The sequence below is a fragment of the Oryctolagus cuniculus genome, chromosome 11 (assembly GCF_051225735.1).
Source record: "Oryctolagus cuniculus isolate XC-2025 breed Fujian yellow rabbit chromosome 11, ASM5122573v1, whole genome shotgun sequence".
NCBI lineage: Eukaryota > Metazoa > Chordata > Mammalia > Lagomorpha > Leporidae > Oryctolagus > Oryctolagus cuniculus.
In genome coordinates, this window is record NC_142877.1 from 80024174 (window position 1) to 81054790 (window position 1030617).

At 38.8% G+C, this 1030617-nt stretch overlaps 1 protein-coding gene and 2 pseudogenes across 13 annotated transcripts; all 3 read left to right on the top strand.

Annotated features, from left to right (window-relative positions):
- Nucleotides 1-5742: 5742 nt before the first annotated feature.
- On the top strand, nucleotides 5743-971777 carry NAV3 (neuron navigator 3). 13 transcript variants are annotated; one of them, XM_089307477.1, is made up of 40 exons: nucleotides 5743-5965; nucleotides 278827-279235; nucleotides 670346-670463; nucleotides 671106-671158; nucleotides 697419-697491; nucleotides 700163-700346; nucleotides 740218-740286; nucleotides 743301-743455; nucleotides 756655-757681; nucleotides 774234-774349; nucleotides 794961-795069; nucleotides 795800-796183; nucleotides 808220-808339; nucleotides 868986-869118; nucleotides 869836-870106; nucleotides 872482-873190; nucleotides 875158-875646; nucleotides 880345-880386; nucleotides 881819-881979; nucleotides 886771-886959; nucleotides 891881-891933; nucleotides 898711-898734; nucleotides 901069-901146; nucleotides 911376-911459; nucleotides 924116-924227; nucleotides 931442-931563; nucleotides 932493-932513; nucleotides 933190-933362; nucleotides 934915-935068; nucleotides 936241-936415; nucleotides 941113-941210; nucleotides 944550-944645; nucleotides 944902-945070; nucleotides 946196-946431; nucleotides 954783-954937; nucleotides 955968-956039; nucleotides 956603-956799; nucleotides 957686-957804; nucleotides 963113-963316; nucleotides 969128-971777. In XM_089307477.1, the coding sequence occupies exons 2-40, from the start codon at nucleotides 279164-279166 to the stop codon at nucleotides 969245-969247; spliced, it is 6936 nt and encodes a 2311-aa protein (XP_089163603.1). In that variant the 5' UTR covers nucleotides 5743-5965; nucleotides 278827-279163; the 3' UTR covers nucleotides 969248-971777. The 13 variants fall into 13 exon arrangements, with proteins under 13 accessions (XP_089163603.1, XP_051702425.3, XP_089163602.1 ...); XM_051846465.3 differs by lacking the exons at nucleotides 5743-5965; nucleotides 278827-279235 and adding an exon at nucleotides 539900-543995; XM_089307476.1 differs by lacking the exons at nucleotides 5743-5965; nucleotides 278827-279235 and adding an exon at nucleotides 539900-543995 and having other exon boundaries at nucleotides 869836-870088.
- On the top strand, nucleotides 832500-867382 carry LOC138844250 (peptidyl-prolyl cis-trans isomerase D pseudogene; annotated as a pseudogene).
- Nucleotides 971778-989962: 18185 nt separating the features above from the next.
- Nucleotides 989963-990275, top strand: LOC100357824 (10 kDa heat shock protein, mitochondrial pseudogene; annotated as a pseudogene).
- Nucleotides 990276-1030617: the final 40342 nt, after the last annotated feature.

Sequence of the window (1030617 nt, forward strand, 5' to 3'; positions counted from 1 at the left end):
TCTTTTAGGATCCTCTCCCTAGAGCGCTCATCTAAACAGAGAAATTCCATTGATCTTAAAGAAGTCTCAGGAAGAAAAATGCCTATTTCTCAACTTTTCTAAAGCAATCGCCAAGTAGAGCAGGGTCTCATTCTATATAAAGAGTTTATCCCAGAAAGATCCTTCTGGAAGGATCCAGGTTATAGGCCTGAAATCAATTCAAACAGTTAAAGGGGTGAAAGGAGATTTCATGGTCTGGGGTCTCTTCTTTTGAGCGCTCTGGTTGGAGGTTTTCTTGGCTGCCTGGCTAGAGGCAAAGATTAGCCACACAGTGCTTGCTTCAATGATCTGGGCTTGTCAGCTTGTCGCCTTGGAAGGAAGCCCAGGCTTTGGGAATCAGGGGTCCTTTTAACATTTGTAGGTTATGATGGACAGGGTTACATAGTCATAGTCAAACCAAGTCACCAAGAAGAGCAACATTTGCCTTGTGAGCAAAACCACATTTTTCTTTTTCTTCAAGCAACTGCAGAGGGAAGAGCAGCTTCTTTGGAAGGTAGATTGATCTCATCTCTGCAACCAGAAATGACCACCTTTTGATTAGGACGCTTATTATGCCTTGGATCTGGTGGCTTATTTTGAGGAAAAGAAGGGCTCTTTCCCCCCACCTTGAGGTTTTCCTGCAACCCAGCACAGTAGTGGTGCCCTGAGCTTTTAGTTTTAAATATCAGTATTTTCTCCAGCTAAGTCAGAGTAGGTAAAAACATGTATCACACACACAAACCTTCCATAAGTTTTTTACTTTAGGGGATTAGGTACAAGTATTTCCTTTTTTAATAAACTGTTTCTTTTTCTTCCTTTTTTTTTTTTTTTGATAGGCAGAGTGGACAGTGAGAGAGAGAGAGAGAGAGAGAGAGAGAGAGAAAGCTCTTCCTTTTGCCATTGGTTTACCCTCCAACGGCCGCCGTGGCCAGCGCGCTGTGGCCCGGGCACTGTGCTGATCCGATGGCAGGAGCCAGGCACTTATCCTGGTCTCCCATGGGGTGCAGGGCCCAAGTACTTGGGCCATCCTCCACTGCACTCCCGGGCCACAGCAGAGAGCTGGCCTGGAAGAGGGGCAACTGGGACAGAATCCAGCGCCCCAACCGGGACTAGAATCTGGTGTGCCGGCGGCGCAAGGCGGAGGATTAGCCTAGTGAGCCACGGCGCCGGCTCGCTTTCTTTCTTTCTTTCTTTCTTTCTTTCTTTCTTTCTTTCTTTCTTTCTTTCTTTCTTTCTTTCTTTCTTTCTTTCTTTCGACAATTAATAAACTGTTTACTTGGGGTAGCTATAACACATTGGTTTTTATATTGGGTTGGAATCCTTTTGAAAAGAAAATAACTAATATGATTCTTACTGCTCAGCCTCAGCGCCTGGCCCATGATAGGAGAGTGGCTCTCAGGCTGTGATCCCTGAATCATTAGAATCACTGAGAGGGCTGGGCCTCAGCCCTGATCTCTGCATCTCTGTAGGTGGGGTGGGCATGGCCGCCTTTAACACTTCCCAGGTGGCTCTGATGAGCAGCCAAACCTGAAGTGTACGAAAGATCATCTCAAGAATGCTCTTCTGGCAGGTGCCACGGCTCACTAGGCTAATCCTCCGCCTTGCGGCGCCGGCACACCGGGTTCTAGTCCTGGTCGGGGCACGTATTCTGTCCCAGTTTCCCCTCTTCCAGGCCAGCTCTCTGCTGTGGCCAGGGAGTGCAGTGGAGCTTGGGCCCTGCACCCCATGGGAGACCAGGAGAAGCACCTGGCTCCTGCCATCGGATCAGCGCGGTGTGCTGGCCGGCTGCGGCGGCCATTGGAGGGTGAACCAACAGCAAAGGAAGACCTTTCTCTCTGTCTCTCTCTCACACTGTCCACTCTGCCTGTCCAAAAAAAAAAAAAAAAAAAAAAAAAAAAAAAGAGTGCTCTTCTGTTCTGGTTATGTTAGGATCGCCTGGTTGGCTTTAAAACCCTTGCTGCCTAGGTCCTAAATCCTGGAGGTTCTGATACCATTGGTTTGAGGTGCAACCTGGACATTAGGACTTTGGAAAGTTTCCCAAATGATTCTCATACACAGATAAAATTAAGAACCACTGTTCCTGATATACGTCCTTGTTGTAAGAATTTCATATTTTAGTCAATCCTATATAAAGGACACAACATTTAAGGAAAGCAATTATTCCTATAATGATTCAATGTACTCATTATAGTGTGTGTGTGTGTGTGTGTGTGTGTGAGTTTGCCTGGACTAATATCCAAAGGGAGCACCAATAATTTCATTCCTCATGGTTATTTTGCACATAGTTTTAATTTGCACATTTCTTGCCATTTAAGGGTTATTTCTATTAGAATAAATCTAGTATAGTAGAAAAACTATATATAGACAGAGGACTCTGACCTCATCACTATAACACATGTTGACCTGTCCAGTTTGGTTGAATAGTCTACAAATTCACACAGCATTAAGGATATGGGATACAGATAGAGCAAGACCAGACAGAAATGACAGCAGCCAGAGAAACCACTTCTGCCAGCCCAAGGAAGCTGCATATCGATGGACCTTTGAATTGTGGAAAATCACTAAACCTCCAGAAGGTCCTACCCTGGGCTGTGAGGCAGACTCCTTTGGGAAGAAGGTGGTGCGAGTTCAAGTGCTACTCATCAAAGCCACAAAACACTTGTGAGCATTAACAGGCTGTATGTGAAAACTTACCTAAATTGTGGAAAAGAGCCTGTGTGGTGTTGATAGTAAAGCGCTCACTCTCCATTGGCTCCATAACAGTTACTAAACAGCTGTGTGACACTGGCAAGCTTCACTCTCCCATGCCTTGGAAATCTCCTATGTAAGATAATTTTTACCTTGCAAGTTTGTCTGATTTGAAATGAATTGATTTTTGTCTTTTTTTAAAATTTCATTTATTATGTATTTCAAATGCAGAGAGAGAGATTTTATATCTGCTGATGGATTCCCCAAATGCCCTCAACAGTCGAGGCTGGGAAGTGCCAGAAGCTGGGAATTCCACCTAGGTCTCCCAAGATCTCCGCCTGCCAGGGTGCTCATTGACAAGAAGCTGGGATTGTAGTGAAGCTGTGACTTGAACCCAGGCATTCCAGTATGTGATGTGAGTGTCCCAGCAGTGTTTTTTTTTTTTTTTTTTAATCATTTTGTCAAACACTTGTCGCTCACGATTGTTTTGAGGAATAGATGAGGTAGCATGCAATGCATTTAACCTGGTACCTACTGCATATTAAGGAGTCAGCTATATGAATTCTCTCCTTTTCCCATCTTTTCTCTTATTACTACTAGCTTTTTAAATCATCATCATGATCATCAACAACCAAAAACATTATCTCTATTCCTATTCCTCTCGCTTCTTTCTTCTACCCACCTCAACATTTTTGAGCTGCTATACATCTCAGCCAAGACGCTAAGAACTTGTGGATACAGGGATAAATAAACCACCCTTGCCGCACACAACCCAGTGAGGAAGCAGACAAATAAACATGTAGCTGCTCTGCCTAAGGTTTGAAACGTGGGTCCAAAGTCAGCCATGGAGGAGTGGTACTGAAACTCAGATTTGGTGCTTGGGTGTGTTTGGGGAGGCACCCCAAAGGATTCTGACCCAATGGGAACTGAGGAGCAGGTGTGAGGGAAGAAGCAGGAAGAGTAGGCAGAAGCCAGATCACACAAGATCTATGCCCACGTTTCTCAAAGAGGGGTCCACAGATCATTAGCATGAGCACCACGTGGGAGCTTGGTAGATTTAACATTTCGTGTGTGCTACCTTGACCCACCGAATAAGAGACGCTGGGCCTGGAGTTTACAAATGTTTGTTTAAGCAAGTCCTAGTTGTGATTGTGATGCATGCTGAAGTATGAGAAACACTGCTGGTTATGACTGGAAATTTTGCATCTCAACAAAATTCATGTTGAAACAAACCCCAAGGCAATAGTAGTAAGGGATGGGGGCTTTAGACAGATTAGGTCATGAGGGATCCTCCTGCCTGGATGGGATTAAGGGCCTTATAAAAGAGGGTTCTTGGAGCTCACTGTGTTTCTGCCCTTCTGTTCGAAGTGTCATTTTGGAAGCTGAGGTCTGGTCCTCATTGGAAAACTGAACCTGCCAGCACTTGGCCTTGTACCTCTCACCCTGCACAACTGTGAACAACATGTTCCTGTTATTTATAAATTACCCTGTTTCAGGTATTTTGTTACAGTAGCACCAGTGGACTTGAGACACCATCCTATGCTGTAATCAGACATTTGGTCACTTTCCTGAAGGACATGAACTGGGGAAATATTTGTAGGCAAGGCTTACATGACTTATTTGTTTCAAAGGTTTACTCTGGAAGCAAGTTAAAGAGGGGTGTGAGAGACCCTGGAGGAGATGTGACTGCTGGGAGGAAGGACCATGGGAGATGCTGGAGAGAAACTTGAGTTAGACGGTGGCGTGTGTGCTCTGTGGGGGTTTATGCAGTGTAACACAGAGGACTGACACACAAACCCTGCCCACGAGATGCTGTGAATCCAGGTGTCCCTCGTTCCTTCTCAGAATGCCTTCCACCAACCAGTGGAGTTCCCACCGTTCTTACTCATAGAACCTTTCCAACTCTGTGCAAGTGTCACTCTGTGGAGTCACTTTGGCAAGAATGGGATGAAAACCAAAGTCCCCTTATTGCCTCTCCTCCAGGGCAAAATTAGGGTTGAACTGGTACCACAAAGAGACTGTTCAACATTCCAAACAGCGAAAAGTGTTTACAACGACAAATAAACCGCCTGATCATAATTTACCTGGTTCTTGGAGCAAATATGTGGTGGCATCAAACCGTCTCACTGGGTTCACACATTCTCTTTGGGCTGTGTGTAGGGAATATGATCTCAGCCTTCTTTCTAGCAACAGAACTGCTCGCAGAAAGCTGGTTTCACCTGGGGATGCAAAAGGGCTACGCTGGGTTCTTCCTTCTGCTCTGTCTCTCTTGGTCTCAGCAGTAGAGGAAATATTAAGCCTTTGGATGGCTCACGCGGGAGTAGAGGCTGGAGTACACATTCAAGGGTGTTCTCCTGGGCCAGGAAGGAAGAGAAAAGGAGTCGCTTCCTTAGCTGAGAGAAGGAAAGGGAATTTTTTTTTTCTTATTTCAAGATATTTAACAGCTCTATCTTCCCGCCACCACCTTCCCGCAAGCCCACGCATCTCTGTCTGACATAAAACGAGGAGTGAGCCTCCATTTGTCTATGTGCTTTCCATGAAAAAAGTCGGTGCACAAGGACGGAAACGAGAGCTGCTGGAAATAGGTGCATGACTTGTTGAGCATACAAATCATTTCCCCCCTAGTCTCCAAGGGAGGGGGAAAAAAATCCCTCGTACTCTCTCCTTGCAGGCTACCTCCTGCCTGCGGGAGACGAGCCCGAGGCTGGCCCTCCCGCGCTGCGCCCGCTGTCCCCGCGGGAAACTTTTCTCGCAGGGCCCGCTCTGGCCACTGCGCTCGGGCCCAGACGGTGGGCGTGCGGCGGGCTCCCCTCCAGAGCCAGGGGCCCAGACCCGGCGACGCGTCTGTCTCTTTAAATTCCAGCTGCGCGCCTGGGAAACAGCGCCCCTCGCCGCCCAGGCCGGCTGGCGGCGGCGAGCGAGCTCGCGCTTTCGCTCCCGGCTGCGCGCCGCGGAGAGCTCGGCTCGGCCCGCGGGCTGTTCGGCGGCGGCGGCGGCAGCGCGGCGCGGGGCGGGGAGGCGCGGCCCGGCCGAGCAGGGGAAGAAAGAGCGAGCCGGGCCGGGAGAGGCGCCGCGCCCGGTCCCGCGCCCGCTCTCGGTGGGGGGGCCCGAGCAGTTTGCTTCGGGGCGACGAGGATGTGCTGGGCTTGTTTTCTCGCTCTCCCCGTCTCCTTAAGACGATTTCCATAGTAACCCGCTCAAGTGGCTCAGGATCGCAAACCTGAGGATTTCCGCGGCCCGCCGGCACCGCCTCGGCCAGGTAACGCTGCGGTCTCCCTCTCCTCCCTTGCCAACCTCTGCGCTCCTTCCAAAGTTCCTTTTGTGGAAAACCACCCGGCCCGACGCAGCCGGAGGCAGCTGCCACAGCGCCTTCCTCCCAGGTGCTTGCCACGGGCCCCCTCCCCTCTGCTCCCAGGACCCCTTGTCACATTATTATTATTATTTACATTTTCTGGTCGCCTCTCCCCCTCCCCCTGCCCTCTCCTCCTCTTTTTATTTTTTGTAAAATAATCCCCTTCATGCCGGTCCCCCCCCCCATGTCTGTGCTCTTCTTGGCTTATTTCCCCCCGCGAAGACTGGGGATGGGGGTGCGGGGACAAGTCAGGGGCGGAGGTGGCGAGCACGGTTCAGGGAGTGGCTGAACCACGGTTCAGCCGCCGTGGGCCACTTGGAGCATCCAGGCGGTGTCGCCTGTACCGGGGTCACGGGAGGGCGGCGGGACCCAGAGCCCCCGTCCCTGGACCAGCGAGGGAAGGATGCAGGCTTGGGGGTGATGGAGCGCTTGGCTGGGTGGCTGCCGGGCGACCATACATCACAGCCTCCTTCCACTCCCCCGCCCCTCTTCGGGTCTCTCTCTGTTTCCCGGGTCCTCCTTTCTTTCCTCCTCACCCACTCCATTCTTCCCTCCCCTCTCCCCCTCCGCTCATTTCCCTTTTTTCCCCTTAAAAGAAAGGGGAACCGTTCGTCACCCTTCCGTTGTGCCACCGTGGGAATAGCTGTGAAACCTGCAGCGTGGCCGCTTCAACCTGGTCGTTTTCAGACCCGTCCTCATCCATCAACATACTCGTTTCCTGAGTCTATTGATCTCCCGGGGTTCTGCAGAAATGCATTCTGAGCTGGGTGTCTGAATGTCCGAGTGGGGGTTCTGCAGCCCCCAAGTAGGATATGTATTGTAAGGGCTGCAAAGGGTTGGCATCACATAAGCCATGGATGTAAATAAACGTGTCTTTGAAAGAAATTTGGGCTTATGCTAGAGAAAGTTACCTCTGAAAAGGATTGATATACCCTTTTTCCTCTTTGACGTTGAATTTTAGGGAACTTGGAAGACTTTTTCCCTCCCTCCAGTTCATGAGGAACATGCAACTTCTATTATCTTAATTATCTCCTCTTGCAGCTTCATTCAGTTTTGCACTGCCCACTCCCCGGAATGAGCAGGTCATAATTAAGGTTCAAATGCAGCTTCCTGAAGTTCAGGCTGGCGGAAGTGGCAACCTCTGGTGCAAGGTGCTAAGAGAACCGGAGGGACAAGACAGACCCTGCCAAGGAATTGAAAGGGCAGAGCAACTGTAGTCTGAAATAAGCGGGTTCACACTTCAGGGCTGAAAAGCATGAAAATACAATAAAATCGGGCTTCTTGGTTTTTTGGTTCTGAGCATGTGTAGGTATGAGTTCATACTTACTGTTTAAACAATGATCCGCTGTAGTTCAGGACCCATTCTGCCTTGATGAGGTTGAAGCGCTTCCTCACTATGGTTTTATTTTATCTTTGAAATGTAAGATGTCTGTATTGTGAGAAAACAAAGAGGGGAAAAAAGGTGACTGCTGTTGAACCAGAAATAGGATTTGTGTGCATTTTTTTTTAATTTCTAAGAAAATATATGTAGTGATGCTTTCAAGTATTCCTGGGGTCAGAATATTTCTTGTGTGAAAGAGGTACTAATCGTCATTTTTCCTCCACTGTTTCAGTGGTGGACATAGTTTATAGAGAGGAAAGGTCTTGGTTTAAGAGAGCTCCCTTCGCCTCCTTTCCTTTGTTTGAACGTTTGTCTTTAAATTCACTGTTTAATGTGGGCAAAGAATCCTGGAGCACAGAAGAAGAGAAACTGCTGATAGATTGGGAAGCAGATCCAAGCCTGGAGAAAAATATTGCTGTGCTGCTCCACACTGTTGGCTTTGTTTATAGCTCATTGTATGTTTTAAATGTATTTCGTCTTCTTAATTCTACACCTAATACTCTTCATATCAGAGGTCATTTATCCAGCTCGAATGACTGTTTTCAAAATACTTAAAATTCCCTTGCCAAGGGAATTCACAAAGCACGTTTTTCTTCCAACATCTTCTTGCTATTGGACAGGGATAGCAGTAGTGGTCTGCAGTATTGTTTTGACCTGACTTAAGAGTTGTGATGTTTCCTGGGTGGGTGGTTTCTGCTGATAAATTTACAAGATGGTCCTGACAGGCTGAGTGGAAGTTGAATGTGCAGTTAATGGTGGATGCAATAAAGTGTGGATTTTTTCCTGTTCTTGTTTGAAGAAGAGGCATGCCTTCTGGCCACTTAATATTTCCCTGTGACCTCTCCTTTTTATGTGTGTGTACGTGAAGGATCTAACGTAGCCTGTTCTGATAGTTACATGATTTGAGGCTAAAAGCTACCTTAGTGACAAACCATAAATTATTATTTATAGTACATTGATTGTGAACTCCTCCCCCTTTGTGATGGTGTCTATGTTATATGCATCATTTAATGAAAGGTTGTCTATGATGAGCTGTTTTATGATCGGGAACAAAAAATTTCCTCAAATTTGCTTACCTTAGCCCCTATTCTATTTCAGAGGGCTTATCAAATTAATTATTTGAAAGGCAGAGTTATAGCTGGGTAGGGGCTAGGAGAACAAGAACAAGAAAGAGATATTAAGACCTTCAGTCCTCTGATTCACTTCCAAAAAGGGCTGGACAAGTCCAGAACCAGGAGCCTGGAGCTCCATCTAGGTCTCCTACATGGGTGCAGGGGCCCAAGCGCTTGGGCCTTCTTGCACTGCTTTCCCAGACATGTTAGCAAGGAGCTAGATCAGAAGTAAAGCTGGAGGGATTTGAACTGGTGCTTATGGGAAGCCTGCCTGGGATGGCTTACCCCGCTGCACCACAAGGCTGGCCCTCATCAAATGTTTTTGATCTGATATTTCAGTAGCCTGAATTGCTGAACACTACGAATTGCCACCAAGGATGTGTTTTGTTAGTTTTGGCATTACTATGTCTCGAGTTGTCTGGAGAGCTCCAAGTGACTCCTACAGCTCAGGACAACAGGAAGTGGTTGGCCTAGGTACAAGTTGAAAGGTAGATACAAATCCACACTCTGAACATTTTGGTACCGGAAGAATTGGAGTGCTGGCCACTTTAAGAAAATGTGAGTGTTAACTTTGACTTTAGTTGGGACACTCTCAGGCTGTATTTTGCTGTGCCTCTTCATTCCTCACTTACTTCAGAGGGAGATGCTAAAAAATTCTCAGGAAACACTTAAGTTGAATGTTACTTTTTTAACAGAAAAAAAAATAACTTAGGTATGTATGGGTGTTTGACTCCATGTGTATCTGAGATTAGCAGGGTGAGGATATCATTAACTCAAACAGGACATTGTGTCAGCTTCTAAAGTGTTGGGAGTCGTGGGGTATGAATAGAATTGAGAGCTGGGAGGCCAAGGTTGTGTTCCTACTTTCCACTGTCTCAGAGTTGTTGTTGCAATGGCTTTTTTATTCACAGATGTCACTTAGTTTTGTTTTCTGCAGGAGAAAAATGTACACAATTCTCTTTGCTGTTTTTAAATTCTCAAATATTGTATGTATTGACAGTAATATATATATACACAGGTGTACATATGTAGCAGGGTAGATGCGAAAGATACACACAGGCAACAGAAAAGACTTTTGAATATGGAATGGAGATGCTTCCTTGGACCGTTGATGGATAGATAACGATGCTGTATTTTTCCTGCTGTTTGGGAGAAGTTGAATATATTGCTTTTTCTGTTCCATTAATGTAGACAATAGATGTTCAGTGAATAATCACATAATGTAATATGTAGAACTGAATAATCCCAGCAGGTATCATCCTGTTACATGAATGTAAGTGAGGGATAAATTTCCTCCAGCTTTGTTAACCATTTGAAAATCTCCTTCCCATACCCCATATTGTAAGGAAAAGTAATTTTCTGTGAGGTTAAGTGGACCTCAGGATAGGAAGAAATCCCTAGAGCTATCTTTCTGCTTAGATTTCAGTTTTCTTCCCAAGTCTGACTGTCAACAATAATATCTGGTATGAGCCTCTGGTGCTGATGTTCCATAGGTCATCATCATTCTCTGTCCCAGATGAAGTCTCAAGACAAGCATTGCAGTAGCAGATACTAAATTTAATGCATCGTTCAAGTTAGTTATGTAACTTGAGGTCTTTAAATCTTTATGGTTCCTATTTTCTTATTTTTTGAATAATGTTACAATGTTGAGAGGCAATACAGTCCATCCTTGTAAGGGTTTAAAAGATGCATGTTCCAGAGATTGTACAATGTATGATATTCCTTGATAATCTATGCAATATCATTTTCATAAGAGTGTAATCATTTTAATTACGTGTTAATAATGGGGATGTAGAAATTTGAAAGTCTGGAAGTATTCTTGTGACAGAGAACCAAATGTTTGATAATAGAAAGGAAAGACAGTGTTACAACAAGAAGTGTTAACAATTCAGGTATAGATAGCCAGGGAGGCTGGAAATAAACTTGTTATATTTCATCTTGCTTCATGTATATGAGAGTACTTTAAAAAGTTCATAGAAAATGGATAGTAGGTTTCTTTTGATTTGTTTTGAAAAACCTTAATCTGTGCATATAGGTTCAACAAGTTCATGGATAATGCATGTGATGCTTGGATTTCAGAACTGGTTGGCAGGAAAAATTTTAATTCCGTGTTTCCTTGAGTTCAATCCTGATTGGACTGATCCATTCTAAGACAGTGTTGGCCAGCAATTAAAAAAAATTCTTGAGTTGAAATTCTAGCTCTTTCCTCTAGTATGATCTTTAGATAAATTTAGAATTTTAAGGATGTTTATTTGAGAGACCTGGTGAGACAGCGATTGCCCATCTTTTAGTTCACTCACCAAATGCACATCCCAGCCAGAAGCTACAGCCAGAAGCTGGGAACTTGATTCTGGTCTCAATTTTGGGTTGGTTTCTTAATCTCAGTCTCAGTATACCTGTCTGTAAATGGTTGTTGAGAAGACTTCTGGTGACAAATAAATGAAAGAATATTGACGAAAGCTCCTAGTGTGTAGCAAATATTCATAACGTATTAATTGCTATTGTTAGTGCTTTTCTACTATTTTTAGTGAAAGGTATAGTTACTTACTTCTTTCAAGTCTTAATGTTAACATAATACTTGCTACATGGGAACCATGCCACTCTTCCCCTCCTCAGCTTTTGCCCAAATCCTCAATCTGTGCTTGAGAGATAACACATTTTTAGAGGTGAGAGGATAACTTCATTCTGCTACTTTCCAGAAAAGCTTTCTTAACCTTTTTGACCTTCAGTATGAAGGTTAGTCATGGATGTGTGTTTTTTTTCTTTTCATTCAGAATTTGAAATTGTGCATCAGGATTGGCTATGGTAGTAATCTTTTTAAAAAGTGACAAAGTTTCTAGCTAATGTGCAGGTTACTTACAAGCTGTAATTGCTTATTAAACCCTTACTGTAATCTTGTAAGTAAGTTTTTGGCTAAAGGAAATAGCTGAGTAATTGTGTGTGTGTGTGTGTGTGTGTGTTTACACGTGTGAACACACAAATTGACTTGAATTACCATTGAATGAGAAGATTGCTTTTGGTTAAACATGTGATACCTCACATCATTTACTTTCCACTTTGAGTTCCAGTATTCAGGTGTGCATTGCACAAGTAATTTGCTTTATAAGCAGAGAATGTTTTCATCTGAAAAATGAGTGGGTTAGAATACCTTTTTAAAAGATTTTTATTATGGAAAATAAATATAAAAGTAGGAGGAATGATGTAATGGATTTTAGTGGATCATTGGGCATCAACAAATTTGGTAAATACATAAAAAATTAAAAGGCAGAGAGAGCGAGTAATAGTGATTACTCTCATCTGACAGTTCATTCCCCAAATGCCTGCAGCTGTGAGGCTGCCTGGGTTTTCCTGGTCCTGGACACAAAGAAGGGTGCAATCCATGTCCCCTATGTGGGTGGCAGGAACCTATTTATGTGTTCCATTACTGCTGCCTTCCAGGATCTTAATTTATAGGGAGGTAGAATTGGAAATGAAGCTGGTACCCATCCTAACAAGTGTCTTAACCATCAGGCTAAACACCTGCCCCCAGGTAACTTCTTTAGAACCCTTCTCCCTTAGCGATTATGATTTTTTTCTGACCATGCAAATTCTAATTTACTATTATTTTTGAAGTAATATTGTACTGTCAATGCCACCAACATTATATAATTAACTAGTAACACTAAGCATTCAATGGCAAGTCAGTAAAAGAAAAAGATAAACTGATGCATGAAGAATGCTTTGGAGCTGAGCAAATATAGGAAGTAAAGCTTAAGCAACATGGAATTAGCTTGAGGAAGGCACTTAATAAATATTGCTGAATCAAAGAGCTTATAAAATGTCCTCCAGTAGCCTGATTAATACCATATTATCATATATAAGAATAATTTTGGGGGTCAGCGCTGTGGCACAGCGGGTTAATGCCTTGGCCTGAAGCGCTGGCATCCCATATGGGCACAATTCAAGACCCGGCTGCTCCACTTCCCATCCAACTCTCTGCTATGGCCTGAGAAAGCAGTAGAAGATGGCCCAAGTCCTTGGACCCCTGTACCCACGTGGGAGACCTGGAAGAAGCTCCTGGCTCCTGGCTTCGGGTCGGCACAGCTCTGGCTCTTGCAGCCAATTGGGGAGTGAACCAGCGGATGGAAGACCTCTCTCTCTCTCTCTCTGCCTCTCCTCTCTCTGTGTAACTCTGACTTTTAAATAAATCTTTTAACATTATTTTAAAGAAACTGGACATCGATAAACAATTCTAAAAGTGTTGAATTCATGTTTTTTCAATCTGTTGGAATTTCTTTCAAGATTGTAACTGCTGGCTTCTGAGCTGGTCTGGGGTGATCCTAGCCTTTGTGGAGTTGCCCACCTCAACCCCTATCCTTCCCACACAAGCATGGTGTATTCCATGTGATCAACAGGGTATGATGGAAGGGACGATGGTGTATGACCTCTGAGATAGTCGTAGAAGACACTGCCTTCCTGTCGGATGACTTTCTCTGGGGGAGCTCCAGCATCCACAGTGTGAGAACACTTGAGCAAGCCATTGGGAATCACATGGCAAGAGAGTGTGGCCTTCTTCCAGCAGCCAACACCTGCTTATCAGCTGTATTGGGGAGCCACCACCGGGGTGGGCCTATAGCTCTGGCCACATCCACAGATGCCTGCATTCCTGGGTAACACATTGTATCTTCCTGAGGGCCCTTGGGCTGTCTAGAACTACCAAATTAAGCCTCCCCTGGAATCCTAATTCACAGAAACTGTAAGTTATCAAATGTTCAAAGTTGCTCAGTTTTGGAGTAATTTGTTAATGCAGCAGCAGCAGTAGATAACTAATAAAAAAATCTCAAACTGCCCCAGGGTTGTAATTATAAATACTAGTTATCACTGTTTAATAGATATGTCAAAGTACCAGTTAATAGAGTTCTAGTTGATAGAATGCTATTTAAATCTACATTTACAACAGTGAATAACTAGCATCTTTGTCTTTTATTCTTTTAAACCCCAGAGAAGGTGAATCTTCTGTGGATCTTAAAAATAATGAGGACAGAAGACAAAATATTCAAACAATATTTCATTCCTCAGCCACTCTTCTGAAACTCAGTCCTGGCCTTTGCGTTTGGCCTTGTGTCTGTTAAAAATTGAACTGTTTGAGAAAATTGAAAGCTCATTAGGGGTCAGGGGTTGAAGACTGGGGTGTATTTCAGCTAATACTTTTGGATAAACTTGGGGATGGTATTATGGTTGACTTCTAGGACATCCCAGTGGCATTTCTCACTTGATCATTTATTACAGTTGAAGATTTCTTTTGCTACCTGAACTATGTAAGATTAAAGAGCCAAATATGATGCAAGTATTGGAATGTGTTGCCTATTGTAGCCATTCTTCATGAATTTATACTCTTGCTACGTGTGTGTGTATGTGTGGCTGGACTACACAAGCATGGTTCTGGAATGTGTGTGTCCATGTTTTTTTCTCATTGTTATATTCTAAGGCTAATGAAACCTAAAAGTAGTGTCAATGCAGATTGGAACAGGTTCTGTACAACTGCAAAATTTTGGTAGATAAAATGGTATGGGTTAAAGAACCATATGAAGATGATAACCTCACTTTTTCCTTCATCAATGTGTTTAATTGTATCTAAATCAATACCATGCCATAAGATGTAAAATATGACAGCATCTTTAGCATATATAACTTAAGGAACCTTGGGAAATAGTTTTCTGAGCCTTTAGATTGGTGTGCATATTGGTTTTTATAAACGACCCACCAGTTTTTTTTATGTTTGGAGAATAGAGTTTTTGTGTGTTCTGTTTAATTTGTTAGGTGGGGTAACTAATAAAATTAACATTCTTGAATTTTTTTCAGATCCAAGGTTATCTTGGTATAAAAAAGCAGTAGCATTCACTGACATGCAGCAATATCATGCTGTCTGGGAATTGAAATCGATTTTCCTTTTTTTTTTTTCCTTTTTTTTTTTTGGTCTTTGACATACACATTTACACTTTGAACAAGCTTCACCTGGGAGGACTCCAGAAAACCAATAAGCAGTCATTCAGAAATTAGTTTTCAGGACATCACAAATTAGTTGCATCACAAGCCTCAGGATAAAGTTAATGAAGTCAGTAGTTCTTCTTGATATTTTTATGTTTGAGCACAGGGTGCAATAAGAACTACCTTTAGAATTGAGAATAAACAACACTGACCCAATTTTTTCTGTTCTTATGAAATATCTGGAAATTAAACTACTAGTCTCCAGTAAAATGGATATATATAGCTGATGTGCATATAGAACTCGGGAGTGTATTCTTAGATGTCTTTTGATAAGCATGCTTTGGTTTATTTGTTGGATAATGTGTCTAATCTTGTGTGCTTTCTCCTGCCTTGCACATTTGACATTGCATTAATTTGTTCCATGAAGTAAACATGTTTAAATAAAAACAAAGTTTAAGTATTAATTACTTTTCACACTTTGAGGATACCTGGGATATAGAAATGAATAAAACAAGATCCTTGCTCTTGAGAAAGCTGGAATATATATAGTTTTTAATTTAAAAAAATTAAGAAATTTTAGATTTGTTTTTTCAAGTTCTAATTGTTTATAGCTAAACTTGACAATTTATTATGGCCAACCTGTACTCAACACAGTGTTGGGTTGGATTATGTTACCGTAATTGAGTATTATCCTGAGTTCCACACTGTTAATGAATGCTAATGCTCCTTTGAAGGTCTCCTACACATAGCCTCAGTAACCACAAAGGCTTTTCTGCCTACAGCAGATGAACTTTCAATAATGTCGCAGGAAGTTGCATTAGGAATCAGGCCGTTACCTATAGCCCTTTTCTTTCTTTGCCTGCTAATGTCTGTTTGAGGTATTTCCCAAGAGCACATATGTGTATCATAGTTTGGAATTTTAACATTTATTTTTCTGCATAACATGGAAAAGGTCCTCATTCACTTTTTTTTTTTTTTTTAAAGATTTATTTATTTGCTTAAAAGTCAGAGAGGAGGAGAGGCAGAGAGGGAGAGAGAGAGAGGTCTTCCATCTACTGGTTCACTCCCCAATTGGCCGCAGCAGCTGAAGCTGTGCCGATCTGAAGCCAGGAGCCAGGAGCTTCTTCCGACTCTCCCTTGTGGGTACAGGGGCCCAAGGACTTGGACCATTTTCTACTGCTTTCCCAGGCCACAGCAGAGAGCTGGATCAGAAGTGGAGCAGCCGGGACTTGAACTGGTGCCTATATGGGATGCCATCACTGTAGGCAATGGCCCTACCCGCTATGCCATGGCACCAGCCCTCCTCATTCACTTTTAAGTCAACTTCTGATATGTTTGCTAAATATGTATTTTAAGAATTGAGATAGAGTTTTGATAGTAGTGTGGTAGGGTACCAGAAACATCGGAGTCTGCCTTGCCAGTTAGCTCTATCTAGGGGTTCCCAGAGAAGGTACTGAGGTATGCCAGCAAGGGAAGCCAAATGGTAATAAGAATACCAGCTTATTAATAGCTTCAGATGGTACCAGTTGCCCTTAATGCAAGACTCTAGACAAAGTTTATTTAGGTTATATAGAGCATGATACCTTAGGCTTGAAGCCATAATATATGTATGTAACATTATAGATATATTTTATGCCTCTAATATATTTATAAATATAATTTATATATTTTGTATATCTATAATATATTCTATATATAAAATATATCAGATAAATTAAGTGTTTATTTTGATACCCTCTTCTTTTAGACAAGACAGTTTTTTCCCTTTCTTACCTGTTTGCTTAACTGTGACTAACCCAGGGATCTAGTTTTAACTTAGCAACCATATCCAAATAGAAGGAAAGGAGAGAGGGAGGCAATTAGGTTTTATGCTTTTAAAATGCAGTGACCTTGTCCACTGACCACTGTGGTCCAATCAATGCTTTTGGTCAGAAGAGCCACTTCTCCTTTGAAGAGGGTGGGCAGAGGTTGTCACGGTGAGGATGCAAAGGATCAGTGAAAGGGATAACTCATGATACAGGTCATAATCTTTTATCTGAAAATCTGTAGTTACTATTGTTATAGATTTGGATGTTTTCATATATTAAAAAGATGCATGTATATATATGAATATATATATGAATATATATATATATATATATTCACATGTATCCTGAAACGCAGTACATCATGCATCAGTCTTGGCGTGGACTGGGGAAGCACATCTTTGTCAAATATACTATTTCTGGATGAAAAATTCACAGTTAAGTGAGTGTGATGGGGCAGGTATGTGGTCCAGTGATGATATTGTTGCTTGGGATGCCATCATCCCATATCTGAGTGCCTGGTTCAAGACCTGGCTACTCTGCTTCCAATTCTGGTTCCTGCTAATGCACACCTTTGGTGACAGCCGATTAAGGGTTCAAGTACTTAGGTCCCAGCCCACCCATGTGGGAGACCATGATGGAGTTCTAGGTTCCTGGCTTCAGCCTGGTCCAGCCCTGGCTGTTGTGGGCATTTGGGAAATGAACCAGAGGATGGATGATGACGATCTCTGTCTCTCCTTTTAAAATAAAATGAAAAAAGTGGGTGTGGTTAACAGAATAATGCCCCCCCCCCCCCCAGTGTCTGTATCTAAATTCCAAGAACCTATGAATACAAAAAAGGACTTTGTACTGCAGTTAAGGTTTAAGGTCTTTGAGTTGGGGGCTGTCTGGCTGGACCAAATCTGATCACTTGGATTTTGGAACGCAGAGGATCTTTCTCAGCAGTAATGGAGACAGTCAGAGATGCTACCTTACTGTCTTTGAAAATGAAATAAGGGAGCCATGGGTTAAGGTATGCAAGTGGTCTTTAGGAGCTCCAGAGAGGAAAGCAGTTATGATGACAACTTGGTTTTTATCCTAGTGAGCACCAATCAGACCTGTGAGCTCCAGAACTATAAGATAATAAATCTGTGGTGTTTTGAACTGAAAGTTCATGGTAATTCATTACAGTAGCACTAAAAAACTAATATACTGAGATTAAAACTGTAATCTTTTTATTTGGGGTCAGTTTTGAAAGGTCTTTGGTTTTTCTGAGGTTTTACATTATGAATCACATTTAAGGATTGAGAAGCTGTCAGGGAATTGGGCATTTTGATATTTTAACTGAATGTAATCTTGTGTTACTTAATTTTTATTTATGGGAGGAAGAGTTCCTTGGAAGGATGTTTTGCTGCTGTTGTTGTTACTATCCCAATATTTTGAGTCTCTGCTGATTTCTTTGGATTCATTTCCATTTATCTATATTAACTAGTTTCATGATGGTTCTGACCAATTAGGTTGGCCATGACCTTTGTTTCACTGTAAAATCGGACTAAGGTCATACATTTGTAAACAAAGAGACCCAGACTCTGAAATATACTGGGATATACATCGTTCTTGCTGCTTAGGTTTATTATGGAACAGCTGCTTCCTGTCCCTCCTTCCTTCCTTTGAGGATGGTTGGGGCTTGAAAGGAAGCAAACACAGCAGGGTGAGTTTGTGAATGTGACAGGTAGTAACTGGACTGAATGCCTCAACACAAGAAGTCTGAATATGCCTGGCCTCATGTGTGCACCTCATTGTTAACCAATTAATAACATTAAGATTTTACAAGGAGAAATATTATCCCAAGTTTTAGTCCTTTTCATGACAAAACTCAGGCGGAAGTTGACTTTTGGAAATTTGCCAAGAAAATATCCCACAAATATAAAGCGTATTTCAGCATGTGGGGTAGCAGTTTACAATAAAAATGCAGAAGGGATTTCTCTTGTGATGCTGTGCTGTTGTAGTGTATTCCATTATTATGCAATGATTGTAGTCTGATTCATGTTTGAAGGTTATGCTTTCAGTGAACTGTTTCATTATGATGATACTAACTCTGACTCAAATTAAAATGCTAACTTCAAGTATGCACCTTGCACCGTCCTTGATCTGCAGCTGAATCTTCAGGAATATCAATTGTACTATTGATTTTGATGCATAAGCACTCAGAGGATCAGTCTCACTCTGTCAGCAACTATGTGTCTGTGCCTGTGTTAGTGTTTTACTTTATTTTCCAGAAAAAAATGATAAGTTGTAAATGGCTGTCTGTAATCTGTGAATCAAAACTTTTTTCTTCAGTAAAGACATTTTTCTGCTCTTTGCCCTAATACTGTATTGTTCCTACCCCCCAAACAGTATTTTTCCCTCCCCAACATTTTCATTATGGCATATTTGAAATATTTTCATAGCTTTTGACAAAAATGATTTTGATCCAAATACAGCTTGACAACCTGCTCATATACAAGCCACTGTCTGAGATCTCGTGTCTACGTAATCAATAGAATTACTTCATGCAAAGTTTGACATAATTTGTCTAGACCATTGACCTAAGTGAAAAATCTAGCACAATGGTAGAGAATTTTTTTCTCATCTATTATCTATCCTGGACTTGTAATATTTCACTATGAATTTTTTTGCTTATTTATTGACTCTACTGATTTTTTTTAGTTGAAATACAAGGGTAATTCAAAGTAATTCATGCAAAGTGAAATTAAAAGATCATTTTGGTATATAAAGGTTAGAGTTGACTAATTTGATGTTAAGGATGGAATACGTTATTTTGAGAATAATTTAACACCTGTTGTTAGGGTTGTCTTTGCAGAGACCACGTGTATCTTAGACATATCTAACTCACATGTTTCATCAATTTTTAAAGTACATAAAGCTTATATGTGTGGTTGCTGTATAAGGCACTACAGTGCCTCATTTTTTTCACTGTAGTGTGTTGGGCTGTGGGCTAGATGCTGGGATGAGTAGAAAGGAAAATAGGATGGGGACCTTGCCCTTAATGACTTTTCTATTAGGAATGCAAGACTGGTACAAGGGTGGCATGTGCTTTTGACAAGGATGCATGTCTGTAGAGAGGACAGTTAAAGGAAAGGAAGTCTTTTTCCTTGTAGAGAAAACACAGAATGCTCACTGAAGAGATAAAAGGATATTCCAACCAGGAAATGGGGTAGTGAAATACTAAAGCCAAATTCTATCTGTTCCATGGCATGCGGGCCCCTAAGATTCACTCCTTTGTATCTTGGGTCCAGACATCATCACCAGACATTCTAACCATATTGAGCTATTGGGAATGTCCAAGTGTCAGGCTCTTTGCTTTGGACCTGTCCTAAATTTCTGGTCAATGAGACTGCTATATTGAGTTGTTCTGTTAATTTTTTTAAAAATGTATTTAAGTTATACAAGTTTCATATATTTCATATATAAAGATTTAGGAATATAGTAGAACCCCCCCTCCCTCCTGCCCACACTCCAACCCTTCCTCTCTCTCTCTCTGATTCCAATTCATAGTTATTACAATGATCTGCTTTCAGTACAATTAATGATCTTATAGTTTACCTTACTCTAAGTAAAGGAGTTCAACAAATACTATGAAGAGAAAGAAAACAAAATAAAACAAAATACTATTCCTCAATGGAAGAGACAAGGGCTATAAACAATCATCTATTCTGAAAAATGTCTATTGCACTCCAATACATTACATTTCAGGTATTCTATTAGTTACTTCTGATATGGGAAAACATGATCTCTTTCTTTTTGGGACTGGCTTATTTCAGTAAGTATAATGGTTTTCAATTGTGACCATCTTGTTGCAAAAGAGATTTTTTTTTTTATAGCTGAGTAGTACTCTATATATACAATAATTTCTTTATCCAGTCAACAGTAGGTGGACTTCTATATCAATTCCATATTTCTGCTGGTGTGAACATGGGGGTACAGATAACTCTTTGATACACTGATTTCTTTTGGTTTGGGTTAATTCCTAGGAGTTGGATGGCTGGATCATATGGTATGTATATATTCAGATTTCTGAGGTATCTCCATACTGTCTTCCATAGTACTTGCACCAGTTTACATTCCTACCAGCAGTGGATCAGGGTACCTTTTTCCCTATGTCCTCACCAGCATCTGTCCTTTGTGGATTTTTTTAATGGGAGCCATTCTAACTGGAGTTAGGTGAAACCTCATTGTGGTTTTCATTTGCTTTTCTCTAATGGCTAGTGATCCTGAGCATTTTCTCAAGTGTCTGTTGGTCATTTGAATTTCCTCTTAAAAAATGCCTATTTAAGTGCTTTGCCCATTTCTTCGCTGGATTGTTTTGTTGAATTTCTTGAGCTCTTTATATATTCTAGATGTCAACCCTTTATTGGTTTTGTGTTTGCAAATATGTCCTCCCATTCTGTCTCTTCATGTTGCTGAGTGTTCCTATGAATCTAATTTTTTAAAAAGATTTTATTTGAGAGGTAGAATTATAGATAATGAGACGAGAGATGGAAAGAAAGGTCTTCCATCTGCTGGTTCACTCCTCAGATGACCACAGTGGCTGTAACTGTACTGATCCGAAGCCAGGAGCCAGGAGCTTCTTCCAAATCTCCTGTGTGGGTGCAGGGGCCCAAGCACTTGGGCCATCTTCTGTTTTCCCAGACCACAGCAGAGAGCTGGATTGGAAGAGGAGCAGCTGGGACTAGAAGGACTAGCACTGGCACCCATATGGGATGCTGGTGCTGCAGGCAGAGGATTAACCTACTGAGCCACAGCTCTGGCCCTATCTATAAATCTAATTTTAAGACATTGAAATTACTCATTAGAAATAGGATCTTCATAGTTCATTCTTGACAAATACAAAATCCTAAAATTCTTATTTTCAAAAATACTTTCCTGGATTACACTAGTGCCACTTATGCATTCATTTTTTTTTTCTTAAAGTATGTGTATTCTGTTCAGTTTCAAAGAGACAATGATGAAATACAAAATAGTTGCTCTCCAGGAGCTTAACTGCTGGCAAGAGACTGAAAAACTAGATTTAAAAAAAAAACTTCACAGTACTTTAGTTTGAAACTTCTGTAGTTGTAGTAAAGGAATGAAGGTACATGGAAAACCAGGGGTGGGTGTGACAATTCTGCCTGGGGACTGTGCATCACGGAAGAATGCCCAGAGAGGTGTTTAAACTGAGTCAGGAGAGATGAATGGGAACCAGCCAGATGGGCCCAATGAAGAAGAGTGTTTCAGGATCTTACTCTGCAATTCACAAATAATTAAGAGAACATAGAGTGTTGGGATGAACAGTTCCCACAGGGCAGGAATGAAGGCATGGGACAAGTACAGCATGATGAAGCTGGAAGCATAGGTAGCTCATGAAATGTGACTTCTATATAGAAGAGTTCATATGCAATTCTGGAGGTTGAAGTAATTCTTGGTTATGAAACAAGGTTACAGTGTACATAATACCCTTTGAGTGCAGATGTCAGTATTATAACATTTTAATATAAAATTGTTCAATGCAGAAGCAATACCTTTGTGTCAGCTAAGAGCTGAATCTTCAAAGCATAACACTTCTTAGAGTTAGTGGTCACATTAACTTGTCTGTATCTTAGTTTCTTCATCTGCAAAATGGAAATGATAAAGGCCATCTTAGAGTTGATGTGAGAATTAGATGGGCTTATACTGCTAATGAACCTCGTAATGCATTATGTATGCAGTAATTGTGTATATTTCCTGGGAATTTTAATTTTTAAGAATAGTGATTAGGTGACCAACATGACATTGGTAATGTGGGAGCTGGAAGGTTACTTAAAAATCAGTTTCATTGGGTGTTCTTTTAATGGCCAAAAAGCCATGTGCTGAATTTTAAATATTTCTTGAGATCTGAAGTTGTCTTGTTTACTTGTCTGAGAAAGGGAAATTAGAAAATGGGAAGTGAATTGCGAGTATGGCAAACAGCATGTGGGACCCTGACTGGGATTAACCAAGTATGCCTGAGGTTATTATGTTTTAAACTATTTGGGAGGTGAAGAGACAGTGTTTCACTCTATAAATGCTCAGAATGACTGGGGCTGGGCTAAGCCCTGGCTGGATCTGGAGCTGGAAACTCAGTTCCCCTCAATGGGTTGCAGGAACCCAAATACTTGAGTCCATCCCAAGATCTGTAGTTGCAGGAAGCTAAAGTCAAGAGCCAGGAATCAAATCCAGGTACTCTGATATGGGATGTGGGTATTTTACCCAGCATATTTTGCTTTTTTTTTGTAAAAAATTATATATATATATATATAAGCACACATTATATTCACATATGGTTTATTTGTAAGAGAGGGAGAAAGGGAGAGAGAAAGAGATATTCCTTCTGTTGGTTTAGTCTACAAATGCCCGCAGCAACCAGCACTAAACCAAGCCAAAGCCATAAGACTGGATGTATCACAGACCCCCAAGTACTTGAATCAAAACTTCCCACCTCCCAAGGTGCATGTTGGCAGGAAGCTACAATTGGAAGCAGAGCCATGACTAACCCAGCTCTCTGATATAGGATACAAACATGCCTGGTAGAGGATTAACCATCATACCCTACCCACAGGTGTCTTAACTGCTAGACTAAATGCCAGTGCCTGGGTAAAGTTATTAAGACCATACCCCACATTTAGTATTACTGTGTACTGATCTCAGCAAAGGTAGACTCATCACAAGGCAATCTCAAAAACAAACAAAAACAAAAACAAACAAACAAAAAAAACAAAAAAAACCTGAGAACGTTTGATATTGAAAGAATTTTACTACCATGGCTTAATTAGTCCAGAGCATGGTGCCAGAATGTGGAGCACCCAAATGGTATAAAGGTTTGCTGTGACTTTTGCTGGCTTCTAAAAGCAGAGTAATTATCACTAAATTGTGGATAATCATAAAACATACTGTACTTAGATAGTATCCATTTAATTTAAAAATTTCAGAAAAGATTGAGGCAGATATTTAGTGCTTCCACTGGTAAAAATATTAGGGAATGAATACAAAGTTTTTTTTTTTTTGTCTTAAAGAGTGCCATGTACATTCTAACAAGATGACATCCCTTGTATACCAAAGTATATCATATGATAGTCTGTGAATGGAAAATAATTTATGAAAAGATAGACTGCTATTTCATTGTGTGTGTGTGTGTGTGTGTGTGTGTGTTTTGAAAGGCAAAGTTGCTGAGAAAGGAGGAGAGACAGAGATCTTCCATCTGCTTGTTCTCTTTCCAAATGGCCACAACAGCTGGGGCTAGGCCAAGCTAGATCCAGAAGTCAGGAGCTTCTTCTGGGTCCTCCATATGGGTGGCAGGGGCCAAGCACTTTGGGCTGTTTTTTTGCTGCCTTCCCAGGTGAGTTAGCAGGGAGTTGAATTGGAAGTGGAGCAGCCAGGACTTGAACTGATACCCATATGGGATGCCATTGCTACAGTATGCAGCTTAACTGGCCAAACCCAGGATTTCTTAATAATTGTGTTTTCTTAGCAATTTTAAAAAATGTTTTGTACATCTTCCTATTAGTTCAGCAAACTTTTAAGGTAATGACTATGGTGATTTTTTTTTTTTTTGGTGGAAGATTGATTTTATTACACTGACTTCCCAGTTAAACATGCTATTTTATCAGATAAATCAAAACAGCAGGACTTTTAAATGTTCGTGACTGCCATATAATCTCTCATTTGTAACACAAAGCACAAGTTAGACCTTGGCCTTTTTTGCTAAACAGTTACTTGAAGATTGAATGATGAATAATTGTTATTCTCCAGTCATGTGAATCATAGTACCAAAGGAAGGAGCAGTTGAGAAGCTTTTAATGATGAATTGGTGCTGTTAATGAAAAAGATGTGGGTGGTAAATTATATATCCAAGCCCTTGAAAATTAACCTCTAGCACCTGTTATTAGTTTCATTTTTTTTGCTTAGAGTAAGTCTAATTTTTTGAGAAGGCAGTTTATTGCCCTCTGAAAGATATTTAAATTGGAAAAATACTTCTTTGTGTTGCTTACCCAAAAGGAACAGTTTTACCTGTGGCCATGTTGTGGTTAGTTTTCTCATCTGCATTCTGCATCCCCCTGTTAGGGCCCTTGGTTGAAGCCTGTGTGGATTTATTTGCAGAGTAGCAGACATTGAGTTGGACCTACAGATTAAATGAATCCCATGAGTTAGAAGGATGACCTTGTATCCGGGGAAAGTAATTTCATTATTTGTCTTCCTTGCTTTGAGTGCAATAGAATTTGTGTGGTATGCCTGATACTGAGATGCTTTTTTATTTTGTGTGTGTGAGTTGACTTAGAACAGATTTTAAGTAAGCATCCAGGCAGTGGAGCCTAAATTGCCCGAGTTTTAATTGTGATGGGGATAGTCCTACATTACATTTTGTCTTCTGTAAGGTTCAGCAAATAAATAATCCCATTTATATTTCAGTTTCCAGATTATGCTTATATCTTTATTTGGCCATGATAGGAATACTGTGTGGGCAAATGGCCTTATGGTCAGAATCATGGTTACATGGCTGTTGATTCTTGCTGTGTAGCCAAGTTGTGTAATGTCTGTATTTTGCGCAGGTATTAAAGTTTGGTTGGACTGGGAGAAGATAACATAGAGGAGAATCAAAGAATTTGCCAGTTTCTGTTTGTGGTAGAAACACAGACTGGTGCTGTATATTAGAGATGGAGATTTCAGAAACCTCAAATAAGCCACATGGAAACCTTCTAACAGGTTGCTTCTTGTTGACTGGCTTTATGTACAAGAAAGGATAATTGTGTGCTATTCTATACAATTGACTTTTCTCAAGTTCATCTGACTTTTAAACCAAATTCATTCACAGTGGTGTTTTCTGCATAACGGCCTGATTGATTTGACCAAGGGCCAACTGAGTTGCCATGAGAGTCAGCCATGACAATGGGGGGTAAATTAAAATAGTCTATGACCAGGGTCAGATCATCTAGGGAGGTAATAGAACAGTCCCTAAGGCCTGTTGAATGCAAGTGCTAAAATTCTATTTTGTACTCTAGTTAAAAACGGTCTAAAAAATAGCATTTAAAGTACAGGAGAAGCAATAAGTCGTTTACTTTTGCTACAAATTCGTTTATAGAAAATATCTAGTACAATTATGAGAGGAAATTTTACTGTTCCTGTGGCAATTTAATATTAAGAAATTACGTATTTGGTATTTGTTACATTTAGTTAGTTCTTCAGATATTTTCAGAAGTCTTTTTCTATCACTAAAATCTTTCAGATTTGGAAGATATGTAGTACATTTATTTCTCCCTAATTTATAAGTAATTATACTGAGGTTTAGAGTACAGTTCAGTGGTGTATTTACATTAATAAAAGTGATTATTGACAAAATAGAATTAGAACCCACATTCATGAATTTCTATACTATTTAGCTGAAATTTATGAGTAAGAAGACATATAGTTGCTTTAAGCAATGGGACAGGGATTCTTTAATTGTTATTTCTAGGTAAGCTAAAACCTGGATAGAACTTCAGTTATCCCTACAGCATAGGCCACACTATCTGTATTTGAAATCAGTAACAACAGGTGAAAGGAGAGAGAACATGGTCTAGTTTTATTGGGGAGGCGTGAATGGAAGGATCTATCCTTAGGCATTCCTATTAGTGTTTTGGGGTTAGCATGCCTGATCGTTGAAATAGGCTTCTACAAAGTAGATAGTGATGATGAATGATGTTTAACATGATGTATCTCTAATGTGTCATACGTAGATTAACTATGATAACTTGTTTCCATTCTCAACATAAGGGATCATGTTGTGGGGTGGACATTGGGTACAGTGGTTATAATGTCAAGTGAGATGGCTGCATCCCATATCAGAGTGCCTAAATTTGAGTCCTGACTCTGCCTCTGACCCCAACTTTTTGCTAATATCTGCTCTCCTACCCTGAGAGGCAGTAGTGACAGCTCAAGTGCTGTGTCTCTGCCACCCATGTGGGAGACTTAGATTGAATTCTGGGCTCCCAGCTTCAGCTCGGCCCAGCCACGCATTTGTGAGCATTTGGAGTGAACCAGTGAATGGAAGGTCCTTATGTTTCTCTTTCTGCTTTTCAAATTAACAAAAACTAAAGAAAAATAAGTGATCCTGGTGGATAATTTGCTCATTTTTCTCAGGAGTATATTACTTAAAGCATCATACGTCCTTTCATTCTTAAAATGAATTACTAAAACTTACCTCTGGAGTGAATAAATTATTATAGATGTTTCAATTGTGTAAATAGGGATGTTTATCCTCTCTTTGAGTAAAGATATATTATCTCAAACACAAACGTTGTCAATCATAGGGTTTGAATACGTCCTTCAATCAGCTCAAGATCCTTTTGCATAGCTAGGATTCAACCGAATACCACTTTTAATCAGCTAATTACATAAAGTATATCAGGTTTTCCTGCCAAACAAATGACGGGGGAGGAGTAATTGTACAAATGCACATCCCTGTACTTTTATTTTTCTCCTCAACAAAATAATCCATGGAGGAAACCATGTTCACAGGGTCAAAGTTGTAGGTTTGATTCTGAACTTCAGCAGGAAGTCCTATCTGTGTGAAGTACATGTCTGCTGGTTTTAATTTTTAAAATAGTTTCTCATTACTTTAGGGACAATATGGGGACACTTGAACGTATCTAGGAAAGAAAATTAGCTTGGCCTTACTTCCCTTTGTCCTTCCTACTAAATTAATCTCCATATTTCTCTTTCTGTGCTTGTTCTTTCCTTCTTCTGGTTGTCTTGAGGCTCAGAGAAGTCCAAAAACAGTATCTTCTTAGATAAAATCGGTGACATCATTTTGTCATAGGGACAGTTTCCTGGTCCTCTCAGTGTTCAGTATTTCTATGGTCCTTTATAAAAGACATATACTTAGTATATGGCTTTAGACCTTTGTAGAAGATAAATCTTGAAAGGCAACAAAATTAGCAGTGCACAGAGTGGTGGGATCCTCAAAAAGCTTATGGAATCAACCCAGATTTCCATCAACTATTGACTAGATAAAAAAATTATGGTATATATACATTATGAAGTACTACTCAGCTGTTTAGAAAAAAATAAGAGATCCTGCCTTTTGCAACAAGATGGTGGCAACTGGAAACCATTATACTTAGTGAAATAGATGTAACATATTGAAGTAAATTAGACATTTTGAGAATTGATGATTGTTTATAGCCCTTGTCTCCTTCATTGAGGAACAGTTTCTTTTTTTTTTGTTTTCTCTTTTACTTGATCATTAAGTATACTGAAAATAGATCATTGTAAAAATCAAGAGTGGGGATTCAAGATGGGGGGGGGGAGGGTTAGGAGGGTGAATGTTACTCTGTTCCTAAATTTGTATATATGAAATTTGTATAACTTAATCAAAGTTTTCCACATTTTTAAAAATTTTATCTTTAGTTTCCAGTTTTCCATGAATGTTATGATGCTCCCCTGTGTATGTTCATTTCCTGGGGCACAGGGAGGCAAAGAGGTAGGAACAAGCAAGTTAGTGTTGGAGCAGAGACAGGACTGCAGGTGTCTTTCTTCCAGATCTTTGGATTTGAACTAGAAATTCAAAGAAGGTGCAGTTGCCAAGGTGAAACAATCTATTCATCTTCCTACTTAGCGTGCAGTCTCAGTTACAATAGGAAATCAAATCTCTGTTAGGCATCTGTTACACTGAGCACGTACAATAAATGCTTCGAAAGCTGCGAGAGCTGAGAAAATAACATACTATTCCAATCGAGGGACTGCTGGAAGATAAAACACAGCTTTTCCCATCTCTTTGCCCTTGCTTGTAGCCTGCTTCTATTTGGGTTCTCCTCTGCCACCAATGGGGTTTCATCTGAGCTCTGAGAAGATAGCAGAAGCTGACAAGATTTTCTCATGTCAACAACTTAGCATATTGCCAGGAACCAGGGGCATACAATATTGGAACTGTACTGATAAGGCGTTTGGCATATACTTATTCTTTTCTCTCTGCATCTGCATTTTCGAGGCAGGCCTGTGGATGTGAGGGCCTTAGGACTGCACAGAGGTATGACATGGCTAGATCAGCAGTTACAGGACAGCACAATATCTCAATTTGAGTGAATTTCACGAATCTCTATGCACTTGGCAGCAAGAAGCCCAGTTTAGATAGGAATAGTCCAAATCGGGCTAAGGGTTGGAGGAAACAGCAGTGCTGTTTACAGGGAGGCACAAGATGAGGTTATATACTGAGAAGCAGTGATAGTAACTACCATGGCAGGTCACCAGTGTCGGCCACAAGGAATTGGCTGGGAACACCTATAACAACACTTGCCAACTTGCAATACCACAAATGGAAGAAAATTGTAAATACTTGTCCCAGGGCTCATGAGGTCTGTTACGGAAAACATTGGAAATTACCCTGAAATCTCATATTTCTTACTAAAAATGGTTGTGGATTCTGTACTTGGCTTCATCATTTTTGTGTTTATTACTTAAATTATCCTAAAACAAATGAGAATTCAAACTCTAGAAATAGGGACCCTATGAAAGTATTTACATTCTCGGAAAATAGATTTAAAAGGTAAATCTATTTTGGTTCAGAAACATTTGGAATCCGTGTATGTTTCTACAACAGGCATTTCTCATTGAGTTTTGGAATTATTGTACTCTCTGGTATTTTTCTCTGTGATATCGGGAATGACCCCCTAAAATCTATACAAAAATTTGGCCCCTTAAAGTTCCCCAGAAGTTCCATCTGGGATGCCACATATGCTACTGGAATTTGGGGTACCATATGATATTACCATATCTCCATTATTAATAAGTCCGAGAGGGTTCTTGCCTAATATTTAGAGAAGATTTCTAAATACTGGCACAGATAAATGAGGCAGCATGGTGGATTTTAAGCTTTTATTTAGTGAGAAAGATGCATAGGAGAGTGAGAGCTTTATTTAAGAGAGAGAGGTAAATCTGGGTTCATACTGAGCACCAGAAACCAGCCACATGGAGGAGCATCTAGGCCAGGAAGCCTAGGGCGGGTGGCCTGAAGGCCATGCACCCTGGAGGCACAGGGCTACAGCCAGCCACCTCCTGATAAGAGGCCAGGGCAAAGAAGAAGAGAAGGCCCGCATACACCATGTCCCAGGCTTTTAACCCACTTCCAAAGGGGAGTTTTCTCTGCTGCATTCCCTTCCCTGTCTCTTTATTGAAGATGTCCCATCCATCTTTTCATAAATTGGGAGTGTTGCTCCTAACAACAGCCAAACCACTATGTCTATACAGTTCCTTCAATAAAAGCCATCTCTTGGGGGCCAGTGTTGTGGTATAGCTGGTAAAGCCACTGCCAACCTTGCTGTCATCCCATATGGGTGCAAAAGCCAGGCCAGGAACTGGTACTTCTGATCCAACTCCCTGATAGTGATCAGGGAAAATCAACAGAAGATGAATAGAAGTGTTTGGGCATCTGCCACACACATGGGAGACCCAGATGAAGCACCTGGCTTTGGACTGGCCCAGCCCTGGGCATTGCAGCCAGTTGAGGAGTGAACTAGGGATGGATGATCTGTCTCTCCTTTTCTGTCTCTGTAACTCTGACTGCCAAATAAATCTTAAAAAAGCCATTTTTCTTCTACACATGAAATATCCTGGCAGTAGGAAATCAAGACTTTCAAGGGGGGAATAGAATGAACTCGCCTGCACCCCAAGCCCTCCCTTCAATATCACTGATGTACTGGCAATCATGTGCTAAAAGATTGTAGTATTCAATCTACACTGAACATGAGCAGGAACAGGAGGGAGGAAAGACCATCTTTTATGATACTTCAAATGTTGGTGCTTTGTTTCCTTGCTGGCTGATACCTCACTGGAAATCAGCTGAATGCCATCACATTTGGAGGCTTATGGTCCTAGATTTGACGTGAAGCAGGTAGACAAGCCTTTTGCTATTTCTTTTAAAAAATACTAGACTTTTTTTCTGCTCTGAGTTACAAAATAGCCCTGGGGTAATTACGTTCTTGTCCAGGTTTGATCGTTTGGATTCAGCTGCCGCTTTGTTGATAGTACCTTCCTTTCTGGTTCATATAGTAAGGTGGACTATTTCAAGAACAATTAACTGAGAATGAATGGTTGGAAGATGTTATCTGTCTATAACTATTGAAATACGAAGTGGAAGGCTCATGAAAGTGGGAGTCTTGTGTGGAGGGACTGTAGAAAAAATGTGGCCATGTGGGAGGGCTCAGGTTGTGGCTGGGACTTTGGGCAGTCACCATGGGCAGCTCCACAGGCTCTGAGGCTCCCTAATTCCCTTGTAAAGGTAATTACTGTGGAATCTGTCCTCACATGGAGGACTGCACAGATCCTTAGTGTGGTTCTTGTGGCAGTGTAGGTGAATATTGTACCCACTGGGGCTAGCATTGGTTTCTTTGGGGGAGAGGAGGTGAGGGTGAGACTACGCCAGCAAAGCAGAACACACCTCACCTCTGAATAAAAAAAAATTACCATACTCAACTTGGATGTCACCTTACACACTCTCCTGCACTGAATAGAGCTCCCTGACCACATCTTGCTCATGCCTCTGGGTATTCACTAAAAGAGCAGACACTCCACTAAGCCACAGAGGAATAGACCAAAGATAAAAGCCATTACATGGGAAAAAAAATAAACCAACAAGTATCACCACAAATACCTGATAGTAAATGCAGCAATTCAAAAACAAGTATAAGGAAGAAAACATGACTCCCTCAAACGAACATAAGACTTCAGTAGTAGGAAGTGAAGATGAAGGGATTGACAAGTGCCAGAAATGGAATTTAAAAAACTGAGTGTATGATTACTTAGGAGTTTTCAGAAGCAAATTCATGAACTGAATAAATCCATACATGACATGAAAATTTTTTCCCATGGAATTGACATTTTAAAGAGAAATAAAATTGAAATAGTAGAAATGAAGAATTCAATTGAACAAATAAAGCTTTTGACTACATTCTTTAACAACAGACTCTATGAGGCAGAAGAAAGAATATCTGAGTTAGAAGACAAATCTCTGGAAATTATACAGTCAGACAAAAAAAATTAGGAAATTTAGGAGTTCCTGAAGGCATGGAAAAATAGAATGGATTAGAAGGCTTTTTAATGAGATAATCACAAAAAATTTCCCCAATGTGGAGAAAGGGATGTCAAAGTACAGGAAGCACATAGAACTCCTAAGAGACATGACCAGATGAGATCTTCACTATGACACATTGTAATCAAACTCTGCACAGTAAAACATAAAAGATTCTAAAATAGAGAAGCACAAAATTACTCTCAGAGGATCTCCAATTAGGCTCACAGTAGACTTCTCATCAGAAAGCATACAGGCTAGGAGAAAATGATGATATATATATTCCAAGTCTTAAGAGAAATTGTTAGCCCAGAAAACTATATCCTGAAAAGCTCTCATTTATGAATCAAGATGAAATAAAGACCTCCCATAAAAAACAGAAATTGAAATAATTTGTCACCATTTGTCCAGCCTTACAAAAGATGCTTAAGGATGTATTACATGCAGAAACACAGAAACATAGTCATCACTATGAAGAAAGGTGAAGGTTGAAAATCTCCTAGTAAAATTACAAAGGAAATCCAAAGTAAACAATAGGAATATTTATGGAAAAATGGCAGAGAAAAATCAATATTTATCAATAGTCACCTTTAATGTAAATAGCCTCAACTGTCCAGTTTAAAAATACAGACTGGCTGAATGGATTAAAAAACAAGACCCATATATTTGCTGCCTATAAGAAATACATCTCACCAACAAAGATACATGCAAACTCAAAGTGAAAGTATGGGAAAAGATATTCCATGCTAACAGAAACCAAAAAAGAGCTATTGTAGCTGTCCTAATATCAGACAAAATAGACTTTAACACAACTGTTAACAGAGACAAAGAAGAGCACTATGTAATGATTAAAGGATCAGTTCAACAGGAAGATGTGACTATTGTAAATGTATATGTGCCTAATTACAGGGTACCTGGCTATTTAAAAGAAATGTTAAAGCATCTAAAGGGAGACATAGACTCCAATACAATAGTAATGGGGGACTTCCATGGTCCACTTTCAGTAATGGACAGATTAACCAGACAGAAAATCAGTAAAGAAACTATAGAGTAATCAATACTACAGACTAAAGAACTTAATGGATATCTACAGAACTTTTCAACCTATAGTTTCAGAATACACGTTCTTCTCAGCAGTACATGGAACTTTCTCTAGGACTGACCACATACTGGGCCTTAAAGCAAGTCTTAGCAAATTTAAAAACATCAAAATCATACCATGCATCTTCTTGGACCATAATGCAATGAAGCTGCAAATCAGCAGCTCGGGAATCTCTACAGCATATACAAACACATGGATACTGAACAACATGCTCCTGAATGGACAGTGAGTCATAGAAATTAGAAATCAAAATATTTCTAGAAACAAATGAAGGTGACAGTACAATATATCAAAACTTATGGGATACAGCAAAAGCACTGTTTAGAGGAGAGTTTATAGCAATTGGTATCTACATCAAGATATTGGAAAGGCACCAAATACATGAGTTATCAATGCATCTTGAGGACCTAGCAAACCAAACCAAAGCTAGTAGGAGAAAAGAAATAATTAAAATTCAAGTTATCAACAAAACTGAAGCAAAAAATTACAGAAGATCAACAAAATGAAGAGCTGGTTTTTTGAAAAGAAAAAATTACACACCATTGGCCCAACTAACCAACAAAAAGGAGAAGGAAGACCCAAATCAATAAAATTAGATATGATATGGTTCAACATGAGCAAGTCAGTCAATGTGACACATCAAAAAACTGAAGTACAAAAATCATGTTTATCTTGGTAGATGTAGAGAAAGCATTTGATAAAACACAGTATCTTTTCATGATGAAAACTTCAAGCAAATTAGGTATAGAAGGAGCTTTACTCAACATTGTCAATGCAATTTGTAACAAACATACAGCCAGCATCCTATTGAATGAGGAAACATTGGAAGCATTCCCACTGAGATCCAGGATCAGACAACGATGCCCACTCTAACCATTGCTATCCAATTTAGTCTTGGAAGTTTTAGCCAGATTCATTGGACAAGAAAAATAAATCCAGGGGACACAAATTGGGAAGCAGGAAGTCAACTATCTCTATGTGCAGATGACATTATTCTATATATATAGGAGATCCAAGAGATTCCACTAAGAGACTGTTGAAACTCATAGAAGAGTTGGTAAAGTGGCAGGATAGAAAATCAACACACAAAAATCAATAGCCTTTGTATACACACAGTGGAATGGTTGTTAAAGAACTTATAAGATTGATCACATTAACAATAGCTACAAGAAAAAGTCAAATACTTTGGGATAAATTTAACCAAGGATATCAAAGATCTCTATGATGAGAATTCACAGATATTAAAGACACAGAAAATATAAGAACCTTCAATGTTCATAGATTGGAATAATCAATATCAGAATGTCCATACTACAAAAAATAATTTACAGATTCAATGTGATACTAATCAAAATACCAAGGACATTCTCAGATATAGAAAAAAATGGTGCTGAAATTCATGTGGAAACACAGGTGACCCTGTATAGCTAAAGCAGTCTTACACAACAAAAACAAAGCTGAAAGCATCACAATACAGACTTCAAGGCATACACCAGCGGAGTTATAGTTAAAACAGGTCTTGCTACTGGCACAAAAACAGATGGATAGACCAGTGGAACAGAGCAGAAATGCTAGAAATCAACCCATGCATCTACCACCAAGTATCTTTGACAAAGGAGCTGAAACCAATTCCTGGAGTGAGTACAGTCTTTTCTGCCAATGGTGCAGGAAAATTGATCTCACACAGTAGTGTGAAGCAAGGACCCCACCTTACACCTTTCACAAAAATCCACTTAAAATTGATCAAAGACCTAAATGTACAACCTGATACCATCAACTTATTAGAGAACATTGGAGAAACCTTGCAAGACATTGGCACAGGAAAAGAGTTCTTGGAAAGACCCCAAAGGCATAGGCAATCAAAGCCAAAATTGACAAACTGGATTACATCAAGCTGAGAAGCTTCTGTGCTGCAGAAGAAATACTCAGCAAAGTCAAGAGGCAACTGACAGAATGGGAGAAAATATTTGTAAACCATATAGTGGATAAAGGATTAATAACCAGAGTATATAAAGAGACCAAGGAATTCAACAACAACAAAACAAACAACCCAGTTAAGAAATGAGCAAAGGTCTTAGCAGACATTTCTCACAAGAAGAAATCCAAATGGCCGATAGACACATGGAAACATGCCCAGGATCACTACCTCTCAGGGAAATGCAAATCAAAACCACAATGAGATCTCACCTCACTCCTGTTAGAATGGCTTTCATACAGAAATCAACAAACAACAAATGCTGATGAGGATGCGGCAAAAAAGGTACCCTAATCAACTGTTGGTATAAAGGTAACCTGGTGCAGCCACTGTGAAAGACAGTAGAGATACCTCAGAAATCTGAATATAGACCTACCACGTGACCCAGCCATCCCCTCCTGGGAATTTACCCAAGGGAAATGAAATCAGCATTTGAAAGAATTATCTGTACCCCCATGTTTATTGCAGCTCAATTCACAATAGCTAAGATATGGAATTTACCCAAATGTCTGTCAACTAAAACCCAGGTGAAGAATTTGTGATATGTATACTATAGAATACTACACAATAGTAAAAAATTCGAATCCTGTCGTTTGCAAAAAAAAAAAAAAAAAAAAAAAAAAAAAAAAAAGATGGAACTGGAAAACATCGTACTTAGTGATATAAGCCAGTTCCAAAATGAAAAATACCATATGTTCTTCTTGATCTATGACAACTAATAGAGCAACTGAAAGGTAATCGGTAGAAGTGAAATTAACACTTCAAGGTGCAATGACTTTAAACAGCCCTTGACTTGACTGTTGAACAGTTTTTTTCTTCATACAATTTGTTGAACTCTCTACTTAGTATAGAGTTAACAGTATGTGTATAAAGTTAATTGGTAACAGATCTTAGTAAAAAATAAAAATACGATTAAGGGAGGAAGAAGAGAGGTGGGAGTGTGGGTTGCTGGGTGGGTGAGGTAGGAAGAATCCCTATATTCCTAAAGCTGTATCTATGAAATGCATGAAGTTTGTATTCCTTAAAGTTTCTGAAATAGAAATAAAATGAAGAAGTGTCCAAAAAAATAGTACTGGACACTTGGTATACACTCATAAAGAGGTATTATTAGGTTAAAAAATTGTGAGATCAAATAAATGGAAAAACCACTGATCAGTCATGTGCAGTTAATATGTTAACACAAGGGGAATGTTTAAATTTATAATTTATTTATAGTTTAATAGTTTTTATGGTTATTTGCAGTTTATTTAAAAATAACTTTTGCCAAAATAGTTAAAAAATACTAATATGCAAAGCATATTATGGAAGAGCAAAGCCAAAACACTTGTGGCAATAAGATTAAGTAAGAAAAATTGGCAGTACCTATAAAGAGCCATAAGATATTTAATTCTTCTTCCATTGGTAATTTTTCTATTTAGAATTTTCCTTTAAGATATAATCCGGGCCAGTGCCGCAGCTCACTAGGCTAATCCTCCACCTATGGCGCTGGCACACCGGGTTCTAGTCCTTGTCAGGGCGCCGGATTCTGTCCCGGTTACTCCTCTTCCAGTCCAGTTCTCTGCTGTGCCCCAGGAGTGCAGTGGAGGACAGCCCAAGTCCTTGGGCCCTGCACCCCATGGGAGACCAGGAGAAGTGTCGCTCCCCGTCTTCGTGGAGGAACGACACAGGACCCTGCGCTGTTCTTTTGTCTGCTTGGCCCTCCCCGGGTTTGCTGCTGGTTCTTCCTGGGTTGGCTACCGTCCCTTCCACCTCCATGGAAGGGCAGTTCCCCCTATCCACTTTCCCCACTTCCGCGGGGGAGTGGCACACCGCCGGCCGGCTCTCTCGGCGGCTGCTCAGGTGTTCCTTCAGATAGATGTTCCCCAGATGTTCCTGGTGCATGTTGTCTCTCTCCTCCTTTATAGTCCTCTTCCACCAATCCCAACTCTGCTACCCACACGCTGAGTATGCTGCTCTCCTCCAATCAGGAGCAGGTCCTACAGTTTATTGGTTGAACTGGAGGCAGCTGTGTAGAAGCTGTTACTCCCTTCTCAGCGCCATATTGTGGGAAAGCAGATGCATAGAATAAGTCTTAATTCCAGTAACTTAGTCTAGTCCGAGTTGCTCCCAGTTGCTCCCCACAGATCCCCCTTTCTTTTTATTTTTGGCATTGATACGCGCCTGTCTTCGGTGCCCCGCGGCACACACTCTGCTCTGCTTGCTAGAGTTGCCCACAGGTGCTTACAAGCCCTACCAATCAGGCAAACTGAATCCGGGTCCTCTCTTCGCCATGTTGTGAGGAGGTTTTTAGGCGCTGATGCGTGCCTGTGTTCGGTGCCCTGCAGCGCATGCTCTACTCTGCTAGAACTGCCTGCAGGTGCTTACAAGCCCTACCAGTCAGGCAAACTGAATCCAAGCCTTCTCATTGCCGTATTGTGGGGAGACTTATTGGTGTTGATAACGTGCCTGTCTTCGGTGACCTGCGGCGCATAAGCTGCTAGCCGCCCGCAGGTGCTCACCACCTCCCTAATCAGGCAGACCGAATCCAAGCTCTCTCATTGCTATGTTGTGGGGAGGCCTTATTTTTCTCTATTTCTCTATCTCCAGGCATTCCTATTTCTCCTATTTTACTTCTATCTACCAGCATTCCTATTTCTCTCATTTTACTTCTAAACTTCTGTTTCTCTTATCCCTGCGGCATCCCAGCGCCCGCCCCAAGGCTGCTTCTTGGCGCCTCGCCCTGCGGCGGGTTCCTGGCTCAGCGCAGCCCGGCTTCGCGCGCTTCGCGGTCTCCATGGCCTTTGCACTAGCCCCACTGTTCCCTATCTATCCAGGCCCCGTGCGCTCTCCGCACTTGTGCCCCGCGCGCTCTCTCTGCGCGCAGCGGCTTCCGCGAGTCACACAGCCCAGCTCACGTTTCCGCCACCGGCATTCAGTCCAAGTTCCCCGGGCTAACCTGGCGAATTCCAACCTGGCGGCCCACGTCTCTGCCTCTGGTTCCAGATTTTCGCCTTTTGCTCCCAGGGCTGACTTGTAGAATTCCAAGATAGCTTACATCTCCGCCTTGGCCTGCCCCCGCGGCTTCAATTTCCCTAACATTTTTCTCTACCCGGTATGTTTCCCTAACTTTTCTTCCAACAACAATATTCCCCTCTCATTTCTCCCGGTTTCTCCCCACAGTCCGTATCCGAGTCTAAGTTTCTTCTTGCTTTCACTTCAAATCCTAACTTCTTTCCCACAGTCCGTATCCGAGTCTATGCCTAGGCTTTTGATAGCTTCTTCCGGCACCTTTTCCGTCCGGCTTTTCCCTAGGCTCTTTGCTAGTCTCTCTCTCCGGTATTTTCCCACTTCTTCCCGTTTCTTCCCTCCTAAGTTTCCTATCCGAGTCATGGCACCATTATGTTGCTCCCCGTCTTTGTGGAGGAACGACACTAAACCCTGCCTAGGCTTCATATCCGAGTCACGGCACCGTTATGTCGCTCCCTGTCTTCGTGGAGGAACGACACAGGACCCTGCGCTGTTCTTTTGTCTGCTCGGCCCTCCCCGGGTTTGCTGCTGGTTCTTCCTGGGTTGGCTACCGTCCCTTCCACCTCCGTGGAAGGGCGGTTCCCCCTAGCCACTTTCCCCACTTCCGCGGGGGAGCGGCACACCGCCGGCCGGCTCTTTCGGGGGCTGCTCAGATATTCCTCAGGTAGATGTTCCCCTTAGATGTTCCAGGTGCATGTTGTCTCTCTCCTCCTTTATAGTCCTCTTCCAACAATCCCAACTCTGCTACCCACACGCCGAGTATGCTGCTCTCCTCCAATCAGGAGCAGGTCCTACAGTTTATTGGTTGAACTGGAGGCAGCTGTGTAGAAGCTGTTACTCCCTTCTCAGCGCCATATTGTGGGAAAGCAGATGCATAGAATAAGTCTTAATTCCAGTAACTTAGTCTAGTCCGAGTTGCTCCCAGTTGCTCCCCACAGAGAAGCACCTGGCTTCTGGCTTCAGATCAGCATGGTGCTGCAGCGGCCATTGAGGGGTGAACCAACGGCAAAGGAAGACCTTTCTCTCTGTCTCTCTCTCTCACTGTCTACTCTGCCTGTCAAAAAAAAAAAAGATATAATCCGAAGAGACAACATATTACAAGCTTATTTTTTTGTATTGTTTATGAGAACAATATAAAGGCTAAAACATGTGAACTGTGCCTGTGTAATGGTTAATTACATTCTGATGCAGTAAGTGAATGTAAGTGCATTTAATAGTAGATAATCATTATTTTCAACAAAATGGCAATTCTTATAGTTATATGGTTTATATTGGCATTATAAATATAAATACAAAAATTATAAGCTGTTTCATGCCAAAACTCATCCTCATCACCACTACAATCCCACAATTACCACCTCTTTAGTACAGGTGGGCTTAAGTGAAAACAGGACACTTTCCACTGACATGGGGTAGTCAGTAAGGAGATCAATATTCAGACTGAATGTCTTCGATTCCAAAACCTTAGTCTGCAAAGCTGTTCTGCATGTACTGCCAATGTCAGATGCCTGCTCTACCTAATTTTTGTTGCCAATTGTGGTTTCTGTGTTGTTCATTTTGTTTCCCCTTATGAATAGGGCTTATTTATCAGTGGAGTCAGCTGGAGAAGGCTGGCACTTTGGCTGTGGTGTCACAAGGTTGAAAGTCTTGGGCCTGGAGAAGTTGCACTTTCCTGGTATGTGGCTGTAACTGTGTTCTGCTCAAATGGCATTTTCTCTTGGTGTGGCTAATTGTAGGTTGAGGTGACCACTAGCTGCCTTGTTGGAATTAGGGACCCTGACTTATTAAATTTTTAAAACAGTCCCTGGGATGGAAAACAAATGTCTTATGGAACCAGCTACAATTCAGTTACCATAACAACTCGGTAATACTCATTCTGCCTTGGCTTACTGCCCAAGACTTTGATGTACAGCAGTCATTGTGACTGGAGGAAATGGTCTCTCCCCTTATTCTTGTCAGGTGTGTTGATAAATAGCTCTGTTTGATGACATACATTTCAAAGTCATCACTGTTTTTATGCCCTGACCTTCTCTTATGCTGCAGGTTGTATAAAGAGGTGCTACCAGAGTAATGCTGTGGTTGTGCTGTTTTTCTTGTCTGAGATATTTTATCATGAAATCGCCCCACCGCCCTGGGTGTGTGTGGGAGGGGGCAGGGTGTGGAGAAAGGCAATGGGTAGATGATTGAATCCTGTTTCTTGAGCAAAAAATCACAGTATCACAGGAGTATACTGACATTCACACACAAACACAAAACCTTTGAAATAGTTGTTAATTTAATCTTAGTTTAGATGGTGAATTTGACATACTCTGTTAAAGGTATGAACAATACAAAAAAGGATTTCTTTCATTTAAACATTTTGTATTGTAGAAAACAACCCACTGAATAGTTAATTGACAGGATATAATCTGCAGTATAATTTAAATTTTGTATGTGGGAAAGAGTTGGGCTTAGGTGAATTTGAAACTTAGATCAAGATTTTTGTGTTGTTTTCTACATTTTAAGGGGGAGTTTAAATGATATGCAAAGGCATGTTGATGATGTGTTCTTCATTCTTGTTGGAGATACAGATCTGTATTCTCCTTCCAAAGCTGTAATGAATGTAGTAATAGAGAAATCTATTTAACTAGCTGTTTCTCTGTGTTTTTGGCCATTGGATCCTTTTGCAGGTGAGCAACTGGGAGCATTTCATAGAACGATGATTGGGAAATGGTGATTTAGAGCAGTAATAATGAAGAGGAAATTAATGTTAGGTTTTCAGTTTCTATTTCCAATCCTTTCTGTAGAGATTCAACTATGGTAGAGATTTAATATTTTTAGAGGGGTTGGGGGGAGGATTATATATTTCCTCTGCTTTCTTGCCCAAATGTTATAAAGATCATTTCTTGGAATCCTGGAAGGCACCCATTACATCTCTACATTGATTTGTGCAATCTGTCCTATATTCTGTCTAGCTCTCATTTTCCAAATGTTAGTATATTTTTAAGGGAGATAATGAAGTATCCTTTGGAGAATTCTAAAGAAAAATGGTGACTACCATTTTTTATGGGATGGCTATACTTTAATCTTCGAGGAAACAAGCAATACATATACTGTGATCTATATTATTTTATCCTAGTTATTTCATTTAAAAATGTGGAAAGACTGGTATACTATAATAAAATCTAAGCTCTTTGTGTATATTTCAATATTAGAATAAGCTAGTTATACCTCTCAATGATTAAGTGTTTCCATTTTGAAAACGTAAGCCAACATCATTGAGTTAAAAATTTATTGTACACCTTGGACCTCCTGATGTCTTAAGAATGTTAATCTTCAGAAATTGAAGTAAAGATATTCAGAAAAGAGATATTCAACCTCTTCTTGGTGTTCCTTTTTGAAGAGGCAAGACTGAAAGATCTATGTCCTCACTACACAGTTGGCTCTCTAATGCTTTGCTTATTTTTAAGACACAAACCCCTTATTACAGGATTTTTAGGATGATTTCTTGCATGCATCCTAGTCAAGATATTATTAAGTGTTAACTCATTTTCTTCCAGTCCTGGCACACTGGTAGAAAGCATATTTGAGTACTCGGCAGGTAGCAAACAGATAATTGACTACTATTTATTTGGTAGACATTCTGAGATCCATCCTGGCCCAGCTGGTTTGCTGGATATTTGACCACAATCCCTTGAGTTCTAGTGGTCAGTGTATTGTGTGTGGTTTAGCAGAGTCAGTAACTTCTCTAATCAAGAACAGCCTCTGTGTACTGTGCTGTCTACCCATGGTTAACATTATTCAAGAAACAATGCCACTTGCTGACTCTCTGAGTTTCTGCATGTCTCACTTGTTAGAATTTTATGCCTGTTTGACTTTCTCTCATTTTTTTTTCTTTGTTCTACGACGTTGCCTGAAATTTTGAAGGAATTAATGATTGCTTTTACCTTCTGGTTAGAAAATAGAAAGTAGTCCTAGTTAGGGGTTGGATTCTGGTACTGTCTATAGTGTTAGTCAAAAGAATTGTATGCTATGGAAAGTTGATAGTGGAGCAACCAAACATATAATTTAATTTAATTTTTTCCAATACTTTTACCCCTTGCAAATATATAATAGAGCTACTAGTAATCAACGGATAATAACCCGAAGTGATATAACATGTTTTAGAATATTTGGGTTTTATGCATAGCACAGGGAAGAGAAATATTGCTCATGTGTATGACTGCTGAAATGCTGACTTTATTTATTTTCAATAACATAATAAGTAGTTTCATATGAGTATATAATTTCTAGGAAGAAATTAGGAAGAGTTGGAGTAAATCAGATCATACGTAAGGCATATTTACCCACTGAAAATACACTTCTTTCTGTATACAGTCTCAGTTTTTATTTTGGGGAGGGAAATCTTATAACAAAAATGTTTTAGAATTCTTCTTTGCTTTAGAAATGCCAGGAGTTTGCATATTTTCATAGGTACCATTAGCATGGTTACTCATTTCCTGGCATGATGGGATGAAAGTATGTCTTCATGATGATTTAAATGCAAAGAAAAAATAATTTGTCTTTTTTTGAACACCATCTCCCAAGGCAGGACAAAGATATCATCTGTGTGGCTTCGTTGAAGCTCTAAATGTAAGAACTGCAGTGGGCACAAACAAGATCAGAACCTAATCAGAATCAGGTATAATAAAGACAAAAAGAAACTAGTTGACACTGTCATTTCCATTGTTTTCTGACCTGGTTAGCCACTGGCTACCTACTTTCTTATTTGGTTGGCAAATGTAAGTTAGCTTCTTTAGTCTTGTCAAATGTGTCACTCTTGTGCTTGAGTTGTATTAGGACCACAGCCTGGACTGGTGGGAAAGTTTAAAATCTGCCTGTTGAGTGGACACCCAGTCATTGCTGCTCGGCACGCCATGCTTTTACCCACTGACTTACACAGAATGTGCCATGCGTGTTTCATACTCAGGGGGATATGAAGAGGAAATGTTTATGCTTTGGTTACCATTTCTTGAAGTGTGCGCGTGGGGTGAGAGTCTGTATCATGTAAGTCCTCATAGAAGAAAATACTTACATTGGGTCTTAAAGATGTGTAAAAGTTTACAGGAGGTTTATGCAGACATGAAGCAGCATGGACCATCTCAGTCCTAAAAACGTCTGTGCAGCATAGAGCTCGTGGTTGGAAGAGATGGTATGTAAGTCTAGAATAGACAAGGATGTTACTCGGCAGAGACTCACGTTTTCTGCGAAGGTGCTAACTGTTTAGAACCTTAGCACAGGAGGGTGATGGCCTGGATTTTGTGAAGATACACGGTTAAGTAGTATAGGGAATGGTTGAGAAGAGAGCTGGGACTTTGAGGAGTTGAGTTAGGGAACACATTTAGCAGTTTATTATGCTCAAAAAGGTGAGAACCTTAGTTAATTTTGGGGCATTGGGGTTGGGGAGTTGGGAATGGCTTCACTGACATTTAGGTGCTGTAATCCCCCAGAGCTGGTAATTTCAGAAATTGGGAATAAAGGATGATGAGAATGAAATGAGTGGATGTATTTTAAGTGTATAACCCAAGCACATAGGAAATGGATAATTGCAGTTCTGTTGTTACCCACAATGACAGTCAGGAACATAGGAACGTCTTGGAGATTCCTGTTTGTAATAATAATGATAGTAATAATAATAATAACTCAGGATTTCACCTCTGTATAGATTGATCTCCAAATACACATGCCCTCGAAGACAGCAGACTCTTAGATTTTGCTTGTTAGGGAAAATATGGCCATCCTGTGTTTTTATTAAGTGATGGCTTGATAGTAATATTAAATGATTTACAGATGTTACAGGGTCTTAATTTTTCTATGCCATCACCCAGTGCAGAGGTAGACATCTGTTTAATGTCATCCTTAAAGTGAATGTCTCAACCTGTAATTCATATTTGATTGTCTAAAATTTTATTATTTCTTTGTGTCTCTATAGCTATTTTTTTAAGATTTACTTATTAATTTGAAAGGCGGAGTTACAGAGAGGCAGGAGGAGAGAGGGAGAGAGAGAGGGAGGAGAGAAGGGAGAGAAAGAGGGAGGTCTTCCATCCATTGGTTCACTCTCCAGATGGCCTCAACGGCCAGAGCTGCGCTGATCCGAAGCCAGGAGCCAGGAAATTTTACCAGGTCTCCCATGTGGGTGCAGACATCCAAGCACTTGGGCCATCTTCCACTGCTTCTCCTGGCCATAACAGAGAGCTGGATCGGAAGTGGAGCAGCTGGGACTTGAACTGGCACCCATATAGAATGCAAGCACTGCAGGCGGCAATTTTACCCACTACGCCACAGTGCTGGCCCTGTAGAACTGTTTTAATCCTTGTTTCAGTGACAGTGTTCCTTGCAGTTTGTAAATAAGGCAGTAAGACACTTCATAGGCCAGCGCCGCAGCTCAATAGGCTAATCCTCTGCCTTACGGCGCTGGCACACCGGGTTCTAGTCCTGGTTGGGGCACCAGATTCTGTCCTGGTTGCCCCTCTTCCAGGCCAGCTCTCTGCTGTGGCCCAGAAAGGCAGTGGAGGATGGCCCAAGTGCTTGGGCCCTGCACCCCATGGGAGACCAGGAGAAACACCTGGCTCCTGCCTTCGGATCAGCGCAGTGTGCAGGTCGCAGCGCGCCAACCATGGCGGCCATTGGAGGGTGAACCAATGGCAAAAGGAAGACCTTTCTCTCTGTCTCTCTCTCTCACTATCCACTCTGCCTGTCAAAAAAAAAAAAAAAAAAGACACTTCATAATTATTTGGTAATACCAGTCAGCAGTTCTTGGATATTTAGTGTAACTGGGACTTAGAAGTGTTAGTATATTTGCCATATTATGCCCTGTCTTTCATTCTAACATGTACATGCTATTTGGATGATTGTCTAAAACTGGTTGTGTTTGTTTTGGATATGTTGGAGTTGGTTATCAAGTGATTGATCCACCAAATGGGCATTGAGCTGGTATTTAAAAGTCAGTAGGATAGTTTTTGTCCTTAAAAGCTTACAAAGCACAGCTGTAACTTGTGAAAAGAGGTTGGACAAACACATGTGCAGATTGTTACTGGAGTAATTGTCTGTTAGGTTATGGAAAGTCAGGTAAGGTACAAAAGGAAGGCCTGGGTAAAAAGGATGCTCTTCCAAGTTCCCATTCAAGGTCAATGTGCTGCCAAAATGGACATCACATAGTGGTGCATTTCTGTTTTGTGATTGAGTTTAATAATGGAGTTAATCTTCACTGCAAGCATGCATAAACTCCCTTTAGGTATGGTCCTGTATTTAAAGGATGCTGTTAACTTAAATAGTTTGATATTGATGCTGATAGGGATCTTTTTCTTTACTATTTTAAACTCTGAAATCAGGATACAACTCAGAATTGATAATATACCTTGGCTAATTGATAATCCTTTTCATTTCTTCCCTATTATAGTATATCATTACCTTATTGTTTCTTATGCTCTTTTCTATTTTTTTTTTGTTTTAAGATTTTGTTTATTTGAAAGTCAGAGTTACACAGAGAGAGAAAGAGAGTCAGAGAGAGAGAGAGAGAGAGAGAGAGAGAGAGAGAGAAAGAGGTCTCCCATCTGCTGGTTCACTCCCCAATTGGCCACAATGGCCAGAGCTGTGCCGATCCAAAGCCAGGAGCCAGGAGCTTCTTCCGGGTCTTCCCATGCAGGTGCAGGGGCCCAAGGACTTGGGCCATCATCTACTGCCTTCCCAGCCATAGCAGAGAGCTGGATCAGAAGTGGTGCAGCCGGGGCTTGAACTGGCGCCCATACGGGATGCCGGCACGACATGTGGCAGCTTTCCCCACTATGCCAAGTGCTGGCCTTGCTCTTTTCTATTTTAACAAGATAATGTGTTTTATAACTGGTGGCATTGAATAAAAATTCGATGCAATACATACTACTTATTGTCAAGATTCCTGCTTTTGTTTAACTTTTAGTTACTTATTTAAGAAGTGGGGGGGCGGGAGAGGGAGAGGGAGAAGGATCTTGATCTTCTGTCTACCTCATGGTTCACTATGAAAGTCCTACAACAGTTGGGGCTGGGCCAGGCTGAAGCTGGGAGCCAGAAACTCCATCCAGGTCTCATGTGGTTGGCAGGAATCCAAGTACATGGGCCATCATCTGCTGCCTCCCGGGAACTTAGTGGGAAGCTGGATTGGAAGGAGAGGGGTGGGATTCTGTCCTAGGCACTCTGATGTGGGCACTCCAAGGTTTAACCTGCTGTTTCATAAAGCCTGCCCCCAGCTTCCTGTCTTATAGGGATCTTAAACTATATTTAAGCTTATGATTTTTTGTATTTGTGTATTGTTTAAAAATATGATTCACTTGAATCATGGGACTGTGTCTTTTATATATCCTCTCATGGTAACTGGCACATGGTAATCATTTGAGGGTAGAACTTACGTCTGTTAGGCATCCAGTGCTTGCTTGGTGATTAAAGGTTCATGACAGAAAAGTGCTCAAAGAAAGTGGTCTCTCTGCCTGCTGGGCCCATGAGCCTGGACTTTGCAAAACTTCAGCTTTTCTGTTTTACATACCTTGCTGACTCATCTAGTGCTTTATCCAGTAACTTTGCATAGAACTTTATTGTGTTCTCGACTTCTGAGATCATATTTTACATACTATTTATATAGAACACATGTACACTAATTTTAGAGCAGTTTAAAATGTGTCACTAAAATGCAAGCTCATGAGGGCTCTGGCTTTCTTGACTTTATTGCTGTATGCTCAATGTTGAACACAAAATAAGTCTTCAATAAATATTGAATAAATTAGTAATTATAATCATACCTTGCTGGGAGAGGACAATGGCCATTGTTTTGAAATTCTTCAGATTGGGTATATTGTTTCCAGTTTGATTCCATTTTTTTTTTAAAGATTTATTGAAAGGCTCCATTCTTAAGTTGGGGTAGGTTCCAATTTTTTTTTAAATATTTATTTATTTTACTTGAAAGCGTTACACAGAGAGAGAAGGAGTGGCAGAGAGAGAGAGAGGTCTTCTATCCACTGGTTCCATCCAATTGGCCACAATGACTGGAGCTGTGCTGATCCGAAGCCAGGAGTCAGGAGCTTCTTCTGGGTCTCTCACATGGGTGCAGGGGCCCAAGGACTTGGACCATCCTCTGCTTCCCCAGGCCACAGAAGAGAGCTGGATAGGAAGTGGAGCAGCCGGGACTAGAACCGGCACCCACATGGGTTGCCTGCACTGCAGGCAGCGGCTTTACCTGCTATGCCACAGCACCAGCCCCAGAGAGAGGTCTTCTACCTGCTGGTACTCTCCCCAAATGGTTGCAACAGCCAGAGCTGGGCCAGGCTGAAGCCAGGAGCTTCTTCTGGGTCTCCCATGTGGGTGCAGAAGCCTAAGCACTTGAACCGTCTTTCAGTGCTTTCTCAGGTACATTAGCAGGCAGTTGGATCGGAATGGAGCAGCCAGGGCATGAACCAGTGTCTATTTGGGATGCTGGCACCAGCCCTACCATTTTAGTTTTAACTTGCATGGATTTATAGACTTGAATGGGAGGATATAGCTCTCTAGTTCAGCTTCTCTATAGTAGTACAGCTACTATCATTAATATCAGTAGGTAGAAAATTCAGAAATTATTTGGAAGCATATGGCTGTGAAACATCAGCACAAAAAAACTTTTTTCTCTGAGTTCCCTACTTAAATCATTGTGTACAAAGGAATTGCAGAAAATTATATTAAAGTGCTGTGTGATGTGAAGTGAGAGGACACTGAAGTGGCTTCTTGATTTGATAGATTGGTACCAATTCTTGATTGTGTTTATTCTGTCTGTTCCATCTTTACTGTCAGCAGAAAGATGGCCTTGGCATTAGGAGAAAGAAAGGGAAGTTGAGTGTCTGAGCTGTGTTTGGTGCCATGTTGAAGATTGAGAGTATTTTTTGTTTTTTTTTTAAAAAGATGTATTTATTAATTTGATGCACGGGAGAGAGATTTTAAAGGCAGAGAGAGGAAGGGAGTGATTTAGTGATTTGTTGATTCACTCCCCAAAAAGTTACTACTGCAAGGGCTGTATTTCTAGAAAAAGTAAATAAATATTAGTAACTTACATTGTGTACTTTACCTGTTGGTGTTGGCAGCAAATAAATAAATTGGTAATTAATCATTAGGCTATTTCATTATCATTACTCTCTATCTGGTAAATATTTCCAGAAATCTAGTATCCTAGCCTGTCTGGTCTCAAAGGCCCTGAAATGTTAGGGAGTTATTTTCCTAAATTAGAATTTTCCCCATAACTGTCCCTCTTGGTGTTCTTTCCAGATGATCTTCACCAATGTATAAAGCACTTTCCATCTTTAAATGGTGGTATTTTTTCAAATTACTTCGATTTTAAGTTGGTATCTGTTTGGCCGGAATTCCCTCCCATTGTTAGAGCTTTGATATCTGCTGCCATCAAGGTCACGTCTAACTCCGTCACATATGTAACCCTTTTTCACTTGAACTCACTTCCCCAGTTTCCATAACCACAGACCTAAAACTGCTTTTCACATGCCATGACCTTACCATCTTGATATTTTTAGGTTAGCTGGATCTCTCTTGTATTACGTTACAAAATCTGGACAATGCAAGTATTAAACATAATACGACCATATTCTAGAGTATCAGATTTTTTTCTTGAGGTATGTGTTCTCTGTATTATAAAGTAAGTTTATACTTAACAAATAACTCCAACATGACTTCAATTTATCACATGTCAGACAGTGGTCACTGTTTCTGCAGCTAATATTGGGGTCTTTATAACATATACAATGAACATTGGTTGTTTGTGACACAAACATTTGTAAACACAAGAGACATAAACCTGTAATTTCATAGCTGGGACTTAATGCTAGAAAGATTATTTAATAATGCCATTTGCATATATAAATGAGATTAAAACTGAGAAACTGTATCATCTGTATTTGCTTCAGCCCAATTCTTGTTCATTAAAATGAAAGTGCATTTTATCTTGGAACCTTGCCATTATAAAAATAAATGTCAATATGTTTCATACTTGCAGAATTTTAGCACTTGTCTACTAAATGCCAAAGGATGACTACACCAGTACTTCTGGGTGTGGGCAGTGTATTCACAGTAGAATGACATCTATTACAAAAATGTAAAACTCTGCTCTCTTTCTAAGGAGTTTCCTGTTTGCAGTGGTTATCTAATTACACCAACGCCTTCTTAATGTATTCTCAGAAGAAAGGTAGGGGCTGTCTGTGTGTGGAATTACTTGGTTTTTCCTTACCACTTGCTCTTATCCAGCTCTTATTCTTTCTTCATTTCCCCTCTGGCTTTCGTAACTCTCTTCAATCATTTTTTCCTCTTGCCTTGCACTGAGCAGTGTGGGTATTACTTAGTCCCAGTGGTAGCATAGGGATTTAATAAGATTGCTGACCTCTGGGCCACAATGACTCTTGCCTGCCTGACAGTTGTTAACTCCTAGTGGGCTATGTAGGTAAGAAAAATGAAGTGATCGAATTCGCAGGAGCTGATGAAACAGAAGGCATCGAAGACTGGGGGCCTCTCTCAATTTTTTTTTTCCTTGTATTCGATCTGTGTTAGGTGGAGATATTTTTGATTCAGAATTATATGATAGGAAGGAATTAGACTTTGATTCTGTTTTGCTTTTATTTTTTTAATAGACTATCTTTAAGTAGGTTTAGATTTATAGCAAAATTGAGTGGAATGTATAGAAATATTTCCATATACCTTCTGCCTACACTCATGCAGTGCCTCCCACATACTCAACACCCCCCTCCCCAAGTGGTACAGTTCTTACAACTGGCAAACCTATGTTGAAAAATTTTTTACCCAAAGGCTATAGAAGTTTACATTAGGGTCCACTGTTGGTATTATATATTTTGTCTGAACAAATGTGTGCTGAGGTGTGTCAACCATTCTAGTATCATACAAAATAGTTTTATTGCTCTAAAATTTTCCTATGTGCTGCCGCATTCTTCCCTCCTGCTGAATCCCTGGAAGCTACTGATGATTTGATGATTTTTTTTCTTACCATCCCCATAGTTTATTTTTCAGAGTATTCTGTAGTTGGAATCCTAAATTATAGACCCTTTTCAGGTTAACAACTTTAACTTAGTTTCTTCCATATCTTTGTTTTCATGGTTTGATAGCTCATTTCTTTAATTGCTGAATAACCTATTGTCCAGATATACCACTTTATTTATCCATTTACCTACTGAAAGATATATTGGTTGCTTCTAAGTTTTGCCAGTTAGGAATAAAGCTGCTCTAAGCATCCATGTTCAGGTTTTGCATAGACAAAAGTTATCAGTTTCTATGGGCAAATAGAAAGGGGAATGATTGCTAGATGACATAGTAAGTATATTTAGTTTTGTTAAGAGACCTCCAAGTTGCCAACCAAGTGGCTCAACCATTGTGCATTCACATCACCCATGAATGAGTTTCAGTTGCTCCACATCCTTGCCAGCCTTTGGTATTGTCCATGTTCTGGATTTTGGTCATTGTAATAAATATGTAGTGGTATCTAATTGGTATTTTAGTTTACATTTCATGAGTACATGATTAGAGCATCTTTTCATATGCTTACTTGCAGGTATCTGTTTTTGTTGCCGAGACGTCTGTTCAGGTTTTTGGCCCAAGTTTTTGATCAGGTTATTTGTTTTCTTGTTAAATGTTAGTTCCTGGTATATATTGAGTAATAGACTTTATTAGATACATTTTTTTGCAAATATTTTCCCACTTTGCCACTTGCCTTTTTGTTCTAACAGTGTCTTTCACACAGCAGAAATTTCAAGGAAGTCAAGTTTCTCAATTATTCTCAATTATTTCTTTCATGCTTTTGGTGTTTATATAAAAGGTTATCATAAAATCCCAGATCATCTGGGTTTTTTCTCATTCTAGGAATTTTATAGTTCTGTGGTTTACACATAGGTCTGTGATCTTTTTTGAGTAAATTATTGGGAAGGATGTATGTGTCTAGATTTTCTTTTTGCACATGGATGTCTGGTTGTTTCAGATCATTTGTTGAAAAGAGTATCCTTGTTGCATTATGTTCTTTGTTCATTGGTTAAGAATCACTGGTTATATATGTATCTTCTTCTAGGTGTTCTATGCTATTCCATCAATCTCTTTCTCTATCTTTTCAGCAATACAACACCATCTTGATTACTGTAGCATTACAGTAATTCTTGGAGTTGGGCAGTGTCAATCTTAACAATTTTTGTTTAATATAGTGTTGACAACTCTGAATTTTTGATCACCTGTCTTCACTGTGCTTGATGGCTTAGTAGGGTTAGGGAGGAAACAGGACAGGATAAAGTAGTGCTCAGCAAACCAGCATATTCCTAATTCTGTGCTTACAGAAGGGATTCTGGATGGAAATGCAGTGTTAGTGATAAGGATTCAGACCTGTAAGGTAGATTTGGAAGACCAGGTTTGGGAATGTTGGGTCTGAGGCCATAACTTCAGGGACATTAGTGGAGTGGAGACCTGTATGAAAATATTAGGCCACTTCACAGCTAAGGCTCAGCCAATTTTGCAAGTAACATATTAGCTTAATCTGTTACTGTACACACACACAAAAAAACCCCTGCTAGGAACATGTACAACTTCCTCTTAAGGTTGGGGGTTCTTAATACCAAATACAAGGATATAGTTTTTAAAATGATGAAATATTCGATCCTAGATGCTGCTGTCTTATGACCTTTTTTTCTTATTGTTAGATGCTTGATGTTTTATGAAAATGCCATCCTTTTTTAAATTTTATTTAAGATTTATTTATTTGAGAGGCAGAGAGGGAGAGAGGGGAAGAGATGGAGAGATGTCTTCTATCCACTGGTTCACTCCCCAGTTGGCCTCAATGGCTGGAGCTGGGCTGATTTGAAGGCCAGGAGCCAGAAGCTTCTTCCAGGTCTCACGTGGGTGCAGGGCCCCAAGGACTTGGGCCATCTTCCACTGCTTTCCCAGGCCACAGCAGAGAGCAGGATTGGAAGTAGATTAGCTGGGACTTGAACTGGAGCCCATGTGGGATGCTGGCACTGCAGTTGGTGGCTTTATCTGCTATGCCACAGCGCCAGCCCCTGTCTTATGACCTTTTAATACATGATCTGATAATATGAATTATTCTTGTTGCCTATCTAATTTGAAATAAAGATATTAATCTCAAACTGGTCTCATATGAGGTATCTGTGAATTCCTAGTTGTGAGATAAGATTCAGTTAGCTTGCATGCTTGCTAATGTGGAACCATTTGCTCTAAAGAGCTGGAGGCTTGATGTGTGTTGGTAGTTGGAGAGTTCTCTGTAATTCTACCTGGTTTTCTTTTTCCTCAAGACAGAACCAACCAGCTGATTCAAAGCAATCAATTTCTGTCTCTTCCCTCCAAATCCCCTCCCAAATATTTGACTGTTGATATAAGATCTGTAATCTGAACATCATTCCTAAAAGTATCTTGCAAATATATCCAGCAGTAGAACACAGTAAAAATTAATATTAAGTAATTCTCTCATTAAGTCAATGATGATTACTGTGGAGCCCATTAACGTGCACCATAGACAGGAATTGTACAGAACTGATGAATCAACGAATCAGAAAATGGGAAATACATTTCTACCTCTTGGCTTTGTGAGGAAAAATACCTCCCTGGCCATGGTTATTCTTTATTATCAGTCCTGTAAGAAAGCATAATCTGGTGTTTGTGTGTGCTGATCAATTACGTAGTGAAAATATTGTATTTCCTTCCTTAAGAAAGGTTCCTGCAAACAAAGCTGTTACATCCGAACATAAATGATTATAGAGATTGTTTTATTTATCCTAAAAGCAATATCCTTCCTGTCAAAGCAAGAGAATTAGATGGCAGAATCAATTACTTGGTAGCCATGCGGGAGTTGCTAATACACAAATTAAGGTATGGTACTTATGAACTTGATAAGCTTAAAAGGCCGTATTCTCTGAGTATTTTATTGCCACACAGTCAAATGGAAGAAAAGATAGAGACACTGTAACAGGATCAAATAACATATATCGTAATCTTTCCAGGATGTTAATTCACACGTGCAGTGCGACAGCTGAAATCTATAGACAACCTAGTTGCATGCATGACAAACTTCTGTGACAAATCACTGGTATTGTGTGTGGTATATCTTTAAAGCAAAATTAAATAAAACTGGGCTATTTTTAATAAGAAGTCAGCATCCTTTGGCATGTTTAACTCAGAAGCATTGGCAAATGGACACCCTACTGTGAGATTTATTCCCTGAAATGCTCTTTTCGGGTTTCTGTGTGAGAGCATTATCTGTGTCAATTAGTTGAGATGAAATGACATAATTTATTGACCAATGGTGATAACTTTCTAAATACATTGAACATTTGGCGTCACATAACTGAATACCTCACTAATTGCTCAGACACATGCCCTATTTTGTAATCAATGTGCTGCTTGGACCGGCTACAGCAGAATTTATTGCCACGTTTTCTAATTCAGACTGCTTAAATATTCACTGGGTGGTATCCCTGAAAATGACAGTCCCAAAGGAGAATGTCTGTGTCAGAGGGTAAAGGTCTCCTTTTTTTCATGGGTTTTGAATCGCTGTTTCATATTCTAAGAGGAGGGCAAAACTGGCAATTTGCATTTAAAGTACTGCTCTCCAAGGTTGCATTCTGTTGAGTGTATCTTTCAGATAGTGGACATTTATCAAAGTGGAGCCCTCAAATCTGAAATAGCTGCTGAAGGTATAGCCGAAAAGCCATCACAGTCCTGGGGAACAAGGTAATAAATCAGAAGCTGCCACCTGATCACTATGGTAACCGTCAGGCCCTGTCATGCTGTGCGCATTATTGAAGGGTAGTACAATGTTCAGCTCATCAAGTGTTTGTGATCATAAACCTTTTGGCACTATAGATTTGATAGGACCGTATTATTGTCTTTGTGAATTGAGAGGGACTGCTGTCACACCCTACTTGGCCGGGGGTGGGGGGGGAACCATACTGTGTTTAAGGGAACATTTCATGATTGTAGACTTGAACTTGTCAGTTTGCATTATACAATAACATATAGTTTTTCTTTCTAGAGGTAAAGCCCAGTATTCACCATTGAATGAAATGAAACACTTTTTTTCTACTGAGATGTTTCATGGTGGGCTGTTCATGTAGATATATGTAATTATGTATGCATATTGAAATCACTTAATTCTAATATTTTAACTATAGAAACACTTAATATTTAGCACTGTTTGCAATTTCCTTTATGCCCAGTTTTCAGAAAAACAAATGTAGAACCTTGGGCTCATGCTTTTTGCCTCCTTTATTTTTAAATATGTGTACATAATTGTGCTTTGAGATGTTGTAATGTGACATCTGTATTTAGATATAGATGGCATCTTGGAAAAACTGTTTTTTTGTTTGTTTTGCGAAGCAATTAGAACGAAGGCCAAGATTATTAAAAGAAATAATTTTGATTATAAGAATGAATTGTGCATTCTCAGAATTGTAATCACAACTTTAGGTAATTAAGAGCATATTCTCTAAGAGTGACATACATATTCCAGTACATTATATATGAAAATAATTAGTATTTCACCTATATTTACCCATAATAAAAGGCAACATACCCAAACCTTTAATATATGGTTTATTATTAAATCTCATATTCTAAATAATTGGAAGGGGAAGGAAACCCCAGGTTTTTATTGTAGTAAGCTTATTAGTATTTTGATAGTTAATATTGCATTTTAACATCTTTTTCCAACTGACTGAAAGGGCATTTACTAAATGTTGATTGCAATAACCATGATAATCCCTTTGTCTAGGAGAATAAAACTTGTGAAGATCTTACTATGGTAACACTTCTTCACATTCCTCATAAAGATGAGTTTCCTTTCCTTCTCTTTCCCTCATTTTAAAAGAATGATCCAACATTTAGCTAACGTGCATGTACCCACTGTTACACTCTTGAATACATCAGGTCCAGCCACAGGCAAGAATAACCCATTGTAAGGTGTATTCTCTACATGTTGGAAGGTAGGAAAGGAGACAGGAAAGAAAGAAGGGCAGAGGGGAGGATGGGAGAGTCCTTGAGCATTTCCTGTCTCCTTGTGCATGGTGGCTTAAGTTCTGAATCAATATATAGAGGCACTTGGAGAGCAAGAGGCACAGAAAATATTTGACAGTTCTCATAAAAAGGTTTCTCCCTGTTGTCCTTATTTGAATGGTAGCTCATAGCAGGACCTGTTGCTACTGAAGTGTAGTGGAAATTAGTGATGTGGCCTGCACAGTGGAATCTGCCCTGGATCTGAGCAGTGTTTGCTGTGGGATGCTGAACAGCTGTCTGACAGGGAAGGACTTTGCACCATTTATGGACCACAGGTAAGGCAGCAGATTGGAAAGGAAAGGTTTTGAGGAGGAGTCATCTTCCGAGGCTGTACTGGAATTGGTGTTTAAAAGGTAGCAGGTCTGTGTTGCTTGTCAGCTTCAGTTTGCATTTGGATTCTTACTCTACTCAGCGTTTATGTAAATTGTGGGAAATGTTCAGGAAAACTATACAGTGTGAATGAAACTTATTTGCTGTGTGCTAGGTACTCTGACACATATTTGCATAAATTATTTCTTTAATCCTGAAGGCAATTCCAGCAAGTAAGTATTGTAATTCCTGCTAGCCAGATAAGAAGACTGAGGAAAAGATACAAACCCTTAGAAAATGGCTGAGCTGGATTTTCCACCCAAGTTGTTCTGACACTAAAGCCTATGCTCCTTCTAGTCCCCCTCCCCACCCCCCTGCCCCGTGTTTCATGTATGCACATACAAGAAGGCACAACTTCTTCCCGTTATGTTGGTGTGTTTTGGCTGTTGCTGTGTAGTATACTGTCTTAGAATTGTATTAGATTCAGTAAGCACCTTCTCAGTGCTTGCTATGTGCCAGACTCTATGCATCTCCTGGAAGAGTCTATGGGAAGTCAGGCCCTAGGAATTACATTTGGTATCACTATTAAGATAACCAGGGATGGGCAAATAACCTTGGTGCTTAGAGGTGAATTGGGGTGAGAAAAACACAGTTTAGCCTTACATTTGGGGTTTTATTAAGGTCTCATTCTGTATTAACTAATTTAGGGTAATCAGCTTCATCCCTTGGATCAGTTTGCTTGTCTGTTGAAGAGAGGTGATGATACTTACGTTGCCATGTTGAATGCCTGGACAGTGAGGACTGAATGAGGTAATGGATACAAAGGACCTAATGTGGACTGCTCATTCCTATAACTTGCTAACAGTTCCAATAATAAAACAGGTAAGGTTTAGGTTAAAGTAAGCTACAAAATTGTAGATGACAGTCTTGGTTTTCATGCCACTCCCCTGTGTATCTCATATTCATGGGTCGTGATTGTGATTCATACTGATACTGTATTTCTAGCTTATTTCTTAGTAGAGATTACTTTCTCTCTTGGTTTATACATTTTAAACTGAGCTGTTATCTTGACTACTGTGGGCAAATGTGGAAGAGAAAATGAGAAACGCTTTTCTCCTCAAATCTAAATCTGTAATCTAGCCCTGAGGGTCTTGGCCCTGGCCCTGGAGTGTGTGTAGAAGAGAGTCCTGGTGATGAATCCGGAAGGCAGGTGTTAATATGCTAATTCCTACTATTTCTCCAGGAATCACATTACAACTTGGGTGCAGGATTCATTTGCCTCTTGTTTTGCTGTCCCTGTAACTGGAGCAAGATTCTAGGGTAGAAAGGTTTCACCTCCCAGCCCAGTGCTATGTAAACCCAGCTACTGAAGAGTGGGTAGTTGTCACATTTCACCTGACTTGTTATTTTGTTGGCTTTCTAAGTGGTAGAGTCTGGATTCTCCAGCCCCACATCTGTGCAATTCCAGGTATATAATAAAGAAAGGATCAGTATCCACCTGGTATGGAGAGTGGCAGCCAGCCGGCTACTTGGGGCCACTACACAAAGATATCAGTGATGACTTAATGTTATTGCCAAAGTGATAACAGTATTTTGAAATGATGACAGTTATTTGAATAACTGAAAGATCTTTATTATAGGCTGGCGCTGCAGCTCACTAGGCTAATCCTCCGCCTTGCGGTGCTGGCACACCGGGTTCTAGTCCCGGTCGGGGCGCTGGATTCTGTCCCGGTTGCCCCTCTTCCAGGCCAGCTCTCTGCTGTGGCCAGGAAGTGCAGTGGAGGATGGCCCAAGTGCTTGGGCCCTGCACCCCATGGGAGACCAGGATAAGTACCTGGCTCCTGCCATCGGATCAGCGTGATGCGCCGGCCGCAGCGCGGCTGCCATTGAAGGGTGAACCAACGGCAAAGGAAGACCTTTCTCTCTGTCTCTCTCTCTCACTGTCCACTCTGCCTTTCAAAAAAAAAAAAAAAAAAAACTTTATTATAATAAAGGTTGGTTTTAAAATTTTAAAAGGTTTCAATTTTGTAATAACTTTTGTCCAGTGCTGTCAGTTGGCTCTGATTGCCTGTGTTTTGAGTTTGTGTGTATGTGTGTACACACTTTCTATTTCAAAGGCCTGTGGAAGTGTGTAGAAAGCAGATAAAATGGTGTAGTTGTTGTTATCTCGGGTGATGCTAAAAGCAGAGTTGCCATGGTAAGGCGTGTTGGGGAGAAATTGTGATGACACTGACTTTTCTATCATTCCTATTCAATTCTGAACAACAGGCAGCAGCTTGAAATTCTTGTCTCTGTTAGATGAAAATGCACCTTTTCCCTGAAATGTTTTACTTAATCTCAGCTTTGCCTTTCCAAGATCGACAAACAAGCATTACTGTTTGAAGAGCCAGACCGAGATTAAAATACAGTTTTATATTTAGACATCTTGATCCTGGTCGTACTACCATATCTGTTTCACTCGACTGCTTTCTAACAAGTTGAAATGGAAAAATGCTTAATTGATGATCTAGGGAAGTGCATGCTTAAGTGCTGGAGGTGTGTGTTACATTTAGAATATTTGTTCCCCCAAACTCAGGAGTTCATTCCCCAGAAATCTTAGGTTAAAGGCACTGAGAGTGTAGAAAATTCATTCAACTATGGTGTTTGGAGCTGGATGCGCTTCAATTGGTTTAGGCTGTTAGGGTGGAGCCTCTGTGATTTAACCTGGAGGCCTTGTAAGATGAACATTGACATGTACGCTAGGTCCCTTGCCATATGATGCACTTGGCCTCTCGGGACTCTGGCTGCAAAAACTCTATCACTAGACACCACACTTGTGGGTCCTGCCCCATCCTGCAACAGGAGCCTCCAGAATCCTGAACCAAAATAAATCTCTTCATAAAGTTAGGCAGTCACTGGTATCTCATTAAAATAACTAAAATCTGACCAATGCAGTGTATGAGTATATGTGTGTGTGTTTCTCAAAACAGAAGCTTCCGTTAATGATTTATGATCTTTTACAAGCATTTAATGATATTAATTTCACTGATCTACTTCCTCAGCTGAATCCTACAAGTTTTTATATTTTGTAATTTCATTTAGTTCAAAATACACTCATTTCCCTTTAGACTTCCTATTTGACTAGTACATTATGTTAAAATTGTGGTATGCATTTCAAATGTTTGGGAATTTTCCAGATACATTTCTGCTATTGATTTTTAATGCAATTCTGTTATGCTCAGAAAATGAATACTTTCATGGTTTAATTTCTTTGCAATTAGTTTGCTAATTTTATGGTTTAGGATGTTGAATGTGAAATGTTTCAGTGAACCTCCTGTCTCTGCTGGAATGCTTATTCTGTTCTATGTGAAGTATACTTGTTAGGTGAATTTGGTAGTAGAATTATTTAGTTTCTTTCTTTTTTTTTTTTTAAGATTTATTTATTTGAAAGGCAGAGTTAGAGCGAGAAGCAGAGACAGAGAGATCTTCTCTCCATTGGTTCACTCCCCAAATGGCCGCAACCACCAGGGCTTTACAATTCCGAATTGAGGAGCCGGGAGCTTCATCTGGGTCTCCCACATGGCTGCAGGGGCCTAAGGACTTGGGCCATGTTCTGCTGCTTCCCCCGACACATTAGCAGGGGGCTGGATCAGAAGTAGAGCAGCCAAGACTCGAACCAGTGCTCATGTAATGCTGGCACTGCAGAAGATGGCTTGAGCCACTGCACCACAGAACTTCCCTTGTTTAGTTTTTCATGTTAATTTTCTTTTTTTCCATTTGAGGGGAGAATAGTGAAATTTCTGGGAAGGATTATGATCATAGCTATTCATTTGTTCTTTTCCAACAGCATTTGCTTTATATATTTTGGTGTTACATACATGTATCATTAGAGGTTTTTTTTTTTTAAGATTTATTTATTTGAAAGGCAGAGTTACAGAGAGAATGGGGGAGGGTGGAGGAGAGTAGGAGAGGAGGGAGGGGGGTGGAGAGAGAATGAATGAATGAATCATCTATCCTCTGGTTCACTCCCCAAATGGCCACAGTGCCTGAGGCTGAACAAGACCAAAGCCAGGATCCTGGAATCCAGAGCTCCAAGGAGCTCTTTCCCAGGAGCATCAGCAGGGAGTTGGATCAGAAGTGGAGCAGCCAAGCACTTGAACAGGCACCCATGTGGGATGCCAGCATTACAGGCAATGGGTTAATCTACTGCGCTACAATATTGACCCTACCATTATGTTTTTTGTCTTTATTTTTTTAAAAGATGTATTTATTTATTTGCATGTCAGAGATACAGACTCAGAGGAAGAACCAGTTCTTCCATCTGCTGGTTCACTTGCTAGATGGCTGCAATAGACTAGGACAGGCTGAAGCCAGGAGCTTCATCCAGATCTCCTACATAGGTGGCAGGGCCCAGACACTTGAGCCATCCTCTGCTTTTCCCAGGCCATTACAGGGAACTGGATCAGAAGTGGAACAGCTGGACCATAAGGAATGTAGGCACCTTAGGTGGCAGCTTCACCTGTTAGGCCACAATGCTGGCACCCGCCGTTAGGTATTTATATTTCCTTATTGAATTGATAATTTGATCATCATGAAATGTTCCTGTTAATATTCAGTTTCATTTGTTTATATCTGTTTAAATGTTTAATGTTATATGTTCCTTTTTCTCTTAAGCCAGTATCAGCTAATCCAGCTTTTAGATTGCAGTTTGCATGGTCTATATTTTCCTTTGTTTTACCTTTTAATGGCTTACATGCTTCCATTTACTGTGGAGTCTGGAGAACAGCATATAGTTAGAACTTTGTTTAGTCTCATGTTCTCTTTTAACTTGCATATTTAAGCCACTTACGTCTATTGTAATTACTAATAACAACTAGATTAAGGTTTCCTATTTCATTCCTCTATATAATGTTTTTCTTTCCTTGCTGTGGTGCTTCTTAAAATTAAAAAAAAAAAACTTACTAGTTTATTTCAATTTACCAATTTCCTTTTGGCTGTATATTCTTATATTATTAGTAGGTATGTGATTGTTGTGATTGTGTGTGTGTGTGTTTTGAAGAGATTGTATAGTATACACAATGGACTTTGGCAGTCTTTCTTCTTAGAACACTTAGAACGATAACAAGCTGAATGTCCTATATCCTAAATGAGACCAAGTGTTTCAGTTTGAGTTTTTTAAATTTTAAATATTTATGAGTACTTAGCAATTGAACAACACTAATCTAAAAATCTGAAATGTACTCAGATTTTATTTTGGAGCATTTTGTATTTAGGATTTTTGGATTAGAGATGCTTAATGTGTAGTTATTTTTCCTGTCCACCCAAATGATGTTAGGACTTTGTTTTAAATGTCAAACCTTTAAGACTTCAAAGGAAATAATATCCATCCAACTATTAATTTATTTTTGTTCTTCTTTCAGTACTGATAGCATTTTCCTTTAGCATGAAGAACTTAAGAATTTCTCTTACTGCAGGTCTGCTGTCATAGATTCTGTTTGCTTTTCTTTGAGAATCTTTGTTTTGACTATTCTTAAAGTACATTTTTCCTGAATACAATCCTGGGTTGTGTTATTTTCCTTCAATACTTTACAAATGTTTCATTTTATTTGGCTCTCAGTGGCTACTCAGGATAAACCTATAGCAATTTGGATTCTCCCCTGTAAGTAGTGTTCACTTTTTTCCTTTAACTTCAGAAAATTGATTGTGATTTGTCTGGGATAATTTTCAGTAGATTTCCTCTTTGGGGTTCACTGTGAGTATTGAATCTGTAAATTCATGTGTTTCAAAAAATTTGAGATGCTTCAGCCATTATTCAGTTTTTTTTTTTTTTTTTCCTGCATCAATATCATCCTACTCTTCTTCTGGAACTCCAAGAACACGTAGTTTGATATAACCCCATGTGTCACTGACAATCTGCTCCTCTATTATAAAAAGTCATTGGTCTGTTTGTTCTTTTTTTTTTTTTTTTTTTTTTCGGGTCCCTGCTACCCTCACGGGAGACTTCAATGGAATTCTTTTTTTTTAAACTTTTATTTAATGAATATAAATTTCCAAAGTACAGCTTATGGATTACAATGGCTTCCCCCCCATAACGTCCCTCCCACCTGCAACCCTCTCCTTTCCCACTCCCTCTCCCCTTCCATTCACATCAAGATTCATTTTCGATTCTCTTTAAATACAGAAGATCAGTTTAGCATACATTAAGTAAAGATTTCAACAGTTTGCTCCCACACAGAAACATAAAGTGAAAAATACTGTTTGAGTACTAGTTATAGCATCAAATCTCAATGTACAGCACATTAAGCACAAAGATCCTACATGAGGAGTAAGTGCACAATGACTCCTGTTGTTGCCTTAACAAATTGACACTCTTGTTTATGGCGTCAGTAATCACCCTAGGCTCTTGTCATGAACTGCCAAGGCTATGGAAACCTTTTGAGTTCATCAACTCTGATCATATTTAGACAAGGCCATGGTCAAAGTGGAAGTTCTCTCCTCCCTTCAGAGAAAGGTACCTCCTTCTTTGATGACCCGTTCTTTCCACTGGGATCTCATTCGCGGAGATCTTTCATTTAGGTTTTTTTTTTTCCCCCCCAGAGTGTCTTGGCTTTCCATGCCTGAAATACTCTCATGGGCTTTTCAGCCAGATCGGAATGCCTTTAGGGCTGATTCTGAGGCCAGAGTGCTGTTTAGGACATCTGCCATTCTATGGGTCTGCTGTGTATCTCACTTCCCATGTTGGATCATTCTCTCCCTTTTTGAATTTATCAGCTAGTATTTGCAGACACTAGTCTTGTTTATGTGATCCCTTTGGTTCTTAGTCCTATCATTATGATCAATTGTGAACAGAAATTGATCACTGGGACTAATGAGATGGCATTGGTACATGCCACCTTAATGGGATTGAATTGGAATCCCCTGGTATGTTTCTGACTCTACCGTTTGAGGTAAGTCAGCTTGAGCATGTCCCGAATTGCACATCTCTTCCCTCTCTTATTTCCACTCTTATATTTAACAGTGATCACTTTTCAGTTAAGTTTCAGCACTTAAGAATAACTGTGTATTGATTACAGTATTCAACCAAAAGTATTAAGTAGAACAAACGAAAAAACTACTAAGAGGGATAACATATCAAGTTGCTCATCAATAGTCAGGGTGAGGGCTGATCAAGTCACCATTTCTCATAGTGTTAATTTCACTTTAACAGGTTTCCTTTTTGGTGCTCAGTTAGTTGTCACTGATCAGGGAGAACAAGTGGTATTTGTCCCTTTGGGATTGGCTTATTTCACTCAGCATAATGTTTTCCAAATTCCTAACAGGGATCACTTTTCAGTCTGTTTGTTCTTGAGACTAGATAGTTTGTGATTTTATCTTAAGTTCATTGATCATTTGCTTTTTTTTATTTTTTATTTTTTTTTAATTTTTGACAGGCAGAATGGACAGTGAGAGACAGAGACAGAGACAGAGAGAAAGGTCTTCCTTTACCATTGGTTCACCCTCCAATGGCCACTGCGGCTGGAGCGCTGCAGCTGGCGCACCATGTTGATCCAAAGCCGGGAGCCAGGTGCTTCTCCTGGTCTCCCATGCGGGTGCAGGGCCCAAGCACTTGGACCATCCTCCACTGCACTCCCGGGCCACAGCAGAGAGTTGGACTGGAAGAGGAGTGACTGGGACAGAATCCAGCGCCCCGACTGGGACTAGAACTCTTGGTGCCGGTGCCACAAGGTGGAGGATTAGCCTATTGAGCTGTGGCGCCGGCCTCATTTGCTTTTCTATCTCAATTTTTGCTATTAAGACAAACCACTGAATTTTAAAACATTAGGTAATGTTTTTGTAGGTTTTTTTTTGTTTTGTCTTGTTCTTGGGTTAAAATGTGGTAAGGGAGAAAAAATGGTACCTTTATTTTTCTTTTTAAAAAGATTTATTTATTTATTTGAAAGTCAGAGTCACACAGAGAGAGGAGAGGCAGAGAGGTGTTCCATCCGTTGATTTACTCTCCAGATAGCCACAACGACCAGAGTTGTACCCACCTGAAGCCAGGAGCCAACAACTTCTTACAGGTCTCCCATGCGGGTGCAGGGACCCAAGGACTTGGGCCATCCTCTAATGCTTCCCCAAGCCATACCAGAGAGCTGGTTCAGAAGTAGAGCAGCTGGGACTCGAACCAGCACCCATTTGGGATGACGCCACTGTGCCGGCCCCCATCTATTTCTTTTTTGTGGTTTCTTTATGAGAACTTTGAGTTCATTTTTAGTGCTGCTATTAAATATTGTTACAATGGTTTCTTTAAAATCGACATCAGGATCATTTTGGGATTAGTTCCTATTTGTCAGTTCCCTTGTGAACTAATAATACTGTCTTGGTTCTTTGTGTGTTGAATGATTTTGAATAGTACACTGGAATTCTCAGATTATGGGAATCAGTCTTGTTAAAAACCTCTTGAGTATTTATTTATCTTAAAATTAAAAATATCAGCAAGAAATTGACCCATTTAGGGTTTTTATTTTTTTTTTAGATTTATTTATTTACTTGAAAGGCAGAGTTACTGAGAGAGAGGGAGAGACAGAGAGATATTCCCATCTGCTGTTTGATTCCCTAAATGGCTACAGTGGGCAGAGGTTGGGACAATCTGAAGCCAGGAGCCTCTTCTGGATTTCCCATGTGGGTTGCAGGGGCCCCAGCACTTAGGCCATCTTGGGCTGCTTTCCCAGGTGCATTAGCAGGGAGCTGGATTAGAAGAGGAGCAGGAAGCTCTTGAACTGGCACCCGTATGTGATGCCAACACTGCAGGCAGTGGCTTTACCCATTACACCAAAGCACCAGCCCCAGACCCATTTAGTTTTTACCACTTTGGATTTTTTTTTTTTTTTTTTTGACAGGCAGAGTGGACAGTGAGAGAGAGAGACAGAGAGAAAGGTCTTCCTTTGCCGTTGGTTCACCCTCCAATGGCCACCGTGGCCTGCGCGCTGTGGCTGGCGCACCGCGCTGATCCGATGGCAGGAGCCAGGAGCCAGGTGCTCCTCCTGGTCTCCCATGGGGTGCAGGGCCCAAGCACCTGGGCCATCCTCCACTGCACTCCGTGGCCACAGCAGAGAGCTGGCCTGGAAGAGGGGCAACTGGGACAGAATCCGGCGCCCCGACCGGGACTAGAACCGGGTGTGCCGGCGCCGCTAGGCGGAGGATTAGCCTAGTGAGCCGCGGCGCCGGCCCACCACTTTGGATCTTTTGCCCAATACGAGCTTTGTTTTCAAAGTCTTTGCTACGCTATTTTGAGTCTACTTAATATATTCACCACCATGGGTCTTATTTGGTGTTTGGGTTGTGGTTTTTTAATTATAGCTCAGTTCTGGAAACCTTTGCAGAGGTTCTTTGTGTCTGTATCAGGCAAGTTAGGTTGGGATTAGCCTGGCTCTTGTGTTGGCTTATACAATAGAAGAGCCCCATCTTGTAGCTCTGTCCTCTTCAAATTTTCTCTAATATGAGTACTTTCTGATTTTTAAAGATCTGTTTTATTCTTTCTCTGACTATTATGGCTAACTGTTTCTCTCACTTCAGCACCCTGTACTGTTGTAAAATGCTGCCCATCTGGGGCTACCCTGGGGAAGAATCTGCTACAGCAAGAAAGGCGGATGGTATGAGTGGCGGGGTGTGGTGGTGCAGAGAAATGCTGATACCCTCACATTCTTCAGAGCATTTGGGTTTATTTTCCCAGTGCCTCTGAATTTAAGAGATGGTTTTCTCTCCACAGCTGTGGCAGTAGTACAACTTGGTGACTGCAGGTGGCCTCTTAGCAGGATTGAGGGAATTAAAAAAAAAAATTTGTACACTCTGGTTTGTAGATGTTGGAGAAAAAGGGGTTTGTCTCAATGTTTTCTGCCATCTGCACCCAACATGTACTTCTGGGACACAGGCCCACCCATGGGTCAAAGCAGGAATGTCAAAGATGGAAAAAAATCCAGGAAACTATCATTTTACTGAGTGTTCCTTAGCTTTGACTTCTCTTCCTAAATTATCTGCTCTTATTTATTTTTAGGCATTTTCAGTGAGTTTAATTTGTGGTTTTCCAGAGTTGATAGTTATCAATGGGGGTGAAAAATGGAGAGGGGGAATAGTGGGTTTGTATCTCTTAGCCTTCATTAGAAGCCCAAAATGATTTCCTTAAAGATGGTTTCCTTAAAGATGCCAATAACAAAATATATGTGATAGAAAATTTTGGAAATACATACAGAATTAGTCATATTCTCACAACCTCAAATTACATACCCAGAGCATTTTTATGTCTATCTAGTCCATTCATTTTTTTTTATTGTACAGGTAACTGTTTTATAGAAGTGATATTATACAAAATTTTCTTTAAATTGCTATAGAAGAAGCTGTTTTTTATTCAGGTTATACTTAAAATGAGTTTAAAAGGAGTGTATGATAGTTCATTGTATAAACTATTTGTTATTCCTTCATTCTTGGATTGTTTTTATAAAAGCTACCATAGACTTGCTGTGACTAACATCTCAATGTATGAACATTTCTGTAATTAAGATTATTTGTCCTTCTGATGTGTAGCTCTTAAAGGAAAAGGTACGAAATTTTGAAGGGGTCTATTGCATGATTAATGATTAATACTGTCATTTCACTAGCACACTATGCTACTGGCACTGTGTAAGAATGCGTAATTCCTGACAAGTAAGGCTGTCCACACAATTTTTTAGGAATCTATGTCCTAATCAGGCTCTGCCCACTCATCTGAATCCCATGGCCCTGTCAAGACTCCACTAACGACCCCAAAACTACTGAGGTTCAGATTTTTGCTGTCTCTTAAAAACTGTAGGCTATTCCTCACCTTCTCCCTGAGATTAGATCACTTGTTGATTTAGTGTAATAATGATTCTTGTCAGTGTTACTCTATTTATTAGAGCCAGACACATGGCAAGCACAATTATGACCACCTTATCTGCATTCCATCAGCCATGGGGAAAAGTCCACATTTCTGAACGTGTCCTGCACCCTCAGCCTTGTCCTTGTTCATTCATATCTTGCTATGTTTCCCTTCATATTTTTATTCATGACCTTCCCATGTCCTTCCACTTGCTTCCTCCTCCACTCCTGGCCCATAATTTACACCCACACAGAAGCATAGCTTTGTAAGCTCCCAGGTGTCACTTTCTTCAGCTTGCCTCAACAAGCCCAGTGTATGTATTTGTTTTGGCTGATTCAGATGATCTACCTATAGATTTTCCCTTCCTTGTGCAAACTAGAAATAATTCAATGAGTATCCCCAACCCCAACACAGTGCCTGATGATTCATGCTAGCAGTTTAAGAAACATTGGTTATTTTAATTAAAGTATACATGCATGAATGAAAGAATACCTCTGAAATGCCCTTGCTTCTATTCAGTGTGCTTTAAGTGTCTAAGATGAACTTCATATATTTTTTTATTTTGACAGGCAGAGTTAGACAGTGAGAGAGAGAGACAGAGAGAAAGGTCTTCCTTTCCGTTGGTTCACCCCACAAATGGCTGCTACGGCCAGCATGCTGTGCTGATCCGAAGACAGGAGCCAGGTGCTTCCTCCTGGTCTCCCATGCGGGTGCAAGGCCCAAGCACTTGGGCCATCCTCCACTGCCTTCCCGGGCCACAGCAGAGAGCTGGACTGGAAGAGGAGCAACCGGGACTAGAACCGGGGGTGCCGGCTCCGTAGGCGGAGGATTGGCCAAGTGAGCCACGGGGCCGGCCTATTTTGTTGATTTTTACCCCCATGTTTGCATGTTTGTTAACTGGTGATGGCTACAGATGCACAGACAGTTCTTTGAGCATAGCTGTGTTAGGATCCAGAATACTTCAGCTAAAGGGTTAAAATAGGTACAAGTTCATGTGACTCAAGCAGTCATTTCTAGCTCTGGAAAATGACAGCAATAACTAATGTATACTCTGGAGTCGATGCTTTTGTTGTCTATTTTCCCTATATATTTTTTTCTCTTCCCAAGTTCTGTAGTTTGTACCTGTGAAAATTTTAATATCCGTTTCAAATTATTTTCCAATTGGTCAGTTAAAGAGCTCTGAAAATCATTTAGTCTCATTCCTGAAAAGCAAAAAACATATTAAACATGAAAAATACATTAGCGAGGATTTGAGAAAGGGCATTTGAGGCAAGAAAAAATTGTTCAACTATAAAATACTGCTTAGGCTTTTCTCTACATTCTTAATTTACTGGCAGAAAATATAATGCGTTCAAGCTCAGTTAAATATATATTTTAATGATTTCCAAATAGGTATTCAACTTAAGGTAAACAGGTTGAGAAATCAAATGCTGGCACATAAATAACGCAGAAATAAATTGAGACAAAAATTTCACTTGATTGTCTAGCTATGTGTACTCTCTGGATATCAGCCCATTGATGGGGACTAAAAGTTACAAATTAGAATTGTGATCTTTACTTTTTACCTTTTTTCCTGGTATGCTTTTCCATAGTCCTCATCCAGAGGCCTATCATGGGGAAAATGTCATCTTTTCCAAGTATTCCAAATATTTTTCAAAATAGTTGATAAGAAGGAGGTACCTTTCTCTGAAGGGAGGAGAGAACTTCCACTTTGACTACGACCTTGTCTAAATATGATGAGAGTTGGTGAACTCAAAAGGCTTCCATAGCCTTGGCAACTCATGACAAGAGCCTAAGGTGATTACTGACGCCATAAACAAGAGTGTCAATTTGTTAAGGCAACAACAGGAGTCACTGTGCACTTACTCCTCATGTAGGATCTCTGTCCTTACTGTGCTGTACATTGTGATTTAATGCTATAACTAGTACTCAAACAGTATTTTTCACTTTATGTTTCTGTGTGGGTACAAGCAGTTGAAATCTTTACTTAATGTATGCTAAACTGATCTTCTGTATATAAAGAGAATTGAAAATGAATCTTGATGTGAATGGAAGGGGGGAGGGAGAGGGAAGGGGGAGGGTTGTGGGTGGGAGGGAAGTTATTGAGGGGGGGAAGCCATTGTAATCCATAAGCTGTACTTTGGAAATTTATATTCATTAAATAAAAGTTAAAAAAAATTCATCCAAAAGTAAAAAAAAAAATAGTTGGTATACCTTACTTTCAGGTGGTCATGGGTTCCTCAGGACCCCACACCATCTCATATTATGTTTGGATATCAATATGAGCTTGGGTTTAGCATCTGCTAGCTGGGTTGGCCTGCAACATTGATTACAAAAATTGTCTGTTATCAACCAGATACAATACAGACATGGAAGATATGTGATACTTCACGTGGGAAGCTACCACATTATGAAACTACCAAGGTAACATGCACTTGGAAATCATACTGTGATATAAAATGGACCATGATAAGGGTGAGTGAAGGATTTTTTTAGGGGTGCTTAGGTAACCTTAGTGGATCAGGGATGATTTCTTGGAAGCAGTGAGAATTTTAGCTGTTAATGTTATTGATGATTTTGGTTATAAAAATCCTTCTAGGGCTCACATTGTTGTGTACAGGGTTAAGCTATCTCCTGCCACACTGGCATCCCATAGGAGCCCCAGTTGTAGTCCTGGCTGTTCTACTTCTGATCCAGTTCTCTGCTAATTTGCCTGGGAAATAGCAGAAGACTGCCCATGTACTTGAGCCCCTGCCATCCACATGGGAATCTCAGATGGAGTTTACAGGTTTCTGGCCCAGCCCCAGGCCATTTAAGGAGTGAACCAGTAAAGGTAAACTCTCTCTTTTGTCTTTCTCTTTTCTCTTTCTTCTCTCTCTCTCTCTCTCTCTCATTTTCTCTTTCCCTCTTTGTCTCCTTTTTCTTTCTCTCTCTCTCTCTCCCCTGCTCCTTCTCTCTGTAATTGCATTTCAAATAAATGTCTTAAGAAATCCTTGTCTACTTTAAGATATATGAGTAGTTAGCTCTTAGCACTGTGTTTCCAAGTATGTCCGTACTATTGTATATTTCAATATAAACAACAAAAATCTGTCCGGGGCCAGCATTGTGGTGTAGAGGGGAGGGCTGCCATCTACATTGCCAGCAACCCATATGGGTGCCTGTTTGAGTCCCAGCTGCTTCACTTCCAATCCAGCTCCCTACTAATGTGCCTGGGAAAGCAGTGGAGGATGACCCAAGTCCTTGGGCCCCTGCTACCTGTGTGAGAAGACCCAGAGGAAGGTCCTGGCTTCTGGATTCAGATCAGTGCAGCTCCAGCCATTGCAGCCATTTAGGAAATGAACCAGTAGATGGAAAAACTCTCTCTTTCTCTGTCCTTCTCTCTGGGTGTAACTCTGCCTTTCAAATAGATGAATACATCTTTAAAGAAAGAAAAATCTGTCCATTCTGTTTCTGGCATTGCATCTTGAACATCATGGAATATCCAGATAACTGTTGGGGATACGTGATGAAAGCCAAAAGGCATGTTGATGCGAGCACCTAGCTCTGTGCCTTCCCTCTCAGTTTCCTTAGGCCAAGTGGGAAGAGCGTTGCCATCAATGTTTGCCAAGAGCAATTGCCAGAAGGAGTGTAACAGGGGCATGTTGTTAAGATGAGGTTACATGCCACCCAGCTAACTCTTTGGCTATCGACAAATTGTAGCTTAAATTATTCAGAGGCAGAAGAGGGAACTTTTGTCAGCAATTTTGAGGAGAGGAAAAAGTGTTGTCCCTAGAGAAATTATAATTTAAGGCATGCTGTTTCCCCGTGTTGGACCTGGTCCTAATAGTTGTGTACATTCTGTTTCTCTCCTAGCAGGATGAATGACATGCTGTAGCACTCCAGCAAATTGGGGTGAGTGCTTTGGATCCAGTCCCATGGTATTCTGAGTAACTGCAAATGTCATGTTGGCTACGCATTCTCCTCTTGAACCTTACATGGACATTAGCAATTGCAGCACATGTCTGTTGGTTTTGCGTATCGCTTGTAAAATAGATGATTAAAATACAGTATGTTGAGGGGGATGGATACATTCAGACAGTTATAATCTATTGTTTGAACTAGTAAGTGGTAGTGTGACTACAGGACATCTGGATGCCAGTTCTGGCTTTGTAGTGCCTCAGTTTCCTCATGTGTGAAGTGAGAACAGAAATAATCACTAGCTATAAGAATCAAGTAAGTTAATATATATGCTCCTTCACTTGAGATGGGATTATGCTGCCATAAACAAATTATAAATGAAAAATATCTTAAGTTGAAAATATATTTGATGTACCTAACCTATTGAACATGGCAGCTGGCAGCATGGGCCATGTATCAGTCATTAAGCCTTTTGATAGCCCGACCAGGAACTGTAGCACTGCCGCTGCCCAGTATCATAAGAGGATGTCTTTCTGCATATTTCTTGTCTTGGAAAGGATCAAACTCTGAAATGGGAGTGTGGTTTCTACCTAATGTATTGCTTTCTCACTATCATGAACTAAAAAAAAAAAAAAAATTCTTAAGTTAAATAATGTGGGGAGCTGTTTGCATAAAGAAGCTAAAAACAGTAACTGGCATGAAAATATGCTCAAGGACTTTTAGAAATCTTGAACAGTAACCAACTCAGAATATTACTGCATCAAAGAGAATAACAGACATATTATCCTGGTTTTTTGAGGAAGGTCTGCACAATCTTTGTCCACTGCGTTCATCCTGTTAATCATCTCCACTCTCCCTGCTCTACGTGCAAGGGACCATTTTTTATCCTCTGAAATATCTGATTTACTTATCGTAGTTAATAATCACAAAAATTAATTAAAGTCACCCTTGAGATTCTGCAGTCCAGTGATTGCTTGTGGCAGCCTTTTTGAAAGTCTCGTCTTAAACAGGTCTTATAAATGTGTTTAGCAGAGTCTTGGTTTGTTTGTACTTAGCTTTGTGTGACTATTTACTTGATTGTTATTTCTTTGGAGTACGTTCTTTGTGCTTGAACCTAATTGCTGAATTGGAGCTCTGCCTTTGTTTATATCATTGCTTTATGTCCTTTTGTTCCCTGCTTCATTTCTTACCGATTGAGGCATACTTTTTTTTTTGCTAATAAAAGAATGGCTTTATGTGAATGTAATTCAGTGTCTGCATTGTCTTACACTTGTGTTCGCATAGGAGCAGAAGCAGTGAGTGGTTCTTAGGTTCAAGGGCGATTGTTGTGTTGCTTGCCCTGTTCAGCTTTAGAGCAATACAAAGGCTAATTGTCATGTGAAATTTGTGATTCTTTTCCCTACAAAAGCTCTTCAGAGTCACCAGATTGTGTTGCTCACTGAGTACTTTGTTATATAGGTGGTTTCTGAATGTGTGATAAAGCTTTTAATGTCAGCTTGTCTCATTATTGACGTTGTCTAAACTAAAGGGAAATTTTCAGGTGTCTCATTTTCATCTTCACTCAGAGAAGCTTAAATGCACCTCATGTCAAAGTTAATAAGCCTTCCCTGTAATGCCCTTCTCATAACACACATGCAAAATCTCTCTTAAGTGATAAAATAGTGTGTGGTAAGGGGAAGATGTGTAGCAGTTATTCTGCAATTCTGGTAAGGCATCACTGTGTAGGTGTAATACAAACTTGCTCTCTTCATTTATGAAATTCACAGTTCATTTTTAGAATATTTTCCCAGTGCTCTCAGGTACTTTCCTCCTAAATATGACTCTTGTGTCCCCTTTGGTGTGGACTTTGTAGACTTCTTAATTTTACACCTCTCTGATCCGTCTGGCAGTTTTTAACACAATCGGCCTGATCTGAGTTATCCTTGGTTCCTCCAGTTTTTCTTCATTTCTTTCCTGTGAGTATGAATATTGCTGCTGAGTGGTCAGATTCCAAATGGGTTGTTAATGCTGAGAGTGTCATTAAATAATCATTAGTGCCTATTGCGTGCTGTTTTGAAGATACCCCCAAAATATGAGTTCCTGCTTTGGAGGGGAATAGAGATCTGTTTTAAAGAATCATTGTTGTGCATGTTGCTAAGTGTAATGCCAGGGGCGTGTATGGGTGTGCTGTGTAAGCTGCAAGGACTTGCATGTAGCCCAGCCGATCATGCATGAGAGGCTCTCTGGATGAGCTAAGCCTTAAGGGAGACTATGATTTAGCTAAAAGAGGGGTGAACATGGGTTTAGGAGGCAGGGTGGATCTCTGGCCAATGGGAGAAATTTGTGGGGTTGTGCTGAATAACAGATATACAGTATGGGATAGGTTTGCTTCTGCCAAAAACTTCCTAAAAACTCTTACTGAGAGATTATATGATTAAACACACATATACACACTCACTCACACATACACACACACGCAGCATGGTACATGAAGAAACGGGCATCAAAAGCAAAGCATTAAAAAAACTGATGAAACCTATTGGTTTTTCCTTATGTGCCAATAAATAAGGAAACAGTTTTATACTTTAAATATTTATTTATTTACTTGTTTCTTTGTTTAGAGTTACACAGAGAGATGGAGAGAAAGAGCTATCTTCTGTCTACTGGTTTACTCCCTAAAAGGCTGCAACAGCCAGGGCTGAGCCGGATCGAAGCCAGGATCCAGGAGCTAGGAGCTTTATCTTGGTCTCCCACGTGGGTGCAGGGGCTGAAACACTTGGGCCATCTTCTACTGCTTTCCCAGTCCATTAGCAGGGAGCTGATTTGGAAGTGGGGCAGCCAGGTCACAAACTTGAAGCCACGTGGGATGCTGGTGTCGTTGGTGGTGGCTTTACAAGCTATGCCACAACACTGGCCCCTATACATGTTAAAAGTTGACAAGAATATGTAACTCCAACAATAAATATGGCACATGACCTGGAAAAAGATCTGGAGTTGGCCCATGGAAGTTGATGTCAGAAGGGTTGTAGCTTGTGAGTTACTGTCACGTGGTAGGAGGTAGGTTATCTGAAATGGGAGTGAAAACTCTAATATGAAATGTGGATGGATATTGCTCCTAATATGAACACAGTAGAAGTCATGTGGTTGGGAGATGTGTGTGAATGTGACTATTTGATTTGTGTTTCTACAATGCTTGAAAGTAGTTTTTGTTGTTGTTCACCTGGATGTTTCCCACAGATGAAATTGCATCTAAGCAAGTGCGATATTTAGTTATGCTTAAATTTTTTCCTAAGATCACAATCACATTGGAACAAATTCCTGTTTTGCAAGCAAGCCCTAGAGCAGGATTGATGGTGTCTTTTGCTTTTGTTAGGTAACATCAGGAAATGCATTAGGCCGGGGTTCTGGAACCAGACTTCCATTTCCATCTCCGGCATCTATTTTAATATTTTGCCATTTGAAAAGGTCATTCTAATTTCTTCCAACATCTAGTAAGTCTGTTTGATCTTTCATGCCCAAACTCGTTTCCTTGTCACTTCTGTTCGCTTCAGGCTTCAGTATCTCACCTTACACCTGAGTGGCAGTTGTCACTGTGACCATAGTGTCTCTAGCTGTCCCTTGGTAATCCTGAGAGTTGCCCTCTTCCTTGTACGTAGCCTGGTCTTTTCCTTTGCCTTTCCATCATCTCCTGTCAGGTCCTTCCTGCATAAATGTGGGGCTGCTAAGAATTCAGTTTTCTTTTACATCTGCTGCCCAAACCTTGCTTTACCTTGAGTGGTTACCGCACTGTCACTTGGTTTCTAAGCACATTGGTAGATCTTACACTTTATTATGTTTACAAGCAAGAGATCATGCTTACTGAAAAATTTTCCTTGCTTATTTTTAAAATCTGTGCTTAGCATTAAAATTAAGTGGACATAAACTGAGTTATGGAGTTTTTTTTTTTTAATTCACTTAGATGTTAAGAAAAATAAGACCTCACAACTTTGAGTTGCTAATCATTTTGTTGCTGTTAGTACTGCTAGTATTTCCTGAACTCCTACTGTAATGTCTGTTACAGTTCTGTATACTTAACCTGGATTATCCCCTACAAAGATGTGTAATAGTAGCATATATGAGGAGGGGTCAAAGATAATCACCTTGTCTTTTACACATAGAGCCCCTCCATCTATTGGACTACAAAGTCTCAATGTACATGCTGAGGTAGGGTGGGGGCATGTGTGCAATTAATTAGAAATGGCAAGTGTGCACACATATGTAACCTTACAGTACATGACTATAAATAAGTGAGCTTTATGGATTTGTGGCTATAAGCAAAACAATAAAGATGGAGACTAGAGATGAGGATGCTCTAGCCTCAGCAGGTGGAGAGATCATTGCCATCAGGTTTTCCCCTTCGGTACCTGCCTCTCTGGCACTTGGTGATGGGGTATTATGATCGTTGTTATGTGTATGGGGTGGGTGTGGGAGGTGTTTTCTAATAAGTGCCTATGATTCTAACCTAATGTTTGACCTCTACCAATTAGAGATGGATGAAATTGGATACCACACATAATGGGTAATCTTGACAATTTACAGTGCTCTTGCAGATGTATTATTTTATTTATTGCGATTCTGTGGGGCAGGCAGGGAAGCTCTTATTCTCATTTAATAGGTGAGGAAATGGAGATTCTGAGAGGGTTAATTGACTTGCCTAGGGTCATAAACAGTAAGTGATAAAGCTTTGACTTGAAATACAATCTTTTTTATCCTAATCCAGAAGATTTTCTTGCTCCCCTCTGTTCTTTATAATGTATTAGGCTGTTTCATGTACAAGCAGCAGCTGTCTCATCGGACACCTGCCTTTGCAGCCTTGTCATGATTTGGTGTTTTGATGCATCTCATCATTCTGTATGACTGGAGGTCTGGGATCCAAGGACTTCAAATGCCTGTCAAGAATAGTTCTAAACCTATTTTCTCTAGAGTTGGATGGATAGAAAGTGGCAAGTCCTTATATAGAATCTTTGTCATTGGCCATCAGATGGTCAGAAAGGGAGAGAGAGCACGTGGGTGTGCTGGAGTGCTCTTTGGTGTCCAAAAGAGGGAAGAGTTTTTCATTTTGATTTTTTTTTTAAACAGGACTCAGCATGTGCTTAAACTGAGCTTTGCATTAGATCTACTTAAAGGAAATGAAAAAAAATGCCTTGACTAAATAGAAACCTCCTGTTTCTGCTTCAGCTTTGTGAACTTTAGGAATTGTTTGAGATATGGTGAATTCACCTTTCTGGACATTGTGTGTTTCTGTTCTTCTGTTAGTTCTCTGAGATCAAGGTAGCTGTCTGACATCTTCATAGTTGTATCCTCAGCTCAAAGGAAGCACTTGAATAATTAAGGGAAAAATGAATTTATTTTTTGTGTTTTGGATCAAATCCCTAAATCATTAGGAGATGAGTATGGTGATGTGGATATAACAAGACTTTGGAATACCTAAGCTTGATTTCTAAATTTGGTTCTATTACCCCTCTGAGACTTAGTTTTCTTAACCTTAAAATGAATTGTTTACAATGATGACATGACATTCTGTAGGCACAAAGGAAGTTTTAAATCAATGTCCTTATCCTCCTTATAATGATTTTGGACTTGTATTGTGTACATATGATGGGCTAAACAAGGTTAAGATACTTTCTGTTTCATCTCTGAATTGGTATGCACTTCTTAAGATTTTGGTAACTCTTAAACCTAGAACTCTTAGCTATCAAATTGCTTTGCACCTATACACTGACTTTTCCTTATATTCCTTGGTTATCTTGACCTAAAGCCCTGGTATCAACTAGACGATTTCACACTAGATCTGTAGTTGTTTGCATGAATTTTGGGTATAAACTTCAGTCTAACTATGGGCCATGCAAGTCGTCAGAAGCAAAAGCGAAATCTCTGGAGAACATTTTTGTACTTGGTGAAACATCCTTGCTTGATGGTTCCTGCATCCATTTCTCTGCTGTTTTGTAAGTCTAGACCAGAGTTTCTCAACTTCAACACTACTGACTTTCTGCGCTGGATAATTCTTTATTATGTGAGGCTGTGTATGCGCTGTAGGATGTTTAACAGCACCACTGGCTCCTTCCTCTGCATATCAGAAGCATTTTCCCCTTCCCAGTTTTGATAGCCAAAAAATATCTCCAGGTTTTCGAAATGTCCCCTTGTGAACAAAATTACCTCTGGTTGAGAACCACTGGCATAAATCTAGGTATGTTGTTTTCAGATGGATACTGCCTACTTTCAAGTAATGATTGCTTTTCCTCATTTCTTTGTTTCTGTCATTCATTGTCTAAGCTCCTATCTTTTCTGTTTCATACTGAGGACCCCTAATGCTCAGGTTGAAGTAATTACTAACTCTATGTGAATGCATACATTTCTAGTCAAAGCTATTTTGCAAGCACTCAAAGATTACAAAAGTCTCAAGGACTCTAACAGTCCTCAGAAAGTCACGGTAAGTATTTTTATTCTTTAACTTGTTGAATGAAAAGTTTTGTCAATTGTGGGGCAAGTGACATTCGTTTTTACTTTATTTACTTGCTCTTGTCCTGAATTTTCCCCTTTTAAATGTTGAATTTATTCCTTATTAACCCTATATAAGACAAATCATTTTTCTCAGTTCCACTTCATAAGTAGTCCCTTAGATAGTAGAACACAGCTAACTATTAGGGCTAGTTGATCAATACAATTTACTTGACTTTGGAAATAATTCATGGGATTCATTGTATTGCTTCTGTTAGCATTTACGTTTAGTGAAAGCTCTGTGCCTTAAAGGGATAAGGAGCAGGGGTTGTGCTGAAATGAAATGAAGAATTTTGGCAGATGGGTGAGGTAGTTTTAGTTGTGAGTCTTCCTTGTACCTCATAAGTCATATCTCCTAGAAATCCACTCCATATAGTGACAGTGACATTCATGTCAAGGATTTTGAAGTAGAGACTGATGCACCTGTTGCCAGTTCCATGGAATTTTTCCCTATTGGCTGTAACCACTTCTTTTAATGAGTGTAGCTTTGTTGGTGGTTTTGATGTAATTTTGTTCCATGGTAGGGGTCTGTGAATGAATAGAAAAGTTGATGAGAGGAACAAATTGTTCACTGGTGCAGTTTCTACTTAATGGAAACTAAGTTCAGAAATTGTGTAAATTGTGTTACAGGCTCTATAGAGTATTGTGGTATAATTTATTCTGAAAACTGAATTAACTTTATAGGAGAAAAAACAGCTGGAAAGATAGACACAGCAGAGATGATTGTAGGAAGGCTTGAAGAAAGATGAGAGACTGTAGAAACACATGGGAAGACTTGCCTCTAAGTAGAGAGCTATGTGGATCTGTGAGATGATGAGCAGCGGCCTACTGCCTTCCAAGTCTAATGCTCTGCTCTTACCACATGGGATTCTTGAATACTTGCTTCTATGATAGCCAAGGAAACAAATAAGATCCAAGAACTCCAGTTAATCCTATGGAAACATTTTAAATGACAAATTCACTTTTGACTTTAACTCACATACCAGTAAGTGATAAGACTATGACATAGAATATATTCAAGCATGAAGGAAGGAGAAGGAATATGATCAAGGTCTTGTCTCAAGTAAACTTTATACTCTGTTCTATGATGCTCACAGTACCAGGGCACAGGGAGCAGAGTCCGCATGTTCCCTTATTGATATTAAATATAAAACATTGCTTCTCAAGAATTCAAGATGTGAGAATTCCTTTTCAATATTTCCAAAGTTTGTATAGGATAATGTTTAGGAACATGCAATCAGAACCAGTACAGATGCAATTGGAATATAGCCTGTAATTGCAAATGGAAGGTAAAACACACACATAGATTCTTCAGGAAGCCTTTATCAAATGCCTATAGTACATGAAACATTTTGCTATGTGCTAGGGCTGTAAAAAAGAGATAGAAAATTAACAGCGGCCATTGTCGAGTTACAGCTTGCCTTTCTCGGTTTGTAAAAGCATGGTGATTATAATAGACTCAGTACACAACAGTGGAGACCCAGTGGCTTGGAATACAAATGGCCTGAGAGCCCTGTGCCCTGGACATCTGAACATGTGGGGTCAGCTGCACAAACGTTATTGGAGGCAGGGATGATGGTGGAGACCGCAAGAAATGCCTCCTATAGCTTTGGAAAATGGTATTCCTGTGTGGAGTAGTGACTCAGAGTGTCTCTGGGTTCAGTTTTTTTTGGGGGTAGATTCTTGCAGCAACTATGGAAGCTTTCTTGAAAGACTGGTTTTAGATTCAGATATGTCCAGGAAGTTCAGAAAACTCTAGAGGTGGTATAGTTCTTAAATCTTTTACATGCTTTGAGTTTTGGGGGGAAAAAAAGACATTGAACTTCTGGCATAAAATCAAATTTTTTGTAGAAAACTGGACTAGATAATTTTTAAAGTTGGTCAAAGTTGATCTAAGTTTCTAAGTTGATGGAAAGAGAAATAATATCTAATTATACACCTCCTTACTATTTTTCTTTCATTTTAAAAAGAATTAGTTCATTTATCATGCAGAACATTCTATTCTGAATTTTGCATGTAAAATCCTAACTTTCATTAAAGATAGGGGAGCCTTTCAGAGGTAAAAGCCAATACCCTTACTACTTCCAGATGAAAGATCCCAATTAGTCCTACTGCAAAGCCCAGGATGGGTTTTTCAAAACAGTGATAAAATGAGAGGTTGTGGACTGATTTACTGTTATACTGTTAGAGCAGACATGGGCATTGGTCCTCAGAATTTGTGATTACTGTCTTGTCATTCTTAGCAAAACTTGAAAGAAAATACAGCCAAGAGAGGAGGTATGCTCCCAAGTTCAATCTATAATGGGTACTTTGAGCAGATAACATTTCTGTGTGGAAATGAAGGGGTAAAAATGAACTATGTGTTCATCTTCAGAAAATATAAAGCTGGCTTGAGATTAAACTATCATAATGTTAAGATAGATGATCATGTCTAAATGGTACATTGTGATGCATTTTTCCATCAGCCACAGTGCTTAATACATACCTACTTCTTTTAAGGAAAAATAAAGATACGTATACATTATCATTAGCATATAACAGACAGGCAATCCAACTCTAGAGAAATAGCTGGAATCTTTATCTTGCATTATCTCCAAATCTGTCAGTGATGTAAATTATGATTGTGGAACTTCTAGTATTGTGGCAGTATTATAAGCAGGAAGAATACAGCAGTGTTTTCAGATCCCATGGAGTGTGTCTCACTGGCACTTACATCCCAGCTTTTGATTTATAAAGCAAGAACAAAACCATGAAGGGTGTATAAGTGTGGCTCCACCTACTATGTCACTTGGTAGAATTAAATCCAAATTTTATAGCTTCCTTCAGCAAAATTTCCCTTTTCCTATTTAGAAAAAATGAATATGAATACTATTATTTTTAGAAAGAAAACCCCAGAATTTATTGTACTTAGGATCATGAATGATCTATTTATCTTAAATATGAGTTTCCAGAGCAGTGATTAAAAATGTTTTAAAATTCCAAATTACAGATGAGGGATTTTCCTTTTGGGCTCTTTACTCTTTAAGAAGTAACAATTAAGGGCTGACACTGTGGGGCAGCGGATTAAGCTGCCTGCAACGCCAGTATCCTTTGTGAATGCCAGTTTGAGTCCTGGCTGCTCCACTTTCCATCCAGCTCCCTGCTAATGAGCCTAGGAAAGCAGCAGAAGATGGCCCGAGTCCCTGGGCCCTTGAATCCATGTGAGAGACACATAAGAAGCTCCTCGCTTTGGCCTGGCCTAGTGCCAGTTGTTGCAGCCAAGTGGGGAGTGAACCAATGGATGGAAGAGCTTTCTCTTTCTCTGCAAATCTTAAAAAAAGTTATACTACTCATAGGAACCAATTAAAACAAGATCATTTGCACTTCTCTCTCTTCATGTCATGATAAACTTTACCTCTTTGTACTTTGTTTTTCTTTCCATTATTTGCAATCAGAATCCGAACCACTTATTTGTAGTTAATGGTAATGCCTCCTGACTCTGTGTAGTTGGTTCTGTTCCTAAAGACCCATCTTTCCCCCTGATTAAACTGTTTTATTTCTGCCTTCCTCAGACCACTCAAGTAAAACTAGCCTTGATGTAACTTTTCCCTTCCTTAGACTCCTAAATTGGAAGTTGGGATATTTTAATGGGAATGCAGCATGCAATAGTCACAAAGTGATTCCTCTTCAGTATTCTTTACTGGAAACATCTGGAACATGACTTATTGTTTGGGAAATAGGATCGATGAGTAAAAGTTAACAGCAATTAAATTATTGCATAGATTGATGAAATAAATAATGACTAAAAATGGCTGTAAAGTTCATGAGGAACAGTTGGAAGGAAGACAATAAATGCCACCTATTTTAAATGTAAGGAAGATCATATGTAACAGCAGAAGAAATTTGTGTTAGGAATAAAAATGAAAATAAAATAAAAATAAAAATGGCCCAGATTATGAATTCTATAGCACAATAGAAAAAGGATAAATCTGATAGTACTTGGTAGGATATGGAATTACAAGATAATGAGCATTTTCCATGAAGTTTTTAAAGTCCCCCTCATAGTTAAGCATCTATGTTGTGTTAGAATTCTGAACGCTGGCTGGCGCCGCGGCTCAATAGGCTAATCCTCCACCTAGCGGCGCCGGCACACCAGGTTCTAGTCCTGGTCGGGGCGCTGGATTCTGTCCCGGTTGCCCCTCTTCCAGGCCAGCTCTCTGCTGTGGCCCGGAAGTGCAGTGGAGGATGGCCCAAGTGCTTGGGCCCTGCACCCACATGGGAGACCAGGAGAAGCACCTGGCTCCTGCCATCGGATCAGCGCGGTGCGCTGGCTGCAGCGCGGCAGCCATTGGAGGGTGAACCAACGGCAAAGGAAGACCTTTCTCTGTCTCTCTCTCTCTCATTGTCCACTCTGCCTGTTAAAAAAAAAAAAAATTCTGAACGCTGATCAAAATGTTTCCAAAGCCCGTGGTGCATTTTTTTCACTTATCAATGAAGTGGTCAATATGCACCCATCTCTTTTACATTTGTACTACTTGTGTCCCTCATTCTGCAAGAATGTGAGGGTCAGGTTTTCTTGGAAACAAATATTATGTATGTAAAATTGGTGATTATACATGACAGGCTTTGTGGCATAGCAGGTAAAGCTGCTGCCTGTGATGCTGACATCCCACATGGGTGCTGGTTCAAGTCCTGGCTGTTCCAATTCTGATCCAGCTCCCTGCTAATGGCCTAGGATAAACAGCAGAAGTGTTTGGGCCCTTGCACACATGTGGGAGACCCAGAAGAAGTTCCTGGCTTTTGGCCTGAACCATCTGGGGAGTGAGCCCATGGATGAAAGATTTCTCTGTGTCTCTGTCTCTGTGTGTCTCTGTAACTCTTTCAAAATAAATAAATCTTTGAAAAACATTGGTTGTTATAGAATAAAAATTCCAGGAGTCAGACTGTTCTGGGTTTGTAACTGAGTATTTGTAGGTATTCTGTCAAGTAAAACATCTGTACAGTAAGATGTTTATAACTAGAGTCACCAGTGTCATGAGACATGAAAAATGTAACGAGAGAGCCGTAATTTAATGTAGAAGATTCACAGGCAGAAAGAAACCATTTTAAGTTATTGGGAAATGTGCATTGTTCTCTGTAATCAGGCATCCAGTGCTGAGACTGTTGTCCAGATTAGAGGTTCATGTTGAAATATGGAGAATAGGAATGATATGTTGTACATAATTTTTATATATTTTTGAGAACGTGGTAAGAAATACATTGAACATATTAATTCAGCACTACTCTTTGTTTCTTACAATGCTATTTTATGATGCATTCTTTGGTTGCATAAGCATCCCTATTCTGTTTTTTTTGCCTGAGATTGAAATAAAATAAAAAAATTTAGGGCTTATACAATGCTGTCAGGCCTATAATGAAATCTAGCTTTATTTATATGTGCTTAGGGGGTTCTGAGCAGTCTGAGCTGCTAACTGTGGTGTTAAACATTGCTTGACACTCCCCTCCCTTAAATCCTTTGAAAATAGCTGATTCTTTATGTTCATGCAAAGAGTCCTCAGAGGATAGTGAAAGAGGAATGTGGCTCTCTCTCACATGGGACTGTTTTATTATATTACCTGTGCAATTGTCAGAGGAAGCAGCAGTCTCAATTGAGCTAAAATAATACGGATCTGTTTCCTATAGAGTGAAGTCCAGGTGCTCTCTAGTCAAGGAAATTTACGGGAGACCTTGGTCATGCCTATAGAATTCAGTAATACAAATGTGTGACCAGTGTGTTGTAAATGGGATTTAGTATGAGAGTCAGACCTGGGTTAGATTTAGTATGTGAATCAGACCTGCATTCTATTTCTTAGTTTGTATTTGTAGCACAAATTATTTTGATTTCAATGACTATGTAACTTAGTATTTTTTTTTGTAGCCCACTGAAAGGGTGATTCAGATGATTTTTTTTTAATGTGGCTGTGGGACCTAAAATAACTGACTTTTTTAGTGGAGAATGGCTGTCTTGGTGTCACATGGTCAACTATAGCCTTCTGTTTGTTGTGGGATATTGTTAACTCTTAAGGGGTTTGGACATGCATAGTAAGCTAGAAGAATATGCATACTAGGAGAGGAAGTGACACCTAACAGCTAGGAATGTTAAGGCTTAGAAAACTAAGAAGAATGTATAGTTATGTGCCATTTAAATTAGGCACCAGCTAGGAACTTGATGGAAATGTAGAATCTGAGGCAACACCTTGATTCTGCTGATTAAAAAAAATCGCCATTTTCTTGCTTTTTTTAAGATTTATTTATTTATTTGAAAGTCAGTTACACAGAAAAAGAGAAACAGAGAGAGAGATTGAGAGAGAGGTCTTCCATTCGCTGCTTCATTCTCCAATTGGCTGCAACAGCCAGAACTGCGCCGATCCATAACCAGGAGCTTCTTCCAGGTCTCCCATGAGGGTGCAGGGGCCCAAGCACTTGGTTCATTTTCCACTGCTTTCCCAGGCCATGGCAGAGAGCTGTATTGGAAGTGGAGCAGTCAGGACTTGAACTGGCGCCCATATGGGATGCCAGCACTGCAGGCAACAGCTTTACCTGCTACGCCACAGTGCCAGCCCTGCAAAATCACCATTTTCAGCAGTTCCTGAGATTGTTGGTTTGAGTTTGAGGAACAAGAATAATAAAACCTGGAGTCCCTCAAATGGAATGGGGCCAGTAATTGAAATTGAAAACAAATTTAGGGAACACAGAATGAGGGCTCTTGAGTGTGGAGGGCTCAGGTAACTCAATGAAGTCATGATCAGGGGAAAGATACTTGAGTTTTGGTTGGTTTGCTTTAGTGTTAGGAGGCTGGAGAAGAGAGAGGATTAAGGGTATTTTACATGACTGCCATAGTTAGAACCACCATGGTTGTTTGGAGATCTGTGGAGTGTGTGTGGGATGCCTTTGTTTGTGATCCTTGGTTAGAGAGACCCTGGATGACTATAGAATGTGGCAGCTGTTAAGTGTTGGAATAGATGAGAGGCCTGATGAAAGTCAGCCAAGCTGAATCAAGACTGGGGAAATGAATGTTGGGTGAAGGGGAATCAGCTTCGTGCAGATGGAAAACCAAGCAAATCTTGCTCCTGAGAGGAAAGGCATCTTATTAATGGGATGTTTGCTAAGTCTGTCTTACCTGTGTCCATCTGCCAAGTCAGGTGGGTAACTATTGGAAGAAAATATTCTCTCCAGACGCCAGGGACTAGAGACTGGGGTGGGGGGAGCAAGCCTGATTATGGAAACCTTGGTTTAAAAAGAGATTTTCCTCACTGGAGGTTTAAGAAGCAGGTACCTGCAGGTTCTGCTGGAAATAAACGAGAAGCTACCTCTCTCATAGTTGAAGAAAGGCCAGTAATTATCACATTTTTTTCAAGATTGTTTATTTGAAAGATGGGGGTGGGGAAGTTGGTAAGAGAAAGAGAAGGAAAGAAGAAGCAAAAAAAAAATTTGAATCTACAGGTTCACTCCCCAAATGCCCGAAACAGCCAGGTCTGGGGCAGGCCAGAGCCAGGAACTCCACCTGGGTCTCTCACATGGATTGCAGGGACACAGGAGTTTGAGCCATCATCTGCTGCCTCTCTGGGTGCTCATTAGCCAGAAACTGGATTGAAAATAGAAGTGGGACTCAAAACAGGCTCTCTAAGACATGATGCAGGCATCCCAAGTGGTGCTCAATCTGCTGTGCCAGCATGCCCGCCCCACTATTTTTTTTAAAGTTTAAATTTTGGTTTCACATGACTTTCACTAAAACTAGTAGGGTTATTTAATAATAACTCTGATTTTTATTATTTTTGTTAAAAATGGACATGTATTCATCAGACCATTAAAAAGTCAGAAGAATGAAAATTTTGAATAAATCCACATTGTAGAATACACATATTTATAGGCTGTACTCCTTTATTCCCTTCGAACTCTTAGTTCCTTTTCCTCCCTTATATTGAACCATACTTATGGCTTGGTGTGTAGCTTTCCATATCTTAGGAGTACAAACAAATCTTAGGATAATATTTGAAATTTTCAAAAAAGAAAGCATGTTTTGGTAACAAATGTTTGAAATAAAAACTAAGCAGGGCTTTTAAATACTTTAATAAGGGGATTGAAAGACCAGATCTTTCTGTGAATTTGCTAGCTGTATAGGCAGGAAATGTTGAGATGGGTTGCATTATATTTTCGTCCCTGCCAGTTACGTCAGTGAGACCAGAGGTATATATAAAAAGTAATGTTAGTGGTTGCACAGCACTTAAGCTGTGGCAATCCTCATCCTACACTCCTGTGGCTTCACTTGGCAGATCTGAGATGGGACATAAGCCACAAAGTGCTGTGGGTCTGAGGACATAATGAAGTCACGCATTACAGTAAAGGGTCGGGAGGGGAAAATCAGCATCCTATAACAGCCAAGCTCTTTGCACAAAGATGCTTCATATACATTTAATTATGTCTGCATTTACAGCCTATTAAAACTGTATAAAGAATGCCTTAATTTTTCCACCAATAAATGGACTGGATTAAGTGACTTGTATTCATTTATATTCATGGGACTATTCAGTGCCATCTGGAATACCTTCCAAAACAATGATACCTGGCTCTTCTCCTTTCACAGTGGGTATTTTATGATAAATTTTTTTCTGCTCATGGGCCTTTTGTTAGGTACCTATAGCAGAAAATCTTGACAGTTTAATTGACTGGGGAGTAGAATCTGAGTTGAGAGATGAAAGTGGTAGAGAGGGAGTGGTGTTGGTAGATTACAGGCACATTTGGGAGGAGAGCACTTTGACCTGCTTTTGTGACTGGGCAGGAATAGCTGGGTGCCCTGGTCCTTACTGCTTGTGATGCCGTCAAGTGCAGACAGTCGAACACTATGGCAGGAGCCCTTAGGCTGGGGTCAGCTAGGATGCCTGCAACACTATGTGTAAATTAATATTTCAGTATGGAGGTTGCCCCCAGAGGGTAACTATCACTGGTAAAAGGGTGCTTATTTTGTTGAAACAAGTAAGCAACTTTATTGTTGCTGTTAGTATTCTAATTATCTATAAGAGTTAGAATATACAAGCTTAAATAAAAAAAGAAAACTTTCATTTTTGACTATTTCCATTATGTTTTTTATTCGGAATCATAATTATGCTATAGTTTTCGCATTCACCTATATTAGAAAGAATCTTAATTAAAACACTATGTAGGAAAAGGTCAGCTTTTAACCTTTTTACTTTTTTTCCTTTGGGAAAGTTTGTATTAGTCGTTTTCAGGGAATTGGTTAGTATAGAAAATGTTCATTTAAGACCCCTTCCTCTTAGATGTTTCTCATTTTAGTTTTGTTTAACCCAGTATTCTGCTCTCTTTGTGTTCATGGATTTTTCATTTTGATCTGGTGGGGGAAAGGGTGCACCTAAACTTAAATCAATGTCAACTGTATGAGTTTATTAGAGGTTCAGGAAGGGAGCTGGAAATTAACCTTGGAGTGATGAGGTTTTTTTTTTCTTTTTTGAAAGCCACTAAAACATTTCCTGAATTATCTCTACGAAGATAGATTTTATTTCTGATGGTCATCTATAATTGAAAAAACCCAGTTTTTAAAGATGGTTTTCAAGATTTACCTAGAGATGTTTTCCAAGGAGAGAAGTTAGCATTATAATTTGCTGCTAAGATTATATTACAATCAAATGTTACATGTTAAAGATTTATAGACTACATTTATATAAATGCATGGTAGGTAGACACTCATGTTAACGCCTGTGATTGTTGTTCATGTCCGTTCACCACTTTGAATCAGTTGTTAAAGGTGAGTTTGTTTTTATAGAAGCAGAAGGGAAATTTTCAGCAGGAAGAGGGCAATCCTTTCTGTAAATTCACAAAAGACATTTTAGAAATGGATTTTCTGTGGCAAGACATTATCCCCACCCCTTGTTGAAAGTTTCATTAGTCTGGCCTTATCAAATTTCCATTTAGTGCATTTCCCCTTCCATTTAAACACCAGGACGTGAAGATAACTTAAATAGCCTAGAAAATTTATATATAGCTCTTCATGGAATCAAAACACTTCTTAAAATTTTGTTTTGAATCTGTAATAAAAATAATGTGGTAAAGGATGATAATCATTGGTAAGACTACACACAGTGATGGAGCTGTTAAGCACTAGTGCCAGGACAAAGAGTAAGAATTTTAACATGGGCTTATTTTTCAGGAAGGATAGTATTTAAGGCCTCATTTTGAAATACTGACTTGACACCAGCTCTTAATTCAATTATATTTCCACCTAAAAGCTCTAGGTGCAATAATCAGTTAGCAAGTCAAGCCAGGGGAAAACCACCTTGTGCAAATACAAAGGCTGGTGCGAGTATGCACACATGAGTGTGCATGCTGGGCTGGGGAGGTAAGGGAGCAGGGTCTTTGCTCCTGAAGATGCTCTGTAAATCGCTTTTGTTTTCATGTTTGCCTTTGTCTGCAGTCAGTTGGATTCTCCTCTGCACCAGCGCCCTAAGTGACAGCTACTGGCAGTAATGAGGCTGCACACTCCACTATAATTGAACCCTGTCAGCGCTGCCCATTAAGGCTGTGGTGTGTATGCCAGCTCATTAATCCAAAGCCCATTTCTTCTTCTCCATCATTTCCCCTTTTACTCCATGGCACAGTTTCAAGTCCTGATCCCTTCATTGTGCCTATGGGGGTTCAGGAATAGAGAGTGATTCATGTTGTTGCACCCATCTTGAAGAAGAGCTCTTATAATAAAGAAACCTTCACATCTGCAAACGAAGATCATTGTGCCATGATTGCACATTGTTTGGGCTCCTAGGATAGTTATCTGGAGTTAGAATTTTTTGTGTGTGTTCAGACCCAGATCTCAAACTGGCTTAGTTCTATGATGTAAAAGTATATATGTGTGATTTAAAACATGTACTCAAATGTGCATATATAATTTACTTTGATAATAAAATCTGATGCATTTTGACATTCCAAAATTACGTAAAACTGAAAGTGAGTGTTAATTCTCTTCCATGTACCAGCATACAATATAATGGCTTCTGTGTTATCGCACTTATAGTTAAAATTTTAGGAAAAAACTTTGCTACTTCCTTCAGATATTTTTAAGTGTTACAGTATGAACATCAAAAATAGCAGATTAATACCAGCATGCTTTGATCCTGTTTAATTTTTTTAACTCAGATAGTACATTCAGATTTTACATCGTTTTCATTGTTGAGCGTTGTATATGTGATCCTTTCATACGTTCAAGTTCTGTGATAGCACAAGCAGAGATGACTTAATTATCACTTCCATGGTAAAACCTTTCTAACATTATTATGTGTAACTTTGCTTAGAGCCCTTCTTTCATCTCATCATGCTAAATACACTTTTTTTTTACACTCCAAAAAATCTAATTAGATGAAATCCTTTTTTGAATAATTTTGAATCTGTAATCTAATTGAAGCTTGTCTTTTTGTGCAACTTCTAAATAGGAATCGAGGAAAATACACTTTGGGCCTTCTTAGGGAAGGCCCTTCAGCTCAAGGTATCACTTAACTGAAATCCAGGAATGGTCTAGACTGGAGCTGGAGAATGAGGAGAGAGTTGTGAAGGGCTGGAGAGAAGAATGAATTGTCAGAGTAAAGATTCAAGTGAGTCACTCAGAAATTAACAGCTTTAAACTGAGCCAGATTTACCAAATTTGTTCCTTGCTTGTAGACAACTTGAAAGTTTTATTAGTGATGAGATAAGAACATGCAAAAAATTTTAAAAAAATAAATGAATGGAAATTCTTGATATTTGATATATAATTGTTTGTTATGGTATTTTATTGAGCTGTATAATCTGCATGTAAGAATCCTAGGATCCAGTTTCTGTAAAAGTAAAAAAAGAAAAATAACATAAACAGGGGCCAGATGTGTGGTGTAGTGGGTAAAGCAGCCGTCTCTGATGCTAGCATCCCATATGGGTGCTAGTTTGAGTCCCAGCTGCTTTACTTTCCATCCAGTTCCCCTCTAATGTGCCTGGGAAAGCAACAGAAGACAGCCAAATACTTAGATCACTGCCAACCACATGAGAGATGGCAGTTGAAGCTCCTGGTTTTGACCTTGTCCAGCTTTGGCTATTGTGGCCATTTGGAGAGTGAACCAGTGCATGGAAGATCTGTCTCTCCATTTCTCTGTAACTCTGCCTCTCAAATAATAAATCTTTTTTTTTTTTTTTTTTTTTTTTTTTTTTACAGGCAGAGTGGACAGTGAGAGAGAGAGACAGAGAGAAAGGTCTTCCTTTGCCGTTGGTTCACCCTCCAATGGCCGCCGCTGCAGCCGGCGCACCGCGCTGATCCTGGCAGGAGCCAGGAGACAAGTGCTTTTCCTGGTCTCCCATGGGGTGCAGGGCCCAAGCACCTGGGCCATCCTCCACTGCACTCCCTGGCCATAGCAGAGAGCTGGCCTGGAAGAGGGGCAACCGGGACAGAATCCGGCGCCCCAACCGGGACTAGAACCCGGTGTGCCAGCGCCGCAAGGTGGAGGATTAGCCTATTGAGCCACGGCGCCGGCCTCAAATAATAAATCTTAAAAAGAAAAGAAAGCAGAAACAATGTTATCGGAATAAAACAAGTAAATAGCAGCTTTTGAAGGTGGGATTCTTTTATTGTTATCTAGGGAATCCTGTAAATATTTTTTAATTTATTTTTAATTTTTTTTAAAAAAGATTTTATTTTATTCATCTGAAAGACAGAGTTACAGAGAGAGGTAGAGATAGAGAGGTCTTCCATCCGCTGATTCATTCCCCAGATGGCTGCAACAGCCAGAGCTGTGCTGATCCAAAGCCAGGAGCTTCTTCTGGGTCTCCCAAGTGGGTGCAGGGGCCCAAGGACTTGGGCCATCTTCTACTGCTTTCCCAGGCCACAGCAGAGAGCTGGATCGGAAGAGGAGCAGCCAGGACTAGAACTGGTGCCGTTATGGGATGCCGACACTGAAGGCCAGGGCTTTAATCTGCTGTGCCACTGTGCCAGCCCTTTTTCTTTTAATTTAAAGTATAGACAGATCTTCCATCTTCTGGTTCACTCCCCAAATATCGCAACAGCTGGGGCCAGGCCAGACCAAAGCCAGGAGCCCAGGACTGAATCTGGTTCTGGTTCTCCAACACAGGTGACAGGGACTCTACTACTTGAGCCCTCAAGTGCTGCCTCCTAAGGGGCACATTAGTAGGAAGCTAGAGTTGGAAGTGTTTTGGGAAAATGGTGGCAGGGAAATTGTTACCTCGATTCTTTGTCTCACATGGAAGAAGAATTTCCAAGTGGACAGCAGAGAGATTTAAAAGGATTTATTAGAATCAAAGACCTCCAGTTGGAGTGTCATGGAGGGGGGCTTCTAAGAGAAAAAAGAACCCAAAAGGGCCTGTAGTGGTTGGGGTTTTAACTACGATTTTTTTTTTTAAGATTTTATTTATTTATTTGAGAGGTGGAGTTACAGACAGTGAGAGGTAGAGATGAGAGAAAGGTCTTCCTTCTGTTGGTTCACTCCCCAAATGGCCACAATGGCCAGAGCTGCAGCGATCTGAAGCCAGGAGCCAGGTGCTTCTTCCTGATCTCCCTTGTGGGTGCAGGGGCCCAAGGGCTTGGGCCATCTTCTACTGCTTTCCCAGGCCACAGCAGAGAGCTGGATCGGAAGAGGAGCAGCCGGGACTAGAACCACCCATATGGGATGTGGGCACCCCAGGTGGAGGATTAACCCACTTGGCACCGGCCCCCCTTTAACTACAATTTTAAAGAAAAAACTTGACAATCAGATTGGCATTCAGTTACCAGGCGGGGACAAAACCCAAAGGACCTGATTTACAGTTCTCCAACCTGTCTTGCCTCCTCCAGATAAAACAAAAGAAAGGTGGGCTAGGTAACTTGTTTTCACAATAAGCTGTGAGCTCAGGAAGAGCTCCCTTGCTATTCTCATGGTTAATTTGGAGATTCTGAAGGAAGGAGGGCAGCCTGTTTGTTCTTGCTAAAGATAATGTTTTTTGGGAAAGGAAGCAAATGTTTTATATCCCAGATGCCACTGGGACTACCTTGACTACCTATTAACCCAAGTGACCTCTCATAGAAGAAAAGTGGGGACCAGAACTCAGGCCTTCTGATGGGGGATTTGGGCATCCCGAACTGTGTCTCAACATCTGTGCTAAATGCCATTCCCCTAGATGTTTGCCGTGAACATTCAGTCTATGCTGAGTTCATTAACAAAGAGAATATGACCACTGTTAAAATAAGAGATTTTAACCCAAATTCTTGGCAGTATTTAGTATGGTGGAAAGCAAAAAAGGAGGCTGTAGCAGAATAATTCAATATCCTTTTATTAGTAAGAGTAATATGTATTCATATGGAAGCTCAGTCTCCACAGTAAACTTCTGAATTTTGCTCAACTGACAGACTTTGCACTTTAGTGTCTGTCTTTATAATTAGATGTCAAATTTTTAGTTTAACACTGTACTTCTCTTATAAAGTCTTCTGTTTCATTTAATGTTACCAAGTAAGATAGGTAAAAATTTCAAAATGATGCAAAATTGAAATAGTCATTAAGTCTTTGTTAAAGGCAATACCACATACATTTTGAGTTTTTAACTTTTTTAGAAAAAAAAAAAAACTTAATATGGCTGGCGTGGCATGATGGGCTAAGCTGCTACCTGCAACCCCGGCATCCCAGCTGTTGGAGCCATTTGGGGAATGAACCAGCAGATGCAAAATTCATTCTTTATCTCTCCCTACCTGTGCTTTTCAAATAACTAAATATTAGAAAACAGGCTAAGAAGTGACTCATTCAGTAGATGTGGTTAGTTTGAGGAATATAAAGTTACATGTTTCTAGATCAAACCTGACAGTGTCTATCTCATTTCTATATCAAAGGATCAGAAAACACTCTTTTTTACTATGTTCATGTTACTGATTTGTGAGGTGTGATAAAAGTTTGGGTCTGAGGATCCTAGGATTCACTTACTGTAAAAGTAAAAAAAGGAAAAAAGCAACAATAAAGAAGGGAAAAAAAAAACAAGTAAATTGCAGCTTCTTGAGGGTGTTGGTGGGCAGAGCAGGGAGGAAAATGCAAACAAGGAATTGGGGTCACCTGTCATGGCAGTTCTGTAAAACCAAGGAATGACAGTGTTTAAAATGTTCTGGCTTTTTCATTACTGAAAAGGACTAAATGTGGGTGAAAATACCAAGTGGACCCCACCCTATCATTTCAAGGCTCTTGTGATTTTGGTGATGTAACAATTGAACCCTAGATTATAGCCACATGAGACAGAGGTAATCTAGTTGTTTTTTTTTTTTAATTAAGTCCAAATATACTGAAATGAAATGTTTTGAAACAGTGGGGAGAATTTGTCATCATGAAACTTGCACACCATTTAAATAAAAATTTAGTACTGAAATCTAGGGTGGCATTTTGAACATTACGTGTAAAAGGATATTAGCAGATTATTTTCCTGGCTTTGTTTTTTAAACCATATTTATTTGAAAATCAGAGTTAGATATTTCTTCCACTGATTCACTCACCAGAGAACCGAACAACCATGGCCAGGTGAGGCTGCCAGGATCCAGGAGCTTCACCTGCACCCCGCTTGTGTGTGGTAGGGGCCCAGACTCTTAGGCCATATTCAGCTGCCTCTCCAGCACCACGCTGAATCAGAAGTAAAGCAGCTGGGTCACAGGCTAGTGCCTGGATGGGATGCTGCTGTTGCAGGTGGTGACTTGACCCATCATGCCACAAAGCCAGCCCCTAACGGTTGTGTTTTTAACAACACTGTGACCTTGTCTTGGGTTTGTTAGGAGGATCTTATGCATCTGAATGTAACTGCTTGCCAGTAACTTCCTTGGGATGCAAAGTAGGTGAGAAGCTTAAGTTAACTTTTCCAGAAGATGACGAACATTAGGTGTAATAGAGAACAGCAGTGTGTGTTGTTGCCCTTAAGGGCAATATTGCCTTTTGATAAGAATGAATTGGCTCAACATTAATTTATTGGCTTTAAATTTTGAGGATCCTGAATTTTCTAGGTGCTTGGATTTTTTGGTTTACTGTGCCAGTATTGATGTTGACTGTTAAATTAATATGATGTGTCTGTTTTCTAATTGTAACTTGTAGTAATCTTTTGTGAATATTCTGATACTCTTCTCTAATAATATTATCCATATATAATCAGTCCAGAAAAATGGGTATATATTGCCTTTTCCCCTCAAGTACCTCTTCTTTATCTTTAAAATACTGTGTAAATCCTAACATTACAGATAAGTGTTTTTTTTTTTCTTTTTTTTAACTGTACCAATATCTTAATACTCTCATTCTGGGCTGGCATCGGTGCATAGCAGTTAAGCTGCCACTTGGGATCCCTACATCCCAAATTGGAGTGCCAGTTAGATTTCTAGCTACTCTGTGATTCACCTTCCTACTAAGGTACCCAGGGAGGCAGTAGATGACGGCCCACGTTCTTGAGCCCCTGGCATCCACGTGGTAGACTGAGATGGAGCTCTTGGCTGTGTTGTGGTTTTAACCTGGCTGTTGTGGGCATTTGGGGAGTGAGCACTCTGTCTCTCTGCCATTCTTCCTTTCAAGTAGATGGAAATAAATGAATAAACCTGTGGAAAAGTAGTCTCATTGGCGCAAAAGTTAAAAACTCATATCTTGCCTCATAGAATTCATTTATCTACTCTTAGTTTTTTCATGCTGTGTTATTTCTTCTGTTTTGAACGCTGGGATTTTTCATTTCCTGTGTGGTTAGCAATTCACTGCTTTATAGTAGTTTACTGTGGTTGGTTTCCTGAAGGAAAACTTGTTAAATCTCTTCTAGTTGCTGTCACAGCCATATTATTTAATGAATGGCACTTCTTGATGTTGGGGTAGAAGTTTGGAAAGGTAACTTGTGAAGATGACGTTTTGTCTTCATATTTAGATTATTTATCTCACTTTTATGTGCTCAATTTACATTACAGTGTTTCATGTAAAGCCTTTGTTGAACACTTTCCAGGATACTTGAAAATATTCATGGAAAATGCATATTATGAAAAAACTCTTCATGAACATCAAAATTTTATACCACAATAAACATTTTATTTTGATTTTTCTTACAGACTTTTTGAAGTACCCTATACTATCTGCCAAGTGCTATTGTAGATGTGGAAGATGTCTTAATGAAAAATATCGTATGTTCCTATGGCTATAATAACTGGTGAACTTGCTGTAGCTTTTAATCATTTCCTAATGACCAAATAAAAGCAAAAGGACTATTTCATTGAATTGGCAAAATTAATACAGACATGCTAATGTTAATGTAGAGAAATTAACATGGATCTGTGGCTTTTGTCAAAGACATTGAGGCTGCTGGTGATGGTTCAAAGAGGGAGTGGGAAAGGGGAGGGTTGTGGGTGGGAGGGACATTATGGGGGGGAAGCCATTGTAATCCATAAGCTGTACTTTGGAAATTTATATTCATTAAATAAAAGTTAAAAAAAAAAGAAAATATACTGAGGACCATCTTTGCCTTTTGGTGTTCTGGTGGCAAATTTTACCTTCACTTTCCTTTGTTCTGACATTCTTTCAGGACTAGAGATGAAATCTGTTAAGACACTGAACAGATATATCACAACTTTTCTGTAAATCTCTAATTGCTTACAAAGTAAGGAAGTGTGCTTTTGTAAAAAGAGAACTCAGCTTAATTAGTTACTTTGTATACCAACTGGAGTGCTAATACTTCATTATGGATTTCATTAGTGATGAGAGGAAAATATTCTACAGTTACAAATATGTTATCTAAATTAAATTCTAAATTAACCTTACGATAAAATTGTAAATGTTATATCAGTTTTTTTTTAAATTATGTTTCATAGTGATAGGTTTAACTGTCAAAAAAATTATGCTGTTAATAGACTAAGTCTCCTTGTAGCATATAAATAACTTTTTGCAAATTAAAATTTCAGAAACTATTCAGGGTCATGCTAATAAATGTACCACAGGTTAATTTCAATTAGTGCTTAATCAGTGTTTCTCAAATGTTTAGAAAATCAAGACAGCTCAAATAAATCTTTAGGAGAATGACTTCACATCTCAGTATTCCACAAAGAACTCTTCCCTGACATGTGGTATAAGGTGAAGGGTTTGGACACCAAAAATCCTTGAAACAGTATCCTGTTTGCTTTTGGAGATAAACAGGTACATTGAAGGCTGTGAGAAGTCCCACAGCAAAGACAATTTAATTTTGTTTAATCTCATGTTAAAGTTTATTTAGCCATGGAGTTCTTACCTTACTTAATAAGCCATGCCTTGACAACTTATACACCCTGTATGTCAAAATGGTTACATGCTAGATTGGTGTTTCTGGAACTATGGTAAAACAGCTTTTTTCTTTTTCTTTTTCTTTCTTCCTGCCTGCCTTCCTTCCTTCCTTCCTTCCTTTCTCTTCTTTCTCTTCTTTCTCTTCTTTCACAGTGTTATAGAGGGAGAGGGCATGACAGAGGAGACAAACATCTTCAACCTGCTCGTTCACTCCCTAAAGAGTCAAAACAGCCAGGGTTGAGCCAGGTTGTAACCAGGAGCCCAGAATTCTATACAGGTATCCCAAGTGGGTATCAGGGGCCCAAACACTGGGGCCATCTTCTGCTGTTTTCCTAGGCAGGTTACCAGGGCTCTGGATCAAAAGTGGAGCAGCCAGGACTTGAACTGGCTCCCAGTTAAGATGCCAACATCACAGGCAGCAGCTTTACACCACAATGTCAGCCCCTAAATTAACTGTCTTTAAAAATCTTTCTTAAATATTCATAAATCACAAGTCCTTTCTGAAAAAAGTTCAACTCTAAAGATAAATCATCAAAACTGAGTTTCTGTTCAGTTTTTTTACTTGTTTCAATTGGGCAGTTAGATCTGCTTTAAGAAAATTACTCAAATAATACATCATGACATTATAGAAATTCTTTATTCCCAAATTTGGTGTAGATGGGTTAGAAAATTCAAAGCAACTGGCTAAACAAATTAGAAATCATTGTGTTTATCTAAGAAATATGGACCAGTTAGGCCTACAGTTGTGTTAATTGCTGGTGTCCAGGAGATTCAGAAGCTTGAACAGCAGAACAACTACAGGATGATGAGACAGCTTTCCACCTGCAAGTTTTGTTACCGTACATTGAGGAGTGTGGTGGTAAAAACGTCTAGTTAGTAGTACAGGAGTGCAAAGGTCAATGCTTAGAAGTAACTTTTCCTTAAGTGTGGTCATCAGTTGCTTTTGTTTAAATTTCTTTGCTTGAGTGACAGAGACACAGATAGGCAGAGAGTGAGAGAGAACTCTCCCATCTGCTGGTTTACTCCCCAGATGCCCACAATTGCTAGGGCTGTGCGAGGCAGAAGTCAGGAGCCGTGATCCTAATCTAGGTCTCCTATGTGAGTAGCAGGGACCTGACTACTTGAACCACTCTATGATGCCTCCCAGGGCAGACATGACCACGAAGCTGGAATCGGGAGCAAAGATGGAACCCAAATCTATGCATCTGGAATGGGATGTGGGTATCCCAGTTGGCGTCTTAACTTCTAACACTCACCTTGTGAGTAGCTTTTTCAAAGAACCAAGATAGAACATAAAATTCTTGTTTCCTTAGTCCCCTGCTACTTCTACTTGCATTTTTAAGGCTCATAGAATAAGAATATTGGTTATAAGTGACTTTTTTCTTTTGGATTTCCAGTGGGCTTTTATTGAGATAAAGGAACAAAAATCCAGATTTTACCAGTCATCTTTTCTGAACCTTGTAACCTCAGTAGACTCTGGTCCATAAATGTGTACATACAACATAACACATCCCAGCAAAAGCAGAGACCCACTGGAACATTTGCCAATTAATAGAAAGCCAATTTTCCCTTTCTCCATATGTTTTCAAAGTTTTGAGTTCCCACTGCTCATTTCTTAGTGGAAATGGTCCCTTGTGGCTAGGGACATTAGCATTTTCTCCCATTTTTACCAAACAAAAAATAATAATTTCAAGTTTCAAAACAGGGAAGTCAAAAGAAATTCTGGAAAAGACCATTGCATCTCAATTTTACATTGCTTAATTTGTTCTGTGGAACCTTCCAAGATAGCTGGTGTGTTACGATCCAGAATTTTAATTAAGAGCCTGCAATATGTTGATTCATATGGAACTAGTTGACAAAAAAAAAGCATCAAGGTAGGAATTGGGTAATCCAGGTTTTTTTTTTTTTAAAGGTTTGTTTGTTTATTTATTTGAAAGGCAGAGTTACAGAGAGGCAGAGGTAGGTGGAGAGAGAGAGAGAGAGAGAGAGAGAGAGAGATCTTCCATCCGCTGGTTCACTCCCCAAATGGCCGCAACAGCCAGAGGTGAGCTGATCCAAAGCCAGGAGCCTCTTCCAGGTCTCCAATGTGGGTTCAGGGGCCCAAGGACTTGGACCATTTTCCACTGCTTCCCAGGCCATAGCAAAGAGCTGGATCGGAAGTGGAGCAGCTGGGACTCAAATTGGCGGCACCCACATGGGATGCCGGTACAGCAGGTGGTGGCAGCAGCTTTACCCACTATGCCATAGCGCCAGCCCCAACCCAGGTTTTAAACTTGATGTTTCTTCACCATCACTTTTCTAAACTTTGATTTTCTCCTATGTTAAAATGAAGAGAATAGGAAGCTCATAGGATTGTGTTGAGTGGAGTACATTATATGACCTGTATTAAGATGTTTATGTAAAGCTGGGCCAATAAGCATTAGTTACCCATATTTTTTCCTGAGTGCTTAGGGTGTGGGCAAATGGGAATTGCATGTACCAGTGGTGGGTGGAAGCATTAATCGGGACAAGATTTATAGAAGGCAATTTGGCAGTCTTATGAAGCAGTACTACCATTCTTGTACTTGGGCAGCCAAAGGATACATTCCTAAGACACATGAACAAGGGTGATCATGATGACATTGTTTTGTAAAAGGCAAAACTGCAGACAAATGCTCATAAATTAATAGCTGATTAAATTATGGCAAATCCATACAGGGAGATGTGCAGACATTACAGAGTGACATAGATATCCTTGAGAGGATATCCAAGACATATTAAGTGGAAAAACATGCATGGAGGATTCTCTTCCTTGAACAGTGTATGAAAGAATATGCAATAAATTAAATGGGTCTCCCTGAGAAGTAGAAATGGGGTCTGGAAGACAGAAGACTTTTATACATAGAGTCTGAAACTTTTATTAAGGGCAGGTGCTGCTTTTCCAAAGCATTTATACAAATAGTTATGATAGAAAATGTTGTGCCTTATAGCTAAACATTCTAATTTTGGGGTGGAAAAACCAATTTGGAGGAAGACTCTCAGTATCTTAGAGTATAATAATTTGGGAGTTTCACCTGGCACATACTACAAAATTTAATTCAGAAGCCAATATACTCTGTTGGATTTGATTATGTCGAGTTTCATCTAGAAGTGATTATTCTGGCACTGTATATTCTATGATGGTGTTTTACATTGGGTTTTAAGCATTTTCATAACAACTTAATTTGATATATTGCAAGGATTCAAATGATTAAAGTAAATATGAAAAGTATAGCTTTAAAAAAGTCACATTGTTTCAGTTTCTCCTCATTCACCAATCTAATATACACTAATTAGATCTGACTTACTCTTTTTGATGGAGGTCAGTTTCTAACTCACTTTATTTGTACTTCATAAAGAAACATGAAAGACAAAATATATTCAAATTGATTTATTATAGGAGGGGCATATTCTGAATGAGCTTAGCTAAGTAGATACTAAAACAAAAGTGGCTTATAAAAAAAATGCGATAATGTAAGGATTTTTTTCCCTAATCCTGATTAGATTTTAAATTGTCCCTTTGGTAGTTTGCATAATTATAAGGCACAGCCATAGAATGAGGAACAATGGAAAATAACTCATTAATGCTTGGTTCTCGCTGGCATTGTTCCAGGCCATGCAGCTTGATGTTTGTAGAGGAGACAGTCTGTAGCATTTCCCTGTCTGCTAGGGAACATCAAAGATTGCTAGGATTTCTCTCTACTCAGACATTCCTCATCTTGTCTGAAGTGGTAATATCCTAAAGAGCCAATAGTAGCATGAAATGTAAAGTGCTTGGCATTTCCTGTTCTTTTCCAATGTAACGATATTTAAAAAGTATATTTTGATATCTTAGCATTTAAAAAAAGCTGGTTACTACAAAATGTCATTTTTGAGCCCAAGGTGATAAGATCATGACAATACTGGTGATTGAACTGTTTTTCTCTCTAGAGGCAGGTTTTAATTTCACACTATTTATAAGTCATAGACTTAGATTGGCATTAGTACATTCTCATTGTGGTGCCTAGACATAAGATATGCATCCCTGATTGATGAGTAATGAGACACTGAATCTAGAGTATTGGGTTTTATTTTATTTTTATTCAGTTATTTATTGAGTTAATATAAAGAGAATAGATTTAACGTAGTCTATAGTTATAATTCTAAGTTTTTAGTGATACTTCCCTTCTCTGTCCACCTCCCCCAAAGATGTATTTGTTTGAGTGGCAGAGTTAAGGGGCTGGAGAAAGATCTTCCATCTGCTTCACTCCCCAAATGGCTTCAATGGCTGCTGGGGCTGGCCTAGGTTGAAGCCAGGAGCTTCCTATGGGTCTGCCAGGTGGGTGCAGGTGTGCCAGCACTTGAGCCATCTTCTGCTGCCTTTCCAGGCACATTAGCAGGGGGTTGGATCAGAAGTAGAGCACCTGGGACTCAAACCAGTACTCAAATGCCAGTGCTGCAGGCAGCAGTTCAACCTGCTATGCCACAATGCCAGCCACCCCCCTCTTTTTAATTTTTGAGGTAAGAATGTTTTTTATTCTTCACTGTGTAATATTTTTCAATGAGTTGTCTTCAGCCAGAGTGAATCAGAAAATGATTGTATATACATACAAATGATGACTTATGTAAATACACAGTAATCAGCTCCTATCATGATATGGTCAAACTATGGACAGCCCCTATGGGTTCAGACTGAGCAACTCTTGTTTTTTATAGAAAACTTTTATTTAATAAATATAAATTTCATAAGTACAACTTTTGGATTATAGCAATTCTTCCCCTGATACCCACACCCAAACAATCCCACCTCCTACTCCCTCTCCCATCCCATTCTTCATTATGGTTCATTTTTAATTATATGGCCATCATAAAATTTAGCTGAGGAGCACATCTCTAGCCAAAGGTCATGAGCTTCACTGGTTAACCAGGAACTAGGATATGAGTTGATCATGTGCCTCATGACTCCAATTGTCATCTTGACCTCTTACTCTTCTGAGAGCCTGGGAGTTAACCAGTAGCTTCTGGCTCCTTACTCTGTGCTTGGCAATAGATCACTTTCATCCTGATGTCAGTGATGGCCTGCATTTTGGGTGGACAAACCCAGATTTGGGGGTTCTCTAGACACACCTCCAGCTAATTTGGGGGGTGTTTGCAACAAGAACAGTATGGCAAATTCTGCCCTTGTTGGCCATAGCTGGATACTTGGAAGGGTAGTAGGAGGTGCTACTTTTTATGAAATCTTTTATTTCTTTTTTTTTTTCAGATTTATTTATTTATTTGAAAGCCAGAGTAACACACAGAAAGAAAGGTCTTCCATTCGCTGGTTCACTCCCCAGATGGCAGCAGCAACCTGAGCTGTGCCAATTCAAAGACAGGAGCCAGGAGCTTCCTCTGGGTCTCCCACGCCAGTGCAGGGACCGGAAAACTTGGGCCATCTTATACTGCTTTTCCAGGCCATAGCAGAGAGATGGATCGGAAATGGAGTAGCCGGAACTTGAACCAGTGCCCACATGGGATACCAGCAGTGCAGGCTGCAGCTTTACCCACTATGCCACAGTGCCAGACCCAAGATCTTTTGTTTCTGCTTTTCAGGCTTACCATTTCTGCCTAGATACGTGGATTAATCAGCTATCCAGCCTTGGCCAGTTCTGAACAGTGTTGCCCTGAGTTGCTCCTGTGAGGAATTTGATTATATGCATTAAGAAAAGGAAAAGAATACAATCAGTGTGAAATAACATCTCTGTACAAACATGGGAAATTTTAGTTGCAAATATATAATTGCATTATTCTCATAACTGTATGTGGTTCAGCAGAGGCTGATCATGTCCTAGAACTTCAGAAAGAGAAATTTTATCAGCATTCTCACAGCTGTGTTTTCTGAAATGTGCCCTACATAGCTACATTTTGTGAAATGTCCATTATTTTCTGGAAAGGTGAATAATTCTTAAATTTTCTAGGTACGGTGGTGATCATCTCTGTAGATTCCTTGTTTCAGAATAATGCTTATCAGACATTAATCTATTTTTCCTTCAACATTTTTCTTGAGCTGAAATTTTCTCCAAAGAATATTTATTTGCTGAAAGTAACCAAACATCCAGCTTTTGAAAATAATGCATAATCAAAGGATGCTGTTTAAGTTTTTTATTGCTAACCATGTGGATTATTAAGCCCACATATAAAAAGTTAGACATAAAGTATAGACAGAGTTGCTGTCTGTATAAATTTTGTGAATGTCCTAACCAAGTGCCAAAATCTTATTGACTTAGAACTGCATTTTGTAGCATAGTCTGGGGTTCACAAATCTGAAATCAAGACGTTGATGGGGGCAGTGTTTTCACTAATGGTTTTAGGGGTTAAGTCTTCCTTACTTAACTCTCTGGCTGCTGATTGCTGCCCTTGAATTCTTTGACTTTCAGTCACATGGTCATCCTCTCCCTCTTTGTATATCATCTTTCTTCTGCATATCTTTGTGTCTAGATTTCTCTGCTTTTGAAGCATGCTAGTCATATTGGATTAGAATACACCCAGTGACTTGATTTTAACCTCATTTCCACATTAGATAACAATCTGAGATTCTAGGAATTAGGACTTCAGTATGTAATTTGGGAGGGGGGCACTACTTGACTCAAAAAGCCTATGATATTGGAAAGAGGATGTTTATTCATTCATTTAGCCTATGTTTACTGAGTATCTGCTTTGTACTCGGAATGCAACCATGAGGGAGACATACTCCTTCCCAGCCTGCTGCTTGGAGCCAGTCCATGGAGATGAAAATAGAGTTGCAGACCAACTTTTGAGTAACCTTTATCATTCATTATCTATGTAGTGCTCACATCATACGGAGAAAACTCATAGATTAAAAGCAGCACCATAGTTGGGAGAAATAGGTATTCTAGGTATCCCAGTGCAGTAAAGAACCAGCGCTGGATTAAATAGTTAAATGGGGTTCTTCACTGTCAGATTTCTCGGAGGCCTGGGAATGCTATTGTGCTTTGAGAATATGTAGTGGGAGACAACAGTATTTCCCAAACTTTCTTGACATCATTACTCATCTGTGTGGATCATCTCAAGGAATTAGGTACTGAAAGTAGCTTTGTGTTAAGCCATGTGATCTTAATTAAAAAGTCACTGCAAAGTTATAGTAACCTAACAGCTGCTAAGATAATTCATAGTGCTTAAAATAGGACCACAGATTTTCAGAATTCTATAGACCTCTCAGGCAGATACAACCAATATATTATTTCAAGAAGGAAGTTTGTTTCATAACGGTTGTAGAAAAATACTGATGAATTGATTGAATTCCATTTCATCCAGAAAATTCAGCAACTTGCTTTGAAATCTAGTTAAAAACGGGTGACCTTCTCTTGAAACAAAGCAAAAGAGCATATTTGCTTCACCTTTATCAACACAGTACTCATTGCCATATTTGAGACACAGTATGCATTCTATCAACCAGTGTTAAACTTTGAATGAACCTCCCTGGGGCATTTTATGCCCCATTCTGCTGTGGTTTGAAAGTGTGATACACAGACATAATTCTGGGCTTTGAAACATGTACATCTGTGTCATTTTGAGGCAATGCCCTATTTAATGGTCATATATCAACTTCAGGAAATTGACATGGTACACAAAATTATACTAAGAAAATCCATGAATAAAATGCTTGTGTCAGCAATGTAGAACTGGAAGAATATCTAAAACAGTCTTTACTATGGGGATTCTGGAAAATGAGTTGGTTTAGTGGCAGATTTAATGGCATTAAGAGCCAGAGATAAGCTGGAAAGTGCTCAGATGATGAGCTTGGCACCACATGGTTCACATTGTATATAGGACTGGAGAGGCTCTAGGTACTGCAGAGAGGAATAGTTTTATTATGATTGCCCTGCCTTTAGATTAATGAAGTTATAGCCAATCTGAGGAGCAACAAAGACTCACTTCTATTTGCTATCCTCAAACAGGAAAATGGGTATCAAGGTTTTCTACACATTTCCAGATTGTCGCTCCCCCTCTTTGCGGAGGAACGACACAGGACCCTGCGCTGTTCTTTTGTCTGCTCGGCCCTTCCTGGGTTTGCTGCTGGTTCTTCCCAGGTTGGCTACCGACCCTTCCACCTCCGTGGAAGGGCGGTTCCCCCTGCCACTTTCCCCACTTCCGCCGGGGAGCGGCACACCGCTGGCCGGCTCTCTCGGGGGCTGCACAGGTGTTCCTTCAGATAGATGTTCCTGGTGCATGTTGTCTCTCCTCCTTTATAGTCCTCTTCCACCAATCCCAACTCTGCTACCCACACGCCGAGTACGCTGCTCTCCTCCAATCAGGAGCAGGTCCTGCTGCTTATTGGTTGAACTGGAGGCAGCTGCGTAGAAGTTTACTCCTCCCCAGCGCTATATCGTGGGAGAGCAGATGCATAGAATAGATCTTAATTCCAGTAACTTAGCCTATTCTCAGTTGCTCCCCACACCAGATTAACCCCCAGATCACCATATTGCTCTGTATGTAACTTCTTAATTTTAATTACCTGGACCCTCTCATAAGTCTACAGTCATTGGTCGTTGTTTGACCTAGCAATTAAGATAACTACATCCTATAACAAAGTGACTTGGGTTCCATACCCAGCTCTGGCTTCCTACTAACACAGACCCTGGTTGGTGGCAGGGATGGCTTAAAAAGTTGTATTCTTGACTAGCCACATGGGAGACTTGGACTGAGTTCTTGGCTCCTAGTTTCTCCCTGCTCCAGCCCTAGTCATTGTTGGCATTTGGGGAGTACACAGGTTATGGGGGTTCTATCTCTATGCTTGTATGACTCTTGAATTAAAAGGAAAAACACTTGTCTTTGTTATTCAATTCTTTGAAATATAGCTTGGGGATGCCCTGCTCTCTGTGGTTCCACAAAAGAGATAACATTTCTTAAAGCATGAATCCGATAACCAACCATGCAGGACTAAACATTACTTCTTTTGACTTTGAAGTTCTGGTATAATGTTTTTTTCTGACTTCCAGGTTCAAGTATCTCACTAAGTAGATCTGTTTTGAATTTTGTGAATGTTTATGCAATTAAATAAAAATCATTATTTGTTTTGAAGTTCACAATTTCAATGCCCACCACATTTTGCATGCCTGGTACACTGGTAGTTGAGTGAAAATATTCTTAATGTATGGATTCAAAGGAGAGCTAAGTATGGCTCTTTGGAGTGAGAAGACAGTTTAAGAGGTTACAAACTTCTTCAGAATTTGAAAACCACAGCTCTAGACAGTGGTTCTCATTTGGTTTCATGGGCCTACCATTGAGTCATCCAGCCTAAGATATTCTTTGTTTGCGGTGTAAATACGTAGGGCTTGATGGGTTCGTCCATTGTGCCTCAATAATGACTGTTTCAAAAATGGACCCTATAGGTTCCTATATTAATACTTTTCAGTCACTTCAGATTGGCAGCTTCATAAAAATAGTGTTGTGCTGTTGTTGATTGTCGTCTTAGGCGAGGCTACTCCCTGTAAAGTGACAAGGCCAGAACTGTGTTTTATTTAAGCTTATGGGGAACAGGCAGAGTGTTGGGCAGCAGGGGGACCTCTGGGATGGCTGCATATTTTCTTGCAGTAGCCAGCCAGTGTTTCTACTCACTGCACTCAGTCAACATATGTTCTTAATATGTGATCAATGGAAATACAGCTCATTTAGAGCTACACATTGTTGATGAGTATTCAAGCAGTTGTGTCTGGGTGGAATATTTTTACAGATGATAGGCATTTCCTAACATTTTGGAATCGGAAAAGAAAGCAGATTTGAGGTTGTATTAAGGAGTGTGATCATGGTGTGTCTGTAGTTTCTAGGAGAAATGACTGTGTAGTTGATTCAATCCCAACATGAATCCACAAGACACTGTTGTTTAATGGAGATCACATGCAAAAGCTTTTGTTTACTTGAGTTATCCTCGTTTAATTGGAGCAGCTGTGGAAAAGTATCTGCTTCACACATCCATGCTTAGACTAAATTTTCCGTTGGAAGTTCCATTGATGACTAGAACTGATGCTTTTCCTTTGAACCAGGCTTCCCATTTTAAATACAAATATACTGACATTTGGAGCTGCAGATCTTCTGTTTCATAGATGCAGCTCATTCCCACCCAAGGCATTTGTCATCAGAAAACTGCATGTTTCTTTGGCTAACCAATTAGGGTGGTTATTATGGGCAGCTTGATGTCTTTTTCAACATCCAGAATGTCCTAAAGCATTGGAAAGTCACTTTGTGGGGAGAGGAGAGTAACAATCCAAGTCATAGCAAAAAAAAAAAAAAAAATCTTTAGCATTTGTATACTTACTTGAAAGGCTGAGTTACGGAGAAGAAGAGACAGAGGAAGAAAGAGATCTTCCATCTGCTGATTCACTCCCAACGTGGCCCCAGGACAAAACCAGGAGCCAGGAGCTTCATCTGGATCTCCCATGTGGGTGATAGGGGCCCAGATACTTGGAATATCTTCAGATGCTTTTCCCAGGTCATTAGCAGGGAGTTGTATCAGAAGTGGAACATCCGGGACATGAACTGGCAACCATATGGGATGCTTGCAATGGAGGTGGTGGCTTTCCCTGCTATACCACAACACTGGGCCCTGCCTGCTTCATGTTAATACCTTTCATATAATATTTTGGTAAAAATGTATTTCCCCAAAAGTCTGTGTTTTAAAAGTCTTGAGGCTTTGGATGTTTTCTTCATAATTGAAAAAGGAAGAAGAAAGAAACAGATATTAATGATCCTTGACACTTGTTTTTCACCAGCACGATTTCATATAATTTGATTTAACTTCCTGTCTGTCTTCCAGGAGGTCACGCTATTCTGCAGATTTTGTTTTCTCTGCTGTTAACAAGCAACCTGGTGTTAACACCAGCATTGACTGATGTCTGTGACAGTTTCACTAGAGAGGTGTGCTGCAGAGAATGCTACTGCTGAACAGATAATAACATCAGGAGTAGGGTAGCACAGGGAAGAGAAATTACACCTTCTCATTGCATCTCCCCTCTTGGTCGTTCTATGTCCACATTACAATGTGCCTGAGTTCTTGGTCGTCGGGTGAGGGCTTAGAGCTAACTTTGATTTCCAGCTCTGTTGGTTATGAGCTGCATGACCTTGGTCAGGCTGTGCAGTCTCCTTATGCCTATGACTTCATTGCCTGTAAAATGGGATATTGATAATACCTGTCTACACTAGGTTGCTTTAGGAAGGAGAGAAAAATATATGAACTACCTGACCATATGCTTAACATGCTGTAGGCACTATATAGGAGATGGCTGCTATGATGTTTGCTAATTTTGTTATTTTCTGGATTTGTTATTTTTTAGAGAAGTCTTCCAGATAAGAATATGAAAGAATAATTATTCTATTGAAGCTAAAACTAACTGACCACTATAATGAAACTGCTATTTGAAAAAAGGTGTTTTATTTTTTCCCTAGTCTTCCACATATTTCATGCCTTTTCCCCCTCAAGATAAACATTTTTATATCCTAAAAAATAGAGCCTAAAATTTAATAGACAGAAACACCCTGAGTGTGGCCTAAATATTAAGCCATTTGAGTGTTCTATGAAAGCTGTTAGGTGGTCTGAGGTCTGGAATTCCCATGTGTCATTTTCTTCTACCTGAGGACTTTCAAGGTCAGAAGAACCAACACTTAGATTTTTGCTTTCTTTGAAATATCACTTTGTTTCTGACAGTGAATATGCATTTTGAAACCTTCTGTATATAAAGATAATTGAAAATGAATCTTGATGTGAATGGAATGGGAGAGGGAGCGGGAGAAGGGAGGGGTGCGAGTAGGAGGGAAATTATTGGGGGGGGAAGCCATTGTAATCCATAAACTGTACTTTGGAAATTTATATTTACTAAATAAAAAAAAAGAAGAAAGAAAGAAAGACAGTAGAAAGAAAAGGGAACTAATAAGGAGAACATAACAATGAACAGAATTGATTCATAAAGAGGTGAAAAAACAAAATTCCTAGGGGAAAAACATTAACATTTAAAAATGGCCAAAGGGGTGCAGGTGTTGGTTAAGTTAGTCTCAGGTAGAAACCCTATGGCTGCTATTAACCTGAGTTCATTTACTAGCAGGGGTCTCAGCTTCTTTCCATGTCCATTTACAGTCCTCGATTTGTGACAGCAGATAGAGTACGTATAGTCATGGAGGCATTGCCAAGTGTCCAGATGATTTTATCTCCCTCATGTCAGATATTATACAATATCCCCTTATATTTGCCTGAATTGTAATTAGGATTTCACATTGCCCATGCACAAATTTATAAAAGAAGAAACCTGGACTTAAGACAAGCTACTGAAATGAAAATACTCTCTAAGGGACCCTACTTTTGGTATAAGGTGTCAAACTGTACTTTCAAGAGACAAAATAAAAAATGGAATAACAAAAAACCTAAACATAAAACCCCTTCTCTCAATTCATTATTAAAAAGTGGTATAATCTTGCAGCTTGAAAAGAAAATCAAGTGAAAATCTTATTACATTGTAATAGTCAAAGTTCAGATATCATTAGGTACCCTAGACATGAAATGGATAATTTCTCTGATATATATATGTATCATTTATTATTAAACCTAGTAATTTGACTATTAATAGCTGCTTAAAGGGTTGGGTTTTCTGTCTTCTAGATTAATTTTATGAAAGGTGTGGAAAAACTAAGATGAAATGACTTATGTATTGTCATGTTGAAAATTCTTAATTTTCCTACAATATATATTTTCCCCTCATAATTACATATCAAAATTTCTGAGCTCAAGTGCTGAACAGATTTGTTGATGCTAATAAATAAGAACTTCTTCTTATTCTGAATGATTTCCTCTTATTAAATATTACAAGGCATTTAATTAATTCTCCTGTCTACCATTATAAATACTGCCATCTTGACAACTAAGCCATCTTATGTGGTAAAAAGAAATTGCCCAATTTGTAAAGAGTTACAGGTAGAGTTACAGACAGTTAGAGGGACAGACAGAGAGGCCTTCCATGTGTTTGTTTACTCCCCAAATGGCCGTAACGGCTGGAGTAGGACCAATCCAAGGCCAGGAGCTTCCTCTGGGTTTCCCAGATAGGTGCAGGAGCCCAAGCACTTGGGCCATCTTCCACTGTTTTCCCAGGTCATTAGCAGAGAGCTGGATCAGAAGAGGAGCAGCCTGGACACAATCTGTGTCCATGGGGTGTGCTGGTACCGCAGGTGGAAGCTTGACCTACTACGTCATAGAGCCGACCCAAGCAACATATTTCTATTGAATTTTTTTGAACCCTCTTAATCTAGTACAAGTAGAGATACTTGTTAGAAAGCAATCTCACAAATATTGAAGGTTTGTAACTGAAGTCCATTTGTATCAAATGATGTCTGGCCTGGAGATTGGGAGCTGGTTTTCTGAAGTTACTTGTTATAAACAATAACTGTTCTCTTGTGGTGAACATGGCTAAAACTAAGGCTCAAGAAGAAGAATGGGGCTACTTCCAGATACAGGACTGTGGAGAGAACTGGCATCTCAAAATATAGGTTCTGGTCCTCTCTATAGCCGCTATATCCTGGTCTTGTAGTTCCCGAAAATAGCATATTAAGTGTTAAAGTTATCATATAAGTAGGATTAAGTGTTTGGTAATAATAATAGAATAAAACTGGAGTGAATGTTCCAACATGGGAAGCATTCCATACAGCAGACTTATAGAATGACAATAACTTTAAGTAACACTCTAACTTCAGAATCAGCTCTTAAAGCATTCTGGTCTGGCTGAAAAGCCCATGAGAGCATTTCAGGCATGGAAAGCCAAGATACTGTGGCAAAAAGTGTCCAACATGAAGGACCTTGGTGGGTGAGACCCCAGTGGAAAAAAGTAGTCATCAAAGAAGAATGTACTGGCCGGCACCGTGACTCAATAGGCTAATCCTCCACCTTACGGCGCCAGCACACCAGCTTCTAGTCCTGGGTGGGGTGCCGGATTCTGTCCCGGTTGCCCCTCTTCCAGTCCAGCTCTCTGCTCTGGCCTGGGAGTGCAGTGGAGGATGGCCCAAGTCCTTGGAGCCTGCACCCGCATGGGAGACCAGGAAAAGCACCTGGCTACTGGCTTCGGATCAGCACGATGCGCCAGCCGCAGCAGCCATTGGAGGGTGAACCAACGGAAAAGGAAGACCTTTCTCTCTTGTCTCTCTCTCTCTCACTGTCCACTCTGCCTGTCAAAAACAAAACAAAACAAAACAAAAAAAAAAAAAGAAGAAGAAGAAGAATGTACTTTTCTCTGAAGGGAGGAGAGAGCTTCCACTTTGCTTATGACCTTGTCTAAATACTGATGGGGTTGTGGATTCAGAAGCCTTCCATTGCCTAGGCAGCTCATGTCAAGAGCCTCTGGTGATCACTGACATTATACATAAGAGTGTTAATTGTTAAATTAACAACAGAAGTCACTGTGTACTTACTTCCCATGCAGGACCTCTGTCCTCAAAGAGTTGTATTATGAGAGTTAACAGAACTTTTTCTCAAAGATTTACTTTGTTTTAGTGTATTAAGTGGAGGATATTCTTATGTCTTATAAGGTATAGTTATGTCTAAGTGCTCGCAAAAGATATATCATTCTTGGGTTCTTCTTCAAAGTTAATTAAGTTTCTCAAAAAATGCTTAAAAAATAAACAAAAAATGAATTAAAAAAATAAATATTTTCTTTTCAAATAAGGTAAAATTTAAGTGATTGCTTATTTATTTTAGATCCTAGACTTATAGCTTAATCATCCTTTTAGAAAAATAAAGCACCTCAGAGGTAGCATCATGGCATAGCAGATTAATCTGTTGCCTACAATACTGTACTGGCATTCTTTATGAATGCCGGTTCGAGTCCCAGCTGCTCCACTTTCACTCCAGCTCCCTGCTAATGGCCTGAGAGAAACAGAAGATGGCCAAACTGTATGAGCCCCTGCCAATCATGTGGGAAAGATGGATGAAGCTTTTGACTTTGGCCAGGCCCAGCCCCACCCAACCTGTTGTGCCATCTGGGCAGTGAACCAGCAGATGAAAGATCTCTGTCTCTCTCTCTCTGTGTAACTCTGACTTTCAAATAAATATTTAAAAAAAAACCCACCTAAATGTCTAAAGACTTTCAAAAGTTTAGATGTAAAGATTTCAATATTTTTTCTTGTTATAAATATTAATACAAATTAGGGAGGTTAAATTAGAAACACATTCTCAAAGACATACTTCTTTGCCCCAGAGATGGTACTTGTGTAGGTGGAGAGAGGCTGGTAGGACTATGGGAAGATGAGGTATGTGTTAACCTCCAAGCTTTAAGTTCAGTTGGAAACATCTCTTTATCAGCCAGCATAAGCTACACCATGTTACAGTTACAACCTCATTGTCTTAATGGCTTATGAAAGGAAAAGTTGCTTGCTACTAGAGCTTTTTTTTTTTCTGTGATTGAGCTGCAGCTCTTTTACATTTCCATCAAATGATTTCCAAGCTGAGGGATATTAGAATGTTGCTGGCATCCTAGTAGAGAAGAAAGAGTTAATGAACAATGCCCTGGTCCTCATAAGTGGAATTGGCATTAAACACTTCAAAATTATGTAGCTATGGCAGAGTTAAACAAGTTGGGATCTATGTGTACAATCCTCCTGCAGGCAAGGGTAACATAGACTATGGGAAAGCAGAAATCTAGTCTACTATGATTTCTGTTTTTTTTTTTTTTTTTTTTTTTTTAACTTCAAATGCCTCCGAAAACCATCAGAGGCAAGAACCATCATAGGCATTTTTTCTGTTGTGTTACAGTCGTGATAAGGTATGGGTATGCATGTGTGTGTGTGTGTGTGTGTAGCTTATGCATATATTATGTATATACTTATATATAGCATATGCATATATAAAGATACTTCAAAAATCCATGAGAATGCACTTAAAAGATGAGTTTACTTTTGATCCAAAAAATGTAGAAATTCATGCTTAGTTTCCATGAACTTCTTGAAGACCCTGTATATGCATAGGACCACTAACTTAGAAACATATTCATCTTCTATTGAATGACAACTCAATATTAGGGCATCATACTAGACAGTTCATATAAGGGTAACATCCCTAATCTGAAGATTTGATATAAAAAATGTTCCAAAAATCCACAATATTAGAGTTTTGGAGCATTTCAGATTTTTGGATTAGGGGTTTCAACTGATCATCTATGCAAATATTCACAAATCCAAAATGACAAAATTTGAGAAACTTCTGGTCCCAGACATTTTATATCAGTGATAACTTGTGTCTTAAATACTTTGTAGCCAACTGTGAGATAAGAAATTTAAATAAATAAATTCAGAGAGCACTAGTGAGCACTCTGATCTGCTGATTCACTCCCTAAATGCCAGGACTGAGCTGGGGCTGGGCCAGGGCCAGAGCTTTAAACTCAATCCAGGTCTCACACATGGGTAGCAGGAACTCAGTTACTTGAGCCATCTCTGCTGCCTCTCAGGGTCTGCACTGGCAGGAAGTTCTGATAGGGCATGTTGGAACCTTAACTGCTAGACTAAATGCTTAATCCTAAGATAAAGAGATTTAAGACAAGGAACTTAGCATTGCTATAAGTCACACACTACGAGTAGGAGGTATTACATATACTAGGGAAGAACACAGGCTCTAGCACAGGCTGCCTTGTTTGAATCCAGGCCGAGCCACTTTTTAGCTCTATGGCCTTGGCTAGGATATGTAGCTCTGTTTCAGCTTTCTTCTCAGTTATGTGTGTAATAAACATGATTACCGTATAGGGCTTTTGTAAGAATGAATACATACTAAGTGTTTACAACTGGGCCTGGAGCATGGTAGTTGGTTAGTGCACTAGATGTTAGCTATCATTCAAACTCCAACATATCAATTCTTTGCATCTAGTAGCTCATGCTGGTTTTAAGAAGTAAAATAGCACCAGTGCCACGGCTCACTAGGCTAATCCTCCACCTGCGGCGCTGGCACCACGGGTTCTAGTCCTGGTTGGGGCACCGGATTCTGTCCCGGTTGCTCCTCTTCCAGTCCAGCTCTCTGCTGTGGCCGGGGAGTGCAGTGGAGGATGGCCCAGGTGCTTGGTCCCTGTACCCGCATGGGAGACCAGGAGGAAGCGCCTGGGTCCTGGCTTTGGATCGGCGTAGCGCACCAGCCGCAGTGCGCCAGCAGTAGCGGCCTCTTCGGCGGTGAACCAATGGAAAAAGGAAGACCTTTCTCTTTTTCTCTCTCTCTCTCACTGTCTAACTCTGCCTGTCCAAAAAAAAAAAAAAAAAAAAGTGAAATAGCAGGAGTGACTTAAGCCTGGTTGTGTGGCTAAAAGCTATGTAATTTGGGAATAGAAGTTGTTATTTTTTTAAAATAAGATTTATTTATTTATTTGAAAGTCAGATTTACAGAGGGGGGGGGCAGATAGGTCTTCCATCACTGGTTCACTCCCCAATTGGCTGCAATGGCCAGAGCTATGGTGATCCGAAGCCAGGATCCAGGAGCTTCTTCTTGGTCTCCTATGCAGCTGCAGGGGCCCAAGGTTTTGGGCCATCTTCCATTGCTTTCTCAGGCCATAGCAGAGAGCTGGATGGGAAGTGAAGCAGCCGGGACTAGAACCGGTGCCCATATGGGATGCCGGCACTGCAGGCGGCGGCCTTACCCACTATGCCACAGTGCCAGCCCCTTCATAGAAGTTGTCCTTGTTACAACACAGGATATGATATTCAAGGCTCTTCTACATGGAGGCATAAAGTAATAGAAATTGTGTAAGACATAGCCTAACACTTAGAAAACATATGTTGCTATAATGAAATAATAAAGATACAGGGGAAGCTAAAAGTGAAAGATTGAGACTCAATGTTAGCATAAGACACATCTGCCAAGATTGCGTAGCACAACTGATTAGCCCATTTATCATAAATAAGCTCTCATCTGCATGCGGATGCCCACTGTTAAGCTTGTCATCCCACTGAATTGCTTTGTTCCATCATAAACTAGTAAAAGACTCTTAATATACTTCCTGGTTTGGAAAGTTTTATCTTGAAAGCAAAATATTGCTTTTTTCTGTGGTAGGAATCCATGTTCAAAATAGTTGTGGTAGCTCACCATTGTGGAGAACTTACTGGGCACCAGGTTTATCAACTATTTATTCATTTAATCTCCCCAGCAGCCCTACTCTAGTACCCCCCTTTCATAGGTACAGTAACTTAAGTACAGAGAGCTTATGAGACTTATCCAATATTGTGTATGTTATGTGTGATCTTGGCTTAAATGAGATTCATTCCAAGATGAATCTGGTTCCAGAGCATGTGTTTAACCATCTCTATCAGAGTCTATTAACTATTTGTAATATCTTAGAAACTCTAAGAGAAACTATGTTTGCTATTGCTGCAAAAACTGTTAAAATATACTTTTAGTCCAAACAAAAGAATGACAAATTCTTTTAGAGTATAGGCTCTGAGTGGTGAAATAACAAATAGAAAGTCTTTGGTGGGAAACTATATGGTAATACTGATATTGAAAGCAGAGGTTAGGAGTTGACACTCACTTTGAGTTCAGCCTGTAGAGGTGTAAGTTTACACCAAACATGGCTTAAAACCATGTAGATTGGATGCCCTTGATGTACCTGCCAATCCATGTCAGTTTCCATCCTTTCCTACTTCCTCCTCATTGAGTGTGTAGCTCTGACTAAAGAGAGGCTCCCAGTGAGTTTCCTGAGGTCATTATTGCAATGAGTGTTTCATTTGAAAACCAGCATTCTTTTGTTTCATCTTTCAGGTACTGTGCTTTCTTGAGGCACTATAACTTTAAATTCTGTGAGACATACCTGGTGCATGAGGTTAGGAAGTTGTACTCACTGTGTGTCTTGCTGAAGTCAGTGTTATGAATGCATGGTTATTATCATGACCAGTTAATCCACTTATTAGTGTCTGGTCTTGGCTTCTATAAAAAGATACTCTATAAAAGGTTGCTAGAATTCTAGTAATTGAAGCTAGTGAACTAATTCCAACATTTTGTCAAAGGAATGGTTCTTTTGGACCTTCATCATCACCAGAGTAGTTTAGTATAATGTGAATGCAGCATTAAAATTCATAAACTCAAATGAGATGCATACCATTGCATTGTTCTCGACATATGCTTTGATTTTTATATAAAAGTCAGGAGACTTTGCCAGCTTTTATTGCTTAAATCATCAAGCATTTTGAGCACTATTGCCTATTGAACATGTTATCATTCATTGGAAGGAGATGAAACTATAGATGGTAAACATAAAATGTGTAGTTCACTGCCACAAGTCTGGTTTATAAAACAGTCATCAAAAGAAAACTGCAATTATGCTAGAAGATAATAATAGTTTCTTGTGACACCTTGGCTTCATTAGACCAATGTTATTGCATAGTCTTGTGGAAGATGTATTGTCATGAAGGATATTGAGAGGTGAACACTGAACAATGTTAGTACTAAGAAACTTCTGGTTAATCCAATAATGTGATCTTGAGTGATTTTTCTGTTCAGCAATTTTAGCTGGCGTAGAGGTGAAATTTATTAAGTTTAGTGAGGAGAGAGACAGACACTCCCTGCAACCCCTAGCTATCTGCTGGTTCAGTTCCAAAATGCCTGCAACAGCCAGGGCTGTGCTTGGTCCATTGGGAATTGAAACTCATTCAGGCCTCCACTTGAGTGACAGTAGTCCAACTACTTGAGCCCTCACTGCTGCCTCCCCAAGTCCCTATTAGGATAAAGCTGGAATCAGGAGCTAGAACTAGATATGGAACTAGGACACTCCAAAAGGGAATGTAGGCATCCCAAACTGCATATCAGTCACCAGGCTTAAGATCTGCTCCAGATGACCTTGAGAGTGTGGATGATAGACAGTGGGAAATGAAGAGTGCAAATCATGCACTCACATTAATGAGTTTGAATCCTGGGTCAGTCGCTGTCTTGATGTTAGCCAGTGTGCTTAAGTGTCCTCGACTGTAAAATGGAGATAACAGCACTTTGTCGTACACATCTGTGGTGAAGCTAACAAGAGTTAATGTATGGGGCATGCTTAGAACAATGCCAGGGTCTCCCACATTAAGCAGGTGTGAGTGCTAGGCTTTATAATTGAACGTTGCTCTCATTGATAACATCCTTAATTATTCAATACCACAAAAATGGGTGAACAACACAAATGGTCCTACAACAGAAAATCATGTCTTTTTGAACTTCTACAGAAGTGTATTTGGGGAAGCCACTACTCTGTAGTGTTTGAAAAAGAGCTTGAGAAGGGGTTTTAGCTAGTCCCACTCATTCATTCATTCATGATGGAACTTGAGCCTTTCCATGTTGAGGTCAAGGTTTTTGACTGTGGAGGCATTTTGTCTATCACATTCAAGAATGTTCACCTATAAAGGTCCTCTGAATACTGTGGAAATTGAAGTCATAAATATATATATATATACACACACACGTACATGTATATAACATAATTAGTCTTTCAGAAGTAACATTTGATGGCAAAATCCTCTTGAGTTGTTTTGATGAGTGAGTGAATGTAAACATTTTGACTGTACATACACCTGAATCATTGATAAATGAGTTCTTCTCTACTGACAGAATTGGTGCTACCACTAAGAACTGCTGAGGGTAGGTATGAAAACTGTTTACCAAGTGCATGCAAAATTTTATAATGATTAGCTTTGGCTAAAGTTTACAAGTCTGATACTGAAGTCAGTACGTCTGGAATTGGTGATTGTATTTTCTTAGAGAATTTTAGGTTTTGAATGTTAAGAAGAGTTTGTGGCTAGCTCTGCCCCCTGAAGATTGACAATAGTCATTACACATTTCTGCAAACCCCTCAGTCTCTTGCATCACTAATTACTGTTGGGCCAAAGCAGTGGGCTCCAGTTCACTGTGGGAGAGATCTGTGTCTATTTTCCTCTGTGCCCAGGAGGCAAGAGGTGGGGTGCTGTTAAACAAGATAGAAATAGAGATTAAGTGGGAGTTTTCTGGCAAGTGTATTCAATGGGGGGAAGGAAAGCATTTGAGGCATATGTTAATTTTTCTTCAGTTATTTTCTAGCAAAATTTAAGAAGTCTGTAGGATAGAGAAAAAAGTGGGAGCTATTTTCACCACCTCCTCCAGTTCTGTGTAGACTCCTTGTGGGAACAAAGAGCTCATGAAAATTTCATTTACTATATCTTGCATACACCCTTTGTAACCTTTAGATGGAAAGGATGGGAAAAACCAAGAAAATCATGAAGGTAACCACTATTACCTCAAATCTTCTGTTAATACACATATAGATAAGCCTAGAATGTGTGTTTATTCTTACACTTGGAATTTATTGTAAGTTATGAATATGTTTCACGTACACTTTTTGATACTTTAATCGAGCTTGTTATAATTGGTCAACGTAAACTTTGACAACTTAGCAATGTTGTCCCAAGTTTGAAATTAGAATTTTTAGAATAGTGACTGTGTTGTACTTATTTGTACTTTTTGACCCACGAGCTTACTGATTGTTTCTGGCCTTGTTTGTTCTTGGCATCCAGCAAGTTATATGGAAAAAAACGTGTTAATATCACCTAAGGCTAGTAACATTCTTTGATGAAGCATTCCCTGAAATGCTTACTAGTTCTGGACAGTATTAGATACTGAGTAAATTCTTCTTGTTTGATAAATTTCACTTCCCTACTTTTCCATCAGAAAATAAGGGTAATGGTTTTTAGATTTTTAAACTCCAAAGAACTGATCATATCCTAAAGTCTCTCGTGGTAAATGGAATTCACATCCATATGTGTTATATTGGTATAAACCTTTTCTTGTGATTATTAATCTTTGCTATTTTAGAAAGCTTTGGGCAGACAGTATTCTTGAATTATAGTTACGCAGCTTGTTGTCTTAGCACAGGCAGTATACGGTAGTGGCTAAGAGCATGGGTTAATTCTTCTTGTGCCACTTCCTGCATTGCTTTACAGGGTTTAATGGTATCTGCCTATTGCTGGGAGAGTTTAAAAAGGTATAAAGGCCTAAAAAACAAACAAACAAACAAAACCCAACACATTATAAGCTCCATATTACTGTTAACTTCTATTGAAAGCTTTTAAAACTTGAGTTTATGAGAGTCCTTTATTTCAAAGCTGTGGAACTCTTTTGGAGTGTGACAAGCTGTCTGAAAATGTAACTGATTATTTTATTTCAGGTACTTTGGAGCCTTTTGTACTGAGTTTGTTTCCCTTAACCTTGAACTCCTTTCTTCCTTATACCATTTTTCCTGGAAGATTTTACTCTCAGAAAAGGCAATAGAGGAGATAGACCAAATTGCAGACAAAATACGCCTTTTCTTCAGGTTTACTCAGGTTATAGGAAGTTTCTTATAGGCTAATGTGACATTTTATAGGCTACACCTTAGTATTATCAGATTTAAGCTTTAAAATTATGTGCTTTTTTGATAAAAATGGAGTTTGGAGGTTTCTTTTGATTTTGTTAACACAGCATAAGAACACTGTAACCTGATCTTGTTAAGTATTTGTAGACTCTTTTGATATGAATATATTTTAGAAGTATCCTCCTGGCTTTAGCAAATGTTAAAACATTGAAGCAAGCCACACAGGAAACCACCTTCTAAGGGTCAATAAAGCATTAGCTGAATATTTAAAAAAAATTGATCTGGCAAATTGAGGAAGTTTATTTTCTCCATTGGATCTTTACAGATTTAGATGACTTGGTTCTCATATCCTATGAAGTTTTTGAAATTTATTTATACAGATGCATTATGATGACTAGAGTTAGTAACCTCTCTCTCTAACTCCAGGGAAATTGGCCCAACTTTACAACTCATCTACAATTCCAAGTTATCAATTAGCTGTTGAGTTTGCTGCCTTAGAAATCAAATAGCCTCTAAAATCCAAGTTGAAATCTCAATGGATTTGTTTCTATACACATCTGAATTGTGGTCCATGGTTGTAAAGTGCTGAATTAAATCAACCAGATGCTATTTCTGACTCTGCTCCTCACTGTCAAAACCAAACTTCTAGTGGATCAATTAGGGAACATATTGATTTTTTTAAAGGCTTTTATCCTGGATAGAACTTACAAACCACAAGAGTATCTCTGTATATTTCTGTACAGATTTGATCTGTAACTCAGATGCCCCTCTGCCCCCCAACCTTTGGAGTGCCATGAACTGTGGTCTGCTTTTAAAATGGGCCACACGTGAGTATTCATTGCTCAATGCAAGCAGGAAGTGGAGGTACCATATTAGGGTGGCATTTGTTTTCAAATGATGCATTTCAACGTAAAGAGATGGTAAAGTTTCCTAAATAAATCAGCCTTGCTTACTATTTATTATGAGATAAACAACTTAATGGGAATATAAATCACATATAATCCAAATAGGAAAAAAATCCTGTATTTCATGACAGTATTTAATGTTTCAAAAGCATTAACATCAAATATTTATAATTTTTTAGATTGATTTTATTTGAAAGAGTTACAGAGAGAGGTAGACAGAGAGAGAAAAAGAGAGGTCTTCCATCCTCTGGGTCACTCCACAAATTGCCACAATGGCCAAAGCTAAGCTGATCCAAAGCCAGGAGCTTCTTCCAAGTCTCCGATGTGGGTGCGGGGGCCAAACCATTTGGCCCATCTTCTGCTCTCCCAGGTGCATTAGTAGAGCGCTGGATTGGAAGTGGAGGAGCTGGGACTTGAACCAGTACTCATATGGAATGCTGGCCCTTCAAGTTGGGGCTTTTACCTGCTGCACCACACTGCAGGCCCGTGTAAATTTTTAATTAAAATAGAACTTAGTCTGGAAAAACCTTATTATGTAAAATGCCAAGCATCATTGGCTTGGTTTTGTATTACTTCTGTTTTAAAGATGGAACTCACTAGTTGCTTCTTTCCTTGGTGAACTCTGGCTTCATGTACAAAAGAAAGCTGATGGAAAAATCAAAGTAAAAATAAGTTTATTTTGGTGCAAAAATATTGAAATACATGCAGTTTTTTTTCCATTATATGCCTTCTCGATACACCTTTTAAAGAGCTATTGTATGACTTTTTAATGGCATGTAGAGGCTAAAATATACAAATTAATATTTCTTTGAAAATCACTGCGAGATTTATAAACTAAATAAATGTTGTTACTCTTGCAAGTATTTTGTCACTTCCATTTTGAAATTATGTACAGAAGACTATTGACACAGGACCACTTTATAGAATGTTTTTTGTTAATACGATGTTACTCAGATTTCTTACCAACCTCATTCACTAGTCTTTGAACGACTTAGTTGTAACCCAAACTTGAATCCATTTTCAAATAATGAAGATACTTTTGTAACAGTGGTGCACATTCTACAGAAAGTTTTGCTGTGGAACTGTATTTATTGCTAACTTTGGGGGCTTTTTTTATTTTTTATTTTTTTTATTTGACAGGCAGAGTGGACAGTGAGAGAAAGAGAGAGACAGAGAGAAAGGTCTTCCTTCCAATGGTTCACCCCTCAATGGCCACTGCGGCCGGCACATTGCGGCTGGCGCACTGTGCTGATCCGAAGCCAGGAGCCAGGTGCTACTTCTGGTCTCCAATATGAATGTTTTTGCCATGACCAAAGGAGATAAAAATAGTAGAAGTGTGGAAGTTTGCTGTTTGCTAAGCAGAGGGATGAACTGTGTGTACTTTGTCCTGCCACTCAGATTTTTGCTTTCCTTCCTTCAAATATGTCTCAATGCTATTTTTAAATTCTCTAAGTGATCTCAGATCTCCTAATGAAACACTAGATTCGGGGTGCTGATGGAAGTGACCAAAGCACTCTTTTGTAATATCCCAACTTTAGTTGGATATGAAGTTAAATGAACTTTTCCTTTAAAGATGTCTGATTAAATGGTTAAATTGAACAACTTAACTGATCTTAAATGTCAAGTTGTCCTGGTCTTATTGAAAACTGGGAAACATTATGGGAAACCTTTGTCTAATGAGGTTGAAGATTTGATGGAGATATGCATGTGTAAAATAGAGTACTAAGACCTAAGTAACACTAACTGACAATAATCAGAAGGCATTCTGTAGTTTGTGATTATTGTCAATAAATTCCATTTGTTTTCTTGTTCACAATTGTCAAAGCATATCCATGTTCAACATCTTTTTTTTTTTTTTGGACAGGCAGAGTTAGAGAGAGAGAGAGAGAGAAAGGTCTTCCTTCCATTGGTTCACCCCCCCAAAATGGCTGCTACGGCCAGCGGGCTGTGTCGATCTGAAGCCAGGTCTCCCATGTGGGTGCAGGGCCCAAGCACTTGGGCCATCTTCCAGTGCCTTCCTGGACCACAGCAGAGAGCTGGACTGGAAGAGGAACAACCGGGACAGAATCCGGTGCCCCAACCGGGACTAGAACCCCGATTAACGGTGCCGTAGGCGGAAGATTAGCCAAGGGAGCCATGGCACCGGCCTCTTGTTTTTCATAATAACCAGGTACACAGACTCAACATTATTATTCTCATTAAACAATGAGAATTAGGATACAAATTAGGAGATTTATGTGAGGTTGTAGTTAGTAATCAAAGGAACAGATGTAAAATCAAGAACTTTAAAAATTAAACCGTAAGATTCAAGTTGACATATCCAGAAAAAAACACTTGGAAGATTTAGAATATAAGGAGAGTACTGAATATAAGGAGAGTACGTAGAATATTCTGGAGAAAAATGTGAAAATCAGAAGATTCAAGCAGTATTGTGGACTATAACTGTGAGAGGTCCCATGAAACTGGCTCAGAAGCTTTTATGTGAGTTTGTTGATAGCTTAACCCTGGAACTGTGGCTTGGGGCTGGATCAGTGATTGTCACTGAGGACAGCTTTGCCCCCAAGGTGACATCTGGCAATATCTAGAGGTATCTTCAGTTGTCACAGTTGGAGAGTGTGAGATTATGCTGCTGGCGTCTGGATAATAAGCGGCCATGGTGTTCCTAGGCATTATGCTGTGTACGGGAGAGTCATGCACAGCAAAGAATGTTTTGGATCCAGATGTCAGTAGAAATCCTGTACTATAGAAGGCCATATGCATATCAAAGAGTTAGAAAGCCCATATACATCAGAGAGGCATTGTGGTTTTTGTTTTATTTAAAAGAGGGAGTGGCAAAGTTCACTGGGAGTAAATCAGAAAGGATTATCTGTAAAATAAATTTGATAGTACAAGTTCCTGGACACAAATAAAACTCCAAATTGTTCTTTGTACGCATAGGAAAACTCCAAAACCTGTTGGTGAAAAGCGTTTCTGCAGTATCTTGCAGGGACGAGGTGGGTCTTGAAAGGTATGGAAACACTATAGGTAAATCCTTGCAAGGTACTGAGATAATGAGAATTTGGCTGCCAGAAAGATGGAAGGGAACAGCAAATGAGAGTTTCTTTAATTGAAATGTCTTGGAAGGCCTCCTGTTGCACCCAACGGCGCTGAAAGGGCACAGTCAGGCTGCCTATGTCTATAAATCACCAAGATGGTTTACAGCAAGGGCAGTCCGCGCTGATGTGATCGATGCACTCAGAAGCATCAACGGGACATTCATCACCGTGATGAGATGTGAATGCTGCCAGGGGTCGTAAGAATCTTGGGTTTATCTGCCTGTTCTCAATTCTGAATAGCATCAACAAGTGAGTTTTCGCACCCTAATCCCATCTTTAACCTTCAGCTGCATGAGATTTCAAGTCCATGAGCTACCCATAATGAAATTTAGAGGCAAGCGTTTGCTACTTTTGTAATGATCTTCTTCCGATTGCTTTTCCGACTTCTTCTTATTCATGTACATGATGGTTGTTTTTGTTCTCTCATTGTGCCTCATGCAATAAAAAGCTGGTTTCTCTCCTAGATGATACGCCTATCTCTGTAAGGCATCCTCATGTGAATGTGAGAAAAATCGGGCATTAACAACATAAGTGCCTTTTGCTTCAGTGGATAAGCAAGAAATGAAACATAAATGCTAAGCTAGCATTGGTGGTGCTTGATACCAGGATTGATGAATGTGTGCTGTGTCTAAGTAATGCCTGCTAGGGAGTCCTGTCAGGGAAGGATATAGTTAACATGATGCAAACTTCTCTCAATCTAAAACCTATAGGTTTTGGCTGTCTAGGACAAGCTACCATTCCCTTGAAGTGAAAGTGCACATTTACTACAACTATAAACTACCTGAAATGCCAAGAAAACATCAAACCTTCCTTCCTTAGTTATTTCAAGCTAATTCAATCCTGGAAAAAGGTCAGTCTGCAAAATTTTAATTTTTAATTTTCCAAATCATATGGCAGAGAGTGTCTGAGTCCAGAGGCATACTCATTAGCTCCAGGGCTGGCAAGATCATCATCTTTTATTAATACTTTTAGTTTTCTGTGCTCTCTTTCAAGCCTAGCCAGATTCATCCTCTGGAGCTAAATTCATTTGTAAGGGGATATGAAACTATTTTTAGTTGTACATATAGAATCTTTAAGGGAAAAGCAGATGATGATTATTCAGAGAAATATTTTAAGCCTTTTCAGTAGGAGCTTTACTTAAGAAATTACAAATGCAGTTGGAAGAGAACTTAAGGAAGCATGACGTGTGGTACATTTTATTTTGCCGCATCGATACAGGAGAAATTATTGTCAAACAACAAAGAGGAAATAAACTTGGGCTTAAAGCTGAATTAGCTATTAGAATAAGGATGCTTCCTGAATGTTGTCATTTGCTTTCCTTTCTAATTGAGTATATAACTGTAGTTACTAAGCATGCTTTAATGGCCAATATACTGTAGAATATCATTGTTACCATTGTTGCCGTGACATGTCCCTCATATCTAAGCAGCCAGTATACATATTAATAAACAAACCCAGAATTTTATGGTTAGATTTAAATTTTACTTTGCCTACTATCTTTTTATTTTCTAATTTTCTAGTTCAATAAATATAAGTTAATGGTTCAGATAAAAAGCAAATATAGTCATTTTAAAATTTATAGGCCCATAATGACTTTGCAAACATAAGGGAGGTATGTACACCACAGAGCCAGCTTTGAGAAGATGATTCCTACGTTGAAAATGGTTGAAAAAGGCTGCAGCTTGATTGGACAAGTGCAAGTTTGCTATAAGAAAATTTATCTCAAAAAGGAAAGTAAACTGTCTAAGGAAAGTCTTAAAAATGATCAGGAGAACTGGAGTCAATTTGATATTTGTCAAAATATTGCTGAAGAGTCTTTACAGAAATTTATGGCTCTAGACATGATGAGAAAATAGTAGAAGTGTTATTTATATAGTACTGTCTTATATAGCACTCAGGTCATGTTAAATCACATTAGATACACTTGGTTATTAAATTTCTCAACTTTTGTGTACTTCATAAATTGTGTTATATAGTAATGAAAATTGTTAAACACCATATTTATAATAATTCCTACAAAATTTGGGCATTTGAACCTTGGGATTGGATAAAGTTTCTTTCTAAACCCTTCTTTAGAAAAGCAGCTTTACTGTGTGTTCTTCTTTTGACTTAAATTTTGAGTTCTAATATCTAGAATCCTAGGAGAGATCATTGTTCTTTAAACAATACATCCCAACATAGTTTAAGTATGGTAAAATGATCTAGGGCTACTTGATAACATTGCCATGTACACAGTTTGCTATGTGTTTAAGATACATTAAATGAAAATAAAATTTTGTCAATTCATGCTTGTTTGGACATGAGAACTTAGTTTGTTAGAATATCATATAACAATCTGTCTTCTATAAATAAGATTCTCCCATGTAATCACTTGCTAAATGAGTATTATGTGATTGCTGAGATAGGTTAGTTTGAAAAACTTTACTCTTAGACTAACTTGATTTATCTTTGACACACATTCAGTGTTCTTCACTAAAAGAAGACACTATTTTCCTCTTATGTGTTTGGTTTTATAAACCGGATTGTGTTAAATAATCAAGAATTTATAATTGCTATTGATGATTATTCCAGATGCATCAGAAAGTGTATTACCATAAGTAATACAAATAGTTGTTGAAATTGATATCAACATACTCTACTAGCATATAGTATATAATAAAATATGTTGATATATTTTAATTCCACTTTAGTATTGCCAGTTTTAATCATCCTTATTGTCTTTTTAGGTTGAACTTCACTTTAAGCCCATACTTGTAATGCCTTTCTCCATGGCCAGCCACCAAGTGGAGCTGGCCAACATTTAGTTTTCATAGGCCTGGCTATATTAGTTTTCTATTGCTGCCATAACAAATTATCTCAAATGTAGTGACTTAAAACATGACCCATTTATTACTTTACTGTTCTATAGGCACAAATCCAGATCTAGTTTGGCCCAGCTGGGTTCTCCAAAGGCTGAAACCAAGGTGGTTGCGCAGGCTGTAGTGCTTTGTAGGAACTCTAAGGATTAATGCTTTTCCAGGCTTATTCTTGCTGTTAGCTGAATTAAGTTTCCTGCAGTTGGAGGAAGTGGGTGGGTGTTTCCCTCATGGCTGTCAGTCTAGACCAGTCTCTGCTGCTGGTCTCTTGTCTGCCTTTCTTTGTGTACTTCCTGTGTGTCTTCTCCCCCACCCCAGGCCTCAGCAACAGTGGGTCAGGTCCCTCTCATACTTCAAATATCTTCGGCTTTATGTTTCTGCCGTAACTTTATGACTCCAGCAAAAGAAATCTGTTTCAGGGGTGTTTAGGATCAGATTTGGCTCACTTGAATACTCAAGGATAATGTCCCAAATATAATGTTTTCAACCTTAACCACATCCTCAAAATCTTCTTTAAGATATTTACAAGTTCCAAGAATTAGGTCATGGGCACTTTTTGAATACCAAATATTGCCTCCTAGCAATAAGAACAATTTTTAGTGAACTAGCCCAAGTCCTCTGTAGTATACTTACTAACCAGTTGTGTAGCTTTCATATTTCTGTTAATTGGTTGGTTCCTATAAAATCTTTTCAAAATTTTTAGTTTAATTTTACTAGAGAGAGAGAGAGCACACAAGCTTTTATTCACTGGCTTATTCTCTAAATGCCTGCAACAGCCAGAACTGGGCCGTGCTGAAGCTAGGAGTCCATAACTCAGTACGGGTCTTCACTTGAGTGCATGGACTCAGGCACTTGAGCTGTCACTTTCTATCTCCTAGGATGCACATTAGCAGGGAGCTGGGGCCAAGACTCACACCAGGCAGTCTGGTAAGGGATGCGAGTGCGCCAAGTGCATCTTAACTGCTGCATCATATGCCTATCTTGGATTATTAAATCTTGCTCTCCTGGATGTTTATACCGTGAAAGCTTGGACCTGTCATCTCTTCATTATTTCCTTATTTTATTTTTGCTCAAACATACTCCTTTTCTCTTTCACACCTTTTTTTTCTATCTGTTTTTCTGTAGTATTCATTTGCAAACCAAGTGACTTCATGGGTAACAAAATTTTTTTCATATTTAATTATAATACATAATTTGAACTGATGTGATGCTGTTTGTACTTCTTGTTCCCCTTAATGCACATTGTATTTTTCACTTCAAGAATATGAATGTGTTTGATTATAGCATGTACTAACTCCGCTACCCAAGATTTGTATAATATGTGATATATGTATCATATTACCTTTCTAAAACGTGAAACTTTTAGCTCTGAAGCAGTCTTATTTTGGATGTTGAAGTTTTCCTGAGTGCCTTAGTCTCTCTCTCTCTTTTTTTTTTTTTTTTTGAGAGGCAGAGTGGACAGTGAGAAAGAGAGACAGAGAGAAAGGTCTTCCTTTGCCATTGGTTCACCCTCCAATGGCTGCTGCGGCCGGCACGCTGTGGCCGGCGCACTGCACCAATCTGAAGGCAGGAGCCAGGTGCTTCTCCTGGTCTCCCATGGGGTGCAGGGCCCAAGCACTTGGGCCATCCTCCACTGCACTCCCTGGCCACAGCAGAGAGCTGTCCTGGAAGAGGGGCAACCGGGACAGAATCCATCGCCCTGACCGGGGCTAAAACCGGGTGTGCCAACACCGCAAGGCGGAGGATTAGCCTATTGAGCCGCGGCTCTAGCCAGAGTGCCTTAGTCTCTTGCTCCTATTATGTGTTATGTAATTTTCAGATCTTTAGTTCTTTAAGATGCTATGTGTCAAATAATGTGTTTAAAATTGAAATTAATAATGTTTTGTTTTATACAAATTGCTCCTGAAAGTTGCCTACCAGTTGTGCTAATAACACATGTTAAAAACTGCTGTCAGGGGGCCGGTGCCATGGCTCACTTGGTTAATCCTCTGCCTGTGGTGCTGGCATCCCATATGGGCATCGGGTTCTAGTCCAGGCTGTTCCTCTTCCAGTCCAGCTCTCTGCTGTGGCCTGGGAGGGCAGTGGAGGATGGCCCAAGTGTTTGGGCCCCTGCACCTGCATGGGATACCCGGAGGAAGCACCTGGCTCTTGGCTTCAGATTGGCACAGCGCCGGCCATAGCAGCCATTGGGAAGTAAACCAATGGAAGGAAGACTTTTCTCTCTGTCTCTCTCTCACTGTCTATAACTCCACCTGTCAAACTAACAAACAAACAAACAACTACTAGCAGAGCCAGATCAGAGAAATACAGACTTCAGGAATGTGTGACCAAAACTATTGAGAAGCAGACTGTGCATTAACTGTGAATGTGTGTTATCCATAGAGGAAGGAAACCTCTTCTTTTGAGGCTGTGTTTGGTTTTCAGTTAACAAAAAATTCTGGGCCTTTTTCCAGAATTTAAATTTCCAACAACACAGGCACCTGAAAGTTGGAAGACTTTTGCTAATAGTGGTGATTCCCAAAGATACACTGGAACACTCCCATGCTAGACACAAATTGGGATGGGAAAATTTACTGTGTCTATCTAGCAGCCTGGCTAATTTATTAGTTTGTTTAATTAATTATACTAAAAGTGATGCTTTTTCTTATTTTACCTTGAATTTAGCTACTGCAAGTGATTTATCTAGCTAAGTTCTTCACTTGATTTTTTTTTAAAATATTTTTTGAAAGTTAGGGGAATGGAAAGAGAAATTTTATCTACTGGTTCACTTCCCAAATGCCTGCATTAGCCATGGCTGGGCCAGGCTGAAGCCAGGAGTTTAGAACTCTATCTAGCTCACCCACATGGATGACAGGGACCCAAGTACTTGATCCATTAGGAAGCTGGATCAGAAGGAAGTAGCAAGGACTCAAACCAGGAATGGCAGGTACAAACACCCAACACTTCTTAATTTTTAAAGGACTAAAGAAAGCTTATTAAAAAATAAACCTATAACTGCTAACTTGAATAAAATAAATGGGATTCATTTTCTGGCAGTGTTATACAATTAATGATTATTTTTTCCCAGAAACTTTTTATTTAAGGTCTACAGACTTTGTGCATTTCATAGATACAACTTTAGGAACATAGTAATTCTTGGTGTCCTGCCCACCCTCCCACCTGCACTCCCACCCTTCTTCTTCCCTCTCCTATTCTCATCCTTTCTTTTTACTAAGATCTATTTTCAATTAACTTTATATTCATAAGATTAACTCTGTGCAAAGTGAAGAGTTCAACAAATACTATGGAAAAAAAAAAACCTGTTCCTCAACAGTTAAGACAAGGGCTATTCAAAGTCATTGCATCTCAGAGTGTCAGTTTCACTTCTAAAGATTACCTTTCAGGTGCTCTATTAGTTACTACAGATCAGGGAGAACATATGGTATTTTTCCTTTGGGGACTGGCTTATTTCAATAGGTATAATGTTTTCAGTTGCATCCATTTTGTTGCAAATGACAGGATTGCATTTTTTTTACCACTGTGTAGTATTTCATAGTGTACATACCCCATAATTTATTTATACAATTGACAGACATTTGGGTTGATTCCCTATCTTAACTATTGTGAAATAAGTTGCAGTTTTCGTGGGATACAGATAACTATTTTATATGCTAATTTCATTTCCCTTGGTTAAATTCCCAGGAGGGGGATGTTTGGGTCATATGGTAGGTCTATATTTAGATTTCTGAGGTATCTCCATAACGTCTTCTACAGTGGCTGTATCAGTTTACTCCTACCAACAGTGGATCAGGGTACCTTTTTCCCCACATCCTCACTGGTATTTGATGCTTGTTGATTTCTATGTGAAAGCCATTCTGACCGGGGTGAGGTGAAACCTCATTTTGGTTTTGATTTGCATTTCCATGATGGTTAGTGATCCTGAACATCTTTTTATGTGTCTGTTGGCCATTTGGATTTCCTCATTTGAAAAATGCTTGTTTAGGTCCTTTGCCCATTTTTTAACCATGCTGTTTGTTTTGTTATTGTTGAATTTCTTGATCTCTTTATATATTCTGGATATTAATCCTTTATCAGTTGCATAGTTTGCAAATAATTTCTCCCCTTCTGTCAGTTGCTTCTTCACTTTCATGTATGTTTGTTTTGTAGTGCAGAAGCTTCTAAATTTGCTGTAATCTCATTTGTCAATTTTGGCTTTGTCTGCCTATGCCCCTGGGGCTTTTTCCAAGAACTCTGCCTATGCCAATGTCTTGCTGGATTTCCACTGTGTTTTCTAATAATATCTATCAGGTCATAGATATAGGTCTGTGATCCATTTGGAGTGGATTTTTGTGTAAGATGTAAAGAAGGGGTCTTGCTTCATACTTGCACATGTGAAGATCCAATTTTTCCACCACCATTTATAGAGGAGAGTATCCTTGCTCCAGGGATTGATTTTAGCTCCTTTGTCAAAGATGAATTGATGGTAGATATGTGTCTTGATTTCTGGTGTTTCTATTCTGCTCCGTTGGTCTATCCATATGTTTAATCTTAATTCCATTCTCCTACTAATTTTGGATTTGGTTTGTTGTTTTTTTCTAGGTCATTTAGATGTATTGATAGCTCATTTATTTGGTGCCTTTCCAATTTCTTGATGTAGGCACCAATTGCTATAAACTTTGCTCTTAACACTGCTTTTGCTGTATCCTGTAAGTTTTGATAAGTTGTACTATCATCTTCATTCATTTGCAGAAATTTTTGAATTATCTTTTGATTTCTTCAGTGACTCTGTCTTCATTCAGGAGGATATTGTTCAATCTTCATGTGTTTGCACATGTTATAGAGATTCTTGAATTGTTGATTTCTAGCTTTATACCATTGTGTTCAGAGAAGATGCATTTTGAGGTTTTGACTTTTTAAGTTAGGAGACTTGCTTTATGGCCTGGCATGTGGTCAATCCCAGAGAAAGTTCCATGCACCTGTAAGACGAATGTGTATTCTGCAACTGTAGGGTGAAAAGTTCTATAGATATTCCTTAGGTCTATTTGGTCTGTACTCTTGATTAACTGTGTTTATTTGCTGAATTTCTGTCTGGTTGATCTGTCCATTACTGAAAGTGGGGTATTGAAGTTCTGCATTACTATTGTATTGGAGTCTATGTTTCCCTTTATATCCCTTTACATTTCTTTTAAATAGCCAAGTGCCCCATAATTCAATGTTATAAATGTACTATAGTCACATTTTCCTATTGAATTGAAGTGATCCTTTAATCATTATATAGTGCCCTTCTTTGTCTCTTTTAACAGTTTTTGTGTTAAAATCTATTTTGTCTGTTACTAGAATGGCTACACCAGCTCTTTTTTGGTTTCTGTTAGAATGGAATATCTGTTTCCATCCTTTCACTTTGAGTTTGCATGTATCTTTGTTGGTGAGATGTGTTTCATATAGGCAGCAAATAGAAGGGTCTTGTTTTTTAATCCATTCAGCCAGTCTGTATCTTTTAACTGGATAGTTGAGGCCATTTACATTCACGGTGACTATTGATAAGTATTGACTTGTCCCTGCCATTTTTCCATAAATATTCCTGTTGTTTACTTTGGATTTTCTTTGCACTTTTACTAGAAGATCTTTTGCCTTCATCTTCTTTCATAGTGATGACCATATTTCTGTGTTTCTGTGTGTAGCACATCCTTAAGCATTTTTCGTAAGGGTGGATGAGTGGTTATGAATTCTTTCAGTTTCTATTTGTTATGGAAGGCTTTTATTTTACCTTCATTGATAAATATTGATAAATTGATTTCATTGATAAATATTTTACCATTTCATTGATAAATGAGACCTTTGCAATGAACAGTTTTCTGAGTTGACAGGTCTTGTTTCTCTTAAGGTTTGGAATGTATCTCATCATTCTCTCCTAGCCTGTAGTTTTCTGATAAGAAGTCATCCATGAGTCTAATTGGAGATACTCTGAAAGTAATCTGATGTTTCACTCATGCACATTTTAGAATCTTTTCTTTACTGTGGAGAGTTTGACTACAATGTGTCATGGGTGCGGATCTTTTCTGGTCATGTCTATTGGGAGTTCTGTATGTTTCCTGTACTTGTATGTCCCCTCTTTTCTCCAAATTGGGAAAGTTTTCTTAATTATTTCACTAAAAAGGCCTCATAACCCATTATCTTTCCACACCTTCAGGAACTCCTAAGCCCCGTGTGTTGGGTCATTTGATAGTATCACATTTTTTTTTTTTGATCTGACTATAATTTCCACATATTGTCTTCTCACTTGGATATTCTTTTTTTTTAACTTTTATTTAATGAATATAAATTTCCAAAGTACAGCTTATGGATTACAATGGCTTCCCCCCATAACGTCCCTCCCACCCGCAACCCTCCCCTTTCCCACTCCCTCTCCACTTCCATTCACATCAAGATTCATTTTCAGTTCTCTTTATATACAGAAGATCAGTTTAGCATACATTAAGTAAAGATTTCAACAGTTTGCTCCCACACAGAAACATAAAGTGAAAAATACTGTTTGAGTACCAGTTATGGCGTTAAATCACAATGTACAGCACACTAAGGACAGAGATCCTGCATGAGGAGTAAGTGCACAGTGACTCCTGTTGTTGCCTTAACAAATTGACACTCTTGTTTATGGCGTCAGTAATCATCCTAGGCTCTTGTCATGAGCTGCCAAGGCTATGGAAGCCCCCTGAGTTCACCGACTCTGATCATATTTAGACAAGGCCATGGTCAAAGTGGAAGTTCTCTCCTCCCTTCAGAGAAAGGTACTTCCTTCTTTGATGACCCATTCTTTCCACTGGGATCTCACTCGCGGAGATCTTTCATTTAGGTTTTTTTTTTTTTCCCCAGAGTGTCTTGGCTTTCCATGCCTGAAATACTCTCATGGGCTTTTCAGCCGGATCCACATGCCTTAAGGGCTGATTCTGAGGCCAGAGTGCTGTTAGGACATCTGCCATTCTGTGGGTCTGCTGTGTATCTCACTTCCCATGTTGGATCATTCTCTCCCTTTTTGATTCTATCAGCTAGTATTTGCAGACACTATTCTTGTTTATGTGATCCCTTTGGTTCTTAGTCCTATCATTACGATCAATTGTGAACAGAAATTGATCACTAGGACTAGTGAGATGGCATTGGTACATGCCACTTTGATGGGATTGACTTGGAATCCCTTGGTATGTTTCTAACTCTACCGTTTGAGGTAAGTCAGCTTGAGCATGTCCCGAATTACACATCTCTTCCCTCTCTTATTCCTACTCTTATATTTAACAACAATCACTTTTCAGTTAAGTTTCAGCACTTCAGAAGAATTGTGTATTGATTACAGTATTCAACCAAAAGTATTAAGTAGAACAAACAAAAAAAAAAATACTAAGAGGGATAACATATTAATATGTTATCACTTGGATATTCTTTCTCCTGCCTCACTGAGTCTGTTATTAAGGCTTTCTACCTCATTTTTAAATTTGATCTATTGAATCCTCATTTCCAGTATTTCAATTTATTTCTCTTCAGAATCTCAATTTTATGGGAAAAATTTTATTCATGTCATCTCTGTATTTCTTTAATTCATGGATTTGCTTCTGATTACTTCTATGTAATCATATGATCTATTTTATTTTAAACTCCATTTCCAGCATTTCTTCAATCTTTTCATCTTTCCATTCTATTATTGAAGTACTGTTGTGTTCTTTGGGGGTGTCATGTTGTCTTTCTTATTCTTGTTTCTTGAATTTCTGTATTTGTTTTTAGGCATTTATGGAGATAGCTATCCCCCCCCCCCCGATGGCTTTTATCTTTGGACTAAGCCTCTGTGGCTTAGTGGAGTGTCTGTTCTTTCAGTGAGTACCCAGAGGTGTGTGCTTGGTGTGGTCAGCGAGCTCTGTTAAGTACTCTAGGGTGAAGGGAGTGTCCAAGATGACACCCAAGTTGGGCATGGTAAAGCTTTTTTAAACAAAGTAGAGGGTTTGATCAGGTCTTTTGATGTAGTCTCATGTTCACCTCCTCTCCTCCAAGGAGACCAATACTTGGGTGCTAGCCCCAGTGGGTGCAATATTCATCTGTGCTGCCACAAAGACCACACAAAGAATCTGTGAAGTTCTCAGTGTGAGCTCGGTTCCCACTGCAATAAGTTTCTTTTTTTTTAAAAGATTTATTTATTTATTTTAAAGTCAGAGTTACACAGAGAGAGGAGAGGCAAAGAGAGAGAAAGGTCTTCCTTCCACTGGTTCACTCCCCAATTGGCTGTGACAGCCAGAGCTGCGCTGATCTGAAGCCAGGAGCCAGGAGCTTCTTCTGGGTCTCCCATGTGGGTGCAGGGACCCAAGGACCTGGGCCATCTACTACCGCTATCCCAGGCCACTATCCCAGGCCACAGCAGAGAGCTGGATTGGAAGTGGAGCAGCTGGGACTAAAACAGGCACCCATATGGAATGCCGGTGCTTCAGGCCAGGGTGTTAACCTGCTATGCCACAGTGCTGGCCCCTGCAATAAGTTTCAGCATGCAGTCAGGGTATCCTGAATGTGTGGAGCCACCCACAGTGACTGTTCAGAGACCAAGCCACACCCTGTACCCTCCCACACTGCCACCATGTTTTCACAGTCCATCCCAGCACACAAGGCTCTCACAGTCATGAGTACCCAGTCCTCTGTCACTTCTCCCAATCAGACTTGGGCATCTCCTTTTCAGCTGGTTTCTAGGCACACAGACACAAGCTGCTGCTGCTGTTATATATGTCCAAAGTGGTGCCCACCCTCTTTCTGCTAGTTATAGGATGCTGGTGCCAGGTGTTCAGGGAGAGAAAAACATCTCCTCCCCCCGAGTTTTTCCCTCTAGGTTAGCAGGTACACTGTTCCCCACTGGTCTCCAAACCAGACTCGCTCCAGGCACTTTCAGCAGCTTTCTTGCCAGTGTTTTGGGCTTCTGCAATCTGGTCTCGCCTCACTCTCCAAAGCTGGTATTGAGGCTCTCGGCTGCTGGGATCCTTGGCTGTGCGTATCCACACCCTCCACATGGATCCACAGTGTCCCTCTAATTTGCTTGGAGTTTCTTTTGCAGTTTTCCACCTAACTCTTCCCTGAGATTGTACTCTCCACTTTTTAAAAATTATCTTCCCCTAGACTAGAGCAGTCCATCCCTATTCCACCATCTTGGAATCTCATGACTTTGTTTTTTTCTATCAGTGTTTAAACTAAGAATATGTTGGAGAGAATGTGATTGCACTGACATAGGGTTAAGACACAAAGGAAATGAGAATTTTCTGCATCCCAACTCAAGTTGTCTGGAATTTTATCAGTCAAGCTCCAGGTCCGTTACCTCAAGCAATAAGCCCCAGGCACTTAAATTTCTGTCAGGAGTTACTTGATTCAGGCTTGTAACTGGCTTAGGGACCCTGAAATATATGCTAAGAAGGTGAAATGGACTATGAACTTGTAGCTGTTGTTTATTTATGGGTCTCTGTGATTGTTACTCTTTGATGGTAATTCTCTCCTTATTCCTCAAAGCACCAAGGAAGTGGTGACATTTGTGTCAGTGTTGTCATAATTATTGCTTTTAATATGCCTCCATTGATTGATTTTTGGACTGAGATGAACTTAATTAGATACCAAGTACTCATTTAAATGAAAATATTCATACCAGAGCAAATGATTATCACCTAAGATATGCCCAATTCAATTTTACCCTAATGTTCTATAACAGAATTACCAATGATTGGGTATTCTTTTTTTTTTTAATTCTACTTTCTTTTTTTTTTAACTTTTATTTATTTAATGAATATAGATTTCCAAAGTACAGAATATTGATTACAATGACTTCTCCCCCATAACGTCCCTCCCACCCGCAACCCTCCCCTTTCCCACTCCCTCTCCCCTTCCATTCACATCAAGATTCATTTTCGATTCTCTTTATATACAGAAGATCAGTTTAGCATACATTAAGTAAAGATTTTGCAGTGGCTAAAGTAAGGTAATTTTATATCAACTGACAAATATTTAAAAGATGTCCATTTTAGGCCAGTGCAGCGCCTCACTTGGCTAATCCTCCGCCTGTGGTACCAGCACCCCGGGTTCTAGTCCCTGTTGGGGCGCCAGATTCTGTCCCTGTTGCTCCTCTTCCAGTCCAGCCCTCTGCTGTGGCCCAGGAAGGCAGTGGAGGATGGCCCAAGTGCTTGGGCCCTGCACCCACATGGGAGACCAGGAGGAAGCACCTGGCTCCTGGCTTCGGATCAGTGCAGCTGGCCGTAGCAGCCATTTTGGGGGGTGAACCAATGGAAAAGGAAGACCTTTCTCTCTGTCTCTGTCTCTCACTGTCTAACTCTTCCTGTCAAAAAAAAAAAAAGTCTGTTTTAATTTTTTTGAAGATTTTTTTTAAATTTGAGAGGCAGTTATAGACGCACAACACAGAATCTTCCATTTTTTGGTTTACTCCTCAAATGGCCACATTAGTGAGGGCTGGGCCAGGCTGGAACCAGGAGCTTCATCTTGTTCTCACATGTGAGTGGCAGTGACCCTAAGACTTGGGCCATCTTCCACTGCTTTCCCAGATGCATTAGCAGGGAGCTGGTTTGGGAATGGAGTGGCTAGGATTGGAACTGGTGCCCATATGGGATGCCAGTGTAAGGCAGTGGCTTAAACTACTATGCTGCAACAGCACCCTAGTTTTAATTCTTAAAAGGTGAATGTTGATGGATAAAACCCCTATAAATGAGAGATCACTGTCGTCCTAAATTTTAAAGAGTTTATAAGAATTCTGAGACCAAAAGTTTTTTTTAAAGATTTGATTTAAAAGACAGAGTTACACACACACACACACACACACAGAGAGAGAGAGAGAGAGAGAGAGAGAGAGAGAGAATGAGTGAGCTTCCATCCACTGATTTGTTCCTCAAATGACCAAAATGGATGGGTCCAGGCCATACCATAGCCCGGAGCTGCTTCTTGGTCTTCCATATGGGTTCAGGGGCACAAACACTTGGACCATCTTTTGCTGCCTTTCCAGCTGTATTAGCAGTGAGCTGGATTGGAAGTGGGCAACTGGACTTGCGCACCCATATGGGATGCCAGCATCACAAGGAGATGGCTTAACCCACTATGCCTCTATGCTGGCCACAAGACCAAAATTTTGAAATCTGCCATTTACCCCTTTTGTAAGTCCTCCTAAACTTAGATTTTCCTGGATTCTTTTCTTTGAGCTGTAGTACTAGAGTACAGGGGTTTATGTAAGGGGACTTCAAGAGGTTCATGGAAAATGGAATTAAACACATTTATTTTGGGGCAAAACAATTTTGAAATCCATGCAGAGATTTTTTTAATAATTCACATTTTCCATGAATTTTCTGAAATACTCTTATATTTTCTAGTTAGTATCTCATTTTTCAAAAAATTATTTGAAAGGCAGAGAGAGAGAAAGATGGGGAGAGAGATGGATCTTTGATCTGCTGTTTCATTCCCTGAAGGTCACAATGGCTGGGGCTGGGCCAGCCTATGCTGATGCAAGAAGCCTGAAACTCCATCAGGGTCTCCCATGTCGGTGTTAGGAGCCCAAGCATTGAAGCGTTTGGGCCAGGATCCGTTACCTTCCCAAGACACATTACTAGGAAACTGGATTGGTAGCAGTGCAACAGGAACCCAGACTATTGCTAACATGGGATGCCTGTGTTAGAGGCAGTGGCTTAACCCACTGCACCCCAATGCTGACCTCAGATTTTGATTATCAAATGAGACAATATAGCATTGTCTTCTGATATATTTCCAGGGACAGTTGACTGGTTAAAGGGCATTCAGTTGGGGATGGTGGTTTGCTTCAGATCATTGTGTGTGAATCTAATTGTAGTCATCAGTGAGTCAAAGAAAAGGAATGATAAACAAATGTATACTCTTCAAGCACCTTTACCAAATCTCATTACTGGTATTTTTTTTGCCTCAAATTTTCTTCAAATCAGGATGCCCTGTTTTCAGAGCAAATCACATGCTGAGTTTAGTGTTCATCATTCTTAGTCACATTTTGTTTTCTTTCAGTACATATAGATAGGTATTATACACACAGAGAGAGTATATGAGTGTATTTTGGAGTGTTTTAAATTCTTTTTTCAGTGTTGGGTTTCATAAATGTAAGTATATCTATGTTATCTCATGCAGCTGTATCTTTTTGTCATTGCTACATAATGCTGTCTTGCAGGGTCATATATTGGTGTATTCTTTGGTCTTATTATGAACATTCTGGTAGTTTCTATTTTTATACCTTTCAAGAAATGCTACAAGAATCATTGTAAGTTTTCTTGTGTACTTGTGTGAGATTTTATCAAGACCCCATATCTATGGATGAAATTTTTAGATGAAGGGTACTGTATTAGTTTCTAATTGCACATGCAACAGAATATCACACATTTAGTGACTTAAAACAACATAGACCTCTTAATTGTGGAGATCAGAAGTCTGAAATTGCTTTCAATGGCTAGAAGTGAAGGTTTTGGCATAGCTACCTTCCTTTTGGAGTTGAGGAATAAGCATTCTGTTTATCTTCACCTTCTAAAGGTTGCCTGCATTCTTTGTCTTTGGCCATTTTCCATTTTCAAAACCAATAATATAGCATCTCACATGTCTAACTCAGACATTCCTGCCTCTTCACTCTTTTATGGACTCTTAGGAGTACACTTAGCCTGTTTGGATAGATAATCTTTCCATTGCACATCTGTAACTTAATCAAATATACAAAATCCCCTTTGGAATATAATATTTATTCATAGATTTTCTGGTTTAGAAGGTGGACAGCATTGGGAGGCTGTTACCCTGCCTGCCATGAATATAAATATCTTCACCTTTACTAGGTGTTAACACATTCCTCTCCAAATTGATTTACTAAGTCTTCCTTGCACTTAGCAGTGCAATGGTAGATCAACTGCCTTGTCAACACTTGGTATTTTTAGATTTTGATGTTTTTATTTTTAAGAGGTTTTATGTCTCCTTAGTTATTAACATTGAGCATTTCCAGTGCAATAATGCTCTTTTGCATATTCTATCCTTATAAATTATTATATAAATACTGTTTAGATTATTGTATTATTGTGACTAAAACAATTTATTCATATGTCTTCCCTCTCCCAAAGCCTTGTGTTGCCTTCTGGCAGTTTATTTCTGAGATTCACATTTTACTGGACAGAAATGCTAAGTTTCATCTGTAAAGTGAAAGACATTATTAAAATGTAAAATGAAACTGATCTTTGACGTATTAGAAACTAACATAGAGATTTACTAGCAAGCTGCCTATGTCTATAAAGCTACTTGTAAATGTATCCTTGGTGACTTAAAATGTATACATATTCTTATATTATTATGGTTGTACATGATTATAGCAAGGATGTTGTTGCCTGTTGAATTTACTAAGCAGGAATTCCTTCTGTGAACTGATTTGGCATAAATGCTATTTGTATCCTCTCTGACACTTTGCATGGTCCTTTGCCTGGTTTTCCTTCACCCAGTATTATGTACTACCTGCCCAGTCCACACACAGTCTTGGAGCCAGACTCATCTCCGCCAAGCGTTCTTGGAGACAATTGCTGCTGTGCTTGCTCTCGACAGAACTCAGGGAACTCTGTTGGAATTGAAAGGCAGTCAGAGATCCTTCCTAGTATGTGTATACCTCTCCTGACACCTAAGATGTAATCATAGTCGCAGCGTGTTCACATCCCACAAATGTGGTCTCTGTCTTCCAAATTAAAACATCTGACTTGCAGGATAAAGACGAAACTAGTAAGTCTACACAACACACCATGATGCCCTTTATGATCTTAGCCCTGGATACCTACTTCTCCAGATTAATTTCCCACTGCTATATCCTGAATAAACATTCCACTACTTGACATTCTTCAAATGCATTGTGTTTTTATCAGTTGAAGTTGACTCTGAGATTCTGGCTGCAGGATCCTGACATCTATTTTTTGATGTCTGATAAGCGTATTACTACTTTGAATACTGTTCTTTCTCTGCCAGATGCTTGAGCTAGCTTTCAGTGTTTTTATTTTCTTCTCCTTTGCTCTCAATAGTTACTTATCAGCTTTGAGTAACTATCATGCCAGCATTCCAGAACGGCAGAAGACCGTGGCTTCTGTAATAGGTGAAAGCTTTTGCCTAGTTATTCGCCATCTTTTAAAACAGCATACCATTTTTGACTCTGCAGTACCCTACCAGTTTTTAGGTGGCTGACAACAGAAAAAGTGAGAACCAGCAGAGGTAATAGTTATGAAGATGAATTCTAAAGCAAGATGGATTATTTTAATCAGCAGTTAGGTATAAGTCTCAGAGACTGCATTGTAAGTTGGTTTATTTAAGAGTTTCTGTGTCCATTTTTCTATTGCTGTAACAATACCATAGAATGAGTAATTTACAAAGTAAAATGAAGTTTATTTAGATACTGGTTCTGGTGGCTGGGGAGTCCAGAAGCATGGTGCCCACATCTGCTCAGCTTCAGGTAAGGGTCTTCCTGCTGCTTCGTACCATGGCAGAAGAGCCAAGGAAGAAGCAAAATACACTTTTGTAGCAGTCTACTTTGATGGGAACTTATTGCCATGAGAATGTGGTTGGCCCATTTATGACAGTTCTGTCATGTTGACATACCTCCCTTTGGTCCACACATCACAGCACTGCCACAGTGTGAAGTAAAGTTGCAACACGTGAACTTTTGGATGCCACATTTAAACCATTGCAGAGTAATTTTTTGTGTGTTTTTTTTTTGGCTCATGTAGCCACAAAGTGGCAGTAGGTTACCATTAGGTATGGTATGATCCGGGCCCCCCACCATTTCTGTGTGACTGTCTTAGCCGTTCTCCTTTTAGAGTTGTCTTTTCTTCAGAATATTTCCTTTCAAAGGAAGATAACTTTCTGGTTCTAGTCCTCATACCCTACACCACCTGACACAAAAGTGTAGACAGTGCTCTTTGTCAACCTAGAGCAGGAGTTTTGGCATTTATGTTATTCAACACAAGTTAGCCCACAAGCCAGCTTCTGGTGGAAGGAATCTCCCTTGCCACGTGGCTTACCACAGCGTTAGTGTTCATCCGCACTAACCCTTTGCTTCAAAAAGTAAGTGAATTGATCAAAAAAGTCAACAAGTAGTTTGACCATAATTTTATGTGTCAAAACCTCAATTTTCTCATCTGCAAAATGTGTATTACGAAGTGACTTTATCCTGCTTGAAAGTGAGCAAGGCAGCCTGCCTGCTGGAATTCACGTCTGCTTGACAAAGACACAAACCAATCAGGTAACAGAGGACTTCCTCACAGCAACAGCAGTAGCAGGAGTATCAGCACTTGTGTCTGGCCTCTGAACTCCTATGCCACAGGCAAGGTAAAGGGGGCCAGTGATGCCAGCACATGCAGTGGGCTGCATTATAGAGAAGGAATCCTAACCAGCATCATGGAAACCTGAATCTTTTATTTTTACTCAAAGTCTTCCTGCCTGTTGCCTTGCACAGAGACTTCATCTTTATTATACTGGATGGTAAACAGACATGCCCTTTGCTCCAGAGAGAGATAGTGTTTCTATCTTTCAAGGCTATTTGCTACACAAACATCTCTTGGAAAAGATAGTTCAGAACAAAGGTTGTTAGTGGCTCTGCCTGCAAGCTGTGCATAAATGGGAGGGAACCGTGGCAAATCGTCTCCCAGTAATATCTACCCTTTGTTTGCATACAGTCCTCACTTCTGAAGAATTTTTCCATGAGTATGCCATTCCAATGGCAATTGTAATTGATCTGGCTGGTAGAAACTGAGTCATATATGTTTGTCTCTCAGTATTCAGGATTACCATCAGTAGGATTCGAAGTGCTGTGATTAAGTTAATCTCATCACTCAGGATTCAAGTTATGCCCTCCAGAATCCCAAACAAAGCTCACCAAAAAATCCCATGAGACATCATGGTCTACTTTAGAAATCCAAGTGGATTTCTCCTTACATATCTGTATTAGTCTTTCTTAAGGCATCCAGCCAAGCACAGCAGGATGTATTAATGATTGGGTGTATTCTGCCTTGGAACATAATAAGCAAATGTAAGGCACTTATGTTGTATACAACAGCCTTGGTCAGTGAGTGAAGTATTGCTTGGATGCCTTCCAGAGTCTAAATGGTATCACTGAGAAGGTTCCTGTTTAAGGAAAACTGCCCAAAGGGTATGTACAAATAAGTCAGTTATGCCTCTGAGAAGCTCCCGCAAGTAATAAAGGTAACCTCATTTTAGTTTCCTACCATTTGAGATCTACATGACCTATTGACATTGCTTACACAAGCGTGTGTAAGTCTTAAAACTTTGTGACCTCCTATTTTTAACAGAATCAATGAATTTGTCTTTTGATTTATTCTTCAAGCATTATCTTGCTGCAGGCTTCTCCTGTCTCTTTGAATTCTTTAAAGCCTATGTTTACAATGTTCCATCCAGCCACAGGGCCCTGGCACAAGCTGGGCCCTCCATATGGAATGCTTTCCGCAACCTCAGCCCAATTAATTTTTCACTCAATCTTTGTCTCTAGCTTATTGTCATAATCCTACTGTACTATATGTTGTGCTTTTGATACATCCTGTACTGCTTTATGTCTGTATCCATTTTAATTTACCTCTAGTAGTATTTCATTAATGACTGTCAAATAATAAATTATTCTCTCAGATAGCTAGGAAGGCACTTGTGTTTGCTCAGCTTTTGCTGAATCTATGTGTTACAATGCCTTGGAAATAGTGAGTTTCAATAAATATTTGTTAAATGAATGAATGTTTTAGTGCACTTTAAGTTAGGTGCATGGAAAAGATACTGGTGTCAAGCCAATTCCACATGCTTTGCAAGTGGCTCACATAATTGGCTATAACTTGATTGGCATGAAGGAAGACACAGTAGTAAGACACCAAGTAAAAAATGCAGTGTTGTGTGCTTAGCAAGAGAAGTAGCAAATAAGATGTACCACCAAAAAAAAAAAAAAAAAAAAAAAAAAAAAATCAAAGCAGTGGGGAAAACACAGCTCGAGGCTAAAGAGCAGAGTATTTGCTTCCTTGAAATCAGCTGCAGTCTACTCAATGGGCAGGCAACAATTAATCAAGAGGTGACATAATTTATAGCTAAATCCCCGGCCGCTGAGAAGGTTTAATAATCCTTCAAAGAGAGTCAGTTTCCCGGAAATAATGTTGGATGATTGGATTCTTCATTTAGTTCCTCAAGAGGGTTCAGTTTGTGGAAGGCCTCAGGTTGATGCATATGAATTGGGTCTGTTGAGTCAAAGGTAGCATCAAGACAGGATTCTTTTTTTTTTTAAGATTTTATTTATTTGACAGGTAGAATTGCAGACAGAGAGAAAGAGACAGAGAAAAAGGTCTTCCTTCCGTTGGTTCACTCCCCAAATGGCTGCAACAGCTGGAGCTACGCCGATCCGAAGCCAGGAGCCAGGAGCTTCTTCCCTGTCTCCCATGTGGGTGCAGGGGTCCAAGCACTTGGGCCATCTTCTACTGCTATCCCAGGCCACAACAGAGAGCTGGACTGGAAGTGGAACAGCCCTGGACTAGAACTGGCCACAGGTGGAGGATTAATCTAGTGCACCACGGAGCCGGCCCCAAGACAGGACTCTTTAGGAGGCACTGTGCTGTATTTGCCTTGGACTCTGTTTTAGTTTGTTAGGATGGTTCATTGAGTCTTTGAAAGGCAAATCATTTCTCCCACTTACTGCTCAAAGTTTTGTACTCCATTTATTCTCTGTATCCCAATTACCTAGCACAGTGTCTGGGTAATATCTATATATCTTTATCTATCTATATCTATATCCATATCTATGGATATGTATACATATGTATCTATCTATATATGCATATCTCTCTATCTACTTTTAGATAGATATATAGATAGATAGAGATAGATAGAGGTAGATAGATATATAGATAGATAGAGATAGAGAGATGCATATATAGATAGATATGTATGTATACATATATATGTGTGTATATATACATATACATAAATTCCATGAACTCTATTGTGTGATTTCTGGAGAGAGACTGGACATTGACTGGATTTCTCCCAGCTTCAGTTTTCTCATGGAGATACTACTTCAAAGACTGTTATGAGAACTCTTTGAGATAATGTTCTAAGAGTCATTTAGGAAGTGCTTGGCAAATATTTAGTGCTCAATGACTGTTAGATTTCACTTTAGGAATATAATGGTACACCTTCTCTGCATTTTGGTAAGAGTCTAGAAATCTCAAAATTAGTTGGAATATTGGTAATTTGGTATAAGTGAAAGTTGAGTGGCCAGTGCTGTGGCATAGTGGGTAGGGCTGCTGCCTGTAGTGCTGGTATCCCATATGGGCACCAGTTCGAGTCCTAGTTGCTGCACCTCTGATCCAGCTCTCTGCTATGGCCTGGGAAGATAGTGGAAGATGGCCCAAGTCCTTGGGCCTCTGCACGTGTGTGGGAGACCTGGAAGAAGCTCCTGGCTTCAGATTGGCACAGCTCCAGCTGTTGAGGCTGTTTGGGGAAGGAACCAGTGGATGGAAGGCTCACTCTCTCTCTCACTCTCTCTTTCTCTCCTGGTTCTGCCTCTCTGAAAGTCTATGTTTGAAATAAATAAACCTTAAAAAAAAGTTTGGAGGCTTACATGGACTTCTTTGTTCAAGTGGTAACTCAGGAATCCAGGATCCTGTATCTTGTGGCTCTCTGTGGCCATAGCCTCCTTGAAATTCCTTAAGTTTTTTTGTTTGTTTGTTTTTAGGGATTTATGAAGTTTGTTTATTTGAAAGAGGGAAAGGTAAAGAAACCTCCTCTCTTCTGCCCAATCCCCAAATGCCTTCAGCTGAGGTTGAGCCAGACCCAAGCTGGGAGTCTGGAATTCAACCCTGGTCTGCCACACAGGTGTCAAGGTCTCAAGTAGTAGTTACGCTGTCACCTCCTGTCTCCCAAGGTGCACATTGGCATGCAGCTGGAATTGGGAGCAGATAGGGGACTGGAGCCCCTGTACTCTGATATGATTTGCATGTACCCCGAGCCACATCATAAATGGCTATGCCAAATACCCATCCCTTTCTTGAAATTCTTAACTGTATTTCCACATGTAGAAGGCCAGTGAGTAAAGACAAAGATATAGATCAAGCAGGCCATTTGAGGGCCAAGTATATCAGTGATACACTTGTAATTCTCTACTATTCTTGTCGTATTAGCTGGAATTCATTCACATAGCACCACATAGTTACATGACAACCCACTTTCCTGCATACCCTAGAAGTGATATAAAGGACTCATTGTATAATATGTATTGTAACAGATGATGTCAATGATTACCAAATATCATGATCAGCTTAAAATGACACAATGTTCACTACATTTAATCTAGTTTTATTAGTACCTATATTCTTGTTATGTTTTTGCAGATGGCATGGTAAGGCCGTGACTTTCTTAGGGTCGATTCAGTTTGACAGCTGGGAGAACAGTGGGAAAGATGGCAAAAACAAAAGACTTTGTCCAAAGATGTGCTATGAAATTGTTGAGGCTCTTTTATTTCTTGGAAACCATAAGAAACTGCAGAGATATTTCTTTATGAAATCTATCAATTTCTTATCGAACTTCTATTTGACTTATTTGAAGGTATATATATATCCCATTTTATTCATTATTAACCTAAAGCATTTCTAATAGGAATATATATTTTGTATGTCTTTTTGTTATGTGATAAGCTTTAAGCAGCAACCTCTCCAGACTCCTGTTCCATAGATCAGAAATAATCTATTCTACCGAGCAAAGGTATTTAATTATTTTACTAAGGAAATTGACCATGATAGTTTGGCATCTACAGACTCTTTGGCATTATTTTTAGCCATTTTTTACTCTGACTGTATAATTTTAATTCATTTGATGAAGAGGGTTTTCGGATTCCCCAAGCTAAGAAAAAAATAAAAGTGGCTGAGTGTCCTCCTTATTGCATTTAAGCCTCAGGGATTATCGGATGCATTACAACTCTGTTAAGCTCAAGGCAGTTTAATAACTTGCACACTCCAAATTGTGAGAACATATAAAACAACTAGGACAGTAACAGTTTAAGTAGGACATTTCCTGTCTAACCACTGAGAGGTAGCAGCATCAGACTGAGTCCCACTGGAACCACAATTCTGTTATCCCTTGACCTTTGTAGTCACTTAAGACTCTGAAACTTGGTAGCTATTGACTAGTTTACTTTCACTTCATAGCAAGTAGTGTGTGTGTGTGTGTGTGTGTGTGAGTGATTAAACTGTAGATGATATGGGGATGGTTAGAGTTGTATATAGGATACTGAGATCTGATTAAGTTTATATTCTCTTGGGCACATGCACTTTACTAATGTCACCTGCTTGGGAGACTTTTGCTATGGGAATAAGAGATACCAAAGTTTGGATAAGACTTCTTGATTTTGGAGAGCTCTAAATCTAGATAGTAAAATTACAGTATGCCTGGTGGATATATCTGTGTTAAAGTACATGATATTATTAGGGTTAGAGCCTCATGTTATTAATTAAATTAATTTATTTCCCTCAAAGCCTTATTCTCATATTTCCCAAAAATTCTTTTTTTTTTTTTACTTTTCCCTGTTTCCTACTCATTCCCCTATATCTGTTAACCACAATTTTGTTCTCTCTTTATGCATATATATGTGTAACTGTTACCTCTTTATTTTATCCTAAAAATTTTAAAGATTATTTGTTTTTGGCTTATTTCCTTTAGCGTGCTGTCCCCCAGTCTGATCCAATTTGTGACAAATGCAGGATCTCCTTTGTTTCGCCTCAGTAGTATCCATTGCAAGTATATACCAAAAGTTTCTTTATCCATTATGCTCAATATTGATATTATGTTAATTTTAATTTCTTTAGGAACTCCCCACACTGTTTTTAATAATGGATCTACCATTCTACATCATTCTCACCAACAGTATACAAGGATTCTTTTTTTCTCCTTACCCTTGCCAAGCTAGTTGGTTTGTTATTACTGCAACAAAATAGCTATGACAAGCTACTTGTGAGGGAAAAGTTCATTTTGGCTCATAATTTTGGAGATTCACAGTAAAATATAGGATAGACTCTATTGGTTTGGCCATCTGATAAGGCTGGAGAGTGGCAAAGGCAGAGTGCTTGTGAGGGTACAATTGTGTGGCAAACCAGGAAGCAACAGAGAATGACTGGCCCTAACTCAGGCTTATATAACCAATGATTGTGCAAGAATTATCTTCTGAGGGCATGACCCTAGTGACCTAAGGGCCTCCCACTAGGCCCACCCTCCTGAAATTTAATAGGATTAGGTTTCTACGCTCTTAGTAGTAACATCAGTTTATGACTTTGGGATTTAACCATCTGTGTAAGTTCAAGAGTTCTGTCCTACGCAAACCATAGCACCATCACTTATTATCCTTATGAGGTGGTATCTCATTGTACTTCTGACTTGTATTTCCCTGATTATTAAGTGGTATGTTTTTTTTTTTTTTTAAGTTCACATAGGTCCTTTTCCTATTTTTAAAATGTAGTTACTTTGGATTTTTGTTTGGTTTGCTATTGAGGTGTGAGTTTCTTCTATATTTTGGGTATTAATCCTACATTAGATACACAGTTTAAAATGTTTTTTCTTAGTCTCTGGGCTGCCTTTTATTTTGCACCCTTGGCTGTTCAGGTGTTTTGAAGTTTGAGGTAAGCTGAATTGTCTACTTTAGATTTTATAGCCTGAGCTTTTGGTGATGTATCCAAAAATCATAGCCAGCAATTTTCCCTTAGATTCTGTTCTAGTAGTTTTATGGTTCTGGCTCTCAGGTTTAGGTCATTTATTCAATTCTATTTTTGTGGATGGTTGTTGTAATCCATTTTGTGTTGCTACAACAGAATATCTGGTGGTAGGTAAACTATTGGAAAAGATTTATTTAACTCACAATCTTTTTTAAACTAATTTAAAGTTTTTAAAAACTAATTAATTTGAATGAGTCTCAGAGACAGTTATTCCATCTTCTGGTTCACTATCCAAATGGCTGTAACATCCTGGGCTGGGCCAGGCCAAAGCCAGGAGCCTGGAACTCCATCCAGGTCTCCCACATGAGTGGCAAGGACTCAAGTACACTGGCCATCTTTCACCTTTTTTCCAGGCACATCAACAGGGAAGCTAGATCAGAAGTGGTACAGTGGGGACTTGAATAAGCACGCATGTGAAATGTCAGTGTTATAAACAACTGCTTGATCTACTGTGCCACAGCACCAGATCTTTCAGGTTTTTTTAAAAAAACATTTCAGTATTATTTATTTGAGTAAAATAAAATTCGTTTACTGTTTGATGGCCCCCAAATACCCACAACAGCTTGTAGCTGGGCCAGACTAAAGTCAGGCGTGCAGACCTCAATCCAGGTCCCCAGCATGGATGACATGGGCCCAACTGCTTGAGCCATCACCTGCTGCCTCCCAGGGTGAACATGAGCAGGAAGCTACAGGTGGGTCAGAGCTAGGACTTGACTGTATAGGATCTTGCCCCCCAAGCAGCAACTTAATGGCTGTACCCAATGTGGGATTCTTATTCTCAATTCCAATTACAGGAAGGTACAAATAATCATGTTATTTGTGCCAGTGTCTGGTGAAGACACCCGTGGTTGTGTCACAACATGATCAAGCTGCCCAAAGGAACAGCCATGTGCAGAAGGGACCAAGCACACGGGTGTTCTCATTGTGTAGTAACCTACTCTCAAAAGAAGTTACCCAACCCTGAGAGAACCACATTCGCATCTTGCAAGGCCCCACCTTTTAAAGATCTACAACTCAATAATAGTACTTTAGGGTCTAAGGCCAAGTATTGAACTGTTTTTTCTGTAGTTTCAAAGTAGCTCCTCATCCAATGCACTTAGTTACCACTTCTAGGAACTGTTTGTACCTGTGACTTGTAACTGAAATCATAATACAGGGAGTTGTTTATCAGCATGTATTCAGTAAGATGTCTAAGGCATATTTTTGTCAGTAGGACCTTCCTGGACCCTGGCTGGAACCTGAGGTTTCAGAAAGAATGACAGGGGCCGGCTCTGTGGTGTAGTGGGTAAAACCGCCTCCTGCAATGCCAGCATCCCAAATGGGTGCCCGTTCTAGTCCCAGCTGCTTCACTTCTGATCCAGCTCTCTGCTACGGCCTGGGAAAGCAATGTAAGATGGCCCAAGTCCTTGGGCTCCTGCACCCATGTGGGAGACCCGGAAGAAGCTCCTGGCTTCAGATCAGTCCAGCTCCATTGTGGCCATTTGGGGAGTCAGCAGATGGAAGATCTCTCTGCCTCTGCCTCTCTGTAACTCTGCCTTTCAAATAAGTAAATACATATTTAACAAAAAAAATGACAGCTTTTAACTTTTAATTTATATTATCTAAATGTGTTGGGTCTCTTTGGTGTTTTATGTATGCCTGGCAGGTCTGTGCAGTTTTATTGACATCTAAGCAAACAGAACAAACTCTGGAGGCATAAAGTGCTAAGAAGCAGCAAAGCATATTATCAGGCTCTTCACTCCTTCACTCTGGCTGCCAATTTGCCTTAAGTGCCATTCAGGAAGCTGGTAATGGTCTATCAAGTCCTAAATAAACTGGACTTTATTCACCTCGGAAATTAGCTCCTATTTTTTTTTAAACATCAGCACAATTAATCATTGACCATCATTCTCATACCATATTTAGGAATGTTCTGCAAGTACTTCTTTTGACAAATTTTTCCTTCAACACTGCCACTTTGTTGAGGGCCTAGAGTGGAACAGAAACTTCACTTGAAGCTATTATGCAGTTGTGCAGTTGTGTAATAGTTGTGGCACATTGGTCAGCTCATGATAACCAGTGCTACTGTTGATGATAAGAGCAAGCACATAACCTATGTGCATGACTAGTTCTTTTATTTTTTAAGAAAAAAGTACTTATTTTGAAAGAGTACTAGAGGGAGAAGCAGATCTTCCATCCACTTGTTCTCTCCCCCAGTGGCTACAATGGCCAGGGCAGGGCCAGGCTGAAGCCAGGAGCCAAGAACTTCAACTGAGCCTCCCATATGGGATACAGGGGCCCAAGCACTTGAGCCATGCTCCACTGCTTTCCCAGGCATATTAGCAGGTACTGGATAAGAAGCACAACAGCTGGTAGGGGAACCTGGCTTAACCTGCTGTGCCATATCGCCAGTGCAGCATGACTAATTCTTTTCTTATTTATTTATTTTTTTCACAGGCAGAGTTAGACAGTGAGAGAGAGACAGAGAGGAAGATCTTCCTTTTTCCATTGCTTCACCCCCCAGGTGGCCACTATGGCACTGCGCCGATCTGAAGCCAGGAGCCAGGTGCTTCTCCTGGTCTCCATGCGGGTGCAGGGCCCAAGCACTTGGGCCATCCTCCACTGCCTTCCTGGGCCACAGCAGAGAGCTGGACTGGAAGAGGAGCAACCAGGACAGAACTGGCGCCCCAAATGGGACTAGAACCCCGGGGTGCTAGCGCCGCAGGCGGAGGATTAGCTTAGTGAGCCACGGTGCCGGCCAGCATGGCTAATTCTTTTTTTTTTTTGACAGGTAGAATGGACAGTGAGAGAGAGAGAGACAGAGAGAAAGGTCTTCCTTTTCCATTGGTTCACCCCCCAATGGCTGCTGTGGCCGGCGCGCTGAGGCTGGTGCACCGCACTGATCCGAAGGCAGGAGCCAGGTGCTTCTCCTGGTCTCCCATGGGGTGGAGGGCGCACCACGCTGATCCGATGGCAGGAGCCAGGTACTTATCCTGGTCTCCCATGGGGTGCAGGGCCCAAGCACTTGGGTCATCCTCCACTGCACTCCCTGGCCACAGCAGAGAGCTGGAATGGAAGAGGGGCGACCGGGAAAGAATCTGGTGCCCCGACCTTGTGCCGGCACCGCAGGCGGAGGATTAGCCTAGTGAGCTGCAGTGCCGGCACATGGCTAATTCTTAAACACTAATTCTTTCACTTCTTACTCCATTACTTCTTCTGCAGGTAGTATTAACTCTAGTATAAAGATGATGAAACCAAGAAAGAATACTGAGATTCTGATTCTCAAATCCTTCAACTAGAAAATGAGAATAACTACAGGGTTAATTTAATAGGAACTTGATAAGAATTAAATGAGTTTTTCTATAGTAGTGCCTTTATTATGTATTCAGTAAATGTTAACTATTAGTATCTAATGGTAACTTTTATAATTAATAGGGTAAATATTTTACTCTATAAAATATACATTTATAAGTATATACGAAAATTTATAAATCTTTTAAGGGAAATGAATGTCCCATTTATTCTGAATTGACATTTTGGGACTTTATTCCTGAGATAGTATCATAGAAGTTTATATGTCCATGTATAGGTGTGTATTTGTGTGTGTGTGTGTGTGTGTGTTTAAATCCAGTACCACCCATTTCATCCATGTGGATAAAGTCATCACTTACTTGCTTATTTGGGCTGATGTGGCTCATCCTTAACTCTGGGATTTCTGAGAATTAAGGCACCATTGAACAAATAGGAACAATGACTTCATTTTTCTGTAGATATAATTGCTGTCAAGTGTGAATGTGCCTAAATTTCCTTTGCATGTCTGTATGTTCTTATACCCAGTAGAACCCTAGTTATAAGAAATATATTTCATATTTTGAAAAACTCAGTTGAAAAGCACACTTTTAATACTCTACTGCTTTCAGTTCCTTTATTTAGTCATTAAAAAAAGGAGAGGAAATGACACTAGGCATTTAGAAAACTCTTCATGTTTTATGATACTCTTGTCACTGTGATAATGTCTGGATGTTTCAAGGCCTGGAAATGGATTCCCTGAAGAGGTCATTGGATGAGCTTTGTGGACAAACACAGGATTATAATGAATTTAGTGTTTTGTCCAGTTCCCTATAATCACATGGTAATATATGCCTTTATATGCAAATATAGTGAATTTAAACAAAACCACATTTAATTAGAGGATATCTGATAATTAATCAATTCTCATATCTGCATTTCTCTCTCTTGTTTTCAAACTTTTTCTCTTTCACATTTATAATGCCTACCTTCTCTTAAAAGGAACTAGCATTATGGCACAGTGGGTTAAATTGCTGCTTACAATGCCGGCATCCTGTATCAGAGTGCAGGCTTGAAACCCAGCTGCTCTGCTTCCAATCTTGCCCCTTGCTAATGAACTTGAGAAGGTAGAAGATGATGTCCCAAGTTCTTGGGTTCCTGCCATCCACTTGGGAGATTCAGATGGAATTCCAGGCTTCTGGTTACAACCTGGCCTCAAACTAGCCATTTGGGGAGAGAACCAAAATGGGGTATTTATCTCCCTTTCCATCTCTCTCTCTTTCAAATAAATTAGTAAATCATTAAAAGGAGAGGGGGTGGAATCTGCTGCTTTATTGGGGCCATCCTCTGTTCTGCAATTCGTGTGTCAGGGATCCCAGTTGATTCTACTTTTAGTTGATCAAAAAAATACTGTTTTTTTTTCTTTGGGATCCTGGTATGATGCAGATTAAAGGTGCACTAGCTTGATGCCTCTACAGATGAGACTTTTTAATAGTTCTCCTTTTGGTATTCAGTCTGAAAAGATTATTTTCAGAGATTGTGAGTTCTCTGGAGTTGAGGTCTTGTCCTTCATGTAAGACCTGATACTAATTAAAAACAAAGGGTAGGTAGAGCAGAATCCATTGTTATTAGTCCTGCTTTTTGAAAATAATGTCTGGATAGAGAATTGCTCTACAATTAATTCAGCAAGGTTGATTTCTGCTGTTGACCTAAAAAATCTTTGAGACAATCATCTCTAACAGTAAACTTTGGGGAAACCTTCATAGTCTCTATCCCATTGCTTGCTTGGATAAAGTCCAAGTTCACCTATTACCAGGCTTTAAGTGCAGTAGATACTTATCAATGATGAGAAAAGAGAAAGCAAAGTGAGATTGTTGCAGGGGTTTGGAATAGAATAACCACATTGGTCTGTTTGGTTCACTCCACTATAATAAAGAACAGTTGAGCAAGTTGACATAGGTTCTTGACTGAGGCCTTTGGCTCTCTATGTATAGCAACAAGAAACAAAAACCACTCCCTTAGGATGCATGCTGTGCATTAACAAACAGTGTCTGTGGGTACACACTCTTGTGTTAGGATTATTCTGGGAGAGAGAGAGAGACTCTGCTAAAGGGCCCTGAGGCTCTTCTCTGCCTTAGGGCTTCTGCATTTAACAGCTTCTGGGCAAGACGCGGACCCAGATCTTCTAGGCAGATGCCTTTCCTCTGTATGGAAAGCAGCTCAAATATCTACTCTACTGAGACTTCTCCAATCCTGCCCCCAAACTGAAGCAGCACTCTTTGTCACTCTCTGTCACCTCAGCTGTTTGGGCATATCACCTGTCACTCTGTTTGCTTGTTAACCTGTTGTCTGTCTCCATCATACCACTAGAATGAGAGTTCCAGGAAAAGGACCAAGCTTGTCTGGTGCTTTAGTTCCTCCATAGGTAGCAGGTGCTTAAAATATAACTGTTAAATAAATTTGTTGATACCCAGAACATGCAGCCCAAAGGTTTTCATTGAGTACAATTTATGATTAATCATATCATTATCTGAAATATTTTAAGGGCTGTGTGCCAGGCTTCAGCCTCAGCACAGTGCTTGATGTATGTTTTCTCTTGCCAGCCTCAAAATAATCTTAAAATTTAGATGGCATACTGTACGCATGTTCTTGATACAGAAACTAAGTTAAGCAGATCTCAGTACTGGTAAAATTCATGTAGCTGATAAGTGGCAAAGCTAGAACTATGTGGAGACAATCTTATTCTACAGTCTTTGCAGCTGACTATATTTCAGGTCTTGGGGCATTTTTCTCTGGGACATGGCATAGTTTCTGAGCATTGCTTTCATGATTAATTAAGAATAGTTACTGCTTGCTAGTGTGATTTGCTGTGATTCTTTTGGAATTCCAGTCTGAATTACATTGAATGACAATGTATCTAAGGTGGTTCTATTTGCTAAACTGACTTTACATTCCATATTTGTAGATTTTTTGTAGACTGTGCAAGTGGTAATTTCAGGCATATTATAAAATATATTTCCTGTGTTTTGTTGGCTGTTGGCAAAGTTTATCAAGTTATGTTTATCAATTTTTTACACAAGATATTCCTTTATTTACTGAAGCATATAGTAATGTCTTTCCAGAAGTTTCTTTTTACTTGGTAAAATTATCAAATTTGGTTAATCAAGGGCTTTAGGAAGAGCTTACTTGTGATCTCTACATGAAACCAAATCAAAGATAACACAGTTAGAAATTCCCCACGTGCCCATATTGGAATGTTTCCATGTTTATGTCATATGTAAGCATACGTGACCTAGAGTGGTGACTGTGATTCCATTTGGTTGACAATGTGAAGTGAAAAATGTGTCTTCAGTAAACAAGATCACTGGTGCACTAATCCTCAGTGAAGCTGAAATGCTGAGAGACCTTTATATCACAAGTATTTGATTTTTGACAGGCTCTCAGAAAAATATCACACCAGGTAGCTAGACTGAATCATGGTCTATAAAATTGACTGAATATACTGTATTTTCTTCATATGAATTCCAGTTTGCATGTCACAGTGGCATGGAAGGAAATTGAAGCTAATTTTAAAAGTTTTACGTGCTCCTCTTCTTCCAGAATTGTGTGAGAGACTCTGGACTTATAGTATTCTCCGTTTAGCTGCAGGGGATACACTCCGAGACCCCCTGTTGAGTGTATGACACAATTGGATCAAACCCTCTAACACTTTTTTGTTTTCATTTTTCCTATTCCTGTGATAAAGTTGCATTTATGAATTAGGCACAGTAAGAGATTAACTATAGTAACTAAAAATAAAACGAACAATTTCAAAACTATACTGTAATAAAATTTTCAGCATCATTCCTGTTGGGCTTGGGGCCATTAAGTTAAATAAGGGTTACTGGAACACAAGCATTGTGGTGTGATGCTCTATCTGGTGACTGAAATGGTTACGAATGGCCAGGTGGTACATATAGGTTGATGCTGGATATGTCCTGGGCAGATGGTGGGATGTCATAAAACTTGATCATGCTGCTCAGAGCAGCTTGCAGTTTAAAACTTAGGAGTTTATTTCTAGAATTTTCCACGTAATGTTTTCTGACCATGGTTGGCCACAGGTAACTGAAACCTTGGAAAGTGAGACCTGGGTAAGGGAGAACCGCTGTACATGCCCAGGAGGACAATGATCTGGGCTCTGCTGTCATTGGTCATCAGTGTGTGATGGCGCCTACCAGAGGACACCCTCATTTCCCAACCAAATATTGCCCTTGGGTCCTGATTCCTTTAATTCCATGCTATAATTTGGGTCTAGGAATCTTACATAAACTTAAGAAAGGAGGAGACATTGTAGCTAGAATTTCCTCTCCTTTTGGTGTCTCACAAATTGTTTCCCATACTAAGTCCTTGCTACCTCTCCAATACAAAATGAGGTTCTTATTCTCGGACTTCTATACTACTCCTGGTCTGAAGTTCTGCTTCCTTAACTCAGAGCTTCTCAATGCTCCAGTCCAAATCTCTAAAATAAAATTCCTGGGGGTGAGTTTTGTAGTGCAGCAGGTTAAATCACTACCTGGGACACTTGCATCCCAAGTTAGTGCCTCTGCTTGGGAACTAGGTTTCTGGTAACGTGCCTATGAGGCAGCACGTGATGGCTCAAGTACATGGGTTCTTGCCACTCACATGGGAAATCCAAATGGAGTTCCAGGATCCTGCCTTTAGCCTAGACCAGCCCTGATTGTTGCAGACATTTAGAGAGTGTACAACAGATGAAAGATCTATTTTTCCCTCTTTCTCTGTCCTTCTGCCTTTCAAATAAATTGAAAAAAATTACAAAAGATGGCATAGTTTAATATTTCAAGAGTATTTTGTCCCAGGAAAGTGAACACCTTTTATAAAATGAATCCTAGGAGGTAGCTTGACTTATGTTCACTTACTTCATGTAAATAGCTAGGTATTTGAAGGTAAGTTCTAGGCTTTAGGTGATACCATCTTCTAAGATGACATCTAGGTTGGAGGTCATCTTACATGTTCAAAGTTGTTGAGAGAAGTATTCAAGAGATGCTTTTGGGAAAATACTGTTGTCATGAGAGCCTTGTTCATGAGAAAAGTTAAGTTGAGTAGCACAAAAATAACAATAACAAAAAACAAGTATTTTTTACTGGGAAGCTTTTATGCTGCCCATGCTATTATGGCCAATCTTCTGTGGATGAACAGATACCAAAGGAACTCAAAGTGGTTAACATTCCCACTGATGGTGACTCATAGCCCTCATTGACCCATGATGCAGAACCACTGGGTTAGGAATCCAGGAGGAGAGCTTCACAGCAGCCCTGCTGGTTACCCCAGAAATAACATTGCTTTGATGAGCAATTCCTTCCATTTGGAAGGGTGAAAAGGTGAGTCTTACAGATAGTTGACCAATATAATTCTATAGATACCTGCTGGCCATAGAGAAATAAGAAACAGGCCTAGATAGAAGGTTTTGTTTTCTATTGATGTACATGTACCATTAATTAGAGAAATGTCTCCACCCCTCATTCTTCCTCCTTGTCATCACTGTGAATGTTCTCAGATTTGTTTGGCATTTGGATAAGAGTAACTATTACTCAAATGTGTTTACTTCTGGCAATTCTTTTGTCTTGCTTCAACTGTTACTTAAACCTTAGATCTAATTTCACTTTGAAAAGCACAGGAGAATGGAGAATTAATTTTTCTTTGATCTGGGAATTTTTCTGATGACTGAATGCTATGATTTACCCAATGTACTAACTTTGATAGGTTTTTGTTGATTAAGCTTACATTAGGTATAGCATCTCATGACTCGTAGAACTATAATTTTACTGTTCACTGAATGTCAAATTAGAAAATGTATGTGAGATAAAGATCCTATCCCAGTTAATTATTCTTTTAGGGTTTCTAAAATTCTGTGTAAATAGACTGAAACACTCTGAAGACCAAATGCCAAAATGTTTTTAGAGGGAGAGTAACAGAACCTGTAAAATGCAAAATGGACATGAAGGAGGATAGTATAAAAAAGAAATCAAGGTGATGTACCCTTAACTTTTTTTTTCCCAATGAGGCAATTCCCCACTTTTGGGGAGTGAAGAATACTGTTGGAATTAATCAGTATAATATTGTGTCTATTTGACTAAAAAATCATGTACATTGATCAACTTTCTGCAAGAATAGACCTTGCCTGCTTGATGGAATTCAGCACTTTGTAACTGGCAGGTGAATGTATGAGCCAGTTCTTTTTTTATTTTGTTGGTCTACTCATTCATTAAGCCAGTGATTGATACTTGTAATTCTAAGGTCTGTCATGAGCTGTGATGTCAGAATCTCAAAATCTTCTTCCAAAATGAGGGCAAATCATTTATTCTCTGAACTGCCTTTCCTCATTTACACACTTAGGAAAATAATTCTTATTTCTTAGTGGATGTTTGAATTCTAAATATGTCAATTAAATGAAATTGCTTTGTGCATTCTAAGGGGATCTATAACATTGGGATTTTTTTCCTTTACATTTGGGTTGTTTGAATACTGTTAAAATTGCCATGTAATCTCTGGTCATTCTGATTCAGCTGAGGAGGTTTTGTAGACTGTTTTGTGGATTGGTTATTCCTGTAGTTTATTGAAGGGCAGTCTGACCATTGCTGTTTGTATTTTGGGATAGGAATAGTTTATTGTGAAGTATAGCTTTAACAGTTATTTTCAGAGAGAGAAAAATAGACTGGAAGAAAGCATATAGTATCTTAAGAATCCCAAAGATGTTATGAAGTTGGAGCTTGGTTGTCATGGTGATAGGATTTTGCTCTAAGCAGCCAGGTGGTCCCATATGGCAGAGGACCACTCTAAATGAAAGCTTTATTTTTGAAACTGCAAAGAATCTTCATTTCTCATCTTTCATTCATTTCATCATGTGAGCCCCTCAAAGCATTACTCCAAAATTTGTAGATGCCTATGCTTGGTTGGATTTCTCAATTATATAGAATTATAATATACAGCTTCATTCTGAGAATAAATTTGCCAAATGAAATTACATGACGTAAGCCTATATTTACTATTCTAGGAACACAGAAGTTCCTTTAAAAAAAAAAACCTCATTTTTAGGAGCTCTGAAAACAAAGCAAATCATTGACAGAAAAGTTTCATGGGCTTTAGCGGGTTAAGAGGAACATGGGGTAAGCCTGACAGAATCTGAGATATTTGTGGTTTACTGTCTCATTATAGAAATTATTTGCAGATACATTTTGCATGATCTCAATTACTTGGGAGGAGAGGATCTTAGTACTTCATAGAGTTCTTTTATGTTTAAAATATCCAACAGGGTGTGCAGTCTGCAGATAGTCTAGCCCAAATCATATTTCAATGGTGTTAAGCTACATGCTTAGCTCCTTTCTCGCCTCTGTGGCATCCCTACTTCCTTACCATTTAAATAATTTTAAATTTTATGTAGTTTGGGGCTCTTTGAAATTCCATCCTAATCCTTAATATGCCCATGATTAATCATGTAGTTCGTTTTCCTCAATATCTTGTATATAGTTAAGCTTTCATTTATTTGAAAGGTAGGAGAATGCCAGGCAGGCAGGCAGACTGTCAGAGACATCTTCCATCTCCTGGATCACTTCACAGATAACTGCAACAGTGAGGGCTGAGCCAGGCCAAAGCCGGGAACACAGAACTCAATCCAGGTTTCCTGTGTGGTGGCACAGACCCAAGTACTTCAGCCACAATCTGCTGCCTCCCGGGAGCATTATCACAAAGCTATACCAGAAATGGAGGAGCTGAGACTCAAACTGGAACTTTGATGGGAGATGCAGGCATCCTACCAGTGAGTTCTTTAACCTGTGATACCACAGCACCAGTCCCCTTCCATATAATTTTAGCCTGTTTGAAAAATATATCCACATTCATACCTTTCATTTAATTCTTGAGCCTGCTGTGAGGCAGGTTTTCCATGAAGCTACTGAAGCTTAAACTCAGGGTCTCTCACTTGCACAGGGTCTCTCGTGCCCTTTGCTAGGTCTGCCTCACAATGTACACAATTTTGCATTCACAATTGTCTACCTTTAAAGGGGAATCTAAAAAAAATCAAACAATTGGAATCTTTGGCAACTTTTATTGCTGTAACCTACTTGAAATGTTTTCACTAAGGTTAAAATAATTAGTAATTATAGGATTTTAGGTTTTGCCTCACTGAAGTTTCTAGTCCATGTCTCGATTAATTCCTTTTCTATGAGTGCCTCTTTCCTGGTTTCTGTGTTTTTTCATTTAATTTTAAAGGTGTTTTTTCTATAGTTTCTGTTGGTGTTACCCAGGGTTCCATGTGAAGTAGTTCTTTGTAATTCTACTTGAACTTACTACATAACACATCAATCTCAAGCCTTCAGCTACCCCCAGGTCTGTGCTATGTTATTGGTGCACATGGCTGCTTAGTACTTGAAATGTAGCTAGTGCTGTGTAGAAAAAAACATCGTATATATTGAGTAAAATATAATTTCATTTGTTCCTTTTGACTTTTTATTTTACATGTTTATTCTCTTAAAATTTTACTTGAGAGATAGAGACAGACACAGAGAAAGCAGACTTCTGCCTGTTTACTCTGAAAACGCATGGAAACCTAGAACTTAATCCAGGTCTACATCGTGGGTTTCAGGGACCCAGTCACTTGAGCCATCTCATGCTACCTCCCAGGGTTGCACTGACAGAAAGCTGAAGTTAGAAGGGGAGCCTGAATGGGAACCCAGGCTCTCTGATAAGGGATGCAGGCATCCAAACGAGTGACTTAACTGCTGTGCCAAATGCCTTTCCCTCTTTTAACTTTCTAAAATGAGGCTACTTGAAAACATAAAATTTCTTATATACATTGTTTTTTTAAACAGTACTGGAAGATGCTCATAACCATCAAATCTTCTGTAGTTCAGAGTTTTCACTGGAATTGCAATCTTCAAATGGCAGGTGTCTCCACCTGAGTATCTCTTGAGGCAGTGGACTGAAACCACCATTTCCTTCGTGAATTATTTCTCCTGTTTTCTTTATCTCAGTTGGTGGAAATCCAGTATCTTTTCATTTCACCCTAATTGGAGATCTGCACATCATATATCATTCCATCCTTTTGTGCACATTTCTAAGTAATCACAGATCCTAGTCTGTCTGATTTAAAGACTTGTTTAGTTGAAAGTCAAAGTTAGAGGGAGAGACAGAGAGAGAAATCTACCATCTGCTAGTTCTCTTCCCAAGTGGCCACAATGGCCAGGGCTAAGCCCGTTGGAAACCAGGGGTTTCATCTGGGTCTCCTGCATGAGTGACAAGAACCCAAGCACTTGAGACATCTTCTGCTGTTCTCAGGCCATTATCAGAGAGCTGGATCAGAAGTAGAACAACTGTGACCTGAACCAGCCCCCATATGGGATGCCAGCATACCAGGCAGCAGCTTCAACCACTATGCCACAATGCTGGCCCTTGATTTCATACTATTATTTCAAGTAAAATGGTGCCTCTTGATCCACTGCTTTTTTTGAGGTTTTGGTTTCCTGCAATTAACCATGGGCCAAAAATAATAAGTAAAAAATTGCATACTATTCTTAAGTTTTAAGTTGCCCACCATTCTGAATAACCTGATAAATTCTCTGTCCACCATCCCCATACTATAAATGTTTACCTTCCTGTCAGTGACTGCATACCCTTTCCAGTTGATAGATCAACTGTGGTGCATTATAATTTTTATATTTAAGGAGCTTTTAATTAATAATGGCTGCACATAATAAGAGTAATGACTTTGGCAACTTGAATATGCCAAAGAAAAGCTGTAAATTATTTGCTTAGAATGAAAATGTGAAAGCACAATAATAGATTTTAAGAGACCACATTCTCACATAATTTTTATTATAGCATATCATTGTAGCTGTTCATTTTATTCTTTCTAGTTTCTTGCTGTGCCTAATTACAAATTAAGCTTTATCATAGGTGTGTATATATGGAAAAAACATAGTTCCAGACTCTATACAAACTATCTTTGGCTTTAGGCATCCAATGGGAGTCTTAGAATGTATGTCTCCTGTGGATAAGTGGGTCAGGACTATTGTACATTATTTTTATCCTTGGTGCTTCTAACCTGGTTTTGGCTTTTGTGATTTCTTAACTGAACTACTCTGAGATCCTTTCAAATATTTTCTTCTTTTGGCATCTCTCAAAAACATTATCTCAAATACATGTCCAATGGGAAATACAGGAAAACTTAAAAACAAACCTTACTCTGTGCCACCTACAAGAAACTCATTTCACAAAGATAGACATAGACTCTACAGAGTCACCAAAAGATATAGCAGGCAAATGGAAACCAAAAAATGAGCAGGTGAAGTCATCCTGATATCAGATAAACGAGACTTTAAATTAAAAACTATAAAAAGAGATAAAGAAGGACATTATATTTTGATAAAAGGTTCTATTCAGCAAGAAGACATAACAATCATAAATAAATGTGCACCCAACACAAGACCACCCAGATATATACAACAAATATTAGTAGACCTAAAGGAAGAGATAGATTCCAATACAGTTACAGTGGGTGACTTTAGCACCCCATTCTCATCATTGACAGGTCATCAAGACAGAAAACCAATAAATATACATCAGAGTTGAAATGTACTATTGAGCAAATGGACCTAACACATTTCAGGACCTTCCATCCAACTGCTACAGGATACACATTCTTCTCATCAGCACATGGAACGTTTTCTAGGAGAGACCATATATTAGGCCACAAATCAAGTCTCAGCAAATTTAAAAAGATTGAAATCATACCATCAATCTTCTCAGACCATAAAGGAATAAAACTAGAAATCAACAGCAAGAAGAGCAGTAGAACACTCACAACTACTTGGAAATTAAACAACATGCTACTGAATGATCAATGGGTCATTAAAGAAATTAAAAAGGAAATCAAAAACCTTCTTGAAATAAATGAAAATGAAAACATATCAAAACCTGTGGGATACAGCAAAAGCAGTAATAAGAGGAAAGTTTACAGCATTAAGTGATTATAGTAAAAATGTCTCAAGTGATAGATCTAAAGATGCATCTTGAAGACTTAGAAAAACAAGAACAAACCAAACCCCAAAATAAGCAGAATGTGAGAAATAATAAGGATCAGAGCAAAAATAAGTTAAGTTGAAAATAAAAATACAAAACATCAACAAGAGTGTTATTTTTTGAGAAAATAAAATAGATAAACCTCAATCTGGACTAACAGAACACAGATTAGAGCCTAAAAAGGAGACAGTACGTCTGACACCACTGAAATACAAAGGATCATAAGAAACTACTATGAAGAAACGTATGGTAGTAAACTGGAAAACTTTGAAGAAATGGATTAATTCCTGAATTCATATAACCCATAAGATTAAATCAAGAAGATATATACAACCTAAATGGACCTGTAACAAGCAATGAGATTGAAGCAATAATCAGAAATCTTCTATTAAAGAAAAGTCCAGACCTGATGGCTTTATTACTGAATTCTACAAATTCTACAAAACATTTAAAACTCTGATACTCTTCAAACTATTGCAAAATACTGAACAGAATGGAAATCTGCCAGACTTTTTATGAGGCCAGCATTGCTTTGATACCACAACCAGAGAAGACAGAAAAAACAAAAACAAAAACTACAGATCTATATCTTAAATGAACATATATGCAAAGATTCTCAACAAAATACTAGCAAATCAAATCCAAAACCACATAAAAAAATCATGCATCACGATCAAGTGAAATTTATCTCAGAAATGCAAGAGTGGTTCAACATTTGCAAATCAATAAATATCTTAGCATCAACAAAAAGAAGAACAAAACCCATAAGGTCATCTCAATAGATACAGTGAAAGCATGTGATAAAATTTAACACACCTCGTGATAAAACCCTCCACAAATTAGGTATAGAAGGAACATTCCTCAAAATTGTAAAGCCTATATATGACAAACCAACATCCAGTATCATACTGAATGAGGAAAAGATGAAAGCATTTCCCTTCAGATCTGGAACAAGATAAGTATTCCAGTTTTGCCCCTCTTATTCAATGGAATACTGAAAGTTTTAGCAAGAGTAATTAGAGAACAGAAACTGCACCAAAACTGGAAAAGAGGAAGTCAAATTATCCATATTTGCAGATGATGTGATGTTGTGTATGGAAACACCCAAACACTCAACCAAAAGCTATTAGAATTGATAAGCCAAATCTGTAGAGTTGTAGGTTACAACTTTTTTGTATTCCAGTGATGAACTCAAAGAAATCCCATTCACAGTATCCACCAAAAATATATATACATATAATATTTAGGAATAAATTTAATCAAGAAGTGAAAGATCAATGGAAATTATCAAACATTGATGATAGAACTCATCAAGGACACATAAAAAATGGATATTCCTTGCTCATGGATCAGAAGAATCAATATCATTAAAATGTCTATACTTCATAATCTAGATTCAATGCAGTCCCTATCAAAATACCATTGACATTCTGTACAAAACTAGAAAAAAGCAACCCTAAAATTCATGTGGGATTACAGAAGATTCTGAATAGCCAAAGTGATTCTGAACAAGAAAAAAAATCAAGCTGGAGGCATTAAAATACCTGACTTCAAAGCTTACTACAAAACTTTAGTCATTAAAACAGCATGATACTGGCATAAAAACCCGTACATAGATCAGTAGAACAGAATAGAGAGTCCAGAAATTTATCCACATGCATATAGCCTTATTTTTGACCAAAGCACTCAGACTATACAGTAGTAGAGTATACTACTCTACTACTATAGTAGAGTAAGGGTAATCTCTTCAACAACTAGTGCTGGCAAAAGTGGATTTATGTATGTAGAAGAATGAAATTAGATCCATATCTTTCAGTTTACAAAAATCAACTCAAGATGGATCAAAGACCTAAATTTAAGACCTGAGCCTATGAAGCTGCTGTAAGGAAAACTAGGGAAACACTCCAAGACATTGGAAACATTGGAAACAAAAGCAAAACTAAATAAATGAGACTATATGAAACTCAGAAGCTTTTACACAGCAAAGGAAGTGATCAGTAGAGTGCAGAGACATCCGACAGAATAGTGAAAAGATATTTGCAAACTATGTATCTGACAAGGGATTAATATCCCAAATACATCAGCAACTTAACAACAACAACAAAAACAACCATTGCAGTTGAGAAATGGGCAAAGGACTTCAACAGACAGTTCTCCAAAGAATAAATACAAATGGCCACCAAATATATGAAAAAATTGCTTACCATCAGGAAATGTGAATCAAAACCACAATGAGAGATCCCTTCACCCTTATATAGGTATATAAGATTGCTTTATCACATCATCAATCTCTATCCCAGGCTGCTAACGCCATCACAAGATAGGCAGGTTTCTCAAATTCCATGACCCAGTAAAATGACTCTGAATTCTCTGAGAATTTGGGTCAAGTTCAAATAATATCACAGTGAAATTATAGCTCTTTTAGTCTTAATTTATTCTCTTTGACATGCTAACAGTAGACAGGCAGCTTCTTATGTACATGACAACCAATGACTTCACATCCCTTTTTACTCTTTTATGATGTTTGTTTTAGTGACTATTTTAGATTGCAAATACCCAGAGTATAGAAAGCGAGTTTGCTTAAAAACAACTTGGTGAATGTTGAAAATTAAAAATTAATAAATTATTTTTAATTATCATGTTTTCATATTAATATTAAGGAAGTACTAAGGAAAATGAACATTAAGAATCAAATAGAATATGGTTCTTGGTGAGACAAATAACAAATTAACCAAATGTCTCCTTTTAATGTTTTAAAAATTTATTTTCATTTTTTTTTTAATTTAAAAGGCAGAGAGACAGGCAGACTGAATCTTCCATCTGCTTATTCACTCCTCAAATGCCAGCAGCAGCCAGAGCTGGACTAAGCCAAAGTCAGGAACCTGGAACTCAATCCAGGTTTTCCATGGGGTGACAGGGACCCAAGTACTGAAGCCATCATCTTCTGCCTCCCAGGGTAAGCATTAGTAGGAATCTGGGTCTATTGTGGAGTAACTGTGTCTCAAACCAGGCACACTCTGGTATGGAGTGTGAGAATCTGAAGCAGTGACTTAACCACTGCACCAAACATTTGCACCCAAATGTTTCCTTTCAATTATTACCTCAACTGTATTACAATTTCCCTCTTTCTGGGCACTGTATGAGTTCATCAATACCTTCACTAATTTTTCTCAAAAATTTTTACATTTTACCAAATAAAGCAAGTACCTGGTATGTAGCAATTCAGACTTGCTTGAGGTTAATAGCCATTGAGATATTACACCATATTTACCTTTTTTAGGGGAGAATTTCTTTTTCATTGAAAATATCCAGTGTGGCATAAAACTTTAAAAAAGAAGCAGTCGTCTTCAGATATAGAAATAAGTAGTCCTGTTTATATTTCATGAATGCCATGAAACATGGTTGAAATCATGCTTTGTCTTTAATGGTTATAAAGGATCTCTGTTCTCCATTGATGGCCCTCTCCTTGGATGTGATCCATTTCGTTTTAAAATTTATATCAAATATGCATTCAATTATTTAGATTTTAATACAATTTAATAAGTGTTCTTATTAAAGTTCTCTATTGTGAGCCCTTCAGTTTTACTTTCAGTGCTGAACCAGGCTTGTCTGGATGATTGCATTAATAATACATTGCTATCCAAAATTAAAGTGCAGAGTAGAGAACATGCTAATAGGTTTCATTGATTTCAGCTTGGAAATGGGTGCAGGCAATCAAAAAGCAGGTGCAATCCTGACTAGCAATGATCTACTGTGAGCATATTAAGCCAAGATCAGTGGCAAGATTTATAGCTGTGATCTGAGTTAGAAAAATGTTAAGCATAATGAAACTGGAGCAATTAAAGCTTTTTTTTGAGAAACGTGAATGCTTCATTATGCTTTTCAAATGGTGGTTTTCTGCAATAAGAGTTCTAAATTCTGTCTGTAGGATTTTACTGGTTCTCTTCTTCCTGGGTGTTAGCTACTTGTTGGTTTCACTCAAATTTTGTAAAAGCTTCAAAGATAAAGACACAGCTCAGAGCATTCACAGGGCATTTTACTCCAGCACTATTATTTAAGATTAATTTGGATTCAAGTTAAAAATTTGTAAAGCTGTTGTGTTACAAAGACTAATCTTATGAATGAGGTGTATTGCTCTACTTTGGCCTTAAAAATGGGAAAGAGTAGAAGATACTATGCAAAGAGAAATGCTGTGAGTTATTTGGAGACAGGAATCTGTTAAAATGTAAGGTAAATAGTAGTAATATCCCTCCTTTCTTTTTTTTTGTATTCCCCAGATCTTATGTTCCCTTCTTTTTCAAGTATGCCACTTCTGCTTGATTTGCAAGTTTTTAGATACTATTTTTTTTAAAAGATTTATTTATTTATTTGAAAGGCAGAGTTACAGAGATGCTGAGGCAGAGAAAGAGAGAGAATGAGAGAGGGAGAGAGAGAGAGGGCTTCCATCCTCTGGCTTGCTCCCCAGATGGCTGCAATGGCTGGAGCTGTGCCGATCCGAAGCTAGGAGCTTCCTCCGGGTCTTCCACCCAGGTGCAGGGGCTCAAGCACCTGGGCCATTTCCACTGCTTTCCCAGGCCATAGCAGAGAACTGGATTGGTAGTGGAGCAGCAGGATTCGAACCAACCTCCATATGGGGTGTCAGTACTGCAGGTGGTGGCTTTACCCACTATGCCACAGAGCCAGCCCCAAGAAAAAGATCTTTGATCTGCTGGTTCACTCCCTAAATGGCTGCAAATGTTGGGGTTGGTCCAGGCCAAAGCCAGAAGGTTATTCCAGGTCTCCTTTGTGGGTGTGGAGGCCTAAGTATTTAGGCAATCTTCTGTTGCTTTCCCAGGTGAATTAGCAAGGAGCTGGATGGGAAGAGGAGTAGCCAAGACTTGAACTGGTACCAATATGGGATGCTGGCATTGCAGGTAGTGGCTTAACCCACCACAATGCAGAGCCCAATTTTACTTTTTGCAAATGATCATCGTCATGGCCTTCAATAACACCTAGAGATTTGACTTGCTATAAACAAAGAAGTTCCTTTGGTTTCTTCAAATAGCTTTTAATGGGTGATGGTAGGCATAGGCTGTTAGAATAGACCTAATATATTTTACATGTGAAAATAACACATATGGCTGAAGGCATGCTATATTAAGCATGTTTTTGGAAATTGTAGCACATGCTTAAAATCCAGATATCTGGGTTTTAATCCTTCTCCAACCACTTGCTAGCTGTGTGACACTGTGTGTCAGTTTTTTCAATTAAGAAATAGTGTTAACATTGATATCTACCCCTAGAGTTACTATGAGGACTGAGTTAATTGACATAGATCTCTTGGAGGCCTGCCTAATGCACAGTAAGCACCCTATAAATGTTAACATTCATAGTTGTTGCTGCTGTTATTATTATTACAAAATCCTCACACCTCCTGTCACCAAAAGTGGCCATCATAAAGTACATTGTTGTTCAATACTGACACAGTTCCCACTGTCATTCATTGTAGCTAAATTTTTCTTTTCCTTGGCAATCCAGTGGAAATACTATGATGCATCTAGTTTTCATTTCTGGACAATTTTATTTTGGCTTTTTGAGCAAGGATGCCATCTATCAAATCGTGAAGAGTGATTATGGGTAGTGCCAGAGCATGCACTTATTTCATTTTATTGAAAGGAAGGATGACCACTACTTGAGCAAGGACCAAGTCTACCTTGGTGGCTGATTTCTACACTGGACATGTTGCAAGGATGTAGAGAGAATACATTGGTCATGTACAGGATTCTGACTTCTAGATTGCTTTCTTAAACCTTCTTGTCTGCTATTTTATTAGTATAATTTTAGCTTTTTAAAAGGAGACTTGCTTGTTTGAAAGGTAGAGTGACAGAGGGAGAAGCAGAGGAAAAAGAGCCAGAGAGTGAGAGAGAATCTTAACATTTGTTGTTTCACTCCCTGTGTGACCACAACAGCTGATTCTGGGCCAGGCTGAAGCCAGGAGTCAGAACTCCACCATGGTCTCTGATAGAGGTGGCAGGGATCTAGGTACTTGGGCCATCTTCTGCTGCTTTCCCAGGCACATTGGCAGGGAGCTGGATTGGAACTGGAGCAGCCTTGACTCTAACTGGCACTCTGAAATGAGGTTACAGTGTTGGAGGTAGACTGAGCCACAATGTTAAACCAGAAATTTGGACATTAATTCATTGAAATCAAAGTATGCTCCAATGAATTTTGTTTTCTATACTGGAAGGTGGTTAGTGCTACTTGTTTGAAGGACATGTTTTTGCAATTCTTCAAGAGTGAGAGATAGATCTTGTATCTTCAAGTTTACTTTTCAAATACCCTCAATAGCCAGGGCTGACCCGGTCTGAAACCAGGAGCCCAGAACTCTATCCAGGTGTCCCACATGGTGACAGACATAAGTACTTGAGCCATCACTGATGCTTCCCAAGGTGTGTGTTAGCAGGAATCTTGAATCAGAAGCTGAGCTGCGACTCAAACCCAGCACTCTAATTTGGGATGCAGAGGTCCCAAATGGCATTTTTTTTTTTCGATTTATTTATCTGAGAGGTAGAGGGAGAAACAGAGGGAGAGACAGTGAGAAAGGTCTTCCACCTGCTGGTTCACTCCCCAAATGGCCATGACAGCCAGAGCTGGACTGATCCAAACCCAAGAGCCAGGAGCTTCTCCTGGGCCTCCCAGGGGAGTGTAGGGGCCCAAGTACTTGGGGGCATTTTCTGTTGCTTTCCCAGGCCATAGCAGAGAGCTGGATTAGAAGAGCAACCAGGACTAGAACCAGTGCCCATATCGGATGCCGGGACTGGAGGTGGAGGCTTAGCCCACAACACCACAGCACCGACCCCCAAAATGGCATCTTAATTGCTACACCAGATACACACCCTCATGCTACTTTTGAGCACATTATGAAACCTTGTATCATTATTTTTGATTAATTTTGATGACAGTGTTATTATCTTTTTGAGGTGTTAATGAAAGTTAAAACTATTAGATATTAAACCGCCAATACGTAACAAATCTTTAAATTGTTAATTTTTAACTTTCTAAAGGAAGAGTCACCAGAACATTTTCCTGGGGTGAATAAGCACTAGAGAAATTATTTAAAGTCACTGGATTGTCATAAACAATAGTTTTCCATGTGTTTTTTTTCTTATGAGTTTAGAAAATCTAAGACATTTCAGAAAATAAGAGATTTTTGCTGGATTTCTGAAGAAAAGGTCTTGGAAAATTCTGAGACACAGTAGCTACATTTTGGAAAGACTGTCAATTTAGTGATTTATAGATATTTTAACTGGAAGTATCCATTTGATATTTGTGAATTATATTCTTAATTTTGTTATATCATAGTCTACTATTGAAATTATGGCACACCTTAGTAAAGTATATGTACTCTTAGAAAAATGATTTATTACATGACTATAGTTGTGGTTTGAACAGGATTTGTCTCCCCCAAATCATGAGAAGTTTAAATTCCAAAATCTTACGTTAACGGATTAATATTAATGGTTGATGTATGTAGGTGGAGTCTCGATCCACTTATGATGTCTAAAGTGGGGACTTTGGGAAGTGATCGAATTAGGCATCTATGGAGTGTCAGGTAGATGTGGAGGAAAAGTGTGCTTCCTTTGTGTCTGTGCTTCTTGGCTCACCATGTGGTCGCCATGTGACCATTTCTGTGAATTCTGTAATTCATCAGATGCCATCAGATTAATGGGGTTGCCAATATTGAACTGTGAACCTTCAAAACTGTAAGCCAAGACAAATCTTCCTTCCTTATAAGCTTCTCTTGAGTATTTTAGTTGGGTTAGTGAAAAGCTGATGAACACATTATGCATTGGTTTCTAATTTTACCTTTCTTATGAGTGTGTGCGTGTGCATGTGTGTGTTACTTCCTTGACTTTTGAATGGATTCTCCTCAACCACAGTTCAATTGAGGAAGGTTTTGAGATCTGTTTCCTGTTGACATTGGACTCCTGTCTCTTTATTTTTGTGATCTCACTGGTGTTTGCAGTGTATTTAGAAAGTGTGTTATGCTAAATATGTTTTCTTTCCAAATCATTAAATTAAAAATAGGAAACAACAGACCTAAAGCTGTTCTGCTGGTGAGCTAATCATTGTTACAGAGAACAGATGTTAAAAAATTAACTTGATGAGTCTTCCATGCTCCCAGCCTCTACCTCTGGTTACACCCATTGATCCCCAGTTAAGAGTGTGCCATGAACATCACTGTTACAGGAGAGAGGAATGTGTTAGAATCTACGTTGTGCCTGAAGAACACAATTTATTAGTTTGTATTAAACATTAAAGAAATATCCATAAGTTAGTACTTTGATATTTATTTAATACTTATCCATTCATTCAACAATTAAGTTACTTTGTCCAGACACCATATTCATAAAAATGCATTTCATGCAGCATGGCTACTGAACAGTTTGCTAAAGAAGTTTAAATGTGTGCATCCCAGATTTAATTTGTATACAGTTACAGTGAACGTATTTTTGGGTATATTTTGAGCTAGAAAATGTAGGAAGTTAGAACACAGAAATAGAATTATAAGATAGAAAAGATAGGCTTCATGTGTATAATTACAAGTAATACACTGCCTTGAAATTTTCTTATTCAACCATTTTCCATTATGTAGATCATAAGTTGTGACTGATGTAAAAAAGTCTCACATCTGTAAATTCCCAAATCAGCAATTTATTCTGTTCATATCCTTGTCTTAGTCTGTAGTTTTTTGTGTTGCTTTTATTGCTATACCTTCTGTGTGAGTGTCTACCTCTTGACAAGCATTGTTAAATTCCTGAGTTCATAGATGACTCTTTGCAGACTCTCGCAGATGTGTGAAATGCTACCGCAGTATCGATTGCCCTTCCACATGGATAGAAACAAACCAAATTACTGCTGGTCCCCAGGTCTTTTAGTGATGATGGCCACAGGCCAAGGTTCAGCTGAAATGTGAATTGCATTCAGAATATTATATAACGTATGGATTTTCCAGAAAGGATGGAGATTTAAGACTTCAGGAGATTGTGAACTTTGTCCTGTTATATGGCACACATTTGTGTGATGAAGATTAATTTTTTTTGTAACAGACAGGCATATCTCCTTGTTAAATGCTTTTCTTTGAATTGTAAACAAGGTGGTTGAAAAATCATTAACTATTCCCCCCAAGTCCCCTAGGTGGTGGTTAATATGCATTATTGACAAAAGTTTATGAACCTACATATTTTATCTATTTCGATCAATAACAGTTGAAATTCTGGCTTCTATCAGCTTCTAAATCACAAATTAAATATTTCAGGTTTCCTGTTTTGAAGCTTATTCAAAATCTTTTTTAGTTTTCTAGAATCTGCATTCTTCATATGTAAAAATCCTATTTGCATGTGACTAAAGTGTTGAGAATGTATGTGAGTTTATGACATCTCAGATGCCTCCCAAGTCAGTGTTTATGGTCACCAAAATGTTGAACTTCATTATTTTCTTCTTTTCTATAAAGTCATCATTTCCTGGAATTTTCACATTGTCAATTGCCTTGGAGGCATGTAGACATAACCTTGTTGGCTTTGTGTCCTATCAGTGACATTTTAGGATAGAAAATCTGTTAATTCATACATTTTTGTTAAAGAAATGTTGATGAGCTGTGGTTATGGCTCATTCAACATTTGATTGAATTCTTCCTTTTAGTTCTGCCTTCTGATTTCATGTTTGGATAGTTTGTCTAATACATAACCATCAAATTTTTTTAGGGCAAGGGGTATAGAAAATAACTACAATTAACAAGTTTTCTGGGGCCAGCCTTCTATAATATAAGTTATGTCATCCCTAGAAAAAAATGAGAAAGCGAATCAATATCAAGACAGCAGTGTTAGGTGGCCCCATGGCCAGAGTTTAAAGTGGCCTTGAGGGTAGAGATGCTTTGATCTTCAGTGCTGGACAGTAGTAACAGTGACTGATGGGATACATGGCCAGGAGCAGAGTGATGGAAGATGTGTTGTCTCGGTTTTTCAGGTCCACAGATCAGGAATGCCTCATATGTCCAGTATGTGATTAATTGCCAAAGTGTGAGGTTATCAAATTTTTTAAAGATTTATCCATTTATTTGAAAGTCAGTGTCCCACAGAGAGAGAAGGAATGGCAGAGAGAGAGAGAGAGAGAGAGAGAGGTCTTCCATCTACTGGTTTACTCCCAGTTGGCCGCAATGGCCAGAGCTGCACCAATCCAGAGCCAGGAGCCTCCTCCAGGTCTCCCAGGTGCATGCAGGGGCCCAAGGAATGGGCTTTCACTGCTTTCCCAGACCACAGCAGAGAGCTGGATAGGAAGTGGATAGGAAGTGGGACTTGAACCAGCACCCATATGGGATGCTGGCACTGCAGGTGGAGGCTTTACCTGCTATGCCACAGCGCTGTCCCTGAGATTATCAAATTTTAATGCAGGATTATGTATAACTATTGCTTCCCATTACCTAGACCTGCGTTTTCCATTAGATTTATTTGAATATTGTAAGCCACATATGCAGTTTAAATATTTCTAGTATCCAAATCTAAAAAAGAAACAGGAAATTAATTTTTAGTCATGCAATTTCTTTTGTACAATGTTTTAGAATTTTTTCATTGTCAAGAACAGGTCTTCAAAGAAGGAGGTACCTTTCTCTGAAGGGAGGAGAGAACCTCCACTTTGACTATGACCTTGTCTAAACAAGATAAGAGTCGGAGAACTCAAGGGGCTTCCATAGCCTTGGAAACTCATGACTGGAGCATGGGGAGATTACTGAGGCCATAAACAAGAGTGTCAATTTGTAAAGTCAACAACAGGAGTCACTGTGCACTTACTCCTCATGTAGGATCTCTGTCCTTAGCATGCTGTACATTGAGACTTAATGCTATAACGAGTACTCAAACAGTATATTTCACTTTGTGTTTCTATGGGGGTGCAAACTGTTGAAAGCTTTACTTAATGTATACTAAACTGATCTTCTGTGAAAAAAAAAAAAGCAATTCCCAACTTGACTCTCACTGGGATTAAACATGACAATAGGTCTGATCTGATTTCATCATCATTTAAAAAATCATCTATTATTTTTCACTTTATGTTTCTGTGTGGGAGCAAACTGTTGAAATCTTTACTTAATGTATGCTAAACTGACCTTTTGTAGATAAAGAGAATCGAAAATGAATCTTGATGTGAATGGAAGGGGAGAGGGAGTGGGAAAGGGGAGGGTTGCGGGTGGGAGGGACGTTATGGGGGGGAAGCCATTGTAATCCATAAGTCGTACTTTGGAAATTAATATTCATTAAATAAAAGTTAAAAAAAAGAGAAAAAAAAGAATTTTTCATTGTCATGAAAATTTTGGTGAGATATTTTCTTTTTTAGTGTTTGGTCTTGGCTGTCCGAGTTAACACTTAGTATCTATCTTAATTTAGAGTAGTCACATTTCAGATTCTCAGTATCTCCAGGCAGTTAGTAGTGTATAGGATAGTGAAGGTACAGCTTTTTAAAATATAAAGTATTCATCTGAAAATGTAAATGCAATTTTTGAGCGTTTACCAAATTTCTATTTTATTTGTCATTTGTACTTGTATTTGTATTTGTCATTTATAATCTTAAAAGGATCTTGTTTTGTGATTCAGAGTATAAAAGGATGTTTAGAAATTGTAACAGAATAGTCCGAGTTTTAAGATGTGGTTCGTGGGTTGTTACCCAGCAATAACTAGAAGCCTGAGGAAGTATCTGGAATCACAGATCAAATTCATTGTGGACATAAAATGTATACATGTGTGTATTCTACTATTCTAATATGCTTCTGTGGGAAGAGAATTAAGCCTTTTTATTAATTCTTACAGAAGTTGGGGGTCATGACCTCCTACACTGGCTTGCCACACCCCCATTGCCAACCCCCATATGAAAAGGTTACAATGTTTTTTTCAGGTCAAGAGCCCAAATATTAAAGTTAGTGGAGTGAAAATCAAGACTGCAGTTAGAATTGACTGGGAAGCCTGCCATTGTGACTTTATTAAATACATGTTACAGCAAACACATAATTAGGAATCTCTGTCTGATGCATAAAATGAATTAAATGATGAGATTCTACAATATTGTAGTCGTTATGAAAATATGACAAGCAATTGTTTAATCCTTTTCAGGTTTTAATGAGGTATTTATGGAACTTGTAAATGGCATGTTAGATAACTTCTGAAGTGCTTCTCTGTTTTGTTCTGTAATGACGTATTTCTGGTAAGGTTGCCTACTCAAAGGATGTGATGGAAATACATTTAGTTAATCTAGGAATCTTCATCTCTAGTTCAGTTTATAGAAAATGATTTTCAGTCTATTTCAAGGGAGAAAGAAAACACAGAATTCTTTCATTCTATGATTTGTTCTTTCTAAAACTCATGTTATTTTGATTTCAAAGAGGTATTGTCTTTGTTAGTAGTGCTCAGAATTACAACATGATTGTACTTCATACAGTTCACAGAAAAAATGAATTTAAAGAAGTTTATTGGGTTGGCGCCATGGTTCAATAGGCTAATCCTCCGCCCGTGGCGCCGGCACACCAGGTTCTAGTCCCAGTTGGGGCGCTGGATTCTGTCCTGGTTGCCCCTCTTCCAGGCCAGCTCTCTGCTGTGGCCCGGGAGTGCACTGGAGGATGGCCCAAGTGCTTGGGCCCTGCATCCAATGGGAAACTAGGAGTAGCACCTGGCTCCTGCCTTCGGATCAGCGCAGTGCGCCGGCCACAGTGACCATTGGAGGGTGAACCAATGGCAAAAGGAAGACCTTTCTCTCAGACTCTCTCTCTCACTGTCCACTCTGCCTGTCAAAAATAAAAAAAAAGTTTATCTTGGTGCAAACATTTTTAAAATACATGCACAGTTATTTTATAACGTGTTTTTCATAAGCTTTGGTAAATGCTCTTGTGTAGTTCTACCCTAATGTATTTAAGGGTGATAAAAAAGGTTATATTCCATAATTTGTATGCAGGAAGTATTAGCAAATATTGATCTATTAGAATTACAATCAGGCCTTATTTCTCTTTCCTTTTTGTGGGGAGCAATCCGGACTAGACTAAGTTACTCGAATTAGGACTTATTCTATGCATCTGCTCTCCCACAATATGGCGCTGGGAGAGAAGTAAACAGCTTCCGCACAGCTGCCTCCAGTTCAACCAATTAACTGTAGGACTTGCTCCTGATTGGAGGAGAGCAGCGTACTCGGCGTGTGGGCAGCCGAGTTGGGATTGGCGGAGGAGGACTATAAAGGAGGAGAGAGACGGCATGCACCAGGAACATCTATGGGGAACATCTAGCTGAAGGAACACCCGTGCAGCCCCCGAGAAAGCCGGCCGGCGGTGTGCCGCTCCCCTGCGGAAGTGGGGAATGTGGCCAGGGGGAACTGCCCTTCCACGGAGGTGGAAGGGATAGTAGCCAACCCGGGAAGAACCAGCAGCAAACCCGGGGAGGGCCGAGCAGACGAAAGAACAGCGCAGGGTCCTGTGTCGTTCCTCCACGAAGAGGGGGAGCGACACTTTTTCTAAATAAGTCTCCATTATTAAGTGCAATTTAACTGCGTGGTACAAAATGTTTTGTTAAAAAATTTGTGATTATCAATTTATTACCTGTGTGTGAATTTCCTAGTGACTTGCCTAGAAATAAGTGTAATAAATTCCAGCATGAACATAAATCATGGAAAAATATCTTATATGTGAAATGCTGAAAATCGGATTAGGGGTGATATTTTTTCCAGAAAAAAAAAAATGAAAACAGGTTTGGGGCAAGTAGAAGCAGATAATATCACATGCAGAGAAAGATAAAACAGAAAGCATTGATCACAGGGGTGTGAAGAATGGGTCAAATGGAGAAAGAAATGGCCAGGTTGCATGAACAGGCCATAAAGGAGACACATACCAAGCATCTTACAAAAGCTCATAGAAACTAAAATATGAAAAAAGGCATGGATTTCAAAATTTTACAATTTTTTAACAGCAAAATAAATTCATCTTTTATTTCTATATTTCCATAATACTTGTGAAATAACTTCATAGAGGAGAGTGGGTTCTCAGTTAGTAGATCAAGGAGAAGATTGAGGGGGAGAAGTCTAGTCTGCTACAGTGCCATTTGCAAGGGACCAAGATGTAGTAAGAAAAGTTGTTGGCCGGTGCTGTGGTGTAGTGATAAAGGCGCATTGTGCAGTGCCCGCATCCCATATGGTTGCCGGTTCAGGTCCTGGCTGCTCCACTTCCTATCCAGCCCCCTGCTAATGACGTGGTGAAAGCATTAAAAGATGGTCTGAGTGCTTGGGCCTCTGCACCCATATAGGAGACCCAGAAGAAGCTCCTGGATTTGGCCTGGCCCAGCACTGGCCATTGTTACAGATTTGTGGAGTGACTTAGTGGATAGAAGATCTCTTTCTCTCTCTCTCTCCCTCTCTTACTCTCCCTCTCTATCCCCCTCTTCCTCTCTCCCCCTCTCTCTCTTTTTCTCTGTCTCTATCTCTCTGTAACTCTGGCACTCAAATACAAGTATATCTTACAAAAATAAAAGTTGTCATGCAGAGGGCAGGAGGAGGAAATGGTACTGAATAAAATGCAGGAAGTGGAGGAGATGGGAGCAAAGAACCACAGCCTGGCTAAGAGGGCTCTCTGGGGGCAGACTCTTTGCACCAGATGTGGAAGTGGCTGCCTTCAAATGGCCACTGTCCAGGGGATTCAATCCCATCAAGGTGGCATGTACCAATGCCATGTCACTAGTCAAAATGCTCAGTTTCAGTTATGAACTGAAATAATGATAGGATCATAATGATAGGATCAAGAGTCAAAGGGATCACATAAATAAGATTAGTGTCTGCTAATACTAACTGATAGAATTAAAAAGGAGAGAACAATCCAACATGGGAAGCAGGATACACAGCAGACTCATAGAATGGCAGATGTCCTAAACAGCACTCTGGCCTCAGAATCAGCCCTTAAGGCATTCAGATCCGGCTAAAAAGCCCATGAGAATATTTCAGACATGGAAAGCCAAGACACTCTGGCAAAACAAAATAAAATAAAATGACCTAAATGAAAGATCTCTGTGAGTGAGATCCCAGAGGAAAGAACAGGCCATCAAAGAAGGAGGTACCTTTCTCTGAAGGGAGGAGAGAACTTCCACTTTGACTATGACCTTGTCTAAATAAGATCGCAGCTGGAGAACTCAAAATGCCTTCATAGCCTTGGCAACTCATGACAAGATCCTTGGGTGATTACTGACGCCATAAACAAGAGTGTCAATTGTTAAATCAACAACAGAAGTCACTGTGCACTTACTCCCCATGTAGGATCTCTGTCCTTAATGTGCTGTACATTGTGATTTAATGCTATAACTAGTACTCAAACAGTACTTTACACTTTGTGTTTCTGTGTGGGTACAAACTGTTGAAATCTTTACTTAGTATATACTAAATTAATCTTCTGTATATAAAGATAATTGAAAATGAATCGATATGAATGGAAGGGGAGAGGGAGTGGGAGATGGGAGGGTTGCGGGTGGGAGGTAGGTTATGGGGAGAAAAAGCCATGGTAATCCAAAAGCTGTACTTTGGAAATTTATATTCATTAAATAAAAGTTAAAAAAAATGGCCACTGTCTTCTGTCTTTGAACTTCCTCCACAGGATGGAGGCTGAAGTCACACTTGTGATGATGAGAATTGGATTTGGAGTAGTAGCTGCTATTTTTATTCCATCCTATTCTACTCAAGGAGTTAACTTTGAAAATCCTATTGAAGTGTAGACACACACACACACACACACACACACACATTCACACTGCATCCACCAGCCCTGAGATTTTCCTGGCTGAATCTGAATGGATCAGAAAGGCACATCCCTTCCACAGTGCTGTCATGCCTGAATCTGATAGTCTAGTTAAGTGATGTGGCAGGGCCTTTTCCACAACACTTACAGACTAATTCGTGGAACCTGGGCTGTGGATAGCAATTTAGCTGTAAGGTGGTCAGAATTATCACTACAGAGAAGGCCTGATTGACAGTTTAAATGTTACTGACGCCCCCACAGTTTATCCCCTACTTGGCTCTTCCTAGGTGGGTGTGTAAATAATGTCCTGGAGAGGATAATGGTGGCTTCATGGGAAATACACAAAACCATAGACAGATGAGTAGTCTGCCTATATATTGATTTATTAGGAGAGAGTTAACAGGTCATGTACTAATATTTTTATAGCAAATACTGATCTATTAGAATTACAGCCAGAGAAGTCTGAATCCAGGTAGTTCAGAAATTAGTGCCTCTCACTTAAGGTTGTCCGAAAGGGGGAGTAACTGGCCATTGCCCTGCTGCTGTTTTACCTACCTCTACTCCTGGGACATGAATCGGCTTCATGTTGGTATGAGAACCTGTCAGGGAGCTGAATAGATTCTTTGACAAGTCTGTCCAAGAGGTCGTCAACAAAACCAGGGATAACTCTCCCTTTCTACTATGAGGTTCTTTGTAACTCATGGCACTGTTAATACCCCCAAGTGAAGTTCAGAGAAGCAAGTCTTGTAAGTATCTCATTAAACCTTTCTCTAGCATTAATTGACATCTAGCCTTTCTTAATGTCCACAGAATTTTGATAATGGTATACCAGTAAATTTTCAGTTATTGATGTGGTCACTTGTTAACATATTTCTTATGACTGCAAATCTTTTAGGGGAATATAGATTCTTAGTATTTTCATATGGAGGCTTGTTGAGTTGCCTAACTCAACATGTGAACATGGCAATTATGCTACTTTGCACTTGGATATTTAGCTGAATACCCAAGGAAGGATAGTCTAGCAGTGCTATTATCTGGCATTTCAAGAAAACATGTGCAGATGAAGTACAATATTTCAGAGCATTGTAACAATGTGTGTTTCTGTTACTAACAATGGCAAACAATTTCAGACACTTTGGTTTGCAAAAATAAACTTAATTCTGACATATCCGCAGAAATATATTTTCCCCTTGTTGCAAAACCTGATAGCAAAAGGTAATGAGCTTAATCTTCAAATAAAATTAAATTTTAGGGGCTGGCGCCGCAGCTCAATAGGCTAATCCTCTGCCTTGCAGCGCCGGCACACCAGGTGCTAGTCCCGGTCGGGGCGCCGGATTCTGTCCCGGTTGCCCCTCTTCCAGGCCAGCTCTCTGCTGTGGCCCAGGAGTGCAGTGGAGGATGGCCCAAGTCCTTGGGCCCTGCACCCCATGGGAGACCAGAAGAAGCACCTGGCTCCTGCCTTCAGATAGGCACGGTGTGCTGGCCGCAGCGCGCCAGCCTCGGCAGTCATTGGAGGGAGAACCAACGGCAAAAGGAAGACCTTTCTGTCTCTCTCTCACTGTCCACTCTGCCTGTAAAAAAAAAAAAAAAATTAAATTTTAGAAGATTTTTTAAAGGACAGAGAAGGAGCTCTTTTATGTGTTGGTTTGTTCCCAGATGCCTGCAATGGCCATGGCTGGGATGGACCAACACAAAGAATCAACACCTCAATCCAGGCAGGGTAGCAGGGACCCAAATGGCTGCCTTTTGGGATACATGTTAGAAGGATGCTGGAATAGAGAGTGGAACCATGACTCAAGACCTGGCCTTCTATGTGGGATGTGTGCATTTTTGATGAGTAGGTCAAATTCCTGTCTTATGTATGTATAATCTTTAAATGGTATTCTAAGTCATAAAAAGAAACCTATCCAGGCTGTCTTCAGCGTCTAACAGATTGTATTGAGCTAGTAAATGCAAGGGGATTTGTTTCTTTCTTTTTGGGTGGGTGGGGGGGAGTAAATAGAACCTGAGTAGAATGTAAAGTACTTTTCACAGATAAGATTATGTTGATAATGAATGCATCCCACTCTGGATAATAAAGTTTACTAATGGAAAGTTTTTCTCTTGTAATCTTGTCAAAGTATATTTACTAATATTCTTGCACGTGGTTGTGAACTGTGGGAAACAGATTTTAAGATTAATGATGCAGCCGGCGCCGTGGCTCAATAGGCTAATCCTCCACCTTGCGGCGCCGGCACACCGGGTTCTAGTCCCGGTTGGGGCGCCGGATTCTGTCCTGGTTGCCCCTCTTCCAGGCCAGCTCTCTGCTATGGCCAGGGAGTGCAGTGGAGGATGGCCCAGGTGCTTGGGCCCTGCACCCCATGGGAGACCAGGAAAAGCACCTGGCTCCTGGCTCCTGCCAGGATCAGCGCGGTGCGCCGGCTGCAGCGGCGGCCATTGGAGGGTGAACCAACGGCAAAGGAAGACCTTTCTCTCTGTCTCTCTCTCTCACTGTCCACTCTGCCTGTCAAAAAAAAAAAAAAAAAAAAAAAAAAAAAAGATTAATGATGCAAGAGATTACATATTTTCTACTCAGATGCGGTAGATTTTAAGAGAATATTGGTTTTGTTGTTTTAAAATATTGTGGGTCTGTAAACAATATAGTCTTTCAACTTGAGCCAAAATACTTGCATTTGAGAAATAGTCTATTTCTTTTATCTATTGTCTCTTCTTTCTCCCTGACTTTGTCTGGTTATACAAAAGCTCAAAGAAAAAATTGGTAATGATGCTAAAGTCTTAGATGTAGTCTACTGAAGCCAGTTGTGTCCAGTTTGCTGTTCTTTAGTTTTTTTTTTTTTCATGTCCAACTGTAGAGAAAAAAACTGAAAAGAAATGGAAATTTGGAGAGTATCATCTTTCCTCTGAGACAAAAGAGTTTGTGATTGCTTATGTAATTTTTCATGAAAAAAGAGAAAGACATATTGATTATACTCAGGGGCTGAACAGTTATTCTTCAGCAAAAAGTGAAATTACATTTCCCTGAGTTTTCAAATTCTTGTGGCACTCTATAGTGTATTAATAATTGTACTCACTGCAAGAGACCTAAAAGGGACCTTTTGAGAGCCAGAATGAATTAAAAAGAACAAGGGACAGAATAAATGGATGGAATTTCAATGGATATGGTTCACTTCTTTTTGGCAAGGCTTCTAGTTGACCAAAAATTAGAGAAGCAAAGAAGCAAGCTAAGCAAATTGCAGCTCCAGCCATGAGGTGAGGACTCACCCTTCAAGTGTCTGTTTTGGGGACATAACTGTTGATAACACAAGAAATTATTGGACTTCACTACATGCTTGCAAGTAACAGCATTGTTTCCAGTAGAACATAACTTAAAATTTGGAGTCAAGATTTTTTTCCTCTATTTTCCAGTTATTGTCATTTTTAGATAAAAGATGTTTACTGAAGAATAACAAAATAGTTTCATATGTTGCTGATTATCACACTGGGAGCCTGCTCAAGTGGTATTAATATGAAAATCAGTAGCCTGGAAGTCATTTAAAACTTTGTAAAGTAAAATGAATAGATTTTGTTCAACAAAGGAACTTGGAAAAGAGAATGTAAGAGTTTATATCCCATAACCCTCTTCATTTCTCTCAGCCAGAAAAACGCTGACTGGTGCTGCTGATATATCAGATAAAGGGCTGTCTTGTATGAGACAAAGTCCAACCAGTGTCTCTTGTTACCCTTTTTTGAAAAACAATTCTGGGCAAATCTTTCACTTGGTTGTGTAATTGAAGATCCTTTTGGGATCATGCTTTGATTAAACTGGGATTTGCAAACTTGAAGCCAAGAGTTCCAGTTTGTTAGAAAAAAAAAGATGAAACTGACATCTAAAAATTAGAGGTTTAAATTTAAATACTTGAATTTCTGACTTTCTGGAACAATTGGAAGATCAACTATACTTGAGCCTGTATTCTTGCATGGCAATATTTTTCTAAGGCTTGATCTCATTTTCACCTTGTGAGGAAAGCATGTTCTTTCCATTTTGCTATAAGCCCTGTAACTTCATGATGCCATGTGCAGTGATGTGTCAGTCTGTCATTACTATTTGACTCTCTTAAAAAATAAAAACCCTGATTTGTAGCACATGGAACAAGGAGTAGGAAGATACTCACAAAGTTGCACACCATGTGCAATTATCATTTATCATCATGATTAACTTTTTATCATGAAAAATTTCATTCTTTGCCCTATTGAAATTGGAAACATGAAGAGGAAATTGAAAGACTACATGTTTTAAGAAAAATGGGAGGATATTTTGGTGTGGTCTGATGTGCAAATGACTGCACAGTTTGCGACACTTTTGTGTGGTCCATAGGTGTTTGAAGATTTGCTATAGTGGAAAGTACACCAGATTTGTTCTCAGAAATTTTGAGTGTCAGTCCTCTTGGTGACTGATCTTCAGTAAACTGTCAATGCTACTGGATTCTTTTGGAGTCCTAAGTTATCAAAATTGGAAAGGCTGTAAGGATCTCTTTACCCGTCAGTACTGGACCCAGTGCCATGCCTCACTAGGCCTTAGTAACTTGCCATGTAGAAGGTATTATCACCATTGCCACCATTTCCCGTTGGGACCCATCCTCTCCTGGCGTGAGGCCTTAACAGAGCAGTTCTTACACCAAGGCACACCATCTTGGTCCAAACAGACAAGGCTCACAGGGAATTGTCTTCCTCATCCAGGCTTAGAAGGAGTGCTGTCCTCATAGAATGTACAGTCTGCCTTTTGTCCCAGCAGCTAGAGGACAGAATTTAATGCAAGGTATAGTGGGGGTGGAGGGGTGTGACAGTGCCTGGGATAAACTGTGGGCAATGAGAAGGAGGGTGCTAGAAGGAGTGCATATATCAGTTTCTCTCTAGGTGGTTCTGCGGTACCATGCTGAAGACATCCCACAAGCTTGAGCAACTATTCCCTGTGGAAGCTTCAGAATGCCCCTTCCTTATAAGTTTTTCCCCTTTTCTTTTCTTAATCTTGTTACCTTGGAACTTCTCCTTCCATTAATGCCTTCATGTCTAAGATTTGCCTCAGACTTGATTTTTTAAGACTAAAATACCAGTCTGTCTTCACACAGAAATTGTAATGCATGGCTAAGTGACTTCTGGTTAAGTACTACAGAACAGTTTCAATCATTAAGAAGTAAGATGTTCAAGAAGTATACAGAATAAAAATAATTCCCATTTCAAATGAATACATATTTAATAATAAAGGCACTATTAGTGACTGTTAGAAGCAGGGAGATCCGAGAGGAAATTTCCCCAATATTTTCTAGCTGTGATCCTGGGTAAACATATAAAACCTCCCTGTTTGACTTTCCTTAAAATATATGACCCTATGACTCTGCCTCTTTGGTTCTTGATTGAAACTGACAAGGCTTCCCAGGACACAGTGTGTTAAGGAAATGTGGGAAGAGAAGTCAAGGTGAATGATGAGTGTGTGGTCCAACGTGCTCCTTGGCACTCAGCATGAGTCAAGTGAGTCAGGGAGATGATCTCACAACAGAATCTGTGCTGAGGCCTGGAGGCGAAAAGAAAATGGCAATCAAAACCAGAACCTGCAGCTGCGCTTCTGAGCTTGTCAGCTGCAAAACAAGAAGTTCCTAAGTTGCATCAGGAATGGAAGATAAGATTAGGTGAGATGGCTTTGCTGGAAGTTCTTGAGGTTGTGGAAAAGCCCTTTTGGGTTTCTCTTCCCCTCTTTTAGGCTAGCCTAAGGAAAGCTTCGCATTGGAAACACCACCTGCAAGACCATTGTGTTTCTTTCACCCAATACAACTGGCTGATTTTTTAATGTTGTAATGCTGAGTATTTTACAAGTGATTAAGGAAAAGTACTACAACATAAGTTCATTTTTCTTGCTAGTTGATGTCAGCTAAAGGCAGTATTTTATTTGTGAAAAAAAAATACTTGTTACTGTATTTTATAAGGTTTTTAAGTGTTATGAAATTGGGGAGTATTGCCCAAACAAAAATAAGCCAGAAGTTAAAAGTATATTTCAGAAAACCAATACATCGAAATTTGCTAATTTGTATCATTAAAAAATTGTAGTAGTTTGATTTTACAAAGAAAGCAATTGAGGCTGTAATGATATTTACTGATTGACAATACTGGCATGCATGTGTTGTAAGGCAGAATTCCCAGTTGCAAACTTTGAAATCCATGTGCTATAGGATATCAGTTTGCCCACTGAAAATTTGAGCAGCTGCTGATGAAACTCAAAGCTAAACTTGTTGGAACTTCCTGCTTAACTGGCTTGTTGAGGGAGCTCCTACACCAAGTGATGAATACCATAAACTTGACCTTGTGGTGCTGATGCCTCTTGGATGCCAGGACCTTGGCCTGAGGCTCTAGGAAACTGGACTCCTGCCTTTTCCCATGCCAGCAAATGGAAGCTGCCCAAAGAGTATTTCCCCTCCTCTGCTTGCTTCTGAATTGATGACTCAATGGGTGAATCTCATTAGTGAAGCACAGGTCACCTGTGTGGAATCTGGCTGCAACTGGAATTTGACTTTCTCATTTGGGACATGGGATTAATTATATAAGAGTACTTCAAAATGTGGAAGAATTAAAGAAAAATGAGTGGCCACTAACATGATAAGTATTTAGAGCAGTTGGGGGAATCGGAATTCCTACCTATATATGTGGCCCACAGTGTGTTTTCTGAATCATGCTGCATCTATGCATTGTCAGAACGGCCTCTGCTTAGTGCCAGTGCTTTTGAAATGTGGTTCTTGTACTGGCATCATCAGTACCACTTGAAAACTTATAGAAATGCAAATTCTTGGGCACTAACCCAGATCTGCTGAATTGGAAGCTCTGGGAGTAGAGCCCAGCGATGTGTGTTTAGCAAGTTCTCCAGGTGATCCTTAGCCTTTGGAAATCGAGGAGTTTGCCGTCTGCTGCCTTGTGCATTCTCTTGCTTCCTGTTTATCCATTGCTTCCTTGTGAGGGACAGTCCAGCTTTGGGAACTAGAGTTATAAAAGCAACAGAAAACCTAAATAGAAGCCATGATCAATCACTAGCATACTTTTACATGGCTGTGGCTCCTTTGTGATTCTTACTCATATGAATATGAGGTTTTCATTTATGAGGTTTTATGACATTATCTTAACTTTGTGTCATTGAAATATGTCAGATAGGAGATGTGTTCATCTGAGCTTTTATTTTTTAAAAGATGTTTTAGTTACTTTTTTATGAAAGGCAGAGATTGAGAAACAAAATCAGACTAAGAGCTTTTATTTGCTGGTTCAAATGTCTGCAAAAGCTTGGATTGATGGCTGCGTCTGGTCCAGAGCCAAGAGCTCAGAATATAATCTGTGCCTTCCACATGCAGGTAGCAGAGACTCAACTACTTGAGCTATCATTTGCTCCCATTTGCAGAAAGTCCCAATTGGGAGCTGAGGCAGGACTTAAATTCAGGCACTGTGATGTGAGATGAGGGTTCCCTGGTGTTTTAACCAGTAGGCCGAATGCTTGGTCCAAACTGGGCTTTCAAGTGAAGATGATGGAGTTTTACAGTTTTAGAGTTCAGAAGCGTCCCCTTTAATTGCAATTTAGACAATAAATCTTTTAACTTGCATGAATGCTGGGTGAATTCTTTAGGTTTGATACTCCCCAGTCTTGGAAAACTAAAACCAGTTGCCTCTCAGAGTTGTCATTGGTATGAATTGGAGTTGCCTCTTCGACTCATCTGTGTGTATACTGTGGTACTTCTGAATTTGGAACTATTGATTTGCAATAAATTCTTAGCTATATCCACAGTGAATAGAAGAAGAGGTACTATAGCAATAGAGAGAAAAGTCCTAAGTCACTTACTTATCCATCAAATATTTATCAAGCATTCAGAATTTGGAAAGCATTGTGCAGCTGGTATTCTTTCCTGTAGAACTGGGAAAGAAATTGCAGAACTGAATTATCACCATATGTGTCATGTGTGATTACCTATGCTCAAAGGGTAAGAATCTCATAAAATACTGAACCCCCAAATAAATGACTTAAAGCCTCATATAGATGGCCTTTGCAGGAAAGAAAGGAAAGTGTCTTTCAGGAGCATTGATAGTTACTGAGAGTCTGGTTTGGGCTGAGCCCTTGCTTAGTTACCTTTTTTTTTTTTTTTTTTTTTTTTTTTTTTGACAGGCAGAGTGGACAGTGAGAGAGAGAGACAGAGAGAAAGGTCTTCCTTTGCCATTGGTTCACCCTCCAATGGCCGCCGCGGCTGGCACACTGAAGAGACAGAGAGAAGGGTCTTCCTTTGCAATTGGTTCACCCTCCAATGGCACACCGTGGCTGGCACACACGGCGCTGATCCGAAGGCAGGAGCCAGGTGCTTCTCCTGGTCTCCCATGGGGTACAGGGCCCAAGCACTTGGGCATTCCTCCACTGTACTCCCTGGCCACAGCAGAGAGCTGGCCTGGAAGAGGGGCAACCGGGACAGAATCTGGTGCCCCGACCGGGACTAGAACCTGGTGTGCCGGCGCCGCAAGGCGGAGGATTAGCCTACTGAGCTGCGGCGCCGACTGGAGGGATGTGCACTGTTTAATGAACAGCACTGGAACACAGCCTCACCCAGGTGCTGCCCTTATTTTTAAGGGTATACATTCTACTGGGGGCCTGACAAGTATAATTTTAATAAAATGATATAAATCTAACCAGAATATTAATCTATAATGTTTTAGTCTGGACTTTATATAAAATAAACTCTATGTATTATTACCAACAGAGATGGATTTTGGACATCTTTATTTTCTAGAGGTTGGGAAATCCCAGCTAAAGATGCAGGCAGAGTGATTTGTTAGGACCTGTTCCCTGGTTCACAGTGTCACCTTCTTGCTGTATCCTCACAGGGGGGAAGGGTGGTGCAGCTCTCTGGAGCCCCTTTGACAAGGACACTGATCCAATTTATGAGAGCTCTGTTCTCAAGGTCTAATCACTGACTGCTTCCTAAAACTATCGCACTTGTGGTTATGATTTCAATGTTTGAATTTTGGTAGAATACATTCAGACTATATTGTGTACCTACAGATACCCAAAGCAGAGTAAGTAGTAGGTCAGATGCATGATACACCTGACTCACAGCCCAAGTCCAGTCAGAAACGCATCTTTTTGTCAGAATAGATATATGTGGGGCCAAATACTTTATGTAAGGTCAATATTGTGGAGTATGAGTGCTGGAGAATGAGAAAGTATGGGAAACAAATACAGGTACATTATTTGACATCTACAGAAGGGCTGGCAATGCAGAGTTTGGTCAGCCAGGGGCCTCCCTGTCAACTTGGAACAGCGACAACTTTGGGATACATTACCAGTGCAGTGGGGATCAGAGTTATGGGTTTTTACTTATCAGATCTTTTGGATTGAAAACTACTTAATTGGTACCCTTAGGACACTAAGATAGAGAAACTTTCCAAAGGCTATACAACAGTAAGTAGCAGGGCCGGGATCACCCTGGAGTGGCTGCTGCAACCATTACATTAAGCTCTTCATTTTGAGAACAATTATAGTGGTACACTGCCAGCATCTCAAGTTGGAATATTAGTTCAAGTCCCAGCTACTCTGCTTCCAATTTGGCTACCTGCTAGTGTGCCTGAGAAGGCAGCAAAGGATGACCCAACCCTGCCACTCATGTGGGAGACCTGGATGGGGTTCCTGGCTCCTGGTCTAGCCTTGACTCTGCAGGCATTGGGGGGTGAACCAACAGATGGAAGATCTCGCTCGATCGCTCGCTCTCTCTCTCCCCTCCCCCTCCCCCTCTTCCATTCAGATGAACAAATAACTATATCTTAAACTCTTCAGTTAGCTACTCTAGTTGTTCTGTACCAATTTTACTCAGCTTTGTGGAGATTAAGTAGCTTGCTTAGGACCATGTAGTTCTGAAGTGTCAGAGAAAGTTAGACTTAATTCCATATTATTCTATCCATAACACATTTTGGCTAATTATTGTGGCTAATTATTGTCTTATAGAACATTTTTTACTTCAGCTATGCTAATATTCTGGGCAAAAATTGTCCAAATGCATGTGGAAAAGATTAAATCTTTAAACACCACAGCTGGGAAGACAACTTGAGTATAGCTGTTAGGGCCAGTTTGTTCTGGCAGACTCTTGAAGTGGACGTATTATAGGCTATGGGAGTGATAATAAGGGACATTGACATTTGCCAGGATGACTTCAATGCTTTTTGTATGTTGTTAAAACAAAACATTGTGTTATGAAAGAATTGGTGATGGGGGCGAGGAAGAGAGAATTCTGCCATCTGCTGGTTCACTTTACAAATATCTGCAACGGCCAGGGCTGGGCCAGATTGAAGCTGAGAGCCAGGAATTCAATCTAGGTCTCCCACGTGGGTAGTAGGGATCCAAATACCTGAGCCATTACCTGCTCATCTTCCCAAGATGTACATTATCAGGAAGCTGAAATTGTGGTAGAACCCCAAAAACCTGAGTGTGCTCGCCTTACACACAGCAAGCCAATTACTGATAGGAGGGTCATAGAAGATATTAGGTATTTAGCAGCATCACATATTGCAGTGCCAGTTCAAGGCCCTGCTGCCTTGCTTCTGATCCAGCTAATGCACCTAGGAGAGGAGCAGAAGATGACCCAAATACTTAGGTCCCTGCCACCCACGTGGGAGACCTGGATGGAGTTCTAGGCTCCTGGTTTTGGCCTCGCCCAGCCCTGGCTGTACTGAATATTTGGAGAGTGAGCCAGCAGATGGAAAGAAGGTCCTTCTCTATCTCTCCATTTCAAATAAATAAATGAAATCTTTTTAAACCAGGTATTTATTGCAAAACACAAAGCAAGGAGCTGTACAGCTTTCCCCTAAATCCTGGGTTCCTGGAAGTGCTAATGGTAAAGTTTCTTATAGATTGAAGATGAGGTTGAGAGATTTGTGTTCTGCTTGTGTTGATGTGCAGTGTTCTTGGCTTGCCTTTGATTGCCTAGTCACATCATGTTCTTATGGAAATCTTGTGGGTGGCAAAATGGTCTTCAATTAGGTGATGGTGACTTGGTTTTCAAGTCTTCAGGTTTCTGGAAACACCATCAAGACTAGACCTAGCATCAGGATGTTACTATAGGGAGATAAATGACTTTGTGAGTCTTGTGATGAAGGACCCAACAGGTCTAGCTATACCACTCCTTCAATTTAGTGAGATAATTTTAGTAAAATCAGAGAAAGGAAACTTTAAGGAAGGGAGGCTTGGAGACCATGGGAGACAAGTACCTGATAGCATTCAGCATCTACTTTAAAAAGAACTGAATAGTGATCACTTTCAGAAGGTAGAACATAACTGGAACTCAAACCCAGGCACTGTGATAAGGAATTCAGGCATCTCAACTGGCAGATAAGCCACTAGGCCAAATATGGACTCCTTTTTGTACATTTTCTAATGAATCTCAGTTTAATATTGGCTCCATCAGTTGAGTGATGCAAACTATAATTCCTTTGATTTAGAGCATTTCTCTCAAGTTATCTGTCCCTGATGCTCACTGAGCTGACATGACTTTGAGTTGGGATGGACCAGTTGCCACAATTTCACTGTAAGCATTGACTTGCCATCTCCTTCTCTTGTTTCTGGAGGGTTTGCTCTACTTTCATGGGTAGTGTCATGTGTACTTTGGGTACTCAATAGAAACCAAATGCTGAAATGACTCTGATAGGCTCCCATGAGACACACATGATGTCCACAATATCTTCCAGCAGGACTGGCTGCAAGGTTTATGGGGCCCCGTACAAAGTAAAAAGACCAGGTGCTTTGTTAAAAACGTATTAGGAATTCAGTCATTCAATCAAAATGATGACCACATAGCATGAAACCCGAAGTGTAAAGTTCTCCTGAATGGGAGGCCCTGAGAAAATGTACAGGTCACCCTTGAAGCTGACCCTGGCTTCAGTGAAGTCATGTAAGGGAGCGATTCCCAAATATCTGTGTTCTGATGCTATTCTGTGGCAAAGCTTTCACTGTAGTAATATAATTAAAAATACCGTGCTGGCATCCCATATGAGCACTGGTTCCAGTCCCAGCTGCTCCACTTCGAATCTAGCTCTCTACGGTGGCCTGGGAAAGCAGTAGAAGATGGCCCAAGTCCTTGGGCCCTTGCACCCATGTGGGAGATCTGGAAGAAGCACCTGGCTCCTGGCTCCTGGCTCCTGGCTCCTGGCTCCTGGCTCCTGGCTTCAGATCGGTACAGCTCCAGCCGTTACATCCATTTGGAGAGTGAACCAATGATTGGCAGAGTCTCTCTCCCTTTCTCTCTGTCTCTCCCTCTATGTAACTCTGTCTTCAAATAAAGAAATAAATCTTTAAAAAAAAAATTAAAAGATGAATTTATTTTGGTACAAACATTTTTGAAGTCCATACATATTTTTTCATAATAGATACTTTCCATGAACTTTTTGAAGATCTCTTATATCTTCAGGAAGCAACATATTTAAACTTCATAAGAAAATAGTTTTTTATGTTCTTAGTGTGTACCAAAAGTTGTTAAAAGAAACAATTGTAAGAAAATAGTTTCTCTATTCCATATTCAAAAGATATTTTCTATCTCATTTTCATCATTCCCCTTCCATATAAGGATCCACAAAATAAATCTTCCTAGGACTTGATGCCAGCAAATCTTCTTCTCAAATGAGCTTGCTTGCAGCCAAAGAGAACTGCAAACTATTACAAAATTTAACTGAATGCTAAATTTGATCTTCAATTGCAGAACTGTTTTATACCATTTGAAGGATCTTTCCTTCTAATGGTTTCTTTGAAATTTTTGTGTTTTAGCTGTTGTTACTTTGTTTCAGATGCTTTCATTGTGAAAAATTTCAAACCTATTTTTAAAGTATTAGATTGATTACATATTGTAAATAGTAAAGAATATTAGACACTGAGTGACAAGAGTTACATGTGCAGATAAATGTTTTGATGAGTTTGTAGACCTTTATTATCTGGAAGGGGTAAGACTCACATCAAACGTAGGTACTTGGCCGGAGCCGCGGCTCAATAGGCTAATCCTCCACCTAGTGGCACCGGCACACTGGGTTCTAGTCCTGGTCGGGGCACCGGATTCTGTCCCGGTTGCCCCTCTTCCAGGCCAGCTCTCTGCTGTGGCCAGGGAGTGCAGTGGAGGATGGCCCAAGTCCTTGGGCCCTGCACCCCATGGGAGACCAGGAGAAGCACCTGGCTCCTGGCTTCGGATCAGTGCTACGTGCCGGCCGCAGCGCGCCAGCCGTGGCGGCCATTGGAGAGTGAACCAGCGGCAAAGGAAGACCTTTCTCTCTCTCTCTCTCTCTCTCACTGTCTACTCTGCCTGTCCAAAAAAAAAAAAAAGAAGAAAAGAAAAAAGTAGGTACTTTATCTCATTAAACCTTCTGTGTCTTATCAGCATGTTTCTCTTATGATGTTGCCAATTGGTAGTACTAGAACAAAGAGGAGGATGACTGTTTCTTGATGTAATTGTTAATTCCAGATTTTGCAGCCTTGGCAATCAGACTGTCATTCTTTTTCCTTGGATTTTTAGCCAGTGAAAAGTATTACTTCTTTCTTTTCTGAATAGAAACTTTCTTAAAATTGCAGTTACAACCATGAAAAATAATGCTGGTTTCAGCCTAGAAATGTGTAAGCAAAAATTTACCTGTCTTAGGAATATTGAGAAGAGAGACTCTGGTTTGCCTCTTGCCTACCTACATCTTAAACATACTGCTTCACAAATATTTCCTTTCTTTTAATCAATTACTTATGGATAATTAGGTCAACATTCTGGAAGCTCTGTTTTATATTTTAATTGTTATTATTTGAAAAGCGTAGTGATATAGATAGAAAGCCAGAGAAAGACTACTTCTTTCCACTGGTTCATTCCCCAAATGGCCACATGAGCCAGAGCTGGACTAGGGCAAATATAGGAGCTCAGAACTACATCCGGGTCTCCCCCATGGGTGGCAGGGACCTGAGTAATTGGGCCATGCTCCTCTGACTTCCCAGGGTAGCAGAGCAGCTATGACTCAATCTGGTACTCGGGCTTAACCCTCTGCACGAGTTGGCCCCTCTACATTCTGGAGCAAAGCTGATGTGCCTTTTTACTATTAATGTCATGATGATTGCAGTGGAATATTCTTAAGTAAAGTAAATGGTGGCTACACATTTCAAAGAGAAGGAACTTACTTAAATGAGTAACCTACATGGTAAAGGTTGTTTATACATTACTTTATTTCATTTGTATCATAACTTCAGAAATAAGTACTATCTCCATTTTTATATATTACAAAAGTGAGACCCAGAGAAGTAAATTTCTCAGTAGGTCACAACTACAATTTGCAGAACTAGAATGTGCCTGCAGGTCTTTACAATCCTCTCTGATTCTGAAGACTGTACACTTTTTCTCCACCACACTCTTGGGTAATGCTGCTGTAAATTGAGCTGGATGCTAAAGGTGGTGAGGAGGCTTGCCAAGAGGGCACTTGGGAGTTGATGAGGTTGATACTGTATTACTGGTTTTGTTGTCACCAAGCCAGTCCTTACTGTGCAAAGACTTCCCAGAAGAGTTACTTTCCCAGAACTTCAGAGCTCATTGGAGATTACACTGTCATCTTTGACAAAAACAAAGTTAGGAAGCCTCAGATTTGAGAAGGTCCTTTTCTCTCATCTAGTAACATATAGCTGTGATATCTGATGTATGTATTCATTTGATATTTTTTTAACTATACAAAATACTGTGCCATCCGGAGATGCTGTACTGTAGTAAGGAGGCAGCAAACAGTCATGTGTGTTCTTTGTTGTGAGACATACTTGTATTGAGTAATTTGAATTGTGATAAATAGTGCATTTGATAAGTTCAGGATGTTAGGAGTGAAAAAGAACCAACCAGTTTGTAGTAGAGTGGTAGGTAGCTAAACAAAGGAAATGGGATTGGCTGAGCATTCCAGGCAGAGGGTCCAGGAAGTTTACAGAACAGTCACCTGCATAGAAGTAGCACATCTACCAGGTGCAAGGGAACAGGATAAGAGTTGCAACTACTTGGTTAATGGTGATGCTCTGAACCCTGTCATTTGCCAAAGACTTTTATTAACACATAGTGAAAAGTTAGCATACTGCACTGTGTGGAGTAGGGACTGCATGCATTTTTCCTGAATTTTCAAATTATTTATTGCTGTGTAACTATTTCTAATCTTAGTGATGAATTACTACTGGTATCTCAAGGTTGTGTGAGTTGGCCAGGCTCAGCTAGTGGTTTCAAGAAGCTCGGCTAGATGCTGTAGAGTTTCTTGTGATCTAGTCTTGTAAGTAGCAGAACTAGACTTTTTCGAAAGTCTCTGAAGTCAACTTAGATTCAAGAGAAAGGAAAATAGATTTTAATTCTTGGCTTGGGAATTTGCAGGTCACATTGCAGATGAGGACACGGGGAGAAATACCTTGTTGCTACCACTTTTGGAAAACACAATCTGCCCTGCTGAGTAAAAGGGTTGGGGTGTCAGGCCTGAAATACTCCTTGAAGGACTGGGTTATTGGCTCCTTAAAATCCCGAGGATCTGATTTGTTTCGTGTTTTAGGAGCTGCCCAGATTAGAACTCATTTGGATTAATTTAGTCTCTGACATGGCATTACATGCACAACATTGCCAAATCATTCTGATCAACTTACTATTCTTAGCCTCATTTTAAAAAAAAGTATTAAGAATAAAGATTATGAAAGGTGATTTGTCAGCTACATTATGTTGTGGTACAAATGACAATGATTCTTTCATGTGTTCAACACACAGCAATAATAACGATAGCAATACTTAGGGTACATGTTTACCAGAAACTATTCTGCTAGCCTAGGGACTGGACTATTGTTAAATTGATGATAGCACAAGGAGCAACTTCCTGCCAAGCAGCATGCCACATTAATGGGAATATAAATACTAAGAGAAACAGGTACTGAATGTTTTCCTCATGAGTTTCAACTCTAAGAAAGCAGTTGGACATTCATCAAATAATCACACAAATATGAAGTTATATCTTGGACACAAACCATAATGGGGAGAAAGACAACTTGGCTTTAAAAAGATACACAGTACTTTGTGCCAGGCATGAGATAATTTTAAATAGGTAGATAACGGTTCCCACCCCGGATACTATGCAAAGATTGTAAGTTGGGTGAGTGGTTTGGGGGGTTTTAGAGTGACCTAAATAATAGTTAGCTTCTGGCTATATAAACTTTAGAAAGGAGCTGAAATACAGATTTGATGATGATGAAATTGTTTCAAGTGTATTTTTATGGGCTTTACTCCTTGTGGTTTTAATTTGAACAAAAGGATTCAAAGATGGTGGAAACTGCTTAAAATGTCATTTGTAACAAATTCTGCCTTTTTCATGACAAAACTTCCCACTTTACCCTTCTAGAATTAAATAAAAATTAATTTTTCTTTCTGTTGTGTAAGTTACAGAGAAGTGGGCCCATTCCAAGAAGTAATAAGGAAAGCCAATTCTCTATTGTTCTTCCTAAAAAAAAAATAAATAAATATTCTTTAAATGCATCTTGATACACTATCAAAAGTTTTAAATTTGTACTATATGTAGGAAGATTGGGCTTTGAACTTTTAAAAAAAAAAGGTTTATTTACTTGAAAATCAGAGTGAGGCCGGCATCGTGGCTCAATAGGCTAATCCACCGCCTGCAGCGCTGGCACACTGGGTTCTAGTCCCGGTCGGAGTGCTGGATTCTGTCCCGGTCGCTCTTCTTTCTGTCCAGCTCTCTGCTGTGGCCCGGGAGTGCAGTGGAGGATGGCTCAAGTCCTTGGGCCCTGCACCCGCATGGGAGACCAGGAGAAGCATCTGGCTCCTGGCTTCGGATCAGCGTGGTGTGCCGGCTGCAGCGCGCTGGCCTCAACGGCCATTGGGAGGTGAACCAATGGAAAAGGAAGACCTTTCTTTCTGTCTCTCTCTCTCTCTCACTGTCCACTCTGCCTGTTAAAAAAAAAAAAAAGAAAGAAACTCAGAGTGAAAGAACTAGAGGCAGATTTTTGTTCTGCTGATTAATACCCCAAATGGCTGCAATAAACAGATTTGGGTCAGGCAGGAGCCAGGAGCCAGAAACTTCATCTTAGTCTCCCACATGAGTGGCAGGGATCCAAGTAGTTCTGCCATCATTCAGTGCCTTCCCAGGAGCATTAGCAGGAAGCTGGATCAGAAGCACAACACCTGGTACTCAAACCAGCACTCTGATATGAAATGCTGACTTTGCAAGCGACAGCTTAACTCGCCAGAATGCCAGCCCTAGGACTTGAATTTTACCGATACCTTTTATTAACCAAACATTCTTGGGTGGTTGTACTTACCACTTAAAAAAAAAAAAGTTGTATTTATTTGAAAAAATAGTTGGATGTGGGGAGAGAAAGATTTCTGTCTTCTGTCTGCTTATTCACTCCCTAAATGTCCGCAACCACCAGGGTTGGGGCAGGCCAAAGGCAGGAGACAGGAGCTACATCTGGGTCTCTCACATGGATGGCAGAGAACCAGGTACTTTGGTGGTCCTCTGCTGTCTTCCCATGTTCTTAGACTGGAGCTGCATTGGAAGCAGAACAGCCTGGACAGTAACCAGCGTTCCTGTACGGATGGTGATGTCACAACCCACAGTTTAACATGCTGTGTCACAGTGCCAGCCCCTGTACTTACCACTATTGAGCATAAATTTCCACATTTGAGAAGTGGGGTGATGATACCTTTCTCTCTAAATTAAAGAACACTAAAGCATTATAAAATTATTTTATAATTATCAATTAATACTTATTTGGCATTAATTGGAACTGAATTTTATGAGTATATTTTATATATCCACTTAAGATAAATTATTGATGGCAAAACTATGTTGGAACTTCAGATAGGTTGTTGTTGGAATTAAGGCTGTTTTGTGTGTGAATCATTTTTTGTGTAGTCTTTTAAGTAAGTTAATATGTTTTGGGTGTTAGTGGTGTCAGTGACTAATTGTCTCATTTTGCTATGATAGTAATTTTAGGGTAATACACAGAGAGTACTTGTTATCCATTAGTAAAGTTGGATATGGAGCAAAAATTTTACAACATGTCGTTTGCAGATATTTATCTGAAAAAACCTAGTTTGCATTCAAATATTTCTTGGGCTTAATGGTGCCATTTTCTCCTACATGTGTTATTAACTTCCACAGTGGGCATTTGTTGCTGAAATATAATGTAAATACAACACCAACTCATTTGGAGATTAAATGAATCCTGTTTTTGAGTATATTAGAAGTAAAGAAGGTCATGCAATGTTTTTATACAATTTTGTCATACAATGACTAAAATTTATCTCTCTTTGGACCTTTTAAAATATTTCTCAAATAATTTTTCTTCTAGTTTTAAGAGAATGCTATTAACCCATTTTTAAACTATTCATTATAAGAATAGTCATCTTTTGATTGGCTGCTTTTTGGTACTAATTATCCTACAATATAGAGCACCTATTATATATTAAACTGGATGCCAGGCTCAAATTTAACAGAAAGTTTGGAAAGATGGTAGACAGCAAGAAATAAAATTCTGGGGCAGGTGTTGGGCACAATGATTAAGATGCCACTTGAGATATCTGCATCTCATGTCAGAGTGCCTGCCTTTGAACCCCAGCTGCATTCCGAATTCCTGCTTCCTGCTAATGTGCACCCTGGAAGGTAACAGGTTATAGATCAGGTGATTGGGTCCCTGCTGCCCATGTGGGAGTCCCAGATGGAGTTCCTAGTTCCTCACTTGGGTCTTGCCCAGCCTCAGATGTTATGGGCATTTAGGGAGTAAACCATGGTTTGAGAGCTCTCTCTTTGCCCCTCTGCCTTTCAAATACATAAAAGAAATTGTGAAAAATTAAATTCTGAAAGCTATAGTTATTTTAGGAATTTTAACACATGTATTCTATTTGTATTTGTGTTCATACTGTATACTCTCAAAAGCTGTTCATTAGAAATATTTATATGTGTAATGTGATCTATTACAATTGAGATTGTAATTTCTTTTTTTAAAAAAGATTTATTTATTTATTTGAAAGAGTTATATAGAGAGAGGAGGAGAGGCAGAGAGAGAAAGAGGTCTTCCATTCCACTGGTTCACTCCCCAAATGGCCACAATGTCCGGAGCTGGGCCTATCTGAAGCCAGGAGCTTCTCCTGGGTCTTCCACATGTGGGTATAGGGACCCAAGCACTTGGGCCATCTTCTACTGCTTCCCCAGGCCATAGCAGAGAGCAAGATCAGAAGTGGAGCAGCTGGGACTCAAACTGGCACCATATGGGATGCCGGTACTGCAGGCAGCGGCTTTACCTGCTATGATTTAGTGTTGGCCCCGTTTTGTTTTAATGTTTACATATTTGAAAGATAGAGAGGGAAGGAAAGCTAGGAACTCGAACCAGTCTATATGGGATGCCGAAGTTACAGGCAGCAGCTTTTCCTGCCACGTCACAGTGCTGGCTATAATTTCAATAAACAGCATTTTATTGTAGGGACAATAGTAATTGAAGATGAACCAGGGAGGACTATAAAATATAAATATGAATTTTTTTACAATTTTGCTTCACTTTACCATTTCCTTGTTCCAAATATTGTAGTTTAAATCACACCTTGATTTTTATTCACTCAGATACATGGTTCACCAAAAAGATCATCAAGATTAGAATGATCTGGGCTACTTTGTAAAATTAGTGATACTCAGGCTCCACCCCAGTCAGTTAAATTGGCATCTCTGCGGCTTAGGGCCCAGGCCTGGCTGTTTTAAAAGCACGCCTAGTGGCTCTAAATCAGACCATAGCTGTGAGGCCCGACTGGAGACCCTCACACAGCGCCCTCTCAGAAATGAATGGTGGCCGCTCGTTAGCAACTCTGCATCTTCTGAAGCCTGTTGGTTCATAAATATCTGTGGTCTGGCTCCATTCTCCTCTTGCAGCTTTTTCTCCCATTGCTCCCACTTAGGAGATGTAAGCCTCATTATTTAGAGTACAACTGGCCCCAGGATGCAGTTTTAGCGAGATTCCAGCTTGGCTGCTAGTGTTGACTGGAACGCGTTCTATAGAGCCAAGCGTTTTGTTTTTCTCTCAAGCAACTTGAGACTTTATATCATCGAAGATGGGCAATGGTGAACCAGCTATCTGATTTTCTCCCTACTCTGTGACCCTAGTGAAGCTGTTAGCTGTCATATATGGCCCTTGACATGGAACAATATGAGATCATGGTGGGGGATATTGCTGATTGTACATCAAGGAGCTGCCTAGATAGTCTGTGAAGTGAAAAGACCCAACTGCTGAGAATGATAAAGCTGCCAGAAACAGCTTTGGTGCTGAAGCCTGGAAACTTCTCCGCCTTGTTCACTGCTGGGTTGCTGGCTCCTAAAGCAGATCAACCACAGAATAGGCACATCATGCAAACTTGTTGAATGAAGGCACAAAACATCAAACTGTAAGTGCTGAATGGATCTGGGGAAGGCTATTAAATGTTAGCCTTAATGATCATTATTCTTATTTATAGAGTGCTTTGGCTACAAATCAGCGAGCTAAGATGACACACAGGCCTGGATACACACACACACACATGCACACACAAATACTATATATTGTCTGTTTAAAATTCATAATCCTATTAAGTATTATCCTCATACCATAGGTGGGGAGACCGGTTAGCAACCAGTTAACAGCAAGATTGGCATTAAAGATCAAGTCTTCTGATTCCAAGCCTGCATGATAAAACCACTGTTAGATACCAGTAATGCCTCTTTTTGTGTCTCCAGGAAAAGACTCCTTGAACACCCTAGTGAAAACCAGTCATCCTAATGGAAGTTACTTATACCCTGCATTTTTTCTTTCACTGCCTTTCTCTGTTGAGATGTGAGATGTTGTTTCTGTTTACCACATTAACACCTAGAGAGTGTTTAGGTACATGGTAAGTGCTTGGTGGATGAGTGAACAATTGAACCCACTCTCACCTTCACTCTCCAAATATTTAGCTCTACCATCCAAATACGCAGTTAGGACATCTGGGCATTGCCTTTGATCCATTGTCCAACCACACTTCTCATAGTTGGACTGGTTATGTTGATTTGGAAATATTACTTCAATCCTTCTTTCCCTCAGTTTCTATGTTACCATAGTAGTTTGAATTTTTTTGTTTGTTTTTTTAAACTATGGTTTTGCAGTAGCATTCTAAACCATTTCCCTACCTTGAGTTTCCCTCTGCTGTGCTCCGTAAGACTTTATAATGCCTTGATTCTCAGTTGGGAAAATACATGTCTGGACACTTTTTTTTTTTTTTTTTAAGAGGAAGGGTTTATTGTCAGGTGGGGGAGGTCCGACAGGCGGAGTCGGGGGGGGGGGGCGTGTCAAGGCAGAGAGTTCAAGAGAGAGCACCTGTATGGGAAGTAGGTCCTATTATACCTTTGCAGGGGGCAGTGAAATAGGAGCAGCAGATCCGGTTAGGGTGGGGTGGGTGGAGCTGACACCTGTGGTTGGGCCATTTGGTCACTTGACTTCAAGCAGTGGCAGCGGGGGGGGGGGGGGGGTTAGAGCCTAGGAAGGTGTCAGGGTGTAGATTGTGCCATAGATAAGACTGTGCCATTTTACTAACATTACCTCCTTCTGTTTTTAAGAAAGCAAGTGTTGTATGGGATTACATCAGCCCCAAAAGTCCAGGAGGAGTGGAGGAACGATGATCTCTCTTTAGAACTACTTCCTACTGACATGGGGGTGATGAGTTACTTTCCGTGGGCATAGGGCTATGTCTCAAGCTACATTCTCCTGGGTGGGGGCCAAGAATATCCCTGTAGCAGCATTTGGTTGACTACCTGGTTGGTGAAGGCTTTGGTTCATTCCTTTATCACCTCTTGTAAACACTTAATCAGACAAGATAGTATCAAGACCAGGGTGAGAATAGCAGCCAATGGTCCTAGGAGTGGTACAAACGAAGTAATGAAAGGATTTTATAGAGGGGCAATGAAGGGGCCTCTGTACCCTAGTGAAGACTGTTTGATGGATGTGGTTTGAAGCTGATCCCATCCAAGACTGGGAGAAAGCTCACTTGTCTTTTGCAGATAGAGGGGTTTGTAGAAAAATTCTGAACAATCATACAACATTAGGTGGGGGAGAGGACCATCAACACACATGGGTCAGGAGTAGAGCCATTGATGTAAGAGTAGAGGCTATGATTACAAATAAATGAGGCCGGCCGGCGCCGCGGCTCACTAGGCTAATCCTCCGCCTAGCGGCGCCGGCACACCGGGTTCTAGTCCCGGTCGGGGCGCCGGATTCTGTCCCGGTTGCCCCTCTTCCAGGCCAGCCCTCTGCTGTGGCCAGGGAGTGCAGTGGAGGATGGCCCAGGTGCTTGGGCCCTGCACCCCATGGGAGACCAGGAAAAGCACCTGGCTCCTGGCTCCTGCCATCGGATCAGCGCGGTGCGCCGGCCGCAGCGCGCCGGCCGCGGCGGCCATTGGAGGGTGAACCAACGGCAAAGGAAGACCTTTCTCTCTGTCTCTCTCTCTCACTGTCCACTCTGCCTGTCAAAAAAAAAAAAAAAAAAACAAAAAAAAAAAAAAAACAAATAAATGAGGCCCCAAGTGAACTAGACAGGGTATTAGAGGACCTAAGAAAGCTGCTGTTGAAACCACGAGTAAGTTTTCCAATTGAGAGGCAAATAGAAACTGACAGAAGGGACCTGATAATAATCTGGTGGGCTTTAAGGCCTTTTCAGTTATGAGGCTCAGACCTATCTATCTCTTCACATGGGGTACATTATAAGGGAGGCGTGAACCTCTTTAGTAAGGTACCCTGTTGACTTCCATTACCTAGCTGGCCTGGCAGGAGAGCAGGCCAGGTAAAGGCAGGTGGCATCTCTAACAGGAAGTGTACAGCTTTGCCTGCAATGTTGCTGACCCTACTTGGCCATTCTCTCAGCTGCAGTGGTTACTTTGGTAGCTGAGCCAAGTGAAGGCTCTTCAGCTTGGAGCCAAGAAGATCTGTGGCTCTGACTTGGGCGTCCTTCGACTCCAGGGCGGTTCCATTTCCAGTGATCAACTCTTGGCTGGCAGAGCTGCCAGGGCTCTTCATAAGTGGACTTCTGCTGAAGCCCTGGCTTTCAACATGGAAAGCTACTGCAGTGGACTGGGCTGTTGGGTCTCCTTGATGGCAGATCACTGTGTAGAGCAGCCATTAATTGGCCTGCCACCTATCTTTACATTGCTCCTGCTGCCTAGCTTTCTTTTCCTTATGGTTTTTGTTAAAGCCAACCAGAGGAAGCCTTTAAGAAGATGCAAGTCAAGGGGGTGCTCATTCCCATCTCTAATCTTTGGTGGCCTAAACTAGAAGTCTTTAGTCATAGGCATGTTCTGATAGTGGTTTTTCTGTAAGGTAGACAATGCCCATGAGGAAAGCTATGACTTTACTTTAACATCAAACATGATGACCATCTTATATATAACATTTGAAATCATTAGTAAAACTTTATCTCCTTTCATTTTGGTTTGAAAAGGGAGATTTTGCCTGTTTACTGTGCCCATGGCTAAGTAAACCTGGCTGTGAAATCATAATTTAAGCTCTCATTTTGGCTACAGAAAAATGTTAGCTATCCCTTTTATAAGATCTAAAGATAAAACTGTACATCCTGGAGAGTCCTTCAGTATAGAGTCAGTTTCCCACCTTGAGTAGAATAGAGAAGTGAGAGAACAAGTCAGGCTTCCCAGATCGCTTGCTGACAATAACAATATCAAATGAAAACTTAGCAAGTGATTTAACTGTTAATTAATGATTCAAGAAAACATTTACCAGAAGGTCCAATGCCTTCTATAAATTTCAAGACAAGAGTACATGTGTTTGGAAACATTGCTTAAACATCTAACACAAGTGTAACTTGTTTGACCAGCAAACCCAAGTATAAACATGTCAATAAATTTAAAACATCTGGTACAGAGATTTAGGTCACATAAAGCAAACAAAAAGTATCTTTGATTAACTTAGCAATTTATATTTATGAGCAATATTTTGTCTATAAGCTAATTAAAACAGTTCTTAAACTTTCCCATGTATACATACAATATATGCACATGTGTAACATGGCATACAAGATAGTGCAATAAGGCAGCTTCCATAATTGTTTCCTAAAATCTTTAGCTGTTTTTTAGGATTACCATCAACCAATTAGAATTACTGTCTGCTTTTAGTAATCTGAATTAACCCTACTTTTTCTAAGTTGGAACCTGGAGCACAGTGTTTGCCTTATCTGCTTATAGAACTGTCCTCGAGTGTGAACACAATAGAGATTAGGGAGAAAGAGGTCCTTTGGAACCTAAAAGGACACATTTAAACACAGAATCAACAACGTTCTAACTTCATGAGCAGTAACTGATTCTTAGAGGGTGTGGAGAATACAAAACTGTGGATAACAATGGCTTTAAGTAGCCATGTTTTAAAATTATAAACTCATTAGCCAACAAGAAAAGGCACTTGATTATTCCATGCAATATTTTTGAAAGCACCTGTAGGATTTTATAAAACATCCCTTTAAGGTGTCTGGGCCTTTATCATTAAAATAACCATCATGTCTGGTAACACAAGATCATTAAACTTTTTATCTTTTGGACGTTTGGATCAGTAGCATTTAACATTATTGTAACTTTAGCACCACCTCACATCTTGACAGTACCTGTAATATAATCCAAGTAGCCTGATTAGTTAGTATCTCTACAAGAAGAGAGACATACTTTTTGGTATTTCCAGGGACCCAACAGGAAATATCAAAGTCCAGAGAATTTGGAACTTTGATTTTTTTTTGTGTGTGTGTGTGTGTATTTTTTTTGGGGGGGATGCCTGTCAAAGATGCCAAGGAGGTTTAAAATACATGGTAGAAATAGGATCCCTTAATATCATGACATAATATAGACCAGATTTGATCATTGTTAGGTTTAATGGGGAGAGCATCCCCATTAAGTGTATGTTGAGTGTATATTCAAACAAACCTTAACTTTAAAAAAAAATTTATTTATTTGAAACTCATAGTTACACAGAGAGAGAGGGAGAGGCAATGAGAGAGAGGTCTTCCTTCTGATGGTTCACCCCCCAGATGGCTGCAACAGTTGGAGCTGCACTGATCTGAAGACAGGAGCTTCTTCTGGGTCTCCCAGGTGGGTCTAAGGGCCCAAAGACTTGGACCATCTTGTGCTGCTTTCCCAGGCCACAGCAGGGAACTAGAACCGGCGCCCATATGCAGGCAGTGGCATCAGCCCCACAAACCGTGACTCTCAAAACTCAGTTGTTCCTAAACAGTCAGAGCTTAATGGAACAGTAAAGAACATGGTAAATTACTTTTTTTTTTTTTTTTTGACAGGCAGAGTGGACAGTGAGAGAGAGAGACAGAGAGAAAGGTCTTCCTTTTTGCCGTTGGTTCACCCTCCAATGGCCGCCGCGGCCGGCGTGCTGCGGCCGGCGCACCGCGCTGATCCGATGGCAGGAGCCAGGAGCCAGGTGCTTTTCCTGGTCTCCCATGGGGTGCAGGACCCAAGCACCTGGGCCATCCTCCACTGCACTACCTGGCCACAGCAGAGGGCTGGCCTGGAAGAGGGGCAACCGGGACAGAATCCGGCGCCCCGACCGGGACTAGAACCCGGTGTGCCGGCACCGCTAGGTGGAGGATTAGCCTAGTGAGCCGCGGCGCCGGCCGGTAAATTACTTTAACAGTATTCTCTTTGGCCATTCAAAAATTGGAAATAAAATCTTAACTTTAAGAGCTAGTGCATGGAATTATATCCCATAACTTGGAACAGTGTTAACAGAGTCAGAACTAGGGAAGAGAATAGCTTCCTGGAGCTGGCTAGAAAACTGACAGAGTCACTAATTAGACAAAACTATCAAAAGGAGATGCTGCAGGTTTTAAACAGATTTTTAAGATGATTTAAAATATTTACTAACATTTATGCATTGCAAAAACCTCATTGCTTTAGCAGATTATCAGATTCAAGTTCTATGTCAAAGAAAAATAGACTGATAGAAGACAACATATTCTAAATAAGATAACACATCAAATTTCAAACTTAGTTACTTTCAAGTGGGTGTTGAACTATTTTCATATGGATAATTTATGAAAACATTAGCAAACCCAAATAGTTTTTCTTTAGAATATAAGGTGTTAATTGTACCAGCGTTTACATTTAGACACATTTATATCATTTGCCTTTGCTCAATTTACATTTAGCATTTACACCTAGATGACTGAGGATGCTGGTATTATATCTCTAACTGAATTAAGGTCAAAATTGAATTCATATGGAATTCTACTACTTTTATAAAACTCTAGCTATAAATCAGTGAGTGTATAAATCAGGGACTGTAACGAGTACTGATGACCCATTGCTGTTTCATCAAGTACTGATCACACATTGCTATATCATCAGAAACCTGTTAAAACAAATTGCAAAATAAGTTTGGCAAGTTACAAAGTGATGTTTTTTAAAGGCAGTGATCTTCCTAGATTCAAAGAGAGAAATTCCTTTAGACCCAATGTCATTACAGCTGAACCAAATTCTCGTGCATGATATTGTTATTTACCAAAGACATCTTTTTAGATTCTAATTGAATCTGAGTCTACTTTTCATTTTAACCAAAGAACACCTAGACCAAGATGCCATAGTCAGCAGTCAGCTACTTGGGACTGCCTCTGAAACAAAAGTTCAGGCAGCTGCCAGACAGGTCTCAAGGTTACTGTAGGCTCGGGACCAATGTGCCAAGGCCAAGAACTGCACTGGAGATTGTTCACTATTATGTTAGGTTTAATGGGATAGCATCCTTCAGGGTGGATGGACACCCCTCTGTTGGAGAGAGATTTTTAAAGAGGAAAATCTGATAGTTGACAGAGTAAGGGGCAGTTAGGGAAAAGGAGATATGTCTGGAAATATTAATTAACCTGGTGAACCTGCTGATTTGAAGCTCCAGTAGTCTTCATCATTATTTCACTAGGTTGGGAGAGAAATATCTGGGAAATAAATGGGACTAGGAAATCGAGTTTGTAGAGATTGAGGAGACTTGATAAGGTCAGTTACAAGGTGGGGACAAAACCCATGAGAAGACCTGATAATCCTGTCTGGCTTGTTCATGATAAAACAGAAGGGTGGGACAGCAGCTTGAGAGCTCCAGGGATGGAATTTCTACACCCTTGCTATTCTCATTGTAAAATTGGAACAGGACGGGGAGGGGCACAGACCAGTTGGAGGCTGAGGGCCAGAGAGTGAAGGCATGGAGACAGGGCCTGTTCCCAAACTCGCTTTTCCTTCTCTGGGAGGAGGATCATAGATAAGACAGGGAGAGTAGGCTTTGGACAAGGGCTGTTTTTTTTTTTTTTTTTTTTTTTTTTGACAGGCAGAGTGGACAGTGAGAGAGAGAGACAGAGAGAAAGGTCTTCCTTTGCCGCTGGTTCACCCTCCAATGGCCGCCACGGCTGGCGCGCTGCGGCCGGCACATAGCGCTGATCCGAAGCCAGGAGCCAGGTGCTTCTCCTGGTCTCCCATGTGGGTGCAGGGCCCAAGCACTTGGGCCATCCTCCACTGCACTCCCGGGCCACAGCAGAGAGCTGGCCTGGAAGAGGGGCAACCGGGAAAGAATCTGGCGCCCTGACCGGGACTAGAACCTGGTGTGCTGGTGCCGCTAGGTGGAGGATTAGCCTATTGAGCTGCGGTGCCGGCCAAGGGCTGGTTCTGACATAAGGTTGGAATTCCTGGGCAGGACAGGGGGGTACAGTGCCACAGTGAGAGCTGGAGCAGTGAATGTAGAAGGGGTTTTGACTTTTTAGCGAGAGCTTTGGAAGTTAAGAAAACTTGAGCCAGAGAAGATTTAGAGCTGAGATAGGAGAAAGTTTAGACATAGAAAACTTTCTTCCACTTTCCTGAATGCTCACAGAAGTGATAAAGATCTTGAATAGTGTCAGGGTCAAACGTGGACTGGTTGTCGAGGTAGGAGACAAGGAGAGGAGGGTTGGATGGAATGCTTTGGAGAAGCTCCTGTGGTGACCTGTAGAGTTGGATTGGTGGATATTGGGCATACCTGAGATCACAGCCATCTGACAGGAGGATGTGGAAACAAAGGGTGGGATCATCACCCATGCACCCACTGGAGCCCAGGGCTTAGCCCATAGAAGAGAAACAGGGGGTTAAGTCATCACCCAAACCCACTGTTGCCTGGACACAGGGTCTGTAAGAGGCACAAGGCCATAGGAGTTGTGGTGCCTGGTACCAGGACTTCAAGGTGAAGTCGAGTAGAACCACAACCTGTAGAAAGTTTGTCTGTTCTACTTAATATGACTGGTTTAATTTTGTAATTAATACACAGTTATTCTTAAGTGTTGAAAATTAACTGAAATGTGATCCCTGTTAAACATAAGAGTGGGAATAAGAGAGGGAAGAGATGTATAATTTGGGACATGCTCAAGCTGACTTGCCCCAAATGGTAGAGTTAGAAACATACCAGAGGATTCCAATTCAATCCCATCAAGGTGGCATGTACCAATGCCATCTCACTATTCCAAGTGATCAATTTCAGTTCACAATTGATCATAATGAAAGGACTAAGAGTCAAAGGGAGCACATAAACAAGTCTAGTACCTGCTAACACTAACCGATAGAATAAATAAAGGGGAGAGTGATCCAACATGGGAAGTGAGATACTCAGCAGACTCATAGAATGGCGGATGTCCTAAATAGCACTCTGGCCTCAGAATCAGCCCTAAAGGCATTTGGATCTGGCTGAAAAGCCCATGAGAGTATTTCAGGCATGGAAAGCCAAGACACTCTGGCAAAAGATCTCTGTGAGGTCCCAGTGGAAAGAACAGGTCTTCAAAGAAGGAGGTACCTTTCTCTGAAGGGTGGAGAGAACCTCCACTTTGACTATGACCTTATCTAAACAAGATAAGAGTCAGAGAACTCAGAGGGCTTCCATAGCCTTGGAAACTCATGCCTGGAGCATAGGGAGATTACTGATGCCATAGACAGGAGTGCCAATTGGTAAAGTCAATAACAGGAGTCACTGTGCACTTACTCCTCATGTAGGATCTTTGTCCTTAATGTGCTGTGCATTGATATTTAATGCTATAACGAGTACTCAAACAATATATTTCACTTTGTGTTTCTATGGGGGTGCAAACTGTTGAAATCTTTACTTAATGCATACTAAACTGATCTTCTGTGAAAAAAAAAAAAGAAATTATCAATTCCCAACTTGACTCTCACTGGGATTAAACATGACAATAGGTCTGATCTGATTTCATCATCATTTAAAAAAAATCATCTATTATTTTTCACTTTATGTTTCTGTGTGGGAGAAAACTGTTGAAATCCTTACTTAATGTATACTAAGCTGATCTTCTGTATATTAAGATAATCGAAAATGAATCTTGATGTGAATGGAAGGGGAGAGGGAGTGGGAAAGGGGAGGGTAGTGGGTGGGAGGGACGGTATGGGGGGGAAGCCATTGTAATCCATAAGTCGTACTTTGGAAATTTATATTCATTAAATAAAAGTTAAAAAAAAAAAAAAAGAAAGTCACATTGAGTGCCTGCGCCACGGCTCACTAGGCTAATCCTCCGCCTGCGGCGCCGACACCCTGGGTTCTAGTCTCAGTTGGGGCGCCGGATTCTGTCCTGGTTGGTCCTCTTCCAGTCCAGCTCTCTGCTGTGGCCCGGGAGGGCAGTGGAGGATGGCCCAAGTGCTTGGGCCCCTGCACCCACATGGGAGACCAGGAGGAAGCACCTGGCTTCAGATTGGCGCAGTGTGCCGGCCGTGGCGGCCATTGGAGGGTGAACCAGCGGCAAAAGAAGACCTTCCTCTCTGTCTCTCTCTCACTGTCTAACTTTGCCTGTCAAAAAATAAAAAAAAAAAAGAAAGTCACATTGAGAGGATCCCTCTCCTGCCCCATCTTACCTCAGAAATTTGAAAGGTTGGTGTGTGGATGGGGAGCACAGAGCATTTGATGGCGGAGGTCTTGAGGTGTGCTTTGTGGTTGGCAGAAATCCAGGTCCACAAAGCAGCTTAGATCCTCGAGGGGAGGGTAAGGTCTATGAGAGAGCCTGGATCTGAGTCATGGCACCACTGTAAGACCACTACAAGACCGCTGCAAAACACAACCAACACTGGAGTTAGAGGAAAGATTTATTCTCAGGTGGGGGAAGCCTGACAGGCTGGGGGGAGAGCGAGAGAGAGTAAGAGAGAGTTCAAGAGAATGAAGACCTTTTTGGTTGTTGCAAGCAAGGGTTTTTTTTTACTGGTGTGAAGTTGGGAGGAACTATGTTTGCCACTCAACATCCTATACTACATAGTGAACTCCCAGTAAGAAGGAATTTCCCAATTCAAATACCAGTAGTGTGGATATTAAAAATTCCCTGTCTAGAGAAAGCATTTTGTAATCTCATTGTGGATTGTCAGACTCTTACATGACTGCTGAATCTGGTAAAATACAAGGTTCACAGTATAGCATGTGACATGTGTTATGATTTGCCACCTACTTAACCATTTTGTCTACATCTCGCGATTTGCCTTAAAAATGGGCTTAAAATCCAGGCATGTGAGATAATTCTTTTACTCTCAAAAGATTCCTTATTTTCTACTTTTCACTTGTTCAGTCTCACTCAGTCTTCTGAGATGTCCTCAAACTACCCTAGATGGAGTCATTCAAAGACTAGTGAACCCCTATTGTGTGTGTGGGCACTAAGGAGGCAGAAGTGGATGAAGTAACCATGATCCTTCCCTTCTGGGACCTTGTAATCGTCATCTATTATAGTTGGGTATTCCTCCTTTAGAACACCTAGAGCTAACACTTTATCATTGTTAGTCTTACATTTTGGAGTTTAGACTTTTCTGATTACTACTTTGTTGTAATAATTTACTTATTCCCCTACTCTCCATGTAGACTAGAAGTTTTTAGAAAGGCTTACATAGAGTTATGTATGATATTTTTGCAAGATATTTTGTAAGTGATGTTATATATTGATTTCATCAAATTGGTGGTAAACAATATCTACTAGTTCCGCTTGTGATGCTTAGACTGGATTCATACAGTTGGAGATGACAGCCTGATCTCTTCCCATCAAATTTGCACCTAATGTTGTTACCTCTCAGTGATGACTGTTACCAAATCAATTATTTTGTTAGATGTTGAAAAATGGCAGCATTGTGATTTTTCTGCCTGCATTTATATTTCTTTCATGGTTACTGTGAAATATAGTTCAAATACGAATAGCATAATTTTTTGCACAAATGACAAATTTTAAGTTTTTCTCTTTAATTTTCAGAGAAAATGTTGATACCTTAATACTTCCCAGTAGTATACGTTTTGTTTTGTTTTGTTTTGTTTTGTTTTGTTTTGTTTTGTTTTTATCTGGAGCACCAGGTGTCAGGTACCAAGACAGATACTGTTTTTGTCAGGTTTCCTTTTGCTCATATTAGCTATGAATTGTTTAGAATGGGATACTATTGGAATTTTCAACTTTCTAAACAGCTTAGAAATGTCTCAGAAGCTAAACATTTCCAGGAAGCGTGACTTGGGCCATGGATCACCATGGAATCTCTCTAACATGAATTCCTCATTATGTAAGCAAATATGATGGGGCCTTGGACAAAGATTTTTCTAGAAAAGTTAATATGAATGCATTTAGATAACAACAGGACCATGAGTGTAGCTATTTCAATTTGATATAGTTGATTACATCTTAAATTACCTTTTTATATCAGAAATGGGATTTCAGGGAACAATCTACCTTTTCTCCTAGTGGCCTGCCAGTTTTAAAAATTATTATAAATACGTGACAATACTTCCAAGAGTTTGTGGAAAATGGAATTAAAATACTATTTTGGTGCAAAAATTTGAAATTCTTGCATATGAGGGGTCTTGAAAAAGTTCCTGGAATGCATATTATGAAACAGTTATGCATGGAGCATGGATTTCAACAATATTTTACACTAATAAAACATCTTTTAATTCTATCTTTCCATGAAATTTTGGAAGAACCTTTGTAACAATTACATGAATTGGAGTTAGTGATGAAATCTGCCAGTGGAGCTGGTCCTTGTCTAATCACTTATCCAAGATAAATTTTCTTTTGTATATACTCATTTCCTCTTGATTATGACTGACTATATATTTGGATGATCTTGTCTGAAATATTTTTATGACTTATAAAATCATTTTAATAAAAGATGGCTTCCATTCTACATCTGCTGAGTCTTAGGACAGTATTCTAATTTCTTGAATATGTCTTACATCATTTAATTCTTTATAAGCCTCTTAATGGTTTTCCAGAAGACATTTGAGTCACATAAAGGTTGAATAATTTGCCCAGTGTACCATAGATCACTAGAAGTAAAGTTGAGAGTAAGTGAATCTAGCTAACTCCAAAGCTTATGCTATTAACTACATGCTATTGTCATATCTAACAACAACAAAAACCCACAAATTCTCTTACCACTGGAAGCTTTTCTAATAATGAAAAATATGGGCCGGCGCCACGGCTCACTAGGCTAATCCTCCGCTTTGCGGCGCTGGCACACTGGGTTCTAGTCCCGGTCGGGGCACCGGATTCTGTGCTGGTTGCCCTTCTTCCAGGCCAGCTCTCTGCTGTGGCCCAGGAGTGCAGTGGAGGATGGCCCAAGTACTTGGGCCCTGCACCCCATGGGAGACCAGGATAAGCACCTGGCTCTTGCCATTGGATCAGCGTGGTGCGCCGGCCGCAGTGCGCCATCCGCGGCAGCCATTGGAGGGTGAACAAATGGCAAAAAGGAAGACCTTCCTCTCTGTCTCCTCTCTCCCTGTCCACTCTGTCAAAAAAAAAAAAAAAAAGAAAAATATGTATTTATATAACTGGACATACATTTGGACATATATTTGCAAGCATACAATCACATATGTAGCTCTCAATAATCTGGTAACTCATTGCTTAGTATCAGAATGACATGGCATGTAAGACATGGAGTGTATAACCAAGAATACTTAAAAATATATTGTATTCCTTAAGGGCTGATTCTGAGGCCAGAGTGCTATTTAGGACATCTGCCATTCTATGGGTCTGCTGTGCATCTCACTTCCCATGTTGGATCATTCTCTCCCCTTTTTATTCTATCAGCTAGTATTTGCAGACACTAGTCTTATTTATGTGCTCTCTTTGGCTCTTAGTCCTATCATTATGATCAATTGTGAACAGAAATTGATCACTGGGACTAGTGAGATGGCATTGGTACATGCCACCTTGATGGGATTGAATTGGAATCCCCTGGTATGTTTCTAACTCTACCGTTTGAAGTAAGTCAGCTAAAGCATGTCCTGAATTGCACATCTCTTCCCTCTCTTATTCCCACTCTTGTATATAACAGTGATCACTTTTCAGTTAAGTTTCAACACTTAAGAATAACTGTGTATTGATTACAGTATTCAACCAAAAGTATTAAGTAGAACAAACAAAAAAAAATACGAAGAGGGATAACGTATTAAGTTGTTCATCAACAGGGCAAGGGCTGATCAAGTCACCGTTTCTCATAGTGTTCATTTCACTTTAACAGGTTTCCTTTTTGGTGCTCAGTTAGTTGTCACCAATCAGGGAGAACATATGATATTTGTCAATGAGAGTATTACAGGCATGGAAAGCCAAAACACTCTGGAAAAAAAAAAAAAAAACCTAAATGAAAGATCTCCGTGAGTGAGATCCCAGTGGAAAGAACAGGTCATCAAAGAAGGAGGTACCTTTCTCTGAAGGGAGGAGAGAACTTCCACTTTGACTACGACCTTGTCTAAATATGATCAGAGTTGATGAACTCAAAAGGCTTCCATAGCCTTGGCAACTCATGACAAGAGCCTAGGGTGATTACTGATGCCATAAACAAGAGTGTCAATTTGTTAAGTCAACAACAGGAGTCACTGTGCACTTATTCCTCATGTAGGATCTCTGTCCTTAATGTGCTGTACATTGTGATTGAATGCTAAAATGAGTACTCAAACAGTATTTTTCACTTTGTGTTTCTATGTGGGTACAAACTGTTGAAATCTTTACTTAATATATGCTAAACTGATCTTCTGTATATAAAGAGAATTGAAAACGAATCTTGATGTGAATGGAAGGGGGGAGGGAGAGGGAAAGGGGAGGGTTGCGGGTGGGAGGGAAGTTATGGGGGGGGAAGCCATTGTAATCCATAAGCTGTACTTTGGAAATTTATATTCATTAAATAAAAGTTAAATAATAAATAAATAAATAAATAAATCACTGAAAAAAATATATTGTATTCCTTACTTGCTCTGACCTTTATAAGACATTAGAAGAAGTTAACTAGGTAGTTCACAATTAACATTTATCAATTTTTCCTGTTCTCTCTGATGTGCTACTACCTTTTTTTTTTTTTGTACAGGCAGAGTTAGACAGTGAGAGAGACAGAGAGAAAGGTCTTCCTTCCGTTGGTTCATCCCCCAAATGGCTGCTACGGCCAGAGCTGCGTTGATCCAAAGCCAGGAGCCAGGTGCTTCCTCCTGGTCTGCCATGCGGGTGCAGGCCCCAAGCACTTGGGCCATCCTCTACTGCCTTCCCGGGCCACAGCAGAGAGCTGGACTGGAAGAGGTGGAACCAGGATAGAACCGGCACCCTGACCAGGACTAGAACCCAGTGTGCCGGCGCCGCATACGGAGGATTAGCCTAGAGAGCCATGGTGCCGGCCGCTGCTACTCTTTTTAAAATACCAAATTCCTTTTTGATGGTTTGCCTTTTTTAAAAATAGCATAACTTCTCCATTTTTTTCAGTTCTTATAACTTAGAAAATAATTATTCCTGCTTAGAAAACAGGTAAAGGAAAACCAAATTTGCAATTCTGTTAGTGGCTTTCAAACTTCCTTGGCCACTATCTACAGAAAGAAATACATTGCACTTCTCTATTTTGAGAAATACATATACAGTAAGTGAAAACTGTCAGAAAATAATGCATGGACCCTGACATTTCTATTAATTTCTCTCCTCTCCTCTCTCTCTTCTATCACCTTCCTTTTAAAGACTCAGTGAATCTGAAAACTAACTAACTAAGTACAGTTACCTCTTTCATGCCTGTATTCCCATGTGTATAGCAGCTCAATTCACAATAGCAAAAATGGGGAATCAACCTTGATGTCCATTAACTTGTGATTCGATAAAGACCATGTACACACACACACGCACACACATACACTGTAATATTACTCAGCCATGAAAAGAAGGAAATCCTGACTTTCTGTAAAATAGATGGATGGAACTGGGGATTATACTAAGTAAAATAAGCCAGACCCAGAAAGAAAAGGCACTTTTTCTCTTATTTGTGGAAGTTAATATATAGAAAGTATAAAAATTGCCTGGGAATTATATCACTTAGAATATATTTATAAATATTGCTTCATTAAATCATAGCATGTACTTTGTGGGGAGCAACTCGGACTAGACTAAGTTACTGGAATTAAGACTTATTCTATGCATCTGCTCTCCCACAATATGGCGCTGGGAGAGGAGGAAACAGCTTCTACTCAGCTGCCTCCAGTTCAACCAATAAACAGCAGGACCTGCTCCTGATGGGAGGAGAGCAGCGTACTCGGCGTGTGGGTAGCAGAGTTGGGATTGGTGGAAGAGGACTAAAAAGGAGGAGAGAGACAACATGCACCAGGAACATCTGAGGGAACACCTGAGTAGCCCCCGAGAGAGCCGGCCGGCGGTGTGCCGCTCCCCCGCGGAAGTGGGGAAAGTGGCCAGGGGGAACCGCCCTTCCACGGAGGTGGAAGGGACGGCAGCCAACCCGGGAAGAACCAGCAGCAAACCCGGGAAGGGCCGAGCAGACAAAAGAACAGTGCAGGGTCCTGTGTCGTTCCTCCACGAAGAGGGGGAGCGACATAATGGTGCCGTGACTCGGATATGAAGCCTAGGCAGGGTTTAGTGTCATTCCTCCATGAAGAGGGGGAGCGACATACTTGACAAAATATATATCTTTGCCCTTGTCAGGATTAACATGAATCCTTCACTTGTGATACTAATATCTGTTTTCAAGAAAAATGTACATATGTGCATATATGTAGTATCCACATATAAAGTAAATGTGGCCAAATGGCAGAAAATGTTAAATTTTACAGGTAAAAAGTTATAAACTTATAAAAAAGAAAAATGAGAAACAATTACATATTTATTTTTGAGTTGGAGAAAAGGAAGTCTGAACTTTGCTAAATTAACAATTTATTTTCATTGTATTTATAAACGAACGGCATACTAATAACTTCACTAGGAATTACCTTAGTATAAGTTTATATTTTGTCACTAGAGTATTAAATACATTGATACTCAATTATGAAAGAAGGCTAATAATTAGGTTAAAAGAGAATGTTGTAAGAACCCTTTGAAACTAATAGGATTAGGATGGATTATGGATTCAGTGTTTTTGTTTCATTTAATTTGTGTTTGTTTTGGAGAGGTGTATGACATCATAGGAGTTTCACACTGAAAGGGAAACACAGCACAATTAATGGTTTTAATAGGAAGTGGTATAACCAAAAATAATTTCAGGTACAAGAAATAAATGTTTTAAGACAATGACAATGTTGTTGAAGGTAAAGAGAATTTGGAATACTAACAAGTTGTGAATGGGAATGGTTTGACCACTTAGGAAGCAATTTGACAGCTCCTCAAAATGTTAAACTTAGAATCGCCATGTGATGCAGCTGTCACATTACTGGCTATATGCCTAAGAACAATAAAAACATGCATCCACACACTTAACACACAATGAATGTTTGACATTATACATAATAGCTTAAGAGTGGAAACAACCCAGATGTCTACCAATCGATGATAAATGGATAAACCAAAAGTAGTATATTCATTCTTTGGAGTGTTCAGTGATAAAAAAGTGCTAATACATATTACAACATGAATGAATCTTGAATATTTATGGAAACAAGTAAGTCATCAAGGACCATTTATGATTTCATTAATATTAAAATGTCTAGGGTAGGCAAATTTATACAAGCAAAAATGTAGGCTAATGGTCACCTAGAGCTGCAGGTGGGATGGGGACTGAGAAGTTGTTCTTAATGGATATGAGGTTTCTTTGGGGATGGATGAAACTATTTTTTTAAAATTTTTTATTTAAAAATATTTAATATTTAAATATATTTAAATAATTTATTTTTTATTTTATATAGACAGTGAGAGACAGAGAAAAAGGTCTTCCTTCTGTTGGTTCACCCCTCAAAATGGCCGCCACGGCCGGCGCTGCACTGATCCGAAGCCAGGAGCCGGGTGCTTCTTCCTGGTCTCCCATGCGGGTGCAGGGACCCAAGCACTTGGGCCATCCTCCGCTGGAGCAACCAGGACTAGTACCTGGCGCCCCACCAGGGCTAGAACCCAGGGTGCCGCCGCAGGCAGATTAGCCAAGTGAGCCACAGCACTGGCCTGGATGAAACTATTTTAAAATTAGATTGTGGCAGTGGATATATTGATTAGCTTGATTGACCATTGCACAACATATATATATGTATCAAAACAACACATTGTACCCCCAAAATATATGCACTTATTATTTGTAAATTAAAAATAAAACTTTCAGGGGCTGCCACTGTGGCACAGTAGGTTGTTGGAGCATCTAGTCTGAGACCTGGTTTGGATCCTGGCTGCTCTGCTTTCTATCCAGCTTCCTGCTAATGAGCTAGGGAAGGCATTGAAGATGGCACAGGTACTGGGACTCCTGCCACACCCACATGGGAGATCCAGATGAAGCTCCTGGCTTTGGCTCAGTCCCGGTGATTGTGGCCACTTGGAGAGTAAACTAGTGCTTGGAAGATCTACCTCTCTCCCTCTCTCCAACTCTGATTTTCAAATAAATTAATAAGCCTTAAAATATAACTCTCAGAAAATATCCTTCCCAATCTTCAGAGTTAAAATATTCTATTTTAGTATATATTTTATTATGATTTTAATAATACTTGATATATATTTAAATATAATATGAAGTATGGACCTAAATCTTTCATTCTGCTTTTTTGTATTGCTGGTAGGTTCTTGCACCTAAAATTTACTGAATTAATTTATCACCCTTTTAAGAATAATAAAAAAATGAAGCTAGATTATGGAGATGATTGTAAAATTCTGTGAATATAACAAAACCCATTGAGTTGTCCATTTTTAATGACCGAGTATTATAGTAGATGAATTGTATCTCAATAGATCCATTAAAAAAGAAGTACATATTTTAGAATTTGGAGTGTTAACTAACTGCTGTCTTTTGATGACCGAAGCAACAATCTGCATTTGGGCTATAGTTTACAAGATTAATATTAGGGTTGCTGCCCCAGATAGCCTTACCATCTCAAGACCAAAGATATCATAGAAATTTGGCTCATGTTGGTATAAAATATGGGTCTATCAGAATATATTAAATTACCCAAAGAGATATTTTCAGAAAATCATCCCAACTAAGCCTGATAAAATGACAAGAATAGCTCAAGAACAGAAGGGAAGAAACTATAAACAGAGTGGTTGCTAAAAAGTAGGCCATAGGTTTCATATGGCTAATTTTGATTCAAGATTTATATAACCTGTAGTTCTAAATTAACATTTGATTTGGTCTCCTAATTTAGTTGGGGGCCTGATTGCTTCTGTTTCAACAGTAGTTTAATTGCAGCTCGAGGTGATTCAGAAATAGAATGGTTTTCATTTAATCTTATTTTTTGAAAATAAGATAATCTTTGGTTTGGGGGTAACATTAAAGTGACTTATTTGAAAGGCAGAGTATGGTTGGGGAGGGATAGAGGAAGGAAGGGGACAAAGTGATCAGGAGAGGGAGAGAAGGAGAGAGAAATAAACAGGGATCAAAATCTTAGATCTCTTGGTTTACTTCCCAAATCTCTGCAACAGCCAGGACTGGTCCAGGCCGAAGCCAGGAGCTGGGAACTCCATCCTGTTCTCCCACCTGGATGGCAGAAGCCCAAGCACTTGGGCCATCTGCTGCTGCCTTCCCAGGTGCATTATCAGAGAGCTGGATTGGAAGTAGAGAAGCCACGGTTTAACCCCCAAAGCCAGCCGCCTTGATTAACTTTAAATTAGTAGAAAAGTTCTGAAAGACAGAATTTTTTTAGATTCCTTATTCATTTCTCCTAAGGGTCTTAGTCATGTCCTATACATTAAAACTAGGAAACAGTTTTAGTACATCCGTATTAACTATACTCCAGACTTAAGTCTTCATGAGTGTTTCCACCAAGGTCTCTTCTCTGGTTGATGATCCTAATGAGGTCATCACATTGCGTGTAGTCTTTAAGTCCTCATTTCTTCTGGACAGTAAATTTTTTTTTCTTTTTACTCTTTCCTTGTTTTTTTTTTTTTCTTCATTTTTTTTAGTATATCCTACAGTTTAAATTTGTGTGATTTTTTTAGAAAAATCATAATTAGACTTGAGTTTTGGAAATTTTGGGATGAAAACCACAGGCAGTGTCCCCTTTTGCTAATGAGGATTTATATGGTCTCAGTCTAACTAATCCTGATGACCTTAAACTTGATCGCTTGGCAAAGGTAGTCCTTGCCAGCTTTCTTCACTGAAAAATTATTATTTTTCTTCTTCTTCATTTTATTATTTGGAAAGATACAACATAATTCTACAGGATAAAAACTGCTACATTTTGACTTTTCTATTCTTGACTTAAGCCCAAATAAATTTTCAGAATATGGTCGCTAGAGAAGTTTCTTTACCTTTAATTATAACATCTTTTCCTCCCTGTGACAAATTATTCTTAACCAAGTAAATTTTGAATGTTAGAACAGACTAATCATTGCAGTGTAAATTAGATAGTTTTTTATTAGTGGCTATGAAGAGGTTAGTATGAGAATTGTCATTCCAAAGGGAATCATGTTTTTTTAGAAAAATCCAATAACCTCTTTTATGAGTGCTTTTGAATACATGATAAAGGAAAAATACTATGCCATAAATGGTGTTCTGTGCTGTATCTGGCAAGATATGTAGCAATACTTTTCATGTGTTTGTATTTCCATTTATGGAGTTCTATTTATTCTTAGAAATGAGTATTTCATTTTTATTCACTCCACATACTTTTTACGTTATACATCAAAATTTTATATTTTCCCCTGAGAATTTTGCTTTCATTTCCCCTAAGACTTCTCCTATCCAAGGCTAATTCCTCTTGGTCTAATTCCTTCCTTTGTTCTCTAAAAACTGATTTATTTAATTAGTTCTTTTCCTATTTGCTTTCTATCCTCTCCCTTATCATGGGCTCTTCAGCAGAGGAGGGAATGAGCCATGTTGCTCAGCTTTTGAACAAACGTGTGTAAAAGCTTCCTGAAAATGTGTGCCCACAGACGTGTATTCTTGGACCTTCATGAAAACACAAATGTCATGACATTCAAACGCCCCTGTTCTCTCTTTTGTAACTCTTTTGTCTTTGTGTGTCTCAAAGTTACTAATTCTCCTAAATCTCTCAAAGAAAAAGGTTGCACTTATTTCTCTGGCCCTGTTAGCAATCTCTCTTTAACCCAGTTTCATTCTGACTTGTGTTGCCATCTCTCTTCTGAAACTGTCCAGTCACTAGTGATCTCGAATTTCAAATCATGTGGACTCTGTCCTACTGGAGTTTGACAGTAGCTGTCAAACTAATAAATGGCAGTGAAGTAAATGTTGGAGGAACTTCAAACAGTCAGTGAACATGAACAGAGAAATATCCTGCATAGTGTTATCCTTAATTAATTTACTTTCATTGTACCTGGTGATGTTTCTGATTATATACCTGTGGAACTGATTCATGTTTCTCAATGGAGCGGGATTGTCTGGTATGGTTAGACAAGGTAATAATGTTTGCAGTGTGTAAACAATTACTGTATTTTAATTCAGTACAATACACTGGTAATTCTTGTAACTGCTATAGGAGTTTGTTTGGTTGAAACATGACCCTGTTTTCTCAAATCATTTTGCCCCCTTTGAGTCTTCATTGTGAGTTCCCCAAAAGAAGCTTAGTACTTGATGTGGACAAGAGATGACTTCTGAGAAAGATCAGTTGTTTGCCCAGTTAAGACATACAGCCTTACATAAAAGGGACTAGTCCTATTCTTTGGAAATCTAGTGGAGGCAAAGAAAGATATAGAGACAGAAAAAGTAAGCAGCCATAATGGCTTAGAGTGGTTAAACGGTGTTTCATTTGTCAACCTCGTACTTGAGAAATCTTACCCTATACCTAAAACAAGACCCACAGAGGATTTTTAAGCCAAGTTGATTTTCCTGTTAGAGTTCATTCCCTGTTTGTGGGTTTCCACTGGGCTTGCCTGGTGGTTATCTTTCTTTCTTATCTCCTGTTTACATATCATCCTTTGAACTTCTTTTGAGACACATCACAGAGAGCAGTGGTGTCATCTAGTCCCCAAATGAAAGAATTCTCAGGTCAGTTTTATCAGCGTTGGGCTGACCCTAGGGTAATACTAATAAATATTAGTGACAGTTGCCGCCTCCATTTATTGAGCACCTACCATGTGCTTCAGAAAGGCAGATGGGGCAGGCATCTAGCCTAATGGTTAAGATGCCCCTTGGGACACATGCATCCCATATCAGAGTGCCTGGGTTCAAGTCCTGTCTCCATTCCTGATTCCAGCTTCCTGTTAATGCATACCCTGGGAGGCATCAAGTGATGGGTCATGTAGTTGGGTTCCTGCCATTTATGTGGGAGACTGAGAAAGAGCTCTTGGCTCCTGGTTTCTGCTGGGTCCCAATCTAGCTGTTGCAGACATTTGTGGAATGAACTAGGAAACGGGAACTCCCTTTCCTTCTTTCTCTCCCTTTCAAATAAATAAATTTAACAATTTTAAAAAAGTCTAGCAGGCATTTTATAAACATTCTGCAGCCAGGGTATTGTTCACTGCTATATCCCCAGCCCTTGATGGATTTACTGGCTCATAAAAGGTAGTACATGAGTAGTTATTAAATGAAAGAATTGCTTTAATCCTCAGAACAATTCTGAGCAGATATATTAACGTTTCTGCTTTACTGAAACTGAAGCTTACAAATAACACCATTTAACTAGTACTTGGTAGAAGCAAATTTGAGTTTAAATATATAAGGATTGAAAGCCAGAAGTGTTTTTTCCCTGGGCCATCAGAGTGAATGGATAGATGGTTAACTAATAAAACACTGGGCAAATGAATTAATTGCTTTAGCCCTGTCTACTTGGGTTTGTTACCCAGCCATCCCTAGGTTACTTTACCCACAAGGTACCCTTCCTTTATTTACAGTAATAAGATTGTGCTTACTTGAATGTGACTGAACTCTTTCCTGTTCTCAAGTGCCAAAGCATCTATGCAAATCCTTCAAAGCCAATGATGCCACTGGATTCTAGGTTCTCAGAGATGCTCGCACCATGGGAGTCAGATGCTTGGGAAGCTACAGGTCTCCGAGGCTTGTCTCAGAAGTGCTTAGCAGTGTGTTTTGTCCCCGAGGACATTGAGGGGAGGGGGGAGGGTCGGTAATGAATGATCATTTTGTCAGGTGCCCACATCAATCTTTGGGCCTTGTGGATTTGGTTTTCAAAACATTGTACTTACACAATTCTGTTCTTGCTTTCTCTGGCCCAGAATCTGGTGAGTTGCTCAAACCCGGGCAGCTCAAATATCAAAACAGTCAATTTCCAAGAAGAATGGCCTATTTAAATTTGGCTCCAGGAAGATTATGAAATCAGAAGGAGTAACTGTGCATGATGATGTACATTGGAGCCAAAAATTGAATTGGGCAAGGACAAAAGGAAAAGCATTTTAGGCAAAGAAAAGAATGTGTTTATTACTGTACTTAGGTAGCTTGAAGATTTGATCCTCTGATTGCCCCTTTCTGCTTTTCTCCTGGAAATTAAAAAGGAAATTGGCCGGAAAGTAGGAAAGGGAAGAAGGCTATAAATAATCTGTGGGTTTAAATATTCATATATGAAACTGAAAATTTGGTTCATTAATATATATTTAGATGAAAGAAAATAGAGAAACCAAACCAAGAAGCTTGGCATCAACCTCACAGAATGCTTTTAAATTATCTATTCAGCAAAAGACTGACTTTTATTCTGTGTCTTCAGAATATTTTGCAAATTTCCAGCCAAGGAGTGTTATGCTGCTGTCAACATATATTAGTATTACTACCTGCTTTTTAGAGATGTGTGGTTGTTTAGCTGGAAATGCAGTATTTTAGGTGATAGGCAAATGGGTCTTTTTATAGTGATTATACTTGAACCTAAATGTATCTGAAATTTGAAAAAAGTAAAATTTGGCCAATCCTTACTTGCATCTATAATGCATGGTTTTTTCCTGTACTGGTTCTGAAACTTTGATATGGCTATGTAATATTGTTAATTTGTACAGTAGCACACTACTTTTAAACACATCAGCTGCCGGTATGTGAAGCTGTTTGAAGATGGCCATATTGCTTATTCTTTTTATAACCTCTTGTTTGAAATAGTATTTTTAGTTTTCTGAGGTAGGGTTTTTTGGAAGATCATCAAATATACCTTGTTTTCTATTACATCATTGGTGTTTTTCTCTATGTCTTTCTTCACATATAATAAACAAGTCAGAAAATCTGCAAAATTTTGCTGTCTACTCAAAACAACCTTTTATTTTTATAAGAAATACAAATCTTGTAAGTACAACTTTAGGAATATAGTGTTTATTTCCACCATACCCTCCCACCCACCCACCCTCCCACCCCCACTCCCACCCCTACCCCTCCTCCATCTCCCCTTCCCAGTCCCATTATCTATTAAGATTCATTTTCTATTAACTTTGTACACAGAAGACCAACTCTATACTAAGTAAAGATTTTTGTCAGGGTTAAAAGTCAGTTCTGAAGATGAACTTTCAAAATTATCACACCATCTTCACCATTTACTAGCTGTGTGATTTGAAGCAACTTAGAAACCATTCTGTGCATTGGGTTTTCTAATATTCAGTATAGCTAATAATCATACATACATCCTTGCCTCATTCTGAGTATTAATGAAGTAATTCTAATAAAGTACTTACTGAGAACTGTGTCTTGGACATAGTAATTATTTCTATTATAATTTCCACCCAAAATTTGGTAATCAGCATATGGGTTTCATTGACAATTAAATTTCTAATAATTGAAGTATTTGAATTATTCTTCCTGATTATTGCTCAAGGACATTTCCATTTATTACTTATTACTAAGCTTTTAGCTTAGTAATTTATAAAGAACATGCTTTGAGAGAGCGTAAAGATACTGTACTTGAGAAGTGAACATAAAAATATCATTTAGCATGATTTATTAATTTGAAATGTTAGAATGTTTCAACCTATTTCCTGTCTTGAGTATTATCATGTTAAAGTGCCTTACTATTTTAGAAAATCTTGTTTAAAGTGTACATTGAGCAATTTTCTTTTGTTTTTTATATGAATCTAAGCCATGTTGTCAGTAGATGGGCACTCATAATTGTAAAATCACTGGAGTAGAGCAATGAATCTTCCATTGTGGTAATTTATGTTCTTATATTTGTGCCTTTTATCTAGGGGAAAATTAAGAAAGTAAGTTTTGTGTTTCAAGTCTTGTATAGCCTGTTTTTTATTTTATGTAAATAAAGCATGGAGTGCAAAATTTTAAGATATGGAAATACCATGATTTTCTGATATTTTCAGGAAATGATGTATTCCAGATAAATGTGTTTCTTTTCAGATGATTTCCCCCTATAATTTGTTGGTCTAATCCTTCTGGATAAATATATGGTGAATAGAATACAAAAGTTTTCCTCATAATTTATGGTCATCATTTGGAGCTTATATTATGCTGTCCAGTGAGGCTTACAGCACTGTCCTCCCTCCAGTGCATTAAAGTGTGTATCCATGCTTGGCTCTGTACTAAATGGATCCCAACAGCTGTCTTTTTTTTTTTTTTTAATTCTCATGTATACTGTTATTCTCACTGCTGGCAATGTACCTACGTGTAGAAAGCCAATCTTCATTTACTGATTTTGACTACAAGCCATGCTTGCCAGAGTTGTGCCTAAAATAACACTAGGCTAGTGCCTGAGTGAGGGCTTAATGTTTCATGGGACACAAGAGGTGTTAGTATTCAACATTTGGGCTACTGGACCTGTAGGTAGCTGTGATTTCTGTTACAATATTCTAATATATAGTTAAAAGGTCTATATGTTTTTTAAAAGGTCTATATGTTTAATATTTTTAGTATATACCTAAATGAGGACACAAATTCTAACATTACACAGATCTCATTGGACAGATTTGCTAAATCCTTAAAAAGGAATAATAGAGTTCTTTTTGTCTTTTGAGAGGCCTATACGTCCACTGGCTTACTCCCCTGATGCCTGCAACAAGCCAGGAACTCAATCCAGATCTCCATGTTGGTGGCAATAACACAATTAGTCGTTGCCACTGCTTCCCAGTGCGTGCATCGGTAGGAAGGTGGAGTCAGGTATTGGAGATAGACATCAAACCAAGATTCTTCCCTATGGGACATGGGCATCCTAACTGGAATCTTAACAGCTAGGCCAAATGCCTGCCTCAAGGAATAGAATATAACGATGATTAAAATAGAAACTGAATATAGCAGTTCATGGATGAGTCCCTGGAGATATTTCAAAGCATAACTTATAAGTATGTTCAGCTTTCTAGAGAGGAAATTTTTATGGGCTTGATGACTGCTTGAAAACTATTTGACTGTGTATCTATTCTCTACTGCAGATAAAAGCATTGATGGGTTGATTCATTCAATAGGTGTTTGCATACTGAGTTTGTCTGCTAGGTTAAAGATACTGTGGGGGAGGTATTAGAAAGATGAATAAAACAAACTTGTTCATTGTTACCTTGGAAATATGGAAGCAAAATAATCACACAAAATACACTTGTGTATTTACCAATTGTAAAATCGTGAAAGAAAAGTACTGGGTGCTATGATTATCAACAAGAGAAGGTTATTTAGATTGAGAATGCAGAGAGGAACTGGTGCTTAAATTGAGATCTGAAAAATGAAGAGAAGATGGAAAAAAGAAATCCCCTAACAAAATAATTACCACTGGGAAACTCTTAGAGATGAGAAATAGCTTTGCATATTGTAAGCACTAAAAGTCAAGGTAACAAAATGCAGTGAGTGTGGAAGTGCATTGTGAGACAAACATGTAGAGAGATGTATCAGGTCATGAAGAACCTTGGAGGCTATTGTAAAGGTTTAAATATTTTCTTGAGTGTAAAGACATTGAAGAATTTTAAGTTGGAGGAATGACATAATAACAGTTCAGTTTTCAAAAACAAGTTATTTTCTCTGTTCACTTATTAATGGAAGTTAGAGAAGGGGTGAGACTGGAGGTATGGAGGATAGATTAAGACTAATGAAGTATATATAGGTAGGGGTGGTGAAGGTAGAAGGGAGGAAAACCGAGGCCTACAGGCAGAGTCCTCAGCTTCATTATCTGTAGAATGGAGATAGCTGCTTTTTGGTACAGAGTTGATAGAAGTAGAATTAAGCTAGTATTAATGTTTATATTACTCAGTGGTATTTGTAGGAGTTAGTTGGGTAATGGGTAAAGCAGGTTACAGATAAATGATGTAGACTTTAAAATTTTATTTTGACTTACAGCTTTTCCATATTGACTGCCAGTGTTTTGATGTAGTGTCAGGACTACTGGTTGAATGTGAATCTGTGAAATGAATTGGAGCTCTGAAATAATTTTCTTTAGTTTGGTTTTAGTATGACTCATATCCACAGGTACATCATGTATGGTTCCTAGTTTTGGTCTCCTTAAAGTAAAGCAAGAATTTAAGGACATCAGTGAATATGTTTATGAAATGAGTAAGAATGAGAACAGGTATCTTCTTACTTTGTCACTTTTCCCATGAGTTTTTCCATATGATATTTAAAAACAATTCATTTACCATTTTTCTACCTAGTTCTTGTAAAACCAAACTTTCTGAAATTCAAATTTCATCAGTGATGGGATATTTGAGATAGATGATTTCAATAACTTAAGTAAAACTGGCATGGCTAGGTTTAGAAGCAAATAAAACTGACCTCTGCTAAGTATACTATTTGGTAGCAACAGTGAAAATGTAAGGAAAAACAAGAAATCAACTTTGTATTAGCTGCAAGCATTAGGGTAACATGGTGATAAGTCCATTTAAAAAAGATGAAGAATAGTTATCTGACTGCTAAATAAACTAATAGAGAATAGGTAGGAATACTTAAATTGGTTTTTGAAAGTACAATTAACATGGCAGGGCGGGGCGGCACTGTGGCTTACTTGGTTAATCCTCCGCCTGAAGCGCCTGGATCCCATATGGGTACTGGGTTCTAGTCCCGGTTGTTCCTCTTCCAGTCCAGCTCTCTGCTGTGGCCCGGAAAGGCAGTGGAGGATGGCCCAAGTGCTTGGGCCCTTGCACCCACGTGGGAGACCAGGAGGAAGCACCTGGCTCCTGGCTTCGGATCAGCGTAGCTCCAGCCGTGGCAGCCATTTGGGGAGTGAACCAGTGGAAGGAAGACCTTTCTCTCTGTCTCTCTCACTGTCTAACTCTGTCAAAAAAAAAAAAAAAAAAAAAAAAAAAAAAACAAACAAACAAACAAAAAAACATGGCAGGGCTTGATACATGAGGAGGAAAGGAGAGTCCTGAAGATGTCAATTCATGTTTCTTGTGTAAGTAACCATAGGAAGAAGGACTCACGTATCAAGGTGGGTTTGGAAGATAGAGTACAAACACATTCTGAAGTTTATGTTGAAAGACATTCAAGTAGCAGTTTTAAATAGGCCATGGAAACTTCAGCCCTGGAGTTTAGAGCATTGTTGGCCAGGCTTGGCTGGATGAACCAGAGAATGTAATGAAGGCTAGAACCAAGACAGAGTGGAGCCAGAATGGGGTATCTGGGACATGGGGTCATAGTAGCAGAAGGCCTGATGGAGAGAGGGAACATCTGAAGCATGGTTGAGTAAGGAAGCTGAAAGATGGAACTGGAGAAGTGATACTGATGGTCTTGTCCCAAGGTCGAGGTAGAGCTCTCAGTGCAAAGATTAATCATAAAATCAGAAGTCTAAGGAAATCCGAGATAGTGAAGTAAGACAAGAAGCATACTAAATGTTGCAACAGTATGTCCATGAAGAATGCTGAGATAATAGAACACCACTTTGTGTGGTGCTGATTGAACTGAGTGGAACAAGAAAGGAGCTACTGATAAACAGTCACCAGATATAAACATTATCTGGATTTTCTAAAAATGCCATTGGATGCTTCATATGTAAACTCAATGCACAGATATCCCAGGAATCAATTGTGTGCATTTGTGAACATAGTGGTTTGTATTACAGATGGTATGTTAAACAATGCAGTTATGGGTGGTACAGTGGGTTAAGTGGATGTAGTTTACCTACATCCCATATGCGAGTGCCTGTTTGAGTCTTGGCTTCTCTGCTTCTGATCCAGTTTCCTGATAATGTGCCTGGGAAGGCAGCTGATGATAGCTCAAGTGTTTGGGTTCTTGCCACCCACATAGAAGACCTGGGTGCTTCTGGCTTCAGCCTGGTCCAGCCACAGCTGTTGCTGGTGTTTGTGGGAGTGAACCAGTGGAAGAAAAATGGCTCTGTTTTTCTCTCTTTCTGGCTACCTTTCAAATAATAAATACACTACCTGTTTTTTAAAGGGAAGTATTTCTAAATTTGCTAAAAAGAGATTAAGCTCTTGACTTTGCCCTCATTGATATTATTCTGACATAAAAATAAACAAACTGTGTTCTTATCTATTACCTGCATATACAATACATATATTTGCTATCACCAATGACCTAGATTCATATTGATTGTCGAATCATCCAATTGTGTTGGAATTCATATGGCAAACACAATATGTTCAGAAACTGGTGGAAATTATAATTAGATCTAAAAATGTTCTGTCAATCAAAGTGAATAGTGTGTTGTGTTACCCAGCTTAGTCAAGAGGGAAATTATGATAAGGAAGGAAGTGTTATTTTTAGTTGATGAATTAACTAATCTGGCCTCTCAGCATAGGGAGCTCGTGCTACAGTATGTGAGATAATTTCGCTGACTGGCCATGTGATGGCTTGTTAAGTAATTTCAAACACCAGTCAGAAGATTTTCATTGATTTCCCATTTCCTTAAAGACTAGAGAGCTGAATCTGGGTATCTTTGCTTTTGAGCAATCTCTTCTGATGGGAATATTTATTTATTGGATATAAAAGCTGGAAATAGTAACCATTGATTTTTCTTCTGGCTTGACCACTTTCCCACATGGTAAACTTATTGCTTGAATCTTAAATATCCAAGTAAATGTAATTCTTTAAATTTTTTCTTTAAGCACCTATTTTTAAAAAAATCTCTGAACAAATATTCCCGTAAGAAATTTCTTCTTTTCTATTTCCTGTTAAGAAAGAGCCAACCATTTCATCATGGCTTAACATATTTTCCCACCTGATGTTGTTCCCTTTGTCAGGAGCTGGTGCCACTATGTAATCACTTGCTTAAGTCTATGCTTCATTCTTGATGGCAACTTTTTTCTTTTCTAAAATCATTTTAGAACCATTGTTATTTAACTCATTTTATAATCTGCGCAGTACTCTCCAACTTAATTAACCACTCCTTGAACAACTTAGAATTTTTTTAAAGATTTATTTTTTATTGGAAAAGCAGAGTTACAGAGAGGGACACACACACACACACACACACACACACATACACACAAACGAGAGAGAGAGAGAGAGAGAGAGAGAGAGAGAGAGACCGAGCGCGCTTCCATCTGCTGGTTCACTCCCCAAATGGCCACAATGATCAGGGCTGGCCAGCTGAAGCCAGGAATCAGGAGCTTCATCCAGGCCTCCCACGTGGGTGGCAGGAGCCCACGTACTTGAACCATCTTCTTTTGCCTTCCCAGGTGCTTTAGGAGGGAGCAGGATGGAAAGTGGAGTAGCTGGGACTCCAACAGGTAGGATTCTGGCATCACAGGTGGTGACTTAACTTGTTACACTGCAACGCTGGTCCTTATCTTAGATTTTTTTGTAATGACTTTCTGCATTCTCTCTCTCTACCATTTTAACCTATTCCTACTTTAGTCAACGTGATGTTTCTAAGCTTGAAATACAGTGGTGTCATCTCCCTGCTTAAACATCAGTGCTCATGCCGTTAGGACAAGAAAGAAGCCATCTGGCATGCAGTGTAAAGTATTTAAAGTCTGACTTTCTTCAGCCTCAGACTCGCCTCTGAGTCCCTCACGTAGTAAGTTTAAGTGTAAACAGAAACTTTGTATTTTTCAGATATTTGGTGACTGGATGGCTCCCTCAGACTTTGCAGCCTTCCTTTGGTTGGGAACATGTTTTCCCTACCTTCCATTCCTCACGGGAGGTGTCACCATGTGATAGAAACCTTTGCTGAGCCCCACAGATGAGGTTAGGTGCCCATGATGCATATTTCCAGTATAAACATTGTACCCATAATGAGGCATTTTTTTCTTTGTTGCTGTTGCTTATTTACTTACCTGTACCTCCTAATAAACTCTGACTGTCATAAGGAAAGAGACCATATCTCTTGTCATTATCTACCACAATATGTTTTAGGTCTGCTATGGGAGAATGCCACTTCTAGGAGTATAAATACCTTCTGGTTATGTTGAAAGATCTACCTCAAAAGAGTGATATGAATAAACCAAATTTCCTGTGCTCACAGACTAGATAGCTGGGAAATTAGCAGGGCAAAGTCCAAATGTAGAGATGGCTTACATTTGCTCCTTAAAATCTTAGACTTTACCCAGAAGGACTGGAAGGGCAAGGAGCTACTTTAATGGCTAGGGGATGGATTTCTCCAAGGGCTGCTTATGTATGGCTGGTACCTGGGCTCGGATGACTTGAAGACCTAGCTCATCTGGAGGCTGTCAAACCAGGTGACTCATTTAGACTCTGTGCGACATGTGTGTCTTCAGAGGTTGGTAGAATCAGAATATCTAGACTTCACATGTGGATTTCAGACCTGAAGGATATAGAAACTGTTTTGGCCTTTGATGGCTCAGCGTGGGAACTCGCACAGCCTTATTTCTTCTGTACTCTGTTGATCAACACAGTTGTATTAGTTTCCTGTCAGTGCCATTACAAATCACTAAAAACTTCATAGTTCATAGATACATAGTTCATAGAACTGAAAGTTCATAGATACAATTCCAACAATATAATGATGCCTCCCTCCCTTTCCCCCTCTTCCTTCCTTCCTTTCTTAATTTTTACAGTAATATAAATTCATTAACTTTTAGTTCTGGTGGCCAGAAGTTCAAAAAGGTCTTATGGAACTAAAATATAAGATGACAGTAAGGCTGTGTTCCTTTAAGAAACTCTGAGACATTTGTTGTCTTGGTTTTTTTTTTTTTTTTTTTTTTTTTTTGGCTGTGAAAGGCCACCCATATTAGTTGGCTCATAACCCTCCTTCTATCAAAGCCAATAGTGTAGCATCTTCAAATTTTGCTCTTGAAACTCCTTTATCTCTTTTATTTTTTATTTTATTTTATTTTTTTGACAGGCAGAGTGGACAGTGAGAGAGAGAGAGACAAAGGTCTTCCTTTTGCCGTTGGTTCACCCTCCAATGGCCGCCGCGGCCGGCGTTCTGCAGCCGGCGCACCGTGCTGATCTGAAGCCAGGAGCCAGGTACTTATCCTGGTCTCCCATGGGGTGCAGGGCCCAAGTACTTGGGCCATCCTCCACTGCACTTCCCTGGCCATAGCAGAGAGCTGGCCTGGAAGAGGGGCAACCGGGACAGAATCTGGCGCCTCGACCAGGACTAGAACCCAGTGTGCCAGCGCCGCAAGGTGGAGGATTAGCCTAGTGAGCCATGGCACCGGCCTCCTTTATCTCTTTTAAAAAAATTTATTTGAAAGGCAGAGTTTTATAGGGAGAAGGGAGAGAGGGAGAGGAGGGAAAGAGCTAGATAGTGATGGTGATATCTTCATCTGCTTTGTGTCTAGGTTTCTGCAATGACCAGAGCTGGACTGATACAAAGTTAGGATCGAGGAGCTTCTTTTGGGTCTCACAATTGGGTGCAGGGGCCCAAGGATTTGGGACATCTTTCTCTGCTTTCCCAGGAACATTAACAGGGAGCTGGATCAGAAGTAGAGCAGCTGGGACTTGAATCGGCATCCATATGAGATGCTCTTGTCACAGGCATTGACCTTACCTGCTATGCCAAAATGCTGGCCCCTCCCTTTTCACTTAAGGAACCTTGTTAATACAGTGACTCTCACAGATAATCCAGTATCATGTACTCAGCTCAGTGTAATCTTATTAACACCTTAATTAGAAGCTTAATTTCCTTTTGTTGTGTACCATAACATATTCATCTGTGACTGGAATTTGATTATCCATGGGGACCTTTATAGTGAATCCAACTTGGATTCAAGGTGACTTTTGATGACAGTGACCAGGTTCTGATACTTAGTACTGCACACAAGACCCTCACATACATGGGTAGAAAGTCCTTTTTCCTACATCAAGCAAGTCATTACAACAAAGAGACCAGAGCCCCAGACTGGATCCTTACCCTGATGGACAAAGTAAGGCTATATACACCATGATTCTTCATGGGAACAGTGACAAATAATCCGTAGTCGTATTTAAGAACCTGTGTATCTGTATGAAATATCACCATGCGTGTCTGTCTCATTGGCACATAACAGGTGCTTAATGAATGCATTGTGCTTAATGAATATTTGTGTCATGATTGAATTGAAAAATACTAGGTTTTATTAAGGAATACCAGGAAAAAAAAGAAACCTAGACACAAAGGGCTTGTTAAATATATATATATATATACACACACACACACACACACACACACACATGCCAAGCTGTGTCTACACAGGTATGCTTAGCTTTTATTAATGAGTAGCAATGATGGGTTTATGTTAGCATTATGAAAACCTTAGGGAGGCATGCTTATTGATATTCTGTGATATCTATCGCTATAAAAATAAGAAAATAGGTTGTATGAAGGAATGATGATGAATACAATGAATGTAAGCTTATTGAAAATTTGAAAAGCGAGAAGAACCAGAGGGACTATAAATACTATGAAAATTTCAAAATAGTGTGTTGTGGACTGAATTGCATTCTGTCTCTACATTCAAATATTAACTCTGTAGCCACCAGCGTGAGTGTGTTTGGAGATGAGCTTTCAGGGGATCATTAAGGTTAAATGAGCTCATTAGAGGGGGGCTGTTAATTGATAATTGATAGGACTGGTGTCCTTAGAAGAAGAGGGGAATACAACAGATAACAGAGATGTGTCTCTAAGCCATCTAGAGGAAAAGCCCATGTGAGGATATAGGTAGAAGTACCAGTCCAAAAATATCAGCAGAAATCACCCCTGATGACACAACCATAGACTTCTAGCCTCCTGTCATTTAAGCTAGCTATGGGTGATGCTTTGTTGTAACTGCTCAAGAAGATTGATGGTATATGCTTCAAAAGCAGGTGGATGGCTAAAGTTATACCTCTCAAAAGATTAGGTCAAGGCCGGTGCCGTGGCTCAATAGGCTAATCCTCCGCCTTGCAGCGCTGCCACACCCGGTTCTAGTCCCGGTCGGGGTGCCGGATTCTGTCCCGGTTGCCCCTCTTCTAGGCCAGCTCTCTGCTATGGCCCGGGAGTGCAGTGGAGGATGGCCCAAGTCCTTGGGCCCTGCACCCCATGGGAGACCAGGAGAAGCACCTGGCTCCTGGCTTCAGATCAGCGTGATGCGCTGGCCGCAGCGTGCTGACCACGGCGGCCATTGGAGGGTGAACCAATGGCAAAAGGAAGACCTTTGTCTCTGTCTCTCTCTCTCACTGTCCACTCTGCCTGTCAAAAAAAAAAAAAAAAGATTAGGTCAATTTCTAGGGCTTCATTAATATCCATTATTTCCCATTGTCTTATGTTAGCATACCTATGAAAACAAATATATTAATTATGGTGAATTTGAAAAAAATAGTATGCCACTGAAATATTCACAGAGTTTAAAACTTGATAGTTAATGGGTTAGCTCAAGGACATACAGCACAGGTTTTCTTTTCTTTGGGGCTACTGGGAAGTGTGGCCACAGGAAGTGAGGAACCCTTCATCATGAATGCCACAGGGCACTGAATTGTCCATCAGGAAATCACTTTTCTAGGTTAATGTGGTAGTTCCTGCATACTGATTCTCCATTCAGGATGTTTGGGCAGGAAAAAAAAAATCTTAGAAACCATTGCTTAAAAAAAGCCTTCAATTTAGTGTCACATTTCAGTTATTTACTGGGCTTTGATGTCTTCTACCAATTAAAATTTATTTGAAAAGTGCTTGGGAAGTGTCTTTGCTAACTTTAGCCAAAAGTATCTAAAGAAATATACACACAGCTCTATTGGAGTTGGAGATGGTGTTCCTTAGACAAGGACACACACTCTAATATTAATGCTGTTAGAATCCCTCTGCTGAACAAGCTCATTAAATACAGTGATTTTATAATTTGTGTTGATCCAACTATTAAACAGAATCTCTGAGCAAGTTTTTCACTTTTCTTAAATGGAAAAACTAGCAAATAAGATCAAAATCTTCAGTTGTATTGTTGGAATTTACTATACAAGCTTACAGTTCATTTTTTCCCAGGGAGTTACTATAGTTAGCTTAAGCAGATACATGAATTTATTTGAAGCTTATGTTGTAGTTATCAGGATTAAAAGGAATATTACAAACCAAACTTCAAATAGAAAGGAGCCAGGCATATCCACGTTGCTCTTGGGAGTGGGAAAGTTTTAATCATCTTTCGTTGGCAGATTTATGGGATAAATGAATTCAAATTGTTCTTCCTTTGTATCATTCTGCTTGAATTTCCAGGACTCAGCTTTAAGTATTCCCCACACCTTACTTGTCTATGAATAGCAAGAGAAAGAAGCTAGGTGGGACTTGAAAGAAACCCTTGGGAGTCTTTTACTGGGAGGGTAGAACATTTTATCACACCACCAAGATATTATATATGGAAGAAAGCCATTTTTCAAAATGAGAATTTATACTGTTAAAAAGGAAAATATCTATCAACATAGCTCCAAAGCAAGAGCTAGCTACTAGACTGATTATTCTGTCTTCATGAGTTTAAGGGCTTAAAATTACTCTGAGCTTTTGTGATTAGTCCTCTTACTGCTGTTTAGACCCTTTTCCTGTAAGTGAACAACCATAAGGGCCACTTATTACAATATGAACATACTCATGTTTTTTAGAACTGTTTTTGTAGTGTCATGAAGAGTCAATATAGTATTTAGTGTAATATCTAGCAAATAAAGATTAAGTCTTTGAAAAGCATCATATGTAAGGTAAAAATTGATTTCTGTTTGCTACCAGTTTATACAGAATTTGGAGGTTTAGGAAACACAAGCAAAGCTTACAGAAATGAAATGAAATCTAAAATATTAATAGAACAAATAGAAAATATATAATCTTATCAAACATGTTGATTTTAAGATACAGCTTTCAACAAGCCAAGAAAATGGTAAAAGAACAGTCTTTACATGGTTTTGGAAAAACTGCGTATCTACATACAAAATAATTAAGAATCTTAGTTCATACAAAATTATGAAATATACATAAATTAATTCAAGGTAGATCATAGTTCTGTTAGAATTAAAACTTTAAGATTCTAAGAAAGACATAAATTTTTATGATTTTGGATCGGGCAGTCTTTTCTTTGATATAAAAACAGATTGAAAAGAAACAAAAGCAGGTAAGCTAAACTTTTTCACAAAAAACTCTGAGCATCAAAAGATGTCAAGAAAGTAAATTAGCAACCCACAGAATGGCAACAAATATTTTAAGTTCATTTATTTGATTAGGGATGTATATCCAGACAACATAAAGAATTCTTAAAACACCAATAAAAGACAACTGTTAATATATTTGCAAAAATTTTGAATAGGTATTTCTGTAAAAACTTCTCGAGTAAGCACCTGAAAATACTAATCCTTAAAGAAATGAAAATCATGATAATAATGAGATAACACAGCATACCCAATAGGATAACTAAAATGAAAAAGAAAATAGCAAGTGTTGGCAAGAGGTAAAGGTGTTAGAACCTTTATATATCACTGATGGGATTGTAAAATGATGTGATCACTTTGTAAAACAGTTATTGCTCTCTCCGAACATTAAAAGTAATGCTACCTTATGACCCAGCAATTATTATTAGTATATGCTCAAGAGAAGTAAAAACCATGTCCATTCAAAAATCCATGCATGAATATTCATAAAGTCAAATAATGCAAAAAATCTAGTTACCTATTAGTTGTTGAAGGGGTAAACAAATATAATATATCCATAGCATGGTTATTTAATGAAAAGCCATGAGGTTCTGAAACATCATATAGTATGGATGAACTTTGAAAGCATAAGTAAAAGAATACACATAATGAAAGGCTGCGTGTTATATGATTACTTATATGAAGTGTTCAGAATAAGCAAATCCACAGAAACAGAAAGGAGATCAGTGGTTTCCAGATACTTGGGGGATGAGAAAATATGGAATGATTGTAAATTAGTACAAAGTTTATTTTGGGGGTGATGAAAATATCCTGAAATTAGATAGTAATGATTATATAACTATGACTCTCTAAAAAAAACCACTAACTTGTACATTTTTGTTATTTGATATTTTTAATTTTATTTATGTTATACAAGTTTCATGTATTTCATATATACAGATTTAGGAAGTTAGTGATACTCCTCCCCTCACCCTCCCTCCCACCCAAGCTCTAACCTTCCTTCTTCCTCCCTCTCTCATTCCTGCTCTTAATTTTTACAAAGATCTATTTTGTTTACTTAATGACTGTATAGTTAACCCTACATTAAGTAAAAGAGCTCAACAAGTAGTATGAAGAAAATAAAAAACACTGTTCCTCAACAGAAGAAGATGCATTTATGGTATGTAAATTATATAAAAAATTGTTGAAAACTGAAGGGAATATAGAGTAAAATCAAAATAATTTGATTATGAGAGGAGGGCACATTTAGTGTGGATTTTCAAGAGTGTGGTTTCTGTGGACCTAGCAAGTTGCTGGCCATGTGTTGGTTCTGGGCAACAATACGTAGAAAGCCTGCCTTCTTGTTCAGGATGATGACAAATAGAATGAAGTACAAAATATCATTCAAGAAACATCTGATTTTATTTCAAGTCAACAGGCATTTATATTGAGCAGCTAAACAATTGGCAACTGGTGTGATACACAAAAGATAAAAAGATGATTATGATGTATTTTCATTACCCAAAAAACTTTAGAGCCTCTCTTTTCACCTCTGCTGAGAAAATTCATAAAGATTACCCAAGAGGAGGACATTTCCATGTTTTGAATTTAAATTTGATAGCACTTCAGTAACTATAATAAAATGAATTTTTTAAGCAAAAATATTTTTATTTCGTTTTTTTTCCTTATACTTATTTTTTTAACTTTTATTTAGTAAATATAAATTTCCAAAGTACAGTTTATGGATTACAATTGCTTCCCCCCCCATAATTTCCCTCCCACTTGTACCCCTCCCATCTCCTGCTCCCTCTCCCATTCCATTCACATCAAGATTCATTTTCAATTCTCTTTATATACAGAAGATCGAATTAGTATATATTAAGGAAAGATTTCATCAGTTTGCACCCACACAGAAACACAAAGTGTAAAATACTGTTTGAGTACTAGTTATAGCATTAATTCACATTGGACAACACATTAAGGACAGATCCCACATGAGAAGTAAGTACACAGTGACTCCTGTTGTTGACTTAACAATTTGACACTCTTGTTTATGGCATCAGTAATCTCCCTAGGCTCTAATCATGAATTGCCAAGGCTATGGAAGCCTTTTGAGTTTGCCAACTTCAGTCTTATTCCGACAGGGTCATAGTCAAAGTGGAAGTTCTCTCCTCCCTTCAGAGAAAGGTACCTCCTTCTTTGATGGTCCCGAAAATGAATTTAAAAAGCCAAGAATTACCTGCTAACCATTAATGTCCTTGTTAGGAATAACTTTATTCATATAATTTCATTATATAATGCTATAATTTTTAAGTTATGGTAGCTAGTGACTTATTTGGTATTTAGAGTAATGCAACAATAGTAAAAGAGCATTTTCCCTTGTATTTTGTATATTATATTTCTAAAAATATTTAAGGTGTACAAGTTTCATGCATTTTATGTGTACAGATTCAGGAACCTAGTGATACTTTCTACCCTACCCTCCTTCACACCCATGTTCTTACTCTTCCCTCTCCTATTCCCATTCACATTTTTAAAAAATTTCTATTTTCAGGGGCCAGCGTTGTGGCTCTCTTGGTTAATCCTCCACCTGTGGTGCCAGCATCCCATATGGCCACTGGTTCTAGTCTTGGTTGCTCCTCTTCCAGTCCAGCTCTCTGCTGTGTCCCGGGAGGGCAGTGGAGGATGGCCCAAGTGCTTGGACCCTGCATCCGCATGGGAGACCAGGAGGAAGCACCTGGCTACTGGCTTCAGATCAGTGCAGTGCTGGTCATAGTAGCCATTTGGGGAGTGAACCAACAGAAGGAAGAGCTTTCTCTCTGTCTCTCTCCCTAACTGTCTGTAACTCTACCTGTCAAATAAATTAAAAAAAATTTTCTATTTCTATTTTCAGCTTAATTTATACTCATAAGATTAACACTACTTTAAGAGTTCAACAAATAATGTGAAGGAAAAAAAATCATTTTATAGCTCAACAGTCAAGACAAGCGCTGCTAAAAACTGTGGCATCTCAGAATGTCAATATCATTCCCATAGATTATCTTTTAGGTGCTCTATTGGTTACCAAAGATCAGGGAGAACATTTGGTATTTGTCTTTTTAGCACTGCCTTATTTCACAAAGTATGATGGTTTCTAGTTGCATCCATTTTGTTACAAATGACAGGGTTTCTCTTTTTTTTTTCTATTTTTTTTTACTGCTATGTAGTATTCCAAAGCGTATATATACCATAATTTCTTTATCCAGTATTCAACTGATGGACATCTGAATTGATTCCATATCTTAGCTTTTGTGAGTTGAGCTAAAATAAACATGAAGTACAGATAACTCTTTCATATGCTGATTTCTTTTTATTTGGGTAAATTCCTAGGAGTGTGATGGCTAGGTCATATGGTAGGTTTATAGTCAGAGTCTGAGGTATATCCATACTGTCTTCTGTGGTGGTATACCAGTTTACATTAGGGTACATTTTCCCCCACTCCTTGCCAGAATTTCTTGTTTGTTGTTTTCTGTATGAGAGCCATTCTAACTGGGGTGAGGTAAAACCTCATTTTTTTTTTAAAAGACTTTATTTATTTGAGAGATGGAATTAAAGTGAGGGTGAGAGACAGAGAGAAAGGTCTTCCATCCTCTGGTTCACTCCCCAAATGGCCGCAATGGCTGGAGCTGAGCTGATCTGAAGCCAGGAGCCAGGAGCTTTTTCAGGGTCTTCCATATGGGTACAGGGGCCCAAGCATCTGGGCCATCTTCTACTGCTTTCCCAGGCCACAACAGAGAGCTGGAGTGGAAGAGGAGCAGCTGGGACTAGAACCTAGAACCTGTGCCCATATGGGATGCTGGCGCTGCAGGTGGAAGATTAACCTACTGAGCCACAGTGCTGGCCCCCTCATTGTGATTTTGATTTGCATTTCTCTCATGGCTAGTAATCCTGAGTATTTTTTCAAGTGTCTATTGGCCATTTGAATTTCCTCTCTTGAAAAATGCCTATTCAAGTCCTTTGCCCATTTCTTCACTGGATTGTTTGTTTTGTTGTTGAATTTCTTGAGTTTTTTTTAGAACCTGTATATTAACCCTTTATCAGTTGGTAGTTTGCAAATATTTCTCCCATTCTATAGGTTGCCTCCTCATTTGCTGAATGATTCTTATGCAGTGTAGAAGCTTCTCAGCTTCATGTAATCCCATTTGTCAATTTTGGCTTTGATTGCCTTTACTTCAGGGGTGTTTTCCAGGAAGTCTTTTTCTACAACAATGTCTTGCAGGGTTTCCCCAATGTTCTGTAGTAATTTGATGATATTGGGTCACAGATTTAAATCTTTGATCCATTTTTAGTGGATTTTTGAGTAAGGTGTAAGGCAGGGGTCTTGTTACATACTTCTGCATGTGGAGGTCTAGTTTTCCTGCACTGTTTGTTGAAGAGACTGTCCTTGCTCCAGGGATTGATCTTGGCTCTTTTGTCAAAGACAAGTTGATTGTTAAGTTTGTTAATGGAAGTAATCTATTTGTGGATATTAAAATGATTTTAAAAGTTATGATCTGTTTTTAGTCTCTAGGTTTAAAACATATCAGAATTCTATTTGTTATATTTTGAGAGTAATTAACATCAAGTTTTGTAATTTAATGTAGCTAAAAGCAGAAACTATTTTCTTTTCATGGCTGGTGGCTTTCCATTCTCTTATTTCTCTTTTATAGAAATAATGCATACACTGTTCTCATTGTACAAAGATATAAAGAGAATGAGATTTGAATAGATTATTTTGACACAGGTATTCAGTAAATAAAATGTACATGTTGGGAAGGGGAGTTATACCGAGCAGTTTGAATGAGCTCAGTGACAAGGTAGGGAGAATAAATTAGGAAAAGTGTAAAAGAACAGGTGTAGGGGGCATTGGGAAACATTTTCATTTCCTCTGTTGCTTTTAGTTACTGTTTCTGCTAATGATATTTTTGTACCTTTGAGTTATAAGACTCTGGGATATTCAATAACATTTCAGTAAAGGTAAAAATATATCCTTTTCAGTGTATATTTTTGAAAACGGCCATATATATGCATGTGTACCCATTTAGTTTTTACACTTAATGGATTGTATTATAGGTAAATAGTTCATTTGAAAATACATGAAAATCCAAGAGTAATGGAATTACTGTGATGAATAAAATCATATCTGGTTCTACTAGCACAAAGGGAAAAATACGAGTTTTTGTATATATACCATTCTATTTTGTTTGTATTAATAATTTAGTTGACTAAATTATATGTATGCTAAAATGTAAAATTTACTTCATTTCCATAGCTATTCTAATAATATGGCCTATATTAATAAAAGAAAATTATTATATTTCATCTTTATAATGAGGTATTATGTTACTCAGCATTTATCTGTAAATAGTATTTGAAGGAAGGCCTCAGTATTTCACTCTCCATGCTATGTGGTATATTTTATTATATGTTGAGTTTCTACAACTCTATAGCGAATGTTATAAAATGCATATAAAACAAATTCCTAGTTCTGGATATTTTGGCAGTTATCATATGTTTATTGCATTGGAAAAGCATTATTTTGGGTTTTATGTCTATGTTTAACATCATGGAATTTCCTTGACATGCTTGATGACATTTTATGAAAAGTAGATTAGCCAATAATAGAGGCTCTGTGCTTAATATTATATACAAGGAAAGTTTAAAGGCAGATATCATTTGAATATTTTAAAAGGGAATATTTCTTAGTGTTTTAATTCCATATATTATATAATTTGTTTGATTCTGATTATACAAATAAAGTATCACAAAACATTTTATAGTGAGTAGCTTAAATCCTGCATATGAGTGAGGGGAAAGAAAGGTAAAGAGGTTAATAGAAGGGAAAAAATGAGGAGGAGGAGAGAGAAGCTTTACTGAAAAAACTGCCTGTAGAGTTTAATACATGTTTATTCAACATGAGGCCATAAGAATTTATGTATTTTGAAAAATATTTATATAAAATGTTCAGTATATGCACCTTTCTGAGTTTAGTCCATGTTGCTATGCTCAAAAACACTTATGTTCAATAATAAATTGGCATGAACATTTCAACTAGAAATTGAAATTTGAAATTTGAAATTTCTGATCATTGAACAGTATATTATTAAATTGTCATTTATGTGGTCACACTTTATTGACTGTGCAAAAGAATTTTAAACAGTCTTTTTTGAAAACTTAATTGAGATACAAGAAATAGAGGGACTGAAAGACACAGAAAGTTCCCATTTGCTGCTTCATTCTTCAAATCTGCAAATGCAAACACCAGCTGGGAGACTGAAGCCAGGAGCTGGGATCAGGATTGAGGTCTCCCATGGGGGTGGTGGGAACTCAGTCATTTAAGCCATCATGGTTGCTTTGGTGTTTGGTGGTGCAGCAGGGTGTGCTCACACTTGGGATGAGGCCTCTCCTATCAGAATGCAGGTATGAGTCAAGGCTCTTCTACTACCTAGCCAGCTCCCTGCTAATTTGCCTAGGAAGGCAGTGGAAGATGGTCCAAGTTCTTGGCTTCCTCTAACTCCCATAAGAGACCAGGATATAGATGCTGGCTTCTTGTTTGAGCCTGGCCCAGACTTGACTTTTGTGGCCATTTGGGGAGTAAGCCAGTGGATGGAAGATCTCTGCCTTTCTTCATTTCTCCCTCTCCCCCTCTCCATCCTTTGATAGATAAATCTATTAAAAATGATACATGATTGAATCATCATTATGAAAATTTGTTACTGCAATTTTGAGCTAGGAAAAGCTTACTTGATAGAGTAATGAACAGTAAGTAAAAGTTGCTATGCAGATTATTCTCCAGGAAAATTTTCTGTGATCAAAATCTGATCAGTTAATAATCTTTAGTTAAAAATGTATTGGCTATGGACAGACAGGAAGCAGGCCACGTTAACTGTGTCTTAATTGACATGCCACCAATGTAGGAGACTGATGCCTAAACAATAGGAGAGTTAGCCAGATGTATTCAGAGTTAAAGAATGAAATGAAATGCTCAAGGCCTGCAAAAGCAGTGTTTCACAGAAGAGCAATTAAAAGGATGAAAAGTCACTTCCATAGTGGAGAATAATGAATGCTTCAGGTAAAGGAGGAAAGAGGGTAGCCCCTTAAGTTGTGAATATAGAGCGTGCCTTGAGGATGACAAAAAGTGCAACATGTTTGGAGCGAAAGGCACGTGGGTGAGAACTTTAGTCAGATGATGATGCCTTCTACTGGGAAATCATAACGTATCATTTTATACTTTAAGGTATTGAGAAGCTGTCCTAACAGTTATTAGCCGTCACAAAGCACACCGACCACCCCGGAATAAAGGGAAGGGTTTTTTGGGAAACATAGCAGACTGGAGGGGTGGGGCGGCAAAGGGAGGAGAAAAAGGGGAGACTGAGAGAGAGAGAGACAGAGAAGAGAGGAGCTAGTGAGGATAGAGAAGAGAGACAAAAGGGCTAGAGGAGAGCAGACAAGAGGAGCCAAGAGAGCAGGAGAGAAGAACCTGTTCAGGAACAGGCCCTTTTAAAACTTTGCCCGAGGGCAGGCAGGGAAGCAGGAGCAGCGAATCCCATTAGGATGGGGGTGGAGCTTGACACTGGTGGTTGGGCCATGTGGCCACCTGGCTTCCAGCAATGGTGGTGGAGGCTAGAGCCTAGGATGTAAATCAGGGTGTAGATCGCACCATAGATAAAACTGTGCCAGTTTCCTAACAACAGTGATGATAATAATAATCACCATTTATGAAGTCTAACCATGGGCAAAAATTTAAGGTATTTGCATATATTATGTTATTCCCATTTTGTAGACAAGAAAACTGAAATTTAAAGAGGATCAGTAACTGGGGCTGGCTCTGTGGCGTAGCAGGTGAAGCCACCTCCTGCGATGTCCCATAGAGTCCTGGCTGCTCCATTTCCAAGACAGTTCCCTGGCAATGACCTGGGAAAGCAGAAGAAGATGGCCCTCATACTTGGGCCACTGTACCCACGTGCGAGTCCTGGAAGAAGCTCCTGGCCTAGGCCTGGCCCAGCCCTGACCATTGCGGCCATTTGGGGAGTGAACTAGCAGATGGAAAATCTCTCTCTCTCTCTCCCTCTCCCTCTCCCTCTCCCCTCTGCCACCCTGCCCCATCCCTTCTGTGTGTTCTCTTCTCTCTCTCTCTCTCTGTCTGTCTGTCTTTCAAGTAAGTCTTTAAAAAACAAAACACAGGTTCAGTAACTTAACTAAGGTCACACTGCAAATAACTTCAGAGCTGGGTTTAGAACCACATGGTGTCAGACACCAAAGCTTCTCTACTTAAATGATGCAGTACTTTCCTGCTGTCTATGGCAGTTTTTAAGGAAGGGAATTATAGGTCAGTGTGAAATGTGTATTGGGAAGATACTATAAAAATTATGTGGAAGAAGCTCCTGGGATAAAAATAGACTATACCAGCAGTGCCGTTGAAAGTCAGGAGTGTGTATAAAAGCATTGACAAGAAATCTTGGACCCTCAAATTGTATGTATCTAATTTATCACCCTACTTACAAGTTAAAAAGCTAGCCTGATACAGGAGTATATGTACATACTAATAGAAACCCTAGACTTCTGAATCATATTCCATACTTTTTAAAAAGATTTTTATTTATTTATTTATTTGAGAGGTAGAGCCACAGACAGTGAGAGGGAGAGACAGAGAGAAAGATCTTCCCTCCGTTGGTTCACTCCCCAAATGGCTGCAATGGCTGGAGCCGCGCTGATCTGAAGCCACGCTGATCAGGAGCCAGGTGCCCCCTCCCGGTCTCCCACATGGGTGCAGGGGCCATCCTCCATTGCCCTCCCAGGTCACAGCAGAGAACTGGATTGGAAGAGGAGCAGCCAGGACTAGAACCGGTGCCCATAGGGGATACTGGTGCCGCAGGCGGAGGATCAACCTACTACACCACGGCGCCAGCCCCAGAGTATTCCATACTTTTACAAAGATTTATTTGGGGATTTTTGTTGTTGTTTTTATCCACTGGTTTTCTCCGAAATGTCTGCAAGAGCTGGAGCTGGACCAGGCTGAAGCTAGGAGCCTGAACTCTATTCAGGTCTCCCACAAGGGTGGCAGGACCACAGGTACTTGAGGCATCATCTCCTGCTTTCCAGGTGCATTACCAAAGATCTGGATCTGAAGTAGTTGGTAGCTTCCTGGACAACTTCTGAAAACACCAAAAATTAATATTCATGTTTTTGTTTGTTTAATGAGAACAGAACTGAGAGCCCTCATATGTTCTAGAGGAAAACTCAATCTATATTATCAGTTAAAATAAAGAATACTCCCTTTAAATTTTTTTACCCAATGCAGTTTTTAACATATGGAATTTATCCTTTAACCAGGATTCGAACTGGCAAGCGGATATGGGTTGCAGGCTTCCCAAGTGGTGACTTATCTGCAGAACCATAGTGCCCACCCCAAGAATAGACTATTTGTTCGTAGAAAATCTTAGAGAACTGGCTCCCCATGGTCTAATTCCCCTTGAAGGCAGTGCAGTGACAGCCAGATACATTTGTGTCTTCAGGGGTTGCACCAAAGCCAAAGAATTCCTGACTTAGGAATCTTCCATCTTGTATAGAGCAGCCTCTCCCCTGCACTCTCCAAGAAAAGACAAATCTTATCTGAGGAGAGGAAGGGAAGATCCTTAGATTTTTATTAACCTTTGAATGTGAGCGAGTGTCTGTGAGTGAGATAAGCCTTCAAGTCTCCAGAGAGGTTCGCTATCTTCAAACTTGAGTGTGTGGTTACTATGAAATTATCCTTTAAGCCATGGCACTAGGAAGTCCTGCTCAGAAAGTGCTGACTATGTAGAAACATGAAAATATTCATGGAGAGTAATTTCCCAACAGTAGTATGAACAACTGATGGAAAGTGGAAAGAACGTTTACCCTTTAAAAAGACACTGGAATCAGTCTAACACAAAATAGAATGTCAGCATCTGAAAATTGAATTGTGTAGTTGTTGAGACCAAATTATATATAAAATTCATTCTCAATGTTATTTCTTAAACAAATCCTCTGGATTCTTCAAACAGTATTCCTGGTGTGTGTGCTCTTTGTTCGAATGCCAATAAAAGATGTTAGAAAAGAATTTCATTTCTTCGATATTTTGAAATTTTCTGTGAAATCCTAATTAGTGGTCAACAGAAGCACCAAGGAATTTTGCTTTTCATCAGAAATCTGCAAATAGTCACAATTTTTAGAAACAGGGCAACATACCTCTAGGATAAATTCCATATGTTAAAAACTGCATTGGGTAAAAAAAATTTAAAGGGAGTTTTCTTTATTTTAACTGATAATATAGATTGAGTTTTCCTCTAGAACATATGAGGGCTCTCAGTTCTGTTCTCATTAAACAAACAAAAACATGAATATTAATTTTTGGTGTTTTCAGAGGTTGTCCAGGAAGCTACCAAATAGAAGAAATTCAATAGCAGCATTAACTCTAGAGCATCTCGCTAACACTGATGTTTTGAGGGTTTAAAAAATGGTTACCAGTTTCTGGTATAATACAATGAAAATTTAATGTGAGTAATTTTTCCTGATTAACTTTTAAGGGAAGAGTATGTGAGTTTTGACAAAGGGATGGATACAGGGGTTACCAGGGAGAGAAGGACATAAAGGTGGAATTTCTAAGAATCTTCAAATGTTGGTATTTGATAGCACCTAAAATTTTCCAATGTAATATTCAAATTGAAGCTGCTGGGTTAAGGTCCTTAGTTTTATTGCCATGTTTCTCCTTCTCTCATTAGCAGAGATGTCAGCCTTGCTAGAGAAAGGCAGGTCATAAATATCAAAAAGAAATGAAACTTGAAGTCCATTCTTCAATGTATATGTCTTTCTATTTTTTATGTCTTTGCTGAAGTGATCTATTGTAGCAGCATAAAGTTATTTTTAAGCATTTCGTTGTTCTGATTCCGTAACACAGCTGTTTGTTTTTTGTATTTCTAACATGCACATACACACACATGGGATGAAATCCTATAAAGTATTTATTACATCTTTCATATTATCATTATGTCATATTATTTATTCAAGAAGATGTGAATGCCAGGGAGAAGTGGGGAAAGGTTGATTGATAGGTACTAGGTTATATCTTGACAGAAGTATAAGTTCTGGGCTTCTGTTGCACAGTAGGGTGAAGATAGATGATGTTAATTTACTGTATATTTATGTATAAAAACAGCTGGAAAATAGGATTTTGAGTGTTTTCATTATCAAGAAATGTTAAATGCCTGAAAGGATAAGTTCATTTACCCTGATTAGACATTAGACAACATATACATGTAACAGAATATCACATAGTTGCTCATAAATATGTACAATGTTTATATGTCCGTTAATTAAAAAATAAAAGATGAGAAAGGCACAAAACTAAAAATAGGATTCTGGTTGTTAAGTTTGCAAGCCTGCCAGAAAAGCCCCAGGCTAATGTTAGTTCTGCTACTGATAAGACTTAGGGCTAAAATGACCTCTTATCAAAGCTGTTAGGCAAGAAAAGAGTGCCTATTTCAAGTGTTTATGTTGCTAGTTTCATAATAACAATTTCACAAGGCTCTTTTGTAAGCTTGATTGTTGGCTCACTTGAATTACATAATTTGCATTTTCTTAAACATATCATTTATTATTATATGTGTATTCATTAATCATTTTAAGAGGGACAATTTTGACACACGTAAGTCAAAAGGTCCCAGAACTGTTAAGAGACACTCAAATGTCTCCATCCATGCATATATCAAGTCAAGTTTAAAATTTTGTTGTCTGCCACCTAGGGGTGCTTTTTTAACTTAGCATTTTTTAACCATGCCTCAGTTGATTTCAATGTATATGGTTGTTGGACATCGGAAATACATCACCTTATAGTTAATGTGTTTCAAGCACTTATTTAACAGATGAGTAAACCATAGACCAGGCAAAGTTAATGACCATCAGGAAACCTGTAGGTAACAAAAATAACACCCCCTGTGATAAATAGTAAGAGAGTTTATTGGCTCACATGGAAGGAAGTCCAGAGGTGAAGTGGCCTTGTGGTGTGAATCGGTAAGGGCCCAGCTCTGACTCACTTTGGTTCCTGCAATCTTGCCTTTTGTTTGTGTGGTGTCTGAAGCTACTTGCTACTTGTGCTGTAGCAGGATGGCTACAATGACCCCTGCAACTGCAAGTTGTTCCTCGTTTGTATTCAGCAACTCCTTCCCTTAAGCTTTTCATTTCATTGTTCAGAATTGGGTCTTGGGTCCATCTTTAATTGCTGGCAGAGGAAATAGAATGACCACGATGGATGTGGACTTACTCTTTGTTATCCTTGGATCTATGATCGGCTTTGCTGCCACTCAGAGTGCGAAGGTGAAATAAGCAATATGGGGTTTATGTTACAGAATTTGAAGGCTAGAATGCCTTGTTTAAGAAAAGGGAAAATTATTGTGAGCTTAATTTTTAAGTGAAATGAAGCAAATGGGAGTTATCCCTCTTTGATAAATCACTTCTGTTAGTATCTTTCCTTTCCTTTTCCAAATATTATGCTTGGCCAGATGCTCTAAACTCCAAAGTGTTTTAATACTTAGGAAAGTGAAGTGGGCCTTTGGAGCAGTGTTTAAGATGCCACTTGAGATATCCACATTCCATGTGGGAGTATGGGTTTGAGGCTCCTCCCTCCATTCCAGTTTCCTGCTACTGCATAGCTTGGGGGAATAGCCGGTGATTACTCAAGTACTTGGGTTCTTGCTGCCCTTGTGGGAGATCCAGACTGAGTTCCTAGCTCCTTATTTTGGCCTGTCCAATTCCAGTTATTGCAGGCATTTGATGCATGAATCATGGGACGAGAGATTTCTCTTTGTCTTTTTGTCCCTCTGCTATACAAATAAATAGACAAAAATCTAAAAAGTAGGAAAGCACCAAAGAGAAAGTTTATTATTAGTTAATGAACATTCTTTTAGGACTTTAGTAACTGAATCACACTCATATCATTCTCAGTTTACTTTTTTCATTGACTTATTTATTTATTTATTTATTATTTGAAAGTCCAGGTTACAGAGAGAGAGAGGGGGAGAGAAAGATCTTCCATCTGCTGGTTTACTCCCCAAATGGCTGCATCAGCCAGGGTTAGGCCAGGCCAAGGCTAGGAGCCAGGAGCTTCTTCCAGGTCTCCCATGGGAGTGCAGGGTCCCAAGCACTGGGACCATCTTCTGCTGCTTTCCTAGACAGGTTAGCAGGGAGCTTATCAGAAGTGGAACAGCTGGGACTCAAACTGGTGCCCCTATGGGATGCTGTCCCTGCAGATGGCGACTTAACCTGCTGTGCCACAGCACTGGCCCCCATTGACTTATTATTATCTTGTACTACTTATATCAGAAACCATGCAGGTGCTAATGAAATGACATTGAACCCAGATATACAAGTCCCTGTGCCTGTGGAGCATGCTTCTCAGCTATGGATTTTGACATGTATATAGGTGATTACAGTATCATCTTAGTCAATTCAGGCTACCACAGCAAATACCATAGGCTACAAGGCTTAACCAACACACTTTTCTATCCAGGAGGAAGAAAGTCCAAGATCCATGTGCCAGCACCATTGGGCTCTGGGTGATGGCTCTCTTCTCAGTTAGATCCTCATAGTCTCATATGGCCTTTTTCTGGGGGCAAGAATGCACACAGACACACACATGTTGGGAGAAGAAGGGATACCAACATTGTGCTTCCTTCTCTTTTTTTAAATATTGATCCCATCATGGGAGCTCACCATAATGACCTCATGTAAGCCTAATCACCTCCCAAAGGCCTCCCCTCCAAATACCATCCAACCTGTACATAGGCTTTCAAAATATGAATTTTGTGGGAATATAAACATTCATTACATAGCAAATATAATTTGGTAATTGCTATGACAGGAATAAGAGCTGCACTGGGAGCTGGGTTGTAGGGAGCACTTTAGCCAGGAATGGAAGGAGAGCTTCAGGAACCTGCAGGAAGTAGCATTTAAGGTGAGCCCTGAACTTGAAGCAGAAATGAGCTATAAAGGAAGGAGAAGAAAATTTTCAGAAAAACACAGAGGCAAAGAAGAGCATGGCTTGGTTAAGGGAACCTGATACTTAGGTGCTTGAAACAGAGATGGTGTGGTGGGTAGAGTAGCCATGGAGAGGAGAGCCAGTTTTTTTTTTTTTTTTTTTTAATTTTTTTGACTTTAAAAGTTCTTTATAAATCATGCAGTGGCATTAGAAGCTCATATTGGGGGCAAATGGAGCTGAGCTTGCCATATAAAGACAGGTATCACTGTGCAATCTGTACTTCCAACTGGTGACTTACCTGCAAGGTGTCTGGCGCGTAACAAATCTTCCCAGGCAGATGAATCAATTAATTCACAGGCTTTTATTGGGATTCCGCTCCCACGCGAGGTTCCCCGGTCCCAACAGAGCAACAGAGCAGGGGCCGGGGAAGTCGCGCATCAGAGTGGGAGGGCTTCTTTTATAGATTCAGGGCATGGGGGTTAAAGGTTGAGGCAGGTCTGATCCTCATTGGTTGACCTTTAGGCACCCGCGGGAACCTTGACAAGGACTTTTCTCCCCCAGAAGTACAGGTAGGGACTCTCCATTCCCGGAAGTGTAGGCCTTCCCTCCTTGCGGATCCCAAAGCTAACATTACCTTTCTGTGAATAGTGGTTTGCAGAAAGGTAGGGCAAGGGCAAGGTGAATCATCGGGGTAGAAGTTCTTGTTCATCCAAGCGAGGAATGAAGGAGTTCCTGAAGTCACTGTGAGGCAGCAGAGCTATAAAGAAGCCAGGCTGAAGGATTTTAGGAGGTTGGCTCTGTGGGGACTTGTGATTAAGTGAATGTTTGAGTTAAGGGAGAGGAAGACATTTAGGATCAATGCCTAGGTTTCCGGCTTGGAAAACGGACCACCTGATCATGTGCCATAAAGTTGAATGATCGCCACGGGCCATTCTCTGTCCAGCAGTATCTCTGGGACAGGAGGATAAACACACTTGCGCCTGACAGAGTGATCCATTTTACACCATCAACTCTTTTTCTGGCCTTTATGTTATGCTGATCCTGCTAATATATTTAAACATTACATTTCCATGCACATTTTTTTCAACTCTTCCTTAAAGTCCTCTTGAATTATGTCTTTTTAAAAATTGTTAACTTCTTATTGGGCAGTTAAACATTTATTAGTACACAACTACATCAGTTTTGAGTTACATGGGGATTTTGCTTGTATTTTCATATGTCTTTGTTTTACATTTGTCCTTATAATTTTATTGAAAACTTGGGAATGCTTTAGCTTCCATTCCTTGTGTATTGTATCAGGATATCAGAGTGTGTGGATTTAATAAAGGTTTTAACTAATTAAAATGGTTACTTGCCAGGGTAAAGATTGAAATTAAAACAACAGACACATACTCCACTCCAGAAAGGTTAAATGTGTTAGAAATTATTCTAATTCTCATTCTCATCATTAATGTGTAAAGAATTATGAAAATACTACATTTGTAATTTTTGTTATGTATCAACTATATGCAGAGTATTAATGAAGAAAATATTTGATAAAGCTTTTGCACAGTAATTTTCTCATTAGTGCAACAGATAGAGCTGTCTGAAATAAAAACACAATCATATTTCGATCAGTAAATCCTAATCAGTGTTGCCTTCTTTTTGATGATGGTGATCTTGTAACTTCCTGCCAGCTGCAAAGATATTTTATTGTAGAATGAGGAAAGCATAAGAAGAGAGTAAAATGTATAAATTTATTCAGTTCTCTCTGAGTGTAAATGCTTACAGAACTGACAGTCATATAAAAACTAACATGTGAACACGTTTGATTTATATTTTTTTTTAATTTTTTTTTTTTTTTTTTTTTGGACAGGCAGAGTGGATAGTGAGAGAGAAGCACAGAGAGAAAGGTCTTCCTTTGCCGTTGGTTCACCCTCCAATGGCCGCCGTGGCTGGCGCACTGCGGCTGGCGCACCGCGCTGATCCGATGGCAGGAGCCAGGTACTTATGCTGGTCTCCCATGGGGTGCAGGGCCCAAGCACCTGGGCCATCCTCCACTGCACTCCCTGGCCACAGCAGAGAGCTGGCCTGGAAGAGGTGCAACCGGGACAGAATCCGGTGCCCCGACCGGGACTAGAACCCGGTGTGTCGGCACCGCTAGGTGGAGGATTAGCCTATTGGGCTGCGGCGTCAGCCACATTTGATTTAGTGTTCAAATGCTCTGTAATAGTTTTATGCTCCCTTAAACCTTGCAATTATTTTTATTAACAGATCTCTTTCTTGTGCTTATTCTTAGGGTACCTGGAATCCCACTATAGTTTATGGCTTCAACATTTTTATCAAAAATTAATTTAAAAAGAGAAATTAGATTCTTGCTCTCCTATAAATCTTACAAATATTTCATTTTTAGACAAGCTAGAAAAATAAATGAATTCAGATAGACTATATTTAAAATTTGAGTTACTAGATCATGTTGATATCTTTTTTACTTGATATATATATATATATTTACTTTTAAAACAGCTCAAATCAATACTTTCTTTATTCAAGTCTTGTATGTCATTAAAAAAAATTTTTTTTTTTCAAATAATGTGAGAGACAGACAGAGCCTCCATCCACTGCTTCACTCCCCAGACACCTGCAGTGGCCTCTGGCCGGGCTTGAATCCTGGGCCAACTCAGTCCAGGTCTTCCACGTGGGTGGCAGGGACCTCATTACTGAAGCCAACGCTGCTGCCGCCGCCCGGGGGTCAACATCAGCAGGAAGCTGGAGCTGGGAGCCAGGGCCGGGGCTCTGGAGTCTTAACCACCAGACCAAACGCCCATCCTCATTTTTCTTTCAAATTATTACCATATATTGTAAAGGACGCAACTCGGGAACAGACAGCAGCCGGAGCCGCCCAGGGTGAGGGGTACGAGGCAGCGAGGAGCCCTGGACAGGCACCGCCCGGGGCTCTCCTATGGCACTGACGGCCAGAGAGGAGGGTTAAACTTTCTAAAATCAATGTGGTTTTTGCAAATTTTCAAGTTTTTAAACAAGTTACGACCTCAATGTACTCGAGTAGGAAGCGAGGGGCTTGGTCGCTGAAACTCCCTTTCGATCGAATTTGCCTCCTAGCACGCTCGACTTTTCACAAAATGCTTTGAAAAACGATGATTAATTTCCTGTCTCTCAGGGAAAAGGGAGTCTCCCTTGATCTTCGTCCCCCAAATTTCCCTCAAATGCCCTAAGTTTCTCAGGGTGCAGGGCCCTCCCATGAGCCGGCAGGTACACGGGGCCTGGGTCCACCTGACCATGAAGTGCAACCTGTACCCCTTCATGCTTCCGGGACGGGTGGGGGAAGTGAGGGCACCGAGTGCCTGGGGGGCAGTCCCTGGGGGCGGAGCAGCCCAGCCCCCGGATCGAGATGTGAAACTGTGCTGAGACCCAGGATATGCCCTGAACTTCCAAATGCGCTTTATTTGCAACTCTGCCGGCGTCACCCACACGCCCTGGACGGCACACGTCTCCGAGGAAGGGGCCTGTTTGCACCTCGTGGCCCTCTGTCCGCGCAGGAAACGGACGTTTTCGGTATTTCCTAAGTGGGGTCATGTGGTATGGGTTGCCCGGCCGGCCTCCCTGTCCCCCTCAGCTGGCCTGACATTTGAAGCAAATGTCTGCAGCCTGCTTGATATTCTTTTCCTATTTGGCCTGTATCCTTATTAAAATGCTTCAGCAATAGTATTTTTTATTAATTTAATTATAGATATTAAGTCTTTTATTGTGCTCATGCAGATCATTAAATTTCTTAAAATGGTGAACTTGCTGGGTTAGTATATTTATACTATTCGTCTTAGTCACTTCGGGAAAGTCACTGCCATTTGTATATTGAAAGTCAACTATCTTTTTTAATGTTGGGTAAGAGAACACTATATTTTTAATTTTATTTTAAAGATTTATTTATTTGAAAGGCAGAGCCACAGAGAGAGGGAGAGACAGAGTGATCTTCCATCTACTGGTTCATTACCCAAATGGTTGCAACAGACAGCTGGGGCTGGACCATGTTGAAGCCACGAGTCTCTCACATGGGTGCAGGGGCCCAAGCACTTAGGCCATCCTCTGCTGCTTTCCCATGGAACATTAGTAGGAAGCTTGAACAGAAGTGGAGCAGCCAGGACTGGAACTGACTCCCATATGAGATGCCAGTGTCACAGGTGGTAGTTTAACCTGCTGTGCCGCAATGCAGGCCTCAGAATGTCAACTATCTCTAATTTTATTGTTAAATTTCTTATGGTAGCTCACATTTTTTTAAATTTTCTTTCCCAATTTCTGGAAAGTCTTCAGATTTGACCTGTAATTTCCAGTTTGGTTTTTATGTTTATTGTTTAGTACTTCTTATGTTTTTAAATTCTACAATGGGTTTATAAGTGACCTATTTTTTATATAGCCCCCAAATGTATTGTTTTGCTGTTCTAATACCTATAGCACACAGAATGGAATAGCCCACATGGCAGGAATAAACACTTGCATGGAAAAAGTAAACTGTTGTCTTCCATGTACTCTTCACAATTCTGATTTCTGATATCGGTTATGTGCAGTGTTTTCCCCTATGAAGCAATTTTTCCAAGTCTCTGTGGGCACCAACCAGGAGTGTCCTGAAGTTAGAACAGATCCCACAGGCTAAGTACTCAATCCCACACTGAGGCCCCACACTGAAGATCCAATCACAAATGATGAGTCCGCAGATTCCCCCTGGCCTCTGTCTAACTTAATTTAAATTGGAGGCCCTCCCATATTTGCTAGAATGGCTTACAGAACTAAGGTAACACCAGTTCTCTGTTGTAACACGTATTACAGAGCATGTAGCCAGCTGGAGAGGTACCATGGGGTGAGGTTTGGAAGGTCCTGCATACAGGACCATCCATTCGCTCAAATGCCCTCTGATCCCTATACTTGGGGATTCTTATGGAGGCTTACTTGTACAGGCATGATGAGTTATAAACTGAATCTCAAGCCCCAGAATAGGGATGGGGATGAAAGCTCTATGCTTCAGATCGTTTCTATTAACCAGCCCTGTCCTAAAGCTATGCAGAATTCACCAGAAGTCAACTCACTGAACAAAGGGTGCTCCTTTCTTCTAGGAAATGGAAGGGTTAGGACTTATGTATGGGAGACTGGGGGCAGACACTACATAGGGATATATTTTTTTATTATGTTGCAACAACCAGTTCTGCAATCTCTGAGGCTCAATGAAGCACAGTGTATTTTTCTAGTGATGCAGATTGAATTTAAGGTCTTGGAGTACCCTGCTCAGTGATCCAAGCTGATGGAGCCCCATTGTCTTTTACCTGCATCATCTGGGATGTGTTGCATTTTCAATCCCAGCATTGTGACTTAGTTCTCCTGCCTCAGTGGCCACAAGTAGTCATTTGGTCCACACTTAATCCACCGAAATGAAGTTGCCTGGAAGGAGAGGACCAGACATGAGTGACCTCTGGAAATTTCTCCTAGAACAATGTCAGTCGTTATTTTTGAAAAGTGTTTTGAGTATAGGAAGTGATGCCATCTTAACTTGACATGTGTCTTTGGTGGTAAGACCTTTTCAGATATGATTGTTCGTGTGTGTGTTGTGTATACATTTTTTTGGTGGAAAAAAAGTGGGTATTGTAGAGTGCAGAACAGGGAGCTGGAGAATGACTGCGTAACTCCTGAACTCTGCAAGGGGATAAAGGCAGTGAATGTCAGAGTTCAAAGTTGGGGATTATCAGTTCTTTGGTTGGTCCATAGTGCAATGGGTTAGTGATAAGAGCCCGTATGTTTCCTTTGGGATGGCAAAATGGGCTCCAGTTTGTCTGGTCTAAGAGTAAATTGGGTATTTGTTTGAACAGGGCTTGAAATTCCTGAAAAACATTTCAGCTAAAGTCTAACAGGATATTTGGTATTGGCTTTGCAGAATGTGGGATTCAGAGCATTAGGATGTTAGGTTTTCATTGCAGTCAGTGTATTTTAGTATACTAAAATAAGAGGTGTCATATGAAACGTTAATTGACATCATACATTGTTTCCCCAGATTTAATACTGACCAGTTGCTCCTCTTCCCCTATTGAGTATGTCTTTTTACTGCTGATTAGAATTATCATCTTTGCATTCTAAATTCTCATGTCTTTCAGGTGACTGATAGGGGAAAGCACTACCTGTTTTTCCTGAATCTTCTTTACTATTCATGTGTATTTGGCTTTCAAGTGAATTTTAGTGTCATTTTATCTAAAAAGATTTTTTGAAAAGATGAAGTGGCTTCACATTATCAGTTGTGTAGATTTGGTGAAACTGGTAGTCTTTGTCTCACTTATGTCATCTGGAAAATGGAGTTAGTAATGGCAAGAGCCTCATAAGGTTGCTATGAGCATGGACGAGTTAGTATTTTTACAGTCTTAGTAGAATGCTTGATACATGCTAGGTTTCATTTGTGTTTTTACATATAAATTTAAAACAGGCTGTACTGAAAAAGAAATCTGAGATATTTGAGATCACTCTATAAAAAGAAATGCAGTTGCTCGCACAGGAAGGACACACACCACATCCAAATATAGAAAGCATTATTCTCTCTAGTATTGCCTTCAAAGTGTGTGCACTGTCAATGCACTTGGTGTGATGTGTGAGGTCATCTGAGATTAACATGTTTGATATTCTTGCAGGAGCATTAGAATTCCTGTCAGGGAACCAATACTGAATCCCCGTTAGGGAAAAGCTACCCAGCCCCAGCTCCCAGAGCTTCATTCTGCACAGTAAAGCTGACCTCCAGTGTCTGTAAGTACTGATTGTTAGGAGACATAAGCATGCATATTATAATTTTTAAACCACAGCATGCTTTTTTTTATTAAAACCAAACTAGTTGTGTAGGCAGACAGATGTATTCTGAATGTTTTACTTTTATGTCATTTAGAATATGCTAGAAATTTTAGGTGGTTATAAGGCTGCTTGAATGCAGGATTTTGAAAAGTCAGCCTTAGCATTTGGAGAATGAGATCTAGAAAAGAATACCAAGATCTGATGACTGCCCATTATAAATTGATACTAAAATATGGAGGTGAATGGACTGGAGTGTGGGCATGCTGTATACCTTGCTGACTGCAGTATTCATTTTGACATTGTAAGAATTACTGGCCTTCCACTGAAATAACAAGAAATATAGAAGATGAACCATTATTACAGTGCCAGCAGAGTGATATACCTTTTTGATTACAGAATCAAGGAATAATCCTCTGAGATTCTTACTTGAATAGAGAGTAAATTTTTATTGATTTGTTATTTCATTTAAGACATCATTTTGCCCTCATGCTCTCTTGTAGTATGATTGTTCAATAAATAATATATTGTCTCTTCTACATGTTGCCACCTAAGAAATTGTTTGGCTGAAAAATACGCCAGATATCTCTACAATACACTACTTGGTGTCTGTGTTATTTTGTACGACAGCTCTAAGCACTGGTCTTCCTAACCGTTTTATGCAATGTGAATTCAGTTTGTGATATCAGCAGGTCTGTGGTTGCCATGTTACGACCGTGTGTGCTTTATATTGTCCCTGGTTGATGATGCATCTGACCCCTGTCTTTTGTGTGTGCTTGGTAACTTATCGATCAAATCCACCTCTGGATGAAGATCAGTACCTGGGCCTGTAAGCTGAAGACAGCCAAATGTAAAAGCAGCATTGCAAGGTGACACTCAGTTTTCACGGTCTTATTCATCAGGGAGCGTGGCTGTGACATAGGCCATATTTTCATCATCAGGAAAGCAAATGACAAGAGAGAGGTCCTTCTAGAGAGGTTTATTTACAGCTTGTTTCATGGGTTCATTTGGTGTTAATTAGAAATGCTAACAACATCACTTGGGTTGTTCCAGCAGATCTAATAAAGAAGGCACAGTGTACAATTTTAAAATGGCACATAGCGTTTAATTGGCCTCACAGCATTAAATTAGAAAGTGTCTTTGGGTGTTTCCTGATGTTCACTCCTCTGTGAATCTGCAGTGCTCGGCAGTGAGACTGGCTTGATGGAAATGCATTGAACTGGGGGGTGTCACTCCTGCTCCTGTTCACACTTACTGTTCCCCTACTTCAAGCCTTTTCCTCATAAAAAGTGTTGATTATGGAGAAAAAACATGTGATTGGCTTTATACTGATGGCCTTAAGCCAAAGGTTAGATTTTTGTTGTCACTTAGCTTTTAAAAAAAATATGTTCATTTTTAATATCCCACTGGATCCTTCCCTACCACTTTTATTGGGACTTATTTTATCATTCCCTGTAATTGACCCCTAAGACACCTGGGCCATGGCAGAAGAATGGGGTTGAATACAGTGAATGCACATCCCTTCCGTGATGACTATATAATGAGAAGCCTCCCTGGTCGCCCACTTATTACAGATGATTTTTCATTGTTAAATAGATAGAGCTTTAGATAAAAACTCACATTATTACTTCTGATTTTTCATTTTTAGAATTAACATGATTCTTAAAGGGCCATGGCAATGTACCTCTGAAAAATAGTGACATTATTTCAGTTTCCAAATAGCACTTCTGAACAACATGTATTTTGAAGCTGCATAGCAAATTGCAAATAGCCTCAGTAGGTTTTGATTACACACATACCTTAGATCATGAATCTTGTAACATTTGAGTTCTTTTTTGGATTACTTAAAGGATGTGAAAATAGCTGTTCAAACGTGCAGACATTGGTAATGTGAAGCATAAGGATAGAAGAGAAATATGCATTCATATACAGAAGAAGAAATCAATACTCTTGCCATATTTATCTGTATTCATATGTTGTTTACCAACAATTCAAAACCCTCCCTATCTTCCCAAATTGACAATTTTAAGAGATAAAAAGATAATTGAAATAGGAAATGTTAGTGCAAGCTCTTCAATGCCAAGTCAATAAGTGTTATAATAATGAAACATACTCTTCATTAGTATTGGTTTACAACCTTTTTTCAACTTAATATTTTTTGAGATAGCATATTTTTAGTTACATTATAGTACAAGGCTTAATGGCTCTACTAGATAAAGAATTCAACAAATAATGAGTAAAAATACCAGTCTAGCAGGAAAACAGGCAAGAGCATTAAACAGTAATCAAATGAAAATACATCAGCTTCACTCAGATAAAGTAATTTGCAAAATAGTCACACAATCACTAATACTTTAGTAAGGCATAATTCCTATCAGATTGATAGGTTTACAACTTCTGTTTAGCTCTTAATGGTTTCTTGGTCCTGGGAGGATCCCATACATTTGATAGCATTTATTGTTTTTTCTGTTGTAACAATAAATATGCATGTCACATTCCTTTCATTTTGCATTTACCAAGAAGGAAATATTTTTCATAAAAATAAAATGAATCCTTAGATGACATGACTCAAGGGATCCTCCAGAGAATTATAGAATATTAATTCATATGCAGCTATTTCATTATAAATCTTTTATTTGCTTCAAAAGGTATCTAAAGTTCTTTTAACTTTAGTCCTTGGCATAAATTAACAATTCCAACTTTACATGATTGCATTAAATTTGAAAGAAGTGTGTGAGAAGGATTTTTGGTAGAGTTGGACCTCATCACTTTCATAATAATATTTGGAATGCAAGAGGAAGATATAAGTCCAGGTGTGGAAAGCTATCGTATTCATGATGGGAACTATGTGTGGATTCAAAAAACAGTTGGCTGTGTAATTTTAATAGGCCTTTTTATACCACAGCCTGTATCTCTGACTTATTATCCTTTGCATGGATTCTTGAGCAATTTTTCTAATAAATTAGTCAAATACAAAGTTCTCAACCTAAGTGTACCTTCCATGTACTATACATTCTCTTTGTGCCTATTTAGGCATGTATTCCCATTAATATCTGAGTTTTATTTTTCCTATACTCTATTAATAAAATCTGAGATAACATTTGTAAAGCAGTTCTGTGTGGCATACAAGAAGAAAGTGAAATATGATAAGCATAAACAATGTGCACTATAAAAGCCTCAGTGAGTTCTACTGTTGAACTTTGGAATAAATAGATGTATGGATATTTTGAATACACCCATACAATTGGTGACCTGTGTCCATTTAGAACATTATAAGTAATAATAGGATATTTTAAAGTTTAGCCAAGCATAATTTGTGACTAGCAGTTTTCTCATTAATATCTACTTAACTGTACTTGATTGACTACAACTAAGGAGTGTTTAGTTTCTAGTATTTTTTTTTTTGACAGGCAGAGTGGACAGTGAGAGAAAGAGAGAGAAAGGTCTTCCTTTTCCGTTGGTTCACCCTCCAATGGCTGCCGCGGCCGGCACGCTGCAGCCGGTGCACCGCGCTGATCCGATGGCAGGAGCCAGGTGCTTCTCCTGGTCTCCCATGGGGTGCAGGGCCCAAGCACTTGGGCCATCCTTCACTGCCTTCCCAGGCCACAACAGAGAGCTGGACTGGAAGAGGAGCAACCAGGACAGAATCCAGCGCCCCAACCAGGACTGGAACCCGGGGTGCCTGTGCTGCAGGCGGAGGAGGATTAGCCTATTGAGCCGCGGCGCCGGCCAGTTTCTAGTATTTTTATATTCTGTATATGGAATCTTCAAAAATTTCAAGAAAATGGAACTGGAAGTATTCACTTTGGTACAAAATTTTATTTTTTTAAAGATTTATTTACTTTAGAGTCAGAATTAATTGAATGTCAGAGAGAGACAAAGGGAGAGACAGAGGGAGAAAGAAAGATCTTTCATACATTGGTTCCCTCTGCTGATGGCTGCAACCACCAGGGCTGAGCCAGGCCAAGTCCAGGAGCTTCATTTGGGTCTCCAACATAGGTGAAAGGGGCCTAAACACTTGGGCCATCTTCCACTGATTTTTCCAGGCCATTAGCAAGTAGCTAGATGAAAAGTGGAGCAGCAGGGACACAAACCAGCATCCATATGGAATGCCAGCATTGCAGGCAGTGGCTTTACCAGCTATGCCACAACGCTGGCCCCAACCCTCAAAATTCATTTTGGAATCCATGCATCTGAGGATTCATTAAAAAGATCATGGAAAATCCATATTGTAGAAGCATGCATGGATTTCAATTTTTTTGCACTAAAATACTTCAAATTATATTTCCATGAACTATTGGAATTGCCTTTGTGTTTTATGTTGAAATTTGCTATAGTTCTGGAAATCTTTGCTCATATCAGAGGTATTTCAACACTTATTAAAAAATCTTGATGTTTCCCCCAATTATCATTTGATGTTGCAAATGTTTCATCTACAAATATTTTAATTCTCTAACTCAAACCCAGTAGGATATTAGTAAGTTGTCACATACTTTTAATTTAGAGTTGATGTAATTTTTTATTGAAAATTCTTATTCTAGATCCACTCATAAAAAGGCAGTAATTTAAAACATTGCCAGACCAAAACAAAATGCTCTTTGGACAGTTTCTATCAGGTCAACAAACTCAATATCTAAAACATCTATTCAGAATTTAATTTCCATGGGGATTTCATTTCTCAAACACAGTTTACTTTCTTTTCTTTTCTTTTCTTTTCTTTTTTTTTTTGACAGGCAGAGTGGACAGTTAGAGAGAGAGACAGACAGAGAGAAAGGTCTTCCTTTTCCGTTGGTTCACCCTCCAATGGCTGCCGCGGCCGGCACGCTGCAGCCGGTGCACCGCGCTGATCCGATGGCAGGAGCCAGGTGCTTCTCCTGGTCTCCCATGGGGTGCAGGGCCCAAGCACTTGGGCCATCCTCCACTGTACTCCCTGGCCACAGCAGAGAGCTGGCCTGGGAGAGGGGCAACCAGGACAGAATCCGGTGCCCCGACCGGGACTAGAACCCAGTGTGCTGGCACCGCAAGGCGGAGGATTAGCCTACTGAGCCGCAGCACCGGCCACAGTTTACTTTTACAATACTCCTCCCCTTATGAAATTAATATTCCTTTAACATGGGGAGACACATCACTTTCTAGAATTGAAGTTTATCTTGGAAACCAGAATGGGAACTTTTTCAAGGGAATCTCCTTTATTTTCCCATTTTTGTGTCAATAAAGCATTTTGTTGCCTTTGTGGAAGATTGAGCATTCTCACTTACTGAAGAATAGCTTGCTCAGTCCAGGTAGTGAGAAGAGGCCTCTCTGAGATGAGGAGGTGTTCCATTTGGTTTCTAAAATTGCTTTATGTTTCATTGTGAAAGTGGGAATTTGTAGAGTATTTGATTACTTTCCACTTCTGGCCTTTGTAGAAGTACAGATCAATTTAACTGTTCACCTGCCCTCCTAGTACATCTTCGAGTGATGAGGTTTGTGTTTCCTGGGCCTGTAGAAGCCTTGACTGAGGGGCTCATCTTCCATTCCTTCTGTAATCTCCTTCCCAGCACCCTCTCTCCCTTTGTTTTCTCAAATTCTTGTTCTGTGTTTTCTCTCTGTCTTCACACTCCTCTCTCTAGCTTTCCTGAATTTCTCTGCCCTCCTTCCTTCTCCTCTGTCACAGAATGTGCAACTCCATAGCAATGACTGAGAGTCACAGGTCATTGAATGCCATGACCCCATCAAGTCATTGCAAGACATTGAACACAAATGGTGAAACTACAGATATTAAGCATGAGACTGCCTGATTCTACCTTACTACTTTTAGTGTGGACATTGTCTTCTTTGATTGTAATCTTTTAAGTTACATATGTTTAAGGAAAAAGCTGCACTGGCTGAAGGACTAGGGGACGTAAGTGGAATCATCAGAACCTAAACAAATGAGACCATCTGCTCCTGTGAAGATGTGAAAGTCACAGCCAGACGCAGTACATCAGTGGCAGCTCAAATACACACCGAGCCACCTGGTCCTGTGATGATTGGGGATAGTGAGGGAATACAAGGTCAAGTGAGGATTCTGTTTTTTTCTTGAAAATTATTTGTTTGAAAGGCAGAGTTGGGGGGGGGGAGAGTGAGCGAGCGAGCGAGAGACTGCTTCAGTCTGCTGGTTTACTCCCCAAATGGCTGCAACAGCGAGAGTTGGGCCAGGCCATAGCCAGAAGCTTCTTCTGGGTCTTCCACATGGGTGCAGGGGCCCAAGTACTTGGGCCATCTTCCACTGTTTTCCCAGGTGCATTAGCAGGGAGCTAGATCAGAAGTAGAGTTAGCTGAGTCTTAAACCGGTGCCCATATGGGATGGCCACATTGCAGGCAGTGGCCTAACTTATTATGGCACAATGCCAGCCCCTCAAATAAGGATTCTTAATTGAGTCACATCAACAGATTGGTCCAAGCAAAAGTAGGAAGGAATAAAATGGTTAAACTTCCTTAAGAGTAGAGTGGATCCAAATGCTGAAGAGACAGGATAGTCATTGGAATATTCTTAGAATGATGGGTCATGGAGTAGGGGTGAGCCTGTTATGTGTGCATTTTTTTAAGATTTTATTTATTTGAAAGGGAGAGGGAGATTCAGGGAGACCAAGATTTTCCATCTGCTGTTTCACTCCCAAATGGACCCAATGATTGGAGCTGCACCAGGACAAAACCAAGAGCCTGGAACGTCATCTGGATCTCCCATGTGGGTGGCTGGGTGCTTGCAGACCCAAGCACTTGGGTCATCTTCTGCTGCTTTCCCATACACATTAGAATGGAGCTGAATCAAGCTGAGCAGCTAGGATTCCAGTCGGCACTCAAATATTGCACGTTGGCATTGCAGACAGCGGCTTATTCTGTGAATGTGTTTCTTATGTGCCAGCCCATAGTTCAGGGCTGATAATGTGTCAGTGCTCATATAACTTCCCACACCCTTGGGCTCATTTCCTCTCATTGTATCTCTTTCTCTACATGGAGGTTTTGTGTCATGATCCATGGACCTTGCCATGGTATATATACTCCAGTTAGTGGGAAGGGGAGCGGCCAGGTGAGCATATATCCAGTTCATCTCAGAGCAGAGGCACATAAGATTTCCTCCAAGGTCCAATTGACCAGAAATGTGTCATACAGTCACACCCACTAGCCGCAAAGGAGACTAGGAAATGTCTCTAAGCCGAGCAGTTATTTTCCAGTTGAATTTTCAACTTTTAATTGACATGTCTACAATTAAAGCAAGAAGGGGATGATGTACATTCATGAGGAAAAGTGGTTTCTATAAGAGTTATCAAGTCCATTACTAACAAATGCTTCTTGTTTTCATGCTCTTTGACCCTGAGCAGTATCATTTACTCTCTTAAAATGATGTTTCTGGATGCACAGGAGGAGAAAATGCTGTGGTAAACATGTAGCACAGTCTCTCTACACTGTAAACAGTGAAATATAAACATACTCTGCTCTATTAAGGAAAAAAAGCACAAATCAGGATTTCTTTAGGATACACACTACCCACCATTCCCCAAAGGGCTTGCCCCCATCCATCCTCTTAAAACCTTACTACAGAAAGGAATGACTTTCCCTTGAGTACTAGTTTCTCTGCAGTCTTTTTTGTCAAAATATATTGTTGATACTCCCCTGAATAGAAAATCTCCACAATTCTGTACACTGGCCAGATTTCTGATCAACTATTTTATGTAGATTTTTGATATTTAATAGAAAAAATCTGCTCTGTGGTGTTGCACTAGTGTCCAAAGATTGACTGTACTCAAAAGTAAAATGGAGACTCTTAGGTTTGTATAATAACAAATCATATCTTATGATGATCTAAAATCCAGGAGCGCTGAGAACATGTCTTAACAAGGAGAATGTGCTTCTACGTAGAGGGGCTGTAGGTTGTGGTTCACCGAGGAAGAAAATGAAGGCCCTTGGCAAAAGATGTGGCAGAACTTAGACAGTTATCATATATTAGAATATTAAAGTTGTAAGTATCCTCAGAGATTGTGTGCTTCATCTTTTTTCATTTTACTGAATTGAAACAATGATGAATCAAATGTACAAGTTTTCAAAACTTCCAATCTCAAAGCCATGAAGTCCAGGTTGTTTCCTGTAATATGTGATCAGACCTTTTCAGTATTTGTTAGCTTTGTCGCAATAACATTATATATATATTCCCAGTACTCTTCTCCTTCAGCCAATGGAGTATAATCACAAGCACTGAATTTCTTGTTCATGGGTCAGCTAAGCCTCAGCTAGGTTTGGCTTTATGTTAAGGGTTGGGCTGAGGTCATATGCATATATTTCTGTTTTATTCTTGGATCAGTGGTTCCCTGACGCACACTCCTCTCATGGAGGATTGCAAGAGGTCAGGCCTTATAAAAACCCCTGCTTTTATCATTTCACTCATACTCTTCTTTTTATAAAGATTTGTTTTATTTTGTTGAAACATAGAATTGCTTCCATCTACTAGTTCGTTCCCTAAATGTCCACAACAGCTGGGACTAGACCAGGCCAAAGCCAGAAGCCTATAACTCCATCCCTGACTCCCATGTGAGTACAGGAGCTCAAACACTTGGGCCATCCTCCTTTGCTTTCCTAGACACATTAGTGAGGAGCTGGTTCAGAAATGGAGCAGCTGGAACTCGACACCCCAACCTAGTATACCTGCATTGCAGGTGCAAGTTAACCCACCATGCCACAACATGAGCCCCATTTCACTTATATTCTATTGGGCAAAGCCAATCATATGGGCCAAGTCTTAAGTCATGGGGGCAAGAGAGGAAGAGAATATTTTCCAAAAACCATCCAGGCTATCACATCCTCTAGCAGACCAAGATGTCTGTAGTATTTATGGGAAAGGTGAATCAGCTATAATAAGATTAATATTCAAGTCCATGTATTCACAGAAGGTTGAAGTCTTCCACTCCTACTACGTTTGAGAGGGAGGCCAGTGGCGCAAGGTAGGTGAACAATTCTCTTTCAGGGACCCAGTTCTTCCCATCTTACTGCTCTGTCACACCCAAGAGTATTGTCCTAGTCAGGTTGTCGAAGCTGCCTTGCCAGCACAATGTAAATTCTAGCCCGTGGGAAGAGAGGAAGAAAACTGTTGAATAAACCATTTCATTATGAAGTTGTGCCATCTGAAAATACCATGTGCCACTGGTGTGTGCAGTCCATTGGCTACAGCGTCATGAAATGGTCAGATCTTGCAAATAGGGAAATAGGAAATATGATCTCTCATTCTGAGGCCCTATTTTAGAAAAAATCTCTAGGATAAGTGGAGAGTGGATATTGGGGTACAATTAGCAGTTTTATTCTCAGGACAGTTGGAAGGAATGATTGCAGTTTTGGGATCGTTAGCAAGGGTAGAAAGCTGAGAAATGCTCTTTTTCCCTTAGGGATAACAATGCAGACTCACTCCAGCAAGGAAACTAGAAATTAATTTGTTTTCAATTGAACTTTTAAAAACTTTTCCTAACTTGGCAATTCTTGATATCTTTAGTGTTATGATTACCTAGATAAAATAATTGTCTATTTGCTGTTGCAACAAGAAACACTCATGTTTTTCAAATCTGCCTTATGGGAGTGTGTATTCTCTAAATCACTGAATCCATCTACAGCTGGAGTCTAAGAATCTGATAAGAAAGGTTTGATTAAAATTACTTAAGTCATTGCATGTTTGTAAGCATGCATCATAATTTTATCCACATAATGAGTACTATATCATCTGGGATGTGACCTGAGTTGTTGAAAATTGTGTGTGTGTGTATGTGTGTGTGTGTGTCTTGCCTCATGTCAGAGCTCAGAAACCCTATTTCAGAACTATTACTGAAGATCAAATTGATGTCAGCCAGGAAACTGTAATTTCCTGTCACTTGGCCTTGTATTACTACATTGAGTTTTCAGGGAATAAACAAATTTGGCTAAAAGATGCAAGTTTTTTTTTTTTCTACTTATCATTAGTACCTAAGAATATGAATGTTTTATGCTGTTCCATCTCCATCCCCTGTATGAAATTTGGCTCGGATTGATATTCAACCTTCCCTGCATCCTTTTATCTTGAACTAATCAAGTTCAAACTTCCTACTGAAAACCAGTGTATGTTCTTTTAAATGTGGGATGCAGAGCCAATTTATTTGATAAAGGCAAATAACCTGCCATTTCCAGGATACAGAAAGGAAGCACAGCAACCACGTTGCAAGGCACATAATGTTTTCTCCTGCTGTTTTCATTTCTCCTGTGTATCACAAGTGGGAAAAATGGAATTTTACAAGAACTTACTTGGTTTGTGATGCTTCATGCAAGGCTGTTGTTTTACAAACACCTTTCTGAACACTTGGTGTTTAAGAGAAAAGCTTGTTTTGTCTTTAAAAATTGGGTTGCAGTTTTCTGAAAGCAAACACACCAAATTGTGTTACATTAATGTTGACTTTTTCATGGCCAGGTTCTGTATGATGCCATATTTGCATTGAGGTTATATATGCAGAATTATATGTGCTGCAACCAGTAGCATCAAGGTTCTGCTTAGTGATATGCAGCTAAATGAGGTGGATCATAAGGAGTTCCTAGTGTTTTCTTGATGGAGCTCAACTCCTTGGCTGAGAGCACGAGCTGGGAATTCAACCTTGTAGATGTTGGTAAAGGCAGACTTACGAATGTTTTACTCGGATGCATAGGAGGCTCTGGGGGAAAAAACGATCCTTTTAAAGGAAAGATCCCAAGGAAAAGGCTATCTTTCCAGGGTGAAGCTAACACCGTGGTCAAGTGTGTTCTGAGGCAGCTTCATATAGTACCTATGTCCATCAGAGAGAGGCTGATGGACGATTTTGGCTAGTGTGATGGTACCCATGCTCTCTAGGGTGTTTATCATCCCCTCATTCTACAGTAAACACCAGCAGCATGATCTGTTTATTATAGGGCAGTCACAAAGAGTCACCTCAGCACACCACCAGATGCCACATATTATGAGATCTTATCATTGCAGAAAATCAGAGGCTATAATCAATACTTGGTTGTATGGTTGATTATCAGTTAAAAATATTTTAGACTGTGTTACTTTCTCATTTTACTGTGAAATATTTTAGGTGTTGAGGAAAGGAGAGTGCACAATAAAGATTAACTTCTAAGTACTTCCAGCTTTATCATATTTAATACTTTGCTCCAGATATTTAAAAAAATATTTATGTATTTGAAAGTCAGAGAGAGAGAGAGGGAGGGAGGGAGAGAGGGGGGGAGAGAGAGAGAGAGAGAGAGAGAGAGAGAGAGAGAGAGAGAGGTCTTCCATCTACTGGTACATTCCCTAGATGGCTGCAATAGCTGAGAATTGGCCAGGCCAAGCAAGGAGCCTGGAGCTTCACACAGATCTCCCTTTGTGGGTGGCAGGGTCCCAAGTACGTGTGCCATCTTCCATTGCTTTTCCCAAGCCATTAACAGTGATCTGAATCAGAAGTGGAGTAGCCAGGACATGAACTGACACCCACATGGGATGCTGGCATTGCAGGTGACAGCTTCTCCTGAAATGCAGCAACACTAGTTCCACTCCAGTAATGTTTTATTTATTTATTTATTTATTTATTTATTTATTTATTTTTACAGGCAGATTGGACAGTGAGAGAGAGAGAGAGACAGAGAGAAAGGTCTTCCTTTGCCGTTGGTTCACCCTCCAGTGGCTGTTGTGGCCGGCTTGCTGCGGCCAGCGTACCACGCTGATCCCATGGCAGGAGCCAGGTACTTATCCTGGTCTCCCATGGGGTGCAGAGCCCAAGCACTTGGGCCATCCTCCACTGTACTTCCCTGGCCACAGCAGAGAGCTGGCCTGGAAGAGGAGCAACCGGGACAGAATCCGGCGCCCCAACCGGGACTAGAACCCGGTGTGCCGGCGCTGCAAGGCAGAGGATTAGCCTAGTGAGCCACGGCACCGGCCTCCAGTAATGTTTTAAAGATGTGAAATACTGCATTATCCCTAAACACTCTTTGTAATGCTCCCTTATTTTTGGTGTGTTCACTACAGAAAAAAATGCAAATTCTAATTGGATTATTTATCACCTCTTTTCTGATTTTATACTTTTACTATATTTATATGAGGATACTTCAAAAAGTGTGTAGGAAGATGGAGTTTAAAGAAGTTCATCTTGGTGAAAACATTTTCTGAAACCCATTCATTGTTTTTTCATTATACACATTTTCCATGACCTTTAAGGTCTCAAATTTATATATAAATGGTATCTAGTATTTTTTAAAGCTGTTATAAACAGTATCCTCAATTCTTGTGTCACTTTCTTATTTGATCCATGATTATGTTATTAACATTGTCTGGATATGTGGAACTTTAGTTCATTCATTATGAATATGTCATTATACCAATATATGCTACTATTAATTTCTGATGAATATTTAGAATATTTCTGTTTTTTTTTCCAACAGTGCCAAAGAGGATTTTGTGAATGTTATCATACATGTATTTTTAGTGTATAGATTCTCCCTACAAATTGAATTGACATAACAGAGGGTTTTGGTGATCCTCAGATTTATTGGATTTTGCCAAATAACTCAGAGGGCTTATACCAGCTACATATGCACAAGTAGTTTTAGTTTTATCCCATCTTTTCCAACATTTGACATGGGGAATATTTAAGTTTTTAAATATTCTATTATATGGGGCTTTGTTAGTGTCTTCTTAAGAAAATTATTTTCATCTACTTATTGACTATGCCTATTTCTTCTAGTATGGATTGCCTAATCAAATATGTTGCTTGGTTTTTACTGCACCGTTTGTCTTCATTGTTTATAGTTGCATTGTGAGAGTTTATGTGTGTGTGTGCATCAGTGTGTAAAATCAATAAATTTTCAGTCTCTGGCTTTTCTGCTTTGTGTGTTGTCTCTAAATTTGGCTATCAGTTTTATCATTCTTTTTCATTAAGGTTTATATTATTTCGTGTGTGTGTGTGTGTCTTAAGAATTTTTCTGTTAGTCTTATTTTTCTCCTGTGTACATTCAGTTGTCCTACATTCACTTTTTTAAAATTGAGAATTCCTTAGTCTCTGGACTGCATATTAATATTCTCTATAGGACTGTGCATTTCTATTTGTAAGCAGTATATCCTAATAATCTGCCTTGGACAATACTATATTGTCTTTTTTTTTAAAGGTTAATGACAACATTTATTTGCTCTTAATTTGTAAAAAAAAGTGACTTCAAAGAAATAATTTATAATTTTTATAATTTTAATGATGATTGTTTAAATAATATGTAGCATACCAAAGAAAGATCGTGCTGTCACTAAAATCTACAATACAGAAAATACCTGTCTTAAATATCATTGTTGCATACAAATTTTGGCTTCCATGAAAGCATGCATTTTCCAAAATTTTGTTGACTGTTTTTTTTTTTTTTTTTTTTTTTTTTTTTTTTTTTGACAGGCAGAGTGGACAGTGAGAGAGAGAGACAGAGAGAGAAAGGTCTTCCTTTGCCGCTGGTTCACCCTCCAATGGCCGCCGCTGCAGCCGGCGCACCGCGCTGATCCTGGCAGGAGCCAGGAGCCAGGTGCTTTTCCTGGTCTCCCATGGGGTGCAGGGCCCAAGCACCTGGGCCATCCTCCACTGCACTCCCTGGCCATAGCAGAGAGCTGGCCTGGAAGAGGGGCAACCGGGACAGAATCCGGCGCCCCAACCGGGACTAGAACCCGGTGTGCCGGCGCCGCAAGGTGGAGGATTAGCCTATTGAGCCATGGCGCCGGCTCGTTTTTTTTTTTTTTTTTTTTGACAGGCAGAGTGGACAGTGAGAGAGAGAGAGAGAGAGAGAAAGGTCTTCCTTTTGCCGTTGGTTCACCCTCCAATGGCCGCCGTGGCCAGCACGCTGCGGCCAGTGCACTGCGCTGATCCAAAGGCAGGAGCCAGGTGCTTCTCTTGGTCTCCCATGGGGTGCAGGGCCCAAGCACTTGGGCCATCCTCCACTGCACTCCCTGGCCACAGCAGAGAGCTGGCCTGGAAGAGGGACAACCAGGACAGAATCCGGTGCCCCGACCGGGACTAGAACCCGGTGTGCTGGTACCGCTAGGCGGAGGATTAGCCTATTGAGCCGCGGCACTGGCCCTGCAATATATCTTTAATGATACTATTTTCTATTATTAATGGAATTTGTTTTAAAATTATATTTTCTTTTAGAATTGTTATTGCTTTTGCTGATAAAATGAATATATTATTGGTATGTGTTTAAACAATTTTTAATAAATGTGATTGAAATCTCAGTATAGGCAATAATATTATATACAAATATTTTTCTGTCTTTTATATTATTATTCATTCATTTATTTATTTATTTTTGACAGGCAGAGTTAGACAGTGAGAGAGAGAGAGAGATAGAAAGGTCTTCCTTTTCCGTTGGTTCACCCCCCAAATGGCTGCTACAGCCGGCCGCAGAAGGCATGCTACACCAATCCGAAGCCAGGAGCCAGGGGCTTCCTCCTGGTCTCCCATGCGGGTGCAGGGCCCAAGCACTTGGGCCATCCTCCACTGCCTTCCTGGGCCACAGCAGAGAGCTGGACTGGAAGAGGAGCAACCGGGACAGAACACCTCACCAATCAGGACTAGAACCCAGGGTGCCGGCGCCGCAGGCAGAGGATTAGCCAAGTTAGCCGCGGCACTGGCCTATTCATTTTATTTTTATAATAGTGATTAGGACCTATACTATACTGGTTTGATTTCAATGGCATTATGGAGATAGACGGTATTTTTAATTTCTTTGCTTTTTCTTTTTTCTTTTTGACAGGCAGAGTGGACAGTGAGAGAGCAAGAGACCAGTATTTTTAATTTCATACTTTTAAGCAATTGATCACTTCATTTTTATACTCACTGTATTTTATTGATGAATAATATTTAATATTGTACATGTTTTATATTTAATGTAAATAGTGTCTTTATATATTAATCACACACATACACATGTGTACATACATGTACACACTCATAAACACACACACAGGAAGTTCCCATCTCCTAGTTTTTCCTATGCCCACAACAATCCAAGGCCAGACCAGCAGCCAAGATCTCACTCCAGGTCCACGTGGGTGACAGAGTCCCAATTCTTGGAGCCATCACTGCTGTGTTCCAGGGTGTGTGTGGATGGGAAGCTGCAGTCAGGAGGTTGGGATCTAGAAATCTTAATTGGAAGGCCAAATACCTGCCCCTAAACAATATTTTTAAAAAATTACTTATTAAAAACATCAAGAACATATTTTGGAGGCAGTCATATTATTTGCAGAAGGTTTATAGTATTTTTATAATGTCTGAGTACTTTATCATATGTAAAACAGAGTCAGATTTGAGACATGTTAGGAGAGCCAGTGGAATTTCTGGATCCAAGGCCCTCTTCCACTGGGACATCCTTTTAACTTTTCATTTGGGCTAGGATATTTTTCTTTGCACTTTTCTTAATTATCCACATGAAGATGAAGCCACACGTCAATATTAGAGTACAAACAATAAACAATGACCATTTCATCTCTAATGATTAAAATTCCTAAAGAAATTCCCAGTGATTTTTTTCTTTTTTTAAAAATTTATTTAAGGTGAACAAATTTCATGTATTTCATATATACAGATTTAGGAACATAGTGCTACTTCCTGCCCTTCCACCCATACTGCCATCATCCCTCCTCCTCTCATTCTTATTCTTTCTATTTAATTTTTACAATGACATACTTTCAGTTTATTTTATCCTCATAAACTTAACCCTCCACTTAGTAAAGAATCAACACATGGTAAGAAGAAAGATACTGTTTCTCAGCAGTAGAGACAAGGGATATATACAATAATCAATTAATCAATGCTCTTACTTCTTCAAAAACAGTATGGAACAAATCTTCTTTTCTGGTTTTTTTTTTGTTTTTTTTTTTGCATTTTTTTTTTCATTTGACAGGCACAGTTAGACAGTGAGGCAGAGAGAAAGGTCTTCCTTCCATTGGTTCACCCCCGAATTGGCCTCCACGGCCGGCGCGCTGCACTGATCCGAATCCAGGAGCCATGTGCCTCCCCCTGGTCTCCCATGTGGGTGCAGGGGCCCAAGCACCTGGGCCATCCTCCACTGCCCTCCCGGGCCACAGCAGAGAGCTGGACTGGAAGAGGAGCAATCGGGACTAGAACCCTGCACCCACATGGGATGCTGGCGCTGCAGGCGGAATATTAACCAAGTGAGCCATGACACCGGCCCAACAAATCTTATTTTGTTAGGATGCTTTGCTCCTCAATATTCCTCAGTGTCAGATCTTTAAGTGAATTTCTCAGAGTTTTAGCTGAGCTTTTATACTCCAAACACATTTTGTACTTAGTGAGTTCTACAGTCTCTTCATTCTCTAGGTTCTAAATAAATGCAAATTTGGAAGGGTAGGTTGCCCAGGATATGATCAGGCACATGACACCCTTGTTGCAATGCTTCCCTATTAAGTGAACATTTTGAGAGAGTGGTAAAAACAAGTCCTTTGCAAAATATAATGCATTTCCTTTCTTCATGGTATTTATTTTTTAATAAAACACTTTTGCCATAGGTGAAACTTGGAATATTGCTATTATAATAAAAATTGTTTTTGCTATAATGAGATGTGCTTTTTCAGTGGTTTCTGAATATGTGATTTGGTTGTTTTTTCAGCAACAGTCTGACCACAACTGTTGATTCTTCTGAACCTTGTTGACTTGTAGAGGTCACAGAGCCTGGGAAAAGCAAGTGAAATAAAGCTTCTTCATTTCCTTTATTTGTAAACATGAGGAGCCAGGAAAGCCTGAATTAGAATGTAGAGTTATGGATGATTAAAAATTCTGTTGTTTAATTGAGCTTTGTTTTGGCCAATTGCATTTATAGGATAAATAAGCATAGCCATACCTTCCATATAACAATCCAAAATAAATAATAAAAAGGAATGAGTTACTGTTACTTACAGCAACCCAAATGAGTCTTCTGGACTTAATGTTGAACAAAGACATACAGAATAAATAAATGAACACATACTTGTAATTCTTCTTACATGAAGCTTTAAGAATATGAAAAAAATCTGTTAAAACTCAGAATAGTGGTTACCTTTTAAAATTGTGATATGTAGGGGGAATGAGGGAGTCTCATGGAGTTTGAGAAAAAAAATCCTTATGTTGATATGGGGCTATGGGTGGTGATTAAACCCATCTGGGTTTACTCTAGTTGTACACTGTAAATTGTAGATATACATGTGACATCTCAAAAAGAATATGGCAAAAACAACTTCAGAAGGGATGTTGTTTTTCTCAATTATATTTTTGGTAGAATGAAGCAGTTTTGGCACAATACTATTCAACTTTGTAAAAGAGTATTTGGGTGTGTGTTTGTGCATTGGTATCTGTGCATACTGCTATGCTACTAGACGGTGAGGGTAAGGAACCTAATTTACTTAGGATGAAGATGAAGTAGGGGTACAAAGTGAAGGGAGGAAAAGAATTTGAGGACACTTTAAGAATACATGGGCATCTTTCAAGGGAATTATAGGGCACTAATGGAGCAATAGGTATTCCAGTTGTGAAACTAAAAGATGTACTTAGGAACTATAAGTTGTTTGATATGGCTACAACAAAATACAGGAACTGGGAAGTGGTAATATGTGAATTTGGAAAGGGAGAAAGGATCAGAGTGGGTCCAGAGTTGAATAATATGCTAAAGAGTTGTGATTTGTTTGTTTGGCTTCAGGTGTTAAGGGATGTTTGTTGCATTTTAACTAAGGTGGTGTGAGTAAGCTTGCATTTATAGACCTATTTGGAAATTCAGTCTTTCCTAGAGGTCAGTACTTCGTGCTTTTTTTTTCATCCATGTAGTGTCAGTGTGTGATCTCCTCTTCAGAACTGCCAAATATATCTACTCCAAACTTTTCTCCTGTTTCTTGAAAGCTTTTGGTGGAATTGCCTTTTTGTCCCTGGATGCAGGTTTGTGTTACATCGTTGGGTTTTTATCCTCTTTTAGATATTAGCTTTATGATTATAAATCAAGTTTTAATTCAGAATTTGGATATTTATTTCAGGATGTTTATACACACATCTTTATTCAAAAGCTACTTCCTCCTTGCTCAAACCAAGACTGGACCTCCTTGCTGCTATATTCCTGCTCTTTGAAAAGGATCTTTTCATTGTACCTCCTTCCCATTCATTAGGATCTTTGAAGGGAAGATGGAGTAGAGAGAAGAGGTATCGAGGTATCATTGTTTTAAGATTACTCATTTACATTAGGCCCTTGGGATGTTCATTGTTATTTATTTGAAAAATTTGAAGATAGCACAGCTGAACCCCATTGACGTCACCGTCTTTGATCCATATTGTGACCTCTTCTCAATGTAAATCTCTACTTAGCTTCTCCCAGTAGGACTTGCAGCTTCCTTCATCCTGAGTCCCCTTCCCTAGGCAAATTATTGTTGTGAGCAGGATCTCTCTTTACTAAACAAATTCAGGCAAACATTCTTACTACAAGTTTAATATTTCTCCCTAAGATTTGCACATCCTTGATCTGTGATCTGAAAGGACTGCAACATACCTCTCAGTACATCACTCTGCCCTGTGGCCACAAGGCTACTACACCTTGCCTGGGGACTAGGACTCCATGTCCCCTCCACTACAGGGAATATTCATCAGTATCTAAACTATCCCATGCCAGAGGCTGAGTTAGGAAGTAGTATATACCACAATCATTCCACAAGGTGACTTTTAACAATCTCATTAAATTTCATTGTAAAAAAATCTTTTTATCCTTGCATGGGCATTTGGCCTAGTGGTTAACATACTAAATCCCATATTTGAGTGCTTGGACTTGAGTCCGGCTCCACTCATGATTACAGCTTCTTGCTATTGTGTACTAAGTCATTGGGCACCTGCTATTCACATGGGAGGCCTTGACTGTGTTCCTACAGGAGCTTTGACCTGGCTCTTGTAGGCATTTGGGGAGTAAGATGTAGATGAGGACTCTCTTTCAAAATCTTCATATATTTAGATCCTACTTTGTTTTCTGCCCGATTTACCATTTAGGCACAATTCATTTTATATTAAAATGTAAGCATAAATAATATTTGAATCTTTAGTAATTTAGGATGAATTGAAACCATATTTAAACTTTTTTTTTTTTTTTTGGTGCCTAAACCCAGGAACTAAATGTTTTTGTATATATTATTTCATTCATTAATCCTGTCCTTGTGAAACTGTCTCTCATTGTTGATGTAAACTCATTGGCCTTCAAAGGTTTTGATATTGGACGGAATTGAAAAAAATGTGTTGGTGCTCTGTAGTTTTAGTTACATCTAACTCCCCACTGGCCTGTAGACTTGACAAGACAGGCATAGGATATTAAATGGGGCTATTTTGGGCTCATACTGCATTGCAAGTACTCTAGGAATGCAATGCTTTTTATATTCTCTAAATGTGGTTTTATATTATAGGGAAGGAGTTAAGTTTGTAAGCTTGAATAATTTAAAGTGATGACACTTTTGGAAATATTATTTCATAATAATATAGAGACATGTGTATAGAAAGTATGATTGATAGCCTGTAACGCTGCACTACTACAAAGACAGTGGCAGATGTTTTTGAAGTTAGAGGATGAATCCATTTTCTGACATTTGACAGTCCTTGCTATTGGTAAGCTTGGCATTGTACTTAGGTTATTCCATAAACAAACATTTGACCCAGAATCCTAAGAAAAAGAGGACCTGTGCCCATTACTAACAAGTTTTTTTTTTTGGTTTAACCTAGCATCTTTGTTCTTCCTTCTTATTGGAGAAACTATTCATGAGAATAGTAAAGATACATGGAAATCTGAATTTTTGCTTAGCCAATTTTTTGGACCATAAAACATAAATGAAGCACTTATATAAATGGACTGATTTAGTTTCTGTAAAAATGAGATTCATCTGTGTTTATATGTGTGCCAATAGTTTATTTAATTTAATGTATATTACCCGGTATGTAAGGATATCACAGATTATTCATTTTAATGTTGATTGCATTATATGTTAATTGTATTGTTGGCATTTTTCTACCATCCTGAAAAAAACTTTCTTAGTGCACTTATGCATGTATTTCTGTATTTCTGAAGAAGACAGGCCTAGAAATATTACTGCTGAGTCATAAAGTATATGAATCTTTAAACTTTGTAGGTGATACTAATATTTTTCTCCAAATAATTATGCCATTGTAGTCTTATGTCTTGGTCAACAATTGGTATTATCACTTTGGGAAAAGATTTATTTTATTTATTTGAATGGCAGAGTCAGAGAGAAAGAAAAATCTTCCATTTGCTTGTTCCCTCCCCAAATAGCTGCTATAGCCAGGGCTGAGTCAGACTGAAGTCAGGAGCCAAGAGCTTCATCTTCCATGTGGGTAGTAGGGACCCAAGCACTTTAGCCATCTTCCACTGCTTTCCCAGGTACACAGGCAGGAAATTGGATTAGAAGTAGAGCAACGAGGACTCAAACAGAAGCTCATATGGGATGCCAGTGTTGCAGATGGTAGCTTAACCAACTACCCTACAATGCTGGCCTCAGTATTGTCATTTTTTTCAGTTCACTGAGTAGATGAGAAGTTTAATCTCATGTAGTTTTAATTAGCGTTCTCCATGAGAGTGTTCACTTCTTTATATGTTTTCCCCCTTCCATTGGAATATATTCTTATGTTTTTATATTACTTAAAAAATTATTTGAAAGGCACAGTTAGAGAGACAGAGAGAGTGGGAGGAAGGGAGTTGAGAGATGAGAGACCTTCCATCTGTTGGTTCACTTTTCAAATGGCTGCAGCAGCCATTAGCCAGGGCAGGGCCAGGCAAAACCAGGAGCCTGGAAGTGGAGCAACCAAGACTTGAACTGGCACTTCTATGGGAATGTGGGCATTGCAGGTGGTGGCTTAAATATGCTACAAAACTGGCCCCTATTTTTATCTTTAAAGAATTTTAGGAGCTGGTGCTGTGGTGCAGCGGGTTAAAGCCCTGACCTGAAGCACCGGCGTCCCATATGGACTCTGGTTCTAGTCCCGGCTGCTCCTCTTCTGATCCAGCTCTCTGCTATGGCCTGGGATAGCAGTAGAAGATGGCCCAATTCCTTGGGCCCCTGCACCCACGTGAGAAACCTGGAGGAGGCTCCTGACTCCTGGCTCCTGGCTCCTGGCTTCAGATTGGTGTAGCTCTGGCCATTGCAGCCATCTAGGGAGTGAACCAGTGGATGGAAGACCTCTTTCTCTATCTTTATCCCTCTCTGTAACTCTGTCTTTCAAATAAATAAAATAAATATATAAAAAAAGAATTTTAGAATCATATGAAATTACAAAAAAGAAAAACAGATAGGGAGGATTTGTGTACCTTTTACCTAGTTTCTTCTGGAGATAATGTCTTATTTAATGGTAGTACAGTCCCAGAACCAGAGAGACATGGGTGTAGTCCATAAAGCATATTTCAATTTCATGAGTTTTTGTATTATTTTTTTTTACAGGCAGAGTGGACAGTGAGAGAGAGAGAGACAGAGAGAAAGGTCTTCCTTTGCCATTGGTTCACCCTCCAATGGCCGCCGCGGCCAGCGTACTGCGGCCGGCGCACCGCGCTAATCCGATGGCAGGAGCCAGGTGCTTTTCCTGGTCTCCCATGGGGTGCAGGGCCCAAGCACTTGGGCCATCCTCCACTGCACTCCCTGGCCACAGCAGAGAGCTGGCCTGGAAGAGGGGGACTAGAACCTGGTGTGCCGGCGCCGCAAGGCGGAGGATTAGCCTAGTGAGCCGCGGTGCCGGCTTATTTCATGAGTTTTTAAAAACAGATTGATTTAGTTACTTAAAAGGCAGGATGACAGAGTCAGAGAGATATCCTTCCCCAACTAGTTCACTCCTCAAATGCCCACTACAGTTATGCTGAAGCCAGGAGCCAGGATTTCCAACCAGGTATTCTGTGTGAGTGGCAGGAACTCAAATACTTGGTCCATATTCTGCTGCTTCCTAGACACATTGGTTAGAAGCTGAATGGGAAACAGGATTAGATCCCAGGCACTACAATATGAGATGCTGGCATTTCATGTGATGGCTTAAACCACTGCACCACAATACTTGTCCTTTTCTCGAGTTTATAGATACTCTTTGTGTATATGCTTTGTTTTGTGTAATTTGTATCACACACATAGATGTATATGTGTCTACTCCCACAACACGATAAAATGTCATTCTATCACTACAAGGTGTACTTTGTCCCTTTGGGATATACCTGTCTCCTCTGTGTTCCTAATTCATATCAACCCCTGTCTGTTCTCCGTCTGTATTTCTTTTTAAAGTGTCTGTTAACATATTTTTGTCTCTTGTCTTTCTATTACTGATGTTTAGATTTTTTTATATATTGTATCTATAAGCACCTTTTCATCCTCTATGGAATATATATATGTATGTATGTATTTCCTTCTTGGTGTAATCTAATGAAAGTGCTTGATTGTAATATAATTATATTTGTTTTTTTTTCCTTCCATTCGGTGCTTTAAATCATTCATTACCCTCACATTGTGAAAGCATTTTCTTAGACGCTTTATTATTTTATCATATTTAGATTTGCAGTCCATCTGGAATTGACTATTGGTTTGAAGTAGAGGTTGAGTTTAACTTGTTTCCTATCAATGACCAATTCACACAGAACTCTTTATTGAATAGAAAAATTTCTTCCAAGGCTCTGCGATTCTACCTTTATAATCATTGAAGGGATGGTACCTACTGAGGTCTGTTTTAAAGAGTTCTATGTTCTATTGATTTTGTATACCTCTTTTTTTCATTTCTTCAAATGTGTTTGTTTAATTTTAAATCTTTTCCAATGCACTTCATATAGAGATACTATATACATATACCTAGATAATATTTTATTATTGAAAATGGAGATAGTAATACAACAAAATGAGGGATTCATGACAATGATCATAACATACTATATTAGTGACTATTGATATAAAATATATCTTAACATTTGGTATAGAGCGAATAATTTCAAAATTTTCTTCATTAGTGGCTTGTATTTTCTTGGTCTTTTGCATTGTCATATACTACATTTTAGAAGCATCTTCTCATGATAGAAAGAAACCTGGGGACTTTGATTGGCAGTGCCATGATTAGGCAAGCAGTCATTTCTATAACACTATTTACTAATTGATAGGTTTGGTGAGGCTTTCTATTTTCTTTTGATATTATTTTATACTTTATCATGAAGTTTTTATCATCTTTTGTGAAATTTATTCCAGGGTATTCAATATTTTAATACTATTGTGAACTGTATCTTTTTAAAGTTTAACTTTCTGAATGTTGATTGTTGTTATAAGAAAATATAAAGGATTTTTAGATATTTACTTTGCATCCAGGAAACTTATGAAACTCTGTTATTCATCCAAGTAATTTACTTCTCAAATCTTGAATATTTCCAACACACATCATAACATTTGTAATAAAAACAATTTTATTTCTTCATTTCCAGTGCTTCTGCCTTCTCTCTCTCTCTGTCTCTCTCTCTCTCCTTCATTCTCCTTCCCCTGTTTACCTGATTCATTGTATGGCTAGCACTTTAAGTACAATGTTGGGCGGGCGCCGCGGCTCACTAGGCTAATCCTCCGCCTACGGCGCTGGCACCCCGGGTTCTAGTCCTGGTTGGGGCACCGGATTCTGTCCAGTTGCTCCTCTTCCAGTCCAGCTCTTTGCTGTGGCACAGGAGGACAGTGGAGGATGGCCCAAGTGCTTGGGCCCTGCACCCGCGTGGGAGACCAGGAGGAAGCACCTGGCTCTTGGTTTCGGATCGGCGCAGCACCAGCCGTAGTGGCCATTTGAGGGGTGAACCAACGGAAGGAAGACCTTTCTATCTCTCTGTCTCTCTCACTGTCTAACTCTGCCTGTCAAAAAAAAAAAAAAGTACAATGTTGAATAGATGTTTTGTAGTGTGTGTTCATGTCTTATTCCTGACCAAATGGAACATTTTTAACTTTCCACCAGTATATATGTTTTTTGTGTGAATATGCTTTTTCAGGTAAATAAAAATGGGTAAGTCTCCTTCTAGTCCTTATTTCCCAAGAGATTTTATATTTCTGCACCAACAGAGCTAAGCATGTAATTTTTTCTTCCTTATTTTGTTAGTGTCATGAATAACACTGATTTATTTCAAGTCATAAACCAAAATTTTTTTCTTGTGATAGATAATATCAACCTTGAATTGATATGATTCATTTTATACATTGCTGGATTCAATTACCTAATGTTTGGATTTTTATCATCTGTGCCCATCAGTGAGATGAGCTTGTAATTTTTCTCATCATTCTTGTAATTTTTATCAAGGGTTTTTATTTGTTTTACAAAATCTTTTTTTTCCTTTTGTTGCCCAAAGTACTTTTCTCATGAGTTTGCTATCTTAGATACTGATAACACCATTTGTACCCCTAAAGAATATACCCATATTAAACCAATTACCAATTCCTTCAAAACGACCTTTTAAATAATATATCTCTCAGTTTTGTCACCCTTTCCATCCTGGCAGCTCCTACACCTCTTCAAGATGTTAGTGTCTACTTCTTTGATTGCTCTGATAATGCCTATGTGGTTTCTCTGACAGATTTGGCTCCCTCTTATTTATTTTCCACGTTGCATTGAAGATGAACTTTAAAAATCACAAAGCTGTTATTCTGCATGCAGTTTCTCCTCTTGGCATTTCTTTCAGCTCCTCAAAGTAGCTGTGTTCTCTCTCTGTCCCAGCCCTTGGCCGTATGGTTTCCTGAGCTGGGGCCTTCACACTAGGGATCAAAACTAGGGATCAAAATTAAGGATCAAACTAGAATATCTATGTGGCAGAACATAGGAGTTGCAAAAGGAGCATGCATTGGCAAAAGGATGCCAGATAGGAAACAGTTTATAGAGGGGTGCAGAAAGGAGTTTAGAATTTGGTTGTTCAAATACTTTCTACTTTATCATTTATTTTATGCTTGCTCTGCTTTGTGTTGTGGGACTTGGAGGAGACTTGTTTAAGGGAACAAGTCAGGCTCAATTCTTCTTCTTTTTTTTTTAAGATTTATTTATTTATTTGAAAGAGTTATACAGAGAGAGGAGGAGAGACGGGGGAGAGGGAGAGGGAGAGGGAGAGAGAAAAAGAGAGAGTCTTCCATCCAATGGTTCCTCCCCATTTGGCCTCAATGGCTGGAGCTGCGCCCATCTGAAGCTAGGAGCCAGAAGATTCTTCCAGGTCTCCCCTATGGGTGCAGGGGCCCAAGGGCTTGAGCCATCTTCTACTGCTTTCCCAGGCCATAGCAGAGAGCTGGATCAGAAGTGGAGCAGCCGGGACTCGAACCAACAGCCATATGGGATGCTGGCACTTTAGGCGGTGGCTTTACCTGCTACTCCACAGTGCTGGCCCTCCATGCTTAATTCTTGTGCTTAGTCCTGGATAGCAGAGTGCATGGGTCACATGCAAAGTGCATCATCTTCTGAAGAAAGTATCCGAGGAGGGCGGGAATATTTGAAGGTGCTAAGGATAGTTAACCTGGCTAGGGTGACACTGCCATATAAATGAAGGACTGTCACATTAAAGTAGTAAACAGAAGAAACTCTCATATAAAAGAAAATTGGAAGATAGTTTGTGTACATTGGTGATACAAAGGTTATGAATGACTGCAAATGGACAGAAGTATAGAAATGCAAACATTGTCTCCAAATTGGGAAGAACAGTGTAAAGACTAAAGGTGCCTCAATATGGAAAGGACTGCCTTTGGAGACACTATATGTTTTCAGGCAGCAATTGATCAAGTTTGTAAAGAAAATCTATACATTAGGGCAGTGGGGCAAAACCTGTGGGGCTGCCATACAAGAATCAGTTGTTTTGGAAAGCTCCCAGGTGTGTCCAATATGCAGACAAGTTTTGGAAGTCCTGCATTGGTAGAAGTTTCTCCTCTTCATTTTTTTTTTTCTCCTCTTCATTGGTTTTTCTGCATCAGAAATGCCTAGAAGAGGTGAAAAGAATACAGACCACCACGTACTTCCATATATCTTTTAAATTAACAGGACAGGAGCGTACCTCAGGAATTTATATGTTTAAAGATAATGCCCAAGTGATTGTGTTTTTTTAGGGTATTTGGAAACCACTGGATTAGATGACCATTTTAGAGAAATATTGTGCACAGTGTATCTGCAATCCCCCAAAGCACTTAACAAGTTTATCTATGGTATCTTTGTGTAAAAAATATATAATAGGAATTGAGATGAGTATATGTAGGAGAGCAGGTTTTGGAGTCCAAGCAACTTTGTTCTACTATTAATACTTACTGTTTTAGTAATTATTAGTGTTGTAAAATTTATCCTCTCAACCTCAACTTCCTCATTATAAAGTGGAATTATAATAAACCTTTTACATATTCATTTTGAAGTTGAATTTATAAACTGTTTATAAAAGCATCAAAATGTCTAACAGAATATCTGATCACATTGGGCTGTCTTCTAAAATCTTGTAGCTCTGTGAATGCTGACATTAATGAGTAGGATGGTGCAGTATGTTCTCTTGTTTGATGGATATGTATGTATTTCTTGTTGCCTTTTTTGCTTCAGTGCACTGTGGATCCCCAGTTGTAATACTCTGTTTTGGTTTATGTGTATAATTGATATATTTCAAGGCCATGAACTATTATTTTTAAGTCAAATTGTGCCCCCCGTGATTTCTTCGCAATAGAAAATTTGAGACAGGAATTGATTTTATTGATTGTGCTATCAGTAGTGGGAGGGAATTAACAGTGTGCCTTCTTTTAAATCACAGGTTTATAAGAACTCTGATTTTTTTTTATGAAAATGGAGAGCTGTGAAGAAAGAAAAAGATAGCAGTTGGAATTAAAAGCCCTGGATGACTATCTTGCTTTTGAGGAATCAGCATTGAAAAACGATATGCTGATTTGGAAGATTTTGGGAGTAAATTGCAAACTTTATTTTTTCCACTCAATCAATGGATTTTTTAATGATTCCTTGGAGTCGATGAAGTTCAGAGACGGTGTGTGATGGGAAATGCGGTGTGCCAGTGTTTTCCCAGTGATTGCATCTTGGATTAGTTTGCTGCTTTTTTGAAAAGATTCCATTTTGAAGGACAAGAACCTAATGTGATGGATTTATCTTCAGAAATGAACAGACATGGGAAGAATCCAGTGAGTCACAAGCTAGAAGATCAGAAGAAGGTAATAGAAAGATATTTCCTTTTGCCCAGTCTTTTGTTTATGCTTAAGGAGAATTTTGCAAATTAAAAATGAGTATGCCTTGTGAGATAAAATAACATATTCCATGGAAGTAAGTTCTACTATATAGCAAAATGGTATTATATATCTGGATTTTTATTATCAGCTGGTGATTTTTTTCTAAAGTTTTCTGAATTTACCTCTGTCCAATGAGTTGGCAAAGAATTGCACTATGTTCTTGACTTCCTGCTTGTTACCCACTGATCTGACCTGATTAATAGTTCTCAGATCCAGGGTGAGATTGCATCATGGGCATCTCTGGAACAATAGAGCAAGTTAGAGCTGTCCTCAAAGAGAACACCTGTGTAAATGTCATTAGAAGGCAAAGGTGGCATTTGAAATTTGCTCATTTCATGTCCTTGGAGTACATACACTCAGACCTTCTTACTTTTACTTTGACTTTTCATGTGTGATGTCAAAGAAGCAAATGGGAAATATCAACAGAGGAGTGTGCTAGCATGTTTTTGAAAAACAGATTGGGAGAGCTTTGAAATAAGAGTCTGGAAATTGAATACCTAGTGTTGTACATACACCTCGTTTTTCTACTTTTTAGAAACTCTTCCCTGCTAAGCTACTGCGCTGTAGTGAGGACCATCTAGAGAGCACTTACCAGAAGTATCCAGAAATGGTGCCCAAGAGAGAAAGCCCCACTCATAACGAAATTTATTATTTTGTGTGGTGCTCTTATTGACTGTGTTAGTACAGAGAGGTGTGTGGGGACCCAGTGCCTAGGGCACAAAAGCAATGGATAATAAGAAAATGGAAAAGAAGTGTTTAGGTACTGGTCGATCTAAAAGGCATGTTTAAGGCTTGTTTTTACATCTATCTTAGAGATTTTGTCTACTGGCCACTTTGTACATCCCAAGAGACAGTTAACTCTTTGACAGTTTTAGAGGTAAGACATTTACAAGAGTCTGTGCTGAGTCAATAGCTTATTAATTTTGCTTGGCCATTTTGATTATGGCTATTAGAATAGGGCACTAGCGATCTCTTTGCCATTAATAGAGGCAGAGAAGGTTGGATTTTTTTATGCACAGTGTGGTTCAGGCATCATTTACCTTAAGTGTAAGTAAATCTCAGAAAATACTAAATACTATGACTATAATCAGTTCTCACTCCATGGGAACCAAAATTCCTGCACAAGTAAGCATGTTACTAGAATGTCAATGGCATTAGATATACCCAGAATTTTTTTTTTCCCTGGCAGCAGTAGGGTGTTCTTCAGAAGAGGTGGTGGGATAAATTTCAATCTGAATCATACTCTGCAATTCTTTAATGACTAAGTATTCACTTAATCATTTTTCTCTATCTGGTTAAAAATGTCTTTAAGTCTGGTATTAATTTGTATGCTATATGGGGTACGCGAAGAGGGAGTTGGGTAATAAGGTGAGTGATTAATGTTATAGGATTATAATTTTGGATAGAGGTCATGTTTTTCTAATAGGAAAGAAAAAGTACCTCAGCAAGTATTATCTTTTCATTTCCTGAATAAGAAAAATTTTCTGCAAACACAAAACGGATTGCAAGCTGAAGAATAGAATACATTCTTAAAGTCATGCTCAAGATTCCTTGTGTGGAACTTTAAACAATGGTCTGTAATGATGCTTAGTTTCCCAGGCCATTTCACAAAGGACTGTTCAGCTTATAAATAATGTACTAACAGTAATAGGGTTTAGACAAACTGTGGAGAGCTAGAATTCTATGGGAAAATTAAAAATACCAGCTGGGTAGTGTGGTACAACAATCTCTATCTCACTATAGCTTCAGTTTCGAGACAGTGGGAAGATGGGGCAGAGTGAACATTTCCAATGAGGAGGGTCAAGAATGGACAATGGGGTTTGAATGAGCCTGCCAGTGGGCATTCCAAGATAGAAACTGACACCTAAATTCTGCAAATAAGCCAGAAATTCAGACAGATATAAAGACATTCATACATACTTGTGACTAAAATGCATGAAATGTTAACAGGGACACCTAGTCCCAGTGACACTTTGGGTTTGTATTAAGGAGAAAAATGTAATGTCATATCATAAATCTTGGTAGGAAAAGCTCTGCCACCACATAATTGCTACTAAAGATTATAAGGTCATTCATGTGTTTACAGTCCTTCAAGATGAGTTAACAGGCGCAGTGTTCCACATTGGTGAGATAAAATGCATTTGTCCTACTCGTGCCTCCATTGAGAGCTGAACACATGTTTTTGGTGTTATTGAAATATTGCCTTATTTTTATGGTATTTGGTGTTTGGTAAACATTCAAAGTATGGTACATTGAATTGGGTTGAATACAGCTATCTGCTTTAATAATAACATAGCAAACTTCTCGTTCATTCTACAAATAGCATACCAGCTTTTGTTATTTGCTTTTAAGTATGTGGATTTGTACTTCCTATGCTCTGTTTCTAAATGGAAAGTCTTAGAACACTTAGAAGGTCAGGTTGTGTGCATGTGTTGCAGTGAATGTGTAGGTGAGTGTCAGGGAAGAAATCTGTGGAGCACTTAACTCAATTTGCCAGGAATGGTTGATTATTTTCAGTTGTATTAAAAGATTATCTTCCTACAAAGATAAAAGCTGCTTTCACCTCTTTAAGAGTTTTCTTCGTGCAAAAGTAATTATTAGTCCTTTAAGCACATTTAAAGCACCCTCTATGTCTACAGCTTCTGCTCCCAAAAGTGCAACCAACCTTTAATAAGGAACTTCTACAGATTTTGGTATACATGATAGGTTGTGGAACAAACCCCCATAGGAACCAAGGGACTACTGTAGATGGCAGAATCAAATTTATGAGTCTCATTTAAATAAAGCATCATCAGCTTCTTTAAGCTGAATCCAGGAAAACATACTTGAAACGTTGTAAGGAATCATCCACAAGTCCTATCCAAGGTTCTCCCCATTATGGATAAACCAGATGTGTGGTTCTTACAGGAGTTAAAGCAAATACTTCTAAGATCTGATTAGATTTGAGAGAATATTTGAAACAACTTTGAATCATCTTAAATTACTGCAGGGCTAAATAGATAGATGTGACTTTTGTTGATAGAACTTTCATTTAGTCTTAGCCCATAATCCTGCTCTTGCTATTCTGCTTCTATAATCTCTCTAATGGGACAATGATCATAGAATCTGAAACATCCTGAATGCCCATAATGAGGTGTTTTGTTTGTGGAAACTTGACCTTTTGATCTTTGTTTGCATGTTGATACCAGTGAAGTGGGCTGATTACCTTCCACTAATTTTGATTGCTTTTTGGGTTCACTGTTGCAAAAACTACGGAGCAGTGAAAGCCCAGTAGGCACAGATGTCAGTGCTGTGTAATTGTTAGCTTGAACTAAAAAACAGAACTCCGTAGATTTGACTGTCAATCAGTTGCAGCATTTTGCAATTCAGACACCCTGGAGCACTGTTTTGTTGCTCCAGGAATATTTTGTGTATTTTTAAAGCAAAGCATTTGCTGGATTCAACAATTTACTTGGTAATATCAAAAAGCTAACAGGATAGACATCTTGAAAACATAGCAATGAAAGGAAATACATGGTTTATGACTTGGAATTGTTTTGTTACTGAATTCTCTAAACCAACAGGGATGAGGAATATTAGTGGACACTCATATATCTAGAGGTATTTACTTTTATTGAAATGTTTAAGCTTAGTGCTATCTCTGGTGTTACTTGCTAGAATCATGTCTTTTACATATGCAGTTAGCATTATTTTCATTTTTGCCATGCAGAAGTTCAAGATAGATTGCTGTGTATCATATCTTTCTCTCCAGTAGATAACAGTTATTTCAGAAATGACATACTCTGAGCATACAGCACATCACTTTCAGATGTGAGGAATTATGTAAAATGAGAAATTGTATTAATTGTAAAGAGAAATGGTGATATAGAAAAAGAGCCTGTTTCAAAGGTTAACTTTGTGGGACTAGCACCCAGGCATTGAGATCTACCACACTCAACTTGGCTGTTACCCTGGATACTTGTCCCACACTGGACCACGGACCAGAGCTCCCTGGCCAAACCCATCACTTGATATTCACTGGAAGTGCAGACATTCCACTAAGATACAGAGGCATATCTCAAAGATAAAAGCCATCAGAGGAAAAAAAATCAACTGCACAAATGCCTAAAAACAAATGCAGAAATCAAAGATACAAGAATAAGGAAGACACCACCACCTCCCACCCCCCCCCCAAAAGGAACACAATATTTTAATATTGGAATGTGAAGATGGGGCGGCGCCGCGGCTCACTAAATTAATCCTCTGCCTGCGGTGCCAGCACCCCAGGTTCTAGTCCCGGTTGGGGTGCTGGTTCTGTCCGCTGTGGCCCGGGAAGGCAGTGGAGGATGGCCCAGGTGCTTGGGCCCTGCACCCACATGGGAGACCAGGAGGAAGCACCTGGCTCCTGGCTTCGGATTGGCGCAGCACGCCAGCCGTAGTGGCCATTTGGGGGTGAACCAATGGAAGGAAGACCTTTCTCTCTGTCTCTCTCTCTCTCACTGTCTAACTCTGCCTGTCAAAAAAAAAAAAAAAAAAAAAAAGAATGTGAAGATGAAAAGATAAAGGAAATGCCAGAAAAAGAATTTTAAAAATTAATTATAGAATTATTCAAAAACAATCAGAAGCACATCCATGAACTAAAGCAACCTATATGTTACATGAATGAAAATTTTTCCATGAAATTGAGAATTTAAAGAGAAATCAAAATAGAACATGAGAAATAAAGAATTCAATATATCAAATAACAAACACAGTGGAAAGCCTTAACAGCAGATTTGGAGAGGCAGAAGAAAGAATATCCAAACTAAGAGACAAATATTTGGAAATCTTTCAGTCAAAAGAGAGAATGGACTAGAAGGCCTATTTAGTGAAATAATTACAGAAAACTTCCCCAATTTGGAGAAAGAGAGGGACATCTGAGAAGAGAAAGCACATAGAACTCCTAACAGACATGACCATAAATAGATTTTCACCATGACACATTGTAGTCAAACTTTCCATCATCAGCAATTACTATAATTGGGAAAACTAGAAGAAATGGATAAATTCCTGGACATGTACACTTTATCAAAATTGAGCCATGAAGACATGGAAAACCCAAACAGAACAATAAACAAAATGGAAATTGAATCAGTAATAAAGATCCTCCAACAAAGAGAAGCCCAGGACCGGACAACTTCAGTGCTGAATTCTGCCAGACATTTAAAAAAGAGCTGATTCCAATTCTTCTCAAGCTATTCAAAACAATTGAAAGGGAAGGAATCCTCCCAAATTCAATATATGAAACCTGCAATACCTTAATTCTTATGTCAGAAAAAGAAACAATAGAAAAAGAGAGCTTATATACCAACATCCCTGATGAACATAGATGAAAAATCTCAACAAATGTTAGCAAATTGAATCCAACAACACAGTAGAATGATCATTCACTTGGACCAGGTGGAATTTATCCCTGTTAGGCAAGAATGATTCGATATTCACAAATCAATAAATGTGATACATCACATATACAAAGGTTGCTTCTGCAATATATTTGAGTTTACCATCAAGTGAAGCAGGCGTTTGAGGAAGTACTATGTGCAAGTGACAACGCATGCTTCATCCGTATCTGTTCATTTAGGGTTGCTTTGTTCTTTCTCTTTAAATCAACATCAAACTCGGGATTAGTCCAGGTACACATATGTTGTTTGCCTCTGTAAAGCTATGGTAATAATTTCACTAAAGACCTCACCCACTTAACATTGCCTGTGTTTTACAGAATAAAAATACCTTATCCATTTAAAGCTACTAATTCTTATCTTGCAATTTTTTCAATATGCTAATTCTTTTAATTTAGACTATATTGATTGCATTTTCTTGGAGTAATGGTAAAGCAACATCATGTAAGTCAAGTGTATTGGGATTCTTACAGGTGTTGTAGACTACTTGAAATTGTTTATATTGGATGCTGATTAAAGATCTGTCTTCTGAAGAAAAAAATAAGATGAGTCACTGAATAAGACAGGGCTCAGCCCTTCCATTCTTCGATATTCTTCACGAAGGGACTCATTAAATGGTGCTTTATTTTTATAAATGTGCCTGAATTCCTTTTTGTTAGTGTGTCTGAGATGTGTTAAAGGGACTCAGAGGAAAGATGATGTTTCAGAAACAAAACCATGTTCTTTGTGAATCATCCAATCCCAAAACATGGCTGCTAATATAAATAAATTACAGTGAGGGTTTCAACAAAATTGGTTTTCCAGTTACTGCTTATCTAAGCTTTCCATTTTTAAAATATATTGAACAGCCATTCTGCAATGTTGTTAAACAAGTCTGAAATTAATGTGCACTGTGAATATGAATGTCAAGTTCCCAAAGAAATTAGCATTAGAATTTTAGCTTACTATGAAGCCAATTAATACTGTCCCTAATTGCTGCCTCTGCCTTATTGTCTTTTATAAAATGTTGCCTCAAACAGCTACCCCAGCCATTTCAACTGATTCTCTAAGGGTGAAGTAGATAAAGTGGGTTTATTTTGTCTCAAAGTTGACTTTAGGCCCTTGGATCTTAGATCTGAACTTGGAAAGATCCTCCTTTAAAACTCTCTCAATCATATATAGATAGTCCTCAAATAGACTTCTGAAGATTGACTTGGCCTCTTGCCTTTTGTTCCTTGTGTCACACGTTTTCAATATAAAAAGACTTGAGAAAGCAGAAAGAACTAGAAACAGATAAAGCATGCTTGTTGGTTCTCCTTAGTCCTGGGAAAAAAACTGTATGCTTTTTCCTCATTCTGGTACTTAAGATATTAACACATAGTGACTCCATATCTTCATGTAGTTAGACAAACAGGCCGGATATATATGCCAGTATTTCAAAAAGCTCATGGAAAATATAATTAAAACATAAGCTTATTTTCATGCAAAAATTTTTGAAACCCGTGCATAGATTTTTATTATATGCATTTCTATGAACTTTTTGAAGTTCCTTTGTAAGATATTTTGGACTCAATTTTATGTACTAGTAGTCATTAATTATTATCTCAATGATAACAGTTGTAACAGGGACAGGTTTTTGGTGCAGCTGTTAAGATGCTACCTGTGATTCTGGCATCCTGGAGTGCTGGTTCAAATCTCAGCTGCTCCACTTGAAAGCAGAAGAGAATCCAAGTGCTTGGACTCCTGACACCCATGTGATAAACAAGGATGGAATTTCTGGTTCCTGACTTCAGTCTTGCCCTATCCTGGCCTTTGCAGCCATTTGGGGGCAGTGCACCAGTGGGATGGAAGATCTCTCTCTCTCTCTCTTCCTCTCTGTAACTGCCTTTCAAGTAAAATAAAAATATATTTTTTTTTTCAAAAATGCTGCTTTGGACATTCACATCCCATATCCTGGTGTCTAGGTTTGAGCATTGCCTCTGCTTCTAATTCAAACTTAATGTAACGTGCACTCTGAGAGGCAGCAGGTAAAGTCTCACTACCACCCATGTGGGAGTCCTAGATTAATTTCCAGGCTCCTGGCTTCAGCCTGGCCTGGCCCTGGCTTTAGTGGGCATTTGGGGAGTGAAACAGAGAAAGGAAACTCTCTCTGCCTAACCTTCTTTTTGTCTCTCTCTGCCTTTAAATCAACAAAAATAAATAAAAAAATTTTCCCTGTGTGGTAACTAATAGAGTACAAAAAAAGTAATGTATGTGAGCAAGATTGACATTTTGAGAAGTGATTATTGTTAATAGCCTTTGTCTCTACTGGTAAGGAACAGTATTTTTCTTCTTACTATTTGTTGAATACTTAGTGGGGTTAATCTTATGATTATAAAATAAACAGTATGTCATTGTAAAAATTAAAGAAGGAGGAAGAGGGAGGGTAAAGTATCACTATGCTCCCAAATCTGTATATATGAAATTTGTTCACCTTATGTAAGTTAAAAATTATAAACAAATCCTAAATCATAAAATTATTGCTAACATAAGATTTAATAATTTTTTTCAAAAAAATGCACATCTTAATTGATTTGGAAGGCAGAAGGGGTGAGGAGGGAGATTGCCCATCTACTGGTTAACTTCCCAAATGTTTGTAACAGACACGGTTGGGACAAGCTGAAGCCATGAGCCAGGAACTCAATTCAGATCTCCCATGTGGGCAGTAGGATACAGTTACTTGAGTCATTGCCTTCTGCCTTCCAGGATATGTTCACATTAGCAAGAAATTGGAATGAAGAATGGAGCTGGGACATTCTATTATTGGGCACTCCCAATAATAGAATGTGGGCATCCTAAGTGATGGCTTAACTGCTGCACCAAATGTTCAAATGCCTGCACCAAGATTTAATAGGTTTGAATTTCTATTATTTCATAAGTTCCTTCCTCTGTCTTGATACTAACAGGTGAGTTCTTCTGGCTTTTATCCCTTCATAAAGAAATGGCTAGACTTTTTTCTTCTATACTGCACTGAAAAAAATTAGGTACATACCCAAAGCAGAAAACACAAAATGTATACTGATTTCCCTATACCTTTATATACATACATACATAGATTTTACTTACTCGTTTCTAGTAGAGTATATGTATATTTCTAAAGCCACTATTTTTAAAGCAAATATTATAATATTTTGTGGCATGTGTTGAATGGTCAATCATAATTGTTTATTTATCTTTTTAGTTGTGTTTGTAAAAGGACTGAAAAATTTCTCCATTTAGCCATAAAAATATATACATTCAAATATAACAGTCATTATGAGCAATAGTTCAGCCGTGTCCAATGGCACCTCTTGAGGTTCCAGGTGAATATAACCAGCTGGCCCAAGATTCCAGAAAGCTGACCGGGAGAGTGCCAAGTGAATTAAGAGCCCATGAAATGAATGCAAGTGTTCCATGAAAGGATCTTAATGTCATGATCAGGAAAATAAAACTGTGCTCATTTCCAAGGGCCAAGCATTTGAGACTAATCAGAAAAATCAAAACAGAATCTGGCACTACAGTAGAGTGGAGAGCAGAAAAGGGTGTAAGCAGAGAAAAAGAGCCCCGAGCTGGGAGTGGCTGAGCTGGCTGATTTGTTTCTGGGGAGGGAAGGCTGTGGTGTGCAGGGCCATCTAACATAATAACAATCGGACAGGATGGACGGAAACTTTCTGTGGTTGCCTTTGGTAGGGACTGACCAAGTGTTTTGAGCCTGGTGATATTCAATAAATACAGAAGGCCTGGAATAAGAATTATATGAAACAAAGCAGATATAATATGTTGCAAAAGCTGTTGGCTTTTGTAATCCTGTCTGTTTTGAATACAGATTTGGAAAACCTCAATGAAAAATAAGTAGACACCCATCAAAATCTTCACAGTGTATTCTGAAGACCAGCAGTATCACTATCACCCAGGATCTTATAGGAAGTTCCATCCCAGGTCCCACACCAAAACCACTGAGTCATCCTGTGAATTTCAAGAAGGTCCCCAGTGATGCTAATGCATGGGAACATTTCAGCCCAGCTGCTGTAGAGACCATTTCTGAGAGCTTCTGGAGGATTCAGCATTAGTTACTTACATTGTAATGTGCTTGGTATAGTGTCCTTTATTTTCTATCATCTGATTCCTGTCTCCCTTCCTGACTCCCCTCCTAGGATTTCCTGAAGTTGTCAGCCAAATAAATTACTTGGACTTGGATGGTTACTACAGGTTCTGCTCTGGGGAGACCTAAGCTAGGATATTCTATATCTAGAATTCTGTTACCCTTACAACCCATTTGTTTCTGTCCAGTAGGGTTGGACTGTATGGTAAACACAGCTGTTTAGGATTTAAACTTTCCAAGAATTCTTCCATCCTCTTTATTCACTCCTGTTTTATTCTTGGATATCCTAAGTGCATACCCAGACTGATGATACTATCAACACTTGCTCAGTTTGACCCTGACCTGACAGGTGACCCGTACATAGAACAGCTGCTGCCCCCAGCCACTGCCTCCCCATTGTTAATGGCTCTGTAGCTGGCTTTCTCCCAAGCAATTACAGAGGGAGCTTCCATCAGGTCTCTTTCCATCACCTACCTTCACCATATTCATTAAAATACAAATAATACATACTTCTGAGACATTCATTGAATCATATGTCTACGGTTTGAGATTTGGAGGGCATTTTGTTAATATTTATGTATCTTTTATTATTATTTTTTTTTGAAAGGCAGGGATGTGGGAAGCCAGCGAGCACACAAGAGAGCACTTTGTTGAGCTGGTTCACTCCCTAAATGCCTGCAACAACCAGGGCTAGGCCAGGCCCAGGCCAGGAACAAGAAGCTACATCTGGGTCTCCACATGGGTGGCACGGGTCCAAACATTTGGGCCATTGTTCGCTGCCTTATTCAGGAAGCTGAATCAGAAGCAAAGCAGCCAGCCCTCAAACCTTCACTCCAATATGGGATAGCAGCGTCACAAGCAGTGACTTGACTCATTTTGCTGCAACACCAGTCCCAAAAGATTTGGAATTTTTAGGCAGAATCTCCTTTCATTCTTTACTTCTTGTAGTGCTCCCCACAAAGGAAGCTAAAAATACCTAAAACTGTGATTAAACTGGAATAAAGAGCGAGAATTATGAGAAGAGTATGTGTGTGATTTCACCCAAGCTCTCCTGAAAGTAGATATTCTTCAGTAACTGCCTTAGGTACAAAAGCCAAATCTGTGTTTTCTGGTTCTTCAAGGCAGGATGCCCCTGTTCACTGAGCTGTCCTGATAGTACTGACCAAGTGGATGCAAGTGGACAGAGAGACCTTGCCCAAAGAGGAGGTCCTCTTATGTGAACCTATCACAAATGACCGATACAGTAGGAAGAAAGGTGATGCCTGTGGTCCTAGTCCATTCCATGCTGTTAAAACAGCATTGTTTTGTTTTCTTCATACTATTTGTTGAACTCTTTTACGTCATGTAGAGTTAACCTAATGGTCATTAAGTAAACTAAAAGCAGACCTTTGTAAAAATTGAGTGGGAATGAGAGAGGCAAGAAGAAGTATTGGAGTGTGGGTGGGAGGGAGGGTATGGCAGGAAGTATCACTATGTTCCTAAATCTGTATATATGGAATACATGAAACTTGTATAACTTAAATAAAATTTTTAAAACATTTTAAAAATACAGAATAGGCAAATACAGACTAGAAAAATACAGCCTAGATAATTTACAAGAAAAAGGAATTTATGGACTCACAGTTCTGGAACCTGCGAAGTCTAATATCAAGGAACCCACCTCTGGGGAATGCCATCTTGTTATATCAGCACATGGTGGAAGCAGAAGTATAAGACAGGGACAAATCCCCTTTTTATAACTGCACAAGTCCCACCATGAGGCTGGAACCTTCAAATGTCCCGCTTGTAAATGCTGTTCAAATGGTAGTCAGATTTTAATAAGACTTTTGTAGGTGTCATTCAAACTGTAACTGCCATTAGCAGAAAAAAACACTGCCCACTCAAAAAAACCATGGATTGGGGCTAGCATTGTGGCATAGAGAGTTAAGCCATTTTCTGTAGTACCAGCATCCCATATTGGTGCCAGTTCAAGTCCTGGATGCTCCACTTGTGATCCAGCTCCCTGCTAATGTGTCTAGGAAAGCAACAGAGAATGGCCCAAGAATGGATAATGTTCCGGGCTCCTGGCTTCAGCCTGGCCCAACCCTGGCTGATATGGACATTTGGGGAGTGAACTAGTGGATGGAAGATCTCTCTCTTTCTCTTTGAGTCTGATTTATTTATTTATTTTTTTAATTTGACAGGTAGAGTTACAGACAGAGAGAGAGACAGAGAGAAAGGTCTTCCTTCTGTTGGTTCATTCCCCAAATGGCCGCTATGGCTGGTGCTGCACCGATCCGAAGCTAGGATCCAGGTGCTTCCTCCTGATCTCCCATGTGGATGCAGGGGCCCAAGGATTTGGGCCATCTTCCACTGCCCTCCAGGGCCACAGCAGAGAGCTGGACTGGAAGAGGAGCAACCGGGACTAGAACCTGGCACCCATATGGGATGCTGGCGCCACAAGGTGGAGGATTAACCAAGTGAGCCATGGCACCAGCCCTTGAGTCTGATTTCTAATTAAATAAATCTTAAAAAAAAAAATACAACTCCCTGTTGAATGCCAGACCTGACCATTTTGGCTAGCAATGTCTTGTGGAAGAATTTAGTCAGGGGCAGTGGAACAATGAGTTAACAGCAAAGAACCTGACATAAAAGTACCTGAGTTTGAATTTTGAGTCTGCTACTTTGCAAATCACTCAATTTCTCTCCTCCCCCAGGTTTATCATTTGCATTACCTCTTAAAATGTTTGAGGGTGTTGAATATGATAGTATTAAACATGTGGAACGATGTCTCACAGAGAATACCAAATGGTAGCTCCTGGGGGCGGGCCAAGGAGTTGGATGTGGTATCTGTTTCAAATGTAGGGACCTGCATGTCAGCCGAAGGGCATGTATCTTCCTTGTGGTCATTGACCTCTTACCAGGTGCTGGGAGTGCTAATGGTGCATGGTGTCCTATTTACCTTAAATCAGGGCGGCTCATTTAAATTTCTCTTCCATCTACAGGTAACGGTCAATTTAAGTAAAGTTTCATACCAGGCTCCCCACAAAGTGAAAAGTTTCTTTACTTAGAGGTAGAAATAAAATGCACATACAAGCAAAGATAGAACTAATAAGCCAATTCTAGGTTCTTAGCCTAGACTCCCTCTGAGTCTGGACATTCTTTCCTGGTTTATACTGGGTTGGGTATTCGTGAATCAGTTTAGACCATGACTCAGCCTGATTATTAGAGAGGAGAGTTAGAGCACAGGAAATTGTGTCTTAATGTATGGGTGTAGTGTCCACCACATGTAAAGAGAGCTAAATGCTGGAGCAAGTCGGAAGAGAAATCTGTAAGTTCAAAGAGTGTATTTCCTTTAGGATGATAAAATTCAGGAGCCAAAATAATTTCTACCCATATAACAGACATGTGCAAGCTACTCTTAATGCATGCCACATGTTAAAAATGTACTCCCTAAATTTTGAGCACACATGTGAATTTTCTTTGTAGTTTTAAGGGAAAAAATTGAACTTTGGAAAAATTCTTAATATGTCAACTGACATATGCTTTGTGTCTGTCCTTTCTAAAGTGAGAGGATGTAGGAAGTATGTATAACGAAGTTACATGATATAGCAAGCACGATAAAATGTTAACACTATGACAGTGGTGGGCATGTCTGTGTACCTCCTAAACTCCTTTCATCTGTCTATCTGGAAGTATGTGTACCACAATATGGTAGAACATGTTAATAGATATGTTACTTTCATGATATTTACAAGCTAGGAATCTGTAGTTTCTAGTTTCCCTGCCATACTTCCTGAAGTTTCATCCTCCCCTTCAGTGTAACTTGAGGGTCAGAAAAGCTGAAAGGATTTTTGAGGAATGAATCAGGACTGCTATTTCTAGCCTTTCAGCTGTGTTAGATAGTCATCTGGTATCCTTTCCTTTTTTTTTCTTTTTTTTTTTTTTTTGGATTGGCCTGGGATCGCGAACAGTACTAATTACCTGATATGTATGAAAAATATAGCCAGAATTTTTGAAGACTGACTTACAAAGCAAATTTAGGAATTCATTCCTTGTTACTGATTTTTCCTTTGCCTTAAAAATGAATTTTAGGGGTAAATATTTGGCACAGCGGTTAAAATGCCTCTTAGGATGCCTTTACTCCAGATTGGAGTACCTGGGTTTGAGTCCTGGTTCTGCTTCTGATTCTAGCTTCTTGTTAATGCACACCTGCAAGGCAGCAGATGATGGTTCAAGTACTTGGATCCCCACAACCCTTTGGGGACCTGGACTGAGTTCTGGGTTTCTGGCTTTGGCCTGGTCTAGCCCTGGTTGTTGCAGACATTTAGAGGAGGGAACCCGTGGATGGGAGAGATCTCTCTATCTCTGAGTCCCTGCCTTTCAAATAAAAGGAAAATCCAACACAAATTTGTAATTTAATCTTTTGTATATTTCATAGAGTGCTTTTATTGTGGTCCAGTTTGAATGTAGGCATTTTGGTTTCAAGCACTGATATGATAAACATAAATAGCTTTTTATAGTTTTTGACATTCTTCATGATCACTTATTCATGTTTAGTTGAGTAGACTATCCTTTATAAATGCTTTTTGACACATACTATACAAGATAGTATGTTGAAAACCAGCTTAAAATGTGCTATGTTCTACCTCCTGTTTAGAACCAATTTCTTATGTGCGATTTGAATAACGTTAAAGCAGTTCCTTAGTGCTCGGTACAGGGAGCTCTTGAATAAGGCTGAATAAAGTAAGACACTTTCTGTAAGTGGATGTTTCATTAAGTTATTGTTTCAGATGTAGAGCTACAGCCTTGGGCCCATTGAAGTGATTAATTCTGCCCTCGAGTGTATGATAGTATGTTTTGCTTGAAGAAGGAAATCAGCAATATAAGAATCAAATAGGTTTTAAACATAGATTTGGGCTGACCTAAGTGTATTTTTCATGGATTTGTGGAGTTGTTACTGGTAGTCTGTGGTGGGTAACAGTAAGCTGCTATGCTGACTGCATTACTAGGGAGCTTATTTGGTTACACATATAACCTGCAATTGCAAAGAACTTTTCCTCTCATTTCCTTTTGTTCTTGCAAATGTGTGAAGATCAGATATTCTTTATGTCTGTATGAGAGACAGGGCCTTGCCCAAGATTATAGAACTCATCTTCTTGTTTTTCATAGTGGTCTATAATTTTGTATTTTATTCACTTTCACTTAGCACATTTTCTACATGCATGGAGATCTAATTGTTTCTGTCTTTATATCTAATTCATTGATATGTTTTAAAGTTGCTGAAAGGATGTAAATTTACAGAAACTTTTTAGTTTCACTATTAAATGTTTCTTCTGTGTGATTTGGAGTAGGGTGTGTTATCTATGAGCACATGTTTTTCAAGAAACATGTGGCTCACTTGGCTAATCCTCTGCCTGCGGCACCGGCACCCTGGGTTCTAGTCCCGGTTGGGGCACCGGATTCTGTCCCGGTTGCTCCTCTTCCAGTCCAGCTCTCTGCTGTGGCCCGGAAAGGCAGTGGAGGATGGCCCAAGTGCTTGGGCCCTGCACCTACATGGGAGACCAGGAGGAGGTATCTGGCTCCTGGCTTTGGATCGGTGCAGTGCGCCTGCTGTAGCAGCCATTTGGGGGGTGAACCAACAGAAAAGGAAGACCTTTCTCTCTGTCTCTCTCTCTCTCTGTCTAACTCTGCCTGTCAAAAAAAAAAAAAAAAAAAGAAAAAAAGAAAAAAAAAGAAAGATAGATAGATAGATAGATTCCAAAAGTGACTTTGAAAAGGTACCAACGAAGTGAGAGTCCAGGTTTAGGAAGCCCGGTTTTTTGTTTGCATTAGGCATGGTTTGATCACATTGCATTTGTCATCCATGGGAGCTTAGATTTGAGGTTCCTCACCTATTTTGTAAAAGGTGACTGATTTCATCAGATTGTATTGGGAAGCTTCTTTAATTAGAAGGAAAAGGTGATATGAGGAATATAGGTTACATTCCAGTTTGACAGACTACAGAAAGACAAACTATCATCCACACAGGTGGGCCACACTGCTTTGAGCTTCTCATTTTTGCCTGTTCATCAGCCACCAGATAACCTGCAAAGCTTGGCCAGTTGGTCTCCTAGCAGTGCCAGTGACACATGTGAGAACATGCATGTATGTGAACCACCTTGCTCTCCTGTAGTGAGGCAGGATGTTCTATTGGACCACATTCACATTCAGTATTTGCTCATCCTGCTGGAAATGAATGGAAATTGTGGTCTGTCACAGAGGGGAAGCTGTTAGCTATTTCAAGGCATATCCACATCATATTTCAGAGAATATTTTTTAAAAGATAGATATGTGACTATCTTGGGGCCTAATTTATAGTTTGCTTGATTAGTCTGATGTAAAATGAAGGTGAAAATAGTGTTCAATATAAATGACCATTTTTGATTTTCTACTTGAATAAATATTATCAAATGTAGGTGCAGTTACCAGCATTATAGTTTCCTGATACTCATGTTCTCACAAATGCTGTAAGCTGCAAGGTGCTCATCAAAGTGTATATATTCAGTTCCGGGGTGAGACTGCCTTTTCTTCAAAATGTTAACAAAAATCACAGAGGCTTCTGCCTGCTTTTCAAGTTTTACTGCTAGTAGTTAATTTTCTACATTATGTTTCATTAAAATTAAACATCTCCTTTAAACTCTAATCAGCTGCATGGTAAAACAGCATTATTTGTTTCTGTGTAGTAGTAGTTTTACTTATTGCTGTGTCGGTAAGGAAGGCCTCTATCTTTTAGCAGTTGCTGGTACTGGCAAATTGTAATGTTTGCAAATAACAGATAAACAACACCTTGAATGTACTTGTTATTTTCTAATTAACATTGGGAAGGAATTCAGGGTTGTACTTTAAAAACAATGTAAACTTCATAATTGATGTTCTTAATCTGCTTTGTTCTGTGAAATATTTTTTTATATAAGTATGAGCCGATGCTGTAATTCCCACATTGCTTTAGGAAAACCCCAAAATAATAAAAGCAAAAATGCGCCCCATATTTCTGCAGCACTTGCTATTTTACAGATTTCTTTTCTATCATCAGGTAGGTCTAACTAAATAAGCATATGTAACACTGAGAGTATACATGGATATAGCAATGACCTTTTAAATGCATAGTGCATCCAGATTTATCATTTGCCTTCCTAAAACTTTGTATATTTTTAGAGGGTTTACAGTCTGAAACACTTGAACATGGCCATGGAATGCTCCATACCTCCATCCCGTTGCCTCTTGAACCAAGTCTCCTGCCCACTTTATCTCATTCACTGGCAACCCATCTCTTTGTTCTTTAAACAAAGTACTTTCTCAGTTTAAGACCTTACACTTACTGCTTTGTCTGCCTGGAATACTCATTGCTGTATTCCTTGCTTGGTAGCTTCTTAATATGCAGGTATTCAGTTGTAATGTGATTTCCTCAAGAGTGTGTTCTCCCACCCACTCCCTCATTATGTTTTGTTACAGCACCCTGTTGGTTGTCTTTTCAGTTTATACTGTTACTCATGTGTTTGTTGTTTGTTTATAGTCGGCCTCTGCTGGTCACAGACTCTGCCTGGCTTGGCTTGTATTGGATACCTTGCAATACATACTTAAGAACTGTTGCTGTGGAACAAAGAAAGGCTATCTGAGTCTACACTATGTAACTAGGAAGGGAGGGAATAATTTTTGAGAAAAATCGAATCACAAGAGAGAAACAGTGATCTTGCTTCAAATCAGCTCTCAAACTACTCTAATGTAAAATGTGAAAATAGGAGAACCTTAACACAGGTTAAGGGTCTATCTGGTCAGAGTAAATGCTTAGGAATATTCTCTGCCAGTATGCACTGTGGACGTTTGTTTTTCCATGTGAGGGAAGAGAACTTTCACAGCAGACTATAATACAGTCTCCTACAGTTTCCACTCTGATACCTCAGTTCTCAAAAGTGTGAGAAATAATATAGATTGGAAAGCTCTACAGTTTCCATTACAAGTTAGCTACCAACTCATTAACCCACCTATAACATTTTTAAAGGTTTATTTATTGATTTGAAAGTCAGAAAGGGAGAAACAGCCGGAGAGTAAGAGCGATCTTCCATCTGCTGGTTCACTCCCCAGGTGATCACAACAGCCAGCACTGGGCCAGGCCAAAGCCAGGATCTTCATCTGAGTCTCCCACGTGGGTGGCAGGAGCCCAAACACTAGGCCATCTTTTGATGCTTTTCCTAGGCTATTAGTAGGGAGCTGGATAGGAAGTGGAGCAGCTGGGACATTAACCAGCACCCGTATGGGATGCTCACATCACAGGCAGCAGCTTTATCCACTATGTCAGAATGCCAACTCAATCTATATTTTATAGGCCTAAGTGATCCATATCTAGGACTTAGAATTACTGGATACTAGCAGGTACAGATACCTGATATTTTGCCTTTTTTTGATCCCTATGTAGGTTACATCAGAAACTGAGGCTAAAGTAATTTAACATGTTAGGATTTTATTATTTTTTTCCCACAGATGTAAACTGAAAAGATGGTCAAATTTTGTTTAGGTTGCAAGATAATTGAATGCCCCCACCTACCATATTAGTACATGGTTTACGATCTACTTCTTGAGTGTTAGTCAAGATCCATGGAGGTTGAAGGAGTTGAAGGAGGAATGGAGGGACTCAGGCCTGCTGCACACACAAACTGAGATGAAACCACAGTCTCCTAAGTCCTTGCTATTGTGTTTCGCTGCCAGATGGTGCTGGCAGGTGTTTCTGCATTGCCTGACTGGTAATGCCCATCCATTCCTGGTCCAGGATGTTCTCTGAGAAAAGATGATCTTACTTCCTAGGGCTGAACAGACCTGTATTTTGGCAACTGTAACTCTGCAGTGTACATCCCTTTCAGACCACATACACGGCCCCCTCCAAAGTATCAGTTGGCATAGGGAACGTTGCATCAGACCTACCGGGTCTTCCTCCAGAGGCTTCACAAGTAAACGTGAGCCAACACTGTTCCACTCTCACACACAATGTGCTCATTTATATTCTCTGTTCTTGGGTAATGGGGTTCTAGTAAGATTTCCTAGGACCCCAGACAGTTTCAAAGACTACAAGATAAATTTCCAGCAGCTCTCTTGCTAGCAAATAGAGCACACAAAAATAAAAATAAATTATGTTCTGATGGGACATACCATTATAAAGAATGTTGGGTTGGTTGATTTCCTCACCTTTGAAATACTGTAAATGACATTCTCAAAAGCTTGCTGTAAAATTCTAATTTATACTAATCACCAGCTCTTTGTACATGGATTTCATGCTGTGAAGTCTTATAATAGTGATTGGCTGGAAGTATTAAGATTCTTCCCTGGAAGACAGTCTTTATTTTTGGTGCTTAAGAGAGTATTTCCCCAGATAAGAAAATGAAAATGGAAATCAGCCTTTTATATGCTTCTTTTATATAGTTACATCCTTTCCAATACTCAGAAAGACTAGGGGTCCATTAGCACACACTGTTGTTTTATTTTTTCTGAAATGTTATTGGGCTTTTCATACTTTTGTTTGCAAACAATTAAAAATAGGCTTTTGCAGAGGAGAGCTTAATTCTAATAGAATGTTGATTAAGTGTTACTTAGTTTCTTTTTTCTTAAAGTCTCAGCACATAATAGAAATTTTTCTTGATTTCCACGAGAAAATAAGACTAGATCAACTAATTATTGCAAGTGGAAACCAGAACATTGAAATGATTTGAGTATCCTATATGTGTTGTCACAGTAGACTCATGTAGCTTTAAATTTAAATCAACCAAAATTTAAAAATACTGATATTCAGTTGTACTAGCATATTTCTTTAGGTGTTCAATTATTTTGTAAAATTTTATTTAAGGTATACAAATTCATGTATTTTATATATACAAATTTAGAAACATAGTGATATTTCCTACCCTAACCTCCCTTCTGCCCATGCCCCAACACTTCTTTCTCCACTCTCTCCTTTTCACTCTCAATTTTTACAAAGATTTATTTTCAATTTACTTTATATTCATAAGATTAACCCTGCACTCAAAAGATTTGCTCTGTAACCAAAGAGGTCAACAAATAGTATAAAGAGAAACACACTGTTCCTCAACAGTAGAGACTGGCTGCAAAAAGATCATCAAATCTTAAAATGTCAATTTCACTCCAATACATGACATTTTAGGTACTCTGTTACTTACCACAGTTCAGGGAAAACATATGGTATCTGTCTTTTTGGGACTCGCTTATTTCACTAAGTATAATGGTTTCCAGTTGCATCAATTTTCTTTCAAAAAACAGGATATCATTTTATCTTACCACTGAGTAGTATTCCATAGTGTATATATACCATAATTTCTTTATCCACTCATCATATGTGGTCCGTGGCTACTGTATTAAATAGCACATATATAGAGCATTTCCATCATTGTAAAATGTTTTATTGGACAGCATTGCTAAAATGTCCTGACTAGAATGCAATGGAGATTGGGAAGTGGGAGATTCAGAGTAAAACCAGTACAAGTCGAAGGAAGAACAGTCAGGGGAGGCTTTTTGCCATCTCTTGGAAACCCAAAATAGAATTTTTCAATGAGAGGGAGGCCAGGACATTTTTCTTCTCCTTTAAACTTAGTGGAATTAAGTTCCAAAAGCTTGTAGAGGCCTTTTAGACCAATCAGCAAATTAATATTTGAACTGTCTTATTTTTGTATACATAGTGTAAATGGAAACTCCCTACCTTATGAAGCAATATACATGAGCTTTGAACAAGTAGTTGAGTATAATATGCATAAGAAAGTGGATTTATGATGAATTAGCTATAATAAATTATTTGATAATAAATTTTTGCTGTTGAAACAGCACGCAGGGCTGGCGCCTTGGCTCACTTGGCTAATCCTCCACCTGCGGCACCGGCACCCTGGGTTCTAGTCCTGGTTGGGGCGCCGGGTACTAGTCTCAGTTGCTCCTCTTCCAGTCCAGCTCTGCTGTGGCCCAGAGGGCAGCGGAGGATGACCCAAGTGTTTGGGTCTCTGCACCCGCATGGGAGACCGGGAGGAAGCACCCAGCTTCTGGCTTCGAATCTGCGCAGCACCAGCTATAGCAGCCATTACGGGAGTGAACCAACAGAAGGAAGACCTTTCTCTCTCTCTCTCTCTCACTGTCTGTAACTCTACCTGTCAAATAAAATAAAAAGAAAAGAAAAAAAAAGAAACAGAATGCAGACTTTCTAATATTCCTTTCCATGATCTAATGGAGCTAAATGCTGTTTCAAATCTTAGAATTCAGTAAGATAAGCCAACAAATGAGTATCAAGGCAAAAATATTGAGCTTAAAAGGAATCATAAAACACTTAACAAAAATACATGGATAATATTTTCCATCATTTTACCAAACGATTTAAAATCATGCTTGTATCCATTTACATTGTATTTTAACTCGTCTGTCACATACACTTACTGTTTTCTTGCCAAATAATAAGATCAACAAAGCCATATGTTTCCTAAGCTCTTCTTGGAAAGAATTTTTACTAAAGCTAGGACAAGTAAAATGTTAGCAAAGAAATTACTAGTTAAATTTGTGTTCCAGGCAGTGTTGCTCTAAAATATGTAGTTTAGAAGTCTATTTCATTGCTTTAATAGCAGGGCTCTTAAGGTACAAAATGTTAAACAAAAGTGGCTCCAAAAAAGCTTGGTGAAACTGTGAATTCATTAAAAATTAATGAGTTGTGTAGCATTTAAACAATGATGCAAGTAGATGCTGCGTGAATAATTAATTTATTAAGAATGTTAAATTTTGGTGGCCTGAAGTTTAAACATTTCATGTGACAGTTAAAAAATCTTTAAGCCACAGAAATCTTTAGAGATTACATAGTTCTCCCTGAAAATGAGACAACATGTAACATCTTAAATTAACCCTGAATTTGGTTGTCTACCAATTGTATTTATAAAGAACAGACTCATGGGCTCTGGAGATAGCCTTAGTTTCACCACCATTTCTGGTCTTTACTGGCAGTATCACCTTGATCCATTTGCTTAATAATATTTTTTTTTCTATAAAGTAGGTCCTTTCTAATGGTGTTCTTAAGGCCATTAAGGGAAATAACCTACATAAGCTTGGATCAGACTAAGATTCTAGTGGAGACTAGATTTGTTGGCTACTTTAACTGCTTTGTGATACAAGACTAAAACACAGCCTTAAAGCTCCAATGGAAGAAAAAATTATCTATATATAGAGTTGTCATTCCATAGTATAAATAACAGAATTCCCTGTAGAGATGGTGTACCTAAACACATGCTTGGCTGTCTAGATGAGGATCATGACTGAACTTGGTCACTCATAGAACAGAACCGTAGATGAGTCATCAGTGAAGGGCTAAGCTCCTAGCCTGGCTTTTGATCAGGCAAAAAACCTTATTGAGATGAGAAGACTCAACAGGGTATTCACCAGCAGAATGAATGATGTTAAGACTCCCACTTTCTGTGGCCATGTTGTGGCTCAATGGGTTAAGCCTCTATCTGTAACACTGGCATCCCATGTTGGAGTGCCAGTTAGATTCAGGCTGCTCTGCCTCAAATCCAGCCCTCTGATTATGCATCTGGGAAAGCAAAAGAAAATGACCTAAGTTCTTGGACCTGCGCCACTCATGTGGGATATGTAAATGGAGTTTCTGGCTCCTGGTCTCAGCCTATCTCAGCCCTGACCATTTGGCCATTTGGGGAGTAAACCAGCAAATGGAATATCTTTCTCTGACTCTCCTTCTGTTACTCTGCCTTTGAAATAAATAAAATAAATATTAAGAACCACAATTGTGATTTTTATTATTCACATAAATGTGCTCATTCATAAAGATTTCTAATCAAAGCTTTATAGATAGAAGCTTAGATGGAATTTGTACAAAGACACAAGATTTCATAATGATGAAGAAAGCAATTTGCAGAGTCCTCCAGATCTAGGTATGCATGCCGAGATAAGTCTTTCCCACATAGTCACAGCCTTTTTACTTTCAGATCTCTTGTGCTAATGATGAGGATAATAATACCTTCATTATTAGCTGGTTGTGATAATGAACAAAGATGATAAGCCATATAAATTATTTATTTGACAGAGCGAGCAGATAGAGATCTCCCATCCATTGGTTCACTCCTCAAATGCTTTCAGTGGCCAAGACTGAGTAGACACTAGGAGCAAGGTGTGGGGAGCAACTGAGACTAGACTAAGTTACTGGAATTAAGACTTATTCTGTGCATCTGCTCTCCCACAACATGGCGCTGAGAGAGAGACCAAACAACCTCTGCGCAGCTGCCTCTCGCCAGTTTGACTGATGAGCTGCAGGAGCTGATCCTGCTCCTGATTGGAGGAGAGCAGAGTGCTCGGCGTGTGGGTAGCAGAGTTGGGATTTGTGGAAGAGGACTATAAAGGAGGAGAGAGACAACATGCACCAGGAACATCTGAAGGAACACCTGAGTAGCCCCCGAGATAGCTGGCCGGCGGTGTGCTGCTCCTCCGCGGGAGCGGGGAAAGTGGCAGGGGGAACCGCCCCTCCACGGAGGTGGAGGGGTTGGTAGCTAACCCAGGACAGTGTCGTTCCTCCGCGAGTGAGGGACCGACAGCTAACCTGGGAAGAGCCGGGCAGAAAGAACAGCGCAGGGTCCTGTGTCGTTCCTCTGCGAATGGGGGAGCGACAGCAAGGAACTCAATCCACATAGGTGGCAGGAACTGTTTTTTTTTTTTTTTTGAGCTATACTTGTGGCCTGAGTATGCCTCATCAGGAAGCTGGAGTCAGAAGCTGGAGCTAAATATTGAATTCAAGTACTTTTGTGTGGGGATATATCAGCCAGTAGGATGAACACTTATCCCTAAACTGTGTAGATTCTACTTTGTAGTACCTTTTATGTAAGAATGGCTCAAGAAATAGAACAGGGGGAAATACCCTTGTCAGATTGGCTTTTCACTGAATTGGTCTCTGTGATAGCTGATAATTGTCATGTAAGTGCAAACCTTGGGTGTGGGGCAAAAAGTAAGATACACTGTTCATATAGAGTATGTTTATACAAGTATGCTGCAATTAAAATGTGTCTCTTAACATTTATTTATTTGAAAGAATAAAGAAGGAGAGAGAAAGAGACAGAGAAAGATCTTCATTCTCTGGTCCACTCCCCAAATGGCTGCAGTGGCCAGAGCTGGCTGTTCCAAAGCCAGGAGCCAAGGTGATCTTCTGGGTCTCCCACATGCATGGCAGGAACCCAAGCACTTGGGCCATCCCATATGGGGTGCTGGCATCTCAGTCTGTGACTTTACCTGATACGCCACACCACTGGCCCCAAAATTAATCTTAATAAACTTCCTCAATAAATCATCTTTAATTTGAAATCTTACTTGTTTAAAAGAAAGTAGTGGTTTATTAAAAAATTTGTTATTTCTATCCATCTCAAATACTTGGTTGTATTTGTCTGTTTTTGCCTAAGATAGAATGAGTCATATCATCCATATTTCCTTTGAAGACTCTTAGGGTCATTGCCTATGGGAAATTTAATGTGTGGGGGAATGCTTATGATATCCTTTGTTTAATTATTTTGTACAAACTCTGAAGTTCAAATGGAAAATCATTTCTTACCTATAGATTCAACTGCTCTAAATAAATGAAATGATCATGAAATCTTATACATGGCAATTTGATCAGCCATATTAGAAAGTGTCAGTTGAGGGGCCTGCGCTGTGGCATAGTAGGCTACATCTCCATCTGCAGTGCAGGCACCCTACATATTCACCGGTTCATGTCCCTGCTACTCCTTTTCCAATGCAGCTCTCTGCTTGTGGCCTGGGAAAGCAGTAAATGATGGCCCAAGTGCTTGGGTCCCTGCACCTATGTGGGAGACCCAGAAGAAGCTCCTTGCTCTGAATTGGCTCAGCTCCAGCTGTTGAGGCCATTTGGGGAGTGAACCGGTGGATGGAAGACCTTTCTCTGTCGCTCCCTCCCTCTGTAACTCTACCTCTCAAATAAATAAAATCTTAAAAAAAAAGTCAGTTGAATTGTTTAAACATGTACCACATTAATCTAGATTTGAATATCTAAAAATGAGCACATCCAGGAGGCAATCCTTATGTAAAGATATATTGATTTATGTGTTTCTATGTATATATTTACATATGTGATATGTGTGTGTATGGATATCAAATCCAAGTGTTTATGTGTACAAGGATATTTCAAAAAGGTTAATTGTTGTCTTTATTTAGTATGAAGCCACTGAGTATAACATACATTTAAAGAAAGAAAGAGTGAGGAAAGTGACATTGTAGTCATAGAATTATGTCTAAAAACTACATGGAATTTGTTCTCTGTATTTGTACCACATTAACATGAGAATTGATGAGAATTGTGTTGTACTAATTACCATGCATTCGCTGCGGCCCTGAAAATCTAATGTATTAATAAATGTTGGGCCGGCGCCGTGGCTCAATAGGCTAATCCTCCGCCTTGCGGTGCCATCACACCGGGTTCTAGTCCTGGTCAGGGCGCCGGATTCTGTCCCGGTTGCCCCTCTTCCAGGCCAGCTCTCTGCTGTGGCCAGGGAGTGCAGTGGAGGATGGCCCAGGTGCTTGGGCCCTGCACCCCATGGGAGACCAGGAGAAGCACCTGGCTCCTGCCTTCGGATCAGCGCGGTGCGGCCTCCATGGCAGCCATTGGAGGGTGAACCAACGGCAAAGGAAGACCTTTCTCTCTGTCTCTCTCTCTCACGGTCCACTCTGCCTGTCCCCCCCCCCCAAAAAAAAAGTATTAATAAATTCCTCATGAAAATAAAAAATGAAAAAATAAAGCTTTCTTAGTTTTAAAAAAGGCTGTTGAAAATATAATTAAAAGACACATAGAATTAAATGATAAGTTTATTTTGGTGCAAAAATTTATTTGGGGTGTATGGCACAATGGGTAAGACATTCCTTGGAGGAGGCCAGCACTGTGGCGTAGTGGATAAAGACACTCCTTGGAATACCTACATCCTGTTTTGGAGGGATTGGATTCAAACCCTGACTCTGCTTCTGATTCTAGCTTCCTGCTCATAAGCACCCTGGAGGAGCAGTACTGATAACTGTAGCAGTTGAATCTGTACCACACAAGTGGAAGACCTGGTTTGAGTTTGCAGCTCCTGACTTTAGCCTGAGCTGAGTTCTGGCTTAGCAGGTATTTGGGGAGTGAACCAGTGGATATAAGATCTTTCTGTGCCCATCTCTCTCTATCTCTGTGTTTCAAATAAATAAAATAAAAATGATCCGTCTTTCTTTAAAGAAAAGTATACTTTTGAAACCCATGCATAAGAGGAATCTTCAAAAAGTTAATGGAAAAATGCATATTATGAAAAATGTATGGATTGCAAATTTTTGCACCAAAATAAACACTTTTAATTGCATTTTTTTCCTGATCCTCAAATATGCCTGCATGTGTAAGTAGATAGGTTTATTTTATTACTGATCTCTTAGAAAGCCACCTGATGTTTTGTTTTACATAAAATTGAATGTTAGCAATTTCTGAGATGGTCTGTGAATTGTGAAATATATTTTTGTTTGGCTGAAGCAAGGCATGTGAAGTGGAATTCAATGATAGGTTGCTTCATGGTTGTTAGAAATAAGAAATCCTGGGCTGTTTGATGGGCGGGCTCCACAGGCGCTTTTTACAGCGTCTGGCTCTGCAACCCGCTTTGGATCCTGCCTCGCTCATTCGGCTTCCCTCCCAGCTTTCCTGATCAGAAAGCTGAGGGCCAGCTGCTGCCTGTCATTAGGAAGCTTAGTGAAAGTCAACACGGGCTGGAGGCTGGCTGGGGCTGATGGGGCACTGTCCCCTTTCTGGCTAATGGGTTACCTACGGGGGCTGTGCTAAGGCTGCCTAGGACCTCATCTTCCTCAGAGGAGGCCCCGAAAAGAAACACACAAAAAATGTATAATATTTTTGATAACTATTTTAGCTGGGGACTTGTCAAACAAATTTCAGAAAAAGAATGGTCATCCTTTGGTTCCAACTAAGCCTTATTATGGCTGAAATGAAGGCCTCTCTTCTCAGCCATCTGAAGCATTAATCCAAGTACCTCCCTGCCTTTTCCTTTTCCTACAGAGGCCAACCCCAATTCATTTTGCAATATAATAAAACTGGAAGGTGTCATTTAATTTTTAGCCTCACTTAATGAAGAGCCTCTTGTCATGTCCTGTAGACTAGCACTTGTTACTAGTCATTTGGGGTGATGCCTCGGTCGGTGCTCCTACATAGGTTGTACTTGTTCGCCTACACCGACCTGCTCCATTGCCCAGCCCTCCTACGTTCCTCTAAATGCTTTGGCTGAGTGAATTCTTCCGGCACTTATATACCCGGGTTGTTCATGCACAGGGTATTCTGAATTTGTCCTACTTTTATCAAATCATTTCATACAGCATCATTTTTTTGTTGTTGTTTAGCAAGGCCTATTGGGTGCATAGAAAATGCTGACATTTGAATGGAAAGGCCAGAGGCCTTAGAAAATGCCAGAGGAATTCAACAAATATCCTTTCTCAGTGGCCGAGACAATTGGGATCTAATTCCTCTTGGGCAGCAGATGGAGGTGGTAAAAACTGAGCCTCTAAATGGCATGAATCTCTGAGTTAAAGGGCTTGGTGCTGTGCCATGCAAACAGTTCTGCTTTTTTCCAGCCTGCTAGCAGAGTGGAAGCCAGATTTCAGGGATGACTGTGCCTCTCAGAGAAAAAAGAAACCCAAATCACCCTTGGGTGTCTACAATTGATCAGGTTTTATAAATAATGGGGTTGTTGGAAATGTTACTGTTACACCAAGACTCTGAACACATTGCACTCTGTGTTGCTTGTGTGTGTATTAAATCTAATCCCATTAGATTTAAACAATAAATAGCTGATTATACTTTAACACATTCACCTCTTTCTCTCCTTCCCCTTCTCTCCTCCTTTCTCTCTCTCCCACACAGGAAAAATGTTGGTTTTCTTTGTGCTCTTATTCTGTGTGTGTAAAGGAGGATTTCTTTCAGGTGGAAGGCAGACAAATCAGTTGCTTAAAACATACTATTTTGTTAAATGTTTTAATGCTTTTTCCTCGGTCTTTCACCTCCACCCTGATGTCACACAATACATCTGTCTTCCCGTCCTGAGCACATGAAACATAAACTGACCCAGCTTCTGTCACATGGTGTTTAGTTACTAATTTTTGTACAAATTTTATATAATTTATGTCTGGTCTCATTTTCATCCAGTCTGCTGAATGCCAATAACTAAAAATAAACATTAAAGGAAAATGTTGACAAGCTCCATGCTCATTGGAGCAGCAACTAGACACTAGAAAATACCGCATCTTTTACTGAAGGAGTTGTGCACAGTATCTCACCTTTACACCTGCGGCCACTTTAGTCAGTCCTATCACTCTTGGAGAAGGGAGTGGTGGTGGGAGGAAGTGGCTGGTCTGTTGTGGAGAAAAGAACATTCAGTCAAAACTATAATCATTTACCTGCGTGTGACAAGACAAAAGAAAAAAAAAAGTTTCATTCTTTCACTGTTTGAATAAATGGGTCCGCTAAGTTGATCTGTTTTCCACCAACTTGTCAAAAATCCTTTTGTGTAATAATGGTCTGCTGGTAGCAAGACTAGACAGAGATACTGTACAGTAATTGATTTTGTTAGCTGAACAGCTGGCAGAACAGCCTGGATATTTACTTGGAAGGAATGCTCTCTACCCCGAGTAAGTTCACTGTTGGGTTTTAGGGCACTAAAGCGCCAAATCAGGGTTCTCTGGGCGTAAAGCGCATAGAAGGCACTAGGAAAGTTAGTCAATAAAAGAAAATGAGAATGAGTTGATGCACTTTTCACATGCAGATTGAAGGTTACAGAGGTGTTTTTTTTTTCCAGAATCTCCTTACTGCAGTTCAAAATGGAAAGTAGCCAGTGTATACAGTAGAGTAATCATTTTAATTCATGTTATTTGCAGTTAACTATTCTATTTCTTAAATGCAGTTTTGCTTTGATAAATGCCAGAGAAGCAAACCCCCATTAAGAGGAGAAAAGAATTTCTTACTAAAACTTACTTACAGGGCGCTTCCATGTTGCAAAACCAAAGTGATTGGAATGAAGCTCTGGTTATGTTAAAACTGTCATTTGGCTTGTTTTTTTGTCAACTATGTCTGACACATGTAGGGGTAGTTGGTTGATTTAATTGCTTTTCTCATAAATGTGTGATTTTAACAACAATGAAAAGTTCACCATGTGTTTTCTGTCACCCCAACTGATTTCTCTAAGTGGGCTATATGTTACAAATTGTGCTTAGAACCAGAAAATGTTGTTGAAGATATTTTTTTGTTGTTTATTTAGATATGAGGATTTTGTGGTAGTATAGATTTTCTTGTGGAACATCAACAAAGTTTTCCAAGGAAGCTGTCAATTGTACTAAGTACGGATGCTAAGACATTTTAGCATGGACTCCTTATTTGTGTTCCTAAAATTACTTCAGTTAACTCATTTTACCCACTACGAGAGACTTCCCAATAGAGTTAGGTTGCTGTGTGGTAAGAATATATCCGATCACCAAAATGCTTATGCACAGCAAAGCAAATGACCTATAAAATGAAACCAAAGATTGGGAGAAAATATTTGCAAGCCATTTATCTTTTAAGAGGTTATAAAAGTATATAAGGAACTCACACAACTCAACAGCAAAACAAACAAAAATGCCTAAATAACCACCTTATAAAAGAGGCAAAGGACCTGAATAACTTAAAAAGAAAGATTTACAAATGGCCAGTAGATAGATGAAAAAATGCTCAGCATCACAAAAGATAAGTGATGGTGAGAGTGCGGAGAAAAATAAACTGTGGTATACTTTAGGTGAGAAAGGTAATTAGTACAATCATGAAGAAAAATAAGTTCCTCAAAAATTTAAAAAAAGAGTATACCCACCATATAATCCAGCAAATTCTCTTCAGAGCATATACTCAAAGAAAATGAAATCAGTGCCAAGAAGAAATTGTAGCATTATTCATAATAGATAAGGTATAGAAACAATCTAAGGGTCCATTGATAGATGGATAAAAGTAAAGATGTTATAGGCTGTGTATATGTATAAAACATTTATTATTCAGCCTTAAAAAGGAGACTTTTGCCATCTACAAAAACGTGGGTGTTTTCATGGGGAACATTATCCTAGTTGAAATAAGTCATATAGAGGTATACAAATATTGCATTATCTCTTTTGTGAATCTCAAGATGTCAATTACAGAGAATCAGAGAATAGAAGGGTGGCTGCCAGGGGTAGGGAAATGGCTAGATACTGATCAAAGGATACAGTGTTGGAGTTATCTAAGATGAGTAAGTCCAGAGCTCTAATGTAAGCATGGTGAGTACAATTAATAATACTGTAATGTGTACTGGAAATTTTTAGAGTGAGATTTAGGATGTTCTCACCATCCTCCCACAGACCAACAAATTATAACTTTGTGAGGATTTGAATAGCTTCATTAGCTTGGCCATAGAAACCATTTCACTATATATATATGTATATATATATATATACACACACACACACACACACATCAAAACATCATATTATATGTCTTAAATATATACAATTTTACTAAATGTGTAGTAATATATAAATAAAAAGTTATTTCCTAGTCCATTTATTTAGATTCTAGGAGTATTTAAAAAGTTCATCAGGGCCAGTGATGTGACGTAGTTTAACCCTCTGTAGCACCTGCATCCCATCTAGGTGCTGGTTCAAGTCCTGGCTGTTCCAGTTCTGATCCAGCTCCCTGCTTATGTGCCTGGGAAAAGCAGTGGAATGTGGCCCAAGTGCATGGGCCAAGCAAAAGTTGGTAGAAGGAAATGAAATATCATATTCAAATGTAATGAGTATTTGTTTTGCAGTGTGTATGTTTAACTTGAATATTATATTCACAGTTATAATTAACTCTATGATAGAAGCATTTGCCTATACAGTTAACTAATAAAAAAAGGAACTTTTAAATTTTATGTCATGAGTAGAAGGATACTACTCTTAGGACATTTGGAATTCACTGAACTTAAAGCTTTCATTCAATTGATGTTTTCTGCCAATCTGTGGTAACTGGTAGGTAGCAACTGAGAAGCTGGGCTTCAGGGTCAGGTAAATTTAGATTTATTTCTCAGCTCTACCATTTTCCTGGCCATTTGACCCTGAAGAAGAGGCTTTATCTCCCTGAATCTCTTCAGTTAAATGAAGATAATGTTAGTATACACAGGACAGTTGGGGGGAAGGTAAATGTGTTACAAAACCTTAAGCAAGTGCACAATGCATACTAAGAACTAAAAAAAAAAAAGACTTAATTAGTGAACAAGTCAAATTAACTGTTTTTAATTTTTTAGACATGGATAAGCTCAAAGTTTGACATTTTATCAAATCCATCTTAATACTTGTATATTGGAACATACATTTTTTTTCTACCTTAACAGTAGAACAAATATGAAAATCTAATGCTATCTTAGGCTTATATTCAGGATTCAGGTTTCTTAGCTGTCAGGTAAAGCTTCATGAATGTTTATATTCAGACTAACTTATGGTAATATGCTAAATTATATGTACTACAAAGGGCAAGTTGGAAAATTTTAGCACATCTTTGTACTTTCAAATTAAAGATTAAACAATCAATTTGTGAAGGAATCATTTATTTCCTCATGTTCTATTTGGTGCTAAGAATACAAATGACATTTTCTCAGAAAAGGATTTGAATAGTTAATGCACAATAATCAATGAAACAAGAGAAGCTGGAGTGACATACTGAAGTGGCAGAGAGAATATGGTGATTAAGTATTAGAAGGATGGAGCTGGGTGGCATTTTGTAGGAAACAAAGTCATGGTTGTTTTTGAAGGTACATAGACTTTTGAGTTAGGCTGTTGGTTTTTGTGGGACGTTATATGAATAGTTTAGCTTGCAAGACGTAAGGGCAATGGGAGAAGGCACAATAAAGTTGGCAAAGCTGAGATCATGCTGTTTTCTGCTCAAAGCTTGAATACTTCTCTGTGCATCCATTGCTTCCATTCTCTGCCAGTTCAAGAACTGAGTCACAATCATTTGCTTCAACTCAAACTGCTATATACCAAGCCAGACAAATGTCAGTTGTTAATCTAAAATTGGTAAGCATTTGCCAGGCTGAAGGTTATGTGGTGTTGTCTAGCATGCCATATGGAAACCCCGAATAACTCCTTCAAGGTGACTGTTATAAGAATTAAGTGATATTTGTGTCAAAAGCAATGACTCCTTCTTCAGTCTGTTTTTGGGGGATAAGCTTGGCATTACCAAGCTGCTCTGTTTCTGTGTGTTCCCAGATGACATTGCACTGACTCTAAGGAGTGCTACCCGTATGATATGAAATGACTTGTCTGCCTTGATTGCTCCAGTGTATAGAGCAAGTACTGAAATACTCAAACTTGTTAACTCCAAGGCTTAATTATTTCCTATGAAATGAAGAAGAATACTACTCTTTGATCATTTTAATAAGATTTGGGCTAGCATAATGATTATGTAGGTAACTAAATTTTAAAGCATCTTGAGTTACTTAGCTGCATTTTCAAGGAGAAATTTTTAATAGACTTTTATTCAAAATTCATTGAACAGCTATTGAGTGTTAGCCACTGTCTTGGGTGCTACTAAATGCTTTCTCTTTATAAATAGCTTCTGATTTCTGCTCGCTGATATAAACATAAACACATAAACCTATAAAACCTTTCTGTCATCAAGATAATATAAGTCTACCTTTTATCTGATTTGTTTGCCTACAAAATGACTTCTAAGGGGAATGCTAATCCAGTTTCTATTTATTAAAATAAAATTTGCATGTCATAAAGTTCATTGTCCTCAAAATTTTACTCACAGCGCTTCCAATTTTTTGGGGGTATATGTTTTGGTGGTGAGAGCATTTGACATGAGATCTGCCCACTAAATGAATTTTACACAATATACTATTTTTAATAGCACAATATACTATTTTTAACTGCAGGCAGTGTGTTGACCAGCAGATCTACAGAACTTCCCCATCTTGCCCAACAGCACCTGGGCACATATTGATTAGCAACTTCCTTCCCTGTCAGGCTCCTGGCAACTAGCATTCCATTTTCTGCTTCTGTGAGTCGAATTATTTTAGAACCTCATATGGGTGGAATTGTGCAGCATTTTCACTTTAGTGATTGTCTTATTTCTCTTAGCCTAATGTCCTTCAGGTTCACCTACATAACCATTTTTGGCAGGACTTGAATTTTTTAATTGTTGAGCAATATTCTGTTGTATGTATATATAATATTTGTCCATCCACTAATGAATACTTGGGTTATTTCCATATCTGGGCTATAGTAAATAATGCTATGGTGAGTATGGGAAAGAAGATATCACTTTCAGATTCTAATGGCAATTCTATTTGGAAATATACCTAGATGTGATATTTAAGCATCAGTTTTTAATGTGCTACTTCATGACTTATTACTTGGTGTACTTACAAGTGCCTTTTAAGGGGTCATGCTGATTCTATTTATTAAGATACAATTTGAAAACCAGGATTCCTCATTAGTCAATAAAAGAATCTGTAAGCTGAAAATCATTTCAAGAGACACTAATTTAGGAGTGATAGTGATTTGTGTGATTAGGAATTTTCAGGCAATTTTTAATATCCTTGGCTAGCATTGTCCTCTTAATTTACTAAGTCCCAATATTTTTATTTGTTTAAGTGTATCTACTATTATTAAAAGGAGACTCAAAATCAGGTTTTCTTGTTTTATGAAAGGCTACAAGTAACATTTGAAGCATTGTAAATATTTAATCTGGCTTAGTTTCCAGTTTATAGGAAGTCAAATACAAATGAAAACTGAGAAATAGAGAGCAGGAAGGCATGTTAATGATTATATGTTTTTTTACTCCAATCTTCTTGCTCAGTGAATATAAAGTCAATTTGCAGGACTATTTTGCCATTAGGCTAGTATAGCAGCTTTTTAATTATTAAAGAACTCTGTCAGATCTTTGAAAAACTATAGAACATCACAGATTTTCTTCTGCTTTGTAGCTATACTTGCTGTCAGAATATATTTAGAAACATTGATGCTTAAGCAAATGTGTAATACATGTGGTCAGAGTAATGCAGCATAAGTATAAGTTTACCTCCGGGAATGCAAACTAGAGTTCTGATGTTTGTGCTTAAATATTTAGTACCTGGTCCAGCTCTAGGCAGAATTGGAAAAGCATATCTTTGGCATTCTCACATTCATAAAGCAAATTTCTGTTACTAGACCTATGCCTCTGATCCAGTATTAAACACTGGCCCTATACCTCTCAAACCTCTCTTTTTACTGCTTTTCAGCCGAACTCTTTCTGCTTTCCCTAGCTGTCTTCACCTCTCTCCAACTCATCGTTACCAACTGCAAGTCATCCCTAAACTTCACATCTAATTTTTAATGCAGGAATTTGATAAGGCAGTGAGATTATAAGCTGTTCTGACTTTAGGGAAAGGCCACAGGATGTATAAGGTTTTTTTTTTTTTTTTAAGATTTACTTATTTTACTTGAAAGTCAGAATTACACAGAGAGAGAAGGAAAGGCAGAGAGAGAGATCTTCCATCCCATGATTCACTTCCCAGTTGGCTGCAAAGGCTGGAGCTGCACCAATCTGAAGCTAGGAGCCAGAAGCTTCTTCTGGGTCTCCCATGGGGGTTCAGGGGCCCAAGGGTTTGGCCTTCTTCTACTGCTTTCCCAGGCCATAGCAGAGAGCTGGATAGGAAATGGAGCAGCTGGGACATGAACCGGTGTCCATATGGGATGCCGGCACTGCAGGCGGCAGCTTTACCTCCAATGCCACAGTGCCAGCCCCAGTATGTATAGGTTTTTGAGATCATTATCAGGAAACAAAGGAACTTAGTGGGAAAACAGTTTGCAAATACATTATTTCATAAGAAGAAAAGAGACATAAATCAAGGAATGAGTCTAAACATTATTTGGTAAATGGAAAGCATTCATTCTGAAGGCAGAGCTGGAGATAAACATGCAGAAAGGTGGTTGGGGAGATAAAGCAGGTTCATTCTAGCACAGATGATAATGAGTGACTTTTCTATAGGGGTGAAGATCCATATGAGACCATTTTACCAGACACTGGGCTGTGGCTGTCAGTATCTTTACACTTGAAATGACAAGTTTCTGGAGCCAGTGTTGTGGCCTACGGGGTTAAGCCACAAACTACAATGCCTTCATCCCATATGGAAGCCGGTTCAAGTCCCAGCTGGTCCACTCCCAATCTGGCTCCCTGCTAATGTGCCTGAGAAAGCAGTGGAAGATGCCCCAAGTACTTGGGCCCTGCACCCATGTAGGATACCTAGAAGGAGCTCCTGACTTGAGTCTCGCCTCACCACAGTTGTTATGGCCAATTGGGAAGTGAACCAGATTAAAGATCTCTTTTTTGTTTTTTTGACAGGCAAAGTTAGACAGTGAGAGAGAGAGAGAGAGACAGAGAGAAAGGTCTTCCTTCCATTGGTTCACCCCCTAAATGGCCACTACGGCAGGTGCTGCGCCGATCCAAAGCCAGGAGCCAGGTGCTTCCTCCTGGTCTCCCATGTGGGTGCAGGGCCCAAGCACTTGGACCATCCTCCACTGCCTTCCTGGGCCAAAGCAGAGAGCTGGACTGGAAGAGGAGCAACCGAGACAGAACTGGCGCCCCAACCAGGACTAGAACCCTGGGGTGCCAACGCCGCAGGCAGAGGATTAGCCTAGTGAGCCGCGGCGCCAACCAGATTAAAGATCTCTTTTTGTCTCTCCCTCTCTCACTCTGTAACTCTGACTTTCAAATCAATAAATACAAGTCTTCAAAAGAAAAGTGACAGGCTTCTGCTACACATTAGATAACCCTTAAATCCCAATGAAGAATCCATGTAATAATTCCGAGTCTTAAAAATGTATCCCAACCAGATAATGAAGAGAACAGACACAATCATTCATCCCTACAGTTTGTGCAAATCTCCCTGGATCCTCCTTGGTCTTCGTTGTAGCCTTTTAACTTTGAAATTGAAATAATTGTTAGACCTTAGTGCTTTATATTATAGTGCTTATTTGGAGTACTTTATCTGTCTTAACTCATGTTAACTCACCTTACCCTCACAAATACCCCATACAGTAGGAACAGTTATTATTTCTGTATGAGTTAGCTTTTTCTTTCTTGCCTCACCTTCAGACACCAAATAGAATCAAATCTCCACCTTCATCCATGAACTATTATTCTGCTAATGGGAAAAAGAAGGCTTTGGGGTTTAAAGGTTTACATGCATTTGAGGAACCAAATTGTGTTTAAACCACAGTAATCCCCATTTCAGATTAGGGAACTGAAGCACGAGGAGGTTAAAAAACAAGAGTCACAAAATTGATGGCAGTATAGTTAGGATTGGGAAGCAGGCATGGTGGCTTCAAACCCTCATGTCCTTTATATGATTTCTATGCATGGCCTCCACTAATGTATTTTCCTTTGAAAACTAAAGGGAGTGTTTACAATGGAGGGATTTCAGGCTGAATATAAATTAAGAATTTTACCACTGTATATTTTTATATGGACAGTATGCTTCTTTCTGTTGATTAAAGTAAACTGTAAGCCTAATTGAACTTTTGAAGGATCCACTTCATCTATTTAAAAATATTTACTATTGTCTAATATTTGTCAGATGGTAGAGATTCAAACATGAACAAGAAATGATTTCTAGAAAAATCTAGAGTGAATCAGAGATTCAGACAGGTAAAATATTACTGTTACAAAAGCATGACCAACGATCTTCAATAAAGCACAGATTAAACAGCAATAATCTCTACTTGGAGATTTTTAAGGGACTTCACTTGGGGAATTATGATTATGTTGGGACTTGAAGGTTACATTGACACTTTCCTGACTCAGAAGAGGAAAAAGGGCATTTTAACTGAAGAAATCCTATTTTTTAAAAAAGGCATAGTATCAGAAAAAGATTGAGATCATCTTAGATTTGTGTATGGTTTAGCATATGGTTTATAGTGAGGAGTGGAAAGCAGTGAGAAAGGTTCAAAGATCCATCTATGCCAGTCTAATGAATTTGCAGTCTGTTTTGTAGATACATGGAGATGTTCAGAAGTTTTGGTGCAGAAGTCAGAGGCTTTGGATAGAATATTTTGTGATGATAAGTGATTGAAAGCTGCACTGTATGGGACATTTGTTCTGACACTCAGAAAGTTCTAAGACTATGGTTTTTTCCAGCTAGAGCTGAAGTAGACCTGTGCAATTGTAGAATAATTGAATTTGAGATATTTTTCTTGGATAGTATGAACAAAATTTGATATGATTGAAGGTAGGGGTTGTGTATTTATTTAGGATACTAGTTTAGCTGCTTTATGAAAGATTCAATTTTAAACTAATTTATTTTTTAAAGATTATTTATTTGAAAGGCAGAGAGGCAGAGGCAGAGGCAGAGGCAGAGAGAGAGAGAGAGAGAGAGAGAGAGAAAATATCTTCCATCCACTGGTTCACTCCCCAAATGGCCGCAATCAGAGCTGCACTGATCTGAAGCCAGGAGCCAGGAGCTTCTTCCAGGTCTCCTATGCAGGTGCACGGGCCCAAGGAGTTGGGCCATCTTCTACTGCTTTCCCAGGCCATGGATCAGAAGTGCAGCAGCCAGGACTCAAATCAGCACCCATATGGGATGCCAGCACTGCAGGTGGTGGCTTTACCCACTGCACCACAGTGCCAGCCTCTCTGAAAGATTCAGTTTAACTACAGTGTTTTAGAAGAGGACGAAGTCTATTTCTTTTCCAAATACTCCACATTTAGCAATCTGCTGCTTCAGTGTAGTAGCCACAATGTTGTTTCCTTGTTGATCTACCATCCCTGAGAATGATAACACATCCATGTGGTTGAAGAGATCTTACCACCAAGATTATCAGTTCCTTAGGCACTTACAGAAAAGCAAACGGGAGAAAAAACATGCTGCTGGTCCTGAGTTGAGAGAATTGAATGATGCATTCTTCCTCAGCTTACTGCAGTAATACACATTTAACCCCTGCCTAGAGAGACAAGCCTTCCAGAAAGTGTCCACCTGCTGTCTTCGTATAACCTTTTGTTATTCCTTTCTGTTTATTAATAAAATATTGTAGAAACAATACCAAGGGTATCCTGGACTTTCTGGTACTGTACATGTTGGCTTTCAAGATGTGAAAGCTCAACCTGGCTTTGTGGTAGGTATTGGCTTTGGTTCCAATGTGCTTCCCTTTAGGGTCACTAAGCACAGTTCATGCTCACTGGTATATGGAAATAAAGGAAGGAGTGAGTGTTGAGAAGCAGCAAGTGCTGAAAGAGGTCCAGTAAGGTAAGAGCTAAAACGTGGACATGAGTGAGCACAGTAGTGAACTCTTTTTTGTTTTCACCCAAGAAAATTTTAGTACATCAGCATATGTGGAAGCCAGAGATCATAACTTGTGGAGAAATGCACAATGATCTACAGGGTAATGAAAATGGATCAAGTGAAGGCAACAACTGAAAATGTAGACTCTTGTCAAATATCTTGATGATGAACAGAAACTGGACAGATGGCCAGAATGAGAGGAAAGAGAGGCAGTATAGAACTCTGAACTGAGGGCAGTTATATGATGAATTACATTTTTTCTCTTTCTCCCTCCTTTCCTTTCTTCGATGTGGGAGTTTTAAACATGTTCATAGGCTATAACGAAGAAGCGATACTAAGGGAGGTGCTAAAACGCAGGATGGAGATGTTTAATGCATTCAGGAAATCCTTAGTACACAGCATAGGTGAAAACCTTGTGCACAGAATCTATACTGGGTAAGTTTAGAAGTGGAATTTAAGGGGACAAGTTTGGAAAGTTACTGTTTTATGTTTCAGGTTTTCCTTTTTTTTTTTTTTTAAATTTTTTTTGACAGGCAGAGTGGACAGTGAGAGAGAGAGACAGAGAGAAAGGTCTTTTGCCATTGGTTCACCCTCCAAAGGCCGCCGCGGCCAGAGCGCTGCGGCTGGCACACCACGCTGATCCGATGGCAGGAGCCAGGTACTTATCCTGGTCTCCCATGGGGTGCAGAGCCCAAGCACTTGGGCCATCCTCCACTGCAGTCCCTGGCCACAGCAGAGAGCTGGACTGGAAGAGGGGCAACCGGGACAGAATCTGGCGCCCCGGCCGGGACTAGAACCCGGTGTGCCGGCGCCGCAAGGCGGAGGATTAGCCTAGTGAGCCCCGGCGCCGGCCTCAGTTTTTCCTTTGAGTTAGAAATCTGACCAACTGAATATTAGGGGATAGGTGGAGTGAAGGAATTAAGGGAAGTGGCAGTGGGACATGTGACAAAGGACTCACTGAGGATAAAACATTGCAGAGCAGTGCCAATGCCTAGTCATCAGAAACAATCAGTTGTACAACCAATTTGCATAGACAATTTTCTTGAACACTTTCAATTGCAAGTGTAGCAACACTTTGGATTAAAAGCCTTAGGACTGGGCCAGTGCTGTGGCTCACTTGGTTAATCTTCCACCTTGCGACGCTGGCATCCCATATGGGTGCTGGGTTCTAATCCCGGTTGCTCCTCTTCCAGTTCAGCTCTCTGCTGTGGCCCAGAAGGGTTGTGGAGGATGGCCCAAGTGCTTGGGCTCTGCACCCGCATGGGAGACCAGAAAGAAGCACCTGGCTCCTGGCTTCAGATCGGCGCAGTGCCGGCCATGGCAGCCGTTTGGGGAGTGAACCATCGGATGGAAGACCTTTCTCTCTGTCTCTCTCTCCCACTGTCTAAAACTCTACCTGTCAAATAAAAAAAAAATTTTTTTTTAAAGGCTTAGGACAGACTGGATACTTCTTTTGATATATCCATTTTTCACTGGATAAAAGACAAGAGAGGAAGTGAATCTAGAATGCTGGAACAATTAATCAGCAGTTCCAGACTGACTGGGAAAGTAAATGCAGTTTGAATTAAAATGTAAAAGCAGTGGGGGGGAAAGTATTGTAATTTCAGGAAGATGAGCACTTAAAATCATACACATACCTTAAAGTATGAATAGATGTTGATGTAATAGCCTAGAACAATTGGCACAGAGTGGTCACAAATAAATCTCTGTATAGCTATTCCCTGGCTGTAGGGGGTAGTGATTATATAGTGATTTTGATTGTTATTGTGTGTGGGGAGTTTAGGGAAAAGTAACTCTTTAGAATGCAGCTGAGATGCAAACTAGACATTGAATTGTGTGTTGCTTTTTTCTTCAATGACCTCCCTTCCTTTGAGTTTCTACAAGACTTTAACTTGTGCCCTCTAGCTTACAATAGGATTGTTTTTTGGTAAATTCATTACAAGTCAAAAATATCATAAGTGGAAAATATATTGTCTTTTTTAAAAATTATTTATTTATTTGAAAGTAAGAGTTAGAGAGAGAGAGAGAGAGAGGTGTTCCAACCACTAGGTCACTCCCCATTTGGCCCCAACGGTTGGAGCTGTGCTGATCCGAAGGCAGGAGCCAGGAGCTTCTTCTGGATCTCCCACGCAGGTGCAGGGACCCAAGAACTTCGGCCATCTTCCGCTGCTTTCCCAGGCCATAGCAGAGAGCTAGATTGGAAGAGGAGCAGCCAGGACACAAATCAGCACCCGTTTGAGATGCTGGCACTGCAGATGGCGGCTTTACCCGCTACGCCACAGCACCAGCCCCGGAAAATATCTTTAGTTTACATTACTTACTAAACATCAGCCTAGCTGAGATTTCCTTAAACATGCTGAGAACACTAATGTTACTCAACAGTTGGGCATAATCATGCAGGAGAATATTTTAGTATAAAGTTTTGAGAACCTCATGTAATTTATGGGATACTGTGTTGAAAGTGAAATAATTAGGTGTATGGGTATATTTTCTTACCATAGTAAAGTCAAAAATCATAAACTGAAGCATCATAAATCAGCAGTCCATAGTTCACTTTTATTCTTTGTACTCTTAAACCTACAGAAAGGCTGAAATTCTGTATATAAACAGTCTTGCCAGTAAAATTCCAAAAAGCTTGGAGCTATTTAGATAGCTTATTAAAGAGATTTATTCTTTGTCTTTCATGGAACTGTACTCTCGTATTAACACTATCCTGCTTGCAGAAATAGACATTGTCCCTTTAAGCTGCTAATTTAAATAGGCTTAACAGTATTTCAGCAGTTAAAAAACAAGTGGAGTACTATGAAATGATTGAGTGCTTTAGGAGTTGACCTCATGTTGCAATTCTTTGTTCACTAGACATAGATAGCCTAATATTTAAACCAAGCTCAAATTATGAAGGGTGGACTGAGGATTCAACAGGGCAGGAGAGAAAGGAGCTTGATCTTGACGAATGACAAATCATTTCAAAAGCAGTTCAGTTTTCTATACTGTAGTAGTAATGTCTCTTAGCTACAGCAATTCTAATTAATGTAATCATGAAATCGAAATGAAACAATTAAAGTTAAGGGTGGTAGTTTGGCTTACAAGGCAAGATGCTGGTTTAGACACCTGCACCCTGTATCAGAATGACGGAGTTCTATTGCCAGCTCCTGACTCCAGCTTCCTGCTCATAATCCTGGGAGGCAGCAGTGAAGGCTTAAGTGATGTGAATTTTTGCCACCCTGGACTGCATTCTTACCTTCTGCCTTTGGCTCCTGCGTCATTTCCCAATGTTGTAGACATCTGCGGAGTGAACTAACGGATGGGAATTCTCTGTCTCTTTCTCTCTACCTCTAAAATAATTAAAATAAAATCATGCCTAACAAATGATTTAAAAGTCATGCATTCAGTCACATCATTAAAGCTTCTGTATTCTCATGGGAATAGTTATGCCAACAAGGTAGTTAGGAGACTATAGTCAAAAGTACTTACCTTTAAATATTTATAAATGCTAGTTTTGTTGCCTTGCACCAGAAGAATTAATTAATTATCATTATATTCCTTACTCAGTGGGGAAAAAAAAAAAACTCAGGCAACAAAGATCAAGGCCATTTGGTTGTATTTGTATAAACCCAGGCAAAGAGTGGGGTAACTTCTTTTTCCCTTGCTGAGAGTGAGAGCCAGAGAGCATGAGGGAGTGCTGCCATCTGCTGGTTCCCTCTTCAAACATCCACAATATCTAGGGTTTTGTTTAGGTAAAAGCAGGGAGCCAGGAACTCAATCTAGGCCTCCTCCATGTGTGCTAGGAACTCAATCACTTGCTTGAGTCACCATTGCTGCCTCCCAGGATCTGCATTGGCAGGAAGCTTGAATCAGTAGTGGAGCAGGTACTTGGATCCAGGTACTCCAATATGGGATTCAGGGATCTTAAACAGCATCTTAACCACTAGGCTAAATTTATTTCAGCACATTAATTTGTACTGGGGATTCTTTAACCTGTTCTTAGCCCTCTAAGATTAAAGATAATTTGTATTGGGAATTCTTTAACTTGTTCACTTGGTCCTCTAAGATTAAAGATAAATCCTTTTTGTAGAGGTAAGTGCATGAGACAATCAGACCTCCATCTTCTCTAATTATAGAAGAGGATGCTCTAAAAGAATGTCAAAAACAGGCATTTGTCTTAAGTTCTTTGTAATTTTAGATTTGCTTTCAAATACTTTACTGCATGTGATTCTACAGGGAACATTTTGATGATGCAGCAATCTATTTTAACAATTACCCACTGTTTTACTACTTTAGTTTTTTAAAATAGCAGTTGAGGGACTGGCATTGTAGGACAGGAACTTAATCTGCTGCTTGTGACCCTGGCATCCACTCTGAGTGCAGGTTTCAGTCCCGGCTGCTCTGCTTTCAATCCCACTCCCGGCTAATGCACTTGGGATGGCATTAGCCCAGATGGCCCAAATGTTTGGTCGCCTGCTACCCATGTGTGAGACCCAAATGGAATTCTGGGCTCCTGCCTTCTGCCTGACCCAGCCTGGGCCATTATAGCCATTTGAGAAGTGAACCAGCAAATGGATAATATCTCCATCCTCAACCACCCTTGTCTGTCTCTTATTCTCCCTCCCTCCCTTTCACTCAGCCTTTCAGATGCAACAAGTCTTAAAAAAAAAAAAATAAATAAAACAGCAGCTGATTTTCACTTCACTGAATTTGCTGAGTTTCAAGTCCCCAGAAATTGCATCTGAAAAACCTCACAGATAAAATGAGTTACCTGATAAGAAAATACTTAATGTTTTGTCTACCGAAATGTTTATCTCATGCCATGCAATAAATGCCAGTTTGTTTCAGGAGTGAAACCGTGATTTCAAGGGTCTCATTGCTGGAAGATAGGATTTCTCATTTAAGCCATAAGGATTTTATACTGAATAGCAAGGACCTATGAATTTTAAAAGTATATTTAGTGTATAACTTTAAAAATATTTTATTGACAATTGCACATAGTTATATGATATATCGTATCACATTTCAGTACACATATACAGTCTGCACTGATCAATTCAGGGCAGTTAACATTTTTCCCTCTTTGCTGTTACTTTGAGTGCAGCCTTGGAGCTTTCCTATCAGCTTCAATAATACACAATAGGTTATGATGGACCCGAGTCCCCCCACTGTGCTTTACAACAGTAGGAGCTATCTAACTCTGACTTGATACTTATCCAAACTTCCTGTTAATTGGCAGATATTGTGAAACAATGATGATCTTAATGCTTGTAAGTCTTAATGCTTATTTGTATTATGCCCATTTTGAATAAGGTGCCACTCTCCTCATCTATTAGCCTCTGTTTACCCTTAGATCATTATAGTAATTTATTAGTATAGCCTGTTGTGGTTTTATTTCTCCCTGCTGGAATATGAATAGCTTAAGAGCAGAAATTATCTCATTCTCTGCTGGAGTCCTGGAACTAATACATGAGATGTACTCAATGAATATTTACTGAGTTTATGAGTTACATGTACAGGTATATGTACTGACGTAGATATATCTAGTATATCTAGTATATTGACATATATATATAATGTGTATCTAGAATATCTATGACAAAGGGAAATGACTGAATAACTGGATACAGAAGAAAAAACATGGAAAAGGAATATGAAGGGAACCAAAATTTGATATGTAAGCTGCATGAAGGAAAGTCCTAGGCAAATGCACTGAACAAGAAAAGAATTTGTCTCAATGCTTTAAACTTAATTAGATCAGGATTCTTGCCACTACTTCCTGTAGTTCATTTAGTTCTTTACATCTTATACCAAAATTTCACCCTTTTGCTGGCTACCCTCAAGGAAGCAAAATGGCTGAAACAAATGTGTCCCAAACTGTTAGCAATAGCCCTGAAATTCACTCCAGCTGGACTCTTGTGGCTCCTAAGTCATGCTTGAACCAGTAATTACAGTCAGCCAAAGAATATACTGATAGGCTTTATAGAGTGTTGTGTTCTGCCCCTGAAAACTGGATTTGTATAACAAATGAATGCAAGGAAGCAATAAAAACAGTGCAGTTAATGAGTGGAGTTCCAAGTTTCTAGTATATCTTTTTTTTTTTTTTTTAATTTTTGACAGGTAGAGTGGACAGTGAGAGAGAGAGAGACAGAGAGAAAGGTCTTCCTTTTGCCGTTGGTTCACCCTCCAATGGCCGCCGCAGCCAGCGCGCTGTGGCCGGCGCACCACGCTGATCCGAAGGCAGGAGCCAGGTGCTTCTCCTGGTCTCCCATGGGGTGCAGGGCCCAAGTGCTTGGGCCATCCTCCACTGCACTCCCTGGCCACAGCAGAGAGCTGGCCTGGAAGAGGGGCAACCAGGACAGAATCCGGCGCCCTGACCAGAACTGGAACCCAGTGTGCTGGCGCCACAAGGCGGAGGATTAGCCTAGTGAGCCGCGGCGCCAGCTCTAGTATATCTTAAAATAAAGTATAAGGAAATGAGACTACATTTTTTCCAAAAAATTGTAAAGAAATGAGCAGTATTGCTCTTTAATAGTTAAAAAGTTTCTCACATGTTTGCATAAGCATAATTAAGTCTGTTAGTTATAAGTCTAGCTGCACACAATTAAACTCCAAGACTTACTGTAGCAAATGATGCAGTAGACAGTAATCACCATATGGAAATTTAGGAAGAATTTTTTATCACTCCCAGCCCTACCAGTATATCCCCTTAAATCAATTAGGGATTTTAGTCTTCAACAGGGATGCCTTTTCTTTTGACAATGGGAAATGACTGAATAACTGGATGCAGAAGAACAAACATGGAAAAAGAAAATGAAGGGAACCAAAAGTTGAAGCCTCATAATTTTTCCTAAAGCTATGCCTGATATTTCTGACTTGATAAAAAGTTGATTTTGTGTATTCATTTGCAGTTTGAAAGGAGATAGATGAATGAAGAAGTGCCAGTGAAGGGGGAGGGTAGCCGGGTGGCCAGAGGCAGGACTGACCATGGGAGTGGTGCTGACTGTGGATAAGTCCTCGAGGTATGCTGTCTGATGACCCAGTGCTCACCTCCATGGCAGTCCCACTTTCTTTTATTTCAGGCCCATACAAGTCCTACCATGTGATTTTTCTTTTCTGAATCCCTTACTGCCTTGCAGGATCTCTTAACGGTTTTCATTTGCTTGTCCTTCTTCCATAAACAGATGTAAACATGCTAAGAGCAAGGGCTTTGTCTTGCATTTCTCTGGAATTAACTCCAGCATTTTTAAGTTACTGAATAAATAATTGACATTGGAGAAGTGTTTGTGAAAATTAGATCAAATGATCTATTTCACAGTGATTTGAGCAAGGGTGATTGGATTACAGTGATGTAATAGTGCTTGGTTAGCATTTTTTTTTTTTTTTTGCTGAGAAACTAATATTAAAACTTAAATATTAACATGCAAAGAAAAAGATCCATTTAGAAACAAAATTGTTGAGATATTTTCAAAGGGAATGGAACCATTTGAAATTGTTTTCATTGCTTTTCTGATGCCAGGTTTCTAATGACTTTCAAACAGATAATAAAGGAAGAAGTTTTATGGGTGTGTCACTGCATTTATATTGTTTCCATAAAATTTTCAAGATATGGACATGCTATAATGTTACTCAAACATTCTTCTTTAAACAGATCCAGGGAAATGAAGAAAAATGGTGCAATATCATTATTGTTCCCATATTTGTTGTTGTAACAATGAAATCGTCCTCTTTTGTGAACTATCAGCTTAAAATGTTCTGCCAGAAACCTTCTAATGCAAGCCCTTATTAGAGTTAATCATAAGTGTCAGTTGAGACAGTGTTAGCCTTTCTATGTAATTTAAGTAGACTGTTATATCCTATGTGCAAAACATTTGCTTTGTTTGAGACAACGGAGTTGGGCCATAACAAGATGCTAATAAGAGAATCATTTGGCTATGCTGTGACTCAAAATGCTGAGCAGCTGAGGTCGCACCCTCTTCAATGTAGTAAAAATATTTTCTGGGTCTGTATGCTGATTTATCTAGGATGGTAGCAGCATTTCCCCAGATGCAGAATTCTAGAATTCCAGAATTCCAGAGTGAAGTGGGATTTCTCTATTTCATTTTTACCATCTAATCATTTGTTAAGTCCCATGAATCCTTCCTGTCAAATATCTTGGCTACTTTTTTATTTTATTTTTTTTTAATTTTTTGCCATGCACATGCTCTGTGACTTAGGAGCAATTCAGCCAGACTGGGAGACAGAAAGCCTGGTGTTACATTGGCTCTTTTCCCAGGCATTGGTATGACCGTAGTCAAGTCACCAAACTTGACATTTGTTAGCCTCAGTTTGTGTAGTTTTAATGTCCTGCCAGATCAGGTTCTGGGTTCCCTTGAAACCATTCTACCTGCCCTTTTGATATATCCTGCTTGGTTGTGTTAACAACCTTTTTTCTGGTGCCTCTGCCTCTTGTGCCTGCCTGGGAAGATAGGATGGCTGACCACTGGCATGTAAATCTTCCTGAAGCATTGCCTTATCTGCTCATAAAACCTGCAATATTTAGTTTGTGATAATTCATTGAGTGTTTTTCATATGATTTGTGAATATTTCATACACACGAGTATCATATTTCAGTGAAAAGTTAAAAGCAAAACAAGACACTTAAATGCTTTCTGTGACCTCACCCTGAAATCTGATACATTGAATTTGCATTTAAAGCCCCTCACCAACTATTTCAGCTCCTGTTATTCCAGCAGTGACCAAATGTGGCTGCACAGCAGTATGACCTAGAGAATGTCTCTGTAGCTTGAAAAACTTCAGTGTGGCACTGAAAATGCTTTGTTTTTCCCCCTTATTGATTCTGATGTTGCTGATCTAAGGTTAAATGTTCGAATAATGTTGTGTTGACCGCACTAAGCCTTTATTTATGACAGCTATTCTCAAACTTCAGTCCACAGCACAATACCTCAAAAATATTAAAATTTAGCTTGTAGAGCCCAGGCCCCAAAGTTTTTATCAAGTAGGTTAGGGATGAGACATGTACATTTGCATTTCAATCAACCTGCCAGGTGATGCTGAAACTACTGACCTGGGAATTACACTTTGGGACCCACTGCTTTGTATTAGTACCTTGCCCTGTAATGCCTCCTGTTAACCATTATTCAGATACTGCTTTCATATAGCAATCTAAGAGGTCCCAAGGGAAGGACCTCTCTTCTCAGTGAGCTACCCAACACTTTCTTTCTGCTTCTCTCACTTACTATCACATATTTTTATAAAAACTACGTCTTAAGCCCTTAGAGACCTTGTTTCATTTCATGTACACTATCATATCCTCATATCTGTGGTTCAATGATTGGTACAAGAAAGCAAATTTCAATATACATTTCTGAATGAATGACAGCCACTTGAAAATTTATTCTTCCATAATCTTTTGCTACAGTGTATTGCTGTCTTTATATTTTCTCTTTCAGTGTATTTCTTAATCTCATAAGGCATTCTTGAGTGATAATTCTATTCAAGAATTTTTAAAATGTCTGCTGAATACTATTTTCAGGAAGATAAACTGTACTATTGAATTACTGGTTTCTAAGATATACTAATACTTGTATATATTCTTTAAAATATGTCCTTCCTTCAGTCCCTCTCAGTTAACCCCAAGTGCTGGCTCTCAGGAAACGTGTCTGGTATTATCTCTACCTCCCATGCCTCAGATACTGTTTTTAAGTGCACTTTTCATTTGATCTCTACATTCTACTTATGGGGTATTTCTGTGGATAAGTAGCTCTGTTGTTGTATGGCGTTTTGTTAAGTCTCTTTGCTAATAGGCAGATATATAGGAAGTAGCCACTCCGATTCACTCAGAGCCAGAATGTTAATGTTGGGAAAGATCTTTTAGTTGATGGAGTCTACTCCATTTCACATTCATAAATAAACAAACTGAAGCCAGGTCCCATAAGACTTGTGCTGGTCACAGATAGTCCTAGGGATGGAACTGTAACTTTGTGATCCAGATTCTAAAATGTTCATCCTAGGACTCTGGAATCAGTGGGTCTCCAATTTCAAAGAATATCTTTTCTGTGCTTGGAACTATAGGGCTTCCTGCCTCTGTTGAGCATGGCCAGAGGCAAGATCTGCTGGAGGGCCTGAGAATTTGAGTAGAGACCCCAGGTACAGAGAGAAGCCTTTTGTTGTATCTTTTATTTGGAATGTAAGACATTTTCATAGCCTCCATATATTTGATCAAAGATGTGTGTGATCTGTAAACTTTTATAAAAAAATAGTAGTAGAAAAACGAAACATTTGAAAATGCAGGAGGTCCAATTTTCAGATAATATTTAAATATTCTCTTAAAAAAAAACTCAGCTCTGCCTAACAGTAGTACTCGCGCTTGCTATTTGTGAGTGTTCATTTGTCTTTATTTTTCATTTTGAATGCCATTGTGAAAAGAGTTTAGTTTTATACCTAATGTCCTGCATCAGACAGCGAGCATTCTTCAAGGCAGTGCTTTCCAGAAAAATCTTCCTGGGAAGTAGTTCTGTTTTCTAATTTTCAGTTATTATGAACAATCCGTTTTCTTTATCTTTTCCTCACATCAGGGAGCTTTTTCCTGGAATTGGAGAAATTTACTTGTAAAGCCTAGATTTTGATGCCTTTAACTTTCTAGAAAAAGAATCACCATTTGCACTGAGCTTGGTGAGAAAGGATCAGAGAGATGAAGGGAAAAGCATTTGTCACAGCAGTTCAGGCACCGCTTGAGAGACCTACATCCCGAATGAGAGTTCCAGCATCCTGGTCATGCACGCCCTGTAAGGCCGCAGGTGATGGCTCAGGTAATTGGAAGACCTGGCTTCAATTCCTTGCTTCCAGCTTTGGTCTGCCCCACCCTGAGCTTTCGAGGGCATTTGGGGAGTGAAACTGCGAGGGAAAGGTCTCTGTGTTTGTCTCTTTCTTTTGGATTCCCTCTCCCTCTCTGTTCTTCTACCTTTGAAATAAATAAATAAAACTAAATACTTTTTTTAAAAAATAAATGCTATGTATAAATACTGCCAACTTCTTCCTCGTTAACTATTTTCATTAACAGTTTTAAACTAAGTTTTATTTTTAAAGAAATGTGTGTATATAATGGGAAATTCAAACGCTTTAAAACTATAAAGTGAAAAGTTTTTTAGACATTCCATTTCATACCAGGTTTAAACTCCAGAGGAAACCACTGTGAAGCATTTGTTAGTCCTTTTACTTTATCAGAAAAAATATATAATGAATTTATGTTATAAATTTACCTCTTGGCCGGCACCGCGGCTCAACAGGCTAATCCTCCACCTTGCGGCGCCGGGACACCGGGTTCTAGTCCCAGTCGGGGCGCCAGATTCTGTCCCGGTTACCCCTCTTCCAGGCCAGCTCTCTGCTATGGCCCGGGAGTGCAGTGGAAGATGGCCCAAGTGCTTGGGCCCTGCACCCCATGGGAGACCAGGGTAAGCACCTGGCTCCTGCCGTCGGATCAGCGTGGTGCGCTGGCTGCAGCGCGCTGGCCACAGTGGCCATTGGAGGGTGAACCAACGGCAAAGGAAGACCTTTCTCTCTGTCTCTCTCTCTCACTGTCCACTCTGCCTGTCAAAAAAAAAATTTACCTCCTATATATGAGGACAGAATCTTCATTGAAAAATGGAATTAATAAGCCTGTTCTAGAGTGGATTAAAATTATGTCTGCAAGAATTAATGAAAAAGGGAAGGAAGCAGGGTGATTGGGGGAGGGAGAATAGGGAGTAAGTATGGTTATCTTCTTAGAATGGTAACTATGAAATATATAGACTCTATTCTCTCTTGATATTAATAAAAAATTTAATAAAACCTTTTTAAAAGAATGAAGTCACTACTTTATGTTAAAAATATAAATGGTTCTCAAAGATTATTTTGGAAAAAAATTTGAAATCCATGCATTATTTTTCATAATGTGTATTTTCCATGAAATTTCTGAATACTTCATAGTAATAGTGCCATAATAATAGTGCCTGTCACATAGAACACATTCAATTAGGCATAAAATATGATTATATATAGCATACATGCACACCTGTGCGATCTTCAAAAAGTTAATAAAAATGAAAAACATGTGTGGATTTCAAATTTTTTTAAAGATTTATTTATTTATTTGAAAGTCAGAATTACGCAGAGAGAGAAGGAAAGGCATAGAGATAGAGAGAGAGGGAGGTCTTCCATCTACTGGTTCACTCTCCAATCGGCCGCAATGACTGGAGCTGTGCCAATCTGAAGCCAGGAGCCAGGAGCTTCCTCTGGGTCTTCCATGTGGGTACAGGGGCCCAAAGATTTGGGCTATCTTCTACTGCTTTCCCAGGCCACAGCAAAGAACTGGTTCGGAAGTGGTGCGGCCAGGACTCAAACCGACGCCCATATGGGATGCTGGCACTGCATGTGGCAGCTTTACCCTCTATGCCACAGTGCCGGCCCTGGATTTCAAATGTTTTGCATCAGACTTTAAATTCTACTTCTCACAAACTTTTTGAAGTCTCCTCCTATTATAATTGTATATAATTACATGATTTAAGAACATCATAAATGGAATCATGCCCTACATCTTATAAAGAGCCTTAGTTTCTGCTGATTAGTGAACAAAAGCTTCTGTAATAAAAACAAGAGAAATAACTGGATAGTATTTCTAGCAGTTTGCATTTTAACTGCAGACAAATTAATAGTACTATTCCCATGGTGGTATAAGGGACCCTGCTTCTTTTCATTTTTTAGTACATTATATGAAGAAGCTAAAACTCATTTACTGAAAGATGTGTACTACCACTCATTGTGTTTATATAATCCTATAAATGTTGTCAATGAGTTCAGTAGATAATGATCCTGGAAATATGGCCACCATTTTTTTTTTAAATAAGATTTATTTATTTACTTGGAAGGCCGAGTAGAGAGAGATCTTTCATCTGCTGGTTCACTCTCTGAATGACTACAACAGCAATAGCCGGAACTGGACCAGGCTGAAGCCAGGAGCTAGGAGTTTATTCTGGATCCCTACATCAGTACAGAGGCCTAAGTATTTGGGTCATTTTCTGCTTTCCCAGGACATTAGCAGGGAGCTGAATCGGAAGTAGAGCAGCCAAGACTCAAACTGACACCCATATGGGATGCCTGCACTGCAGGAGGAGGCTTAACCTTTTCACCAGAGTGCCAGCCCCATGGCAGCCTTTCTGAATGGTGTTTATTGACATGTTTAATTCCCATGACTAATGAACTATTAGAAAAAAATTATTCTTTGGTTTGCAAGAAAAAAATTAGACTTTATGAGGTCATAATCCCATACTATAAAGTGTGGACTTTCTGAAGTATAACATAAACTGCTGGAGAAAGTGTTTATATTTACAATACTATTTTAAATATACTGTGTTATGTGACTTGAATGGGAATGCAACTGTTATTTGCCCCTGATTATGGAAGAGTCATTTATCAGAGATATCTCAAATCATGATGTACAAATTTGCAGAAAATATGCAATTTTGAATTTTTATAGAATGAAGCTTAAATATCTGATCCACTATTAGATGAATCTGTGATTTCTATAATTATATCTTTCTTCCTGGCAGAGGTGAATTATGTGAAGACAGGTAGTTTGTTCTCACAGGTAGAGGGCGAGTTAACTTGCCCTAGCTCTTGTAATCTCTTATCCTCAGAATCAGTGTTTCCACACCTGTCTTGGAGGTGGGTGGCAGTAAGAGGGAGGGGCTTCCCTTTGCTCAAATTAGTACTGTGTCTGTTGCATAATTTGGCTTATTGAAGGTATATATTTATCTAAATTTGTAATGACTTGTTATAGATTCATAAGACACTCCGACAGACTTTAGAGGAAGGAGATATCTTTCTCTTCTGTTACTTTTTTTTTGTATTACAGTTTTCCAGAAATATTTTGATGGTCTGCTTTCTTTTCTCTCACTTTTAAAAGGTTATTCTCTGCAGTCTGAAAGGAGTCTCCTTTAGCAGTAATTATCAATTTTTCATGGACATCTAAACTAATTTTTGGCATGGAAGCAGAAGAAGTGGATTTTGTTTGTTATTGGCCAATTATTTTCATACTTTGCTCTAAATAGTATTCTAAGTGCAATTGCAATAGATTTCATGTATATGGGATTCCTATACTTTAAGATGTCTTCAAAAGGTTCATGGAAAATACTTACTATGGACTTTTAAATTCTCCATAGCAAAAAGAAGACTTTAATTCTGCTTTCCATGAACACTTTAAAGTATCCTCATATTTTAATTTGTTCTCCGTTGGAAAAGAATTTAACAAATGTCATTTATTTTCATCAGTGTTCCTGGTGTCTAAGCAAGTTGATCACACTGGTGCAGTTTGGGAACACTAGAACATTCTAGTAAAGAGTCAAGTCTAAGAAATGAGGTCAGCAATAGTGTTTAGCATCCGAAGAGGTAAACAGCCTTTTTACATGGAAGTCATGTTCTGAAGCCTGAGTGTCCTTTGTCATGAAGTATGCCTTCTCATTTCCCATTATTCTCTCCTGCCATTCTTTGCTGCTTGCATTATAGAGAATAGCAGAGGGAAATTCTTGGTGTTCAAGGCAGTCAGTATTCTTCCAGCACTTCACAGTGCCTGTGAGTTAGAAAAGGGTGGTGTTGTCAGTGTTTATGGGTAGGGCTGGTATCGTAGTATGTGGAGGATAAATAGCCTTTTCCTAGTATAAACTAATCCATACTGTCATTGGTTTATGCTTCATGTGGAAATTTACTGACGCTTTGTTACTACTCGGTCTTATCTTTGTGCCCATTTGGAAATTCCAGATTTTTTAACAAAGAAACCATTTATTTATATATTCTAAAGATTTGTTTATTTATTTATTGTTAGACACACACACACACACACACACACGGGGAGAGAGAGAGAGAGAGAGAGAGAGAGAGAGAGAGAGAATGAATCAATGAATCAATCTTGCATCCACTGGTTTAATCTACAAATGATCACATTGGCCAGGACTGGGCCAGGCCAAAGCCAGGAGGAGCTCCATCTAGATCTCCCACATGGATGGCAGGGGCCCAGGTACTTGGGCCATCTTCTTCTGTCTCCAGATTATAAGGGGTCTGAATTGGAAACTGGGCAACTGGAACTTGTACCAGCTCTCTGGTACATGTGGCAGTTTAACCAGCTGCACCACAGTGCTGGTTCCAAAAGACCACTTATGTAAGTACCAACCAAGTTTATTTGACAGCTGTTTGTTAATTTGGTGTGTGCCAGGATCATTGGATACATGCCAGGAAGTCCTGTTGCACTTCCCCTTATAACACCAAGTAAAAGGGGTGAATTGACTTTGGATACAGATGATGTGGGTCTCGCTACTGAATAATGAATTCAGCAAAATGATTTCAGCCAAGCCACTTTGCCTTTGTAGGATTTGGTTTCTTCTTTTATGAAACATCACAGGATGTTGGGCTATTTGTAGGGGCCTAGCCTATGGCCAATGCAGAGTGGATGTGTTCAGTGGATAATTCTCCTTTCCACCAATGCTGTCTTGTGAAGCTCAAGTGTTGCTTGGGGTTCACGTTCATTCTGCCCAAAACCTCATTTTCTTAAATACCAACATCTCTGTCATACCCTTTGAAGCAGGTTTTTGACTGCTGCTTAGGTTTTAAAACATCATGAGATCTGGGAGTTAATAGAGATTCCCTGAATATTAAAAAGTATATTAAAATCTTGGAGGAAATACATATTCATGATTAGATTGTAGTACTTGTGACTTTTTTTAGGCTGTTGAGGGTGGTCATTCTATGCATTTTGGAAAGCTAAGCAGCATCCCTTACTGCCACCCTCTCGTTTGCATTTTCAGCAACCAAAAATGTCCCCAGACAGGACCATATGTCCTCCAGGCATCAAAGATCGTGCTTGATAGAGAATCACTAGTCCATAGGACAAATAGGCCTGGGTATAGGTATCTGTTAAACATGTAGCCTTTCACAGTGCAAGGATTGCGCTTTCTACATGGGCAATGAGAACAAGTATCTTCTAGCACCCTTTGTCTTCAGTCTGATTATACAAGTGAGAGGACACATTTTACATGTTTGAAGTATTTGTTACTGCTATATAATATACATCATAAATCATTTATCATTTTCACTCTACAAAACGAAATTGAACCCCTATGTTGATCATGGACAGTCCTATGCAAGGTGTATTTAAAAATAAAGAAGATGAGGCAATATTCACTTAGCAGTTAAGACACAAGTTCTGGAGTCAGGCTGTCTGTGTTGAAAGACTGGTTCCTGCATTTCTGCACGTGTAAGCTTCCACAATGAGCACTTCAGTTTCATCATACATAAATAGTAGCAGTACTAACTGCTTTATAGTTACTTTAGGATTGCATAAACACATCTATAAAGCATTCACCAAGTGCTTAAAGAATGTTACTTGTGGTAGAAGCCATCATCATATTTATTAGAACTATTAAGGATGTACTCATTCAGGAAGCTCCATGGAGAAGACTGATGGGAAGAAGCTCAGGCTTCCTGTGTAGTACCTGGGAGTAACCCATCTAGGCAGTGGATCCTGCAGTCCCTGTCAAGCCATCAGATGGCTGCAGGGCAGCTGACCTGCTGAGTGCAGCCACATGAAAGGTGCTAGACTAGAATCATGAACTAAGCTGCTACCAAATTCCTGACCCACAGAAACTGCAAAATGATAAATGTTCATCGTTTTAAGCCACTGACTTTTGGGTTAATTTGTTCTATGGGCAATAGTTGACTAATAGAGTACTTTTTTTTTGGAATGCTTTTAAACTTGTTGATGCTAGTCCTCAAACACAAGTGAAATGCAAAGTGCTCTGCTTAATGCTTTGTTCAACTGTGCTCAGTATTACAGTTCAACAATAATAATTGATATTGTTAGTATCTAAGTATATAATAAATGAGATAAGTGGAGAGCATTTATAAAATTGAAGTGTTAGTAATAACTGTTGATTGAAATTCCTTTTTAAAATTATTTGCTTGTTTTAAAAAAAAGATTTATTTATTTAGTCATTTGAAAATCAGAGTTACACAGAGAGAGGAGAGGCAGAGAGAGAGAGAGAGAGAGGTCTTCCATCCAATGGTTCACTCCCCAATTGGCCGCAACAGCCGAAGCTATGCACATCTGAAGCCAGGAGCCAGGAGCTTCTTCTGGGTCTCCCATATGAGTGCAGGGGCCAAAGGACTTGGGCCATCTTCTACTGCTTTCCCAGGCCATAGCAGAGAGCTGGATCGGAAGTGGAGCAGCTGGGACTCAAACCAGCACCCATATGGGATGCCAGAGCTTCAGGCCAGGGCATTAACCTGCTGTGCCACAGTGCTGGCCCCTAAAACTTATTTTATATTTAAGATTTATTTATTTATTTGAAAATAAGAGTTACAGAGAGACAGAGGCAGAGAGGGAGAAAGGTCTTCCATCTGCTGATTCACTCCCCAAATGGCTGTAATGGCCAGAGCTGGGCTGATCTGAAGCCAGGAGCTTCTTCCATGTCTCCCACCCAGGTGCAGGGGTCCACAGACTTGGGCCATCTTCCATTGCATTCCCAGGCTCCAAAGCAGAGAGCTGGATTGGAAGTGGAGCAGCTGGGACTCAAACTGGTGCCCATAGGGGATACCAACACTGCAGGTGGCAGCTTCACCCTCTACGCCACAGTGCTGGCTCAAAAACATTTTAAGACATATTCATTTAAAAGAATACTTCAAAAAGTTCATGAAAAATGTAATTAAAAAGTAAGTTTATAATGCAAAACTTTGCTTAAATACATGCCTACAAGGAATCTTCAAAATGCTCATGAAAACAAGTCCATTACAAAAAAAAGCACATGCATTTAAACTCTTTTTTACATCGAAATAAAGTTAACATTTAATTCTATTTTTCCAGAAACCTTTTAAAGTATACTCCTGTGTGTATAGTTTCTCACAATATGAATAAAACAACTTGGCAACATTCTGCCAGAATAAAAATGGTAGCAACAATTGAGTGTTACATATGTGTCAATATTTTATGGAATTTATTCATTGATTTTTGTAATACCTTAGAAAAATAGAGGTACTAGGAAGAAGAAAACAAGGAGGATAAGGCAGTAAATATTACTCACCCTCATCTACAAGTCAAATACCAGGAGCACACTAAGTCTAATAAACTTTCAGTAGCCAGGTCCAAGTTCCTTCTCATACCCAAGAGGCTTACATCACTGTTTCATTCATTGTGAGGATAACCATTGTGTTCTGAAGCCAAGAACTACAGCTTTAGAATTAAACTGACAGAAAGGCTGGCGTACAATATTTCTTCATAAAATAAGAATCCTTTAAAAATTTTATTAATATAAAGGGAACTGATTTCACATATTTCATAGGTATAATTCTAAGAAATAACCATAACTGTATTTCCCTCCTTCCTTCTCTCCCTTAGACCCCCTCCGTCACTTCCTTTTTTAAAATTTTTACAAAAACATGAGTTCAACCCACTGTATACTCACAACCCACTATATACCCACTCTGTACTCATAGTAGAAATGCCACAGTTCCACAGGAGTATAAACAAGAGTTAAAAACAATAATAAAGTTATAAGATGTCTGCTTCATCCCTAGGCCGGCGCTGTGGCTCAATAGGCTAATCCTCCAACTTGCGGCGCCGGCACACCGGGTTCTAGTCCCAGTCGGGGTGCCAGATTCTGTCCCGGTTGCCCCTCTTCCAGGCCAGCTTTCTAATATGGCCTGGGAGTGCAGTCGAGGATGGCCCAAGTACTTGGGCCCTGCACCCGCATTGCGGGAGACCAGGAGAAGCACCTGGCTCCTGCCTTCGGATCGGCGCGATGTGCTGGCCGCAGCGCACCAGCTGCAGCGGCTGTTGGAGGGTGAACCAACGGCAAAGGAAGACCTTTCTCTCCGTCTCTCTCTCTCACTGTCCACTCTGCCTGTCAAAAAAAAAAAAAAAAAAAGATGTCTGCTTCATCCCTATACATTTTTGTATTCTATATGAACTGCCATGTGTCAGAGAAAATATATGATATTTGTCTTTTGGGGCATAATAATAAGCATAATGGTTTCCAGTTGCATTCATTTTGTGACAAGACAGGATTTCATTCTTTTTTATGGCTGAGTACTATTCTATAGTGTATATATACCACATTTTCTTTATCTGGTCATCAGTTGACGGACATCTGGGTTGATTCCATATCTTAGCTATTATGAATTGAGCTTCAGTCAACATGGGGGTACAGATAACTCATATACTGATTTTGTTTCATTTGGGTAAATTCCCTGGAGTGGGATGTCCAGGTAATATGGTAGATCTACTTTCAGATTTCTGAGCAGTCTCTGAATAGTCTTTCATAATGGTTGTAGTTTAGATACCCACCAACAGTCTATTACGATACTTTTTTCCCCACATCCTCACCAGCAATCTTGTTGTCACAGTTATTAAAACGATCATATTACCAGGGATGATAGTGTGGTGCAGTGGGTTAAAGCCCTGGCCTGCAGCACTGGCATCCCATATGGTTGCAGGTTTGAGTCCCAGCTGTTCCACTTCCAATCCAGTTCTCTGCTGTGGCCTGGAAAGTGGTAGGTAGAAAATGGCCCAAGTCTTTGGGTCCCTGCACCTGCGTGGGAGACCTGGAAGAAGCTCCAGGCTCCTGACTTTGGATTAGCGTCGCTCCAGCCATTGTAGCCATCTGGAGAATGAACCAGCAGATGGAAGACCTCTCTCTCTCTCTCTCTCTCTCCCTCTCTCTCTCTGCCTCTGCCTCTGCATCTCTGTAACTCTGCCTTTCAAGTAAATAAATAAAAATCTTTAAAAAATTATATTATTGTAAACCAGGTTAATGGTATATTGAACACATAAAATAATGTTCTTTCTCCATCAAAGTGTCCTATACTTCATCTTATTTTTTTTAAAGATTTATTTATTTATTTGAAAGGCAGATTTACAGAGAGGCAGAGGCAGAGAGAGAGAAAGGTCTTCCATCCGCTGGTTCACTCCCCAATTGGCCACAACTGCCAGAGATGTGCCCGTCTGAAGCCAGGAGCCTCTTCTAGGCCTCCCATGTGGGTGCAGGGGCCCAAGGATTTGGGCCATCTTCTACTGCTTTCCTAGGGCATAGGAAAGAGCTGGATCAGAAGAGGAGCAGCCAGGACTCAAACCAGCACGCACATGGGTTGCTGGCCCTAGCTTTGCCTTATTTTAAAGAAGTTGTCCTTATATCAGCATAACCTATGAATGCTGCCAACCGTAGTTCTTTATGCTTTCTCAGAAAGTAGAACACTCTCCTTGTGTTCTCTTAAATTTATTAATGCTGTCAGAAGCCACAAAGCTTCTTGAAATATGTAAGGAGATTTCATAGCCATCAGTAACATTTTTTCTTTCATTCCATAAGCTTCTGCTGATTAAGGCCATAAACTATGTCCAGCAGATCCAGAAACCAGACTCCTGTCTTTGCTACTTACCCTTGGTTCTAACCACAGCAATTGCATATTGTTTTTACCCTTACTTGCACAATTCCATTTTTGGGAAAGTAAATAAAACATATGTACTAACAATCTAGCTGTGGCTCTAATGTTCCTCCTTGTCTTTGAAAGCTCTGACTGCAGGTGTGCCTTGCTTTCCAAGTAGCCTCTGTATGGCTGCTGCAGATGGCATTTCCTGTCAGGCAGATCCACACGTGATGCATGGCATTAATTGTTTTTGGAATATTGAAGGCATAAATGCTTTTGCTGTCACAGGGGAAACGTGGAGAAGAAAGATGAGTGAGTAGAGGTGTCGTGATGTGAACTACTTTGTTTAAATCACCATTTGTCTTCAAATGTCTGTTTTTTTTGAAGGAACACGCAAAGAGATATTTCCACTTTCAAAATGATTTTGTAGTGGAAGGATACTCTTTTTTTGGGAGGGAAGAAGTCCTAGTTGGGATAACAAAATAGACCCATTATATCTCCTCTGCTTCTGCCACTGCCCACCACCGCCCCCATTCTGCCACTGCCCCCCACACTATACCAACCTGATTTGGAAATTTCCAGATGTTTAAACACCATATTTGAGTACCAGATGTATTAAAGAATGTGAATGGTAGAGAATTCTGGATTTACTTCTCCTGCCAAAATTGGAAACAAATTTTCTGGATTGTGAAATTAAAAAAGGATATTCATTTAGAGAATACCATTTATATCAAATAATAAAATCCAGGTGTGATGTTCCAGTTGCACACCTGAGATTGATCTTTTCCCGTCTCCTGTCACCAACTTTCCCATTCACTAGCTAGCTATTAAACCTTGGGCAAGTGACCTATCTCCCCAAGCCTCAGTTTTGTCATCTTTATAATGATGTTTGTGAAGACAAAAGGTGATGAAAATTGCTTATAACATGTTCTTTCATCTCTAGTAATTCAATAAATGTTCTAGTAATCATGATGATATGGCAGGTACTGAGTTAAAGATGCAGAAAGCCCAGTGAGATCCATTCATTAAAAAAAAAAAAAGTTGAGCTTTTGCCCAGTCTTCAAATAGACTTTTGATATTGAATATACCTTTTTGGGCCATTAAAAAGAGAAACTTGGATAGCTGGATGCTGAAAGAGATGGAAAAATAAGTATGTTGTCATTTACATGAAAAGTTGAATGAAATGTTGAAATTTTAACAAATTATAAAAACTAAAGTGTGGTGGAATGAAAAGGCCATGCCAAGATGGCCACTGGCAAGTGAGCGTCAGTTACTCAGGAATGGCTTCGGAACCCACCTGGCAAAGCAGCCTGCCTGGCAACAGGCAGTGATTGGTTAGGGCGTAAACCGCCCCTTTACTGGATAGGCTGCCTCAGCTATATAAGCTGCTATACCAACTGAAATAAATGAGTCTGCAGACCGATCACCTGTTAGCCCACTTATACCCGACTCCTGGTGTCTGTGTCATGACTCCATGCCTCTTGCCCCCACCACACTTCTCCTCTCAGAACAAATCCACCTCAATACTAAAATACTTGGGATTAATTTGAAAAGTTGACAAATGCAGGTGACAGCATGGTACACATCTGAAACTGGAGTGGATGTGGAAGCACTAGTAGTAGGGAAGCTCCTGAATTGTGGAAGAGAAATGACGGCTTCAGATTTCTTCATGTGTTAGATAAGCTTTCTTGTGGTTGATGTGTTTGAATTTGTTCCAAAATTCAGTCTTTTTATTACATGAGTTAGAAATGGCAGACAACTGGGGTCAGCATTGTGGGATCAGCTGCTGCCTGCAATCCTGGTTCCTGTCCTGGTTGCTCCACTTCCAATACAGAGCCTTACTAATGGCCTGGGAAAGGCAGTGAAGGATGGCCCAAGTGTTTGGGCCCCTGCTACCGTGTGGGGGAACTGAAAGAAGCTCCTCACTGCTGGTTTTAATCTGCCCCGGCCCTAACCATTGCAGCCATTTAGGGAGTGAACCAGTGGATGGAAGATCTTTCTCTGTATCTCTCCTCTCTACTCCCTCCCTCTCTCTCTCTGACTTTCAAATAAATAAATAAATCTTAAAAAAAGAGAAATGAAAAACAACTATGTTTATAACTTACAGATTTATCATTTATAGATTTCCTCTGTATTTTTTGAACCAATCACAAAGAGATGCAAGGAGAAGATTAGTATAAGAAGCCCTCTCGTAGCTCTCTGGCCCCATTTTGATACAGTGCTATAGATACACAAATATCAGTGCCTATGGCCTGCCCAGCAAAGCCCCTAACAGTTCATCAGATCTGAGAAATGAATAACTGTAACCTTTGGGTACAATTTGTCACTTTAAATCCTGTGGAAAAAACCAGAAGCCAACATAATAGTGGACTCTAGTTCTTATGAACACGAAGATTTATTGTATATCCTCTGGTCTCAAGAAGTTTTAGTAAACGGTGATGACCTCCCAGTGACAATACATCATTTATATTTCACTGCCCAGTATTTGATTTTATAACTTGGAATGAGCGGAGTAAGATTTGAATGAATACAGAATGTGGGCATATATAGTGGGGATTGTTGGGGGTTGGTAGACATATCCAACTATAAGGTTTATTTTTGCCTGAGGTGTTTATGATTCTCTTTCATGCACAGTACTTGCCCAAGTCATTGTTATTTCATTATACAGATGAGGAAATTGAGTAGAGGAGGCTGGATACCCACAGTTTCTATTCAAAGTCTTTAATATTTTTTCCACTATTCCACATTGATCAAGGTTCACCATGCTCTGCGTGGTTTTTATCTGTATGAATTTTTAATTGCAAACTGGAGAGGTGATTATAAAAGTGCCAAAAAAAAAAAAACCCATGATGCAGAAGTTGAGTGTACTTGTTTCAAAATATTTAGAAGAGCAATAATATGCCCAGGTTTTCATTTCTGGCTTTGACATGTTTTATTATATCTATCACTTTAACTATGCTGCATTTAATAATTAATGTTGATGTGAAGAATTTATGAAACAAAGTTAGATAAAATATACATGTGGATATATTTCATTTATATAGGTGTAGAGGTAGCATTCCTTTGCCATGTAGGTGGTGGCATGAAGTACATATTTGTACATGCCCAGAGGATGTAGCATACACACAATGATTTTCAGCCAGTAATATTTGTAATACAATTTTATGTTAGACAACATATTAGAAATTGATGGGTACCAAAATCTGTTGACAGAAGTGTGACTTGGCAAACATAGGGCAGGGAGGGGGGTGATTCATCAAAGTGTCTGCCTTGTATGTCTTGGGACTGGTGGGTGCTTAAAGGCTAGAACAGATTTGTAAGAGCTTGAATATGTTCTTTTCAAATTAAAATGAAGTGTTTTTCTGTTACTGAAAACAGATGGATGCTAAAATTCTGTAAGACCATAAACAAAATAATAAAAAATAAATTAAGATGTAAGGAAGGCCTCTTTTTACTCAGTCTCTCTTATGCTCTGGGGAGCCATGAGGGACCACTCTGATTGGATGTGCTGCAGGGAGGATAATGTGCCTGTAATATTTGCAGTGGATTCGAAAGAAACATTTAAATCCATCTGGGAGGAGACCAGTACTGAAGAGCAAGAATGAACCTCAGGGGCTTATTGTCTATCCCAGGTTTGGAACTGTAAGTGTGGAGATATTTAGAGACCTATTTAGTTTTTGCTGTCTGGGGGATGCCCTTGGTTTTGAATCAGTGGGAGTCAGGCAAGCGAAATATCCTGCATTCCTAGAGACCTGCCGAGCATTCAAAGTGCCAGAGCAGCTCTTGCACAGGGGTGCAGCAGAGTCTGGGGGAGCTGGGAGGAGTACTCTCTAGGAGGCAGCGTGGTGTGGACTAAGAAATGTCAGAAAGACTGCTTCACTCCTGTGCACGATGATTAGAGTCTAGCATGCTCTTTGGGAGAGAAGTGTCTATATGTACTTCTTGTCTTGAAGAATATGCAAATGCCAGGATTTTCCTTGAGTTCTCTATTGAAAAAGGATCAAGGGAATAATTCTTATCAGCAACACAAAGACAAACACTTCAAGCTTGAAATTACTGACAGAATCTCCCAGGGGAGAATTATAGATGAAAGCATCTTTTAAAAACTCAGGGCATGAATTTATGAATCAATCGCCATAAAGAAAATAAGGTTACAAGAACTAGATTTATTTCCAACTACACTAGTAAAATGATTATAAGAAATTCCATCTATTAATCTATCCACTCTTTCAACGAAGGTTTTTTAAGCATCCATTGTGTGTCAGGCACTGCTCTAGGAATCAGGCATATGATACTGTCACATATAATAGGATAACAGAAAATAAAAATATTAGGTTCTGCCATAGCACTAGAAAAGCAGGGTGAGTGGATAGAAGATGATAGGGAATGTTATTTTAGATGGGCTGGCCATGAAAAAACTGAGGAGGTGGTTGTTTTGTGTAGAAATTAAATAAAGGGCAGTTACAAGCACGTGAATATCTGGAGGGAAAACAATTTGGCAGAGCTCTCCACAAGCACAAATGCTTCAAGCATAATTGTAATTTTGAGGAACAGGAGGAGACCAGAGAACAAGGATGGGGCAAGAAGTGAAGTTGCCCAGGTAGCCAAAATGTTGCACACATGGGAACTTGGTGGCAGCCTGTAGAACAGCTTTGTCTTGGAGTCACCTCAGAAACCCTTTCAAGACCCTGAGTATCAAAAAGATATACTCTGACAAGTGTTTCAAAAGGAACACTCTGAATTCAAGGTAAAAATCCTTGTGGTTCAGCAAGAGTAGAATTGAAGAAGCTAGTACCTTAGTTTATGAGTTATAGACTTGGACACATGCAGGACATGCAAAACTGTGAAGTGGCTGTTGAAGGTAGGGTTTATAGGATATGCTAATAGAAAGTAGTTGGATAAAGACTAAAAGAAGACTCTAAGCTGTAAGAATTACTATAAATTTATGAGTTGTTCACTTAAGAAAGTAGTATTCTATTCTAAAATTAAAATGGGCATTATCCATCTATTGGATTGAACTTCTTCAAACTACTTCAAGCATTCAAGGCAGTTGTCTTTAATTCTCATTGTTTCAGTGACTTATTCTAGGTTGTCATTGTTTCCAACCTTTTATTCTGCCTTTCCATAGTTTTGTAGTAAAGTAGTCAACCCATATGCTGAGTTTAAAATGCATAAAACAAATACTTTGTGAAGGAATGTTGCATAAATAATAGCAAGGTTGTTGAGTATGAATTCTAGAAGTCAATTGCCTAAATTTAAACATTGGCTCACAATTAATGAATTCAGAAATTTTAGGGCAACTTGTTACTGTCTTTCCCCTCATTTGTGAATGACAAATAATGCTGCCTGTGTTAGAGGACCATTGTGAGACTTTAATGGCCCACTACATATAAAGTGCTCCAAGCAGTGCCTGAACCATAGTAAGTTCTTATTAAATGTAATGATTTTTACTATCTGTTAGTACCATTGCTAATAAGAACAGATATGCAATGATTAGAATTTTAAAAAGAGGCAATTACAGAAGCAGGAAGCTTGAATAATCCAAAGATGAACAAGCCCAAAGTACATAATTAAAAATGAGCTACACTAAAAAAGAAACAAAGTTTTAAAAAAACTCTATTTTTGTTTAACAATATGTTTTAGATATTTAACCTGAGAAAAAAAAGTTATTAAAAACCATAAATTTTTTTCAATTATTATTAGTCTCATTAAATTATTTCTGTGTTACCCATGTTCTGTTAACTTTTTAGCATTTGCAAATTGTTTTTTCAGGAATCCAAAATTTAAACATATCTTGTATATTTTCCAGAATTTTTAATTTATTAATAGCATTCTCAAATTCATTGAGAATATTAAGTTGACTGTGCATAATAGATAAAACTTAATTGCTCTTTCATTTGCAAATAATTTTATCATATTGAAAAATGTTCTTAAAACTACCTAAAATACAGGGTCATAGATGTTGACTAATATGGATAATACTATTTAGCAATGCTATCTGGAATGAAAAGAATATTATGAAATATGAGGCTGTTGTATTTTCTTTTTTTAAAAAATAGTTACTCATTTCAAAGACACAGTTACAGAGAGGAGACACACACACACACACACACACACACAGAGCGCTCTTCCATCTACTTGTTCACACCACAAATGGCCATAATGGCTGAGGGTGGGCCACACCAAATCCAGCATATAGGAGCTTCATCTGGATCTCCCATATGGGTGACATAGACCAGCACTTGGGCCAATTTCCTCTGCTTTCCTAGACACATTAGTAGGGAGCTGAATGGGATGTAGAGCAGCCAGGACGAAAACCAGTGCCCATATGGTATGACCCTGCAGGCGGCAACTTAACCTGCTATGCCACAGTAAATGTCCTGATGGTTGCATTTTCAAGCCCACAAATGTGATCTTGCTTTAGAGTAAAATAACAGGAGTCCAGCTGTCTTGGACCTAAGTATTCAGTAAATATTTGTAATTTGATTAATATCTATTTATAAATTCTGTGTGCTAAATGAAATGAAATAGAAGTCCTCAGAATGCTACATTAATGACACAGAGCAGAAAATAATGTGGTTTTAAAGTGTAATTGTGATAAATGGCCTTTAGTCTGACATTTTGAAGCTGACCTGGCAATGTTGTGATCATCTATGAAAGTTTATCCGATGCCTGTTTTTTTATGTGCATTGTGATTTGAGCTTGAAATTTCTTCTGTTAAACTATAAGGTTATTTTTTCTCTGGCTCTCTTCATCTCTTGCTTACAGTATTGCAACACCTTTTTACTAAAAAAATTCTCCAAAATAAACTGTGAAACATGAAGCATTTTCTGCAATGTGGTACTGATCCACGTTTCTTAGAATGATGCTGTTTGTGGTAATCCATCTTAATATAATGATATACTGTACTTGTATTTCTTAAATATCTTCCAAATTAACTTTTGTACATTAGTTAACGTTTTCCCTGGGCTTAAACAGCATTCTGTTTATGACTTTGGCTTTTGGGGTAAGCTAGGTGTACTTATTGTGTCAAAAACAGAAAACAGCCAGTATGGGGAAGATAGGAGGGTTAGCCCTTAAAAAAGAATGAATTTTTTGATGGGGTGTTGAAATAATACTACTCCAAAGACCAGAATCCCGAACATTTCCATTATGGGGGCAGGTGATTAGCCTAGCTATTAGAGTACTTGTGTTTGAAACCTAGTGACGGCTTCTGACTCCAGCTTCATGCTGATTCTGGTCCTGGGAAGCAGTGGTATATCTTAGATAATTCAGTTTCTTCCACCCACCTGAATTGAGTTCCTGGATTTCTGTTATGGCTGATTCTAGCCGTTTCTGGCATTTAGGGAGTGAACCAATATATGGGTGCATACCCTTTTGGATGGATGGATGGATGGATGGATGGATGGATGGAAGGATGGATGGATGGATAGATAGATAGATAGATAGATAGATAGATAGCTCTTCCATCATAGTGTCAACAAGGTATGTTTAATGGAGTCTATGCTGAAGGCAACTTGTGACAGAAATGGTTGCATAAATAGATGTTGAAGTAGTTTCCATAAATTTGACACAAGATCTTATGGAAGCAAGGTAAGAGAAAAATACCAATCAGGAACTACACAATAGACTCCAGGACCTAAATGAACAGTCTAAATGTCACAAATGGAAGCTGCAGCCAGACTGTCTTTCAGTGGGGAGTGGGAGTGTGAACAGCAGCCCACACGTTTGTAGGCTCCTCTCATTCATGGTGTGGGAGCTCCTAATTCAGTCTTTTTTTTTTTTTTTAATTTTTTTGACAGGCAGAGTGGACAGTGAGAGAGAGAGACAGAGAGAAAGTTCTTCCTTTTGCTGTTGGTTCACCCTCCAATGGCTGCCACGGCCGGTTCGCTGCGGCCGGCGCACCGCGCTGATCCGATGGCAGGAGCCAGGTACTTCTCCTGGTCTCCCATGGGGTGCAGGGCCCAAGCACTTGGGCCATCCTCCACTGCACTCCCTGGCCACAGCAGAGAGCTGGTCTGGAAGAGGGGCAACTGGGACAGAATCCGGCGCCCCAACCGGGACTAGAACCTGGTGTGCCAGCGCCACAAGGCGGAGGATTAGCCTAGTGAGCCGCGGCGCCGGCCCTAATTCAGTCTTGGGTACCATTTTGCTGGTTGCATTCAGAGCAGATTGTCTACAGATAATCAAGTTATTATTTATGGCAGCCCTGAGAAGCTCAATCAGACAGGAGTTCCACCATCCTTCAAGACTGTCAGTTGAAAATTGTTTCCTTCTATTTCCTGGGCTATGTTTAATCTGCTTGTCTTCTGTGCTCCCAGTGTCATGCTTTTTTGTAATCCTTTTATGGAACCTAATGCATTTGGCTTTGTAGCAAAGCAAATCCCCTACCTTCCAACCAGGTGTCCAGTCCTCCCAGTCCTTTGCCCACAGAAAGCATTTCATACATGTTTTTGAGTGTAATTCATGGTGTGAAATATTTTGAAATGCAGGAAGAATAGGCTATATTTTTCTGTTAAGGATTTTCTTATTGTCTTAACTGCTGATATAAGGATATTTCAAAAAGTTCATGGAAAAGTAAATTAAAAGATAAATTTATTTTGGTGCAAAAATTGTTTTCAAATCCATGCCTACACTGTTTTTTTTTTTGAGAACACACATTTTTCCATATATATTTTGCGGACCTATTGCATTTTAGGTTTTAGGCTCACACAAGTCTCTTGCATCCTTGCTAAAATAGATTGGAGAAAGCCAACTCTTTTATTACCTTTTTTCAATAAAATTTGCAGATTCACACCTGAGGATTTAATCATCTATTTTTAGGCCTCTTAGCCCTCTACGTGCTGGGTGAGCAACTTGCTGCTCATTAAACAGATTGTATGTATTAAAAACTGTAGAGTACAAAAGCAGAAATATCATACATTTGGTGATAATTAGTAGTGTTCATTTCCTCACTAAGTACTAGGGCATACCACACTGTTTCCATGGCAACTTCTATTCTGTTCAATTAACTGCGTAATGGGAATATCTGAATAAGATTTTGTGTTTAAGGAAAAAGCCCCAAACAATGGAGTAATTAAGAATTTATCATTGCAGATGTAAGCAAGACAGTTTTACCTTATTTTCTGCTTTACTTTTAGAAACATCTTTTTGATGTTTGTTCTGAAGATTCTCAGGCAAAGCATAAGGAGTGAATCCATTTTAATAGATTTCTGCATGGCCTACTGAACCAGATTCTCCCAGTCCCCCAGCTATTCCCTGGAAGTAAATTTTGCAAATGTACAAACTGCCTTAACTTTTTCAGGACACCAGGGTACCATTTGGCAAGTAGCTAATCTAGGGTACAGATCCATCATGGCAGGGATTGGGAATAGAAAAAAGAAACAAAGGTTGTTTTGTAGCAGTTAAGTCACTGTTGCTTTCATTTAGAAACTATCTCTGAAAAGCAGAATCAGTCTTATTTTAAGTTTTATGAAAAGAAAAGCTTAAATCATCGGCAGAGTATCAGAGACTGTGACTGACAACATGCTATAGACCAGAGAACAGAGACTTATGGAGTCTGAGGTTCAAGTTCAAATTGTTATGCCACTAGGTACTAAAGGTAAGACTTGGAAACACTGTATTTCACCATTGTGGGGACAACATTGAGTGGGTTCTTACTCTAGGCTTCCCCTTTGCCTGGATTCTATCAGAGGCACAGTGATGATGAGAATTAAGCTGGATGATTTTCCCTCTTTCATTTTGTGAAATCTTACTAAATTGTTAGTATTTGACCATTTTTGAACTTCAGCTTCATTGATGGCAGAGAGACACTGAGGCACAGTGAGGTCTACTTAGGTGTCTGAAGCAACATGACCAATGAGGGTCAATTTCATTCATCTAAAATTTACTGTTGGATAAATGGTCAGTTTTGCCTTGAACATTGTTGCAGGTACCTGGAGATCTTTAGGACCTTTTCCACCTCAGTTGTCAACTGGATAAATAGAGGAATATTGAGGAGAACAGTGTAGGAGCAGTTGGCTTGTTCTTGCCTTCTTGATTTAGAGCTTTGTGGAAGGATTGAGATGGGTGGTGAATCAAGAATATTGATGTATATCTTCTTCATTCCACTTAGTGACACACCTGGGGGCTTAATCATATTACCCCTCTACTTACCTAGCCACTCTAAGAATGGTGATATTTATGTATATTTCCAAGGGCTTGTGAGAAGCAAATAAAATGTGCTTTTGATATTTTTTGTAAAAAAATAGTCTATATAATTGATAAATTCATATATTCATATAATCATTGTCAAATATTATCTCTGTTATATATTCATAATTAGAGAGAGAGAGAAACAGAGAAAAAAGACAGAGGTGTACTCACTGCTTCAAATACCTGCAATGACCAGGCATGACTGAAGCAGGAGACAGGAATTCAATACAAGTCTCCCATATGGGTATCAAGGACCAAATTACTAGAGCTATCATTGCTGACTCCCAGGGTCTTATGCATTAGCAGGAAATTGGAATAAGGAGCTGAATACAGGTATGAAACCCAGGTTCTCTGATATGGGACACATGCATTTTAACCACTCAGCTGAACACATGGTCCTATGTCTTTTATCTTTACTGGATGTGGAAAAGAGAAAAGGCTGTACCAGTAACAAATAGTCCTTTAAAAGCAGTACATTGGCTGGCACCATGTCTCAATAGGCTAATCCTGCGGCACCGGCACACCAGGTCCTAGTCCCAGTCGGGGTGCCGTGTTCTGTCCTGGTTGCTCCTCTTCCAGTCCAGCTCTCTGCTGTGGCCCGAGAGTGCAGTGGAGGATGGCCCAAGGCCCTGCACCTGCATGGGAGACCAGGAGGAAGCACCTGGCTCCTGGCTTCCTGGCTGCTGGCTGCAGCGGCCATTGGAGGGTGAACCAACGGCAAAAGGAAGACCTTTCTCTCTGTCTCTCTCTCTCACTATCCACTCTGTCCAAAAAAAAAAAAAAAAAAAAAAAAAAAAGGCAGTATATTAAGTTTTAGGATTTTTTTCTTACTCTATGGTTAATTTTAGTAAAGTGTCTATAAATGGGATAATTATATATTGAATATATAAGATGCATGTCTCAGAATTTAAAATATTTTCTTCTGTTTACCAATATGCCTAGTAAGCACCTAAATTGTTAACTGACATTGCAACTGGTCTCTTATCTGTGTGTAATGATACTAATTTGAAGAAAAATGTGTTTCTTCATGTTTTCACTTTTAATATAGAAGTTTACATTCAGAGACAAGTCAAAGGCACTTATCAGAATATCTCAGTCAAGTGTGTTTTAAAAACAAGTATCCACTGAAAATAATTACTTTTACCAACTTTAATATACAAAAATATTGTTTTTCCATTTAAATTGGCTTAGTTTCTCCTTGGATTTCTTAAGTGGATTACTTAATACTTGAAAAATGTTTCTGAAATTTTTTAGATTTTATTTCCAACATAATTGTCAAGAATAATATATAGCTTTCTGAGAAAGAGATCTTTAGCAATCTCATCCAAATTTTCATCTTTACTGTAAAAATGCCTATTTATGACTACAATGTCTTCTTTAAGAACAGTGCTTGATTTACAATGGTTATACATTAACTTAGAAATGTTATTTTATAGTAGTTATACATTTGTTCTAACAATTAATAGTAAACTAGAAAGTGCTTAAGAGTCTAATGACTGTCAGGGTGATTATTCTACCTAAGTAAAAATATAAAAAAATATTTAGAGATTGATAAGAGCAATATAATTGAATTCTACCTCAAAAAATAAGGTTTAAATATAAAGATGGGTACTGACATTGTGACACATCAGGTTAAGCTGCTTCTTACATGCCAGCATCCCATATCTTAGTGCTGATTCAATTGCTGGCTACCATGCATCCAGTCAAGCTCTCTGCTACTACACTTGCAAAGGCAGTAGGATGACTAAGTACTTGGGCTGTTGTCACCCATGTCTGAGTTTTGGATGGAATTTCTGGTTCCTAGGTCAACTTGGCCCAGCTCTGAACCAGTGGATGAAAGACATCTCTCTCTCTCTCTGCCCTTCAAATGAAATAAAAATATTTTTATTTTTATTTTTTTAAACTTTTATTTAATGAATATAAATTTCCAAAGTACAGCTTATGGATTACAATGGCTTCCCCCCCCATAACGTCCCTCCCACCCGCAACCCTCCCCTTTCCCACTCCCTCTCCCCTTCCATTCACATCAAGATTCATTTTCGATTCTCTTTATATACAGAAGATGAGTTTAGTATACATTAAGTAAAGATTTCAACAGTTTGCTCCCACACATAAACATAAAGTGAAAAATACTGTTTGAGTACTAGTTATAGCATTAAATCTCAATGTACAGCACACTAAGGACAGAGCTCCTACATGAGGAGTAAGCGCACAGTGACTCCTGTTGTTGACTTAACAAATTGACACTCTTGTTAATGGCATCAGTAATCACCCTGGGCTCTTGTCATGAGCTGCCAAGGCTATGGAAGCCCCCTGAGTTCACCAACTCTGATCATATTTAGACAAGGCCATGGTCAAAGTGGAAGTTCTCTCCTCCCTTCAGAGAAAGGTACCTCCTTCTTTGATGACCTGTTCTTTCCACTAGGATCTCACTCGCAGAGATCTTTCATTTAGGTGTTTTTTTGTTTTTGTTTTTGTTTTTTTCCCAGAGTGTCTTGGCTTTCCATGCCTGAAATACTCTCATGGGCTTTTCAGCCGGATCCGCATGCCTTAAGGGCTGATTCTGAGGCCAGAGTGCTGTTTAGGACATCTGCCATTCTATGGGTCTGCTGTGTATCTCACTTCTCATGTTGGATAAAAATATTTTTAAAAATATAAATATGAAGTTCAAAGTTGGTATTCCAATTGTGTGTCACTACTTTATTCATTGAATAAAAGGCTATTTGGTTCACATTTTAATTTCACGTTTTTTGGGATAGGGATGTTAAAATATACTTATTTAGTTCTATTTGAAAAAATGTTTTGGAATGCTAATTGAAAATCATTAAATTTACATGTGCATTTTGAAAATGTATTATTTTCATGAAGGTTTGTCTTCCCATCCCATGATACGAGTTTCAGTCATTCGGATCTTATTTTATATCCTCAAAAATATTTTTTCATTAAATCTTTGTCTTGTTAAAGTTATTCTTAGGTATTTAGTGTTGTTGCTAATGTAAACGGAGTATTTCTTTTTGTTTCCATTTTTTCATTCTACTATTTGTGTTTTAATCTTGTTTTCAGCCACTTTGGCAAATCTCTTATTAATCTAGGTTGATTCACAGGAGTCAGTTGAATTTTTGAGAAGAGTAAAAAGATGGCTGGCACCGCGGCTCAATAGGCTAATCTTCCACCTGCGGCGCCAGCACACCGGGTTCTAGTCCTGGTCGGGGCACCAGATTCTGTCCCAGTTGCCCCTCTTCCAGGCCAGCTCTCTGCTATGGCCCGGGAGTGCAGTAGAGAATGGCCCAAGTGTTTGGGCCCTGCACCCGCATGGGAGACCAGGAGAAGTACCTGACTCCCAGCTTCAGATCAGCACAGTGCACTGGCCGTAGCGGCCATTGGAGGGTGAACCAATGGCAAAGGAAGACCTTTCTCTTTGTCTTTCTCACTGTCCACTCTGCCTGTCAGGAAAAAAAGAAATAAGATATGCTGTTGAAACAGTTAGCTTCAGCCTGGCACACAAAAAGTCCTCAGTAAACAGTGGCTCTTCTAGTAATTTTAGATTCCAGTTTCAGAGTGCACTTCCTTATCTATGGGATATCCTTTCTGGTATTAATGTATATGCTTTGTTACTTTGAATAGTTCAATTTTAAGTAGCATTCAGTGAGGATCTGCAATTATATGTTGATTTAAAAAAAGGTTTAATATGTATTTATTTGAAAGAGTTACAGGGAGAGACAGAGGGAAAGGCAGAAAGAGATCTCCCATCTACTAGTTTACTCCCCAGATGGTCATGACAGCTGGGGCCGGGTCAGGCAAAAGTCAGGAGCCAGGACTTTCATCAGGTTCTCCCACATGGATGCAGGGCCCAAGCGCTTGGGCTGTCCTCCACTGCTTTCCCAGATGCATTAACAAGGAGCTGGGTCAGTGGTGAAGAAGCCAGGAATCGAACCACTGTGCATGTGGATGCCTTGTTGCAGGAGGTGACTTAACCTGCTATGACACGATGCTGCTTCATGTTAGGTAATTTTACATAGAAAGTGATTTTTAGATAATTTTGTGAAGAAGCCTGTGCAATAATCTCATTGTTGTTAATGCTGTCATATCATAAACATTATTGTAAGGAACGAATCACAAATTTAACCTTTATGTTGAGTCCACAACTACTGTGAAAAAGAGGGCTATAAAAAACATTGAAAAATAGATATTCTTTTCCTTGCAGCATTTTCACCTTCAATAGATGTTAATTTTTGCATTCTCAAGCACAAAAATAAGTACTCTTTAACAAAAACATGAAACTCATGTTGTGAAACTTCAATGTAGTAGTCATCTTTTGGGTGTTCTGAAGTTGTAGTAAAATATTCTCAAGGAGAGGGATTAAGATGGTGGAGTAGGTAGGGAGCTTGCTGCTCTAGTCTAAGGCACGATAGTTTTAAAAAAAAGTAGAAGGAGTGCAGACTCAGAAAACAGCAGAGGAAACTATGCAAGTTGGAGATACACAGTGGACCTACGTGGAGGGTGAGGACATGCACAACTCAGGGCCCCAGTAGCCAAGAGCCTCTGCACCAGATTTGGAGAGTGCAGTGAACCAGACTGCAGTAGCCCAAGCCACTGGAGAAAAATCTGCAGGAAGAGCCTAGAGGGAATCTGGCTTGGAGCCCCTGGGGGCTAGTGTACCTGCCAAACTAGAGAAAAAATAAGCAGGGGCCCGGCACTGTGGCATAGTGGGTAAAGCCACCAACTGTAGTGCCAGCATCCCAGATGGGCATCAGTTCAAGTCCTGGCTGCTCTACTTCCAATCCAGCTCTCTTCTATGGCCTGGGAAAGCAGTAGAGGATGGCCCAAGTCCTTGGGCCCCTGCACCCATGTGGGAGACCTGGAAGAAGCTCCTGGCTTCAGATTGGCACAGCTCCATGGAAGACTTTCTCTCTCTGTCTCTCTCTCTCTCTGTCTCTCTCTCCTCCCCCCAACCTCTGCCTCTCTTCTTTGTGTATAACTCTGACTTTCAAATAAATAAAAAAAAGATTAAAGAAAAATACTTAAAAAAAAAAACACAAAGGAGAAAGGGCATGTTTTCTCTCTCCCTGATCACCTTGTGACTGTGTCCTTTAATAACCTAATTGACAGCAGGTGCCATTCTGGACATATGTAACAGTTGTGCCAGTTGGTGTCTGCACCCAGTAACCAGCCAAGTGGAGACTCCTGAGAATGGTGGGCAGAACAGACCATGCTCTGTGCTCAGGACTGTGGGGTGCTGTGTGCTCAGGACTGTGGGAGGCTTTTGTGCCGGGATTGTGAAAACACTGAAGCAGCATGGGAGGACTCAGTGTGTGGCTGGGACATTGGGCAGTCATTGCAGGAGGCTCCACATGATGAGGGCTCCCTGGTGACCTGGTGAGGTTCATTGCTGGGGAATCTGAACTTACACTGAGGACTGCACAGATCCTCTGTGTGGTACTTGTGGAAGAGCAGATGGAAAATAAACCCACTGAGGCTGGTGCCCAGGCACTGATCTGTGAGGAGAGGAGTAGAGCTCAGCTGAGTCTATGCAAACAGACAAGAACAAAGCTCCCCTTTGTTTTAAAAAAAAAAAAATTGTCACACCAAATCTGTGTGTGTCACCTCAGACATGCCTTTCACTCAGGAACACTGAACAGAGCTCCTTGGCCACACCCACCACACACCTCTAGGTATCCTCTGAAAGCAGACTTCTCTGAAGGGAGGAGAGAACTTCTGCTTTGCTTATAGCCTTGTCTAAATACTGATGAAGCCTGTGGATTCAAAGAGCTTCCATAACCTTGGCAGCTCATGTCAAAAGCCTCGAATGATCACTGACGCCATACATAGAAGTGTTAATTATTAAATTATCAACAGGGTCACTTCCCATACAGGAATTCTGTCCTCAATGAGTTGTATTATAAGAACTAACTGTAAAACTTGTTCCCAAACAGTTCTTTTCTGTGTGTGTGTATGTGCGTGTGTGTGTATATGCACACACAAATTGCTGAAATTTTACTTATTTTAGAGTTGATCTTCTGTGTATAAAATTAATTGAAAATCTTTATGGTAAATTGGACTGGGAATGGGAGAGGAAGGAGGAGATGGAGTGAGAGTGGGGGTGGGAGGGCGTGTATGGCGGGAAGAATCACTATATTCCTAAAGTTGTACTTGTGAAATTTGTATTCATTAAATAAAAGATTTCTTTGGGAAATTAAATAAATTTTAAAAATTATCTGCATGTTAGTTATGGGAATTCTTTATTCTATGATTTTAGTAGTAACTTTTTGGTTTTTCACTTTCAGCAGTAATTAAAAACATTTTCTATATGACTGATAAATTTACTAGGAGTCAAAAAGAAAAGCAATGAGAAAATAAATCATTTAAAGATAAAGATGGATAAAGATTTTCATATTATGGCCCTAGCAGAAATATTTTTAAGGACAATGGTTATGTATGATGAGAAATACAATTTAACCTGGGAAAGTATATGTGTATATCATTTTCCTTTTTTTAAGATTTATTTATTTATTTGTAAGGCAGAGCTAGGGAAAGAGACAGAAGAGAGAAATCTTCCATCTGCTGGTTCATTCTCTTAATACTGCAACTGCCATAGCTGGGCTGATCTAAAGTTAGGACCCCAAGCTTCTTTGGGGCTTCCCACATGAGTGCTGAGGCCCTAGTACTTGGGACATCTTCCATTGCTTTCCCAGGTGCATTAGCAGGGAACTGAATTGGAAGTGGAACACCAAGGACTCCAATGGGCACCCAAATGGGATGCTGGGGCTGCATGGTGGCTTTATCTGCTAAGCCACAGTGCCAGCCCCTGCAGATTGCATTTTCTCCTCAGATAGTGGTATGGCAGTTTTAAAGGATGCATCCTGTGTTTTGTATCAATGGCAATATTTGATTGAAATGTAAAATAGGGAATATTTCCACATGTCCTAAACTTTCCTAACAGTGAATTTACTTGGGACTCCTTGGTTTGGGAATTTAGAACTGAATAATTTGTCTGATTACCTATAGAGTTACATCAAAAGTTCATTAAGAACATTTTATTACAAATAAAATATTAATAGCAAATATTTCTTGAGTACCTACTATGGTCCTGAATCTGAGATAAACATTATCCTTTAATTACCTCCTTATTCTTGAATTTAAATGAAATTGTGAAACAAGAACAATTATAACTTTATAATTTGTATTTTGAAGATGAAGCAATTGAATCTGAAAGAGATTAAATAAGCATACTGAAGTTACAAAATTAATACAGTATAAGGTTGGTACTATACTGAATCATAGTTGAGTTCCAAAGTCAGCCTGTGGTCCTCTATATTCTACTGCTTTATTGCTAGAGAACTAGTGACATGATCAATTTTTTTTGAAAAACATTAAACAAGTTTATAAGCATACAGGGATCACTTAATAGCTTTAACCTGTGAAATAACTCCATAAATATGTGACTATGGGAGATTAATAATGCTCGTGACAAATAATTGGTCACAAAACTCACGATATTTAAGCTATCACTGAGATGTAAAAATTATTTAACACTTGAAGTCTAAAGATTAAATGTATATTAGATTGCAGAAAAAGGATCTCCATAATCAGGGAAATTGTGGAATTACACAGTTTCAGTGTCCAAGGCTGGTTCCAAAATAACATTTTTTTCAAATAGACTTAGTTATTTTTACGTATATATACATATTTATACATATACACATACATATACCTACACAGCAACTACTGTGTTGTCCTTATTTTAAATGTATTACATATTTTCACAGCCTTCTGTATTCTATTAAGAAACCAATGTATGCCAGTCATATTTCCAAAAATATAATTATTTTTTTCAGTTGTGCTGTGATATGGAGGAATTATGCTTTTAAATAGGATGTCCTTTTTGACTACCATTATAGAAAATTTGTGAATTAATTGACATTGTAATTAACAAGTCATGTGTTCTCAACAGAATATTTGATGCATCTTACAGCAACCTTTGTGGTGTGATTTGATGCCATTTTGTCATCTTATTTGTGCACTAGAGCATAGAAGATAATCTTTTTGTTCTGTAGGGATTCTTTTAGCAATTGGTCATTAATTGAAAAACAGTACTGCTAAGTCTTAGGGGAGAAATTAATTTCCTGTCCCCATTAAATGTGTTAATTAAAAATAGAATCATTGAATGATTTTTATGAATTGTGAAGCTTCATAATGCAGTCCCACTCAGGAATAATTGGGAATTATTCACCTGATTTCTTTGAAAACGAAAGATAAAATCCTGGAATTCCTCTTCACTAATCTTACTGGCCTCTAGGAAGCATGGGTTTTTTGTTCTGTTCATCATTATTTTCTTTAAAGTCCAGAGTTCCAAGCAGTGTGATTATTGTCCAATTTCCAAGCCTCATACCTATTCTGTTCTTCATGTATTTTCTCCTTTGCTGCCCGACCTGCTGTGGTCATCTTCTTTACATGTGTAGTCATGATTTCTTGTGATATTGTAATAGGAATACACAATCTTTCAGAAGAACCTAGAGGCCATACTGTAGTTCTTTAATCTACTAAGCACCTTCCTGATATTCTTAAAATACTCTAGAAAAATAAAGGAACTTAAGCAGATTCTTTTAAAAAATTAAAAGATTCATATATGTATTTAAAGTCAAAGCCAGAAAGAGAGAGATTAATCTTCCATCCATTCGTTCACTCCCCAGAGGGCTCAGTGGTTGGGAATGGGCCAAGCTAAAGCCAGAAGCTTCATCCAGGTCTCCCACTTGATAACAGGGGCATTTGGGCCATCTTCTGCTGTTTTTCCCAGGCCATTAGCATGAAGCTGGATTGGAAGAGGAGCAGCCTGGACAGGAACCACTGCTTTACAACACTAGATCCAAGATCTTTAAACAGGTTAACCATCACTTATCCCAAACTCTTGAACCAGCAGTGTTTTGGATTTCTGAGTGTTCTTGGATTTGGAATATTTGCATAGACTTTACTAGTTGAGAATCCATAATCTGAAAATTCAGAATGCTCCAAAATACAAAACTTTTGAGCACTGTCAACATGCTCAAAAAGTTTCACATTTTGCTAAGGAGATATAAATGCCAGTTATACTGGTTTGAACCTTCATGTTGCATACATGTGGTAATTTATCATACTGCATCTCATAAGCATGTGCAATTACTATTTTAATAAAGATTTCATGATAAAAATAGTTTGGGATTTCATCTCATTTTGGATTTAGAATTTTCAGATTAAGAATGCTAAATCTATGCTCTTTCTTAAATTTTCACTTTTTTATGATTTGTGTGGGAGGCAGAGAGAGAGTGAGAGAAGAGGGAAAGACAGAGGGAGAGAGGGAGAGAGAGAGAAGGAGAGAGAGAGAGACCATTCACTGGTTTATTCCATGAATACCTTTAATGGCTAAGGCCTGTCAGGAACTAGGGATATGGGAGATGGGTCAGGCATTGTGATGCAGTGAGCTAAGCAGCCTGGGTTTTGGGATTCCATATTAGAGTGCCAGTTCCAGTCCTAGCCACTCCACTTCCAATTCAGCTTCCTGCAAATGCACCTAGGAAGGCAGCAGGAGATGGCCCTAGTACATGGGCCCCTGCCACCCTTGTGGGTTACCAAGATGGAGTTCTTAACTCCTGGATTCAGCCTGTCCCAGAGCTGGCTATTATGACCATTGAGGGATTGAATCTACAGATGGGAAATGTCCCTCTGTGTCTCTCCTCCTCTCTGTCATTCTGCCTATCAAATAAATAAATAAATATTTTTAAAAATACTGTAGGGGGTAATTATTTCTATCCATTTAAAAACACATATTGCACATTTAAAGATAATGATGGGAATGCTGGATTAGAACCATTGACTTAAATGCTGGTGCAATGTCAATTGAAGTAAAGTTTAGGGTAGCTGCCGTGTTACAGGAAAACAGCAGCAGAGAAATTATTATTACCTCAATTCTTTGTCTCACATGGAAGAAGAATTTCCAAGTGGACAAGGCAAAGAGAAAAGCAAGATTTAAAGGTTTAGAAGCAAAATTTATTAGAGTCAAAGACCTCCACCCAGAATGGCATGGACGGGGGATGATGCAAGAGAAGCAAAACCCAAAGAACCCATGGCACTGGGGTTTTTAAGTACAATTTCAAAGGGAAAAAAAAGTGACAATCAGATCAGCTTTCTGTTTCCAGGCAGGGACAAAACCCACCAAAGGACCCAATTTACAATTCTTTATTCTATCTGGGTTGCTCCTGGGTTTTAAAATAAACTGTGATCACCACACCCTTGCTATTATCATGGTAAATTTGGAGATTCTGAAGGAATCTGTTCTTGCTAAAGATAACCTTTTGGGGGAAACAAATATTCTACACCCCAAATTCCACTGGGATCACCCTGACTACCTGGCAACCCATCTGACTTCTCACAGCTGGACTGGGTTCATTTGTATTTAGATTTGAACATATCTAGGAATAGGTATATATTTACCTTCATCTGATTTGTATAAAGAAGTGCGTAAGAGTTCTTCATTCATTAACATAGTCAACAACCTAAGTGACAGGCACTAGTTAAGTATAAGTGCTTCAGTAATGTGTATGATTGAAATATCACTGTTAGCTAATTTATAATGTAAAGACAAACATTGAAGCATATACTTAATTCATCTTTTCAATATTCTTTATTATTTTCCATAGCACTCATTATGACCTAAAACATTTGAGGTACTTCAAAAAGTTCATGAAAGATGCCTATTACGGAAAAAAAACTATTAAGGACCAGATTTTTTTTTTTTTTGATAAAAATATTTTTTATTTTAACATTTTCATGTTACATCCCTTGAAAATATGTACATATTTATTTGTAATAGAATAATACATAGTTTTTTTTTTATTTAATGAATATAAATTTCCAAAGTACGAATTATGGATTACAATGGCTTCCCCCCCATACCGTCCCTCCCACCCACAACCCTCCCCTTTCCCACTCCCTCTCCCCTTCCATTTACATCAAGATTCATTTTCGATTATCTTAATATACGGAAGATCAGCTTAGTATACATTAAGTAAGGATTTCAACAGTTTGCTCCCACACAGAAACATAAAGTGAAAAATAATAGATGATTTTTTTTAAATGATGATGAAATCAGATCAGACCTATTGTCCTGTTTAATCCCAGTGAGAGTCAAGTTGGGAGTTGATAGTTTCTTTTTTTTTTTTTTTTTTTTTTACAGAGGATCAGTTTAGTATGCATTAAGTAAAGATTTCAACAGTTTGCACCCCCATAGAAACACAAAGTGAAATATATTGTTTGAGTACTCGTTATAGCATTAAATCTCAATGCACAGCACATTAAGGACAGAGATCCTACATGAGGAGTAAGCGCACAGTGACTCCTGTTGTTGACTTTACCAATTGACACTCCTGTCTATGGCATCAGTAATCTCCCTATGCTCCAGTCATGAGTTTCCAAGGCTATGGAAGCCCTCTGAGTTCTCCGATTCTTATCTTGTTTAGACAAGGTCATAGTCAAAGTGGAGGTTCTCTCCTCCCTTCAGAGAAAGGTACCTCCTTCTTTGAAGACCTGTTCTTTCCACTGGGATCTCACTCACAGAGATCTTTTGCCAGAGTGTCTTGGCTTTCCATGCCTGAAATACTCTCATGGGCTTTTCAGCCAGATCTGAATGCCTTTAGGGCTGATTCTGAGGCCAGAGTGCTATTTAGGACATCTGCCATTCTATGAGTCTGCTGAGTATCTCACTTCCCATGTTGGATCACTCTCCCCTTTATTTATTCTATCGGTTAGTGTTAGCATGTACTAGACTTGTTTATGTGCTCCCTTTGACTCTTAGTCCTTTCATTATGATCAATTGTGAACTGAAATTGATCACTTGGAATAGTGAGATGGCATTGGTACATGCCACCTTGATGGGATTGAATTGGAATCCCCTGGTATGTTTTTAACTCTTTCATTAGGGGCAAGTCAGCTTGAGCATGTCCCAAATTATACATCTCTTCCCTCTCTTATTCCCACTCTTATGTTTAACAGGGATCACATTTCAGTTAATTTTCCACACTTAAGAATAACTGTGTATTAATTACAGAATTAAACCAGTCATATTAAGTAGAACAGACAAAAAAAAACTACTAAGAGGGATAATGTATTAAGTTGTTCATTAACAGTCAGGGCTATGCTGATCAAGTCACCGTTTCCCATAGTGTCCATTTCACTTCAGGAGGTTTCCTTTTTGGTGTTCAGTCAGTTGTCACCGATCAGGGAGAACATATGGTATTTGAAGGACCAGATTTTTTAAAGATTTATTTATTTATTTGAAAGAGATACAGAGTGGGAGAGAGGGACAGACATGGATCTTCCATCTGCTGGTTCACTTCCCAAATGTCCTCAACAGACAGGGCTTGGCCAGGTTGATGTTAGGAGCTTGGAACTCAATCTTGGTCTTCCACATGGGTGCAGAGGCCCAAGCACTTGGGCCATCTTCTGCTGCTTTGCCAAGCTCAGTAGCAGGGAGTTAAATGAGATATGGAGCAGCTAGGACTCAACCCAGTACCCATACGGGATGCTGATGTTGCCAGCAGCAGCTTAACCCACTGCACCACAACGCTGGTCCCCAATTTCAAAATATGCTTGTCTTTCAATGCTGTTCTCCACAAACTTTATGAAGTGCTCTCATATTTATTGTTGTTGACTTTCTCCTCCAACCAGAATGTGAACTCCATGAGGGTAGAGATGTGTGTACTGTAACTGACTAAACAGGGCTTGGTTCCCCAGACTCATGCAGATGTCTAATTCCTAAAGTCTTCTGTTATCCATTGATGGATTAAGGTGGAGACTTGATGCAATTATGGCATCTGCTGTGTGGGTCTCATGGAGGTCTTGAGGTTTTGGCAGCTTGCCTTGAGAAGGTAGTTTTCATGGGAAGATTCGTTATATAAGCCACACCTGTTTCCCATGCCTGTCTCTTTCTGAGTCACCATGTATGTGAATGTAAACTCTACCCTGCAAGTCTTCACCAGACAAGTGGAATCACCTGATCTTGAACTATGAACTTCCAAATTGTAAACTCTAATCAATCTTTTCCTCTCTAAGAAGCTCCTATATGGTATTTTATTTAAATGGATAAAAAGCTGATTAGTATATCTAGTTCAGTGTTGCAGACCCAGTGTTGGAACAGGTATGAACTTGATATTGAAGGAGAGTAATTAAGGTACATTTCTTACTCATATGTTAAGTATATGAGTGTTCAGCCCTGACTGTAGAAGGACAAACAGGGGGCATCAGGAGAGCATAGTGGAGGATTAGTGAGCCGAGAATTCAGAGGTGAGGAACAGCTACAAAGAAAATTATGTCTGAATGCCTGATTCATTCAATAGCCTTTAAACCTGAAACCATACATTCTTAATCCATTCCTGGACCTGTACACACCCCACGTGTAGATACAGTTGCACACACAGAAATGTTCCACATACCAGTTACTCTGAGGACAAGGGAGGAAGGAGAGTCCAGTCTGACTGGAAGCCAGGAAAAGACCCTGACCTTTGACCTAAGCAAATGTTCGACCTGAGATTTCAAAAGGGGACACTGGTTGTGGAAAAGAGTTGAGAATGACCTCAGGCTAAAGGAAGTGTTTGTATACAAAAGTGTTGGTATAGGATCTTCCTAATCTTCATCTGAATTCTTTCATTTGGATCTTAGAGATTAAGGCTCACTGATTCTCCATGTATCTTGCACCATCCACGTTGTATAGAGATTTTTGTTTGTTTCTTTTAACTAAATCCTTTGGTATTAAACTGAGGGAAGTAAAAGATGTAATTGCACTATACAAAAGAAATGATGAATTTGGATAGCAACTTGTAGTGCATCACAAAGGATAAAGCAATTTCTTGGTGAATGGATGAATAATCATTTTGCAGACCCTACTGGAATAAAGCAAAACTCCCAAAATTTCTCTTGAAAAAGAAAATATAAATTTGTATCATTTGATCATCTATTCCCCATTTCTTGCCCCTCCTGCTTTACCCAGTGACTGCCATTCTATTCTTGGTTTCTGTTGTTTCAACTCTTTTATGTTCCTCATAGAAGTGAGATCAGAGTATTTTCTCCATTTATTGTATTTCATGTACTGTCATGTTCACCCATGCTGTCTCAGATGGCAATGAAAAGCATGCATAACTCTAGAGACCTAATGCACAATTAATGTATGTAAATGCTATATTAGATACTGAATATTTACTAAAAGAGTAGATTTTAGGTGTGTTTACCAGCAAAAGAGGTAACTACAGAAGATGATGGATATACTGTTTAACCATAGTCATAATATCTGTGTATGTATGTATATCAGGATGCTATGTTGTATACCTTAAATATATACAATAAAAACGAATTTACTCAAGTATATATGGCAAGACCATTTTTGAGGACAATTTTTGAGGTCAATTTGAGGTAAATTCAGAAATCCTGAAGTGTGCCAGCAATTTCACTTTGAAGGATCATGTTTAACCATCTGATTCTGCTGATATTTGGCTGTTTTATTTTTAAGATTTTTTTTTTGAAAGTCAGAGTTACACAGAGAGAGGAGAAAGAGAGAGAGAGAAAGAGAGAGAGAGAGAGAGAGAGAGGTCTTCCATCCGATGGTTCACTCCCCAGTTGGCCGCAGTGGCCGGAGCTGTGCCAATCCGAAGCCAGGAGCCAAGAGCTTCTTCTGGGTCTTCCACGCAGATGCAGGGGCCCAAGGACTTGGACCATCTTGTACTACTTTCCCAAGCCATAGCAGAGAGCTGGATTGGAAGTGGAGCAGCCGGGTCTTGAACTGGCACCCATATGGGATGCTGGCACTTCAGGCTGGGCATTAACCTGCTGGGCCACAGCGCTGGCCCCTTGGCTGTTTAAATTATAAAAATGGCAGTTCCATAAGGCTTTATATATATGTATATATGTAAATATATTCAGGTATATATGTATACTCTGATATGTGTGTATACACATCTGTTTTAGAAAATTTGTCCATGTGTTCAAGAAATATATTAAAAAAACACTGCAGTAACCTAAATGATGTAAAATGAATGGATAAAAAAATGTGGAAAGGCTATACACCAAAAAGAATTAAAAATTAGAAATTATCTCTTTACAATTAAAAATATAAGGAAGTATATGTATCTTCATCTTAAAAGTGTTTTGGCACTTTGGTTAAAATTTAGCTATTGTTTCACAATGAAAAATAAATTTAAAAAGCAGTATATAAATAAATATATATATATATATATATATATATATATATATACATGGGAATGACTTATTTCTTGGTACAGGGAGAGCAGCTCCCTGTGCAATGGGCAGGCTTTAAATGTTTTAGCTTATAGACCAAAGTATATTTTATTCTGTTTCTGCATCAGCTAAAATCACAATATGGTGAAGTCATTCATCTTCTCTAATAGTACTGTGCTGAAACCAGCTGCAGGCTTGTAGCACATTTTTCTTTGCTGCAACTGGATGCACACTTTTTTTAATCTCAGAAATTTGAGAAAGCTTAGGACTTTGAGATATTATGCCCACTTTAGCTTCCTTGCATCCCTGTAGAAACACTTGTAAAGGCACCTGATCAGAATCAAGCCACTTCTTGTTAATGCTGTTTCTGATTCCATTCTATTTGATATAATTTGAAGTGATTTATTAATGTGTTACCATCAGTATTGTTGTATTGTACCCACCTTCTCTAAGGAATGGGATACTTTAATATAGATGCTCTACTCTTCCCACCAATAGTGTACATTGTATTTTACTACTGCCAAAAATTATAGCCTGTTACTTGATTTAAAAGCACAGCTCTACCATTTCTATAACACATAAAAGAAAAATGTGGCATTCTATACCTTAATTTATAGTATACATATCAACTTCTCCTTAAACAGATGGGGAAAGCAATAATGTTACATTTTGGGCCCTCATGACCAAGGAAGAACCTGGCAACAGTTCAAAAATATTGACATAACAAAGAAAAGAAAGCAGATCCTGATTTTTCCCTGATGTTGGGCTCTTTATCAATGGCCAAAGAGATTTTGGCTTACGTTAAAAATCATGCCTCTTTGGAAAGGCATACAAAATAAAATTGAGTATTTCAGCTTTGTCTGGTATAAGTAAAGGCTTGGTTTCAAAGGAATTTCTTTGGTGGAGTTTAAAAGCCAAGAAGCTGCTGGAATTTATTATCAAACAGGGTCTGATCCTGAATTGTGCAATCATTCAGCTGAAGTTAGAGACCTGAACTTTATTATCTTTTCAGAAACACATACACTCATGCACACAGATTTACAGAAACCCCTAATATTGCTTAATTCATTGGGCTCTTGCTTGGGGACTTTAAGTCATGCATGATGTTTTAAGTCAAGAACATCAAAGGTGGTGTACACTGCAGAAAAGTAGTTTAATAGCAGCATTTATATCTCAGAAATGACAGACTATTAGGCTGTATTACTGGTTGGTTATTAAATGGTAATAGTTGAATCAGAGCCCATCTGATTATTCAAATAGATTATTCTACTTTCTGCTTATGAGCTCCACACTCTCTGGAAGATCACTGACGCTCACCACTCTTCATCCAGTTAAGGAGAGACTATGAAGATCTCTGTAACCAGTGGGCATCGTAGTATCTGTCATTGTAAAAACTGTGTTATTGCATTTTCTCTCACTAACTTTCTATTTTTGTCTCATGGGTAAGGATAAACCTGACAGGGCCTCTCAAAACATCCTTCAACTATAGTTTCTCTGGTCCTAGAATGTGAGTTTTTTACTTTTGATAGAGATTTCATTGGTTAGTGTGTTTATAGGCAAAGATACAGTTTTTCTTTTAGCGTTGACTACAGACCTTCTGATGGGTACCACATATTGTTTGTCACATCACTAATTATTCCAGCATGTTAGTAGAATGACTCATTTGGTAACCAGAAAAGTACCAAGAGAGTGGTCTGCATGGAATCAATCTCTAGTGATCTGCTTTGATCATAGATTATCTGTAATATCTTTGCTTCTTCAATGCTGTCTCATCCTAAATTTTGTAAACAAATTTCAGAATATAATTTGTATTAAACCTTGTGTATTCCAGTGATGTTACAGAGACCACTGTTACACTGATAGATGTTTATTGAGTGTCCATCATAAGATTCTACTAGGCATTGAAGAAAACACAGTGACTAGAACATAGGTTGTTATTGACCCTAGTTTCTTTACAAGCTGATGGTCTTTGTTTTTATTTCTAATTTGAGTGTTAGTAACCAGAAATAGAGGCAATTGGTTAAATGTAACAATCCTTTAGTAATATGACATATGCTGTGTTGATTTGTTTCATTGGTACTTTTTTCAAGTTTTAACTTATCTTGTTCAATTAAGAGGCATAAATTAACACATCATGTTGTTTGCATTAATTATACAGTTCTAGGATTATCTTTGATTTTGAAAGTACAATTCAACCTACTAATAGGAACTGTAAATCAGAAATAGATTTTGAATTTGAATTTTAAAATAACAGGGTGACATTCTTGGGTACTATAACTACATATTATTGTGACTTTTATATTGTTATTTAAAACTGATTTTATTATAGGACTACATTTGAGCTGTCTTCTGTGCTATGACAAATATAAGATCATTTTCACCGTGTACTTCTCTGCTATATTTCGTGTGACCAAAGATTTTGACATTTGGCTTTGAAAATGGATGATGTAATAGCTCCTTCCTTTAAAAATGACAGTTTCCACTCCTGTTTTTCTTTGCAGCAGCTCTATTTTCATGATGACCTTGAGTACCTATTTTATTCTGTTTTGGGCTCCTTCATGAATCATTTAGCCAGCATATGAGGACACACAGATCTTTTTGTTTAGATACAATGAGAAAGGTTGTTCCATTCCAGGGAAGTGGCCCTGGTGTCCCTTCGCCCTGCCTTCTCTGTCTTCTAGATTTGGCCTTTGTCTAACCTTCTGTCTCTCCCTCCTATTTTAGCTATGTTCTAAATGTCAGGCCCTGGCCTGGCTTCTACAGATACAGCAAGGCAGTCAATCAGAAGCCCCATGGAGCATATCAGAAAAGTGTCCCCCCAAATAATCACAGAGTAGCTAAATTCTTCTTTTGATATGTTGGAGGAGATGTAGGAGGTGTTTTGAGAAGTGGGTTAGGGGCACTTACCTCTGCCATAGAGGAAGATCAAGAATATCTTCCTGGAAGATTGGCTTTTAAGCTGAGCCCTGCATACTGGAGGTTGAAGAGAATAACTGCCGAATGAGAAGCCTCCCTAGCTGCTGCTTGTGTGCTACTGGGAGATAGTTTCATGTAATGCAGAGTTGTAAGGAGATGCAGCTGGAAGCCTGTTTTTTTTTTTTTTTTTTTTGACAGGCAGAGTGGACAGTGAGAGAGAGAGACAGAGAGAAAGGTCTTCCTTTTGCCATTGGTTCACCCTCCAATGGCCGGCGCGGCCGGCGCGCTGCGCTGATCCGATGGCAGGAGCCAGGAGCCAGGTGCTTTTCCTGGTCTCCCATGGGGTGCAGGGCCCAAGCACCTGGGCCATCCTCCACTGCACTCCTGGGCTACAGCAGAGAGCTGGCCTGGAAGAGGGGCAACCGGGACAGAATCCAGCGCCCCGAACGGGACTAGGACTCGGTGTGCCGGCGCCGCTAGTTGGAGGATTAGCCTAGTGAGCCGCGGCGCCGGCCCTGGAAGCCTGTTTTAATTGTGTTCAATTAATCTAATACATGATTGAAAAGATTAAAGTGCAAAAATTTGATGGAAAAAATATTTTATCAAGTGTTATGAACCATTATACTATTTCTATGTGTTCTTGACTTATTTAGTGTGCTTTGTCACTTTGATTTAAAAATTGTGTACAGTGTGTTTCACTTTTTTAAAAAAGTATTTATTCCTTTGAAAGGAAGAAGCAGAGAGAGGGAGAGGGAGAAGGAGGAGAGAAAAAGAGAGAGAGAGAGAGAGAGAGAGACTCATTCATCTGTTGGTTCATTCCCCAAATGCCCACAACATCCAGAGGTATGCCAGGTTGAAGCTGGGAGCCAGAAACTCCATATGAGTCTCCCATGAGGGTGGCAGATACTCAGCTTGGGCCATCATCTGCCTCCCAGGTGCATTAGCAGGAATCTGGACCAAAGTGCAGATGGGATCCCAAGTGGACCTATGTGGGATATGGGTATCCCAACTGGTAGCTTAACCTCTGCATCACACCACCCATATTTATAAATCATTTTTATAGAAGAATATTTTTAAAAATTAATTTTGCTTTTAGAAAGAGATAAACAGATTGACCGATTGATCTTCTGTCTGCTGGGTAACTCCTCAATGCCTCCAACAGCAGAAGGTAGACCATGGCAGAGCTAGGAGCCTGGAACTGAAACCAGGTCTTCCATATGAGTGGCTGGGGCCCAAGTACTTGAGGTGTTCTCTGTTGCTTTCCAGGATGTGCTTGATCAGGAAGCTGAGATAGAGAGTAGTCCTGGGATTGAAACCCAGGCACTTCGATATGGAATGTGGGTGTCCCAAGCAGAGTGTTAAAGGCTAAGCCAAATGCCTACCCTCCCAAAATGTTTTAATCATAAGGTTATAAACCTGAAATTGTTTTTGGAGCCAGAAATCAATTATAGGTAAACATTGAAGTTAAAGACTTAAATTTTCTATTTTTGATATTATTTAATAATATTAATGAGCATTGTAGAGATGGTCTTATTATCTAATATGAGGTCAGCGACAGGATTTAGAATCAAAATAATCATAAAGTCAGGGGCAACATCAAAGCTGTCCATTTGTTTTCAAGTGATTTGATCTGAATGAGCACTGAGGATTAAAACCCCATTTCTCATAAATTTTTAGCAAGTATTTTACATCTACATGAATCCATCCAGATAATGAATCTGAAAGTCATTAAAACTGGTTAGTCAGCATTTTGGTTTCATCAAAGTACAAAAATATGTTGCTCATTATGGGCATTTTCCTAAAAAATGTCTGACTATCCAATTCCTTTGAGTGAAATTAATGGTAGAAGTTTTTTACCTTTCAGCCCAGCTGCTTAGCATAATTACCTATTTGGCAAACATAACTTTATCAATTCCTTGGAAAATTTTGAGCATTAAAACACAAGGGAATTTTTCATCATATTTATACTGACTTTAAAAGTATCAAAGTAACATTCCAGCTGCATTTTCTCTGTGAGTTCTTAATCCTTTCAGACTGATGCCGCTGAGCCCTGCTTGTGAATTCTCCACCGCTGGTGGGTCAGTTTTTCACTCCTCAAATGTTTTCCCATGCCTTTTTCTTTCATAGTTCTTGTTGCTTATAGGAATAATGATTGCAGCAGCTTGTTTTCAGCTATGGGGAATTAAAAATATTTAGTACAAAAAAATTTAAAAATTTTGAAACCTTGTCAGTCATTGGTGGAGCCCTAGTCCTTGCCCCTAACTTCTGAACCTATGTTTATTTCTACAGATTAGCCACATGAATACTCTATCAGATAGCTGGTTGTCCTCCTATATTTTAAGGTTTCAATGGCAAGAAATGGAATTTTAGCCATGCTGATGCTTATTAGTTCTTAGGCTACTTCAGTTGCTTGCCTCCAAATAAAATGTGGCCATTTATACAAAAAATGAATTTACTAAAAGCAATCTTAGCAATCAGTGAAGTAGAACAACTGGAGATCTAATTTTTGGAAAAAGAATGAAAGGTGTTGGAGTATATGTAGGCAATTTGTATTCTAAGCTTGAGAATCTAATTTTAAGCAGACTCTGGCCAGTTTGTGTTTGTTCAGTTCTCCACCTGTGGCTATAGAAATGCAGGGTATTAGTAGAGAAAGAGGATCTTGCAGAGCAGTACTAGGGTAGTGATGACCAAGGAAGGCAAAAGCAGTAGTTGTATCCTGCCTTTATTTGACTCATAGGTTACCAACAACAGTGAAATTAGAAACATTTAAAGCAGCATCCTAACAAATAGTAAGCTTTGAATGTTGTTATCATCTCCATTTTACAGATGAGAAATTGTAGTTCAGAAGGATTTAAATAACCTGCCCAAGGTCAGATGGATAGGGATTGGTTGAGCTGGCACTCAGATGTTTTCATGGCAGAATATGCACTCTTAAACATTATCCAACATTGCTTCACAATTCCTACAGCCTATTCCTCAAAGTTCACCTTTCTCTTTATTGTATTACTTCTGTCTTCTTGGTATCTAATAGTTAACCACTTTAAAGTCTGAACGCTCATTACATTACCAAATCTCAACATTTTTCTTAACATATATGGTACTTGATTTCATCTTTACAGTCTCTAGCTGAGATCAGCAGTCTGATCCTCATTTTACAGAGCATGAAAATATATCTGAAAGAGATTATATACTGTATGCAAGTGTATAGATTGGTAAGGCAAACAGCTGCATCTTGGACTCAGATCTTTCTGATTCTAGAGGCTTGCTCCTGTGAACCGTCTTTACTGCCTCCTGGGTAGCAGGAGAGTGTGACAGTAGTCCTTTTATCCCCCTAACAAGAACAACATATATAATTGTATGAATGCATTCATCCTTGGGGCAAGTTTTTGGCATCATGATTAAGATCCTCCTTGGGACATGTGCAATCCATGTTGAAGTGCCTGGGTTTGAGCTAAGCTCCCGAATCTAGCTATCTAATGTGCATCATGAGACACAGTGATGGCTCCAATACTTTGGTGCCTGCCACCCACATAGCTTCAGCCTGGCCCAGGCTTAGCTGTTAGGGCATTTGCTAGTGAACCAGCAGATGGGAGATCATCATCTTTTCCTGTCTCTATCCCTCTCCCTTGCAAATAAATCACAGTTGTCGTGAGCAGTGAACCAGCAGACAGAGGATGTCTCTGTCCCTCTGTCTCTGTCTCTCTCTCCCTTCCCCTCCCTCCCTCTCACCTCCCTCCTTCTAGATTTCCTTCTTCCTTCCTCTCTCTTTTTATATTTCAAATAAAATAAAAATAATGATCAAAAACCTTTAAAAATATTAGTATAAATATTATACAAAGTATATAGTAGCAGAATAGAAGATTGTAAAATAGAATGGCATTATTATATGCTTTGAAAGTTCCAGCTACTTTTCTAGATTGTTTCAACAACCCCATAAGATACCTACTAAAACTATCCTCATTTCACAGGTAGGGGTACTTAACACATTAGTGTTACTATTTCCCCTGGATTATATGCTCTGAAGGTGAGGAGGCCAAATATGTAGGCACCGGAAGGATGAGTTAATCACCTGGTTCATTTATCACTTTGGAGGGCACTCAGTATATAATGGTTGAGTGCGTAGATGTCTTCAAGCCATAAATCTCAAAGTTCTGCTTTTTCCCCACCTTTATTTTTAGAAACAATAAAGATGTGAATAATTGACAGGATAAATAGAAAACCAAACTAGGACATCAAAATGATGTAGAACTAAAATACCAAGAGAAGAAAATACACCTATCGGTATCAAATGCCCTGGGGACAGCACTGTGGCATAGAGGGTAAAGCTGCCACCTCTGGTTGCCAGCATCCCATATGGATGCCAGTTCGAGTCCCGGCTGCTTCACTTCTGAACCAGTTCTCTGCTATGGCCTGGGAAAGCAGTAGAAAATGGCCCATGTCCTTGGGCCCTTCACCCACATGGGAGACCCAGAATAAGCTCCTGGTTTCTGGCATCAGATCAGCCTAGCTCTAGCCATTGTGGCCATTTAGGGAGTTAACCAGCAGATGGAAGACCCCCCCCCCCAGCCCCGCCACCATCTCTCTGCCTCTCTCTGTAACTCTGCCTTTGAAACAAATAAATAAATCTTTAAAAAAAAGCAAATGCCCCCAAAGCCATAAACTGCTCTGCTGCCTTCTAATAAAAGACTTAAACAAACAGTGGAGAATAAACATCTTAGTCTTTGATTTGGGAAAATGATAAGAGATATACCTAAGAGTTAGTAAAAAGTAAATGTTAAGCCTGCCCCTGACGGAAGAGTGATTTGTGAAATTGAAGATTGTCCAGTTTAACTTCCATGCTCAGTACCAGCTGGGAAGATGGTGAAGCCCACGATCAAGCAGAATTTGTCAACCCGCAAGTACTATAATCAGCACGAGTCTGGGAAGTGAAAGCTATGCTAGATGTCTCTTTTTCTTTTATGAGAGTTGTGCATCTTATGTGGGGAATTTGCAAAGTGCAGTCATCCCTTAGTATCTGAGAGATTGGTTCCAGCACCCTCCACAAATGCCCAAATCTGTGGATACTCAAATCCTTTATTTGGCATGGTATTTGCATAATTTACTTTAAATCATCTCTGGATTTACTTATTATATTCAGTACAATGTAAATGCTGTGTAAAAAGTTGCTTATATTGTTTAAGGAACAATGACAAGAAAAAATAGTTGTACATGTTCAAAATAAGCATACTTTTTTTAAAGATTTATATATTTATTTGAAAGGGAGAGTTACAGAGAGGCAGAGGGAGAGAGAGAGAGAGAGGGAGGTCTTTCATCCTCTGCTTCACTCCCTAAATGGCCACAACGGCTGAGCTGAGATCCTCCCCAGGTCTCCCATATAGGTGCAGGGGCCCAAGGACTTGGGCCATCTTCCACTGCTTTCCCAGGCCATACCAGAGAGCTGGATTGGAAGTGGAGCAGCTGGGACTCAAACCAGCACCTGTATGGGATGCCGGCACTGCAGGTGGTGGCTTAACACACTATGCCAGAGCACCGGCCCCCAAGCATAGTTTTTTCTAGTATTTTCATTCATTGGTTGGCTGAATCCAGAGATACAGAGCCAATGGATATAGTGGCTGACTAGAATTAGTATTTCCATGGTATGTTCAGTAGTTGTTAATAGGATTAAAAGTGTTACATGACTGAAAAGTACATAGTCAAATATGAATAAATGTAAGAAACTTTGAGATATAAAAAATGAGACATTCTTTTTGTTACTACAGAGCTGCTGAGAGCTTTCAATATTGCTAATTTTCAAGAAGGATTATAGAATTTTTTTGTGTGTGTGAATCTTGGGGATTATCTGATGCAAATTTCAAGATACTTGGGTAGACTTAGCCTCCTTCAGACCCTTAAATTGCTTGATGGCAGGGGCCATTTTTTCTTCTTTAGTGTTGCTGGGCTTTAGCTTGGTATCAGATATAGATGGGCTCTTACAGATTAGTTGTTGGCTGGTTGAATAAATAAATATGGAGTGGAATCCTAAATAAAATAAAGTGCTATTAATATCTTAATGTAAAATCAAATATGTGTTTGAAAAGGGGATGCTGATCCAAAACTGACTTAAAATTACTCATGTCCTCTCATTGATCTATTTGATTTCAGAAAGAGACATCTCTATTTTCCAATTGAATTTGGTAATAAAATTAACTAAAATTTAATGAACCCCTTGATGGTATTTTATGCTCGATGTATTTTAAGAAATTATTATGATCATATAATCCTATTGATGAGTGCAAGATGAAAGTGTTGCATTTTTCTATTTTAGTTTCTTCTTAATGTGGGATATTGCTTGAAGGGATGTCTAGAAGGTACTATATTGCTGAAATACAATGTAGTACTTTTAGTTGAATTCAAAATAAAGCTAGATATCTATAGGTACTTATGCATCAATTCATATATAGATATATAACATACACAACTGTAGTACAGTTCTATAAACAAGCATGTTTTTATATTTATATGTGAAAACACATATGCATATATGTGGGAAGAATATTGGCAAAAATCTAGTTTGCTGAATCAAAAAGAATGCAGATATCCCCTGGAGTAAGGAATAAGATAGCAATCTAATTTGATGATAATTACATGTGTGAAATTAATTTATTGCAAGTTACTTAGAGTGAGTTGAGCAAAGTCTAAGTTCATTAATGCAGCTACCACCATCAGTGAAAAGATAGGACTTGTTAATAGGAAATTTTACCAAGCAGACCTTATTCCCATTTTTGTGCTTAGAACAGAAATGGATTTATGTCATTTCAGTCTGAAGTTGTGGTATCATAAAACCAAGTTATTGGAGCTGAGAGTTTAGAAAGAGAGACCAGAAAGTTTCACTTTTATGAACCAATTCTCTAGCTTCAAAAGGGTTTGATTAATTTTTATAGCAGAATTGTTTCTATCTAAATTATCTGAAGATTTTTTTGTAAAGATTTCATTTATTTAAGAGGTAGAGTTACAGAGAGAGGGAGATAGAGAGAAAGGTCTTCCATTCACTGGTTCACTCTCTAAATGGCTGCAATGGCCAGAGCTGGGCCAATCTGAAGGCAGGAACCAGGAGCTACTTCTGGGTTTCCCATGTGGGTGCAGGGGCCCAAGCACGTGGGCCAACTTCTACTGCTTTCCCAGGCCATAGCAGAGAGCTGGATCAGAAGAGGAGCAGCCAGGATGTAATCTGGTGCCCATATGGGATTCTGGTGCTACAGGCGAGGGCCTAGCCTACTACACCACAATGCCAGCCCCTAATGATATCATTTAACAGTCTTATTGAAGTATAATTTTTGCAGCAAAAATTCATCACTGTATGTTTAAAGTTTGATATCTTTGAGGATATGTATACAGTTGTATGTATCACTATATATGTGCATGGGAAAACTAAATGTTTGTTGAAAATGGAATTATTATATAATTATATAATGGAATTATTACATACTGTGCTTAATAAAAACGTCTTTTCAGATAATTTGTACCTTTTAATTGAGCCTTACATTATTTATATGTTGTAGCTAGAAGAGCTTTACTTGATATGAGTATTGCAGGTGTTTGTTTCACTCTGTGGCTTGTCTTTTTATTTTCTTAACGGTGTTTTGGAAGAAATAGGTTATTAATTTTGATGAAGTTTAATTTAATATTTTGTTTCTTTAATGAATCATGTTTTTGGATTAATATACAAGAAATCTTTGCTTAACATCTGGTTGCAATTTTTCCCTTTTTCTTCTAAAATTATTTATAAAATTTATTAGAAAGGCAGAGTGACATGGGAAAGAAAGATACATCTTCTGTGTACTGGTTCACTCTCCAAATGATTGAAACAGGCAGAGGTGAGCCAGGCTGAAGCCAGGGTGCAGGATCTCCATCAGGTCTCCTGTATGTGTGGCAGAAAGCTAAGTACGTGGACCGTAATCTGCTCCCTATACATATGGTAGCAGGAATTTGGGTCAGAAGCAGAGTAGCAAGAACTTGAACCAGCATTCTGATACAGGAGGTGCGCATCCCAAGAAGTGGTTTACAGTGCTGTGCCACGACAGTTACCTTCTGGATATTTTATAGTTTTAGTTTGTACATTGAAGTATGATTCATTTTGTAGTGTGAGGCTATATTCTGAATGTATTACTTTTCTAATAAATCTCATTTATTGAAATGGCATTCTTTTCCTCCTGGACTTACTTTAGCACATTTATCAATATTCAGTTGATAGAATGGGAAAATATATTTCTGTACATTCTGTTCTGTTCCATGGAGTTGCATGCACACACACACACACACATCCACACAGTTTTTGGAAACAGCACACTTTTGATTACTGTAGCTTTATAAAACTTTGCAAGTTCTTCAGGCCGGCACTGTGGCATAGTGGGTGAAGCCACTGCCTGTAGTGCCGGCATCCCATATGGGTGCAGATTCGAGTCCTGGCTGCTCCACTTCTGATCCAGCTCTCTGCTATGGCCTGGGAAAGCAGTAGAAGATGGCCCAAGTGTTTGGGCTCCTGCACCCACTTGGGAGACCCAGAAGAAGTTCCTGGCTCCTGCCTTCAGATCAGCCCAGCTCTGGCCATTGCTGCCATTTGGAGAGTGAACCAGTGAATGGAAGACCACTGCCTGTCTCTCCCTCTGCCTCTGCCGCTCTGTGACTCTGCCTTTCAAATAGAAAAATAAATAAATCTTTAAAAAAAATTCTTCAAAGTTGGCTGGCGCCGCGGCTCACTAGGTTAATCCTCTGCCTGTGGTGCCGGCACACCAGGTTCTTGTCCTGGTCGGGGCACCGGATTCTGTCCTGGTTGCTCCTCTTCCAGTCCAGCTCTCTGCTGTGGCCTGGGAGTGCAGTGGAGGATGGCCCAGGTTCTTGGGCCCTGTACCCGCATGGGAGACCAGGAGAAGCACCTGGCTCCTGGCTTCGAATCGGCGTGGTGTGCCGGCTGCAGTGGCCATTTGTGGGGTGAACCAACAGAGGGAAGATCTTTCTCTCTGTCTCTCTCTCTCTCACTGTCCACTCTGCCTGTCAAAAAAAATTCTTCAAAGTTGACCTTTAAAAATATTTTTTTTTTCACTTTATTTTTTTTTCTTTTTTTTTTCTTTTTTTTTTTAACTTTTATTTAATGCATATAATTTTCCAAAGTACGACTTATGGATTACAATGGCTTCCCCCCCATACTGTCCCTCCCACCCACAACCCTCCCCTTTCCCACTCCCTCTCCCCTTCCATTCACATCATGATTCATTTTCGATTATCTTAATATACAGAAGATCAGCTTAGTATACATTAAGTATGGATTTCAACAGTTTGCTCCCACACAGAAACATAAAGTGAAAAATAATAGATGATTTTTTTAAATGATGATGAAATCAGAGCAGACCTATTGTCATGTTTAATCCCAGTGAGAGTCAAGTTGGGAATTGATAATTTCTTTTTTTTTTTCTTTTTTTTTTTTTTTACAGAGGATCAGTTTAGTATGCATTAAGTAAGGATTTCAACAGTTTGCACCCCCATAGAAACACAAAGTGAAATATATTGTTTGAGTACTCGTTATAGCATTAAATCTCAATGTACAGCACATTAAGGATAGAGATCCTACATGAGGAGTAAGTGCACAGTGACTCCTGTTGTTGACTTTACCAATTGACACTCCTGTCTATGGCATCAGTAATCTCCCTATGCTCCAGTCATGAGTTTCCAAGGCTATGGAAGCCCTCTGAGTTCTCCGACTCTTATCTTGTTTAGACAAGGTCATAGTCAAAGTGGAGGTTCTCTCCTCCCTTCAGAGAAAGGTACCTCCTTCTTTGATGACCTGTTCTTTCCACTGGGATCTCACTCACAGAGATCTTTTGCCAGAGTGTCTTGGCTTTCCATGCCTGAAATACTCTCATGAGCTTTTCAGCCAGCTCCGAATGCCTTTAGGGCTGATTCTGAGGCCAGAGTGCTATTTAGGACATCTGCCATTCTATGAGTCTGCTGAGTATCTCACTTCCCATGTTGGATCACTCTCCCCTTTATTTACTCCATCGGTTAGCGTTAGCAGGTACTAGACTTGTCTATGTGTTCCCTTTGACTCCCAGTCCCTTCACCATGACCAACTGTGAACTGAAACTGATCACCTGGAACAGTGAGATGGCATTGGTACATGCCACCTCGATGGGATTGAATTGGAATCCCCTGGTATGCTTCCAACTCCACCACTTGGGGCAAGTCAGCCTGAGCATGTCCCAAATTATACATCTCTTCCCTCTCCCATTCCCACCACCATGTTCAACAGGGATCACATTTCAGTTAATTTTCAACACTTAAGAATAACTGTGCATCAATTACAGATCTAAACCAGTCATATTAAGTGGAACAGATAAAAAAAACTACTAAGAGGGATAATGTATTAAGTTGTTCATTAACAGTCAGGGCTATGCTGATCAAGCCACCATTTCCCATAGTGTCCACCTCACTCCAACAGGTTTCCCTCTTGGTGTTCAGTCAGTCGTCACCGATCAGGGAGAACATATGGTATTTGTCCCTTTGGGACTGGCTTATTTCACTCAGCATGATGTGTTCCAGATTCCTCCATTTTGTTGCAAATGACTGGATTTCGTTGTTTCTTACTGCGGTATAGTATTCTAAAGAGTACATATCCCATAATTTCTTTATCCAGTCTATCGTTGATGGGCATTTAGGTTGGTTCCAGGTCTTAGCTATTGTGAATTGAGCTGCAATAAACATTAGGGTGCAGACCGCTTTTTTGTTTGCCAATTTAAATTCCTTTGGGTAAATTCCAAGGAGTGGGATGGCTGGGTCGAACGGTAGGGTTATCTTCAGGTTTCTGAGGAATCTCCAGACTGACTTCCATAGTGGCTTGACCAGCTTGCATTCCCACCAACAGTGGGTTAGTGTCCCTTTTTCCCCACATCCTCGCCAGCATCTGTTGTTGGTAGATTTCTGCATGTGAGCCATTCTAACCGGGGTGAGGTGAAACCTCATTGTGGTTTTGATTTGCATTTCCCTGATTGCTAATGACCTTGAACATTTTTTCATGTGCCTGTTGGCCATTTGGATTTCCTCTTTTGAAAAATGTCTATTGAGGTCCTTGGCCCATCTCTTAAGTGGGTTGTTTGTTTTGTTTTTGTGGAGTTTCTTGATCTCTTTGTAGATTCTGGTTATTAACCCTTTATCTGTTGCATAGTTTGCAAATATTTTTTCCCATTCTGTCGGTTGTCTCTTCACTCTCCTGACTGTTTCTTTTGCAGCACAGAAACTTCTCAATTTGATGCAATCCCAATAGTTGATTTTGGCTTTGACTGCCTGTGCCTCCCGGGTCTTTTCCAGAAATTCTTTGCCTGTGCCAATATCTTGAAGGGTTTCTCCAATGTTCTCTAGTAACTTGATGGTGTCAGGTCGTAGATTTAGGTCTTTAATCCATGTTGAGTGGATTTTTGTGTAAGGTGTAAGGTAGGGGTCTTGCTTCATGATTCTGCACGTGGAAATCCAATTTTCCCAGCACCATTTATTGAATAGACTGTCCTTGCTCCAGGAATTAGTTTTAGATCCTTGATCAAATATAAGTTGGCTGTAGATGTTTGGGTTGATTTCTGGTGTTTCAATTCTGTTCCATTGGTCTATCCATCTGTTTCTGTACCAGTACCATGCTGTTTTAATTACAACTGCCCTGTAGTATGTCCTGAAATCTGGTATTGTGATGCCTCCGGCTTTGTTTTTGTTGTACAAGATTGCTTTAGCTATTCGAGGTCTCTTGTGCCTCCATATAAATTTCAGCACCATTTTTTCCAGATCTGAGAAGAAGGTCTTCGGTATCTTGATTGGTATTGCATTGAATCTGTAAATTGCTTTTGGGAGAATGGACATTTTGATGATATTGATTCTTCCAATCCGTGAGCATGGAAGATTTTTCCATTTCTTGGTATCCTCTTCTATTTCTTTCTTTAAGGTTTTGTAATTTTCATCGTAGAGATCTTTAACGTCTTTGGTTAAGTTTATTCCAAGGTATTTGATTGTTTTTGTAGCTATTGTGAATGGGATTGATCTTAGAAGTTCTTCCTCAGCCATGGCATTGTCTGTGTATACAAAGGCTGTTGATTTTTGTGCATTGATTTTATACCCTGCTACTTTGCCAAACTCTTCTATGAGTTCCAATAGTCTCTTAGTAGAGTTCTTTGGGTCCCCTAAATACAGAATCATGTCATCTGCAAAGAGGGATAGTTTGAGTTCTTCCTTCCCAATTTGTATCCCTTTAATTACTTTTTCTTGCCTAATAGCTCTGGCTAGAACTTCCAGAACTATATTGAATAGCAGTGGTGAGAGTGGGCATCCCTGTCTGGTTCCAGATTTCAGTGGAAATGCTTCCAACTTTTCCCCATTCAATAGGATGTTGGCTGTGGGTTTTTCATAGATTGCTTTGATTGTATTGAGGAATGTTCCTTCCAAACCCAGTTTGCTTAGAGTTTTCATCATGAACGGGTGTTGTATTTTATCAAATGCTTTCTCGGCATCTATTGAGACCTTTAAAAATATTTTAACTATTTTAGATTTTTGTACCACTTCAAAAAATTTCTTGTCAAATTGTACAATAATGTATGCTTGTTTTTTTAATAGATATTATAGATGGATTTTGGAAGAATTGCCATACAAATAATACTGAGTCTTATAATGTACAAAGTTGACATATCTCACTTCATTTTAGTTCTTTTTTTTTTTGTTGTTTTTAAAGTTAGACAGAAGGAGTGACAGGGGAGGAAAGGATGGAAAGAAGGAGAGATAGAGATAGAGAGAGATTGAGAAAGAGAGGGATTGAGATTGAGATTCAATCTGCTGGCTCATTCCCTAAGTGGCTGCAATGGCCAAGGCTGGGCCAGGCTGAATCTAGGGGCCAAGTGCTTTACCTGGGTCTCTCACATGGGTTCAGGGGCCCAAGGGTTTGAGCCATCTTCCATTGCTTTCCCAGGTGCATTAACGTGGCTTTGGATAGGAAGTGGAGCAACCCAAACTCGAACTTGCACCCATATGAATGGCAGCATTTCAAGCGGCAACTTAACCCGCTGCTCTACAGTGCCAGCTACCATTTTATTTCTCTGTTAATCTCTCCCAGTATTTTTTTTTAATTTAATAGCCTTATATATCTCTTAACTTGATAGCTAAGCAGTTCATTCTTTTCATACTATTGAAAATTGAGTCAGATTGATCATAGTATTTTTCAGGTATAACTGGTTTTTATATTGATCTTATAAACTTGCTCTGTTAATCTTTAGGGTCTAGAGGAATATTTTCAGAGATCTGAGGGCTTTTAAAAACACTCCATTCTGAATGTCTTCCAAAAACAGACTATGCTACTGGGAAGCATATATCTGTGCTTGGCACAATGTGGATGTTTAATAAAAGCTTGTTGTTTGACAGATGGATTTTTATATATGTTCCTCCAAAGTATTATGTTTTTCTAATCATAACCAGTAGGTATTTTAACTTTATAAAAACCACATTTTTGGGGGGCCGGCGCTGTGGTGTAGCAAGTAGAGCCAACACCTGCATGCTGGCATCCCCATTACAGGTGCCGGTTCGAGTCCTGGCTGCTCCACTTCCAATCCATCTCTGCTATGGCCTGGGAAATCAGTAGAGGTTGGCTCAAGTCCTTGGGACCCTGGACCTGTGTGGGAGACATGGAAGAAGCTCCTGGCTCCTAGCTTCAGATCAGCCCTGCTCTGGCCATTGTAGCCATTTGGGGAGTGAACCAGTGGATGGAAGACCTCTCTCCCTCTCTGCCTCTGTCTCTCTGTAACTCTGCCTTTCAAATAAATAAATAAATCTTTAAAAAACCTCACATTTTCCCATTTTTTTTACTTAAATAAAGTGAACAAATTCCATGGACTTCATATATACTGATTTAGAAGCATAATGATTTTTTCCACATCACTTTCCCTCCTAACCCACATTTCCACCATCCCACCTCCTTCCCTTCCTTTCTTATCCTTTCTTTTAATTTTAAAAATGGCATACTTTCAGTTTAAGTTTTATGGTTTTATATAGTGTGTATATATATATATATATATGGTATATATATACTATTTCCCAAAATTTACAATTGTAAATATTTCATGCTTTGAACTCCATTAACAATGTGAAGGAATAAAAGAAAGGGAAAATATATAAATTGGTAATAAAATAGATTTTTTTCAAGACCATTTTAATGATAAAATTCACTATTTTCTTTTGTTTCCCCCATAGGATAAGTATTTTAACTAGATAATGTGATCAACACTAAATATATTAATAATGCATTTGTTACCATCAGGATATGATTTCATTAAAGAAAATTGCTTACATGTTACATTTTTTGCATAATTTCTAATTTACAGCAACAATGTACCTTTAATTTTCACTTAAATGCAGTAAATTACACTGTATAATTTTTTTAAAGATTTACTTATTTCTTTGAAAGTCAGAGTTACACAAAGAAGGAGAGGCAGAGAGAGAGAGAGACAGAGAGACAGGGAGAGAGGGAGGGAGGGAGGGAGGGAGGGAGGGAGGGATGGAGATCTTCCATTCTGTTGGTCCACTCCTGAAATGACCACAATGGCCAGAGCTGAACTGATCCGAAGCCAGAAGTCAGGAGCTTCTTCTGGGTCTCCCACGCAGGTGTAGGGGCCCAAGGATTTGGGCCATCTTATACTGCTTTCCAGGCCACAGCAGAGAGCTGGATTGGAAGTGGAGCAGCTGGGACACAAACTAGTGCCCATGTGGGATGCTGGCACTGCAGGCAGCGGCTTTACCCACTACGCCACAATGCAGGCCCCAGTAAATTATACTCTTTAAGAATGCATTAAGCACAAACCTTTTTAATTCACTTCAATGTTTTTAAGCTAACAATCTGATTCATTTTAGATATCTCACAATTTAATAAGGGGAATTTTTAGTTTTAAATAGTTTTTGGTAAAGATTTTTAACTGCACAAAGCATAAATACCTGTTTTCCCCACAGTATTAACTGATATGGTCAACATATATAAGATTCTGACTACACTGTGGGCTGTGTTAAAACACAGCTTATTTTTTAAGCAAAACCAGAAATGCCGTGCCATTTCATCAGTTCTGAAACTAAATAATTCAAGTGAAAATTAATGACAGAAAACTAAAGTGTTCTCCAAAACAGATATACAAACAGTAAGATACAACATATATAGCTTAGTTTTTTGACTGAGAATGATTATATTATACTTAAGGCACTATTTCCTTGAAGTATATGAGGCAAGTCAATATATATGCTTGGTACCTAATAAGTACATAACATACACATATATACATAAGTACATAACTATATTTAAACTATGATTAGTGAACTTACTGAGAAGATCTGGAGTAATTTTTCAGAGCTGTGACCTGTAAGCCATTTTTTAGTATTTACCCTGCAGTGTGATACAAAGGTTGATAGGCATAGTGATAAACGTAAAATACTTTAAATTATCCAAATTTTGGCATGTTTTGATGATAAACTACATACATGATATACCTAATATTTTAATAGTTATTGTAAATGTTTTGATCTAAGTTATTATAGCAATAGAAATAGAAATTCTTCATAATATTTGTAGATCATCCTGTTTAACATAGTTTGCATGTTTTCTAGATTGAATCAAATGATTGTGATATTTATTGAAGAATGAATTTCTGCCTAACCCAGTCCTAGTTTTATTTCCTGGAAAAGTTGACTAAAATGCAGTGCTGGGACCTACCTTGTGACGCAGCTTATCAAGACCCCAATTGGGCCTGAAGCACCCCATGTATAAGTTCCAATTCTAGTCCTGCTTGCTCTACTTCTGATCCAGCTCCCTGCTAATCCTCCTGAAAAAGCAGACAAAGATGAAACCAGTGCTTGAGCCCTTGTCACCCATGTAGGTAACCCATATGAAATTCCAGGCTACTGGCTTTAGCCTGACCCAGCCCTAGTCATTGTGACCATTTGGGGTCTGAGCTATCCAGTGGAAGATCTCTTTTTCTATCTCTCAATCTCTTTTAGTCATTCAGCCTTTCAAATAAATAAAATAAATCCTTAAAAAATATATCAGTGCTTGAAAATATTTAAATAATTGTTCCTTTTGACATTTAAATGTACATTTATAATTATATTCAAGCAATAGATAATTTGGCAGTATCACTAGTTAAATGACAGATGTTATAGTGAAAAAAATTTATTTTAATAGTACTCTTCTAAAGTCATGGATGATAATGTTCTCACAGTATTAAGATGCAGTATCTTCATACCCTTCCATTTGTTTCAATGTGTTTGGATTAAAAAAACAAAAACAATCTAAAACACTCTTAGGACTTATTAGTCAGTGTAGACTCTTCTCAGTACATTATCTTTGTAGTATAAAAATAAGCACTGAGTGACAGTTCTCTAAAGAAATTTCCACTGCTCCACTCTTCTGTACTAAAGAGTTGTAACACTTTTGAAGTAGTGGTTACCCTGGGCCCTCCTTTGAAGTGAGGACACTTGACCTTTCACATTTGTATCTGTGAAAACTCTGGACTCTTTCCTCTAGAAAAAAGCACATAGGCAGATGTGCATATAAATCTGTGTCGGTAATATCACTGGACCTACTCCATAGTATAATTCTTACTTCTCTAAGGCACCCAACTCTGTTTTTGCTGTGGAAACTAGAAACGATTATCAAGAATTTACAATTTCCTGTGCTTAGTTGGCATCATAGAAATCTGATTCCTTTTTGTGTTTTACATATCTAATAGTCTTGTGGTCTTCATGGGTTTTTTTGTGCGAAGATCAATTTTTAAACATTACACGCACACACACACACACACACACACACCCCAGGATGGAAAAGGGAGTAATCTTTTTTTAAAAAAAATTTTATTTATTTGAGAGGTAGAGTTACAGACAGAGAGAAAGGTCTTCTATCCACTGGTTCACTCCCCAAATGGCCATAATGGCTGGAGCTGAGCTATTCCAAAGCCAGGTCTCCCATGCTAGTGCATGGGCCCAAGGACTTGGGCCGCAGGCGGAGGATTAGCCTAGTGAGCCAAGGCGCCGTCAGGAGTAACTTTTTTTTTTTTTTTCCTTGGACAGGCAGAGTGGACAGTGAGAGAGAGAGACAGAGAGAAAGGTCTTTCTTTGCCATTGGTTCACCCTCCAGTGGCTGCCGTGGTTGGTGCGCTGCGGCCGGCACACTGCGCTGATCCGAAGGCAGGAGCCAGGTGTTTCTCCTGGTCTCCCATGGGGAGCAGGGCCCAAGTAAAATGTGTTGGCCTTATACATTTTTAAATGTTTGATGTGCTGATAGTGAATACTAAAATGAACTTTCTTAAAAATGCACTGTATGTCATCCTCATGTCTGGCACATTATGACCATCATTTTATTCATCATTATACAAACCCTGGAAGTATATATGATTATTCCTATTTCCTAGTTTAAGTAACTGAGGCTCAATCACTAACTCCTCATTTACACAGAATGCCCACTGAGATCCCTGACAATCTGATTTTATAGTCTTCAATCATAACTATCCACTTCAAGCTAAAATTATTTTGGGAATCAAAATAAAGGATATTTTTATAGTTTATCAAATTAGAAAGGAAATATATGTGTGATGTCTCAAAATATTTAAATGCCCAATTTTAAGTCATTTACTCAGTGTTAACTCATTTATCCTTGTCTGACAAAAAAGAAGAAACATGTATAATTACACTTTTAGTTGATTATCCATTAATTATAACTTATGTGCAGTTTTTTTGTTTGTGCTCTCTTCTCTTTTTACAGAGCTCCATGTTAAACTCTTTCATGTATGTGTCTGGAGTCCCACCCAGTTTTAAGTGGTTCCAATAATTGCATGCATGTGGTTTGTTATCTAGCCTTAGACATCTCTATTGAGTACTTCAAATCATCAATTAGCAATTTCTTTTTTAATTACTGGTGGTAAATTAGTTCTTGGTTTCAGTAACCTGTGTTTTCAATAATTCTTAATTTTTAAACCAAATGCCTTGTCCATAGCAGATAACTAACAAACACTCGGAATGAATGATGATTGAATGCATTTATAATGATTATAGTATAAAAATGTCAGATTACTTAAATTATATGAAGGGACAAAGTATTTAATTTGATTACTGTTAAATAATGAGCCAAATGTAATGAATATTATCTATTAGCAAAAAAAGAATACACCAGAAGAAAATGACAGTTTCAATTTATGCATTCTGAGAATGAATTCAAAGATTGTAAAGCAATTGGCTTGTGCTAAATCTAAATATTCTTCTAACAGTATTAAATTGAATTAGGAATTAAATCCTCTTACTGAAAGGGATGTATTGTGATTCTTTGGGCTTATTCTAGTCAGATTAAGTATTTTTATTTGATTTAGAATTTTGCTTTGATATTCAGATCAGATAGAAGGATAGAATTTGAAATAAACTCTTGTACTATTCATTTGATTTGTCGTATTTCTACTACATTTTTCATATGCTGTTTATAACATTGGGTAACAAAGGCTTTCTTTTGGAAGCAGATTTGTTTTCTGAATGTTTCATAGAAAAGCCAAAAAGTTAGTGCTAATTTTTAAATAAAGGCATCCCGTAAAGAATGAATTTGTTACCACACTTTTAAGAGCCAAAATGGAGTTTCTGTGTCTTGAGTACTAAGTTAATAAAATCTAAAAGTTTAAAGATTAATTTTCAGAATTCAGATGATACTTTATGCTGTTTATTTTTTATAGATTTTTCAGAACCATGTCCACATCTTAAAAATACAATCCCAATTTAGACTGTGAAACAGGAATGCAAGAAATTTTACTGGAAAGGAGCTACTAGTTTTGTTGTTGATTATCTTCTTAGAATTGTATGTATGAATTAATTGTATCTCTTTATATCAACAAAATACTTACATATACAATTTTTAAAAAGAAAATACATTCAAATTTTTATTGTTTTGAAAGGTCATAGGAGAAAAAGTGAAAAAAAAAAGAAGAAAAGCTAGGGGTTTCTTAGTGAAGTATTCCTGGATTTTGGTCTGTCTATTGTTTTTCCCATACTGCTTTTTGGATACATATTTCCACATTCGTGATTCTTAGTTTTATGGAAATCAGTAGTTCTTACCACTGTTTGCATATATTTAGAAGTAAATCAATATATTTTCTTGGTAAATTCTGCATTTTGAAAAGTTCATATGTAATCATTAAACCAGCATTAGCAACTTAAAATATCAACTCTTTCTTTCTTTTTGTTAAACATTTATTTCAAAACTCCATTGGCAAGTAATTTGATTATAATGCTCTCATCTATTTAATTTAAAATCTATTCTTTTATAATCATTGCAAGATAGTTGTACTCAGTAATGTTTTATGAGTGTCACAGCAGAATTTAGCAGATATAATAGTCATTTCTTTCAGTTCATTGACAAGAGTACCTTTAGTAGACATTATTGATAACCAATAAGATTTTATTTAATAACATACTCAGAATATAACATAAATTTTCAAGTTTTTAAGTATACTTTTTAATATATATATTTTAAAAATTACTTATTTGAGAGGCAGAGAGAGTTGTCATCTGTTGGTTTACCCCCAAAATGTCTTAAATGGCCAGGGCTGGTTCATGCCAAAGCCAAGAGCCAGGAACTCAGTCCAGATATGTAAATGTGGATGGCAGTGACCAAAACGGTTAGCCATCACTGCTACCTATCAGAGTCTGCCTTGTTGGAGAGCTGGAAATGGAAGCTGGATATAGGAACTGGATACAAGAACTCCAGTAAGGGATTTGGGCATCTGCTAGACCAAAAACCTACCAATCTATGTTTATGCATGAAAAGCTTATTGACTCAATAAAGGAATTCATCTTGCTAAATATAAAAGATGGAATAACTTATTGAGCACTCATCCAAGTAATCTGATATGTAAATGATATCAAAGTAATTTGAAAGTAAATATTCCTGAATTATTGTGTGGTATATTTGATTTAAATTTCTCCTATGATTTACCCACTTTAATAAAGAAACAAGTGAGAAAATAGTTGAATATCCTCTCATGTTAAGGATTTCCTCCAGAAAATGACATTTCTTAAACTCTGAAATACAGATAAGGATCATAAATAGGTTATGTTGCATATCTATTTTTTAATATTATCATTGTATAATGTGTTCTTTAAAAGCAGTAATTAATGTTGAAAGTCAACTTTATTTGTATCAAAAGAACATGAATTTTGTTAGGCTTCAGAATATTAATATATGTTTTAATGAAAATATTTATAGCTCCCTATATTCTCATTACCTAATCTTAGCTGCCAAATTAATATTCCAACTCCTGAGATGAATCATTATTTCCAAAGAGATTTTAAAGTACTACTCAGAATATCATAAAATGTGCCACTTAGCTGTCCAAGAGTCATAAAGTCCATGTTTCTAAATAAATGAAAAATTGGCAAACAGCCTTATTAGGTTTTCTTCATGCAGCACTGGCTTTGAGCCATCCTTACCCATGTGACTTGAGTTGTATTTACTAACAAGGAACTTAGGATACTAAATGGGCTGCATACGCAAAGCTAAATGGCACATATATTTCTTACTCCTGAATTGAGTATTGTGAATCCTACCCAGTGTTTTTGGAAGATACAGCTAATGGTCAACTATCAGTTGCAGGTATTTTCAAATTCTACTCATATTTTGAACTGGGGCTTTTTAAAAATATCTAATATTTACTCAGTCAATATTTATTGAGCTACCACTATATGTCCTCAACAGTATGCTTCACAGTGAGGGTACATTGGTGACCAACTGAAATTTTGCCTTTTCACAGAGGGGGAGACAGATGACTGCCAGGCAACTGGATGTTGATTTCAACAGTAATAAGTGCTATGAGAGGAAAAATAAATGCCATGAATGTATCTAATAGCAAGATATGAATTCATGGATCTGCAGACAAAGAAAGCATTCCTGAGGAAGCAGTTTTTTAGACTGGGACTGAAAGGATAAATCATAAGGCAAGTGAATTTCAGGAAAGGAGGGACCATGCCTGAAAATTCCTTGAGATACACAGGAGTGTTTTATATACATAACAGATATTAAATAACTCCTATATTAAATATATTTCAATATATATTAAATGACTCATGTTACAAATCAGATGGGAAGAAAAAATATAGTATTTTATATCAGTTTTTATGAATACCCAATTCTATCAATCAGATTTCAGCCAGAGAAACAGAACCAGTAATTCTATCTTAAGAGGTCTGCTGTGAGGAATGGTCTTGAACATAGTGGTGTCTGGCTAGGCAGGTCCACAATCCTCAGGGCAGGCCTTTAAGTACAATAGGCTGGAACCCCAGGACCAGAGCTGAAGCTACTGCCCAAGGCAGAATTCCCTCCCTCTGCTCTGCTTTCAAGATTTCTTTTTTAACTAAAAGGTTTACCTAAGATACCTAGGTAATAAGCCTAGGAATAAGCCTAGGAGCCCAGGAGGCTTATTCCTCCTACTTAAAGACTGTTGATTAGATTTCTTAATGGTATCCATAAAACGCCATCACAGCTACAACTACATTAGTGCCTAGGTAAGTTGACATGACCAACACACCAATATAATTTGGCCAGTTTGAACCCTTAAATAGTCCCTTTAGATAAACCTCACCTTCTCATTTAGAAAAATACACTCACCAGGGCACCTCATTCTCAACCTACTTCCTTCTCTGTGATGGTGTCCAGGTACCTGGGAGGATGTCATGGGCAGGTTGTATCTCCTAACATCAAGTTCCCGCCTGTGCTGGGCCTTATCGGAACACAAGCTGGTGTTGGTGGACTCCTGGCTCCTATCCACTTTCATTTCTCTCCTGTGCTTGGCTCCTGATCCTTGCATTCTGCCTCTCTGTCAATAATGTGGACTTGTGCACCTCCACACTACCCTGCCCTTGGCCCTCCTGCTTGGGAGTTTGCACAGTCCCTCCCTCTCCAAGAGGGCTCCAGGGGAAGCCCCCACTGGCTTTCAAAGCTGCATCCACTTTCACATGGGAACCACCTTTTGAAGGTGAACTCCAGGGCTATGACTGCTTGAATGGAAGAAGCACCTCCTTGATATCGCTGCTTCCTAGTTGCACAGAGGGTGGCTGGGGCCAGCTGGCAACCCAAAAAGGCCTCATCTAGCAGTGATATGCTGTCCTCAGTGCTGCCCCAGTGCAAGGCAGCCAGGTGTCATATGTTGACTTTTATTTCTAGTTTTACTACCCTCAGCTCCCTGTGGTTAGAACTTAGAGCAGAAGTTGGCCCATGAGGCCTGCAATCCTTGAGTGTCTTTTGACAGGCACAGTTACAGTAACGATCATGTTGACCCTCACCAGGCATGAGTGAGGAGAAAAGCCATCCCTTCCTCTGCCTGCCCTGCCCCGCCTGCCTGCTCATTAACAGGTATTATGGAAAGTTTGTACTTAGGTCTGAGGTGAGGGTGGGCTGTGTAAAAAGTGAGGAGAAGTGAGGAGTGCATTCTTTAAGCCAAGCTTACCACTCAAGCATTTAAATATTGCCTCTAGATGGAAATGATAATTAGATTTCAACATAGTTTCTCACCACTGTGAAAATCCATAGGCCCACACTAATAGAACATGAAGCGTTTCTACCAGTGTGTGGGTGGATTCCTGAGGATCCATTTGTCATTGCTAACTTGTTCCTGTTCCAGAGGCGTTCGTTTTCAGTGTATTATTGAAGAGAAAGGTTCATTTGGAGACCAAGAAAATGTAAATCTATTTAACAAATATTTATGGAGTGTATCTAGGCATAGCCTGTAACAAGAAAGCTGAGTCTCAGTGTAAAATTGGCTCATTAGCCATTAAGAAGACTTGTTCTTTGAAGAATACACTTAGATAATTGAAAAAAAAAAAACAGAATTCTGTTTTATGACCTGATGGAGGTGAAGGTGATGGGTCCAGCTCCATAGTTGTGTTCAGGAAGGGCCATCCACTTGGTTTAATTCTCTCCTGTTGCATTCTCAAAATTCTTAATATCTTTAAAACAAGAATTCTTGCATTTTCATTTTGTACTGAGCCCAGTGATTTATGCAGCTTATCCTGAACTTAGGGCTTTGAAATTTAGTCCTGGATTCACTTACTAGTTCTTGGACAAGGTGTGTTATTACTCTAAATCTCATTGTCTCATCCGTAAAATGGGTATATACCCATGCCTACAGAGATTGCTGAGTATATAAAATGTGTGAATGGAGTAATCACTTAACAATCACATTACTTAGCAATTAGCAAGCATGCAATGAGTGTTGGTGGCAGCTGCTACTGCTGTTACTACTACATAAAACAATGTTTTTTGGGAACCAAGCTATTTTTCAGGCGTGAACAATCTAATAAGTAGCAAATAAAGTTCACAGTTCTAAAACAAAAAAATATAAAATTATTTTTAAAATTCAAGGCATTGGCATAGGATTGAATACCAGGCTCTTTAAAATTTTCTTTATTTTTTATTGTTTATTTTCATTTTAGCTGAAAAGCAGAGAGATAGAGATGGTTGAGAGAGAGAGGATGGAAGGTAGGGAGATAGAGACAGAGAGACATGGAGAGACACAGAGAACTTCTATCTGTTGTTTGACTCCCCAGATCAAATACCCACAACATCTGGGCCTGGGATAATAAGCTAAAATCAGGAAGTTGGAATTTGATCTGGGTCTTCCACATGGATGGCAGGGACCCAAGCACTTGAGCTATTGCTCACTGCCTCCCAGGATCTGCATCAGTAGGAAGCTGGATAGGAAGTGCAGCCAAGACTCCAACCCCGAAACTTCAGTATGAAGTTTCTTGGGATGTGAGCATCCCAAGTAACATCCTAACAACTGTACTAAACCTCCACGCTGCCAGCCTTCATATTTTACTAGTTACTTGTTAGTTTTCCTACAGTAAAAGGCAGACTTGATTTTCCCCAAGTTTGAATTAAATTTGGAATAATTTATTACTACAACCTTAAGACTGCTAAATAGCAAAATTTTCTATTTTAAGGAATTAATATTCAGTATTAATTTATAAAAAAAGTGCACAGGTTCTCCAGCAAATAAAATAAACTGGGCTGTTAGAAAAACGAGAATGGTAGATTAGAAGGAAGCAATATATATCATCTAGCAGTATTCTATTTAGAAAGGGTATAATTTGAGAATGGTTTGAAGGCAGGATGCTTAATCCACTCAGCATCACCATGGAAGTAGATAAATAAACTTTTCTTGTAACTGAGGCATAAGCATTTAAACTTGGAAGTTTACTGGAGACTACTTCAATGGAAATTATTGTTTCTAATGAAATCTTAAGTATTGCAGACATTCGATTCAGCAAGTTCTACTAAGCATTTTAGCTTTGATTAATGACACAAGGTCTTCACTCTACCTTTCATGTCTTGACAGTGTTTTTTTTTTTATAAGAAGGAATAGAAACTCCTGATTTCTCTTAAAGGAGTTTTCTGCAGCCTCTGCAACATGCTAGTTTGTTCAATTTGTTGAGAAACCTCAGTTCTTTAATAACTCTTTAATTTGTAGGTGGGCTGTTTCTGCTGCTTGCTCTTTCTCATGATTTTTATTGACTTTTGTAGGTTTCTAAATGCAGTTATAATGAAAAGATCCGTAAAAGCTCAGGTGCACCGTCTCATACCATATGGTACACCAAGAAGTAGAGAAATCTAGTCCTAGAGAGATGAGAAGGAAATAAAAAGGGAGAGGAGAGAGATTATGAGAGCGTGCCCAGGTTCTTGCAGGTTTTTTGTTTTTTTTTTTGGTTTCTGTTTCCAGAGCCTTTGAGATACTTTAATAGATAATTATCTTTTAAGTAATTCAAAAATTTTATTTAAAAAATTAAATTTGCATTGATTTACCTATAATGAGATGTCTTCTGGACATCTGAGCAGTTATTATTCAATGTTAACTCACTTTGAATTTTGCAGTTCCCTAACTCTGCATATTTTTCTCAGGATACATATCTCTGCGGGATTGCAATAGCCCTGAGGTCACGCATTTGAATATCATGATAGTCTCAGAGTTGATTAAGGCTCTACTGTGGCACTAACAAATTATAGGGACTATCTGAAGAACATGGTGCTATCAGGAGGAGGCTTGACAGGATGCAATGAGATAGATGAGAGGGTGAATTCCTAGGACAACTTAGAAATGAGAGGGTGGAGTTCACTGTCATTTAATGAGATAGAGCACATATGTAAAGCAGTGAAAAGAAAGATGACTTCCTTTCTGGTCCTGTTGATTCTGCTTCACTTGTACGAGAATGTTTGAGTCTGGAGCTCAGGAGAACCTCAGAAAACCATTACAAATCTGAGTTACTCATATTTTTTTTTTGACAGGCATAGACAGTGAGAGAGAGAGAGAGAGAGAGAGACAGACAGACAGAGAGAAAGGTCTTCCTTCCGTTGGTTCAACCCCCAAATAGCCGCTACGGCCAGCATGCTACGGCTGGCACGTCTGCGCTGATCTGAAGCCAGGAGCCAGGTGCTTCCTCCTGATCTCCCATGCGGGTGCAGGGCCCAAGCACTTGGTCCATCCTGCACTGCACTCCCGGGCCACAGCAGAGAGCTGGACTGGAAGAGGAGCAACCAGGACAGAATCTGGTGCCCCGACCGGGACTAGAACCTGGTGTGCCGGCGCCGAAGGCGGAAGATTAACCAAGTGCGCTGCGGTGCCGGCCTGAGGTACTCATTTTTAAGTGATAGTTTTCACCAGCAGGGTGAAAGGGACTACCCAGAAGAGGTCTGAAGGGAGCTGAAGAGAGGAGGCTAGAGATGGGATAATAATGAACTCTTGTGAAAATTGGGAGACAGCAGCAAAAGAGGGATGAAGGGCAATGGGAAAAGACAGCATCAGGAAAAAACAGTGAAGAGATGTTTGAGAAGGAATGGGTGGTCAAAAGTTGTCAGTTGTCATAGAATAATCAAGTGGGAAAAGGAGTGACATATGCCTATAATCCTTGATTACTCAGAGGCAATTGCTGTACTATATGAGTATATAGCACTGCCAGTGGATCAGTGGGTGGAAAATGGTAGGTAACTATGAATCCAGAAGTGATGTGCAGTGCGGGAATCAACCTCATGTCTTCCTTTAGAAGCTGAATGGAAGCAAGAATGGAAGCAAGGGATTTATGGGTATAAGAAAATAATCAGGTGAAGATGAAGTTGTTATCAATAGAGGTTACATGAGGCTGTATCAGATGAGGAACAAAGAAGGAAATAGGAAATGCAAGTTGACTGATGGGTAGACAGAGGCTATAATAGGATTGAGAGTCCCAGTGCCTGGATCAGCATCTGATAAATTTTTAGGACAGGTAAGCTCATATCAGTGGGGATGGATATGGGCAGCGAGTGGAGTTTAGGGTCCTGGGGATAAAGGTATATGAGGATATTTTAAAAAGCTTACGGAAAAATTATAAGAAAAGTTTACTTTGGTACAAACCATTCCTGAAATCAATGTATAGTTTGTTTATAATATTCACTTTCCATGAACTTTTAGAAGACCCAACATATACATGTGTTTCAAAAAGTTTTATAGCAATATTAACCCTTTAAATTCCATTCTACATTAATGGTTTAAAGAGCCCCAGTACTTCTTTTTCTTTTAGGGTGACATCATCTGCTGCTTTCTACCTTCTCACCCATTTCTTCTCCATGGGCAGAGGGAAGCATAATTACTTAATTTCACAATTTGGAAAAACTGGCTTTTCATGGATCACTCTTTCCTTCCTCTTGGAGATTACCTCTATTTCTCCACTATGATTGTTACTGGGTTGGTTAGAATGTCTAGTTTTTGTTTTCAACAATATAAGCCTTATTTGACTGTTACCCTTAAGACATAGTCTCCAATTTCAGCTTCATCAATGAGAAAGATGTTATTTTGGGCTTCATCAACTGATTGTTTTTGTTTTATTCTCCATTGGGTCAGAATTCAAGCAGGGACTTCTTGATGCCCTTTATCGATTTTCAGCAAACCTTGATTCTCAGATATGTAGAAAGTGGGTAACAATAGAAAAAATGTTTCAGGGCATGAACTATGGCACAGCAGGTAAAGCCACCGCCTGCAGTGCCAGCATCCCATTTGGGCACTAGTTTCAGTCCTGGCTGTTCCACCTTCGATCCAGTTCTCTGCCATGGTAGAGGATGGCCCTTGGGCCCCTGTACCTGTGTGGGAGACCTGGAGGAAGCTCCTGGCTCCTGGCTTCTGATTGGCGCAGCTCCAGCCATTGCAGCCCACTGGGGAGTGAACCAGCAGATGGAAGACCTCTCTCTCTGTCTCTCTCTGCCTCTCCTTCTCTCTCTCTCTCTGTAACTCTGACTTTTAAATAAATAAATAAAAGTTTCTTAGTTCATGTTTAAATGCAAAGTTAAGGGAATCTTGGCTTCATGTAGGAGACAAGGACAAATCCTGAAAGGAAGTGGTCGGTAGCGAGTGGTGCCTGAATAGGGGGTCATATTGGATACCTAGAAGGAGCATAGGCTGGAATATTTAGACCAGTGACATGGGAGCTTATGAAAATAGTTTACCATTTTATTTCTCATTTGGGTTGACTGTGACTGTGAGATGAGAAACTTTTGGGAGTTTAGAGGGCTGCATTATTTGTTAGATTTCTGGTCCTGAGATCTTCGCTTTATTTGTTTTTAACTTTTTCTGACATTGTTGCTTCATATCTAAATGCACTAGTATTTTAATTTTTACTGTTAGTAGCTACATTATGGCTTTGCCACCTATCTGATAAGCCTTTCTTGTATGGAATTTCTGCTCCTTTCCTTTACCAGCACAATAATGTCATGGTTATTTTAGCTTTATAGTAAGTCTTCGAGTCAGGTAATGTTAACTCTCTAATTTTGTTCTTCCTTTACAATTTTCTAAAGCTGAAATTATTTTTTACATTTTTATTTACTTTTTGAAAGCCAGAGGGATGTGGCAGGAAGAGGCAGTGATCTTCCATCTGCTGGTTCATCCCCAAATGCCCAGAACAGCTGGAATTGTGCCAGGCCATATCCTGGAACCCAGAACTCACTCTTGGGCTCCCTCAAGGGTGGCATAACCATAAAATGCTGCCTTCCAGGTACATTAGCAAGAAATTGGATTGGCAGCAGAGAAAGGAGTCCACCCCGAGCACTCTGATAAAGAATTCAGGCATCCCAAGGGGTAGCTTAATGCACTGTGCCACAACACCTGCACCTGAAGCTAGAGTTTTTAATGAGTTACTTTGTGCTTATGTAGAACCTATTCTTCTATGTCCTCTGAAAAATGACTGTTTTGTGAGTGGGTTATTGAAGTATTCAAATATGCAAAAAATATTTTAACTATGCTTTGTATACACAGTATGCGACATATCATGAAATCTGTAAGGTGTCTTAGAGCAATTCATTTGTGCAGTGAAACAGGTTTCCTGACACATGTGCCATCTGCTGATTGACATTTCCAATGGCATCATATCATGGTGGAGAACGCTGACTTCCTTTTCTTCAGTGACAGACATATGCATGACGTCATTTCTGTAACTCACTTCTATCTTTACCCCCATCCACTTTTATTCTTCATAACCAGCTACCAAGTTGACCATGTTTCCCTTCCCAAGAGACTTTTAGAAAGGCCCTCAAGATTCAGATCTCCATTTAGTAAGGCTCTGAGAACTGCAAGAATGACTTTCTGTCAGGTCATTGCCAATTCTTTTAAAACCTCATTAAAGGTAATTAGTTTCAGCATTTATAAACTAGTCCATGTTGTATCTAATGGGGTCCATTCACAGCTTCCGAAGTTGCTTTTACAAAATAATTTATAAACAAAAGAATGTAAACACACTGATTACATTTTGCCTCCTCTATTCTTGCCATTTAGAGTGCTTAATAAACTTGTGCAAAATTTGAAATAGGCACAGAGCTATTTCTACCCAGTATAGTATTGTACTTTTAGAGCTGCTATTTAACCTAAGTGTCTACTTTTTGGAAATTAGTATTTAATTGGGAAGGGATTATTTGAGCATCTAGATATGGAATTCCTTTTCTTCCATCATGCTTCTTGAATAGTCATATTTATTTATTTTTAAATTTATTTACTTGAGATGAAGAGAGAAAGAGAGAGAGAGAGAGAGAGAGAGAGAGAGAGAGAAAATGAGAGAGAGAGGGAGAGAGAGAGAGAGATACAGACACACCACATCTCTTGATTCACCCTCTGAATGGCAGTAACAACCAAGGACGCTAAATCCCGGGGTTGGGAAGTCAATCCAGGTCATCCATATGGGTGGCAGGTACCCAGTTACTTGAGTTCTGATCACTGCCATCCAGGATCTTCATTAACAGGAAGTTGGAGTCAAGCACTGAGAAGAAAATTGAACTCAGGCACTGTGATGCGGGGCACCTTAAAAGGCATCTTTACCACGAAGCTAAATGCCCACCCCATAATGCTTGATTTTACCAGTCCTGGATTTTATTATACACCACCAAGCTACTGTGACTATTAAGGGGTATATGTAGTATTTGAATTGTCACATTTAGATTTGTTAAGGATATTTTAAGCCTCAAAATCATTTATGCATTCAATGACCTGTACCATCTGTACTGAGTACTTTGCATGTATTGCTTTGTTTTAGTATTACTCCCCCACACTTAGAGACAAGGACACTGGGCTCAGATGGCTGAAGTAACTTACCCAAATTACAAGCACGTGGTAAGCAAGATTTTTATGCAGGTCCATTTTTACAAGTTCATAATACATATTATTGTGTATTTCTCTATTTCAGACATTTATTCCCTTAAAACAGCTTTCTACATAAAAGCTGTGACAAAGTTATCAAATCAGTTTCCTTTAATGATTAAAATTTTTATTGTAATATACAGAGTTGTAGGAGAAATTAAAAAAAAAAAAAGAAAGGAAGGAAGGAAACCTTAATTAATACACATGTCCATGACTCAATGCTGCCTCTCGGTGGGGTCTTTTGTCCTTAACAGTCTTTCTATCTTCACTATCTTATTAGCCTCTGTACATCTTGTACTCATTAAATCTGTAATTTCCTATAAGTATTAGGTACATGCAGATTTCACTTGGGTTACAAAATTTGATTGTTATTACTAGCAATTTCTAGTGTCTTATCTTTGGTCAGTCCAGGTTTCTGCTTCCTCTGTACCTCCAGGCAAGGAGAACGTGAGCAGCTGACTTGCAGTGTTCTCTTTTTTGCTATGACAGATAATCAATCACAAATAAGAAAGGAATAGGTAGCCTGGCATGTCTTAATGTCTTAAGTGTGATACTTGATTTTTATCAGGGTTGTTGTTTAATGATTTGTACCACTATGTTTTCATGGGTGAGAACGTATGTGCTGTGTATATGTATATGTGTGTGTGTGTGTGTGTGTGTGTGTTATGTGTGTAGACATAGGGAGGAAGGTTATATCAGAGTTAATATTCATGTGAGACCTTAAGTGTACACTTTACCCTTTTTCCTCTGTGTCTCTGACAGTCATTTCTGGGATCCCAAGATCTGAAAACACCTGAAATGCCTGCATCTGTAGGCAATTCAGAATTTAGAAATGGGCCCAAGAAATGCCTAAATATAGTGAAAGATACTTAATCAAATGTTTATTTGAGGGAACAGAGTTGTGGCACACTAGCTTAATCCTCTGCCTGTGGCACCGGCATTCCATATGGGCGCTGGGTTCTAGTCCCAGTTACTCCATTTCCAGTCCAGCTCTCCGCTGTGGCCTGGGAAGGCAGTGGAGGATGGCCCAAATGCTTGGGCCCCTGCACCCACATGGAAGGCTGGGAGGAGGCACCTGGCTCCCGGCTTCCGATCAGCTCTGGCCATTGCAGCCATTTTGAGAGGGAACCAGACAGTTACACTGCCTGTAACTCTACCTGTCTTTTAAATAAATAAACATCTTAAAAAATGTTTATTTGCTAGAATTTTATATAGATTAGTTAGTTGCTCAATAACACACCAAATCTGAGCATAAATGAAAAGCAGGAGCAGCACATGAAAGTATTCCAAAAAGTAAGAAGGAAAGAAAACACACAAGGAAAATCAGATTATTAGACTCAACCCTTGAGTGGTAATAAGAATTTAGATAGTTTGAGTAAGCTCCCTCACTCAAGAAATGGTAATACTTTTCTTAATCATAAAGTACTTTCAAGATCAGGGAGAGAGTTTTATACTCATCTTACAGCTAATAATAACTTTTAAATAAATTGTAGGATTTCAAACACTTTTGATAGCATATTTCCTCAAAATAATTTTATAAACAAAATACAATCATGTCAATTTTCATGATATCCTCATAAGGATAAAATTTTCAGCATGTTGTCAATGTTAGTTTTCCCACAAACTCTTATACCATACTTTCACTTATGTCTAGTAGAATATGAATGTTGTAAATTACTGAATTCCACTGACATCAGTTTAATTCATGTATGTTCAAGCTAAATTATGTACTTTTTCCATGTTGAAATTTTCCTTCTAGTCCATTACTCCCACACAATTATTCTCAACACTCCATATTTATATATATATATTTAAAATTTCTATCATTGGTAAAAATAATTTGAAATATATTTCCTAATGAGATGCAGAAGTGGGGCAAATTGGTATTTGGTTAAGGACACTTGATGAGGTTAAACTGGTTTACTATAGGCATTCATTATGCCCTATGATATTTATTTCTTAACATTTTTATTTTCTTTTGTCTTCTTTTCTCACCTTAAGCATACCATGAGGATAATGACCATATTATCTGGCTCACTGTTTCATCTCTAAGTGCTAGTACAGGAACATGATAAGAATAGATACACAATGCCTATTTGTTTTATTGATTTCCATTGAATTATTAAGCAAAGAAGATGGAATAAGCATGGACAGAAATAGGATGAGGAGAGCTGAATATTACAAAATCCACTGTATAAAAAGCACAATTACAGAAATGATTTATTGCAATTGCATTTGGTGGTGGGCATGTCATTTTTGACTTTGGAGAATGAGATTTCAGTAGAATACAGTTAATGGAAGTAAGATTATAGAGTATATTAGAGACTGTTGGGTAATGAAGAATGAGAGTCTGTAAAAGAAAAGAAAAACTGAGTGGGATAGGAATATGTAGGCATGGAAGAAGGGAGGTTATGGAACAGCTTGGAGCACTGTGCCACTTGATCAATAAGGAATCAGTGAAAGAATTGCCAAGAAACCAACTAAAATTGAAAATTGGAAAATCTGAATTATCAGGCTGACAACTTTACATAGCTTCATCACTGTTACTGAAATGGCTTATTTGAAACCAGGGTAATAGGAACTGGATTGTGAGGACAATCCAGAATTTGAGACTATACCAACAAAAAGTTAAGGAGATGACAAGGTTGATAGCATTATTAAAGACTTTATCAATAGGACTGACATGCACTGTCTCAACAGTCAGCAGATACTTAAATGCATTAATAAGCCTAAAAAAGATAACACTTCCTGCTAAAACTTCTCCATCTTTTCCATAGCAAAATATGTTGTTCTCATGGTTTGAACATCTGTGAGGAGGAAAAACATTCTGAGAAATATCAATATTATATACCAGTGTTTAAGTTAAAGTAACACTGAAATCACAAAATGATTCAGGATGAGCTCACTCAAGATCCCACTTTAGTGCATGTCTTGTCTTCTACAAATGGTTGAAGTGCAAAGAAAATTGTAAACTAAAAATGCCAGCCTGATTTGATGTCATACATTCTGCAGTCTGAGATATAAAACCAATACCAGGGAGCCCAACTTTTTCCAGGCAGTGCCTTTTATGTTGGATGTTTCAGGAAGGTGTGTTAAAATGTCTGTGAACTCAAAACTTTTCACAGAGGAGCAGATGGTGGTTACCCTAGCAACTGTGGCTGTGCACTATACTTAGATGTTTTTCTCTGAAAGCTGATTGTAGAAACATCATTCTGCTTTCAGATGTAGTAAAAAGAAAAAAAGAAAAAGGACTTTAAACTAAAGTAAGGACTTATTATAAAGGTGACATCACCATATTGCCATTACCAAATTGCATTTCATTTTTAGGTATTTGTAGGTAAGGCAGAGTTAATGCATTTATTTTGTACTCTTGCAATTTTATGAAATAGAGTATTTTAATACTTCAGAAATCACACTGGGAGTAATTATCTACCATGGTCAATTATTATATTTGGAGTGTTAAATATTAGTTATAGCCACCATGTTTGAGAATGATGATTACATCAGAAATAAATGTGATCAGGTGTCGGTTTTATCCGTTTGTCTTCCTGAAATGAAAGAGAATAATCACCAATATAGAGTTATTTTTTCCCTTTCATAGGTCAGTGATTTACCAACTTTTGATATAACAGCATTCAGCTTTACCAGATTCCTTAGGGGCCATGCATATCAGAATAATTTGTGGCGCTTTATAAAATGCAGGTTTTCAGTCCTTTTGTCAAACATTCAGATGCAGTAGGGCCCAGTGCTTTCCAGTGTCACAGGTTGCTCTGAGGCAGACGGTTCCTAGACTGCACTTGAAAAACAACCTGTCTCAGCCTGATGCTCTGGGGAAGTTGAGAGTCACAATGACAGATGAGAGGCTCCCAAGGAGGCAGATACATTTACTGTTGATGGTGTGAGCTCAGAACACAGAAAAAGACTGCTGAAATTTTCTAGAAACATTCACTGTTTGGAAAGAATAGTGTTTATCATTATTAACAACTAATTAAAATGCAATAAATCATTATAATGCAATGCACTTTGGAGACATCATTCCTGCCTAAAATATTTTAAATTCCTGGAACATACATTTTTATATTTACTGTCAAAAGTAGTCTAATTGCATATCTGCTGCATATGGGGCAATAGTATTGAAGGAAATGAGAGGTGTTGCAAAAAGTCCCATCTCAATTCTGTAGTATAATGGGATAATGCTACTTCAATTTCAAGCCACATTTGTCATCCTGATCAAGTGGATTTTGTCTTAACTGTAAGCATGGATGATAGTGATTAATCAAATACATGTGCCATCTAGAAAAATACTCAAATTTTCTCTTTTTCTAAGATTTGTATGAACAATTTTTCTTAATTTATTCAATAATTAAGGTGGTGAAAATTAAAACCGAAATCTTAAATTACACCTACCTCAAGAGTAACAACAAATTACAGTCTTTTTTTCTTTTGTGTTATATATATATATGTATATGTATATACATGTGTACACACACACTTACACATACACACATATTCATATGAGGAAGGAGTAAGTTTCCAGGGCTTTTTTATTTAAAAGAATAAAGACAGAGATGTTCCATCTGCTGGTTCACTTTCCAAATGCCCACAACAGCCAAGGCTGGGACAGGTATCTGGAACTCAGTTTGGGTCTGCCACATTGGTGCCAAGGACCCAAGTAACTTGAGCAATTATCTGCTGCCTCCCAAGGTTTGCTTTGGCAGGAAGCTGGATCACAGCCAAAGGAGCTGGCACTCAAACCAGGCAATCTGGTGTAGGATGTGGCTGTCTCCAGTGTTAGTTGAACCACTTCACCAAATGCTTACTACAGTTCTTTAGTTCTAAGGCAAGCTAACATTATATTAATAATGACGATAGAATTATTAAAATAAATATTCCTGTTGAAATAATAAAATAAGAATTTTGGATTTCAGTTGTTTTAATGACAGACAAAAGACAAAATTTCAGGAGTTATTGAAGATTAACTTATTACTGCTTTTTTTTCTAGCACCTGCAACATTGCTTGATATATGATTACATTGACAGTCAGATCTTGGTAGTGAAAACTTAAATCACATTAAATGTGTATTAGTTTAATAAAACAGAAAGTTGGCTACTATCATGTATGGACACAATGGAAGTGAGATTATCCTGATAATTATTGCATGATTTGGCATTGATCCTCTCATGTCTTTTTATAAATTTCAGAATATTCAAAACTGAACTTTCAAATACAAAATTGAAATTTTGAAATAAAAGATCAGACACTTTGGTCAGCAGATTGCACTAACAATTGTAACACCAATGTTCTATATCAGCGTGCCTGGGATCTAGTCCAACCTCTGCTTCATCTCCAGCTTCCTACTAAGGTTCTTACTGGTAGACAGCAAATAATGGCCTAACTACTTGGGACCCTGCTATGTTGAGACTTGATTGAAGTTTCTGGCTCCTGGTTTTTGACTGGCCCAGCTCAAACTATTGTTGCTACTTGAGAAATGAATTGGCACATGGGTTTTGTGTGTGTGTGTGTGTGTGTGTTTCTTTTTACTAAACCTTAAGCTCATTTGAATGTAGGGCCTATACTTCTTACACCATGTTGTCACTGTTAGCAATGATGCCAAATGCTTTTCCATGAATGTAATACCTTATATTTGTATTAAGCTTCCTCCAATGATTCTAACACTCAACCAAGCTGAAGATTACTATGCTTTATTGTGTCTCAATAAATGTTGAGAAACAAAAATAAGAATATTGAGAGTACTAAATATGAAATATATTTGTTCAATGAACATATTTTATATAAGTATAAAAGCTATATTTTAATGTTATCTGAAAAATTCATGATAAAATTATATTTATGATATTACTACATAAATATTTGCTTTCTAAAAATGATTTTATTTAACTTTTATTATTATTATTATTTATTTATTTTTTTGACAGGCAGAGTGGACAGTGAGAGAGAGAGACAGAGAGAAAGGTCTTCCTTTGCCGTTGGTTCACCCTCCAATGGCCGCCGCGGCCGGCGCGCTGCGGCCGGCGCACTGCGCTGATCCGATGGCAGGAGCCAGGAGCCAGGTGCTTTTCCTGGTCTCCCATGGGGTGCAGGGCCCAAGCACCTGGGCCATCCTCCACTGCACTCCCTGGCCACAGCAGAGGGCTGGCCTGGAAGAGGGGCAACCGGGACAGAATCCGGCGCCCCGACCGGGACTAGAACCCGGTGTGCCGGTGCCGCTAGGCGGAGGATTAGCCTAGTGAGCCGCGGCGCCGGCCCTTTATTTAACTTTTTTAAAGATTTTATTTATTTATTTATTTGAGAGGTAGAGTTACAGACAGTGAGAGGGAGAGACAGAAAAAAAGGTCTTCCATCCGTTGGTTCATTCCCCAAATGACCGCAACGGCCGGAGCTGTGCTGATCCGAAGCCAGGAGCCAGGATCCAGGAGCTTCCTCCTGGTCTCCCATGTGGGTGCAGGGGCCCAAGGACTTGGGCCATCTTTTACTGCTTTTCCAGGCCACAGCAGAGAACTGGATGGGAAGAGGACTAGAACCAGCGCCCATATGGGATGATGGCGCCGCAGACGGAGGATTAACCTACTGTGCCAAGGCATCAGCCCTATTAACTTTTAAAAAAAAAAAAAAGATTTACTTTTATTTACTTGAAAGAGTTACAGAGAGAAGTAGAGACAGAGAGAGAGAGAGGTCTTCCATCTGCTGGTTCATTCCCCAGATGGCCGCAACAGCTGGAGCTGCGCCGATCCGAAGCCAAGAACCAGGAGCTTCTTCTTGGTCTCCCACATGGGTGCAGAGGTCCGAGGACTTGGGCCATCTTCTGCTGCTATCCCAGGCCATAGCAGAGAGCTGGGTCAGAAGAGGAGCAGCCAGGACTAGAATCGGTGTCCATATGGGATGCTGGTGCTTCAGGCCAGGGTGTTAACCTGCTGTTCTACAACAGCAGCCCCTATTTATCTTTAACTTATCTGAAAGGCGGAGGGACAGAGTTCTCCATGGTTCACTCTTTATTTACCCTCAAGAGTCAGGACTGGCCCAGCTCAAACCAGGAACCAGAAACTCAATCTGGGTCTCCCTTATGGGTGGCAGGGACTCATATTTGAGTCATCACCTGCTGCTTACGAGGGTGCACATTAACAGAACACTGGAATCTGAAGTGGAGCTGAGACTCACAGCTGGGCACTCAGGTATGTGAAGCAGGTGTCTCAAGTACATCTTAACCACTATGCCAAATGCCTACTCTAATACTATTATCCTGAAGGGTAAATATACCAAGATTCAATCAAATTGGATCAGAGATTACTCTACTATTTAATAGCTTTATGGCATCAGTAAATCAATTCCTTTCTAACTCTCAGTGGGCCTGCATGTATTACGGAAGCTATATTGTCGATCCTAGTAGGATTGTGGTAACATTCAGTGAATTTCTCAAGGCAATTTATTGAGCATGGCATACTGTAGACTTTGAATTTGGCACTGTGTAGTACTCAGAGTGAGTCCTAAAAGCTCTTTGCCACTTAGTGGTTTTGAGCTACTGCAGTACTTACAGTAACAGTGAATATTTAGCTGTTTATATAAAGATGTAGTAATTGTGTTTTATTAGTTCATTTAGCCATTCATTTTTTTTGTTCTTGAGTACCACTATTCAAAAGAAATAATGTTCAAAAAATCAATATTCTTGAAAGACAAGTACATATTTCTACCCTGTTACAGCTTAATCATCCTTTGGGAGACAAAAGAAGTTCATCAACTGCAGAAATTATAACTTGCATAAGGTTGTGAAGTAGAATCCTAATTTTTGGAACAAAACAGTAGGTTGAAGCCTTATTATGGGAAATCAGTGAAGGCTTCTCTGAGAAGGTTACATCTGAGTTAAAATCTGAAGAATTGGAGTAAACCAGCCAAACATGGCAGAGAAGAAGGGCATGGTCTGGTCAGAGCAGCAGTGTGCATTAAGGTCCTCTGAAAGACAGGAGAAAGCCTCGGTGTCCAGAATACAGAGAAGAAAGGTGAGAGGAAGGTGAGTGAGGGACCAATCCATAAAGAATTTTGAGTTTTGATATCTTGATCCCTTTAGTGTATGAACAAGCACCACCACACCAGTGTCTCAATCTACTAGCCCAACTACCAGGGCATAATAAACCTATCTACAGACCTCTCTCTACTTTGTAATACCCTGTGGTCTGTAATCTAGAAATCACTTACACCAACATCATTATCCACACTACTTTATGAAGCTGTCATGATGCTGATGACAGAATCACTTCTTGAGGGAAATGCCCTTACTGATAACCTGTAATTTATTATGACTTCTAGTTTTTAGTAGGGACACTTGAAACTCCCATTATAGTTAAACTTTAATTTGTTTGGCAGAAGCTTGAGACAGAACAAATTATTTCTCTAGTTATGATGCGAGACAATACCCATTACCATTTGTCACTCCAGGTTGGCTCTGGGGGTACCAAGTTCACAGCCTTCTTTTCCTGCTTCATATGTTCACAAAAATAATGCACTTATTTGTATGGTCTAGAACTTCCCCTTGTCCCAGAAGGGCATTATTCTCTATGACTTTCTGAACCACAGAGTCTGTTCATTTTATTTTTCTTTCTTTCTTTCTTTTTTTTTTTTTTTTGACAGGCAGAGTGGACAGTGAGGGAGAGAGAGACAGAGAGAAAGGTCTTCCTTTGCCATTGGTTCACCCTCCAATGGCTGCCACGGCCGGCACGCTGCGGCTGGCGCACCACGCTGATCCGATGGCAGGAGCCAGGTGCTTCTCCTGGTCTCCCATGGGGTGCAGGGCCCAAGGACTTGGGCCATCCTCCACTGCACTCCCTGGCCACAGCAGAGAGCTGGCCTGGAAGAGGGGCAACCGGGGCAGAATCCAGCGCCCCGACCGGGACTAGAACCCGGTGTGCCGGCGCCGCAAAACGGAGGATTAGCCTACTGCACCGTGGCGCCGGCCTCATTTTATTTTTCTATATGTTATCTTGATGTATATAGAAAGGTGAAAATAGAAGGCCATCTGCATCTGTTTATAGTATTTAATCCCAACTAACTCAGTGCTCTAATAGGATATATGAGAAATCTGTGTTCCTTATCAGCAGAATAACTGGGGCACTTTGTAACTTCCTGTGGGTTGGTATAACGATGAATCTCCCCACTTTTCTTAACATAAAGCCTTATGTTACTTATGATTTCTATTTCTCTATATCCTTATTTTCCCTATGGTTTTAGAATCTGCAATAGAGTTTTGTTGCTTGAATGTTCTGACCAATATTTTCTGTCCCAGATAAAGTTGTGAAGTTGGTTTCCTTATTCCTTTGAAGCTATAACATGTTATACATACAAACTTCATAATTATTTCCCATGTCCAGACCATGTATTGACAAATGCATGTCTATCAGGATACTTTTAACATGACTTATCCATCCTTGAACTATCTCTAGTTTCTGTAGCTCTTCTAGATGCTTAATATTGTCATTAGAAAAAATATTCTGACACTTGTTAACCCGAGGAGCATAATTGGGTGATTGGTGGTGGAAAATTACTAAGAAGCAACATCATAGATGGGAGGATTCCTCACTTGCTCATCTAACAGGATTTTTGTTTAAGGCAAGCCAGGATGAGCAGATGTCAAGTGTTAGGAGATTTTCACTAAACTGAGATAGCAGGATTCTTGCTGCTATTGGACTAATCAGCCCAAAGACAAGACCCAAAAATAAGACTGAGAAAAGAGTTCAGAGAAGACTGTCTGAAGTTTGGTCTGGTAAATAATATTTGCCAATGTCCAATACTTTGGGCTTTTTTTCTAGTTCTAGTCCTATTTTTCACAAACTAATGGCTATGTGAACTGATAAAGTTATAGACTGAAGTCGGAAAGACCAGAGTCTAAAACATGTAGCTGTCACTTATTATGCCACCATGGACAGGTTATGGTAAACTAGACATAAAGTAGTATCTAATATGCAAGTGTATTAAATGATAAATTGTATACAATGGAACACATGTCAGAAGACAAAATGAATCTGAATCATTTAGCCCGTTGACTAGTGTACAATAATCATACAATAAATGTAAATTTCAATAAAATCTCCATATCATCACAGAAGCTCTGTACCTATTTGAATAAAAGGTCTTTAAAGACAGCGCTTTGTCTGTTCTGATGCTTATGTATGTCTTAGATTTAAAGGAGTACACTTGAATCAATATGTATTTGTTACATAAATGAATATACACATACAAATTCACATTTCATGAATACAGCAATTCAGGAGAAGAAAAATCAAGGCACTGTGTCCTGAAAAGTCAGATAACACTCCAGATAATGTAGGCCTTTAGTCTCATTAGGAATCCTTTCCTCTCATATTCCATTACTTGTATTGTTTTGAATTAAGGAGACAATGAGCTAACGGAATTAGAGGGTAAAGTCAAGTTCAGATGTCACGTACAATGACCTCACTAGAGGGCTGAAGCACTTTAAGGTGTTACCACCAGGGATATAAGTGTTGGTCCCTTTCAAGTGGAACCAAAAAGGATAGTTACAATGGATGGCAGGCAAGTATCTACCATTCTTGATCTTGTGCATAATTATGCCAAGATATGTTGGAGATATTTTAAGTGTTAAGCTGTGAGACAGTAGACTGCACATGGAGAGAAACTAACAGAGGAACAATGAGACACAGCAGTGTGCATCCCATTAAGGGGAAGGTCATACTGTTGGGTAATAGATAATACTTTCACTGGCAGCAATAGCTGATATAATGGAGTACTTAATACATGTCAGAAGCTGTACAAGGGACTTTATAAACCTTTCTACAGGCCAGGACTTATGTAAATTCGGTCAAATGACTATTCTTTGTTCTCATGTATAGAAGAAAATGTTATTAATAACTTTTGAGTATTGTTCCTAAATTAGCATACACACAGTTCTAAATGTCCACCCATCTCACCCCTTCCACATACATGCATTGCAAGATGAGAAAAGGAGGTGTAAAGCTCTATAAAATTTTAATGAGTCTTCACTCTGGCCAAAAATTATACATATATTCCCTTTAATTGTGTCAGGAGGACTTTTTAAAATCCTGCCCATCAGTGCCTTTGCAAAGGTAAGCTCAGAATTTTGTGATCCGATTTCAACATGGCTTATATTTTGTGCTCTATTGAAGATCATTTTAAAAAAAAACTTTGCTCCTCTCTTTGAGGCTGTAATTTGTCATAACTTTGGCTCTAGATTATGTATTAAATCCTTTTATGTCCACTTTTACCTTTGTAGGTAGGGGTGACACTAAATCAATGCAAGAAGAGAGAATAAATAATACAGCATAAAGTCTACTTCTTCAATCTTACCTACTTCTCTTACACTGAGATGCATCAAACCATACATGGCAGGCAACAAAAGGTGTCCCTGTGGTTGGGCCTCTTGGTGCCTATGTTCTTGTGTGATTCCCCACCCCATTTGCCTAGGCTGAACTAATGACTTGTTTCTTACAAGGATGGCGTGACAGAGGAGACAGAATGCAATTTTTTTTTTTAATTTTTTGACAGGCAGAGTGGACAGTGAGAGAGAGAGACAGAGAGAAAGGTCTTCCTTTGCCATTGGTTCACCCTCCAATGGCCGCCACGGCCAGCGTGCTGCGGCCAGCGCACCGCGCTGATCGGATGGCAGGAGCCAGGTACTTATCCTGGTCTCCCATGGGGTGCAGGGCCCAAGCACCTGGGCCATCCTCCACTGCATTCCCTGGCCACAGCAGAGAGCTGGCCTGGAAGAGGGTCAACTGGGACAGAATCCGGCGCCCCGACCGGGACTAGAACCTGGTGTGCTGGCGCCGCAAAACGGAGGATTAGCCTAGTGAGCCGTGGCGCCGGCCTAGAATGCAATTTCTCTGATTATGTTTCAGAAGACGGTGGCTTTGATTTTGCTAAGGAAGCCTCCCCTTTAATGCTTTGATGAAAGAAGTTACTATGTTGGAGAGGCTCATGTGGTGTGGAACTATGAGAAGTTCCTGCGTGGAACTGAATCTTGCCAAAGACCATGTGTGTTTGGAAGCAGGTTTGTCTCCAGTTGAGGCTTCAGATGAGAACTCAGCCCTGGCCAACACCTTCAGTGCAGCCTTTTGAGATATGCTAAAGTAGAGGACCCTGTTCACTTGGGCCTGGCCTCCTGCCCTGAAAGAATGAAGAGACATATGATGCTTTATGCCACGAAGTTTGTCGTGAATTGTTAAGCAGGCGTAACTAATATATACCAGACAAGTTCCTGGGAAATCGGGAGGTTAAGTAAGTAGAATAGAGTTGTCCATACGAATATGCCTTCCACATCTCCTCCTTTTACTGCCTTGGGTCAGGCGCATTCTCCATGGCAGCTGCAGTTGTGGGGACATGCCGGGCAGTGTCTGCATCCTTGACGTGAATTCTGTTCTAGCTGCCTCCTCAACGGTAGGGACAGAGTGGAGGGTAAGCAGTTCTCACCGAGCTGCTGTGAATTTCACAGAATGACAATACTAAGGCAATTTCCCTATAAGACCTCAATGTCTCTTGTAGTAAATGAAGGCTTGAAGGCCTTCCATCCTCTGAGTTTCCAGCCAGACCTGTGGCTAACACAGAAAGCCCCTGAACTAGTCACTTCATGATTTCAGAAATTTTTCTCACTTCTCAGAAAGAGGTAGCTACTCATACTTTGTAGGGAAGTTTGCCAAGTCACAGCCTGTCCTGAAGTTCCTTTGTTTAATTCCTAAACATATCTCAACCAGATTTTCTCAGTTGCTGCTATAAAGCAACATCCTGGCTCTCCAGGATGGATATGACCTGATGCTCTGACTTGTTCTACTTGCTGGCATATGGCAAGGCCCTGTTACTTGAGATGCTCTGGTTCTCTGATAACCTCTCTCATGCCTGAGGCAGGAAAGCTGCAAATGCTTTGATAGAATGAGATGAGTAAATAATGACATGGAGTAGAATAATCATGGGCTTCTTACACTGGCCTGTTCATCTTTTTATAATCTGCTCCTTGAATAAAAACATACTGGAAATGACCAGCACCAGTTCACAACCTGACGCTCACACAGTGGCGCACATTTAGCTCATTAGCTTCTTTAGTGATACAGTTGAAAACCTCCTCTGTTTGGATTCTCCTCCAGGCAACTGATGTCTTCACCTGATGAGAGAGCTCTGTTTCTCTGCCTCTGACCCAGTTTCCTTCTCCCAGAGGAGTGGAAGCACCTTGGTGTCTCAAGTAACCCTCCCAGAGAATACTGGGGTGCCCAGTTAAATCTCTCCAATTCCTTCTCCCCTAAGGCTTCCTTGAGCCCAGGAGTCTCTCAGCCATCCCTGTTCCTCCAGATGCAGTGTCACTGTGTCGTCATCCATAGCTGCCCCTCGACTCTTCTCCATAAAACAGTCCTCAGTCTTACAGCATTTACTAATAGTGACAAGTGGATCACAGTAGACAGTTTAATTTATTGTCCATTGTGAATGAAAATAAGGATATTGGAGTACAATAATCCTAGATATAGTTTCTTATGAATTATAAACATGAGAAATTTGCTTAATCTCTCTCATTTTGTTCCTCTGTAAAATAAGTATGATTGCACTTCCTGTTTGTGGGGTTTGTGCTTCGAGTGCCCATTTTTCAAGTGGCAGTATAACCTGCTGCACCACAACATCGTTCCCAGAATGGCATGGCTATTGACGGTCAAGTCCTAGAACTCAAATACGAATTATTCACCCATCCATCAGCCATATCTAATGAGGCTAAGATGGCAGAGTTTTTGTTTCTTATTTTTTAATGTTCTAGCATAATTTGGTCCAATTTTTTTTCTAAGTGCTCCATGTCAAATGTTTTCTTCCTAAGTAGTTGAATCACTGAACTGAAATCATAAACTTCACTATGTAACACACACTCACTAGATATATAAGGCCTTACTAGTTCATAGAAGTTTTATGTTTTATTTAGTGCTTCATTAACTTTAGTTTGACAGACATTGCTGGCATAAAACTCAGAGAATTATTTATTCTCAGAATAGGAGCCATGCCACACATGAAGCAAAGGAAGGCATGGTGGAGGAGCTGACCGAGGGTTGTCTGACATCTCATTTGTACGCCATCCTGAGTCTTTTGGCCTGGAGGAGGGGCAGGCGTTTATGCAGTCTTCTGGACACTCAGGCTCTCACAACTGCCTGTGGATATGCGGTTTTCAAATATGATGCCACAAAGAAATCCTGTAGTCATCCTGAGTTCAAATATCAATTACTCATAACAAACCGCCCAACAATGTAACAGGATAAAACAATAATAATTTCGTTATATTCTTGGATTCTGTAATGAGAATCGTGGGCAAGGCACAGCTGGGATATCTTGCCTACACAGTGTCTGGGCCTTAGCTGACAAGACTTAAAATGCCTGGGGCTCAGTTGAATGGCTGGCATCCAGAATCATCTGGCGCTCCTTTGTTCCTGGTCTGACACTTGTTTGTGATGACTTTAAAAACCCAGGACTCAATCTGACCGCCTACGTGTTTCTTCTTCTTGTGACTTGAGCTACGTTACAGCTTGTTGGCTTCAGAACAGTTGGTGTCCCAGTGAATAAGACCATGGCTGTATGAGTTTAATAAGTATGCCTCCAAAAACCACGTGGCACACCTTCTACAGTATTCTCTCTTTCGGAGGAATCTGCCCATATTCAGGGGGAAGAGTTACAGAAACTCTTCTGTTAATAGAATGAATATAAAAAAAAAAAAAAACACCTATGGCTGTGTTTTTTAAAAAACAGTTTTTTAAAGATTTATTTGAAAAAGGAACAGAGAGTAAGAAGCAGAGAAAAACAGGTATTTTTCATCCTCTGCTTCACTTCCCAGTGCCTGCAGCAACTGAGTTTAGGCCAGACGAAAGCCAGGATCATGGAAGTCAGTCTGGGTCTCCCACGTGAGTGACAGGAACTCTAGTACTTGGACCATTATTTGCTGCCTCCCAGGTGTTAGCAGGAAGCTGGTTTGGAAGTCTGGAGCAGCCAGGACTCAAATCAGATATTGTGATACATGAAGTGGGCATCCCAAGCAGAGGCTTAGCCAGCTGTGCCGTCATGCCCACCCTCACAGCCATGTTTTTGAATTGCCCCAGATGGTCTGAGAACTCAGGAAGTACTGGTATGGCCAGTTCTGTCTGTGCATAGGACTGGAGTGCAGTTTGTGGATATCAATTGCCGCATCAGTTGGTTATCTTGTCTTTTGCTTTTTTGAATATTTAAAACTTGATTTCTGTGTTTGGATGTAAACCTAGTGAGATCAAGACTTTGTCTTGTGCTGCTACTATTTTGTATTGAAACTATTGGTTAATACTTTTAGTAAACATTGAAGAAAGAGTAAGAGGTAAACTTATAGGTAGTGTAGGAATAGCCATCCTTGAAATGAATTTGGAGGGTTCAGGCAGCAATAGTTTTATTAACAAAACTGAGGATATAATGCTAAGTAGAAAAGGGAAAATGAATGAGAGTTTGTGAACAGCAATTAAATAAGGACAAAATAAAATTAATTCTGAAATTACCTGTGTTTGTTACCTTAAGATACTAAACAAAAAAGGTCATGTGATTTGTGAATAAAGACAATTTAAATTCTTCCTTGCTAGTCTTTGTGATTTTTAAATTTATTTCATTGCTATGCTGGGGAATACATTTATGACAGTGCTGAATAAAAAGAATGAGAATAGGCATTCTGGGAATATTTATGATATTATGGGACAGCATTGAATTTATACCATTATATATAGCTTTAACAGTAAGCTTTTAATGAACACTATCAGATTGAGGACTTTTCTGTCTATTCCCATTTCATTGACAGTTTTTGTGATTAGTAATGAGTGTTTAATTTAGCTACATCATTTTGTAAACATGGAGATGAAATTTGGTTTTCTTTTCATCCTGTTAATTTAATTAATTGCATTATTTGGTCTTCAAATGCAACCTTGTATTCCTGGAATACACAATTCTGAGGCTAATTTTCTAAAGCTTTAATAAACAATTTTGTGTTGATGATGAGGTTTTTTGTTTGAAAAAAAAATGTGAATTGCGGTGTCAGTGTTGTCTTGGCCTCTTGAAATATGCTGGGAATATTCCCTCCTTCCTTATTTTTCGAAGTTTGTGTAAGATTGATATTGTTTCTTTTTAAAGTTGTAATGGAATTTATTAATGAAAATATCTGGAAACTGGGTTTTCATTGTGTGCTGCTTGAGTACAAATTCAATTTCTTTGACGACATAAAGCCTGTTAGGTTTTCTGTTCATTTTATGTCACTTTTGGTAATTGCATTTTTAAGGAATTTGAATAAGTTGTCAGAACTATTGGCAAAATGTTAATCATGATCTTCCCCTTAGGACGCTACAAATAGCTGTGATAATACTGCTTTTTAAATCCCTGATACTTTTGATTTGTATTTTCTCTGTTTTTCTCTCTCTTTGAGTACTTTTGCGACAGGTTTAATCACTTGTTTTAGTGTTTTCAAAGAACCAACTTTTGACTTTGTTAATTCCACTTTTGTTGTTACATGCTCTTTCCCAATATATTGCTCATTTTTCTAGGAAATTAAATTAGAAGCTAAGCATTTAAATGTATAAATCTCTGTCAAGTACTATTTGAGCTCACCCCCCAGAAATTTTGCTATGTTGGATTATCATTATCCTTGAATTCAAAACATTTTCTAGGATTTGTTGTGATTTCTTCTTTGATTCCTAGGTTTCTTAGTAGTGTGTTATTTTCATATTTGGGTAGCATAGTTATGTATCTTGTCATCAATTCCCAAACTTCAACTATTTTAGTTTTTTTTTTAAAGATTTATTATTTATTTGAAAATCAGAGTTACAGAGAGATGGGGAGAGCCAGAGATCTTCCATCCACTGGTTCACTCCCCAGTTGGCTGTAGTTGCCAGAGCTGGGCCAGGCTGACATCAGGAGCTTCTTCAGGGTCTCCCATGTGGGTGCAGGGGCCCAAGCACTTGGGTCATCCCTTGCTGCTTTCCCTGGTGCATTAGCAGCTAGATGGATTGGAAGTGGAATAGCCAGCTCTCAGACCGGCACCTATATGGAATGCCAGCGTCGCAGGCAGAGGCTTAATCCACTGTGCCATGATTCCAGCCCGTATCGACTATTTTAGTTTAGAGAACATATTTTGTAAGATTTTTTTTTCAAATACAGTAGGGCATATTTTATGGCCCAGCATATGTTTCTAAAGGGTAAATGTTCCATATATACCAGGATCAAAACATGTGTGGTTCTATAAACATTTTAAAGCATTCTTTTCTATAAACCAGTAAACCAGGTTGGTTGGTAATAGTTTTTCATTCTTTTATATCTACTGATTTTTTTATTTGTTTTGCCAATTTCGAAGAGAGGAGTATTAATATCTGCATTTGTAATTTTGAATTTATTCATTTTTCTCTTTGTCAATTACTGCTTTATGCATTTTGAAATTCCGTCACTAGGTGCATATATTTTTGAGATTGTTCTGTTTTCTTGATGACTTGACTCATTCATTAGTACAAAAGGTCCTTCATTAACGCTGGTAATACATTCTTCTTGAAGTTTTCTTAGTCTGATGTCATGACAGTGAGAACTGCTTTCTTTAGCATGATATAACTATTTTCTATTTTTTTTTTTTTTTGACAGGCAGAGTGGATAGTGAGAGAGAGAGAGACAGAGAGAAAGGTCTTCCTTTTGCCGTTGGTTCACCCTCCAATGGCCGCCCCGGCTGGTGCGCTGTGGCCAGCACACCGCGCTGATCCGAAGGCAGGAGCCAGGTGCTTCTCTTGGTCTCCCATAGGGTGCAGGGCCCAAGCACTTGGGCCATCCTCCACTGCCTTCCCTGGCCACAGCAGAGAGCTGGCCTGGAAGAGGGGCAACTGGGAAAGAATCCGGCACCCCGACTGGGACTAGAACCCGGTGTGCCGGTGCCGCTAGGTGGAGGATTAGCCTATTGAGCCGCGGCACTGGCCTCTTTTATTCTTTATGTTTCCATTTAATGTATCCATCAGTTACAGAAGATGTAACTAGGTCTCACTCTTTAACTTGCCTATCAATTTATACCTTTTGTGTGGAGTGTGTAGTATATTTACATTTACTTTATATTATTCTTATAGGAGGAAGAAGTTACCATCTTTTTTTTTTTTTTTTTAAGATTTTTCATTTATCTGAAAGTCAGAGTTAACACAGAGAGAGGAGAGGCAGAGAGAGGTCTTCTGTCCAATGGTTTACTCCCCAGTTGGCCACAATGGCCAGAACTGCGCTGATCCAAAGCCAGGAGCCGGGAGCTTCTTCCGGGTCTCCCACATGGGTAGAGGGGTGCAAGGACTTGGGCCATCCTCTACTGCTTTCCCAGGCCATAGCAGAGAGCTGGATTGGAAGAGGAGCAGCTGGGACTAGAACCAGTGCCCATATGGGGTGCCTGCACTTCAGGCCAGGGCGTTAACCCGCTGAGCCACAGCATTGGCCCCAGAAGTTACCATTTTGTCATTGGTTTTCCTTTTGTCTCATTGCTTTGTCCTCTCATCTTTTCATGCTTTTTTGAAGTAGAAAGATTTGAAGTTTTTTTAAATGTATCTTTACAGTTCCTTTGATGTTGTTTTTCTGAACTTTTAGTGATTGCTGTAGGGATTGTAATATTTGTCCTTAATTATAATTCACTAATGATTAGTTATTGGTTAAAGTGTAAGAACCACATTAAAGTATATTTATGCTTATCCCTGCTCTTTGTTATCATTGTCATATGATAAAAATTCTACCATGCAATATTATTATTTTTGCTTTAAGTAGACAAGTAGCTGTAAAATAAATGAATAGAAGAAAAATAGATGGTATTTTATATTTAGCTGTTTGTCACAATTTCCACTTTTCCATGTTCCTACCTATAAATCTGATAATCTGTCAGACATCATTTCCTTGAAGAACTTTAACATTTCTTGAAATGGTTGACTTACAGGTGACTGTCTACCTCCATTTTTATTTGAAAATTTATTTATTTTTCCCTCATTTTTTTTGCAATTTTATTGAGAAATAAGATAAATACATAAAAGCCATTATTTTAATTGTGTGGTTCAGTAAGTTTCGATAAATCAGTATGATCCTGAATCTACCACAGCGATCTGGCCATAAAGTAGTAACTTCCTTTATCTTGAAATTTAGTGATACATCTTTGAAGTCAGTACTATTTTCCTTCCTAGTCCAGTCGATTTCTGTCTCCAAAGTTTCTCTCTCTCTCTCTCTTTATTTTAAGATTTATTTATTTATTTGAAAGGCAGTGTTACAAAGAGGCAGAGGCAAAGACAAAGAGAGAGAGAGAGAGAGAGAGAGAGAGAAAGAGAGAGAGATCAGCATCTCTGATTCACTCCCCAGATGGCTACAATGGCTGGGGCTGAGCCGATGCAGTCAGGAGCTTTTTCTGGGTCTCCCACTTGGGTGCAGGGGCCCTAGGACTTGGGCCATCTTCTACTGCTTTCCCAGGCCATAACAGAGAGCAGTATCAGAAGTGGAGCAGCTGGGACTCGAACTGGCACCCATATGGGATGTGGGCACGGTAGGTGGTGGCTTTATCTTCTATGCCACAGCGCCGCCCCCTCCAAAGTCTCTTCTTCTACAATTTTACGTGAATAGAATCATAAAAGACTCTGTTTCTGTCTCCTTTCACCTAGTATAATAGGTGAAACCATGTTATTGTTTGCATCTGTGATTCACTGATTTTATTGATGAGTAGTATACTGTTGTTTGGATCTTCTGCATTTCTTTTCTCCATTTGTTTCTGGTTTTTGGCCATTCTGGATAAAGCTACTATGGACATTTACATATAGTTTTTTGTAGACATGTTTACATTCATCATGGTAAATATCTAGGTTAAGCCTAGGGAGGTCATATGTTGTTCAACATAATAAGCTGCCAGAATTTTCCAGTGCATCAGTAATATTTTGCATTTCCACAACCATAATATGAAAGTCAAGATTCCCAAAAGAACATGTCTGTTTGGCTGCTTTTAACCATATATATACTCCTGAGTCAAGAGAAACTAAATTTTTTTGACTGTTGTTGAAAGTTAATTCAATGAAAATACAATAACCCTCCAAATTAAAATCAGACCATATCAGTGGTATATATCAATAGAAGAATGACTATTGAGCAGGTTGAAACAGTGATTTCCTTTGCAACATAAGTCACTTTGAATGTTGTAGAAGTGGAAAGAATGTAAGACCTTAGGACCTGGTATTTTTTTTTTTTTTTTTTGACAGGCAGAGTGGACAGTGAGAGAGAGACAGAGAGAAAGGTCTTCCTTTTATCATTGGTTCACCCTCCAGTGGCAGCCGCGGCCAGCGTACTGCAGCTGGCTCATCGTGCTGATCCGAAGCCAGGAGCCAGGTGCTTCTCCTGGTCTCCCATGCGGGTGCAGGACCCAAGGACTTGGGCCATCCTCCACTGTACTCCCGGGCCACAGCAGAGAGCTGGCCTGGAAGAGGAGCAACCGGGAAAGAATCCAGCGCCCCGACTGGGACTAGAACCCCGTGTGCCGGCGCCACAGGCAGAGGATTAGCCTAGTGAGCCGCGGCGCCGGCCAGGACCTGGTATTAATACTATGGCTGGGCCTGCAAATACTTTCATGGCCTTCTATACCACATTTGACTTTTTTTAGTAGCACTCTCACCTGTGGTGCTAGGGCAATGGGATGAATAATCTGGTGAGGTCACTGCTGATTTGAGCTTATCTGACTAATCAAAGTCATAGAAAGCCAATTATAAAATGTGTTGAATGAACTTCATTCAAAGGCTATGCAGCTGAAGGCCTTTCTATTTTCAAGACTTGTTCACTGTCATTTTAAATTGGGTAAAGAAATTTATTCTCTGTCAGTTTAATAACATTTAAAGTTATTCAGATCTTAAGGTTAGAAGTCTGTGTGTGTGTGTGTGTGTGTGTGTGTATCACTTAAAAATAATTGGCATGTGACGGATTTATAGCAGTAGTGCCGTCCTGCAGTTTCTAAGATATTGTTCGCAGAGATTACATTTTGAAGCACAAGTGAGAGCTGCCATATCCCAAATACTATTCAGTGAAGTAGCCCTTATGAATATTTTCTTGATTTTCAAAATAGTATTGTCTTTGCATGCTTAGGAAATCCCATGATAACCCTGCAGTTGTTGCACTTAAACCCTTTCATGATTTTATGCCATGCCATTAAAAGCTGTCTTATAGTAAGCACGAAAGTTAGTATTTTTTTGTGGTTAGCATGTTCTTCTTGATGAGTCTTCAGATTTTCCATAATCATTAAATGCTAAGGGGAATAATAGAGACAATCCTTAAAAAATAATAGAGAGGATTGAACTAGACTCAACTTGGCTAATAAACTGAACATTAGTAATCTAGTAAAATACAAGAAATAAAATCAATAAACTAAATAAGATGTACAAGAAATTTATAAAGTCCCACATTTCAAAAATTCATTTTTCTATCCATTCTCTGTCTCCTGTCCTATCAGATCAAAGAGTCTTTACACATCTAGCAATTTCTCAATTCAATGTGAGTTTCTGGAATAGCATTACTTTTCCCTAGGGTATTTAAATTTCAAATATAGTTTATCTGATTTACTAGTTGAAAGATTGTGTGATACTATTTTAGACACTTTGAGGAAGTAGTACATCATTTTTTTAAGGTGCAAGAGACAGGGAAAAGAAGGGTTGAAGGGCTTCCTTTGTTCCCTGTAGATTACACAAAGCCTAAAATGTGTCTTTGTCACATTTGTATTTGAACCTGGACTCTGTCACCTTTGGTAGGGAGAAAAGTAAAATGATCTAGTTCAAACTAGCTAGAAAGTAAAAGGGAATTTATTGGTTAACAAAACTGAGAAATCTTAAATTATGAAATGTCTTTAGACAGTCTTCTAAATTAAACTATTATGATACTGTCTCTTCATTTCCTGGCATTGCTTGCCTCTGTGTGGCTCCATTCCCAGACACATTGATCAAAAAGAAGGAGGTGCATATGACTATCATCAGCTCCAGCCAGATGGGGTACATTACTTGCTTTCATGTGGATCCTTTGCCACCCTTGTGGCTAAGGATGGATTTAGTCTCTCCAAAAGTACAGGTACTATTCTAACTGTTGATAATGTGTAGTCCAAGTTTATGCCACCATGTAATTTATTTCCTAGCCACATATTGAGATTGCAGCACTCACTGTTATTAATGGAAAATTTCTATAGCTGGATTACCACTGATATTTGTCTTTGTCTTATGAGTTTTTAGGTATTCTACATAACTACCTTATTTCTAACTGTAAGTTGCATGTCTTTCTTTTGTAATTTGGAATAAATCTTTGATGTGTTTATCCAATCTGGTTGTATTTTCCCTTCCAAGCCTGTTATAGTAGATAGTGATCTTATAGTCCATGAGATCTGTAATTGAGGAAATCCAATTCTTCTATAAAGAGAGGAAAGTTATTATTAAGCAACATCTAGCTTTATGATTCATACTTCAGATTGAAAATTACCCTGTTGGGTGGCCAGGAGATATGAATTAATAAAAAGTTAATGAAATTTCAGGTAGACTTATCACTGTGCAAACTACTCCAGAGAGCCTACTTAATCATTTTGGGGAACTAAATTAACATTAATAGATCTGTGTTATGAATGCTGGAAAAAATGACACTATAACTTTAATGAGTATATTAAACTTCCAGGAGTTCATACTGCATTTCCCAATAGTTACTCACAGACAGTTCTCTCTTTTCCACATTAAAAGACTAATTGAAATGAAGTGTTGAATTGGGACCAATTCCATACATTGATATATACCCTTATTCTCCTATTCAGACCTTCTTTGAAACTCCATTTTTAATGTCCATACAGTAATACCATCAAGTGATACATTATCATCATTATCTTGACTGGTCCTGATCAATCACCCTATACTGGAAATCAAAATGTAAACCAGGTCCAGAATCACAATAACGGGGAAACCATGTGCACCCTTTCTGCACACTGATGTTAAGTAGCTCCATGTGTGTTTCCCCAGCTTGGAATATATTCCCTTGTCTTGTCTACCTGCTTACTTCCACTTTATTTCCCAGACCCAGCATGAAATACTTTCTTTTTTCTTTTAATGCCAAAAGGTTTTAATTTTCTTTTCCTCTGTGTTACAAAGAATCTTTGCATAACAATGACTGGATGCCTACTCTGTGCTTATTCTGCAGGACATTGAGTTCAGAAATATTGGAAGCCATGAAGAAACATGCAGTAGCGTGGAATAGCATGGTGTATATGAATTCAATAAAACATTTTAGACACTGTAAATCTATTTTCCAGGTATTAAGATATCATGTCAAATATATTGTAGTGTTTTGGAGAATAAAACATCCTTTAAATTTAAAATCTCTTCTTACTTAAAAGATCAGTTAAATACATCCACATATGACATTTTAAAAACTGAGGTGTTGAGGAATTAGGCAACATGCCCAACATGCCCATCAGCTTTGTCCATAGTCTGGCAAAGGTCTTTGAATCGAAGCACACTTATTACTGCATTTGTCTAACTCCTTTACTGTCGTGACCTTCTCAGTACTGATTTTGTACTTCTAGAAATCAACACTGTACCTGGCATCAACTAGACACTCAATACAAACATAATTAAAATGTGTTCTTTCAGTATTGAGGATTAAACCAAACTCTACATACCCAGTATGAAACTATGAAGCCAGATGAATTATTATGCAATCAAAGCATCTTATATGGTCCTAAGAGCAGCGTCACCTGAGACAAATGTCAGCTTGCATTACTTTTTCTAATATTATGGTAGTCTACGTCTTAGAAAGCTGTAGTTTAAAAGTCAGTAGTTATTGATCATTTAACTGGAGTGTGAATGTTTTTTCTCTCAAGTATACTAATGTATGCCAACCATATCTTAAATCATTAAAAGATTGAACTATCCCCGTTTGAGAAATGAAAGGCTGTTGCATAGAGCCTCTCAATTACGAACCAAAGTTAGAAATTTGAATGTAGACTTCGCTTTTGAATCCAAAACTTGAGTTTTCCTGGACTCGATTCTGGGCAACTGTTACCTGTTTGGAGTTCTTGTCAAACAATTAACATTTTGGATGCCCTGCAACTTACCAACTCAGTGGATTAAAAACAGAAGTGGAAAATTGAGTTCAAGTTTGAATCTGCCAGTGTCTCTATAACAATTTCATTATCTGGAAAATGAATGTTAACATAATTTATGTCCTCCTCATAAATACTAATATAAATTTCTTAAAATTGCTTAGAAATATAATCTGTAGTACTGTTCTTATTTAATGAGCAAATAAATAGAAATGCTATTATGTAATATTTGGGAAAAAATCCCAGAGTGGTATCTCACACTTTGACAAGACTAAGACTCAAGTTTTTCATTTTGGCTCTATTGAATTTTTATAGAATAGTGATACATAAGAAAGATGACACTTCACAATATTGCATCTGCATGAGTTTTTCTTTTAAAAATCTGATTGTTTTTCTTGTTCTTGCTCTTGGCAGTAGGTTAAATGAAATAATGTAACATTTTTGGCAAAATTACTTTGAGTCTTTTTCCCATTTTTGGCAGCTACTTTTAAACAGAGTTCAAAAAATTATTTCTATGATTTTTAAGTTATTCAGTATTCGTTCAGAACCTTTGCACCATATTTCTTGATTTTATTCCAAACCAATGACCTTATAAAACAAAATTAATTAAAACAGCTTTCAAATTCTATCTTACTTTGCATTTCTCACAGAAATGAATTTGTAGGTCAATGATGTGCTTTGGGAATAATTGCTGATTGAATTGATTCAGCACACAACATTGCTTGACTGCTTTGTGTTTTGTGAAACATCAAACCCACTTAGGATGTCCCAGTAATTCTCTGTCTTCTCAGTTCATTGCATTAGAACTGTCTGAATGAGCTTCAGCAACTTCTGTGGTCTTCATTCTTGTCCAAGTGGTCTAACTCCCTGCCTCTGGGTTAAAGTGGGGGGTTGGAGGTCTGGCATTGTGATGTAGCACCTTAAGATGGGCATCCCATATGGAAGCGCTCATTTGAGTCCCAGCTGTTCTGCTGGGAACAATTGGGCATCCAGGTAATGCATTGGGGATAGCCCAAGTACTCAGACCTCCGTGTGGGAGACAAAGAAGGAGTTCCAAGCTCCTGGCTTTGACCTGGCCCAGACTTGTCTTTTAGAGCTATATGAGTAGTGAACTAGTAGATAAAAGCATATTTTCTCTTTCTCTCTCTCTCTCCCTCCCTCCCTCTCTTGTTTGACCTCTTTCACACTGTCTTTCAAATAAACAAATCTTAAAAATACAATAAAATAGAGGCATTTTTATCTTATGGCCTTTGCCCTGCCTTTTGCTGGGAGTACATCCCTAGTCCATGAGAAATTCCCATTTCTGTTATTTTTTTTAAAATCCAAGAGGCAGAGAGACTAATAGAGTGAGCTCCCATCTGCTGATTCTCATCCCAGATGCTTATAATGGCCAGCAGTGGAGTAGGAGCCAGGAGCTGGGCACTATTCATGTCTCCCACTCGGTGGCAGGGATACAGCTAAGTGGGCCATCATCATTGACTGCCAGAGTCTGCATTGGTGGGAAGCTGGAATCAGGAGGCTGAGCTGGGAATTGATCCTGGATCGTATGATATGTGACATGGGCAACTTAACCTGATTAGTAACCAGTATGTTAAAAGCCAACCCTTGTTACTTTTCTTGATTCTCTTTCCCTGATTTCAGGGCAATTGGCCAAAGCTTAGAAGAGTACTGTGTTACTATATTTTCTCTTCCTTATGCTTTTAAAATCTGGAATAAGGCATTAGAACTTTGAACTGATCTTAAAATTACCCCTTAAAAACTGGAGAATATTACAAATAGGATCTTATCCTTTTCTGATGGGGACATGAAGTGTAGGGTCAAGTACAGCTGAAGGGCAGGTGGCACTGGTCACCTGCCTTTTATTTCATTGTCCACCTGCAGGGAGTTGACCAGGATATCAGTGGAACAGAGGCTAAAGAAGGGAGGCATCTACTGACTGGAAGCTTTTGTCACGACTTCTCTTTGCTGTGAATCTATTTATAATGTTTTATCTCCATTACTTAGAAGCCAAAAAAATTAAAAAAAAAAAAACAGCTACCCTGAAAGGCCCTGATGTTTCTCTTTTGTTTCTGTTTCTGTCTTTCCCTGCCTGGGTCTGATACTGTCCTGGAAGTACCTCCATTATTCTTCTTGCAGAGGGAAGACATTGCAGAGTGGAAACTGTATTTGTTTGCAGTAAATCATACATACTTGCCTGATTATACTTAATTTGACACAGGCATGAAATGCTTCAGAATCAAGTCAGGGTTCCTGCTGTTCTACCCTTTCTGTTGGTTCTAGGCACCCTTCTTGTGCACTCCTCTTTCCACATTTTCAATACAGGTCCTAGGACAAGAGTTTTTCCAGCCATAAGCAGTAGAAGAGAGGTCTTCACTTGTAGCTCTTGGCATCACCTGTAGCTTCAGGTGAAAGATGCTATCTCAAGAGTGGGAATAAAAGAGGGAGGAGATGTACAATTTGGGACATGCTCAATCGGACTTGCCCCAAATGGTGGAGTTAGAAACATGCCAGGGGATTCCAATTAAATCCCATCAAGGTGGCATGTACCAATGCCATCTCACTAGTCCAAGTGATCAATTTCAGTTCACAATTGATCACACTGATAGGTCTAAGAGTCAAAGGGATCACACAAACAAGACTAGTGTCTGCTAATACTAACTGATAGAATCAAAAAGGGAGAGAACGATCCAACATGGGAAATGGGATACACAGCAGACCCATAGAATGGCAGATGTCCTAAATAGCACTCTGGCCTCAGAATCAGCCCTTAAAGCATTCGGATCTGGCTGAAGACCCCATGAGAGCATTTTAGGCATGGAAAGCCAAGACACTCTGGAAAAAAAAAAAAGCAGACCTAAATGAAAGATCTCTGTGAGTGAGATCCCAGTGGAAAGAACAGGGCCATCAAAGAAGGAGGTACCTTTCTCTGAATGGTGGAGAGAACTTCCACTTTGACTATGACCCTATCGGAATAAGATTGAAATCGGTGAACTCAAAAGGCTTCCATAGCCTTGGCAACTCATGACTAGAGCCTAGGGAGATTACTGACGCCATAAACAAGAGTGTCAAATTGTTAAGTCAACAACAGGAGTCACTGTGTACTTATTCTCATGTGGGATGTGTCCTTAATGTGTTGTCCAATGTGAAGTAATGCTATAACTAGTACTGAAACAGTATTTTACACTTTGTGTTTCTGTGTGGGTGCAAACTGATGAAATCTTTACATAATATATACTAAATCGATCTTCTGTATATAAAGATAATTGAAAATGAATCTTGATGTGAATGGGATGGGAGAGGGAGTGGGAGATGAGAGGAGTGCGAGTGAGAGGGAAATTATGGGGGGGGGGAGCCATTGTAATCCATAAACTGTGCTTTGGAAATTTATATTTACTAAATAAAAGTTTAAAAAAAAAGAAAGATGCTATCTCGCCAGCTACTTAAGCAATGACTAAATTTGCTTTTAGGAAAGTTTCTAATTTGCCTTGTGCTACCCAACCTCTGTGATGACACACAGAGTAGATTGTCTTTCCACTTTGGCTTGATCTTTCTGTTTCCTATTTCTCACCTCCTGTCATTGGTTTTATCATTTCTCTGTGGGCTGTTTTTATAGTGCACTACTTCCAGTGAACTCATTCTGCCTTCTCTCTCTCTCTCTTTTTTTCAAAACCCACAACTCCATTAAAAAGCTTTTAGTTCTTTTGAATTAAGTCTGTCTGCATCTATCCTTCAACCCCCAGGTCATTTAAACTACCTGTAACTTGAGCATGTTAAAAGCAAATATAGTTTTAGCTGCCCTGTATTATTCTCCATTATTGCATTTTTATCATATCTAACTTGGGTCCACCCTTAAGCCACAATCTCCTTTTCAAAGAGAAAAGATACACATTTATATGAGCGTAAGCAACAGGGAGTAAGCGGAAGCCAAGAGAAAGAGAGAAAAAAATCATGGCCCCAATGAAATATAGTAGTTTATGTAGAGAAAGGATATTAGGATATCATTTTATGTTTATTATATAATATTTTCCTTCTTGGATTTGTTTTTCATATCAAAATATTGTGTTCAGAAAGCACACAGGCTCCTTCCACAATGAAATATATTGAAAACCCTATCTTTCAATCAAAGTTTGTGTAAAGGGAGGAGACCAGTCTTTGAATTAGGGACCAATATATTTTGGGGTACAATGCTAACTCTTAACTAAAGGCTACTTCTCATTAGAATTGAGAGTCCACTCAGGTAAATGTTAACCCAGTGTTCGAGGTAGAACATGCATTTAGTAACCCTAAAGTACTTGTAGTCTTTGTTTTGCCTGTTGGCTCTTATTAGCTGATGGTCGTAGTAAGTTCTGGCTATTGGTGTTTTAGAAATGGAGCTTATTTTAACTCATACCAAATGTCAAGTAATTTGCATCTCTCCAAGACAGAAACCATCGCCTTAGGGTTCAATAAATCAGAGTTTGTATTGAAACAAAACAAAGTTATACAAGGAAATTACTCCTGCAGATAAATAGACAAGCACATTGATGGATATCACTTAGCAGAATTACATGTGATTGAAATTCACAAATCATGTTCTAAGGCTATTAGCTGGTTTCCCCAAGGTGAACGCTCCTTCCTTTGTGAGTGCCTGTAATAGTTGTAGCCCTCAGAATCCTCTGTGGCCTTTTTGACCCCTCACGGACCAGGGTCATCATGGAAGCCAGCCCAGTCCTCTATGACTAGCATAGCTCAGCTTCCTTCAAGTAAGATGGAGCCAGGATGGAGAATCAACTTTCTTCAGTTGGTTACACTTGTCTGAAGAGCACATCTATGTGCATTTGCTCTGTATGTTTACATATTCATCTGGTGTAAAACTAACAACCAATCCTATTAAAGAGAGAGGTTGATGTGTGTTATGTGTGTACACTGGTTTCTGTTTTTAAGTACATATCTATTTTCTCCATGTAATACTCAGATATTTTTACTGACTAAAATATGGTGTATGCAGAAATTATCTCACTGTGCTTACATCTGTACTGATCTATGGTTAATGCTTAAGATTTGGGTCTATAATGTTTATTCAATTGTATACATTATTTATGACTGACATATTGAACATTTCCATCCTGAAACATTATTCTGAAACACATAATTTTAATCATATGTCCATTCTTGAACACACATTTATGTGAAAGTGATTAAAGCCAGAATACTAATGGTGTTTAGAAATATATATATATATATATATATATATATATATATATGGAGCTGGGTAAAGTGTTGCTTAGTCTGTTTTACTCTGTATCATGTTTTAGTTTCCTTTTATAATCTTCCTTAGACTTTTTTCTCTTTGGAATAATTTTTTTCAGTTTCAACCAAGATATACAAATCTCATGCATCTCATATATACAGATCCAAGAACATAGTGATTCTTCCCACCATACCTTCCCTCCTGCCCATGCTTCCATCCCCTTTCGGCCTCTCTCTCCTAGTCCCACTTTCCACAAAGATCCATGACCTGCTGCCTTTATTTCCCCATTTGCACCCTTATTATTTATCCCTCTGTACTCTTAGATTAACTACACAAATGTGTCAAAAAGAGAAATAATATAAATACATAATTTATATTGACTATGGGCATGGGTTTTATAGTCAGACAGTATGGATCTGAATATTAGCTCTAACACTTGGCAATTAATTGATTATTGTGAACTAGCTAGGTTATTTTATTTTATAGTTTTTATTTTCATTTTATTTGAAAGTCAGGAAGACAGAAAAAGTCCATCTGCTACATCCCTCCTCAAATGCCCACAATATCCAAGGATTGAAGCCAGGATCCTGGAATTTCATCTGGTCCTCCCACTTGTGTGGTCTCACTTGGGTGGCTGGGAGTCAAATACTTGAGTTGTCACCTGCTGCCTACCGGAGTGCACATTAGCAGGAATCTGGATCAGAAGTGGAGCCAAGACTCGAACAAGACACTTCATTATGGGATGTGGGCATCCCAAATGGCGTCTTAGCCACTGCATGAAATGCCTATCCCTAGGCTAAGTAGTTCATTATGTAGATCCATTTTTATGATTCTAAAAGAGGGAGAACAATATTCCCTAACAAAATTAAACTCCTGTAAAGTATTACTTTCTAGTGTTACTTTATGTTTTTAAACAATAATATAAATGCTTTGAGAATTCTTTATCTTTCTATGCACATTATAAAATACACTATTTTATGGAAATGAGCTATATATTCTCAGCTTCTTCTAGAAATATATTCATAGTTTATTATTTGTATAGCACATGGCTTGTGGCTAGCATTTTGGAGAAAATTTAAAGAAACTGATATTACAGACTCTTGTCTAAATATTGTTCAGAGGTTGGCGATGTAAATTATAGAGACTTCAAATCTCTTGAACTCTGAAATTTGAGAAGTGAAGCCAAGAAGAAATATCCAAAATGATACTGCATAAACAGTAGGAAAGAGGACCATGCAACTCTATCCCATACTCAGATTTACCCTAGGAAGTTCACCAGTTGAGACTATCATGTCATTGTCAGCTTGCTAGCTCCATGCTGAACTGTGCAGAGCCCTGTGCAAAATCACATGCTAACAGATCTAGTTCCTGAATTGCTGGATCTTACCTACCTTTGTGTTCTAGAATTGAAGGTACAGTCGCACGTGTGGGTTAGGTTTCATTGTTACCTTTGCCCCATGGTGTAGATTTGAGTAAAGCCAACAGTCACCTTAGATCAGTAATTCCCTTAGGGACTTCTGTAATAGAATCTAAGAAAAGATAATCTGTCCAGAATATATTGAAAAAGGGTGGCCAGCGCCGCGGCTCACTAGACTAATCCTCCACCTTGCGGTGCCGGCACACCGGGTTCTAGTCCCGGTCGGGGCGCCGGATTCTGTCCCGGTTGCCCCTCTTCCAGGCCAGCTCTCTGCTGTGGCCGGGAAGTGCAGTGGAGGATGGCCCAAGTGCTTGGGCCCTGCACCCCATGGGAGACCAGGATAAGTACCTGGCTCCTGCCATCGGATCAGTGCGGTACGCCGGCTGCAGCGCGCCAGCCGCAGCGGCCATTGGAGGGTGAACCAAAGGCAAAGGAAGACCTTTCTCTCTGTCTCTCTCACTGTCCACTCTGCCTGTCAAAAAAAAAAGGGTTAAAATATATTAAATTCACATACATTTTCCTGTAGTTTTGCATATAAAATTTCTAAACAAGTATCACTCATTATTTAAATTTTAGGATTAAAAGATTTTACTTTAGACTCATGTACTATTTGAAAAAAAATTGCAATGATATGTAGTTCCTTTTATAGAGGAACTCTGATAATTTAAGAATTTTGGAATAGATTGTAGAAAAAGGATAAGTATTACAAGTTCCACTTGCAATAGAATTAAACACTTGAATTTTAATATATAATATTTTCAGATTCACAAAATATCTTTCCTTAAAACTTTGCTGCTTTTCACTATTTGACCTATAAGTAATATAGACCAATGTTAGAGTATTAAATATTATAAGTATTATTAGCTAAGTGGCAGGTCACACTTGATATTGATTTTGCTTTCTCACTAAAGTTGTAAAATCAAAAGCTATAAAAACATTAGTTATAATCTTTTTTTTATTTATTTTTTATTTTTTAACAGGCAGAGTGGACAGTGAGAGAGAGAGACAGAGAGAAAGGTCTTCCTTTGCCATTGGTTCACCCTCCAATGGCTGCTGCGGCTGGCGCGCTGCGGCCGGCGCACCACGCTGATCCGATGGCAGGAGCCAGGAGCCAGGTGCTTTTCCTGGTCTCCCATGGGGTGCAGGGCCCAAGCACCTGGGCCATCCTCCACTGCACTCCCTGGCCATAGCAGAGAGCTGGACTGGAAGAGGGGCAACCGGGACAGAATCCGGCGCCCCGACCGGGACTAGAACCTGGTGTGCCGGCACCACTAGGCGGAGGATTAGCCTAGTGAGCCGCGGCGCCGGCTATAATCTTTTTTTTTTTAAGAATTATTTTATTTCTTTGAAAGAGTTACCGAGAGAGGTAGATCCAGAGAGAGATCGATCTTCCATACCACTGGTTCACTCCCTAAATGACCGCAACCGCCAGAGCTGAGCTGACCCAAATCCAGGAGCCAGGAGCTTCTTCCAGGTTTCCCACGTGGGTGCAGGGGCCCAAGCACTTGGGCCATCTTCCACTGCTTTCCCAGGCCATAGCAGAGAGCTGGATCGGAAGTGGAGCAGCTGGGACTCAAACCAGCACCTATATGGGATGCCGGTGCTGCAGGCTGGGGCTTTAACCCACTGCACCACAGCCCCAGCTCCAGTTATAATCTTATATATTGATATATTTGTCTACACAATCAGGAAATTGTGATACTAAATTCATTGGATAAATAAATGGTGTTTAATAGGGAGTATGATTTGACAATGAAATTTGAATAAAATGTACCCTACCTTTATTTTAACATTGAGTGACACCTTCAGTTATTGTTACATATTTTAATTACTAAAGTTAACTTTAAAACTTTGCTTTCTATGTCTATGTATTTTTATTTCTATATATTGTTCTGTTGCTTTAATTTTTATTTTTTGAGAAACAGACACAGAGAGAGATAGAAAGGGAGGGAGAGCCCTCATCCAGTGGTTCATTCTCCAGATGCCTGAAATGAAACTTAATGAGTCTGAAGCTGAGACCTGCCCACTCATCCTGGATCTCCCGTATGTGTGGCAGGAACCCCATTACTTGAGCCATTACCAGTGACTCTGAGATGTGCATTAGCTGGACTCTGAAGTCAGGAGATGGAGATGATTATTGAACCTGTGCACTCTGACATGGGACACAAATGTCTTAACTGCTAGGACAATGCCTGTGCTGTCAGTTTTATATTCCCTCTCCATTCTATTTGCATTGCCTTTTGAATAATGTCCAGTATTTTAAAGCTTATGTAAACAACAAATATTTATGTGTGTATATATAAAGATTTATGAGGCTGGCGCTGTGGTATAGCAGGTAAAAGTGCTGGCATCCCGTATGTGTGCCAGTTCAAGACCTGGCTGCTCCACTTCTGATCCAGCTCTCTGCTATGGCCTGGGAAAGCAGTAGAAGATGGCCCAAGTCCTTGGGTCCCTGCACCCACATAGGAGACATGGAGGAGGCTCCTGGCTCTTGGCTTCAGATCGGCACAGCTCTGACCGTTGCAGCCAATTGGGGAGAAAACTAGCAGATGGAAAGCCTCTCTCTCTCTCTCTCTCTCTCTCTCTCTCTCTCTCTCTCTCCTTTTCTCTCTGTGTAACTCTGGCATTCAAATAAATAAATAAATCTTTAAAAAATGTATATACATGTAAGTATTTACCATGTAATGTTCAAAATTTATACTTGATAACTAACTTTGCAAAGAATGGAGTTCTTGAATTACTCTGATAAAAATGTTATTAGTGAAATAGAATCTACTATTACCAAGGATACCGTGTGCGTGGTGTGTGTGTGTGTATGTGTGTGTTTTGTGCATGTGTATAAAACCATTTATGATTTTCGAAGTAAAGTCCTTTTTCCAAACTCTTTAGTCATATATACCACCGGATGCCTCATCAATAAGTAGACAGGGGCCAGTGCTGTGGCATAGAGGGTAAAGCTGCCACCTGCAGTGCCAGCATCCCACATGGGCACAGTTTCAAGTCCTGGCTGCTTCACTTCTGATCCAGCTCTCTGCTATGACCTGGGAAAGCAGTAGAAGTTGGCCCAAGTTCTTGGGTTCCTGAACCCTCATGGGAGACCCAGAAGAAGCTCCTGGCTCCTGGCTTTAGATAGGCTTACCTCTGGCCATTGTGGCCATTTGGGGAGTGAACAAACAAATGGAAGACCTCTCTTTCTTTCTCTGCCTCTGCCTCTTCCTCTCTGTATCTCTGCCTTTCAAATAAGTAAATAAATCTTTAAAATATAATAAATAAATAGGCACACATTTGCTGAGTATCAAACCTTTGCTGATTTTTGTACTTTTTTTTCTTTTTCCTGCAGTATGCCATTTTGCTGAGAGTGAAGAAAAAGTTATTGCAGCCTTCAATCATGTTGCAGAATTCCATTTAGCTATATCATGAGAGCACAAGGTCTTTAGAAAAAGTAAACCTTGGGTATGTTAAACCTTAGGTACTGCTTCATAGAGTCAAGTTTTCAAACCAGTATGGAACTGAGGCCATTATCAAGATTTAAAGGCAAACAGAACATTATTATAGTTAGCTTGTAACATCACACCTATAAGCTATATTTACAGTGTTTACAACTTATAAATGTAACTTTCAACCTCTTTAGAATTTGTCAGACTCTTTGGATAAAATTCCGTTTTATTTTTCAAGTTTCTTTCCCAACTGTGTAAATCTTGAGCTCATAAATATGTTTCCAAAATAAGACTTTAAATTAAATTTCTTAATAGCTTAGTGTTTTTATAAACTCTGGTGTTCTAAAAGTGTAATTGATTTCCAGGAAAGGAACCACGAAGTTTTATTTTTTTTTCAGTTTTTTGACAATTATATTTGCCTACTCTAGAATGCACTTTTTAATTTAGAGGAATGGTACAATCAAAATATCCTTTAGATTTCCTGTGTGACACCAACTGAAATCATTTTTAATATGCAGGTTAACCAGAGATAAAGAATGAAAGATTCACATATACTGATTTTCACTGAAATACGATACATCTCTTTCTCTGCCATAATACAGTGGCATTTTGATTAGTAAATGTGCTCTGTAGAAATGTGTACATTGTATAAAATGTTCAAGAATATATTGAAACAAAGTTTATAATGCTGTACCTGTGCAAGAGGTAAAAAGAAAGTGTAAGGAAAATTCTTTGTTTTTATGAAACTCAGTGTGGTGAGGGAGAAATGAATAGTTGATATGAGTTGTATAAGGTTGCTCAGCCTGTATTTTGTAGCAGTAATAACCACTGATTCTTTGTATTGCTAAAATTTTTCTAAATGATAAATTGGTTTCAACAAAATATTTTATTTCTTATTATCTGTACCTTCCTACAACTTTAATTTTATATATTACTCATATTTTATAACTGCAAATGTATAAGCGAGATGAAATTATTTTCTTACTCAAATCTCAGGGTAATAAGTTGGTCTTTGGTTCCTCTCTTGGATTAAAACCTTGGATAGAATCCTAGACTTTGGGGTTTGGAATACTTAATTTCATTCTAAACTATACCAATTATTCTCTCCTAACAGTTTGATGTCTCATTTTTATAACCTATGAAAAGTGGGATAAAATTGCCATCATACCAGGTTGTCATGAATGTTAAACTAGTCATGCATGAAACAGACTCCATCTGGGAAGCAAATTGGATCCCTTGTGTTGACAGCTGAAATCCTATAGGTCCAGGATTTTGGGAAACTGCCTGCTATGTTTATTATAAGAGAACACTATGATGAGAAGAATAAAGCAACTCTGCTTTGGGGCTTTTGAAAAAAACAAGTATATGTCTGTGTACGGGTCTGTAGATGTGTGGGGGTGGGTGTGTATAGGAAAATATTGAATGCCTTTAACATTGTTTATTGTGGTAGATAATGCATAATATAGAATCTATCCTATTTTAAGTGTAGAATAGAATATCATTAACTACAGATATTGTTATACTGTAGATTCCAGAATGCTTTCATTTTATGTAGAGGAACTCTGTACCCATTGAACAGCAAATCTCCATGTCCCCTCCCCAGCTTCCAGAAACCACCCTTCTACCTCCTGCATGTTAAGAGTTTGATTGCTTTAGGTAGCTCACATAAGTGGAATCATGCAGCATTGGTCTGCTGTCACTAGCTAATTTGACTTAATGTACTGTCCTCAAATTTCATCTATGCTGAAGCATATGACATGACCTCCCTCTTTTTAACAGCTGGATAATATTATTTTATATAAAAATATGCTACATTTCCTTTATTCACTCATTGATAATTAGGCATTTAGATTATTCTTTATCTTTGTTATCATGAATAATGCTGAAATGAATGCAATGCACATACCTCTTCAAAATTCTGTTTTTGGTTATTCTTCATAGATGCCCAAAAATGAGATTGCTGTACTCTCTCTCTCTTTATCTATCTATATATAATAGATATATATATAATATTATATATAATATATGTTACATATATTATATATATACACATATATTCTACTTTTCAATTTCCTGAATGACTGGACCATTTTACATTCACATCAGCAGTATACAAAACTCCTTGTTTCCCATATTCTTAGCAACATGTGATCTTTTGATTTTTTTTATAATTATCATTATAACACGTATATAGGCACATCTCATGTGGTCTTGATTTGAATTTCTCTGATGATTAGTGATTTTGAATGTTTTTTCAAATATATACTGGCCATTTTGGTATTCAAGCTCTCTGTTTATTTTTAAATTGGTTTACATTTTTTGCCATTAATTTGTCAGAGTTCATTATATATTTTGGGTCTCGGCCCCTTATAAGGTATGTAGTTGGCGATCATTTTCTTCCTTTACATTTTACTTTGTTTATTTTTTTTCTTTGTTATACAGAAGCTGTAATTGGATATGATCACTTTTTTTTGTTGTTGTTTTTCCTTTTGTAGCCTCTGTTATTGGCATCATATCCAAGAAATCACTACCAAGACTGTTGTGAAAATTTTTCCTTATGTTTTCTTCTAGAGGTTTTGTAGTTTCAGGTCTTATGTTTAAGACTTTAAATTATTTCAAGATTTCTTTTAACTTGAAAAGTAGAGTTAAAGAAATTTTCCATTAACCGAAAGACATATTCTGTTAATTCACTCCCCAAATGGCTATAAGGGTCAGGACTAGGCCAGGCCAAAGCCAGGAGTCTGGAACTCCATTCAAATCTCCCATAAGGATGGCAGGGCCCCAAGCACTTGGGATATCCTTCAGTGCTTTCTCATGTGCACTAATAGGAAGTTAGAAGTGGGGCAATTGGGACTCAGAACTTGTATTGGATGCTGGCATTGCAGGCAGAACCATAACCTACTATATCACAATGCTAGCATTTGATGTTTTTTTGGGTATATTGTAAGATAAGGGTTGAATTTCATTCTTCTGCATGTGGATTTTCCAGTTTTCCCATTACTGTTTATTAAATAGACCATCCATTTTCCAATATGTAATCTTGACATTCTTTTCAATGATTATTTGAGTGTTTATGCATGCTTTATTACCGATTTATTTATTCTATCCATTGGTCTACATACCTATATTTATATCAGGGCCATACCATTTTGATTACTGCAGCTTTTTAGTTGTGTTGTAAAGCCAGTGTGAAGCCTCCAAATTTGTTTTGCTTGCTAAAGATTTTTTTGGTATTTGACATCTTTTGTAGTTTCATAAAAAATTATTTTTTGTTACAAGAAATGTCATGTGGTTCTTAATAGAGAGAGCATGAATCTGTCAATCGTTGGTGGTATAGATATTTTAATAATGTGATATTTCATTCCATGGAGATGGGGTGTTTTTAATTCTTTTCAGCAATGTTTTGTAGTTTCAGTGTACAACTCTTGCTTATCTGGTGAAGATTAATCCTATATATTTTATTATCTTTGATACTATGGCAAATGGCATTACTTTCCTAATTTCCTTATTGGATTCTTTGTTATTAATATAGAAACACAGTAGATTTTTTCCATGTTGATTTTGTATCCTGCGAAAACTGAATGTATTCCTTAAATTTAATGTTTTTCATGCAATCTTTAGACTTTCTTATGCTTAAGGTCATGTAATGTGCAAACAGATAATTGCACTCATTCCTTTCTGACTTGGATGTCTATTTTCTCTGTTTCTCGCCTAACTGCTCTTACAGGACTTTCCAACTTCTGTGTTGAATAGAAATGTGCATCCTCGCCTTATTCCTGATCTTAGAGAAAAGACTGAATTTTTTTACCAATTGGCTCTTATGATAGCTGTGGGATTTTCATTTTTGGTCTTTATTAATTTGAATAAATTTTCTTCTAGTCCTTTACTTCTAGTCCTAGTTTCTTAATTGTTAATCATGAAATGGTTTTGGAGTTTGTCAAATGGATTTTTGAGCATCTTTTGATACAGTAATATGATTTGTTATCTTCTGTTATACTAGAGTGGCAAATTACATTGACTGACTTACATGTGTTGAACCAACCTTGTGTCCCAGAGATGAATCTCCTTTGGCCAGGTTGTGTGATCCTTTCACTGTGCTGTTAAATTTGATTTGCTAGAATGTTTTCAGAATTTCTACATTTATATTCTACAGGCACATTGACTTACAGCTTTCATTTCTTATAAACCTTTGTGTTGCTTTGGTTTCAGGATAATGCTGGCCTCATAAAATGTGTTTGAAAAATTTTTTCCCTTCAGTTTTTTAAGAAAGAGTTTGGGAAGGATTGGCAGTATTCTTTAAATGTTTGGTCATCTTCTTCAGTGAGGCCATCTTGTTGATCAATTCTTTGTTGGGAGGGCTTATTTATGATACAATATCTGATTTCACCTACTTATAGGTGTGTTCATGTTTTCTACTTTGTGGTTTAGTCTTTTTTTGAGATTTATGTATTTCTTTGAAACTCAGTTGCAGACAGAGAGATAGAGAGATAGAGAAATAGAGAGATAGAGATAGAGATAGAGATAGATCTACTTCATTCCCCAAATGGCCAAGGCAAGGCCAGTCTGAAGCCAGAAGCTTCTTCCAGGGCTCCAACATGGGTAGCAGGGGCCCAAGCACTTGGGCCATCCCCCTCTACTTTTCCGGGGTTCATTAGCAGGGAGCTAGATTGGAAGTGGAGCAGACAGGATATGAACCAGAGCCCATATTGGATGCCAGTATTGCAAGTTCCATGTTTACCCACTATAACACAATACTGGCCCCAGTGGTTTAGTTTTAATAAATTTTGTGGCTCTAGAAATGTATTCACTTCTTTGTTAAAAAATTTTTAGTATACAATTGTTGATTGTAGTCTCCATTAATCCTTTATAGATAGTTCCCAACTACAATGGTTCAACTTACATTTTTTATGATAGTATGAAAGTGATAAACATTCAAGAAACTACTTTGGATTATGTATTTTTATCTTTATTCATCTAGTGATATGACATATGGTACACTTTAATATGTTAGTCAGTGGCAGTAAGCTGCAGCTCCCAATTAGATACATGATCCTAAGGGTCAACATCCAAATACTGTACAGTGTACTGTGTTGCTAAGCTATGATGTTCAGTAGGCTAGGTGTGTTAAATGCATTTTAGGTTTATGATATTTTCCACTAATGATGGGTTTATTAGGATGTTACCCCACAATATATTGAGTATCATCTGTATATTTCTGGCATCGGTTACACTGTGTCATCTTTTGTTTATGATTTTATCCTTTTGCGTCTTCTGTTTTTCTTATTCTGGCAAAAGATTGACAAATACACTAACAAAAGATGTTAATAATAAAGGGAAATGGGATGATGGGTGTGTGAGAACTCTTTGTATTACTACCCCACAATTTTTGTCTCATAAATTTAAAACTGTTCAGAAATAAAATGTTTTAGAAAATCTCATAAGTTCTGTTGATTTTTTAAAAAATATATATATTGATTGATTGATTTGAAAGGCAGCATTACAGAGTGAGACAGAGAGAGACCTTCCATATCCTAGTTTACTCCCCAATTGTAGCAATGGTCAGGGCTGGACCAGTTCTCCATCTAGGTCTCCCATGTGGGTGGCAGGGATCTAAGTACTTGGGACATCTTTCACTGCTTCCCTAGGTACATTAGGAGGGAGCTGGATAGGAAGTGGAACACCTGGCACTGGAACTGGCACTCATATGAGATACCTGTGTCATGGGAAGTGACCTAACCTACTATGCCACAGAAGCCGCCCCTCCACTGACTCTCCCCAACTTCCCCTATTCCTGGGGATATTTCCCTGTTTCATATGCCTTGTAACTTTGTGATGGGATGTACATATTTGAAAAAGAGCTATCTCTCCTGCTCTTTATGGGCTAGCTAGGTACAGACGAAGATCTTCTCCAGTCTGGCTAAAGTTTCTAGAGGTATCTCACAACTTTCCTGTGTGTGCATCTTCTCTAATGTTCAGGTAGATTCCTAGTAAGAGGGATTGCTGCTTTCTTTTTGCAGGAGATTGTGACCTTTGGCTTCCTCTGGTGTTTGTCTAAAGTACTGCAGATTCCCTGGAGAGGCACAAGCTGCCTTGCACTCTTGTTCTCAGCAGTCCCCAAGCTTCTAGAGTACAGCAGCCCCATTGTCACTCACAGATTGGTGAGACAGTAGCCAGTCCTTCAAGCAGTTTCCCAAAAACCCAGAATACTGGATGCAAGCTCCAACCCTTCTCCGGCCTAGGAAGAAGCCAGATTTCTCTCATGGGTTCTGTGTTGATCCAGGGTTTAGACTGTAACCAGTGAGTACAGCAAATTTTCCTGACTGCTTGATGGAGTTGGTTTCATGCTCAATGTGATGCAGGGGCCTCCTGATTGCTTTCTGTATTTCTCGCAAGGGGAATTGGTCCATTGTGCTGTTGTTGAATCGGTGTCTCAGCAGGGGAAATGAAGGTTTTGGGTTTCCTTTTATACCATACTTCTGATATCATGCCTCTGTTCTGTGTTTTGTTTTGTTTTGTTTTGTTTTGTTTTTTTCCCAAAACTGTCTGACTGATTGACTTATTTAGAAAGGTAGAACAGCAGAGAAAGAGAAGAGGCAGAGAGAGGGAGAGGGAGAGGGAGAGGGAGAGGGAGAGGGAGAGGGAGAGGGAGAGGGAGAGGGAGAGGGAGAACGAACTTCCATCTGCTGACTCACTTCCCAGATGGCCACAACAGCCAACTCTGGATCAGGCAAAGCCAGGAGTCTGGAATTCTGTCCAGGTCTCACATAGAGGTGGCGGGGGCCCATGCACTTGGGCCATCATCCTCTGCCTTCCCGGCCACACTAGCAGGAAGGAGAATCAGAAGTGGAGTAGTTAGCGCTTGAACCCACACTCTGATATGGGAATGCCTGTGGCATTGCAAGCAGTAGCTTAACCAGTTGCACCATAGCAGCAGACCCTTTTCTGCTTTTTTGAAAGATTTATTTATTTGAAAGGCTGAGTTACAGAGAGCGAGAAAGAGTGGCAGATCTTTCATCCGCTAGTTCACTCTCCAGATGGCCTGAATGACTGGAGTTAGGCCAGGCCGAAGCAAGGAGCCAGGAGCTTCATCCAGGTCTCCATGTGAGTGGACGGGCCATCCTCTGCTGTTTTCCCAGGCTCATTGGCTGGGAGCTGGATAAGAAGTGGAACAACTGGGACTCAAACTCTTGCCCATTTGGGATGCTGGTGCTGCAGGCTTTGGCTTTAATCCATTGCTCCACTGCACTGGCCCCTTATTTAAAGATTAATTTTATTTCATTTTCTTTGAAAGACAGAGTTATGGAGAAAGAGGGAGAGACAGAGAACAAGAGATCTTCGATTCCCTGGTTTATGCCCTAAATGACTACAATAGTCAGTGATGGGCCAGGCCAAAGCCAAGAGCCTGGAACTCTATCCACATCCCCCACATGGGTGGAGGGCCTACGTTCTGGGCCATCCTCTGCTGCTTTCCCAGGTGCATTTGCACGCAGCTGGATTGGACATGGAACAGCCTTGACTTGAACTGGTGCTCATATGGCATGCTGGTGTCGCAGGTGGCAGCTTACCTTGCTGTGCCACAGTGCCAGTCCCCTCTGTGTTTTTCAGTGTGTTGATGAACAGTATTTTGTGCATCATGTTTTATTCTTTAGTACCTTTGATAATATAACTAGCATTATGTAGCGAGTCTGATTTAAGATAGCATTTGTTTCTTGTTTTTGGTGAGTAGTATGTACTATTAAGTGAGAGGACCATAGTCTATATCCAGACCCCATCGATCCATTGTATGTAACCTATCTAAAACTTCTTTCCTTCATTAGGCAAATGTGGATAACTGTCAAATAATTATGAAGACTTTTGTAAGAGCATTGTAAGGCTATAAAACACTAATGTATTTTATTGGGTTTAATACATGAAAAGGCATACAGCTTTTTTTTCAACCTAATTCATAAATGTGGCTCAATTTTACCCTGCTACTTTTTCCTAAGATAATAAGCATAGCAAAGAAATTTGATTTTGCTGTAAATTCTGGATAATTAAAATTTTGTTAAATTTCCTCTTTATGTATATATAATCCCCTCACATATTTGAATGTATCTTTTCCATTTCAGATTTGCTAGAATACTAAAATTCATTCACTTAGGTAGATATTTTACACTTACTTTACTGCTAAATATAAGAAAAATAGCTAAAAAAGAAGAAAGCATAGAATCAAAGATAAAGACAGTAACCTGAAGTTATTATCATTTCTAAACTGATAATTTGTATTGTTCATCTTTTCTGTTGAAATAAGTAAGACACTACATCAAGTCCTGAAATGCTGAAAGTTATATTGGTTTGTGAGCAGTCATTTTTGAGAAGTGCCCTATGGAGATGTTACAATTTATATAGTATATTTCCTTAAAGAATTCAACACAGTTCATGACCATCATCTGATTTGGAGATTAAAAAACCTGGCATTTAATTGAAATCCCAAAGTCTATGAATGGAAGGAAAAGTTTCCTATTAGGCTTCTCTGATTAAGGAGAGCAAATCCTAACCTATCCTGGAAAACATCATACTACATACGTAGGTTTTTTGTGAGCAGGAAACTCAAGAATTGCACACTTGCAAGAACTGTGATTTTACACAGAGCCAGTCGTCATAAACCATGGGCACTGTGTGTTTAAAGGAGCTGAAAACCCCAACTCAGCTTTGTGCTGGACAAATGTTTTCATTGAGAAAAAACAACAATGAAGCCTGTAAACAAGCCTTTCAACAGGATGTACATTTTTGTTCGTCCCCTTGTTTGTAAGAGTGGAATTTCTATACACAAGGAAGGACATCGAAATGAGTTCAGCCGTGTTTCAGGGTATTCTTTTACACTGTGTACTGGGCTGTGACCAACATGCTTCATTTGACAGGAATTTTGAATGTCCTTTGTTCAGGAAAAACTGGATTTAAGACTTCCTGTCATTAATACACTTGTCTGAATTAATATACTTGTTTGATTTCAAGATAAGTACATGCTGTGTATTTATATGTTAAAGTTCCAGGTAATATAAAGATGGTAAATGCGATATTTCCCTTTTTTTGATATTTGTATTTTTCCTTCTACAAAGCATTAAGCTGGTCATGCTGCTTAGCAGTAACTTTTGATGATTATAGGGCTAGCTATCAAACTTTTTTAAAAATATGGACAGTACTCAGATTACACATAAGTTGCAGTAATGGAAAAAATGAAAAATATGCTGCTATAGTCTGGGAGAAATTTTGTTAAATAATGTTATTATATGGGTCGTTGAGTTCTTTGGAGTCCTTTGAAGAACGTCCAGTCTATTTCCACGCCTTGTTTGTATAGGGAAATGGTTTAAATAAAGGAATGATCTGAACTATTCTTAAATTAAACCAAATATTTATCTTATAGCATTATTGATAGAAATTGTGTCTTGCTCTTTGGAAATCATGCAGTATTTATGGGGAACAGCAATTTTCCAGCCAAGGTCTTACTCACGATTTCAACTCTTCGACTTCAGAAGTGACTGCTCCTTTCCTCCTTCTTTGCCATGCACACGTGGCGTCAGCCCTGGTGAGGTTAAGTACAGTTGAATGTGCACAGAGTCTCCTCCTCAGTACGGCTGCATGTTGGCCCATGATTGTAGGTTTGTAGATTTTCTGTGATAGGCTAGAGTAATTTTAAAGATTTTCCGTTGAAGTATTTTTCAACTTTACACTTTTACTACTTTTATCTACTTTTCTACTTACAACTTTTAAAGAGATTTAGCTCTGTAAGACATGTTCATGAGAGAGTGGGAAAGAAGATATGATTGTATGCCCTTCAATATCCCTTAGGATTAAGGGCTGGAATCTCTCTGAGGGGGGAATGATGCAGGCAGGCAGATAGGATAAGATCCATTGGACTTGTGAGCTGGAGGACCACGCCTTCACCACACCCCTGTGTGATCTGATGCCCCTACCTGATCCCACCTGTACGCCCACCTGCCAATTAGGCTATGTAACCACTCCCCTTTGGAAGTGGACAAAAGGCCTGGAACATGGTGGGCCCCTCCATTGTTGCCCCACACCCTCAGGGCATGTGGCCTTTGGGCAGCCCGCTCTGATTTCCAGCCAGCAAGCCCTCACTCTCCTCTCCTGCGCATTTCTCTCACTGAATAAAAAGCTTTAAAAAAAAAAAAAAAAGGAGAAATCAATGATAAATAAAATAGACATGATCTCTATTCATTTATACAAATAAATTTCAAATTATGACAAGTGCTATAAAGGGCTTAAATCTTTTGACTCACACTGATTTGCCCTATAGGAACGTCAGGTGCTAAGCCAAATTACAATTCCTTGGTTGCTTAATGATCATAGAAATAAAGGAATACTAACTGGAAAATCAGTAGTCAACTGATGTTCTTTTTGAGCCTCTACACAGATGTAGGGGTATTCCTTCTTGGCAATCTTGAAATTTTGTACATACATCTATTATAATTGCTCTTATGATACTCTAATTATTTGATTTCTGCCACCTGCACCTTGCACAGTAATTGACTTCATATAGTGAAAGGCCCTTTACATGTTGGCTACTCAGTGTCTGATCTTTGAAGTATAGACAATTTGAAGTGATGAATATATGCATCCATTCATTTTTTTCTTTCAATATGAAAGTACTGAGTCTTTGTTTCATAGGTTTTCAAAATTTATTTTTTTAAAATATGCCACAGATATTACTTTTCAATATCAATTAAATAGAGTAATACCTATATGCCTAGTAAGTTTATTATGTAATCAAATGGGATAATGGATTGATACATTCTAACATTATTTCAGGCATACATGTAAAGTCTAAAGAAAAGTTAATACTAAGTAAACACATCATAAATATAAAGAGGAAAAGTGTTGCATATTTCTCTTAAAATTGCTTCATTCATATGGCTAAAGTCCAATTTGTTTGTCTACACTCATATCAGTTGAGCCTACCTTTTCCATTTTTCTTCTGAGTGCAAAGACTGGTGGTTGCAAAAAAGTTATCCCAAGGTGTTCAGTTATGGACATAAAATTAAAAATTGCCTTGTGTGTTATGGTCATATGAGGAATCTTCCAAAACTTTATAAAAATATACATTGCAAGAATGTTGTGCATATATTTCTAAAGTTTTTTGCAACAATATAAATTTATTTGTAATTCAATTTTACATGAAATTTTTAGAGTACCATCATATTATGAAGACATTACTGGAGAGACAGAAATACTTAAAAGTGTGTTTAGGCTGCTCTAAGGAGAATTAAGATATTACATAAACCCTCAAATGCCAAATAATATTTGCAGCAAATTTTCCTGCCAGTGCTGTAGAATTCAGCAATACACCATCTTTGCCACCAGAAGGTGCTAGAGAGAAATATATCTGCTTATGTGCGTGCTTTGCACTCACTTTTTCCCACTCGCTGTTGATAGAGTTGTTTGCTCTTTGGTTTCCTACCCTCTGTGGTAGGTTTGCATTTGGCATCCATAGCCCATCTAGGAAGTCTCAGTGATTTGCATGTGCAAAAACAAGAACATAGTTTTAATCTATTTATTCACTGGAAAATAACTAGAAAAACCTTTGGAAATAAAATTGTGTGAATTATTCGAGAACATGATATTTGTGTCACTGAGAATATACAGCTTCTGCTTTAGAGTGCCTATTCAAGTCAGTCTTACAAAGAAAACTTATATTCTACACTAATTTACATTTCAGATCTTTCATAAAGTCCCTTGTAGCATAATTGAGAAGTACATTGTTGAATGTGCAATTCTAGAGTCCATTTTACAATGACCTTGTAAGTTCCTTTAAAGAGTTTGCTTTTCTACAGCTTTCCTAAATATTATCAAGTGTCTGTGTGTGTTTTACTCATAGTTTATTTCAAGATATTATAAGCATCTTGGAGATGCTGACATTAGATATTTTTCCATTGAGGATTTTCCTTTTCTTCACCATTCAGGAATCAAAGTGTGCTTCCCAGATTCCAAAATCCTGTATTTTATTATTGCTATAAAAGGACAAGAAGAGGACAAAAATAGTCAAAGTATAATAATATTATCTTGGAACTATTCTTTTACTACTAAAATGCACCAAAATTCAAAGACATTCTCTGAAGTTCTTTTTTAATATTAATATAATTGATGAAAATTATTTCATTCATCCTTTTAGTAGAAAAAATAAGAAATTTCTCCAGACGTTTGCCATCTACGTTTTAATATAACTGTCTTCATGCACAGGATAATTTCTCTAGGTTTTTTTTTTTTTATTTCATGGGATTAGTGAAAATATGACAGTCCAAAGCACAATGCATATTATACTCCTTAAAGTATAATAGAAAACAGAAAAAGGAGTAGTCCTGGCATTTGCTTAGAAATTTAAACAAAATTTGAAAAGAAAAAAATCATAACCTCTGCTGTAATTATATATGCTATTATAGTAGTTGAATAGTTTTAAAGATAATTTAAAATTTTTAAATTTGATTTCTTTGAAAGGTACAGACCCAGAGACCACTCTTCCACTTGCGGGCTCATTCCCCCAAAATACCCACAACAGCCAGGACTTGGTCAGGCCAAACCCAGAAAATGGGAACCTAATCCAGGTTCCTGACTGGCGTGCCAGAGACCCAAATAGTTGAGCCATCACCTGATACCTCCCAGGGTGTACGTTAGCAGGAAGCTGAAACAGTCTGCAGCTGGGATTCAAATGCAGACACTCTGATGTCAGATATGGATGTCTTAATTGCTGTGCCATAGGCCTGCCCTAATTGCCTATTGTTGGTGGCATAAATTACTGGTGACTTCATGACTGAAAACAACAGTCAAAAGTCCAAACCAAGTCCAGCCGAAGTGAAATTAAGGTGTGTACAGGGATGTATTCCTTCTTCGGCTCTGGAGGAGAGTCCAGCCCACTGCCTCTTGTTTCCTTTTCATCTTCAAGGCCAGCAATGGTTGATCGGTCCTGTCCTACCTCATCTCACAGGTTAAAAGGGTGTGTGATAACGTGAAGTCCATCCAGAGAATCATAATAATCTCCTTACTTTGAGGTCAACTGGTTAGCCCACTTAGTTGCCCTTTTCATCTAATGTGACATGTTCACAGATTCCAGGGAGTTGAATATGGACCTCTTTGGGCAGAGGACTGTTTTTTGGCCTGCACCATTTATCTTCCTTGCATTTTGATAGTTGAAATCCTATGTAGTTTGTGGTTAGCATTTTTCAGGTATACTTGTGATTTTCATTTTCTCACTCCAGTACTTTTAAGTGAATGTCTTAACAATTGCAAAATTCTATTCTGAGAGAACTGATCGTAGTTTATTTACCTATTCACATAATGTTGGCCATTTAATTTGGTCAAAAATCTGGGCAGCAGTTTGTGGCAGGGACTCTGCAAAGAAATGGGGTTTCAATCATCCAGGGCAAAGCCTCCCCCTTTGGGGAGACTTTCAGGAAAACAGAAGGGAAACGAAAGTCGGGATTTAGTCCCAGGACATATCAATTAAAATTCTGAAGTAGGCATGAGAATGAAGAATAGGCAGCTATAAAAAGGGGAAGAATATTTCTGGTGTGGAGATCCTGGCGTGTTTCCCTGATCAAGTAACATTTAAGCCAGGACTTGAGGATGTGTAGATTTATTCGCTTTCGGAGACAAGGAAGGAATATATGAGGCAATAAAAAAAAGGAAGTGGGGGAGCTGCACAAATAAAGGCCACAGCTCAGGCTACTTGACCCAATGAGAAATCCAAAGTAGGGCGAACTCACAAGTGTTTCTTGAGGAGAATGGCTCAAAATGACAGTGGAAATGTGGGTGGGATTCTGGTCATGGAGGGTTTCATATGCCAAGGTGAAAATACCGAACTTCATGCCAGAGTGAGGTTATTTGTGTTACTTTGTTTTTTGCTTTTTTTTTTTTTTTTTTAGCTAAAATGTCCAAGAGGAGCTTTTTGGGAGAGAAAAGATTTATTTCCGCTTACGGTTTACAGGTTGCAGTTCAGGATCAGGCAACCCAGGGTCCGGGGCCTGGTGGGAGTTCATCGTGGTGGTGCAGAGGAACAATCACACGATCAGCCAGGAGTGAGAGCAGCTAGGCTGAATTGAATTCAAGCAATCAATTAATTCCATAACAAGAAACACTCTCCCTGGGCATTCCCCCAATGGCCTAAAGACTTCCTGCTAAATCTAGTCTTAATCTATCAATTCTAACATAAAAGGCATCAGAGTTGAAACATCTGCATGGGTTTTGGAGAGACAAATCCTACTCAACCCATAACGCTGATTTATGGTTGTGGGAGTCTTTATAGAAGCATCAGTAGACATATGAGTGATGTTAGGAGGCAGAAGGAAAAGGATGACTTCCTGTTTTGGTTCTTAATAGGAACGGTTATATTTGCTTTTGTGTAGATCCTTGATAGCTTTTTGTATCATGTAGAAATAACATTCCCAAATTGAGGATATAAATATATTGACATTGAAATGAAGCTTAAATGAAATATAGGCAGAAAAAATTAGGGAAAAGCATCCCAGGGAGAGAGAGCAGTATGATCAGAGCCAAGAAGCATGGAGATTTGCATTGTGAAGCCTAGTGTTCAAGTGCAAATATGAGCACTGGTATGAGAAATAATGCTCAGATATTAAGTAAGGTCCGGGTTATGTTGGGCTTTGTTGCTCAGGCTAAAAAGAATTTAAGGTGTTGATAAATGATTAGTATTTATTTAGTACTTATGATGGAGGTGGCTGTGTTCCAAAAATGTCACACTGATTAAATAAGCAAGTGTCTGAGGTCTTTGAGGTTAGCTGTTATTACCCTCATTTTATAGTCACATTTCTGGCAACTAAGGCACCAGGAAGGTAAGAACCCTGTGGCATGCACACAGGGAGTCGTGATAGAATCCATGTCTGGGAATTCTGTCTTCACTGGTGGACGAGCGCCATTGCCAGGCACTCTCTTAATTACTTTCTTCTAGAGGAGTGGAGGTGGGCATAAGCACTCTCCTCTTCATTCTGAGGAAGTCTTTCAATCTTACAGGAAAAGGCAGTGAACCCAAGTTGGCCTCATCAGCATAATTATTTAGTATTTTTTAAAGATAGCCTTTTAAGGGGCCGGCACTATGGTGCAGTGGGTTAACACCCTGGCCTGAAGCACTGGCATCCCATACAGGCACTGGTTCTAGTCCCGGCTGCTCCTCTTCCGATCCAGCTCTCTGCTATGGCCAGGGAGAGCAGTGGAAGATGGCCCAAGTCCTTAGGCCCCTGTACTCTCGTGGGAGATCTGGAAGAAGCTCCTGGCTCCTGGCTTCAGATCGGCACAGCTCCGGTCGTTGTGGCCATCTGGAGAGTGAACCAGCGATGGAAGACCTCTCTCTCTACCTCTCTCTAACTCTGTCTTTCAAATAAATAAAATAAATCTTTTTTTTTTTTTTTTAAAAGATAGCCTTTTAAAATTTCATTGAGGTCCTAGAGGTGGGCCCTGATCCAATTCAACTGATGCTTTGGTCAGAGAAAGAGACATGGAAATACCTATGTGAGGATCTAGTGAGAAGTTGGCCAACTTTAAACTGAAAAGACCTCAGAAGAAGCCAAACCTGTGTGCATCTTTTTGCTGGATTTTCATTTTGCAGAACTATGAGAAAATGAGTTTTTGATATTTGTGTTGCCCATCCTACAGTATTGTGTTATGGTAGCTCTAGAAAACAAGCAGTCTGCTTTGTTGCATTGATTTTCTTTGATTGACACATAATAATTGTGTTTTAATTCATTACTAATTGTTATATTACGATATGAGTAATTTGTCACAATGTGCTTGGAGTTATGCTACACTGCATTATATAAAATATAGGGACTTTCCAGTTGAATAGTCCCAATTATGGCCTCTATAAATTATACTATCTTTATACTTATATTTACACATTGAATTAACTTAGGAGTAACTTACATGATATGAAAACGTTTGCTTCACATAATCATTCCTTTGAATAAATTAAAAGAAACAATGTTAAAGTTCTTCATGATTATCCACAGATAAGGTAGGCTTTTTAATTTAATGTTTTTATATTTTTATTTATTTCAAAGGAAGAGAGATAGAGGCATACACCATGTGCATACACGTGTGTGTGTGCGCGCACATAGACACACACAGGTCTTATACGAAATCCCTGCCCAGTCCAGTATCATGGGGGCAAGCTTCCCTTTTCAGCACCTTGGTCATATGAACCACAAAATGCCTAAGATTTTTTAAAAATTTTTTAGAAAGCTTTTATTTAATAAATATAAGTTTCATTGGTACAGCTTTTGGAATATAGCGATTCTTCCCCCATACATTCCCTCCTACCCAACAACAGTCCCACCTCCTACTCCCTCTTCCATCCCATTCTTCATTAGATTCATTTTTAATTACTTTAAATACAGAAGATCAACTCTATACTAAGTAGAGATTTCAACAGTTTGCACCCACACAGACACACAAAATATAAAGTACTGTTTGAATACAAGTGTTTCCGTTAATTCTCATAGTGCAACTTATTAAGTACAGATGTCCTACATATGGAGCAAGTGCACAATGACTCCCGTTGTTGATTTAACAATTGATACTCTTATTTATGACGTCAGTGATCACTTGAGGCTCTTGTCATGAGCTGCCAAGGCTATGGAAGCCTTTTGAGAATGCCCAAGATTTTTAAGCTTGCTACTATGACTTGTGATCATAAGTGTCTGGACTCTTATATGGGTGATTTATTTCTTTAAGCAGGCAATAACTTGGGTAGACTGGTGTTTACGAAAGTTCATCCTCACAAAAACATGGAAAGGATAAGATTGAAGACAGAATAATCAGCCGATTTCTGTAAATATGTAAATGTTGATGAAGAAGTGGACTACATATTAGCCCTGAGGGTAGAGTGTAGACAGTTAAATGAAACACATGAATGCAGTCACACCTATGGAATTTTGTTCCTAGATGGAAATGATGTAGGGAAGGAAGAAATGCCCAAGTTCCTAGCTGGAGTAGTAAGATATTTATAGTAGTGTTATTTAAAGAAGTTATCATTTGAGGGTGGAAAGAGAAATAATAGCTCCAGTTTTATAAATGATGTTCAGAACACATATATATTGATGTGAAGAGAAGACTAGACATGATATATGTGAGTTTGACATTCATTAATATGTTTATCTTAGAATGTATGAGAATACTCACAGGATGTCACTATTAATACATTTTAATGGCAAGAAAAAATGTAGTTTTTAAAAGATTTATTTGAAAGGCAGAGAAAGATTGATATTTTCTATCCACTGGTTCACTCCCCAAATGGTCAGAATGGCTGGATTTGGGCCAGGTGGAAACCAGGAACCTAGAACTACACCTGTGTCCCTACATGGGTAGAATGACCTCAGTTCTTTTTTTTAAGATTTATTTGTTTCAAAAGACAGAGTTACACAGAGAGGGAGGGAGGGAAGAAGAGAGAAAAAGTGAGAGGGAGGGAGGGAGGGAGAGAGAGAGAGAGAGAGAGAGAGAGAGAGGCATCTTCAATCTGCTGGTTCACTCCCCAGATGATCACAATAGCCAAAGCTGAGCTAGGTGGAAGCCAGGCACTTCATCTGAGTCTCCCATGTGGGTGGCAGAAGCTCAAACACTTGGACCATCTTCCTCTGATTTTCCCAGGCCATTAGCAGGAGCTGGGTCAGAAGTGGAGCAGCTGGGGCACAAACTGGCACCTATAAGGAATACCAGTGTTGCAAGCCATAGCTTTATCCATTATGCCACAATAGCAGCACCAGGAATAATTGGGTAGGGCAAATATGTTTCCAACAAGCTTCAAATGTCAATCTATAGAAATCTGTGTACCATTTCTGATACTATGAAGTCTAGAGGATCTGGAAACAAGATAATTAATAGAAGATGCAGATACTAAATAGAGAAACCACTAAATCCTTCTTTTCCTGAGATACTGTATCCAACTTTAGCTCTGTAGGTAGAAAAATGACAGATTTCTCTCTCATGGAAGAATATATGTGCTGGAGGGTGGGCGATGGAGCAGAGATCTCTAGAGATTGACATTTGAATGTTGTTGGAAACATATGGGCTCTACTCAGTGACTGTATGGCTCATGATCCAGTGCACTCTGCCCATTTACACAGACTTTGCAATTTACTTCTTATGTCTTGCCTGAATATATAGATTGTAAAGTATATCAGGACATTAGAGAAATTATTTTAATGTGAAACAAGGACCAGAGGAAGCTTAGGAAAAATAACCCAGAATAAATAGAGAAACATTTAGTACACTTAGAAAAAAGGGAATATTTTAAAAAATTTTTAAAGATGTTATTTATTTATTTAAGAGGTAGAATTACAGACAGTGAGAAGGAGAGACAGAGAGAAAGGTCTTTCGTCCAGGGGTTCACTCCTCAAATAGCGGCAGCAGCCAGGGCTGGGCCAATCCGAAGCCAGGAGCTTCTTCCAGGTCTCCCTCTTGGGTGCAGGGCCCCAAGTGCGTAGGCCATCTTCCACTGCTTTCCCAGGCCATAGCAGAGAACTGGATAGGAAGAGGAGCAGCTTGGACTAGAAACAGTGCCCATATGGGATGCCAGCACTGCAGGCAGAAGATTAACCTACTGAGCCACAGCACCAGCCCCGAGAATGTTTTTTAAACAGACAATAATTGATATACACAGACGAAAAATGGGAGACATATGAAGGAATATGTTGAAATTTAGGAAGTCTGTTCAATGAACAATTGTTTTTAGAAATGGAAATATGACCCTAGACACTTTTTTTTAACAGGAATGCAATGATTGAAAATTAAAATTAAGGAAAACACTTGTAAATAGTTTTAAAGAGACAAAGAATAAAAATAGGGAAAAAAGTTAAAGAAAACCAAGGAAATTGATTAACATTCTAATTAATATAGTTAGTAAATGTTTATTGATTCCTCTTGTGCAGCTATTATTTTCTAGGTGTTGTGCATACTAAAGTAGGATCACATAAAATTCAATGATAAGAAGTTCCTGTAGGATAGAACTGAAAAATCTAAGTCAAAAAATTAGGGATGAAATAATCCCTCCACCACCCAAGGAAAAGCAAGCCTGAATTAATAAGGTTCCAGACTGAAAGTGTCCATTGGGTTTAGTATAATACATTTGAAAAGGAGTTGCATATCATTGTCACTACTTTTTTGAATACTTAAGATAAAAATCTTAAAAGCTTTCAGAAAGTTCACATTCAGTACTACTATTATAAGTACTAGAAGCTAGAAGAAAATAGAGCAGTGCCTGTAATACTCAGCAGGTGAAATGACTGCACCCTGAAACTTGATGTTAAGCCAATCTCTGAGTGATATGAGGTTTGAAAACAAAAGGAAAAATAAAATTACTTTAGAAGACATATAATCTCAAAATGTTTCTACCCATATCACCTGTTCTCATTCAAACTAAGGAAATATATCAAGAATAAAAGAGTATGCGGTTTACCAATTGGGAGAATCAACTCAGAAGAGAGGCAGTTGTAATTCCCCCCCCAAAAAAAAAAAAAGTGTTTGAAGACAAAAATGATGTCTGTACATCAGATCAATAGAGTAGCCACTCGTGACTGTTGAAATAGGATGGTGAAGTCTGAAGGAAGGTATTCAAAGGGAAAACAGGAAGTTGAGGTGATGGTTTATCACATGTGCTCTATCATAGAGATTTACAGAATTTGTGACAGGAGTACAGAAAGCTATGTGAATTTTTCCAAAATCAATTTTACAAAAACAAAGTTTGTATAAGAAATTAAATGATATAATTAAATATAAGCCCCAGCAATAAACAAATTTACTTACTTGCTATAATGTTAAAACTTAATGCCTATTTCTATCCAACTTATGATTGCAGAAATCTTATCAGGAAGTAAAATTAGCACAAGACAGAATAATCCACATGTCTCATATAGTAATTCAAAAGATGATTGATCATTGAAATAATAGGAAGTAGCATATATATTATTTGTCCATTTGAGGAAAATTCTATAATAATGAAAAAGATTTAGAATAGTTGTCTTTTAAGGGGTTAAACTTGGTGGTTTAACAAGAGTGCTATTGTAATCATTGTAGTATTACTTACTTTAAAGTAATTATAATATTTTCATATCAAATTTAATTTCAATTAAAAATTAGTAGATGAGTTCTGAGGAGCAAGCCATTTTCATAAGAGAAAGGTTTGATCTGGTTTACAGGCTACAAAAATGTGTTGGCAGAGAAGATGGGTTTGAAAATAAGTCAAAAGAAGAACCCACAAATTAAGTTTCCAAAATGGCAAACTAGGGATGGAAATCACTGAAAAAGATTGGGGTTGCTGCTAATTTATGTTCTTTTTCATTAGTGATTCCTAGTGCCTTTGTCTCTGCGAAGTCTATAGCTTATTCTGGAGCCCATGGGTAGGAATGATTTAGTGGATCCATATCATCTGGTGAGAATTTCCCATTGAAGCTCATGATGGTGGGTTACTGGAATAGAATGAAGAATAGGTGAGGAGAGATTTGGAAAGGGAGTTGGGAGTTAACTATATTAGAATTTGACTCACAGAGAGGAGGTTCTTATAGAGAATTATTTGAAGAAAAGCTCTTCTCAATGATTGTGTGATACTGCTTCTAAAGGTGAATGAATAGTTTCCTGAAATTCTCTTGAAAATTGACAGAACTAGGTAGTTCCTTTGGATGTATGTTACCTATAGGTTTGGTAGTAATTGCTAACATTAACTGAGAGGCTATTGCTGACCCTAATTTTCTTTGCTTTTCTTTTTAAATGTTATTTAAGGTATACAAGTGACATGTATTTCATGTATACAGATTTAGAAACATAGTAACACTTCCCATCCTACCCACTCTCCTGCCCATGCTGCCACCTTTCGTCCTCCTTCCTCTCTTATTCCCTGTCTTAATTTTTATAATGATCTACTTTCAGTTTCCTTTATACTCATAAGATAAACCCAACCAAGTAGAGTTCAACAAATAGTAAGAAAAAAAAATACGCTGTTCCTAAACAGTAAAGACAAGGGCTGTAAACAATCATTGAAACTCAAAATGTCAATTTCATTCCTATACATTACATTTGTGATACTCTATAAGTTACCACAGATTAGGAAAAACATATGGTATTTGTCTTTTGGGGACTGGCTTATTTCACTAAATATCATGCTTTCCATTGCATCTATTTTGTTGCAAAAGACAGGATTTCATTCTTTCTTACAGCTGAGTAGTATTCCATACTATATATGTATACTACAATTTCTTTATCCAATCATCAGTTAATGGACATCAGGGTTGATTCCATATCTTAGCTAATGTGAATTCAGCTGCAATAAACATGCAGATACAGATAACTCTTTTTTATGCTAATTTCCCTTGAGTAGATTCCCAGAAGTGGGATTGCTGGGTCATAAGATGTATCTTATTTCAGATTTTTGAGATATCTCCATACTGCCTTCCATATGGCTGTATTAGTTTACATTCCCACCAATAGTGGATTAGAGTACCTTTTTCCCCATGTCTTTGCCAGCGTTTGTTGTTTGCTGATTTCTATATGAAAGCCATTCCAACTGGGGTGAGGTGAGACCTCATTGTGGTTTTGATTTGTATTTCCCTGATGGTTAGTGATCCTGAGCGTTTTTTCATGTGTCTGTTGGTCATTTGAATTTCCTCTTTTGAAAAATGCTTTGTCAGGTCCTTTGCCCATTTCTTAACTGGATTGTTTGTTTTGTTGTTGTTGAGTTTCTTGAGCTCTTTATAGATTCTTGATAATAATCTGTTATAAGTTCTATGGTTTGCGAATATTTTCTCCCATTCTGTTGGTCAGCTCTTCACCTTGCTGAGTGTTTTGTTTTTTTTTTTTTTTTGTTTTTTGTTTTTTGTTTTTTTTTTTTTTTGACAGGCAGAGTGGACAGTGAGAGAGAGAGACAGAGAGAAAGGTCTTCCTTTTGCCGTTGGTTCACCCTCCAATGGCCGCCGCGGCCGGCGCGCTGCGGCCGGCGCACCGCGCTGATCCGATGGCAGGAGCCAGGAGCCAGGTGCTTTTCCTGGTCTCCCATGGGGTGCAGGGCCCAAGCACCTGGGCCATCCTCCACTGCACTCCCTGGCCACAGCAGAGGGCTGGCCTGGAAGAGGGGCAACCGGGACAGAATCCGGCGCCCTGACCGGGACTAGAACCCGGTGTGCCGGCGCCACTAGGCGGAGGATTAGCCTAGTGAGCCGCGGCGCCGGCCCGAGTGTTTTTTTTTTTTTTTTTTGTAAATTTAATTGCTTAATGTGAGCTGTCTCCTTTAAGCCTCACCACAACCCCATTTTACAAATAATGAAAATGGGGGCCAGCATTGTGGCATTGAAGGTTAAGCCTCTGCCTGCAGTGGCAGCATTCCATGTGAATGCCAGTTTGAGTCTCGGGTGCTCTACTTCCAATCCAGCTCCTTACTAATGCACCTGAAAAATCAGTGGAAGATGGTCCAAGTACTTGGGTCCCCACAGCCACATGGGAGACCAGAAGAAGCTCCTGGCTCCTGGCTTCAGCCTGTCCCAGCCCTGGTAATTGAGGCCATTTTGGAATTGAATGAGCAGATGAACAATACCCGCCCCCCACATCTCTTTCTCTCTCTCTCTCTCTTTCTCTATCTCTGACTTCCAAAAAAATGAATAAATATTTTTAAAAGATAAGGAAAATGGGGCATGTATCATCAAAGATCAACAGGCTAGTGAGCAGAGGAGCCTGATTCCTGAGCCTGTGTGAATTTTGTCTCATGTACACTCAAAGTACATCACAGAAGGAGGGCTAGAAGATGCAGAGGTACCAAGGTTGAAAGAGTAGAGTATATTTGGGAATTGAAAGTCATTAAGTAGAGTTGTGATGTAGGATACATGATGCATATAAAAAGGTATGTATGGGGAATGAATGAAGTTCATAAGACTGGTTCATAAAAACCTTAGTGCTTTAACCTGATGGCCAGGAGGAACCATTGAGGGTTTTCAGTGGGAAAATAATGTGACTGGATTTATTTCAGAAAGGACACTCTGATAAAATTATAGAAAACTGATTACAGTTGTCAAAGGAGGTGATAAAGCACTGAGAACATTTGTGACACTGATGTAACTGAGGTCCCAGGCACAGAAAGGACGGGACAAATTCAGAGGCACAATAGGGGTACATTTAATCCAACTTAGTGAAAAGTTGGAAGAAGGGGAGAGAAGTATAGTTCCTTCACTTGTGGCTTGGATGACTAGATAGATCCAATGTCATTCACCCATATGAGGAAACCAGAAAGAATATTTGGGAAATAAGGAGAATATATATGGAGTTTGTGTGACCTTGGGAATGTCTAGATGGAAATATGTAATGAGCAGTTGGTTTAAAGTTAGTTAGAGGGGTCAGCACTGCAGTGCAGTGGGTCAAGCTGCCACTAGCAATGCTACCATCCTACATTGGAGTGACCATTAAGAGTCCCAGCTGCTCTGCCTCTGATGCAGCTCCCTGCTAGTACATCTGATCAGGCAGCAGAGGATAGCCCAATGGATGGGGTTCCTGGCTCCTGGCTTTGCTCTTGCCCAGACCTCACTGTTGAGGCTATTTGGGGAGTTAACCAGAAGTAGGGATCTGTGTGGGTTTTTTTTTTTGGGGGGGGGTAGGGGCAGGGGGCTCTGCCTCAAAAATAAATAAATCTTTTTTTAAGGGAGGGGGCAGAAAAAGAGAATATGGATGTGGCAGTTGTACATATAGATCTAGGTTTTCCTTCTTAGAAATCACCTGTATCAATTGGGCATGATTGCAACCATTTGAGGGAGATATAGCAAAGTTCCAGCACATCATCTGTAACCACTCACTTGACAAATGTAACCTAAATGTTGAAAAGGAATATGGTTATAATTTGAGGGAAAAAGTTACATTTAAATGGTGGCTAGAAACAAAGACCACAGAGGAGACTGAAGAGGGGCCAGCGTTCTGAGGGAAACCCGCAAAGAATGGTTTCATGAAAGCAGAGGATAATGTGAGTACTTTCAAGGAGAGAGTGGTCAGATTTCACTAATAGGCCACTAACTGTTTGGTAATTAGCAAGCTGTTATTGACTTGGTTTAGGTTAGATTTTTTTTTTAAGAGATTGGGCTAGGAGCTTGTTTGCAGTTTATAAATAAATCAGAGGTGAGGGAGGCAACTCAATTTGCACAGACAATGTTTCAAGAAGTTAGAAGGCAAAGCCAGGAAAGAAAGGGTAAGAGACTTGATGGCTTTTAAGATGGAAGAGACTTTAGAAAAAGAATCAGGAGAGAGAAAAGAGAAGACCCTAAATGCAAAAGGAATAGTGGCTGAACATTTCAATGGGAAAGGATAGCATCCAGAATTCAGGCAGCACTATTTGACATGGGTAACAGTAGGAATATCTTTTTCCACTAATCTTGCAACGGTGAAAATAGAGTGTGGTGCAGAAGATCTAGCATTTTCTCAACTTCATAGACCCTACTTTTTCACATCCTGTCTTCCATAAAGACATTTCTCTTTCCTCTGAATTCTTTCTTGTATTCTTGGTCTTCATTTGCATACTTTTTAATCTTGACAGTTTTCAGGATGACAGCACTGCCTGTCTGTCTTTGTGATTGCCAGATTCTCTGTGTTGATGTTAGCAGCATGATAACCTTGAAAGGTTTTTTGGTTGTTGTTTTTTTTTTTTTTTTTCCCTGAGAGCTTGATCTGTACGTGATTAATACCTGGTCTAGAATGGAACTCAGTTTTGAAGCATTGTCTGTTGACCCTTACAGAAGTCAGTCACGACTGAGTCTGAGGTTTTATATTTGAGTACTTGGATATAATTTTACAGTCTGAGCAGATGATCTACAACCTGGCCTCAAAGATCTGCATGCAGTAATTGCAAGATGTGCCCTATTTATTTATTTTTTTAAACCTCCAAATGTGGAAGGGATGAGTCAGCCTATCTGGGATTTTGCACTGCCAGTTTCAGGGACACTGCACAGCCCAAAGCCATTGCTTCCAGCAAATTACTATTAAAAATATTTTCTGCTAGACAGGACAGCCTAATGTGTTAACCTTGACCAGTTCCTTTTAAGTGAAAGTAAATATAAGGAAGCAGAAATAACAGAATTACTGCTGAAGGGCAGTAGCAAGGTTATTTCCTTCATTTGCTTTTGAAAATCTGTTATGCTTTGTGTTTTGCTGATAGCCTTGATGTTTTACAAGAGGAGTCAGATATAATTCATTTTACCAAGGACAAGATGAAGTTGAATCAATTTTCTCTCTGAAAGGGCTCAGAATATGCAAATTGATACACAAATGTCAGTGAATGTGCTATGTGTGTGCACATGAATAGGACCATAAGCTCTTCTTTGCACAGTTATCAAGAACATGACATTATTCATATAATTAAAAGCATTTAGACACAGCATTAACCAGGATACCTTCATGAAAAAAATGAGAAACCATACAAAATTTGACAGGTCTTTTCAAGTATTTATGAGATATAGTTAGTTAGTGCATTAGTGGTAATGATAATGATCATTTCTTTATAATGTCATTTTAGTAATAAGAGTGCTGGAAAATGGTATTTATCTCTGAGTATAAACACTTGGTTTAATTATTCTTAATATAATTTGAATTATAATAGAAGTTTGTATTCATAAAAATATCATTAATAAATGTGTTAAGAGTATAGGTCACTTCTCACAGTAGGAGTTCAAAAGTGGTTAGCTGAATCTAAATAATGTGTTAAAGAAAATATGTTAAACCTTGCTAAAAGCAAGATTCCCCTGGAAGGAATCTGTTCTTTTTCTCAGGTTGATTAAAATACGTTCTTAGTCTTTTGATTGATTTTTCCCTACTTTATAACTTTCAATATTTCTTCAATTTACTTTGTTATTAGGTATTAATGTATCATTATTCTCAGGAAAATGTTCATTTTGTAAAGAAAGATGATGAAAAAAACTCACTTTATTTTACGGGGTTTTGCTTTAAAATTTGAGTTTTTGTGGTACATAGAAATACCATCACTTGAATATGCTGTTATAACTCAATACATTGCTTTTCATAAAGTAAATAAAATGGCATATGCTATATTATATCCATGGGCTTAAAAATAAAATCTTGGGGCTGGCATTCTGATGTAGCTGCTGCCTGAGATGTTGGCACCCCATATGGGCACTGCTGTGAGAACTGACTACTCCACTTCTGATCCATTTCCTTGATTATGCACCTGGGAAGGCAGCAGAAGGTGGCTCAAGTGCATGGGCCTCTGCACCCACGTGGGAGATCCAGAAGAAGCTCTTCACTTCTGGCTTTGGCCTGGCCCAACCCAGGTCATTGTGGCCATTTGGGGAGTGAGCCAGTGGATGGAAGACCTCTGTCTCTGCCACTGTCTCTCCCTCTTTGTTTCTCTGTCAGTGTTCTCCTTTCAGATAAATAAATCTTCAAAAGATCACCTTCTTCCATCTTATTGAATACTCCAGTTAAGTTCTAGTAAACCAATTTTGTCCTAGTAAACTTTTTTTTTTGAGAGTTAGAAGCAAGATGTATTAGAGTCAAAGACCTCCAGCCACAGTGGCATGGAGGGGGCCTCTAAAAGAGGCAAAACCCAAAGGAGTTGGTGACAGTGAGGTTTTTAAGCACAATTTTGGAGGAAAAAACTTGACAATCAGATTGACATTCAGTTACAAGGAGGGGACAAAACCTATCAGAAGACCTGCTATGCAGTCTTTTGTCCTATCTGGTTTGCTCATGATAAAACAAAAAAAAGAGCCATCAGAAGGGTGGGATACCTAATTTGTTTTATGGTAACCTGAGAGCTTAGAAGGAATGGCCATTCCCTTGCTATACTCATGATAAGATTGGAAGCTTTCAAGGAGTTGGCAGGCAGGCACTTTTGACCTTGCTAAAGATTTTGCACCCTCAGTTTCTTAGTGGGACCTCCCTGACTGCCTATTAACCCATCTGACTCCCCACACTCCCCCAGAAGAATTGACCCTAACTTCTGTTAGGGGAACTGGGTGATAGCCGCTTTGGCTGTGCATGCTGAAAGAGGGCATTGTTGGGAATGGCAGTTAAGACAGGGTTCCAGCAAAAGGTAGCTTTTCAGGAGGAGGTGGCTTATCCAGGGGATGCAGTGCCAGCTTGCAGAAGCTGCGGCCATCTCAGGTTTCATGTGCATGGCCATCTAGAATTTCACTGTTTCAGGTCTGGAGGAAAATGAATCTGATAAGCAGATTAAATTCACAGGGTCTAAAACAAAGGGCAGAGTTATTTTTAAAGGACCTAAGAAAGGTGCTTTCTAAACCATGAGCAAGTTTTCCCACTGAGAGACAAACAGAAACTGACAGAAGGGGCCTGATAATAATCAAGTGAGCTTTAAGGCCTGGCCAGGTATGAGACCCAGACCTATTGATCTCTTCACATGGGTTACCAGAAGAGACATCATTAGGGAAGTCAACCTCCTTAGGGAAGGGACCCTGTTGACTTCCATTACCTAGCTGGACTGGGAGGAGAGCTGGCCTGAATAGAAAGAAGGTAAGTGGCATATCTAAAAGGAAATTTACAGTTTTGCCTACAATGTTACTCACCCTACGTGGTGGCCATCCCCTCATCAGTGGTGCTTGCTTTTGAAGCTGGGCTGAGTGACGGGTTTTTTTCAGCTTAGAGCCAACAGGGTCTATGGCTCTTACCCAGGAGTCCTTTAACCTCTAGGGCCCATTTCCCGTGACCCTGATCTTGGCTGGCAGAGCTGCCAGGGCTCTCAAAAAATTGACTTCTATGTCCATCTGTAGCCCTGGCTTTGCACATCGAAAGCAAATGCTGTTTGCAGTGGATGGGCCTGTTGGGTCTTCTTGGTTGCAGATTACTCTGTAAAGCAGCTATTAATTGACCTGCAACCTATCTTGCCTAGCTCGGTCCTCTTTCCTCCTGGTTGTCTACCTCACAGAAAAACCACTATCAGAACATGCCTATGACTATAGATTCTTAGCTTAGGCCACCAAAGATTAGGAAAGGGACTGAGCACCCCATTGACCTGCATCCTCTTAAAAGCTGCCTCTCTGATCTCCTAGTAAACGTTAATGAATACACATTTCTGTCTATATACAGAATAGATACAGAAATCTTTCTTGAAGTCAGAAGCAAACTGTTTCAGTTTTCTATTGTTTCATAATACATGTCCCAAAATATGGTTTTTTCAAAAAGCAATTGTTGCTTATGATTCTTTAGTTTTGGCTGGGCTCAGCTGAGTGGTTCTCCTGCTGTTCTTGCTGATGGTAACTTATATGTTTGTAGCCAGTTGACAGATTAACTGGTGCTGGAATCAATGGGGCCCCTGAGACAGCAATTTGTCTCCCACTTTCTGAGTAATCTGAAGACCATATGGTCCTTCCAGAAGGGGATAGACATGCTTTTAACATGTTAGTTCAGGGCTCCCATGAGTATAGAGACTTAGTACAATTAAAATGATTCATAGATTCATGGGGAGAGAACTACACAAGTGCATGAATTCTAAAAGCTGTAGTTTCTTGGGGGCCATTGAAATCATACTAATCTAAAATTCAAGATTCAAGGTGTATTCTCACTTCTCTTAGGGGACATTGTATGTCACTGCAGGAATTATATATATATATGTTTTTTGCCTAAGAGGGCGGGTAAATCTGTTGAATGGCTTTAGATACATGAGTGAAATGATGAGTCTCTTGGGCAGTACTATGGAGGATGCATTTCTGGAGAACAAGATTACAGTTGATAAGGACAATTCACAAGTAGTGCAGTAATTGAGATGAGAAAATATTTCAGCTTAAAATTAGGTTATTGTTTTTTGCCCTTAATTTCCATTGGCCTCTTTTTAAAAATGTATATTAAAAAAACAGATTTCATATATTTTACATATACAATTTTAGCTCCATAATTGTACTTCCTATCCTCCTTCCCTCTCTCCTTCCTTTTTTTCTTTTAATTTTTGCAATAACATAATTTCAATTTACGTTATAACAATAGGCTTAGTCCTCTACTAAGTAAAGAATACAAGAAGTAGAAAGAAAGACCACTGTTCCTCAGGAGTATGGGCAAGGGCTATAAATAATAACCAAATCTCAGGATGTCATTGTCTTCCTTCTAACACTGGAAGAAGCTGAATAAGTAAAAATATGTCAGTTATATATAGAGAGAAGGAGAAGCAGAGAGAGAGAGAGAGAGAGAGAGAAAGTGAGGTCTTCCATCTGCTGGTTCACTCCCCAAGTTGCTGCAATGGCCAAAGCTGCACCAGTCTTAAGCCAGGAACCAGGAGCTTCTTCCAGGTCTCCCACACGGGTGCAGGGGCCCAAGGACTTGGGCCACCTTCTACTTATGTTTTAGGCCACAGCAGAGAGCTGGATAGGAAGTAGAGCAGCCAGGACACGAACCAGCGTCCATATGGGATGCCAGCACTGCAGGCAGTGGCTTTACCCACTATGCCACAGCACCAGCCCTGATAGTGTTTTTAAAGTCCTCAAGAGATTCTGATGTACACCTGGTGATTACGAATCACTGAAGGAATGTGAGAAAGAATACAGGATGAGCTTTCCAACCAAGAAGGAGAGAAACTGAAGACCAAGCCTCCTAATGTATACTACAAATGTCATCTACAACTGTTAAAATAATTGTAACCATCATAAATTAAAGGACAAGCTTTATATATGTAATTTCTAGAAGGGATTCATCGTTATTCATTGGGCTCTTCAACAACTGGCACAACTCCGATCGTGTAAGGACTCAATAACAACTGTTTCCCTGGAGATGTATGTGTTTCCAGTATTTCACATGGTTGTAGGACTGGAGCCCACTGTAGTCCAGAAAGATTTCAGTGCGCTTCAGCTGTTTCTTTATCTCCCTTATTTGGTGGCAATTTCACTGGTTTTCCACAATCTTGCAGGTCTCCCCTGACGACCTCTTCCCTTTTGAACTTCCTTGACCTCTTACCTTATTTTTTGGGGGAAATATTTCTAGAATATTTCAGTTATTTTCAATTCATTTTCCTCCATGGTTTCCTAAATGCCTACTTTGACTTCAGCTTCTTTCTGTTTGTTCAGTACCAAATTTCTCATCATATGCATCCAGTTCAGGTCAAATTGATTTCTGAATGGTCAATAAAATTTAAACTAGTAATTACAGAATTTTTTTCTGGACTTTGAAAAAAAAATTCGCCTAAATCCATCTATTGTCGCTCCCCCTCTTCGTGGAGGAACGACACAGGACCCTGCGCTGTTCTTTTGTCTGCTCGGCCCTCCCCGGGTTTGCTGCTGGTTCTTCCCGGGTTGGCTACCGTCCCTTCCACCTCCGTGGAAGGGCGGTTCCCCCTAGCCACTCTCCCCACTTCCGCGGGGGAGCGGCACACCGCTGGCCGGCTCTCTCTCGGGGGCTGCACAGGTGTTCCTCTTAGATGTTCCCCTTAGATGTTCCTGGTGCACGTTGTCTCTCTCCTCCTTTATAGTCCTCTTCCACCAATCCCAACTCTGCTACCCACACGCCGAGTACGCTGCTCTCCTCCAATCAGGAGCAGGTCCTACAGTTTATTGGTTGAACTGGAGGCAGCTGTGTAGAAGCTGTTTCTCCCTTCTCAGCGCCATATTGTGGGAGAGCAGATGCATAGAATAAGTCTTAATTCCAGTAACTTAGTCTAGTCCGAGTTGCTCCCCACAATCTAATCTATCTTGTTATTTTTTTTTTTCACCTACCAAATGTAATCAGTTAGTAGTCCAAAATGCCAAGTCTCACTGCTTCCTCTTTATAATCCTTCTGTATAGTGGAGATTTCAAGACTTTTCTCATGGGTTTTAAGAGGCACTAGATATAAAGCACCTACCACATTAGTAGCCACTTAGTGAATGCTCAAAAATATTAGAATTATTTCTTCCTTAATAATATCTTCCCTTGGCCGGCGCTGCAGCTCCTTTGGCTAATCCTCTGCCTGCGGTGCTGGCACCCCGGGTTCTAGTCCTGGTTGGGGCGCTGGACTCTGTCCCTGTTGCTCCTCTTCCATTCCAGCTCTCTAATAGGGCCCGGGAAGGGAGGATGGCCCAAGTGCTTGGGCCCTGCATCCACATGGGAGACCAGGAGGAAGCACCTGGCTCCTGGATTTGGATAGGCGCAGCGCACCGGCTGCAACAGCCATTTGGGGGGTGAACCAGTGGAAGGAAGACCTTTCTCTCCGTCTCTCTCTCTCACTGTCTGTAACTCTACCTGTCAAAACAAAAACAAAAACAAAAACAAAACAAAAAAAAAAAAAACAAAATAATATCTTTCCTTTTCCTAAAATTTAATTAGCTTTTCTAAGCAAGTTAACCAGAACATAATCATCAGACAGCAAACATAGGACTATAAACAAGCACACATATATACAAATGCATGCATGCATTTGTATTTGAGGACTAGTTATACAGGCATATACAAGGGTCCTTCAAAAGGTTCTTGGAATACTAGAATTAAAAGATACATTTATTTTGGTGAAAGAAAGAATTGAAATCCAGGCATTTTTTTTTATAAAATAAACTTTTTAAAAATCCTTGAATGCATAGATTGCACTTCTATTTTTTGTAGCAAAGTAAATGAATCTTTTAATTCCATTTTCCATGAACTTTCTGAGGCACACATATATTTGTTAGAAAAAGTTTGAGCCATGCACTTAAGATTTATGTATGCTGTAGATGTAAATCACCTTTCTGTAAGAATAGACTAGTACAGTGGTTCTAGAACTGACTTGTGTTGATATACTGGCTTTACCACTAACTATCCGAGAGCTGATGTAAGTAATTAGCAATCTGGATCTTTATTTCCTCATTTCCTTGTTAGTGAAATCGAGATAGAAGTATGTGTAAAATATGGTCTGGCATATAAAAGTAGAGTATAAATGTTGGCAAATGTTTGTATGATTCTGTCCCTGGTAAACTGCAACATTAGTGTAACAAATGCATCATTGCTGTAAAATAGATAGAATGTATTTCGTAAATGAAAGAAATTACATATTTCTAGAATATGCATCCTTTTCTGTTTATGTCCCATATCTTTGCTTAGATGATAGTTTTCTTCATGATGAATAAAGTTTGGGCTTTTTTTTAAAAAAAAAAAAAAGATTTATTTATTTATTTATGTGAAAGATTTACATGGACAGAAGGAGAGGCAGAGAGAGAGAGAGGTCTTCCATCCACTCACTGGTCCACTCCCCAGTTGGCCGAGATGGCTAGAGCTGCGCTGTTCCGAAGCCAGGAGCCAGAAGCTTCTTCTGGGTCTCCCATGCGGGTGCAGGGGCCCAAAGATATGGGCCATCTTCTACTGCTTTCCCAGGCCATAGCAGAGAGCTGGATTGGAAGTGGAGCAGCCAGGACTTGCGCCGGTGCTCATATGGGATGCAGGCACTACAGGCGGCTTTACCCACTATGTCACAGCGCCGTCCCAAGTTTGTGCCTCTTTGTTAGTTATTTATATCTTCAGCATTTAGCATTATGTCACATTTAATAAGCAAACTTCACATTCCTTAGACTGACTGGACATTAATCATTAAAGTCATACCAGATCATAAGAAGACACATTTGGAAAAACTGATTAAATTGGATATTTCACTCATGATGAAAATTGTATCTTACTGATTTAAACTAAATCCACCCAAAGCGTAACTATTCCTTTCACAGCAAATTTTAAAATGATATGAAAAAATTTTGTGAGAAGTAAACAGATTTTATTTTAACCTCAACTCTCCTACTCAACTTTTCAGTTCCCAGAAAATTACAGTTATAATAAATTGGTATAATGTCAGATGATGGAAAATTCAGATCTACTTGGATAATTGTCTCTTCTAAGTAGAGAGTAGCTATGGTTCTGGAGCTTTCAATGTTCAAATCTAAAAGACATTCTAGTGTTTTTGAATGATTCATGCAGTAGCTTTTTCATTTCAAACTTAAACCGTTTAAATCAAATTATAATATGAAGTGTAAAAACCTCATTTAACCATTTATTATGTGAATTGGAAGAATGTCAGCAACACCTCGAAAGAAAATTTACAAACTTGGATCTTTTTTCCAGCTAAGTTGATCATAGCCATATTATTAATTAACAGTTGTGTCTGTTATTTCAGTTGTGCATTAAAGAAACAAATCCTACTTTATTCCAGTTCCAGATTGAGGAAGGATGATTGCCACTGATTACATATCAACTATCTTTCATTTTTACAATTGGTAGATTTTACATGGGTTATGTCATAAAATCTTTGACTCTGTGACTATTATTTCAGCTTTGAAATGAGAAAAATGAGCAGGATAGCACTCAGCTTGAAGATTACGTATGCTTCATTGAATGTGTGGAGCTTTCCTTTTTTGTGAGATATTTTTAATAAATGGGTAACTAATGCAGAATGTCAGACTGCTCTATCAACTGAGAAAGCATGTAGACTGTGAAAAGATGGTATGCAACAAACATTAGGCATTACCAAAGTAAAATGTGTTACCTGATTGGTAGGTTGGAAGATGATTGATTTGGAAAAAGAAATCCATTGGGAAATGTGTATGGTATTGTGTATGGGAGGGGCAGTCATTCCAATATAAATTTTTTTTGACACTGTATGTTAAACAATGAAGTTTATAAAACAAAAAGGAAGAAAAATGCATTTAGAATTCATCATATATAAATAAAGGTATATTTCCAGTTACAGGGCTTATTTCACCCATGATATTGTACTATTAAATCCTGTACTCAGGGCTGGCGCTGTGGTGTGCTGGGAAAAGCTACTGCCTGCAGTGCTGGGATCCCATCCAGGTGCCCATTCTGGTCCCAGCTGCTCCACTTCTAATCCAGCTCTCTGCTGATGGCCTGGGAAAGCAGCAGCAAATGGCCCAAGTCCTTGGGTCCCTGCACCTACATGGGAGATCAGAATGAAGCTCTTGGCTTTGGCCTGTCCCAGCCCTGGCTGTTGTGGTCATTTGGGGAGTAAACTAGTGGATGGAAGATTTCCCTCTACTTTTGCGTCTTACTCTCTGTAACTCTGACTTCCAAATAAAAATAAATCTTTAAAACAAACAAACAAACAAACAAACAAAAAAAACCCTGTTCTCTGATTTAGACATTATCTGTAGTAATGAATTCATTTCTTTGGGTGATTTGCTTTTTTTTTTCTTTTTTAAAATTTTTTTATTTGCATATATTTCATAAATACAACTTTTCTTCTCTTATGTATGATGTCAGTGATCACCCAAGGCTCTTGATAAGAGCTGCCTAGGCTATGGAAGCCTTTTGGATCCACAAACTCCTTCAGTATTAGGTGATTTTCTAAGAGGATAAATGGGAGGATAACAAGTCTTTAACACTTCCAAAGAACACAGACTAATACTGTGGTTACCCTGGAAAAGAACAGCCTTGCTGATTTTCTACCAGGAGGCAGAAGTAGTACAACAGATGGGTGTATAATGCTAGGAGCTCAGTTAGGGCTCCTACGGTTGCACTGTATATTCTGCACATAACCATTTTCAAATTTTTATGTATTTAGTCTTTTTAAAAATGTATAACCATGTTAAGCATTAGGAGGTTTACTTACTTGGATTTTTATTCTTATTACCTGTATGCTATGCCACCACTTCTCTATTCAAGATGACCTAATTTTGATGTTACTTAGTGGCTTACATTGCATGTTCAAATTTTTTTTTATCAGTATATAGTTTTCATTATTGAAAATGTCTTTTTGTTACTCTATATGAGAACAAAAATGTGATAAATATGAAATTTCTGATTGGTAAGTTATTTTCTCTCAATCCTTTTTTTTTTCATTTTTTTCAAAATTTAGCAAGATAGGCATTGAAGCATAGTAGGTTAAACTGCAGCTTGGGATGCCTGCATTCCATTGTGGAGTGCTGTTTCAAGTTCCTGCTGCTCTGCCTTGGATCTAGCTTCCTGCTGATGTACCCTGCTACTCATGTGGGAGATGCAACCTAGATGGAGTTCTGGGCTCCTGACCTGGTTCAGGCTTGGCTGTTGTAAACATTTGTAGGAGTGAACCAGGAAATAGAAGATATTCTCTCTCTCTCTCTCTCTCTCTCTCTCTCTCTCTCTCTCTCTCTGTTGCTCTTTCAATTATATAAAAATAAGTATATAAATATTTTTTCTAAAACTTAGTGTTTTTTTTTGTTTTTTTTTTTTTTGAGGGAGAGAAAGAAACGGAGGGTTCCTATTCACTAGTACACTCACCAAGAAAGGGCCAGAAAGGATGGTAGAGGCAGAAGCTGGGAGCTGAGAACTCAGTCAAGGTCTCCCATGTGGATGGTAGGAACTTAAGCCATCACCTGCTACCTCCCAGGGTGTGCATTAGCAGGAATCTAGAATTGGGAGCACAATCAGGACTTCAACCCTAGCACTCTGATGTGGGAGTTGATGTTCCAACCAATTTCTTAACCATTAGGTTGGACATCTACCCTAGTTAATATTTTTTCAAAGAATTTAGTTTTTCAGAAGAGTGTTAAGACAAATTAATATATTTATTTATTTATTTATGTTAATTTCATAAATGCAACATTAGGAACACAGTAATTCTTCCCACCATACCTGCCTTGCCACCCACTCTCCCACTCATCTTTCTCTTCCCTCTCCTGTTCCCTGTTTTTCACTAAGATCTATTTTCATTTAACTTTATATAAGGAAGATTAACTCTATTCTAGGTAGAATTCAGTGCTTTGTATGAGGAAGAAAGAAAAAAACAAAACTGTCCATCAAGAGTCTAGACAGGGGCTTTTCAAAGTTATTGCATCTCAAAGGTGATTTCACTTTATTTCCCTTCCTCTTTTCCCTTCCTTCCTCCCCCTTCTTCCCTTTTAGAAGCATAATTATCTTTAAAGACGAACCCAAGAATGATAGCTCTTTTGTGAGCTCTTAGATATAACTCTAAATTATGAGACATAAGAATATCCTCCATTTGTTACGCTAAAAGGAAGTGATTCTTGAGAACAAGTTTTACTCTTAAGTCTCATGATACAACTCTTTGAGGACAGAGGTCCTGCATGGGAAGTTAGTGCACAGTGACTCTTGTTGTTTATTCATAATTAACACTCTTTTGTATGACATTAGATTACCTGAGGCTCTTGACATGAGCTGCCTAGGCTATGGAAGCTTTTTAGATCCACTAACTTGACAGGGCCATAAGCAAAGCAGAAGTGCTCTCCTCCCTTCAGAGGAAAGTACATCCTTCTTTGGTGGCCACTTCTTTCCACTGGGGTCTCACCCCCAGAGGTCCTTTATGTAGAACATTTTTTTGCCACAGTGTCTTGGTTTTCCATGCCTGAAATGCTCCCCTGGGGTTTTCAGCCAGACCAGAATGCCTTAAGGGCAGATTCTGAAGTCAGAGTGCTGCTTAAAGTTTTTGTCAGTGAGTGCTGTGTGGACTGCTTCCTATGTTGGATCATTCATTCCTTTTTAATTCTATCATTATTACCAAACACTTAGTCTTATTTATATGAACACTTTAACACTTGATCCTATCTATATGATCACTTTACCACTTAATCCTATCCATATGATCTCTATAACACTTAAGCTACTATTTCTACCAGCCAGCTTTAGGGAATTTGGAATCCCATGGCAAGGTTTTGTTGTTGTTGTTGTTGTTTTGTTTTGTTGTTTTTTGTTTTTGTTTTTGTTTGGTTTTTTTTTTGGACAGGCAGAGTAGACAGTGAGAGAGAGAGACAGAGAGAAAGGTCTTCCTTTTGCCGTTGGTTCACTCTCCAATGGCCACCTCAGCCGGCGCGCTGCAGCCAGTGCGCCGCGCTGATCTGAAGGCAGGAGCCAGGTGCTTCTCCTGGTCTCCCATGGGGTACAGGGCCCAAGCACTTGGGCCATCCTCCACTGCACTCCCGGGCCACAGCAGAGAGCTGGCCTGGAAGAGGGGCAACTTGGACAGAATCCGGCACCCCGACCGGGACTAGAACCTGTTGTGCTGGCACCTCAAGGCAGAGGATTAGCCTATTGAGCCACGGTGCCGGCCCATGGCAAGTTTTTAAGCTATACCATTATAAGTCCAGGGGCTGGCGCCGTGGTGCACTAGGTTAATCCTCTGCCTATGCGCCAGCATCCCATATGGGTGCCGGTTCTAGTCCCTGTTGCTCCTCTTCCAGTCCAGCTCTCTGCTGTGTCCTGGTTAGGCAGTGGAGGATGGCCCAGGTATTTGGGCCCTGTACCCACATGGGAGACCAGGAGGAAGCACCTGGCTCCTGGCTTCAGATTGGCGTAGCACCGGCCGCTGTGGCCATTTGGGAAATGAACCAATGGAAGGAAGACCTTTCTCTCTGACTCTCTCTCTCACTGTCTGTAACTCTACCTGTCAATTAAATAAATAAAATCTTTTTTTTTTTAAACTTTTATTTAATGCATATAAATTTCCAAAGTACGACTTATGGATTACAATGGCTTTCCCCCCATACCGTCCCTCCCACCCACAACCCTCCCCTTTCCCACTCCCTCTCCCCTTCCATTCACATCAAGATTCATTTTCGATTATCTTAATATACAGAAGATCAGCTTAGTATACATTAAGTATGGATTTCAACAGTTTGCTCCCACACAGAAACATAAAGTGAAAAATAATAGATGATTTTTTTTTAAATCATGATGAAATCAGATCAGACCTATTGTCATGTTTAATCCCAGTGAGAGTCAAGTTGGGAATTGATAATTTCTTTTTTAATTTTAAATGGCATATTAATAAAAAGTTGGGTAGAAGTGTTCAGGAAACAATTACAATCAGAGTTAAAACATTAAAATATTTAAAATATGAATTCATAATAGGCTTGATTTGAACATGTGAACTTGAGTGTAGTAGTTCTAAACTAATTCATAAGAATATCTACATGTTTATGTATAAGACTTGCATTTGAAGGGATGAGCAATAACTATTGTTGTGCACAGTGAGGTGCTATTAAATGATTTTGCTAAAGAAATTCTAATACACTCTTCTTTAATTTTAATTTATTTTTTCTGTTTCATTTGAGGGAAAGAAATATAGACAGAGACAAAGCAATCTTCCTTCTACCCGCTGATGTACTCCCCAGATGCCCACAACAGATAGAACTGGGCCAGGCTGATGCTCAGAATATAAAAATCAGTCTGGGTTTCCCACGTGGATGGCAGGTACCTGAGTACTCTAGCCGTCACTGGCTGCCTGTTAGAGTGCGCATTAGCAGGAAGCTGGAATCAGGAGTGGAACTGGGGTTCAAACCCAGGCACTTAAATATGGGATGTGGGCCTCTCAACCAGCAGTTTAACTACTAAGCCAAATGCCCACCACTCCCTTAATTTCATTTAAAATATTAACAATCCAGGACCAATGGGTTGTCTAGTGGTTAAAATCTAGTACTGTAATAGTTTCTGCTGATTTTATTATGAACATCAAATAAGTTAGAAATAAAAAAAACAATGCATGTGAGTAAAAGTATATTATTCGTTCTTTGTGCTCTCTGGGACTTTCTCATGTCATCATATTTTTCCCAGTAGCAGTGTGGATCACTTGCCTAGGTGACATTTGCTGGTTCTTGTTAAAACTGGTATTTATGAGTCAGTTGGATGGGTGTAAGAGACAGTGGTAAAGGAACCACAGCAGTTGTTAGAACACATTGCTTAAAGATTGGGAATAAGCTTAAGAGCACAGACAAAATGAAAGCTTTGGAACACAAAAGTGAAGGAAAGGATGTGAAAAGGTAAAGGCAGCCAAATCTTCAAGTAGAGAGGAAGTAGATGGCAAGATGTCCTGTTCAGGACCAATTCTCTCTCTCTCTCTCTCTCTCTCTCTCTCTCTCTTTAAAGATTTATTTATTTTACTTGAAAGTCAGAGTTACACACAGAGATAAGGAGAGGCAGAGAGAGAGAGAGAGAGAGAGAGAGAGAGACAGAGAGAGGTCTTCCATCTGATGGTTCACTCCCCAAGTGGCCACAATGGCTGGAGCTGTGCCCATCCAAAGCCAGGAGGCAGGAGCTTCTTCCAAGTCTCCCACACGGGTGCAGGGGCCCAAGGACTTGGGTCAAATTCTACTGCTTTCCCAGGCCATAGCAGAGAGCTGGATCAGAAGTGGAGCAGCTGGGTCTGGAACCGGAACGCATATGGGATGCTGGCACTGCAGGCAGTGGCTTTACCCGCTACGCTGGCCCTGGCCAATTCTTTTTAAATTAAGAACCAGGGTCAACTTCTCAGCAAATGTTCCTTTAATGAGGTGAAGACATGCAGGAATGGAAGGAAGATGGAGATTTGATGATGACGGGAAAATCTGTGGTAGGACATGTGTGAGAATGCAATAAGGAATCAATTAGGACAGAATCAAAGACTTGCTGAAGACCAGTGAGATCTCAGTGGGGTTGCTTTTGTATTCCAAGTCAATCAGAATGGCTTTGTAGCCTTCCTGGTAGTTCCTGACAGATGGAGACAAAGAAAACAAACTTGTGAAATAAACAGGACAGTAGCTGAACTCTCAAGTGAATAGGAAACCAGGGCCTTGTCTGGGAAAATGGAATGGAATCAAGAAGTCCTGACAATGAAAACTTGGGTTTAGAAACCTAGTCAGATCCACCAGATTGGCTGAAGACTTCAGGCCAAAACATAGGAATAAATCCTAGGGTGTACTATTAAAGGGTGGTAACCTGATGCCCATTAAGTTAGCCAGTCAAGATAATAGATTGGCAATGCACAGAAAGACAGTTGCACTGGTGCAGTGTCTGCCATTACTCTGATTCTCTGGCCACTTCTCTGTGCTGTGTATTTTAATTAGTCAAGGAATTGGCAGACGGTTTCTTACAGGGCTAGGTGATAAATATATTTGGCTTTGTGGGCCATAAGGTCTCTTATCACAATGATTCAACTTTACTGTCAAAGGGTGAAGGCAGCTTTAGACAATATACAGATGGGCTAATATGAAAACCACAGATGGTTGCCTAGAAACAAGAAGATGAAATCTCCATCAGAAGTCAGCCCAAAGAAACTACTCCTTGGTTTGTTAAGCAGGGATGAGGGCCTTTGTGGGGAGCAACTCGGACTAGACTAAGTTACTGGAATTAAGACTTATTCTATGCATCTGCTCTCCCACAATATGGCGCTGGGAGAGGAGGAAACAGCTTCTACACAGCTGCCTCTCACCAACTTGACAAGCTGCAGGAGCTGCTCCTGATTGGAGGAGAGCAGCGTGCTCAGCGTGTGGGTAGCAGAGTTGGGATTGGTGGAAGAGGACTATAAAGGAGGAGAGAGACAACATGCACCAGGAACATCTATCTGAAGGAACACCTGTGCAGCCCCCGAGAGAGCCAGCCGGCGGTGTGCCGCTCCCCTGCGGAAGTGGGGAAAGTGGCAGGGGGAGCCGCCCTTCCACGGAGGTGGAAGGATCGGCAGCCAACCCGGGAAGAACCAGCAGCAAACCCGGGAAGGGCCAAGCAGACAAAAGAACAGTGCAGGGTCTAGTGTCGTTCATCCGTGAAGAGGGGGAGCGACAGGCCTTGGTAACATGGACTTTCTAGTCTATCAGAATGTTAAAGATCTTTTTTTTTTTCATCCTTTCTACAAATTCATCTATATGTGCTTCTTATAGCTATATAGAGCTGCACATGTAAATACATATAAATTATATATATTACATTATATAACTAGTCATGTGCTAGTCCCTATGGGAAATATTTAGAAAAATTTAAGAAATAATCTCAGTCTTTCAAGAAATGTCAGTCTATGTGCAGAAAGAAGTGGAGAAAGGAGGATGAGGGGACCAGAAAGAACTATAAAAATGATATAGTTAGCCAATAAACTGCTATTAAAACATGATGTATTGACTTTGGGTATAGATTCCCTATACATTGAGAAGGAAGATTTCTCTGCCTTTGGACTTGAGATGATCTAGGCAGTAGCCAACTGGGAACTCATTTCTTTTCTGAGCATTTCAGTACTCTCTAACTTTGGAAAAATGAAACAATGACTCATTTTTCCAGGTTTATTATTTCTACTGCTTAGTTCTGCTAAATGTCAGTAGTCTGACTACATATTAAAAATGAGAAATATATAAAAATTTAATAGAAACTTTTCAGATTCAGTTATTCTTCAACAGATATGATAATGATCTCAAAATGTTTGGAGCTGAAAACAGTGTCTTATTATATTTGACATATGGTGTTTTTCTTCTTTTTAAGTAAACATTAATTTGAATTACAGCATAAAAAGTTGGTGACAATAGATTACATCTGTTGATTATATTTTGTGAAGTTTTTAACCTAAAAAAGATAGATTGTGGTAAATAAATTCTATTTACTGCTTATCAGACCAGAATAATATTTTATGTCGCTTAAACAATATATTGAAATGAATCACAAAGTTGCATATAAATATAATAAAAGCAATATGAATTTACTTCATTTATATATCACTGAAGAGTATGTTGGAAGGGCCCAGTGCCTTTACCTCCTACTGGGGATTTTATAATAAAACATAATCTGTGCTTCTAAATGGAAAATGTTATCAGTCATTCTGTGTCATCTCTACAGAGATAGTGGGAAAATTATATTGCCACATTTAGCATGTATGTTCCACTTGTGTTTTTGCTTTACTCACTGTCAAATCCACTATTTCTGTTGTTCATGATGACAAAAAATTTATGTATCAGGCTTTCAAGATTGAGACTAAGAATAAAACTTGCTTTTGAAGTTGAACATGTCCAAGACATGTTTCCAAGACATGGAAACAACCACCATTCACCTAGGAATTTGTGGAAGAAGTCGTGGTTGTATGTGTGTGTGTGTATGTGTGTGAAAAATGGTATTAATAACCAATGAACAAGAGAGGAAATCCCATGCCATGTGATAATATATGAATCTTGAGAGCAGTACGCTAAGTTAAATAAGTCAAAGATAAATATTGCACAACTTCATTTATATGTAAAGTCTAAAAGAGATTATATAGAAACAGTAAAATGATGATTGCCGATTGTAAAATATTCAGGGAAATGGGATATTTTGGTTAGAGTATATACACATTTAAAGATAAGATGAGTACGTTCTGAGGATCTCAGGTACAGCGTGGTGACACAAACCATAGCACACAGAGAACAGAGTTAAATGTTCCCACCAGAAACAACAACAACAACAACAACAACAACAAAAAAAAACAAATGAAAATGCTACCCAGGTGAAGTGACATATTTGTTAGCTAACATTATACACCTTAGGAACATACAATTTTATTTGTCAGTTATACCTCAGTAAAGCTAAGAACAGAAAAGATAAACATGCTGTGTAAGCCTGTGCTAGAAACCATTCACATGGCTGAAAATGGAATCTCAGTGCCAACAAATGAAGTGGAAAAGAGTCTCTCTCCCCAATTTTACCCTGAACTGCTGGGAAGAGGTGCTGTTCTTTGCCAATTACAGGCATGACAGAGGAAAACCTCATGTGAACTATATTTCCAACAAGAATGGATAATAAATTAACACAGAGGGGACTCTAATTGTAAATGGGAGGACAATGCCCTGTTTCCAATATGTCTGTGATATTGAGAGACATTTCAGAGTTAGACAAGGAAAAATCCAGCCCTGTTCCTAGGATAAACATTGAAAGTATTTTAGAAATATTAAAACTTCGATAAAGTCATTAAACAAGTACTGTGGGTGATAAAACATGTGAGAGAATATTAATATGAGTGAGGGAATATGTGTAAAAGCTTAATAGATTGAATTGATGGACTGCATGAAAACTGTGGGATTAAATTTAAATGTAAATGTGAGATTAAATAAGAAATTTCATGGAAAATGGAATCAAAGTTTGTTTTGGTGCAAAGAATTTTGAAATTCATACATAGTGTTTTTATAACATACATTTTCCATGAACTTTTTGAAGACTGTTCATATTTACTTTAAAAATCAATTTGAACAACATTTAAATCATGGAGACATAACTTGATAGAAAATAATATTTTTTAAAACGGTTAGATGGCTAAGGCTTTTTATGTGACTGAATTTTAATTTTTTATTTTTATGTTTTTTGTGAGGCAAAGACAGTGAGACAGGCAGACAGAGAGCTCCCATACTCTGAATCATTCCCAAAATGCCCAGAATAACTGGGAATGGTATGGGCAAAAACCAGGATTTGGAAACTCAATCCATGCCTGCAATTTGTATGAAAGGAACCCAATTACTTGAACTATCACTGCTGCTTTCCAGAAAGCTGAAGTCAGGAGCCAGAGCCTGATCTTGAACCCAGGCCCTCTGATAACCTACCTGAGCATCTTAACTGGTGGCTTACCTGCTAGGCCAAATATCTGCCCCATGATGATGAATCTAACATGAGCCAGTAGTATGAAGTGAGTGATAAGAATGAAAATAGGGGCCGGCGCTGTGGCTCATTGGAACTCTGCCTGTGGCGCCGGCATCCCATAGGGGCTCCGGGTTCTGGTCCCGATTGCTCCTCTTCCAGTCCAGCTCTCTGCAGAGGGCAGTGGAGGATGGCCCAAATCCTTGGGCCCCTGCACCCGTATTGGGAGAGCAGGAAGAAGCGCCTGGCTTCTGGCTTTGTATCAGCACAGCGCCGGCAGTAGCAGCCATTTGGTGGTGAACCAATGGAAGAAAGACCTTTCTCTCTGTCCCTCTCTCTCACTGTCTAACTCTATTTGTAAAATAAAATAAAAAAAAAATGAAAATACAGCTGCTGGTGCTGTGGCATACATAGTAGGCTAAGCCTCCGCCTGCGGTGCCAGCATTTCATGTGGGTGTCAAATTATGTCCTGGCTACTTCTCTTCTGATCTGGCTCTCTACTTATGGTCTGGGAAAGCAGTAGAAGATGGCCCAAGTGCTTGGGCCCCTGTACCCGTGTGGGAGACCCAGAAGAAGCTCCTGGATCCCGGCTTTGGATCAGGCTAGCTCCGGCTTTTGTGGCCATTTGGGGAGGGAACCAGTGGATGGAAGATCTCTTTGTGTCTCTCAAATAAATGAATTAATTAAAAAAAGAAAAAATAGAAACATAGGTACAACAGAAATGTAGTAAAGATCAAAAGGAGTCTTGGCTGCATTGCACTTGGTAATGTTTAGGCTACATCCAGTGAGCTGTGCTGCCATCTCCATCTGTGAACCACATGTTAGGATCAGATACTAAGTGGACCCAAAGAGGGGTGAGCAGTTTTCTTCAAATATGGAGTCACCTGTGGATCTTCTTCTCTTTCAAGTAAAAGTTTCAGGAAGCAGACCTGATTCTCCTGGAAAGTCATGAGCAGCTGCTGCCAGAGAGAGAGATTAAAAGGGAAACTTTGGTTTAGTAAAGGTTAAGTGGAATAACTTTCCCCATTCCATTTGAGACATCAGAGATACCATGACTGCTTTATTATAAAATAAATCCTGAGAAGGCCTAGTGAATGATAACTCTAGGCAAGTTCTGGGATAGCCTATGACTGGGGCTCTCACTCTCAAATGATTCCTTGGATCTCATAAAGCATGGGACCTGATTCCATCTTAAGATGGAAGTGGATTTAAATAAATGTGATATAGAATAACAAGACCTATAGCATGTCGTGAGGCATGCTGTTAGCCTTAAAAAGGCAAAGTATGAAGTAGTTTCATATTGATTTTATCCCACATCAGATAGAAACACACACACACACACACACACACACAAGCATAGATGCACAGTACAATACTTGGAAGAAATGATAGTGAATTCACTGAAGATTTTCACAAACTATAATCTTTTAAACTGTAGTTCACTTAGAATTGAAGATGAAGCTGCCTCTGGCTACATGTCTTGTCTGATTTGCTAGGATATCTACAGTCTCATAGCTAATTTGTGAGCATTTCCTTTCTCTCTTTTTTGAGAGGAGATTGACCAAAGGACAATGTCATGTATAGTTTTTCAAAGATCCAGTTGATCTTAGTTTGGACAAATGGATTCTATATGTTTTTAATAATCTGTTACACATAGGAAGGTTTAGTTTGGTGTCCTTCAGATCAAGGTAAGCCACTGGATAACAAAGGAATGATTAATGGGTTGCATTCTACTTCAAAGTACCAGTCTTCTATGCAATTACCTTCGAAGTTTCTACTCAAAGTCGACATCTACTCCTTCCCAAGTATACACTCAAATATACACATTACATTGTGTTTTCTTATACATAATGCTCTTTTTGTAATCTAGAAATATTATGTGAATCAGATAATACATGTGTATTCTTAAGTCACACAGTACAATTCTTGCATTGTTCAATTGAATTTTTTTCCTTTAACAACTAAGTTTATAGTCAGTTGTTCTGTGACATTAACACATTGAAGTTATTCTTAGTTTGTTATTTAAAAAAATATTGGAAATATGAGACATCTTCAGGGAAATATTTTTTTAAAGTATATTACCAGATGGGTGAACATTTATCCTTTCCAAGAATATAAAATTTGTGACTCATTTTTATCTTTGGTTTTTCCACTGTAAAGAATGGGAGTCAGCTTCCTATGTAATTTTGATTTGTTTATCCAGCAGTTTTGTTTGTCCGTGCAGTTTTTGTGTGCCAATTGTGGTCAATATTGGGTTTCCATAAAAGGTATGAGTTTTCTTTGAGGCTATCTTTTCCTGCCATTGCCAAACCCACAACTGATGCACCATTACTTCGACTTTTGTTCTTAATTTAAACTTGGCACAGATCCTCTCTTTGGTGTAAAACATGAAACATACTCCATCTTGACATGGAAGCTGGAGAAGGAACTATTTGCTTGCCATTTTCTAAAGGAATATATTGGCAGGATATTTGTGTTTCTCCAAAGGGACAGAGCTACTACCTGAATGTGCCAGTACCCAGAAGTTTGGGGTTGGTACTGCCGTTAAAAACATCTAGCCAAGAGTCCATTTTTCTTAGTTTATAGGTAAAAACAGATAGAAACACATCAGAACATCTCAGGTTAATGGAATGCAGCATAATCCAGGACAGACACTCTCAAAACCAATGGCTTTTCATTGTTGTAATCTTGCAGCACTGACTCACTACCATATAGGATTTAGATCCAGAACACCTGGGTTTGATTCCTAGCTCTACCACATATATGCCCAGCCGAAATATTTAGCCTTACTGATCTTTTGTTTTCTCAATGGCAAAATAAGATTAAAAGTCTCTACCTCATAGGGTTCTTACAAATAAGGTAAGAGACTTTGTCCCTTGACTGACACAGAATACCATCCTCCACTTCATCATCTGCATCCCTCAAAATTGAACCCACATGTTATCTTCCTCTCTGGTGAGACTGTGGGATTAAGCTCTTAGAGAATTGACTTTAGATGTTCTGGGATCATTACCGTGCTGTTCCAACTCATTAAACCAGTGGCATGGTCTTCACTTTGTTGCAGACTGAATGGAAACCCTATGACCTGAAGGTGCTAAAACGTTTCAAACATGTGAACCTTTCAATTGCATTTTATGAATGATTTAAGTATTGTAAGCTTAGTTGATTCATATTTTGGAAATTTTCCAAAAATGGCTATAAGAAACTAGGAATTGAATGCACATCCAAAGTAACTAACCTCTACCCATCAGATCAATCCACTTATTCATATTTATTGAGTGTCTAGAACCTATGCAGTGGAGAAAACTACTTATCAATCTTATGAGCACACTCTGCTTTATCCATTGCAAGTACCTCATAAAAGTTTTCTTTTTCCAATTGAAGTTTATGACAAAGCTTTTCACAGTAAGTGTTCTTTTTAAGATGTTCTGTAAATCACTTCTTTTAAAGATAGATAGCCCGTGAGAAGTGGATCAGTAGCAATTGCTGAACTTAGCAGTAGCCAAAAGCAAACTTCATCCCTAAGTCTAATGACAGCTTCTTGGATGTAGCACATGTGTGTTTCCTCTCTCCCTCTCTCTTTAAAGACAATCCCTAGGTCTGGATCAAATGCTGATTCTGCAGTTTTTACTGGTTAGGTCATATTAAGAGTGAGGATAGCATTAAAAATGAAGTGTTGTGTTGCTTTTTTTTTTATCCTTGGCACAGTTGAGTTGGACAGGGAGCAAGAAGTGGGGCAGATCCATTGACTGAATTCAACACTTTCAGAAATACAAGAAATGGTACATATTTTATAAGGACTTTTGTCCAATGGGAAGTTGTTATACAGATGGAGATAATTAGTTCCTACTGGAGTAATAATGCACTGATAAATACTTAAAGAAGAATCGAGTGAAATATGTTTTGATGTGCCACTCATGAGTCACTAACAAAGGTTCACATTTTTCACCTTGGCCAGATTGTAGTGTCTTTGCATGCCACATCACTGACTCTGTCATTTTAAATCTTGAAATATAGGGAATCAGGAGTGGTACACAGGTTTGGCACACCTGAATTTGTTGCAGGAACAATGGACAATTTTAAATTGTTGATTAGATGTACCAGGGAAATTATTTTATAAATATTCCTAAATAAAGTTCTCCAAAGAAATCACAGGCATCTTATCGTCTATCACCATACCTTTCTTCCAGCTTCATTCATTTAAAGCTCCTATTCTGGACATTTTTTCTGCTGCTTCATTCTCCTCAAGGTGCTATACACATAGCATTAGGAATATCAATGGTCCGGTCACAGGGAACCAGTGTCTGGGTTAGTTGAATTACCCGCTGGCTTAATTCCCCTTGTATGCTCCCATGGGAAAGGGATGAGCTCATGTAAGAAGGTTCTTTTAAAGCTCTACTTCATCACAAGTTATGGCTTCATCGATTTCTTTACCTTGGATCTTTATGGTAAACTTTATTGCTACTAAAGGGCTACTTTACCTACTCTTACCCTCCCATATTCTCAGTTCATAGCATAGGGTCATAACTCTGTCTTTCTGTCCCCAGACTTTGAATTTAATTGAATATCTCATTCTTACCCACTAAAACTTGGATAGTGACAGAAAGCAAGTTCTTTAATCAAAATTTTGTGTTTCTTGTTGCTGCTGAAAGAGGATGGCAGCCCTGTTGGCTGGTATCAGTGAGACTTTGTGAAAATCCTAGGAAAATGTTAATGTTCCTTTTGGCTGTATTTCTAATAGCTTAGCTGTTTAATTGAAACCTTGCCTGAATGTCAAATAAGACCAGAGAATATGTGAGGGTTTGTTTCCTCCTGCCTTGGGACAGAAGTGTTGCCAGAATCCTGTTCTTTGTAGCACTGTCATTTTGCTCCTGATTTTATAACACAGTCAATGACCTAGTCCAATATTGATTGATAATGAAGAAAATAATTATTGGCACAAATAGAGAATATTTTTATCAAAAGATTTAAATATTTTATTCTGAATAATTTTATTGATGTTAGGGGAGGTTTCTTTTCTGAATAACAAATACCCTGCAATTCCGTTTTCCCTCCTTTTTACTTAGGTCTACAGGAGAGCCTTTTCATATACAGATTAATCTGATTTTCTTCCTATTTCTAGTGTCTTCCTTTGTTCCTGAAACCTATTATGGTCACAGAGTTGTTTTTCTCTAATAAATGATATCTGCACCAATATCAGAAATAATCTATCACCGTTGAAAATTTCCAGATTATGTTTTCCTGATAAAACCCTTTTTGGAATAAAAATGAAACACATGACATCAATATGTTTATGTTGTTTACTTACTCTACATATTAGCTGTGTGCTGGGGATGCCAAGGGCATGCTGGGGATTCTTCTGCTTATGGTGAGTTGGGGTTACATTCTTTTCTTGAGGAAAATCTCAGATAAAACATTAACAGTGAAAATCATGCTCAATTTGAAACCATAGTAAGAAATATTTTAAGATAAAAATTACTTTAAATATCTTGGGCTATAGAGAAGCACAGGAAGGGGCTGGTGCTGTGGCGCAGCATGTTAATGCCCTGGCCTGAAGCGCGGGCATCCCGTGTGGGCACTGGTTCTAGTCCTGGCTGTTCCACTTCTGATCCAACTCTCTGCTGTGGCCTGGGAAAGTAGTAGAAGATGGCCTGGATACTTGGGCCCCTGCACCCACGTGGGAGACCATTAAGAAGCTCCTGGCTCCTGGCTTCGGATCGGCACAGCTCCAGCCGTTGAGGCCATCTGGGGAGTGAACCAGCGGATAGAAGACCTCCCTTTATCTCTGCCTCTCCTCTCTCTGTGTAACTTTGACTTTCAAATAAATAAATAAGTCTTTAAAAAAAAGAAAAAGAAAAGCATTGGAAAAACATATAAATAATAAAAATATGGTCACTGGAAAAGAAATAACAATAATACAACAGAGAATTCAGTTGTTATTTCTTTTCCTATTAAAGGCCCAAATTTTACTTAACCTTCTATTTTCTTATTTTGTTCTCTCTAAATGTAAAGATAATAAAGTATCTACCTCTGAGAGGAAAGTGAGGACAATGTGAAATAATATACACAAAGATTTTCATCAAAAAAGTTCTTAAAGCACTATGCCTTCTATATAAATACTAATGTTATTAAAGACAAGATGTTATAGAAATGAAATGGAGCTAATAAAATTGAAAATCATAAAAATGAATAAGCTGTCAGGATGTTGGCTCAAATGGCTTCTGTATTTTATGCACATTGTGCTAATTTAACTGTCAGATTTATTTTTAAAATTTCAATTCTTTCTTCAGGAAGCATATATTTTTATTTTTCTACCCAGTATGTTATCCTTTTCATTATTATAGGGTTGGGAATCCAGGAGTGCTTGGAAATATCTGGATTATCTTGGCAATTTTCCTGTTTTATTCCGTGATGTCAGTAATACAACCTCCTTCAGGAGATGTAGAAAAATCCAACACTTTGTTGTATGGCCACAGGTTATATAAAGATTCTTGGTTGACTTTCTTTTGAAATTAAATAATTTATTAATGCTTTAAAATAATATTCTAAGATATTCTTATTTTCTCATTTGAAAGCAGACTTTGTAATAACTAAAATATGGGTGTACTTTGGAAGTCTTCGAATATGCAGTATCCGCAGATGCTCACTATTCATGTTTAGTTGGCACATATTAGCTGAGCTGTTTATTTAACTGAACCCTGCCAGTTTAAGATTTATATATGGTAGACTCTTCATAGTCATTCAACTTGATAGAAACTCCTAATTTTACCCCAAGCATAAGATTCTAATTCCCAGTTGCGTGAACTTCCCAGTTTTCAACTTACCCAACTTTCACCTTCTGCCTCTGTTAGATGGCTTTTGCTAGTTTGTACTGCAGCAACAATACCTTCAAGACAAAGATTTATTTCTTGCTCATATTAAGTATTATTTCAGGACACCCTGGGTGTCCTCTTCATCCTAAGACTCCATCTGAGGAACAACCCTTCTCTGGGGCATGCCAAGATCATGGCTCTGAGACTTCACATTGGTTCTTACAGCTTCTGATCAGAGAAGACACAGGGCTCATGTCTCTTTCATTCAGGTTTCATTAGCCAAAGTAAGTCTCATGGCCAGGCCTGAAGATAATATGATAGGAAACTAATCTCCCTGTTAAAATGGGCCTAGTGAGAATGATGATGCTACAATATTTAAACAAAACTGCAGTCTACTATACTACCTTCATATTGCTGTCATCATATAATGAAATGTATTTTTTTCTAACTTTGCAGTGTAATTTGTTCATTCCTTTAATATATATTGAACATCTATTACGTATGCCCCATCATCAGGAATTGTACAAACTTTTATATCAATGACCATAAATTTATAGAAAACTCTATTTACATTCTTAACTTTTACCTTTCTCTCTCTCTCTCTCTCTCTCTCTCTCTCTCTCTCCCTCTGTGTGTGTGTGTGTGTGTGTGTATGTAGAGTGATTTCAGCTTTTCCTTGAAACTTATACACGTTGACCTTTCATGATGCTAAGCTTCAAATGGCTGAACTTTTTAGGAAAGAGGAATAGAATTTGAATGCTCCCTCAGTGACTATTTTGTTGAGTGTGTTATTCTGTGACCTACAGTTGTACCTGGCCCATAGCAGGCATTTAATAAATGATGATTAAATAAATGGAATTTGTAATATATCTCTCAAGAAAAATATTACCAATGGCCAGCAAAAACAGGAGAGTCCCATATGTTCTGTTTATCATTGTATACATAAACCCTGTCTTGGAAGGTTTGCTTAATATATAATTATTGGAAGTATGCACTTATTTTTCAAGTTTCTAACCAATTATATGCAGTCTAAATATCTAGAAAGTGCTGACAATAAAAAGAACTATGAAGTGCATGGATATAATAATTTGAAAAAAATTTCTTCTATATGTTCTTTAGAGACAGAAATTGAAATGGAAACTAAGACAGATGGGTTAAAGATGGGGCAAAATTTGTCCTTTTTCCTTGAAAATAAAAAAGAGGAAAAAATCAATCAAATAGAAATATGAACTGAGAGCAATGAATCCAGTAATAAGGAAACTGAATAATTAGGCAGTATTTATAAAAATTAATAGTCTGTTTTACTGTGTCTAAAATTTTTTTGCTTAATCAACATATCAGTTCAAAATGCCCTCAGTATTGAAAATTTTTTGTGAGATTATTAATTCTTTGACATCTTACGTGTGTTTATACTTACGACAAAACTCCATGTGCACTGGTCACACATTTCAAGTGATTGCTTGCACTGGGGCTAGTAGCCGCCTTATCGGACAAGGAAATGGCAATCTAACCTGCGTCACCAATCTGTGAGGATGCTCTCTCATTGCGCCTGCAATCCACTTAGGCTATGTTGTTCTCTTTTCAGTTTTAGTAGACAGAAAGAGTGTTTCATCATTTTTAATTTGTGCTTCTGTCTAATAGGAAGGTTTACCTTAACTAACATTTAACTAGTCACCTCTCTGTTAGGATTTATAAATGTGATTTAGCTCATCACAAAAAAACTCAAAAGTTGTTAAAATGAAAATGGGACTGAGAAGAGTTACAAAATTTGCCCAAATTCATATGACTGAAAATGGTGGAGTATGGATTCAATTTCATATCTTTTTTATTTTATGGACTGATTTGGGAATACGTGTAAGGCCAGCAGGTGTGAGATAAAACTATGTTAATCAAAACAAATGTGAAGCTCTACATGTGGCCCTCTGAGTCTTAGATAACTTGCCAAAGAAAACCTTTGCCACCATCTAGTGTTGCTGAAGCTAATCAAAGAAATGTTCTGTATTTATTTATCTGCTATATTTGTCCAAATGTTAATTACTCGTGTTTTGAGTATTAAGCTCTCTGTTAACAAATGTGCAAGAATAAAAATAAGGTAAGGTTGATTATTGATGAATACACTTTTATTTCTGGGTTATACCCTTGTTTTATCCAAAGGAACAAATGATATTTTTCTCTTAAAGTCATTGGTCTGCCCATTCATGCTGTTTTCTTAATTCTGAAAGTCTGTCACATAGCTGCTGATTGAAGTTACAATGCAATATTCAATGGATTTCTGCTTATAGCAGACATCCAAAGAGTGACCTGAAGTACTTTCTTTGTTTGCGTATATTAATGCACATATGCTTTCCTCCTAGGAGCAGTTGTAAATACTAAGGAGGGAACTGGGACGTTTTTTGCGGGTGATTTGAATACCCTAGACTTTTGAACCTTGTGAACATCAGAATGTCTCTTGTGTAGAATATATCTAATATTTTTTGTCTTATTTCAAATCAATATTAAATCCAGATATGGTAGGAAATATCCATGTGTATAAGGAAAGCAGTGTCTTTTAAGTCGCTGGGGAGCCATTGTAAAAAACTCTGGAATCTCATTCCTTAGGAATTTTCCTTCTGTCAGGATTTTAGTCACACATTCAGGTGGAGATAATTTTTATGCTGAGGAAATATCTTGGCTTTGGTACCACTGTCCTGGATGGACTAGGAATGGGAAGATCAAGTTGTGGAGAACCACAGAGCAGCATGCAAGTTTGCTTTGGAGAAAAGGCTTCTTGCTATACATGTGAATTTCAAAGTACAATGTTAGCCTGCATTAGCATCTCTAAGCCTTCACTGTTGACTTTGGCTATCTTTGAGTGTCACTTGTACTAGCAGCAGCCAGAGAGTTTGCAAAGGCATCTCCAGCCTTGTTATTAATATTACTCTAGCTGTCAGTAAGTAGAATTTTAAAGTGATTCTTAGGAAGAAATGGAATTGAAAATGAACTCCATTTTACATGAAATTCTTAGGATAAAGCAAAAGAAACTATAATCTTATAGGGATTATTGTGTAACTTTTAAACTCTTAACATATACAGTGGACTTCATTGTGTGTCCAGCATAACATATAGGATACAAAAACAAGGAGGGAGGTAGAAGATCATAGCCCTGGGTCATTAGAATGACAGAGTTGTTTTTTTTTTTTTTTTTTTTTTTTTTTTTTTTTTAATGTAAAGAGTTTATTGGGGGAAACCAGACAGACTGGAGGGAAGGGGCGAAGAAAGAAAAAGAGGGAGAAGAAGAGCATAAGAGGCAGACAGAGAGACAGATCAGGAGATAGAGAGGAAGAGAGAGAGAGAGCCATGTGTTCAGGAACAGGTCCTTTTAAAACTTTGCCAGGGGGCAGGCAGGGAAGTAAGAGCAGCAGATCCAATTAGGATAAGGTTGGGGCTGACACCGGTGGTTAGACCATGCGGCCACCTGGTTTCCAGCAATGGGGGTGGGGGCTAGAGCCTAGGATGGTGTCAGGGTATAGAATGCACCACAGATAAGACTGTGCCATTTTACTAACATTCTCCCCTTTTGTTTTTTATAAAGCAGGAGTTATATGAGATTACATTAGTCCCAAAAGTCCAGGAGGGGTTTAGAGATGACGATCTGTCTTTAGAGCTACTTCCTGCTGACAGGGGGTGATGAGGTATTCTTTGGTGACATGGGGCGATGTCTCAAGCCTCTGTCTCCTGGGTGGGGAGCCAAGTATATCCCTGTAGCAGAATTTGGTTGACCACCTGGTTGCTGGAGGCCTTGGTTCGTTCCTTATCAACTCCTGCAAACACTTAAACAGACATGGTAGTACAAAAGCATGGTAATAGCAATCAGTGATCCTAAGAGTGGCATTAACCAGATAATGAGAAGATTTCATAGAGTAAAGGAAACAAGGGGGGTCTCTGGATCCTTGTGAAGACTGTTTGACGGACATGGTTTAAAGCTGATCCCAACCAAGAACAGGAGAAAGGCCACTCAACTTTTGCAGGTAGAGGAGTTTGTCTGTAGAGAAATTCTGAACAATCATACAACATTAAGTGGAGGAGAGGACCATCAATACACACAGGGTGGGAGTAGGGCCAATTATGTTAGAGTTGAGGCTGTGATTACAAGGAATGAGGCCCCAAGTGGGCTAGACAGGGTCTATTACAAAGGACAGGGTCATTACTAGAGGACCTAAGAAAGGTGCTAAGCCAATAGAAACTGACAGAAGGGACCTGATAATAAGAATGACAGAACTTTTAAGAAACTCAAGGATTATTCAGGCAATTATGAGAAGAAGGCAGGACCACAAGTAGTTTGAATAACAGCTTTTGCTCACAGGACTGGATTTTCAGGAAGTGAAGTTAAGTAATGTTAAACATTGTCTCCCTTGAGAGCAAAATAAAACTTGCCCTACCACTGCTATTCTTCCTGCTGAGGCCATAAGTTTACCCCAGACTCAGGTGAGCCTTCTTGGCCTTAGCTGAGAAAGAAGAAACTGGAGCCCCCAAGCCAAAAAGAGAAAACACCATCCCCAGTGATTTTGTGAGCATCCCTATGAAATCAAAATTGACACATACCTTTGCAAGAGTTCATTTTTTTTCTGATAGAGCACATAAACCACAAGTGCATGTATTCAGTAGGTATTTGTCAGTGGAAGGCAGAGATGGGAAGCATTTGAAAAGCACCTGCTAATCCGCAGAGAGCATTCACTTAAAGCCAGTAGCTTCAAAGTAGGCTTCTTGTCACGGAAGGATCCAGTGTCTTTGGCATGATAATGAACTAGGGGAGTGTGTAAGAAAATAGGAACTTAGCTCCATTCCGAATGCAGAAAACAATAGGGTAGGCCAGAAAAAAAAATATGAACCAATGCATGGATATTAGGTTGTAGAAGAAAAGTGGTGGGCTATTCTGAACAACATATGATATAAAGAACAGCATATCTTGGAGGTGGATCGAAGGACTGTAGAAGAGTGCTGCTGAGGTGCTGGGAGTCTGAGCCAGTATTGACCTGGGCACAGACCCTACAAGTTAGAGGTAACAGTGAACATTGCTGTGATTGGTTACTATTGACGTAAAGTGTACATTGGCTCTAGACTAGACTCAGTAAGGAGCTGGTGGGTTATAAATCGTCTCCTAAGATAGCTCCCTAGAACAATGTGAATAAAAATCATTTGTCAGTAACAAAAAAGCTGATCAAAGATGATAACCAGTATAATGACCACTGTGTTCAATCTTTTAGCTTTTCCCATTTATGCTATCTTGGTTTCTGCTACATTGTTGAAAATGAAAAACATAATATACTGTGATACCTTAAATAATCCCATATGAATTTGCATTCACTTAGAAATCAGACATAAATGAAAAGGAAGAAGAAATGTGTTTTAGACTGTGTGAGGGACATTATTATTATTTGTTCAGAATATTCAATGTTTTTATAGTGATAGAATTGCATGGAGGTAGTAATGGAACTGGATGGTTCTGGGAGAGAAGAGTGAAAAAATAGAATAAACCAAGGATTCTAGAAACTGCATTATATTACTTCTCATGCTGCAATAGAAATATTTGCACTCATTGAATAAATCCATTTGGTTTACTCAGTAGAGAGAACAGTGGAAGAAAAATAATCTCACAAGATTTAAAAAAATTTTTTGTATCAAGGGGAATTTTTTCAAAATTGCCTGCTGATATTAACATTTTTTATTTATAAATCTTTTATTTATAAAACATCTTTTATGTATAAATCAGCTTCATCCTTTTATGATAAGAAGCCCTAAGTAATGCCTTTTAAAAACCAGTTACATAGAACAGTAGTTGGAAACCACTTTGGGAATTCTACCATCTCTTACTAAAGGAGGGGAGACCTACGGCTGGTATCATTCCCCAACAATCGTGACATTTGATCACTTTGCTTGAACTTTCTTATGGAGAATGTTCAAAATATGACTATTCTACTTACAGGCCAGGATGAGTGCTACTAAGTTCTTTTGAGTCAATAGAATTCGTGTTCCTCAAAATTCCACTGATCTCTTCATGTTGTTTGTGTTACCTATGTAATTTTTAGCTAAGACATTCATTTTTCATTATGAGTGAAAAAGATTCATGCTTTTATTACCGCTTAGTGCTACAAATCTTCAGGAATCTATTGATAATGAAACAATAGAGATCTTGTCTCTCCAGTTCCCTATTCTCTCTATTATTCCTAGGCACATACTCACTCGTGACGCTGCCTCCAGTTGTGCCCCCTGTGCGTCTGGTGATTCTCTAAGAAGTTGCCCTGTACACACTTATAGCCATGCATGTACTTTTGATTCAGATGTGGAGGTAAATATGAACCAATCAGGTTAAATTTCATTTTCCAATCAGGTTAAATTTCCCATTCAGAATTTTACAGCATGAGTAAAGAATAAGACATCATCAAACCGTAACTTTTCTTCAACTCTTTTGGCCATAGTCATTACATTTCCAGATGTGACCTTTTTAAATGTGGGTGGTTCCTCTGCCATTTAAACACCACCATCAGCAGGCAGGAGGTAAGGGGCCCTTGGGCAGCACAAAGAGTGGTCCCATTCTGCAAGAAATATACACATCCTTTGACAGTAGGTAATTAAAACCAAGTCTGGGGAAACATGACATCATCATATTAGTAGAAAACAAGTGAGGATATTGATCAGAAGAGCTTATTAGTATTAGAGAGTAGTGATCTTAAAAGGTCTCTGGGGAGATTTATATGGCTACCACCAGAGCACTTCCTCCCTGTTAGTGTGGGACCTACCAAGAAAAGAAGTGAAAGTTTTGGCAAAGGCATGGAATCTACAGGGTATAGAGTACCTGCTGTGGGGCTGGAGTTATGGCTTAGTAGGTTAAAATACCCTTTGTGATGTCAGCATCCCTTATCAGAACCCTGTTTTGAGTCCTGCCTGCTCCACTTCTGATCCAGCTCCCTGCTAACGTGCCTGGGAAAGCAGCAGCAGATGTCCCACATACTTGGCCCCTGCTACCCATGTGGGAGACCCAAATGGAGTTCTTGGCTCCAGGTTTCAGCCTAGCCTAGCCCTGGATCTAGAAGCCGTGTGGGGACATGAACCACTCTCTCCTTCCTTCTTCCTCTCTATCTGCTTCTCTCTGTCTCCATGTTGCTCTGCTTTTGGAATAAATAAATATTGTTTTAAAAAAAATACCTGCTGCAGCCTCAGCATTGTTGGAACATGGCAGCCAAGAGCTGATGCCTGGACCCACAGGGTTTGAATCCGTAGACTACCAGTAGACTACTGGCTCATCAGAAACCTGAACTCACCCTTTGTCCAATCTGAAAGAACATCACTCAAAATCAGTTAGGTAAGATCCATTTTTGCAGCACAATCCTGCCACATCCTCTGAAAGAAATATTGCCTTAGGGAGAGGGAACACTTGCCAGGGTGCTCTCCCAACATTAGGACAGAGTCACCAACTTCTGAGATACTTGTGACTCATGAAGCTCCTCAGAGGACCTCATTGACCCCTTACTTGTGATAAACCGTGAGAGGAGGGCCCCAGTGGAAGAAGGAGTTCTATGCTGTTCTGGTCCAGACATGGGGCTTCCCACACAGATATCCCTACAGATCCTGGCACATCCAGGCCCGAGAGTGGTGTGGAAAATTTGAAGGCAGGTACTTAGCGCATGGAATGGAATACTCTGAGGCCTGGGACCCCGCCAGGGGCTTTGCTTTCCTAATTGTGAAGATCACATTGCCCACAGGAGATTCTCAATTGTGTGAAATAAATTATTTTCTCTGCCTTAAGTCATCTTGCCTTTTCTAAACTCATCCTCACTGATTTCCTTCTTCCCATAGCAGATGAATGCCTCATGAGGTGTAATGACATTTCAGATGCCTTTCTTTATGGGTGTGACCATCTGCACATAGGCAATGTCGTTTCTAATTAGGTTGTGCATTGTATCATCTCTTTGTATTTTGTTGGTATTCACATATTGCATAGTAGAATCTGTTCAAAATCAATAAAATTCTCCCACTTGTCACTTGTCAGATGCAAATGTTACCACCCAAGCAATCATAGTCAATTTGATGCACGTTTAAGGCTCATGCATTGGCCCCTAGCTGTTCTTTTAATTTGTACCAATCGTTGGTAGTTTTTGAAAGGAAGATAAAAACGAACTAGCTTTGAACAATTTAGATTCAGGGATTTAAAGACAAATTTAAGTTTGAAACATTTCAAGGTCATTTTAGTGAGGTTCTAATCTTGGATTCAACCTCATTTAAGTTGACGTTTCATTGATTTGAATAAGAAGTTAATGTTCTTTATGACTTCATTGACTTTTTAATTTGTTTATCAAATTGATTATGTACTCTTTTTAAACCTAATAAAATGTTTCATTGTTATTAGCATCATTGCATTTTATTCTTATTTAGCTACTTCAAGAGGTATATGTCCCTGAAAGAGCTAAACGATCTTTCATTTTTAAATGAAAAGACTAGTTTGATAATTTTCTCTGCAGTCACATCAGTTTATGGGTGGCATTTGTTTGGCAAGTCTGGGTCCTGGTTTTGAACACCATCCAGTTCTATAACATGCATTGCATCCAGAGTATCTGGGGCTGTAGCAGCAAGGCAGCCTTCTCAATGCTCTCTTATTCCTTAGTGGTATGTTATCTTTGTGTTGTGTTAAGAAAAATGCTTAATACATGAAACATCATTAAGATTCTTAAATTTTTAAATGATACTTGGAAAGTGGATGTTTCCAGAAATCCTGGTTTTCAACATTGTTCCCTATTACAATCTTGTTGAAAGAGCACAGTTTCTTCACACTGTGTGCTGAAGGGGACTTCTCGTCTTTCTGTCATACCTGGATTCCTCATGTCCATGCTTCTCTGAATTCTTCGAGACTTTCAGCCTTAAATCCATTTTCCAGCTCCTTTGGTCTTAACTCTGTTTTCCTATGCCCATCTAAATACCAATCAACTGCTTGTCCCATCTGCCAGGTGTCCGGCACATAACAGATCTTCCCAGGCAGACGAATCAATTAATTCACAGGCTTTTATTGGGGTTCCGCTCCCGGGCGAGGTTCCCTGGCCCCAACAGAGCAACAGAGCAACAGAGCGGGGGCCGGGGAAGTCACACATCAGAGGTTGGGAGAGCTCCTTTTATAGATTCAGGGCATGGGAGTTAAAGGTTGAGGCGGGTCTGACCTTTAGGCACCTGCGGGGACCTTGACAAGGACTTTCTTCCCCGGAAGTAGGCCTCTCCATTCCCGGAAGTGTAGGCCTTCCCTCCTTGTGGATCCCAAAGCTACCACCATCATTACAAATTTGTTCACGGATTGAGCACCAATTGTGAAAGGAGCTACTGACTTGTGGCAACTGTGGTAGTCACATAGGCTATGAAGCAGTGTGATCTCTTTCAAGGAGATGTTCTTGAAAAGTACATTCTACCTGTGGAGAAGTCCAGTTACAGAAGAAAATGAGAGCTGATGCAGATTCCTGAGAACTTAGAAGCAGCTGCAGTTGGTGTGTTTGAGGCATTCCGTGAAGATGATATTTAAGCCAAGTTTCCAGGAAGCCAGAGAAGAAAAGTCTCATCCAATCAAAAGGAATAACAGCAACATGCATTTCTGGAAGAATATGGTAGCATTGGAAGACTTACGTAACTGGACCCTAGATTCATATGGGAGAGGGGATGGTAAGAGCTGATACTGGAAAAGTAGACAAAGTACCGTTAAAAGAAAATGAAAATGAAAATGATCATTCAAGTTAGGAATGCAGACTAAAAAGAGAAATCAGAAAAAAGAAACACTGAGGAAGGAAGCTGACAAGATAGGAAATGAGTATGAGGATCTAAGATTGAGAGAAATGGGAGAACCAAGAGAAAATTCAATCCCAACAACAAGTTGAAAAATGTAATAAAGGAGGAAGGACTCAGTCGTGGAATTGGCAGGAGGGATGTGAAACCAAATGAGAAATGTGAAATGAGCACTGAATTTTAGAGCAAGATTTGTTACAGCTGACTGGCAAGGAGAGCAAAGCTTTGTAGGTTGAGCAATATACTGGTTATAAGAAAGAAGAGATATTGAGTGCTCAGATTACCTGGAGGAGAAGAGAGAAAGGAAGTGCCAGCTGAAGGCTTATCCAGGCAGTATGTGCATTTTCCCTTCTAGCTAGAAACACACCGATCGCATTTATTGTGCAAAGGAAAAAGGAGCTAGAAGAAAGAAAGGCAGTGGAGATAGAGGAAACAGAAGAGATAATTGCTTTAAATGAAGGTGTGGAAAATCTATCAATACCTTTCACATATCAACACCACCCTTTCTGCTCTCTATTTCCTGAGTAAAACCTGACTCCTCCCATGGTCGTAATTCTAATTCACCAGCAAAGCTATTATTTTACTTCAGTCTCAGGACTGGGCTCATCTTTTCCCTAGTGGATGTCCTGTTTCATTCCCCAGTTACCAGGTCCCACATGCATATTCATTAAATCATTCTCTAATGGGTATAATGGCCAGGAGGATGATTTTATTATAAAAGTTGTATTGATAGCTGAAGAAAAAAAATTAGAATCATTATAGGGTTTGACACAAGTCACTGAAGCTCTGAGCCTTGGCCTCTTCCTAATTTAAAACTTGTTGGTTTTGACTACATTATATCTAAGGTGTGTTTCAGCTCAAAAATTCTCAGATGATAGAAGAAGGCAGTTGAGAAAGTTATTATTATTATTATTATTTTTTTGACAGGCAGAGTGGACAGTGAGAGAGAGAGACAGAGAGAAAGGTCTTCCTTTTGCCATTGGTTCACCCTCCAATGGCCGCTGCGGCCGGCGCGCTCGGCTGGCGTGCTGCGGCCAGCGCACCATGCTGATCCGAAGGCAGGAGCCAGGTACTTCTCCTGGTCTCCCATGGGGTGCAGGGCCCAAGCACTTGGGCCATCCTCCACTGCACTCCTGGGCCACAGCAGAGAGCTGGCCTGGAAGAGGGGCAACCGGGACAGAATCCGGCACCCCAACCGGGACTAGAACCCGGTGTACTGGCACCGCAAGGCTAAGGATTAGCCTATTGAGCCACGGCGCTGGCTGAGAAACTAATTTATTAAAAGATAAAAATGAAAATTATGAAATGGTTTGCAAAGTCAAAAAGTCAGAAATGTATGGTCTAATTTTGGCTTCTTGCATTGTAGTTTGGTGTCCTTAGCTAAGTTATTCAACTCACTAAGTACTTACATGACTGTTAATTACATGGCTGTTGTGAAAAACGTGATCTGTGTTGAATAGCCAGCACAAATGTGGTGTAAGGTGGATGCCCCATGACTGTTTGTCACTCTCATGTTTCATCAGTTACCTTTGCTCATTGATGTTGACTTTCCTCAAAAAAGAAAAAAAATGAACACTTAATGAATCTTTACTAGGAACCAGATATTAAGTCCTTTGTGTAAATTAATATATTTAATTCTCATTAAAAAATAACCCCTGTGAGATAGGTATTATTTTCATTGACATAAAATTTTGGAGGTAGGCAGAGGTTGAATAATTTGCTTGGGGTAACTTGTATATAACTCAAATTTAATTCCAAGCTGGTCAGTTCCAGAGCTAGTACCTTCATACCTTGAAGTACTGTGTTATATTTGCCACAAATTTATCAAATAATTATCAGTCCAATCTGTGTTTGGTAGATATTACATTTGATATGAAATTCAGCTATATATGGCTTCCAAACTTTCAAATGTAGTTTCTCATATAACTTGAGATATAGCAGAATTCCCAGTTTGTCAGTAATGACTAACAGAAGACTACAGATCCCAGAATGGTCATGCAGTCTGTCAAAAGTACTTTCTGACAGTGTAGTAGTTACTGTACTTGAAAAGAGAAATGCTGATATGTTTTGTACAGTTGGCCAGATGAATACTTTGACATCTGAAGCTTCCTTGATATCTTTACTTGTCCTGAAAACTTGAATAGCAAATCCATCAAGGAAAAGTCACAGAAATATTTGAAGAGATAATTCTGAGCATGGTTTAATAAACACAGGTGATTGTATTCTTATAAATCAGTAAAATTTGAAGCATTAAAATATATTTGTAATGACTTGAAGTGAAGTAGTTTACTGTTATAATTAAATTACTATCCTTGATGCCAGTATTTTAAATGTTCTACCATTGAAGAAAGTTGGATTTCTCTACAAGGGGTGAATAGTTAACATAATTATTATCAGGCATTATTTGATCGTGATCTGTATTGATTTTTTCAGTTAACTAGGAAGTGAATTCTATTAATTTTAAAAAAGTGTAGTTTGGATTTTGAGATAGTTTCTTGCTATAGAAAAGCATGTATAACAAAATGAACATTTGACCAGATTTTCTTAATTCAGATACTTTGGTTTTGTGTTTTGGACATATGAAAGGAATATTAAATTTATGGTTCAGGGGCAAATGTTTGGTTCAATGGTTAAAACATCGCTTGCGAGTTGCCCACATTTGTTTTAGGAGGGCCTGGGTTTAAGTTTTGTATGGCTGTATTTCTGGTTCCAGCTTCCTACCAGTGTACTCCCCAGGAGGCACCAGGTGATGTCCCAAGTACATTGGTCTCTGCCATCCATGTGGGAGACCTGGAATGAGTTCCAAGCTTTTGGCTTTGGCCTGGCACATCTGTGCCTGTCATGGGCATTTGGGTTGTGAACCAGCAAATGAAAAAAATCCCTCTCTTTCTCTCTCTCTCTCTCTAGCTGTTTCTCTGGCTTTCAAAAAAAAAAATCAGTAAAATTTGGGGGTCAGATATTTCCATTTACAGAATGAAAAAAATAACTAGGAAGGATTTTTTTTTGAAAAAATGCCTTTAAATTTATGTATGTTGTATTTAAGATGTCCTTGGGCAGAGACTGGATCTGAAGAGGGCATTGGGACTGGAAATAGAAATTTTATTTCATTTTGTTTTTTGCATGGAAGTATTAAGAACCTACAGTGTTGTGGCCCTCTATGAGAAAAAATAGTGGCGCTGAGGAGAAAATTCATAGGAACGAAGAAATGAGAAATGCAGAAGCTAAAGTACCAGTGGAAAGGGAATAGAATGTGAGTTTGATGTCTTGGAGGTTGAGTCCTTTGGAGTTAAGAGAAGTCTGAATTAGAAACTTCCTAGAAATTGACAGCTGAAAAAGCCTTGGAGATGGATGTCACTGGGGTTAATCATATTATAGTATCAGTCCAATAAAAAAAAAATGAGCTTCCAAGTAGCTAGGAGAGTGTTATCTAGTAGGGACTTTTGCATGAACTACTTCAGAGCTTTTGAGAAGTACACTCAGAAAGCTGAATTTAACATAGAGGAAATGTGCCCCCATTAGTTGCCAAGAGGTTCAGATCTGAGTTGTTCATGATACCTAACAATTACCCTCATATTAGAGTTTCTGGACCCAACCCCATCCTGCCTTGCTTTTATGTAAAATCTTGGACATCACCATCTGGCTTTTAGTTAGCCCAGAAGATGACCAACTACGAAAAAGTAATATATTCATTATTTTGCCCACTAGTAATAGCTGGTGTTCTTCATCCTTTCTTGACCTACCAGACACTATACAAAGGACTTTACATCCTGTTCCTTTTGAGACCATTTGTCAACCCTGAACTTGATGGCGTCATTATTGTCATGTATAGATGAGAACACTGACTCAGCTGAGCTGGGTAACTCGTTCCTGGTAACAGTGCTGATGGAGGGAAGTAAACATTCAGACTTAGGTCTGTCTGACCTCTAAATTAAGCTGATTATGTCAAAGCACATCAAGAATTTAGGATTCTTTTTATGTTCTAAGCAATAGATGATAGAACATAAAGATGATTTCCAAAGAAAAATAGAGAATTACTCTAATTTTGAAATCTTGTAGTTAATTAGGGAAAAGCAATGACTTATTATATATCTTTATTCATGAACCTTTGAGTACAACTCTACTTCTTTCTTCTTTTGTGAATATATGTCTTTCTCTAAGGGTTACCCAAAACCAAAGTCTTACTAAAGCTAATGATAAATAGTATCAGAACTGACACTGACTTCACTGAGCAAAACTGGAAAGGAAATGATTACAGGTCAGGATTTTCAAATTACTTGAAAGCTGATGAGTGGTGGTGTTTGGTTGTCCTTTTATCTTAAAGTTCTCTTCGTCTTGGTTTGAGAGGTTCTATTTCAATGGATAAACTCACAGTCACATGAGAAGCTGTTTTAAAAGAAAAATCCTTGATGGCTAAGCAGTTGGAATCTGTTGAATTCTTGCTGTGGTTTAGAATGACTGTCAGTGGCCAAAATGTGCTTGTGGGACACATGTGTTACATGATAGCACCCAGACCTGACTTAACGTACTAAACAGATTGCCTGTCTTTCCCACCAGCTGTTCCTGTCCCTTTTGTTGTTTGCATTGACTCTTCATGAACAACAGATAAATCTGCACATTTCAGCAGCACATGCATGAAGAAATTGTCAGAGTGAAAAGAATACATGAGTTTCTGAGACTATCATCCCAAAGTTTAAATCATCCTAATGTTAGAAACAGATGAGTGCTCCCATTTGCTACAAAGGCATCCAATGACATAAATATAACATGATTATGTGATATTTATCTGGTTGGTGTACCTTTCAGTAACCAAAAAATCAGAGAGTGATTTTTCCCCCTAAGTGCTGGTCATCACTAAATCATGGACCTTAAAAATTAGTAGGGAGCCAAATAATAAACAAGATAAACAATCAAAACATATAATATAAGGGTACTTCATAAAGTTCCTGCAAGATGAATTTATTTGGTACAAAACATTTTTAAATCTATGTATAGATTTTTCATAATATGCATTTGCATGAACTTCTTTGGACCCTTTTGTGCATGGATCTTGAATCTTTTTTACATGAAAATATACTTATTTCATTTCATTTCCACATACTTTTTGAAATATCCTTATGTTTTGGACAGTGGCAAGAGCTGTGGCGATAGATAAAGCAGAAAAGTCAAAGGGAATTATATTGGGAACACTGGTGTTGCAATTTTTAATCAAATGTTTGTCATTGATTAACTCTCAAATGTATTTTGACAACTTTACATTGCAGTTTTCTCAGTGTACACAACATATAGGTTTAATATATTCATCCACTTAATTATATAACTACATGGTATCCTACTCTTAGATTTATATCAACCAACATCTGTACTCACATTAATGAATTAAAAATGCTAGGATTTAGTGGATTCACAGCAGGTGTTGATGGGTAAGATTTTTCAGTAATTAGTCACTATCACATTTTATGTACCTTTTTTTTTTTTTTTTTGACAGCAGAGTTAGACAGTGAGAGAGAGAGACAGAGAGACAGGTCTTCCCTCCGTTGGTTCACCCCCCAAATGGCCACTACAGCCGGCGCGCTGCGTCATTCCGAAGCCAGGAATCAGGTGCTTCCTCCTGGTCTCCCTTGTAGGTACAGGGCCCAAACACTTAGGCCATCCTCCATTGCCCTCCCGGGCCACAGCAGAGAGCTAGACTGGAAGAGGAGCAACCAGGACAGAATCCAGCGCCCCAACTGGGACTAGAACCCAGGGTGCCAGTGCCACAGGCAGAGGATTAGCCAAGTGAGCCATGGCACTGGCCTATACCAAATTTTTTAATTTTTTTTTTAATGTACCATACCTTTTAAAAACATGATGAAAAATTGATCATGAATGAAAACGATTACATTCACACAACATTTTTGTATTACTATCACCACCTCAATATGAGTGAAGTGGTTTTCTTGAGGACTAAATAGCAATTTCTAGTTGCGATTTTCATGCACAGGTGAGCATGCATGGTTGCTCTGCTGTAGAGATTAGAAAGAATACACATGTCGTCTTCTACTCAGATAGTCTGAAGTTTAAACTCTCGCTCAATGGAAAAGACTCCATACAAAGTGTCTTCTGTTATCCAACCCAATCATTGCCTTTCTTCTCCTTCCTTGAAAAGGTAGGTGGACTTTATCAGCCTTCACAGTCAGTACAGATCCTATCTTGTATACCTTCTGTATTATCACAGCTGAATCAGCCACAAAAAATAGCTGCTACATTCAAGGTACTTCTCAGAGGACATTATTTTAAAATCACTGAAATGCTAATGAAAAACTGAGATGAGAGAAAATGTTTAGGGAGGCTTGCTTGAATGAGATGCACACCATCCACACCTCGAGATTGAGGGTTGCAAACTCAAAGGACTACGGAGCCTGTTAAAGTAAAAACAAATTAAATGAAGGCAAGGCATTCAGGAGAGTGACTGCTGTTCTAAAGGTCTACGGTTCTTCAGTTGCATAAACCACTCTGCTGTGATTCCTGCCAAGGAGATGCCCACCTTGCAACCCTGTATTTATTTATTTTTTTTTTAAGATTCGTTTTATTTATTTGAAAGAGTTACAGAGAGAGGTAGAGACACAGAGAGAGGTCTTCCATCTGCTGGTTCACTCTCCAGATGGCTGCAACGGATGGAACTGTACCGATCTGAAGCCAGGAGCCAAGAGCTTCCTCTGGGTATCCCACATGGGTGCCGGGGCCCAAGAACCTGGGCCATCTTCTACTGCTTTCCCAGGCCATAGCAGAGAGCTGGATCAGAAGAGGAGCAGCCAGGACTAGAACCGGAGCCCATTTGGGATGCCAGCACTTCAGGCCAGGGTGTTAACCCGCTGCACCACAGAGCCAGCCCCACAACCCTATATTTAAATACACTGCAACCTTTTTTCTGATTAAGATGGGCTGTAAAAGATGAAGTGCTTAAACCATATTATTCTAACTGTAAGGAAAAGTGGCGCAGAACAGAGAGGAGGCAGGATATCAACTCACAGCCAAAACCAGTTTATTCACAGAGGTGGCCAGCTGCCAGTGTGCTGATGTGCTGAACACATCGCAGAGGGCCCTGTCCTCAGTAAGCTAGGCCTTTATATATCTTAGGGTGGGCTGAGTTTGGAGAGGAGGTGGGGAATGAGAAAGACAGGTGAGTTTCTCCATTCAGGGTTTTCAAGTTTGTCACTAGCTTCCAGACTTGAAAAAGAATTCAGGGGTTGGGGTGGGGTGGGGAACAATGCAGGGTGTGAGACTGAAATGTTTTCTTGAAAGGATGCAGGAGTAAGGGGTAAGTTCTGGATTTCAAAGGATGCAGGAATAAGGGAGTAATTTCCAATTTTATCGATTTTCAGGCAAGGAGCTAGAATGGCTGAGGCATATGTCCTTGTTCCATCACTAGTCTCTCTTATAATTCCTTTTTTTAATGTAGTAATGTATTGTGATTCTAACAATTTACATTGATGAATTCACAAAGTAATTTATGAAGCATGTGGCTCTGCTTAGTATTTTTATTCATCACAGTGTTCTCCAGTGAGGACCACGGGAGAACTTTCCATCTGGTCTTAGTGTCAGCATTACTTAAGCGTCCACTGTGAGCAAAAGGCTATTTTTACATTATGGATAAAATAAGTAGGTTTGGGAGCTACCATCTTATTCCAGGAGCTGCTGGCTTTTCACGTGACCATTCCACTTAGATGGGTGTCTTTGTCTTTTTGAGTTGTATCTTAAAACTTGATCTAAATTCAGGACCAATCAGTAGTCAGGGGACCTTGTTTTACCATATAAATTCTGACTTCAACTTGATTTCTAACTTTTTCTTTATTTTCCCTTTGATCCATTTCTTCATGCATTTGTTTTAAATTTCATATTATCTTGTTTTATTGCCTGTAAGTATATAAACCACCTTAGAATGCTTGGGAATAAGTGGAATTAAAAAGAAATCCATGAAGTGGGTGTTGTGGCACAGCAGGGTAAACTGCTGCTTGGAGTGCCTGCATCCATTATCGGAGTGCAGGCTGGAGTTCCTGCTACTCTGCTTCCAATCCAGCTGTCAGCTAATGCACGTGGGAGACAGATGATGGTGGCTCAAGTACTTGAGTTCCTACCACCCACATTGGGAAACTCATTTGGAATCCCTGGCTCCTGACGTTAGCCTGGCACAACCCTGGATTGTTGTGCCATTTGGCAAATGAACCAGGGCATCTCCCTCTTCCTCTCTTCCTCTCTCCCAGTCTCCCTCTCTCCTCCTCTCCCGCTCTCCCTCTTTTGCTGTCACTCTGCTTTTCATATAAATAAGTAAATAATACATTTTTAAAAATAAATTGATAGGGATGGGCATTTGGCATAGCAGTTAAGACGTGACATTGAAATCAGAGGACTCGTGTTTGAGTCCAGCTCCATTCCTCATTTCAGCTTTCTGCTAATTCTCACCCTGAGAAGCATAATTATAATGAGATCTTAATTGAGACTGTTCACTTTCTTCAGTGTGATAAAAGAGGTACATTCACATCTAATGCTGGGAGTGTCATGTAAACAGATAAATTTTTCTTTGTGTGTATGCATGACTGCCACCAGCCTACATGGTACCTTTTCATTCATTGAGAAAAGGATTTTTTTGTCCTCCCAAAGGACATGGCCCAAGGTCAGGACTCATGGCTTTGTCTTCAGAGCACAGCAAGGATTTTTTTTTTCAGGCTGGTAGTTGTTAAGTATTAGGGAAGGCACAGCAGAAGCCCCTATTAATAGGTTATATGTGAATTTCACCAAGAGGCATAAATATACAATTTTTTTAAACAAAGTGTCTGCAAATTGCCCAATTTTAGGTGATACTGCAGCTCTTGGTTGTGGAACACTCACTGACTCATTCAGCCATTTGTTCACTAGAAGGTTCATCGTGTCTCTGTGCGAAGATGCTTTCTCCTGCCGCATGCCTCAAACACACAAAAATCTCACCTGACTCAAACCGTACTCTGTTGTTATAGCACTGAACATTGCTGGACAATAACAGGAAGTGTTTTCACTGTTCAAACAATGAATGTGAAAATGCTCTTCATTATCCATCCAGCTCAGTAGTTCAGATTCTACTGAACACATTGTGGCGTTTAAGCATATGTTTAATAGAAAAGGCAGGAGCCAATAAACCATTATATCCCAGTTAGTGAAATAGTGTATAGTCACCTAAGATGTCTGAGAAATTAATAATTATCTAGAAAATTATTTGTTTATATCTTTAATAAAATGATCAGAGACTTCAGTCAGTATGATTATAACCTAAAGAAATAAAAGGGAGGGGAGGAATGACTAACAGGTACTATAACTGTAAGGAAAAGGGGAGCAGAACAGAGCGGAGACAGGATACAAACTCACAGCCAAAATGAATTTAAACAAGAAGAAAAACAAATTTGCCGAGGTGGCCAGCTGCCACCGTGCACACAGACCAAATACCTGGCAGGGGGCCCAGTCCTCCAGCAGGCTGGGCCTTTATGCCTTAGTGTGGGCTAAAGGTCCAGGGTGGGCAGTGAGGGGCAGTAAGTGGAGGCAGGTTTCTTCATACAGAGTTTTCAGGTTTTTTGCAGGCTTCAAATGGGGAAAAGAAAGCAGAGGGTGTGCTGGGAAGAGTACAGAGTGTGGGGCTGAACTCATTTTTTTCTTTCATTTTCGTTACACTGCCCACCCCCCAGATTGTTATAATAAGCGTGCTTTTCTTTGTGGTAACAGTAGGAAAAACATTTCATTTTTAAAATATGGAAAGCTTACTGGAGAAAGCAATTCTGCATATTAGTCAGATGTAAACTTATCTTGAAGCAAAGAGATCATATTTCTCATTAATAAATGTGATGATATTATACAGCATGCAGTAGTCTTGGTACAGAGAAACAATTAGTTTGGTGATTGTTGAGGTTGAATGTCTGAGACAATTAAGTTGTGGCATATAATGTGATGTTGAAATTTGTAATTTTCTCATATTAGTAAAAAAGCAATGGACTTTGAAAATATGAATTTTTTTAAAAAAAATTCTATGTACAAGCCTTTTGCTGCTCTACAAATGTGAGAATAAATTATTGGCTTATATACTTAATTTTGTTTTGTAATGACACGTCTGTGGTAATTGGTTACATTTCTTGTTTCCTGTGCAAATATTGGTTTGGTATAGATGTTATTAAACCATTGAAATTTGTGGTTTGAGGCTTAAATTTTGTCACAATTCTGAAAAAATCTCACCCAGAGGGTGTGAATTAAATTTTTGGCTCCTATGCATGATTTGAGTAAAATTACCACTAAAATAACATCTCAAAGAATATAAAACTACTATTCCAGTAAAATAAACATACTTAAATGAGTTATTTTTTAAATTATTTATCTATTTGAAAGGAAGAGTGGCAGAAGGGGAGAGAGAGAGAGAGAGAGAGCTATTGTTGATTATTTGGTTCACTCCTGAAATGGCTACAACAGGCAAGGCTGGGCCAGGCTGACGTAAGAAGCCAGGAAATCATTCCGGTTCTCCCCTGTGTGTGGCAGGCGCCCAACACTTAGCTCATCTTTTGCTGCTTTTCTAGCCTCATTACTAGGAAGCTGGATCAGAAGTGTATCCAAGATTTGAACCAGCATTTCAGTATGGGATGGAGGTGTTGCAAGCAGCAGCTTAACCTACTGTGCCATAATCCCTGCCTCCACAAGCAAGTTATTTATAGCTGTATACTCACAGATCATTTAGGACTGCTGAAGAAGAGAACTTTCAGCCATTCTAAATTATTGGTTAGTAAGAACTAATGTGTACAGCTGGACCACCGTGTCGTACAACTCCATGAAATTCAATATGAATTAAGTATTAACGGTATTCCTTGGCATTGGGGCATGTGGATTAGCCTTTGTGCCATGGTTTCCTTGGGGCAGTCTTTCTGGCCTTCTTCAAATCTAGTATAGAGCCTTTTGGTACCCTTTCTACCCCTTCATACTGAGCCCTCCCAGATAGGAAAAGAGTCATTACCTTTTCCCTCAATGAGCTCGTCTATTCAAATATCTCAGATGTACATCTTCTAAATTAGCCTTTCTTTATTTTCATCTATCAAAATATTAAACAGGCAAGGATGATTTAATTCAGACTCTTGTAGTAGAGTCAAGACATTGCAATGAGTCAAGATTATACAGTAGGGAAGAGAGATTCTTTGAGTTCCACTGCATCAAAACACAAGAGCATTTTTAAGAGTTGGGAGAAGCCATTAAAAAAATCCTGGAAAATATTAGCAAGGACGTTTGTCAATGCATTTCCTAAGTGGCAACGTAGTGAAGTTAGGCTTCCACCTTCCTAAAGAGACTGAGACGGGTCCCAGCTTTCTGGATGGTTATGTTTCAGTGGTCCCCAGGTCAATGAGAACTTCTTCCTGAGTTGTAAAACTGACAGGAACTGGCGCCACGGCTCACTAGGCTAATCCTCCGCCTAGCGGCGCCGGCACACCAGGTTCTAGTCCCAGTCGGGGCACCGGATTCTGTCCCGGTTGCCCCTCTTCCAGGCCAGCTCTCTGCTGTGGCCAGGGAGTGCAGTGGAGGATGGCCCAGGTGCTTGGGCCCTGCGCCCCATGGGAGACCAGGATAAATACCTGGCTCCTGCCATCGGATCAGCGTGGTGCCCTGGCCGCAGTGCGCCAGCCGCGGCGGCCATTGGAGGGTGAATCAACGGCAAAGGAAGGCCTTTCTCTCTGTCTCTCTCTCTCTCACTGTCTGCTCTGCCTGTAAAAAACAAAACAAACAAACAAAAAACAAACAAACAAAAAAACTGACAGGAGTCTGGGGAAGGATTTATATCTCAGAGGGGTAGGTTTTCTTAAGTAAGTTATTTGAGAGAAAGAAGGTCAGAGGCCCTAACTGTGAAAGAACTCTATCTAAAGTGTAGCTTAATTGACAAAATCCTTAAGACCATGCTCATCACCTTGATTTTTTCCTGAGAGACAGCTTGGAAGTTGAGAAATGGGTTTTATCCTTGGTTCTGTCAGCTATGTTTCTTGGGTGTTGATTCCTTCTAATTTGTTTTGAATGCTCATAGCAATGGCCACACACTTAGCAGCTCAAAACAACACATTATTTTTCATGGTTCCTTTGGGTCAGAAGCTTGCTAAGGATCTCACTAGACTGCAGTCAAGTTGTTGGCGAGGACTGGGCTGTCATTGAGAAGCTCAGTTAGGGGAGTGTCTACTTCCCCGCCTGCCTGTTGGCTATATTCAGTGTAATTGTGCATCTTCCTTCTTCAAAGAGAGAGAGGTGAGAGAAACATGCTAGGGCAACTCAGACAGAAAGTACAAGTTTAGCATAATATTGTATAGTCAAGGAGGTTACATCTCACCAATTTTGCTGAAGTCTTTTGGTGAGAAGCAAGTCATGTGTCCCATGGACACTCAAGGGAAGACATTTACATACAGCTGTGAGAACCCAGAAAAGGAGATCATTTGAGTGCTTTCTAAGAATCTATGTCACATATCCCTTACCCACAACATTAAAGCAATTTCACTAATAATTATATCTGTACTCCTTAGGAGTCCATTTAAAAGAGTCATTTCTGGAGCAATTTGATAATAGAGGTGGGTATCCTCATGTTCTATGGCTGTGTCCCTAGACCTGCTTCAGCCTAAGCAGCATGTGGAAAATCCTTAGGAAATTTTTTTTTTCTTTGCTTCCTCTTCCTTCTCTCTTTAAATGGAAGTCTTCCATTTCCTTAAAAAATAAAAATCGCTTTAGATGAAGTAAAAATTTGTAACATAAGTTAGCAAGAATTAAGATTCAAAGAAAATTTAAAATTAAAACTTGTGTCATCAATTAAAACTTGATGAATTTGACCAATCACGGTTTCATTACTTAAAGCAAGATCTTAAAGATTCCCTCTTGAGCAAATAGGCTATAAACTGGTAGCTTAGATTGTGCAAATGCACATGGAACACAATGAAAGCATAGTTTTCCAAATAGTTTTTATCTTCCACATATCCTTTGTCTTTCATAGATACACTTCCTCCAAATAGATGATCTCACTTGTAAGTCTAAAATCCCTAGCAGAATTTTGGAGCATTATCAAGATGAGAAGAGATCAAATAACATGTTGCTATCATTCTAGAATAGTAACTATCCACACTTGAAAGCCTAATTGTTTTGTACTTTTCATTTGTACTGTTTCATTTGCAAAGTTATCTTTGCCATCCTTTGCATATGAAAAATGGAACATATGCTAATGCAATGTTACAGGCTGTATTTTCAGGCTCTCTGGAGGTGAGGTGCAGGTGGGAGGGAACACAAGAAAAACATTTCTTCAGCAATTATTTTTCTCATTATGTTGTTTGGCATCCCATCACAAGTCATCTTGGAACACACTTTTTATATGCATCTGTACATTGGACTCTATCGCATATGAGTGTTTTTTAATATTTCAAACATTAAGGATACCATTTTTAAAAGTGTTGTATTAATACCATCTTGAGCTGTGGATTCCAGTTGCTGTTAATGTTTTATTCGAACTGCCAGTCCTCTCCTTTGAATTGTAAAGTGGGAGCATATGACTTTTCCAGGCCCCACCACAGGTGGAATACATGAAGTTGTGACTGTGAAGGTTGAGGAACAAGTGTGTTTTGGTGGTCTCTGATTTCCCATGTCTGGCAGCCGCATCCCCTTTCTACAAGATGTGCTAGGGCCATAACCAGGAACAAATATACTTAAGTGAATCCAACAGCGGAAGCTGTCATGGAAGGGCGCAGTGTTCATTGGGTATATGGAGAACAGAAGACCTCAGTGAGCATCTCCAGGGAACTCAGAATCTAGTTGAGTGAGAAGGGTGTGGATTATGTTGAGAATAAAAAAGTATAAAAATTAAATAAGAAGCCAATTATTTCCAACTGAAGGAATGGGCCAGGCTTCATGAAGAACAGAACATTTGATCTGAAACATGTAGAATGAATGGGATGAAAATGGAGATTTTAAGGGTGAAAGTATTTTCCATCATTAGAAATAGCGTTAAAAAAAGACTAGTATGAATATTTGGTGGAGTGGATAAGCCATTGCTTGGGATGCTCATGTCCCATATTGAAACTCCTGGGTTTGAGTCTCTGTACTCTCCATTCTAGCTTCCTGCTAGTGCACACTCTGGGAAGCAGCAGTTGATGAATCAAGTATTTTGGTCGCTGCTGCCATCAGAGGCTCATAGTGAGTTCCCAGCTCCTGGCTTTTGCCTGGCTGAGCCCTGACTGTTACGGGCATTTGGAGGGTGAATGAGTAGACAGGCCATTTGAGGGGAATAATGATCCTTTACCCTTTCTGTTAATCTCTGATGGTCATTCTGGATAACAATAAGAACTGAATCTTGATTTATGTAATTTAGATTCATAAACATGTTTGGAGGTTCAGGTTATGTCCAAGTTAAGGTTTGCAATTATTGGAAGGTTGACATATACCACTCAGAAAGCCATGAGTATACATCACAGGAAGGATAACATAGCAAGTATCTTAACATCCAAAGGAAGAAGTTATCTGCTAAAGGCTTGTCAAGGTCAGAGGTACAGGTAAGACTCAGAAGTGGATCTTAGCTCATGCTGGGATTAAGTCAGTTTGGTCACTGAACCAGTTCCTGTAAGTAGCATCTTGTGTTTTCTATGGTGCTTATAAGGCTGGAGGAGCAATAAATTGGAATGGTCAATTTTGGTTAAGTGAGTATCAGGGAAATGCATCAGTCAAGGACTTCTTCATCAAGTCACAGAAGCTGATTTGCAAAAATAAAATGGAAATGTCTGAGGATAGTGCACGTTCAGTGAATCAGTGGAAATCTGGAGACCTAGACATGGAAAATAGAGAAGAACCACAGGTAGACCATCGTGCAGATCAGCTGTAGTCATAGTACAGATGATGTGGGCTTCATGCCTCTCCTCTGACATACCCATATTTATCGCAGCAAATGCCCAGCATTTAAAGAGTCTAGCAAACCTCACATTCACCTGGACTCTTCCCGTGCTTGGCCTCTGTCTGCCCTGAACAGGGAGGATAAGGAAGAAATTATCTTCCTTTGTAGGAGGTAGTCACTATTTCTAAGATTGTGCAATGTAAGTGGGTCTCCTGAAGCAGACATTGAAATCCTAGAAAAGATAAGAGTTTAAATGTTAGAAAGATCTGTCCAGGAGGCACTGAGGTGAAGAGGAAGGAAAAGAAGACAAGGAGTAAAAGCAGGAAATGGGATGGAGAAGGCAAGCTTCTGGGAAGCTAGTTTCAGTATCTATAGCAAATTGCTGTGTTCAGAATGGGTCCAAAGAGAAGGTGGGAACTGAGTTGATCCTAGAAGATAAAAAGAAAAGCAAACACTTTAGAGTACTTTAGATGGTAGGATAAGCATGAGTAGAAGTATACAGTCTCATGACAATGCCTGCTTTGCTAGCATGTTAATATTGAGTAGCTGGGTAGTTATAGGTTGCTTGCTTTCTGGCCTTTCTAGTGAAAGGAGTAAGGGTGGGTGGCCATGTTGACTTCAAGTTGCCTTTTGTGAAGAACAAATTGCAGAGGATATATTTAGGAAATCCAAGAAACCTGTCATCGCATTTTGTTTCTGGTGAAAATCTCTTACAAATCCTATGTACCTTGAGATAAGGAGATGTTTGTCATATTACAACTTAAAGAAGTGGAGGCTCAGTGGGTACTTAGTGATCTTATTTGAAGAATGTAGATTTACAAGAATCTTGGCTTGAGATTTAGGATCAGCTTCTCTCATCTAAACTGTAGGAACCCATGAAGCCTTTCCAGTAAAAATCATTATTGAGATTTTACCCAAATAGTGTCTCTTAAAAAAATTCCCTATTTAAGTCATTTCTCAAAAATGAAGTGTCTAATCTGTAAAGATCCTAACTGCTTGGTGGAATGACTTCTCTTTGAGAACAATGGTAGAGAATAAAATAATTTTAATTCTTATGAAATAATATAACACTGATATTATTTTATTCCAGTTTTTATCTGAGTTACAACTTTATGTTTTTGGATTGTTCATCATATACCCCTTTGCTTGCTATCATTCCCACATGGTGACTAGAATGCATGTATTTTAATATTCTTCATATGTCATTTTAATGTTGTTCATATGTTAAAACTGAAGTGACTTTTTTGTCTTTGTAACATTAGAATAATTTAAAGGGAATGTTTTTGAAACATCATTCTAATTCATGGTAAAATGGGCCAAATGCAATATTTTTGTTCATTTGGGCAGCATGTCAACAGCCATGTAGCTCAAGCAATAAGCATAATTTCTTTGAACATTCTGAAACAGTTCAGATGTAGGCAGCATATGAGGCAGACCCATGACTGAGATTTGAGATTACAGTTGAAAGGATTCAATGGAGGAAATCTCTGAGTCTTTAACTCTTCCCCCTTGCCTAGCCCCACACTCAATCAATCACCAGCTGTTATCATTACTAATTCCTAAGGGTCTCTCCATCCCAATCCCACCACCATAGTAAATGGAGCACTTCAGTGAGCAGAGGAACTTCAGGACATGACTGGAGATGATGTATGCCCAGACACTGGTGGCCAAAACTTCTTCAGATGAACAAATTCCATCTGTTCTCCTCCGTTACTTAACCGTGTCTCCAAAGTCCCTTGTTTTTTTGTTTTTTTTTTTTTTAAATATTTCCTACTTTATGTTGGTTGGAAATCACTGGTTTTAACTTCCTGCTTGAGCAGGAACATCCCAAATTTTAAGAGCAGGGAGATAGCAGTGGAAAGTGAAGAAAAGCTGAGTTTTGTGGCTCACCTGTCCCCCCGCCTTTTAAGTCAGGCCGCTCTTGCTTAGTCGTATAGAGAGAGATTGAGGCACAAACACCGGAATGACCAACATAGTTAACTGATGTTGTTTGTTTTATGATGTACTCATCTTTAACTGGATGTGAATTCTTAAGTTTCGGCCTTGTAGCAATTCCTTGAACTAAGTAGTTTTAACAATCTTCTTTGTTATTTAGGAGATAGTTTATTTTATGTAAATGTGATATAGCTGTCTTGCTGTTTAGATGATCAAAAAGTTCATATGGAGTATACAGTTTGATAAATCTGTAAATTGCATTTTCAAATCATTTATGGGTTTACCTAGCAAATGTTTAAACTTTAATACTGACATATTTGAAATTATTTTCAATATTGTTACAATGTTATATTAGTCCTGTTATTTAGAGGTGAAAGAAAGAAAGAAAGGGAAAAAAAGATGATTCAGAGATTTGTATTCTAGCAGTTAAGAACATAGACAGTGGGCCTGGATTGCCAGGGTTCAACTCCTAACCACATGGGTACTTGCTCTGGGATCAGAGTTGTGACATTTAAAGTCTCTGTACCTTAATATCCTCATTTATAAAATGTGGATAATCCTCATGCGATTATAGCAAATATCAATAGACCCTCCCAAAATGTCTTTACTGATGATTTTATGGAGGTATGTTCCATATATATATATATATATATATAAATTTTTCCTTTTGTTATGAGAGATTGAAAAATGTTGTTGAGGAGTTTATAATAAAATTAGAAATCCTAAATGCCTTGTGATAGGTCATAAGTGCTGCATTCAGTTCTCAGCCTGTTCTCAGCCTGTGGTAGATTTTGCTCTAAGTCAACACAGAGCATGGCACACTACAGCTACAGCCTGGGATGGGGTCCCTTATGTGACCTTGACCACGTTTCTTAACCTCTCTGCACCCCTCTTGTCTCATCTAAAGAAATGCTAACTTGGGCTACGTGATCTCTAAGGTGTCTTTCAGCTCTGAAAGTCTATGAATCTTTCAGTATGCTTTTACTTAATGGGTTTTGCACATGGAATCCTCTTGAAAGCGTTTAGTCTTTTTTTTCTAAAACAAAGACTTTTACAGGTGTCTCCTCCTCCTCCTTCCTAACCCCCCTTTTTTTTCCTCTGTCCATTATGTAGAATTTGTAGATATTCCAGCACCAACCCTGCTTTCAAGTTGGATAAATAATAGGATTTCCATTTCCAGGACACATTAATTGAAATTCCAAAAGATTAAATTCTTACAGTAGATTAATACAAAAACAAAATGAAAAACTTAACTGAAGCATCCTAAATAAACTGATTTTCCTAGATTCTCTAGCTTTCCAAACTCCTTACTTCTCCTGCTTGCCCTAAAGTCATGAGTGGTATCTCTGGCTACTCATCTTCCCCAGTCAGAATTCTGGAAACTATCAGAGAAGTATCCTGGTTATCTCCTAACCCATCCACAGTACTTTAGTAGTAGTCAAGGTTTTCCACTTAATGTACCTAATAGTCATCCTTTACTGTTCATTTGCAGTCACTGCTGTGTTAGTTCAGTTTGTACTCAACTAACTTGTTTCCTTTATTCAGATCTCAAATACTTCTAATAAATTCCACTTCCCAGCCAGGGTGGGATTTCCTGGTGTGTGTGTCTGATTGTTGTATCCAACTTCTTACCAGCTCTTTTGACCATCCCCTGCCTACAGCACTTACTTTATTAATGTTATTCCCAACTTGCTCTACTCTGGCTATTGCTGAACTATTTTCTTTCCTCTAATACTCCTTGTTGGTACTCACTGCCTAGCTTTATCCTCCAGCTTTCACTGGCTAGAAGAGCTTTATTTTCCGCATCTTCCTCATTTCCATCATGTGAGTACCTACTAACCTGCCAAGACTTGGCCAGTGTCTATTGAGTGGGTTATACCCCTGTGAGACTTCTCTTAACCACCACACCTGCTTTTACAACCAGTAATGAGCCTCTGCTGCCATTTGTACTGCTCATAATCATAAATAAAGTAGGACATTTATTCATAATACAGTTCAGATGTACAGTACACATGTATCTTAAACTGATATGGTTCTCTTCCCACACATCCACATCTTCTGACTCTGACATAATGAAAACATAGATATGATATATTAAACTGACTTTTGTATCTCTAGGAGAAAATGTTCAATCTCTGATACCTTAGTCATTCGTATTTGTTTCAGTTGTTCCTAGTTTGGTTTCTATATAAGGAGTTGAAGATGAGTGATTTTCATTATCTTGTGAGAGTGGCTTTTGGGTACAGAAGCACCTGTTGCCTCTACTCCCTGGGATGATGATTCTAGTCCGTCTGGTTGCTGATCTTTGCAAGGGAGGTCAGCTACCCCTGGGATGCACACCTGGCGTTGAAGTTTCTCTTAGCCCTTGTGTAATATAGAAACTTGTGAGCCTTTGAGGCTCTTGCACAAAGGTCTGACTCTGTGAGCCTTGGCATGTATTCCATCCTGTGTATTCACTACAATGGGGGCTCCCCAGCAGACCCAGAAACTCTCAAGTCAAGTGGGAGAACATGCGGGAGGACCAAGTAGAGCCTCTCCTCTCTTGACTGCTCCATACAAGGCAGGATGTACTGAGCGAAGTCCACCTCACCTTCCTGCTTTCCTCCACTTCCCTAGTGATGTTAAAGGAAAAGCGTTTCTATTTATGTGCAGCCTCCTCATGTATCTTTTCATGATGTTCTTTCAAAGACTGAGGACAGTTAAGGGTGAGAAACGGAAGTTTGATTTCAGTTGGGTGCTTGCTTTGTTTGTGTACAGACAATCAGGTTTCCCTTTCCTCCGGTCATTTCTTTCTTCTTCACTCACTCTTAGAGAGAGGCCCTAATGATAGAATGGGATATTTTTCTTGTGTTGTGGAACAGGTTCCTGCAAAGATCCAACAGACTAGGAGAGACTTACCATGGTGGTTTAAATATGTTGTCTCATATCATCCTCATAATTCCTCTGCAGCCTAGGTGCTGTCATTATTCCTGAGTGACAGAGGAGACGCTGAGGTTCTCAGAGAAAGTGACTGTCCCATGGTTCCTCTCAGCCATGTGGCAGAACCCAGCACTCCTAGCATAAGGCTACGCTGCTCCAGAAGCTTCTTAAATATAAGGCATTTTATGCTCTTTCATCAACATCATGTATCATTACTCTCACCCTCAATCTGTATGCTGGAGTCAGACTTATTTTCTTCCCATTTCAACAAATTGTCATTAAAAAAACCTGGACCATCTGCTTTTCACTCAGTTTGAATGTTTTATCCTCCCACATCCAGCAAGGATAAAAGTCAGTTCATAAACTCAGGTGGGCAAGAGATAAAATGATCTTTGTATCATAATTCAATTCACTTTCTGTTACATCCAGCATTCTGTCAGACAAGCAATCTTAATGCTTTTTAGGGCTTCTTTTTTTTAAAAAAAAAGTATATTTTTTATTTATTTGAAAGGCAGAGTTAGAGAAAGGGAGAAAGAAAGGGGGAGACAGAACTTGCATCCACTGATTCATTTCCCAAATGGCCACGAGGGCCGGGGCCCTGCCAAGTGGAAGCCAGAAACCAGGACCTTCATCTGGGTCTCCTAAGTGAGTACAGGGGGCCTGGGGGCTTGGGCCATCTGTTTTCTGCTGTTTTTCCAGGTATATTAGCAGGGAGCTGGATCAAAAGTAGATCAACTGGGACTAGAACAAGCACCCACTTGGGATGATAGCACTGCAGGTGGCAGCTTAACCTGTTACAGCACCATGCTGGGCCCATTAAGGCTCCTTTTTATGCTCACCTAACACATACCCTAGGATTATATAAATCTAAAGTATTGCATGTGAGTTGGTGGCTATGAGAATGCACTTCACCAACTATAGGGAGCATCACCCAAGGACCCTGACACCATCTTCTGAAATCCATCGCCACGTTTGCAGCTTCCCAAAGGGTGCTGCCAATCAGTTAACAAGAATATTAGGGATAGGAAGGCAGGCCTGTTGTGGATGACACAGGGTCCCTTTGCTGGGTAACTTTGGTTTAAGAACTCGCTGACCACCTTGCTGAATCTTCTTTAGGGGGCATTACACCCTGCTATACTTCCGCTCGTGGCCTCTGTCCCTGTCTCCTGGTGAAATGAGTCTTGTGTTACAGACTGGAGGCAACCACAACCTTTTAAGGCTCCTCCTTGTTTTCTCTCGTAGGTGTTTCCCTTAAAATATTTCAACATTTAATCCTGTCTTGGTGTCTATTTTTAAGAAAACCCAAGGGGATTTGGTCAGCAAATAGTGTTCTTATTACTATTACTGAGAAGCATGTCTCCTGGCGCATGTTACCAGGGTCTTCCAAAGTTGCTGGGTCTGAGCTGGTTTGTTCCATGAGATTCTGGTGCAGGAATCCTCTGTGGTCCTGTGTGCACACTTCCCACAAAGAACTGAGAGCTTCCCTGGGCCTTGCTGATGTCAAACTCTTCCTGCTCACTGGAATAATATGCTACTGGGAAAATTCAACAAGGAGATGAAAGAATTGTACATAAGTAAAATATTACAATTTTTAGTCAATTTAAGACGAAAAAAGCAATAGAAGTATAATAAACACAATCTGAGGGCAGACAGTGGCACAATGATTATGAGTCCCATATCAGAGTTCAGGTCCTGGCTCCACTTCAGATCTAGCTACCTGTTGATGTATGCCCTAGAGAATAAAAGCAATGGCTCAGTAATGGAGTCCCTGCCAGCCACTCAGAAGACTTGGATTGCATTACTGGCCACTGGCTTCAGCCCTGGCCAAACCCCTACCCTTGCAGGAATTTGGAAGTAAACCAGGGGATGAGAACTCTGTCTCTCTCTGTATCTCTGCCTCTCAGTTAAAAAAAAAAAAAAATAAGCATTGGGTAATGCTACAATGATATCAGGAGGGTTTAACTGAGAAGGTGGCCTTTTGTTTAAGATTTAAGAGAGGTGATAATTATTTCTTAGGATCTTCTATTTAAGGTATAGTTAAATAATAGTTTCCAAATTATTAAGAAAGGCACCGAATTTGAGGTCAGGAATGTGTTTGCAAGCAAGTCTTTTCTAGCTATTAGTAAAATCTTGGGCTAATTATCAAACCTTTTAGGGACTTAGTTTCCTTATAGCCCTTTGGCTAGGTGGCACCTAAGATTTCTTCCCCTCCAACAGTCCCCAAATCATGATGAGTATACGAACAGACTGTTGATGTAGAAGATTGATCTGGCCAACTCTTTGTCCTAAAATCATGTTTCATCATTAACATTTATATTTATCAGGGCACAGTGCAGTAAATCAGAGATATATGGATTTCAGTAGTAACTAGTTTTCATCTAAGATGTGTGACCTTGGTAATTTTTTCAAAAAGTTTTTTTGGTTATAAAATGAAAAATGATAGCAATTTTCATGCTGTCTCTGAGAATGGAGATAATATATGTACAATGCCTAATAAGAACTAGTATTATTTCATTACGAACTAGATGCTAAATAAGCAGTGTTTCTTTCTGTACTTTGTTGTTTAATTTCCTCTTCACAAAATCTTCATTGAATACAAGTTACTGTCTGCGCTATAAAATGTAGACAGCTGAAGCACAGAGTACTGAATCTGCCCAGCTGGAAAGAGCATTCGTCAAGTTCATAGATTCTGTCTTGGCTTTTTTATAATTTGTTTTCAACATGCGATTTTCTAAAAAACTCATTTTTAGTTTCACAATACATACAACCGTGTGTGTGTTAACTTATTAAATTGCCTGATATGTTTCATTAGATGAGTATTTTTGGGCTACCTTAATAAACACATTAGTTTACTAATTTAATTTTTTGTACCTAATGCTTAATCATAGAACTTTTTAAAGTAAAATGTATTTTAAAGATAATTTATTCTAATAGCTTTATTTTATGAGTGGGAAGAAAGTAGTTAACACAAACCAATCATCTAACTAAACTTATTTTGGTAAAGACAAGTTGAAATTAGGCATTTCCATTGATTTTTCCCTTCTGAAATTCACTGTTATGGTATGTAGATCTGTTAACTATTAAGTATTTTATATTTGTATGAAGTTACAAATAAGATTAAAACCTCTTATAGTTGTTGAAAGAGTAAAATAAGATGATGTATGGTCTCTGAATATGTAAACACAGATTTTATTATTTTAATTTAAAATGTAATAATTGTAGTTATTGCTGGATGGGACTTCCTCTCCTCTGACACTGTGTTACTCTGAAGAGGTTCTTGAGAGCAGTATTCACACGGGATTAGACTTTCTTTGTTGTAGTGTGTTTATTATCTATGCTGATATGTCATGAATAAGTAGCATTGAATGAACTAATGGTAGAGCTACCCTCTCATCCAAAAGAATATCCTACGCATTACTTCTTTGAAGGAGAAATACTGTTAGATTTTGGTGTATAACCAAACACCTTCGAACCACCATTTATTAACAACTGCTCTGTGGCCAAAAGCTGGAATGACTTTTTCTCTGCTTCATGTGTTTTAGTTTCCTTCATGCATTTGCAGTCAGTCAGTGGGTTCCTGATGACCCATTTGTCACTCTGGCTGTCAGCTGGGCCGTATGTCTGTAGCAACCTAGCTTGAACCTGAGAAGCAAGGGACAGGGTGGACTCCAATGTTAAAATGTCATTGAGGTATCTGATTATAGAGTGTGAGCTAATTTTCCATTAGCCAAAGCAGGTGTGGGAGGAATCAGTGTGAGACACACAAGGGGTTGATAGCATGAAAAATGATTCATTGGGGTTCTTTATTGTAATAATGTGCTTTATTATATTTTTAGTTTTTGTAAAAATATTTTCCCATTCATGAAGAATAGCATGCATACCATTAAACTTGATTTTAAAGATTTTAATCACCATTATCCCTTCCTTATTTAGAATTAGTCCAACATTTATGTCAGAATGTGATTGAGAAAACTTTAAAAAAATATTTAGAGACAAAGAGACTGAAAGAGTGTTCCTAGCTACTGGTTTACTCTCCAGTGCCTGGAACAGCTGAGACTAGGTCAGACTGAAACCAGGAGGGGCCGGCGCCATGGCGCACTAGGTTAATTCTCCGCCTGCGGCACTGGCATCCCATATGGGCGCCTGTTCTAGTCCTGGCTGCTCCTCTTCCAATCCAGCTCTCTGCTATGGCCTGGGAAAGCAGTGGAGGAGGGCTCAAGTCCTTGGGCCCCCTGCACCTGCATGGGAGGCCCGGAAGAAACTCCTGGCTCCTGGCTTCGGATTGGTACAGCTCTGGCTGTTGTGGCCATTTGGGGAGTGAACCAGCGGATGGAAGACCTCTCTGTCTCTCCCTATCATTGTCTGTAACTCTACCGCTCAAATAAATAAATAAAATCTTAAAAAATAAAAAAGGAACCAGAAGGTGGGAACTTAATCCAGGTTTCCCATATGTATGGCAGGAACCCTATTAGCTACCATCTCTACCTCCTAGGGTCCATATCAGTAGCAAGATGGAATTAGGAGCCAGGGCAGGGTATGAAACTAAGGTACACTGATATGAGAGTCATATGTCTTAACCTCTAGGTCCAGTTGTCACCCAGAGTTGAATTTTAATAGCCATAGCTGGTGGTCCATACTAAAAGAATTTATTCTACGCTTGATGATGAAGATGCTAATGACGGTAACTATGCCTAATATTCAGTGAGCTCTTAACCTGTCACTTTGTGCTAAATTCTTTCCAAAGTATCTATTGTTTTCACTATAGTCTTTTTTTTCTTTTTTTATAGAAAACCTTTATTTAATAAATATAAATTTCAAAAGTATAAATTTTGGATTATAGAAGTTCTTCCCCCCATAACTACCCTCCCACCCACAAACTATACCATTTCCTACTCCCTCTCTCATCCCATTCTTCATTAAGATTCATTTTTAATTATCTTTATATACAGAAGATCAACTCTGTACTAAGTAAATATTTCAATAGTTTGCACCCACACAGACACACAAGGTAAAAAGTACTGTTTGAGTAGTAGTTTTACCATTAATTCTCATAATACATCACAATAAGGACAGAGATCCTACATGGGGAGCAAGTGCACCGTGACTCCTGTTGTTGATTTAACAATTGAAACTCTTATTTATGATGTCAGTAATCACCCAAGGCTCTAGTCATGAGCTGCCAAGGCTATGGAAGTCTCTTGAGTTCACAAACTCTGACCTTATTTAGACAAGGCCATAATCAAAGTGGAAGTTCTCTCCTCCCTTCAGAGAACAGTGCCTCCTCCTTTGATGGCCCCTTCTTTCCACCGGGATCTTACTCACAGAGATTTTTCATTTATGTCCTTTTTTTTGCCATAGAGTCTTTCCTTTCTCATGGGCTTTTTAGCCAGATCCAAATGTCTTAAGGGCTGATTCTGAGGCTAGAGTGCTGTTTAGGGCATTTGTCATTCTAAAACAAGAAAGTGAAATAGTAAGAGGCTAGTGAACTTCCCCAGGTCATATATTATATAGTAACCAAGTGGCAGAGGTCAGAATTGACATCTCTTTCTCTGATGTCAGCACATACATTGAACTACTTTTGATATCACAAATGTTATATATGCTTGTATCTATTTTCAATACATTATTAATTGTATTTTATTATAGATAATTGCCATTATATAATCATATTAATCTTAATACTATTGTGTTTTGCCAAGTTTCCCAGAAATTCAACAGTGATCTCAGTGAATACTGGGAGTCAATGTTACAATATTAGTGACACAATTAAAAAGCATCCTTTTCACCATCATATCCAAAAAGGCCTCATTTTCCCCATCATATCCACTGACTTGCATAGAGGTATAACAGTGAAAACATGTCAACTTGTGGGTGAATAATAATCTAATAATAACTGTGTATTCTTGTAGAACATCAGTGGTGGTGTCATAAAATGACTCTTAAGACCTTGAATTTGGCAGACTCAGTAAAAATTCAATTTGGCTTGCTAAGCATAGGTAAAGGCCAAAAGAGAGAAAAAAGGGTAGAGCTGTAAGGGACTGTGTATTTATGGTGGGTGGTGGAGGGGGGTTTAGAAATGAAACTTTTCCTAATGCAGAAATGGAACATGGAACTCAACTCCCAAAGCTAATAATCTAAAGTATTTAAGTCTACAAATCACATCCCTTCACTATTGCTATTGTAGGAAAGTGGTTTTCTCGTCTAGTGTAAAGTAAATGAATTACATGATGACCCGATGTCCCTCGGGCTCATATTCTTCTTGGAGAACTTGAAAACTTTCATGGCTAAATATTTATAAAATAACTAGAATATTTCCTCATTGAAGTAATTAATAATATAATTATAATTAATAATATAATTATAATATAGCCTTGAGTCTAGCCTAATAACTCCTAACAGAAAAATGTAAAAAAAAAAAAAAAAGAATTTTTTCATGTTGTTTTTAAGGTACTATGAGCTATAAAGAATTTACTATTTTACTTAGAATTGATTATGTAACTATATCTTTGCAATATATTTGACATCTGTAGAATTGGCCTAGGGGAGTGCAGAAAGTTCATGGAACAATGGGTTAAAAGATGCTTTTTGATACAACAGTTTTTTTTGAAATCCATGCATACTTTTTCCATAATGCAGTTTCCATGAGCTTTTTGAGGATACTGCATATTCTTGTGTATATATATTTGTATATATATTCTTGTGTGTATGTATATATACCAAAATGAATTGTTAAGAATTAGGTAGAGGCTGGCGCCATGGCTCAATAGGCTAATCCTCTGCCTTGAGGCGCTGGTACACTGGGTTCTAGTCCCGGTCGGGGTGCTGGATTCTGTCCCGGTTGCACCTCTTCCAGGCCAGCTCTCTGCTGTGGCCATGGAGTGCAGTGGAGGATGGCCCAAGTGCTTGGGCCCTGCACCCCATGGGACACCAGGAGAAACACCTGGCTCCTGCCTTCGGATCAGTGCGGTGTGCTGGCCGCAGCGGCCACTGGAGGGTGAACCAACGGCAAAAGGAAGACCTTTCTCTCTGTCTCTCTCTCTCACTATCCACTCTGCCTGTCAAAAAAAAAAAAAAAAAAAAAAGAATTAGGTAGAATAATATTTTTAAGATGTGCTTTTTACTGAATATAGATTTGTGAGATCAAACATACAGAAACAAAACTCTTCATCTCCTGCTATGTTCTTTATCAGTGGTAGATGCTAACAGTTACTATGTTTTGTTCATACCCTTAAAGCCCTTTTAGTTACCTAGGGTGCTCCCCATCACTTTTCAGAATGTTACAATTATTCAGAACATTCTGTGATTTTATTAAAGATGCAGCTAGGTAAAAACCTGACAATCATCTTTCTTTCCAGAACTGATACCTGTATTTTTTTTTCTTTGCTTGCCTGAGCATTAGAGTGTGAGAAAATTTATTTACTGAGCCAGATCCTGATTCAGATTTCCTTTGGGTACAATACTAAACCCATAGTCTTAGTTCATACAACAAAATAATATATGGCTAAGCTACTACAAAAATGATGGTGAGGACTTGGTGAACTATACGTATGATCAGAACATGGCAGAATGGCTGCCACATTGAAATTGCTGAATCAGTGTTAGCCTTCCTCAGTTATACTAAACCATAGCTTGTATTAAACACACTGCATTTTGGAGGAAAACTAAAACCTTAAGCGAATAGTTTTTGATATGTAATAGGTTTTTAAAAGTAATTATTTTAAATCAACAAAGTCATATTATTACCTCAATTATTTGCATCTCTCTCTCTCACACACACAATCATATCTAGAGGGAGATGGGGCTCTTTTTATCCATTATTTCAGAAGTTGTATAAATTTATAACTTTTTAACACCTAGTTTATTTAATTTTATTTATCAGAGAGGTAGAGAGCTCCCATCTGCTGGTTCACTTGCCAAATGCTCACCACAGCTGGGATTAGCCTGGGCTGAAGCCTGGAGGCTGACGCTCAATCCAAGTCTCCTGTGTAGGTGGCAGGAATCCAGATATTTGAGCGATGACCCCTGTCTCCCAGGGCCTCCATCAGCAGGAGGTTGGAGTCAGGAGGAGCAGGTGCTGGGAATGAAATCCAGATACTCTAACACAGCACATCAGTTCATTAACAGCTTGCCTAAATGCTCACCCCTAGGATTCTTCCCTGAGAGCTTCAAGTAATTATTTTCTAGAAATGGATTCTAGATTCAGGTAAATATGTTTTGAGTAAATTATTTAATGAAACCAAAATGACATTAAAGATGACACTCTCCAGTTAGGCTGCTGCTTGGAATGCTGGCATCTCTTATCTAAGTGCTGGTTCATGTCCCAGCTGCTCTGCTTCCAACCCAGCTTCCTGCTAATGTGCCTGGGAAGACAGAAGGTGACCCAACCGTTTGGACCCACGACACCCATGTGGGAAACCAAGATGGAGTTCCTGACTTTGGCCTTGTCCAGGCCTGCCTCAGACCTAGCTGTTGTAACCATTTGGGGAGTTATCAACAGATGAAAGAGTCTCTCCCTGTCTCTCTCCCTACCTCCCTTTCCCTCCTCCATGTTCCCCCTCCTCCTCCCTCCTTCTCCCTCCTTCTTCCTCCCTGCTACTCCTTCTCCCTCTCCCTCCCCACTTGTCTCTCCTCCTTTCAAATAAATAAACAAGTCTTTAAAGATAACACTTTTTTTTTGCACTTGGTCTTCTGAAAACTCCTTAAGATAATTTAAAAGGGAACGGGTGTGACATCTTTATTATTTAACTTTCTCTGTTGTATCTTTTTACATTTTAGCCAGTGGACCTGTGGAATGAGTTGCAGTCTTGATAACTTTTTTAGTTATGAGAAATTTTAGATAAAACTTTTTTTGTGTTTATTCATCTTTAAACCCCACCCTTTAAATTGGATTAAATTACTAATTTCTTTTTAATAGCAAAACTACTGTTGTTTGTCTTTCCATGGTGAATTACAAATCAGTTTGGCTTTAACCTTTGGCAGATACTCACTTGGTTGGTAGATCAAATCTGCCTTTGCTTGGGTTCCTGGCTGCTCCAGTATAGCAAAAAATTGGAAATTTGCCAAATATTTTATTGACTTGTCATTGTTGCCATTGTAAAAATGTAAAATCAAATATCTGTTAAAATAGGGGTCTCAAATATCTGATTATTCTAACATTTTTGCTTAGTATTGATCTAGGTTTTGCATTCTCCATAGTTTAATTTCACTATTTTGTTGGTTAATTCTTGCAACTTCTTAGTCACTTTAAACATTTTTATACAAAAATTTTTGTTTTTAAAACAATAATTTGATTTTTATTTCTTAGGTAATGACTGATTAGGTTGATATTACATAGTTGCATTGGTAGGCTGATATTGTTTTCTAGTCAGAAGGTATTTTAAGGTGATCTTGTGGACCAGCAAGTATTGAAAAGGTTTTCTCTTTCAAGATTGAATACTTTTTGGAATATATAACTGAAATATAACTAAGAAATTTTAGTTAAAATGCCAGCAAATATATTCTTCATTAAGCCTGATTCATTTTTTTTTTTTACTTTTAACAAAAATTTTTCCTTAGTCAGTGTAAATAAATGTAGGCAAATCTTCAATCTGAGTGGTTTTATTTATTTATTTGAAGGTCAGAGTTGCAGAGAGAGAGAGAGAGAGAGAGAGAGAGTCTTCCATCTGCTGGCTCACTCCCTAAGTGGCCGCAAAGGCCAGGGCAGAGTCAGGCAAAAGCCAGGGCCCGTGTTGGTGCAAAAGCCCAAAAACGGGCCATCTTCCATTAGCAGAGAGCTGTATTAGAAGTATTTTAGCTGGGACTTGAAATGGCACACATGTGGGATGCCAGTGTCACAGGCAGTGGCTTTGCCCACTTCACAACAATGCCAGCCTCAAACTAAGTTCTTTTTCTGAGTTGCTGCTTCAAAATTTTCCTTGTATCAGATCAATTTTACTAATTTCATATTTTTATAATTCAAAAAATTTTGCTTATTTCAAAACATACAAAATTGAAAAATAAAATAATAATAAACAAAATAATAAAATCAGATAGCTTTAAAATAGGTTTCCCTGATGTGACTAGGTAATACCAAGTATATCAGGCAATTAGATTTCTGAAGTGGAAAAATATAACCTTTTAAATTCAGAGTGTTTTTCCTCAAAAAGTGACATGTTAAATCTTCATTAAAGAAGATTTAAACATTTTAAAGATGTTAATTAAAAATAAATAATTTGATAACAGTGCCAGTGTATCTCCATTCAAATCTTCCCCATCTGTTCCTATTGTCCACGACTATCCATTCATCATTCATCTGTTTTTCCATTCACTCAACATCATTTAATAGCACAAAAACTGACATAGTATTTGACCATAGGGTCAAAACAAAAGCCCCTGTCATCCATCTAAGAAGTTATAGATATTAATAGAGTATATCATAAAATGTGTTAATAAAAGCCCTTTATCACTTCCTCTATCAATCACAGTCAACTCTATTTCTATGAATTTACCTAATCGGAATGCTTCTTATAGATTAGAGTCTTTGGTCTGGCTTTTGTGTTTGGCCTTTTTCACTTAGCCTGATGTTTCCAAAGTTCATTCACATTGCAGCATGTAGCATTACTTCATTTCTTTTTGACTATACATTTTATTCTATGTGTATACTGTTACATGTTTCTCCATTCGTCTACTGATTGGTATTCGGTCTGTTTCCACCTTTTGTCTGTTATAAGTAGTGCTGCTGTGAATATGCCTGCATGCATTTTTTGTTTGTTTCTCAAACCTGTTGGTTAATTCTTGGACATATAGGAACATGCCCAAGAGTGGATTTGCTGGATTATATATTCTTACATTATAGTGATTTTAGAGAAAAATTTTAGATCTTTTTGTAAATACTCAGCCTTTATCAGCTTGTAAATGTTTGCATTAGTAAAAAGTTATTTTTAAGTTTATGATTTTTTATTTAATAAATCTATCCCATTGCAATTATTTTCTAGCTTATGTGTATTTAAAATAGAAAGTCACTTTTTGTATATTGGATTTAGCCCTTAAGATTTTTATCTTTGGGGCTGGCACTATGGTGCAGCAGGTTAAGCTGCCATCTGTGACGTTGGCATCCCATATGGGTGCCAGTTCGAGTCCCTGCTGCTCTACTTCCAATCCAGCTTCCTGCTACTGCACCTAGGAAAGCAGTGGAGAATGATCTATACTTGGGCCCCTGCCACCCGCTTGGAAGATCAGGGTGCAGTTCCAGGTTCGTGGGCATTGCAGCCATTTGGGGAATGGATGAAATCCTCTCTCTCTCTCTCTCTCTCTCATTGTAACTCTGCCTGTCAAATAAATAAATAAAAATTCATCTTTTTAGTACTCTAGTCTATTAAGATGATTCTGGACTTTGGAGATTTTTATTAATTCCACTGTCAGTCTCAGTTCCATCACCACCATATTCTTATTCATCCTCATCCTTGACATTTCATTGTCATACTTTAACAAATTGATAAATGTAAGCGTGGAAGACTTTTTTGCCATTCTCCCTGGCCTCCTTTGTTTACTAGGATGTTCTCCATTTTCTACTGTGTTCTTTTACTGCTTCTAATCTGAAATAGCCCTGAATCTTGCTGCTAAACTTCATGCTATTCAAATTCTTTAACTGCAACAATTCAAGTTCTATTCCTCCAGCTTACTTTATACCCCTTTCCCTGGTCCATCAACCATGAACTGGCAGTGTCTAGAAATTCTGCTTTGATGGAAGTCCAAACAATTAATAAATACATATATAACCAATATTACATCCTTTTAGATTATTTATTGAATTCCTTTCACTGCCCCAACTTTATTCATCATTCATATGGCAGAGATTTCATCTCAGTGCGAAATACAGGGATTTTATTTCAAATGTGATGAACATTCCATCTGATCAGCGAACAAATCACAGGAATCGACACTGATTTTGTTGTTGATTTTTTTTCTTGACACAAAATTTTGTCCAAATAGTCACCAAACTTTTAGAGGTAATGGGATTACTCTCAGTTCCTTGGTGACTGGGCAGAGTTTACATACAAGCAGAGACTGTGTGGGGATACCTTTTATTTTCATTAGTTTAGCAACAACTTCTTGACTCGTTCTTGTGCTGAAAGCTTACTCATCTTTCTTTGGTGTGGCTATGTGGCTTCCATGAGTCACATTTTCCCCCACCCGAGGGCAGAAAAGCCTTTTTTTTTTTTTCTTTTTTGACAGGCAGAGTTAGACAGTGAGAGAGAGAGAGAGAGACAGAGAGAAAAGTCTTCCTTCCATTGGTTCACCCCCCAAATGGCTGTTGTGGCCAGCGTGCTGCGCCAATCTGAAGCCAGGATCCAGGTACTTATCCTGGTCTCCCATGGGGTGCAGGGCCCAAGGACGTGGGCCATCCTCCACTGCACTCCCAGGCCACAGCAGAGAGCTGGACTGGAAGAGGAGCAACTGGGACAGAATCCGGTGCCCCAACTGGGACTAGAACCCGGGGTGCAGGTGCCGCAGGTGGAGGATTAGCCTAGTGAGCCGCGGCACTGGCCAGAAAAGCTTTTTAGCTTAACAATAAGATGCTGGCTAAGATGCTCATGTCCTGTTTTGGAACACCTGGTTTTCACACTTGGTCTGGTTCCTGACTCCTGCTTTGTGATAGATAATACACACAATGTGAGGCAGCAGTGATGACTCAAATAACTGGGTCCCTGCCTCTCACATGAGACCTAGATTGAGTTCCTGTCTCCTGGCTTTGGCCTGGCCCAGCCTGAGCACTTGAGGGCATTTGGATTTTGAACCAGAGGATGGGAATGTGTTCTCTCTGTGGGCCTTTCAAGTAATAATAATTTTTAAAAAGGAAACCAAATTGCTTTTCCAGGAATGTGATCCTTGAGCAGAATAACAAATAAATTTGGTTTTGATCTTAGAAGGCCCTGGAGAAATTTCCTACTCAGATCACCATCCCTCATTGATTTTTTTTTTCTGTAGTTTTGTGTGCAATTCTGCATCCTCCTTCCAAAGGTTCTGTTTATACTTGAGGGGCTGCCTGTCCCAAATACTAAAGCTATCTTACTAAAAATAGCCTGGAGAAAGAACCCATTGACATTCAAAGGCTTAGGGAAAAAACAAATGTTCTGAGTCTAATAGAAAGTTCGTGAGGAAGTGTGAAAGGTAGGACTGGTCAGCAACCACACAGCCATTTCATAGCCTGGCTCATATAACTAATAGGAAGCACTCAAAAATTAGTCTGTCACTATCCAAAATTCTTTATTGAAAAGTGGCAGATTGCAAAACATAAACATACTCTTTCATTTCAGTAATATTAATTTTTATAAAGATTGATGTATTTATTTGTTATTTGAGAGGCAGAATTACAGATCAGAGAGAGAGAGAGAGAGAGCAAGCGATTGACCTATCAATCGATCTTCCATCTCCTGGTTTATTCCGTAAATGGCTGCAATGGCCAGGGCTGGCCAGGCCAAAACTGGGAACTGGGACTCCATCCAGGTCGTCCATGTGAGTGGCAGGGGCCCAAGCACTTAGGCCAACTTCTGTAGCTTGCCTTCCCAGGCACATTAGCAGGGCAAAGAATTTAAAGTGGAGCAGTGGGGACTCCAACCAATGCTTATATGGGATTCTGGTGTTGCAGGTGGAAGTTTAATTCCCTGTGTGTGCCACATTGCTGACCCTTCATTAACATCACTTTTTTCTTCCATATAATGTAAATACATCTAAATGAATCTCAAAATTTTTGAACTGGTTATTTAGCCTAGTGGTTAAGAGCATGCATCCCACATTGCAGTGCTGGTTTGATTCCTGACACCAACTCCTGATTCCAGCTTGCTGCTAATGCAGACCATGGGAGGCAGCAGTGATAAAGCAAGTAATTGGGTTCCTGACTCCCATCTGGAAGATCTGGAATTTTTTTTTTTTTTTTTAAAGATTTGTATATTTGAAAGGCGGGGTTACAGAGAGAGAAAGAGGTCTTCTATCTGCTGGTTCACTCCCCAAATGGCTGGGTCAGGCTGAAGCTGGGAGCAAAGAACTTCATCCAGGCTTCCAGTGTGGGTGCAGGGGCCCAAGCACTTGGACTTTCCTCTGTTGCTTTCTCAGACACATTAGCAGGTAACTGGATTTGAAGTGGAGCAGTGGAGACATGAGCCAATGCCCCCATATTGGTGCCTTTGCTGCAGGCGGTAGCTTAAATTGACATGCCAAAATGCTGGCCCTGAGAACTAGATTTAAAATTTTATTTTATTTTATTTTATTTTAGTTAACTTATTTGAAAGGCAGAGGAGGACAGGGGTTTATTCCATCTGCTGGCTCACTACCCAAATGATCACAATAGCCATGACTGGGTCAGGCTGAATCTAGGAACCAGGAAGTCCACATGGGAGGTGGGAGCTCAAATACTTGGGGCATCATCTGCTGCCTTAACAGGAGCATTAGCAGAAATGGTGGATTGGAAGTGGAGCAACTGGGACTTGAACTGGTGCCATGAAATGGAATGTTGATATTGCAAGCAGTGACTTAACCCGCTGCGCCTCCATGCCTCCCTAGGAGATCTGGATTGAGTTGAGTTCCTAGTTCCTGCCCTGGCCTAGCCATTCTGGACATTTGGAGAGTCCATCAGCAGATATCTCTCCCCACCTCCCCCTTCTCCTCTCCTTCTTGTTATACTTCCCAGCTCTTGCTCTCTCCCTCATCCTCACCCTTAAATAAATTTAAATTAAAAAAAATAAATCCTCCTTTTTGTTCTTATAACACACTACAAAACAGTGATACACCAAGTGAGGCCCCAGGTCAGCAGCATCAACAGCATTTGGGAACTTGTTAGAAAAGCAAATCCTTAGGCCCTACCTCAAATCCATCCATTGTTTTAGGCTGTGGGAGTAGGGCCCAGCTCTCTGTTTGGCCACCCCTGCAGGTGATTCTGCTGTACTATCCTGCCGGAGATTGTCAGGCACATGTGGAATACTCCAGAAGTAGTAATGAGTCAGTGCACAAGAGGACTCAGGGCCCTTCATAGGCTGAGGGAGTACTCTGAGGTTGGAAGAACATCTTAATGTCTCCTAATGTTTCCTGTCCTTTGATGCATTTCTCAAGAATCCTCTGGGAAGAGGTGGCCTCTAAGCCTGACATTCTGCTTTCTCTACTATGGTCTGCCATTGAACTCTACTCCCACCACAGTCCACACCATGCACATTTAGAGAGAAATAAATAAAGCAACACCAAAGCAATGGAGGTTTTTACTTGAAATGCTACACCAAGAAAACAACAACGAGGAAAGGAGGTTGAATTCAAAGGGAATGACTGGGTACCAGCCAATAAAAATAACTGATGTGTGGTAAGCAGAGGCAGTTAGAGAAGGAAGGATTTTAAAAACAAAAGATCCCCTGAAACACACTTTGCTGGAGCCCTTGGTGAATTGAGAAGCCAGTCCTCAATAGTAAGCACAGGCCTACTTTCCTTCTTAATTAGAGTGAAATTGCCCATTAGGGGACTCACCTTTGATTAAGAACCAACAGCAGCCAAAAAGTAAAGTACTGGATGTGCAAACCTTAAAACAAGTTAAGACTGCGTTTTAGATTTTCCCCTCTTCCATGGGTTGAAAATGTTGATTAGAATACACTGCTGCTAATCAGGGAGACCAGGGACTTCCAGATCCTCTTGAGTGAATCCCTAATTTCAGGGTTTGTTTGTTTGTTTGTTGTTGTTCCCCATACATTAAAATGCATGCAGCAGGCTGTGCTGACTTGGCTGTCACTTCACTTGGCACTGTTAACGGAAGGGTCCTTGAAAGCTGTCCAGTGAAGGAACTCTCCTGACCATTCAATCCTGTGGTGTAATTAGGCTGGGTTGCAGGCCTGCTGGTGGAAAGGTTAGACACTTGTTGACTTTTAGTGCTGACTCTATCCACTTCAAGTAAAACGTTCTTCATTATCTCCAGGTTAAAAAAAGATTGAAAAATTTATGCAATGAGCAGATAATTTGCAGAAAGTGATGTTAGTCATCATTTATTATTTAGCTTAGCAGAGTGCTTTACTGATGAATAACAGTTGCTTATATTTCTACGTTGAAGCAAGTGAGGGTTTCTTTTGACCAAGAGAATCCTAGAAGGAGCAATTATTTTAAAAATCCAAGTGGTGAAACTTGAATATATGGCCCTGTGTATTTACTGCTATATTATTCTATCTTCTGATGACTAGAATTATAGCATAGATATTTTCAGGAGCACACAGTAAATATTGACCTTTTTCTTTTAAATATTTGGCCAAGCTAAGAGTCTCTACTATGATTAAATAGGTAAAATCTAATGTATTAAACAATCCTGATATAGCTCCTGATGAATGGCTTTCTAAATTATCATGTGTATCTTCTCTAGTAAGTTGCAGTTTTTAAAATTACATCGTAGTCTCATATAATTATCACTTAACATTAGGACGTCTTCGTTCTAATATGGAGTGTGGTCATGGCTTACTGAGATGTCATAATTCATCACATCTTTTTTTCCCCTGCATCTCATCTCCACATCCTTCCTGAACTGTACACTATAATTTTTAGATTGCCAAGTATGATCTATCAAAATAAGAACTTGGGTGTGGTATAAGCAACTTTTAGATATACTGACAAAAACCTAATGTTTATAGAAAACTGGATAATTTTCTTTTAATATTCACAGCCTTTTTGAACTTCACATGAATATGTACCATGGGAGGGTGAGAGAAATTGAGATACTTTTTGTTTTGTGTCAAGCTGGTCTCATATATCAAATGATTTTAGAGGACAGGAAGTTAGGATCAGGGATATTAGAGAATATAAGATAGAATTTCAAAGACAGGAAGATGCCTAATGTGAGACTATTTAGAATGAATGAGTGGAAGTTTTCGTAGTCGAAGGGGTGATTATGGGGAAGTGAGCTTGCTATTCAGCAAAAGATGGTGAGAATGAAAACTGTTAAAAAATACTAGAAGCAGGATGTCCGACAACACAGAGTGATAACAGCTGGTCTAACAGGGTTCTAATCAACATACTCCAGAACTCCTTTGCTTCTCTAGAAGATAAAATCCTTTTGGCCAGAGGGTAGTCAGGGAAATCCCAGGTCTGGGGTAGAGGGTAGTTACCACTTACATGTAATCACTAGACCAGCTGAAGCCCACCTGGCCATTATAGAAACGCCCTGATTTGGTCGGTATCACTGAACAATCAAAGGTCACAATTACCCGGCACCAACCAGGAACTTTGGTATGAGCTGAACACATACCTCTCAGTCCCAATTTCAGCCCATAAGAACCTTCACCCCTAACACCTTGGGGAGCCCAGGGATTAAGCAGTAGCTCCCCAGCTCCTTGCTCTGCACTTTGCAATAAATTCCTACTTTCTTTCACTACCCTGATGTCAATGATTGGTTTTCTTTGCTTTGGGCTAGTGATCCAGATTTGGGAGTTCTATAGCAATACCTCCAAGTACTTTGGGGGTGTTGCTTGGCAACAATATCTAATGAATCTCCTATATTTTCAGAGTTATTGGTTACCCTGTATATATGGTTAGTATGTATATTAACATTTTAGCTCAGTAATAGATGATGGATTTTTTAAAAAAGATTATTTATTTTAATTGCTGAGAAACACACACACACACACACACACACCCCATCTATCCACTGATTCACTCACTCCACAGATGGCTGTACACAAGAGCCAGGAATGCCATCCTGGTCTCCCACGTGGGTGGCAGGGGCCCAAGCAGTTGGGGCATCTTTTGCTGCCTTCTAGGGTTCATTAACAAGAAGCTGAATCAGAAGGGTAGCAGCTAGGACCAGAACTGGCACTCCAGTATGGGATGCTGGCATCACAAGCTGCAACTGAACCTGCTGTGTGTCCCCCAAATGTAGTTTTTTTATAGAGAGGACTTGACAGATTTTGACAAAGTGGACCCAGTGGGAAATCGCTCTTTTCACTTTTTGTATGGGACGGATATTAGATCAGTGTTTTCAGGTAGTATCTGAGATGATAGTATTTGATTCATTCAGAGAGAGATATATTAATCTTAGGAATTCTTGCTTATTGAGGAGTTGAATTGACATTCTTGCACAATTTGTATTTCACCTTTTACCTTTTAATTTTTTTATTCTATTTTACAACCTATTATATATGTTGACCCTTAATCCTAATTTGCTACATACACTTTGGTGGTCAATATATGGAAGGGTCTTGTTAAGAGATGAATTATTTAAGTCAAATCCCTTGGACAGAAACCCAGACAGAAGAGATGCTGCATTTTCTTAATATAAAAAGTTAGTCTGTCCTCCCTCCTCCCCTCCCCTCCCCTCCCCTCGCCTTTAATGTCATGTCTGCTTGCTGGCTGGCATTGCTTGTTGATTTAAATGCTCTGTAAAGTTCTAGCAATGTTGTCAAGACCACACTATACTTTTTTTTTTTTATTGCAAAGGCAACTGTTAATCACACCTGGATTTCTCTAGCAAAGCATTGTCTCCATTTCTAAAGCTCTTAGCGTTGCCAGATGTGCAGTTCAATGGTCACTTCACCTTTATTATAGTTTTTGCAGCATGTTGTTTTGATTATGGATTTATGTTCACTGTAGCAGTTATGGTCACCACATGCTTGTTAGGGAAGCTATCTCAGCTGATAGATGCCAGCTGGTTGGGGAAAAAAAAATCAACACTAGACTCCTATTTATCTCATTTTAACCCTCAAAGGTAACTTCAGCTGGATAAATGTGTTCCCAAGCATCTTTTGCTGATAGGAAACACTTCTGCATGAGCACAGCTCAACCAGCCATGTGAAGGCCGAAGTCTACAGCTATAGATCCCCATCTTACCACTGAGAGCTTTGGGCTATTGATAGTCCTTTTGAGAGAGGATCTATTAAACTAGAGATTTGTTTCAGAGAATATAAACAAAAAAATTTTTAAAAATATATAAAATATAAAAAAAGAGATTTATTTTCAGAGAATATAAACAAAAAAATTCTAGGGAAATGGACATTTAATGATTTAAATAACTATTAGTAAGCTATACAATTCAATTTGTCTTCCCTAATGTTATCTTCAGGGTAATACAAATATCTTGTGTTGTGAGAATCTGGGATATATATTATAGAAAATGCAAATACACTATTATTGCAGGAAGAAATTGCAGAAATAAAACTTTGAGAATGTCCATGCTTTCTGGCATGGTTTTGAAAACTGTCCTATGAAAATGATACTATCTCTAAAGAGCAATTTTAATATTTAATAAGAAGCAGGAAAATTGTCTTTATGAGAGAAGAGTCCATCTCACCTCATTAGAATTATGCAACTTTCCATTTGTGTTTGTTCAAGGTTTTGGTTTGTGTTGTTTGCCTGTTTTCCTCCCCTCCCCTCCCCTCCTCTCCCTTCTCCTCCCCTCCCCTCCCCTCGCCTTCCCATTGCCTTCCCATCTCATTGCCTTTCCTTTCCTCTTTGTCAGAAAGTGTGGAAAGTTGGCTATGTCTTCCCATGCACTGTGTGATTGTGAACATCCTCCGTTCTTAATACTTCTGTTAGGAGGGTCTGGAGTGAGTCAATCCATTTTAAAGAGTCCAAGTTGTACCTGATGGTCTCTCTCAGAACATGCTAAGAATCAAGGAGGCGTATAATACATTATCTTTCATCTTAAACAATTTACCTATCATCCTGTTTGCATTTGAGAGAAGAAACTGTTCTATTATGTCCAGCAATGTGTGCAAGAAATTAGATTTTACTTGTGACAATGGATATAAAGGCTCCAGTGCAGCCGGGAAAGGGTCTTGGCACATTGGCTTGCATGTATGTGTGACAATGGAAAAGTGCGTGTGGTCGGTGCAGAATCTCTGCAGCTACAGAAGCAGGAGCCAAGAGTGGGACTGCCAGGCACCTGTAGAGTCACCTCTGAGGAGAGAGAGAGGAGGAACCCACCAAGGCGGAGCACCTGGCTAAGCAACTGAAAGAGAAAGCCCCGGTGATAAAGAAGCAGGATGCAGTCTACAAAGAGCAGCTGTGTTTACTGGAGGAAAGGGCTCAGAGTTCTGCAGGTTACACTGAGCTGCTGAAGAGGTGGGAGCAAAGTTCCAGCTGTAAGAAGACCATCCAGCTTGTGCTTACCTGCAGGCCGGAATTCTCCACTATTACCACCAGAACACTATCAGCCCCTCAGCTGCTCTGCTCTGGCCAGCCAGTACACACACCGTGACAGTCACGCCAAACAGCACATGCTGGAGAGGGGCGAATAGAGTCACCTTGTAGAGCCCAGGGAACTCCTTCAACATCAGGTTTCCAAGAAATAAAATAATGTCTTTAAAGAGAAGACCACGGAGAGCTGCACTGGAAAGTATATTCAGCAGAATCCTGTCCCGTCCTGGATCAGCAACAATTTGAAAAGCCAAGGCCATGGTCGTGGATCAGTCATCAAAGGACACAGTTCAGGATTCATAAACCACAAGTATGGTGGATAACAGGACAGAGCAGCCTTCTTTACCTTTTTGTACCTTCTCTTCGACTTGTATTGACCATACCATGTTTCTCTTCACACCAAGCCGCATCACCGGTGGAACTCAGCTCCACAGAGCCAGGAAGAGGAAGCTTGGCTACTGGAGTGGAGAAAGGGGAGCGTGAGCCCGGCGGTGGTGCAGGGAGCGATTGTCTAAGCTGTGGCACCTGGGCTTTCTCTCTCTCTTCGTCTTTGTTGATTGTGTAAGAGGCATTTCATCTTAAGTTATTATTGTTATCATGCAAATAAGAAGACAAAAAAGAAAAAATGTGCCCCTTTTACTGTAATAATGCTTATGATTAAAAATTAAATAAAGCATTTTTATCAGTATAATAGCAACCTTAATATTTATGCAACTTCTGTCATGAATGTCCTTGGCTACCAATAGCAAATATATTTTCTGACAAGGACAGGCCAACAGAATATGAAAAGAAATTGACTAATAAGCCAAGTTGAATGAAAATCCAGATTATTTTAAAAGGTAACATTAGGGCTCATTTCTTTGATTATGTAGTCCGATGTCATGTTACAAGTTCACATGTAACGTGTTGATAGATTTCAGCTCATTCCAGTTTTAGCAAGCCTAGTGTACTTTATCCCATTTTGCTTTGGCTGTGCAAATTTTCTCCATATTCTTAAAGTACATTACAGGCATCTCCCCATGACTAGGGAGATATCTGGCATTGAAAGTGGGATTGATTGATTTCAAGACTTCTTGTTGCTATAGTAGAAATTGGCAGAGAGGACTCTTGGCTGCAATGGATGTTTTTGGAAACTTTATGAGACCAGTGGGAACCTTGTAAGATTTTTGTGTTTCCTTCTATCTTACCCTTTTTCCCATTTATGTCTGAACTGAGCAGTATCCTAACTATAAAGTAGATGTACTACTCGTCCTGGAAATGCAAGAGTTGACTGACAGTGCAAATAGAAAGCTGAGGTCCCTAAAGGACAAACTTTCTGCCCTTAGCTGACAGTCTAGTTTATCACCAGCTACTTAGTAGCATGATATTGGCAACTTATTTTTATTCTGTTTGTGGACTCTTTTGAATTCATGGAAAAATATAATTTGTGAATGAAGACAAAATAGAGTAAGTTTCAGTTGTCAAAGATAATTATGCCTTTTTTTTTTTCCTATTCTCACTCTTTGCCTACTCACTACTTTTTAGAAATATTGTATGGGTATGTTGCAGGGGAACAAGAAACAAAATGTTTTGTGTAAATAAAGTGACAGTGTTGGTACCAAGCAAACAAACCATCTTAGACTTAGCTAAAGCTTTCTACTATGTTAAAATCAGAGAAGCCCTTATGCATGAGGGAGTTTCAAAACATTCATGGGAAAGGAACTTAAAGACGTTTATTTTGGTTAAGAAAATTGATATATATATGTATATAGACAAAACGTCTTTCACAAGTTCATAAATTGAGAAAATTGACTGGATTTACTTTTTTTGTCCTAAAACTTTTAATTCCACTTTTCATGAACTTTTTTGAAGTCCTTTCATTTATCTTATGTTGATAATGTCAAAATATTTTCTGAGTATTTACAGAAATCTGTTGTGCTTTACAACAGTATGCTTTTTCATTCAGCTTTTCTCACAGTCCAAGCATTTAATAAAGAAAAGGGAAAATATTTTACGATAATATGTGTGTAGTTTATAAAAACAACAAGCAAGGGATATGTCAGAAATAATTAGATAACAGCTTCTATTGAAATCATAAATCATTCTTCCCTTCTGAAATTTCAAGGAAAGAAATTCCTGGAACTCACATTATGTGAAAGTTAAGGGAATGTATATCTGGAAATCAATATATTTGTAAAAAAAAAAAATGATGAGCTAAAGAAAATGAATGACAATGTCATTAAGTGCATTGAATATATCAGTAAAAGGAAATCTATAATGAAAACTCTTCTGGTGGGAAAAGATAGAAAGCCAAACTTTGCAGGGTTCACAGAGTTCACACTTTTTAAAGAGTGTCTCTGATGCTTGCATCGTTTATGGTTATCGCAGACTTCATTTGTAAGAAAAGAAATTTATTTCTCACAGTTCTGGAGGCTGAGGGGACCAGTATCAGGCCTGTGGTTCCCGGTTACAGCCTTCTTTGGACATCCTCACATGATGGCAAGTAGAAGGCAAGAGAGGCCGAATTCCTGCCATGGACCCTTTTACAAGGATACCGAATTCTGTTCATGAGGGCTCTGCTTTTGTGATTCGTTCACTTGCCAAAGGTCACACGTCCCAGTGTTGTTGCGTTGGGACTTACATTTCAACATGAAATTTAGAGACTGGGGGGAATCATAACGGTGTCTGTGGAAGGAGTATTATTTTCCAGTTGTTGGTCTCATTTTATTTCTGGGATGTTGAGATCAGGGCCTTTGTCCTCAGCTGGGATAATTGTGTTCTGCACCACTGCAGGTGTGAAAGGCACTACAACTACAAGCATTGGTCCAGAATCACCGATTTTGTTTAGTTGAATATATAGATGATGCTCATAAATTATGTGTACTTTCATGTTGCTTTCTCTACAAATGCTTCCAAGATACTGCCTTGAAATTCCCTAATTATATTTTACTTAATAAATATAGACCAAACACTAAGTAAAACACTCAGAATAGTAGAAGACTTATTATTAAATCTTATGTTTTCATGGTCACATTTGCTAATTTCCCATTTTTGTTGTCATGCCTTCAGATGGATTGAATAATAAGCTGTATTGCTGAACATCGCGGTACCCTTCTCACCCCTTCCCCTGCCCCAGTGCACACAGTCTGTTGAACAGTATTACCAGAGTTCCTAGGAAAGGTGGCCTGCTCTGTTAAAGATCAATTTTTGAAGCTATTGATTCAGGTAGCTTTTTTGGTGGTTTTCTAGAATGGATGTGAATGTTAACTATATTATATTTAAAATTTTCAATGTTGCTGAACTGAAATATTTCCTGAATAGCAGCAATTAATTTAATTCATTTTGGGGTTAAAATGACAGATTTATTATATTGTTATGCAATATAAACATAAAGTTTAAAATAGAACTGAAGATGTTTTTACAGTTTCAGAAAGAAACCCGATGTATCACAAGATTTCTGAAATTAGGCAGGTGGCAGGTACCATTTAGACTCTGAACAGTTAAGAGCAGTGGTTCTATGTTAAGTCCTAAAATGGTTGACATATGAAAGTGTATAATATTAAAAGTATTAGTTATACAATTGTCAATTTCTGCAAACAACACATTTATGATGTCTTTTAAGAGCTTGTGCTGTGGTGCATCATCCCATCCTTATATTAGTAAGTTTTAATTCATATATAATCTTCCAAAATGATAAAATTGGCAAGGAAATAGTGGTAAGATGATTCTTTTAATAATGTTATATATTGTTACATCTAAAATTATTCTGACTGATTTTCATAAGACCAAACTATCATGACTCACTGTATGGTGCTTTTCTTTACAATTATAACATAGTGTACATATGTATATGTATGCCAATTGGAATATTTCTTTAAAGTATGTTCAAGAGTGAAAATGTTCTTTTTGATACTTCATTTAGAGTTTTAGTGTCGACTGTCTTACTAGAATGTTGAACTTTATCTGGCAAGATTAGTCAGGTGATTTGGTTGTAAGAAAATGACTATCCTTTCTCTAAGCATGTGTATTTTTGACTGTGGGGGTTGAAATCCTAAAAGGGCAAGTAGCAACATGTGATACATACAGCATTTATTTTTCATTATGCTTCATTGTTAAGAAAACTTCTGAATTTGATGAATTTTATTTACTCAGTTAAGTAAGCCTGGAAGATGGTAATTGTATGCCACTGAGAACATTTAAAGAGTTACTGCTTGTCTGCAGTATTTTAAAAATACATCAACTGTTGTATGACTGCACCCTTTGTAGTCATCATCTGTCTTTAGGAGTGAGTCAGCTGCTTTACCTCTCTTTAGCTTGCTTAAATACTAAAATAAAGACACAATTTGGCTTACAGCCCTTTCAAATATACTGCACACCTAATATTTATCTATGCATCAATATTTTTCCTAGATATTTGAAAAAAATTATACCAGTATATTTGGTAACAAGTATACCAGTTTATTTGGCAACAAATATTCTACAACAGACTTAGTGTTTTAACAGCTTGAAACCAGTTCTGGAGAATAGTTTTAACTCCATGCTAACAATCTTATATTATTCTCTGTTATTTAAATTTCCTCATTATATTTGAAGACAGTCTGAGTCATATTTACAATGGATCAGTATAAATTTTTATTTTAAATTTATTTCCTGATATTTAAAGGAACTTCTTAGGTAGATGAGGAATAATCCAGAAATGAAGCTTCTTGAGATACAATGTGGAACTAATAATGTCCAATGTACTTTCAGGATGCATTGGTAAGGGAAAAACAGAATTAAGAATATGACTCTTTCTTTGTGCTTCTAACTATTACAGACTAGCAAGTGTCATTTACCTCTCCTCTACTTCTTAACCAACCAAAATGTGGACAAAGTATGTAAATTAATATTACTCAGTCTATCAGACAAAGAAAGAACATTTAAGTGGTCCTTGAAAGAATCAGAATGAAAGTGAGGGGGTATGATTATGGCATTTTTCTTCCTGGCAGTAGTATCCAGACCACAGGATAAGGATGAAGAACCCAAACCCAGAAGTTCTGCTGAGTTTTAGAAATTGAGACCAAAATTCAGGAAAGCCTAGAGGTTTAACATTTTAGGTACAGGGTACCCAAAAGGAAGGAATTAGAAAGAAACAGATGGAATGAGTATTAAACCTATAGACCTGTAGAAATGTTCCCTTTATCTTTGGTGGAGAACTTATCTGTACATCTGTGAAAGGAAACAGAAACAAGAACCAACAAAAATGAGTAATGATAAGTAATTACTGGAGCTCATACAGAGTTGAAAATAGTTGGTATTCCCCTTAGCCAGAGTGGAGGAACTAGTTCATACATGGTATAGTTCATAAAAATGTATTTATGAGTAGTCCTAAATTACCCCAGAGAAGTAGTTTGTGAGAAGGTCTCAAAAGCAACTCATGTGCCATTGCAAAATCAAATACTACTTATATGTCTCCCATTCAGTAAAAAATTGGCAAGAATGTCAAAGACAAAGTTAATGTAACATGACTCACATTCAGGAGAAAGAAGATATATATACACACACACTAAAAACTGACAGAAATTATGAAATTAGCAGATAATGAAGTTAACATTTCTATTTCAGATATGTCTCATGTTTAAGAAGATTGAGGAAGACAGAAATATGATGAAGAGAGAAATGATAGATATAAGGGACATAAAAATGGAACTTTCTTGAGATGAAAATCACAATAACTGAAATAGAACACACTGGATAGGATTACAACAAATTAAAATACTGTAGAAGTAAAAAACTAGTAAACTTGAACACATATTAGAAATTAACTGAATACAAAATGAAGCACAGAAGGTTGGGGAAAATACTTAAAAAATTAAGACCATTGGTAACCTGTAGTACTAAAGGTGGTGGTCCAATACATGTGTAATTGGTGTCCTAGAAGGAACAGGGAAGGTAGAAAAGATTTTTCAAAATAATTATTAAAAATTTTCCAAATTTAATTAAACTATAAAGGAGGCCAATAAACACAAACAAACAATAGCAAAAATTTGATTGCAGAAAATTAGAATTATGGAGAAAAATCTTAATGGAAACTGAGTAAAATATCTAGGAAATATAAATAAAAAGCAAAGGTCAGACTTATAATAGACATTATATTCAGGAAAAATATTCCTTTTGAAAATGAAGGCATAGTAAACTCCTTTTTAATCAATGTAAAGTTGTTATATTTACTCTCCAGGAAATATGTGATAAAAGAAATGTTATCAGAAGTTTTTTTTAGGGAGAAGAGAATCAGATGGAAATTTACACCTACATAAAGGAAAGACACCAGAAATTAAAATTGTGTGGATAAAGCTCATTGTAGTTCCTTTTTCATTTCTCCTTTAAAAGATAATTGACACTAGAAGAAAATAATAATAATGTTAACATATTTGGAAGAAAATGTATGATAAAAACAATGCAAGAATATGAAGAGAAAATAAAATATTTTGATGCTTGTACATTATTTATTAAGTGGTACAATATGATTTATAGTGTACTGTAGTAACTTAATGGTTTATGTGAAAACCTCTAGGGCAAAAACAAAAGAACAAGATGAAATTTATTAGCTACAGGAAAGTCACTTTATATAGACACAGGTAAAATTAAAAGGATGGAAAAGTAATACCAATCACTAATCAAACTCAAAATCAAAATATTTTACAAAGTGTACTTTCAAATAAGGAATATTACATTTAAAAATGGCATTTCCTGATGTGTGTTAAAGAATTCGATTCATTAAGAGGAAATAATAATCCTAAATATATACGATGTTAATAATAAAGTTTCCAAATATATACAACACAAACTTACCATATTGTTAAAAGACAATGTAGACTTGGCTGAATATTGTGAAGAATTTGCAGTGCTAGATTTCACCCTGCTTGTAAGCCAACGTGGCACACATCCAAGGATGCTAGCAGAGTACATGAGCTTACATTAGCTCAACATCAATGACAGTTTATTATTTACAGCAAAAGCAATAGCTGAGATAGCATCACTTTCTTGTACTGATTCTCAGTTTTGTAGAACAGTGTGACAAGGGACAGGTGATCCCTGCACATGCAATGGGTTGAAATTTGAGCTCAAGAAAGAGAGATTGTTTATAATTAGTTGTAAACAAACCTGTTACCTTTTATTCCGGAGGTAGACATGGTTTGTTGTTTTCGTTCCAAAAAAAGGACCATAAACCCTTTACTCCACACTGGATCATCATCTTTATCTCCATGGTTGTGTACTCCTCAAATTCTTAACAGGGAGTTTAACATAAAGGGACTGTTAGGGCCTCTGCTCACAGACTGCAATAATATGAGAGGATATGTGGAGAACTGTCTCTTAAGTGAACTGCGGGCTAGGAGAGGCACAAAGAGAGAGGTCTTCCATCCACTCCACTGGGGTTCACTCCCCAGATGGCCATAAGAGCCAGAGCTGGGCCCATCTGGAGCCAGGAGCCACAAACTTCTTCCAGATGTCCCACGTGGGTACTGGGGCCCATGCTCTTGGGCCATCTTTTACTGCTGCCACAGGCCACAAGCAGGGAGATGGAAGACTAATAGAGCAGCCGGGATTTGTACTGGTACCCATATGGGATGCCAGCGCCGCAGGAGGAGGCTTAACATACTATGTCACAGCACCAGCCCCTAGGAGACAATATTTTCACAACATTTAACTGTAGTAGGGCCTGTATATAAAGAACTGTTAAAATTCAATAAGGAGACAAACACAAACTCAGCATAAGTTTTAAACAGCTAATTCATTAAAGATGTTATTTGCATGGCATTAAACTCATGAAAAGTTACTCATTAGTACGTTATTAGAAAATTTCAAATTAAAATTGCCATGATATACAACTGCACCTCGCTAGAATGGCTAAAAGGTTGGCAGTATGAAGTATTGGTGAGTGTGTGGAGCAGCTGGAGCACTCATTCATAACTCATGGGAGTTCAAACTGGGAAAGCAAATGTTTCCTGCTAATAAGTTATTTATACATGAGAAAATAAAGCAAATATCACAAGCCATAAAAATATTTATAGGGGCTTGTTTTGTGGCATAGAGGCATCCCGTATGGGCACTGGTTTGAGTCCTGGCTGTGCCACTTCTGATCCAGCTCCCTGCTAATGTACCTGGGAGAGCAGTGGAAGACAGCCCAAGTGCTTGGATCCCTACATCCACGTGGAGGATCCAGAAGAAGCTCCAGGCTCCTGTCTTTGACCTGACCCAGCCCTGGCCATTGCTGCCATCTGGGGAGTGAACCAGTGAATGGAAGACCTCTCTCTGTGTGTCTCTCCCTCTTTCTCTGTAGCTCTGACTTTCAAATAAATGAATAAATCTTAAAAAAGAGAAATAACTTCAACCATACAGAAGCACCTACTAGTGCACATTCCAATTGGGATAAATCTCAAAAGCTATATTCAAAGTAGAAAAATATCAGACACAAAAATGTTATATGATATTGCTTATTTTGAAATTCTAAAAACAGTATAAGTAAGCAGCTCAGTCATTCCCTGGGCTGGGAGAGAGACTTTAACTTGAATGGGAATGAAATAACTTTGAGAATGGAGGAAATAGTCTACATCTTAATAGTGGTGCTGGTTGCATTGAATTATCTTCTTAGAATGGTTGAGTTCTATTATGGTTAAATTTCTGAGCAATCAAGATGTGAAATTTGGCCATTGTTTTGGCACAGTGCTTTGAGCCTCTGCTTGGGATACCTTCATCACATATTGGAATGCAAATTTTAGTCCTGGCTTCTCCACTTCCTGTTACTGCATACACCCATACACCTAGGGAAGCCATAGGTGATGACCTCATTACTTAGGTCCTTGCCACCCTTGTGGGAGATTTAAATTGAGTTCCAGGCTGCTGGTTTAGGTCTGACCCAACCTGGCTACCATATGCATTTAGGGAGTGAACCAACTGATTGAAGAGATCCTTCTTTCATCTCTCTTTCTCTCTCCCTCCCTCTCCTCCCTTATCACTCCTTCTTTCTCCCTCTCTCTCTCCCTCTCTCCCCGCTTTCCCCCCTTTCTCCCTCTCCCCAACCTTCTCTCTTTCTCCCTCTGTCTTTCCAACTGCCTTTTAAATAAATGAAAATAAGAAATGTGATCCTCCTATATTTTAGCAAATATCAGAGTGGACTAACCAATCATTTTTTTTTTTTTTTTGTCTTTTAGCAAGCATTCTTTTATTGTTATTTGACAACTGATTTTTTTCTACTTTCTTTGTTATAAGTAAATGGTGGTTAATAAACTATAATTTCATGAAGTTTAATAGCTATTAAAATTTATTTGGGAAGGAGAGAGATAGAGTAAGAAAGAAAATTTCCACTAGCTGGTTCCCACCCTTCCCCTCAAATGCCTGCCATGGCTGGGAATAGGCCAAGCCAAAGCAGGGAGGCAGGAACTCAAACCAGATCTCATAGCAGGGTAGCAATAAACAAATTACTTGAGCCATCACTGGCTATTTCCTAAGGTCCTCATTAGCAGGAAGCTGGAGTCCAGGCATTGAACTGAGGCTCTCTGATGTGGGACACAAGAATCTCAACCAGTGTATAACCTGCTAGACCAAATGTTCCCTCCTTATTTTTATTTTAAAATTGTGATATTAAAATTTAGCCATTGAGATGGTGATTGGCCTAGTGATTAAGATGCTGATTTTGGGGCCAGCGCTGTGGCATAGCTGGTGAAGCCGCCGCCTGTGGTACCCAGCATCCGGTATGGGTGCCAATTCAAGATCTGGCTGCTCCACTTCCGATCCAGCTCTGTGTTACAGCCTGGGAAAGCAGTAGAAGATGATCCAAGTCCTTGGGCCCCTGCACCCACGTGGGAGACCCAGAAGAAACTCCTGGCTCCTGGCTTCGGATCGGCGCTGCTCCGGCCGTTGCAGCCAATTGAGGAGTGAACCAATGGATGGAAGATCCTCTCTCTCTCTCTGCCTCTCCTTCTCTCTGTGTAACTCTGACTTTCAAATAAATAAATAAATCTTTAAAAAAAAAAAAAAAGATGCTGATTTTGACACCCATGTGCTTGCTTGGAGTACCTGGGACCTGGGTTTGAATCTGAGCTTTGGTTCCTAATTGCACTTCCTGCTAATGCTCACTGGAATTCAGCAGTGATGTGATTGGGATCCTTAGTATCCACATAAGAGACCTGGATGTAGTTCCTCACTCCTGGCCCCAGCCCCAGCGTTAGACATTATGAGCACTTGGGGAGTAAACCAACAGATGAGAGTTTTCTCTCTGTGTTTATCTGTGTGTGCCTGTCTCTTGCTGTCTCTAAATAGCAACTTTTTTTTTTTTTTTTTTTTGCCCGGTTGCAGAGTTCTAAAACTCCAGCTTGTCTTTAGAAGGTGTATCAGGAATCATCGCCTCTTTTCCTGTAGATTTGATGGGGGCAAAGGGGAATTATAAGTAACTTATCTCATTTTAGCTTTCAGAATTTTCCTTCCTAGGTCAGTACTGTTGTTAACCCAGTGATCCTGCTTGTATTATATCTCTACTTTCCTCTGTAATTCTCGACTATAATATTTTCTGTCATATTAATAGATAACATTTACTGTGCACTTATTATTTGCAGATGCTTCAAATAACTTGGAACAATTTATTTTCTAAATTCCCACAGGACCCTTGTGAAGGAAGTATACTTTTTTCCCTATTTTATAGATTGTGAGATGTGAGGCATAGCAGCTTGCAAATTCACATACCTTATAAGTAAGGAAACAGGGATTTGATTATAGGGCAGTACAACTTTAAGCCCATGCAATAAACTATCAAACTTCAAATTGCAAATTCTAAATTGTAGTGTATGGAGAACGAGCTTAATAAATGTTTTATTAACCCTTTCTTTTTCCCCTGTAATTCTTGGTGTTTTGGGATGAATCCAGTCATTGATAGTTTTACAAAGCGCTCCAGGTGGTGGTTTGGTGAATTCCATTTGAGAAAACTCGTTTTAAATTTCACAGGATAATATTAAGGCACATCAAAAAGTTCTTGGAAAATGCATATAAAAATGATGCATGATTTTCAAAGTTGAAGTAAACATCTTTAATTGCATTTTCCATGATCTTTTTGAAGCTCCCTCATATACCCAGCAACTGTGACTTTGAGATAATTTCTGGAATTCTCAGTGCCCATGTCTCTTGGTCCTCAAAATGCAGAGGTTCTTTTAGGATAAAATGGTTTGACAGCTCCTGGCACATAGTAAATCTTCTTTAATAGCCAGTTTTGTTGTTCTTGCTGGTGGATGTTACTGCATAGAACTAGTTGACAGTAGCTACTTTTTCCACCCTACATTTCATTCATGATGAAATTGTCTGATATGCAAAGGACATTTGGAAGTGAAAAGATATCTTACTGCATGCAAACGTTATTTTTCAATTTGACTATTTCAGAAATCACAGTGTGTTCTGTTGCAACATATGCTCCTAAAATGCCAATTAGCTCATTTGCAATTGGTAAATAGGTCAATTCTGCTGGCAAAATGGAGAAGTTGTGTAGCTTTTTATGTGATTTATGCCCGGCAGTGGAAAGCAGAATAACCACAGTAGAAGTATAACCATGGATGGGAAAAGAAAACCCCAGTTTGAATACTGTATAGTCGTCGGGAGCCTCTTTGAATCAGTTCTAAAGAAATTAGAACAGCAACAGGTGCCTGTGTATAGTGCTGTCTAGTCAAAGGGACACTCTTCTGGCCTTAGCTAACTCTTCAGTATTTGCAGATTGTACTGACTCTGTGCTCATTTCAATGGCAAGCCCTTTGGTTTGGAATTTGCCTTCCACGTGATTTTTTTTCCCACAAATTTTAATTAAAGTGTTGTAGTACTTGTACTCAATAGCATTTTAAAAAATGTAATTCTAGATTAAAGTACATTCTTGGGTGGTCCAAATTATCTTCTTAGATACTAGTGATATTTTTACCAGTGTTCTGCTCTATAAATTGTGTATATTTTGAATGGTCTTCCTAGAATCTATTTTTCCCCCAAGTACTATTATTTTAGGTATGTCATTTTGTTTGCAGTGTGAGGTTTACGGGATGCATGTGTCTTGTCATAACCTAAATACCATTTTAGGAACATGAACCTCTGCAGATCTGAAATAACTTATGGGTTCTGGAAATTTTAGTGTGTTGAATGGTTTGTAAATTACATAGTAACTTCCTTCCTTAGAGAGAGAGTTTCATTTCTTTATCACAACTAGTACTGCATTTGTTTCTTATTATTCCATTGTGAAAAGCCCACTTGGGTTACTTGGTTACTTTTCTTAAGTCTGCGAGATTCCCAACTCCCACTAGAATTTCTTCTATTCTACATCAGCAAGAACATATACATTTTACGTTATTTATTGGGTCTTTTATCAGAAAATTACTTTTCCTCACCTAAAAATACATAAATTTATAGAGCTAGGTATAGTAGGCCAAAGCATTACCATGTCTTTACTGACTTTTTTATAGTAATGGTTTTGATTCTGATAATTGGCACTCTTTATTGAGTATATATTAAATATCCACTAACTTTTCTAGTTTGTTTCAAATTATTGAATTGAATTATTATTAATTCTGATGGTAACATTTTTATATCTGGTGAATATTATATAGGCTTCTAAATGAAAAGTAGCAAGTATTTCTAAGATTAACAGACATCTTCAATAGAAACATCAGAGAGATAAAATCTAATTCCTTTTATTGGATAGGAAACTACTGTTAAAATCTCAATGACAAACTTCAATGATTTTTACCAAATGATGGGAGAATCTCTCTCTGTACCCATCATCTACAGATACTTTCAGGATCATAATTTATGTGCATTAAATGTTTTCTTAACAAATTATCCCTTGCTTTTGTTAAAGCTCCTGCCTTGCTTGTACTAGAAGTAAAACATGATCTTATAACAAAATAATTTTTCAAATAGAATCAGTTTCATTTATTATCATTGAGTATGCATTTGAACGTGTTTTAGAAACTTAGAATGTTAAGCTGGGCCTCACCTTGAGTCACCAGGTTATGTTATATTGTTTTTAAACTTAAAATCGTAGTCTACTTCATAACTTTGGTCAAACTACTCAATGCGTGTGAGACACAGTTGTCACAGCCCTGTACAGTGCAGGAAATAAACATGCTTGTACTTGGAATCATTGCAACAATTAATTGTGATTATGTGCTCTGTAACTGCTATATGGTATATTACAAGAAAAGATTAGTTGTGAATATTTTATCTTCATTAATTTAATATAGGAATTACTGTATATTTATTGTCATGCTCCCTGTGTTTGCTATTTTCCATAAACTAGGCAGGCATGGAGTGGCGAATGATTTAACCACTTTAGTTAGTTGCAACATTGCATGAATTTAACCTGGTTTCCTGGGTTGAAACAGAATGAACACCGTGGCTCGCGGCTGTCAGTAGTGAAAAATAGCTGGAAATCAGACAAACAGCTTCATTGCCGAGATTGTTTCCGGGCTAAAAGTTCTTCCAACAGCTGTTTGTTTTGGCCATTAACATGTCCATTTTTTTTAAGCTGGGGGAAATACAATTTGCTTTAAAAAGAAAATGCAGGCTGGTTATTTCTGAAATCAGGAAGAACTCCTGTTCCTCCACTGTGGTGGTGTTTTGGCTTCTTTGACAGTTGGACTAAAGGGCTTTTCCTTTTGTTTTTCTCCTCTTTTTTCACTCTCAAAGCTCAGGCTCAAATTGTAGTGAGAAGAGAACACAAAACTAGGAGCTCTTTAATCCCAGAGAAGGGACTTTGTAGCATGTACCTTCAAGAAAAGTTTACTCCCCAAAGGAGTATTTAGTATTACATAGACACTGACTCACTGAACAGAGAGAGAACAGGGGGTGGGAGGTGTGAGAGCAGAGAGAGAGAGAGAGAGAGAGAGAGAATAAAAACATCAGAGTTCCAGCCAGCAAGAAGAGAGAGAGAGAGAGAGAGAGAGAATAAAAACATCAGAGTTCCAGCCAGCAAGAAAGATTCTTAACAACAATGAAGGAAAGTTTTGCTTTTTCCTGAAAGTGATATTATTAGATTTTTTTTAATCAGGATGACTGCTAGTTTTGTTTAAAGTATTTGTTCTGGAAATACTAAAGTTGGAGTCTTCCAGACTGAGGTACGAAGCATTTTCTTTGGCAGCAAGAAGATACTTTTATAGAAGCCATGCCTGTACTTGGGGTTGCCTCAAAACCGAGACAGCCAGCTGTTGGGTCAAAGCCTGTTCATACTGCTCTTCCGATACCAAATCTTGGCACTGCTGGGGTACGGCACTATTCCTCAAGACCTTTGGAACTTGCTGAAACAGAGAGCTCAATGCTTTCTTGTCAGCTCACATTTAAATCAACCTGTGAATTTGGAGAGAAGAAACTCTTCTCAGCAAAAGCCAAGGAAAAAGAAGACAGCAAGGTTAGTAGCTGAAGGTTACCTGTCGACTTGTACATCTGAGTGCAGATTTCCTTTTAGGTGAACTTGAAGGCACGTTGTACAACAATGACTAGGAGAGGAAATCACTGTGAGAACTAAGTAGTGAGATACTGAAAAAACTGAATATTTAGCTGATAGAAAGCCTGCCTGTATTTTTAGTTTATATTTGCAACCAAAGTTGTGAACAGAATTCTCTGAATATGTGTATATTGTAATCAGTTAGTATTGCATGTTAAGTGCCTGGTTAGTTGTAGCTACTGCTGTATCACTAATAACCATAACCATTCACAAATGTGAGAAAAAGAGAGAACCTTTATTCATTCATATTACAAGGTAAAGGGAGATTTATTTCTAATAATATCTATGGATACTGGCACTTTTCTGTAAATGGCATTTGCATTTTAAACAGTTTCTGTTTGAATATTTATATCCTAGACTGCTTAATTCATTACATTATGAAGGAAGATGAAATATTATTTTTCTTGATACTACACATTTGTCTGGATTTTCACTTGTAAATTGAAACCCTGCTGTTTTACTTATTACTGACATCTTTAGTTATTTAATTTATGACAGTTTGTGAGCAGTAGTTCGCAGCTCTTGCTTTTGGAGCCATGCCACACTTGTTTTCTCCAGATGCTGGGTTCTAGAGATGCTCTATAGCCGATGGACTGCCTGGGCATTTAGCTGTACCTTGATATGCATCATTTTTTTTTTTTTTTAACACAGCAGTAACTGATGTCAAGCTTTACAAAGTCACCATTTTCACCTCTGGCTTCTTATGAAATGTTTAAATTTTACTTTCTGACCCAAATATAATATAAGGAATGAAAGGAAAAAAATATATGTGGTATAGAACTCAACTTTCCACATGAAAAGCAGAGCTACTCCTTTGATCTGAAATGTTCATTCCATCTGTATTTACCTGGTCATGTCTTATGGCTCCAGTCCCAATGCAACTTTCTTCCTAAAGTCTTTGTTGCCTCTCCCTCTTTCTCCTTTTCTTTCTTGGGAGACAAACTCACAGCCCCTTTGTCTATCATTGTTTAATTATGTGGACGATTTCTTCCAATCCCTACTAAATAGAAACTATATAAAGGAAAGGGCCCACACCTTATTCGTTGCTCCAGCTCTTGCCTATCCCAAAGCTTCATACCCAAGAATTAAATAGTAATTGAATGAGTTAAAATGAGCATGGGTGAATCAATGGATGATTATAATTATTCTAAAGATGATTAAGATTGTCAACCCTTGGAGCATTTCATCATAAAACAGTAAGATTGGAATGGATGGTTTTTTACAATTCTACCTCTAACAAAACACTGTCAGAAAAATATCAGTTAACAGAAATAAATTTATTATAGACTTATAGCTCTCAGACTAGTGTGAGCAGTTCAGAGTGAAGATAGGAAGGTGTAAATTATCAATAAGACCTAAAAAATTCAACTTTCTGCAAATAATTAAAAGTGAGTGGCAGAGAATTCTATCGATGTCCTATGTATCTACCATGCCTTGTCTGTGGTCAATGAAAAGAATAGGTAGATCTGTTTTCTCTGCTGACTGTGGCTATCCTTTTGGCAAGTTTAACCCAACTTTCACTTTGCTAAATGGCCTTGGCCTAAGACTTGACCACTTTGAGTACTGTTTTCAATAGAATTTTGGTTGATCTTTTGGTTAGCGAACATATTAATCAAACATCTGATACTCCAATAAGACTGTGGCAAGCAAAGTTGTATTTATAGGAATGTTTTGACCATGCCACTTATCAGATTAAAAACTTTTTCAAACAAATGTAATGAATGCCTGGTCAGCATTTCAGACCATTTCTAAATGTTGACAGAAGTGTAGTCTGTGTTTTGTTTTTAGCTTTTGAACAAACAAAATTGAAGAAAACAGAAATGATCAAGGTATTTATATTAGAGAAGTGAAACTTGCCTGTAAATAGTGGAAAACTAAATGTAACATTGGCATACATAAGATAGGAGTTTCTTTCTTTTCAACATTAAAAAGTTTTGGAGTTAAGCAGATTGCACCCAGTAGGGTGATTTTGTGAAGCTGTTAGTGAACTAAGTTCTCTCTGTGTTGCACATCAACATTCACTTGTATCTTCTACCTCACGGTCTTCAGTGGGTAACTGGGCTCCACAAAATTAAAAGGTCACACCTTATCATATCATTAAGGATTCCTCCACCTTCCATTAGCCTATTTGTAATTCTAAGACCCTACCTAGCTGCAATGGAGAAGGGAAAATGTAGTGCTTATTCTAGGCAGGCATGTATGCGCTAAATAATTATGGGCTCTATTTTTAAGGAAAAAGAGATCATGGATAGGACCTACAATAGATGTCTATCATTAAGAAACATTTATGGGGCTGACACCGTGGCTCAATAGGCTAATCCTCCGCCTTGAGGCGCCGGCACACCAGGTTCTAGACCCAGTCGGGGTGCCGGATTCTGTCCTGGTTGCCCCTCTTCCATGCCAGCTCTCTACTGTGGCCCAGGAGTGCAGTGGAGGATGGCCCAAGTGCTTGGGCCCTGCACCCCATGGGAGACCAGGAGGAGCACCTGGCTCCTGCCTTTGGATCAGAGTGGTGCACTGGCCGCAGTACGCCAGCCGCGGTGGCCATTGGAGGGTGAACCAACAGCAAAGGAAGACCTTTCTCTCTGTCTCTCTCTCTCTCTCTCTCTCACTGTCCACTTTGCCTGTCAAAAAAAAAAAAAAAAAAAAAGAAAGAAACATTTATGGGGAGTACTCTACTCTCCATTACACCAAACCATCTTTTTTTTTTTTTTTTTTTTTTGATAGGCAGAGTGGACAGTGAGAGAGAGAGACAGAGAGAAAGGTCTTCCTTTGCCATTGGTTCACCCTCCAATGGCCGCGTGGCCGGTGCGCTGCGGCCGGCGCACAGCGCTGATCCAAAGGCAGGAGCCAGGTGCTCCTCCTGGTCTCCCATGGGGTGCAGGGCCCAAGCACTTGGGCCATCCTCCACTGCACTCCCGGGCCACAGCAGAGAGCTGGCCTGGAAGAGGGGCAACCGGGATAGAATCCGGTGCCCCGACCGAGACTAGAACCCGGTGTGCCGGCGCCGCTAGGCAGAGGATTAGCCTAGTGAGCCACGACGCCGGCCACCAAACCATCTTAAAATCTGCTCTGAGAGAAAGAACAAATACGACAAGGTCAGCATTGTGTGTTAAATCCAGCATTCTCTTGTCTTATTCTTGTTTTTAATTAGTGAAAATGCCATTACTCCAGGCATCTAATCTTGAGTCTGTAGGCTATTATCTGATGACATACATCACTGTCTTATATCCCATAATCTTCCAGGAATTGGAGATTTCACATTAGTATTATATCTTGGGTTTATCCCCTCCATACACCCCCAGCCATTGGCCCTCCTGCAGTTTTTTTTTTTTTTTTATCAGTTATTTCAATAGTTCCAGATTGGCATCCTTTCCTCTTGTTGCCTTTCAACTGTCAACCATAGAATGCATTCACCATCCTGCTTAGTTTTAAAACCTTTAGTTACTTCGCATATTTTGCAGTTTCATCATGCAAGTATTCCAGTCTCCAAAGTGCTACCTTCCCTTAATGTCTCATAGCTCCATCCAATTACTGTATCCCTCTATGCCTTCCTGCTGGATGCCCCCCAGATTCTTCAGAGTGCTCAGTCCCACTATCTTCTAATGACCAAAACTAGTTCTAGACTCCGCGTCACATACAGTTTGAAAATTCACCACGGTATTTCAAGGTTTTATGTTTCCCTTAGCTGTATATTGTTGTGATTTCTTGCTTATCTTAAATTTTCTCTTCTTTCTCCTCATATGGATTCATTTTTCCAGTCCTCCTGGGCTTTTACTCACTTGAGGTACAAAGTTATTTTGCCTTGGAACCATTATTTAAAAATCTGGAGATTACGGTTAAAAAAAAAAAGAGAGAGCTCTGTTTTGTCATAGCCCAGCAAACAACATTGTTAAGCATAGATTAGATCCCTGTTCATGAAAGTTCTTTGGCCATACTTACCACTGAGAACGCTCGTTGCCCTTGTCTTCTTAATTGCTAGCTTCCTCTCACTTGGTCCACTACCTCTCTTTGCCCCTACTCTGATTCTCTGTTTATTTTTGGTCTTGGGTACACTCACCTCTCTTCTCTTGGATTACCTCAAGATTGTTTTTTTTTATGTTCTAGAATGCCCCCCTTTTTTGAGTACTTATGCTGTATATTATAGGAAATGTCTCATTTAATTCTCATAACATTTCAAAGAAGGCATGTTATCAACATTTACTGAGAAGTAAACTGAAGCTTTGAGAGAGTAGTGGATGCTTCATAAGACCACAGAGGTAAAAATCCAGATTTGACCTTCTGAAGCCATTTTCCTCTGTCAATTACTAGTCCCTCTTCATAATATTACTGCAGTAAACTCTTCCAAATCTCACCCACTCTTTAACATTCATTTCAAAAGTCAAAGACAAGTGTAAAACAGGTTAAAAGGGATGGAAATTTACATCCAGTTGGGGACATTTGAAGACAGCTTTTGAAAGAGTGGTGTTAATGCCATGGCAGTATGGGTTATTGTTTTCCTACTTAACTGTACTAGATGTAGGGGCAATCAGAACAGATATTATATTTTGTTTATTTAGGGCTATACTGATGTTTTGAAAACAAGACACTTGAAAGCATGAATGAGATTGAACATAGAAGAATACCCACAAACAGCAATATATACAACCAAATATATTGTATGCATAGGATTCTTAATGAGGACAGTTTTTTTAACCTTTTATATTTATTTTCATTTTATTTGAAAGATCAAGAGTCAAAGAGCAAGCAACTGAGACAGACAGAGATCCTGCATCTGATGGTTTATCTCCAAATGCCTGCAATAGCTGGAGCTGAGTCAGACCCAAGCTAGGAACTGGGAACTCAATCCTGGGTCTCCTATGGGGTTACAGGGACCCAGCTACAAGAGCTGTCACCACTGCTTCCCTGGGTGTTCTTTAGTAGGAAGCCAGAATCAGAAGCAGAGCCAGGACTTGAACCCAGGTGGTCTGATGCGGGATGCAGGCCTCCTAATGAGTGTCTTGACTGCTGGGCCTAAAGTCTGCCCCAAAGGCCATTCTTTTGTAGGATTTAGAGCTGAGAGAGGTCTTCTTTTGGGTGGAGCACTCAGAGAAATCTTTGAGTTGTTGGAATTTAATGGGCAAATCTGGATTAGGTAAAGAGAGAAAAGCATTTTTCTAGGGAAGGGATTACATACGTTCTTAGAGTTGTATCTACAAATCACATGGAATCTGTTAAAAGTTAATTAAGAATTAAACGTGTTATAGTGAGTTAAATTGCCAACTGTAATGTCAACATCCCATATGGGCACTGGTTGCTCATATGCTATGGCCTAGCCCTGGCCATTGTGGCCATTTGGAGAGTGAACTGACAAATGGAAGAACTCTCTTTCTCTATCAGTCCCTCTCCCTCTCTCTAACTCTGACTTTCAAATAAGTAAATAAATCTTAACTGTACTTTGGAAATTTATATTTACTAAATAAAAAATACATTAAAAAATTTAAATAACATTTAAAAAAATATTCCCAGTTATAAGTCATTATATTTTAAGCAGAATATTAATGGAAATTCAGCAGGTTTGGATCAGGATGTCAATAGAGGTAGACTTCATTAGACAATGGGTAAAGGTTCTTATGTCAAAATAGGACAAAAATAAAAAATCACACCAGCAATATTTAGGAGAAATCACTGGAAAGTTTGATATGAAGTAAAGTTCATAGAGGCTTGCTATGCACCAGGTCCTGGGCCAGGAACTTCATGAAATGTTATATTAATTCCTGATAGTAATTCCTTAGGATATACACATTATTATTCTCATTAACAAATGAAGAAACGGAGGCTGGGAGGGTCTATATTACTTGTCAGTATCTCAATGCCATGGTGTAGTAGAATGGGGATTCAGACTGAGGCTGTATGGTTATAAAAACGTTAGCCTTAAACAGTAAACTGAACTACTGCAATCAAAGCTTCTGCTAAGGTCAGCGAGAAGGAGGGCGAGGTTTGATTAAATTGGATTCTACACAGAATGGTAGAGTGTAAGTATTAAATTAGACTTGCATTTGAATGGTAAATAAATCCCTGGTTGCATGCAAGTGCCTAGAATTATCAGGAGAAAACCATTAAGGTGACACATAGTCTCGACTCAATTGTATGAATAACAGAAATAAATAAAAGGAGCACCATGGTAGAAATATTGCAGCAGATGTCAGTAGAGTAGATGGCAGGCTCTGGCCTCCAGCTGTTTCCTATTGGAGACGTTGTCTGATTGCTGAGGACTGTCAACGCTCCTGTTGGCTTGCTCACGTGGTAGCATTTCCAGAGCTGGCCAGGCCTACAGCTGCATAGGTCAGCTCTCAGGTCCCTGGACGATTCTGTCTTCCTTGCCTGTTTCTGCTGTGCTTGCACATTTAGTTATGTAGATTTAAAGAAACATGATTATTTCTTTTTCAGCTCTTGCTCCAGGTTTTACAGTCAAACTGTTAAGGTCATTTTAATTGTTTCACCTTTGTGGTAATAATGGTATAAGAATGTTGTAATTATGCTTGAATTTTAGCATTTTCTGTATTGGCACAAGTCTCATCTTTTCAGACTCATTACTTTTCTGTGGCCTTGAAATCACAATTGGTGGAAATATGGAAATCTAATACTATTGTTTATTATTTTAGTTGTGATTTGCAAAGTCTTAAAAGATATATATCCTGTGCTTTAAAAAAATTAGATAGAATGCTATATCAATTATATGTGGCTAAATATTATTCAAAATATGATGTAACTTTCTTGGTCTTTTGCCAATGTAAATATTTGTGTATTTGATGCCAGTTTTAGAAACACAGTATTTTTAATTTCTTTGTTTCCAATATCATAGCTATCTAACTTTTTTTAAGAAAAAGAAGGCATTGAATATGTTGTTAATAGAAACATAAAGGTAGTAAGTATGATACTTTAAGCAAAATGTTTGCTGTATTGTTTGAAGTTATGCTATCATATAGTAATAATTAGCCATAGCTAATTTTCAATTTTAAATACTGGTTGCCATAAGTAAAATAACTTTGTTAGAAGCTCAAAGATTTGTATTAAACTTCAGCTAAGTCTTAAAATGATAAATCATTTAAGCTCTCTGAACTTCATTCTCTGTATAGAATTAAATAAAATGAGGATGAGTGTTCCTGATAACTAAAGGTAATATTTATTATCTTCTCTCTTTTCTCCTTTCTGATTTTGTCCTTTGAGTTATCTCATTTATCTTATATTTTAAATATATTTTCAGTACCCTTATTTCAAATAGATTCTTTGGAATCTTGACCACATTGTCATTAAGATCTGATAATTCTGTGCTTGAAGTAGGGGAGTGGGGCTGTTCTGAGCTTTGTAGGATATTTAGCAGCATCCTTGGCTCCACCCACTAAATAGTAGTGGCAATCTCTAGTTATGACAACTGAAAATGCTCCAGATGCCTTGAAATCACTTAGTGGGTGGGCGAAGGAACAGGTAAAATCAAACCCAGCTAAAAACACTTATTTAGAATCAACATTAGCTTCCAATTATACTTAGGACTCCACTATTTCTTTCTTTTTTTTTTTTTAAAGAAAGTTGCTTTTCTAAGAAAAGATTTTTCTGTCTATTTATTTATTTGAAAGGCAAAGTGTTGGAGATAGAGAGAGACAGAGAAAGATCTTCCATCATCTGCCTCACTCCCCAGATGGCAGCAACAGGATAGGTCTGGGCTAGGCCAGGGCCAGGAACCAGGAACTCCATCCGAGTCTCCCAAATGGGTGATGGTTCACAAGTACCCACTGGACCATCAGTTCATTAGCAGGAAGCTGGTTCAGAAGTGGAGCAGCGGGGACTTGAACTGGCCCTCTGATATGGGAGTGCCTCCACACCACAATGCTAGCCCCTGGACTGGACTGTTTTGGATAATAGTAATAATAATTTTTTGTCCCACTTTGAACAATCACTCCGTATTTTCTTATATGCAGATAAATTTCTTGAAAGAATAGGTTATGTTGCTAACTACTATCTAAAGCTTTACTTTTGTTTTATATTCTTGACCTTAGACTTCTACTTTGTTTTAAAGACTACTAGTGGCTTCTGAAAAGAAATCTCTTTTTGGTTAATAATTTACTTTTTGTCTTTTGTCTGCTTGCAGCATTTGGCATCTGCAGACCACAATATTCTTCCTGAAATGCTCTAATTATTACTAGCAAGGTGAAGTTGCCAAGTCAATTAACATGTCAGTCTCATTATTTTGTCTATAAAATGAGGACAATAATCTAAGCTTGTATACATGCTCAACATTTATTACCTATTAGTATTATAATAGTATAAAGTACCTGACAAATTAACATGGAAATTAATAATTACAAATAGGAGGTGATGATTAATTCTCCATCTATGAAGAAAGTCACATTTCAACCTTATGCTTAAGAATGAATTTGACTTACCAAATATAATGTGGAAAAAACAGAGCATTTTAAAGAGAACTTGCATTTTCCAAAATGTGAAATACTTTGCTAAGTTCATAAAATGATAGAATATTCACCAATCCTGGGATATAGAATACACACATGTGGGTGGGGTTGATTAGAGGTAGTGGGGCAATGGGCATTAAATGTCATAATGAGGCATAAGGATGCCACGTTTCATAGTGATATGATGAACAAGAGTATGGGAAAACCCAGCAAAGGGGAAAGAGCTCTAAAATGTAGAGAAGGAAAGTATAAGAGATCAAAATTTTGAATGAAGAGCCAAGCTCAAGAGCAATTGAAGAAGGATAAATCTAGTGAAAGTAATTACAGATGTCTGGATTGATAATTGACATTCCGAAAACTTCTAAGACTTGAGGATAAATACATTTTCTTCACATAAAAATGTGCAGTTGAGTTGGAATGATAATTGTGAACTCAACAACGATTAGCAGTTAAAACAACTAATAACTGCTAAGCTTTGAGTACTTTCTGCTTGCAGGGTGCTATACTCAATTTATATCCCAATAATTAATCAGATGTAGAAACTGACTCAGTGAGATGTTATGATGGAGTCGGAATGCCTACCTACGTCTAGGTCTGTTTGACTTCCATATCTTTATTCTCTGTCTCCATCCCTATCTTTCTCTAACAATGCATAAAGAGCAGTTAAAAGCAATACTTCTTTTACTTTCTTTGTGTAGGTCTACTACAAGAAAAAAGAAAATTGTGATTTTTTGCCAGGAGTGCTAAATTTGTTTTTTTCTAAATTTTTAATTCATATAAGTGGAGCAAATTTCATGTATCTCATACATACAGTTTTAAGAACATAATGACACTTTGCACCCTAACCTCCCTCCCTAACTCTCACCTTTCCTTCTACTTCCTTTCTTAATTTTCTTTCAATTTTTATAATACTATATTTTCCTTTTTTTCTTTGAGAACAAATTTTATCATTTATCAAAGAAGCACCCAAGGAAACAAGCAATGGAATTGGGCACTTAGGCTTACTTAAAACTTATGAGATATAAAAATATCCTCCACTTAATATTAACACTAAAACAAAGTAAATCTTTGAGAACAAGTTTTAGTATTAACTCTCATAATCAACACTTTGGGGACAGAGGTCCTGCATGGGAAGTTAGTGCACAGTGACTCCTGCTGTTAATTTAACAACTAAAACTCTTATGTATGACATCAGTGATCACCCAAGCTCTTGAAATGAGCTGCCTTGGCTATGGAAGCCTTTTGAATCCACAAACTCCTTCTGTATTTAGACAAGGCCATAAGCAAAGTGGAAATTCTCTCCTTCCTCCAGAGAAAAGTACATCCTTCTTTGATTACTTCTTTCCACTAGGGTCTCACCCACAGAGATCCTTCATGTAGGACACTTTTTGCCACAGTGTCTTGGCTTTTCATGCCTGAAATGCTCTCAACCAAACCAGAATGCCTTAAGGGCTGATTCTGAGGTCAGAGTGCTACTTAAAGCAACTGTCATTCTGAGTCTGCTGTGTGGACTGCTTCCCATGTTGGAGCATTCACACCTTTTTGATTCTGTCTATTATTATTACCAACCACTTAATCCTATTTATATGATCACTTTACCACTTAAGCCTATATATATGATCTCTCTGAGGCTTAATCTTCTCTGTATGATCACTTTAACACTTAAAATGCTATTTTTAGCACCCCTCTTAAGAGGATTTGGCATCCCATAGCAAGTTTTTAAACTGTACCTTTAGAAGTAAGTCCATGGGAGTGTATGCAGAACTATACTGCTTTATAGTTATAAACTTCATATATTTCATAATTACAACTTTAGGAATGTGGTGATTATTCCCACCATTCCTGCCTTCCCACCCACACTCCCACCCCTCTTCCACTTCTCTCTCTTGCTCCTACCTTTATTTTTTTTTTACTAAGGTCTATTTCAATTAACTTTATATGCATATGATTGATTCTATGTTAAGTAAAGAGTTCAACAAATAGTATGAAAGAGAAAAAAAAAAGCACTGTTCCTCAACAGTCAAGACTAGGGATGTTTGAAGACATTGCTTCTCAAAATGTCAATTTCACTTCTACAGATTGCCTTAGGTGCTCTATTAGTTATCACAGGTCAGGGAGAACATATGGTATTTGTCCCTTTGGAATGGCTTATGTCATTCAGTATGATGTTTTCCAAATTCATCCATTTTGTTGCAAGTGAGCATATTTCATTTTTTATTTTTTTGTTTTGTTTTTTACCACTGTGTATTATTCTATGGTGTACAAATCCCATAATTTCTTTACCCAGTTTTCAGTTGATGGACGTTTGGGTTGATTCCATGTCTTAGCTATTGTAAATTAAGCTGCAATAAACATGGGGGTGCAGATAACTCTTTTATGTGCTGACTTTGTTTCCCTTGGGTAAATTTCCAGGAGTGGGATAGCTGGATCATATGGTAGGTCTATATTCAGATTTCTGAGGACTCTCCAAACTGTCTTCCATAGTGGCTTTACCAGTTTACATTCTTACCAACAGTAGATTAGGGTACCCTTTTCTCCACATTCTTGCCAGGATTTGTTGTTTGTTGATTTCTTCATGAAAGCCATTCTAACCGGGGTGAGATGAAATCTCATTGTGGTTTTATTTGCATTTCCCTGACAGCTAGTGACACCGAGCATTTTTTCATGTGTTTCTTGGCCATTTGGATTTCCTCTTTTGATAAATGTCTGTTTAAGTCCTTTAACCATTTCTTAGTTGTGTTTTTTTGTTGTTGTTGTTGAGTTTCTTGATATCTTTATATATCCTGGTTATTAATCCTTTATCAGTTGCATAGTTTGCAAATAATTTCTCCCATTCTGTCAGTTGCCTCTTCACTTTGCCAAGTATTTTGCATCATAGAAGCTTCTCAGTTGGATGTAATCTCATTTGTCAATTTTGACTTTGATTTCCTGTGCCTCTGGGGAGTTTCCCAGGAACTCTTTGCCTGTGCCAATTTTGTGCAGTGTTTTCCCCAATGTACTCTAATAATTTGATTACATCAGGCCATAGATTTAGGTCTTTTTCTTTTCAACTTTTATTTAATAAAATATAAATTTCCAAAGTACAACTTTTGAATTATAGCAGCTTTCCCCCCCATAACCTCCTTCCCACCCACAACCATCCCATCTCCCACTCCCTCTCCTATCCCATTCTTCATCATGATTCTTTTTCAATTATCTTTATATACAGAAGATCAACTTAGTATATACTAAGTAAAGATTTCAACAGACTGCACCCACAAAGACACACAAACTATAGAGCACTGTTTGGGTAGTAGTTTCACCGTTAATTCGCATAGTACAACATACTAAAAGCAGAGGTCCTACATGCGGGGCAGGTACACAGTGACTCCTGTTGTTGATTTAACAATTGACACTCTTATTTATGACGTCAGTAATCACCCAAGGCTCTTGTTATGAGCTGCCAAGGCCATGGAATCCTCCTGAGTTCACCAACTCTGATCTTATTTAGACAAGGCCATATTCAAAGTGGAAGTTCTTTCTCCCCTTCAGAGAAAGATACTGCCTTCTTTGATGGCCTGTTCCTTCCGCTGAGATCTCACTTACAGAGATCTTTCATTTAGGTCATTTTTTTTTTCTTACCACCATGTCTTGGCTTTCCATGCCTGTGAAACTCTCATGGGCTTTTTAGCCAGATCTGAATGCCTTAAGGGCTGATTCTGAGGCTAGAGTGCTGTTGAGGGCTTTTGTTGTTCTATGAGTCTGCTGTGTATCCTGCTTCCCATGTAGGATCATTTTCTCTCCTTTTTAATTCTATCAGTTATTTGCAGACACTGGTCTTATTTATGTAATCCCTTTGACATTTAATCTCATCTTATAGATTTAGGTCTTTAACCCATTTTGAGTGGATTTTTTATAAGGTGTAAGATAGGGGTCTTGCTTCATATTTCTGCATGTGGAAATCCAGTTTTCCCAGCACCATTTGTTGAAGTGACTGTCCTTGTCCTAGGAATTGCTCTTTTGTCAGAGATAAATTTGATGTAGATGCTTGGGTTGATTTCTGGCATTTCTATTCCGTTCCATTTGTCTCTCCATCTGTTTTTGTACCAGTACCAGGTCATTTTGATCATAACTGTCCTGTAGTAAGTCTTAAAATCTGGTAATGTGATGCCTCCATCTTTGTTTTTGTTATATAAGATTGCTTTAGCTATTTGAGGTCTCCTTTGTTTCCATATGAATTTCAACATCATTTTTTCTATATCTGAAAAGAATGTTCTTAGCATTTTAATTGATATCGCATTGAATCTGTGGATTGCTTTTAGTAGGACATTTTGATGATAGTGATTCTTCCAATCCATGAACATGGAAGATTTTCTCCATTTTTTGTATCTTATATTTCTTTCTTTGATATTTTGCATTTCTCATTGTAGAGATCTTTGACATCCTTGGTTAAATTTATTCCAAGGTATTTGATTTTTTTTGTAACTAATATGAATGTGATTGAGCTTAGAAGTTCTTTCTCAGCCATAGCATTGTCTATGTATACAAAGGGTGTTGATTTTTGTGTGTTGATTTTATATCCTACTTCTTTACCAAACTCTGCTATGAGTTCCAAGTCTCTTAGCAGGGCCTTTTGAATCCTCTATGTATAGTATCATGTTATCTGCAAATAGGGATAATTTGACTTCCTCCTTCCCAATTTGTATCCCTTTGATTTCTCTTTCTTGCCTATTGGCTCTGGGTAAAACTTCGAGGACTATATTGCATAGCAATGGTGAGAGTGGGCATCCTTGTCTGGTTCTGGATTTCAGTGGGAACTCTTCCTACTCCCCAACTCCTACTATTGCTTCATGGGTTTTTTTCTTTAAAAAGTGTTTTCTTTGGCTTACTGGGCACTGGTGATAATATAAAAATTCACTCTCTGTGGGAGAGTTCATTAATTGGTCACATGGAAGAACTTCTCTGGTGCAAATCATGGAATGATTTGTTTAAAAAGCACAATGCTGACTGTAGAAAAAGTCACCAGATGAGAGAGCTCTGGCAAAAACTAGCCATTTCTCACTGGAACAATGAGAGGCAGTATATGAAAACAAAACAAGAACAATAAAAACAATGGAATATCTATTTCTTTTTGCCATATTTTGATCTTGCAGAGACTCTTCTCTAAAACTCTCAAAATGTTGGGTGGGTAGATTCACAGTTTTTCATAAAGAAATGTGATAGAGCAAATACTATATGATTAAAATGGCATTGTTCTAATTAAGATAGTGACAACTTTTTCACATAAACCCTGGGTGGTTTAATACAGTAGAAACTTATTCTGTACCTGTATAAGGCCCCATGTAGTCCAAGATAGATTAACTGTAGCCTACAGGCCAAATCTAGCCTAGTACTCATTTTTTAAAAGTAAAACTTTTTTTGGAACACAGACATGGTGTTATGTATATTATGTGTTAACTTGTGCTTTGTGTGTGTGTGTGTGTGTGTGTGTTGTTCTTTTTGCTAAAATGGCAGCAATGCTTATTAAGGATAGACATTTCATGGCCTACAAACATTAACATATCTGTAATCTGGCCTTTTATAATAAATGTCTGATGACTGATGCATGTTAAAAAGCCAGGAAAGCAGGTTCCTTCCAGTTTGTGGTTTCATCATTCCACCAATAGCCAGCCATTAATGAGAGAGAAAAAATGGAAGATTGTGTTTGAGGCTTGGAATATCCACATAATCTTCACTTAATTCAATTGGACAGAACTCAGTCATATGACAATACAATATTGCAAGAGAGGCTACAAAATGTAGTCCAACTGTAAGTCCAAGAATTAAGGGAAACAGTGAACTCTTACCTAGAATTTGTTGAGACAGTAATCAGTTAATTAATCAGATGCTCAAGAGTAGGCAAACTATTACTATGTGAGTAATATTCTAAAGTACTCAGGAGTATCTTCCACATTTTCAATAAATGGCCCTAATCTATATGGATGTGTCTTTAAAAGCCAAACATTGAGCAAAATGAAGGCTTCCTTAGACTCAAATTGATAAATACACAGAAAGAAAAGATCTTAAAGTCAACTCAGTTTTTAAAATGTAGACCAGGATCATAAATATCATGTAACAAGTTCAGTGTGACCTAGTGCCTACACTCGCCATTTCCAACCATGTGATTCTACTAAGTACATTTGTTGTCTCCAGTTCCAACCCACTAGTCTAAACTCATTTCATGAAAGTCTCTGTCTCTTGCTTGCTTGCTCTCTTTCTGTCCTACCTTGTTTCGTCTTCCTTCTATGCTGTTTTCAGCATTCTTCCCTAGCTGAACCTGGAAACTCTTCATCAGAGCCAGGAACCACCAACACCAAGGCAGTGTAAGATCTGAGTTCTAGAAATGAAGTTTGAAGAATCAGGGTAGATGTCACAGTGGGAAGGAAGGTTGAATGTCTTCTAGATGTTGCCAAATGGTGACTTCTTAGTTGTGCCAGGAAGTGTTTGCTCTCCTGATCTGAAGATAACTGGCAGCACATTGCAAATTTGTTCTAAGGGGGACTGAATGTAGGAATGTGTAATGGGTCATTGAAAGACACTACTAATATTGAAAAAGTTTATATTATAATCTTCCCAGGCCATGGTAAATACATATAAGCAACAGCATATAGAATAACCTCTTTCCAAATACAAGATGAATTTCTAAGTGATCTAGCAGGTCTTCATGTTTAATTTGTGTGTGAGACTTCTCTATGTACATTTCTACTTTTTTTGGTGGTGTTCACTATTTAGTTTTAGTTTGGATAAAGCTGAGTTGCTCAATTTTTAGACTATAAAAATAAACAGATTATGAATTTTCATTTATTGTCCCTGATTGCTCACATTTCTAATTCAATCCTGTACCTTTTTTAGGGGAAATTTATTGAATTTCTACAGTGTGATACTTTTTCCAAAACCTTTTATGTTACTGTTATTTTGATTCATGTATTTTTTGGATCCCATTTCACATTTCTTTTCTTTTCAAATCATCTGCTTTTTATGGCAATTTCTTCCTTCCTTTGGTTGTTTTTTTGATATCCACCTTCTGTATTGCCATCTTCCATTGAATACAAAGTATATCATAATCTCCAACAATATGTTCTGTCAGCTATTTTCCTCTTATTTAAGATGTGCCTATTATATTCTTCGAAAGGCTGATATTTTAGTACATTTAAATCCTTATGGTTAACACTTCTGGGTTACATCATGAATCCTAGATGATTTGTTTGTTCATCATTCATTCAGTCAATTAATCCATCATTAAGTTTTTATTGCATAATTTTCATTCCAAGGCATTGTAGATATCCATATATATGTACATATATTATAAACATACACACATATATATGTTTATAACATTATGTAAATGTGCTGATGTCATTATAAACATATGGAAAAGATACTTGCAATAACTTGGACAATTTTAAGGAATCTTTATTCATTTTTTGAAATATGACATTCCTATTCCATAGAATTATGAGAAATTATTATAATTCAGATTTTCAACAGTCATGACATTTGTTATAGGTTTGGACTGTGTTTGTTCTACTTAGAACAGGTTTCTGCTATTTGTGACAATCAAAAGTATATCCAGATAGTGCCTCATGTCCCGTTGAGGGGAAGAATTGGCTCCAGTTTAAAACTACTGATAAAGACCCTCTGTTACTTGAAAAAAAAGGATTCAGTATAATTTAGAAAACATTTACAAAATACATGCTTTAAAAACCATATGCAAATAAAATGGGATTACCAGCATAAAGTTATAGGAAAAACTGGTATATAAAGTTTGTGCTATGAAATTTTGTACTGGGAGTCAATTATGTATTTTGCTGGAGATCAGCTACGTATTCTGCTCTGAGGTTTTGAGTTATGGAAATATGATGGCTAAGTGGGTGATGGTATTTTTTTTTTGACAGGCAGAGTGGACAGTGAGAGAGACAGACAGAGAGAAAGGTCTTCCTTTGCCGTTGGTTCACCCTCCAATGGCCGCTGCGGCCAGCGCGCTGCAGCTGGCGCACCGTGGTGATCCAATGACAGGAGCCAGGCACTTATCCTGGTTTCCCATGGGGTGCAGGGCCCAAGGACTTGGGCCATCCTCCACTGCACTCCCGGGCCACAGCAGAGAGCTGGCCTGGAAGAGGGGCAACCGGGAAAGAATCCAGCGCCCTGACCGGGACTAGAACCTGGTGTGCCGGCGCCGCAAGGCGGAGGATTAGCCTAGTGAGCCACGGCACCGGCCCTGGTGATGGTGTTTTAATTAGTGCCTTCTTGATCCAGTTCTGTTGTTATAATACAATACCACAGATTGGGTAAATTTATAAACAAGAGAAATTTATCTCTCACAGTTTGGGAGACTGGGACATCCCAGATCAAGGTGTCGATTTCATGATTGGTGAGGGCCACGTCTGTGCTTCCAGGATGGCACCTTGTTGCTCCAGAGTATTATGTCCTCACCCTGGGGAGGAGCAGGAGAGAGAGAACCTGTTCTAGTAAGCCCTTTTGTAAGGTTCCTGATCCCATCCATGAGGGCTGTGACCTCATGGCTTAATCACCTCTGAAATGTCCCAAGTCTTAATATTCTTACTTTGGGCATTAAGTTTTGAAATATGAGTTTTGGGAAACTCAGACCGTGGCTGTGTCTAAAGCATAAGCTGATATTTCCTCAGGATATTCTCATTAGCCTGTTTCTAGGTGTGCAGCAACTCTGACGTTTTAAAAGATAATGCTTTGTAACTAACATCATACATTTTGATAATATTTTATTCTATATTTTATTTTTCTCATTCTTTCATTCTATTTGGATTTGATCAAGTGTTTTATTTAAATGTTTCTATTGAATATTTATTCCTTGAGGGTATAGAATACATTCATACACATATGTATAATATAATACATGGTTATATGTATCATCCATAATCTAAATATATGGAGTGCCTATTGCACACAGCATTAGAGAATAGTGATATAATGGGGGATCATTGAACTTCCAATTGGAAAACCTGGATAGTGTCCTGGCTCCTGTGCCATCCACCAGAATGCTTTGCCCTCCACCTATGTTATTATGAATTTTTGTTCAGTTTTTTCAACTTTAAGTTAGGATAAGAATATTCACCTCACCTTATTGTCATAATTAAAAATATGGTATGTATTGAAAATAGTCAAAATGTATTTTTCAAACAAATATACTATTGTAGCAATGTTGAGTCACTGCCTACCTTTTTTAAAAGTATCTAAGACACTATAAACAAAAGCAGATCATTTTTAGCATGACAGCTGTTTTGCCTTTCTAGAATGTTAATAATTATGGACCTTTGAAGACATTTACATACAGTTTTATGTAAATATGCTAATACATATGTGTTACCCACAAATTTCTGGCTCCATCTACCTTAATGAAGTGAGTAGTGGATCATGTGGAATGTAGCTACAACTCCAAATTCTTGAAATGTTATTTGAAAACAGTTCTCTCAGTAATGGTTTCATATTTGCTTCTTCTGATTATTTTAATATTAGATCTCAGGAAATCTTGACACAGTCCCTAAAAGAGATTACCATGTTTTCTTGGACTTTGGCTAACAACAATCTCATTCTAATCTTGGATGACTTTATTTCACTTTCTGTCACTTTTTCATTTAAAAAGACTAATAACTACATGATTTATTACTAAAAGATTCTACTCCTCCAAAGGAACATGTGCACAAATTACCGTGTTTTATTCACCACTGTTGAATGATTTTTCATCCTATATTTAATCTGATTTTATGTAAAAAAAGCTTTACTTATCCATTGATGTTTTGGGAATAAGTTGGTATCTTTTAAAAATATTTTCTCTTTTTCATTTTTGCCATTTTCAAGTTTGACTACATTACTTTTTAAAAGTATTACATATATCCAAATGCTAGTTTTAGAAATCCATTGCACTCCAAAACACATGTCAAAGGGTATTGAACAGCTTCTCCGGTTGTAGTTGAATGAACACGAGGGAGGAATGGAAAGGATAGGGTTGTGTAGCTAGCTGAGAACATGCCTTCACTTAGGAAGGAACAGTACTCCAATTTCATGGAATAAAAAAGGACACAGAGTTTTTGTAATGTCAGATTGTTCTCCATTCAAATCTTTTTTTTTTGAGATAATTTTAATTTACATATAGTTAATGGTTTACTGCTCCATTAAATAAAGAGTTCAACAATTAAAAAGTTAAAAAAAAGACAACAACAATAAAAAACTTGGTTCAGTGAGAATATAGAAAAGGGTTATAAGCAATAATTAAATGAAAAGATGAATATTTTACTCCTAAAAATTAAACCTGAAAACAATCACAGATCATTAAGACTATAGTAGTATGTCATTCTTTACCATTAGTTTGACAAAGATATGCAACAAAGTTTGACAAAATCTTGTAGCAAGGATTCAGATTTTACACTGACTGCTTTATTTATGAACTCTCTGAAATTCCACTGCCAAAGAAGCTTATTCTCAAAAGTCCATCCATTGTGTCTTTGCATAGTGAACGAACACGAACTATGTCAAATTAATGAATTTGATGTGCATTGAAAGATAATTCTGTTAGGAAAGTCTCTTGAAGGATAAATAAGATAATGCTGAAATAGGGAAGTTGTTATTAGAGTTTTTGCCATGGTTTGGATGTTGAATCCCATCCCCCTGCCAAGGCCCATGTGTTAAAAGCTTGTTTATCAGGGTGATGCTATTGGGACGTGGTTGAATCTTCAGTTGGGTTCCGAGTGGGAGGTCCTTAGATCTTAGGGGCTTGCCCTTAGAAGGTAGTTCTGTCTAGCAGGTTGTTATAAAAGCCCAAGTTTGAGTCCACCAATTTTTTCTGTGCTTCCTGGCTTGCCATGTGACCCTTCCATGGCACATGCCCTGCCATTGCTGTCTTTTGCCCTCAGACACCAATGCAAAGGGGCTGGCTAATGGTAGACTTGAGCCTCCAAAACTGTGAGCTATATAATCTTTCCTTTTTATAAAATTAGTTGCCTCTGGTATTTCATTGTAGTAACAAATAGTGGACAACTATACTGACTGATGGTATTGCTTTTCCCAGGACTGTTCCACTGCGAATGCTGGAAGTTTTGGGAATCTCTCAATCCTAGAAACACCAACATGGCTGTTTGCTCTAATTATGAACCAAATATTTTTTAAAATCTTTCTCTTTTATTTTACTCTAATTTCTTCTTTTTTTTTTTATTTTCTGACAGGCAGAGTGGACAGTGAGAGAGACAGACAGAGAGAAAGGTCTTCCTTTTGCTGTTGGTTCACCCTCCAATGGCCGCCACGGCCGGCGCGCTGCAGCCGGCGCACCGCACTGATCCAATGGCAGGAGCCAGGTATTTATCCTGGTCTCTCATGGGGTGCAGGGCCCAAGCACTTGGGCCATCCTCCACTGCACTCCCTGGCCACAGCAGAGAGCTGGCCTGGAAGAGGAGCAACCAGGACAGAATCCGGCGCCCCGACAGGGACTAGAACCCGGTGTGCCAGTGCCGCAAGGTGGAGGATTAGCCTAGTGAGCTGCGGCGCCGGCCCTCTAATTTCTTCTAATAATCTTATTATTAGTTCTCATTTTTGTGATACTTGAAAATACATTTTATATTTATCAGTTTGAAAATATTGCCTTATTTCATTAAGGGTACTCTGTTGGACACTATTATTTCTCTCTTTCATCTGTAAGGGGACATGTCCTTTCTTTAACACCAGTTATTCAAATTATTAGTATTTTCTAATGAGGTTTTAGTTATTTAAAAATATTTTTTTTTTCAATGAGTTTCAAATGTGTACATCTGCTCCTCATTCTTTATCCATTACATTTTAACTATATTGGCAATGACTGTACTGTTCTTTCCTTTTGTGAAAAAGCTTAGACTTCTCAGTAAAACAAACATGTCTTAGTTCCCAGAGTTTACCAAGCAATTTCCAACAAAAGTCTTATGGACGCTGAGCTCTATTAAATGATATTTTGAATTCATTTTCTCTACACCTTCATATATTATAAACAGATCAGGATTTGCATCTTACTTCAATAGTATGCATCCCAGGAACTCCGTAAGACACACAGGTTGTGGGATGGGAGAAACTCCATACTTTAACAATACTCCATTGACAGCATGTTTGGGGAGTACAAAGAGGAAGAGAACATCTATCTACATCATAAATTATCAGAGGTTTTGTATGTGTGAACATCTTAGACTTTGGAAATAAGCTTTTTAAGGTCACAGATTTTTCCTTCTCTGTTTTTTATTGAGCATGGAAAATTGCCTTCAAGACAACACAACATTCAAAACACAGGGGAGGAATTATACTGCATTTTGTCTCGTTATCCCTGGAAGAAAATGAATTCCCGCAGGCACTAACCACAGTTTCTTTAGCCCTCATAGATGGTCTGGGTGACTCTAGATGAGCAAATTGCAAGGGTGGGAAGATACAGTACAACTGAAAGGTACTCCTGCGTGGGACTGAACAAGAAAGAAATCCTTCTAGAAGTAACAAATGGAGAGTGGCCCAGATGTTGACTTTATCTATAATTCACTCTGCTTGTTATTTTTTCTCTCTCTCTACATGAGAAAATATGCTACACAGAGTGTGGGTATCCTATGCACCACCGTTTTTCCTTTCTCTTCTCCAGCCTTGCTGAAGCAGCAATTAAATTTAATAATTTTAAAGAGTTGCAAAGACATCTTTGATGTTTTATCTCCAATCATCCTGCTGCATACATAGCTGTTTCAGCTTATAGAACAGAGTTCCCATATATATCCCTCCCCCTGAACCCATCACAATGCTGACTTGTAAGAACATAGCCAGTTGGTGCAGCTGACATTGTGTTGAAAGAAGAGTTTGAGTAAGCCCCAATGTCTGCCTTGTCTTTTGCTTTCTTCTTTTCAAATGCTGTGATGCAAACCTTTTGTTCAAATGTCTTGCCACCTGGATCCTCCTATGGACATGTTGCCGCTTCCCAAAGGACTTGGCAGTGGGTGCTTCCTGTCGTGCAGCAGGCTTTCATTTGCAGGACATCTGTACAACCACATGAATAGCCAGAGTAGCAAAACTGGCCTTCTCATGAACAGAGTAAAACTTGAAAGCACTTTCTTTAGCCAGGAGAAAGTGCCGCAAAGAGCAGATGCAATTTAGGATGAGTAAGACATAAGTTAAGGTGCCGGTCTTTTCGTTTCCAGCAGAAAACAACACTTGGATTTCCTGGCAATGCGTTTATGTAATGACTGTGGTTTCTTTTTGTAAACTGTGTCTCAGACAGGGAGGAAGAAGGAACCAAGTGGATTGTGTAACATTATAAATAGAAACAGCCATGTTAAAATAACAAGACTGCTCTGAGTTAAGGCAATGAATTTTGCTACTAGCTGCAAAGCTCAGCCACTGAAAGGGTATAACATCCACCCTGCAGAGTAACTTCTCCGATTTTTCCAAAAATATTTAATGGGAAATGGCAGTGAGAAGTCTTACTCTCCTTCCATTGTACTTGAAATATTTTAGTCCACAACCCTTGCTTTGCTGGATATAGTCAAGTTGGAAAAAGGAAGAAACTTTGTCCTCATTGCAAATATTGAATAATGAGCTCATACCATTTTTTAATACAGAACATAATTTACTAAACATTTGAAACAGTTTTTTGTGGCATGGCATGAGGGATAAGGAGGTGCCTGCCTTATCTATTAAACAAAATGTATGCTATGTTTGTCTTCCAATCTGGAATACTAGGGGATTTATATTCCACTGTTGCTTTGTATTTTAGAGGACAGAACCCAAGTAAAAGAGAGACCTCCTTAATGATACCAAAAACAGCATTTTAATGTGATTTCACTCATTCTGATACATGCTCTATAGAGAAAGGTTATGTTGTATTTGCTAGTTGGTCGCTTAGAGGTCTTCAGTTTTGTATCGTAGGGCTTATGCTATAATAGTAATGTTTTCTTTGATTTTTGTGGGTGGGTAGACATTCCTAGACAATAATGACAATTTTTTCTGAGCACAATCGTAATCGTGGCAGTCATTCAATGTTCCAGTAATTTAAATGAAATGAAATTTCTCATTTAATCTCTTACTTTAATGAGAGGATTATTTGACCCATGTTTCTCTTTTATGATGTTCCCTAATACAATGTTTGCATATAGTAATGTTTTACACATTTTTGTTGTGTTAAAAACAAAGATGTTTTAGGTGTTTATTCTGTCAATTCATGATATTCCTCATGCCTATGTTTTGGAAAGATCTATTAGATACCCTATTTCTTGGATATAAATATCAGTTCTGTTGCTTCTATCAGTGATCCAAAATCCAAACCCTTATAATTTGGAGCTTAGTATGGTATGCAAAGTCCATCTTGAACAAAGTGACACCAGTCTAGTAGAGGTGTATGTATATCCACACCTGTTTCATCAAATATTGAATCTTGAAAGTAGAAGGGATAGTGGAAGATCTTTTAATACAAGTATGTGCTTTTCTTACATGAGTAAAATGAAGGCCCAGCCAACTAAAATGGATTATCTCAAAGCTTTGCTATTTTTAAAAGTGAATATAAGGGGCAGGCTTCCTGATGCACTGGGTTGAGCCACTACCTGCAATGCTGGCATCTCAAATGTGTGCTGTGTGGGGAGCAACCCGGACTGGACTAAGTTACTGGAATTAAGACTTATTCTATGCATCTGCTCTCCCACAATATGGCGCTGGGAGAGAAGAAAACAGCTTCTACTCAGCGCCTCTTGCCAACTTGAGTGATGACCTCCAGGAGCTGATCCTGCTCCTGATTGGAGGAGAGCAGCGTACTCGGCGTGTGGGCAGCCGAGTTGGGATTGGCGGAGGAGGACTATAAAGGAGAGAGACGGCATGCACCAGGAACATCTAAGGGGAACACCTGTGCAGCCCCCGAGAGAGCCGGCCGGCGGTGTGCCGCTCCCCCGCGGAAGTGGGGAATGTGGCAGGGGGAACCGCCCTTCCACGGAGGTGGAAGGGATGGTAGCCAACCCGGGAAGAACCAGCAGCAAACCCGGGGAGGGCCGAGCAGACAAAAGAACAGCGCAGGGTCCTGTGTCGTTCCTCCACGAAGACGGGGAGCGACAGTACTGTTTCAAGCCCTGGCTGCTCTTCTGATCTAGCTCTCTGCTAATACACCTGAGAAAGCATTGGAAGATGGCCCAAGTGCTTGGCCTCTGCCACCCACATGGAAGACTAGGATGGAGTTCCAGACTCCTGACTTCAGCCTGACTCAGCCTTGGTCATTGTGGCCATTTGGGGAGTGAGCCAGTAGATATAAGATCTCCCTTCCTCCCTCCCTCCCTTCTCCTCCACCACCTCCTCCTCCTCCTCCTTCTTCTTCCTCTTCTTCCTCTTCTTCTCTCTCTTTCTCCCCCTGTCAATCTCTCCCACTGTCCCTGTAACTATGACTTTCAACAAATCTTAAAAATAAATAAAAGTGAATATAAAGTTCTATGCCATATCATGAATGTCCCTTTGCAAATTGTTATCAGGTGAGCCTAACAAACCTATTTAGGGTAGTGAAAAGTCTGACTTTAACATCAAATTTAAGACTCATAGGCATATAGAAAGCCAGCCATAGCCTGTGCTAGAATTTCAGTAAGGAAATGGTTCATGTTCAGTTCATGATGTAACACCTAAAAAGGCCTTGGCATTCTTTGATTTCCATGTCAGTTAGAATGTATTTATGTATTTTCTTTTTTCTTTCTTTTTTTTTTTTTTTTTTTTTGACAGGCAGAGTGGACAGTGAGAGAGAGAGACAGAGAGAAAGGTCTTCCTTTGCCATTGGTTCACCCTCCAATGGCCGCCGCAGCCGGCGCACCGCGCTGATCCGATGGCAGGAGCCAGGTGCTTCTTGTGGTCTCCCATGGGGTGCAGGGCCCAAGCACTTGGGCCACCCTCCACTGCACTCCCGGGCCATAGCAGAGAGCTGGCCTGGAAGAGGGGCAACCGGGACAGAATCCGGCGCCCTGACCGGGACTAGAACCGGGTGTGCTGGCGGCGCAAGGCGGAGGATTAGCTTAGTGAGCCACGGAACCAGCTCAGTTAGAATGTAAATGGTCAGATAACTCTATGCACTGATAGTGATTTTTGTAGTCTGTCGCCAGGATAAGTTTATGGATGTTAATAGAGTGTTCCTTGTCTAGGGGAATATATTATCTGGATCTTCCCAGTAATAGTAAGTCCACTATAATTTAGTAAATGCAGCCAACTGCATTGTAATTTATATGTTTTACTTAAATTGTAATTTATATATATTTTAAGTTATGATACTTCTCAGTTGTAAAAGGAAAGGTAATTCAGTATTTTCTATAACGCATATCTTTCTCTCAAAGCTTCATTTCTACTGATGGTAGTAGGAAAGGAGGTTGGTGAGAATGGCAGAAACCTGGATTAGACTCTTTTCAAAGGCTCCTTATAGTAAGAGTTACGTAGCTTTGAAGGTCAAGTTTGTTGTCAATGTTATTTTCTCTTTTCCATGAGGCTTTTCTCTTCCTGTCTCATTTGTTAGATGGCATATTCAGATGGATGGGTGTGGTGTATTTCAGGAAGTTTTTATGTTTTCAGATTGAGGAGTGGAATGAGAAAGAGCCTCTGGTGTTTTCTCTATGAGCTGGATTCTTGCTGGTCCCTGCTGAGATGGTCCCCTCCATTCTGATTATGGGGTCTGCTGAGAATTGAACTTTGAGTTCCGTGTAAGCACCAACTGTCCATGGAAACTACTGTCTATGTTGTGTTTCTACCTCATCCTTATGCCAACTCTCAGATTACATTAATCTCCTCCTTATCACTGAACACCTTCACTGGGACCATAGGAACTTTTGGATTCGTGCACATCAATGTATGAAGATATGTTGTATAATCCCTATGGATTTAGCTTGGAAGAGTAAGTTCTATTACTACAGTAGCAGAAATTGAACACCAGCTTCATTTAGGAAGTCATAGCATGAGTACAAAATAAATGTTGACACTAGAGACTAAGAATCAGGTTCTGAAAGTGTAGATTGATGTGGCCTGCTCATTACAGTGTACATGTGTGACAATGGAATAAATGGACTTGAAACTAGCTATTGAAGGTGTTGGCTTGAGATGCTGTTGTCTAGCATCAGAATACCTGGACCCAGTCCTCCACTGTAACTCCTAATTCTAGCTTCCTGCTGATGTACCCCATGGGAGGCAGTGGCGGTGGCTCAAATATTTGGGTACCTGCCACATACATGAAAGAGTTTGAACTGTGTTCTCAGTGATTACTGTGGCCTCTGCCCAGCCACTCTACAGGTGTCTGGGGAGTGAGCTGGCAGATAAGAGCTTTCTTTCTGCCTCACAAATAAATAGTTTTTTTAAAAAGTCACATTTTTAATTATGAAAAATTTATCATACTTAACAAAGTAAAATAGACTCTATAATTTACCCTCTCTAAGTCCTTAGTAAAATGTTTAGCTTATTAGAAAACATTTTGTAAATTTTTATCCTAAAACTTGCGTTAATACATAGAAACATACACCAAAATGTGCACATATTATATACATATTATAAATGTATATATTATGAATTTTTAGAAAAAAACAGTATATTTGTACAACTAGTGAAGAACAGGAAACAGATTAGCAATTCTGCCTGATAATTAAAATTTAGATTGTTTATTATACTGGATATATACTATTCTATGGTGTGAATTTTGCCACAGTTTATTTTTTTATTCTGTTTATATGGACATTTAAGTGGCTATAGTTTGAAGATTTATGGATAGTGTTGGTGTAAAAATTCTTGCACATATCTTTTAGTGAAGAGAAAGTACAATCTCTGTTGTGTAGATTCCTAGGAGTGAAATTGCCAGATCTTAGGGAGTGGATATCCTCAGCTTTTGGTGATATAACCAGCATTTTCTTAAGGGTTCCAAATTGATTTTCTACCATCTGGAATATATCTGATTATTCCACATCTCTTTCAGCGGGTATTCCCAGATATATAAGTCTACAGATTCATAGTATTTGCTATATAGTCATAGTTCATTGTACCTTTAACCTACAATTCTCTGATTACTTGTGCAGTAGATTTTCTTTTTTTTAAAGATTTTATTTATTTATTGAGAGGTAGAGTTACAGACAGTGAGAGGGAGAGACAAAGAGAGGTCTTCCTTCCTTTAGTTCATTCCCCAGATGGCCGCAACAGTCGGAGCTGCACAGATCCAAAGCCAGGAGCCAGGAGCTTCTTCCAGGTCTCCCACATGGGTGCAGGGGGCCAAGGACTTGGGCCATCTTCCACTGCTTTCCCAGGCCATAGGAGAGGCTAGACTGGAAGTGGAGCAACTGGAACTAGAACTGGCATCCATATGGGATGCCAGCACCACAGGCGGAGGATTAACCTGCACTACAGTGCTGGCCCCCAGTAGATTATCTTTTCCATATTGGATTGATCATTTGGACATATTCTTTCGTGAGTTTCTAATGAGTAGTGAGCCTCCTTCCCTAATGCTTTGTAAGAATTGTTTATAAGTTCTATATATGAATCCTTTGTTAGATGTATTCTTCATGAGTATCTTTTCCACTTCTGTGGGTTGCATTTTAAGAATCTTAATGGTATTTTTGAGAAACATAACTTCTTTATTTGATTATTGACACAAAAATTATACATATTGAAGCAGAACTGTGTGATGTGTTAGTTCTTGGGCACATCTTGTTTTGTTCAAATAAGTGTAACTTAGATCGCTCTCCTCAAACAGTTATCATTTCTTTGTAGTGAAAACATTCACTTTTTCTAGCCCGCCTGAAATATGTAGTTTATTGCTGTTCTCTGTAGTCACTCTGGTGTGATAGAACATTGGAACTTGTTTATCCTATTTAACTCTAACTGGGTACCTGTTGTTCTACGTTTTCCCATCCCTTCCTCCCTTTGTAAGGTAATTTTAGCCTCTGGTAACCATTATTCTTCTCTTAACTTCTGTGAGATAAACTTTTTTAGATTCCACATTTGAATAAGATCATGTGGTATTTGTCTTTATATGCCTGGCTTATTTCACTTAAAATAATGACTTCCAGTTCCATCCATGCCATCACAAAGGACAGGATTTCATCCATTTTGTGGCTGAATTGTATCCCCCTGTGTATTTGTGTTTTATTTTCTTTATGTATTCCTCAGTTGATGAACACTTGGGTTGTTTGCGTTTCTAGGCTATTGTGAATAGTGCTGCAGTAAACATAGGAGTGCAGCTATCTTTGCAACACAGTGATTTCATTTCCCTTGGATATCCACCTAGTAGTGGGAGTGCTGGGTCAAGAGCTAGTTCTATTTTTAATTTTTTGAGCAAACTCTATTGTTTCCACATTGCCTTTTCTAATTTACATTCCCATACCTGCAGTGATTCCTTTTCCTCTCTGTCCTTATCTGTACTTGTTATCTTTTGTCCTTTTTTGTTTTCCATTTGAGTGGCAGAGAGAGAATGAAACAAAGACAGTACCTGTCTGCTGGTTCACTTCCCAAGTGCCCACAGCAACCCAGATTGGAGCAGGCCAAAGCCAGGAGCTGGGTATTCAATCCAAGTCTTGCATATGGATGGCAGGGGCCCAATTACTTGAGCCATACCCACTGACTTCCAGGGTCTACATTAACAGGAAGCTAGGATCAGGAGCAAAGCTGAGACCTGAACCCAGGCACTTTGAAATGTGAGGCAGGTGTCTTTCAAGTGGTGCCCCCATTACGGTGCCAAATACCCATTCTTATTGTTTGTGTTTTTTTTTTTTTTTTTATAATAGCCATTCTAATGGGAGTGGGGTGATACTATATTGTAGCTTTGATTTCCCTTTCCCTGTTGAGTAGTGATGTTCTTTTTCTTTTCTTTTTAAAGATGTATTTATTTATTTGAAAGGCAGAGTTAGAAAGAGGGAGGGACAGAGAAGGAAAGAGAACTCTTCCACCTGCTGCTTCACACACCCAAATGGCCACAGTGGCCACAGCTGAGCCAATCTGAAGCCAACCTGAAGCTGCTTCTGCGTCTCCCACGTGGGTGCAGGAGCCCTAACACTTGGGCCATCCTCCACTGCTTTGCAGGCCATAGCAGAGAGCTGTATCACAAGTGGAGCAGTCAGGACTCAAACCAGCACCCATATGGGATGCCAGCACTGCAATTGGCAGGTTTACCTGCTATGCTACAGTGCCAGCCCCGGTAAGTGTTTTTCCATATACATGTTGTCCAGTTGTATGACTTTATTATTTTAAGAAAAATCTGATTAAATCTGTTGCCCATATTTTTAAATTCAGATTATTTGCTTTTTCTTTATTAGCTTGTTTAGGTTCATTAAATAAATATTAACCTTTTGTTAGATTACAAGGGTACTTCAAGAAGTTCATGGAAAATAGAATTAAAGGATGACTTTGGTGCCAAAATTTGAAATTATAAGTACAGTTGGAAAATATATTCTTCTGTTCTGTAGGTTGTTTTTTTACTCTGTTGATTCTTTCCTTTGCTGGTTCATATTTTGATACAATCCCATGTACTTATTTTTGCTTGTGTTTCCTGTGCTTTGGGCAGCTTATCCAAAAAAATCCTTGCTCATCCCAGTGTCTCAAAGTTAATGATTTTTATGTAAAACAATATATCAGTTACTTTCTTTTTAAAGAATCTCAGCTGTTCAGTGATCACAAAGATGTGTAAAAACACTACTTCATATTTAAAATTGAATATATAATGTATTTGATAGCTGCTTTTCAATTTTTATTTATTTGAAAAACAGATAAAGAGAGACAAGTGACAGTCAGACAGAAAGAGTGAGATCTTCCATCCAGTGGTCAATTTCCCAAATGACCACAACAATTGAAGTTGGGCCAGTCTGAAGCCAAGAGCTGGGGACTCACATGTGAGTGCCGGGGACCCAAGTACTTGAGCCATTACTTGTTGCCTCTGAGGCTGGCCATTAACAAGAAGCTAGAATGAGAACGGAGCTGGGACTGGAACCTGGGCACTCCAATATGGAATGCTGATATCCAAGTGGCATCTCAATTGCTGTGCCAAATGCATTCTCCTACTTTTAAATATATGTTAAAACAAGCAGAATTGATCATTATTTACAATATAGATAACTTTTTTTTTAACTAAAAAAGATTTCTTTGAAGGGGAGAGTGAAACAGAGGGATAGGCAAAGATATCTTCTATCTGTGGGTTCATTCCTCAAATGGCTGCAATAGCCAGGACTGGTCCAGACCAAAGCCAGGAGCTCAGAATTCCATCTTGGTCTTCCATGTGGTGGTAGAGGCCCATGTATGTGGGACATCTTCCACTGCTTTCCCAGTCACATTAGCAGGGAGCTGGACTGTAAGCAATGCAGCTGGACCCGGAACCAGTGTTCCTACATGGGATGCTGGCATTGTAGGCAGCGGCTTAGCTTGCTGTGCCATGACACTGGACCCTAGCGCACCAAGTAATTTCATCTTTATTTTACAAAACTGATGCCAGATTTGATTTTGTCAGATGCTTGCTGTTTTCATGAACTAATCCAGTAATCTTTCAGTTAGTATATCCTTTCTACAGTTAGTGTGACAAAATCTTGCTAATGACCATGAAGTAGTATCTTACGAGGTATACATTTGTTCTTACGTTGAACTTCCACTTATTGGTTCTAGTTCATCCATGTATTGTATCACTTATTTATTTAACAGATAGTATCTGAGTCCTATCACATCCCAACTGACTTTCAGGGATGCAAAGATGAATAAGTGCCTTGGGGATTCAGAGTTGACCTGAGGAAACAGGCATGATAGAAGGGATTTTTTTAGAGGTCATAGTCATAAAATGTGGTCGACAAATCAAAGCACCTCACCTTATGTTGTTCTGTCTTCTGAACAGAGGCTTTCATATTTTCCACTCATACAAATTTAAGATTCCTTATCAGTCTGGTCATTCTTTAGATAGCCTAATTAATCACTCACATCTTTAAAATTATAAAATATTAGAATACAGTGGCCCATACGGTGTGAAAAGAGAGCATGGGTCCTTTAGTGTTTCTGTTGATTCAGCCTAAAGCAGCTTTGTCATGTGTTGGCTATGCATCATACCATTTTGACATACAAAACTTGTATTTTGAAAAATCTGAATGAATTCCTAAATCTTATTTTGATTTTTGTTAAGTGAAGTATCCTGCAACTTTTTTTTTTTCAGTTAATTTTGGGTAAACAAATATTGCTAGTCAATGGAAACCTTGTTTTATAAGAATGTTATGGTGTAGGATTTTGTTTTTGGTTGAAAGATAAGTGACAAAAACAGATATAAAGCTATTTAGTCACTATATCTCGTGTGTGTGTGTGTGTGTGTGTGTGTGTGTTGTAATAAATGTAAGTAAATGCACCAAAATATTCATGTCATTTATTCTGAGTGATTCCATATGCTTTAAAATGTGTGCTAATCTTGTTTGTTTTCATATGAATCATGCCATATATTCTATCATTTAACTATCTTTAATTCAGGTGAGATTCCATCTATGTATTTTAAGTCTAAGCAACTGTTACTTAGAAATGTTTACTGGTACACACTTTTGGACATTTATGTATTTTTTAAAAAAAATATTTATTTATTTGAAAGCCAGAGTTAGAGAAAGAGAATATCTTCTTTTCACTGCTTCACTTCCCAAATGGCCACAATGACAAGGGCTGGGCCAGGTCAAAGCCAGGTCAAAGCCAGGATCATGGAACTCCATCTGAGTCTTCCATATTGGTGGCAGGGGCCCAAGCATTGAGGTTACCTTTTTCCTTTCCAGAAACATTAGCAGGGACCTGGATCAAAAGTGGAGTAGCGTGGGACAGGTACTGTGGCATAGTGGGTAAAGCTGCCGTCTGCAGTGCCAGCATCCCATATGGTCGCTGGTTCCAGTCCTGGCTGCTCCACTTCCAATCCAGCTCTCTGCTTTAACTTGGGTAAGCAGTAGAAGATGGCCCAAGTCCTTGGGCTCCTGCACTTGTGTGGGAGACCTGGAAAAAGCTCCTGGCTCCTTGTTGCTGATCGGCACAGCTCCAGCCATTGCGGCCATCTATGGAATGAAATCAGTGGATAGAAGACCTCTCTCTATCTGCCTCTGCCTCTGCCTCTCTGTAATTATGCCTTTCAAATAAATAGATATAAATGTTTTTAAAAAAAGTGGAGTAGCAAGGACTTGGTGTTGCAGGCTTTGGGTTAACCTGCTGTATCTCAATACTAGCCCCACTTTTGGACATTTAAAAACATATTCAAGTTAATCAACATTTCTTAACTGTAGATGTGTAAATATTTATGAAATTATCCAGATGTTCTATTGGATAGCCTTAATGTTAGTGTATTATTTCACAGAAAAATTAGTAAAATCATCATCAGAAACCTACTAAAATAAAAAAAATGCCATTATTTATTCCCTGGGCTACATTAATAACATTATTCAAAATGAAAGAGCATTAGTTGGATATAATATGTTCTTAGTGGATCTGAGATATCCACGTTGGACATTACACCATTTTCCTAATTTCTCATATGGGCTCTGTTCAGTGACATTGCGATATATTATAAAAAAATTCACAATACTTTTCATCTCATCCAGTGAAGGTGAGGTACAGGAGTATCTACTCACATCTTGAACCTGGACTGGCTTTGTGTTTTCCTTTGAGCAACAGAATGGATTGAAGAGAATACTACTGGAGTTCTGAGCTTGGGCTTTATGAGGTCTTTAGTTTTCCCTCTTGCTGCTCTTGGGAATCCTACACCAAAATACATGGGTTAGCCCACTGGATAATGAATGATACTTGATCTGGAGTCCCAACCAACAGCTAGCTAATGCCAGACACTAGAGTGGGTCATGAACTGCCAGCACACTGCAGATACATGAGTGAGCCCAGTGAAAAGCTGCAAAAGGCTCTCCCAGCTGAGCTTACACCAACTGTCAACCTGCAGTTTCATGAGCTAAAAAGGTGGTTTTTATGACTAAATTTTTGGTGGTATATTATATGGGATTGGTTAATTGATACAGATATATATTGCACTTTTATAATAAATGCCATGATGTTTATTTCCATGTAAATTTTATTAAAATTTTCTTTTTCCATGAGTTTTGGAGTTTTGCTGTGTTCACTTTAATATAACATTTTAGAAATCCATTTTATTCTTGTACATATGCTGTGAAATGAAAAGGAGCACTATATGAATATAATTTTTTACTAATGAGTTTATATTGAGAAATTAAAGATCCTACTGCTTATTACAGGTCTTGAAGAACTTAGCTGTCTTTGCTCTATTCTTCTTATTATTTGTTCTTAAAAGTTTTAGCTATTTAAGTCTGACAATAATTAATACTTCATGAAATGATGAGAATTGGAAGGAAATATTGATAAATGGCTCATAAATTCTGCATTCTGGCTGTTGAACCTGGAGGGCTGTTTACTCTAACAAGAGGAAGTCCACTTCAGGTGTGTTGCCTTGGTTGTAATAAATCAGCTCACAATGGAAATATGTCTATTTGAATTAAAACTATATTTGGCTTAATGTCGCTCCCCCTCTTCGTGGAGGAACGACACTAAGCCCTGCCTAGGCTTCATATCCGAGTCATGGCACCATTATGTCACTCCCCCTCTTCGTGGAGGAACGACACAGGACCCTGCGCTGTTCTTTCGTCTGCTCGGCCTTCCCCGGGTTTGCTGCTGGTTCTTCCCGGGTTGGCTACTATCCCTTCCACCTCCGTGGAAGGGCAGTTCCCCCTGGCCACATTCCCCACTTCCGCAGGGGAGCGGCACACCGCCGGCCGGCTCTTCTCGGGGGCTGCACAGGTGTTCCTTCAGCTACATGTTCCCCTTAGATGTTCCCCGTGCATGCCGTCTCTCTCCTCCTTTATAGTCCTCCTCCGCCAATTCTAACTCAGCTGCCCACACGCCGAGTACGCTGCTCTCCAATCAGGAGCAAGTCCTACAGTTTCTTGGTTGAACTGGAGGCAGCTGTGCGGAAGCTGTTTACTTCTCTCCCAGCGCCATATTGTGGGAGAGCAGATGCATAGAATAAGTCTTAATTCCAGTAACTCAGTCTAGTCCGGTTTGCTCCCCACAGATCCCCCTTTCTTTTTATTTTTGGCGTTGATACGCGCCTGTCTTCGGTGTCCCGCGGCACACACTCTGCTCTACTTGCTAGAGTTGCCACAGGTTCTTACAAGTCCTATCAATCAGGCAAACCGAATCCGGGTCCTCTCTTCGCCATGTTGTGAGGAGGTTTTTAGGCGCTGATGCGTGCCTGTGTTCGGTGCCCTGCAGCCCATGCTCTGCTCTGCCTGCAGGGGCTTACAAGCCCTAACAATCAGGCAAACCGAATCCAAGCCTTCTCATTGCCATATTGTGGGGGAGACTTATTAGTGTTGGTTCGTGCCTATCTTCGGTGACCTGCAGCTCGTAAGTTGCTAGCGGCCCGCAGGTGCTCATCGCCTCACTTAATCAGGCAGACCGAATCCAAGCTTTCTAATTGCAGTATTGTGGGGAGGCCTTTCTGATGTTAATTCGTGCCTGTCTTCGGTGACCTGCGGCGCATAAGCTGCTAGCACCGCAGGTGCTCATCGCCTCACTAATCGGGCAGACCGAATCCAAGCTTTCTCATTGCCATGTTGAGGGGAGGCCTTTCTATTTCTCTATTTCTCTATCTCCGGGCATTCCTATTTCTCCCATTTTACTTCTATCTTCCAGCATTCCTATTTCTCTCATTTTACTTCTAAACTTCTGTTTCTCTTATCCCTGCGGCTTCCCGGCGGCGCTCGCCCCGAGGCTGCTTCTCGGCACCTCGCCCCGCTGGCGGGTTCCCGGCTCTGCGCGCACGCTCCGCGGTCTCCACGCACTTCGCGCCCGCACCACGGCCTCGCGCCAGCCCCGTGTTCCCTATTTATTCACGCCCCGTGCTCTCTCTGCACGCGGCGGCTTCCGCGAATGTTTCCGCCACCACCGGCATTCAGTCCAAGTTCCCCGGACTAACCTGGCGAATCCTGGCGGCCCACGTCTCTGCCTCTGGTTCCAGATCTTCGCCTCTTGCTCCCCGGGGTGACTTGAAGAATTCCAAGGTGGCTTATATCTCCGCCTCGGTCTGCACTCGCGGCTTCATCCTCCCTAACATTTTTCTCTACCCGGTATGTTTCCTTAAGTTTTCTTCCAACAATATTCCTCTCATTTCTCCTGGCTTCTCCCCACAGTCCGTATCCGAGTCCAAGCCTCCTCCAGGTTTCACTTTCGCTTTCAATCTCCTAGCTTCCCCGCCATAGTCCACATCCGAGTCTATGAAAGCTTTCACTTTCGCTTTCAATCCTAACTTCTTTCCCACAGTCCATATCCGAGTCTATGCCTAGGCTTTCAATAGCTTCTTCCGGCACCTAGGCTCTTTGCTAGTCTCTCTCTCCGTTATTTTCCCACTTCTTCCCGTTTCTTCCCTCCTAAGTTTCCTATCCGAGTCACGGCACCATTATGTCGCTCCCCCTCTTCATGGAGGAACGACACTAAACCCTGCCTAGGCTTCATATCCGAGTCACGGCACCATTATGTCGCTCCCCCTCTTCGTGGAGGAACGACACAGGACCCTGCGCTGTTCTTTCTGTCTGCTCGGCCCTCCCCGGGTTTGCTGCTGGTTCTTCCCGGGTTGGCTACTATCCCTTCCACCTCCGTGGAAGGGCAGTTCCCCCTGGCCACATTCCCCACTTCCGCAGGGGAGCGGCACACCGCCGGCCGGCTCTTCTCGGGGGCTGCACAGGTGTTCCTTCAGCTACATGTTCCCCTTAGATGTTCCCCGTGCATGCCGTCTCTCTCCTCCTTTATAGTCCTCCTCCGCCAATTCTAACTCGGCTGCCCACACGCCGAGTACGCTGCTCTCCAATCAGGAGCAAGTCCTACAGTTTCTTGGTTGAACTGGAGGCAGCTGTGCGGAAGCTGTTTACTTCTCTCCCAGCGCCATATTGTGGGAGAGCAGATGCATAGAATAAGTCTTAATTCCAGTAACTCAGTCTAGTCCGGTTTGCTCCCCACAGCTTAACTCAGTCTTTGAATTAAAATTTAATCCAAAAATAATGGAGAATTATTATATGGTAGAATATGTTCTAGTGGAAAGAATGCCATAGTTTTGACTGATGTAATGAAGTAAAACTGTAGAAACAACATTTTGATCATTCACTTGTTTTGCAATGATTATGAATACATAACATCGAATGTCAAGTTGAAAGAGGAAGGGTATAGGTAACTACATTTCTCTTTTAAGCAGTATTTGAATATAACGGATTTTTAAAAAATTTCCCCAGCCACTGTAGAATTATGCACTTTAAAAGTTGAGTGGTTTGGCTGGCGCTGTGGCTCAGTAGGCTAATCTTCCGCCTTGCAGCGCCAGCACACCGGGTTCTAGTCCCGGTCGGGGTGCCGGATTCTGTCCCGGTTGCCCCCCTTCCAATCAGCTCTTTGCTGTGGCCCAGGAGTGCAGTGGAGGATGGCCCAAGTCCTTGGGCCCTGCACCCGCATGGGAGACCAGGAGAAGCACCTGGCTCCTGGCTTCGGATCAGCGCGCAGGCCGCAGCGGCCATTGGAGGGTGAACCAATGGTAAAGGAAGACCTTTCTCTCTGTCTCTGTCTCTCTCTCTCTCTCTCTTTCACTGTCTACTCTGCCTGTCAAAAAAAAAAAAAAAAAAAAGTTGAGTGGTTTGAATTGAGAATGAGCAGTTATATTTTCTGAAAATAAGGTTTACAAATCTTGAGTGGTTTTAAATGTTAAAACTTACTTTGGACAATAAGAAGATAAGAATCATTACACACTAATCTCTTAGACTTCAGTTAGCAGTATCAAATATTTAAAACAATTTTTATGGATTTTCACTGACTTTAACTTTTGACATAAAATGCATTCATCTGAATAATTTGAAATCTGAGATGCCAGTTAAAGGATTCTCAAACCTATGTAGTTTTTATAAAATTGGAAAGGAATTACATCATGGAAGTTAGAATCAGTCTGCTATGCCTACAAATTCCAGTTCTACCATTTAGTTGGGGGAGTAAATTTGAATTTGTTACGTATTCTCTAATCTGGATCCTTTATATAAAAAAGGAAGACTATAATGAAACCTTCACAGAGTATTTGTAAGAGTAAGGCATGATTTATTCAGTGCCTGGATTAACATGGTCCTTTAACAAATTAAACCAGTTGTTGTATTCTCCAAGATTTTGGCTTAAATTTTCTTTGAAGTGATGTGACAGTTTTTGTGGTTTTGTTTTTAGTGGTGAAAGTTGCATGGAATAGGAATGTTCAAACTTCTTATTTCTTAAGTCTCATTAATTCTGCAACTAAATATGTAACCATTTCTGTTTCTCTCAAGTAGTTATCAATATCTGGAGTGATGAATGAGAAAATATCATCATTGTAGTTACTAAACAGTTCATTTTATCTGAATTTAAAACCATTATTTTTACTTTTGTTTCTTGGATTCTTTTATGAGCAAGAAAACACAACATTTTAGGAAAAGTCTGCCTAGGGTCATCTTTTTCTCTCAAGAATTAATCGTGTATTAACATTTTTCTGAAAACTGCAATTAAAAATTCCAATGTAACAGCACATTTTAAACCAGAAGTAACAAAAATCTGTGTTATGTCAATGAAGCATGTGGATGTGAAATTATCCCCCCTGCCATTATATTTACAATGCCATGGAATGGGCTATTATTATGAAACAACATTGATGAGTTCTATTGCTTTATTTCCTTATTTGTTATCAGTGTCTGTATGGGCAGACATTACATGAGTAAAAAGGAAATTCACACTAGATACCAAATGCTGTGCATACGGTTTGCCAAGAATAAAAAGTACTTTTTGCATTTGAGACAAAATACAATCCATATTTATTTCATGGGCGTAGGAATTTCAAAGGGTCACTTCTATAGGAGAGTTCCAAGGGAGTTAGGAATCTGGCTTATGATTTTCACTTTTGGCAGTGGCTTCTGAAATAAAACACAATCACTTATAATATTTCAAAAAAGTTATTCATCATCCACACTGTAAAGTACATTGCAACGTTTTAAGCTCTGGAGTATGGCTTGAAAAAAATTCTATTCATGGGAGGTGGAAAACATGAAAAGAAAATGAAAATGGGAGACCAGGGGCTTAGAAGGGATTGGATTCCCTGTGGATGAAGAATTTGACTCGAAATACATATGTTCCAGGAAGCGTTTGTTGAGGACTGTGTTGTTAATTAAGATTTCCAAAGGTTTCATCCATTGCTCAGGTTCTCAGGAAGTATAATGCATAGAGTCACCATGTTACAGTCAATACCTCAACATCCAGCTGTTTACATACTTACAGCATTTTAATAGAGACTTACCAGAAGCACTGGGAGAAAACAGCTCTGTTGAAGACAGATGGGAACTCACAGCCATATTTTATTACACTATCTCATTGTGGTTTTTCACACTGTGGGAATTGGACTTGCAGAACCAGGGGAGCCTCTGCACTTTCATTTCAGTCTGACCACTTTTCTTCAGGGAAAGCAAAGGCCTACAAATCATGTTAAACCCCAGGAAAAGATTGAAAAAGAAAATCTTGCTACATAAGCATGCTTACCCATACAACAATAGCTGTTCTACCAAAAGCCCAATCCAAATGAAATCTCCTCAAGTACATGACCGGATATGCTGTGCTTAGCTGAGCGGTTGCCCTGGGTGATTCTGCTATGGTTGCTACTTAGGGGGAGCAAGTTTCTCTACCTCAACGTAAGCTCATGCATCATTTAGGTTAACTGACTGGTATTATGTTAGCAGGTATTTCTTCTGATTTGTTTTTATTATAGATATAGAAAGTGTAGATCTGCATTGTATTTTTAAATGAGTGAGAGTGTGTCATTCATAATAAATAGTTTCAGTCGCTCTGGCACAGAATGAAAAATGGAAGTACTTTCAAAACTGACAGATCTCTCCTTAGGCTTTTAGAGAGGACACAATACAATTTGATTTTGGATTTTCTTTAATTCATGCAATTCTTAGCATATTTTATCTTATTCATAAATTTCCCCTACAGTTCACTTACATACCCAAGTTTTGACCTTAGAAAGCATAAGGTAAACCCTTGGAAGGTTCATTATAAATGTGTATCAGAAACAATATAACATGTAACTCCTATCCTAAAATTATTCAATTTTGTCTAAGAGAAATATATATTCCCTTGAGATATGGCTTTTGAGTCCAGGGCAGGGGTTTTATGGCAGAGTAAGAAATTTTTCAGGCTTAAGGAAAATCAGATGTGGTTCTCTTAAAAGAACAGTGTTTTGAGAATGCAGAGACTAAATGATAACCTTGTGCTATACCATTTTTGCTTTTTAAGAAAATATTCTAAATAATAACTTTGCCCTGAGTTTGAACCCTGACATGCTTCATAGTTCTTGTATTTCTCTTTTCCTTCTATTGCTCACACTATCACCATTTTCCTTATTCTTCTGCACTTAATGCTATTTCATTGTGAGTTAGTCAGCTTTTCCTAGTAAGTATAGCACATTTAAAAAATTGTTCCCCTGATGTTAAAGAGAATGTGATAGATACACATATTTTGACTATGAATTATCTCTAAGCCAAATGCAGTGGGAAAAGAAACTGCAGAACATTGTGGCTACCATGCTTAATTTTGTAATGAAATACATATACTTGTATGTATATGAACATATATATTTAGGTATAAACTGTTTCTGGAAGCATACATAAGAAAACAGTAACATTATTGCCTCTCTGGAAAGAAAGGGAAACTGGGAATCTTAAGAATCAAGGGCAGAGTTGCACACACTTTGCTTTATATATATTTATATGTAAATATATACACATACACACATACGTGTATACATTAAATATGTAACAGTACAATGTGCATGTCAACACACATGTATATACTTTCTGTTGTTTAAACTTTTTATCAAGTACACTATTTAGAAACTAAGGATTCTCTTTGAAAAAGTTGCTCATGTTTAAATAATAACTTATCTTTTTTCATACTTCATCTATAAATAACCATTTCCAAAGGAATATTAAACCAAAACAGACAATTGTGTGTATCCAAACAAAAGCACAAATGTTTGTTCATTTTTCTAGTTCTGGGTAATATTTTTGTTAAATATTTTATTCATAAAGGGCATTAATTGCCATTATTCAATAAAATGTTATTACTGGGAGCTTAGAATAAATTGGCACTATTTTATTTGAGTAAAATACAATATTTCCAAGTCTGTATTTGACATTCAAATAGAATGCAGTTAGTTTTTACTGTCAAAATATTAGATGCAGCTGTAAATGCCCAAAGTCAGGTTTAAATTTTTAAATAGAGCTCCATATGGTTTTAAAAAGAAATGGGCAGGGTTGCTGGCAACATCTCATATGATTTTGAATGGCAGTGAACTTACTATTTCAATGATTGTTGTTAGTCAAGCTGTTTTAATTGGTCATAAAAGGGAAATATAAGACGTGAGGATCAAAACTATCCTTCATAGAGTGGGTAAACAAGATCATTCTGAATTTTCTGGTTATACTCTACAATATTCATTTAATTTACGTTTGTGAAGAAAGGTGAAAGAGTCATTTCAAAGCAAGCATTCAGTAAGCCCATTAATTCTTATCTGTATCAGGGAGATATTTGTCTTGAGTGTTCATGTTCTTCAGAGTTTCAGCTTGAAGCCAAAAGCATGGTTGTTTCCTAGGTAATAGAGACAAAAATTAGCAAGCAATTGTAAACCTATATATGTATTATTTAGAAGATTAAAATTATTGATTGCATTCTTTCCCAGTTTGAAAAGAAGAAAGTACTTCTTTGTTCTTTCTTTTTCCTCTCTGTGCAGATGACGATGATGTATAGGTCTACAGGAAACCCTCTTACTTTGGCTTGCTGTCCAGTCTTTCTATTATCATGCTTATCTGGGATGTTTAGAGACAGCAATATTAAATGAGTTAAATTAATACTGTTTACATGTGGTCAAGTGCTAGGGAAATTTGGAATGGCAGCTTGTGTGTCTCTCTTAAGGGTGCATTACTTAAGAAAAATTTTTAATATTGTCAGTAGTTTCATGTATGTTGTAAAAAACAAAGCAGAAACAAATAACAAATGAAATGTGACCTAATGAACCTTTTGGACATTAACAACCTATTATATAAGCAATACGATGAATAACCCTAAGGTTCCTGTTACCTTTTCAACAGATGTTCATAAGAAGCATTTTTGTTTTACATTGTTGAGGTTAAAAAGGGGATAGATTATAGAAAAAGGCAAAAATCTTGGAGGAGACTCTAAGGAAAATTCCTAAAATATTCAACAGTTTTCCTGAAAATTGTTTATGTTCTATATTAGACTTCTGTAGTTGCAAAAATTGAGTTTATTCTTTTGAGTCTTTAAAAAATATAGTTCTCCCTCCCTAAGGCTAATATTAATGTACATAATTGTTAAGTAAAATTTCAACAATTTTTGTCACTTGCTATAAATTTGTTTTCTAAAGCATCTTTAAACTAAGTACCATCAAATGTCAAGAGGTATAACACACATACAATATAAGTTTCTTCTGTCACAGTTCTGACATGTTTTCTAATTGTTCCAGTAGATAATATTGTGGTAGTTATTTTAAATAACACACAAATACTGCTCCTCTGAGATTTCCACAGTTGTGGGACTCACATTAAAATGAAATGTGTTTCTGGTCATGCATCTTTTGAGTACTGGAATACCATCACGGTCCTCTAATTTTCTTTCTTGTGTCATTAAAATCCTTTAATGCTTTTAAGTTAAATATATGGAGAAGGGCAGATCATCAGTTGTCTCTGAAGAACCTTTTGTTCAAAGGAAAATTTGGTGTGACATTTTAATTATCTAAAGTTTAATGACGAAGGTAATGAAGTATCTTGCCTTCATTGAATCAGTTCTGCTTGTCAACATGATAAATTTGTTTTTATAATGGCCAGAGGAGAAAGTTGGAGGATCATCTGTCACTAATGCTAACTCCACTGGGGCTGGCCTGCAAAATCTGTTGAATAATTTGAAACTGTTTGCTTTGGCTTGATGTTTTGTTCCAAGATAGAACAAAAGGGGAAATATTTAGTAAATTAATAATCCTTCTGTAATCCTTTCTAGCAAAGCCCAATGGGTATGCCAAGCAAAAGATAACAAAAAAATGTTAAAAAGACAGCATCAATATTCTTTTGTTTGGATTTGCCAATAGATGAAAGCCCAAAAGGAAACTATTATTTCATTGGTGGTGATACAAGGCCTTTTTAAAAATATATATATTTTAATTAAACAATAGCTTATCTAGTGCTTCCATAATAATCAGGCACAAGTTTCTTGGATGAAGCAGCTATTTATTTTAGGATCTGTATGGAGACAGGATAAAAGAGGGTTCTGTCACCCTCAATTCTAGAAGGTCAGAAAAGTTCACTTGAGAATAATGTGTTGTGCTTATTTATTCCTGTGATAGTAAACACTGCATGTTACCCATCTGAATTCCTTTTCTTCTTGGTTAATGAAAAGTTTTTACTCATGACTCGACTCGATGAACCACATGCCTGTACTTAAGGAACCAATGTCTTGAAAATCTTTTGTTATTTGCAACCATTCATACAAAGCCAGACAGGTTTATATTTAAAATGGAAGAGTTGTAATGTCAACTGTCCAAATACTAAAGAAATTAAATGTGAAAGGAAAAAAATTCTGCCTAAACTATGCATATCACAATGCACATATATATGGCAAAGTTACGTTTTAACGTACATGTGCAAGGAACTTTTCAGTGAACCATCTATGTTTAAAGCTGCAGAGGCTCTGGTTTTTTGTTTGTTTGTTTGTTTTTAGCAAGATCCAGGAGATGTGTCAGGAAGACATGATCTAGCTAATAAACTACTATTTCTAGAAAACCAGAAATATTTGAGCACTTGACATTTCCTTCTTTATAGTCACTATTTGAAGGACAACTCTCTGAAGTCTTTGTAAATGTTTCTACTATTTATTTTCCTAAAATAAAAAAAGTCCACAGGTCAGTGTAGTACACATTTTTGCAAGATACTTTTAAAATCTGTTGGTTTGGGTCTTGGCATGTCTAACTCTTCAGATTTCATTTTACCATGATTCTCTGAATTCATCTATATAAGTGTGTATGTGCTTCATCCAGCTAGTAATATTTCTGTGGTATTTCAAGGAGCCTTTTTGGTGAACATTTTTGAATTTCCTTCATTGGAAACAGTCATATTTTAATGCTGTGATGAGGATAAAACAAACCTTTCAAGTAGGGATATTTAGAGTTAAAACCAAAAGAGTTACTTAAAGCCAGCATATTAAAATTGTTGTTGTTGTCGTCATTGTTGTTGTTGTTATATGTGTGTGTTTTGGTATTGTAATAGGGATGACAAATAGGAAACAAAAATCATTTAAGAGATTTATACAAGGTAATAATAGTAAGGGAACTCCAAATGTATTTTAATTCAGCTGTCACTGTAAAAGTAAGTCTGTTATGGTAGAAGCTATCCTTTTTTTTTTTTTTTTTTTTTTTTTGACAGGCAGAGTTAAACAGTGAGAGAGAAAGAGACAGAGAGAAAGGTCTTCCTTCTGTTGGTTCACCCCCCAAATGGCTGCTACGGCCAGCACGCTGCACCAATCCAAAGCCAGGAGCCAGGTGCTTCCTCCTGGTCTCCCAGGCGGGTGCAGGGCCCAAGGACTTGGGCCATCCTCCACTGCCTTTCCGGGCCACAGCAGAGAGCTGGACTGGAGCAACCAGGACAGAATCCGGCACCCCAACCGAGACTAGAACCCGGTGTGCCGGCGCCACAGGTGGAGGATTAGCCTAGTGAGCCGTGGCACCGGCAGTAGAAGTTATCTTTTAAATGGAGCATAATGGTGCACATCTTTGGTGTATCTTAGAAAAGAGTCATTTAGGGGTTAGCGCTGTGGTACAGTGGGTTCAGCTGCTGCCTGCAGTGCTGGCATCCCTTATGGGACCAATTAGAGTCCTGGCTGCTTCACTTCTGATCCAGCTCCCTGATAATGTTCCTGGGAAAGCAGTGCAAGATGGCTCAAGTGCTTGGGCCTGTGCACCCTCGTGGGAGACTGGAAGAAGCTCCTGGCTTCTGGCGTCAGATCTGCCCAGCTCCAGCCATTCAGCCATCTTCCAGCAGATGGAAGATTCTCTCTGTCTCTGTCTCTGTCTCTCTCTCTCTTTCTCTTCTCCTCTCTCTCTCCCTTTCTTCTTCTCTCCCTCTCTCCCTCTCTGTTTCTCCCCCCAACCCCGTCCCATAACTCTGCCTTTTGAATAAAATAAATACATCTTAAGAAAAAAGAAGAGAGTCATTTAAATTCCATGATTAAGGCCTCTGTAAATGGGTTTGTACTTTCATCATGCTATAGCTGCTTTGTGTAGCCCTTATCTGTAACTTCTTTTTCTTTGCATTTTTAACCATTTCCTGGATTGTATCAAGTTACAGTTCGCTTACCTCTAAAGTCTCTTCTCTTCTCAGCAGTGGGGCCCAGTGGTTTACAAATACATCTAACTGTGAAAGTGAAATTTGCTAAAATGTACTTTTTTATTATATGACATTGTGAGTGCTTTTCATATCCAATCATTCTCATGATAGCTCAGTTTAAAAGAATCACATAGGGGCTGGAGCTGTGGCGTAGAGGACTAAGCCTCTGCCTGCTGCACTGGCATCCCATTTGGGCACAGGTTTGTGTCCTGGCTACTCCTCTTCTGATCCAGCTCTCTGCTTATGGCCTGGTAAAGCAGCTGAGGACCGCCCAAGCATTTAGGCCCCTGCATCCACGTGGGAGACCCACATGGCTGAGAATACAAAGTTTATGTAAATGAAAATTCTGGAGGCTAATCTGAGTAGAAGTAAACTTGCCACAGGTCTACATGCCAAAAGAATCTCGGCTCATCTTACTGCTAAACAATACCCCAAACTGGCTGGATGGATAGAACCCCCAAACCTGCTTCTGCTCACCCAGTGTACAGAAAGTCAATCGCTGACGTTGAGGTGGTGGAAGAAGGTAGGTGTCTATTTCAAAGTCCAGAGCAAGGAGCTGGTAGCTATTTCTTACTTCCCAGAATTCCTGAGAAGTTTGGGTGAAGGTTCATATAGGTTGAAATTGGGCCTGAGAAGTGCGTGTTCAGCGTGTGTCCAGTTTCCTGGGTGGTCAGTGGTGCTTTGATTGGTTAGTTGTGCTGACAAACATAGGGAATTTTTATCATGACCAGGTGGGCTTCAGTGGTCTGAGGGTTACTTGTAAGTGGTAGTTATCTTCTGCCCCAGACCTGGAATTTCCCTGCCATGACCTGGAAATCCCCTGCACAAACTCCTGCAGACAATACTGGCCAACAGGGTTTTGTCTATTAGAGAAGCAAATGACTTCTGGAGTATAATGATTAGAACCCTGTGAGACCAGCTGTAGCACTCCCTCAATTCAGTGAATTCCTTTTGATAAAGGACAAGCAAAGACACTTTGGGCTAAGGGAGACAGATGAGAGGCTGTGACCTACCTTTATGTTATAGGGATTAGGTCTCAACCTTTGCCTTTCCTATCTAAAATCTCTGCTCAATTACTATGCATAATATCACCAGTTTTTTTCTTCACTGCATATACATTGATCTATAGTTCTATTCATTATGATTGTGCGTTTTATGAGGGTAATGACCTCACCTGCATTTTCTCTTTTGACCGCTAGCACATACATGTCTGGAGTCATGTCTTGCACAAAGGTGGTATTCCATAAATACCCATTCAAAGAATGAATTAATTAACCAAGTCAGAAGTAATTCCACAAAATTTGAGAGTACTTACTGTACCAGGATTAGCCTTCTGATTTCAAGCACATTTTGTGGTTTATTTTAATTCTTTATGTATATTAAATGCAACATTAGAGGATTCATGCAAAAGGCATTTTTCTTGCCAGTTAGTGATAAATTTAGATGAAATGTGAATAGTGGGCTTGGGAGTCTAAGGCATGCTTATTTACATCTGCTTTGTCTATAAAATAGATGACTAAGCTAAAAATTTATTCACTGGACAATTCCAAACTCTTCAGTAGTTCATATATGTGAGTCTACGTTATCATTCTATTTCTATTTCATTTTACCTTGAAGTGAGAGGAGACCTGGTATATGAAACATTCCTATTAAATAAGAATGAAAAATAAATGTTTCAATTTAGCCACATAATGACAATAAGACCACCAGGTATTCCTATATGTTCTCCCACAAATATAATGAGGATTGCCTTTGTTGTTCGATCATCTGCTACTATGGATAAATATACCAAGGGAGAATTTGAGGTTCTTTGGAACTATTGCTTTCTTTGAAATATAGGAAGTATTCTCATTAGTGTTTGGGACTTTCATGCCTGATCTGGCTACTACTATTGATAGTAGTAAAAAATTAGTTGTGTTAGAATTTTCTGTGTATTATTTAGGAAAATATTGTTAAAAGGAATATCTAAGGGTATTTTTAAGTGCTAAGGTAATATGTTTTATACCAAATGGATGAAATTTCCATATAACTTTCTTCAAAACTGGTTGCTTTTCTTCATATTTGCATGCATACTTATGCTGTATATGTAGGTATGTATGTCAATTTTGGTCATTTTAATCTGTTTGATTTGGGACTACTTTGAAAAGAATTTTGCCATTTTCCTCTTTTCCTAAAATTTGTGTCAACATACCTTATTTTTAAAAATGCATGAAAAGACAGCCTGCTGTTCTTAGGAATATTACCCACTAAACTTACGTTATGGAATTTTTGTCATTTGGCATCAGAATATCATGTGATGATATTTTTCTGACTTGCTTACCAAATACATTTTGTGAAGAATAATTAATAAAAATTTTAAGCACATAGTTTGGATGCATGAAATATAAAGTACAAAAATCCAAATCCAAAATAGAAAAAATAATTCTTGAATATAGTTATAATGGTATGTAATGATTGGTCTACTTTGACAAAATGTGAACAGTAGTAGAGAATTATGTATGTGTTACAATATTTTCACTCTACATTCTATTGTAAAGTTGAGGCTGAATATAGAGGACTTATGGTTTAATTAGAGTGTTTCTGAAGATTCTTACAATAATATCTGTAACAGTTTTTAAAAAGCCATATGGCAGAAACCGGCATTGTGATTTAGTAGGTTAAGCTTCCTTTTGCAATGTTGGCAAACCTCATCAGTGCCATTTCAAGTCCCAGCTGCTCCACTTCTGATGCGGCTTCCTGCTAATGTGTCTGGGAAAGCAGTGGAGGATGGCTAAAGTGCTTAGGAACCTGCACCCAAGTGGTAGGCCTGAAGGGAGTTCCAGGCCCCTGGCTCCTCGCTTGGCCTGGCCCAGCTGTGGTGGCCATTTGGGGAGTGAATCAGCAGATAGAAGATATCTCTCCCTCTGTCTCCCTCTCTCTATAGCTCTGCTTTTCAAATACAGTAGATAATTGATTGAAAAAAATCAAGCTCTACAGCCACACCACCTTGCTTGCTATAATATGGAAGAGTTAGCTTATGTAACTATTGGCTCATGCTGTCTCCACATGTCTCCTGTTCTACGCATCCACATAAACTCTTTGACTTTAAGTAGGGAAGTCAGATGGTCCAACAGCTTCAGGATCCTGAACCATTTTCTTCATTCCCACAAAACAATCAAAAACTAACATTTTACAGTTTAATTACATTCATACAGGAATCTTGAGAAATGAGTTGGTACAAACTTACTCTATTGTTTAGAAGTGTAGCTTTTGCTTATGATTTAAAATCTCAAATATTTGCATTATATGCATATATCATGGCGCAATATTCTTCTTAAATAACTCAGTAAATAACTCAAATAACTCTTTATTGGTATTAAATGGAAAGAAATCCTATTATCTAGCCAAAATTTTGGTTTTTAGTCAGATTCTCCAAACAGGTAACATGGAATATTATCTCTCAAGATAAATTTTTGAAAACTTCTCTACTCTATTTACCTTCCTCCTCAATGTAACCAAATAAAGCTATCAAAAATATATTTGTTCTTGAGAAAACACAAATATTTGGTTAAAATTAAATTTAGTCACATAGTAGTTAAAGCAAGTAGTATATGTAATAGTTAAAGGGAGCCAGAATTTAGAAATGATAAATGAAATTATCCAAGCTGGAAGTATATTAAGTCCAAGATACCATTATTATTCTTTGTTTCCACTAATCTTTTTTTTTTTTTTTTTTTGTCTAAAAGGGTAATGTCTAAAATGCAGATTTTTTTTAAGATGCAGGAGTTGCTATAAAATAAAGATTGTTGGCCGGCGCTGCGGCTCACTAGGCTAATCCTCCACCTTGCGGTGCCAGCACACCGGGTTCTAGTCCCGGTCAGGGTGCCGGATTCTGTCCCGGTTGACCCCTCTTCCCGGCCAGCTCTCTGCTGTGGCCAGGGAGTGCAGTGGAGGATGGCCCAAGTGCTTGGGCCCTGCACCCCATAGGAGACCAGGAGAAGTACCTGGCTCCTGCCATCGGATCAGCGCGGTGTGCCGGCCGCAGTGCGCCAGCCGCGGTGGCCATTGGAGGGTCTTGGGGAAGATATCTTGACCCCTGGGAAACTAAATGGGGAGTCTAGGAACAAAGCATAGATAAATCCAGAACAGAACCACTAATTCATGATAAGTCAAAGGAACAAAGGAAATGTGAAATGAGACACAAGTACTAGGAAAAATAGATCAAAATGTTTCCTTTGCTTCCAGATCAAGCTTACCTGAATCATGTTTGCCAAGATTTTAATGTTCCTCCTAGGTGGACATTTTAATTATGGAATCCCCTAAGCTCATGGTTATAGCACTGGTTTTAATCCATATGGAAGTATTGTTTATATAATTTTTCCTTTTATGTTGTGTTGAACAAATGTGATATATCTGTGTTACAGAGAATTTGGGAAACACAGAAGAAAGTTTTTAAAAAATATTTTTTCATTATTAGATAATATTCTTTTTAGTATGTTAGTATGTGTATTTCCAGTTCTAATGTACATGAAAACATATGATTTTTAGATATAATATCTTTGTAACTGAATTATGTTTCTCAAATGTTTTCCCTAAATGTACCTATACATGTTTTGGTAAACTTTGAGTCTAAAATGATTGTAAGTGTCCCCTCCATACATCTATTATATAAATTTATATCAGTGCATATCTAGTGTCTAACATTTATGTTATATGTAATTTTCCTTTGTAATTTTTATAATGTCTGATGTTTTACTTTGGGTAATTATCTAGAACAGCAAATGGTGTTATCATTTTAAAATAGATGAATATTATATTTATTGCATATTGTAGAATATTATTTGGCCGGCACCGCGGCTCACTAGGCTAATCCTCTGCCTGTGGCACTGGCACCCCGGATTCTGTCCCGGTTGCTCTTCTTCCTGTCCAGCTCTCTGCTGTGGCCCAGGAAGGCAGTGGAGGATGGCCCAAGTGCTTGGGCCCTGCACCCACATGGGAGAACAGGAGGAAGCACCTGGTTCCTGGCTTCGGATCATCGATGTAGCGCGCCAGCCGTAGCGGCCATTTGGGGGGTGAACCAAAGGAAAAAGGAAGACCTTTTTCTCTCTCACTGTCTAACTCTGCCTGTCAAAAAAAAAAAAATATTATTTTATGTAACATTTCTATCTAGATATATTGTATCATTTTGTTTTTCAAAACCGGTGTGTAAGAGAGTCTGCTTTCCTATTACTTAGCCAATACTAAATGCTAACATTAATTTTAATCTTTACAAATGCATTGGATAGACTTTTAGAAACACTGAAACTTTCTTGAATTGTTTTGTCACTAGTGACCAATTTCTTGTGGATAGTAAAAGTCTAATTATATTTGTAGTGTTTACTTCTTAGTGAATGTACGTAAGATATAACCTTAGAAATCTCTACTATAATGACCACTGGGGAGTTCTCTGGAGTAAGTTGCACAAACTTGTGTTTCTTTAGATTGTTGATCTCTAAAATAGAGTTAATCTTCACCTTCCCATGTTGTTACAATGAGTACATGAATTATGCATACTTAAGCCCCTGGTTCAATGGTAATTGTCTCATTTTCCTTACACTTTATTGATTTTGTTACTCTACATGAAGTTAAACATTTCTGTGAAAAAAAAGTACAGGGATGTATGTTAGTAGAAACTAACTGAATTGACATAGCCAACCTTTATTTCATTGTAGGAAAATGCATTTATTTTAATTTGCAACTATAAGGCAACTGGCAAGAGAACAAGTTTGTAGGAATTGAGCTGCTACTAGTAGAGGTGAAACGGATGTATTTTTGGATATTTGTTCTCATATAGAGGAAAATACACTCTCTTCAAAAATATTTTCTGGGGCAAGCAGTTAGCCTATTAGTTAATAACAACCGTGTCACATCAGAGTACTAGACTTGATATCCAACCCTGTTTCCTGACTCCAGCTGTTTGCCAATGCCCACCCTGGGAGACAGTGCTGTTGCTGCAGTAATTGGGTTCCTGCCACTCCTGTGGGAGACCTGCAGTGAGTTGTCAGCTCCTGGCATTCACAATGGCCCAGTCCCTGCCGTTGTGGGCATTTGAGGATCAAACCAGTGGAAGGGAGCTATCTCTCTGTATCTGTCTCTCTACCTCACAAATAAATAATTAAAAACATATTTCAAGAAATGGCCCTCTAGCTTCAAACTTTCCATGCACTATAAAGATTTAAATTACTATTCTTGAGTCCCTCATATATGTCTGCCTCAGGACCTTTGAACTTGCATTTCCTCTACCTAAAATGGCTTTCCTCTTGTTACTTAAGAGACTCATTACTTAGTTTGTATAGCTGTTTGTTCAAGTGATACCTCTTTGAAAAGACCTTCTCTGACTATATTTCTCAAAAAAGTACCCCATTTCCACCCTGTTTTATTAGCCTTCAGTGTATTATAGAATTCAGTGTATTATCATTATCAATTAATTTTCCAATTAATAATGATATCTCTATGGAAAAATGGCCTTTGTTTCATTCACAGCTGTGTTCTTGGTTCCTAAGACACTTCTTGGCATACAGAGTATAATAAATATTTATTAAATGAATTAATAAATTTAGCCTGTTTTTGAGGAAAACAGTTATGATTTGATTAAATAGACAGCACTTTGGTTATATTCCTGCTCATGATTATACATTTTATTGTCTCTAAGTATTTATGTTATATGTAAATAGAATGTTGTAATGTACTTTGTATATCTTCTTCCATGTGCTTTTCTATAAATAGGCAATATTATAGAAAACCATATTAATCTCCTAATTCATCCTGTAGTCTTTGGAGAAAAATATGGCATGTTGGGGAAATCACTAAGCAGTTCTGATTCCTAGTCTTTTTCTAAGGCATAGAATACAGTGAGAAGGGCACTGTGGTTTGTTATCATCCTCATGACTGTAAAATTACTAGCAGAAATAATATAGATGTGAATCTGGGAAGCTATTGTTTTATGTTTCCATAAGGATTTTGTAGCCAAACTTCTGTGAATTTTATCATTTTACTATGAATGAGTTCATGGTCTGTAGTTTGAGGTATGCGTGTTAGATTGAACACCAAGGTTGAAATGGATATTCCTATCACATTTTATGATTGTGTGCCCTGATCATTGCCCTAACACTTGCTTGACATCGGTGGCATGAGGGAAAACTACTGTGAAACATTTTCTAGACAGCTCTTGCTCTTAAGAGATCTCAAAACCCTTAGGGCATGTGGAGCAAAATTATGAGGAAGTGGAAAGAAATGTGATAATAATTTGAGATTGTTCATGAAAGAGATGGAGAAAATAAAGATTTTCTTAAAGAATTATTTCTCGGCTGGCGCCGCGGCTCACTAGGCTAATCTTCCGCCTTGCGGCGCCGGCACACAGGGTTCTAGTCCCGGTTGGGGTGCTGGATTCTGTCCCGGTTGCCCCTCTTCCAGGCCAGCTCTCTGCTGTGGCCAGGGAGTGCAGTGGAGGATGGCCCAAGTGCTTGGGCCCCCATGGGAGACCAGGAGAAGCACCTGGCTCCTGCCATCGGATCAGTGCGGTGCGCCGGCCACGGCGGCCATTGGAGAGTGAACCAACTTCAAAGGAAGACCTTTCTCTCTGTCTCTCTCTCTCACTGTCCACTCTGCCTGTCAAAAAAAAAAAAAAAAAAAAAAAAGAATTATTTCTCTTCTTCATTGCTGTTTCTTGAGCTGATTGAAAAATAGTTTTTTTTTTTTTTTAAATAATGATAGTCAATGCTGCATCCTCACTTGTGCACTTGATTTAGTTGACAGGTGTTTATCACTAAACATGAATTGTATGGGTAACCTGATTGAAACAAAAAGGAAGGTTTTCTTTTTTTTTTTTTTAAAGTTAAAACAGTCTAGCAAACAGTGGAAAAATCTTAACATCCATGAGTATCTATATCCCTAACAACTTTTATATCCTATTAAAGTTACTTATAAAAACCTTGATTTGCTGTATTTTAAGATTCACAAGAAATTTCAGAATACATTAAGCTGCCAAAGTTCAGAGAATTTATATAAACAGGAGCATGAGAATGCTCCTGTTTTGGTTCTTCCCTCTGCTCCTGATTGCATCTCTAATCAATAGCATTTGGGATTAGAAACCCAGTTATGATCAATTATGTTTATAATAAGTTTTTAACGTGATCATTTCAGTAGTCTTCATTCGCCAGTGTTTCTTTTAGCTATTTTAAACGAATCATTTTTTTCAAAAATCTGAGAATAAATTCTCTACTAATTGTTTCTAATACAGTTTTTGTGGCAGTATATTTTGAGCCCTTGCATGTCTGAAATCAATTTTATCCTGTCTTCATATGCTGTTAATAACTGGGCCAGATATAAAAGGGTAGGTTTAAAGCCATGTTCTCAGAAGTTTTTTTGACAGTTTTCAAGGTGTTGTTTTGTACCATTTTGCTTATGAGAGATCTGATACTAACCAGTTTCTGACTTCTGTTTAGATAATCCAATTTTTTCTCCAGAAGTGTTGAAGATATTTACATATCCTTGATGTTTCTTTTTATTGTTTTTATACACTGTTTAATATGCTGCTTATTTTAATTGGAGGAATGTTATAAGTACTCTCACAAAGCTAAATGGAGTTTTCCCTAGCATGAGACTTTTTATAGGCCCAGGATATGTCCCACAGATGTCATTCTTTTTGCTATGCTAAATGAGTTCCCTACTAGTATGCGTATGTTGTAGCTATCCACAGAATATGAATGAGGTCTGTCTACTACTCCATTAGGTAAAATTGTTCCCAGAGACACCTGGAACCAAGACTGTTACAATGACCACAAATCCTGAAAGTCAGACTCTATAACTTACTAAAACTAATCTGCTATGAAAATTTCTGATGTAGCAAGGGAATGATTTTTCCAGCAATGGAAGTATCCTAACAGAAAATGGAAATTCGAAAAAAAAATAATATTATGGCTGCATTGACACACCCATTTATAAACACCCTTTGGGACATCCAAAATTAACTTGAATATATTTTCAAAGGGAGAAGGACATTCAAATTTGAGAATTAAAAGTTAATGGGATCTTATTATACTGGGAATTTATATATAAGCAAAGGAAGGAGGCTTGTAACTCGAGTGTAATCATGAGAAAAACTGGAGAGAATTTCCATTGAGAGAATATCTGTCAAAATATCTGACAAGAGCTCCTTAATAATATCAAGTTCTGAGAAACTGTCACAACTAAGGAGGAGCCTAAAGAGAGCTGTCAACTACACACTGGTAGTTCTGAGTGAGACCCTGTAACAGAAAAGGGACATTAGTTAAAACGGAATCAATGAAATACGAACTTTAGGGATAGTTGTTTGGCCTAGAAGTTAAAATGCCACCGGGGATGCCCACATTCCATATGACAGTGTAAGGGTTCGATTCCTAACTCCTGCTCCTGGCTCCAGCTTCTGCTACTCTGCACCCTAGGAGGCAGCAGGTGATGGCTCAAGTATTTAGGTCCTTGTACCCATATGGCAGACTTGGATTGAATTCCCACCTCTTGGTTTTGGCTTTGCCCAGTCCCAGCTGTTGTGGGCATTTGTGCAGTGAACCAGAATATTCCAAATCTCCCTCTCCCTCTCCCTCTCCCTCTCCCTCCCTCTCCCTCTCCCTCCCTCTCCCTCTCTCTCCCTCTCTCTCCTTCTCCCTCCCTCTCCCTCCCTCTCCCTCCCTCTCCCTCTCTTTTCTGTCTCCCTGATGGTCAAATAAGAATTATGTAAAATTTTATAAATGGACTGCAGTTATATAAACATCAGTTTAGTAATTATAACAAACACACTATACTAATGTAAGATGATAAAGAGGAAGGATATCCATTTGATGCAGCTGTTAGGATGCCACTTGGGACACTATCATCCATTTTGGAATGGGTGGGTTCCATTACCATCTCCAGATCCCAGCTTCCTGCAAATGCACACCCTGAGAGACAGCAGATGATGGCTCAAGAAGTTGGGATGCTGCTACCCTCATGGGAGAACAGATTGAATTCTGGGTTAACAGACTCAGCCTGACCCAGACCAGGCAGTTGTAGGCCTTTAGGGAACGAACCAGTAGATGGGAGATGGCTATTTGCCTGCCCGCATTCTGTATCTCTCTCTCTTTCTCTCCCTTTCTCCCCTCCCCCACCTCAGTGAAAGAAATAATGAAGTTTGAAAAAAACAGTCAATGAAATGAGAGCTGAATATATGGGACCTATTTTTTGTCTTCTTGATTTTCTATAAATCTAAAAAACGTGGAGTTAATTCTTTAAAAAAGTTAACATGATCAGAAGGTTCTCGTGGCAAGTGAGCTCAGAGATGATTATATTTGCTTTGTTTGAATGCAAAGCTAGTTATCAGAGTTGCCATTATATTTATACTTGGTTGTAGCAACAGCCATTGGCCATCAAATTCTGATTTGACTTGTTTTCCAAGAATATCTGAAAAACTAGCCTCTGTATCAAACCTCTTGCAGCCTGGCAGTATTTATGTCTGCTGTCCCAGGCATCTGTTTCTTTATTTTTACTGACCCTTGCAGGGGGAAGCAGCTCTAAATACAAAGAACCTAACAGTGCTTGGAGGTTGGTGGAACATGCCATCAAATATAGCTGATACTGGAAGAGCTATTTATGACTTAGTAAGGGAGAGTTGCAACATAGTCCTGATTAAGCAAGTAACTATGGAAAATCCCCGGGCTTGCAAACTTCTCTTCATCTTCAGTGAATCATAGAGTTTTAGAGCAACACGTTATTTTAGTAGATATCTAAATCAACTCTCTATACAGTGCAAGATTTATACTCATACTAAATGGGAATTCAAATAATATTTGACCCACAAGGATATATAGCCTGAATGAGATTATGGATGTAAAAATTATTTTACAACTCTAAAGTGATCTGCAAATGGATTTACCTAATTGTTATTTGTAGTTATCAGGGTCCATTGTCTTAAAATTCATCTATTTTACTGTTGATTTGCTGTTAAGTTTTTAAAAAGCATTTTGTCAAGATAAGCCCAAGTCATCTTTTGCATCACTTTGTAGTGCAAAGCAGGAGATAATAAAGTCATAGAGATGTTAGTTCAAATTCTATCCCTTCCAAATATCAACCAGGACCTGGAATAAATGATTTAAATGCTCAACACTGCTTTTTTGCCCCCATTTTCCTCATTGATGCAGAATGATGACAGTCTTTGCCTACAAAGATGATGCAATGTGACAACTTTTGTAAAAGCTCTGCCTTCCTTAGGTGTTGAATAAATGTCATAATTATCTTTAGGCAGTCTTTGTTTCATGAGTTGACAATAGGTGAGAGTGATTAGGAGTCCTAGTTCTTCCCAACTTTGAAGGACTTGTTGTAAAAATATATCAGGACCCCCATATGCAAGTAATTAAGAGGTAATGGGTGGTGTGGGAAGCAACTCGGACTAGACTAAGTTACTGGAATTAAGACTTATTCTATGCATCTGCTCCCCCACAATATGGCGCTGGGAGAGGAGAAAAACAGCTTCTACACAGCTGCTTCCAGTTCAACCAATAAACTGTAGGACTTGCTCCTGATTGGAGGAGAGCAGCGTACTCGGCGTGTGGGCAGCCGAGTTGGGATTGGCAGAGGAGGACTATAAAGGAGGAGAGAGACGGCATGCACCAGGAACATCTAAGAGGAACATCTAAGGGGAACACCTGTGCAGCCCCCGAGAGAGCCAGCCGGCGGTGTGCCGCTCCCCTGCGGAAGTGGGGAATGTGGCCGGGGGAACCGCCCTTCCACGGAGGTGGAAGGGATAGTAGCCAACCCGGGAAGAACCAGCAGTAAACCCGGGGAGGGCCGAGCAGACGAAAGAACAGCGCAGGGTCCTGTGTCGTTCCTCCACGAAGAGGGGGAGCGACAGGTGGCACAATTCTACTTCTTTTGTTCAGCTGAGGAAGACAGCAGTGTGAGGCTGAGGGAGGAGGTGTTTCCTTGGCACACACACCTTATGTTTCATACTAGAATTAATATCATGTGAAATGTGATTCCTCTTACTGCCAGGAAAGTGGACAATTCCTTTAGCATAGAATTTATAGAACTTCTGCATTAAGTAGAAGAGGGATAAACCTGGAGGCAAGCAGAAATGCTTTCAACTTCTCCATCAGAGACTGCATGTAGAGTTGCTCAGGTTACCTTCACTGGGCACCTTCCATAGACACTGGAGTGTGAATGCTGTATGATGTATTAATGTTGCCTCCACCTACCCTGACAATCAGTGACCAGAAATCTCATAGTTATCTTTATAGCAGAATGCCCTGCTCTGTGGCTTTATCTTTCTTTTAGTTCAGTGGAGCAGATCTCAAGCTTGACTTCGCATAAATGTAAAAGTTTATTTGGGTATAGCATTTTTAAAGGAATTTTTATTGTAAGTGATTTTGACCTTCGGAACTGGCTTTAAGATTAATCTCTCTCCCTAACTGATTCTAATGCCTGACTTCAGCATTTGGGGATGAAATCTGAAGTCAGCCTCATGTTTGCAAATGATTACTAAGTGGTTATCTGACTCTTGTTCGAAGTGTGCATCAGGATCACATTTAATTTACCATCAGCCCTCATAGAAAATGGCCATCTTGTATAACTTCCCCACTGATAAGGAATGTTGTTATGGAAAATACTGTCTTAGAATAAGTATGGTAATACGGATGCTGCTGCTGATACGTGGACCATTTCTATTGTTGGAAGAGTCTGTATTCATGGAACATAGTGTTTCTGAGGGGTAGTATATCATGTTGTCAGGTTTCGTGTCATTTGCTTTAGGGTAAAGAAGTCCAGACATTTAGTTATCTCATCATTGTTGTTAAGAATGAGATAAGCCATATGGAAAAAAAGAAACAAAGAATATTAAGCTTTTTGTAAGTTAGCGAGTGTGTCATTATACCAAAGTGTAATTGAATTCCTACATTTACATCACAGAGTCGGAAACAAACTTAAAATTCAATAATCCAATTATATAAGTGACTAATCTAACATCTAAGACAACTAGATATCTTGCCAAAGGTTGCTCTGATTCTTGTTTTCTGTAACTGTGTATGAACATATGACTCTGATTTTCAGAAAAAGAAAAGTTAGCTGTGCACAGTACCTTGTACGGAATAAGTAATTAACAAACTCAGGCTATTTTATTGAACAGTAACAACCTCTGTGAAAACAAAGTATGTGTTAATCATGTTGACAGAAGTTCCTTGCTGCTTTCAGGATTTGTCTGAGTCAAAATCTTGAAGAAAATACTCTGATCTCAAATGAAAAGGGAATTCTAGTATTCACTCTAAATCGCTTTCCTTGTGTCCATTTCCTGCCCCTTAGTTTTTTTATGTTAATATGCATGTGAAGACTTTAGCACATTCTCAAAAGGACATTTCTAAAGTAGAATAACACATGCACACTTTGAGTCATTCCTTGTCTTACTGCTTAAGATAAGTTTTAATCCAAAGGGAGATATAGCTTGAGTCCTCTTATCTTTCTTACCTTTCTTGATAATAAGAGCAACTAAACCTTTCCATTAAAGAACAATTTTATTTAAACAGATAGTAATACTTTGTGGCAATTTCTTCTCCCCATAAAAGCATCATTTTCTCTATTTATCTATGCCAAGCATCTGTCTCTCAGTCCTCACATCACATCGGTCACCAAGTCCAGCTTGTTATGTCTTAAATATTTCGTGAGCTCCTCCCTTGTATATCTCGATTATCACTGCCCTACTTTGAATGAGTATCAGTGCTCATCTGTCCTTTCTAAAGCACCTGATTGGTAATTGATAGTCCCAGTCCAGTCTTACTGCTTCTCGACCACTGTTTCAAATGCTGTCTGAGAAATGTAAATCCCACCAAACCACATCCATGTGAAATGCTCTCTATTGCCACAGAGGGAAGCTCCATTTGCACAGCATGGCCTACAAAAATGCCATGACCTGGGCCCCACATTCGCTTATAGCCTCATTTCTCTGCTCTAGTAACACTGAATGACTTCTCCTCACACAGCTTGCTGTTTAGTGGTTAAATTGGCTGCCCCTACCCTGACCTCCGAACTCATTGGAACTCTGATATTTTCCCCTTTGTTACCAAATCTGTGTCTCTCTTAAACTGAACCCATTACATGTGATATATACATTATCCACACCTTAGTCTAACATGTTAGACCCCAAGTCCCTCAAGGACAGGGACTGTGCTCTAGTCATATTTTTTTTTTTTGCTGGATATAATTTTTTTCAGTTTAGAACTATATCAAAAAAGTCTTGGTGTTTAAGCATTTTATTTCTGCTTCCTAAAAAACTCCTTGATGAACTCTTTTGCTCAAAGACAGATACAAGCCACATTTTTTTTTCTATAATTCTTACTCTTAACAATTGTGGCTAGCTAAATGAAAGTACCTAAGCTTTATTTCCTAGGGGCCGGCATTGTGGCACAGGGGGTTAAAGCCCTGGCCTGAAGTGCCAGCATCCTATATGGGTACCAGTTCTAGTCCTGGCTGTTCCTCTTCCAAGCAGTGAAGGATGGCCCAAGTCCTTGGGCCCCTGTACCCACGTGGGAGACGCAGAGGAAGCTCCTGGCTCCTGGCTTTGAATTGGCGCAGCTCTGGCCGTTGCATCCATCTGGGGAGTGAACCAGCGGATGGAAGACCTCTCTCTGTCTATACCTCTCTCTGTAACTCTGTCTTTCAAATAAATAAAATAAATCTTTAAAAAAATTAATTTATTTTCTTCAACTTGCTGGATTAGGAAATACTTCTTTTTAAAAATCAGTTCTTTTTAAATAAATATTTAGACTAGTGCCGAGCAGTAAATAATTATTGGCCTGGAATGAGCTATATAATTATGGTTCCAATCTAGTGTTGTCTTGCTATGATTTGTAGCTTTACCACTTAATTTTATTCATCAGTCAACTTAAAATGCTTCTGTGTGAAATTTTTTGTTTTTTTTTTTTTTTTGTTTTTTGTTTTTAACTTTTATTTAGTAAATATAAATTTCCAAAGTACAGCTTTTGGATTACAATGGCTCCCCCCCCCATAATTTCCCTCCCACTCGCACCCCTCCCATCTCCCGCTCCCTCTCCCATTCCATTCACATCAAGATTCATTTTCAATTATCTTTATATACAGAAGATCGATTTAGTATATATTAAGTAAAGATTTCATCAGTTTGCACCCACACAGAAACACAAAGTGTAAAATACTGTTTCAGTACTAGTTATAGCATTACTTCACATTGGACAACACATTAAGGACACATCCCACATGAGAAGTAAGTACACAGTGACTTCTGTTGTTGACTTAACAATTTGACACTCTTGTTTATGGTGTCAGCAATCTCCCTAGGCTCTAGTCATGAGTTGCCAAGGCTATGGAAGCCTTTTGAGTTCGCCGACTTCGATCTCATTCAGACAGGGTCATAGTCAAAGTGGAAGTTCTCTCCTCCCTTCAGAGAAAGGCACCTCCCTCTTTGATGGCTCTGTTCTTTCCACTGGGATCTCACTCGCAGAGATCCTCCATTTAGATTTTTTTTTTTTTTTTGCCAGAGTGTCTTGGCTTTCCATGCCTAAATTACTCTCATGGGCTCTTCAGCCAGATCCAAATGCCTTAAGGGCTGATTCTGAGGCCACAGTGCTACTTAGGACATCTGCCATTCTATGAGTCTGTTGTGTATCCCGCTTCCCATGTTGGATAGTTCTCTCCCTTTTTGATTCTATCAGTTAGTATTAGCAGGCACTAGTCTTGTTTGTGTGATCCCTTTGACTCTTAGACCTATCAGTGTGATCTATTGTGAACTGAAATTGATCACTTGGACTAGTGAGATGGCATTGGTACATGCAATCTTGATGGGATTGTATTGGAATCCCCTGGCACATTTCTAACTCCACCATTTGGGGCAAGTCCGATTGAACATGTCCCAAATTGCACATCTCCTCCCTCTCTTATTCCCACTGTTATATTTAACAGGGATCACTTTTCAGTTAACTTTAAACACCTAAGAATAATTGTGTGTTAATTATAGAGTTCAACCAATAGTATTAAGTAGAACAAAAAAAAAATGCTTTCACTTAGTACAGTGTAGATTATAACCTCTTTGAGAAAGGAACATTCTTCTCTTGATTAATGGAGTTCAGACAATAATTTTCTGTGTTCAATAAGCACACATGTATTAAGTTCCAGGTGTAATGTTAGATGCAAATAATAGAAATACTGACCTCACTCTAGAGAAGATAGATGTTATTCTAGAGAAACAGAGGAACTTCCCTCACTGCTCTCCCATCAGAGATGAATTTAATTTTAAAAACTGTTATAGGAGTTTGTAAGAGGGAGAACAAAGGTAGAAATAAAGAAAGACTAATTTAAATGCCATGAGAAATTCTGTTCACCATTCCATGTAGTTATACCCTTGGTGATGTGAAATAGATGACTTGAGTCCCTTAGCTGGTTTCAGTTCCTACACAACTATGTAGTGTCGTATACTTAAAACTAAGTATTTTCTAACTTGTAGGAAAATTAAGGATTTTCAAGAGGAAATTTAAGTATAAGAAATTTTTGCCTTTTGTACAAACTTCCAAATCACTATATAAGGAAAAAATGTGACTCAATATATTGCTTACAACTGTAATTAAGTTTTACTGAAATTTTCATTTGTGTGATATATATGATACCTGTTTTATTCCACTGAATTATAAACTCCTTGATAATAGAGACCATAATGATTGTGTTCACTCTTATATGATCAGCATTCAACAAGAGCCCAAAGACTTCAAAAAAAAAACTCTGTAAATATTTTCTGGAGACATGAATATAGTTACCATGTTTATCTCCTTTGATCATGATAAGAATTCTTTTTTTAGAAGAGTTTCACTACTTCTTTCCTCTTCTTAATTCATTTTTCTATAACTTGTGAATAATTTTTGTTTCAGATTAATATATATGATTTAACTTATTTTTTTTTAAAAAAGAATAGCCTTTAAAAGAAATACCTCATCTTAACAAAAATTTGATGAAGTATATGTTGAGAGGGGTTTTGTAAGGGACAGAAACACTATCCAACAAAGCAGTGAAATTGAAACTAATTCAAGCTTTAAAATTGAAAGCTATAATTATTTATTCAATTATCTCCATAATCAGGAGTCTAAGGGGAAAGAGAGGAGGTGATGAGAATCTGTTAGATCTTATTATTATCTAAGAAAACAAAAAATAACATATATCAAAAGATGCAAAGATTACTGTTACTTTTTCCTGAAAATAAATTTCTAAAGTACTCTCTGGTTAAGGGTACTTTAATGAGGAATGTGGGATAATATAATGATGACTTCAACTATGGCTTCGTAAAAGATTTAGGAATATTATTTAAATGTACCTTTTATTTCCATCTTCAGTAAGTGCTGGTGATTTTATAAAGTTCTTCCATGGATTTCTACAGTGGGCTTTGTTGCTATGACTTTGTTTTAAAATACTTACTTAATTCAGGGAGGTAAAGAAGCACAAATTAATAAAGTGAGACCTTCAAGTATAAAGACATTGAGTAACAGGCAATTCCTGGTCAGTTGTCTAAAGAGTGTCTGAAGATTCTGAAGTTTACGTTGATGAAGAATGATCTGTATGTGTTAAGTATGGTGTATGTGGGATGCAGAACTGGGATGAGTTGCTGAGTTTCATGTTTTTATCTTTGTCTCCTCAGAGAGGTGCGTCATGTGTGTGTGCATGTGGGCAGCGCTAATGCTCATCTGTTGAAGAATTGAGACAGTATGTAGAGGGAATTCCATCTTGTTCTGTATGAGATAGAGGAATGATTTCAAAAACTGTTTCAGGGCGAACCTGGTCAGTTGAGTGCTTTAGCCTCTGTGAAATCATTCCCCTCCAAACCTGCATCTGTTGAATGCAGCAGAATGAGTTAACATCCATCTTTTATATGGTATAATGGATCAATTTTATGTGTCAACTTGATTGGGGGCCAATCAAGCACCAAGGTATTTGGTATATGTATACCCAGATACACTTGGTATATTGCATGCGTAGGAGAAGATGTGCTTGGACGAGATTAACATTTGAATTGGTGGTATGAACAAAGTCATTGCCCTCCCTAATGTGATCAGACCTTATTCAATCAATTGAAGATCCCAGTAAAACAAAAGCTCTGATTAAGAGGAGACTTCACAAGCTTGACTGCTTGAGCAGAGTTATTAGCCTTATGTCTTTCGACTGAAAGTAATACCATCAGCCTTTCTGGTTCTTGGACTTTTGGACTTGAACTAGATCTAGACCTTATATCTCCTTGGGTCTCCAGTTTACTGGCTACTGATCTTGGGTTTTGTCAGCCTCCATAATCGTGTGTGCCATTTACATGCACATACCCTTTTAGTTTGTTTTTTTCCTTTCTTTAAGATTTATTTATTTTTTTTTAAAGATAGAGTGATGGTCTGTGGAGGTGGTGGGGGAGAAGAGGTCATTTGTAGAGAAATCTTCTAACCACTGGTTCACTTCCCAAATAGCCACAATAGCCAGAGCTAGTCTAATCCAAAGCCAGGAGCCCGGAACTCCATCCTGGTGTCCCACATGGGCGTCAAGGGCTCAATCACTTGGGCCATCTTCTGCTGCTTTCCCAGGTACATTAGCAGGGAACTGGATCAGAAGCAGAACAGCTGATTCTGGAACCTGTGCTCTCCTGTGGGATGTAGATGGCACAAGCAGGGACTTAACCAGTTGTGCCACAATCCTGGTCCTGTCCTGTTGGTTCTGTTTGCCTGGATAACCCAACTAATACAGTTGGATCTAGAACTGAATATATGTGGATTCTAAGGTTGATGCTCTGGTACCAGCACCATGGCATAGCAGATTGAGCTGCTGCCTGCAGTGCTGGCATCCCATATCAGAACTCTGGTTTGAGTCCTGGCTATTCCACTTCCCATCCAGCTCTCTGCTAATTCACCTGGGAAAGAAGCAGAAGATGGCTCAACTCTTTGGGCCCTGCAGCCATGTGGGAAACTCAGATGGAGTTCCAGGTTCCTGACTTCATTCTCGTCCAAACCAGATTGTTGTGGTATTTAAAGAGTGAGCCAGTGAATCAAAAGTCAATCTCTCTCTTTCTTTGTCACTTTGCCTTTCAAATAAATAAGAAATTCTGGACAATTTATAGTAAACCAAACTATTTAACTACTCTAAACTATTTCATTAATAACTAAGTAAATATTCTTTTGCTCTACATTGATTCACATTATGCTAAACTCAATAACTTATGTTCTTTCAAAAAACAGAAAATAAAATACCTTATCACTCATCCTCATTGCCATTAGTTTCAGTTTAAGATTAGTGACTTTTGAATGGTTGAAGCAGTTGTTATTAGAGATTTCAATTAATAACTGTTTTCTTCTTACTGTTAGTCATAAGTAGTATTCACATTTGAGGAGGAAGAAAACACTAGTCCTCATGTTAGCACAAGAAATATGTCCAATAGTAATAGCGTTCATTTGTATCTGGTATAATTTTGAAGATATATATATGTATATTATATGACAGTTGTTACATATTTATGGTGTGCATTAATACATGCAGTAGTTATAGTTCTTGTCCTATACCTGTCTAAAAACTCAACTTGAGTAACTGTTCAAAAACTGAGCCAAACCTAGAAAGTGGAGAAATTAAAGGAAAAAAAATAATTAGAACCTAATTCTTGAATTATACCTTGTTAGTCTCATAAGACTTCATTTTATAAATTCAAGTTCTAAAGAAATTATAATTAACATACAAACAAATCTAGTTCTACATTAAAATTTTTGATTAATGAACTGAGAACTTTACTAATTGCAAACTACCTTGAGTTTCTTAACTTTAAATAAACAATGAGATAAATGTGGTAAATACATTTTTTATGCACTACCTGATATCTACTGTATATCTGGTTATCCTTACTGGGAATTTTTAGAAACATGTCTATTTCTTACCTTTCCACTTCACTTTAGTGAAAACATCTGTTTCAGTATTTATACACTACCTCCTAGGATAAATGGCCTGTCATGTTTTGACTTAGACCCGTATCCCTAAATCTCAATATAATGATCATAAGGTTACAATTTAAAATATGCAGATGACAGCTTTCACAACATAGATACTTCCCAATAAATGTTTATTGACTGCATCCAAAAATGTCTTGGACAGCTCCCTCTGTTTCTACTCTGTAGGAAAGCTATGCAAGTTCTTCTAAAAGTAGCTTCAAGTGATACTAACATCTGAAAGGGCTAAAACATGTCAGAAACACCAGTTCAAAGGAAAGGAACCATGCCTGCTATTCTAATGTGATAAATGATTAATAACTGAGAAACAAGACAGTTCTGCAAAGCAGCCTGTGGTTAGTCAGATACTTTCCTTGATTCAGAAGTTGATCTCCCTGTTAATTTAGTGTTCATGATGAAATTTTAGAATTTGTACTTGGTATGTCTGCCTTAAATATTGGTGTATAAAACAAGCTGAAATGTCAACATGAATTTTATATATATATATATATATATTCCCAGTATATTCCCATGGACTTGGATATGATCTGCTTCTTTGTTGTGATTAAACATGAATTTACTACCAAAGATTTCTTTGATGTTAAGTAGATGTTTCTCTGCTGAGCATTCTTTTTACATTAATTTGAAACAAAATATTCATATAGCGCTTGTCTTTCATCTCCTTGTGTATATCTATGGCAGATATAAATTTATGAATAGTATATATTCATATATGTATGGGGAGAGTCTGTTTGAGCTAGTGGCTATGTCACTTCTCCAACTCTGAAATTTAAATATATTTTTCCAGGACTCTAAAACATTCTACATCCTCTATTGTCACTTTTTCTTAAAGCAACGTGAAAAGCCTAACTTAAAGTGGATTAATATAATACACTCTATCCTATATATATCCTATATATATAATACACTATATCCTATATAAGCTAGCAATTTAATCAATCCTTGTTCAGTGAAACTGCAGCCTGGTGAATTTAAAGAAATATACAGGAACACAAAAGCCAGTAGCTGTAGATACGGCAATAAAATCCTGCTGTGCAGTCTGATTCATTTCGGTTATACTGTGTTGCCATTCCGGGGCAGAACCATTCATCTTAAGTGCTGGTGTTCCCCTAACCATTTTTTCCCTTCCACCTTGAGAGTTCACTGATCTCTTTCTCTCACCTCTGTTGCTCTGTGACCCAAAGCCTTGAAGGTGTGATTTTTCTTATTCGCTAGTCCAATAGGAGCCTCTGAGAAGACAAATCAGAAAGTCAGTTCTTTGTCAGTTTTGTGAGTTTGGGTAATTGACCAGCACAGAAGGATGGTTTTCAAATATATTTGAGCATGAAATACTTATATATTTTGTTCAGGTTACTATATTTACAAGATACCCACAGGTCATTATGAGAAACATTTAAGTTAACACTAAATTATGAGGTTGGTGCTGTGGTGTAGCAGGTGAGCGCTGGCATCCCAAATGGACAACTATTCAAGTCTTGGCCACTCCACTTCTGATCCAGCTCTCTGCTATGGCCTGGGAAAATAGTGGAAGATGGCCCAAGACCTTGGGCCCCTGCACCTGCATGGGAGACCTGGAAGCAGCTCCTGGCTTCTGACTGCTTCGCATTGTCCCAGCTCAGCTCCAGCCACTGCGGCCATCTGGGGAGTGAAAGAGTGGATGAAATACCTCTCTGGCGGCGCCGTGGCTCACTAGGCTAATCCTCCGCCTTCAGCGCCAGCACTCCAGGTTCTAGTCCCAGTTGGGGTGCTGGATTCTGTCCCGGTTGCTCCTCTTCCAGGCCAGCTCTCTGCTGTGGCCCGGGAAGGCAGTGGAGGATGGCCCAAGTGCTTGGGCCCTGCACCTGCATGGGAGACCAGGAGGAAGCACCAGGCTCCTGGCTTCGGATCAGCACAGTGCCGGCCATAGTGGCCACCTGGGGGGTGAACCAAAGGAAAGGAAGACCTTTCTTTCTGTCTTTGTCTCTATATGTAACTGTCCAAAAAAAAAAAAAAAAAAAAAAAAAAAAACTCTCTCTCTCTCTTCCTCCCTCCCGCCAGTGGATGAAAGACCTCTCTTTCTCTCTTTCTCTGCCTCTGCCTCCCTGTAACTCTGCCTTTCAAATAAATAAATCTTAAAACAGCAACAACATTAAATTAGAAGGCAAGGGGCTAAGACATCATCCCTGGATGGTGAAAACCTGGATTCAATAATTGGCCCCAGCTGCTGGCTCCAGCCTCCTGCTAACTCAAGTGGTTTACTTCTGGCCACTGACCTAGGAGACCCGGATTCAGTTTCCAGCTCATGCTTGATCAAGACCCAATCCCTGCTGTTGTGGCCATTTGGGGAGTGAACCAGCAGATAGTGTTTCTCTCTCTTTCTCTCTCTCTCTCTCAAATATATTAATATTTCTTAAAAAAATTAAATTTCACTTGAGATTTAATGCTATAACTAGTACTCAAACAGTATTTTTCACTTTATGTTTCTGTGTGGGAGCAAACTGTTGAAATCTTTACTTAATGTATGCTAAACTGATCTTCTGTATATAAAGAGAATCGAAAATGAATCTTGATGTGAATGGAAGGGGAGAGGGAGTGGGAAAGGGGAGGGTTGCGGGTGGGAGGGACGTTATGGGGGGGAACCATTGTAATCCATAAACTGTACTTTGGAAATTTATATTCATTAAATAAAAGTTAAAAAAATAAAAAAAAAAAAAAGTAAAATGGTCTCATAAATTAACTAATTGCTAGACTACATTATTTCAACTTTTGTTCAAAATAAAATAAAGATGTTGAATTATTTATTTTTTAAAGATTATTTATGTATTTGAAAGGGTAAGTTACAGAGAGAGAGAGAGAGAGAGAGAGGCACAGATCTTTCATCCATTGGTTCATTCCTCAAATGGCTGCAATGGCTGGAGCTGGGCTTGGCTGAAGCTGGGCCTGGCTGAAGCCAAGAGCCTGGAATTCCATCCAGGTCTCTCACGTGGTCAAGGACTTCGTCCATCTTCTGCTTTCCTAGGTGCATTAGCAGGGAGCTGGATTGGAAATGGAGCAGCTGGACTCATACTGGCACATGTAGGATTCTAGTGTTGCAGGTGGTGGCTTTACCCCCTGGGCCACAATGCTGGCCCCAAGATACTGAATTTTAAGATGTAGCCCAAGACAAAGCCTGTAATTGCTGAATAAATACATTCAGTGCACACATGAATTGGTAATTTTTACCTACATCTTGTTTATGGAAAAATATTTCTTTGTGCATTAGGTAATCACTATAGGTTACCCTAAGGTCATAAAGAGACAAGCCCTAAAATCAAACTGGATTTTATGTCTTCATTACCATTTAATAGCTCTAGAGTTTGAGAAAATTATTTAAACCTATTAAGTTTCATTTTCTTCATCTCAAAGTGGAATAACAATGGTAAAATATACATGAAATACTATGTGCAGTATTTAGTAAAATGTGATAAATATAAATTTGCTATTAAAAGGAAAAAGTGCAGGCCTTGTGGTGCAGGAGATCTAGCTGTCTGTTGATACTTGAACTCCATATCAGAGTTCAAGTCCCACCTCCATTTCTCATCCAGCTTTCTGCTACCTGCTGGGAGGCAACAGATGGTGGTTCAAGTACTTGGGTCCCTGACACCCATGTGAGACTTGGATGGGGTTCATGTCTCAAGGCTTTGTACTCATACAGGTCTGACTGTTGTGGGTATTAGGGGAGTGAACCAGTGGATAGAGATTGTTATCTCTCTCTGTCTCTTTCTGTCTTCCCCCTCTTTTCTTTCTCCAACTCCTTCCATTTCAAATAAATAAAACATAAATTAACACTTTTTAGAATAAATAAAAGGGAAAGAAAGAGGTAATGATAATTGTATAGATAACTTTGATATTAATTAAGGAAAGTAGAAATCTGTGTAAATGATGAGTTTTGTGATAATCTGAGCTGTTAAGTGGCAGTTATCAATGTGTCATTGGATGTTAGCTTTCTGAGATCAGTGGCTTGGAAATTGGGCTTAGTTGTAAGAATTCCTTCTCTTTTTTCACTTCATGGTGTGGAAAGAATATAAAATAGGATGCAAACGAACATGAAGTAGCCAAGGAAAGAACCTTAAGTTTGCTAGCTATCTAACCACAGCTTATGTCAGGCTGTAAATCTTCCAATCCCAAAGTTTATGGAGGACCTGCTGTATCAAAAAGAACAATTTCTTAGAAGTTTATTGATAGGAAAAATTAAATTCTTGAGATTTCATGATTTCAAGAAACCCTACTAGCCACAACTAGCAAAATTACAAAGAACTGGTTAGTATCTACCACAGAAGACACAAACCAAAATAGATGTCTACTGAGATCAGACAAGATGGTTATGTCGACTAGTGAAAGCACAGTGTACGAAGAGCAGCCAGGTGTAGGGAAGAGAGCTGGTTCACTGCACAATGCAGGCTTCATGTGAAAGACGCACTTCTTGCCCTTGATAAGCAAGACTGGGTATACCATGTCACCAGATCTTCTCATGTCTCAAAGAAGCAGAGAGCTGGGATTTTATGTGACACATCATAAAAAAACAGATAAAATTTTTTAAACACTGTGCTTTTCAAGCAAAGCATGTGTGCCCTACTTTACTATTCCGGCTCTAGCAGGTATTTCTACCACGTTTCTGTTTTGTTGATGCTAAAAGCCTCTCCTGCAGAGGAATGAGTCATTAGAATATGATCAACTTAAAGCATATTTGAAAGAGAGGTGTAATGATGAGTTTTGATAGAAGAAAGATGGGAAAAGGACTGGGAAATTTCTTGAAACAGTTACATTTTCCCAGATTCATCCAATGTGGGCAGTAATGGGATATCAAATACCAACAGGACAAAGGAAAATAAAAAGTCATCAGACTTGCAAGTTTGAGGTTTAGAAGGAAATTGGTTTAGAAGGAAATGGCGGGTGTGTGTGTATTTTGAAGGAAGAAGAGCTATAGGGAACATCAGATTGTGGTTGATACACTTTTCAATATATACTGGTGAATTATTTCATAAGAAAAGGAACTCATTTGTAATCTTGAGCAGGCAGCAGTATTAAAATTTAGAATCCAGTCTCCAAACATGTTACATTTATGATTAGAACCTGTATTTCTGTTATTTTGGTTTTGCTTTATGTTAAGATTCTCAACCATTCTCTTCTAAATGAAAGCTTTTAATTCTGAACTAGCTATGAAATATGTTGTATTTTATATTTTCTTAGATATTTAAATCTCTCCCTTAAGTAGGCTTTATGAGTCTGTTCCAGATCTTCTTTCCCTTTCATCTCTTTTCTCTACTCCCACATATCTACACCCACCCACCCTCTGTTTTTTTTTTTTTTTAATCCTGGGAAACACTTACTCAAATATTCCTTTTTTAACAAAAATACACAGATCTGATAAAAAAGGAGTCATATTTCCCACTCCTTTGCAAAGAACTCATATAAAAGTATAAATTATGATTTATAACCACCAAAAGTGGGATCTAATTATATTCTGACCTTTTGTGAACATATTTTGCCTTTTGATCTTAAGTTCCAGTAAAAAGGGGAAAAAAAGAAAACTCTTTTATGCAATGTTTAGACAGTGGGAATCTATTACAAAAATGAGAAATTGCCAATGTTAATGAATTAAGCAAGGTAATGAATTAAGTCATGTAGTAAGTTTATATTTTTTATTTTAATTTTATCATAATTTCTAATCCCACTAACCAAGATCTTTTTTGTCGCTCCCCCTCTTCGTGGAGGAGCAACACAGGACCCTGCGCTGTTCTTTCGTCTGCTCGGCCCTCCCCGGGTTTGCTGCTGGTTCTTCCCGGGTTGGCTACTATCCCTTCCACCTCCGTGGAAGGGCAGTTCCCCCTGGCCACATTCCCCACTTCCGCAGGGGAGCGGCACACCGCCGGCCGGCTCTCTTCGGGGGCTGCACGGGTTCCCTTAGATGTTCCCCATAGATGTTCCCGGTGCATGCCGTCTCTCTCCTCCTTTATAGTCCTCCTCCGCCAATCCCAACTCGGCTGCCCACACGCCGAGTACGCTGCTCTCCAATCAGGAGCAAGTCCTACAGTTTATCAATTGAACTGGAGGCAGCTGTGCGGAAGCTGTTTACTTCTCTCCCAACGCCACATTGTGGGAGAGCAGATGCATACAATAAGTCCTAATTCGAGTAACTTAGTCTAGTCCGGATTGCTCCCCACAGATCCCCCTTTCTTTTTATTTTTGGCGTTGATACGCGCCTGTCTTCGGTGTCCCGCAGCACACACTCTGCACTACTTGCTAGAGTTGCCACAGGTTCTTACAAGTCCTATCAATGAGGCAAACCGAATCCGGGTCCTCTCTTCGCCATGTTGTGAGGAGGTTTTTAGGCGCTGATACGTGCCTGTGTTCGGTGCCCTGCAGCGCATGCTCTGCTCTGCCTGCAGGGGACTTACAAGACCTATCAGGCAAACCGAATCCAAGCCTTCTCATTGCCGTATTGTGGGGGAGACTTATTAGTGTTGGTTTGTGCCTATCTTCGGTGACCTGCAGCTCATGCTTTGGTCGAGCTGTTTGCTGGCGCTTACCGCCTTAAATCAGGCAGACCGAATCCAAGCTTAATATTGTTGTATTGTGGGGAAGCCTTACTGATGTTAATTCGTGCCTGTCTTCGGTGACCTGCGGCTAGCCGCCCAGGTGCTCATCGCCTCACTAATCGGGCAGACCGAATCCAAGCCTTCTAATTGGCATGTTGAGGGGAGGCCTTATTTTTCTCTATTTCTCTATCTCCGGGCATTCCTACCTCTCCCATTTCACTTCTATCTTCCAGCATTCCCATTTCTCTTTTACTTCACTTCCAAACTTCTGTTTCTCTTATCCCCGCAGCTTTCCGGCACCTCGCCCCGCCGGCGGGTTCCCGGCTCTGCGCCGCTTCAGCCCGCGTGCCTCTCTCATCTGCGCAGCTTCCCGGCTTTGCGCGGCTCGGCTTCGCGCGCTCCGCGGTCTCCACGCTTAACCCTTTCGCGTCTGAACCGCGGCCTACGCCAGCGTTCCCTATCTATTCACGCCCCGTGCTCTCTCTGCACGCAGCGGCTTCCGCGAGTAACACAGCGTAGCTTGCGTCTCCACCACTAGCATTCAATCCAAGTTCCCCGGGCTAGCCTGGCGAATTCAACCCAGCGTACGTCTCCGCCCCACGGTTTGGCTTCCCGTCCTTTGCTCCCCGGGCTAATCAGACGGATCCCAATCTGGCTTGCGTTTCAGCTTCTGGTTTCAACTTTTCGCCCCCCATTCCCGGGCTAACTTGAGAATCCCAAAGTGGCTTTCGTATCCGCCTCGGCCTGCCCCCCGCGGCTTCAATTTCCCTAACATTTTTCTCTACCCGGTATGTTTCCCCAAGCTTTCCTCCAACAATACTCCTCCCTCATTTCTCCTGGCCTCTCCCCACAGTCCGCGTCCGAGTCTGTTTGTTCTAGCTTTCACTTTCGCTTTCGACCTTAGAGATTTCTCCCAGCTTCCCCCCGTAGTCCGTATCTGAGTCTATGCCTAGGCTTTCAATAGCTTCTTCCGGCACCCTTTTCGTCCGGCTTTTCCCTAGGCTGTTTGCTAGTCTCTCTCTCCAGTATTTTCCCAGTTCTTCCCGTTTCTTCCCTCCTAAGTTTGCTATCCGTTCTAGGTTTCCTATCCGAGTCATTTCTTCCCTCCTAAGTTTCATATCCGTCCTAGGTTTCCTATCCGAGTCAGGTTTCCTATCCGAGTCACGGCACCATTATGTCGCTCCCCCTCTTCGTGGAGGAACGACACAGGACCCTGCGCTGTTCTTTCGTCTGCTCGGCCCTCCCCGGGTTTGCTGCTGGTTCTTCCCGGGTTGGCTACTATCCCTTCCACCTCCGTGGAAGGGCAGTTCCCCCTGGCCGCATTCCCCACTTCCGCAGGGGAGCGGCACACCGCCGGCCGGCTCTCTTCGGGGGCTGCACGGGTTCCCTTAGATGTTCCCCATAGATGTTCCCGATGCATGCCGTCTCTCTCTTCGATATTTTCCCAATTCTTAACGTTTCTTCCCTCCTAAGTTTGCTATCCGTCCTAGGTTTCCTATCCAAGCTAGGTTTCCTATCCGAGTCACGGCACCATTATGTCGCTCCCCCTCTTCGTGGAGGAACGACACTAAGCCCTGCCTAGGCTTCATATCCGAGTCACGGCACCATTATGTCGCTCCCCCTCTTCGTGGAGGAGCAACACAGGACCCTGCGCTGTTCTTTCGTCTGCTCGGCCCTCCCCGGGTTTGCTGCTGGTTCTTCCCGGGTTGGCTACTATCCCTTCCACCTCCGTGGAAGGGCAGTTCCCCCTGGCCGCATTCCCCACTTCCGCAGGGGAGCGGCACACCGCCGGCCGGCTCTCTTCGGGGGCTGCACGGGTTCCCTTAGATGTTCCCCATAGATGTTCCCGGTGCATGCCGTCTCTCTCCTCCTTTATAGTCCTCCTCCGCCAATCCCAACTCGGCTGCCCACACGCCGAGTACGCTGCTCTCCAATCAGGAGCAAGTCCTACAGTTTATCAATTGAACTGGAGGCAGCTGTGCGGAAGCTGTTTACTTCTCTCCCAACGCCACATTGTGGGAGAGCAGATGCATACAATAAGTCCTAATTCGAGTAACTTAGTCTAGTCCGGATTGCTCCCCACATTTTTCAAGAGGCAAATCACTGCAGCCCTATCTCCAGTTTGTCAGGCCAGAGATCTCGAAGATTAACAGTGAATCAATGGACTCACCTTCATAGATAGAAACACACCTCTTCTCACACACTAAAACCAGATTTATAGTAGAAATACTAAAGCAACACAGAGTACCACCAAGGGGTTCCAAACAAAGTCTCTTAATCCTCAGTCTCTTTTTTCCTTAGGTGTGTTTTACATTAGAAGTTCAATTCAAAGTGCCACTTTCCAGCCTCTGTTGTAGTCCTGGAAATGGACAGACTGATGAGACTTGGAATTACTAACTCAAAAACTTGAAGGAGATTAGCCAGTAATATAAATGATTAATGTAGGAGAAAACATAGAATATGATAAACCTGGCCTACATTTATTTTAATTTTGATAGAGACATAGATCTGAAAAATCCACCCCCAACATCCCCAGTAAACAAAATCAACATAACAGTACATGATGAATAGCAAATGATGTCTGGTGGAGATGTACTTGATGGTGGAGGTGCCTGCGGGGGTGGGAGTGGGGGGGCGTGTTGCCTCTAAAGTGCTTTGACTCAGCTCTGGTTGTTGGCTGCCATGTAAGACCCCTCAATGCCAGCTGTCCTTAATATTTTGTAGGAAACATGAAGCCCAATATGCATGTGAAACCCACGCTATTTAAGTGTAGAATCTATACCTCGAGGCCAAACAGAGCAAAGCTACAGGGGATGGCTCATAGGAGGCCAATAAATAGTCAGGAATGATCCATATTGGGTTTTCAGACCTCACATACTTCAGTACCTTTTTGATCGCAATGCAGACTGTGTACCAGTGGCCAGGGCAACACTTGAGAACATGTTCCAAGCTTACGGACTCAGGCCCCACCCCAGGCCAACTGAAACACAATCTGGATTTCAACAAGCCCTCAGATGATTGGCGCTCATAATATATGTGACAGGCACTAGTCTAAGGGGCACATCTAGAACAGATTGATTATCCTCTAAAGATTGTGACTTTGAATGTTTGGCTCTTTCCTTTTTCTTTTAAATTCATTTTTATTTATTTGAAAGGCTTAGTTGGGAGTGGGGGTGGGTAGCAGAGTCTACCCACCATCAGGAGTTTCAATAGACGACTAGTACGTGGTATCACCTCACATTGTAAAGATACTGCAAAAAAAAAAAAAAAAAAAAATTCATGGAAAGTGTGTATTATGAAAAAAGACTGCATGAATGTCTCATTTTGTTGCACCAAAATAAAATTCTAGATACATTTTCCTTGAACTTCCTTGAACGAGAGAGAGAGAGAGAGAGAGAATTTCCATCCACTGGTTCACTAACTCCTCAAATGCTCATAACAACCAGGGTTGGGCTAGTCTGAAGCCAGGTGCTCAGAGCTTAATCTGGTTCTCTCACATGAGTGGGAGGAGAGGGCTACTTGTAGCATCATCTGCTGCCCACTGGAATAAACGCTAGCAGAAAGCTGGAATCAAGAGCAGAGCTGGGATACGAACCCAGGCAGTCTTCTATGGGATACAGGCATCCCAAGCAATGTCGTAACCACTACATAAAATGCCCTCTCCTTTTCTGAGCTTTTTGAGGTATCCTCCTATTGCTTTAATGCAAGAGGAGATTTGAGTATTTCCTGGCAAGCTCTGTGTAATTCTGGAGCTCTGAACCATTCATTATTGCTGTTTTTCTCAACTCCACTTTCTCATATTTCTTTTGCCCACGAGTAAAGGAGTCTTTTCCTGGAGAGGTCTTCATTTGAATTCTGTTGGCTTCCGTTTCAGGTTACTTTGTTACAACAACTTGAATTCCAAATCTGTAGAGTATTCTGACTCACTTTCTTCTGTGGCCCTTTCTTCGGTGGTTTTCCTCCATGAGTTATACCTACATGGGCACTTCATGAAGCTTGCAGAAGTGGAGTTGAAAGTTTATTTTGGTGCAAAAAAGTTTTTGAAATCCACGAGTAACTTTTTTGTGAGAAACATTTTCCATTAACTTTTTAAGAACTTTTCTTACAATGTCCATCAGCCATTTCTGGGCTTCTATTTTTTTTTTTAATATTGTGATATTGTGTATGTGTTGTGAAGGGGATTGTGGGCCAATGTGTGTGCAATATGTATATACATCTATGTTAATCAATATTCTCGATATACAGAGCATTATGATAATTGCTACAATGCAGTGAGGTCTCAAGAGAGTCTGTCTATCCCTGTCTTTACCACGGATTCTACTCTTGTTGAACCCAACATCCAATCGCATATTCATTTGTTTTTTCATAGCTCTGCCTCCAACTGTTGTGCCTCTCAGCTGACATCACACTGGATGGCCGTAGGTCACTAATTTATTACAAGTACATACTATTTATTTGACAATTCATTGCCTTTGATATTTATATTTTACTTATTTCTTATAACAACCATATAGGTTATGTGTTTTGATTCCCATTTGATGGAAGAGAATACGATATAATGGAAAATAATACCACATATACTTGAACAAATATTAGATTTCTGGTTTTTTGTATTTTCCTATGCTAAATCATGATTCCTCTTCTAATTATAATATATATTTCAATTCTCAGCAAACTGAATACATATAACTTCTTTATAGGCTTAAGCATATCTAAAATATTTAAAATTGGCAAAAATGTGATTATATATGTGATTATATATTGCATAAACCTACTATGGTTTTAATAGGAGAAAATTGTGATGATATATTATGTAAATGTACAGAAACTGAAATAAGTTACTTCAGAAATTTTGAGAGAGACTTGATAAACTGGCTGTTAGGTTAGCAGTTGGATCTGGAATTCAGAGAGTGGTGATAACTACAGTTGATAATTTTGGGCTCTGTATTGTGCAAGTCATATGAAACATGGTTGAAATCTCCAAGGGAGAAAGGCTAAATTGGAAAGAGAAGAGATTGAACTGCTGGTGCTGAAGAAACATCAGTGTTTGTGAGTCAGAAGATGAGGAAGAAACACCAGTGGAGACTGAGAGGGAGTAGCCGGGAAAGCAGGAGGGGAACCTGGTGAACATGGTACCCTAAGAGCTAAGGGAAGAGGCTAAGACAGGAGCGTGATCAAGTGCACTGAATGAGCACTTCACACTTTGAAGTCATTTGTAGCCTTGACAGTGAATGGGGAAGTATGAAGAATGGGTTCAGAAAATGCAGTAGATACAGTTAGACTCTGGGGATGCAGGCTCACCTTTCCAGGGCTTCTTGAGGAGACTGATATGAACTGATTATTCTTGAAGTATAAAGTAAATCTTGCTGTAGGAAGGGGCACAGAATCTGAGATTTTGATATAAGCATCATAAAGCTTGCTTTATGGGTTTGGATTATTAGAATCTATATGCCTTCTTAAAAATAAACTGTTGAAGCCGGCGCCACGGCTCACTAGGCTAATCCTCCACCTGCGGCGCTGGCACCCCAGGTTCTAGTCCCAGTTGGGGTGCCAGATTCTGTCCTGGTTGCTCCTCTTTCAGTCCAGCTCTCTGTTGTGGCCCAGGAGGGCAGTGGAGGATGGCCCAAGTGCTTGGGCCCTGCGCCTGCATGGGAGACCAGGAGGAAGCACCTGGCTCCTGGCTTCGGATCGGCACAGTGCGCCGGCCGTAGCGGCCATTTGGGGGGTGAACCAACGGAAAAGGAAGACCTTTCTCTCTGTATCTCTCTCTCACTGTCTAACTCTGCCTGTCAAAAAAATAAATAAACTGTTGATTCACTAGCTACCATCATTTAATCAAGCTGATTTCTTTTGCTAATATTTCTTTTTGTTTCTGTTTGTGCTACTGTTTCTTCCTCTGTGTACTAATTTATCCTCTCCATTGGTGGCCCTGGACAGTCTTTTTGCTCTTTTTGCCTCTGAACCTGATAAACAGACTTCTCAGTAGAAAAGACTATTTTGTTCTTGGCCAATTTCTTCTACATTAGAATCCACTAAAGCTCTTCTGCAGGTTGAACTTGTGTCCGAATCTTTGCTTTCCTACAGGAGAGCTTAGCAGTTTAATTGCTGTTTTATTTTCTCTTTTTCAGTAGGTCATATTTAATTCTGTACTCACAGCCTAGTCATTTTGAGGGCAAGGGAAGGCACAGATTCTGGGCTTGAAGGAAATTTAATACAAATAACTTCAGCAATTATAAAATTCACCAAAGTATAATGTGAAAAATAATGGGCACCTGCACATTGCTCACTCTATAGAGCTCTCCAAACCGGAACCTTATTTGCCATAGATCCTTCCATCTGTGGGTCTCAAGGATCATAATTTTTTTTAAAAAACTGTATATTTATGTGGGAGCAAACTGTTGAAATCTTTACTTAATGTATGCTAAACTGATCTTCTGTATATAAAGAGAATCGAAAATGAATCTTGATGTGAATGGAAGGGGAGAGGGAGTGGATAAGGGGAGGGTTGCGGGTGGGAGGGACGTAATGGGGGGGAAGCCATTGTGATCCATATTCTGTACTTTGGAAATTTATATTCATTAAATAAAAGTTAAAAGAAAAAAAACTGTATATTTATTTGAGAGACAGGAATACCTACGGAAAGTAAGAAAGAGAGAGATCACTCATATCTGCTGGTTCATTCTATAAATGCCTGTAATATCCAAGACTAAACCAGGCTGAAGCCAGGAGCTTGGGACCCATCGATGTCTCCCAGGAGGGTGGCTGGGACCGTTACTAGAGACATCATCTGTTACCTTGCAGAGTTTGCATTAGCAGGAAGGTGGAATTGGTGGCAAGGTGGGAACTTGAACTTAGGAACTCTGATATGGGGTGTGGATATCCCAAGCAGTATCTTAACCATTAGGCCAAATAGCTTCCCTTCAACCGCCATTTTGGAAACTATATTCCTCTACTCTCCCTCAAATTTAGGCTGGACTAACTGTGGCTACCTTTTTATACCAGCTCTAGCAAAGCTACCGTGGTTTCTCCTTCCTGCCTTCCTTTTCTCCATCTCTTTTTCCCTCCCTCCTTTCATTCCTTCCCTTCTTTGCCTTTCTTTCTTCCTTTTTTCTGTACTTTCTAAGATTCATTTATTTGAAAATCAGAGTTACAGAGAGAGAGAGAGAGGAGGGAGAGAGAGAGAGAAGAGAGAGAGATTATCTTTCATCTGCTGGCTCACTCCCTGCATGGCTGCAGCAGCCAGGGCTTAGCCAGGCTGAATCCAGAATCAGAAGTGAAGCAACTGAGACACGAACCAGTGCCTATATGGGATCCTGGTGTCTCAGGCCTTTATCTCTTATCTCTGAAACAACTGATTTCTATTCCTAATTTTTATTTCTCATATTTTAGTTTGCATGTTGTCTTCAAAAATTTCTCCTGAAACCTTAATGCAATATTTTGTTGGTAGTAGAACTCTCTTAGTTATCTCATTTAATCTTCTCTATTTAGAATGCTCATTTACCCAAACTCGGTTTCTAGACTGATTATTCTCACTCCATGAGTTGATCAGGGGTTTCTGTGACTGAGCAGCAGTTTGAATGAACAATACTGTTGTTTTTTTTAATATTGTGCCTGAATCAGTGAAAATGTGATAAAGTTTATTCCAAAAGGTAGGTGGATGTGAAATACAAATGTATTATCCCTATATTATTAGTTGTAAAATAAGTAGGAAAAATAATTTTCTATCCCATACATTTCTTAATATAAGTTCATTTTTTTCTGAAAGGAATTTTCTTGAGATTGAAAATCATTACCTTAATGACTCAACTTGGGGGAATTTAAGTACTGTGTAATCTTAAAATTAGAGAAGATCTTTAAAATGCACTACATGGGGCATGGCATGTTAAGCCACTGCCTGTGACACTGGCATCCTATATGGGCACTGGTTCAAGTTTATGCTGCTCCACTTCTGATCTAGCAGGGACTAATGCACTTGAGGAAGCACTGGAGGATAGGCCAAGTGTTTAGGCTACTGCACCCACGTGGGAGACCCAGACAAAGCTCCTGGCTTCAGCCTGATCCAGTCCTGGCCATTGTAGCCATCTAGGGAGCAAACCAGCGTTTGGGAGATTTATCTCCCTTGCTCCCTCTCTTGCTGTAACTCTTCTTTTGAAATAAAATAAAATAAACCTTAATCTAAAAAAATTGCACTGGTTAAAAGACCTCAGCTTATAAGACTGGAGAGAATTTAAAGAACTTATGTAATATGTCTAAGTGATGCAGTAACTTACTGGATTTTTTTCCTTTTCCCTATTTACATTCAAATATGCTTTGTTTGTATCTTATGTTTATGTATTCAGTTACATATTGGCACTCACTGAAGGATTTTGTACCTAACTTTAATGCATTCCTCTCACTTGGAAGTCTTTTGAATTATCTGTAATGCAATTCATAGAATCTAGAAATAATACGTTAGCTTTTATACTGTATAAGACAGCTTTTTGTTACTAAAAAAAAAATACAAAATACAAAAGATGAGGTACTTATGTAAAGGGTGGCCAGCACTGTGGCACAGTGCATCAAACAGCTGCCTGTAGTACTGGCATACATATTGGCCCCAGTTCAAGTCTCAGCTGCTGCAACTCAGACCCAGCTCCTTGCTAATGCACCTGGGAAAGCACTGGAAGATGACCCAAGTACTTGGGCCACTGCACCCATGTGGGAGACCCAAATGAAGCTCCTGGCTCCTGGCTTTGACCTGGCCCAGCCCTGGCTGATGTGGCCATTTGGAAAGTGGACCAGCAGATGAAATATCTCTCTCTCTGTAACTTTGTCTTTCAAATAAAATAAATAAATCTTTAAGGATAAAAAGAACTAAAGAAAGATTTATGCAGCTCATAATTTTGGAGTTTCAAGTCCAAGGTTGGGCAGTTCTGTTGGTTTGTTGGAGCATCATGGCAGGAGCATATGTAGTAGCAAAAGGTGACATCTGCAGCCTCAAAAGAGTGAGAGAGAGAGAAAGAGAGGATGAGGGAGAGAGAGAGAAACAGATACTGGGCAAGGCCAAAGCCAGGCTTGTCTAACCACCCTGTTCCAAGAGCTGCCTCTGAGGGTACTTGTCTAGTGATCTAAGTAAGGGCCTCCCACTGGCCCCACCATCTAAAGCTTCCACCACGTCCCAAGAACACCCCCTGGGAACCAAGCCTTTAACACATGGGTCTTTGGTGGATATTTAACCTCCAAACCTTAGAAAATGGTAATTATTTTATTATTTAATAGAAGTTATACTAACTATAGCTGACCAGATGCTCAAAAATATGAGTATAAAACTTGTTATTACAATTTAGTTTGTGCACTGACTGCGGTGGAAACTTGTTGAGCCAACTAGAACATATCGATCGCTGTTAATGGGAGAATAGATGTGACGTGGTTCCCTGCCTGCTCCTTCACGCCTGTCATCTGCTGTGTAGTTAGCATGCCATGAGACTTGGACTCTCTGATCACTTCTGATCCAAATCACCAATTCTGTTTCTTCTCTCTGAAAATTGTGGTGCATAAGTATAAGCTGGACAGCTATAAGCATTTGATCAACTCAGAAATGTCAGATCTAGATTTTCCATGGATATTTGGAGCAGAGAATGCCAGTTAACTCAAAATAAGAGAAGAATGAATCAGATCAGAACAGTCATGGAAGACATTAAAGACATACATACACACATACATGTGCATGCATGCAGACATATACAGAGAGAGGTACTTTCCAGTTAATTTCCAGTCACCTGCTTATAGTTTGTTCAGATCGAGAAGGCTGTCCTAGGACAGTCAATCCTCTGAATCTTTTTAAAAATTCCATTTTCGAAATAAGTATACTTTGGACACGCTTAGGTTTGTTGTAGTTCACACTGAACATGAACTTAAAAGGATGGCAAGTAAAAGCAAAAATAACCAAATGGCCAAGAAACAGTCAACATAGCAAGCAGATAGCCTATGTGATGAGAAAATAATTATTCACAAGCCATACATCTGATAAGGGGTGGATATCCAAAATATTTAAGGAACACAAACAACCCAGTAGTAAGAAACTATAGAGCCCTATTTAAAAGTGGGCAACAGATCTTAATAGAATCTTCTCAGAAGAAGACTTGTAATTACACATTGTCAATAAGTGTATAAAATAGAAAGTTCAACATTACTCATTATCAGAGCTATGCAAATTAAAACCACAGGGGGACATCACCACATACCTGTTAGAAAGGCTATTATCAAGAAGTTGAAATATAAGTGTTGGAGAAGTTGTGGAAAAAAGGAAACCTTGGCACAGTGTTGGTGGAAATACAAATTAGTACAACCATTATGGAAATTAGCATGGCAGTTCCTCAGAAATGAGAACTATTATATGATCAAACTATTCTACTTGTGGGTATGCACCCAAAGGAAATTAAATAAGTATGTTGAGACATCTGCACTCTCAGATTCATTGCAGCAGCACTATTCACAATAGCTGAGATATGGAAACAGCCTAAGCATCTATCAATGGATGGATGGATAGAGAAACTGTGATGTACAAACATACATACATGCATGTATATCAAACACACAAACACAATTGACTACTATAGCCTTTTAAAAGGATGAAATCCCATCATTGCAACAACATGGATGAATGTAGAGGTCATTGTGTTAAATGGAAAAAGTCAAGCACAAAAGACAAATGCCAAATGATCTCACTGATATGTGGACCTGGGAAAGAATAAAATGGGCCCTCCGAAGGCTGGAAAAGGAGTGGAAAGATTGTAAAGTTGTTGATTAATGTATACACTATTTTAGTTAGGAGAAATAAGTTATAAGAGCTATTGTACAGCATGGTAACTAAGTTAATAGCAAGGTGTTGTATTCTTGAAAATTGCTAATAATGTAGATTTTAAGTGTTTCTCAAACACACAAAAAAGCTACTGCTTTTTAGGGCAGGTGTAGCCTAGCAGATGGTGGTTATGATGCTGAGTTTCCATGTCAGAGTACCTGAGTTGAGTACTCAACTCCTGACTCTAGCTTCCTGTACGCAGATCCTGGGAAGCAGTGGTGATGGGCTAATTAACTGGATCCTTGCAACCAGTATAGGAGACCTGGCTTGAATTCCAGGCTCAGCTTTGGCTTGGCCCAGTCCTGTGCCATTGTATGCATTTGTGGAGTGAACAAGAAGATGAAAACTCTCTCAATCTCTACCTCTCTCTGGCTTTTTCTCTTTGTACCTCTCAAATAAGTTAAAAAGAAAAACAATGTTTGAATGATACACTGAAAATCATTGTTACTTCCAAGGAAGGAAAACAGAGTGGCAGGAATAGATTAAACTTGAGGAATTAAAATATAATCTCCAAGTGGTAGAGCAGATTTTCAAACTCTGTGAGCTACACAACCTGAGTTCAAGCTCCACCACTCACTAGGTGTGTGATTTAGACAATTTTGTTGACCTCTCTTCTTCAGCAGACTATTGATGTAATAGAACCAACATTGTAGTTTTGTGAAGTCTTAATAACTTCACTCATATAAGGGTTCAGTTGAATTCCTGGCTAATAGTAATCTATATAAACATTGGTTATTCAGCTACCAACTTTTTTATTAAGCAGTAGAAAAATAGCTAACCCCTTCTCACTTTGAATGAAAAAAATAGTTTACTTCTGTGAAATATTTACCTATTTAGTTGCCAGCCTCTATAATTGCTTAACTGTTGGATCTTTCTTCACTTCTTTGACACCGTCCTGGTCAATTTACATGGCTTAAGCCACCTTCAAGCAGGCTCTCCAAATTCCATTTTTTTTTTTTTTTGACAGGCAGAGTATACAGTGAGAGAGAGAGCAGAGAGACAGGTCTTCCTTTTGCCGTTGGTTCACCCTCCAATGGCCGCTGTGGCTGGCGCACTGCAGCCGGCGCACTGCGCTGATCCGAAGGCAGGAGCCAGGTGCTTCTCCTGGTCTCCCATGGGGTACAGGGCCCAAGGACTTGGGCCATCCTCCACTGCACTCCCTGGCCACAGCAGAGAGCTGACCTGGAAGAGGGGCAACTGGGACAGAATCTGGCACACCAACCGGGACTAGAACCCGTTGTGCTGGCGCTGCAAGGTGGAGGATTAGCCTATTGAACCACAGCGCCGGCCCTCCAAATTCCATTTATTTTTTTTTTCTACTCTACAAAAAATTAGTTTGTCATCCAACAAAAAAAATCTGAAATTCAAATTCACAGGTCTCTGTACAACTTTCTGGATCATCAGTAATGTGGTTTCCAGTCACTCTCTACTCCACCCCTGTGTAGTCGTTGTCTTTTCTTATTTCAGGCATTTGTCTTGAAACTCTAACTTCAGTAAGCTTGTTTTGAGTTTCCTGTGTGATGGATTTGTGCTGGCTACCAGCTAAACAAAACTAAAGCGCAGTCTCTTGAATTCCGAAATGTCAAAGTGGTTGATAATGCGCGGACACAATAGTTTGTTGGCACATGTTTAAATAAGATACTAAGGGATCAGTGCCTTTCTATGGCATTGAGAAGATGGCTGGAGAAAGGGGGCTCAGTAGACATCAAGCATTCCCTGAGAAGACTTGACTTAAGAATGAATTGCAACTTTCCAACTGAACACATTTCAAAAGGGCATTCAAATCAGAAGAAACAGCATGTACAAAGGCCTGGCATGTGGAGAGATGATAGTTGTCTCTATTGCCAAGTCTGTGTCTTTGCAAATTGTGTTCATCTCTGTGGAAAGCCCTTCCTTCTTGTCCTTCTGTAGACTGGGCTTTGGTTGCAGCAAGTTTTAAAAGCTGTCAGGTCAGAGTTGTTACAAGTCCTACCATCTTTTAAAGCTTCCTACTTCTTCTCTTGTATTTTCTAGTAGGCCAAGTCACTAGTTATGTCAATCATACACTTTTAACTAATATTCAGATATTTTTATTGACCTTTTTGGTTTGTGAGTCCTCACAACAGTCCTAAAGAATATTATAACATATCAATTTTAGTCAAGAAAGTTACAGCTCCAGCACCATCTCTTAGGATGTAAATACCTAAGCAACAACTAATGTATCAGTATATTTGACAGATGCATTATGCAATGAACACACCAGCACATGTGAACTGATTGTACTGTATTTTGAATGAATATTATATGGATATCATGTATTTGAAAGTAGATGTGGATATTTGTGAATTTTCCTTCTTAGTGTGGGTGGTTAAATAAAATTGGTGGTCTGTATATTAAGTACAAAGCAATTACCTTATACTATTCTTCCATAATATTCTAGAAAACCAGAAATACACTGTTCCCATGAAGATAGCATAGAGTTATGGTTGACAGTGGTTTTTAGCATATTTCCTTACATTTTATTATTCTAAAACATAAGGAGCTCTTTCTTGTATGTAAGTAGCAATCACAAATTATATGTTTATTTGTCAGCAGGATATTCCAAAACAACTTATATTCAAAATTCCTTGTTTCCACATAGACTACTAATTACATATTGGAAAATAAACATAAATATTAAAATCACTTTATTATATAGATAATGTAAAGCCAACAACATATGCCTCAAGAAAGTGTCATGCTGACATATGGTTTATGAATTCTCATGGGCTAAATATATTGCAATTCAGTGAAAAGCTTGGATGTTATTTATTTATTTATTTAAGGAATATAAAATGGTTTCCAAATGGGTTTTACTTACCAAAATGCACAAAAATGTGTTTGTTAGAATTAAAAAAAACAGTGATAGAAGTCTTTTAAAGAGAAAATATAACTGTGTTTTTGTTAAACTTCAGCTTCTCGCTTCTAAACATTTTTTGGTGGTTTTTAAATTTAATTTTATAGTAATGTTTGGATTTTTCTATCTTTTTTGAAGGCATGCTCATCATAAAAGCACTTGCTTTCTTTGATAACTGACTTGGATGCAGTTAAGGTACCCTGGTAATGGATGGGTTTTCCCACGGCTTTACTATTCACCGTATCTCAGAGAAAGCTTCAACATACTCTTCTAAGATATTTTTCTCCTTCGCATAATTTATAGATCAGATTTCTCTTTATGTATAATAAGGATGATATTTTTATCTATGCCTGTGAAAATAGATTGAATAATTTGTATTACACTGAAAACAACCATAAATTCCATAGTTCAGTAAAAAGGACAAGAACATAAGTAGAAATAAGGAGACTGGATTCATATTATGACCTTTCCATTTGTTGTTTGATCCTGCTTAAGCTTCTTAATTTATCTCAAACTTAGTTTGCCTATCTATAAAATGGTGATAATATATTAAAATCCAAGAATAAAGACAGACCAGCATGTTATTTCCTTTGAAACAGTCTAGTTCCTTATCAAAATATTAGCAGAGGCAACATACATTTGCCTTTTACCATCAGCTACTGGCATGAAGTTGAGCTAACTTTTGGATTAATTGCTTATTATCTGATAGGGTTCAATGGAAGTAGAGAATTTATTTCATTTATGCAGATGATTTTTCAGGAATGCTTTATGTATTGTGGAATAAAACCTTCACTCTTTGGACAATTGAAAGTCTCACTGAAGTAATTAAAGTAGCATCAGTGTCTATAGTTAGAATGTAAATTTTTAAAAGGATCAAAATTCATGGTAGACACAAAGATGAATGTCTAAAATGGGTATACTATTTATCTCCTTTGGTGTATAGATACTGTTAGAGGACTAAGAAATGGCATTATGCTCAAACAGTCATTTAAAGGTCTTTGTTATTGTCAATCTTGAGATATCCTTAAAATGTTCCTACTATTTTTGTGTTCAAGTGTGTGTCAGAGTAACAATATTTTACTATGAAGCCTTTCTTAAACTCTGTCCCAAAGGGAATTCAATTAGAAAGGAAATTAATAAATTGCAAAAAAAAAAGTTATTATCTCAAAACTATCCCTTGCCTATGTGTAAAATTGTATGGCTGTTGTCTGTCCACCTATACCTTTCTTCCTCTGACAAATTAGTTTCAAAAATTCATTTTTCACCTAAGGTTGGTGATAAAGAATGGCATGAGGGACCCAAATAAGTGACTGCATCTGTAAGAATAGAACTGAAGGATACAGGTGCAACCTATATTCTATTTTTTAGATTTATTTATTTATCTGAAAGTCAGAGTTACAGCAAGAGAAGGAGAGCCAGGGAGACGTTTTTCATCTGCTGGTTCACTCCCCAGATGGCCACAGTGGCTGGGGCTGGGCCAGACCAAAGCCAGGAGCCAGGAGCTTCAGCCTGGTCTCCCACGAGGGTCCAACACACTTGGGACATCTTTGCTGCTTTTCCCAGGCCATTAGCGGGGAGCTGGACAGGAAGTGGAACATCTGGCACCCATATGGTATGCTGACATGGCAGGCTATGCCACAACGCCCAGCCCTGCAGCCTGTATTCTTGTTCAGGTAACTCGCCTAGAGAACAGAGAGAAATTTCTTGCACATTGTTAGGCTGGTTGTGTGCTTCCACATTTACTTTGCTGGAAAGTAGAGGCATGAAAGAAAAGATGGAGAATAATAAAGTAAAATATGAAAGAGAAAGTGAGGCAGGGAAATACTGAGGTAGGAGAGGCTAATTGATTGAGACAAGAAGCAAAGGCCAGAAGGCAGCTTTGTGACTTGGCAGGTTGAGCTGCTGCTTGCAAATCACCATGTATGTCAGAGAGCTGGTTTGAGCCCTGGCTACCTCATTTGCCATCCAGCTCCCTGCTAATGTGCCTTCGAAAGTGTACGATGACCCAGTTACTTGGGGCACTGAAGCCCATGTGAGAGACCTGTACAGAATTCTAGGCTCCTGGCTTCAGCCTGGACTGAATCCAGCTGTTGTGGCCATTTGTGACATGAGCCAGTGGGTGGAAGATTTCTTTTTATCTCTGCCTGTCTAGCACTCCACCTTTCAAATAAATGAATCTTAAAATAATTAAAAGACCATAGGGCAACCTCCTAAAACTTCTGTATTCAACAGAACAATGAATGACCATTTTTTATATCTTTACTAGTGTGTAGACTACTTAGCAAATAGTATTCACAAAATAAAGAGATTCTGTATGAATGAAAGGAGGTTTGAGAAGGTGGCGCTGTGGTATAGTGGGCTAAGCCTCTGCCTGTGCTGGCAGCTTCCCTTATAGGCACCAATTCTAGTCCCTGCATCTCCTCTCTTCTGTGGCCTGGGAGAGCAGTAGAAGATGGTCCAAGTGCTTGGGCCACTGCACCCACATGGGAGACCCAGAAGAGGCTCCTGGCTCCTGTCTTTCCCTCTCTCTGACTGTAACTCTGCCTCTCAAAGGAATAAAATCTTAAAAAAAAAAAAAAAACAGTAACACTTAAAAAATTAAGGATTGAATACACTTAGGACAAGGCTACATCGTTTCAATAAAAACTACTTTCAGAAAACTAAGTAGCAATGTGTTTGGGGAGGGAGAAAAGAATCATTTCTGTGTAAAAAGTTTTTGCCTCAGGACTTCTGATGAAAGGAGTCAGAACAATGATCTGTTCTAGTCATTGGAAGTTCCAGAATTCTCTTGAAGAAATGGGATTGGAGTGTGGCATTACCATAAAATTAACCTGTTTAAAAAAAAAAAAAAGGCAAAAAACTGGGGTTGGCACCGTGGCTCATTTGGCTAATCCTCTACCTGTGGCACTGGCACCCCATATGGGCCCCGGGTTCTAGTCCCGGCTGCTCCTCTTCCAGCCCAGCTCTTTGCTGTGACCCAGGAAGTCAGGAAAGGATGGCCCAAGTGCTTGGGCCCCTGCACCCACATGGGAGACCAGGAGGAAGCACCTGGTTCCTGGCTTCGGATCAGCGCAGCACCGGCTGTAGTGGCCATTTAGGGGGTGAACCAACGGAAGGAAGACCTTTCTCTCTGTCTCTCTCTCTCATTGTCTAACTCTACCTGTCAAATAATTAAAAAAAGAAAACTACAAAGTAGTTATCCATCATGCCAGAATTGTTCAAGATTTTTAATCTCAATTTTGTGCTTGTGTTGCTGGTAAAAGATCAACTATTATGTACATTATAGAAGATTTTGGCTTATTATCAAATTGGGCTCAGAGAGTTGCATTCTATGCTGGGCTTTTTTCTGTCCTGGCAAATGATTTTCTGTTCTGCACACAAAAGCAACTATTGTTCCAGTAATGTTTATTTAATGTTTTAACTTAACAATATATACTGTCTAATGAAAAATTATTCTTTAGGGTTTACCAAACTCTGGTCTTCCAAACATGAGAAATCTATTTTGTTTCAACTATGTATAATATCCAATTGAGTTTTGTGTTTAATAATCAAATGTGTTCCATATGAAATTAGTGTTTCAAGTCACTGTCATCAGATAAAGTTACTTTTTTTTTTTTTTTTTTTTTTTTTTTTTTTTTTTGACAGGCAGAGTGGACAGTGAGAGAGAGAGACAGAGAGAGAAAGGTCTTCCTTTGCCGCTGGTTCACCCTCCAATGGCCGCCGCTGCAGCCGGCGCACCGCGCTGATCCTGGCAGGAGCCAGGAGCCAGGTGCTTTTCCTGGTCTCCCATGGGGTGCAGGGCCCAAGCACCTGGGCCATCCTCCACTGCACTCCCTGGCCATAGCAGAGAGCTGGCCTGGAAGAGGGGCAACCGGGACAGAATCCGGCGCCCCAACCGGGACTAGAACCCGGTGTGCCGGCGCCGCAAGGTGGAGGATTAGCCTATTGAGCCACGGCGCCGGCTTAGATAAAGTTACTTTTTAATGAAGTTGGGTCTTACTAATCAGAATGATCTTATATCACACATTTTTTAATTCCAGGGTATTTGTACCCAAGTTTGAGGCAGTAAGCTTTGTAGTCAAACAGTTCTTTCTAACATCTTTTTTTTAAAAATATTTATTTATTTGTTTGAAAGTCAGAGTAACACAGAGAGAGGAGAGGCAGAGAGAAAGAGAGAGAGAGAGAGAGAGAGAGAGAGAGACAGAGAGACAGAGATCTTCCATCTGATGGTTCACTCCCCAGTTGGCCGCAATGGCCAGAGCTGCACCAATCCAAAGCCAGGAGCTTCTTCTGGGTCTCCCACGCAGGTGCAGGGGCCCAAGGACTTGGGCCATCTTCTCCTGCTTTGCCAGGCCATAGCAGAGAGCTGGATTGGAAGTGGAGCATCCGGGACTGGAACCAGTGACCATATGGGATGCTGGCACTGCAGGTGGTGGCTTTACCCACTATGCCATGGTGCCGGGACCCTCTCTGTAAGTTTTAAAGCATGCATATCTTTCCAAGAACTGTGGAAAATAGGAATGCTGTGGGTTAAAGGTTTTGGTACATTTGATGTACTTTGATAGTTACTTTGTTACTTTTTCTGTTATCATCAGTTATTTCAGTGATGCTCAATAATGTTTTTCACTTTGGGATTAGCTGCTACACTCAAGCTACATTTTTATTTAATGGCGCTTCCAAAGTATATTTATGTCATGAGTACAATGTGCATAGTGAAAAACAGCAACAAAAAACCCTTAAGATAGTGTAGCTGCATGCCCAAACATGGTGTCTAAAGCTTTTTTTTTTTATATGTACACATATACTTATATTTTGTATTTCATGTGCCCAGCAATATTTTTGTTCAGAGAACAAAAGTTAGACTAAAAGACAAATCAAAAAGAAAGTCCAAATGTCTAAAAGTAGTTCATTCACTAGTTGTGATCCAAGGTTGGTTGAAAATTCTAAACACTTCCTGCAACACTCTTCTCAATGAACACTATGAATTTAATATTAGAATGAAGATTGTGATAGTCAGAACAAACACTTACCTAATATTTCCTCAGCCCTACTGTAAGATTTTATGTGTATAGTATTAACAGAGTGTGATTTTAAAAATACCTAATTATATCTAGAGAAATTACAGCTTAGGAAGATTAGACTCTGAGTTCAGAGTTTCGTGTGAAGGATAGTAACTGTACTATGCACATTGGTTGAGAGGGTGGACACAAAACTGAAGTTGAGTTTTTTTATTCTCAATTAAATTCTGTCATTACAATGTAAATAATTTATACAACTTATATTTATAAATATTTATACAACTCATAGCTTGTGCTGGGTTTTACACCTTTTTATACAGGATTTTAGAAGTATTTTTCTTTAGTTACCTGGATTTTTTAAAAAGAAATTTATAGATACATTAGATCTTGGGGTCACAGAAAGTGCATCATAATTACAACACAATTCTCATATTAATGTGATACTAATACAAACAGAACAGATTCAATTTAGTTCATATGTGATTCTAAAAATATATTGATACTATCTTTCCTCCCTCCCAGCCCCCTTCATCCCTCCATCTCTTTCTCTCCCTCCCTCCCTCCCTTCCTTCCTTCTTTCCTTCCTCTCTCTCTCTCTCTCTTCTCAATTTTTGAGGTAACACTGTGCTCAGTGCAGTCTTTATTTAGTGGAGAATTAAGCCTTTGACTATGATGTAAATTAAAATCTGGCTCTTGAATTTCTCATGTAGCTGTTTTCTAGCAGTGAGCCTAGGATACAATAATATAATGCTGACTTTTTTTTCTCAATTCTCTGTGAATCTTAATCATACTCAGAGCAGAAGTCCCCCTGCACCTCTGAGCCCTGACACTTTAAAGAAGCCAAGCTGAGGTTTTATGAGATACTCTGCTTTTAATTGAATGAAAATTTCAGCAGATGTTTAGCTGGTTAATGCTTCCCATAATTTTTACATTTTGTATCTATGCCAGCTTTTTAAACAGCCTTGAGAGACAGTCATCTATGTCTTCTAGAGACTGATACTGTTGATGTTGTTGGCATGGAAAGAGATCATGCCTTTGACTCACTAGACGGAGCTTCATTCATTCATTCACTCATCAGGCAGTCCATCAGTCCATCACTTGAGAATGTGTGAGATGGTTTTGGGAGTATACAGCTGATTTATGCTGCTTGTACCTCATCTGGCCTCTGAGGTTAGCAATGACTTTGATATTTTACTGAGGGATGCTCTCTAGTGTTTTCAGGCAGATGTTTCCGTGTCATGAAATTGCAAGATAAATGATTTTGCTTTTATTTAAAAATCACATTTAAGGGCAACTTCTTGTTTTGGGGATTCCATTAAAATAAATTATGGTCACAGGCATGGGTTAGGTTCCCTCACAGGGTTAGCCTGTGCCCTGTGGGATAACCTGCTTTTCTCTTCTATTCCAAATATGGAGTGAAAATCCAAGGAATTTTGTCTAGTCTGTTGTGAAATAAAGTTAATATTGAATAGCTTATAGAAAGCCATTTTCAGTTACTTGTTTTCATTCAGAAAATTAATCATTTAGGATGAAAGCAGTAAGCTCAAATATTTTAGCAGGTTAAGAAATGTATAGCCGTCTTGTCTTTGTTTTAATGATCAGATATTTTCCATTTTATGTCAACATCTGCATTCCAGCATGCATATTAATTATAAAATAAATTTTAAATGGCTTTTAAAAAATCTATGCCAAATGTAACTCCATTAATTTCTGAAGATCTTTTCTTTAGTTATATAGCATGTGGTTAAGAGACTCGTTGCATCTTTTGGATTCCAGTTGTCACATCCTCAAAAACACCCTAACAAACCCTAAATGTCACCCTTCAAGCTTTGTAATCCTCTTCCCTCCCTTCTCTGCAAAAATTTCTCCACCCTGGATTTACTTCCTGACCAGCTGCAAATTTTCTTGGCTTTTGCCTCCTCCCAGAGTTAAGTGACCTAATTTTAGTATATAACTAATTTTTATTTTTAAATTAAAAAGTGGATACATCACAAATTTCACATTAGGTACTTGGCACAGAGTTTATCAGTAGCCATTGTGAGGATAACTAAATTAAACTTAACATTTGTATGGCAGTGAAAAATTCTTCCTGGCATTGCATAGAGCTGTGGCGTTTGTTTAGGGCTTCTCTAAAATTTCCACTTGTATAGCCCTCTGGAGAGCCTTCAAATAAATAACAGATGTAGAGATTATCAGTTACTGTTGAATACTTGACAGAAACAGACATGCAAGCCAGGGATTTCCCACTGGGTCTCTTCATGTTAAAAGAAAGAAAAGATCTTCTAGTCACAATCAAGTAATCCATCTAGATACTGTATTCTTTGCATCTTTTTATGTAAGTTTGCCATTTTGATAGCTCTAAAATTTTGTAACGATTGGGAGGATAGCTTCTCTATTATCCTTGAAGATAGCAACATTAGTCTCTGAGAAATGACTGTGATTATCTTTAGTAGAGCTGCAAAGACATGGAAGTGTTAAAAATTGCTAAGGATTCTTTGTACTTGTGCATTCCTCATTCATTCAGTTTATCACATTGAGTACCTCGTATGAGCTAGCCTCTGTCCAAGCTGCTGCTGATAGAGCAGTGAACAAGACAGAGTGGGGAATGACATGTGATTACATTCAAATGGAGCAGAGAGAGAAAGCCATAGTGGACCAGGTGATGGTAAGTGCTTCAAGAAAATAATGCAAGATATGGAGTTAAGTGTGGTTGAATTGCAGTGGGAAAAGGCTACTCTATCAATTAATTTAAGGAAGGCTGCTCTAGGGTAGTAATATTTGAGGAAGATGTAAGTAAAATGGGAAAGTATAAGCTACTTGGGTATTGGTAGAAGAGTACTGGGAGCAAAGGGAACAGAGAATGTAGTGCCATGAGCTGGACTGAGTATATGAGGTTGAGATTGTACCAGACTTTTTAAATGCCAAACAACATGGACTTTAGTATTTGGAAGACATTGGAAAATATATACAGCTCACTTGATATTTCATTCAGAAAAAAGAATCTGGAAATATTTTTGAAGGGAAAGGCTGTTAGCCTCTTCCTGCTGGTTGTCCCCTGTGTAGTCCAGCTCTTTCAATTACGAAGTTTAGAAGTGAAGAGAGTAGAACACTTACCCCCACTGAGAGAGGAACAGATGTCATGACTGTGTCGGAAACAGAGAAAAGATCATGAGGGGGGTCTTCAAAAAAATTACCAGAAAATTGAACTTTTTGAAGCTGCCGAATATTAGACACTACATGAATTGGGACAAGGATGAGATTTGCCATAGATTTTAGTTAAATTTCCAGTAAAGCTCTAGAGTAAAAAATCTACCTCATATTTTTCTGTTGTATTAAAAGCTATTATCTATAAATGATGTTCTACCTATAATATTCAAAGACAAGGCATTTGCAAAAGTACATTTGATTCAATGTGTATCTTCCCCTCAGATTTCTGAGATGTATCACAGTAGGTGCTGATTTTCATCATAATCCCTATAAGCAAATAGAAAAAAATATTAGGCCAGTGCTGCGGCTCAATAGGCTAATCCTCCGCCTGCGGCGCCGGCACACCAGGTTCTAGTCCCGGTCGGGGCCAGATTCTTTCGCGGTCACTCCTCTTCCTGTCCAGCTCTCTGCTGTGGCCCTGGAGTGCCGTGGAGGATGACCCATGTCCTTGGGTCCTGCACCCGTGTGGGAGACCAGGAGAAGCACCTGGCTCCTGGCTTTGGATCAGCGTGGTGCACCGGCCGCAGCGGCCATTGTGGGTGAACCAATGGAAAAAAAGGAGACCTTTCTCTCTGTCTCTCTCTCTCACTGTCCACTCTGTCTGTCAAAAAATATTAAAAATTGTGATATAAATATTCACAGCAGGGCTGGCGCTGTGCCATAGTGGGCAAAGCCACCTCCTGCAATGCTGGCATCCCGTATGGGCACCAATTAGAGTACTGGCTGCTCCACTTCTGATACAGCTCCCTGCTAATGTGCCTGGGAAAGCAGCAGAAGATGGCCCAAGTCCCTGGGCCCCTGCACCCACATGGGAGACCAGGAAGAAACTCCTGGCTCCTGGCTACAGAACAGCTCAGCTCTGGCCATTTCAGCCACTTGGGGTATGAAGAAGCAGATGGAAGACCTCTCCCTCTCTCTGCCTCAACCCCTGCCTCTCTGTAACTCTGCCTTTCAAGTAAATAAATTAGTCTTAAAAAAAAAAGAAAAGAAAAAAAAAACTTGTCATCTTAGTGCCCCAAACATCATTATTTTGTTGTTATAATGAGAGTGAGAAAGTATAATCTTCAAAGAGTGATGAAGTTTTTAATACAAAACATTTTTATAAAAGATTTTACTTATTTATTTGAGAGGTAGAGTTACAGACAGTGAGAGGGAGAGACAGAGAGAAAGGTCTTCCTTCTGTTGGTTCACTCCCCAAATGGCCGTAACAGTCAGAGCTGCACTGACTAAAGGCAGGAGCCAGGTGCTTCTTTCTGGTCTCCCATGTGGGTGCAGGGGCCCAAGGACTTGGGCCATCTTCTACTGCTTTCCCAAGCCAGAGCAGAGAGCTGGATGGGAAGAGGAGCAGCCGGGACTAGAACCAGCACCCATATGGAATTCCAGCACTGCAGGTGGAGGATTAACCTGTGCCATGGCACCAGCCCCAATACAAATCATTTTTTAAAAAAATACCACAGAAGATAGAATCTGTTACCAGAAGACATAGAAAATAGAATCTATTATCAGGCAGTCAAATCAAGAAGGTATTTACTGTTAATTTATAGTCATCTAAATATTATTCTAAATATAGTATCAATTATATAAAAACTATAATGAAAAATAAAACTAATAGTTTAGAAGTCAACAGCCTATACTAGTGCAGTTCATATAACTTGTATTTCAACATACAATGCCCAATGATTAATATATTTTACTGGTGATATCCATTCCAGATACTGTGGGAATAGGTTTGCTTGCATTATCACTTAACCTCCATTGTAAGGAAAAGAGTGCAGATTGGTGCCACCTTACATGGGCCACCAAATGTAAGGAAAAGGGGTGCAGAGCAGAGAGGAGACAGAACGCACTCGCAGCCAACCTGAATTTATTCAGAGAAAATAACTCATAGAGATCGACCATTTGCCAGCGTGTACATAGACTGTATGTGGCAGAGGGCCCCACCCTCAAGGGCTGGGCTTTTTGATCTTAGGTGGGTTGGGGTGGGTGGGGGGTTGGGGGCAGCAGGTGGATGTGAATTCCTCCATACAGGTCTTTTAAGTGGCTGCTGGGAAAGAATGCAGGGGTTGGGGTGAAGACAACAGGTCCTGAGACCAAATTGAGATCCAGGGATAAGGGATAAATTCCGATTTTATCTCTCTTTTGGGCAATGGGCTAGAATGGCTTAGGCTTATGTCTTTGTTCCATCAATCTTGATTCTGAGTATAGATAGGGAGGCAAAGGCAATGATCTCTTTCTGGTTACATCCTGCTGACAGGGGGTATAAAAGTGGGGCAGGATCTGAACGAGGATATATACTCAGGATTGGATTGATTGAAGAAGAAGAGCAGTCTTGGGTTGGTCCTGCGAGATGGCTTGAGATACAGCAGTTATTCGTTCCTACAAGAATCTTTGGAATAGGTTAATAATACATGGCAGAAATAGGAATGCTATGATTATGAGGAAAAAAGCAGCTATTAGAGATATTGCCCACAGTGGAAAAATATGGCCAAAATGAGGCAGAGTTCCCTTCTGAATACATCTCATTAGTGCATCTTTTTATGCGTTCGATCCCATCTCTTACTATACCCGATTTATTGGTGTAAAAACAGCATTCTTCACCCAAAAAGAGGCGGGGTCCTCCTCTCTCAGCTGTGAGGAGGTCTAGTCCCCAGGAGTTTTGGAGACCTGCTGCTGCCAGTGAATCCACCTGGTCCTGGAGGTGAGACAGTTGCTGTGCTAGGTCATTTATGTTTTCTTTGAGACTGAGAGATAAGCCTTCAGTTTTATTTGCCTTGTCTGCTGAAATAGCTACTCCAGTCATTCCTGTTTTGATTCCTATCATGATACTCAATCAGATTATCAGGGGCTGAGTCTGAAATCCCTCTTGATACAGAGGGTTATAGGAACAGAAAATAGAGCTTGGTCTAAGGTATAGGACAAATGAGGGAATAGGAAGGCAAGTGGACAAGTCCCAGTCTGGTTGGTGGGGGGCAGATGTATGCCTGGTTACCACAGAGAGAGAAGGCCCCTTTTCTGGTCCTGTACACGCAATCATGTGGTAAGAGAGAACCTGTATGCTTTCATGTTGCAGGGGGAGAAGGTGAGTAGCCGCCATTGCAGCTGCTTTCACTGGGTGTGAGGGGTAGTGGTGGTCAGTAGGGGGTGGGCCTGGGAGAGTGACAGCTGGGTCTCAGGTGTGATGAACCCACATTATGTGAAGAAGGAAAGGAAATGTGCAGGATACTTAAAGGGGCTTGACTGATTAGCGAGCCCACAACAAAAATGCCCTGGACAGGTATAGCATGTGGATTCTCTGGTGTTATTTCCCTATACAATACTGGTGTTTCTTCCTCTTGCCGTACTGGTAATTTCAGAAGAGATGTATCTCCTGGGGTTCTTCCTGGAGAGTTCTGGTCTTTGTTCCATCAATCCTGACTCTGAATACAGATAAGGAGGTGTGGTGTGGGTTTCTTTGGGCCCTCTGCCACGTGTGCTTTCAGGCTGTGTATATGCTGCTAGTTGGTCGACCTCTGTGAGTTTATTTTCTCTGAATAAATTCCATCTGGCTGCGAGTTCATATTCTGTCTCCCTTCTCTTTATCTGCATTCCTTTTCCTTTTTCCTTCCATTTGGTGCTGGGGTGAGGCAGCACCAATCGGCCCTCTTTTTCTTACATCAATTATAACTAACTTACACACAAATCATTGTTACCCATCTATACTTTTGAGAAAAGTGTGACTAAATCAACTGACTTGCTGAAGATTGTTAATTTATTAACTACCAGAACAGAGATTGCATCCTACTCACGTGCTTCATCATTATTTTAATATTAACTTTATTTTTTTTTTTTATTTTTATTCTTTTGAGAGGCAGAGTTAGACAGTGAGAGAGAGAGAGAAAGGTCTTCCTTTTTCAATTGGTTCACCCCCCAAGTGGCCACTTTGGCCGGTGTGCTGCACCAATCCGAAGCCAGGAGCCAGGTGCTTCCTCCTGGTCTCCCATGCAGGTGCAGGGCCCAAGGACCTGGGCCACAGCAGAGAGCTGGACTGTAAGAGGAGCAGCCGGGACAGGACTGGCATCCCAACCAGGACTAGAACCCTGGGGTGCTGGCGCTGCAGGCGGAGGATTAGCCTATTGAGCCGTGGCACCAGCCTAAATATTAACTTTAAGTGTAAAGTACAGTGGATGTCTTTTAGTGGAACACTTCAAAATAATTCATAAGTTAAGAAAATATGCATTTCATATCACCATTCTTGTTCATATATATTACTGAGGGTTAATTGTCTCTTTGGGATTAAGAGGTGTAGCATAACTAATGTTTTGCATACTTAAACAGCTCTGTTTTCTTCTGTTATCTTGCTTGAGGTGCCTGGGTATTGTCTGTTTGCCCTCCTATCTGTTCTCTACTCTATGCCTCAGTGATGTATTTTAATTTGTTTGATGACATATGCAGCTATGCAAGGTGTTGGTGGGAGGCTGAAGGAGAGAAACAGAGAAAGGCTAGGGTCTTTCTTGACAACACACCTCTCCCCCCAACACACATATTTTTCTCTGTCATTCTCTCCTCTTGGGTTTGGGTTGGCATTTTGTGGAGCATTTCTCCTTTTATGGTTTTATTTCCTCCCATCACTTAAGTTCTGCTTCTCATTTGGCAAAACCACTCTCCCCTGTTCCTCTTCTGTATGCATAAAGGAAGCTTCATGTTCTTGCTGATTTCTAGGTTGCTTAAACAACGCTTTTTCTTTGGGGCCTTTCTATCCTTTCAGTTAATAGTCCCACATTAAATTCCTTCTATTAAAAATACCTAGAGCAATTCCTGTTTTGCTGACTGGGCCCTCATTCGTTTGGTGATTTTTCTCATCCAAAGGCAGTGACCAAGTGGGCCATTAGGATGGATAGTTTCTATTTTCAAACAAAGAAAGAATGACATAGAATTTAGGGGAAAAAAAGTAATGCACCCTCATAAGGTCATCTGCATTGTTTTCTAGCAGTTGGGCAGGCAAATGATGAGAAGTCTAGATTGGATTAATGAAAATCAAATATTAAGCCTTTAATTTATACCCAGCATCTGTCCTTCCATATGGAATGGCTAATTGTGACATTACTTTTTTCTCTGCAAACCCAAGGGATTCTACTGGTATCATTATTAGAGTTATTCTAAAAGAAATATTATATACAACTTTGTGACCTTTCCTTCAGACTATTTTCCTTGGTCAGGACTATTTTCTTTTAGAAACTGTGTTGGCTTGCAGATTTTATCTACATTCTATCAGTCAGTGATTCAAAAAGTAAAACTGTGTGACCTAGCATCATCACAGCCAATAAGCTGGGGACTTTTATACCAGTCATCACTGAGCCGTTGGTTACTGAGTCTGTTAGTACATCCACACCTGTACAAACACATCAGGTAGTTTTCGTTTTTGCTTAAAAACATCCTCCATTTCTTGGCAATACTCATTTATGTGGTTCACAATTTTGTTGTTGACCATTTGGGCTGCGTTTATCAGGAGAGTTAATCTCTGCTCCATGCACTTACTCATGTTTGTGGTCAACTGCTGATCAGCTAGGTGACTGTTTCTGGTGTGTCAGCAAGCCATACTTCTTTTTTTAATATTTATTTTCTGTTTACTTGAAAGAGTTACAAAGAGAGGAGGAGAGACACAGAGAGGGGTATTCCATTTGCTGGTTCAAATTGCTGCAACAGCCGCGGCTGGGCCAGGCCAGAGCCAGGAGCCAGGGGCTTCATTCAGGTCTCCCAAGTGGGTGTAGAGGCCTAAGCACTTAGGCCAAATTGTGCTGCTTTCCCTGGCACATTTAGCAGGGAGCTGGATCAGAAGTGGAGCAGCAGGGTCTTGAACCCACCCACATATAGGATGCCAGCATCACAGGCAGAGGCTTAACCTACTACGGCACAACACAGGCCCCATCAGCAAGCCATTCTATGATGATCTGATCTGAGACAGCTGGATGACTGGAGCTTTTCTCCATATTATTTTTCATTATCCAGCAGGATGGCTTAGACTTGTTCATGTGGCAGATCTGAGTTTGAAGAATAATGGTCAAGAAAGACCCATTGTACAATGCTTGTCTAGGATCTCCTTCTGGGTTAGGGAACATTTTCTCTGGAGGGGGGTATTCAGCTATTTATAACGTCATTTGTGGGCCACACAAAATTATCAATTTAAAAATTAGCCTACTCTAACTAATAATGAATTTTGAGCCCCACCTGCAGTTGCCTTTGCAGGGCCTGGCCAAATGATCTTGCAGGCCTTATACTATGACCTATGGGCTAGTCATTCTCCATCCCTGTTTTGCTAAGGTCACATTGGCCAAAGCCACTTAAATAGCCAACCCTATTCAATGTTGGAGATTTGGGCTTCATATCATGGGAAAACTGGGGAATGTAGCCATTATTGCAATCTACTACAAAGAGCATATACAACTGGCTAGGTATTTCATTTGGAAGATAAAGAATAAACCAGAAACCTGATTGCAATGAGAAAAAATATTTTCAGAAACACATAAAAAGCAGAATTAGAAAATTTGCCTTTTTTTAGAATGATTATGAATATCACAAAAATAGAGCAAACAGAACAAACGTTTGATGCCTATGGGCAGAGAAAAGGATGCATAGAGAACATGCTCTTAGACATGAGTTAATCTAAGGTAAAAGTGGAAGTGTGGCCAAGAATTTCTATGCTTTGCTAATTATTGGTAAGGTGTCTAAAAGAATTGAAACGTTGTTCAAACAGATAAGAATTAGTATATTTGGAACTTCCTTTTCAGAAGGCCTATATGCATATTATTAGATTAGACTTCAATTATTTTTTAAAGATTTATTTATTTGAAAGGCAGAGTTACAGAGAGGCAGAGAGAGAGAGAGAGAGAGAGAGAGAGGTCTTCTGTCCAATGGTTCACTCCCCGAAACCAGGAACCTGGTGCTTCTTCTGGGTCTCCCACGTGGGTGCAGGAGCCCAAGGACTTGGGTCATCATCTACTGCTTTCCCAGGCCATAGAAGAGAGCTGGATCAGAAATGGAGCAGCTGGGACTCAAACCAGTGCCCATATGGGTTTCCTGTGCTGCAGATATGGACTTTACTTGCCACACCACAGCGCAGGCCCCTAGACTTTAACTATTAAAATGTAAAAGTTGGGTATCCACCTTACCTCTGGAAATACTCACACAGCACTATTGCAACTCTGCATTTGTGGACATGGGGTTAGTAGGGAAGATATGTCAATCTTCGCAATAGTATTATATATTTCCTTACCTTTTAATCCTTTACTTCATCAAAATGCATAAGAAAGAAAACATATTCGGTGTCTGTATTTCATATTATTTATTAAATTCAAATTTATGTTACCTAGTAACCACTGAAGGTCATCATTCTAACCTTTCATGAAAAAATAAAGCATTAATTTAACAAGCATCTGTTTTCGTGAGAGAATAGGTGTGTTCTCATTGAGGCAGACTGCATGTACACTGTTCTCAGTGGCATTTGTATTTGATCAGATCAACAGAATTCTGACTCTTAAAGGGTACTGTTGATTCAAGTTGATTGAAAAGCTCACTGAGCTTTCAGTGTCTGGTGACCTGTCATTGTGTGGCCTATGTGATGAGAATTTGAAGTGAACAACCCATGATTTCTATAAAGGGCTTAATCACTCATGTTTCACTTTTTTTCAAATAGGGTAGGTTTATCTAATGCATTTAAAACATGGCATAGTGGTAAGAGCTTCTGAGTTTGTTAGGATGGGTCAGTAGTCCAGGCTCAGCATTTACTACCTGTGTGATTTTTGACAAATTGCTTAGTATCTCTAAGCCTTCATTGTTTTGCCTAAAAATAAGAGTAATAAAACACTTTATTTAATGATTTATTTTGAGAATTTCTTGAATTCTACCTGCGTAGAGTATAACAGAGTGCCTTCACATGGTAAGAGCTTGATACATTTCATTGTTTCTGTTAGTATTTGCCAAATATATATAATTAGCATTCTTTTTTAAAAGATTTTTATTTATTTATTTGAGAGGAATAGTTACAGACAGTGAGAGGGAGAGACAGAGAGAAAGGTCTTCCTTCCATTGGTTGACTCTCCAGATGGCTGCAATTGCTGGAGCTGTGCAGAGCCAAAGCCAGAAGCCAGGTGCTTCTTCCGGGTCTCCCATGTGGGTGCAGGGACCCAAGCACTTGGGCCATCTTCCACTGCTTTCCCAGGCCACAGCAGAGCGGGATTGAATGAGGAGCAGCCAGGATAGAACTGGTGCCCATATAAGATGCCGGCGCCACAGGTGGAGAATTAACCTTCTGTGCTATGGTGGCAGCCCCTATATAATTAGCATTCTAAAACCTTTAATTGATATTTGTACTTAATTTTCTCAGTTGTTTTATTAAAATCAAATAGATTTTTGTCTGTAATATTTGGATTTGATTTTACCAATAGCCTAATATTGGACATGAAGAAAATGAAACATATTAATTTTAAAAATATATAACAAAAAGCCCCAAAACTATAAAATGAATTCATTCTTAAGTGTTATTTTTATTTACATAAGTTATAGAACAAAGAAATACTTCTTGGCAGTTTTGTGCCATGTTGTGAACATAGATGGTAGTAGACCTTGACAGGTTACCATTGAGATTTGTATGGTTTATCTATGTATCTAGGTCACAAAAAAGAGAATAGGATGACTGCATTTATTTCCAAGTAGAGAATACTGGGCCTGTATTTGAAGAATATGTTTTCTAACTATCTCATCATAAGAACATGGAAAGGACAAACATTTCTAATTCTCATATTCCAGTGGAGAATTTGAAATTCAAGTTTAGAGGCATGTGAAACCGTCCATATACTTTTACAGTTTAGTTATTTGAGAAACACTCAGAGATAGCTCCCTTCAGCTGGCTGTCTCCCCAAATGCCTACAGTGGTTTAGGGAAAGGCTGGGACAAAAGCTAGCAGTCAGGAAGATATCCAGATCCCTTACATGAGTAGCAGGAACCCAGTTAAGGCAGTATTATCTGCTGAATCATTAATGGAGTCACAGCGATGATGATCAGAATGTTATCTTTATTACTGATAGACCTGTTGAAGGATGTGGATCTGCTGTGGAGTGGCAATGCACTTAATAATCCTAAAACCCAGAATTTGCTATACCTACCCAGTGAGACACACTGACAACCTAAATATCCAACAAATTGTGATTATAATTACACCAGATATATTAGAGCCAGAAACAAGGCTGTTGTTAAGAACTGCAACTTGGAACTAACTTGGGAAAGATTGTCTTAAAAATAGTTTTTCTCATAACTGTCTTCCTTTATCTTGGTCTTGAGGAACAGTGGTTTTTCTGCTTATTGCTTGTTGAATTCTTTTTTGGTGGAGGGTTTAGTTTGTGCTTATGAAACTGTAAGTATGTCATTGTAAAAATCATAAGAATAAAATAAGAAAGGAAGGAGGGAGAATTAGAGCATGGATGGGAGGAAGGATAGGGTGGGAAGTATCATTATACTCTTAATCTGTATATGTGAAATACATGAAAGTTGTTCACCTTACATAAATAAAAAAAATTAAAAGTAGAAAAATTATACTGGAGAATATACGGTTGAAACTGAATGTTGCTAAGAAAAGCAGTTATTTTATGGACATGCAAGACAGTACAAGGCCAAACACTTTCAAAAAGCTTAGTGTTATCCATTTTATTCTTCCTAATAGCAGATAAGATAGATTGGTGTCATTGAAATAGGAGAGGGAGGGAGGGACAGAGGGAGGGAGAGAGGGAGGGAGAAGGAGAGAGAGAGAGAAGCAGTTTCCAACCTAGCTTGCTATTTGCTGACTTTGGGCAAGTTAATGGAGTAATTTGGCCCTCAGTTGTTTCATAGAACATGGTCCATCCCACAGTGTCCTTTGAAGGAGAAATGAAATCATATTTGTAAAGTACTCAGCACATGGGAATTAAATGCAGGACTTGGGTGTGATGTCTATCATCACTTAGAATGGTTGCAGTTGGATCAAAGCTCAATCCTGAGTCTTTGTCAATGAACTTTGAGCGCAGGATCTTCTAGTCATTGGCTTGGTGGAAGCTATAGCCTTTGTCAGCCTGAAAGCACTCCTTAATTCAGCTGTCAGTTCTGATGACCTGTTCTCCCAGAAGAGGTTGGAACAGCTACTCTAGTTCCCTGCCCCTGTGTTTCAGAATCTTTGAGCTGTGAACCAGAGTTAGAGAGAGAGAGAGAGGCAGAGCGACAGAGACTTCTGGGCTGTTGGAGTCCAGTGCTTCCTTTCTTCTTACTGCTTTTTCTAGTCACTCAGGCCACTGTGACCCTCCTAGTCCTTGTCTGAGCCCTTGATCTTTCAGTTACTCATTGCCCTTCGCTCTCCTACAGGAAGATCCTTCATCAGTGTTTGCTCTACCTTTTGCAGTCTCCTTGTGCCCACACTGTTACTGTCTTACAAGGGTGTTGGTCTCAGTGTTCTGGACCTAACAGTTTCCTCCCAAGTGCTTTGCACTTTCAGCCTGCTGTGCAGCTTTGGTCTTTGGTCTTTACTGAGCTTGACCTAATTCCTTCGCCCAAAGGCCCTTTCTTATTACTTATGGTCCTCTCAGTGGGAATAATGAATAATCATGCATGCTCAAGTTACTGATTTGAATGCAATCTGAGATCTCACTATACATTTTTTAAAATCTCACTTCTTTTCCTAGAAGACCAAAAAAAAAAAACTTGTTAAACTGTTTTCACTGATTTTGTTAGAATATCCGTGAAGTCATGTTTTATAATAAATTTTACTTATATACAAACTATAATACAGATTGTTTGAATTATATAGAAATATCTGTAATAAAGCCACCCTCACTATATATACTTCTCTCCCTTGAATTTTCCTCCAGGATTTTTATGTTTATACCTTGATTGTTTTATATTTGTCTACTTTTTGTGCATCAGACTTTTTCATTTTGCTGCGCAAGTTAATAGTTTTCATTTTTCTTGGTTATTTGCTATTTCAAATAGTGACTAAAGCACAATTTGATAATAACAATTTCTGTATCACTAGTTATGTTTTCTCAATTTTTAAAGACTATAATTAATATAAATTGTATTTTCTTGGCACACAAATGCACATAAAAAAGAAAATAAAGGAATACCAAAGAGATATACAGTAAAGTTAAAGCAAGTATAAGAAATCTGGGACCTGCATTGTGCTACAGTAGGTTAAGCTGCTGCCTGTGATGCTGGCATCCCATCCATAAGAGCATGGTTGTAGTCCCATTTGCTCTACTTCTGATCTAGCTCCCTGCTAATGTAATGGATAAGAAAATGGTAAGAGTGCTTGGGCGTCTGCCAACCATGTGGAATCTGCATGGAGTTCTAAACTCCTGGCTTCATTCACTCCTCATTGCAGCCATTTGGAGAATGAACCAGCAAATGGAAGATTCTCTATTTCTCTCTCTCTGTCTCTTTCCATCTCTCTCTGTCTCTGTCTTTCCCTCTATCTCTGTACCTCTGTCTTTCAAATAAACAAAATATTTTTGTTTTTCAAAATAAAATATAACAGATTTTTTAAAATACATTTAGTGGCACACCAGAATTCTACCACTTATTATACAGTATCTTTTGTACAGAATTCTAGATTTTAAAAACCATTCTTGTTTCTTAAATTGGTATTAAATATATTATACATTGTTGAGTTTAATTTCACACACATATACACATACAAACTCATAAGTATCAGAGCTAGAATAAAAGAATAATGTATTTAGAAATTGGTCATGTTCCAAACTTTTTTTTTAGAGGTGGAGTTACAGAGCGAGAGAGGGAGAGGCAGAGAGAAAGGTCTTATGTTTACTGATTCACTCCTTAAATGGTTATAACAGTTGGAGCTGGGCCGTTCCAAAACCAGGAGCTAGGAACAACTTCTGGGTCTCCCACACAGGTGCAGGGGTCCAAGCACTTGAGCTGTCTTCCACTTTCCCAGACCATAAGAAGATAGCTGGATTGGAAAAGAAGCAGCCAAAACATGAACTGGCACCCATATGGGATGCCAGCACAGCAGGTAGAGACTTAGCGTAATATGCTAGAGCAACTGCCCCCTAAAACTTTTTTAAAAGATTAATTTACTTATATGAAAGGTGGAGTGACAGAGACAAGGGGTGGGTGAAGGGATCTTCCACCTGCTGGTCCACTTCCTGAATGGCCAAAATAGCCAGGACTGTGCCAGCCCAGAGCCTGTAGCTAAGAATTCCATCCTGGTCTCTGAAATTGGTGACAGGGGCCCATGTTCTTGAACCATCATCTGCTGCCTTCCAAGACATATTAACCGGAAGTTGGATCAGAAGAGGAATAGCCAAGACTCAATGGCACTTATTTATGGGACGCCAGTGTCATAAGAGGCAGCTTAACGTCAGCCAGTTTCTTCCAATTTTCTAAAACAAAATATATATCTTATTGAAATTTGGCATTATCATTGACATAGACATAACGTCATAAATGATGGTTTGGTTTCCTTAACAGTCCAAGTAACCTATATTACCTCTCTGTAGGATAAGATTGTAACACCTACAACATTCACCTCAAGTGAGTATTTTGAAGAACAAATGAGGTAGACTGCCAAGCAAATTAACATATTAGAGAAATTAAGTGCTTCATCCTATTCTCATGATTGTATATAGGAAAAGAAGGTGATATTAAGTACCAGTGAGCCTATCAGTATAGAAATTTGAGCAATCTATGTTCACACACACACACACACACACACATCTCAGGACCAGCAGCAACACATTGAATGGAACAGCTGCAGAACCATATTGAGAGCTCTGAAAGGAGGAGAAGGAGTTTCTAGTAAGGAAAAACCCACACTATGCGATCACAAGATGTTGTCAAGTGGTTTAATAAACATAACAGGAATGAAGGGAGTGTCCTCAGCAGGACTTAGGAGTACTGGGCAGTGATCTCTGTAGGGAAATATGGGAATACTGAGTATGGATTTCAGCCCTCGGTGAGTCATGATTGCTTCTTGGACATAGGAGAGTTGTTTTGCGAAGGAGAATATCTTTGTAATTTAAATTAATACCATCCGCTATTACAAGCTCTAAGATTTAATGGCTCTACACAGTCTACATTTATTTCTTACACAGTCCAAGGTGTTTCCTGATTATAAAGTGTGGCATTGGGATGCTCTGTTTTGTACAGTCAAGGACTGACACTGATAAAAAAAAATACATTAGTGATTTCTTTGTTCCATTTAGCTGGATGCATCCACTGGCCTATGGGTACAAAAGATAGAGCTCTGGGTATGGGATATTTTTATGGGCTGAGCTTAGAAAAGCGGTGCACATTCCTTCTGCTGGTTGTCCATTGAGTGTGAGTCCACTTTTCTCCACCCTAATGCACAGCTAGGAGAGCTGGAAATGAAGTCCCTGTGTAAGAAACTGCTAGCTTGATGATGCTCTATGCTACCAAAAGCAGAGCACAAATTTTGATGAACAGCAGCAAAATAGTAATAGGTTCTCCGGTCAGCAGTGTAGGCTGGGGATATTCAGTCATGAAGCAGCTGGGAGTGCATCCTGGGCGGGGTCACCTCTTCATATAATAAAGAGTTGTACAATGATTCCATTTCAAAATACATAACTGAATTATAATGTCTTGGAATAGATTAGGTAATATATGAGAAATGGACAGAGGGGAAACTCAAGATAAGGATATTTTATGGAAATAAGTTAGTTTCTGGGTCTCTTTGATGTGATTAAAAACAAAAAGCAATTGATCACAATATTGGCATGTGCAATAGTCAGACATAATTTGAAAGTGCTGTATGTTTGTTTTGAGGAAATACATTTTCTAATGTAATTCATGGTTGACATGCTCCATTGATTATACTAATGATGCCTTATACTCTGTAACACATGTTGCTTTACAAATGTTTTCCATTACAGTTAATCCTCACAAAAGTCTTGTGAGATAGGCAGGGTAGATAAGGCTATGATCGCTGCATTAAAGAGGTGGAAACTCAGATCCAGTGGTAGTGGGGTTGGGAAAGAAGCCCGGTATCTCTGACTCTAGGCTCCATACTTTCCACCTCGGACACTGTCACAAATTTAATTCTGTTTTTTAGGGATAAGGGTGTAGGGGTCAGTGTGGGGAGAGGTTGGGGAAAATCACAAAAAGATCAGCTTCTCTGCTTGGTGAGAATTTTTACTTCTTTAGCCTTCTGTATTGAATGAGTGTTTTAGACTACTTTTCATAGATCTCTTGAGGAACAACCTAAATCACAAGAGTAGATTTATAAGTAAAAAGACTCTACAATTTTTTTTGGAGGCTTGAACTTGAAATATTGACTAATTTGGAATCCTCAGTCTTTATTTATTATATTTGCATTTGTATATAAACATACTATGAAATCATGTAGTGAGTTTTCCTCGCTTTTATTTTCCTTTATACTTAATGGAGTCAAGTAATTTGTATGAGATTTGAATGCAATCATTAGCAATGTAGGAATTTGGTACATTTAAAATGAATGGATTTCAGGATGAAATTTGGAGGTTTTTATGGTAGTTGTTAATGTGATGATTTCTAAAGTCTTGATGCTGTCTTATTGGTCATGTGCTTGTCTCGTTATTTAAACAGCTTTGCTTCGCAGTGTGACAAAACTGTACTGTAGCAGCTACAGTTGGTTGATGATCTTGCAGTTATGTGGATCTAGCCCCTACCCGTGGTGATTTGGAGCAATAGCATGGCACTGCAGAGAAACCATCCACAGGAAGCCATTATGTAATTTTATTTGGAATAAAAACTGGATCCATTTAAGTGTGCTTAGCAAATAGCAAACTAGATGACATATCTCTCCATGTGACATGTACCTGTATAGCTTTATTATCATTTATTACAGTTTAAAATTTTAAATATTTATGAAAATAGGATGTCCCTTACTGGGGATCAAAAAAATCTTTCAAACAGTGTTTACTTAAAATTCATGTAACAACAAGGGAAGGAAGATAGCACCAAAACAGATGATTTTAGAAGTCTTATCTTTTTTCCTGGAAATTTCACAACTACTGTTTATCAACACTGATGAATGTATTAGAGCCCCAAAGTGTTGCCTTTTTATTTCCATTACTTTCCACAGCAGCATTTTAGCACAGTAGGCAGTGCATTTTCCCTTAGCTTCAAAGTTCTATTTTTAGCCTAAGTGACTATAAACCAGTCTTTATCCACCTCTTATACATACGTACATTTTCTACCTTTGAACAACTTTGGCACAGTTACTTGCCTTAACGCTTACAATTTAGAAAATTTAATATATAGGAATGAGTGGTTTACAAAGAGCTTTGACAACTAGTATGCTATGGACTAGTGTGTTTTTCTTGGTAGCAAGATCAGGTTAGTAGGTAAGGGAAAACATGACAGAAGCCATGAATCTTTTGTTATTGCTCACTTACATTGAAATATTATACACTTTACATCAAAAGGCAGTTTTCAGTGCTACAAATAAATCTCTTTTAACTTTTGAATAGTTTTCATCTTGGCCAGAGGTTTTCAAATATTAGCAGATGTCGAAATCACCTAGATGACTGTCAAAACTCAGCTTGCTCCTTGAGTTAGCAAGACTAGGATGGAGCCTGATAATTTACATTTATAGCAAGTTCCTGCATGGCAATGATGATTTTGGTCCAAGGATCACACTTTGAGAACCACCGGTCTATGAAAAATGCTTCTATTGGTCAGTTCTTCACTGCTCATTGTTGGAATATATATGGAATTACCCACATCAGAAGCCTGGAAATTCTGAATTGCTAAGACTTGAACAAATTTATTCTCCTTTAATTGTGTTCATCATTGACTTTATTTTCTCCCACATATTTTATAGCATGTCATTTGGCCATTGGCGAATGCTTACCAATTTTACCTTGAGTTTACAAGTATTCATAGTTATGTACATCAAATTATCAGACAAAAATGTTCACAAGAACCAACCTCAAGTGTGTCACTCTTTTCCTACACAAGAGGATGAAACAATGCTTTTTTCATTTTTTTTAATAAATGCTCTTTGGAACAATTTAATATGCAGATTCTAGCTCACATTACTACCTATAGTTTTAGACTTTTATGAATTTTTGAGATGGTTTCCCCACAGAGGCCTCTATAAGTGCCAGATGTTGCAGCAGCCAAATAAAGGAGACGTTCCCCATATTTTGAGATGGACATCACATCAATGTGAATACTTTTAGAAGGTAGAGTTAAAGAAAAGTCATAAATGAAGTAATTTTTTTTTTGTATAGGCTAAGAGTACAAGACTTGAGCCAAAAGATCTAGATTCTATGCATTACTTTCTGTTATGACTTTGGAAATATACTTCACCTTTATTTCGGGATTCTCATTGGTAAAATGGAATGTAATACCAGTTCTTAGAGAGCCTTGACAACTGAGTGAGTGAAACCATTTAAGGTGTTTAAAACAGTACCTGAATCTCAACACTATTACTGTTAGACACAGTATCACAGAAAGAATGCTATGTAGTCCCTTATTTCCATGTTGTCAGTAGCAGTGGAAATTCACTCAAAGTTCAGTGAAAGCAAATTTAAATTACAGCCAGAATTGCATTATTTTGTTACGGTTAACTGTGTGTTTTTTTTTTTCCCCAAAATTAACAAACTGTGTTCTTTATAGGAAAAGAGACCATGAATCAGGCCCCATGCACTTAAGACAGGGTAGATGGTTCTTTATTATGTATTTAATTTCTGTTGGAGAGTTTGGTTGTTTGTGCTGAACATGAGATTGCTCAGAATGCTTATAAAACTTAAGGCTAAAGGAGAAAATACTGACTCAGGTGCCAGAGTACTTAGTACTTTTGGAATGGTGAGAAGTTACTCTTGGTGTCTGTGAGAGTAATAGATACTCAAGTGCTCAAACCATCATTGCGTGCTTCCTACACATTAGCAGGAGGTTGGAACTAGGAAGAGAGTCTCAACCTAAACCCAGGCACTCCACCTGATATGAGACATGGATGTCTCAACCAGCAGGCCAAACATCTGCCCCATGCAAGATTGTTTAAAGTATCTTCAACATGAGAGACATCACTATTAGGATAACTTAAACTAGGAATTGGGATTTTTCTACTGTGAAACAATTCTATTTTACTTCTAAGCTTTGCAGATTATACTGTGTAAATGTGCCTCTTCTGTATCCATACATCCTTTGGTTTAAGACTTCATCATCTCACCCGGCCTCTTTTAGAACCTTTATTATTCTTTTAAATTTTCAGCCAGGAGCTCACTCCGGGTCTCCCATCTGAGTAGCAGGGACCTAAGTACTTGAGCTGTCATTGGTTGCTTCCCAGCTTGTACATTAGCAGGAAACTGGGACTGGGGAGTTGAAGCCAAGCAGTCGGATATGGAATATAGACTTCCTGAGCAGCTTTTTAAATGCTGCACCAAGTGTTTACCCTCAATAGCTTTATTTTTAAAAGAATAAATTTAATTTTGATTAAAAATTTAAAGTGAGATGATGTCAAAAGCAAAAGCGTTACATCTAGATAAAGAGCAGTTATCTAGTCTCTTCACTTCCTCCCTGATACGCAAAACCAATTCCACCCATTTAGCAGATTCTAATAATGTTTATATCTGTATTTTCAAGTAATATGTTATCATTCCTCAATTAGTCAGTTTTAGAGATTACCCATTGACATTTAAGGTAATAAAAGAGGATTTCTCTCCCTTACATCCCCCTTTCTTTTAAAAAAAAATTTTTTTTTTTTTTTGACAGGCAGAGTGGACAGTGAGAGAGAGAGACAGAGAGAAAGTTCTTCCTTCTGTTGGTTCACCCTCCAATGGCTGCCGCAGCTGGCGCACTGCGGCCGGCGCACCGTGCTAATCTGAAGCCAGGAGCCAGGTGCTTCTCCTGGTCTCCCATGTGGGTGCAGGGCCCAAGCACTTGGGCCATCCTCCACTGCACTCCTGGGCCACAACAGAGAGCTGGCCTGGAAGAGGGGCAACCGGGACAGAATCTGGCGCCCTGACCGGGACTAGAACCCGGTGTGCAGGCGGAGGATTAGCCTATTGAGCCGCGGCACCGGCCTTTTAAATTTTTAAAAATTTATTTGACAGAGTGAGAAAAAGAGACAGAGAGAAAGGTCTTCCTTCCGTTGGTTCACTCCCCAAATGACCGCTATGGCTGGCTCTGTGCCAACCCGAAGCCAGGAGCCAGGTGCTTCTTCCTGGTCTGCTATGCGGTTGCAGGGGCCCAAGCACTCAGGCCATCCTCCACTGCTCTCCCGGGCCACAGCAGAGAGCTGGACTGGAAGAGGAACAACCAGGACTAGAACCCGGCACCCATATAGGATGCCAGCGCCACAGGTGGAGGATTAACTGAGCCATGGTGCCAGCCCACATCCCCCATTCTTCTTGTCCCACTGCCAATATGCTTATATTGTAATTTTCAGTTTAATCTGCATTAATTATTTTCATTATTGCCATGGGACTATTGTTCACTACCAGACTAACAACTGTATTGTGGTTATAAATTCTTTCTTTAGCCAAGTTGATCGTTGCTTTTCTCCCGAACTAAATAGTTGCTTTACTTTTTATCTTTGCATAATCTCTTTTGCCTCTCTGGCTGCCTTTCATTTTATGTGTCTATATATATAAAACAATTGCTATGTAAAGTATATCCCAATACAGTTTTCTCATAGTCAAAACTCAGATGGCATCTGTTATTTCCCTGGTGTCAATACTCCTAGCATAGTTCGTCTTTGTCACATCTAAAATGGTAACATCCAGGTCTGCTTTACAACAAGCAGACTAAACCCTCCTTAGCAGCCCCCTGGAATTGTCTTTCCCTCCCCTGACATATGATCATCTGTTGAATTCCATTATTCTTACTCCAGATAGCCTTCTTATAAAGAGGGTATGGTAACTAAATTTTTTTTCTTTTGGAATGTTTTTGTATGAGGTGTCCTTATCCTGAAGACCTACTAGTTGGATAGTTTGTCTAGGTATAGAATTTGAGATAGAAAATCACTTTCCTCCAGAATGTTTACGGATTTCCCTATATCTTCTAGTACATAGTTGCTCAGGAGACTTTTGATGTCATTATAATTCCTTATGCTTTGAAGGTGTTAGTATATTTTTAATTTCTTTGCGCTCACTCTCCTGAAACCTTTGGGATATTCTCCTTATCTCTGATTATTGCTACCAGTTTTGATCTTAGTGTGCTGAATAGTTTGATAATTTTCTTCTGTAATTTTTCTCTTCTTTGTTTTCTGAAATTTGACCTACTGAATCTATTCTTGTGTATGCCTATGTTGTTTCTCTTCCTGACCACATCTTTGAATTTTGATCAACTGCTTATTCTCTAAATTGTCAAATATGTGTATTCATGAGTCTGTATGCTGTGTGAATGTGTATGTGTGTACAAATTATTTCCTTTTTCTTTAATGGATGTAACATCTCCCTTTTAATTTAGGGTGTTAGTTATTATTTCTTTGAAATTCTCTTCTGCTCCTAGATTCATCTCTATTTTATTCTGACTCTCTTTTATTTGTTCATCTTGGCATCTTCATTTCATTTTAGAGAATTTCATCAAATGTCTGGTAATGCTTAATTCTGTGCGTATCAAGTGTTAGACAGTAAAAAGTACTTGGAAACTGTGCATGTGTGTGTGTGTTAGTGTACATGTGCATGTGATTTTGCGTGTGTGTATGTGTGCATGCAATTCTTAGTGTCCTCTGGGATTCATTATAGCCATCTGCTGGCCAGCTGGTTGATTCACTGGGTACCATGAACACAAATGTCTGTTGGTCTTAGGGATAATCATTGCTGAAAAAAATAAAGGATTTTTCAATATTCTGCCTCAAATGGTGGGGGCAGGGAGGAGGTTGATAGAATCCCATTTTCCTGAATGAGAAGGTGTCTAGCAGAGGAAGCCAGTTACTGGGTTGTCAACATCACTAGGCATAGTTTGATTGAATTCTTCTGTTTTTCATTCCCATGCTTTCAGTCCTCTGACTGACAGGTTAGGCTAAGTCTAGATTTTCCCTAGAGTTTATATTTCCTAGCTCTTGATGGGGTAGAGGGATGAGGGGTTGCAGGTAGTCACAAAATTCTTGAATCTGATTCATGCCACCCTCCAATTGATACAACGCTCACACATTTTCTGAACTATTCTGAGATTTTCAGGAAAATACGTTTATGTTGCTCTGACATCTCCTAAAGACTCCTGTGGGTTTGATCTTCCTTTTCTTTTCTTTGCTAATTTTTGTTTAATTTTTCATCTACTTTTGTATGTTTAGATATTCATATGTTCATATATTGAAAGATGGACTTTGAATTCTGGTTTCTTATTCTTGCTGCTCTGAGGATAATTTTCTAGAAATTACAAGGCAGGAAAGTATTTAGAACAGGGAAACCACTTCAATAATCTCTTTTAGTCTTTCATTCCTCTAAACTAATGCTTGCACCTGAATTAGAGTTTAGAAAAATCATCATGGTTATCATTTTTATGTCCTCTACGTAAACATAAACAAACTTAATAATGTTTCACCTAAAGTGTTTTTTTTTTTTTTTGAGATTTATTTACTTTGAAAGAAAGAGTAACAGAAAGGGAGAGACAGAGAGAGAAAGAGATCTTCCACCCACTGTTTCATTCCCAAATGACCATGGTTCTTGGGGATGGGGTAGGCTAAAACCAGGAGCCTAGAACATCATCTTGGTCTCCAGTGAGGGGTGGGACCCAAGTACTGGGGTCATCTTCCACCCCTTGCCAAGAACATTAGCATTGATCAGGATCCTATGCCAAGCAGCATGTACTCAAACTGGCACTTTGATAGGGAATGCCAGCCTTTTTACTTTAAATATTCCTCTTTGCTTGACCCTTGACTGATTTATATCCTTTCTTTCTTGAAAAAAATTATTTTTTTTGTTTGAAAGGCAGAGACATAGATGGGGAATCTTCCATCTGCTTGTTCACTCTTCAAATACCTGCAACATCCAGAACTCCATTTGCGTCTCCCTTGTGGCATCTAAGTACTGCCACAAGTCGTCATCTACTGCTTCTCAGGGTAGGCATTAGTAAGACCTGAATCAGGCACTCCGGTATGGGGTGTGGGCTTCCCAAGCAGTGAATAAACAGCTGCACTACGTATCTGTGCACCAGTCTTCCAGGCTCTGCGTGCTACCTCATACCACTGTTCCTTGGTAGTTTCAGTGTGTGTATGTTTTGCATAGAATATGCTTCTTTCTGTTTATCAAAGTTCATTGTTTTGTGTGGCATTCCTCAATCATCAGTTATTCTTTTATAATCCTCATGGTTGTACATTTTTGTCCACTTTTCTTTAAACCATTTCTTTTTAAAGTGAAATAAAATGGCTGTATGTGAAATCATTTTTTTTTTTTCTGAAGTTAAGTGAGAATATTATGTGTTTCTTTAGTAGGAAGGTAAATGACTTGATCAAATTTGCAATTTAAAGCAATCACAGCTGTAGTGTATAGAATAGTTTAATGCTTGGCCTGCCTGCACTAAGGAATCATTTCTGGGACTCTTAGAGCAATTTGGGTAAGAGATGATAAGACACTGATTCAGGGAATTATAGCAGTATTGGAGCAGAGGGGTCAAGAGATATTAAGGCAATAGAATTCACAGAACTGTTTCAAGACTGGATGTAAGAAATAAAGGAAAAAAGAAAATGGAATTATCACGCCCCATTTTATGTTTACCTGCTTTCATAGACCATCCTCTGCTTTTAGGGGGTTGTTGACTCATTAGTATTCATTTTGGGGGGCCAGCCAGTGCTGTGGCTGAGGAGGCTAAGCTTCCACCTGCAGCACCAGCATCCCACATAGGTGCCAATTTGTGTCCTGGTTGCTCCACTTCCAATCCAGCTCTCTGCTATGGCCTGGGAAAGCAGAAGAAGATGGCCCAAGTGTTTGTGCCCCAATACATGTGGGAAACCCACAACAAACTCATGGCTCCTGGCTTCGGATTGGACCAGCACTGATTGTGGCCTTTTGAGGAGTGAACCAGCAGTTGGAAGTCCTTTCTTTCTCTCTCTCTCTCTCTGTAACTCTACCTCTCAAATGAATAAATAAAATATTAAAAAAATCATTTTTACATCAAGCTTCAAACTTGAAATTTTTGAAAAACTTAATAAACAATGATATTAACCTTGATATAAAAATTTACAAATAATAGTTGAATTGAACCATTTAGTTTGTTTTTTTACATATATTGTGATGATACTGATGTTACCAAAAGCTTTTAACGGGTTCATTTCATAATTGTATCACATGATACTCAACTTTGAGATTTCTAGAAAACCTGTATGTGAGTCTTCTTTCTTTTACCATATTGACATACCAGAGTTTAGGTGCTGACATAGATTAGAAGTTCTTTTAGCTCACAGCTTTCCAGGCTGCAAATCCAAATAGCACGCTGCAGACTCTGGTGATGACCCCTGCTGGCTGCATCAGCTCATGGCAGAGAGCATCACAGCACCAGGAAAGATCACATCCCCACCACAAAGGAAGCTGAAGAAGCTGGGGAGAGACCAAGCGTGTTGTTAACAACTTTCTCAGGAGGACAAACTCAGCAGACCCAGAAGAACTACCTTGCCCTTTCTCAGGGTACACCTTCAATAAACCGTAGGATGTGGATTAGGATTTACATCTTTAAGATCCCACCGTCTCTGCCCCACAACACTGAGGACCAAATGTCTAACATATGAGCCCTTGGGGAGTAAACCACATTCAGCCTGGAGCAGTCTGTAAGAGTCATGAGATTGGACTCCACGGGTCTCTTGGTTTTATCAGTTCTGTGATAGCAACTGAAGATCTAGTCTGTAATCAACTTTTCAAATCGACTGGAAAGAGCCTGTATCATGCCTTCATCCCCCTCTGTAATTTTTCAACTTTCTTCTTTCAACACTGCCTACCATTCTTGAATATTTGAGTCATAAAACTGAGTGTACAGAGTTCCAGATTTTTAAAAAGAATACACAAGAATGAGTAAGTATACATCACAAGCCAGAATCTTCCCCATCCCTTGTGCCTTTTTGCTTCCTGAAGTGTAAGGCTGGTAGGGTTAATGAGCCTGGTTGCTTATCATCATGGCAGCAGAGTTGGCACATCTTGTTCACTGATCTCTGATGAGTGCTGAAATTTACGGTGCCTCTAAGACTTCACTGTTCCCCACATCTTCTGTAGCAGATCTGGGTACCTTGTCTTTCCTATTTCTAATTACTCTCTAGGATCACTGCTTCTCCTAGATGATTCTGTATGACTCTCAGGGGATTACAAAAAAATGCATGCTTTCCTGTACTGTCATGGTAGATGCTAAGTTCTGTGATGACCTTCTCACATCAAATGCTACTGAAAAATTCAGCCCAGAGATATGGCCTATTGTTAGGACTGACCTCTGTTTGCTTTTGATTCTATTCCAATAATAGTCTTACCTTTTGTTAGAAAAATACTTATATCATTGTTCATTCTTTTTTAAGCCACCATTTATAGTTTTCATGTGCTTAGACCTTTGCTACTCTCTTGGACACAGTTATGTCCATTGGAAATCCATGGTTTTCCTGCCATGAATAATCATCTTGTACTAGGTAGGAAGACTATGGTGAAAAATATGAGAGAACAACTGTTGGCAGTGATGTCAGAAAAAGGAACCTTTGTAAAGTAGTACAGCCATTGTTGAAAACAATATGGAAGTCCCTCAGGAACCTAAAAATGTAACAAACAGTCCAGACATTCTGCTTCTGAGGATTTACACAAAAGATTTGAAAGCAGCCCGTTCGCTGTAGCGCTATTCACTGAAACCAAGTTAAGGAACCAACCTTAGTGCCAATAAAGAGATGACTAGATAAAGCAAATGCAGTATATGTATACATGGTAGAATAATATACAACCTTAAAAAAGAAAGCTATCATTTATAAAAACATTGATGGAATTAAGCCGAGTGCACTAAGCCAGGCATGGAAAGACAAGCAGTATAATGTTCTCACCTATATATACAACTAAAACAACTGAACTCAGAGAAACAGAGTGGAATGGTAGTTACCATATAAGGAAGTAGAGCAAATGGGGAGGTGATGGTCAAAGGGGAAAAAGCTTCAGTTAGATGGGAGAGATCATTTGTTGGATGGCACACTGTGGTGAATACAGTTAACAATGGTGTGTAGTAAATATTTCAAAATAGCTAAGAGTAAATTCCAATGTGCTTACCACCACAGTGATTCAAATTTGATGTGAGGGATGTGTATGTATTTTTAATTATTCCATATTCATAGATTATAACACCACTATAATATCACTAATAATATCCCATAATGCATGCAGCTGTATTTTGTCAACTTAAAATACAAATAAACACAAACAAATAAGTACAAATCCTTAGGTAATTTTTTCCCCACATTATTTCTGTCTGCTGTAGTTTAGAAAAGCCTATTTGAGTTTGCAAAGTCAAAGAGTTGAATACACCAGCGAGCACTTACAGGAATGTAATGTTATCACTTGAATATTGAGAAATAGGGAATATGCAGTGAAAACTGGCTCAACTAATACTTAAGAGTTATCTGGTTACACTTACATTTTATAATCATGCAAAAGAGCAGTGACTTTATGTTCAAATATACACTCATCTTGAATGAAGAAACCTTTTCTCTACTCTTTCCTTTTCTTTATTTATTAGCACTGCTTAAAAATGGAGTTTTGTATTCCATTGAAACCTATGAACCTCAGGTAGTGTATGGGATAACAAAAATCATCATAGTTATTTCTGTATAACTTAATGATAAGTTACTTATAAAATTAATTTCATACTAATATAAGTAATGGTTAGGACACTTTGGAGCAGCTTGATGCAATAAACAAAAGTGCAGTGTGTTATGTTACGGGAAGTAAAAATTGCCACAAACAAAAATTTAGGTCTATGTGCAGAATCACGGTACATCTTCTGATGTTTTACTGTTGTAAATTCACTGCTCAAAATATACTGTATGGTGTATTGCCTTCTATAATTTTTAATTTTTATTTTCATTTTTATATGAAATGTGCAGAGATAGAGAAAGAGAGAGACATCTGCCATGTGTTGGTTCACACCCTAAATCCTTGTAACATCCAGGGCTGAGCCAGGGCAAAATCAGTAGCTGGGAACTCATTCCAGGTCTCCCATGTGTGTGGCAGGGACCTGAGCACTTGAACCATAACCTGCTGTATTCCTGAGTACGCATTAGCAGAGAGTTGAGTTAGAAGGGACTCAAACCCAGGCACTTTGATACAGGATGTGGGTGCCCCAAGTGATGTCTCAAGTGTGGTGCCAAATGTGTTCCTCATTGTTATTATGTAATGAAAAGTGAGCACTGCAAAGTAAATAGAATAAAGCACACTGCCAAGCCATGTAGTCATTACAACTTGTAGCAGTTTTCCTTAATAGGTTAATAACATCTGTTTGGATAGCCAAGATGTAAGGATCTGGCAGAGAAAGGAGTTTATAATTTTAATAAGCTAATTATAATTTATGTAAATATATTTCACATTTAAACATTGAGATTATAAAAATAATATATATTTAATAAAAGCCATGTTCCAAAATATAAATTCAGTATTCACAACAGTCCCATTTTCTGATTATATTATTGCCATTTTGCAAATGAGAAAACTCTGGCTTTGAGAGAAAATAAATGGTCAATCAATGTCCATGTGTATATTAAGTATCAGAGAAGACATTTCAGTGGCAGAGAATATTTATCAAGGAACACATGCTGTTTCAGTGTAAGCTCTAAAATTCATACTGAAAAATATGACATATAAACTATGCAGTAATACCTTTGATTTTTATCATTTTTCATTATTTTCAGTGAGTTGTAACTAAAGTTGTACTAGAATTTCTAAGTAGTCATTTTTAAAATGTAATATTGTTAATTTTCTTGAGTTCTCTGATACATAATTGTCACATCTGAAGCTTTGACCGGAACATTGATGAACAAAATCCTCAGTGACCTTTTTGCATAAATTTCTAAACATTGAATTATAATTAATTTGATATTCTCAATTATTCCAATTTTCTTCACTAAAAAATCCTGTAAATAATTCATCACATCATCCTACAAAATACATTATCACATGTATTTTATAACTCATTTAACTGAAGCTAAGAGGTTAAATATTGTGATTTTTTTTTATGGCAACGCACCAAGGTCAACTTTAGAGTTCACATCCAAAACAAGGACAAGATTTCACAATTCTCTTGTATTTATTTGAGCAACAAACTCTAATGACAAGTGACAAAGTCATTTGTATTCTCTTTCATCAGAGTGTTACAGTCAGTTTATTGAGGAGTTTGAAATCCATTTATCATGTGTCCTTGGCTTGAAGACTTTCTCATTAGAGACACCTTATTTTCTCATTGTTTCTTTTTCACTTTACATATATACAATTTTAAAATATGTAGAAATGGAAGTTTTAAAATATATAAACCCATATGTAGATGAGTTCTTTATATATATATAAACTTATATGTATATGTGAATAGGTTGCTAGGTAATACATTTTGTATTTTTTTAAAGATATATGTATTTATTTGAGAGGCAGAGTTACAGAGAGAGAGAGAGAGGGAAAGACAGAGAGAGGTCTTCCATCTTTTGGTTTATTCCCCAGATGGTTGCAAAGGCCAGAGCTGGGCCTATCCGAAGCCAGGAGCTAGGAGTTTGTTCTGGGTCTCCCATGTGGGTACAGGGGCCCAGGAACTTGGGCTATATTCTGCTGCTCCCAGGTGCTTTTGTAGGGAGCTGGATCAGAAATAGAGCATCCAGGACACAAATTGGTGCCCATATGGGATGCCAGTGTTGCAGGCAGAGGCTTAACCTACAAACCACAGCGCTGGCCCCTATATTTTGTATTTTATCATCTAAATTATAACATCCTTTTGGAAAAAACTGACTTCTCCTTTCATGGATTTCAAGGGTCTTTTACTTACAGTTTAAACACATGTTATTTGAAATAGTAAACTATCGAGGACTTAGTTTTTAAGTGGAAACTTGATTTAAATCCATTTATAGTGTCATTGATTGTACTGGTTGCATCTAAAGTTAGAGATATAGTCTGAGCCAAGTTTCAGGTGCTAGAGAAGCCGTGCAAGACAAAGCTCTTTTTCTTTCTTTCTTTCTTTCTTTCTTTCTTTCTTTCTTTCTTTCTTTCTTTCTTTCTTTCTTTCTTTCTTTCTTTCTTTCTTTCTTTTTACAGGCAGAGTTAGACAGTGAGAGACAGAGAGACAGAGAGAAAGGTCCTCCTTTCGTTGGTTCAACCCCCAAGTGGCCGCTACGGCTGACGCGTTGTGGCCAGTGCGCTGCGCTGATCTGAAGCCAGGAGCCAGGTGCTTCCTCCTGGTCTCCCGTGCTGGTGCAGGACCCAAGCACTTGGGCCATCCTCCACTGCCTTCCCAGGCCACAGCAGAGAGCTGGACTGGAAGAGGAGCAAGCAGGACAGAACCGGCGCAGCAACTGGTGTTAGAACATGGAGTACTGGCGCCGCAGGCGGAGGATTAGCCTAGTGAGCTGCGGCGCCGGCCAAGACAAAGCTCTTAAACTTGAGATTCCTCTGGAATAAATCCTGGCCAACTGAAAAATGATTCTTGAATTAAATCAGGTGCTTTTTCATTAAGGCCTTGAAACTCACTGGCTTTCCATTTGTTTTCTCACTGAAGTCTCAGGAGTGATTTAATAAAGATTAAGGCACTGATGACATATATTTGGAAAATGAAAATGTTCATATTTTTATTTGTTAAGATTTTATTTATTTATTTATTTTTATTGTCCTTGACCTTTAGCTAGATTTTTTTTTCAAACTTTTATTTAATGAATATAAATTTCCAAAGTACAGCTTGTGGATTACAGTGGCTTCCCCCCCATAACGTCCCTCCCAACCGCAACCCTCCCCTTTCCCACTCCCTCTCCCCTTCAATTCACATCAAGATTCATTTTCATTTCTCTTTATATACAGAAGATCAGTTTAGCATACATTAAGTAAAGATTTCAACAGTTTGCTCCCACACAGAAACATAAAGTGAAAAATACTGTTTGAGTACTAGTTATAGCATTAAATCTCAATGTACAGCACGCTAAGGACAAAGATCCTACATGAGGAGTAAGTGCACAGTGACTCCTGTTGTTGACTTAACAAATTGACACTCTTGTTTATGGCATCAGTAATCACCCTAGGCTCTTGTCATGAGCTGCCAAGGCTATGGAAGCCCCCTGAGTTCACTGACTCTGATCATATTTAGACAAGGCCATGGTCAAAGTGGAAGTTCTCTCCTCCCTTCAGAGAAAGGTACCTCCTTCTTTGATGACCCATTCTTTCCACTGGGATCTCACTCGCAGAGATCTTTCATTTAGGTTTTTTTTTGTTTGTTTGTTTGTTTTTTTGTTTTTTTCCCAGAGTGTTTTGGCTTTCCATGCCTGAAATAGTCTCATGGGCTTTTCAGCTGGATCCGCATGCCTTAAGGGCTGATTCTGAGGCCAGAGTGCTGCTTAGGACATCTGCCATTCTATGGGTCTGCTGTGAGAAAGGCAGAATGACAGAGGGAGAGAGAAATAGAGAGATCTTCCATTTCCTGGCTCACTCCAAGAAATGGCTGCAACAGCTGTGGCTGAGGCTGGGCCAGGCTGGAGGCAAGGGCGAGGAACTCTTTCTAGGTCTCCTACAGGGGTAGCAGTACTTGGACCATCATCTACTGCTTTCTCAGGCACATCAGCAGGGAGCTGGATCAGAAGTGGAGCAACCAGGACTCACACTCCTCTATGGAATGCCAGTATTGCAAGTGGCTGTGCCACAATGCTGCAGTTTTTTATTTATAATTTGATGCCTTCATGAAAAAAAAGTCAATGCAACAAGGAGTTGGGTAGAGGTGGTGTCCCGATAGAGATCTTGCTCGCCTAAATGAGAACATAGCAGCCTTAATCATGCGTAGATTAAGTGTGAAATCTGAGTTCAGATGGTAAACACATCTGTGACACCTGTAAAACACAGGGTAGGAGGAGTCAGCCGTGTGAGTTATCATAAGTAGTAAGTGTTGTTTAGTCCTTGTTTTTTAAACTTCTGTGAAACAATACCTATAACCAGCATTTTTGGAAAACTAGCATGGCAAAATAAAACTAGATGCTATAATGATGGTAATAATAGTAGACATGTCATCTCAGGGCTGACTCTGTGATAGGCACTTTACAAGTGCTGTCTTACTTAGTCTGGACTCAGTCCTATAATGTAACTGCTATTATTGTCCTTGTATTACAGACGAGGAATCTGAGGTTTAGAATTAAGTAACTTGACCCAGGTCCTGATAGGAGTGAGTAGTCTGCTGGCCCTCAAAGTCATATCTGTCTGACTCCAGAACTCAGTGTCTTCTCCAGGCTCTGTGGCTCCTGGCTGTGAAGATAACACCACAATTCAATCTTACTCAAACCATAGTTTTGAACAGAAGGCCAAACAATTATTTCTGTCAGCTGAATGAAGTGTAGATGATGGGATAGTACTCAGTGTTTTAAATTGTAACCAGTATAAATCTTTTAAAAAGAATGATTTTGGGGCTGGCGCTGTGGTGCAGTGGGTTAACTCCCTGGCCTGAAGCGCCAGCATCCCATATGGGCACAGATTCGAGATCCGGCTGCTCCACTTCCTATCCAGCTCTCTGCTATGGCCTGGGAAAGCACTAGAAGATGGCCCAAGTCCTTGGGCCCATGCACATGCCTGGGAGACTCGGAAGAAGCTCCTGGCTCCTAGTTTTGGATCGTCACAGCTCTGGCCGTTGTGTGAGTGTAACACGGACTTTCAAATAAATAAATCTTTTTTTTTTTTTAGATTTATTTTATTTATTTGAAAGGCAGAGTTACAGAGAGAGAGGTCTTCCATCCACTGGTTCACTCCCCAGATGGCCGCAACAGCCAGAGCTGCGCTGATCCAAAGCCAGGAGCCAGGAGATTCCTCCGCGTCTCCCACACGGGTGCAGGGGCCCAAGGACTTGGGCCATCTTCTACTGCTTTCCCATGCCATAGCAGAGAGCTGGATCGGAAGAGGAGCAGCCAGGACCAGAACCAATGCCCATATGGGATGCTGGCACTTCAGGCCAGGGCTTTAACCCGCTGCACCACAGCGCCAGCCCAATAAATAAATCTTTAAAAAAAGAATCATCTCATAAATTTATAAATATAATAAATTCTTAATTCAGGAAAATGATCACCAAATAAAAGAGTTTCCATTTTGAAATTATATATTTGTATTATTCAGGAGACAGGCAGGCAGTTTTTTTCACACTTCAATGCCTTCAAAATAGGGATCATGGATAGAAGTAAAGGAGGTGTAATTTTGCTGTTGTATCTATGTTTTTTACGCAACTTGATGCTTTCATTGTTTATCTTTCAGGAAAATTAATCACGGGTAGTTTTGTCTGATATGCTACTTTGTGTTTTCTATGAGGAAAGAAACACTGTCTTTTCTTCTGTGTTATAATTTCCGAATGTTTAAACCTAGGATCCATTTGGGGGAAAAAAAAAGAACAAAACAAAACCTTAGCATCCCTACTTCTGGGTTTTGGCCCTATAAAAATACTGCCATATGAGTGTGCTAAGATACTTCTATAAAAATGTCTCTTACAACTTTAGATTTAATACAAACGCGTTTTTAACAAGTTAAATATCCTTCCACATGGGAATTGATATTATATTCAGAGTAATATCAAAAATAGTGAGATTGGAGCAGGCATTTGGCCTAGCAATTAAGACACTTGTCAGGACACCTGCATCCCATATTGGAGTGCCTGGATTCAGGTCTGATTTCTCAAGTACATGGGTCCTTGTCATCCACATGGGGGACCCTGCTAGGGTTTCTGGCTTTGGTCTGGCCTAGCTGTAGCCCTGGCATGCATTTGGACAATGAATAAGCTGATGAGAGCTTTCTGTCTGTGTGGCTCTGTTTCTCTCTCTCTCCCTCCCCGTTTCCCTCCTCTCTCTCTCTATTTATCTTTGTATTTTTACCTCTCATGGAAGGAAATAACTTTGAAATGTGAGATAAATGTATGAGAAATTTATTTATTCAGTTAAAATATTGCATGATAAGTTTAAAGAATGATGGGTAAAATTTGAAGAGTGTTTGTTTAAAAAACCCATTGTAGGGGTTGGTGCTGTGTGCAGCAGGTTAAACCACTGCCTGCAGTGCTGGCATCCCCTATGGGCACTGGTTCAAATCCAATCTGTTCCACTTCCTATCCAGCTACCTGCTAATGCACCTGGGAAAGCAACAGAGGATGGTCCAAGTCCCTGGGCCCCTTCACCCATGTGGGAGACCCAGAAGAAAGCTGCTGTCTCCTGGCTTAGGTCTTGCCCAGCCTTAGTCATTGCAGCCTTTTGGGGAGTGAACCAGCGGATGGAAGATTTCTCCCTCTCTCTGCCTCTCCTTCTCTCAATGTAACACTGACTTTCAAATAAATATATATAAATAAATGAATAAATCTATAAATATATAACTCTATAAAATCTATAAATATATAATAATATATTATATATAAATATAACAATTTATTATAAATAAATAACCCATTGTTTGTATATATATAATGGGGTGTAGTGTGGTGAGGTGTGAAATAGGCATCTCATTTCTCAGAAGTGTGGAAATCCAAAAGTTAAAGTATCCCCAAAACTGCTGCCACTTTTGAATAATTTAATATAAAGCATTCTAGAAATGCTTTGACTTTTTGATTTCCACACTTCTGAGCTGTCTAGTTATTACCTATAAAGATTTTGTTTTTGTTAAAAACAAAGTTGGGGGTGGAGGGTTGGTGCAATGATTGAGTTGCCTCCTGAGCTACCTGCTTTACCTATCACAGTGCCTGGTTGAAGTCCTGGCTGCTGCACTTGCAATCCAGCCTCCTGCTAATGCTCACTCTTAGAGGCGTGCCTCAAGATCTTGGGTCACTGCCAACAAAGTGGGGAACCATCCCCCATGGCTGGTCCCATTTCTGGCTATTGCTGATATTTGGGGAGTGAACCAGCAGACAAATGGGGTGTATATACATAACGGGATACTATTTAACCAAAAAAAGAATGGAATCCTGTCATTTCCAGCAAAATGGATGGAACTAGGTGACATCATGTCAAGTTAAATAAATGAGTCACAAAAAAATACACACCACATGTTCTCCCTTATATGCTGGAACTAAAAACAAACAAACCTCAGACTGAACAAGAAATGTTGATTATTAGAGGCTGGGACAGTGGGAGGGATGGAGGCAGTTTGTATAACAAAAGAGGGAAAGTTGAGTATTGCTTATTGATTGTGTTAATGGGAAACTGGGTGTCAGGTATATAGTGTTTCTTTCTTTCTTTTTTCTTTTTTTTTTTTTTTTTTGACAGATAGAGTTAGACAGTGAGAGAGAGAGACAGAGAGAAAGGTCTTCCTTTCTCCGTTGGTTCACCCCCCAAGTGGCCTCTGCAGCCGGTACTTTGCGGCCAGCGTGCTGCGCTAATCTGAAGCCAGGAGCCAGGTCTTCCTCCTGGTCTCCCATGCGGGTGCAGGGCCCAAAGATTTGGGCCATCCTCCACTGCACTCCCGGGCCACAGCAGAGAGCTGGACTGGAAGAGGAGCAACCGGGACAGAATCCGGCGCCCCAACCGGGACTAGAACCTGGTGTGCCAGCACCGCAGGCGGAGGATTAGCCTAGTGAACCACAGCGCCGGCCCTATAGTGCTTCTAAGAGGCGACTTACCTTCCAGTTCATTTTGTCCTAATTTTGGACATCCTGCCTCAATTACATTTTTAGAATTGCATCCTGGATTTATTTGCCTCTCTGCTTGCCTGTGTGCCTTAGCCACGGTGGTGAAGGCCCTTGCCTTCACTTCTCATTTTCGGGTTGCATTGCAGTCTCAATTCTACTTCAAGTGTACCTATTAAGTTTTTTTGTATGTTTCTCAGTATCTCATTCATTCCTCTTTTTATTGTCATTCCAAATTTTTCTTTTTTTCTGTTACATCACATTATAGTCTGCCTTGTAATAAACTTACCAACATATCCACGAGACACCCATGAAATTGAAGTGTCTTAATGTTTATTGTCTCCTTTATAATTGCACTGTATAACATTACATTAGTAGCTGCCCCATAACATTTTATAAAATGAGTGACATTTCGGTGAAATTATTGAAAAAGTTCAGCTTTTGTTTGTGTCGAGTTCTGCCGCTGAAGAGTCAGCTCTGCTCTATGTCACACTGCCAGCTTGTGGCTCACAACCCACTTCTCAACTCTGTGTAATAACCCTATAGGCTGCCTCTGTTCTCTAATATAAACACATTTCATGAGGCTTAAATAGGAGATGACAGTCCAAATAAAATATTTTAGACAGGAAGCCATTTGCAATTATTTCATAAAACGATGCCAAAATGTTGTCACATATAGTATCTCCTGTGACAAATTCAATAAAGCCTTCCCAGGGAAACTCAACTTTTTATAACAAAGTTCCTTTATAAATCAGTTCAGGTGGCTTCCTTTTACATGGGCAAGCAGGAGTATTTTTAAAATGAAAGAACCAGGGAAAGAGAGGCAACCAAACTGATTTGCAAGACAGATTTCCTCCGTAGTCATCAGGGCAGGGAGTTTTGCTTTGTCACAAGTGACTAGTCCTTGATTGTGAAAGCGTGAATCATCCTACTTTGAAACAAGAGATAAGTACGGGAAAGCTGCTTAAAAAACAGTGTGCAGCTATTTCCTTTGGAGCTGTGACTTCTTAAACTGGAATGTGATCCAGAGTAGCCTTCCCCTTGAATCCAACATTTGTCTTCAGCTTTTATTGTCTCTCTTTTCCCTCACCCCACTTCACTTCTTCCCTCCTTCTGTTCAACAGATTTACACTGACTGGGCCAACCACTACCTAGCAAAGTCGGGCCACAAGCGACTGATCAAGGATTTGCAACAGGACATTGCAGATGGAGTCCTGCTAGCCGAGATCATCCAGATCATTGGTAAGACCTGTCCTCGGACAGAAAGCAGGGCAGTCTCTGCTTCCGCCCCCTTGGTAAAATACAATTGAAGTTGAGCGCGAACTGAATTGTTCCATGTGTCTTATAGAGGAATGTGGCTCTCTTCTGATTTAATTAAACATGTTTACGTGAGGCTGGTTGAAAAAGGCAGTTTGGCCATACTTTTAAATAGCTAGTGCTGTATCTTTACATACACTGAATTGTCAGAAACGAATGCTTCATTAAACCATATGTCTCCCATGTGTGCATTTCCTTAGCTGGAGCAGCTCATGCACTCTGAGATTCCTTGAAACTGTATCCTGATCCAGCAGGGACAATTGTGAAAGGTTTCATGTCAGCAGTCATTTGGCACAAGGGAGAGAATTAGCAGCAACTTCCTTCTCACTCACTTTTTTTGTTGTTGTTTCTTTTTTTTTTTTTTTTAATTTCTTTTTGCCTGACTTGTGCACATGAAGCTGGTGGCTGCTAACAAGTGTGTCCTCTTGTGTACAGCTTGGGAGATTGAGTAAATGTAGCAGCAACATTTTTGCCTTTTTTTTTTTAAGTCTTTTTTTCTGCGTTTCATTTCATTGCTTAAGCATGTCATTCTTTTTTTCTCTCTTTTATTTTACGTTTTGGTTTTAGCAAATGAAAAAGTTGAAGATATCAATGGATGCCCTAGAAGTCAGTCTCAGATGGTAAGAATCATGTTTATTCTCAATATATAATACTTATCTTCACTTCTAGAGTTAACTGCGATTGTAAATGGCTTAGAAATGCTTGTGTGTGTGTCTTCTTGCTTGTGAAACCATTTGATCACTTTCTATTTTATATATTTCTATGGGTACAGTAGGTGCCAGGTGTTGTATGAGATCCTTGACTTTTTCTTTTACTCCGATGTTCTGGGTGTTTTAATTTAACACTGATCTTAATGGCAGTAAACCCCATTTTCATTTATATTGTAGCCTTTCTAAAAGAGCAGTGGGTTTGAAGAACAGAACTTGCCATGTGCATCTTGAAGATATTTAAATAGTGTTTTCTTTGTAAGAAAGTTCAGTGTAAGCACATGGGATTGCAAACAGTTTGGGACTGGTTGTCAGACATGCTGCTGTATGTCTGCTGTGCAGGGACTCGATTTGAGGGATGATTCATAACCTCTTCCAGAGAGTCCTCAGTCTGCAGGTCTGCCTCTTCCCCAGTGACCTCTTTACCCATTTGTACAGCTTGAAGCTTAAAATAGGATCATCAATGAATAAATGGCTGAGATAAAAGCTCTTCTCCAAATTATATAAGCAACTTAATTTTATAGGATAACCTGAAACACCAAATGCCTTAACTAAGGTGACTTCAGGGAAATATGATCATGAAAGATAGCCTAAGTCCACAAATTGAGGCTTCCCCCAAACTCTTTGGCACAAGAGACATTTTTAATGATCTTGGTGAGTTCTTAATTGTCACAGACATGGAAGAATGACAAAAAGTTATAAACTTTCTAACCTGCTGACCTGCTTTACTTAATGTCAAAAAACTGAAACTGACAATAATAAAATGAATTTTTATTTTTAAAGAGTGATTAATTTCAGTTTTTTTTTTCCAAAAATATAAATACTTCCAGTTCATATTGTAATATGAACTCTCTGCAGCTATTAAAAAAAATCACTCTAAAAGAAAGGTTCTCTAAAATACTACAGTTTTAATGAAACTTCCTGATTTGATTACTCTGGAACAAACAAGACCCTTTGGAAATGAACTTCAGTTGTGTTCTAAGGTTTTACTGAGAGCCAGCTGAATTAGAACATGTTCAGACCCCACTAAAATAATAGCTGTGTGGTGTTGAGAAAATGTGTCACTTCTCTTAGCATTGGCATTCTTATCTGTAAATGACCCCCAATTAGGATGTGATAATGAGATACTTATATGACTATTCCTTGTCAGCTAAATTGATATTCAAATTCAGAATAGTATTGCTGTATAGTTTAGCCAGAACACATGCATGGATTAACACCTGCTTTCAGATTTTTTGAGCTGCATGTTAAGACATTCTCTAGTCCTTAAAAATTATGTATTGTGTTTCTTTATCCCTCACTGTGGGTTTTGCTTTCATTATTTTAACCAAATGGCCTTGAATACTACAAACTGTCTAAAGTCTAGAGACTTTAGCTTACTCTGCTATCATTTGAATTTGATTCTGATTACAGAGAATCTGATGAATAGGCTGGCTCATATTTGATGACCAAAAAAAAAAATCTCTGAATTTCATAACTATGAATACAGATGCAGTCCTTAAAGATTTGTCTAAAACAGCTTTACCCAGAGACTATACAAATCAGTGAAAATATTCTCCTAGTGGGCCCTGTGTATTTTTATTACTTCTTATTCCTAAATGTCATATAACAATTAGTATGCATGCTGTGTTGATATCTCTGCTTCTGATTAAAAAAAAAAAATTGAAAAACCAAAATCTGAGAAATGCAAATACTAAGAGAAAGGTGGTTTTTTCCAGATAAGAAGTATTAGTTGGAATTACAGTAAATTTGAGTAAGCATGACTTGGATCCTTATTTCCTCTGATGTGGTTGAACGTGGAATCTGAAATTCACATACTCTTGATATGCTGTTTTAGGGGAATGTGTGTGAAATAAAAAAGTTTTGATTGGATTATTTTGCCCCGTCCTTAAGGATTTGCACTGACAGAATGTTAATAGTGAATGTAAGTTCCAGACTTGAACTGAGATAAGAAAGTAGAGAAAGAAGAATTTTGAGAGCATGACTAGGCTTATGAATTTCATCTATCTACTCCAAACAGGATGTTGCTTGTTTCCTTCTTGCATAACATCATCAGGTGCTGCATTAGTAACACTGAGCATTATTCTTGCTCCTAGAACATTTTTTCCTTACTTTTTCATATATGTGTTCCTGTGTGGCCTAGGTAGTGAGGTTGTGTAATATTCAAAATCAGTTGCAGTGTTGTGGCATAATGGATAAATCCTCCTCCTGTGATGTCAGCATCCCATATAGGAGCCTGTTCCTGTCCCAGCTGCTCTAGTTCAGATCCAGCTCCCTATTAATGACCTGGGAAAAGCAGCAGGAGATGGATCAAGTGTTTGGACCCCTGCCAAGTACGTAGGAGACCCTGATGCTGCTGTTGGCCTTGGCCTGGTCCAACTGTAGCTATTGCCGCCATCTGAAGAGTGAACCAGCAGATGGAAAGTCTCTGTCTCTCTCTTTCTCTCTCTCTCTCTCTATCTCCACCGCCTCCTCTCTCTGTAACTCTGATTTCCAAATAGATAAATAAATCTTTGGGAAAAAATCAGTTCCAAGCCTTTGGAAGACTGTGAAAGCTGGGCCTTGGCAAGGTTTGATATAAGTATTTTAAAAGATCACCATAAACACTTTCTGGGGATTATATTTGAAGGAAAGGACAGTCTCAAATTGGATGTGGGAGATAAAGAGTATATGGGGTTTCAAATGGACCACAATATTTTGGCCTAAATGAGTGGTATTAAGCAACTTTAATACAGTACAAGAAAGGCTAAAATATGAAGTGAGTAATAAAGATGATGAATTCTTACTTTAACCTGTAAAATTCACCCTATCAGAACAGCAAGTAGAAGGTGACTATAGACAATTGATATATTTATTTTAAAAATATTTTTATTTATTTATTTATTTGAGAAGTAGATTTATAGACAGTAAGAGGGAGAGACAGAGAAAAAGGTCTTCCTTCTGTTGGTTCACTTCCCAAATGGCCACAATGGCCAGATCTGCACTAATCTGAAGCCAGGAGCCAGGTGATTCTTCCTGGTCTCCCACATGGCTGCAGGGGCCCAAGGACTTAGGCCATCTTCCACTGCTTTCCCAGGCCAGAGCAGAGAGCTGGATCGGAAGAGGAGCAGCCGGGACCAGAACCGGCACCCATATGGGATGCAGGCGCCACAGGTGGAGGATTATCCCACTGCGCATGGCACCAGCCCCTTCTTTTTTTTTTAATATATGCTTTAAAATGTATTTATATTTATTTACTTATTTATTTTCATTTTATTTGGAAAATGGACACAGAGAGATCGTTCATCTGCTGGTTTACTCCCCAGTTGCCTTCAACAGTCAAGTTGGGCCAGGCGGAACTTAAGAGCTGGGAACTCAATCTGAGTCTCCCACAGGGGTATCAGAGACCCAAGTAGTTGAGTCATCACCTGATTATTTATGGAGTAGACACTACCAAGAAGCTGGATCAGAGGCAGAGTAGCTGGGACTCAAACAAGGCATTGTGATGCATAGACACTTTCCCAAATGCCCATCCCTAGACATGTGTTTCTAAATGTCTGAGAAAGATATGGGTTCAACTGTACCTGGCATGTGGGTAATGGTTGGAGCCTTGGACGAGGATAAGATCTTATAGGAGGTCTGTGTCATGTCAGCAGAGAAGAAAGCTGAGGTGTTAAGGCTGAGGGATTTTAATTTATGTGATAGAGGTGTAGGCATCAGAAATGTGAAAGGGAAGAGAAATCATGAACCATCTTTGAGAAAGTGGATCACAGCTATGGATTGTTAATCCTCAGGCTAGAATTGGTGGTTGAAGCTATGCTACTTGGATTAGCTCAGCAAGATAGGGGAAAGTGAGATGAACAGACTGTGGTGGATGCTGTGTAGCTGACTAATCGGTGCTCTGGGATAAGGAAGTCAGTACTAGTAATCGGTCACAGTAGTCTGAATGTGAAGATCTTCTGTAGAAGGATAATATGTTCGAGATAGCTAAGACATGTAGATATCTGTTGGGTCGTGAATCATCTCTCTAAGAGTGTCCTATTGTATAGTTTGAGAGAAAGACAAGTTGTGGGCAGTTTCCAAGGGAAGAAGTAAGCAAGAAGAAGGAAACAGTAGAGGAGATAGAAGGATCCAAGGGGCTGGGATGGAATGGGGTGATTGTGAGTCCTAAAAAAAGTGGCATAGATGAAAACTTTAAAATCCACTTGAACTATGTATTATTGGAAAGAAATAGGGATATAGTTTCCTTTGTGTTGTGTCATAGAGGAGATGATTAGGAAAATGTGTAGATATTTGAAATTTAAACAGAAATTCTAGAAATTCAAATCACTATGCTAACAGAATTTAATGCTAATATGCTGTTATTCATGCGATTCTCTAATAGTTGCCTTATAATAAAGAAAAAACAACATATATACTTTATGATAGGAAAATTCATATTTATATTATATATGATCATAACACTCCTTATTGCAAATAAAATAGTCCAAAGGATACCACTTAAGAAAAAACATTGTTGTCCTTTGAGCAAGTTCTAACTCCTGTTACTGAGATATTTTGATTTATATATACTCTCAGTTTTAATGCCATGGCTATGTTTCATCAGTGAGCATGAGACGAAACTCATCCTGAAATACAGAATTTCTTTTGTAGGAGGTTATTCCACGCTATATTTAGCCTCATCCAAAGATGAAGTTACTAATATGGATATCACCTGTTAAGTAATTTCTAGGTGGGTGGCATCAGGATTCAAAATATATGCTGCATGCCATAACTTTGATGAGCTTACACGAGAAATAGTAAACTATAAATACCAGGAATGTTCAGAATGCCCCACAGATTAAAAATAGCTAAAAAAAAAAAAAAAAAAAAAAAAAAAGTCCAACATCTATTTGAAATACAGAGAGGCACAAGTGCTAGCTTCTTAGACAAAAATGTTAAACATGTCAGAAATTTTCTTTATTTTAAAATAGAACATTATATTTAAGGGTCTTCACAAATGAATAGAGGAATTAATTAATCTGATTGCATGAAGTAATCAGAAAGCAAGTGGATGTGGCATAGCTAAGGATCCGGCAGATGTGGCTCACAATGTTCTTTCTTCTTTCCTCTTTCCTGGCTGCTTCCTTGACCTCTCTCTGGTAGATCAGTTGTTTTGTTTTTCAGCCACAACATTCAACTTTATTTTCTATTGCATTGTGTATGTGATTGTTTAAAATCTGCCCCATGAGGATTTTGGAAAACTTGTCCTTCTTGTACATTTTTTTCTTTATTTCTAGAAGATAGAAAATTCAGTTTCAGTCTTTCCCGCCTATCTGATTCCATCTCCGGCATGGTTGTGGTTTCCACGGTAATTGCTGTTATGAATTTCCGAGGCATTTGCTCTCCTACTGTTATTGTACGGTTATCTGGAAAGTGAAACTATCCTTGATAGTAACAGTGACCAGGGCTTTCATCAGTATTCTGTCCTTTCAAGTTTTACTTCTTTCTGCCCTTTCTTGTAATTACTGCTGTTTTAAAGAATCTTCTTAAGTAGGATAAGATGAGGTTCCTAACCATATAGGGAAGAGATAAAATATTGGAATGCTCTTAAAGCTATAATGAAATCTTATAAATGGCAGAGTGCAGGATTCTGGTGCTGTGACTCAGAGGAGTGGAATATTGCTATGTTAGGCCATCCACATGATCCCCTGCCATTTTTGAAACTGCATGTCTGGGAATAGCTAGAAAAAGATAGATCAATGAAGACAAATGCCTTCCTACAAATATAATTCTTATGTCTGAAGAAATACTCAATGAAAATCACTATCCTGAAGTTCTTTAATGATTTTATTATTTTTGTATAGGTTCAAACTTTGGAAAAAGGAGTATTTATACTTTTTACAATATCATCTTGATGTTTTTTAAACAGAATTTGTCTCTGGAAGTCACTTCATATACTGCAGCTAGTAAGGTTCAGAGAAAGTATTTTGGTCTTGAAAGGTCACCAGAATTTTAATTCTGACCATGTGACTCAGAAGGAAGAATTTAGTAAATACTTGGGGCCTCTGCTCCTTCTGCAATAAGGAAATTGGACTGTTGAACTCTAAAGTTCATTGGAACTTTAATTTGCTAGATTGATGTAAAGAAAACTAAAGACCATGGTTTGCCTTCAATATTTTGTCTCAAAATATGTTTAGATATTAATATCTATATGTGTTTAAAACTGCTTTCATAGTATGGTAACAAGGATGTTTTATGAGATGTATGAAGCCTAGTTTCTAATTTACAAAGAAAACCAGCAGAGGAATTTTGTATGTGGGAGGGAACTATTTAGTCTGCCATTCAGAAATTAAAGTTGAAAATATAAGAATGTTTTATTACATTAACTTTATATGATAGAATAGTTTAAATGTTTTTCTTATAACAATATATATCTATATTGATTTTCGTAATTGATGTTATAAATAGAAATTAGAAAGCAGAATCTTATTTTGATTTGATTTCCAACTTTTTTCTTTATAGAGAGAAAATAAAACATTTTCTGAGGGATGTTAATAACATTTACAGATGCAGGTATAGCTATTATAAATTATAGTTAATATTTTTACTATGTATTTGAATATTCACTACTTAAACAGCATGTTCTTTATCTTTTTAAATTTAAAATGCTATAGATTGTTTTCCAGCCAGTATACTAGACACAGAATACCTAGTATTAGAAGAAATATTTTGCAAAAATGCTTCTGTACTTTTGGTTTTTTAATCTTCAATAATTTAGTATTTTTAAATATTTATTTGAAATGCAGGGAAACAGAGACAGGGACCAGGTGAGAAAGAGAGAGGCAGATGGAAAGGGGGAAGGAGAGGAAGAACTCCCATCTGGTAGTTCTTTCCCCCCAAATATGTACAGGGACTGGGGGCAGAGTTGGTGACAAAGTTGGGGAACAGGAACTCAGTTCAGGTTTCCCACAGGGGTAGTGATAGCTTTATTACTTGTGCCATCATGGCTTCCTCCCAGGATCCATATTATCAGAAAGCCAAGGGCCAGAGCCAGGTACTCCAAAATGAGCTGGCATTATAAGTTCTAGGCCAAACACCATCCCTTATATAGTATTTTTTAAACAAGTTATTGCTCTATGTATTTCACCTTCCATCCTTCTCAAAATTTACCAGAAAATTGCCCTCGTAATAATTGGTGATAAAGCACAATTGTGATATTCTTGGCTTAACAACAAATGATGGTTAGTGATTTCTTTTTTAAAGATTTTATTTATTTATTTGGAGGTAGAGTTAGACAGTGAGAGGGAGAGACAGAGAAAGGTCTTCCTTCTGTTAGTTCACTCCCCAAATGGCTGTAACGGCTGGAGCTACGCCAATCTGGAGCCAGGAGCCAGGAGCCAGGAGCCAGGAGCCAGGAGCCAGGAGCCAGGAGCCAGGAGCTTCGTCCAGGTCTCCCACACAGGTGCAGGGGCCCAAGGACTTGGGCCATCTTCTACTGCTTTCCCAGGCCACAGCAGAGAGCTGGATTGGAAGAGGAGCAGCCGGGACCAGAACTGGCACCCATATGGGATGCCGGCGCCATAGGCAGAGGATTAACCTACTGTGCAGTGGCGCCAGCCCTGGTTATGGATATTTTTAAAGTTTTATTTCTGTAAGAAAAACAAAAAGAAATGATATAGGGGAAATCTTGTTCATTTAACCTCTCTGCAAACATTTGAAAAGTTTATCTCTGATCATAAAAATTATTTGAAATTTTGATAAATGTACTGACCATACTTGTTTCATAAAATTAGATTTAAATGATTTTAATATAAATTAAGTTAAATTGACTTGTTTGGTTAGACAAAGACAAAAACTCATGATATGCCTTGTTACAAGTTACCAAAAAATCATATTTTCTGCCTGATTTGGTTATTGTGTGGTTATGGTATTGCAATATGATTAACCACATTTCAAATCTAACAAACTGGGAAATCATTATATAGAAACAGAATTTTAGAGATGGGTCTGAGAGTTCAACATTGTCATCATCATTCATTGATTTCACTTGTTGATTGTATGTCAGCTAGTATGTGTATATGGTTTTGTGTTAAATGCTTTTTTAAAAAAAAAAAACTTTTATTTGAGAGGTATTGTTACAGAGAGAGAGGAGGAGAGACAGAGAGAAAGGTCTTCCATCCACTGGTTCTCTCCCCAGATGGCTGCAATGGCTGGAACTGGGCCGATCCACAGCCAGGAGCCAGGAGCCTCCTCTGTGTCCCCCAAGTGGGTTCAGGGGCCCAAGCACTTGGGCCATCTTTCACTGCTTTCCCAGGCCACAAGCAGGATTGGAAGAGGAGCAGGTAGACATGAACTGGCGCCCATATGGGATGCCAGCTCCACAGGCGGAGGCCCAGTCCATAAAGCCACGGTGCTGGCCCCTCGTGTTAGATTTTTAGCTTTCACTCTTCATTTAGTCATCACATAAAACCTGAAAGGCTACAGGGACTCACTGAGGGTACCTGTGTCCCCTCTTTAGTAATTGACAGTCAGTATTTTGGCTCATGTATGTTTGAGCCTCAGCCAGATCTCTTTTACACTTACTTTAAAAATAGGTTAGAGGTGGGTATTTGTCATAGCACTTAAGACACCATTTAAGACATCTGTGTCCCACATTGGAGTGCTTGAGTTTGAGTCCTGGCTCCATTTCCTGATTCCAGCTTCTTTCTAATATGTATCCTAGGAAGCAGCGGGCGATGGCTCAAGTGGCTAAGTCCCTTTCACCCATGTAGAAGACCTGGATTGAATTCCTGGATCCTAGATTTGGCCTGATCCTGGGCATTCTAGGCATTTGGGAAGTGAATTACTGGATAGGAGTCTCTCTCTCTATCTCTATCTCTATCTCTATCTCTATCTCTATCTCCTTCCCTCTTTCTCTACCCTCTCCCTTTCTCTCTCTCCCTCGCCCTCCCTCTCTCTCTCTGAAGTGAATAAATAAATGTAATAAAACAACACCAAGTTAAAAAAAAAAAATAAGACCTGGGTTTCAGGTCTTGGGATTTTCTGATTTCCTTCTAACTCATACTTCTGCTTTGAAGACTTTTTTTTTTTTTTTTTAATGTTAGGTTATCACAAAACTCAGAGCAACAGAGATTTCCTAGGTACCCACTCCCCCAGTATCGACCTTCCTTACCAGAGCGGTGGATTAAAATTGGTGAATCTGCATTGATCCATGCTTATCATTCAGAGTGTGTAGTTTACCTGTTCGCTCTATGTATTGTGCATTCTGTAGGTTTGGACAAATATGCATTGGCATGTATCCACCATTGTAGAAGCATACACAATAGTTTCACTCTCCTAAAATTTCTCTGCACTTCATCTGTTCCTCTTCCCATTTCCCTTACCCCTGGACATTACTGATTCTTTGTCCACATAGTTTTGCCTATTCCAGAGTGTTGTATAGTTAGAATCATACAATGTAAGGCCTTTTCAAATCAACTTCTTTCACTTAGTACTACGTATTTAAATTTCCTCCATGTATTTGCATGACTAGATGACTCATTTCTTTTTATTTCAATAATATTCCATCATCTAGATGTACTACAGTTTATTTAAACATTTACCTATTGAAAGACATCTTAGTAGCTTCCAAATTTTGAAAATTATAAACAAAACTGTTATAAATGTGCACATGCAGTTTTTTGTGTGGATGTGTTTTCAACTTTTTGAGATAGTTAACAAAGAGTACGATTGCTGGATCATTTAGTCATGTAGTTTTGTAAGAAACCACCCTCTGTCTTCCAAAGTGTCTGCATCATTTTGCTTTCCCACCAACAGTGAATGAGAGTTCTGTTCCTCATATCCTAATAATTGGTGATTAAAACCTTCTGGGCTTTGGCCATTATGTTAAGCATCTATCTGTAATTTTACATTGTCTCATAAAGAAGGACTTGGAAAATCTTTTGTCACGCTTATCTGTCATAAACATATCTCCTTTGATTAGGTCCTGTTGAGGTATTTGGCCTTGTTTCTTTTTCACCAAATTGTTTTTATTGTTCAGTTTTAAGATTCTTTATAATTTTAGATAAAAGGTTTGTCTTTTGCAAATATCATCTCCAAGTCTATGATATATTTTCTCATTCTAACATTGTCTTTCACAGAACAGAAATTTTTAATCTTAAGGAAATCCAACTTATCAATTATTTCTTTCATGGGTTATGCCTTTGTTATTTTGTTTAAAAAGTCATTGCCACATTTGGAATTATACAGATTTTTTTTCTATGCTTTCTTCTAGAAGTTTTATAGTTTTTTATGTTTAAATGTATAATCCATTTTGAGTTAGTTTTTTGGGAAGCCTATAAGGTCAGAGTCTAAACTTTTTTTAATTCCTTTTGAATGTGAATGTCCAGTTATTCCAGCACCACTTGTTTAAAACGTTATTTTTGCCTTGTTGTATTGCCTCTGCTTCTTTGTCAAATATCAGTTGACTGTATTTATTATGTGGGTCTATTTCTGGGCTTTCTTTCTTTTCTATTGATCTGTGTGATCTTTTGCTATTACCACACAACCTAGAATTCCATAGCTTTATAATGAGTCTTGAAATTGGGACGTGTCAGTCTTCTAATTTTGTCCTTTAAGATTTTGTTAGCTACTGTGAGTCATTTGGATCTTCATATAAACTATAGACTTGGTTTGTTGATATCCAAAAACAACTTGGTGGGATTTTCGTTCGAATTGCCCACCTTCTTATTCTTTGTAAGGTTTTGGTTTCTTTCCCTCTCCCCCCCACAACTCAACGTCTTGATATACAGAAGTATTTTTCTTGCATATTATACTAATGCTTTTCATTTGTGGCAGGATTTTAAACTGCTAAGGATGTGAGAGAACTAATGATTTATAAATGTATGGTGAAACCATGCATTTAATAAGTAATTGTTGTGTGTAACTTTACCACTGTTTATAAATAGGCATTATTTGAATATAGGGTAGTTTTATTCATAAAGAAATAAATTCCATTATTTGATTTTCTGCAACTGCAACAAACTGAAAAACAGGGATTTGCTGAATACCCATAGAATATATTGTGAAATCAATGAATACTGATATAAATTTTTATAATTTCATAATAACAACACTTTATATTGCCATTTATAGCTTATAATGAAGATTCAATGTCATCTTTAATTGACAATATGTATTTAACTGTGTTATTTAACTTATTTTGTAATTACCAATTCAGCTAAAATGGATAGTAAAGTTTTGAGCAAAAATGATTTTATACAGTGAAGTTTGATGAATTTTTCATATCTGTACTTTTGTGGTTATATTTGTTTATATCATACCCATATAGAACTCTGTGGTAACATTTTTATGTTTATAATGATCTTAGCTTCATATTAATATATGCAATAGAATAGACTTTTCTTCATTTCTGATATGAATATGTATATGTGAAGGACACAAATAAAAACACGGATTAAAGATTAATGTCTTGGGTCTGCTGCTGTGGTGTAGTGGGTAAAGCCACAGCCTGCAGTGCCAACATCCCATATGGGGTCTCGACTGCTCCACTTCCGATCCAGCTCTCTGCTGTGGCCTGGGAAAGCAGTAGAAGATTGCTCAAGTCCTTGGGCCCTGCACTCACAGGGAAGACCTGGAAGAAGTTCCTGGCTCCTGGCTTCGGATCTGCTCAGCTCTTGCTGTTGTGGCCATTTGGGGAGTGAATCAGTGGATGGAAGACCTCTCTCTCTCTCCTTCTCTCTCTGTGCCTCTGCCTCTCTGTAACTGTGCCTTTCAAATAAATAAATAAATCTTTTAAAAAAGAAAGATTAATGTCTTTGGGGACTGGTGTTGTGGCACAACAGGTTAGACCACTGCTTGCATTGCCAGTGTTCCATGTCAGCACTAGTTCAATCCCTGCGGCTCTACTTTTGATCCAGGCCCCTGCTAATGTGCCTGGGAAAGCAGCAGATGATGGACTAATTACTTGGGCCCCTGCAGCCATGTAGCAGACCCAGTGGAGTTCCTGAATCCTGGTTTTAACCTGATCCAGATTTGGCCATTGTGGTCATTCAGGAAGTAAACCAGTGGAATTGAAGATCTCTTTCTCCCTCTCTGAAGCTTTGCCTTTCATATAAATAAAAGTAACCTTTTAAACAAAGATTAACATTTTAATCCTCACATCATATTTCATGTGAGAAATAGACTTGTTTTCTTTTTTAATATTTATTTATTTATTTGAAAGTCAGAGTTACACAGAGAGAGGAGAGAGAGGGAGAGGGAGAGGGGAAGGGGGAGGGAAAAGGGGAGAGGAGGGAGAGGGAGAGGGGAAAGGAGAGAGAGAGAGAGGTCTTCCATCCACTGGTTCACTCCCCAGTTGGCCGCAACAGCTGGAGTTGTGCTGATCCGAAGCCAGGAGCCAGGAGCTTCTTCCAGTCTCCCATGTGGTTGCAGGGGCCCAAGGAGTATGGCCATCTTCTACTGCTTTCCCAGGCCATAGTAGAGAGCTGGATTGGAAGTGGAGCAGCTGGGTCTTGAACCAGCCCATATGGGTTGCCAGGCTTCAGGCCAGGGCATTAACCCGCTATGTCACAGTGCCAGCCTCATAGAATTGTTGTCATTGTCATTTCACAGATGAGAAACCTGAGGCTTTGTAAGGGTAGACATTTCTCAGTTCAAGATGATGTGCAAATTACAATAACAGCATACAAACTCTGATTCTTTGGCTACAAAGCTTCATTATTAAACTCTAGTGCCTATTTAATAAACTTATCCCTGTACTTCCATGCATTTAAAGAGTCTTCAGAAAGTTCATAGAAAGCTTCTTGCTAATGTATACCCTGAGAGTCAGCAAGTGGTGTCCCAAGTACTTGAGTTCCTGCCTACAACATGGGAGATGTAGATGGAGTTCCCAGCGGCTAGCTTTTGCCTGGATCTGCCCCAGCTGTTGTGGGTCTTTGGGAAGTGAACCAGCAGTTAAACAATATGTCTCTCTGTCTCTGTGTCTCTGCCTCTCTGTCCCTGTGCCTTTCAAATAATTAATACATAAATAAATAGTAAGTAAATAAGTACATTTTAAACGTTTGTAGAAATGCATATTATGAAAAAATATGCATGGGTTTTTGCACCAAAATCTTATATTTTAACACTGATTCCATGAACTATTTGAATTACCTTTACATCTAACCACACACCAACTAAACAAAAAAAAAAAAGAAAGAAAAAAGAAAAATTACTATCCCCCTTTCCTGTCCATCAGCACAAGTAAACTTGAAATGGGCAATGGAATGCATGCAAGTCTTTGCAATGCAACAATGCATGACACCTAATTAAATTATACCTTTTACCACCCCTCCTTCTTAAGCCCAAGACTTAATAAATGACAACTTCTGAGGTGGGTGTGTGGTGCAGTCATTAAGAATCCACTGGGATGCGTGTGTTCCATTATGGAACAGATGGGTTCAAGCGCAGCTCTGCTCTGATTCCAGCTTCCTGCTCATGTGCACCCTGAGAGGCAGCAGTGATTGTGTCCTTTCAATCCTTTCAATCCTTTGTCCTGGCTGTGGCCTGGACCAGCCCTAGCTGTTCCAGGCATTTGATGTCTGAAGCAGCGGATAGAAGATCTCTGTATCTCCTTCCCTCCCTCTCTTCTTTCCTCTCCTCCTCTGTGTCTCTGCCTTTCAAGTGAGAAAAAAAAAAATGACAGCATCAGATTTCAAGGCCTGGAAATCTATATGCTCACAAGGAGCCTAGCTTATCCTTAAACTTGCTAAAGTTTTGGTTTTCATATCATGTACTTTACTGAGTAGATAGGTCATTTTCCTGTGGCTACTGTAACAAATTACCATTGGACTAACAAAAACAAGAGATGTTCAAACTCTCACAGTTCTGGAGGCCCAAAATTCTCAAAGCTGTACATACCATCAGGCCGTTGTCAGCAATGCTGTTCTCCCTCCCTCTGGAGGCTGTAGGACAAATCCATTCTTGGTGTCTTTTGGCCTTTGTTGGCTGCCAGCATTCCTTGGCTTGTGGATGCATCCGTCATTCTGTATGTTATTCTACTGGCATATAAAAATGCAATGGATAGTTGAGGAAAAATTTGGAAACATTTAAAGCCCGTAAACTTGTAAAATGTGTCTAATAGTGAAATTTCCGTACCTTTTCTGTCTTTACCTTTACCCTATATGTGTCATCCTTATATTCAACAAAATGTTTATCAAGTCCCTGTTTGATCCTAGTCATATGACGGTACTGCAGAGGGCATGAGCAGAAGCTGAGACTGGGCAAATTCAAATGTGTAAGTTACAGTGGGAGGAAGAGGAAGTGTAGTGTGGCAGAAACAGCAAGTTTATTGCAGACTGACAAGTTTGAATTTGAATTCTGGCTCTGCTGTGTGTTAATTGTATGGATTTATGAAAACCATATTGTCTCTCTAAACTTCTTGCAGAAGGAAATTAAAAAGCATGGAATTTATGGGGAAAATGAGAAGGTTTTGCATTTAAAGTAGATAGCATACTTGCATAGCATTCTTTATAAAACTCCTTCCTGTCCCTGTTTATGGAGTACTGGAGTAGAAATTAAAAAGTTGCTCCTAACTACTGGCCTACTTCCCTTATATGCACTGTGGGACTTTTCCATCTGCAGCTTGATCACAGTGTGTTGTGGAGTTAGTGTGTGGCACACGGCTATTGAATAAGAAATACACTAAAAGAAATTTTTAAAAATCAGACTGCATTGCAGGTAGTATGGGTAAAAGCTGATATGTGAAGCTTTAATTGCTATCAATAAACCTTTGTGAAGAAATATAAAATGACTGTCTTCAATGCAACACTCCTAATTTCTTTTCTTTTGATTAAATACACCAATAGATCTCTGACATTAAGTCAAATCCCAGACACTCAGGAAGGCATGGAGGTGCTCCACATTGAGTTCTCATTTATCTCTATGACCTGTCTCCTGCCAGTGCCTTTCTCCAGATGTTGGATCCATCTACTTCTGGAGTCTCATTTGTCTCACTTCTCCTTCTACACAGGTTTTTCAGCACAGTTTGAAAGCTACCAGCTTTAGAGTATTTCTGTATCAGTAAAAAGTTGCGAGCTGTTAAGAAAGTTTCAGGTGAGGTTCAGCTCTCGGTATTCCTGGCCATTCCGAGCTCCTTGCCGATTCCCCTCTCTGATGTTTCTCCACCATGACCAGTGATTCACTTGTTGGGTTCACTCATCCCTCATTCCCTCATTCATCTACCCCTTCCTAACCTTCGAGGAACTAGCTTAGCACTTCCCTGTAAGCAGCAAAATGTAGGGGCTAAGAATCTGGGCACTATGTAATCTGAGTAATCAGTTACGTCCTCTGATGAACCACTTTTATCATCAAAAACTGGTTTCATAATGGCGACTTCAGAAGATGGTAACTGTATAATATGTTTGATAAATCTTAGTTACTGGTAACTTTCCTTTTCATCAACTTCTTTGCTCTAATCAAGAATAGACCCTTCTTGGGGCAGGTGTTTGGTGTAGTGGTTTAGATGCCACTTAGGATGTTCTGATCCATGTTGGGGTGCTTGGATTCAAGCTTCGTATCCACTCTCAATTCTAGCTTCTTGCTATTGCACAGTCTGGAAGGCAGCAGGTGTTGCCCTAAGTAGTTGGGTCCCTGTCGTCCACATGGGAGACTCAGGTCGAGTTTCCAGCTCCTGGCTAGTTATTGCTTGCATTTGTAGAGTGAACGGAAAAGGAAGGATATCTTTCTATCTGCATTTCAAATAAATAATTAACAGTTAAAGAATAGACTCCTCTTACTCTCTTCATTAGGAGTCTGTGTTTCTCTGTTGGTAAGATTCCATTGAATTAGATTTTAATTCTCTGTTACTTAAGTCATATAAGTGTTAAGGGCTTGATATGTCTAAAGTGAAGAAATAGTTGTTATGTGAATGAATGAAAATAAACACCATATGAATTTTAAGCAAAGAAAAATATTCCTACAGTTTACTTTAATTATCCATACAAATTTATCTCTCTTTAATAATCCTTGGCTAAAATGTATATAAGTATTTGAATTCTATGCCAGATTGGGAGTTTGTTCAAACTGAGCCAGCTTAACTGCATTTTTGGTTCAAATTTCTTTAATTTATATACTGACACTAGTGAAACAAGTTTATCATGAAAAATAAAAAGTATAGTTAATCAAAAATAGCACAAGTCACAAAAGAATCCACCTTCCAGAGACAGCCAAAGTTCAGATTGTCCTGTGTTTTTCTAGACATTTTCTATGTATGATTCATAACAGTAATATGTATCTAATACTTTAGACATGCCCTAGACAGGATGCATTGCTTCTGTAGAGAGAAACAAGACTTTAAGTTACTATGCCTGATACTTGCTTAACTATAGCTTTCATAGTGCAGTAGTTTTTGAGATCCACAGAAATAGAACTTTTTCAATACTAGGTCAAATTCAGCTCTGTGAGTAAAATTGCAGAAAGTAAGGACTGATATGATGTATCCCCAAGTATTCTTTTTTTTTTTTTTTTGACAGGAAGAGTTAGACAGTGAGAGAGACAGAGAAAAAGGTCTTCCTTCTGTTGATTCATTTCCCCAAATGGCCACTATGGCCGGCGCGCTGTGCTGATCCGAAGCCAGGAGCCAGGTGCCTCCCCCTGGTCTCCCATGCGGGTGCAGGGCCCAAGCACTTGGGCCATCCTCCACTGCCCTCCCAGGCCACAGCAGAGAGCTGGACTAGAAGAGGAGCAACTGGAACAGAATCCGGTGCCCAATCGGGACTAGAGCCCGGAGTGCTGGCGCCGCAGGTGGAGGATTAGCCTAGTGAGCCGCGGCGCCAGCCCCAAGTATTCTTATAAACAGTTTTCCATGCCCTGATTGGCATGCCGTGCCCCTTCTTCTGATGCTTCTCTAACCTTAGGAAAATTCAACTTGGCTTTCAAGTCTAAATGACAGTTCTGAGAATCTATTCCAAGGACTGCAGTGAAGATTGATAACTCCATTTTCTTTGGTACCATGTAGAGCTGCTTATAATTCTTTTCTGAAATTTATCATATGATGCTTTGTGTTATGGCGATTTATGGATCTTTTCTGTCTCCTCAGCTCTTTTACAAGCTCATAAGGCAAAGACCTTATAATTCATGTTTACATCCCTTCACCATCCAGCAGAGCTCTCTGCCCATAATAAACAGTGAATAGTTGCTGAATGAATTAGTCACTCAGTATTAAATGTGGTGCCATGGTTTAGATTTAATCACAAACTACAAGGCTAATATTAATTATGTGCAGACATTTAGTACCTAAATGTAATGTTCACTAAATATCCATAAGTGAATATGAAACATGCCTGAGAATATATAAGGTATAACACTGTTAATAATGTGAATAATGTTTCCAGTGACTTTTCCTGAAACAGGCTCTACCAGTTTTGTGGTAAAATATATAAAGACCTGATTCCAAAAACCATGAAGCTTAAAGTGTATGAGTGCAGTAAAAGATTGCACTAATTAAAAACAGAACGTTTATTTGAGAATAATTTCTATAATGATAAAATGAATAAACATACAAGTGTTCCCAATACAAACTCAGTGTTTGATCTGATCAGCACACATTATAACCCTCCAGTTAAAAATAGTTGAAGGTGCCAATCTACTGATTAGTGTCTTGAGTTTTGGTAAATGAATGTAATGTAAGCTCTTCTTTTCCTCTCTTGAAACCCAATGTGTGAGTTAACAATTATACATGCCCTTATTTAGTAAGTTCATAAGAATCAAGATAAATGTACTACTATGAAATTAGGCAATCAGAAATTTCTGTTTTTTAATTATTTTTGTACTTAACGAAATTTATATTCATTAAATGCTTTCTATAATAAATAAATAACAGGGAACTGGAAAAAAAAGTATTTTTTTTTTTAATTTGAAAGACAGAGTTACAGAGAGGCAGAGGCAGAGACAGAGAGAGAGAGAGGTCTTCCATCCAATGGTTCACTCCCTAGATGGCTGCAATGGCCAGAGCTGCACCGATCCAAAGCCAGGAGCCAGGAGCTTCTTCTGGGTCTCCCTCATAGGTGCAGCAGCCCAAGGACTTGGGCCATCTTTTACTACTTTCCCAGGCCATAGCAGAGAGATGTATTGGAACTGGAGCAGCTGGAACTCGAACATATGCCCATATGGGATGCTGGACTGCAGGCGGTGGCTTTATCTGCTATGCCACAGCATTGGTCCAAATGTGTGTTTTAGACTTTTCTGCCTCCTACATCCATCCACATTGTCATCCTAATCAACTCCAGTAGAAAAATCTGCGTGGTCCTTTGTGCTCCATGTCCTCAGAATAAACACTGATTTGTCTCAAAATGGGTCAATAGAGTCATCATGAGAACTAGATGATATCCTCAGAAATTTCTGTTTTTAAAAAAAATTATTTTTTTTATTTTTCAGGTAATATAATTTACATTATAGTCAAAGGCTTATAGCTGCACTATGTAAAAGGTTAGACAAATAAAAAGTAAAAATATCCTTGTTCAGCAGGTATATAGGCACAGACTTTAACAGTAATCAAATAAAATGAAATTTGTTTTGAAAAATGGGCTCCCCTTTTCCATGGGAATAGTTGAAAATATTAGACATATGTCAGTGCTCTTTAGAGTATGCAAGGCTAGTGGCTGTGTCACGAAATTTGTCTCTGCAGCACTGAGCACATTTCCGGGCATAAGGAAGTTTAATAAACATTTGATGAATGGTTAGATTTATAGAATATAAAATCGAGTGGTAGTGCTCCAATATGTCAATATTAATTATATAAATAAAAACCTCAAGTCTGAAAATATTGACCAAATTCTACTGAATTTGTTTAGTTTCTTCAATAAAGAAAACATTCACAGCAGTCCATTTTCAAATTTATTCTAACAAAACTGCTTCTGCTTAGGGCCTTGTGATAACATTAAGTGTTTTGCTAGAATTCAAAAGCTCTCTCTACTCATACATTTTAATATTTCTGAAAATATTGACTGGATCTATAACTTAGAAACTTTTTGTTTTGTTTTCATTGTATGACCAATATTTTTATAGTTATCTAACTATGCTTAAATTTAACCTGGGGCCAGTGCCGCAGCTCACATGGCTAATCCTCCACCTGCAGCGCTGGCACACCGGGTTCTAGTCCTGGTTGGGGTGCCAGATTCTGTCCCAGTTGCTCCTCTTCCAGTCCAGCTCTCTGCTGTGGCCCGGAAAGGCAGTGGAGGATGGCCCAAGTGCTTGGGCCCTGCACCCGCATGGGAGACCAGGAGGAGGCACCTGGCTCCTGGCTTCGGATCAGCGCAGCGTGCCAGCTATAGCGGCCATTTAGGGGTGAACCAACAGAAGGAAGACCTTTCTCTGTCTCTCTCTCTCTCTCACTGTCTAACTCTGCCTGTCAAAAAAAAAAAAGTTTAACGTGGAAGAGAAGAAAACTAAGTAGTCTTTACCAATACATGGTAAGCCATATATTGAAAAAAGGTATCAAGAAAGTTGAGAAATTGAGTCTGACATTGATAATGAGAAAGCAAATGCTATGTGAGTGATGATCTTTAAGGTACAGATGTGACTGTTGCCTAAGCCAAATGAGAAAGTTGGTACCGACAGTACTCAGAATGTGATACTAAATTCAGTATCACAGGAATAAAATGTAAAACACAGAAATTACATCATATCAAAATGATCCAAATAAGCAGAAGATGATTTATTACCATAGTCTGAGCACTGCATTTTCTGCATCCTCAAGAGGACAAATTGAAATTGTGTGCAGTTATTTTCTCTGAAGAACGTAAATTGAAGCTGGAATTTCCAAGGTTTGCTGCAAATTGGAATCACCTAGGGGTTTAAAAGTCCTAGAAACTGGCTTCTAGGCAATCTAACTTATGAGAGTATAAACTGGGTAGATATAGATGGTTTTGAATGTTTCTCATTTGTTTCTTACGTGCAAAAAAGTTTAGAAACCACTGGATTATAAGGAGATTCAGTGTGTATAATCCTCAGTCAAGTTGATAAAATGCTAAAACAAAACAGAACCAGTTTGTACTGTTGTCACCCTCTGTTAACAGCAGAGCTGAACAACCAAAGCTGTTTTGATCTATGTTATTGGGTTCTTGCTTTGTGTAGAGTGTTCATGCTGAGTGTTGTGCATGTGCAGTTTCACTAAATCTTCTAAGAAATGGTAAATTTCATCTGCTTTTCCTGTCATTTTTTAATTGAAAGGATCAGGTCAAATGATATTTATAGAGCACACAATCATGAAAATTTCTTAAATTATCTCACTAAATACCAGAATAGAATGGTAAAAATCTACTTCCACACATCATTTAAACATTTATGAAGTATTTTTATTTCTGTATGTTTATGTAGCAGCTCGAAACCTGACTATTCTTTGGCATTTAATTTTCTCTTCTGTTTGCCTATTATTAGCAGGTATTGATTTTCTGCTGTAATCATTATCTTTTCTGCTCCAGAATAAAAATATTTTCTTCCTGATCTTACAAAAGCAAAAGAACAGAAACTGAATTTTGGGATATATATGTATGTGTGTGTATATATATATATATATATATATATATAAACAGGCCAAATGTTAGAGCTTGTACCTGATCCTATGTGAATTCATAGTTTTTCAGAAAAAATACGTTCAGCATTTCCTTTGTGCCCAGCATGGTATGAAGTACTGAGGACAATATAATGTGTGTGAGAGGAGCAATGCCTTTTCCCATCAGGAGAGATGACCATAATAAGGCCCGGGGGGGAGCATGATGCTTATAAAACAAGAACACAATGAGTGTAGGAGACAGGAACCTTTAAAGGCCATAGAATTAAGTCAGCATCTAGGGTCCATGTTCAGTAGATACACCAGATTTGATTAGTAATAATAAGCTATGATTTGATCACTTTGTATTAGTACCTCAGGCATTAAAACATTGTTTTTTGTTTTGTTTTTTATTTTTTGCCAGGCAGAGTTAGAGAGAGAGAGACAGAGAGAGAGTTATAGACAACGAGAGAGAGACAGAAAGGTCTTCCTTCCGTTGGTTCACTCTCCAAATGGCTGCTATGGCCGGCACTGCACTGATCCGAAGCCAGGAGCCAGGTGCTTCCTCCTGGTCTCCCATGCGGGTGTAGGGCCCAAACTCTTGGGCCATCCTCCACTGCCCTCCTGGGCCACAGCAGAGAGCTGGACTGGAAGAGGAGCAACCGGGACTAGAACCCAGGGTGCCAGCACCACAGGCAGAGGATTAACCAAGTGAGCCACGGTGCCGGCCAAAAACATTGTTTTAACCTTGCTTTAATTCATGCATTCCCCCAGCAGTTTTCTTCCAGATTGCCTAAGGTAGTCTAGGCTTTGGGAGAGAGAAGTGAACCAAAGAGGAGAGAACCTTCATGGAACTACATTCTGACTAGTTGGAGAAATATATACATTTACAAGAGTCCTTCCAAATGTTCTTGAAAATGTAAATAAAAGATATATTTATTTTGGTGCCAAAATGAACTATGTTGGAGGTCTCTTGTGAGTATGTATATATAGTTATTTATTATATCATACATAATGTTATTGTATCTATGAACATGTTTTATGTAACAAGCCCTATTATAAGTACCCTAACTCTATCTGTCAAATAATAAAAAAAATACTGATTTGAATCTTTTAATCCTAAGTGTAGTGCTGCACTCTTAGTTTTCATCTGAGTTGATATTTCAGGAGTTTTTGGTGGAGCTCATTTCTACCTCGGCTTTCCAATACCTTCTTTGGGTGATTTTCTGTACTTGAACTCTCCTGATTTTCTGCCTACTCCCCCGTGGCTTTTGCTCAGTCTCCTCTGTTTGTTCCTCATCTCCTTTCCAAGTAGAGTCTCAATCGTAGGGCTCAATCTTTGTTCCTCTTCTCTTTCATGTTTACCCTTCCTTGGTGACTTAGTTCAGCCACGGTTATAAGTACCACCAGCCTCTGTATTGAACTCGGACTGCCTCCTTGAAATCTTCATGTAGGTGTCTAAATATCTGATAACATTGTTGCTATCTATTTAGGTTTTTTTTTTTTTTTTTTTGTCTAGGTGGATAGGGATTTCATCTTTCTTGTAACTAAGGCCTGAAACCTTGAAGTTAGCCTTGACTCATCTTTCTCTCAAAGGCTGTATCTCCCCTTGAGATTCAGCAAAACCCATCCAGAACCGAACATTTCTTATCACCTCTTTCACTGTCCTTGTCTGAAACACCATCACTTTTCCCTTTAATTACCGGCAAGAGTAACCTAAGAGGTTCCTGTATTTTTGTCCTTATTCATCTAAAAATGGTGTTCAATAAAAACAAGAGACCGACCGTTTATTTTTAAGTTGAAGTAAAACATAAATGGAAGAATAAATAGAGCTGTTTGATAGAATTGAAGTAAAACATAAGCATTTTGTGAAGCACTATAATTCCAGCGATGTAACTGATTGAGTTTTGTTTGTACACACCTGTGGGTGCACCTGTGTGATCACCACTCACTTCAAAGCAAAGGACACTTCTGCCATTCCTTGTGCCCCTATGGGCTTCACTCCTACAAAGTCCATCACGATTCAAATGTGTTTTTCATCATTTATTTTTGCTGAGTGAGAATCTCATATAAATTGGTTATCACATAATATGTTCTCTTTTCATAAAAAGGGCAGAGCACAAGGTTCTTCAAAGCCGTTCCTTTGTATTCTAATGGATTCTAACTTGTTTTTGCTGTGAAAGTCTTTACAGCACTATTAACTGCTAAGAAGCATGATGTAATTTATATAAAGACTAGAATTAAGTAGGAGAGAGATCTTTTTAATGTTATGTTTATTATGCTAATATACTTTGGAAAATTAGTTTAGCCAAACATATTGTTGAATAAGTAAATGACCTTTAATAACTTGTATTTAATAGTCAAACTGGAAGCTATATAATCAGTACTTTGTTGCTATTACTTAGCTATTATAGTAATAATTGAAAACTAAATTAACTATCTTAAATTGTTAGTATTGGTAATAAATGATTATACAGGAAAATTACAAAAAAGCTAAATGCTGCTGACAAATAGGCTTTTACATTTATTTACTTATGTTCATTTTATTTGAAAAGCAGAGTGATGAGGGAGAGGCAGATGAGAGAGAAAGGCAGAGACATAGAGATACAATGAGAGAGAGAGAGAGAGAGGGAGGAAGAGAGAGAGAGAGATTGAGTCATCATCTGCTGCCTCCCAGGGTGCACACTGCAGGCTGCTGGAATCTTGGTCAGAAGCAGACCACTGGGACTCAAACCAGGAGCATCATTATGAGATCTGGGTGTCCCAGGTGGCAACTGAACTACTATGCCAAACACTTGCCTCTGCTCCTGTTAAATAGATCTGAAAAATAAGAAATAATAGATATTCAATACCATTTTCTTTCCTCTACTTGGGAGCTTTTATTTTCTGTTCCTAAGTAAGGTATGTCTGTAGAGAAAGTTGTGTGTCTCCAACAATCAATTTAGGCATCAGTTTATTTTATATGCTGGTTAAGTTGCAGGCTAAAAAAAGCTGTCTTATATATTTAATTACAGACTCTATTACCTTCTTCTAATGACTTAGCATGTTCTTGTAACTAAATTTACATGCATTTAATAGATTTTCTAAAAGTTAGGCCAAAATGCATTATTAACATTTTGTAGTAAATTACATATTTGAAACAGAAAACATTTTTAAGGTTTTATTTATTTTATTTGAGAGTTAGAGTTATAGACAGCAAGAGGGAGAGACAGAGAGAAAGGTCTTCCTTCCGTTGGTTCACTCCTCAAATGACTTCAATGGCCAGAGCTGTGCCGATCTGAAGCCAGGAGCCAGGTGCTTCTTCCCAGTCTCCCATGTGGGTGCAGGGGCCCAAGGTCTTGGGCCATCTTCTACTGCTATCCCAGGCTCTAGCAGAGAGCTGGACTGGAAGAGGAACAACCAGGACTAGAACCGGCACCCACATGGGATGCTGGCGCCACAGACGGAAGATTAACCTACTGTGCCATGGTGCCAGCCCCTGAAACAGAAAACTTTTTATAAAAATCCCATAATGGCTATGAAATTTATAATGTCAAGACTGTTACTGCAAACATGTAAACTATTCAATTGTGATCTTTCTCAATATTAGGGCACAGTAATTGTTTTTTTTTTATCTCAGTATATTGTTATTTTTTGAACTTTATCTTATTTATTTGAGAGAGACAGAGAGAAAGGGGTGTGGAGAAGAGAGCACCCCTCCGCTGATTCACTCCACAAATGCCTGCAGTGGTTGGGGCAGGCTGGGGTTGAAACTGTTGGCCAGGCCACAGTCCTGGTCTTCTATGAGGATGTCAGGAGCTCAGTTATTTGAGCCATCACTGCTGACTCCTGGGTCTTATATTAAGCAGGACTTAGGGAAGGGTATCAAACTCAGGAACCACAAGGGGACTGTGGGCATCTTTACTGCTAAAGATACATGTCTGTCACATCTCCCCTCTCCCCTTTTTAATTGCACTGCAAGAAACAAATGTATGGGCTGGCATTGTGATACAGCAGGTTAAGTTGCCAAGTATGATGCATGTATTAGGGTATCTGCTGGAGTTCCAGCTGCTCTACTTTCGATACAGCTCTCTGCTGTATGTTGGAAAATACTCAGGCCACCTTCCACACATGTGAGCGACCCAGATGGAGTTCCTGGCTCTTGCCTTTGGCCTGGCCCAGCCCTGGCTTATGTGGCCATTTGGAGAGTGAAGCAGCAGATGGAAGATATATCTCTCTGTGTCTTCCCCTCTCTCTCACTCTGCCTTTCAAATAAATTAACTTAAAAATAGATTTATAAGGACACTTTGGATGGATACAAGACAATGCACCATTTCCCTAATTTCTTCTTTTCTTTCCTTCCATATTTAGCTTTCTTTTTGAGTAGCAAAGTGAAATTTGAAGAAAGGTAGAATTTGATTTGTGTATTAGCATCATTGTGTCATAGGATATTCAGATGTTGATTAGAAAAACAAGCTTCATTTGATCATATTATGTTAAACATGTCCAGTGCTATTATTTTCTTTTGGTAGGATAATTTCAGTAAAACTTACTTTGAAGTGAATTGATAAAAAAATCTTGTCTTTCCCTCAGAGTAAAAGTATGCCTTGGCTTTAGTCATTTTAAGGAAAAGAACATCTCATTGGATATTATTACTTAACTTTTTTGCACAAAATTACATTTTAAAAAGAATGTAAACAGTCTATCCATTTTATAAGGACAGATTCTTGAATGTATCTTTTTCTTTATTTTTTTAAGAAACATTTTGACCTTATTAAGAAAGTAACCCAGAGAAGATATTGGCAGTACTGTGTGTGTTCTCATGTCCAACTTTTGATAAGAATTTGACAGAAAATACTACCTTGCCAAGTTTTTAACTTAAAATCTCTTATTTACTTTAGAGTTTCAATATTTATAGAATGCCAAAAACAAACCCACAAAGATGACTCACAAAGAATTAGAAGTTTTTTTTTTTTTTTTTTTTTTTTTTTTAACATTCTGGTAAAAGTCTTTGCTGTACAACTACTGTGTAATACCATGACCCATATTGAGATTAATTTTTTACTTAACACAAGCCAGCCTAAATGATGTTTTGCTTCTCACCCTAAGAAGTTACACAGTGGTCATCATACTGAGACAGTGGCATCACCCTTTCCAAAAAGCAAATGCCCATATTGAACCAGGAGATTACTCAACTGTGGAAATAAAAAATGCATTAAAAAAAGGATTTGATACAGTTTAGTATGAAATCTGCATAATTTCTGGTATATCATTTCATCCCTTTCTCCATCTTATCTGTGTTTGGCATCTTAACAAATACTACTGATTGAGTCTCATTTATGCGCATCCTAACTTCATAGGGTTCACACATACAACAGTCATCCTGTATGGATGCCTCTATTGAGACTTCTTTATAAAACACAAAATCCAGTTTTATGTTAAGTAGGTGGTTTGCTAATCTGCCAGAATGCCATTCTTAATCAGGCCTTTATGAATTGTTTGTAAGTACCAAAGTGGACAATGAGAGCTTTATATTCATTCTGTAATTAGCCAAAATAATTCTAGTTTAACTCTGGTAAAGATCTCTAGTATGAGATGAATGCAAAGTATTCATTCTTTATCTTTCTTTCTGGTTTCATTCTAACTCGTGTGTTTATTTTAAAGTCGTCCTCTAAATTGCTTTTTTCACTGCTTTTCATGTTCCAGATCGAAAATGTTGATGTCTGCCTTAGTTTTTTAGCAGCCAGAGGAGTAAATGTTCAAGGGTTATCTGCTGAAGGTAAGTAATAGTATAACTGTCACAAATAACATTAATGTTGTTTAAAATATGCTGTTATTGTAAGAAGTGTAATGTTGGAGTACGTAGCCCCTGAATACAATAAAGGAACCTGGTAAAGTATGATCTAATTATTTAAGTATTTTTCATATTTTGCCATAACTATTCTTTGCATGACCAAGGATGTGAGAGAGGAGGAAGTCTGTAAAACATCTTTATGCTATTACTAGTGTATATTATTTTTGTATTTTAATAGATAGATAGTCGCCCCAATAAATGGCAGATAATAGATATATAAATACAGGTAAAATAGTCTAATTAAAGCTCAAATATTACCCATAACATTTCTAGGAAATAATCAAGTTAGTAGTGATTGTCTAAACTTGGTAAGTTTTAAATAAGTTGCCATGAATTCTTAAGCAACACTAATAGTACTAATAACTATCATGTGTAAAGATTTTAAAATCATTGAATATTTGAAATATCACTAAAATTAAAATATAGCTATATGGATAAAGCTTGAACAAGTTTTTGCAATTTTTTTTCCTGCACCTCATTTTCTTCCATAAAGAGTAGTGAATGTCTGCAAAATCGTGCTGCACATTAAACACATATTGTGACATATGTAAGAGAGTTAAGTTTCTGTTTCTACCTCCTGCCCTCTTTCTGGCATTGTGCTTACCTGTTGTTCCTTCCTTCCATCTCTTTATTCATTTATTATCTTTAAACTGGGTATCAAATTTATCAAAGTATGATAAAAAAAGTTTTGTGCCTATTCAGATTATTAATGACAAAACCTCTTCTAATAAGTTGGAAATTTGCGATAGAACATATTTTTATGAAATTGCTTCAAAATTTTTAAATATGCTTCATGGAAAGTTGCTAAAATTATGAAATATCAAGTCATTTGGACCCTGCATCAACAACCATTATTTTTAGATTATTAGTTATATATATACTTATATATATACTCAGAAAAAAATCTAGTTTTTAGTATAATTGATTTGTTTTGAAAAGTCACTTATGTCACTAACACTAGGTATATTAGTTTGGAGCCTTAGACATTTTGAGTTCATTGGAAGAAAAGAAATAATGTCTTTCTGAAGTAACATGGATGTTTAGTAATTATTTTCTTTTCTCTATGTTTCCTCTGTATTAAAATTTTCCTTAATTTTAAATTTCATTTATATTTATATGCTATTATACATAGTTAGATGACACACAATGGCAATTTAAAAAAAGGGTAAGTTTAAATCTAATTGGTGATTCTCTTACTCTGAATAAAATTCCCCAGGATAATCTTGTTTTCGAAATGGCTAATGACAAGGTAAAAATACTGCCATTTGTTTGTTATATATTTCTTCTTTTTATATAACAACTTGTATGAATGTCTATTGATTTTCATTTATCTTTTAAGATAAATAAATACTCAGAAATGACTTTGTAAGCTAAGCACACATACAAATAAAACATTTTGAAAATCTTATTTAAAAAGTCATTCAGGTTTACAGCAGAAAATTAATGCTTTCTTATTAATGAAGCCAAGTTTTCTTTATTATGAAAGCTGAGAGGACTGGGTATGGGGAAAAAGTGACGTAGAGGTTTGTTGGCGTGAATCATTCCACTTCATGGTTTGGGAGATGTGAAAATCCAGCCGAGAACAAGAAATCCAAGTAGTTTCTTAATGTTCCTAAACTCCAAAAGGGGAGAGAAGATCTCCATCTCAGAGGAGGATGTATATTACTGCAAGCAGCAGTTTTATATAAACTATGATTATAGGTTATGTAGCCTGATTTCAAGATTTCCTTCTTTCTCTTTTCCTGACTCTTAAGTTGTAACTACAAGAGAAGGAGCTAGGCCAATATTGTAGCCTACATTGTGAATTTAATTTTCTTATTCAGTATTATAAAAACTTAACACAGAAGCCCCATTAGTTAGAGCTAGGATTTCCACTTATATTAATTCAATTGTGTTGTCCAAACTTGTGTTATCTGATCTTTATTATATATTAATATATAGCATAAACTAAAAATAAAATAATTGGAACACTAAAAATTGATATGATATAATCTGATTTGGGGAACATATAAACATACATCCTTGAATATATGGATGGATATATTTGGAAGATATATACATAGGTATGTAAGCATAAATAAGTTTATTGGTGTGTGATTTAGAAGAAATGATGACTGCTATAAATCCCGTAGTTATTATCAGGTGGACCTAAAGCATCGGTGTTTATAGTGCAGGATAACCAACATTCAGGTGGCTCTTTCCATTTCATAGCCACTGCTATGTCGATGACAGCTCTGAGTACTTGTGAGGGAAGCAGAGTGCTAAATCAAGTAGCACAACAGAAAGCACTCGTGGATTTCCTAGAAGCAGCTAAGTGTTGAAGAACGAGTAATTCACAGTCAGCCAAGAACATCTCTAGAAAGAGCTGTGTTCTCCTACCTTCCATTCCTTCTTTTTCTAGCTGAAAATCCAAGCTGTTAGGAGATGTTGTCATGTTTCAGAAATTCAGATCTGTTTAAATCTGTCACTGAGAAAATCAAGTTGTATTTCTGCCTTCATAGCTTCGCTTAAGAGTATCGAGTCTAGAATTTCATTTGTAATTTACAAAAGCATTCAATTTATATCATGCTGTTTTTCTATTTCCCATTTGATGCAGAAATAAGAAATGGAAACTTAAAAGCCATTCTAGGGCTGTTTTTTAGTTTGTCTCGCTACAAACAGCAGCAACACCATCAACAACAGTACTACCAGTCCCTGGTGGGACTTCAGGAGCGAGTCGCTCCCTCCTCTGCTCCATCGGAAACCAGTCAGGCCAAAACCCAACAAGATATGCAGTCCAGGTAAGGAAGGCAAGCAGGAAATGTGCTTGTTTTAGGTATGACTTGTTCTTAACAAATTATTGTTTATGAGTTTGAAAAGCGCACTTATGTTGTTTTTTAGTATGCTGGAATTACTTGACTAATGTGATAAAGTTAAACCCACTTCCCTTTTGGACCAGCTACATCTGTCATCTCTTAGCTGGAATCTTTTTGTTTTTTTGTTCTGTATTGAAGCATGTGAAATGTGTTTGGTGTCAGTAGTTTGGCATGGCTCCCTCCTTCTATATATTACATTAGTATTTAGAATGTGCTATTGAGTCCTGGTCTCCTGTGTATATTGTTCATTGATACTGTTTGGTTGATAGAATTGATCAAAAATTTCAGTTCTGCTAGACATAGGAGTTTTAGTGTATGAAAACATACTGTTTTAGATGTGAGATAGTATGTGTGTGTGTGCTTATATGCGCATATGAGTTCATGTATGTGTTTGTCTGGCTTGAGCCTCTTGGTACATGTAGACACAGCCTGGGGTAGGTGACTCCAAAGTTATGGCAATTTCCTTCCCTCTTCCATTACTGCTTCTATCCAGGTTGTGATTCTATCTGCCAGTGTTCAACCAGAGAACTAGAACCCCATAAGGAATATATAATAAGAGATTTCTATTGAAGAATTGCCTTGCATCATTGTAGGGGATGGATGGACAAGGCTGAAACTTAAATGGCAGCCTGAGTATGCACAGGTAGAATTTCTTCTGTTAAAGAAACCTCAGTCCTGGTTTTTAAACCTTTCAACTGGTGGAATCAAGATCATCCAGATTATCTTGGGTAGTCTTCCTTACTTAAAGTCGGTGGATTAGGGAATTTAATCACATCTCCAAATATCTTCACTGTGATGTAGCTTAGCCCAATTGACACATCAAATAAATTGGCACAGAATGAAATTTAAGTTCACAAGTATCATACAAACAGCTAAATAGTGACTTGGGGCATTAGTCAGTGAACTCTCTTGAGTAAAGAACTATGATAGTTTTTCTTCAAGAGAGTGGATGTGAAAATAGTCTCCATTATCTTTTAAAATATAAACACATACCAAACACATGTAAGTAACTAAGGTTTTCCATACTTGAAGACTGGTTTGAAACCAGACAATACTCATTTTATCTTGAGCTTGTTTTTGATAATTACTGTTCACTCAGAAAATGAAATTCCCGAATTCACTAATTATAACCCCCTCCAACTCATTGAATTGCTTAACTCTTCAGAACTTGAAGTTGTTCCACTATAGAGAAACTATCTTCTCTTTTACCTGTCAATCAAAACTCATATAGGCCTTCTTTTTCATTTCATATTAAGCAATATTTCTTCCTGTATATAAACATTTAAATACCCTTTGGCAGATTTTTTTAATTCATTGATGGATTTTTAAATGTAGAAAAATCATAGTTTTACCAAAAATAAACCATATTCTATGAAGTCAATGGATTGATGCAAGATGTTTTTCTTTAGTCAGTTGTGCACATACTCTTCAGTTCTTTAAGCTCATCATGGCATTTTGTGATGTCAAACAAAATTATATAGATATCAAAGAGAGAACAAATATCTCCATACTGCAAGTTCCTTGGATTTCCTTAAGAATGGAAAAGAAATATTAAACCCCATGTTTATTTATTATTATCATTATTGTGTGTGTGCATATATCATTGATAGAAAGAAACCTAGATTTTTTAAATCTCCCAGAACTCATGTTTCCTAGAGTTTAGTTTAAGCAGTTCAACTGGATAAGCAGGAAGAATAGTAGCTGAAAAAAATAAAGTGATTATGTACAAAGCACAGGGACTCTGGGAGTGATAGGGGATATCATTTGTCACTGTTTTACCTGCCTCAGTTTCCACATCTTCCTTGCGGGATTTCTTGACTACAGTCTCTCAGTAATGATGACCCTTTGGGGGATATGTATATCTGCCTAGTTTTCTTGCTGGACCTACTTGGCTGTTTTGAAATTATAGAGTATTTTTCTACAGCTAATATAAAGCAGTGTATGACAGCCATGATTTTTATGCCATTTGGTGAGGGATGTCTTATTTTTTTCGTTGTAAGGTTATGACAAATAATCTCTTCAGTACTGTCCTTTAAGACTCAAGTAACTCTTAGATAGCTTTTCTCCTGGTAAACTGGATATAATTACTTTTGAGTTAATAATTTAATAACTTTTACAGAGTATATGCTTAACTTAAATGAAACCCATTGACCTGAATGTAGAGGAATTAAGTCTTAGTTGTAATAGAATTTGTTGTGTTTTGTTGTATTTGATGACCTTTCAGACATCAGCAGTTTTTGGAGATCAATGTTTTTATTGTTATGGATTTGGTATATTGAATTTGATCTATGAATTAGAATTTATGTGGACTTACTTGTAACAATCAATATTTTAAAGCATTTTTTTAAAAAAGTCCATGGTACTTATATACGTAGGAAAACATTGCAGTGACTTTGTGTTAGAAGAAAAATAACCAATGCAGAAAAGGAGTCCTTGAGACAATTTATCTTCATTCACTGGGGGTACGAGTTATAAATCATGATTTATGATGCTTTTCTGTTGATTTTAAATCTCCGTCCAGGTAAGTAGTTTGAATGACAGCTTTTGATATTATTCTGGATACCTAGCAAGGAAATGGCCTCCTATTTTCCTCTGTGAATTAATAAAAATTGCTTAAGGCACATTGTTTCAGTCTATTGAGAGCATTTTTTCTTCTCTTTAAAATAAATACTTAAAATTGCACATTGGTACTTCAAAATGTTTGTTGAAAGATAGAATTAAAAGATAAGTTTTTGTTCAACAATTGTTTTGAAATCCATGCATAGTTGTTTTTTTTTTAAGATTTATTTATTTGAAAGGCAGAGTTACAGAGAGAGAGAGGAAGGGAGAGAGATGGAGAGAGACCTTCTCTCTGCTGGTTCACTCCCCAAACAGCTGCAACAGCTTGGGGCTGGGCCCAGTGGAAGCCAAAGCTGGGAGCCAGGAGCTTCTTCAGGGTCTCCCACGTGGTTGCAGGGCTCATGTCACTTTTCTGTTCAAAAGCCAACAAATGGTCTTACCTAGCCCAGGCTTACTCCCAGCTTGGGAAATACCCTCCAGTCAGTTCCTCTGCCTGGAAGGTTCTTCCCTTGATAATCACTTTGATAAATCTCTTACCTCCTTTGTTCATTGCTCAATTGTTGCCTTCACAATGATACTTTGTGCTTTTAAAGCAAGTTTGTCCGTCTCCACTCTGCATTATATTTGGTTGTACTCTTCCCTTTTTTGTGTAGCCCTAATAGCCTTCTACACTTTATTTATTATTACATTCATTATTTGTTATCTCTAATTCCCCTATTCTAGAGTGTAAGAACTGTGAAGACAGAAATATTATTCTGTTCTGACTACTAGTCTAGTCTAGGGTATCAGTGCAGGACTTTCACAGAGTAGATTTGCAATCATTTCTGAAATGAATTAATATAAGAATTAGTCTATATGATAGCTTCTTCCAATTTTTAAATATTTATATATTTTACTTATTTGAAAGGGAGAGAGAGAGACACACAGAGAGACAGAGAGAGAGAGAGAGACAGAGAGAGAGAGAGGGAGAGATGGAACTCCTATCCTTTGGCTCACTCCTTTTGGCTGGGAGCCTGTGTCAGTCCAAAGCCAGGTACCAGGAACTCCGAGTGTCCCACATGTGTAGCAGGGACCCAGCTACTTGAGCTATCACTTGCTACCTCCCAGGGTGTGCATTCACAGGAAGCTGGAATCAGGAATGAAGCCAAGGCTCAAAACCAGTTTCTCCAGTATGGGATGCTTGCAACTCAAGTGGCTTTTAAATGACTGCTCCAAATACCTGCTCCCAAGCTCTTTTTTTAAAACTTTTATTTAATGAATATAGATTTCCAAAGTACAGCTTATGGACTACAGTGGCTTCCCCCTCCCCCTCAGTGACTTCCCTCCCACCCGCAACCCTCCCCTTTCCCACTCTCTCTCCCCTTCCATTCATATCAAGATTCATTTTCAATTTTCTATATATACAGAAGATCAGTTTAGTGTACATTAAGTAAAAATTTCAACAGTTTGCACCCCCATAGAAACACAAAGTGAAATATACTGTTTGAGTACTCGTTATAGCATTAAATCTCAATGTACAGCACATTAAGGACAGAGATCCTACATGAGGAGTAAGTGCACAGTGACTCCTGTTGTTGACTTTACAAATTGACACTCCTGTTGATGGCATCAGTAATCTCCCTATGCTCCAGTCATGAGTTTCCAAGGCTATGGAAGCCCCTTGAGTTCTCCGACTCTTATCTTGTTTAGACAAGGTCCTAGTCAAAGTGGAGGTTCTCTCCTCCCTTCAGAGAAAGGTACCTCCTTCTTTGAAGACCTGTTCTTTCCACTGGGATCTCACTCACAGAGATCTTTCATTTAGGTTTTTTTTTTTTTTTGCCAGAGTGTCTTGGCTTTCCATGCCTGAAATACTCTCATGGGCTTTTCAGCTGGATCTGAATGCCTTTAGGGCTGATTCTGAGGCCAGAGTGCCAAGCTCTTTCAATTTTAAGTAGGAACACTTTGTAAGACCTATAGCTATGGTTGTAAGGAATTATAAGGCCACCACAAAACACACCAACCATGGGAGTTAAGGGAAAAGGTTTGTTGTTAGGTGGGGGAAACCTGGCAGGCTGGAGGGAGAGAGCAAGAGAGCAAGAGAGAGAGCACACATGTGTAGGAAGCAGTTCCTGTCATACTCTTGCAGGGGGTAGGGAAGTGGGAGCAGTGGGTGGGGGTTGGATCTGACGCTTGTGGTTGGGCCGTTTGGTCACCTGACTTCTAGCAAGTCAGTCTGGGCTTAGGACGAATGAATACTGTGCAAGATGGTGACAGGGGCCGGAGCCTAAGATGGTGTCCAGAGCTTAGTGATTCCGCAGATAAAACCATGCCATTTTACTAAGATAATAGATAACTAAAGGTATGGTTTTGCTATGGGTGTGGGTATGAAGATAAATTACAGGGGCCTGTGGTGTAGCGGGTAAAGCCACAGCCTGCACTGCCAGCATCCCATATGGATGCCGGTTCAAGTCCTGGCTGCTCCACTTCTGATCCAGCTCTCTGCTATGGCCTGGGAAAGCGGTGTAAGATGTCCCAAGTCCCTGGGCCCCTGTATTCATGTGGGAGACCCAGAAGAGGCTCCTGGCTCCTGCCTTTGGAATGACACAGCCCTGGCTGTTTTGGCCAGTTAGGGAGTGGACCAGTGAATGGAGGACCTCTCTCTCTCTCTCTCTCTCTCAATCTCTGCCTCTCCTTTCTCTGTGTAACTCTTTCAAATAAATAAATAAATCTTAAAAAAAAGAAAAGAAATTGCAATTAGTTTCAATTTGTGGTTTTAACGGTCAGTGATGACCCAGACACAAGGAGCTCTCCTTTACCCTAACTTTAGCCTTTTTCCCATATCATATTCTTTATCGGGCCATTCATCTATTTGTTATAGATATTAGCTTCCCTTTGTTTCAGGCTGACATTGTTGAATCACTGCAGCCACTGTTGCTCCCTCTATGCCTTGCATCTCCTTTCCTAACAAGTAATTTCTGCTCTGTGGGATAAAAATGTAGTTAACCAAGATTTTAGCATTTGGTGTATGGTAAAAAAATAAATCGGTGATATGAATGAAGTGCTTGGGCTATGTTATGTCACTAAAAGCTGAAAACATTTCTGGTGATGAGTATAGCTCCTTTTTTTCTCGGTTGTGATCAGATAAACCACATAAGATAACCAACCTAGAATTCAGAAATGGTGCATCTGATTTGCAGCTAATATAGTATACTGTGACTACTTTTTGCAGATTTAATTACAGACTGGTTAAAAAAAAAAATACTAACGTTAGGGCCTGTGTTGGGGCACAACTGGTTAAGCTCCTGTCTGCAGTGCTAGCATCCCATATGGGTACCAGATTAGGTCCTGCATGCTCCGGTTCCAATCTAGCTCCCTGCTCATACATCTGGGACAGCAGCAGAGGATGGCTCAAGTCCTCAGACCCCTGCTGAAGCCCCTGGTTCCTGGCTTCGGCCTGATCCAGCCCTTGTCTTTGCAGCCAATTGGAGAGTGAATCAGTGGATGGAAGATCTCTCTCCTCTCTCCCTCTCTGTTTTTCCCTGTAACTATGACTGTCAAATAAATAAATACATCTTTAAAAAATAATACTGACGGGACCGGTGCTGTGGTACAGCGGGTTAACGCCCTGGCCTGAAGTGCCGGCATCCCATATGGGCGCCGGTTTGAGACCCGACTGCTCCACTTCCAATCCAGCTCTCTGCTATGGCCTGGGAAAGCAGTAGAAGATGGCCCAACTCCTTGGGCCCCTGCACATGCATGGCAGACCTGGAAGAGGCTCCTGGCTCCTGGCTTCGGATCAGTGCAGCTCCAGCCATTGTGGCTAACTGGGGAGTGAACCATCGGATGGAAGACCTCTCTCTTTCTGCCTCTCCTTCTCTCTCTGTGTAACTCTGACTTTCAAATAAATAAATAAATCTTTTAAAAAAATACTGAGATCATCAATGATCTGACACCAAAGCATTGCTTTTTAAAATATCCATATTACCAATTCATTTTGTTATTAAATAATATTATTATAAATAATTTTCCATATCTTGGCAGAATAATTTAATGTTGCAAGGGGGAAAATACTGGGGGAAGCCAAATGCTTCTGAATTAAACCCCAAATGGCCTTGTGTAAGTGGTTTTAATTGTTGACATGTAAGAAAATCTTATTTGTTAATTATTGAGTATCTTTGTATTTGACTTGAATTTTTTCACTTCTATTGAATTATCCACTTTAATATAGTAATAGAAGTAAAATAAAGCTGGAAATGATTTTAAGTTTAAACCCCTCTCAGGGTAATGTTTAATTATATTTGGAGTAATAAAGACTTGATTAATTAAGTCATTAATCTTCAAAGTTTGAACATAGTTAAAATACATGTTAGACTTTATCTTGTTGCTGATATTTGGGTAAACTTTTCATAAGTAAAGATTTTTTTTAAAGATTTTATGTATTTTTTTTTGAGAGGTAGAGTTACAGACAGTGAGAGGAAGAGACAGAGAGAAAGGTCTTCCTTCCGTTGGTTCACTCCCCAAATGGCCCTTAGGGCCGGCGCCGATTCGAAGCCAGGAGCCAGGAGCTTCTTCCCGATCTCCCATGCGGGTGCAGCGGCCCATGCTCTTGGGCCATCCTCCACTGCTTCCCCAGGCCACAGCAGAGAGCTGGATTGGAAGTGGAGCAGCCGGGACTAGAACCAGCACCCATATGGGATGCTAGCACCACAGGCAGAGAATTAACCTGCACCACGGCACCAGCCCCACATAAGTAAAGATTAAACATCTCATTGTGTTATAGTAGTAAGCATCCCATTTATATTTATTTCATACAAAAATCAGACCAGTTCCTACTGTATTTCTGGTTCATTTGTATTTTGGAAAGTATAGACTAAAGGCCAACCAAGTAGAAGAAATATGAGAAATATTTATATATGAAATTAAAAATCCTGTATAGGGATTGGATTCACAATTATTTTGTATAATTATTAATTTGGAAATAGAGAAAATCCTATTTATTATTCTTAAATGCCTGTTAAAAATGAGTCCTTTAATTTTCAGACTCAGAAAATTAATTTTATCTGTAAATGTGTCATATCATTTAGGAGATTTCTTAGTCATGCTTTTCATATGTCACATAAATCAGAGTCTAGTTCACATGAAAGTTAGAGGAAAGTCCAATTTCACTAAAATTATATACAGTTCTGGCATGTGAAACCAGCTAATAGTATCTAGTAATGACTGATTTACCTGAAAGCATCTGGCAAAATATTGTAGAGAAAAATAATTGTAAACAGAAAATTCATTTTTCTTACATGCTTATCTTGTTAAACCTGAGATGTTAGGTTGATAATATTAGTAAAAGGTAATCTTTTATGTTTTCTAATAACTTAAAAATGGAGGTTTTCTTTTTCTTAAAAGACAGGTCTTTAGCCCGCTTTTTTCCATACTATTGAATGAGTCTCCATCCTATCCATCACATAGCAGGTGAATTTTCCCTACCTACAAAGAGTGTTCATGAAATCACATGACAAAGATTTTAGTTGCATGGTTTATAGAATTAAAACATTTCTCAATAGAGAATTGCATGTGGGAGTGAGGGCCAGGGATTCCATGAATGATGTGGAAGTGACAGAGGCAGTGGTGATGATGAAGGTCTCTGAATGAAAGGAGGAGTTTTCCTGGGTACTGGGGAGACTGATGTCTGGCGATGATCATTTGCCCCTCTGTTTTTCATTTTGTAGGAGCAAATCAAGAATGTGTCCACTTTCAGTTTGTATGACCTTGCTCCTATAGGGCTCACAACCACATTGCCAAATCCCTGGGAACAGATTCTCCAAGAGACTGTTGCCTTGACAGGCCCTCCCCGAGGTTCCGTGACCCCACCACACACGTTGCTCTTGGAACCGGCTTCCCATTGAGGACATTTGCCTTCCAGGGTTTCTTTTCCAGGAAACATCATTTCCTTCTGGGAGATTCACTCTGAAACTGGGACGGTTTACAGCTTGTCAGCCCGGGGTTATAAATCTTAAAAAGTATATAAGGAAGTTTAATTAAAGATGACAGGAAGGCTTTGGTAATTTAAGCCCTCATGAACCTGGCTTCAATTAGTTGCCTGACTCAGTTCTGTGTTGTGGCCTGTAGTGGGTTCTTTTTCAAGTCAGTGAATCAATTAAACTTTAAACAAAACAAAAAGGAAGAGGGACATTTATGTATCGTTACCCAAAAAAAAAAAAAAAAAAAAAAAAAAAAAAAAAGCAGGAACCTTTTTTGTTGCTGGAGAGAAATAATTTGAAGAGAAAGAGATTATTCTTTAATTGACAGAATTTGGAAACCAAAAAGAGGGTGTCACTTTAAGTGTGTGTGTGTGTGTGTGTGTATGTGTACCCATGTATGTACTCACTCTATGTTCTATGCTTTTAGTCTACTAGTTAAAAAGCTTGACAACTACTGGATGTTTGGATGAAGATACATCTGTATAGTTCTGTTTCAGTGTTAGACAAGGTTTTTCAATTCCCAGTAGAGTAATGCTCAAGAAGTAATTTTAACCTGTACATACACCAGTTTTCTTACCTCTGGTACTGGGATGGTGATAATGTCCTTAAAAGGGTGTTGGGGAGAATACATAGGTGACTTATGTATAAATATATAATTTAGCACACCACTTACATATAATAGAAAGTAAAGCCAGTTATTTTCATTTCCATTTTCCCCCTCTAAGATATATCGCATGTAAATATTGTCCCTGTCGCTCCCCCTCTTCGTGGAGGAGCAACACAGGACCCTGCGCTGTTCTTTCGTCTGCTCGGCCCTCCCCGGGTTTGCTGCTGGTTCTTCCCGGGTTGGCTACTATCCCTTCCACCTCCGTGGAAGGGCAGTTCCCCCTGGCCACATTCCCCACTTCCGCAGGGGAGCGGCACACCGCCGGCCGGCTTTCTCGGGGGCTGCATGGGTTCCCTTAGATGTTCCCCATAGATGTTCCTGGTGCATGCCGTCTCTCTCCTCCTTTATAGTCCTCCTCTGCCAATCCTAACTCGGCTGCCCACACGCCGAGTACGCTGCTCTCCAATCAGGAGCAAGTCCTACAATTTATTAGTTGAACTGGAGGCAGCTGTGCGGAAGCTGTTTACTTCTCTCCCAGCGCCATATTGTGGGAGAGCAGATGCATAGAATAAGTCTTAATTCGAGTAACTTAGTCTAGTCCGGATTGCTCCCCACAGATCCCCCTTTCTTTTTATTTTTGGCGTTGATACGCGCCTGTCTTCGGTGTCCCGCGGCACACACTCTGCTCCACTTGCTAGAGTTGCCACAGGCTCTTACAAGTCCTATCAGTCAGGAAAACCGAATCCGGGTCCTCTCTTCGCCATGTTGTGAGGAGGTTTTTAGGCGCTGATGCGTGCCTGTGTTCGGTGCCCTGCAGCGCATGCTCTGCTCTGCCTGCAGGGGACTTACAAGACCTATCAGGCAAACCGAATCCAAGCCTTCTCATTGCCTTATTGTGGGGGAGACTTATTAGTGTTGGTTCGTGCCTATCTTCGGTGACCTGCAGCTCATACTCTGGTCGAGCTGCTTGCTGGCGCTTACCGCCTTAAATCAGGCAGACCGAATCCAAGCCTCCTAATTGTTGCATTGTGGGGAAGCTTTACTGATGTTAATTCGTGCCTGTCTTCGGTGACCTGCGGCGCATAAGCTGCTAGCCGCCGCAGGTGCTCATCGTGCTCATCGCCTCACTTAATCAGGCAGACCGAATCCAAGCTCTCACAGTGCAGTGTTGTAGGGAGGCCTTTTTATTTCTCTATTTCTCTATCTCCGGGCATTCCTATTTCTCCCATTTTACTTCTATCTTCCAGCATTCCTATTTTTCTCACTTTACTTCTAAACTTCTGTTTCTCTTATCCCTGCGGCTTTCCGGCACCTCGCCCCGCCGGCGGGTTCCCGGCTCTGCGCCGCTTCAGCCCGCGCGCCTCTCTCATCTGCGCAGCTTCCCGGCTTTGCGCGGCTCGGCTTCGCGCGCTCCGCGGTCTCCACGCTTAACCCTTTCGCGTCTGAACCATGGCCTACGCCAGCCCCGTTCCCTATCTATTCACGCCCCGTGCTCTCTCTGCACGCGGCGGCTTCCGCGAATGTTTCCGCCACCACCGGCATTCAGTCCAAGTTCCCCGGACTAACCTGGCGAATTTCAACCTGGCGGCCCACGTCTCTGCCTCTGGTTCCAGATCTTCGCCTCTTGCTCCCCGGGGTGACTTGAAGAATTCCAAGGTGGCTTATATCTCCGCCTCGGCCTGCACTCGCGGCTTCATCCTCCCTAACATTTTTCTCTACCCGGTATGTTTCCTTAAGTTTTCTTCCAACAATATTCCTCTCATTTCTCCTGGCTTCTCCCCACAGTCCGTATCCGAGTCTAAGTTTCTTATAGGTTTCACTTTCACTTTCAACCTGCAGTCCGTATCTAAGTTTCTTCTTGCTTTCACTTTAAATCCTAACTTCTTTCCCACAGTCCATATCCGAGTCCGAGCCTCCTCCAGGTTTCACTTTCGCTTTCAATCTCCTAGCTTCCCCGCCATAGTCCGCATCCGAGTCTATGAAAGCTTTCACTTTCGCTTTCAATCCTAACTTCTTTCCCACAGTCCATATCCGAGTCTATGCCTAGGCTTTCCATAGCTTCTTCCGGCACCTTTCTCGTCTGGCTTTCCCCCAGGCTCTTCGCTAGTCTCTCTCTCCGGTATTTTCCTGCTTCTTCCCGTTTCTTCCCTCCTAAGTTTCCTATCCGTCCTAGGTTTCCTATCCGAGTTAGGTTTCCTATCCGAGTCACGGCACCATTATGTCGCTCCCCCTCTTCGTGGAGGAGCAACACAGGACCCTGCGCTGTTCTTTCGTCTGCTCGGCCCTCCCCGGGTTTGCTGCTGGTTCTTCCCGGGTTGGCTACTATCCCTTCCACCTCCGTGGAAGGGCAGTTCCCCCTGGCCACATTCCCCACTTCCGCAGGGGAGCGGCACACCGCCGGCCGGCTTTCTCGGGGGCTGCACGGGTTCCCTTAGATGTTCCCCATAGATGTTCCTGGTGCATGCCGTCTCTCTCCTCCTTTATAGTCCTCCTCCGCCAATCCTAACTCGGCTGCCCACACGCCGAGTACGCTGCTCTCCAATCAGGAACAAGTCCTACAATTTATTAGTTGAACTGGAGGCAGCTGTGCGGAAGCTGTTTACTTCTCTCCCAGCGCCATATTGTGGGAGAGCAGATGCATAGAATAAGTCTTAATTCGAGTAACTTAGTCTAGTCCGGATTGCTCCCCACAGTCCCTAGTAGAAACATAGAGTCAGCCTTGTCACTGTGGTTCTTCCTTTCCACACATAGTCTAATCATGCCGGTGTATTCTAAGTTTGATTAAGTATATAATAATAATCCTAAGTAGTCATATTTAACATAGCATGATTAAAATTCACAGCCTAGTAATGTGCGTTTTTTCCCATGTCCAGTCCAATTACACAAAGGTAACCTCTTCAGTTATTTCAGATTTTCCTTTTGTAGTTTATCCATTTGGCTAAATCAGATACTTTTACCACTAGTTTTTATTCAATTTTTGGTCAGCATCTTTTGTTTCACACTTGCCCATCTCTACTATCCTATTGATTTATTCAACAAACATTTATTAAAGACATAATAGCATGTTCTGTGCAATCTGTAGCACACATTTTTGGCTTATTTTCTTCTATGTTATATCTAGGACCTAGCCCTTGGCACTTCAACATGGGATACCGATGTCCCACGCAGCATCATAACTGCTGCACTGAATGCCTGCCCCAGGGAGCGGTATTTTGGCAGAATTAAGAGGATACCAAGGAAAGCCTCTTTACTCAGAGGTTGGCATTGAGAAATAAAAGTGGGCGGACGTGCTGTGTTACTGTCTCTGGGTAGAGGGTTTCAGGCTGACAGAAGTAAGTGGATAGGATTTGAGTGAGGTGCCTGTTTTATTTATTTCAAGAACAGAAAATAGTTGGCCTATATCCAAGGAAAAGAGTTAAAATGAACGCATGACCCAATTCTGAGGAAGATAAAGTAAAATATTAGTATGGGCCTGCTGCCACTGTAAAGACTTGAGCTTTTCCCCCAGAGAGGTGGGAGGCTTCTCTGTGCCCTGGGGAGAGACATAAATAGGCATGTAAGTGAGGGGGTCACTCCCACTGCCGTGTGAGAGGAGGGTGTAGTGAGGAAAAGGGTGCTATCAGAGAGTTAAGCAGAAAAACTTGGGCTATAAAGTCAAGGTGGAGAGAGGAGGTGAAGCACAAATGTGTGTCACAGGTTTTATCAATAGAATAAGCAGACACAATTGCAGTGGAACCAGCCAACAGAAAAGAGACACATTGTCAGCATTAGCCACTGGAAAGATTGTTGTCTCCATTTATTGAGATAGACGAGAATGTGTGAGGAGCAGGATTGGTTGGGACAAGGTAAGATATTAATTGATGAGCCAGTTTTGAAATTACTCTAAGATATGTATATTATTGAAATTAATAAATGTTACAGAGGCCATTGGATAAAAACCTACTAAGGAGGCTGTTGGATAAAAATTGTAGGGACATAAGCATATAGCATAGGAAAATTGCAATAAACTGTGAGACTAGACATAATTAAGGCAATATGTGTACAGATGAAGAAAGCAAAAGCACTTGGGCCTTGGGTAAGGAGCTCACCAATGTTTAAAGAGCAGAGAGATAGATCCACTGCAGGAAACCAAAAAGAGTCAACTTGTAAACCCAGCCATCCCGCTCCTGGAATTTACCCAAGGGAAATGAAAGCAGCATATGAAAGAGTTATCTGCACCCCCATGTTTATTGCAGGTCAATGCACAATAGCTATGATATGGAATCAACCCAGATGTTCATCAACTGATGACAAGATAAAGAAATTGTGGTAAATATATAGTATGGAATACTACTTGGCTGTAAAAAATGAAATCCTGTCTTTTGCAACAAAACGGATACAGCTGGAAACCATTATACTTAGTAAAATAAGCCAGCCGCCAAAAGACAAATCTCATGTTTTCCCTGATCTGTGGTAACTAACAGAGTATCTAAAAATGTAATGTAGAGGAATGAAATTGGTATTTTGAGATTCAATGATTTTTTTAAAAATATTTATTTATATATTTGAAATGCAGGACACAAAGAGAGAAGGACAGAAGGAGAGAGAGAGAGAGAGATATCTTCCATCCTCTGGTTCACTCCTCAAATTGCTATAATGTCTGGGACTGGGCCAGGCCAAAAGCAGGAAACAGGAGCTTCTTCTGGGCCATCTTCTGCTGCTTTCCCTGGTGCATTATCAGGGAGCTGGATTGGAAATGGAGCAGCCGGGACCCAAACTGGCACCCGTGTAGGGTGTTGGTACCGCAGTCAAAGGCTTAATCTTCACCACATCGTTGGCCCTCGTTACATGTTTACAGCCCTTGTCCTGATGTCTTGACTGTTAAGGAACAGTGTTTTGTTCTTCTTACTATTTGTTGAGCTCTTTGCTTAGTTTAGGGCTAATTTATGAGTATGAAGTAAACAAAGTAGATTGTTATAAAAATTAAGAGAAGGAATGAGAGAGGAAGGAGGAGGAGGGATGAGAGTGTGGGTGGGAGGGAGCAAGGGTAGGAAATATCAATATGTTCCTAAATATGTCTATATAAAATATATGAAATTTTCTTACCTTAAATACAAAAAAAAAAATTAAAAAGAAAAAAGAGTAGGAAGCCTGGAGAGCTTGATGTCCTGGGAAAGAGTTTTCCGAGAAGGTAGAAATCAGTACTAACAATTTATACATAGCCCCTGTGGGGTGGCAGTTACTGTTCAGAATAGTTCATACACATGTTCTGTCTGAATCCTCATAGCAAGTGTATGAGGCAGATACTAAATACGACTTTTCAGGTAAAGAAACTGAAAATGGGTGGGAAGGCCAATTAAATTGTGCAAAATTTCATGGAGACTTCTCTGTGCACTGAACCTGGGGATCTGGCTATGGAGTTCGTGTTTCTCAGCATCATCTGCCAGACTTTAACTGCATCAAATGTCGTGGATAAGTAGGATGAGTACAGACTGAGAACTGGCATGTGGGTTTTGTGCTGGAGACTTTGATGAGAGCTATTTCAATGGCATAGTTGCTATGATGTGACTGGAATCTGTTCGATAGAGGACAGGAGAGAAGAATTATATATACTCATTTGTCTAGTAGTTATATGTAATAATTATCATTATATAATCTTATTTAAATTTTTAAATATAGATATGTCTTTCTAGGAGTATTACATCATTTTCAATTCTGTGATTCTTTTATATGTTAATTTATAACTTTATGAGGAAATAATATCTTTGTTTCTTTTCACTCAACTGTGGTATATCTTTGGGCATTCTCTTGTATTAAACATTGATGTTAACATTTCTGCTTAGTTATCCCCTACTACTAACAGTTTCCAACCCTGTTATCTGCACTTTTATTTCTTATCCATGTTTCTAACATTTATATCCTATTTTTACACATAAGTGGTTCTTCCGTGTTCTTAGTATACAATAATTCCCCAACTTCAAAACCAATGGAGTGTTTATTTAATAGTTACTAAAAATGTTCTGCAGAATCAAGACATATATTGACATTTCTTCTTATTCAAGGCCTTTGTGAAAGTAGACATTTGTTACAATTTAAGCATAAAATAGTAGATAGCCTTGGCTATGGGCCTGAGCTCACTTTATGATACTTTGGGGAAATCAGTCCAAGTAAACCATGCAAACCCTGTTTGCCAGCATCTATCTTTCTGGGATTATTCAGTCATTTTAGTTTAAATGCTTCTTGTTTGGGTAGTTATTTGCTGACTTTTATTTTATTTTATTTGTTTTGCCTGTGAAATTGTGTGGCCATGGAACAGTTATCAATGGGTATCAGAAGACATGTGTTCAATTTTTTTCCTTTTAATAGCCTCTTCCTCTATCTGCAGCTTTGTAAACTAACTTGCTCCCTGACTCTGGGGGACTGAGTGCTCCCTGCATGTGCACACAAGGACAAGGCTACCCTTACTCCCCATTAACTTCATTCCATTTATTTCCTCTTCTCCAACATCTGTTGAAGTCTTGTACCCATTGATGGCGCTGGTCCTCTCACCTCATCTCCATCTTGTTGCCAAAGTAAACATCTATTATTCCTGTATCAACACCTTACTAGAGTCGTGCTAGGGAGAAAGATTAATACATGAGTTTGATTGTCACAAGTCATGAACAAAAATCACTCTTGGTCCTGGTAACTTTTTTCCTATAACATCAAAATCAATTCACTGAGTTTAATTTTCTAGCTATGGAATAGAAAACATCATAACTATACTCTGTTTCCAAAGGAATTATGAGAATAAAAATTTATTTAATATATCAGACTAGAATTTAAGACAAGCTTTATGACACACATGTCTAGATAAAAGCAATAGTGAGACCAGTATTTTGTATCTTGTAACTACCAAATCTTTTTTTTTTTAAATGTAAAGTGTCTATCATCATAGAGCTGTGACTCAAGATAGCTAATTTGTGATTCATTCAATCATCACCTTTTACCACAGGACATTTTGCTGTCCTCTTTATGTGTTTTATGATGATCTTTTCCTGAAATTTGTATCTAATTACAGATATTTGGATTTTAGTATTTATGGATCACTCTCTTCCCAAATACAGAACTGGTCATACAGCCTTGATTATTTTACTTGCAGATTTATGCCTTATGATTATATAGTAATATAGTAATATATATTTATATATTAATTAATATATAGTAATATATATTTCTGTTAAATACTATACCTCAAAGTTGTAACTTATTATCACTGAGAATGTACCTGTCTCAAAACAATAATAACCCTAGCAGTATGAACACTGAAATATGTCAGGGCTACACAGAAAACTGAATTATAACCAAGAGCTGACTGCTGAGTATGGAATTTTATCTAGGGGCCTTACAAATTTTAGCAGCTCAGACAGCCCTGTCCATGACTTTAACCATTAATCAGTGGTTTATGTTCATTAGGAAGCACTTTTTTTTTTTTTTTTGACAGGCAGAGTGGACAGTGAGAGAGAGAGACAGAGAGAAAGGTCTTCCTTTGCCGTTGGTTCACCCTCCAATGGCCGCCGCGGCCGGTGTGCTGCGGCCAGCGCACCGCACTGATCCGATGGCAGGAGCCAGGAGCCAGGTGCTTCTCCTGGTCTCCCATGGGGTGCAGGGCCCAAGCACTTGGGCCATCCTCCACAGCACTCCCTGGCCACAGCAGAGAGCTGGCCTGGAAGAGGGGCAACCGGAACAGAATCTGGTGCCCCGACCAGGACTAGAACCCGGTGTGCCGGTGCTGCAAGGCGGAGGATTAGCCTAGTGAGCCGCGGCGCCAGCAAGGAAGCACGTTTTCAAGCACGTTTCCTCTTCACATGCTCTTTCCTATGCTTTCACTTCTGACAATCCCTGCCGCCTCCCCCTTTCTAGTTGCCCCTTCAGTCTACCTTCTCATAAGATGTACATTAAATAATATCTATCTATCTATCTATCTTTCTATCATTCCCTCCTGCAAGTCTGTGTGGCAGACCTAGACCAAAGCTCACTGTCAGAAAATTGAGATCCTGGTAACCCCTTAACACTGTATTGGTGATTTTATTTGAATGGCATAAAATGGGAGTGGAGCAATTATAAGGACACAATAAAATAAATTTTTCATGAATCTTCACATTATTATACATATGCATTTGCTTAACTATTTTGCATATAATAATTAAAGGCTGTTTTCATAAACATATGTTCTGGAAAACGTTTGCTGGCTTAACTTTGTGCAGACTATAATGCTTTCAAAGTTTTTGGAAGTCTTGAATAACCTGATTGTTAACTAATTGGGGTGATTTTTGCCAAAGTTTAAATTTTTAAAGTAACAAGATCATTTTGTCTAGTAGTATTCAAGGTCTACATTTCTTAAGGTAGTTACATTAAAATGAAGTTTTGAAATGGAGCTCTGAATGTACTGAGATGTAATTTTACTCCATACTGGAAATTGTAAATGGAAAAGGATCCATGGAGCAAAATAGTGTCTTAAGCAATGTGTAAGTAAAAGCATTCTGGGAAATCTAATTTATGGTGACATTGTGTGAGAAATATGAGCCTGGATTCCTGAGTTTTCCTTTCTCTTAAAGTTGGACAATCCTGAAAGAGCAAAGCACTTTGATGCCATCATATCTTAGTCAGGCATCTGCCTCTTCAGTAACTGCTCTAGGACTCACAAAAGCAGCCCAAGTAGGTGGCCTTAGTAACTGTCTGTTGAAATTAAGATAAGGCAGAGGTTATAATGCATTTTCATACCATATTTCACTAATGAGATAAGCTATCACAGTAACCTGTGTCAACTGAAATCGGGATGATATTTCAGTCATCCAGCTACTACAAAGAGTCATGTGTGGATGAAAGCGTTTCTGACTCATTTATGAATTAGGCAAAAACTGTTTCAGTACTCGATGAAGGGCAGGATGGGAGAGGGAGTGGGAGAGGGGAGGGCCGTCGGAGGGAGGGAGGTGTGTGTGGGGGAAGCCACAACCATACGAAAGTTGCACTTTGTAAATTCACATTTATTAAATAATAATAAAAAAACTATTTCAGTGAACTCAGCAACATTTAAGCATAGGCACAAAGTATTTTATCATTTACCCTGAACATATATAGTTGTAAAATCTCTTAAATATTTTTGAAGTAGTTTCATTGTTTTGAGATACAAAAGATGCATTTGCAGAAATGGCTAAACACTCTTGGAGCTGTTAGCCTTTCATTTATTTTGTAGCTGTTCACAGATATCCTACAGTAGGGAAAATCTTTATGGTACAGGGTGAATTTACCATAAGGAAATTGTTAAATCTTAATTGTGAATAAATGGTTTCTTTTCAACTCTGAGAAATCATAGGACATACAGTATAAATATATTCCTTGACAAAATGTAGGTTGTCGCTCCCCGTCTTCGTGGAGGAACGACACAGGACCCTGCGCTGTTCTTTGGTCTGCTCGGCCCTCCCCGGGTTTGCTGCTGGTTCTTCCCGGGTTGGCTACCGACCCTTCCAGCTCCGTGGAAGGGCGGTTCCCCCTGGCCACTTTCCCCACTTCCGCGGGGGAGCGGCACACCGCCGGCCGGCTCTCTCGGGGGCTGCACAGGTGTTCCCTCAGATGTTCCTGGTGCATGTTGTCTCTCTCCTCCTTTATAGTCCTCTTCCACCAATCCCAACTCTGCTACCCACACGCCGAGTACGCTGCTTTCCTCCAATCAGGAGCAGGTCCTACAATTTATTGGTTGAACTGGAGGCAGCTGTGTAGAAGCTGTTTCTCCCTTCTCAGCGCCATATTGTGGGAGAGCAGATGCATAGAATAAGTCTTAATTCCAGTAACAGTCTAGTCCGAGTTGCTCCCAGTTGCTCCCCACAGTAGGTAACTGGACGTAAGAATTTAATCAAAAATTGAAATCATCCTATGGCTGTTAAAGGAATTCCATATATAATATTGAATTTTTTGGCAAAGAAAACTGCACAGGATTTACCAGATTTTAAAGGGAGAACTAACACCGACAGTATATAATTTCTTCCAAAGACCAGAAAAATACTAGTCATTTTAGGAACTTTCAGAATACTATTGATACCAATACAGGAGAGGAGGTGCGACAGTATGTCTCATTTCAGTAAGTGCAAACTGCTTTCACTAATAAGGTCTTATCAACTTAGTGGAACTCTGCTGAGAATATTTAGTGCCGTGGTTCTCAGTCTGGAGCTTGTGTGTGAGTCACTTGGGGGGCTTAGGAAAATGGACAGCTGGCTATACCCACAGCTTCATCGTTCAAGGTCCTTTCCCATGTTCGGTCCCTTCCTTCCCCTCCTTGCCCCTCCCCTTTTTTATTTTTTTATCAAGTTTATTTATTTTTTGGTTTGTTTGCAAGGCAGATACAGAGGCAGAGATAAAAATCTCCCGTCCCCAGGTTAGTACCCCAAAACCCACAATAGCGGTGACTGGGCCAGGTAGAATCCAGAAGCCTGAAACTCAATCTAGATCTCCCTCATGGGTGGCAGGGACCCACATACTTGACCCATTACTTGCTGTCTTCTGGGCACATTAGCAGGAAACTGGATCAGAGGAACTCATACACAAGGGATGCAGGGATCCCAAGTGGCAGACTAGCCTGCTGTACCACAAGTCCTTGCTTTTCTTTCTGGGCTGGCCCCTCTAAATTTTTGATGACCGTTTAATACTTATACACCTTTACAGGATGCCAAACAATACTTCTCCGCAGGCACACAGTGTTCACTGATTAAAATCAAGCAATCACCCTCTCGGCCTCCCTGCTGTTCCTTAATGTTTGGAGCCTCTCACCTCCTCTCCTCTGGTTCTTTATAGTGTATATTTCATTGTTCTGATCTGAAGGTGTCCCAGTGTGCTATGGAACACTAGAACCTATTCTGTTTATCCAACCTCCCATCTAAATTGTCCATTTGTAGACATAAAGTCTGAGTGGTGAAGAATCTGAAATCATGTGTCCATTTTAAGTTCTGCAACTATTTCCTTGTGAGAGTACCTTGTCTTGGACTTCATGGAATTTGTTCTAATTGAGTTGATGGATTTCTAGGATTGCAGCACAACACTCAAGATGGGATTTATTTTCCTTCAATCTTTAGCTTCTTTACAAAACAGAAAAGTGATGATTCTTATTAACCTAGAATGCAAGTCGAGGCCTACTCGGTGAGTAAGAGTTTTTCTGAGCCAAAGTGAAGATGGTTATCCAGGATATATGAATTGCTTTCACAGGACAGGTGTTCCAAACAGTACTAAGCAGTTTGAGTAGACAGACAGCAATAACGGAGGGGGTTGCACGCTTCATGCTATATTTATATTTGGTTTAGAAGACTAGTGCGTGATTTAGATTGCCTGCTGCTTCCTTCATGTTGTGTTTCCCAGGGGCGGCAGTGAGAAGCAGGGGCATGCACTTGAAGTGTTTAAGGGAACAAACCTCTCACTCGGGTTATTTACCATTCAGACGGCATCAGCTGGTCCTCAAGGTTTAACCAATGATTTCAGGCTGGGTCTTACCTGACCAGGGCTCCCTATCTCATTTTTTCCCCTGGGCTAGTGATTTTAGTGAACTTTCATCTTATCTGGTTTTAAATTCCTTTCTCATTGTTAATATGGCGAAATCTGGCTGAAGAATGTGGAGGAACTATTTGACTTATTCTTGCAACTCTTCTGGAAATTTAAAATTATTCCAAAATTTTAAAAATTTAAGCAATAAAAATAATATAGTTCAATCTTTCTCAGACCTAAAAATCTTTAATAAAATATACTATATCATCTTCAGTGTTTTTTCCTAAAAACTGTTGGTGTAAGACTCTTAAAATATATTGAATTATAGTATATCTTGCGTAATTGAGTCTTAGTTTTTCTTTCAGCCATTTTCAGTGAATTTGGAAGAAGATACTGATTCCTGTTTTTGCAACTTAATGAATTTTAAAAGAGAAATAAAATTGGGAGTTAAAAATTGTTCACTAAAATTCAAACCCAAGAAGTTTCTTCATATTCTGAGATTTTTGTTTCTTTTTATTCCTCTTTGGGAACAATGTTGTTAATTGAACAACTGTGATATTGTGATTAAGTATGTTCTTCTCAATCTTTGAGTATTTAAGGGGTTCTGTGCAGGGATTTCCATTCATGTGATATGTTGTGAAGGTAAATAAGAAGGCAGGAAACAAGGATGATTTTAAATTAATTTTGTAAAAATTCTTTTATTGTAGAGGAAGAATGATAAAGCCTATATATTTTGAAAGATTGCCTTTATGGAAAATATAGTTTATTCAGCTACTTTGGGATTAACACATCCAGTTTTAAAACTACTGCTTTGTGCCTGATTTTTAGATTCTGATGAACTAACCACTGTCTAATTGTGTAGAATGAGTGTGTACCACATAGCTTAATAAGTGAAATTTTTGCTGATGGTTTTTAAAAGATATTTATTTCTTTGAAAGGTAGAGTGACAGAGATGGAGACATGGAGAGATTTTCCATCTATTAGGTCATTCCCTGAATGTCCACAATAAGAAGAGCTGGGCCAGGCTAAAGCCAGGAGCCAGGAATGACATCCTGGTCTCCCATGAAATGGGAGGGACTCAGTACTTGAGCCATTCTACTTTGTTTCCAAGGCACATCAGCAAGGAGCTGCATTGAAATGGAACATCCAGGACGTGGATCAGCACTCTGATAATGGGATGTGGATCTCCTATGTGCCAGCTTCATTTACTGTGCTAGCCACATGCTCTGCTTGTGACCTTCTATATATTACATGAGAACCCAGGGTTCTTTTCCATTGGTGACTTGAAAACTCAGATTTTCCATTGAGATGTGGTTATGCTTTTACTTTACACATTTCCACAGTAATAGAGAGATCCTGGATATTTAAGTAGATAGTTCAATAAAGTGTGTTAACTGGTCTAGCAGTGTTCAAGTTGCTCAGTGACTAAAGATCCAGGAAAGAGCACACATAAAGGCACAGTTGAGGGAAATGTCCTTTCCCACTGAAGAAAGTAGCTGTTTGGCAGAGGAGGAGATTTAAACAGGAACCAGTTCTGGGTGTTTATTGCTGTTTGAAAAAGAATTAATGAACAAAAAGTACCCGCAGGGTGGGTATTTGATGCAATGGTTAAGTCACCAATTGGGACACCTACAGCCCACATTTGAGTGCCTGACTTCAGATCCTGGTTCTACTTTTTTGTTTGTTTGTTTGTTTGACAGGTAGAGTTATAGAAAGAAAGAGAGACAGAGAGAAAGGTCTTCCTTCCATTGGTTCACCCCCCAAATGGTAGCTATGACTGGAACTGCACTAATCTGAAGCCAGGAGCCAGGTACTTCCTCTCGGTCTCCCATGTGGGTGCAGAGGCCCAAGCACTCGGGCCATCCTCCACTGCCCTCCCGGGCCACAGCAGAGAGCTGGATTGGAAGAGCAGCCTCCAGGACTAGAACCTGGCGCCCATATGGGATGCCGGCGCCACAGGTGGAGGATTAACCAACTGAGCCACGACATATGCACTTCTGATTCTAACTTCCTGCTGAGGCACACTGCAGTGGGCAGCAGTGATACCTCCAGTAATTCAGTCTCTGCCACCAAGGAGTACTACTGGATTGTGTTCTGGGTTCATGGTTGTTACATGGCCTTGCCATGGCTGCTGTTGTCAGCATATGGAGAGTGAACTAGTTGATAGAAGATCGGTTTGCCTGGCTTTCTCACTTTTAGATTAAATGAAAATAAATACATTGAAAACTTTTTAAATATTTGAAAACACCCCAAATTCTAGTGATGAAAAACAAGAATCATTTTATTATGCCCTAGATTTTGTAATCCAAGGAAACACAACACAGAGGAGGTGACTTATCTTTGCTATATTAACTCCTGGCCTTATGGGGAAGAATAGAATGACTGGAGTATCAAAATTGTGGAGAGACAAAACATCTCTGGTTGGAGAGTGCACTTCCAAGATGGTTTCTTCACTCTCAGTTCGGCAGATTAACTGAAATAGAGCCTATGCATGGTCACTCCGGCATGATGATCTCAGAGACATCCTAATCCTTATGGTGACTCTGTCAGTTAAGGTAGTCAGAAGCCTCTTCCGATTCAGAGACAGGTTGGATAGGACAAAGATCTTACCTTTTAATGGAAGGAGTATCAGTTTGTTGTGTTTCTGTGTTGCAGTTGTCAGAGTGTATGAAGAGCAATAACACTGGAGAAGCAGGCAGAGAGCAGTTTATGGAGGCTGTGAATTCTATGTGGCTCTAGGCCTTAGTTCCTGAATGTAAAGAGACTCTGTTTTGGTGTTTTAAAACCTACATTTGTTTATTTGCATTGTACTTGAAAGTCACAAGGAAGAGAGACATACAGAGGTCTTCCATCTGCTGGTTCACTCTCCAGATGCACATGGCAGCAGCCAGGGTTGTCCCAGGGCAAAGCCAGGAGCCCAGAAGTCAATCCAGGTTTCCCACAAGCGTGAGTCATCATCTGCTGTGTCTCAGGGTGCAAATTAGCAGAAAGCTGAGTCACTTTAGGGGATTTTGGGGGGAGGGGATTTTTTTTTTTTTTGTCATTCATAACTTGGCATTCCTGTTGTCAGAGTAGCCAAAATATGTGCTCTGGGGCCAAGTACTGCAGCTATGGTGGGAAGAAAGCTAAGAGGTTAATGTTAATGGACCTGAGGTTCTGACTGGAATCGTGAATTTGGTGACTGGTTGGAGGTAAGGGTGAAAGAAAATCCTCATGTTTATATTTTTGTTGACTAATTGGAATGAAGATATGTTTCAGTTAGGAACATTATTATACAACATTAGAAACAGGAGAGATGGAAGAGAAACCAGAGGAGATATAGAGAGAAAAGTTCAGGGATGGCTGTGTGAGATTTGAAACTTTTTTTTTCTTTCTATTAATATGAAGAGAACAGATTTCATGCATTTCATAGGTACAGTTCTAAGAAGATTAAAAAAATGTAAATTCATTTGAGGGGTAGAGAGACAGAGATGGAAGAGAGCTCCCACCTGCTGGTTCCCTTCCTAAATTCCCTGCAATGGAAGCTGGGCTGGGGCTCAAGCCACGAGCCTGTGATTGTCAGGAACCCAATTACCTGAGCTGTCACTGCTGCCTCTCCATGCCTGCATTAGCAGGAAGCTGGCTTCAGGGGCTCGAGCCAGAAATCAAACCCAGCTTTGCAAGCATATTAACTAAGGGGATAAATGCCCACTCTCATGTAGTTTGTAGTGGGATTTGAGAACAGAAACGGGCCACCAAGGTCAGGAAGCCATCTTAAATTATTCTTATAAGACTTAGTTGGATTCCTATACAGAAAGACTAAGCCTGAACAGGGAACTGTTATCTTATATTTGGCTTTAGCTTCTTTGTCTCCCTTGTATGGCTGGCTACATGCCTACATTTGACTGAATCTTCTAGTGTTACATGGCAGCCATAGGAATTGATAGAATACTGTGCATGGGTACATAGTTACTGATGATGATTTTTCCACACACATACTGAGCTGTACACTGGCAAGGGTTAACACAGTTGCTGTGTGCTAGCAAGCAGGACCTGAAGTGGTTATGTATAAGCAGACAGTAACTACAGAGGCAAGCAGATAATGACCACATGCTGTTTCCAGGATGTTTCTTTTTCTCTGTCTGACCTTGGGGTGGCCTCTACCACATAACCCGGTTTGCAGCTTGAACCCCACACAGGGTCAGAGTGTATCACCTTTATCTTTTTGACTCCAGGCATCACCTTGGCCTACAGACCTGTATTTTCACATCTCCATGACATGAGTGACTGTCTTTTATGACCCTTTTGAGTCATCTATTTTTAGACAGCAGTTACTCAGCTTGAACTTTTTACAAACTCTTTTCCTTTCCTTTTTAGAAAGCTTTTATTTAATAAATACAAATATCATAGGTACAGCTTTTGGAATATAGCAGTTCTTCCTCCCATACCCACACTCCCACCCCTAGACCATCCCACCTCCTACTCCTTCTCCCATCCCATTCTACATTATAATTCATTTTAATTATATACAAAAGATCAACTCCATACTAAGATTTCAACAGTTTGCACCCACACAGACACACAAAGTATAAAGTATGTTTGAAGACCATTAATTCTCATAGTACAGCACATTAAGGACAGAGGTCCTACATGGGGAGCAAGTGCAGTGACTCCTGTTGTTGATTTGACAATTGACACTCTTATTTATGACATCACTGATCAACCGAGGCTCTTGCCATGAGCTGCTAATGCTATGGAAGCCTTTTGAGTCTACAAACTCTGTCAGTATTTAGACAGGGCCCTAAGCAAAGTGGAAGTTCTCTCCTCTCTTCAAAGAAAAGTACATGTGTCTTTGATGGCCCCTTCTTTCCACTGGGTTTTCACTCACAGAGATCCTTGTGTAGATTATTTTTTGCCACAGCATCTTGGGAAGCCAGGGTTAAAATGTATTATGTCCAGGAGGTAACACAGAGAAAAAGAATAGTCTAGATAGTTTGGTTGATAGCTGATTCTTTAATCTTTTGCTGTTCGGGGACCAGTCAATTCTCAGAGTGACTGAAACAGGGCTGTTGTTTGCAGAACTCTTTGGGAACCATAATCCTAGGAGGCCTCTCGGGGTACGGCTTGTTTGTTCCGAATGGTCAGCTTGCATGGCGTTGGATCTGAGATGTAGTCCCAGTCGTAGGCCACAACCTTCAGTCTGCTGTGGATCCAGGGAGCTGTTTTGGCCATTCTGATGGCAGTATGGGGTGAACAGAACAACAGTAAATGTACCTCTTCAAAAGGGGCTGGTCTGTTCAGTGTGCGTGGCTAGAAAACATTTTATCCGGGGCCCAGTGCTGTATAGCAGGTAAAGCCACCGCCTGCAGTGCCGGCATCCCATATGGTTCTGATCCAGCTCTCTGCTATGGCCTGGGAAAGCAGTGGAAGATGGCCCAAGTCCTTGGACCCCTGCACCCACGTGGGAGACCCAGAAGAAGCTCCTGGCTCCTGGCTTCAGATTGGTGCAACTCCGGCCGTTGCAGCCATCTGGGGAGTGAACCAGCAGATGGAAGACCTCTCTCTCTCTGTCTCTACCTCTCTCTGTAGCTCTTTCAAATAAATAAAATAAATCTTAAAAAAAAAATTATCCATATCATGGTCCAGCACACCCAACCCAACAGGCAATAGAGTTGCTGGATTTGAAGCTTTTCCACTTCCAGGTGAATGTGTGGATTTTTGTGCAGCATTTTCTGATACTTGACTATCCGGAAATTATCAATATTAAGGCTGAGTGAGGCACACAAACTGTTAACTTTTGTCTCATAGCAAGTTTGTCTGTATCCAATACTAGGAGGGCTGTAGCAGCAAGGGCTCAGAGGCAGGGTGGTCGGCTTATTAGAGGAACTGGAAAAACTGTAATCTAAACCAGGAGGAAGTTTTCTCATTAAGAGGCAAATAGAATCTGACAGGAGGGGCCAGCACTGTGGCTCATTTGGTTAATGCTCCTTCTGTGGCACCGACATCCCATATGGGCGCCAGGTTCTAGTCCTCGTTGCTCCTCTTCCAGGCCAGCTCTCTGCTGTGGCCCAGGAGGGCAGTGGAGGATGGCCTGAGTGCTTGGGCCCTGCACCCGCATGGGAGACCAGGAGGAAGCACTTGGCTCCTGGCTTTTGATGGGTGTAGCGCCAGCTGTAGTGGCGGCCATTTAGGGAGTGAACCAATGGAAGAGGGACCTTTCTCTCTCTCTCTCTCTCTGTCTATAGTTCTACCTGTCAAGGAAGGAAGGAAGGAAGGAAGGAAGAAAGAAACTGACAGGAGGGTCTTGATAATGATCAGCTAGGTATGTAGGCCCGGCCCCGGATATGTGAGGCCAAGACCTTTTTATCCCTTTACATGGGGTACTGGAAGAGACATCATGAGGAAGGTATGAACCTCAGGGAAGACACCCTGTTGACTCACGACCTAGCTGGCCTGGGAGGAGAGCTGACCTGAATCCCATGTTAGTATAGAATACGTGGCATCTCTAAAAGGGAAATTACAGCCTTGCATGTGACATTACCGAGTCTAGGCTGTCACCTCAATAATGGTGGTTATCTTGGAAGCTGGGAGGAATAAAGAAGTTTTCCAGCTTGGAGCCTGCAGGGTCTGTGGTTCTAACCTGGGAGCCCTTCGACCCCAGAGCAGTTCCACTTACCCAGCTCTGGACAGCATTTTGTAGAGGCTGGCTTCTGCAGGGCTGCTGTTTGCCCAATTTCCTGGCTCTCCATATCGATACCTGATACCATTTGGGGTGGACTGGCCTTGTTGGGTCTCTTTGATGGCAACACACTATGTAAAGCAGCTATCAGTTGGCCTGCTACCTATCTTTACATTGTTCCTGCTGCCTGGCTCACTCTTATTCCTCCTGGTCCCTGTTAAAGTAGACCACAGAGGCAATCTTTAGGATATCAGCCAAGGGGATGCACAGTCCCGTTCCTGATCTTTGGTGGCCTGAGCTAGAAGTCTATTGTTGCAGGCATGTTTTGACAGCCATTTGTTTTTTTAAATGAAACAAGATAATGCCCACGAGGATATTTACGTCCTTTGAGTTAGGCTCAAAATAATGATCAGCTTATCTAGCCTGTATATAGATTTTGATATCATTAATAAACATTTTAATCTTTTTTACACTTATCAGCCAATACATTTTAATAAATATACTTAAATTATTTAAGAAATTAAAATAGTAGGTAAGTATGGTATTATCTATCTTAAGCCATGATTTTTGCCAAAGAACAACTTTAGAAGCTAAATTGACTTTATAGGGAGCAGTGAGCATTGTATCAGACCTTTACCTATATTATTTTTAGGTCAGTATTATACCTTTGTGATTGCAAGTGTCTAACACAAGTGTGACATGCTTGACCAGCAAACCCAAGCACAATCCTGGCTTTGGGCTGTCACCAAAATGAGAAATAAAAACCTTGAATGTAAGAATTCCCATTATCTGGAACACTTTAACAGAATCAGATCCAGAAAAGGGCTTTCAGGACCTCACTAGGAAATTGACAGGGATTAACCAATTAAATAAACACTATTTAAATGGACATATTGTGATATTTAAACAGATTTTAAAATTATAGCTCAAGACTGTTTCCAAATATTTCCAAATATATCCTTATTGCTTTAACAGAGGATTGCATTAACAGGACTGAATTCTAATTTTTGTCACTGTACCTTTGATATTAATGTTAAATTTTTAGAAAACTCTGTAAGCAATATTTTAAGAATTATAGGCATTTTTATACAAATCTTATAAAATTTACTTTTTTGTATCTTTTGCAAGTTATTTATACCTTTAAGTATTTTGTCCTATCTTTTTCTTTCTAGTCTAGCCATTTTTCTGTAGGACAAAAAATTTACAAGCAATATCCTTTCTTTATCCAAAAAAATTTTTTTTCATTTTTTATAAAATTTTTCACCAAGAACACATTTTTATGATTGTGACTCCTTATTTCAACCTGTTGGTTTTCTTGATTTATATTTTGAAATAATCTTTTAAAATATTTAAATGCAGGGAGTGTTTTTTAAATAAAAAACATGTTCTAACTTTGCTTTTAAGTAGTCTTGAATTACTATTTTCTTATCTGTGGACAATCTATGATAACATATTTGTTAATAAATGCAAATAGTTTTTTTTTTTAAATAGAATTTAAGATGATAAAAGTGTTAGTAAAGTGGTACTGTCTTATCTAAAAATGCCATCTCGAGCCCTGGAAGCCGTCTTAGGCTCTGGCCCAGCCAGCACCCTGTACACTAAGTTTGGCTTTTCCAGGACTCAACCTGGCTTACTAGGAGTCAGGTGACCAACGGCCCAACCACAAGTGTTAGATCCACCCCCACCCTAACGGGATTCACCTCTTCCACTTCCTTACCCCCTGCCAGACTATAACAGGACCTGCTTTCCTGCACGTGTGCTCTGTCTCGCTCTCCACCCCTCTCCCTTTTCACCCTCTCCCCCCAGCCTACCCTACAATAAACCTTTCCTTTAACTCTGGTGTTTGGTGTGTTTTATGACAGCTTTTCAAAGAGTGCTCAAGTTTACCTTTAGAAACATTTATCTCATTTACCTTTACCCAGTTGATACTTAGCAGTTTCACCTAGATGACTTAAGATGCTAAGATATTTTATTATGTCTTTATCTGAATTAAGGTCAAAGTTGGAGTTATATGGAATTTTACATTTATATGGAATTCTATCTCTTTTTTATAAAACAACTCTAGCTTGAAATCAGTGATATAAGCCTGAGATCTATAAATGGCCATTTTTCTTTTTTTTTTTTAAGACTGATTTATTTATTTGAAAGTCAGAGTTATACAGAGAAAGAAGGAGAGGCAGAGAGAGAGAGAGAGAGAGAGAGCAAGCAAGCTAGAGGTCTTCCATCCATTGGTTCACTCCCCAGTTGGCTGCAACAGCCAGAGCTGCGCTGATCTGAAGCCAGGAGCCAGGAGCTTCTTCTGGGTCTCACATGTGGGTGCAGGGGCCCAAGCACTTGGACCATCTTCTACTGCTTTCCCAGGCCATAGCAGAGAGCTGGATCAGAGAAGAAGCAGCCGGGACTTGAACCGGTGTCCATTTGGGATGCTGACACTGCAGATGGCGGCTTTACCCGCTACACCATAGTGCCCATAAATGGCCATTTTTTTCATTCGGTCTTAGGAAGACAGGGATTTTTGTTGCAACACACTTTCTTTTTTTGGCAGTTAAACCAAAATTTTTAACTTTGTAAGATCTACCTTGGAGGCCATACAATAGAGCTTTGATTTCTCATTGTTATTTTGCTGGATCTGTTAGACCTAGTAACAAAACAAGTTTGGCAGGTTACAAAGCAGTTTTTATAAGGCAGCTTTCTAGATTCAAAAGGGAGAAATTTCTTTAAACCCAAAATGTCCAGTTATATTTGAACCAAATGAGAATGGAAGCCATTACTCTGGTATTTTTATGCATAAGGTTATTTACCAAATATGTCTCTTTAGACTGACTTTGAGCCTAGTATTTTTACCTACAAGTACCTAAGGCTAACACCTAGTCAACAATCAGATACCTGGGGCTGTCTCTGAAAGAATCAGGTATTCAGTGAGTTACAAGACACATGTCCATGGGTCAGGGACCAGTGTGTCACAGATAAGAAGCCCACTGGAGACTGTTAACTTAGAGTCAGAAACCTTTTAAGTATTACTGCCCCAGGAGGAAAGACAGCTGAGCTTGGATGTGGTGTTAGTCAAGCTCCCAAGCTTGGATGGGCAGGGTCATTTTGAGAACTGAGAGAGATTGGCCCCACAGTTCAATAGGCTAATCCTCCACCTGCGGCACCGGCACCCTGGGGTTCTAGTCCCAGTTGGGCGCCGGATTCTGTCCTGGTTGCACCTCTTCCAGTCCAGCTCTCTGCTGTGGCCCGGGAGTGCAGTGGAGGATGGCCCAAGTCCTTGGGCCCTGCACCCCATGGGAGACCAGGAGAAGCACCTGGTTCCTGGTTTCCGATCAGCGCTGTGCGCCATCCACAGCAGCCAATTGGGGGTGAACCAATGGCAAAGGAAGACCTTTCTCTCTGTCTCTCTCTCTCTCACTGTCCACTCTGCCTGTCAAAAAAATAATAATAATAATAAAAGAGAGAGAGAACTGGGAGAGATAAGATGCTATGCTGTATAGAATTCAGCAGCATGTTTAGTTTCTTGGGACTCTCAGATGTGCATCTGAATTTTCCTTTTTTTTTTTTTTTCTGCTATTGCCCCTGTTTGTATGAGACTTGTCCACAGGAACTTATAGTTTACTCCTCATACAAACCATGAGGTAGTTATAATCTTTATTTAAAAGAAGAGGAAATAGGTACAGAGAGCAGCTGAGTTGAGATTCTGGGTGGGGAGTCAGGCCCTGGATTCTGTGTGGTTAACCAGTGTCCCAGAGCATCATTACTGGTGTTTCAGTTTCTTAATTCACAGAATATAAATATTTAGTGTATCACTTTCTGCACATCTCCCTAAAATTTTTGTTTTTCCTTCCAAGCATGAAATGACTTTAGTTTCTATTAAATATCAAATTACACTTTTTATGAAGAATATTTAAGTTAATATACATAGTTTTATGGTTTTTTTTCAGAGTGAAATAATAATCTATGCAAACATTTGCAGTTCATTTTTCCAAATTAAATCTTTCTGGAATAGTGCCAATATGTGTTAGGTGGGCCAGAAAAGTATTTTTAATAATACATTGATTGCATAAATGAATATGAACTTATTAGAATAAGTGGAACACTGAACTAAGTTCAATTTGTAATTATCTGTGTCAGTTTAACTACTTTAGAAACCTGAAGAATGTGGAGTTATCTATAACAGAAAGTACATTCAAAGTGTTTATGCAGTGCAAAGAGAACCATTAAGAAAAGATGAAAGTGATGATTATCACTACTGAGAAGGGGAAGTTAAACCTCCTGTGTATACATCTTCTCAGTATTTCCTATTGTTTCCTCCACTCCTTGAATGTTGGCATACCTTAGAAGTGGACTGTTGACTTTTTTTTTTTTCCCACCATATGTTATTCCAGGGCCATTCAACTCCCATTTCATGGAGCTCAAACCATAGGTCCAGAAGTCATCACAGATCCCTTCAGTTCCTGTGTCCACTATTTTATCTTCTCGCAGTAATTTACATCCATTTACTGTGTCTAAGCCTTCATTCATGCCCTGCTCAGCTCTTGCGTGCATTAGAGCAGTGATTGCCTATCTGATTTCCCTGTTTCTAGTCTTACTAAATCTCTGAACCTCATCCATGCATCAATTCCTCCTTTTCCTACCTAAAAGAACAATCTAACTTGAGAATTTATTATGTATTTATTTAAGGGATTTATTTGTAAGGCACACACACACACACACACACACAGGCAGACATAGAGTTCCCAACCATTGACTACTTCACTCTCCAAATGGCCACACAGCTGGGCATGGGCAGGGCCTGGCCAAAGCCAGGAAATGGACCCAGGAACTCAATCTAGTTTTCCCATGTGGGTTTCAGGGACTCAATTACTTGAGACGTCACCTGCTGCCTTCCAGAGCCTGTATCAGCAGGAATCTGGGGTCAGGAGTCAGAGCTTGGACCGAAATGCAAGGGTTTCAATGTGGGCTGCAGGCTTTGGAACTGGCTCATTAATCACTAGGCCAACCACTACTCCTGTTTTTCAATTTAAACCTCTCTATAGTTCCCCACTGCAGTCAGGATAAAGAACAAATCCCTTAGCAAATTGATGTGACTCCCTAGGTTGTTACCTGGACAAACAGTAGGTATTAAAACAATATGAAAGGTTTAAGGTGCCTTGATGGCATATTATAATATAATGCTAATTGCTTGTAGGGTAGTTAAATGTCAATATTGAAACCTAATCTCTAGCTGCTGTCTTGGATATATGAACAAGTGTTCCCCAAGGATGTATTTTGTATTTTGTTGCATTGTACACTGCAACTAATAAGCCAAGGAATTTACATATATTAGGTGTATGTACTGTTTCTAAAAACCACAAACTAAGAATGATAAATTGTCAATATAGTTTAATATTTGCTAATTTTAGTACACTGTTTTACTATGTGTATGTAGGAAAGTCATAGAGATTATAAATTCACTTTGAGTAAAGTTTAACACCATATATTTTATGATAATGGGCCTTTAACTTAAGATGGCCAAAGCACTGATATTATATATTTGCTATAAAGAGCATTATGAGAGTTTTATTTTTCTGATATTAAAAGTTACGTAATAAAGACTTGCTTCATTAACTTGGAAAAAATGTGATGGAATGGGTAAAAAAGGAAAAATATTTATAATAACCACAGTAATTAAACACATATTGAGACAATTCAGTATGAATTGCCTCAGACAGGACTTTTGGGAAGAAGCTTGTTAGGAGCCAAAGGAGATAAAATTGATACATTGAAATTCAGGTGTTATATTTTGGTGATTTCTAATAATCCACATGATATATCTTGGACAAATAGGTTTTTTTGAAGTTGAAAACTAAAGAATAACACATACACATGCAGGCTACTCTTAGAATACAACAGAGATAGAATCTAAAAAAAATCTTGTAGAGAACTATTGAAATCTTCTTAGCAATGTTTATATGACAATGTAGAGAAGAGATAAAAATATCTTTTAACGCTCATTTTAATTTCTATTAAATATGTGCTGCTGCTTTAATACTGCCCGAAAATTGAGAGGCTACCACAGGGCTTCATGGGAAAAAAGTGTTCTAGGATTGATTAGTAATAGGCATTGGTATATCAGTTGTAAAATAAGTGCCATTTTTGTAAGCCTTTACTAAATGTTGCTGACAAATTTAAATGATAATGTTTGCTTGGATAACTTATAATGTTGAGGACAATTGCTTAGTAAATCTTTAAAACTCTTTTGATTTTTTATTCTTGATTTCTCTGTAAATGACTTGTTAAATTTCTGAACCACTTTGTGTGCATACAATTCATTGGATGTACTAGTATTACATAGTGGCTACAGTATTACTATTACAGTATTGGTGTTACATATACAGTATTAGTATGACATAGTGATCTTTATTCTCCAAATGGCTGCAATGGTCTAGACTGGATCAAAGGCCAAAGACAGGATCTAGAAACTCCATCCCATTCTCCCATGTGAGTGACAGGGGCCCAAGTACTTGGGCCATCTTCCAGTGATTTCCCAGACACATGAGCAGGGAGCTGGACCAGAAGTGGAGCAGCCAGGTGTGGAAATGATGCTCATATGGGTTGCTGGTGCCATAGGCAGTAGCTTAACTCAGAGCGCCACAGCAGCTACCAATATGCTGTGTTTTTATCAAGTCCCAGTTGGTGCCAGGGTTGGTCTTCAGACCACATTTTGAATATTGAAGCTCTAGTGGTTAATAACAATTGGTGACCACAGTTTGAGACCTGTTTACTTTGAGTAGATTTCTTTCCTTGTAATAAATAGGTGTTACTCTCCAAATGGGTATTTACAAGGAAGTTGGAATAGGAAGTTCTGGCAATTTGGATCCTGCTGTATTTTGAACACTGGATGAGTTCCATATTAAAAACAATTGATTGTATATTATTTTCTTTTACTTCCATGTTCAGGAAGACAAAAACCATCCCCTTGATATTTCACTTGACCAGAAAGATGATCTGATACTTTTTTTCTATCTGACATGGCGAGGCTCAGGGCATTTCTTTCTTTTATGCTGTATTTCTGGCATTGTTTTGCTTATCCATAAACTTAGAAGTCTACTTATTTGATAACATTTCAGAAAAAAAGCAAACCATGTAATCTTCATTTCAGATGTCTGAAAATCCCGTTTACTGGTTTTTCTTTCTATGGCCACTTGTCACAGAGCTGTGTCTATATGTCCCCTTTGTCTGTTTACTAATAAAATACAGATTAGCTGTGTCTCCTCACCTGCTTTGTTACCAATCTGTTACAGACTTGAAGCTGGAGAAATGGTGTTGTAAGCATTGTAGGGGGAAATGCTTTTCTGCTGCCAAGGGAGGCAGAGACAAGGGAATAAGTTAAGAAAAGTAAAGGAAGCTATTTAACAAACAAAGCCTTTGAATCAGATCCAAAGAGATATGGGAGATACTGATGACGGAGAGTGTGAAAGAGAAAAATTAAAAGGAAGGAAAAGAAATATTGAGATAAAGTTTGATGTGAATGTCCACTATAGATTTAATTTTGGGATAGCTGTCTTATTTTCAGATGAGAACGAAGAAATAAGAAGAGATAACAGACATCTAAGAGTCATTCACAAGGACATGAAAGGAAGTCGGGAGCAATACTATAACTAACACCAGCATCTAGCAAACATCTTACTAAATGATATGTACATAGTACATGCATATGTATAGTATATACTATATATAGTACATTTATATACATATATATGTACATATGGTACATATATATTTAAACATATAGTACATATATAAACACGCAGTTCTTTGGACATCATGCTTTATTATAGAAATATTCTGTATTATGAGAACCTAAAGCTTTTCCTGTTGACAAATAAAACCCCAGCCAAAAAAAATGAAATTATTCTTGAAGTGAGACTGTATTTCCTGATCTATAAATATCTGGAAGAAGTGGATACTCAGGTAGTAACAGGTAAGCCACTTTTAACTAGGCAACTGTTAGAAATGAAAATTGGTAAAACATGGTCAGTTAGTAGTGGAGATGATAAAAAAGAAAAGAAAAACATTAGAATTGACAAGACCACTTGATTAATCAGTAAAATAATTCTTTTTAATTCTGTACAATAGAAAATAGGCTCTAAGGGAATGGTGGTATTACCCTGTCAATAACCTACTATAGAAATACTAATTATTTTCAATATGTTCAGTATTTCTGGTAGTTTTACTTGGCAAAATATTTCAAAACAAGGCAATAATAATAATAGATAAAAATAGTTCTTACCTATTATTTTTTAACATGTAGTTCCCATTCAAATTCCTCATGGGCACATTATCAAATTGAACTATTATGTATTCATGGCCTACATTGTTTTATTTATATCATATCATTGCAAACTCCTTAACTCAGTACTGATTATTTTAAATCTACCATGTAGCATCATTTCATTGAAAAATTAAAAGATTTATCTCTAAAAGTTATCATTTCCTTTTAATATATTCACAATTCAAAATAAGTATTACACTTTGATAATTAAAATTATTAACTATTTTCTTTCAATTTGAAAATGTTTAAATTTTCTCAATTTTCTCATAAATTTTTAATAGCTATTTGTCCAACTCAAGTTCTAAATGATGTTTTACACATTACAATTGATTTTAAGTTCTTGTAAGACTCTATGTTTCACTCCTCCATAATATTCTTATTGCTGTTTATTTGTTAAATAAATTGAGTCATTTGTCCTGTTGGGTAACCACAATTTGTGCTCTTATGAATATATCCCAGGAATTCAGGTCTTTGAAACATTGTCTCTATAGTCCAATCAATAACTGTGTTAAGAATATACTCCCTGAAACTATATTTATGTTATTGATTTGGTGATATATGATTTGTGTTCAAAATATATTACTTTTCTCTTTAGGAAGAGAAAGTAGACAAACTGCTAGTATCTGCTATACTATTTATGCATTTCAGTGACCCAAGAAAATACAAGCAATCGTCCCCCAAAAAGAGCACAAAGCATTGTCATTTTGTCAAATGGCCATTTTTTTTTTTTTTTTTTTTTTTTTTTTTTTACAGGCAGAGTGGACAGTGAGAGAGAGAGAGAGAGAGAAAGGTCTTCCTTTTGCCGTTGGTTCACCCTCCAATGGCCGCCGCGGCCGGCGCACCGTGCCTATCCAAAGGCAGGGGCCAGGAGCCAGGTGCTTTTCCTGGTCTCCCATGGGGTGCAGGGCCCAAGCACTTGGGCCATCCTCCACTGCACTCTCTGGCCACAGCAGAGAGCTGGCCTGGAAGAGGGACAACCGGGACAGAATCCGGTGTGCCGGCGCCGCTAGGTGGAGGATTAGCCTATTGAGCTGCGGCGCCGGCCCATTTTGTCAAATGGAACACATAATTTCTGATAAATTATTCTATATTTTCTAATAATTCAATTGAAAATGTTATCTTGAAGAAACCTATGTTTACAAGTTGAAAACTAAAGTTACATTAAACTTTCTTCTTACAATACACAGGGTGCAAAGCATAGTTATGAGAACTTAGACATTTAGTGTTGATATACAAGATCATTAAATGTTGCACGGACTCATTATATTCACAATAGTTTTAAAAATTGGATAGAGTTGGGTGAGATAGACATGTAGGATGTGTTCCAGTAGGATTTAAAGTAGGAGTAAAGGCACAGAAAAGTAGAGAAGCATGAGTGTTGGTTAGGTAATTGTAAGAACTCCTCTTGGCTAGAAAATTTACTAGGAGACAGGTAGTAAGGTAGGTAGTAAGAGCAGAAACTGAAGAATGTATCATGGACGTGCTTGAGTGTCAGGATTTACTTGGAATCTGCCACTAATGAGCTGCATATTTTAGGACATTTCTTGTATTTCTTTGGGCATATCTTTCTTCATATATAATATTGGAGCAAGCCTAGATCCATTTTTTTATTCTTTCCAGTTCTAATATTCCATTCTGGAGAATAAGTTAGGTAAGCAATATAACATTTGAAATCCTCTAGGCCAGAAGTCTTGTAGGAAGCTTTGAAGCTTGACTTAGTGTGATAAACATGAACTTGTAGCAGAATATAAACACAAATGGATTTGTAGAGGTTGAATAATCATGATGATATTGATTGCTTATCTACAATAATTGAAAAGAGAAAAGGGAAGAGTCCACTATTGAGGTTTCAAGCCCATATGTCCAAAGAAATTCATCACCCTCTGAGTGAAAGTAAAGAAATTAAAGGCAGAGACAGATTACAGATTAAAAAGGTAAATTGTAAGTGTGAAGAGTATGTAAATGTACAAGTCTTTTATTCAGTTGATATCAAGGACTGAAAGTATGAAGCAGTGGTTCTTCCAAGGAATAGAGCTGTAGTTTAAATGTTATTAGAGAATAAGTCATTAAGCAAAAGTATGCAGAAAAGTGCTTGAACAATAAAGACATTCCTCTTGGCATGAGGAGAATCATATTGTCAAGAGGTAGGAAAAGGAAGACTATTGCATGAAAGAAGAAGTAAGGATGAAGTAGACAAGTAAGGAAAGGTTATTGGTATGACAGCCTCTGAAAGGGAGAAATTCACAAAGATGGAGGGGTGGACAATGGTCAACTAAAAAGACATTAGAACACAGGGAGATCTGAGCCAAACTTACTGATCTGAAAGATAGGAACTTCAGAAGTACAAAGAGTAGAGAAAAGAATGCATTTCAAGAGATTAAATCGGGAGGAGTTGGTACAAAAATAGAGGCAGCAACTGGATCATTATCTTGTAATAAGTCAGAAAACATTCATGGACCAGGAAACTAAATTGAGTTTGGCTAAATCCTTGAAACTTTCTGGAGTTTGGTGGTGTGGTTTTTCTAGTGCTATTCTAGGAATTATAGTATGGTACCTCTTTGAAATCATAGAGAAAAATCAATGATATAGAAATGTAAAGAAAGCACATTTTATTTTGTCATCTGTACTGCTCTTATTTTTGTTTGAAGTTGGACAGTATAAAATAAGACTGATGGACTTATAATGTTCATTGAGAGGTTCACAAAATACTTTTCTTCATTTTGGGTCCTGTTTATAAATTTATTTTTAAAATCAATATCTCATCCCATTGAGACAATTTGGTTTTTATTTTCCACTTACTCTCTGATAGTATTGTTACTGGGATAGTTTGATCTGTTGTGGCAGGTTGTCTCAATGCCTGAGGTGACCAGAATACAGAATGCTTAATGTGCAAATTACAACATATGTAGTGTGCCAAATGTGAAAAACAAGTGCTCTGTGAACCTGAAACTTCTTTCTATATGAGGATGTAGCCTTCTTGAGCTATTTCAAGTACTCTATGAACCCGGAAATTCTCTCCATATAAGATGTGGTCGTGTTGAGCAATTTCAAGGACCTGCATGCTTCTACCACAGAGTAGCTGAGTGGAGTAATAATTAATTTAGGAAACATATCATTACCCTAAACTGCCTTTTCCTTGAAGGAAACACCCTCCACTTGGGAGCCAAGCCATTAAATCAATTGCAGTGGGCTCCCAGTGATCCTTCCCACCCTCATTCCAACACCTCCCTGTTCCTGTTTTCTTGGAGGTCTTAGAAACCACGCATGTACAGCAACTGGGTGTATGTGGAGTCGTCACAGTCTACCTGAGAAATCCACTCACACGTAAACTCGGGATCCTCACAGGCTGTGTGAACATGTCCTGGGTCTATAGATTCTAGCTGGATCTTTCAGAATACTCATTGGAAAATTGCTAAGTAGCTCAGAAATCAGTTTAACGTAATGGACAGATTTCCATTTAGTTTATAAAGTATTTCTCTTCAATATTGTGTTTAAACAGTATTTCCTTATATGTCTTTGAATGGAGATTTTTATATTAAAAGTCATTGCAGCTGTCATTCCAAAATGCCAGAGGCTTCCATAAGTGCTTGTTTGATTTTGAAGTATTTAAATCCACTTTAATGCCAGTTGTATATGGATGTTTCTTTAGACAAAATATCTTTTGCTGTTTACCTCCTTACAAGATTGTATCCAGTTCTAAAGACCCAATATATATTAATAGACAACAACCAGGTTTTTATATCACTTAGCTTTCAAAAATATTTAAATTAAAAAACAAATTGCAAGAGTTTAGTAAAGAAACTAATGACTCTTTTCTGAAATTCTTTTTGTTTGATTCTCTTCTAAGAAAGTAATCTATTATACAAGTGAAATAGTTTACTCAAATTTTTTGAGCTATTTACAGAAGTTGAATCATATATTAGATGAAATAATGCTATTGAAAAATATTAATAATACCACACAGCTATGAATTTAAAATCAGTGGTGACACAATTTCCTACAAAGGATGCGCTGCATATTTCATAGTGCATTCATAATCAAAGATCATGGTGTATATGTTACATTGCCATAATTTTCTAATTAATTTATTCTTTATATGTGTTCTTTATACATGTGTTCCAATTGCATTTCATTAACTCATAGTTGTCTTGTAAGTTTGTGCTTTCTTTCCATGTTCAAAGAATCTCTTTAATTCAATTTCTCTGTTTCTCCTCATACAGTCTGGCAGCCAGATATGCAACTCATTCTAATCACAGTGGAATTGCAACCAGTCAAAAAAAGCCTACTAGGTCAGTTAATGTCTCTAATTTATTGCTTGTTAGTGATATTCAAGTAAATGGCCAGTGATATTTTGTCCTCACACTCTAAACTTCTTTAAAACATGGAGACTTCTGTATGAATTAGTTCAGGCGGCTTTTAGTACGCATTCCCAGAGAGGAGCACATTTGTGTGACATAACTAATGCCTTTGGCTTCTATCTTTGTTTAAACACGGTGCTACTGCACTGGGCTGAAATCTAGGTTCTAGATTTAGAGCAAATCCATAAAATAAACCATTCTTTCCAGATCACACAATCCAATCTGAAAGTTCTAGACCAAGATTGTCATTGCTTTTTAAAATTTTTTTTGAGATGAGTATGCATTATTGTACTTTTTAAAGCACAATTCAGAAATATTGATAGATTTTGGTAGGGAACCTAGGACCATGTCAGCCTGGACTGTTCTTTTGTCTATAATCATTTAAATTTTTTCTTCTTTATGTTACATGCATCTTAAAGACTGAAAATAAATGATAGTACATATGTGCTCTTTGGAAAATAATTCTACATAAAAATGTGCTGAAGGAATTTGGCTTTAAAAAAAGTTAAGTTGCTGAAGGCATGATAGTAGCATGGAATAGCCACAGCAAATGCCCTATTCATCTCTGATTATTATGGAATTCTATGGACCCTCTCATTCACTGGAAAAGTGTCCAGTGGTGGTTTATTAGTCCCTATTTCATTAGTGAGACCTATTATGCCATGCTTGATCACAAGAACTGCTTCTGCTGTCTTGATGTGAGGTAGGTGCCTTTCCCCTTGCCTTGGTTTTCTATTTTCATTTCTTTAGTAGTTGAAATGATTCTGGAGAGACAAAAAGAATATGCAGTTAAAACTTAGAATAAGTGATATGAATTAGGATGTTTAAGGATCTGCCATGTGTAGTGAATATTTTTATTACTCCTTCTAATATGTAAGATACATTTTTGATAATTTGTTGTACTAGAACTCCTTCCTCTCTTCTCTTGCTTCATCTCATTTCCCTTTTCATTACTTTGAAAAATCTAGAGGCTCCGGCTGCCTGTCAAATTAGGGTAATGAGAAGAGCAAATGTATTTTATAATGTGTTTTAATTTGCTCTTCTGAGGACGGAAGATCACTTGGCTTCATAGGTCACAGAAAGATTAAAATGCAGTTTAATTGCTTCCTAGAAACAGGTCAAGTTTTATTGCAAGGAGGAAGATTTTGTGACAAAATTTGTTTATATATATGAGGTTGTAATGAACTTCCTAAGTCTATGGTTATGTCTCGAGAAATAGTGCTCAGATTTATTATAATTGGGACATTTGGCCAAATTAATTAGTTGAGTTCTCTCTGCAGAGTACAATCACAGGAACTGTAAATTCCTACTGTCTGTGGTTATTGTGCTAAACTTACAAACCCTTGTAAATGCACTTGAGCAAAAGTTCAGTGCTGAAATAATTTGGAAAAGATTCTAATCTCGTGTATGACAAAACCTCTAATTAGAAAAATAGCTGAAAAGACTGTTTATTAGCCGTGTGTATTTAGAAATTAAAACAGTCATATTTTGAAACTCTTAACTGTTTCAAAAAATCAACAGTCGTAAGTTGTCAGTGGCTTTTCCTGATGTTTGTTCGATTTTGTGACACCTGTCACCATTATAAAAGCATTTAATTTTTTCTCTGAAGATTTAATTTCCTAATAATTTTTGGAAATAATATAGCCAAGTAATATTATAAAGGTGAGTTAATATTTGAATATTGTAATAACTGAACTGTGAAATTTTGATGTATTGGGCACCAGTACAACAGATATAAACAGTTGTTATTTGAAAAATTTATAAGACAGAATTGTAAAAAAATTCAGGGCTGTTTTCATAGATTCTGGATTCTTTTTGTTGGAATTTTTTTTAAACAGAGTTTTCAGAGTAGTACACAGGGACACTCACACGGTGGCAGCAAATACCAGCAAAGATGTTAGCATCGTTCAATCTTGAGTTTTCTAAATAGACATTACAGTTATCAGTATTCTTAGTTTTTGGTCTTAACTTTCTGTTTTAAGTTTATTACACATATACAATTCAAATATATGTAGTCTAAAAATCAAAATCTAAGAATGTCACATTTTAGGCACAGTTCATGAAATAATTGATCATTGTAATTTTAATGGGGAGATTGTGAAACAAATGACCTGCACTGATATTTAATTATATAGTTCAAATAAAATAACAGTAGGTCATAATCTCCTGTCAGCTTGCCTCTAATTGTAAGATGATCTGCGCCTGTTTTCTCACGGCCTGTCCTTCACACATGAAGAAAAGTGAAAGCTACTGTCACTGTAGTTGCATTTTAAGTAGTCATTCTGCTAATAGCGATTTTCTTCTTCTGAAACCTGCATCTTTTCTTGTCTTGTGTCCTCTGTGATCAGCTGGCCACACTTGTAGGATAATCAGCTAACATCTAGCCACCTATTTTACACAAGAGAATGAATGAGAGTTTTTGTGAGAGAGCCCAGTGAAATATATTAACTCATTAACCCTGGTCCCAGCAACTTAGATACTCAGTTGTCATTTGCTGTTGACAGTGTGTTCAGTAACTATATTCCAGTTATTAATATGGAAGTTAACTTAGGCTACATAAGATAAAATAAAATGTCCCATACATTGCAAAGAATAACTTTAACTGCAAATAGCTAATAAATATGCTGTTTCATTAATTTTTCATGTAATTGTTCAACATTTAAGGAAAGGTTTCACTTCTCAGGGACAGGGTATCAATTTTTGAGTTAAAGATTACTTTAGTTTTTCTACATTGTTACTATTCTTTGGGGGCATACTTATTGACAGCTGAACTGAGAGTTGCCTAAAGAATTTTAACCCTATACCAATTCAGTTCTCCACTGCTAAGTAGATTTTAGAACATCGTCTATTGTGAATTTCCCATGAGCTCTTCCCTGCTTAGAACCCCCACTCCTAATCTTGCTGTAATGTACAATAATGATGTAATTTTCCATATACTCTTTCAGGCTTCCAGGGCCCTCTAGGGTGCCCGCTGCAAGCAGTAGCAGCAGCAGCAGCAGCAGCAAGGGCCAAGGAGCCTCTAATTTAAACAGGAGAAGCCAGAGCTTTAACAGCATTGACAAAAACAAGCCTCCAAATTATGCAAATGGAAATGAAAAAGGTAAGTGTTCATCTGTTACATAATTACAGCATAAACCTAACACGAGCCTTGTGAATTACACCCTAAGTCTGATATTTTCCCAGTGCAACAGCCTTTAGATGGAAATGTTATCAGCTGAGTTTCCTTGTCTCCTTACTACCTCCTCCCCAATTCCATTTTTCTTCTTCTCCCCCACCCTGTGAATCTCATGAACATGCTAAGGAAATACTCAATTAGGTTTTTTCTTTATGTAGTTAATGATATGCCCAAGTGTAAAATCTGTTTCTCAAAACATCTTCCTTCCTGATGCATAAAAATAGCATTTTCTTATGCCTTCCATGTTTTATGAAATTTTTTTCCTGAAATCATAAAGCTACATTGAATCCTCAGCTTCAGTTAGCATAGTACCATAAATATACTGGGCAATTAAAAAGTTTGAGTGTCATAAGTTGAGATTGAATGATGATAGGAATTTATACTTCCAAATAGTGAGACCCAGAAATATTATCAGTTTTTCCTGAAAGACAAATTATACATATTCCTTGAAACAGTGCATAATATGAATATCAAAACACAAAATCATTAGGAAGAAGGCATAGTGATTGGAAGTGTGTTTTAAACGCAGATTATAAATGAGTTAGAAGCCACATTGTTTTTTGGTGGGCAACATGTGCATTTCGACGTGGTGCTTCTCACTGCAGGGTGGGGAGACTGAGGAGAGGTTGGGTAGTATGCATGTGAATCATAAAGAAATCAAGAACCTATAGTGTTGCAATGGATGGGATTATGGGAACACTTAGGGTGTTTTGCTGGATACAAGGGTTAGTGTCTTAAAATCAAAAGAAATTCAATATTCTCTTCATAGTAATGGAATCTAGATGAAACAGCATTTGAAAGAAGTGGTGAATTTGTATAGTTAGTAGAACACTTAGCAAATGCACTTCGGATAACACAACAAGTGAGACTGCTCCCTCTCAATTAGGTAATTACTAATTGTTACAGATAGGCAAATGATAAGCAAACTTTCTCAGACATGAATTGACAGATGTGATCTATGAATTAGATACCATTTTCAAGAAAAATTTCCCCATGAAAGCAAAATTGCAGACTAATTCCATGAGAGCAGAGCAGTGTGTGGATCCCTACAATATATTTTTAGGTCTTGAATTGAATGTAAAAAGAGAAGAAAAAACTGTGTATTTGGAAATTTAGACTTTATTTTTGAAATAAATAATAAAATCTTTGATAGCAGAGCCCAAGAATTATTTCTGACGATGTATATTTTCTTGAAGAGAAGGAGATGATATTTCTTCATTGGAAATACATTTTTCATTTCATGACTGTGTTAGAGTCATTCAGGTTCAGGCAAATACTTCCTATATATACTATGAAATTTCTTTAGGAAGCTAAAAAGCTTAGAAATACAGACATGTTCAGTGGACTGCCAAATTGCCCACGTAGGCTATAAGATACCACAGTCTTTTTGATACTTTTGCAAAGGGTTACTAGTAATGGCAAAAAACTAAGAAATGATTAAGATAATTGACATTTTAATATCAAAATGTATGTTAATTTTTCAAATGGAAATATTTTCTTTAATTTTACTTATGGTGTCTATAGTTAGAAATTCAAAGATAGATTTTCATGAATATTTTTCCATGACCACTCAATCTCCCTCTATGTGTAGGAACAGTATAAAATTAGGAAGTGGTAATACTCATAATAACCACAAGGTGGAGGCAGATGTAATGTAATATGTGGTCTGATAAAGCAGCTATACTTAGGTGTAAATCTAGAGAAAAAGGCAATAATTTTCATAATGAATTAACCATTAATTTTAGTTTCAACTAAGAATTCCAAAGCACTTAATGTACGTGACCTCACATTTGCAAATATTTTTAATACCTGAAATGTAGGCATTGTATATGTAGGCAATAATAAGCTTGAATTGCATCATATGATATAATACAACCATTTGGAGTTTTCTGCTTACAACATGAAATTTTCTATTAAACATAGGGTTATAACTTTATGTTAATTTTTCTCAGTAAGTTTTTATCTTGCTAGTTCATATTTCTAAATTATGTTAAATTAAATCACAAAAGTAAATTTAATTCATAAAATAATATAAAATTTAATCTGTACCAGAATTTTTAAGAAATATGTTTTGTTTAATCTTTCTGACCTGAGATTTCATCTGCTATCAAATTGATCTTTGTCTTACACTGGTTTATATGTATAATTTGACTGTGACTAAGTAAGGTAAAAAATAAACAAGAATTTTCAGAGGCTACAATGTTATAATGACAGAATTCAGAGAGTAATAACTTGTTTAATTCTAAGGTCATTTCCTCCTTAGTTACTGGAACATTTAAACTTAAAAAGTGAGATGTTTCAATTAAAGGAATAAGCAAATTGTCTATAATATGCTCCTCAAATACTTTTATATAAGAATATACTCTTCATATTTTCTTTACCAACTCTTGGCTGGTGAGTCATACAAATCAATTAAGAAATCTTTAGAATTTATAATTAATATCAAAGGTTTGTTTCCAATTAAAACAATTTAATTTTCCTATTTAATAAACCAAACTGTTGAAAGCAAAATAGCATTTAACAAGTATTATTTATTTTTAAAATTAGCTTATTTGCAAATGATGTAATATCTCCTGAAAAGAAATCAGTGGAGAATCATAAGCTACACTCAAAAGATACATCTAGTATAATCTTAATAATAAGGCAATTCAAAAAATTGCTCACTTCAGCATTTCACCAAACGAATTAAGATATCAGTGCACACTGTCGTACATTATCACTTCCAGAGAAGGCTGAAATAGGAAATTTTACAATAGAATGCAATGCCATCTAACCATTTTATTGAAGTAGAATGGGGAACAGATTCTTCAGAACAAATGATGAAATGACAATGGCATCATTTGTACAGCATTTCTTTTGAAAATCCTTCAGTTTCTATGCCTGATGACCTATCATTCAGAAACTGGCAATGAATAATACATTCTGACATCAGCATTTATCAACGTGTCCGTGCGCCCTGGGAGAGTGCTGTAGAAATGTGCACGCTCCAAAGAAAACCAACTAGTTGTTCAGTGGAAATTAGATCTTGTGAAAACCATGATGTGATTCATTTGGATGTATGCTTTACATACCTGAAACAAATCACTTTTAGAGATCATTCTTGTTTTACAAAGTCTCTGTAATAATTCTAAAAAATGCTAACTGCCTTAATATTAAGAGGAATGTAAATATGCCTATCTTTATCAGGAAACCAGTTTCTGAGTTATAATCTATGAGTGTGTATTGTTTACCGAGTTCTTAGTGGAGAGATATTTTTCCATGTTGCTAAGAAACATGCCACAGCACCACAGGGATTACCACCATCTCTTAAATGTTTCTCCCTGGTGTTTCTGACATTGAACCTGTACATTCACTGAAGAGGAGGCTTCCTTTCCCTTCTCCTAAATTCTGATCAGACAACTATTGTGAAAGCTTGAACTTCCATTTACACAGGATAGAATTAGTAGGATCGATGCCAAGAATTCAGCAGCATCTTTATTCAGAGTTACAAAATGTAGGCATCATAGTGATTTTTTATTAGTCATGGAGTTTCAGTTGCTTATTGTCAAGTAAAACACAAATATCTTGCTCTTAAATGCTCTCTGTTTTTTTATTACTCTGAAATTACTGTAAAGAACTGAATAGCCATTTTTTTACAAAACAGTACAAATGTGTTGCGTCATTATATTACTTTACTGGTAATTTAATTATGTGCTTGACCATGACTTTTGTTTTATTACTTAAGCCTAAACAGCCTTAAATACTTAAACCTAAACGCATCATAATTTCAGAGCTCTAAGGGGTTTTCATGATTTGATACAACTAGGTACACATATCAGGTGTTGCAAGTAGACTTGGTCATATATGTTGTATGTTTATGGATAAATGCACACATAATGAGGTGCTCACATATTGTGGGGAGCAACCCGGACTGGACTGAGTTACTGGAATTAAGACTTATGCATCTGCTCTCCCACAATATGGCGCTGGGAGAGAAGAAAACAGCTTCTACACAGCTGCCTCCAGTTCAGCCAATAAACAGCAGGACCTGCTCCTGATTGGAGGAGAGCAGCGTACTCGGCGTGTGGGCAGCCGAGTTGGGATTGGCAGAAAAGGACTATAAAGGAGGAGAGAGACGGCATACACCAGGAACATCTAAGGGGAACACCTGTGCAGCCCCCGAGAGAGCCGGCCGGCGGTGTGCCGCTCCCCTGCGGAAGTGGGGAATGTGGCCAGGGGGAACTGCCCTTCCACGGAGGTGGAAGGGACAGTAGCCAACCCGGGAAGAACCAGCAGCAAACCCGGGGAGGGCCGAGCAGACGAAAGAACAGCGCAGGGTCCTGTGTTGTTCCTCCACGAAGAGGGGGAGCGACAACATATTATATTTGCCTGTACATAAATTACATGTCTTTTTGAAATGAGTGATGAGTGAAAGTTTCCTTGTTTTTCACAATACTCAACAAAGTGACACCCTTAAGTTTGCAAACTACACAATATAAGCACAAGTGAAATGCACACTGCTTCCAGGATCCCCGTTGCACACTTGTGAGTTGATTTTTTAATGTTTATTTGATTATTTTTTATTTGAAAGGCAGATTGGCAAAGAGAGAAAAAGGGTAAAAGATATATAAAAGAGAGAGAGAGAGAGCTCTTCCATCTGCTGGTTCACTCCCCAAATGACTGCCACTAGCCAAGGCTAAGCCAGTCCAAAGCCGAGAGTGTGGAACTCCATTTGAGTCTCGCACATGGGAGGAAGGGACCCAAGGACTTGAGTCATCATCTGCTGTCTCCCAGGATGAGCAGGGAATTACCTTGGAAGCAGAATATCCAGAACTTGAACTAGAAACTCTAATATGGGATGCGCAGGTTCCAAGAAGACTTAACTCATTGAGCCACAGTGTTCTCCCCTGTTGGGTCATTTTACAGCCAATGACTGAGACATTTCTGAAGCAATGATTTTATGCAAAGCAGCATGGTGAAGTAATTGATAAACCACTTAGTAACAAGATATTTGAATTTGAATGCTAGTTTTGTTCAATTATTTAAACATTTCAAAAGGTACTTTGATATGTTATTGCAAAAGAGTCTACATTATTCTCCAGAATAATTGCCATGGCCATAATGTTTAATCCTATCATTCTTTCTGTAACAATCTGTATGTGAGACTTAAGGCGTTCTTTAATTTATAGCACCATCTGCATCACAGAGCACAATGGCTGCTATGCAGAGCATACTTTAAGAGGAATTGTGCCATTGTCATTTCTGCTGTTCTTTTCAATTGTATGTTTCTGAGCTGAAAGGGTGCTGCCAACTAAATAGCACTCTATTCACTAATTAAAAAGAAACAGGTTAAGGCTGCTCCATGTATCCTTTCTCGGGCTGATGGTACTGTTGTAACACAACACAAAGCTGTATAGCTAATGGAGAAATGTCCCTGTCTGAAGTTTACTTTAAGCTTGCTGCCACTGCCCATGTTCACCTCAATGTATTGACTTTAGAACTAAATCAGCACTGTTCTCAATCATGAATATCATTTATTTGCAAAATGTGATAAGTAAACATCAATTCTATCTATTTAGATATTTCATCAATACAAATTGCTATCTATTCTCACATCAATTCAGTAGAATAGGTACAGGTAGAATGCCAATAACAGTAATATGTAGTGTACTGAGTGGAGAGTGTCCTGGAATGTGTTCTCCTCGTTTGTAGTCTGCTCAATGAGGAGGAAGGAGAATATTCTGCAGAGAGTTACCCAATTAGGTTCACTGTATGACAAACATGTGGCTTCGTAGTTCGTAAATCATATTATTCGGTTTGGGTAGAGTTAGGGATGGTGGATATGGAGGTGGAAGAAGAGGGAAAAGGGAACAGAAGAAAATTGCTGTCTGGGGACCAGAGAGATAAGATGGAACTGTAAGCTGAAACAGGTCATGAAAATAAATGATACAAATCCATTTCAGAAATGCCTTTAAAGATGTGCATTAAATGTCTGTTCTTTTCCCCATAGTAAGACTCATTCATAGTCAAAAGTTGAGTTTATCAACATCTGGAAGTGTATCATTGGACCCAGGATACTTATTATTGAATATATTAATTGTAGAGGCTAGAGTGTGGTTGCATCCAGTCTGTAAATCTACAGATGCTGGCAACTCAGCTGCTGTTGTTGTGCAACTTGTATTGTGAGGAGTCCAGGGAGACTCTTACTATTCTAGTTCCTTCCTGATGTGCAGTGACCTATGATTTGCCCTCCTAATGAAACTTGAAGCACCACATTGTTGGTATATCGAGACAGACTGGGGACTGATTTAGACCTGAGTTTACATAAGTGTGTTATATGTGTGTACTCATCTGAGAATTATTTTACAGCGGGTTCCATGACCATTATTGTGGGCTAGTGGTGAATACCATAATCTGGAGTCCCTGTTGCCTCATTTTTTAATATAGTGGTGTTGAAACTAGACTTCTGCACTGGAACTCCTAGAGCAGTCTATCTGGTTAATATCCCTAGCTTGTTTTCTCCTTTTTAAGAAAGGAGCCACCCTTTCTTACTTTCCTTGTTTCTCAACTATTATAAAGCACCTTGACTCATTCTTATCCCCACCAAAGCTCCTAGGAATTTAGGGATGTGAGTCCCCCAGCTTTTTAATCTCATTTCTAATACACAGAAGATAAACACTACATATAATGTGATATAAAAGGATGTTAAGAACACCTAAGGAGCTTGCTTTGTTTTAAATAATTCTTTTCCTTAAACATATGGGTAGACTCAGGGTTGCCTCAGATCATGAAAGTCCAGCTTTACGAAATATGCTTAAGGATGTGCTACATACAGAAACAAAGAAAGATAGTCATCATTATGAAAGAATGTGAAGGCAGAAAATCTCCCAGTAAAAGTACAAGGGAAATACAAAGTCAACAATAAGAATATTTATGGAAAAAGGGTAGGGCCAAGTTGTTATTGATAGTAACCTTGAATGTAAATGTCCTCAATTCTCTAGTTAGAAGATACAGACTGGCTGAATGAATTGAAAAAAAAAAGACCCATCTATTTCTGCCTACAAAAAACACATCTCCCTAACAAAGATACATGCAGATCGAAAGTGAAAGGAAGGAAAAAATATTCCATGATAACAGAAAACAAAAAAGGCCAGGTGTAACCATCATATATCAGCAAAAAAATAGACTTTAATACAAAAACTATTTAAAAGAGATGAAGAAGGGCACTATGTAAAGATTAAGGTATCAATACAACAGGAAGATATGGTTATAATAAATGTACATGCACCCAATTACAGGGTGCCTGTCTATTTAAAAGAAATGTTAATGGATTTAAAGGGAGATATAGACTCCAATACAATAATAATGGGGGACTTCAATACCCCACTTTCATTAATGGAAGGATCAACTAGACAGAAAATCAACAAAGAAACAACAGAGCTAATCAACTCTAAGAACCAAATGAACCTAACTGATATCTACAGAAATTTTCACACCACAGTTGCAGAACACATATTCTTCTCATCAGTGCATGGAACTTTCTCTAGGATTGGCCACATGCTAGGCCAGAAAGCAAGTCTCAGCGAATTCAAAAAAATCAAAATCATACCATGTATCTTGTCTGGCTACATTGAAATGAAGCTGGAAATCAACAACTCAAGAATATCTAGATCATATGCAAACACATGGAGATTGAACAACATGCTCCTGAAAGAAAAGTGGTTCAAAGAAGAAATCAAAAGATAAATCAACAAATTTCTGGATATGAATGAAGATGACAATACAACATATCAAAACTTACAGGATATAGCAAATGCAATGTTAAGAGGGAAGATTATAGCATTTGGTGCCTACATGAAGAAATTAGAAATGTTCAAATAAATCAGCTGTATTCCAACAAATTGGGAAATCTAGAAGAAATGGACAGATTCCTAGACACATAAAATCTACCAAAATTGAGTCATGAAGACATAGAAAACCTAACCAGACCAATAACAAAACCAGAGATTAAATCAGTAATAAAGACCCTCCCAACAAAGAAAAGTCCAATATTTAAAGAAGAACTAATTCCAGTTTTTCTCAAGGTATTCAAAACAATTGAAAGGGAGAGAATCCTCCCAAACTCCTTCTATGAAGCCAACATCACCTTAATTCCTAAACCACAAAAAAGATACATTAGATTAATAGAACTATAGACCAATATAGCTGGTGAACGTAGATGAAAAAGTCCTCAACAAAATATTAGCTAATCAAGTCCAACAACACATCGGAAAGTTCATTCACCTGGACCAAGAGAAATTTATCCCTGGTTTGCAGCGATGGTTCAACATTCACAAATCAATGTGGTACATCATATTAACAAACTGAAGAACAAAAAACATATGATTATTTCAGTAGATTCAGAGAAATAATTTGAGAAAATATAACATCCTTTCTTGATGAAAACTTTAAGCAGATGATGTATAGGAGGAACTTTCCTCAACACAATCAAGGCAATTATGACAAACCCATGGCCAGCGTCCTATTAATTGGGGAAAAGTTGAAAGCATTCCCACTGAGATCCAGTACCAGACAAGAATGCCTAGTCTCACAATTGCTATTCAATATAGTCCTGTAAGTTTTAGCCAGAGCCATTAGGCAAGAAAATACAATCAAAGGGATAAAATTGGAAAGGAGGAAGTCAAACTATCCCTGTTTGCAAATGACATGATTCTATATATAGGGGATCTGAAAAACTCCACTGAGAGGCTATTGGAACTCATAAAAGAGTTTGGTAAAGTAGCAGGATATAAAATCCATATGAGATCACCATGTCCCACTTAATGCTGTTTACAAGATGTCTTTGATGTCTGGGACTATTTCTGTCCAACTCTGTGTCCCAATATACGAATATACTTACTTTAAATATAAACAAATAAGCCGGCGCCGTGGCTCAATAGGCTAATCCTCCACCTTGCGGCGCCGGCACACCGGGTTCTAGTCCCGGTCGGGGCGCCGGATTCTGTCCCGGTTGCCCCTCTTCCAGGCCAGCTCTCTGCTATGGCCAGGGAGTGCAGTGGAGGATGGCCCAGGTGCTTGGGCCCTGCACCCCATGGGAGACCAGGAAAAGCACCTGGATCCTGGCTCCTGCCATCGGATCAGCGCGGTGCGCCGGCTGCAGCGGCGGCCATTGGAGGGTGAACCAACGGCAAAAGGAAGACCTTTCTCTCTCTCTCTCTCTCTCTCACTGTCCACTCTGCCTGTCAAAAAAAAAAAAATAAATAAATATAAACAAATAGAACAAGTTTTAATATAGTTCCCTAACAAAGTTTGGCAAATATTCCTCCTGCCTTGAAGGCCTGCATATCTCCCTTGTATCTTCTGTTTGGATCCCATTGTGCAGGCCCCTGTGATCCTTTAAAACTCTGATCTTCTCTATCATTTTATTTCTGAAATTCCACTCATTTGACGTTTAATAACTGTCATAAAGTAGCATTTATGTTATGAATCTGCTTTATTACTTTCAACAGTATTATAATATGTCCTGGAGTGTCTTGAATACAATGGCCTCTGCACTGATGATATACCTAGATTAGAATCCTGTAAATAGTAGGAAATGAGAAGCATTGAATAATATTTCTGGAAAATGTGGTGCAAATATAGAGCCATAAATGTCGAACAGAAATCAGCAAAGTAAGGTCATTGTGTGAAAAGAGACATGTACACAATACTTGAAGAAATTGATTATGGTTGGAGAACACATTCTTAGCTTCCAAGTGAACCTTGGTAATTGAGAAATGCAATTCATTTGATATAACCCCACTAAAAGTATTAATTTAAAAATTATCGCTTTCTGTATTTCTTTATTCAAGGGATAGTAGTATATTTGATGAATCATTTAGCATACCCATCTACATTTGAGGAATGATATAACGATTCATAGCATTAACCTAGAATCTCAGCTGATTCATTTCTTAGCTTTGTCGCTTACAGATTATGTTCTTCTAGCCAAGTTATTTTACTTCTTTGTACCTATTTTTTCCAATGCTTAATAGGAGGTATAATGAAACCTTCACACTGTTGTAGGGAGGACTAATTGAGTTAATTTCTTCCAAATACTTAGTTCAGTCTGGCATGTGGTAAGTGCCATGTGCTTAGTTTAAAACTTTGACTCATACAAGTGTGGTCTTTGATTTTATAAAAAAAAAAAGTGTAGTGGAAGTAACTGGCAATTAGAGTGATAATGGCTGTCATAGAAAAAATAGCTATGTAAGAAGCAGAACCACCTAATTCTAGACTTCATGTTGTGGTGGTCATAAATGGAGGTGTGGCCAAACTGAGACCTGAGCAGTAAGGAAGAATTAATTTGGAGAAATATTTGGTAGGCATTCCAACCTGTAACTAGTCAGTGTGCTCTGTTTGCCACCAAGGAATGTTCACATAATTATGAAATGTTATTAGTCACTGGAAGGGGATTTTAGCAAAAATATACTTGTGTTTACCTATATTTATAATATAAATAAGGAGAAAATAATAGAAAACCATTCATAAGGGTTAAACTTATTTGAGTAGTTGGAAGTTTTAAAATTTGTTAGATTTGTTTTGAATCAATTAATGTGCTCATTTTTTAGAACACTTTGGTGTTGTATATGAACCTAATTATTCTCCACAAACATTGTAAACATGACAAAATTATAGGCTTTACATGAACTAAAAAGAATTATCAACTTATAATCATATGCTTTATATTCAAACCATGTAAGTATTTGGCTTTCTAGTGAACAACTACAATTTAACCTAGAATATATGGATAGAATTTTATTTATTATTGTTGGATTTTGTCAGCTGAAATGAGGAATTGTAGAGGGATATTGAGATTTAGAAGTCAATATTGGTATAGTAAAAAATGAAGAAAATTTAATATAATATGCATTTGCCTATGTTATTGCTAAAAGAAATTTTAGATATCAAGTATGTCATTTTAGGCAGAATTTTAAAAAGCTTATTTGACACACATAAAACTACAACCAATGATTTGACCTCTTTTTCTGTTGTTAAACTCTTATTTCTTTTGTTATGTTTCCATGTTCTTTTCAGAAAATAATCTCTGTTTCTCATTCCCTCTCTTCTTCCCCCCCTCCCTTCCTCTCAAATATGTATTAATTAAGAATTTGAGGGGGTGGCAATGAAAGTTTGGCCTACTGGTAAGATACCAGTTGGGATGCCTGCATCCCACATCAGAATGCCTGAGGTTGGGACCTGGCTCCACTATAAATTCTAGCTCCTGCTAATGAAGACCCTTTTGGCTCAAGTAATTTAGTCCCTGATACCAATACGGGAAACCTGGATTGAGTTCCTGACTTCTGGCTTCAGGTTGGCCAGCCATGGATTGTTAAGGACATTGAGGAGTGAATGGGTGGTTGGAAATGAACACACATACACACACACACTGCTTCTCAAATAAACAAAAATAAATATACCATTTTGAAGATTGTTGTTTATTTGATAAGCAGAGGTAGAGACAGAGAAGAGAAAAATGTTTCTTCCACTAGTTCACTCAGGGGTGAGCCAGGATTGATGTCAGGAGCCAGGAACTCCATCTGTCTGGCACGTGGGTGACAGGAACCTAGTACATTACCTGGGCCATCATCTTCACAGGAAGCTGGATTGGAAACAGAATAGCTAGGACTCAAACTAGCACTTCAGTATGGGATGTCAGTGTCCTGAGTGTCAGTTTAACTCACTGTACGACAAAGCCACTCCAACAAACAAAACTTTACAAACTGAGTAATATAAGTGTTCTTTAACAAGTGTCTTGATTGCATGTTGCTTATCTTGTATTTTGACTTATTTGAAGATAATACTTAAAAGTACCATAATTTTACATTTATGAATATTTAATGATATGCAGTGAACTGCAATTTCTGAGTATTATGAAAAAGGTATTCTTAGTAAAATATTTCTATTGAGAATTTCATTAAAAAACTTTATACCTGTTTGTCAGTATCTAGTTTGTCAACAGAATGCAATTCCATATCCAATTTTGTCATCTCCCACCTCCCTGAAGTGTATGAAAGGGGAAGGGGCTTATGGTTGAATAAAACGTAAATGACTGAGCCAGATTTACAAAGTTCCTAAATACCAACATTTTGGTTGGGTTTTTTAACTCTAATATATTTGGTAAGATTTAATTTTATACCATGTTATAAAATCCTATCTCTGATTTAACTTTCTGTTCTGAAAAATTTGACTTTATTAGACCTTAATCAGTACTAGATCACTCATAAAAATTCACATCATAGTTTAACTTCTGAGCGGAACGTAAGCAAATACTAGCACATTGCAAAGTATTTCTATGACAAAAGACTATTTTTCTATAGATTTCATAACATAGCTTGATTTTAAATTAAAAGTTAAAGTTTGTTCAGGTTTGTACAGGAGGCTATAGGTTTCCTGATTCAGAGCACAGTTCTGAAATCAGTTCAAATTCAGGCTATGTGACCTTGAATAAGCTATATAGTCTTTTTGCCTTGGTTGTATTTTGGGGGAATGATAATATTAAAGAGTGATTATATTAATATGTAACTTGTAGGGTTGCTATAAATACACAGAGGTACAGATAGATTGCTTTGTAGGTTGTCAACTCAATGGAAGCATACATTTCAAAGGTTATTTTGTGCAAATATAAATGAACAAAATTAACAAAACATATTTGTGGTTCATAAGCATATCTAAGCAGGTAACAATTAGCTAAGATCCATTGAATTTTAAAGCAATTTATCGGTATTCATTATGCAATGCATTTTCATAAGGCAGTGTGGAATATCCCCCTATTGGTTTGAGCTACCTAAGAATTGGGAAAACTTAGAGAGAATTGCTTTGGGGAAAGCTCCTGTTTTGTTTGTGTTTAGATATCTTTAACCAGCAACATTCATTTGTGTAAGAATACTTTCAGAGGGGGAAAGCATTTTTCTCAAAAAAGGTTCTCTACGTTTTTGAAAAGAAAAAAAAAAACATCACAATACAGAAGAGATTGCTTTTACATAGCATGTTTCTTTTCAGTTTTCAGAGAAGATATACGTGTACCTGTCCTTAGAAAGTAACAGTGATGTGATACAGAGGATCAAATTAACCCTGCTTTCCTTTCTTTCTTCAACCTCGTCCAGATTCCTCCAAAGGACCTCAACCGTCTTCAGGTGTTAATGGCAACATGCAGCCTTCTAGCACTCCGGGGCAGCCCCCTGCCTCTGCCATCCCTTCTCCTAGTGCCAGCAAGCCCTGGCGCAGCAAGTCCATGAATGTCAAACACAGCGCCACCTCCACCATGCTGACGGTGAAGCAGGCGAGTCCCGCCACCTCCCCCACACCATCGTCGGACAGACTAAAGCCACCTGTCTCAGAAGGAGCCAAAACTGCTCCCTCGGGACAGAAATCCATGCTTGAAAAATTCAAGCTGGTCAATGCCCGGACTGCTTTACGCCCCCCGCAGTCTCCCAGTTCAGGACTCAGTGACGGCGGGAAGGACGATGACGCCTTTTCTGAATCCGGTGAAATGGAAGGTTTCAACAGCGGTCTGAATAGCGGTGGCTCAACCAACAGCAGTCCCAAAGTGTCTCCTAAATTGACCCCTCCAAAAGCTGGAAGCAAAAACCTCAGCAATAAAAAGTCTTTGCTACAGCCAAAGGACAAAGAGGAAAAGAACAGGGACAAAAATAAAGTTTGCACTGAGAAACTGGCCAAGGAAGAGAAGGATCAGGTGATGGAGACGGCGCCAAAAAAGACCTCCAAGATTGCAAGCTTGATCCCAAAGGGCAGCAAGGCGGCGGCTGCCAAGAAGGAGAGCTTAATTCCATCTTCCAGTGGGATCCCCAAGCCAGGCTCAAAGGTACCCATGGTAAAACAGACCGTTTCACCTAGCAATGCCCCGAGCAAAGAGTCAGACAAATTCAGGACTACCAAGGGAAGCCCTTCCCAGTCCTTAGCCAAGGCCACAGCCACCGAGAAAGCAAGCACACCCAACTGCCCGGCTCCTCTGGAAGGAAGGGAAGTTGGCCACGCTTCTCCCTCCAGTTCTTGCAGCATGCCAGGGGCTCAGAGCAGCGGGCAGAGCACAGGAAATAGTGCGGTTCACCTGCCTCAGCAGCAGCAACACAGTCACCCGAACACCGCCACAGTGGCTCCGTTCATTTATAGGTAAGGTGACTTCCGTTCATTCGCGTTGGTACGTCCTCACCTCCCAGGGTGTGTAAAATACCGAGGCTGATGCGGCCGTGCTATGTGTGGTCATTTTGGGAGCAGTGTTTCATTCTGAAGACAGAGGCCTAGAATTTCCCACGGAAACTTTGTCTGGAAAATCCTCCTTAGTGATCTAGCTCCTATTTGGTCTCTCGCCCTCTGTCTTTCAGAAATTGAAGCCCTACGATGCACCTTTAGTCTGTGTTTATTACTATTGTTGTTGTCACCATATTGCTACCTTTAGTAATGGCAATCTTTTAAAAATGATTCAATTTAAACAGCCTCACCGCAAATTTCCTTCAAAACATTCATGGAAAAGATGCACTGTCTTTTAGTTCAATTTTCCACACATTTTCGGAGGCCCCTCCGGCCAGTTCTTCACTATTTCATGTTATTTTTGTGTGGTATGTGCTTATATCGTGAAAGTTTCTGTCACAAAATTGATATGAATTTTCCCATTGGAATTCAACCATAAACCTATCAGAAAGAGATACTATCCTTGTTTTACAGAGGTGAATCAGAATAGTTCCAATCTCTTTAAGATCACAGAACGAGTAGGAATATGTCTTTAACCCAAAGCCGCCTGACTCCAAAGTTCTCTTTTTAATCAGTCTGTGACACTCCCTCCTTTTTTCTCATCAGGTCTTTCTGTGTGTATACCAGGAGAAATAAGAGGCTTTATTCCTGGGAAATTTTGAGCTAAGAAAACATCCATAGTGTATTCACAAAATGCTCAATCAGAAGTCATTTATAATAGGAACTAATTACTATGCTAGAATAAGCTTCAAAACATTACATGAATATGTGTATAAATAATATATAAATATAGCATATATACAGATGAAGTTGAAAAATAATTGATCTCTATGTAATGAAAAGATCAATATTTGATGATGATTATTTTTCTTTTTCTCCACCCACTTGTAAATTAATGATCCTTCTCATACTCTGGTACCTGCTTCAGGTACTGAAGGTTTTCTTGGCACTTACTACAAATGGTCAGAAAATAAGACAAATAGCATAGAACTCAAGATAGCAAGAATCTGGTTAAGTGTTACTTAAACATGTTGTTGGAGGCTGCTGAAAAGACAGGTGAGGAGGGGCTGGCACCGTGACGTAATGGGTTAAGCCGCTGCCTGCAGCACTGGCATCCATGAAGGGACAGATTCAAGTCCTGGTTGCTCCACTTCCAATCTAGCTCCCTGCTAATGTACCTGGGAAAGCAGTGGAAGATGCCCCAAATCCTTGGGCCCCTGCACCCACGCAGGATTCCGATACAAAGCTTCTGATTCCTGGCTTTAGCCTGGTCCAGCCCTGGCTGTTGCAAACATTTGGAAAGTGACTCAGTAGAGGGAAGACCTCTCTATCTTTCCCTCTACCTCTCTCCCTGTAACTCTACCTTTCAAATATATAAATAAAGTAAATCTTTTAAAAAAGGAGACAGGTAGGGAATATATACAGATCTTGCAAGTTCTATAAATAGAATGTTGGTTTCTGGAAGTTCCTGGACTTCATTTCAATCTAAATCCTGTACCACAAGATATCTATATATACCTTTGGTAACTATTCCTACAAATTGATATTGGAGGTTTGAATTTGTTATCTTTACACATCTATTGAGTAGATATAACTAAGATAAAAAAAGTCAAAAGTATCAGTGCCAGTTCTAGTCTCAACTGCTCCTCTTCCAGCTCTCTGCCTATGGCCTGGGAATGCAGTGGAGGATAGCCCAAGTGCTTGGATCCCTGCACCTATGTGGGAGACCTGGAAGAAGCTCCTGGTTCCTGGCTTTAGATTGGCCCATCTTGGACCATTGCAGACATTTGGGAAATGATCCAGCAGTTGGAAGATCTCTCTATGTCTTCCATCTTTCTGTCTGTAACTCTACTTGTCAAATAAACTAAAAAAAAATATTATTTATTTTGTTTGAAAGTCAGAGTTACACAGATCAAGAAGGAGAGGCAGAGAGAGAGAGATGTCTTCCTTTTGTGGGTTCATTCCCCAATTGCCGCAATGGCCAGAGCTGTGCCGATCTGAAGCCAGGAGCCAGGAGCTTCCTCCTGGTCTTCCCACATGGTTGCACGGACCCAAGCATTTGGACAATACTGCTTTCCCAGGCCATAGCAGAGAGCTGGATCAGAAGTGGAGCAGCTAGGACTCAAACTGGCATCCATATGGGATGCCAACAATACAGGAAGTGGCTTTACCCGCTACACTACAGCCCTCCCCCCAATTTTTTTTTAAAATTTAAAAAAATGTTTCAATCCACTGTAAGAAATCTTAGTAACTAGAGCTACAGGAAATTGGAGGACTAGACTTTTTTTTTTTTAGGTCTTAAGGTGACCATCAGAGGTATTTAATAAATAGTAAACTGATCAGTTGCCGTAGTTTATGTAAACAGAAATCACCAAATAGCTTTTCCTTTATATGTCAGTCACTCATTCTGCAGATATAAAGATTTGTAACAATTCACTGGAAACAGTCTAGTGGGGATAATGATAAGAATGCATTCAAATATAATAAGACCAACAAACAGAAGACAGGAGCTCCAAGTCTCCGAATATAAAGACAGGGAAATCTTGATTACCCTGTTTTCATTTGTATACATGTATTGAAATATCACACTATAGTCCATAAATATGTATCATTACTCTCAGTAAAGAACTTTGCTGTGGGACATGGAGCTGAAGTGGCAGCTGAGTAAGCAGCTCCAGCAACCACCTCCTAGCAGGGGCACCAGCGTGAGGGTCTACACACATACCAAGCCACTTTCACAAGAGCTGAGAAGCTGGGTGAGAGACCGCAGTGCCCTGTACTGTGATAGCCATTAGACAAGTCACACTAAAGCTGCGAGAAGTAAAGACTCACTCATGTCACTCCTCCCCCAGCTCAAAGGACAATAGCACAGAGGTACTCTTCGCACTTGAGGGAGGGCGAGCAAGCTGGAACTCAGTGCCAGGCCTACTGTGAAAAAATTCAGTCTAGCTGAGTCCTCTGCCCCTGCTCCTTGGCCTGTACTCATAGAGTGAATATTTCGAGCCTCTGCAGCCAGGAGGCCTCTGCCACCCCTTCTCTAACCAACAGAAAGCTCAATCCCAGCCATGCAGAAAGACCAAGAGAAGGAGCTTAGGACCACTTCTTGGAGCTCAAAGCTGTATGTAGTGAGTTGAGACCTGACACCTGATAAAGACCAAAGGCCTCTACCACCCAGTCTCTGTTCATAGACTGAGTCTCTAGACTTACCAGGTATCAGGTAGAGACCTGTGCTTTTGTGAGTGGGACTGATTTTGGTATCACAGCCAACCTTGAGTGAGCCTGAAAGGCATCCCAGGAAATTGTGGGGTCCAGAGATTGTTGGACCCTGGTATGATCAGCAAGAGACTAATCTGGTGGCCAGGGTTCTACCATTATCTCCCTCCTCCAGCACTGAGCATACAGCAAGAGGCCAAGGGACTGTGTCTTGAAAATCAGTGCTGAGCTGTTAAAAGCCCAGCACTGGGCAAATGCTAATGGTTTCTATCCCAAGGCAAGAGCTTGTTAATGGAGTCTACACTTGCTCCAATATCACGTGTTGTCATTCACCCTAGTGAGACAGACTTGTTTTGGCATGTAGCACCACCAGCCTCCTTCTTGCACACACCACACACCCTGGTGACTGTGAGACACAGGTGTGACCCACCCAGGGCCTGCCCGAGTAGCTGAGGAGATGCCTTATCGCCCTCCTATAACCTTACCTGCAAGGAATCACAGCACAGTATTGGAATTCAGTGCCATGCTGGTAAAACCTAGCACTGGGCAGACCCTAATAGACCTTGTTCCCAGGGCAATGCTTACAGACAGAGACTCTGCACCTGCTTTGGTGCCAAGTGGAGTGCCCTGTCCCTTGTTGGATAGTGTTATACCTCAGCAAACATTTTCATTGGTTAATAGGTGCAGCATCAGGGTGTGAGACCACTTTTACAGCAGCAAAGAATGCTTAGAATTTTAGAAGGACAGCCACATATAAATCCAGGTCACTATGGTCCTTTAGTGCACAGATATCATACTCCAACAAGCACCAAGGGAAATATGACCTCACTTAAAGAGGAAAATAAGATGCTAGAAACCAATCACATAGGAATAGAAATGCTTAAATGCTCAGCTGAATATTTCAAGATAACTGTTTTAAGGAAACAATGACATTCAAGAGAATACAGAGAAAAAATTCAGTATTCTAACAGAGCTATAAGTAAACAAAATCAAGCAGAAATCATTTGACTGAAAAATATACTAAGTGAAATTAAAATCAGAAGTCATAGCAAAATAGATCAAATGGGAGAAAGAATCAGTGAGCTTGAATGTAGGCTATTCGCAAATGCATAGTTGTAAAAGACAAAAAAAGAGGAATGAAGACAGGTTATAAGAATTATTGGATGGTATAAAAAGGAACAAATATCCAAGGTATTGGCATTCCAAAAGGACTTAAGAATGCCAAAAGGATAGAAAGTGTTTTCTAAGAGATGATGATAGAAAATTTCCCAAACCTGGGGAAGGATATAATTGCCCAGGTACAGGAGGTCACCAGTTGGATTCAAACTACTGAAATCTACCGCAAGACATATTATAATCAAGCACTCCAAAATCTGGTAATGAATTTAGCCAAATAGATAAAATATCTGTACAATGAAAAGCAAAAATCATTGATGATAGAAATTGAAGGAGACAGAAAGAAATGGAAAGACATACAGTGTTCATGGATTGGAAGAATCAGTATTATTAAAATGTACAGACTACCCAAAATGACTGACAGATTCAATGCTATCTGTCAAAATCCCTATAACATGTTTCCCACAACTCAAACAAACAAAAAGCACAAACTACTAAAATATATATACAACCATAGAAGACCCCAATAGTCAAAGCAATCTTGAGCAGAAAAAAATGAATCAGGAGACATTTCACTACCTAATTTTAGAATGTATTAACATAGCTGTAGTAATTAAGACAGGATGGCATTGGCCTGAAGCATGGGCATCTGATATGGGCACAGGTTCTAGTCCCATCTGCTCCACTTCTGATCCAGCTCTCTGCTATGGCCTGGGAAAGCAGTGGAAGGTGGCCCAAGCCCTAGGCCCCTTGCACCCACATTGGAGACCCGGAGGAAGCTCCTGACTCCTGGCTTCAGATGGGCGCAGCTCCGGCCTTTGTGGCCATCTGGAGAGTGAACCAGCTGATGGGAGACCTCTCTCTGTCTCTACCTCTCTCTGCAACTCTGCCTTTCAAATAAATAAAATAAATCTTCATATATATATATATTAAGAAATGATATTGATTTGTCTAAGCAACTTTTGCCCCCCAGTGTTTATCACAACACCATTCATAATAGCCAGGACATGAAAGCAAGCTATGGGTCTACCAACTGTGAATGACTAAAGAAAATGTGATACATCTATACAACTCAGCAGTATAAAAGAATGAAATCTTGTCAGTTGCATCAACAGTGAATGGAACTGGAGGTCATTATGCTAAGTGAAATAAACCAAGCACAGAAAGAAAAATATCATTATTTAACTCACATGTGGAGTCTATAAAAAATAGGTCATCTCATAGAAGTTAAAAATAGAATGTTGGTTTCCAAAGTCTGAGGAGGGAAGTGGAGAGTTAGGATTGGGAAAACGTTGATTGACTTGTGCTAGGTTGTAGCTAATTAGGTGTAAGTAGGTCTGGGGTTCTGTTCCACAGTAGGATGAAGATAGATAATGTTAATTTACTGTATCTCTCTCTCTAAAATCTTAGAAGGTGGGATTTTTTGGATGTTTTTACTATAAGAAATAGGAATACGAAAGGATATAAATATATTTGCTATGATTTGCCATTATATAACATATACACTTAACAAAACATCACATAATTTCCTATAAGTAGGTACAACTTTTGTATGTCCATTGAATTTTTTTAATAAAAAAATTTGCAAAGCTTGCCAGAAGAATATAAAACTATTGCTATTAAGGAAATACGAGGGTACTTCAAAAAGTTTTTTTTAAAAAAAGTGAAAGCAAACTTGAAGTTATTTTGGTGCATTTTTGACATCCATGCACAATATTTTCATGGTACACATTTTTTGTAATGCACATGAGTTCTTTTTGTACTGATTGGTTTACTTATTTGAAATAGTTACAGAGAGCGGGAGAAACAGAGAGCAAGAGATCGTCCATCTTCTTGCTCACTGCCCAAATGGCTGCAATGAACAACACTATGCCAGGCCAAAGCCAGGAATCAGGGGCTTCACCCTAGTCTCTCATGCAGGTGACAGGCCCAAGCATTTGGGCTGGCTTCCTCCTCTCTTCTCTCTCCCCTAACAGGGAGCTAGATCAGAAGTGCAGCAGCTGGGACACAAAACAGCACCCATATGGGATGCCTGCATTGCAGGTGGTAGCTTTAGCTAGTATGCCACAATGCTGGCCTCTATGCATAAGCATTTTGAAGACACCTCATATGCATAAATTTTACATTTCTTTCACAAAATTTATCTAACCATTTTATTTATTTTCTTTGAAATTTTTTAAAAATATTCTCATACATGCAACATATATAGTTAATGAAAAGCAGAGAAGTTTTTGCCTTACGTGACAGTGAAATTAATTAATGCGTCACAGAGAAATTAAGAGATAAAACATAAAGAGTGAATTAGAATTTTTCAGGCAGAAAAGAGAATGGTCCAAATTTGATATTTTATAATCCAGGCATTATGGAAAAAATAATAGGTAAAAAATAATAGCTAAATTGCAAAGTTCTGTCTTTGGAGCAGTTGATGAACCTTAAATAACATCTCAGAGATTCAAGAAAACTGCTGTTGTAGGCACCACTCTAGAAGATCATCTGTAAATTTAAATTTGTGTCCAAGAAAAAACATGAAAAGAATAAACAGTGTTTGGTTTCAGCAATCTTGCAGTAAACCTCACAAACCAAATTCAGAATTAGTGGTATGGATACCTTTCTGCTGAGAGAGTACCAAGTCACAGCACTACCTGGATGCTACGTAATAATACCTTTCTAAGCACTGACTCTGTATTCCAGTTTGAAAGTACTAGTGTGTGAGGAATTTTAAACTGCTACCCCATACACAAATATATAGCAAAAGACACACTCTCAAGGCAAGAATCCAGTAAACTTTAGGTTGTGTTGATGACCAATTATGCCCAGGTCACGTAAAACTGCAATTGCAGCGTCAGCGGTTAGAGTAGCTGCAGGGCTTACAAAAGCTGTATCTGAATAATGGTTATATGTTCTGCAGTTCTGTCTTTGTAAACTCGCAGCTCCTCCTACACAATCACCAAGTAAGCCAAACTTAAAATCTTGTGAGTAAGCGTTTTCAAAACTAATGTTTTGCATTCTTTGCCTTTCAAGACATAATGTATTCAAATAGCCATTTCCCATGTCACATCCTAGTGAAATCTGTACTCTCAAAAAAACTTGTTATAACAAAAACATCTTCTGAGATCTAGGATGTTGTTATATATTACATCAAAAGAAAGAAAAACTTCTAAATTCAGAATTCCTTGGCCTAATTTTAGCAACTAAGCATGTTTGAGGGATTTGGGGTTATTTTTACATGAATGGGCTTAGCAATAAGGATGGTTTTTCCTTCCTTAGCAGTGTCTTATCTAAGGGTTGGATATTTTTCTCTTTAGAGAATTGTTCATATACCTTGTTCCCCTCTCTTTGTCTCCAAACAGTTGCTTCTTGGCCTTCACTGCAAATGGTCAGAAAATAAATAAAAGAGTGCAGATCTGCAGGTTGTGAACCTGCCTAATTGCTATTTAAGAATTATGGTACAGACTGCTTAAAAGACAGGTTTAAGGAAATCATATAGGTCTCTCTTCTAAATGACTTTGCTTCACATATCAAGCATCAGGAATCTACATGTAAAATAATGATTCAAAGAGCAGTGGCATGTGGGAAGAAGAGAGGCAGTATTTGAAGGCGCAAAGGTAACAATTTTGAATCCTGGACGAGGAGAAAAGTTTGAAGAATACATCAAAGTGTAGACACGAAGAAAGGAACATAAAAAGGAGCCTTTTGAAAACAAAACAATGCTATCCCATTTTTTCTTTCTTTATTTATCATAATTGGGCCCTCCAAGTTAAGTTTTAACTGCACACCTCTGAAAGTTGATGAGGTTTTCCTTCATCTAGACATTTAACCTGGTTCCTCCTAGGCTGACTTCTCCCACACTTATTCTAAATCCTGAAGACAGTAATTGGCCTGATCATCCGCATGCATACATATGCTCGTGTGCATTCATCCACATAAGTACACACACAGACACACAGTCCAAGTCCCTGATAATTGAAAAGCTCTGAAGAGTTTTGACTCCAATCAGACTCCAATCAGTCGTCATTTTCCAGGAAAACTGACCTGCACACCAATCACCCTGAGTATCTTGTATTGACTTTGTTTGTATGTTTCCTTCAGCCTTGTGTTTTGCTTCCTGCCCCCTCATCTCTGCATGCTGGAGTCCCACTTATCATTCTGAGCCCAGATCAAGTGCCACTTTCCCTGATTCCAACAGCCAGAAGTAATTTCGCACCGCTCTGAAGTCTCAGCACAGCAGAATCTGGTTCTGTCCTGTGGAGCTCAGTGCCTCGTGCTACATTTCATAGCTCTCTTTGAGTCCATATCCCCTATTTCACTGTGAAAAACGAAAGGGAAATGACAAATGAGATGTGCTGGTTTTTACTTTATCCTCACTGGCTCATTAAAGGAGCTAGTTAGTAGTTATTGAAGGAATGATAAACAATTCCATGTTCTGAGGAAGAGATATGGTTTGATTGTTGTTTTTTTTTTTTTTTTTTTTTTTTGACAGACAGAGTGGACAGTGAGAGAAAGAGACAGAGAGAAAGGTCTTCCTTTGCCGTTGGTTCACCCTCCAATGGCCGCCGCGGCCGGCGCACCGCGCTGATCCGATGGCAGGAGCCAGGAGCCAGGTGCTTTTCCTGGTCTCCCATGGGGTGCAGGGCCCAAGCACCTGGGCCATCCTCCACTGCACTCCCTGGCCACAGCAGAGGGCTGGCCTGGAAGAGGGGCAACCGGGACAGAATCCGGCGCCCCGACCGGGACTAGAACCCGGTGTGCCGGCGCCGCTAGGCGGAGGATTAGCCTATTGAGCCACGGCGCCGGCTGGTTTGATTGTTTTAAAGCGGCATATATCTTACTTAAACCCTTCAATATTCCATTGCATTTTAGGGGCAGGTTTTCTTCTATATCACGTAAGCTTGGTCTTCAATAATAGTGTTGCATTAAATAATTTTACTTGGTGCCTATCGTGGATAGGCTATGTCCTGGGAAGTTATGCTACTAAATAAGAATACGAAGCTCTCACTCTCAGTGATCTTATGTTACAGAAAGAGATGGCTGAAATCCCAGTAGTTAATAAGTAAACAAGAAATTAGGAAGGAATAAACCCTGTGAAGACAATGCCAGAGGATAATAAGATGTAATTCTAGCAAGGAGCATGGAGAATGTTCCTGTGGAGTGATAGTAGGAGGTGGTGGCTATGAAGAGAACATAAAAGCAGAGGCCTAAGGATGAGATGAGGCTGCAGCTCTGCTCCCACTTCTAGTGTCCTGCTGCTGTGTGCCCTGGGAGGAAGCAAATGATAGCTTCCATGGTTGGCTCTCTCCCACCCATGTGGAATATGTAAATATATGTGTCAGGTAGCAATTTTTCAAGCTGGAACATAGAGACAGTGCCAGAAGAATATGGTGTAGATATGACAACTGCTGAGAGTTGGTACTCAGCAGCATAGTTTTATGCTATTTTTTGCTGCATTGGGTTTGTGAGGTTCACTGCCAGATTGCCTAACCAAACCATTGCTGTTTCTACTTTTCATATGTTATTTATTACAAACAATTTTAAACTATGAACAATGTGCTAGAATAGTGGAAAACAACTGTGATATACATTTCATTTAGAGCACTCAGAGGCCTTAACTAAGTCTCACCAATTTTCCCAAAGATATACCTTTCAACATTTTATGACGAAGCTGCAAACACCTGTTATGTTTTCCTTATACACCCCACAATTTCAGACAGTTCTTCAGTCCTTTTTTGACTTTAATGATATTGGTGAAGGTCAGGCATGTTATAATATGATTCTTAATTTGAAGAAGATGACTAGAATGTATATATATATGTATATATATAATACATAAGTGTATATTCATATGCACACACACAACCTTGTACAATAAGCAGTCTGAAATGTTCTAGAAATGGTGCGTTCTCATTGCGACCTATCAGGTGCTGTATGAAATGAATATCAGTATTTCCCATTGGGGTGATATAAGGATAATGACTGTCAGAATTTTCTAATCTAAAATGTCTTGGACTCAGTTGTATTTAATAAGAATTTTTGTGGGAATATATTTTGAGGCTCTGTGTAAAATTTATATTCCTTAATGTAGTTTCACCCCTAACTTTTAGCATCCATTGCAGTATTTTGCTTTGCTTAATAAATTACTCTAATAGATAACAAATGATTTTCTTTTTCATAATTAGTTATACATTGGCATTCTACTTTAAGAAAAAGATTCCTCTTCTCTCTGTTGTCTATGAAAACATCTACTTAAATTGATGGACTAATTAATTCCTAAGACAGTTTATGTATTGTAATCTGTTGCCATCACAATTTATTTTGATACTTAAATTTTCCCAGATTTGGCCATTGGAAGCTCCTTTAATCTGATTTTTGTGTGTCCTTTTGGTGTTCTCCATTACTCTTAGCAAACTTCCTTTCTTTATGGCTTTATGGAGTCTAGGCTCATACTGTATTTTCCTTAACTCGTGTTCAACATTTATTTAAGGAGCTCTGATTTGTTTTTTGTGAGTTATGTTTAGAAACCCAGATCTTACTAGTCCTAGATTTTCTGAGTAGACAAAACTAAGAATACACACACACACACACACATATGCACACATATACATCATTGTTTATTTCAGTTCTGTGTGTGTGTGTGTGTGTGTGTGTGTTGGAATTTGCAACAATACCTCAAATTCTAGGTCAACACCACTGTATTCCTTTTCTTTCCAGATTGGCAACCTTTGGGAATATGGTTGCTATTATCCTCAATATGTCTTATTATTTGTTCAGCTTCCATGAATTAAGAAACCTCCGTTCACACTGCGCTATGCTTTATTCTGACAGGTTCAAGCCTGAGCCATTACTGTCACCTGTTTTTGTTTTTAGAAGGCAGGAATGAAAAACGTTAGCATATTAATGATTTTTAAAAGATACATGTTTTTTGTTCCTCATTTTTTTTAAAAGATTTTATTTATTTATTTGAGAGGTAGAGTTACAGACAGTGAGAGGGAGAAACAGAGAAAGTCTTCCATCCACTGGTTCACTCCTCAAATGGCCGCAATGGCTGCAATGTCCCGAGCTGAGCAGATCGGAAGCCAGGAGGCAGGAGGCAGGAGTTTCTTCATGATCTCCCACATAGGTGCAGGGGCCCAAGGACTTGGCCATCTTCTACTGCTTTCCCAGCCCATAGCAGAGAGTTGGATCAGAAGAGGAACAGCCAGGACTAGAACCGGCGCCCATCTGAGATACTAGCGCTGCAGTCTGCGTCTTTAACCTGCTGAACCACAGTGCCAGCCCTTTCTTTCCTCTTTTGCTGGGCTTCTTCTTTTTTTTTTTTTTTTTTTTTTTTTTGACAGGCAGAGTGGACAGTGAGAGAGAGAGACAGAGAGAAAGGTCTTCCTTTGCCGTTGGTTCACCCTCCAATGGCCGCCGCGGCCAGCGCGCTGCGGCCGGCGCACCGCGCTGATCTGATGGCAGGAGCCAGGAGCCAGGTGCTTTTCCTGGTCTCCCATGGGGTGCAGGGCCCAAGCACCTGGGCCATCCTCCACTGCACTCCCTGGCCACAGCAGAGAGCTGGCCTGGAAGAGGGGCAACCGGGACAGAATCCGGTGCCCCAACCGGGACTAGAACCCGGTATGCCGGCGCCGCTAGGCGGAGGATTAGCCTAGTGAGCTACGGCGCCGGCCTTGCTGGGCTTCTAAAGCAGGAATTGTAAGACCACTAATTAATGTTTCTGACTCAACTCCATTCTACAAGTATTATCTGTTATTAACTTAGTGTAACATCTGTAATACTGTGTTGTTTTGAAGTTTGAGTGATATACCATAGACAAAATTCAAGGCACAATACTTGACACATATTAAGTGCAAAATATTAATTACGTAGTGGGTAATAGCTTTTGTGTAAATCATTATAGTAGACTTTTAACTACCATAATTCCAGTGACACATACTAGTATTAAGGGCCCGGCTATTAGAACTCTAAATGAATTAAACAGTGTTTTTGAAATGCTGTAACTTATAGATTTGCTAGGTATTCAGAACGTGTAACATCATGACCATGTTATAAATGCATATTAAGATAATCTACATGGTGTCATGTCTGCTAATAATTTTCAGGAAACATCATCATACTCATTTTTTTTTGTATTTCTAGCCCATATGAAATATCACTTTATATTGGAAAAATGGATGATGCATCTGCAATATTTACTGTGTATGTCAAAGTGTACCTTGTGATAAGAGAGTACTTTGATTCTGAAATCTTTATAAATTATTTCATGACTAGGTCAAAATCTTTATTATACTGGTATGAAATATTCAGAAAAATAGAGGACATGCTGAGAGTCTCTGTAGACTTAACTGAACTTCTTTGATCATATATATAAAAGCTAAATCTTTGCCAGTTAGCACTGATTGCCTCTCTATAGACTAAAGTTAGAATCTAATTCCACTTTATCATTTAATGGGGTCAACATCATAAAGAAATTGATAGCTCAGAACAAATGTAGAGAAATCTGGTCCCATTTACATGTGACTATAAACTGAGGATTTTTATTATTATCACTATAAAGGTGATTGAAAGTTTAAGTTATCTATGCACCTTTCATTGATTCATTTATCTGTATCATTGCTAATATAGATAACTCTTATGGGGAATTTCATGGAAAATACACCGAAGGACTTGAAAATAAGGTGAATAAAATCCTTGTGAGACTTAAACTAAGAAGACAGTAAAGAGTAAATAGGCCACAAATATATGCTTCCGAATTACAGAATAAAATAAAGGCTTCCATGATAAGACTGAGCTGTCAGAAGTGTGAATGTGTTTTATAAAAGATTGCCCCCGGCAGAGAGAGTTGGGACTTAACCGATGGAATTAAGTGTGTAGCCTTGTATATTAGGGGAGGCAGTCACAAAATCAGCTCTTGAAGAATGATTTTTCAGATCTGTTTGTTTTTAACAAAGCAAAAGCTCTACTCTCAGGATACATTCTAAATATTATTTTGCTCCACACAGGTTTTTCTCCCTAGAGAGAGATACTGTGAACCTTTCTATCTAGCATGGCCACAAGCCTTCCGGCTCCTCTGACAGCTGCTGGTCTTGTTCTAGTAAGAACTAATTAGCATTGGGCTTTAGACAACCATATCAGCAAAGGACTTAATGTGACTGAGCTTCTGAGAGCTGAATATGTGAGTACGGAGTATGCAGGACTGCAGGCCAACATTGGCTCGCAGCCAGTTCACCAAGGCGCCCTGCCTCTGTGACACTTCTTGGCAAGCAGCCAGTCAGCTTTCCCTGAGGTCCCTAATTTCACTACATACTACCCATTTAAACCTCTTCAATCTGTAAAAAAAAAAAAATCCTTAGAAAACTTCAGAGGATTTTTCCCCTCCACTCAGAGACAATAGGCTTAGAAAGAGGTCAGGAACGTACAGTGGCCTACAAGAAACAAGCCCACGTGGAAGAACAGAATAGAGTAGGATTAGGAATGAGTAGGGAAGGACTATCAGTAGACAGGGGGATATGGGAGAAGTTGGAAGCTAGAGAAGAAAAGAAATGGGCTACATGAAAATCCTGATATATTCTCCATTGTAACATAGGCCAGTCTCCCTCATGCTACAGGAGAATGTTTTTACAGATGTTCAGTTAGAAGAACAGTTGAGTTCATAATGATTTTATAAAGCACTTCTTTTGTTTCTGCAGATGAACAAACTGAACTTCAACATGCTATAAACTTGCTAACATCATATGAATTAATAATTCTTTATGATAGGACCAAGTTTTATATCCAAACCCAATATCTGCATGATTATGCCACTTTTTTTGTATGTACAATCAGTAATACTATTTCAGTGTCACTATAGATATGAATTATTAATTTGTTTATCAAATATCTGTGTATTGTAGACATGGAATAGATAGAAGGGTAAAACAGCAGCCTTAAACATGGAAGAGAGTCTAGTTGGGAGATACATGTGATTATATAATAATTATATTTATTTCATATTATAAGAGTTTGAAGGAATGAAAAAGCAGACAGGAAGCACCAAGTATTTATGATTAGAGAATATACCTGATCAGTGAAATAAGGTATGATTATGTAGGAAACAGTCACGTGTTCTGAGATTAAAAAAAAAAAAACACGTCACTTAGAGTGGAGAAGAAAGCAAGTGCCAAGCCTCTGTATAGGCAGGGAGCTGTGGGAAGTGAGTAGATGACTCTCTTCACCACAGTGGAGAGAATAAAGCGGAGATGTACAAGATGATGCTTGTGAACAGATAGGGAGCAGAACATGTAAAGGCCCATGGGCTTCATCAGAGTTTCACTCAAGGACTCCATGAATAAGGACTGAGTTTGTTAAGAAACACTGAATTTAGTTCTGTACATGATGGACTTGAGATATTTTTGTGATAAGCAAGAGGAAATATGAATTAGGCACTCATCTGGAATTCAGAGAAAAGAGTTGAGTTAGACTTTTGAAATTCATGTGTGAGTAGATAATAATAAAGACAGGGTATAGGATTAAGATAATATACAGCTACTGTATAGTGAAAACAGGAAGTAACTCAGGATATTCTTTTGAGGAACCCCACAATTTTTGCCTTCTGTATCCCTTTCTTTTTTCTACCCAGAACCATAGCATTTAATGACCGCTTAAAGGAATTAGGAGAGAATGGAAAATAAACTAAGTTTTTGTCATAAAAGCCAAAATAGAAACGTTTCTTGACATGAACTGTGTGGTCTGTTATTCTAAGTGCTGCCAAGATATCAAATAAGGTGAAGACTGAAAACATTGTTGAGTTTAGCAACATTGAGGTCTTTGGTGGTCCTAGTTGCCTGTTGCTTTAACAATATATCCTCTTTCTTTATTGTGCTATGCATCTTGTATTTGGTATTACTTTAAAATAAAATAGGAATAAAAGTTATTGGAGGTCAAAGCATGGTTTTATATATGAATTCTTATATAGCTCTTTACTTTTAATATCAGTATATATGTACATTATATGTGTGTGTATGCTCTATATGGAGCATTTTGTTTTCCATGATTTTTAAAAACCTTCATGAACTTTTCCAAGTTCCTGGCTTTGCCAACTATTTTTCAGCTGTTTCTTATATAAATAGTTACACTTTACTTTTTCTAAAATTCTAATGCTAGAATAAAATAAAATGCTAAACTTTCTCAAAAATACACTGTATTTTTCTTTCACATATAAATATTCTCTATAGATCTTTAAAAATAATAAATATTTAGCGATCACTTGTCAAAATCTAGACTCAGTACTAGAGGTAAGGCAAATGATATGTACACAAAGAATACCATCCAGCATGCAATATTGTATTCTCTTGCCTCCTTCTGTCTTAATAGTTCATGCTGTGAATTTTTAAAATATCTGGTAGTATGAATCATGTATATAGAGAGATTTTGAAGTTGCAAGAAAAAGTCTGTATTAAATTATTTGCTTTTGCATGAATTGAAGAACTAATGAATGAAGTAAGTCCAGAATATCCAAAGTATACAGTGCCTATGCTGAGGGCTTTTCATTTGATGAGACTCAAGCTTTATATGTTAACCATACACAAATAAAACTCCATTGTGCATACATGCAACCATAAAACACATGATATAAATGATGGTTGTAAGAGTTAATTTATTTCTGATTGATTTTAATTTCCCTGATTTTTATAATTAAGCCATCATAGTGATGTTTGTAATCCAAAACAAATTCATTATGCATTTTTATTCATACTGTGTATTGTACATTGGATATATTCTATAAGGTTTTCATAGAAAAAAAACCAAATTTTAGGTATAGTTTCAGTGATTTTATTATTCTAAACACAACATAATTTGTTCAGATTTTCAGTAAGACTGCAAAAAGTGTATCTTCTCAAGTCTTTTGCCTGCAAATATAATAAATTATTGATAGTAATAAGATTTCAAATATAGAAAAGTCTTCTAAATCTTAGTATCTCAGTCCTACTTGGATTGTATGTTGAAAGTAATAAAATTTTTCCTATATGTATATAGTCCTAGTCATGAAGAAATGCTTATTTATCTTGATATAAATCTTTTAATAAATTGACTTCTTGTAATAGAGAATATTCACTTTGATGAGTCACTGGTGACTATCATTGCTGTTTGTTTTTATCTTCTTGGTTGATTTCAGAGCACATTCAGAAAATGAAGGTACCTCTTTACCCTCTGCTGACTCCTGTACCAGTCCTACAAAAATGGATTTATCATATAGTAAGACTGCTAAGCAGTGCCTAGAGGAAATATCTGGTAAGTGACCTGATTAATGGGTATGTCAAACCTCAGAATTTTTTTTATCTCTGTGAATCTTTTTATTGAAACTTGTTTGTGCTATACTATTTTTATACAGAAGTGAACTGTGTACATCTCATGGTTCAGAGACTCTTAAGATATTTGGTTGCTCTGTTTAGGATGATCTCTTTGTTGCTCTGAAAAGAATGGTGCTTTCAGATGCTGAGACTAGAAATAGTTTTGCCCCTTGTCAAGTTGAATGTAATCACAAAAAATAAAAACCTAGAGAATCTTCTCTTCTTAATAAAGCAGCCATTGAATATATTTAGAGATTGAAAATAAACTAAAAATGAAGTATCAATGTAAATTTTCCAACCCCTCTGTTTTCAGTTCTGTACCATTTATTTATTTATTTAAAGATTTATTTATTTATTTATTTGAAAGTCAGAGTTCCATAGAGAGAGAAGGAGAGGTAGAGAGAGAGAGAGAGAGGTCTTCTATCTGATGGTTCACTCCCCAACTGGCTGCAACAGCTGGAACTGCACCAATCCCAAGCTAGGAGCCAGGAGCTTCCTCCAGATCTCCCATGTGGGTGCAGGGGCCCAAGAACTTGGGCCATACTCTACTGCTTTCCCAGGCCACTGCAGAGAGCTGGATCAGAAGTGGAGCAGCTGGGTCTTGAACCGGCGCCCATATGGGATGCCGGCACTTCAGGCCAGGGCTTTAACCCGCTGTGCCACAACACCGGCTCCTCAGTTCTGTACTACTTAAAAGTTTGCTACATGGTACATGGTAGCTCCAAATGTGCATTCTGGCAAAAAAAGTTTCATTAAGGAACTGCTTTATTATATCTAGATAATGTAACAAACAATATACATACCCCAGATATAGTATATCAGACTTTTTAATGTCTAAAACCAGACTTTCAGTGTGAGCACACTGTTTTTCCTAGATTCTAGGTATGCATAGGTATATATGTAAGAGCTTTAGTGTAATTGTGTTCAATATAGATCTATATTCATTATAAACCAAGTAACCTGTTAGCAGAATATACTGCTCCTAAGGGAGAGAGTTGAAGAAGATTTTATCTAAATATAAGGATTCATGAAAGCAGAGGGAGTATTTGTTATTCCAATAAATCTCTAGTGTAGCCCTTGTGTATTCATGGCTAAGTCTGAAGGGAAAATGTAAAGAACTACATAACTTTAAAAATGTCCATAGTACTACAAAGACACAAAGTACAAATATTTCTTGGAATCTCATCAAAGTAGCCATACTACAAATTTATTAGTTAAGAAATGTCCCCATTTCAATAGACATAAAACACGCTTTGGTAAACATCAGATATTACTGCAGTATCTTCCAGAAGACAGTGACAATGCCAGAATGGTATCCCAGATGTACCTTTTTCTGTTTTTTTTTTTTATAGATTTGTTACTTAATTTATTTTAAAGTCAGAGAAATCAGAGTTATACACACATAGACACACACACACACACACACACACACAGAGAAATTCAGAGTCTTCCATCTGCTGGTTTACATCTCAAGTAGCTGCAGTGGCTGGGGCTGAGCCAGGCAAAGCCAGGATCCAGGAGCTTCATCCAGCTCTCCAAATTGGTTATTGAGGCCCAAGCATTTGGACCATCTTCCACTGCTTTCCCCAGCCCATTAGCAGTGAGCTGGATCGGAAGTGGAGCAGCCCTGACACAGACCGGTGCTGTATGGGATGTTGGAGTCACAGACTGAGGCTTTACTGGTTATGCTACGGTGTGCCTGCAAGGGTACCTTGTAGAATTAACTTGGGTGATGCCATTTGGCATCAGAGATCTCATATGGAGATTGCAATGTGATTTGGCTCTTGTGTATACACTTAACTCTCCTGCTTCACTCTTACTGTATTGTACTCACTTACGAAATCAGAGTGTCTTACGTTCAATTCTCTGCCTATTTCATACCAACAAAGAATAAAACCAAAAGAAAAACACATTACATGTTGATCTGACTTACGTTACATACATGACTTCCATCCTCAAGTGAATATTTAATGTTCCCAGACAGCATTCTGTATTTCTCTGGTCTATCTACATTCTCAGATTCTTGGATGACAATTTCACACTTTTTTTTCCAAAAAAGTGATAACTCCTTTCCCATCTTTTGTTTTAACTGATTACCTTGATGTGTGCTTCATGGGAAAAACTGAAGCATGGATAGAATAAGTTAACAACATCTACCTATTTAATAAATATTCATTAAATATTATTATTAAATATTATTATTAAATATATAGTATAATATATAATATTAAATATTTAAAAATAGGTACATCTACCTATTTTTAGTTTTTGTTTTTGCTTCATACCTATCTAATGCTGCTTTTCCTTGATTAATCTCTCTTGCCTTTGAACGTCTCCCTCTCTGTCAGGTCATTCTTTTCAGCTCACTGAATGCTACCATTTCTTTTATCTTTAAAGTATTTTCTGACAAAATGGGAGAAAATATTTGCAAGCTATGTAACTGATAAAAATTATTATCCGAAATCTATAAAGAGCTCAAGATACTCAATAACAACAAAACAAACAATCCAGTTAAGAAATGGACCAAGGACTTGAAGAGGCATTTTTTTTTTTTTTGACAGGCAGAGTGGACAGTGAGAGAGAGAGACAGAGAGAAAGGTCTTCCTTTTTGCCGTTGGTTCACCCTCCAGTGGCCACCACGGCCAGCGCACCACGCTGATCCGATGGCAGGAGCCAGGTACTTCTCCTGGTCTCCCATGGGGTGCAGGGCCCAAGCACTTGGGCCATCCTCCACTGCACTCCCGGGCCATAGCAGAGAGCTGGCCTGGAAGAGGGGCAACCGGGACAAAATCTGGCGCCCCGACCGGGACTAGAACCCGGTGTGCTGGCGCCGCTAGGTGGAGGATTAGCCCAGTGAGACGCAGTGCCGGCTGAAGAGGCATTTTTCAAGAGAGGAAATTCAAATGGCCAACATACACATGAAAAAATGTTTGGATTGGCCAGCGCCGTGGCTCACTTGGCTAATCCTCCACCTGTGATGCCAGCACCCTGGGTTCTAGTCCTGGTTGGGGCACTGGATTCTGTCCCAGCTGCTCCTCTTCCTGTCCAGCTCTCTGCTGTGGCCGAGGAGTGCAGTGGAGGATGGTCCAAGTCCTTGGGCCCTGGACCCGCATGGGAGACCAGGAGGAAGCACCTGGCTCCTGGTTTCAGATCCGGTGCAGCGCACTGGCCGCAGTGCCAGCCGTGGCGGCTATTTGGGGGGGTGAACCAATGGAAAAGGAAGACCTTTCTCTCTGTCTGTCTCTCTCTCACTGTCTAAATCTGCCTGTCAAAAAAAAAAAAAATGTTTGGATCACTAGCCATCAGGGAATTGCAAATCAAAACCACAATGAGTTTTCACCTCACCCCAGTTAAGATGGTTCTCTTGCAGAAATCAGAAAACCATAAATGCTGGTGAGGATGTGGGTGAAAAGGTACCCTAATCCACTGTTGGTGAGAATGTATGTGGAAGACAGTATGGAGATACCTCAGAAAGCTGAAAGTAGATCTACCCATATGACCTTGTAATCCCAATCTGGGACTTTAACCAAGGGAAATAAATTCAGCATATGAGTTTATTGCAGCTCAATTCAGAATAGCTAAGACACAGAATCAACCAGGATGTCTGAATAAACTGATGACTGGATAAAGTTGTGTGTGTGTGTGTGTGTGTGTGTGTGTGTATAGAGAGAGAGAGAATATGGAATACTACTTAACCATGTAAAGAATGAAATCCTGTCTTTTGAAACGAAATGGATGCAACTGGAAGACATTATATTTAGTGAAATAGGCCAGTCCCCCAAAGAGAAATACCACATTTTCCCTGATATGTGGTAACTAATAGAGTGCCAAGAATGCAATGTATAGTAGTGAAATTGACATTTAGGTTTCAGTGATTGTTTATAGGCCTGAATGTTGTGCTTTCTTTTTTCTTTCTTATAATTTGTTGATCTCTTTACTTCGTCTGGGTTAAGTTTATGATAGTAAAGTAAGCTGAAAGTGGATCATTTAAAAAACTAAGAGTGGGTTTAGGAAAGGAAGGAGGAGGAAGGGTGACATCATGGGAGGGAGGGAGGGATGGGTAGGAAATTTCACTATGTTCCTAAATCTGTATATATGAAATACATGAATTTTGTCTACCTTAAATAGAATTTAAAAAATATAAATATAAAAATATTTTCTAAAACAAAACAAATTCCTGGGCCCAAATTTTTCCTCTAAGTGCTGCTGTAATTTACCTCTTCCTTTTCCTTGGAAACTCTAACAAACATTTCCCTTCAATCACAGGCTCTAATCCTGCTCTTCTCATTGTCTCCTGAACCTACTCAAATTGGGTGTTTAGTCCCCTTTCTCTCCTGAAACTGCTCTTAATTGAAGTTGCCATCACTAACCGTGGCCAAATCCAAAGAACAAGTCTCAGTTTTCATCTCAACTCACTTACTGGTAGCCATGTGTTCTCTCTTTCCATTAAAGAATATCTGTTAGACACCTACTGTGTTCTGCGTGTTATCCTAGGAAGTGATTACCATTTGGCTTCTCCTGAGAAAGCTTCGTCTTGGTTTCCAGGATACCACAATGCCTTTGATTTCCTCAAACCTCAATGTACTTTTTCTCCTTGATTTCTTTTGATTGAAAAATGATCCAACTCTCTGTGCTCAGCCTATACAAGCTCTCATAGATAATTTAATATTCTCACATGGCTTTAACTTCTGTCTGCGAACTGATGGCTTATAAATGTTTCTAGTCCTACTCCACTGCACTCTGAATGCAAATAATCCAACTGCCTGTAAAATCTTCCACCACTTGAATATCTCATAGACAATTCTTGCTGTATCCTAAAGTGAACCCCTGATGTTACAATAAAAATTTTGCCCCTCAGAGAATCTCTATCCAAGACATCTTCTTTTTGATTTATGATCATCCCCTCCTTCTGGTTGTTCCAAACTTAATACTTAATATCATTCATGACTCCTTCCTGGCTGTGATATCTGAGAGCCATTCCATTAGACTCTATTCTTAGCTGCTCAGGTATTATTTTCTATTGAACTTGGGAGCATGTATTTGTAATATATATGTATAAACTTTTGGAGATATTTTTCAGTACTTGAACTTTACGTTTTTAACTCTTATTCACCTAGAATAAGAGACTATTATTATTAAATAAATAATGATTTATTTAAATAAATTCAGGTTACACAATAATGAACTCACTATAAGAAGTGAGGTCCTATACAGACTCCGATAGCCTAGAATAATCGAATTTTAGAAGTATATCCAGAATTTGGGTGCTTGTTTTCTTCTCTGATTTTGTTTGATTACCTGGCTTATCCTTCATGTATTGAAGGTACATAGTTACAACTCAGTAAATGTGTGAAAAACGAAGTTAATGTAGTGGAAATTTCATACAAATGGAGCCTATCAACTTCAATATGGGAAAGTGAAAATGATAATTTTGGCTTTGGAAGGCATTCAGAAGGTAATCATGGTGAACCTAGGATGAATAACAGTCAACCAAAGAGGTTGACATCAATGGAGAATAAAACTTTAATTTTGATTATGCCATCATTTAATGATCAAAGTATATGAGGAGGAAAAGATTTAGTCATTTTTTTTTTCAGAATCAATACAAGTCCAGAAATACTCTGGGATGACAAAGTACTTTACAGAGTATATTTTAAAAATGTAAGGGGTTGGGTTTTTGGTGCAGCAGGTTAAGCTGGCTTGCAATCCCATATAAGAGCAACTATTTGAGACCTGGCTGCTCTGCTTCTGCTCCAGCTCCCTTCTAATGTTCCTGGGAAGGCAGCAGAAGATGTACCAAGTATGTAGGTCTTTGCCAACCCGTGGGAAACAAGGAAGGAGTTCCTGGTTCCTGCCTTTCACCTGGTCCAGGTGGGACCACAGCTTTGGGGAGTGAACCAGAGTATGTAAGATCTCTGGCTCTCCCTCACTCTCTGGCACTCTGCCTTTCAAATAAATAAATACTTATATAAAAATTAAAAATAGAAGAAGGAAGAAGAGTAAACACATAAGTATATACTAATGGAATAAATGAGTGGCTATCAGAAGACTCAAGCTGGGGCCAGGGGTTTGGGGTAGCAGTTAATTAATGTGTCACTTGCAACATTAACATCCCATACCAGAAAGCTTGGGTTTGAGTAGCACCCTGCTCTTGATTACACGTTCCTGCTGATACACACCTTGGGAGCAAAGGATACCTCAAGTAATTGACTCCCGCCACCCACATGAGAGATCCAGATTGAGGTCTTGGTTCTTGGCTTCAGCGTGATCTAACCCAGGAATGATGGGCATTTGATGAGTGAACCAGCAGATGTGAGATTCAGTCTCTCTCTCTCTTTCTCTCTCCCTCTCTCTCTCTCATAAATTATATTTTAAATAGCAGTCTCTAGTTCATGAGCTGTTTCCTACGTTAATAATGCCGGCCCTTTCTCAGAACCTCATCCTACCCACAGTACTCCTTCTCTTCTAGTTTCTCTCCTTACTGCACTCTGACTGCTAGTAAAGCCACAAACCACATGCATACTTGAATTTATTGCCAGGCCCTGGCTTATGTTGGCCTGAAGAATATTCCTTCAATGATAATGTGAGATGTGGGAAGAAGAATGTTCTGAAAATTGGAAAAAATGAAAAATGGCCTCTTCAATGCCATTATTTAGCTGTTTGAGTTGTTCCTTGTTTCCCTTATCTGTGAGGTGGCTTAATAAACTCATAGGATTGTTTTGAGATGTGATGTTATTCTTCCATCCATCTTTCAGTGGTTATCTCTTGGAATCTTATACATGCCAGGCATGTGAAATGTTAGGAAAACAAACATGATTAAGAGCTGGGCTCTCCTATGGGAGACTAAGGGACAAATAGACAAATTTTGGTGCCGCAAGTGAGTGAATTAATAAACACTCGTGAGTACCTAACTTATCTGTAAAGGGTAATACAGAGCTCAAAGAAGATCTGATACGGAAGTTAGGGAATTCTAATGGACAGAGTAATCAGGGAACAATGGTTCATGAAGAAAGAACTTCATGAAAATGATTTGAAAAAATGCTGGATTTTTCTTAATTCCATTGGTGTCTCACTGGTTTTCTGTATCTCCAGGTTATAATGCTGTTGTTATTGTTAAACTCTGATTGTTCATGTATTTGGAGGCCTCTGTGGGAAGTAATTCAGTCATTTCCTTCAGGACTGAATTAAAGCAGCCTCCATAATGGAACACTTGGGTGGAATTAGCCTTGGCAGAGTAAATGCAGCTTTTGTTAAATGTTGAAGCCTATATAATTTGGGGGAGCCTGAACATAATATCAAATATATATATATATATGTGTGTGTGTGTGTGTGTGTGTGTGTATATATGTATATGCTAGGAAGGGGAACAGGTGAGCCAAGAGATCTACAGTATAAGCAGCACTGGCTGCACAGTAAGTCTACCTTGAAGTCCTGGTGTAGTTATTTATTTATTTATTCATTCATTTATTTATTTTTTATTTTTACTTGACTAGTTTTCTTTGTTTATCTTCTGAGAACAGAAGCTTGGTTTTCTTTGGGATTTTTCTCTGTTCATATGGTCAAGTGAAATTGACCCTAGTAGGGCCAGAGAAAGCCAGCCGCCTTTGACCACATTGACAGTCTCAGAAATGGATGTGGACCTAATCCAGTTCAATCAGAACAAATGAAAACCCATCTCAGAACTTTTCCTGAGCCCATTATGAGAGACGTGCGCTCTTCTTCCACTAGACGGGAAGCCAGTGAAAAGACAGCTTGGAGCTACTGGCAGCTTCCTTCACCCTCCCATGAAACAAACCTTAGTAACGAGAACAGAACCCACAGCAGGGAGGATGAACCTAAGGTCACTGTTGAAATATCTGAACTTCCATGTCTGAGACTACATCTTCAGTTATATTACCCAGAAGAAATTACTTTTTGTAGTTAAATGAATATGAGAAATACCCTGTTGAATAACACACAAGGTGCATGGCATGTAGATTTGCAGTACTGTAAGAAGTGAACTTGGTTCATGCTGCAATACAGATTGAACAGATTGATTAAGTTACCCTGAAAGCTTAGCTATTTAAATGTTCACCAGTACAACTCATTTGAAATTATACAATTTCTTTGTTATTAAGTAGCTGTGAAAATTAAAAATGTAACTTAATTATAGTGCGAGGATAAGATCAGGAATGAGTGAGATGCAATAAAACGGCATACTGGAGAAAAGTACACACTTTTGTAATTTAGAGACCTTTGTGATTCTTCAAGTCTATCTCTCCAGTGCCTTTAGGTCACTCAAATTTCCTTTGTTTGTCATGTCCTTTGGAGGAAGCCTGGTTATATTTACCTGCTATTATGATGATGGTTCCAATAATAATTATAGACAGATGAAATATTATACACATATCACTCATAACAATGAGCGAGTAAGCTTATCGCTCCCAGCCTGTACTCTAAGATTCGTGTCACAACCTCGATATTAAAAGGCTGCCCGAATTGAGGGTTCGTGTCTTACGATTTGGCTTTGGCTGGGATTTGGCTTTGGTTTTATTCTCACATTCATTAACAAAAAGAATCTGTCCTCTGAGGCCACCCCTTTCATCAAGTGCCAAGAGATCCTGCCAACTGCCAAGTGAGCATGCATTTTTATTCTGCTGATATTCAAGAAAAATTTTAGATCTTTTTCTACTTAACTGCACCCGTGCCTTTTTTTATTGTGCATAAGTCCATCTACCAACATGTATAACATTTGTTTAATGCAGTTTTTAACCTTTATCTACATTTATATTCAACTGAAAAATGTTGAGAGATTTCAGACTGACCCAGTATCAACAAAGCTGACTTTTCATTTCTTAAAAAAAGTAATATTAAAGAATTTGATGAATTCGGGGAATCATTATGGAAGTGAGTGCTTCGTTTAAACAGAAGGTTACATATGATTTTTTTAAACCTACCAGACTTTGAATTACATAATGGGAAATATCTGTCATTTAAACCTTTGTAAATGCTCACTAAAATTCTTGTTTCCTTAAGTGTTTATAAAGATCAAGAAGATCTAGCTCAGGTAATTTAAAAGATTATATCTTTTACTTAAATAGCCACATTATAATTATGTTTACCAAAGAGCTGTAGAGCACTCCTTTCCAGACATTGTAGTATCTATACTTTAGGTCTTGGCAAAATTAGAGTTACTCATACCTTTGCTACTGACAGGGTACATTCATCTCTTTTGCACTGAGGTTTTCTCCTCCAGCTTGTAAAACACACATTTATGTGTATGAGAATGAATACATATAAATACACCCATGTCTGAATGCACACTCTAGGTAAGTAGGGGAACTGTCTCTAGAGAAGGAGTAATGGTGTTTCCCACTGTAGGTCAGGGTAAACTCCTGGACTCAGAGAGTTCCAGTAGCAAAACTACTGTGAATACAAGTAGGTAACGATAACTTTAAAAACAAACAAATGAAACACCATCTTTCGATGTTTTCTTTCTTGGAGTGATTTTTTAAATATATTTCTCTTTACAAATCCCTCAATACCAGCTCCAGTGGTTACTGCATCTATTCTTAGGTTCACCCCCACAGGTATATTAATTACACCATTGAGTCAGAAAAGGACTATAGTATGTCACTCAATTTGATTTGATTTGACAAATGAATGGGAGTGAGAAAATGGTATTAGCTATTCCTGAGTAGGAGCATTAATGAGCCAATGCGTGGGGGCCATTGCTGTGGCACAACAGGTAAAGCTATCACCTGTAAGGCCAGCATCCCACGTGGGCACTGCCGTGAGTCCTGGCCACTCCACTTCTGATGCAGCTCCATGCTAATGCACCTAGGAAAGCAGTAGAAGAAAATGCAAATGCAAGTGCCTGGGTCCCTGCCATCCATATCAGAAACCCAGTTAGACTTTAGCCTGGGTTGGCCGTGGTGGCCCCAGTCATTTATGGGATGAACCAGTGAGTGGAAGATCTCTCTCTATCTTCCTCCCTCTCTCTATAACTTTGACTTTCAAATAAATGAATAAACCTTAAAAAAAAAAGTGGGGGGGGGATGCTTGGAACTTTCCTCTCTCTTTTCCCTCTGTCTTGAAATCAACCTGTCACAGAATAGGGTTGTTCCTTCAGCATGAGTCTTAGAATAAAAAGTACCTGGGACAGAGTTGCAGCCAAAACAAAGAAAAAATTAATGTCAGAAAAAGAGCATCATTGTTTTTGAAAGCCACTGAAATTTCCAAATTGTTTGTAAATGCAGCATAACTTGCAGTAAACTAGAATTTCTCAATCTTGCCACTACTGACATTGCAGACTGCATACTTTCCTATTAGGGGATGTTGTCATGTCATTGAAGAATGCTTGTAGCATCATTGGCCTCTGCCCCTTAGATGTCTCCCCCACCCCTTACTTCCCAGTTGTGATAATGCAAGTGTCTCCAAATACTGCCGAAGATCCTACTGGGGGCAAAGTCAGCCCATAGTTGATAACAAGTAGTCTCAACGTAGTTCCCAAAGTTGGAACCCAGAGCCAGCAATCCCTGGGACTACGCTAGAAAACACATTCTCGAGATCCTCTCAGACCTACTGAGTGGAGTGAGCTGAAGCCCAGCAAACTGTGTGTTAATAACCATGCAGTGGTTCTGAACGTTTAAGACTTAAGAGGACTGCAGTGAAAACACTTGCATAGAGAAAAAGGCAAAATGATTGCTTTCATTTATAGATGCAAGAGGTCAACTCCTGTGAAATCTTCAGATGTCCCCTTATTTTGTGAATCTTTGAAACCTTAGGGTACATTACCATTTACTAGTATAATATTTGACAAACCAATTGAGTTTTAAAACTTCAGCAGATTTACAGTTTTCTCATAACCTGGAAATTCAATAGGCTACAGTAACTCAAAATAAAGGAAAAAAAGTTGTGCTTATAATCTCAAGGGAGTGGCACTTTGATTTTTTAAAAAATTTAACAGTTAAACACTCTCTTTAAAAAAATTATTTATTTATCTGAAAGGCAAAGTCGTGGAGAGAGATCTTCCATCTGCTAGTTCGCTCCCCAAATGGCCGCAACAGCCAGGGCTGGGCCAGACTGAAGACAGGAGACAGGAGCTTCATCCAGCCCTCCCACATGAGTGCAGGGGCCCAAGCACTTGGGTCAGCTTTCCCAGGTGCATTAGCAGAGAGCTGAACTTGAACCTGTTGCCTATATGGGATGCCATTGTCGCAGATGGTGGCTTAACCCTCTATATCACAAAGCCAGCCACCCCCCAATTTGATTTTTTTAAGATATTTTTACAAAATTAGGTTTTTAAAAGTTTAATTGTCAATTTTAATGATTAAACATTTATGCCTTCATTTAAGCACATTTTAGATAAACTTTGAAGAGTAAAAAATTGAGTCAGTATTCACAATTCACAGATTTGTTATTGAAAAATTTGTTACAAATAATTGCTGTCATTCCATCTTATTCCCTTTTATGTATGTATAAAATTGATCTAAGTGTGATCCACCTTGGAGGGGGCATAAGTAATTAACTTTTTAGGTACATTGTTATATATAAAGGTATAGGCAGTATACCTTTATATATTATAAATTATACAAATAATTTATATAGTAATTCTAATGTATATATTTAAAAGATTGGTCATTTCCCCTTGTTCAGATTAGCAATAGAAGATAGAAAATCAGACTTGATTTTTATCATGTTAGATATGAAAATGATGAGGACTTTTATATCATTTTGAATGACATAATTTAATAGTTCTGTGTATGTGTTTCTTCACTTTTCTCCTTTTACCAAGGATATTTTAAGCAGAGCATCCTTAAAATATTTTTGTTAATAATTATCTTCTTGACTAGAAATATCACTCTTGATCTCTTACTTTACCATAAATTTGATTTTACCTATTTTCCTAAAATCAAAATTCTATGGTGGTGATATAGTGTAGACAACCATGTAAGATATAAAAATCATCTTTTAGGTTTTCTGTTTATATCAAATCATTAAAAATTAAGACCTGATTATGATCTTATAGGTTAATGGAATAGACTTGGACAAATGTTCAATAGCAAAAGAGAAAAATGCTCCTTTTGTGTTTCCTGACACATCATTATGTTCTACATGCTTGGCCATAAACTTTTAATTGGATGTTTTGAGTCAAAATATTGAGGGTAAAGCCTCAAGTTAATTTTTGCATTTTTTAAGGGAAGTGGAAAGAAATTTTGATTTTGATTGTCACATAAGGATTTTACCAAATGGCTTCAGAATTTAAAAAAAAAAAAAACCTTGACTGTGTTCCTTAAAAGATGAAGAGAAATATTTCCCTTTAAAGACTTTCTCTTGAAAGTATTATATGTCAGCGGGTGGTGAGGGCTGCGCTCCATTTTTTAGGTCTTTCACTCCCTTGAATTTGATTTGTGCTTTTACAGCACAAATCCTAACATTCGGGAGGCAGATCTGCCTGCTTCAGCCGCCTGCAGCAACGGCGAATTAGTCTGTCATTCTCGGCATCGGATCTGGGTGTTGTGTATGTGAGTGTGTGTGTGTGTGGATCGGTGTCTGAGGATGGGTGGCTGAGAGTCATTTACATGTGCATGGGGTTAATAGTGTAGCGTCTCATTCAGGCTTGGCTGGGAAACCTGTGGCACTCTAGGCTGGACAGCCGCTGGCGTCCGCGCTTCTGTGTTAATTTCACAGGATGTTTGCTGCCATGGCAGCCAGCAGCATCCACTGCAGCAGCAAGGAAGAGCCATAGATCTTAGCATGCAGGTGGAATACTAAAAATGCAAGAGGCTCGTGCAGGGCTGGGCTTCCGTGCTTAATCTCTGCTCGTCCTAGGCTCTGTTGCAGGGTTGTACTTGCTGCACTGTGTCAGCTCATTAGATTAAGGGTTGCAGACCTAGATCACCTCAGGGCTGGTGAGAGGCAAGGAGGAAAAAAAAAAAAAAAAAGCCAGCTATCGCTCTTGCTCCACTACCTGCGTTTCTGAGCACAGAAGCAAGCGAGGGAAATGTGGACCCATCATCCTGCTGAGACATGCCATTGGATGAAGACAGGAAAACATAGTTGGCTTCCTGAGCTACTTTGCAGCTGGAGCAGAGTCTTTGGCGAACTCTTTTCTGCTTCAGATATATTCAAGCAAAATGTTTGTAAGTACTGCTGATCAGTGAATGATTTGGCAAGCTACACGGTGGGCCAATAATTATGTATGCATTCTCTCCAGAGTCTTCTATGAATGTTTGAGCCTGAGCTTTAATTGAAGTCCACATGTGAATTAAAAAGCAAAAAAAAAAAAAAAAAATAAGGCTAGTTGCATTTGCAGTGTCAAAAGACGATATGAAGTCCAATTGAAAAGCAGGAGCAACTAGAAGAACGATGCAGCGGCCAGCTGAGCTCTCTGTGTTTCGGAGCAAAGAAGTAAGGAGAAAAGGGGCTTGCCTTCAGAAGCAGAAATCTCTGACCAACCTCTCCCTCAGCAGTGAGGGGGAGAGGAGACCTACTGTGCGCATTTCTAATTGGTTTGGAAATGCTGCAAAAGCCAGCCAGAGGGAATCCCACTATGCAGAGAGGCGCTCACTGTCCAGGTTTCTGTCGCGGTCAGTGCAGTCTCTGTACCACTCCAGTGGCTCAGGAGCCTGGAGCCTCCTGCCTGCTGGGGGCAGCCAGTCGGCAGGGGAGGACTTGGAGATCTGGCCTGCAAGAAGAGACTTGGAAGGTGAGAGCGATGAAGACAGCAGGTCCGAAGATGAAAATGTGTCCAGGCTAAGCAGCCTCAGCAGAAGCTGGGCTGAGGAGGAGGGAGAAAGCTGCCTGCGGGAAGGGACTGCACACCTGGATGAGGATGTCATCCTTACAATGCTGGGTGATCTGGAACAGGCACTGTACACAGACTTTCTAGGTAAGTCTAGCTTGCTCCTAAAAATGTGAGTGGGATCTTAAGAAATTTCATCATTTCTTAGGAAGTTATTGGATAAGCCAAATAGCTTCCATTATTCATATTGATTATTTTTTCAAAATACATAGTTACTCAAAAACCTGTTGTAATTGCTTGTTTTGTGAAATGATTGTGTGTGTGTATGCGTGCGTGTGTGTGTGTGTGTGTGTATGGTAAGACTGAGCTATGAGCACTGCTTGTAAATCTATTTGGAGAAAGCAAATGCTAGCCATCTGCCATGGGCATTATTGGCCTGGTGTTCAGAAAATTCTAGACACCCATAATAAATGTAACATTTTAAATTTCCAAATGTGTGGGTTTTTTTAAGCTTAGTCACTAAGGGGGCCTGTTCAACTGTCTTCAAGGTCACCTCACTTCAAAATGAAGGTCCTAGGTAAATGTCCTGTATAGTTAAGTTTCTGTAGACTTAGCATTAGCCATGGGAAGGCTCTTTTTATACCTCATTGACAAGTTCCATGCATTCCAGGAACACTTTGAGAAGCGTAAAAGCCTCCAGTGCCTTTTACTTTCTTGCATTTGAGTGTATATGTATAGTTGTATGTGTGTACATGTGGCAAAAGCTGCTCCCAGATATGTGCTTAAACTACTGTGTAGATGACTATGAGTTGTTTTCATACTTTACAAGATAGGCCTTTTGGTGACATGAGTTTCAGTAGTAACTTCTGACTGTAATCTGTAACTAGATACGAAGATGCCAAGTGATTCTTCAGCTTTGTGATTAAACTTTAAGCATCAACTTTGCCATTAACCTAAACATCTAAAATTATATACCTCTTAATTGCTATTTCTATATCACATGTACTACCAGAATATATTTACCTTATGCAGCCACTTCTAAAATTCCTGAATATTAAACCATTCAGCCTGTAGTATTTTATCTCAATGTGTATTTCCACAAATGACTTCATGTTCATGTAGGTTTCCTTAAATTCAAGAAAATTGAACCTGACCAAAAGACCAGGGATCTCTTTGTTTCTTATTCAAGCAACTGTTCCAATTCTTTATGTAACCCTCACATTACAAGATGTTTTACAAGGATTTCTGGACTCTGTCAGTGAGCCAGATTTGTAGACGAAGAAAGCTAAGAGAGGTGGCAGAGGCAAATACTGCTCAATTTTTCATGTCACTTTGGCTTTGAAAGAGTAATATTTCCACAGTTGTCAGAATAGTGATTTCTGAATCTGAATGCACCAGGTACTTAAACGCTGAAGATTTACTTCTTCACCATTGTGTGATTTCTGTGATGGACTGCTTCTCATAAAAGAGAGCTGTGTGCAGTACAAAGGCACAAGGAAGTCTTAATCCTCATGAATCTTTCTCCTCTTTTTGACCCTCTGGAACTGTAGAATCAGATAATATTCATCCTTTGCCTTTAAAATGGTAGCATTTATCTTGCCCTAAGTAGCACTTATGGAAGTATTTTCAGAGATGTGAACAGAGTGCAATCCCCTGACAGTATTTGTTGGTTGCTCTGTTAAATAATAGCATACTGTGGGTGGGTGTGCATATGACATGTGCCTTTTGTGCATAAATATCTTGCAGCCTTACTGTCAGAGGGTAACCTCTCAACAGAAGACTGTGCATCATGGTATTCAAATGGAGCATCTGCTTATTGTATTTGTGTGATTGTGTGATTATTCTCTTGCAGGATTTTTTCCCCCCACTTATGTATGTCTTTCAAAATGCAAGTGAAAAAGTAAAGGGGACATTTTTTAAATATCTCTGATATGAATAATTACATCTCCAGACAATAAAGCATTCTGATTTCCTAAATAGTGGTGCATACTAAGTAGGTGAATGTGTCCAGGCCCACAGTATACAGAAATTTCAGAATTTCTACCACGTGTTTAGCTAGGTTCTGCTGATGACTCAAAATGGCCTCTTTCAAGTTAGTTGTTAGGCAAGGTTTCTTGAGTTCAACTCTTTAGTCTTAGATATCCTGGTAACTAAGACAGGCATAGGGTCTATGTTATAGGGCCTGTGCTGGAACTACAGCAGAGAACATTTAAAAGATAATTGTAAAACTGTTGACTATGGTCTGCTCTTTCTTTCACTGAAGTGTTGGGATTAAGCAGTAAGTTTCTAACATTTTTTATCCCAATAGCTGTTGGGCCATCCATAAAACTGGCTCTATTTCTCAAAATAAATTAAAGCTTCCCATACTCTCAGTAGTAATATTTGTGATGTGGATGGTATCGGAGCATAATTCTCTGTGAATCAGGTTCATTCACTTATAATTTGATTTTCTATTAAAAGATGACAGAGCTGGCGATTTTAATTATAATGTGTATAATTAAAGCCTAAAAAGTAAGAGCAGGACCACATAGATTAAGCAGTCTGACGGCCACTAAGTAATAATACAGGGGCACAAAATTAAGCTTGTTATTTGGCGGTCTACTCTTAAGACCAAAAAGCTCTGTGTTCACTGCTAAAAATCCCAAGTGAGTTTCAAAATATACCATTCTGGAAAATGTGCAGCAGCTCCTGCCATTGTGTCCAACACATAGGAAACCTCTTCAGGCATCAATTTTGAGATGATTCAAGTGGGAGAGGAAACAACATTTTTTTTTGATTAAATGAATTTCTCATGTGGGTTTTTCTGCTAACTCTTATTACTGAAGATTTAATTTTATTTATGTTTTATAATTGGCCTCTTCCACCATTTTCCTCCCATCCCCAAGCCTCAAGACGTCAATTGAATACAGATTCATAGGGTATTTCAGACAGTGCAGTGCAATCAATCCTTAGGGGGTTTGTAAGTGCACTTACTTTTATCTTGCCTTTCGTGGGTCATTGAAAACATTTACTGCCATAAATTCTGCATTGGTTATTATCTTTCATGGCATGAATAAGGTAGCAATTATGTTTTGTTCACTAAGTGTTGGGAGGAACACGTCCATTTGCCGATTGTCATCAGTGGTGCTGTGTGTCATGAGTGGATGTCATGATGAGGAAAACCAAAGGAGGAAGGGAGACTATGGTTCCAAAACAAAAGGCAAATAATGGACTCACTGGGAAGAATTTGAGGATCTCAGATGTGTGTTGAATTCGAAAAAGGAATTTAGAAGGTGATGAAGAAGATATGAAAAAATATTGAGTGAAACAAAATATCTGATAATACAGTGGTCTTAGATTTAACATAGAAAAGATATTAACAGGGGAAGACTTTGGGCTAAGCTGTTAAGATGCCTGCATCCTGTATCAGAATGTCTGGATTCAACACCAGACTCCACTTCCAATTCCCGCTTCTTAATGTGTACCCTGGATGGGAAATGGTGATGGCGCAAGTACTTTGGTCCCTACTACTCACATGGAAAACCTGGATTGAGTTCCATATTTTTGGCTTTGGCTTGGCCCAGCCCAGCATTGCTGGCATTTGGCAAATGAACAAGTGGATAAAAGATATTTCTTTCTCTCTCTCTCTCTGCCTTTCAAATAAAAGTGAAAATAAATTTTAAAGAGATATTGAACATAATTAAAATATAGATTTTTAATATTATACTAATTGGCAAGTTGTCAAGATGCTGCTTGATTATAACTTAAAAGTTTTCCCAGTTAAGCTGCTACTTGGAATACCTGCATCTCATATCAGAGTGCCTGGGGTCATGTCCTGCCTCTGCTGCACTTCCTACTAATGCGTACCCTGAGATATAAAGCACATGCAATACTTAATCCAATATACATGAGAAACCTGGATGAAATTCCCAGCTCCTGGCTTCACCCTGGCCCAGTTCTGGCTGTTGCAGATATTTGGAGAATGAATCAGAGGATGGAAGATTCCCTCTCTCTCGCTCTCGCTCCCGCTCTTGCTCTTTCATTATGCATTTCAAGTAAATAAGTAAAACTCAAAAAAGGCAATTTCTCCCAGAGGGTTTCAGGTCAGGGATAGGGGATATATAATGGTTTATTCCAAAAAGTTGTTTAAATCCAGTGACTTGCATTCCCCTCTCTTCCAACAAACACATTCCCAATAGTTTCCTCTACTTATGACTTCAAATCTCTTCATGACACTTAGAATTGAAGGCCTCTGTACTATAGTAAATCTTCTATAGTGAGCTTTAGGTTTAATGCTTCTCCAGTTTTTTCCTCTTGTTCATTATTTCTTTTGACTCAGTTGATTAAATCCCTTCTTTGCCTTTGTGTTTTCTGTGCCTATTTTGAGATTTGTTTCCTATCCTTTAAATTTACTCTACAAATCCTTCTTGTTCATCAAGGTCTACCTGGATTACTTGAAAGTGAATAGAAAACTTCTTCGTGGCCATTTCTCAAATGGATTTTATTATATTTATGAAGAGAAACATGCAAAGAACTTCCAAGGAGATTATGGTCACAGTCTCAAGAGTTATTAACAGTTCTGAGTTCCAAAGAAATGTTAATCTACAGATTACAAATCATATCATTTGATTTAGATCACATGATAGGAAAAGTTTATGTCATGTCCATGAGGTCCAATGTGTATTTTTCTATTTCTTAAAATATAGTTTATAAATATAGTTCATTTATGGGATTTTTTAAATACTAAGTTTGATATCATAATAGTATTATGAAACACATTTTAATTATTTAAATAACTTATGATTTGAAGGAAGATTTATGGACTGGCAGCAGAATGGCTGCTGTTTGGCAACAATCCAGGATGAGGAAAACTAATCAAAATAGCAGTGTTTGGCTGAAAAAGATAATAAAAGCATTAGTGGTTGCCTTCCAATATTTGAGTGGCTGCCATGGCTAAGATAATGCAAATTGGTTCAGTTGGTTTCAGATCCACTGGGGCCACTGGGTGTAAGTGAAAGGGAAACAGAGCATTGCTTGTACCTTATGAGTTTTCTCAAGAAGACCCTTCTAACAAAAGAAGCAGCCATTGTTCACTGTCGAGGCTGGGGGTCTTTCCAAGTTTAAAGGATTCATGCAGAGAGAGAAGGCCCTGCCCTATGTAAGACACTGATGAGATTTTTGGCTTAGAAGTAAGGAAAAAAAATCTCTTAAATCCTAACCAACTTTATGATTATAAATGTTATATGGGCTCTTAGTGTTTTAAAATATGACCTGAGTGCTAAGAAAATAAATTAGTAAGTTGATTAGTTTCCCATATTTTTTTTTTTTGAAATCATATGTTTGAAAGGCAGAGAAACAGAGAGAGACATCGAAATCTCCTGTCCACTGCTTCACTCCTCAGATGCCCACAACTGTCAGTATCTGGCAGCACAATATGAGTCTCGCACATGAGTGTCAGAGACCCAAGTACTTGATTTATCACCTGCTTCCTCTCAGGGTGAAGATTATCAGGAAGCTCTAATCAGGAGCAGAGTCAGAACTTGAACCCAAGCACTGCTTTTATGATCCAGCTCCCTGTTAAGGGCCTGGGAAAGTGTTTTGGCCCCTACCACCCAAGTGGGAAACTCAGATGAAGCTCCTACCTCCTGACTTCAGCCTGGCACAGCCCTGGCCATTTTGGCCACCTGGGAAGTGAACCAACAGATGGAAGATCTCTCTCTTTCTCTTTCTCTCTTCCTTAACTTTTTTTTTCAAAGATCTATTTATTTGTTTGAAGGGCAGAGTTACAAAGAGGCAGAAACAGAGAGAGATCTTCCATCCATGGATTGCATTGGTCAGAGCTGGGGCGATCTGAAGCCAGGAGCCAGGAGCTTCTTCCAGGTCTCCTATGCAGGTGCAGGGGCTCATGGGCTTGGGGCACCTTCTACTGCTTTCTCAGGCCATAGCAGAGAGCTGGATTGGAAGTGGAGCTGCTGGGACTCCAACTGGTGCCCATGTGGGATGTCAGCACTGCAGGAAGTGGCCTTCCCCACTATGCCGCAGCACCAGCCCCTTAACTCTGATTTTAGAATAAAATAAATCATTTTTTAAAGAAACTCATTGTTTTTAGGGTAAGCAGTAAGTAGTTAGGCTATTTGGGATGTCCATATCCCATATCAGAGTGCCTGATTCAAATGTTGGCTTTTCCTTTCCGGTTCCAGCTTCCTGTTGATGCACACCCTGGGAGGCAGCAGATGTGACTGAATAACTTTGGTCCTTGCCACCCATTTAGAAAAACTGAAATAAATTCCAGGCTCCTAGCTTCGGCCTGGCCCCAACTTGGATATTGTAGGCATCTAGGGAGTGGAAGATCCAGATGGAAGATCTCTATCTCTCTGTCTTTCAAGTGGAATGAAAATAAGTAGGCTATTACTTCAATAAGAAGAGCTCAAGCCTATTCCCCAAAGTATAAATGCATATGTAACTGCATAAGGAGAACTTATTTCAACTATTCTAAGTACACTTACAGCACATGTAATTATTGAAATAATTAGGATCCAAATATTCTTAAATTTTAAAATTAAGCTCAAGAGTATGGATTATGCAATTTGTGTTCTCATTTTGCAGTGACAAAGGTCACATACCTACAAGTAAGACTACGTTACATCACTTAAAAAATAGTAGTTGTGATATTATATTTGTTTATATTCACACTTTTGGTAAAAAGAATAATTATAATTTTAAGATGATGATTTTTTTTGGAATTTCCTGCTTTTTTGCTCTTTAAGAGGAATGCTCTATGCTACTCACCTATGCATGCAATTATTTGATAATAGAAAATGGCAGAATAACAAATGCTGCTTTGTAGGTGAAGACCCTGAAACAAGAAGATTGAGAACTGTGAAAAACATAGCAGATTTGAGGCAGAATTTAGAAGAGACTATGTCCAGTCTTCGTGGGACCCAGATCAGCCACAGGTTTCTCCTCAATTCTGTACATCTTTGGGCCAATAAAGAAAACATTGTAAATGAGCACTTCTCAGAATGAAAGAAAAGAATTTGAGAAATTCCTTACTATTTACTTATGCACATTTCAATTGGTGATTATCCTTGCTTTGAAAACTCAATTGGTGATTATCCTTACATTGAAAAATTGATGATTATCCTAATACTGAAAAATCTCCACACAAATCCAGGGATCCTATTCATCTCTTCTTCCATATGATTTCCCATTCAAACTGATTTAGGTTCTACAAGTACCAGTATCACTAGTAAGTGGAGTGGATTTTTACTCCTAGCCTAGGGAAGAGTGGCAGAAGATGCAATTGAAATGCACCTGCCAGGGCTGGTAGGAGACATTCAAACGGAATTGCAGTTAACTTCCAGGATAGATCTGACAAGGTTACAGTTGAGTGAGTTAAGAGTTTGTTGAGAATGTGAAACAATCTTTTGTTTAACCTAAAATACAATTATGGCCTTTTTCTGGAAAAAAATACAGTTGGAAATGAAGGTCCCTTTCCACATTTTGATACCTGCAGAAGAGATTAACATCTTAAAATACACATATCTAGTGATTTGGCTTTCGTGGAAATGATCTGCTTTTAAGAAATGACTCAACTCTAGCACTTCTGTCTTCATGAATTTGGGGTCTTTGGCCTGAAATGAACTAGAGTATAGATGTTTCTCCATTTTTTTTTTTTTTTTACAGCACCCTGGAGACAACCTTTGATAGCACTGTGACGACAGAAGTGAATGGAAGGACCATCCCCAACTTGTCAGGTCGACCCACTCCCATGACCTGGAGACTGGGGCAGGCATGCCCTAGACTTCAGGCTGGAGATGCTCCCTCCCTGGGTGCCGGCTACCCACGCAGTGGCACCAGTCGGTTCATCCACACAGACCCCTCGAGGTTCATGTATACGACACCTCTCCGTAGGGCTGCTGTCTCTCGGCTGGGAAACATGTCACAAATTGACATGAGTGAGAAAGCAAGCAGCGACTTGGACGTGTCTTCTGAGGTTGATGTTGGTGGATACATGAGTGACGGTGACATCCTCGGGAAAAGTCTTAGGACGGACGACATCAACAGTGGGTAAGTGATCCAAGTCTCCACCCACGTATGCAGGCAGGAACATGGCCTGTTAGGATGCGTGAGTTGTAAGAAGAACGTGGAATGGAACTTAACTTGCATTTGAAAATCTGAGAAATCTGAGGTTATCTGGGGATGTTTCAGTGTCTTGACTCATTCATGGAAGGTAAAATATCCAAGAGTGTTATACATTCTTTTCCTTATAAGCCATTCGGTTTTCGGGCTGTTGGTTTGAGGAGACACAGGTGGCCAGTGTTTTTCATAGATTTCCACATGCTGCTTAAGTAACAGATGTTGTAGTGCAGGGTGTGGGAAGGAGACAGGAGGAGCTATGCTGTTATGCTTGATATTTTTCATTTTTGGCTTCTCAGAAGCTTCCATCAGCTACTTTGAAGCTCAAGTATTTTTCTAGAATTCTTCAATTATGCACCTTCTATTTAAGTTAAGGGGAAAATCTTTTTGGAGTTGAAAGTTCCAATTGATTAATTCTCTTTAGATGACATGGCATTTTAAAAAAAACCTTAGCCTCTGTTTTCTTTCTCTTTCCTATTACATTCCTCAAAATGTTGTGATGATAAACTCTTAGATTCCTCTAGCAACTTGCATGGTTTGATTTAATCAGAGGATGAATGTCAGTGGAATCATTTCACTATCCTAGTAAAACTATTTCTATTAATAATTGTCATTGCCATTTTGATCAATTCTTTTTACTTGTTGCACTCCTGCTAGGTGCTTTTAAGGTATTGTTTAACTTCTACCATGCTAACAATTCTTATGAGATGAGAATCTTTTTGTATGTTTTACAGATGAGGAAACTGAGCTCATTGGCCACAACTTGTATAGTGTTGGGGAAAAGCCAACTTGATCAAAACTCAGATACATCTGACTTCAAAACCCAGGCTCTGTAAAATATGGAAAACTTCAAAACTAATATTATCTGTCATTTTCATATAAATCTGAGTTTTGACCAACTCAGTGTCCTTTTATGTCAGAGTTAATACTTTTCCTATACAAATAGGAAATAACAAACTGAGGACACAATGGAACCCTTCCTGTCTTCATTTATTAAAGACCATTTGTTGGTTTGTGACAAGATATAAAAAGCACAAAATGGCTTTTGACTAGATTTATAACTCTGCTCTGATAACCTCATGTCCACCAGTGCATTTCTGGTTTTCACCCTGAGTTTCTAACAATTTAGACTGAGGAAACTAAATTATAATTGATTAGCATAAACTGTGATTCACTGGCCACTAGAATCAGAGTTCCTCATTTAGATCTCTTTCTATCATTTTCTATCTCTGGGACCTTAATTTATCTAAATTATTTCGTAACACTTAGACTAGGGATAAAGTTGCAGCATCTGCAAAGAGTTCTTAAAAATGAGGGAGTCATTCAGAACTTTTTGCTTAGCACAAAGACAGGCATAACGTAAGTTCTCAATAAATTGATTCTCCTCCCAATTATCATCATTATATTTATCATAATTAATAACCTAAAAAGTATAGTTATTAGTTGTCTTTAACCTTTCTTTGTATTTAATGTAGTCTAAGGTGGGATATGCAGTTTGGAGAACATGATGGCAGCACAGGGATATTCAAGGCATAGTCTTTCCTCCATTTCCCTTCTTCTTTCTCCATTCTCGCCATACTCCCTCCTGTCTCTGCCTCCCTCTTCTTTCTCCATCTCTTTTTTTTTGTAAGATTCATTTATTTATTTAAAAGTCTGAATTACACAGAGAGAAGAGAGGCCGAGAGAGAGAGAGAGTTCTTCCATCCGATGGTTCACTCCCTAGATGGCCGCAACAGGCGGAGCTGTGCCTATCCAATGCCAGGAGCCAGGAGCTTCTTCCAGGTCTCCCACATGCGTGCAGGGGCCCAAGAACTTGGGCGATACTCTACTGCTTTCCAAGGTCACAGCAGAGAGCTGGATTGGAAGAGGAGCAGCCGGGACTAGAACCGGTACCCATATGGGATGCCGGCGCTTCAGGCCAGGGCGTTAACCCACTGTGCCACAGCGCCGGCCCCTCTCCATCTCTTTAAATGTGGAATATGTGTGTACTCACTTTTTATGTTCAGTATTCAATTATAGTTGAATGTTTACTTAAATACATAATTATTCACACATGTTTACATATTTATACATACACACATATGCAATCAATTTCATTATTTGTGACAGTTTTGTTCTATAAAGTCACTTTTGTGGTGGTGATTTTACTTTAGTTAGACCACGTGTTGTACCTAGGGGAAAATAGGTTTAGGGTTCTGGGAGCCTCTGACAGCATTTTCATCAGCTGATTAGTCCATAACAGTGTGTCAGTTTCCAGGCACCCTTTTCAACACATATTGTCCATTCATTAACATGGGACTCACAACCAACTGTGTCAGAGCTCATGTCTGAATGAGACTTATGCTTCCTTGGACTTAGGAACACAAGACATCACTTCAGCTCCCTGTGCAAGGCCCATTTGGAACAGCATAATCTCCAATGGAAAGCACAAAAATGCAGAACAATATGGCCCAAAATAGACTATAAAAAAGAGCTCTTGTGTATATTATAAGAGCTGAAACAAGAAGGCAGTTTGTCATCTTGTTTGACCTCAGCTGAAAACCTGGGACACAATTTTCTTTCTTTCTTTCTTTTTTTTTTTTTTTTTTTTTTTCTGCTCTGAGCATGTCTGGGAGTGAGTGTGAAAGTACTCCAAGTGTTGATTCAGGAGTGACGAATACGTCTTAGCAAGTAGGTGAATTTGGAAATATGGAATTTTGAATAGTGAGAATTGACTGGACTTATTCATGCTCCTGCAAAATGCCTATGTGGAGGGAAACAACTTGTCCTGAGGGCAATTTAAATCAGAAAGCAATTGACATCCACAGTGCAATGTGAAGATAATTTCAAAAGGTTAGTACACATCAAAATTGACCTAAGAGTTGAGAATAAGGGGGAAAAAAGCTAAATCCTAGTACACAATGGGAAGGAGTGAATAGAAAGAAAGTATTTTTACTCTGTTCCCTTGTTTAAATATCTATAGATGAAAAATACACACTAAAAACCGAAAATATGTAGGAAAAGTATAAATGTAGAAGGTATAAGTCATTCACTAAACTTGACTAAATTATAATTTCAGACTCAGAAACTGAGAGTCATGGCAAGTGAATATTTAAGGAGATAGGAACTATTTTGACAGAGCTTTACATCATTATACTAAGAAGTTTAAAGTTTGTACCATATGCAATGGAAACCACTATTTCTTAGGGATTACCAAATTGTCACAAAACAGGGCACAAGGATGGTGATGGTTTTGTTTTTGCTTGTTTGCTTGCTTCAAAGATTCATTTATTTATTTCAAAGATTTACAGGGAAAGAGGGAGAGACGGAGAGAGAAAGATCTTCCAAATTCTGGTTCACACCCCAGATGGCTCCAATGGCCAGGGCTGGGCCAGGTTGAAACCAGGAGCTAGGAGCTTCTTCTCTGTCTCGCACATGGGTGGTAGAGGCCCAAACATTTCAGCCATCTTCTGCTGCTTTTCCTAGACCATGAGCAGGGTGCCGCATTGGCCGTAGAGCAAGTGGGACATGAACCAGAGCCCATATGAGATGCTGGTGTCGCAGGTGATAGCTTTACTGGTGACACCACAATGCGAGCCTCATGGTGATGGTTTTGAAAAACAGTTTAGGCAAAGCATGAAAAATGTATCAAAGAAGGAAGCTAGATTTCAAGGATTATTGCTAGATCTGTTTCAAACAGATAAGCTAGATGTGTGGTAGTGACATTGGTGAAAATAAAAGGAAGAAGAACATTGATTGGAAAACTACTACCAAGAGGGCTGGCACTGTGGCATAGTGGATAAGTTGCCGCTTACAGTGCCAGCATCCCATATGGTGCCAGTTCGAGTCCTGGCTACTCCACTTCTGATCCAGCCCTCCGCTATGGCCTGGGAAAGCGGTGGAAGATGGCCCAAGTCTTTCGCCCTTCACACCCATGGGAGACCTGAAGAGGCTACTGGCTCCTGGCTTTGGATGGGCGCAGCTCCAGCCATTGAGGCCATTTGGGGAAATGGAGTGAACCAGCAGATGGAAGACTTCTCTCTTTCTTTCTGCCTCTGCCTCTCTGTAACTCTGCCTTTCAAATAAATAAATAAACCTTTAAAAAAAAAAGTGCTGCCAAGGAAAAATTGACAGTGCTGTTCATGAAATTAAAAGGGGTACAGAATAACAACAGAAAACTCAGATTATAAGTGTAGGAGACAGGAAATTAAAACATTAGGGGAAAAAAGGCAGAAACATAAATAGGCAGAAAAAATAGAAAGTGTAGCTCTTTCCTGGTGAGAAAGCAGAGAGGGAACGTGACAAGATACAATTAGAAATGCAGAGTTGGAGACAGTGGTTGAAAAAGACAGTGTTGAAAAAGCTTACATTGTCTCCACAGTAGATGTATAATGTGTCTAATATCAGGAGAAGAGAGTGGGAATTGTGAGAGGCATGAGAACTCCCAGGAAAGGAATCTGTAGGGAGAGGAACTAAAAGCCACTTGTGGACATCTGTACCTATGCAGTGGTGAACCTTACAGACATTGTTGGGCCACATGTGACTCACGTGCTAGTGTTTTATATATTTTTGTAGGTGTTCATTTGTTCAGTAATGAATAATAATATACATACATGCATAGCTAGTGATATAGACACACACAGACACAGATATTCTTAGGAAAGTATTGTTTTAAAGTCACTGCTTTTTACCAAGTGAGTTCTGTACCTAAGAGTATGCATTTATAGCATATTAATGCTCCATACTCAGGAGCGTTTCCTGTTTACCAGTATATACTGTCCTTAGTGGTTAACACTTATTTCTGTAACATAGAATCTCAAAATATAGGTAACTGCACTTAGAGAAGAGCATTCCTCCCTCACATAAAACTCTCACCCGTGTTTCCGACTTGGGAGTGTCCACCAAGCAGTCCGTCATGCAGAAGTTAGTGAATGGTAATTCTGCTGTTATATAACAAGGTTTCCATGGACACTTGGAGCATTGGTATGCAATGTGAAAATAGCACAAGAGAGAGAAGCATGGTGAGGTAGTATTTTGTATATACCAAGCCTTGAAATTGTGTGTGTGACATCTACCCAGCTGTCACTGGAACAGCGGCATGGTCACATCTCACCATGGAAGATGCTGGGAAGTAAGTTTCACTGTGTGCCCCAGAGGAGGAGGAAATTGATTTGATGAGAGCTGTCTAGTTTCTGCTGAACTCACAAAATAATGTTGTTACATCCTTTATCATTCCTGCTTGTGTCATGCCTCCTTTGAAACCTAACTTGACTTCCTGCCTCCTTCACTTTTGTTCCCTATCAATCTTTCAAAGCAGATCACGAATAATCTTGCAAATGAAGCCATTTAAATATGCATCAGTGGTTTACTGGTTTTATGTTGACCAAGTAAGAATACCCTAAATTCTGTATGGAAGCTTCCTCTGGTGATATTTACCTGCTTGGTCTTACATGTTTCTTTGCCATGATAGTGTACAGGACACTGAAGTGTTCCCTGATAGGAAGGTGACTGGTGCCCATGAGCAGGTCATGAGACAGATCTTAGCTTCAAGGTGACTGTATATTGTGGGGAGTTCATCCCTAAGATGAACTGTGTTCACTGCTCCCCAGTGTATGTGAGGTGCCCCTTTTGGCAGCAGAAGGAAGTACTCCAGTTTCCCAGCCTAGATTTAAAATGTGGGAAAACAAGAAGGCCTAGAGTTAACTCAGGAAAAGCTTAACTTGATAATATTTTTTGAAGTAAGAAAACAGAGGTTAGATATATCTATGCTACAACTCATTTAAAAATTGAACCACAAAGTTAACTTCTCTTCATCATTTTAAGAGTATATTTTACTAATTAAAGGCATAAAAGGCTCAGTAAGCACAGTAATGGATGAAGATGTTTCATTTCAGATTTTGTCTCATGGAACCGCAAGGAATGTCATGCAGTCAGTGCAAGTGGGAATGAAGCCTCATTTTGCTTCATGTACTTTAGGTAGAACTCAGAAAATTAGTTAATCAGCATTCTGAGAATTCAAAATGTCTTGAAGCATGCAAGGGCTTATCTCTTCCTTCTCTTTTTGAAATTACTTTAAACACTTGGGGATGTGATGTGTCAGTAATTAGGAATTAGTCAGAGGAAGGCCTCTTACTTATAATGAGAATCTTTGAAAAAGTCTCCATTTAAGAATCAAAAAAGGAACACCCAGAAAAATTGGGAGAAAAGTTACTCATTTTAATTGGGTGGAAATTGAAGTTATTTTCAGATGTCAGAGTGCTAAATAGTAGAGCAAGAATATAACCAAAAATTCTACTTTAACTCACGTGACCCGAATCCAAAATAGTCTGGGAATGAAATTTTCCAAAACAGGTGTGGACTGATAGACTTAACCGTGCTTTTTCCTTCATCTCCCCTCAATTCTGCTTCAGTGAGATTTTTGTTCTCTCTTTTTTTTTTTGTAGTCTTCAGTCATTTTTGTGATGACTGAAGACTACAGAGCAGTGTGCAGGTCACAGGGTTGTCTGAGCTGAGTTACAAGAATCCAGCTTGGGAACCACACATTCTTAATGTTTCCTCTAATTTTATATTCAAGATATGAGCTATTTTAGTGAATGTAGAAATACCAAATGAAAAAACAGCTGGTAGTAGTAGCAACATTTATTATAGTACTTACACTACACAAGGTTCTGTGCATGTTGCATATATTAACTCACTGATATGTCACCATAACTGAAAGAAACAAGTATATTTTACTATCTTAGTTCTATAGATGGAACAGTTAAGTCACATGTAATTTAAGTGTCTTATCTGAGCCCACACAGCTAATGAGGATCCCACCCGAGTTTGAACCTCAGTAGTCCGAGTCTAATGTGCACACTTAACCGTATGATTGTATGAGATCATCTACTTGTCTACTTGGAGAAGCTCCTCTACTAGGAGCATGTGTTGTTTCTCAAACGAACATCAAAAAGGTTCTCAGTGGTCATTAATTATTCCCATGGTTTACTTAGCCAGCACACTTGATCTAGAGGACGTATTTTAATGTTACTTGTGCTCTTTTAAAAGAAGATACTAAACTTTTGGGGGAATGGAGGCTCCCTGTAGATTATCAGTGTGATAATAAACAATCATCCAAATGAGACATGCAGCAGCTGATAAGATATTGAATATGAAAACAGAATTCTAAAAAAAAGGTAGATGTGGTAGAAGTGCATGTTTTGAGTCTTTCCTAGTCCCCTTATAAAACAGAAAAAATAATTTAAAAAAGAGATGACAACAAGATACATTCTCAAATCTGGAGTATAAGCAATTGATGAAAAACATCCAAGAGCCAAAGAACCACCAGGCAGTGGTGCTCATGTAAGAAGAAATGGAGGGCAGCAACGGAAAACTCATAACCGTGAGAGCAGGGGATGGTAACCATGAGAGCAGGCCAACCCAGGCCGACTGGAAAGCACACAGCCGAGGTGAGGATACTAATTGGTCGAGGCTGAAAGGGGTTTTTCAGCAGCTGAGAAGCTGGAACGGAAGGGTCTGTGGTGATGTCTGGAGGGAATGGGCAGTCCACAGGGAGGAAGACGTTCCAGGTGTAGAATCAAAATTCAGCTCAACGTGGAGAAAGAGGGTGAAGACAGAGTAGGCTTTGATAAAGTGGAAGATGGCAACAGAGACCAAAACTCTCAAAAGCAAGCTACCAGATCTATAAAACTGTACAAAAATAACATAAGCGATTGCCAAGTGAAGTGAGAAAATTATTAAAATTGAGCTAGTTCTTCAGAAAAATTCCTAACATCACATGATAGAAGTATCAGGATTAAGTTCATGTCAGCCACATGCATATTTAATGTACATAACCCAGAAAGGGTTAGTATTAGTGAAAAATGAAAGAACGCTAGACAAATTATCAATGGCTTATGAAAAAGCAAAAATATTACCAACCTCCTGGTAATGCAGAACTTATAACTTAAAATCAGATGTTATTTCACATCTGCAAGCTCATAAAAATACCAGATACTAGCAAATTTCTGAATTAGTGAGATTCCTCATCCATAGATATGGAGTTGAACTCTAAGTTCTGAAATGCTTTTGAGAAATAGTTGATGTTGATTAGTAAAATTGAATGCATGTGTTTCTCGTATGACCCAGTAATGCTGTACCACAAAATAGACTATAGAGCAGTTCTTCTCTGTGTGTACAAGATATACATAACTGTATGACAGCATTTTAATAGCAAATAGACTAAAAACAAGTCAAATATTTATAGTAGTCAGATTAATAAACTGTATTTTAGTTGTAAATTAGAGCTATAAAGTTGTCATGTATAATACAATGTTACACATCAGTTAGATGAATTATAATAAAGGTAATTTTGAGTGAGAGGAGGAAATCACAAAATACATATTCAATTAATTTTGAGTTCAAAACCATGCAATGCTAAATGCTGTATTTTATAGATAAATATGCATATGGCAAAATCATTGAGAAACTATGATTAATGATTTACACAAAATCCAGGAAATTGGATACTTCAGGAAAGGAGTTTTGGGGATGTGATTTGGGAGGAACTCAAAGGAACAATACAGATACTAGGAATGTTCTATTTGTGAAGTCAAGTCTGGTACATGAAAGTTGATGTTATTTTATTATTGAGCATGTACTTTCATACTTTATATACAGTTTTGTATAAAAATGATATATTTCACTGTAAAACTTTAAAAATTAGTGTAGTCACTATGACAGTAGATTGCATATTCTTAAAATGATTTAGGAAATAGAGTTGAACAATACCAAAATAGGTACAATTTTTTGTCTTTCATTGAATTTCTGAAATAATTGCAGCATAGTAATGTAGATTCACAGATTTGAATAGACTCTGTCTTCTAGCAGTGGGGGTGGAGAGTGAAGAAAAATAAAGTGTCATATCCAGCCTGATGACTGGGAAGATTGTTTATTTTCCTGTCTCTGTACTATTTTCAGCGTAATTATTTATTTTTTAAAAGATTTTTTTTTATTTATTTGAGAGGTGGAGTTACAGACTGTGAGAGGGAGAGACAGAGAGAAAGGTCTTCCTTCCGTTGGTTCAGTCCCCAAATGGCCACAAGGGCCGGAGCTGCGCCGATCTGAAGCCAGGAGCCAGGCGCTTTCTCCCGGTCTCACACGTGGGTGCAAGGGCCCAAGGACTTGGGCCATCTTCTACTGCATTCCCAGGCCACAGCAGAGGGCTGGATCAGAAGTGGAGCACCTGGATCTAGAACCGGCACCCATATGGGATGCAGGTGCCGCAGGTGGAGGATTAACCTACTGCGCCACAGCGCCAGCCCCAAGTATCAGCATATTTAAAGCAGCTCTAGTGGTAAAGAGAATATGAGAGTAATTTAAAGCATTTATGAAAAATATGTTTAAGACATAAGTTTATTTGGGTGCAAAGAAAAAATGAAATCCTGGCAGTTGTTCAAATATGCATTTTTCACGAACTTTTAAAAAATTATTGTATTTGAAAGAGTTACAGAGAAAGAGAGAGAGAGGGAGGGCGGGAGAGTTAGGGAGGGAAAGAGAGATCTTCCATCCACTGGTTCTCTTTCCAAATGGCTGCAACAGCTGTTCAGGGCTGGGCCAGGCTGAAGCTGGGAGCCAGGAACTCCCTTCCTGGTCTTCCATATGATGGCAGGGGCCCTAGCACTTAGTCCATCTTCCAGGCACATTATCAAGGGACTGGATCTGAAGTGGAGCAGCCAGGACTCAAGGAGATGCTCATATGGGATGCCAGCATTGTAGGCTGCAGCTTAACTGATTACACCACAATGGCAGCCCCTTCCCTGAACTTTTTAAAGATTCCTCATATGCATGGATTTAAAAAATTTTTGCATGAAAATAAACTTACCTTCTAATTCCATTTTCAATCAGTTGTATATTGCCTTTGACATGGTTATGGGAAATCCAAGTATCTATGAACAGGAAGTACTTCAATGTCTCATTCCAGAGCGTGTAGAGTAGCAGGGAATAGAAATATTAATTTGGAAGTCAGGACCTAAAGAAAATATACTATAAATACAATTTCCTCATAGTTCTTTGCATATGGTGGAAGATAGATAGCCATAGCTCCTGAGTTTTCATTATTAATTCTGTTCACATAGAGAGAATGATGAAATGCCTTTTAATCCCAAGTCTCAAAAAAGATATCCCAGCATGGGTTAGGATATTAAACACCTAGATCTCATCCCTTATAACTAAGGAAGCAACATTACCTAGCGGTAATATGACTATCAGGGCGACCATCCCTGTCTAATCATGGTGGCTGGGTGATGGTAATTAAGTAGATAGATTTCAAGGATAGGATGTTGGGGGAACAGTGCAGCCTATCAGCTAAGACAGCAATGTGTGGTGTTTAAGTTCGTGGGTTTTAGAGCTGATTTTTCTAAATTTATTTCTCAAATATGCCATGCCTAGTTGAGCATCCATGTAGAAGTTTTTTTTTTTTGCTTAAAATAAAACTGTATTTTATTCCAGAAAGTGAGGTGGGGGTGAGATTAATTGATCTTTTATCCCCTGTTCATTCCCCAAATGCCTGCAACAGCTGAGGCCAGGCCAGACAAAAGCTGGGAGCCTGAAACTTATTCAAGGTCTCCCAAGTGAGTGAGTGGGACTCAAGGACTTGGGGTATTATCTGCAGCCTCCCAGGATGCACATTAGCAGGAGTCTGGAATCAGAATAGAGCTGGGACTCTAACCCAGCCACTTTTTAGTATGAACTGCAGGTGTCCAGGTGGTATCCTAACTGTTAGATCAAATGTACAACCTCCTATGCAAATTCTTAACCTTTTAGCTCTTACCTATTTTTTGTAACATCTAGCTGTCTTTTTCTTCTGTGCTTCATCTCTGCCTTTCCAATAATACGTGAACAAAATTTCCCCCAACTGGATCTGGAAGCCTAAGGTTAAAGTATGGAAAGGCTACTTTTGTATTTTCTTCCCAGTCTTCTAAATTCCCTGCAGAAACCTTTCTACTTTAGAAAAAAGTTAAGAAAATGAAACTAATAATGTGATGACTTAAGTTAATGGAAAAATGTGTATTATGACATGCATACTACACGTCGGGTCTTTGCCTATATGACCCCAGTGATAGTGCTCAATGATCTCAAGGTAGCAACCTTACCATCAAACAAGTAAGCCTTTATCTTTACGTACCAAAATAAATAATATTTTAATTTCATTTTTCCATACATTTTTGAAGCATCCTCATGTTTATAACAGGTTCTGGCAACATATTAAACATTTAGTACAACTCAACTGGGTTATTATTTTATGACCGTGACCAACTATGGCATAATTCTTTTTTGAAAAAATATTTATTTTATTTATTTGACAGGGAGAGTAACAGAAAGATGGAGAGAGACAGGGAGAAAGAAAAAGATATAATCTATCCACTAGTTCACTCCCCAAATGGCCACAGTGGCCAGATTGAAGCCAGGAGCCTGGGACTCTGTCTGGGTCTGCTGTGTGGTTGAAGGGGCCCAGGTTGTTGGACTAGGACTATCTTAAGCTGCTTTCCCAAGTGCACCTGCAGGGAGCTGGATTGCAAGTGGAGCAGCTAGGACTCAAATGTCTTCCTCATGGCATAATTCTTAATTATCAAATAAATTAACATAACTTTAAGTTTTGTAAGGTTCCATTACTTATACGACCTACAACTTTTCAAAAATGCTTTTCCAAAATGAAATTACCTTGCTCTTATTTTGCTAGAAATCACATTATCTACAAGTCTGTTCAAAATATGGATAACAAAAGTGAAAATCAGTTTTTATCATATGCTAGGTCCTTGTTGCATTAAGGAACATTGATTTCCAAATAAACTTGACAAAATATGTTAATTCTTCCTGGTGAGTTGAATGTCCACACAGAGGAAAATTACCATGCATATTTAGCTACTGAAAAATGTGAACACTGTTTATCAAGTTAAATTATGTAGATGAGATCATTTAATTTTCTATTGGTTATTTCATTTTTTTTAGGTATATGACAGATGGGGGGCTCAACCTGTACACCAGAAGTCTGAACCGATTACCAGACACAGCAGCCTCCAGGGACATTATCCAGAGAGGAGTTCATGATGTGGCAGTGGATGCAGACAGGTAATGTGGGTGCGGTGTGTAGGAAGCCCTTTTGTAAATAAGCTTGAAGAATCATACAGTATCAAACAGAGGACTCAGTAGTTTGAAATAATGATGTAAGGATAATTGTAAGGCTCAGATGATTGCATTTGCTCTGAAATAATGGAAATTTGAATAGCTGGTGAGTATATTTTTTTAAATGTCGGGTTATGTTTTGTTAAATTTTAATGCCTGTTGTAATATCTATTTTCCTTATTTGAAAGGAACCCTGGGTAATCAATTTCTTTTAATTGAAACACCCTCAGAATTACCTGAAGGCTAAAGACATCATGATTAAAACATATTTCAAATCATCAGGTACAATAAGCTTGAGGCTTTCCTCAAGACTATTGTTGAAAACATAGAACAACTCCTGCTTTAGGCTAATTTCCCAAGTCACTCAAAGGTGTGTGTGTGTGTGTGTGTGTGTGTGTTATTTTTTTCTGGCAATTGTTCTGATTTTTGAAAGTCACCCTTATTTGAGAACATTACCTTTATAAAATAATATTGAAAGTCCTATTCCTCACCTGACTTTGCTCCCCATGTTCCGAATTTTTACTGGCAAGAAGGGATTGCCCATTTCCAGGACCATCATATTGCGATACCTAGAGTAATTCTTTAATTCAGCATTTATGAGGACAGAAGTTAAAGACACTGTCTGCAATCAGAAATAAGAACTGTGTAGGATCCAGTGTGCCTTTGGCCAGAGGAGCAGTGTTAGTTCTTACCCCGTACATATGGGTCCTGGTCCTCAGGTCTGTGTACTCTGTCTGTGTACCATGCCATGACAGATGGCTGGTGGAGAATGTTGTCACCTCAACCTAAATTCCTCTTCAAGAATGTACCTTTCTGACTCCCTCGCTGATTTCATCCCCCCAGGACTGATTTTTGCTCTTTCTGCAGTCTGAGCTCACTTCCATCTTAGAGCTTTTGATTGATGCTTCCCGGGCCTGCAATGTCCTTTTCTACATTTTTTTGTTTTGCAATATTACCTTCATATTTACATTTCCATCTCAACTCAGTGTTACCTCCTGAAAAAGGGCTTCCAGAATAGCTGAGATGAACTTCTCCCCAGTCACCTTCTTACTGATTACTTACATTATTTTATTCTCTTGTTAACAGAAGTAAGCTTTTCCCTTTTAGTGCAGGTAAGTGTGAACGTCTTATAAAATCCTGTATTCAAGAAGTAACTCTGTATTCGATATCATTTGAAGATATGAGGTCTTGAACATCGCAATTATGTAATTATTTCTGTTAATTTATAAGACCTTTCTAAATGCAGACTATTGGTTCCTTACATTTTCTTACTTCTCATACCCGTTTTGTCATGGGAAGCTGTCAGCTGAAGCCGGTGGCATGGGTGGTGAAAGAATTCACCAGAGCATCAGATGAAGGGGAGGGCGGAGTTAGGTTTATTGAATATGCTGCAGGGGAGCTGTGGGCACGCAGGACAGCTGGGAGTGACAACTGCACAACATGTATGAGGGGCTTCCTGCCACTAGGGGCATTCCCATAACTAGTAATTTCCTTACTACAAGGTGCCCAGGTCACCTCCACATATTCCAACCAGGACAAACAAGAACAGCTGTAAGATAATTGATAAAAGGAAAATTACTATAACAGAAATCATAGAAAAACTTGTCTTCTGCTGACTTGCCTTGATCTTTTAATCCTGGTATTTTAAGTCCCACATAATAGAAGAAAACTGCAGAAAATGCTAAGCAGGTAAATTTTATGCTACTAGAAACAACAGAGCAGATGGCAGTTTCAAAGCCAAAAAATTCTTGTATAGCATTCTCTTCTGCCGATTTTCAAAATGTACCTTTCCTGGGCTCCTAGAGCATGTTGTTATTCATTTTTCTGTTGTGTTTGCCATCAGTAATTACAGGTTTATATGTCTGTTTCAATCTTAAAATATGAGACTCTAGAATATAGAGTGAAGTCTAATTCATCTTTGTATCCCCTATTGCTAACACCCTCTAGGAACAAAATAAATATCATCTAGATAATTGCTGACACAACCATATCAGCTTCTAGAAATGTAATTTTAAAAATAAAACAAACATAAAAAATTCATCATATGATTAAAGACCTTTCAGACAGAGACTGGTCTTTTCATTCTTTCTTGTCCTGTGTGATGATATTAGATTCTAAATTAAAAGTCAGTTCTCTGAGGTTAGCTGCACCTGAGAAATGCTGACTATCCTCTCTCTTCTTGGAAAGTCACAATTACATTAACATATCAAAGATACTAAGAAGTTATTGTATTAATAATAGCATCTGCTTAATTTTTAATTTTAATTTAAGGCTACTAAATGTTTTAGTACTCTTTAGGCTTTTTTTATACTGAATCCATCACTTTCTTCTTTGTAATAATGATTAACTTGTTCTTGTAATATTTTAAGAAATGCTGATTTAGTCTAATAGTCATATTTAGCAGTTATGATAAAAAATTTAGACATTTACCCGGGCTCACGTAGCTAACTGTACAAGGATAATTTAAGGACTCGGGTCTTTTGTCTCCCGTTCTTGTGGTTCCACAATTACTTTGCCAAAGCTATTTTAAATAATATGAAACATGTTAGTGATTAATTGATTTTAGCAAATTGGTAAACTATAATGCTTGCAACAGTTCACTGATAAGGCAGCTTAACAGTAAAAGAAGCAGTGGCTTATTACTTTTTTCCTGTTTCTCATACATTATCCCTAAAGTTGTATAAGTGAAAATGTATTTGCATATTAGCTAGTATAACAGTGAACTTGAGTTGTTTGTGTTGTTAATATTGAAGGTTATAGGTTCCCCTTTAGTCAAATTGAGTTTAAAATGTGGAGAGGTAGCAGAGGACAGCTGAATTCCTCTTATTTGCAGATTGAAAATGCCTTACCCTCATAAAAAGAGGGTTTTCATTAGCTAATTGTAATGTATTTTACATATTTTATTGCTTAAATATACTGAAGTTTATTTAGTTTACCTGTCAACATTTTACCAACCCCATATCGTTATTAATCAGAGTAAGAAGAGATTATGGAATGTTTATAATCCCTACAGATGTGTTAGAGACTCTCCAGGAACTTCAAAGATAAATTTGTAACATAGTTAAAACATGTGGGTTTTATCCATTTGTGTTGTGATACATTTAAAAGGCACATTTTGACTCAGGTGGTGGCTAAGGATGCATATGCCAACCTCATGGTAGTATCAGTCAAGTCTGCTCCCAGAACCAGGCTGATCCCATGACTCCAGTCTCTCCCTAGGGCTGCATTCCTGGGATCCGAGCAAGCCCACCGAGTCCCCAGGAGCAGCCCATGCCTCCATTGCTGCTGCCACTGACTGCAGTGAAGAACCTATAGGGCACTATGACATCCAACTGAAACTAAAGTCAAAGGAGCCCACAAAACTGACGTCCTGAGATGCATTACCAGTGAGAAGGCTTCAGTCCACAAAAACTACTTCACAAGTGGTAGAAGCAACTGATCTGCCAGATGCACAGATATCAAAGAAGGAACATAAGACGTACAAAAAATCAAGGCAATGTCATACCCCAAAGGAAGACAATGATGCTTTAGGAACAGATTCCATAGAAAGGGACATTGATGAAATGTCTAATAAAGAACACAGAGGAATGATATTTTAAAGACTTATTTATTTATTTGAAAGTCAGAGTTACACACACACACACACACACACACAGACAGAGGTCTTCCATCCACTGGTTCATTCCCCAGATGGCCACAATGGCCGGAACTGTGCCTATCCAAAACCAGGAGCTTCTTCCAAGTCTCCCACTCAGGTGCAGGGCCCAAGCACTTGAGCCATCTTCTACTGCTATCCCAGGCCATAGCAGAGAGCTTGATGGGAAGTGGAGCAGCCAGGAATTGAACTGGCACGCACATAGGATGCTGGCACTGCAGGCAGCAGCTTCACCCACTAAGCCACAGCCCTGGACCAACAGAGGAATGATTGTAAGAACACTCAGAGAGATACAAGATATTACAGATAGAGAGTTAACAAAATTAGGAAATCAATATGTGACGCAAGGGATGAATTTAGCAAAGAGAGATCTTAAAAAAGAACTAAGCAGCCGGCGCCGTGGCTCAATAGGCTAATCCTCCACCTTGCGGCGCCGGCACACTGGGTTCAATCCCGGCCGGGGCACCGGATTCTGTCCTGGTTGCCCCTCTTCCAGGTCAGCTCTCTGCTATGGCCAGGGAGTGCAGTGGAGGATGGCCCAGGTGCTTGGGCCCTGCACCCCATGGGAGACCAGGAAAAGCACCTGGCTCCTGGCTCCTGCCATCGGATCAGCGCGGTGCGCCGGCTGCAGCGGCGGCCATTGGAGGGTGAACCAACGGAAAAAGGAAGACCTTTCTCTCTGTCTCTCTCTCTCTCACTGTCCACTCTGCCTGTCAAAAATTAAAAAAAAAAAAAAAAAAAACTAAGCAGAAATACTCAGAATGAGGAACTCAGTATGTCAAATAATATATACAATTGAAAGCCTCAACAACAGACTAGATCAAGCAGTGTTAAGAATATCTGAACTTGAAGCTGGGTCATTTGAAGTATAGTAATCAGAAAAATACAGAAAAGAATGAAGATGCTCTTCAAGACCTTTGTAACACTGTATATGAACAAATATTAAAATTTAGAGAACCCTCAAAGAAGAGAGTAGAGGCATAGAAAATACCTTCAATGAAATTATCGCTGAAAACTGCCCCAAACTGGAGAAAGATAAAGATGTCCAAGAATAGGAAGTCCATAGGACCAAAAATAGACGTGATCAGAAAAGACTCTGTACAGTCAAACAAAGGTAACACAGGGGCTGGCGTTGTGGTGCAGCGGGTTAAAGCCCTGGCCTGAAGTGCCAGCATCCCATATGGGCACCGGTTCTGGTTCCGGCTGCTCCTCTTCCAGTTTGGCTCTCTGCTGTGGCCTGGGAGAGCAGTGGAGGATGGCACAAGTCCTTGGGCCCCTGCACCTGCTTGGGAGACCAGGGGGAGGCTCCTGGCTCCTGGCTTCATATCAGTGCAGCTCCGGCCGTTGTGGCCATCTGGGAAGTGAACCAGTGGATGGAGGACCTCTCTCTCTGTACCTACCTCTCTCTGTAACTCTTTCAAATAAATACATCTTTACAAAAAAAAAAAAAAAAAGTTCAACACAGACAGTTCTAAAATCTGCAAAAGAAAAGCACCAAGTAACTTTAAAGCAAACCTGCATTACAGCACCAGCAGAATTTCCAACAGAAAACTTGTAGCCATAAAGAAGTGGAATGATGCAATCCAAGTTCTAAAAAAAAATCAAAAATACTTTACCCAGTGAAGCTATGTTTCAGAAATGAAGCTGAGAAAAAGACTTTCCAAGACAAGCAAAAACAGAAGGAAGTCGTTACTACCAGTTTGGCCTTATAAAAGATGCTTAAGGGAGTCCTACATATAGAAGCGAAGACAACCATCTTCACCAAAAAAAAAAAAAAAAAAGTGAAAATATAAAACTCACCTAAAAAAGGGCAAAAGATCTTCAAAGTAAATAGAAGAAATTTTAAATAACAAATGAGAGGATTAATTCATTGTATACCATCAATAACTGTGATGTTAAGTGGAATAATTCCCCAATTAAAAGAAACAGATGACTGAATGGATTGAAAAAAATAAAACAAGACCAAATAATATGCTGTGCATAGAAAGCTTAATTCACCAGTAAAGACACACTCAGACTGAAAAGAGACTTTAGGAAAAATTTGTGAAAACAGTGAAGATCACTAGGAAAAAGTCTGAGAGATCAACTCAACAGGAAGGTATAATACTGTAAATACCGTACAACTGATTCTGACACCCTCACGTTTTACATGTAAAGGGGGACACAAGCTGAAATACAGTAATGGGGACTTCCATATCCTACTTTCATCAATGGTCAGATCATCCAGACAAAAAGTCAACAAAGAAACAGGGGAATTAACTACACTATAGACCAAATGGAACTTAGAGTCATTCATGGGACATTCTGTCCAACAGCAGCAGAATACACGTTCTTTTCATGAGCTAATGGAACATTCTCTAGGATGGACCATATATTAGGCCACAAAACAATTCTCAGAAAATTAAAAAAAAAATCCTGATCATATTATGTATCTTCTGACTACAATGGGATAAAATTAGATATCAATAACAACAGAAACTCTAGAAATTATACAAATAGATGGAGACTAACCAACGTATGGAATCAATCCAGGTGTCCATTGATGGATGATTGGTAAAGAACACAGGATACACACACATACACACTAGAATATTAGTCTGCCATAAAAAATGAAATCCTGGCATTTGCAGCAAAACTGATGAAACTGTATATGTTACTTTAAGTGAAATAAATCAGACACAGGAAAACAAATGCCTGTGTTCTCTCTCATATGTGGAAGTTATATATATATATGTATATATATATACACACACACATATATGTGTATATATATATATATATAAATTTGACATATAAGTAAATATACACCAAGAGTCTGCTTAACAAATCTGTAATCACTTCCTAAGTGCCTGCAATCGCACTAGAACCTCAGGCAAAAGTAAATCAGCAACGGTGAGAAGTCCAGAGTTTAAGGGTCAGAGAGAAGAATATAAACAAATGATAAAGTGATAAAACAGTTAGCTAAGTCATAGTAGATGTATATGCAAAGTTCCTTTTGAAGCACCAAAGAGAAATATTTAACTTTACTAAGGAGTATACTTTCAAAAGGGAGTAAAATTTATAAATTAAAGAAAAGATAATTTCTGACAGTCTGGAAAAAAGCAGGTGTATTTTGGGAGTGAGCACATAGAAGCATAGGAAGTGTCATTAATGAAGGCCTGTGTTGTGGCTCAACAGATTAAGCCATCACCTGCAAAGCACTGGGTCCAAGTCCGGGCTGCTCAGTTTCCAATCCAGCTCCCTTCTAATGTGTCTGGGAAACAACAGAAGATGGCCTAAGTGCTTGGACACCTGTCGCTCCCCCTCTTCGCGGAGGAACAACACAGGACCCTGCGCTGTTCTTTTGTCTGCTCGGCCCTCCCCGGGTTTGCTGCTGGTTCTTCCCGGGTTTGCTGCTGGTTCTTCCCGGGTTGGCTACCGACCCTTCCACCTCCGTGGAAGGGCGGTTCCCCCTGCCACTTTCCCCACTTCCGCGGGGGAGCGGCACACCGCCGGCCGGCTCTCTCGGGGGCTGCACAGGTGTTCCTTCAGATAGATGTTCCTGGTGCATGTTGTCTCTCTCCTCCTTTATAGTCCTCTTCCACCAATCCCAACTCTGCTACCCACACGCCGAGCATGCTGCTCTCCTCCAATCAGGAGCAGGTCCTGCTGTTTATTGGTTGAACTGGAGGCAGCTGTGTAGAAGCTGTTTCCTCCTCTCCCAGCGCCATATTTTGGGAGAGCAGATGCATAGAATAAGTCCAGTAACAGTCTAGTCCGAGTTGCTCCCCACAGACACCTGCCACCTTTTGTGGGAGACACAGATGGAGTTCCTGACTCCTGGCTTCTGCCTGGACTAACCCTGGCTGTTATGCCATTTAAGGAGTGAAATACCAGGTGGAAGATCCCTATCTCCCTTTCTATCACTCCGCCTTTCAAACAAACAAATAAATAAATCTTTTAAAAAGGAATTATTAATGAGATTTTCCCAGTATAAGGAGCCTTTAATGGGATTCTCCCAGTTTGCTGGAAATGTGAGTAGGGATAACCAGAGTCAAAGTACAAGGAGAGCCTAGCTACTCCAGTGTGTGGACCTATTAGTAATAAGAAGCTGTTTTCCTATTTTTTTAATTTCAAACCAAGAGCGTATACTGAAATCATTGTATTTTAAAATCATTTTTTTTTTGACAGGCAGAGTGGACAGTGAGAGAGAGAGACAGAGAGAAAGGTCTTCCTTTGCCATTGGTTCACCCTCCAATGGCCGCCGCGGCCGGCACGCTGCGGCTGGCGCACCGCGCTGATCCGATGGCAGGAGCCAGGAGCCAGGTGCTTTTCCTGGTCTCCCAGGGGGTGCAGGGCCCAAGCACCTGGGCCATCCTCCACTGCACTCCCTGGCCACAGCAGAGAGCTGGCCTGGAAGAGGGGCAACCGGGACAGAATCCGGCGCCCCGACCGGGACTAGAACCCGGTGTGCCGGCGCCGCTAGGCGGAGGATTAGCCTAGTGAGCCGCGGCGCCGGCCCAAAATCATTTTGTTCTTCTCCAGCAATGTAATAATATTTAAGGAGGATCATGAAAAGCTATGCAGACTCCTTAGCAAGTGACTGTAAAAGTCCAGGTGAAAAGTTAGATGAGCACTTAACGGAGGAATGGTAATGGTGGAGCAGGCTGGGGACACTGATTACTTCTAAGGGAAACCAGGGAAGTTTTCTTTTCTCTTTAGTCTGCTCAGCTGCCCCGATAAACTACCACAGAGTGAGTGGCTAAGACAATGGACAGGTATTTTCTCACAACTCTGGAACCTGGACAGAGCTGATCCCGGGGACAGCAAATTGTGTCTAATGAGGACTCCCTTCCTGGCTTGCACCTTTTTGCTGGGCTCTCCTATGGTCTTTCCTTTGAGCACGCGTGGCAGGAGAGATGTCACTCTGTCTCTCTTCTTACAGGGGTACCAGTTCGGTCAGAAGAGGGGCCCATCGGATGACCTCATTTCACCTTAAAGTTCTATTTCCAAATATACTCACTTTGGGGGCTAGGATTAAAAATATGAATTTCAGGGGGATGCAATTCAGATTGCAGTACAGTATAGGTCCTGGAAGGTCCTATCACTGGAGATGTAGGTTGAACCACAGCATTAAAGTACCAGGTTAAAGTAATATGTGTCATGTACACATCATAAGTTCAAATCCCACAAGGGTCAGGACATTCCCATGATGTGAGTGAAACGCGGGGACATGGCAAACAAGATCAGCCGAAAGGGCAAGCGACCTTCACCTCTGCAGCTTGTTGCCTGTAGAAATGCACGTGTGTGAAAAAGGCCAAGAATTACCAGAAGTTTCAAGTGAAAACGAGAGCCTAGAATTTTGTGAAAAATCTCCCTGGTTTTAAATATTGGTAAATCTTATAACAATGGAGATCAAAAGATGTAGATAATTATGTGAATTTTCCCTTAAATCTCTTAGGGATGCAGCTGATGAAGATACCATGATTCAGAACACAAGTGCTGTGGCAAAAGTATTTCATTTTCTAGTCTCTAAGGCTAAACAGCACAAGGTTAAGGCAAGCTTCCCAGCCAAAGCATCCCTTATCAGAACTGGCCTTTGGCCTGCCTGAAGCCAGTTATATGAGTATGTAATTAAATTTTGTTAAATTACTATGCAAATCAACACTGTGCAAGCTGAGAACACACGTGTGCCTCTGATTAGAGTGAGAAATTAAGGCCTGGGAGTGACACAAAGTGAATACAGCAAGAGTCAATAAGCAGAGAAATCCACTCTAACACACAGATGAAGAAGCAACCAGGGTTAACTGATGGCTTTGGAATGGAGAAGGGTTAATGGGCAATGGTATCACATTCCATAGATGAGTAAAATTGGGCAGCTAGTTTTTATTAGTGATGTTGTCAAAGTTATTGTCAATGAAGTAGTGGAGCTTGCTAAGTTATGAAAAAGAAAAACAAGAGGTTAGGAGGTTGAGACAGAACAGGAGAACAGACTTTCAGGAAAGTTGCAGTGATGACTTGAGAGGTCAAATAATAACCAACAAAGGGGGCAAAATGAAGATACTCTATTGGTGATTTGCTCTGTTTTGTTTTGGAGATTAAAAAAAATATTAAGGTAGCCTGAAAGTGAGTTCTTTGACAAAATGAGGTGGTGACTCTGAGGATTACAGATTGAATATATTCACCCCCTCAAATTCATACATTAAAATCTAAGCCTTCTTGGCAGGCATTGTGACACAGTGGATTATGCCCACATGCCATATTGGAGCTGGGATTACCACTGAATATTGACAAAAGCTTCTAGAACAAAAATAAATGTTTTATAGACAGGTTTTGAAAATATGAAAACTTAGTTTATAAATAATAGCTTCATTGAGGTCTAACAGAACAAAAACTTACCTGTTTTTAATGTACAGTTCAGTGATAGTAAATTCAAAGTAATAGAACCATTGCCATAATCCAATTTTAATACTTTAAAAATAATATTGAAGACTCCCAAGAAGATCCCTCATGCCTGTTTGCCATGAACTCCCTCCTAACAGCAGTGTCAGGCAACCACTTACCTATTTCTGTCTACATTGATTTATGTTTTCTGGATATTTCACATAAATAGATTCATACAATATGTAGTCTTTTGCCTATGATTTCTTCTACTTTGCAAAATATTTTTCACAGTCACATCTGTTGTTACATATCTCAGTTGCTTATTCCTGATTGTGAGAAATATGCTATTTTATGGATATGTGAATTGTTTATTTCACCAGTTGATGGGCAAATTAATTGTTTTAATTATTCTTGCTGTTTTGAAATTTTTTAAACATCTTTGGTTGTGTCTTTATTAGGATGTATGTTTTGTTTTCCCTTGGTAGGTACATAGGAAATTGAATTTCTGGTTATGTGATACATTTGTTTAGCTTTTTAGAGATTTTCCTGTTTCTAGAATTGTCATGTCACTTCATTCTGGCCAATAGTGTATAATGGCTCATTTCTCCTTAACCTTATTCTCTTATTTGCCAGTATTTTTGTATATAGAAAGGTCTTCTGTTGAAATGTTTACTTCAATGCTTTATGCATTTGTAATTTAGTTTATCTTTTAATTATTAAATGCTGAAATTTTTAAAAATATATTCTGTATCAAATCCCTTAAGTATGACACTTGTGTATTACTTATCTTTTCATTTTTAATACTGTGAAGTACAAACTTTTAAATTTTGATTGTACTCAATTTATTAGTTGACATTTGGGTGAAAACGTCTTTACATAACCCATGGCCACCTAGTTAAAACCTGAAAGCCATGAATTTATGAGATCCAATCAGGATGTATTTTCTATTACCATAGTCACCTTAGGTTTAGGAGTGGAAATAAAGGAATGATTGGATTGATCCAAAGTTGAAAGTTGACAGGTTGAGTGAAAAAAGATACGCTATTTGGAGCACGATTGATATGATTGACAGTGGGACCTGCACTGAACTGAGATGGCGGTAAAGCAGAGGATGCCATTAGGAAATGAGATGAAGGATTCTGAAAACATTGAAAGTTCATGAATGCTAGACTAACAGACTAACAGAGGAAACAGATCAAGTAGCAGAGTGTTTTGCCAAAAATAAAATAAAAATCTGGGGCTTTAATATATGAGTAGCAGAAATTTCCTGGGCTATTGGGCCATTTGGAAGTTACAGCCAGGGCTACTAAAGTAGAATGATCATAGAAGTCAATATTTGCTTACGCAGATGATTTATATAGTGAGCATTAAGTCATGTGATGGCAGGATGAGTCTCCTAGGAGAGGGGCAAAGCTTCAGATCTCAAATGCCTTAATGAATGTGGACAAAAGTTCCACAAATTTTAGTTACAAAGACACATTTTCCAGGTCCATTTTGGATTGTCTACCACATTGCTGTGTAAACTCTGTTTATAAATACAGTGATGGCTGACTGCTAATTTCATTATAAAATATTTAGTTTAACCACTCCTACAGTTTTTAACTGATGTTTGTATATGTAATCATGACTTTTTAATACATGAAAGCACAATTCATCATAGAAATTATATTTGTGTTGTACTCACTGAATCTGCAAAACCACAACCCAGATGCGGAAATCATAGCTGATGAAAAGGTTTACTGAAGGCCTTAAGCACTGTCAGGATTTTTTGTGTCTCTCAGGTTATTAGTCACTGTAACTATATATTGAAGGCAGTCAATATCCAAACATATAGTCACACTGATGGTGATCTGCAGAACTTTTCATTGCCACTGCAAAGAGAAGCATGGAAAGTTACCAGAAAATCTTATAGGGAGTCAATTAGAGCAGAAAAAATGAAGGCAACATATATTTTGCTTAAGCTACCGAGTGATTATCTCAGGGGTCATGATGCTTTTCACTATTCTGTTTACACTCTAATAATTCATTCTATTCTGTGTTGATTTATTCCAGCATAATCACAGAATCAATATATTCCCATATCTTAAATACTTCCTTTATTAGCTTACTGGCTTTCTATAGTAATTAAAAGCAAACAAAATATGATTAATAGGCTGAGATGGAATTAAAGTAAATATAATTACTTTATGCCATAATCAAATGACCTGGATTTTTTTTTCCCACAGTTTTTACTATATGTGCAGAGAGACCAATGCAAAATATTAGAGAAATAGAAAGTGGCTATTTGATGCCATCTCAAGTTCTCATTGACATTCTGCACATTATTGTAAGGTTATGAACTGGCACTTGATTTCTCTCCAGTTCCCAGAACTAGCTGACCTCTTACGGAGAGAGTCTTAACACCTTCCAGTACTTTTAGATAATTCCTTTTATATAGTTAGTTCGTAAAACACATATATGCTGAGAACCTATTGTCTCCCAAGTACTGGGCATTGTCCTGGCAACCCTTTAGACGGCATTAGAACAGAGATTGTGCAAACCTAAAATATCATTGAGATTCAAAGAATATTTGGGGAGCCAGCGCTGCGGTGTAGTAGGCTGATCCTCCACCTGCGCTGCCGGCATCCCATATGGCGCCGGTTCGAGACCCGGCTGCTCCTCTTCCAATCCAGCTCTCTGCTATGGCCTGGGAAAGCAGTAGAAGATGGCCCAAGTGCTTGGGCCCCTGCACCCACATGGGAGACCAGGAAGATGCACTTGGCTCCTGGCTTCAGGCCGTTGCGGCCATTTGGGGAGTGAACCAATGGAAGGAAGATCTTTCTCTCTGTCTCTCCCTCTCACTGTAACTCTACCTCTCAAATATATGAATAAAATCTTTAAAAAAATACTTGAGCAATACAGCTAACCTAAGTTGTAAATAAGTTTTTATTGGGATAACTCTCACTGTCTTTCAAAACATGTATAAGGTGGTTTTAAAAAGTACCATCTCTTTATAAAACTGGTTTTGATCTCAAACTTGGCCAGTAGTTACTTTAACATTGTAGAATTAATATCCCATTAGAAGAGATTGCACCAGTACTCAGTATTTTCACCCTGTCTGCTTCTATTACGATTTACCAGTGAACCATTATTTACTAATGGATCTGTAATGATGAGAAGGAAAGGGAAGAAGAAAAAAGGTGGAATAGAGGTGTCAGGGTCCTTGTAATAAAAGCAGTGGTAGTAGCAATCAGTACTGAGGTCCTGGGATGCATAGCTGACCTACCCTGTAACTTACATGCAGGATTTTATCTCCTCTTTGCCATAGCCTCATAAAGTGGGTTTTTTTATTCTATAAGTAAAACTAAAGAGCTCTCAGAACAAGTAATTTACCTGTACACATTTTGTGAATAAAAGACACTGGTAAGGATTTAAATCTAGTTCTCATACTCTTATTATTATTCATAAAGTTATTAACTCAGATAAAGTTTATCATACCTGATTTTGTAAATTATTTATTTTTCTCTTTTGTCAAAACATGAACAGAATTGGGATGGTTTTTGGTTTTTTAAGCATCAGAAACATTACTTAGTTAGCTAACTATGTAATCATATTCTGTATCTACTGTAGCTTGTCAGTAGATTTAAAACACAAAGAATAATCTTTCATGCAGAAGGGTTTTTAAAAGGCTGACTAACTTGTTAATATCAGTAAAGCAATTTAGCAGAATGTTTTTTTATATATTTCATTATCCTGAAATCTAATGTTTGTTGAAATACCTATTTCTAATAAATTCAAGGAAATAACAGGAAAAAATGAAGAGAAATATTTTTGGCTTATATTCAGAAAAATACCAAGAATATATATAAAAGGAAAGCAATTTGGGCCTTTTATATTACATTATATATTTTTTCAAAACAGAAGAGATTAGATTATATAATTGAATTGTTTGATTTTTTTTTTTTTTTTGACAGGCAGAGTGGACAGTGAGAGAGAGAGACAGGTATTCCTTTGCCATAGGTTCACCCTCCAATGGCCGCCGCTGCAGCCGGCGCACCGCGCTGATCCGATGGCAGGAGCCAGGATCCAGGGGCTTTTCCTGGTCTCCCATGGGGTGCAGGGCCCAAGCACCTGGGCCATCCTCCACTGCACTCCCTGGCCATAGCAGAGAGCTGGCCTTGAAGAGGGGCAACCGGGACAGAATCCGGCACCCCGACCGGGACTAGAACCCGGTGTGCCGGCGCCGCAAGGCGGAGGATTAGCCTATTGAGCCATGGCGCCGGCTCAATTGTTAGTTTGATTTAAGAAGTTTCATCTATACATGAAACACTTGCTTTTTTTTCCCCCTCAAGAGCTAGGGATGAATTCCTTTTTAAACAGGTTAACTAATAGGTGAGATATTCAACTTGGGGTCATTAAATTGAGGACTTGCGGCTGGCAGCTGATAAATTCTGCATCTTCCTCACTCCCACTATTTAAAGGGGTGGCATAGATTTATTTATTAGAGTCATATGTGCACCATTTATATACTTTTTGTTGCTTGACTTCATTTGTGTTTAGAATTTCTAATCTTATTTGCAATAAGTTAGATTTTTTTAAACATTAACAGAGCTTCCATACTTTTTTCGGAGAAGCTGTAAATGAAAGGGCTTTCATTATAAATGAGTGCTTGTTATCCAAATTAGTCATTTTGTTCTGAATCTTTTCTGTGATTGTTGATTAAAATTAGCAGAATATACAAAAGTATAAAGAAGGATCTAGAAAGAAACCATAACACTCCCATGCCAAAGACAAGTAAGGATGTTCATTCAGGTATTTCCTCCTAGACCTGCCACCCTTTCTTTTATGCACTTTGGATGTTACTGTGTATGTATTATATTACGCTGCTTCTTTCACCTGGTTTGCAGAGAGACATTACCATATAGCATTAAATTTTAAAAACTTATATTTGACTTTAGAAGATTGCGTACTTCTATCATGTGAGCTGTATTTCTACATGTACACTGTATTTTTAAGAGCTAGTGCAATCCTCCATTAAATTTAAAAATGTCAAATTTAGGATTTATTTGCAAAACCATTCTAGAAAAATCTTACCTGATCTTTCTGTATGCCTGTACCCATATGTTTTATATCCAAAAAGATAGAAGAGAATGCATCATGTAAACTCATGTCTGTGTATATGACCAAATATATGTGTGTGTGGATGTGTGTGTTTATTTTGAAGATTCCCTCCCTTTAAAATGTTTATTCAAAACATATATTATAATAAAACTATGCTTGGATTTTAAAACTTTTGTGCCAAAATAAACCTATCTTTTCATTTCATTTTTTCATGAACTTTTTGGAGTACCCCATGTATATGTACACATGTGTATACACATTAGCATTAATTTTTCTATATAATTTTCATTCTATGGGGTAAAATATTATAATTTTATTTTAGATCTTTTTAAAGTTTTAAATATGTACTTAGGGTTTTGTGAATTGTTAGGATTTGTGAGTTTATTATAATTTTAAAATATTTTGTCAGGTTTTCCAATGGACAAAACAGGTGGCAAAATCTACTGACTGAAACTGTGATGCTTTTTCAAGCTTAATTAAATATCCAGAGACCCTTGATCTCTTATAGATCAAAACCCTATTACTTGTTTATCTAACGGCATATTTTAATCTGACCCCAGGCAATTTGTATTAGCCACATCCATCTTCAATATTTACTAGATAAAAATTATTATGATACAAGTTGAATATCCCTTATCTGAAATGCTGGTTCCAGAACAGATTCAGATCTCTGGCATAGTTAGATTTGGGAATACTTGCAAACTTTATCAGCTCAGCACAAACTCAATACATTTCAGATTTTGGAGCATTTGGATTTCAGACTTTGGATTTGGGATGATCAGTCTGTCAGTTCCCTTTTTGAATGTCTCGGTGCCAGCCATATTTCTAAGTACTTTACGCATAAGAGCTAATTTAATCCTCGTAACAACCCACTGAGTTTGCCACCAGAATCATCTTTTGGCAAAGGAGACATCCAAAGCACAAAGTGATGGACTAACTGGCTCTGTGCTCATCCTTAACTGAGATTTAAGCCTGGGAGAAATTTTTAAAAAGTGAATACAAATGAATAGTATTTTGATTATTTTAAAATTATTCACAGATTCACTTTTGATCCCACACCAGTTTTATTGGCCAGTGTCTACAACAGGTTGATCATAGAGAAAACTAATAGAAAAGCTATCCAAATTTGAATCTATTACTACATTTTAAGAATATATTGGCACAGTTGATTTTATAGCAAAAATATTTTGGTACTCAAATACTATACCAGCTTCACTGTACTTGAAACTTTACAATATTTTAATGAAAAGATTTTTTTTGTGTGTGTGTGTAGAAACTTTTTTTTTTTTTTTTTGACAGGCAGAGTGGATAGTGAGAGAGAGAGACAGAGAGAAAGGTCCTCCCTTTGCCGTTGGTTCACCCTCCAATGGCCGCCACGGCCAGCGCGCAGTGGCCGGCGCACCGCGCTGATCTGAAGGCAGGAGCCAGGTGCTGGTGTAGAAACTTTTAAGAGTGAAATCATACAAGGAGACAAATCATGACAGTATGAAATCAGCAACAAGAATGATTTACCAGATCCACAAAAGCACTGAAGACATTGTAGGAGAAACCCAGAATCAATGCAGTGTAGACCACAGAATCCCCAGAAGGCAGGGAAATTTCAGGGTTAACTTAGGCAGAACGATGAATGCAAAGTATATAAAAAGGAGTTGCATTAAACCTTTTAAAGAGGTGGTTGGATACAGAGGTCTCCAACCCAACTTTGTAATAACTGGAACTTTTGTTTTATTTTTCCAATCTTAATGAAAGAAAGACTGGAGATTATCCACTAGGAAGGGACAAATGAAAAAGAACTTGGGTGAGACAATGTCACAGCTGAGAGCTGAACAAAGAGCAATTAAATACATGTTGCATGGTAAACATTCAGAGTTCTAGCTCCCCCCCCACACTGGTAGTCTAAAGTTGTCAGTTAGGTATGAATCCATGTAATCAGGACACATTTATCTTCTACCGTCCAACATATCTGCCATGTACTTACTAGTTATACAAATCCTTAAGTCATTACAAGCAATATGCATTTGGAGGAAATATAGTGTTGCGGAAAAGCATTTACCTTAATAGGTAATGCAAAAGAGGTTTAGAGTTTGGGTTCCTGGCTTCTGATTCCATCTAAAACCACCAGGTATTTGTGTGGCTCCAGGAAGTTATTGATCTTGCTAAAGCCTGTATTGCTTTAGTTTGTATTTACAAATTGAATGAAATACTAATACTTGCCAGTTAAAATAATAAACCTCTAGATTGTGAAGGGCAGAAAATCTTCTTTCATAAGAAGAAAGGTGCGCATTGTGAAAACAATGTTGCGAGTACTCCATGGACAGCTCTGATTGGGTGGGGTTGGATCAAGCAGCAGCTGGTTCCCTGTATATTTTGGCTTGGCTGTGGCATTTTCCATGGCTAGGCCTGATTCTTTTCTCCTTCCTGCGGTACATGCTCAGTCCTCCATAATCCAGGCTTCTGCAAGGTTCCTAAGGGTCACTTGGATTCTAAGGTCCCCAAAGCAATTCCCGTGGTCAAAGAAAGATCTCACTTGCTTAAATCCTGAATTATCTCTGAACAAGTTTAATCTATGGAATTACAGATGCGCTATTTCCCTATTCTCTCACTTCCTCTTCCGGCATTATGGCTTCTGGTCCAGTGTTCACCTTCTCTTACTTTGAATTCACAGATTATGCTTTGAAAATACTGAACCATTTGTTAATGACTTCCCATCATTCTAAAACCTACAGTTCTGTGCCTGTGCTTTTTCCTGAAACTCCATATTCAACCTGGAAAATCCATTCTGTCATCCATCACAGCTCTTACTCATCCTTCAAGACTGAACTTTGCTCTAAACCTCGTGATGAGCTCAGTGCACTTTCTTTTATTTTTAAGATTATTTTTTATTTTCTTCAAAGGCAGAGTTACATAAAGAGGAGGAGGAGGAGAGAGAGAGAGAAAGAGAGAGATTGAGAGAGAGAGATCTTCCATCTTCTATTTCAGCCCCAAATGGCTACAGCAGCCAGGGCTGGGCCAGGCGGAAGCCAGGAGCCAGGAGCTTCTTCCAGGTCTCCCACATCAGTGCACTTTCTTGATGTATTCAGTGTGTATCAGTCATGATTTATTATTCTAAAGCTTTTGTTTGTCTCTATTTTCCAGAAGCCTATGAATTATCCAGGCCAGGTATAGGGATTGTGTCCTAATTATCCCTGTATTCCCAGGGTTAAATGCAATTTTGTCACAAAATATGCTTTTGTCATCTTGAAACCCCATATGGATATGGATATGTGTATCTTTTTATGATGGTGCTTGCCACACTGAATTGAAAGCATTTATTCCATGTGTTATCTGATTTGATAGGGTTGAGCACAGGCCTTAATATACTGCTAATATTTAAATGAATGATTGAATACAGAAGGGAAACTTTAATTTTTTGAATACTTTTTAAAACATAGATATATAAAGAAAAATGAAGGTAGGGCATTGACAATTCAAGGCATATGGAAAAGAATTTATTGTAATTCTAGCAAAACCAAACCATCAGGAATATTGCTATTTGCTTTTGTTGCTTGAGAAATGTAAGCCTTTCTTGCCGGTGATTTATTAAATATACTGGGTATGACATTAAAATAGAAATGTAAATAACAAAGAATACCATTAAGACATCTAATGAGAATTTTCTTCAGAAATTCTGCTTTATGTTTGTTTGAAATCTATCTAAAATACCAAAGAATTCATTGACTTTAGAAAATTTACAGAGTGAAATTATAGGCTTCCAAATCTTAGTATAATGTAACTTATATAAACGCTTATAAAACCCACTACGATTATGTGTACATAGACCTTTTCATATTTCTTGTTTTCTTACCTGCTTAACATTTTGTTTATTCTATAGTATTAATTATGCAGAAATAGGAGATTCATTAAAAAGTTCTATTTTAAAAATAAAATTATGAAATCTCAACAAAGGTTACTGAATTGTTAATGATTTAGTCACGGAATTGGAACTGAACTCAGCTTGAGTCTTTCTTAGACAAGGAGGAAGTAAACTTTGTGTGCAAAAAGCCATCCAGTAAATATTTTAAGTTTTGTGGAGTAAGAGACAAGACCAAAATGCCGTAAAAGTATCTTTATGATATGGGAAAAGAAATCACTTCAAAGATTTTAACTATTTAAAAGTGTGAAAATCATTCTTAGATCACAGAGTCTGCAATTGCGTTTAGACCCATAGCCATGATTTGCTGACTGCTGTTCTTGGCCGTACCGGGCTTGGTCCAGCATTTATTCTCTATGTTAGTTTCCAAGGGCTGCTCAACGAAAACACTTCACATTGAGTGTCTTCAATAAGAGAAGGAGACAGTAAATCAGAAATATACGCAGGACAGGCACTTGGCCTAGAAGTCGAGATGCTGGTTAAGGAAGCCTGCAGCCCACATTGGAGTGCCTGGGTTTGATATGGACTCCAGCTCCTGGTCTTAAGCCTTCTTATTAATGCAGCCTCTAAAAAGCAACAGTGATGGCCCAAGTCATTGTGTTTCTGTTGCTGTGCCTCTGCCTAGGCTTGCTCCAGGCTTTGTCTCCACCAAGAAGGAATTCAAGGAATAGATGTAGGTAAAGGTGAGCAGAGAAGCAAGATTTATTTAGAGCAAAAGCACACATGCTGGAATGAGTGTGGCAAGCTTGGGAAGGAAAGAATGGCACTTAACAGGACCAGGACCATCCTTTTATATGATCTAGGGTGATAAGGAATGGTATATGGAGCGAGGATTTAATTGAGTATTCAAATGGGGCCAAGTTCGGGGTGATGCTTGAATATTGCCCATTTCCTGGCCCTTTTTTGTTAACTCTCAGATGTGTCACACCCTTAGGAGCATGCTGAGAGTGGGACTTTCAATCACAGTAATTTCATTGTAGTGAAATTATAATGAGCTTAAGGTCATTGCAGGGACACAGCCAGCAGCTGTGTTTGATATTTGCAGCTGGTGCTGGTTCCTGTTTGTTTGTTTTATTTAAGATTTATTTATTTGGAATGTCAGAGTTAGAGAAGGGAGACACAGAAAAAGAAAGATCTTCCATCCACTGCCCAGATGGTTGCAATGGCCAGCAGAGGGCCAGTCTGAAGCCAGGAGCCAGGAGCTTCATCCAGGTTTTCCACATGGGCAGCAGAAGCCCATACGCTTGGGCCATCTTCTGCTGCTTTTCCCAGGCCATTATCAGGGACCTAGGTCAGAAGTGGAACATCCAGGACACGAACCCTGTGCCCATAGAGGACGCCAGCATTACAGATGGCTGGTTTACCCTCTGACGTTGGATCCCTGGTGTTGGTTCTTAAGCAGCAAAATCTCAGCAGTTGTGGTCTGCAAGGAGGTGGGTGGGGTTTGTGTGGTGCAGGTGGGGCTGCAGTGTAGGTAAGGCTGTACGTACTACAGGTGTTTGCAATCCTCAGCTCTTTTTTTGTTGACTATCTGCCTGCCTACGTGACGGTCACTCAGGACATGTGGAGTGTTCCTGGTTCCCTGCTGCAGCTGTTGCAGACGTTAGGATTGGTTCCTTCTGAGTTCCTGCAGGAAGGATGTTCCCTGGCTTCTTTCCCTGCTTGTGGATGGCAGATTTCTCTGTCTTCACATTTTCTTCCTCTTTTGGTGTCTGTGTTCAAATTCCTTCTTTCTGTAAGTGAAATCAGAGAAGACCCCCTAAAATTTACACTGAAATGTGGCCCCTTAAAGTTCCCTAGGAATGCTATCTGGAGTGCCACATGTGCTACCGGAATTTGGGGTACCTTACAATTTCACCACGGGCTTATTACTAAATCCCGATATTAATAAGCCCAAGAGGGTTCTTGCCTAATATTTAGAGAAGAATTCTAAATACCAGCACAGATAAACGAGGCAGCATGGTACATTTTAAGCTTTTTATTTGGTGAGAAAGATGCATAGGAGAGAGCTTTAAGAGAGAGAGGTGAATAGGGGTTCATACCAAGCACCAGGAACCAGCCACGTGGATGAGCAGCTAGGCCTGTATCTGGGCCAGGAAGCCTAGAGCACATGGCCCGAAGGCTATGTGCCCTGGAGGCACGAGGCTACAGCAAGCTCCCTCCTGACAAGAGGCCAGGGAAAAAGAGCCCGCCAGGCCACACCGTGTCCCAGCTTTTAACCCACTTTCAAAGAGGATGGTTAATTAACCTGATTGGCTGGTGGGCACCCAGGTGTGGCCAGGTAGTGGAATGAGGCCACTCAGGGGCGTGGCAAAGGCGTGGTCTTCCAGTTCACAAATCTAACAATTTTAACCGGTGTGCTTGCCTACTTCATAAGGACACCTGTCACAATGGATTAAGGCCCACTTTAATGAGCTCCTTTTAACTTGACCTGTGTCCAAATAAGGTTACTTTCTCAGGTACTGGGTGTTAAAATTTCAGTATGTAAATTTTGAGCAGTAAACAACTGAACCCATAACATCCTCATTCCCTTTGCACAGCATCCAACTTTAGTCAGTTCAAGTAACAGACATGAGAATTACATCTCACTCTTTCTGTCCTTCTAAATGGGAAACCAGAGCTTCTTTGTCAACTATCCTACAGCATAACAGACACACACAGCTGCATGAAAACAGTGAAAAGGTGACCCTCTGAGACTTGCTGCTCCCACCACCTGAAACCCTGGGGAGATATTGTGCAAAAGTGTCAATCATCTGAGTATCTAGCTTCCTTAGCAGCAAGGCAGCAAAATATTTGAAACCAAATTCTAAAAAAAATATTAATTTTCATTGTATCTATAAAAATGTTTTGCTGGTTTTTAACAGCCCTAACTCTGTGATTCCCTAAATAGATCAAGAAAAGATTCAGCCACAAATAACACCCTCCTGTGTCCAAGCAGCCGTCAGAATCAACTCTAAAATAACATTGTTATTTGAAATCCCCTGCTGTGAATATGCCTGACATTTCAGGTTAGGAAGTGTCATACCTTTTGTAGTTAGAACTGTCACAGCATGTGGAGCCCATGTGCTACTGACTCTTACATCCCAGGCAAGGATGGGTTAGCACAGTACAACTAAAGAGGTCTTTTTTAAAAAAAATTTTAAATGAAAAGACAGTGTGAGGTTTTTAGTACAAGGACTTAGATTTAGAGCTTAGTTACCCAACCTGCCTTGGAAAAAAATCAGTCCGTAGTCATCAGTTTTAGAAGAAATGTGGTTTAAAATAAAGCCTTGTATTGCCTATCTCTGATGCTTTATTAACTTGTCATTGATCCATCCATTACTTTCATGACATAACATTTTTTACCAGCAAAAGGAGACAGTATCTGTTATTTGACAACTGCTTCATAATCCCCAATGTGCTTTAATAGGACTGTTATAAAGAATACAGATGTTTATATACAAAAAGTATGCAATATACCAGGCATAGGTCTCCTTTCTTTTTCAGAAGAAAGTATTGTAAATCAGAAATCAGTTAACTTTTGAAACTTCTCACTTTTTTACAAATAAGAAACATGAGGCTTTGTTAGTTAGAAAATTGCTAGTTACTGCAGTTCAAGTGATTGTATATTTGCAAAGCACCATATCCGAAGAGAATACTGTAGAAGTGATTAGACCTACTCCCTTGATGGAGTCTCTATCCATTCCATATTTGAAAAGTGACAGCTACTCTCTTCCCTAAATAGGGCAGCAGAGAAAAGGAAGGTGACTTATGTTTGACAGATGCTATGCCAGTGCTTTATTCCATAATTGTGAAGACACTGTGTTTTACATTTTGCAACTGAGAGAGTTAAGACATAGAGCATAAATATATTTATCATAATTCTTTTGTTTATATTTCAGTACATTATAAACCCACCCCCAGCAATCCTATAGACAATAAAATATCAAATTGTACCCCCATGAACTTTCTGCTAATATTTCAGTCTATAGAGTTTGGAGAAAGTATAGTTCATGATTTTTTCCAACTGAAATGTATGTTTCACATAGTAGGTACTCTCATAATATGGTTAAAGAATAAAATATAAAAGCACAAACAAGTAGTCAGAAATTGAAAACAAAAATATTATGTCCTCTTCGCAGGAGTGGAACATGCATCCTGCTCTCATTTTCTGAAGATCAATCATCCTTTTTGTAAGATCAAGTTGTCTGTGTGATATAGAGAGTGAGCCTTAAATTAACTTTTAAATGTGTATTATCTTAGAACGTGCTTTTAAAATAAATTTCACCTGCATAGATGTTCTCTGTGGATCAAAGGCTTAATCACCACACTTTTCAAGAGATACTTTTCTTACCATTTGATTTCATTGTTACTGTAATGACAGCAGCTCATTAACACTGTGGGCGTTAGTATTGATTGTGACTTTTAAATTTTACTTTTTCCTATAAGAGTTTAATTTCTATCTAAAATAGATGATAACTTTCCATTGGCTGCTGCTTTGTAGCTTTCCCCAGATATTGGGCCAATTATTCACGGTAAGATACTAGCATTCAAATTGGTGCTGGTGGTCATGAATTACTCTGAACACTTTCCTCCTATTATGATGTTCCATTTTACAGAATACAGTAGCATGTGTAGTCTTCAATGCAGAATTAATCATGAAAGTCAAGTGCTCACTGCAGGTACAATCAGCACCATCTACTTATTCAAGCTTGTTTGTCTTATGACTTTATTTAGCTGAGCACATGCCTCTAATAATAACAAATAGCCCACTTCAACATCCTTTAAAGAGTCTGGTGTATTTTAGGGATTGTATCTTCCTGATCAGTTAGCAGGTATGGAGAGGAAAGGCAATAAGCAGAAAATAAAGTTAGAATTTAATTTTTTAGGACAAAAACCTTTTGGGCTGTATTGGTCTTTGCTTAATGTGTATATAAGACAGGTATTTCTGTTGTTATAACATCTTGAATTACTTATGACCTCTTATATTCAGAGGAAGTGAGGTTGATTTTCAGACTCACAGGAGTATTGTCTTCTTGAATGAATTTCTTTCAGTCAGAGTCAGTAGGCTGTCGTAAGCCTTTTATTGCTCCCCGTGTATGGGTACAACTAATGAACCTCATAGTTCCGCACTGCAGGCTCATTGCAGGCCTAATCCAGATGTGTATCTTAATGCTCAGCACAGCTTGAGGGCTCTGAAGTGGCAATTGTACCCTTTATGGCATACGAATGGCAGGAAATCAGTAGGGGAAGTGCTGTCTCCTACTGATTTTCCTCCTGGCTTATGTCAGCTGTCCACCTTGCCAGTGGTGGTCAGCATTATTCTCATTGTTTCTCTTTACGGCTTTCTCTTTAATCTCGACCCAAGAGAAGAGCTCCAAAAGGTTCATGGGAAGTGGAATTCAAAGATGAGTGTATTGTGGTGCAATACAGCATTACAATCCATGCATGGTTTTTTCATAATATGTATTTTCCATACATGAAGACCACTCACATTTACCCATGTGGGCAATGTGGTGGGGACAGATCTGGACGTGGGGAAAGAGGCTTCTCTGAGGTGCTGTGCTGTTCTTTCCTATGCAGAAAAGATGATTTCTTTCCTTTTTTCAAGAGTGGACCCCAGTGTACCAATTATCCTCCTTGCAGTGAGGAATCCTCAGTGTTGAGCCTTCAACATTCATCTGTCACTTTGTCTTTGAAATGTACATTGTGCATTTCTGTCTCTGCCTACCCTCCCCCCTTCACAAAGATACTCTCTCATTGTAAGATGCCAAACCTCCTGAAACCAGGATAGTTAATGTTATCTGTTCCTGGACACTCTCGAACTCATTTGCTTTTCAAATACATGTGCATTTTCAAGTATAAATGTATAGGCTAATGAATCATTTTATTTGAATGGTTTTTTAAAATCAACGTCCAGATTTGAAAACATCTGAACACATGTTTTCAGAAAGACATGTTGTTTCCGAACAAACTTTAATTTTTTAATTTTGAACTTGAGAGTCCAGTAATGAGTTCTGTAATGATATTTTGGGATTTTGTTTTAAGCATGCCTTCTGTGATTTCTTAGCCTATTGTTAAGCAAAAGCAATATGTGATTTAGTTCTCCTATGGTTTAATTTTAATAGGCTATATTTGATTGACACACTGTGTTGTGACATATGTAAATATTTTAAGATAAAATGTGATCCATGATATGCCTAAACCAACAAATATATAATTCTATAAATTATCTTATTTTAAATTTTTATTTATTTATTTTAGTTACTTGAAAGGCAAAGAGAAAAAAACAGCAAGAAAGACACACAGACTGATAGATATTCAATCCTGTTGTTCACTCATCAAATGCCTGCAACAGCTGAAGTGAGGTGGGACAAAGCCTGGAGCCATGAACTCCATCTGGGTCTCTCACATGGGTGACAGGCACCCATTTGTACCCATCTGCTCCCACCCAGAGTGTGAATTAGTGAAGGAAACAGGGTAGCTGGGACTTGAAGCAGATTCTGCTATGAGATGCAAGCATTCCAAGCCGTGTCTTAACTGTTGTGCCCAACACCCATCCCTCTTCCTTTCTTAACCTCAATATTTCCTTGCCTCCCAACACCATTTCCACTGTTCTTCTCAGAAGACTCATTGTTAGCTAACTTGTCCTTATTGTTTATCCTCTTTTAACTAATTCATTAATTAATTATTTGAAAGAGTGGCAGAGAAGAGAGAGCTTCAGTCAACTAGGTCACTACCCAATTGGGTGAAAGGGTCAGAGCCAGACCAGGTCAAAAGCCAGGAGCTGGGAATTCCATCTAGGTCTCCTATAAGGATACCAGGGACCCAGCACTTGAACCATCATCTACTACCCCCCAGGCTTGTTATCAGGAAGCTGAATAAGAAGGAGAGTAGCCAGGACTTGAACTGCCCTCTGATGGCTTACTCCCGCTGTGCCATGAGATTCACCCTGATGACCTCTCCTGGGAACATTCCTTGACCTTGTTTTCCCTGAAACCCACCTCTCCCCTGACAACTCTGTTCCCTTGCAGTTCCTCCCCACTCCCTTCCACTGCTAGACTTGGATGTTGGTAAAATGTCCATTTTTACTCCCCACATCATCCTAAAAGAAACTTGTGTTGAAGTTTCTGCTCTAAGTCTAGATCACCCGCTACCCGTATTTGCTATTGTTTTCCCAAGAACCTTAAGTTACCCTCCCTTCTTGCTTATTCAAGATTTTAAATCTCTGTCAATTTCTCTCTACTACTAGCACTATTACTACTCTCATCCTGTCTTGATTCATTATGTCAGCATCTATATATACCTTCCCATAGTCTGGCTTCTCAGGACCCTGTTACTTTATCATCAAATGATCTTGCCCTCTATGCTACCTTATCACACACTATTACTATCATACTATATAATTTATTCTTTTTTTAAAGATTTATTTATTTATTTGAAAGGCAGAGTTACAGAGAAGCAGAGGCAGAGAGAGCTAAGATCCTCCATCCGCTGGTTCACTCCCTGAGTGGCCGCAACAGCAGGAGCTGGGCTGATCTGAAGCCAGGAGTTTCTTCCAGGTTTCCCACGTGGGTGCAGGGGCCCAGGCACTTCTACTGCTTTCCCAGGCCATAGCAGAGAGCTGGATCAGAAGTGGGACTAGAACCAGCACCCATATGGGATGTCGGCACTACAGGCGTGGCTTTACCCACTAAGCCACACTGCTAGCTCCATTTTTCCATTCTCTTAACAAATAACTCAGAACCATTCTTTCTCTCTGAACTTGTATTCCCTGTTTTCCATTTTCTTTTGTTCTATTTATCATTTACCAAAGAAAGCTGAAACAACCCAAATGTACTCATCATTTTCTCCATCCCAGCAACTTTCAAACTCAGAGTTCTCTTTCATATGAGCCTTACTCAATGTTAGCACGTATAAACTATCTCAACTACTCACTTCCTGAGTGAGTGGCTCCCATGCCCTCACTGTTCTAAAAATTAGAGCAGCAGGTGTTTCTGTTCTGTCTCACATCATCAGTTTTTTTAAACCTCCTCTAAGTGATTCTTAACAACACCCCAACATATTGGGGTTTCCCTTCCTCTATAAACAAAAACAAAAACAGATAAAGCAAAACAAAAGCCATCCCCATCAATTCTATATTCCCCTTGAGTCATTCCTTTCTTTCTCTGCTCCCCTTTACACCAACATCCTTGTAACTATTTTTTCCATTCCCTTGCTATCACCAATTCTTCTTTTCCTGTTGTCTCTTGAATCTACTCCAATTTTTTTATCCCATCACTTTTCCAAAGCTGTTCTTACTAAGATAATCAATGACTTCCTTGTTATCATCAATGTGTATTACATATTACCAAACCCAATGGTTAATTCTTATTCTTCTTCTGACTTGCTCTATTGTGCTCTTGGGTATGACTCATTGTTTAGTGAAATGTGAGTCCCCAGTCTTTTTTTTTTTTTTTTTTTGGTCTCTTGGAGAGTCACTTATGATTTCTGAGTAGGAGACTTACATGATCAAGTTTAACTTGAGGAAGATTTGTCTTGATAGACCAGAGGCTAGAGAAATAAACATGAATAAGCAAATGCAACCGCCAAAGGAACAGATAAAATCAACATAATTAGAATACTAGTCTTGTAAAGAAAAAAAAGGAAGAAAGGAAGTATAGAAGATATATAATAGATGTGGAACTAGTGCAAATTGCAACAGATTTGATATTTAGGTAAAATGAAAATCTATATTTTCAGTAACAACAAATTACTTTCTATTGTCCAGGTTTGCAATAACAGGCATTTATTCCTTGTTCATAATAAATGGCACACCTGTGAGTTTCCTGTTGTGACTTGACTTCATTTTTCTCATTCTAAGACCTAGACTGCAGGAACAACCTCTACATGGAATATTGTTGCTGTGGATTCATTCTGAGAGGAGGAGAGCAGTGAGGGCAAGAGGCACGGAGTCACCATACAGACCCTGGGTGAAAAGTGGGTTAGAGGCGAGCAGCCCAGAGACTCATTTATTTCAGTTGGCATAGCAGCTTATATAGCCGAGGCAGCCAATCCAGTCAAAGGGCAGTTTATGCCCTAACCAATGATAGCCTGTTGCCAGGCAGGCTCTTCTGCCAGGTGGTTTCCCAGGTGGTTTCTGAAGTCATTCCTGAGTAACTGACGCTCACTTGCCAGTAGCCATCTTGGCATGGCCTTATTCTACCACATTTCCCCCTTTTCATTTATTTTTGAGCAATGGGAGGCATGATTCTTGGCCATACCATTGTTGACCCTGTTTCCATGTGGTCTCCATACATGGCTGTGCCTGTCTTAGGTTGTCCCTCAGGTGATCTTACCCATCATTGACTAACCAGCCCTCAAAATGGGAGACCACAGGAGTGCTTGCTCAGATGGTGGTAGGAATGAGGAACAATGGTAATCAGGAATGGCGTGACTGCACACAGGCTGTGGGCCATTTGAGTGGCTGTCCAGAGCTAGTGGGGTAAAAAACAGTAACAGATGTGGCTGTGGGCAGTTCCTCAGGGTAGATGATAGGACAGCAGCTTGACAATCGATAGCAGGTGCATTGCTAACAAGGTGGACTCTCAGTCTTGTTCAGCTGGTTCTGGTTGACTGTCAGTTGCAGGCTTGATGTTTCTGGCTGGTACCCAAATGGGCTATCCCACATTCTCTGGACACAAGCATATCCTCAGCCCTTGGTTAGCAGAGGGTGTGGCCCCTTCCATTCTTCTGTCAGGGGGTCTTTCCACCTAACCATAGGGGCCAGGGTCTGGAATGGAAAGGATCCCGTGTTTATAAACTGGGCTTACCCCTTGGGAATCAAAAGTAAGAAAATTGATAGTGAAAAGGATCTCAGTCAAAGCAAGCTGTGGATGTGGGGGCATATGATTGTTTTTCTGTCTTTGTAAGAGATCTTTAATCATCCTATGAGTTCTTTCAATGATTGCCTGTCCCTGTGGGTTGTATGGGGCAGACTGTATGTTCCAGGACCTCCAGAAGGAATTAAATTCCTGTGACGTATATGCTGGCCCGTTGTCAGTCTTTATGGTCCAGGGAACACTGAGAACCAGCATGGCTGACTTAACTGCCTTTATTACATTACTAGCCTTTTCTCCAGATTGGGCTGTTGCACATATAGCCTTTGAATAAGTATCTACCACCACATGGACAAACTTAAGTTTATCAAAGGAGATAATGTGGGTGATGTTCACTTGACAGAGCAAGGCCTCACGGGTTCACTCCTGCTTGTTGCAGTGGGCCTAACAGGGCAAGGGGGGCACAATTCTTGCAAGAGCATACTAGGTGTTTTCTTTGGCTCATTGTTAGCTCTGGGAAAAGCAGTTTTATGTTGCTTGCTGACGTATGAAATTTTTGGTGTAGAATATGGGCTTATACTAGATGTCAAATGGAAGATAAGATGATCAACCTTGCAGGAGTTAAGACAATCAACCTTTTCATTGCCTTGGAAAATAAAGCTAGGTAACCCAGTATGTGATTTTATGTGTGAGATATACCATGGGTGTTTTCTATTCTCAGTTAGCTCTTTAAGTGTTGTGAATATCTGGTTAATTGGTTTATTGGTTGGGTTAAAGATGGCAAAGGGCATCGTCTTTGCTACCTGTGCTGAGTATTTGCTGTCCGAAAATATATTTACCAGCCCATCCTGGCTAAGGAGTAGTACCTTGACTATTGCCCTTATTTCTCCCAACTATACTGATCCCCTGTGGGGTTCTACATGGAGCTTGTCTTTTTCCACAGCAACAGTATATCTTTTCTTTCTTTTTTTTCAAAGATTTATTTATTTATTTTGAAAGTCAGAGTTACACTGAGAGAGAAGGAGAGGCAGAGAGAGAGAGAGAGAGGCCTTCCATCTGCTTGTTCACTCCCCAGTTGACCACAAAGGCTGGAGCCAGGGGCTTCTTCCAGGTCTCCCACAAGGGTGCAGGGGTCCAAGGACTTGGGCCATCTTCTACTAATTTCCCAGGCCATAGCAGAGAGCTGGATCAGAAGTAGAGCAGCCAGGTCTCAAACCGGCGCCCATATGGGATGCTGGCACTGCAAGCGGTGGCTTTACCCGTTTTGACACAGTGCCAGCCCCGTGGGATATATTTTCTTGAGACAGAGAAGGAGAGCAAAAAATCCAGGAGACACTTGTACTGAACCTTAAATGATGTGGCACATGTCACTTCTACTCATATGTCACTGGTAAAAACACATCACATGGCTAAGGTCAAAGTCAATGAGATAGACATGTATAACCCACAGAGAGGGAAGGTGGATAGACTATTTGTGTGTAGTATAATTTACTTTGGTGGTTATTCATACTAGTTTCTGCCCTTCTAAAAGAATGTGAAAATTATGGGCAGAAAGATAAGATGTAGTAGAAAAGATGGATTTTTGTAAGAGCCATAATGTGTGTGGGCTGAACATCCAGGAGGAGATGTCAGACAGGCAGTTTGAAATGGAAAACTAGCACTTACAACAAAGGTCAGGGCTGAAAATTTGAATGCAGCCAAGAACAGATCATTTGGGAACACATATATTTTGGCAAAGGAAGATAAAAAGATAGAATTATAGGAAACAGTATCTGGTTCACAAACTCCAATGTTGAGAAAAATGTACCCTGATAACAATGTAGATTCATGATCTACCAGTGATTCATCCATACTTGTTCATCAATGTGTTTCGAGTTCTGTGACTTTATTAAAGAGACAATATGATAGGAATTAAAAGCACAAGCTCAGGAATACAAGGACTGGGTTCACTTTCCTGCTGAGCCATATGGTAACGCTTGGCAAAGACTGAGCAAAGTTAATTTACTTCTCCAAAACTGTTCTCTTCTCTGCAAAATGTGACAGCAGCACTTACCCTCATTGGATTGTTGAAAAGATTAAATGAGATTATACTTGTAAAATATTCAGGTAGTTCCCAGGCCATTTAATTTTTTAATCATTTTTTTTTGTTCATATGTCATGTAATTTATTTTGCAAGCTGTGCTCCTCAATTTATAATGGGATTGCATTCTGACAAACCATAATAAATGGAAAACAGTGCAAGTTGAAATGTCTTTAGCATATGTAATCTACCTAACATGATAGATTAGGTACTCTGTTTACACTATAGAGTATCTGTTGTTTACCCTTATGATCCTATGGCTGATTGGGAGCTGGGATTCATGGCTGCTGACCACTGCAAAAGTGCATTGTATCATACTCAGACTAGACAAAGATCAAAATTCAAAATTTGAAGAAGGGTTTCTACTGAATAGCCTGTTATTTTGGTATTATCATGAATTCAAGACACATAAGTCAGTAAATGTCATAAGTTGCAGCCCATCTGTAGGGAATTGATGTTAATTGTATTGCTAACAGGATCTAAATAACAGAAAACATTGACTATGTGTTTACTTTTACTTGAAATGCAGTTTTCTTTTTTTAAATTTATGGTAAACCAATTTCCATTAATTCATATATACAGATTTAGGAACATAGTGATATTTCCACCCCACCCTGCCTCCCACCCACATTCCCAACCATCCTCCTCCTTCCTCTCTTATTCCCTCTCTTAATTTTTACAATGATCTACTGCCAGTTCACTTTATTGTAGTCTTTTCTTGAAGCATATGCTCTTTATTTACTAGTGTTAAAGCTTCCATTGAAAATAAGAATGTCTGTTATTAGCCCATGAAATGCAAATAAGATTCAATTTAATTATAACATACCATCAGCACTCTGATTACTAACATTTATTTCTAGGTTCACCATGTAAAATGCTCAGCTCTTGTTTTCTGAAAGAGTATGGCTATGCATCATACAAATTTATTGCTATTGATAATTTTATCAAATTGAGATTATAAAAGGCTATTTGGGTGGTGTTAATACTATTTACCTTAAACCATTTCAATTTTATGCTTAATGAGGAATAATATGGTAATGAAGATTTTATATGAATTATTCATTGCTGAGGAACATTCCATTGAGTTTGAAGTAAAAAATGAAGGCAAACCTTGGAGATTAAAAACCTAGAAAGGTGTGTCTATTCAAACGTCAGCATTTCTACAGCCTTATTGTGGCCCAGATTCTTTTTACATTTTGTCCTCACTCTATTATCACTTCTTTCCATTGAAATATGTTAGCTGTGTGTTGGGATCCCATTGGTTTCACTGGTCTTCTTTCATGCTATTAGAAAAACAATCTTTAGTGAAGAAGATTGCTTTTATAATGTCAATGCTTTATCGTATTTTAGAATTAACTGCCTATGAAGTCTGAAAAGTTGTCAATGAAACAGTATATGCAAGAGTCTGTAGCCCATATTGCTCTTTTATGCTATCTTGTGGTTTTTCCTGTCAAATGGTTTTTAGTGTTTATTTTCTTTAAGCATCACTAGCCATTTGTTAGGCTGCAGGGCTGATTAAAACCCTGATTCACAGGCGAAGATTACAGATGTTTTAGAATTAGAGAAAATTAGCCTGAGGTCTGGCAGTGATTTTCTAAAAATGGTTCTGTTGATCTCACTGAAATCGAGGGTTTCTTTGCTAAGATGCCAAGATATGTGAATCTTTTGCAAGCACTGATTTTGTAACAGACCTTGACATACAAGAGATCATTCTAGAATTCGAAGTTCTAGTTTGAAATCAACAGCCCCAGGGAGGATAAAATATTGTGTTGATATCCGTATGTTTATTTTATCCTGTCTTGCATGGAGAAGTTTTGAAGTTCTATGACACATTGTAAAGGAACTCAAAAGCATCTAGTTCTTACTAAGGTAACCTCTCCAGAAATGCAATGCACAGTGAGAAATGGATATTTAGGAGTTGGGGTAATAACCTTAATGGGATTTAGTGCTGTTTTAGGTTTCCTGATGATTTTGTTATTTTACAACAGCATTGTTAGTGGGTGGTAAAGCACTCTAGTAATGATTAGGTTGGCTATCTCCATAAAGTAAAAGGTGTGTCTTCTTGCCTCCCTCTAGAAATAATGGTTCATAAATACAAGCACTGAATTGAGTTGTCTTCTCTCAGTTTTTCCCTGTACAAATGCAATGATTGTTTTAGAATTAACATGGCCAGCTGATTTTCAATGGTCCTATGGATATTTGATATTTAATTAAGGATTTATTTGTTTTCCATAGTTTTATAAATGATCTCCTAAGAGCAAATTAATTTTAGTATTCACTTATAGATCAATATGATTAATAAAACTATTAATTTTGTTTCAAAAGCAATATTACATCAAGAAAGCTTTGCTAAATTAAAAAAAAGCACACTCAACTTCCAAACATAATTGATGTTACTATTTTTCTTATCCAGTCTCTTTCTATACATATTGTTTATACATATGTAATAATATACATGGTTAATTATATATTTATATATTTCTTATTCACTTACATATAAGGCTTTTATGACAGCAATAGTTATTGTTTTAATATGCAATTCATATAATATATAAAGTATATTAACCATTATTTGATGGACCTTAAATTCATGATGAAAAATATATTTATAAATGACATATTATAAATAAGACATGTTAAATAAAAAAAAAACTTTATTTCAGTTGTTTTATCAGTTGGATGAGTTTTTTCAGATTCGCATTGTGAATGACTTTTGAATTTTTGATTCGGTTGGTTACAGTGTCCAGAGTGGAAATGGAGACTGGAGTTAGGTGGAGATACTGTTATACGGTGGCTTGCTTCCCTTCTCCCTCTCTGCCGTCTGAAAGTCCCCTGGGATTGCCCATGCTGTTTGAGAACACTTCCTTAGAGTCTAGACATCTAGAGGATGAGGAATTAAAAACATCATCTAGGTTTATCTATTCCTTATATCTTCACCACGTATTGTGTTAGCTGATTGCTACTACATTTTGTATACTGCTTCTTCCCCTATCAAATATACATTTTGAAGGTTAAATTAGAAATGATTCTTTAACCATGCTTCTTTGGTCCTAGTATTGCCCATGAGTATGGATGGTACAATACTAAGCAACAAAAAAATCGAAAGTGTTAAGTGATTTTCTCTGAATTTAAAGGTTTTGCTGTTATCATTATCTGCAATACCTAGAGTCCTATTAGATCTCACCACACAGATTTTGCCTTAAATAATTATAGGTGATTAGATTAAGTGTCTGATGAGCTTTATGGGATTTTCCCCATTGATATTAAATACACCTTTATTATCTGTAGATTGTAAGCGTTATTACAGAGTTACCCTGGGCACTTCTTTTATAGGTGCTCCTTAAAATTGCCACCACATATATTTTTAAATTTTCTCTAGAGCAAAAACTGCTGTGGTTGACACATAGTACAGCGGTCTTTATGACCTATCTTTAAAGTGATTTAAAAAAAGCCACTATAATAGTTGCTTTCATATTTCTAAAATTCACCGACTTCAAAGATAAGAGTCAAAAAGATGTGAAATTCCATGAGTCCCTTCATAAGATCTGTCCTTTTACTTCCCAACTCTAGCAATAAAAATGAAAGATGAATGGTATTTTTGCAAAGCATTAGAACTATTTCTGTACTCTGTGGGTGTGGGTGTGTGAATGTGTCCAAAGAGAAACACATTTTAGTTTTTTACTCAACTAAAGTTTTGGAAAATGATATAATAGCAAATTGTGTAGTTTGCATTTAAAAGTGCCTCTATGAAAACAGCTGATTGCTAGTGGAGCTAATTAATGGAAACTACTTCAAAGAAGTGCTTGCTTGAAGGGTTCAAAATCATAGACCTTTCTCTGTCTCTCGCTCTCACTGTCCAATCTGCCTGTCAAAAAAAAAAAAAAAAGTATACAGAAGGTGCTTCATGGACAAATGAGAGTAAAAAAGCAGAGGGACATTTTAAGCTTGAGTAAAGAAATCCAAAGTACCCTTAAAACTCATGGGATATAAAGTTGTGATAGAAGGAATATAATCCAAATATCCTTTTTGGAAATAAGACACATATCCTATTGCATAGAGGTTTGCCAGAGTAGTGAAAAACCTATAGGGATAAGAAGTCATCAACTCTGCTCCAGTTTTGCAAAACAGAATGACTCTGGGATAAAAAAAAATCCAGCTGAGAATAAAGCAGAAAATCAGACCCTTAGAAAAATAGAATTGAAATAATCAACCTTCTTATTTTCCTAGTAAGCACTTTTTCTTTATCAAAACCATCTTTTATTTTACATAGACATATTGATTCCAAAGAACAGTTATTTACAAAGACAAGTCAGTAATAAGAATGATTACAATTCCTAGCTTGTTTTCCAAGGCAAATTTCTCAAGCATCAGTTTCAAATACAGTCTGATTATCAGACACTCATGCTGTGTGTCTCTTCATTTTTTAGGTTATCTAAAAACTCTGCAGAAAAAATTGTCAAGTCTTGAGCCATTTGGAAATTTCCTTTGAGCAGACAGCTTTCAGACTGCTTATCCTAATGTTGGGCCAAATGCCTACCCTAACTCTGCTTGCCCTTTTTACAAAATAAATAAACAAAAATATCGGAAACATTTATTTCAAGGACCCAAGGATTATCATCGTGTACAGGTTGTTGGGTAATGCGCTATTTATTTTTAATTGAAATGATTAAAAAATGCCATGGTACAACATGAGAAGAATGACCCAAACCCAGATTTTAGTAAAATATAGATATTAACTCTATTATATCATCATTAATATCCTAAGAGTTTTAATTTTCTGAATCCACAAAAATAATATTTTGTAATTGTATAGTGATAAATATGTACTATTCATAAATTTAGAATCTGATAAATTTTGAAGAAATAGCAAAGTATCATTTAATCCTCATCTTATAAATATGAAGCTGCTAACATCTAACATAGTGTCTTGTGCACCAAAATATTAAAAAATATTGTTTGACTTGATAGCATCATTTGTGTGCCTTATGTAATATATGTAATGTGCCTTATGTAATATATTTACTTTTTCACTTAACTCACAGCACAGTATATGAGACCTCAGTACCAGATTATCTTGCAGGTTGTATTGGTTTAAAAAGAAGAGTTTACAAATGCAGAAAGTAACTTGTTTAAACCTCTCAGTCAATTCAAGCTCAATTCTGAGGAAAGAGTGACAGCAAGATAAAGAATAAAGGGAGAGAGAGAAGATGAATAAATATGGACACAAACACATTTCAAGTAATCCCAGTGTTTCATTTCACCATCCCAAAGAGCCCACCCTAGAATCCAGATGCAAGACATGTTGGTGATTTTTCTAGCCTTAGCTTCCACTTGCCTTCTGTAGATTGAGAAAAGCAATGATTCTAGCACTGAAGATGTTTCTTTCATACATCCTGGCTCCTCATATGAACCAGTGACTTCAGTTAAGGCTGAATTGAAGAACTTGTGATGTGTGGAGACTGAATGAGATCATTTAAAGAGTAGGTATGTGTTGGGGGTAACAAGCGAAAGGAGAGACAGGACATGGAACTCCTCCTCTGCAGAGCACCGCCAGCAAGTTCTCAGCGTGCCTCTTTTATTGACATGGATTATGTCAGTTATTTGTAAGCACATGCGTATGCTTAGATAACTCTAGGATCACTTGTAATTTTACTTGGTAATCTTCAGAACATGATTTCCAAGACATTGGTGGGTTGCTTGTGACTTGGTGCACTAGATAAGCAAGTCTGGGAAAGCAACTGCATGTCTTCAGAGGAGCCAGCGTTCCTATGAGAACTGAATGCTCTTCTTGATAATTGGTCACTTACTGTCCTTAATCAGTTCTGCGGCCACACCCTGTGTCTGGGAGGATGTGTCCTCGCTGAGAGGGCTTTGGAAGAAGCTATGTTCCCTACAGGTGTTGATAATAAATGGGAGATCTGTAGAAAAACCTTGACATATGAGTGCAAAAATTTGCATTTTTTTTACCTCATTTGAATTCTCCCTGGACTCCATGCAGTCTTCTGTATGTTCACATTTGAAGTGGAAAAAGTTACCATGTTGCTATATAGAAGGAATGGTTAGGGGATATCAATTTTTAGCTCTCAAAGAATGAAATCCCTGAGCCTCATAGGCATTTGTTGCTAATTTCCACATATATCTGTACATGTTCACAAAATTTATTATTTGTATCAGAAATGTATGCATAACTACCTTCAAGTAGACCATAATGACAGAGGTGCTATAGTAAGGATTATAAAAATTTGCATTGGGTACTCACAGAATACAGAGTACATCATTTAAGAGCTTTAGATATTTGGAGAAGGATTTTCAGAAGGAAGTTAATCTAGCAGAGGACATGTTAAGAGTCTGGGGGACAGGTATATAGAGAAAATGCAGTAGTGAATATATGCAACTGAGAGAACACTTAAAGTGCTGAGTAGCTCAATGAGACTGTAAATGTGCAGAAGCAGTGGGAAACTAGGCTAACATGGGCCAAGGGAAGGCTTTGAGGACATTTTGCCATAATAGGTTTTTCACAATTTTGATTCTTGAAGGATGCATAGGAAAACTAGACTAGAAGTGGAGATAACTCCAGTAATCTGGGCAATTGTGAGGTCATGAGCAGAGAAAATGGCAATGGGATGAGGAGATACAGATGGAGGGGATACAGATCAGATTGAGGTTGGTGATCAGTTGGAGATCGCTTGAGGTTACGCATAACGATGGACAAATCTGAGGTTTTCTTCTTGGGCAGGCCTTTCCACGACAGTACTCAGAATGGGTGTGTATGGTTGTACATGTTATATATCACGTATTTGTGACTGAGTTGTATACCTAAAGGCCAAACAATAAACTGCTTACAAAGCTATAGTCCATAGAACTATAGTTGTCCTTCAGGATCCTTGGGGTATTGCTTCCAGGACCTCCCACAGATACCAAAATCTGCAGCCATTCAAGTCCCTTACCTAAAGTGCCATGGCATTTGTATGTATAGCCTATGCGAATCCTCCTGTAAACTCTTGAGTATTTAGAATACTTAATGTAATAAAGTGCTATGTAAAACAGTCATCATACTGTAGTGTTTGGGAAATAATGATAAGAAAAAAGTCAGTTCAATATACATGACATTTTTTGCAAATATTTTTCATGTGCTTTTGGTTGAACCCACAGATGAAGAGCCCACAAATATGCAGGGGTAATTGCAAACACAGGTACTTGTGACAAACACAAGATAGTAGTAGCCCTGGAATTAACCCAGAATGTAGGGATAGAGGGAATGAGGTAGGTCTGGTATAAACTCTACTGATAACACTCATTTTGTGAACCTGTCATTTTGATTCATGTTAACCCTAGAAGAGCATTCAATACATCATATTATTGGAGCGAGATCAGAGTGGCATTGGATTCACTAACTGCTGAAGTGAGAAGGGTTCAATCTTCCAGATCAAGCCCATGAGACAACATCTTATAGGATATGTCCTAACCGACTATATGACGTCCTCTATGCTTATAAATTAAAACCTAGTTCTCTCTGGAGAGGAGCAGGGCGTAATGGCAAAACCTGCACCACAAAGTACCTGAAAAGGAGGTGTTTTCTCCAAGTCTTGACATTACTTTTTCTGGCAGTCGCTTCTGTTTGCAGTCACCAAATCCCGGGAAATTGATTGCTGCTCTAGTGATACAAAACCTGCCCCATTTGTCAAAGTGCTTCACTTGTTACTGGTCCACATCTCTTCTGTTTAGGTTCGGAGCCCTTTCCGCTCCCAGAAGTCGCCTAACTCCTGAATGTCAAGGACTCAGTGACCCCTGTCTTGCTTCATTCTGCCCCAGTCCTTCTGGTCTTTGTATTCCTGGACTCTGGGGTGTGAGATAGCCGCAGTCTATGGGCCGAAATCCTCTTCTAACGAAAAGCAGAAATCAAACAAAAGTTGCTAAACGGGGATCAGAAGCAGAGACCAGGGTTTGGGTGGTGGCCTGGGAGCAGCTGGCCGCATTTCAGACGTTGAGATAGGTTAGGCAAAGCGTCAGGAATAAGGAGAATGCCTGGGCAATCTCAGACAACTGAGACACCTGGCCAGGCAGGGTCCTGTCGTCCGCCCACCCTGCTTTTTGGCGGGGTTGCAGCTCTTCCTCTGTCAAGTGACTCAGGGCCATTCTTGCAGTTTTTCTTCTGCTCTGTGGCCATGTATCCAGTATAAGGGGACAGCAGTTGACTGACTGTGCTAGAAAATATAAATGGCCATTTGGGAAGTGTGCCAGACAGACTCTGCTGCAGGTTTTCATTCTTACTGCTGCCATCTGTCGTCCTTCGGTTGGAGACGTGAGTTTCTTGGCAAGCCTCCGTAATTCTGAACTGTCTTTCACCCTCTTCTAGAGACATTTGCTCCCTGGAGTGACTTTATAAGGGAGTGCTCTTTACCAAGGCAATGTGCTGCATGTTTTAAAATGGGAGAATCTGGAATTTTTTTTTATTATATTTTATACATCTCAAAGCAAAAATATTTTTCATTCTTAATAAGACTTCCCTCTTAAAATATTTTGTTATACTTTTGTAAATTTAATGTATTTTGTTTCAAGTAAGATAAATTAGAACTGGTTTCTGTTTTCACCTTTTTCACAGAGAGCTGCGGAGCTAAGCTGCTGAGCCTTATCTAAACTCTTTTACTCCTGGGTAACAGTTCTCTTTTCACTCAACCTGGAAATTATAATAATTTGAGTACTTTTCTTCTGAGATAGCTAATGCCAAAATATTTCAAGTGAGAAAGTTTTTAAAAAACATTTTATTATTTATTCTCAATTTATTTGAGAGACAGAGGGAAAGATCTCCCATTTGCTGGTTCACTCACTAAATGCCTGAAACTGCTGGGACTGGGCCAATTTGAAGCCAGGACCCAGGAACTCAATCTGGGTCTCCCATGTGGTTGACAGGAGCCCAAGCCCTGCCTATGTATATACACAGTTAACAGAGAACTAGAATTAAGCAGAGTCAGGACTTCAACCCATGGGACCCAAACAGCCGAGGTGGCTTCTTAACCACTATGCCAAATGTTCACCCTGAGAAAGGAAGTTCAGTAGAGACTTAGTAGCTGCGATGGTTATTAATTAGAATGCCCATAGCTAAATGTTCAGGCATCCATAAAATAGTCTGTGAATTCTCAAAATTACACATATTCTAAATTAAGGTAATATTTAGTCTCCATAATATCTTTCACTAACTTTCACCTAATTTTCTAATTTTAAGGAAGTCTTTTCATTCGAATTTTGATTATGGCTCTTTCCTGTGTTCTTGCTGAGTGATGATCTTGCTACTTTTTGTTTGTTGAACTCTTTATTTAGTGGAGTAGTAAGCCTTTAACTATAATGTAAATTGAAAACATGTTGTTATAAAATTTTTTTGGAGCTGGCGCCTTGGCTCAATAAGCTAATCCTCTGCCTGTAGCGCCGGCACCCCAGGTTTTAGTTCTGGTCAGGGCACTGGATTCTGTCCCGGTTGCCCCTCTTCCAGTCCAGCTCTCTGCTGTGGCCCGGGAGTGCAGTGGAGGATGGCCCAAGTACTTGGGCCCTGCACCTGCATGGGAGACCAGGAGAAGCACCTGGCTCCTGGCTTCGGATCAGCGCGGTGCACTGGCTGCAGTGTGCTGGCCACAGCAGCCATTGGGGGGTGAACCAACGGAAAAAGGAAGACCTTTCTCTCTGTCTCTCTCTCTCTCACTGTCCACTCTGCCTGTCCAAAAAAATTTTTGGGGGGGTTCAAAAGTCTTAAATTTCTATTTAAATATGATAGTTTATAAATACATATTTATGTCGATGTCTGCTTCCTGCAAAAGTCAGCAAATTGTGTAACACAGTTAGAAACGACTAAAATATGTCCATATATCAATAGTAAGACCTGATAAGTAAAACATAATAATAAATAGGAGAGGAGGATTATTAGTAAACAGTCTCTAAGAAATTTAGTACTTATTTGAAGAAAAAAGTTTCTTACCTTACCATAAAAGTAGGATACAAAAGAAGGAAGAATCAAATTATATGTGTAAAATTTGATGAGATAAGTAGATTTTTAAGAGAAAATATCAAAGTTCAATAGTGTTTACTGAAACATTTTAATATATGTATAAAAATGTCATTAATAAAAATAAATAACAAATATATTGGGAAATATTTGAAAAATTTAAACATTTAAAACATTTAAATAAAAATTCAATACAAATGGGTCATTTCAACCCCGTTGCAAAAATGTTCAAAGAACTGGGGCTGGCATTGTGGCATAGCTGATAAAGCTGCAGCCTGGGCACTGGTTCAAGTCCTGGCTACTCTACTTCCTATCCACCTCTCTATGAATGCTCTTGGAAAAGCAGCAGTGTATAGCCCAAGTGATTGGGCCCATGCACACACATGGGAGACCCAAAAGTAGCTTGTGGCTCCCGGCTTTGGACTGACCCAACTTTGGCAACTTGCAGCCACTTGGGGAGTGAACCAGCAGATGGAAAGATCTCTGTTCCTGAACACTTTGTTTTTCAAACAAATACATTTTAAAAAATACAGATATATACTATTTATATAAATGAAAATAGCTATTAAAATCATAGAAAACTTAACCTTACAATTTGATACATATAATTTAAGAAAAAAATGAACAACTATTTTCATATATCAAAATCTTTGAGTTACTGAAGAAAGCCACACTACTTGAGCATATCCATCATTCTGTGTGGTTGGCTTTCTTAAATGGCTGGCGGGAGTATACAATGATGTGTTCTTCTGTTGCTAAACTGCATCTGTGAGGTTTCAGATGTTTATATCCTAGAAATCAGTAAGTCTCTTTCTAGCACTAAAATATATAAATACAAATACTTTATACAAAGGTATTTATTGTGATATTATCTATGGTAGTTAAAATTGTTAAATACTTAGTATATCTGAAATGATTAAATTATAGTAGTCTATGATAGGATCCTGCAGTCATCATAAGTAATAATTAAGAAAAAATTAAGGACATTAAAATTTATTACATAAAGTGAATAGTACTAAGAATAGTTAGTAAATTAGCAAGATTACAACCAGTAAACTTGCATGTGTATGAATATTACATCCATGAAATGTCTGAACAGAAATAATCAAAATTTTAAGGGCATTCACTTTTGGGTAAAAATTAGAGATAATTTACTTCGTCTCTTATGTGTTTCCAGATATCTCTGATTTCAAGAATGAGGATGAATGAATATCAGTTTTGAAATCTTTATAAGATATTTAAAAAAAAATAGTCTTAAATGAATCTTCAAGTTAACTTTCATATGTGTCATATTATATTCTCAGCATATCATATTTAGAAGACTTTTAAATAAGCTAGTATATATTTCCACCACATAACAGCATCTTCAAAGTGTGCACTGAAATAAGCTAGCAAAACTGTCACAAGTACTGTTGCAATAATGTGTTTAAGCAAAATAATTTTAATAAGATTACATTATCATGCTTATTATTTCATCCTATGTAATTACAAAAATAGATGTTCCTTTCCTGCCTCAGGTATTATTAGAACATAAAAATCTGCCTGACTGCACAAATCCATTTCAAACTAACATCATTTATTACATTTAACCAAGTCTACCTAGGGCTTTCTTTTATAAAGAACAAGAGCTTTTTATTTTTTGCTTCATTTAACCTATCTGATGCCATGATAGAATAACTCTAGATTTTATTTTTTGTTTTCAAGAGAAAATAAAAGGAGATGAAAAGCCAGAGCATTGAGTTTATTGATTGCCGTTCTTTTCCAAGACCCACATAATATTCGTGTTAGTCTCTATTAATATTTCATGGGCAAACTCAGAATGATGTGTTCAGTGAAAATAAGGAAAATGGAAAGAATTTAATCATATATTCACATGAATTGCCAGCTTTTCAAGAGTTATACTCTTAAGCTATGATATAGTAAACTCAGATGTGCTTCTCTTGATATATGGGAATAGGGAATTTAATCGTACTAAAAGCAAACAGATACTATGTTTTGATTCTTCAGTCTTCCTGATCGTTTTTTCCTTACTTTCCCAAAACTCCTTTCATGCTTTGTTGTAAATGGAAAGCATAGAAGAGAACAAATCCTATGTAACAAATCTAAATGTAACTCCTCATAAAAACTCACAAGTGTTACAGTAGCCTTTTCCTTAAGTTCCCCACTTCCATTCTTCCTTGCCTCTGATACTGTTCATGAATAGTGATTTTAAACATAGAGCCGCCCATGTTCATGGCTGGAAATGGTTTGCATTTGTTTTGTACTTTTATGAAACTAATTTCTTGCCATTGTCCATAAAATACGTAAAGGGCTGGCCCAGCTTGCCTTTCAGTATCAAAGACTCTTCCCTCTTCTACTGCCTCCGTCCCACAGGTGTCTTCGTGGTTTGTTTGTTTGTTTATTTATTTATTTATTTAGCTCCTCTGTGTTTTGCACCTGCTTTCTCTTCCCCTCTTGTTGCTCTCCCCTCTGCCACTTTGCAGATGAGCGCTCTTTCCCCTTCCTTTCTCTACTGACTGTCTCTTTGAAGTTACCTCTTCAAAGCAGTTCTTTACTCACCCAAAGTTAGTAGGTCCCTCTACTTGATTTCCCTCTCCTTTCATCCCCTTCATGTTTAAAACAGTCTGTAATCATGTGTACATTTGAGGGTTAGAGTGAGTGAATGAATGCCACATACTGACTGTAGTTTGTGACCTTAGGCTAGATCATTGATGACTTACTGCACAAACATTGAATGGCTTCCTTAGGCCAAGCTGAACACTGAGGCTCAGAGAAGCCTTGCCAAAACAGATCTAGGCCTGAAGCCACTCTACAAGCAGATGAATTACTCTACAGTGCAAGTAGTTTAGTAATGAACACAGACATGGGAGAACTAGTGTTTCCTTGGGAATTGTGGAAGAGTTCATAAGGGAAGTGATATTTCAATTGGATTCCAACCTAGTTCTTCAAGTTCCACCAGATTGCACTGTAAATGGGCAGTGGGAGGATGGAATACCGTAGAAAGAACTACTTCAAAAAACTGCAATAACAGTCATATATTTCATAAGTTTGAAGGAATTTATTTAGCATAAAATCATTTTTCTATATTGATGTGGATATGCAGTTAGAATTTTCCACTTCAAAAATTTCTTTTTGTGACTTGCTTTCTTTGTCAGGTTATAAAATATTTTTCCAGGGAAGTGCTGAATAAATCTATCTTGAAAACACTAGATTGCTTCAATAACCCTGAAGTAACAGAATTTACACTGGTGTTGTAATGCTCCAATTTCACAGGTAGCCTATTGTGTTTGCTGATAAAAAGAAAGTTATGGTATATGATTAGGTGGTTTTGTGTTTATTTGGTTTTGAGGAGAAAATTGTTTATTTAACATTTTTGTACCAAAACTCAAAACTTGGTTAATTCTCAATATTTTAAATTACTGTTGCAAAGGTTCCTGTCTAAAAATTAATTTAAGGTGTAACATATTTTCTTTTGGGCATTAATTAGATTGCCATTAATAGTGGAGGAAAAAAAGCTAGCCTGGATTGTGATAGGATTCTAAGTGATGCCTTCATTTTTTTTCAGAAAAGTGCATTTACTTTTCCTTTAAAAATAAGAAGCCTCTCCAGAAGTTTTTACAAAATGGTCTTGTGGAGACCTAAGGTTATTTTATTTTTCTTTGCACGAAGCAATTATTTTTAAGCTTAGGAAGCCTATAGTAAAATTCCTGTAATTCATACTTTATCATATTGCTATATTTTTGCCAACATTTAATTTGCAAAAGAACGAATTTTTGGAGGATTATGTCCATTATATGATAATTTAATTTTTTTTTAATTTATAGAAGGGGAACCCATTTACTGTATTTTATCTCTATGGATTTCACAGCTTAATGAGATTTCCCACCTATCCTTCCTCCCTCCTTCCCTTGCTCCCACTCTGCTTCCTCTTTCCTGTTTTTCTTTTAATTTTTATATTGACGTACTTTCAGTTTACTTTATAAGCACAAAGTTAACCCTCAACTAAAGAAAGAATTCAACAAATAGTCAATAGAAAAACCACCATTCCTCAAGGGTATAGACAAGGGCTATAAAAATAATTAAATCTCAAAACATCAATTTCAGTCATATACAATTTTTGTGCTTTGTATATTAGATACCACAGGTCAGGGAAAATATATGATATTTGTCTTTTTGCCAGATATTTGCCAGATTGCACTAAGCATGATGGTCTCCAGTTGCATCCATTTTTTTGTGAAAGATAGGATTTCAACCTTTTTTATGACTGAATAGTATTCCATCATGCATATATACCACAATTTCTTTATCCAGTCATATAAGAATTTTGACATTGACTCCTGGAATGCCCAGGACATTTTAGGGACTTTACCACCGTTACTTCTAGTTTTTTTTTTTATTATTATTTTTCTTCATCTTCTGTCTTGGTGGCACCTCACTTACACTTAACCCCATTATATAACTGACATTTTGGAATACATAGAACTCCCTGTGTCACCTCAGTGTCTTACTGTGTCTCCTTGGTGTGTCGTCTTAGGTATTTAGTGAACAGCTACAGGTCTCCAGTACTGACATGTGCCCTTTAATTACATTACCTCATTTACTTACCAATGGCAAACTTGACTCCAGAATTTGGGTTTAAATAATTTATAAAAAAAACACTTCGTTGCTTAATAAGTTCTAGCTTTTTCTGGTCTTAACAGTGCAGCAAAGGATACACAAGCCTTAATAATGCACAGTGCAGGTGAAGTAGAGGAAATAGTTTGAATGTGGCTGAAGATCTGTCCAATAGGGGCAGGCATGTGGCTCAGTAGTTAGGACATTACTCGGGACAATTGGAACCCCTTTCAGAGTACCTATCTTGAAGTCCTGGCTCTGCACACACTAAGAAGCAGAAGATGATGGCTCAAATACTTGGGTCCCTGACATCCGTGTGTGAGACCCAGATTCAGTTCTTGGCTCCAAGCTTTGGTTGGGCACTGTCCTGGCTATTGTGGCCAGTTGGGGAATAAACCAGCACATGGAAGATATGTCCTGTCTCTCTGTCTCTCCATCTCTCTGCCTTTCAAATAAAATGAAATTCATTGAATCAAACACTAAAAAAGAAAAGTTCATGTGAAATGGAATTATAGATTTATTTTAAGTAGAAAGAGTTATCCAACAAATCAAAGTGACATCTGGAGGTCTGAGATGCAAGTGGGAGTGACATTCAGGAATCTAATGCAGTGTACAGTAACCTTTTCATGATGGTGATGTAGCGTCCAATTAGGCCATTACTGTCAGCTGTAAGAATCAGATGGGCAAGTGGCCAGTACTGTTTGATTTATTAAGCTAGTGTTGACTGAGTGCCTATTATGTGAAGGTGAGATACAACAGTGATTTTCAGCTCTCTTGGATTTTTATACTATTGTTTGACAATAAGAAAAAGATAAGCTAATTAAATATATATTATGTTGAAGAATGGTAATTGTTAAGTGGAAAGACTGTAGGAAGAAGAGAACCAGTATGTGTAGCATTCAAGGAAGACATCATTGATAAGGTGATAGTTCAGCAAAGAGCATAATGAAAGGGGAAACGAGATGGACTGTCACCAGGAGGAAGAACGTTTTGCTGATGAGACACCATTGAACACCTCAGGTTCCTCTTGCCTGGTGTCTCAATAGCATTGACTTAAGAACACTCTGATATCCATTAATATGTCTTTTAAATATCCATACAATGTATAACGGAAGCATTCCAATAGATAGAGGAACATTGTTTAATATTTATGCTATTTATTAGTTTAACTTTTAATAAAATAAGAAAATTAAGTATTTGATTAAAGCATTAGAACTGAGAAGATGTTCTGTGGAAATTAGAGATGTGTCTTCTTGGTAAACAGCATTCTTGTGATTGTCTTTCAATTAGGGTTGGAATGGAGGATGCCCAGGGGACCTAGTAGTAAGCATGTCCCTTTATTTCATTAATGGAAATACCGATTGAATACTATTGAATGCCTATAGTAATTAGTTGTTTGTTGAAATAAAATCTCTATTTTATATTTACATATGTAAGTAGGAGAGTTGGCCTGGTAATATGAAATGTATAAAGACCTCAGACATTAAATGCGTGTCACACGAAGTGAAACTGCAGCAAAAAATAAAAAATAAAAACACATAGGAGTGTGCTGAAAAATTAGCTTCAAATAGCACTTTTCTGTGAAAGTAGCATTTTCCTCTGGAGTCAGTTGTAAATAGGAAAATCTATTTTAGCAATTATTTAGTTAACATTTCACAATTCCTAATCACAAAAAGCAAGAGAAAAACAAAAAGACCTTGAATCACTAATACATTTGCTTTCCAGAAGGTCTGCTTCTGAGTGTGAGGGGGTCAGAGCTCTAACCATTCTACCAAATAATTGAAATTGACGCTGTTGAGTTATTGAGCATAAAAGTCTAACAACTAAAAGCCCTGTCCAGATAATCATTTTAGGCTTAGTGTGGGTGGCAATCTAGGGTAATCTGCCAACATGTTAATTAGCTTTTTTTACTTTACACCTTGTAAAATTTGTGTTTTATTATTGCTCAGTTATGAGTTTTGACATATGCTTCAAGTCATGTAAAACACCTCATCTTCACCACCACAATCTTCCCTCACCCTTAACCACTGGCAGTTATTTGTCTTATAACTATATAGTTTTTACTTTTCTAAAATGTCAGACAAACAGAGTCATTCAGAATGTAGCCTTTGAATCTGGCTTCTTTTATTTATCATGACATATTTGAAATCCATTTGTGTTATAGCATGCTTTGTGATTCTTTATTTTTAACTGTTAAGGGAAAAAAGAATGCTAGGGTGAATACCTTTCTAAATAAAATTTTTTTCACAAATTTATTTATTTAGGGAGCATTGTAGAAATGGTATTACTAGATCAAATGTTCAAAGAGTTTTAAGGCTTCTGATGCATATTGCCAAATAACCTCAAAATACTACACCAATGTACAAGTCCACATTACCACTATTATTGAATACATGTACCTCATATCAATGTTGGCAGCATCAAGTAACACTGCAATAATTAAGTAATCTCTACCAGTTTGATGAGGGAAATAGTAGTTTATCAATACACCCATCTTTTTGTTGTAGGTAAGTGACTATACTCTTGATCCAGAGAGATTTGGATCAAAACTCAATATTAACTGTGTGTGAGAATTTGGTGAGTTATTTAACTTCTGGGTGCCTCAACCTCCTTATCTATACTTTGAAGATAATAGTAATACCAGTCTTACTGAGTTTCCTTGGAAACTAATTAACTATAGAAAATGCCCAGAATAGTATCTGTCACCCATAATGACTCTGTTCAAGTTATTTATTAGCTAACAGTTATAATCGCAAATGAACTAAACTCTTCATTTGGTTTGGGGATATTTCAAAATTTCGCTTGTTCCTTTTCCATTTAAATTCTTTGTCCAATTGTCCATGAACATATAGTATTACTTGTTCTGGTTGGTTTGAGCTTTAGAGAGTAAGAATTTTAAGGAGTTTCCGTTGTATTTTAGCAAACCACTTCTGCGTCTTTGCACTCTTAGGTCACATTTCCAACATGCGGAAAGCAATGCTTTAATTATGACCTTCTTTGTTGCTCTATGACTTGAGAATTTTTCCTTGTCTAGAAAACAGAAATATATATATATATATTTCCCTAGTTTTCTTTTTCTCCTCATTCTGAAGTAATTTGAAATGTGGTATAAATTTTAATTTTTTTTATAAAACGGGGTTTGCAAAAATACTTAAATAATCTTGTTAGTTTTCATTTGGTTCTTCTGCTTGCATTATATGTAGTATTAATTCTTTTATTAAACTTTGTCCTGGACTTAAGTACTAAACAATAATGTCAGAGAGGGGAAAATGTCCTTTTGTTAGGTATGAGTCAGTGAGTTTCATCCAGTTGATATGTTAGCCTGTTCTAGTATGTCAGGATGAACCATCCGGCTTCAAAAGAGGAGGTAAGACTGTCTTCATTCAGACTTGACACAACCAAGTATGCATGAAAAAAAGATTTGATGAAACTATAATTTGTGCGTTCATTAGGTTCATTGCTTATAAAACCAAGATATAAAATTGAATAGTAGTTTTTAAAATATTTATTTATGTATTTATTTATTTAAAATGCAGAGTTACAGAGAGAGACTGGGAGATAGAAAAAGAGAAAAAAAAGATCTGCCATTCACTGGTTCACTCCCCAAATGGCCATAATGGCAGGGGCTGCATTAGGCCTAAACTGGGAGCCCGGAACATTTGGGTCTCCCATGTGAGTGGCAAGGGCCTGAACTCTTCAGCCATCTGCCACTACTTTCCCCGAGACCTCAGGAGGGAGCTGGATTGGAAGTGGAGCATCCAGAACGCAAACCGCCACTCATATAGGGTGCCAGTGTTGCAGGTAGCAGCTTAACCTGCTGCACCACAGCGACAGCCTCAATTGCATTTTATATATTAGCAACAAATGTTTGAAATATAAAAACTTAATTCAACTATTTACAGCTATATCAAAACCATGAAATATCTAGGAATTTTAAAATATGTCTTATATTCCCAGGAATTGAAAGTTATTGCTAAAAAAAATTTTTAAATGGTAAAAATATATAACAAGCTGGCACCGCAGCTCAATATGCTAATCCTCCACATAGCGGCGCCGGCACACGGGGTTCTAGTCCTGGTCGGGACGCCGGATTCTTTCCCGGTTGCCCCTCTTCCAGGCCAGCTCTCTGCTGTGGCCAGGGAAGGCAGTGGAGGATGGCCCAAGTGCTTGGGCCCTGCACCCCATGGGAGACCAGGAGAAGCACCTGGCTCCTGCCTTCGGATCCGTGCGGTGCGCCAGCCACAGCGCGCCAGGCGTGGTGGCCATTGGAGGGTGAACCAACGGCAAAGGAAGACCTTTCTCTCTGTCTCTCTCTCTCTCACTATCCACTCTGCCTGTCAAAATATATATATATATATAACAGATACTTCTGGTTTGTAGGTTGAGAGATTTAATATTATTGATATCAATTTCCCAAATTAATCTCTAGGTTCAATAAAATGCCAATGAAAAAAACAAGTATGCATTCCATAAAAAAATGGCATACTGATTTTAGAGTTGAAATGGAAATGCCAAGGGCTAAAACAGTGAAAGCTATTTTTATAAAGGAGAACAAATCTGGTAGACTTACATTATCCAATTTTAGGACATACAGTAAAGCTACAGTGTAAAGATAGTGAGTTATTGACAATAATGATGCACATATAAATCAGTGGAACAGAGTAGAGAGTCTGGAAATAGGCCCACACACAGCCAGTGTTGTGGAGTACTGTGTAAAGCTGCAACTTGCAATGCCCGCATCACGTTTCAAAATACCAATTTGAGTCCCAGCTGTCAGCATCCTCTTCAGCTTCTTGCTAACATACCTTGGAAGACAGTGGAATGGCTCAAGTGCTTGGGGCCCTGCCACTCATTTGGGAAAACAAGATATAGTTCCTGGCTCTTGGCATTGGCCTGGACTAGCCGTGGCTAATGTGGCCATTTGGGAAGTAAACCAGCAGTTGAAAAGTTGAGATGGAAGATCTCTCTCTCTCTCTCTCTCTCTCTCTCTCTCTCTCTCTCTCCCTCTCTCCCTCTCTCTCTCCTCTCTTCTCTCTTTCTGTCTTTCAAATGAATAAATGAATCTGTTAAAAAAAAAAGAGGCCTATATATATGTGTGTAATCAATTGGTTTTTGATAAAAAATACCTATGCAATTAAATGCAAAAGATGTTGAAGAAAACATATTTACGTTCATTTAAAAAAACTTGACTTATGCCTTACATTGTATGAATCAATTAAAAAATTTTTCATATGCCAAAATGTAAAAATGTTGATACAAAATTCTAGTAGAAAACAGAAAAAAATATTTACAACTTTGACTTATGAAATAATTTCTTAATAGAAGAAACATGATGAACTATTTCTTCAGTTTATCAAAATTATAATTTTCTGCCTCTTAAAAAGATGCTATTAGAAAAATTAAAGGCCAGTCAGTAGCCTGAGAGAAAATACCTAAATACATATATCTGAAAAGAATTTGTATCTAGAAGACAACCCAATAAAAATGTAGTCAAAAGATTTGAACATGCATATCAAACAAAAATATCCAAATTACTAACAAAATACTAGCAAAGATATGTTCAATATCTTTAGTCATCAGAAAAATGCAAATTAAAATGCTAATTAGAAACCACAAGATTGTGTCATATTAAAAGAGTGGAGTAGGTATTTGTTGCAGAGGTTAAACTTATACTTGGAACACCCACATCCCATATTAGAGTGCCTAGATTCTAGTCCTAACTGCATTTCGAATTCTAGCTTCCTATGCATCAGCATACCCTGGGAAGCCCAGGTGATGGTTCAAGTACTTAGGGCTTGCCACCCACATAGGAGATTGGGATTGAATTCCTGGCCCAGCTCTGGATTTTACAGTCATTTTTCCAGTAAACCAGCAGATAAGAAAGCTCTTTCTATCCTTCTATCTCTCTTTTTGCTTATCAAATAAATAAATCAGTAATCATTAAAAAATAAAAGACTGCTAATACCAAATATTGACACAATCCATTAAGCCACTAGAAATGTCATTCTTTGTAGTGAGAATTCAAAACTATATATTCACTTTGAGAGAGAGTTTGCAGTTTCATTCTCCTCCCATATGACCCACTAATTACACTGCTTGGTTCCGATGTTTACCCATGAAAAATGAAAACATGTCCATGCAAAGACTGGTATGTGAATGCTGTTAGCAGCTTTATTCATAGTACTTCAAAAGAGAAGCAATGCACTGTGTAAATGCAAGCTTTATGGATAAGACACGCATATTTATAATTTAAGCAGCTGTCATAGGTTGTTGAGGAAGAATTTAAGAGTGATTGATCTGTAGTTTGGCACAGATATAAGAACTTCCCTTCATAAACAATAGCCAAGAACTCTTAGCACATCTTAATGAAATTAAAAAATGAAAGGATAGAGAAAATATTTTGATGAGATTTGAGACCTATTACTCAGAGCTCATTATGCTAATATTTTCATAAAAACTATTTTCTGTGAAGTTTTTTTAACTTAATGAAATGTGCAATAATAAATAGGATTAACTGCATCCCATCTAGGGATAATTCTGGTATTTGCAAAATCAAAGATGAAAGTCAAAGTTGTGTAACTTGAAGATTAGGAAAATAATGCTATCATTAATCAAGTGTTCCTTCAAGTTTGCTTATCAAAGAAATATGCTGAACAATTTTTTTCTCAAAATTTGCATTTATTATTGGATTATTCCTAATTAAATTAACTGGATACAAGCAATATTTTTAAAGTAAAACTACATCATTCACTTAACAGATAGCATGCTATATGCTAGGGCTATAAAAGTTAAGAAACCCAAGTGGTCCTTTATTCCAAGTAATTCAGATTATGAACAAGAAAATAAGCACAAAAGATGAGTGATTATAATAGGTAATAAATGTTGTAGTGATTAGCATGATGCTTCATCTTCTGATCACTCCTGAAGAATCCTTATAATGAAACAATCCTTCAGCTCTCCAAAGAAGTAATATTGGCTCTTTACAGCCATGGATTTCACACTCACCTCTGTTACAGCACTTGACTTTTATTGGGTTAACTTCTGTCAAAATTGTTGTCCTTCCACTAGACTCTATGTTTGTGATGTAGAGGAGCTATATTTTATTTACCACTTAGTGAGGAACCATTAGAATTTATAGAATGAATGTTAAATATTGGCAATGGAGATGTGGGACTAAATGATAACTATGTTACCTACTAAAACTAAGAAATATTTTAAAGGATTGATGACAACTTGACTGATAATAGAGCTCAGTGACAGTGAGAGGCAGTAATAGTGATATCTTTTTAAAAAATTTTTATTTAAAGTATATAAATTTCATGTATTTCATATATACAGATTTAGGAACATTATGATGCTTCCCACCATACTTTCACCCTTTTTCCTCCGCTTTCTCCTATTCCCACTGTTAATTTTTACAAAGATTTATTTTCAGTTTATTTATACTCATAAGATTAGCTCTATAGTAAGAATTCAACAAGTAGTGTGAAGAAAAAAAACATGATTCCTCAACAGTAGAGACAAGGTCTGTAAACAATAATAAATCTCAAAATGTCAATTTCACTCCAATCCATTACATTTATTGTACTCTACTAGTTACCTCAGATCAGGGAAAACATATGGTATCTCTTTTTTGGGACTGGCTTATTTAACTAAGTATAATGGTTTCCAGTTTTATCCATTTCGTTGCAAAAGACAGGATTTCCTTTTCTTTTTTTATGGCTGAGTAGTAAAGAGTTATCTGTACCCCCATGTTTATTGTAGCTAAATTCACAATAGCTAAGACATGGAATCTACCCAGATGTCCATCAACTGATGACTAGATGAAGAAATTATGGCATATATACATGATGGGAAGAGTGATATCTTAAGGCAGAATAATTGACAGATCATGTCACCAAATACTAGAAATAATTTTTGAAGAGTGATTAAGTAACCTAAATAAAGTGAATTTTAGTAGCTGACAGAACATTCTTGAAAACCTGTCCACAAAAAAGCAATAAATGCTGATCTTATAGTCATAATATGGGTGTGCATTTGAATGTCAGAATATTGGAGGTAATATTGAGTTGAAGAAAGACTTGCAATTTTCAAGGAAGGATGTGTTAAATGAGTTAAAGATCAAGTCCAGATTACTGAGGAATTCAAAGAATCCCAAGTGACTCTGAAGACTCAGTAAAGCTTGGAAGAACCTATAGGTCTCATCATTCGCCTTTTAAGAAAGAGGTGGAAAGAGGATGGGAAGCAGGAAAGAATCATGTCAATTAAGTTTTGAGAACAACACTCTCTTGACATGTTATTTGGCCTATCTCTATCCTCAGCTGTAAAATAAGAGTAACAATGCCTATCTCAGAGTTGTTTGGAAAATTAGAGAATACTTATACTAAAGTACTTAGACAAGTAGGACACTTAGTAAGAACTCTGTTCATGAATGTTCTTGACAATCTTCAAGGTAACTTCAGTACAGTGTTAGAGGAAGTCTGTGAATTCCAGGTAAAGAAGAGATAAATGAATATCATGCTCTGGAATTTAAAAGAATCACTTTCACATAAAATAGAATTTCTAAGTAGCTGGGAGGAATTACCTGAGATTCATTAGGCTGAAACTAGAAGCATTCCATCATTGTAATTGACTTTCCTGTCATTTTCCAAAATGTATCTATGGTTTGGATATGGTTTGAATATGTTCCGTAAGGATTTTTGTGTTGGAAAATTGTCCTCCATGTGGTGCTATTGAGGTGGTAGAATCTTTAAGAGCTGGAACCGGTTAAGGTGGTTAGGTCACTGGAGGCCTGATGTTTGGAGGAAATTAAGATAGTTCTTATAGAACTTCAGTTAGTTTCTAAGATAGTAAATTATAATAAAAGAGCAAGCCTGAACCTCCTTTCTCTCTGGCCCTGTGATCTCTCCCTCTTGCACACAATCTTACCATAATGTCATTTCCTTGTTATGATATAGCCATAAGCTTCACTCAAGTTCAGTAGATACTCGTACTATGGTCTTGAATCTTCAGAACTGTGAGAAAAATCAGCCTTATTTCTTTATAAAGTACCCAGTCACAGGTATTTCATTATAGCAACAGAAAATGGATTCAGGAGATGTGGATGGATAAACCATACATTTTAATTAACTAACATAGACTCAGGCATGGTAGACTACCAGGGAGGAAAGGAGAACTAGAAGAGTTAGTCCATACTGAAGCTGTCCTTTGACTCCAGCATTTTTGATTTCAGCAAACATTTGTTAAAGGGTCAATGGAATAGAAAACGTGATGTTTACTGAAAATGAAGAATAAGAAACAGGAATGAAAGTGAGCATAAATCATAGGAAACTGCTGATTTCAGAGTCCTGAAAATATAGAAGACTTTATCCAAAAAGGAAGATTTCAGATATTTAGAGCTTAGAAGTAAAGCAATTTAAGGAAATGGCAAAATGCAAAGCATTAAAAAGTGGCTCATGTAAATGACTCATTGGCTACCCATACAAACCTATGAGGTGGAAAGATCAGATAGCACACATAAGTTTGCATACTGGTTATACATTTCTAAAACGGGTCACATCCAAGACTTTAAACTAATGAAGATATTATTCTTTCTGTTATACTAAAATAAATTTGCAATTTTTTCTTTATGTATATTGTATTCTTTGATAGTAAGTTTTAATTTTTCTATTAAGAAATTGAAATTTTTGGTTTATTTTATAACCTTTCATTTATATAATTTAACCACAATGACACTGTATTCATTTGAAACTTGAAATTGTTTTGAAACAGTAAATAAATGGTTGCTAGATTCCAGTAGTAATTGTTGTATTTAGCTTTGTACCTATTTATGCTAGGAGTTTTATTGGTACAAAATATTTATATATATCTTTTTTGACGTAGAAAGTGTCATCTTAAAAATGCTCTTTAGAAATCAGCTTTTGTTTAGTTTCACTCTTTGAATGCAATATGTTATGCTAGATGTTTCTTTAAAAATCATGTAAATATGAGAGATTACCTCAGTAATTGCCTTTCTATTACTGTGAATCAAATGTGAGTCTTGAATTCAACTTTTAAATCTTAGGCATTTTTATAAATAACAGCAATTCAAAGAAAGATAACTGTATAGTTTAATACTCAGGAGACTTACACACTAATGGTCCTCTTGGAGCTATTTTTTAGATTTATAACTCAGTATATTAAATCCAGTCTAGATTTGTGCACATGGTATTATGGTGAGGCAGAAGAGAATTACCTAACAAAAAAGGGATTTCTAGAAGATGGGGAACCAGAACTGAGTCAAATAGTTAAGTGTGATTTAGTCATATAGGCAGAGAAGAAGTTCATTCAACAACAGAGGCTGACAACATTATGATGGTAATTGCAACCACCTGCAGTTCCAAGTTGAAAAGTAAAGTGTAAGACAGGGGTTGCAGAATTGAAGCCAGAGGTAGGTCCCAACATTCTAGGAATTCCTGCTTCTTTTGAGTGTTAAAAGTAGGCTTTATTTTCTAGAGATTATTCAAGTTCATTGTCAGACTAAGCAGCTAATATAGAGATTTCCCATATTCCTCCTTCCTCAGCATATGTACTGTCACCTTACCACCACTTCAAAATCCCACACCAGAGTGGTTCATTTTTACAATCCATGAATCTTAGTAGGCACATCTTTTTTATATATATTTTTTTTAATTTATTTGACAGAGTTACACAGTGAAAGAGAGAGAGAGAAAGGTCCTCCTTCCGTTGGTTCACCCCCCAAATGGCCACTACGGCCAGAGTTATGCCTATCCGAAGCCAGGAGCCAGGTGCTTCCTCCTGGTCTCCCATGCAGGTGCAGGGGCCCAAGCACTTGGGCCATCCTCCACTGTATAGGCACATCCTTATCATCCAAAGTTCACATTAATATTCACTCTTGCTGTTTGTTCTTTGGGTTTGGACAAATACATATTGACATTTACCCTCCATTCTAGTATCATACAGAATACTCTCACTGAACTGAAATCCTCTGTGCTCCGCCTGCTCATCTATAACTTTCCCCAGAACCCCTACTAGACACTGATTATTTTACTGCCTCCATAGTTTTTCCTCCTCCAGAATGTTCTACAGCTGGAATCATACAGTATGTATCCTTTTCACATTGGTTTCTGTCATGTAGTACTGTGTATTTGAGTTACCTCTGTGTCTATTCATGTCTTGTTAGCTCATTATTTTTAGTGATGAATAATATTCCATTCTCTGGGTAAGACACCAATTATTTATTCGTTCACCAAATAAAGGGCATCTTAGTTGCTTCCATGTTTTGACAGATGTGAATCAAGCTATTATAAATCATCCATGAGCAGATTTTTGTGTAGGCTTAAGTTTTTAACTCATTTGAAATACCAGAGTGAAATTACTGGATCATATGGCAAGAATATATTTAGTTTTATAAGAAACTGCCAAACTGTTCTTCCAAAGTATAATACAATTTAGCATTCCCACAAGCAATAAATGAGAATTATTGTTCTGCATATCATTATCAGCATTTGGTATTGTTAATGTTTTGGATTTTGGCCATTCTAATAGGCATGTAGGGTATCTTACTGTCTTAATTTGCAATTCCCTAGTATATTATGCTAAGCATCTTTCCATGTATGTTTTCACTACCTGTTTATCTTCTTTATTCATGCATCTATTAAATATTTGGCCCATTTTCTAACCAAATTGTTCATGTTTTTATTGTACTTTTAGAGATCTTTGTGTATCTTGGATAGTATTCCTTTATTAGTACATCTTTTGCAAATATTTTCTTCTAGTCTAGTTTTTCTTCTCATTCTTTTCATATATATCTTTTTAAGGAGTCTGGGCTGTGGGTCAGACTAGTTGCTGTCAAAGTGGATATATTTATGTTTTTATAACTTGTATGCATTTATTCTTGTGAGAAGATAATGTTATATAACAATTAGAAGTGTACATGTAAAGGGGAAATATAAAGGACCTATTAAAGAAGCCGTTAAGCTGAACTGATTGTGGTTCTTAGTTGCAAAGTGCAGAATCTACTTAAGTAGATTCTTTGCAGGCTCTTATCCACGCATTACTACCCAAGTTACACTCCCTGCCCTGGGTACAGCTGACACTTGGAGATGGAGACTAGATAGCTGCCATTGCTAATCAAGAGGATTCAAACAACTGTTACCTTGCTGGCCAGAAGATTAGTTTTCTAACTTGTGACTCCACTGGTGTAAATGCCAGATAAGTCCCGTGTTGTATGCAGTGGTTCTCTGTAAGAGAGGCTGGGAATGTGAATGTTTTCTATTCTGTGATGGTATGGTTAAGCTCTTCATGTCAGTATCCATTTGGATACTTTTCATGCATCAAATTTTAATAATTCATGATGCATGAAAAGTATCCAAATGGCACAATTGACTGATACTTGTTGTAGTGGTGTAAAATTCACTTCTTCATCACAACAGTTCTAACTCCTCATTTGGATGGGAAACATGGGATTTGTCCAAGTAATTAAAGGAATAGGCGTGGCCAGGACCCTGGGAAATGTGGAAGTGAAAGGCAAAACCTGCCCAACTGTGTCATTGCAGAATGTGGAAAACTGAAAGAATGAGGTGATTGGAAAGTATTCCCCAAAGACTCTGCTGATGCTGAGACACCCGATTTCCCTGAGGAAGCAGCTGCAGATTGAAGGATGTATTCAAATGTGTACTAGTAACAGAAGACTTAAAAAATAACTGTAATTTTTTTTTTCCAAATCTCAAAACTGGGAAATGGTCATTTAACAATATACAAAAGTTTTAAGAAATGTGGATCATTCAAATGCTGGTATCGAGAAAGCAGATAGATCCAGGCTGCGACCATAGCTTTAAGCCAAGTACTGAATATTGGCGCTTGTCAGCTACAGATGTCAAACTGGCAGGGAACAATCGACAGTTGTTTGGAAGCTCTGGAAATAGACCCACCGAATACCAAAGCACTGTATCACAGAGCTCAAGGACGGCAAGGATGTTCAAGGAATAAGATCAAGTTTTGACTAATTATTTTTTAAAGATTTACTTATTTATTTATTTGAAAGGCAGAGTTACAGAGCCAGAGGCAGAGAGGGAGAGAGGTCTTCCATCCACTGGTTCACTCCCCAGATGGCCACACAGGTGGAGCTGTGCCATCAGAAGCCAGGAGACAGGAGCTTCTTCCAAGTCTCCCATGTGAATACAGGGGCCCAAATGCTTGGGCTATCTTCTACTGCTTTCCCAGGCCATAGCAGAGAGCTGGATCAGAAGTAGAGCAGCCGGGACTTGAACTGGCGCCCACATGGGATGCCCACACTGCAGGCGGCGGGTTTACCCACTACGCCACAGTGCCGGCCCTTTGACTGATCTAAGAAAGCTCAGGAGATGGCACCAGAAGATAAAGCTCTCAAGTTAGAATTGCTGAAAGGCACGGAAAGACAAAGAGAAGACCCTATATGCAAAACTGTTAAATAAGGATTGGATTTTTCTTAAATAGTATATGTTGATTATACAAAGGCAATAAGAAAATGTAAGGGTTATTATCTATGTATGATACCTAATGTGTTCCTTTGACATTTAATTTCCTCATTTTTTATATTTAGGAATTTTTATATAGGTTAAAGCTTAATAAATAAAAGTGATATAAATAAAGTTCCTTTTTAAATTACTGTCTTCATTTTCACAAAGCATGGTGTGGAACCAATTTTTAAACTGCTAAAGCTATACCTTGATGAATAAAATAAACCAGTAAAAATTTATAAATTTTACTGATAGTAATCTGAAGTAATCTGAAGAAAATATATATGTAGGGAGAGTCACCCTTTATGTTGTTACCTTAAATTCAGGAAGACATTTGAAAATTTTCTTCTTGATAATTTCATTTTTAGTTCATATCGTATAGAATCTGAATAGATCACCATTATTTTGAACTTATGATATAGTTGATAAAGTATACCAGAGTAGGAAAATGTGAATTCACCATTTATTTATAGTTTGCTTGTACTTTCATTAACAATATTCTCTAACATGTGTAGTTTGTGCAGGAGTTTTTAAACCACAAGTCCCTTTTATGAGAATTAGGTTTTGTGCATATCTGTTTGTATCCAGTGTGCATGGATTTGTTTCCTAGAGTTCAGATAAGTGACACTTCATCACAGGAGACCGAGATCCAGCCAGTAAATGAGAGGACTGTGGTCTACCTGGTGTACCTCTTCACCCAGTGGCATTCCCAACTCTCCTTCAGATAACCCCTTAGCCTACATTATTTCTGCATCATCTGACACATTGACTAAGATGTCATGTTAGGCTGTGCGTGAATATTCTCACAGCACACTTTATTTTTTGATCAAAACCAACTAGATTCAGAATTTCAGATATTTCTTTGTACTCCAAGTATATTTCTTCATAGACCTGTTAGGGAGGGTACATTTTCATTGAGAATCTACTGTTTGGGAAAGGAGAAATCTTTGAAGGAGTTAAACGGAGTCATGACATGGCCAGATGTGATTTTTTGACCACTGACACAGGTTCAGCAGATGCATCGCATTGGGAAAGATTAAACGGAGGCCAGCTGGGAAGATAGTGGATATTGTGCAGGTCAGAGTTGCAAGGAATGGCAAGAAAGATGATATGATTGAATGAGCATTAATATTCATGACTTGGTGAATGATTGGAAGTAGCTCACGAGGTAGGATAAAGGATGAAAAATGATTTTTTTCTGTTTCCTGGCTAAAACAAAAGTATTCTATTTTTAGAACAAAGAAGGAATTCTGGCATGCTTTATGACTTCTGGTTGCTTTTTCAGAAAAAAAGGAAAAAGCTGATGTGTGTTATTCTTTCCTGATACATGCATATTCGTCTCTGTTGTCACTTATTCCACAAACATTCCCTTCTAATCTGGATCTACTCTAGATACTAATTCTTTCCAAATATTAAATAAGATTATTCTCAGGTAGCCACTCAGTTCTCTCTTTCCCACAGTTTAAGGCGAGTAATCTTTTTTATCACAAGATTAAAGTGTTCTTGTGTCACATGATGACTGCTGTGTGGAAATGTGGGTGCGTACTCCGGTTCATTGCTTCTGCGTGTCTTGCCTTTAGCTGGGACGACAGCAGTTCAGTGAGCAGTGGTCTCAGTGACACCCTTGACAACATCAGCACCGACGACCTGAACACCGCGTCCTCTGTCAGCTCTTACTCTAACGTCACTGTCCCTTCCAGGAAGAACACTCAGGTGACGGTCACAAATTCCTTCCCCCTAATGATTTTATATTAGGTTAAATACGAGTAAGACCCTTTAATCTGAAATGATGGCATCAATGAAGTAAGGCAAAGCTAATAAAGAGTCTCTTTGCCATCCCTGGTGTGGAATGACTTCGTCTTACTCTTTCCTGGAGCTGCCGGCCTCAGGAGGTGTGAGAGTGTGCACCTCAGTCTACTTTAAATAACGGAAATCAGCTAATATCTATTCTTATACGTTTTCTATTGATTACATTCTAACCCAGAAAGTCTTATGCTGCCACACCTCTCCAAATATATGGCTTAAAATCTAAGTTACTTTAATAGGCTAATTTTGTATAGTTCTTAATACATTTTCATGTTCATTTTTGAAATAAACTACTAGATCTCATGTGACTGGTAAAACAAGAATGGACATAAAATAACCTTTATCTTTTCCTTGTTACGTTTGGTATAGAAAATGCCTTCCTCTATGGAGTGTTTAATAGAGGTTTTCGGTACATATTTGTTCTGCCAGTGAAAATTATGTAGCTAAAATTAATGAAACTTAAGTGAAGATGTAGTTAAAAATAGAACAGTCTGCAGAATTCTTTTGAAATATAAATTAGTGCTTCTTTTAATAACCAATTATTTGAATGCATATTGCAATGCCTTAGTTCAAACTTGACATACTTTTCTGCATAACTTTTTTCTGAAACATTGTTCCTTCTAGCTGAAGACAGATGCAGAGAAACGGTCTACAACAGATGAGACCTGGGATAGTACTGAGGAGCTGAAAAAAACAGAAGAGGACCTTGACAGCCACGGGGATGGTGGTGGCAGGTGGAAGAGTGGCTCCTCGGCACCTCCTGAAGACTCTGAGAAGGCGGGACAGAAAGCTGCCCTGTCGGTGTCACAGACGGGGTCCTGGAGAAGAGGCATGTCTGCCCAAGGGGGAGCCTCATCTAGACAGAAAGCTGGAACAGGTGCACTCAAGACTCCTGGTAGGCTTGTCGTTCGCCAGCTGTTGTGCAGAAGTGCATCAAATTGTTTTTTTTTTTCCATGCAATCTTTATTTTTTTTAGTAATAGCTTGCTTTTTCTAATCAAATTCTTCTCCATATAGTTATTTTTTTCTGTCTAAATTTCATACATTTTATCATAGAAACCTATGTGAATATAACAATCTAGGCATTCTCTCAAAATCACCCTTAAAATTTGGTGCTGGTGAATGTTTTATGGTATTGTGTTCATTTCTGGTCACATGGAAATAAGACTGAGGCCACTAAATAAATAATGAGGTTTATCTTGTTCTGACTTCCTTCTGGAAGTTTGAACTTTGATGTTATGTATGCTATTGAATTATAGCTACAGAAAGGCCAAAGCCATCATGTCAATCTAATGGGCTGAAATGCAGGGCATTTAATACAATGTGCATGAATTAAACTTCATGGAAGAAGAGAGGGAAAGAATCTTGAGAATTATATCATTCTTTTGGAAAAAGATCTATTGATTTATTTGAAAGGCAAAATGACAGAGAAAGAAGGAGAGACACAGAGATATCTTCCATCTGCTGGCTCACCCCTCAAATGGCTGCAACAGCCAGGGCTGGGAGTTTCATCCTGGTTTCCCACATGGTTGGCAGGGGCCCAGGTACTTGGGCCATCTTCTTTCTTCTCAGCCATGTCAGAAAGAAGCTGGAATGGAAGTGGAGTAGGCAGGAGTCAAACAGGTACTTAGTGTGGGATGCCAGCATGGAAGCAGTGGCTAACCCAAGTGCCACAATGCAGGCTGCTGGCTGCCATCCTTTTATTTTTCTTTCCTTTGAAGACTCATGCCATAACATTTTTAAAACAGTGCCTAATTTGCAATTGTGCCACCCAAAGTATTGATGTAACAGGACACTCCAAATATAATCATTCCACATAGATTCAAATGAATTATTTTTCTATATCTTAGCTTCGAAGGATTAAGTACTATCCTTATGAATGAAGACATTTTCAAGATATAAGCCATTAACCAGTAGCACAAATACTCCTTTTCATTTTATTGGTCTCTCATCACATTTCCTCTGATAGCCGAATTTCTGTAGCCACGCACTGAGTCCTCTCAATCCATTAGAATGCATGCCCATTGAGATTTTTTTATTTTATTTTATTTAGTAAATATAAATTTCCAAAGCACAGTCTATGGATTACAATGGCTCCCCCCCCATAATTTCCCTCCCACTCGCACCCTCCCATCTCCCGCTCCCGCTCCCTCTCCCATTCCATTCACATCAAGATTCATTTTCAATTATCTTTATATACAGAAGATCAATTTAGTATATATTAAGTAAAGATTTCATCAGTTTGCACCCACACAGAAACACAAAGTGTAAAATACTGTTTCAGTACTAGTTATAGCATTACTTCACATTGGACAACACATTAAGGACAGATCCCACATGAGAAGTAAGTACACAGTGACTCTATTGTTGAATTAACAATTTGACACTCTTGTTTATGGCGTCAGTAATCTCCCTAGGCTCTAGTCATGAGTTGCCAAGGCTATGAAGCCTTTTGAGTTCGCCGACTTCGATCTTATTCAGACAGGGTCATAGTCAAAGTGGAAGTTCTCTCCTCCCTTCAGAGAAAGGTACCTCCTTCTTTGATGGCCTCATTCTTTCCACTGGGATCTCACTCACAGAGATCTTTCATTTAGGTTTTTTTTTTTTTTCCAGAATGTCTTGGCTTTCCATGCCTAAAATACTCTCATGGGCTCTTCAGCCATATCCAAACACCTTAAGGGCTGAATCTGAGGCCAGAGTGCTATTTAGGACATCTGCCATTCTGTGAGTCTGTTGTGTATCCTGCTTCCCATGTTGGACCATTCTCTCCCTTTTTGATTCTATCAGTTAGTATTAGCAGACTCCAGTCTTGTTTGTGTGATCCCTTTGACTCTTAGACCTATCAGTGTGATCAATTGTGAACTGAAATTGATCACTTAGACTACTGAGAAGGCATTGGTACATGCCACCTTGATGGGATTGTATTGGAATCCCCTGGCATGTTTCTAACTCCACCATTTGGGGCAAGTCCGATTGAGCATGTCCCAAACTGTACATCCCCTCCCTCTCTTATTCCCACTCTTATATTTAACAGGGATCACTTTTCAGTTAAAATTTAAACACCTAAGAATAATTGTGTGTTAATTACAGAGTTCAACCAATAGTCTGGTTTCTCTTCAGGTCGTATAAATCTTTTGCCCATTGAGATTTAAAACTATCAGGAGCTGAAGTCATCTGGAGAAGAATTTACATATAGCACCTTGTTTCCAGAAGTGTTATGATAATATCAAAATGGGCAGACACATATACTTGTGTATTTCTCATTAATTAGGGAAAACCGACGATGCCAAAGCTTCCGAGAAAGGGAAAACCCCCTTGAAAGGATCATCTCTACAAAGGTCTCCTTCAGATGCAGGAAAAAGCAGTGGTGATGAGGGGAAAAAGCCCCCCTCGGGCATTGGAAGATCCTCTGCCACCAGCTCTTTTGGGTTTAAGAAGCCAAGCGGAGTAGGATCATCGACCATGATCACTAGCAGCGGAGCCACCATAACCAGTGGCTCCGCAACACTGGGTAAAATTCCCAAATCTGCTGCCATTGGTGGGAAGTCAAATGCAGGGAGAAAAACCAGTTTGGATGGCTCACAGAATCAGGACGATGTTGTGCTCCATGTTAACTCAAAGACCACGCTCCAGTACCGCAGCCTGCCTCGCCCTTCCAAGTCCAGCTCCAGTGGCATTCCCGGCCGAGGTGGCCACAGGTCCAGCACCAGCAGTATTGACTCCAATGTCAGCAGTAAGTCCGCTGGGGCCTCCACCTCGAAACTGAGAGAGCCAACCAAGATTGGGTCAGGACGCTCAAGTCCCGTCACTGTCAACCAGACCGACAAGGAAAAGGAAAAAGTAGCAGTCTCAGATTCAGAGAGCGTTTCTTTGTCAGGTTCCCCCAAATCCAGTCCCACCTCTGCCAGCGCCTGTGGTGCACAAGGGCTCAGGCAGCCAGGATCCAAATATCCCGATATTGCCTCACCTACATTTCGAAGGTAAGGGTATATAACATGAAGCTAGAAAAAAAAATGATGTAAATTATACATGTCTATATGTAAGCTGATCTATCTCACTATATATCATATATATATATATAAATATTCTAATATGGACATATCTTAGAATCTTTTAAAGTACAGTGATTTCTAAGAAGCTGAATAGCCAAGGAGTTAGCAAAAACAAGCCAGTGCTCAATTGAAATGGTCAGATGTTATATTTTGCTATCATTGCGGTATTAGCAAGGTTAACAGCATACATAGGAAATTTAAGAACAGATGACAATATGTAGAGGTTGTAATACAACACAGTAACATTTTGTAATTCTGTTTGCATGGATTTCCACCTCTCTTTTTCTATAATTAAAAAACAAGCAGGTCCTGTGACTATTGCCATTCATTCTCAGTGTTCATTATCTTGCTGACTCTTAATGAGTTGATGATCATGAAGGTAGATGAAGTTGTGTTCCTTGTAACAGATAACACTGGGCCAATTAATATGGTACTAGACCCTGACATTTTAAAGTAAATCAAGATATGATCTGATTGAGAGAATTTGAGAGCATTCAAATGTTTGGTTCAGGTTAGCAAGAGAAGACTAAGTTTTCTAAGTCTTCATCAGCTTTCTTTGTCATGACTCTAGTAAGTGGTGTGATGTGGTTTCTGTACTGGAACTCTCTTTGGTATTAAATATGTAAATTTCTTCTCTGAAATATAAATTTCTCAATGCCAACGTGCCTGTAAGTGGCAGGAAAATACAGTTAAAGGATTGGGACAAATAGTTAAACCTGTCTGTCTGCTTTGCCATCTGTGAAATGAAAGTATGATTTGCAGTTTATTATATGTTAAGTATTTTTATAGTTTATTATTATGCTGCAGACTAAACAAGAAATTTGATATCTCAGAAATTAAAGGTCTTGAAAAATTTACCTTTATGATTGAAGCAATTTCAGAAACAGGATTGTTTAAGAACCTAGATGTTTTAATCCTCAGTAGAAATATTAATCTTGAAGAACTGGCTTTTTGAAATGTTGATTCTTTTTTAAAGAATAAACTATGCTTATAAAGAAGTAAATATAACTTTTGCTTAAGTAAGAGTCAATAGTGCCCTCCTGTGGCCCATTACCTATGGAAACAATTTCTCATATGTGTCATATATTTAACTGTAGGAAATATGGATTTCATTGTAACTTAATTAGAAACCATTATGTCATTACTTCATACCACTTTATTTCCATATTTACATAAATTTTATTATATCATCTGTTTCATTTACAAAACTAAAATGTTTTCTGAACTAAACTCCGGCATCTATTTTAGCACCAACTATGTTTCCAGTCACTACTGTTAATATATATTTGAATAGCAGTGGCAACTGACATCGCACCCTTTTGCTATTGAATGGGAAAACACAGATAAAGTGATATGTTGCCAACAATGTCAATCCAATATTGTTCCCAACCAACTGCTCCCTGACGATGACTCAGGCCGCTAGATATTCAATATAATTTACTAAGCTTCGCATTAAGCATTCTGTTCAGATTCTGAGTAAAGTGCTAAAAAAGAAAAGAGAAATCAATTTAAGTGCTATGAACCTAATGTGTAGAAGTTGTTTCATTATAATGGTTCTGTAAATAGATACCATCAAGTCCATTCAGATGACTTGAGTGGAAGATGATCAGTATCACTGAATTGTAAAAGCCAGGGGTTTTTATGATTGGCTTCCTTCATTTTGTCTACTCTCCCCTGCCCCTGGGTAGCAACCCAAGACAGACTTACCGTGAAGATGAGCTTTTCAGCACTTGATTAAGAAACCCAGGCTTATAAGGTTCATTAACACAGAGACAGGGAGTGCTTGGTAGCTCAGTACACCAAAGCACACTTGGCTCTGTGACTGTAACCCTAAATATTAAATGTGGATATTAGCTTCTTGGAACAACTGAAGTTGTTATTTGTTTTTCTTTTAGGTTGTTTGGTGCCAAGGCAGGTGGCAAATCTGCCTCTGCACCTAATACTGAGGGTGTGAAATCCTCCTCAGTACTGCCCAGCCCTAGTACCACATTAGCGCGGCAAGGCAGTCTGGAATCACCGTCATCTGGTACGGGCAGCATGGGCAGTGCTGGCGGGCTAAGTGGCAGCAGCAGCCCTCTCTTCAATAAGCCCTCAGACTTAACGACAGATGTTATAAGCTTAAGTCACTCCTTGGCTTCCAGCCCAGCATCGGTTCACTCTTTCACATCTGGTGGTCTTGTGTGGGCTGCCAATCTGAGCAGTTCCTCTGCTGGCAGCAAGGACACTCCGAGTTACCAGTCCATGACTAGTCTCCATACGAGCTCTGAGTCCATTGACCTGCCCCTCAGCCATCATGGCTCCCTGTCGGGACTGACCACTGGCACTCACGAGGTCCAGAGCCTGCTCATGAGAACGGGTAGTGTGAGATCTACTCTGTCAGAAAGGTGAGCTTTCCTGGAGGCATTGATGAAGTCCTCACCCTTTCTTCCCTGCCCTGTGCCTTAACCCCACCCCATTAAATTCCCTTAATTTCAGTGTGAGTGCCTTGTAAGATTGAAAGGACCTAAGACTGATGGCACTGGTCCTCTTATTTGCTCTTATTACCAAATTTACAGAGTGATTAAACCATTAAGGGTAGGTGATTAGGTAATTAAGTTTCTCAATATGAATACATACGTTTATACCCAGTAGGCAAACAGTAAAATTCAGAACGTGCGTTTATGTATTGCATGATGTCTTCTGAAGACATTTTAATGTTTTTGGCGCAAACTCAAAGAAATCACAAGCTCTTTATGATAATTTAAACATTTTTAAAGATCAAATTCAAATGAATTCTACGATTGTGCTCTGAGCAATATGTTAAAATTGTTTTATTTTCAATTCCACCAAAAATAGCAAATGGATCACTGGGGAATCCTAGTTAAATTGGAAAAATAAAATCAATTGTCAGGCATGAATTCTTAGAGAAAATTATAACACCAGTGCTATTTTTAATAGGTCCCTTGAAAACGAATCCTATTCCAAGTTGTTTCCCATTGGATGGATATATATATATGTGTATATACACACATATATATATATGTGTGTGTGTATATGTATACACACATATATACACACACATGCACACACACACACTTAAAGTAGAGAACACAATGAAGCATTTCTTAACCAATATTCTTAATAGAAAGTATCACTGTTGGACAAAATGGCTCTAGATTTTCTACCACAAAACTTTTTTCTTGGACATTTTGGTACTCAACAGAATGTATTAAAAATGCAAATTTTCTCCTGATAAACTTAATGTTATTTCTCCCTTGACACACTGAATGTTCTTAAAAATGATCTTGGCCATATGACTTGTGTTATTTGTGGAAAACACTACTGTCACTGAAAATGCCTGATCTTTTCCCCTAAACTGTTATTTTTTACCCTGCCATGGATGCTGGCATATCTCTCGACAGACCCCAGCCTTACTTCCAGAATAATTTTTTCAAATACCAACCAAGGCCTTTACTGAAACACATTCTACATGGTACCAGTTGGCCCTTAATCTTAAGATTTCCCACTTTGCTTTTCCCTTTTTCTTGGCTTTGTTGGAAGCAGCAATAAAAACCCAGAGTAAAATGTTGCTTCTGACTCACCTAGCAATGAGAAAGGACATTCATGTACATGGGACTTGATAAAAAAGATGTAGAACTAATTGAAATTTGGGTACTTGATACTTAGTATAGTGGGCTGCTAATTACAAAATACATGTTTTCTTCATAAACAAAAGAACTGGGCCAAGACAGATAAGATAAACAGCTGGATGATAGAAACTAAAATCCATTTCCATTTGGTTTTGCTACTATAGACAAAAGATAAAAAACCAGTGCTTGATTTCTCATCTAAAAAGTTGGTTTTCTCATTATGTCTTAGATTCCAGTTTTATCACTTTTAAGATAAATGGGCATCCTCACATGGCATTTATAAAACTTCTAAAAAGTAACTCAAATTATATATATTATATATAATATAGTATATTATATATTAACAATCTCAATGAATAGATTCTAGATTATATCCTCATATGTGAGGAATTCAAATAAAAGTTGATAACAAAACAAATCCTACTCTAACTAGGTCATCATTGATTAACAAGAACCACTCTGCAAGACACAGATTATTATTTTTTTAATTATAAAGATGTTTGCAGGAAGTTGACCATGTAGCCAACCTGTTGCTTAAGCATCCAGGCATTAAAGACTCAAGTCACAATTTGTGTCAAAGTAAACCTCAAATCAAAACCAGATGATAAGATAAATGAATTTTATAGCTATAATTGAAATATAGTTTTTGATGTTTAACCTGAACTATATTTCAGTTGAAGTCAATTTATATTTTTACAACAGAGACATACTAGCAAATTAGAGTTATAAATGCTTTCTTTAAAAAAAATGTCATTTTGTTCACTTGAAAGGCAGAGACAGAAAGAGCCAGGAGGACAGATGCAGATAGGCAGAGAGCTAGCTCTTTCCCTAAATGCCCATAAAAGCTAGGACTGGCACCAGGCCAAAGCAAGTCACCAGGAACTCAGTCTGAGTCTCCTACATGGGTGGCAGGATCCCAGTTAAAGCCTGCTGCCTCTGAAGTGGCAGTGTGTATTAGCAGGAAGGTGAAATCAGGAGCTGAGCCAGGACTTAACCTAAGGGCTCTGATGTGGAATGCAGTGTCCTGAGTGGTCTTTTAACTGCTATGCCAAATGCAAGCCCATACTTAATGTTTTTTAAGGAGAATTAATTTATTATAGTCTGATCTTTAAATAGGCCAATTTTACAAATGGAAGTATTCTAGGATTAAAATAGTTAAATAAAGACTTTCTCTAAAATAAACTTTAAAGCAATTTTGAATAAATGAATATGTTTTTCTCTTTGATTCTTAAATTGATGGATATTTAGTTTAAATTGATGAATATTAAAACAACGTTAATATCTTTATATAGTGTATAATAGTATTATTTATTAGTTCTAATAAATTACTGGGTTGAAATAATTTTAGATTTAAAATATTGTGCTTTTTATTCTGTTGGAAATAAATATAAGCAATCGTGGTTGAATCCCTTAAATTCTTTTAAGAACGTTTATTGTATATTGAGAAGAAAAGTTAGATCTCAACAGAATCCTGCCTTAATTAAAATTAATTATTCAGTGGAATGTTGAAAATGCTAAGGAAACCAAAGAGCCATACCTGAAAGAAATTTTATTAAAGTACATATATTTAAAATAAATTAATTAGATATATATAGTAGAGATGAATATTAAGTTGATGACCTACCTATTTATTATTTTAGAAGACATTATTATTATATCCTAGTACTACTGTTTAAATTAGTAGTTTTTCATACAGATTTTTTTAAATTCCTCTGTATTAAAAAGAATAAATAATACAATATGTTCTTTCAGTTTTCCCTCTACAGTTGTGCTAGATCATTGATAGCTGAGCTGTAACAAGTCTACATTTGTTTTGTTTTGTTGTGACCTAAACAAAATTTCAAATAATTTTAAATAGTAACCAACTATGTGAATTTCTGTTCTGTCTTTAAATGTCAGACCTGACAACCTGCTTTCACATATCTGCCCAGCAGCATACTGATTTTAGGCAAACTGCTCCGAGTGATATCAGCACTTCACCTTATTGCATTGCCCAGCTATCCCTTGCTGGCCTAGGAGTTTGCATTCCTTAAGAGTTTGCAAAAGGTGTTTATCTTATTAAATGATTAATGTCTGAATTGAAACAGATATTTCTACTTAAAACTATGGATTATATTGGTAAAGGTAAATGATTATTTCATTAAATTGCCCTTTCATATAAACATACAGCTTTTTATAGATTTTAACATTGGAAAAGATTGCCTATTTTTTCATTGCAGCATTAAATTTTAATTTACACATATGAAAGAATCTTTAAAATGGCTAACATATGACCTCATAAACCCTTTAGCACAATGCAGTTTACATTTGGAGGTTTCTTATATTAATTCAGTGTAATGTCTTCTGTTTGTTTATACACACTACTAAGAAAACGTCTGTAGAAGATAGATATACACCAGAACTGGCCCCTCCATGATTTACTAATTGCTTTTATATATATATATATATATATATATATATATTCCCAATAAATGAAGATGAAGTTATATGAAGTCTTTGGATGATATCACAGTGCTAAATAATGGAGTGCACATAGAAGAAAACATTTTAGCTTTGATTTCAAGTAGAGTTTAAGTCAATGTGTTTGCATACATGTTATACCATCTCCATTATGCATATCCTGTGATCATTTGAGATTTTTAAAGGAAGAGAGGTATAATTTTTCAAATTAAAATTAATTTTTCTCCTTGCTTTTCCACATACTAAAGATAACAGAAATATGTAGACTTGTCCCATTTAGTTCTTGAAATATTCTTCCTCTAATTTTAGAGAGACCATTTCTCATTTTCTAAAAACACATCTTTTCACCTCTTTCTATGACAAATTGATAAGTTTTTAAAATATAGATAATTCAATTCATAGCCTTTTATATACCTAAATTATTATTTCTAAAAGATGGTCTGCCTTAATTCCATTAACATGTCTAAAGAAATGATGCAAAATGCATTCTTATTATATATTTTATAAAGCTGCCTATATTTTTGTGAAAAATAATTTGAACATAAAAGATAAATATTTGATGGTGCTTTACATTTTCTCTGTCCATCAGAACTTGTCACTTTAACTTAGAACAGGTCTATTTCACTGCCTCCTCTCTGACTTTTCAGCTTATTAAATTATAGCAAAAGTCAAGTTATTAGCAAAAGGAAGGGAAATCCACTATAGCTTCAAGTGATTAGAATCCAGAGGGCACTTAGGCTAACATATGATTAAATAGATCCTCTCACTTCTGTCACTAATTTATTACTAACTAGTGCAGCGTTAGAAAGGAACTCACCATGTGTTCTAGCTTTGGACATCTTGTCACCCTTAGTTGGTCTTTTCGAGTGAATTAAACATTATACATGTGTTGCCAAAAAATTTTTTGTACAGTTCAGAGAAGCATTTTGTTGGATGTGTGATTTGGAAGTTTTGTTTACATTATGTCCTTAGGGATCTTCTTTGTTTTAACAGCATGCAGCTTGACAGAAATACACTACCCAAAAAGGGACTAAGGTATATATTTCTCTCAGCACAATTGCTGCTTTCTCTGTTGTTGCATAATCTTTGTGTGCTGTCTCTCTTCTTTGTTTGTTTGCAATGTAGCACCTTCACTAAGGTTTAAATCACCTTAATCTTGATGCTTCCTTTGGTCTGAAGAATTGGTGCAATATCCGTCAGGTAGAGATAGTACTGGTTGAGATCAAGATTGAGTTTCAATTAATTTCAATATGAATAACGCAATTTTGGAGTGATAAGATTATCAAGGAACTTTTCCCAAGGCATTGTTTAAAAAGGCAGCAACTTTTGGTAGGATGCACAACTGACTTCCACAAAGTAAAATCCATTTAAGTTCCCTAACTTTTGCATCTTGGAAACATATGCTGGCAAAACCTCAAAACTCGTGTAGACTACAGATGTGGCCAGTTAATGTTGAAAGATTTAAGGATGCTCTAATTTGAATCAGAGAACTTATTTTCATCATCACAGGGAAGATACTATAATTAAGAGATGATTTTTATAGAATCAGTTTGACAAAACTCAAAATAGTTTTAATTTCCCTCTTATCTCTCAGATCAATTTAAATCTAAATTACTATAATAGCATTTAATAAACCAATACAATTATTCAGTCCATAATAGAAAATAAAATGAAAATTTAATTTATGGCCATACTTTACTACACTTTTATCCAAGGAGGGGATATGGAATGAATTGCTAAGTGAGTGATAACACCCTGTGAACATGATAAGTTGACTGCTTTTTGATACTAAGAATTACTTTGGCAAACAGTAAGTAACTGGACAAATTAGGTCTTTATCCATTATCCTTTTTTCCTTCTAATTTGCTAGCAATAACAAACAGCTGGCAATTATTCTATTTTGGTATTTTGATCCAGAAATTTATTTTCCAATAAAGTGAGCATATTTCCCCTACATTAAAAAAAAAAGCAAAAATCCAAATTTGAACTGACATTTTAACAAAAGAACTGATTTGCCATATCCAAAAAAAAAAAAAAAAGCAGTCAATTTGTGTTCTCTTTCCTGTCCCATTCTGTAACCCTCACTTCACTTCCTGTGGCTTCTGGTCTCCCTCTCTAAACCATTTCTAGTCCGTGTTTTCGCCGTCTTCACAGCCGTCCAAGCACTGGGCTTTTGCATTCTTCTTAACCCACTTGGCTGTCTGCTCATTGTTTATGATTTTCAACTTCATTATCTCACATAAGCATAATTTTCTTCTCAAATTCCTTTATTCCTTTCTTTTTTCCTTGTGAGACTCAAACAGATGGTGTCAAATCATCTGGAAGAACTGAGCAATTATAATTAGATTCAATCTGTTTGCAATTGTTGTTCAGTCTGAATAGTGAGCTCGCTTCGATTGTGCCCCTGTCCTGGTATTGCCTTGCCCTTGTGGAAATGCTGGAATGTCTTAGCTGTGCTGTTTTGCAGATACACCCCATCATCTCGGCAGGCCAACCAAGAAGATGGGAAAGAATGGCTGCGGTCTCACTCCACTGGAGGGCTACAGGATACAGGCAACCAGTCACCTCTGGTCTCCCCTTCTGCCATGTCATCTTCTGCAACAGGAAAATATCACTTTTCCAACTTGGGTAAAACATTCTAAAACACTGATTCCATTTTGCTCTTTGCAGCATCCATCCTCACGGGAGCCCTGGTTATCTTCCCAGATAAAAATCTTCATTTACAGAGATGATAAAGACACATCAACAGTACTTTTTGTTTGTATAAGGGTTTATTGTTCACAGAATGATTTCCAAATATGAGAAGGCCATTGAAAATGCAGGCTGTTAAGAAAAAGACAACTATGCACAGATTTTGAACTCTGTTTTGCAACCAAAATAAACTTATCTTTCAATGCCATCTTTCCATGACCTTTCTGAACCACCCTCCTCTTTTGCCATTTATTGCTCATAATATATGCTTAACAATATTGCTGTTTTACAGCCTAACCTGCAGAGGTTCAGAAACATCATTTGACTTGAAAACAGCATCACCATTAGTAAAGCGCAGATACAGTAACCAATCCCAGAAAACCTGACTTCAAGTCAAGGACCTTTACATAAAAGACCAGTAAAATATCTCCTTATTTTTTTATTTATTTATTTTTTGACAGGCAGAGTGGACAGTGAGAGAGAGAGACAGAGAGAAAGGTCTTCCTTTGCTGTTGGTTCACCCCGCAATGGCCACTATGGCCGGCGCTGCTACGATTCGAAGCCAGGATCCAGGTGCTTCTCCTGGTCTCCCATGCGGGTGCAGGGCCCAAGCACTTGGGCCATCCTCCACTGCACTCCCGGGCCACAGCAGAGAGCTGGACAGGAAGAGGAGCAACCGGGACAGAATCCGGCACCCCAACTGGGACTAGAACCCAGGGTGCCGGCGCTGCAGGCGGAGGATTAGCCTATTGAGCTGCGGCGCAGGCCATCTCCTTATTTTTGATTGTAAAATGTTAAAAAACATTCTCCTAACCACATTCATCAAAATACACAAAATTAAAATAAAGAAAAAAATACATGATTCCACAGCTCCCAGATAATTTCAACACTGTGGAAGTCAAAACTCTCCTTGACATGCATATATGAATCTGTTATGAAAATACTCCATGAACATTTGTAGATAAATACAGTTAAGAAGAAAACTTACTCTTCTAGTCTTTGGTTACTCTTTGCAGCTTAGCATCATTTGTTGAAATATTATATCATTTACATAAATGTCATAGAAATTGCAGGGAAGATTGACAAAATAATGAAGGAAGTCTAAACATGCTAGTTATCATTTAACAGATCCAATAACATTAAACAGGTATTTTTCATATAAGTTCGCTTATATACTTGTGTCATTTTTTTTTCTTTTCACTTAGAAAAAATTTCTTTCTAATAATGCACCCACAGGAAGTCCACAAGCTTTTTCAACTCTCAGGAATCAGAACTATTTGTTTCTTTTGTGACTCTACCCATTAGCCTGAGTAGGGATTCCACAGTGCTGCCATTTGTCCCCATTCAAGCACTTCAGGTTTTGACTTTAGTAATGCCACTCTCTTGATTTTCTTGATACTTTTCCAGTTAGAATTCTTTTTCCCAGGGTGGCTCATTGTAACATAGCTATATGATTTAAGGTTCAGACATGGTCACTGTTGAAAATGAAATGGGCTGTATTATAATTGTTCTAGGCATGACGTAGAAACATTGAACCAAGCAATTCATCCTCCATCTATTCCTCAAATGTATATGTTTACCAATTTTTTTTCCTTTAGACTTTTCCTCATCCTAAACCCACTTTCTATGTTCTCAGTCACAATTCTTAATTCCTGTCTCTCAAGCATTTCTTTTTCATTCTGAGATATTTTTGTGTTCTAAAACTAAAATCCCATCAGTGTGATAAACAACATAGGCATCTAAACCAAAGTCTTCTCTTTAGCTCTTTTCTGCTATTTCCATTATCATTTCACACAGCATCTTTTGTCAACTACTGTAATGTAAAATGTCAGTGTAATCAACAGTCCCACTTACAACCACACCAACCACTCCTTCATGTTGTACATTTTCAATAGAACAAAACTTGTCATTTGTATATATCCATCTCCATCTCTCTTTTTAAGTGGGCATTGCCTTGCTTATACTTTTTTAAATTCTAGACAATTAAGTGGATTTTAAATTGATTATATAGCCTCAGCTCTCTAATTTTTCATTGTCCATATGCATTGAGAAATGTGGAGGAAACTTTCGTGTTTACATAAATACATTCTCATATGCCTACCAGATTTTATAAGAATATGTGTCTTCAGATCAGGCATTCTGAGATCTCAATGCTGAGTTATGTTATAAAAGGAATGAAATCATTAATTTTAGAAAGATAAAAGTGATTTTTAAAGATTTTTTATTGTATTTCCATATCACCCAAACTTTACTTGGGAAAGAAAATGTGTTCTTACTAAAATTAAATCATAAAGTAACCTTACTTTATGATTTTAAATTTTTAAAACTATATAAAATGTAACTACTTAACTTGAGTATGGATAGCATTGTCTTCAGTTTTCTTTGCCCATCATGTTTTTCAGTGTGATCATTATGTTGTCTGAATGATCAGTAAGATGCTTGATTACTAACATTTAAGAGTTGAGGTATCAGCCCGGCGCCGTGGCTCACTAGGCTAATCCTCCGCCTGCGGCACTGGCACCCCAGGTTCTAGTCCCGGTCAGGGTGCCTGATTCTGTCCTGGTTGCTCCTCTTCCAGTCCAGCTCTCTGCTCTGGCCCGGGAAGGCAGTGGAGGATGGCACCCTGCACCGGCATGGTAGACCAGGAGAAGCACCTGGCTCCTGGCTTCAGATCAGCGTGGTGCGCTGGTCGCAGTGGCCACTAGGGAATGAACCAAAGGAAAAGGAAGACCTTTCTGTCTCTCTCTCTCACTGTCCACTCTGCCTGTCAAAAAAAAAAAAAAAAAAGAGTTAAGGTGTCCATGTTTCCTTTTTCTTTTCTACCTATTGAATTATGTAATATGTGAAAAAAAATTTTTTTTTGACAAGCAGAGTGGACAGTGAGAGAGAGAGACAGAGAGAAAGGTCTTCCTTTGCCGTTGGTTCACCCTCCAATGGCCACCGCGGCCGGCGTGCTGCGGCCGGCACACCACGCCTATCCAAAGGCAGGAGCCAGGTGCTTCTCCTGGTCTACCATGGGCTGCAAGGCCACAGCAGAGAGCTGGCCTGGAAGAGGGGCAACCGGAACAGAATCCGGTGCCCCAACCGGGACTAGAACCTGGTGTGCCGGCACCGTAAGACGAAGGATTAGCCTACTGAGCCACGGCGCCGGCTGTAATATGTGAAATTTTTAAATTATTTTACCATAAAAATCACATATAACAACAGCACAGTGTCCTGTGAATAGGAGATACTCTGCTTGAATTACTACAGGGTACCCCCTTCCTATGTCACCTTGTTTTGAGGGCCAAAAATTATGCTAAAAAGTATAGTACCTGTGTCAAAGAAAAACAATACAACAAATTTTGAAATGACACAATTCCAAGTCTATGACATATATTTCTCCAGATTTTAAAAACACACCTCAGTTCCCTTCATATCTTAAGAAGTTCCTGCCTGATACTTCACATTCCAATAATTCACTTGGTTTTTAAAATACAAGTGTGAACATATATGCTAAATATATTTCTCAATTTCTCTGCTCTCCTTCATTTCCAAATTTTGAAACAGTATTTTTCCCAATACTCTGTGCCTTTAGTCACCACACTTTTCTTTAAAATGGTTACTTAATTGGTCTAAAAAGCTGGATGCTATCTGAACTATTTGGCAACAGGCAGTAGACAAGCTTCTATTTCAAAGTGCAGACAAGTTAATATAAATGTGTATGATTTCAGCAATCTGATTGTGGTATCCTCATGTTATTCACAGTAGAAAATAGTTTTGTTTGATTAATCTGCAGAAATGCAGGATACAGACACCATGTACATTATATTGTATTTCATTTAAAGAGAAGGCGTAATTTAGTCTTCCTCCTCATAACCTCAATTTTATAATGCTTTCCCTAATCATGAACTTACATAAATGCAGAACTCAAAGCAACTGAAAGTCTTTCTTAATATATACTTTTGTGGTTTAGTTTTTAGTTTTAAAATTTAATAAGTTTAAACATTTCTCTCCTTTATTTCATATGCAGACATTATATGCATACACTTAGATACTATTTTTTCCTGGGAAACAGAGACATTTCTTGGAAGCATCTCAAAGCTCTTCTTGGGGAATTTATTCATTTGGGAGTTTGCCGCCTTTTCAATTTCACTTATCCTATTAAAGTGGCGATTATCTGAAAAGGAACCTGAGGACTATTGAAAGGCAATCTTTTATTTATAACAGAAGAAATGCAAAATTATTTCATTTCCAGTGTGAATGGTACAGATGACTTGGTGTTTTTTTTTTTATTTTCTGTTCCAATTTCATTTTATTTAAGATTACTGAGCTTTTATTTTTTTTACTTTTAAAGTAATTTTTGTTTTTTTTTTTTAATTTACCTTATAATAAAAACGCTTAATACTTTGTTTATAGCAATGTGTTTGTTCCTACTAAACTAGAGTCTTTTTGCTTTTTACTTGTTAAACTTATTCAGTGATGTGTTAAGACATGGTGGTCTCAATTCATATTGCTTTAGAAATTGGCATTCTGTTTGCCAAGAAGATACTGGAGGAAAAGAGGAGGTCCACAGTATCTAAAATGTTATTGAGCATTTTAATGGCAGACTCTTGGCCTGCCTTAATGATTAATACTCCATAAACTCATGCCTCCATATTAATTGGCATCACATTCTCACCTCCTGTCAACCTACAGTACCCATCATTCAACTCCATAGTAACAGGCTGTGTGTGCTCTGTTTTTCAGTGAGCCCAACCAATCTGTCTCAGTTTAACCTTCCTGGGCCCAGTATGATGCGCTCAAACAGCATCCCGGCCCAGGACTCTTCCTTCGATCTCTACGACGACGCCCAGCTTCGTGGAAGTGCCACTTCTCTGGAGGAGAGGCCGCGTGCCATCAGCCATTCAGGCTCCTTTAGAGACAGCATGGAAGAAGGTAAGGGCAGAGATAATGATGAAGTTGCTTGGTTAAACTCTGACAGGGACAGCATTGCATCATTCATATCACATGGGTTCTTGAACTTCTGGAAGAAAATGAACAAGTGTCATTCTCATCTGGGGAGTCCTTATGCTTAAAGACACTCATTTTACATTACCCTCTGTTTCTTTAAGCAATTGGAAACACGTAAGAGTTTGTTTAGATTAATACTTGGCTATAGAACAGTTTAGCATAAATCCAATGTTCTGCTACAGAAATGTGCATTGTTATAGAGACCCTGGCCCAGGTCAAAACATCAGAGCAAAGATTTTGTTGGACACTTCTGTTAATGAGCCATAAAGATAGAAATCAGAAAAATTGTTTCATGATTCTCTTACACGTTGATGATTTTGTCCTCAGAAACTCTCTCTGGTGTTAGTTTTTATCAGGTCACTTTAGAATTCATGTTATACCTACATTTTTACTTTTCAAGTAACTTTCCTTTGTCCCATTCCAATAAGGTTCCAGCTGACCATTTATTTATTTATTTTTTAAGATTTTTATTATTTGGCCTGCGCCGTGGCTCAATAGGCTAATCCTCCACCTAGCGGTGCTGGCACACCGGGTTCTAGTCCCGGTCGGGGCGCCGGATTCTGTCCCGGTTGCCCCTCTTCCAGGCCAGCTCCCTGCTGTGGGCCGGGAGTGCAGTGGAGGATGGCTCAAGTGCTTGGGCCCTGCACCCGCATGGGAGACCAGGATAAGCACCTGGCTCCTGCCTTCGGATCAGCCGGCACGCCGGCTGCAGCGCGCCAGCTGTGGCGGCCATTGGAGGGTGAACCAATGGCAAAAGGAAGACCTTTCTCTCTGTCACTCTCTCACTATCCACTCTGCCCGTCAAAAAAAAAAAAAAAAAAAAAAAAAAAGATTTTTATTATTTATTTATTTGACAGGCAGAGTTACAGACAGTATGAGAGAGACAGAGAGAAAGGCCTTCCATCTGCTGGTTCACTCCTCAAGTGGCCGCAACAGCTGGAGCTGCGCCAATCTGAAGCCAGGAGCCAGGTGCTTCCTCCTGGTCTCCCATGCTGGTGCAGGGGCCTAAGCACTTGGGCCATCCTCCACTGCTTTCCCAGGCCACAGCAGTGAGAGCTGGACTAGAAGAGAGCAACCGGGACTAGAACTAGCGCCCATATGGGATGCCAGTGCCGCAGGATTAACTTAGTGCACCATGGTGTCGGCCCCAAGCTGGCCATTTATTAAAATGTCTTCAAAGTTGTATAGTTCTGTGTGAATCCTTTAAATATATCTATTTGAAAAACTCAAGAAGCTGAGTTTATCTTCAAATGTATATATTTTTCTTAACTATATGAGCTCAAATGTCTGTTTTTTAAATTTTTATTCATTTTTATGTACTCAAAAGGCAGAGAAATAAGAGAAGAAAGGGCCGTTTCATCCACTGGTTCACTTCCCATGCACCCACATTGATGGGGGCCAGGGAAGGTCAAAGCCAGGAAACAGAACTCAATGCGGTTATCCCATGTTGCGGACAGTGCCTCAGCTACTGGAGCCATCACCTGCTATGCATCAGCAGGAAGCCAGAATCTGAAGTAGGACTGGGACCTGAACCCAGGCCCTCTGATATCCGACACAGGCATCCCACATGGCAGCTAGACCTCTGTGCCAGGTGACCACCCTGGAATGGTCAAATTTGCTAATAATTATTTGTGAGTTTTTTTCTCACAGATTTCATTTTTTTTTTCAAGTGTACATAAAGAAATTTATAGCATGAAGAGTATAAAGTATGTCAACTACAGATAAAATAAATAAACCTAAGCATAAAAATTGAAACCAATAAGAATAAAATCAAATAAATATAAGCCACACTATCTTTTTCTTTAACAATTATGTATAAAAATAACTCCAAATCTTAAAACATGCTAGAGTTTAAGCCTCTACCCACCCACTTACTCATGGTATGAGCTTGGTTAAAGTTTCCTCACTTTTTTAGTTGTAATTTTCTGAATCTGTCACCCCATGGATTTCTCATGAGGATTGAATGAGAGTATAGTTCTGTTCCTTTTTGAATCTCCTTCCTACCTATTTATTTAAAATGTATTCTGATTAAAAGTGTAGCCAGTCATGAAAATTAACACACTTTTTTTAGATCATGACTGCACATTTAATATTCTGGTACTTAATCTGTTGACCAAAATTGCACTGCTTCTTCAGATTTTAACCAAACTATTGAGTTCACCCTGACAGAGAGTGAATTATGGTCTGTGAATCTGCTGATTGCCAGAGGGTAGACAGACAAAACAACTAATCTACAAGGCAAGGTCACTGCTCTTCTGAAATGGTTCTGTCACTGGTTCTCAAACAGGCCTCTTTAATACTTTAAAACTCATCTGCTGATCACATGGATAGGTTTTCCAGTAGAATGATGTTAATATGTGGAAGAATTCTGGCCTTCCATGTGCAATGATTAAATAATCAGAATTGCAGAAAGCCAGCTGGAGAAGATGGGATGGCTTTTTGATGCCCATGTGCTGACTTCTGTATTATTAGAATCCTAAAACTGTGTTACAGAGCTAAGACATTATAGAACTAGTTTAAATGGACTTTACTGATGTATTGTCCAATGCTTATACTGTCAGATGAAATTGGCTGAGCCACAGGTTCTAGGACATAGAGCTGGAAGAAAAATGGGCTCTTCTGGGGCCAATGGCACAACAGGTTAAGTTGTTACAGCCTGAGACACAGGCATCCCATTTTGGTGATGGTTTGAGTCTTGGCTGCTCCAGTTTTGCCCCAGCTCCCTGCTTATGCACCTGAAAAAGTAGCAGAAGATGACCCAAGTGCATGGATCCCAGAACCCATGTAGGAGTCCTGGATGGAGTTCAGGCTCCTGGTTGGGGCCTGGCCCAGCCCCAGCCATTGCAGCCATTTGAGGAGGGAACCAGTGGATGGAAGATCTCTCTGTCTTCCCCTCTTTCTGTAACTCTTTCAAATAAATAAATAATCATTAGAAGAAAAATGGATTCTCTTAATTCGTTGTCCACCTTCTTTCTGCTACACAAGAGAATACTCTGCTGCACAGAGAGGATATTCTTAGTTCATAAAGGAGCTATTAAAGTCAACGTGCTTTAAAAATACAGCGGATGTGGGGCCAGCACTGTGGCATGATGGGTTAAGCCACAACCTGCAGCGTTGGCACCCCATATTGGCACTGGTTCCAGTCCTGCCTGCTGCACTTCCAATCCAGCTCCTTGCTGATGCATTTGAGAAAGCAACAAGGGTTGGGCCAAGTGCTTGTGCCCCTGTGCCCACATGTGGGATCCGGATGAAGCTCCTGGCTCCTGGCTTTGACTTGGCCCAGCCCTGGTCATTGTAGACATTTGGGGGATGAACCAGTGGATGGAAGCCCTCTCTCTCTGTCTGCCTTTTAAATATATATATATATATATATATATATATTATGGACTCAAAGACAAACATTTTACACAGCTAATGGAGTAGTAGTACTATCCCCCCAAGTTACAAATCTAAAGGTTGTCCTTCATTTGTATACTCAGTCATTTTTAAAGAGATTATTCTTGGTGTCGCTCAAATTCACCCCCCCCCTTTTTCCCCTCTGTGCTCCCACAATCCTGGTACAGTTTTCCCATGTGTCTGCAGATCAGACTAAAAGCACCTTATATATCCTCTTGTAGAAGCCAATACATTCATCTCAGTAGCATTTGTAATGCTATATTGTAATTATCTTGTAAATTATATTTGTTTTGAGCACCTAGAATGTGTCTTATTCATTGTTGTAGTCTCAAGATCTAGCAAAGGCCCATCATATTGTATATATTCATCAAATTTTGCAGGGGTGGGAACATCATGGGCAGTGTAAAGCCCACAAAATCATCTGGTCCAGCTCTGCCAAGGCAACTGCAGGTGGTACTTCAAAGTTATTAAATCTATCGCAGGCTTATCTTTAAGTTGATAATTTTATATGACCTGCAAATGATGTTATAAATATCCAAATGATGATTGGCAGAAAAAAGGTTCCCCAATCCTGGATGAATGAGCAGAAATGACTTTATTTTCCCACAATGAAAAGAGGAGGAACTTTTCTTCAATTATAATTAAGAATAATTTATCCACCTACTTGGTTTACTGCATTGAAATTGAGAAGCACAAAGCTGGCTTTAATTTGTTTAAGGTGGTATTTTGCTATTCCCAGATAAAAGACATTGTGCAATTTCCATTCTTAATTTTTATGAGATACACATTAAAATAAATACTTTTCTGTTACCAAAATTAATAAAGAAATAGTAATTCTACATTTAAAAGAACATGATCAACTCCACTCAGATAAAATAAACCAGGAAGGTATTTTTAAAAGTTTGTAGAAAATGAAATTAAAAATAAGTTTATTTGTTTGCAAAAAAAATTTAAATCCCTACTTAGTTTTTTTCATAGTGTACATTTTCCTTAAACTGTTTGAAGATCTCAAATAGAAAGTTGGGTAAAATGCTTATTTCCCTCTAAATATATGCAGTAAAATCCAAAAATATTTATGTAAATATTAAATTTAATTAAATCCAGGTTTTTGACTATTAAAAATGTATGGCAACCTTAGTTTGATTTTCATTGATTTTGTTTATTATATGGGAATTTACTATAGCCCTCAATATGTGCAGAATATACTTGTATGACTCACACTTGTCAACTTCTCTGATCTTGTGACTGAGGTACTTTAGGGAATATGCATGATGCTGTCCCATGTCTCAACATCTTAATCTCCAAAACATTGTACCAGTCTTGTTCTGAGAATCTCTTAGCCAGCTGTTAGCATTTGATTTCCCTGGGCACCTGTTCATTACTCAGTACAGACGTTTGGTTGAGGAATAGATTTCATTATTGTAATGATTGTTCTTTTTGTTTTCTCCAGTTCATGGCTCTTCTTTATCACTGGTCTCCAGCACTTCTTCTGTTTACTCTACAGTAAGTATTGGCTGCAAAGACCTTCCTCCCTTTCTACGCACATAGATGATACAATAGATTAACATTTGCACTAAAGTTACACAGTGAAATAAGGGATGCTTTAAACTACTGCGTCCCCAATAAACTGGTAGGATTCTACAGCACCTCTGTGGCTCACTTGTCTGTACTTTCACTTGACTTTTGTATATCCATTACAACTGATGAATGGATGTAAAACTGAATTCTATAAAACCCTATTGAGTTATAACTTGGAATCTCTGGAACCATGCACTATACCATAATTTCATAATATGGACTAGTTTTCTGTTTTGTTCTCGAACCCATGGTTGTTAATTGATCTATGGTATTTTAGGTCTTTGTCTTCAAAGACCTGAAAGAACTGGAGATTTTTTATAGTAAGTTTTTGAATAGATTGTGACTTTAAACTTTTATTTTTCAAGTGATGGTACACATGTTTCAATTTATTTTCCCAGTGAATGAAATCATAGTTTGTTTCTCAGATATGTTTGTCTACTAATACAATTTCATCTTTTAAAAAATCTTCTATAAAAAGTTATGCTTTATAGGGGAATACCTTTCTTACTAGGTAATAATCAGGAATATTTGAAAGCAGTTTACTGAACTCATTGAGATCTGAGTACTTTGGATAATCCTTAATCCTGTATAGAAAGGTTCATGAAAAGTTCACAGCCTCTGCTGTCCTTGAGTAATTAAGCATTAAGGGCACATTAATTTTTTCATTGATTTCAATAAGTTTAAATGATACTGCCCATTCTCTATAAAGTAATCTCATAGATTCATGGCTTTAGATAATCACTATTAGTGTTTTTGGTAAACCTACTCTTTTAGGTTAATTCATAAAGGAGTGAGGAGTGTGAACATGTATTGGAAAATCACATAAATGAATGTGTTGAGACTTAGTGTTCCTTTTATTGGGCCAATACTAATGCTTGTTGGGGAGATGTTTTCTGACATACTATTGCAATTTAAATCTCTACATAGCATCAGAAGGTGAAGCATCATCCTAATATTTTAAATATGTATGTAATAACAGTATTTGGGTTAAACTGCCTTTATGAATCCTGAAAAAGGCTCAAGAAACAAATAACATGGTGTCGCTCCCCCTCTTCGTGGAGGAACGACACAGGACCCTGCGCTGTTCTTTCGTCTGCTCGGCCCTCCCCGGGTTTGCTGCTGGTTCTTCCCGGGTTGGCTACCGACCCTTCCACCTCCGTGGAAGGGCGGTTCCCCCTGCCACTTTCCCCACTTCCGCGGGGGAGCGGCACACCGCCGGCCGGCTCTCTCGGGGGCTGCACAGGTGTTCCTTCAGATAGATGTTCCTGGTGCATGTTGTCTCTCTCCTCCTTTATAGTCCTCTTCCACCAATCCCAACTCTGCTACCCACACGCCGAGTACGCTGCTCTCCTCCAATCAGGAGCAGGATCAGCTCCTGCAGGTCATCACTCAAGTTGGCGAGAGGCAGCTGCGTAGAAGTTGTTACTCCCTTCTCAGCGCCATATTGTGGGAGAGCAGATGCATAGAATAAGTCTTAATTCCAGTAACAGTCTAGTCCGAGTTGCTCCCCACAACATGGGTTTGAGGAAAAACAATGTATGTCAATGTCCAGTGGTCTTTTCTGTGATAATCAAAGTGTCCTATTCTCTGCACTGACAGAGAAGCCAGTAGCCACACTTGACTATTGATTATTTGAGATTTGTCTGATGTGACAAGAATTCAATTTTTTACGTTAATCAATTTAAATGTAAATAGATAGCTGTACATGTTGGTTACCAGATTGGATAGCTCAGTCTTATAGAGAACAAAATCATTACATTTAAATACTTAAGATAGATAGAAGTGGATTTCAATGAGGGCAGTTAGAAAGCATAAATGAGAGGTACTGTATTGAGAATGTATGATAAAATGGGGTCAGAAATTAAAGAGAGTGTACATATACATAAATATATATACACATGTTTGTAGACCAACACTTACAGATGAAACTGATTCTCAGTGAAAACAATGGATTAAGTGACCAACAGGAGAAGGTGATATTGTTAGGAAATTGAAATAGTTTTTATAAGAAGTAATGGAAATTATAGACCTAACCAAAAAAGCTTCAGTGAAATAAATCAAATTCAAATAATGTGCATTTGGAAGACTAATAAAAAGGAAAATCGCAGATGCAGTGGAGACATTCTATCCCCAGTTCCCCATGACCATGCACTGAGATTTAATATCAATAAGAAAATATCTGTGAAAGTGTGCATTTGCAATTATGTTGTGAAAAAGCAGTTTGTTATTATTTTTATGCCTCTTAAAGACCTTGGGTAAAATTGAATGGATTTGCATTCTTGCCTGTTTCGATCAGAAATTATGATGTGACATCGGGCAAGTTGCCAGATTTCATTGGACTATACCTATAAAATAAAATTTGAAAGCATCAGCCAAATCTGTCCCATCTGTCTCATGGGATTTCTCCAAGCTGGGTGGAAATCACAGGCCCAGTCCCATCTGCCAAAGTATTACTTCTGGCAAATTTAGAGTTTGTGTTTTTGTTTTTAAATTTAAGCCAATACTGTGAAATTTAGAGCTTTTACCTAAAAATTTCAGTGTATGTATTCCTTTTTAAAATAATTGGAATAGAGAGCAGCTCTGAGATGAATTTTTTGCATATTTATAGCTGTCTGTTGTAGATCCGTTTAGCTGGGGGCCTGTGCTCTCAGGTGAGCCACAGTGTAATCCCCTCTTGTCATTCTTCCTGAACTTGAAGCTAAGTGTGGGTTGCCAGTTATCACTGCGCTGTTCCACATCTCAGAGGAAATAGTCCGCATTATCCTTTGTTAAAAGGAGAATAGTAAAAAATAGCCTAGAAAAGCTGTGTCAGTTTTTTTTTATATGTGTACCCAGAGTCATTTTGTTTTTTGTATGTCTAGTCCTCTTAGACTTTTAAATTCTTTACCCTTGCAATAGATGATTTACTCTCAGTAGATTGTTTACCCTCTTTATAAATATCAGTCTTGCTAAAATCCATTATTTAAAAATGGCAAGTAATCCAATTGCATCATGGTATTGTTAGTAACATGCCTAAGCCACTGCAAGAAATGTAACATTGATATTGTGGCACATTGCTTCAATTTTATCCATCCCAGCACTAATAAACAGAGTTTTGATGAAAGAAGACAAGGAAGATAGAAATTCTTAGTTTTGAAATATATTAGCCGCGGCTCAACAGGCGAATCCTCCCCCTTGTGGCGCTGGCACACCGGGTTCTAGTCCCGGTCGGGGCGCCGGATTCTGTCCCGGTTGCCACTCTTCCAGGCCAGCTCTCTGCTGTGGCCCGGGAGTGCAGTGGAGGATGGCCCAAGTGCTTGGGCCCTGCACCCCATGGGAGACCAGGAGAAGTACCTAGCTCCTGACATCGGATCAGCGCGGTGCGCCGGCTGCATTGCACCAGCAATGGCGGCCATTGGAGGGTGAACCAGCGGCAAAACGGAAGACCTTTCTCTCTGTCTCTCTCTCTCTCTCTCTCTCTCTCTCACTGTCCACTCTGTCTGTAAAAAAAAAAAAAAAAAAAAAGAAATATATTAGCAATGAGACAATTATGCAATATAGTTAATATGCAGTGGTTATGCTTAGCACTAATATATGTAACTTCCTCAGGACTATTGCATGGAAAAATGTGATGAGTATATTTCTTGATTGTGTATAGCAAAATAAAATAGATGTTTTGCATATATACAAATCACATATTGAGACTTTGCCAGTTTAATATAATGCCAACAAGCCTAAAAGCCGGAATTGGGCAACATAAGGTGGCAATCAGTATACTAAGTACTAATGAAAACTAAGAGTCATAGTTAATGTGCCATGTATCTTAAGGCAATTCATTTTGTTTTCCTTACATTCCTGGCATACTTCTGATTCCAAAACAAACAAAAAATTGTATATACAACTTTTAATTATTTGAATTCAAAGTATAATGTTCACTTAAATTGCTAAAAATGAGATGTAAACTATTCAAGATTTATGTCATCATTCCTTTTTATTTTTCATTTTTATTCATTTTTTCAAGATTTTTCTTTAAGAGTTACAGAGGAAAGACAGAGAACGAGTAAGATCTTCCATCCATGGGTTCACTCCCCAAATGGCCCCAACTGGGAATGAGCTAGGCCAAAGCCATGGGCCTGGAGCTTCATCCGGGTCTCCCACATGGGTGGCAGGGACCCAAACACTTGGGTCATCTTCCGCTGCTTTTCCTAGGCCACGTGCTGAGAGCTTGATCATAAGTGGAGCAGCCCAGACATAAACCAGTGTCCGTTTGGGATGACAGCAGTGGCCATACCTGCCATGCCACAACACGGCGCTTCATCATTGCTTTTTAAAATGACTGTCAGGATCCTGTTTAAAAATATTTATCAATTCATTTGAAAGACAGAGTTACAAAGAGAGAGGGAGACAGAGATAAGGAGAGAGGAATCTTCCATCTACTTGTTCACTTCCCAGATGGCCTCAACGGCTGCAGCTGGGTCAGGCTGATGCCATGGGCCAGGAACTTCCAGTCTCACACATGGGTGCAGGGGCCCAAGCACTAGGACCATCTGCTGCTGCTTTTCCCAGGCCATGAGCAGGGAGCTGCATGAGAAGTGAAACAGCTGGGACACAAATCAACCCATACAGGTTGCCAGCCTTGCAGGTGGAGGCTTTACCCACTAGGGGCCCTGTCAGGATTTTACCAGCCAGAAACTTTATTATTTAACCAATATGTTACTAATTTTACATGTTTTTAAAGGTAGAGAAACAAAGAAAGAAAAAGCTCAGCCTAAAAGCAATGCTTACATGTAAAATATATTTTGGTAGTTATGTTTTATGTTTTTTGGAGGAAAAGAGGTAAAAGACTTTTCAGATACATGTCCATCATTTAATCAAGAAATATTCCAGAAGTAGAGATAGGAAACAATAGACCATTTTTCACCTCTGCTCTACTTCTGTTGGTGAATAGACACATATTGTTCAGTGATAATATACATTTTCCAACTTTTTCCAAAACAAGTGAGCTTCCAAAATGTAATGGTGTGCTTATCTCATTTTCTGGTATTTTGTAGCCCTACATGAAAAAGAAACAGCCACAGAAAACACAGCTAAGAGCTTTCTGTAACTAAGGCCAAACAACACCCTTTCAGTTGCGACAGAAGACCTCATTGGCATGAACTGTAGAGGCAGAGATGTTTTCCCAACCACATTATAAGCATGTTAACACTGGGTGTTCAAGTGTTTTGCTCACTTGCCATCCAGTACGGTAAATTAATAATCATTAGGACCTGGCGCCGCGGCTCACTAGGCTAATCCTCCGCCTAGCAGCGCTGGCACACCAGGTTCTAGTCCCGGTCGGGACGCCGGATTCTGTCCCGGTTGCCCCTCTTCCAGGCCAGCTCTCTGCTGTGGCCAGGGAGTGCAGTGGAGGATGGCCCAAGCACTTGGGCCCTGCACCCCATGGGAGACCAGGAGAAGTACCTGGCTCCTGCCATCAGATCAGCATGGTGCACCGGCCACAGTGCACCGGCTGTGGCGGCCATTGGAGGGTGAACCAATGGCAAAAGGAAGACCTTTCTCTCTGTCTCTCTCTCTCATTGTCCACTCTGCCTGTCAAAAAAAAAAAAAAAAAATAGTAAATAAAATAAAATAATCATTAGGGAAGCTAAAATAAAATGAACCTGTAGGCTTCATTTTTTTTGGTCATTATTTTCCTCCAGCTTTTTTGACATTTGTTATGATAGTGAATTAAGAATAAATTCTGGCCGGCGCCGTGGCTCAATAGGCTAATCCTCTGTCTGTGGCGCCGGCACACCAGGTTCTAGTCCCGGTCGGGGCACCGGATTCTTTTCCCGGTTGCCCCTCTTCCAGGCCAGCTCTCTGCTGTGGCCAGGGAGTGCAGTGGAGGATCGCCCAAGTGCTTGGGCCCTGCACCCCATGGGAGACCAGGAGAAGCACCTGGCTCCCGCCATCAGATCAGCGCGATGTGCCGGCCACAGTGCGCTGGCCGCAGCGGCCATTAGGGGTGAACCAATGGCAAAGGAAGATCTTTCTGTCTCTCTCTCTCACTGTCCACTTTGCCTGTCAAAAAATAAAAATAAAAAAGAATAAATTCTGACCCCTAAATCTTGGCTACATATCTGTAATTCTTATTAAGATTCTCTTATTTTTTAAATCCACCTTTTTTCCATGTACTCAAATTTTAAATTATAATTTATGGTTTATTTTTCTTGATGATAGTATAGATCATAGAGTTTTAAAATCTGTTTGCTTTAAAGCATATCGTGTATCCATAGATAAAATTATCTATATTTTTAGAATAACTTACAGTTTATATGCAGCAGAATAGTCACTTAGAATCATATAAAACATTGTTTTCAGTATTTTAATTGAGCAATTTTTAGAAAATTTTTTCTCTTTTTCTAAAAATTGTATTTACTTATTTATTTTATTTATTTGAGAAGCACAAAGATAGACAATTCTCTTTGCCAGTTTACTCCCCAGATGCCCACAAGAGTAAGAACTGGACCAGGCCAAGGATGAAAGCCAATAACTTAACGTCTCCTACATGGGGGTTAGGAACCCAACTACTTGAGCCATCATCCTTTTCTTGTGTTTGATCATAAGAATATGTTAAATATAAATGATAATTATTCACACATTGCAAGATAATTATTCACATATGTGTGGGTTGAAATGGCATTCGTTTTTATAATTAAGTGATTTTCCCTTTATCTTTTACAGGCTGAAGAAAAGGCTCATTCAGAGGTAAAAACAATTTTAATATTTATTGTTGTGTACATGTATGATGAAATAAATATTGGTACCACTAGAGGGCTCTCTGATACAGTAGAATAGCTATAAGACAGCTGATAGAAGTTACTCAGCTAGTTGATAAATAGTCTCAGATACAGCCTTTTTAAAACAAAATAAAAGGAAGTATTTAAAAGCCACTTCTCTTTTCAGGTTCTAGATTGAGTCTTAGTTCAGGTACTTAGTAGCAGGTACTTAGTAAAATCCTTGATGAGTGAATGACAGTCCTCACAGGCTGAGATTATCTGCATAGGATTAATGAAAACATGGCTAGACCTGCACAACATACCAGCAAGTCTATTTTGATGTTTCTAGTCCCTTTTTATAGCCAATGTGGTATGTCATTCTGATCACACACGTTTCCGAAATACAGACTTGGTCGCAATACTGTAAAAATCAAATTGCAACCTGTAGAGACTATTATTTTTCTCTTTTCCTTTGTAAAAGAGCTGTCCTCCTCAAGGAGAGCAGAACTTTAATTAGGTCTTTATTCAAGGTGAGGTGATGACTGATTGGCTTATGCTGAGGCAATCAGAAACAGAGAAAAATAGATGCCTTGGAAAGAGTCTTTGCACAGGACTTTCCCACCAAAGCCTTAACTGTTAAAGCAAAATGTGTGCAGTGCTTAAAAATTTTCAAAATATATTCATTGCACCAGTTTATTTTTAGAGGCCAGTGTCATCATTTGATCACAGATTAAATCTGAGTTCCAAAAACCTATTTTATTTACATCACATGGATATGATGAACTTCTAACATAGATTATCTGTTTACCCTATAGAAATTATGCAATGCCTGTTTTATCATTCATGCCCTTTCATGGGTCATGAAAATAAATTTAAATTACTTTATAATTTCCTCGACTGTATTTTAAAGGACCTGTAATCATATAATAGAGAGTATTAGTTTGAGAGTGGCTCTTTGAATATGTTTTGTTTGCTTAAGAATAAGTAGATGTTGTGCTTTGTGAAACTATTCATGCTCCTCATCTCATACACACGTGTAATTTTTGACTGCAGTGTGTGTCTTTAAAAAACAAGAATGAAATGGAGTCACAATTGGTGATGTCATATAAACATCTGCCTAGAGTTCTCTTGTCTTTCAGTATCCCTTAGTATTGACACCATTTCTTTTCCATACAATCTAATGTGCAGGGGGAAATAGTTAATGTTCAGGAAATAGTTAATGTCAGGAATGTTCTTAGGAATCCAGACAACGTTCTACAAGTCAAAGTACAACAATAGGGGATTTGCTTTTGAACAAATGAGAGACATCAGAGTAGAATGTTTGGCATCTAAGTAACTAAAATCTCCTGAGGCCAGAAATTCACTTGTACAACCTAGTCTCAGGTGTTTGTAAATGTTTTGCTCTTACTAATTACTGTTTAAATTTCCTGGCAACATGAGACTTGCACATTAAATCGCAGTAAGGCTTAAATTAAAATTTTAGGTATGATACAACATAGCCTTCCTTTTCCTGTTGCAGTTTTTTTTTTTTTTTGAGGTAAGAACTTAACTAAAGAAGGAAAACATTTTAGAAGATTTATTTTATTGGTTTATCTAGTTAGTTATACATTTTACTGATTTTTTCTTTATTTTTAAACTGTAACACATTTCTGCTCAGAGCTACTAGTAACTCATTCACTCAAAGATGTTATAACAAGGATTTGGAAAGACTTCTCCATTAATCAGTAAAATTCTTTCAAATATGTACGTGTTAATGTTGGATTGAGCCCAGCTTTCAGTAACTTCAGAATATTCTACTAAGAAGTTGCTGAACTATGGAAAATTTAAATTAACACAGTTAAAAGGAACCATGGGATTTTTTGGAACATAGCATGGAGTACTTTTTGCTTTAAAAATAAAACAGCAAAATATGTATTTGTGTATTTAGTTTTTTAAAAAGAATACATTTTTCTGTCTGAATTTTACTAACAGTTTGCTGGGAGAAAAGAATTAATAGAGAAAGGAAATTGCCTCCCAGCTCACTCAGGGATGGCTTCTGGAGCAAACAGGCATCCTTGGACTGGCAGATTTGAGCCCTGAATTTGAAGTTAGACACTTTCCCCTCTGTTTATTAGTGGCATGATAAGCCACTTAATATATTGTCACAATTAAAGTGATTGTCACTATGTCGCCCCTGTTCACTTCTTTCATTTTCAGGAACTGGTGCTAATAGAGTGGGGATGGAATGAGCTAAATATAATAATTTGCTTTACTGTCTTAAAGTCTTAGTTTTAAGTAAAAGTCTATCAATACATCGAATTGATTATAATTTCATTGCATTCAGCAAATCCATAAGCTGCGGAGAGAGCTGGTTGCATCACAAGAAAAAGTTGCTACCCTTACATCTCAGCTTTCAGCAAATGTAAGTCACTTTATGTTTTAAACATATCAGAAGATTTTATATAGCACAATGCAAAGCTTTTTTGAAAAATGAGATTTATATATTTATTTGAAAGTAAGAATTACACAGAGAGAGAGACAGAGACAGAGAGACAGAGAGAGAAATCTTCCACCTGTTGGTTTACATCTTGATAGCCTCAATAGTCAGGGCAGGGCCAGGCCAAAGCCAGGAACCAAAAGCTTCATCTGGATCTCCCACATGGGTTCAGGGTCCCAGGCACTTGGGACATCCTCTGCTGCTTTCCCAGGTGCATTAGTAGAGAACTGGATCAGAAGTGATGCAGACAGGACTTGAACCGGCACCCATATGTGATGCTGGCACTGCAGATAGTGGCTGAATCTGCTGTGCCACAACACTGGGCCCCAATGCAATTCTTTTAATAACAAACATACAAACTGTAAGTGTCCAGAATTGTGGAGATGTATATCATGAATAATGAGACTCAAAGTTAAATTCTTCTACATACTCAGCAATAAAACATAAACCCAAATTGAGGAAGATTCACAGTGAGGTTAAATGAATTCCGTTTTCTCATATAATTGAAAACAATAATCCCAGCTCTATAGGAAGTGATTCTTGTTTATTTTGATCACTCCCCGTACATCAGTCCCTCTCAAATCACAATGCAGAAGGGTGTTAGTGTTTGACTTTGAAAGATAAAATATTCGTGTGCTCTGCTTCTTTTAGTTCACTTTATTGAACAATTGATTCAGCATCTACTTAATTTCCAAAACATTAATTTATGTCTAAATACAAAGATTAAATACATTGCAGGTGAGATGAAGTTCTCAAAAATAAGCAAACAGGAAAAGCTTAGCAGCCTTCCCTAGCAGTGTAAAGGGATTCACTTTTCCTGGCTCCAAAGCAACCAAAACCGCAAAAAAACAATGACAATGAAGACCATCAATTGTATAAACATTTATTGAATATCTATCAGTGTGCTGGAGAATACTGAGTCGATGCAGAGTATTAAAGGAGAACATGTGGCATTGTGCCCGCTTCTAAGGAACAACAGTGTTATAGTCAACAGTGAGGGGTAAGGAAACTCCTGCTATTTTGCCATATGTCCAGCCGCCCTGACTCAACATGAGCTTTGCCCAGCTCTGCTGTGGAATTCTGTGCCCATTTCCTGCCTCACTGCTTCTTCCCTCTGCTCCTCCATGGAGTTCTCTGTCTCCTAGACAAAACATATTTTGTCAAGAGTGAGCAGGTGCAGGCCATGCTGTATGACTTGAACAAAAGACATTTCTTTAGAATAAAATTAATTGTGTAATAGAAATTACACAGGATAGATGTCATTTTATTTATCATATATTCATTTGAGCACCATATTTGAATTGATTTCATGTTTTTCAGTGTTAGAAGAATCAGATTGAGTATTGACTCTATTGTTCTACACATATTATTAGAAGGTTGCTAAATAATAGTAGGCTTTTGAGAATGACTTACTCCAGCTAACAATATTATTTAATCTTGTTTGTGGCTTCTCAGTGTAACTTTTAAGAGATAGTTCAGAGGAAACTGTAAACTTTATAATATAGATTAATGTACAGTAGGAGGCTTCTGACTTTGGAGTCAGCAGATACACAATAGTGTAAATGCATACAGGATTGTGTTTATCTGCAATGAGGAGACTTCAGTGCAGACACAGTGCATTAGATTGTCAAGATACCTCTGCAGTTATCTTGAACAATTACTTGGAGTTTAATTTATTATGTTTAGTTATCTTGGTTGGCCTAGTCGAATAATTCAAATATTGGAATACTAAATTACTGTAGGACATAATGGAGTATGGCCAATACACAGGAACTTTTAAAAACTATTTCTGTTCAAAAAGTAATATGTGAACATTGTATTAAATTTTTTAAGGAACTAAAAAAGCACTGAAAAAAGGTGTATTTGCTTTTCCCTCTGAGACTCCAGTTCTCACTCTTGGTTATTGATTTCTTGTCGTGTATCTTTTTAATATTTTCTTATTATATCTCCATTTATACAATTGCACAATACAAGTGCAAAGGCTTGTATGTGTGCACACACATACGCACAAAGCAGGACCAAATACTAGTGTAAGGGAACTGTCATGAAGGTCAACTCTATTCATTGCTTGCAAGTGGAGCAAACACTTCTGAAAGTTGGCAGCCATTGACTGCGTGCCCCTCCTGCTCCAACTGTGCATGTCACACGATTTTCACTGATGTGTTTTCATAACCTTGGAGCGTGCCTTCTCAGCTGGATGTTACCATGCCTTCCAAATTGAAAATTTGTTCTTGTGGTTAAAAAAGGTTTTACTTTTTTATGTATAAACATAAATATACATATGGCACATAAATACGTTTTAGCATATTCATGATACTAAAATGTCAGTAGAGAGTGGTGATTAAGAAAAAAATTATCCGCAATGTCTGTCTAGGAGGTTGATGTTTAAAAAAATGAAAGAAGCAGAATTATGGCAAATAGTGTCAAATTGATTTTTTTAAACTTCCTCCACCTATAGCCATGTCATCATTAGTAACAGTACACACAGACAGGAGCATAATACATATTTCACTTTATGTTCTTATTTTTACTTTAAATATATTTTAGAAATGCTCACAAATTACAGATTCATACACAAAGCATGTGCTACATATAAGCCTTATTTTTAGTAGACAAAATAATAACAACCAAAGGAAAAACAGGAGAAAACCAAAATTTTCTCTTAAGGTTAATGGATAAACAAACTGATATAGCCATACCATGAAAAACTACTCAGCTATACAAACATATGAACTGTTGTACAGGCAACATCTTGGGTAGAACTCAAGGGCATTGTGCTAAGTGAAAAAAAAAAAAAAAGCCAGTTTCAAGGAGTCACATACTATACAATTCCATTTACAATATCCAAGAAATGAAAAAAAATATAGAAGTGGAGAATAGATTAATGATTGTGTGGGAGGGTAAGGGATGAGGAGAGAGATGACATGGCTGTAAAGTAGTAGCCAGAAGGAGATCTTTGTGGTGATAGAACAGTTTTGCATCTTGATTGAGTTGGTCATGATATCAGCCCAAATATATTAACCTGTATATGTATACCAATATTGAATTCCTGGATTATAATTATGTAAGCTATAATCATTGAGAGGAACTGGATAATGGATACAAAGAACCTATCTGTATTATTTTTTAAACATCTTGTAAACATATATGTATCTCAAATTTAAAAACACATTGTTAAAGATCAAGATAATTTTTTTGAAAATATGTCTAGTTTTTATTTCACCATTTAAAGTTTCTTTATTTGGTGTGGACATGGCTTGTTACAGTATTTTACTAGCAGACTCATGCACAGCCATTCTAGAAAATTATGGATATTTCTCAAAGACTTAAAAATAAAACTTTTATATAACCCAGCAATACTACTGCTGAGTAAATATTCAAAAAAATGAAATCAATCTCTCACCAAGACATCTGTACTTCCATGTTTGTTACATGGCTATTCAAAATAGCAAAGATATGAAAGCAACTCCAAGTGTCCATCATTGTTTGGTTTGTGATGTCCCTTTAGACTTTGCAGACCACAATGAACCATGATAGGATTTAGATAATACTTGATATTTTCTCCATTCTAGGAAATAGTTTTGAAATTTCATTCAGCATGTGTTTCATTTCATCTCATCTTAATTAATATGGATTGATGTATGTATCAATCACCTACATTCTAAGCATACACAAATACATAAATTCATCATAGAGATTCAATCAGATTATTTTTGTAAAGGATTTATTTATAAATCATAATTTCCTAATATAAAATTCTTATTTGGAGGTAGATATAAATTTTTATGTATTAGTTTGTTTATACCCTAAATAAACTTTCTACATTTTGGTTAAATGTAAGTGTGATCTCCACAATGAGGATGATTTCCTGGAAATGTAAAATTATAATTTATAAAGATGCATTTCAATGGATTTGATTTTGTGAAAATCATTAATATTTTTAAATTCACTAGTTATTTAAAGTATCCATCCTCTGTGAGTGCAGCCTGTTGAAATCCTTGCTTAGTGTATACTAAGTTGATCTTCCGTATATGAAGGTAATTTAAATGAAACTCGATGAAGGGTGGGATAGGAGAGGGAGTGGGAGAGGGGAGGGCCGCGGGAGGGAGGGAGGTTGTGGGGGGGAGCCACAACAATACAACAGTTGCACTTTGTAAATTCACATTTATTAAATAAAAAATAAAAAATAATAGCAGTTATCACACATTAAAAAAAAAAACAAAATAAAGTATCCAGTGTCATTTTGCTCAGTTTATGAATAACTTAATCAGTACTTAATCGATTATTTTATTTGGGTTAATTTTTGTAATTGTTATATCACAGATTTGAACTTGGAATGGCTATATTTACACCAAGTCTACACGGTAATCTTTGTTTCACTTTTAAAATTTGAAACACATCTGCTTCTTTGCTAGCATGCATTTTTTCTCTTTTTTAGAACATAAATAAGTTTTAGCATATTCATGATATTAAAATGTCAGTAGAGAATGTCAGCTCACCTCTCATCTGACTGGAGGAGTAGGGCCTCCAGTCAGTAGACTGTGTACTAAGCCTTCCTTCCTCATGTGGAGTTGTGCTGAATAAAATGATGTAAAGCCACGAGCAGACTGTAAGGTTGCTTCTACTAGCTTGTCTGCAGAGGAAAGAGAGGGTATACTGGCAGGTGCTACTGCTTGGCCTTCTCTGAATCAGTACTTCACTAATAGCAAGGGCGTGGGACTCCCCAAAGAAAGGCAACTGCAGGTGCATGGTCACACAGTTAGCCAGCTTTCATGCTGCCAAGTCGGCTGGCTGGCATTTGTTTGCCTTTTAACATATTTTCCACAAATATCATCCCTTAGATAAATTGGAAATGAGCAGTAAGGCTACTTATTGCTAACGTTTTTCAAAGATACCAATGAATGAATATGTAAGAAAACAAAAGGTACTTTTTTGCCTTTCAGTATATAATCATTTTAATCAAAAATCCTTTGAGTATTATTTCATTTAAGATTGTATGCTACTTCTTTGCTCTATTTAGCATTTTTATATGACCAGGCAATTACTCTTTTTTTTCCACTTCTCCTAAGAGAAAATTATTTGTACCTGTTAACAGCAAATACTAAAGAGACAGTTTCATACAGTATAAAAGAAATGTAAAATCTTGTATCTGTTTAAGGAAAGGACCATTGTCAATTCAACTAACTACTGATTTTCAAACATAAAATTTTATCATAAATATCTCATTTTATGAGGATATATGTATATGTATATACATCTCTATATAATTTATATATATGCCCATTTAAATCTGTGTATAGAACATTTTTATATAGTTGATCTTGTAGCTCCTTTCTATGTGAACCAGTGCTATGTAGGAATTATATGTAACAGTATTTTTCCTTATTGTTCATCACCACAATCATTATATTTAAATGTTTATTTAGATTATGTTTATTATCATAAAACCAAACATAGTATGTATTAAAAAATCTTCCCTTAACCAATTATCAATCCTTTCTATTTTATTATGGCAGTAGACTTCATCTAACACAAATTAGAGTATTCAGTATTATAGAAATACAACTTACTCTGACTTGAAAATTATAAATCTGCTAGAAGAAAAGTTAGAATCAAGTATGGTTAAAATTCTCCTGAAAATTAATAATTTTGAAGAAATTGCACAAGCTTTTTAAAATACATTGCCCCATGGTTTAATCAGTTTTACTTTCCATTTTCATTCCTTTATGCTGATAAAGATTAGCATTGGTAGGAAAATTTATTCTTTGTTGGTCCTATTACTCCTTTTTATTTAATCTTTGTAGTGAGAAATCTCTATTACTTCTAAAGTAAGAAAGTTAATCTGATAAACTAAACCAAGGTGACATAAATTTAAAACACAATTTCACTTGCATAATTTTAATGTGCATTTCTTGAAAGCAATTTGACTCAAATTAAAATGTTCCTTAGTAATCATTTTTTTAATTGGATGCCCTGTATTCTTTTTTATGTTAATATACTTTTATATTTATTTTTTATTTAGTAAATATAAATTTTCAAAGTACAGTTAATGGATTACAATGCCCCCCCCCATAATTTCCCTCCCACTCACACCCCTCCCATCTCCCACTCCCTCTCCCATTCCATTCACATCAAGATTCATTTTCAATTATCTTTATATACAGAAGATCAATTCAGTATATATTAAGTAAAGATTTCATCAGTTTCAACCCACACAGAAACACAAAGTGTAAAATACTGTTTCAGTACTAGTTATAGCATTACTTCACATTGGACAACACGTTAAGGACAGATCCCACATGAGAAGTACGTACACAGTGACTCCTGTTGTTGACTTAACAATTTGACACTCTTGTTTATGGGGTCAGTAATCTGCCTAGGCTCTAGTCATGAGTTGCCAAGGCTATGGCAGCCTTTTGAGTTTGCCGACTTCAATCTTATTCCGACAGGGTCATAGTCAAAGTGGAAGTTCTCTCTTCCCTTCAGAGAAAGGTACCTACTTCTTTGATGGCCCCATTCTTTCCACTGGGATCTCACTCACAGAGATCTTCCATTTAGGTCTTCCTTTTTTTTTTTTTTTTTTTTTTTTTTAGCACTATTGGTTGAACTCTGTGATTAACACACAATTATTCTTAGGTGTTTAAATTTTAACTGAAAAGTGATCCCTGTTAAATATAAGAAGGGAATAAGAGAGGGAGGAGATGTACAATATGGGACCTGTTCAATCAGACTTGCCCCAAATGGTGGAGTTAGAATCATGCCAGGGGATCCCAATACAATCTCATCAAGGTGGCATATACCAATGCCATCTCACTAGTCCAAGTGATCAATTTCAGTTCACAGTTGATCACACTGATAGGTCTAAGAGTCAAAGGGATCACACAAACAAGTCTAGTGTCTGCTAATACTAGCTGATAGAATCAAAAAGGGAGACAACGATCCATCATGGGAAGCGGGATACACTTTAGACTCATAGAATGGCAGATGTCCTAAATAGCACTCTGGCCTCAGAATCAGCTCTTAAGGCATTTGGATATGGCTGAAGAGCCCATGAGTATTTTAGGCATGGAAAGCCAAGACACCCTGGGAAAAAAAGAAAAAGGAAGACCTTAGTAATCATTTATAATTTTTGTGAATAATTGGTGAAAAACAATTTTTCAAAATTTAGAGACTGGAATTCTAATGGCAAATATTTTATAGCTATAGCTACAAAATATTTCATAGCTTATTTAGCATATTCTTTATTTTATTTAAGTTATACAAGTTTCATGTATTTCATAAATGCAGATTTAGGAACATAATGATACATCTCACCTTACCCTCCCTCCTGTCCATATTCCCACCCTTACTTCTCCTTCCTCTCTTATTCCCTTTCCTAATTTTTACAATGATATACTTTCAATTTATTTTATACTCATAAGATTAAACCCACACTTAGTAAAGAGTTTAACATATAGTAAGAAGAAAAACAAGGACACTGTTCCTCAACAGTAGAGACAAGGGCTGAAAACATTCATTGAATCTCAAAATACCAATGCTGATTTTTTGGCATATTTTTCTTACTAAACTTATAAGTTATGCACAGAGGGTGGAGTGAAGTAAGTTTCTTCAAATTTATACATTCAAGGACTCAGGGTCTTATAATTAAACCTCATACTTATCTGCTCATCTGTATTGAATAAAATCTTACAATTTGTTTAGTAAATAACAAATATTTTCAGCTGGAATGTTCTGTTTTAAAAGAAAACAGCAATTAGAGTTTTCTGTTTTAGTAACCCATTTTATGAGCATACTGACATTTCTAATAGGCTAAACTGGAATCAGCACTAATAATCATCACAGGCAAATATATTATATATTTACAAAAAGTGATGCTTTATGGTGGAAAACAACACCTGATACATATAAAATAGATGGATCTCAAAATTAGTGTTAAAGAAAATAGTCGGGGGCGTTCGCTGTGGTGTAGCGGGTAAAGCCGCTGCCTGTAGTGCCAGCATCCCATTTGGATGCCAGTTCGAGTCCCAGTTGCTCTATTTCCTATGCAGCTCTCTGCTATGGCCTGGGAAAGCAGTAAAAGATAACTCAAGTCCTTGGGCCCCTGCACCTGGGTGGGAGACTTGAAAGAAGCTCCTGTCTTTTGGCTTCTGATTGGTGGAGTTCCAGCTGTTGTGGTCATCTGGAGAGTGAACCAGCAGATGGAAGATCTCTCTCTCTGCCTCTGTAACCCTGCCTTTCAACAAATAAATAAATCTTAAAAAAAAAAAAAAAACAGTCATTGAGGAATCATACCATATTATCCTTGTATAGTTTTAAAATAGATGAAACTAACATAATCTTTAGGAATGTGAACCTAAAAACTAGGTGTAAAAACTATACAGAAAAGAAAGAAAATGAAAAATTACCACACAAGTTATAATAGTGGCTATCATTGGAGAAGAGAAAGGGAAGTAGTGATGGGGAGGCGCACAGGAGGTTTTCCAAGGTCTTGAAATGTTCTCTGTCTTGTCTTCGCTGCTGAATGAATAAAGGTTGTGTATGGGATACGTCAAGTGAGCTCCACATTCCATCTTGCTCACTTCCATTAAAGTTAAAGTATAAGAGAAAATACAATGTGGTCTTCTCCTGATTTTCGAGGATGGTACTGAGATTAATGGAATGACATCTCTGTGATAAATTAGAAGATAATATTCCTTTTTTAGTGTGTTATTTATCCAATTAAATCTGCTAAAAAATCTTGGCACATAATTCTCAAGATCATGTGTGTATCTAAGAGAGAGGGGGCAGGAGTAAGGGAAGAACACAAGAGACAGGAGTAGGAGAAAAAGAATAAAGAGAATAAAGAGCTATGCTGGTGGGTCGAGGTTTAATAAAATATTCTCTGCAGATGGATTTTCTCCATATTTCAGTGTCAGGTAAAGTCCATGCTGAATTCACAGCTGGGAACAAAGACGTCTTTGTACAGAATGCTAATGGAAGATACTCATTTATTCTAGCTGTCACTAATAGTGGAGTAAACTTCCCAATCCCCAATTCTTTGGAATTTGTGATGCATTTAATAGCTGATACCTCTGCATTTCAGCTCTGCTGTAGTCACAAGGAGGTGAATTTTAGTTGAGTCATCTGCCTTCTTTTTAAAGAAATGTCAGTGTTTTGTCAAAGATTACCAAACATTGCCCTTGCATAATTTATGCTAGATTTAAATGTAAAGTATTCAACTCTTACATTATTTTGTGGGCACAAAATCTATATCAATTTGAGATAATACACCTGCAGTTCTACTTGTAGCCATGGTGAGAGATTGAAGCACCTCTTCAAACTTAATATTCTGGGTTCAAGCTGTTGCATAATGGCATGTCAATAGAAAGTGGCCTATTTTAGAGCTGCACTAAGATTGTCAAATATTTCTAAACCATAAGAATTATGGTTATGTACTGCCATATGTATAATTCTCTGGAATTTAAAATAAGACCTCAAAGCCACAAAAGCTTAATGTTAAATAAAATATGACTGAACATTGCTTCTTGCTGGCCTACTTGTACTTCCGTAGTTGAGGGGAATAAAAAGTAGAATAAAAAGCCCTTTTATTGAAAAGAGTTTAGAAAGTGAAGACAACCCTTCAATTCAATTCATTGTAAGTAGTAAAAGAAGAAGGATAATATTACAGCTGTCTACAGATGTCTGACTCTGGAAGGAGGGAATCATAACAAAAGAAGGGCTAGAAATATCCTCAAAGGTCATCATGGAAGTGTAAAAATGAGGCACATTTGTCCGTTGACTATTTCAGTGTCCTCCTTTTGGGATTCAGCCTGAAAACTTGGCAGCTCAGAACTTTATTCAGTATTTTGGGCATCAAATCCTTCCATGATGTGCAAGTCAGAGGTGTTATTATTTACAGCATATCATCCCCTTTCAGAAACTGAACTTGTGTTAAATGTCAAGAGACTGAAACACAGATTTTAGGAAGCCAAAGTTTAGAGATGACAAATGAAGATGTGTGTGAAAGGTGAGTCATCATTGAGAGCTAGCCAGGATGGTCCTTGGATTTAAAGAGTTTAGAATACCTGAAATAAGCATTATGTAAAATGAAGAATTTTCATCCATCCACATAGGATTCTGACATTTCAACTGTGTTCCTTCCGTTTTGTTCACAGGCTCATCTTGTGGCAGCTTTTGAGAAGAGTTTAGGGAATATGACCGGCCGACTGCAAAGTCTAACAATGACGGCAGAACAAAAGGTATGTTTGGAAATTGCCATTGCAGTTTGAAAAAAAAATAAAACTGCAGGTTGCATAAGATGCTTCAATAACACTAGAGATGAAATGCGGTAAAAGTAATAAGAGCATCCATTATGCAGTAAATTCAAATATGAGCAAGGAAATACCTTTCTCCTCAGATTTTAAGACATGGCCAGATTAGTCCATTATTGGAACACACCCACACAAGACACAAAGTTCTTCCTAGGCAGCCTATTTTTTTTTTCTTTTCAATGGAGCTATTAAAATAATGCCAAATATTAAGAAAGAGAGGCAATCGTGTAAGAGAGAGAGTATTCTAGAAGCAACTTGTTAGGCAGTTGACAAGAGTTGTATTCTTCACAAATCCATGGCCAATCACTCCAGTCATAGACCATGGCTGTAGGCTGAGATACTCAGGGAGGCTTCCAAGAGCAGATGTCAGGGTTCTAGAAAGTAAGAGACCTCTGATTATGGCAGCTGTGAGGCTAGGGATGATCCTGTGTAGTTTGGGAATCATAAACACAAGTTGGCATCTGGGGATGCTACCTTTGATGTTATTTATGTTATAGCAAAAGCTTCAAATAAACTTGAATGGTTTTATGGCATGGAAGAATGACTCCTAAAAAGAAAGGGAAAAAAGAGAATTTAGTTCACAAAGGCAGATATATCAAGGTTTCTGCTGCTTAGAGAGACTACGGTCACTTTCCCTATGTTGACCAGTTAGCTTCTTTTCTTTCTTTCTTTCTTTAAATTTTTTAAAGATTTATTTACTTAGTTGAAAGTCACAGTTACAGAGAGAGAGAGGGAGAAAGAGAGCATGAGTGAGTGAGTGAGAGAGACAGAGACAGAGATCTTGCATCCACTGGTTCACTCCCTCAAATTGCTGCGCTAGTCAGGGCTGGGTCAGGCCGAAGCCAGGAGCCAGTAGCTTCATCTGGGTCTCTGAAATGGATGCAGGGTCCCAAGCACCTGGGCCATCCTCTGCTGCATATCCCAGGCCATTAGCAGAGAGCTGGATCAGAAGTGGAGCAACTGGGGATGCTGGCGTCACAGGTAGCGGCTTTACCTGATACACCACAGTGCCGCCCTCAGCTGATTTCTTTTCTGTTAGTCCAATGGTCTTAACCTCCTTGGGTGGCTTTCAAAGACAAATAAAACCTTTGAAACTATGTGGGATTTTTTTTTTGGTAAAAACTTTTTAATATGGGCAGAGTCCACAGTTTTCATGTGATTCTTAAATCCATTATATAAGACAAATGTAGATATTTTCAGAAACTGTTCCTATGTCTGTGGGAATGATTTTGACTTAGTCTTTAGTTTCTATAAATTTACATGACATTAGCATGTATTACCAACTTTTGTCGGCTAGACATGTTTTTCTTTTAAAATGGCTGGATGCAGGGGAGGGCATTTGACTCGGTGATGAAGGCCATTGCTTGGGATACCCACATCCCATATTGGAGTATAGGGCTTTAGCTCTCCTTGCCTGCCAGGCTAGCTTTCTGCTAATGCACTCCTGGGAGTCAGCAGTGATGGCCCATGGACTTGGATCCCTACCATCCAGATGGAAGACCCAAACTGAAGTCTGGACTCCTAGATTCAGCCTGGGCAAGCTGTGGCTATCGCAGGCATTTTAGGGAGTGAACCAGCAGATGAAACTCTCTCTCTCCCCCTTTCAAATGAATATAAACATAATTAAAAAAAAAAACACAGAACTGAATGTGAGCAATCCAATTAAACCAAAAGAGGAAAGTGAACATTACTATGATTTCCTGGTATAACCAGCAAACTCTGTTCTAATTTATTATCCTGTTTCATATATTTTCATTGCCCACAAAAGAGATTCTCCACCTCTGTCCAACCAGTGCTAACAAGCTCCCTTTGCATTCATGTATTTTTTTTCTGGTTCAGTTTGACACTTTACAGTTATACCATAAGAACCCAGTGAATAGCATTACAAGATCTTTTAGGGCAGGCACAGGAGAAAGAACATAGACATCAGAGCCCAATAATCTTGAGTGTGAGTCCTGGCTGTATCTCTTAACAGCTGTATAATCTTGAGTATGTTCATCTAACCTTTTCATTTTTTAAGATTTAGCAATTTATTTGAAAAGAAAAGTGTTGGAGAACAAGAGGAATAGGGACAGGGAGAGATGGGGAGGGGGGAGGGGGAGGGAGATCTCCTGACCCTAAATGCCCTCAACAGCCAGGACTATGGAAGACAAAAGCTAGTGTCCTGGAACTTCTGCATCCTGGTCTCCCATGTGGTTGCCAGAACTAAAGCACTTGGGCCATCCCTCATTCATTACTTCCCAGGCACTTTAGAAGAAAGCTGGATTGGAATGGAGTAGCCAGGACTGGAACTGGCCCTCTGAGATGGAATGTGGGCAACCCAAGCAGTGGCTTAACTCATTACTCCACAGCTTCTGTCCCATGGAACTTTTCTAAACCCCAAATTCATCCTTTTAAAAGTAGGGATGATAAGATATATGAGACACCATTATTATGTCACATGCAATGGGCAATCAAGAAATATATATATATATGTGTGTGTGTCTGTGTCTATGTCTGTGTGTGTGTACAGCCTTCCTTTGCCTCTCTTTCTACCTTGAAAAAGTAAGTTAACTAAATCATCATTGAACATATGTCAGGAATATGCTGATGGTTAGTATTTAAGTCTTAATAGCTTTACAAAGTCAAACTTAATAGAAATTTTATGCCCCCCATATTTCCTTCAACTATTTAATTTTTGTAATTGCACTTTCTTGTAGAAGTTTGAAAATGTGCAGAGATGTTAATTTGTAATACCTATGAATAATGCCAGGGTATATAAAAATACATCTCTATAATAAAGTAAATTTTATATTGTGTGCATATTATCCTTAAATGAAATTGCCAAAATATGAAATTCTATCAAAAGATATGGTGGCATCTGAAATTGTTCTTTACCATTGTTTTTTTTGTTTTTTTTGTTTTTTGTTTTTTTTTTTTTTGACAGGCAGAGTGGACAGTGAGAGAGAGACAGAGAGAAAGGTCTTCCTTTTGCCGTTGGTTCACCCTCCAATGGCCGCCGCGGCTGGCACGCTGCGGCCGGTGCACCGCGCTGATCCGATGGCAGGAGCCAGGTACTTATCCTGGTCTCCCATGGGGTGCAGGGCCCAAGCACTTGGGCCATCCTCCACTGCACTCCCTGGCCACAGCAGAGAGCTGGCCTGGAAGAGGGGCAACCGGGACAGAATCCAGTGCCCCGACCAGGACTAGAACCCGGTGTGCCGGTGCCGCAAGGCGGAGGATTAGCCTAGTGAGCCGCAGCGCCGGCCATACCATTGTTTTTAACTTAATTTCTCTTCTAGTTGAAAACTTTACACACAATAATTTTGGTAGATAGTTGATTTATTAATAACTTGTATAATTCCAAATTTGCTTGGAAAAGCCTGCAACATAAACTCATTGATGGGATTTTTTTCTTTTTAAAAAAGATTTATTATTTATCTGAAAGGCAAAATTACAATGAGGGGTGAGAGAGAGAGAAACATTTTCCATCTGTTGGTTCACTCCCTAAATGGGCACAATGGCTTGAGTGGGGCCAGGCAAAAGCCAGGAGCCGGAGCTTCTTCCAGGTCTCCTGCATAGGTGCAGAGGCCTGGACACTTTGGCCAACCTCCGCTGCTCTCCCAGGCACATTAGAACAGAGATGGGTTGGAAATGGAGCAGCTTGTACTCCAACCTGCACCCGTAAGTGATGCTTGCGTCACAGGCGGCAGCTTTACCTAGTATGCCATCGTGCCAACCTGAGGGATAGGATTTAGTGAAAGCCAGTGGAATAACACATATAGCAAGATTCCTGAGCCCAGGTAATTACTACTGCAAAGCATTGAACAGAATTGAATGTCAAGGGAGCTAAGGCATAGGGGAGATTGCTTGGTGTGTTTCATTCTTATTTTCTGACCAAAAGAGCATAATTTAGATTGAAGAGACAAACGTTTTGGCCCTGAATTCAAGGACAAATTTATTGCAAAGGTTCTTAAATTGGGGTCATGGAATAAGAAAAGACAAAAATCACTGTTCAAATAGATATTCCTCTAAAAGCTGAGGGCATAACATTTAATCATATTTCAGTAAAGGCATTTCTTTAGAGAGCTGAGATAAAAGGGTATATTGCTCTCAAGTGATCCAACAATCCTGAGAAAAAGCTTGGGGAATGCACAGCAGAGTTTTTTAAAGTCTCTTCCAGGAGTTCCAGGGTTCTTTCATCCTTTTAGACATTCATGAAATTTATATTGAATTTCTATTCTGTAAGGAAAAAATACCAGCATAGGTAGGTAGGTAGGGAGGGAGGGAGGTTGGTAGGTAGATAGATAGATACATAGATAGATACATAGATACATAGATCTCAGTCTGAATCTGGAGGTACAGATATCTATTAGAATGTGTATACTAGGAGGAATATAATATATAATGTACTCTTCATATAATATGTATGTTTTATACATATATTCTCTATGGAGTTCACATTCCTCATGTAGAAATATTCATATAGGTATATGTATTTCTGATATTCCACATGTAATTTGTATTTGTGTGTGTATTTATGTATATACCAGGGGATCACAAAAACAATAGAAATGTATATTATTATAAACTTTGTAGTATTTTGAAATTTGTTGCACCAAAATAAGCATTTATTTTATTTTATTTTAATTACTTGAAAGGCAGTGTAACAAAGAGGGGAAGTGAAACAGAAAGAGATCTTCCATGTGCTAGTTCATTTCCCAGATGGCTGCAAAGATCAGAGCTGGGCTAAGTCAAAACTGAAAGCCTGGACTTCCATCCAAGTTTCTCACATGAATGGAAAGTTTACAAGTACTTGGGACATAATTCACTGCTTTCCCAGGTGCAATAGCAGGAAACTGAATGGGAAGTGGAACTGCCTGGATTTGAACTCTGATATGGCATGCCAGCATCACAGGTGGTGGCTTAACCTACTGAACCGCAATGCCAGCCCCAAATATACATCTTTTAATTCTATTTTTCCACAAGCATTTTGAAATGCCCTCGACTGTATTCTATGTAGAGTTTATATTCTAGTAGGTGATGTGATGATAAAAATATAATTTAAAAACAGGATTTCTTGTGATAATAAACACTACTAGAAAAAAAAGAAAAGCTGAGAATGAGAATATTGGAAAGCAGGGTAGGAAGCTAACCCTTGGACAAATAAAGGCCATGGTGCCCATATGTTCCTACTTAGGAAATAGGTAAACTAAACTGAGACTCAGTTCCTAGTCTTCTGGCTTCATTGTGTAATTTCTTAACAATCATATGGCATTAAATGTTTGAAACTGCATCCAAATTTTAGTTTGATTTATATACCAAAATCACTGCCTTGAGTAGTGTTATAGTAATTTTCTTGTTTCCAGATGCCAACTACCACTGATTCTCTTGCCAAATTTGAATGCCAGAACACTGCCTTTATAAACTTACAATCTGGTAAGGCAGAAAAACAAAGCATAAATAAAAGGCAGAAAATTGTTGTGCCATTGGAGATGGAATGGTACAACGTTGGGAGAGTTCTCAGTGGATTGTGCATCTTCACACTGGGGGCAGAGTGGAGATGACACAGAGGGACTCCTCAGGCTTTGCAATGAGGAGGGGATTAATTCAGGGAAAAGGTGTGATTGTGTGTGCCAGAGGAAGGAATGGCATTGAGTACAAGTGAGGAAAATGATGGGAGACTGCTGAAATCTTTGTGCAAAGCTTAATTTTCTCACAGAATGCCTCTGTAATGCACATCACTGGAATGGCAAGAATTCTGCAATTTTTTTTATGAGTGAAAGCTTTACAGAACCATTGCTAAACTTTTATGTTCAAATTTACTAACGCTATCCTGTGTGATATTCAGGAATTTACAATTCAGGAGACATTCAAATTAGTGCCTTATAGCTGCTACAGCAGGACAATTAGAACATATCTAAGTATGAAGGTATTCTGGGTTAATCCTCTTAGAAGGTCAGAGCCACACAGAGGAATATCTTTTTGCATGAGAGATGGAGCTCAGAAATCGACCCTTCTGTTAACTGTAAAGTCTCAGGTTTTCTCATTCCTACTTTGGTGAAACTATTTTGGGGGTGACTAGATGAACGAGAACATAGACCTTCAAAATGAAGCCAAATCCGTGAAAACAGATAATGTAGAATCTATAATTTTTTAACTTTTAGTTAATAAATATAAATTTCCAAAGTACAGCTTAAAATCTACAAATTTAGTGCACTTGGGTCTTTACATTAACACCTTCTGGTTAACATTAAGATATATGTTGTCTAGAAGTATTTTTAAAATTGTATCACCAGAGTCAGACAATTTATCCATTGATCTTTCAGGACATAACATCACGTGAATTCATAGTTTTCAAAGAACTTTCATTACTGGTATTTGGTGAGTTTAATTCATCTGAACTTAAATACAGTAGGGGTGCCCTGGTTCTTTGAGTAGAAAAAATAGCAAGATGTCAAGGCAAATACAAAGGCAAGTGGGAGTGGATGTGTTCAAGGAAAATACAGCTGTGAAATTAACTGAGTGTCAATGTGAGGAAGCGAAAGACAGATTCAGTAGGAACTTTTAACATCTTGCTAAAAGGTCAAGTTGTTTGATGAGGTTTGTTGTCAAGCTTTTGAGCTTCTTAACGAGGCTTATTTCATGAGAAATAGGGAAAGAGATCAGAAATAGGAAATTAGATTCGAATGAACATCAAGCAAGTCGAGTAATTTGACACAATATTTGATTGGTTTATTTGGAAGCATTTCAAGTGTGATCTTGATTATTTATTCAGAGATATGTACAAAACTGTGAAAAGAGAAACATGGCATTGGTTATTCAATAGTAGAAACAGTTAAGAGAGATATGGATGGGCCAGCACTGCGGCTCACTTGGCTAATCCTCCACCTGCGGCACTGGCACCCCGGGGTTCTAGTCCCGGTTGGGGCGCTGGGTACTAGTCCCGGTTGCTCCTCTTCCAGTCCAGCTCTCTGCTGTAGCCAGGGAGGGCAGCAGAGGATGGCCCAAGTGCTTGGGTCCTGCACCCGCATGGGAGACCAGGAGGAAGCACCTGGCTCCTGGCTTCGGATCGGCACAACACCGGCCGTAGCGGCCATTAGGGGAATGAACCAACGGAAGGAAGACCTTTCTCTCTGTCTCTCTCTCACTGTCTAGAACTCTCTCTCTCTCTCTCTCTCTCTCTCTCTCACTAACTCTGCTTGTCAAAGAGAGAGGGAGGGAGAGAGAGAGAGAGAGAGAAAGAGAGAGAGAGATGGACTCCATCTAGTTTCTTGTGCAGAATAAACTTGCCTGAAAAATAGAATCTTATGAGGTCAGCAGATATTTGAAGCATCATTATCTGAACTGGTCATTAAAGGAGAGTGAAATTTTACTTTCGTTCCAGGTTTTAACATGCACACCACTTTTGCAAATCTTTTGCAGAAGCACCCAGCCCCACTCTTCTCTTTGCTCATGGGAAAGTAGTAAACTAGAAGCTACTGAATTGGAAAAGTAGAATTTAAGTCTACATCTTGATGAAATACACATCTTTTGAGTTTTTTCCTGATGGTTTAATAGAAATTCTCAAAGCTTAAATATCTTCTATTGGTCACCTTCAAAATAAAGAGATTATTCAAAAGTTTTTCAAATTATTTAATGATTTTGTAGTCAACTATCTATTTGCCTATTTTGATCATAAGTTCCTCATCCAAATTACCCACCATAAATGAAAAAAAAAAAAGAACTTGTAGGTGTAGATACCTGGAGTCAACATAGTTTTCATGCATTAGACAAAAATGCAGTTTAAAAATAAATGTGAACAACTAACTGTAATTATGAAGGGGCAAAATGAAGACTAGAAATAAACTACTAAAAATTAATTTCTGGAGAGGGCATTTGACATGGTGAGTAGAACTCAACTTGGGATGCTTGGATCCCGTATCACAGTGCCTCGTTTTGAGTCCCAGATCTGCTTCCAACTCCAGTGTCCTGCTAATATGCACTCTGAAAGAAAGCAGATTGATGGCTCAAGTATTCAAGTTCCTGCCACCCACGTGGGAGATCTGGGTTGAGTCCAGGTTCCTAGCTTTGACCTGGCCTAGCCCCAGCTGTTTCAGGCATTTGCGGAGTGAACTAGTGGATGGAAGGTCTCTTCTGGTCTGTCTCTGTTTCTCTGCTGTTGAAATAAAATGAAAATGAATAACTTTTAAAATATAATTGCTATTTCTCAGTTGAGTTTTCATTTTAAAATTCTTCATGTTCATCTTTGTAGTATTATTGGGAAGGTAACAAAGGTTAACTTGACTTCATTGTCATCCAAAGGAAAAGGTTCCATTCATTAGCTATACTGAGACTTTCTGTTTGTAATAACTGATAAAAGTTTCCAATGTTTTTATATGGCACCCTATTCCCTAGGTTACCAAACACCCTCTTGTACAAAAAGATTTATAAAGTAAGCTTGAAGTTTTATGTTATTGTTTGAAGGAAAGAAACATCTGTTTAACACAGACCAGGACATTTCAGCAGAACCATCCCGACATTTTTCTGAGATCGTTAAGTCAGGTGAAAAACACATGTTCTTCAAACTAAATAATACAATTAAATAATCCCAATGCATTAAATGATTTGCTAGCACATAGAAGAGCATTTTTTTTAAAAGAAAATAGAGCTTTTACAAGAATGCAGACTTTTTTCCTAAGATTTATTTAGTTATTTATTTGAAAGTCTGAGTAACAGTGAGAGAAGGGGAGACAGTAAGAGTGAGCAACATCTGCCATCTGCTGGTTCACTCTAATGGCCAAACAGCCAGGTTTGGGCCACCCCAGGAGCCTGTAACTCTGGTTCTCCCACCTGGGTGGCAAGGGCCCACCACTTGGGCCATCTTCTGCTACTTTCCCAGGTGCCTTAGCAGGAAACTGGATCAGAAGTAGAGCAGCTGGAACTCAATCCCACTCTCATATGGGATGTCAGCACCGAAATCTGTCACTTAGCCTGCTGTGCCACAAAGCAGCCTATTTTTTTAAAAAGAGATTTATTTATTTTAAGGTCAGAGTGAGAGAGAAAAGTTTGGAAACATTGGACCATAGCCTATTAAGGTATAAAATGAAATTTAAAGCAAAGGGAGAAATCATGTGTAAAAACGCAAAGAGATGGTTGTAGCTTGAGTGACAAGGTGAGAGCAGATCTCATTAAATGAAATAAGAAAGAGGGAAGGAATTTGTGCAGATTTGGCCAAATAACTAGTGGCTTTGAACAGATTATATCAATCAATATAGAATTTAGCCATCTTTTTAATTAAAGACTATGGCATATCTTAGAGGAACTTGCCTATACTAATAAAGTTCTCCTAAAGAAACTACTAGTATGAATTTAGCTGAAGTAAGTTTCTCATACATATGCCAAATAACCTTTCCGAATTTATATAGTAAATGTATTTCTTACCTACTAAGTCTTCCTTTGGATTAATTCTAACACGCAGAGTAATAATTCAGCTGGTAGTATCTGTTGTTTTCAAAGAAATGCTTAATTCTCAAACATAATTATTCTTCTATGCCATATTAAACATAATGTTACGTAAAGGCACAACCTCTGAACATTCCACTTTTAGTATTTTAAAAAAGTTTCAATAATCAATTTCTCTAGAAAAGATTAAAATTTTGATGCTGAAAAATCAGCTAGCTCAGAATTAAGCTCAATTTTTAGGCATTTGCATAAGAACACACTTCCACTTTTCTTCATTAAAGCTTCAGCCAAATATTTTAGCCAATTTTTCATCTACTATACATTTTAGTTATATATATACTGTATATTATTAAAGATTTAGTTAAAATTAATTAAAATTTAGTCAAAATTTGACAGCTTCATATTTATGTTTTCAAACTAATATTTAAATAAAATGATTAATTGTGTACCACAGGTATTTTTTGGATTAAATTTTTGGTGAAAGCAGAGTGAATATCCAATAAATATGTTATCTCTTGGGATATTTATTTTAAATGGGAAATTATTAAATTTTGGTAAACATACTTGTTGGTAGTTGATCAAGGGACATAGTTAGAAGTAGGACAGATTGAGAAATTATAATGACTTATGTCTGACTTTTCCTATTTTTCATTTTTGTAAAATTCAAATGGATTAAAGTCAAGGTTTTTTTTTAAAGATTTGTTTATTTATTTGAAAATCAGAGTTAGAGAGAGAGAGAGAGAGAGAGAGAGAGAGAGACCTTCCATCTCCTGGTTTACTCCCCAGTTGGCCAGTGTCTGAGGCTGAATGAGGTCAAAGCCAGGAGCCAGGAGCTTCTTCCGAGTCTTCCACATGAATGGTAGGGGCCCAAATAATTGAACCATCTTTCACTGCTTTTCCCAGGCCATTAAAAGGGAGCTGGATTGGAAGTGGAGCAGCTGGGACATGAACCAGTGCCCATATGGGATGCTGGCATTGCAGACAAGGGCTTTACCTACTATGCCACAATGCCTGCCATACAGTCAGATTTTTGAAGACCCATGTATAAACACAGGAAGTTGCTGTTGATTTTTCATTATGAGATTGTTTGATTTATAAGGCATTAAATGCCTATGAGAGTTTACATTTAAATATAACTTCTCTCTGTTTTTTTGAAAATGTCTTAGGAATGTCTTGGGCTGGAATAGTCCCTGGACATTCCAATGTATGAAGCAGTTTCCTGCAAATGTGATTTTTTGTAGTCCCTACCTTTTTTTTTTTTTTTTTTTTTTTTTTTTGCTGCTGCTTCTTTTTGGGGAGACATTAAATGGCTTGCCATGAATGGAAGAACCCATACCTGATTGTTGGGCTTTCCGCCAAAGATGCTAGAGAAAATGATAAATGACAAATTCATTACCAAGTAATTCTCCCTCAGAGTGCCTGACAAGGATCTAATTTTCAGGATGACATCACCACCAAGCAGCGTAGCGCTTGTTATTGGATTTGTGATGGAAATATTTTTTTTTAATAAGAAATTTTTTTTTGAATAAGAAGATATGTCAAAAAATATCCTACACGGAGGATCTCTGTGAGACCTCAGAGGAAAGAAAGGGTCATCAAAGAAGTATACACTCTTCTCTGAAGGGAGGAGAGAACTTCCACTTTGCTTATGGCCGTGTCCAAATACCGATGGAGTCTATGGTCACAAAAGGCTTCCATAGCCTTGGCAGCCCATGGCAAGAGCCTTGGATGATCACTGACATCATAAAAAAAAGTGTTAATTGTTAAAGGGACAATAGTAGTCAACTGTGCACTTGCTCCTCATGTAGGACCTCTGTCCCTAATTAATTGTAATACGAGAATCGACTGCAAATTTTCTCCCTAAACTGTACTCCATACGTACTCTATATATGTTATATATATATATATATATATACATATATATGTGGTGTGTGTGGGGGGGTGCAAATTGTTGAAGTCTATGCTTAGCATGGAGTTAGTCCTCTGAATATAAAGTCAAACTAAAAGTGAACCATGATGAAGAAAGATATGGGAGAGGGAGAGGCAGGTAGGATGGGACCTGGGTGGGGAGGTAAGGGGGAAAGAACCACTATATTCCTAAAGTTGCATCTATGAAAAAAATGTATTCATTAAATAAAAACTAAAAAAGAAAAATATTGTCCATCTGTAACTGTACTCCATTTCTTTTCATTACTTTTTTGATTATTTTATCTTGTTCATAATGAGTCATTTCTGTTCAAATAGTTGTGAAAGACTAAGTGTATACAATGATTTCCTTTGATGTATATTAAAATTACTCTAAATTTAATAAGAAAATATGTTTTATATATTTCCCTTATAATGTAACTGGTATGCATTTCTATTCTTTTTGTAATTCTTGTGTTGCTTTGTGAGACTGGGTCTTATATTAGGAATTCTATTGGATGACAAATATCGAAAGGAAGATGACCTTGATTGCCAGTAGAATTTAATAAGATGACATTTAAAGGAGTGAGTTTGTGATGTGTTCCAGGTTTCATACCTGAATACAAGTAATAAATTACCAAGGTGTAAAATACTCAAGACAAAATCTGAAATGGCTCATTTGACAAAACCTCAGGGTTTCCAACTGACAGTAAGGTTAATTTGCTATCTATTTCTCTATATAACTGAAAGAGAGGACTTTCAGATAGTCTCACTATTCAGAAATGTTAAATGCTTGAAAGAATAGCTGACTAGGTATTACACAATGCATATATGTAACAAAACATGATATAACACCCAATATATATTTACACTTTTAATGCCTATTTAATTTTAATTAAAATATTTTTAAAAGCTATAGTACAATAATGATATCCAACTATCCAATATAAACATAATAAATCTGGTATGATTAGTAGGTTATACCTTGTTTAATTTTGTGCAGTTGCCTCCGGATGCCACCCTTTGAAATGATTAAAGGCTATTCACCTACTTTTAAAGACAATAACTAAGAAAAGTGGTTTTTTTTTTTTTTTAATTCTCCTTTAGCTAAGGAAGTAATTGTTAAATGCAAGATCATCCAGGAATCCATAGGAGATTTGTACTATACAAAAGCAGAATTTGATAGTAACATATGAACAATGTCATGTGTTTTTATCTCTAGGTATTAACTTTTCTAAACTCTGTTTATTCCACAGGAATCTGAACTTATAGAACTGAGAGAGACCATTGAAATGCTGAAAGCCCAGAACTCTGCTGCCCAGGCAGCCATTCAGGGAGCACTGAATGGCCCAGATCACCCTCCCAAAGGTATATTTAGAAATATTACCATTTTTCTTCCAACATCCACTTTAATTCTTAATTAGAGTAAAGCTTTGTTTTATTCAGTGAAACTGTCTTTCATAAAGAGTCAGTTGATATTTATGTGGGCAAAATCCCAGAATTTGACAATGATAATTTTCATTATCAAGTAACCCCTGAAGTGATGTTAAGGAAGTGGCTTCTGGAGCTATACACACGCTTCTCTCCGCTGAATTTGGTGAAGGTGAAGATGGAGTGGTTGGTTAACGTATGCATCTCTGTTGTCAGTGAAAACAAACCCACTAGTGAGGATGATACTCCAAATCTGTATATAAAAACAGAATAACCAACATTTTGATAGACTAGTGGTCATTAGGAGTGCTCCTTAGTAGAGACAATAAAAAGGTCCATTTCTTGTGGGTGATTTTAAAGCAATAAGAAAGTAAACAAAAAGTTGGTCTGTCTGCTATTATTACCATGTATTATTACACAAATTGCTGCTGAGCCTATCCGAAGCCAGGAGCCAGGTGCTTCTCCTGGTCTCCCATGCGGGTGCAGGGCCCAAGCACTTGGGCCATCCTCCACTGCCTTCCGGGCCACAGCAGACAGCTATACTGGAAGAGGAGCAACCGGGACTAGAACCTGGGGTGCCGGTGCCGCAGGCGGAGGATTAGCCTAGTGAGCCACAGCGCTGGCCTGTTAGCATTCTTAAACAAGGAAAAAGATTCCTTTCTGCCGTCGCACCTATCCCTTGGTTTACCACTTAAGAAATGCTTATAATTAATGCCATTTTTATTATTGTTTTTCTTTGCATAGGTTCTGTGTGTTCATGGCCTGACTCTTCCTCAGCAGCATTCACTATAGGTTATCAGCTCTCTCCCAGCTTAAAAATGCTTTCTTAGGTCCAGAAGGTCCTATCCCTTCTCTCTGTTTCCAGATGAATTCTGGGTAAATGTTTATAGAATATTGCAGTGTCTTCACTTAGAACAACCCTTTGGCCTCCTGGAGTTATAGATTCTACAACTCCAGCAAAAGCATTCTGCCCAGGAGCAATACTGACTTAGATTACACTAAATCTAGTAAAACATTTCAAATTCTTATGGAGTTAGACATGGAAATAGAATTTGCCAATCATGCCCAATCCCACTTACTTGAAATGTTTATTTTCTCCAATATTCATTACATCACACATTCTCAGTTTTGCTTCTGGACCCTTGAAATCCTTTTGACAATTTCTTTTGTGTATTCACTCTCTTGTATCCATTTGGTAGTGGTTGATATCCTACATTCTCCTCCATTATGATCCTGAAGATTATGAATCTGTAATCCTATCAAAAATTCTATTCAAATTCATCTAGTATGCCAGCTATAATTATTATTCATGTGCTCATAATTCAAATCTATATCTCCAGGCCAGGCTCATCTCTTGAAGATTAACTCCACATAGAACTCCACTGGGATCTGTTGTCATGTCTGTTTGACAGACTCAGCATCTCTGAACTTGCACTTATCATCTTCCCTCTCCAGCTGGCTTCTCTTTCACTGCTCTTTGCTTCACTGAATAGCCATATCTCCATCTAGCTGGAAACCTAGATATCATTCGTAATTCCTCCTCCTCTAATTTAATAAATCACCAAGGTCTGTTGATCGCTGCCCTGTAAATATCTCTTGGATGTGTTCTCCGATGCTGTGTCACTGTGCATCATCACCTTCCTGTTCTGACTCTTGCCCCCAGTTTACACCATTCTCCACGCTGAAGCCAGGGCAATTGTCTAAAAACACATTGACTTTAGGATGAAAAACAATTTCATTGGCATGGCATAACCCTTCTTTGATAGCTTTATACATAGAACAAATATGTATTGATTGCCTATCACATGCCAAACTCATTGTAGATTTTTGCTCTTTTGTTACATTACATATTCCACATTTCAGCTCTATTGTTTTTCTTTCAATTCTTCATAAATTCATTATATATTCTATTTTTTTTCAGTTGGAACATTATTCTACATTTTTGTTCAGCATCAAAAACTTGTTCAGAGACTGCAGGAGTTAGCCTAAATATGCCTTCCTCCCCCCTGTCGCCCCCTCACCCCCCCAAAAAAAAAAACCAGTAAGGTCCCCTGTGACATGTTTCTAGAAATAGCTGTCATTCCCTTACCAAAATTTTTACTATACTTTGGTGCCTTTATTTAAGGTCTGATTTTCCTGATTTATAGCAGAAGGGTTTGTTTTTTCATCCCAATCTCCAGAATGCCTTGCATACAAAAGGGGGATTTATTACAATTTTATAGAAAAGAATAACATAATTTATTTATTTATTTATTTATTTGGACAGGCAGAGTGTGCAGTGAGAGAGAGAGACAGAGAGAAAGGTCTTCCTTTGCCATTGGTTCACCCTCCAATGGCCACTGCAGCCGGTTCACCACGCTGATCCGATGGCAGGAGCCAGGTACTTATCCTGGTCTCCCATGGGGTGCAGGGCCCAAGTATTTGGGCCATCCTCCACTGCACTCCCGGGCCATAGCAGAGAGCTGGCCTGGAAGAGGGGCAACTGAGACAGAATCCGGCGCCCCGACCAGGACTAGAACCCGGTGTGCTGGCGCCGCAAGGCAGAGGATTAGCCTAGTGAGCCGCAGCGCCGGCGAAAAGAATAACATAATTTTAAATGTACTTTAAATTTTAGGAAAACAGTTTTTTGTAGTGAGATATACTTAAATTGAAGGACAAACTAGTTCTCTGTGGGCTACTTCTGTTAAGAATTTAGCAACTTTCCAAGTGGGAGAGTTGATTTATATGCTACCCGGAAAATTACTGCATATTTAAAGCTTATCTTAGAGCTATAATAAAGCAGCTTATGTTCTAAATCTTCATGTCGTAAATAGGTCCAGAAGGGATTTAAAAAGGCTTAATCCTTTCTTTAATACAGCACAAGTCACTGAAGTGAAACTTTCTGGAAGGATTCCTTTTATCTTAAGCAACAGGTAGCTTCATATATCCATTGGAATAAAAAAATTGGAATTCCTTTGTTCAGAAATGTAGGAGGGTAGTAACTAAGATGAAAAACTGGTAAGTTTATCTAAAGTTATCAAGAATATTAAAAATTAATTTTACAAGCTTCAATAACAACAAAAATAGGTTACAAAGACTGAACATTAGAGGCTCTTTAGATGGTATTTCCATAATATTAATACTCAGTAGTAAATTTAGTGAGCTTACTTATTATTATCACATTGACCACTAATATTACATGGAGAAAATAGTCAGTTGAACTAATAAGTATCTTTCTGCGAGTTAAGGTGATTGGATAGCTTATAAATTTATATTCTGAAATCATATTGAAATTCGGTTTTTGAGTCCTTTGAAATATATCTGTGATATAAATTTTAACATTGATATAAATAGATGAAATGAAGCAATTTTTTTTTTTTTTACTTGAGAAGGAGACAGGCTCCCAAATACTGATTTACTTCCCAGTTGCCAAAATGTCCAGGACTTAGTCACACTGAAGCGAGGAACTAGAAACTCAAACCTGGTCTCCCATGTGGGTGGCACAGACCTAACTACTTGAGCCATCACCTCTGAACCCAGGTTGTACATTAGAAGGAAGCTGGAATCAGGAGCAGACCAAAACTTGAACCTAGTCACTCCAGTATGGGATGCAAACATCCCCCTGTTAGCTTAACTGCTAGGCAAAACACCTGCCTCAGAATAAGATGATATTTTATAGACAGTCAAAACCGTGGCAAAATCATTTACCAATTTATTATGTACATTTCTGTTTCCATAAATTTATATCTCATATTTATTAGCAGATAATAACCATCTATAATAAAATATTTATTCATTATAAACATATCAAAGCACCTGCTGTGTACTTGGCACTCTATTAGATGCTGAAATACAAAAATAAAAAATAATGACTCTGTCCTCATATGGCTCACATCCACCGCAGTGAAAGGGAAATTTTATACACACATGCGCACACATAGATACACACAAAGCAGTTGTACAAGTGTAATTGTTATAAAGCTGAAAATTGAAGGTAATGGAAAACATTACTTTTTATGAGTATAAGAAATGTACTATTGATTTTTAAGTCACTGCCTCTGGGTGAACAAGGGATTTTTTCTTAAGATATAGCAAATACAGGTAAACATCCTATGTATTATATTGTTGTCAAGACTAAATGTTTATTAGGAATAATGGTAGGCAAACATAGTTGTATTGAATGAATAATTAGAATGCATTTATTCAACAACTACATATTGATTGCCTTCCACAGCTCCTGCTCTATACAAGGTCATGGATATATAATGATAAAGAAAGTAAACATAGCCTTTACTCTATTGAACTTTTTGGTCTTGTGGAAGAGCAAAAATAAAAGATTGTATCTGATCATTGGTGTAGCAGATTGTGCTTATCAAAAAGGCTGTAAACTTTAAGAGGGGCAAAAATAGATGCTACACAGAGGGGAGGTGCAGGGATCCCTACTAGTACTTGCATACTCAGAAAAGTCTTTTCCAAGGTAGCAGTATCTGAGAGGAGATTCCAGGAACTTGTTCATATTGTAAATATTGTAAATATTGAGGGAGGAGGAGTTCAGGAAAGCCTTGAGCAGAAAAGATTAGTACCATTATGGGAGTGATACAAGGAAGATAATTAAAAGGGGAAATAAGAAGAACGCAACTTATAGAAGTAATTAAAAGTATTGAGTGATTTTAGGGCATGTTTAATAGCTGAAATTTCTTCTCATTTTGTTAAAATGAGGACTCATTGAAAAGTCTAAAGTAAGAGTGATGGGGAAATTTTACTTTTAAAGTTTCTCTAGTTATTGTTTATAGAATGGTTTGAAAGTCAATCCATTGAATAGCTTTTCCTGCTGTAGAGCAGGTGTGTGATTTTGGTAGCCTGAATTGGAAGAGTGATTGTGCAGAGGGTGGGAAGTGGAAAATGAGTGAGTAAATGAACAAATGAAGAAAATTTCTACTTCTAAAATAGACTTCTCTTTTCACTCAGTTCTTCAAATATTCATTAGTTAACCATTCTTTTGGAAGTCCTGTAATGCTTCTCATACAGAATCAATTACTTACAAGTACTGGGAAGGAACTGTTAGAGAAAACAAAAATGCATTCCTTTAATTCCATTATTTTGAAATTATGGCTGTTCTAGTCCTTATCAACAAATGCACTCATGTGAAGGCAACTATTACCTCAGATGATTACTATTTTCTCATGATTATAACGTATCTTTTTCATTATTGAGGAATAATCAAATAAGTATGGTTTATTAATTCTGTATATAGTAAGAGTTTTGGAATATTCAAACACTTTATATATCTACTCTATTTGTTAAAGTTATTAGGAAAAATCTATGTCTTGTTCAGAGAAGCTAATAGCCAACCACAGCAGAAATCTAAAACATTAACAAATATCTACATATAGTCCTCTATTATTTATTAATATGAGTTCCGTATTAGTTGATTGAAGAATAGTGGGTTTCTTTACTATTGAATCTAGAGAGGACACATAAACAGCTTGATTTAGGTTTTGGGATCAGTACTGCTTTTTAAATGCAAAAGCAGGAAATATTCTCATAATTATTTTTAAAAATAGTTTTAAGAGACAGAAAAATTTACCTACATGTATTTCCTATTATAAAATTTGTCAGCATGATTACCCTAATGGAAAACTTATGGTATTTACTGATATTCATGTATGAGGATACTTCAAAATGTGGAAAATGAAATTAAAAAGTATGTTTATGTTGATGCAAAGAGTTGTAAAATCCATGCATAGGAAATGTCTTCAACAAGTTCTTGGAAAATGCATGTTACGAGAAAACTGCATGGATTTGAATTTTTTCCACCAAATCAACCTACATTTTAATACCGTTTTCCATGAACTTTTAGAAGTATCTTCACATATAAGTGTGAGTACATATATGTATATATATTGCACACCCACACACATGCTCATTTAATATGTTTTGAAAATAATACAAAATACTTTTATCATTTTACTATTCAATAATTCAGTCAACTGGAGAGTCTTGTATTTCTACTGTTCTTTCTATGAAAATTTTTTGAAAGCCCTATGATAATTTTGATATCTTACAAGTTCCACTGAGATGTTTTGCTTGGTTAATCTGTTGATGCCAATTACCTGTATTAATAGAAATGGCCTAAAACCAAGTCTGACCTTTAAGATAATATTGTAAATTTCTTAGTGTCTCATTGACACAATTTTCAGTTCACTATATGTAGATAAAATTTCAATTTAAGTTTTAGTTTTAATAATAAGTACATCTTTAAGCTGATTGTATGGAATAAGTGGATAGCTTCAAAATGATTAAATATCACATGCTTTTCTCTTCACAATATCTTTTGTAACTGGAGAAACACTCTGCTTTTTTGCACAGTTGGTATTACAATTAGTATAGCGGTAGGTATTTTTCAGTGATGTGTTCAAGTGCAAACTACTTTTCATAATTAAACTCATTTTAGTGATGTGGTTTAAGAATAAAATTAGGTACTCCAGAGGCATCCTAGGCATGTAGTAAAAGCAGGCTTTATTATTGCTTGCTGTTACTGGCGTCACTTTTAACTATGCTAAGTCATAGACACGTTCTTTGTTTAACTCATAAAGCAGGTTCACATAGACTGTCTTGAGGAGCTTTCCCCATGACTCTTTGACCGTGGCCACGTTCCTTCACTTCCTTGCGCGTCAGCCTCCTCCTCCGTGACATGCTCTGCTTGCATGGCTTCCAGTTTATTTGGGATCTAAGATGGCATCTTTGTACAAAATGGAAAGTTAATACATTTAGCTGTGGTAACTTTATTCAAAGCACAAATTTTAAAAAGACACAAATGTGTTTCCATTTACTCCATGTAATTAATCATTTGGAATAAATCATTTTGAAAGTACTGCTTGATCTATGTATTAAGTAGAAATCACCAGCATAGCATTTCATTTTTGGATGAAACTCAGAACTCATTAAACCACCAGTGCTTGTGATCATTGAATCTTAATGCAGATAACTAAGCTAACGAAATCAAATACAATTGTACTTTATTAAATTGATAAAACCAAAACTGCAGTGAAATGATCTGTACAAAGCTTTGTTAGACTTCGAGAACTTTCCCTGAGAAAGCCCAAAAACTGACATGCTCAGATTGAGGTGGCACGACCAGACCAGATGTGATACTTTCTGTCTTTTGCTAGACCTCCGCATCCGAAGACAGCACTCCTCCGAAAGTGTTTCTAGCATTAACAGTGCCACGAGCCATTCCAGCATTGGCAGTGGTAATGACGCTGACTCCAAGAAAAAGAAAAAGAAAAACTGGGTAAGCTGTCATCGCATCTCATTCAGCGGCTTATTATTGGAAAATGAATTAGGCTTTTTCCTTCGAGGCTTTAGAGTTTAGATGAGAACTACAGCACTTTACAAAGAGACCCGTTGAAATGACTGGCAGCTCAGATGGGGCACTTACCGTGGCGACACAGGGCTGCAGAGCACACAGTTTGGAGTTGGAATTAAACATGGGTTTGAATACTCCATTGCATCTTGGGCAGATTACTTCATCTCTGGAGGGGACTGGAGTTTCCGATCTGAAAAAATATAATAACTAATAACAACTTTATAGAGTTTTAGTAACTCAAAATAAGGTAACATCTGTAAGTAAATGGGTTGGATCGGGGGTTATTGTAGGAATGGAGACAATGAAGAAAAAGATTATGATTATGGTGATGATGGAGGTGGTGGTGGGGGGGTTGGACTGTAGTGTTGGAGGAAAAGAACTGGAGTTGACACAGTGAAAGAAGTTGTCTTGAAAGCTTCCCCTCACTGCCAGAACCATAAGGTTTCACTCATAAGAAGTCAGGTACCTTAGTGTGTGCTTGCTTTTTTGTAAACTAAGGGAAAGTAGAAGAAATATAGAAATGTACTTTAACAGAATTGCGCCTCAGTTTGCTAGAAATGTAACTGATAATATTAAGCAATTGCTTAAAAAACTGAGAGGGCTATAGTGTCATTGCAAAAAGTTTAAAAACGATGAATTGAAAGACTTAATACATGAAATGAAGGTAGATTTTACTACAACTCAATGCAATATTAAACAGAATTGTCAGAGGATTTTACTGGCATGCTTTCTATAAATAATGGAAAAATATCTTTTTTGTTTTAAAAAATGTTTATGCAGGTAATATTTTTAAAAAACTGATCAACCTTCATTCCCTTGATTTGTAATTCCACACTCTTTCATGTTTCTGCAAGGTGAACTCTAGAGGAAGTGAGGTGAATATAAACTGGACAATTTGGCATGCATCTATTTAAAAAAAAACCCTATCTTGGCATGAATGCTATTCATTTTGGCAGTAGGCTTTTATACCTTTTAAAAACAGATTACCTTGTATGTCTTTTCTTTGTGTCTTTTCATTTTAATCTCAAAAAGAGAAGTAAAACCACTTTCTGAATAGAGCTGTAGGGGACACCAATTCTGGTTTTGAATAGTCTGGGAATTGAAAATTTGAATAGAAAATCACAATTAATGAAGTGCTAGGTGAATTTGATTTCATTTTGCTTTTTAAGTTTGTACTGTCAGCAGGATATGACTTGATTGTAGCGCTAAAGTGGCCATTTAAAACAAATTGCCTTGAAGAGAGAGGCATTGGGAATGGAGATCCCTTCAAGGTACTTAGTTTTAAATGAGTGCTCTGACAGCCGTGCCCTTGACCTTGCACTTTTTCAAAGCCTTCCTATGTTTGCGCTGTGCTGGATTAATACAAGAATAAAATGAAAACACAAAACACGGTATCATTTACTTTAGAGATACCGTGCTGCAACTGTTAATACTCTGCTTATACCTACTGACCCCAGGCAGCGGCTAGGATGGCACCTGCAAACTAACGCCCCACAGTCGAAGCTCTCCAAGTGCCCACAGACCAGATGGTAATGTCTGTCCTCTTTTCAGCTAAGAAGCTCTTTCAAACAAGCCTTTGGGAAGAAGAAGTCCACCAAGCCTCCTTCCTCCCATTCGGACATCGAGGAGCTTACTGATTCATCTCTCCCAGCTTCCCCCAAGTTGCCCCATAATGCTGGCGACTGTGGTTCTGCAGCCATGAAGCCCTCGCAGTCGGCCTCAGCGTAAGTCACTCACTGCCGTGGCAGGATGCTGAGAGAGTTCCTAGGAAACCGCTTCAGGCCGAGCTTATGTCTGTGTCCTAAATGCAATCAGTGCACTTTCAAAAGGCAACACCTTATCTACACTGATCATTTGCAGATTTTTCTGAGAATGCGAGACAGTGCTCATTTCCCTGTTGTTTTTTATAGATCAGAATGTGAGTGTGTCGTGATCTCTCTCTCTCTACTTTTCTGAATCATTATTCTCACTTCTTTTCACTTGCATTTGTCCTTGTGTCTGTCTAACTGTACATCCGTGCAGGTCACCCCTTGCCTGGCCACCAAAGAAACGGCAAAATGGCCCTGTGATCTACAAGCATAGATCCCGGTAAAATGGAGTGTGGTGCATGAAAACTGCGACGATCTGAGTTCTAACCTAAGCAGGGTTCCTTTTTCTAAAGACACATGCATGCATTTTAACCATAAATACATACTCTATTTCTGTATTTCAACTAAAATTTGCTTTCCTGAAAGCAGTCTGTATTCAGTTTTTTCTAGTAGGGTATGTTTCTAGTAGCCCCCGTCTTTATAACACAAGAGAGAAAACGGCATATAGAATTTAGCAATGTGTCTGATAAGATGATTCTCTTTGTTTCATATACTGTGTAGGTAGGATATCCACATATGTTCATGATTCTCCCTGGCATGGAACAGTCATATAGGACAGGGCTGCTTTGTCTATGCAGTTTCATCACATACAGAATTATAGAAGGACGAATGTACCATGTCATTTTGTGACCAGCAACCTAGTTCTCAGATTATGAATGGAGAAGATATTTGTTAATATAAAACAAATTATTTTGACAGATTGTTTTACCTAGCTGTCCACAAAACAACAAAACAAAACATTAAAGATGTGATGAATATGACCTGCAGACAGCCCCAGCTTGCCTGCTACTCTACTGAAACCTGTGATTTAGCTTCATTAGCTGTGATCTCCTAAATCAGCTGAGCCTAACAGGAAGATTATATAATACACATCCATTATTTAAACATCCAAAACAGATCTCTCTAATTTATTTTTCACATTATTTATATTGGATTTTCATGGTAACTGGAAGACATTGTTGAGGCAAATAAGGTAATTTTTTGTAGTCTTTTATGAGACAAAAAAAATCAACATTTTAAGGACATAATCACTTTGCTTTTAAAGAGGAATATTTCCCATGTTGCAAATGGGGATTTAAGTCCCTTGAGAAATGAATGAATACAGTGACGTAAAGTAAATATCCACAACCATGGAACTTTGAGGATCATTTTATACCTACTAATAAGAGATTGGAAATTTTAGAAAATAGGAAGAAATGATTTTTTTGAAGCATAGCTACTTTCAGTTTTGAGCTTGCAGATGTGTTACTGTTTGCAAAACTCCTTATCCTTTCTCTAGGTTTCACCAGCAGCACATAATTTCCATACCTGCTGGATAATTTTGCAGTTCAGCCTCTACAGAAGGCTTGCTTTTCCTAATCCGCTGCCTTCCGCAGCCCACCGATTCTCGATTTGTTTCCTTCCTCAGGATCTGTGAATGCACAGAGGCTGAGGCAGAGATAATTCTGCAGCTGAAGAGCGAGCTCAGAGAAAAGGAATTAAAACTAACGGATATTCGGCTGGAGGCCCTCAGCTCTGCTCATCATCTGGATCAGATCCGCGAAGCCATGAACCGGATGCAGGTCAGCACTGACGCACCTCCTCGGAGGAAAATGCATACGAATGCTGCTGCTTCTCTTCTCCTGGTTATTACAGAGTGGATGCCACTTTGGTGCCCACTGTGGAAATGGACTCCCTTTTTTCACTCTTTACAACTGATTTCCTAATACCGAATGGAGAATTGTTCCGTATGTAGGCTGGAACAGGCAGTGCAAGCTGGCCAGCTGTCCCCAGACACCATCAGAGACACTTGGAGGAGCCCTGGATTCAGGTGGAGAGGAAAGTCTTTAAAGACTGCTACAATTCTTGAGTATTCACTTTGCCACGGTCTACCTTTAACTTGGCCCTTTTTTCCTGTCCCTTTGAAATCCTATATTCAAAGACCTTTACCTCTTTTCAACTGAAAAACAAAAGTGTTGAGGAAACTACAGAAATTCAACAGGAGCTCTCTGACTGTGGAAGGAAAAGCGATTTAGAATGCCATCTGTAAAGTGAAGGTTTTGTATTTTTTGGAAGCATCTACAGGCTAAATTCGGAACCAGTCTGTGTTCACACCAAGTTTCCACTTTATTACTGTAAACCAGTAATCACTTGGTCCCACAGATGACTGAAATAAGAAAAGCCCATTGCTGAGTGGATTCATCTGCCCTATACATATCTCTCCAAAGGATTTTTGCTATTTTTATGAGCTTAGGGCCCTGTTTTGAAGGAGAAAAACTTTTTCAGATATTAGCTGGGATTCTCGAGTAATTTTAAATCACCTTATTTATATTATTTTTATTTTATGCTTTTTCAATTCTTAGTGAATTCACGGTATTATAAGTGGCATTAGTTGTCTATGAGATTTTAACATCCCTTTTAAAATGAAAACTCTGTGAACTATTAAGTTATATTATCCTGCTCAAAAATATGATATATTCAAAAATAATTCCAAGAAGTGTCTAATGGGTGGTGTGCCAGTATTTGTTTATACAGTAATATGTGAGTGTGGGTGTCGGTGTGGGTGTGTGTGTGTGTGAGAGAGAAAAGGTTAGCATTCCGTCTTTGGAAGGAATCTGTAATCAGCTAAATTGGTTTATATAGCATATTCCTACTGCTTGATTTCAGACACAAACTTAACTCTGATAAAAGCCTTGGTGCTGTTTGCCCAGTGAAACTCACGAAATGTTTCCCACGCTTTCTGGCTTCATAACAGAATGAAATTGAAATACTGAAGGCTGAAAACGACCGGCTGAAGGCAGAGACCGGTAACACAGCTAAGCACGCTCGGCCGCCATCAGAATCGTCAAGCAGTACCTCCTCCTCCTCTTCCCGGCAGTCGCTGGGACTCTCTCTAAACAACCTGAACATCACGGAGTCTGTGACCTCAGGTGACCTAGTGTGCATGCTTCCCTAAATCACAGCAGGCCTGGGACTTAACAGGGGTCAGGGAGAGTGGTGTATTGTGCATCTTCTTAAAAACGGGTGTTGGTGGGAGCAGACCTTTAGTGCCGTGGTTAAGGTGCCCAGTTGACACACTGGAGTGCTTGGTTTGATACCCACTTCTGACTCCTGGCTTCAGTTTCCTGCTCATACAGACTGGGGAGGCAGTAGCGATGGCTCAAGTAATCGAATCCCACTTCTTCTCAACCCTCCACGTGGAAGTCTTGGATTATATTCATTTCAGCCCCTGCCTAGCTCTGTCTATTGCAGGCTTTTAGGGAGTGAAGCATCAGATAAGAATTCTATCTCTTTCTTGCTATCTGTCTCCCTGCCTCTCAATTAAATGAATAAAGATTTTTTTTTTTTAAAAGAAAAGATAGAGCTAAGCTGTGATGGAGTTCTTAAAATAAGTGCATATAGGTTATTATTTAATATAAAGGTTTTTAAAGAACATACACATAAAAAGGTATTTTCTAAGACATAGTCCTGTCTTTATCTTTTAAATTATTCTATTTGCAATTTTAAATTAATGTTCTTTGAAAGACTGGACCTTAAAGATACAGTTTTCACATCTTTTAAAATATTACTCTTTCTCTCTGTCTCTCCCTCTCTCTGTGACTTTACCTCTTAAATAAATAAAATCTTTTAAAAATATAACTTGTGCTTAGGCAATATGAGAACTTTCCCTATGATTATTTATAAGATGAAGAAAAAAATACATACCATCAGTGATGATTATTAGAGTTTATGAATATAACACTGACAACCTCAGGCAGTTGTACAGTATTTTAAGTGTACACAGCCGATTTACAACTGTGTTATGATCTATTCTTAAATTCACTGCATGATCCTGCATGATGCTGCCTCTAGAGAACATCATGCTACTGCATCACCCAGTCTGCAGCTCCATTCAATTTTCAGTGAATAAAAAGAACACACTGAATTCTGTTATTGTCTTCAGCAATACTAATGATGGAACAAGGGACCAGATTTGATTAGATTGCAAGTGGAATCATAGGCCATAATGTCATCTTACCATCTGATGAACTGTCCGATTACAAAGTGTAACTGCTTCTGTGGCAATGATGGACTTGATGGGTATAGGATTTAGTTTAGCTGTTTAGGCAGGGAACAGTGGTCATTGCAAAACCCAGCCACCAGATGACGCTTGGAAACCAAAATTATACATGTTCCTGGGTAACTACAGATTCCATTGAGGAACTGAAGCCCTTCACTGCTTCACAGCCTGACTTAAATCATAGAAAATATATAAGGAGAATGCAGGGTGGGGGGATGGGTTACATAGAGTGCTGATGCTGCTTAGATTTGTTATTATAAATCATATCTCTGTATAAAACAAAAACTTTAAAATTCTATTAGGACTGCACTTCATATTGTAAATAAAATGAATGGCCCAAATATATGCATGCCTTCATTGTATATATAAAAGTCAAGTACAAACTCCTGTAATTCAGGAAAACAATATTTATAAAAATTTGGGACCATAACTTACTTCCCACAAGCAGAACCAGAGGATATTACAGTTTTTTCGCAGAATTGTTTCTTCAGATGATTGTTTGATTGGTGTGAACAGGAAAGACCCAGAGTGAGTCGTGCTGTGACAATTCCACTTTCAGTAAAAGGAGTTCGAAAAAATTCTCAGAGAAAAGGAATAATGTTTATAACAGCAAAACTTACTAAACACAGGATTAAGTGCCTTAAAAATTATCTCTAGTGTTCTCAATAGCCCTACAAGTTAGGTTCTGTTTAAGCTGCATTTTACAGAGGAAACAGACTCAAGAAAGTGACTCTGGTTATTTCTTTATGATCATGCAAGTAGTAAATGGCAGAGAAATTGTTAAACCCAGGCCTGGATGAATCAGGTGCCTAGCATTTTAACCATTGTATTAATTTTGCTTTAAGTAGTCACATATATAAAAACTGGAGACAGTCATTCACTCCTTTATTGCTCAGTATTTATCTTCGTACCTATCGGTAGTAAGTTCATTTTTTACATGCATTTTGAGAGTTAGTATAACACAAAATTCATAATATGTCCCAACAAATTTAAACAGAGGAGTAGGTATTTAGCATGGTGGTAAAGAAGCCATTTGGGATGCCCGCAACCTCTATCAGAGTGCCTGCGTTCCAGTCCCAGCTCTGCTCCCAGTTCTGGCTTCTTGCTAATACCCATGCTGTGATGGCAGCAGATGTTGGCTCAAGTCCTTGGGTCTATGCTACCCATAGGGACTGAGTTCTCACTTCCGAGCTTCAGCCATTTGGGTTCCAAGTACCTTTAGCTGTTAAGAGCATTTGAGAATGAACCAGCAAGTAGAAGATTCTCTCTCTCTCTCATTCTCCCTCTCTCCTTCTCTCCCTCTATCTCTCTTTCCTTTCCTCCCTCTCCTTTTCCCTCTCCCTCTCCTTCTCTCTCTTCCTTCACACCCTCTCAAATAAAATATAAAGTAATATTTTTCTAGAAAATCTGAGCATATTTGTGGATTCATGGGGTTAAATGCCTTTTCACGGACTACTAGTCAGTAGGTGATGTGACCTTAACCAACTTAAACATCACTCCATGCCACTCCCTGCCCTCCCATTAGTCTCTATCTTCCCCTACCACACCCAACTCTTAAATGAAGCTGTTTTGCACTTGTTATTGTTTATAGAACCTCTTTCTCTGGCTCACTTACCTAGCACCTTGCAAACTTCTGGTCTTATCTCCTAATACCACTGCTTTTAGGAAGCCTTCCAGTATTATCTAGTCAAAGTAGTTTCCCTTCAGTCACTCTCTGCTTTACTGTCCTGTTTGTTTCTAGCTCAGCATATAACACATTCGAAAATTGCCTTGTTGAGAATGTGTCTTCCAGAAGGGCAGAGTGGATTCACTTGACTTCTTATCTTGATGTTCATTGCCAATGACCAGAATGGTTTTTGATATCTTTTATGCTTAATAAGTATTTGTTGGCTATTTCAAAACATTTGTGAATAACTGATTGAGTACTAAAGAGGTAATTTGGACACAGACTACAAGAATTGAGATGTGAACAGCCAACTGTAAGCCACTCTAAACTTCTGAGAAAAGGAGCAAGAGGATTAAATGGCAGTTAAATCAAAGAAAGAAGTTTGACATAGTTGAAAAAGGTGAAAATGTGATAGACTGTGAGGATGTTGTAGAAAAATAATTAAATTCCTGCACAAGAGATTGTTTTGATAACAAAATTTCTAGGGGAATTTGCATGTTCTCCAAACTCTAAAAGTTGTTTTAATTCTCTTAAAATGTGTTCTTCACTCCATTCTCTGCAAACAACAGTTTAACAAGATGGCTCCTGAAAATGGGTAGTCCTAAAGTCCTCAAGATGAAGAACACATAAGTTTGTAAGGAAGGAGTCAGAAGTGCATTTGAAGGCAGCCACAGTCCTGGGCTTTATGAATTTACAGTCAGAGCAGTTAGCCCTCTTGCCACTAGGCACTTGTGTTTTTGGTGCATAACTGAGTTTCCTTTACACAGAGGAAACTGTCTTCATATTCAGCTTGCGTCATTGTCAAAGAAAAGCATTTATTTTGACTTTGACTTATAATTCTCCAAATTGAATATTAATCTATAATATATTAAAAAAATTAATCTTTAATCACATTTCAAGGCTGATATTTTTAAAGGTGAACTGGCTTTGCCTTGCTTCTATAACTCAGCTTTTCACTAGAAATACTATTTTTATTTTAAAGCCATTAGCATAAAAGATACCAAAGAGAAATAATCAGTATACTTCTATAGGAAAGTATAAAGGCGTAATTGAAATTCAGTAAACTTGGCCAGCGCCACGGCTCACTAGGCTAATCCTCCGCCTTGCAGCGCTGGCACACCGGGTTCTAGTCCCAGTCGGGGCGCCAGATTCTGTCCCGGTTGCCCCTCTTCCAGGCCAGCTCTCTGCTGTGGCCCAGGAGTGCAGTGGAGGATGGCCCAAGTGCTTGGGCCCTGCAGCCCATGGGAGACCAGGATAAGACCTGGCTCCTGCCATCAGATCAGCACGGTGCGCCAGCCGTAGCACACCGGCTGCGGCGGCCATTGGAGGGTGAACCAATGGCAAAGGAAGACCTTTCTCTCTGTCTCTCTCTCTCTCACTGTCCACTCTGCCTGTCAAAAAAAAAAAAATTCAGTAAACTTAATGATCATAGATAGGAGTAAAGATATAATACAGATATAAATGTGCTAAATGTTCAGTAGTTTTGGTTGACAGTCAATCTCAGTACTTCTGCAGCATTAATTACATTGGAACTGAGCTTGTATATTTTAGATTGGATAGAAAAATAATATTGCTTTCAGTTTGCATGATTATGTCGATGAGCAAATGTTCCTCAAGTGTTATTTAGACTTTTCTGTAATAGAAAAGAAACTCCTTATTTCTTCCTCTAAAGTCGATGGCCCAATGCTTGCTTGAAGACTTCTGGAATGGAAATAACTTGTTTCATTGAAACTTTAGCCCAACCATAGTACATAATCTTCAAAGATGAGATAGATATTTTTTCAAATCAGTGAAGCCAGAATAGGAAGCATCTCCTACCAAAAGATATAAAACTATGAGGGGAAAACAGTGACAGAGTGAGCTAAGTGGCTCTGTTGTGTGTTTCTTTTGAAACTTCATAGATATTTTGCTAGATGATGCTGGTGATGCAACTGGACACAAAGATGGCCGCAGTGTGAAAATTATCGTCTCCATAAGCAAGGGCTATGGTCGAGCAAAGGTGTGTCTTTAATTTTAGTTGTTCTCTAACTAAAGAATTAAAATTAATATGAGTGAAATGTATTTTTATTTTTGAAGTGTTCATTAATATAAAGAGAACAGATTTCATGTATTTCATAGGTACAGTTCTGAGATGATAACCACACTTCCCCCAACCTCTCCCCTCCCACAATCCCCCTCCTTCCCGCCTTTCATTTTTTCTTTAATTTTTGCAAAGACATGATTTAAACCCCCTCTGTAATCCCAGGATTAATTCACTACTAACCACAATATTCAACAAGAAAAATGGAAGACCACAGTTCCACAGAAGTATGAACAAGGACTAAAAACAATAGTTATATCACAAGATGTCTGTTTCATCCCTATATATTGTTTGTATTCTATATTAATTGCCACATATCAGAGAAAACATGCTATTTGTCATTTGTATTTCATGTTTGAGTGTTTGTTCCTGTGAATATACTATCAGAGGTGTTTGCTTTGGCTGGAGTTTAAAATGTTATAGAAGCATGCAAGTTAGGAATCAAAGAAATGGTATTAGGAGAATGTGCTGAAATGTCAGTAAGATTGCCCACATCCCATATTGGAGTATATGGGTTCAGTATCTGGCTCTGGCTCCTGACTCTGGCTTGCTGCTAATACAGACCCTGGGAGGCAGTGGTGATGGCTGGCTTGAGTAATTAGGTTCCTGCCATTCACATGGGAGACCTGGATTAACTTCCCAGTTCCTATTTTCAGCCCAGCCCCATCGCATCCCAGCTGTTGAAAGAATCTGGAGAGTGAAAAAGAAAATAGGATCATTTTCTCTGTCCATCTTTCTTTCTCTGCCTCTCAGATAAATAAAACTAAAAAATATATATAATTTAAAAAGAAATGACATCATCATACATGTAAAACTATCTCTCATGTACCACACATTCATTTCCCTAAAAAGAATTTGATTTATTAGGTATTTACATTTCTGAAACTTTAAAAAATTGCTTTTACATAAATGTATTATCTAACATGCTCTTTCAGTGTCATCTATAGAATGTAATGATTATGCTGCAACATCACTAGAAATGTCAGTGTAGTCTTTGTACAAAGAGAAGACTGTGCTAAGTTAATATTCCAGATTTGGACAGACATTCTCCTGAATTCAGTAGGACAAATCCCATCAGTGCTACTTATCTGTATCATTTTTCAGTAATCCTAAATGGATCAAGCAAGCATTTCAACCTTTAGAATTAAATATTGCCTTCACATTGGCATTTATTTATACTCTTACACCTTCTAAAAAAATTCTAAAATGGAAAGAAAGTAGAGCAGAGGAGAGAAGATAGGAGAGGGGAGAGGAGGCGATGGACAGAGGGCAAGGAAGAGAAGAGAAGAGAAGAGAAGAGAAGAGAAGAGAAGAGAAGAGAAGAGAAGAGAAGAGAAGAGAAGAGAAGAGAAGAGAAGAGAAGAGAAGAGGAGAGGAGAGGAGAGGAGAGGAGAGGAGGGAAGGGAAAGGAAGGGGTTGAGTGTTTAGCTGAGTAGCCAAGAATATAAATGTTTAAGTATCCAAAATTTTTCTGTCAAACAAACAAAAATCCTTTGGAATTTTAAAATACTTGAAGAAGTACATTTGAAAAGTGAGATAGTACTTTTGAATTGTACAGTGAACAAATGTTCCAAGGAGTGCAGTGACATAAAATTTCTGCATGAGCTGCAGATGTGTGCCTGGTTTTCCCTAGTGGGTCTTTCTGTGAGAGGCTTTGAGTCTCAGTGAAACCTAAATGAACTCTAACTTTGAAGCAGCTGCTTATAAAACAGTACAGATGTATCCATTTTGATTAGGTTCTGACACACTAGAAAACAAGGTCTCCTTTTTGGAATAATTTTGAAAACAATGCCTTTGAACATTTTTTCTAATAAAATTTTCAAGGAAGTGGTTGTTCTCATCTGCTTGGGTTGTCACAAAAAATATGGAAGATAGTGGCTTACGTAACAGAAATTTGTTGTCTTGTAATTCTGGAGGATGGCAAATCCAAGACCAAGTGCTGGCCAATTTGGTGTCTGGAGGGCACTGTCACCTTGGATTGCAGATGGTGAACTCCATCTGTCATAGCTAACCTTTACCCAGAGTGGACCGGGAGGGAGGCAGAGAGGCCTCTCCCTGGGCACTAATCTCATCACAGAGGCCCCACCCTCCTGATCTACTCTAACCCAAATCACCTCCCAAAGGCCCTATATTCAAGTATCTTTGTATTACTGGTAAGGATTTCAACACAGGAATTTTGAGGACCACAAACACTGAGCCCTTCATGGTAGCAAAAAAAAAAAAAACAGAGTTGTTCAGTTGGGAAATTCTCAGCGTTTTCTAAAAAAGGCTTCTAATTCAGTAATGGTGGTAATCTCTTACCCTTGTAATGTTAAAAACTGAGACCCTGAGCCATTGAGTGATTTACCTAAGGGCACATTTCTTAATTAGGTGACAGGGACCCTGTGTTGTAGAATCCCTGTGTTCTAACACTTGACTCAGAGATTATTCAACTGCCCCTCCAGACCAGACTTGGTGACTAAAACCAAGATTATAATGTTGTTTCATAACCACTATTTCATTTAGCCATTTCCAGTCATCATAAAAGAGGCTCCAGTAGGGCTATAAATCACAAATTGTTTGCTTTTCTAAAATAAGGAATTCCTCAAATTCACATCTTATGAAAAAATGAGATAAATTTAGGGCCATTATTTGTATTACCAAAGTATTTTTTGCTGGATAAGATGAATCCTGTTGGCTCATTGAATTTTCTGATTCAAAATAGGACCTATTTTTTTTTTTCGTAAATGTGCAAATATCATTCTGCCATCAATGAGATATTTCTTAAGGATGGATTGGAATTTATATTAAAATTAATAAATAAAAAATCTATCAAAGGTAAAATCACAAAATATTAAGACCAAGTCCTAAGATTGGATGCTACAGTTGCATTCTGCCCCTCTCACCATTACCCTCCTACTGAGCAGCTGCTCATTAACAATAGACTCACTGCACTGAATCCTAAGATTGTTCTCTCTGATATCCTTCCATTTTATTTTCTGCTGAACAGATTATGAATCCATGTTCCTCGACACACCACTGTATCCAGTCTCTTGCTTTCTTTTTGTTGCTATTGCTATTCTTTTTTTTTTTTTTTTTTTGGTTGGTTGGTTAGTTTGCCATAGTGTTTTATTTTATATACCCCACTGTAGCACCCATAGGGTTAATAAAGATGGTAGTATCCATCACCAACTACTTTAATACATTTGACTAGAAAATGTAGTCATAAAATAAGATGCATGGTAGTATTTTATTTTACTTTCTTTTTTTCTTATTTAGGATCAGAAATCTCAGGCATATTTGATAGGGTCCATTGGAGTTAGTGGAAAAACCAAGTGGGATGTCCTAGATGGTGTAATTAGACGACTCTTTAAGGTAAGTTATATAAGATACACTGATGTTAATTTTCAAATATATTTCTTTCTAGATACTTTAACAATATAGGCATATCTGTTTTTCTGCTCCTCCATTTCAAATAGAGAAAGCTTTTTCTCCTTATACTGCTTGATATTAAATTCTTAAATTTCCTATGTCTAAAAGTCTTGACAAGTAGTTTGATATCCCCGTGGGTCTTGTACTTGCTGTAGATGAGTTGAACCTCATCTGTGTTCTGTTCTGTGTGCCATTTTAGGAATACGTGTTCCGAATTGACACATCCAGTAGCCTTGGCCTGAGTTCTGACTGCATTGCTAGCTACTGTATAGGAGACTTAATCAGGTCCCAAAACCTGGAAGTGCCTGAACTGCTGCCTTGTGGATACCTTGTTGGAGATAATAATATCATCACTGTGAACCTGAAAGGTAAGAATAAAAACAGAAAGGAAAGCGCAGTTTTTTTTTTTTTTTACGAAGTTTTCCTTTCCTTCCCTTTTTTCTTGATGTCAATTTCCCTTCAGATTTTCATATTTGTAACTTGTATTCATCACTCTGATAGTTTTGGTGTGGCATGACCATGTTTATTTTTAAAATACTAAATTCTAAGGAAATTAATTTTTTGAGTTATGGAATATGAAACTTAGAATAAAATTATTAAGATTTACCCAGATTAACTTAAAGGAATGTACTCTGCAGAATTTCAGATATCTAGATCTTCTCCATTATTATCTTTTATTGCAGGAGGATTCTAAAATTTATTGTGTATTCCAAAGTAATACATTTATTGCTATATCCATTTTTTAATATTATGTGTACTCTTTAAATATTTACTGCAATGGAGAATAAAATGGAAAATCTGAGATGAGAAATTATGTTTTTTTATTTTGAATAATGAGATTAAGTACATAAACTTGTCTCCGTAATTCCTTGTTTGTATATGTTAACATGTCAGAATACATCTATATATGCTATGATTTGGTAGGAGAATTTGTCAATATTATACTTTATAATTAATGTAATTGAGTTAATAAAAGGAGCTACTCTTGCTTTCCTTCTAAATAATTCCTGACCAAAACTCACGATTTGTGTTCTTCAAAAGCTAAAGTGGTTTGTAGATCTGGAATAGGTCATGAGATACAGAAGAAAAACGAGAAGGGGAAACAAATAAGACAAAGGACAAATAATATATTTGTGTATATGTGCAGAAATTCATCACATTAATTATTAACGTATAAACTGCCTTCAAGGGGAAGGATTTTATGATAAAATTTATATTGCTTCCATCTGTCTCTGGAAACATAAGTGGAAAATATGATGTAGACAGTGGAGGGGAGCCTGAATAAAAGGAAACAGCTTGCTTCATTTGGACATTCACTCCATCATATTGCTGATCGACAGTATTCTGAAAATGGCCATGTTTGTGGGATAGAAATGTCTAGGAAGTTATTCTGCATTCTTATGGATAACAAAGCTCTGTTCGTGATTGGCATCATAGTTTTCTACCTTCTGAAGAATAACAAGGCATGCTGTTCCTTTTGTTTCTTCCTTCAGGTGTAGAAGAAAACAGTTTGGACAGTTTTGTTTTTGATACACTGATTCCTAAGCCAATTACCCAAAGGTATTTTAACTTGTTGATGGAGCATCACAGAATTATACTCTCAGGACCGAGTGGTACTGGGAAGACCTATTTAGCAAACAAACTTGCTGAATATGTAATAACAAAATCTGGGAGGAAAAAAACAGAGGATGCAATAGCCACTTTTAATGTAGATCACAAGTCAAGTAAGGTAAGTAACAGAATCCTGAGACAACAGCTATTATTTGTCTGTGTCTTAATCAATCAAATTTTGACTTTATGTGAGACTTCTACATTGTACATGGAAAAAATATCCATAGCTTTAACTAAAGCTATAATGTGGTAGCTGAACAAATTTTATTTCATAAATTTAAACAAAACTGTTATTTTCAGTGACATCCAGTTGTAGGGTGTTCTATAAGGCATTGGAAGTATAACAAATGCAATGACAGAGCCCCTACTGTGTGGTTTGGTTTAGACATCCACTCAGGAGGTTAGAGTAGAAAGATGTTTGTACACAGTGCTATGGCAGCAATAGGGAAGAATGATTCTACCTGGAGGAATCGAATATTTATAAAAAGTCAGTACTCGTCTTGGATCTTAATAGATAAGTAGAAATTAACTAGAAAATTGTAGCAATGAGGATTTAAAATGCAACAATCAGAATCTTCCAGGCAGAAATTCTGGAAGTGACAAATTGCTTATTTCATATTTCTATAAGATTTCTTTTAGATACCTGAGGAGACAGAACAATGATCCATTTTACTGCCAGCTAAGGACTGATATACAGTAGTATTCAGCCTGAACATTCTCATTCATTAATGGACATGTAAGGTTGTAAAACCTACATGGGAGCAGGTGTGTGGAACAGCGGCTTAATCACCACATGGGATGCCCACACTGAATGTCTGAGTGCCTGGTTGGAGTCCCCACTATTATAGTTCTGATACAGCTTCTTGTTATTGTGCATATTGGCAGGCAGCAGGTGATGGCTCATGTAAACGTGTCCCCGCCACTTCTATGGGTGACCTGCATGGACTTCCAATCTCCTGATTTTAGCCTTGCCCAGCCAAGGAGTTTTCAGGCATTTAAGATCTGAACCAATGCATGGAAAATCAATCTGTCCTCTCCCTCTTCCTCTCTCTGCCCTTCAGATAAAATGAATAAAATGAATGAATAAAATAAATGAATAACTAAACCTAGCCAGAACTGTCATATAATCTGAATAAAATAAGGAATCCTAAAAGGGAAATAATTGATAGTTAACATATTCCAAACACTAAACTGATTTTACCTGTAATTATTTAAGCTGTGAATCAATGGAACTTATAGTTCTCTTTGGAAACTGCAATTAAAGCAAAACTTTAAGGATAACCCAATGATCCTGAGCCATATTATTATTGAAAATATAAACCAGTTAGATAATATAAATGACCTGGTATCTCAAAGAACTCAGGTATGAAAATTTTTGGAAATAGATGTGACTCCCTATAGCAACTCAAATCCTTTGGATTCTTTAAATAAACCAGATATATAGCTTAGTTGAACAAAAATTTCTTAATAGGTTGCCTTATTAAGGTCTTAACACTGACCAGCCATGGGATTTAAAGCCAGTTACTGAATTTCCTTGTGCTTTTGCTTTCCATTCTGTAAAAAGAGGTAACTTTTAGGGCTGTGCTAAGGACTAAATGAATGAGATGGGGTGGTGGTTGGGTGATGAGAACAGTATAACTAGCAAGCACAGAATGAGGGTTGTCTGTAATTATTAATCATAACCCTTTGCTTCCATTGAAGATTTCTTACACACACCTTTGTTCAAAAAATTTTATATGTATTCTTCAAAGGGAACAATGTTCTTTAAAGAACAAGGGATCTCTTAAAATTTAAATAAATTCAGTATTTGAATTCTGAATATTTTCTTGGAATTCAGCCCTGTTAATTGTAGCGAATTTTGGGTGAACCACCGCCTTGACATTTCAGATAAAGAGAAACATAGAACCTGAGGTAGTACCTGTGACTCGTCCCCCAGCAGAGATAGGAAGAGCTCAGTAGTTGGCATCACCCCAGAGTGAATGCCTCCTAGAACTGTATCGCCTCCTAGCTTTTCACAAAAACCTTTTAGCATATTTTCTTTTCAGCAAGGAAAATGATAAAATGATGAAGTCTTTTAGTCATTTGTAGTGTTTGGTTTTCCCTCAGTGTTGATATGAGAGAACTCTTACAAGTATCTTCTTTTATGAGAAAGAAAGTGGGAAGAGAATAAGAGTAAAATAGAAGAGACAAAGACTTTTGATCAAGTTTGAGATCACTTAAAATCAAGTTTCAAATGAAATAGATTATCTTTGAGTTTCATGAGGTAGTAGTTTGAACATTAAAATAAAGTATGCTATATTTATTATTTGTAAAATATGTAAAAAAAAAGCCCCCTAAATCCTCTTTTACATATATTCTTTTTAGTTCAGTTTAGGAAAAAAACATGTTAGTTTTTAGTTAGTTTTTAGTTAGTTAGGCTTGGAGAGGTTCATAGAAATGTAACATGAAAGTCTTTTGCAGTTTTTCTGAACAAATATTTCCAACACTCCTGTTTTTTCTGCTTTTCCAGGGAAAAATATCTTTTTTGCCATTATTATACCAGTTCAATTTTTGTTATTGGCAATTATTGAAAAAACAATAGTATAGCCAAGATTATTAGAACTAAAGATACTAAAAACAATAATAGGAAGAAATCTATGGACAAACCACATGACATTCATCACCAAAAAAGCATAAAATACAACCAAAATATGTGATTGATTCTTCAAGGTTATGAGATATGAATGAGCTGTCAGTCATGCTGGTGCAAAGTCATTGCCAGAGAATGTGGCAATCTTGGCCAGATTGACAGAGAATTCGTATTGTGCATTTGAGAGATGGCAGTGCAGGTAAATGAAGATGATATGAAAGAAGAGGGGATGACAAACAGATATTGTGTTATTAGGGATTGCTGTTAACAGAAAAGACTTACTGAAGTAAAATGCTAGTGAGGCATGAAATCAAAAATCCTTTTCCTGAAAAAAACAGAACCTTGTGATTGCTGATGTGTTTTATGCTTTGCCGTAGATATCAGTGAAGAGATAAAAGCAAACAGCATGCACTGATTCAAAATCAAGCAATAAAACTATCCAATGAAAGAAAAATCTCTTCCTGTTTTCAATACCTCTGTGTTTTACATTCTGTTCCTCTTCCCACACTTCAAGCCCTCCCTCAAGCTGCCAGCTGGAATATTTTGATTGAGAGCAGGGCACATAAACAATTACACTTTGTGACATTTGATATAACAGACCCAGAAGGCTGGAGATGGATTTAGTAAAGAGTATGTGGCCAGCTGAAGCCACTTGGAATGTTAGGTGGGAAAAGATCAGAAGACTAGACTTGGCAGACTCATTTTTGGGTGTCTGGAATCAAAATCAGAAAAGCAGCGATCAAGAGTTCTTATATAACTCTGGTGTTCTGTCTGCATTTTCAAAGTATAGACATTGAGTTTCTCTCCTTGTCATTGTCTATGTGGAGATATGCTTGATTTCTTCTATCTGACTACATATGAATGTGAAACTCTCCATGCATAGTGATGCCAAGACATCAATATCTTTTTTTTTAAGATTTATTTATTTTATTTGAAAGTCAAGAGTTACACAGAGAGAGAAGCTGCACCTATCTGAAGCCAGGAGCCTGCAGCTTCTTCCTGGTCTCCCACATGGGTGCAGGGGCCCAAGGGCCTGGGCCATCTTCTGCTTTCCCAGGCCATAGCAGAGAGCTGGATCGAATGTGGAGCAGCCGGGTCTTGAACCGGCATCCATATGGGATGCTGGCACTGCAGGTGGCAGCTTTACCTGCCACGCCACAACACCGGCCCCAGGCATCAATGTCTTAAGCTAACATTTCCCTCCCATCAAGCTAGAGTGAGGATGATGAACTAATTTCAGGGGGTTATATCAGAAAACTCTTATTTGAAAATTTTTGTGCATGTCTATTTGTTTATCTAACTGATCCATAGAGTTCATTAGATTACCAAAAGACCTACTTCCCCTCTAAAGATGTAAGACTAAATCAGAATCTAATGACGCTGTTTGTCCAAAAATAATCACCCTGTCACTTATTTGTTGTCATATTAAGTGCTTGACTCTCCCTCCCTTCCTCCCTTCCTCTATTGTAGTCTCCTTCTCTCCCTCTTGTTAATGTTTAGCACATGTAGCATGCTACAGTTGGTAAACCATTGCTAGAAATTCGCCTGACTTCTATGATTATCATTCTTTCCTTGTTTGTTTCCTACTTCCCTGGTAAGTTCCTTCTCTGTGTCTTTCACTGACTGTTGTCCCTTCATCTACTGATAAATGAGAATATTCCTCACCTTTGTGTTCTTTCTCACATCTGTGCTCCTCTGGACGATTCCCAAAAAATGAACACTATCGCTTGAACTTCTATACTTTTCTAACTGCTTGATTTACAGTTTCCCTTAAATTTCCCTTCTCTCTTTTTCTGGCTTTATTCATTCACCTCATGGAAAGTAGAATACCTTTTTTTTATAATTAAAATATGATCACATACAATTTTTTCAATGTTTTCCTGTTGTTTTCTGGAGCACATTGTTCTCTGTTCAGTCCCATACTATGTCTTGACTTCAACACTTTCAGTATTTTCTGGAGTGTTATCTTTTCAATACATTTACCATACTGTGAAGTTACTGTTCTAACCATTATACTCACATTCCCAGAACACTCAATGTGTTTTCATTAGCGACAGTCCAATAATCTTACCTATCATTTAGGTTTGCACATTTTTCTCTCCACTTTATTTTCCAACATTTGCTTTCACAAAACACATACTACTATTTCTTCCCCATATGGCTACCATTTTGTTCATGTTTCTGCTTTCAATTATTCTTCTCTACCTATTTGGAAACCTCTTCTCTCTCATTTTTAAGCATCAAAATATTGCCTAATCTTACAAAAACAAGTTTCATGGCAAATAATACTGCTACCAGAGAGTTTTTTTCCAGAAACCACAAGTGGTCTTTACATTCTCTAAGCAAAAATCTTTATACCAATAAGGTATTTTTCTGACTCTGGGTTATGGTTATATATGTTTATACCTACTCATCTATGCAAGTTTCTTGAATCTCCTTTCCATTTCTGATTAATCAGTATATTCTTCAGATTTCTATCATTGAGAAATAAATTGTTCTTCCCTACTGAAAAGAAATAATCAGCGCCGGCGTTGTGGCTCACTTGGTTAATCCTCTGCCTGCGGCGCCAACGTCCCATATGGGCATCTGCACCCGTGTGGGAGACCAGGAAGAAGCACCTGGCTCCTGGCTTCGGATTGGCACAGCGCCGGCCATAGCAGCCATTTAGGGGGTGAACCAATGGAAGGAAGACCTTTCTCTCTGTCTCTCTCACTGTCTAACTCTGCCTGTCAAATAAATTTTAAAAAAAAGAAAAGCATCTGACAATATTTAAAAAGAAAGAAAGAAAGAAAATAATCAAGTAAGCATATCAGTGTTTCACATCGGTTCTAGTCCTGGTCGGGGTGCTGGATTCTGTCCTGGTTGCTCCTCTTCCAGTCCAGCTCTCTGCTGTGGCCCGGGAAGGCAGTGGAGGATGGCCCAAGTGCTCCGGTCCTGCACCTGCATGGGAGACCAGGAGAAGCACCTGGCTCCTGGCTTTGGATCAGTGGCCATTGAGGGGTGAACCAACGGCAAAGGAAGACCTTCCTCTCTGTCTCTCTCTCTCACTGTCCACTCTGCCTGTCAAAAAAAAAAAAATCATACATGCACACTTCCCACCTTTCCTTTTTGATGGTTTAGACAGCAATGGTTTTCCCTCACTCTACCGTGTTGTTCTCTGAAACTTAAGTCCAGGTCTTCAGTTTCAATTAGGGTTTAAGTCTTCCTGTAGTGTTTTCTGTATTTTGTCTACCGCACTGCATTTTGATTCACTTGTTGACTGACTTCTCTGCAAATCAACCCCAAGTTCTTAGAATACAGGAATTTTATTTTATCTCCGAATCCTTGGTGCCAGAAGACCTGGTGTAAAGTAGATGCTTGATCAAAGTGTTGAAAGAATGAATAACTTCACATTTGTCCATTGGGGTTTGGGGTTCTCTAAAATTAATCTCAAGTGCTACCACTGCATGAAGTTCATCTGATCCCCACGTTGGAATTAATTCCTTCATTCCCATATAGGACCTCTGTATTTTAGCTTCTCTAGTGGAATGTTTCACACTGCATTTTATAATTTCATTATTTATGTGTGTGCCTCTTGTCCTTCCAAGCTCCAGTGTTTATCTCCCCTGGAAAACTTGTTATTTTATTTAATTTCATTTGATATTATTTTACTTTTTACATTCACAAAATAGGTCAAAACTGATCTGTTAACTTATCATAGCTCATAATACACCCATGATGTTATATTGAAATGATTTATCATATTTGAATCTCGGTCCCTAATGCAACAGCTCTTACAGCCTACAGAGGAGGATAGATGAATTGCTCTCTGTAAGCCCCATTCCCATGCCCAGTTCAGAAAAGTACTTGGTTTATAATAAATGTTAAACTTCCTTGAACTCCTTAATAGCATGAATAAACTTTGTTATTTTTTATATCCTAATGCTTGGTCAAGGGGTAGGAACATAATCTATAGATGGTGAATATTTCATATGTAAATGAATGACACTATAACCAGATTAGTGATACTTAAGGTAAATAAAATTCTTGATACTGCTCACTGATTTTAACCATATTTTTCTACATTCTCTGATTTAGGCAACATCTTATGGTTGGCTGCTTCAGTATAAAACAAATATCTTAATTCTTTAATAAACTTTTATATTGACTTCAGTAAATATTTCTAAATGCCTCAAAACCCTGCATCTTACTTTATCCTCTTCTTTTAGTCCTCAAGTGTTATTACAGATAGTGACAGGTTGCCTCTAGGGTGATTGGTTCACAGTATTTACCTGGCTGCCAGAAACTGCGATAGTGGAAGTGTTTTTTAACCCTGAGCAAGATTTGCAAATTGGAAATGTCATTGTAAATATGCAGATATTGTGGAAATGCTCTTAGTGATTAAGATAATTCTAAGAAAGCTAATTATGTTCCTGGCCTACCCATCTGTGAGAGGAGTCAATCAGTAGACTGGTTATCATATTTAGATTAAAAGCTATTAGGAATAACACCAAAAAATCAAGAAGTTCAAGGAATACTGAATGTTAAATAGCATTTAAATGATCTGGTGAAATACAGCAAAATTTGTCTTTGTTTAAAAATCCCAGTAGTTAAGGCATGGATGTTGTGTTGCAGTAGGTTTGGCAGCCACGTAGGATGCCTGCACGTCAGAGTTCTGGGTTGAGAACCACCTGCTGACTTCCAGTCCATCTTCCTGCAATTGTGTCCTGGGAGGCAGTGGATTATGACACACCTGCTGGAGTGTCTGCCACCCTCATAGAAGGCCAGAATGGGGTTCCTGGCTCCTGGTTTCAGCCTGACCAATCCCTAGTGGTTTAGGCATTTAGGGAGTGTACCATCAGATGAAACATCTCTCTCTCTCTCTCTCTCTCTCTCTCTCTCATTTTCTTGGCTCTCCTTCTTGCTTTTACTCTGCCTTTCAAGTAAATGAAAATAAAAAAAACAAACGTTTTTATAAATCACAGTAGTAGAATACAGATTGCAAGTAAATAATTCACTTTAATTAGGATACTATGGGTTGCACTTTCGGAGACCCCCACCTAAATAAATTGGAATGAAACCTTAGAAATATTGGTAGCAATGGAGAGGTGACATTTGGATTTGGTCTGTATTTTATAAAGTTTGCTAGAATCTACTTTTATTATGGAAATACAGAAAATTGGAATGAAGTCTCAATATTTATAGCTTACCATGAATTCATATCCAGAATTCATTTTGGCTTTTATTTTGGGGAGAAAACTAATGAGAAATATGCTTTCATGTTTACAGATTATATTTGCTATAAGTGGTGTGTCCTGGCTCCTCTATTCTTGCAATTGTAATTCTCTGTTCCTAATAAAAATTATTCTCTCATCATTATATGGTTTCTGTTGTATAGAATAAGATTCTCTGTCAATAGAATGGTTTAAATTTTTCATTTTATTAACTTTTCCATGTTTTGTCTTTTATTTTAAGTTACTTAAAATAATAAAACAGAATAGTTCAATAAGCACATTAATTAATATTTTTCCATATTATTCAGGATATGGATATTTATAAATATTGTTTTCACTGAATTATACCCCTTACATAATATCATGCTTGTCTTTCCTCATTTTATGATTCATCATCATGAATTCCATGTTGTGTTATATTTTATATGACATACTTGCTTTCAGAAATTATATATATACATATACAAATATATAATGTTCATTTTTCAAATGAATATAGCAAAATGGTCTATGTCTTTTGGTGAAAGAAACTAGATAAAAACCAGCCATGCTATTCCTAGAACATTAATTGTTTTCCTTTGTTATAAGTTTATCATTGATTAATTTATTCTTTTTATGATTTTAAAGGAACTGCAACAATACCTAGCTAACCTGGCTGAACAATGCAGTGCTGATAATAATGGTGTAGAGCTCCCAGTTGTAATAATTCTTGATAATCTCCATCATGTGGGCTCTTTGAGTGATATCTTCAATGGTTTCCTCAACTGTAAATACAACAAATGGTATGCATATAAAACATCTTGAATTGTCAAATATGAAACACTGGTGACTGAGTTTGCTTTCATGTGACTTTCTACACTTTAACACCTCCAGTGATGCCACCAGTTTGAGAGCTCCTCATTAATGTTAGACCATATTTCCAAAGAATCTGTATGTATTCTCTACAATATCTGTTTATTTATTGAACAACTACGTCTCAAAACTCTTTTATGGAAACATTAATTCCTTGATGATATTTGCTTCTGTAGACATGTCAAAAGTTTTGGAGATGAATACCAATGATGTAACAGTTTGATCTGGGAAATTAAGAACTAGAAGGATCTTATAGAGTTCTTGTTTCATTCTCAGCCTTTATTAAAGTTTAAATTCAAATTTTCTGTAAAGATAAATAAATTCAGTTATAACTCCCTCCAGTTTGTCTTATTTATTATTCTTAGTGAAAGGAAGGTTAAAGTGGGATATAAAAAACCTGAAAGCCATGAAGATTCATTGCATCAGGGTCTCTAAAAAAGTACATGAGAACATCCATATAAATGATACTCATTTTAATGGTTCTGAATATTCCAATTAATCTCTGTTAGTGATAGAATGTCACAAGCAGGTCAGAATAAAATGAAGGGTTAAAGAGGAATACAAATTCTCTCATGTTTTTAAGGAACTTTAAAATAACTATGAAACCTTAAAATAGGAAAAATTATTAATTTGCTTATGAGCCTGAGAGTTAAAGGATTTTAGAGTGGGACAAGACCATCATGAGTATTCTAACTGCATTTTATAGGTGAATAAATTCAGGCTCAGAGGAAGAAAATGCTTTGCCTGAATGCCAGAGCTAAAATTACAGCCTCAAATACCAAATCCGATCAAAAAATCCTCTGTCATTTTTTCAGATTAACATAACAGAATTATCCTTTTGAAGCTTACTGTTCAAATGATATAATTTGTATTTATCTTCAATGTTTCCTAAGATAATTTTAGTGAATTAATCATTTCTACCTCCAGTACATATAAATTTTTTATTTTTTATTTTCTTAGTCCATATATTATTGGAACAATGAATCAGGGAGTTTCTTCATCACCAAATCTAGAGCTGCATCATAATTTCAGGTAAAAAAAAAAAAAAGTTGAAAGCCCTTTTTTTGTTATTGTTTCTTCTGTTTGTTTCAGTGGTTATCTTTCTCTTTGTGTGTTGACACATTCTGCCAGTGCTGACCTGTGCTGTGAAAATAATTCTCACTTCTTCCGACACCCTTTCTGAAGCAGACATTTGGTAATCCTCAACCTGTAATCAGAAGAATTTCTTTTAAAAAGCAAAGACATGCTTTTCCTGCTCACTATGTCTCCAGCTAAAGTGGAGCACTTTTCTTCTAGGTGTGAGGAATGTGAACAGAGTTCCTATTTAAGGATCTGTGATTCTCCTGCAGGAAAAGTGCTCAGTATGCAGACTCCTACTTACTTTTGATGTGCTTTGGCTTCTGCATCTCTTCAGCTCAAAAAGTAGGGCTAGCCTTATTCTAGCACTGATGCTCCAAGACCTTCTGAGCCATTTGATCATTGAACTAGGAGCATTATCAATTGGAATGAGAGCGTTATTACTCTGTATGGGAAAGGAAATCCCTGCGCACTTAAAATTTGTATAAAAATTTCTGTTTTTCTCTTTTTTTTTTTAGGTGGGTATTATGTGCAAATCACACAGAACCGGTGAAAGGCTTTTTAGGCAGGTATCTTCGAAGGAAACTGATAGAGGTAGAAATTGAAAGGAACATACGCAATAATGACCTAGTCAAAATTATAGATTGGATTCCTAAAACATGGCATCATCTCAACAGTTTTTTGGAAACACACAGCTCTTCTGACGTTACCATTGGTGAGTTCCAAAATTACAATGTGCCATTTTCCAGGAACTAACAGTACTTGGTAAATATGGCCAGATTGGATGGTCAAAAATAACAAGGAAACCTAATGTTTTTCAAACTTTCAAAGATTTAAGTTAACTTATTTTTTCTTCACTTCTGAATGTTTGCTTTCTTCGTAGCTTGTTTCTCCAACTATATTAATTTTCTCTGACAATTATAGATTAGTGTTATATTACTGAGATCACATAAGTTCAATATAGATAAATATCTAAAATTTAATTTTAAATTAAATAGTATCTACTTAAGGTACTTTTTATGCTAATGCAAATTTTTGTTAATAACTCATATCAAATAGAGCTATAAAATACTTCAGAAATTATTTATGTGTTTTATTGATGATTTAGGTATTTTATATTTTTATGAAGACGAAAAGTATTTGAATTGCTTCTCTTGGTTAGTATAAAAATGATTATTATTGTATTCCTTTTTTTATGGAAAGGTGCAGAAATCCTTTTCTGATTGTTATAGATCATAAAAGTGAATTCTACATGGGGATCGGAATATCCATCCTGAAACCCAAATCCAAAAATAATGAGATATTTTTTATTCACTGGTTCCTTTCAGCACAGCTTTATCATCTGTAACCTGGGTTGACTAACATGATATTTATAATAACTTCTAAGTTTTATATACAGTTTTTTAAATTAATAGTTTATTGTAGAAAGAAAGGAGAGGCCTGGAGGAAAGTTACTTTAATTATAATCCAGCTGGCTAACATTATAGTTTCTTAAAAGTTTGCAGGAAATATATGAAGTCTCCCAAGTGATATCTAAATGTGTATTTGGATTGTTAAATATAATGCTTCTCAAAAATGCCCTGTTATTTGTTTCTTCTTAGGTCCTCGACTGTTCCTTTCTTGCCCTATGGATGTAGAAGGTTCTAGAGTGTGGTTTATGGATCTCTGGAACTATTCGTTAGTACCTTATATTTTGGAAGCAGTGAGAGAAGGTCTTCAGGTATAGTACTCAGTTTTTATTACTGTTTACAAACCAGTCATTCTTTTAAAAGCAAAAATATTCATTTCTCTGGGTATTTCTGACAAAAAAAAACACTATGTGAAGTATTTAAATAAAGAAGTAAAATTTTAAAGAGCAACTATTTTATAATGTTTGTTGTGAGGACAAATATTTAAGACAAAGTAAAAGCAGTAATCCTAACAACTACACAATTAAGACCAAATGTGTTGCCATGGGTATTTACTGATTGTTCTAATTAGATAGCTAGGTAATCACACAGTTACACATCTGAAGACTCACCCATGTTTACATGTGTCTTGGCCATTTATACTTGTAGCTTATAATTTTCCAACAAGTAGTTTTTACTCACAGATTTCCTGTTTTTAGTATGTTTTTATCTGTGATGGTTTGCTTTACCAACAGCATTGCTGTTCCTCTCATTGCCCTCCCATCATAAGGCCCTGTTTATTCTCAACCAAAAAATGAAAATATATCCCTAATAGCAAAACCTTATTCTTCCACAGAATAAGGTCCATGGATCTTGCCTCTGCCTTAAATTTGGAAATTTCATGAAGCTGTGGAGTTATAAAGCTCTGTAAGATTTGTGTTACATAAGCACTCAACTTATTATGGAAGAATCCAGTCTCCTTTTCAATTACTCAGCCAAGGTTTAGGCAGCTTTTACTTAGACATCTCTATTTCTGGTTTTCACACTGCTACTATTTCACACTGCTACAAGAATTAAGAGATGGTTTATATTTTCTACATTCTGTCATCTGCAATACTGTGTTAAGCCTTTATTTTACTATCTAAAAAATTGATTACCTGTTTTCTGTTCCCTTACTCCCTTTCGTTATCATGCTCTCTTCACCTATTAGAATGACATGGCAATGTTCAGAGCTATCACAAAAGTTTTAGTGAACATGCTGAACATTGTGAAGATGCTCTGAGCCCACAGAGATTGAGCTAACATCTAAACAATGCTATCGATTTCTTCCACCCTGCAATTACATAACATAAATTTATATTTAAGGGTATGAGCTAATCTAGACCAAGAAAATGTACAAAACTTGACAAAATATTATACCAATGATTTTCATTTTTCAATTATAATATAGCATTTCAAGTTTTCTCTAAAACTGTTACACTGCCTAGGATATAAGTTGAGTATTTCAGTTTTCATCATTTATACCCCAAATGAATCACTTTATGAAAATTCATGTGTAATATTCTACAAGTTTAATTTTAAAACTACTATTTTAGTAACTGTTCTGTAAATGCAGATATAGTTTTAATAAACCATTATTCATTTCTTTTTAATTTTTTGCTTGCAAATTAGAGAGAGGAAAAGGGAGCTCCCATTCACTGATTGCCTCCCCATATGCCCCCATAGCCTGGGGCTAGGCCTGGCTGGTTCTGGGAGCAAAGAACCCAACTCAAGTCTCCCATGTGCGTAGCTAGGAGGACTCAACTACTTGAACTAATACTTCTATCTCCCAGGGTACACGTTAACAGAAAGGTAAAATTTGGAACAGGACCAAGGTTAAACCATTTACTACAAAATGAGATGTGTGCATCCTAACCTAGGTCTTAACCACGGGCCAGATGCATGCCCCAAGTCTATCTGTTCACAATTGCTTTGGCTGTTCTGGGTCTTTTGTGATTCCAAATGAATTTTAGGACTTTTTTTCTAATTCTACAAATACTATCATTGTTATTTTGATGGGGGTTATCTTAAATATATAGATTGCTTTAGATAGTATGGCCATTTTAGCAATATTAATTCTTCAAATCCATGAACATTGAATATCTTTACTTTTATGTGAATATCAATTATATTTTTTCATTAAGTCTTTGGATAATTTTATTCTTAAATATTTTGTTGGGGGGTGATTATTAGAAGTTTAATCAGAATAAGATGATTATAAGAGATGCTATTTAAAAAAAAAACTTTTATTTAATAGATATAAATTTCCAAAATACAGCTTATGGATTACAATGGCTCCCCCCCCATAACTTCCCTCCCACTCACACCCCTCCCATCTCCCGCTCCCTCTCCCATTCCATTCACATCAAGATTCATTTTCAATTATCTTTATATACAGAAGATCGATTCAGTATATATTAAGTAAAGATTTCATCAGTTTGCACCCACACAGAAACATAAAGTGTAAAATACTGTTTCAGTACTAGTTATAGCATTACTTCACATTGGACAACACATTAAGGACAGAGATCCTATGTAAGGAGTAAGTGCACAGTGATTCCTGTTGTTGATTTAACAAGTTGACACTCTTGTTTATGGTGTCAGTAATCTCCCTAGGCTCTAGTCATGAGTTGCCAAGGCTATGGAAGCCTTTTCAGTTCGCCGACTTCGATCTTATTCCGACAGGGTCATAGTCAAAGTGGAAGTTCTCTCCTCCCTTCAGAGAAAAGTGCCTCCTTCTTTGATGGCCCGTTCTTTCCACTGGGATCTCACTCGCAGAGATCTTTCATTTAGGTCCTTTCCCCCCCCCCCCCCCACAGTGTCTTGGCTTTCCATGCCTAAAATACTCTCATGGACTCTTCAGCCATATCCGAATGCCTTAAGAGCTGATTCTGAGGCCAGAGTGCTGTTTAGGACATCTGCCATTCTATGAGTCTGTTGTGTATCCCGCTTCCCATGTTGGATCATTCTCTCCCTTTTTATTCTATCAGTTAGTACTAGCAGACACTAGTCTTGTTTATGTGATCCCTTTGACTCTTAGACCTATCAGTATGATCAATTGTGAACTGAAATTGATCACTTGGACTAGTGAGATGTCATTGGTACATGCCACCTTGATGGGGTTGAATTTTCTTATTCTTATTTACTCTCATGGAAAGTTTCAGTAGAGTGAATTAAAGGAAAAGAAATATCTTTCACCTGTCTTTCTAAAGTGCATTTTAGTAGAGAACTTTATTTAGTGTCAAGCATAGACTTTTTTTTTAATTTTTAATTAGCTTTTGACAGATTCAAAGTGCTTTGTAGATGGAATTCTAAGAACATAATGATATTCCTTTACCCCTTTCCTCTAACCCTCCTTTCTTCTCCCTCCCTTTCTTTGTTGTTAGTTTTTTAGATAACATATTTTAGATTTATATTATGGTGGAAAGGCTTAATAGTTTGCTGAATGAGAAGTTTAATAAGAAAAAAGCAAAAAGACCCTAATTTAGTGGGAATATAAACAATGGCTGTAAACAATAATTGAATGGAAAAATGACCATTTCACCCATATATAATATATTTTAAAGTAACCATAGATCATTAAAACTATAGCAGTATAACATGCTTAACCATTGGTACAAAACGATATTTGCAGCAGTACTGATACACACAGACATTTCTTTCTTCTTTTATTTATTTATTTATTTTTAATTTGGCAGGTAGAATTATAGACAGTGAGAGAGAGACAGTTGTTTTGTTTTTTAAGTTTTAGCTCCCACATAAAAGTGAGAACATGTGGTATTTGTGTTTCTGTGTCTGGCTCATTTCACTCAACATGATGTCCTCTAGTTGTGTCCATTTTGCTGCAAATGGTAGAATTTCATTATTTTATTATAGCTGAATAATATTCCATTGTGCATATGTATCACATTTTATTTATCCATTCATCTGATGATGGACACCTTGGTAGGGTGCAAATTTTGGTTATTGTGAACAGTGCTGCTATAAACATAGTGGTGCAGGTAACTCTTTAATACACTCTGCTCATGTCTTTTGGGTATATACCCTGTAGTGGGATTGCTGGATCATACAGCAAGTTTGTTTCTAGTCTTTTGAGTAATCTCCACACCATTTTCCACAGTGGCTGCACTAATTTACATTACTGCCAACAGTGTGTAAGTGTTCCCCTTTCCCCACATCCATGCCAGCATTTATTAATCTCTCTGTTATGCGTGCCAGGGGATTCCAATACAATCCCATCAAGCTTGCATGTACCAATGACATCTCACTAGTCCAAGTGATCAATTTCAGTTCACAGTTGATCACACTGAAAGGTCTAAGAGTCAAAGGGATCACACAAACAAGACTAGTGTCTGCTAGTACTAACTGATAGAATAAAAAGGGAGAGAATGATCCAACATGGGAAGCGGGATACACAACAGACTCATAGAATGGCAGATGTCCTAAACAGCACTCTGGCCTCAGAATCAGCCCTTAAGGCATTCGGATATGGCTGAAGAGTCCATGAGAGTATTTTAGGCATGGAAAGCCAAGACACTGTGGGGGGGGGGGGGGGAAGGACCTAAATGAAAGATCTCTGCGAGTGAGATCCCAGTGGAAAGAACGGGCCATCAAAGAAGGAGGCACTTTTCTCTGAAGGGAGGAGAGAACTTCCACTTTGACTATGACCCTGTCGGAATAAGATCGAAGTCGGCGAACTGAAAAGGCTTCCATAGCCTTGGCAACTCATGACTAGAGCCTAGGGAGATTACTGACACCATAAACAAGAGTGTCAACTTGTTAAATCAACAACAGGAATCACTGTGCACTTACTCCTTACATAGGATCTCTGTCCTTAATGTGTTGTCCAATGTGAAGTAATGCTATAACTAGTACTGAAACAGTATTTTACACTTTATGTTTCTGTGTGGGTGCAAACTGATGAAATCTTTACTTAATATATACTGAATCGATCTTCTGTATATAAAGATAATTGAAAATGAATCTTGATGTGAATGGAATGGGAGAGGGAGCGGGAGATGGGAGGGGTGTGAGTGGGAGGGAAGTTATGGGGGCGGGGAGCCATTGTAATCCATAAACTGTGCTTTGGAAATTTATATTTACTAAATAAAAAAAAGGAAAAAAAATCTCTCTGTTATGGGTTTATCCATTCTGACAGGAGTGAAGGCATAGACTTTTTACAATACTCCATAAGTAGAGTTTTTATTTCTTGAATTTTTTGTTCTTAAAATTACTGATGAAGATAAACATGGGTAGTCATTTCTACAAGGATTTATAATAAACCTTCCTCATACTCTCCCCAAAATGCTAATCATCTACCCCAGTGTTCAGTTTTGTTTTGCTAAACCTTCAAGTTTAAAGTGAGTTATGTAGACAAATATCTAAATATTTATTTAAATATTAAATATTATTCATAAATACTAAAACATTCATTTAAATATTAAATAATATTTAAAATCAGGAAAATTGTGTTTGGACATTTAGTTCCCTTGATATTCTCACAGGAACTCAATGTGCAACAGAGACATTCAGTTAGTAGTCACCTTGTTTACCTAATAGCAAAGCATTTTATATCTTCCAAACTATGTGGTCAACTTTCAGATGTATGGGAAACGTGCACCATGGGAAGATCCTTCAAAGTGGGTGCTTGACACATACCCATGGAGCTCAGCGTCTCTGCCTCAGGAAGGCCCTGCATTACTTCAGTTACGACCAGAAGATGTGGGGTATGAGGGCTGCACGTCCACTAAGGAAGCTACAACCTCGAAGCACATTCCACAAACTGACACAGAAGGAGATCCCCTGGTGAGAACTTGATGTTTGATTTTTCCTGGGTAATTCATGCTAGACCATGTGGTCATTAGCATGTAGCCATTTGTATCAAAGGCATTATCCTGGATCATATTTGGGACTGCCCTGATGCTCAGATTTTACTGTATTACCTTTGGCCTACTTTTACTGAATGAAATCATTAAAATGTAAGCCAAAGTTGTATACAGAAAAATAATCAAGAAACACACCAAGTTGACATCTATGATATTATTTTTCTCATTATGCATTAAATCATGTAAATAATTAAATAGATAAAAATTTTTAGATATCATAGTTCAACTCAACAGGAATATAAGAGAAAATTGAATTTTGTTCTTAAATTAAATGCTCAAAGAGAGTAAAATCCATTGTATACTTGGAGAATGTCAATTAGCATGACTAAACTTAGAATTATCTTTTCTTCTATAGTAGAGAAAGATAAATTGAACTGGAAATGAGAGAGAAATTATTGTACTTGCTTTGCTCAACTTTTAAGTTTGTATAGTTTAGTTTTTAAAATACTAGAATAACTTTAATAAAAGCCTATAAGAACAGAAATCCAGAAAGGCGTCACACCCTAGCTATTTTTACTCCCTCTTCATAAATGATGTGACCATAGATGAGAGGGAGTAGCAGTTCACCCTATTAATCATCCCAATACCTCCTCTCCTAAATATGGGGGAGAAGTGGGACTATGGCCAAATGTTAGCATGAACAGAGCTTATCTGTTGGGCTTGACAGAGTAAGCAACACAGATTCGCTTTTCTTGCAGTAATGAATTGAGTTCATGTTCAGTCATCTTGAACGTTAAGCAACTTTGTGCACTTAACAGCCCCTACCACCATCTTTACAGATTTTCAAGGTAGCATTTGTATTATCCATTAGGGGTAACCTAATAGAAAAAAATATATAGCCCAAATTTTACTAGAAAACTTGTGGACATTCAAAATATCCATCAAGTGTTGCTGATTGTTTTAGTAACATAATTTGCCAGCATTTTGAGTAATAACTAAGTAGGATCTTTGAATCAAGTTTCTTCCAACAAAACAGAATGCCTTGGGCTGATTATATGGTGCAGCAGGTGAAGCCACTGCTTGTAACACCTACATCCCACACCCAGAGTGCCAGTTTGAGTCCTGGCTGCTCCACTTCTAGTCCAGCTTCTTGCTAATGTGCCCTGGGATGCAGCTAATGATAGCCCAACTATATGGGCTCCTGACATCCATGTGGGAGACTCAGATGGAGCTTCAGGCTCCTAGATTCAGGCTGGCTCCATTCTGGCTATGTTTTGGTATAAGAAGCTATGGGTCCTTGGTCAATGAACTAGTGGGTAGAAGATCTCTGTATTTCTGTATCTCTGTGTGTGTCTCTGTCACTATGCCTTTCAAGTAGATGAAAAATAAATAAAACATAGTCAGTTTTTAAAAACAAACAAAAAAAAACAAAAAAGCCTATAAATCTCCAAAATATAAAATTTCTGAAAATATCAAGTACATGAGGTCATTTATGAAAGACTACCTTTATGTATCTATATTTTATTTTTATAAATTACTTTTTAGGTATTGGTATCAAATGTAATGTGTTTTTTAGCTTCCCATTCTGTGATTAAAAGTATCAATTTATTTATACCACTATAATGAAAGAAAAGATACTAATATAAAGGCCATTATATTTCTAAAATACAAAAGTGATGATTAAAATTATAACCTATGACTATCCAAGAATGTAAAATGAGTTGATATTTCAACAACGAAGACCATATGTGTCAATATGTTAGATGTTCATTCTTAACATTTTTGGAGTTACATTAGTAAAATCTCATAAACTTTCAAGATCCTCTTCCCCAGCAAAATATATACACACTGAAAAATTTTCATGCTATTTAAAGATTTCCATAAACACTGAAGTATATAGAGTATAAATAAAGAAATTGATCCTCTATTTAAGATACCTGTTCTAGGCCAGAATAATTCTGTAAGATGGTAACTGGCCTTGTGAGATCAAGAGTTATGGTAGAATTTATTTGAATTCAGCATAACTTCAAGCATACACTAATAATTGCTGATAGAATGCTCAACATTTAATATAGTAAACATAAGTTTTAAGTACAAGTATAGATTACTTAATTTGAATTTTTCATGAATTCCATTTCTACCTTTGCAGTTTTAATATGCAATGTCTGTTGTACATAAGGAAAGGTGTTGACCATTGCCGCGGCTCACTTGGCTAATCCTCCACATGCAGCGCCGGTATACTGGGTTCTAGTCCTGGTCGGGGCGTCGGATTCTGTCCCGGTTGCTCCTCTTCCAGGCCAGCTCTCTGCTGTGGCCCGGGAAGGCAGTGGAGGATGGCCCAAGTGCTCCGGCCTGCACCTGCATGGTAGACCAGGAGGAAGCACCTGGCTCCTGGCTTCGGATCAGCGCAGCGTGCTGGTAGTAGCGGCCATTTGGGGGGTGAACCAATGGAAAAGGAAGACCTTTCTCTCTGTCTCTCTCTCTCTCACTGTCTAACTCTGCCTGTCAGAAAAAAAAAAAAAAAAAAAAAAAAGGAAAGGTGTTCATAATAGTTCTTTTAATTATGAATCAATAGCATAGAAAACCCTTAAGAAATGCTCTCAATTTTCCATTTCCTGTGGTCCAAGTCATCAAATCTATTTAATAATCCCACTCCCCCCACCTCACTACCAGTACTTCTGGTACAGGAAAGAGATTCAAAGTTTCCCATTCCAACATAAAAATTATAAAATAATTTCTGGTTCTTACTCTGCTACTTTATTAAATATCTTAAGAAATAAGACTTTTTGTTATCTTATATACTAAATGGAAAAAATTAAAAATAAATATATACATTAGCACATTCTGATAGGGAAATAATACTCTCTCTTGCTTTCATTTCTATATATTTCTGTAATTACTGACATAAGGCAAAAACATATTTGAAGTTCAGTCTAAATAAGAAATCTTAGGGGAAAATGTACTAGTATCCAGAAATCTTGTTTTGAATCTGAACAAGGATGCAAGATTTTGACACATCTCACATTGTTTTAAAAATACAATGTACATTCATTGTCAACAAACTGAATGTTAATAAGTATGTACTTAGTGCTAAGACGTAGTGATCAGGGATAAAATAAGTTGTCATTTTTTATCTCAAGTAGTTCATGGTCCAGTAGTAGAGAGAGAGATCTACCTATATAAGTTGCAACACAATAAGGAGAGAGATACATGGTTGGTAAAGTTGGCAGTTCATTGAGGATATAGTAGGAGAAAGCTTTACTGAGAAAATGCTTGAGCTGTGTCTTGAAGAATGAATAGGAGTTCAACATAAGGTTGGATGGGAGACATCCAAAATTAAGGGAAGAGCATTTGAAACATTATAGAAAAATATAATAATGCCAGGGTATTTAGTGACCTCTGTACAAGTTGGTGGGAGAAATTAAAGTTACCAGAGTATAAAATCCCTAGATGATCCTGAGCCTTGTTTATCTTTGGAGGAGCTTACAACTTTACCACACTGATTTTAGAGAGCTATCAAAGGTTTTTGAGCAGAGGGTTATCTATTTAGATTTGCAGTTTCTAAGAATCACTTTGGTAATATGTAAAGGAAAGATTCAAAGCAACAGAATGAAGATTGGGAGACTAGCCGATTCCAAGTACACAGGATGACACAGACCTGACCAAAGTGCTAGAAATGGTAGACATTATGTTCATGACTATGGGAAAGAAGCAGTACTTTCGTAGATTATTGTGATCCATCACAATGATGTTGACTCACGCATAACCTTGCCTTCCTTTTGTCATCTTTTATTTAAATGCAGAAAGCAACACTGTAAGAAGGCAAAGTAATTGGATTGTATATACTTACTACAAATGTGAGTCTTAGAACTTATTCTATTGGAATTTATTTAGTAGGGCAATATTTTCTTTTCTTCTTCTTTTTTTTTTTTTTTTTTTTTGACAGGCAGAGTTAGACAGTGAGAGAGAGAGAGACAGAGAGAAAGGTCTTCTGTCCGTTGTTTCACCCCCCAAATGGCCACTATGGCCGGCACGCTGTGCCGATCCGAAGCTAGTAGGGCAATATTTTCAAAATTCAGATTTTAATAGTGTAATTTATACACCAGGCAACTTTTGTAGTATTTAGGATTCAGATGATTTCAAATGTTTGTACTTGGGAGATAATCATACTGTGTTGAAAGACCTCATTAACCATTTCCACTCTTAATAAATTAGGAGGGTGCTCAAAGCCTACTTATGTTTACAAATCAGCTTCACACAAATGCTTGAACCTAGTGAAAGATGGATTGATAAAAGAAACAGGGAAGGGAATAGGACCATGCATGAATGTATGGGTATGTGCATGTATGTGGGTGGGAGAAAATGGGGGGGGGGAGAGAGCGCGCGACAGACACAGAGGAGAGAAAAAAACTGTGTTGATGGCAATATTTGACTTTTTGGCTTCTGGGTTTAAAGATTATCACCAACTTTTTTCATTTTGTGGACTTCTATAACTGATTTCATACATTCAGAGAATCTGACTGAAAATTGGTTTGAAAATAAATCGTCCTGTCAGATGATTAACATCACTTCACAATATGCGGTAACTGTTGCATCTTTGGCAGACAGGCATTCTTACTGAAACTGGCGATTACCAGCTTATCGTTTGTTTCATGAGCATTTATGGAACATGCATTTTATACTGAACACACAGCATATATATCCTAACAATAATAAATAATCAAAGACTCCCTTAGATTTTTCCTTTCTATCTTTAAGTTGGAAACAAAAAACAACTTTTATTGCTTTTTAAAATACTAAAATTATACACAGTAGGTAATACCCATAAAGATCATTACAGTTTATGGAAACCTTGATAAGAAAGCAAGTCCTCTGCCACCATGAAGATACACATCAATTTTCCTGTGCTTTCTCCAGTTGTTGAACCATGTATCCACGATTTGCTTTTCAACCACCTTTTTTTTTTAAAGCTTCCATCTCTAACAATAGAGCTGCAGATCTATCAAAATCCAAGCCTTTTATTTCATAATTCATGGAATAGCTGCCTTTGTCCCCAGGTGCTTTCACGCAAAAGTCCTTTTTCCTAGAACAAACATCAGCCTCCTCCTCTGAGGCTGAGAAACTGGAGACAGCCGCTACTGTTCCAGGAGGTGGTTTTTGTTTTCAGTGATATATCAATCATATTGCAGCCAGAAATCTAACAACAACAGAAACTTGACAGCGAATCTTGCCTTATCCCTCTTCAAATGCTCATGGTCTGTCTCACTCAGTCACCTCCCCTGGAGGTCAGCTCCTGAACAGCAGATGGTGTGCTGTGTGCAGCAGCTGGCTTCATTCTACGCCATCCCCTCCTGCTCTCCAGGGACTGCGCCTGTGTGCGCGCCTGTGTGTGTATGAACATTCACGACTTTCAGTTGCCATTCAGTGCTTGCTGCTCCTCCAGCCAAAAAGCTGAGCTGCTTGGCGGTCTCTCCAGCCATGATCCCAGATGTCCAGCTGTGATACAGTTTCTTTTCCAGTCTCCCTGCTGGAGCAGTATTCATTCACAGCCCCAAATAAAAGACTTATCTACAGGCCCTAGTTTGTCCTTATGGCTCGACGTTGGAGTCATGTTTGGGAGAAATAGTCTAAGAGCCAGGGGCAATGAATGAAAAATCTAAAATTGTTTTTTTCACATTTCTCTTGGATGGGGTGAGGCGGTTCCTGTGTGTGGCTCAGGGCTTTGTTTGTGATGGGACTGGCTTGCTCAATGCATCATTGCCTACATCGATGTCTCTTTTCCTTTCTTCAGATGAATATGCTAATGAAACTCCAAGAAGCAGCCAATTACTCGGGCACACAGAGCTGCGACAGCGATAGCACCAGCCACCATGAAGACATTTTGGATTCATCTCTTGAATCTACCCTCTAGAGGGTGAAAAATAGTTAGGGGAAAAGACTATGCTTTTAAAACAAAATGTTTAAAAGAAAGGTATTTTCACTAAACCACTGCCAGTATGAAAGCAGCCAATCAAGGGCCCTGACCCAGAGTCGTGGTGGTCCCCACGGAGGCAGCAGAACTAAGTCTGAACCGCCAAGATGCTAAATTGGAATAGAAGCTTAACTTTATTTTATTTCTAGGCATTTTTGTATCCATGGAGTGGTAGAAGGCTCCGTTACTCAACTGGAAAGGACCCTACCGACAGGGCAACTCAATAGATTGCACATGAGATAGCCAAACTGGACTTTATTTTCTTCCTCGGTAGAAGTTTACGATGCAGACCTTTTTTCGGTTCCTTCTTTTGTTTCTTCTGAGGGGCTGTTCTCCCCAGGCAGGGTCCGTTCTTCTGATCCGTCCAACCTCTGTGCCACATGGTGCTGGTCACGGGGCTCCGGTAGTGTTTGTGTTGTGCGCTCACCCCATTCCAAAATGAACCCGAGAGGCCAGGCCTCCAAAAAGCACAAATGGAATTGTGCAACCACCAGAGTAACACTACTGCGGCAGTCTGGAGAAGTGCCAATTTCATTCTAACTGCCATGTTCTCATGATGCACTCCACCAACTTTTTATGTCTGAGTCACAGGTTTTATAAGGTTGTTTTTACCACAGTGGTCTTTTGAAACCACCTGCCCACTCCCTTAACAAGAGTTTTATAACAATTATTAGTCGACACTGACAAAAGGCTTTTTTAGGGCTTTATTTGTTTGAGCCTTTTCAGTGAAAGAAGGAACATTTCCTATGGTGCTGTCTCACTGCCTTAAAACAGATTTTTACGACAGTTTAACAGTTGGTTTAAATCCTAAACCATTGGTAATTTCCACAGTCTTTTCATTTACAACCAAACAACACTAATGAAACACAGTAGCCTCATCTCTCTCGTGTATCTTTCTGTTATTTTTTTTTTTAATTTTTTGAAGAAATGGATAGGAGAAAGATCAGTATTTTTGTCTTGTGAATAGATTGTTTTGCCTATCCTCCCACATAATCAAGTAACCCAGCAACCCTCTTTGACTGTCACTTACAAGCTAAGAGACATGTGGCTAAATTCTACCCAGGTCTGAGTGAAAGAGTTTCAGAAGGCGGGAGATTTTGAATTTTTAACCAGCAGAGCTGGAAGCACTAGATGCAGCATGAGCACAACCATTCGGCTTTCCTTCCCTATTCTGTTTTTTTTTTTTTTAATTATTATTATTCAATTCGTTTTGGCGCATGTTGTTTTGATTGCTATTGTTGTACATGAGAAATTCAGCATTAAAGAACACTGAAGCAGTAAAGTCACTGTGGAAGCAGAAGCGTTTATACTGTAAAAGAAGGTTAGATTTGCACAGTCTACTGGGTAGGTATTGTAAATAATAACTTTTGAAACTTGCACAAATCAACACATACACAAACAAAATTGTATTTTATCCTGTTGGTGTTAAGAGGTGTTTCACTTGCTGAGATTTCCTGTACTTTGCAAACAAATACAGAATGCAAACCCTCAAAGCTGTTATTATCTGGTGTGTTTGTCCTGTACTTACAGTTGTTATGACTATGCAGGAGCTATCAGTGCTAGAGTGAGCATGCTTCAAAACTGTACATGAAGCCAACCCATTTTTTGGACAAGTAAAACTGTCTGCAAGTACATCCATCATGGCAGGCTTTAAAGAGAGTGCATGAAAACTGATCAGTCATTGAGAAGTCACCACCACACACAGAAGACAGGTTTTAAGTCCATAAAACCCAAGGGCTAGGCCATCGTGTAGACTTGTTCTACGCGGGTGAAAATGTGTTACTTCTAGGACGTGTAATTGGTGCTACTCTCTGTGACCACCCATGGGTCAGTTGCTATAAAAAAACAATAAGAACAACAACACAAGACATCTGTGCAGTTTTCAGAGTGTCATTAAGTGTATAGGTCTTTACTTGGTGCTATTGCCCTAAGGGAAATCGGAACTGAATTTATGCACGTAGAATTGTCACCCTGACTTTGAAGCCTCAAACATGGATCAATCTGTGGTGAAACATCAATCTATGTAGCTGGACGAGTGACTAGTTGCCCTTGTATAATACATGATCTAAGAAAATTGCTAATCTTTCCCTGCCATTTTGAGAACACAGTCCAAACATGAACATAAAAACAATTTTCTGCAATACATCCCAGTAGGTCCACCTAGTTTACAACTTAAACTAGTTTGTGAAACATTTGTCTGTATACATTTTATATTTTGTACATTTTTGATGTAACATATCATGTAAATAGGCAGAAACAGTGAAATAAATCATCTGAAAAGTTTTGTAGTCTTTGTAAAGCCCCAACAATAAGTACTTGGTGTCAATGGACTTAACTGGATGATGTATTTTCTATTGGTTTATTGTTCCTCTAGCTTGTAAACCAGCTTGCATATATTTTTTTGCAAATGTGCACCCTGTATCTGTCTAAATTATTACTTTGCCATTAAAGTGGAATTATTTATTGACAACAAGGTGTGGTGTCTGTATTTGGAGAAAAATGAAATAGTTATGCACCAAGAAGTGTCGAGCTTTAAAATGTTGCTTACACTATTAATCTGCCATCATTGAGAGTGTGTGTATATTTATATTTTATAATCATCATTGAAAGGGCCTCATAGCTTTTAAGTAGGTAAAAAAATTCAAGGAAATAAATATATCTTTTTGAATTAGTTATTTATTCAGTGAGGTTTTTTTTTGTTTTTTTTTTTTTTTTTGTTTTTTTTTTGACAGGCAGAGTGGACAGTGAGAGAGAGACAGAGAGAAAGGTCTTCCTTTGCCGTTGGTTCACCCTCCAATGGCCGCCGCGGCCCACGTGCTGCGGCCAGTGCACCGCGCTGATCCGAAGGCAGGAGCCAGGTGCTTCTCCTGGTCTCCCATGGGATGCAGGGCCCAAGCACTTGGGCCATCCTCCACTGCACTCCCGGGGCACAGCAGAGGGCTGGCCTGGAAGAGGGGCAACTAGGACAGAATCCGGCGCCCCAACCGGGACTAGAACCTGGTGTGCCGGCGCCGCAAGGCAGAGGATTAGCCTAGTGAGCCGCGGCGCCTGCCTATTCAGTGAGTATTTTTAAGAAAACTATTTATAGTCCTAAATTCTTGGTGATGAAATAAGTATTGATATAAAATAAAATGTTGATATTCACTGAGTTAAGTAAACTCATTAAATGTATCTTTGTTTTTATTCCTTTAAACTCTCTTTTGAATTTTTAGTTTTAAAGATTGTTTTAATGAAAAAGTATTCTTTGGGTTGTGGCTTTTTGTAAGTAAAGAAGATTACATTAAAGAAAAAGAAATTCCCTTTACAATTATAAAATTTTATAAAAGTACCACAGGCATCAGTTTAACCTTGCTAGTTGGAATGTATGTTTGGTTAGTATTAGCAGTGTTTTAATTCTAAAAACAAACAAAAAAAAATTTGAATTAGGACAGTTATGGGGGAGGAAGTATTAGTTACAATGGGTCAGTCATCCAAAATGCATTACAACTGATGAATTTATTCCTTTACTTGGATTGAGAGATACAGAAAGCTTCCAAATTTCATCTGAATCTAGATACCTTGTCACCTAAACATGATTCTGTTCAATGCAATAGCAGACTGCATATGCCTGAATTCTAGTACTGTCGTCATTCTTGTCTTGTGACCTGGGCCAGTTTATTCAAATTCTATGTGCCTCCCTTTCTTCACCCATAAAGTCACAATAGTATCTGCCCCTCACAGATCATTGTGGGATCAAATGAGTTCTTTACTGCAAGTGCCTTGAACAGTACATAGCTGTCCAAAATTCTGACTACTTTAATAGCCCTTATATTATAAAATATTTATGAGGTATTATATATTCAAATATTGTTGAAAACAGTATGCAAAGAAACTTATTTTAAAATAGTGTCTTTCACTCAATTTCCTCATATATAAAAATGGAAGCAGTAATTGTAGTCCTTTGTTAAGGTTGTTGAGAGAATTGAATTTATATCTGTAAAGCAGTCAGGGAAATTCAGTAAATGTTAGCTGTTGTTTTAACGCTGACATCACAATAAATTAATAACATCAGTATAACATAATCTCAGGATTCAATCTGTAAATATATTCAGTGTACTATTGGAGTCTTATTAAAATTATATTTCAGTTCACTCACTTATGAAATCGGATTATGTTAGTATCAACTCATATGAGTTTTTAAGATTAAATATTTTAAAAGTCCTCAGAAAATCACTGACCACAACTTAAATGCTGTGTAACTGTTGGCTATTATTAATTCATATAGAAGTTTACAGTATACTTAATATGTGCCAGGCACCTGTTGAGGAATCAGAGACACTTGGACAAACGCCATGGACAAACAGAAGCACTCCTGTTAAAAATGGATCTCTTCACTAATAACTTTGACAGGTACCTGCATTCTGTACCATAAAAATGCCAATGAGAAGTCCACTGACAATCCACAGAACAGTTGTTACAGAGTGTTTTCAGATACTGATAGAATCAACAATACCAGTGAATTCTGTTTGAATTAGGAGAAATTCAAGTATCTTTATTTCAGGCTTTTGGACAATCACAATTGAACATTTTTATAACAAATAGGCCTCATCAGAAAAAGTCTGCTTCATGGAGTGGGTGTTTAACCTATCAGTTAAAGCATCCACATCCCTGAGTTGAATTCCTGGCTTTGCTCCTGACGCCAGCTTCTTATTGATGCAGACCCTGGAAGGCAGTAGGGATGATGCAAGCAGATGAGATCTCTCTCTCTCTCTCTCTCCATCCTAAAAAATATAGTCTCCCTTTAAATAAAGAAATGCAAAAGAGATGAAGGAGATGCTCCCATTTACATTCTGTAAAGCTCATTCTTTGTATATCAGCGTAACAGTGTTATCCAATCAAAATAGAATTAGCAAGCGAACCACAGATATGAACAACATATTTAATTTTAAATTTCTTGTGGCCACAATAAAAAAAGTGAAAAGAATCTTTTGAATTAATTTAATACAATAGTAAACATTACCCAATATGTTATAAATGTAGTTAATATAAGCAATTATTTTAATTGACTGTTCACATCTTCATTTCTTCTATGCCATTGTAGAATACTAAGGTCAAATTATAAGAATTACAATCATATAGGAATTATTATTGCTATTTACCGTCTCCTGGGGACAAAAAGAGCTTAAGAACTTTATTTTTCCTGTAAGATTTTAGTTTAGAATGTGCTGTTTAATTTCTATGAGCTGATGAGCTCCTGTATGATGGAGAAACCCAATAATGATTACTTATCATTTTCCCTGAATTAAAAATAGTATTGAATTCAATAATGTACTATTTAGCCCATTAGTTGTTCTCTCCTCAGCAAAGACAAGCAAGACAAAAGAGAGGCACAGTTGGTGCTCCTTTTTAAACACCTCACTAATCAAAGACATGGAAATACCTTTTTAAAAACTGTATTTATTTTATAAATGTATTCATTTGAGAGGTGGGGGACAGGGGAGAGAGAGAGCAGTCCCATCTGCTGTTTCACTCCCCAAGGCCTGAAATGGCCAAGGCTGGTCCAGGGCTATAGCCAGTAGCTGGAATACAATCCAAGTCTCTCTTATGGGTCACAGGTGCTCAATTACTGGAGGCATAACCTCTGCCTCCCAGGGTCTGCATTAGCAGGAAACTGGAGTCATGAGCCAGAGTGTAAAATCAAACTCACGAACTCCAGTGTGTAATAAGGGTGTCTGAACCAGCATCTTAACCCCTATGCCAAATGCATCCCCTGACATTTTGTTTTTAAAAAGGAGACATGGCCAGCACCACAGTTCAATAGGCTAATCCTCTGCCTGCAGCGCCGGCACACCGGGTTCTAGTCCCGGTCGGGGCACTGAATTCTGTCGCAGTTGCTCCTCTTCCAGTCCAGCTCTCTGTTGTGGCTGGGGAGGGCAGTGGAGGATGGCCCAGGTCCGTGGGCCTTGCACCCGCTTGGGAGACCAGGAGAAGCACCTGGCTCCTGGCTTCGGATCAGCGCAGTGCACTGGCTGCAGTGGCCATGGGGGGGGGGGGGCGAACCAACAGAAAAGGAAGACCCTCTGTCTCTCCCTCTCACTGTCCACTCTACCTATCAAAAAAAAAAAAAAAAAAAAAGAGAGAGAGAGAGAGAGAGAGAGAGACAAGTACCAGACCATTAGAAGTCCTTGCTAAATCTGGATCCTGCTTATCCCTTGGCTCCTTTGACAGCATGTTCGCTGACCCCATGTTTGCTCTGTTCTCTATGGTTATGAACAATTGTTGAACCTAGAAGCAATTCTTGAAACAACAGCTTTCCAGACAGGGTACCTACTAGCATGTTTCAAACTTTTATTATAATCTTGCTGCATGGTAAATCCCTTAGGAGACTATGTTAAAGATTCTTTCTTAGCAGAGACATGTACATAAAATGTAGATTAGATAAAACAGAAAATAATATTTATTTAAAATGCCTGGACTCTTGACTGTCAGGTGAATGAGTGAGTGACTGCTACAAATACTGGTGAGTGCCCCAGTACAAATATTAATCTTATAAATAATTAAGCAACTGTTGAAAATTGCTAAGTGTTTTGTCATAATTCCAATTTATTCAAAGAAAGAGATTATGAACTACTTGAAGCTATAATATTTTGTCCAGACCAAAGGGACATTATTTCTTTTACAGTAATTTGCTTTCTGTTATCGCAAAGCCTTTACCCCAAATGCCATTTCTTTAGACAAACTTTTCTGATCCCTCAGATTAGGTCAAAACTCCAAGTTAATTGCTTTTCTAAAACTGCAGATATAGTGTCCCACTTATGTTGCAGTTTCACAGCTTAGAAAGTATTGCATTCTCTACAAATAAACATTAAGTAAAAATACTCCTGAAGATAGAGATACCAAGTAAACGTTAGTGTATGTTAAATAAATGCATCAAAATTAAAAAAAAAAAAAACAACTCTCCTACAGGTGTGGTATTTCCTGTGAAACCACATTAGTACATAGAATGCTGACTGCTAACCAGAGAAGAAACAGATAACCAGAGGACTTGTATTATTCAGCAAAGGTAAACCACTGTATCTTGCTTTCTTGCTTGTTTTTTTTTCTCTCTCTCTCTTTTGATGCAATGTGCTCCTACTTTCTATCAAGTTTTCTTTTTCTTTCTTCTCAAGTCTTTTTAAGATGCTTTAGTTATATATAGTGCAATTTAAATGTGTGGGGTTTTTTTGGGAACAAGAAAATACACCAGGCAGTTGGAAATGAAATGCTAGAACTTAGAAGACAGGTGGCAGCTGAAAAGATCAAAATAGGAACCCTTAGCACAGAAAGAAGAAGTGAAGATGTGAATTTCATTTCGGGATGGTTCCACACCAAAGAGATCTTGACCAAATGGAGAAGACTGAGAATGACTTGAGACGTATGCTGGAGATCTCTATAGTTCATTTTCCAACGTATCTAACATGTTTATGTGTATCTAATGCAACATTCAAAACCAGGATACCATAAAGGAAAAACCATTGAATTAAGAGTCAGAAAATCTGTGTCCTATTCATGTTTTGTGATGTCTCCTAAAAGTATCAACTCATTTATGTTCTTGTAGATTTTATACTTTAAGAAACTGACAAATAATAAAATACAACTAGTGTAATGGGAATGGTTCTACATATTGCTTGTAAATGAATAATGTGTATCTATCAGATATCCCCATAGGATAGTAGGTTATCTAGAAATCTAGTTGTAGCCTATGCGAGAACACTTGATTACTTCTAAGTATCTACAGAGTTGTATTCAGTCTAGCTTGGTCCTAACTTGATGTGCTGATTAGATGCAGCTACTTATTTTCATGGTATTCTTTCAAGGTGTAGAAGCACTCTGAAGAGCTTTTTAATGTGGCAGGGTGATCATTAGCCAAGTATTGGCCACTCCTTCCAAGGTGGGCTGCCTAGCTCCCAGGCGAATGACTTTCCTGGTAAGCTATTCACGTTGATTAATTCAGCTTTCCTTGAGTTGCTGAAGGGCAAAGGACTGGGTGATCTCTTCAGCCACTTACTTGTGGGGTTAAGAAGGTTCAAGAGTAAGCCTGGTGTTTGCACTTCTGAGGCTGAAAGCCAGAACTATGAGGAGCCAGAGTCAGGCTCAGGGTGGAAGTGCAGCCTGGAATTGGGCCAGGAAGGAAGGTAGAGGAGAGTGGTTTCAACATCAGTGCATCAGTAGTTCCTCCTCAAGGCAAGGGAATTCCCAGATCTTTGCATGTGTGTGAGGTGTTTTGCACTTTGGACAGCCATATATGCAAGTTCAAACTTTTTCTGGCACTAATAAGGTAAAAGAATCAGGTGAAATTAATACAATAAGTTATCTCAATATAAAAATACCATTTTAATATACAATGAAGCTAAAATGCTTTTAAATAAGATTTTTTTATATATATCTCACTTTTTCTTCTCTTTTTTTTGGTCCTGTTCTCAAAACCTAGCATATATTTTATACTTAAAGCCCATTTAGGCCGGGGCCCTGGCTCAGTAGGCTAATCCTCCGCCTCCCGGCACCGGCACACCGGGTTCTAGTCCCGGTCAGGGCGCTGGATTCTGTCCCGGTTGCCCCTCTTCCAGGCCAGCTCTTTGCTATGGCCCGGGAGTACAGTGGAGGATGGCCCAAGTGTTTGGGCCCTGACCCGCATGGGAGACCAGGAGAAGCACCTGGCTCCTGGCTTCAGATCAGCACGGTGCGCCAGCTGCAGCCCACCGGCAGCGGTGGCCATTGGAGGGTGAACCAACTGCAAAGGAAGACCTTTCTCTCTGTCTCTCTCTCTCACTGTCCACTCTGCCTGTCAAAAAAAAAAATAAATAAAGCCCATTTATTGAGACATTATATTTTTATCAGGACAGTTTGATCTATATTTACAAATCAAAAAAATTTACAATTTAAAAAATATACTGACATACCTATGTTGTTCCAAGTATACTTAACTTATTTATAAATTTTAAAATTAGATTTTAGCTGCTTACCAATAAATTGGCCTCAAGTGGAGTTCCTGAACTGTTATCACAGGCAAGTGCTGAATAACCTTGTATACCTGGTAGCCACTAGTAAATAGGACAGCAGAGGTCTAGCTAAGCTGGCAAGCAGCTTTATCAGATCACATGCAGAGCCTTCTCCCAGACACAAATGCCCACCTGTTTTTAGTTGTTTTTTTTATTTTATTATTTTATTTTTTTATTTTTTGACAGGCAGAGTGGACAGTGAGAGAGAGAGACAGAGAGAAAGGTCTTCCTTTGCTGTTGGTTCACCCTCCAATGGCCGCCATGGCTGGCGTGCTGCCGCCTGCGCACCGCGCTGATCCGATGGCAGGAGCCAGGAGCCAGGTGCTTTTCCTGGTCTCCCATGGGGTGCAGGGCCCAAGCACCTGGGCCATCCTCCACTGCACTCCCTGGCCACAGCAGAGGGCTGGCCTGGAAGAGGGGCAACTAGGACAGAATCCGGCGCCCCAACCGGGACTAGAACCTGGTGTGCCGGCGCCGCAAGGCGGAGGATTAGCCTAGTGAACCGCGGCGCCAGCCGAAGTTTTACAACATAATCCGGATACCAATACTGATTTTCCCTTTACACCCACTTCTGGCTACAACAGTTCATTATACCTGTCTCAGGGTCTCTGTGACCCTTTTTTGAATCCTCTAACTTTGCTGAAAATTCTCCTGGTCTCTCCTTTCTAACGTTATTCCTTAACTTAAAACACCAGGTGAAAAAACAGAGACTTCTTAGTGGACATGTCAACCCCTTCAATTAAACAGCTACACACACAGACACACACACATTCATATATATTCCTGTTTCTTCTTACTCTGTAATTCTAGAACAAAAGTGTCTTACTGCTTTAGTCCATTTGGGCTGTTATAACAAAAATCCCATAAACTAGATGGTCTATTAACAACAGACGACCAAGATACTAGCAGATTCAGTGTCTGGTGGGTGTCAACTTCTTATGCAAGGTTTCTTCGGGAGGTGACCACACATGACTGAAGGGCTGAAGGAGCTCACTGGCAGCTCTCTTAAAGGAGTTTGAATCCCACTCATGAGGGCTCAACCCTCAGGATACAGTCACTTACCAAAGACTCCACTTTACTTAATACCCTCACATTGGGGGGTTAGGATTTCAACATATGAATTTTGTAGGGACATAAAAATTCAGTTCATAGCACCACCATTCATCCTCCATTTGGAAAAGAAAAAGACCCTCCTCAAATTGTTCTTTTGCATGATTGAAAATTCTCCTGTTCTCTAGAATAAAAAAAAAAAAGAAGGATCAGCATAAAGCATAATCTCCTAAAGATATTTGAAATTATAGAATGACTCCTAGGATATCAGAATTACACTGTGGAACTATCAAAAATATTAACCTATAAAAACAGGCACTGTTTTAAGAAATTGTAAAAAGCAGAATAAGTGGGCAAGATCTACAAATATGTTTAAATGGAAATGCAGACTAAACATGGGAGAAAAGAAATAGATTCAGGCAGTACTTTCCTGATCTGGATGAAATAGCTCTTTGGCATATTCACTTCTTTTGTCCATAATCCCTATCCCACAACAACTAACTAAGTGCTAACCTGGTGTTTTAGGAATGTCCAAAATCTGTAGAAGTACTTCTAAAATGCAAGGATGTTTTGTCTTATGTCTTTAAGTTGTTTTTCTTAAATGTTAAAATTGGTGGTTATTTCTTCACAAAATAAAACACTGTATTTCCTTGACTATGTACACTCTGTTTAATACCATGTGCTAGAAATTTTGTTCATCTGCAGAAGCCACAGGGCTAACTACAGAGAACACGCTGGAAGTAGTCCCTCTGAGTGCAACCAGTAATTAGTCTTTTTTTTAAATACTGTGCCCTTTAGCTGTTTGCTTTTCTCAGCACCAACTGAAATTTTTTGTAACTAGCTTGAAAAAAAGGTGTCTGCAATACTGGGGAGATGATCAGAAATGTGAAATTATTAATGTCTCCAACAAATAATTGCTTTATGTGCAATAAACTAATTAGCCTATCAAATAAAATTATAATCAGTATTATTGTTATTTTCATTGTGAACTCAAAAATAAAGGGCTTTATGTCATTAGCATGGCACAATAACGGAGGGAAGTTTCTGGGTGACCAGCTGGTGAACAAACTACATGAGAGCGAACTCCCGCATCACTCCTGCAGGACACCATGGCTTTGCAGTCTGCTCTGGGAATTTCCTTCTCACAGAATGAATTGCAAAGGATATGCAAGACCTCCAGAGAGCTAGAAAATAGATCATGTGCAAACAGATGAAAGCATTTCTCCAGCCAAGCAAATATTGATACTGCTAGAATCAGACCTACAGTTACTGTGTGATCATTAATTTCAAAAAAAAAAAAAAGGTCAAGTTGCAAATCTTAACAATATTAGTAAGTCAAGACTAGAATAGAAATTTGAAAATAAGCATGGAAAAATGCTTCTAGCAATTTCACATCATTACATTTTGTGGGGAAGTCAACCCAAGTGATAGTTGGAAGAAGAAGAAAAAGACCGTGGCCAAGCAGCTGTAACTTTTTTTCTTTTTTCTTTTTCTTTTTTTTTTTTTTTTTTTGAACAGGCAGAGTGGACAGAGAGAAAGGTCTTCCTTCTGCCATTGGTTCACCCTCGAATGGCCGCCGCGGCTGGTGTGCTGCGGCCGGCGCACTGCGCTGATCCAAAGGCAGGAGCCAGGTGCTTCTCCTGGTCTCCCATGGGGTGCAGGGCCCAAGCACTTGGGCCATCCTCCATTACACTCCTGGACCATAGCAGAGAGCTGGCCTGGAAGAGGGGCAACCGGGACAGAATCTGGTGCCCCGACTGGGACTAGAACCCGGTGTGCCCTGGTGTGCCGGCGCCGCAAGGCAGAGGATTAGCCTGTTGAGCCACGGCGCCTGCCCCTGCAGCTGTAACTTCTAGCATGTGCCAGTACCATAAAGATGTCTAACCAATTTTTAGAAAGCATACAAAATATCTATTAAATAATTTTATATTTCTTTTCACATAAAGCACGTGATTTATACTGAGCAAAAATCTCTGGAATTCCAAGTCAATGCTTTGCAATCAAATGGGAACAACTTAGTTGAATGCATGTGTATAGGAAATAAACATTTCAAGTGATTTAGCACCAATGTTTGGGTACTAACATAAGCTTCACCATTTTCAAACAGATTTTAATATTTTGGCCTCTAAAGAAAAGACATTTGATTTATTGAATACATATAATTTTATTATCCCATTATGTAAATAAATAGTTGACTTCAAAGATACAGTAAGTGCTGATGAAAGGGAAATATTTTGGCCTGGGAACACCAGTGGAATGGGTCTTAGAGCATAATGGATTAAGGCACTTCTTGGGATACTTGCATCCCATATCAGAGTGCCTGGGATGAAGTCCTGCCTCTGCTTCTGATCCAGCCTCCTGCTAGTGTTCACCCTGCAGGCAGCAGGTGATGGCTCAAGTAGCTGGGTCTCTGTCACCCATGAAGGAGACCGGGATGAAGTTCGTGGCTCCTGGCTTTGGCTTGACCCAGCCCTGACTTCTCCAAGTGTTTAGGGAATGAAACAGCAGATGGAAGATCTCTCATTCTCACTGTCACACTGCCTTTCAAAATAAATTAGTAAATATTTAAAAAGAAAAGGAATTTCACAAGGAAAGAGCCATAGCAGAACTCTCTGTCCATCCTTAACACCACAGCAATGGGCAGTACAAATAGCAGAGTTTTGAATTCTAGTTAAGAGGAGGGGTCCACAGCCCAAACATGGCATTTGTAAAAAATTTCAGAACACTGGGGAAACTCTCTAAGGCATTGACATAGGCAAATACTTCTTGGAAAAGACCCAGAAGCAATCAAAGCCAAAATTGACAAATGGGATTACGCCAAGATGAGAAGCTTTTGCACTACGAAAGAAACACTTACGGCAGGCAACGTGGCTTACTAGGCTAATCCTCCGCCTGCGACACCGGCACTCCGTGTTTTAGTCCCTGTCAGGGCATCGGATTCTGTCCCGGTTGCTCCTCTTCCAGTCCAGCTCTCTGCTGGGGCCCAGGAAGGCAGTGGAGGATGGCCCAAGTGCTTGGGCCCTGCACCTGCATGGGAGACCAGGAGGAAGTACCTGGCTCCTGGCTTCAGATGGGCGCAACGCGCCAGCCATAGCGGCCATTTTGGGGGTGAACCAATGGAAGGAAGACCTCTCTCTCTGTCTCTCTCTCTCACTGTCTAACTCTGCCTGTAAAAAAAAGAAAGAAAGAAAGAAACACTTAGCAAAGTGAAGAGGTAACTGAGAGAATGGGAGAAAATTTTTGCGATCTACACAACTAATAAAGGGTTAACATCCAGAATTTATAAAGAGCTAAAGAAATTCAACAACAACAAAGCAAAAAATTGAAATAAGAAATGGGCAAAGGATTCGAACAGTCATTTTTCAAGAAAGGAAATTCAAATGGTCAACAGACACTATAGAAAATGCTCAGGATCACTAGCCATCAGGAAAATGCAAATCAAAACCACAATGAGATTTCACTCCAACCCAGTTAGAATGGCTTGTGTACAGAAATCAACAAATGACAAATGCTGGCAAGGATGTGGGGGGGGGGGGAGAGAAGGTACCCGAGCCCACTGTTGATGGGAATGTAAACTGGTGCAGCCACTGTGGAAGACAGTATGGAGATACCTCAGAAAGCTGAATATAGACCTACCATAAGATCCAGCCATCCCACTCCTGGGAATTTACCCAAATCAAAATAAAGCATATTAAAGAGTTATCTCTACCCCATATTCATCTCAGTGCAATTCACAATAGTAAAAATATGGTGTTCATCAACAGTTGACTAGATGAATAGTTATGATAAATATACATTATGGAATGCTACTCAGCTGTAAAAAAAATAAAAAATGAGTAACAGTGTTTTTTTTGTTTTTTGGTTTTTCTTCATACTATTTGTTGAAATCTTTTACTTAGTGTAGGGATAACTATATGTTCATTAGGTAAACTGAAAATAGATATTTGTAAAAATTAAGAGTGGGAATGTGAGAGGGAGGAAGAAGGGTTGGCACATGGGCAGGAGGGAGGGGGGGAAATGTCACTATGTTCCTAAATCTGCATATATGAAATACATGAAACTTGCATAACAAATACAATTTTAAAAAAATAAAATAAAAACATGATAAAAAAAAAAAAAACCTCATGTTAATACTATCAGTTTTCTAGCAGATTTTCTCCAGGGCCCTAGCCTGCTCTTGAAAGCCCTAAATCTTAATTTAAGAACAAAGCAGGAGGAGTAATTTATTGGAATGGTAAGACACGCAGCTGTCCATGTGTCCTCAATATGCATGTGTTCAAATCGAGTTTACCAGTTTTCACACAGTAAACAAACCTGGGCAGGTCTCTGCAGGGCGAGGCAGGAGATGGAGAGCCCACCATTCCCCGGCTGGCTTCTCTACCTGTAGCTGAATACACGCAATGTTTTTTTGTTTTTTTTTTGTTTTTTTTTTGTTTTTTTCTAACTTCAAATTTACTTTTATGAGTATTGCGAGGGGGGCAGGGAGGTTGTGAGAGGGGAATCTTAGTATCTTTAATAGAACATGCCAACTTTTTAAAACACAACAGAAGAATTTAAAAAATGAAAGGAGATAATAAGGTACTTAAAGCTAACCAGCTAGGGTGTCTTTTTGGTTCTCTTTGTTGTTAGAATCCTATTCATAGTACAGTGACTTGAATACAATAGAAATTCAGTTAATAATGTTGAATATACAGAGAGAGTTGTAAGCTGCAAGAAAAAGTATTTACTGATTGTGTTGATTTTTTTTAAAGATTTATTTATTTATTTGAAAGGCAGAGTTCCAGAGAGAGAGGGAGAGATAGACAGAGATCCACTGGTTAGCAACCCAAATGGTTGCAATGACCAGTTGCTGGAACTCAGTCTAGGTCTTCCACATAAGTAGCAAGGACTCAAAATACTAGAGTCATCACCTAGTACCTTCCATGGTCTATACATTAACAAGAAAGTAGAGCTGAGAGCAGAGCCACACTTGAACCCAGGTATTCCAAAATGTGATGTGGCCATCTTAACGACTGCGCTAAATGCCTCCCCTACTATATTTTAAAAATACATATTCAATGAATAATGAAGGAAGCACATTTTTGGAGGCAGACAATGTAATTTTAAAGGAACAATTATCCTCAAATAATTCTTCAGAAAAAAAATTGTATAGGAAAGTTTCCTCTTTCTTAACTAGCCTGTTACTTCAAATTATTAAATGCAGAAAATACCAACAAAACAATGAATTACTTCTATTAACACTCATGCATTTCATCCTATGTTTTCACTTATTGTCACTTGTGGATAACATTTATTTGCATTTCAATAAAAAATTTTTCCATAAAACAAGGATATTCCATTATAATTTTTTAAAAATATATTTATTTCCATGAAAGGTAGAGTTACAGAAAGAGAGGAGAGAACCTTCCATCTGCTGGTTCACTCCCCAAATGGCCACAATGGCCAGCAGTGCGCCAGACTGAAGCCAGGAACCTGGAACTCCTTCCGAGTGTCCCACATGATTGGCAGGGAACCAAATATTTGGGCCATTTTCTGCTGCTTTCCCAGGCAGAGAGCTGGGTAGGAACTGGAGCAGCCTGGATTTGACTGACATCGATACAGGGTACTAGCATTGCAGATAGCAGCTTAACCACTGCTCTTCAATCCCAGCTCCCAATTTCTCTTAAGACTGACTTTTAGTCATTACCATTCGTTACCCGAGGTGTAGCTGCTTATATTAGAAGACAAGTTCTCAGAGTCTGTTTCATTGGAACCCTTTTAGGCCACTAATGAAACACAAATGCCAGAGCTTGCAAACTGATACCTCATTGAGTGATGCATGCTAATTTTCTTTCTAAAGATGTTTAAATAATTTAAATTGCTAGCTGCATTCATTTATTATTGCTGGGTAAAAAATAAACATATGCATAGCAGTATCAAACAACACTTAATCATTAGGTGATTGTTTTGTAAGCCATATATTGGGTGAGTTCAGTTGGGTTCACTTCTCTGGGTGTCACAAGATCAGGATGAAAGTTTGATTTTGGGAGTGTTCTCATTTGAAGCACTTTTAGGTTGTTGGCAGATGTACTCACTTTTTTTTTTTTAACATTTATTTATTTATGTGAAACTCAGAGTTAAAGAAATAGAGGGAAAGACAGAGGGAAAGAAATCATCCATCTATTTGTTCACTCCCTATATGGTCTCATTGGCCAAGTTTGGACCAGACTGAAGTCAGGAGCCAAGAGCTTTATTCAGGTGTCCCATGTAGGTTTCAGGGGCCCAAGTACTTAATCCATTTTCTGCTGCTTTTCCTAGGCCATTAGCAGAAAGCTGGATCAAAAGTGGAACAGCCAGAACACAAACCAGTGCCCATATGAGATGCTGGCATTACAAGCAGTGGCTTTACCCACTACGCCACCACTTGCTGGCCATCAGCCTGGGACTGTCCCCAAACTCTGGTGGCTGATCAGTTCATGGTGTGGCCTCTATGCCTTTAAAGCCAGCAAATGTCTGTGTTAACCTTCCTGTGTTTTGATAGTATTGATTAAAATCCAGCTAGATAATTACCTTTTTGCTACAGACTCTAACAGTAGGGGAGTAAAATATTATCAACATATTTCATCTACATTCAAATGGGAGGAGATTATACCAGAAGTGGGCTCCTTAGGAGTCAGTCTTAGAATTTGGCCTAACACATTTACCAACACTTAAATATTACAGTCTTCTATATAAATATGCAGAAATCCCATTTCTCTTAAAAATAGGATATCTGGCAACACTGGGCTGTTTTCCACCATTGCAACAATTGGCTAGTTGCAATAAATGATGAGCTCTTTGAAGGAGACATGCTCACCATCCCCTATCAGTGTACCTACCCACGTTCACTCTGTACATATTTCAGCTTTCAACAACAGCCTTACACAATAAACAAGACTGCAACACAACATTTCACATTCATACCTCTTCCAAACTAAATTTATCCAGGAAACTAATCATCTCAATGATATCTGCACTTTGAAGATAATGAGACAATCTAAAGCTTAGCACTGATGTTCCTTTTGCCTCTCAAGACTGATTCTTGTATTAACATTTCAATAAACTTAGTAATTCTGAGCATGTACTGTCTTTTAGTCTGATAAGTGAATAATATTTCACAAATTAAATGCTACCACTGAGTTAGCCCATGCAAAAGACACAAATGTACTCTCAGTGGACAAATGTCTTCCCGTGTAATCATGCCAGCAGCAGAAAATGGAATCTGTCATAAAAATAAATTATCCAAGAGTCAGACCATGTTCACACAGCACAGCACTAAATTTCATTTCCCTTGTTCTTTAGCTGAGAGCCTAAATAAACACTTATAAAGCAGTATGAGAGATGGCATTGTTCATGGAAGTTGGGTTCTACAGCCTCAGAATTCAGATGTATGAAACGTGGCAGCTGGGAGGCCTGGTGCTCTCCTTGTGCCCGTTTCCCTGTGATCACACCGCCTTTGGTAAGGATCTCCAGATTCGGGAGATGGAAATTTACAAGGAGAGGTGGTGCAGAGCCTTTGCATTGCGGTTGTGGGACCGTGGAAGATGAGGCTGTGGCTTTTAAAGTTTAATGTAACTGCATTTCATGGTTGTCGTGGTCTAACTTTGGGACCTTACATGTTAGGATTAGATGTTTGGAAATCATCCTAGAGTGAGCAGGGAACTGCTCCATTTAGGATAATAGCAGCACAATAGGTAGAAGCATGGCCTTTGGAGCAAGAGTTTATGGGTTTTAATCCCACCTGCTATGGTTTGAATGTTTGTGTAGCCTGCAAAATACGTGTTGAAACGTAATCCCAAATGCAATAGTGTTAGGTCGTGAAGCCTTTAGGAAATGATTAGATGTTGAAGGTGAAGCATGCAAGAGTGGGATTAGGGTATATATACAAGGGTCAGAGGAAACTAGGATGTGTTTTCTTTAGCCCGTTCTGCCTTTTATAATTTTTTTTTTTTTTTTTACTTATTTGAAAGGCAAAGAAACAGATACAGACAGAAATACAGATCTCCCATCACTGGTTCACTCCACAAACCTCTGAAATAGCCAAGGCTGGATCAGCAATCAGGAATTTAATCCAGGTCTTCCATGTGGGTGGTAAGGACCCAACCAGTCAAGCCATCTCCTGTTGCTTCTATGGTGCCCAGTAGTGGGAAGCTAGAATTTAGTGCAGAGGCAGGACTCAATCCTAAGCACTACAATATGGGATACAGGTGTCCCAAGCAGCATATTAACCACTGCGCCAAATGTCCTACCCCAGAGCCTTTCTTTATTCAGAAAGAACTCTAAGTAAGCCCTGCCTTAGACCGAGGTGGAAATGGAAAATAGGTTTCAAATAAAATTTAAAGGAGCTGTGTTGTGGTGTAGCGGGTAAAACCTCCACCTGCAATGCTGGCATACCATAGGGGTGCCAGTTCATGTCTCAGCTGCTCCATTTCCTATCCAATTCCCTGCTAATGTGCCTGGGAAAGCAACAGAAGATGGCCAAATACTTAGGCCCCTGCCAACCATGTTGGAAACCCAGATGAAGCTCCTGGCTCCTGGCTCTGGCTCTGGCCTGGCCCACTGTTGGCTGTTGCAGTCATCTGGGGAGTGAACCAGCAGATGGAAGATCTCTCTCTGTGTCTCTCCCTCTCTCTAACTCTGCCTTTCAAATAAATAAATAATTTTTTTTTTTTAAAATAAAGTTTAAAAACTGATACAACGCAAGTGTGCCTTGCCCTTGTAACACACAGGAATATATTTTTGTTTCTTTCTTTTTTCTTTCTTTCTTTCTTTTTTTTTTTGACAGGCAGAGTTAGACAGTGAGAGAGAGAAACAGAGAAAGGTCTTCCTTCCGTTGGTTCACCCCACAAATGGCCGCTACGGCTGGCACGCTGTGCTGATCCAAAGCCAGGAGCCAGGTTCTTCCTCCTGGTCTCCCATGTGGGTGCAGGGCCCAGGCACTTGGGCCATTCTCCACTGCCTTCCTGGGCCACAGCAGAGCTGGACTGGAAGAGGAGCAACCAGGACAGAACCGGCGCCCCAACTGGGACTAGAACCCGCAGTACTGGCGCCACAGGCAGAGGATTAGCCTAGTGAGCTGTGGCACCAGTCAGGAATATACTTTTGAAAAAGGATTAAGATTTTTTGGGGCCAGCACTGTGGCACAGTGGGTTAAAGCCCTGGTCTGAAGCGTCGGCATCCCATATGATTGCCGGTTCTAGTCCTGGATGCTCCTCTTCCAATCCAGCTCTCTGCTGTTGCCTGGGAAAGCAGTAGAGGATGGCCCAAGTGCTTGGGCCTCTGCACCCACATGGGAGACCTGGAGGAAGCTCCTGGCTCCTGGCTTCGGATCAGCGCAGCTCCGGCCGTTGTGGCCATCTGGGGAGTGAGCCAGCAAATGGAAGACCTCTCTCTATGTCTCTACCTCTCTGTAACTCTTGTCTTTCAAATAAATAAAATAAATCTTAAAAAAAAAAGGATTAAGATTTTTTTCATCCGTTAGCAACTTTTATGTAGAGTTTATTGCTTACTTTTAACATTTTTTAAGATTTATTTATTTGTTTAAAAAGCAGAGTTACACACACATGCGCACCCGCACACACACACAGTTCTTCCATTTGTTGGTTCATTCTCCAAATGGCCACAACAGCCTGACAGGAGGCAGGAACTCTGTATCGGTCTCCCATCTTGGTGGCAGGGCTCCAAGCACTTGGGCCAACTTCCGCTGCTTTCCCAGTCTCAATAGCAGGGAATTTCATTGGATGTGGCATAGCCGTGACTGCTGTATGATTCTGCAGTATGATTCCACAGTCCAGGTGGCAGCTTAACTCTCTGGGCCACAACTCTGGCCCCATTATTCTCATTTTTAAGATGCTATTAAGATGTAGATGATCAGAGTAACTTACTCCAGGTCTTATACCTAGTAAATGGCAGATGTGGTGTCTTAGTCTATTTGTGTTACTGTAACAAAATGCCATAAACTGGGCAGTTTTTGAACTAGAGAAGTTTATTGCTCATACTTTACAGGCTGGGAAGTTCACAGTCAAGGTGCCAGCAGACTTTGTGCCTAGGGAGAGTCTGGTACTTGCTTCCAACATGGCATCTTGTTGCTGGGACCTGTGGAGGAGATAGAAACTGTATCCTCACATTGGGGTGACTGGGTCCCATATCGTACAGCCTGGGTTTGAGTCCTGCCTCTGCCCTCCATTTCATCGAAGAGAGGGTTGGGCATGGCTGTCACCCTGAGACTTCCTAAAAGAGTGCAGTACAACGGGACTTTCCAATCTGGCATTGGATTGTGCATTCCAAACACCTTGCTGGTTGCTTTACCTTCTTTCTGCACAGAATAGATACCCAATTACTTAGAAAAGAGGAACAATTTTAAATGATGAAATTATAATGTAAAATAGCACTTGGGAACTTACAGGTGGATTTCTGAAGCACATAGCTCTTTAAAATTGGATTTTATATCAACAGCAACGCTTGAGGTACACCCTTGCATTTAGATTGCATTTGGTTTCTAACTGTGCTCTCAAGAGATGATGCATTTGCTACCCCGCAGCCACACAAGAGCTGACCTGAAGGTCTGGTAATGGGAGTCACGGCAGGACAGGCATTTAAAAAGTTCCCTCTGCTCTGTGACCAAGTGTTGGTTGAAAATAACGCATCTGAAACTGTAATTAAAGGAGGTATTATGCTTCTAGAAAATTCTCAGAAAATTATTACAAGAAATGGTGGCAGCTGTCTAATCAGTCTGTAAAAGAAAGGGTGAAGAGATTCAACTAATCAGTGTGAAAGATGGAAATAAATTACTTCTCCGAGAATATGGAGACAGCAAAATAGTTTTAGACTATAAGAATTGTGTCTTATTCTGAGATGGAATTCTTAGAGCATATGTGAACTGAGATCAATCATTATTAAAATGGGATCATGGTGAAGCTGCCCATTTCACTGAAGTTCTAAAATATTTTATCATGTGAACACTTTTCATGTTTTTTTTTAATAATCAACTAATAATGTTTATAGGAGATACATTTGAATGGATGGTTATGTGAAGCCTTAGAGAGCTGTGATAAGAACATTGGGTCCAAGGCAGGTGGGTCCAGGGCCAGTGCTATGACGTGGGGAATAGCTATGGCATCCCATATGGGCTCCGATTTGAATTCCTCGCTGCTCCACTTCTGATCCAGATCCAGCTTCCTGTTCATGTGCCTGGGAAAGCATGAGAAGATGGCCCAAGTGAAGAGAAGTGACAGGATATGAATTTGAAGACTATATCATAAAAAGCACTTTCATAGTCTCTCTTGGATAGCACACTCCAGAGGAAGTCAGCTGCCATGTTCTAAGACCACATCAAGCAGCCCAATGGAGAAGTGCACCTGGCCAGAAAGCGAGGAGCTCTGCCAGCAGCCCACAGGTGCTCAGCTCTTCCGCCAGAAACCATGTGAGTGAGTCATGTGCAGATGCATCCCTCAGCCCCAGTCCAGCCTTCAGATGATTGTAACCAGCAGCAGCCACCTTGGCTGCAGCAAAATAGAAGACTCTAACCAGAACCACTCAGTTTATCTGCTCCCAAATTCCTGATCCATGGAAACTATGTGAGCTAATATGATTGTTGCTATGAGCCACTCAATTGTGTAGGTCATTTGTTATATAAGTTGTTTTACCAATATTTTCAAAGCCAGAATTTGGGGAATGGTCTCAGAAAAAAATAGAGCAGTGCTGTCCATAGTAGTAGCCACTAGCTACATGAGGCTATTTATACTTAAATTAGCCAAATTAAATAAAATTTAATATTCAGTTTGCCCATCTTAGCTATACTTCAAGAAACCCTATAGCCAAATGCCAGTGTCTATCCTGTTGAGTAATGCAGAAACAAAGCATTTTCATATGTGCAGAAAATTCTATTAGGCAGCAGTTCTCTTGAGCAATATAGCTCACATTGGAGCCTACAGGGACTTAGGTAAATGTGAGTATACTGGTGACTTTTATTAGGGTTTAAATATTAAAGATATTTAGCATGTTTATTTTTAAAGAAGAAATATGTTGTGAGTCACTTTGATAACCATATTGAAATCAAGCTTTGCTAAGTGATATCTGTGTTTGATTTTAGACCTTGGGTTTGTATGTTTATAATGGAATTCCAATGAAGATATACTGATACGGGCTTAGTATCTTAATCTTGACTCCATATTCTTACCCCACAGAGCTAAGAATTCAAAGTGGGGGCCTAATACAGTGCACAACTGAGAGCAGTATTTATTTAAAAGAGAGAGTGAGAACATGCATTCATGTGTGAGTGTGGGCCACCCCACACTGAGCTCTACCCGTTATGAGTGGGCCAGAGGGTTGTCTATGAGGTGAAAGTGGGAGAAAAGGCCAGAGAGAGATTCTCAAATGTAGTCAAGGCAAAATAGCAAAAGAGCTCCACCTCCCACCCCTCACCCCTGAATCAGACTCTGTTATTAGTTAGGGGGTGGTACCTTATTTGAATAAATAAATGGGGTGGGTTTCAGCATGCATGAACTGTTCTGGGATTTTTATGGTGCCTTCCTACATGGGGTCATCATGGCATCTCCTCCTTCTTGGTCCCAGATGAGACACAAGTGCATCCTGGGAACGTAGGCATATCAGATTAACAGGTGAAGGGATAAATTTACAATGCAGGGCTGGCACAAATTCCATATCACCTATTTCCACTGGACTCCCTGCCTCATTTCCCCATATCAGTACCACTCTAAATGCTGAGGGCTATTGATAAATGGCAACATAATAAAACAATTGCATAAATAGGTGTCCTTAAAATATCTATGATCCTTTCAACCCGTGGTGTCAAATATGGTTTCTGAGTCAAAGTTCAGTCATGGGAAAATCTATTCACCATATAATATATGAAGTATTCAGTGATTCATTTTAAGCAAAACAGTATTGTCTTTACTTGTAATGTGACTATTACTGATTATATAATTTCGTATTCATAATTTTTATGCACTTAAGAATACAGTGTTGATTCTATACATCATTTTATACATAACTCTCTCAGGTCAACTCATATAACTTAGGACACATTACAAAGAAGAAAACTGGAGAGGTCCTTCCAAGTTGCCTTCTAAAGGGCTACTACCCATCACAGATGAGCACTGTGCCTACAAAGAAGTCTAGTTTGCCTTTCACTTAACAGACTTACATTTTAATCTTGGCCTGCAGAGAAAAGGATCCCTACATCCGAATGACCCAACTGGAGGGAAATTTCTTGCATAGTAGCATGCCCCTGAAGGAGGTATTTTAAAATGGGGACTCTCTTCTTGTACTTCATCGCTTCCCCAGTAGGTGGCCCTGCCTACACTTTGGCTAATGCATGTGAACATAAGTGCTTCTTTGATGATGCATTTCATTAGCTCCGCGAGACACCTAACTGCTTGTGGAGAATGGGCTTCTAAAGAGAGAAAGGCTTTTGATGAATGCAGTAGAATTACATTAAGTAATCGGCACATCTTTTGTTATGTTGATTGTGTCCTGGTTTTTATTTGAATTGGATGAAAAATAAAAAAGGTCTGAATTTCTCCCCCAGCTATGCACATGTAATTTTTTCTGGCAGCACACAGAGCTAGATCAACCCTTTCTGGGTAAAACAGCTTGGCCTTGGAACGAGATGTTTTCTCCAGTGTCCTCTTTCCCTGTGTCATGGAGTGGCCCTCAGAAATGCCTCTTCCCATTATTGATGAGAGCAAACCAAACTGCCTGGAGTCACTGCCAAACTGGGGTTAAGTGCTCTTGTTTACTTTTTTCCTCCTTTTGTCCCTCAAGTCCATTAGCAGACAGCTTCTGTCATCTCCTTCTACTGTGTCTCATCACCTCGCTACAACCCTAAGTTCTTTATCCTTGCTTAGTTTATTTCTCTTTCTTTAATGAGGCTTACCTGTAAATATTTTCCACTCAGCCTTCTCTGAAGTCTCTCCAGTTTTTCCTCTTGAAGGTGCTGCATTTAGTTTTTGTTTTTTTTTTTTTTTTTTATTATTAAGTGCTGCTAACTTCCATTGTTGACATCGGTTTAACTGGTAATGTTATCTTTGAGATTTTTTTTTTTTCCTAAGAGGAAACAGGGCCTGCTTTCATAGATCTGAATAGAGGAAGCACCCATTTTCTCACTAAATTATTTCCTGAAGCTCACAGAATAAATTAGATGTCCTTGAAACATATTTCCCAAAGGGACCGGTTTATGCCTGGGGAAGTCACAGAGTAGACAATGGGCATTTGGCTACGTATAACACACTCACATCATATCTTGCACTGCCAAGTGCTTACATAGTCCAAGAGTTAGAGAAAATATACCTGATTCTTTGGGAATTGCCAGAAATAAATTAATCTTGTATTTTATATATAATCTCTCACTTCATTTCTTTTAAAAGCAATATTATTTTTCCATGTGTCTCAACACTTCTATCTGCAATAGAAACACTAATCCTGGACAGTAGTAAGCATTTGGCATGGCACATTCTATCTGTATGATAATTTAAAATAGTGAAGTCAGGTGGCAGTGTTAACAATGGACATACCTGTATCACGCTTGTTTTGCACGAATGTCTCTGACATTCCTAAAACATTACCAAAGCCTAAAATCCTGCTTGTGTATGCAATTTAGTCATTGGGCAATTGATAGCCAACAGAAATCTCATATGCTAAGTAAAATAAACATCAATTTAAATTAGCAAATTATACCTTTTTGATGTATAATTATAGAAGGTTTATTTTAAATGTTTTATTTCATCTACTTGAGAGAGAGAGAGGGAGAGGGAAGTGGGAGAGAAAGAAAAAGAAAAGAGAGAGAGAGAGAGAGAGAGAGAGAGAGAGAATCTTCTACCTTCTGCTTCACTTCTCAAATGCCTCAGGGACCAGGGGTGGGCCCAGTGGGAGCCAGGAACTCAAATACATCAGTAATCATCTGCTGCTTCCATTGTGTGCATTAGCAGGAAGCTGGATCACTTACTAAGAAGATGGGACTCAGCCAATAGTAGTTTCTTTGATAAGGGATGTGGGTAACCCTTGTGGCAGCTTAACCCACTGCACTGCAAGACCTGCCTCAAAGTGAGTTTTAATGTCTTTTGGCAAAGAATATGTTGTTATATTTATCCTTAAGCTGACAGTTGAAAAAATACATTTTCCTTAGGTTGACAAGCTTTTTAAAAATGTTTATTATGTCATTTATAAATGTAAATGAAGTTATTTGAAAATGAAAAATCATTTGTACTATTTTACTTTAATATTTGACTAACTCAAGTTCAATAGCTTAAAATCTCTTAGACATTTTCTCAAGTGACTTAAATCCCTTAAAATGCATTTAAATTGAAGATGAGTTGAATTCTTAAATACTTCCCATTTTTTAAGCACTGCCTGATGCACTCTCAACTTTTTTTTTTTTTTTTTTTTTGACAGGCAGAGTGGACAGTGAGAGAAGAACAGAGAGAAAGGTCTTCCTTTGCCGTTGATTCACCCTCCAATGGCTGCCGCGGCCGGCGCACACCATGCTGATCCGATGGCAGGAGCCAGGTACTTATCCTGGTCTCCCATGGGGTGCAGGGCCCAAGCACGTGGGCCATCCTCCACTGCACTCCCTGGCCACAGCAGAGAGCTGGCCTGGAAGAGGGGCAACTGGGACAGAATCCAGTGCCCCGACCGGGACTAGAACCCGGTGTGCCGGTGCTGCAAGGCGGAGGATTAGCTTAGTGAGCCGCGGCGCCGGCTGCACTCTCAGCATTTGAGTACCTCAGAAATTATTTCCCTGCTTTGTATCTGAATTTGTTGCATAGTTACTTATCCATAAAGCAATAACTGTTTCAGGCTGTCCTGCTGAGTTGGCCTCAGAGCCAAGCAGATCTCTGGTTTCCTAGGTTTTCAGGTAACTAACTCCTTCCCCTCCCATGGAAGAGGTGAGGCAGGGGGATTGTTTATAGTAAACTAATAGAAGTAAGAGGGAGAACCAAAGGAGGGACGTTACCAAAGTCACATCCTCTCCTTCACCCTTACCCCCAGGTTTGTGTTTTTGTTATTTTGTTCAGGGATGAAAACACATCCCTGAACAGGGCTGTGATGGTCTGTTGGTAGAAGAAACCAGCTTGTGACTTGTCATAGCAGAACTTTGTTGGATGCAGTTGCACAGACAAGGAAGACCTAAAAAGTCTACCACTAATGTCATGGGAGTCAAGAATAAAAAAATTCCACAGAAACAAAAGGCCCAGGAGGATTTAAAGGCTGGGGAGAGCTAGCAGAAGGGACTGGAAGACGTGGGGAGGGATGGTTAGGAGATTAGGCCATCTGTGTTTGCTAATTGGGGTTTATCCCAATATTAGGCTCCTGCCCGCTCACAGAGACTGAGGGATCCAGCTCTGTCTTTCATGAGTACACTGATTACATTCTGCACATCCTTGAAAAAGACTTTCTTGGGTTAGAGAAGGTCCACACCTGACAGGGAAAAAGTCAAACTTAACAATTGCAAGTTTCCAAAAATAAATGCTCTAAGAGAAGGGAAGTCAAAGCCTAGAGTTAGGGATAAGCCTGCCTGATGTGTAGTCAGATTGAGAGCTGTAGGCCCTATTGGACAGATACCAAGCTGAAAGGGTCAGTTCTGGACCCAGAAAAATCAGAAATGGACAAATCAGGATATGGACAAATCAAATATAAACAACTCTGTATCCGGAAAGAAAGAATGAGAAAGAGGCAGCATTCTGTCCTCCAGCCCAATATTTGCTGTTGCCTAAGAAGTACTTGTGTAATTGATCAGTCTTGGATCTATTCTAATCTATTGTCCAATGTACTTGGAGGTATAACCACAGCCATCTGCTGCTTCTTCCTATCTCAAATGCCACTTCATCCTCTTTCAGGATGTGCTTAAAGAACATACTAAACACTGAAATGTGCACTGATACTTGTTATTCTGATGTATTTAATACGCTTTATAAAGGGTAGAGTTTTTCTTGTTGAGTGTAATGTAATATTAGAAATCAACTTGCTAAACTCTGTGTTCTGACAAAGAAGATGAACAATTTACATCAAGAAAAATTCATGCCTGAAGTGTTTCATTTTTTTGAGAAAAAATTATTTAGCAATCTCCTTTATGATGTACTGAGCTTTTGTAGCAACTTGCAATTTAATTTTTCAGTTCTTGCTAAGGCTTGACAACTAAACCTACAAAGGGCAAAGTGACTAGTTTTGATTTAATGAAAGCAGTGGATATCATGCAGAAGGTGAGAAGAGGTGGACTCTATTCATAACAGAGGAAATTAAAGTTTTGAATTTTGATTGATTCTGGAATCTACATGTTTTGGTGATAAGATGATAAGATATCTTACATGAAGAAAACCTGAATTTAATAAAGTGCAAATATAAGTATGTTAATTGAAAAAAGTTAGAAAGTATTAGAAAATCTATTCATTTTGTAAGTGCATTGATAACAAAAAGTGCTTCAAAGGGATTTATGTAAATGTAATGAGTTCAAGCCTTTATCTTGCAAACTTTATAAACAGCAGTAGCTACTTGAGAGGATGAAAATAATTGTCCTCAGCTCCCATGTGCGCCTAAATCATTAGTACAATTGTATTTATTTATTACTTCAAAATGACTCCTTATTTCAGTGCAGTACAGAGTTAGAAATATGTCATTTCAACACTTTTTCTTAACAATTTTTGTTTTTTATGTAGGGATAGGTTCCCATCCTTAATACTGTTGTTGTTATCACTTTCCTATCTCTTCTTAAGACAAAGTAACCCTAAATTATTTTATTTCAGCATGATCATTTTAGAAACAGTAGCCACTTCCTAGTCCTTCTCTCAAACATCATCTAAATTACAACCTATGAATTTATTTTAGAGTGCAAATAGGACCTGTTACTCCTGTTCTTAAAAATCTTTATGTATATCTCCCTTTATATAAAGTTTCCAATAAGCATTTTGCAATCAACTCCTACTAACTAATCCACATTCTTCTGCACTAATTTCCATGAACTTCTCATTGTGGTCACCACACTCAACACTTCACTGTTCCTCTTATGTTTTATGTATGTAAGCCAAAGTTTAAGACCCTCTGCCTTGGATAATTACCGTGTACTTATATTGCTGACCCTGTAAGTACTAAAACTTTCTTTAATTATAGTTTATTTCTCTAAGTAACTTTCATCATCAAACTAGTATTGTTATATGCCCACCACATGTCAAGCAATGTTCTGTATTCTAGGAGATAGTGACAACACCCCCACCTCAAATACACATGCAGAATCCAACATACACATTTCTTTTAAAGATTTATTTTATTTTATTTGAAAAGAGTTACAGAGAGAAGTAGAGACAGAGAGGTGTTCCATCTGCTGGATCACTCCCTAAATGGCTGTAACAGCTGGAGCTGAGCCAGTATGAAGCCAGGAGCTTCTTCTGGGTCTCCTTTGAGGGTGCAAGGGTCCAAGGACCTGTGCCAGCCTCCACTGCTTTCCCAAGTGCATTAGCAGAGAGTTGGGACTTGAACTGGCACCCATATGGGATGCTGGCACTGCAGGTGGGGGCTTTAACCTGACCCACAAACTGTCAGCTCACAGAGTTGATAGACTGGTAGAGGAAAGACAATATGTAAGTAAATATTTCGGTAAGGTAAATAGTGTTAGGATAAGAAAGCAGGGAATGAGGAAGTGAGAATGGGTCCTGACAGGTGATAGAGGGGGCCAGCCAGGTAAAGTCTAACTGGGATGGTGACTTCTGAGTGAGGACCAGAAGGAAGTGATTTATTCAATCCCACAGAAAATCGGTGTAAACTCCTTTCGGTCTCAAAGAAGAGCAGAGGCAAAGACCCTGGGATTGGAAGCATGCTTTGAGTAGACAAATGGTGAAAGCAGGAAAACCTGAGAGGAGACTCAGTAGTACTACAGGCAAGATACAGTGATAACTCGGGCCAGGAGAGGAAATGCAGTGGATGGGGTAGGGTCATGGTTGGATTGGGGGTAAAGAGACATCAACGATGATGACTATGGTGGTTTATTTTCTGTCAACTTAGCTAGGCTAGGGTGACCAGTCATTTGGTCAAACACTAGTCTAGATATTGTTGCACAGGTCTTTTGAGATGTGATTAACTTTTACAATTAGTTAGTTTAAAGGATGTTATCCTCCATACGCTGAGTGATTTTCATCCAGTCGGTTAAAATACCATACCTTATGAATAAAAATTAAGGTTTCTTGAAATAAGGAATTATGCCACTAGACTGTGGCACAGAAACTGTAACTGAGTTTCCAGCTTTTAGATGAAAGACTATAACATCAACTGTCTCCTGAATCTCCAGCCCATAGTGGCTTCTGCACAGATTTCAGACACATTGACATCTATCACTGCTGAGCTAATCCCTCAAAATTACTGCCTCTCTCCATAGACATGCACACATATCCACATAACTCATACAAGGGGGCTTCAAAGAGATCATACGGACTTTGCATTATTTTTAATTTTTTAAAAAAGTTATAGTCTAGCACAAAGATAATTTTAAATGAAATGATAATGCTACTATGAAATGAGATGGCAAAAGGAAATTGGTTAATGGGCAATCTAGGAAACTCAGATTTGATAGGTGAACTTTGCAATGCCCAGTTGACATCTTAGCAGAAATGTCAGGAGAGAAGTTGCAAATAGGAGTGTGTGGTTCTGGGGGAATGGTCTCACCTTGAGATCATGAAATCAGGTTTTCTTTAATCAACAGAATTCCATACAACCAATTTTAAACATTAAAACATCTCAAACAACAAGAAAAATCCTGTTTTATTTACTTGGTACTACCTCTATCTCCACCATCATCTCATAAACCATTATGAGTGATATTGAGTGAAAATAAATAAATAAGTAAATACCTCCTTTCTTCTGTCATTCACAGCATGACATGTTATCAGCAGAAGCAGGAAATTAAACATAGGGACCTAATATTTTTGCTTGGCTGAATTCCCCAGAACCAACAGGAATGATTTTGCTGAATACATTTTTAATTTAAAAATATTTGTTGATAATCAAATAATGCAGGTATAGAAATATGAGGATATATATAGTATAGCTCTCACTGAAAATACTGTTAGAGTGTTCAAAGAAGCAGATATTTGAAGATAACTTTTGCACAAAGCTGACTGGTATCATTGGCACACGAAAGGTAAGAAATCAGTATTGTGGGAAGATGTCAGTTAATTACAAATGGATTATTGACAAATTTAAATGGCTGTTAGTCTGCCATCATTTTATTTGTTGTTACCATTTTTAAAGTAAAGCATACTTTGTATTATTGTTTTATATTGTATTTTTATATTTAACTTTATTAACTATATTTATTTGAAAGGGAGAGAAATAAAGACAGAGACAGAGAGAGAAATCTTCCAACCACTGGTTCACTCCCTAGAAGCTCAAGTTAGGCCAGGCAAGAACCAGGAGGCTCTAACTTAATCCTGGTCCCCTGCATGGGAGGCAGGAATCACGTAGTTGTGAGCCATCGCTGCTGCTTCCTAAGGCATGCATTAGTAGGCGGCTGGAATCACAGCAGAGCTGGGATTCAACCCATGCACTCCAGTCTAGGGTATGGACAGGACAAGTGGCCTCTTGACAGCAGCAACAAAATCCCGCCCCTTGTTGTTGTTTTACATCAAGCAAAGTTTAATAAATAATAGCATCTTTAGATGAGACTGCATTTGTTTGTGTATCTGTCTTCTTAACAAAATATGGAATCCTACTAGATATGTACACATTTGCCTACCTATATTTAGCTTTCTAAAAAAATAATTCACCTAAGAAAGTGAATGTGTGAGTGAAACAAAATGAAGAGGGTGTAAAGAAATAGGCAGGTTTCAGGTCCTTCACAATTTTGACTCATTCTTAAACTAATCCTAAGTATCATCAAATGTATTTGCATCCTAACATTGATCCATATCACCACCAGGAATTATTCTCTTCAACTGTTGCTTTCTAAAATAAAAGCATTTAATCACTGTGAAGGTAGATATAAAAGTTTGAGAGGCCACGATAGATGAGTAGAGATGCAGTAACGTGAATGAAGAGAGAAATAAATCAGGCCATCAGAGCTGAAGGCTCATAATGAGAAAATGGTTATCTGGTAATAAGTAAACACCTCCCACTGTATTCGATATCACTCTGAGGTCTAGATAGCAGAGTACAGAAGAGTCACACAGGAAATTGAGTCATGACATACTGAAATTGAGAGCAATACATGTGAATATCAAAAGACACATTTGAGGTTAACACTTCTAGCTACGTTCTGGTGTTTGTAATTAAGGATTTTCCTAAATTAAAAGCTTTTTTATTATAAAAGACAATAGGATGTTATCCTTTATGCTAAAAGAAAAAAAAGCTCATTGGAATCTACTTTACATTTTCTTCTTTCAATATATTTTCCTCGTGGCCATGGGAACATGAAATACTTTGAAACTAGAATTGAGATATCTATACTCTGAGCTAGCCAGCATCAGTTATGTTTTGTTGATTATACGCAGATCGAGCTTAAAGTTAGCTGTCTTGAACAAAAAACAAGCAAAACATTTGTTAGAGAACAGTGAGATAGCTATGCATACATAGGAGAAGCTGGAGAGCCAAAACTCAAAGGGTAGATCACAGGGTAGTTCCAAAATTCTGAGTTACCGTAAGAAGCAATTAAATATTTTAGGATACTGCTGTTGAGATAAGTGATCCCAACACATTCTTAAAGTTTTTTTTTTATTAAGTAATTTTAGACTTCCAGAAAACTTGCAAAAATAGTACAAAGAATTTCCGTGTAAACATTCTTCCTAATCCTTTACCATATTACCACTATTTATTACCACTATTAAAAGTTAGAAAGTAACATTGGTGTAATACTATTAATACAGATAAAGTCCTTATTCGAATTTGATCAGATTTTCCATTAAGTGTGGTTTTTCTTTTCCACAATCACATTCAGTATCCTAGTGTGTGCTTAATTATTATTCTTCCTCAGTCTCTCTCTTTTTTTTTTTTTTTTTTTTTTTTTTTGACAGAGTGGACAGTGTGAGAGAGAGACAGAGAAAGGTCTTCCTTTGCCGTTGGTTCACCCTCCAATGGCCGCCAAGGCTGGCGCGATACGGGCAGCGCACCGCTCTGATCCGATGGCAGGAGCCAGGTGCTTCTCCTGGTCTCCCATGGGGTGCAGGGCCCAAGCACTTGGGCCATCCTGCACTGCACTCCCTGGCCACAGCAGAGAGCTGGCCTGGAAGAGGGGCAACCGGGACAGAATCCGGCGCCCCGACTGGGACTAGAACCCGGTGTGCCGGCGCCGCTAGGCGGAGGATTAGCCTAGTGAGCCGCGGCGCCGGCCCCTCAGTCTCTTTTAATCTGTAATAGTTCTTAAACATTCCCTTGTCTTTTAAAACAGTATTTCTGGGTGTATCATGAGTGCATCACTTCTTTAATATTACTGATTAATTACTTGTCAAATTTTCTTGCATTTGTAAGTGTCTGGAATTTTGTAACTATGGAATTGAATAGTTCCACTTGGACAAGATTAATGCAGAAATGAGCTGAGTTATCCTCAGTGGGTTCCAGCATGGGGTTTATGATGTATAATTTGTTCCTGGGAATTGTGACCTGGATACCTTGCTTATGAGGTTTCTTTCTACCACTGTAAAAAGTTACTACCTGTCTCTTTGTAATCAATAAATACTGACAGCAGTGACTTTCAAACTGTGCAAATCCACTTTCTCTTCAAACTCTCGGGACCTATCAGGTGATCTTGTTATAAACAATTACTACTGTGGAGTTTGTGTAATGGTGATTTTGTCTTTCTCTCTATTTTATTAATTGGAATTCTGTGTGGAAAAGCCTTCTCTTCTTCCTTATTTATTTCTTTATTAAATTTATCATTTATTTCTGTCAATATGGATTCATGGATACTTAGTGTCGATGTGCTGTATGTGTTATAATCTAATACTATATATTTCTTCTTGAATTATTCCTTCTCTGGCCATGAGAGACTCCTTTAGGCTGATAGCTGTGTTATTGACAAGGCCCCATCTATTTTATTGAGCAACATTTAATACCACCTGATTTTCAAGTTCATTTAATATTTTCACTGTCCCAGTGCTGGAATCAGCCATATTTCAAGGATTTGTCATTCCTTATACTAAGAATATTGTTTATAAATCAAGATATGGGTACCAGATAAGCTTAGAACGACTAGGATGTACTTCCTATATCTAGAGATAGATGATATATGTATATACTAATTCATGTATATTCAAAAATCTATATTTAAGCTTGAGTTTAATTGATATGTTGAATTCCAATACAACAACAATGGTTCATATTTAGTACTTTTCCTTTACCTATTTTTAGCTTTTTGTCTTAAAATGAGAAACTTGGCTTTTATTATCTTCCAAATGTTTTTATTTGTTTGTTTCTTGCATACATAAATGCTCCATCATAATTCCTAACCATATCTCTAGGAGAAACATTGTTACCAACTAGATTACAAAACTAATACGTGGTTCTTTCAGCTTTGCAGTATCCACTTTAGATACTATTTGCCAAAATGACTTAGGTTCTTCTGCATTTGAGGAGAATTTTTGGTTCATTTTTCTGAGAATTGTCTACATATATATTATTTATTTTTTATTTTTTTGACAAGCAGAGTGGACAGTGAGAGAGAGACAGAGAGAAAGGTCTTCCTTTCCCGTTGGTTCGCCCCCCAATGGCCGCTCTGGCCAGCGTGCTGTGGCTGGTGTACCACGCCAATCCGAAGCCAGGAGCCAGGTGCTTCCTCCTGGTCTCCCATGCAAGCACTTGGGCCATCCTCCACTGCACTCCTGGGCCACAGCAGACAGCTGGCCTGGAAGAGGAGCAACTGGGACAGAATCTGGCACCCCAACCGGGACTAGAACCCGGAGTGCCAGAGCCGCAGGTGGAGGATTAGCCTAGTGAGCCGCGGCGCTGGCCTATTTATATATTTTTAACATTTTTATTGAGTTGTTGATTTTTCCCCTTAGTTTTAAGGGTGATTTATGGACTAAGGATTATAGTCTTTTCTTCATGCATATATTACAAATAGTTTCTCCCAGTTTTAATGATTTCTTTAAAATCAAAAACATTATTTTTCTTATGCACATTCAAACAAAAATATGTTGTTTAGTTTACTAATGTTTTTCTTTTATGGAATTTATCTTATTATTGTTTTTAAAAGATTACTTATTTATTTGAAAGGCAGAGTTATAGATGGAGAGAGAAGGAGAGACAGAAAGAGATCTTCCATCCATTGGTTCACTCCCAAAATGGCCGCAACAGCCAGGCAGGACTGAGCCAGGCTGTAGCCAGGAGCCAGGACCTTTCTCCAGGTTTCCCACATGGGTGCAGGGGCCCAAGCACTTGGACTTTCTTTCATTACTTTTCCCAGATGCATTAGCAGGGCACTGGATCAGATATGGGCCAGCCAGAACTCAAACCAGTGCCCACATGGGATGCCAGTGCTGCAGGCTGGGGCTTTAACCCATTGAGCCCACCAACCTTTCTTTTATTGCATCCTGATTTTGAGTCATTGTTCAAAAGACTTTCCCTATAATGAAGTTTAATTATGTCTGTGTGGTTTTTTTTTTAATTATTTGTATGCTTCCACTTTTTCCTCTGGATTCCTGATCCTTTTGGAGTTTATACTTGCTTATGGTGTGAGGTATACGTCTCATTATATCTTTTTCCCTGATGGCTTCCTAGTTGACCCAGAATCATTTATTTTAAAATGTCCCTCTTTAACCAGGGATTCAAGATGTCATATTTGTCACACATTAAGTTTCCATATTATTTGGAATCCAATCATGCACCTTTGATTCTAATCTACACCTATTTCTGAGTACCCCAATATCACATTCTTAATCACAGACTCTGTGATCATATATTTTAATGTCTATAGATAGTCTTCTCATAATTTTTTATGTTTTCCTGGCTATTCTTGCACCTTTGATTTTTCATATGAAATTTAATATCAAATTTTTAATTGCAAACATTGCCTATTTGTATTGGGAGATTTGCATCAAATTTATAAATTAACTGAAGAATTGACATCTGTATGTATGTTGAGGCATTCTATCCAAGGACAGGAGAGGTACTGTAATTTTTCAGATCTACTTTTTTTTTAAAAGATTTATTTATTTATTTGAAAGGTAGAAAGAGAGAGAGAGAGATCTCTTCCATCCGTTAGTTCACTCACCAAATGGCTGTAATGACCAGAGCTGAGGTGATCTGAAGCCAGGAGCATCTTCTGGGTCTCCCACGATGATACAGGGGCCCAAGGACTTGGGCCATCTTTCACTGCTTTCCCAGGTGCATGAGCAGGGAACTGGATCAGAAGTGGAGCAGCCAGGACTCGAGCTGGTGCCCGTATGGGATGCTGGCTCTGCAGGCTGCAGCTTTACCCATTATGCAACAATGCCAGCCCCTCAGATCTATGTTCATCATTAATGAGGGTATTTTACAATTTTCCTCATACAGATTTGTATAATTTCTGTTAAATTGATTCCTATTGTATTCAATTTTATTTGAGGCTATTTTAAATGGTGTTTTCTCTACTATTATGCCCTTTAACTATTAATGTGTGATTTATTAATGCTGTTTTTAAAGGATTTATTTATTTGAAAGGCAGAATTACAGAGAGGCAGAGGCAGTGAGGCGGGGTGGGGTGAGTGTCTTCCACCCACTGGTTCACTCCCCAAGTGGCCTCAATGGTTGGAGCTGGGCCAATCTGAAGCCAGGAGCCAGGAGCCTCTTCCAGGTCTCTCCAACGGGTTCAGCATTTGGGCCATCCTCCATTGCCTTCCCAGTCCACAGCAGAGAGCTGGATCAAAAGTAGAGCAGCCAGGACTCGAACTGGCGCCCATGTGGGATGCCAGCACTACAGGCAGTAGCTTTACCCACTAGGGAACAGTGCTGGCCCCTATGCTATTGTTTTTTGTGTGTTGATTTTTGCAGTATGCTACTTCATTGAATTATTTTATGGTTTGAGTTAGTTATATTATTGATCCTCCAGGGCTTTTCATGTCATTTTCAAATAAAGACATTTTTACTGCTTTATCTACTCTTATTCTTAGGTTTGCTTCTCTTTTCTAATTGGTTTGGCAACTATTTCTGTTACAACATGGATTAGTAGAGGTGATAGTAAAATACATAAAATATTTCCTGGGGCCTGCGCTGTGGCGCAGCAGGTAAACACCCTGGCATGAAGCGCTGGCATCCCATATGGGCACTGCTTCCAGTCTCAGCTGCTTCACTTCCGATCCAGCTCTCTGATATGGCCTGGGATAGCAGTAGAAGATGGCCCAAGTCTTTGGGGCCCCGCACCCGTGTAGGAGACCCGAAAGAAGCTCCTGGCTCCTGGCTTTGGATCGGCACAGCTCTGGCCATTGCGGCCATCTAGGGAGTGAACCAGCAGATGGAAGTCCTCTCTCTCTCTCTCTTTCTCTCTCTCTCTTTCTCTCTGCCTCTCCTCTCTCTGTGTAACTCTGACTTTCAAATAAATAAATAAGTCATTTTTTTTTTTTTAAATTTCTCTTTGGGACCAGTGTTGTGACACAGCAGTTTCAGCTGTAGCCTGTGGCACTGGCATCCCAGAGCTGAGTAGTGATTCAGGTCCCTTTTGTCCCGGCTGCCCTGCTTCCAATCCAGAGTCATGCTAATGTGCCTGGGAATGCAGCCAGTGTCACTTGTCTGTGACACCTGAATGGAGTTCCTGACTCCTGGCTTTGTATTGGTCCAGCCCAGCCTTTACAGCCATTTGGGGATTGAGAGGAGTGAATCATCAGATGGAAAAGCTCCCCGCCACTTTCTCTCTCACATTTCTCCTTCTCTCGTTCTCTGCCACTCCACCTTTCAAGTAAATAAAGAAGCCTTTAAAAATAAATAATTGTCACACAGATGAATATCTGTCTTTAAAGTATAATTTCCCTTTAAATAAGATAGAATTGAACAGGTAAGATACATGTAAACATAGACATACCTACATATGTGTTGTGAAAATATCTTGTTTTTAAACATTTCCTTTTTAAAAAATTATTTTATTATTTGAAAGGCAGAGTTAAAGAGAGAGGGAGGGAAAGAGAGAGAGAGAGAGAGAAAGATCTTCCATCAGCTGGTCCGTTCCCCAAATGGCCAGAAAGCCTGGGGCTGAGCCAGGCTAAAGCCAGGAGCCAGGAGCCTCTTCTGGGTCTCCCACTTGGGTGCAGGGACCCAAGCACTTGGGACATCTCCTTCTGCTTTCCCAGGTGCATCAGCAGAGAGCTGAATCAGAAGTGGAGAAGCCAGGACTCAAACCAGTGCTCATATGGAATGCTGGTGACACAGGCAGTGACTTAATCCACTATGCCACACCATCAGCAAATAGAAAATATCTTAAGTCCCATTCTCATAGTTTGGAGGTTTTGTTTTTTGTTTCTTACTTGTTTTTAGTAATGGATAGCTGCTGAATTTGTTTGCAAAGGAGAGAGAGAGAAAGAGAGAATCTTAAATTCATTTGTTCACACCCCAAATGCCTGCAAGAGCTGAGTCTGGGTCAGACTGAAGCCAGTAGACTGGCTCCCACATGGGTGGCAGGAATTCAAGTATTTGAGCCATCATCTGCTGCTTCCCAGGGCACAAATCAGGTGGAGCTGTGATGTGAACCCAGGAGTTCTGATACGGGACGTGAGTATCCCAAGCAGCATCTGAATCACTGTGCCAAAGGCCAGTCCCTGAATTTGTTAAAGGCATTCACAACACTGATGAAGATAACCACATAATTTTCCCCTCAGATTTCACAATGTGATATGTTATATTAATAGTTTTCCTGATATTAAATCAACCTTACATTCCTGACACAAATACCACTTGGACCTGGTGTATTTTTTTCATAATGTGAGGTTGGATTTTGCTTAGTAATGTTGTGTTTAAAAGTTTTTCATCAGTAAACTCATGGATAGTAGTTATGACTTTCTTCCATTGTACTCTCCATCTGTTTAAATAATATTCTTGCTTCATAAAGGAAGTTAGAAACCTTTTCTTTTTAGTGCCCTGAGGTCATTCATAGAAAATTGGGAATAGCCTTGGTATTGGAAGGCTTGGTAACATTCTCTAGTTGAAAGCATCTAGACATGGTACTTTCCTATCATTTTTAGAAATAATTTTTCATATGTCTTTTGTTTAAATTTGTCTGTTCCCCCATTCTTATGTTAAAGCCCTAACCTCTACTTCTTAGACTGCATTTATTTATTTATTTTTAAAGATTTATTTATTTAATTGAAAGGAAGAGTTACAGAGAAGCAGAGAAATAGAGAGAAAGGTCTTCCATCTGCTGGTTCACTCCCCAGATAGCCTCAATGGCCAGAACTGGGACCATCTGAAGCCAGGAGCCAGGACCTTCTGTCTCCCATGCGGGTGCAGAGGCCCAAACACTTGGGCCATCTTCCACTACTTTTCCAGGACATAGCAGGGAGCTGAATTGGAAGTGGAGCATTCGGGTCTCCAATTGGCACCCATATGGGATGCCAGCACTGCAGGCTGCAGCTTTACCTGCTAAGCCACAGCACCACCCCTTGCAACTGTATTTATAGTCAGGTCCTTTAACGAGCAGTTATGTTAAAATAAGGCCACTGAGGAATGCCCTAATCCAATCTGACTGGGTTCCTTACTAAAAGAGATTAGGATCACAATGCAGAATTATCAGTAATGTGTGTGCATGAAAGAAAGATCACAAGAGGACACAATGAGAAGGTGGCAATCTTCAAGTCAAAGAGAAAGGCCCAAGCAGAAACCAAGCTTTCCACCAACCAGATTTTGGATTTCTAGCCTAGGAGTTTAAACCACCCAATCTGTAGTATTTTGTTATTGTAGTCCTAGCAAATTAATCCAATGAATCAAATCCATTCACAATTATTTTTGTGACTAATATGTTTGGTCTCAAGTCTCTGGGTTGTGTATCATTTGCTCATTAGATACATTGCAATATGCAACTTTTTCTCTATGAATTATACATATTTTCCTCTTTAATTTAAAAAGTTTTAAGGGTATATGGAAAAGTATCTTGCCCAGTGATAACCTTGCACTGAAAGCTTGTAGAGTCCTGTAGTTAGCCTATTTCCATCTAGTTTCTCAATACTTGTTTAGTCAGTGTTCTTTAGTACTTCTGTATTACCTATAAAATAACAAGTTATTTTCATTTTCCTCTCCTCCCACTTTTAATTGTAGCATTTCCACTTTGTTGTGATATTTAACAAGTGTACATTAGCCTTCTACTCTCATTCCCACTGTTATTTTAGGATTATATATACTTACAAAATGCTTGCCTTCAGGCCTTTCTGCTGAAGTTTTCCTCTCATTATTTGGTTGGATGATGCTTGCCCTCTAGTTGGATGGGGTCAACAATCCTTGAAAGGGCAAGGTAGTAAATGCGTGAGAATTTGTAGAAGAAGAGATGACATACTCTTTCTATCATAATTAATCTATTTCATCTTAATGTGAAAATAGCCACAGGCAGTATGAGAGAGAATAAATGAGAGTGTGTTCCTTACAAAACAAGACCTTGGACTTTAGTTTACACAATAGTACTCTGATATTTGTCTCAAGAAATGCTGATGGCTCCAGAGTTCCCTAAGTTACTGTATAAGGAAAACTGTTTATGTGTTTGCTTTATGTTCTGTTTGAAAGAAAAATGGACTGGATACAAAAATCATGTTTCACACTTTATTTTATTGAATTTTTAAAAATAAAGTTCCATATAGTTACCTTGCTTTTTATATTTTGAAAAGGTTAAGCTTATCATCCATTTCATCTTTTTGTTTCTATGCCCAGAAAATTTTATTTTTATCTTTGAAACCTAATAATTTGAGCTAGGCTATGTCTCAGAACTGACTGTGCTGTGTTTGTGTTTCCTGGTAGTTTGTGAGCCCGCTCAATGCATAGATTCTGGTATTTCTATATTCCTGGAAAGCTTTCCGTGACTGCTGTTGTAAATATGAACTGTTTCACCGTTTGCTTTTTCAGCAGCTTATATAACATGCCTGCTGTTTCCCCTTGCTTGTATTCCATTCCACTTTTTTTTCCCTCTGATTCATTTTACTTCTTTACGTCACTTTTATCCTCCCTTTCTTGAAGGTTCCCAATTAAATTTGAGTCTCTCCTCTTTTAGGAATATTAACGCACTGTTCTAACTCTTTATAGGACTTAAATGTTGACCACCTGAACTAATATCAGCATTCTACACATGAAGAAACTAGGATTATAGGCATTGAATGGATTTTCTTAAAAGGAAGTTCAAGTGTAGGACTCAGGACTGTGTAGTTCTAGTGAACAGTATTCTCTGCACACCAAGTTGACATCTTCTGTGTTTGTGCCCAGGAGAAGTATCAGTAGAACAGAGTCACTGGACATTGGTGCATGTATATTACAATATGAGCTATCTTCCTAGAAAAGAGACTAGCACCATTGCAGGTGCTGAAGAAGGTAGCTGAATTAGTAGTCGATGATTCATGTAAACACTAAAGTGTTTAAAAACACTTGATTTTCGGGGTGCCAAAGAATTGGTTGGTTTTGCAGGCTAGCGCTCCTGTGGTGGGTGATGACTGGACTGTGCAGGCAAAATACTCCCAGCACTTCCTAATCTCTCCTTACCTAGTTCTTTTCAATTCTGTCTAATTCCATCCTTCTGACCCTCAAATCAACATTCTCCCCTAACAAGAGGTAGCTGATACTTTGTGGAAACTTGGAACAATGACTGAGATCAATAACCAGATAGATGGCTTGTGAGTTACTCACCGGGGTTATTTGGAATATTTACAAGACAGAGAGGAACTGCTCCTAAAACTATCCTAAAGATTAGATGCTGAAGCAGAAGACATCTAAGTTTACCTGTGGATATAGCTATATTCCCCAAGTGCATGTAACGAGGCAGAAAATGTGTTGGGAGAGGAAGGAATAGAAATAACCAAAAAAATTAAAGGATTTAACTTCTAAATATTTTCTATTTCTCACTGAAATTTTGCAGATCAATACGGCAACTCTCCAGTATTGAACTTGCTTCTTTTTAAATGTTTGGTCAATTTACTTGTCCAATGCTTACTGTGGAATGTATGCAACTGAAAATGGAGATGCTCTGTGCAGTGAAATAATACATTAAAATATTGAACCTGAACTTCCCCTTGGAAGTTAGATGTGTGGATACTGCCTAGCGAATTGGACTGTTGTGGCAGGAATGCAAATAGAAAGAGACAGGGTTCAGTTTTTGACTTCCAAATTGGCTTTCTCAGCCCACATCAGAAACAATGGTCAGCACCAGGGGACGGCTGAACACTGTCAGGTACAGTGCCAGGAAGCACCATAGGCAACAAGCCAGGGCTTGCAGGCCATCCGTGCCATCTGAGCAGGCTCACTGTGTTCAGAGAGTCTCATAAGCACATCTTGCTGATGCCAGCTGGGTTTTTCCACTGCCTCAGCCTGTCCAGGTGGCACCAACCTGTGCTTGGAGGCTTTGTGTATACCTATTTGAATGACCTCATGCAGACAGCCTCTCTCTAGCCACTTACCCTCTCCTTCCAGTCTCATTTTCAATCACCTATGATTCTTGAAGTCAAATGATCAAAATGTTGCAGTGTGCAGAGAAATCCAGTTAAGTTGATCTACTTACTTGAAAGACACAGTGAAAAAGACAGGAGGAGAAATAAGGGCTGGGGTTGGGAGTGGAGGAAAGAGAGAGAGAAAGAGAGAGACACAGAGAGAGAGAGGTATCATTCATCCACTGGTTCATTCTCCGAATGCCTGCAAGAGCCAAGGATGGGCCTGGCCAAAACTGGGATCACAGATCTCCATCCAGGTCTGCCATGTGGGTGGCAGGAAATAAAGCAGCTGGACCATTATTTGCTGCTTTCCCAGGTTCATTATCAGGAAGCTGAATTGGAAGCAGTGAAGCTGAAACTGGAACCAACACTCTGGGATAAGGATGTGCCAAGTGCCAAGACAACTGTCCCCAAACTGTAATTTAAATAGAAAACAATGTCTATGTGTATGTGTGATTATAACACTTTTATGACGTTGTGCCAAGGGCTGGATGAGAAGCTAGACCTTTCAGCATTTCCAATACCTTCACCTGAATGGAGTCTTTACACTCTGTCTGTGTGATCTCAAAGTAAAAGTCACAATCATAACGCCCTGGCCGTTCTCCACTGTTGCAAGATCCCCTTTGTTGTCTCTATGACCTCCTCTGCGAAGCTGCTTCCTGGATCCACTGCAGGCATTCTAGCTTCTCTGCTGCTCCCTGAACACTGGGCCATATGTGGGTCTCAGAGCTTCCCAGGTGTCATTCTACATGTGTGGAAATATCTCCCACTGCGTGTTTGCATGGTTTACTGTTTTGTTACCTGTGATACACTCAACAATGCTTCCATAGATATCTGGGTTCTAATTCTTGGAACCTGTGAATATTACTTCTAAGCCAAAAGAGATTTTACATATATGATTAAATTAATGAGATTGAGATAAGGGGATTATCCAAATAGGACCTAAATGTAAGCAATTAGTGTATTTTTTATTTTTAATGATTTATTTATTTTGAAAGTAGGAGTTACAGACAGGGAGGGAGAGACATCTTCCGTCTGCTAGTTCTCTCCCCAAATGGCCACAACAGCTAGGGTTGGGCCAAGCCGAAGCCAGGAGCCAGGAGCTTCTTCAGGTCTCCCACGTGGGTGGCAGGGGCCCAAGCACTTGGACTACATTCCGTAATTTTTCCCAGGTCATTAGCAGGGATCTGGATTGGAAGTGGAACAGCCAGGATGCAAACTGGTGCCCATATGGGATGCTTAACCTGGCAGCTTAACCTGTTATGCCACAATGCTGGCTCTAATTTGTATAATTTTTAAAAGAAAGTTCAGGAAGTATTTGAAGAAGGCAATGTGGCCTCGAAAGCACAAGCCTACACTGGTGAATATAGGGCTGGAAGAAGGGGCCATGAGCCCAGGAATGCAGCTCTGGAAGTTGGAAAATGCCCGGACACATTCTGCCCCAGGGTAACTGGAGAAGGTACAGCCCTGTCTGCACCTTCATTGCCTCTCAGAGAAACTAGCTTCTGGTTTCTGATTAGCAAGAAGATAATTGTGTGCTGTTTGCAGCTACCAAGCTCATAGTACTTTGGAAAAGCAGCAATAGGAAACCAATAGGCCAATATTTACTCAAGTGTCACCATAGCATTGAGTGCTTCTGACAACTGGTAGAACTACCAACCCCTTCACTCTTGGTTCCTCTTCCCTGTTTTTAATTTCCCTGGCTCACTTTTCATCATATTAAATAATTTGCCAGTTTTTGATAGTTTCCGTTTTCCCCCTAAGGAATGCCTATTATATGAGGGTGGACTTTTTTTTTTTTTCTGTTTGATTCAAAAGAAAATTTCAGGGAATAGTTCATTCAGTAAGTTAAGTTGAATAAATGGATATCACTGGACACAGGGGATGTGCAAGAGGTAGGAAACATACAACAGGCCTTAACAGACTCAGGGATGAGATACGAGGCTTGCCTAGAGAAGGTGCTAACAAACCCTCTGGATTTAGTGAACCAATATACAATGGAGGGATTGTGATCAAAAATGAAGAATTTCTGTTTTTCCCTCCTTAGCCATTTTTGTTGAAACTTCTAAAAGATAGAAAAGGCTGAAGTCAGGGAGGATCATGATAAATCCTTTAAGGGAAAAAAACTAAAGAAGTAAAAATAAATCTTTACATTTTTATTTTTTTTAAAAAGTGAGAATGTGACAACATAAAAACAACATTTCCATAATGAAGAATGAAAGCATAAGTGCTTTAAAGTAGCAAAAGCAGGGAAAATTGTGTTATTTTACTGACTGGCACAGGATTCTTCCCAGGGAGAGAAGAGTCATGTTGGTTATAAATACTCACATGAGGATGAGGCCCTCTGGGCATGAGCAGATGGTTTATACAAAACACAGGGCTGGCGAAACTTCCCTGCAGTAGAAATGATCTGAAGCCTTGGGTGGGAGCTAAAGTAAGTGATCTGGGTATGAGGAGGAAGGATGGGAGGGTAACAACGGGATGCAAGGCTAAAATTCTAGTATAACAAAATGACCATACATCCCATGGGTAAGTTGTAAGGCCAGACGAATCTAGCAGTCAATGTTGAATTATACTGCTCTACAGCTAAGCCAATCTACCTCTCCTATCAACAACATTTTTTTAAAAATATTTTTTATGTGAAAAGCAGAGATACAGAGAGAAAAGGAGAGAGAGAAAGAGATCTTTCACTGGCCTGCTCACTCCCCCAAAGGCCATAACAGTAGGGCTTGGGCTGATTTGAATGAATGGTACTGGCAGCAGCTTCCTTGCTTTGGGAGGAACCGTGTGGGATAGTAGTATAAGGAGATACTCTGGGTTGGATTTTTTTAAAAGATTTATTTATTTGAAAGCCAGACTTACAGGGAGAGAGAGAGAGAGAGAGGGAGAGAGAGAGAGAATCTTCCATCTGCTGGTTGATTTCTCAAATGGCGGCAGCAGCCTGCCAGCTGAAGCCAGGCGCCAAGAGCTTCATCCAGGTCTCCCATGTGGGTGCAGGGGTCCAAGGGCTTGGACTGTCTCATGCTGCTTTCCCAGGCACATCAGGAGGGAGTGGATTGGAAGTAGAGCATCTGGGGACTCGAACTGGCACCTGTGTGGCATGCTGGCACTGTAGATAAAGGTTTAACTTAATATGCCACATTGCTGGCCCCTATCTCCAAATTCTTAAGTCATATTTCAAATGCACATAGCCTTGGATTGGAGGGATTTGGAAGAATGCAGGCATCTGGATGTGACTCAGTGAGGCCATGGAAGGTAGCACAGGGCACAGTACACATAGGAACTGAATCTTGGCACGGAGATTGAAAATTCAGCTGAAACAACATGGAGGAGTACAAGCTTGCCTACCACATCTCCACCTAAGCAATCATAAGGGATTTGCAAAAGCCAAGCCAATTTTATGCAGATATTACAGATATGACCACCACAGTCAGTTGTAGAAATTGGGCATATCCAAGATGCAGATATTTGGAGTATAAATTTAGATTTCTTTACCTGAGTTCCAGGAAAAGAATAAAGTGGCCTATATAGGAAGACACACCTGAGGTGAAAGTCAAAGGATTATGCAATCTTGTATTGGATATTTTGGTCCACATTTGTCCTTTGGATGTTTGCTCTTGAAAATCAAGCTCTGACACATTTATTCTGGGTTGTTTTCTCTTCCTCTCTGCAGCTCTGGGTACATGCTGTTGCTTTTGTATCCATGCTCAGTGGTGTGTTCCCTGGTGTCTATATCAATCAGAATCTTCCGTTCAAAGTAGAACTTACGTGGAGAAGATCTGGAGGTCCACACTGGGGTCTCCCTTTCAGAAGGTTTTGGAGATCAGACAAGAAGTGAAAACTGTGCTCCTCATCAGAATAGACTCAAAGGAGATTTGCCTGGCAGCACTGCAGAGAGCAATAATAAAATTAAATACATGCCTGTGGGTAGTTACACAGGGAAAAATGTTTCTTTACTTGTAAGATGACAGATAAATGGTGAAGCACATTAGGGTTTGAAAGCCCCCCTTGGAACAAAGCTGACAGAGAGGCCATTTACATTCCTCAGTTGGACGCCAGAGTCGTTCTGTATCCTAGCAGCCCCTCTGCTGCAGCTGCTCTTCCAGAGACGGTGGCTCAGAGATGATCCAATAAGCTGAGAGTTAGCATATCATCATTGTTTCAAATCAGAGGCCAGATGTTTTTATAAGCAGTGGAACTAAGTGAAACTAAGTATTAAGTCTGGGATTTGGAACAGGGGTGGTTTTAGCTCTTCAAATCTTTTTTTTTTTTTTTGACAGGCAAAGTGGACAGTGAGAGAGAGAGACAGAGAGAAAGGTCTTCCTTTTTGCAGCTGGTTCACCCTCCAATGGCTGCCACGGCTGGCGCGCTGCAGCCAGCACACCACGCTGATCCGAAGGCAGGAGCCAGGCGCTTCCCCTGGTCTCCCATGGGGTGCAGGGCCCAAGCACTTGGGCCATCCTCCACTGCACTCCCGGGCCACAGCAAAGAGCTGGCCTGGAAGAGGGGCAACCAGGACAGAATCTGGCGCCCCCACCAGGACTAGAACCCCATGTGCCGGCGCCTCTAGGTGGAGGATTAGCCTATTGAGCCGCGGCGCCGGTCTCTTCAAGTCTTTTATTGGTTCATTCTTTTGGCCATCAGATTCTTAGTGAATTCATGATAGGTGCACACTACTACATGATACAACAATAATTTGTGACATCAGTAATCACCCTAGGCTCTTGTCATGAGCTTCCAAGGCTATGGAAGCCTCTTGAGTTCACCAACTCCAATCTTATTTAGACAAGGCCATATTCAAAGTGGAAGTTCTCTCCTCCCTTCAGAGAAAGGTACCTCCTTCTTTGATGGCTTGATCTCTCCGCTGGGATCTCACTCAGAGAAATTTTTCATTTAGGTCATATTTTGCCACAGTGTCTTGGCTTTCCATGCCTAAAATACTCTCGTGGGCTTTTTAGCCAGATCCAAATGCCTTAAGGGCTGATTCTGAGGCCAGAGTGCTGTTTAGGATATCTGCCATTCTATGAGTCTGCTATGTATCCCGCTTCCCATGTTGGATCGTTCTCTCCTTTTTAATTCTATCAGTTCGTATTAGCAGACACAAGTCTTGTTTATGTGATCCCTTTGACTCTTAAACCTATCATCATGATCAATTATGAACTTAAATTAATCACTTTGACTAGTAAGATGGCATTGGTACATGCCACCTTGATGGGATTGAATTGGAATCCCCTGGTATGTTTCTAGCTCTACCATTAGGGGTAAGTCTATTCCCACTCTTATATTTAACAGGGATCACTTTTCAGTTAAATTTAAATGCCTAAGAATAATTGTGTATTAATTAAAGAATTCAACCAATGGTATTAAGTAGAAGAAAATAATGCTAAAAGGAATAAAATAGTAAGTTGTTCCTTGACAGCCAGGACAAGGGCTGATCAAGTCATTTTTTCTCATAGTGTCCATTTCACTTCAACAGGTTTCCTTTTAGGTGCTCAGTTAGTTGTCACCGATCAGGGAGAACATATGATATTTGTCCCTTTGGGATGGGATTATTTCACTCAGCATGATGTTTTCCTGATTCCTCCATTTTGTTGCAAATGACTGGATTTCATTTTTTTTACTGCTGTACAGTATTCTATAGAGTACATTTTCCATAATTTCTTTATCCAGTCTTCTGTTGATGGGCATTTAGGTTGATTCCAGATCTTAGCTATTGTGAATTGAGCTACAATAAACACTGAGGTGCAGATAGTCTTTTATTTGCCAATTTAATTTCCTTTGGGTAAATTCCAAGGAGTGGGATGGTTGGGTTGTACTGTAGGGCTATATTCAGATTTCTGAGCAATCTCCAAACTGACTTCCATAGTGGCTTTACCAGCTTACATTCCCACCAACAGTGGATTAGTGTCCCTTTTCTGCTACACCCTTGCCAGCATCTGTTGTTTGTTGATTTCTGTATGTAAGCCATTCTAACCAGGGTGAGGTGAAACCTCATTGTGGTTTTGATTTGTATTTCCCTGATGGCTAGTGATCCTGAACATTTTTTCTTATGTCTGTTGGCCATTTGGATTTCTTCTTTTGAAAAATGTCTATTTAGGTCCTTGGCCCATCTCTTAAGTGGGTTGTTTGTTTTGTTGTTGTGGAGTTTCTTGATCTCTTTGTAGATTTTGGTTATTAATACTTTGTCGGTTGCAGAATTTGCAAATATTTTTCCTATTCTGTTGGTTGCCTCTTCACTTTCCTGACTGTTTCTTTTGTTAATTTTGGCTTTGATTGCCTGTGCCTCTGGGGTCTTTTCAAAGAAATCTTTGCCTGTGCCTATATCTTGCAGGGTTTCTCTGATGTTCTCAAATAATTTGATGGTGTCAGGTGGTAGATTTAGATATTTAATCCATATTGAGTGGATTTTTGTGTAACGGGAGTCACTGTGCACCTACTTCCCATGTAGGATCTCTGTCCTTAATGTGTTGTACTATGTGAGTTAACAGTAAAACTACTACTCAAACAGTACTTTATACTTTGTGTGTCTCTGTGGGTGCAAACTGTTGAAATCTTTACTTAGTATATACCAAGTTAATCTTCTGTATATGAAGATAATTGAAAATGAATCTTGATGAAGAATGGGATGGAAGAGGGCGTTTGAGATGGGATGGCTGTTGGTGGGAGGGAAGTTATGGGCGGAAAAGCTGCCATAATCCAAAAGTTGTATTTTGGAAATTTATATTTATTAAAAGTTGAAAAAAAGAATCTATCAACTTAAAATGGGTGAAAAGGAATGTATATGTATGGTGAATTTTTGAGACTATTACTCTCCTACTCTCCCCATTTTGTTCTTCAGGAACTGCAATGGATAAGGCACGATAGATGAGAATCTATAATCCTGCCTCTAGTTCTTTCCCTCTTACTCATTATTCTCCCTCCAGAATTTGATGTTCATCCTCACCAACTGATAGGAAACAGTTTTTGCAAACATCAATGATTGCATCCTAATGTCGAAAAAATCTAATGGATTCTGCCTGTAAGCAACTTGATGTTCACCTCTTCCATTATATTCTGTCCAATAGTTAAAAATGTACCAGTTCTCCCATCAAGAATATTATTTGACCCCCAAATTTCACGACAGAACTCCCCTGCTTCATGTCCTGCCTTGCTGATTTTTCCTGGATCTGGCTACCTGCTTTTTTCCCCTCTGCCTATACCTTCAGTGAAGATCTTTCAAGGTTTTACCTTACATATTGTCCTTCTCTTCTCTCTTTTACTCCCCTCTCCTTGAAAAACCTCTCAACCTCTCACATTTACACACTTTTCTATCATTTTCATACTATTGACTCCAAGACTTGTATATTTACTTCTAACCTTTTTTGTTCCTTTTATCTAAATTTCCAGTGAGCAAGAACACCTCAATATTTTTCAGGCATTCCAGATCTATGTTCATGAAATTCAACTTATAAAATCCCCTCTACGTACATTCTCCAACTCTCTAAGTTAGTCTGCTTCCTATTTTCTTTATTGCAGAATGGCTTTCCCATAATGGTTTTTCCATAATGGTGTTCAGTGGCTCAAACCAGAAGCACAGGGTCACCCTTCCCTCCTCCTGCTTCTCCACACTTACCAAACTCCCAATGCCATTTGAACCTCCCATATCTACAAAGTTAATTGAATTTTATTTATACTATTAAAATAGCATCCTATGCAGTTTTTCCATTTTTTTGTCTCTCTTTCAGTCTTTCCTCCATATTGGTAATGTTGTGGAACAGGGTTTCCATCTGAGTTTACTCCAAGTTCTTGCCTCAGCATAAGAGAAGAATTCAAATCAAAAATTAAAGATGTGTAGGAAATCAGAATTTATTTAAAGGGATACTGAGTCATCCCATTGAGGTAGAATGTGGTGCCATAATTGGATATACAAATGGGACAGAATTTGAGGGGAACTTCAACACAAGTGGTGTCATGCTGTTACCACTTGGAGTTCAGCATACATGTGGTCATCATGGCGTTTTTTTTTTTTTTTTTTTGACAGGCAGAGTTAGACAGTGAAAGAGACAGACAGTGAGAAAGGTCTTCCTTCTGTTGGTTCACCCCCAAAATGGCTGCCATGGCTGGCATGCTGTGCCTATCTGAAGCCAGGAGCCAGGTGCCTCCTCCTGGTCTCCCATGCAGGTGTAGAGCCCAAGCACTTGGGCCATCCTCCCCTGCACTCCCAGGCCATAGCAGAGAGCTGGACTGGAAGAAGAGCAACTGGAACAGAATCCGGCACCCCGCCCGGGACTAGAACAAGGATATCAAACTATGCCGTGAGTATGTTAATCCACCTCTGCTATTGCAAATACTAGATGCTTCTCTTCATGGGCCTCGGTATCCTTCTCAGATATAGTTGAACATTGGCCCCTCAATATTTCTCTCTTAGACCTTCATTTTATTTTTTTATTTTTATTTTTTTAAAGATTTATTTATTTGAAAGTCAGAGAGACAGGAGAGACAGAGAGAGAGAGATCTTCTACCTGCTGGTTTACTCCCCAAATGGCCACATCAGCCAGGGCTGGGCCAGGCTGAAGCCAGGAGCCAGGAGCTTCATACGGGTCTCCCACATTGGTGCAGAGTCCTAAAGACTTGGGATGTCTTCCACTGCCTTCCCAAGTGCATTAACAGGGATCTGGATTGAAAGTGGAACAGCCGGGACTCAAACCGGCACTATTAGATGCCAATGCTGCTGACTGTGGCTGAACCTGCTGCACCATAATGATGGCTCCTAGACCCACATTTGAAAGCTGCTATTCAGACCATCTTGTTATTTTTTGCATATCCTTGCTTTCCTGGTAATATAATGTCCAGGTAATAGAGCAGTATCTTATAGGGAGATTAGATTCTAAAATCAGAGCATACCTGAATATTATTATATATTTGGTCAAAATTATTAAAACTTATGAATGAGCTCACAAAATATCATGTTTGGATATGTTTATGTATAAATATTGCTTTTTACAATATAAACAATGAATAATATATGTCTAAAATATGAATTTATAATTCCATGTTTAATGACTAAATAAACTGTACTTTGGTGTTCTACAAGAGGTATGTGGGCATTGCAGAATTATTGATAGCTCTACACGTTCATATCTCTTGCCTCAGACGGTCTGGGTACACATTCACTGAATAGATTGGCATGCAGGAGCATTTGAAATCTTCAGATTCTCTTTTTGTTTCACTCAAGGTAATACAGTAAAATTTGATTTGCATACATTTACAGTAAATAAGCTATAATCAAGGATGTATTTCCTTAGCTAATGTCATAATATGTCTGTTATAGATATGTTTCAAGAAATGCTGGGGGAAAAGAAGAGAAAAAGATGTGTTCTCTGGTAGAAACGCACAGTTGGAGGAATCTGGACTTATATTTACATTGAAATGGATTGCAGTGTCAGGTTTGCTATCACTAGAGAAAGCCAGGGCTCTTGAACTCTAAGTAACTGCAAAGTGGGACGAACCGCATAATGGAAATGTTGGCGATTTATTTCACATGAGCATCAACTATACCTATTTTTATTGCGTTCTCAACAAGAATTTCATCATAACATTTATTGTTTGCCACGTTCTTTTCTGGACGTATAAGGGAAATAATGACTCTGGATGGTATGTGACTTTTTCATGAACTGGGATGACCTATGAGTTTGACTGGAAATTAAACATCCAGTTGACTTATTTGAGTTGGGAATGGGATAGGCTTTACAATCATATGATTCATAGAAAGTTTTTTTTTAGTTAAGATATTCATCACATTTATTTATAATAAACAATAATGTGTGAAGATTGAGGGGTTAAGACAAATAAGTGTTTACCTAAAGTAAGGGTAATATCAGAACTAGAAGTAAAGGTAAAAAAAAACTATCATCTGAACCAAACTTCCAACTCTGTTTGTAAAGAAAATAAACTTTGTTGATGCTTTCATGCATTACATCTATCTGATAAAATATAATACGATTTTATGACATATATTAAAATTAACTGATAAGGTAACTTTTTTTCTGAGTAGACACTAACGTGTTAACTGATGGTCATCAAGACATCTGTGGATCCCTTGAACTGATGTGTAAAATTTTGGCAGGAATGTATACGTGCACACTTTTTTTTTTTTTTCCAGAGAGAATAGCTATCCTTTTCATCAGATTCTCAAAATCATCCATCAGTCAAAACCATTTCAGAGTTTCTCCTTCTGGTAGAGATAGGGGAAGTCTGTCAAGATATGTCAGTACCTTGGGAAAAGGACTATTACACAGAAAAACCCCTTGTGTGCTTTAGAAGGTGGTGATTGTGTGGGAGCAGCTATTTCACAGGGTCAGGCAAAAAAGTCAACAGAGCCACACAAATTAGACTGAAGCGATAACAGCACAGATTAATGGTGTATAGATTAGTTGAAAAGAGTCTGAATTATCTGTCTGGAGAATGATGAATGACAAGGTAGTAAATTTAATTTACCAGAGGAAAAATTAAGCAGTAAAGGTGATACACTTCTGAGGTAGACCAGACGATGGAAAGCAGAGGGTAGGCCTTGTAGTTCATCATTCAGAAAATGCGGGATCATACTGGCTGTTGAACCAGAGCCACCAGGACAGACTTGCACACTTTGCAATTCCCAAGCAGGGAGTAGTATTTATGCAACAGATGAATCAGACATAGCACATTTGTTTATGAGTTTTTGTTTGTCTTGCTCCATGTGAGACGTTTTTACTTATCTAATAACATAATAAAATACATGTTATTTAACAGTAAAATATTGTTATTTATTTAACAAAATTATTTTTTAGATACCATAAACTTGATTGGATTTTTTTGGTTCTAGTTTCATTGTGAACATTATCATCAGAGCTAACATTTATGTGCTCCCTGTTCCTTGAAGTCTACATGCATTTGAAGATTTAATCCTTAAGAAAATCCTTATGAGATATATACTATTGTTATGCTCGTTTTAGGAAAAAGAAAATGGAGGCTGAGGATAATTAATCTACTTGCCTGCGGTGGCCCACAGCTGGGTGTAGATTGCTGAAACCCATTTTCCTACCATGACGATAGCAGCGTGTTTCCATTTCAGTTTTGAGAGCATATTAAGACAGAATTAACATGAAAGAACTTGGTGCCATCTCTCGCCTGAGAGCAGTGATTCAGGATGATGTACACTCTAAAAAAGAATGAAAAAAAACCTTGGTTATGATTTGTGTCAAACCTCAAAAACATAGCAAATCAGCATGGCAGAATAATCCAAGAGGAAAATGCAAAGGGTAAGAAAGAGGAAATAAGTAGAGATGTAGAGTAAAAGAGAGACAAGAAAGGGCTGGAGGAAGTAGAAAAACGCAACTCAGCAGAGATCAAGGGCTTCTGCCAGAGCTCAGGGGCAGTGTCTGTCACCCTCATTCTCCACTCATGTAGGCTCTTATCCTGAACCATGTGAAGATCTGTGAAATCCTGCAGAAGCACCCATATTCTGTTATCATGTGTTTTAATTTGATTACTGAGAATTGTTCTTGAATACAAGAAAACCATTTTCCTTTCTTATACATGTAGTTTTCTTAGCTCTCTAGCTCTTTTATTTATAAACAAATTTGCTCATTTATAAACTTTCTAAACTATCATTTTTAACTACTTAAATTGGTTTTTCAAAATATCTATGAGATTTTTTTTTTTTGACAGGCAGAGTAGACAGTGAGAGAGAGAGAGAGAGAGAGAGAGAGAGAGAAAGGTCTTCCTTTGCCGTTGGTTCACCTTCCAATGGCCACCGCGACCAGCACGCTGTGGCCGGCACACGGCGCTGATCCGATGGCAGGAGCCAGGTACTTATCCTGGTCTCCCAGGGGGTGCAGGGCCCAAGCACTTGGGCCATCCTCCACTGCACTCCCTGGCCACAGCAGAGAGCTGGCCTGGAAGAGGGGCAACCGGGACAGAATCCGGTGCCCCAACCGGGACTAGAACCTGGTGTGCCGGCGCCGCAAGGCGGAGGATTAGCCTAGTGAGCCGCGGCACCGGCCTATATCTATGAGATTTTGACTCACTTCTTTTAATATTTAATCAGTTCCAAATGGAATAAAATAATTTACATATTCCAGAAACATAATTTTCTTCTAAATGTGGTTCTCTATTTTAATGAGTTTTAAATCAAAATTTATGTCACTGATGATTGTCTAACAAAAATAATTGTAGTCTCTGAGTGCTGACAATGTATCAGGCACTGTACAAAGCTTTTAAGATGATCTCATTCAGGCTTCACAAGAATCCTGTGAGGAATATTACGACAGAGGAGCTGGTTGTCTAGCAGTCTACTTTTCCTTTACATTTTTGAGCCATCTGGTGAGGCTAAGGGTCTGCGGGCCCCTCAGACATAGGTTTTGTCCAAGCAGGCTGCAAGCTGTGGCTCGAAAGCTTGTTTCCACCTGCTGGCATCTCTCTTACAATAGCTTCCGGTTCCGTATGTGCAAGCCTCTGGTTTTCACCACAGAATCAAGTAAGTTGCAATCTTCCACCCAGAGCTGGCAGAGAAGGAGGCTGAGCACCTCATGGGAATCTGGCTGTCTCCAAGAGGCCCCTGCTATCTCCATCAGCCCAATCCAATCAATATACATTGTGTGAAAGCCCTGTCCAATAGGCACCTCTATAGAATGACCCAATGAAAAGATGGTAATGCCTTAAAAACCTGGGGCACTTCCTGAAAGCCATTGTCCCATTTGGGGACTCCAGCTTGTCTCTTCGCAGAATAGACACTTCACTTGTAAACCAAAATAAAATTTTGCTTCTTTTTGCAGATTGTTTCTCAGCTTCTTATTTCCATACTAAGCTGAGGAAAAACTCCCATGAAACTCACTTTGGCAACTGCCCTCCCCTCCATTACTGGTAACAATCTTATTAATCAAATTTTATCAAAATTGACAGCATACCTGCTAAAGAGTTGCAAGTCCACCTGGTAAATTCATGCCAATGATATGTGCATGGCTGTTGGGAGATGCTTCCTGTGAACCCATCCCTGCAACCCAACTTTTTACTTTTTAGTATCTGGAAGGCCGCTGTATTGCCCAATGATTCCATGGGCAACACAGACAATGGTGATTTTAGGATAGAGGCCAATGCTGAGCATGAGAATGGGAGGAGGGGACAGAAAAGAATGAGATTTGGTCCTGGATGACTTCCCAGAACCACCCTACTAGCTTGGGACTGCCTATGTCTATACTTCTTTGAAAGAGGCTAAACCACATGTGGTTACGTCACTACTATTTTAGATGGTCTATACATGCTACCCCACAGAATTCATAACTATGGCATAGGTATTGTTATTACTTCAGTTTATTACAGCTAGGAATCAGTAGTGTTTTAATTTAAAATGGAGTTTGCCTAATTTTAGAATCCAATTAATTTCTTATTAGATTAATACTGAAAGAGCAATTCATTTGAATATACCAGTCATGTAGCATTCAACATAAGTCTTTTCCAAGCAGCAACAATTATTCATAGAGGGTGAGAGTCTGGAGCCAGTCAAGTCAAGATTATGAATACCTTTCCCGAGAGAGGGAATTATTTCTACAGCCACAGTCTGCTGGTGCCTCTAGATGTTTCTCAGCTTCTGTCATATGCTATCCCCAATCACAAAGGGAGATGGATTGGTGTATACAACTCCTAGCCCCCAGTGAGTAATAACACAGAGTATTGTCCATGATGCCCTGTATCTATGTGTATGCAAAACACCTGTATCCTAGACATGGCAATCTGTTCACCTGCCATAATTCACTTTTTCTTCCATCTTACCCTCTTTATCCTATCACAAAGATTTACTTACATGAGGATTCTCCCTGGTCCTCTCTTTCCCAAGCTGACTGGACCAATGATGGTAACTAATAGGAGCCAAATCTACGTGAAGTTAAGGTAGTCAAACTTCCCATAGTCTATGTACAGTTGTTTAGTCTCCAGATTTGAAGCCATTTTTTAAATTTTACTTTTTTAAAGATTTATTATTGTTTATTTGATAGAGTTACAGATAGTGAGAAGGAGACACAGAGAAAGGTCTTCCATCTACTGGTTCACTTCCCAAATTGCCCCAACCAGAGCTGGGTCCATCCAAAGCCAGGAGCCAGAAGCTTCTTCCAAGTCTCCCACACAGGTGCAGGGGCCCAAGCACTTGGGCCATCCTCTACTGCTTTCCCAGGCTGTAGCAGAGAGCTGGATCAGAAGAGGAGCAGCTGGGACTTGAACCAGTGCCCATATAAGATGCCAGCATTGCAGGCGAGGATTAACCTATTGCAACACAGCACTGGCGCCCTTTATTTATTTATTTTTTTATCTGTAGAAAAATGTCTAAGTAGGTTAAAGATGTTAAAGGCAGAAGAATGAAAGATACAGGTTAAACAAAATGATTTAGACAACAGAAAATTGTAGGAACTGAATGCTCATTGTGCCATTTGCCTGATTACCTTGAAGAATTTCACCTTAGGGGCTGGTGCTGTGCTGCAGTGTGTTAAAGCCCTGGCCTGAAGTGCCGGCATCCCATATGGGCGCCAGTTCTAGTCGCGGCTGCTCCTCTTCCAATCCAGCTCTCTGCTATGGCCTGGGAAAGCAGTAGAAGATGGCCCAGGTCCTTGGGCCTCTGCACGCATGTGGGAGACCCAGAGGAAACTCCTGGCTCCTGGCTTCAGATGGGCGCAGCTTTGGCCGTTGCAGCCATCTGGGGAGTGAACCAGTGAATGGAAGACCTCTCTCTCTCTCTCTCTGCCTCTCTCTGTAACTCTTTCAAATAAATAAAATAAACCTTTAAAAAAATTTCACCTTAGCATCACTTCTTCTAAAGCCTTTGCTATTCTCTCAAAAATGAGTTGGATTCTGTATCTAGTGTCTCTACATTGTACGATTTTACAATTAAGAATTTTCTAATAGTTAAAGTCTGTGCTCTCCACTACTAAACTGTAAATACCAAGAGGGAAAACATACTTTCTCATTTATTTTCTGCTACTTAAACAGTACTTGGCACACACAGTTTACACATAGCACAGTAGACGCTATGACCTGAGAAAAAGAGCTAATTGTCTTTATCTTTGAGGTAATTTCCTATTGTGGCCACAGTTAGAAATGGTATTTTGGATTCCATTTGTACGTATCCAATCGATTACTTTGTTTATTATTTTAATTATAATGCTACCATTTCTCTATTTGTTTGGCTTAAATATAATGATGTTCCTCAAAAACAAAGAAACATAATTAGAGATGATGTATATAAAGTAGGTGGTTAGGTGAACAGAGATGGAAAAGCCAACAAATTAAGGGAGCTGAAATTGTGTTTGTGAAATAATACATGTTCATTGCATTCATTATTATATATTTTAAATTGATGTGATTATGATTCTAATTATAATATTACATCAAACTTTTCTTTTGATTAGCAGTTATAAGAATCATATCCTTTGATATCATTTTTAATAAATGATATAGATCAAATTGAAGAATGATGTAGATTTTCTTCAATCATTTCTTTTTTACCCAGAGAGGAAGATGCATAAGGGTTAGCAAGGGTTAGCTTTGCCAGAGGTAAGTCAAGAAAACAATTGGAAAGGGTAATTTGTTGGAGAGTTCATTTTGGTGATTGGCATGTCCATTAGAACCTCCTGATTGAGGAAAATCATGGTTTAAAAACCTTCTGTTCAACCTATCAACTCAAATGCAAATTTCCAGTGTATTTTGTGAATTCATTTAGATGTAAATTACAAATAATCAAAGTCATAAACAAATCACGGTGGCAGACAGGGAATAAACAGGTTCGTGTCTAGCACTTTGGAAGAGGTGGGTTCCAACAACAGTGTCAGCTAAGAGATGCTGTACCACTGCTTTCCTTGATAGGTTGCTTTATAGGTGACAGATGGCCCAAAATCAATAGCTGATCAGAGAATAGCACTTGGCATGTTATCCTGTGGTGGGAGGAAAAGGGTGTTTAAATTTTAAGGGAAAAACACTGCATGAACAAGACTGGCATCCAAAGGCTGACAAGAATATGAAGAGCCACATTCTTTCCATTCAATGACCAGAAATCCAGGCAACTAAAATCTAGCTTGTAGTTTGTTAGAGTTCAAGTCCAAATGATAATTTTCTTTAGCCTAGGATGTACAGCTTAATTTCCAGTTAATTTTATTGTGCGTCCCATATCCTCTCCTTTCTTGAGTATATGCGCATAACCATTTCTTCATGTGTCATTGCGTGTGGTAAATAATCAAAGACTGAGGAGACAATAGGTGTTCTTGCTCCAGGGAAGGACTTGTCATGCATGAGCCTCCTCATCATGAGTTGCATATGTCACCAGGAAAAAAGGCCCTTGGCCTTTTCTCTCTGGCCTCCTCTTCTCATCTCTCCGGCTCTTTATGCCAACTTGATGTGGATCAGGGCTCTCAGGTTTGTTGCACAGATTCGACTTTCCAACATGCTTATGTTTGAACCCTTAAAAGTGTTCTCTGGGTCCGTGTGGCAGTGTTTCATCACTCTATATTGTGTAGGTCTTTGAGAGTGATCAGGCATCAAAGACAGAAAAGGATACTCTGCATTACTGTGGGAGAGATGGTCTATGGGTTTGCTCATGTCGGTATGTGTGCTTAGAACTTTGAGTTTCTGGGAAGTACTGAAGTTACCTGATGTTAAGGATAAAATTCAGCAGAAATGTAGTAGTTCTTAATAAGGAGCAGTTTATAGAAAAAACTTGAGTTTATGAAGATGTACATGGTGGGCCTAGGTTTTGTGAAGAAATTATTTATTCACCTGAAAAATCCAAGGGGCAAATCACATTTCAACTCTGAGAACCATGGCAATCTGGCTGCTGACTGACTGTGTAAGTGGGGATTGAATCCATCAAACCCAGGAAAGTGAAAGAACAAGAATAGTGTGTGCTTACATGTGTCAGAGTGTGTATATGTGTATTTGTCATTGCTGTTTTTCCTATCTCTCAGAAAAGCCATTACAATGAAAATTTTAAAACTGCTAAGCCTCCTAGCAGGGTTGAAAAAAGAGCGGAGGAAGGCAACACCAATTGCTGCAGCTGATGGTCAGAATGGGTGTCTAAGGCCAGCCCGTATTAATACTTTCACCTTTTCTTGGGAGACCCAAAACAATGTTTATCATTTCAAGCTGAATCTACATTGTCAGTAGGTTTTCTTTTTTTTTTAATATTTATTTATTTATTTTAAAGTCAAAATTACACAGAGAGAGAGAGAGACAGAGAGACAGAGAGAGAGGTCTTCCATCTGCTGGTTCACTCCCCAGATGGCAGCAACGGCCCATGCTGCACCAATCCAAAGCCAGGAGCCAGGAGCTCCTTCTGGGTCTCCCACACACGTGCAGGGGCCCAAGGACTTGGGCCATCTTCTACTGCTTTCCCAGGCCATAGCAGAGAGCTGGATTGGAAGTAGAGCAGCCGAGACTAGAAACGGCGCCCATATGGGATGCCAGCACTGCAGGCAGTGGCTTTACCCGCTATGCCACAGCGCTGGTCCCTATAGGTTTTCCATTTATAGCTTCAATGATAAGATTTGACCTCACTTGTAGTTAAAAGGAGCTATAAAAATCCCCAAAATATCTGGTGCTGCATCTTATGTGAGATTAAATTCCAAAAGTAGAATTTAAAGTGAAATTCTCACATATTCAAATTTAGCCAACACTATCCCTGCATTTTTAAATCAGTCAACTTAGACTTTATTTATTACCTTCAGTAATAAACAGTTGCCAAATTTCAGCAGCTTAAATACAAAGTTTATTAGATATGGGCTGGTTTTGTCTGCCATAAATCTGGGAATCATCCTGTTTATCTCCGTCTTCCTCATCATATGGTATCATACAGTTTTCCTCTACAATTACACATTTGTCTACCTCCACTCACACTAATGTGGTGCCCAGTGACACCATCTTCTTGCTCCACATGGGAAAAGTCTCCTCTTCGTCTTTCTGCCTCCCCTTTTAGCCCACTAGTCAAGTCTCCACACACTCTGCAGGGAGATCTTATTCCAGGTAATTCTGCAACCTCACCTCTGAGTCACCCTTCGGATTCAGGCTCAAATCTGAGAACACCTGACTTGGGGCTTCTTGATCTCATCCCTGCCAGCCTCATACTGTGCTTCCTTTATGTCCTTGGTCTCCCCACCTTAGGCAAGGTCATGGTCCTTCTCATTTCTCAAGCTGTTGGTCTTTCCATCTTGGACCCACTGCCTTCCACTGCTCTTGGCAAGCTCTTTCTACTACATATTTCCCAAGGGCCTCACAACTCCTATTTGCTGCGCCTAATTCAAGTCTGGTGTTTCTTTTCCATCTGTTTCTATCTGTTTCTTGTTCCTTCACTGCTCCGTATTACCGTAGAAGACCTCGGATTCAAAGTCAGTTCCTCAGAAAAGGCCTTCCTTCTGCCGTGTGGGGTGTCCTTGCTTGAATCTACTGGGAGCTGATGATCCTCCTCTCTAGAACTTATGTAAATGTTCATGCACTTTAGTAGTTTTTGAAACTTTGGATGTACATGTGCCATTTTCCTGCCATTTTCCCAAATAGTTATGTAGGGGCAGGAGGCCCTCAGAATCCATCCTAAAACATTTGTCCACTTTGGATATAAAGCTCTTCTTAGGGGTTGCCTCCACCAGTTTAAACTGAAGATTGGAGAACTCCCCAAATATGAGAGGGTTGCAGAGGTAAACCTGAACCACTGCATTACAAAACAAAATGCTAGTTGTGTCGCAGTTTGAAGACAATTAAGACATGTCGTAAGCACAAATAATTTCTAAACAGGCATTTTCTCCACCCATGAAAGTGCTTCCATGCTGAATAACAGGGGACAAATTAAAAGAGATTTAACTTGGGAGAATTACAGCATCTCCTGGGCTTGTCATTGGATTGTGAAAGGAATCATCTGGATGCATTCTGAATTGTCAAAGCAATCAAGTGAAAAAGACTGTTGGCTGAGGGCAACGAAGCTGCATTAGACTACCTGAACCATTAGCATTAACTTTTTCATAGGCTTCTTCTAAGGAATGCACTTACATTCACTAAAATTCATTAAGATAATTTATGAGCATTTTGTAGTCTACATTTCGTTTCCCAAGCAATAGATCATTTCTCAGTATTAAAAGCTAACACACACAACTACAAGAGCAATAGAAATTTATTCTCTGACAATTCAGGAGCCTAATTGCAAAATAATTTAAAAAATTATAATAATACCTAGTAGATATGGAATATGAACTGGCATCAATTCATGCTTTTACTCTTTCCCCCAAATCTTTTTATCTTTGGTTTGGTTTTTCACTAGCAGAGACATCAAGAAAGTGAGAAAGTTTTCTCACTGTAACTGCAAATTTGGGAAAAATGGTCTAAAATGAAGATTTTTTTATCAACATAGAAGTAGTGATAGTTAAGAACACGTTTTTCACCTTCTGAGAATCAGCGTGTGCCAAGACGTGGCCGTAAAAAGAAGGTAAGACCTGCCAGAGAGTGACGTGTGTAAGGCAGCAACCTCCAGCCTTGTGTGCTGCAGCAGGCTGACAAGTTAGCCGTTTTAGGATGCCTGCAGCTGACACTCGGTAAAGAGGTTTCCTCTCCAACTGGTGGTGGCATTTAACTTGAAAATGATTGTCCTCAATATTTATTTCTCGAGTTTAAAGATCCT

Excerpts from the sequence above, each read along its gene's own strand:
- NAV3 (XM_051846465.3), top strand. The coding sequence starts at position 543,753 with ATGCCTGTACTTGGGGTTGCCTCAAAACCGAGACAGCCAGCTGTTGGG. Across the intron at positions 875,647-880,344 it reads AGATCTACTCTGTCAGAAAG|CATGCAGCTTGACAGAAATA; the intron begins GTGAGCTTTCCT and ends TTGTTTTAACAG. Across the intron at positions 945,071-946,195 it reads CATCACTGTGAACCTGAAAG|GTGTAGAAGAAAACAGTTTG; the intron begins GTAAGAATAAAA and ends TTCTTCCTTCAG.